Here is a 1,001,302-nt window from a genome sequence, read left to right as displayed (position 1 = left end):
GGGGTGCAGGGAGCTGGGCTAAGCCACTGAGTCAGGGCTGTGGATCTGTGGGGGGGGTTGCAGAGGGGGCCCTGCGAGCAGGAAGAGACCCCAGGACTGTCTCATTCCTAAGCCCAGCTCTATGCAAGGGGTCTGTTCGGGGTGAAACAGAATCCTGAGAAGTCAGCCCCTGCCCGCACCCCAGCAACCCTATCCTATGCCTGTCCGGCCGTCCAGAGTCTGCCTTTCCAGACCGTGAGCTCCAACGGACAGAGCAGTGGCAGTAAAGGGTCCCTCTGGGAACAGTTTGGCTACTGAGCCTTGAGCCCACTTTCCGGTGATCCCGCGCCGAGAGCTGAAAGTCCGCCTGACTCCCATAAGGCAGGGAGACAGGCCCCTCCTACCAGCTCAGGCCCTTGGAGCCCCCAACCGGGAACATGTGGCTATTTGGAAGGACACCTGGTGTGGCTGAGTGCCTTGTTCCAGTCACTGACCCTGCTCACTCAATCATTTAATTACTCCTCTGACACTTCCTACTCCCTGGAGGGATTTGCAGGGGTTTAGGAGGCTGGCGAGCTACAAGCTCAGCTTAGCCCGAGTCCTGGCCAGGGTGGGAGCTGAGGGGTGGCAACAGGATCCGGGCTCAACCACAGGCAAACTCTTGACCCTGGACAAGTCAGTTAACCCTGCTACACCTCAGTGTCCACTACCAGAGAAAGGGAGTGCTGCTGCCTGTGTCCTCACATGGGACAAGGGAGGTCACAAGATCTTGTCTGTCCTTCCTGAACTCTGTCATGCCACCCCTCTGCCCCTCCGCCCTCAAGGCCAGAGTCCTGGCTCCTCCCTCAGGGGCTACTTCACACTTGTTGTTCCCTCTGACTGTAATACCTACCCCCTTCCATGGACCTAACTTCTGGAGAATTCCACTCACCCTTCCTTCTGGCCTCTGCTTTAATGACCTTCCACAAATCTGAATAGGGCCTCTGGGTGATCCCATGGCTCCTGGGCTGCTCCCTCTCATCATGTAGGATCTCATCTGCGCCCACTAGGCAGGGACCCCAGAAGAGCCAAGTCCTGTCCCTGACATCCATCGGCAGAGCCCAGACCTTGTGCCCTCCCTCCACGCGAGGCCCGCCCTGAGCCAGCCTTGGACCTTGCTGCACCGGGCTGGCCGTTCCTTCCCAGAGCCAGAGGACCAGACAATGCTGGACCCTCTTAGGCTCTCTTGACCCAGTGCTGAGAGACCCTATCCAGCAGCAAGACCTCTCAGCTCTGTGCCTACCTCACCCCAGTGCCCTGCTCTGGATTTGCTGCCAGGGAGGGAGCCAGGCAGGGAGGCCAGCCCCACTCTCAGGAAACTCAGGATGAGGCAGGGGTTGGGACCAGGACTTGCACTGCTTCCAACTCCTGGGTGGTCTTGGCTAGCTCTGCCTCTGTGTGCCTCAGCTTTCCCCATATGTATAATGTCCCCCACCCCATTAGCTGAAGAGAGATGGAACTGGGGATCAAGTATCCAAATGGAAGGGAAGACTCCAGGATAAGAAGAAAGACCTGGGAGCAGAGCTGGGGTCTGAGCATCAGCATAACTGTGGGTGACTGGTGAGGTTGGGGCTGGGGCTGCTGCACAGGGTTGGGTTCCAGGCCTGTCCTACTCCCTACCGTTATGGGCCACAGGCCACAGAGAAGGAACGCTGGGTGCTGGGTACCCTGCACCCCTCCCTGCACCTCTCACCTGCAGGCAGGTGGAATTGAGCGTGTTCCGGACACTCCATTTCCCAGGAATTTATGGAGGGTTTTATCTTCCCTCCTTGATCACTGATGAGGGAAAGGAGAGGGCACACTGGGCTCCCTCCCCGCCAGAGGGGCAAAGAACAGCAGCCTGGCCACCCTGGAGCTTGGAAAATACTATCTAAATCCCACCTCAGCAAATCCCCCTTCCCCCTATGGGGCCTCGTCAGGGCCCGGCGGGTACGGGGAGGGGGTGGCAGCCATTTAAGCTGTCACCCGCTCCATCAGAGGATTTAAGTCACTGACACAGAGAAACAGTGCTGTAGATTACAGTGCGGGAGCCACGCGGGTACAGCGCAGCAGAGGCGGAGGAGGGGTGGCAGGTGAGTAAGGAGGTTGGGGCTGCGAGAGGCACTGCCCTGGCTCCTCAGCTGGGGGGCGCTCTACAGCTGAGGCGGGCTCAGCAGCAGGGAGCCCCTGAGCACCCTGCCTGCCCCTCCACTCAGACCAGACACCCCCCCACACAGAAGCCCCCACCCCCCTGGGCTACTCCAGGGCCCTCCTCAGCTGAGGACCCATCCTGTGTGCCCTCCAGATAATGGCTGGGCTTACTGCTCATGTCTCTCCCAGGTTCCCCGTGGATCTTGGACCCAGAGGCCTCACAGCCACGGGCACCCCTGTGAGTGGGTGGGGGCAGGGGGGCTGAGGGTACCTGGCAGGGAGCCTGCCTGCTCCCTCTCACAGGTGCCCAGCCATTGTCTTTGATTGCACGGTATTAGCCGTAAATTACAGCCTTTGGGAGGCCGCATGTAAAAATAAAATAAAATAAGTGTCAAAAGACAGAGAAAATATTGATTCTTCAGGGAGAAGAAAGGATGCCTTGGTTAAATTAAAACTTTGAGAGGAAGGAGAGTGTGGGAAGGTGGTCCCCAGGACTGGAGAGCGGCCCAGGGTGTGGTGGAGGTTGCCCGGGAGACCATGATTCAGTTGGTCAACAAACTCGCTGGCCCTGAGATCCTGGCCTGTCCAGGCCAATGTGGAGGAGACATAGGCAACATGTGACAGCACTCACTGGGGAGACAATAGACCCTTGAGACTCACCAGGAGGGACCCCAGGCCTTGATTCATAGTCAGAGTGGCATCTGGGCTCCGGCAGGGGCCTGGTCAGTGTGTAGGAATCCTCCATGGTGCTGAGGCTCATCTACTAAGTGATCCTTCCCTCCCAGCACAGGGAGAATCCCAGGCCCGCCCTCCACACCCCTCTGCCTGGGTCTGAAGACTGTAGGGAGGCCCACATTAGAGCCCAACTTGCCCCACCCATCCAGTTCTCCCTCCACTAACACTCCTCTTCTGGTCTCCCGTCACCCTCTCCCACTGAGAAGGACGGGGAGATTTCCCAAGGCTGCCTCAGTAAGGGCAGAAACAATAGAAAAATAGACTGAAGGAGAGACAGAGGTCCTGACTGTCTGGCTGATTGACCATGTCCACAATGACATTTCTGCAGCAGGCAGTACTTCCTACTGGGGTCTGATACAGATCCCAGACCTATAGCACCTTAAAGCCAAGGCTGGGGGGACACAAGAGCGTGCGGGGTGTCAGGCCCAAGGGGACAGACAGGAGCCCCTGGAAGCACTGGCTGATAAGGGCAGGAGCAGCAGAAAGTGCCCCCCGCCGCTCATCACAGATTGTCTAGACCTCCAGGGGGCCCCCCTTGAAGAAACCAGAACAATTCTGAGGCCGCAGCTATTTTTCTAGAGGCTCCTGGACCTCAGGTTGGGGGACTCATTTGTTTCTTCAATGAGCAAAATTCACTAAAAGGACAACCCACTCCCAGCAACAGCCTTTGGGTCCTTCACTCATCCACAACAGCCTTGGAAGGAGGGAGACTCCAAGCTAGCCCTGCCAAGCTCCCTTTCCTGTTCTGAAGGGGGTCACAGCAGGGGAATCTGTAGGGTGCTTGCCATAAGGAACAGAAGAACTGGGAACAATGAGGGCTGGGCATCTGGACAAGGCCTGACCTGGCTCCTGCCAAGGGTGGGGGAGAGGTTCTTGCGGGTGAGACACCTCATCACCAGGGACACCTGCCTGAACCTTTCCCCCTTCCCTCACCTGCAGCACCTGGCCCCACCCATCTAGCTGCTCCCACTTCCCTAGTCCACTGCCCAGTCCTTCTTGACCTCAGAGTATGGCAGGATGGGACACTGAAGCAGGTTGGCTGAACAGGTCCTGGCATGGCCTGCATCTGACACCTGCTCCCTGTCTAGGAATACCTCACCTGGTGAAGGTGCCCACCTGACACCAGGCATCTGGGGTGAAAGATGCCTGCCTTCCTGAAGTGGGGAGGGGTGCAGCCTCTGGTGCCAGAAACCCCCTACCCAACTTCCTGCTCAGCAGTCCTGAGGCTGGCCATGTTTGGTCCTCCATTGGCACTCAAGGCCAAAAGCCTAGCCCGGGCCTCCTCTTGCCACTTGGGCTCCCCAGTCCTGTAGCCCATGTCCTGCCGCCCTGGATGCTCACACTGGATGACAACTCCACGACTTAGGAGGTGCTGGGGAGGTGACTCCTTGAGGGTCCCACCGGGACTGGGCCTAAAAGTGCCCTCCTCAGTGCTTACATCCTCCTCAGCAAGTCCCTCCACCTCTGGTGTCCTTGAACTAGTCCTCCCCTCTCTGCAGCTTGGCCCCCAGGGTGGCCTTTCTCCTCATCTCTCCTTCCTCAGGCTCCGTCACCCCAGAGCCTCTTTGAGTCCCCTCCTTCTAACCCCCCCCCCCACTAAACCCCTCCCCTGACCAGCCAGGGCTATGCTGGTTGATTTCACCTTGAATCTCCCTTATCACAGTCTCCATCTCCTGCTGGCCTTAGCTGGAACAAAATTGTTTTCTTTGTGCCTGCCCTGAGCAGTGGGGCCAGAGTGGGTGCAGGGATGGGAATGGGCTACGGTGGGTGGAAATTCAAGTCCTAAGATCCAACGGTCTCCTCTGCTTCCTCTCCCTGCACCCAGACCCTATCCATGCCCCACCCCCACGCCTAGACCCAGGTACAGGCCTGGCCTACCTTGATTTGTTGCTCATGCCCACACTCACTTACCCTTCTCACCCTGGGCTAAGCTGACCTAGCAGACCCTTGGGATGCTCCCTCCCCCATGTGAGCACGCTCCTCCAACCCCATGGGCTGGGACCCACACAAGCACATGCCCACATTCCTTTGGACCCCCATTTTGTACTTGTGCTGCCCTTTGGGCATGCACACACTCCGCCACAAAAACACATGCCCACTTACTTGTGCATATGCCTAACACAGAGCTCCAGAAGGTCAGAGCCCAGAGAAGCCCAGCAGTCTTCCACTCCCCTAACCCAGTCCAGACACCTTGTTGTACAGATGGGAAAGCAGAGGCCCAGAGGGGTGGAATGGAAGCAGACATCCTGGGTTGGAGGTGGGGTTGCAAAGTCTCAGGGAGGGGTTGGGGTCTAGTTGGTTTCCCCTAAGCTTTGAAGAAAGGCCTCTCTGTTGGGCCATTCACCTGGGGACATTCTTTCTCCAGGCTTTTCTCCTGCCCAGAGCAATCAAGATCTCAGTGCTCTGCACTGGGGTACTCCAGCCCCCCATGTCTCTCAACTCTTGCCCTCCACTCTCTCCTCTCTATCTCAGCTTTCTCTCAGAGCCACCTCCCCATGAGGAAAATTGTCTCAGGCCCCAGCCATGCTCTGGAGTCCCAGCTCCAGGATCCTGCTGTGTGACCTCAGGCAGGTCACCTCACCTCTCTGAACCTCCATTTCCTCAGCAAATAGGGATGAAAAACGATCTGACCTCACAACCTCACGTGATCTTATGAAACTGAAAGACTCACCTGGAAGGGACTTAGTGCAGGCAACAGGGTCCTGTACCAGTATAGTAACAGCAATGATAAAAACAAAGCTGCTGCCCTTCCCCGCTCACCCTCCCTGGCCTCACCCTCGAGGATTTTTTTCTTCTCTATCAAACTCCTTGCAAGAGTTGCCTGCACCCCGGCCACCACTTCCTCTCCATGCACATATACTCCTAAACATGCATGCCCACCCATGGGAGTGTGCTCAAATCCACACCCCCATCTAGTACTCACACATGCTCACACACACGCACACACAAATGGTAAGCAGAATATAATTCATTTGTAAAGGAGACTCCAGTCGTGCCATCCATCTTAAGCTAAAATTCAATACTTCCCGGCACGGCCCACCAGGCCTTGATGAATGGAGAGGACAAAAGGCTCCATCCCACGCACCCCATTCTCTGGAACAGACGCCAGCCACCAGGGGCTGGTGGGATGGAGAGGCAGGGCAGCGTCCCAGCCATCCAGAGAGGTGGTTCTAACAGTCTAGCAGCCCAGCTGGGGCCAGAGCAGGAGCTACTCCTACTTCAGCCTCCCATCTGTGGCCTCCCAGGGGTTCTCTGTATCTGCATTTTTTTTCTGGACCCTTTGGAGCCAGTGCAGCCTGACCAGAGGGTTGGCTGAGGCCCTCCCAGCTACCTGGATGCCAGCTCCCACCTCCATCCCCAGCACCTCTTCCTCCCTCAGCCACCCCCTCTGAAACAAAAGTTCCCCTTCCCTGCTTGCATCCATCCCCTTAGAGCCTGCGGTTACTTCCCAAGTACTCCTGACCTTTGCATATACTGTTCCCCCACCCCAAATTACCATTCCTTTTCTTCTTAACCTGGAGAAGTTCTCCACATGATTCAAAGCCCGGTTCAAACGCACTTCCTCCAGGAAGCCAGCCCTGACCCTCCTGGGAACAGCTAATTCCCAGGCAGTCAGGGTTTCTAGAGCCATGAGGCAGGACAGGGTGAGGGAGGGTCCACCATGCAAGCCCCTGCAGGCCAAGGACGGGGCTCAGATGCAACCCAGGCAATGGGGGGGGCCATGGAAGGGATTAAGGGGCAACAGCATGTGGCCAAAGTGAGGTGCCTGGGTGTGGCTTTAAAAGGACGATGCCTCGACCTTTCCCCACCCTAAGCCTGGGCGAGGAGTCCGGCCTTGGCCTCTGCAGTCAGGGTCCTGCTAGCTATGCGAACATTCCTCCTCCGCTGGGGGAGTTTTATGGCCCGCGGTGCTTCTTCCGCAATGGACTGTGCTGTTTACGAACCCCTCCCTCGCTTGGAAATAGACTGCCTTTTCTGAACGATTTTCTCTTTTCACATTTAGTAAACATTGATTTCCACCCCCCCTGCGCCTTGCCTCTAATAGAGCAGAAACCAATACGTCTTTGTTTGCTTTTCTCACGCGTTTGGGGCACGGGAGGCGGTGGCAGGGCCAGGCAGCTGCCCCGTGCATGTGCATCCGTCCAGGTGGCACTGCCCACCGCTGGCACCCTGGCTGCCCCCGCACTGTTGCGCCCCGCCCGCAGGGAGGGTACCAAGTCTGGGACACTGGGTCAGGGCGCACCGCAGGCCAACAGAGCCGACCAGGAGCCTGAGTCTCCGAGGCTGCTGTGAGGACTTGTAGCGGGGGTACCAGGAAGGCAACCGGTTCCCGTCGCCTCCCAACTCTGATGCAGTTCCATCAGCAGTGCCTCACCTCCTCCAGATCCTCTTGTGAAGTCCAGGTGCTTCTGCTTGAAGGGCTCATTAGTGCCTGGGGCTGCACTCAGTAGTGGCCAAGTGGGGATGGGATATTCATTCCTTCTTCCCTTCATGCATTCAGTCACCAAAGGTATCTGAACCAGGCCCTGTGCTGGGGGCTTGGCAGGGGGGACAGTGAGCAAGACAGGTGTGGTTCCTTTCTACCCTGGTGCTGCACTCCCCCTCACACCACTGAGGAAGCAAACAGATCAAGGCAGGGAGGAAGGATAACTGGGTGTGAAAAGACCTCAGTCACCTGTGACCACAGCCCGATTCACACATTCCCCAGGGCAGCTGGCGGTGCAAGCCCTCCCCCCGTAGTATGGGGTCCCATCTTCCTGCCAGACAGAGCCCCTGATAGACCAGGATTCACATGTGACCTTGGCAATTTCTTCCTTTTCCGGGCCTCATTGTCTCAATCTGAAACATGGGTCCAGCACCCAGGTGAGCTAAAACTGCTGGTCAAGGCCCGTGCCGCCCATCTCAACCTTCAGGAGCACCCAGGTTCACCAGCACCCAGTGACCCATCCCAAGACAAGCTGCAAAGCCCTAGGTTCAAATTATACTCTGCCCTTATTAGCTGTGAGATCTTGGGTACATCTCTTCCCTCTCTGGGGCTGCTGATGGTCCCTACGTCATAGGGTTGTTCTGAGCATCAAACGGCTTGAGGAAGCTCAGCTGCTGAAACCCAGTAACGACTCCACTGAGGGAGAGGGTAGAGGGGCTCAGAGAGGGGAAAGTGGGCCTGGGGGAGAGGTCCCAAAGGATGGCGAGAAACAGTCCCTGGCCTCTCTGTCCACTCGTTATGTGGTTACATGTCCACCCAGAACTCCTATGAGCTTCACAGCAGCCCTGTGAGGGGCCATTTATAGATGATAAAAGTGAGAGCTCAGAGAAGGGAAGGATCTTGCCAAGTCACACAGCAAGAGAGTGGCAGCCCTAGTACAGGGCCCAGTCCTACTAACTGGGTTGGGGGGGATTGGTCTGTAGTCATTGGATGTGTCAAGGGAAAGAGAGGGCACATCCGGCAGGCATACCTGCTGGGAGCAAAGGCCTGGAGGCAGGAACATGTGTAACACAAGCTGGGGGAAATGGAGATCAGGCTCAATTTTGAGACTTCCCAGGAACTTGGTTCTGACTTGTTTGTGACCAAGTGAAATGTAGGAGAGGCCTCCACGGAGTTGTGGCTTATGGAGAAGGGAAAACCAGAGGCCTTATTAGCAGACACCAGGGGAAGGAACCAGGCTAGGGCAGATGCAAAGAGAGACTTGGGCAGACGGAGGGGCAAAAAATCAGACTAGGAGACCCACTGACAGGCTGGCAAGTAGGCAGAGAGATGGGTAGATAGAGGGGTTGCACAGATAGATAGGTAGACGATGGGCGGATGGATAAAAAAATGGACAGACCAATGAACAGTCAGAGAGCACTGAGCAGGATTCAGCAGAGCCAGGAGGAGGAAAGGCATCCCAGGCAGGAGTACCTGTGTGAACAATGGATCAGAGGTGAGGCTGAGAGTGACCTCTGGGCTTTAGGCAGTGGAGGAGGAGGTGGGTGTCCTACTGCAGTAAATCTCAGAGGCCCAGGGCCATGAGGAAAGCAGGGTGGGCTGGCGAGTTGTTGGGAGTTGGGAGAGGAGGTGGTTGCAGCCCTCCCACGACAGGACAAAGGCAAGTTCTCAGGGGGGTCCGGTCATTTATATCCCCCTAGGATCACTGCACTCACAGCCCTGTACACTTGGTGCCCAGTGTATGTCTGGACGATGGACCCAGATCAAAATGCCTTCTGTGCACCAGGCGTCAGGTGTTGGGTTGGCCTCTGGAGCAAGGCTGTGACGACCCGGGGCCGAGTGGGGCAGGTGGTGGGCAAGCTTTGGCCACTCTGAGGAAGCCAGCTGCAGCCACAGCACAAGGATAGGGGCCTGGACCAATTAGGAAAGAAGGGGAGGCAGCAATAATTAAAAATTACAATCCAACAAGACAGCAGTTTAAAAATGGAAGGGCTGAGTAAAAACAATTAGCAGAGATGAGGCAATAGGGCGGGCACGATACAAATGGAGCTGATCACAAAGCACTAATGATATCAGAACCCTAATTTTCACAGTGTCAGGACTTTGTGATGAAGCACTGGGTCTGCTCCCCTAAACCAGGCCTCCAGCTGTCTGAGGGCCGAGGGACTCCATCTCCCTCCACACAGGTCCCTTTCAGAGAGGCCTGAATGGAGGGGTCAGGAGGCAGAGGGCATGGGCTGGTGGGGGGCTTGGAGGCAGGGAGGCCAAAGGGACAGTGCTGGGAGGCAGAGCTGGGAGGCTGGGAAACCAAGGCATGAGTTCGTGGTGGGGGGCAGCTATTGCCCCCTCAGTTTCCCCACCAACCAGGCAGCAGGGGTGAAGTCACAGTCCTCCGCAGCATCCCGTTGCCACAGAGACCAGGCGACCCTCCTGGCAGAGGGAGGCTGAGTCAGTTTGAGTAATGGAGAATGCTGCCACTGATGGGGAAAAATGCATCTTCATAACAGGGTGAACCTTTTGGAAAATGGAATAAGTAAAATAATTGAGAGAAAGAAAATTGAGTTTTTATTGCTTTTTAAGTGTTTAAGTGGAGGTTTCATTTAGGGAAATTATCATTGCTTTTATTTTTAGCCACCCGGTGGGGTGGGGTGGGGCCCGGGGGAGTTTGATTCAGGGTGGGGCTTGGGTCTCCCCCCGCCACAGGAGCCCCAGGGGCAGCCGCATCTCACAAAAGAGAGAGGAGGCTGAGGCTGAGGTCTCGGTGGAGGGCCGCCTTGCCTCCTGTGTCTCTTGGGTCCTGCCATCAGGCTGACCACTCGCCTCCTCTTTTGTTGGTCCCCTGACTGTGTTGGAACACCCCCCTTCACCTCGACAGCTCATGCCACACACTCTTAAGTGGGCCTGGTGCCTTCCCCTGAGCTCCCTTGCTCCCCTGACCTTCCGGATGCTCCCCTTGTCATTTCTGGCCCCTCCTGAGTGGTCCTGTGTCTCCTGTCCCCAGTCCTGTATGGCACCACAGTGGAGGAGGAGAAGGAGGCTCGATGAACCCTTACTGACTGACTCATCCGCTCCATGGGAGGCGGGGGTTGGGGAGGGACTCAGACAGTCTGTGGGCCTGATGCCCGGAAGGTGCTGGTTGAGCCTCTCCAACACCCCCTGCCAACCCTGGGTGTCTACAATCTCATCCACGCTTCCTATCCCCATTCTCTCCCCTGTCCCAACTCTGCTGGAACACTTCTATACCCTGAAATGGCTCATGTGAAGGCCACCAAAGACCCCACTGAACAGTCACACAGTGGTTGGGGTGGCCTGCCTCTCCAGACCCCACTGCCCCCTACCCTCTGTCCCATGACTGGTCTGGCTGCTACTTGGGGTTCCACCCTGGGTCTAGTCCTGCACTCCCTTTTCCATCTCTGCGATTGGCCTCTCCAAGGCTCCAGTCTTCCGAGGATCTCCCCGATGCTCTCCTGAGCCCCAGATGGAAGCCCCTGCTGGCTGGTCTTCACTCTTCACTGGCTCCACCATCCTCCTTTGCTCAGTTCAATCCTTGATCCATTCTTTCCACAGACCCTCTCATTTCTCGCCAGAGCAGCAGCTTCAGCGTTCCCTGGTCTCCTGCCTCCATGCTTGTTTTCTCGTCCCAACAGCTTCTTTCACCTTCTCAACAGTGTCAAGCTTTTCTCGACCCCATGGCCTTTGCTCATGCTATTCTCTCTGCTGAGCAAGTATTTCCCCCTCACCTGACCTGACCAAGTACAGGGGACACTCTCACCCTTAAGGTCATGAATTAGGAAGCACAAACCATGATTCATGTTACCTCAGTCACAAAACAGAATTTATTGGCACAAGTAACTGAAAAGTCCAGGTCTATGAGCCTCAGGCATGGCTGGGTACAGGTGTTCAAACATTATTACCAGAACACAACCTCTCTATCTTGTACTTCCTTGAGTGTAAACTTCATGCCCAGTCAGGCCCTCTCATGTCCTGCTGCCTCAATATACCTCATGCCCTGCCCCTAGCCCTAGCATCAAATTCACATGACCATCTCAGAAAATCATTATGGTCCTGGAGATGAAGGAAGCCAATTGACCAGGCCTGTGCCAAGACAGAGAGATGGGGGAGGGCACTTGCTTATCCCCAATCCATGGAGAGAGAATGAGGGGGTCAGGGGTTCCCAGGGACAACTGGAAGTGAGCATGTAAGCAGGCCCAGTCTCTGTTGAACTTACACAGTGCCTTAACTCCCCTTTCCTTGAGGATCACCCTTGAGGGGTGATCCTCTTCTTGTCTGGCCCCCTCTAGGCTGTGAACCAGAGGCAGGAACCAGGCTGTCTTGCTCACTATAGGATCCTTAGTGCCCATGAGTGAGGGGGAGCCCCTCATATTACAGATGGGGAAACTGAGGCAGGGACTTGGCCAAGATCACACGTCTACGTTCATGCTAAGGTGCCCGATGCTCTGCTCCTCGTCTCCATCACTCCCTCCACCAACCCCTCCTCCCACAGTTCCCACATCTGTCTCCCCAACTTAAACCATCCCCATTCCTGCCTGTGGCCTCCAGCTCTTCTTATCTGTCTGCTCATCTCTCCAAAACTCCTTCCCTGGTGTCCACACTCTGTTCTTCACCTCCTGCAGCCTGACTCCCTCCAAGGCCCTTGTGGCCCCACTGACTCTGACACGTACACAGCAGCCCCTCATAAGCGTGCAGCTTGTCAGCAACAGCTCTCTGCGTCACACACCTGCCTCTGCTCCTGCCCCCTGGCCACACTGTCTCAGGCCCTTTAGACATGTCTTCTTCTAGCTGCCCCTGGACCATGGCTGTCCCCACGGCTTTGTCCCTCGCTGCTGGTCTCACACCTCCTCTCCCAGGCCATCCCTGCCTGTGGCCTTATTCCCATCCCGGGGCCTGGTGCACACATTGTACTCCTTGGTCCTAACCTCTGCCTCCAGTCACCCCATGGGACAGCTCCATGGGCGTCCCTTGAATGCCTGGAGCTCAGGCTCTATCCCCAGACAAGGAATGAGGTCCTCAGGCAGTGCTCTTCCCAAGTCACACCCAGCCTGCCTAATTCTCACCCACATCCAATTCATCCCTCTTCCTGTCCCTGAAGCCCCTACAGAGACCAGGTTACAACACGCTGTCCTGGACAATCCAGCCTCCAGATGGACCTTGGCTCCTATTGTCCTTAGGACCAGCCCAAGCTCCTCAGTAGGCCCCCAGGCCCTCCCACTCCCACCACGCTGACTTCTCCAACGCCACCTACATATCCTTACTCTGGCCCCTCGTCCTCACAGATAGACAAGGTGCCATCTCTGGAGGGTGTTCTTATCGGCCCTCTGCCCGTGCCCCTGCCATCCCCCGTGCCCAAGCGTCTTCCCTCCCTGGCCTCCTCCTATGCCACTCCTGTCCCTGGTTAATCACTCTTATTCTCCAGCCTTAGCTCAGGGGTCACCAACTGTAGGAAGCCTTCTGGGCCCCTCCCCCCGAGCCAGACTCCTGAGTCTCCTCCGCAGCTGTGGGCTGCTGATCCGTGTATGCATTGTCTCCTGCAGTACTCTGCCCCCTCAAGGGGAGACAGTGGATGACTCCTCTTGGTATCTGTTTTGTCAAACCCCAAGCCCGGTGTGCTTAGCACACATCACTGAATGAATGAATGAATGAATGGATGGATGGATGAATGACTTTCCAGTGATAGGGGCTTTCACACACGGGGCCAGTTCTCCTGTGTGCAAGATGTGGCATGTCAAAAAGACCCCCTGGGCACCCTTGGCAGAGCCCAGGACCAGCATTGCCACTGGAGTAGGACGTGGGGTGTCCTGGAAGCTGGATGCTATGTCTACGTCTCGATGGATGGCCCTGCTCCCCACGAGAGGACCCCTGGGAAGCTGAGAGGACACAAGTGTGTCCTCCTGTCCACCTTGGCTCTCCTTTCCATCCTTTCCATTCTCTCTGCCACCACCCAGTCCTGGTCTGGCCCCTTTGGTCAGTGACCCCGGTCTTGGTTCCTTTCCCCTTCCCTTGGCTTCTGCTCTCCTCCCCAGGATGCATTCCACAGCTGGCTCTGGCAGCCACCCCTCCCTTCCTGCCCTGCCAGCTCCCATCCCCTCCCTGCAGCCACCACAGCCCCCATCTCCCACGGCACTGCCATCCCCCATCTGGTACAGCTGCTTTCCTCCAAGAAGTTAAGTTGAATTGAGCTGCTATTTAATGACCTGATGTGTTCATTGCCCACGTGGCCCGTTGGCAGAGGTGGCTGTGGTGGTGAGCAGGCGGACACCTGCCTGCCCACCTGGGAGCACAGCAGTGCAGGTGTGCTTCCCAGAGAGGCCAGGGCAGCAGGAAAGGAGTGCACACATCCACCCACCAGCATACACACACACACACACACACACACACACACACACCCCTTGCTGAGTCTCCACATGCGTAAACACATGCACGCAGTCATGTCCCCACACCCACACCAGCTTACAGTGCTTCCAGCTGCAGCCAACAGCTGTTATTACTGCCACTCCTGGGCCTGGCATTCAAGGCCACCATGATCAAGCCTCAGCAGACGACTCCAGCCACACCTCCTCAAGGTGTCTCTGGACCCAGGGACAGAGTGGGGGAGGCTCTCCATCTCTGTCCATTAGTCTCTCTCTGTCTGTAGTGGTATTTGTCACTCTGAGGGAACCCTCAGGGCAGACGCTGTACAGGCACATTCTCTTTGAGCCTGAGAAGGGGCGCACTGTCCCCCCCCAAACCATGTCCTGGGCAGCATCTGGACTTAGACTTGCCTGGAGCTCATCCTCAGCACTGGAGGAGGGAGAACTCAGAGGAATGAGCCCTCACTGAGCACCTACTCTGTACGGTGCTTTCACACCGCTGTTGCATCTGGTCCTTGTCACAATCCTACTCCCTGCCAGCACACCTTCCATTCCTCCTCCTCTCACTGACAAGGAATGAGGTCCTCAGGCAGTGCTCTTCCCAAGTCACACCCAGCCTGCCTAATTCTCTCCAGTGTTTCTTGACTGTTTTGCAGGGTCGAGGATAAATCCCAGTTGTATCTCATCTCTGGGCCAGGCAGGAGCTGGGGTAGGTGGGAGCATGGGCATCATTGTCCTTTTTGCCCACTGCTGGCCTGGGTTCATCTTTTGCCACATTCAGCTGTGATACTCTGGTCCTGCCTCCTATGGTCAAAGTCCGTGTGCCAGGCAACTCCTCAGGTCCTCACATGCCCTGCAGCAGAGGTGTGACTTACGACCCCATTTTACAGATGGGGAAAGTGAGACTTTGAGAGTTTAAATAACTTGCTTGCGAGGGAGCTCACAGGTGAGAAGGGGCTGAGGCCTGAACTGACCCTGGGTCAGGTAATCAACTGGGCTGGCTGACACCCCACACCTTCGATACAGATGGGAAGACTGCAGCCCTGAGGCCAAGAAAGAAAGATGCATGGTGACCCCGAGCACTGCAGCTGCGGTACTCAGTGCATGGTGTTCTTTCCAGAACTAGAGGACAAAGCCGAGGATTTCCTGGGGATCGGACTCCAGATTGCAGGGAGCATGTGTCTGCTGCTGGGGTTGGAGTACAGACGCTTCCAGGCCGCAGCTCAGTTTTGCATCCAGTTATGTGCTCTTTACTAGGCCCTCCTATCTCCACTGTCATGCAGCCCCCAGGGGACTCTCTTTGTAGGGTGTTGTTAGCTCTTCCTCCCCTTTGGAGGGAAGTGGCCAAAGGGTTCTTTGTCAAGTGGCCCTTGAAGGCTGACCTTGGATGAGTGAGTACAGTGGCCACTGTCCACAGGCCCCCAACTCCTTTGTTTCCCTAAGAGAGGGCATGGCAGGGGAGAGGAAGAAGGAAGGAGAGGAAGTGAAGGGGGGGCGATTGGGAGGAGGATAAGGAGGCTGAGGGGGAGGGAGGGGAGGAGAGAGGGAAGGAGAAGGAAGGTGAAGAGAGGAGAGGAAGAGGGAGGGGAGGGGAGGGGGGGCGAGGAGGACACGCCAAGCTGACCCCAAGAGAGGCTGGAGGGAGGGGAGGAGAGAGGGAAGGAGGAGGAAGGTGAAGAGAGGAGAGGAAGAGGGAGGGGAGGGGAGGGGGGGCGAGGAGGACACGCCAAGCTGACCCGAAGAGAGGCTGGAGGGAGGGGGAGGCAGGCCGCAGGGGAGTCAGCGATGGCTGCAGGAGACAGATAAGCCTGGGGAGGAAGACGCGCTCCACCGAGGGGAGCGCAGGGATTAGGGGTTCCAAGGGCCTGTCCTGGGCCTGTGAGTGGAAACTCAGGAAGAAGGGAAGCTGCCCTAATGAGAAGGGAGGAGAGAGAAGAGTGATCCCACTTCAAGGGACCCCTGTGTCCTTTGGGAACAATGAAAAAGGCCCCACCCCCACTCCACCTCAGCTGGCTGCTCAGTGAACTGTCTAAGTGGGGCCCAGGTCTCTGGCCCAGGCAGGGCAGCGTGGAAGATCCCCTGAGCTCAGCGCTCTCCCCCAATCAAAGAAGACAAGTCATGGCTATGGCCCATCCTCTTCATGCCAACCTGACATGCCCGTACCCTGGCAGGTGTGCGTGCCAGCCCATGGCCGCAACAAGGACTGGCCCTGTCCTGGCGGAGTTTGGCTACGCTTCACAGGTGTGACCTATACAGCCGTGTCCTCACACACTCATGGCCATGCAGATCTCTGGGGTTCCTATACTCTGCTTGGTGCCTGTGGCCTCTCACCTGGGGTAGGTGAAGGCTTGCCCGTACCAGCCGGGCTGGGTGGGCCCAGTGTCAAGTGAGGGAAGAGCCCTGCATGGCATGCTGTCATTCTCAGGGCTAGATTCTGAGGACACCCCTGTTCTCAGCCGCTGAGGCAGGCCCCTTGTGGAGGCCCCTGGGATCCCAGACCCCAAGCCGGAGGAACCCAGGCCTGAGGCTCCCTGAGCTCACACTGGTCGTGGGCCTGGGCCTGGGAACCAAGTCCCTCCTGGCCAGCGGAACACTGCTCTGTGTGGGTGGTGGTGGGCCTCTGGCCTTGCTTGCTGTGCTGTGCCCAATTCCCAACCCATGTGGACATGCAGTGGGGCACTCACAGATGTCTGGGGTGCATGCATTCTGAGCTGTTAGAAGCTCAATCTCCCAGGGGCTTGGTGGGAAGGGGTCCCTCTTCTAGGCCCTTTTATTTTTTATTTATTTTTTAACATCTTTATTGGAGTATAATTGCTTAACAATGGTGTGCTAGTTTCTGCTTTATAACAAAGTGAATCAGCTAATATATACATATATCCCCATATCTCCTCCCTCTTGCATCTCCCTCCCACCCTCCCTATCCCACCCCTCTAGGTGGTCACAAAGCACTGAGCTGATCTCCCTGTGTGATGCAGCTGCTTCCCACTAGCTATCTATTTTACATTTAGTAGTGTATATATTGTCAGTGCTACTCTCTCACTTCGTCCCAGCTTACCCTTCCCCCTCCCTGTGTCCTTAAGTCCATTCTCTATGTCTGTGTCTTTATTCCTGTCCTGCCCCTAGGTTCTTCAGAACCTTTTTTTTTTTTTTTTTTTTTAGATTCCATATATATGTGTTAGCATACGGTATTTGTTTTTCCCTTTCTGACTTACTTCACTCTGTATGACAGACTCTAGGTCCATCCACCTCACTACAAATAACTCAATTTCGTTTCCTTTTATGGCTGAGTAATATTCCATCATATATATGTGCCACATCTTCTTTATCCATTCATCTGTCGATGGACACTTAGGTTGCTTCCTTGTTCTGGCTGTTGTAAATAGAGCTGCAATGAACATTGTGGTACATGACTCTTTTTGAATTATGGTTTTCTCAGGATATATGCCCAGTAGTGGGATTGCTGGGTCGTATGATAGTTCTATTTGTAGTTTTTTAAGGAACTTCCATACTGTTCTCCATAGTGACTGTATCAATTTACATTCCCACCAGCAGTGCAAGAGGGTTCCCTTTTCTCCACACCCTCTCCAGCATTTATTGTTTGTAGATTTTTTGATGATGGCCATTCTGACTGGTGTGAGATGATATCTCATTGTAGTTTTGATTTGCATTTCTCTAATGATTAATGATGTTGAGCATCCTTTCATGTGTTTGTTGGCAATCTGTAGATCTTTGGAGAAATGTCTATTTATGTCTTCTGCCTATTTTTGGATTGGGTTGTCTGTTTTTTTGATATTGAGCTGCATGAGCTGCTTGTATATTTTGGAGATTAATCCTTTGTCAGTTGCTTCATTTGCAAATATTTTCTCCCATTCTGAGGGTTGTCTTTTGGTCTTGTTTATGATTTCCTTTGCTGTGCAAAAGCTTTTAAGTTTCATTAGGTCCCATTTGTTTATTTTTGTTTTTATTTCCATTTCTCTAGGAGGTGGATCAAAAAGGATCTTGCTGTGATTTATGTCATAGAGTGTTCTGCCTATGTTTTCCTCTAAGAGTTTCGTCATGTCCGGTCTTACATTTAGGTCTTTAATCCATTTTGAGTTTATTTTTATGTATGGTGTTAGGGAGTGCTCTAATTTCATTCTTTTACATGTAGCTCTCCAGTTTTCCCAGCACCACTTATTGAAGAGGCTGTCTTTTCTGCATTGTATATTCTTGCCTCCTTTATCAAAAATAAGGCAACCATATGTGCGTGGGTTTATCTCTGGGTTTTCTATCCTGTTCCATTGATCTATATTTCTGTTTTTATGCCAGTACTATACTGTCTTGATTACTGTAGCTTTGCAGTATAGTCTGAAGTCCAGGAGCCTGATTCCTCCAGCTCCATTTTTCTTTCTCAAGATTGCTTTGGCTATTCAGGGTCTTTTGTGTTTCTACACAAATTGTGAAATTTTTGTTCTAGTTCTGTGAAAAATGCCATTGGTATTTTGATAGAGATTACATTGAATCTGTTGATTGCTTTGGGTAGTAGAGTCATTTTCACAATGTTGTTCTTCCAGTCCAAGAACATGGTATATCTCTCCATCTGTTTGTATCATCTTTAATTTCTTTCATCAGTGTCTTATGATTTTCTGCATACAGGTCTTTTGTCCCCTTAGGTAGGTTTATTCCTAGGTATTTTATTCTTTTTGTTGCAATGGTAAATGGGAGTGTTTTCTTAATTTCTCTTTCAGATTTTTCATCATTAGTGTATAGGAATGCAAGAGATTTCTGTGCATTAATTTTGTATCCTGCTACTTTCCCAAATTCATTGATTAGCTCTAGTAGTTTTCTCGTAGCATCTTTAGGATTCTCTATGTATAGTATCATGTCATCTGCAAACAGTGACAGCTTACTTCTTTTCCAATTTGGATTCCTTTTATTTCTTTTTCTTCTCTGATTGCTGTGGCTAAAACTTCCAAAACTATGTTGAATAATAGTGGTGAGAGTGGACAACCTTGTCTTTCCTGATCTTAGAGGAAATGGTTTCAGTTTTTCACCATTGAGAGTGATGTTGGCTGTGGGTTTGTCATATATGGCCTTTATTATGTTGAGGTAAGTTCCCTCTATGCCTACTTTCTGGAGGGTTTTTATCATAAATGGGTGTTGAATTTTGTCGAAAGCTTTTTCTGCATCTAGTGAGAGGATCATACGGTTTTCCTCCTTCAATTTGTTAATATTGTTTATCACATTGATTGATTTACATATATTGAAGAATCCTTGCACTCCTGGGATAAACCCCACTTGATCATGATGTATGATCCTTTCAGTGTGCTGTTGGATTCTGTTTGCTAGTATTTTGTTGAGGATTTTTGCATCTATGTTCATCAGTGATATTGGTCTAGGCCCTTTTAGAACTGTGAGGGACCTGCTTAAGGTGGCCTGGTCCCTGGGGGAGTCCATCTGCTGAGACTGAGAGTCAGGGAAGGGCTGCTTAGTGTCAGTCCCATGGGATGGAGATAGGACCTGCTGGTGGACAGCCTGGCTGCTGGGAGCAGCTGATGGAGATAAATCGTCCTGTCCTGGGTGGGGTCAGGGCTGGGTAAAGTGGCCTTGGGTCTGATGGAAGACTCAGGGCTGTCCAGGAAGTCGAGGATACCTCCTGCAGTGGATCTGTCTGGGCAGCAGGAACCCAGTTGTCCACAGCCTTCCAAGGTCACCTTCACCGGGCCTGAGAGTTTGGGAGAGGGGAGGGGGCTGGCCACACCCTGTTGCATGTGTGGAAGGTGAGGCTCTGCTGGGCCCTCAACTGCACAGTGGGCCAAGCCCCATCCTGGGCAGGAAGTGGGTTTTCCTCGGTGTATTTGTCAAGTAGACCAAGACCCTCTTCACAAAGACCTCAGGGTGAGAGGGCTGGCCTGCTAGAGGCTGGTCCCAGGCCTCAATTTTTCTTCGTTCATTCATTCATTCATTCATTCATTCCCATGCCTGCCCCTGGTATCCTTTCTGGACTGCTATAAACTCCTCTCCACCCAGGGTGGCCAGGCCCTCCCCTCTGCCCTGGCATCTCTTTGCCCATGTCACTCTCCTTCTGCTACATTGGCCTATTAGCTGTTTCTTCAGGAAGACTCTGGACCTTTACTTTTGCTGGTGTTTATTTATTCATTTATTTATTCATTTATTTACTTATTTTTCCAATCTGGAACCCTCCTGCCCCAGGTGTCTGCATGGCCAGCAACTCTTGACATAGAGATGCCAGTGCTTCAGGTGCCCTCTCCTCCTTGATTGCCCCTCTGAAGCTGTCCCCTGCCATTGTCTATTTCCATACAATCCTGGTTTGTTTCTTTCAGAGCCTAAACATACTTTGTTTGCTGGTTCATCTGTTTATCAACTGTCTCCCCCAGGCATTGGGAACCCAAAGGAGAAGGCACCTCACCAAGCCCTCCCCAGGAGCCAGGTGCCAGCTGCTTTCCTTAGTGCTTTTCATGAGTGCTCAAGTCCCCGGGGCTACTCAGGTCAGTGTAAGGCAGGACCTCTTCACGGGCCAGTAACTAGACTGTTGCTAGAGCAATGGGCTGCCCATTTCTGAGGGTCGCATATAAAGGATTAAAACTTTGGATCCAGATTGTCAGAGGGAGAGCAGGTGGCCAGGATCCCAAGGACCCTACACACCCAGAAAGCAGGTTCCCCAAGCCCTGCCTGGGCTAGGTCCTGTGGCTGAAGTCTGGAGAGGATGCACATGAAGACTGGCACCAAATCTGGGTACCTCTATCCCCAACATGATGGAGGTAAATGAGAGATGTCTGGAGCTGTAGTGGATGACAAGGAGGCTGGTGTAGCCTGAGTGATGCAGAGTTTGGGGAGGGGGACAAGGCTGTGGGAGACGAGATGTTGGGAGAATCTATAATCCCTCTAGGACACCCACTGCCCTCTGTGGAGAGGAGGGGAAATGTGCTCCACAGGTTGCGGTGGGGTGGGGTGAGGGGGGGATGACTTCAGGGCCCAGTTCAGCCTCAGCCCACAGAGGGGCAATGCCAGAGCCTTTAATGCCACCCTGGTGCTGAATCCTGGGTGGGGAACCAGCATGGGGCCGTGGAACCCCACCCAACAGCCGTGGCTCCTCTCCCCACCTACTCCACCCTCTTCTCTCTCCCTCTACACTCCCAGAGTCCTCAGGCTCCAGGAAGGGTCTTCCTGGTTACTGTCTAGGGATCAGTGGGCCTGGTGTGGGTGTGGCTGTGGGTGTCTCCAGTAGCCAAGTTCCTGAGTACCACCCCAGTCTCTGTTCTACCCAGCTACTACTCCAACAGCCCCCAGGGGAGGTGCTGGGAAAGGAGCCAAAGCCACAAGCCCCTCATTCTTTTGAGATGGAAGGGGGTCCTGTGGCTTGGAGAGAATGTGGCCCCATCTTTCCTCAGCTCCTTGGAGGTCTGGGGCCGCTGGATAACTTCAGGGTCTCTTGGAAGGTTAAGTCCATAGCTCCAAAGAGAAAGGATGGAGTGGGACTGAATATGGCTTCCACTGCTGCCACCTGGTGGCTGAAAGAGGCAAAGCATCTGCTATTCCAATTCCCAGAAGGAGGTGGAGGGAAGGACGCTCATCAGGGTTGAGGGCAGAGGAACAGGTAAGACAGGCACCCCCCCACCCCCGCCCCGTCTCCCACTAGCATCATGGTCAGGAACCTGGGCCTTCACTTGCTTTGGATCAGAGCCTCCCCAGGTGCTATCTGACATGTGCCCACCAGAATATTCCAGAATGTCTTCAAAGCAGATCTAGCATCAGAGGTGGCCTGTTTGGCCTCCACTGTATTAAGGGAGGACCCAGGGCCTGAATGACATCCAGGGCCATGCCTGATGCGTCTTAGTGGCAGAGAAGAGGGGGAGGAGTGGGAGCTGGGAAGGAAGTAGGGAGCAGGGGCAGCAGGGAGATGGGTGCAGCCCAGCTGAGCCCTGCCTGTCCTGTCCTTGTTTTACTCACAAATGCAGCTGGTTCTCTGTTTGCAGGACCTGAAGTGAGTCTTATGAGGCTCTCCAGCACCCTGAAGTGCCCTACTTGTGTTGTAATAAACCCCCTCCCTGCTCCAGAATGGGGGGTGGGGTGGCTTGCTCAGGATCCACAGGCCTCGGCCAGCTGGTCTCAGCAGAGGGTCCTTGGGAAGGAACAGATTTCCCTTCCTGCTACTCCTCACTTCCCCACCACTCTGACTGCATCAAGATGATGTCAAGGTCACCAAATCTACTGAAGGAATTATGGTGTGGCAGGCAAAGTTAAAACTGGATACCAAAAATGACCTTCTTAGAGTCCAAGGGGAAAAAAATCAAATGCATCCCCTCAAGTGGACTTTCTTCTCCCTTTTCTCAACCTCCAGGAGGCACGTCCCACCCTGCCATCCTGTCTTCCTGGTCTCTCTCTCTCTACCCGCCACAGAACATGCTATTTCCCCAGTGGTACATTTCCTAAAATCTCCATGATTCAGTCAAGAATAACCTCCAAGAAAAGATGATGTTGAAATCGCTGGATGATAACCTGAGGGAAAAAAATTAACTTGGCTCCCTACCTTACACCTTAAAACAAATACCAGGCACTTCCCTGGTGGTGCAGTGGATAAGAATCCACCTGCCAATGCAGAGGATACGGGTTTGATCCCTGGTCTGGGAGGATCCCACATGCTGCAGAAGAACTAAGCCCGCGCACCACAACTACTGAGCTCGAGTGCCGCAACTACTGAAGCCCACTCCTGACAACTACTGAAGCCCACGCACCTAAAGCCCGTGCTCCGCAACTAGAGAAGCCACTGAAATGAGAAGCCTGCGCACCGCAACGAAGAGAAGCCCCCACTCACCACAACTAGAGAAAGCCCACGCGCAACAACAAAGACCCCAAGCAGCCAAAAAATAAAATTAAAATAAAAAAACCAAAAAAACAAATACCAATTCCAGTTGGATCAAAGCTAGAGGGACTAAAGAATGAAGAACAAATTCCTAGAAGAAAACAAGGGGATTTTTGTACAGCTTTTATTTGATATGACCTTTTCTAAGTAAAACAAAAAAGCAGAAAAGCCACAAGAGAAAAAGTTGGATACATCTGACTACATAAAAATCAAACATTTCCATGTGGGGAGAAAAAAAAAATCAAAGTTTAAAGACAAACAACAAGCTGACAGAAAAAATTACAAATCATATATATATACAAATATATATGTGTATGTATATATATATGGGCCCCTATAAATCTGGAAGGAAAAGACCAACAATCCCAGTAAAAATTGCATGGACAGAAGAGAGAAACGTATAGTCACACAAAAGGAAATCCAGAAGACTCACCCACTGAAACCACGCTCAACTTCCTTCCTCTGAGAGAAATGCAAATTAAATAGGCACAGCTGTGAAAGGTTGATGCACATTTCTGGTAAGCACAGGGGAAAGCAGAAACTTGTAGTCTGTTGCTTGTTAGAGTATAAATTTTGTAACCTCCGTGAAAGCAAATTGGCGATATCTATCAAAATTTTAAATGCACAGATCCTTTGGCCTAGCACTGCCCACTTCTAGGAATTTATTCTACAGATAAACTCACACACATGTGAAATTACACCCCAGGGTGTTCGCTGTGTGATGTTTCTAAGAGTAATCGATTGGAAACACCCTACCCTGAGGAGCCTGGCTAAGTAAATATGGAGCATCCTCACCATACATTCTAGGCAGCTACTAAAACAATGAGGGCAAGGCAGTGCCACATGCAGTGATGTATGAACAAGGTGTAGTATATGTATAGGATGTTAAACTCATGTTTTTTTGTTTTTTGGGTTTTTTTTTTAAGGCTTGGGATTCTTTTTTTTTTTGAAGTATAGTTGATTTACAATATTGTGTTAGTTTCAGGTGTACAGCAAAATGATTCAGATATATATATATATATGTATTTCAGATTATTTTCCATTATAGGGTATTACAAGATATTGAATATTGTTCCCTGTTATACAGTAAATCCTTGTTGCTTATCTATTTTATGGATGTAACAATGTTTTTTTAAAAGGAGAAGAGTAAGTGTTCTGGAACCCTGCTAGTACCCTCCAGACCTCTCAGCCCCCATTCTCTGCCCCCCCAACCCTGTCCCACGAGGTTGAGCTGCGTGGGTGGCATTCACTTGGCTCTGCCCTCTTGGTGTTAGGTCTGGACAATGGCAGCACAGCAGGAACTTAGCAGGCAGAAGCAGGAGGTCACGTTTATTCCCATGTCCATGTTTATTCCCATGTTCATGTTTATTCCCCTCCCAGTCCATCCTTCTCTTGATTTTTCTGAACAGAGATCTGGTCACATCCTTCCCTGTTCAAAACATTCTGTGGCTCACCACTGCCCTCTGGATAGAAGCCAGATTCCCACCACAGACCATGGACCATGAGGCCCCACCATGGCTTTTGAGGGTCTGCTCCTGCCAGCTGTCCATTCTCTATACTTCCAAACCTCTCCCAGGCCCTGGTCTCAGCATAGTTCCCTCTGCCTTCAACACTCCTCCCTGTCCCAGGGGACAGCCTCAAAGGACCTCCTTGTCTTCCCCTGGCTGCTGTGCTCCTGCTCTGAAAGCAGGGAGCACTCTTCCCTGCATCCTACCTGTGCTCCTGGAATGCAGTTTGGCTAAATGGACAGAGGTTCCCCAAGGTTCTTGGCCTCTGAAACTCTTTGGAGTCTGTTCTGCTGCAGGGCCCAACTCTGGTCCTTCCAGATTTGGGGAAGAAGGTGGCCTGCTTGACTCACCTCTGGGAGGCTGGACCAAAAGAGGCCAGGGAGGACCCAGGGGACTGGAGACCAAGGCTCAAGGGAGAGGCCTGGTAGGACAGGCTATTGGTTGGGGCAGGGTAGGAATAGGACCGTGTACAATCAGTAAGAAGCCATGTTTTTAAAAATAACTCTGCTGTCAGCAGTGGTGAAACAATATAATAAATATGAGAAATAAATCTCGTTACCATGTAATGAGCTGCCTTATTAATGTGTTAAACTTGTAAGAAATGCTTAAGTGTATAATTGGCACCTAATGAGGGTGCCAATTAGGAATCATTATACATTTCTTTAAAAAAAATCCTAATTGGCAAGGGGGCATTTCAATCAATGCCACAGAATTAGCTCCGCAGGGACCCCGTCCTAGAGGTGCATCTGGAAGCTGTACCTGCAGGGCCACACATTGGTGGCTAGCCCCACTGGAGCCCACAGCAAGGTCAGGGCCACCTGGGTTCAATGTGCCCCAAACCCACCAGGGACCAGGACTCAGTTTCTCCTGGGCCCAACAAATCCTGCTACTGATTAAAGTCCATCTGAAATGGTGCCTCGTCAGGAGGTTTCCCTGTTGCTCCAGCCAGATGGGGGGACTTGGTCTGTCTTGAGGCTTCCAGAGGCCAAGGGCTCACTGAGCACAGTGACCATGGCTCTACTCCAGTGCCCGGCACACAAAATCTCAGCATCCCTCACTCAGCTAAATCGCATCCTGGCCGCCTTTACAAGCAGCCCCCATGTGCCTGGCAGGGCCAGGGGGAGGCGGGCAGGCAATGGAACTCAGAGTGGATTCCAACCCTCTTGCCTCCAGGACTCAGCCTCCCTTCCCAGGAAAAGTAAAGCTGAGCAGATCTACATTCCAGGTCAGGCTGGCAGAAGAGAAGCGTCCTGAGCAGCCGGAGCATGATTCATTACCAAATTAATTACCACATTAGTCACTTGGGTAATTGCCAGAGGGCTGGGAGGAGGGCAGGGAAGGAGGTCCACGAGGGGCAAGGCCCAGTCCGGGGCAGGGTGGTGGGTAACCCTGGCCCAGGCAGTGGGCAAGAGGGCAGAGACAGGACACTGGCTGCAGTCTGAGCAGATAGCTTGGGCAGAATGGGAAGCAGTAGGCTGAGAGTCTTGGAAGCCAAATTTGGGGGTTCCAGAGTTCAGGGAAGACTTTCAGGCCTGTGAGTGGAGGATAGAGGGGCCATGGAGGCAGTGGCAGGTGGGGATGGCTGGGAGCTTGGCTGGGGTGGCTGGGAGGTCCAGGAAAAGGTGGCCAGGTGGACTGTGTGTAAACTTGGAGGGAGGGAGTTAATTGGCCTTGGGGGCTGCAGGCTGGGGGAAAGTGCCAGTTTCTTGCCTGGAAACTAGGAAGGAAGTTGGCATCTCTGAACCCGACAGAGAATGAGATGGGGCAAGAGGCCAGCCCCTCCCCTGCGGCCTGTGGACCCCCAGGCCTCCAGGGCCCTGACCCTGTCTGTGACTCTTGGATTAGGAGTGACTGGGGAAGGGGCCAAGTAGCTTCTGCCACCTGCTGATTTTCAGGAACTATCAGGAAACTGAGGGATCCCGTCCTTCCCAATGGAAGAAAACACAAGGCCACTGAGTGGAGCCAGGTTAGAGGGCTCTCTGGCTCCAGAGCTCAGGCCCTGCCCTCTTTTTTTCTCCTGGCCCAGCTGCTTCCACTTACCCCTCCCAGGCCAGATCCCAGAGGCTAGGCTGTGTTTCCAGGAGGCCCAGGTCAGGCCAGATGTGGAGCAGGAGACTGCCCCTTGACCCTGCACCCACCTGGCAGTGGGGGACTTGTTGTCTCTGGGGAACTGCCTTCTTCAGAGAGAAGGAGATGGGGGGACATGAATTGGTAGTTAGTTTCTGAGTTTTACCAAATAGAGTAGAATCTAAGAGGAAAAAACAGTTGCTGGGTAGTGGCAACTTTAGATCTTGGGCTCCTTAGGAGAGTTTAGAGGGCAAGACCAGAGTTTGAGCTGGGAGGTACAACCCGAACCAGGTGGACCTGCAGCCCCAGGGCGCTGGAAGGCTGAGTCTATATGTGATTCAGAAGTTCCCACTTCTGTGAAGGCCTGTGCCCCTTGGACTACCGTTTGGATCTTTAGTGTGTTATTTATTTAACAAATTATTTACCTAGTGTTTCCTATGTGTCAGGCACTGTTCCAGGCCCTCTACAAACATGAACTCTTCTTTTTGTTCAGTTATAATGTGCTTTATTACTTAACATAGATCACGACTTCCTTTGTTAATCATCAAATATGCATACATGGGGCTTCCCTGGTGGCGCAGTGTTGAGAGTCCGCCTGCCGATGCAGGGGCTGCGGGTTCGTGCCCCAGTCCGGGAAGATCCCACATGCTGAGGAGCAGCTGGGCCCGTGCGCCACCACTACTGAGCCTGCTCTCTAAAGCCTGCGAACCACAACTACTGAGCCTGCGAACCACAACTACTGAAGCCCGGGTACCTAGAGCCTGTGCTCCGCAACAAGAGAAGTCACTGCAATGAGAAGTCCACACACCACAACGAAGAGTAGCCCCCGCTCACCGCAACTAGAATAAAGCATGCTGCATGCTACATGCATGCTGCAACTAAGACCCAGCACAGCCAAAACAAACAAACAAACAAATATTTAAAAATAAATAAATAGGGCTTCCCTGGTGGCGCAGTGGTTGAGAGTCCGCCTGCCAATGCAGGGGACACGGGTTCGTGCCCCGGTCCGGGAAGATCCCACATGCCGCGGAGCCGCTGGGCCCATGAGCCATGGCCGCTGGGCCTGCGCGTCCGGAGCCTGTGCTCCGCAACAGGAGAGGCCACAACAGTGAGAGGCCCGCGTACGCAAAAAAAAAAAAAAAAAAAAAAAAAAAAAAAAAAAAAAAATAAATAAATAAATAAATAAATAAATAAATAAACCCACCGTGTGATTTCCACCAACCCAGCAGCATCTCCCGTAGGCAGCAGCAAGGCCGCACCTATTCCAGGAGGAACTCAGCCCCTAGGAATCAGGCCCAGGGAACCTGCACTTCTGGAAGTTCTTAACCCAAACCTTCACGCTACTCAGTGGTCTCAGGTGTACTCTGACTGATAACTCTAGCTCACTGCTACTGGATACGGGTCTGAGAGAGTAACATCTGCACCAACAAAAAACTTATTAAAGATGCCATTTCGTGAGCCCCACAGGAGAATCATAACTTAGACTGGGGTCCTGATTCCCCCCAAATTTGTATGCACTTTAAAGCTTTGGAAGAAATGTTTGCTGTGTGGTTCCCGTGCAGTTTCCCATTAGTATTACATGATGAGTATTTAGCAATAACATCACCTGTGCCCTCCCCACAGAGCCTGTCTATTGAACTGGGTGGGCGTATCCGCGTTGCTTTAACTCCAGGTGATTCTAAGTTTAGGCCCGGTTTAAGCACGAGGACTGCAGGGTACATTGGAGAGAGTTGCTGCCTGTCTTTGGTCCTTTTGCCTTCGGTGAGGCATCAGTGTCTGCTCTACATGGGATTGGAAGGGGCAGGGCAGTGTGGCCCAATTACTCTATGCTGTAGCAGAGTTTTTGGACATCTGTGTGAGGGGAGTGCATGTGTAGGCAGGAAAGAAAAAGCTCATAGTTTGTTCTCCATGCAGGAGCTCATTGTTCCTGAATCTCTTTTTCATACAAACATGAACTCTTAATCCTATCAAGTAGGACCTGTTTTACACTTTACAGATGAGGAAACCGAGGCAAGAGGTTCAGGGATTTGCCAGGGATCACATGGTGGCTGAGCTGGGATTCAGACCAGCTGGTTCCTGCAGCAATGGGCATTCAGGTGAGTCCAGTTGTCCCAGGTGGGTGGGGGGTGGTCTCTGGGACACCTGGCACCAGCACCACAGTGGAAGGCAGAGCTGATTTACCATTAGTTATACCCCTCTTCATAGCTGAAGGAGGGCCTGGGGCCAGTTACACCACCTCTTCTTCAGAGTCAAGATGCTTGTGGCACTTTATCATCAGTAATCACTTTGCGGGAGCTGCTTGTTTCCTGCTATCTGCCTTGTTGGAGATGATGTATGCGGATGAGATGGTGCATCTCTTGCCCTCCCCAGCCATACAGCTTAGCTGCTGCAGGCAGCAAATGCCCCATCTCATGTGTTCACTCGTGGGGATGCAGGAGCTAAAAGGAGGGGGACTCTTGGTGACGTACCTAGGAACCCACCTAAAGTCCAGCTCAGAGCGGGACCTGCCATGGGGGAGACACGGATGAACCAGACCCATTCAGAGTGTGACCTAGGATTCCCACAGAGCTGGGTTCAAATCCTTTGTGACCGAAAACAAGTCATTTAGTCTTGAAACTCAGCTACAGGTGGGATAGCTAATTGATCTCATAAGAAATCAGTGGCAAGAAGCCTCCATAATGGGGGGAGGGGAGAGACAGTTTTCGTTTTTCTGTGTGATACCTTGGTAGGCACTGATCTGATGTGGGAGCTAGGATTTGAGGTAAAGATGGGATAGGAATTTACAGTAGTGATCCCAGGGCAGGCACAGGTGGCAATGAGAAAGCTCTGGGAGGGAGTGACCTGCAGATACCGTGTGCTTGGGCCACGACCACGAAAGGGCATGGCCCCCAGTGTCACCCCTGCCCAACCTCCAGCAGCTGAACCTGTCAGCAGGCCAGCCTGGTCAGGGACAGGAGAAGGTTGGCTTTCTCCCCTGCCTATGGAAGATGCCTGGTGAAGTAGAGGGGGCCCCAGTCCCTGTGCCATCATCAGAGTTTGGCACAGACATTTCCTGTCTCCAAATGCCCACAAGAGCTGCTCTGCTGAATGGTGAGGCTTTGGGGTTCAGTCTTTATCCCCTGCTGGGAGAAGCTATCTAGATACCAGGATGGGGCCCACAGCTTAGACTTTCCAAAATGGGTGGGGAGCATCCATAATAAAATTTCAAAGAAGTACACACATTTATTGAAGTCTTTCCATGTGCTTTTTATATATTAACTCATTTAGTTCTCATGAGGCAAGAACCACTTACCAATCCTCTGTTCAATGAATAGCCCTGAGCACCTACTAGGTACCAGGCTCCATTCTGGAGGCTCAGGACACAGCCATGAGTAGACATTCTCCGTGGCCCAGTCCCCATCCAGACCTGCTCCTGCCAGGGAGGAAGCAAACAGCTTCAGTGCACCAGCCACCCAGACTCCCAGTCTCCTGACAAAGGGCTCAAGGCCAAGTTTCATCCAGAGCACTCCTCAAACTGGCCCCACAAGCCAGGCCTATAATCTGGGCCTACACCGTCATCTGCTGGTCACACTGGGAAGGGCTCCAAACAGAGTACTCTTGCTTTCCTCCACCAAAGGAAACTGGTCCACTTACCCACTAAGGCTTGGGCAGGGGACAACTTGCGTGTGGGAACAGGCCTCCTGGGTCCCTCTGGCGGAGTGGAGGTGAGTGTGGTCTCTCTGGGGGAGTCATCCAGCAGCACCCTTGGCCTGGTGATCCTCACAGAGCAGTCTGACAGATCCACTCCCCTAACAGCACCGGCGTGAAGAAAGGGGGTATTCAGCAGAGAGGCAGAGAGGGTGTGGCACAGAGGGCTGGCCCAGCACAAGGTAGGCGCCCCATGTTTGTGGGGGTCATCTCCATTGCTAGTGTCATGGCTGTGAGGAAGCCCACCGTCCCTTAAACCTTGCCCCTGCCCAGCCCGAAACGTCCACTGTGACCTTATGTCCAAACACGGCACAAGGCCCAGCGCAATGAAAGCCTTGCCTTGCCCCAGTCAGAAGTGATGTTGCGTCTCTTGTCACTTCCTAGAGAGGCGTGAGTTGTTGCTGTCATCGTCGCTGTTCCGGGTCACATGCTGCATAGGACTCTTCTAAGACCAGCCCCTTCTGGGTGCACCTCAGCCCCAGAGTCCAGCAGAGGGCCTGGTGTGGAGGAGTTGGGAATGGTTGAAGAGAATGAAAAAGTGGTGAGAGGAGGGGGCAGCTCTTTCTTCAGAGAACATTCTTACCTTCTTTGGGAGTCTTGGGTGTGAGCTCTGGGGTTAACCCAACTGAGGTAAAATCCAGGCCCTGCCGCATGCCGTTACCCTACTGCTCTGTGCTTCAGTTTCCCCATGTATAATATGAGGGCACGGGCTTCCCTGGTGGCGCAGTGGTTGAGAGTCCGCCTGCCGATGCAGGGGACACGGGTTCATGGCCCGGTCCGGGAAGATCCCACATGCCGTGGAGCGGCTGGGCCCGTGAGCCACGGCCGCTGAGCCTGCACATCCGGAACCTGTGCTCCACAACGGGAGAGGCCACAACAGTGAGAGGCCCGCGTAACAAAAAAAAAAAATATATATATATATATATATATATATATATATGGGCACAACTGGTGCCCATACTCTGGGGTTTCTGGGGGATTAAATGGGTTCTGATTTTGTCTGCAAGTGCCGTGGGAGGTTCACACACACACTTCAGGTCTGAGCTGCCCACAGGGATTTACGGCAGGAATCCTGTCCTCCTCCTTCACCTGGGGCTTCAGAGCGTCACCTTATTGATTAGTTATCGAGCCACTGCTAAGTCCTTTAAGTCTCTCATAATCTGGTGTTCTCAGCCTCCTCTGGGTAAAGAGCATCTGTGCGAGCTCTGCCAGAGGGAGGCCCACACTCCCCTTGCTTGGCCTTCTGGGGCCTCCAGGCTGCTGGCATGGGAGTGAGTGGTGGTGGGATGGAGGTTCAGTGTCTGCCGCCTGGGTCCTGACCAAGAGGGGCCTGAGTAGCAGGGCCAGGACTAGGATGAGGCGAATGAGGCACCCAGGGCACAGACTTGAGGAGACATTCACGTTCAGGTTGGTGCAAGTGTAGTATCAGCGCCTGAGCGGCTCCTGACATTTTGAACCCTATGCACCCTTTCACCTCACTCTAGTCCCTGCCCTGCCAGATGAGCCCCCATGTCAGGACCTGCAGTGTGAGGGCTGCTCTCCATGCCACATGGGGGAGAGGCAGGGGGGCAATCCGAGGACGGGGCCAGAGGTGCACTCGGGGCCACCAACGGGTGACTGGGCTGACGGTGGGAGACAGGAAGGCCACCTGCAGTGTCTACAGATGCCAGCAGGTGGCAGCACAGGAGCACATTGGAGGCTGGAAGGCAGACTGGGGAGCCAAGTGGGCCTTGCCTCCTGGGTGCCCCATCAGGCCCCAGCACCCTCCTGTTTCTAGGCCTTGTCTGACACTCCTTTCTCAAATGGCATAGAGGAAGAGCCAATCCCCTGGCTCTGAGCCTGATGACCCTAGTCTCTGGGTGCTAGAGGTCTTCCTCTGTAAGATGGGTGACAGTATACCCCCAAGAAGGACACTGGGAATAAAGTGAGATTGTGCCAGGATCAGGCCAATCAAAGGTAGCAGTTACTGGGACCAGATTCTGCCCTTGAGGTGGCCCAAGGCCCTTTCTGGCCATTGTCCAGCTGTGAATACCTGTGAATGGCAGTGCGGAACACTGACCTGGCCCTCCCTCAGTGAGCTGGTCCACTGTACCTGGCACGTGGCAGGAGTTCAATAAACCACACATCATTATTATTACTGTTATTATTATTGACACTGTTATTACTGCAGCCCCTTTATCTCTAGCTGCACTCCCAGGAAGTAGACCTGCCTACCACTCCTAATGCAGGCCTCCAGGTCTCCAACAGAAGTACAGTAAGAGCTGGGTAGGTGGGAATGGCCAGGGTAAATGTCCCTCCTCTCCTGTTTGACCAGTGGCCAGAGGACAGGAGGCCCATCAACCCCAAGGGCTGGGACATCTACTGTTGTCCCCTCTCTACATTCTCACAGGTCAGATCCCAGAGGTGGCTGGGTAGGAGAAGCTGAGGGGACTGGCTGGGCCTCAGCCTGGATGTCACTGGGAGCACTGGGGAAGCTCAAGCAGGTGGGCACATCCATCCATGTTGCCATCCAGGAAGGTGGAAGCTGGATTAGTGGTGTGAGAGACTGGGAGACTGGGTGCTCCTTGACAGTGATCTGTGGGGCTTTGGCAGCCCCAGTGGGGAGGAGCTGGTACCCAGACACCATGTATTAGGAGAACAGAGGGGTGCAGACAAGGACATGGCCTCCCATTCCGCACCACATATGTACACCTGGAGGAAATGGGGCTGGGATCCAGGCTGTAACAGAGCCTCAAAGGGGACCTAGTCCTAGCCCTGGCCTTGGAAAGCTGGACTGAATCTATGGCCCTTTCCCCTGAAATACCTAGGCATAGGACGCAGGACATGCTCATCCTCCTGTCAGGTCAAAGGGAGGTAGGAGCTTGGAGCACCTTGGGCCACGCTGGTAGGTGCAGGCTGTGTTGCTGTCCTCCATATCAAGGCCTGTCTGGGCCACATGAGCTGTGGGCTGTGGGCCCAGGATGTACCAGGTTCAAACCCCGGCCCCAGCATGCCCTGCACCAGCTGTACACGGAGCCCTGGGCTACTCTCCCCTGGCTCCTCACTGATGAAACAGGAGTGAGACAGCCCACCTCCCCCAGCCATTGTGGGTATCAGCATCTCTGGCCTTTCAAGAGTGTCTTCTGTATGACCACAGATGCCACTGGCTGCATTTGCCCCCTGTCCTGAGCACTCAGAGGCCAGGAGGGAGGGGGATGCTCCTGGGGTTCCCTCAGATATTCTCAGGCAAGGCCCCTCACACTGAGGCCTGCTGCGGGGTGCAGCTGGATAGGATAGGGTGGCAGTGTCTGCTCTCAGCCTCTGAACACCCCCAGGCACACTGGATCCTCTTCCTGCCTTCTTTTTCATATAGTTGTAGACTTAGAGTGTGTTTGTGGATACACTTGAAACACACACACTCTCTCTCTCTCTCTCTCTCTCTCTCTCTCATCCTTTCTTCCTATTTGGCATCTGTTTCCTCCCATCTCAAATGGCGATGCAGAGACTGGGTTGGTGCTGGGCCCCCTGTGGGGCTCAGTGATGTTTCTGGAAGGAACCCATTGCAAGGTCAGACTGCTCTACAGGAGTTTCTGTGCTCATCCCCACAGGAACTTTCCTCTACATTCTGAAGGTGTCTCTGGCATCTGCCTGCAGCCAGGCAACAGGATTATTGTATTCACTTTGGCTCGAAGGTGAGACTTCACTTGATTAAACAAGATGGCCTCCTCTGAAGGCAACCCTCCACGTCCACCCTCATACCACCCACTGTAAACGCCGCAGCTTCTGCCCAAAACTCCGGTCGCTACCTGTGAGGAGGGGTTTCATGCATTGATGTGCGTACAGGGCTGGGGGCCAGGGGAGCAGCTCCCAAGGGCCCCCTTGTAACAGTCACCACCAGGAGTAGTAATGGCAGGCGGGCAGCGCTGTCTCACCCCGTCTGCCTGGCTGAGGGCGGTGAGGAGCTTTCTGGTCAGTCCACCAGGCCCATGGTCACATGGAGGACACGTCACCTGGAACATCTTATCCCAATGTTTATTGATCCCACACTCTGTGGAAGACCTGGGAACTTTGGGGGGCATTTGGTTTTCCTCCAGGAGTGAGAGAGAGCTAGAAAACAGAAGGTGGGTGGAAGGGAAGAGGGGGTGACGTGAGGGGATAAAGGAGGAGGAAGCAGCCCCCATCACCCAGAGAAAGCTGCCCTATGTCCATCACCTAGCCAAACCCACCCAACCAGGACAGGGGTCTGGGGCAGGCAGTGGGAGAGAATGGGGACAGGGGTCCTCCCGGAGCCCCCATCCCAGGCTCTGGTCCCTGGGTGCCAGCCTTACTCTCCGGACTCCATTTTTAGGGTCCCCCAGACATTGGGTCCTCTGCAGCTCCCACATTCTGGGGCTGAGGGGCTATCCAACAGGATGGGGGTGCACAGCCTACACATCCTGTCTCCCCTCACCTTCAGAAATCCTCTGTCAGTCTGCTGAGGAAAGGAGACCCCTCCCCAAGACCAGGCTTATCACTGACAGGCCCGGCTGTCTGACCCCAGTGTGGGAGGCCCATGGGGTGCTTGGGGCCCTCACTCTTACCCAAGGCCCTGTCCTGCAACCCCCAGGTCTAGCCCAGCCCTCCACCATGGGACTGGGGCTCACCCCCTCCTCGTTTCCACTTATGCTAGCCTGAAGGCTCAGTTCTTTAGCAGAGGGTCAGGATGTCACTTAAAGTCCTGGTTTGTGAGATTTTCAATGCTAAAATTGTGCCGTCCTGGGAAAACTAGGGCATTAGGTCACACTAGTGACCAAACCCTCCAAACCCTTCTGAACACTGCAGGTGGGTTCCCCACACATAACCCTTGTGGCTTCCCAACACCACCCATCCCCTGCACCCCTGTGCTCTGGGAAAGACCACATTATTTTGTTCTCTTTTGTGTTTCACACCCAGCTCCTATGGGTCCTGAGGCACCATACCTCCCCCTGGCCCTTGGGGCTCAAGCCCCCTCCCTCCTCCTGTCCCATAGGTCCTGTCCACTTGGCCTCTCCAACAAAGGGGATGGCAGGCATTGTGACCCCATTCCACAGGTGAGGCACGAGGCCCCAGAGCAGCCTTGAACTCAGGACCAGAGGCAACTCATTGGATAGATCAAGGAAAGCCAGCTGGGCTTCCGCCTCATAGCTGGGATCCAAGCGACCATCCAGCAGCCCCTCACCCATCCCACCCCTCCTTGGGTTTCACATCCCTAGTGTCACAGGCTCACACTCTCTTTGTGTAAATGTCTTAATTACATCTTTAATGCTCTCACATGGAGATGCTATGAGTTAAATTACAGCTTCTGTGCATCCTAAATTACCCATAGCCCTCCAGTTGGCTCAAATGCTAACGTATTTATAGCATCTAGAGGAGGAAATAAATCCAGAACCTTCCCCATGAAGTCCTCCTAGGCCCTCACAGCCTGACACCTCGCATTTGCCACCCTCACGTCCCCACCAACCAGCAGAGGACAGTGATGGTGGCGAGGCTGGGCACAGGGGTGTGCGTCTGTGCCTGCTCAGGTGCACGTGAGTGCCCAGCGGAGAAGTGCCCAGCTCTTGGGGTCTGGCTTGACCCAGTGCCTTGCCCAGATGCCCCAGCCTGGCAGAATTCCTGCAGGGCATGGGGTGGGTGGACAATGGGTAGGTGGGTTGTGTGATCAAAACCCAGACTAGGTCTCTTAGGTCTGTTTTCCGAGGGGCTATCCCCACCCTGTTTCAGGCACTCAGAACTTCCCCTGCTAGCCTGCAGCTGGCGACCACTGCCCTCTGACCAATAGTCTCTCCCCCAACCCCAGGTCCCCAATAAACACCAAGACAGGGAACTGTTCCAGAAGCAGGTTACCTGGCTTTTTAGATCCCAGTGAAGGGATGTGGTGGGCAGTGGACCCTTGCCTTTGCTTCCCTCTCCCTTCAGTCCGTGAACACTGAAGGTGGAGAAGGTGGCCTACTTAATGTTCCTCTACACACCATGGGGTGGGGGTTGGCTTGGAGGGTGGAGCCAATGCAGGGGTCTCCATCCTGCCCCCTGTGCTGGGACAGGCACATGTCTGCAGGTGGGCACCTTCATGCGCATGCAGGACGCCTTCCAGGAGGTCTGGGCACTGCATCCCTCCACACCTGCTCCCCCACCTCCCTTCCCCCTCAGCTCTCATCCTAGCTTGGGCCCAGCCAATAGCCGACCACCACGGAGGGGTGGCGGGAAGACCTCATGGATCCCTGTAATATGGACTGACCTTGGGTATGAGCAGCCCTCCTCCTGGCAACCTTGCTCACTGGGCAGTTTCAGCTCTATCCCTGAGCCTCTCCCAGGGTACCACCATACCATGTGTCTGAGACCTGGGCGGCTGCCTCTCCCCACCCCAGAGGAGACTCCAGGTTCCAAAGATATGTCTCTCCCTGATGGATGGGAACCCCCCTACTCTCCTTCCCTTCCCCCTCCCATCCCACATCTCGCCCCATTTCCTCCACATTAGAGGAGCAGACCCTGATGTGAGGGGTCTGGGAAGGGGACAAGGAAGCCAGCCAGCATAAGGAAGCCTTATGAGGGATGCTCTGCATTCCAGGGCCCTCAGGTCAGGGGATATCAGTGGCCATATGCCCAACCTGGCCAGGGGCCTCTTTTAGAGCCTGGAGGGTCAGCAGCTGGGTCCTCAAAATAGCTGAGGCCTTGGCAGGGCAGGTCCTGAGAGGAGGTCCTAATGATCTCGGAGTGGGCAGCTGAGGGCACTGTGGCAGGTGTCTTCATCAGAGGTCCAGGCCTGTCCCTGGGCTCCTCACGCGTGGATGGCATTGGCTACATCAGTGAACACCAGCCGGCTGGGCCTCTGCATTGGGCCCTGAGAGGGAAGAGTGGTCTGCAGAGAGACAGTAAGGGGCATCAGGGACCTTGACCAAGGCCATGCACTCTCTGGCCCAGTCCCCTCCACCCTCTGGTGCCCACGTGTGCTTGGCACCAGCTATGTCTTCTGCCTGGAATGCCCTCCCACAAGCCCAGCCAAGAAATACGACCTGGCTCAGATGACTGCTCCCCCCAGCCATCCCCAGCTTGCCCTGCCACCTCAGCCAGTTGCAGCACTTAACCTAGGTCCCAGGGCCTGCATTAATTATACATGTACCAACCTCTCCCAGCAGAGGGTGTTCACCTCTGTACCCCCAAGCCCCAAAGCCCCGGCACAGGGGCTGGCACTAGGGAGATGCACAGGAAACAGCCGTCAAATAGTCAGTAGTCCCAAGAGCTGGGTGGACCAAGGTTCTCAGCCCAATTTCCTGAATATCCCAAGGGGAAATGAGTCCTGATCCAAGTGACAAATAACTGGTAGCAAAACCAGGGGACTCCCAGCCTGGACTCTTCCTGAGCCCAGTCTCTTAATTCTGTCGCTGTGGAGCCAGGTTCCCTAGCAACCTGTGCAGTCAAGGCAAGGAGGGATGCAAAGGGGCATCATGGGTCAGGGGGAGACCAGGCCTCCTCATGGTGCTCTGGTCCCTGGGGATTTCAGGGACTGGTGGCAAGTGGCCAGGCAGCCCAGTGACTCTGGCAGGATAACCACACAGGTACCCAACACTTTGGACATGGGAGGTGAAGCCTGCTAGGGTCTGCACCTGCCTGGGGCCTGACAGCTACTAGGAACCCACCAATCTACTCAGAAGTGCCACTACCCCAGAATTTGACGCCAGTCACAACCCACTCAGGACTGGGATCTCAGGAAGCAGAAGAACCCAGGGTCTCAGCCCCCCAACAATCCCTCCCATGAGTCTTCTCCTGCTTTCCCCCTAGTTTGACGGGGCATACCTGAGGCAAGAATCAGGATTTTCACTTGCAGATGAGAAAACTGAGGCTCAGAGAGGCCAATGGAGCTTCCAAGGTGACCAGGCTATTGGGACAGAGCTAGGCTGGATCCCAGGGCTGCCCTGGCCTGGCCTTGTACAGTGAGTCTGTGGGTGGCCAAGGAGCAATTCTACTAGTTTCTAAACAAACCTGACAAAATCCATATACCTGATAGCTGCCACCTGACCACATGGCGGGTGCTAGAAAGCTACACGAGAAAGGAGGGAGGGTGGGGGTGGAAGAGCCACAAACAGGCTGCAGGCTGGGTGGAGGAGCCTGGTCAGTGCCCACCTTGGCCTGCGTGGCCTGCACAGCGGGGGCAGCCTGCACGGAGGCAGTGTCCCGCCCGTGCTCCAGCAGCTCCCGCTCCAGTTCATCTTGCTCCTCCGTGGGGTCGAAGTTGTACATAGGCATGAGCTGGTGGCGCAGCTTCTCCAGCCTGGGGGGTGGGGGCAGAGACTGCTGCAGGCCGGGCAGGCCCTTCCGCTCCCACCAGCCCTCCAGGTGCTGCTGCCTGCTGACCAGCTGACACCACCATGTTTAGGGTCCTAAAATTTCCCCTGGGATTCAATGGAAGACATTTTTGCACATACAGTACTAGCTCTACCCCTTGGATGGGTGGCCTGGGAGGGACAGTTACCCACTCCTGGGACCAGATGGGGCCATGGGCCACAGAGCTATCATCCATGAGAGCCACAGGGACTGCCTAAGCCAGGGCCTTGTGCGATCCCCAGCCTCTGAGGGGCCGGGGTGGGGAAAGAGAAGTCAGTGGCCATTAGCTCAGGGCAGCAGGGCAAGGGTGGCTCAGCCCTCCCCAGGGGAAAATGGTTACCCCCAACCCCGGGTGGGCAGAAGAGGCCCTGACACCCTCACTAGGGAGAGGGATCCTCATGGTTGAGGGACTCTCCTTTCCCACCCACGTCCCCTGGAGTCCAGCCCAGCATTGTCCACAGGCTGGAGTCTTGGGTGGCAGATGGGGAGTTACCTCTTCTTCTTCCTGATGTACAAAACCTGCAAGAGAAGGGGCAGCATCAAATGGCCAGGAAAGGAAGCCCTAATCAATCCAGCAGTCCCTCAGGACAGGGGACATGCTGAGGCTGATGAACGGGAGAACTATAGGACCCCATGTCCTCAGCGACCCCATCCCAGGGACACATACATCCTAAATTTGTGCTTCCATTTGATGTTTATTAGATGCTGGCAGTGCCCGAACTCAGAGACGGGGAGAAGGCCAGCCTGTGAAGACCACACAGGTAAGCCTGGCCTAGGGACATGTGGGCCCACCCCTGCCAAAACTGACTGTGGCTCCGGCCACTCAGTGCCTGCCTCGGACTCCTCAGGGCTGAAGTGGTGGTGGTGGGGGACTTCAGCATACCCCCTCCTCTCAGCTGTCCTCAGGACCAAATTTTCTCCCCATGTATGGGCAAAAAGAACAGAGGATAGGCAGTGGCCAGACTCTGCAGGGCAGTGGCTCTAGGTAAGGCTCTGGGCTGGCTTCCTGGCGTTTCCATGGGAGGCTGATGGCCCTCAGGGGCTGAGGAGGAGGGTCTGAGCCCCTGGACATCAGCCTAGACCAAACTCCTGAACCCTGATGCTGGAGGAACCTAGGAAGACCCCTGGGTCCTAACCCCCATCATAATGAGAAAACATCTGAGACCCAAGAGCTCCTGGATAGAGCAGGAAATCCTGGTACAAAGCACTAAGGGGAGGGAGGAAGGGGGTGAGACTTGGGGACCTCTGCAGGACCTGGAGCTCCAGGGACCTCTGCCACCATCTCGCTCATCCCTCAACTGGTGTTTTTTGACTACCAGGAGCATGACTGCTTCTGCCTGGGGGAAACCATGTCCCTAGAGTCTGTCCCAAACCCCCTGTGGCTCCTACACTCTTTGTGGCCCATTCACAGCTTGAATCTGGTTTGTTTCTAGCCTGACCCAGAGCTCCTCCTGCTGCTCATTCCTGGGGGACCCCAAAGGCGCAAGGAAACTGCAGTGCCCCTTGCTGCCCCATCCCCTCCAGGAGGTCACATGTTGGCATGCCCCTTGCTCTCTTGTGGGTGGGATGCAACAGGAGCTCCAGGTCTCTGGCATAGCCCCTGCCTGCCCTGAAGCAGCAGCTCCAGCCCCAGCACCCTGTACTCCCTCGCCTCTCAGCCCTCCTGCCTGCCCTGTGATACAGAAGGATCTTTAAGAGAGGCTAGAACCAATCTCCACCCCTTGCCCTTGCTGCTCCCTCTGCCCCAACTACTAACACCCTCCCCCAAAATACCTTCCTTTCCAAATCTTCCTTACCCTTCACTGTCCAGCTGCAGCCCCACCTCTTCCAGGAAGCCCTCCCCCACTGTTCTTCCTACGTGAGGCACACGGCCTGGCACTGATTTGTTCTTCCTTGCACCCAGCACGGCCTGGCTCAGGGTTGGCATGAGGGGAGAGGAAGTAGTACTTAAGGAACATCTCCGGACCTGTCCCCTGCCCAGGAGCTGTTTCCTGCCCTCCACTGCCTTTGCCCCATAACTTCCTTACCTCTCCATTTTTGATGATAAGGCCACCCACCGCGGCCCTCCGAATATTCCTCCAGAATGAAGAGTAAGGAAGTCTTCCCAAGTTCCCAGGACAAAATCTTTGGCCAAGAGTGACAAAGGCATATTCTAGGCCCTGCTCTGACCCTGAGGTTAGGGTGTCTCAGCCTGCTTAACCACCACATGGGTGCCAAACACTGGTATTCTGCCTCACCCCTGCCCCAGGAGACTGCTCAGGCCCCGGCCTCACTCTGTGTGTTGCATCCTGGCTCTGCCCACTGGCCAGCAGTTGTTCCCTGGCAGCAATCCGGAGCCTGTGGGGCCCATATGGTGACCCTGTTTTACCAGCAGCTCCAGCCATGAATGGATCATCCAGCCCTATTTGTCACAGCAACATGCTCCTGAGTCTAAGGCCAGCCGTCAGAGCCTGTGAGGGGCAGCAGGCAGAATGCCACCATTGCCGGGCCTGCTGGGGGACCTCAGGTGTACACCTCCCACCCTTCCAGTTCTCAGTCCTCACAATCTCCAATGGGCCCTCGGTGACATTCTGAGGGTCCATGTATCAGCTTAAGAGGAGAGTCCATATCTTTTTTTTTTTTGTCCACGCTGCACAACTTGTGAGATCCTAGTTCCCTGACCAGGGATTGAACCTGGGGCCACGGCAGTTAAAGCGCTGAGTCCTAACCATTGGACAGCCAGGGAATTCCCAGGGGAGAGTCCATATCTTCAGAGGCAGATCTGGAAGCATCATATCCACTTTCAGGGGACACCTGCGGTCCTCACCCCAGCTCACCTCTGCCCTGATGTCTGCCCAACTCTGCCCTTCCCATGACGCTGGGGCCAGGCCTCCACTGTGAGGTCTTAGCTCTAATGTTGCCTCCTTAGTTGTCCCTGACCACCCAGCCTAGGAAGTCCCCCCAACTCCCACCCAATTCCCTAATCCAGCCCCTACGGGCTTCCCTTAGCACCCTTGGTTTTATCTATCTCTCACTCCCTGTAAGAACTGCAGGGCAGGACTTTTTTTCCCCAGTCCCTGGGGTCCCGAAGGCTTGGTCCAGGTCAGGTGCCCAGTAAATAATTGCCAAGTGAATGAATGAATGAATGAATGAATGAACATTGCCAGCAGCCTTCCATGCCCAAAGCATCCCATTCAGACTCTACAGCCCACGATCTATCCCGATTGCCCTCTGGCCTCTACTCCTATTGCATCCCCACACTCACTTGCCTCACTGTCCTGCTTGCTGCTCACAGACACCTCCTGTCTGCCTCCAAACTTTTGACCATCAGAACCCTCCACCTGCAACACCCTCCTCCCCAACTCCTACATGGCCTTCATGGCCCAGCTCAAAATGCCATGTATTCCTCAGAACCTTTTCTGGTTCTTCCAATTGGAGACAGCCTCTCTGGTCTCTGGACCCCAATAAACAAATCTCTGGGGAAGGAAGGGATTGTACTATCACTAGCAGACAATTGTGTTCTGATTAGATCCTCTAAAATCTAAACAATGATCGTCCTCTGCCAAGTGAGGGCCATCTGGGCCAGCCCCAGCCTGCCCCAGCTCTCACCATGGCCACAGCCAGGCCAATCACTGTGATGATCCCAAAGGACAGAAGCATTGTGCCCACGCCGGCTGTGCCACCAGCCACGTCAGGGATTCTGGTGTCATTAAAGCTGGTGGCTTCTGGGCTGAGTGTGGTTGTCTCGGAAGCTGACCCATCTGCGGCAGGCTCCAGGTCAGGTTCAGAGGTGGGTGGGTGGCTGCTGATCCAGGTCCTAGCAGATGGGATCCTGGAGTCCATGCTGATGCTGAGGGACTGCTTGTGGTCAGTCAACCTGCTCACTCACTTCTGACATCAGGGGTGTCCCAGCCTGTGGCCCCCACTACCCATACAGGGGGCCACGTCCTTGGATAAAGAGAGCTCCCTGCCTCCCTGGGTGCTGGAAAGGAAAAAATAAAAAACGTGAGGCTGAGGATGGGACTCTGTGAGGAGATGAAGTCCCCCTAAGTTCTGAAAGCACAGGGGAAATAAAGGTTTGAGGGCAAGGGCAAGCTCAGGGAACATCAGGACATGTGCTTTATATATCTATGGAGCCCACGTGGATTTAGGAACATGAAAATGAAGCCCTGCCCCCTCTTTGTGGGCAAGATGATCACAGTAATCATACTTGGAAGATGTGAAAAGTAGTGGGGAGGTTTGAAAGAAAAAGTTCATTTCCCACCCCCAGCCCCTACTCCCCACGCTGCTCACCTTCTTACTTCCTGCCCCCCACATCCCTCACCTCCTGCTTGGAGAAAAAAATACTGCAGCTTTTTCCTTTCCTGGAGGAAAACACTTGCACGAAAGTCAGAAAGGCTTTGCTTTGAATTCCGGTTCAGCCACTTAACGGGGTGACCCTAGGCAAGTCACTCCACCTCTCCATGTCTCAGTTTTCCTGAGTCTAAGGTAGGGGTATTAAGAACACCTCCCTCACAGAAAGGGTCATAGGGTCTCTGAAATATCAGAATGAACAAGTTCCTAGAAATGACTTAGCTCAGTACAACACTCATCCACAGCAAGCACCCAATAAATGTTAGAGCTTCTCTCTCTGGCCACTCCAGTTGGGAAAGGGGAGCCCCAGAAGCCCTTGGCCCAGCCTGCTGTGTGGTCCAGCTTGTGCTTGGAGTAAGGGCAGGGACATGTGTGGCAAGACCAGAAGACAGGAAGGAGAGAGAGGCTAAAGTCAGGTCCTCTGGGGGGCTTTCTCTGTAGGCTCTTGGGTCATTGGACTCCCTATAGGGGCTGCCAGGGACTAGGAGAAAATCAAGGGGAGCGTATCTTCAGAGGCAGGGATGAAGCTCCCACTCTGAGATGCCTTCTCTTCCCCTTCCCTCCTCCCTTGGGAGCAGAGGGTGGGCGATGTGCCCAGTCTAGGCTGTGACTTTGGCCTTCCCAGTCCAAAAGGCCCTGGGTAAGGCAGGGTGGGAAGAGGTCCTAGCCAAACTGCAGAAGGGAAGGCCTAGGGATAGGAGGGATGCACAGCTCATGGCTGCATACACACCTCTGCGCTAGCTCACGGGTGTATGTGGGATGCCTCCCTGTGCAGGTGTATGGGTGTGTGTGAGGTGTGCACACACCAGTGATGGCCTCTTAGGAAGGAGCAAGGCTGGCACAGAAGCATGGGATGGGAGAAGCTCGTCGTCCCTCTCTGTCCTCCTCCTCTAGCTAGGCTGGGCACGTCAGGAGTCCCAGGTTCTTTCTTGGCTCTGCCACTGACCCCAGATGTGACCTTGGGCCAGACCCTTAACACTTGCTCTGGGGCTCTGTTTATTCTTCCCTCCAAAGGAGAGAAAGGGCCCTGCTCATCACTGTTCAGGAATGCCTCATGGTCCAAAGGGCAAGAGAAGGAAGCCAGAGAGAAAGGGGTGGGCACCACCACCTCCAAGAACCCGCATACCATTCTCCACCAGGTTCATCAGTCCTCCCTGCCCCAATCCCCAACCCCACCTTCGCGACTCTGTGATTCCTCCATTCTTGCACAGAAGCGGCGACCTCAGCACTTACTTAATCCTCTCTGGGGCGCCGAACTCAGCGGGAGAGGCTAGGGGTGGTGGCGACTGGCAGGAGGCCGGGGCAAGGTGAGGGGGACCCCCAGGCCCCGGGATTGGGGGCGGCGGGTCCGACCCGAGGTCCGCCCTCCCTGGGCGCCCTGGGAGGACCTCCCTGGGCTGGGCCCGCGACGTCACACCGCCCACAGCCGAGAGCGCCCGCTCTGCCAGCCTGGACAGGGACTAGCCGGCCGGGACCCACCTCGGGGGTGGGGCTGAGGCGAGCAGCCTCGCGGCTCCGCGACGCTCCAGCTCCTCTCCTCCCTGCCAGCTCCGTGCCCCCGGCCCCGGATTGGCTGTCAGGCCCAGAGCCTGCCCTGCATTGGCCCGCTGGCCTGCCGCTCGGATCTGGCTCTGCCCCCAGCAAGAGGGGGAGCCAGGTCGCAGTTCTTGGAGACCACTCCTCACTGCCCGTGGGCTGTGCCAGAGTCGGGAGGGGGACGGTGGGTGGCCAGGCTTTCTTAAGGGCTACAACTCTGGTCTCCGGCTAGCCTGGGCTCCATCTCCGCCAGGACAGAGTCGCGCTCCGCAAACGCAGGTGGACACAAATTTGGGGAGATCACTAGACTAGGAGTCCTTGAGTTTGCATTGAACTCCGGCTCGACCCTCCACTAGCTTAGTGACCTAGAGCAAGATGCTTCTCTTCCCTGGGTCTCAGCTTCCTGCTCAGATGGGCTCTGGTGTGAGGGCTCTTGTTAAACGATACCCATCCCAGGCTAGAAATGAGACATCTTAAGAGAAGTTGGGGGGCGGGATGGTATTTTTATTACAGGAGTGGTATTATTGGACACCTGGACCCAAGCAAGCCTACATACACCCCTCCAATCCAGAGCTCGATCATCTCTGGAGAGGAGCCTTCTAATCCTCAGGTTTTCAAAGGAGCTTATGGGGATCACCGGAGTAGCTTGTTACAAATACAGATCCCCGGGTCTGGGCTGGAGCCCGGGAAACTGCATGCTTCATAGTAGTTTAGTCAACAGTGATCTAGTTAACAGTAGATTAGGGGGCGAGGGGGTGGCATTGGCAGGCCATACTTTGCGAAACACTGCCATGAATTTTATTGGAGCGACTGAGGCCCACAGAGGGGCACATGGACAAAGCCTCACGATGAGTCAGGATTCAAACCCTGGTCTACTACTTCCAGTTTCGAGCTCCCTGCTCGAAAATGGGAGCTAGAGAGTCAACAGCGGCCCTGGGGTCCAGTTGCCACCTGAACCCCAGGTCCTGGACACTGGGTCTCACCCCCCAAATTAGTGCCCGCCCCCACCACTGGGACCCGCCCATGTGCCGCTCTACCAGCACACAGCCTACGTTAGACCAGGCCCCTGGGCATCGCGTCCCAACTCTCGAATTCAGAGCCGGCTGGTGACATGCCTCCGTTCGGGCTGGCTACACACCGCCCGTCCGGGTACCCAAACGCCATCTCGCAGCAGTCACCGCAGGCTGGAGCCTTATCCCTGCCTCGACATTCAGGAAGACCGTCCGGTCCAGGCCCCCGGGTAGCAACCCTACTCCCAACCACGCACTTTCCCGCCAGTGGACCTGCGGGCGTAGTGGGCGTGGCGTTCATATCCCCCACTGGCCGCAGCTGCTTCCGAGCTGGAACACACCGGCTCCAGGAACTCAGGAGCTGGGCGACGGGGTCCGCCCGAGCCCTTCCTCAGTTGCGCCAACCCCGGAAGCAGAGCGTCGGAGGGAGCTTACCGCGGGTCACGCATGTCCGGGAACCGAGCCCGCGGCAGTTTCTTCAGGCTGGCGGGCGAGTGGGGAAGCTTCTCAGGCAGGTACGCGTAAAACCCTCGAGACCTCGAGTTCGTCAGAGCTCTGGCGGCCTTCCTTAAAAAGTCTGTACCCCCGTGGTACAGATGGAGAAACAGGCTTGTGGAGAGGCGACCTCGCGGTGCGAAACTGAGAGGGAAGCTGCGTCCCTGACTTCAGGCCTCGGCTCCTCCCTGGGCGGCGGTCTGGTAGACAGAGCTGCCTCTGGAGTCCGAAGGACTTGTGTCTTGACTGGGACAGTTCCTAGCTGGGTGACTTTGGGCAAGTTGCTTCCCGTCTCGGAGTCTCATTTTCTTCTCTGTTTGTCTCTGAAGAGCGGCACCTAGCAGGTGTTCAGTAAAGGCTAGTTTGAACCCTGGTCTCTGTAAGAGGAAAGGAGACCACTGGTTTTAAACCTTCAGTTAAATTTGTTTGTGATAACTTACATATAAAATTAACAGAAATTGTCAATTTTTTATCTGGAAGTTTATGCTGGTGTTTAGGACTATGGGTTAAATTGGCTGGAGGGGTGATTTTCAGCATACAGATCAATGACAGTGCATGCAAAATGTCAAAAGCAAAGCTCCCAAGCAAGGTCAGTCTCCTCCTCCTAGTAATATTAGTCAAGAGCATATAAAATTGAATTCCTCTATATGTTGAGCTGGCTCCCAGGCCCTTGATATTCATTGACCGATGCACTGCTCACCGTGGAGTTTGTGTTATTTTCCCCATTTTATGGACGAGGAAACTGAAACACAGAAATAATGACTTTCCCAAGGTCACACCCTCTGGGTCAGATAGATCTGTCCAACCCCCAAGCCTGGGCCCTGATCCACACCAGCCCATTTATTAGTAGGGACTGAGCTATGGGTTCAGATCACTTGAGCCAAAAACATGAAGAAAATGTCACTGACCAAGACAAGAAAACTCAGATAGGTTGGCGAGGGTCTAAAATGGAGTCAAAGAGGCGACAGAGCAAGAGCATGCCCTCTCTCAGGCAACAGGTCAGAGAGGAGTGGGTCCCACAAGTCTCAGCTACTCTCCTGGTTCTCCTTCCCTATTCTAGGACAGCCACATCTGAGGACCAGAGCCATGCTGAGGAGCCAGAGCCTGTGACCTTCTCCGTCTCCATCCAGCTGAGGCCAGCCACCATCCTCATCAGCTGACATCACGAGAAAGATTTGGGGACCTTGGGGAAGTACTCAAGGGATCCTTTCCCTGCGATGTGGGACGTCGGGGCAGAATGCTGAGGGTCCTCCTATCTGGCCTGGGGTGGAGGGGAGGCATTTGGGGCTGCACCTTCAGCTCATGGCAACCCCATCTGCCTCCGGCTCGGTTGTTGAGTGCCACAGAACTGGTCAGCCACTGGACAGTGGTCTTTGAGAAAAGGGGCATCCCTGAGGCCCGGGAATCCAGTGAGTACATCGTGGCTCATGTCCTTGGAGCCAAAACAGTTAAGTGCAGTGTTGTCAAGAGGGCAGGAAGTGGGGGGAGGGAAGACTCTGGGGAAGAGACATCCAGGCTTTTCCATTCCACTGAGAGTGCTGAGCTGAGAATGATGGGATTTTTCTGGAGGAATGTCTTAGGCAGATATTTATTTCATCCAACAAACTATTACAGTGTGTGCCAGGCACTAGGGGTTCAGGGGTCACCAAGGTGGCCAGTGTTGGACCCACTGGCATTGTCTACAAAAGAAACCTTAGGGCTTCCCTGGTGGCGCAGTGGTTGAGAGTCCGCCTGCCGATGCAGGGGACACGGGTTCGTGCCCCGGTCCGGGAGGATCCCACATGCCGCGGGGCGGCTGGGCCCGTGAGCCATGGCCGCTGAGCCTGCGCGTCCGGAGCCTGTGTTCCACAACGGGAGAGGCCACAACAGTGAGAGGCCCGCGTACCGCAAAAAAAGAAAAAAAAAAAAGAAACCTGGGTCAGGGGAGCCAGCCACTCACATTCTCTGTGGGGCAGTTTCAGAGCCTGAGGCCAGGACTTTGGACCCAGCCCCTGACCCCTTGGCAGTTGCAGTATGTCCAGGAGCTGAGTAGCTACCGATTGCAAAGGTGAGCACCATGGGCCAAACCAGAGGTCTCTGTGTGGGGAGCAGGGTCCAGCTTCCTTCAGCTCCACCAAGTTCATGGTCAGGGAGGAAGAAAGTGTCCAAAGACTAGGGAGGTGTTGGGATGAGAGAGTGATGAGAGAGGGGTCGTGGTAGTAAATAGGAAGAAGGGAGGGAAGGAAGGTCTTGGCTAGGAGTTCTGGGGCGTAGGAGACATGACCCTACCCGATACCTTTGGCCGCAAGTGGTATCCCAACCCAGACATGGTCTTGTTGGTCCAGGTGCTGACACTGATGATCACCCTGCTGCCCCCTCTGCAGGATGCCTGTGCAGTACATCCTTGGTGAGTGGGACTTTCAGGGCCTCAGTCTGAAGATGGCGCCCCCAGTGTTTATCCCTCGGCCTGAAACGGAGGTATGTGTGCCATCAGGACTGGGCAGAATGGGAATGAAGGGGGCTCAGCGCACCTGTCTTGTCCCAGACTTCCACCAGGGGGCGCTGGAGCCCCATGACTGCCGTCCTTTAGAGGCAGCGCCCTTCCTGGCTGGCTGAGTAGGTGAGGCCAAGAGGAAAGAGGTCTCCTGCTCACCTCCTTGACTGTCCTCACTTTCCAAGCCACTGCCCCAGCCCCTAGGCTGGCAGTGGCTCAGGATGCCTCAACTAGTGCTGCCCACCAAGTACTCAGCCGGTTCCTGTCATTTCCCTAGGAGCTGTCCCATGGGCCCATAGCCTACCCAACCCATGGGAAACAAGTGCCCTCCTCTTCCTCAGGAGGCATGGGCAAAGTGGAGAGGGCTCCAGCTGGACATCTGGAAGCCTGGTACAGCTTTGTGACCTTGGGTAGGTCACTGCCCCCTCTGGACCCAGATGATGAGAGGGTTGGGCCTCCAGACCGGGGAACTGGTTGGGACCTTTTACCTGTTACATCCACTATCTAGTCAGGTAATCACCTGTGTTTCTCATATTACTAGGACTGGGAAGTGTGTGGTCCCAGCGTGCTGTCTGTAGGTGCGACACCCTAGTCTTGGGAGAAATGCTTTCTATGGCCCTTCTTGGGCTTCCCCATGACCTTGTAGGTGGCAGGGCTGGGAGCCAGAGAGAGCAGAGCAGGTGGAGGGGTATGTGGGTGGGGGCTGGTGGGCAAGCCAGAGGGCACCAGGTTCTGAGAAGGGGTGTTTCCAGAAAGGCACACACATTCTTGGGAAAGATCAGGCCTCATCCACCTGCCCCAGCCAGGGACCCAGAGCCCCTTCTCACTTTCCCAGCCTCTCTCCCTCAGCCAAGAAGCCCTCTGACCCCACTTGCCCGCCCCCTGCATCATGTGGTTGGGAGGCCAGGTCCTTGCCTTAATGCCCAGTGTCAGGGCAGGGACAGCAGGGAGTCTGAGACCTTGCTGAAGTCACAGGGCTGCCAAGGCAGGGAGCATGGGGGCAGCACTCAGACATCCTGTCTCCTGGGTCAGGGCCCCATACCTGACAAGGGGCTGAACCATCTGGGATTGGATGAACTGGGATAGGTGCAGAGACCCAGAGCAGGATGTAGCCTGCTACCTGCAGACTTTTGGGAGGCCAATCTGTGGCCCCTCCAAGCATGCGACCTCTGGCCAGGAGGTCACTCACCATCCACTGAGGCTGCCAAGGGTCAGGGCATGGGAGGGAAGCTACCACGATGACCTTTGAGTCCCCTCAGAGCTGACCTGGCACCAACCATGTGTTCCAGGGTTCTGAGTGTTGGGTGTGGACTTCCGGCTCCCATGTGGGGGGCCCCCCTTTCCTGGGTGGGTCTGGGCCAGGAGAGCAGCTCTGCTATAAGGGGTGGGGGAGAGGAGGGAGGCTGCGGTTGGGAGGCCAGGCCCTTGCCTCACTGTACAGACGTTTCTCAGAATTTGCCAGATTGCCCCAATGTGAAGCCGCATTAGGGGGTGCCTTACCAAGAACTTGAGAGGACGTGGCCTGTGGTGGGGAGTGGGGAGAATTAGTGCAAGGGAGGGACCATGGTGCTTGCGTTCTCTCCATCCATTGAAGGGTGGTTTCTGATGATGGGTGCAGAATTCTGAAATGCAAAGTTGTAGGCCGTGTGTGGCTTGACCAGTTGGGTTCTCTCTGGGGATGGAGAGGTGGCTCAGTCCCCGGCCTGGCAGTGTGTACAGTGGGAAAACCAAGGCTGGAAGTGTGAGCCAGTCTTGCCCAGCTTGGCAAGGTGAGGCTCTGTGAGGTGTGGGAGGCTCAGTGCCCTGCCTGTGATTAGCTTGAGGGAGGCAATGCTGCCTTCTTGGGGCTGCCTCATCAAGAATGTAATCCTAATGAGGATCCTTATGGCACTCAGGTCCTGCTGAGGCCTTGCGCCAGCCTCTTGAGGGGTGTGGAGTCCTGTTGAGGCAGTGGCTCCAGGCAGAGCCGACAGCTGCCTGCTCTTTGCCTCCTTCCCAAGTTCCCCTCTGCTCCGACCCTGCAGTGTTCTTGGATTCTCCCCTTGTTCACCTGGGAAAAGTGCCCTGGGTCTGTGACCAGCTCGATTTTCAGCCTCCCCCAAGGAGCCACCAACTCTAGGTTGAGGAGGCTCTTTACTAGGTGAGGAAGAGAGTTTCTGGACTTGCTGGGAGTGGTCTCCATCCCTACCCTCCTCCCCCAAACCCGAAGTGGTCCTACAGCCAAAATAACCTTCCCCGGATCTGGAGGGTAAGGGAGAGGCCAAGGGGCACTGGTGGCAGTGGGGACCCAGTCTCTCATTTTCATGCCCTGCCCAGGGTAGCCATTCACACATGTGGTGTGTGTCTCCGAGGTCAGGATGTCTCTCTGAGGTGGCTGGCCAGTGTGGTTGACTAAGGGGTCATTCTCCAGCCAGGGTAGGTCTGTCTGTGGTCAGGAAACCAAGAGAAGTTCATGCCCCTGACAAGTTTCAGCTCTCCAGCTGGCCACTTAGTATGTGGCCTCGCCACTGTGACCACAGGCTCCCAGCCACAGCCCTAGACTGCTGGCTCTGTGCTGGTCCTAATGCTGTGGGCGCAGCTTGCTGCCAGTACTCCAGTTCTCCAGTGGTGCCTGGTACAGGGCTGGTGGGAACGAGTGAGGGGAAGCCCTCTCTGGCTGGAGAGGGACTGTCTCACTCATAGGCAGTAGCTTGTTTGGTGCAGAAGGGGCTTGGAACAGAAAAGGTTGGACCCACTGGCCAGGTTCTACCTGCCTTGGACTTGCTACCCTGGGGACAGGTGAACTTTGCTCCCGGGTTGGGATGAAGGATGAAATACTTTTGGGGACTCAGCACTGAGCAGCTTATGTGGAAAATGAGTCTGAGTGATCTGGAGCCCTCTGCTCTATCAGGGCCTAACTGTTGACACTGGGGCTTGGGGGAAGCTGGGGGTCTGAGGCTCAGGGTAGCTTCCTGTGGCCACTGAGAGCTTGCCCAGCACTTGGGAAGTAGCCAAGAGGCCGCTCTGTGGGCCAAGCCCTGCCCGTGTGGGACACGCCATGACGGGTTAGATTCCTGGTCTTCACGTCATGGAGCATTCAGTTTGGTGGGAGAAGCACGCCCCATCCTAGACCTTAGGCCCACAGTGAGGAAGGTCATGGTAGAGAGAGCCTGGAGGAAGTAGATCTCTTTCAGATGAGGGAAACACCCACTTCCTGACTCCTCCCCTCATTCCCTGAGCCAGCCCTGCCTGGAACCCCAGGAATCCTCAGCCTCTAGGGGGCCTTTCCTGCCCTCATCCAAAGGGCAGGTCCCTTTGAGAAGGGACACACTGCCCTTTCCCTGCTCCATGCCTGGCTACTTGGGCTCCCACTCTGCTGCTGTTTAGAAACATTTTGGCCAATGCACAGCAGCGGCCCTCCACCCTCACCCTATATTGGCTTCCATGCACAGTCCTCAGGTGACAGATGGGTGGGTGAGACTTGAAACTCTGTTGTTTCTAAAGTGACAGTGTCTGAAAGTGTCCCCCTGCCACCAAGGCAGGTACGGTGCAGTTAGGCACCTCTTCCCATGCCATGCCCACTTACCCCATGCCCTGTGTGTGCCACAGCCCCCTTCAGATATGGGGCTCAGGTAGGGCTGTCATCCCCCTGCCCCTCCATGGAGGGAATTTCCTGTCCCTTTGACCTGGGAGCCTCTCTGGGGAGGCTGTGAGGAAGCTGGGGACACACTGGCCCCTGATTCTTGGCCACCATGAGCTGCAGGCCAGGTTCCCAGCGGGGCCTTGACCCCTGGACCTCACTTTCCTCATGAGGATCTAACAGATTAATACAGGGAAACCTCCAGAAGCAGGGCCAGGCACAGAGGGGATGGCCAGGGACCATTAACTATGATTCTTAACATTGCTGTAAGCACAAAACAAGAGGATGTCTGTAAAAGGATTAGCTGAGGCTTACTGAACACTTACCATGTACCAGGCATGAGATCAGTGCTTCATGAATGTGCTTCTGTTAAATCTCCACCTGCCCCCAATGAGGTGGCTTATTCTCAACTGTGCTCAAGTTTACAGATGGGGAAGCGGAGGCATGGAGAGGCAGTGTGACCTGCCCATGGCCCCAGCTGACAACGAAGTTCAGTCTTGCTTTAACCATCCCCCTTCTACATTCACACAGTGGGTAACTATGCTTGGGCCTCTGTGCCAAGACCCACAGGGGTCAGGTCAGCACCAACTCTGATCAAGATCTATCTACCTTGCAGGAGCTGGTTGAATGGGTGCTGGAGGAGGTGACCCAAGGGCCCCGTGTGGTGGGAGCTCAAGGTGGCCCCCTCATCCTGGAGGTGGGCTGTGGATCAGGAGCCATTTCCCTCAGCCTGCTGAGCAAGCTCCCCCAGGTGAGCCCCCTATGCATCCCTCCAGCCCACCGTGGGTAGACTGACTGGCACTTACTGTCGTTCCTGCTGATCCCTCCCCAACACACTCTGCTAGAATTACTTGAGAGGAAATGACCGAAAATAGGAGGAAGACAGAGCTGCCCCAGCCCACCATGGTCACAGCCTTTAAGTCCCATCCCCTTCCATCTGCCCAGACCCTGGCCACAGAGGAAGAAAAGCTACTGAGTATTTCCCTCCTCTTCTACAGAGGGTTGAAGAGGGCTCTGGTCCCCAGGCCTGGCCTTTCCGAACACCCTGTCTCCCATGTACCTTTTGTTTGTTCTTGGGGCAGAGCCGAGTCATTGCTGTGGACAAGGGAGAAGCTGCCATCTGCCTGGCCCATGAGAATGCTCAGAGGTAGGGGGGCTTGGGGGCAGAGGGTCAGGGTAGGGGGAGTCAGACTTTAGGTCCTGATCTCAACCTCTATCCAGGTATCAAACCCGCCGATGTCTACCCCCAAGAAGGAGGAGGCAGTGGGGGAGGCTTGACGTAGGTCCCACAGGGTTACAAATGGACAGTGGACACCAGGTATCTTGCTGGTCCAAGAAGGGTTTATTCTCCCATTCTTTGTAGCTGAGGGTAGGAGTCTGTCCCTACCCCTGCCCCCACCTCCTATCCCCCTCCCCATGCTTACCTTTACCTTCCTATCTCTCCAGGCTTCGATTGCAGGACAGGATCCAGATCATCCCCTTCGATGTGACCTTAGGTACTTTCCCCACCCATCTTCCCTGGGTGGGGATCCTGGGTCCAGATGCTGATGGGTGGATGAAGCACTCTGCAGACATAGAGGGAGGGCTTACACACCACACCACACCACACCACACCACACCACTCCACACCACACCACACCACACCACACCACACCACACCCACACACCCCTTCCCCACCCCCAATCCTTGCTGAGGACAGGCAAGTCCCTGTTGCCTCCTGGGCTGACCTGACCCATGAAGGGACCAGCCACAGGATGTTTCTTACCTTTCGTATCCCGCATAATTAATGAATTTAACTAGGGCTTGTTTGTTGTCAAGAAGTAAGCAGAAGCTCAAGAGATAGCCTTTAGGACCAAAATACTTGAGTGTTTGCCCGCCCCCGCCTGGCCCAGGCACAGCACGACTTGGCTGCATCCTTTACAGAGTGCCCTCAGAGTTCTGGCTCCAGCTCTGGCTCTATCACATGCCCACAGCATCCTTGAGCTTCATGTGCCCCCTCCATGGAGTGTGATACCTGGCGCAGGGTGGGGCCAGTAAACAGAGCCACTAGTAATCAACTGACTGAGGCCAGGCTTGCCCTCCATACACTCAGTCCATGTTGGCTATGAGGCAGAGTGTGGCGAGGCCAGCGGGGTGGCAGAGAACAGAGGCACTTGCTTTGTCAGGCAATCAGAGACGGCTGCCTGAAAGTAGCACTTGATCTGAGTCTTGCTTATTGAGGAAGTTTTTGATAGGAAGAAGAGAAGGCAAGGACACTCCAGGGGGAGAACTCCCATGTCAGAGCATACACACTCGCAGCCAGGCTGCTGGCTGGGGACACTGGGCACTTATCTACAAGTCTAGTTTATTGGGTCCAGAGATAGGCCTAAGTTGTGGCTTGGGGAGAGGGATTACCCAAGGGACATAGCAGTGCGTGGAGCTTCCACCCTTTACCTGCCATCCTCTGCTGTGTGTTCCCTTTGACCACAGAGGGGAGCTGGGCACATCTTCTACCCTGCGGCCCTGTGGACCTGGTCGTCAGCAACCCTCCCTACGTCTTCCACCGGGACATGGAGAAGCTGGCCCCTGAGATCCTCAGGTATGGGGTAGACCAGGGAGGCCAGGCCTGAGAAGCCCTAACGGCATGGGTCTGCCCTGGAGGACCATACTGTCGGGAGGGATGGGGAGGCTGGGGGGCTAAACGGGGCAGTGGTGTTGAAAGAGAGGCTCACTATGGAACCCACAGACCTACTTTGGTTCAGCATCTGCCTTCCCACTTAAGACCACTGAACCTCTCTGAGCCTCAGTTTCCCGCCTCTGAAAGGGGAGTGGTAGAGCTTTGCTGGGCCATGGGGAGGACTCACTAATGACTAAAATATCAGACTACAGTATACAACACATAGAAGGTGGTCAGATGGGTGCATCATTTTCCAGAAGACTGAGGCCCAGAGAGGGAAGGGACCTTGTCCAAGGTTGTGTGGGGGCTTAGCAGGAAAGCTGGGACTAAGACTCTACTCCAGGCTTTGCACTGAACCATCCTGTTCTCAAACGGTCTGAGAACCAGGGGTAGCCCGGCAGCCTCTGGATGAGGCAGTGGTAGTGAGTGTCAGGGTGCTGGCTTCCAAGTTCCTGGCTCTCAGGAGTGGTCAGGGCCAGTTCTATGCCTCCCCAAGCCAAGAATAGGAACATCCTTGTTGTGGGGAGACCCTCATGCCCTGGGGGTAGTCAGTCAATGGGATTCGCTGAGCATGCCCAGCACTGCCTGGTAGGGGGCTGCCTGTAGGAGGTAGGGGAATAGGAGCTGCCATCATTCGGGGTCCTCAGACTTTCTTCTCAGCCCAGAGTGTAAGTTCCACAGAGCCCTCTTTGTGGAAGTGCTGGTCAGCTTCTCCATACTTTTCAGATACCCCATCCCAGGCCCTTAGCTCTCACTGTTTTCCCCTTCAGCTATGAAGATCCACTAGCCCTGGACGGTGGGGAGGAAGGCATGGACATCATTACCCACATCCTGGCCCTGGCACCTCGGCTCCTGAAGGACTCTGGGTATGGATGGGGTGTCTCCTGAGTCTGACCTCAACAGCCTCCTCCCCTCCCAGTATGTACTGGGCCTGCCCTGGGCGTCATTCTGCCTCCTCCCCTCCCAGCCGGGACAACCCAGAAGTGCAGGTCCAGCCCTGCCCAGCTGAGCTGACCCATTTCTCCCCCACCTAGAAGCATCTTCTTGGAAGTGGACCCGAGACACCCAGAGCTCGTCGGCAGCTGGCTTCAGAGCCAGCCTGACCTGTCCCTCAATCTTGTGGCTGTGCGCAGGGACTTCTGTGGGAGGTGAGACTCTACCCTCCCCCCAGTCCCCACAGCCATGCTGGTCCTTCCACTCAGACTATCACAGCTCTGGCTGTGGGGCAAGCGTGCGGTTCCCACCCCCTGCTTATTCCCCAGGACCCAGGCAGTAACTGGCCCCTTGTCCCTGTCTCCTTAGGCCCCGGTTCCTACATATCAGGAGGTGTGGGCCACAGCATGGTTGCCCTGTGGATGCCTGGCCAGGGCCCCAACCTGCCAGAGCGCCTGGCTGACATTTCTACCTTGAATGCTACTTGGAGGGAGGTGGATGGTGCCTTCCAGAACCCCAGGTGTTTGTGGCATTTCCCATGGCTATGTGATTCTCCATGCTCTACATTTCTAGGAGACTTGGGAATAGGCACAAGGGCGGGGGTGTCCTTCCTGGGCCAGCAAAGAGCAAGAGCACCCACAATCCAGCTTAGGAGCTCAGCGGACCGGATTCCCAGTCTGGCCCCATCGTGTCAGTGTAGCCAAGGCAGGTTGCTGTGTCTCTGTGGGTGGAATTGCTCTAGGGGTGTTGGGAGATACGGCCAATAAAGTGGCAAGAGACCAGCAAGTGGTGACCTAATGTTTTATTATGATTTGTGGGTCCCCTGACCCCTTGCCCTTAGGCAGTGCTGGGGGTAAGAGCTTCCTTCTGCCTTTGCAGGGCTGGCTGCAGGCCCCAGCTGGTGGTGTGGGGAGCAGTGTGGAGAAAGGCACATGGTTGCTCCTCCTGGCCTTGGAAGCCAAGGTACTTGGCACTGATCAGCTCCCTCCCAAGGGTTGGTGTAGCCCTTCAGTGGCCCAGGTGCACTCAACACACACTCCCCTAACTGGGCCTAAGCTCTGAGTGCAGGAACCTCATCTGAGCTTGAGCTTGGGAATGGCAGCCTACTTCCTGGTGGGGATGGGGCTGAGGGGCCTTGCACAGTTCTGGGGTCACATGTCCACATTCATTTAACTGAAAGCTTGAGCCAGTGAGGGGTGAACAGGGCTTGTGTTTACTTTTTATTCCCATAGTTTTGAGCTAAAACATTCCTTCCAAGCCTTGGGATTTCTGAAAACACATCTGTCCCTGGTTGGAGCTGGGGAGAGTGAGAAGCTGAGACAGAGTTGGCACCAGGTTTTGACCTCCACCCTAGCTCTGGTCTGCAGGCTTGTGGCTGCCGGGAGGCCCAAAGGCCCTTCTGTCCACAGCGACAGGAAACCTCCAGGTTGGCAGGTGCTGGTGTTAGCCTGCATCAGGGTGGGTCTCAAGGAACATGACAGACTAGGCTGACTCATTCTGTTGGTCTCCCCTCCCATCCCCCCAACCCAGCACTTTCAAGGGCCTGACTTGGTGATGCAGTGGCCAGAGGCAGTGTGTCTGGTAGACAGCATCCTCTGATGGAGCCAGGATGCTGGGTTCTAGAGCTGTGTCTTGCAGTGGGACCTTGGGCAGCTCCCTTCCCTGTGAGAAGCTGGCTCTTCTGGCTCCAAGGCCAGTGCAAGATGGCAGCCTCATTTTACTCTCAGTCAGGTAAAGTATGTAGCTGGTATTCAAGGGCCCACTCCCCAGGCAGGGACTCCACAAGAGAAGACATGGCCTGCCGGAGGTCCCATGATGGGAGGAGGCCAAATGGAGATAGGAAGTTAGGTCCCTGCCTTGGGAGAGTCTATATTTCTGGAGTCATACCTGGCCTGAGCTACTCCCTCGCTGTGGTTGAGGGTTGTATTTGCCTTAGCAGAGGCCACATTACAGTTCCCAGGGCTACCGTATCCTGCTCCTTGCCCAGACCCAGCTACATGGACCTCAAGCTGCCCATGGCTTCCTTTGAGGAGGAGCCAGGGACTCCCAGCCATGGCTGTTCCAAAAGGAACCTGGAAAAGCGGCATGGGCTTTCAGGGCCCCCATGTGCTCTCAGATCTCGGCCCGCCTCACCAGTATTGCCCTTCCTCTCCCCCTACCTGTGTCCTTGGGCTCTTGCTGTCTTTGCAGCATCTCAGGGTAGCTGCCCTGACCTAGCAGTCTGTTGCCTCCTTGTCCCACACCCCAACCACTGATGGCTTCGCTGATGGTCTCACCCTCCTGGCTTCAGGCCCATTACTGAGGAGGGGCCTTGGCAAGCATGTGGATATGGCTCCCCAAGAGTACATAATAATGGGGAGTGACAGTGTAGGTGTAGTTGGGGTCACTGAAGCAGGAGGCACCCTTAGGGACAACTTCCTCCCATGAGGCCTGACTCCCCTGAGAAAGAGGTGCAGGCCAAGTGGACTGGCAGGGCCGGGCTTCAAGCCTGCAGCCACTGGCTTGACTGGGACTTGGACGTTAAGCTCCAGTGTTGGAGCCACACCAGCCTGGGTACAGATCCTGGCATCTGCCCCTCACTAGGGTATGTCCTTGGGTAGATGACTTCAACTCTATCAGCCTTGGCTTCTAAGTCTGAGAAATGGGACCAAGTGCTTTCTTTATCTTAATATGATTTTGAAGAGACCATGGGTTGCACCTTTCATGGTGCAACGTTGTCACTGCTTGCCTTGGAGGGCAGACATAAGGAGGACCCTGTACCCTCATGTGTATGTCTTGTGGTTGGCACCAACACGAGTCAGGCAGAGACATGGCAGTCTGGAAAAAAGGGAAGGCAGGGATTTCAGTCTCGGGCTCTTGACTTCTCTCTGCCCTGTGGAGATGGAGCCACCAAGAGGCTGGTAGCCTGGCAGCCAGATCTCCCCTCAGTCCCTCCTTTCCCTCTTCACCAGGGCCTGAGTGCCCCAAGGTCCAGGCCAGAGCAGCCTGTGGCTCCAGCCCAGGGAAAGCCAGTCTCACCTGCCCTGTCTCCTCTCTCCTTACTGGGGCCAGAGCAGAGATGAGCTGCCTCCTTTAGCATGTGTCATGGAGCCCAGGAGACAGAACAGCAGGAGGATGTGGGGCTGATGGTGGAGTCCAGGCTCTGCAGGCCCTTGAGGTCTTGAGGGATGTGCCTGCTGTCCACCCAGCCTCTGTCAGCTGGAGCCCCAAGCGTGGGCAAAGGGTGTAGGAGTCCCTGATGGATGTACTCTGGAAGAGCAATTACATCTCCTCTCTGACAGTTGAGGAAACTGACATTTTGCCTCAAGTTGTATGCTTTACCCAGCTGCCCATGGCTCTTTCCATGGGGCCCATCTAGCTGCTTTATTGACATGTACCCTTTCTGTTCTTCCCTAACCCCACCTGGACCCTGGGCCATTAACTTCTCCCAATCCCTGCTCTAAACCCTTGGCTGGCTCCCCATGACCTGAATGTGGTCTCCGTGTCCTGCAGAGTCCAGATCTGAAGAGGTAGGGAAGGATGGCTATGGGAGGGGTCTTGGGGAGCCCTCCCAAAGCCTCATCAGTGCTCTGAGTAAGCTTCCATCAGAACAAAGTATTCCACTGCTGACTGGCTTTGAGAACTGCTTTAACCTATGCAGGCCAGCGTGTCCCTCCCTGCCCATCTTTGGATTCTTTCTTCCACTGCCCTAGACTCCAGCTTCCCTGCAGAACTCTCCATTCCTCAAACACCCCTCCTTCCCTTTGCCCAGGCTGTGCATTCATCAGAAATGCTCTTGCCCACCACTTCTAGTCCAGATAATCCTCTCCTTCAGGCTCCAGCACAAATGCTGTCTCCTCTGGAACACCCATCTGACCTCTGGGTTCTCCCCACCAGACCCTAGCCCACTTCTTCCAGTAGCAATGACATTCTGTCTCATGCATTTGGAAGCCTTCCTGTCTCTGTCTTCTCTCTGGGGTCCCATGTGGGTCTAGCGTACCCTAAGCTCAGTAAATGTCCACCAGTAAGCCAACAGTGTATGCGTTTTCTAGAATGGAGCTGGAATTTCCCATGTGGCTCACATCGTACCTGACAGCAGCTCTCGCATATTCTGGTCAGCAGGGAGAAGAAACCACGAGGGCTTAGCCTCCCACCCGAGCCAGGCAGCAGTTCAAGTTGAGCCATAGCCACTTCTTGGGCTACAGTGCACCTGATCTCTGCACAGTGGCCACGCCGAGTACAGGCCGTCCTGTCTGCAGCAGGGGCAGGCGCCAGGTTTCCTGGAGCTCTGGGCCTCGGCCAGCCCCCAGCCAGCATTGGCCAGAACAGCAGCCTGATCCCCCCTCATAACCCCCCAGCCCTAGGACAGGCCATCTGGGCGGGGATTGGGACTGGTAAAGCAATCTTCCCCCTCCTGTAGTAGGCAGAATAATGGCCCCAAAGATGCTCATGTCCTAACCCCATAAACCTGTGAATTTGTTACTTTACATGGCCAAAGGGACTTTGCAGATTTAAGGATTTTGAGATGGAAAGAGTATCCTGGGTTATTCAGGTGGGCTCAATATAATCACAGGGATCCTTATGAGAGGAAGGCAGGAGTGTCAGAGAAGGGGATGTGAGGATGGAAGCAGAGGTCAAAGCGATGCCATTGCTGGAGGAAGGACCATGAGCCACGGAATATAGACGGCCTCTAGAAGCTGGAAGAGGCAAGGGAATGGATTCTCCCCTAGAGCCTTAAAAAAGAATGCCAGCTTGCCAATATCTTGATTTTAGCCTCTTAAAACTGATTTTGGATTTCTGACTTCCAGAACTGTAAGATGATACAATTGTGTTGTTTAAAAACACTAAATTTGTGGTCATTTTGTTGTAGCAGCAATAGGACACTATTACAGATTTTGGTACCCGAAGTGAAGTGCTGCTCTAACAAATACCTAAAAATGGAAGTGGCTTTGGAATTGGAATTTGGAAATGGGCAGAGATTGAAAGATTTTGAGGTGCATGATAGATTGCCTTGAACACTCTTCCTCTGAGCAGTGAGGTGGGTGGGGATGGGGGTGGGAAACCCTTCACAACCTGGAGACCTGAGCTGCCCAGACTCCCTAGAGCTGACCCTTTCTTGGAGTGAGAGACTAGAAGACTGCCCAGGGTGGGACCCAGAGAAGCTGGCCCAGGCACTGGGAGCTGTGGGGAATGGAACTGGGATCAGGGGGAGAGAGCAAAGATGGCCTCCATGGTCTATCTCCAGTGGTATGGGGGCCACCCAGGACCTCAGAGGGGACCTCAGAGACTGGATCCGAACCTGGTCCTGACTCCCATGGAGTCACGTGGCTGACCCTGCACCCCTGGAGTATGTGATAATGAACAGGGTGTGAGGGTGAGCAGGTACTGTGCCTGAAATGAGTGCAGCAGCCCCTGACTCCAAGGTGATCCCTCCATGTAAGCCATGGAGGTTTGGCTCCTTCCAGCCCCCAGGCAGTGCCCAGCTGCTGCTACAAGCCTGTGCTGGGCTGTGTGGCTGGGCTAGAAGTGGGTCATTCCTAGGATTCTCAGCTTCATGATCCCCAGAGCTGAAGTGGCTACCTGGAACCTTCAACCCTATCCCTGATGTCAGCCACATTAGCCCAACTACAGCCTTGGGTGTGCGGACAGATCTGGGTCTCGTTTGAAGCCCTGATGGTAGTTGTGAGGAGAGCAGGGGTTCCTCTTTTCATCCCTCCCTGAGAGAACTGGTTATGCACCCTGCCAAGGAACCTTTAGCATCTTTGGCCTCATAACCAGGAATCCGATGTGTAAGAGCTTCAAATTCTGGGACCACTCCCCTTCCAAGACACTCCTCTCAATCATCCTATAGGGAAACAGTGGGGAAAGGCCAATTTTACAGTTCACAGAGTAGGAGAGGCAAGGGAAGCTTACGTCAGCCTCACTGGGAGTCCTGGACTGAGCTGGCTTCCACCTGGCCTTGGCCATGACTGAGCAGAGAGGTGAGGTGGCTCAGAGCAGCTCTGCCCAGCGGAAGGCAGGCCTTGTCTGGTTGCTCCTTCTCAGAGGCTGGGGTCTCTCTCAGAGACTTCGCCTTTCAGAGCGAGGGATGCCACTGTACTGCCCCCTGCTGTGCTGGGTCTATAGCCTTCTCCTGCGGCATGCATCTAGGGGAATGGAGGGGTCAGGTCTCCCAGCCTACTGAGCCCCAGGAGCAGATTATTGGGACTTGAAGCACCCGCAAAGATCCTTGTGTGCAAATGAGAACATTAAGGCTCAGCAGGCCAGGGCTGGGGCTCAAACCCAGGTCTCTTCTCTACCTCCCAGCCTCCAGCCCTTTATCAGCTTCAGACCCCCAACCTGCCTTGCTTTCCAGGTATAGTCCTGTCTGCCATTCCTGGGAGTCAGTGTGAGGCCAAGCTACGTGGGCGAGTAGAGTGAACCCCGAGCTAGAGCTGCTTGGGCCTTGTTTGCCCTCAGACCTTGCAGCTGAGTGAAGTATCTGGGCAGCCCGCTGGGCCTTCCTCCTCCTCCTCCATCTCCTTGCCATCATTTCTTGAGCTCCTGCTGGGCACTGGGTTCCAAGCAGCTGCTTTACATTTATTGGTGTTAATTGTCGCACAACCCCACAGACTGGGTTTTTAATCATCTCCATGATGAGGAAACCAAGGCTTAGCAGGGTGCAGTCACGAATCAGGTCTCACCGCTGGATTGGAAGGGAGGGTGAGGCCACCACTGGTGCCCATTTGACTGGTCAGAGACTGAGGTCAGCATAGCTAGGTCCTGGGCTGCCCCCTGCAGAGCTTAGTGCAGTGGTCCACCTGGGCCTAGGGATCCTCAGAGCAGGAGCAGGGGTTGCCAGGGTTGTTCCCAGAGGGCTTTCCAGAAGCCCAGTGCCTACCCTGATGGGCCCTTCTCCTGGGGTGTGTGCAGCATAGGCTCAGGCCTCTGTCTCCCAAGCCCTACTATGTGCCAGGCCCTGGGGAGATGATATCAGTTAGAAGAGCTTGTAAAATATGGAGATTGAATGGTGCACCCTGAACCAAGTGCTTCTGGGATTATCTTATTCACTCTCAAGACATTCCATAAGGCAAAGTCAGTGAACCCTCCCATTTTACAGATGAGGAAACTAAAACTGGGAAAGGCTAAGGAACCTGCTTATATGCTGGCTGAACTGAGATTCCAGTGCAAGCCTAATGACCCAGGGCCTGAGGCCTTGGTCATCACACCTGGCTTGAAGAGGGTAGGGTGCAGGACAGGGATAGAGCAGGCCCAGAGTGAGGACAGTCTGGGCAAAAGCCTGGATGCCTGAAGGCACATGGAGAGGACTGTGTTGTGGCGAGGTGGTGGTGGTGGTGGGTGCCTTTGGATGAGCTCTGAATGCATTTCTGGGTACCAGAGCCTAATTTAAGGGTCTCAGGGTGAGTTACAGGGTCAGGTAGGCATTGAGGATATTCTCTAGCTGCCAGGAAGAGGGCACTGGGGCAGGAGGCTGCAACTGGGCCAGGGTCTAGAGGCCACTAGGGGCTATAGCAGTGGCATATAGCAACAGGCCGCCTGGAACAGAACCAACTCACAACCGTTGCCGAGGGATGTAGGGTGGGGGGTGGCCAGGACCACGATAGGGCCCAGGGTTCTGACTAGAACCTGGGGGCCCTGGAGCCACCCTGAACTGGGCACTGGGGTACTAGGGAGAGACAGCTTGAGAGAGTGGGGTGCCCTCAGGCCATCCCATAGGCAGTGTCAGGGGCAGTGGGCAGGGGTGTCTGGAGATCCAAATGTGACCATGTGGGGACATAACCTAGAGGCAGCCCTTTAGATGGAGTTGTGAAGACCACCCTCCCAGGCCTGAGCTCTGTCAACAACAGTAACTGGGCATCTCCATGTGTAATGGTGCCCCGTGCCACACACACTTTGTCATAAATCCTCTGTCTGCACATGAGGGGAGCCTTCCTTGGCCCACTAGACAGATGAAGCAACTGAGACTTAACTGGTGCAACATCACACAAGCAGGAAGTAGCAATGCTGGGCTTTGAACCCAGTCCTCTGACATCCCAGCTGGAAGGGGAGTGAGCAGGCCACAGAGGCCAGCTGCAGCCCGGGGCCAGCTGGGGTGCCCCCAGGGCTGACATGGGCTTCCAGGGCAAAGAGGAAAGTGGTGAGTCAAACAGAAAGCACCAGATGTGGAGTGAGCTTCCTCCCCTCCCAGCTGCCCTTGGTGCCAAACTTTCACACCCCGCAGCAGAGGAGCGCATGGGGGAGGGGAGGTCAGTGAAAGTGGCTGCTGCTGAAAGGAGGCTCTGATGTACTCCGGATGTGGGGTGGGATTGACAGACACCCAGACTCTGGTTCCCTGCTGACAGGTGGGTGAGGAAAGTGAGTCCCCTCGCAGCATAAGGAGGTGTAAAGCCTGCCATATCAGGCGGAACATTTCAGGTCCCCAGGCCTGGGAGGTTCTGGGAGAGGGTGCAGGTGGATGTGCCTAAAACCCTTCTTGAAGGCATTCCCACAGCTCAGGAACTGACCAGGGCTCCCCACTCTCTCTGCTTGCACAGAAATCCTCTGTCTCTTGTCATTCTGCCCAGCCCTCCTGCCCAGAGCCCTAGAGCTGTAGAGTTTGTTCTTTCAAACCAAGTTTCACGTGGAACTCAACTATGTAGTTTTTAAAAGATAAAAGCATCATTTTAAACATAAATGTATTTTATAAGTTCAAATTCTCAACACTTTCTTAGCATTAAGTCCATCAAGGTGAACAGCGATGAGCACTGATGTTTGAACTGGGGGCTAGGATGGGAGTTGCAGTCTTATGTCAGCCTCAGCGTTCAGTGTCTTTCAGTGTTTGGTTTTGGTGGCACAGGACCAAATGACCCCACCAAGTGATTCTCACAGATAAGTGGTTACAAATGGTAGCATGTTTCTGGAGGGCCCCTTGCAGTCTCTTTCATTTGCAGGGACAGCAGGAGAAGGCTTATGTCCAGCTCAGCCCAAACCTGGTTCTCTGGACACATGGGTAGGATTCTAACGTATCATAGTTTGGTGTTGTGCCCATTTGAGTGTGTGTCTGCTTTTTTAAACTGGCCTTTTTCCAATAGTTAAAAATATGAACGAAAGAAAGAGGGAAAGAGAGAGGGGGAAAAAAGGGAAAGGAGGACGGGAAGGGAGGGGAAGGAGAAAGAAGGAACTCACGTGGGGCATCTGAGGATGCCCTCACTCAGGTTCTTGGTGAAGGCAGCCTCTGTCTCTCCTGGGAAGCCCACCCTGACTGCTCCACCCCTACCTGTCCAGGAGGTTCCAGTGCCTCCTCTCACTCAGCATCTGTCTCAGCAAGTGAATCTGGGCCAGGCCACATAGTTCTGAAAAGTCTCAGGAGTCCACGACTCCCTCCTGGCTCTGGTGTGGACCTTCCAGGTACTCAGTCCCTGGTTCTGGGGCAGGGAAGAAGGTCCCAAGGAGGGGACAGGGACTAGGGGCTTCCCCAGGCCCTATGTGGGATCTCCAGGGGTGGGAGGACTGGGGAACCCAGTGCCCCTGAGAGCCTGGGGTTTCTGTACCTTCATTTCTGGGAACTTGCTATGCTTTAGGAAGAGAGAAATGAGAAGCAAAACCCTAGGGCCCCAGCACCACCAACCCCCCTTCCTGTCTTCCTTCCGCTGAGTCATAGCCAAGAGCCCAGCACCTCTGCCTCCTTTGGGGCCATCTGGGTGGGGTGGAATTCAGAGTCATGTGAGGACACAGCATCTGGACAAGTCCTCTTTTCCTGCCAGTATCTGTGAGGGACACTGACTTGCTGAGGCCTGAAGCTACCTCCCAGGTTTGGAGAATGGGTGATTGAGGTCCTTAAGTGTCCTGTCTCTCCCCCATCCCCAGCCCCACTGTTCACCTGCAAGCACTGAGCACCAACTGTAAGCCAGGTAGGGTGGTTCAGATGGGGCCCTGTCCTTGAGAAACTCATGGATTTGGACATGCACTCCTCCTGACAGGCTCCTCATGACTGGCTGGGTCCTTAGGCTTGCTCTGGTCAGCAGTAGGGAGCCAGGCCACATCACACATGCCCATCATAGAGACCTGCACACCCCTACACAGGTACCCATAGATATGTGCATGTGCACAGGTGTGGGACTTGAGCATGTGGGTCCATGTCCATGATCACAGGTGTATCCACACAGGGCTTCCATTGGATGGAGGAGCTCCAGGCTCTGGGAACCAGGTCAGGACCTGTGTGTATGGCCTCTGTGAGGGGGCCCAGGTTGCTGAGGGCCGAGGTTGCCTTCCATACTTGGAGAAGGGGTGACTGAGGTTCTTATGAGGTATCACCCTGTCTTGGAGGCCCAACTACTGTCTCTGAGTTATGGGAGCCCATGGGAGCTTGAGTACTGTGCCCCCATTTCATGGAAAAGAAAGCTGAAGCCCAGAGAGGGCCCATGACTTGCCCAGGGTCACACAGCAAGTTAGGGGAGATCTGGGAGGAGAATGGCTCAGACCTGGGCACCTGTCCACATCCCTGACCTTTCTGGCCTGGCATTTGGGGCTTGGCAATCCCTGATGACCACACTGCATCAAACTCTGGGTTGATTCTCCCAGAAAATCCACCTAGGGACCAACCACAGGGTCCTCCCAAGCCTTGCCATTCCTAGGAATTTCCCCCACACTACACCTTTGCTTGGGCTGTCCTAGCTGCCTGGAATGCCCTCTCTCTCTCAATCAATCTCTTGTCTATCTCTCTCTGATTCCGCAAATAAAACCCAAACTTCCAAATTCTGTTTAAATGGTTTCTATACCTTCTTTGACCCCCTGGAACTTTCCCCTGCCTCTAGCCTCCCTCAGCCTCTGTCCCTCTCACTCCCACCCATTTTGCACCCACCTACTAAATATAAAATTGACCCCTAGAGCCCTAGGCTGGGTGTGAAGGGTCCTTTGAGGCTGAGACAGTGGAAGCCACACCCAGGCCAGCCCAGCCCTCCAGACTTTGCTAGGCACTGGGGTGGGCCCTGGAGCTAGGAGAGGAAACTGCACCTCTGCTAGGCCTCACCATCTGCCCCCAACTCTGCTCCTTCCCTGAAAGCCCAGAAGCCTGGAGCACTGTACTCTAGGCAAGATTGATCCCTTGGAGTTTACCATTCCAGCTTTTGTTTATTCCCCAACACCCTGAGTACCCCTCAACTGGGGGCTAGGCCTGTGTTTGGTGAGGTGGAGGGTGGGGGTTGAACAAAGAGTAGAGAAGCCTCAGATTGGTTGGGTGCCGCCCTTTCATTAAATGGCCCTGGACAGAGCTGTCTGCTCCTTTCCAGAGCTCTTCCCTTCCACTTGGTCTCAGGAGGCGGGCAGGGAGTCTGCCTTTGCCCCATGAGGCACTGAGGCCCATCACTGCCTGGCTATCCCCTCACTCCCCTACACCCCTAACTGGGAGCCTAAGGTTAATTGTCAGGCCTACCCTTGGTGCTAGAGTATGAAGGAAAAATTGACAGACACTGCCCATAAGGAGTTCATGGCCTAGTGGAGAACAGAGGCAAGTAAACAGGTCCTTATCCTTGGCCCATGTGGCATGCATTTGATCACTGTCTGCTCGGCACTGTGCCAGGCACTGGGCATGGGCAGTATTCAGATAAGGCCCCACTCACATGGAGCATATCCCTTCCCACTTAGGTTCCCACACAGCAGTTACAGTGCTCAGCTTGAGGCTTTCACTATGGCAAAGGCCAGCTTGGTAGGTGAAATAGGGAGTTCACCCCCTGGAGCAACCCTAAGCCAGTGAAGAGCGGGAGTTGGTGGATACACATCCCAGCTTCTTTCCCTCTCGGGTAGGACAACCCTGATGTGTGTTCTACACTATCTCTCAACCGAGGACTGACCTCAGTTGCCCACAGAGAGCACACTCATTAACACACCTGCTTTGGCTTTCTTTCCTTCCCTGTCTCACTTCCCCTGTCCTCTATGTCAGGAACTGGGAAGGCTCTGAGATTTCACCTAACTCACAAGCTAACAAGGTGCCGTATTCCCGAGGATGTTGGCAGAAGACACAGATTCCTGCTTGAGAAACAAAGGTTAGTTTACTTTCCACAGTAACAGTAGACAGAGTATCAGCATTTTCTTGTACCACTTCCCTGAACCCCAGTTCCTGCAGAGTGACCCAATAAGGGCCAGATGATGCCTGTGCATGCAGTGGGTTGACAGGAGAGGAACCCTGAGATCAGGGAACCCAAATCTTTTATAATAGACTATAAACAAAGCTGCCCACCCTTCACTCCAGAGGCAGATATTATCTTTATTATACTGGACAATAAACAAATCTGCCTTTTTCCCTGGAGGGAGACGCTATCTCTCTCTTCTAAGGCTGTTCACTGGAATAATCACCCTTGAAAGCATTGTTTGGAACAAGGGCAGTCAGTGCCTCTACCAGCAAGTGTACAGAAATGGGAGACAACCAGGAAAAATTGCCTCCCTATCCTCTACTGGTGCTTCTTGACATCGCCTCTGAAATAAGCTGTTTGTGTTTGGATCCTTGTCCCTGAGCCTGCCTCTGGGGGAAACCCTCCAAGACTGGGGAGATGACACTAAATGGGCAGTAATGGATTTCTGGTGTGGCTCTCATTTCTCCAGACCTGTCCTGCAAGTAATGCAGGGGAGCCACATGAAGGAAGAAGTTTCCTTACCCAGAATCGATACTGTTGTGACTCTTAGGGAGGTGCTCTAAAAGACTCTTAGGGTGTCATTTTTTCATGTTTAAATATTTAGTCCATCTAGAATTATTGAGATTTCTCTGTGTGAGGTAGACATTGGACTTCATTTTTTTCCCAAATCAATATCAATTATTGGATTGATATTGGATCAATATCATTTATTGGAAATTGTGCCTGGTCTGTCACCACTCTCTTCTAAGCTGCTTGGAGGCTGTTATTTAGAATGTATCACAAGCACACAAATGATCAATTCACAATAAATGGACTAAAGAACACATGGGCATCACCATCACTGGGGATTTGGCACTCAGCGCTGGCACAATGTGAGACAAACCCAACACCCACTCGTGATGACACCATTCAGACCCCAGGGAAATGCAGGGAGGCTGTGAACCAGCCTTAGAGTTCGCAGGGGATTTGAACACGAATTGGGAAGGTTTCTTTCTATACAAATATTTAACAGTTAATAAAAATTTCAAAAAGTTGAATAAAATTTTAGTTTAAATCTTTTTGACTTAAATTTTTATATTCATTATAACTTACAGTTTTTATTTTGCCTTTTAATTTTACTAATTTTGATTATTTAAAAAATAACTTTTTGGAATGTATTTCAAATACTTTCAGTTTCTAATATTTTAAATTTAATTCATATTTTTGTGCCCTTTGAATATAATATTTTATTTTAGTCTTTTAAATCATTATTGCCAATAGAATAGTAATTATGTGAAAATCTTGACTATAACAACATAATCAATAGTTTTACTGGAATCAAAGCAAGAACAGTGAATGTTACAGAATAAGTATATAATACCTTATTAATTAGGCATGTCTGTGTCTTCTTACTCAGTATCAGTGAACACCTGAACATGAGCAATAATCATTAAATTCAATCATCTTTGATATCTGACTTTCTGATATTTTTATGACTTTCAGACATACAAAAACCACAGATTACAGATTTTTTATTGTTATGAAAGTTTACTTGTTGAGTAGGAGGATAGCACGTGTTTTATTAGCAGTTTGTAGCTTGACTTATGATTTTAAATATTTAGATTCTGTAGTGTGGGCCTCCATTTGTCCTTTTGCCTGGAGCACTGCAAATGTCAGGGCCTGTGCTCCAGTGGGAAGAGCAGATGTGTCCATAGTTCTTCCTGTTGCAATAAGGGCCAAAGAAAGAGTGCTTCTGGGGCTCTTGTCTACTTGGGCCTATGGTCAAGGGGGAGCCGGAGGGGTGGATTGGGACCAGGGAGGAGACCCCAAGGAGAAAAATCACCAAACATATTTACTCCTCACCATGATTCTGTAAGGTAAGAAGTCATGACTGGCTCAAGTCATGCAGAGTGCCTGGCTCTGGAGCCACCTATATAGAGCAGGGCACCAGTGTCCTCTGCAAACCCAGTATGTGCCACCCAGCAGCTCTTCCCACTCAGGTCGGGTGGTTCCAGGTCCAGTCCTCCCATGGTATCTTCCCAGTCAAGGCCAGCCTGACCTGGGTGCAGGCGCCAGGGCCGCTAAGAGGTGGAGAATGCAGCACTACACTGTCAGCTGCCTCAGGTAGCCCCAGAGAACCAGCACTCCAAAGCGCAAGCGTAATGGTGAACTATGTCCCTAGGGTGCCCCACCATCCTCCTGCAGGGGTCAAAGGGCCTCTCTGTCACAACCCTGCCTCACAGCCCCCGCCTGGGCACTGAGTCTCAGCCCTTCTCAACCCCAGGACTGGCCTCTGGAGGATGGGCTGGGGGCCCCATCTCTGTGACATGTCGGGGGTGGGTGGGTAGCAGACTTGGAGCTGTGCTCAGTGAGAGCCAAGGAGTGACCTGAGGGCATGAGGGGAGAGGCAAATCCCTGCCCACACCTCTGTCCAGCCTTAGCCAGAGACGGTTCTCCATTCTTCTGAGGGCAAACAGGTCCTGAGTGGTTAAAAGACTGCCCCAAGGTCACTCAGCTAGAGAGGGAGGCCCTTACTTCCCCTCTCTGCCTGTCTAGACATGCCCCCCAGCACCCCTTCAAGACCCCTGCTGTCCCCAGGACCCTGTGATGGGAACACTCATGGCTACTCCCTCAAAGTGTGACTAGGTCCCAACCCAGTCCCAGAACCAGGTCACAACCTGCACAGCCGTCCTGGGGGCCCTGCAGCTTCTCCTCTTCATTCTCTTAAGTAGGGAAACTGAGTCTCCAACAGGCCAGGTGTGTGCTCAAGACTGCACAGCTGGGCACTGGTGCTAGGACCATACCAGGTGGCCTGATGCTGAGGCTGGGACCTGTACCCCAGCTGTGGGACAGGGATCTGAGGGGAAAGACCCTGTAGGAAAAGACTGGCATGAAGGAGAGACAGAAGTCCTGGCCAGAGGTTTCCCATTCATCAGCAAGGGACTCAGCAGGGCCTGGCACTGCTGATCCCACCTTGCTCGCCCTCCTCCTCCCCCTTAGCCTTCGTAGCCCTGGCTGCTCACCAGCCTGGGCAGTACACTTGCACCTAACATCCCACTTTCACCTGTGCCCCCTCACCCGTCTATTGCCCCTCCTCCCAGGCACACACGCCCCACTTTTTCCCTCTTGTTTCTGGTTGTCCACTCTGTGCCTATCCCTGGGCTGGATGCTGGGTACCGCAGAGGTTGTGCCAGACCTGGGCGTGTCCTGGCGGAGCCCTTAGAGGGACCCTGCAGACTCAGTGCTGAGAGAGGGGAGTCTAAGGAGGCACCCACAGTCAGGGAGGGCTTCCTGGAGGCAAGGACCCCAGCTGTGGCCTCAGCACCCCCTCCCCCTCACCTAGGTCACTGCCCCTCCTCTGAGCCTCTCCCCCTGGAGTGGCCAGCGGGTTCCAGGAAGCGTCCCTTCGCTCTGCAGTGCCGATTCCAAGAACTGCGGCTCCTGGCAGCGCTTGCTCAGGATCCTTTCCTAGAACATAGGCCTTGCCCCACCCAGGCTGCTGGGGTCTCATTGGGCAGCTGGCAAAGGGAATGAAGGAGGGAGTGCCCTGGGCGGGGTCCTCTGTAGAGTCCGGACGCTGGGAGGTGGGCCTAGGCTGTCAGCCCGGAGAGGGTGGCCACACTAGGGTCCGGGGGCAGGAGGTCAATGTGTGTGAAGGCACTTTGACTCCCGGTCAGCTAGGGGGTGGGGTAGGCCCAGTGAGTTCAGCTCACAGCCTCCCTGCACACACAGGAGGCTCACCCCTCGGACCCAGAACTCGGGCTCAGCTTGCTACACTCCATCCTCGATCCCCCGACCCCCATCCCAGGGTCCCATCTCATAGGCAAATGGCACAAGCCTTACTCTGGCCTCAGAGCAGGGCTTCATCAGATAACCTTCAGAGGTATAGGCCAGGGGACAGGAGTGGCAGGTTCTGAGCAGTGAAGGGGGGATGGGACAGTCGGTCCTTGGAAGGACATGACACCTGTATTATTAATCTTCTTATAATTTCAACTTGCCTGATTATGACGGAGGAAGTCACCCCATCCGACACCCTCAGCAAGGTGGGTGGGGGTTGGGGGTGACAGGCCCTGATTCATGGGCAAGGACAGGGCCTAACTTCCTTCAAGGTCACTGGGCCTCCCACTCTGGGGCGTGTCCTCCACCCCTGCCACCTCTGAGCTGGCACCAGGCCTGCCCACCCATCTGGGACCTGCCAGATCATGTTGAGCAACCAGTTCCTGAGAAGCGTTGAAGGCTGTTTGGTTTAAAATTAACTCCCCGCTACCCCTCCCCTGCCTGCAGGCCTCCTCCGAGTTCTTGGAAGAGGCGCTCTGCTCTTTCTTCCTGGGAAGAGGCCTCTAGCCACAGCTGCTGCGATTCCAGCAAAAACACCTCACCCAGGGTGGGGGTGGGGGGTGCCCATTCCATGCCTTCTCTGCCCTCTAGTTCTCTGCCCTCCGTGAGGCCCAGGGATACTCCTGGAGCCTAGCATGCCCCAGTTCATCCACTGAGACCCAGAGGAGAAAGGGGGTGACTGTCAAGGTGCTAAGAGCAGGTGCTACTGCCCCAAAGCCCACAGCTCCCCAGTCAGGCACCTGCTGGCTCTGAAGAGAAAAAGGGCTATAGAGACCCAGTCTGAGCACCTCTGGGGTAGAGAGAGTATGAGCTGATCGCACTGACAGAAACCCAGGACTTTGGTCTACTTTAAGACATGTATGGCTCAGAGAGATAAAGCAATCTGCCCAGGGTCACCCAGCTTTGCCTGCCTAAGCTCAGCCTGCCCACTAGATGCCAGGCTGACAACACTGATCTCACAAGGATGCCCAGAGGCCAGACCCCGCAGGCACTCACACTGGCATTAGAGCTCTCTTTTTCTCTTACCCACACTCCTCTAACTGCTCTGGAAACCCATCTCCTTCTGGATAAGCCTTCATTTTCTAGTGTTTCCTTGGGCTCCATGTTTCTATGGCTTTGGAGAAAAGGTTTCCTGAGAACCTGCTCTCCTAACAACTCCTCCTACCATGGCCATCTACCCAAAGGAGCTGAGAAATACAAAGGAATGCTGGCCAAGTGGAAAGGTCAACACACACACACACACACACACACACACACACACACACTGACATTGCTCAGAAGTAGGGTTGGTGGGGGTGGGGAGGGGAGAAGTGCTTCTTAGGAGAAGGCTGAGAGGCGAGAAGCACTTTTAAAAACAAAGCTTTGGCCCAACCCAAACTATGAGTGAAGTCCTCACCTCTGATGGAGGATGAGCCCGGCTCTGGTGACAGGAAGGGCCCAGTCTGGCTCATCGGTGCTGGGTGTGGGGAGTCCCTGGAACAGGTCTGTGCCTGGGGAGCATTTGCTGGGTGCCACTCCCCTTCCAGCCACACCATCAAAGTGTGGATCTCCCTAGTGGGGACTGCAGTGAAACAGTCCTAGAGGACTGCCTGGTGGAGTTGTGGCCATCCCAAGTTCCCTCAGCCCTCAGAGGCCACTTCTTGCACTCTGGGCCCTGCCTGCTTCAACCAGGCCTGAGTCATGGAAGCAACTGTCTTTCCATTGAGCATAAAGCTTTGGCCACACAAAAAGTCTCCTCCTGCTTTGGGCCTGCCACATCTCCTGCTCAGAGATGAGCATCAGCTTCTACTCACCCCGTATTCCCCCAAAACCAGGCACAGCCACTCTCCAACCACCCTGTGGCAGGGTACTTCCACTATCTCTGTTAGACAGATGGGGAAACTGGGATTTCCCTGGCAGTCCAGTGGTTAAGACTCTGTGCTTCCAATGCAGGGGACATGGGTTCGATCCCTGGTCGGGGAACTAAGATACCACATGCCATGCAGAGTGGACAGAAAAAAAAAGAAAAAAAAAAAAAAAAAAGCTCTTGGCTGTTTGCGCTCCAAGGAGGAGCTGTGGAGGAGGCAGCTGCTTGGCCAGGGAAAGAGGGAGCCAGAGCCCACCTCACCTGTGATGCAGCAAAAAAAAAGACATGGGGAAACTGAGGCTCCAAGAGGTTAAACCATTCACTTAAGATCCTACAGTGATTTTGGAGGCGCTGAAATTTGAACTCTGCCTGAGTTCTTTCCACTTGGCTAATTTGCCTCTTCAAAGACATCCCCAGGAGACTTTCATGGGAAGCATGGTGTGTATGTGTGAGAGAGAGAGAAATATAGTCAAAGAATGGCTGTTTTGAATTTGTTATGGAAAGTATGTTTTCTCCTCCCCAGGCTGGACAGACCTGGGAAAACTCAGGCTCCAGGGAGATTCCCTAGGATGCAGTGGGTGCCCAACACAGGCATGAATAAATGCAGGAGAAGTTAAGGAAGACTTCTCAGAAAAGGAGCATTTGAGTTGGACTTTGAAGGGTGAGTAAGAGTTTGCCCTGGCAGAACTGAGGAAGAGGACATTCCAGGATGAATGATATCCTGGTATGTGGAGGGCTGTTTGGAGGGAAGCAGAATGAAATGGCTTGTTGGCAGTTTGGGAATCCATGTCTTTGGGCCTGGGGTAAGGCACAGGCAAGATATGAGGGGAGCCTGTGAATATCACTAAATGAGGAAGGCAGGACAAGTTTGGGTTTGCAAGCCCCTCACTCTGGAAATGGTGGTAGGGCTGAGGGGGCCAGTGAGGAGGCCATCAGGATGGTCCAGTCAGGTTAGTGAGTGATGGTAAGGCTAGATCTGGGCAAGGCAGCCATGGGGAGCAGCAGGAGAGCAGCCTGAGAAGGACCAGGGGCAAGGTAGACAGATGTGGAGATCAACAGGCGGGGGGCGCATGTGGGGGTTGTAGAGGCATGATGGGCGGAGAGTGGAGGCATGTCTAGGGGACAGTGAAGAGTCCAGGTCTGGACAGGGGGAGTCTGGAGGGCCTTGAACCAGGCTGTCCATGTTCCTAGTCAGAAGGCAGCAGACTCAAGTTCAAGAGTTCTAGGGTGAGGGGGACAGGCCCTGGCCTGGGATTCAAAGCGCTGGGCTCCAGCCCCATATGGCCACTTCCTCTCTGGGTGACTGTGGACAAGCTACCCTGACTCTCTGGGTCTCAGGCTTGCAGCTTTGAAATGGGACAGACCCAGAGGTGCTACCCAGCTCACCTCCCTCACCTGTGACTCACCTCTGAGGGCACAGACCACCGAGGGCATGGAAAGTAACAGGCCTGAGGGAGACCCATCCCTCAGTTGTGGGCAAGGGTAGCAGATGGCCTAGTCTCTACTGGAGCTGCAAGGGAAGTTGCTAGAAGGTTAGGCTGGTCTAGCCTCCACCCCCGCCCATGCAGAGACCAGACAAAAGGTCTGTTCACCACGACTGGAACCCAAGGCCTTGGTTGGCAAATGACGCCTGAAGGTGGAGGGCTGGGCTGGCAGGGCAGCATCAAAGCTGGTGGGGTGAGGGGCTGCTTATAGCTCCAGGGAGTTCCAGTCACTCCCCTGCAGCTCCCATGGGGACCTCAGGGGACATCAACACCTGTCTGGGGACTTCTCTGGTGGTCCAGTGGTAGAGAATTCGCCTTCCAATGCAGGGGATGCGGGTTTGATCCCTGGTGGGGGAACTAAGATCTCACGTGCCATGGGGCAACTAAGCCCACATGCCACAACTACTGAGCCTGTGCGCCTCAACTAGAGAGCCCACGTGCCGCAACTACAGAGCCCATGCACTCTGGAGCCTGCGCACCACAACTACAGAGCCCACGTGCCCTGGAGCCTGTGCGCCACAACTAGAGAGAAGCCCGTGAGCTGCAACGAAGAGCCCGCGTGCCGCAATGATGATCCCACATGCTGCAGTTAAGACCCGACGCAGCCAAAAAAAAACACCTTGCCCTGCCCACCTCTCAAATGGGATTAAAATAAGGGACAAGGAATAGTTACAGTGACAGCTGCAGCAGCCGCCAGGTTGAACCCTCTCAGGCTCTCCTCAGTATCAACTTATAAATCCTCCTGGGCCCCCCATGTCCCCTCTGAGAGACGTGCTGTCACTCTCCCCATTTCATAGCTAAGGAACCTTCTGAGGTTCAGTGAGGTTGAGGGAAACAGCCCCCCACCCAAACCAAGTGTACAGCACATAATCCAGACTGGAGGGGAGGTGGGGGTAAAACCAGGGTTGGAGGGACATGCTAGCTAGGAGTAAACCTCCAGGGACCTCCTGTCTTAAGTATCAGATGTGGGAGCCCCAGCCTGCTGCCCCAGAGTGACCATTGGAATGGCCCCTTGGGTGGCTGGCTGTGCAGCCTGCCTAAGCTGGGGAGGGGGCCCCATACCCTGCAGCTGGGGTGGGGAGGACACCTTCACCAGGAGAGGCTGTTGAATTTCTGGCAAAGCTCCAACCTGCTTTATATTAAAACTGGTCTAACAGGTTGGTATGAAAGGGCTGCCCAGGCCTGCGCAGGCTCCACTTCTCCTGAAGAAAGAGGGCCTTTGTGAGGTCCCAGAATCCTCCTGCCTTCTTTATTAGGATTTATTTCAGGCTCTTGGCTCCTCTGTTTCACTGTGGAGCTGTGCTGGGCAGGAGGGTTCCCATCTGAGAGTTGAGCCAGCCTGGCCATGTCCCCAGACCTGTTCAGATCCATGTTCGCCCTTTGCTCAGTTGGCAGATTAGAAGCTGGGCCCAGGTGCAGAGACCCTGATGGTTCAGGGCGTGTTAGGACACTCGGTGATCACGGGTGAAGCCTCCCAGCAAGACCTCTCATTGATTGACAAGAGAAACCTGAATGGCCTAGTGGCATCTCTGTCCCAGAATTTTTCCAGAGGGGCATCGTGAGTCCGAGGATGGACACCACGTAGGATCAATCTGCAAACCCGCTTCCCCGTGGCCTGACAGAATCCTCTAGGGCAGTCCCCAGCCCCGCTCCTCCAAAAAGCCTTCTTGAATTGCCTGGCCTTCTACATGTCCCCAGTGCCTTGTGAGGGCCAAGGCCTTAGCATGCCAGCCCCTGGGAGGCAGAGCAGAGCAGCAGTTTATACAAATGAGGTCTTGAGTCAGGGTCTGAACCCCGGCTCTGCCCCTCATAAGTTGTGTGACCCTGAGAAAGCCACCACCTCTCTCTGAGTCTTACCTCTTCTGCTGTAAATGGGGACAACCTCTGCTCGTGTGCAAGGCTGCAGTGAGAACTTAATGGGGCACGAACCCCACCCAGGATCACCTTGCCTCCTCTGCTCTCCACCACACCCTACTCCTCCATATCCCATACCTCTCAACCTCCTTTCTGGCCTCTGGCCCCCAGGCCCTCGTGGGGCCATCCCCCCGCCCCAGCTAACAGGTTCACTCCTTAGAACTGAGCATTGGATCATAGCTTGTCCGTGCTAAACCCTGAAGGGGCGCTCCACTGCACCAGAGCACAATCCATGTGCACCCTCTGCCCTCTCCACCCGCCCTCTGTCTCCTCAGCCCCCTGGGCAGCCAGCCATCTTCTGGTCACACCAGGTTTGTTCCTGCCTCAGGGCCATTGCACTGGAGCTCCTTCCACCTGGGATGTCCTTTCTCTAAGTTGTCTGCATAGCCAGTTCCTGCTCTTTGCTCAGGTGTCCAGGCTCAGTGCCACCCTGCTCCAGAGCTTTCCCCGACCCTCATCTGCAGCAGTGTCCCCACACCCAAAGCACTTTCTTCCCCGCCTCCTGCTTTGCTTTCATTTCACTCTCAAAACTCATCCTGAGTGCCCATTTGTTTACTTGTTTATTATCTCTCGCCCACCAGCCCATGAGTCCCACAAGGATGGGGAGTGTGTCCATCTTATCCCCTGCTGTGTCCCCAGGGCCCAGATGGAGTCTGGCCCAGTTTGTGCCCAAAGAGTACGTGTGCTGGTAAAGAACTTAATCGGTAAAGGGTTACCATCAGTTATTGTTTGTATGTTGTGCAGGGTCCTGTGCGCCCTCCAGTCAGCTCCTCTCTTCCTCCTCGGTCAGTGCCGGTAGGTGTGCTCCTTTCACCAGCCCAGAACCACCCAGGGGTGATTGCAGTGACCAGAGGATTTTCAGCATCTGTTAGGCTGGGTCTCTGACTTGGATCTGGGGCCCGATGACATGCTCTCCACTGATCCTGTTCTAAGTAGGCGTCACTCACTCCCTTGGTAGGGAAACATGAAAATAAGATTGAAGCAGATTGGGACTTCCCTGGCAGTCCAGCGGTTAAGACTCTGTGCTTCCAAGGCAGGGGCTGTGGGTTCGATCCCTAGTTGGGGAACTAAGATCCCACATGCTGCACGGTGCAACCAAAAAAAAAAAGATTGAAGCAGAAAAGTATCAGGGGTCAGAAGTAGCTGGTAGCCCCTCCTCAGGCAAGAGCTGGACCCTGGCTTGGGCTGAGGTGATAGGGAATGGGATAGGACCCTTTTGGTCAGGCCAGTGGCTCCAGAGACCTTAGCAGGCAGGAACACGAGGGGATAAAGCCAGCATCCAAGAACAACTCACCTGAAAGCTGCCCCCCCACCCCAGCTGCCCGTCCTCACCACCTCATGTATCAGTGCAGGGGCAGGTGGGCAGTCAGGACCCCTCAGGCTTAGCTCTGCTCTGTGCCTCACCTCCTCAGCCAGTCCCTTGCCCCCTCTGGGCCTCAGTTTCCTCATCTGTGAAATATGGGTAATATTTACCTACTCCCAGGGTTGTGGTGAGCATTACATGAGGTGCAAAGCCCTGTCTGTTGCCAGCACCCGGTGGGCACCCTGAGACGTGTCCCCTCTGTGGACAACAAAGGGCTTCCTCCTGCTCCAGCACTTCCTGTCTGGGTCATGGCACCAGGTGGGGAAGAGCCTGCCTTTGGCCCCTCTGTGTCTGCTACCCACCCACTGGGTGACTCAGATCTGCGGGTGGAGCAGACAGAGGGGTCACCTCAGGTATTTTGGGAGTCATCAAGGGGCTGGGATCCAGGCTGAAACAATGAGGAACTGTAGACATCCCTGGCAGGGCCATGGTGACCTGGAGGAGGTGTTTGTTGGGCCCTGCAGCCAGCAATGGAGAAGGCACCAGGGGGGACACGTGGACCTGGGCACCACTCCGATAAAGACAGCCCTCACCCACTTCTTGCTCACTCTCACCCACTTCTTGCTCACTCTCACCCACTTCTTGCTCACTCTCACCCAACATCAGCTCCATTCTTTCCCACAACTATCTCCATGCCCCCAAGGTTCTGTGCCTCCATAGTTCTTGATTTTTTTTTTTTTTTTGCGATACGCGGGCCTCTCACTGTTGTGGCCTCTCCCATTACAGAGCACAGGCTCCGGACGCACAGGCCCAGCGGCCATGGCTTACGAGCCCAGCTGCTCCGCGGCATGTGGGATCTTCCCGGACCGGGGCATGAACCTGTGTCCCCTGCATCAGCAGGCAGACTCTCAACCACTGCGCCACCAGGGAAGCCCCATAGTTCTTGATTTTTATCCTTTTCTGCCTCTTCCTCGTCATCAACATGTCACTCCTCACACCTTCCTGCCTTCAATCTGCCGACATTTGCCTCTTCTAATCTGCAGCTTTTAATTGTCTAAGGGCTAAGAAGATAGAAAGGTTAGAACTGTTTCTAAAATAAGGGTTAAAGGCTATGAATAAGGGTTAAAGGCTATGAAATAAGGGTTAAATGGGCTTCACAGGAGCCTTCCTGTGAGGCACTCAAGTAAAGGTGCAGAAATTTTCAGGACTGAAATTCCAGGTGCTGAAGTGCTCCAAAGGCAGACCATCAGATAATGGAGAGCGTTTTCATTTTAATTGCTTTTTCACCTACTTCTGATATGCAGGACCCTGAGTGAGAGAGTACCCAAACCCCAATCAGCCTAGACCAGAGCCCCATTAGCCCCATCCCAGGCCAGACCCTGCCAGCTTACTGGCCACTATCCACAACTCAACTGTTCCACCCCACTGCACAGAATGACCCTTCCCCAGGCCTCCTTGTGGTCAGGAATATAAGCTTCCCAGTCACACCCTGGTGCCTTTGCATGCCCTGTACCTTCTCCTTGGAATGACTGGCCCTGACTTCTCTGATTGTTGGTCTCCTCATCTCAAAAGACGCTGCCCCCAGGAGTAGTCCACAGTCCCCATCCCCCTAGTATTCTCCACTTTCAATCTTCAATTGACATCACCTGTTTACACATCTCTCAGACCTGGTGCTCCTCTGCCACCACCCCCCACCTGACACTGGGCAGTGACCCTTCAGGCAATCCAGCTGGCCTTCATCTCCTGCATCCCACCCTCCAAGGGGAAAAGAGGGAATGAGTGGAGAAAGGCTTCTTGCTATCCCCTCCACTCTTTACCGGGTGCCCTAGCAGGGCCTGCTCTGCCATATAGGTCTCTGGGCCTCTGCTGACCCAGATGTAAAGTGGGGATAATGATAGTAAGATCAAAGGGGACAAACTGTGTACAACTCAAAAGAGGCCCCACTGAGGGCTCTGTAAATGAAAGTTACAATTTTATTGTCATTACAGAAAAATCAGTGAAAAAAAAAAAAAGACTACCAAACTGTGGGTTTGTTTGTTTTTTTTTTTAGAAATAATTATTTTATAAAGTCTTATCAGATATGTATTTTCTTTCCCTCTTTCATGTGCAGGCACCTTCCTGGGCAGGAAGCAGACCCAGCAGAGGTGGAGTGGCAGCCCTCAAACTACCATGCCTCTCCCTGACACGGCACCCACACTCATGCAGGGCCTGTGCCCCAGCGAGACCAGCTCTGTGCAGACAGGGCTCTGCCCTGCAAGGGGGTGAGTAGCAGGCTCTGCAAGGCGCTAACACTTTGGCTCCCTTTTCTTGTTTATTCACCCATCCTCCCAAAACAGGGCTGGAGGCAGAAGAGGGTGGACACCTCCACAGGTGGGTGGGTCAGCGCCAGGACATCCAAGACTGCCTTGGGTCCAGCAGCACATCTCAGGATGAGGCTCCCGGCTGGGAGGAACCAGAGAAGCTGAGGCAGGGCTGGGGTCTCTGGAGCACTCAGGGCTCAGGCAGAGAGGTGGGGTTGGCTCTCCAACCCAAGGAGAATAAATAAATAAATACTATATAACTGTGCCGTCCCCCAGCCTGGCCTGCTCCCGCACCAGGGGACTGTCACTGTCAACCTCAGTTCCTCTGGCTGCCATCCCCCCTGAGACAGAGGCTGGCTGAAAGGAGGGGGCCTGCCCCACCCTGTGGACTGAGAGACCAGGGCCAGCCAAGTCTACGCAGTTCAGGAGGCCACAGCAGGTGAGTGGGGGCCTGGGCCCAGCCCACAGGGTGAGACGAGGTCCTGCCAGTCCCCTCTTCTGTCACATGGCCCACCACAGTGGAGCCACATGGGAGCTGGGAGTGCTGACCTCCAAGTCGTGTGACACTTCTCCCTACCCCTCACCCCCAGCCTTGTTCCTGCAGACCCTTCCTGGCCCAGCTGCCAGATGCATGTGGCACCAGGATGACTGGAGGAGGGATAGTGGGAGCCCAAGTCCAGCTGGAGCCGGTGTCCCCTCCAGGGTCTGGCTGGGTGAGGCTAGGTGGTTGCTCGGCTGGGTCAGAGCTGGAAGGGGTACTGTCGGAGGTAGTCAGCCATGCGCCGGGGTAGTGGCAGGCAGTCCACATCGGCTACCAGACGGTTGATGACGAGGCGGCACAGGTGCTGCAGGCTTCGGGTGCTGCTTTTGCGCACAAAGGGCTGCACCAGTTTCAGGTGTACAGCAGTAGCAGGCAATGCTGGGTCACCAGGTGCATCTTCCTTAGGGGTAGGCAGGGCTGGGGTGGTTGCAAGGTCAGGACTGTCACTTCGGGTATCTGCAGCACAGGAGGCCACATAGTGCTGCACCAGGCTGACCACATCTGGGAAGGCCAGGATGCGCGGCCTGGACAGGCAGTTGGAGTCCAGGCGGAAGCTGGAGTCGGCATACTCAATGCGCACGTTGGTGGGGCCACGGGTGGTTTTGACCGACAATGTGAACAGGTAGCTGGGGTGGGTGCTGTCACGTACTAGGAATGTGCCCTCTGGCATCTTCTGCAGGTGTTGCCGGGCCTCACTGGCCGTGATGGAACCCCAATACCAGCCTAGGCAAGTGGAGAGGGGGCTAAGAGACTGGTCACAGTGGAAATTAGTTGGGTGCACCAACCCAGGGCAAGGCAGGGCTCAGCCTCTCTCTTCACACCTCCCTGGGGAGTGCTGTACCCCTTCTCTCCCATCAGACTCTTCTGGCCAGAGCCATGCCTCTTAAATTAGACACAACAGGCCGAGCTAAACTTTCCCCATCAGACTTCCAGGACAAGTCCTGCCTCCCTCCTCAGACTCACCAGATTCCCGAAGGTACGAGAAGGTCTTGGCTATGCACAGCAGATCTTCTTCGGGGTCCAGCACCTTGGGCTCACCCTCTGGCTGGGCTGGGGACTCCTCTGCTGCTTCCTCCAGGAAGGCGCCAGCAGGTAAAGGCTGCATAGCTGGTTCGGGCAGCTCCAGGGACTGGGCCCACAAGGGCCTCTGCCCAATCTGCTCCACAGCCAGCAAAGGACAAGGTCTAGAAAGAGGTGGATGGGCAGTGAGTGGAGGCCCTGTGCTCTCCCCATTTCCAGAGATCCCCTCTGCCCCAGACTGGCTATGTGACCTCTGGCCAGTCTATCTCACTATGAGCCCCAGTTTCCCCTCTGCCCACCCATGGGCTCAATGAGACCAGTACCCCACCTCCCACTTGTCATCACAAAAGGCCCCTTGATTACTTCCCCCACATATGAACCCTCTTCTGAAAGAGACTTCTCTACCCTCCTGCGTTTATTAAACAGTAATTACAATCATCCCTCAGTATCCGCGGGGGATTGGTTCTGGAAGCCCCCGTGGATACGAAAATCTGCGGATGCTCAAGTCCCTTATATGAATGGCGTAGTACAGTGAATACTTTGGGACCTCCATATCCATGGGTTTCGCATCTGCAGATATGAAGGGCCAACTGTAATCTCTCTATTTTGCACCAACCAAATACACTTCATTCTCTATAGGCATCTCTAGCTCACAGTGGCCAGTTGGTGTTCTCACCACACTGATAGGATCCAGTACAAAGAGGCTTCACAGTGGTGCCCTCCTGGCAGTGGTGGGCCAATTAAATGGCACTTGTCCTGCTTGAGCCAAGGGATTGGTCACATGCTACCTCCCCATAGATAGGAGTATCTGTCAGAGGGACCTAGGTCCACACTGGCCAGGACTTAGAGGCTGGAATAATATCCCCAAACAGGTCAGACACCCATCCTGTTCTCTCCTCCTCCCAGCTGAGGGTATAGGATAGACAGTGGCCTCTAAAGGCACTGACAAGTCCCACCTCCCATAAATATGAGCTCCCACCAAAGGGCAGGGTACTCATCCCACATTCCAGATCCTACCCTGACGAGCCTGCCCTATGAGGCACTATGATCTTATGCAAACACTGTTCTTCACTAGACGTCAGTTTCCCCTCCTCCTCAATGAGGGGTCCTACCAGCCCAGACACTGAGGGGTTCGGTCACACCATATTTTCAGATGGCTAGAGTTGGGTTGCTGAACTGGCCCCAATCTGAGCAGTAGCTTCCCTTTAGGGGAAGCCCACCCAGGATGGTGATCCTGGGGCTTCCTGGGAGTGAGGGGCATGGCCCTGGTTCCCAAGGAAGAGACTGCTGGTCCTCTCCCACTCATCACAAAATAAATCCTCGGGTCTTGGGTCTGGTTCTCTGCTGGGCCTCAAGACACCAAATAATGAAACTCTGGGTCCTACCCTAAAGAAGAACTCATAACCCAAAGTCATAAAAGCAAAGAATGTTAGGGAGAAGTCAGGGTCTGCCTGTTCCTGAGCTGAGTCTGCCAGGCTAAAGGAAGGAGTAGCGGGGAAGGCACCACAGGCAGAGATCATCATGGGTAAACACTGACAGGAAGAGGTGGGCAGGAACCGGCAGCAGGAGTCAGGCAGAGGAACCAGATCTGACAGTGTAAGTTATACAGTGTAGGTTATAGGTGACTCTTAGAAGATTTTAACAAATCAGGGGCCCATGACCACTCAAGAGAAGAAGGGGCCATAAGACCCTAGCATACCACAGCCTGCTAATACTTTTCCACCCCTACCCTGGCTGTACTACGGGAGCTCTGGAATCCCTGTTGGGGAGCTAGAGGCTGAGTTTCAAGGAACTGGCTGATGGCCTGCCTGCTGGGACCCAGAGCTCAGCTCAGGCCCAGGAGCCTTCTAGGAGTATGGGAGGTGTCATTGTCATGGAGGTGGCTGTTATGTTCCAGGTGTAGGTGGCCCAGTATGTGTGTGTGCCTGCTGTGGAGCCCAGCCTGTGAGTTCTGCCTGGGCACATAAGCCAATGAGGCAAACTCAGCCCTGAGGAGGGATCCTCAGCAAAGCTGACAACCCATACCTACAATTGGGAATCCCTGCGCCCTACCTAAGGAGGGCACCAGCTGGTCTGTGGCTGTGTGTGTGTGTAGGTCTTAAAAATCTTGCTTTCCCTGCTGTGGAGCACCCATTCACATCTTCTTTCATTCTCCCTGGAACTTTCTGAGCTCCTGTCAGATCAGTTTGGAGAGTATCAGACCCTTGGTTGAAGGGGATCCTGAGGCTCTGGCCAGAAGGAATGTGCCAAGAATGCTCAGCTGAGGCCAAGACTCTGTCTTATCAGTCCCCACCCCACCCCCACATTTTGGGAAATTTGGAGAATGGAGGCAGGAGCCAAGGTCCTTCTCACATTGGGATCCCATTTTGGGCAGAGAGGAGGGCTGAGGACATTGTGGGGGTACCTCAGGCAGGACTGGGCCAAACCTAGGCTCTCCCAACAGCTGCTTGTTCAGCAGGTGCCAACCAGGGGAGAGGCAAGGATCTCAGGCTGTCTTCCCAAGAACAGCCTAATTGCTAGCCGAGGCAGGAGAGTGGATGACAGGACAGAGAAGGGCAGGGGCTGGCCCAAGGTCACAGTAGGCTGTTGGGCCGGCAGGCTAGGATAGAGCGCTCCGGGCCCAGACCGGCTGGGCAGGTGAGCCACGCCTTGGAGGACGCGCTGCCTGAGGCGTCTGCCTTCTCCCACTCTTAGCCCACCCTGTTTTTCCTGTCGCCAGTCGACCCCCAGTTTCCCTACCCACAGTGCCAGTAGAGGTGGTGACGATGTTGTCACCCTTCCCTGTTGTCTCTCTCGAGGTCTTTCCGCGCTCGATCATTTCCGACCGGTCAAACCCTCTTAATGCTCGGCAGCTAGCACGAGGCCAGTACTCTGCCGCGTGCCGGCGCAGAGCTGGGCGGGGGCGGAGAGCCGCGCTTACCCCTGAACGCAGAGGACCATGTCCCGGCAGCGGCAGCGGCTGCTCCGGAGCTGGGGCTCGGCCTGACGGCGGCTGCTGGAGCGAGCCAGTGGGCGCGGGTCGCGCTCGCAAGGAAGGCTCCCGGGGCGCACGAGCGACGGGCCAGGACTGAGAGGTGGCGGCGCGGGCGGGCCGGGAGGGCGCATGGGGCGGGTCGGGAGGGCGGGGCGAGCAGCCTAATCTTTTGTCCTCTGTGTCCCAGCCCTTCCCGGAAGCGACGTCTTCCTAGAACCGCCGGCTGTGCGGCCGGGCGGGGAGGGGTGCAGGCGAGGGAGTCGGTTCCCTGGTCTGCGGCCGAGGGCCGCTAAAGGAAACACCTTTGATAGATTTCCAAGAACTTTCCAGGAAAATGGGGCGGGGCCCCGCGCGCCGACCAATCGCAGCGCAGGAGGTGGAGCCGAGTGGTTACGCAGGGCCAATTACAGCGCTTGGACCCGAGGCTGACGTGACCAAGCCGGGTTGAGAGTCACCTAGAGAACATTAGGGAAAGTCCAGGTTGAAGAGGGCAAGGGAGGGGCAGGTGCTCTACCTACCGGAGCCCAGATTTCTTTCGGGCACTCCGCTTCGTTGGAGACAGGCCCCCTTATCTCTCTGTAGAACCGGTGGCAGCACGAGGGCGCGGTCACCGGCCTGTCCGCCCAGCTCTCGGCTCCTCCAAGGCGGTCTGTCTGGTGTGCGGGGGCCGGCCCCCTGTGGGCTGCACTTGGACCCCTGGACTCTGTCTGGGGAGGTGGGTGGCAAAGGGTGTGGTTTGGAGAGGGACATTAGAGGAGGGAAGGGATACAGAGGGAGTACTCAGATACGAGCAGCTTCACGGGGTCAAGCCTGCGGCCACCACAGCCAAGAGGATCCAGGCGAGAACGTTTTCACTGAGAGCTGGGGGAGAAGGCACCATCCCAACCTTTGCACCAGGCAGGGCCATCCAGTCTCGGCCCCAGCCTGGCCTCTGGCCGGCCCTCCAATCAGGGAAGAAATGACTACCGACTTGAGGGGCAGGCAGGCCCCCAGCTCACCCCACAGGACAGTTCACATGTGTCTCTGGGTTGGTGGGTCCCCTAAAAATGTGGGAGAGAGACCTGGAGCTCCAAACACCCAGAGATAAACTGAAGGTGGGGGATAAAGGTAGAGAGAAGAAGCAGTGACACCCCTCCCATCTACATGGAGCACTTGATACATTTGATCCTCAACAGCTGGTATTACCCCCATTATGCTGAGCCCCAGGGAACAAAAGTCAGAAACCCATGCTCCTACCCTTGATCCTCTCCACCTTTTCCCAGTTCACTGGACTCACCAGGGAACATCTTGAAAGACCATAAGGGCTGCACACACCTCCTCTAAGCCCTTGGAACAGAAGGAGAGGGAGGAAATTGGAGAAGTGGCAGGGTCCACTCCCCCCTTCCAACTTCACGGTGTGTACCCACAGGTTCCCCAGAAAGAAGGTAAGCTTCAGGTCCCCTAGCAGGGATGACACTCCTGGCAGGGTCCAGAAGCCTAAATGGCAGTATCCAGGTTTTTCCTAGGGCAGACAGGGCTGAGCTTGCCCTGCCTGGGAGGGGATGGAAGACAGAGGGGGTCCAAAACAAAACCCCGTGGAACAGGACAAAATGACAAAATAATTGGTTAAGATGAGAAATGACATCAGGAAACCCACTTCTCTGTAAATTTCCTGAAGGGAAGTTGAGCTTCAGTGTCGCCCCACCAGTCCCCCTGAGTAGGCCAGAAGCTGCTTGCATGGGGTGGAGATGGGTGTGGAGACCTCATTACCACTTTGATGGCTGGGGCACCTGGAGAGCCCAGCGTGGAGCCCCTGTATAACGTGCTGTTTCTCCAGTAGGAACTGTCTACTGCCCCACATTACTATGAAGACAAAGGGGCTTCACAGCTGCCAAGCAACAGAGCTAGGATTTGAATCTTGGTCCCCCTGGCGACAAATCCCAAGCTCTGTACCCTGAGATTGCCCTTTCCCTCTAACTGTGATTACTTTACTGAATGCTTACTATGTGCCAGATGCTCTCAGCAATTTCCAGCCCCATTTCATTGCCTAACTACTACATATTGTCCCCTCTTTACAGGTGATAAAAATGAGGCATAGAGAGGTTAAAATATACCCTAGGGCTTCCCTGGTGGCGCAGTGGTTGGGAGTCCGCCTGCCGATGCAGGGGACGCGGGTTCGTGCCCCGGTCTGGGAGGATCCCACGTGCCGCGGAGCGGCTGGGCCCGTGAGCCATGGCTGCTGGGCCTGCGCGTCCGGAGCCTGTGCTCCGCAACGGGAGAGGCCACAGCAGTGAGAAGCCCACGTAATGCAAAAAAAAAAAAAAAAAAAAAAAAAAAAAAAAAAAAATATACCCTAGATCTCACAGGCCCAACCCCGTCCCCCACTTCCTCTCTAGGCTCCTATTATAAGCCAACTCCTAGACATCCTTCAGGATCCAACTTTCAGGTCCTCAGTGAAGCTTCCCTGCCTCCAGGACAGTCAACATCAGGGCACCACTTGAAAGCGCCCCCTACAGAAGTCAGTGATTGTGCAGTTCTGTGTGTAAACTAAAGGACCCAAGGGTTTTGCCCTCCAACTGCCCTTTGTAAATTTGACAGCACTATGCACCTCCCCTGAATGCTGGGAAGAGTGGTGTGCCTTTGTTTTATCCGAGGTGCCTGCCTGCCCCAGGTGTTCTGGGTTCCTCTGGCCACCTAATTGTCACCTCTCCTGCCCTGACTGCTGGGCCCACACTGCCACCCAGTGGCAATTCCTCTCATAGTTTCATGTGCCACATCTCCATGGATTCTTCTTTCCAGAAAAACCCCTCCCGTGCACCCCGAGATTCTTGCTTCAGGATCTCTCTGCCCTTCCCCACCCAGAACAGACACAAAATGGGTCACAAGAATATACAGCAGTGCCTTCCTCAAGGTCTGGCTCATTTGGTCTGTAAACTTTCACATGGGCAGACTCTCCTCTCCCCAAAGAATAGTCCACACATCTACACGTCTGTGTTTGTGTGTGTGTGTGTGTGTGTGTGTGTGTGTGTGTGTAGAGAGGGGATTCCTTGGTCACTGTAAGCTGTTCCAAAGTTCTCAGCCCTCATCCCCTTGGACATACAGCTCTCATGGAGAGCTGTGTGGCAGAGTTTGCCACCATGTACCCACCAGCCCTGGCCCAGCCATCCCCAATACTGAATCCTCCCATCAATTTGCAGGTGGCAGATGCTTACTGGAACATGAGCAGCGAGGGGAAACCATGCATTCTGACTCCCCTGGGTCAGCTGCAAAACACGTGTCTATGATGAACCCATGTGGGGAACGTGTGTGTTTGTGTAAGCACTGGCCTTGGTATGGACACTGCAAGAGGAGAGACATTGTCATTCCTTACTTTTTACATTTCTATATGGTTCGAATTTATTATAAAAAGCAAGTTTTGCTTATGCAATTAAAATTTTTAATAAAGAGAGACCAGTTTAAAAAATACAGATACAGAGTGCGCAGGCCACGGAGCGGAGCCCAGCTGATCAGCCACCATCATGGATGTGCAGCTCACCATCTTCGCCAACCTGCTTGTCATTCTCTGTCACTACATGGCCATCAACAGTCCCAAGAAGCAGGAATGAAAGTGGCACTTTCTCCACCTCAGGTTTCCAGGACATAGTCTGAGGCAATATGGAGCGTGTGAGGGGCCTTCACCCTTCACTTCATCCCTTCTACCCATCACAATATAGAAAGCAACTACACCTGGATTTTTCCAAACAACTTTTATTTCTTCAAAGTCTTCCTTAACCCTATGGAACAAAAAGCTGCCACTGAATAGGGCCCAGTATAGGGGCTACTTTCTTTTCTACTCCCTCCCCCCAATATAAAAATATAGATTTTTTTGTGGTCAAAAAAAATACAAATACAAAAATGTTAGAACAATTGTAATCTAACTCCATTTTTAGAAAATAAGATAGCTCAGAGACCACAGCATGCAGAGATGACCTTGGCTACAACATGTGGCCAGCCTCCACCCTCAGCTCTCTAGACCCCTGCTTATGAGTGGGGCCTTGCTTGTCCAGAATGAGATCTTGCTCAGCTTTGGGTTCATCTGGCTCAAACCAGTTGTCTCCATAGGAGAAGGTGAATCCTTCTCTAGTCTCCAAGCCTTCAAGCAGTGGTAGCTTCTGGATCACAGGGCTTCCTGCAAGGCTCTGAGATCTTGGATCAGATTCTCAGGTGGGGCTCAAGGACAGAAGTCCTGGCTCCAGCTAGGCATAAATGTGTGTGTTGTGTGCATGTGTATGCCTGTGTATCTCTGTGTGCCTATGTGCACATGTGTAAAGGTGTGATTGCGTGTGTGTGAACATGTGTAGAATGTGTACATGTGGATGTGGGAGGGGTGCAGGGAGGCACAGGAGAGGAAGGCATAGTTTGAGGGTGAGAGCTGGGCCCTGGAGTTGTTCTTTGGGGGTTGGGATAGGGGCTGTGCCATGGTACCTACTGACTTCTGGCAGGTCGCTTGACCTCTCGGGGCTTGTCACTCGTGTGTCTGGTGTAGGCTGCACGGATTGGTACTGCCTTCCCTCCTCCAGTCCCAGTGCGATCATGGGGTGCCCAGATGGAGCATCTACCCAGTGTCTGGTCCAAAAGAAGGCTCAGTACGCTTAGTTGAGGGTGTCATCTGGGCTTCTGCTTTACTGAACCTTCGTAGCTTGAAGGTCGCCTCAAGGAGAGAGGGGAGAGCCCCTCACACCCTCATCCAGCTCAATGCCTGCACACAGAGGGTGCCTGTTCTCCTGGAGCTGCTGCCCGTGCATCCACATGCATGTGTGTGTTGGGGCTTAGGGGCAGGGAGCTCGCTGGGCCCCAATTCCGAAGCCAGAAGATACCTTTGGATACTTAGGTATACAGAGGAGTTAGTTACCTACGGGTGGGACAGAGGCCGCGGTTCCTGCAGTCCTGCTAGTGGCCTGTAGATGGCAGCAGAGGCCCGCACAGGGATCCTGCCCCAAATCGCATCTTCCCTGTCCCAAGTGAGCCACCTCTTTCGGGGCTGTGGGGCGAGAGGGAAGTGCAGGAGTAGTGCAGATTTGTCCAAGGAGACAGCCACACACTGTGCAGCTCTAGACAAGTTGTTTCCTCTCGGGGGTTCTCAGCTTCCTCATCTGTGAAATAAGAGTTAACAGTCTGTGATGGGAAAACCCGTTCGAAATACGTAAGGTAATCTAAGATGGGCTCAGAGTAGAGACCTAAATGTGGAAGGGAAAACCACTTAGCTAATAAAGAATATCTGTCACTGTGGTGGGAGGAGGAGACTTTTTAAACATGACACCAAAAGCTCTAAACATAAGGTGAAAAGTTGATGGATCTGACCAAAGGGGAATAAAGGATTTCTGGTCTTAGGACGCTGTATTCCAAGGGAATATGAGCAGGAGATGCACAGAAGGGTAGAGATGCCAGTGCTAGAGAGACGCGCAGAGCCACCAGGAGCTAGAGAGACACGAATCACAACAAAATTCTATTTCACTCTTGCCCTGTTGGCAAAAAGTAAGACTTTAGATACGCTGGCGGTGGGCCACCACTAAGGAAGTTGCAAGCCTTACAGATTATACTGGAGGGCCTCCTGGCAGCGTGCAGAGAAAACACCCGACGCAAGAGGCTACCCGAGACTCCAAGAAAAACAAAACTTCCTGTGCTGCCACTTCCTTGGTGGCTGGTACAATTCGCGGCTCGCACAGCCCACGCAGAACCCGGCTGCGCTAGCGCTGGGGTCTCCCCGGAGGCTGGCGGAGCCTAGGAGGTTTCTGCACCCTTGAGAGGCCACGCCCCCTATTTCTGCCTCAGCTCTAGGCGGGCCCCGCCCCGCCCCGCCCCGCCCCGCCCCTTCCTGCCAGGGCCCGCCTGGCCCTTTAAGGCTGACCAAGCCCGGCCTCAAGCCGGGGACGCGCGGGGGAGGGAGCAGTCACGTGGGCAGGCGGCGGGGTGACTCTCAGCTCTGGGCGCTCGCGGCCGCGGGCTTCGGCGACCGCCGCCCCTGCCCCTTACCGGCGCTGCAGCCAGGTGCGCTGCCGTCAGGTACGCCCTCGCCAGGTACGCCCTCCCTGGGCCCCCTCCACCTCCCACTCCCGGGACCTCGCGGTCCTTTCCCTTCTTGACAGGTGGCCGGGCAGGACTCGCCTGTGCCCGGCTGCGTGACCACCTCCCCCTGCCGCGGGTCCGTACACTCCGGCAGTTCGTTCCTCATTCCCAGCCCTGTCCCCCACCCGAAGCCCACTCTGGCTCAGGGCCTCCAAGGCTGGGGTGTACTGAAGAAGTCTGAACGGAACTCACTCTACCTCTCTTTCCCAGGTGGCCCCGGACGCGCCAGGCTGGGGCCGCCTCTGAGCGCCCCGCGGGGGCCATGGATGTCGAGACAGCAGAGGAGCAGGGGGGCCCTGCGCCCCCACCAGGTGCACCCTGTGGACCTTGCTTAGCCGGCACTCCCGCCCTCGGGGGGCGGCGCGAGCCCAAGAAGTACGCAGTGACCGATGACTACCAGTTGTCCAAGCAGGTGCTGGGCTTGGGTGTGAACGGCAAGGTGCTGGAGTGCTTCCACCGGCACACCGGGCAGAAGTGTGCCCTGAAGGTCAGTGACCCCTCACTGCCGCGTGGGTGACCCGGAGGGCCCAACAGCAAAGACCTGTGGGTACAGGATATGACCAGGGCCCCTGTTAAGCTTCTTATGCTCAGCATTTCATCTTCTTACTCCTCTGTAAGGTTGGACTCCTGGTTCTCTCTGCTTTACAGATGGGGAAACAGGCTTAGCCTTGCTAAGCTCCGAGTGTCCCAGGGAGCAAGGGGTCAAGGGGTGGAGTCAGTGTGGGTAGAGCCTGCTGTACCCGGAAGCAGGGAAGGAGGGGCTCCTGGCTCTGGGTTTCTGGCTGGGCCTATGAGTTTGGGCCCAAGGGGGACCCTCACTCAGCTTGGCTGCTCCTTCCATGAGAAACTCTTCTGACTGGAATGGGTCTGAGTTTCTTTCTGCCTGAGGCTGTGTCCTCACGAAAGCCTGGGGTGGGGCTACATTCTCTTGAGGTCCCCTGCTGCCTAGGCTGGAGTGGTGGGAGCCTCCCGGGGCTTGCTGGTGGGCAAGGCTGACGCCCACTGCACCTGTGGGCAGGAAGCTGTTGATGGGCTCCAGATGAGTCACTAGGCCCAAGTTGAGAGGGGGCGGCCCTGCTCCAGCTCTGACCCACCCTGTTTCCTGGGCGGAGGGCAGCCAGCCATCTAGCCACGTCATACCATAGGCTCCCTATAGGCCTGGTTAAGACCTCACTGATACATGTGGAGCTCAGGGAGTCCTGGAGGTGGCTGATCTAGCCATGTAGTTCTGGCTTAGGTCATATAGTTCTGGGCCCAGAATCCTGACCCGTACCTAGAAGCCCTTGAATCTGTCATCACTGAGAACTTTACTTAATTGCAGCCTGTACCAGTGGCCACCTGGATAGGTAGAGTATGGCAAGGAGAGTGGCTCCTGGAGGTTAGAATACAGCTAAGGATCTCCTCATTTTACAGACATTGCAATTATGAGCCCAAGCACAGAGTCCTGCAGATGTAGCTCTAATCTTTGGCCTGCATTTGCCAGCTCCATGACCTTGGACTAGGTCTTGGACGCTTGAAATCAGGTTTCTCTGCTCAAGGGTTGATGAGAGTTGATGTGAGCTTGGAATGAGATGATACATGTAGAGTAATTGGTACAGGGCCTGGTGCAGGCCTGGAGAGGCTACAGGAGTTATTTAGGGCACAGAGTCTGCAAGTATCTGAGCAGGGGACCTGGGCCCAGCTCCCTGTGTCTTTCCCAGTGGCCCTAGGACTGATAGAGGGGGTCATCTCCCCAGGGTGGTCTTGGAGGGGATCATGAGGATGGGTCTGGAAGATGCTTAGGGCAGGGCTGGTGAGGCTGGGTCTCAGGCACAGCTTCTTTGCTTGTGAACCCAGCAGTGGAGTGGGGTTGGGAGGCCCTTTTGGAGCCCCGGGCAGGGGATTCTCTGGGTCCTTCAAGGAAAAGGAGGCTCTTCTGAGGGGAGATGGGGCTAAGGAAGTGAGAAGTGAGAGTCTCCATTCTCTCCCTCAGCACCATCTTAGCCCTTTCACTCCTGCTAGGGTCATGATGCAGTCTGGGTGGGCAAGGGGACGACAGAGGCCTCTTCTTAATACCAAGGTTTTGGCCTTGTGAGCTAGGGCTGAGCTCTGACCACCCCCTGTGGTACTCTAGATGCTGTGAGTGAGGCAGGGGTGGAGTGAGAGGCTGGAATTCATGGGCCCAGGCAGCACTGGCTTTAAGCAGGCCTGGGCCTAGCCCTTTCCCCGTAGGTGCTGTGTGTCTGACAAGTGACTTGGGGGAACTTCTGTCTGCAACAACTTCCAAAGCACCTCGTCTTGAATCTATGGCCTCAGTGCTCTCTGTTCTGGACTAGGAATGGGGCAGGCCTAGAACAGATGCCCCTACTGTACCCCTTTAGGCTTCATGGGTGAGTGTGGCTAGGGCTATTGGCTTGGGACCTTCAGGACCTGGTGCTAGGTTAGCCCTCAAGGGGGACATGGATTAGATGTGCCCCCACCCAGCACTTTCCTGTTCTTGCCAACCACCCCCCTCCAGTGACCAAGTCCCCACCCAGCTAGGTAGGGCCTCACCATCTTCCAAGATGGGATGAGCACAATCTCTAGCACATTGTACCTATACTGTGAGTGATGGCTCTAGCCTTGACAAGGTAGGTGGCACCTTTATGCTTATAGCCTCTTCCCCCTGCCCAGGAGGTCCAGGACCAGGAGACCTCAGCACATGGCCTGGCTTGGGCCCCAGGAGCTCAGCCAGTCCATGAATGGGTCTTAGCCCTCTCTCTGCCTCTGCCTAGCCCTGTGCCTTTCTGCTTCCCTGGACCTACGTCCTAGGTTACCAGGCTGGCCCGTCTTTGTCTTGTGGTCTGGATTTGTCCAGGCCATCTCTGCCATTCTTGGTTTAGGCCTAGTGTCATGGCCTCTCCCATATCTGTCCTCTTGGCCCTGTTGCTTAGGGTGGTAGATAGTGCTTAGCATAAAGCCTGGAACACAGCAGGCACTCATAAAACAGGAAGAGCTGTGGTCGATGGCCCTGTAGCTGTTGCTGTTCTTTGGGGGCCCTAGAGAAGCAGGCTTCTCCTTCCTGGGGAGCTGGGCCTCTTCTCCTTTCCCTCAGCCCCTGACCGCTGGCTTGGTCCATCTTGGCCTCATTCATACTCAGGAACTCTCTCCCAAGGCCAGCTTCTGCCACCAGTGCCGTCATTCCACTCTCCATTCGACCCTTAGCACTTCTGCTGTCCCTTTGGCAGGAACTAGAGGTCTGCCTGCCAAGTATCTGGGGCAGGGGACTGTCTCCCACTGACCTCTTGCTTGTGACCCCTTTCAGGCCTAACTGGTTGACACCCCTTATTTTCACTCCTAACTGGACACAGCCACCCCATCACATTAGACACCCAGCCTCTCAAACCTTATCCCATATATGAAAGTCAGGACCTGGAGTTAGTGGTCAGAAGTCACGTGGCTTGATTAGGATAGGGGATTATAGCAGAGGCCTGAATTCCCTCCTCTCCTGACTTCCTGCCAAGCCGCCTTGTGGTCCTCGGCCTCCTGGGAGGCAGAAGTGACAGTGGTATTTAGATAAATAAAAACAAAGCCTTGAGGAGACTGAGGGGGTCTGCAGTGGGAGTCTTTCCTAGCCCTGCTCTCTGGGTTCTGGGTCCGCTGAAAAATGTTGGAGGCCCCTGGGGCTTCCAGTGCCTTCATCTTCCCATCTTTGTCAAAGAGTAGAGTGTTGGGGTGCTGGATCCACATGCCCAGGAGATCCCTGCATTGCTCCATGGGTGGGGCTGGCCTGTTGGAGCTGGTGCTGTCAGCTGGATTTGAGGCTGGGTGGGGCTGCCAGGCAGGCCAGGTACTTTCTCATTTGGAGCTGCTACCCCTTCACCTACCGTCTCCAGACTGGTCAGATCAGCCTCTGCAGGACCTCTTGTTTACTGAGTCAACAAATCAGGAAGCATGTGGAGGGCTGGTGGCCTTGTACAATGGAGTCCCCAGTAGTGGTTTTACTGTACCCAAGCATCTCTTCAGGCTGCCCCTCTCCTGAAAGGAAAGAATCTGAGGAATTCAAGCACTATGACACTCGACACTCGAGTAGAGCCTTTTTAATTGCCAGGAGTGGGCAACTTGCTTTTTAAATGAGGATCCTAAGGAGAGCATCAAACTCTACAAAATGCAAATAGTGAGATTTTGGGGCAGCGGAGGATTGTTCAGATATGCTTCACATCCTGCCCAGCTGGCCTCGCTCGCAGCTTTAGAAGCTGTGCTCGTAGCCTACTGTCAGGATCCCCTTTGTTGGGACTTCCAGAGTCTTCTTCCCACCCCCACCCCCCAGGAACTAATGCCATCTCTCCAGCTTCAGGCCTTGGTGGTATGGAGTCTAATATTCTTGTGAATGGCTAATAGTTTTGCAGAGCGTTCTGTCTGGCAGGCCCTGTCCCAGTGCACGATACATGTTATCTTCCCTAACTCTTTTCATTCCCATTTTATGGATGAAGACACTGATATTCAGAGAGGTAAACGACTTGCCCAAGGTGTATAGCTGGTGAGTGGCAGGGCTGGGACGTGAATCCAGGCAGTTTGATGCCAGAGTCTTAGCACCAAAGTCACCTCATGCCTCATGCAAGTCTACGGGGACATGGGAGGGTCTTTGAGGCTTGGCTCCTGGGAAGATGGTAGCAACGTCCTCCATGACTCCACTGGCCCCCAGGTGATACTGCTGGTGTTTGTCTGTATCTCCCCAGCTCTCCTCACTATACAGGACTCTATGCCTGTAAGTGGACAGGTGGTGGTCCTGCAAGACCAGTGCACAGGGACCATGATGGCTGTGGGACTGCCTCAGAAAGGGTATATGGTTCATCTCAAGCCTTGTGAGTCTCAGACAAGCCCAGCCCAGCGAAGTCCAGGGTGCCACAGGCAGGAAGTCAGGTTGGTGAGTGGGCAAGAGGAAACTGTCAGGACTGGGCCAGCCAGGGGAGGTTTCCTGGAAGAGGTTGCCAGCTTTAATGCAGGCCTCTGGTCTGAGAAGGATGTGGATGACAGAGGAGGGCACTGGGTGTATGTGACAGCATGCCTGGTTTGTACAGTTCAGCACTTGTTGTGGAGTACCACTTCCCCACTCCCAGTCTTGTGTCCTGGTAGGATGTGGCTAATCTCAGCAGGGCTGGTGTCCAGGCCCTGACAAACTCTGGGGAGCCGTGGAGAGACCAAAGGGCCCTGTGGAAAAAGAGGCATTAACGTAGGGTTTAAAGGATGGGGGGAAGTGGTCAGCGGTGACTCTCCCTCTCCATTTGCCCACCACTGAGATTCATACCTCATCCCACCAGACGCCTCTGTCTGTCTTTGGTGCCCTCCGTCACTAGGTGGGCAAAAATCCTCCCTCCTTCTCCCAGAGCTTTCTTTCACAGCATCACTGGGACCCTTGTGGAGTACTATTGCCAGGGGTGCTGTAGGGGCTTCTGGGTCACTTGGGCTGTTGTTCAGCTCAGGGCCTGGTCTCCACGGCAATAGAGGTCTGTTCTGTCTCTGCCTGTTCCCCAGGTTTGCACTTGGGGAAGCTGGTTTTCTACTTGGATCCCTCGTCTTCCTCTCCCAGGGCCTCCTTGGGACACCATCATGGGAGGCCCCTGAGAGGGTGCAGCAGGTGGAGCATCTGGCTGTGCAGCCCCCCAGCCTTCTTTGGTCCCAGCCTGGCAACTGGCTGCCACGTGTCCATAGGTGAAGGCCACCAGGCAAGAGCTGGGGACGGTGGTTATACCTAGACGAGGGCGCCTTCCCCACACATCTGTGCTGTAAAAGTGCGCACCAGGCCCTACCTGGATAAGTGGGTCTACTGCTCTCAGGGCAGGGAGACCACCGCTCCAGTGGGCTCCCACAGGCTCCCATGTTTTCCCGGGAGAACTTTGGTTCTGCTGCCCTCCCTCCCACCTGTTCGAGGTCTTGTGTGGCTCCACATGAGAGGCTGCCTGGGGTTGAGAGAGGAGCAGGGCTCTGGGCTTGAAGTCCTTTCTGCTACTTTCTCCCCAAGTAACCTTGGAAAAAGGCAGTTTCGGAATTTTTTGCAAAACCATCGTCTTTGGGGTGCCGTTGAACGCAGGGTTTGAATATGTGGTGGGAAGCAGGATTCAGTCTTGGTAGCTAACTATCCCCAGGTTCCTGCTGTGAGACAGCTGGGGCCTGCAGGCACTGTGAGAGGGCAGAGCTCTCCTTTGGGGCGGCCTGGGTGCATTTTTTGGTGGCACATTATTGGCCTTCATGAGGACTCACTTGGGCTCACCCTGCACCTGGGGAAGCCAGCTCCTCGCAGGGTTGGAAAGAATGGTGTGAAAGAAACCACCACCACCCCCCGCCCCCCAGCCCTTTTGGAACTAAGTAGATTAGGGCCAGTGTAATTGTGATTAAAATTCTGCTCTGTGGGAACCGTGGGGGTGTGTTTAGGGCTGGAGTACCAGGCGGCAGGCAGCCGGTTGTTTGTGGGAACAGGGAGCCTCAGGAGGCCTTTTCAGCGCTGGACAGACCAGAGACACTGAGAAAATTGATTTGGGGTTTATTTGCGGGTTTGGGATTAGGATTGCCCTTTTCTTTAGACTAGGCCTTTGTCCTTGCTACTTTCTCTTTGTGCTGCTCTCCCTTTTCGGTCTTCTTTGCCTCCTTGTCCCTCTCCTTTCTTCTTTCCCATCTCTGTTTCTCCTGCTCTCACTCCGTCCCTCCCCTCTCGGGCCCTGCCACTCTGTCTTGTGGGTTTCGGGCAGGCAGAGGACAGATGGGGGCTGGTCAGGTGTTCGGGACTCATCCTCGTCACTGAAAGTCTGCCCCACCTCCTAGGGACAGGGTGGGGGTAGGACAGGAAGGAGCACTGCCGCGCCCATGCCGCTCACAGTGTTTCCTCCTGCTCCTGGCCTCGACCAGCTGCTGGCTGCGTTTGCTACCAGAGCAGTGGAGTCAGGAGCATCTGGGCCAAGCCTGTAACCTGAGGCATCCTCCTGTGGAGTGTGGGAGGTCAGCCTTGCCTGTGGCCTCTGCCTGTGGGTCTCCTTTTACGGCTCAATGGTCTGAGCCTTTTGCTTGGGACAATGGTGCAGGACCAGGAGCACTGTGACTCCCAAGGATTCCTGGGCTGAGGTTGGGGAGAGAAGGGGCTGGAGCCAGCTGAAGGAGCCTGCAGAGGGGCTAGGAGGACTTGAGATGCGAGGTGCAGCCTGTGCAACTGTGCGCTGCCCCGCACTAGCTGGGAGAAGCACCCCAGAGCAGCTGGCTCTTTAGCCTGCACCCTGCACCTGCCCTCACCCCCACCTCAGCAAAACTCGCAGTCTGTTTTCAACGTGAAGGATCAGAGCCTTGACCGGCCACATTCATCGCCCCATTCCTAAGGGTTCAGCCTCTAAGGGCTCATAGCTTGTTCCCTAGCTGTTTCCCCAACATAAACAAGCCCCCTTCTCAGGATGTGTCAGAGGGACTGGCCGGTGCTCTCCATGCCCTCTGGCAGGCAGCAGCATAGGGGGTGGGGATGGGGATAAGAGCACCCACTTATCCCTTGAATGCTTCCGACATGCTAAACACAAGCACAGCAGACTCTTAAGGATGGGTTGTGATCACCCCCATGTCATGGATGCAGAGACTGAGATTCATGAAGGCGAAGTAACCCCGGAACCCTGGCCTGTCTGGCAGCCAGATGGTGGCTCTCAGCCATCCTTCCCTGTGTGCCAGGCTCAGTGGGTATCAGGAGCTGGGCCCCTCTCCCAGGCCAGTCTGCCCCTCTGTAAGATGAGGGGCTGGGCGCTCTGTTTGACAAGGGCGCCCCCTTCTGGCTGTGAAGACCCTCTGGGTGGGCAGGACTGTGGGCAGTGCCAAGCAAGCAGGCAGGTGGTGGGGCCCCCCTTGCTCGCTGCTGGGGCCGCTCTTGCAAGAGGACAGGCAGCACGGAGGCTGACTAGAGGGTGCCCCGAGATGCCTCTCCTGAGCCAGCTAGCAATGGTATTGCCAGGGGAACCTGGTCATCTTTGGTGATACCACCAGCAGGGTATGTGCTCTGCTAGGGACAGGAGCTCAGGGGGTTATGACTCAGGTTTGAAGACCCCTCTGCACTGCGCTCTATGGCTGGTTCAATCCTTGAGTCAGCCGAGCCTGTACCAGGGTGTGTCCTTACCCTAGAAAGGCCTGAGAGAGTGAGGGTGAGTCACTGCAGTCCATTCCCATGGCCGGAGTGTCCCTCAGTGCTGGCTGGCTGCCATCCTGGTCTCCCAGAGGGTGGGGCCTTCCTCCCTCTTCCACTTCCTCTTCCTCACAGCTACGGCTCCAGAGACGAGATTTTCCCAGGAGCCAGCTGGGTGTCAGAGGCCTGGGAGCCTTCTAGCTGAACAGGGGCAGGAGAGAGAAAGGGACCAGGGGCCAAGGTCTGCCGGAAGCTTGGGCAGCCAGTTTCCCTGCCTCCCCTGGGAGGAGCCTGAGTAGGGCGATGGCTGCCGGTGCTCACCCAGGCCTGTGTGGGGAGCTGCGGGGACGTGGATGAAGCCAAGGGAAGCGGGAGAGATGCAGAGCAGATATGAAATTGGCTTTGGGAAGAGCAGGTCTGAGGGTGGAGTCAGAAGGTTCCTAAGGGTCTCTGCACCACGTCTCTGGGGGTGGTGTGGTCCATCCTCCCACCCCCCCGCCACTTCTTATTCCTTTGTCATCTTTGTAACGTCTCCTCCAGGGGAAAGAGACCAGCTGTCATTCTTCTGAGAGCTAGAGTGTGTTGGGTCCCCTCTCCAGAGCTGACCACAGGCATGGCAAGCTGGGTGCCTCAGCAGGGGTCGCCTGGGCATGACCTCACTCGCCCTGGTCGCTGCCTGTCCTCTGTCGCCCTGCGCGGGCTATGCGGGCGTCACTGCAGCACAACTGGCCAGTTGGGGGCACAGACTCTGTGGCCAAGGTGGGGTCTCCTCATGAGGAGGGACCATTGAAGAGACATTTTTGAGATTAGAATAAAACACTTACGTTTGCTAAAAATTGTCCAGTCTTATGAGGAAGATGTCTTCTTTTTACACTGTCACAGAAGAAATAGAACCAGGGTAACATTTCACCAATTATGTAGCTGATTTTGACAGAAAAATCCTTTTTTCCTCTAAGAAGTTAGATGATAATAGAAGCTGGACCCTCTGAGTATGCACTCAGGGGGCTCGCAAGGCACCTGTGTGGCCTCTCCTCAGCCCCCTGTGGGAAGGCTGTGGGTGGGATGCTGGGATCTGGCACCTGCCTGGGGCAGAGGGAGTTGATCCTGCTACTTACACACTGTGTAACCTCCGGGAGGGGGAGGAGGTTGTAGCTCTTTCTGGGCCTCTTTCCCTGCCTGTAAAGCAGGTGCCGATAGTCTCAGACCTGGCTGCCCCCCTCCCTTCGTTGCCATGGGTGAGGAGAGTGCATATCCATTTCACAGATGAGGAACTGGGGCTCAGGGAGATATTAGGGGACAGGTCCAAGGTCACCACACACTTTGCAGAAGGGGACATTGCCCAAAAGGATGCATGGAGGAGTTGAGGATGTAAAGGTGTTTGCCACCTGGGAGAGTGGGGATGTGCCCTCTCCTCCAGTCTGCCAAAGCTGAGGGCTGGGTTAGTTCCCTGACTTAGGTCCCTAGCTCTCAGCCTTGCTTCCCATGCCCCAGGGTCCCTCCCCTGAGATTAGCCATGATCTTCCCACCCTGGAGGGTCTGCCCCTCCTCACTGAGCCTTTCATAGCATCGGTATCCATAGACTTTTTTTTTTTTTTTTTTTTTTTGCAGTACGCGGGCCTCTCACTGTTGTGGCCTCTCCCGTTGCGGAGCACAGGCTCCGGACGCGCAGGCTCAGCGGCCATGGCTCACGGGCCCAGCCGCTCCGCGGCATGTGGGATCTTCCCGGACCGGGGCATGAACCCGTGTCCCCTGCATCGGCAGGCAGACTCTCAACCACTGCGCCACCAGGGAAGCCCTCCATAGACTTGATTCTTGGCCTCCCTCTCAGGATCTGAGACCATTTCTGTGACCTGCTGGCTTGGAGGGAGTCTGCCTCCCTGGGTCCCAGAGGCTGCACCTGAATTTCCCCAAATTCTGGAGAATAGGGAGGTGAAGAGTGTGAGACCACCTCAGGGCAAGACCCAGGGGAATCCTGAAGCCAAGCAAACCTCAAAGCCCATTTCCACTCAGTGTGCACTTGGCACTGTGCTAATCTGAGCTCTCTGTGTGTTCTCATTCTGTCCTCGTGGCCACCTGGGAACATGAGTACTGTCACTATCCCCATTTTCCAGATTGGGCCAGTGAGGCTCAGAGAGGTTGAATGGCCTGCCCAAAGCCACAGGTGAGTGGAGGATGGAACTGGCCTCTGCATCTGGCACGCAGGTCTGTCTGACCCAGAGCCCTGTGGCCACAACTGGTCTTTCATAGTGCATGGACCCTGGCCTGGGGCACTGGGACCTGGGCCTGCTCCAGCTAGCACTCGTGTTCCCACTGGTCCTCTCCTTCCCTGCCTGGGAGCCTAGCTTAGCTCCCTCTTTCTGGAAGCATTCTTCCCCTCCCCCTCTCATCCCTATTCCTCCCCAGACCTGGCACTTCTGCCTTTGTTTCCACGTTTTCTGGGGCTGGGAGGAAGCAGACAAACAGAGGCCACCAAAATTTAGCAAATTGAAGGAGTTCTTGTGTTCCTGAGATTTGACAATTTCAAAATGCGTGTTGGCTCTCCTGCTGGCAGAGCTTCCTGGAAAGACATTGGGCCTAGAGCCCCAGCCACTTCCTCCCCTCCCAGGACTCTGGCGGGAGGTGATTAGGGAGGCTCCCAGCCAGTCAGCCACTTCCTCCTGGTCCCCCCACCCCTGCCCCAGCCATCAGGTACCCCACCCTTGGCCTGGAATGGGAGCAGCTGTTTGGGGACCCTCCTTCTTCCCGGGGCTGGCCTTCCCCATCTTGCCTGCTCTGCCAGGTTCTGGATCTGGAAAGAAAGGAGAAGGGAAGAGAAGGAGCCAGGCGCAATTCCCTAGGGCCTACATCCTCATCAGGCATCCTAATCGGCAGTATCTCATCCATAGACCCCCAAATCCTTGAGTATGGAGTGCCTGTGGCAGCATTCCTAGCCGCAGCTCCAGGCCTGGCCCCCAGGCAGGGCCAGTAAATGTTTATAGGGGTCAGGAAGACATCTGTAAAATGTGCAGTCCTCCCTGGGCATGAGGGTTGAATCCTGGTGTCCAAAGGACTCCTGGACTCAGAGGTGGCCATGTGTGAACCATGTGACCCAGAGAAGCTATAGAATATCCTTGAGTCTTAGTCTTCTAAGCTGAAAGTGATGGTCAGTGAGGCCCTTTTTTTTTTTTTTTTTTTTTTTTGAGGTACGTGGGCCTCTCACTGTTGTGGCCTCTCGCGTTGCGGAGCACAGGCTCCGGACGCACAGGCTCAGCGTCCATGGCTCACGGGCCCAGCCTCTCCATGACATGTGGGATCTTCCTGGACCGGGGCACGAACCTGCGTGCCCTGCATCGGCAGGCGAACTCTCAACCACTGCGCCACCAGGGAAGCCCCAGTAATGCCCTTTTTGAAGGGCAAGAGCTAACAGGTGTGTAACATGCCTGGCAGATGGCAGGGGCTCTGTGAACATCCACCACCGTTGTAATGACCGCCAAGGGGCAGAGCCTGATCTAGCCCCAGGGCTGTGGGGCCAAGCTCCACACATGACAGGAACGAAGCAGCCGCCTGCATCGCCCTCACTGCCTAGAAGCCAACAGGTCTGGATCTAAGTTTTGGCTCTCACTACCCAGCTATGTGACTTTGAGCAAGTCACTTAACCTCTCGGAGTCACAGGCTCCCCACAGGAAAAGGATGATGCTGGTTCTTCTCAGGATGTGATGAGTACTGAGTGAGGCCGTATCTGTGACCAAGCACTGTGGCCAACACAGCACTGGCCAAGCACCAGGGAGGGACGGTTGTTATTAAGGGTGTGCTATCCCTGTCCTGACTCCGTCAGTCCTTAGGCGTTCAGCTGGGGCCTGGGCATTTGGGGTCAGTAGATCATGTGAGCCGACCTCCCTGGAACTTAAGCTGCTGAGGAGGAGAAGTGAACAGACAGGGTGAGACGGAGGACAGGATATGGCCAGAACTTAACGAAGCGAGGTCTGATCTGGCATGGGGCCAACTAATCCATAGCTGCAAAATCGGTTCCGTTAGCTCTCTTAATGAGCTGCGAAAGCTGGGGAAATTAGTGCACGAGAGAATAATGGCACATGTCTGAGGCTCTAATTTGAAACTAGGGCTAAAAAGTTAGATTTGACATGACCAGCAACTCTCCAAATAGCATTGGTGCCCTTGTGGGGAGGGAGAGGGTGAAGTCAGTGACGGGGGGATGAGTCTGGGTTTATAAGGAAGATACTGAGGCCTTAAAAAGGAAACTCCTGCTTCAAACCCTGAACTAGAGGTCAGTCTCTACCACCCCATCCCGAGGCTATGGCCTCTGCTCTAAGTAGGCAAAGCAGCCAGCAAGGGTCCCACTAGCTGGCCAGGGGCAAGGGTGCAGAGTATTAATAACCACCTGCTGCTCACAGCACAAGGCAGGGTGGTCTCAACAGCTGGCTGTAAAATGAATCCTGCTCTTCCAGCGGTGTCTCTCATAAAATTAGAGATATGTTCCCATGGGAAAATAATCCCAAATAATTACAGAACTGGGAGCCAGAAGGGACCTCAGATATGGCTGAGTTGAAAAACTCTTAACAAGGAGGGAGTTTAGTAAATTCAAAGTGCTTTTTCTCATCTATAACTTCCCTCTGTAGAGAATTGGGGTTCTCCACAGTGAAAAAAATGAGTCGCAAACCTAGATTTTCCCATAATATTCTGTTCAGTTCTACTGCCTGAGTGTTTGGCGCTGAGCGTGTGTAACTGGTGTAATTGACAGCCCGGAGATGCAGCTCCTGAGTGTTCCAGCCTGCCCTTGCCTGAGGCTGGGGTGAGACCGCAGGGTGGGAGAGAAGGTGTTGGGGGACACAGCAGTCCTTCCTGCCTCTCTCCTCTCTATCCTCTGGCATCAAACCAAGCTGGAATCCCAAGAAAGTGGAAATAATGGGACTTTAGTGGCCCACAGAGCAGTGAGAGGAAGTGGATCCCTGGCCTCCATGAGGTTCCCTTTGCTGTAGGGTTAATAATGTCTCTTGAGCTGTGGGCTGTCATGAAATCCAGAGTTCATATTTTTTAATTTGCTGCTGCCTCACTGATGGGAGAGATTATAAACCAGCTGTCTTCCCCTGGAAGGAGTGGGTGTTCCGGCACAGGCCACAGCAGTTTGGCCTGGGCTGTAGGTTCATTGGCTGGGAATGTGGAGGTTGGGATGGAGTGGGAGAGGCTGCTTGTCCAGCCCGGGGCCTTGGGGCCTCGTGTGTATGTGTGTGTGTGTGTGTGAGAGAGAGACAGGTACTGTGAACACTTACTTGAAAACAGCTCATCCTGGGGTGAGCTGGATGTGGACGCTGGCTGTGTGGGTGGGCATGTGGGCCTGGGAAGAAGGGTGAAGAAGGGTGTTGGGGGCTGGTCCCAAGGCTGTGTCTTACAGAGTCACTGCAGACATCCCAGCTCTGTTTGATGCTCTAGGAAGGCAGACAGAGTACTTTTACAGCTCTGGGCAATGTGAGGTGATGGCTCCTGCAGTGGAGATGGGGCCTCAGTGGGAGAGGAGGTCTGAGCAGAGGGTCTAGGCTTGGTCACCTGCCCAGAAAAGGCTGTCACAGGTTGAGTTGTAGCAGCAAGATCCCCAGTCTTTCTTGGGCACCTCTCTGTGCCCAGTTCTCTGCTTGGCACTTCAGAGAAATAGAAAATATTGGACAAATAAATGGACAGATGGATGGGCCTTATTCTCTGAGGGGATCAAAATCAACATCACAGAGTCTAGAGACACAAACATACCATGGCCCACACACTGACACACATTTCCCAGCCCCATACCACATACACCCGTACACGCCCACGCACACACCCCTTATGTGCACGTACTCATGTACATTTACCGATGTTTCCATGCATACACACACACACACCTACTCACATCCCTGCTCATGCACACACCCATGCACCTATGCACACATTTATTTCAGAACAAGTTTCCCAAGTCTTGCAAGTAGTAGTTTTGGCCAGTGCCTCTCTGACTCGGGGCCACCCCGTCCTCTCATTTCCCCTCAGGGAGGGGTTGTCTGGATGCTCTCTCAGGAGTCCTGTTCTCCTCCCTGTCCAGCCTTACCTTACTCCAGCCTGGTGACCCCAGGGCAATGACTTCATCCTCCAGAGCCTCATTTTCCTCACTCTATAAATTGGGGCTGATGGTCCCCGCCCTGCTTGCCTCACAGGGTGGCACCAGCATTCCCATGAGATAAGGGAAAAGAGTGTTTTGTAAACTGTAAATTGTTTTCCAAACAGTCAAATGCTGCTGTTGTTTTCCCAGCTCCTGAACTCAAGAGTTCCTCCACCTACATGTAAACCCTGTGCTTGGGTGGAAAGGGACACAGCGTGGAGATAGGGAGGAGGCCTGGCCAGTTCTGAGGCTCCCATTCCACCTGGAGAGCTGGAGGGGCGTGGGCCCCTCTGCCCTCAACCTTTGCTGGGGTCCACTGTCTGGTGGGGTTGGCAGGGGTCTCGGCTCTCTGGCTACGGGCTCTGGGGGTAGGTGAGAGAATTTGGCAAAGGAGAGTAAGGGGAGAAGGGAGAGGTGGAAACCACATAATCAAAGACTGAGGCTAGAGCATTGTCATTTGATCAAAGAAATATGGTCTCAAATTCGATGCTTGTGTAACTTCAGTGGGGGCCCACAACTCAAGGAGAGCTGGGAGCCCTCCCTTAGGAGGAAGCCAGGGTTCCGTCTCACAGGCATATAAGGGAGCCTGCTGGGCAGTAGCTGGGGCTGTGGAGCTGTCCAGGAGCCATCGCAGGCCCTCCAGCTTTGGTGGACCCCTGGGGGGCTCAGGGGATGTAGGATGGGAGTGGGGACGGGGTACGGGTATGTTGCATTGTCAGAAGGCCACCCCATCTTCTTTTCTTCCCAGCTGTGGCTGGGGACCAAGATACCGGGTGGCCCCCAGCAGCTTCAGGCATTTGAATATGGGGTCAGTGGAGACCAGAGGCTGCTCCATGGGGACAGTGCTGTGGGAGTGGGGCTACTGACCCCACTTTGCAAGGAGCCCCTGACCAGAGGTCCTCCCTGTGGTTCCCATCCCCCCCAGTCTAGCCCAAGCCCTGCATCTTAACACAAGGGAAACAGAGACACAGAGAGGCAAAAGACCAGCCCCAGGTCACGCTGAGAATAAGAGTAGGACCTGGGGCTCCTGTCTCTTAGCCCTGTACTCATTCCCATGCCTGGGAAGACGGGGCTCTTGCTTGGGGACACCTTTCGTGAAGGATAGTGAAGCCTCATATACTTGCATGAATGAAGCCAACTTGTAGCAGTGGCCTTGTGGGCTGGAGGAGTCAGGATGGGCTCCTTGGAAGAGGAGGTAAAGTTCACCAGAGAGGGTAGGTTAGGTACAGTGGGGAGGAAGTCTGTCCAGGTTGTCATGTCTTTCATTTGTTGAGCCTTCCTGGGTCCTCAATTTAATCTTGTTCTCTCCTCATGATGGGTTGTGAGGGTTTCTTCCCTTTATCCCCACTTTATAGATTTGTTCATGAAATCTACAGATATTATCTGAGCCAGTGCTCTGTGCCAGTACTGGGACCCAGAGGTGACCAGGCAGACTGGCCCTGCCCTTGGGGGCCCACAGTCTGAGGCCAGAGGCAGCACAATGCCAGCCTGACTGGGGAAACGGCTGCATGATCTGGGGCCTGTTATTTCACCTCGCTGTGCCTCAGTTCCTCAGCTAAAGAATGGTGGTAATAAAGTCCCTTCCTCCTAATGTTTCTCAAGTGCTCAGAACAGAGCCAGGCATATTGAAAGTGTAACGTCTATATGTGTGTGTGTTTTTTTAAAGAGTTATCAAAGGAACAAGTTAATTGTAGGTCGTGAGCAAGTGATGCACAGGAGGGAGGAAAAAAGGGTGATGATGCGGGAGCTTTCTGGGAAGCTGGCAACATTTTCTGTCTTGATGGGGGTGTGGGTCACAGGGTGTATGCAACTGTCAAAATTCATTGAACTAGACTCTTGAGATCTGTGTATGTAAAGTATACCTCAATAAAAAAGCATATATAGAAAGAAAGAAAAATAAAGGATGAAGGGAGAATAAGGACCCTCGAGGTCCTCTTTAGACATATTTTCAGGGAGGGCTTCTGAGAGGAGGTGTCTTTGGGGATACTCCTAGGAGAGGAGAAGACTTTGGCAAGGGGGAAGAAAGATGAGAACACTGAGCCTCTAAGAGGTTTGGGGCTGCACTCAAGGTCACCCTGAGAGATTAAGAGAGACAGCCCTGGAGGTTTCTTGGCAGCTGGCCCTGGGTGGGCCCAGGTGCAGGGCTCTGTAATCTCCCCTTTAGAGAGACCTGGAGGCATTTATTGTGTTTTCTAGGGGCAGTTCTCTCCCCACCCCTGTGCCTGTTCTCAGGGCCTTGGCACTCAGAGAAGGACTATTTTAATCCATGTGGTAAATGGGATCCTAAATATGGACTGAGTAGGGTGGGAGGCATTGAGAGGCTCCAGCTCAGGACAGCTCCACCTGCTTCTCCTCCTCAGCGAAGCACAGGGTGCAGGCTCAGGCCATCCATCTTCCTCCTCCCTTCCCTCTCACACCCCCGTCTCCTTCCAGCCCCATGCCCATCATCCCATCCTTCATTTGTTCAGGAGCCCAGTGTCTTCTGCCAGACCCCAGCCGGGGACTCCCAGGTAATCCTGACCTGTCTGTACCTTCAAGCTGCTTCCAGGCTGGTGGAGGTACAGAGGCAAAAACCACTGAGGGAGGTGCTGGGAGCACTTTCCAGAGGAGGAGACATCTGAACTGACACCAGAACCTTCCTCAGAAAAAGGGAGTTGGCCCAGTAGAGGAGATGGAGCAAGAGTGCACCTGGCGTAGGCAGAGAGTGAGGCCTGTTTGGAATCAGAACATACATCATTCTGACCAGAATCAAGTGCTCTGGGGCCAGGGTAGCAGGAAATGAGCTGGGAGAGGAAGACAAGCTCTGGATGCCAGGCAAGGAGGTGGCCTTTATTTGGAGCACTAGGGCTGGCGATTTAGAGTGGGGGTGGGGATAGGTAGTGAAGGACCAGAGAGAAAGAGGTAGGGCTGAGGACCCCACCGAAAGCATTTCAGCTGTGAGCTTGGGATTTTAGGAGAGAAGAGAGAGGACCCTGGTACCGGGGCTGGGTACCAGAAGCAGGGCAGAGTGAGGAGAGGGTCCAGGAGCCTGCCTGGGGGCCCTGGTGGGCTAGGGAAGAGGTGGCAGGAGGCAGGGAGAAGTGTTAGGAGGCCAAGCAGAGAAGGGGTGCAGAGAGGACAGAGCAGGGAGGGAGGATGGTGCATCTTTGGTCTTGTGGCTAAAGCCTGAGGTGCCCCTGGCTTGAGTCACCTCAGGACACAGTGTGGTGGGGGGAGCTGATGTGGTGAGTGGGGGTGACCAAGCCTCTACCCACAGTGCTGTTAAGTAAGAAGCCGGTACATGGGAGCTGTGTGGGCAGAACAGAGGAGGCAAAGGCAGCATGAGCAAGGGATCCATGGTTTCCAGGCTGGGAGTGTCTGCCTACAGCCGTCTCCATGCACACCCCAATTCTGGACTGTTTAGTGGAGAAGGAACCCCGGAGCTGGTGGAGGGGCTTGCCCAGCTCCTTGCACCCCACACTAGGATCAAGCTCCAGAGACCAAGGGGCAAGCAGATGCAGGGACCCACTGCCTTCGTTTCCACCCCAGTTGATCTTTGCCTAGGGAGCTTGGTCCCAGAGCCTGCCCACACATGCCCTGGCAGAGGGGAAACCATCCTGCGGAAGAAGAAAGCAAGGCCCAGGGTGGCCCAGGGTCTGGCGGGTACTGAGCAAGATGGAGCTGGTCTGAGCCTATCTTGGGTTCCAACCCTGGTCTTCAGCCCTGTTCAGCCAGGAAGCAAATGTGAGCAGCCTTACGCGGGGGATGGCTTGTCCCTGCTCTCCCCATTCTGGGCCACCTCACCCTGCAGGCTGACTTCTCCACCCCCTACACCTCCTCTGAGCATGGCCACTTCAGGGTCTTGCTCATTTCCGGTGATTGGCCGTAAGGTTGACAGCCACAGCCCAGGGCTGAGTTAACCTGAACAAGGATCCTGACGCCCACCCACGTGCTGCCTGCCTTGATGTGATGCATCCTGTGGGGATGACTATTATTACTCCATTTTACAGAGTTGTGGGCTGTGGCTTGGAGCCATGAATGTTTGCTTGAGGTCACAGTGAGTCATTGGAGGAATTTAGCTCCAAGCCCAGACCTCACCCCACCAGGCGGTCACTTCCCTCGAGCAGGATCCTCCTTGCTGCCAACCTCTACCTCTGGTCCACAACCCTCATGCCATCTCACTGTAAAAATGAGGCTCTGGGGATGTGTGGCTCCTGGCCTGGGTCTCACAGGTGATGTGTGATTTTTCTACGAAGTCCACTCAATTTCCACCTCAATTGCTGTCCCCAAGAAGGGAGGCAGGGGCTTCTCTGGCCTCTGAGCCCTTCCAAGCTTTGAGCTACTTTCCAGGGCTTCCTGAGCTACCAGCTAAGCTGCTTGAAGCTGACCCTCAATCAAGTCCAGAGGCTCATTGGATCACCAATCAGGAAAACCTGGATTTGAATCCTCATTTTGCCCTTCATAAACTGGGGGACCTTAGGCAGGTCACAGGCCTCTCTGAGGTTACGTGTCCTTGTCTGCAAAGTGAGGGCAGTGGCACTACTGCGTGGCTCCAGTAGGGGAAGTGGATTTTAGGCCTGACACTTTCTGTGCCTACCTGCCCTCAGCTCCTGTATGACAGCCCCAAGGCCCGGCAGGAGGTGGACCACCACTGGCAAGCCTCGGGCGGCCCCCACATTGTGCGCATCCTGGATGTGTATGAGAACATGCATCACAACAGACGCTGTCTCCTCGTCGTCATGGAATGGTATGCTGGCCCACCCTGCCTCAGCGCCTCATTATACCCCTGTGGCCCCCAGGCTCCCGCCATTCTTTAGGAGCTGTCTCTGTTCTTCAGATAGCATCTCCGGGAGGCCCCCCCAGCCTCTGAAGGGTCGTGGACCTGCACAGCTGGCCACAAGGGCCTTCCTGCAAGGGTGGGAAGAAATCCACAGGGGCTCTAATGTGGCCTCCCTGGGTATGATTTCCACTCTGTGAGGAGGGGCTGGAAGAGTTGAATGTAGGGGGTTGGGGAGAGATGTGGGGAAGAGTGAGAAGTACACTGTCCTCTCAGCTTTCTCCTTCCCACCTGGATTGGTGCTCCCACGGCCCTACCAGGTGCTGGGTGATCAGGGCCTAGATCCAGGAGCCAGCGGCTTCCTCCACCCTGGGCTTCTCCCACAAGCACTGTGGCTCAACCCTAACCTTCCTCAGACCCTGGGCCCTGTGTCTTGGCCTCCAGCTCCTCCCTGTCTGCCTTTAAAGTTCCCCCTCACACCACAGGGTAGCAGCTCTTGAGTCAGATTTGGGGTTCAGATCCTGGCTCTGCCACCCACTAGCTGTGTGACCTTGGGCAACTGCTAACCTCTCTGAATCGCTGTAACTCCCATGTAAAATGTGGAGGGAGATCTTAATGTAGCATTCACCCTGTTCATTCTAAGTGCTCTATGTGTATTGCTGAATCAATCTTCACAACTCTGTGAGGCTGGTGCTATAATCCCTGTTTTACAGAAGAGGAAGGTGAGGCACTGAGAGATGAAGGGACCAGCCCAGGATTACACAGCAGTGCACAAAAAGGGTTTGCCCAGGGCACAGCACACAGTAGGTGCTCAGAAAACAGTGGCCATGATGATGATAACTGACATCTCCTTCCTCACTTGGGGAAATCTGGATGAGGGTGGGGCTGCCAGGTAGGGGCAGTGCCCCTGGGAACACAGGTGCTCCTTGGTTAAGATCCCTAGTTCTAAGAGTTGAGTTCAACCCACCCAAGCCAACAGCCCACCATGCACCAGGCTCTGCAAGGCACAGGGAGGCTGAAGGTGACCGTTCCCCAGAAGAGCAGCAGGGCTGGAGGCCTGGGCCCATGACTCGGGGCAGGGGCAGGTTGATGCCTGATTCTCCTCCTCCCTGCCCACTTTCTCTAATAGCATGGAAGGCGGTGAGTTGTTCAGCAGGATTCAGGAGCGTGGCGACCAAGCTTTCACTGAGAGAGGTGTGTACGTGCAGCTGCACTGGGGATTTGGGCTGAGATGGCTCACACAGAGTTTCTTTGTGATGCTGGGCAAGGCCCTGCTCCTCTCTGTGCCTCAGTTTCCCCAGCTGAATAAGAGAGGGTGGGACAGAGTGTTTATCTCCCAAGGGGTTCTGTGAGTCTGTGACACCTTGTCAGAGGTGGGCTCTCCATGGCCTTGGGATGGAGGACTCCATGCCTCTTGGTGCCAACCAACAGTTGAGCTGGGGAGAGGTAGCCCAGGCCTGCTGAAAGAGCCCCAGATGAGATGAGGGCATCCCCAGAGGAAACTAGGGTGACCAGGGTGTGGGTATGGGATGGGGGCCCTGGGTGGGAGGAGTGCACCATCTTGTGCTTTCCCAGGAGGGATGATGGGGTGGGGCCCCCTAGGCTGCCTGACCCTTGACTGACATCCGTGACCCTCTCCTCTGTCTCTGTTTGCAGAAGCTGCAGAGATCATGCGGGATATTGGCACCGCTATCCAGTTTCTGCACAGCTGGAACATTGCCCACCGAGATGTCAAGGTGAGGCTTCAGGATCCAGGTTCGGAGACCAGGGAAAAGAGTACCATCCACAACCCTCAATGGTCCCAGCATCCACTAGATGAAGGCCACGTTCCTCGGTTGGCATTCAAGGCCTCTTCCCCCTGGCCAAGACTGCTCTTCTCAACCTTTTCTCCCATGGTTCCAGCATATTCATTCTGCTCTAGCCAGATGGGTCTCCTTGTTTCCTTCAAACACTGTATAATCCCAATAGCCATAAGAATAATTGAATGCCTACTTCAAGCCAGTAGTCCTGATAAGCATCCCATTTAATCCTCACCCAGCCCTGTGAGATGGGTGCCATTACCCATTTGACAGATGAGGAAACCGAGGCTCAGAGAGAGATTGTCTTGCTCAAGGCTGTGCAGTTGCTGCACTGGGATTCATGCATTCATTTGTTCATTCAGCAAGGATTTTGTGGTGACAATGTGCCAGGCCTCAGGAAGGGGCTGCCTTACAATGTTGGGGCTTCTGTGAAGTAACAGCCATAGTTTCCATAGGTGGAGCCCTCTAATGTCAACATTTTAGGGGAAAGAAGCCATTTGCTGGGCACTGGATGAAGGAGCTGAGGTAATCCCAGTTGCTGGACCTGCTTGCCCTTCCAGTGGATGGGCTTGAGAGATGTTCTCTCCAAACTTCCTATCCAGGGAGGACTGACTCTTACAGGTGATCAAGATCAGATGGATGAAATGCAAACCGAGGCAGCCTTTCATACACACATGAACACACATGCATGTGCCAGCCACCATCAGAGTAGAATCTGCAACTCCTGGGCCCTCAGCCCCACACTTAGAGCATGACACCCCCAGGTTTATTTCCTCCTAAGACTGGGCAGAGGAGACCTGAGGGCCCAGCTGCTGCATCAGGTTCTTCCTCTGGCTGACTACTGCCAACCCATACAGTTATTCTTTGATTTTGGATACACGGGGAGCCACAACAGTCTCACCTTTGCTTTATTTTGCAAAATAAACCATTGCTTTATTTTGGCCCTGGCTTCCTTTTTTTCTCCCAAGGGGAGAAAAGCCTTCTGCCAAGAAGATTCCTTTGTACAGACCAAAACTGCTTCCCTGTTTTTAATCCCAGTCCAAGGTTGGATCATCTCAAACAGGACCTGAGAAATAGCTTTCACTGGCTCCAAACTGGAACTCCATCTAACACCCATCCTTCTACCCCAGCTCTGCCGCTCCTCTCCATGGGCCTAGGTCCTACCCATTCATTAAAAACCAGCTTCAGGGCTTCCCTGGTGGTGCAGTGGTTGAGAGTCTGCCTGCCGATGCAGGGGATACGGGTTCATGCCCCGGTCCGGGAAGATCCCACATGCCGTGGAGCAGCTAGGCCCGTGAGCCATGGACTCTGAGCCTGCGCATCCGGAGCCTGTTGCTCCGCAGCGGGAGAGGCCACAACAGTGAGAGGCCCCCATACCGCAAAAAAAAAAAGAACAGCTTCAGGACTGCCTCCTCCATGCAGATTCCCCACTGCCTTCATCCCTCAGACTCTCTGTGCTCTGCAACCAGGAAGGATGGCCTCTGTGCAGCTCCTGGGGTCTTCACTCCCAGAGTAACCTCAGGGGGGCTGTCCTGCAGGCTCATTCTGGGCTGGGTACAGGCTGTGTGCTTGGCAGCACTGGCTCGCTTGCAGCCCACCTTCCCCCAGAACCCTCATTTTGGCATCTCAAGGCAGCATCACCAACTCAAGCTCAGAATTTCCTGCCCCTGGGCTCTCCGTGGCACTCGGTTATCTGCAGCCTTGGTTGAACAACTGCCTCAGTTTCCCTTCTGTGAGATGAGGTGTCACCTCTCAGCCACATTAGTCTCCTCCATATTTGGCCTATGTTGTTGGTTGCCAAGACCCAGGTCTTTTTAGTGAGATGGACCTGGCTCCTCCTGCATCAGTCTGGATGAGGGAAGATTCTGCCCCCACCTGGTGCCTAACTCCAGACTAATGTTTTCTCTTCCTGGCCCAGCCTGAAAACCTGCTCTACACGTCCAAGGAGAAAGATGGGGTACTAAAGCTCACTGACTTTGGCTTTGCCAAGGAGACCACCCAAAATGCCCTGCAGACTCCCTGCTACACTCCCTATTATGTGGGTGAGTCCTTGGGATATGGTTTGTACCTCTTTACCACACCCGCCTCACCCTGCTGTGGTATGGGGCAGCCAGTGGGGTGCAGAAGCCAAAGGGTTAAAGCCCAGTGAGGAGGGAGGGGAGGATTCTGTCTGCGAGGAGGCGGTGACTGGGGGGCCGGAGGTTGCAAAAATATTCTCCCAAACTTCAGCTTCTGCTTTTGAAAATAGATCCAGGAAAATTCTGGCTGTGGCCTGTGAGCTGAATGACATCACAGCGGCTCTAAATATATACGTGATAAAAGGCTGCCATCAGCTTGGGATGGAGCCCAACTGCGGTTGTTTTTCTCTGGTTTTCATCTTCCTGGGAGTCATATTCAGAAAGTGGGCAGGCATTTCCTCCTACATTAGAGGGATGCAGGGTACCAGCCACCTGCCTTGTGGGAGAGGGTCCCTTAGGTGAGGGCATGGATGGGACCCGGGGTTGTGCACATACCGACGGTTCCTGGAAAAGCTCCCTGCTCCTCTGTGAGCGGGCAGCCCCCAGATCTGGAGAAGCCCCCGCTGAAAGTGCCCCTTCCTGGAGAGTGGGGTGATGACTCGTTTTACAGAGAGCTCTTCTCCCTCAGGATAAGCCTTCCAAGAGCTGTTTAAGGGGTGGGAAGCCCCCTGAGACAGCTGGAATGGCACTGTTTACCAGAACGTGTTTTGCAGTATTTTGACTTAGAAATCTTCTGGCCTACCCATCTCATTGAACAGATGGGAAGACCAAGGCCCCATGGATGGTAGCCAGGCTGACAGTGGAACCCAGAGCCCTGGCCGTGGCCCCTCCTTACCCATGACCTAGGCTGTACATTCAGGAGGCAAGGGACAGAGGGCAGCTGGTGGGCTGAGGCCCTCTCACCTACGGCAGGACCCCATCAAACCCCAGACTGCCCTCCTCTCCCTCTCCTCCCACACCAAGACTGAGATGGCCCAAAGTAGCTGGGAGGCTATCATTTCTTACAGCCCAGTCTAAATTGGGATTATTTTATCTGGGAGCTGCTTTTCCTCCCGCAACTTCACACACATGCTGCCTTCCCAGAAGGTGCCAGACACCAATCTGCTCTGCCCCATCCCCCAGCTTGGGCACCTGCTCTCCACCTTGTCCAGGATTTAGGCTCCTGCCTGGTCTTGAGGACCCTTGGGACTGAGGCCCCTCCTGTGCCCTCTGCCCTGGTAGCTCCTGAGGTCCTGGGTCCAGAGAAGTATGACAAGTCATGTGATATGTGGTCCCTGGGCGTCATCATGTACATCCTGTGAGTACCATCCATCTCCTGCAACCCCGTGTACCCTCAGAACCACTTCTGCCCCCGCCATCCTCGGTGAGGGGCTTGAGCGGGTCACTCTTCAAGGAGGCTGCCCTTCCCTTCTGGTCATGGGACACCTCTTCTTCAGGCTCCCTGAAGGCCTCCCCATGCCAAGGGCAGATGGTGGTCCTGGGATGAACACCAGAGTTCTGAGGGCTGGTATTATTACCTTGGTGTCTGGCTGCCTGTCTCCCCAGTCAGGGTCTTGGGGGAGGAGAATGGGTCCACCCTGGCGCTTCCCCCACACCTGTGCCGAATGACCTCTGCCCTCCCCCAGCCTATGCGGCTACCCGCCCTTCTACTCCAACACGGGCCAGGCCATCTCCCCGGGGATGAAGAGGAGGATCCGCCTGGGCCAGTATGGCTTCCCCAATCCTGAGTGGTCGGAGGTCTCTGAGGATGGTGAGTGAATCTCTGCCCCAGCTTGCTCCGCTGGACTCCATAAGCCTTCCTTCTGGGAGAGAACACTTTGGTGTCAAACCGACCTATATTCAGATCCTAGCTTCCCCCACATCCCAGCTTTGTGGTCCTAGGCAAGTCACCTAACCTTTTTGAATCTCAGTTTCTCTATCTGCCAAATGGGCTCAAAACCTGCCTCCTCAAAACTTCCTCTAACTCCTGTTTATATTTTCCCTTTGGAGACCACAAACAAGTCTACCTCATATCAATTATCTATTGCAGCCTAACAAATTACCCCGAACACTTAATGCCTTAAAACAAGGAACAGTTATTAGCTCGCTGTTTCTGTGGGTTAGGAATTTGGGAGTGTGTGCAGAGCTGGTGGTCTCTGGGAGGTGGGGACTGGCTCTGAGGAACTTCGCATCCTCACCACTCCCCTCTCTTCACTAGCCAAGCAGCTGATCCGCCTCCTGCTGAAGACAGACCCCACAGAGAGGCTGACCATCACACAATTCATGAACCATCCCTGGATCAACGTGAGTGCCACCTCGTCCTATGGTGGGCAGGGTGTTGAGCTTGAGCAGGGCTGCCAGAAGAGTGATGGCTCCGGAGTCCCTGCCGTGGGCCACAGATGTGCGGTAGTGCCCCACCTATAACCTGCCTTTGCCACCGCTCATGTCAGGCTCCTTCACCTCCCTGAGTCTCCGTTTCCCCATCTGAGACTGGAAGAAAGGGGGTGGGGTGGGGCAGCCAGCGTTGTCCTGGGTGCCCGCAGGTTCTGATCCACAGGCCTGGGGCTCCTTCCAGCAATTGATGGTGGTGCCACAGACTCCACTCCACACAGCCCGAGTGCTGCAGGAGGACAAAGACCACTGGGATGAAGTCAAGGTGAGTGGACTCTCCCTTAGCCTCCCTGCAAGTAGCAGGGTTTTGGAAAAAGGGACTCCACAGTGGTGACCACCCAGAACGTGGGTCTTCGGCCCCTCTCACCTTATGTCAGTGACTGCAGCCGTGGTCTGACCGTGGCACTTGGAGCACTGGGCTGCACTACCCCGTTCAGGGTGGTGCTCCTGGCTCACGCCCTCAGTGAAGGGGGGGCTTTGGGGTCAAACAGACCAAACTTTGGCCATAATCCCTCCTATGATTTGCAACATTTGGGAGGGTGGTCAGCCTGCTTTTAGACTTAGGGGAGGCCAGATTTGAGCCTATGGGGCAGCAGCTCAGAGCCTGGGGCAACCAGGGCACAATCTTCAGGCGCTGGTGCCCTGGGTGCACAGCAAATGGTATCCCCTGCAGGCCTTGTGGTTCTGAGCAGGTGACAATGGTCCAAGTCCCTGTCCTACTTACCCTTGGTATGGTCCCAGGGAGTCACTATACTTTCTGTGCTTTTTTGGATAAGCTCAGTGTCTACCACAATGAACTAGAGTGAAGATCATATGAGGCAAAGGGATGGGCCCAGTGCTGGCTACACAGGGGACACTCGGGCAGCATAGATGGTCACTGCCATCACTGATATTATTAAGGGGCTACTCAGGCAGGAGGTGATGTCTCTTGAGGTCAGTGTACCTGCCCTCCCCCCACATCTGTCCCCAGGAGGAAATGACCAGTGCCCTGGCAACCATGCGAGTGGACTATGACCAGGTGAAGATCAAGGACCTGCAGACCTCTAACAACCGGCTCCTCAACAAGCGGAGGAAGAAGCAGGCAGGCAGCTCCTCGGCCTCTCAGGGCTGCAACAATCAGTAGCTCATGCGGCTGTGGGGGAGCTGGGCCTCAGCCTGGAGGACACACTGGAGGGGCCTGAGGCCCTGACCCAGAGGGCCCAGGCTCATGGTTTTTAACAAAAGGATTATTTTTGTTATGTTTTAATTTGTCACTTGGAACTTCAGGATGGGGGGACGTGACCCTGATCCTTCAGAATTCCAGCCCAGGTTCAGGCCCTAGACAAGGGCCAAAACCTGGGGGCTAGGGAGCCACCTGCTGCAGCTGCAGTGCCTTTGACCAGAGTGGCCTGAATGAACTGTGACTTTGTCCTGCCCTGGGCATGGCCTTAGACGTCTAGGCCACTGGGAGTTGTGGCTGGGCTTCCCTCCTTCTGTGGAAACGGCTCCCTGGAGGGTGGGCAGATGGGCCTGGCCTTGGGAAAGGCATCCGGCCACTGGTTGTCATGGTGACCAGGGACAGAGTTGCTGTCTCTGAATGCTGAGTGAGTGAGCAAGGGAGGGAGAGGGGCAATTGAGGGTCTGCCTGCCTTCTTGGGGAGGCTGCTCTCCCTCACGCTGGATGCCTCTCTCAGGCTCACCCCTCTTTGGTCTCCCTGAGGCTGCAGGGTCAGTCTGCCTGGCTCTCTGGGTGGTCCAGCCCTGTCTTGCTGCAACCCCGTCCCACAGGGCCCTTGGAGTTCTCCTTGCACAGAGTCCCTGGGCCCAGCATCCTGTTACTACCCCCCACCCAAAGAGTAGCCTCTCATCTCACTGTCAGTGGGAGGTATTTTTAACCCTTTTTTTTTTTACTTTGGAAATGTCACTGTGACAAAAGCTAAAACAGTTACCCTGCCCCCACCTGCTCACCAGATCCCAGGCAGGAAAGCCTTTCCTTAACTGTTCATCCTCTACTCTGTCTTGATTGATGGCAGGGGTTGTCTCTTGGTGCACTTTTGCGAGAGTGGATAGCTTGGGGCAGGGCCAAAGGCTCCCCGTTAATCAGGGGTCTCTTTCTATACTCCAGGTCAGACCCGAGGCAGTGGAGGGCTGCTGTGTGACGCTTAGAGGGTCTGGTCCTGGCTTTGGCAGAGTCAGAGCAGAGAGTGCCCCTTCCTTGCTGGTCCAGGATCACCCAGCCCCACACTGCCCAGGCAGCCTCAGAATGCTGAACGCCTGATATGGGCCTGGCAAGTGCCTGACCCCCGGCCTGTTTGCTGGTTCCTTACGCTTCTCTCACGGGCAGGGAAATCCTAGACCATGTCAAATAGGGTGGTCACACTATTTGTAAAATACTGCTGGGTTTTACATCCAGATATTAGTAAACAACATTTTGACATTTTCCCCTTGTTCCTGAGTTTCTCTTTGTCTATATGAGTGGACAAAAGTGGCTAAGGGCATGTCCTCACACCTACTAATGATTTCACTGCTGCTGGACAGGGTGCCTCAGGCCTGGTAAACATGCCAGGCTGACTCCAGGTCCACCCTGGCCTCAACAGGCATGGGAAAGTCATGGGAGCTAAGGGATGGCAGCTGCCCCGTGCCCCCAGCTCTGTGCCTCCTGGTGTGCTACGTGTGTGACACCCACCCCCGGCTTGATGTGTGCCAGCATCTGCCCACAGTGGCCACCCCCAGCTGTGTGCCAGCCTGCTGAAGGGCGGGCAGAGCGCCTGCTGCAGCGCTGAGCTATTTTCAGAAGCTGCCAGATTTCATTTGGCAGCAAGGATGTCGGGGAGGGGAGGGGGTGGGATGCTGGAGACTCCTTTGACTACTCCAGCGACGGAGCACCGTCAGCCCTCAGGCGCCCTTGCGGCAGCCTCGAGGGGGGACCCTGACTGTGACATATTCCCCCAGCTCCTGTCCTCCCCATTTCCCAAGAGCTCATCTGACACCTGCAACACTCCTTCCCCCACCTCCCTTCCCCTCAGGGTGTCGGGGAGGGCGGGAGATGTTAGAAGGCAGGGACAGGCAAGCCACCTGAGCTGAGTGCTGCTTCCTAGCCTGGTGACCTTGGACAAATCTCCCTGCTTTCCCGCCTTGATTTCCTCAGCTGTGTATTGGGGTTGATGATGTCCACTCTGGGGAGACATCTGGGGGATCAGACAGATGATGTGTAAAGTACTTAGTGGGGTGCCTGGTGCATGGCTCGTGCCCAGCACCCATTTGCCACCCCAGCATCCTTAGCTGTCAGGAAGGAGAGAAGTACCTGAAATTGCTCAAGGGAAAAGCAGCCCAGCCCCCAATCTACCTCTGGGACTTTCCACCCAGAAAATTGGGCTTTCTCCACCCATGGGGTCTCACTCCCAAGGACCTGCTCTCCAGAACAGCATCATACAGGCTTCCTGGACCTTGGTTCCAGCCCTGGGCTTCATCCTTGAAGGGATGGCCCACCCTTCTGAAGGGCCCCTGAGGTCCCCAAATGAATTCTGGGGGCCTCACAGAGCCTGTGGTTCAGACCAACCCTTGTCATGTACCCTGCCCAGTGAAACGCTAGCCAGCTGCAGAGGCAGGTAAAGTCTGTCTAGGCACAAAGCTGCAGAGGTGCAGATGGACTCCTTCACTTGGCTACTTAGTGCCCACTCCCGGAGACCCTGTGCTGGGTGCAAGGAAGGCAGCAGTGGAAGCTGAGGATAGAGTCTCACCTCGGCGAGTTTACACACATGAGGGAGAAGGACAAAATATCACACAAATACATGTTGAATCATGGACTTGATATTTTCTGTGAAAGAAAGACGTGGCTTGCGAAGGAGGTGTCATTGTGCAGTTTAAGCCAAAGAGGTAATTTATGCCCCAGTGGCTGGGGAGGGTGCCTGGTAGGTTGCAAGGCTGAAGGCAGAATCGCAGGACCAGGGCCTTAGGGACAGAGGGACTCTGTGCGCCCCTCAACTTTGCCTGTCTGTGCTTCTCTCGGGGGCTGGCCTTGATCTTCCTCCTGTACTGCCTTCTCCACATGCAAGACCAGAGCTTCAGTAGTCCTAGCAGGGAGGCATCTGCTCAGCTGTCTGCGTGCCATTCCCAGGTTTCTTATTGGCCATACTTGGCCCATTGCTGTTGGTGGGGGCATGCCCCCTCCTATGACTAGGTGGGGAGGGGTGCAGCAGAGGTAATTAGCAGAGGAGAGGATGGAAGGATTGCCCGCGGATCTCCCATACCTGTGTGGCCACTTCCAAGAGCCCCTGAGGAGGCTGGCCCAGCGACACACCTAGCCCAGGGCCTGGCCCCCTGATCTCTGGCATCAGGTACAACTCTCACAAGCCAGGGTTGGGAGGCTGGATGCCTGGCCAGATCACACTCTGGGCCTCAATGTGGCTGTCTGTGAAATGGGAGCAAATGCTGACAATTAGCTGGTATCAGGTGAGCTAAGAAGCCAAGGGGCCACATGTTCACATCGTCCTATTCAGACACATGCATTTGCCCGGGCTTCATGTGGTTTCCCGAGGTGCTTTCAATAAAGAATCCATAAAAAGTGTATTCACATGTGTGTGCATGTGAGTGCACGTGTGTGTGTGTGTGTGAGTGTGTGTGAGAAACGTTTCTTCCCAGTGATGCTCCCCCTGACCCAGCCGACAGCAGCGTTCTCTGTCTTACAAACCTGGTGCTGGCCGGCTTCCAGCGGCCTGGCTCATTGCTATTCCACACCAGCCCCTCTCTGCCCTCGATTCAGCCCCTCCACTGCAGCGTCGGAATTGAGCCTCAAAATGCAGCTTGCCGCAACCTCTGCAGGGGTCTCAATGCTTCCAGGCCTGCTTGAAACTCTCTCTCTCTCTCTGGCAGGTGTGGGGAGGGGGCACAGGTCCCGGGTAACTGTCTCCGAGCCTGGCTGTCTTGGGCTGAGCCTTTGAATCCCTAGTGGGTTCTAACAGCTGCCCCCAAACCCAGCAGGATAAAATTATCCCCTTTGTCCCTCTGGACAGCCAGCATGTTCACCCCTTGGAATTGAGGCCAGCAGGCAAGGAAGAATCTGGGAAGCCCACCTCCCACCCTGTGTGTGGAGTGGGGTGGGGTTATTTAGTTTTGAGCCAGGAGATCTCAGCTCTGGTTTACATGAAGCCTTGGGCAAAGCTATTTCACCTTTTGAGGTTCCCTATCAGTAAAATGAGACGTTGATTCATCAGGGCCAGATCCTCCCTGCACCCTTGGCAGACATGCTGCCACTAGTTGGTGGATTATGAGAATGCTCTATGGTCTCAGGCAGGTAATGCACTTTGCTGGGCCTCGGTTTTCTTAACCTCTTAAATGGGAGTAATCCTCACAAGGGTTGGGCAGGACTGCAGTGGAAGAGGGGAGGGTTGGCCAAGCCACAAAACCTTGGTCACCAAAGCAACTCCAGTGTCTGCTAAGTGACACACCCAGCTACCAGGACTCTGCCAGCTCTGCCCTCTCTCTGTTTCCCTTGACCAGGAGAAGGCAACCAGTGACTCAAGGGAACAAGTTTCCTGGGATTCAGAGGAGCTGGTCAGGACAGGTTAGTTGGGGTGTGGGGCCACCTGCTGGTCACCTGGTGAGTATTCAGTAGATGCCTACTGTGTGTGAGACCCTGAGGCAGCTGTGGTTCTGCCTAGGTGGAGGGGGAGACCACAACATCATAATGAACAGCTGCCATTTACTGAGTGCCTATTGTACACCAGGACTATGTGGGGGCTTTACCTGGATCATCTCACTTAGTCCTCACAGTCCCATCTCACAGATGGAGAAACTGAGCCCTCAGACTCTTAGGCAGAGGAGGTCAGAGGAAGGGATGCTACTTTTGGCTGGGGATAATCATAGAGGGCTTCCAAGAGGTGGTGACACGTGAATTTGAAGGGCAAATTTGGATAGACAAAGATTTGGGAAGAGTGCATTCCAGCTGACAGGTATGGGGGAGGCAAGGAGAGGAGGTAGGAATGGGATGTGAAGAACGGAGAACAAGTCTGTTTAACCAGTGAGAGGCAGGAGGTCGCTCATTTCCTCATTCCATCTCCTGTAGGTGGTCAGGGTGGGGACTTTAGGGGTGAGACAGTGGGTACCTGGTGGCAGCTTCTCTCTCTTAGTGCTCCCAGGCCAATCTCATGTGTGGAGGATGCATTCCCTCCTCCCCATATCCACATCTGCCTCCCCTAGAGATACACCCGGCTCTTGATGCTAGTTTGTCAAACTATCTATCCACTTCCTCTTGCTGGTATGGCCTTTTCAGGTGGCTCCAGAGTTGGATCTTTTCACACTGGACTCCCTGGACCCTCAGGATGTGGCCTCTGCTTCCAACAGAGCTATTTTATGTACTGGATTTTCTCCTGAGATTTAATTTGAACAAGAGTTTATGTGCTTTAAAAAAGTTTATGGACCATTGAACTAGATGCTTAACATTTATCTCAAATCGTGCAGTATGATCCCATTTTACAGATGGGAAACCGAGACTCAGCATGACTAAGTACTTGCTGGGGTCCATGGCTGGGCTCTGATATGGAAAAATGGCTTCAAGATTGTCCTTTCTCCCACTGTCCTCAAAGGGTCCAGACTTCATGCGGACAGGCAGAGAACAGCCACCTGCACGGTCTGATGGGCTGCAACAAGTGCTAATAAGGAGAGCAGAGATGGTGGGGTGATTGTGGCTCTCTTAGGCAGGGTTGTTTTCCTCTTTCTGGTGGGGAGTTGAGAGAAAGTTGGGACAAAGAGGAGGTGATGGGGATGAGGAGGTATTGGGGAGGCACTGGGGAGTCTGCCTCATCCCCAAATACCTGCTCCTGATGCAGCAGCTGTGTGGATAAAGTAGATTATGCCCCCAGATCCACTCCCAGCCTTCAGCTGTGTTCATATCAAGCCAGAGAGACCAGCAAGCCAATCCACCATCAGACCTGGAAGAGATCCCCTGTGCAGAGCAAGGTAAGCACTTCAGCTGCCCCCTGGAGTAGCCCCCAGTGTGGTGAACCTCCCTAGTGCAGCCTCACTTCCAGTTGATGGGACCTCAGCTCATGGGCCATGTCTCCCCACCAAAGAAAGGCCCAGTGAGTGAGGGGCTGGGCTACCCAGCTCTGGGTCTGGCCTGCTCCAGTTACACATTGGAGCCCATGTTTTGAGCATCTAGAGTGTGCCAGGATGTCTCATATGTGACCTCCTTTACTTTTCTGTCCTTCCAATAGCTTTCTAAGCAGGGATTATGCCCATCTCACAGATGAAGTCACTGAGGCTTGAGTAGCATGGGGATAAAGTGCCCAGGTTCCTCCATGTGGTGAGTGGCAGGGCAGGGGGTCTGAATCCAGGAGCATGGGCTCTAAGATCCCCTCCGTAACAGAAATGGTCTCCCTGCCCAAAGAATTCCAACCCTGCCTGACCCTTCCCTGATCTTCTATGTCCCTGGCTGCCAGAGGAAGGACCCTTGGTGGGGGCTCCCATGCTCTCTGGCCCCCAAACCTGAGCAGGGAGTGCCAGGCACCTCTCAGCATGGTTTAAAGTCAAGGCATTTCCCTGTGGATGAGATGGAAGTTGAGCTGGGTCACACAGCCTGGGGCCCCTTCCAGCTCTGCTCTGTGACCATGGACAACTCCCTTAACTCCTCTGAGCCCATCTCCTCATTAGAACATGTGCACAGTGACACATGCCCCCTGGACCATGAGACTGTGAAAGGTAAGGCACGATGCCCTGAAGAGCTCTCAGCATATCATAGGTCCTAGAAAATGTCGCTTCACACAAACGACTGTAGGGTTTGATGGTGTATGAGGAAGTATTGAGTCGAGGCCGAAAGCCTTCAGAAAGGAGGCTGTCTTCCTGGGAAAAGCTGCAGTCAGGGCCCCTGTCTGAGTGAGCTGCCCACCTGCCCTGGGGACCTCTCTTTCTGAAGGTCCCTTTCAGGCCAGGGTCTAGTGGGCTGTGCAGCAGGGCTGGCCAGGGCTGCTGGGGAGACAGTGAGGCAGAGGAGGCAGCCAAGGCAGGTCCGAAGAACTACTCCGCACAGGGTCATGAAGGTATCCAGGGAATGTGGGGCACAGGGCTGGTCACCACGCCAGCCAGATGAGGGGATGGGCTGACCTAGAGTGTCTACTATGGGCAAGCCTCCCTGGGCCATTGGCTGGGGCAACCTAAGCAGACAGAACTTCTTTAATGACAGAGTCCATAGCCAAAGTGGGGTGACAGACACGGACAGGAAGGTCAGGGAAGGTTTCCGAGAAGGGGAATTCAGCTGAGGAAGAACGACCAGAAGAAGTTGCCGTAAGAAGAACAAGATGGAGGGAATAGCAAGTGCAAAGGCCCTGGGGCTGAAAAGACCTTCAAGTATCTGAGGAGCAAAAATGAGTGCAATATATCTGGAGAGTGCTGCTCCAGCCTCTCTCGGACAGAAGTGAGTATGTGGACTGCCTTATGGGGCCCCAGTAAGTTGGGCTTTTTGGAATGCCTTTCTATAGGCTCTGCCACTGACCACCCAGAACAGGGCTAAGGGCAGCTTGGCCAGATGTGAATCAACCCTTACGTGGCCCTTGACTCCCCTGATATGGCTTTAATATCTAATCGTTGACAATAAATTGAACTCACTAAACTGTGGATGCAAAGCTTGCTGGAGCTGTTAACATCAGCAAAGCCAGTAGCTGTGTCTATTTCCACACAGAGAAGATGCAATAAAATATAACTCACCTCTGGAGATAGATTCTATAGAGCTAGGGCTCTGCCCTCTGGGCCCAGGAGAGAGGGGATCAGTTCCTCTTGGTGAGCTCCTATAAATGGGGTTCAAGCTTATTGGAATTATGTGAATGCTCGGGTGGGAGATCCTAGGGTTTGGGGTGTGCAGAGATTCTCAGCAATGACTATGTACTATAATATAATCTCAGTCAGCAGGAGACAAGGCCCTCCTCTCTCCAGCACATGAGTCATACAGGCCAGGGGCCTGGGTTGGGAGCACTGCCAAGGGATGAGTGGGCCTGACCCGGAAGGTTTTCTTCCTTCTGTTATTCTGATGGTCAGGTGGGTTTTCTCAGAGAGCTAATTCTGTGGAATAAATCCTGCCCACCTGAAGCTGGGAGGGGTGCCTGGAGTAGGCAAAGATACAGTAGATGGGAAGAGGTTTGGGAGAAAGACAGGTACCCAGGTTCTGCCCTCCGGAAGGAAGGTGGTCAGAGGTCAGCTGATTCGCCCAAGGTCATACAAGGTTAGTATAGTAATGGAGCTGTGAACAAAAGAAGGCTCTCTGGAGATGGCCCTAAATTTGGGGGTAGAGGAGGAGGGTATCAGGACTGGAGGGGCCTAGAAGAGCTTGTGGGTTCCAGCTTCAGGGCTTCTGATGTCTCCTCTTCAGAGTACAATTACCTCGAGGGAAAGTGGTAACTCTTGGGCCTCTGCACTTTCTCCCCTTTGTGTGTGACTTCCTGGACCGGCCAAACCCAGCCCTCCAAGGATGGGAGTGGATCCTGAAGCAGTGAAAATCAACACAGGTGTGGTTTTGACATGGCTTTGAGAGCTGGAATGGATGAATAGATAGAATCTGGGAAGGTCAGAGCTGGAAAGTGCCTTACTGCATTTAACTCCCGTTTTATAAATGAGTAAATAGAGGCTCACAAGCCAGCCTCTCAGCCTAACTGTCTGCCCCCCACATGAAGCCGCCCTGTCTGCTAGCTTCCCTGGCCTCAGAGTTCCCTCTCAGGTCTTCGTGGCTCTCACCTGCTGCAGACCTGTTTTCCATTTTGCTTGTTCCTAAATAGGACTTTATCAGTGACTGTGCCTGGGGCCTCCATGGCTCTTAATTAGGCTTCCTTGCGTTTCCTTTGTAGAGGCCTTTGGGTGAGGGGAGTGTTAGTGCTTGGCACCCGGAGTCGTGTACAGGGCGCTGCCTGTAGCCTGGAGAGAAGGGCGTGTGTGCAGGGAGGCTGGTGCTGAGGGATGCCAGTGCATAGAGAGCCTGGAGGCGTGAAGGGTGGGGCCTTCAGGCCCCATCTCTGCCCTGTGCAGGTCTGCTGGAGCCCAGGGGGCTTCAAGTCTGAGGCCTCTGGCTCCTGGCTGGCTGCTGATGTTCTCCCTTCTGCCACTCCGAGGACTGGGGCTGCCTGAAGGCTGGTCACACACAAAGGATTTCCCGGCTGTGCCCTGAGGATGGGGAGGGGCTACAGCTGTGGAAATGTTGGGAGCCATGGCCCATTTGATCTGGAATCCCCACTCTCTGGCCGGAGATGTGACTTCTCCCTCAGGCTCCTTCTCTTCTTCTGGGTGAAGAGCAGGATGTGGTCACAGAATCAGGGCTTTGGAGGCCATGAGAGGAGAGTGGGGGCTTTGCTTGGTCTTGGGACTCTATGGGACTTCTGGAAGTTCAGAGCCAAGAGGGCACGGCATGGCCCTGGGAGTGGTCTTGCGGCCTCTGTGGGCTGGGGATGCGGGGTGCGGCTGGGGATGGGCAGAGAGGCGGGGGGCAGCCTTAAGCGCCCTGCCTAGGGTGGGATAAAAAATGCCAGGCTGAGTGTGGACACTGCTCTAGAGGCATCAGGGAGCCATTGGAGACCCTTGGGCTGAAGGGAGGTGACAAGCTGGGAGGTTTGGAGCAGCTTCACCTAGGGGTTGGGAATGATGAAGCAGGAGAGGAGGAACTCATCGGACCCTCTCTCCCGGGCTCAAGTGGCATGGCCTCTGGGCAGGCGCCCCTCTGCAAGGGTGACTGGGACTGTGGCTGGATGCTTAGGGACAGCTCAGGGTGACTCCCATGTAAGTCACCATCAGTTCCTGGATCACACCCATCCTTGTTTAGAGTCTTCTCAACAAGCTGTCCTTGGGACATTCTTAAACGAGTCCCAGCTCAGTTGTCCAGAAAAGTGGAGCAGTTATCGTGCTGCCAGCCCTGTGGGTTGCCCCTGCCCTGGGATTTCCTGTCCTGTGAAAGGAGGAAGAAAAACTCACATTATTGCCACATGGATGCCAGAAACCTCCGTTCATATAACCCTGGCAGCACTCCTGAGAGGCAGGTGCTCTTCTACCCGTTTTCCAGCTGAGAAGTCCCTGATGACCCAGGTCTGTTCAGGATCCACAGCCCATGCTAGTCCCATGACCCCAGAGTTCCTCTGCCCCCAGCCCTGTCAGAACTTCCCTGGGGCTTCTACCTTAAGAACCTGCCTCAGCGTGAATGGCACCTACTTTACTACAGGCTCCTTGAGTGATGCTGCTACACAACTTTGTTTGGGGACCTTGGCCCCAGCTGGCTACCCCTAGTGGTCTCTCACAGGCAGTGGATGCCAGCCCCACGGGGCTACCATGGCTTCCCCACTGCTCAGGAAGCCCTCAGGATTCTCTCTGTGTCTAGAAAAGAGCTCAAAAAAGTAGGCCATATCCTTGGGGTTGAGGGAGAGGAAAGCCCCCCCTACTGCCCTCTCCCCCAGAGTATCTTCCATAGCTTCCAGACTTATCTCCATGGATGTCACGATCCTAGATCTGGCACTGCCTATTCCAGGTTCTGCAGAAAGTTGAAGGTCAGCCCCTCTTTCCCGGTACAGAGAAGGGCTTTTGGTGTCAGGAAACACCTGGAGCTGGAGCTGGCATCTGGCTGCTGTGCATGATCTTGGACAAGTTTCTTCCTCTCTTTGGAATCTCAGTTTCCTTGCTGTAACACGGCCACAGTGATGCTCACAGGGTCCTCAGGAGGACTCAGAGCCTGCTGCTTCGAGAACTGAGGTACGCGGAGGGAGTGGTGGGCCCTGGGCCATTTATAGTGTGAAGAGGGTAGTAGGAGGTGGAGGGGAGGAGGCATTTGATCTGACACAGAGGGTCGGGGCAGCCAGGAGGCCAGAGGCTCCTATGCCCTGCCACGGCTTTTGCAGTACAGACATTGAAGGTTGCCTGCCACTTATCCAGAAGAGTTTCTAAGAATCAAAAGTTTAGGATCCAGGGAGCCAGAAGAAAACAGTGTTGGGAGGCCAGCAGCCAGCCTGGAGGAAGGAGAGTACAGGTGGAGGAGGAAGGAGATGGATTCCTTTTCTCCAAAGGCCACACATGCACTCCTGAACATGTCATCCCTCAGACTTTGGGTATTGGGAAGTCAGTCTCCCACCGGCTGCCTCCAGGACCAGTTGACAGGGATGAGAAAGCTTCAGATTTGGTGAGGGCCAAGGGCCACCTCCCAAGCACAAAACAAACCCTCAGGGTACCACCTGGTCCTAGGCCCAAGGACGGAAAGCTTTCAGCCCCCTGTTCCAGCCTCATCCCCTGACAGTCTTCGTTCATCTGCCCAAGCACAGATCTATACCTACTCCTGCTTTCCACGGCCGAGACTCTGAGTCCAGTAGTCAAGGCCTGGCTTGCACCTGATGAATGAATCAGATCAAATACATGCAGTTTTCTCCCAGGCCTGATTTATCCAACCCCTCCAGACCACATCCACATTGCATCTGGGTCCACATCTTGGTTTCCATAAGGAACAGCATTGGGTCTATGATGGGCTTTAAGAACAGACCATAGGTTTGTCAATTGGCCACCGTTAGAGTCAAACAAGTAGCTCCCAAAGTTTGATTCTTTGGTATAATTTATATAAAGTAAAATCTTAAGTGTAAAATTAGATAATTTTAAACTAATGTATATACCCATGTAACCAGGATCCCAGTCAGGATATAGAACATTTCCATCACCTCAGAAAGTCCCCAGTAACCCCCCATCACAGAATACTGATCTGATTTCTATCATCATAGGTAAGCTTTGCCTATTCTAGAAGTTCATATATGTGAAATTATATAGTATGGAAGTAGATAGCTTTTTTGTGTCTGGCTTCTTTTGTTTCATTTGCAGTTCATCCATGTTTTTGCAGTAACAGCTCTTTCCTTTTTATTGTTCCTTTTTATTGCTGTAGAATATTCCATTTTATGATTATACCACAGTTTGGTGGTTATTTGATTCCAGTTTTTGGCTATTATGAGTAAAGTTGCTATGAACATTCATGTACAAGTTTTTGTGTGGACATGATGCTTTCATTTCTTTTGGGTAAATACTTAAGACAAATGGCTAGTTAATACCTAGTGAAATTTCTGGACATACATTAAGTGTATGTTTAACTTTTTGAGAAACTGCCAGATTTCAAAAGTGGTTGTATCATTTTACATTCCCACCAGCAATTTATGAGACTTCCAGTTACTCCATGTCCTCATCAGCATTTGGTATTGTCAGTCCTTTTTAGCTTAGCTATTCTGATGTATATGTAGTGTTATTTCATTGTAGTTTTAGTTTGCATTTTCCTGATGACTAATGATGTTGGGGACTTTTTTATGTGATTATTGGCCATTGACATATCTGTTCAAGTCTGTACCTTATTTTCAAACATTGGGTTGTTTATCTTTTTTATTATTGACTTGTAGGAGTTCTTTATATATTCTGGATATATATCCATTGACAAAGGATATGAGTTGGGAATGTTTTCTCCTACACTATGGCTGACCTACTCATTTTCTTATGACTTTTGATGAGCAGTTTAAAATTTTTTTGAAATTCAATTTATCATTGTTTGCTTTTATGATTAGTGTTTTCTATGTCTTCTTTAAGAAATTTTTACTTACCCCAAAGTTGCAAAGATATTCTTCAATTTTTTTTTCCTCTCCTAGAATCTGTATAATTTTAGCTTTTACATTTGGGCCCATGAGCCATCTGTAATTGATTTCTGAATATGGTGAGAGCTCAGGATTGAGATTTATATTTTTCCACATGGATATCTAGACAGCAGCATTCTTGAAGAAAAATAAATATTTCTTGCTATGGCACTCTTAGAAAAAAACACTTGCTTGTGTATAGTTCTGGACTCTATTCTCTTTCATTAATTGTCTATATATTTGCCAATACCACACTGTCCTGATTACATTCAATCCATCAACATGGCATATCTTCCTATTTATTTAGGTCTTCTTTAATTTTGCTTAGCAATATTTTATAGCCTTGCACATCGAACTTTATATTAATTTACATTAATTAATTAATTTACATTAATTTCTACCTAGTATTTTTAGTTTTTGGATTCTGTTGTAAGTAGAATTAAAAAATATTTAATTTCCCAATAGTTTATTACTATTTTATGAATAGTTAACAAAAATACAATTGATTTTTATATATTAATCTGTATTCTATGACAATGCTAATTTTTCTCATTAGCTCTAGTAGTTTTCTACATTCACAATAATGTTACCTGTGAATAACGAGAGCTTTACTTTTTTCTTTCCAATCTTTTTTTATTTTTCTTGCCTGTGCACTGGCTGGGACTTCTAATACAATGTAGAATAGCAGTGGTGAGAGCAGAGAAAGACAGAGTAAGTAGCTGAGGCTTTGTTTCTTGGAAGGCCATTCTATTGACTGCAGGGATGCCATGCTGTGATTTACACTTAAAAAAAAATTCCTCTGGTTGCCTGGGAAGAATTGTAAGAGCAAAAGGGGGAGCAGGGAGACCGACAAGGAGGCTGCAGAATTCCACGTGAGAGAGAGGGGTGGTTTAACCTGCAATGATGGGAGATCTGGGATGTATTTGGAGTTAGAGCTACAGAATTCACTGTGGAATGGATGTGGGGGCAGGAGAGGAGAACCAAAGATGATGCTAGAGTGTTGCCTTGAGCTGCTGCAGGGATGGAGATGCTGTCTTTTTGTTTTTTTTTTGGTTGCACCGGGTCTTAGTTGTAGCAGGCGGGCTCCTTAGTTGCAGCTCGCCAGCTCCTTTGTTGTGGCACATGGGCTCCTTAGTTGTGGCAGGCATACTCCTTTAGTTGCAGCTCTAGGGCTCCTTAGTTGCGGCTCGCTGTCTCCTTAGTTGCAGCACGTGAGCTCCTTAGTTGTGGCGTGTGAACTCTTAGTTGTGGCATGCATGTGGGATCTAGTTCCCTGACCAGGGATTGAACCCAGGGCCCCTGCATTGAGAGTGTAGAGTCTTAACCACTGTGCCACCAGGGCAGTTCCAGAGATGCTGTCTTTTGAGATGAGGAAATTGAGGATGAGGGTGCAGCTTTGGCCACTTTCATTTCAGGATACTATTAGACACTCAAGGTCTCAGGAGGGAAGCTGGAATGATGGAACTTGAGGTACAGCTTTTGGGTAACATCATGATTTAGATGGAATCTAAAGCCACAAGACCAGATAAAAGAGAAGAGAATGTGGAGAAGGATGAAAAGGAGACTTAATTCTGGGGCAGAGATTGGGGAGGCATGAAGGAGCCAGGAAAGTAGACTGAGAGGGAACAGTGAGGTAGGAGGAAAATCAAAAGAGTATAGTTTTTTGGAAGTTTCTTGAAGCAAGTGTTCCAAGAAAGGGGTAGTCACTGTATTGGATGCTGCTAAGCAGGAAAAATAGGACAAAGACAGAGAAACAACCATGAGACATTCTGTCGCAAACATCCTTGGTGGAACCTCCCTTCGCTTCCTGCCCTGAGGTTTGTGAGAGGAGCATGTTTCTTTCCAATAAGCACCAATACATCATTTCAAAAAAAAAAATCTTTGGTGACCTCAACATAGGCATTGCTGCAGAGTAATAGGGCTGAAAGCCCAACAGGAGAGGTGGGAGATGTAGATATGGAAGTAGAGGCAGTGAGCACAGAGAAGGGGAGTGGCAGCCTTTCTCCTGGCAGCCTTTCTCCACGCACCCAGTGAGGAGCCTTGAGGACTCTAGGCATCTGCTGAGGGACCAAAGCCCTCACTGGCCATGCGGAAAGAGAAAAGTGGGCCATGTGCTCTGGAAGTTATGGCCTGGGCCAGCCAGGGTGGATGAGTAGATGAGACAGGCTGGGGAGAGTGGAGAAGATGAAGCAGGCACAGGAGTCCATGCCCAGTGCTGTCACTGGCTCTCTATCACGAGTTCAGCTTCGAGAAATCCTCCATGTTCATCACCACAAGGGATGAGCTCCAAGGAGGGTGGGAGGGTAGACTCGAGAGTGCTGCCCAGCTCCATGTGTATTATTTTCCTGAGAAAGCTGCACTCTTTATACAGGTCAGTTTGTCATAAAAGCAACACATATGCACTGGGAAATTGCAGAAAAGAGGGAAAGGTTAACTTCTTGGTATATTTTACTCTGGTTTGTTTCTATATGCAATTGTTCTTACATAATTATAACCATGCTGTGAACAGAGTTTTGGGCCTGCTTATTTTTCACTGAATGTTACATAATAGACGGTTTCCATGTTGATATATAGCTTTCGTTGTTGTTATTGGTTGCATAAAATTATATGTGCTAATGCCCCATGTTCAATTAGTTCATCCTCTACTGGTGGTCATTTGGGTTACTTCCAATATTTAGAGACAGTATTGCATTGTATATCTATGTGTGTGGAGCTTTCCCTGGATCCATTTTTCACAGAACTAACATTATTGGAGTTTGTGATACCCACTTGCCATATTGCTGGTCGGGGGTCAGCTAGACCCACCCCGCTGAGAAACACTACATGAGGCAGGCTACTCTCATATTCCTAACTGCCTAAACACTGTCATTTAAAAATATTCTTTTTATTTGTTGGGCCAAAGAAGGGGTCTCATTGTAGCTTCAAGCTGTCTTTCTTGATGGTTAGAGAAGATGCTCATTTTCCTATACGTTCACTTACTGGCTCTATTTCCCCTCACAGGAGGGAGCAGATCCTATCAATGGATCCACGCTTGTACTTTACCAGGTGGGCTCTCTGAATGGCTCTCCAGGCCCTGCCAGAGCCATCCCTGCCCACTGCAGCAATCCTTAGTGTCTTCCTGGACTATCCCTCCTCCCCCCACCCCACCCCACGCACCCTCCCCCCACTGCCCCAACCAGTTTTCACAGTTACATTCTTCCTCCTGAGGGTCTCACATAGTTCCTGCTGCCCAGTTTTCACTGCCACTCCCCAGGCCAGACCCACATCCCCACATCAGGGAAGCATGGAATAATCCCTGGTGGTGCAGTGGTTGAGAATCCGCCTGCCAATGCGGGGACACGGCTTCAATCCCTGGTCCGGGAAGATCCCACATGCCGCGGAGCAACTAAGCCCGTGCGCCACAACTATGGAGCCTGCACTCTAGAGCCCATGAGCCACAACTACTGAGCCTGTGTGCCGCAACTACTGAAGCCCGCGTGCCTAGAGCCCGTGCTCCGCAACAAGAGAAGCCACCGCAATGAGAAGCCCAGACACCGCAACGAAGAGTAGCCCATGCTCACTGCAACTAGAGAAAGCCCGTATGCAGCAACGAAGACCAAACTCAGCCAAAAAATAAATAAATAAAACAAATAAATTTATTAAAAAAAAAAAGAGTGCCCCCCCTTTACTCCTGAGCCGTATTCAATCAGACTCATCCTCTGTGATCTTGCCTCCTTAGCTGAGGCTTCCTGGATTTTTCTGGTCTACTTGGACCCCCTGCCTCTGAATGTCTGTAGCATTTATAGTCTACAGGGGCTCTTTCAGAGGGTCCTCAATAAGTAGTCCCTTGTCCCCCACCCAGCTTCTGAAGAACTCGAGAAATAAAAACCCAGATGGAGGCCAAAGTATCACCTTCTTCACTAATGAAAGCTGGGGGGAGGAAGCAGCTTAGTGTGAGGACAAATGGGCCTGTGAACTGAGCCCAGAACTAGGCTGACCTCTTCCCTGTTCCCCAGTCTCACTTGCCCTGGGTGAGTGAGGACTGGGGTATCACAGCCAGTGGGGACCCACACATGGAAGGAAGTGAGAAATCCACCCCTCCCCCACAGTCCATTCCCAGGGAGAAGTGCTAAGTCTTGTCTTGAATTATTTTCTAGACACTTTCGGTGGATTTTGTTGCTTCAACTGCATGAACTCCTCAAGGCTAAGGTATGCATAACTTCTTATCCTTGCGGCCCCTTCAAGTGGGTGAAGAGGACTTGCTTTTAGCAAGCCCCTCCTCCTCCCTTTATACACACCCCAGCAAAGTTTGAAATTCATTCTGAGGGCCTCATTTCTCTATCAAAGCTGGCCTGAGTCGATGGAGACCCTATGGGAGTGGGCAGGGATGTAACCACTGTCATTCACTCAGGCCTTGGTCAAGAGGGTAACAGGCCCTTTCCTGAGGGCAGGCTTCCATGGAGGTACAGGGCATGGAAGTGCAATTACTCTTGGTGTCCTTAGAGTAGGAATGAGTAGAGAGCCAAACAAGTAGTTGGGATGGCACAGACATGCTTTGCTTAACTCACAATTGTGCTAAGAGTCTCCTTTGGATGTTTACTGGACTGATTGATGAATGATTGGATTGTCCAAGGTCTGGGGGTTTAATTATTTTCAGCTGGGCAGGGGATTCCATGGACATAGTCAGGTTACAAACCACGGCTCCATTGGCTACTGTTTTCTAAAAGAATTTGAGCCCTCACACAATTTGGAGCCCACCTGGTGATGCTTGGATTCCAGAACTGTGGGTGCACACACATCACTGCACCATGTAGAGTTAGAAAAAAACTTCTCTAAAAATAACCACCGAGGAATATTTAATTTGATAGCAAAACTGTGACTAATGCATGAAACAGAGAGTCTGTGTGACAAGACACAGTACAATAATGGGGAGGGATTCATGTTTGACCTTTAAACTAGTGCAAAATCAAACATACCTTAGCCTTGGCAGCTGAGGCTCTAGGGAAACTGGCTATGAGCAGGGGGTATGATGGTCATGGAGGAGAACTGACAGGATATGCAGTTCTCAAGTGTGGTGCATTATGGAAATAGCTCAGGGAAATCAATACCTTTTGGTGTTAAATAGAGAGAAGGGGCTGGGGCTGAGCCAAGTGCTGGCTGGTGAGAGGCGGATGCAGGAGGCCAGCCCAGCTGGATGGAATCAGCTCTTACAGGCTGGCTTGGAGAAGAAGTAGGTTCCGCAAATGCAAGGAGACCCAGCGTTTCCGGGAAGCAATCTGAGCTGATGGGGTAGGAGCAAGGTTCCAGTGTTGAGTGAACAATTACCCTCTGGTAGGCTCTGTGTTGAAAGCTTCCCACGCATTATCCTCATAAGCGTCCCTGATATAGAAGCCGTTATTATTCCCACTTGACAGAGGAGGAAACTGGGGTCACCCAGCTGGGAAGTGTCTGGAGCCGAATGTGAACCCATTAAACTCTATTTGCTGTTGCTTGGTCACTTACAACTTGAAAAAGCTCAAGGGCTGGCAGCAGCCTCGAGTGACAGGTTAGGGCTGGGGTTGGGGCAGGCTCAGTGTGGGTTGTGGTTTTGTCAGGGGCCACCTGGTGACAGGGAAAAATTGCCATGGCTCTTGGCATGGCAGTTTTCCGGGTCCGAGTCAATTCCATGATCGTTCCGTAATTCATGACTGCATATGAAATTCTTATCCATCACCTTCAGTGCTAATTGGAGAACAAAATAGTCTCCATCTCTTAGAGTTTTTCATCTTCAGTGGCAACACGGTGAGTATTGGTGCTGCTGCTTTCTGGGTCAGGATCTTGCACGTTCTGAGTACTCATTCAAGGTGTGCTCTCAGGAGAGAGTTCTTTAGAGGGTTTTTGTTTTTGTTTTTGCGTCCTCTTCTAAATGTTCCTCAAGAAAGAGATTATAAGTGGTCCCTGATCAGATTCAGGGCCAGTTGCTTCTTGGAATGTTTGGTGATATTCTTTCCCTAGACCCTCAGCATAGGCAGGGCTGTGGGGGACAGGCAAACTGTTGAGGTTGCAGTTGAAGCTGTGGGGCCCCTCCTAGACTCTGGGGGGTGGCTCTGTAGGAGATAAGTTACTCTTCCCCTTTGAGCCTGGGAGATGAGAGCTGAGCCTCCGCTCAGGTGTGCCACCTTGAGAATTAAGGAAGGATTGGCTCAAAGAGGAGAGGGAAGCCTGGAGTGGTCCTGGGTGGGGAGTGGTTCTGCACATTCTCTGTCGGGTACTCAGAGGATTGGGAATACACAGTGGTGCCTCTGAGCCCAGCGCTCAAGGGGGTGGGCCTTTGCCTAGGTTTTCCCCCCAATAAGCCCAGGATCTCCTTGAGGGATCTTACATCTTTCATCTCTGCTTCTGACCCAAGGCCTGGCAACGGTTGGCACCCCAATGTCATGGGGCCCAGCAAGGTCCCAAGGCCTGGCCCTGCCTCTCACTCTAGCCACATCTCTCCCCACTCTCCACTTATTTGCTTGCTCACTCATCACATCCTGGTCACACTGGCCTTTCCATTCTTCAGAGACATCGAACTCCTTCCTCACCTGACCTACCTCCCCAAATGCTGCTCCCTCTGCCTAGAGCACATTCTCTCCTACTTTACTTGGCTGATTCGTCTGAATTGTCAGGTTCCAGTTTAAACATCATTTCCTCCAGGAAGTCTTCCCTGACTTATCAAGCCAGGTCAATTTCCTTGGTGGATGCTCCCTTTGTAAGTGTGCTCTTCTGTCCTAGTACTTATGTCTCTAATTAGAGATTCATTTGTGCAATAATTGGTTCAGTGTTTCTTCCCCCCAACTAGACGGTTAAACTCTGTGACGGGAAAGACTGAACATCTTCTGCTCTGGACCTGTTCCATAATAGGTGCTCAATAAATATTTGGTGGATGAATGATTAAAATTTCCCATACTTCGAGGTGAAACGTATGAGGAGCTGGTGGGAACAAAGTCTGATTTCCCTTTCTAGCCCCAGCCCCACAGCAGTTCAGAGATGGGGTAGGTGGTGCTACATCAAACAAACAAGCTTTGTTTTGCGCTTAACTCAAGCGAAATGGTAAAGGCATTGCAGTTGGTTGCTTTTTAAATGTAGAGAAATTACCTCTGTCCTGATTTGCAATATCTGTGCTATTGTGGGCTGTTTTTCTCTTTTGGGCCTATTCGTATTGGAGCAATAATTTCACCCTTTGGCTCCACAGAAGTCCAATTAATATTACAAATACGGTCCCGTAAAATTCACTTCTTGACATTAGAACGTTTTGTTGCTAATTACTCCCCAAGGTTTTTAATTTCAAGTCCTCCTTGGTGACTTAGTGCAGAAATTCAAGAGCACAGTTATTTCCCCCCAAAGGGAAAGGTGAACTAAGTGATGCCAAGCTTCTATCAACTTGCTACTCCTCCCGGGGGTATCTTGTTTTTGATTCTGTCTCCTTTTACTTTCCTCACCAGAAACAAACAACAAACAAACAAAAACCATATTGGAACAAAGATTTATATTTCTGGAAAAAACACTTATTCACTAATGCATTCATTCAAGCAATATTTACCTACTGTGTGTCAGATCCTGTGTGTAAGGCACTGAGGAAGCCAAAAAAAAAAAAAAAAAAAGACTGTTTTCAGGTAGCTCACAGTCTTGAGTGGGCAGAAGAGGTGCTGAGGAGCCTGTGACATATCCGGAGGTGCTTCCTATGGTGGGGCTTGATAGCTACAGCCCATCCGGAAGTGCCATGTCAGTCTCCAGAGGTTGAAATCAGGGAAGCTTTGGTCACTTCTCATTTGAAAGACCCTGGCTAACTGCAAGGAATCTGCATTTTAATAATATTTTGAATGGGTTGGTAAAATAGGAACAGATGGTTAAAGTTTGTCTTTTAGGGAAAATAATGAAACATTGCATTGCTTAATCTGTCTCTTTTTCACACTCTTCCCTATCCCCTCCCCACTGCAAAGATATTCAGATGTAACAAAATTTAAAGGAAAATACTAATAATATCTTAGTCACTTAGGTCTCTTCACCTGAAAGGACCCTAACTTTGTCGGCCATCTCTATGTTAACCTATTCTGTTAGCCCTTTATTCCAGTGTTACCTCCTGAGAGAAGGTTTCCTAAAAAGTGTTGGTTTGGGGGAACATAAGAGGTGGCGGTGACGTGAGACTAACTTGGGTGTCTTTCTGCCATGAAGGAAACCAGCTCTGTAGATGCTTTGTTAACCAGAGCAGACCCATTCCTAGATAAACCCAGCAGGGCAGAGCTGGATAATGTGTTCTGAGCCTCCTATCCACCTGTCCCTGTGCTACAGAAGGGCATAAGCTCTAGATGCAGCACCTCTTGATGAAAAGAAAGCAGAATGTCACTACTATCACCTGCATGTCACTTGGACTTGCCTCAATACCCACTGCATTTCTCTGAATTTTTTCCATCATTCTGCTTGGACAGAGCACCAGATGAGATCAACTAATGGGAAAGGGAAGTGAGTTCTGCTCTGGCACCATGGCCAAAAGCTCTTGGGAGAATGAGCATCACGTACCACTTGCCTACTGCTTGCTGACTTCAGTCACGAGAGCCCTCATCCTGGATAAACATCATCTTTGTGGCCACACATTGTTTTATGAGCTGAGTCATCAGACTGGCTGACTCCATAAATGCTGCTGTCTGATTCTCCAGGCAGCAGAAAACGAAGAGGGAAGATATGAAGTGTAGCTCATTGAGCTTTGTAGAGGGCCAGTCTCAACTGCCAAAGGTGATAGGGGAGTCATCATTATGGAGTTTGCTTATGTTAAAAAATGGTTGATTAACTTCCATTTAGGAGAAAAAGATGATGTTGTCCACATTTCTTGTATGTTACTACAAGATCTGTTTGGTTATGGGCTAATTTTGATGGCCACCAGTCTTAAACAATATCCTGCTGAAAACTTGATTCCTTCACTCGTTTACTACAATGCAATTTATTATCTGAGGTAATAAGTTCAACCTAAAAGCAATAGTGACATGTTAAGTCAAACTTTTGCAGACTTCTCTATTTCTTAGATAAATTGCTCCACCATGTTTATCTTTTATATAGCTACTCAGCAACATGTCTCAATGAATTTTTTTTTTTTTTTTGCGGTACGCGGGCCTCTCACTGTTGTGGCCTCTCCCGCTGCGGAGCACAGGCTCCGGACGCGCAGGCTCAGCGGCCAAGGCTCACGGGCCCAGCTGCTCTGCGGCATGTGGGATCTTCCCGGACCGGGCCACGAACCCGTGTCCCCTGCATCGGCAGGCAGACTCTCAACCACTGCGCCACCAGGGAAGCCCTCAATGAATTTTAAATTAAAGCCAATGTGCCTATATCAAAGAAATTTACCCTGATTAACTCAAGTTTCTGAATTTGGAGATTTGTGACTCCTTGAAGTAAATTTCTCAGTTCTCTTTTCCATCCAATTTCATTATGGTCTCAGAAAGCATACAGGCAGATCATTCACCCAAGAGTATATGCTGAATTCCTGTTAGGTGGCAGGCACTATGTTAGTCTCTGTGTGGGGTAAAAATAAACGAAGAGCGATCTTTACCACTGAAGAAGGAAACAAATGTTTGTCAATGTGCAAGGTGGACATATTTGATCTCTTGGAGGAGGATGGGATAAGTAAGTGCTATAGGAAAAGCCCTTATGGGAGAGCAAAATCCCCTTCAGCCAGAGGCAGTTGGGGAAGCTTTCCTGGGGGAAAGCAGCCCTTGGATGGTGAGGAGGATCCATGAGTTTCAAGAGGGGAGAGGGATACTGTATGCAAAGGCCTAGCAAGAGTCAGGGAATAGCATATGCTGGGATGGCCCTGGGGACTCTGGGAGAGCAGTTTCCAGGAAATGATAGGGTCAGAAACCAGACCTTAGGGGACTGAGAGCCAAATAAATTGTGTTGAAATGAAGGGGTCTGGGGACTTCCCTGGTGGTCCAGTGGTTAAGAATTCACCTTCCAATGCAGGGGATGTGGGTTCGATCCCTGGTCAGGGAACTAAGATTCCACATGCCTGGGGCAACTAAGCCTGTGTGCCGCAACTACTGAGCCTGCGTGCTCTAGAGCCCGCACGCCACACCTAGAGAGAAGCCAGTGTGCCGCAACTAGAGAAGCCCATGTGCCACAATGAAAGATCCCACATGCCTCAACAAAGATCCCGTGTGCTGCAACTGAGACCTAATGCAGCCCAAATAAAAGAAAAAAAAAAAAAAAAGAAAGGGGTCTGGAGTGGATAATTCTCCTTTGGAGTCAGATAGAGAAAGGAGGGAGAGAGAGGGAATGGGGGATGAGAGTACCAACGGGGCAGGTGTACCTGGGACCACAGAAAGATCCTGTGGAGCAGAACAGGGTAAAAATGGGGGGCAGGGAGCAACAATGGTGCAGGGGGTTCCTGGGGATCCTGAGTGCCACAGGGGTGGTGGTGAGAACATATGGAAGAGTGGGTGGAAAGGAAGGGAGGGCAGGGCACTGAGGGTCCTGATTTTCAGAGGCAAGCTGGAAGTCAGTTCACATGCTGGGAGGGGTGTGTTTGGGGTGAGGGTAGATTGAGAGCCTTCTTAGTCGAGTGGACTGAGAGCCTGAGGAAGGGCTCAGAGCAGATGCTGTGGGTATAGGAGAGCAGGTGCATAGGCCTTCTGAAGGCCAGTTTTCCACAACGTGTGCTTTGCCCTTTTGCTTCAACTCAAGACAATTTTCTAAATTTAGTGCAAACAGCAAGACTGTAGGAGCCTGGGACTTATCATGCTCTCTCCTTCTCACCTTGGCACCCTTTCTTCTCCCTTTGCCGGTTGGGATTAAAGTCCACCCACCCCTAAGCTGAAGTGTGTGGTCATGGATTGGGATAGTCTTTGTATGGGGAAGCCATCATCTAAGATGGATTCACACAAGGAATAAGAGAGTAAACTTTGGGAAAACTAGTTCTTAGGCTCTGAGATTGTCATCACATACATCAGTCAATGGAGTGGAACTAGAAGACAAAATAAGAGCTTTTAAAAGGCTGTTCACAGAAGAACGGATAAGTGACCTGGAAGATAAAATAGTGGAAATAACTACTGCAGTGCAGAATAAAGAAAAAAGAATGAAAAGAATTGAGGACAGTCTCAGAGACTTCTGGGACAGCATTAAATGCACCAACATTCGAATTATAGGGGTCCCAGAAGAAGAAGAGAAAAGAAAGGGATTGAGAAAATATTTGAAGAGATTATAGTTGAAAACTTCACTAATATGGGAAAGGAAATAGTTAATCAAGTCCAGGAAGCACAGAGAGTCCCATACAGGATAAATCTAAGGAGAAACACGCCAAGACACATCTTAATCAAACTATCAAAAATTAAATACAAAGAAAAAATATTAAAAGCAGCAAGGGAAAAACAACAAGTAACACGCAAGGGAATCCCCATAATGTTAACAGCTGATCTTTCAGCAGAAACTCTGCAAGCCAGAAGGGAGTGGCAGGACATATTTAAAGTGATGAAGGAGAAAAACCTACAACCAAGATTACTCTGCCCAGCAAGGATCTCATTCAGATTTGATGGAGAAATTAAAACCTTTACAGACAAGCAAAAGCTGAGAGAGTTCAGCACCACCAAACCAGCTTTACAACAAATGCTAAAGGAACTTCTCTAGACAGGAAACACAAGAGAAGGAAAACAACTACCTTAAATGTAAATGGATTAAATGCTCCCACCAAAAGACATAGATTGGCTGAATGGATACAAAAACAAGACCCATATATATGCTGTGTACAAGAGACCCACTTCAGACCTAGGGACACGTACAGACTGAAAGTGAGGGGATGGAAAAAGATATTCCATGCAAATGGAAATCAAAAGAAATCTGGAGTAGCAATTCTCATATCAGACAAAACAGACTTTAAAATAAAGACTATTACAAGAGACAAAGAAGGACACTACATAATGATCAAGGGATCGATCCAAGAAGAAGATACAAAAATTGTAAATATTTATGCACCCAACATAGGAGCAATTCAATACATAAGGCAAATACTAACAGCCATAAAAGGGGAAATCAACAGTAAAACAATCATAGTAGGGGACTTTAACACCCCACTTTCACCAATGGGCAGATCATCCAAAATGAAAATAAATAAGGAAACAGAAGCTTTAAATGATACATTAAACAAGATGGACTTAATTGATATTTATAGGACATTCCATCCAAAAACAACAGAATACACATTCTGCTCACGTGCTCATGGAACATTCTCCAGGATAGATCATATCTTGGGTCACAAATCAAGCCTTGGTAAATTTAAGAAAATTGAAATCATATCAAGTATCTTTTCTGACCACAATACTATGAGGCTAGATATCAGTTACAGGAAAAAAATCTGTAAAAAATACAAACACATGGAGGCTAAACAATACACTACTTAATAACCAAGAGATCACTGAAGAAATCAAAGAGGAAATCAAAAAGTACCTAGAAACAAATGACAATGAAAACACGATGACCCAAAACCTATGGGATGCAGTAAAGGCAGTTCTAAGAGGGAAGTTTATAGCAATACAGTCCTACCTCAAGAAACAAGAAACATCTCAAATAAACAACCTAACCTTAAACCTAAAGCAATTAGAGAAAGAAGAACAAAAAAACTCCAAGGTTAGCAGAAGGAAAGAAATCACAAAGATAATATCAGAAATAAATGAAAAAGAAATGAAGGAAACAATAGCAAAGATCAATAAAACTGAAAGCTGGTTCTTTGAGAAGATAAACAAAATTGATAAACCATTAGCCAGACTCATGAAGAAAAAAAGGGAGAAGACTCAAATCAACAGAATTAGAAATGAAAAAAAAGTAACAACTGACACTGCAGAAATACAAAGGATCATGAGAGATTACTACAAGCAACTCTATGCCAATAAAATGGACAACCTGGGAGAAATGGACAAATTCTTAGAAATGCACAACCTTCCGAGACTGAACCAGGAAGAAATAGAGAATACGAAGAGACCAATCACAAGCACTCAAATTGAAACTGTGATTAAAAATCTTCAAACAAAAAAAAGCCCAGGACCAGATGGCTTCACAGGCAAATTCTATCAAACATTTAGAGAAGAGCTAACACCTATCCTTCTCAAACTCTTCCAAAATATAGCAGAGGGAGGAACACTCCCAAACTCATTCTACGAGGCCACCATCACCCTGATACCAAAAACAGACAAAGGTGTCACAAAGAAAGAAAATTACAGGCCAATACCACTGATGAACATAGATGCAAAAATCCTCAACAAAATACTAGCAAACAGAATACAACAGCACATTAAAAGGATCATACACCATGATCAAGTGGGGTTTATCCCAGGATTGCAAGGATTCTTAAATATATGCAAATCAATCAATGTAATACACCATATTAACAAATTGAAGGAGAAAAACCATATGATCATCTCAATAGATGCAGAGAAAGCTTTCAACAAAATTCAACACCCATTTATGATAAAAACCCTCCAGAAAGTAGGCATAGAGGGAACTTTCCTCAATATAATAAAGGCCATATATGACAAACCCACAGCCAACATCGTCCTCAATGGTGAAAAACTGAAACCATTTCCACTAAGATCAGGAACAAGACAACGTTGCCCACTCTCACCACTATTATTCAACATAGTTTTGGAAGTTTTAGCCACAGCAGTCAGAGAAGAAAAATAAATAAAAGGAATCCAAATCCGAAAAGAAGAATTAAAACTGTCACTGTTTGCAGATGACATGATACTATACATAGAGAATCCTAAAGATGCTACTAGGAAACTACTAGAGCTAATCAATGAATTTGGTAAAGTAGCAGGATACAAAATTAATGCACAGAAATCTCTGGCATTCTTATACACTAATGATGAAAAATCTGAAAGTGAAATTAAGAAAACACTCCCATTTACCACTGCAACAAAAAAAATAAAATATCTAGGAATAAACCTACCTAAGGGGACAAAAGACCTGTATGCAGAAAACTATAAGACACTGATGAAAGAAATTAAAGATGATACAAACAGATGGAGAGATGCACCATGTTCTTGGATTGGAAGAATCAACATTGTGAAAATGATTCTACTACCCAAAGCAATCTACAGATTCAATGCAATCCCTATCAAACTACCACTGGCAGTTTTCACAGAACTAGAACAAAAAATTTCACAATTTGTATGTAAACACAAAAGACCCAGAATAGCCAAAGCAATCTTGAGAAAGAAAAACGGAGCTGGAGAAATCAGACTCCCTGACTTCAGACTATACTACAAAGCTACAGTAATCAAGACAGTATGGTACTGGCACAAAAACAGAAATATAGATCAATGGAACAGGATAGAAAGCCCAGAGGTAAACTCACGCACATATGGTCACCTTATCTTTGATAAAGGAGGCAAGAATATACAGTGGAGAAAAGACAGCCTCTTCAATAAGTGGTGCTGGGAAAACTGGACAGGTACATGTAAAAGTATGAAATTAGAACACTCCCTAACACCGTACACAAAAATAAAATGGATTAAAGACCTAAATGTAAGACCAGACACTATAAAACTCTTAGAGGAAAACATAGGCAGAACACTCTATGATATAAATCACAGCAAGATCCTTTTTGACCCACCTCCTAGAGAAATGGAAATAAAAACAAAAATAAACAAGTGGGACCTAATGAAACTTAAAAGCTTTTGAACAGCAAAGAAAACCATAAACAAGACCAAAAGACAACCCTCAGAATGGGAGAAAATATTTGCAAATGAAGCAACTGACAAAGGATTAATCTCCAAAATTTACAAGCAGCTCAATATCAAAAAAACAAACAACCCAATCCAAAAATGGGCAGAAGACCTAAATAGACATTTTCCCAAAGAAGATATACAATTGCAAACAAACACATGAAAGAATGGTCAACATCATTAATCATTAGAGAAATGCAGATCAAAACTACAGTGAGATATCATCGCACACCTGTCAGAATGGCCATCATCAAAAAATCTACAAACAATAAATGCTGGAGAGGGTGTGGAGAAAAGGGAAACTCTGCACTGTTGGTGGGAATGTAAATTGATACAGCCACTACGGAGAACAGTATGGAGGTTCCTTAAAAAACTAAAAATAGAACTACCATATGACCCAGCAATCCCACTACTGGGCATATACCCTGAGAAAACCATAATTCAAAAGGAGTCATGTAGGGGCTTCCCTGGTGGTGCGGTGGTTGAGAGTCTGCCCGCCAATGCAGGGGGTGCGGGTTCGTGCTCTGGTCCGGGCAGATCCCACGTGCTGCAGAGTGGCTGGGCCCGTGGGCCGTGGCCGCTGGGCTTGTGCATCTGGGGCCTGTGTTCCGCGGCGGGAGAGGCCACAGCGGTGAGAGGCCCGCGTACCAAAAAAAAAAAAAAAGTCATGTACCACAATGTTCATTGCAGCTCTATTTACAATAGCCAGGACATGGAAGCAACCTAAGTGTCCATCAACAGATGAATGGATAAAGAAGATGTGGCACATATATATGATGGAATATTACTCAGCCATAAGAAGAAACGAAATTGAGTTATGTGTAGTGAGATGGATGGACCTAGAGTCTGTCATACAGAGTGAAGTAAGTCAGAAAGAGAAAAACAAATACCATATGCTAACACATATATATAGAATCTAAAAAAAAAAAAAGGTCATGAAGAACCTGGGGGCAAAAAGGGAATAAAGACACAGACCTACTAGCAAATGGACTTGAGGATATGGGGAGGGGGAAGCGTAAGCTGTGACAAAGTGAGAGAGTGGCATGGACATATATACACTACCAAACGTAAAATAGATAGGTAGTGGGAAGCAGCCACATAGCACAGGGAGATCAGCTCGGTGCTTTGTGACCACCTAGAGGGGTGGGATGAGGGGGTGGGAGGGAAGGAGACGCAAGAGGGAAGGGGTATGGGAACATATGTGTATGTTAACTGATTCACTTTGTTATAAAGCAGAAACTCACCATTGTAAAGCAGTTATACTCCAATAAAGATGTTAAAAAAGAAAATCAATTTCCTTTTTTTTAAAAAAAACGGTTGTTCAGAAGGTCTGTATAACTTGGCATCTCTTGCTGGATAGCTCCCTGGAGAAAACTTTGTGGGAATGTGGCTTCATTCCGCGATAAACATTCCATGGTGGCCATTGGGCAGGGGTCTATCTTCCTGGAAAAGTCAGCTATATAAATAATGATATGTCTTTTATTATGTTCTTGGATCAAAAAAAATATATATCTAGCTATTGAGAAACTCAGTCATTTAGGGAACGTTTTCCAGGGGCAGGAGTGGGCAGCCTTCACTGGTGGGAGGAGGAGTCTATAGGTCAGGAGTCTGTGGCAATAATCCAGGTGAACACAATTAGGCCTGGGAGGAGTTACCAATCATAAAGAATATTGTGAATGAAGAATCAACAAGGTCTGTTGATTACCAAGATATTCTTGTATTAGTCTTGCTTCCTATTCAACAGTGTGTGTCAGGTGCTGGGCTGAGTCCTGATGGACCAGAAAGGTGACTTTAGCCTGGATTTTGCCTTTTGGAGCTGACAGTCTTATAGGAAAAGTAAGGCACAAAGGCACACAGCTTGAATCCCAGGCAAAAGAAGGATCCAGTCTGCCAGCTGCAGGATCAGGGAAGGTTTTCTGGAGGTGAGGCCTTAAGCTGGGCTTTGTAGAGTGGGATTGCCCAAGACTGATAGTGAGGGATGACAGCAGGATTTTGACTTGGTAGTGCTGGTGACAGAATTGTACGGATATGCTGGGATTAGGGCTAGGAACACCATGCAATCCAGATGTAGGTGGAAAGGAGAAGTCCTGCAACTGCCAGGACTTTCCTGGTCTTTGAGCGGTTGACCTAGCGTCACAAGGTGATATTTGCAGGCCTAAGAGTGAATGGATTCTTAAGGAGGAGAGAAGGAGAAAAGTTTCGGGACCGAACCGGAAACTCTGGATGGCCTGTACGGCAGAGACCTAGGAGCAGCAGAGGCGGTGCCCAGGGCAGGAACAACACCTCCCTCCCGCCCCCTACTCCCCCTTCCCCCAACCCAATGAGCAACTGCTTCCTTACTAGGAAGCCTGCAGTGATTGTTTTGGCCCCAAACATTTACTACGCAGGCCAACTCAGCGAAACAAGAACCAAGGAGGCCCTAGCGGCTTCGGCCTAGGAGGAGTCCCAGAGACCTAAGAGCGAGGGGCACGAGTATGCCCCACTTGGTTCTCCTGCGGCGACCCCACCCTGCGGGCCCGGGCGCTGCGCAGGGTGGCTCCTGGGACCTTTCCAGGGATGGGGTCGTGACAGCGCCGTGGGTGACACCTGGATGGTCTTAAAACGGTATCCTTCCCTCCTTTCCCTGCTCTCCCGTCTCCGACCGGCGGATCTCGCGGGGATCTCGGCGTGCCTGGCAGGAAGCACTGAACGCCGAAGCCCAGGGGGTCTGAAGGACTCCCACCTGCCCAGCCCCGCATCCTCCAGCGCTTGCTGCCGCCCGGGGCCTTGGGCCTAAGAGCCAGTCCTGACCCCGGCGGAGCCATCAATCGCCTCTCGCGGATTTCCCTCCGCTGCCGCGCGGCGGCGGCGACACGTGGGCTCGCGCGCGGGCTCGGGCGGCGCGAGCCCGGGCAGCGCGAGCCCCCGCGCGCCGGGAAGCGGCGCATGCGCGGGCGTCCTGCGAGCCCTCTGAGGCGAGCCGAATCGCGGCGGCGCCGGGAGCCGAGCAGCGGAGCTGTGAGGAACGAGCGGTGGCGTGAGAACGGCAGGGACTGACAGGTGGCAAACCCTTGCTGGGGCGTCCGCGGAACCTGGCGGTCCGGGCGTGGCGGCGGTGGCATCCCGGACGGCCTGTGAGGGATGCGCCGCCCATTGCCCTGCGCCGCCTGACCGCCCCCGCCTCGCCTAGCGGTGCGCCACAGCCGGGCCCGCGGCCGTCCCCGCCGCGCTGTCGCCCGGCCGCCGCCGCGCCCGCGGGGTCGCGCCCGGCCCGGCCATGTGGACCCCCACGGAGGAAGAGAAATACGGCGTAGGTAGGTGAGGCTCTGGCCTGGCCGCGGCGGGGGTTTGGGGGACGCGCCCTTGCTCTCGGCCTCGTGCCGGCCCCGCCTCGATTCGCGCCCGCGCGCCTCCTGCCGCTGCCCGCAGGCTGCGCGGCCTCGGCGCGGGGTGTGCGCGGGGTGGGGGCGGCGCGGGCGCGAGGCGCGGGGGTGGGAGCGGGTCCCTGGGCGCGGGGAGGGCGGCAGGGGGCGCTGGCAGCGCGGCCTCGGCAGGTGCGGCCGGAGGGAGGGGTGGGCAGGGCCCCAGAGGCTCCCCGAGGTTTTTGGTGTGGGGCATAGGGCAGTTTCACCGAAGAAGCCAAATTCTGGAAACCTGTTTTCTCCTTTCTTAAACCTCAATTTTAGTGAGTTTCTGCACCTGAGTTGATGAGCCCGATGACTGTTTATTTTTGGAGTGGAGCCTTAGGGAAAAAAAAGGGATAAAATACGTTGACATCATTTTTCCAGTTCAGAATTTTGCAGACATTTGACTGGAAATGTTTGATCCGTTTTAGTTTGTTTTGCCTTCAATATTATAAATAATTATTACTTAAAATAGGAAGTGTTTTTGCACATGTCCCAATGTTTAGTGTATATTACAGTCACGGTTTTGTTAAGAAACAAACGAACCTGTTTTTAGATGAGACCATTATTCCTCTTAGAATCCTCTTTTTATCTGTTACAAGTGTTAAACTCCAGAAGCTAAATAATTCTTATAATACTCAACTTCTTTAAAAGGCATATTCAATAATTTAAGGGATTGAATATTAGTTTTACTTTTATAGTGTTAGTGTTTTGTGGCGATAACATGAGAGAGGAGTTCAGCCACACTGCATTATTGTGTCATCTGTCATTCAGTTAGAAACAGATAGAAAAATGAGTGTACAGGTTTTTTTTCTGCCTAAGTTTTAATGGAAAATTTTAGATGGGGAGATCTGTCTAAACACAGACTTTTGTTTCCCATGTTTACTGCAGCTCAATCAAGGTTTAGTTCACAGTTCCCTACAAAATAACTTTTAAACTGTCAGTGGTAACAAACGTTTAGGAATACCATCAGGCAAATTATGTGGAAACTGAATGTATTTAAATTTAAGGACCTGCAGAGAGATCTGTGCTGGTAGAAAATCTTGTTTTGAAAGGTAACTTTCTGAAGTTTTAAATTAGCTGTGCTCTAAGGGCATAATGATATAAACTAGGATGGAAGTGACAAAAGGAGCCCTAGTGCTAGAGTCTCTGTTGAAATGGGATTGGGAAATGATGTGAAGAGCCGGGATTCACCTCTGGGAACATTTTATCCTTTCTCTTAGAGCATTCCCTAAATACTAAATACATTTTGTGATGTGAAGAGTTGATGGTTTATCTTTTCTGTAACTTGCTCTCAGACCTGCTTAACTAGAATAACAAATAACTGATGTGAAAGTGGTCAACTGTCCAGTGGCACCTAAGTGATACTCTTTCCTGCTGGGTCGGAACCTGTGAGTAGTGGAATTGGCAGATTTCTGAGTCCTGGCTTCTTTTTACTGGTGTTGTGGGCAAGTTATTTAACATCATTTTCTTAATGTGTAAATTGGGGATAATATTTACCTACAGGGTTGTGAAAATCAAATGAGAGCATACCAAATGCTTAATAAATGTTAATTTCTCCTTTTCCCCTTAGTACAGTACTTAGAGTAATAACACTAGGCATTTCCTCAGGTGTGTTGGTTCTGAGCTGGAGGCAATGCAGGGTAATCAATATAGGCATATGTGAATCTCAAAGCACTAGGATTTGGTGTGTGATTTACTCAGGAAGATGGAAGGAAATTTTTGCATTCCTTGGACTGTGGGTTTAGCTTTAGAAAAATTTTTTCCTGTGGAGGGGTACAGCATTGGGCACAGGGTAGGACTTAAATGCTTGTTAAATGAGAGAGACAGTTATTCTGAAGACATTAGCAGCTGTGATTTAGTGTAATTTATTTGCCCTTTCTGCCAAACACAGAAAGTCTCTATCATCTTCTCTAACAGCTTTCTTCTACTATCCCTTCCTCAGCTATGGTCTAAAAGTTCTTGTGTAGTTTGTTCACACTCAATATGTTTTTTCCATAAGCATTTCAGGGCTACACTCCTAGGCCTTTTCATAAAAGCCAGTTCAGTCTATAAAGAGCCTAAATTTTGTACTTACAGTGAGAAAAATAGTCAATTAAAAATGGTATGTTAGCTGCATTGTTTAATTGTTAGGTTGAAAATCTAAACATTGGACTTCTCTGGTGGTGCAGTGGTTAAGAATCCGCCTGCCAATGCAGGGGACACGGGTTCGAGCCCTAGTCTGGGAAGATCCCACATGCCACAGAGCAACTAAGCCTGTGCACCACAACTACTGAGCCTGCGCTCTAGAGCCCGTGAACCACAACTGCTGAGCCCGCGTACCACAACTACTGAAGCCTGCACGCCTAGAGCCTGTGTTCCACAACAAGAGAAGCCACCGCAATGAGAAGCCTGTGCACTGCAACGAAGAATAGCCCCCACTCGCTGCAACTAGAGAAAAGCCCACACGCAGCAACGAAGACCCAACACAGCCAAAGATAAAATAAATAAATAAATAAAAATAAATAAAAAAAAGAAAATCTAAACATCATTATTCCTATGAGAAAATGTTTCAGATTTCAACTTTGATTTTTATGCGCAGCATGGAGCACAGATTTCTATCTCTGCTTGCTAACCCATAATCCTTACAGCAAGGAGGGAAAATATATCTTTTTCCCACCAATTTGTATAAATTGCTTGGATGTGGGTGAGGGAAGGAGTCCTCTGCTGCAGCAGTGCAAGGGAGTTTCTCCCAGTGCAGCTGTTCATCTTATTTGACATTGGTAAGGTTTTTGAGATCATGTAGTAATATCTTAATGCCTTTAAAATTTATGATATAGAAATTCTGTACAAGTTATAACACTTTCAAATTATTTGATTTATTTGCTTAGGACTAGGCAATATCTGAGCTTCCCTTTCCATTGTAATATTCTGTGACTGAGTTTAGAGGAAGGGGAGGAAACTACCCTTTTTTGAAGATCAATGATGGACCAGTCAGTGTGTTGGGGATTCTCACTTACGTTATACCGTGTAGATCCCCAGAGCAGTCTTAATGTTATCTTCATTACACAGATGATGAAATTGGATCTCAGAGGTTGTTAATCCTTTTTTGTCCTTTAACAATTAAATATTCCCCTTAATTTTCTTCCTGGCAATGGGCAATATTTTTGCCATATACTTGACTCTCTTACTGTCCATCTCTAGTATCACAAGGAGCTGTTCTTTACTGAACCCTTTTAGCCTGTGTTCTGACTCCTTATGTCTCTTCCTCTTAGAGATTCTCTGCTTTTCTTTCTGTTGCCATAAATGCTTGGAAAGTCCTGCATCTTAACCATTCTTTATTTTACCTTTTCAAGAAGCTTCCTATTCTAGAGTGAATTAGGTGAGAAAAATCCAACCATTTTTGTGAAACACCTGTCTTTTCCCATATTGACTGCACCCAAACTACCAAATATAGAAACTGAAGACCAAGAAAATACTTTTCCCATCCTCTAACAGCAGCAGCAGTAAACACCACCAACAAATGAAACGAGTTTGTAAATTAAATTCCTAGAGTAGAATAGCCGCAGAGATTTGAGTACATGTGTGTTAGTTTGGCATCTTAGCAGTGAAAGCTGCTTCATAATGTCATCTTGTTTATTCTGCTGTCCTGAGGTAAATTTTGTAATAATTCAGAGCATTTATTGCTTATTCTTTTCTAATCCCCACTTAGCAGACCATGAAAAAATTTCCTCATTACCAACCAGATTACCTTCTATTTTAGTTTTGTAATGTCATATTTATTTTTTTTCTAATTTAAAAACAATGCATATTTTCTGCCTTACTTTTACCTGATTTCCTTCTGCTTGATTTTCCCCAGATAGGAAAAACAAACAAACAAACAAAAAGCAACACTTAAAAAAAGCCCTGAATCCTTAAAAGAAATTTAACTTCTAATGATCCTGTGGTGCAGAGGCATATGAAGGTGGGAAGGGAATAGGTCCATGAAACCACATCTGAAAGAACCAGAGTTCACAAAATTTCACTAAATCTGTTGGTATATGGGCTACAACTCAGTGAAATAGTGCGAGGGCAGTGGACTCTTTAGTTACTTGCTCTGTAAGGAAATCCCAGCCTTTGAAGCCTTGGAAAAGGCCCTGTATCTTTATTGCTCAGAGGTAAAGGCATCCACTAGGGGTAGAGAAGACATCATAAACCCAGGACTTTATTTTGCCCTGAAAAGTGAGGATGTGCTTGATGTTTTATGATCAGGGGTTTAGTGTTTACAGGGAACTTCCACATCGTGATTCTGCTTGAGCTTTACACCGTAAAGCTCCTTTTTTTTTTTTTAAACAGATGACAAAGAAACTTTAACTGAAAGAAATTAAGTGACTGATCTAAGATACTTAAGCCAACTAAGTGCCAATTTGAGATTTCAACCTAGAACTTGGGGATTCTATTCTAATCCACAGCTGCTTTCATTACACCATGTTGCCTCTGAAAAGAATTTGTCAGCAGTGTATGTCTCTGGCTCAAAAAAATAAGGCCTTTTAAACAGACTTCAAATTTAAATTGGATAGTTATATTTAAGGAATTTTATTTCTATATTAAGCATTTTTATAAGACTACATAGTATTTATCGTTCTGCTTCTGAATATATGATTTGCATTGCTGATGAGTACAGATTCAAGGCATGACAATTCATAAGGCAGGTTTTTAACAGCCTTGAGGAGTATGTTGGGTACTATTGCCCTCTTTTAAAGACATTGTTAGTAGGGAAGAAAGAAGTTGATTTCAGCAAACATTTATTGAGTGCCTTCTTAGACCGAGATGGCTTTGTTTTGATCTGCCATTCTGTAAAGCAAGCAGGAAATAATCAGCAGGAAATGATCAATATTTTAACAGGAAAGTCAATATGCAACAATATTCTATAGACTATTCAAATGTTATGGTTAATTTTATCATGCAGTGTTATGAGAGAATATGCTTTAGAAACATAAAGCTTAATTGTAAATGTGACACCATTTTCTATCATTTTTAGACACGTTCTGAAGCATGATGTCTCAAAAGAATGGTCATTGAGGTTGGAAGTGCTTTATATTCATACCATACTTTTACATTGGTGCTGAATTTCAATTTTTAATAGTTTGTATTATGATTTTTTTTTGAATTCTTGTGTCTTTATTCTTGAAGATAAGAATGATCTGAATTTATTCCCAATGTGTAAGCATTATTGGATATGCTATATTAGGGCTTTATTCCAATGTTGTACTTTTACCATAATGAACAAACCTGTTTATTATGATTATGCTCTAAAGACTCTTGTATACACCCTCTTGATAGATTTTGTATAGAAAAGCAAGATTTTTTTCCACATAAAGGTTCTGGGAACTTAAAAATTTTTTTCATAAGTACGTTGCCAAATTATTTTAACTGTGGCCCAAGTAACTGCAGTTGACTTGCTATATCACACATTAGGATACTCTAGTAAGGATAATCACTATGTTGGGAAATGTCATTCAGAAACTTCCTGTTTTTCTACTTATCTACAATGGAATAAAATCTCAACCTCCTGCTTCCATCTGTTTCTCCCTCTCTCTCTAGAACTCATTCATGAGCTCTTGTTGATTGATGAATGAGAACAAAATTGATGGAAGAATTAATGTATGATAAATGAAGAACTTTATATTACAGACTTAGTATCATATTTTGACCTTTCTTCAAATACATCTAGTGACAGTGCCCTCACCACTTTTTGAGACAGCCCATTTTATTGTTAGACAGCTGTGATGAGAACATTCTTCCTTGCTGAATAGACTCCTTGTAATTTCTTATAAGTTTGTGTTCTGTGTTTACATATAAATAACTTTCATCATAGCCTTTCAGTAATTCATAAAATTTTAGTATTGTAAGGGATCTTAGAGATAATATGGTTTAAGGCTCCAGAGCTAAGTAAGACCAGTGGAATAGCTAACATTCATTAAGTGTTTACTGTGTGCCCAGCACTTGCATGTTATGGCTCAAATTTGCTTTTTCAGCCTCATCTGCTGACTTGCTTGTATTTTACACTTTAGCCAAACTGAACTTTCCCCAAGTCCTTCTGTCTGGACTTAATTATACCAGTGCTGCCGTGTGCCAGGACTGTTTGCCATCTATTAAAAACTTCTTGGTATTTGCTGCATCATGTCTCTGTTCATATTCTTTCTATGTGGGGTGCCTCCCCCCACCCCATCTTCATCTCTCAGATTCTTTCCTATCTGTTAAGGCTTCTATCATGTATTAACTATCTTTGTAAATCTTTTTCTACCTTGACCATACCCCTTTCTTTCTCCAAACAGATAGATTTTATTCTATGATACTTTACATCTTACAGTGGTATATTTATTCTGTCCTCTTCCATTAGATTAATGTCCTTCCAACTTTTGACTATGATCTACAATAAGAAATACAATTAAAATTATTATCTCTTATGTGTGTATGTTTATACTATACACACACATGAAAAAGTTAAACGAAAGTTTCATGGTATAGTATTTTGTAGAGTGTACTCTGATGTTTCTATTCATTTCTGTTTCATCAAAAAATATTGGTGGCGGGCTTCCCTGGTGGTGCAGTGGTTGGGAGTCCGCCTGCCGATGCAGGGGACACGGGTTTGTGCCCCGGTCTGGGAAGATCCCGCATGCCGCGGAGCGGCTGGGCCCGTGAGCCATGGCCGCTGAGCCTGTGTGTCCGGAGCCTGTGCTCCACAACGGGAGAGGCCACAGCGGTGAGAGGCCCTTGTACCACACACACAAAAAAAAATTGGTGGCAGCGCAATTGATTTTTTTGACCCATGGTTAACTCTGATTTAGGCTATAAACTCTTAAAAAGTGGGGATTTTGCCATATTTACAGTTGACCCTTGAACAATGCAGGGGTTGGAGCGCCAACACCTCACACAGTCAAAAATCTGTGTTCTGCTTTTTTGGCCTCAAAAACAAAGGAGATGATAAAATGACTCACCCAAGGGCAGGAAGCTGAAACAGTTTGGGTGGAATCAGAACTCAAACCCTAGTTCTTTTGATTCCACATATTGTGACCTCTAATTAAATGCAAACTTTTCCCCACACTTAGTTAATTTAAAGATCTATAACATGAAAACCCAGGTATTATATTTATTGAAAAAAATTGTGTATAAATGGACCTGCACAGTTCAAACCTGTGTTGTTCAAGGGTCAGCTGTATCTTTGTGTTCTTGACAGACATAACTCAGTACCAGGCATATAGATGGTTTTATACATGTATTTTAGCATTGAGTTGGATGTTTTTTGTTAATGTGGTATAAAGCCTGATATTCGGAGACTTTTGAGCTGCCATTTCACACTAATTACTCATACTGGTTTTATAACAGCTAAACTCTAGATTTTACTGCATATTAAGTGAAGTAAAGCTAGATCTCCATCCTGAATGTGTGCTATTGATAATAAACATAAATGTAAAATTTTAGTTTCATTTAAAAAAGATTTTACATTTCTTTTCATTACATTCCATTGAGGGGGAGCATATTTGGCTTGCCACTGTTGGTCCTAAATGGGGGGTGGGCTCTCTGTATTTGGCTCATTAGTACAACTTGTCAAGTCTTTTTTGTAGCTTGAGTTTCATCCCACATATTATCATCTCTTCCTTGAAGTTTCACCTACACAGTTGATAAACCTGTCTTCTGTCCTTTTCCAAGTGGCTGGTAAAAATGTTGAACAGAATAGGAAAAAAATTTCATTACCTAGAGGGAAGTGTCCAGTTTATAAAGGAGTAATTTTTGTTATGTTGTGTTTTGAATGCAAATTATCAGGATGACTTACTGAATGCTTCATGACAGTGCCAGCTGTGCCACCTTTGTGAACCTGATAGTGTTTGGGGTTAGGATGTATTCCTGGCCAGACTGTGGTCTATGGCCAAAGAGGAAGGATGCTGCTAAAGTCTGTGTGGCCTTACTTTTAAGTGTGGGGAGTGATAAAGGTATATTAGCCTTAAAAAGATCTGAAGTCCATTTTCATCTTCATGTATAGGAGGAAGGGTGGCATGAAACTTGAGTTTTGTTTCTGATGTTCTTTCCACATTCCCTACACTTTAGATATGCTGGACAGCTCACCCTTTTCCAGACAAACCTAAAACTCTCCTACCTTTGTCGCTTTGCTTGGTTGTTATAATATGACAGGAATGCAGTGACTACCTTTCTCTGCCTGGGGAATGCCACCTTAAAAAGCTGAAATGTCATCTTCTCTTTGATGCCTTCCCCAGCTCTGCCCAATAATAGGCATTGCTTCTTGCTCCTACAGCAGTTGGTACCAACTTCTAGTATGGCACTTATCCCTTTAGATCATGCTTAATTGCATGTCTTTGCCTCAGGGGATTGAGCTTCTCCAGGACAAGGAATTTTGTCTTGGTGTGTGTAACCCCAGCACCTAGCACATAGTGAGGGATCGATAAATGCTTAATTAGGAGTCCAACCTAGTGAAAAGTTTTATTTTGCTTTGTTAATCCTGATAGTATTTTATTTTTAAAATTTTATTTATTTATTTATTTTGGCTGCACTGGGCCTTCGTTGCGGCGCGTGGGCTTCTCTAGTTGCAGCATGTGGGTTTAGTTGCAACATATGGGATCTTACTTTCCCGACCAGGGATTGAACCTGGGCCCCCTGCGTTGGGATCATGGAGTCTTAACCACTGGAGCACCAGGGAAGTCCCCCTGATAGTATTTTAAAAGGCAGGCTGTAAGTCTAATAATATTTAGTTGTTAGAAATCTGTGACATCATGAATACACTTTTTTTTCCTGAGCCTTTCTCTTTCTTGAGTCTGTTAGGAAGGTTTACTGCCTGTGGCTGAGTTGAGATGACTGATTTTGGGTGGGAGCCTTAGGATTCCAGTATGAATCCATCTCACCTAGAGTTTCACAGTTATCACAACAGTGATTCAGGAAATTTGTAGCAGGTATTTGGGATGCCACTTGAATTTACCCCAACAATACCTCTTTCGTTTGACACCTTTGGGGAAGCCGTGTTTTGGATGAGTGACTTTTCCATAGAACTCAAGGTTAAACCTTTAAAAGCACCAAGAGAATATTTTTTTGTTGTTTTTTTTAATAGTAAAAGATAATATGTTCCATTCTTCCCTGTATTGAATTCAATATGTTGAATACATTTGAGCTTTTTCTGTGTAACATTTCCCCTCTGATTACATGAGATATATATTCATTATAGACACGTCAGTAACTGTAGAAAAATACACAAAAAAGAAAATAAGGGTGATATCTTATTTTTGTTACCCAGACATAACCCCTCTCAACACACTGGCATATCTTTCCAGTCTTTTTTTCTGATGCAGGCATTTAAAATAAATTTAGGACTATACTGTTTATATTGTCATTCAGTATTTTATTTTATTTTATTTTTAAAATTCAAGTAATTCATTTATTGGCCATGCAGCATGTGGGATCTTAGTTCCCTGACCAGGGATCAAAACCACGCCCCTTGCAGTGGAAGCATGGAGTCTTAACCACTGGACCACCAGAGAAGTCCCAACAGTCTTTTATTTTAAATCTGCTATACTATGAACATTTTCTTATGTCTGGAATGTCATTGTTTTAATGACTGCTGTTCCATTAGGTACTATTAGGTACTATAATTTACCTAATCTCCTACTTCTGAGCAGTTGGTCATTAGAAATTAACTATTGCCAGACAGTGAGGGTACTTGTTTCTCTGCACCCTTGTCAGTATAGGGCATTATTTTCTCCACAAATTTGCATCTTCAAAAATTTCAAAATTGATAACATGCTTAAGAGGAATAAATTCTCAGGCATTACAAAAATAAAGTATCCTGTACTACCATTTCAACTTCTTGGGCATCATTTGTTTAATTGAACTTTCTGACTATTTGATATTGTTAATACAAATAAGTGATTATGACTTTGATACAGTGATACTTGTTTGCTTCCTCACGGAAATCCCTGGGAAGATCACTAATTCCAGTTAGTGGTTCTCTTGTTTGTTTGCTCCTTTTCTCATCTGGCTGTGATGCTCTCTGGGAATTTGGTGGTGGTGGTGGTGGTCGGGGAGGGGGGATATGTGAGACTCTTGGACTTGCTATTAGTGACTTGAAATGGTATTTTTGTTTTGTTTTGGTATTCCTTCTATCTCTGTACATTTCTGTTCTCTGTAGCTACTTCCAGTGTCATTCGTTTCCTTTTCCTGTTTGCCAGCCACTCTTTGCTGTTTGCTTCTTTCCCCAGCCATACCTTTTCAAGCTAGACCCGAATTGAACTTGTTCAAGGGAAACTGGGTAATCAACTCGATGAAAAACTAAAGTGGCTCCTTTCCTTTCTATTGGAGTGAAATTCAGTGCCTTTATGAAAAACTTAGACCTGTTAAAAGAACTTTCTGACTCATGGCCAGGGCTGGGCTCTGTAGGAATGCCTGGCTTTGGAACAGAGGCAGTGCTCTGGGAGTGATAGAGCCTAATGCAGATTTGCTCCATGCAGAGCAGTTTCCCCTCTGGGTGGCTGCAGTTTCCCCTTAGGGGTGCTTGGACCATTATGGATGGAGGGAAGGAACTGTTTGAAAAGAAAAACTTTTGATACATTTAAACATTCTGGAATATTTAAGCTCTGATAAGACAATGGTGTATGATTGTAGGTAATGAGACTGTGGTTGTCCCACAAAGCACTCATTGTTTTTATTGATTTGCTTTCTCAGAAACCATAGCAGGTTTCTGTGTTAGTTATGTAGAGTAATGAACTGTTTTAATTGGTTAATTCTTCACCCTGATATTTACAATTTACCCAGATTAAGTGTACAATTTAGTGGCATTAAATACATTCAAATTGTTGTATAACTATCACTGCTATTTATTTCCAGAGCTCTTTTTATCATCCCAAACAAAAACTCTATACCCCGCCCTGCAGCTCCAGGTAACCTCTATTCTACTTTCTGTCTCTGTGAATTTGATTATTCTAGATACCTCATATAAATGGAATCATACAATATTTGTCTTTTTGTATTCGGCTTATTTTACTTAGCATAACATTTTCAGGGTTCGTGCATGTTGTAGCAGGCATCAAAATTTCATTCCTTTTTATATCTGAATAATATCCCATTGTGTGAGTATATATCACATTTATTTATACATTCATCTGTTGTTGTACACTCAGGTAGTTTCCACCTTTTGGCTCTTATGAATTAAGCTGCTATGAATATTAGTGTGCAAGTATCTGTTAGAGTCCCTATTTTCGGATCTCTTGGTGTATACCTAGCATTGGAATTGCTGGATCAAATGGTAATTCATGTTTAACTTTTTGAGAAATCACCTATTTTCCACATCAGTTGTACAATTTTACATTACCATGAACAACTCGTGAGAGTCCCACATCCTCGCCAACACTTATTTTTTGGCCACACCGTGTGGCATGTGGGATCTTAGTTCCCTGACCAGGGATCGAACCCATGCTCCCTGCATTGGAAGCATGGAGTCTTAACCACTGGACTGCCAGGGAGGTCCAACACTTCTTATTTTTTGATAATAGCCATCCTAATGGGTGTGAAGTGGTATCTCACTATGGTTTTGATTTGCATTTCCCTAGTGATTAGTGATGTTAAGCATCTTTTCATGTGCTTATTGGCTATCTGTATATTTTCGTTGGAGAAATATTCCATTTTATGTATGTACCACATTTTGTTTACCCGTTCTTTGTTGATGGACACTTGGGTTGTTTCTACCTTTTGGTAGAAATTGTGAATAATACTATAATGAACATTTGGCATCCAAGTTTCTGTTTGACTCCCTGTTTTAAATCCTTTGGATAGGAGTGGAATTGCTTACCATTTGGTAATTCTATGTTTAGTTTTTTGGGGGAACCATCATGCTGTGTTCTGCAGTGCCTGCACCATTTTACTTTGCCATCAGCAATGCATGAGGATTCCAGTCTCTTTACATCCTTGCTAATACTTGTTGTTTTTTGTCTTTTAAAAAAATGTTTCTATAAATGGCCATCCAAATGGGTGTGAAGTGGTATTTCATTGCGGTTTTAAAAATTTATTTATTTATTTATTTATTTATTTATTTATATTTGGCTGCATTGGGTCTTCGCTGCTGAACGTGAACTTTCTCTAGTTGTGGTGAGCAGGGTCTACTCTTACTTTTGGTGTGCGGACTTCTCATTGCGGTGGCTTCTTTTGTTGTGGAGCACAGGCTCTAGGTGCATGGGCTTCAGTAGCTGTGGCATGTGGGCTCAGTAGTTGTGGCTCGTGGGCTCTAGAGCACAGGCTCAGTAGTTGTGGTTCACGGGCCTAGTTGCTCCGTGACATGTGGGATCTTCCTGGACCAGGGCTTGAACCTGTGTCCCCTGCACCGTCAGGTGGATTCCTAACCACTGCGCCACCGGGGAAGTCCCTCATTGTGGTTTTGATTTGCATTTTTCCTAATAATTAGTGATGTTGAGCGTCTTTTCATGTGCTTATTGGCCATTTGTGTGTTGTTTTTGGAGAAACGTCTATTCAAGTACTTTGCCCATTTTAAAATAGATTTTTGTTGCTGTTGTTAGTTTGTAGCTCTTTATGTATTCTGGATATTAATTCCTTATCACATACATGGTTTACAGATATTTTCTCCCCTTTCATGGTTTGCCTTCTCACTCTGTTACAGTGTCCTTTGATGTACAGAAGTTTTAAATTTTTACACAGTCTAATTTATGTTTTCTTTTGTCATTTGTGCTTTTGGTGTCATATTCAAGAAATCATGGTCAAATCCATCATGAGGCTTTCCCCCATGTTTCCTTCTAAGAGTTTTATAGTTTTAGCTTTTACATTTAGGCCTTTGATCTATTTTGAGTTAATTTTTGCATATGGCATAAGGTAAAGGTCCAGCTTCATTCTTTTGTATATGGATGTCCAGTTTTCTCAGCATTGTTTGTTGAAAAGTCTGTCTTTCCCATTGAATGGTCTTAGCACCTTTGTTTGAAATCATTTGGCCATATATTTGATGGTTTATTTTTGGGCTCTATCTTTATGCTGATATGTCTGTCTTTATGCCAGTACCACACTGTTTTCTGTGCCTTTGTAGCAGGTTTTTTTTTTTTTTTGCAGTACGTGGGCCTCTCACTGTTGTGGCCTTTACCGTTGCGGAGCACAGGCTCCGGACGCACAGGCTCAGCGGCCATGGCTCATGGGCCCAGCCGCTCCGCGGCATGTGGTATCCTCCCAGACCGGGGCATGAACCCGTGTCCCCTGCATAGGCAGGCGGACTCTCAACCACTGTGCCACCAGGGAAGCCCTGTAGCAGGTTTTGAAATCAGGAAGCGTGAGTACTCCCACTTTGTTCTTCTTTTTCAAGTTTGTTTTGCCTCTTTGGGGTCCCTTGAGATTCCATTTGAATTTTAGGAAGAATTTTTCTATTTCTACAAAAAGTGCCATTGGGATTTTGACAGGAATTGCACTGAATTTGTAGATTGCTTTAGGTAGTATTGTCATATTAACAATATTAATTCTTCCAGTCAGTGATCACGGATGCTTTACATTTACTTAGGGTGTCTTTATTTATTATTATTATTATTTTTATTTTTGGCTGCGTTGGGTCTGTGTTGCTGCACATGGGCTTTCTCTAGTTGCAGTGAGCGGGGGCTACTCTTCGTTGCAGTGCGTGGGCTTCTCGTTGCGGTGGCTTCTCTTGTGGAGCACGGCTCTAGGTGCGTGGGCTTCAGTAGTTGCAGCATGTGGGCTCAGTAGTTGCAGCATATGGGCCCTAGAGTGAGCGGGCTTCAGTAGTTGTGGCGCGAGAGCTCAGTAGCTGTGGCTCGCGGGCTCTAGAGCGCAGACTCAGTAGTTCTGGCACATGGGCTTAGTTGCTCTGCAGCATGTGGGATCTTCCCGGATTAGGGATCACCCGTGTCCCCTGCATTGGCAGGTGGATTCTTAACTATTGCACCACCAGGAAAGTCCTTGGAATTGTTTTCTTAATTTTGTTTTTGTATTGTTCATTGTTAATGTATTTTTGCATGTTAATTTTATATCATGCAACTGCTGAGTTCATCTGTTAGCCCTAACATTTTTTTTGATTGCCTTCTTTAAGGTTTTCTACATATAAGATCATGTCATCTGCAAAGAGAGATCATTTTATTTCTTCCTTTCATATTTGGATGCCTTTTGTTCCTTTTTCTTGCCCAATTACTACTCTGGCTAGAACTTCTAGCACTATGTTGAAAAGGCGAAAGCAGTCATTCTCGTCTTGTTCCTGATCTTAGAGGAAAAGCTTTCAGTCTTTCACACTGAGTATGATGCTTGCTGTAGATTTTTCATATTTTTTCTTTTTTTCTTAACAAGGTTAGTTTTCATTTCACTTAACCCAAGCTACTACTTGTTCATGCCCAGACTGTGTGTGTTGTTTGTATCTGTAAAAGTATGTATCTGGGCATTTTATCTCTTCTTCTTCTCAGTATTTTTTTTTTTTTTGAACTTTATTTATTTTTTGTACAGCAGCTTTTTTTTTTTTTTTTGCGGCATGCGGGCCTCTCACTGTTGGGGCCTCTCCCGTTGTGGAGCACAGGCTCCGGACGCACAGGCTCAGCGGCCATGGCTCACGGGCCCAGCCGCTCTGCGGCATGCGGGATCTTCCTGGACCGGGGCACGAACCCACGTCCCCTGCATTGGCAGATGGACTCTCGACCACTGCGCCACCAGGGAAGCCCTGTACAGCAGATTTTTATTAGTTGTCTATTTTACACATATTAGTGTATATATGTCAATTGCAATCTTCCATTTCATCCTCCCCCCCTCCACTTTCCTCCCTTGGTGTCCATACGTTTGTTCTCTACATCTGTCTCTATTTCTCCCTTGCAAACTGGTTCATCTATACCATTTTTCTACATTCCACATATATGTGTTAATATATGATATTTGTTTTTCTCTTTCTGACTTACTTCAATCTGTATGACAGTCTGTAGGTCCATCCACGTCTCTGAAAATTACTGGATTTCATTCCTTTTTATGGCTGAGTAGTATTCCATTGTATATATGTACCACATCTTCTTTATCCGTTAGTCTGTCAGTGGGCATTTAGGTTGCTTCCATGACCTGGTTGTTGTAAATAGTGTTGCAATGAACATTGGGGTGCATGTGTGTTTTTGAATTATGGTTTTCTCAGAGTATGTGCCCAGTAGTGGGATTGCTGGGTCATATGGTAGTTCTATTTTTAGTTTTTTAAGGAACCTCCATACTGTTCTCCATAGTGGCTGTATCAATTTACATTCCCACCAACAGTGCAAGAGGGTTCCCTTTTCTCCACACCCTCTCCAGCATTTGTTTGTAGATTTTCTGATGATGCCCAGTCTAACTGGTGTGAGGTGATACCTCAGTGTAGTTCTGATTTGCATTTCTCTGATAATCAGTGATGTTGAGCATTCTTTCACGTGCTTGTTGGCAATCTGTATATCTTCTTTGGAGGAATGTCTATTTAGGTCTTCTGCCCATTTTTTAATTGTGTTGTTTGTTTTTTTAATATTGAGCTAATGAGATGTTTATATACCTTGGAGATTAATCCTTTGTTGAGTCATTTGGAAATATTTTCTCCTATTCTGAGGGTTGTCTTTTCGTCTTGTTTATAGTTTCCTTTGCTGTGCAAAAGCTTTTAAGTTTCATTAGGTTCCATTTGTTTATTTTTGTTTTTATTTCCATTACTCTAGGAGGCGGGTCAAAAAAGATCTTGCTGTGATTTATTTCAGACTGTTCTTCCTGTGTTTTCCTCTAAGAGTTTTATAGTGTCCGGCCTTACATTTAGGTCTTTAATCCATTTTGAGTTTATTTTTGTGTATGGTCTTAGGGAGTGTTCTAATTTCATTCTTTTACATGTGGCCATCCAGTTTTCCCAGCACCACTTATTTTTTTTTTTTTTTTTTTTTTTTAGTTTCTGCTTTATAACAAAGTGAATGAGTCATACATATACATCTGTTCCCACATCCCTCCCCTCATGCATCTCCCTCCCTCCCACCCTCCCTATCCCACCCCTCCAGGCGGTCACAAAGCACCGACCAGCACCACTTATTGAAGAGACTGTCTTTTCTCCATTGTATATCGTTGCCTCCTTTGTCATAGATTAGTTGACCATAGGTGCATGGGTTTATTTCTGGGCTTTCTATCCTGTTCCATTGATCTGTATTTCTGTTTTTGTGCCAGTACCATATTGTCTTGATTACTGTAGCTTTGTAGTGTCATCTCAAGTCAGGGAGTCTGATTCCTCCAGCTCCATTTTTTCCCCTCAAGACTGCTTTGGCTATTAGGGGTCTTTTGTGTCTCTATACAAATTTTAGATTTTTTTGTTCTAGTTCCGTAAAAAATGCCATTGGTAATTTCATAGGGATTGCATTGACTCTGTAGATTGCTTTGGGTAGAATAGTCATTTTCACAATATTGATTCTTCCAATCCAAGAACATGGTATATCTCTCCATCTGTTTTTGTCATCTTTGATTTCTTTCATCAGTGTCTTATAGTTTCTTGAGTACGGGTCTTTTACTCCTTAGGTAGGTTTAGTCCAAGGTATTTTATTCTTTTTTTTTTTTTTTGCGATACGCGGGCCTCTTACTGTTGTGGCCTCTCCCGTTGCGGAGCACAGGCTCCGGACGCGCAGGCTCAGTGGCCACGGCTCACAGGCCCAGCCGCTCTGAGGCATGTGGGATCTTCCTGGACCGGGGCACGAACCCGTGTCCCCTGCATTGGCAGGCGGACTCTCAACCACTGCGCCACCAGGGAAGCCCCGGTATTTTATTCTTTTTGTTGCAGTGGTGAATGGAATGTTTCCTTTTCCTTAATTTCTCTTTCTGATCTTTCGTTGTTAGTGTATAGGCATGCAAGAGATTTCTGTGCATTAATTTTGTGTCCTGCAGCTTTACCAAATTCATTGATTAGCTCTAGTAGTTTTCTGGTGGCATCTTTAGGAATATCTATGTGTAGTATAATGTCATCTGCAAACAGTGACAGTTTTATTTCTCCTTTTCCAATTTGTATTTCTTTTATTTCCTTTTCTTCTCTGATTGCTGTGGCTGGACTTCCAAAACTATATTGAATAATAGTGGTGAGAGTGGACATCCTTGTCTTGTTCCTGATCTTAGAGGAAATGCTTTCAGTTTTTCACCATTGAGAATGATGTTTGCTGTAGGTTTGTTGTATATCGCCTTTATTATGTTGAGGTAGTTTCCCTCTATGCCCACTTTCTGGAGAGTTTTTATCATAAATTGGTGTTGAATTTTGTCAAAAGCTTTTTCTGCATCTATTGAGATGATCATATGGTTTTTATTATTCAGTTTCTTAATATGGTGTATCATATTTGCGTATATCGAAGAATCCTTGCATCCCTGGGATAAATCCCACTTGATCATGGTGTATGATCCTTTTAATGTGTTGTTGGATTCCATTTGCTAGTATTTTGTTGAGGATTTTTGCATCTATATTCATCAGTGATATTGGTCTGTAACTTTCTTTTTTTGTAGTATCTTTGTGTGGTTTCAGTATTGGGGTGATGGTGGCCTTGTAGAATGAGTTTGGGAGTGTTCCTCCCTCTGCAATTTTTTGGAAGAGTTTCAGAAGGATAGGTGTTAGCTCTTCTCTAAATGTTTGATAGAGTTCTCCTGTGAAGCCGTCTGGTCCTGGACTTTGTTGGAAGATTTTTAATCACAGTTTCAATTTCATTACTTGTGATCTGTTCATATTTTTTATTTCTTCCAGGTTCAGTCTTGGAAGGTTGTACCTTTCTAAGAATTTGTCCATTTCTTGCAGGTTGTCCATTTTATTGGCATAGAGTTGCTTGTAGTAGTCTCTTAGGATGCTTTGTATTTCTGCGGTGTCCATTGTAACGTCTCCTCTTTCATTTACAATTTTATTGATTTGAGTCCTCTCCCTCTTTTTCTTGATGAGTCTGGCTAAAGGTTTATCAGTTTTGTTAACAAATTGAAACAACTTGTTTCTTTGTTTTATTTCATTTATTTCTGCTTTGATCTTTATGATTTCTTCTACTATCTTTGGGTTTTGTTTGTTCTTCTTTCTCTCATTCCTTTAGGTGTAAGGTTAGATTGTTTATTTGATATTTTTCTTGTTTCTTGAGGTTGGATTGTATTGCTATAAACTTCTCTCTGAGAACTGCTTTTGCTGCATCCCATAGGTTTTGGATCGTTGTGTTTTCGTTGTCATTTGTCTCTAGGTATTTTTTGATTTCCTCAGTGATCTCTTGGTTATTTATTAATGTATTGTTTAGCCTCCATGTGTTTGTGTTTTTTACGTTTTTTCCACTGTAATTGATTTCTCATCTCATAGCGTTGTTGTCGGAAAAGATGCTTGGTATGATTTCAGTTTTCTTAAATTTACTGAGGCTTGATTTATGATCAAGATGTGATCTGTCCTGGAGAATATTCTGTGTGCACTTGAGAAGAAAGTGTAATCTGCTGTTTTCGGATGGAATGTCCTATAAATACCAATTAAATCTATCTGGTCTGTTGTATCATTTAAAGCTTGTGTTTCCTTATTAATTTTCTGTCTGGATGATTTGTCCATTGGTGTAAGTGAGGTGTTAAAGTCCCCCACTATTATTGTGTTACTTTCGACTTCTTCTTTTATAGCTGTTAGCATTTGCCTTATGTATTGAGGTGCTTCTATGTTGGGTGCATATATATTTATAATTGTTATATCTTCTTCTTGGATTGATCCCTTGATCATTATGTAGTGTCCTTCCTTGTCTCTTGTAACATTCTTTATTTTAAAGTCTGTTTTCTGTGATACTAGAACTGCTACTCCAGCTTTCTTTTTCGTTCTTTTTTTTTTCAAGATTAAATATATACTTATATTCATGATAAGTACAAACTAACATTTCCAGTTAAAACTTTTTTCTCTTTGTTTCTGATACAATTATAGTACACAGATAAACCTTTCCTTCTTATTTCCAGATTTCTGTAACCATTCCCCGGAACGTTTCTCCACACTGCAGTACTTGCCTTTAGTGCAGGAATGCAACATGAGTGGTATTCCTCCTGAGGGTCCCAATAGTAAATGTAGCTTAACCAACAGTGAAATCAGTTCTTACAAACCACCTATGAAAACCATGCATTTGATCTCCATAAAATGTAGGATTGTCAACACTCCATAGCAGGAATTCCATGGCTACTTAAAAATATAGTTCTCAAAGAAGTATTTGGGCAATGCCTGTAATACCATAGGCTGGCAAACCAAATGTTTAATCCAATGGTTTTATTACCCTCAATTTAACTTCACCCTGTTGATCACTGATTAGTTATGACCATAAGTCAAGAAATAAACAGTGATGTGGAGTAACCCCAAAGCAATAAAAATGAACACCCTTTGATAAACTAAGCAGAAATAACATTAGTGATGTCATGCAGTTTCTGAGATATCATAGAAAAATTGTTTCTTAATATTGATAAGGAAATTATGTATCATTGAAAATGCAGGCTTAGAAATATAGTACTGAGAGTTTCAATTTGTGATGTCTTCACTGCTGAGGGAAAATGGAATTCTTATTACTAAAGAGAGCTGATCTCTTGGGTGTTGCTGATGGCTCTGTAACTGAGCTTAGTGTTTAATGATGTACAAATAAAATGCAGTGTGGGAAATATGAAATTCCAGCTTTCTTTTGATTTCCATTTGCATGGAATACCTTTTTCCATCCCCTCAGTTTCAGTCTGTATGTGTCCCTAGGTCTGAAATGGGTCTCTTGTAGACAGCATATACATGGATATTGTTTTTGTATTCATTCAGCAAGCCTGTGTCTTTTGATTGGAGCATTTAATCCATTCACATTTAAGGTAATTATTGATATGTATGTTCCTATTACCATTTTCTTAATTGTTTTGGGTTTGTTTTTGTAGGTCCTTTTCTTCTCTTGTGTTTCCCACTTAGAGAAGTTCCTTTAGCATTTGTTGTAGAGCTGGTTTGGTGGTGCTGAATTCTCTTAGCTTTTGCTCTTCTGTAAAGCTTTCGATTTCTCTGTCGAATCTGAGTGAGATCCTTGCCTGGTAGAGTAATCTTGGTTGTAGTTTCTTCCCTTTCATCACTTTAAATATATTGTGCCACTCGCTTCTGGCTTGTAGAGTTTCTGCTGAGAAATCAGCTGTTAACCTTATGGGAGTTCCCTTGTATGTTATTTGTCATTCTTCCCTTATGGCTTTTAATAATTTTTCTTAGCCTTTAATTTTTGTCAATTTGATTATTGTGTGTCTCGGCATGTTTCTCCTTGGGTTTATCCTGCCTGGGACTCTCTGCGCTTCCTGGACTTGGGTGGTTATTTCCTTTCCCATGTTAGGGACGTTTTCGACTATAATCTCTTCAAATATTTTCTCGGATCCTTTCTCTCTCTCTTCCCTGAGACCCCTATAATGTGAATGTTGGTGCATTTAATGTTGTTCCAGAGGTCTCTTAGGCTGTCTTCATTTCTTTTCATTGTTTTTTGTTTATTCTGTTCCGTGGCAGTGAATTCCACCATTCTGTCTTCCAGGTCACTTATCCGTTCTTCTGCCTCAGTTATCCTGCTATTGATTTCTTCTAGTGTATTTTTCATTTCAGTTATTGTATTGTTCATCTCTGTCTGTTCTTTAATTCTTCTAGGTCTTTGTTAAACACTTCTTGCATCTTCTCGATCTTTGCCTCCATCATTTTTCTGAGGTCCTGGATCATCTTCACTATCGTTATTCTGAATTCTTTTCCTGGAAGGCTGCCTATCTCCACTTCATTTAGTTGTTTTTCTGGGGTTTTATCTTGTTCCTCATCTGGTACATAGTCCTCTGCTTTTTCATTTTGTCTGTCTTACTGTTAATGTGGTTTTCCTTCCACAGGGTGCTGGATTGTAGTTCTTCTTGCTTCTCCTGTCTGCCCTCTGATGGATGAGGGTATCTAAGAGGCATGTGCAAGCTTCATGATCGGAGGGACTGGTGGTGGATAGAGCTGGGTGTTGCTCAGGTGGCAGAGCTCAGTAAAACTTTAATCTGCTTGTCTGCTGATGGGTGGGGCTGGGTTCCCTCCTTGTTGGTTGTTTGGCCTGAGGCGATCCAGCACTGGAGGCTACAGGGCTCTTTGGTGGGGCTAATGGCAGACTCCAGGAAGGCTCACACCAAGGAGTAGTTCTGAGAACTTCTGCTGCTAGTGTCCTTGTCGCCACTGTGAGCTACAGCCACCCTCCACCTCTGCAGGAGACCCTCCAACAGTAGCAGGTAGGTGTTCAGTCTCCTGTGGGGTCACTGCTCTTTCCTGCTGGGTCCTGATGTGCACACTACTTTGTGTGTGTCCTCCAAGAGTGGAATTTCTGTTTCCCCCAGTCCTGTGGAAGTCCTGCAGTCAAATCCTGTTAGCCTTCAAAGTCTGATTCTCTGGGAATTCCTCCTCCTGTTGCCGGACCCCCAGGTTGGGAAGCCTGATGTGGGGCTCAGAACCTTAATTCCAGTGGGTGGACTTCTGTGTTATAATTGTTCTCCAGTTTGTGAATCACTTACCCAGAGGTTATGGGATTTGATTTTATTGTGATTGCGTCCCTCCTACCATCTCGTTGTGGCTTCTCCTTTGTCTTTGGATGTGACGTATCCTGTTTGGTGCATTCCAGTGTCTTCTTGTCGATGATTGTTCAGTAGTTAGCTGTGATTCTGGTGCTCTTGCAAGAAGGAGTGAGCGCACGTCCTTCTACTCCACCATCTTGACCTCCTCTCAGTATTCGTGCCTCATTTTGCTGGTAGTTCTGTATCTTTTCCGATCTCGATTCATTTTTTTAAAAGATTTATTTATTTATTATTTATTTATTTTATTTATCTCTGGCAGTGTCAGGTCTTAGTTGCAGCACTCCAGGTCTTTGTTGTGGCATGTGGGCTTCTCTTCAGTTGTGGCGTGTGGGTTTTCTCTTCTTTAGTTGTGGTGTGCAGGCTCCAGGGTGTGTGAGCTCTGTAGTTGTGGCACGCGGGTTCCAGAGTTCATGGGCTCTGTAGTTAGTGGCACACAGGCTCTCTAGCTGAGGCGTGTGAACTCAGCAGTTGTGGCTCCTGGGCTTAGTTGCCCTGAGGCATGTGGGATCTTACTTCCCTGACCAGGGATTGAAGCCATGTCCCCTGCATTGTAAGGCAGATTCTTTACCACTGGACCACCAGGGAAGTCCCTCGAGTCATTCTTTTTTTTACCATATTTGTTAATACTGAAGATCAAGATATATGTAAAAACTTGTTTATATAACTTAAGAGTAATTTAAAATTACACAAGTTAACATGTGGTTATTGTTGGAAAAAATAGGTAGAAATGAATAAAAAGAAAATACTTAGCCCATATCTCACCAACCAGAAATATTTCTTTCATGGGTCCCCCCAGACTCCCGTAATGAAATGAAAATGATTTGAAAGTTGAACTTCAAGATGTTTTTTAAAATTTTATTGAAGTATAGTTTATTTACAATGTTGTGTTAATTTCTGCTGTACAGCAAAGTGATTCATTTATACATATATACACATTCTTTTTAAATATCTTTTCCATTATGGTTTATCATAGGATATTGAATATAGTTCTCTGTGCTATACAGTAGGACTTTGTTGTTTATCCATTCTGTATATAAAAGCTTACATCTGCTAGCCCCAACCTCCCACACTATCCCTCCCCTAAATCTCCTCTCCCTTGGCAACCACCAGTCTGTTCTCTGTGTCTGTGATTCTGTTTCTGTTTCATAGATAGGTTCATTTGGGTCATATTTTAGATTCCACGTATAAGTGATATGATATGGTATTTGTCTTTCTCTTCCTGACTTACTTTGCTTAGTGTGATAATCTTTATGTCCATCCATGTAGCTGCAAATGGCATTATTTCATTTAGGTTGTTTCCACGTCTTGGCTATTGTACGACTGCTGCTGTGAACCTAGGAGGTGCTTGTATCTTTTTGAATTCTAGTTTTGTCTGGATATATGCCCAGGAGTGGGATTGCTGGATCATATAGTAATTCTATTTTTAGTTTTCTGAGGAACCTCGATACTGTTCTCCACAAGGATTCTTTCAATTATAATTAATAGAAGTCCATCTCAAACTGAAGGAGAAAGGAGAATTTATTGGTTCATATAACCAAAAAAGGCATGAATGCATCTGGCCTCAGGAGACTGGGATCAGGGCCGTAAGGCATCAGAACATCTGTGTTTCCATTTTACATTTTGGCATATGCCTATGTGTTGGACTCATTTTTGCAGTCATTAACTTTAAAAAATTTACTGTTTTCATTATTGAGGAATATAGCTCCTGGTCGCTTTAAGGTTACATCTTTACAGTTCATGATGGAATAGGAAAGAGCTAGTTCCTGTTGGGAAGACTTCAGGGAGTGAATGATTTGGCCCAGTCTACTTTACATGCTCACTTGTGGTTGAGGGGCTCTGACTGATAGCCCCACTGAAATCACACAGAGTGGGAAAATTTCTGTAAAAAGTGAGGATTAGGCATGCTGGGCACACAGAACAGTAAGGAGATAAGACTGCCTGATGCACATACACTACATGCACACAAAGCAACAGTTAATGTCAAACGTGTGATAGCAGTAGAATGTGCCAGGGACTTCCCTGGTGGCGCAGTGGTTAAGAATCTGCCTGCCAATGCAGGGGACACGGGTTCAAGCCCTGGTCCAGGAAGATCCCACATGCTGCGGAGCAACTAAGGGCGTGCGCCACGACTGCTGAAGCCCATGTATCTAGAGCCCATGCTCCGCAGCAAGAGAAGCCACCGCAACGAGAAGCCCGTGCACCGCAACAAAGAGTAGCCCCCACTCTCTGCAACTAGAGAAAGCCTGTGTGCAGCAACGAAGACCCAACACAGCCAAAAATAAATTTAAAAAAAAGGCTTCTCTTAATCTACATGGTTAATTTCCAATTAAAAAAAAAGTAGAATATGCCAGATGACTTCACAGATTGGGGGAAATAATTTCCAAGAGTGAAAAAACTGAGTCTTGATGCGTGGATTGGATTTTTGTCAGTGAAGAGGAAGCATGAGAGGAGATCCAGGCAGTAGGAAACAGTGAGGTATGGACTGGAGACTTGTGCAAGGTATGTACTGGAGACTTGTTTTGGAGAACTGTGAATAGAACAAGTCTCGTGTCATTGGGAGAAGATTGGGAGGATAGGTTTGGCTGAGAGTGTTAAGGGCCTTGAATATAAGAAGAAGGAATTCGCCTTTTATTCTCTGTGCCGTGGGGGGGCCAATGAAACATTTTGATGAAGGGAAAAAGCAATTTCAGGAATGGAAGTGGAGGAGCATAAGAGTGATTTTAGATTCAGAAAAACTAGATAAACGAATAATAGAATTTATTTTCAGAGGAACTAGGCACTACTGTTCCTAACATGGGAAACCTACAAGGACTGTGAACAAATCACTTAACTGCCTTCTATTTGCCTCTTCAGTAAAATAAAATAAATATATTGTACTAATCTTTCCTTACATCAGATTAAATATATAAAATTGTTTCAAGAAAATATTTTGTTGTAATAGGCATTATTGCTTTATAAATGACTTATTAACTTTGATACATATGAGAGAGTATTTTTCTCTGTGGTATTTGGAGATTATAAGTTGGAAATAGATTGTTGATTGAGGAGATGACCTTTACATTTTTTTTTTTTTTTTTTTTTTTTTTCACTTTTTTTTTATTTTTTTTTATTTTTTTTATTTTTTGCTTTATCACAAATTTAATCAGTTATATGTATACATATGTTCCCATATCCCCTCCCTTTTGCGTCTCCCTCCCACCCTCCCTATCCCACCCCTCCAGGCGGTCACAAAGCACCGAGCTGATCTCCCTGTGCTATGCGGCTGCTTCCCACTAGCTATCTACCTTACGTTTGGTAGTGTATATATGTCCATGCCGCTCTTTCACTTTGTCACAGCTTACCCTTCCCCCTCCCCATATCCTCAAGTCCATTCTCTAGTAGGTCTGTGTCTTTATTCCTGTCTTACCCCTATGTTCTTCATGACCTTTTTTTTTCTTAAATTCCATATATATGTGTCAGCATACAGTATTTGTCTTTCTCTTTCTGACTTACTTCACTCTGTATGACAGACTCTAGGTCCATCCACCTCATTACAAATAGTTCAATTTCATTTCTTTTTATGGCTGAGTAATATTCCATTGTATGTATGTGCCACATCTTCTTTACCCATTCATCCAATGATGGACACTTAGGTTGTTTCCATCTCCGGGCTATTGTAAATAGGGCTGCTATGAACATTTTGGTACATGTCTCTTTTTGAATTATGGTTTTCTCAGGGTATATGCCCAGTAGTGGGATTGCAGGGTCATATGGTAGTTCTATTTGCTCATAAAGTAAATGGAACTAATACCTTGGGTTGCATTTTCTTTTTTTTTTTTTTTTTGAGGTACACGGGCCTATCACTGTTGTGGCCTCTCCCATTGCGGAGCACAGGCTCCGGACGCGCAGGCTCAGCGGCCATGGCGCACGGGCCCAGCCGTTCCGCGGCATGTGGGATCCTCCCAGACTGGGGCACGAACCCGTGTCCCCTGCATCGGCAGGTGGACTCTCAACCACTGCGCTACCAGGGAAGCCCTGCATTTTCTTTTAAATTCTTTATTTTAATTAGGTAGATGACAGAAACAAGTTCTGAAACTAAACTTTAGCGCTACGTGTTAATTTTTTTCCTTCTAGTCATATATATTTTTTTAATTACTAAGAATTCTCAAAATTGCCTTTGTAACTGTGATTTTTGACACTTATACCCTAAATCAGTGCTATTAACCGTGGTGTGCACTGCTTGCACTCCTGGGTCTCAAATTCTTGGAGAGAAAGCTTCAACTCCTCTGTCTGTACCTCGCCCTAATAATTCACTGTCTCTTTGGCCAGGATGGGAGACAGACCCCTTGCTGTCCTCTTCCATCTATCCTTCATGCCTCTACTCTTAGCTCCCCCATTTGCCATTCTGCAAACCACCTCTTTGAAATCTTTATTCTTCTCCTGACCTCACCAGACATTACATGCTCTCCTCCCCACCTCATGACTGAAACTCGTTTGGGACTCAAGTTGGGGTACCTAGTTTATCTCTTACATTAAAGCATATTCACCCCGTTAAAAATTTCTCTTTGCCTGTAGTGTGTTTGAAACACGTTTTTTTTTTTTTTTTTTTTTTTTTTTTTGCGGTACGCGGGCCTCTCACTGTTGTGGCTTCTCCCATTGCAGAGCACAGCCTCCAGACGCGCAGGCTCAGCGGCCATGGCTCACGGGCCCAGCTGCTCCGCGACATGTGGGATCTTCCCGGACCAGGACACAAACCCGCGTCCCCTGCATCGGCAGGCGGCCTCTCAACCACTGTGCCACCAGGGAAGCCCTGAAACACGTTTTTAAAAGATAGTTTCTAACTTGAAGTGCTCTTTTCTTGAAGTGCAAAAAGATAACCCAATAGTTCTTAATTTATAAGCAGCTGGTTTTCATCTAAAAGAGGAAACTCTGAATTCTGTTCTGATGGCTAGTGTTTGTATTAAAAGATTTAGCTATGGTGGTTTCTTTTATTTCACATATAGGAAAGTAAACTTTAGTGTTGATTCTATGATATTTTTGTATTACTAGAGTTACACTGAAAAGAGTACAACTTTAGAGACATTGTGGAATGCTTATATAGATGCAGTGTGCTTATACATGGTATAGGCAAATACAATGGACTTAAGTTTTGAAAATCTTTATAGCTTTTAAAAACTGTGGAAGTGGGGCTTCCTTGGTGGCGCAGTGATTGAGAGTCCGCCTGCCGATGCAGGGGACACGGGTTCGTGCCCTGGTCCGGGAAGATCCCACATACCTCAGAGCAGCTAGGCCCGTGAGCCATGGCCGCTGAGCCTGCGCGTCCAGAGCCTGCGCTCCTCAACAGGAGAGGCCACAACAGTGAGAGGCCCGCGTACCGCAAAAACAAACAAACAAATAAAAAACCCCAAAAAACTGTGGAAGTAATACTCTCAAAGCCTCTTAACTCATTTCCCCAAGTGTATCCCCACTTCTTCCCTCACCCAACTCAGGTAACTGCTATAAATGATTTGATATTTCTCTCCATGTATATATAAATAAGTTATGTACATACTTTTTAAAAGTAAATTGTGGAATAATAATTTCAAACACTTACATAGTACTTTGTACCAGGTACTATTCTAAGCACTTAACGTATATTAACTATAATCTTCACCATAATCCTATGAAGTATATGCTATTATCATCCTCATTTTTAAAGATGAGGAAACTGAGACACAGGAAGGCTGAGTGCCTGCCTTGTCCATTGTCACACAGCCAGTAAGTTGTAGAGCCAAGATCCAAACTCAGGCATTCTGGTTTTGGAGTCTGTATCTTCAGCCATTATCTCTACTGGGAAGATGCATAACCTTTCTGTGGCCAGTAAGTCAGAACAAACCTACCTTTGTCCCAGAGCATGGACTTGAGAAACCAAATCTTGGTTCTGCTTTTTAAACCTTTTAAGTAAAAATTTTATTGCGTATCAATTGTCTTTTATAGCTGTCATCTTTAATCTAGTGGTATTTTTTTGGGGGGTGAGAGGGGCAAGCGTCAAATTCCATTTTGAGAATATAATGAATGTTACACATCATGTCTGCAGGAAAATTCACGTATGCCAAAATAAAAACTTACCAGCCATATCAGAATATTTATGGACTTCTGGAAGCCCATGTTTGGATTCATTTAAGAACCACTACTTAAAACATTTCAGCTTGTCTTTTTTCTCTACATTGTGTATACATTTTATTTTTTTAGCCTGCCCTTAATGTTACTGACTTACTTTCTTTTACGGGATTGTTTCTACTTCTTGTTTTGCCATTTTCCTTTTTTTGTCCTTCTTTTAGTATGATCACAGACTCATGGATTTTTATTTATTTTATATGATATAAACAGTCATTCTGATTGTAATTCTCAAATTGTCCTAATGTTTTTAAAGTTCTCCTGTGAGGATTTCCTCTGTAGAGACACCTGCTTTCATCTGCTTTGTTCTGATAATTGACAATATTTGGTCTTAGGTCTTAAAGTGTGTGCTATTTTTACTTTTTTGACGTAAAAGTCAGTTATATAAAATTTCCTTGTTTCGTGCAATTAGTTTTCTTTTATGATGTTTATTTATCATTGTTTGCATACTATTTATTTTCTTTTTTGTGTTTTTTAAAAAAATCCTTATTTGAGAGATAATTCACATACTATATAGCTCACCCACTGAAAATGTACAATTCACTTATTTTTAGTGTATTTATAGAGTTGTGCATTCATCACCACTACCTTAGTTCCAGAACATTTTCATCACTCCAAAAAGAAACCCTATACCCATCAGCAGTCACTCCCCATTCCTTCTCCATCACCCCAGCAACCTCTAGTCAGCTTTTTGTCTAATGATTTGTCTGTTCTGGCATTTCAAGTAAATGGAATCATACAATATGTGGCCTTCTGTGTCTGGCTTCTTTCACAGGGCATAATGTTTTCAAGATTCATCCATGTTGTAGCATGTGTCAGTACTTCATTCCTTTTTATGGCTGGTAATATCCCATTGTATGGGTATACCACATTTTATCTATCTCTTTACCAATTGATGGATATTTGAATTCTTTCCACTTTTTGGCTGTTATGAATAATTGTGACATGAATATTCATGTACAAGTTTTTGTGTGAATGTTTTCAATTCTTTTGGAAATATGCACAGAGTGGAATTGCTGGATCATATGGTAATTTTTAATTTTTTGAGGAATTGCCATGTTGTTTTCCATAGTACCTGCATCATTTTACATGTCCTCCAGCAGTGCACTAGTGTTCCACTTTCTCCACATCTTTGCCAAAACTTATTTTCTGCCTTTTTTAAAAAAAATTATTTTATTTATTTTTGGCTGCATTGGGTCTTCGTTGCTGCACGTAGGCCTTCTAGTTGCGGCGAGTGGAGGCTGCTCTTCGTTGTGGTGTGCAGGCTTCTCATTGTGGTGGCTTCCCTTGTTCTGAAGCATGGACTGTAGGCACGTGGGCTTCAGTAGTTGTGGCACGCAGGCTCAGTAGCTGTGGCGCACAGGCTTAGTTGCTCAGTAGCTGTGGTGCACAGGCTTAGTGGGATATTCCTGGACCAGGGCTCGAACCTGTGTCCCCTGCATTGGCAGGCAGATTCTTAACCACTGCACCACCAGGGAAGCCCTTTTCTGCCTTTTTGATGATAGCAATTCTGGTGGGTGTGAGGTGGTATCTCACTGTAGTTTTGATTCGCATTTCCCTAATGACTAACGATGTTGAGCCTCTTTTCATGTGCTGTTGTTCATTTGTATGTATTTTTTGGTGAAATGTCTATTAAAATCCTTTGCCTATTTTTGAATTGGGTTTTTTATTTTCGTTGTTTATTACTTTCTTTATATATTTTTTAATATTTAAAGCCTTTTAAGAGTTGATTTGTAAATATTTTCTGCTGATCTACAGACTATCTTTTCACTCTCTTAATAGTGTCCCTTGCTGCACAAAAGCTTTTAATTTTGTTGAAATTCAATTAATCTATTTTCTTTTGTTGTTCTTATCCAAGAAACTGTTGCCAAATCAGATGTCATTAGTGTTTGCCCTATTTTTTTTCTGAGAGTCTTATAATTTTAGCTCTTATATTTAGGTCTTTGATCCACTTTGAATTAATTTTATATATAGTGTAAGGTAAGGATTCAACTTCATTATTTTGCATGTGGATATTCAGTTTTCCTAGCAGTACTTGCTGAACAGTCTTTTTTTTTTTTTTTGCGGTACGCGGGCCTCTCACTGTTGTGGCCTCTCCCGCTGCGGAGCACAGGCTCCGGATGCGCAGGCTCAGCGGCCATTGCTCACGGGCCTAGCTGCTCCGTGGCATGTGGGATCTTCCCAGACCTGGGCATGAACCCGTGTCCTCTGCATCGGCAGGCGGGCTCTCAACCACTGCACCACCAGGGAAGCCCCTGAACAGTCTTTTCTTTCCCTATTTAATGACCTTCAAGCCTTGTTAAAATCTCTTGGCTACATGTGGCAGGATTCATTTCTGGCTCTTAATTATATTCCATTGATCTATATATCCTTATACCAGTACCACACTATTTTGATTATTGTAGTTTTGAAGTAAGTTTTGAAACTTGAAAGTGTGAGTCATCCAGCTCTGTTCTTAATTTAAGATTGCTTTGGGTATTTGGGGCCTCTGGAAATTCCATATGAATTTTAGGATGTGTTTTTCTATTTCTTGGGGATTGTGATAGGGATTCCATTGAATCTGTAGATTACCTTGGGTAGAATTGTCATCTTAACAGTATCAGTTCTACCAATCCATGAACATGGGATGTCTTTTTACTTACTTAGATTTTTAATTTCTCTCAGCAGTGTTTTGTAGTTTTCAGTCTTGTACCTCTTTGGTTAAATTTATTCCTAAGTATCTTATTATTTTTGGTGCTATTGTATATGGGATTGATATAGCTGAAGGCTGTTTTATTAAGTTCTCCATCTCTTTTTTTCTTGTGCAGTGTTTTGTTAAAGAAACTGAATCTTTTGTCTCATGGTGTGAATCTTGCTAATCATGTTTCTGTGAATTCATTTAATATGCTCCTTTTTCCTGGTATTTCCTTTAAGCTGGCAGTTAGTTCTATAGGTGTCCCCATATTAAGGTTTGAGGTTTTTTTTTAATAAATGATTACTTTATAGATGGCATTATGTGCTTTGTTTAGTAGTTACATAGTTTCTTGTTTCCTCTTTTTGTGATGTTAGAGCTATTGATGATCATTTCCTATACCTATACATTTATTGGTGGTTGCAAAATGGTGATATTCTACCTTTGCCATCACTTCTTTGTTTATTGTTTAGGATATTTTTTATAAAGAGAAACTTTTCCTTAACTACTATTCAGAGGTATATAGTTTGTATAGGAAAAGCATGATATATGTTCTGTTTTTTTTTCCTGTTTTGCTAATTTTCACAGTAGTGAGTTGATTCCCTTAGCAATCTCTGAAAAGTGACCATAAGCTTTTTTTTGAACCATTGTTATTATTAACTCAAATTAACTTAAATATACTGATATACTATTCTTTTAGTGAGTAGTGGGACTTTCTTGGTGTTGAAAGTCTTTTTGACCTGACCATAGTAGTTTTTGATAGCTTCCTTGGTTTTTAGTATGACAAGATATTCTATGCTTATCTTAAGCATTTCCTGTCCTAAACTTGACATTTTCCCAAGGAGCCCTGGTTCCTTTTAGTGAGAAAGAGTATATTTAGAAATTATAATTTCAGTGCTAGAGATTTGTCATTGTTTCTAGGCCTTGTCAGGAACTGTGCATGGCTACATTGTCTTTACTTAACTTCATAAATCTTACATCTGCATTTTCCCTCCCTTAAAAACAAATTCCTAAGTAATTACTTACTTGCCTTATTCCCCATTACTCACACAACAGTCTTAGAATAGCATTACTATCACTATATCAACAGTATGATTAGTGAAAGCAGATTAAGATTTTTTTGAAGTTCTTTTTATCCTTAGAATATATTCCATTAGGGATAGTTGGTCAAATTACTTTCTTTTGACATTACTTGGAATAGTTCCTCTCTTTTTGGTTATGCTACTAACTTGGCTGTACATCTAGGTTTATTTAATTCATTTTACTTTCCATTTTTAGGGCTTTTTTTTTTTTGCGGTACGCGGGCCTCTCACTGTTGTGGCCTCTCCCGTTGCGGAGCACAGGCTCCGGATGCGCAGGCTCAGCGGCCATGGCTCACGGGCCCAGCCACTCCGCGGCGTATGGGATCCTCCCGGACCGGGGCACGAACCTGTATCCCCTGCATCGGCAGGCGGACTCTCAATCACTGCGCCACCAGGGAGGCCCAGGGCTTTTTTTGTTGTTGTTAGTTTATAGCTCAGTTTTGCTATTATAGAAAACAGTATGCTGCAGATCTTGCTGCATATATATTTATTTACTTGATGGTTATCGAGTATTGATTTCTAGAAGTGGAATTGTGTCAAAGCATGTGAAATCTTAAAATGGACCCATTTCTACTACCTTTTTAAGAAAAAAATCTTACACTTTGTATTCTGGTCATGTATGTGCACATCTTTATCAGCACTGTTTGGGCATTAATCTTTGATAATCTGATAAAAAAATAAGAATGATACTTTTTAGCAATCTTTGTTACTGTGGTTAATATTTTTTCATGTGTTTTTTGGCCTATTTGTATCTTTCGCCCAGTTTTCTTACGGGCAAAAAAAATCTGTATTTTTCTTTTTTTTTTTTTTTTTCTTTTTTTTTTTGTGGTATGCGGGCCTCTCACTGTTGTGGCCTCTCCCGTTGCGGAGCACAGGCTCCGGACACGCAGGCCGAGCGGCCTAGCCGCTCCGTGGCATGTGGGATCTTCCCGGACCGGGGCACGAACCCGTGTCCGCTGTATCGGCAGGCGGACTCTCAACCACTGCGCCACCAGGGAAGCCCTGTATTTTTCTTTTTGATTGTAAAAACTATGTCCATACTCAATGTAGAACATTTTGATTCTTGCTGGCATTTTTCCATTTTTCTTTCAGAATTTTTAGATATTATATATGGACATCTAAAAAGTTTTACATGTAGTGAAATCCATTACTTGTTCAGAACAAACCAGTTTATAGGTTTGATGTGATCCAGTCAAAATGCCACCTGTACCTTTCACTGAATTTTATAATCATTTTCTCCAGTTTGTCTGTAAGAAGGAACATAGGAGGGCTTCCCTGGTGGCGCAGTGCTTGGGAGTCCACCTACCAATGCAGGGGACACAGGTTCGAGCCCTGGCCCAGGAGGATCCCACATGCTGAGGAGCAACTAAGCCCGTGTGCCACAACTACTGAGCCTGCGCTCTAGAGCTCGCGAGCCACAACTACTGAAGCCCGCACGCCTAAGAGCCCGTGCTCCACAACAAGAGAAGCCACTGCAATGAGAAGCCCATGCACCGCAACGAACAGTAGTCCCCACTCGCCGCAACCAGAGAAAGCCCGCACACAGCAGTGAAGACCCAATGCAGCCAAAAAAAAAAAAGAAAAAAACAAACATAGGGCTTCCCTGGTGGCACAGTGGTTGAGAGTCCGCCTGCCGATGCAGGGGACACGGGTTCGTGCCCCGGTCCAGGAAGATCCCACATGCTGCGGAGCGGCTGGGCCCGTGAGCCATGGCCGCTGGGCCTGCGCGTCCGGAGCCTGTGCTCCGCAACGGGAGAGGCCACAACAGTGAGAGGCCCGCTACTGCAAACAAACAAACAAACAAACAAACAAACATAGGAGCTTAGTCTTAAAAGAGTAATGGGGGGAGGTACTTAACTTTACCATGTGAGGTAATAGCAATTAAAAGTGGGATGTTGGAACAAGAATGATTGATACTTGAAACAGAATAATGTTCCAGAAATACATTCTTTATATTTATGAAACTAGTATATGATAAATGAAATATCTTTGTAAACAATTAGAAAGAAGAAAACTAATATAATAGTATAGTAATTTAATAGTAAAGGAGGCAGAATAATATGGGTCAATCCAAGAACAAGTACTGTTCTTGTAGTGAGTATCTTTTGTTTGAGTTGGTGGGGGAAATAATTGAGTGGAAAGAGGTAGATATTTTTCTCTGAGCCACACTGATACAAAGTCAGTTTGGACTGTGAGTCTATTACCATGACAACTCATTTTTGAAATCAGAAGAGGTTTGATTTTGTAGTATTATATGGGTGGGCTGGTACAACAATCCAAGATTGTATAGTGGATTTGCTTCAGAATGCATCTTTTGACCCTTCTTTCATGATCTAGCAAAGATAAAGCTTTCCTTCATGAGTGTGTGCATGTGTGTGTGTGTGTGTGTATAGGTATGTATATAAAGGTAGAAATATTAGAGAAGTATGTATACACTAGACAAAATAGGTAAGCTGAACAAGAGGCAAATAAAAATATTCTTATAATTTAATTGCAACCACTTTTATTTGTATATTCCACAAAAAATGGAATCATGGTATAAATATTGTTCATAATCTTTTTCTACTTAACACAGTATGAAAGATTTCAAGCTAAATATCTATAAAATTTTTAAAATTAGTATTTCTGTCTCTGTTAACATGTTTTTCAAACGTCTTCAGTCTTATTTTGCCACTGATGAATTCTTAAGTACTTGGGGATTAAGATGGCACAAAACTGAAAGAATAATGGTAAAGGGCATAGTTGTTTTGTTTTGTTTTTGTTTTTTGTTTTTTTTGGAGAATGGGCTGAGAAGGGGCACTGGTGGGTGTGAGCGATCACTTAGGAGGCCATTGCAGGAGTCCAGGCGAACTTGGATTCAAAAGGTAAAAAAGGTTATGAAGCTGCGAAGAGCTGCTGTTATCATTATGTTTGTATTTATCTGTCAGGGTGTGGGCAGGAAAGAGATTGCACAGTCAAATGGGGTAATCTGAACAGGGTTTAATAAAGGGACTACTTCTGAAGGTGAAGCAGGAGCTAGGGAAACGAATAGGGTGCAGTACCCCGGTGGTTGGTTCCACCACTAGGACTGAAGGGGCAAGTGAGGGAACAGTTACAGAAACTCACAGGAGCTGTGGCCTTCGGCAGAGGGATGCAGCCAGCTCCCAGGGCCCAGCAGGAATAAACATCCCAACCTTATTGTCCGCCTGTTCTCCAACATCTGGCAGTGTTCTCCACTGGATTTACCCAACCAGCCATGGGGCAAAGAGGAGGCTGTTGATGCTGCCTGAGAGGGCAGGCTTTCCGGGGTATAAAGCGAGGTGGAGGAGGGTTGAAAGTGGATCTCAAGGTCAAACAAATCTTGCAACATCATACGGATCATGCATTTTTTCCCCTCTCATCTCACACTCCTTCCCCTGCCACCACCAATGAAATGATAAACTCTTTGTAGGTGGAGATTATTTTCTTTTAAAAAAAATTTATATTTTATATTGGAGTATAGTTGATTAACAATGTTGTGTTAGTTTCAGGTGTACAGCAAAATGATTCAATTATACATATATATGTATCTATTCTTTTTCGAATTCTTGAAGCTCGCAGTGACCAGTAACTTCTAATGTACCTGACAGACACAGAGGAGAATAGAGTGAAACAGTCTATAACTAATAGGTTTATTCTTTGTGATATTCCTGCAAACAGAGTGTAGGCCTGAAAGTAGATCCACGATTATAGGGAGAAAGATCTGCTTTCTTTTGAGCCTCTTGCTTTTCTAGCAAATATAATTTTTTTCTTTTCTACTTATACATTAATTTAAAAAATCACTTGAAAGCCAGTCTTGAACGAAGATAGTTATTAAAGTGGAAAGTTTGCATAGGTTCTCTGAATAGGCATGAAACACCCAATTTCAAACAAGGAAAGCCATTGGTAATTTTAATGTTCTTGTCAATTAGTGACAGAGGTTAGGAAGACAGGAGTGATGAATGCTTTGGAGATTGAAATAATAGCAAGGCCCTCGATAAAGAATTTGTTAGGGAGTACATAGAAGATCTGGTGAAGTTAAATTCCTAAATGCTAAAGCAATTCATTGTAGTTTTACTATAAGCCATGGCTCAGAGATTGCCTACTTTTGACCTTAGGACATCTGTCTCATTGTTAATATGTGGGTGCCTACAAGGATTTGAGAGATGCTGGAACATGATTTTTTCTCCACTGTGATGAAGGGTTCAACCCAGTAAATCCTAGGGAAGACCATTTTTCCCCACTTGGTACTTAAAGGAGGATGCTGTTGAGTATTTGCTGTTTCTTAACATTTTCCAAATCTGTATGGCATTAAATGGTAGAAGTTGGTCTAACTGCTTTGTTATTTGTGTTTGTTCAGAATTTTGTTTTCCATGGGGAATTTACAACATTTGCAGAAGATTGAATAATGCTACTACTATTTAGAAATATAGCCAAATACTTTAATAAGAGCATACTAATTACCAATGTCTTAGTCCAGTTCAGACTGCTATAACAAAAATATTATAGACTGGGTAGCTTAAATAACAGACATTTATTTCTTGTAGTTCTAGAGGCTGAAAAGTCTGAGATCAGGGTGCTAGGATGGTCAGGTTTGGATAAAGGCCCTTGTCAGGGTTGCAGACTGCTGACTTCTGTGTCCTCACATGGTGAAAGGGGAGAGGGATCTCTCTCAGATCTTGATTTATAAGTGCACTACTCCCATACATGAAGGAACCACTTTCATGATCTAATCACCTCCCACAGGCCCCATTTCCAAATACCATCATAATGGGGATTAGGTTTCAACATAGGAATTTTGGGGGGACACAAGTGTTGTCTTTAGCAACCAGTAAGCAAATTTGATATCTTCAGTAGAGATTAAATATATACATATATATGTACACATACAAATAGGCTCATGCTATTCACACACACACACACACACAGTTTTATACTTGGGCTTTTTTTTTTTTTTAACAATGGAAAGGCTGATATTAGGTGGTATATGTTCCTCTGTTTCATCCTTTGCATTTTTATGCACATTGTAGAATCAGTTTATTGATTTCCACAAAATGTCTATTGGGATTTTGGTTGAGATTGCATAGAATCTAATGATCAATTTGGGGAAAATCTGTATCTTTATACTGTTGAGTCTTGGAATTCGTGAATAGGATGTATGCCTTCATTTATTAGACTTTTACTGTATCTAATGTCATATAGTTTTCTGTATAGAGTTCTTCCATATGTCTCTTAGATTTATTTATAGTTACTTGACATTTAAAAAAATTAATTAATTTATTTTGCTGTGTTGGGTCTTCGTTTCTGTGCGAGGGCCTTCTCTACTTGCGGGGAGTGGGGGCCACTCTCCATCGCGGTGCGTGGGCCTCTCACTATTGCGGCCTCTCTTGTTGCGGAGCACAGGCTCCAGACGCGCAGGCTCACTAGTTGTGGCTCACGGGCCTAGTTGCTACGTGGCATGTGGGATCTTCCCAGACCAGGGCTCGAACCCGTGTCCCCTGCATTAGCAGGCAGATTCTCAACGACTGCGCCACCAGGGAAGCCCTACTTGACATTTTTGATGCTGTTATAAATTGTATATTTCTAAAACATTTCATTTTCTAGTTGTTTGTTCCTATATAGACTTAAAAAAATTCATATTGTATCTAGTGACCTTGCTACACATTGACATATTTTCTGTGTTGGTTTATGTCTAGGTTCTTCAGGATTTTTTTTCAGACCTGCAGATAATGATACTATTATTTCTTTGTTTCTAATCATTATACCTTTTATTTCTTTTTCTGCTTTATTTGCACAGTGTAATGTTGAATAGAAATGGTAGTGGACATATTCTTCCTATTCCTAACCTTAGTGATAAAATGCTGAGTATTTCACTAATATATATGATGTTTGCTATAGATATATTGTACATAACCTTCATCATATTAAGGAAGTTCCCTTCTATTCTTAGATTATTAAGAATTTTAGTCACGGGTAGACGTTGAATTTTATCAAATGCCTCTTCTGCATTTATGGATATGATCATGTGATTTTTTTTCCCCTTTATTGATTTTTTTAATATTACACCAATTGCGCTCTTGAATAAACCCAAATTGGTCATGGTTATTCTTTTTATATATAGTTGGATTTGATTTGTTATTTATTCATTCATTCATTCATGCATGCATGCATGCATGACCACATGGCTTGCAGGATCTTAGTTCCCCGACCAGGGATCGAACCTGGGAATCATGGCAGTGAAAGTGCCGAGTCCTAACCACTGTACCACCAGGGAATTCCCAGTTTGCTTTTTATTTTTTATTTATTTTTATTTATTTATTTATTTATTTTTAACATTTTTATTGGAGTATAATTGCTTTACAATGGTCTATTAGTTTCCGCTTTATAACAAAGTGAATCAGTTATACATATACATATGTCCCCATATATCTTCCCCCCTGCGTCTCCCTTCCTCCCACCCTCCCTATCCCACCCTTCTAGCTGGTCACAAAGCACCGAGCTGATGTCCCTGTGCAATGCGACTGCTTCCCACTAGCTATCTATTTTACATTTGGTAGTATATATATGTCCATATATACACTAACACTCTCTCACTTTGTCCCAGCTTACCCTTCCCCCTCCCCATGTCCTCAAGTCCATTCTCTAGTAGGTCTGCGTCTTTCTTCCCGTCTTGCCCCTGAGTTCTTCATGATGATTTTTTTTTTTAGATTCCATATATATGTGTTAGCATACGGTATTTGTTTTTCTGACTTACTTCACTCTGTATGACAGATTCTAGGTCCATCCACCTCACTACCCAGAACTCAGTTTTGTTTCCTTTTATGGCTGAGTAATATTCTATTGTATATATGTGCCTCATCTTCTTTATCCATTCATCTGTTGATGGACACTTAGGTTGCTTCCATGTCCTGGCTATTGTAAATAGAGCTGCAGTGAACATTGTGGTACATGACTCTTTTTGAATTATGGTTTTCTCAGGGTAAATGCCCAGTAGCGGGATTGCTGGGTCGTATGGTAGTTCTATTTTTAGTTTTTTAAGGAACCTCCATACTGTTCTCCATAGTGGCTGTATCAATTTACATTCCCACCAAGAGTGTAGGAGGGTTCCCTTTTCTCCACACCCTCTCCAGCATTTATTGTTTGTAGATTTTTTGATGATGGCCATTCTGACTGGTGTGAGATGATATCGCATTTTAGTTTTGATTTGCATTTCTCTAATGATTAATGATGTTGAGCATTCTTTCACATGCTTGTTGGCAATCTGTATATCTTCTTTGGATAAATGTCTATTTAGGTCTTCTGCCCATTTTTGGGTTGGGTTGTTTGTTTTTTTTTAAAAAAGATTTTCTATCTGTGATCATGAGACAGATTGGCCTGTAACTTTCCTTCCTTATAATGTCTTTGTCAGCTTTTATTTTCATGCTGAGTTAAAAATAAATTCTCTTTTCCCTATTTCCTGGAGGGATTTATTTGTGGTTGGTGTTTCTTCTCCAGATGTTTGGACAAATTCGCTGGTAGAGTAGTCAGGACTTGTTATTTCATTTGTGGGAACATTTTAATTACAGATTCACTTTTGTTTAATAGATACAGGACTATTCAAATTTTTAACTGCTCTGTCAGTTTTTGTAAAGTTGATCTTTCTACAAATTTATCCATCTATTCTAAATTTTCTAATTTTTTGTTATAAAGTTTTATCTAATGACCTTTTATACATCATTTAATTATTACATTAATGTTTTTATTGCTGATACTGATAATTTATACCTTTTCGCGCTCTTTTTTTTTTGATCAGTCTTGCCTACGTGTCTATCAGTGTTAGTGTTTTCAAAGAATTAATTTTAGATTATAAGGCTTGATATATGATAGTGTACATCCTTTAAGATTGACAAGGCTTTTCTTGGTTCTTTGTATTATGTAAATTTTAGAATCATTTTATCAGTTTTCTAATAATAAAAGTGTGTGGGATTTTGAGGAGTATAGGTTTTCTCTGTTGTACATTTGCTTTTTACTTCATTAATTTTTGTTTATTTTTATTATGGGAATTCTGTTTTTCAAAGTATAATCATTTATTTGGTGATCCTTTTAAAAATATGTATTTGTCTGTTTATAGTAGATAATAAGCGTCTAATGTTCATTTTTTCTTTTTTTTTTTTTTTTTGGCGGTACGCGGGCCTCTCACTGTTGTGGCCTCTCCCGTTGCGGAGCACAGGCTCCGGACGCGCAGGCTCAGCGGCCATGGCCCACGGGCCCAGCCGCTCCGTGGCACATGGGATCTTCCCGGACCGGGGCACGAACCCGTGTCCCCTGCATCGGCAGGTGGACTCTCAACCACTGCGCCACCAGGGAAGCCCCATTTTTTCTTAATTGATACATACTTGCCCAGAAAAAAACAGGCAAACACAAGATATGCTGAGGGGGAGAGAGAGGGAGACTGTTTACAGAAATGTTTTCACATACATGCATGCATACACACACCTCTAAGTAATAGTGATTTTGCCAAAGTATACTTCAGTGTTCTGAACCATTTAATATTACCTTTCAAAATATAGATTAAGTTGAAAGGGACTTACATATTTGAAAAATGAATTAGAAGGGAGAGTATATACTTAAGAAAATTTAGTGCTTAATTTAATTGACACTGACCCTGTCTCACTATTTTAAAATGCTAATTGACATGTTTATCCTTGTTTTTCTAGTGATATGCAGCTTTCGAGGATCTGTCCCTCAAGGATTGGTCTTAGAAATAGGAGAAACAGTCCAGATTCTTGAAAAATGTGAAGGTAAGTGGACCCATAAATTGTAAAAGACAAATGGTGATCATTTTTGGCAGTATGATATGCATTTATTTTGTAGTATGAGGTTGTAAGCAATCATTTTGAAGCTGTAATTAATCACATTATGATACACTGCTATAAAATCATTCCTGATCTGTGTTCAGCATAAAGGATGAGCTATTTTGGCTCTAATCTAATAGTGACAAATAACTATTGTTGGCTGTCAGAACATGATTTTTTTTTTAATTTTTAAATTTTATTTATTTATTTTTTATACAGCAGGTTCTTATTAGTCATAAATTTTATACATATCAGTGTATACATGTCAATCAGAACATGATTTTTACATACTATATCAAATGCTTATTTTTGATTTCCAACAATCAAATAGATAATATTTCCCTACTGATTATCTGCATTTGAATAGAATTGAATTGTAATCAGTTCATTTTTATGTTTCTGTCTGATTGGCTGGATATGATCAGTCATAATTAAAACAAGTCAGTAAATGTGCTCAAATGAAGTTTGACCTGACTGTCCTCTTCTGTGACATATTTGGGTATTTCTGCTATAATATTTATGCATTATTTAAAAATATCACATTCTTCAAAATTATGCACTGAAGTCAGCAAGATATGTGGAAAAAATATAGTTCCAGAGAAATCACCCAAAATCAGATCATGGACAAAAACAAAATTGATACCAAAACTGATAGCAGTTCACATGACTAGAAGCCATCTCAAGTTATATAACAGAGTAGAAATGTTGCTATGTGGGCATGGAGATAGTGCACATGGAAGTAGAACTCTGATCCAGTTACTGTTCAGATGGGTACGGGATTAAGTGCAACCTACTATGACCCAGGAACTGTTTAAGTTGGGGAGTACACTTTTCTGGAAAGGGAGCTCTAGTGCAGGATGCATTTTAATAACTTTCTTAAAGCAGAAGTATAAATAAAAACCCCTTCATTATAAAAAAACTCTTAGCAAAATAAGAATAGAAGGGAATTTTCCTAATCTGATAAAGGATATCTAAAAGCCTACAGTAAACATCATATTCAGTAGTGAAATATTGAAAGATTTCCCACTGAGATCTAGAAATGAGACTATTATAAATTAAGACATTGTGGTTTTGGGGCAAAGACGGAATAATGAAACAGAGGGTCCAGAAATAGACCATCATGTTTATCATCCAGTGATATATGAAAAAGGTGGTATTGCAGTGCAGTGGGGAAATGATGTCCTTTACAGTAAGTGTTGCTGGGCTGATTGGAATGAAAAATGATGGCCTAGTCAATAAATGGTATTAGGTCAATATTGAAACCAATGAATCGTGAACCTGACTTCACAGCATATACTCCAGATTCAATTCCAGATGGATGGTAGAATGTGAAATGTAAAACAATCATGCACCTTAAAGGAAGCATAGGAAAATATTCTTTTTAACCTAGGGGTAGACAAAGATTTTTTATTGATAAGTTGTACTTTATTAAAATGAAGATATGTTATTCAAAAGATATCATTAAGGAGAGGGAGAAGACAAGTCACAGAGTGAAAGAGCTATTTGATAAAGGACTTGTCTTCACATGGTATTTGTCTTTCTCTTTCTGACTTACTTTGCTTAGTATGATAATCTCTAGGTCCATCCATTTAGCTGCAAATGGCATTATTTCATTCTTTTTTATGGCTGAGTAATATTCCATTGTATATGTATACTACGTCTTCTTTATCCTTTTATCTATTGGTGGACATTTAGGTTGTTTCCATATCTTGGCTATTGTAAGTAGTGCTGCTGTGAACATAGGGGTACATGTATCTTGATACATGCTCAGGAGTGGGATTGCTGGATCATATGGCAACTCTACTTTTAGTTTTTTGAGGAAGCTCCATACTATTCTCCATAGTGGCTGCACCAATTTACATTCCCAGCAACAGTGTAAGAGGATTCCCTTTTTTTCCACACCCTCTCCAGCATTTGTCAGACATCTTTTCTGACTTCACTGGTATGAAATTAGGAATTAACTACAAGAAGAAAACTGAAAAAAAAGAAAAACCCCACAAACATATGGAGACTAAACAATATGCTACTAAACAATCAATGTGTCATTGAAAAGTCAAAGAGGAGGGCTTCCCTGGTGGCGCAGTGGTTGAGAGTCCGCCTGCCGATGCAGGGGAAACGGGTTCGTGCCCCGGTCTGGGAGGATCCCACATGCCGCGGAGCGGCTGGGCCCGTGAGCCATGGCCGCTGGGCCTGTGCGTCCGGAGCCTGTGCTCCGCAACGGGAGAGGCCACAACAGTGAGAGGCCCACATACCACAAAAAAAAAAAAAAAAAAAAAAAAAAAAAAAAAGAAAAGTCAAAGAGGAAATCAAAAATTACCTGGGGACAAGTGAAAATGGAAACACAGTGATCCAAAATCTGTGGGATGAAGATAAAACAGTTCTAAGAGGGAAGTTCATAGTGATACAAGCCTACTTCATGATACAAGAAAAATCTCAAACAATCAAAATATACATTTAAAGAAACTAGAAAAAGAAGAACAAGCAAAGCCCAAGGTTAGTAGAATAAAGGAAATAAAAGATCAGAGTGGAAATAACTGAAATAGAGACTAAAAAACAATAGAGAAGATCAATGAAACTAAGAGTTGGTTCTTTGAAAATATATACAGAATTGATAAACATTTAGTTAGATTCATCAAGGGAAAAGGAGACAGGGCCCAAATAAATAAAATCAAGGATAAAAGAGGAGAAGTTACAACCAACACCATACATACAGAAGATCATAAGAGATTACTATGAACAATTGTACAGTAATAAAATGGATAACATAGGAGAAATGGATAAATTCCTGGAAACGTACAAATTTCCAAGACTGAATCAGAAAGAAATAGAAAATATGAACAGACTGATTACCAGTAATGCAATTGAATCAGTAATAAAAAACTTCCAACAAGCAGAAGTCCAGGACCAGATGGCTTCACAGGCGAATTCTACTAAACATTTAAAGAATAGTTAACACTTTGCTTTTTCAAACTATTCAAAAAAATCAATGAGGAAGGAACACTTCTGAGCTCATTCTATGAGGCCAGCACATCCTGATAACAAAACCAGAGACATCACACACACACACACACACACACACACAAAATTACAGGCCAGTATCACTGATGAATATAAGTGCAAAAATCTACAACAAAATATTATCAAATCAAATTCAACAATACATTAAAAGGATCATACACCATGATCAAGTAGGATTTATCCCAGGGATGCAAGGATGGTACAATATCTGCAAATCAGTCAACAAGATACATCACATTATCAGATTGAAGAATAAAAATCATATCATCTCAATAGATGCAGAAAATGCATTAGCAAAATTCAATGTCTGTTTATGACAAAAACTGTCAACAAAGTAGGTATAGAGGGAACCTACCTCAACATAATAAAGGCCATACATATATTAAATCCCACAGGTAACATCATACCCAGTGGAGAAAGTCTGAAGGCTTTTGCTCTAAGATCAGGAGTAAGACAAGGATGCTTACTTTCACCACTTTCATTCAACATAGTATTGGAAGTTATTGCCACAGCAGTTAGGCAAAAAAAACAAAAGCAAAAAAAAAGGAATCAGAATTGGAAAGGAAGAAATAAAACTGTCATTGTTTGTAGGTGGCATGATACTATATATAGAAAACCCCAAAGACTTCACAAAAAAACTGTTATTCAGTAAGTGAATTGTTATTCAAAAACTAACTTCAATAAGTGACTTCAGGAAAATTGCAGTATACAAAATTAATGTATAGAGGTCTGTTGCATCTCTCTATTTTAACAACGAACTATCAGAGGAATTAACAAAGTGATCCCATTTATAATTGCATCAAAAAGAGTAAAATACCTAGGAATAAATTTAACCAAGGAGGTGAATGACCTGTACTCTAAACTATGACATTGATGAAAGAAAGTGTAGACAAGACAAACAAATGGAAAGATGTACTATGTGCATGGATTGGACAAATCAATATCATGAAAATGACCATACTGCCCAAGGCATTCTACAGATTCAGTGCAGTCCCTATCAAAATACCAAAGGCATTTTCACAGAACTAGAACAGATAATCCTAAAATTTTCATGGAACCACAAAAGACCCTGTACAGTCAAAACAGTGTTGAGAAGGAAGAACAAAGCTGGAGGTATCATGCTCCCAGGCTTGTAACTGTACTACAAAGGTATAGTAATCCAAACAGTATGGTACTGGCACAAAAACAGACACATAGATCAATGGAACACAGTAAAGAGCCCAGAAATAAACGTATACTTACATGGTCAATTAATCTATGACAAAGGAGGCAAGAGTATACAGTGGAGAAAAGACAACCTGTTCAATAAATAGTGTTTGGAAAACTGGACAGCTACATGCAAAAGAATCAAACTGGGGCTTCCCTGGTGGCGCAGTGGTTGAGAGTCCGCCTGCCGATGCAGGGGACACGGGTTCGTGCCCCGGTCCGGGAAGATCCCACATGCTGCGGAGCGGCTGGGCCCGTGAGCCATGGCCGCTGAGCCTGAGCGTCCGGAGCCTGTGCTCCGCAACGGGAGAGGCCACAACAGTGAGAGGCCCGCGTACTGCAAAAAAAAAAAAAAAAAAAAGAATCAAACTGGACTACTTTCTCATACTATATACAAAACTCCCCCTCAAAATCAGTTAAAGACTTAATTGTAAGACATGAAACCGTAAAAGTCATAGAAGAAAATGTAGATAGTACGCTCTTTGACATTGGTCTTAGCAGTATTTTTTTGATCTGTCTTCTCAGGCAAGGGAAGCAAAAGCAAAAATAAACAAATGGGACTACATCAAACTGAAAAGCTTTTGCACAGTGAAGGAAACCATCAACAATACAAAAAGCCTACTGAATGGGAGAATATATTTGCCAATAATAGATAAGGGGTTGATATCCAAAATATATAAAGAACTCTTAAAACTCATTGTCAAAAAACCCCAAACAACCCAGTTAAAAAGTGGGCAGAGGACCTGAGTAGACATTTTTCCAAAGAAGACATATAGATGGCCAACATGCACATGAGATGTTCAACATCACTGAACATTAGGGAAATGCAAATTAAAACCGTAATGGTACCACCTCACAACTGTGAGAATGGCTGTTATAAAAAAGACAGGAAACAGCAAGTGTTGATAAGGATGTGGAGAAAAGGGAGCTATCGTGCACCATTGATGGGAATGTAAATTAGTGTAGCCACTGGAAAACAGTATGGAGGTTCCTCAAAAAATTAAAAATAGAACTACCATATGATCCAGCAATTCCATTTATGGGTCTTTATCAGAAGAAAATGAAAACAGTGTTTTGAAAAGATATATGTACCCCTATGTTCATTGAAGTACTATTTACACTAGCAAAGATATGGGAGCAATCTAAGTGTCCATTACTCTGGGATATTACTCAGCCATAAAAAAGAATATGGTCTTGCCATTTGTGACAGCATGGATGGACCTAGAGGGTATTATGCTAAGTGAAGCAAATCAGACAGGAAAAACAAATATGGTATGATGTTACTCATATGTGGAATCTAAAAAACAAAGAAGAAAAGAAACAAAACAAGACAGGAAAAGACTCATGGATACAGAGAATAAACTGGTTGTTCCCATAGGGGAGGCAGTGAAGGGATGGATGAAATAGGTGAAGGGGATTAAGAGGTGCAGATTTCCAGCTATAAAATAAATAAGTCATGGGGATATAATGTACACATAGGGAATATAGTCAATAATACTGTAGCAACTTTTTATGGTGATGGATGGTAACTTGACTTATTTTGGTGATTATTTGATAATGTATAAAAATATGAAATCACTATGTTGTATACCTGAAACTAATATAATATTGTATGTTAATTATAACTCAATAAAACAAAATAAGACAGTTCAAAATGGGCAAAAGGCTTGGATAGGCTCCTCACAAAACAGATGTTCTGATGGTTCATAAACATATGGGAAGGTATTTAGTCTCAGTCATCAGGGAAATGCAAATTAAAACCACAATGAGATATCACCACACAGCACTAGAATGACTAAAATTCAAAACACCGGCAATACGAAGTGCTGGTAAGGAAGTGGAACACCTGATACTTCCATACACTGCTGGTGGGAGAGAAAATGGTTTAACTATTTTGGAAAACTCTTTGGCATTATTTACAGAAGTTGAATGTACAGGTACCTTATGATCCAGCATGTCTACTCATAGGTGTAAATCCAACAGCAAAATACATATGTAAAATGTTAGCAGCAGCTGTATTCATAATTGCTGTGAACTGTAAAAAAACAAACTGCTCATCAGCAGTAGAATGGGCAGATAAATTATGATATATTCAGATAACTGAAAGTGACACAAGAAGGAAAATGAATGAGTTATTGCTACACACAATAATACAGATGAACATCACAGACAGAATCTTTTCAACAGGAGCCAGATGTAAGAGTTCATGCTGTTATGGTTTCATGTACATAAAATACAGAACCAGGTAAGACTAATAGCTGGTGATGTTTGTCAGAGAGTGGTTAGATAACCACTTTTATATCTGACTTTTAATTTTTTTAATTTTTATTTATTTTTTTATATCTGGCTTTTTAAATCAAGAGCGTTATCTGTGATATCGTTGTGTGTAGCAGCAATTCATCCATTTTCCTTTATTTATCACATTCAATTTGAAGGTGTGTCTGTGTGTGTGTTAGTGACTGGAAGAGACATGAGTGGCTTTGGGATGCTGCTAATATTTTATTTACTGGGTGGTGGGCATATAGGTACACACTCTTTGTAAATTTGTTTAGCTGTAGACTAATGATTTGCATACTTATGGATGTTACATATCAGCAAAAAATTTGCTTAAAAACAGGAGATCCTTGTAAAAATAGATAAAAATGTAGAGATAGAACAACATGGATGAATTTAAAAAATATTGTGTTGAACAAAAGAGCCAGATATAAAAGATTACATTCTGATTGATTGTATTTATATGAAAGAACAAGGAACATTACAGATTTATGGTGATGCAAATCAGGATAGTGATTGCCTCTGGGAGAGGATTGTCTGGAAAGAGACATGAGGGAACTTTTAGGGTGATTGAAAAGTTCTGTGTCTTAATGAAATATGGGTGTTATATGTTATGTGGGTGTTTCATTTGTCAAATCTCTGATTTGCATCACCAGCCCCGTAGGAGTAGGTATTGGGATCTGTTCTTAATTTGATGTTCATCTCTGTCCTCAGCAAAGTGTGGGTCCCTGAATCCTGAACTGGCCTTGTCCAAACTCCCCAGGGAATGACGCTTGGTTTTTCTGATAGCATGGGGGTAGAGGGATGTTTGTCTTACATTGTGGGCAGAATAAAGAAGAACTGCAGTGTTTTGACTATTTTTCTTAAAGAGTTTCAAGTAGTCCTTTTATTTTCAACCCCATACCACACCTAGACCTTACATTTTCACCTATTTCCCTGCTTGTTGAGATATAAATTGATATATAACATTGTATAAATTTAAGGTATACAGTGTGATGATTCGATATACATATATATTGCAAAATGTTTACTGTTGTAAGGTTAGCTAACAAATATTTTACCTCACATAATTACCATTTTGTTGTTATGGTGAAAACATTAAAGCTCTACTCTCACAGCAATTTTTTTAAAAGATTTATTATTTATTTTTGGCTGCGTCGGGTCTTAGTTGTGGCACGCAGGATCTTCATTGAGGCATGTGGGATCTTTCGTTGCAGTGCGTGGGCTCTTCATTGCGGGGTGTGGGCTTCTCTCTAGTTGTGGTGTGCAGGTTCTCTCTTCTCCAGTTGTCTCACAGCCATTTTTAAGTATACAATACAGTATTTTTAACTGTAGTCACCATGCTGTACGTTACATCCCTGAAACTTACTCATCTTATAACTGGAAGTTTGTAACCCCTTGACTAACATATCCCCATTTCTCCTACTACTCAGCCCCTGGCAACTATTGTACTCTGTGTTCCTTTGAGTTTGGCTTTTTTTTTTTTTTTTTAAAGATCCACATATAAGTGAGATCGTACAGTGTTTGTCTTTCTCTTTCTGACTTATTTCACTTAGCACAGTGCCCTCAAGATCCATCCATGTTGTCTCAAATGGTAAAATTTCCTTCTTTCAAGTGGCTGAATAATATTCCATTGTGTTTGTGTGAGATATATTTATATCTGTCTCACATTTTCTTTGTTCATTCATCTGTCTATGGACACAGGTTGTTTCCATGTCTTGGCTATTGTGAGTAATGCTGCAACGAACATGGGATATCTTTGAGATAGTGATTTGATCTTCTTTGGATACATACCCAGTGGTGGGATTGCTGGATTGTATGGTAGTTCTAGTTCCTCAGTTTTTTGGGGAACTTCCCTATTGTTTTCCATACTGACTCTACCAGTTTACATTCCCATCACCAGTGCATCAGGGTTCCTTCTCCACATCCTTCTCAGCATTTGTTATCTCTTGTCTTTTTGATGATAGCCATTCTAACAGGTGTGAGATGATATCTCATTGTGGTTGTGATTTGCATTTCCCTGATGATTAGTGATATTGTGCACCCTTTTATGTACCTGTTGGCCATTTGTATGTCTTCTTTGGAAAAATGTCTATTCAAGTCCTCTACCTGATTTTTAGTTGGATTGTTTTTTGCTATTTGAATTGTATGAGTTCCGTGTATATTTTGGATGTTAACTCTTTATCAGATAATATGGTTTGCAAATATAATTGACTCTTGAACAACATGGGTTTGAACTGCAAGGGTCCACTTATATGCCAGTTTTTTCAATGGTGCTTACTATAATATTACACAATCCTTGGATGAGTGAATTTGTGGATGTGGAACCACGGATATGGAGGAGCCACAATATGGAGGAACTGCATATGTGGAGGGTTGACTGTAAGTTACATGCACATTTTCAACTGCATGGAGGGTTGGCGCATGTCCTGTTAAACCCCATGATGTTCAAGGGTCAGTTGTGTTTTTTCCTACTCCAAATGTTACTTGGCCATTTTGTTGGTTGTTTCTTTGTTGTGCAGAAGCTTTTTAGTTTGATGTAGTCCCACTTATTAATTTTTGCTTTTCTTGTTTGTGCTTTTGGCACTGTATCTAAAAAATAATTGCTAAGACTAATGTCAGGGTGCATTTTCCCTATTAGGAATTTTATGGTTTCAGGTCTTACTGTTTAAGTCTTTAATCCATATCAAGTTAATTTTTGTGAGTGATTTAAGATAGGGGTCCAGTTCTTTTGCATGTGTATATCCAGTTTTTCCAACACCATTTATTGAAGAGACTGTCCTTTTCCTATTGAGTATTCTTCACTCTGTTGCCAAATATTACTTGACCATATATTCATGGGTTTACTTCTGAACTCTCAGTTATTCTTTTGTTTTTTGGTTTTTTTGCCTCCAACTTTGCCCTTTCTCAAGATGGTGTTGGCTATTCAGAGTCTTTTGTGGTTCCATATGAATTTTAGGATTGTTTTTTCTATTTCTGTGAAAAGTGTCATTGGAATTTTGATAGAGATTGCATTGAATCTATAAGTAGCTTTGAGTAGTATGTATATTTTATTAATATCAACTCTTCCAATCTATTGACACAGAATATTTTGTCATTATGTATGTTCTTCTTCAGTTTCTTTCCTCAGTGTCTTATAGTTTTTGGTGTATAGATCTTTTACTTCCTTGGTTAAATTTATTCCTCTTTTTTTGTTTTTGATGCTATTGTAAGTGGGATTGTTTTTCTTTTCCTATCTTAAAAATTTTTTTTTTAATTTTTATTTTTTTTTATTAGTTTCTGCTTTATAACAAAGTGAATCAGTCATACATATACATCTGTTCCCACATCCCCTCCCTCATGCATCTCCCTCCCTCCCACCCTCCCCATCCCACCCCTCCAGGCGGTCACAAAGCACCGAGCTGATCTCCCTGTGCTCTGCGGCTGCTTCCCACTATCTATCTACCTTACGTTTGGTAGTGTATATATGTCCATGCCTCTCTTTCCCTTTGTCACAGCTTCCCCTTCCCCTTCCCCATATCCTCAAGTCCATTCTCAAGTAGGTCTGTGTCTTTATTCCTGTTTTACCCCTAGGTTCTTCATGACATTTTTTTTTTTTTTAAATTCCATATATATGTGTTAGCATACGGTATTTGTCTTTCTCTTTCTGACTTACTTCACTCTGTATGACAGACTCTAGGTCTATCCACCTCATTACAAATAGCTCAGTTTCGTTTCTTTTTATGGCTGAGTAATATTCCATTGTATATATGTGCCACATCTTCTTTATCCATTCATCCGATGATGGACACTTAGGTTGTTTCCAGCTCCGGGCTATTGTGAGTAGAGCTGCAATGAACATTTTGGTACATGTCTCTTTTTGAATTATGGTTTTCTCAGGGTATATGCCTAGTAGTGGGATTGCTGGGTCATATGGTAGTTCTATTTTTAGTTTTTTAAGGAACCTCCATACTGTTCTCCATAGTGGCTGTACCAATTCACATTCCCACCAGCAGTGCAAGAGTGTTCCCTTTTCTCCACACCCTCTCCAGCATTTATTGTTTGTAGATTTTTTGATGATGGCCATTCTGACTGGTGTGAGATGATATCTCATTGTAGTTTTGATTTGCATTTCTCTAATGATTAATGATGTTGAGCATTCTTTCATGTGTTTGTTGGCAGTCTGTATATCTTCTTTGGAGAAATGCCTATTTAAGTCTTCTGCCCATTTTTGGATTGGGTTGTTTGTTTTTTTGCTATTGAGCTGCATGAGCTGTTTATAAATTTTGGAGATTAATCCTTTGTCAGTTGCTTCATTTGCAAATATTTTCTCCCATTCTGAGGGTTGTCTTTTGGTCTTGTTTATGGTTTCCTTTGCTGTGCAAAAGCTTTGAAGTTTCATTAGGTCCCATTTGTTTATCTTTGTTTTTATTTCCATTTCTCTAGGAGGTGGGTCCAAAAGGATCTTGCTGTGATTTATGTCATAGAGTGTTCTACCTATGTTTTCCTCTAAGAGTTTGATAGTTTCTGGCCTTACATTTAGGTCTTTAATCCATTTTGAGCTTATTTTTGTGTATGGTGTTAGGGAATGATCTAATCTCATACTTTTACATGTCCCTGTCCAGTTTTCCCAGCACCACTTATTGAAGAGGCTGTCCTTTCTCCACTGTACATTCCTGCCTCCTTTATCAAAGATAAGTTGGCCATATGTGCGTGGGTTTATCTCTGGGCTTTCTATCCTGATCCACTGATCTATCTTTCTGTTTTTATGCCAGTACCACACTGTCTTAATTACTGTAGCTTTGTAGTATAGTCTGAAGTCAGGCAGCCTGATTCCTCCAGCTCCGTTTTTCGTTCTCAAGATTGCTTTGGCTATTCGGGGTCTTTTGTTTTTCCAAACAAATTTTGAAATTTTTTGTTCTACTTCTGTGAAAAATGCCAGTGGTAGTTTGATAGGGATTGCATTGAATCTGTAGATTGCTTTGGGTAGTAGAGTCATTTTCACAATATTGATTCTTCCAATCCAGGAGCATGGTATATCTCTCCATCTATTTATATCATCTTTAATTTCTTTCATCAGTGTCTTATAATTTTCTGCATACAGGTCTTTTGTCTCCTTAGGTAGGTTTATTCCTAGATATTTTATTCTTTTTGTTGCAATGGTAAATGGGAGTGTTTTCTTGATTTCATTTTCAGATTTTTCATCATTAGTGTACAGGAATGCCAGAGATTTCTGTGCATTAATTTTGTATCCTGCTACTTTACCAAATTCATTGATTAGCTCTAGTAGTTTTTCGGTAGCATCTTTAGGATTCTCTATGTATAGTATCATGTCATCTGCAAACAGTGACAGCTTTACTTCTTCTTTTCCAATTTGGATTCCTTTTATTTCCTTTTCTTCTCTGATTGCTGTGGCTAAAACTTCCAAAACTAGGTTGAATAAGAGTGGTGAGAGTGGGCAGCCTTGTCTTGTTCCTGATCTTAGTGGAAATGGTTTCAGTTTTTCACCATTGAGGACAATGTTGGCTGTGGGTTTGTCATATATGGCCTTTATTATGTTGAGGAAAGTTCCCTCTATGCCTACTTTCTGCAGGGTTTTTATCATAAATGGGTGTTGAATTTTGTCGAAAGCTTCTCTGCATCTATTGAGATGATCACATGGTTTTTCTCCTTCACCTTGTTAATATGGTGTATCACATTGATTGATTTGCGTATATTGAAGAATCCTTGCATTCCTGGAATAAACCCCACTTGATCATGGTGTATGATCCTTTTAATGTGCTGTTGAATTCTGTTTGCTAGTATTTTGTTGAGGATTTTTGCATCTATGTTCATCAGTGATATTGGCCTGTAGTTTTCTTTCTTTGTGACATCCTTGCCTGGTTTTGGTATCAAGGTGATGGTGGCCTCGTAGAATGAGTTTGGGAGTGTTCCTTCCTCTGATATTGTTTGGAAGAGTTTGAGAAGGATGGGTGTTAGCTCTTCTCTAAATGTTTGATAGAATTCGCCTGTGAAGCCATCTGGTCCTGGGCTTTTGTTTTTTTTTTTTTGTTTTTTTTTTTTTTTTTTTTTTTTTTTTTTTTTTTTGCGGTATGCGGGCCTCTCACTGTTGTGGCCATTCCCGTTGCAGAGCACAGGCTCCGGACGCGCAGGCTCAGCGGCCATGGCTCACGGGCCCAGCCGCTCCGCGGCATGTGGGATCTTCCCAGACCGGGGCACGAACCCGTATCCCCTGCATCGGCAGGCGGACTCTCAACCACTGCGCCACCAGGGAAGCCCCTGGGCTTTTGTTTGATGGAAGATTTTTAATCACAGTTTCAATTTCAGTGCTTGTGATTGGTCTATTCATATTTTCTATTTCTTCCTGAGTCAGTCTTGGTAGGTTGTGCATTTCTAAGAATTTGTCCATTTCTTCCAGGTTGTCCATTTTATTGGCATAGAGTTGCTTATAGTAATCTCTCATGATCTTTTGTATTTCTGCAGTGTCAGTTGTTACTTCTCCTTTTTCATTTCGAATTCTATTAACTGGAGTCTTCTCCCTTTTTTTCTTGATGAATCTGGCTAATGGTTTATCAATTTTATCTTCTCAAAGAACCAGCTTTTAGTTTCAGTGATCTTTGCTGTCGTTTCCTTCATTTATTTTTCTTTTATTTCTGATCTGATCATTATGATTTCTTTCCTTCTGCTAACTTTGGGGTTTTTTTGTTCTTCTGTCTCTGATTGCTTTAGGTGTAAGGTTAGGTTGTTTATTTGAGATGTTTCTTGTTTCTTAAGGTAGGATTGTATTGCTATAAACTTCCCTCTTAGAACTGCTTTTGCTGCATCCCATAGGTTTTGGGTCATCGTGTTTGCATTGTCATTTGTTTCTAGGTATTTTTTGATTTCCTCTTTGATTTCTTCAGTGATCTCTTGGTTATTCAGTATTGTATTGTTTAGCCTCCATGTGTTTGTATTTTTTACAGATTTTTTTCCTGTAATTGATACCTAGTCTCATAGCATTGTGGTCAGAAAAGATACTTGATATGATTTCAATTTTCTTAAATTTACCAAGGCTTGATTTGTGACCCAAGATATGATCTATCCTGGAGAATGTTCCATGAGCACTTGAGAAGAAAGTGTAATCTGCTGTTTTTGGATGGAATGTCCTATAAATATCAATTAAGTCCATCTTGTTTAATGTATCATTTAAAGCTTGTATTTCCTTGTTTATTTTCATTTTGGATGATCTGTCCATTGGTGAAAGCAGGGTGTTACAGTCCTCAAATATTATTGTGTTACTGTCAATTTCCCCTTTTATGGCTGTTAGCATTTGCCTTATGTATTGAGGTGCTCCTATGTTGGGTGCATAAAAATTTGCAGTTGTTATATCTTCTGCTTGGATTGATCCCTTGATCATTATGTAGTGTCCTTCTTTGTCTCTTGTAATAGTCTTTATTTTAAAGTCTGTTTTGTCTGATATGGGAATTGCTACTCCAGCTTTCTTTTGATTTCCATTTGCATGGAATATCTTTTTCCATCCCCTCACTTTCAGTCTGTATGTGTTCCTAGGTCTGAAGTGGGTCTCTCGTAGATAGCATATGTACGAGTCTTGTTTTTGTATCCATTCAGCCAGTCTATATCTTTTGGTTGAAGCATTTAATCCAGTTACATTTAAGGTAATTATTCATATGTATGTTCTTATAACCATTTTCTTAATTGTTTTGGGCTTGTTATTGTAAGCCTTTTCCTTCTTTTGTATTTCCTGCCTAGAGAATTTCCTTTAGCATTTGTTGTAGAGCTGGTTTGGTGGTGCTGCATTCTCTTTGCTTTTGCTTGCCTCTAAAGGTTTTAATTTCTCCATCGAATCTGAATGAGATCCTTGCTGGGTAGAGTAATCTTGGTTGTAGGTTTTTCCCTTTCATCACTTTAAATATGTCCTGCCACTCCCTTTTGGCTTGCAGAGTTTCTGCTGAAAGATCAGCTATTAACCTTATGGGAATTCCCTCCTACGTTAATTGTTGCTTTTCTGTTACTGCTTTTAATATTTTTTCTTTGTTAATTTTTGATAATTTGATTGTTATGTGTCTTGGTGTGTTTCTCTTTGGATTTATCCTGTATGGGACACTCTGCACTTCCTGGACTTGATTGACCATTTCCTTACCCATATTAGGGAAGTTTTTAAACTATAATCTCTTCAAATATTTTCTCAGTCCCTTTTTATGCTCTTTTTCTTATGGGACCCCTATAATTCGAATGTTGGTGCATTTTATGTTGCCCCAGAGGTCTCTGAGATTGTCCTCAATTATTTTGATTCCTTTTTCTTTATTCTGCTCTGTGGTAGTTATTTCCACTTTTTTTATCTTCCAGGTCACTTATCCGTTCTTTTTCCTCAGTTATTCTGCTATTGATTTCTTCTAGAGAATTTTTAATTTCATTTATTGTGTTGTTCATCATTGTTTGTTTGCCCTTTAGTTCTTCTAGATCCGTGCTAAATGTTTCTTGTATTTTCTCCATTCTATTTCCAAGATTTTGGATCATCTTTACTATCATTACTCTGAATTCTTTTTCAGGTAGAGTGCCTATTTCCTCTTCATTTGTTTGGTCTGGTGTGCTTTTACCTTGCTTTTTCATCTGCTGTGTGTTTCTCTGTCTTCTCATTTTTCTTAACTTACTGTGTTTGGGGTCTCCATTTCACGGGCTGCATGTTCGTAGTTTCTGTTTTTTGTTTTTTGTTTTTTTTTGAGGTATGCAGGCCTCTCACTGTTGTGGCCTCTCCCATTGCGGAGCACAGGCTCCAGACGCTCAGGCTCAGCAGCCATGGCTCACGGGCCCAGCCGCTCCGCAGCATGTGGGATCCTCCCGGACCGGGGCACGAACCCGTGTCCCCTGCATCGGCAGGCAGACTCTCAACCACTGCACCACCAGGGAAGCCCGTTCCCGTTGTTTTTGGTGTCTGCTCCCAGTGGATAAGGTTGGTTCAGTGGGTTGTGTAGGCTTCCTGGTGGAGGGGAATGGTGCCTGTGTCCTGGTGGATGAGGCTGGATCTTGTCTTTCTGGTGGGCAGGACCACGTATGGTGGTGTGTGTTTTGGGGTGTTTGTGAACCTATCATGATTTTAGGCAGTCTCTCTGCGAGTAGGTGGGTTTGTGTACCTGTCTTGCTAGTTGTTTGGCTTAGGGTGTCCAGCACTGTTGCTTGCTGGTCGCTGAGTGGAGCTGGGTCTTAGCGTTGAGATGGAGATCTCTGGGAGAGCTTTTGCCGTTTGATATTACATGGGGCCAGGAGGTCTTGGGTGGACTAATGTCCTGAACTCAGCTCTCCCACCTCAGAGGCTCAGGCCTGACACCTGGCCAGAGCACCAAGACCTTGTCAGCCACATCGCTCAGAAGAAGAGGGAGAAAAAAAAAGAGAGAGAGAGAGAGGGAGGGAGGTAGGGAGGGAAAGAAAGAAAGAAAGAATAAATAGAAAAAATTATTAGAAATAAAAAAATAAAAAGTAATAAAAAAAAAGAGAGAAAGAAGAGAACAACCAAACCAAAAAACAAATCCACCAAAGATAAAAGCGCTAAAAACTATTCTAAAAAAACAAACAACAAAACAAAACAAAACCAAAATGGACAGTCGTAACCCTAGGACAAATGGCAAAAGCAAAGCTACACAGACAAAAATCACACAAAGAGGCATACACATACACACTCATAAGAAGAGAAAAAGGAAAAAATAATATATATATATATATAATAAAAAAAGAGAGCAACCAAATCCATCAATAAATCTACCAATGATAAAAAGCCCTAAATACTAAACTAAGGTAAACATAAAACCAGAAACAAATTAGATGCAGAAAGCTAGCCCCAAGTCTACAGTTGCTCCCAAAGTCCACCCCCTCAATTTTGGGATGGTTTGTTGTCTATTCAGGTATTCCACAGATACAGGGTACATGAAGTTGATTGTGGAGATATAATCTGCTGCTCCTGAGGCTGCTGGGAGGAATTTCCCTTTCTCTTTGTTGTTCACACAGCTCCTGGGTTCAGCTTTGGATTTGGCCTCGCCTCTGCGTGTAGGTCACCTGATGGTGTCTGTTTCCTACCCAAACAGGACAGGGTTAATGGAGAGGCCGATTAGGGGGCTCTGGCTCACTCAGGCCCGGGGGAAAGAGGGGTATGGAATGTGGGGCGAACCTCTGGTGGTAGATGTTGCAATAGCCTGAGGCACACTGTGTGTTCTCCTGGGGAAGTTGTCCTTGGATCACAGGACCCTGGCAGTGGCGGGCTGCACAGGCTCCCAGGAGGGAAGGTGTGGATAGTGACCTGTGCTTGCACACAGGCTTCTTGGTGGCTGTAGCAGCAGCCTTAGCATTTCATGCCTGTCTCTGGGGTCTGTGCTGATAGCTGCGGCTTGCGCCCGTCTCTGGAGCTCGTTTGGGCGGTGCTCTGAATCCCCTCTCTTTGTGCACCCTGAAACAGTGGCCTCTTGCCTCTTAGGCAGGTCCAGACTTTTCCCCGGACTCCCTCCCTCCTAGCTGTGGTGCACTAGCCCCCTTCAGGCTGTGTTCACCCAGCCAACCCCAGTCCTCTCCCTGGGATCTGACCTCTGAAGCCCGAGCCTCAGCTCCCAGCCCCCACCTGCCCCTGAAGGTGAACAGACGAGCGTCTCAGGCCGGTGAGTGCTGGTCGGCACCAATCCTCTGTGTGGAAATCTCTCCGCTTTGCCCTCTGCACCCTTGTTGCTGTGCTCTCCTCCGTGGCTCCGAAGATTCTCCCCCACCCACTCCCCGTCCCTGCCAGTGAAGGAGCTTCCTAGTGTGTGGAAACTTTTCCTCCTTCACAGCTCCCTCCCAGAGGTGCAGGTCATGTCTCTATTCTTTTGTCTTTGTTTTTCCTTTTTTCTTTTGCCTTACCCCGGTATGTGGGAGTTTCTTGCCTTTTGGGAAGTCTGAGTTCTTCTGCCAGTGTTCAGTAGGTGTTCTGTAGGAGTTGTTCCACATGTAGATGTAGTTTTGATGTATTTGTGGGGAGGAAGGTGATCTCCATGTCTCATTTCTCTGCCATCTTGAAGGCACCTCCTCATCAACTGATTTTTAATATTGATTTTGTGTCTTGCAGCTTCAGTGAATTTATTTCTTAGTTCTAATATGGAGCCTTTAGGATTTTCTGTATGTAGGATCATATTATCTGCAGGCCTTCTTGAACTCCTGATACCTTGAATTCCTATGATTTGCTAGGGGTTTGTGTTAAGAATGGACTCTTGTTGGCTTCTCTGCTTGTAGATAGGTTTTATTTATTTATTATTTATTTATTATTTTATTTTGTGGTACGCGGGCCTCTCACTGTTGTGGCCTCTCCTGTTGCGGAGCACAGGCTCCGGACGCGCAGGCTCAGCGGCCATGGCTCAAGGGCCCAGCTGCTCTGCGGCATGTGGGATCTTCCCGGACTGGGGCACGAACCCGTGTAACCTGCATTGGCAGGCGGACTCTCAACCACTGCGCCACCAGGGAAGCCCTGTAGATAGGTTTTAGTATTTATCTGTTTGCCTTCAAGCTTCCAAATGTTTTAAGTGATTATTGTCTGCTGGTGTCTAAATTACCTTTTCCTAGACTGTGTAGGTTTATTAATTAATATACAGTCTTTTTTTACTTACTGTCATTTTACTGAGGTTTTGGGAGAGAGCCGAGATGAACAATTTTGTTTAATCTACTTTTTAATGCTAAAACCTGAAATTTGAAATTAAATTGAATGTATATTCATTGAGTTTACTAATGGTGAAACTTCTCATTGTGTTCTTTAATTCTTCTTTTTAATTCATTGAGCATCTTTATGGCCGTTACCTTGGAACTCTTTCTTGGGTAGATTGCTTATCTTTGCTTTGCTTAGTTATTTTTCTGGGGTTTTGTCTTGTTGCTTTGTTTGGAGCGTATTTCTCTATTCCCTCATTTTGCCTAATTCTCTGTTTTTATTTCTATCTATTCGGTAGGTTGGTTACATTTCTTGATCTTGGCAAAATGGTCTTATGTAGGAGTTGTCCTATGTGTCCCAGCAGCACATTCCCCTGTGGTCTTTAGAGTTATATGCTCTAGGGCTGCATGGGCCTTTCTGTTGTGGCAGGGCCGACTACTGGGGGCGCTCTGGTAGGTGGGCTGATCTCTGGCCTGGTTGGTTGCCAGTCCCTGCCTAGTGCAGAGGCTGCTGGCCTACTGGTGCACCTGGCTGTGTTTCTTGGGGGTCCTGCGCTGGTGCTAGTTTGCTGGTGGCTGTTGATGGGTTGTGGGTCATCTGGCTCTGGGGCCTGGGGGTTCCCAGGTCTGGCGCCAGGTTGCTGGTTGGTGGGACTGGGTGCTGGTATGGCTGACTGTACTGCCTGGGGTGTCCCAGGGCTGGTGCCAGTTGGCTGGTGGGCAGGCAAGCCCCCAGTGCTAAGAGGCTAGAGGGAGAACTCCAAATTGGTGCTTGCCAGCACCAGTGTCCTTGTATTAGAACAGGCTCCCCAAACAGGGTGCCACCCATGTCTGTGTCCTCATGGGGAAACTCAGTTGCTTCCTTCCTCTCTAGGAGGCTCTCCAAATCAGCAAATGGGTCTGACTCAGGCTCTTTTAAAATTTCTGCCTCTATTCTGGGTCTCAGAGCATGGGAGATTTTGCATGAGCTTTTTAAGAACAGAGTCTGTTTCCTATAGCCCTCTGGCTCTCCCACATGCAAGTCCTACTGGCCTTCAAAGCCAGACATTTGGGGCTCATCTTTTTGCTGTAGGATCCCTGGGTTGGGGAATCCCGATGTTGGGTGTGGATCCCTTGCTTCTTGGGGAGAACCTCTGCAGTTTTGATCATCTTTCTATTTGCAGGTTGCCTGCCCAGGAGTATGGGTCTTGGCTGTACCACATTTCTGCCCCTCGTATCCATCTTATGTGGTTCTTTCTTAATATATTTTGTTGGGAAAATCATTTCTGCTGGTTTCGGGTTGTTCTTTCATCGATAGTTGCTCTGTAAATAGATGTAATTTTGCTGTGCCTCTGGGAGGAGGTGAGCTCAGGGCCTTCCTGCTCCACCATCTTGGCCACTAATGGGATTGGTTTTCCTTTTCTCATCTTGTTCTGCTTTAATATTTAGACCGAGAATCAGTGTCAGCATCAACAAAGGAATGTTAACTTTCTGTACACATATAGAAATGAAATGTGTTTCATTACTTCCAAAGTTATTGAAAAATTGTATAATAAATAATTAAAGAGACTCCTAGGTTGGGTACTATTTTTATTAGTCTCTGCTGTACTTTGTTGGATAAATATTCCCTGTCACTTTCTAATGGCATGTAAAAATTTAAGTTTTAATGAGATTTATGGATAGTAAAATTTTGCACCTTTCTGATAAGAAGAAAGAATTCTTGTAATTATAAAGACTTCATTTTTATTAACTTTAGGAAATGATTTATGTATGAAAATTGTCACAATTTCAAATCATAGTACTTAGTGTACAATTTTGTACACTATTTTGTACAATATAGTTTGATACACTTAACAGCATTATTTTTGAATGCCTTTGGCTGATTTTCCATTATGCTTGCAACTTGATGTTTAGAAGTAAGAGTTTTATAATAAACATTTGCGGGACTTCCCTGGTGATCCAGTGGGTAAGACTCCGCGTTCCCAATGCAGGGGGCCCAGGTTCAATCCCTGGTCAGGGAACTAGATCCTGCATGCATGCTGCAACTAAGAGTTTGCATGTTGCAACTAAGAGTCCACATGCTGCAGCTAAGAAGTCTGCATGCCACAACTAAGAGCCCATGTGCCACAACTAAAGACCCAGTGCAGCCAAAATAAATAGAAATAAATAAATAATAAATACATAAACAGAACTTATTAAAAAATAGTCATTTGCTTTCTACCTACCATATTCTAGGTAATAGTAGTAGATATTATACATTCATTGTTTCAGCTGATCCTCAGAATAACCATATGAAACATTATTACCTTTATATTTTAGTTGAGGAAACTGAAGATCAGGAGGTTGAAGGGAACATAGGGGTATGTGGTAGAAAAAAGATTCTGTTTGTCCTGAGTATTAAGCTATTTGGCATTCAATGACACTCTAGTTTTGGAAAAACCACTGTTTTTTGAGCTCCATTTTAAAGTCTATTGGGTTGTGTGGGACAGCTGTTTCTCCTAATAGATTAATAAGTGAATGAACACTTAACAAATGTGTTTTCTGTTTTTGGACATTGGAGCAATTCACGTTTTCTGGTCTCCAGGAAAGTTTTCATTCGTGGAGTATTATATGAGAGTTTAAGTTAGCAATAGACCGTGGGTCATAGAAAATAAGCGTCAGGGTTTGAAGTTTTATATAGACAGATGTTTGCCTCCTCTGGGTCTTGAAGATGGCCTGTTTTGGGAAAGAGGAGGGTAGTAATTTTTTATTTTTGTAGTTTTGTGTACATATTTGAAACCAAATTTGTTAGGGGTTCAGAATGATGCTGATAATCTTAGTCTCACATAGCCTTTGATGAATGGCCCCAGGCACCTCAAACTGCTGTATCTCTCCTCTTTGTATTTTCACATCCTACGTATTCACTGCCATTTCATAGTGTACCTTCATCAGGATATGTCAGTGGTTTGTGGAGAGAATAATAAAGTGGATCTTGGGAAATCAAGGGTCTGTCTCTGTTGTGGAAGGTTTATGACTGAGCATGAGCTTATGATTTCTCAAGTTCCCCTTTTATAAGATATGCAAGATAGCTATTTTTGCATGGAAATTTTAGGTGGATGAGTGAAATATTCTTAGAGCTTTTAGTAGGAAACCACAGTTTACATTTCAAATGAATGTACCTTGGATGGTGTTTTTCATAATTTTTCCATTACAGTTTATTTGAGTGCTACTACGAGGACTCAAAAAAGAATACGTCTTTGTATCAGATCTTTATCCTTCTTTTGATTTTGTTTAATATTAAATGTGACCATAAATTAACAAACTGTTAAAAAACAAATGTTACATACATCTAGATGAATTTTATCCCTAGAGTAGTAGACACCTTGACAGATTATATAATTATTCTAATAATAGTGAGCTTTTTTCAAAAGGTATTTGGAATACTCTTCAAAGTAAGCTTACAAATTCTAAAAGGATGAAAATTTGTTACCATGTTGAAAAGAACGTTGGGAGCTTTTGGGTTACCTTGGAGTACTGATTATCTGCATTTGGTTTTGCTTGTTGCTGAAACACTACAAAAATGAAAATACAGGGATTTAAAAATGTAGTATACTCTCAGGGACACAAAGTTGGCAAGGCGTTGGAAGAGTGGAAACTATGACTTTACAGACCCAAGATATCTGAATCCCAAGCATGTAGTAGGAATATTTGGGAACCACCCTCATTTACACAGCAGATCCTTAAAAGGCATAGGAACTTATAGCACCAGATATCTTTAGAAATGAGAATGAAATTATGTAAGTCTTCTCCCTTACTTCAGCTCATGTGGTGGCTGCACCTTCTTCATCTGGTAGAAGTTTTGAGGTTTATTAGAAAATAAAGGATAAATAGAGCATCTGTGGATTGAGAGACTTCATGCACGTTTTTGTAGGAAATAGGTTCTGTATTGAAAACTGGGTGATTAAGTCACGACATGCCTACAGAATGCTGAAAATGGAAACTTCCAGCCTTCATCTTCCACTTGGCCTTTGAAATCATGGCAGCCAGACATTTACCTTCCAAACAGGAGATTAGAATACTTTTGTCAGCTATCTGAACATGGCAAGATGAGAGACCTAAAGATGTTGACTGCCAGTTATTGATTTATTATTGCCACTAAGTTCCAAACCTGCCCTTCTTAGCCCTTTCTGTGATGCTGGAGCTGGAGACTCTGAAAACCACATTTCTTCTTTGACAGCGAAATCTGTGTTAGGCTCTGCCAATAAAGGGGCATTATAGGGAGACTATTAGGCTGGAGGTTGATGAAGAGAGTTGATTCTTCCTGTTTTTATTTTATCCCACTGGCAAACTGCTCTGAAGGCAGTTGGCCCCTGCAGTATTCCTTATGGCAGGCAGTGGTCTTGGTTCTGGTGAATGGCATCCAGCATTTGTCACTGTGGCCGTGGTTAGCATGTTTTGCCACAGCACGCCCTTCCTCAGAGATCTGTATCCTAGCCTTTTGGGATCCCTTCTTTAAGTTTCTAAGCTTTATTTCTTCTCTACTTTTCTCTTAGCCTGAAGAGTGGCAATAGTTTTTTGTAGTTGCTACCTCAGTTATATCCTAGAGTCCTCTTTTACATTTTTAATTACTTACTATCTTTTACCTACTTAATGATTCCTTTTTTAAAAAATCAAAGTATAGTTGCTTTACAATGTTGTGTTAGTTTCTGGTGTACAGCAAAGTGATTCAGCCATATATGTGTGTGTGTGTGTGTGTGTGTATTCTTTTTCATATCTTTTCCATTATAGTTTATTACAATATATTGAATATAGTTCTTCATGTTGTTTATCTATTTTATACATAGTAGTTTGTACATGATAATCCCAAACTCCTAATTTATCCCTCCCTCCTTCCCTTTTGGTAATCATAAGTTTTGTTTTCTGTGTCTGTGAGTCTGTTTCTGTTTTGTAAATAAGTTCATTTGTATCATATTTTAGATTTCACATATAAGTGATATCATATGATATTTGTCTTTCTCTGTCTGACTTCACTTCGTATGACCATCTCTAGGTCCATCCATGTTGCTGCAAATGGTATTATTTCATTCTTCTTTATGGCTGAGTAGTATTCCATTGTATATATATACAATGTCTTCTTTATCCATTCATCTGTCGGTGGACATTTAGGTTGCTTCCATGTCTTGGTTACCTAGTTAATGATTCTTTATGTTAAAATTTTTCCTCTTTGAAAGGTTGGTGTGGTTTCTGTTTCCTGACTGGACTCTAGTAGATACCTTGATATCAGAATTTTCACAACAAATGGTAGTCAGATCTCCATACAGTGAATCAGAAGGTCAGCAGACTTCACACATGCATTTAGAGCTTCCAGTTAACTTTTTCTTTTTTGCTGCGCTTGTGGGATCTCAGTTACCCAACCAGGGATTGAACCCGGGCCACAGCAGTGAAAGCCCAGAATCCTAACGACTAGGCCACCAGGGGACTCCTCCAGTTAACTTTTTTTTTCTTTTTTGCAGTACACAGGCCTCCCACTGCTGTGGCCTCTCCCGTTGCGGAGCACAGGCTCCGGACGCGCAGGCTCAGCGGCCATGGCTCATGGGCCCAGCCGCTCCGTGGCATGTGGGATCCTCCTGGACCGGGGCATGAACCTGTGTCCCCTGCATTGGCAGGCGGACTCTCAACCACTGCGCCACCAGGGAAGCCCTCCCCCAATTAACTTTTAATTTACTTTCTTTTAAATTGAGCAGACAACCAAGGATACGAGATATTTGAGGATGCCTCTAATATGAAAGATGGCTCCCTTCCTTCCCCCCCCAAAAAGAAGAAAAAGTACCATGGGGAAAGAGACTACATAGGGTGGGAAAAACTTAAACCTTATCATTAATACCACTCTGAGACATAAAGGAAGCCATAGCATCCATGAAACAAGAACAGGATACTATAAAAAAAGGAACATTCAGACAACAGAAAAGAGCTCTAGGAAATTAAAAACATGATAGAACATCATGAAACATGAAAAATCTCTGTAGAAGGGTTGAAAGATAAAGTTGAGGAAATTTCCTGGAAAGTAGAGAAAAAAATACAAATCATAGAAAATTAGAGAAGATAAGAAAGTTGGAGGTCAGCTTTAAGAGTTATATCACCTGGTGGAGATTCAGAAACATAGAAGAGAGAAACTGAAGGATAGAAATCAATGATGAAATAATTCAGGAAAGTATTTCAGAATGGAAGGACATGGATTGATAGACTGAAAGTACCTAACACAAATGAATGAAAATAAACCCATATCACTCTGAAACTTCACAATATTTCACAAGATTCAGCAAGCATTCAGAGACAGGAAAGAGCATAGTACATACAGAGGATTAGATTTTAACTATAGAAGCTAGAAGACAGAGCAGTGTCTTCAAAATGTTGACAGAAAGTGATTTCTAATCTAGAATTTTATAACCCAGCCAAAGTATGAATTGAATATGAGAGTATACTAAATATATTTTATGCCGTGCAAAGGTCTCAGTTTTCCTTCCATATAATTTTTCTCGAGAAGCTATTAGGGGATGTGTTCCTTTAAAAGCAGTAAATAAAGCAATAAGAAGACGTGGGATTCAGGAAACAAGAGAATCCAGCACATGAGAGATTCTTGAAGGTTATTTCCCGAATGAATGTAAAGGGTGATAATCAGGTTGATATTTGAGCACCAGATGTAGAAAGTAATCAGAACAAATTAAACCTGTGAGACTTGAGAGAGAGAAACAGACATATTGAAGGCTGTCACCACCATTTGCCTTGCTGCCATTATCCGCCTTTTAAATCCAAGGACAGAATGACCAGTTGAGCTTGCCCTAGAATATTACATGTACTTGACTTGTTTTGAAAAGGTTCCTTGTTTTGACAAGGTGCCATACTCTTTTGCCTATATAAACTGAGAATACTCATTCTACCACTGCAAGCCTGTGTGTAGAAGGCAAGGAGAAGTCCAGAGAGTCCATGTAAAAAAGAACTGGCAGTCTTAGAAAAGCATTGCATCTGTGTGGGAGATGTAGTAGTGAAGAGCTGTACAGTAGGAGCAGGCGCTCTAGAGTTAGCTTTTTTTAATTTGGAGTTTTTCTCTACATAAATGTAATTTGAAGTCCATAGTATTCTCTGACACTTAGTAATGTTGAAGGCATAGATTAATCGTGGCTTTAATGTTCTTTTTTTTAATTAAAAAATTTTTTTTTGTCTATATGTCCTTTGGAGGCTATGTGGAGAGATTCAGTGACTTCCATTATTCTGGGGCAAAGTGAAAGTCACCTATGCTTCTACTTTTAACTTTTATACATTCTTATGTTTAAAATGTGTGTGTGTGTATGTGTGTGTGTAGTGTGTAAGTAGCACATAATAGGTGATTTCTTTTTTTTTAGTCTGAGAATTTGGATTATTTCATTTGCTGTTGATTTAATTATTGATCTAGCTAGGTTTAAGTCTGTCATTTTGGTCTTTGTGCCTTAATTTGTTTATCTTCTCTTGCCTCCTTAAGTTGACCTAGCAACTTCTATTTATTTTCCTCTATTAACTTGTTGGTTTTGAAGTATTTTATGTGTCCCTTGGTGTTACCCTAGAGTTAAAACATACATCCTTGACTTATTAGAGTCTACCTTGAATTTTTACTTTTACACCTTCTAACAGTGCATGAACTTTACAGTGATTTAATTGTGTTTACTCCTCTATTACCTTTTGTACCACTATTGTCATATATCTTCTGTCTATATTCATTTGTTTGCCCACATTTTTACCCTTTCCAGTACTGTTTCTTTCTTCTTTTTCATGGTTGCATCTGGGATCACTTTCATTTTACCATAGGTACTCCTTTTAGTAATGCTTCTTTAGTGCAGGTTTGCTACACATTCATTCAGCTTTTGTTTGTGTGAATCTGTTTTTTTCATTTGTCATCATTTTGAAAGATCTTTTCCCAGGGTGTATTATTCTACACCCAGGTGGTGAATACTTTCTTTTAGCATTTTAAAGGTTTACTTCATTAACTTTTGATTTCCATCATTTCTGTTGAAAAGTCACTGTATTATTATAGTTCTCCTAAAGGTAATGTGGCTCTGTTCAGCTCTTTAGCCTGTCAGCTGCTACTTTCTGCTGGGCTTCTTGGAACCTTGCCCTGAATTAGAACTGTAGGAATTAGGCAATCCCAAGAGTGGGGATTGTATCAGGTAGCTCTCAGTGTCAACCCTTTTCTTCTTACCTCAGTGGGATTCTCATTTTTGCTGGGATATCCTCAGGGAAAATCTCAGCTGAATGAGGAGCTCGCTTTGATGTGATCCTCTTTTTTCAGGGATTATAGTGCCTTAGATCTTGTCTATGATTTGATAGTTGCTCTCCATTGCTCTTACACAGTTGTTTCATGTATTTTGTTCAGGTTTATATTTGTCTAATGCAGAGTGTTTTGCCAGGGCTAGAACCAGAAGTTAGTAAATGTATTATATATATATTTGAATTCTAAAAGAGTTTTTAAAATATCTTAATCAATGGCAATATTATTGAAATTTGCTTATGGTTGTCCTGAATGACTACTCTTAAGGGAACAATAACTCATTTGGAAGTAAAAGTTCTTAATTTTTTTTTTTTTGCGGTACGCGGGCCTCTCACTGTTGTGACCTTTCCCGTTGCGGAGCACAGGCTCCGGACGCTCAGGCTCAGCGGCCATGGCTCACGGGCCCAGCCGCTCCGTGGCATGTGGGATCTTCCCGGACCGGGGCACGAACCCGTGTCCCCTGCATCGGCAGGCGGACTCTCAACCACTGCGCCACCAGGGAAGCCCAAAAGTTCTTAATTTTTAATGTACGTTTATTTATTGCCAATTATTGTCTTTTATACTTACTGCTCATAAATGAAGATTTGAAATAGCATTAAATTATTTTTTATGCAAATAAATACACAAGGTTATTCTTTAACAGTTTTCAATGAAAATAAAGGAAAGAGGATTTTGAATGTAGACCTTTCGAATAATTGTGTTCCCCCACTTTGGGGCTGAATTCTCTGTAAATTTCTTTTTTCATGTAAGTGGTTGGTACTTTCTTTCCTTCCTATTAGTTATATAATTGGAAAAAGGATAAAGAATTAGATGAGCTTTGCATATTTTTATTGATATACCAAAGAAAAAATTAGTATTTTGGTCCTTGATTTTATAGTTCGTTACTTAAATGATCTCTAAAGTGGATCTACATGCAAATCTGCCCTTTATAATGAATGATGATTTTTTAAACTATTTTTAATCATGATATGGAATGGAATAGAAATTGTGCTTGTTGTCTACCTGTCTCTACTTCCTGAGCAGCTGTTAGCCCTGGGATGGGAGTGGGGATAGATACATTTGCATTTTTTTTCCTTTTGTCAGACAGTGAAGAATATGTTATACCTTCGAAATAAAAAGTTTAAAACTTGTTATTGAAGGTTGCTTTTTGTTGGACTTCATTTGGTACTTTTGATCCGGCTTGATTGGTTTGCACCCGGAATCTTTATAAAGGATTGCTGATTGTTGACTGTCACAAGGCCTGAATTATATAGAGGCTTCATTCTTTTGGGTTAACACTGCTAACACTGTTCTGTAGCCTCTCTGTCAGTAGCAATTGTAGTGGTACTGTTGGCTCTTTTTGATAGTATAGCCTTACTTACATTGGCAAGGACATTTCACAATCTAGATAATGATGCATATTTAACAAAGTGGTATTCAGCAGTGTTTTGGGATTGTAGATGTGAAAACGCCTGGCACAGAGCATGGCACAGGGACAGGTGACCACTATTTTTTTTTTGTCTATATGTTTAAATAATTGTAGCCTTCAGATGAATTAATCTTTCATGTATGTATTTACACACAGGATCCAGAATATTTTCCCAAACAGCCTTTCTTCTTAATATGTATTTCCTTTCTTACTCATTGCTTTTCTAACCTAATGGGATTAAATTTTTTTAAAGTTTTTGTTTTTTGGGCTTCCCTGGTGGCGCAGTGGTTGAGAGTCCGCCTGTCGATGCAGAGGACACGGGTTCGTGCCCCGGTCCGGGAAGATCCCACATGCCACGGAGCGGCTGGGCCCGTGAGCCATGGCTGATAGGCCTGCGCGTCTGGAGCCTGTGCCCCGCAACAGGAGAGGCCACAACAGTGAGAGGCCCGCGTACCACAAAAAAAAAAAAAAAAAAAAAAATTTATTTTAGGTAAAATTACCATTTTTAGTAAATGTAACCAGTTACATTTAAGTTGATGAAATGAAAATGTGTCACTTTTTCAGTGGTCTTCACAAGTATTGTAATGTCTGGGTGAAAGAAGTTAACACAACATGGGACTGTTTCTATATCAAATGAGGCCAAGACTGGAGGAATACAGACTCCATAAGGAAACTTTTTTTTTTTTTTTTGCGGTACACGGGCCTCTCACTGTTGTGGCCTCTCCCGTTGTAGAGCACAGGCTCCGGACACGCAGGCTCAGCGGCCATGGCTCACAGGCCTAGCCACTCTGCGGCATGTGGGATCTTCCCAGACCAGGGCACGAACCTGTGTCCCCTGCATTGGCAGGAGGACTCTCAACCACTGCGCCACCGGGGAAGCCCAGGAAACATTTTTATTAGACATCTGTGCCACAGTATCACTACACTACCTGCTTTCACGAGGTCCCTAAAATCAAGTCTCATATTTCAGAGTCCAGTTAATATCTTAGAGCTTTTGGTTTTACTGTTGTTTTTCCACTTTACTCTTCTATTTTGTCATTTTCTATCTTATCTTGTGGACCTTCTACAATTTTTTCAAGTGAGATTATATTTGCATCGATGTATTTTTTTACGTGGGATTACAACACACATTTAATTTTTTTACTTGGTACTGGTTCTTTTCCTGGCTCTTTTCAGCATAGAACTTTTCTCAGTAGTGACTGTTACTTATTTCTTGTGTTGATAAATTTGATGTTATAAAGAATTTTTGTAAACCTAGCTAACAGTAAACCTAGTTTGGCTTTTCATGAAAAACTGTACACCCAGTAAAAAACTATGTAGACTAAGAAAATAAGCTTATTCTCTTAGGCCAGTCTATGTTTTGGGACACTAAAGAGACATTTTGGTTTATTTTAGCTATCCTATTCCTAATTTACTTTCTACATTTTGTTGATTTTAGTAGAAATCTTACTTTAGGTCAGAAATATAAAGTCCTCCACTGGATGGATAGCTCTAGATAGCATTTTGTATGAAGGTGAGTTATAAGTAAAAGTCCATTGAGACAGAGCTATGGTTGTAAGCATGAAAGATTCATTGGTGGCTTTTTAAGAATAAAGGAATTGTGGCTAAAGTCATATTCATCATTCAGGTTCTATTAGTGATAATTAATTATGGACAGATTATATGGTGAAAAAGTCATTTTGGGCTTCCCTGGTGGTGCAGTGGTGGAGAATCCGCCTGCCAATGCAGGGGACACGGGTTTGAGCCCTGGTCTGGGAAGATCCCACATGCCACGGAGCAACTAAGCCCGTGCACCACAACTACTGAGCCTGCGCTCTAGGGTCTGTGAGCCACAACTACTGAGCTCACACGCCTAGAGCCCGTGCTCTGCAACAGGAGAAGCCACCGCAATGAGAAGCCCGCGCACCGCAACAAAAAGTAGCCCCCACTCACCGCAACTAGAGAAAGCCCACGCACAGCAACGGAGACCCAACACAGCCAAAAATAAATAAATAAAATAAATAAATTTAAAAAAAAGTCATTTTTGTTTAATGTTGGAAAAGTTACCTTCCATGTGTTTGGAGGCCCTGCATACTCATTTTCTCCAGTTTTAGGTTCAGTGATTGTACTTTCTGTTGCAGTAGTAAATCTCTGTACGAGTGTCTGTATCAACATTTTGCTGGTGAGAAAGGAGAACATGGGTATTAATTCATGCACTAATTTGAATCTCTGTTAGATGGGTAAGAGTATTTCTTTTTTATTTATATCCCCACTTTTTCCAGAAATGATTTAAGAGGGCCATTTAGGAGTATATTTTTGGGTCCTTAATGTTTCTTAGAATGAACGCCATTTATATTAAGAAACTTCTGACTGCAGGTTTTTTTTTTTTTTTCCCCTATAGGCCCAGTCTCCTTTGGGGAGGTTTAGAAATACACTTTACAGTATTATTTAGCAGACATAGAGTTTTAGTGTGTCTTGTTTCTCTGTCATCCCCCCTGCACCGCCCCCAGTAATTGAGTATGAGACATTGTTCAAGGCCCTTTATATATATCAACTTTATCAACACCACTTGCCAGTTAGGTATTATTAGCCCATATATTACAGATTCATTAATTTCTTTCAGTTACCAAATATTTGAGTGCCTAATGCTGATCAAGCACTCTTTCAGCTGGGACTCAGCTGAAAAGGATAAAACAAACTTCTCATTGAGAAGAATAAGGAAGGACAAAGCAGGTAGAAGGAGATAGAGTGATAGTGTACATTGGGGTGGGGTGGGGTGGGGGGTTATTTTTCTATGTATTTATATAGGATAATCATGGAAGGCCTTTCCCGAGAAGATAACATTTGGGCAGAGAATAGATGGAAGTGAGGAAGCAAAAAAAAGGTCCTCTAGGAGAAGAGCAGTCCAGGCATATGGGGCATGGAGGATAAAAGTCCTGAGGTATGGGAGCTTGCTTAGTGAGTTGAAGGAATTGCAGGGAAACTGGTATGGCTGTATTTGAGGGGTTGGTTAGGGAGGAGCAGAGAGCATGGTGGGAGATGCAATAAGCAGAGGTTGTAGTAAGGACTTTGGATTGATTTTATTTTGGCTGCATTGGGTCTTTGTTGCTGCCGTGGGCTTTCTCTAGTTGCAGCGAGCGGGGGCTACTCTTTGTTGCAGTGCATGGGCTTCTCATTGCGGTGGCTTCTCTTGTTGTGGAGCACAGGCTCTAGGCGCATGGGCTTCAGTAGTTGTGGCATGTGGGCTCAGTAGTTGTGGCTCGTGGGCTCTAGAGCACAGTCTCACTAGTTGTGGCACATGGGGTTAGTTGCTCCGCGGCATGTGGGACTTTTCCTGGACCAGGACTTGAACCCGTGTTCCCTGCATTGGCAGGCGGATTCTTAACCACTGAGCCACCAGGGGAGTTCCAGGACTTTGGATTTTATTTTGAGATGCGATGCCATTGGACAGTTTTGAGCAGAGGAGTAACTAAGGCTCAAGGAGTTATACTTTGCTTTTGGAGTTTGAAGACAACACCCAAACTTCCCCAGTAATTCTTGCATTGTAAAGTTATATCACCAAATATTTGGGTAAAGTCCTGTGAATAACATTCCGCTAGCTTAGAAGTTGGAGAGTTGTAGCAAGTTATTGAGGAAGGAGGAGCTGGTGTTTCGGGAGGCAACACTAGTTTAGCATTTCTTAGAATTCAGTCATGATGTGACTTAAGTCTAAGGTATACATGATAATTGATTCCCTGAAGGAAGCAGTCTTTGTAGTAAGTTATAAACTTGGTGTTTTAAGAATGCCTTCCTTTCCTCATTCAATTTTCTACAAAAATTTATATCTGAAAATGCTAAAGTATAAAAATATATCTGATTCTTAAGTTCCTAACAGTGATCAAACCATCAGATGTTGACTCATCAGGTGAGAAAGACTGATATACTCTTCTATTAAATGAATATGGTGACAGTGAAATTGATGAGGAGTCAGGCAGTCTGACCATCAAAGGGGTTTCACTTTGTGTGCCAGCACTGTGAAATCTTGGAAAGTCAAAGATAAATGATGAAAATGAAAGGAGAGAATTATAGTTGCAAAGGTACATTGTCCAGGGTTATTGTAATAGGAAAACAGAAATTTAGAAGATGTGTCATTGTAGTAGCTCATTAAAAACATCTTTTTACTGTTGATTCTTTTTTTTTGTTTGTTTGCGGTACGCGGGCCTTTCACTGTTGTGGCCTCTCCCGTTGCGGAGCACAGGCTCCAAACGCGCAGGCCCAGCGGCCACGGCTCACGGGCCCAGCTGCTCCGCGGCACATGGGATCTTCCCAGACCGGGGCATGAACCCGTGTCCCCTGCATTGGCAGGCGGACTCTCAACCACTGCGCCACCAGGGAAGCCCTACTGTTGATTCTTAATGATGTTGCAGATATCTGAGTTCTTTGAATCTTTTATCTGAGAAGTTATGAACTTTTTTGTTCTGTATGTAAAAGACATTAAAAGAACGAGCTTTTTCTTCTTCCTTTTCTCTCTCCTTTCTTATTCTTTCTTCATCATCTTCAGTTCTGAATCTCTCGTGGAATGATACCATTTGGCAAAATTTGTAGCAGATGTTTGGTTTTAAGAAAAAGTGATGGCTGAAGTTCATTGAGCATAGTTCTCATGACCCTCACAATGATGGCATTGAATGAAGATGATAATGTGTTTTTTTAAAAAAATAAATTATTTATTTATGGCTGCGTTAGGTCTTTGTTGCTGCTCGCGGGCTTTCTCTAGTTGTGGCGAGCGGGGGCTACTCTTCATTGCGGTGCGTGGGCTTCTCATTGCGGTGGCTTCTCTGGTTGCGGAGCACAGACTCTAGGCACATGGGCTTCAGTAGTTGTGGCTTGCAGGCTCTAGAGTGCAGGCTCAGTAGTTGTGGCTTGTAGGCTCTAGAGTGCAGGCTCAGTAGTTGTGGCTCATGGGCTTAGTTGCTCCGCAGCATGTGGGATCTTCCCAGACCAGGGCTCAAACCCGTGTCCCCTGCATTGTCAGGAGGATTCTTAACCACTGTGCCATGAGGGAAGTCCCTGATAATGTGTTTTTGAAGCTACTTGCTATTCATCAGAACTGGTCTAAATTTTCCTTTCTTTTGTTCCTCTGCCTCCCAACAAGAAGCAAGAGTTTATATTGTAATCTAATATGTATATTTCATTCATAAGGACACAGATTTTTTTAAAATAAATTTATTTATTTTATTTATTTATTTTTGGCTGTGTTGGGTGTTCGTTGCTGCGTGCGGGCTTTCTCTAGTTGCGGTGAGTGGGGGCTACTCTTTGTTGCAGTGCACAGGCTTCTTATCGCGGTTGCTTCTCTTGCTGCGGAGCATGGGCTCTAGGTGCGCCGGCTTCAATAGTTGCAGCATGCGGGCTCAGTAGTTGTGGCTCACAGGCTCTAGAGCACAGGCTCAGTAGTTGTGGCACACGGGCTTAGTTGCTCTGCGGCCTGTGGGATCTTCTCGGACCAGGGCTCAAACCCATGTCCTCTGCATTGGCAGGTGGATTCTCAACCACTGCGTCACCGGACGTGCAGGCTCAGCGGCCATGGCTCACTGGCCCAGCCGCTCTGTGGTACGTGGGATCTTCCCGGACCGGGGCATGAACCCATGTCCCCTGCATTGGCAGGTGGACTCTCAACCGCTGTGCCACCAGGGAAGCCCAAGGACAGAGCTTTTTGATAAACAATATTGTGAGAGTTTACTTGATGAGAAATGGCTGACCTCTATAAACATATGTTATGTTATGTGATCAAGTGCTTACCTGAAATCTTGAGGTGGTGCTTAATCTGCATGTGATTTTATCCCAGTTATTCTCTCACTGTTTTTTTATAAAAACATAAAAAATTGGGACTTTGTTGTTGCTTCTGTGTGAAATTGTTGCTTAACCCAAGGTCATGAAGATTTACTCCTATATTTTCTTCTAAGAATCTTTGTCTTTTCAAAATATAAATATTTTTAATATCTTCTCTGGTAACTCAGACCACCCCACAGATTTCTAAAAATTCCTGTAGAGTGAGTAATATCCCCAATTCAATGCTGTTGTATAGGGGATAATATATGGGAGTAGAATTTCAGTGTCATACAATATGCAGGTAATATTGCATTGTTTTTGAAAGTGGGGACCATTTATTATCGCCCTCACTAGCAGTATCTGATCGGTCTACATTCTCTTGCCAACACCTGATATTGTTAGAATTTCAAATAAAAATTCTAACCATTGTGGTAGATGTGAAGTATACTATTGTGTGTGTATTTATTTTAGTCAGGTTATTGAGGTGTAACTTATATACAGGAAGAGTCATCCTTTTTGGAGTATAGTCATAAGAATTTTGTGAATTTTGGCAAATGCATAATCTTGTAACCATTGCCACAATCTAGATACAGAACATTTTCACCACCCCCAAATATAACATCATGCTCCTTGTAGTCAAACTTCCTTCCCAACCCCTTTCTCTCAACCCTGGCAACCACTGATCTGTCCTTCTAGTTTTGTGTTTTCCAGAGTATCATATAAATGGAATCCCACATTATATAGTGTCTGGCTTTTTTCACTTAGCATAATGCATTGGAAAGCCATTCATGTCATATGTATCTGTAGTGTGTTCTTCCTTAGCAGTATTTCATCATACATGTTGAAACCACATTTTATTTACCTGTGCATCAGTTGATGGACATTTGAATTGTTTTGTTTTTGATTGTTATGAATAAAGTTTTTATAAATAATGAGTATAGATTTTAGTGTAGGCTTTTTTTGTATTGGGCAAATACCTAGGTGTGGGATTACATATAGTAAATGCGTTAAAAAAACAAAAGACTTTATTTTTTTGAGCAGTTTTAGGCAAAATTGAGTGGAAAGTACAGAGAGTTCCGGTATACCCCCTGCCTTCACACATGTGCAGCCTCCCACAGTATCAACATCACTCACTAGAATGGGTACACTTGTTACAATTGATGAACCTACATTGACAAATCATTATCACCCAAAGTCCATAGTTTACATCAGAGTTCACTCTTGGCGTTGTACACACTATTGGTTTAGATAAATATATCATGACATGTATCTGCCACTATAGTATTATACAGAGTAGTTTTACTGCCCTAAAAATTCTCTTCACCTATTTATCCCTCCCTCCCCGCTAACCCTTGGCAACCATTGATCTTCTTACTGTCTCCATGGTTTTGCCTTTTCCAGATTGTCATATAGTTGGAATCATACACTGTGTGGCGTTTTCATATTGGCTTCGTTCATTTAGTAATATGCATTTAAAGATCTTCCATGTCTTTTTGTGGCTCGATAGCTCTTTTTTTTTTTTTTTTTTTTTTTTTTTGCGGTACGCGGGCCTCTCACTGTTGTGGCCTCTCCTGTTGCAGAGCACAGGCTTCGGACGCGCAGGCTCAGCGGCCATGGCTCACGGGCCTATCCGCTCTGCGGCATGTGGGATCTTCCCGGACTGGGGCACGAACCCGTGTCCCCTGCATCGGCAGGCAGATTCTCAACCACTGCGCCACCAGGGAAGCCTGGTAGCTCATTGTTTTAAAATCACTGGATAATATTCCAGTGTCTGGATGTACCACAGTTTTATTTATCCATTTACCTATTGAAGGTCATCTTCGTTTCTTCTAAGTTTAAGCACTTATGAATAAAGCTGCTATAAACATCCATGTGCAGGTTTTTGTGTGGACGTAAGTGTTCAACTCATTTGAATAAGTACCAAAGAGTGAGTCTGATGGATCTTGTGGTAAAAGTACATTTAGTTTTGTAAGAAATTGCCAAACTGTCTTCCAAAGTGGCTGTACCGTTTTGGATTCCCATCAGCAATGAAAGTTCCTGTTCCTCCACATCCTCATCAGCATTTGGTGTTGTCAGTGTTTTGGATAGTGGCTATTCTAGTAGGTGTGCAGTGGTATCTCATTTGTAGCTCCTGAATCACATATGATGTTGAGCATCTTTTCATATGCTTATTTGCCAACTGTATATCTTCTTTGGTGAGGTATCTGTTCAGGTCTCTGCCCATTTGTTAGTTGAGAACAAACTTGTAGTTACCAGTAGAGAGAGGGGAGGGGAGAGGGGCAATATAGGGGTAGGGGGTTAAGAGGTACCAAGTATTAGGTATAAAATAAGGTACAAGGATATATTGTACAACACTGGGAATATAGGCAATATTTTATAATAACTATAAATGGAGTATAACCTTAAAAATTTATTCTTATATGGTGTGTGCTTAAGAAATCTTTGTCTAGCCACAAGATCACAAAAATGGTCTCTTGTTGTCCTTGTATAAGTTTTACACTTTTAGATACATTTTGAGGTAATTTTGTTTATAGTGCAAGGTAATAGGTTGGGGTTCTTTTTTTCTTTTTGTATGTATATGTCTGATTGTTTCAGCACCATTTGTTGAAAGACTATCATTTCTCCATTGAAGTGCTTTTGTACCTTTGTCAAAAATCAATTGTTCGTTTATGTGTGGGTTAATTTCTGGATTTTACAATCTATTTCATTGATCTCTGTGTCTATTCTTTAGCCAGTATTACACTCTCAATTATGGTAGGTTTATATTAAGTCTTAAAATCAGGTAGTGTGGGTCATTCAAATTTTTTCTTTCTTCAGAATTGTTTTGAGTATTATAGTAGTCATTTGTCTTTCCTTATAAATTTTAGAACTTGTTAATACCCTACCAAAAATTTCTCTGGGATTTTGATTGGAATTGAATTGAATCTATAGATCAACTTAGGGATAATTGATATCTTAACAGTGCTAAGTTTTATAATTCGTGAACATGGTAAACCTCTTCATTTATTTAGGTCTTCCTGCATTTCTTCTTTTCCGTCCTCTTCAGGGGCTGTTAGTTTTCTGGTTTTCCCTGTGAATGTGGGACTGGTTTTCAAGTTTAACACAGGGCTGTGGAGAGGGAGATGGGATAGGGCAAGTTAAAAGGGTCGTTCAGACTGAGATTCAGATTTCTTGAATAAATACTCTTTGGAATATTTCAAGTCTTTAGTTTGCTTCTAGAGTTCTAAAAAAGTTGATATTGACAGTGTTTGCCAGTGTTATTATTGCTTTTACTGAGGATAGGGTTTTTTTGGCAGTCCTTACTCTGCCATACCTGCTGATGTCATTCTTTATCCTGTTTAAGATATGGTAAAGTGTCACATTGGTAAGGTTATCACTTACCAAAAATGCAGATATTGAGACTCTCAAGTGTAAATTGAGTTATTCAAATTTATGATCTCATCTGTTGTACTAAACAGAAATAAGGGTATTCTTTTATTGTTTGTTCTGATTTCAGGGGAGAAAAAGTTGATTCTTTTCCTCATAGCTTTGTTGTGGGACTTAAAGGTTAATACATGGAACAACTCAATTTCAGAACATGGAATTAAGGATAGTAAGCTCTCAGTTAATATTAGCTATCATTAACAATCTCCTCTTTCTTTTTTCTTCATATTCCTCCTTTAAATATAACTCTTAGCTTCCTCTTCTACTCACTGGAGTTGTTTCCCCTTAAACCCAAGTAGAGAAACTATAGCAACCCTCTGAAAATAATAGATTGGATTTGAGAAAAGTTGGTAAAAAAATTTCCTTTCTCTGAAAATTGTTTTTATTGTGTAATTTGAACTTTCATTGTTATTGCTGTTTATGAATGGTGAGAGGGAATAAATGAAGCACTGATGTCATCTTCAGCAGCTGGAAAGCCAAGAAATGAGGGTGGTGTAGTTTAGTGCATGGGAGAGTCAGTGAGACCAGGAAATAGAAAGTCTGGGCTGTACTCTGTATCTGCCACCAAAAAAGCTATATGATTTTGGCATTTTCCTAACCCCTAACGGTTTTCAAGGAGTTGAATATATGTCCTCTGAAATCTTTTCTAATTTTTTTTTGTCTTATTCACTTGAAAGGGATTTTGTGTTTTTGATGAAAATTGGGAATGTTGTATTTATTGTAAGATTATTTCTTTTGGAGTAGACTACACTTAATAAAGGCAGAAAGTGCCTAAAACTTACTAGAAAGTTTTGCATTAATTAATTATCCTAAAAATAATGTCTCTTATAGAAAATGACAACAATATGATTTTAATACCTTTTATATGCTTTGTTTTAGGTTGGTATAGAGGAGTTTCAACAAAGAAGCCAAATGTAAAGGTAATGAAAAGTTTATTGTTACCTTTTCGAATGTAGAAAGCAGCCTAGTATATTTGTTTGATATAAAAACAATTCTTACTTGTCGGTCTTTGAATCTTTTACAGTAACCACACTTATTCTTTTCTTTATAGAACTGTATCAGACTCTACTCTGTCTCAGCAGTATTAAAATGACTTTTTAAAAATGGTTTTTAATTTATTTATTTACTTATTATTTATTTTTGGTTGTATTGGGCCTTCGTTGCTGTGCGCAGGCTTTCTCTAGTTGTGGCGAGTGGGGGCCACTCTTCATTGCAGTGCGCGGGCTCCTCATTGCAGTGGCTTCTCTTATTGTGGATCACGGGCTCTAGGTGCGCAGGCTTCAGTAGTTGTGGCACACGGGCTCAGTAGTTGTGGCTTGTGGGCTCTGGAGCACAGGCTCTGTAGTTGTGGTGCATGGCCTTAGTTGCTCCACGGCATGTGCGATCTTCCTGGACCAGGGCTCGAATCCGTGTCCCCTGCATCGGCAGGCGGGTTCTCAACCACTGCACCACCAGGGAAGCCCTAAAATGACTTTTTAAAAAGGACAGAAAAGTGTGTGTATGGTAATAGATGCAAAGCTTATTTTGAAAAAGCCTATTTAGGACATTTAATATTTTTTCCTTAAAACAGTTGACAAAAGTATATTGACTTTTTCATAGGCCTAGTCCTGTGTAGTCATGTGATTAGTTAGATGAACTTATTTCTAAAATGGAAAAAACTTTAAAAAATAATGTTCAGTGAGACACATCTCTGTTGATCATAATGTTCTTGTTAAAATATGAATTTAAATAAGACTTTTAAGTGCCAAATGCTAATTTTATGGACTAGATTTATGTGTTTATTCTATTACCAATTAATAGTAATTTGATCAAACAAAATATATTTTAATTGGCAGTTATAATACATGTAGCAACATTTTTTTCCAGTAATGCATTTGCAAAAACTTTTTTCTGCTTTACTTTTTCTATAATATTATCAGTTTTTCTTATATATTTTTTGTAGGCTTAATATTTAGTGTATTATGCTTTTTCTTATGTAGAAAATACCAAAATTATCACATTATTTTTATTAAAAAATAAAAATTTTCAGAATTGTAATCATCAATTTTGCCAGTAGAATCACTTGTTTTGTTAGTTTTTAAGGTAGTGATCATAAGAAGACAATATCTTCAAACTTTCATTCCTATAGCTAGGGCTTCTTATCCTTGGCAATGTTGACATTTTGGGCCAGATAATTCTTTGTTATCTTGTACATTATAAGAAATTTAGCAGCATATATGACCTCCACTCACTAACATCTCCTCTCAAGTTGTGGCAGTGAAAAATGTCTTTAGACATTGCCAAAGGCCCTGGGCCTGGGGGGTGGGAGGTAGGTGGGGTGGTGGTGGTAACATTGCCCCAGTTAAGAACCACTGCTCGTAGGTAATTTTTTATCTTGTGTCTCTAGTTTTAAGACACACTTTCAGGTGTTATTTCCATCTCAGGAAGGCTCATGTGGAAATAATTTCTATTTGTATTTTATGTTTGTTATCTTGATTTGAAATTGTCAAAAATTTAGAACTTGAATAAATGAGAAATCTTATAAATGATTGGAAAGCTGTAATTTGTGATATTCCATGCTATTATTTTTATTAATATTTGTGATGTTAGCCACCCCACCACCTTGCTTCGAATACTAGGGTTTGGGGATCAGGGTGGAGACAGTGGTCTTTGAAATTATTTTATTTTTGTCTTTAAAATATCAGTTGATGCACAGTGTGTGGCTTGAAAACCTTGTTAAGTGGGACATGAATGATGATACCCTTACAATATTATCTATTGCTGTGCTGCAAAGCACCCCAAAATATAGTGGACTGAAACTAATCATCATTCTGTATAGGTGACACCACTTGTGGCTACAGTTATCTGGGGGCTCAGCTGGCTGGAATGTCCAAAAGGGTTTACTCACACGTGTGGTATGTTGGCAGGGATGGCTAGAAGGCTGTCCTCAGCTGGATCACCGAAATAGCTACATGTTGTAACCTCAAGGTCTCTATCGTTCCATGTGGCTTCTCCAGCAGGTTAATCAGAGTTCTATTTTAGAGTTAAGGAAAAGTGCTCAGAATCTCATACCTATTTTCTACATTCTTTTTCCTGCAAGAAAGGTGTTTAGAGCCTGTGGGAGAGGCCATTTTGTGATTAATCTTAGCAATGATTTGATAAACTAATCAAAATGAGGGACACTAACACTAATCTAAAGTGTTAGAGGGAATTCCCTGGCAGTCCAGTGGTTAGGACTCCGTGCTGTCACTGCGGTGGCCCGGGTTTAAACCCTGGTTGGATAACTAAGATCCCACAAGCCGAGCGGCGCAGCCAAAAAAGAAAAAGAAGAAAAGAAAAGAAGTGTTAGAGCTCATTTTGTCTGATCAGACTCCTTTAATTTTTTAGTTTGGGCTAATGTAGTACTTTGAGGTTGTGTATTTTGGTAATACCAACTCCATTCTAGAATCTTAGATTACTGTAGCATTTATTAGCAACATGTGTGTATATACCTCTTGATAGCTAGTATTTATATTCTTAAACTTAAAAAAATTAACAGATGGAAAGACAGTATTAACTAAATTTCACCCTGTGGCAGTGATATTTTATGGAACTATGTTGAAAATTCTTTCATGTTTGCAAAAGATAATCATTTAGTGATTTTACACACATAGAATGATTAAAAAATGCATTCCTATATATCTTTTATTTATCTTAATATTATGATCACAATAATTAGAAATTTCAATAGGTTTTTCATAGCTATTAGTGGCTAAAGAAAAATGAAAAAGTTTACTTATTAAACTGTGTCTTTAGTTATATACAATTTATACTAATAATAAAACTTGACATAGCCCAAATAAAATAGTGTCTGAACTAGATAGCATTCAGAAATAATTAGTAAATGGTAAAACATTTCTTTGTATAAAAAGTTTTACTATAAAATGCCCTTTCAGTTATATATTTTTGTGACCATATATTAAAATTGTACAGTTTAAGAGAAGTATAATATACAGGTAATATGTACTACTAAATTTTGTGAATTAAAAAGTAGGAGAATAAGATAAAATTAAGGAGAAGGAGAACAGATATTTGATGATAATTTTGTACATTTTATAAAGCATATGCCCAAGAGAAAAGGAATGAAATTCAAGAGAATTTATATTTACTTTCATTTTGTGGTTTCAGGATCAGTTCTTATACAGGAATTGTCAACTGGATACCTAGAATTCTGCCAGATAGGAACAGGACATTATTGAATGTTTTACACAGCAAAAACAGAGGTATAGAGACGTGAAATTGCAAGGCATGTTCAGGGAATGGTAAATAGTCCAAACTGGCTAGGGCATTGTGCCTGGATGAAAGTGATGGATGGTAAGGCAGGAAAGATACATTGGATCCATATTTACAGAGTCTTACATACCAAAGACTATAAGGAATCCTAAGGAATTTGGATTATGTCTCTTTGGCAACAGGGAATCTGTCATTTAACAGAGGCACAGATTCACTCTTGCCATACAGTATAACCATGAAATAGAGTTTATTGGAGAAATAGTAAGCACCTGTTAAAGATACATATTTAAGTATGGGTAATTTCTTATGGTAATAACTTATGGGTAATTTCTGAAATTTGCTCTAAAGTATGGCAATGGGTAAGAATATGTACATGGGTATTAATTAATCAAGGTTGGCAAAACATTGATCATTGTTGAAGCTGGGTGGTAGGTTTGTGGAGGTTCAATATACTATTCTCTCTTAATTTTGTATGTAATTTGAAATGAGTGTAACATTATTACTTATCTTGTAGAATTGTTAGAAATCAGTGAGCTTATATGAAGCTCTTAACACAGCGCCTAGCATATGGTAACAGTACAGTAAATATTTGTTTCTGTTGCTGTAACAACAACTGCTATGATAGCATAGGGCTGGAAATGAGACTTTAGAGACTGCCAGCATCTTGGAGGACAGAAAAAGAGGTACTAGCACATGGAGTTTGAGAAATGGAGGTCATAGCTGGCTAAGGAAAAGAAAGTTTTTAAAAAACAGAGTAATTAATGATTTCAAGTACCGTGGAGTAGTCTAGTAGAATAGAATGGGTACTGAGTGGGGCCATTGTGTTTGACAGAAGGCCATTGGTGATGTTTTAGAGAATCCCATGTAGTCATAGGTTGATAGTGGCAGAAAGCCAGAGTCTAGTGGGTTGAGTGATAAAGAGAGAGAAGGTAGAGTAGTTACCACAGTAGGTTATGGGTGAAAGGAAGGAAGTAGATGTAGATTCTTGGGAATATAAATAAGGCTGTAGTGCTGATTTTGTGAGTGGAGGACTGATGAACATTTCAAATAGGTAAAATTCTGGAAAATGCTAATAATTTATAATGCTTTAAACCAGTTACATAGTTGCCTGCCAATCTATCCCTGAAGAGAGGGATAGAGTGCAAAAAGATATGAGGAAACTTTGGGGGGTGATTCAAATGTCATTATTTTAATTGTGCCATGGTTTCACTGGTGTATGTATATGCCAAAGCATCAAATTCTACACTTTAAGTATGTGTAGTTTGTGGTACACTATCATTTCAGTCTCTCAACTTACTTTGTAGCTGTGGTGGTTCATTTTAATACAGACTTGGTCATACACCAAGTCATAATGAGACCTAATCTAATGATTTTTTTTTAATGAAGGAAAGTGCTAATTATCATCAGTAGGAGCTCTCCTAACTGAAAACTTAAAAAAAATGGACATTTTATCATTGTTATTCAGTACTGAAATGTGGGTTTGTGATCTGGAATTTACCTAATAGCCACATTTTAAGTGTTCTCATTAATGGATCTTATTATTAGTGTGTTTGTGTTGTTGTCAGTGGGGGAGAAGATGGTGGGAGTTGAAGGAAGTGAAAGCTAGGTGATATTTTGTGTCATGCTTATTTGTTGTGTTTGGAGGCCCTCAAGACCCATAGACTTGAAGATTTGCTGTGGGGACCCAAAGGACTCATTATGTAATTGTACTCAAAGCTGTGAATAATTACAGTGGAAGGATACAAATCAAAATAACAAAGCTGCATGGGGTAAAGTCTGGGGAAACCAGGCACAAGCTTCTAAGAGTACTTTCTCAGTGGAGTCATACAGGAGAAGCTTAATTCCCCCAGGAGTATTGTGACAACACATATGAAATGTTGCCAACCAGGCAAGCTTGTTTGAGACTCATAGCCAGAGTTTTTATCGGGCACTGGTCCTGTATGCAACCTCTGCGTAGCATGTAACAAAATTCTACATTCCTGGAAGGAAAGCAGGTGTTCAGCAGCATAAACCATGTTGTTTGTACAGGTAGTTGAGGCACAGTGAGTACTTCTTATCAGTTAATGGTGGGAACCCTCCCAAAATTAAGTATAAATTTAAGTATCGGACTTTCAATTGGTCCACTTTTTCAGCAGCACTTTTTATTTTGTCTTTTTAATTTTAGACATTCTAATGGATGAGCTAGTGGTCTCTTGCTTTGCTTTTATTTTATTTATTTTATTTATTTATTTTTTTTGTGGTACGCGGGCCTCTCACCGTTGTGGCCTCTCCCGTTGCGGAGCACAGGCTCCGGACGCGCAGGCTCAGTGGCCATGGCTCACGGGCCTAGCCGCTCAGCGGCATGTGGGATCTTCCCGGACCGGGGTACGAACCTGTGTCCCCTGCATCGGCAGGCAGACTCTCAACCACTGCGCCACCAGGGAAGCCCTGCTTTTAATTTTTATTTCCCTAATGACTAAAGAGGTTGAACACCTTTTCAAATGTTTATTGTCCTTTAACCTCTTTTTTTTTCTGTGAAGTGTCCGTATCTTTCACCCATATTTTATTGGGTTGTTTTCTTACTGAGTTATATGAATACTCTATTCTGAATACAAGTCCTTGTAAATATATTCTTTCACTGTGTGGTTTGCCTTTTCATTTTGTTAATGTTGTGTCCTGGAGAATAGATTTTAATTTTGAGGAAGTCTAATTTGTCATTAAATTTTTTTTTGTTTTTGGTTGGGGCTTATAGTCTATCTTTAGTATCTTTGTCTAACTCATTCTCTCAGTTTTGATTAGTTGTATTTTGCAAGAGATTTTTCTATTTCAATATGTTTTTGAATTGTCCTAGATGTTCATGCTATTTATTTTTTAATGTGTGTAAGACATTTAGTGATGATCCCTCTTTCATTCTAGACTTTAGGGAGCTGTGTCCTCTATTTTTCTTGGTCAAACCTATTTAGATTTTTGTTGTTTTGATCCTCTCAACTTAACTTTTGACTTAAAAGGTTTTTTTTGGTCTGTTTCACAGATTTCTTCTCTTTGTTCTATTCATTTTATTCGCTTTGGATTTACTCACCTTTATTTTTCAAAAATATTTTCATTGGGTATACAATTCCCTTTATTTATTTATTTATTTATTTATTTATTTATTTTCATTTTATTTTATTTTTAACATCTTTATTAGAGTATAATTGCTTTATTACAATGGTGTGTCAGTTTCTGCTTTATAACAAAGTGAATCAGTTATACATATACATATGTCCCCATATATCTTCCCTCCTGCATTTCCCTTCCTCCCACCCTCCCTATCCCACCCCTCCAGGTGGTCACAGAGCACCAAGCTGATCTCCCTGTGCTATGCGGCTGCTTCCCACCAGCTACCTACTTTACGTTTGGTAGTGTATATATGTCCATGCCACTCTCTCACTTTGTCCCAGCTTACCCTTCCCCGTCCCCATATCCTCAAGTCCATTCTCTAGTAGGTCTGCGTCTTTATTCCCGTCTTGCCCCTAGGTTCTTCTGACCATTTTCATTTTTTTTTTAGATTCCATATATGTGTTAGCATACGGTATTTGTTTTTCTCTTTCTGACTCACTTCACTCTGTATGACACACTCTAGATCCATCCACCTCACTACAAATAACTCAGTTTCGTTCCTTTTTATTGCTGAGTAATATTCCATTGTATATATGTGCTACATCTTCTTTATCCATTCATCTGTCAGTGGACACTTAGGTTGCTTCCATGTCCTGGCTATTGTAAACAGAGCTGCAATGAACATTGTGTGCATGACTCTTTTTGAATTATGGTTTTCTCAGGGTATATGCCCAGTAGTGGGATTGTTGGGTTGTATGGTAGTTCTATTTTTAGATTTTTAAGGAACCTCCATACTGTTCTCCATAGTGGCTGAATCAACTTACATTCCCACCAACAGTGCAAGAGGGTTCCCTTTTCTCCACACCCTCTCCAGCATTTATTGTTTGTAGATTTTTGATGATGGCCATTCTGACCGGTGTGAGTTTTGATTTGCATTTCTCTAATGATTAATGATGTTGAGCATCTTTCATGTGTTTGTTGGCAATCTGTATATCTTCTTTGTAGAAATGTCTGTTTAGGTCTTCTGCCCATTTTTGGATTGGGTTGTTTGTTTTTTTGATATTGAGCTGCATGAGTTGCTTGTATGTTTTGGAGATTAATCCTTTGTCAGTTGCTTCATTTCCAAATATTTTCTCCCATTTTGAGGGTTGTCTTTTCATCTTGTTTATGGTTTCCTTTGCTGTGCAAAAGCTTTTAAGTTTCATTAGGTCCCACTTGTTTATTTTTGTTTTTATTTCCTTTTCTCTAGGAGGTGGGTCAAAAAGGATATTGCTGTGATTTATGTCACAGTGTTCTGCCTGTGTTTTCCTCTAAGAGTTTGATGGTGTCTGGCCTTACATTTAGGTCTTTAATCCATTTTGAGTTTATTTTTGCATATGGTGTTAGGGAGTGTTCTAATTTCATTCTTTTACATGTAGCTGTCCAGTTTTCCCAGCACCACTTATTGAAGAGGCTGTCTTTTCTCCACTGTATATTCTTGCCTCCTTTATCAAAGTAAGGTGACCATATGTGCGTGGGTGTATACAGTTCCCTTTAAATATGTCAGTTCATTGTCTTCTGGCTTTATAGTATTTCTAATGTAAAGTCTTTATTAATTCTTATCTTTGTTTCTTGTACTATAGTGTTTTTAAATATTTGTTTTTATTTCTGGATGCTTTTATGATTTATCTTTATCATTGTTTTGGGCAATTTGCTTATGATATATTTTGGTGTTGTGTGTGTATGTGTGTGTTCATCCAAATTTATATCATGGAGTTTCCTGTATCTGTGGGTTTGTGTTTTTCATCTAATTTAGAAAAATTTTTTAATGATTTCCTGAAATATTGCTGCTTCTCTTTGGTTCTCCAGTTCCACATATGTTACACTGTTTTATATTATCTCAAAGATTTCTACTTCTATTTTAACTTATTTTTCAGTCTTTTCCCCCAAGTCTGTTTGGATAGTTTTAATACTAGGTGTTAAAGTGTGCTACTCTTTCTTTCATGTATCTAATTTGCCATTAAACACCTCAAATGAACGTTTTCATTTAGATGTTCTGTTTTTCAGCTCTGTTATTTCCATTTTGTTCCATTTTGTATGTTGATAACAATTCCCTTATGTTTATGTTTTCTTTTAAATCTTGGAGAAATTTTAATAGCACTGTAAACTTCTGCTAGTTCCCATTATATATCATTTTTGGTCTCTTGCTATTAACTGCTTTTTCTCCTGGTTATGGTTTAAATTTTTACATATCTGGAAATTTTTTTGTTTTGTTTTCTAGAACTTTGAAGTTATATTGTTGAATTTCTTGATCTGAATTTTGTCATCTTCTTTTAAAAAAAATTGAATTCATTTTTGCAGGCACTTAATTTACTTGTAATTCAGCTTGATCCTTAAGGTTTGTTAGAGTGTGCCTAGAGTAGCCTTTACTCTAGGGTTGTTTGACCTTACTTTTTTTTTAAAAAAAAGGATAATCAGCATATATATTTTTTAAAATTAATTAATTGATCAGTTAATTTTTGGCTGTGTTGGGTGTTTGTTGCTGTGCGCAGGCTTTCTCTGGTTGCGGTGAGTGGGGGGCTACTCTTCATTGCAGTGTGCGTGCTTCTCATTGTTGTGGCTTCTCTTGTTGTGGAGCACAGGCTCTAAGCACGCAGGCTTCAGTAGTTGTGGCACGTGGGCTCAGTAGTTGTGGCTGGTGGGCTCTAGAGCTCAGGCTTAGTAGCTGTGGCACATGGGCTTAGTTGCTCCGCAGCATGTGGCATCTTCCCGGGTCAGGGCTCAAACCCGTGTGCCCTGCATTGGCAGGCGGATTCTTAACCACTGCACCACCAGGGAAGCCCCTGTTTGACCTTTTAACATGCAGTGTTACTGGATCTTTATTTGAAGAACCATGTGTTCACTGAGCTCTTTCCATTGTAGTCGATTAGAACTTTAATGTGTACCAGTCTTAGGTATGCTCTAGGAATTGTTCAGCTTACAGCTGTCAATTATTAGTTACTCTTTCCTTGGCCACATAGAGTCTCGCTCTGTGTAACTGCAGCTTAGTTTTCAGCTAAATACTCAATGGAATCTCTCTGAAGAATTCTGTACTTCTTTCTCTTCATGATTCCCTTCTGTTTTCTGCCCCACAAAATTCAGCTCTCTCAGCCTTCTCCTACTGGTGTTTGGCTTTTAATCGTAGTGACAGTGGCTTACTCTGTGCTGTCACTCTCTGATCAATAAAGGCCTCTAGGCAAAAAGCGTTGGAAAATTGTATGACTCATTTCATTTGTTTCTCTTCTCCCAAGATCACATTCCTGTGCTGCTGGTTGTCCAGTGTCTAAAAACATTTGGCATATATTTCAGACTTCTAGTTGTTTTTGACGGAGACAGATCCTCTTGTTGTTATTGTTGAGAAATAATAAGTAAGCAACCTATCATAAGGAATAGAAGAGAGTTTTATTCGAGCCAAGCTGAGGACCAGCCTGGAGTACAGCCTCCACCAAAGCACTCCAGAGAAGCATGGTTTTCAGCACAGTTTTATATCTTGTAAGAACAAAGAACTGCATCAAACATGACGGGGCTCCATTCCTTCAAGGTTTCAAAAGAGACAGATTAGCTCGTATACAGTGAGTCAGTATGACCTTGGCATCTGGGAGGAAAACCTTATCTTCGAAGCAGTACTAGCATTGGTGTCATAGGAAGGGAGGCATTTATCCCTATTTACTTCTAGATAATGCATTCTTTTCTTTAATGGTGAAAGCAGATATGCAATGTATGTTTGACAGACTGTAAGACAGGCTGTTCTAGTTGACATAAAGTTCAGGCCAGATCATGTATAAGCCAGAATGGCTTCCCCATACCCCAATATGCAAAAATTTCTTCCATCATTATACTTTATATTTTTGAGATGATTAAAGATTTATGTGCACTTATAATAAATAATATAAACAGATCTGGTGTACCCTTTGCCTGGTTTCCTTTATTGATAACATCTTAGAAAACTATAGTACCATATCAAAACTAGAATATCATTAACCAAGAATTCCAAGAATGGAGACCTGATTGAGGCCAAAAAAAAAAAGTTTATTTGGTGTTTGTTAGGACTGAAGCCCAGGAAGCATAAATCCAAGATAGCACTTGAATTGTATTCCACTGGACTACAAAATGGGGTAAGCTTATAAAGGCAAGACCCACAAGGTTACAGAAATTGTTTGTCAAGAATTAGGATTGGGGGGCTTCCCTGGTGGCGCAGTGGTTGAGAGTCTGCCTGCCGATGCAGGGGACACGGGTTTGTGCCCCGGTCCGGGAGGATCCCACATGCTGTGGAGCAGCTGGGCCCATGAGCCATGGCCGCTGAGCCTGCATGTCCGGAGCCTGTGGTCTGCAATGGGAGAGGCCACAACAGTGAGAGGTCCGCGTACTGCAAAAAAAAAAAAAAAGAATTAGGATTGGACTGAAAGCAGCAGAATACACATTCTTTTCAAGTGCACATGGAACATTCTCCAGGATAGGTCACATGCTAGGCCACAAAACAAGCCTCAGTAAATTTAAGAAAATTGAAATCACATCGAACATCTTTTCCGACCACAGTGCTATGAGACTAGAAATCAACTACAAGAAAAAACTGCAGAAAGACACAAATGCAGGGAGGTTAAACAATATGCTACTAAACAACCAGTGGATCACTGAAGAAATCAAAGAGGAAATAAAAAAATACATAGAGACAAATGAAAATGAAACAGGATGATCCAGAACCCATGGGCTGCAGCAAAAGCAGTTCTAAGAAGGAAGTTTATAGTGATACAGGCTTACCTTAGGAAATAAGAAAAATCTCAAATAAACAACCTAACCTTGCCCCTAAAGCAACCAGAGAAAGAAGAACAAACAAAACCCAGAGTTAATAGAAGGAAAGAAATCATAAAGATCAGAGCAGAAATAAATGAAACAGAGACTAAAAAAAAGTAGAAAACATCAGTGAACTAAAAGCTGGTTCTTGGCAAATATAAACAAAATGGATAAACCTTTAGCCAGAGTCATCACGAAAAAAAGGGAGAGGGCCCAAATCGATGAAATCAGAAATGGAAAAGAAGTTACAGCTGACACCACAGAAATACAAAGGATCATAAGAAACTGCTGTGAACTACTGTATGCCAGTAAAATGGACAACCTAGAAGTGGACAAATTCTTAGAAAGATACATCTCCTAAGACTGAACCAGGAAGAAAAATTTCTGTTTCATATTTTCTTTTTTTTTTTTTTTTTTTAATTTATTTATTTATTTATTTACTTATTTTGCGGTACGCGGGCCTCTCACTGTTGTGGCCTCTCCCGTTGTGGAGCACAGGCTCCAGACACGCAGGCCCAGCAGCCATGGCTCACGGGCCCAGCCTTTCCGCAGCATGTGGGATCTTCCCGGACCGGGGCACGAACCCGTGTCCCCTGCATCGGCAGGCGGACTCTCAACCACTGCGCCACCAGGGAAGCCCCCTGTTTCATATTTTCTAATGAACAAACCAATTACCAGTGATGAAATTGAATCAGTTATTTAAAAGCTCCCAACAAACAAAAATCCAGGTCCAGATAGCTTCGCAGGTGAATTCTACCAAACATTTAGAGAAGAGTTAACACCCATCCTTCTGATACTTCAAAAAATTGCAGAGGAAGGAATACTTCCAAACTCATTCTGTGAGGCCAGCATCACCCTGATATCAAAATCAGACAAAGATATCATAAAAGAGGAAAATTACAGGCCAGTGTCACTGATGAACATTGATGCAAAAATCCTCAACAAAATATTAGCAAACTGACTCCAACAATACATTAAGAGGATATACACCATGATCAAGTGGGATTTATCCCAGGGATGCAGGGATTTTTCAGTATCTGCAAGTCAATCAGTGTGATGCACCACATTAACAAATTGAAGAATAAAAACCATATGATCATCTCAGTAGAGGCAGAAAAAGCTTTTGATAAAGTTCAACCTTGTTTATGATAGAAACTCTCCATAAAGTGGGCATAGAGGGAATATACCTCAACATAATAAAGGCCATATATGACAGACCCACAGCTGACTTCATACTTAATGGTGAAAAGCTGAAAGCATTTTCTCTAAGATCAGGAACAAGACAAAGATGTCCATTCTCACCACTTTTATTCAATGTAGTGTTGGAAGTCCTAGCCACAGCAGTCAGAGAAGAAAAAGAAGTAAAAGGAGTCCAGATTGGAAAGGCAGAAGTAAAACTGTCACTATTTGCTAATGACATGATACTATGCATAGAAAATCCTAAAGATGCCACCAGAAAACTATTAGAGCTCGTCAATGAACTTCGTAAAGTTGCAGGATACAAAATTAATATACAGAAATGTGTTGCATTTCTATACTCTAACAATGAACTATCAGAAAGAGAAATTAAGGAGACAATCCCATTTACCATTGCTTCAAAAAGAATAAAACACCTAGGAATAAACCTACCCAAGGAGGTAAAAGACCCATGCTCGGAAAACTGTAAGACACTGATGAAAGAAATTGAAGATGACACAAACAGATGGCAAGATATATACCATGTTCTTGGATTGGGAGAATTAATATTGTTAAAATGACTATACTACCCAAGGCAGTCTAGAGATTGAGTGCAATCCCTATCAAAATACCAATGGCATTTTTTTTACAGAACTAGAACAGATAAATTTAAACTTTATATGGAAACACAAAAGACCCTGAATAGACAAAACAATCTCAAAAAAGAAGAATAGAGCTGGAGGGATCATGGTCCCTGACTTAAGGCTATACTACAAAGCTGCAGTAATCAAAATAATATGGTACTGGCACAAAAACAGACACATAGATCAGTGGAACAGAATAGAGAGCCCAGAAGTAAACCCACACACTTATGGTCAGTTAATCTATGATAAAGAAGGCAAGAGTATACAATGGAGAAAACACAGTCTCTTCAGTAATTGGTACAGAGAAAACTGGACAGCTCCATGTAAAAAATGAAATAAGAACATTCTCTAACATCATATACAAAAATAAACTCAAAATGGGTCAAAGACTGGATACTATTAAAACTCCTAGAGGAGAACATAGGCAGAACACTCTTTGACATACATTGCAGTAATATTTTTTTTGGATCTGACTCCTAAAACAAAGGAAACAAAATCAAAAATAAACAAATGGGACCTAATTAAACTTCAGAGCTTTTGCACAGCAAAGGAAACCATCAACAAGAACTGAATAGACGTTTTTCCAAAGAGGAAATGCAGATGGCCAGCTGGCACAACATCACTAATAATCAGGGAAATGCTGAGTTTGTCAAATGCTTTTTCCTCATGTAGTGAGATGATCATATGATTTTATCCTTCATTTTGTTAATATGGTGTATCCTACTTACTGATTTGCGTATGTGGAACTATCATTGCATTTGACTGATAAATCCAACTTAATAACAGTGTATGATTCTTTGAATGTCATGTTGAAATTGATTTGCTTATATTTTGTTGAGAATTTTTTTTGCATCTTTGTTCATCAGAATATTGACCTGTAATTTTCGTTTCTTGTGGTGTCCTTGTCTGGTTTTGATATCAAGGTAATGCTGGCTTTGTAAAATGAGTTGGAATTGTTCCCTTTTATTAAGTTATTTTGGATGACTCTGAGAAGAATTAGTATTAATTCTTCTTTAAATCTTTGTAGAATTCACCAGTAAAACCATCTGGTACTGGACTTTTCTTTATTGAGAGGTTTTAAATTACTGATTCACTCTCCTTATTTGTAATTGATTTGTTCAGATTTTCTCTGTCTTCTTGATTCAGTCTTGGTAGGGTGTATGTTTCTAGGAATTTATCCATTTCTTCTAGGTCATCCAGTTTGTGGATGTATGATTGTTCATAGTAGTCTCCTACAATCCTTTGTATTTTTGTTGTATCAGTTGTAGTGTCTCCTCTTTCACTTTCAGTTTTATTTATTTGATTCTTTTCTCTTTTTTTCTTTGTCTAGTTAAAGGTTTTTCAATTTTGTTTATTTTTTCAAAAAGCTAGGTCTTAATTTCTTTGATCTTTTCTGTTTTTTTAAGTTTATTTTATGTTTATGTTTATTATCATTTATTCTCCTCTGATCTTTTTTACTAGCTTTGGGCTTAATTTGTTCTTTTTTTTAATTTCCTTGAGATATAAAGTTAGGTTGTTTTTTGAGGTTTTTCTTTTTTTCTTAATGTAGGCATTTATCACTGTAAACTTTCATCTTAGAAATGCTTTTTATGCATCCCATAAATTTCCATATGTTGTGTTTCCACTTGTGTAAAGTTATTTTTTGATTTCTCTTTTTTTTCACATTCTCAAAAATATTTAATCATACAGAAATTCACATGTTAGATGAAAAGAGCTGGATAGAAACCATACATACAGTTGGACACCAGTTTTAAAAAACACACACAAACACACATGTGCATTTTAGAAAAATACAGCATCACAGCATCAACAGTGATTACATGGTGGTGGACTTCAGGATCATTTCCTACATGGTTGAATTGGTCACACAATTTTAAAAGCAGTAAGTGGGGTTTACAAAAAACTCCCAGGAGTGGGTGATTGGTGGAAGCCCTGGGATCTACCTCTCTGGAGCCCTGAGCAGGACGGGCAGCAGGAAGAATGATGTTAAGGTAAACCTGCCTGGGGGCTGCTGGGTAAGATGGTTTCAGATGCAAACAGTTAGTTTCTGCTTTGTCCCAATGTGACTGTGAGGAATACAGTCTTGGTCCTGCCTTCTGGATTTACAACCCAACCAGAGACAGGCCACATGCTAAGAGTTACTGCTATGCCTGCCATAGACATGTCTGTTGCCCTCCTCATGCATGGACCCTGAGGGAAGTGCTGTCCGCCCATCTTAGAGGACACAGGCTGATTTCTCTTTTGATTCCTGCTTTGATACATTGGCTTTTCAGGATGGTGTGGTTTCATTTCTACATATTTGTTTATATTCCAGTTTTTTTCCTGTTATTTATTTCTAGTTTCATATTATTGTTGTTAGAAAAGATATAATTTCAGTTTTTTGAGTTTGTTAAGACTTGAGCTTGCTTTGTGATCTAACATGTTATCTCTCCTGGAGAATATTCCATGTGTGCAGGAGAAGAATGCTGCTGTTGAATAGAATGTTCTGTGTATTTCTGATCATTTGGTTTAAAGTATAATTTAAGTCTGATGATTTCTTACTGATTTCCTGGTTTTAAGTTCCATCCATTGTTGAAAGTGTGTATTGAAATCCCTTACAGTTTTTTTTATTTTTTGTGGTACGTGGGCCTCTCACTGTCGTGGCCTCTCCTGTTGCGGTGCACAGGCTCTGGATGCACAGGCTCAGCGGCCATGGCTCATGGGCCCAGCCGCTCCGCGGCATGTGGATCTTCTGGGACCGGGGCATGAACCCGTGTCCCCTGCATTGGCAGGTGGACTCTGAACCACTGCGCCACCAGGGAAGCCCTCCCTTACTGTTTTTATATTGTTGTCTATTTCTCCCTTCAGCTCTGTTAGTATTTAATATATTTAGGTGCTCTGTTGTTTGGTGCATATGTATTTACAGTTTTTATATTCTCATGATGAATTAACCCCTTTGGTCATTAAATAATCATTCTTTATGCTGTCCGGTTTTTGACTTGAAGTCTATTTTGTCTGATATAGGTATAGCTACCCCTGCTCTCTTTTGATTTACATTTGCATGGAATATCATTTTCTATATCTTCATTTTGAGCCTATGTTTATTCTTAATGGTGAGTTGAATTTCTTGTAGGCAGCATATAGGTGGGTTATATTTTTAAATCCATTCAGTGACTGTATGCCTTTTGATTGGTGAATTTAATTCATTTACTAATGCCATCCTTTTGTGTATTACTGCAGATTTTTCTTTATGGTTACCATGAAGTTTACATAAGATGTCTTACAACAGTCTGTTTTATTACACTGATAACATCTTAATGTCAAACTCATATAAAAACTCTTCCCTTTTATTCCTCTTTTCCACATTTTATATTTATGTCACAATCTACATCTTCTTATATATCTATTGACAAATTGTTGTAGGTATAGTTATTTTAAATTCTTTTGTCTTTTAACCTTTATAGTAAGTTGATTAATTTAATTTTATTTTTGGCTGCATTGGGTCTTTGTTGCTATGCATGGGCTTTTCTCTGGTTGCGGTGCGCAGGCTTCTTACTGTGGTGGCTTCTCTTGTTGTGGAGCACAGGCTCTAGGCATGTGGGCTTCAGTAGTTGTGGCTCTCAGGCTCTAGAGCACAGGCTCAGTAGTTGTGGTGCATGGGCTTAGTTGCTCCACGGCATGTGGGATCTTCCCGGACCAGGGCTCTAACCCATGTTCCCTGCATTGGCAGGCGGATTCTTAACCACTACACTACCAGGGAAGCCCCCCTAGTTAATTGATTAATATGTTGCCATATTACAGTATTAGAGTATTCTGAATTTAACTATATATTTATCTTTATCACTGTGTTTTGTATTTTCACATGCTTTGATGTTACTAATTATGTCCTTTCATTTCAGATGAAGAATTCCTTTCATCATTTCTTATAAGGCAGATTTAGTGGTGATGAACTCTTTCAGTTTTTGTTTGTCTTGGAAAGTCATTTCTCCAATTTTGAAAGACATCTTTGCCAGTATTCTTAGTTGGCAATTTTTCTCTTTCAGTACTTTGAATATATTATTCCACTGTTTCCTTGCCTGGTATAACTGCTGAGTACTACTGATAGCCTTATTGGGTTTACCTGATAAGTTACAAACCTTTTTTTCTCTTGCTGCTTTTGAAATTCTCTTTCTCTTGGATTTGAGTCCGTTTTATTATAACGTGTCTTGGAATTGACCTTTTTGGGTTGAATGTTGTTGGAGACCTAGCTTCATGAACTTGGATGTCCAAATCTCCCAAGATTTGGGAAGTTCTCAGCCCTTATTTCTTTAAATAAGCCCTCTAACCCTTTCTCCCTCCCTTGTCTTTCTGGAACTGCAATACTACATAGATTGTTTCCCCTTACGGTATTCTGTAATTCATATGGACTTTTTTTGCTCTTTAAAAATTTTTTCTTTTGTTCTCTTCTGACTGGATGATCTCAAGCTTCCTGTGTTCAATCTCACTAAGTTTTTCTTCTTTTTGATCAAGTCTGCTGTTGACATTCTCTGTTGCAGTTTTCATTAAATTCATTGTAATCTTCAGTTCCAGAATTTGTTTGGTTCTTTTTTATGATTTCTGTACATCTTTTAAACTTCTTACTTGTGTATTGTTTCGTTGATTTCATTGAACGATCTTTCTGTGTTTTCTTGTAGTTTGTTGAGCTTTCTTAAAACAACTGTTTTGACTTTTTTTTTTTTTGGCAGTATGCGGGCCTCTCACTGTTGTGGCCTCTCCTGTTGCGGAGCACAGGCTCCGGACGCGCAGGCTCAGCGGCCATGGCTCACGGGCCCAGCCACTCCGCGGCATGTGGGATCTTCCCGGACTGGGGCACAAACCCATGTCCCCTGCATTGGCAGGCAGACTCTCAACCACTGTGCCACCAGGGAAACCCTGTTTTGACTTTTTTATTGGACACATCACAGATTCATTTCTTTGGAGTTGGTTACTGGAAAATGGTTGTGTCCCTTTTTTATGGTATCATGTTTGCTTTATTTTTCATGTTCCTTGAAGTCTTGCATTGCTCTCTTTCCGTTTGAAGAAGCAGTCACCTCCTCCACTTTTACTTTCTTTCTTCGGTAGAGAAGTATCTTCTGTCAGCCCTGCTGGTTATTCTGAGGCTTTCTTAGACCTTTGCTATGTATGTACCTACTCCACACTTCTTGTTCTCTTTTTTGAGGTGGAATTTCTAAGATTGTATGCTTTTTCTCAATCCTGCAAAGTTAGGCTGGTTGCTGCCAGTCTCTTGTTTGCTTCACCTAGGTGGTGCTGCATGCTTAAGTTTATGTGCTTTCTCCCAGAATTGAATGGCTTTCTGCATGTGCTTAGTAGCCATGTACAAAGGCTTGCACTCATTGCCACCCTTGGTGGTGTGCCCAGGGAACTGGCCACAGGGTTAGGGAGTGTGATGGAGTGTGCAGAGCATTGGGGATGCTCATGGGCCAGTTGGGAAGATCTGCAGGTGTGAGGCATCTCCATTGGCACATGGACAGGCTTCCTGATGGAGTCCATGAAGTAGTTAGTAGGATCCATGTCCCTTTGATGCCCTTTGATTCCTGGTTCTTGGTATGATGAGTGATTTTCAACTGAAGCCTGGACCTTTGGGTATTATGTTATGAGACTGTGCATTTTATTTAAACCTTCAATTTTACCTGGCTTTTTGTGACAGTGCTTCTGCAGAGGGAAGAGGGTTTTACCTCATTACTGCCAAGGGGGTTTGAATCCCATGTTTCCCACTCAGCCTCTGTTGACACCAAAGGGTGAAGGATCCTTGTTTTTCCTTGTGTGGGAATTCCAGCTTCCTACTAGTGTTCCACTGATTGTTCACTGGTTGGAAGGCATTGTAGTACTTCCTTACTGCTCCCCATGTGGCCTTCAATGACACCAGGAGGAGGGTGGTGGTCTTGTTACTTCTGAGTGATGGTGAAAGTTTCAGCTCTCCCCTTTGCCTCTTCTTATACCAGCACAGCAGGGTGATGGAGGGAATCTCATTAATACTGGTTAGGGGTGGAAGTTCAGGTGCCCCCAAGTAGTCTCCACTGCCAGAGTGCTGGTGGCTTATTATTGCCTACTGGCATAGAAGGTCTTGGCTCCCAACTTGGTTTTCTCTGATACTGTACCAGTTTGGGTGCTTCATTACAGCCTGTTGAGGGTCAAAGTTCAGTCCCTCCAATTGACCTTGCTTGTGTGGGTGGGAGTTGGGCCATTGCTTTTTTTGGGTGGTATTTGGAAGCAGTATAGTGGTTGTTATTGAAAAGTTTTTTGTTTTTGATAGGTGGATCTTTTCCTGGTTCTTAAACTAGAAAGAGCAGGTTTTTTGGGGGTCTTTTTTTGTTTGTGCCTTTTGGTGTTTCCAGGTCTCCAGCTTTTTTAGCTTCAAGTAGTGGATACATAAGGCAAAAGAAAATCTAGGGAGTTCACCACTGTGCTATTTCTTGCATCTCAACCCCAGTTGGTTTGCCTTCTTCTCTTCACCTTTCAGAGTCTTCCAGTTTTTAAAAATACTTTTATGTCCATATATATATATATGACACACATCTTATATATATGATGTATGATGTATATTTTTATGTATATTTTGTGTATCCATATGCATGTTATATATATAATATCCAGAGTTTTACATTGTACTTAGCAGGAGGAATAGTGAAAAATATGTCTTCTTCCATCTTCTTAGAAGTATATGCTAATTCTGTTTGTTTTAAACTTTTTACTATTAATTCTTCCCTTACAGATAACCGGTTGTCATCATTTAGGTTTGGTTATATGTGGTCGTGTGTTTTATCCTTTTTTCAATCCCATATTTTCACACATTAGATTTCACTGTTGGCATAGGTTATAGTTTATTATGAGCCAATATATAAAATACATTACTGGTGACCTTGATGTCCATGGTAACCACAAAGCAAAAATCTACAGTAGATTCACAAAAGATAAAGTTATGGGAATCAAAGCATACCACTGTGGAAGAATCATCAATTCACAAAGGAAGGCAGCAAGAAAGGAAGAAAGGAACAAGGGAACTATAAAACAGCCAGAAACAATTAATAAGATGGCATTAGTAAGTCTTTACCTATCAATAATTACTCTAAATGTAAATGGATTGAATTATCCAATCAAAAGGCCTAGAGTGGCTTGATGTATTTAAAAAAACAAGACCCAACTACATGCTGCCTACAAGAGATTTACTTCAGCTTTAAGGACACATGTAGGTTGAAAATTAACGTATGGAAAAAGATATTTCATGCAAGGGGAAACTAATAGAGAGCCCAGGGAGCTATATTTATATCAGATAAATAGACTTGAAGCAAAAAATTAACTAGAGATAAAGAAAGTCATTACATAATGATAAAGGGGTCAATTTATCAAGAAGGAATAACAATCATAAATATATGTTCACCCAAAATGGAGCCCCTAAATATATTAAGCAAATACTAAATAGATTTGAAGGGAGAAGTAGATAACAATACAATAATAATAGGGGCCTTCAGCACCCCATTTTCAGCACTGGATAGATCATCCAGACAGAAAATCAACAAGGAAATGTTGGACTTGAACTATATTTTAGACCAAATATAACTAACAGACACATATAGAATATTCAATCCATCAGCAGCAGAGTACATGTTCTTCTCAATTGTAAATGGAACATTCTTTAGAATAGGTCATATAACAAGGCTTTAGCAAATTTAAGAAGATTGAAATCATACCATGTATCTTTTCTGACCACAGCGGTATGAAACTAGAAATCATTAACAGCAAGAAAACTGGAAAATTCACAAATATATGAAAATTAACACATTCTGAACAACCAATGGACCAGAGAAGAGATTAAAAAGAAATCTCGACACAAGTGAAAACAGGAACACAGTATACCAAAACCTGTGGGATACTGCAGAAGCAGTTTGAGGAGGGAAGTTTATAGTGATAAATGCCTACAGTAAGAGAAAAAAAAGATGTTAAATAAACAACCTTACTTTACATGTGAAGAAACTAGGAAAAAAAAGAAGAAACTATGCCCAAATTTAGCAGAATCAAGGAAATAACAAAGATCAGGGTGAAAATAAATGAAAAAGAGACCAAAAAACAAGAGAAAAGATTAGTGTCACTAAGAACTGGTTCTTTTAAAAGATAAACAAAATTGACTGAGGGAAAAAAAAAGACTCAAAATGAGAAATGAAAGAGGAGACATTGAAAATGATACCACAGAAATACAGAAGATTATAAGAGACTACTATGACAATTGTATGCTAACAAATCGGACCACCTAGAAGAAATGGATAAATTCCTAGAAACTTACCACCTATCCAGAATGAATCATGAGGAAATAGAACATCTGAATAGTCCAGTAATCAGTAAGGAGATTGAATCAGTAATAAAAAAACCTCCCAACGAAGAAAAGTTCAGGACCAGATGACTTCACTGGTGAATTCTACTAAACTTTAAAGAAGAATTAACACCAGTCCTTCTCAAACTATTCCAAAAATTGAAGAGGAAGGAACACTTTCAGATTCATTTCATGAGGCTAGCATTACTCTGATACCAAAGCCACATAAGGACAGTGTAGGAAAAGAAAAATACAGGTCATTACTCCTGATGAATATAGATGCAGAAACTCTCAACAAAATATTAGCAGTTTTAATAGCATATGAAAAGGGTCATACACCATGATTAAGTGGGATTAATGAAAGGGATGCAAGGATGGTTCAGCATTCACAAATCAGTGAGTGTGCTATACTGCATCAATAGAATGAAAGATAAAAATCATATGATCATCTCAATATATGCAAAGTTTTTTGATAAAATACATCCTTACATGAATAAAACTGAAAACAAATTGGGTTTAGAAGGAACACACCTCAACCTATTAAAGGCCATATGTGATAAGCCCACAGCTAATGTCATACTCAGTGGTGAAAGTTGAAAACTTTTCCTCTGAGATGAGGAGCAAGATAAGGGTGCCCACTCTCACCATGCCTATTCAACAGAGTTCTGGAAGTCCTAGCTAGAGCAGTCAGGTAAGAAAAGGAAATAAAAGGCATCAAAATGAGTAAAGAAGTAAAATTTTATTTGTTTGCATATGATATGATATATAGAAAATCCTAAAGATTCCCCCAGGAAACAGAACTAACCAATAAATACAGTAAAATTGCAGGATATAAAATGAACACAGAGAATTTAGTTGTGTTTTTATGCACTATCAATGAAATATCTGAAAAAGAAATAAAGGAAACGATCCCATTCACAGTAGCATCAGAATAATCAAATACTTGGGAATAAATTTAACCAAGGAGGTGAAAGATCTGTACACTGAAAACTGTAAAATGCATTACTGTAGTCCAGCTGCTGATGGGTTTGTGTGGTATAGATTGAGTTTATTACTGATAGTGGTGTGGGCCAAAGAGTATTTAAAAAATAGGCCATCTGTGTTTTATTTGAAGGGAGGTTTTTTTTTTTTTTTCTGCGGTACGCGGGCCTCTCACTGTTGTGGCCTCTCCCATTGCGGAGTACAGGCTCCGGACGCGCAGGCTCAGCGGCCATGGCTCACGGGCCCAGCCGCTCCGCGGCATGTGGGATCTTCCCAGACCGGGGCACGAACCCATGTCCCCTGCATTGGTAGGCGGACTCTCAACCACTTCGCCACCAGGGAAGCCTTAAAGGGAGTTTTATACATCAGGAAAAAGAGTGAAAAACATTGATTGGAAAACTTATTTGTTTTCTAAAACAGAATACATTTTTTTTTTTTTTTTTTTTTTTTTGCGGTATGTGGGCCTCGCGCTGTTGTGGCCTCTCCCGTTGCGGAGCACAGGCTCCAGACGCGCAGGCTCAATGGCCATGGCTCACGGGCCCAGCCGCTCCGCGGCACGCGGGATCCTCCCGGACCGGGGCACGAACCCTTGTCCCCTGCATTGGCAGGTGGGCCCTCAACCACTGCGCCACCAGGGAAGCCCCAGAATACATTTTTATCCCTTAGGAATTGAAATCAAATTATGGCAGATACCAAAGTGGAAACCGTTTGGAAAGAGTAAAAGAAGAAATATTTATAGAAGCTCCCAAATTGATTTATTCTTGTGAATACAAATGTTACCCAGAATGTGAGAATTCTTTCTCTAGCTCAGAGCTGGATAATCTGTAAATTGTTGGTTAGATGATGATGTCGTTTTGTAGATACATGTTAAGCTCTGTATGTTAAGTCTATATCCTAAGAGTGATTTGATGGAATATTTCTAAAACTTAAAAAAAATTGTTTTTTGGTGGTTGCTTAACATCACAGTTGTTTTTTCCCTGAGGATAGACTCTGATTGCAAATGACAGTGAAATTTCTGTTGAATATAGTTTGTGCAACTTTGTATTCTTAATTAATATGTAAAATGTTTGCTACGTTAAAAAACCTACTGTGTTGTTGATAGAGTAGTTCCATGCTGAAATCTGGCTGCTGTTTTAGTCTATATGAGATGTTAATCACAAATTACTTTTTCTAATGGGAAATCTTTTCTCTTTTACAGGGGATCTTTCCTGCAAATTACATTCATTTGAAAAAAGCAATTGTCAGTAATAGGGGGTGAGTAGTTGGCTTTACTAAATTTATTTATAATTTTCATTGGTTGCAGAGGAAGGCTGTTTTCTTTTTGGTTCATAGTATAAAATATTCTATTGGCATGTTTTCCTGCAAAAAATATACCTGCTTTATCATATATAATTCTGAGGACACAATTTTATCTTAAAATACTGACAAATTTAACCTCTTTTCCTGTATATTGGAAAGGTAATTTGTTACAAATTTTATAAAACAATTATGCATGCAGCATGTTTTTTAAAAATGATGTACTATTTTGAGAATAGTCCTTGATGAGAGGATAGGAGTTAGTGATAAATCTGTCATTTTGTTTCTGTATGTGAAAGTGAGGGAGACTTTTAAAATCTTTTCTTTCTGCAAACAGAAATTGAAAAAACTGTAAAGGCATACCTAAGGATAAAAGGACAGTGTAGAAAATGGGTATGTAGTTTGGTCACAAATTTTTGAAACAAAAGCAATCTCTGAATAGAGGAGAGACAAGATGTAAATATATCAAAATGTTAACATTTGTTGTTTTTGCATGTTCAGATTTTGGGTGATTTTTAAAAATTCTTTACTGTCATGTCTTATTTTTAAAAGTAATATGTATTATTATTAGATTGTGATTTTGTATTTTAAAATTCATCATTTTAAAATATAAAATTTAACGTACTGTTTAACTATGTAGCTTTTGGTAGTAGAAATTATGTTTTTGACCAGAGGTTGAGTTAGCATCAGAGTATCCTTCTGGTAAGTTAGGGTTTAGTCAAGAAAAGAGAAACTTATGAGTCACTTTATGAAATAGAATTTAATATAGGGAATTTTAGACACATTTGAAGAGTGAAAGAAAAAAAGGAGGAAATACTGATATAACCCAGAATAATCACTGCATTAAAGCATTCTACACTCTAATGTCTGGGAATACAAAAGATAATAGGTTGGGGATACCGGAACCCAGGAACTGCTCAATATTTTAGTATATACATCTTAAGAAAAAGTACATTCTCTAACATAATCACAGTATAATTATTACACTCAGGAAATGTAACATTGATATAATAGTACTATAAAATATATAGTCCATATTCAGATGTCTCCCTAATTGTCCCATGAATGTCCTTTATAGCTGTTTTCATTTGGTTGGTTTTTTGGCGGTCGGGGGTGTGTGTGGTTCAGGATCCAATCAAGAATTAAATATCATATTTTATCATTGTCATGTCATAATCTCTTTTAATTTAGAACAGTTCTCCAGCCTTGGTTTTCTTTTTTCTTTTCATGGCATTGACGTTGTTGAAGTGCCCAGGCCAGTTGTTTTTGCAAAATGTCCCTCAATTTGTATTTGTCTGTTTCCTCATGGTTAGATTCAGCTTAAGCATCTTAGATAGCAATACTACATGGGTGGTGTTGTGCATTAAAATGGTCACATTTCTCCTGGATATCTTCCCAATGCTTGGTTAGATCAGCAGGACTGGGACTTGGGGCTCTACCTTAGCACATATCAACCGGGAGGTGAGGGTCTCTCAATCAGAGAACGTGCATTGTGTTTCTATCATGTACCTTCTTCATTGCATCCTGCCATACTTGGGAGCACAACTGTGCTCTCAGTGCTTCATAGGGTATATCATCTGCTTCTTGAAAAACTTGTGCCATTTGTACTGAAGTACTTCTTGTTTTATTTGGTTGACAGGGAGTGAAATTGCTTGAATAATCCATCTGTGGGAATGTTTTTACGGGAACTTTAAAATTTTTCATATTTTCAGTTATCTTTTAAAGTGTTTCTTGATATCTGGGTTTTCTCATTATTAAAATGATTCAGGTATTGTTGCTACTTTTTATAAAGTTTCACTGAAAAACTTATACATTTGTAGTAAACTAGAGGATTTTAGGGCTGATAAAAGACATGACCATGAGATAGTAGTAGCACATAATGAGCTTTATTTAGGCAGAGCTCTGACAAGTTGCAAAGGAAATCTGTCACAGCAGGAGACCTTTCAGAGACAGCAGTGCAGGGCCACAACCAGAAGGGGGAAAGGGTACTTGAACTCTTTGGGGAGAGGGGTAGCAGAAAGGAGACTCAGGTGTCTAGATCATGTCACTCATTTACAAGATGGGAATTCTCTGTTCAGAGAGCACCGCAGGACAGCAGCAGCTTGGAATCTTTTATAGCCCCAATGTTTGTCTTATCTATGGCTAGCAGACATTGAGAGCAGTTTCATTAAGTATGTAAAACAGGTAGGCTCTAAATGAAAAGCTAAGGTACTAGTTTTCAGAAAGGATAGCAGCTGGAGTAGCTCTGGATAGCACGACTTAGAGGACAGTCTCTTCAGAATGCTACTCCTGAAGTTTTACACTGTTTTCCATGTTTATGTTGCTCCTCTTGAGATTCAGATTATCAGGAGAGTGGCAGAATGGCAGAGGTTGTGTTGTGTGCACCCAGTAAATTTAGTACATTAAATAAATATAATAGATGCAAAAAAAACCCCATTTACTTAAATCAGCATTCATTTAAAATATGTATTTTTAACCATAAGGCTATCAGCGGTTTCACAGCAGAAGCCTAACAAGCCAGGAGAGAAGGGGTTATATATTCATAGTGCTGAAGGAAAAAATACCAGGAATACTTTACCTGGCAAAGTTGTCTTTCAGATGTGAGGGAGAGATAAAGACTTTCCTAGAAAAACAAAAGTTGTGGGGGTTCATAACCATTAGATCTATTAGATCGGCCTTACAAACAATGCTAAAGGGTGTTCTTCAAGCTGAAATCAAAGGATGCTAGTTAATAACATGAAAACATATGAAAGTATAAAACACTAGTAAAAGTAGGTATATAGTCAAATTCAGAATACTCTAATACTGTAATGGTATGTGAAACACTTAACTCTAGTATAAATGTGAAAAGACAAGAGTATTCAAAATAATGATAGCTACAATAATTTGTAATGGATGCACAGTATAAAATGTAAATTGTGATGTCAAAAACATAAAATGTAGTGGGGGGAGTGAAAGTGTAGAGTTTTTATATGCAATTGATGTTAAGTAGTTATCAGCCTAAAACAGACTGTTATAACTTTAAGATGTTTCATGTAAGCTTCATTGTAACCACAAAGCAAACACCTATAGTAGAAACACAGGAGATGAAGAGAAAAAAATCAAAGCATACCACCGGAGAAATCCATCAAATCACAAAGGAAGTCAACAAGAGAGGAAGAAAGTAACAAAGGAACAACAGAAGAGCCAGAAGAAGATTAGTAAGATGGCTTTAATAAGTCATTACCTGTCAGTAATTACTTTAAATGTATATGGAGTAAATTCTCCATTCAAATGACATAGGGTGGCTGGTGGATAAAAAGCAAGACCCCCTATATGCTGCCTATAAGGGACTCACTACACCTTTAAGGGTAAACATAGGCTCAAAGCGGAGGAATAGAAAAAGATATTCCATGCAAATGGAAGCCAAAAGATGTCAATGACAGCTTTTCTTATATCAGACAAAATAGATTTTAAGTCAAAAACTATAAGGACAAACAAAGAAGGTGATTATGTAGTGATAAAGGGGTCAATTCATCAAGAGCAGAAAACAGTTGTAAATATATGTCACCCAACATCAGAGCACCTAAAGATAGCAAGTATTAACAGAACTGAAGGGAGAAATAGACAGCAATACAATAATATTGGATGTCTTCAGTACCCACTTTCAACATCATATTTTATTGTATTGCTGTCTATTTGACATTTAAAGAAATAATACCATTCCTTCTCAAACTCTTCCAAAAAGTTGAAGAGGAGGGAACATTCCCAGACTCATTTTATAAGGCCAGTATTACCCTGATATCAAAGCTAGACAAGAATACTACATGAAAAGAATTATAGGCCATTATCTCTGATGAACATAGATGCAGAGTCCTCAACAGAATCCTGGCAAACCAAATTCAACAGTACATTAAAATCATTCACCATGAATGATAGAATCCAATGACTCTCTCAATAGATGCAGAAAAGGCATTTGCAAAATACAACATGCCTTCATATTTAAAACTCTTAACAAATTAGGTATAAAAAGACTATGCTTCACCATAATAAAGGCCATATATAACAAGCCCATAGCTAACCCTCATACTTAATGGTTAGGAATAAGACAAGGGGATGCCACTCTCTCTAGTTCTGTTTAACACAGTACTGGAATTCCTAGCTAGCGCAGTTGAGAAAGAAAGAATAAAAGATATCCAAATAGGAAAGGAAGAAGTAAAATAGTTTCTCTTTGCATATGGCATGATCTTATATATTGAAAACCTTAAAAACCTCAGTTCTCTTATATTTTCCAGGAAATTTTTACATCCCCGTTATCATATATATATTTATAAATTTATTCATTTATTTTTGGCTGCATTGGGTCTTTGTTGATGTACGTGAGTTTTCTCTAGTTGCAACGAGCAGGGGCTACTCTTCGTTGCAGTACGTGGGCTTCTCATTGTGGTGCCTTCTCATTGTGGAGCACGGGCTCTAGGCACATGGGCTTCAGTAGTTGTGGGATGCGGGCTCAGTAGTTGTGGCACACAGGCTTAGTTGCTCCATGGCATGTGGGATCTTCCCGGACCAGGGCTCTAACCCATGTCCCATGCATTGGCAGGTGGATTCTTAACTGCTGCACCACCAGGGAAGTCCCCCTATTTTCATATTTTTTGTCATAAAGGTTTTTTTTTTTTTTTGTGGTACGCAGTCCTCTCACTGTCGTGGCCTCTCCCGTTGCGGAGCACAGGCTCTGGACGTGCGGGCCCAGCGACCATGGCCCACGGGCCCAGCCGCTCCACGGCACATGGGACCCTCCCGGACCGGGGCACGAACCCGCATCCCCTGTATCGGCAGGCGGACTCCCAACCACTGTGCCACCGGGGAAGCCCTGTCATAAAGTTTTTTTATTGTATTTCTTAGTATACTTTAAAATCTTGACTGCATTTATGGTTATGTCCCTCCTTTTATACTGATATTGTTTTTGTGCTTTTTAAAATTCATTTTCACATCATCAGTCTTTCTGAAGTTTATCTGTTATGATTTTTCAAAAAACCAACCTTTTCACATGCTGATCCGGACTCTTGTCTCTCATTGTTTTCTGTTTTGTTAATGTATTTATCAATTTTCATAAATAACATTTTCTATTTTTTGTTGTTGATCTCTAGGTTTTTAATTTTTTTTTAAATTTAAAATTTTTGTCAGTTTTTAGGTTGGGCACTTAGTGAATTTATTTTTAGCCTTTTCTAATACAAGAATTGGAGATTATAGAATTGCCTCTATATAATGCTTTAGCTATATTACACAAGCTTTTATCCTTAGTATGTCTTTCCAGATTGATGATATCTAGAATATTTTCCCTTCTAGAGAAATGGAGAATAGTTTCATAATGTTTCTCTTTTGCTCTTCTGTAATATGTGGATTGTAGTGTAAATGAAACCTCATCATTACACCCTTTAAAAGTAGGTGGTGATGCACATATGGTCACCTTATTTTTGACAAAGGAGGCAAGAATATACAGTGGAGAAAAGACAGTCTCTTCAATAAGCAGTGTTGGGAAAACTGGACAGCTACATGTAAAAGAATGAAATTAGAGCACTCCCTAATACCATACACAAAAATAAACTCAAAATGGATTAAAGACCTAAATGTAAGGCCAGACACTATCAAACTCTTAGAGGAAAACATAGGCAGAACACTGTGACATAAATCACAGCAAAGTCCTTTTTGACCCACCTCCTAGAGAAATGGAAATAAAAACAAAAGTAAACAAATGGGATGTAATGAAACTTAAAAGCTTTTGCACAGCAAGGAAACCATAAACAAGACCAAAAGACAACCCTCAGAATGGGAGAAAATATTTGGAAATGAAGCAACTGACAGAGGATTAATCTCCAAAATTTACAAGCAGCTCATGCAGCACAGTATCAAAAAAACAAACAACCCAATCCAAAAGTGGGCAGAAGATCTAAATAGACATTTCTTCAAAGAAGATATACAGATTGCCAACAAACACATGAAAGAATGCTCAACATCATTAATCATTAGAGAAATGCAAATCAAAACTACAATGAGGGGCTTCCCTGGTGGTGCAGTGGTTGAGAGTCCACCTGCCGATGCAGGGGACACGGGTTCGTGCCCCAGTCTGGGAAGATCCCACATGCTGTGGAGCGGCTAGGCCCGTGAGCCATGGCTGCTGAGCCTGCGTGTCGGAGCCTGTGCTCCGCAACGGGAGAGGCCACAACAGTGAGAGGCCCGCGTACCACAACAAAAACAAAAAAAACTACAATGAGATATCATCTGACACTGGTCAGAATGGCCATCATCAAAAAATCTACAAACAACAAATGCTGGAGTGGGTGTGGAGAAAAGGGAACCCTCTTGCACTGTTGGTGGGAATGTAAATTGATACAGCCACTATGGAGAACAGTATGGAGGTTCCTTAAAAAACTGAAAATAGAACTACCATACGACCCAGCAATCCCACTACTGGGCATATACCCTGAGAAAACCATAATTCAAAAAGAGTCATGTACCACAATGTTCATTGCAGCTCTGTTTACAATAGCCAGGACATGGAAGCAACCTAAGTGTCCATCAACAGATGAATGGATAAAGAAGATGTGGCACATATATACAATGGAATATTACTCAGCCATAAAAAGAAATGAAATTGAGTTATATGTAGTGAGGTGGACAGACCTAGAGTCTGTCATACAGAGTGAAGTAAGTCAGAAAGAGGAAAGCAAATACCGTATGCTAACACATATATATGGATTCTAAAAAAAAATGGTTCTGAAGAACCTAGGGGCAGGATAGGAATAAAGACGCAGATGTAGAGAATGAACTTGAGGGCACGGGGAGGGGGAAGGGTGAGCTGGGACGAAGTGAGAGAGTGGCATGGACATATATACACTACCAAATGTAAAATAGATGACTAGTGGGAAGCAGCCACATAGCACAGGGAGATCAGCTTGGTGCTTTGTGACCACCTATTGGGGTGGGATAGGGAGGGTGGGAGGGAGATGCAAGAGGGAGGAGATATGGGGATATATGTATAGCTGATTCACTTTGTTATAAAGCAGAAACTAACACACCATTGTCTAGCAATTATACTCCAATAAAGATGTTTTTAAAAAAAGTAAGTGGGGAAAGGAAGAGGGAAGACATCAATGAAGTAAAATTTATGAGTATATATGATACAGCATGGAGTATTATATAGTAGATGTTATAGACATGTTTCTCTACCTGGTTGCAGGTTGCATCAATAACTTCCCATCTTTGCTACCCATCTCATGATTTCTTCTTTTTAGTTAGTACCTCAGCTAATGGTACTTGAGCCCTTGGTAGTTCTGTATGTTTCAGGATGCTATAGTCTTCCATTAACTTTTAGCACAGAGCATGGCAGTATTAGGATGTTCCTTGAGGATCCCTTTGGTTGCATCTATACTTTTCCCCACTTCTTTTGTATAGCAGCAAGCCTGTTTCTTCTTGAGGACTAGTACAAATTAATCATGCCAGCCAATACCAAAAGTGCCTTTTTTTGGTTTGCCCAGTGGCAGGAAGAACCTAAACCTGAAATGGCTTCATGGTAATCTCGGATTCATTTTAATTGAATGATGTTCTCATCTGGTATATTCATGCTTCATTGGATGCTGTATTAGCAGAGTCTGAGTCCTCAGAGATGGGAAGTTAAAATTTTACAAGTGAGTCATTATGTTTGAGAGTGAGAAGTGCCCCTTCCATCTCTATCTCTTCTTTTTCGAACCATGTATTCTGCCTGTGGAAGAAACATAACTATATTGCTTGCTGGTTCAGAGCAGTTATCACAATATGTGGATAGCGCCTTTAAAAAGGTGGCATAACAAAGCCTCTTATAGTTCTCTCTGTTGCTTTATACAGTCCAGTGCTCTGGGTGATGAAGTAATTAGTAATATCAGTAAATCCTGTGAGTATCAATTCCTTATTCTACTTCTTTTACTTTAAAGTGAGTTCCTTCCTCATATTGTAGTTTTAAACATATTAATGTGATGGCAAATCAAGTATTCAGTAGTCTATGGAAGGTCCATTGCCAGAAGTAAAGCAGGCATGGAAAGAAAATTCAAATCCCATCCCTTTCATGATCAGTGGAGTCCACTGTAATGAACTTGCCTATCGATGTTGGCTAATTAATCCACTTGGTGTATGGTACCATATCAGAGACTCAGTGCTACTCAGTTCTTTTTTTTTAAATTTAATTTATTTATTTAGGCTGTGCTGGATCTTTTAATTGCGGTATGCAGGATCCTTAGTTGCAGCATGCAGAATCTTTAGTTGTGGTATGCGAACTCTTAGTTGCAGCATGCCTGTGGGATCTAGTTCCCTGACCAGGGATCGAACCTGGGCGCCCCCTGCATTGGGAGCATGGAGTCTTATCCACTGGACCCCCAGGGAAGTCCCTACTGGCCAGTTCTGATTCAACAGTTATGGTACTGTTACTGAACCAAACTTTGGTCTCCTTGCCCACATGCAGTTAAGCCAGTCTGCTAACTCTGGGTTGTGATGAAGGGAAGTGCAGCGTTTATTGCAGGGCGCCAAGCAAGGAGTCCAGGTAGCAAGTGCTGAAAAGTCCTGAACTCTCTGAAGGCTTTCAGGGAAAGGTTTTTAAAGACAGGGTGAGGGAGGGGAGTTGTGGGGTGTGTGATCAGCTTGTGGATATTCTGCTGACTGGTTGGTGGTGAGATAATCAGGAGTCAATATCATCAGCCTTTTGGTTCCAACCGGTCTGGGGTCTACCTGCTTGCGAGCCGTATACAGTTAACTTCTTCCACCTGGTGGGGGTTTCAGTATCTGAAACAAAGGACATGGCTCATAATATTTTCTATAGTATTTGAGGAGGAACTAAAGGTCCTTGACTTTGTTTAATGGCTAAATTATTATTAATTTGTCTTGCTCGACTGTTTTCCTTTATTTCTGTATTTTCTCACTTCTCTGATTAAATTTACTCTTTGGAACTTGGGGAAGGCCTAGGAGGCTAAAGTTTTTCTATAGACAAGAGGCACGTGGAGGACATTGCGGGCGATGGAAGGAGGCATTCTGTTCTGGGAAAGCCTCATAGGGTCCTGCTCAGTAACAGTACCAGATCAGCCTTGATGAGTGAAAGTCCGTGGAGCGGAGCTCGTGAATAACTCCTATCTTTTACACCACATTCACCTTGGGATGGCTAGGAAAGGAAACTGATTGATTTCATGGAACACTGGGGATAGTTGGTATAGGGCATAACGAAAACTGGCTTGCTCTGCAAGACAGCTCATTTGGGTGAGCCAATCTAAAAGTCTTCAAGCAAGGCAAGAACACCCTCATCACAGTAGAGAAGGAGGGCCTTTTTCTGCTGCAAAGGGAGGTTTAGTAGCAGCGAAACTTCGGGTCTTCTGTGTTATCCAGTGTCTCTATCTCTACCATTTTTTCCAAGTCAGTAGACTGATTTTTATCTTAAAATATATAAAAGGCCATAAATTCAACTGACCTTGTAATTCAGCAATGATCAGGATCAAAAACTAGAGTATGGGTTTTGGCTATTTGAACCCTAAACATGAAAGAGAAGATTGCTCTGAACTCTTACACAGAGCATCAGTAAAGTGAGCATTCAGCTTTTTGCAGCCCTGGTTTCTTGACTAGAGATTATCCTTCCAATTAGATATTACAGAGTATCGAATTGTCTCATCTGTCCATTCTATGTCTGCTAGATTTATTTAACTCTTAGTTTAGAATACAGGTAAAGGGAGAAACAGTAGCTCAGCAGTACCCAGAAGGTCTCTTGCTTTTTGATCACGTAGGCCAAGTTATCCTTTTATACCTGTCTTTTTTTTTTTTTTAAATTGCCTTTGACCTCATTGTTGGTCTGTTTTTCAAACTTCCTTCAAACTTAGCCTCAGACTTTCCCGCCAGGATGGAGCTGAGAAGATAGTGTTAGACTCTGCTTATAATTTTATGGATTTCTGTTGCATGTGTTCTGGGAACCTTGTTATTACCTTTACCACATATGGGTGGGGATCTGTGGCCTTAAAGTGGATAGATAAGAGAGGGAATAAGAAGGGAATCTATAATGGCATCCACTAAAGAAATATTGGGAGAGTTATTGAGAGTCTGCTGTCAAAGAACAGTGCAAAGGACGTGATCATCTCAAGGACTATGGGATAGAGTTGTGCTTTGTACAGTATTAGACAACTTAGAGAAAGACAAGCTTATGTCCTAAATTGTCACAGCTTGACATGGAATGAAAAGCAGGGACTTTCTATGATTACGCTTTCCTACCTGTGTTACTGCAATGCCTTCTAACTGCTCTCCCCACTTCTATCCATGCCCACCTACAGTTTATTCTCAATATAGCTGCCAGAGTGGTTTTTAAAAAATATAAGTTAGATCATGTTACTCCTGTGCTTAAGACCTTCCAGTGGTTCGCATGTCACTCAAAGCAAAAGCCTAAGCTCTTACAAAGGCTTACAAGGTTTTATGATGTGGCTTCTTGTCACCACATGACCTCTTCTGCTGTCCCTTTTTCTCAGTCACTGGCAGTTACACTGGCTTCCTTGCTTTTATTCAAACATATCAGGTACGTTCCTGCCTTAAAGTTTTTGCTCAGGATGTTTCCTGTGCTTGAATACTGTGCCTGGTTAACTTTGTTACTTTCTTTAGGTCTTCTCTCAAATCTTCTCAGTGAGATACACCCTGACTTCTGTTTTTAATTCTGCCTCTTCCCCTCCCCTCACCAACTCAAAACTGGATGCTCCCATAGGACATCTGCCTCTGGAAACTGAATGTACCTGCCAAGACATTGGTTTCTTTGTAATCTTTGCTGCTTTGGATAATTGGTTTTCTTTTTCTTTTTTTTCTTTTTGGCTGCTTTGGGTCTTCGTTGCTCCACCCAGGCTTTCTCTAGTTGTGTCAAGCAGGGGCTATTCTTCATTGCAGTGTGCGGGCTTCTCATTGCGGTGGCTTCTCTTGTTGTGGAACACGGGCTCTAGGCACATGGGCTTCAGTAGTTATGGCGTGCAGGCTTCAGTAGTTGTGGCTCGCAGGCTCTGGAGCGCAGGCTCAGTAGTAGTGGCATATGGACTTAGTTGCTCTGCAGCATGTGAGATCTTCCTAGACCAGGGATTGAACCGTGTCCCCTGCATTGACAGGCAGATTCTTAACCACTGTACCACCAGGGAAGTCCCTTGTTTTCTTTTCTAAGTCTGGGGTGAATGGACCCCAGGTCATGAGCCTGTACTGTAGTCATAAGGAGGCTGAGAAGTCAAGTATCCATCATTTTCCAGTTGTATAATAGAAGACAGCTCTGTCTCAATGTTAGGGTTTTTCTCAAACATAGAAGGGGAGTTACAATGCAGGACAGCTAAGGAAAAGAAAATCACAATTTTCTCTAACACTGCCACTCTCTTCTTCTGGGATTTCTCTTGGGATTAGGTTGGAGTTCTTCCACCTCATCCCCATATCTCTTAAGTACTCTTTTATACATCTTGCTAGATTTTCTTTTGAGTTCTGTCTGGCATGTGTCCTTTGTGTTAAGGTTTTTCTTCCCACTGCTAGTAATTTTTGTCATTTAAATGAGTAACATAAAATTTAGCATTTTAAACATTTTTAAATGTACAGGTCAGTGGCATTAAGTACATTCACAGTGTTGTGCAACCTTCATCAGTATTCAACTCCAGAACTTTTTCCTCATCCCAAACAGAAACTCTGTACACCTTAAGCAGTAACTCTTCATTCCCCCTTTCTCCCCAGTCCCTGGTAACCTCTGTTCTACTGTCTGTCTGTATATAAGTGGAATCATTCAATATTTGTCCTTTTGTGTCTATCTTATTTCACTTAGCGTAGTGTTTTCAAAGCTCATTCATGTTGTAACATGTATCGAATTTTCATTCCTTTGAAAGATTGAATAATATTCCATTATATATTTTATATATATATATCACATTTCATTATTCCATTCAGCCATAGATGGACATTTTGACAATATTTTTCATTTGCAAAATTCCTAGTTATTTTGCATATCCATTGGCTCTTGTTTTATTTATGTTTGCTTTTTATTTCATACTTTTTTAAAAAATGGAAGTTACTTATTTCTCTAAGCATTGTAAATATTTAAAAATGTTTATCAGACTTATAAAATCCTGAGAACCATTTTCATTTTATTTTTAAGACTTTGGACATCTTAGAATTTTGGTTTTCAGAAGTGGGAGATTTTGTTTTCCCCTTCCTTTTCTCCCCCTGAGCACATCTGTCTAGTACTTGTGTAGTTACCTCTACCTGCTTCCAAGGCCCCAGTGTAGAACCAAGTCCTACAATAGCATTTTAGATCTCCTTCCTCACAGTGACGTTGGACTTTTGGCAGATCCTGACCTTTGGCTGAGGGAAGGAGGGGACTGCTTCAGTCTCCAATCTATTTAGCCCTAGAGGTTTCTAAAAGCCGTGGTTTTAAGTGAGGTTCAGTAGCAGTTTTTGCTGTGCTTCATGTTGGCCTTCTTTCAGGGAGCTTCAAGTAGTGAATCAGGCCTTCATCCTCTTCTCACTTGGAGCACTTTTCATCCCTGTTCTCCCTCTACATCTAAGTTCCTAGATGTCACTAGTAGCTTTTGACTCCAGAGCCTAGAAGTGCTGTGATTTCACCCTAGTTCACTGCTCTGTTTTTTTCTGTTCTGTTGCTGCTCTGTTGAGGTGTTAAGTTTATTTTGGAGTTCAGAATATATTTGGTTTTCTATTTCGTATTTTCTCCGCTGGGTATTGGGAGGTTAGGAAGTACGTCGAAGCATGAACTTATAGAGCTATTTGGACAAGAAGTCTTTGTGAAATATATTTTTAAAGTACAATATGAAATCTAACTCATTTTGACATTGTTTATTTTAGATATGCTTTGGCAATTTGTAAGTAATGAAAATTAAAAGATTAAGTAAGAGTGAACAATAGCTGCCATTTATTAAATATCCTGTATACTGGGCTTTGTAATTGACATTTTACACCCATTACATCACACTTGGGAATTCCAGATTAGAAGATGGGATTATCCGTTTACTTCACATGAGGTGGGCAAGGCTTTGAGAGTTAAATACCTATGCCAACACATGGCAAGGAAGTAGGGAAAGTAGGAATTGAGGCCAAGTTATCTTACCCTAATGATCATGCTCTCAGCTACATTTCTGTGCAATATACATTGAATTAAAGGATCGTCTCTTCTCAGTACCAAATTTCATTTCTAAAAAACTCTTGTTTTTTTTCAAGGTAACAGTAGTGTTTTTTTTTTAAAATTGCACACATGTCTATAAACCTAATAAATTGGTTTTCTATATATTTTTTTATACAGCAGGTTCTTATTAGTCATCAGTTTTATACACATCAGTGTATACATATCAATCCCAATCGCCCAATTCATCACACACCCCCCACCCCCCTGCGGCTTTCCCCCCTTGGTGTCCATACGTTTGTTCTCTACATCTGTGTCTCAATTTCTGCCCTGCAAACTGGTTCATCTGTACCATTTTTCTAGGTTCCACATATATGCGTTAATATATGATGTTTGTTTTTCTCTTTCCAACTTACTTCACTCTGTATGACAGTCTCTAGATCCATCCACGTCTCAACAAATGACCCAATTTCGTTCTTTTTATGGCTGAGTAATATCCCATTATATATATGTACCACATCTTCTTTATCCATTTGTCTGTTGATGGGCATTTAGGTTGCTCGCATGACCTGGCTATTGTAAATAGTGCTGCAATGAACATTGGGGTGCATGTATCTTTTTGAATTGTGGTTTTCTCTGGGTATATACCCAGTAGTGGGATGGCTGGATCATATGGTAATTCTATTTTTAGTTTTTTAAGGAACCTCCATACCGTTCTCCATAGTGGCTGTATCAGTTTACATTTCCACCAACAGTGGAAGAGAGTTCCCTTTTCTCCACACCCTCTCCAGCATTTGTTGTTTGTAGATTTTCTGATGAAGCCCATTCTAACTGGTGTGAGGTGATACTTCATTGTAGTTTTGATTTATATTTCTCTAATAATTAGTGATGTTGAGCAGCTTTTCATGTGCTTCTTGGCCATCTGTATGTCTTCTTTGGAGAAATGTCTATTTAGGTCTTCTGCCTATTTTTGGATTGGGTTGTTTGTTTTTTTAATATTGAGCTGCATGAGCTGTTTATATACTTTGGAGATTAATCCTTTGTCCGTTGATTCGTTTGCAAATATTTTCTCCCATTCTGAGGGTTGTCTTTTTGTCTTGTTTATGGTTTCCTTTGCTGTGCAAAAGCTTTTAAGTTTCATTAGGTCCCATTTGCTTATTTTTGTTTTTATTTCCATTACTCTAGGAGGTGGATCAAAAAAGATCTTGCTGTGATTTATGTCAAAGAGTGTTCTGCCTATGTTTTTCACTAAGAGTTTTATAGTGTCCAGTCTTACATTTAGGTCTCTAATCCATTTTGAGTTTATTTTTGTGTATGGTGTTAGGAAGTGTTCTAATTTCATGCTTTTACATGTAGCTGTCCAGTTTTCCCAGCACCACTTATTGAAGAGACTGTCTTTTCTCCGTTGTATATCCTTGCCTCCTTTGTCATAGATTAGTTGACCATATGTGCGTGGGTTTACCTCTGGGCTTTCTGTTTTGTTCCATTGATCTCTGTTTTTGTGCCAGTACCATATTGTCTTGATTACTGTAGCTTTGCAGTATAGTCTGAAGTCAGGGAGTCTGATTCCTCCAGCTCCGTTTTTTTCCCTCAAGGCTACTTTGGCTATTCGGGGTCTTTTGTGTCTCCATACAAATTTTAAGATTTTTTGTTCTAGTTCTGTAAAAAATGCCATTGGTAATTTGATAGGGATTGCATTGAATCTGTAGATTGCTTTGGGTAGTATAGTCATTTTCACAATATTGATTCTTCTAATCCAAGAACATGGTATATCTCTCCATCTGTTGGTATCATCTTTATTTCTTTCATCAGTGTCTTATAGTTTTCTGCATACAGGTCTTTTGTCTCCCTAGGTAGGTTTATTCCTAAGTATTTTATTCTTTTTGTTGCAGTGGTAAATGGGAGTGTTTCCTTAATTTCTCTTTCAGATTTTTCATCATTAGTGTATAGGAATGCAAGAGAGTTCTGTGAATTAATTTTGTATCCTGCAACTTTACCAGATTCATTGATTAGATCTAGTAGTTTTCTGGTGGCATCTTTAGGATTGTCTATGTATAGTATCATGTCATCTGCAAACAGTGACAGTTTTACTTCTTCTTTTCCAATTTGTATTCCTTTTTCTTCTCTGATTGCCGAGGCTAGGACTTCCAAAACTATGTTGAATAATAGCGGTGAGAGTGGACATCCTTGCCTTGTTCCTTATCTTAGAGGAAATACTTCCAGTTTTTCACTATTGAGAATGATGTTTGCTGTGGGTTTGTCATATATGGCCTTTATTATGTTGAGGTAGGTTCCCTCTATGCCCACTTTCTGGAGAGTTTGTATCATAAATGGGTGTTGAATTTTGTCAAAAGCTTTTTCTACATCTATTGAGATGATCATATGGTTTTTATTCTTCAATTTGTTAATATGGTGTATCACATTGATTGATTTGCGTATATTGAAGAATCCTGGCATCCCTGGGATAAATCCCACTTGATCATGGGGTATGATCCTTTTAATGTGTTGTTGGCTTCTATTTGCTAGTATTTTGTTGAGGAGTTTTACATCTATATTCATCAGTGATATTGGTCTGTAATTTTCTTTCTTTGTAGTATCTTTGTCTGGTTTTGGTATCAGGGTGATGGTGGCCTCATAGAATGAGTTTGGGAGTGTTCCTTCCTCCGCAATTTTTTGGAAGAGTTTGAGAAGGATAGGTGTTAGCTCTTCTCTAAATGTTTGATAGAATTCACCTGTGAAGCCATCTGGTCCTGGACTTTTGTTTGTTGGAAGATTTTTAATCACAGTTTCAATTTCATTACTTGTGATTGGCCTGTTCATATTTTCTGTGTCTTCCTGGTTCAATCTTGGAAGGTTATACCTTTCTAAGAATTTGTCCATTTCTTCCAGGTTGTCCATTTTATTGGCATACAGTTGCTTGTAGTAGTCTGTTAGGATGCTTTGTATTTCTGTGGTGTCTGTTGTAACTTCTCCTTTTTCATTTCCAATTTTATTGATTTGAGTCCTCTCCCTCTTTTTCTTGATGAGTCTTGCTAATGGTTTATCAATGTTGTTTATCTTCTCAAAGAACCAGTTTTTAGTTTTATTGATCTTTGCTATTGTTTTCTTTGTTTCTATTTCATTTATTTCTGCTCTGATCTTTATGATTTCTTTCCTTCTGCTAAGTTTGGGTTTTGTTTGTTCTTCTTTTTCTAGTTCCTTTAGGTGTAAGGTTAGATTATTTATTTGAGATTTTTCTTGTTTCTTTTTTTAAAATTTATTAATTAATTTATTTTTATTTTTGGCTCTGTTGGGTCTTTCTTTGTGAGGGCTTTCTCTAGTTGCGGCAAGCAGGGGCCACTCTTCATCGCGGTGCGTGGGCCTCTCACTATCACAGCCTCCTCTGTTCCAGAGCACAGGCTCCAGATGCGCAGGCTCAGTAGTTGTGGCTTACGGGCCTAGTTGCTCTGCAGCATGTGGGATCTTCCCAGACCAGGGCTCGAACCCGTGTGCCCCGCATTGGCAGGCAGATTCTCAACCACTGCGCCACCAGGGAAACCCTTTTATTGTTTCTTTTGAGGTAGGCTTGTATAGCTATAAACTTCCCTCTTAGAACTGCTTTTGCTGCACCCATAGGTTTTGGATTGTCATGTTTTCATTGTCATCTGTCTCTAGGTATTTTTTGATGTCCTCTTTGATTTCTTCAGTGATCTCTTGGTTATTTAGTAACATAGTGTTTAGCCTCCATGTGTTTGTGATTTTACGTTTTTTCCCCTGTAGTTCATTTCTTTTTTTTTTTTTTTTTTTTTTTTTTTTTTTTTTTTTTTGCGGTATGCAGGCCTCTTACTGTTGTGGCCTCTCCCGCTGCGGAGCATAGGCTCCGGATGCACAGGCTCAGCGGCCATGGCTCATGGGCCCAGCCACTCCGCGGCATGTGGGATCCTCCCAGACCGGGGCACGAACCCGTGTCCCCTGCATCGGCAGACGGACTCTCAACCACTGCGCCACAAGGGAAGCCCCCTGTAGTTCATTTCTAATCTCATAACGTTGTGGTCAGAAAAGATGCTTGATATGATTTTAGTGTTTTTAAATTTACTGAGGCTTGATTTGTGACCCAAGATGTGATCTGTCCTGGAGAATGTTCTGTGCGCTCTTGAGAAAAAAGTGTAATCTGCTGTTTTTGGATGGAATGTCCTATAAATATCAATTAAATATATCTGGTCTGTTGTGTCATTTAAAGCTCCTGTTTCCTTATTTAATTTCATTTTGGATGATCTGTCCATTGGTGTAAGTGAGGTGTTAAAGTCCCCCACTATTATGTGTTACTGTCCATTTTCTCTTTTATAGCTGTTAGCAGTTGCCTTATGTATTGAGGTGCTCCTATGTTGGCTGCATATATATTTATAATTGTTATATCTTCTTCTTGGATTGATCCCTTGATCATTATGTAGTGTCCTTCCTTGTCTCTTGTAACATTCTTTATTTTAAAGTCTACTTTATCTGATATGAGTATTGCTACTCCAGCTTTCTTTTGATTTCCATTTGTATGGAATATCTTTTTCCATCCCCTCACTTTCAGTCTGTATGTGTCCCTAGGTCTGAAGTGGGTCTCCGGTAGACAGCATATGTATAGGTCTTGTTTTTGTTTCCATTCAGCAAGCCTGTGTCTTTTGGTTGGAGCATTTAATCCATTCACGTTTAAGGTAATTATCAGTATGTATGTTCCTGTGACCATTTTGTTAATTGTTTTGGGTTTGTTTTTGTCGGTTCTTTTCTTCTCTTGTGTTTCCTACTTAGAGAAGTTCCTTTAGTATTTATTGTAGAGCTGGTTTGGTGGTGCTGAATTCTCTTAGCTTTTGCTCTTCTGTAACACTTTTGATTTCTCCATCGAATCTTAATGAGATCCTTGCAGGGTAGAGTAATCTTGGTTGTAGGTTCTTCCCTTTCATCACTTTAAGTATATCATGCCACTTCCTTCTGGCTTGTAGAGTTTCTGCTGAGAAATCAGCTGTTAACCTTATGGGAGTTCCCTTGTATGTTATTTGTCATTTTTCCCTTATTGCTTTTAATAATTTTTCTTTGTCTTTAATTTTTGCCAATTTGATTAATATGTGTCTTGGCATGTTTCTCCTTGGGTTTATCCTGTGTGGGACTCACTGCACTTCCTGGACTTGGGTGGCTATTTCCTTTCCCATGTTAGAGAAGTTTTTGACTATAATCTCTTCAAATATTTTCTCGGGTCCTTTCTCTCTCTCTTCTCCTTCTGGGACCCCTATAATGCGAATGTTGTTGTGTTTAGTGTTGTCCCAGAGGTCTCTTAGGCTGTCTTCATTTTCTTTCATTCTTTTTTTCTTTATTCTGTTGTGCAGCAGTGAATTCCACCATTCTGTCTTCCAGGTCACTTATCCATTCTTCTGCCTCAGTTATTCTGCTATTGATTCCTTCTAGTGTAGTTTTCATTTCAGTTATTGTATTTTTCGTCTCTGTTTGTTTTTTCCTTAATTCTTCTAGGTCTTTGTTAAATACTTCTCGCATCTTCTCGATCTTTGCCTCCATCGTTTTTCCGAGGTCCTGGATCATCTTCACTATCATTATTCTGAATTCTTTTTCTGGACGGTTGCCTATCTCCACTTCATTTAGTTGTTTTCTGGGGTTTTATCTTGTTCCTTCCTCTGGTACATAGCCCTCTGCCTTTTCATCTTGTCTATGTTTCTGTGAATGTGGTTTTTGTTCCACAGGCTGCCGGATTGTAATTCTTCTTGCTTCTGCTGTCTGCCCTCTGGTGGAAGAGGCTATCTAAGAGGCTTGTGCAAGCTTCCTGATGGGAGGGACTGGTGGTGGGTAGAGCTGGGTGTTGCCCTGGTGGGCAGAGCTCAGTAAAACTTTAATCCGCTTGACTGCTGATGGGTGGGGCTGGATTCCCTCCCTGTTGGCTGTTTGGCCTGAGGCAACCCAACACTGGAGCCTACCTGGGCTCTTTGGTGGGGCTAATGGCAGACTCTGGGAGGGCTCACACCAAGGAGTACTTCCCAGAACTTCTGCTGCCAGTTATCTTGTCCCCCCAGTGAGCCACAGACACCCCCCGCCTCTGCAGGAGACCCTCCAACACTAGCGGGTAGGTGTGGTTCAGTCTCCCGTGGATTCACTGCTCCTTCCCCTGGGTGTCGATGCACACACTACTTTGTGTGTGCCCTCCAAGAGTGGAGTCTCTGTTTCCCCCAGTCCTGTTGAAGTCCTACAATCAAATCCCACTAGCCTTCAAAGTCTGATTCTCTAGGAATTCCTCCTCCTGTTGCCGGACCCCCAGCTTGGGAAGCCTGACGTGGGGCTCAGAACCTTCACTCCAGTGGGTGAACTTCTGTGGTATAAGTGTTCTCCAGTCTGTGAGTCACCCACCCAGCAGTTTTGGGATTTGATTTTGCTGTGATTGCGCCCCTCCTACCATCTCATTGTGGCTTCTCCTTTGTCTTTGGATGTGGGGTAACTTTTTTTGGTGAGTTCCAGTGTCTTCCTGTCGATGATTGTCCAGCAGCTAATTGTGATTCTGGTGTTCTCACAAGAGGGAGTGAGAGCACATCCTTCTACTCCGCCATCTTGGTTCAGGCCTCTAACAAACTCTTTACTCTGCATGAATCCAGAATTTCTTTGGAAATTTGCTTATTAATTCACTTTATTTGGTTATTTTTCTTAGTGTTCTGACTACATTCTACTTGGTCTGTGGAACAGTGTATTTATAAATAACACTGTATCTGAATTTTAAGAATTTTCATGATACTGATTATATATTATAGACTAAGAAAAATACGTCAGTATTAGTATAGACTTAGGTTAGTATAAATTGAGGTTGAGGTAAGTCCAAAGTTTTAGAACTTTAAAATAGGAACAATGTAATTTTCCCATAGATGTCAATGATTAAAGTAGCTGGAGACCCAGTAGATGAAACTTTCAAGAAGTTTTATTCCAGTTTATCCTATACAGCATTTCTGCATTAATGTTACTAAAACACAACACTCTTACAGCATCTCCCATGTCTCTCTATTTCCATAGTGTCAAGTTTAAATCTCAGCCTTGCACTGAAAATTCACCTTATAAATTTGATGAATATGGATAGTGCTCTGGTATCATTCCAAGATGATTTTTTTTATCTGCTGGAATAAATCACACAAAATAAAAAAGAAAGCTGAATAGTATAATCAAGTACCATATATTCATTGATGCTCCATATTAATACACTGTCACCTTTGAACACAGTGGTGGTTTGTCAGCTGTGTAGAGAAATGATACTTAATGCTAATTTGTGAAATGAATTTTCCCTTGTTACTTCCAAGTGGATGATGTTCTCTTTGGCTAACAAATTGTAGTATAGGTTCCATCCACCTCAGCATATCAGTATATAATATCTTTGGTCCCAGAAAATATTTCATTCACTCTCAAAAGTGGCATAGACATTATAAAAATATTATCAAATCATGCCCTTACTTTGAACAACCTTTCAGTATCGTCTCATTCATTCTTAATGCCCTGTGGTGACCTAAATGGGAAGGAAATCCAAAAAGAGGGGATATATGTATATGTATAGGTGATTCACTTTGCTGTACAGTGGAAACTAACACGACTTTGTAAAGCAACCATGCTCCAATAAAAATTAATTTAAAAAAAAGGTCTGGTATCTTTAGTATCGTTTGGAAAGGCCCTGTGAGAGCTGGCCTCAGTCATACCAGTCTTCTTTAAGTTCTTAGATATGTGAAATTCTTTACCATCTCGGTGACTTCTTGTATATTGTTTCCTCTGCAGATGACACCACACCTCTCCCTCACAGCAAACTTTTCTGTCGTGACCTTTTTGCATCTTTTGGGCATTGTCATTTCTTCAGAGAAGACTTCACTGATCTTCTCTTCTTTAGTCGTGTCTCCCAGCTAAAATCTCTGATAGTACAATTTGGTTTCTTTCTTAGATTCATCGTTCTCATATCTGTTGTGATTATTTGTCTAATTCCCTATCCACAATGAGAGCTCTCTGAAGATAGGGACCCTGTCCATTTTTGTTCACTGATAAATCCTTGGCAGTTAGCACAGGGACTAGCACCATAATGGATGTTGCTTACAAGGTAGTTGGAGAGAAACCTAGTACCTTTCTGTTTCCAGGATCAGAGTTCCTCTACCAGACCCAGAATTCCTCAGTGGACAAGTTGAGGAAACTTGTTTACATTAATTCAGTTCACTTATATTATTGCAGTATATTACTGCTAAACAATCTGTATTCAATTAGATATACCTCTCTTTATATTTGCATGAATTTAAATTTGATTTACATGTGTTGAAAAGGTCAGTAGACAGTATTCTGGTATTTTATCAAAGATAATGGGACTGTTTGTTGTGGCTCTGGTTCTAGGCAGTATGAAACTGTGGTTCCACTTGAAGATTCTATTGTGACTGAAGTTACAGCAACTCTGCAAGAATGGGCCAGTCTGTGGAAACAACTCTATGTGGTAAGTAGTTTATAACTAGTTTACTAGATCATTAAAGTTAATTGTACCAAGTGAGAAAATTATTGTACTTGTGCCAGTTGCAAATTTATAGATTTCTGAATATCCAGTTTTTCAAATGTATGTTCCTAATATTAACTGAAATGTAGTAGACTGGAGTTTTGTCCAACCTGAAGAGAACACATTATTCACATACCTGCAGTTCTCTCCATCCTATTCCAGTCAATAGAATGTAAGTTCCATAACACCAAGGATTTTAGCTGTCTTATTCATTGCTGTATCCCCAGAAACTTTCACAAAACAGGTCTTTATTAAATGAATGAACAAACTTCAGAGTTACTTTGTGAACCTAATGGTGGGTAAAGGCCAAGAAGCTGTATCAACACTTTCTTACAGCTAATAAGCTTAAAGGTTATGTCATATATGATACTTTTTGCCAAGCCAACAATTACTAGGATAATAAAACCTCAGTTCATATCCTCTGGAAACTTAGAGAGTAGAGGGTGATAGGACACAAAAAATATAGACTGAAAATAAGTGACAGGGTTTGGGTTCTGAACAAGATGGAGTAAACACATTCTATTTTTCTCCTACTAATCACAAAAATCCTGGACAAAACTCATGAAATACCCTACCAGAAAACTCTGAAAGTTAGGGAAAAGAAGGTGGACTGACTAAGGACCTTGAGACTCAAGGATTGAGTGAGTTCCCTGATTGTCTATTTTTCTTGCCTCCCATATATCTTGGCCTGGGTTGTAGACAAGACTACAACCTGGAAATGCTAATGAGTGCAGACAAAAAAATAGCACCAAGGAAAGCCTGTTCTCTGTAGCCAAAGGATGGCCCAGCAAGATAGAAACATCCTAACCTATTCCATCCATTCTCTAGGAGAACATCACAATAAAATCTATACCCCCTCACACTCAAACAGGCATTACAGCAGCAGTATCCATGACCAGAGCTTTGTCTCACACACACCCTTCCCCCACCTGCAGTAACAAGGAGATGTCCCCCTCCAGTGGAGCCTGTGGGTCAAACTCTGACTTCTCCTCTTCCCTGCTCAGTAATGAAGCAGTCCCCTTCCTCAGCAGAGCCTGTAGGGAGGACTGACTTCCACCCCACCAGAATTTACAAGGTGGCAACTCTCTTCAGCAGAGCCTGTGGGTGAGACCCTGGCTTTCACAACTACACAGCATTAACAAGATGGTGCCCTTACCCTGCGGAGTTCTGAGGCAGAACTCGACTTTCTTCCATGCTCTGAAGTAAGGAAGAAGCATTCCTCCACAGAGGAGCCTGTGGTTGGAGCTTTTGATTTCCACTCCCCTTGCAGTAATAAGGTGGTACCCTCCCCAACTGAGCCTGTGGGTAGTACTTCGACTTTCACAACTCTCCACTCCCCTGAATATTATTTTCTATGCCTGCCCTGCTGAAATGAGGCAGTGCTTCTCCCCACTCAAGTCCATGCTGAGGATAATGGGGAGTGGAGTTCTGTCATATAGGTAACATGTAAGTAGAGAAAACCAAGGAGTACTGGAGAGACTTTATAAACTAAATTGACATTTGAATCACAGTCCACAAAAGTGAGCCTGCGATCACATTCGGAATCTAAACAGGTTGACCATTCACTAAAATAAAAGATTTAAGTAGGAATTAGAGTGTGATAGTATAGTACTTAAAATGTCCAGCCTACAGCCCCAAATTACTTGTCATATGAAAAAGTCAGGAAAAACTCAACTCTAACAAGAAAAGGCAATCAACAGAGGCTAACTTTGAAATGACACAAATGTTGGAATCATCAACAAGGATTTTAAAGCAGCTTTTGTAAAACTGCTCCAGTGAGCAATTATGGATTCTCTTGAAACAAATGAAAACATAAGAAACTGCAGCAAATGAGTAGAAAATATAAAGAATCAAATGAAAAGCTTAGAACTGAAAAATACAATAACCAAAATTTAAAAATTACTGGTTAGGCTAAATAGCAGAATGGAAAGGACAGAGGAAAGAGTTAGTGAACTTCAAGATGGATCGGTAGAAATTATGTAGTCTGAATAATGGAGAGAAATTGAAAAAGTGAACTTAGACTCAGAGACCTATGGGACAATAACAAAAGGTATAACATTTGAGGCATCAGAGTACTAGACAGAGAGGACAGGATGTGCAATTTGAAAAATATTTGAATAAATATTGGCTTAAATCTTACCAAATTTGCAAAAGACATAATCCTGCAGATTCAAGAAGCTGAGTGAACTCCCAACACGATAAACCTAAAGAAATCCATACCCAGACCCATTATAGTTAAACTTTTGAAAATTAAAGCCAAAGAAAAAATCTTGAAAGGGAAACCAAACATTGCTATTAGGGAAAGGGCAATTTGAAATGACAACAGATTTCCTATCAGAAATTGTGGAAAACAGAGGAAGTGCTAAAAAAAAAACCAAAAAACCTGATGTCACCCCAGAATTGTGTAGTAATGTGTCAGGGTAGTAAAATGTTGATACTAGTAGGCTATAGTAAGTTACACACACACACACACACACACACACACACACACACACACACACCATTGTAATCTCTGGAGCAGTCATTAAAAATATCATATGGGGGCTTCCCTGGTGGCGCAGTGGTTGAGAGTCCGCCTGCCGATGCAGCAGACACGGGTTCGTGCCCTGGTCCGGGAGGATCCCACATGCCGCAGAGCGGCTGGGCCCATGAGCCATGGCCGCTGAGCCTGCGCGTCCGGAGCCTGTGCTCCGCAACGGGAGAGGCCACAGCAATGAGAGGCCCGCGTACCGCAAAAAAAAAAAAAAAAAAATATCATATGGTAATTCAAAGAGTCATGTACCACAGTGTTCATTGCAGCACTATTTATAATAGCCAGGACATGGAAGCAACCTACGTGTCCATCAACAGATGAATGGATAAAGAAGTTGTGGCACATGTATACAGTGCAATATTACTCAGCCATAAAAAGAAATGAAATTGAGTTATTTGTAGTGAGGTGGATGGACCTAGAGTCTGTCATACAGAGTGAAGTAAGTCAGAAAGAGAAGAACAAATATCGTATGCTAGCACATATATGTGGAATAAAAAAAATGGTTCTGAAGAGCCTAGGGGCAGGACAGGAATAAAGACACAGACATAGAGAATGGACTGGAGGACACGGGGAGAGGGAAGGGTAAGCTGGGATGAAGTGAGTGACATTGACATATATACACTACCAAATGTAAAATAGATAGCTAGTGGGAAGCAGCCGCATAACACAGGGAGATCAGCTCGGTGCTTTTCAACCACCTAGAGGGGTGGGATAAGGAGGGAGGGAGATGCAAGAGGGAGAGGATATGGGGATATATGTATACATATAGCTGATTCACTTCGTTATACAGCAGAAACTAACACAACATTGTAAAGCAATTATACTCCAATAAAGATGTTAAAGAAAGTATTATATGGTGATATAATAAAAATATTGTAAATAAATCAAAATGGAGTACTAAAAATGTACAAGTAACCTATAGGAACATAAGAAAGGGGAAACAGGAAGGTAAAATGGAGGGAACAAACGAGTACTAAAATGGCAGACTTAAGTCCTAACATGAATAATTAAAAGGTAGGAAATGGTAGAATTGATCAAAAAAGACTGAACTGTGTTTTGTCTATAAGAAACTCACTTCATATGCAATGACACAGGGAGGTTAGGAGATAGAAAAATACATACTGTGCAAACACTAATCAGAAGAAAACTGGAATGGCTATTGAAAAGAGATAGTAATATTAAGTATGAATTATCTCTTCCTTAAATAAATGTAAATAAAAATAAATAAACTTACTTTAGTAGAAAAAATTTGGTATCAGAATAAAGAAGACTACCAGGAAGAAAGGGACATTACAAAATAATAAAAAGATCAATTTATCAAAAAGACATAGCAGTCTTAAATATGCATGCACCAAAAAACAGAGCTGGGAAATAAATGAAGTAAAACCTTAAAGGACTGAGTGGAGAAAATAGTTGAAACTAGAGAAATAAGATATTATACTTGGCGATTTATAAGCCCTTTGCTTACTAAAGGATATAACTACTAAAAATTATCAAGGATAGGGAAGAACTGAACAGTGCCGTCAACCATCAGGATTGAATGGAAATTTTTAGAACATTCCACCCAGTGAAATCAGAATAAAGATTGTTTTCAAGCATACATGGGACATTCACCAAGAGTGACAATATCTTAGGTCATAGAACAGCTGTTAACAAATTTGTAATAATTCGTGTCATACAAAGGGTATTCTGACCATAATGGAGACAACCTAGAAATCGATAACAGAAAGATTACAGAAAAATATTGAAGCACTTAGAAATTAAACAAGCCACTCCTAAATAATCCATGTAATCAAAGAGAAAGTCTCAAGAGAAATAAAAAAGTATATTAAAACTGAATGTAAATGAAAATATAATGTATTAAAATCTGTGGGATGCAGCTAAAGCAATGCCGAGAGAGACGTTTATAGCATTAAGTGCATATAACAGAAAAACGTGTCAAATTCAGCTCCTACTTCATGAATTTAAGTTAGGCGGAGAAAGACAAAGATAGATATCATATGAATGTGATCTCTTTTATATGTGAAACCTTAAAAAAAAGAAAAAAAAAAGAAGCACATAGGTATAGATAACAGAGACAGGTTGGTGGTTGCCAGAAGTGGGGAGTCGGAAAAATAGATGAAGGGGGTCAAAAGGTAACAACAGGGCTTCCCTGGTGGCACAGTGGTTGAGAGTCCGCCTGATGATGCAGGGGACATGGGTTCATGCCCCGGTCCGGGAAGATCCCACGTGCCAAGGAGCAGCTGGGCCCGTGAGCCATGGCCACTGAGCCTGCGCGTCCGGAGCCTGTGCTCCGCAATGGGAGAGGCCACAGCAGTGAGAGGCCCGCGTACCGCAAAAAAAAAAAAAAAAAAAAAGGTAACAACAAAAAAAGAATCTAAACCTAAGCAAGCAGAATGAAGGAAAAAATAGCAGAAATTAATGAAATTAAAAATAGAAAAACAGTAGAGGAAAAACCAATCACACCAAAAGCCAGTTTTTTAAAATATCAATAAAATTGATAAACATTTAGCAAAAGGAGAGAAAATAGTAATTATCAATATATTCGGAGTAAAGAAAGAGGTATCACTATAGATACCACAGATATTAAATGGGTAATAAGAGAATACTATATACAACTTTGTACACATAAATGACAGTTTAGAGGAATAGAACAAATCCTTGAAAACCACATATTACCAAAACTCACCCAAGACAAAATAGATAATGTGAATATCTGACAGCTATTAAAGTAATTGAATTTATAATGAAAATCGTTCTAAAAAAAATGTTCAGGCACAGATGGTTCTAGTGGTGAATTCTACCAACAATCTAAAGAAGAAAAACCACCATATTGTATCAATTGATTCAGAAAAAGCATTTGAGAAAATTCAACTTTCATGATAAAAACTCTTAGCAAACTAGGAATATAAGGGGACTTTCTCACCCTGATAAAGGGCATTTATTAAAATGTACAGAAAACATCATACTTAATGATAAAAGTCTTCTTTTGGGAATAAGGTAAGGATGCCTGCTCTCAACAAGCCAATTCAACTTAGTAGTAGAATACGTAACCAATGCAGTAAGGCAAGAAAAGGAAGGAAGACACATGCGGATTAGAATGAAAACATAAAGCTGTTCGTATTCGCAAACGATATGATTGGCTACCTAGCAAATCCCAAGGAATCCACAAACGCTAGAGTTTACAAAAGATAGTTCTGAAAATAAGTAAGTTTTCAGTTGCAGGATATCAGGTCAAAATACACACACAAACTCTCTCTCTCTCTCTCTCTCAATCATATTGCCACATATTGGCAGTGAACAATTGGAAACCAAATTTTAAAGCATATACCATTTACAATTGCTGAAAAATGAAACATTTAGATATAAATCCAACAAAACATACAATTTCTATATGCTGAAAACCACAAAAATGCTAATGAACAAAAGCAAAGAAGACAATAAATAAAAGGACAGACATGACATGTTCATGGGTTGGAAGACTCAGATATTAAAAATGTCTGTTCTACCCAGATTGATCTGTATATTTAATTCTTGAAACAGTCCTAGCAGGATATTTCGTAAATATAGAGAAGGCGATTCTAAAATTTATAAGGGAATACAAAAGAAGAATAAAGTTAGAGGAATCATGTTACCTAATTTTAAAGCTTACTATAGCTACAGTAATTAAGATGGAGTGGTATTGGCAGAGGGATAGACACAGATTATAGATTAAGGGAACAGGATAGAGAGGTCAGACATAGATTCAGTCAAGTAAGGGCAACTGATTTGTGGCAAAGGTGCAAAAGGAATTAAACAGAGGAAAGATGCTCCTGTCAACAAATGGTTAGGTGGAGTAGTTGGACATTCAGAGGCAAAAACAAAAAACAAAAACCTTGACTTAAACCTCATCCGTTATACATCATAGACCTAAATGTTAAACATAAAACTATAAAAATTTTAGGAGAACATACAGGAGAAAATCTTCATGACCTGCAATTAGGTGAAGAATTCTTAAGCATGACACTAAAGGAATAACCCATAAAAGTAAAGGTTGATAAATTGGACTTCATCAAAATGAAAAATTTTGCTCTTGAATGACCCTGTTAAAGGATGAAAAGATAAGTCATAGACTGGAAGAAGATATTTTCAAATCACATATCTGTCAAAAAACTTGTATGTAGGATATATAAAGAACTTTCTAAACTGAACAGTAATTCTAACAATAATTTCTCACCAGTTAGAAAATGGGCAGATGACTTGAATAGACAGCTCATCAAGGAGGATATATGGAGAGTCAATAAGAACATGAAAAGATTTTCCATATAATTAGCCATTAGGGTAATTGAAGTTAATGCATGTTTTCTCCCGTTCTGAGGGCTGTCTTTTTGTTTTGTTCATGGTTTCCTTTGCTGTGTAAAAACTTTTAAGTTTAATTAGATCCCATTTGTTTATTTTTGTTTTTATTTTCATTACTGTAGGAGGTGGATCAAAAAAGATCTTGCTGTGGGTTATGTCCAAGAGTGTTCTGCCTATATTTTCCTCTAAGAGTTTTATAGTGTCCAGCCTTACATTTAGGCCTTTAATCCATTTTGAGTTTATTTTTGTGTACAATGTTAGGGAGTGTTCTAGTTTCATTCTTTCACATATAGCTGTCCAGTTTTCCCAGCACCACTTATTTTGAGTGCTTACCTTGTGCCTGTGCTTCATTTTGTACATACATTACCTCATTTTAATTATCACTACAATTACTATTATTCCCATCATATTACTGATTAGAAACTGATCCTTAGAGAGGATAAGGAATGTGCCCAAAGTCATATAAATAGTAAATGTTCAGCCGGACCCCAAATCTAAGTTCATTAGACTCCAGGGCTCTTAATAACTCATTATTTATCTTCTGAATTAAATTCTTTTAATATTGATATATCTCACATACAATTTATGGTGATTTTAGTAGTTACTTATTATCATCTTCTGAAATGGTAGTTTCATTTATTAGAATGAAGATTATGTGGCAACAGCACCCCCTCCAAAAAATGTAAAATAATCGTCCCTTAAACAAAATAGACCTTTATTTCTTTTTCAAGTAGGCATAGGCAGTCTGGATTTGGTATGGCAGCTCTACCTACCATCATAAAGGACTCAGGCTCATTCTGTCCTCCTGCTCTATCTTCCTCATTATAGTGCTTCAGCTTTGTAGCCCCAAATGCCTAGCTCTAGGTAGCACATCTGCACGCCAGCTGTAGGAAGGAGGAAGAGAAAGAAAAAAGGCATGCTCTTTCCTTTACAGGATACTTCTTGGAAGTTGCTCAGAACATTTCTTGCCTACTTCCTGTTGGTCAAAACTCAATCACAGGGTAACCTCTAGCTGAAGAGGTTTCTGCCAAATTTATTTGTGAAATAGTGTAATAATGCCTTCACCAACACTTTAATATATGTGGAGAAGTGAATTTTAGGTAAAACATGAAAAAGTAATGAAGTTGTTGGTAAGAATCATTAGAATCACCCAAGCTTGCCTTTGATATGTTTTGGTAACTTGACATGCATTTGTGAGGGTAAATATATTGTACCTAAAAGTTAAAATCATACCGATACGATGTCTTCTTTTACAACAGCTCATCTTATTCAGAAATGTTCTGGATAAATTAGAGCTGCTATTTGATGCAGTAGTTTAGAGCACTTAACATTTGAAAAATCTTTTAGGTGTGCTTTAAGGCTTATATATTTGCTTACCAATTTTCCAGAGATATGGAAAAACTTGAAAGTGAGAGGCTGTATTGGAAAGAGGACTACTGCAAGTCATGATTTTTATACTTTATACCCCAAATTTGAAATTGCCATTACAGTTTTTAAATTCACTTTTTGATGAATGGAATGTTGCCTTTCTTTGCCATTTTAACAAACCGCAGTGTTTTTGGTTAATTCTTTTTAATCTGTTGTTAATATCACAAGTGTCAAATGATTGTTCTTATTCTTTTATGCAGGTAGGAGGTCAGACATGTAGCCAATTGAATTCAAAACAAATGAATACAAGTCTTTTCCAAATGTCTTTCTACAAGAAGAGAATAAAAATCTGTTATGTTACTAAAATCAGAAAGCCAAACATTCTCTCTTTGTTTTCCGTACTTAATTTCAAACCTTATATTTCTTTTCTTGATCTAACTTTTCTAAGAGGCAGTTAATTACCTGGCTGTCCTCTGAGAAGTATACTTAAGAGCCCAAATGAATCTAGGTTAACAATGTCTAAAGTCTGATTTATCTGATTTTGAAAACAAAAGGAAAATAATTTAAATAAAAGACAGTAAACTATGAGAAACAAGTCTCAACATATGTGACTATAAAGATTAATATCTTTCTGTAAATGGAGTGTGTTCAGATCATTAAGAAAACCAGTAAAAACCCTGCAGATATTCAGCAAAAGATAAAACAAGCCATTCATAAAGCATTACATTAGGGAAATATTAAGTCTTACAAACAATCAAGGACATGGAAAGTAAATCAATGAAGTAATAAATTTTCCTTCAAATTAACAAGTAAGAAAGTGGAGATTATCCTCTGCTGTTGAATTTTTGCTGAAATGAATACCTCCATATCCACTTTGCTGGTTGATATCAAGTTTTTGTTGGCACATTTGAAAAATAGTTTGGGAAAAGCCTTCAGATTCTTCAGACCCTAGTAATTCTAATTCTGGGAATTTGTTTTAAGATAAAGTTAAATATGGGAGTGGGTTGAATTGCAATCTCATAAATATTTCCATTAAAGCATTATTTGTAATAGCAGACATAAATTTACTTTCCTGAATGTGCCAACTGTAGTCCAAGTAAGACACAGATAAGCTGGTGTTTACATCTAAAGAGCTGTTAGAAAAATTTAAATAGTATGTTACATACTAAAGTGAACTTATGTGAAATTATAAAGTATAACTTCATCTATATTCTGAAAACATATTTGGGGAAAAAAATGAGGAAAATTCACCAAAATATTAATGGAGATTAATTGAGGGGTTAAGATGTTAGATGTCTTCTTTTTCAAATCTTTGTTTTCAACATCTTGAATTGTGAATATATATTATTTTGATTGTTAGGAAAAAATAACCTAAAGCTTTCATCAAAACAATAATGATATTGTGAAATAATACTACCAATGTTAAGTGAATAATATGTGTATAGAAGAGCTTAAGGTAAGAAATGACACTACCTAATTTTCTATGTTTAACTTTTATCATAGCATCAGCAAGTGTATGTTAAATTCTAGGAAAGGGCTTTGGACCTAGGCTCAGATCTTGGTTTTTCACCTATGTTAGTCTACTTTTTAGGTCTTAGCTTTATAATGCCCATTTATAGCACAGAGAATTATTTCAAAGGGTTGTAAGAGATTAAATAAAATTGCATATAAAGCTTCAAGCACTCAGTCAGTGTTAACTGCATTATTCAGTTTTTTTTTTTTTTTTTTTTTTTTTATCCAATATCATTTTATTTATAAGCACATTTTTTTTTTTTTTTTATTTCAAATCATCTTTATTAGCCATGCTATAAACATGTCATCCAGTACCATGTATTGTTTTTTTTTTTTTGTTTTTTTTTTTTTTAAAGTTTAACATTCTGTGGTTTATTGTACTGAAGAGCAGAGAAGTCCGTTTGATATGACTACATATCATGATACATTTGCCTTAAATAATTTACAGTATTTGTTTTGTTGTTAAAATTCTAGGGATATTTCTTTTTTTTTTTTTTTGCTTTATCACAAATTTAATCAGTTATATGTATACATATGTTCCCATATCCCCTCCCTTTTGCGTCTCCCTCCCACCCTCCCTATCCCACCCCTCCAGGCGGTCACAAAGCACCGAGCTGATCTCCCTGTGCTATGCGGCTGCTTCCCACTAGCTATCTACCTTACGTTTGGTAGTGTATATATGTCCATGCCGCTCTTTCACTTTGTCACAGCTTACCCTTCCCCCTCCCCATATCCTCAAGTCCATTCTCTAGTAGGTCTGTGTCTTTATTCCTGTCTTACCCCTATGTTCTTCATGACCTTTTTTTTTCTTAAATTCCATATATATGTGTCAGCATACAGTATTTGTCTTTCTCTTTCTGACTTACTTCACTCTGTATGACAGACTCTAGGTCCATCCACCTCATTACAAATAGTTCAATTTCATTTCTTTTTATGGCTGAGTAATATTCCATTGTATGTATGTGCCACATCTTCTTTACCCATTCATCCGATGATGGACACTTAGGTTGTTTCCATCTCCGGGCTATTGTAAATAGGGCTGCTATGAACATTTTGGTACATGTCTCTTTTTGAATTATGGTTTTCTCAGGGTATATGCCCAGTAGTGGGATTGCAGGGTCATATGGTAGTTCTATTTGTAGTTTTTTAAGGAACCTCCATACCGTTCTCCATAGTGGCTGTACCAATTCACATTCCCACCAGCAGTGCAAGAGTGTTCCCTTTTTTCCACACCCTCTCCAGCATTTATTGTTTCTAGATTTTTTGATGATGGCCATTCTGACTGGTGTGAGATGATATCTCATTGTAGTTTTGATTTGCATTTCTCTAATTAGTAAAGATGTTGAGCATCCTTTCATGTGTTTGTTGGCAGTCTGTGTATCTTCTGTGGAGAAATGTCTATTTAGGTCTTCTGCCCATTTTTGGATTGGGTTGTTTGTTTTTTTGTTATTGAGCTGCATGAGCTGCTTATAAATTTTGGAGATTAATCCTTTGTCAGTTGCTTCATTTGCAAATATTTTCTCCCATTCTGAGGGTTGTCTTTTGGTCTTGTTTATGGTTTCCTTTGCTGTGCAAAAGCTTTTAAGTTTCATTAGGTCCCATGTGTTTATTTTTGTCTTTATTTCCATTTCTCTAGGAGGTGGGTCAAAAAGGATCTTGCTGTGATTTATGTCATAGAGTGTTCTGCCTATGTTGTCCTCTAAGAGTTTGATAGTGTCTGGCCTTACATTTAGGTCTTTAATCCATTTTGAGCTTATTTTTGTGTATGGTGTTAGGGAGTGATCGAATCTCATACTTTTACATGTCCCTGTCCAGTTTTCCCAACACCACTTATTGAAGAGACTGTCCTTTCTCCACTGTACATTCCTGCCTCCTTTATCAAAGATAAGGTGACCATATGTCCGTGGGTTTATCTCTGGGCTTTCTATCCTGTTCCATTGATCTATCTTTCTGTTTTTGTGCCAGTACCATACTGTCTTGATTACTGCAGCTTTGTAGTATAGTCTGAAGTCAGGGAGCCTGATTCCTCCAGCTCCATTTTTCGTTCTCAAGATTGCTTTGGCTATTCGGGGTCTTTTGTGTTTCCATACAAATTGTGAAATTTTTTGTTCTAGTTCTGTGAAAAATGCCAGTGGTATTTTGATAGGGATTGCATTGAATCTGTAGATTGCTTTGGGTAGTAGAGTCATTTTCACAATGTTGATTCTTCCAATCCAAGAACATGGTACATCTCTCCATCTATTTGTATCATCTTTAATTTCTTTCATCAGTGTCTTATAATTTTCTGCATACAGGTCTTTTGTCTCCTTAGGTAGGTTTATTCCTAGATATTTTATTCTTTTTGTTGCAATGGTAAATGGGAGTGTTTCCTTGATTTCACTTTCAGATTTTTCATCATTAGTATATAGGAATGCCAGAGATTTCTGTGCATTAATTTTGTATCCTGCAACTTTACCAAATTCATTGATTAGCTCTAGTAGTTTTCTGGTAGCATCTTTAGGATTCTCTATGTATAGTATCATGTCATCTGCAAACAGTGACAGCTTTACTTCTTCTTTTCCAATTTGGATTCCTTTTATTTGCTTTTCTTCTCTGATTGCTGTGGCTAAAACTTCCAAAACTATGTTGAATAAGAGTGGTGAGAGTGGGCAACCTTGTCTTGTTCCTGATCTTAGTGGAAATGGTTTCAGTTTTTCACCATTGAGGACGATGCTGGCTGTGGGTTTGTCATATATGGCCTTTATTATGTTGAGGAAAGTTCCCTCTATGCCTACTTTCTGCAGGGTTTTTATCATGAATGGGTGTTGAATTTTGTCGAAAGCTTTCTCTGCATCTATTGAGATGATCATATGGTTTTTCTCCTTCAATTTGTTAATATGGTGTATCACGTTGATTGATTTGCGTATATTGAAGAATCCTTGCATTCCTGGGATAAACCCCACTTGATCATGGTGTATGATCCTTTTAATGTGCTGTTGGATTCTGTTTGCTAGTATTTTGTTGAGGATTTTTGCATCTATGTTCATCAGTGATATTGGCCTGTAGTTTTCTTTCTTTGTGACATCCTTGTCTGGTTTTGGTATCAAGGTGATGGTGGCCTCGTAGAATGAGTTTGGGAGTGTTCCTCCCTCTGCTATATTTTGGAAGAGTTTGAGAAGGATAGGCGTTAGCTCTTCTCTAAATGCTTGATAGAATTCGCCTGTGAAGCCATCTGGTCCTGGGCTTTTGTTTGTTGGAAGATTTTTTATCACAGTTTCAATTTCAGTGCTTGTGATTGGTCTGTTCATATGTTCTATTTCTTCCTGATTCAGTCTTGGCAGGTTGTGCATTTCTAAGAATTTGTCCATTTCTTCCAGGTTGTCCATTTTATTGGCATAGAGTTGCTTATAGTAATCTCTCACGATCTTTTGTATTTCTGCAGTGTCAGTTGTTACTTCTCCTTTTTCATTTCTAATTCTATTGATTTGAGTCTTCTCCCTTTTTTTCTTGATGAGTCTGGCTAATGGTTTATCAATTTTGTTTATCTTCTCAAAGAACCAGCTTTTAGTTTTATTGATCTTTGCTATTGTTTCCTTCATTTCTTTTTCATTTATTTCTGATCTGATTTTTATGATTTCTTTCCTTCTGCTAACTTTGGGATGTTTTTGTTCTTCTTTCTCTAATTGCTTTAGGTGCAAGGTTAGGTTGTTTAGTCGAGATATTTCCTGTTTCTTAAGGTGGGATTGTATTGCTATAAACTTCCCTCTTAGAACTGCTTTTGCTGCATCCCATAGGTTTTGGGTCGTCGTGTCTCCATTGTCATTTGTTTCTAGGTATTTTTTTATTTCCTCTTTGATTTCTTCAGTGATCACTTCGTTATTAAGTAATGTATTGTTTAGCCTCCATGTGTTTGTATTTTTTATAGCTCTTTTCCTGTAATTGATATCTAGTCTCATAGCATTGTGGTCGGAAAAGATACTTGATACAATTTCAATTTTCTTAAATTTACCAAGGCTTGATTTGTGACCCAAGATATGATCTATCCTGGAGAATGTTCCATGAACACTTGAGAAAAATGTGTATTCTGTTGTTTTTGGATGGAATGTCCTATAAATATCAATTAAGTCCATCTTGTTTAATGTATCATTTAAAGCTTGTGTTTCCTTATTTATTTTCATTTTGGATGATCTGTCCATTGGTGAAAGTGGGGTGTTAAAGTCCCCTACTATGATTGTGTTACTGTCGATTTCTCCTTTTATGGCTGTTAGTGTTTGCCTTATGTATTGAGGTGCTCCTATGTTGGGTGCATAAATATTTACAATTGTTATATCTTCTTCTTGGATCGATCCCTTGATCATTATGTAGTGTCCTTCTTTGTCTCTTCTAGTAGTCTTTATTTTAAAGTCTATTTTGTCTGATATGAGAATTGCTACTCCAGCTTTCTTTTGGTTTCCATTTGCATGGAATATCTTTTTCCATCCCCTTACTTTCAGTCTGTATGTGTCTCTAGGTCTGAAGTGGGTCTCTTGTAGACAGCATATATATGGGTCTTGTTTTTGTATCCATTCAGCCAATCTGTGTCTTTTGGTGGGAGCGTTTAGTCCATTTACATTTAAGGTAATTATCGATATGTATGTTCCTATTCCCATTTTCTTAATTGTTTTGGGTTCGTTATTGTAGGTCTTTTCCTTCTGTTGTGTTTCTTGCCTAGAGAAGTTCCTTTAGCATTTGTTGTAAAGCTGGTTTGGTGGTGCTGAACTCTCTCAGCTTTTGCTTGTCTGTAAATGTTTTAATTTCTCCATCAAATCTGAATGAGATCCTTGCTGGGTAGAGTAATCTTGGTTGCAGGTTTTTCTCCTTCATCACTTTAATTATGTCCTGCCACTCCCTTCTGGCTTGTAGAGTTTCTGCTGAGAGATCAGCTGTTATCCTGATGGGGATTCCCTTGTGTGTTATTTGTTGTTTTTGCCTTGCTGCTTTTAATATGATTTCTTTGTGTTTAATTTTTGACAGTTTGATTAATATGTGTCTTGGCGTATTTCTTCTTGGATTTATTCTGTATGGGACTCTCTGTGCCTCCTGGACTTGATGAACTATTTCCTTTCCCATATTAGGGAAGTTTTCAACTATAATCTCTTCAAATATTTTCTCAGTCCCTTTCTTTTTCTCTTCTTCTTCTGGAACCCCTATAATTCGAATGTTGGTGCGTTTAATGTTGTCCCAGAGGTCTCTGATATTGTCCTCTGTTCTTTTCATTCTTTTTTCTTTATTTTGCTCTGCATTTGTTATTTCCACTATTTTATCTTCCACCTCACTTATCCGTTCTTCTGCCTCAGTTATTCTGCTATTGATCCCATCTAGAGTATTTTTCATTTCATTTATTGTGTTTTTAATCGATGCTTGATTCATCTTTAGTTCTACTAGGTCCTTGTTAACTGTTTCTTGCATTTTGTCTATTCTATTTCCAAGATTTTGGATCATCTTTACTATCATTATTCTGAATTCTTTTTCAGATAGACTGCCTATTACCTCTTCATTTGTTAGGTCTGGTGGGTTTTTATCTTGCTCCTTCTCCTGCTGTGTGTTTTTCTGTCTTCTCATTTTGCTTATGTTACTGTGTTTGGGGTCTCCTTTTTGCCGGCTGCAGGTTCGTAGTTCCTGTTGTTTTTGGTGTCTGTCCCCAGTGGCTAAGGTTGGTTTAGTGGGTTGTGTAGGCTTCCTGGTCGAGGGGACTAGTGCCTGTGTTCTGGTGGATGAGGCTGGATCTTGTCTTTCTGGTGGGCAGGTCCACGTCTGGTGGTATGTTTTGGGGTGTCTGCAGACTTTTTATGATTTTAGGCCACCTCTCTGCTAATGGGTGGCGTTGTGTTCCTGTCTTGCTAGTTGTTTGGCATAGGGTGTCCAGCACTGTAGCTTGCTGGTCGTTGAGTGAAGCTGGGTGCTGGTGTTGAGATGGAGATCTCTGGAAGATTTTCGCCGTTTGATATTATGTGGAGCTGGGAGGTCTCTTGTGGACCAGTGTCCTGAAGTTGGCTCTCCCACCTCAGAGGCACAGTACTGACTCCTGGCTCCTCAATTTGGGATGATTTGTTGTCTATTCATGTATTCCACAGATGCAGGGTACATCAAGTTGATTGTGGAGCTTTAATCCGCTGCTTCTGAGGCTGCTGGGAGAGGTTTCCCTTTCTCTTCTTTGTTCTCACAGCTCCCGGGTCTCAGCTTTGGATTTGGCCCCGCCTCTGCGTGTAGGTCGCCGGAGGGCGTCTGTTCTTCGCTCAGACAGGAAAGGGTTAAAGGAGCAGCCTCTTCGGGAACTCTGGCTCACTCAGGCCGGGCGGGAGGGAGGGGCACGGAGTGCGGGGCGAGCCTGTAGCGGCAGAGGTCGGCGTGACGTTGCACCAGCCCGAGGCGCGCCGTGCGTTCTCCCAGGGAAGCCGCCCCTGGATCCCGGGACCCCGGCAGTGGCGGGCTGCTCAGGCTCCCGGAAGGGCGGTGTGGACAGTGACCTGCGCTCGCACACGGGCTTCTTGGCGGCGGCAGCAGCAGCCCCAGCGTCCCACGCCCGTCACTGGGCTCCGCGCTTTCAGTCGCGACTCGCGCCCGTCTGTGGAGCCCCTTTAAGCAGCGCTCTTAATCCCCTCTCCTCGCGCAGCAGGAAACCAAGAGGGAAGAACAAGTCTCTTGCCTGTTCGGCAGCTCCAGAGTTTTCCCGGACTCCCTCCCGGCTAGCTGTGGCACATTAGCCCCCTTCAGGCTGAGTTCTCGCCGCCAGCCCCAGTCCTCTCCCTGCGCTCTGACCGAAGCCCGAGCCTCAGCTTCCAGCGCCGCCCGCCCCGGCGGGCGAGCAGACAAGCCTCTCGGGCTGGTGAGTGCCGCTCGGCACCGATCCTCTGTGCGGGAATCTCTCCGCTTTGCCCTACCCAGGTATGTGGGGAGTTTCTTGCCTTTTGGGAGGTCTGGGGTCTTCTGCCAGCGTTCAGTAGGTGTTCTGTAGGAGTTGTTCCACGTGTAGCTGTATTTCTGGTGTATCCGTGAGGAGGAAGGTGATCTCCGCGTCTTACTCTTCCGCCATCTTACCCGGAAGTCGCATTATTCAGTTTTTGATATGAACTATATATCTCTCCAGATATGCATAACTGATGTCACAATTTATCACTTAAGAAGTATCTATACATAGAGAAGTAGACTCAATGAAATGGACTTCATTTGCATAATGGGGTATTTGGATAAGAGTATATGTATACTTGAGCCAGGGTAGAAAAACCCTCATCTCTCTGAGGCAGTTAAAACTATAATCTCCTCATCCAGTAATCTTATTTTGATGTGAAAAAGATTATCTGAGAACCATCATTTGTGGATAACAATGACATCATTACTCATTCCTGTCAAAAGCAAGACTGTCAAATTTTAAATAGATATTTATGCTACAGTACTTTTTTTTTAAACCAAAAGCACATTAGAAGTCATATACAGAAGATAACTTTCTCCTTTTGCCAAAATAACAATTGAGGCCAGTAAAGCTAGAAAAGAAACTTACTACCCAGAATTATCCTTATTCTTCATCTCTAGCATTACTACAGAAATGAGAAAAAGCAAAATTTCCAACAACTAAGAAATCTTCCTCAAAAAACTGTGTAGTTGTTTCCATTTTCCATGATAGGGTTTAGCATCCAATTAGAGTGTCTATTAAGATGACAGTAAAAACTAAATAGAAAAGGCATGTGTACTTGCATTAATCTTGGACTATGAATTTTCCTTCATGTGTGTAACTGAAGGATTTTATAATTGTAGCTAAGTAGGTTTAATCATTTGTACTATTTTAGGGTAACATTAGAAATTTTGCTTTTCTATTAAAAACTCACCTTTATTTAATTGGATATCTATGATGAAGCTTACCCTGTAGTTTACTTTTTACTTTGTGATAGAATATAACTTAGTACAGCAATATTTTCATGTTATGGAAAGCTATTAAACACATTTCTACTAGAACATAGTTACTGAAGATGATATGCTTTATAACAGTTCTACTTTGTATTGCTATAAGAGTTTTTAAAAATTTTTTTCAGGAATCCTAAAAATGAACAATTTCTAGATTTTATTAGAAATAAGTCACAGTTCTCTAAATTCTGCTGAATAGTGTCTTTCTAATGTTTGGAAGATTAAGTCTGTAAATGGAAGGCAACATTTCATATTGAGGCCCCATCTAAAGAACAGAAGATATAAAATTCATTTTTGTGTTTGTCTCAAGAATATTGATTTGACAAACATTAAGAACATATGTGCTTACGTCATCATATGTTTAGGGTGCATATAAGAGGAATTCAGCAGAGAGACTGAATGCATAGGCTCTGGAGAGAGACTTCCTGAGTTCAAATTCAGATGCCACAACTCGGTAGCTGCGTGATTTTGTGCCTGTTAGCTTCCTCCTATGAGATGATAATGGTATCTGCTTCCTAGGGTTACCATGTTGTTTAAATGATATAAAAAACTTAGAACACCTTTTAAGTGCTTGGTTGAATGCTTACTTGTTATTTCATTTTTGTTGTTAGTTAGTAAGAATGATATTTGCTATTGTGTCTATTCCTAAACCAAGTTTTCCACTTGCTTTAGTCCTACATTTTTTCAAATATATCCTAGCCCCCATCCCATCTTATTCTTAAAATTTCAGTCTTTAAAACTGGCAAGCTCTTTTTCTTGCTGCATTTAAAAATAATTTTGTATATAAAAAATGATATTTTTAAAGGGTTTTCTCTCAAAATATGTTGTAAATCAGTATTTTAATGACTTTAAGACTTTTTTTTTCAACTGAGCATAACTTTTAGTGTATTTTATTTTAGCTAGGTTTAAAATCTGAAAGAATATTTTGGCAGGCACCCTGTGGCTATGCAGTAGCTGGATTCCTTTTCTTCCTTATTAAAAGAGCCAGAACTGTTTAGGTTGGCATTGTGTACAGCTAAAGTATCCATCTTTCCAGACTCCCTTGAAGTTAGGGGCCGCCATGTGATGCATTTCTGGCCATAAATTATATGCAAAAGTTTCTGCAAGGGGTTTCTGGATGAGCCATTGTTTTTCTTGTAATAAGTGACTTCCTGTATTGACGTATGGTAGAGTTGCCATCTTATTACCAAGAGATGACGGTTATGTTAAAAAGTACCTTCCAAGGATGGGAGAGCACAAAGATGGAAGGTATTTAAGATATTGCTGATATTGTAGGATCACTGTAAAAGCCCTGGACTGTTTACTTTTGAATTTTTTATGTGAAAAAATAATCCTTGTTTTTGTTAACTCCTTTTATCATATGTGTTAAATGCAGCCAAACACAAACCTTGTTGACGGATGAGATGTCACTGAAAGAATAGTGAATTTACTAATTAAATGATTGATTCCCACTGCTTTTAATTTACTGATTTTATTTTTCTGTAAAATGGGGGCTTGCCTTCACTACTGTCTGTATCCATTGAAATGGAAAAATTGATTTTTGAATTGTTTATATAAAAATGCATATTTTAAAATGTACTTTTTCAAGTTGAAATTTCAGTCATTTGATCATTTTAATCTTAATATGAGACATATTCTATAGTTTGAAATCTTAATAGACTCCATGAAGACATAATAACTGTAGAAAAGATAACCTTAAGTAGTTGATATCATTTCATTTTATTTTACTGACTTTTCCAGTCAGCTCAGTTTTCTTTGTGAAGTAAACTTTCATTTCAGTGTGCTTGAAAGTATTTGTTTGCAGGATAAATGATTTATCATGGTTCTTAGATTACTTTTGTATCATCGTAGGGGAATTGTGTTAATGGAATAAGAATATTGGGATACTAGTATGGGAACAGAATGTTAAAACTGCACTGTTTCTGTCTTACATACACTCACATCCTATTATGAACAGAACTACCCTCCTGCCACCCACATGCAAGATATGCTTAGAAACTGTGAAGCACGTTTGTCTAGCATTAGGTCAATTTAATGAAATATGTGTAACACCTGTCCACTAAAACTACAAACCATTGCTGAAAGAAATTAAGACCTAAATAAATGGAGAGATAATCAGTGTATAGTGATCAAGGTAGTGTGGTATTGATGAAAGAAAAGACATGTACATCACTGGAACTGAACAAAGACAGCAATTGACCACACAGATATGGTCAGTTTTTTCCATTTATATATATATATATATATATATATATATATATATATATATATATTTTTTTTTTTTTTTTTTTTTTTTTTTTTTTTTTTTGCGGTACGCGGGCCTCTCACTTTTGTGGCCTCTCCCGTTGCGGAGCACAGGCTCCGGACGTGCAGGCTCAGCAGCCATGGCTCACAGGCCCAGCCGCTCCGCGTCATGCGGGATCTTCCCGGACCGGGGCACAAACCCGTGTCCCCTGCATCGGCAGGCGGACTCTCAACCACTGCGCCACCAGGGAAGCCCTATTTATATATTTTTAATAAAGATTATATATAATTTAAGGTGTACAGCATTATGATTTGATACACAGTATACATAGTGAAATGAATACTAGAGTCAAGCTAATTAACATGTCACCTTCTCCTCACATAGTTACCATTTTTGTGTGTGTGATGAGTGCCCCCAAAATCTACTCTCTTAGCATATTTCCAGTAATCAGTGTAGTAGTATTAAGTATAGTCATCACGCCTGTACATTAGGTCTCTAGGCTTATTCATTCTAGATAACTGCAACTTTGTACCCTTTGACCAGCATCTCCCCATTTCCCCAGCCCCTGATAACTGTTGTTCTATTCTCTGCTTCTGTAAGTTCTTTTTTTTTTTTTTTAAGATTCCACATATAAATGAGGTCAAACAGTATTTGTCTTTCTCTGTCTGGGGCTTATTTCATTTAACATAATGCCCTCCACCTTTATCCACGTTACTGCAAATGGCAGTATTTCCTTCTTTCTCATGGCTGAATAATATTCCATTATGTATATTATATAAGCATTAATATATATCCATTATATAATTATATATATCACATCTTTTTTTATCCATTCATCCATTGGTGGACACTTGGGTGTCACTATTGTGAATAATGCTGCAATGAACAAGGGAGTGCAGCTATCTCTTTAAGGTCCTGATTTCATTTTCTTTGGGTATATACCCATAAGGGGGATTGCTGGATCTTATGGTAATTCTGTTTTTAGTTTTTTGAGGAATCTGCATGCTGTTTTCCATAATGACTTTACCAATTTGCATTCCCACCAACAGTGTACAAGGGTTCTCTTTTCTCCACATCCTCACCAACATTTGTTGTCTTCTGACTTTGATAATAACCATTCTAGTTACATAACATTTGTAAGCCAACAGTTTAGACAACCTAGCAGAAATGGATAAGTTCCTAAAAGCATACACCCTTCCAAGACTGAATCATGAAGAAATAGATCTCCTGGGACTTCCTGGTGGCACAGTGGATAAGAATCTGCCTGCCAATGCAGGGGACACAGGTTCGATCCGTGGTCCAGGAAGATCCTGCCTGCCTCGGAGCAACTAAGCCCGTGCTCCACAGCTACTGAGCCTATGCTCTAGAGCCTGCGAGCCACAACTACTGGGCCCGTGTGCCTGGAGCCCATGCTCTGCAACAAGAGAAGCCACCGCAAGAAGCCCACGCACTACAGCGAAGAGTAGCCCCTGTTCTCCACAGCTAGAGAAAGCCCACGTGCAGCAGCAAAGACCCAACACAGCCAAAAATAAATAAAAAAATTTTTTTAAAAGAAATAGATCTGTAGTTCAATGCAATGAATATCAATGAGGTGATATATCATTATTGTTTTGACTTGCATTTCCCTGATGATTAGTGATGCTGAGTATCTTTTCATATATCTGTTGGCCATTTTTATGTCTAATTTTGAGAAATGTCTATTCAAGTCTTGCCCATTTTAAAATCAGATTATTTCTTTTCTTACTATTGAGTTGAGTTCCTTATATATTTTAGATATTAACCTGTTATCAGATGTATGGTTTGCAGATATTTTCTCCCATTGTGTAGATTGTCTCTTTGTTCTGTTGATTGTTTCCTTTGCTGCAGAAGCTTTTTAGTCTTAGTCCCAACTATCTATTTTTGCTTTTGATGTCGTATATAAAAAAAGCATTACCCAGGCCAGTGTCAACAAACTTTTCCCCCATGTTTTCTTCTAATAGTGTTACGGTTTCAGGTCTTAAATTTAAGTCTTTAATCCATTTTAAGTTTATTTTTGTAGATGGAGTGAGATGAGGGTTCAATTTATTCTGTTACGGTTTCAGGTCTTAAATTTAAGTCTTTAATCCATTTTAAGTTTATTTTTGTAGATGGAGTGAGATGAGGGTTCAATTTATTCTTTCTAGGTAGAAAAGCAGTTTTCTCAAATGCCATTTTTTTTTGAAGAGACTGTATTTTCCCCATTGTGCATTCTTGACACCTTTGTGGAAGACCATAAATCTGTAGACTTATTTCTGGTCATCATAGACACTGGTCTGTATGTCTCTTTTTATGACAGTACCATGCTATTTTAATTAAGGTTTATAGTATATTTTGAAATCAGATAGTGTGATGCCTACAACTTTGGTGGATTTTTTTTCCCCTCTCTCGAGATTGCTCTGACTGTTCACCATCTTTTGTGGTTCCATATGAATTTTAGGATTTTTTTTCTATTTCTGTGAAAAATGAAAAAAGGCCATTAGTATTTTTTTTAAATAAATTTATTTATTTATTTATTTTTGGCTGTGTTGGGTCTTCGTTGCTGTGTGCGGGCTTTCTCTAGTTGCGGCGAGTGGGGGCTACTCTTTAGTTGCGGTGTGCAGGCTTCTCATTGTGGTGGCTTCTCTTGTTGAGGAGCACAGGCTCTAGGCACACGGGCTTCAGTAGTTGTGGCATGCGGGCTCAGTAGTTGTGGCTCACGGGCTCTAGAGCGCAGGCTCAGTAGTTGTGCACGGGCTTAGTTGCTCCGTGGCAAGTGGGATCTTCCCGGACCAGGGCTTGAACCCGTGTCTCCTGCATTGGCAGGCGGATTCTTAACCACTGCACCACCAGGGAAGCCCGCCATTAGTATTTTGATAGGAATTGCATTGAATCTGTAGATCTGTTTCTTCATAATTCAGTCTTGGAAGGTTGTATGCTTTTAGGAACTTATCCATTTCTTCTAGGTTGTCTAAATTGTTGGCTTACAGATGTTCACCATAGTCTCTTGTGATTCTCTATTTCTTTGGTATCATTTGTAATGTCTCCTCTTTCCTGGATGCATGGGGACTGACCCAAGTGGGCCTTGAGCCTGAGTCTTCCCAGGCCTGTCTGGCACTGGGTTTAGCCCAGTGCCTGATTACACATGAATTGGCTTAATCCTGAACCTGCAGGGACTAGCCTGGTACTGGGGTCCACTATGGGCAGGCTTGATACCTGAGACCACAGTCATGCTCAGTGTCTGGGACTGTGGTGTTGGTTTGTGAGAGCTAGAGTGCTGTTATGATGAGCCTAGGGCCTTAATCAGTGGTGGCAGTCCTGGAGCCTGGGTCCAAGGATACTGGCCCAGTGCCAAGATCTACTGCGGCAGGCCAGGCCTGTGTGCTGGTTTCACTGGACCCTGGAGCCACAGGGTCTGGTCTGTTCTGGTGCTGGAGGGGCCCCCAAGGCTGGCCTTGAGATTGGGCTTGTAGGGTCTTTTGTGGTGTTGGGGAAGCCCTAGAGCCTTGGCCGTGGGAGCTAGTCTGGAGGCTGGTGCCATGGGGGTTGGCTTGGTGCTATAGCAGACCAGGAGCCTGGGTCTGTGTGTGCTGGCTTCGAGGTTGGATCCATGGGGAGGCTGGGACCTGGCTTGGCACAGGGTTGGGCCTGGAAGTTAGGTCCGTAGGGGTCAGCTTGGCACAGATTGGGGCTGGAAGCCTGGGTACATGGGGTAGGCCGAGAGGTCAGGTTGACAGGGGCTGGTGTGGCACAGGGCGGGAGCTGGGACCGTGGTCTGTGGTTGCCCACCTGGAGTCTGGATCCATGGAGGCTGGCCTGGCACTTGGTCCATGGGAACTAGCCTGGCACTACAGTGAGCCTGTGGCTGGCGATGAGGCAGGTCAGCATTTGGTTCCATGAGAGCTTGCCTGGGGCTGCAGGGGTTCACTTGGCACTGGCTGGCCCTGTGCTGGTGTCTGCAGTGAAGTGAGGTGCTCACTTCACTCTTCTTTCCCTATGGAGAGAGTGTATCTCTCTGCACTGGGCTGCTGAGGCTTTTAGGAGCAGTGACGGGTAACATGGAATTGTCTTTTCTGTTCTCTTCAATGTGTCTTTTCTTATTTCTGTGCTACACCCAGGAATCCTTAGCTCTCCTGAAGGTATTTTCATGCATAGAAAGTTTTTCAGATTGAAATTTCTGTGAGGGGACAAGTGCTGGAAAGTCCTATACCACCATCTTGCTGATGTCACCTGTGGTCAATTAATTTTTGACAAAGATGACAAAGCAGCTGACTGGGGAAAAGAAAAGTCTTTTTAACAAATGAGAACAAATGAATATCCAACTGCAGGGGAAAATGAACATTGACCCTTACTTCATACCATACTCTACACCCAAATATAAAGCTAAAACTCTATCTAACACTTCACAGGGAAAACACAAGAGAAAATCTTAGCAACCCAGAGATCGTGTAGATTTCATAGGACATTAAAAGCACAAATCATAAAAGAAAAAGCTGACAATATCAGACTTCATCAAAATTAAAAACTTCTGTTCCTTGGAATGCACTGTCAAGAAAATGAAAAATAAGCAGACTGGGAGAAAATATTCTGTTACATATATCTGACAAGTGAATCACATGCAGAAAGAAGAACTCTTACAATTAATAAGACAACCCAACAAGAAGAGGCAAAGTATTTGAATAGACAATTTACAGATGAATGACCAGTAAACAATGAAAAGATGCTCAACATCATTAGTTACCAGGGAAATACAAACTAAAACTACAGTGTGATACCACTGTGCATCTATTAGAATGGCTAAAATAAAAAGACTGACAGTATCAAGTGTGGACAAGGAAGCAGAGCAACTGGAACTCTCATACACTGTTGGTGGGAATGTAAAATGGTAGACCCATTTTGGAAAATGGTGTGACAGTTTCTTATGCAGTTAAATATACATCTCCCCGAGATGTTTACATTGACATGGAGATTTGTATACAGATTTTGTTTTTTTGGTGGCTTTATTTGTAACAGCCAATTCTGGAAATACCTTAAATATCCATCAGTAGAAGAATAATCAAATTTTTGTATGTCCATATAAGTGAATACTAAGCAATAAAAATAAATGAACTCCACTGGTAAATGCAACATTGATGGATATTAAAAACATGCTGAATAAAAGGAGGTAGACCCAAAAGAGTACGTGTACTCTGTGATTTCATTAATAAGTTCTAGAACAGGTAGAATTAATGTGTATTCACAGAAAGCAAATCAGTGGTTGTCTGGGGCTGGAAGTGGAGTTGAGGCTTAAATGCAAACAGATAGGCTAAAAATGCAAAGAAAACTTTGGAGAGTGCAGAAGATGTATGTCTTGATTGTTGTAAGAATTACATGGTATATACATTTTGTTAAACTCATTGAATTGTACACTTAGAATAGGTACAGTTTATTATATGTAAACTGAAATACTCCATTGAAATACTGTATTGTGAGAAATACAATTTCCAAGAAATAGATGTTTGAGTTGGACACTTTTCCTAATCAGTATCTCTGTTTATTTAATTAATGCCACCAGTTAGGTACAACTGAATACAGTTCTAGTTAGGGAACCATTTTTTAAAGAATAAATTTGTATATCATGTTCCAAACATTAAATATTTCTTTTACTGTTAGAAATTTTGAGAGTAATTGTATTTCTACCATGAGGGGATCATGAATTTTCATATTGCCCATCCATAAACCTTTATCTGAGTCAGAAGCAACCTACTTACTTTGATGTCTTTGATTCTGAATGAGCACCCATTTTTCTGTTGTGGTCTTACATTTGTAATTTAGTATACATGAATATATATCTCACATATACAGCTTAAATAACAGCAACAACAATGGTCCAAGCACGTATGCACCTTAAGGAGTAGAACCAGTTTGGAAATCTTTCAAGACCATTTAATACTCCCCTACAATCACATTCCCTTCTTCTGCACAGTTAATGACTGTTTTGTGTTAAATTTTGTGTTAGATTTTCCCCTGCATTTCTTGATATATATATATATATATAATATATATATTATTGTATATAAATATATATATAAATCTTTGTAGTATAATAAGTATGTCAAACCTAAACTATACACATTTGTTTGGGTGTTTATATGGATAAAATTACTGTGTACATACTTCTGTACAACTTCCTTTTATTCCTCAGTAGTATGTTTTAGACTTATTCATGTTATTGTATTACTAATTGTTAATTTCATGATTATGTAGTATTCCATATGATTATACTATATTTATTCATTCCATTGTTTGTTGACATTAAGGTTAATTCCATTTTTTGGCACATGTTCTGTAGTGTCACTGGTCTATAATTTGCCTTTCTCCAGTGGCCTTTGTTGGGTTTTGGTATGAAGATTATACTAACTTCATAAAATGACTTAGAGAGTTTTCTTCTCTTTCTGTTTTTTTAAAAGAGTTTGTATAAGTTTGTCATTACCTGTTCCTTGAATATTTGGTAGAACTCAGTTGTAAACTATCTGTGATTGTGTTTTCTTCATGAGATGATTTTTTAAATAACTGATTCCATTTCTGTAATGGTTTAGAAATCATTAAGGATTTTTAAAAACAATTTTGATAATTTCTTTGTCTAGGAATTTTTCTATCACGTTTTTACTAGGAAAGACATAAATTTGCCTTCTGTAGAATCCATAGTTATTTCCCATTTTCATTCCTGGTATTGTTTATTCGCGCCATCTTATGCATCTCACTCAGACTTGCCAGAGGTTTGTCTGTTTTAATAACTTGTTCAGGTAATATCTTTTGGTTTTATAGTTTCATTCTCTGTTTAGTTAATTTGTGTTCTTGTTTTTATTTCCTTCTACATTTTTGTGGGTTTATTCAGTTTTACTTATACTTTATTTTATTTTTTATTGCTCACATTCACTTGTTTTAATCCTGATTTTGGCGGGTTTTTTATTTTGAACTGATATTCTTTGGAACTCTAACTGTAGGAATTTTTTAAAGGGTTAAAACATTTCTCAGAGAGGATTTGCATTTTGTTTTGCCAGGTTCTTGGGGTATTACATACCTGGAAACACGTTAAAATTTATATTAAGGTTCCTTAGGCTATACCAGTAGTATGGATTCCTTCCTCAGACCCTTGGGAGTGCTCATTTGCAGTTAGTATTCCTTTTTGTTCCTCACCCCATCCACAACCAAAGCTGAGAAAGATACCTAGTCTCAGCATCTCTCTGTGCTTGGTGGGATTTTTTTTTTTACCTAAGGGTACCTGCCTTCTAGAATTCTAGCCTTCTCGGGTTTGACCCCACCTCCCACCTAGCTCTGGCCTAAGATACTTGGCTAAAACCCAAGGATTGGCAGATGCCCACAGGGTAAGTGCTGATGCCATGACACATTCTCCTTATTGTGATGTTATAGTAGTTTATGGCCTTACTTTCCTACCCACTCAGCCATATATAAGGTGTTTTGATTTCATTTTAATGTCCATAATTTGTAGGTTTTATTTTATGTGAAGGGATTATCTCTGGTTTATGATATTTCTACATTTTGTTCCATGCTCTTGAAAGCTTCTGTTTCTTTTTTAAAACAACTCTCTCCAAGGGTCCTCTTCCCTTAGTAAAAAATGGCCATCATTTATTGATGTTATACTATGGACTCAACACTGTTTATGCATTCCTAACCATTTTATACTGACAGCAGCCTTGTGAGATGGCATTGATATTCTCACTTCATACTCTGGTGAATCACACAGTGAAGAAGTGACCAAGGTGACTTGATAACACACTGCCTCCCTCTTTCTTCCTCTCCCATGGACCAGATTTTGCTGGATAGGAGTTGATAGGTGAACAAATCTGAGTTATTCTTTTTGCTCTAAACCTTGTCTCAATCAAATCCCAGAAAGATTCACCATATTACTACATTGACTAATCATCTTCACCTCTCCATATTTGTCTTCATGTGAGTTAACAAATCAAAAATCAGTATCTTTTTCTCATATGAACTCTTTATGGACAACATAATGGCTTTTCTTTAAACCCATTAAGGGTCAGTATCAGAATTAAATTTATATAAATATCATGATCTGGCAAGCATTTGGTCCTGATCTATGTCAATAGAACAATGGATGTAAAAGATTATTTAGAGATGTATGATTTTGTCTAATTTGCTGTTAGAGTTTTTTTTTCATTCATATTAGGATCACTAAGACTGTGTTGGGTTGTCAGATAATTCTCTAATGGTTATCTGTAATTTTAGGAAGAGTGTTTTTAACTGTTGTCCTGGTGTAAAATAATCTCGAGAGAGAATACTGTTCATGAAAACTATAAGAGGAGATTATACAATACCAAAATAAAGTTGAAAAAAATGATACCTGGGACCTCACTACTGCTATGATGCCATAACACATTTGGGTTTCATTTTACTTACCATTATGAACTGTGGCAGTTATATACAATATTCATTTTCAATATTCTGTAAAAATGAATTTTCAGTGAGAAAGGACATCCTCCTGTTTAAATGTATTTTGGGCTGAGTTATTAGCCTTCAAACACACTTTCAATAGAAATGTATTTAATATTTCAGGCAGATAGTGACAGATTGGCTGGGAAGCTTGAGTTCTCTCAGAGGCATCCCCAGCAGAGTTGCATGTCCTCTTACATTTGTGTGTACAGCATTGGGCCAGCAAATTATACCCAAGGACATTCTTTCAATGAGACATAACCAGCTGTGAAGCTTGCTTTATAAATCTGAGTTATGAGAGCAGCGTATGTAAAAAGGTTAAAATATTACAGTACTTTCATAATTTCTGAGAAATGTTGTTTTTACCTAACAGGAACTGAAAGTGATTGTTTCAGATATGAACTGTTCTAAAGCTGTGGATCAAAAACATGCAGGAACATAGCAATGTTTAGAGATGGCTCAAAAGGTATAAATCTTTGTTTCTTCCCCAAAAGACTAAACTAGGGGCTAAGAAATTCTGTTTTTATTATTCATAGAAAAGAGTATTTCCAAGAAAGCAGATGTCTGCTTTTCTCAAAATTCTCTCCTACAGAAGGGCACATTTTTTTAGAAACCTGCTTTTAGAAGCTGCATATATTTTCTTGCTTAATACATCTACTTATTAATTTTTCCTTACATAAAGTATTTAATAATGTTTCCCCAGATGGCCAGCTTCTTTTTGCTTCCAGGTCACAACTTCTACCCAGGAGAATCAGCCTCACTGGGTTCCATGACAGGTCCTAATTATCAAGTACAATACCAATTAATTGCATATAGTAAGTGGTAGGAGTGGAAATTACATGGGCTTTGGCATTATACACCTGGGCTTGAATCTCAGCTCCCCCCTCCCAGGTTTCTAGCTTTGCAGCTTAGTAAAAGTTATTTAAACACTCTTGAGTCTTAGTTTTCTCATCTGTAAAACTGAGACAAGAGCTGGCACATGGGGTTATCATGAAGATAAGCAAAATAAATAATAGTATATAAGGGCCCTTTGTAAAGTATCTGCATGTAGGAGGTGCTAAAGGTTGATCATACTTAAGTGATTTTCTTAAAATGTTTCCTAATTGCTTATGAAAGTCTTCTTCCTTAGATGTCACACTTCCTAAAACCATTCTCTGGCCTAACTAGATATTTTTTAAAAGTTGATGCACATTCATTAATTGTTTCTTTGAAACTTGATTACTCTTTCTTTGAGAAAACATTCTTTTGAAATAAACAGAATGAAGCAATCTGTAGTGTAAAGAAAAATCTAAAATATAGTCTTAAAATCTAATTTTAAAAATTCAGATTTCTTTCTGTTTAGAAAACAGCATTTGATTTCCAGGATGGTCCACAAATGAATCTGGTTAACCTACTAAATTGCCCCAAACCAAAAAAGTGGAGAAGACATTGTATCTACATTAGGTAGTATTCTGAAATTGGATATATCAGAGCTTGTGTCCTTCCTGGTTTCCTAGAGAATCCTAGAAGAGTATTGTGAATGATCCTATTTCACTTTCCACCCCCAGTTATACAACCATCTACATTAGCACAGTGGCTTGCCAATTGACAACTCATTTCATAGAAACAGGAAAGGTTCATTCCCTGAATGACTAGAAATTTCTATTTCTTGAATGTCTAAAAACCTCTGGAAAATTCATTACATTGAATGTAAAATGCATGGGGGCATCTCTCAAATAAAGAATGTATTTCTTAAGAAAGACGACGGACATAAATGTATAAGCAGATGTATGCATACACAGATGGGTTCTTCCTGGAATGTTTTGGGAAGAATGAGAGAGGTAATATGTTAAAGTTCATTTGACTGTCTTTTTATTCTTTAGGTCTCAGCTCACATTTTACCTCCTCAAAGAGGCTTGCTTTCGTCAAAGAGCCCTTGTCTTTTCTTCCTTGTATATTTCTTCTTGTTAGCACTTACTACTGTATGGTATTGTTTGTTTGTGTATTTATTACCTGTCTTTACCACTAGACTTTTTTTTTTTTTTGGCTGCGTCGGGTCTTCGTTGCTGCGCGCAGGCTTTCTCTAGTTGTGGCGAGCGGGGGCTACTCTTTGTTGGTGCTCAGACTTCTCATCGCGGTGGCTTCTCTTGTTGTGGAGCACAGGCTTTAGGCATGAGGGCTTCAGTACTTGCAGCATGCGGGCTCAGTAGTTGTGGCACACGGGCCCTAGAGTGCGTGGGCTTCAGTAGTTGTGGCTTGCAAGCTCTAGTGCGCAGGCTCAGTAGTTTGGCGCACGGGCTTAGTTGCTCTGTGGCATGTGGGATCTTCCCAGACCAGGGATCGAACCTGTGACCTCTGCATTGGCAGGCGGGTTCTTAACCACTGCGCCACCAGTGAAGTCCACCACTAGACTTTTAGATGTATCAAGGCAAGGGGCCAGAGTTTCTCTTGTTTAATCTTGATATCTAGCACTTAGCATTGTGTCTTTGCATCATCTGGGTTCATTCAGGATAAAGAAAGCACATAGTAATTGGAATGGAGAAAGTGTAATATAAAGACTTATTCACTAAAACAGGGGATTGGAATAACAAGGGATTGACAGTAAGAAGTAAAGAGATCTCTAAAGAATATAGCAGTAATAGAAGAATCAGCTACAACCCCTAGATTAGAGGATCCAAAGAAGCAGATCCCCTCCAGTGCAGAGATCCAGACTTTGTTGGGGGAGGGCATGGCCATGACTCACTGGATTGCAGAGAAGTTACTGTGGCTGTTCTGACAGAAATTGTTAGAAATGCACCCTCTTGGAACTTGGAAATTTGTCTTTTAGGACAGGAATTGGCAAGCTATAGCACAGGCTAGACAACTGTTTTTGTCCTTAATAAAGGACATTTATAATCAAAGACTTGCAAGTAGCACAAGGTAACCAGTATTATCATACTCACTTGATGCAATCCGAATCACACACAAAGAAAAATACAATACAGTGCAATTGTAACAAAAATTAATACATGAGACCATCATTACTCCTTTGAAGTACCTGGATTCCCTAATTTCAGAAGCTTTGTAGCATAGTTTGAAATCAGGGAACATGATACCTCCAGCTTTGTTCTTCTTTCTTAAAATTGCTTTGGCTTTTCAAATTCTTTGCGGTTTCATACAAATTTTATAATAATTTGTCCTGATTCTTTGTTGGAATTTCAGTAGGGATTGCACGGAACCGGTAGATTGCTTTAGGTAGTATGGACATTATAACACAATGTTAATTCTTCCAGTCCATGAGAATATCTTTTCATTTATTTGTATCTTCTTCTGTTTCTTTTATCAGTGTCTTGTAGTTTTCAGTATACAGGTCTTTTACCTCATTGACTAAACTTATTCCTAGGTATTGGAGGGGGCAGAGGGAGATGGTAAAGATGGCAGCTGCTAGCCTTCTCTGTCCTTGGGGAGGATTACAGTCAGTCTCTAGATGTATGCTAAATTAGCAGCCTGGCTCTCAGGCTACAGCTTTTAAGATATGCAAGAGGACCTCTTTTAGGGAAAGGCTAGAAGATGGACATTTCTGTTTGTTCCCTCTGTACTGAGCCCTGTGTGTGAGAGGGAGTGATGGGTGGAGGAGAATAGCCACAACAAGTTCTTGCAAGCCCGCTAAGAATTGTTTCTTTGTTTGCTATAGTCTGGTAGGTCTTGTGGACACAAGCCCTGTTGGCTTTCAGAGCTAGGTATTTTGGGGGTCCATCTCTCAGGTAAAAAGTCTTAGAAGGTGGGGTGCCAGATGTGCGGTCCAAACCTTTCACTCCTCAAGGAGGAGTTAAGAGTTGTGAGTTTCCTCTCAGTTTTGTGTCATTGTGCTAGGGGTGAGGTTTATGTGTCTTGGCCTTTCTTACCCATTTCAATGTGGGCTTTTTCTAATTCACTCAATGTGTAGGGGTCACTCAACTAATTTCTGGGTTTCTTTCAGAGGAAATTGTTCTCTGTGTAGCTGTAGATTCGGTGTGTCCATGGAGGTGAGTCAGGAGCCTCCCATGTTGCCATCTTTTACCAGAACCCATGCACTTTTGATCCTGGGTAAAGTATCATGCCAAAGTTTATATGTCTCTGGTCCTTCAGGAGTTTATATTTTAAATGAAGTAGAAGATAGATGTGAACTTCACAGAGAGGTAGTTTAAGCAAATATATTTCTGGCATGAAGTTTTTTGTTTCACATGCTTGCTTTTTTGCAGGTTGCCTGTGTGTGTTTTGGTGGGTTTTGGTTGATTTGGAAGGAAAAACAGCTCCAATTATTTGTTTAGGTTGCTTCAAAAATCATGTCACTGCCACATGTGAAAGGAAGGTCCTGTAACATTAAATGTGGGTAGATTCAGATGATCTTTATTAGCGTATTTATCTATTGTGCATTTCTTAAGGAAGCTGAGTTTGTTATAAATGAATTAATCAATCCTCACTCTACCCCTAAGAGAGCTGGTTAATTTCTGTTTTAGTGGCAAGGGAGCTGACATGTAGAGAAGTTAAATTACTTGTCCATAGTTTTTTGCAGAGGTAGAAATAGAATTTTGAGTTTATAACTCATGTAACATAATGACCAAACTGAACTTTCAAAAAATACATTTTTGCTTTTTGTGTTCTGATTAAAATGCTTTTTGCATTCTAATAAAACATCTAGATTCTAGCCCTGGATAACGTCTAATCCCTGTGATCTATTTCTGAAAAATAACCCCTCTTGTGATGAACAAGCCTCAAACCATTCTTTTACCTGGCTCCTTGAAAGTAAATATTACAACCTTTTTATTTACAGATTAGCAGGTTGAGTTTAGGTTAAAAGCATTTTCAAATTCTTGCCTTTAAATTAATGAAACTAAATTTTTGAATGGTCTTTTAAAAAATCATTCTCACTTTTGTGTCCATCTTATGGAATCATCCATTTTCCTTAAGAAGAATTTAAATGTTTAAAGACATTTTTATATGATCAATATTTAGAAAATTTGTTGAGAGTTTAAGAAATATAACATAGGCTTGCTGATTTTCTTGTGGATAATTATTGAACCACCAATCTGAGTATGTTAGATGAGTAGATCTAAAGAATAAATAGTACCATACAACATATTATGGCTGCCAGTGGCACTTGACATGTATGTGTATGAAACTCATACCTTCCAATTAGGCTTGAGGAAGGTTTTACTGGCTTAATTAGAGATGACATGTCCTGCTAAGTAATTGGTTATGTATAGTCACTGATTAAACATACCAGCTATTGGCTTGATTTCTCTGGTACTCTAAGTAAATTATAATAAAATTATAATAGATAATAGATAACTATTTAATCTATTAATGTTATAGTGTGCGTGATAATAGAGAGATAGACTCTGATTTCAAGATATTTTCACTAGGTATGAGTTAAGAAGGACTTTTAAAAAGCTTTTTATATAAATTATCTAATTTAATACCTCTTCCTCTTAGACATGTGGTATTAACAATACTCTACATAAACAGAAGAAACAACTGCCTTTCAAAGAGGAAGAGTGCCTGACTCACAGTCATTTAGCTGGTTAATGGTAGAGTGAAGTCTTCAGCCTTGCAGACTACATAGACCCTCTGTCACATCATGAGACCAATGCCAGAAGTCAGGCCAAGCTGGTGGTTGGTTTAAGGTAACAGTGGCATGATACGCTTGAGATTTTGAAGCAGAAAGAGGTCATTTCTAATAGAAGAGCAGTGTGGCATTGGGGGAATTCCAGAAGACTCCAAATACATCTTAGCATTAAGATGGGTCCTAGAGGATGGATGGAAGGGAGTTCAGCAGGTAGAACTGAGCTGTTCTCCTTGCTTCGGTTTTCAGTGGTTTTTATTAGTTGCAAAAAAGACCAAATGAACAACAGATCTGTGGGCAATGAGAAAAAATGGTAATTATTATCAAGTTGATTGGTGACTACTTGTTTGAATGTTCTAGGTTAAATGTTTATAAATAATTGGACAACATAAAGGTCAAAGTTGATTATTGATGTTTATTTTTTAAAGCTATTCAACAAATATTCTAAAGCTGAGGTGAGGGAGAATCTTTATTTTCCCAGTGCCTGGCACCCAGTAGGCACTGGTAAATGTTTGTTGAATTATCGATAAAATTTTCTTACATCTTTCTTAATTCACACTGTGAGGTTACATCCTTTGATGCTTTTTTGACCGGATTTACCTTCTTTAAAGTTTGAGAACCAGTAGTAATCTGCTTGCTTATGGAACCATCTCCACATCTCAGTTCTTACTAATGTCTTGTTTACTCAGTGTTGTTGCTGTCTTAAACTTGGGGACTGTTCAGTCTTATTTAGAATGTCTTGGTTTGAAAAGCAGTTGTCATTTGGTTCACACTAGTTCAGAGGATACCTACTATCTGTAACTCAGAAATGTGTAAGAAAAAAAGTACACATCAAAGAAATAATGAAGCCAGGGAAACTAAAATAAACATGTTTTTGAGCAGGTGATGGTAATGTTAAGTTTACAGTACAGTAAAAAAAAAAAAAACAAAAAACTCTCCCCCTAAGAGAGTATGTAGATCAAATAAAGATCTTTTTCAAGTCTTTAACTCAAAGTTAAAGGTAAGGAACAAAAAGTTAAATGACTGAGAAGGAGAGGGTAAGGCAGCAGATACCATGCAGGGTCCATGCAGGGTTTTTGAGGAAGATTGTCCACAGCCGCTTGTGATCAGGATCAGCTAATTACACAAACTGTGAATGTTACAAAGCAGAGAAACTTGGGGTTAGCATTGTGTACGAGCACCAGGAGTGAGGTTTGTAATGTGGGAGCTTAGAAATAGATGAAGTAGGAAGATGCTACATGGAACAGTTGGGGAAATTGCTGAGATGTTTCATTATTTAAAGATGAAAGAAAGATTAGCCCTTCTTCTTCTTTTTTTTTTTTAACATCTTTATTGGAATATAATTGCTTTACAGTGTTGTGTTAGTTTCGGCTGTATAACAAAGTGAATCAGCTATATGCATACGTATATCCCCATATCCCCTCCCTCTTGCATCTCCCTCCCACCCTCCTTATCCCACCCCTCTAGGTGGTTGCAAAGCACTGAGCTGATCTCCCTGTGCCATGCAGCTGCTTCCCACTAGCTATCTATTATACATTTGGTAGTGTATATATGTCAGTGCTACTCTCACTTCGTCCCAGCTTACCCTTCCCCCTCCTCGGGTCCTCAAGTCCATTCTCTATGTCTGTGTCCTTATTCCTGTCCTGCCCCTAGGTTCATCAGAACCATTTTTTTTTAAGATTCCATATATATGTGTTAGCATACAGTGTTTGTTTTTCTCTTTCTGACTTAATTCACTCTGTATGACACACTCTAGGTCCATCCACCTCACTACAAATAACTCAATTTTGTTTCTTTTTATGGCTGAGTAATATTCCACTGTATATATGTGCTACATCTTCTTTATCCATTAATCTGTTGATGGACACTTAGGTTGCTTCCATGTCCTGGCTCTTGTAAATAGTGCTGCAATGAACATTGTGGTACATGACTTTTTTTTTTTCCATGACTCTTTTTGAATTATGGTTTTCTCAGGGTATATACCCAGTAATGGGATTGCTGGGTCATATGGTAGTCCTATTTTTAGTATTTTAAGGAACCTCCATACTGTTCTCCATAGTGGCTGTATCAATTTACATCCCCACCAGCAGTGCAAGAGGGTTCCCTTTTCTCCACACCCTCTCCAGCATTTATTGTTTGTAGATTTTTTGATGATGGCCATTCTGACTGGTGTGAGATGATATCTCATTGTAGTTTTGATTTGCATTTCTCTAATGATTAATGATGTTGAGCATTCTTTCATGTGTTTGTTGGCAGTCTGTATATCTTCTTTGGAGAAATGTCTGTTTAGTTCGTCTGCCCATTTTTGGATTGGGTTGTTTGTTTTTTTGATATTGAGCCGCATGAGCTGCTTGTATATTTTGGAGATTAATCCTTTGTCAGTTGCTTCATTTGCAAATATTTTCTCCCATTCTGAGGGTTGTCTTTTCGTCTATTTGTGGTTTCCTTTGCTGTGCAAAAGCTTTTAAGTTTCACTGGGTCCCATTTGTTTATTTTTGTTTTTATTTCCGTTTCTCTAGGGGTGGGTCAAAAAGGATCTTGCTGTGATTTATGTCATAGAGTGTTCTGTCTATGTTTACCTCTAAGACTTTTATAGTGTTTGGCCTTACATTTAGGTCTTTAATCCATTTTGAGTTTATTTTTGTGTATGGTGTTAGGAAGTGTTCTAATTTCATTCTTTTACATGTAGCTGTCCAGTTTTCCCAGCACCACTTATTGAAGAGGCTGCCTTTTCTCCATTGTATACTCTTGCCTCCTTTATCAAAGGTGACCATATGTGCGTGGGTTTATCTCTGGGCTTTCTATCCTGTTCCATTGATCTATATTTCTGTTTTTGTGCCAGTACCATACTGTCTTGATTACTGTAGCCTTTGTAGTATAGTCTGAAGTCCAGAAGCCTGATTCCTTCAGCTCTGTTTTTCTTTCTCAAGATTGTTTTGGCTCTTCGGGGTCTTTTGTGTTTCCATACAAATTGTGAAATTTTTTGTTTTAGTTCTGTGAAAAATGCCAGTGGTAGTTTGATAGGGATTGCATTGAATCTGTAGATTGCTTTGGGTAGTAGAGTCATTTTCACCATGTTGATTCTTACAATCCAAGAACATAGTATATCTCTCCATCTGTTTGTATCATCTTTAAATTCTTTCATCAGTGTCTTATAGTTTTCTGCATACAGGTCTTTTGTCTCAGGTAGGTTTATTCCTAGGTATTTTATTCTTTTTGTTGCAGTGGTAAATAGAAGTGTTCCCTTAATTTCTCTTTCAGATTTTTCATCATTAGTATATAGGAATGCCAGAGATTTCTGTACATTAATTTTGTATCCTGCTACTCTACAAATTCATTGCTTAGCTCTAGTAGTTTTCTGGTAGCATCTTTAGGATTTGCTGTGTATAGTATCATGTCATCTGCAAACAGTAACAGTTTTACTTCTTCTTTTCCGACTTGGATTCCTTTTATTTCTTTTTCTTCTCTGATTGCTGTGGCTAAAACTTCCAAAACTCTGTTGAATAATAGCGGTGAGAGTGGGCAACCTTGTCTTATTCCTGATCTCAGAGGAAGTGGTTTCAGTTTTTCACCATTGAGAACAATGTTGGCTGTGGGTTTGTCATATATGGCCTTTATTAGGTTGAGGTAGGTTCCCTCTATGCCTGCTTTCTGGAGAGTTTTTATCATAAATGTGTGTTGAATTTTGTCAAAAGCTTTTTCTGCATCTATTGGGATGATCATGTGGTTTTTCTTCTCCAGTTTATCAGTATGGTATATCACATTGATTGATTTGTATATATTGAAGAATCCTTGCATTCCTGGGATAAATCCCACTTGATCATGGTGTATGATCCTTTTAATGTGCTGTTGGATTCTGTTTGCTAGTATTTTGTTGAGGATATTTGCATCTATGTTCATCAGAGATATTGGCCTGTAGTTTTCTTTTTTTGTGACATCTTTGCCTGGTGTTGGTATCAGGGTGATGGTGGCCTCGTAGAATGAGTTTGGGAGTGTTCTTCCCTCTGCTATATTTTGGAAGAGTTTGAGAAGGATAGGTGTTAGCTCTTCTCTAAATGTTTGATAGAATTTGCCTGTGAAGCCATCTGGTCCTGGGCTTTTGTTTGTTGGAAGATATTTAATCACAGTTTCAAATTAAGTGCTTGTGATTGGTCTGTTTATATTTTCTATTTCTTCCTGGTTCAGTCTTGGAAGGTTGTGCTTTTCTAAGAATTTGTCCATTTCTTCCAGGTTGTCCATTTTATTGGCATAGAGTTGCTTGTAGTAAGCTCTCATGATCCTTTGTATTTCTGCAGTGTCAGTCATTACTTCTCCTTTTTCATTTCTAATTCTATTGATTTGAGTCTTCTCCCTTTTTTTCTTGATGAGTCTGGCTAATGGTTTATCAATTTTGTTTACCTTCTCAAAGAACAAGCTTTTAGTTTTATTGATCTTTGCTATTGTTTTTCTTCATTTCTTTTTCATTTATTTCTGCTCTGATCTTTATGATTTCTTTCTTTCTGCTAACCTTGGGGGTTTTTTTGTTCTTCTTTCTCCAGTTGCTTTCGGTGTAAGGTTAGGTTTTTTATTTGAGATGTTTCTTGTTTCTTGAGGTAGGATTGTATTGCTATAAACTTCTCTCTTAGAACTGCTTTTGCTGCATCCCATAGGTTTTGGGTCGTCGTGTTTTCATTTTTTTTGTTTCTAAGTATTTTTTGATTTCCTCTTTGATTTCTTCAGTGATCTCTTGGTTATTTAGTAGTGTATTGTTTAACCTCCATGTGTTTGTATTTTTTACACATTTTTTCCTGTAATTGATATCTAGTCTCATACATAGTGTTGTGGTTTGAAAAGATACTTGATATGATTTCAATTTTCTTAAATTTACCAAGGCTTGATTTATGACCCAAGATATGATCTATCCTAGAGAATGTTCCATGAGCACTTGAGAAGAAAGTGTATTCTGTTGTTTTTGGATGGAATATCCTATAAATATCAGTTAAGTCCATCTTGTTTAACATGTCATTTAAAGCTTGTGTTTCTTTTTTTATTTTCATTTTGTGTGATCTGTCCATTGGTGAAAGTGGGGTGTTAAAGTCCCCTACTATGATTGTGTTACTGTTGATTTCCCCTTTTATGGCTGTTAGCATTTGCCTTATGTATTGAGGTGCCCCTATGTTGGGTGCATAAATATTTGCAATTGTTATATCTTCTTCTTGCATTGATCCCTTGATCATTATGTAGTGTCCTTCTTTGTCTCTTGTAATAGTCTTTATTTTAAAGTTTATTTTGTCTGATATGAGAATTACTACTCCAGCTTTTTTTTGATTTCCATTTGCATGGAATATCTTTTTCCATCCCCTCACTTTCGGTCTGTATGTGTCCCTAGGTCTGAAGTGGGTTACTTGTAGACAGCATATGTCCGGGTCTTGTTTTTATATCCAGCCAGCCAGTCTGTGTCTTTTGGTTGGAGCATTTAATCCATTTCCATTTAAGGTATTATCGATATGTATGTTCCTATTATCATTTTCTTAATTGTTTTGGGTTTTTTTTTCCTGTGGTACACGGACCTCTCACTGTTGTGGCCTCTCCCATTGCAGAGCACAGGCTCCGGATGCACAGGCTCAGCAGCCATGGCTCATGGGCCCAGCCACTCCACGGCACGTGGGATCCTCCCGGACTGGAGCACGAACCCGTGTTCCGTGCATCGACAGGCGGACTCTCAGCCACTGCGCCACCAGGGAAGCCCCTTGGGTTTGTTTTTGTAGGTCTTTTCCTTCTCCTGTGTTTCCTGTCTAGAGAAGTTCCTTTAGCATTTGTTGTAAAGCTGGTTTGGTGGTGCTGAATTCTCTTAGCTTTTGCTTGTCTGTAAAGGTTTTAATTTCTCCATCGAATTTGAATGAGATCCTTGCTTCGTAGAGCAATCTTGGTTGTAGGTTTTTCCCTTTCATCATTTTAAATATGTCCTGCCAGTCCCTTCTGGCTTGCAGAGTTTCTGCTGAAAAATCAGCTGTTAACCTTATGGGGATTCCCTTGTATGTTATTTGTTGCTTTTCCCTTGCTGCTTTTAATATTTTTCTTTGTATTTAATTTTTGATAGTTTGATTAATATGTGTCTTGGCGTGTTTCTCTGTGGATTTATCCTGTATGGTACTCTCTGGGCTTCCTGGAGTTGACTGACTATTTCCTTTCCCATATTAGGGAAGTTTTCAACTATAATCTCTTCAAATATTTTCTCAGACCCTTTCTTTTTCTCTTCTTCTTGGAGCTCTATAATTGGAATATTGGTGTATTTACTGTTGTCCCAGAGTTCTCTGAGACTGTCCTCAATTCTTTTCATTCTTTTTTCTTTATTCTGCTCCCTGGCAGTTATTTTCACCATTTTATCTTCCAGCTCACTTATCCATTCTTCTGCCTCAGTTATTCTGTTATTGATTCCTTCTAGAGTATCTTTAATTTCAGTAATTGTGTTGTTCATCACTGTTTGTTTGCTGTTTAGTTCTTCTAGATCCATGTTAAATGTTTCTTGTATTTTCTCCATTCTGTTTCCAAGATTTTGGATCATCTTTACTATCATTAGTCTGAATCCTTTTTCAGGGAGGTTGCCTTGTTCCTCTTCATTTATTTGGTCTTGTAGGTTTTTACCTTGCTCCATCGTCTGTAATATATTTTTTTGCTGTTTCATCTATACTGTTAGTTTTTGATGGGTAATGCTGTATTCCTGTCTTACTGGCTGTTTGGCCTGAGACGTCCAGCACTGGAGTTTGCAGACAGTTAGATACAGCTGGGTGCTGGTGCTGAGATGAGGACCTCCAGGAGGCCTCACTCCAATTGATATTCCTTGGGGTCTGAGGTTCTCCTTTAGTCCAGCGGTTTGGACTTCGAGCTCCTACCACAGGAGCTTGGGCCTGACCTCTGGCCTGGGAACTAAGATCCTGCAAACTTTGTGGCATGGTAAAAAAAAAAAAAAAAAAAAGGAAGCAAGAAAGAAAAGAAAGAGCAGTACAATATCAAAAAATAAAAAACAAAATAAAATTAGAAAGATAAAAAATATATTAGGGGGCTTCCCTGGTGGCGCAGTGGTTGAGAGTCCGCCTGCCGATGCAGGGGACACGGGTTCGTGCCCCGGTCCGGGAAGATCCCACATGCCGCGGAGCCTGCGCGTCTGGAGCCTGTGCTCCGCAGCAGGAGAGGCCAAATCAGTGAGAGGCCCGCATACCACAAAATAAAATAAAATAAAATAAAATAAAAAAATATATTAGGAAAAATAAAACTATAATTGAAACAACTGCAATAAAGTAAAAGCACAGTAGAAAAAAAGGTGGCAGGGGGCAACAAGCTAAAAGGAGAGATCACTAACAAAGTATAAAGAATAAAATAAAATTAGAGAAATAAAAGATTTATTAGGAAAAATAAAAATATAAAGGAATCAACAACGGTGAATCAACAAGGTAAAACAGAACCCCAATCTAGAAGAGGAAAAAAGAAAAGAAAAAAAGTGGGGGGAGAAAAAAAAGCCTTTTTTGGGGGGCCTAAGTTCCATAAGGCTGGAACTTAGGCAGGGGCGGGGTTTAGGGTGGGGTGGGACCTAGGCTGGGTGAAGTTCAAGCATGGGGCGGGGCCTCCGCAGAAGGGGAGAGGCAGCAGGTGGAAAGGAGGGAGTGTGGGATTCTGGAGTTTGGAGGTAGGGCCCTGAGTGAGGGTGTGTGGGTGGGGTTTAGGCCCAGCTCATTGGAGGGGGTCTCTGAGTGTAGAGGTAGGGCCCTGGGTGGGGGTGTAAGGATGGGGCTTGGGCTCGGGCTCTGTGGGGCAGGAGGGAGGCTCTGAGGGCAGAGGATTAGGCCCGGGAGCCCAACAGACTTCCTGGTGCCTAAGTTGGTAGGGAAAGCACTGGCCCCTGTTCCCTTTTGTTCCTTTGTGCCCCTCCCCAACCGTCTCCCCCAGGGTTTCCCCCATCTGTGCTGGACCCCTAACCGTATGTGGGTCCCACTGGGTGTAGGAACTCCTCCCCTCCTCCAGCCACCCCTCAGGTGTGCCCATCCCGGAGGTCTGGCCTTTACTTTTGCTCCCCCTTCCCTCCCTCCCACTCCCTCAGGACCCGCATGGCTGGAGGGAGTCTAGGTAGGCAGAAGATCAGGCCCTGGATCTCAACAGGTTTCTGGGGGCCCAAGTGGGCAGGGGAAATCTGACCACACTCCCGTTTGATCCTCTGCCCTCCCGATGGTTCCCCAATTTCCCCCTTCGGGCATGGGATCCCTTCCCCTCCCCCAGCCGCCCCTCAGGGGTTCCAGGGCCATCCCGCCTCCACTTCTCTTCCCCCTTCACTCCCCCCATGCCCCACATCCTACCCGGTCGCTGGGGGTTCCTCCCGTCCCCTTAGGTGTCCGTGGTCCCCCACGGGGGCCTAGTAGGTGCCCTAGTTGTGAGGAGACGTGAATTCTGCATCCTTCTAGTACGCCATCTTGACTCCACCTCAAGATTTGCCCTGCTTGCTGAACTTTGAAACCCTAGACATGTGTTTGCTAACAGAATGCCAGGGCATTTTGGTTTGGTTTGTTGTTTACACATCATCATTTGTGGTTTCTCATCCACATTTGGATTGTTTGGATCAAGGGGACTTCTTCTTTTGATATAAACAAATATGTTTGTGTTATGAGAGCTATGGAGATAAACTTGGAAGGCATTTACAGTATAGCACTTTTCCAACATGCTTTAAAGGGGGCATCAGGTACATCAGATATTATTACATTTCATTTGTGTTGCAGTTTCTCCAGTTTGAGAACTCCAAACTCTAAAGCTTCACCAGTCTGTGCTCTGATTTTATTTGCTAATGATGAAGATACTTCTCCTAAGAAGCAGCTTCAGGGCCATTGGGTAATTTTCTAGCTCAACCATGATTTTAAATGTCCTTAATTGTATCACCCCAGATCTTCGCCTGAGATCTTAAAGTACAACTTAGGAATGATCTTCCCCACTTTTTCTTGAATAAAGTTATTGTGCTGAAAAGAGTTGGACACAGATGTTCAAAAATGGCACTTGGCTATCTTTAAGTGTAATTCAGCGTTTGAAATTGGCAGCTTAAATCTTCAAGATGAGGGTATAAATGAATCTATGTTGGAATGATTGTGCTCACAGTGTGACCAGGTGGCAGCAGCAGACAGGATATCTTGCCATAGTAACTTCCCAGAGTGCACAGTGGAGGCGACTGTTGTCAAAAGCTCTGCTCATCAAGCGTGTCAGTAACTGCAAGAGGCTGCTCCCCTCTCCTTGAGCCCTTGGGGTTTATGTTTCACATTCAGTCTTTATCAGCTTTCTGACTAACGTTATAGGCTTGGCTTAGTTTTGTCTCTTTGCATCAGATAAGTATAGTTCTTTTCTTGTATGGTGTAGTATTTTGTTTGTAATATTTTTTCCTTTTCTTAATTTTGCCTGGGATATCGAGAATCTGATGAATATCTGGAATCTGAGCTTCACATATATAACAGTATTGGAAAGAACTTAGATTTTGGAGTTAAATATGCCTGGGTTCAAATCTTATTTAGGCCACTCACATGCTCAGTGACCTTGATGTAGATTTATAATTTCTCTGAGTCTCAATCTCCCCACCTACAAAATAATGAAAACAAAACCTTTTTGATGGAGTTGCTGTACATATTACATTGTTTATATGAAGCACCCAATACAGTGATTGGCAGTCAGTGGTAGCAGTTGCTGTTACTCTTACTACCCACTGTAAGTGATGACTCTGATGTGTGTGTGCTGTTAGTTTTTCCAGGCCCTTTGAGGATGATGGCACTTGTGTTGCAAATTATTATCATTTCAAATCAGTATTTAGTTATTCCTGGGACTTTCCCTTCACCCACAGCAGAACCTGCCCTGACTGTGATCCTAACATTTTACTCAGGACAACTGCTCCTTATTTGCTATGCATCACTTTTTTTTAAGCTGGTTAGTTCATCAGCCACTGTTCCATTTGTATTTCAGAATTCGTTAAGTTAACTGACTTTGCAGCATTCTGATGATATATCAAATCTATCTGAACTTCAAACTGCCTTTTATAGAAGGTGTTTTTGGGAATTATTTGAGAATAGGAAAAAGTCCATGATTGGAGAGCAACTCCGAATTAAAAAAAAAATGAGAAACTTTACTACCCATGGACTAGCTGTTAGAAGATTCTATTGGTTAGCACAGATATTTTAAGAACCACAGATTGTCAAATCTACACTCCCTTTGTCTTCAGCATAACTCCCTGCATAATCTTTTATCTTTACCTTGTGAGTCACAGAATGAAATGAGTTTAATTCATTTTGGCTTTTTGTGATATGAGATTGAATAAAAATAAACATCCTGGTATTTAATTTTTGAAATACAGGTTGAATTTTGGTAAAGATAATACCACCACATATTTGGTTGGAATGTTGCAGCTCAGGTGCTTGGCATCCATTTTTCCATTTTATCTTTGCTACATCCTAGAAGTTTGGCAGGGAAGATTGCTTTTTCCCTCTCCCTTTGTTTTATAGGTTAAGAAACTGAGGATTAGAGAACTGGAGTATCATAACCAAGCTGAAGGAGATAGATTTTGTCTAGTTGAGGAGGCAGAACGGGACTGGAATTTAGGTTTCTTGCTTTGACTGCAAGTTTTCCATTCTAAGACAGGGGTCCTCAACCCCCAGGCCACAGACCAGTAGCGGTGCGCAGGCCTGTTAGGAACCGGGCCGCACAGAAGAAAGGGAGCAGCGGGCGAGCGGAGCAAAGCTTCATCTGCGGCTCCCCATCGCTCGCGTTTCCTCCTGAACCATCCCCACCCCCCGACCCCCATCCGTGGAAAAATTGTCTTCCACAAAACCAATCCCTGGTGCCAAAAAGGTTGGGGACTGCTGTTCTAAGAGATTTAGACTCAATTAAATTGAACAAATTCATAGTACTTGTTAACCATTAATTGTAAAGATTTTAAAATGGAAAAGTTGGTATCTTAATCAATTTTTCATTGTAACATCTGGATAATGCTAATACACAGACAAATTATAATATTGTCCTGAGCATTTTCTTTAATATTTATAAATTTGCTTCAAGTGTTTAAAATTTTAAGAAAATTTCGATACATGGTATTCCAAGTAAATAGCTATTGTTTAAATATAGAAACAAACAGAAAGGAAATATCATTTAGTGAACATTAGGTTTCATTTCCTCTTACTTTGTTAGCCTCCATAATCTAGAATTACCTAGTTGGCATTGCAAATCTTGGACGTCCTTAGGACTGCCTTACTCTGAAAATTACTCTGCTAATCTGTCAGAATTAGGGACACTTTTCTATTGGGTGCTACTATTATAAAAACAGAATGCCAGCTTCTTTTTGTTTCCTTATTCTGAGCATTTACGTAACAACATGTTAAAGTAGAACAATGTATTTCAGGCAAGGATTTTTTTTTTTAGACAAATAACATTTCTGTTTACTAAATCTGTGGCTCTCAGGTATTTTAAGGAATGCTTACATGTTGAACACCAGCCAAAGTACCAGAATACACCAGATGGATACTTTCAGGTTTTCATCCAAAAACCTTCTGATATGTGACAGATTGTTTGTATTATTCTTTAAATGTCTTTATTAAATTTTAAGTATTTGTATTAAAACATAAAACTGAGCAGTGCATTAGAATAATTCTGGTTTTCATTTGTTCATTGACTTCACTAGGTTAATTTAGAAGGAAGGGTTCCTAAATTACTTAAATTACCTAAAGCCAAATTACCCATTCTATAATTTCCTACCTTTATTCTCTTTTTGTCTGTTTGAAAGCTTATTTGCAATTTAGCAGGGTTTTTTATTTTTGTTTTATGGCCTCTAATTTTTTAATTTATTTCTTAAATATTGAAGTATAGTTTATTTACAATGTGTTAATTTCTGCTGTACAGCAAAATGATTCAGTTATACATATATATATATACATTCTTTTTTATATTCTTTTCCATTATGGTTTATCCCAGGACATTGAATATAGTTCCCTGTGCTATGCAGTAGGACCCTGTCCATCCATAAGTAATAGTTTGCATCTACTAACCCCAAACTCCCAATCCATCCCCCCCAACCCCACCCTTGGCAACCACAAGTCTGTTCTCTATGTCTGTGAGTCTGTTTCTGCTTTGTACATAGGTTCATTTGTGTCATATTTTAGATTCCACATGTAAGTGATACCATATGGTATTTGTCTTTCTCTTTCTGACTTACTTCACATAGTATGATAATTTCTAGTTGCATCCATGTTGCTGCAAATGGCACTATTTTGTTCTTTTTTATGGCTGAGTAGTATTTCATTATATATATGTACCACATGTTCTTTATCCATTCATCTGTCAGTGAACATTTAAGTTGTTTCCATGTCTTGACTATTGTGAATAGTGCTATTATGAACATAGGGGTGCATGTATCTTTTTGAATAGTTTTGTCTGGATATATGCCCAGGAGTGGGAGTGCTGGATCATATGATAATTCTATTTTTAGTTTTCTGCAGAACCTTCATACTGTTTTCCATAGTGGCTGCACCAACTTACATTCCTACCAACAGTGTAGGAGGGTTCCCTTTTCTCCACACCCTCTCCAGAATTTGTTATTTGTAGACTTTTTAATGACGGCCATTCTGACTGGTGTGAGGTGGTACCTCGTTGTTTTTTTTTTTTTTTTTTTTTTGCGGTATGCGGGCCTCTCACTGCTGTGGCCTCTCCCGTTGCGGAGCACAGGCTCCGGACGCGCAGGCTCAGTGGCCGTGGCTCACGGGCCCAGCCGCTCTGCGGCATGTGGGATCTTCCTGGACCGGGGCACAAACCCGTGTCCCCTGTATCGGCAGGTGGACTCTCAACCACTGCGCCACCAGGGAAGCCCTACCTTGTTGTTTTGATTTGCATGTCTCTAAGAATTAGTGATGTTGAGCATCTTTTCATGTGCTTATTGATGGCCTCTAATTTTTTTCCTATAGATTTCTCTTCTCTTCTCTGTCTCTCTCCTGCCCTGCAGGCATCATATATTTTCACACCTGTAGCAATCCTTCCTTTGATATATCTTGTAACTTCTCCTCTTTCTATCCAGTCCCTCTCCTGTCATCTGGAAATTCATCCTCTTTGATGAGATTTAGTTTGTTTCCTCCTCCAAACTATTCATGTCACTCTTATTTTGTTATTCCTCTACTTATAAGCTCTTCTTGACATAGTTGTCTTCTGCAGGAAGAATAGCTGCACATTCATTTCTTCTGTATATACTGCCTCTGCTCACTCATTTTCATGGTTTCACAGAAATTATGATTCCCAAATTGTGATAAGCCAGATCACGCCACTAAACAGCATCCCCCTATTTCCAGCTGCCTATTGGTTAGTCATAGCTGCCCAGATGTACTGCAGGTGGCTCAAGGCCAACATGTTCATTCCAGTCCCTGTGCTCTCTCATCTTTTATGTGTCAGCAGGCTCTTGTGAGGATCAACTAGGATAATACAGATGTAAGTGCTGGATAATCATTTTTCAGGATGCACTTATAAAAGGGTGTATGATTAATGGTGGGCAGTGCTGAGCATAACACAAGTTTGAAATTTGTATTCTCATAAATAATAATTCATTCAATCATTCATTCAACAAATACTGAATGCTTTCAGTATTCAGTACATTACTGTGCCTGCCCCATATTGCTGCTGGGGATTCAGCATTTAACAGAAGGATAAAGTTCTTGTCCTCTTGGAGCTCACTTTCTAGTGTAGGAAAACAGATAATAAGAAATGTATTTAATATATTCTGAGATACAGGGTATTTCATAGTTCTGATTTATATCAGAAATTGGAAAGCATCTTTTTAAAAACAGCTCTGTAATTTACATACCTTCAAGTTCATTCATGTTAAGTATACAGTTAAATGATTTTTAATAAATTTACAGAGTAGTACAAACATTACCACATCCAGCTTTACACTATTTCCATCACCCCCAAAAGATCTCTTGTATCCATTTGCAGTCAATCCCCACTTCCACCAAGCCCTGGTGACCATTTATCTGCTTTTTGTCTCTGTAGATTTGCCTTTTCTGGGCATTTCACTTAAGTAGAATCATATAATGTGTAGTCTTTTGTATCTGGTTTCTTTTATTTAGCATAATGTTTTTGAGGTTTATCCATGTTGTAACATGTATCAGTAGTTCATTCCTTCTTATTGCTGAATTGTATTCCATTCTATGGATATGCATTTTGTTTATCCTTTCAGTAGTTGGTGAACGTTTGAATTGTTTGTATTTTTTGGTTGTTGTGAATAATACTGCCATGAACATTTGTGTACAAGTCTTTTTATAGACACATGTTTTCACTTGGAGTGGGGGTAGATACCTAGGAGGAAAATTTCTGGGTCATAGGGTAAATTAATGTTTAACTTTTTAAGAAACTGCCAAAGTATTTTCCAAAGTGGCTGCACCATTTTCCATTACCATCAACAGTGTGTGAGGGTTCCATTTTCTCTATAGTTCTGTTAACACTTGTTATTGTTACTGTCTGACTTCTTTATCATAGTTATTCTGGTGGGTAAGAAATAGTATCTTTTTTTTTTTTTTTTTTTGTGGTACACGGGCCTCTCACTGTTGTGGTCTCTCCCATTGCGAAGCACAGGCTCCAGACGCACAGGCTCAGCGGCCATGGCTCACGGGCCCAACCGCTCTGCGGCATGTGGGATCTTCCTGGACCGGGGCACGAATCCGTGTCCCCTGCATCGGCAGGCAGACTCTGAACCACTGTGCCACCAGGGAAGCCCCAGAAGTAGTATCTTATTGTAGTTTTGATTTGCATTTTCCAAATGACAAATGTTGTTCAGCATCTTTTCAAATGTTTATTGGTCATTCAGGTTTTTTTTGTTTTTTGTTTTTGGTAAAATATCTCTTCATATTTTTGGTCCAGTTTTTCATTGGGCTGTTTGTCTTCTTGTTGAGTTGTAAAAGTTCCTTATATATTCTGGATATAAGTTCTTTATCAGGTATATGATTTGCAGATATTTCCCTCCAGTATATGGCTATTATTTTCATTTTCTTAATATGTCTTTTGAAGTAGACAGGTTTTTAAAAAATTAATTGTTTATTTTTTTACAGTAGGTCCTTGTTATCTATTTTAATTTTGATGTCCAATTTATCCCTTTTTTATGGCTTTGTGCTTTTGGTGTCATACTTAAGAACTCTTTATCTAACCCAAGGTCACTCTATGTTTTCTCCTCAGAGTTTTATAATTTTAGGCCTTACAGTTAGACCTGTGGTCCATTTTGAATTAATTTTGTGTATGATAAAAGTCTAAATTAATCTTTTTGTATGTAGTTGTGTAGTTGTTCCAACATCATTTGTTGAAAAGAATATCATTTCGGGGCTTCCCTGGTGGCGCAGTGGTTGAGAGTCCGCCTGCCGATGCAGGGGAGACGGGTTCGTGCCCCGGTCTGGGAGGATCCCACGTGCCGCGGAGCGGCTGGGCCCGTGAGCCATGGCCGCTGGGCCTGTGCGTCCGGAGCCTGTGCTCCGCGGCGGGAGAGGCCACAACAGTGAGAGGCCCACATACCACAAAAAAAAAAAAAAAAAGAATATCATTTCGTCCATTGAATTGCCTTGGTATAATTGCCAAAAATCAATATAACAAAAGTATAAGGGAAAACTTTTGGACTTTTAATCCTATTGCATTGATCTGTATTCCTGTCTTTATGCCAGTACCACATTGTCTTGATTATTATAGTTTTACAGTAAATTTTACAGTTGGGAAGTTTGAGTCCTTTAACTTTGTTCTTCTTTTCCAAAATTGTTTTGGCTATTCTGGGTCCTTTGCATTTCTATGTAAATTTTAGAATTAGCTTGGCAAAGAAATTGGGGAACATCTTACAACTCATGACTTCTTACAATTATAATTGGCACTTTTTTTCTTTCATAGTGATGTTACTTATGTTGAATCATATCTTACATTCAAGGAAACATGGTAAAATATCATAATGATATGTGCAAAGGAGAGAAATAAAGCAGTGAGAGAAATAGGAAGTTCTGGAGTTGGTGTTGCATTGCTATTTATAAAACAGTGGTGAAAGAAGGTCTTCCAGGGTAGGTGACTTTTGAAAGAGAGTTGAAGAAGGTGAGGAAATGAATCATGGTGATTTCTGGAAAGTGGTACTGTCAGAGGAAGAATAAGTTCAAAGGCTCTGAATTAGGAACACATTGGGTTTTTTTTCCAGGAACAAATACGAGGTCATAGTATGTGTGGCTGTAGGGATTTGACAGGGGAGAGATTTGTAAATGGGCTAAGAACTACTTTAGATTTTAGGTATCTTATTTCTCTGAAGATTAAATAAAATGACATTCAGTGAATATTTAGGGAGAATATGATTATTTTCTTCCAAAGGCAGTGCAGGCATTGCATGATATAAGTTGTCACTTTATCCACCTTGTTCACTCCTTTGTCTTATTACATCTCTGATCCGTTCACTATGATGTGTATGAAATGGCCCCACAATTGTAATTAATAGAAAGGAACTAGGATCTTTTAAATGTTCTCCCATCCTCTGGACCTAGAGTCTGTCATACAGAGTGAAGTAAGTCAGAAAGAGAAAGACAAATACTGTATGCTGACACATATATATGGAATTTAAGAAAAGGAAAATGTCATGAAGAACATAGGGGTAAGACAGGAATAAAGACACAGACCTACTAGAGAATGGACTTGAGGATATGGGAAGGGGGAAGGGTAAGCTGTGACAAAGTGAAAGAGCGGCATGGACATATATACACTACCAAACGTAAGGTAGATAGCTAGTGGGAAGCAGCCGCATAGCACAGGGAGATCAGCTCGGTGCTTTGTGACCGCCTGGAGGCGTGGGATAGGGAGGGTGGGAGGGAGACGCAAAAGGGAGGGGATATGGGAACATATGTATATGTATAACTGATTAAATTTGTTATAAAGCAAAAAAAAAAAAAAAAAGATAAATGTTCTCCCATCCTCATTGCTTATGGGGAAAAAACTCAAGCATAATCTTGCTTAGTCCATAGTATACATCTACTAGAAGCCATTGAAATTATACATCTAACAAGAAGCATGTCCTTGTAACAAAAGACCTAAATGTATGTTTTCTGAAAGTTATGGTTTATGATGTATTCTTGAGTGAAGTTTCCTCTGCTGATATCTAAAAAGTTGTTATTTAGTTTACTGATCTTGGTATCGAAGTGACTCTTTCCACTTTTCACATATGCGTGAATCTTGTACCGAGGCATTCTTTTGTGTGAGGTTTTTTTTCTCACTTCCTAGTTTCCATGCGGACTTAGAATAATATACGCCATGGGACACAGCTATATTCTTAGATAGAGAAGAGCAAGAGTAACTGACACTACTTTTCTTTCCCACAGCTCAAATAAATCCATGTATGCTATCAATATTTAAACCAAATTATTTAAAAAACTCAGCAGGCTTGCAGGACAATACTATTACTATGCAAGGAGACAGTTAGATCCAGTGAAATCTGTAGCTCAGAGAACGTTGCTAACACCCTGGGTGAACGTGAGCACACTGTTTTCCCCTCTTCCCCTTCCCCCTCATTCTCCTTCTCTTCTTATAACTATCTCTCTCATAAATACAGGATATATATATATATATATATATATATATATATATATATATATATATATATCTTATACATTCTGTCTGTATATCTAAAATCCTAGTCTTCCTTGTACCTGCTCTGATCCCTTCCAGGTTCTACCTGATTCTTTTCAGTTACAGGCCCCAAGAATCATATATATACATATATTTATTACTCCCTGTATGTAATAGCTTCGTAAATTTATCTCAACTTTAAATGCATTAGTTAAGCTTGCCTTTTAAATACACTGTTTGTTAAATTATCTTTTAAAATATGTCATAATGTGTACCATAACTATATTATATGAAAGTCTTGAATTTGTTTTATTGATACCTCTAAAGTTTTCCATAAGCTTTGTGCATCTGTATCTTAATTTTTTTTATTTTTTATTTATATCACATTTTGTTTATACACCAATGTACACTTAGGTTGCTTCCACATTTTGGCTGTTGCGAATAGTGTTGCTATGAATGCAGATGTACAAATATCTCTTGAAGTTCTTGCTTTCAATTCTTTTGAGTATATACCCTGAAGTGGAATTGCTGAATCATATAGTAATTCTTTTTTTTTAATTTTTAAGAAATCTCCATGCTGTTTTCCATCGTGGCAGCATTATTTTACATTCCAATCAATAGTGCCAAAGGGTTCCAGTTTCTCCACATCCTCACCAATACACATGTTGTTTCCTGTATGGCTATCCTAATGGGTGTGAGGTTATATCTCATGGTGGTTTTAATTTGCATTTCCCTAATGATTAGTGATGTTGGGTATCTTTCCATGTGCTTGTTGGCCATTTGTATATCTTCTCTGGAGAAATGTCTAAGTCCTTTCCCCTTTTTTTAGTGGGGTTGTTTGGGGTTTGTGACTATCTTTATACTTCTCTCATTCTAATTACTAATAGTAGGTGTGACAGGGCGGCAGTGTTCATCCCTCCTATTGTGGTAATCATTATATCTATTTTAGTTTATGGACTTAGATATGAAATAAAATATTAGAAGATTGAGTCCAGCTATGTAAGAAGGATAATATATCATGACCAAGTGCTGTTTATATCAGAAATAAAAACCTGGCTTAACATTGAAAAATCAATGTAGACTTCTTCCTCTGCTCAAGATGGAGTTACTGGGACTATACGTACCCTCCCACTTGAACAACAGCAACACAGACAAAATATGAAACCGTGGTTTTAAAGAAACTGAATATCAGTCAACAAAGGGTAGTATAGTGGTCCTTGAGAGACAGGAAATAAGGTGAGCCTTAAGTTTACCTAAGTTTAGTGCCTTGAGGGAGTTTCCACATTGCATCACAGGGAGATGGAATTCAAGTGGAGCCCAGTGGGCTACTGGAATTGAGGAGACAGAACTGTGGTTGGGATGAACTTCTGGGGTGGCTGGCAAAGTTCTACTTCTTGACCTGGGAAGTGTTCACCTTATGATAATTCATTAAGCCATACATTTGGTTTGTGGGGTTTTCTGTATTTGTGTTTTAGTTAACAGTAAAAATATTTTTTAAAAAGTTCCTTAGAACAGCTGAATTTCAGAATGGATATAGCCAAAGAAAAAATTAGGAATCTGCAAGCCAACATCAGGGAAAATCACTCACAACATACAACAAAAATACAAATGGAAACTATGAGAGAATTGTTAGAAAATACAGAGGACATATTCAAAGGATCCAATATCTGCTTAGTAAAAAATAAAAGTAAAAATAGCTAAAAATAATAGAACAAAATAATTCCTGTGCCGTAAACTTCAGACTAAAAGAGCCCCCTGAATGTCAGACAGAATAACCAAAATTATCTACCTACCTACATGTCTGTATACATATACATACACACATATGTACATATATACATATAAATGTACAGGTCTTAAATATACATGTAAATATAATTACATTAAAAATTTTTAATAAGACTTGCTTTTTTTCAATTTTGTACTCCTCAAATGTCAGAAAATTTATAAGCCTTGTTATTTATGTATGATATGTATTTATTTTGGCTGCATTGGGTCTTCATTGCTCTGTGCAGGCTTTCTCTGGTTGTGGTGAGCGGGGGCTACTCTTCATTGTGGTGCGCGGGCTTCTCGTTGCAGTGGCTTCTCTTGTTGCAGAGCATGGGCTCTAGGCACGCGGGCTTCAGTAGTTGCAGTACACAGGCTCAGTAATTGTGGCTCTCGGGCTCTAGAGCACAGGCTCAGTAGTTGTGGTGCACGGGCTTAGTTGCTCTGCGACATGTGGGATCTTCCTGGACCAGGGCTTGAACCCATGTCCCCTGCATTGGCAGGTGGATTCTTAACCACTGCGCCACCAGGGAAGTCCCTAAGCCTTGTTATTTAAAATATCTTAAATGTAAATCTGGTGTTTTCTCAATCACTAAAAATTTTAAACTGAATGAACAGCCAAATGTTATAGGATGCATGTTAATTTTTACTGTTTTGGACATATGCTCTTAAATTTAGTGAGTATTAAGAGCCCTTATTGTATTGCCGACTAATTGAAAATTATGTGATAATTTTCAGCTGTGCCTTCAAAATTGTCCTTTTGAGTAGATTTGTTGAAGAGGAATTTTTGCTTTTCAACAATATTCTTCCACATTATACGCTTACCAGTGTGTCATATGAATCTGGTTTTCTTCCCATATTTTCACTAACATTAAATATTTTTTTGATTTCCATTTAATAGATGAAAAAGGTCTCTGGTGATTTTAACAGGGGCAGTATAGAGATACTTCACTTAGTTCTGATTGTACAACTTATCACGTTCATGGACTTTGAGAGAGCATATTTATTTGTTGAACTGGTATACACTGTGTTAGCATTTAAAATGACAACTCTGCCTATAGTCTATACAACTGTGATATAGAAATTATCAAGACAGGCCTCTATCATACCTAAGATAACCATTTTTTCCAAATATGAATGTATTTTCAGAGCCATTCAGACAGACTATTTTAAATTCATTTAGTAAATCAGGGATGTATTATTCCCATAATATCCCACTGACCCTCCTCCAATATTTTTTGCTTACCTTTTTTAAATAATTTTTTTGTCCTGTACCAGTGTAGCATGTTTTTGTTCTCTGTGCAGTCTATCTTGTGCTTTCCTTTACTGTATCTGTCTACTCTGTCTGTCTACTCCCCCAGTCCCCAAATATTTGGACTGTGAACCCATGATTCACTACTGCCAATAGCATACTTACTTGAAGAGTATTGGTCTGATTCAGTCTCTGTCATTTTCAACTAACATTTATTAAGAATCTACTATATCTCAGACCCTCCCTATATCAGGACCTGGGAATAGAAAGATAAATGGCCTATATAGTCTTTATCATTAAAGAGTTTAAAGAGTGGTAGAAAAGGTAGATGAATAAACTGACTAAAAAAACTATGTGAAAACTATGTCCACACAATAAATTGCACATGGATATTTATAGCAACTTTATTCATAATTGCCATAACTTGGAAGCAGTCAAGATGCCTTTCATTAGGTGAATGGATTAATAAGCTGTGGTACATCCAGACAATGGAATATTATTCAGTGCTAAAAAGAAATGAGGTATTGAACCATGAATCGACATGGAGGAACCTTAAGTGCACATTATTATGTAAAAGAAACCAGTCTGAAAAAGCTACATACTGAGTGATTCCAACTATATGACATTCTGGAAAAGGCGAAACTATGGAGACAGTAAAAAGATAAGTGCTTCTCAGTGGTTATGGGGGAGGGAGAAATGAATAGGCAGGACACAGAGGATTTTAGGACAGTGACAACAGTCTGTATAATACTGGTAGACACCTGTCATTATACATTTGTCCAAACCTGTAGAATGTACAACACCAAGAGTGAACCATTATGTAAACTATGAACTCTGGATGATAATGATGTGCAAATGTAGGTTCATCGATTGTAACAAATGTACCACTTTGGTGGATGATTTGATTATCTGGGAGGCTGTGCATGTGTGGGAGCAGAGGGTATATGGGAAATCTCTACTTTCCTCTTAATTTTGCTGTGAACCTAAAACTGTTATTTTAAAAAATGGTCTTTATTAAAAAAAATGCAAGTGTGGAGTAACAATCTAGAATAAAATCCAATTATATTATGTCCATTCATTCCTCCTTATCATAAACCCCTTTAATCCTGTTTGTCTGAGTTTGTCTGTGACATGTATCTCCAAATGACAAACTGCATTCAACTGTGAAGATGTTTGGCTATTATAAATGCCATGTCCAATATGCAAATGTAACAAATTCACACACACACACACCACTGTATCCCCACTCATTACACAGCGATATGATCTTGGTACAGCCTGTCTTAGGCTGGTTCCCATTCTTACTAGAGTATCTTTTGGAATTTCCAAATAAACCTTATTACAGTTTGCATTGCCTTTCTGAGTGTTTTGAATAATCATATTCTTTTGGATTTTCTCTATCGAAAATCTAGATTTGTTCTTTCTACCTTACATCAGACATGTTTTATAGTTTAAAAGAATAGCATGAAAAATAATCTTGAGAGACGTTAAATTACATAGCATAAAAACAATATACATACACATAGAACTCTGTATGTCATCAGTCTAAGCTCAGGCTTATATCTTACAAGAAAGGGTGTTACAGGGCTTCCCTGGTGGCACAGTGGTTGAGAGTCTGCCTGCCGATGCAGGGGACATGGGTTCATGCCCTGGTCCAGGAGGATCCTGCATGCCGCGGAGCGGCTGGGCCCGTGGGCCATGGCCGCTGAGCCTGCGAGTCTGGAGCCTGTGCTCCACAGTGGGAGGGGCCACAACAGTGAGAGGCCTGTGTACCGCAAAAAAATAAAAAAGAAAAAAAGAAAAGGTGTTAACAGAAGGGTCCTAAAGTTGTTCAAGCATAACAGTTTGATTTGTTGAGAAAAGTATCATTTTTAGGAATAGCACACTGCTGTGGTCCTAAGGTACTGGATCCTGGAAATTCACTACCTTGAAACCTCATAATAACTTTGCCCATTCTCCAGGCAACATTCTGCAATCTCCAGTCCATTTTTATGTCTTGGTGTTTCATCTTTTTCAGCCATAGAAATTGTAATGTTTTAGCAAAGATTGCTTCTTATCTTTGTGATTACCTCCCATAAGACCACATGATAAGGGTTATGTGCATTTTTAATTACTTTTGTTTCCTTGGTCTCTTTATCAAAATACTGATTTTCTGCTGTTGAACACACATTGGTGAGATTGATCAATTGAATCTGTAACAAGTGTTTCTTTTTACACTGATTAATATTTAGAAATTCTATTGATAAAAATAAAGAATGTATTCTAGGATTTATCATCCCTGATCTTTTAAAATTTAGTTTACTTTAATATATTAATAAAGGTAACTGGTAGTCATATTTTAAAATTGCCATGCATTGATTATTTACCTGATCTGATTTAACCCTGGCAACAGTCTATGAGGAAATACAATTATTTTCATTTTATAGAGGAGGATGCTGAGGCACAAAAAAGTTAGATAGGCTGTTCAGGTCACCTTTGATCACTAATATACATTATGGTTTACAGCAGTGACTTTGAAATTTTTTGCATGCATCCTACAGTAAGAAATATACATTTTATATTGCAACCCAGTCCACATATATAAATGCATATACATACATATACATGGACACGCCCATAGGCATACTGAAACAAGTATTATTTGATAAAGCAATATTTACTCCATGCAATGTACTCTGTTGTGTCTGTTCTGGTATAGTTAAAAGTAGTTGCTGATTCCAACCCTCTAAATAGATTTAATGACTTACTAATGAATGCATCCCACAGTTTGAAGAGTACTAATTTGTTAAGTGCTGTTAATTACATTATTTTATTTAATTTTAGAAATAACCTTTTACAGGTAAAAGAAACATGGCTTCAGAGGAAAAGTCTTTCTCCAAGTCCACATAGCGAGTACACTGTGAATCCAACATTTCCAACTCTAAGTCCTTTGTTCTTATTTTCCTTTCTTTCTCTTACCCCACTATCTCTAGCAAAAGGGAAAATAATTTTAAGTAAACTGTCATATTGTGGCTTTTTTGTGCAAGAATAAACCAGGAAAATGCTTAGAGTCTTGGTTTAAAATTAATTTTCATGATGGTTAAGGTTAAATAGAAGAAATACATTGATTTAAAGCTTGCTGTTGAATTTTCTAAGTAAGTGAACTAAAGTCTTAATGTTTCAAAATTCACCTTTTTCAAAGTGATTTTTACTATCTTCCTTGTGTAGGAATAACCTCGTTGATTTATAGATTTAACTCTCATATTCAGAACTTAGAAATGAGCAATGAATTTTTTCACAGGCTTAATGTTAACTAGAATCTTGTATTTAGGTGAGATATACTATCGTTTTCATACTCATGACCATCAAAGTAATGACATTTACTGACGGTCTACCCATAGATTTTTTTTTCTTGGACATTTTTGTAAGTTGAGATTTTCATTTTATCTGTGTGTAGCCACCAAATATTAGAATCAGAGATATATTTAGATGCAAAACAATAAAACCATACACATCATTATATGAATATATACTTTAATCTGTATGTTCATGTGATCATATTTTATTCAATGAAGATGAAAGGAAAATGATGATTTTTAAAAAGTGTGAATGAAAATTAAAAGCAACTTGTATAAATGGAATTAATGTTAGTGTCATCTGGAAGTTTTCTGTTGTATTGCTATTTACAACTGGTAAGCTCCCTACACATTTTATCCAACACTTGAGCACCCACTGTTTGCAGATAAGTTACACATAGTCCCTGCCCTTAGGAAGCCCACACTCTTACTAGATGGACAGCATGCAGCTAATAGTGCTATGTGATAAATGCTGTTTAAAAAGATATGAGGATAGGGATTCCCTGGTGGTGCAGTTGTTGAGAATCTGCCTGCTAATGCAGGGGACATGGGTTCGAGCCCTGGTCTGGGAAAATCCCATATGCCGCGGAGCTACTAGGCCTGTGAGCCACAACTACTGAGCCTGCGCGTCTGGAGCCTGTGCTCCGCAACAAGAGAGGCTGCGATAGTGAGAGGCATGTGCACCGTGATGAAGAGTGGCCCCCGCTTGCCACAACTACAGAAAGCCTTCGCACAGAAATGAAGACCCAACACAGCCAAAAAAAAAAAAAAAAAAAAAGTCAAGCATTTGAAGCCCTTAAAAAAAAAAAAAAAGGATATGAGGATAGTGTCTGGCCTTACATTTAGGTCTTTAATCCATTTTGAGTTTATTTTTGTGTATGGTGTTAGGGAGTGTTCTAATTTCATACTTTTACATGTACCTGTCCAGTTTTCCCAGCACCACTTATTGAAGAGGCTGTCTTTTCTCCACTGTATATTCTTGCCTCCTTTATCAAAGATAAGGTGACCATATGTGTGTGGGTTTATCTCTGGGCTTTCTATCCTGTTCCATTGATCTATATTTCTGTTTTTGTGCCAGTACCATACTGTCTTGATTACTGTAGCTTTGTGGTATAGTCTGAAGTCAGGGAGCCTGATTCCTCCAGCTCCATTTTCTGTTCTCAAGATTGCTTTGGCTATTCGGGGGTCTTTTGTGTTTCCATACAAATTTTTGTTCTAGTTCTGTGAAAAATGCCATTGGTAGTTTGATTGGGATTGCATTGAATCTGTAGATTGCTTTGGGTAGTAGAGTCATTTTCACAATGTTGGTTCTTCCAATCCAAGAACGTGGTATATCTCTCCATCTATTTGTATCATCTTTAATTTCTTTCATCAGTGTCTTATAATTTTCTGCATACAGATCTTTTGTCTCCTTAGGTAGGTTTATTCCTAGATATTTTATTCTTTTTGTTGCAGTGGTAAATGGGAGTGTTTTCTTAATTTCACTTTCAGATTTTTCATCGTTACTGTATAAGAATGCCAGAGATTTCTGTGCATTAATTTTGTATCCTGCTACTTTACCAAATTCATTGATTAGCTCTAGTAGTTTTCTGGTAGCATCTTTAGCATTCTCTATGTATAGTATCATGTCATCTGCAAACAGTGACAGCTTTACTTCTTCTTTTCCGACTTGGATTCCTTTTATTTCTTTTTCTTCTCTGATTGCTGTGGCTAGAACTTCCAAAACTATGTTGAATAAGAGTGGTGAGGGCTTCCCTGGTGGCGCAGTGGTTGAGAGTCCCCCTGCTGATGCAGGGGACATGGGTTCATGCCCCGTTCTGGGAAGATCCCACATGCCGCAGAGTGGCTAAGCCCGTAGCCATGGCCGCTGAGCCTGTGCGTCCAGAGCCTGTGCTCCACAACAGGAGAGGCCACAACAATGAGAGGCCTGCGTATCGCCAGAAAAAAAAAAAGAGTGGTGAGAGTGGGCAACCTTGTCTTGTGCCTGATCTTAGTGGAAATGGTTTCAGTTTTTCATTGAGGAAAACATAGGCAGAACACTCTATGACATAAATCACAGCAAAATCCTTTTTGACCTACCTCCTAGAGAAATGGAAATAAAACCAAAAATAAACAAATTGGACCTAATGAAACTTAAAAGCTTTTGCACAGCAAAGTAAACCGTAAACAAGACCAAAAGACAGCCCTCAGAATGGGAGAAAATATTTGCAGATGAAGCAACTGACAAAGGATTAATCTCCAAAATTTACAAGCAGCTCCTGCAGCTCAATAACAAAAAAACAAACAACCCAATCCAAAAATGGGCAGAAGACATAAATAGACATTTCTCCAAAGAAGATATACAGATTGCCAACAAACACATGAAAGAATGCTCAACATCATTAATCATTAGAGAAATGCAAATCAAAACTACAATGAGATATCATCTCACACTGGTCAGAATGACCATCATCAAAAAATGTAGAAACAGGGCTTCCCTGGTGGCGCAGTGGTTGAGAGTTCGCCTGCCGATGCAGGGGACATGGGTTCGTGCCCCGGTTCGGGAGGATCCCACATGCCGCGGAGCGGCTGGGCCCGTGAGCCACGGCCGCTGAGCCTGCGTGTCCGGAGCCTGTGCTCCGCAACGGGAGAGGCCACAACAGTGAGAGGCCCGCATAACGCAAAAAAAAAAAAAAAAAAAAAATGTAGAAACAATAAATGCTGGAGAGGGTGTGGAGAACTTGCGCTGTTGGTGGGAATGTAAATTGATACAGCCACTATGGAGAACAGTGTGGAGGTTCCTTAAAAAACTAAAAATAGAACTACCATATGACCCAGCAATCCCACTACTGGGCATATACCCTGAGAAAACCATAATTCAAAAAGAGTCATGTACCACAATGTTCATTGCAGCTCTATTTACAATAGCCAGGACATGGAAGCCACCTAAGTGTCCATCAACAGATGAATGGATAAAGAAGATGTGGCATATATATGCAATGGAATATTACTCAGCCATAAAAAGAAGCGAAATTGAGTTATGTGCAGTGAGGTGGATGGACCTAGAGTCTGTCATACAGAGTGAAGTAAGTCAGAAAGAGAAAAATAAATACCGTATGCTAACACATATATATGGAATCTAAGAAAAATAAAGGTCATGAAGATCCTAGGGGTAAGACGGGAATAAGGACACAAACATACTAGAGCATGGACTTGAGGATATGGGGAGGGGGAAGGGTAAGCTGTGACAAAGTGAGAGTGGCAAGGACATACATACACTACCAAACGTAAAATAGATAGATAGTGGGAAGCAGCCGCATAGCACAGGGAGATCAGCTAGGTGGTTTGTGACCACCTAGAGGGGTGGGATAGGGAGGGTGGGAGGGAGGGAGACGCAAGAGGGAAGAGATATGGGAACATATGTATATGTATAACTGATTCACTTTGTTATAAAGCAGAAACTGATACACCATTGTAAAGCAATTATACTCCAATAAAGATGTTAAGAAAAAAAGATATGAGGAGAAGAGTCTGGGAAGGAGAGAGGTGGGGAGAGGGGGTACTTAACCAGAGGTGATAAAGAAGGATAGTAAAAGGAGCAGAACCTTGAACTATTTCATAAATAATTAGTAGCATTCTGACTAGTGGAGAACACGGGGGTAGTTTTCCAAGCCGAAGGAACATGACATGAGAATGTGAAAAAATACATGGATATTCAGAAGACTGAGTTTTTGTATGGCATAATCCTTGATACATGAAGGGAGAAAAAGGAAGTTCATCATTCTGTTTAGATTTTCTGTTTGTCAGGAATAGACTCTCTCAGTTATTATTTTAAATGGTGGAAGTTCATTACACAGGAACCCAATAAAATAAAAAATGCTCAGCCCTCGAAAAGATTGGGAGTTTGGGATTGGTTCTGCATCCAGAGTGGTTCTAGATTGGCTTTAAATATTGGAGTTCCTGAAGGCTCTGACCCATACTCCCTTTTTTTCTCTTCACTCTTCCTAGGTCATACCCACAGCTTCAGAATCTATTTACCAATGTCTACCAGATCTGTATCTCTGGCCTTGACTTCTCTCTGACATTCAGACTGATATATCCTGCTGCCTACTTGCTACCTCTAAATGTAATAAGCATAGGTGTCTTATAATCTGTCTTATAACTCAAGTGCTTGTTCATTGTTTGGAAATTTTATTTGTGGAGATATTTTAAGGCATAGGATAAAAGAGCCTTCCTCTAGAGAAAAATTGCATTTACTTCTGTAAATTTACTTGAACCATTTTCAACAAAACTAAAATTGAGGTTTTCTGGACTACATCAGTGATGCACACTGAACATCAAATTTACAGAAAGAAATTGCAGTGGTGGTTACAACCTTTAGGGAAAAGGCTCCCTACTCCATCTCTTTAGCACTAGACCATCTCCTCAGACCCTTGAGGTAACATGATTTACTTCTAATTTCCCTTTATCTGGAATGTAGCCCTTTGAGGTCCTATTTTAATATGGGAGTATCTCCAATTAGATTCTCCACTTGGGTGAGCTCTCACATCTGTCCCCCCTAGCCCAAAGAGGCTGTCAAACTGTGGTTTTGCCTAGATTAGCAGTTGCCCTTAGGGAAAAAGCAGATTAGGTCATTTAGCTTCTTTCTCTGGTTTTTTGATTTGTTTGAAAATTTGGCTTAATAATTCCTTACCATATTGTTGGCTCTTTGATGCTTTTCAGAAACTGGGTTTTTGAAATATTTTGTGTAGTACTTTTTAGATATTTTCAGCAAGAAGATTTAAATAACTTGGCCTTGAATAACTGGAAATGGAAATCTTCCTACTTATCATCTCCCTTGGATTGTCTCAAGGCATCTCAAACCTGGCACTTCCAAAATAAGACTCTCCCAGCCTCCTTTGCTCTTCCAACTTGATCTTTTCCTAGTGCTTATCAGCTTATTTTTGCACATGAGAAATCCATATGAATTCATCACTTTGTTCTCTATATTTTTATTATTAAATATTTCTTTAATCTCTCCACCTCCATTGCTTTCTTCCTGATCCACCATCTCTCACCAATACAACTATAATAGAATCTACACCTCCATTTTTAGGCTCCTATATTCTGTTCTTCAAACTATAACCAAAATGACCTTTTTTTTTCCCCCCCGTACGCAGGCCTCTCACTGTTGTGGCCTCTCCCCTTGCAGAGCACAGGCTCCGGACGCGCAGGCCCAGAGGCCATGGCTCACGGGCCCAGCCACTCCGCGGCACGTGGGATCCTCCCGGACCGGGGCACGAACCTGCGTCCCCTGCATCGGCAGGCAGACTCTCAACCACTGAGCCACCAGGGAAGCCCCCAAAATGACCTTTTAAAATTGATTTGATCATGCCATTGCTGTGCTTAAAATCTTTTAATGGCCTCCCATAACTTTCAGAAAAAGCACCCAGATCTTTATTATTGTTGACCAGGCCCTGTAGGGTCTGATCTGTGCTGCCTCAGCCACAAGGTCTTGGTAGTAGGTCTCTATAATACATGACTAGAAAAGGCTGTTGGTCCCAGGTTATGAAGTTGCTTTTTATGTTTTAAGGCTGTGAGGAGCCAGAAGAATTTTTTTTAAGCAATGGAAGGATATAATTATCTGCTTTTGCAGCACTGATAGTGGAGTGGAGTGGCTGAGGGACCTGTGAAGATGAGAAATAGTGTGAGCCCGGAGAATGGCAGAGGATGCAGGAGTTGCACAGAAAAAAGCTTTTAGAAATAGAATTAGTGAGATAACAACTAACTGTATGTGGTTGTTAAAGGAAAAGGAGAAATCAAAGAAAATTGTAATAAAATATTTCACATGTAAATTTATCAAGCAGTTACTGTATGTTGGACACTGTTATAAAACTTAAGCATATTCTCTTTTATTCCTCACAGTCATCTTATTAGATAGGTATTATTTATATCCTCAGTTTTTCAGTAAAGGAAACGCCAACGTAGAGAGATTACTTACTTTTCCCATTTCGAACAGCTATTGTGTGACTGAGATAAGACTTCAGACCTGGGCAGTGTGATTTCAAACCTGTGCTATTTCTTACTCGAGAAATCCAGTGGGCAGTAGTTGTGTTATCTAAGGTATAAAACATAAGATGGGGGCAGACTTTGAGGAGCAAGTCTGTATATGTATGAAGATGAGGAAGAAAGTGGGAAAATAGAAGATGAGCATTTCTGGACATCCAGGAGGAGATATCCACACCCAAATGGGAATGTAGATGTGGATTTCCAAAGGGAGACTGGAGTTGGAGAACGAGGTTATGTAGTCATCAGTCAGTGATGTTTAGAGCCATGGAAGGGCCCAAGATTACCCAAGGAGAAAGTGTGACCTCGTATGAGGGTTCATAGGCCTTGTGTGAGGCCTTGTGTGAGGGTTTAATTACATGACCTGTAAAGAGCACTTAGCACAGTGCCTGGAGAACTTTAAGTGATCAGTAAGTGTTATCTATTATAATTATTATTCTGTAACATAAATAGAGAATAAGTTTGAGAATGCAGCAAAATTTTTGATATCTTATTAAACATATAAAGCATGATTTTCTTAAACCAAATTATGATGGTATCAGGTGTGTTGTGAAAGATCAAGCATTCTATAGGAAATAAGTAGCTCTGTATTCCTGAAACAGCAAAACGGGTTTGGATTCTCATTGTTAGTTTTATTTTTTATATAGTGTTTTGCATTGATGTGCAGAACTGTTACTGTCACTTTAAAAAATATTCTCAGTAGGAGAAATATGTTTCTTCAGGTGATTAAATTCATTTGGAAAAGTCAGCTGATTTAAATAACTTCTGACATATGTAATAAAGAACCTAAGCTAGGACTACCCTGGTGGCACAGTGGTTAAGAATCCGCCTGCCAATGCAGGGAACACAGGTTCCAGCCCTGGTCCGGGAAGATCCCACATACCGCTGAGCAACTAAGCCTGTGCGCCACAACTATTGAGCCTGCACTCTAGAGCCTGTGCTCCGCAACAAGAGAAGCCACCACAATGACAATCCCTTGCACTGCAACAAAGAGTAGCCCCGCTTGCTGCAACTAGAGAAAAAGCCCGCGTGCAGCAACAAAGACCCAATGCAGCCAAAAAAAGAAAAAGAACCTAAGCTATAATTGTCTGCCAGAGGAGTGACTGCTGTAGTTTTTGTCTCTTTAAACAGATTCAGGAATGAATTTTTTTTTAGCAGTTTAATCAGTGCCACCTACAAAGCTTATTTAATATTTAATGAGGAGGTACAATCCTTAGCAATAAGGCTCTGAAATGTTGCTAGTGCACTGAAGTGCTGTTCATCTTTCACATAGCTGAAAAGATGGAGGCCAGGTTACCAAAGAAACTACCAAAGAGCTAAAGCATGAGATCTGCAGTTAGGGGATGTGGAAGGCATATTTTTAGGACTCAATGAAGCAAATAGGATGGCTAAGCCATCTATAACCATGAAGCAACTGCAGGAAACAAACCGTTAGGTCTGCAGCAAAAAATTTGTCATCAGCCATCATTTGAACTCTTACTCCTCCAGGGTCTTCGTTTTGCAGTTGAGGGAAAGGAATAGGATGGTGTGTGGAGAATGAACTTAAGTATAAAGTTTGGTCCCAGATTTCCACGTACTTACAGACTTTGGGGAAGGAAAGATTCATAAATGAGGTGATAAAGTACAATAAAAATGATTCCTACTCCCTAATGAGTAGTAAAGACCGTGAGTGCTATGGGTCTTGAATGTTAGAGATTGGAGAGATCAACCAATCTCTCCACCTGCAAGGATCAGTTCAGGAAGGATGCTCAGGAAGAGAAAGTACATTTAAAAAATAGAAAGATTGCAAGAAGGTAGGAGCTAATAGGAAGGAAGTGTTCTAACCTAGAGAAGTTGGACAGTCTCATAATGTCATGCATTGGTCCTGTGAATAGGACCAACGTGGTACATCCATTTAAGAATTGTTGAATTCCTGTTTGTAAGTCATTATCTTGACTTTTGTGATAGTTATTTCCTTGTTCTTTTTCTCTACAATTTTCTTCCTATGTGAAGACCTTGTGAGCTTTTCATTCATTCATTTATTCCAGAAATATTAATCACTTATTACATGTCATACTTTGTTATAGGTTCTAGAGATGCAGCAGTAAATGAAATAGACATAGTACCTGCCTTCATGAACTTTGCAACCTAGTGATAGAACTTACATTTTATGATTTATTTTATTAAAATACCTCTCAGAACCTAGAAGATTTATCGGATAGCATCATATCTATAGATCATTAAAAAAGTTTTTCTCCTATGTCTCATTCTTTTATTCATTTATCAGATATTTATTGTGTACTTAAAGGAACTGTGTTAAACCTTAGAATTCAGTGGAGAGCAAAAACTGACAAGAGTCCCAGGCCTTATAAACATGTTGGTAAAGGAATCTGATTTTCTTTCTTGATGACAATTTACAGATTAGGAATGATTCCCCCAACTGTTTCAGCTTAGTTTAGCAGCATCAGATGAATTTGTCGTATAAGTGTTAAGCTAAATCTTTCTTTATCTGCTATGGTCTAAATGTTTATGTCCTCCCAAAATTCATAGGTTGAACATCTGATATCTGATGTGATGGTATTAGGAGGCAGGGCCTTTGGGAAGTTCTTAGGTCTTGAGGGTAGAGGCCTCATGAATGGAATTAATGCTCTTATAAAAGACACCCCAAAGAGCACCCTAGCCTCTTCCATTATGTGAGGACACAGCAAGAACTCTGCAGGTTGCACCTAGAAGAGGGCCTTCACCAGCACCTAACCAGGCTGACACCCTGATCTTGTACTTACAGCCTCCAGAACTGAGAAGTAAATTACTATTGTTTGTAAGCCATACAGTTTATGGTATTTTGTTATAGTAGCCCAAATGGTCTAAGACATTATCTTACCATGTAAAAGACACTGGCTTTTTTTTTTAAAGAGGTAGTTAATTTAATTTATTTATTTACTTTAAAAAAAAACTGAAGTATAGTTGATTTACAGTGTTTTAAGTGTACACATATTTATTATACATATACCCGTATTATTCTTTTTCAGATTCTTTTCCATTATAGGTTATTATAAGATACTGAATGCAGTTTCCTGTGCTATACAGTAGGTCCTTACTGTTTATCTCTTTTATATATAATAGTGTGTATCTGTCAATCCCAAATTCCTAATCTATCCCTACCCTCCCTTTCCCCTTTGGTAACTATAAGTATGTTTTCTATGTCTGTGAGTCTGTTTCTGTTTTGTAAATAAGTTCATTTGTATCATTTTTTTAGATTCCACAAAAAAAGTGATATCATATATTATTTGTCTTTCTCTGTCTGACTTATTTCACTTAGTATGAATAATATGTAGGTCCATCCATGTTGCTGCAAATGACATTATTTCATTCTTTTTTTATGGCTGAGTAATATTCCATGATATATATATACCACACCTTCTTTATCTGTTCATCTGTAGATGGACATTTAGGTTACTTCCATGTCTTGGCTATTGTAGATAGTGCTGCTATGAAGAACATTGGGGTGCATGTATCTTTTTGAGTTAGAGCTTTCATCTTTTCCAGATATATGTCCAGGAGTGGGATTGCTGGATCATATGGTAACTCTATTTTTAGTTTTTTAAGGAACCTCCATACTATTTTCCATAGTGGCAAGACACTGACTTTTTATTATTCTTCCTTGTCCTTAACCACTGATGAATTTGCCAAAAGCAACAGTGTTGAACCAACTATGTAAGTCAGTCATTTCTAAGACTGAATATTTATAAGGAAGGGAATTGGTCTAGGTAGGTGAAAAATAACTATAAGATTGCTAAAGAGAAGTAGTATTCTTTTTAATGTGCGAAGGAAGAGTAGCTCAGCATAGATCTCTTGAACTGTTGTTTCTCTTAGCAAACCTGAAGGAAATTAAGAAGTTGGGCATATGTTGATTCATTGTTAATTATAGAGTATAGTGATAACAGGTTTGGGTATTAGTCACTGTTCTCCTAGTCTTTGACAGTAGCTCTTAATGCAGGAAGAAAAGGCTTTTCTTTCTTTCTTTTTTTTTTTTAATAGAATTAAGAGCATTTCCAGTACCATTCCTTTGCATATGGCAGTGCCTTGGATTTGCGCCTTGAAATATTTAGCTTTAGCCAGGTATAATTCCAAGATAGACTTTTGTTTATTCTTCTTTGTATTTGAAAGTAATACTGCTGATGAATTAAACTTATTTTTATGGATAATCATAACATGACATGGTTTCTTTAAGATGAATATAGATGGATTCTGTTGTTAAAATAAGGACCAATAGTGATAATAATAATTCAGAGCTTATTATCGTCTCTTGTATTGCTTCCTACCTAATAGAAATATAATTAAAATGACAGCTTCATGACATTTAATATCATTTCATCTTACAAATTCCTGGTCCCAATTATTTCAGACTTTCAACTGAATGGGAACTCTTGATTTTCTGGCCATGACCCTTAAACTATGAATTAAAGTTGCCATAAGCTTATCAAATGCTGATCAGAGTTGAGGGTCCCATAAAAGATGTATACTGATTATTAAGAGAAAAGGCTTGGGGCTTCCCTGGTGGCGCAGTGGTTGAGAGTCCGCCTGCCGATGCAGGGGACACGGGTTCGTGCCCCAGTCCGGGAGGATCCCACATGCCGTGGAGCGGCTGGGCCCATGAGCCATGGCCGCTGAGCCTGCGCGTCCGGAGCCTGTGCTCCGCAACGGGAGAGGCCACAGCAGTGAGAGGCCCGCGTACCAAAAAAAAAAAAAAAAAAAAAGAGAAAAGGCTTGAACTGGGGAGGAATTCATTACCCTGGGCAAGTCAGTGACTAGGAAACGTCAGTAAGAGGCAATTCAGAGGCCAGATCTAAGTTAAATGCTAGCTCTGGCCTTGTTACCGAACAAAGTTCGTATGCCCAACACACAGTGAGGCCAAACAAACTGAAATGTTGGAGTTTGGAGCAGAGAAAGGTTTATTGCAGGGCCTTGCGAGGAGATGGGTGACTGGTACTCCAAAATCTCTGAACTCTCTGAAGGGTTTCAGCAAAGCACTTTTAAAGGCAAGCTGAGGGAGGGGTGTGATTAGTTGCACACTTCTTGATGTTGGAATCCTTTGTTCTTGCAGCTGTCCACTTAGGTCATGATGTTCTTGTAAACCTCCAACAAAACAAATGTTATTCTCTGTTCTGCAACTTTTTATCTATATATGAATGGACCATTAAAAGCCAGAGCCCTGGGACTTCCCCGGTGGTGCAGTGGTTAAGAATCTGCCTGCCAGTGCAGGAGACACCAGTTCAAGCCCTGGTCTGGGAAGATCCCACATGCCGCGGAGCAACTAAGCCCATGCACCACAACTACTGAGCCTGTGCTCTAGAGCCCATGAGCCAGAACTACTGAGCCCGTGTGCCACAACTACTGAAGCCCAGGCGCCTAGAGCCCATGCTCCGCAACAAGAGAAGCCACCTCAATGAGAAGCTCACACACTGCAATGAAGAGCAGCCCCCGCTTGCTGCAACTAGAGAAAGTCCACGTGCAGCAATGAAGACCCAACACAGCCAAAAAAATAAAATAAATTTTGAAAAATTAAAAATAAATAAAGGTCAGAGCCCTAAGAATAGGCTATCCTGTGTGTTTCAGGCTATTGGCAACATTATTTGACAAAAGGTGCAGAGCCAGCATAACCAAGCACAGGCAACAGAGCACAAAGGTTAAAGTAAAAGAAACAGATCTGATATGGAGTCAGATTTGTTCTTCCCTATTACAACCTTAAAGTCAATAAAAGAAGGTAAAAATGAGGTTATCATCCCCAAGAACTTTTGAACTACGGAAATAAGTTTTCCCTTTGGGAGTTAGTTACAAAGGCAATATATAATTGTTCATAGCATAGTTGCAGTTCCCTTAGAAAAGGAATGCAGCATACCGGACTTTTTAGGAACTAGCATGAATTTATCTAAAGAAAAGTGTGTCAGCCAGAAGAGTGATTTGTAAATGATAGAAACATAGAAAAAAGGAGAATCACAGAGTCAGATGTTAGTACTGCCCATCCAGATACTTTATAAGGAAAAGGGAGTCTTTTTTTTTTTTTTTTTTGATGTGGACCATTTTTAAAGTCTTTATTGAATTTGTTACAATATTGCTTCTGCTTTGTGTTTTGCTTTTTGGCTCCAAGGCATGTGGGATCTTAGCTTCCTGACCGGGGATGGAACCCCGCACCCCCTGCATTGGAAGGCAAAGTCTTAACCACTGGACCACCAGGGAAGTCCTGGAAAAGGGAGTCTTGTTAAGCTGGCCCTACCCTTTCCATCTTGGGGGCACATCCCTCTGGTAAACTGGTGCATATATGTAATGGGTAAGCAAGGTTCCAGGGTCTAGGCAGGAAAGAACTGGTTTTTCAGGAGTCAGCTATGAAATAAAGTGGAATTTAAGATTTGAACCAGAGAAAGGTAAAAGCCAGGAACTGCAGCATAAATCACCTATTCAGAATAATCAGAGCCAGTGGAGATTTCATGAAGCTCAGTCTATAGAAGAAGAGGCATTTATACAGCAGAGAGAGATCTGGTTTCATAGATCTCATAGAGATGCATGCATCAGACCATCTGACTGTCCTTTGAATATCCTTTGATGATTCATATGACACATGCATTTCCCCTTGTTAGAGTTCACTCCAAGTGTGCAGCCTTCTGATGTTTTGACTCTTTAGGTACAGTGTTGGTAAGGCCAGTGCCAACATCAGGCTCTCTTACTATTTTTCATTGTAGAGTGATAACTTGGCATATTGTTTTGTTTATTATATTTTCTTTTGGAACTCAAGGGACGGTTGAGATATTTTTATACTCCCTGGTTCATGGCACACTAGAGTCATCAGTACATTTAAGCCTCCTCTCTTACACCTTATTTTCCCCTTTATTCTCTTGCTGTTGCTCCTAGTTTGCCTCCAGCTTCCTGCTGCTAGAAATAGCACTGTGATAAACATCCTATAAATTTCCTCAGGGACCTATGTGAGAGTTTCTCTGGGATATCACTGGGAGTGGGATTGCAGCATTGTAGAGTATACGCCTATTAACTTCACCAGATTACTCCCCCAAATTGCTGACTGGGCTGTACTTTCATGATTTTTTACAATTCTGTTGGATATAAAAGTGGCATCTTATTGTCATCCTTTGCCCTTTTTTTTTTTAAACTAGCTGTATTGGTGACCATTGCTTTATGTATTTCTTTTTAGGATTTCCCTTTTTGTTAATTATTATTCATATCACTTGTCTATTTTTCATTTGGGATTTTTCTTTTTCTTGTTGATTTGTAGCAATTCCTTATAATTTTTATATCTTTTTTGGTTAAAGTGTAGTTATATTAGTTTCAGGTGAACAACATAGTGGCTCAGTATATTTATAGATTATACTCCATTCAAAGTTATTATAAATTTTTTTTTTTGGCGGTATGCAGACCTCTCACTGTTGTGGCCTCTCCCGTTGCGGAGCACAGGCTCTGGACATGCAGGCCCAGCAGCCATGGCTCACGGGCCCAGCCGCTCCACGGCATGTGGGATCTTCCCGGACCGGGGCATGAACCCGTGTCCCCTGCATCAGCAGGTGGACTCTCAACCACTGCGCCACCAGGGAAGCCCTATTATAAAATATTGGTTATATTCCCTGTGTTGTATAATATATCCTTGTAGCTTATTTATTTAGTACACAGTAGTTTGTACTCCTAATTCCCTACCGTTAACTTGCCCCTCCCCACTTCCCCCTACCTACTAATTACCACTCATTTCTTCTCTATATCTGTGAGTCTGTTTCTGTTTTGATGTATTCATTTGTTTGTTTATTTTTTTAGATTCCACATATAAGTGATATCACACAGTGTTCGTGTTTCTCTGTCTGACTTATTTCGTGAAGCATAATACCCTCCATGTCCATCCATGTTGTTACAAATGGCAAAATTTCATTTTTTATGGGCAAGTAATATTCCATTATATATGTACCACATCTTCTTTACTCATTCATCTGTTGATGAACGCTTAGGTTGCTTCCATATCTTGCCTATTGTAAATAATGCTGCTGTGAACATTGGGGCGCATGTATCTTTTTGAATTAGTGTTTTCATTCTCTTTGGATATATCCCCAGGAGTGGAATTGCTAGGTCGTATGGTAGTTCGACTTTTAGTTTTTTGAGGAACCCCCATACTGTTTTCCATAGTGGCTGCACCAATTTACATTCCCACCAGTGGTGTACTAGGGCTCCCTTTTCTCCATTCCTTCTCTCCAGCATTTATCATTTGTAGACTTTTTGATGATGGCCTTTCTGACGGGTTGAGGTAGTTACTATGCAAAATATATAAACATCTTATACAAGTCAATAGCAAAAAAACCCAATCCAATTAAAAAATGGACAGAAGGCATAAACAGACATTTTTCCTAAGAAAATATATAGGCACATGAAAAAATGTTCAGTATCGTTAATTATTAGAGAAATGCAAATCAAAACCACAATGAGATACCACCTCACCCCTGTCAGAATGGCTATCATCAAAAAGAACACAAATAGGGGCTTCCCTGGTGGTGCAGTGGTTAAAAATCCACCTACCAATTCAGGGGATATGGGTTCAAGACCTGGTCTGGAAAGATCCCACATGCCGCAGAGCAACTAAGCCCGTGTGCCACAACTACTGAGCCTGCGCTCTAGAGCCTGCGAGCCACAACTGCTGAGCCTGTGAGCCACAACTACTGAAGCCCACGTGCCTAGAGCCCATGCTCCACAACAAGAGAAGCCACCGCAATTAGAAGCTCGCACACTGCAATGAAGAGTAGCCCCCACTCACCGCAACTAGAGAAAGCCCGTGCACAGCAATGAAGACCCAACACAGCCAAAAAAAAAACAAAAAAAAAACAAAAAAAACACAAATAAGCATTGGCGAGGATACTTTTTAAGGAATACATACATAGGTAGTTAAAACATGAAAGAATAAAAGGATACAAATCAAGACCATGGTTACCAGGAGGTTGACAAGGATTATTATTAGGGATGTGCGCATAGTAAAATTCAAGAGCCAAGGCCAGACATGGTGCCCTGGCAGGGGTGCCATGATCATAGTTTGGAAGCACATTTAGATGACTTGGTGTTGTTTGGTAGCCTGGTCCAGAAAAGAATGTCTGTTGGAGGGAGGTCAAGGAATGTATTGTGGTAATAACTTTACTCAAGAGAACTTACTAGGTTCCAGGTGCAGTTAACCCCTGTAATAACCCTAGATAGATGCTCCTTTTTTTGTTGTTATTGTTAAAAGGATGAGGTAACCAAAGTCACGCAGAGATTAGTAAATTTGCCTGAGGCACCGCAGTTCACAGAGTTGAGATAGAAAACTAAGCATTCTGACTCTAGAGCCAGTACCCTTATCACTATGCTGTATTGTCTTGATATTAAAGAATTATGAAACCCCCAGAGCAACGGTCAGTAGTAGGAAGGCAGGAGATGGTCTGGATAAATTTCACAGATTGAATGTTTTTAATTGTGTTAAATACAAATTGTAAGAGTGGGGTGGTGGGGTGAAGTAAATTTGTGTTTTTATTTAAAGTTCCCAGCTGTTTTGTTTGTTTGTTTGTTTCAGTGGGTAAGACTAGAGCAGACAGGGGTAGGATTTGGCACAGCAAAATCCCTTTATGCCCTTGGAATTATGGCCTTGTGTGAAAGTACTGTTCACGAAGCATCTCTAGATAACTTGGATGCAAATGTGCACCTTCTGCCTTTCCCATTCTTTGCTGAAGCTGGGTGACTCATATTCTGAAGGGGCTTGCTTGGCAGGGTAGCTGCTATCATTTCTGCCCTGTATATACTGTCACCAGAGTGTGGAAGCTGTGAATGGACAGATGCTATGCTGCAGTCAAGAGACAAAGCTTTCTCAAGGGCATTTTTCTGCTGTGGAATGTGTTTCATTTTTCATTCACTCTGGGAGTGAGATATATAAATGATCTAGCTTTTGTGTTGATTTGGCAGGGGATCATTGCACTTGTGCAGGTTTGGCTGCTTTCATTTGTTAATATTTAAAGTAATAAACGGCAGTGAAGGCTGAATTGAGACTGCTTAACTTTGTGACTCAGAGAAACACACTTGGTGTAGGGGATGGGGGAGGGGCTTTTATGTTAGGGGTTATTTAATTTCTTTTTTAAAAAAAATCAAAGAAATATGTATATTTGGATTTTTAAATAATATATTAAAAATAACTAGGCCTTTAATGAAAAATAGTAGGTTTTGGCCCTATCTCTTCCATTCCTGATTTCTGTTCCATACTTATTTTATTCAGTTCTTTTAGCTATTTCTTCTAATATTTCATATTTCTAAATAATATTCTTTTAATGTACATCTTGATTTTTTCTATTTTAGATGTCATTTAATGATTTCTTATTATAGAAGATATTAGCTCTGAATGTTCTTCTCCATACACATATACTCTTTCCCTCCTCCAGTACTTCCAAAATAGTTATATCACCTTTTTTTTTTTTTTTTTTTTTTTGGTTAAGTCAATATGCAGTTGCTACTATGTCTGTGTAATTACTTTTACTTCTGAGCCATATAGTGAATTAAAGTTACATTTCCTTTCTTTCTTGTGTAACTTTGTTTTTTTATATTAATAATTGTTTCTCTTTCATTTGTTTTGTTTTCTCGGTTTTCCTTCTCCTAGACTTCTGGCAGAAATGAAAATCTCCTTTGACTATATTCAAATACTTTAGGTATTTTATAAGTTTAATTTTTTTTCCTGGTGACATCCTGTATGGAGCCCTCCAGCCTCCTGTGTTGGCCTGACAATTTTCTTTGCCCCCTCCTATGTTCCTTTGTCTCCTGGGTTAAACCAGTGTCACCTTAATTCTTGGTTTACTTCCTCATTTGATTAATTACTTTCTGCGTAATTTCCTGAGAAAAATGTGTAGGAGAAATTTTTTTGAGATTTTGCATACTTGAAATGTCTTTAGACTACCATTACCTTGATAGTTAGTTTAGCTTGATATAAACTTCTTGGTTACAAATAAAGTACAGAAGTTTTAAAGTATTGCTTCATTATTTTCTAGCTTCCAGTGTTGTTATTGAGAAGTCCAATGTCATTCTAGTCATTCTAGTCTTTTATTGACAAGTTGTTTTCATGAAAGATTTTAGAATGGTCTCTTTGTCCCCAGTGGTCTGCAGTTTTACAGCGATGTGTCTTAGCTGGTTTTTGTTTTTTTTTTTTCCTGTTGATTATGCTGGCCCCCCAGTGAGTTCTATCATCCTGGAAACTCATTTCCTTCAGTTCTGGGATATTTATTGTATTACTTCTTTTGCAGTTTCTTCCTCTCTGTTTTCACAGTTTTTTCTTCCTAGAACTCTTTTATTAGAATTGGACATCCTGGAATGATTCACCAGTTTTCTTATATTTTTTCACCCATTTATCCATTGTATTATGTTTTTTTGTTTTACTCTCTGGCAGAATCCCTCAAAGTTCTATCCTATCATTATTACTGAATTTTGTTTTAAATTACAGCTATCCTCTTTTTGCCTTCTGAAAGCTTTTTTGGGCTGTGGATCTTTTTCTCCTGTTTTGTTATATGCTGTTCTTTTTTCAGGGATGTACTATAATCTTTATGCTCTCATGAATGTTAATTATTATTTCTTTGGAATCTTCTTTTATTCCTGGAATTGTTTCTGTTTCCTCCAATTTCCTTTTTTTCTGATTGCTTTAGGTCTCATTCCTTCATGTTGGAAGCTTTATTCATTATATGGTGTTCTTTTCCATTCATATTTAAGAATGATGCATTAAAAATTTGACAGAAAGCTCTGTGAATGGGGCTAGTTTTTACCAACTGGCAGATATTACTGTACAGTGATCAGAAGAGAGTCTGGCTTCTCATGGGAGAAGGACAGCAACTGTCAATATTTCTGGGTCTTTTTCCCTGGCTGAATTTTCCCAGTGAGGAATCCTTCATTCTCCTTCCTAGGAAGGCATAAGTCTGGCTATCAACACTTCGGGAGCTCAGTGTGGGAAGGGCACCAAGGGCATCATTTATTACATAGTCTTTGACTTAATTTCCCTGTTTTAACATCATCAGCTCTGTTTGGTGCCCTGCAGTAGTTTAGACTCTGTTTTAACCTCTGTAGAGAGTAAAACTATCATGTGGAAAAAGCCTGGCAGAATAGAGTAGGGGTGATGATCTGAAGGTCTTAAAGCCTTTTAAAAGACTTTTAACCAGTTCTCCTGTTTCCATTTCCCAAGCTCATGTGGCAGACCTACCGCACTGGCACATGCACATATACATCTTCAGAGGTTCTTGGTACCTCCAGTGCCTGAGCCTTTCTGCACATAATGGGCTTCATTCTTATAGATTTCTTTCCTCTCCCCACCCCTCCGATCTCGGAGAGATAGCAGTGAGTGGTCCTGAAGAGAGATCTTAGTTCCCTGCCCAGGAATTGAACCTGGGTACCCTGGATAAAAAACAGGAATCCTAGCCATCAGATCACCAGGGGTTAGAGGCTAGAAGCAAAGTGGCCCTGGCTCTTACCCTGTTTGAAAAATGAATTTCTCAAGTAGGCAAAAACTGTAAAAAAAAAAAAAAAAAAAAAAAAAAAAGGTACAAAGTTTATTATCAGAGACTCAGCATAACATGTGGGAGAGCACACAGACAGGCAGTTCGTTTATTTAAGTCAGAAGCAAGGCAGAAATACACACCGGGAGAAAAAGGGTATGGGCATCCTGTCTAATGAGGAGGAGTGCAGTAAAGAGGTGATTTAAATCACTTATATAGGACAGTTCTTCTGAGTCTTTGTTTACCTTTGGTCAGTTATCTTGTTTCTTTCTTCACACCTGACGGGTCCTAGGACCCTCCCCAACATGCATGCACAACATTTTGCTATGATGGAGTCCACCGCAGAGGCCTGGGGGGGGGGTATGTCCACACTTATTATGGGGTGGCGCCCCCTCCCTTTTTGACCCCCAAGGAGCCTTCCTGCGCATGTGCAGACACGGAAGTTTTCCTTGACCTCAGGAGTGGTCATCTTATCTCTTTACTTCAGCAAGCTCAGCTCTTGCCACTAACTTTGTCCTTGGAGTGTCTAGGGAAAACAAAGCTTCAGTTTTACTCTACTTGACAAATACCAGCTGTTCAGCCCAGGGGCGTATCTACCTACTACCTCACCTCCGCTCACCTGTCTTCTCCACCCTGTCCCCAGGGCTTAGTTTTCAGTCTTTTATTTTGGCCCAGTTATCTACTTTCCAGCTTTCAACTTTAACATTTGGAGGAGGGGGTAATTGGGGCTGGTTTCTTATTGGTCTCTGTATCTAAAAAGAGGTATGTAGGGGAGACAGATTAAATGCTGCCTTTAAGTAGAACTTTGTTCAGTCTTGTGTAGAAGGGCTGTGAGCCTGAGAATGCCTCAGCTGTCCACAGCCCACTGTTAGGTAAGTTCAGTGTGTTCAGAATCGTGAATGGGTGCCCTTGACATCAGCACCTGGCACTTCCATTTTTCATATCACTGATATTTTACTTACCTTTCAGTTAGCTTTGTTCCCTTCTTAGCAAGATTCTTATCTGCTCTAGGGAAAGAATATGATCAGCTTACTTAAACTAAACTTTTAAGTCTTAACTCTCCTGTAATATTTGTGTTGTAAAAGAGGATTGAAGCTGTAAGTGGTATTATTTTGGTTATCAACAAGTCTGTGAGGGAGGATGTGTTTGGGTTGAGACTGGAGTGAGGAAGACATGTAAGCCTGTGAGAGGTGGAGGAGTAAATATGTATGTCAAGCTAAGAGAGTATATAGACACACCTCCATATTAGTGAGGAGTTCAAAAAGAATTTCCACATTACTTATTTGCATTCTTATTTCTTGAAAATATATGCTTGAATATCTGTGTGAAATAGGTTGGTTTTACATCTCTTGTTTCACAGAAATTTCTCTTTTGAAAATCAGTTTCAAGCCTTGGCCAACTAAGTTGTTGAACAACCTAAAATGAAAGTTTAAATTCTTGGGCTTAAAGATATTTTTGGCAGAAAGTTCATTAAAATTGCAAGTACTGCAGTTTAGATATTTTTTATATTATACTGGGATGAGTGCTAGAGCTTTGGTATATAATATAAATATTTCAAATAGGGTTAGTTTACTTCACAGTAAGACACTTGATTATTAATAGCAATTAAAGAAAGAAATACTGGAGAAGTTTGAATATATCTGGGTTCTTAATGGTTAATCTTTTAGCAAGAAATAAAAGGAGTAAATAAAAGAATGTTCAAAAGTAAAAGGTAAAATGGAGAGAGATCTGGGAATCTTTCCTTAACAACTTAAACTTGAGATGCAATGTTTAATTTCTGTTAAATTGATTTTGACCTAAAGTTTTTAGTACTGTGGCAGCACATTTGTCCTCTTTGATGAGAGCAGTACTTTCGATTTAATTTTCTTTTCTTTTTTTTTTTTTTTTTTTTTTGCGGGACACGGGCCCCTCACTGTTGTGGCCTCTCCCGTTGCGGAGCACAGGCTCCAGACGTGCAGGTTCAGCGGCCATGGCTTACGGGCCTAGCCGCTCCGTGGCATGTGGGATCTTCCTGGACCGGGGCACGAACCTGTGTCCCCTGCATCGGCAGGCGGACTCCCAACCACTGTGCCACCAGGGAAGCCCCATGTAATTTTCTTTTAATTAGATTTTATAATCTTATATTAGCATATGTTAAACAATCTTTATGCATATATAGTTTTAAAATAAAGTTAGCATGCTTTATGATGGATATTCTACAACTTTACTCATTTACTGACTCAGAGGCATCATTGCATCACAGTCTTTCTTGCAGCACTGAGTTACAAGCAGTTTAGTAAAAATAATTTTTAAATCTGGAGTATTTCTGCAGAGCGCCGGAATTCTTTCATAATGATAAGGCAAATTCTACCTGGCATGTGCTGGCAAAGTAGTTTAATTATTCTAAATGTATCATTTCTACTGATTCTTCGGTATACTTTCCAAATTTTGTGACCATCCTTGACAAATATTAGACAAATATTAGAGCTTTTAGAGAGGCTAAATGTGTTGCTAATATTTCTTTTTCCTCATCTTAAAGGTTTTTTTTAATTTTTTTTTAAATTTTTGACTGCATTGGGTCTTTGTTGGTTCATGCGGGCTTTCTCTAGTTGCGGCGAGCGGGGGCTACTCTTCGTTGTGGTGTGCGGGCTCCTCATTGCGGTGGCTTCTCTTGTTGCAGAGCACGGGCTCTAGGCGCGTGGGCTTCAGTAGTTGTGGTGCACGGGCTTAGTTACTCCACGGCATGTGGGATCTTCCTGGACCAGGGCTTGAACCCGTGTTCCCTGCATTGGCAGGCGGATTCCTAAGCACTACGCCACCAGGGAAGCCCAAACTTTTTCATTATTGTATTTGTTATGGTGATCTGTGATCAGTAATCTTTGTTACTACTGTTACTCACTGAAGGCTCAGATGATGGTTAGCATTTTTTAGCAATAAAGTATTTTTCATTGAGGTATATACATTCTTTAGACATAATGCTATTGCACATTTAATAGACTACAGAATAGTGTAAAGATAACTTTTATATGCACTGGGAAACCAAAAAATTTGTGCAGCTCTCTTTATTGCAGTATTCACTTTATTGTGGTCATCTGGAACCAAACCCCCAATATCTCTTAGGTATCCCTCATATACTGTTATTTTGATCTACTAAGGAGTAGGTTTCTCAGTAGAAAAGGATTTTTCAGCCTGAGTGCGGTATTTAGCTGTCCTGTGGCATCAAGTGCTCTTAGGTAAATTGTGTGCTCTAGAGCCAGTCTCCGATATTGTTCAGGTTGAATGGCGTGTGTTCTCTTCTGCTAACAAACCCAAGTGTACCACGTGGTGTCAGAGCAGTGCTGGTGGAACCTCTAGGGCTAGGACCTCTGGTCAAAGAGGCCATTAGGTTGGTCTGGAAAAAGATATTAGCACCACATTGATTATAATAATAGTGCTGCTTTCTGATGGTATGATCCATTTCATTCTTAGTGCAAGGTTAGTATTCCCAGCTTTATATAATTAGGAACAGTAACTGATTTTCTATTGGAAAAAAATACTGTACAGTTGTTCTGGTTATCTACATAACAAACTACCCCAAAGCTTAGTGGCTTAAAACAACTGTTTAGGGCTTCCCTGGTGGCGCAGTGGTTGAGAGTCCGCCTGCCGATGCAGAGAACGCGGGTTCGTGCCCCGGTCCGGGAAGATCCCACATGCCGCGGAGCGGCTGGGCCCGTGAGCCATGGCCGCTGAGCCTGCGCGTCCGGAGCCTGTGCTCCGCAACGGGAGAGGTCACAACAGTGAGAGGCCCATGTACCACACACACACAAAAAAAACAAAAAAAACCTGTTTATTATATTTCATTCTTCTTTGGATAGAGTGAGCTCAGCCGGGCAGTTCCACATAGAGTTTCTCATTCTGTTGCAGTCAGATATTGGCAGAAGCTGTAGTCTTCTGACAGTGTGGCTCGACTAGGTGTGGCATCTAACATGCATCACTCACACAGCTGGGACTGCTTAATGGAGCGTCTCCTTGTGGCCTCTCCACGTAGCTTGGGCTTTTCACCACAAGGTGGCTGGATTCTGAGAGGGAACCTCCCAAGAGCATGTATTCTAAGAGACAGGAAGCAGAAGCTGCCAGACTAGTTAAGGGCTATGCCTAGAACTAGCTCAGCTCACTATTGTAATGTTTGATTGGTCAGAGCAGTCTCAGGGCCTGCCCAGGTTTAAGGCTGTAAAGAAATAGGTTCCAGGGAATTCCCTGGTGGTCCAGTGGTTAGGACTCTAAGCTTTCACTTTGGTGCCCTGGGTTCATTCCCTGGGTGGGGAATTAAGATCCCCCTAGCCACAAGCAGGGCAAAAAAAAAAAAAAAAAGAAAGAAAGAAAGAAATAGGTTCCAATTCATACCAGGGGAGTGTCAGATTTACATTTTTGCAGAAGAGCACTTGGGATGGGAGATATTGTTGTCATGTTTGGAAAATACAATCTGTTAGAAACTCTTGATTAAAAAAATAAATAACCATATGATGCCTTAGAAGAATATATTAGTATATTCTTGCATTGCTATTGTATGTGTGTGTGCATGTTATTACATAGATATTGTATGTATGTGAGTATATGTTATGTGTATGCATGTATATATGCATACACACATGTGTACACATACATATATATGTGATATTTCAGTATCAATATACTTCATTATATGTGGCTTTAAAAAAAACACAAAACTGCACTTTTAATTAGTGTTCACAAATCTCAAAACCATCTAACAGTTGAACTATCTTTCCCCTGATGATTTGTGTTACCACTCTCCATGAGACTTTTTAATATCTTTTCCTCTGTTTTCAAACCTCTAACACCCCCTTCCACTCTACTCACTCTCAGCTGATGACTTTGCTTTTTATTTCCTTGGCAATAAAGCAGCCAGAGGAAAAATTTAGTTCTATCACCAAGTCTCCCAACTACCTGTGTCATTACTCAGTTCTGTGCCTTTCCTCTCTGTGACAATAGAGTATCCTGGTTAAGCGAAACCTCCCCCCCACCTTTTAACCTGGGACCCATCTCTTCTTGACTACTTAAGGATTTAACACCTGCACCATCAAATTTTCCCTTCTACTAGATTATTCTCTTCAGTATACAAATAGCCTAAAATTGTGTTTCTTTAAAAAAAAAAACCCTCCCTCCATAGCACAACCCTGTTTTGCTACATTTCTCTGCTTCCAGTTACTGAAAGTTCTACAAAAGAGTTGTCTATGCTCTGTCTCCATTCCCTCCTTTCCCATTACTCTTGAACTCACTCCACCCATTCCATCAGTGGTCAGTGATGGCCACCATAGTGTCAAATCCAGCGGCCAGTTCTCTGTCTATATTTTATTTAACCTCTCAGTGCATTTAACAAAGTTCTCCTTAAACCCTGTTTTCAATACTCTCTTGCTTTTCCTCTCACTTCACTGTTTACTTCTCAATTTCCTTTGCTAGATTCTCCTCACTTTCCTGACCTCTAAATGTTGAAACTCAGTGTCAAACTTAGCATGTCCTAATTGAACCTTGTTTCCCTCTTCCAGACATGCTTCTCAGGCTAGGAAAAAGAATGATCCTTGATTCCATTCATATCTCATATCTAATCTATCAGCAGATCTTGACAGCTCTAACTACAAAACCTGTCAAAATTCCAAACTCCGAAATGTTTACCTTTACCATTCTTACCTTTGTCCAGTCAACCATCATCATGTGGATTGTTGCAATAAATAGTTTCCTAACTGGAACCCCCACTGTCCTCTTTGCCTTTTCATGATTTATTTTCAACAGAGCACTCAGAGTAATGCTTTCAAGACTTATGTCATATCACATCACTCTTCTATTCCAAATCTCCAGTGGCTTCCCATCTTGCTAGGAGTAAAAGCTAAAGACCTTAACATAATTTACAAAGGCCCTGCCTAATCTGGTCTGTGTTGCCTCTCTGACTGCATCATCACCACTTTCCCCCTTGTTCACTTCGCTCCAGGTGCACTGACTTCTTTATTCTCTGTGAACATGCCAAGTTCACTTCCACATTGAGGCATTTGCTCTTGCTGTTTCTCATGCCTATAAAATTTCCCCAGTTTTCCTAAATGCTGTCACTTTATTTCATTCAGGTTTCTACTTAAAGTTCGGCTCACAAGGAAGCCTTTCCCTGACCATTCTACCTGAAGCAGTAACTTCTACTTCCCAGCCAACGCACCCTTGGCCACCCCCTGTCCCTATTCTGCTTTAATTTTTCTTCTTAGAATCTTAACCACCATTATGTATTTGCATATGGTCTATTTCTGCTCTCTAGAATGAAAGCACCATGAGAGTAGGGACTTTTTTTTTTTTTTTTTTTTTTTGCGGTACGCGGGCCTCTCACTGTTGTGGCCTCTCCCATAGCGGAGCACAGGCTCTGGATGCACAGGCTCAGCAGCCGTGGCTCACGGGCCTAGCCGCTCCGCGGCATGTGGGATCTTCCCGGACCGGGGCACGAACCTGTGTCCCCTGCATCGGCAGGCGGACTCTCAACCACTGCACCACCAGGGAAGCCCAAGAGAGTAGGGACTTTTGATCACAACAAAGTAATAGCACTCAGCAGGTGCTCCATAAGCATTTGTTAATTGAATGAATAAATCAATGCTTGCATATGTATGTAGTGGATTGTTGTGTATGGCTTGATGGGAAAATAATAATCTAACTTTCTATTTTAAACTTAGACAGGTGGCCCTGATTTATCATAAAGAAATGCATGTGCTGGAAACAAACACCACATTGCCTTTATTGCTTATCTCAAGATCTCAATTTTGCAGATGTAATTTGCTTAGGCTTTGTTGCATTTGAGCTGGCAAGAATTTGAGTTCTGCCCATCTGCCAGCAATGTGTACCATCAAGGTGCTTAAGTTGTCTTCATATGTTCATTGAGTGAAGAAGGAACAGCTTGATGTAGTTAGAGTGCATAATTTCTAATGTCTTCTACTTAAAAATAATTTCTCTTTAAGATGGACCTTTAAAAATCTGCGCTAGGCTCCATTAGATGATTTCTAAGTAGTATGATGTTCCAAACATTTTAATCATAAGCTCAGAGCCACTTAAAAACATTAGCTAATTCTACTGATTTGTAATTTACTTTATAATTATAATTTTGTTTACAGTCACTTGAATCCAGCTTATTTTGACAAGTGTCTTTTTAGGGGAAATCCCAGATAGAAATTTTACTAACACTAATGTAAAGATTGATCTGTCTTTAAAAGCATTCTTTATAGATTAGTTACATTCCAAGAATTTTAATTATATAAAATTGTGCTTCTCTATAATAAAAACAGAAACCGAAAGGTTCCAAAATCAAGATTTCACTTGTGAGCAAATAGAACTTTAGTTCTTAAACCTATATTCTTAAGTAAGATGCTAATTTTTGTTAAGCATCTGCTGTCATGGCATTTACATTTTTTACTTGTTAAAACCACTGTGATGTCCATAATTAAGTTCATTAAGCTGTTTCCATTTAACTCTTATAATGGTGACACTTTTTTTGTTTTGTTTTGTTTTTTTAACATCTTTATTGGAGTATAATTGCTTTACAATGGTGTGTTAGTATCTGCTTTATAACAAAGTGAATCAGTTATACATATACATATGTTCCCATATCTCTTCCCTCTTGCGTCTCCCTCCCTCCCACCCTCCCTATCCCACCCCTCTAGGTGGTCACAAACCACCGAGCTGTGATGCTTTTTATTGAACTGAAAAGAGTAGAACTCTATGACACTAGGGACACATACTGTTTTCAAAAGCTAATTAAAGCTAGATGAGGCCTGGAAACCTGGAATGAATCTCACTCCAGAGACTGTAGCTTTATGTTGAAACAGTTCTTTAAAATAGGGCAAGTGATTCTCTCTCTCCCTACCCCAACTTGTGTATCCTTCCTGGAGAAACCAGAGATGTTGCTGGATGGTTGACATCTTTGTCATACATAGTAACTTCTGTCAGAGAAAACCACTCTAGGCTCCTGTGTTTCTTTTGGTTCTGATTAAGTTTAGTAACTTACTGGAAAATTAATAGTCCAGGATAGAGTAGAGATAGACAAATGGTACTTTGCATAAGCCAGATCAATTATGTTGTTAGATGTCACCTTATAGAGATTTTTAGACAGTAGGAACTAAGGACTTTGGTTTAAGATTCTTAAATAAGCCTCTCTTTACATTGCCTGTTTTTAGAGGTTCAGAGAATTGAGCACTTTTCATAGTTTAACTATTTCTCTTTTCTTTTTCATTCCCTTTCCATATCCCTTTTTTATTTCACCCAACACCAAAAATGCCCTTTCAGAAACATAAAGTAGATCTTTTCTACAAGCTACGCCATGTGATGAATGAACTTATTGACCTTCGAAGGCAGCTCCTGTCTGGTCACCTGACTCAGGATCAGGTGCGGGAGGTTAAGCGGCACATCACCGTGCGCCTGGACTGGGGCAATGAGTAAGTATGAATGTCATTTGGGCATCTCTCAGTTTCACTTATGATAACTCAGTCCTCATACAGTTGTACCTGATCAAAGCTTATCTTTAGGGATTAAAGACATTGTTGTATTCTCCACTAAGCTTTGATCATTTTTACAATGAGTAGCCGTTTCTTTCAGTTTATAGCAAAGGACACTCACTGGTTCTACTCACTGAAACTCTCTCAGCCTCTATTTTCACTTCCAGAAAATTAAATAATTGGACTACATTAGCCTCTGGGGTTTCTTCCATCTCAAATTCCTTGATTCTAAACCTCAGTTATCAGAATACTCTTGTTTCATCTCTTAGTACCTTTGAATTTGGTGAATTTGGTGTCCTTTACATTTTATAGCCATATAATGAATCCGAATAAGTATATACTACAAATGGGAACTGTCTACATCTGTACATCAGAATATTCTTAACTAATTCATCATTCAGAAATAGTCCTGTATTTATGCAGTGGGTATGACTATTTACTATTGCCATACAAGTAAAATTATAAGACTTTGGCATGGGAAGCTGGAGTAGATAGTACTCAGATTTTATTTCTTCCTAGATTTAATAATTGATATAATTCTCAAATGCTTTTGCCTCATTCTCTTAAAATCGGGTCCATTGAACTTTGAAGTGACTAGGTTGCTTCCTATTTAAGATATACATTTACCTTAAGTATATTTTAGAACAAGTCTTTAGCTCCTCTCCCCCTCAAGACATCATTGAAATGATAAAAAACAAAAAGAGTGGGAGGAGCGCAGCAATAAATGGGATATGTGAACCCATTTCCAGAAGCTGAAAATTAGATGGAGGATTAGTAACAGAAGAAGAAGCCTGTAATGTGTGGAGGAAACTTTAGCTAATGAAGGAGTTGGTCTGCCTTGCAGCTGCTAGAATCATGGAAGAAAGGGAGTGTGCCCTGGGGCTTAAAAAAAGGAAGTGCTTAAAAGTATGTAAAGTAATAATTCACTACTTTTGCTACCATGAGTAGCAAACCTGGCAGCCAGGTGTTTCCCTTTCAGATAGACAAATACAAAGACCAATTGCCTAGGGGGAAACTGGGCAACAAAAGTTTGAACTGGGACTTTATTGCAAAGCCCTCCATATTGAGGCATTTAAGGGTTTCAAAGTGTAATGAACAAATCCCTTCCACTCACCAGAAAGGGAAGCTTGCTAGCCATCCACCCATGTACAAAAAACTCATCACATTTCTAGTGCCTTTTAAATTTGAATGGGCAATCAAGTATTACCAGGTATTTGAAGAAATCCTTTCACAGGGAAGAGAGGGAGACCAGGATAAACAAAATACCTGGCCCTAGAGAGAGCTAGAGATTAGTAAAGAACTTTAAAAATCTCTGAGTATCCTCCAAGAGAATCAAGAAGATTCATTATGCATTATAAAATGCTACAAAAAAGGAATGGAGAATAGGATTTCAAAAAAGAATTTAGGAAGAGAACAGAAAGATAATTTTATGTCATCTCTGGGAAAATAAAACAGAAAGCTGGGAAATGGTTGAGGAAAAAACAACAGTACAGAGATTCAATCTAGGGGATCCAACATCAGACATTATATTTCCAGGAAAAGAACAAAGACGATAAAGAGGAAATTCTAAAGAAATGATAGAAGAGAATTTCCTAGAGCCAAAGAGCAGGTGACTTAGGATTGGAAGAGTCCATCAAATACCTAGTATAATGAATGGAGAAGAAAACCCAAAACCTACAGTGAGGCACATTAAGATATTTCAATATTTGGGGCTGAAGAGAAGATCCTAAAAGGTTATCAGACAGAAAAAAACAGGTCTTCTTACAAAAGAATAAGATTCACACCAGCCTCAAGAGTTTTATCAGTAACACTGGATGCTAGAATATAATGAAGTAATATCTTCAAATTTCTGTTGGGAAATGATTTGCCACCCAGAATTTTATAAACAACCAAACTATATAATCAAGTGTAAGGGCCAAATAAAGCCCTTTTTAAAGTATTCAAGGATGCAGAAGTTACCTGTCATGGCTCCTTTCTTAAGAAGAGACTTGAGAATGTGTTCTTCCAGAAATAGAAGAGTAAATCAGGAAAGAGGAAACACGGGATCTAATAAACAGTGAATCCAACACAGAGTGGTACTGTTCAGTAGAAAAGAAAAAAGAACAACTCTACATTAGTTATTTGTGACCTTTTGAAGTGACACCGTCCTATCCTTGTTTGTTTCATTAAATTACAACCTCTCTTGACTGTTAATAGGATTGCTTGGCATACACCACAAGACTCCTTGTATGATATAACATGAATTCAGATGTACGATAGATAGGACAGTGTTCTTTAAATCTAACTCTGGGCAGTAAAAATCTTAGCAAAATGTAGTATGTTAACTTACAGTATAGCTACTGATCCTGTCTCCTCAGCTCCAAACAGTACTATATGGTATCATTGTATTTATTTTAAAAATCAAGAATGGTAGTAATTTGCAAACATAGCATCACTATGTGCCAAGCAAATTGTTACTCTTGAACTGATGACACTAATAGTTGTATAAATCATTATGTTGCAGTTTAACTGCACTATACATACCAGTAAATGAACAAGAGAAATATTTTAGAAATATCAATACCTCTTTATGATAAAAGTTAGAAAACAGACCAATCAGATTTTGCAGTCAAATCTGAAAACTTAAAGATGATAGCTTGGAAACAAGTTCAAACTATATTTGAAAAAGGCAGAGAACATTATAAAAACCTGTCAATAAAGTACAGAGCTGTTCCACCTTCATTAATAACTTTTTCTCAACAAAGTGTATATGTGCTTGTGTGTGTGTAGGGGGAGTATTTATATGTTCATTTTGATAAACAATATAAACCAGAAACATAGTTATATTTCCCCCCACACACCCCCCACTTTTTTCCCTTCTCCCTCCTTTCTCGAAACCCTGATCCTCCTCTCCTGGTGCTTCTGTATCTTCTTCCCTCCTTTCTCCCTCCCCTTCCACTTCTTTCTTTCCCCAGTTCTTCTTCTTTCCATTTTCCCCTTTACCCCCGGTGGAAAATACAGTCACTTAAAAACTTAAATGAGAACTTTGTAGGTCTACTATTACTAAAGGAAAAAGATGTATTGCCTCCCAAACCAATAGGACAATTCTCTCTGGTTCTCACTCGAAGTAACCCTTTTAAAAACGTTCCTTCTTAATTTGAAAGAAGCGATGGTGTACTGCAAAAATAAAGTCATTTCGTACCAATAGGTTAGATATAGGAGACTGCTCCATGCAACAGCTGAGCACTGATAACTGTATCCATTCTTCCCATTGTATGCCCTCATAATTCTACTCTTCTTGTTCCACGACACTTTTATAAATGCCATGAAATATTGATAAGCTTAGCATATGCTGGCATGTTTTGGGTGCACAATCAGTATTTTCTGAATGTATTTTTACGTTGTAATTGATGTAATTAAATATTAATTGTATATAATTTTAAACTTTATGCCTTTTTCTTTAAACTCTTAGACTTTATAGCTCTGCCTTTTCAAAACCTATTTCAGACACTGTTAATAACAGCTATTAATAGTTTATTGAGTACATCTACCCGTGTCACTGTGGCAAGTGCATGGTCTAACTTATCTGCACTGTTATAATGAAATGCGATTATGCTCATTCAAGACAAGAGCTCCATTTTACCTAATGAGGAAACTCATAAAAAGGCTCAGAAGAACTTTTTCTAGTGTTGCATAGTGAGTGGTAGAACTGGTGTTTGTACCCAGAACTGATGCCAAAGCCCATATAATTTATGTAGGACCTTACTATCTTTATGATCATTTTTAAGTGTGAGTCTTAAAACCAGGAAAATTATTGTCAGTATCTCTAGTCTGTGGGTTATTTGATCTTTGTTCTGTTATCTATACCACATGTCTCATAATATATATATCTGCTTTAACACTGAGTTAGAACTTTCAAGGATAAAAACTAAACTGGTACTGTACTCTTGTATTTAGAGTTTAAGTTAAACGCAGAGCCCTCCACCTCTACATAACAACTATTTAAATTTTTTTTCCTGAGATTAGGAATTTTTATTTATTTGGCTGAAAATTTGAGGATTCTGGCATTAAATTTACGTGGCTTATACTTGTTGGCCTCTTTGCCTATGTGCACACTCATTCCATATGTGAAAATTATTAAAATTGTATTAGGTAGAAATCAGCATTTATAATATTGTGTTCTAAAATACAGGAAGGGCATAAAACAAGGTTGTATTCAAATTAACTAGCCATTATCTCTGCTCAGGTCTCCTTTTCAAAGATTAAGTCAGTTAATTACATCCTCTCCAAGGGAAATTTAAAATAATTTGTCTAGCAATGTAACTCAATGTGTTAATTTAATATTTTTGACACCTTCCATAAAGATATAGAGAAAAGTTTCTTCTCAGTCTCTACTATCATCACTACAGTAAATATAGCATAGATGAGTTAAAAGTTGTGTTAACCCAGGACTGACCCAGCCTAATTGATCTTTGCCATAGAAAAATACCTAAGTAAGAAATACTTTACTCTTAGAGTAATTTATAGGATTTTTGTATTTCTTCTTTAGGTAGAAAGTACAATTTGATTAAAATGTAAACATTTTATAAGCTTTTGTTGAATTAGAATAATGTTTCTATAGATTTTAAGTATCAAATGAAAAAATTGGTATCTTTTTATTGTGAAGTCTCATCATTTAAGACAAATCACCAATAAATGTATACTTTCTAGTTATTCTTTCCCTCTCTATCAAATTATTTCCCTCCCTTGCTTTTCTTTTGTACCTTCTCTCAGGTTTTCAAAGATCCTAACCTACCCATGTCCCTTTCTTCCTGCTTAGTTTATGTTCCTTACCAAGGGAATTGCTCTTGGAGGAAGCAACACAAGCAGTAGTTTGAGTTATACTATGCAGAGAATACTGCCACCACCACCACCCGCCCCCAACCCCAGTGAGTTTCCTCTGAGTAAATTTTTAGCTAGGACTCAGAAAAGTTTATGGTTCAGTACTATCTCTTTAAGGACATAGTGATATTTTCCAGCTTCAGGACATCTGAAATTAGCAGAAGCTTCCAATGCCTTCTTAGAGTTCTTCTGATATAAGGTGTCGTACCCATCAATCAGTTTCTTGCCATACTTAAGAAGTCTGAGATAACTATGTTTAAACTATGCATGTGTCAAAATTCCTCTCAAGTTACCATGTTCAAATGATTAACTTACACACACACTCATCCTTTGTGCATCTGTTTTGCTCATCAGCATACCCTGCACTTAGCATAGTGTCTGCACTTGATAGGCACTACATGAATGTATCTAAGTAACAAGGTGGGTTTTTCTTATGCCTGTTGGCTACTCATTCATCAGTCTATGTTTGTTTCCTTCTGGATTGATGTATTGACACAAAATTATTCCTCAAACTATTATGACCAAATTGATTACAATCATTTATAGCCATTAGTATTTAACTTCCTGGTTATTAGTAGGAAGGTGGCAGGTATAGTGGAAATATCATGGGTTCGGAGTAGGACAGACCTAGCTTGAGACAAGCTCAACTGGACTCCCTTAATAGGCTACTTAGTAACCTCTCTGGGCTTCAGTTTCCTCAATTATAAAATGGGTCTAATACTGTGTACTTCCCATAGTGCTTAGAGGGGATATACATAAAATACCTATTCCAAGTAAATGTTCAGTAAAAGGTAGCTATTATTAGTTATATCTTCTATTTTATTACTATATAAATATACCATGCTTTCATTAGTATAGTTATATCTATATGCTCTCATAGTATAAGTATTAGAAAAGGGCACTGCCCACAGAAAATCTTAGTATCTCTAGCCTTTTTCAGCTGATTCTGGGGGAGAACTAAATCTTAAATGCCTTAAAACATCCATCGTATATAATTAATTAACTTCAAGTTATCTTCTATGTTCTGTGGTTCAGATGAGGAAACCCAGAAGAAAAAGATACAATAGAAAATAGAATAGAATATGGAACATTCAAAAGACATGTAAAATTCAAAGAATTTGATAGAGAGAGATTCACGGTCTTTATAGAGTGGTGCACCTAAAAGAATGCAGGAACAGAAATATGTCTTTTATTCACTGCTGTGTCCCTAAGTTCATCATGAGCCTAGCATAGAGTAGGTGCTAATATTTATTGAATTATTGGAATGAATGAATGAGTGATTAGTGACAAGTGGTGAGAGAAGACTATTTTTGTGAAGACTATTTACCTAAGCAGTTGGTAAGACCATTTTAAAAACTCAGCTCTGTACTACATCTGTATGTAGATGTATATGTAGTTGTATGCCTCCTGCTTGTTTAGGAGTCTTTTTTCAGACACAATTCTCTTTAATCACAATCCTTGTACGTTAAGTCATATTTTATCTAACGAGGTAACACATAATGATAACAGCAGAAGCAGTTCACAATGCCTGGCAGTGTACTGAGTGCTTTACATGGATTAATGCTTACAGTAGCCTGTGACAGTAGAGAAGACAGTATTGCTTGGGAGAGCCAAGATACAAACTAGGCAATCTGACATCAGAGCCCATGCTCCTAACTACTCTGATGCACTGCCTTCCTTTGCTGTGACCATAAAGAGACTAAGTTGACCATTCCCTGCACTTACTGTTCACTGTTCTTAGAATATGCCATAGGAAGAAATAGCTAGGAACCTCTTTTACAGAGTGAAATTTTAGTGAACATGTGTTGTTTCTCACTGTGCAGCACCTCTGCCTTCTTCCAATGAGGACAGTCCTTCAATTTAGCTTTTGGAAACTACTCTTCCTCCATTGAAGATGATCTTAGTAGAAGGAAATCAGTCTTCGGTTTTATTAGATCACCTGTTAATCATTTTCTTATTTCCTAAGGTAACGAAATCAAGAAACTAAAAGGTACTGTGTTCTAACAACTTCTAGGAGAGGGAAAACACTTTGCTCTTGGGAGAATTAGCATGAGGAATATGAACATTTGCTTGACTCAAAACTGCTCTATTTCCTATATCCAGTACCATTGGTGGTACATGATAGATCCTCAGAGAGTGTCTTTGGGGTGAGTGGATGGGTATATGGGTGGGTAATTGAATGGACAAGCAAGCTAAGCGTGGCATAGTGCCAAGGTAGAGTTTGCATAGATGCCATTCTCCAGACAAGCCACATCATTGCGTGTAGTGCACTACTACAGAGCATATACTCTCAACCCTGGCTTTACTGACTTAGATCCATCTGGATTTTTTCTTAAGCTGTTGTGCTGAAAACATCTATTTTGATTGGATTATTTGTACAGTCTTCTTTTTGTTAATTAATTGTAATATTTAGACCACCTCATATATGTTGTGACCATCAGTGGTTAAAGAATATGTATGAAATTTTATCTCTTCATTTTTGTATTTAAAGAATTTTCAACAGCATGACTACAGAAAATTTGTAAAATATCTTAAATTGATAAATTGTTTAATTTCATTTTCCTTGTACAAATACTAATACCATTTTTGTGATCTTTCCACTGTTTTTCCACATGCATGTAAAAGTATTCTGAATATTTGAGATCAAAACTGCAAAATTATCTTTCAGATGTAAATTGCTTTTTAAGATGAGAGAGGTGGAAAGGATGTGCTTCAACTATATCTTGCTCTCCATGATACTACTGCCTTTATATGCTATAAGTATTAGAAGCCAGAGGCCTGAAATTATTTCAGGGAAATTAAGAATAATTAATAAGAGGTGATTGAATGGAGTACTTCTTTGATGTATGAAGACAGGAAATAAAATCTCTTACAGATTTAAGTGCATTAACATCAGTAGTCAGATTTGATGGCATGGTTTTACCATTAAACTGTGAACTATTGTAGTTGAGGACAACAGTGTATTACTGATCTTCTCATCATGCAAAACTACGAGGGTTTTTTTTTTCTGCATTTAATACCAAAAAATTATTTCCTCTTTAAAAACTCATATTTCTCTGTTATAGAATAATACAAGTTATAGTAATAGGTAATAGAAAAATATGGGGTTTTATCCTTTAATAGAAAAATAGGTTTCTCCTTTTTGTTGCCTGCTAAGAAGTACACATCTAAATTTTAATTCTTTATCATAGTAATCATATTAGTCTGTGTGATTAGTGTGTTCGCTTATAGCTTCTTCATGTAGGTTTGATTCCCCATTTTAATTTTATCAGTCTTATTACCATTTAACCTCTTCATATCTTTTCCTATAAAATAGGGTTAAATTGTAAATAAAATAATTCTGCATTTTGGATGTATACGTGGCTTATTTTAAATAAATGGGAGTTTTATGCACAGAAAGAGCCTAGAGAATTAGTTTTGCTAGCATATTCTAAATGTAGTTCATAATCTAAGTGAAGAAAAATATATATACACTTCTCCTTCCATCATATATGGCATACTTTTACCAGGTGCAATAATTCATAACACTCGTTTTAGAGTTGGGTGGTCACAGAACAGCTCTGAAACCCTGATGAGAGTTATAGGCCCTCTCCTCAGAGAAAATGCATATATGAACACATGCACATACTTTCATATGTAGTTACAGGGGTCCACAACCCCTAATTCCACTGACTCCAGATTTAGAGCTGTTGTTCTAGAGAGTGAGAAAGGGCGTAACATGTATTGAATATCAATTACGTACCATATTTGAACCCAAGAGTTGTGCCTGTCCAGAGTTACTTCCACTGTCTCATACTGCCTCCCAATCAACTATTAATCATTATCACTTATTCCTTCATGCCCAAGTTATACCAGATCTTCTAAGTATTGTTTTCTTTATTAATCGTGCTCCCTGGTTAAACTTCCATCTAAAGTGTCTTAAGGTATTGGCTAATGTGTGGTGAGGTCTTTACTATAACCCAGTGTCAGTATTAATTAAATTGAAAATGAGATAAAACTCAACCAAAGCATATGTTTCTTTGAGTTTAATACCTTTAGGAGGTGATTTTTTTTTTTTTTTTTTTGGCTGTGCCTTGCAGGATCTTAGTTTCCCAGCCTGGGATTGAACCCATGCCCATGGCAGTAAAAGTGCAGAATCCTAACCAGTGGACCTCCTGGAATTCCCAGGAAGTGATTTTTATGTGTTTGACTTTGAATTACAAATCTACTTGGACACTGAATAATTTTTTTTATCCTAATGAAAGTAATGCATGGCTGAGCCTGTGCATACTTGCAGGATGGGGGAAATCGAAAAATAAACACAACTTATTAATGATCTAAGAAAATCCATCCTTAGTGAACTCAAGCAATCTGTTATAAATGTGATACTGAATGAATCCTTTTTACCATCACAGGGGGAACTGCTTGATGAAGAAAATTGTCACAGTCTTAAAATTCCTAGCCTCATTTATTTACCTGAAGGTGAACACAGTTAGGTTACTGGATAAAGGCATGTCCCTGCGGAGGCAGTGTCTGAACTTCTGTCCATAAGGTCATGGTTGGCATGGGCTCCCAGGCACATAAAGAGAGATGAGTAATTTGAGGATATGGCATGCTGAATGTGGTCTTTCTCTTTACTAGGCATTTGGGCCTGGACCTGGTGCCTCGAAAGGACTTTGAAGTAGTGGATGCGGACCAGATTAGTGTCTCAGATCTCTATAAAATGGTAAGAAATATTACACAGTGTAGCTTGCTCCTGCACACTTAATTTTTTCTCTCTTACTATCCCTAATTACATTATGAAACACTATTGCTAAAATCATTCCTTTGTCTTTGTTTCAATGTATTTAAGGGCTCTTCCTATCTGGACAGTACCTATCACACTTGCTCTGTAAATGGAATTATTATGTAGGGCTGTTGGGCCTACTGTAATGTCTAACGGTCATTTCTCAGTTGGTTTTGCTGGTGAACAGAGCTCCTTCAGCCTGCAGCAGTTACTAAAATTTTGTTTCTCTCCACCTCTTAAGAAGAGAAGGTAGTTGAAGCTGAAAAGAGCCAGTTATTAATTAATGTAATGATTAACTCTGGAAATGATGTACCAGCATTTCTTTCTTAAAACTTTTTTTATTGAACTATAGTTGATTTACAATGTTGTGTTAGTTTCTGGTGTATAGCAAAGTGATTCAGTTGTGTGTGTGTGTGTGTGTGTGTGTGTATTCTTTTTCAGATTCTTTTCCATGAGAGTTTATTACAAGATATTGAATATAGTTCCCTGTGTTATACAGTAGGGCCTTGTTGTTTATCAGTGTACCAGTATTTCTAAGATAAATCCTTAACTGTCTGTTGGTTATTATAAAAGTGTATTGAGTTGACTGATAACCAAGATTACATTTTGCAGGCTGAATGAGAAGAAGTAACTAAAAGGTACAGAATTTTTAAGTAAAACAAATAAACATCAGAAACCTTAGGTGACTCTTAAGCTTAGACTAAAGGACTGGGTAAAACCTTACTTTGAGGAGTATATATGCAAGGAGTGTATATTGGTGAGAATTACAAGTTTTAGAAAGAATTACAAATATCTCTTTAAGAAAATGTAATATTTTTAGGAAACATAGAGGATGCAAAGTATGACCATGCCTGGTCAAGAACCATAGGAACTTTGCCTAAATAATATACAAATAACATATCAATTGCTTCTGTGTATTTGCTTATGTATATTTACAAGTATACAAAAGCATTTGTATTCAGTTGCCTTAACTATGCTCTGTGTGAAGTGATATGTGTGAGATATAGAAATTAAAGATGAACGAGACTGGGCTTCCCTGGTGGCGCAGTGGTTGGGAGTCCGCCTGCCGATGTAGGGGACACGGGTTTGTGCCCCAGTCCGGGAAGATCCCACTTGCCGAGGAGCGGCTGGGCCCGTGAGCCATGGCCGCTGAGCCTGTGTGTCCAGAGCCTGTGCTCCGCAACAGGAGAGGCCACAACAGTGAGAGGCTCGCATATCGCAAAAAAAAAAAAAAAAAAAGATGAATGAGACTTACTCCTTCCCTTAAGAATATCACCATCTACGGTGCAGTGGTTAAGAATCTGCCTGCCAATGCAGGGGACAAGGGTTCGAGCCCTGGTCCGGGAAGATCCCACATGCCGCGGAGCAACTAAGCCCATGTGCCACAACTACTGAGCCTGCGCTCTAGAGCCCGTGAGCCACAACTTCTGAGCCTGTGTGCCACAACTACTGAAGCCCACATGCCTAGAGCCTGTGCTCTGCAACAAGAGAAGCCACCGCAATGAGAAGCCCGCGCACTGCAACGAAGAGTAGCCCCCACTCGCCTCATCCAGAGAAAGCCCACACACAGCAATGAAGACCCAACGCAGCCAAAAATAAAAATTAAAAAAAAAAAAGAATATCACCATCTAGGGTATTGGTTCCTAACTCTTTCTAGATTATGGAGGATTGATAAAATTTCTCCCCAGGACAATGCAAGTATGATTTTGCATACAAAACTTTATACTCAATTTTAGGGAATTGATAGTTGCCTCTGAACCCCATGCATGGTCCCCGTGTTTAGAAACTACTCTAGTGGGATCAAATAGACCACAAACAAGAAGGTTTATGAGCTGCATGTCATAATTAAGATATACATTGATGCTGTTAGAGGGAGTAGCTGATTTCCTGGGGCTATGAGAAATCAGTGAAAGCTTCCAGAGGCAAGTAATGCTTAAGGTGAGTCTTGAGAGATGTGCAGGGCTTCATCAGGAAGACAGGCCATAAGGAAAGACATTCCAAAATGGCACAGAGCATAGGGAAGTAGTAATTCCAGGAAACTATAAGATATTTGGTAACTTTGGCATGTAAGTGTATGTTAGCAATTGGGAGATAAGGCCAAGAAGGAGGCAAGAGCCAGATCACAAAGAGCTTTGTAAGCCCCAAATTAGTAGAACTGCTAGTCTGATAGAACCATGGAGTGACATGATTGGATGTGGGTTTTAAATGCTGAGAGAGTATAAAATGCAGAAGACTGAAATCAGGGAGGAAAGAGACCACAGAAGTGATTCAGGCAAGAAATAATGGCTAGGCAGCAATAGGAATGGAGAAAAAAATGCAATAGAGAATGTAGATGTTAATAAGTAAAAATGATGAATTTTGATGATCAATTAGATGTGGAAAGTGAAGGAAGAATGACAGTTTGAAGCTAAGAACTCCCCTCAGAATGGTGGCTTGGAGGATGATATTTTTGGTAAGGATTTTGCATTTTATTCTAAGTGTGACAGAAGGCCTGTGAAGGTATTTGAGCAGGGGAACTACATGATTTGGCTTACATTTTAAAAGGATTCCTCCCGCTGACATGTGCAGAAGGACTGGAGTAGAGCAAGAATGGCAACAGGGAGCGGTCATTCAAACAAGAGATTTTGATTTCAGTATCTTGAGCTAGATAGGGTTGGAACAGTGGAAGTGGTAAGTTGTTGGATTCTGAATATGTGTTGAAGGATAGATCCAGTCAGAGTTGTTGATAGATTGAATAGGTGTGCATGTGTACAAAAAAGAGAAAGGTCAGAGAAGAATGACTCCTATGTTTTGACCTGCCCAACTTTGACCTGGGTGGAAATGGAATAGGAAACATTGTGGGAGAAGTTTTGAGAGTAGAGCAGTGGGGATCAATATTTCTGGTTTTTCCTTTCAAGGCTTAAATGTCTTCTAGACCTCCAGACTGAGATATTGAAAGTCTGGAGTTCAGAAGTGAAGTTAAGATATAATAATTTTGGAGTCATCAGAGTATATATGGTATTAAAAGCTGTTGGATAAGATGACCACTGCTTCCCACAAACCTCCATACAGTGAAACCCAGTGGTAAGCAGGTAGGTCCTACACAGCAATTCCAGACAGCCAAGCATCAACAGCCATTGGAAGAAACCTCCCACATGAAAGTTAAAGACCAAAAGAAATACTTATGAAAGAAACTTGGAAAAAACAGACAACTCAGTGGAAGAAAATGGTGATTGCTGTCTGCAAAGAGAAATGAGACAGCCAGGAAGCAGTGTGGAGCAATTTAAGAAGCAACCAAGGAGCTCTAGAAAATTACAAATGAGATAACTGGAATAAACTTGGTATAAATACTGAGACATCAAGACATGGCTAGGAACAAGGAAGTAGGGCAGACAGAGGCTGCCAGTATCAGTCATGCATTGGGAGCAACCATGGCTCACAGTGGCCTGCTCTGCCTAGGATCCCAGCAGCCTTTGCTGCTGTGGACCTCAACAACCCTTGTGGACACTGCAGAACCCCTCAGCTTTTATTACTGGGGACCTCATAATGGACCCCAGCAGACTGCTCCACAGAGGACCCCAGCATATTTCACCACTGAAGAAACCAGTAGCTACCACAGAACCCCTGCAGATTTTGCCATTAAGGTTTTCACCCCATAGGTATCTGCATTCACAGATGCCAGCCACCTGAGTCCCCCAGCTTCCTCCGCATCTCTTGACAGAGCACGAGTTATGTAGCAGCCCTGGCCTCTGTGGTTGTGTGCATGTAAGACACCAGTCTAGACCCCTACAGCTGACCCCCACTGCTTTGTGTGTGCTCATGTCTAGCCTCTGCAGCTGTGTACCTGCACGCCACCAGCCTGACTCCCAACACAGGCCTCCACTGCCATGCGTACAACCACGGCAAGCCCCTGTAGCCACAGGAGTGTATCCCAACAGCCAAGGCCCCCACAGCTGCTTGTGGCCCATATCCAACCTTGACTTGTCACTGGCCTGCAACCCTAGGCTCACCTAAAGGTAGCCCCTGCAACTGTGTACCTGCACACTGCCAGCCCAACTCCCATCCCTGCCTCCACTGCCATGCATGTGCTCATGGCTAGCCTCTACAACCTCATGAATATGTGCCAACAGCTAGGGTCCCTGCAGTTGCTTGTCAATCAGTTGGCACCAGCCCTTTCTGCTAGTCCCAGCCCTTGCTATTATCTGTGTGTCTGCAGCTTCCCCCTCCCACTATGCAGGCACCTGAAGCTGGACCCTGAAGCCATGTGTGTACACACTTCTGACTCTGCCCACCACTACTGCCTGCCCTGGTCCCTAGCCACTGGACCTGGAAGAGCCACTGAGGACCCCAACATCCCTTGCAGCCACTGTAGACCCTCCACAGCTTTCCCTAAGGATCACAGAATTGTTGATATTGTGGACCTATGTGGCCTCAGCCAATGAGACCTGCACCCTGAGCCCAGAGCTATGATATGCCCTAACCTGGGCACCCTGCACCATTAGACCCAGAGTCATAGCATACTCTAGCATCCTCACATCCATAGGTGAAGGTCTTTCCTTACCAAAGTCAGTCCATAAAGTCTTGAAGAGATAACGGCTCTTCAAATATGAAGACAACTATGAAAGGCTACAGGGATCACAAAAAATCAGGGAAACATGACACCACCAAAGAACACAGTAAATTTTCAGTAACTGACCCTAAAGAAATGGAGATATACAAAATTGCCTGACAGAGAATTCAAAGTAGTTATTTTAAAGATGCTCAGAGAGCTACAAGAGAACACCCGTAAACAGTTCAACAAAATCAGGTAAATAATACAAGACCAAAATGAGAAGTTCAACAAAAAGATAGAAGACATAAAAGAGAACCAAACGAATATTGGAGCTGAAGAATACAGTGACTGAACTGAAGAATTCAGTGGAGAGCTTCAATATTAGACTGAACCAAGCAGAAGAAAGAATTAGTGAACTTTGGGACTTCCCTGGTGGTGCAGTGGTTAAGAATCTGCCTACCAACGCAGGGGACACGGGTGTGAGCCCTGGTCTGGGAAGTTCCCACATACTGCGGAGCAACTAAGCCTGTGTGCCACAACTGCTGAGCCTGTGCTCTAGAGCCCATGAGCCACAACTACTGAGACTGTGTGCCACAACTACTGAAGCCCATGTGCCTAGAGCCCATGCTCCACAACAGGAGAAGCCACCACAGTGAGAAGCCCGTGTACCACAATGAAGAGCAGCCCCCGCTTGCCACAACTAGAGAAAGCCCGTGTGCAGCAACCAAGACCCAATGTAGCCAAAAAAGATTTTAAAAACCCAAAAAACAAAGAGTCCCTGGAATTCCCTGGCAGTCCAGTGGAGCCAAAAAAAAAAAAAAAGAGAGAGAGAGAGAGAATTAGTGAACTTAGAGACAGATATATCAGAATTTTCCAGTCAAAGGAGAAAAAAGTAAAAAGAATAAAGAAACCCTATGATATTTAAAGGTTACCATTAAGAGAATGAATCTATACATTATTAGAGAACCAGGAAGAGAAGAGAGCAGAAAGGGGCAGAAAGCTTACTTAAAGTAATGCCTGAGAACTTGCCAAATCTGGGGAGAGAGATTTGAACATCAAGTTCATGAAGCTCATAGGTTCCCAAACAATTTGAACCCACAGAGATCTTTTCCACAACATTACAATAAAACTATCAAAAATCAAAGACAGAGAAAAATACCATATGATATCACTTATATGTGGAATCTAAAAAAATGATACAAGTTAACTTATTTACAAAACAGAAATAGACTGACAGACATAGAAAACAAACTTATGGTTACAAAAGGGGAAAGGGGGGAAGACAAATTAGAAGTTTGGGATGAACGGATACACACTACTATATATAAACACAAACAAGCAGCAAGGAGACCCAATGCTGCCGAAAATAAAATAAATAAAATAAATAAATTAAAAAAACATGAAGATATAAAACACTTAAGTATATAGTCAGATTCAGATAAGTATATAGTCAAATTCAGAATAGTCCAATACTATAATACTATTACTCTAGAATAAAGGTGAAAAGACAGAAAAATTAAAGATAACTATAACTACAATAATTCGTTAATGGATACACAGTATAAAAAGATGTAAACTGTGGGCTTCCCTGGTGGCGCAGTGGTTGAGAGTCCGCCTGCCGATGCAGGGGACACGGGTTCATGCCCCGGTCCGGGAAGATCCCACATGCTGCAGAGCGGCTGGGCCCGTGAGCCATGGCTGCTGAGCCTGTGCATCCAGAGCCTGTGCTCCGCAACAGGGGAGGCCACAGCGGTGAGAGGCCTGCGTACCGCAAAAAAAAAAAAAAAAAAAAAAAAAAGATGTAAACTGTGATATCAAAAACATAAAGTGGTGGGAAGTGAGTAAAAGGGTAGAGATTTTGTATGGGATTGAAGTTAAGTTGTAATAGCTTTATCTATAAGATGTTTTATGTAAGTCTCACGTAACCAGAAAGCAAAAACCTACAGTAGATACATACAAGATAAAGAGAAGTGAATCAAAGCACACTACTATGGAGAATCATCAGTTCACAAAGAAAGATAGCAAGAGAAGAGGAAAGGAACTACAAAACGATCTAGAAAACAATTTTTAAAATAGCAATAGAATTTTACCTATCTATAATTACTTTACTTAAATGTAAATGGATTAAATTCTCAATCAAAAGACATAGAGCAGCCAAATGGATTAAAAAAAGACAACCAAGAATATTCTGTTTATTAACAGACTCACTTTAGTGTTGAGAACATGCATAGGCTGAAAGCAAGAAACAGAAAAAGATAATCCATCCAAATGGCAACCAAAAGATGGCAGCAGTAGCTATTTTTATATCAGACAAAATAGGCTATTTTTTAAAAATAAATTTATTTATTTATTTTTGGCTGTGTTGGGTCTTCATTGCTGTGCGCGGGCTTCCTCTAGTTGGGGTGAGTGGGGGCTACTCTTCATTGTGGTGCATGGGCTTCTCATTGCGGTGGCTTCTCTTTGTTGTGGAGCATAGGCTCTAGGCATGTGGGCTTCAGTAGTTGTGGCACGTGGGCTCAGGAGTTGTGGCTCACAGGCTATAGAGGGCAGGCTCAGTAGTTGTGGCACACGGGCTTAGTTGCTCTGTGGCATGTGGGATCTTCCCGGACCAGGGCTCAAACCCGCGTCCCCTGCGTTGGCAGGCGGATTCTTAACCCCTGCACCACAAAGGAAGTCCCAAAATAGGCTTTAATTAAAAAACTGTAACAAGAAACAGAGGGTGATTATATAATGATAGAGGGGTCATTCATCAAGAGCATATAACAACTGTAAATATATATGCACCCAACTTCAGAGCACCTGAATCTATAGAGCAAATATTAACAGAATTGAAGTGAGAAATAGACAAGAATACAACAATATTAGATTCTTTAGTACTCCACTTTCAACAAGTGATAGATCATTCAGACAGGAAATCAATGAGGACATGTTGGACTTGAACTACACTTAGTACCAAATGGACCTAACAGTCATATTTGGAATATTAAGGATATTCTGTCCAATAGCAGCAGGATACACATTCTTCTCAAGTGCACGTGGAACAGTCTCCAGGATTGATCACATGTTAGGCCACAAAATAAGTCTTAACAAATATAAGAAGATAGAAATCATATGAAATATCTTTTCTGACTACAGTGATTTGAAACTAGAATTCAATAACAGGAAGAAAACTGGAAAATCCACAAATATGTTTCAGTTAAGCAACACAATCCTGAACAACCAATGAGTCAAAGAAGAAATCAAAAGGGAAATAAATATGTCCTGAGACAAGCAAAAATGGAAACACAACATGCTAAAACTTAGGGATGCAGTGGAAGCAATTCTAAGAGGAAAGTTTATAGTGATAAATGCCTCCGTTAAGAAATAAAGATCTCAAATAACTGAACTTTATACTTCATAGAACTAGGAAAAGAACAAACTATTCCCAAAGTCAGCAGAAGGAAGGAGGTAACAAAGATCAGGACAAAAGTAAATGAATAAAGAATAGAAAAACAATAGAAAAGATCAATGAAGCTAAGAGTTGGGTTTTTTTTTTTTTTGAAAAGACTAGTTGGCAAATCTTTAGCTAGATTTAGCAAGAAAAAAGAGAACTCAAGTAAATAAAATTATAAATGAAAGAAGAGACAGCTGATAAACAGAAATACAAATGATCATAAGAGACTGCTATGAACAATTATATGCCAACAAATTGGACACCCTAAATAGAAACATATAACCTACCAAGACTAAATTATGAAGAAATAGGAAAACTGAACAGACCCATAATGAGTAAGGAGATTGAATCAGTAATCAAAAACTTCCTAACAAAGAAAAGCCCAGGACCAGATGGCTTCATGGGTGAATTTTATCAAACATTTAAGAAGAATGAATGCCAATCCTTCTGAAACTCTTCCAAAGAAATTGAATAGGAGGAAACACTCTTCAAACTTATTTTACAAGACCATCATTACCCTGATACCAAAGCCAGATAAGGACACTCCAAGAAAAGAAGGCCAATATCCCAGATGAATGTAGATACAAAAATTCTCAACAAAATGCTAGCAAACCAAATTCAACAGCACATTAACAGCACATGATGAAGTGGGATTTATTTCAGGAACGCAGGAATGGTTCAGCATCTGCAAATCAATCAATGTAATGTGCCACATTAACAAAATAAAGGATAAAAATCGTATGATCAAAACCTATAATGGAAAAGAATCTGTAAAACATATATATATATATATGTATATATATATAAACTGACTCACTTTGCTATATGCCTGAAACTAACACAACATTGTGAATCAACTGTAGTTCAATTAAAAAATCGTAAGATCATCTCAATAGATGCAGAAAGAGCAATTGACAAAATTTCAACATCCTTTATGATAAAAACTCTCAAGAAAGTGGGCATAGAAGAAGCACACCTCAATATAATGAAGCCATATATGAGAAGCCCACAGCTAACATCATACTCAGCAATGAAAGGTTGAAAGCTTTTTCTCCAAGATCAAGAACAAGACAAGGGTGCCCACTCTCACCATTCCTATTCAACGTAGTACTGGAGGGACTCCCCTGGTGGCGCAGTGGTTAAGAATCCACCTGCCAATGGGTTCGATACCTGGTCCGGGAAGGTCCCATGTGCTGCGGAGCAACTAAGCCCATGCGCCACAACTACTGAGCCTGCACTCTAGAGCCCGCGAGCCACAGCTACTCAGCCTGTGTGCCACAACTACTGAAGCCCACGCACCCTAGAGCCCATGCGTTGCAACTACTGAGCCCATGCGCCACAACTACTGAAGCCTGTGTGCCCTAGGGCCTGTGTGCTGCAACTACTGAGCCCACGTGCTGCAACTACTAAAGTCCACGTGCCTAGAGCCCATGCTCCGCAACAAGAGAAGCCACCACAATGAGAAGCCCGCACACCGCAATGAAGAATAGCCCCCGCTCGCCACAACTGGAGAAAGCCCGCACACAGCAACAAAGACCCAATGCAGCCAGAAACACCAACACCAACACCACCAACAACAAAAAAAAACCCATAGTACTGGAAGCCCTAGCCATAACAATAGAGCAGTTAGACAAGAAGAAGAAAGAAAAGGCATCCAAATGGGAAAGAAAGAAAGAAACTGTCACTACTTGCAGATGACATGATCTTATACATAGAAAATTTTGAAGACTCCACCAAAAAACTGTTAGAATAAAAAAATTCAATAAAGTTTCAGGATACAAAATCAGGATACATAAATCAATTACAAAAATCAGAATACCCTATGAACTATATGAAAAAAAATAAAGCAAACAATCCTATTTACAATAACATCAAAAACAGTAAAATACTTAGAAATAACTTTTCACTAAGTAAGTGAAAGATCTATATACTGAAAACTATAAGATATTGATGAAATTAAAGAAGACAAAAATAAATGGAAAGATATCCCATGCTCAAGAATTAGAGGAGTTAATATTGTTAAAATATCCACCCTACCCAAAGCCATCTATAGATTCAATGCAATCCCTATAAAAATACCAGTGGTGTTTTCCACAGAAATAGAAAAAACAATCCTAAAATTTGTATGGAACCACAATGGACTCTGAATAGCCAAAGCAATCTTGAGAAAGAAAAAAGCCTGGAAGCATCACACTTCCTGATTTTGAACTATATTATAAATCTATAGTAATTCAAAACAGTGAATGTTGTACTGACGTAAAAACAGACACATAGACCAATGGGACAGAATCAAAATCCCAGTAATAAACCCACATATATGCAGTCAAGTAATATTTTAACAAGGGAGCTGGTAATATTCACTGAGGAAAGGATAGTCTCGTCAGTAAATGTTGGGAAAACTGGATATGCAGAAGAACGAAACTGTACTCCTGTTTTATGCCACGCACAAATATTAACTCCAAATGTATTAAGGACTTAAATGTTAGACCTGAAACCGTAAATCTCCTATAAGGAAACATAAGGGAAAAGCTGCTTGATGTTGGTGTTGGCAGTGATCTTTTGGATATGACATCAAGAGCACAAGCAACAAAAGCAAAAATCAGCAAGTGGGACTATATCAAACAGAAAAGTTTCTGTACAGCAAAATATAGTCAACAAAATGAAAATTCAACCTGCAGAATAGGAGAAAATGTCTGCAAACCTTATATATGATAAAGGGTTAATATCCAAAATATGTAAGGAACTCTTAAAACTCAGTAGCAAAAAATCAATTATTCTGAGTTTTTTTTTTTTTTAGCGGTACGCGGGCCTCTCGCTGCTGTGGCCTCTCCCGTTGCGGAGCACAGGCTCTGGACGCGCAGGCTCAGCAGCCATGGCTCACGGGCCCAGCCGCTCCACGGTATGTGGGATCTTCCCGGACCGGGGCACGAACCCATATTCCCTGCATCAGCAGGCGGACTCTCAACCACTGCGCCACCGGGGAAGCCCTATTCTGAGTTTTTAAATGAGAGGAAGATGTGATTTTTTTCCAAAGAAGTCATACATACGTGAAAAGGTGTTTGATAATCAGTGATCATCAGGGAAATGCAAATCAAAATCACAATGAGATGTTGCCTCACACCTATTAGATATTACTTCACACCTATTTGCTTATCATTAAATAAATGCTGGCAAGGATATGGAGAATAGAGAACTCTTGTGCACTTTTGGTGGAAATGTACATTTTGTACATTTGTACATTCCAAAATGCCAGTTCTGATGCCATTTTCTGGCTACCCATGTGGGGTGCTTTCAGACTAGGTTGAAGATTTCTCCCCCAATTTTTTTTTAATTTATTTTTTTGACTGAGTTGGATCTTCTTTGCTGCCTGCAGGCTTTCTCTAGTTGCAGCGAGTGGGGGCTACTCTTCTTTGTGGTGCACGGGCTTCTCAGCGGGGGCTACTCTTCATTGCGGTGCATGGACTTCTCATTGCGGTGGCTTCTCTTGTTGCAGAACATGGGCTCTAGGCGCACGGGCTTCAGTAGTTGCAGCATGCTGGCTCAGTACTTGTGGCTCTCAGGCTCTAGAGCACAGGCTCAGTAGTTGTGGCACACAGGCTTAGTTGCTCCGCAGAATGTGGGATCTTCCCGGACCAGGGATCAAACCCGTGTCCCCTGCATTGCCATGCAGATTCGTAACCACTGCACCAGCAGGGAGGTCCAAGTTCTCCCCAGATTTGATGCCTCTGAAGTCTAGAATGATGTATGTTATTGTCAACCGGGATGATTTACACTGAAATTAGCTGTAAACTCCCATATATAGTTATAATTGAACATTAATGTTTATGATTGGTAGTCATTTTTAAGAGTTAGTCAGTAAATTCACTTGAGAAGAATGCCTTAGTGTAGACCCTAAAAATAAAACAATGGAAAGAGTTGTAGGCCAGTAACCTTCCCAGTGGGATATGGGTCAGTAAACCATAGAAAGCTTGCTTTTTTTTTTTTTTTGAAAGCCTGATTTTTTTAAAGCTTTTTTTTTGTGAACTGTTTTATATGTGAAGTTTTCTCTTGTACATAAGCCTTCTATGTGGTGATTTCCCCAGCTGGTGGAGACCTGTTTTAATGATATTTAATATGTATCATGGGAACATATATTCCCATGGATGAACATTAATAGTCAATAATAATTAGCTAATATAACTAATAATGCACATGAATATTTAATAATTAACTAATATAGCTAGTGAAATGCATTTAAATTAATATTTAATTGTACTTCAGTTTTATTTAGGGTTAAATGTGTATACTTGTTAAAAGAATGAAACCATTCTACTCAGCAACCAGTCTTATTAGCCATGTGATGTGGGACAGTTCACCAAATGAGAGCTGTCTCACAACCTGTAGGGGCCAAAAGGAGGCAGGATAGAAACTCTCATTTTCAAGTCTCCTAAGACCAGGGACTTGAAGAATGGTGAACACACCTTTCTTCCTGGCTGGGGTTTACTTCTAAATGTGACTGACTTTTCTTTAATAACTAATTATAAAACCAGAACAGCAATAATAAGAAAAATACTAATTATAGATAACAATGATCAACCACTTACAATGTGTACTATGCTGGGTTAATCTGCACAAAACCCTATGAGGTTCAGCATGGAATGTTATCCTCACTTTACAGATGAGGAAAGTGTGAGTCAAGATTTAAAATTTTGCACTTAGGTCCCTAACTATTATGTCTTGCTGCTTCCCATTAAGTTATTTGAACCTTGCATTAACCTTGTGAGGAAGACAACAAAAACTTTTATTTCATTTTTATAGTTGAGGGAAAATGTACCTTGGAGAGAGTAAACAATTTGTCTGGAGTTTCACAACCCATTTGCATACAGCTGGGATTGGAATCTGCTTCTTCTAACTTTAGCCAGCAGCAAAGGTACAGCATGGAGAGATGTTAGGGAAGGAGCCACTTGTGGTTAAAGGCTATACCTTCTCCAGTGTGGAGAGCCTGAGGAAGCTGTGTCACGCAGTGCAGGATGTGATACATTGTGTGGAGAGGACAGTGGCAAAACAAAAATCCAGTAGCAAGCACCCACCTGTGATTTGGCTGGTACTCTAAGCTAGAAAGGCCTGGTTTTGAATCCAGATTTTGCCACCTTCTTGCTGTGTGGGACCTTCAGCATTTCACTTCCTTACACTAAAACTTAGTTGGCTCTGTCAAATACAAATAACATTTGTCTAACAAGGTTATTAGAATTAAATGAGATCATATATGTAAGATATATATCAGAATGCCTAGCATATAGAAGGTTCCTGATAAAAGTTAGTTTCCTTCCCAATTGATTGAGTTTTTCTTTCTTTCCCTAGCATTTATCTAGCCGGCAGAGCGTACAGCAAAGCACATCTCAGGTAAGCAACTTAACCAGGCCTCCCTCTCTTTTCCCTCAATTCTTTCTTTTACACGATTATAAAATAGGGATGCACCAAGAAATTACTGACTTCTTTTTTTTCTTTTTGATAATCTTTTATTTTTATTTATTTATATATTTTTTATCACTGACTTCTTGATTGTGACCTAAGGAGCCCTGACCTCCGAGCGGACTTGGCTACTCTCCACTCCTCTGTGCATATTTACACAAGCACAGTTGAAACAAAGTAGACTGAGAGACTAAAATGATCAGTCTGAGAAAATAAAGATGGTATTTAGAATGGTAACTATTACTATCTAACAGTATAAACCAAATCATCAGGGTCATGACAGCATCTCCAAGAAGTGACTTTAAAAATGGTTCTCTGGAGAATTTAGATGTTTGTGACCTGGTGGAGATTTGGAGTTCACTTATAAGTTGGAATTACTGTTCCCATATCTCCTTCACTCTGTTTACTCTTCCCAGCTGCATATTTGCCTACCTCAAATCAAGCATATTGACGCAACATCTGCTACTAGCAAAGAAAGCACTTTCAATCTCCCTTTCTCTTAAATGATCCTCTTCAGCAGTATGAGGAGAGTTAGTCATTTAGTTTTAATTTTACTTATGATCAATATAATGAATAACTAAAATATTAGCAATCACTGTTTTTTGCCTTCCTCATTAGGTAGATACAATGCGCCCACGACATGGGGAAACCTGTCGGATACCAGTGCCACATCACTTCTTCCTCAGTCTGAAGAGTTTCACCTACAATACCATTGGGGAAGATACCGATGTCTTCTTTTCCTTGTATGATATGAGAGAAGGCAAGCAGATCAGGTAAAAGTTATTAGAAGCTCTGGTGAGGTTGAGACTCTGTATTAGAATGGTGTGTCCTAGATCATAGGCATCTCTGGACTTCAGAGAAGATAGATGCACAGAGGAGGCAAAACAAGATAAAGTAACCTCCTCTTATTTAGCTGAGAGTTTTGCTTCAAATCCCAGTGTACCCTGAAGTCACATATGGCCTCTTTTGTCCCTGTGCCTATTTCCACATGGAAGCTCAAAACTCAATCTTGGCCATCACCACCTCAGGGAAAGCAAAGGATGCATCTATTCAATGCCAGAGGAAACACGTAGGAGAAACATAGAACAAAGCAAATTCAGCAAAGCGACCCGCTCTTGAATGCAGGAAGCCCTGGGCTCTGCCTTCCTGCATGTGGGATGGAGAGGGCTCACAAGGAAATAGGCTAATGTTGTCCTGTTTGAGGGCAGCCCCAGCCCTCATTGTCTGCCTAACCCCGTAAAAGGAAGAGCATATTCTGGACAAAAGGGAAAGTTGGCCTGACTCTATCATTCCTCTTTGACTTGGATTGGAGGAGAAACCACAGAAAGGGGCTGACATGCAGTAGACTGTGTGTCTTGACAGAGCAATGAGACCCTTAAGCATGAGCAATAGCAGTAGTGTTTTTCCCCTTGAAAGGTAGGGAGAAATCAAGGAGACATTCTAGGCTTCTCTTCCTCTAGATGTCAGCAAGGCTCTAAAAGGGTGGGAAGACTTTTGTAGCCAACTTGGAATTTTAGGGAGCCCTGACTTTTCTCTGTGATTATCTTCTAGGTGGGGCAGAGAGAAAATAAATCTTGGGATACTTTTATGTTGCATGGGAACTTTGTGTGTTAAGACTGCTTTATGGGTTGTTGTTGTTGTTTTACTTAAGATTTGAAAATAACTTTTACTTTTCCAATTGCGTGCTACATGTGGGAAGATTTTAAATGGAAGTTGTAACAGAGTACAAAAAGAAAGCAGTTAATTTGTATGTTCCACAGTGCCTCTAGTCTTGACTATCCCACCCTGCCCCCCCCTGCCGAAATTAAAGCACTGTGCTTCACTTTGGCATAGGAGTAAAATGATATACTCACTGATGAGGGCATGTGGGTTTTCCTTGTCACCAGTGGCTCCCAGTACATGCTTCTAGGAAAGCTGTGGTGGTGAAGGCAACTACAGCTGCTGCACATAGGCAAGACTATAGGCCAGGGCTGCATGGATATAGATTCTGACTGCTCTTGTTTTTCTACTAGACCAGAGGTTTGTAAACTTATTTACATTTGTGTGTGGAAGAGTCCTTTTTCTTCAAGCTAAATTTTAAAAGAAAGTTCAATAAACGAAACAGATAAAATAGAACTACTCTGCTGATGAAAGGGGAAATAACAGGAATCTCACAATGTCCCTGCCCCTACCTAGTAAGTACCCTGTGGAACCTCTGAAAATACATGGGTTACAGTTTGAAAACCAGAGCACACTGTTTTGTCATCTTTGAGTGCCAGGGACTATGTCTTCTCTCCCATGATTCTAGCACCACACACAGTGCCTGTGCCCAGTACATTCTTTATCGGACTTACTGCACAGAGAAGATGCAAGCCCAGTACAGGCACCCCATTGCTCTGGTTTGTAATTCATGCAGGATCATCAGTCCATGCAGTTGTTTTATCTTTGGACTTATTGTTTATAATTTAGTCTCAAGAAACAATAAAACATTTTAAAAGAAGAAATGTAAAAAAATTTTTTTATAGAGTGCTGGAAATGATTAGGTCATTTAAAATCCTTACATACTAGAGAACTATACAACCTTCACATTCACATAATAAAACTGTAAGATTCTTAGTTGAAAATATACACTTTCTTTAGTTTTAAGAGTGAACTAACAAGTAGAATTTTAGACATAGGTTTAACCAATAAATGTTCTTTCTTCTTTCCATTAGGATTTGTGTAGTGTGTAAGCCCTTAAAAATTTTAGGTCATTGAGCTGGTATTATCAGATAATTATGCTTTCATTATGATTAATTATCAAATTGGTCACATATTACTTTTTTGAAGCAGTTGTCAGAAGTCACAAAAGATTAGGGGGATGTATTACATCAGGTGCACAGAGAATAGATACAGAGCAATCGGTTTAATTGTTTCTTCTCCTCAAGATAACTCCTTGAGTGACTATTTTTCCAGTCAAATATTTGTAGTCTGGCCTCCAATCAAATGGTGCTAGTCTAGTGTTCAGTATTGCCAGGACACACTCAACCTCTGTGCCAAAGAACACATGTGAGCGGGGGAGCAAACTAAGGAGAAGACCAGCTATTCCTCTACTCTAAGTCTTATTGCTGATTCCACAGGCAAACCTAGAAGGGCTAAAGTGAATGACAAATTGCCAACCCACATCATGCATTCTGATATATGTTGACTAATGAGTATTAGATGATCTGCTGGAGGGCAGAAGCAGCAGCTGGCAGGGCCTTGGTAGCTCTATTTTTTTGTTTCATTTCATCATTCCAAACAGAATCATAAATATTTAGCCTTGAAATCTAAATCTCTAATTAAGACCTCTCCCCTGAGCTTTAGGTCCTCATTTCCTTTTTTCTACCAGACATATGCCCTTAGATGTCCTTCAGACATCCATCAGCATTTCTAAACTGCATTCATTTTCTGTCCTCACACATATACTTCCACCTTAAATCAAGTGAAAGGCATTTGCTCAGAGATCCATATCAGAAACTTAGGAGTCCTCTTAGGCTCCTCCCTCTCTATCTCCATCCCTTCTCAGTTAATCACTGTATCTTATTAACTTCTATCTCCTAATGCCAATCAAATCACTACCCTCACTTTATCCTCACTGTCACCCCAGATCCTTCACATTTCTCCCCAAATGTATAGACTCCCTGAATCTGTCTTCCTACCCTGAGTTATCTTCCACACCACCACCATACTTCTCTTTTAAAAATACAAACTGTTCATGTCAGCTCCCACTTAGGCTAAAAGCCCTTGTTACTTAGCATGGCATAAAAGGCCCAGCATGATATAATTCTGCCTGTTTCTCTAACCTTATTTCATGCATCCTATTTTACTCCTGATGCCTTATTTGGCTTTTTCTAAACATGCCTTGCTCTTTCATGCCTCTCTACCTTTGTTGGCTTGGTAAACTCCTGTTCATTCTTTACAACTCAACTTTATGAAACCTTCCTCATTCTATTTATGAGTAGAATCAGCCCTGGGGCTTCATTGTGCACATTATGTCACCCTGTACCTAGCTTTATCCCATTACCAGATACTATACTGTAATTACACACATGCATGTAGATTTTCCCCACTGGAATGGGAGCTTCCTCGTGTGTTTTTTGTACCATTTTCTCCCCAGTGCTAACCACAGGACTTTGGATATTGGAGCATTAAATAAATAGTTATTGAGTGAATGAATGAATAAATTCATCTATCAAATAAATACCAATCAGTCTCCCGTGAATCAAGAAATTTTCATTTTTTTTTTTTTTTTTTTTTTTTTTTTTTGCGGTAGGCGGGCCTCTCACTGTTGTGGCCTCTCCCCCTGCGGAGCACAGGCTCCGGAGCACAGGCTCAGTGGCCATGGCTCACGGGCCCAGCCGCTCCGCGGCATGTGGGATCTTCCCAGACCGGGGCACGAACCCGTGTCCCCTGCATCGGCAGGCGGACTCCCAACCACTGCGCCACCAGGGAAGCCCAAGAAATTTTCATTTAATTGAACAGTTTAGCAAACATTTGCTGAGGGTTTCTTGTTTGTGGGCCCCTGCAATACCTGCTAGGGATTAAGAGTTAAAAAAGAAATGTCCCTGCCCCTGAGGAGGTCTGAACAGGGTATTACAGAATTCCTAAAAGATGTGAAACATGTTATTCCCAATTTTAAGTACCAAACAAGCTGAGTGGAAAAGTAAGGTGGGCAGATGTCTTATTGACATGTGGCAAGACTTTAAGCACAATAAGAAGTCAGGGAGGTGAATGTAAAATAGTTGGCTGATGGGAAGCAGCAGCATAGCACAGGGAGATCGGCTCAGTGCTTTGCCATGACCTAAAAGGGTGGTATAGAGAGGATGGGAGGAAGGCTCAAGAGGGAGGGGATATGGGGGCATGTGTATGCATATGGCTGATTTGCTTTGTTGTGCAACATTAACACGGTATTGTGAAGCAATTATACTCCAATAAAGATGTATTAAAAAAAAAAAGAAAGTCAAGGAGGGACTTCCCTGGCGGTCCAGTGGTTAAGACTTTGCCTTCCAATACAGGGTGTGCAGGTTCAATCCCTGGTTGGGGAGCTAAGACATGCCTCATGGCCAAAAAACCAAAACATAAAACAGAAGCAGCATTGTAACAAACTCAGTAAAGACTTTCAAAATGGTCCACATCAAAAAAAAAAATAGGGCTTCCCTGGTGGCGCAGTGGTTGAGAGTCCGCCTGCCGATGCAGGGGACACGGGTTCGTGCCCCAGTCTGGGAAGGTCCCACATGCCACGGAGCAGCTGGGCCCGTGAGCCATGGCCGCTGAGCCTGCGCGTCTGGAGCCTGTGCTCCGCAACGGGAGAGGCCACAACAGTGAGAGGCCCGCGTACCGCAAAAAAAAAAAAAAAAAAATTCAGGGAAAAACAAACAAAAAATACAACCTATTAAGTTAGAAACCGTTATAGAGCTTTTCAAGCTGAAAAAAATGAGAAGTCCTATCCAAATCCTGGTTGTTTTATATATTTTTTCTAATCAGTTACATTTCAGACTTTGCTTCATATTTAGGATTAAATTGTATGGTTTGGGAAAGAAATACAGTCAGCTTTGCAATGATATACTGGGAGAGATGACTTATCCTGTCATGGTAAGCTGGATCAGTTGTCACCAGGGTTTTGAATTCAACATTTGAAGAACTATTTTTTTTAAGAGGAAAAGAAGTCAGGGAAGAAAAGGGTCATTGAGAGACTGAGAAGACCTCAAGGGCTCTTGGAGAAAATGAAAGTAGTTGAAAAACAGTGGCCGGGATCCAGATAAGGTATTAACTCATTTGTTCAACAGATATTTGTTAAGCATCTACCAAGTATTGTGTTAGGTGCTAGGGATACTGAGGTGAGCAAGAGAGAGATCTGCTTGTCTTCCTGGAGCTTATGATCTAGTAGAGAAACTAACTGTTTCTAGTAGAGAGACCATTAAACACATGATCACACGAATAAGCACATAGTTTTAAAATTGTCATAAGTGCTATAAAGGAAAATCATGTAGTGTGCTGTGAAACCTTATGTAGATTGGAGTGCAGGGAAGGGAGCTCTTCTGGCATCCAAACTAAGGCTTAAAGTATGAGTAAGAAAAAAGTGGGTAACATGATCTAGGCAGAAGAAGGTCTAGATGCAGGGAAAAACTTTGTACATTCAGAAAACTGGGAGGTAGTCGTTGAGGGAATATAGTGAGTGAGGGAAGGAAAGGATATCACAAGAGGCAGTCACAAGAAGAGATAGTCAGGGACCAGATTATGCAGGGCCTTACAGCTGTAGAAAGATTTTGGATTTTATTGTAAGTTCAAGAAGAGGAGATATTCAAGTATGAAAAGTAGCAAAAGCTTGAGTTAGAAATAATAAAGACATGAATGCATGTATACAGGAAATTGGAAGAGGCTATTAGAGCTAGGAAAAAGTTTATGTTGACAGTAAACTCCAAGTCTTGAATCTGTTTCTTACCCATCTTTGTTCATAGGTCCTTGAACAAAGAAAAAGCTCACTAAATGGTCAGAAAACAAGTGCTAATACAAGATTGAATAGGTTGGAGATAGCCCTGAAAACTCTGTAGACTGATTGAGACTTGATGTATTAGATAAACTGTTCTCAATCCTTGAATGGGGGACTGCCATATTGAACATGGTGGTTTGGGATTACCCCAGTGACAATATATAGGTTAAACTGGAAAATGGATGAGATGAGTTAGGAGCTGTTGCAGATATGAGCTGATAAGGCCTCAGGATAAGGGGACTAGTACTAAGAAAAGAAAGGGCATCTTACCATATAAGATGTGGTCCCAGACTCATCACCTCTATAATTTAATTTCCTATCATTTCCCGCCATGATCACTCTACTTTACAATGACCTCCTTGCTATGCCCTAAAAACATAACACGTGTTCCTACCTTAGGGCCTTTCCTTGCACATGCTGTCTCCTGGATAGCCTCATGGTGCTTGCATCCTGACCTTCTTCAGGTTTTTCCTCAAATATCACCCTCTCAGGCTTTTCCTGGACACCCTGTCTAGAACTGAAACCATCATTACCATCATCTCCCACATACACATGCATACTCTCAATCCTTGCCTTGCTTTATATTTCCCAAGCATTTATTACCATCTAACGTACTAAATAGTTTAATTATTTACCTTTTTTATTGTCTGTGTCTCGTCACTGGGCTGTAAGCACTGTGAGAACAGAGGTATTTTTCTCTTTTCTCTTTATTTTTTTAATTGAAGTATAGTTCATTTACAATATTTTTTTAGTTTCAAGTGTACAGCAAAGTGATTCACTTAAACACACACACACACACACACACACACATATTCTTTTTCAGATTCTTTTCCATTATAGGTTATTATAAGATGTTGAGTATAGTTCCCTGTGCTATATAGTAGGTCATTGTTATTTACCTATTTTATATGATAACAGAAATTTTTTTATCTTATTCACTAGCAAATCCCTTGAACCTAAGAGAATATTACCATTTGGTAGGTACTGAAGTTACTTATTGAATGAATGAGTAGTCAACTAAGTGTAGCAACAAACTTAGTTATTCCTCTTATCTCTTTTCTACCTTGGAGGCAAGGAGAGTGGTACTATAATTATTGCATCCAGCCAAGTGAAAGAAATGTTGAGTTCATTTTGGGCTATGCTGAGTTTGAAATGATAGCTATACAAACCACATGCCATGTAGTGGGGGCATCTGGGATGCAGGTAAGGTGTCACAGATGAAGATAAGAATTTTCTTAGGGATAGTTCCTGTGTGCAGAAACAAAGTTATCCAAACCTATTTAAATAGCATGTGAGAAGAGCAGAGGGCAAAACACAGGGAATATTTCAGTCATTAAGAAAACATTTTATGCACCTAACATGCAGCATGCTGTCAGGTAATATAAGAGTTCATTTAAAAAGCAATTTGTTTCATCTGATCCTTGCTACAACTTAAGAAGGGTCACAGTGCCTAGTGGAAAAAAAAAAAAGAGTTCATTTAAGATTGGGGAAATAATGCCAGTAAAGGAGAAATCACAATTGAACAAAGCTGAAGGTATACACTTTTTTATTTCAAAATATTTTACAGAGCTACAGTAATTAAAACAGGATGGTACTGGCATAAAAACAGACACGTAGACCTGTGGAACAGCATAGAGAGCCCAGAAATAAACCCACACATGTCCAGTCAACTGATCTTTGACAAAGGTACCAAGAATACACAATGAGGAAAGGATAGTCTCTGAAATAAATGGTGTTGGGAAAGCTGGATATCCGTATGCAAAAGAGTGAAATTTTACCCTTACTCTATACACAAAAATCAACTCAAAATAGATTAAAGACTTTTAATGTAAGACCTGAAACCATAAAACTCCTAGAAGAAAACACAGGGAAAAAGTTTATTGACATTGGCCTTGACAATGATTTTTTGGCTACAACACTGAAAGCTTAAACAACAAAAGCAAAAATAGACAGGTGAGATTACATCAAACTAAAAAACTTCATTATGAACAGCAAAGGAAACAATCAACAAAATGAAGGCAGCCTATGAAATGGGAGAAAATTTTTGCAAACCAAAATAATATCCAAATCAGATAAGGAGTTAATATCCAAAATATAGAGAGAACAAATAAAATTTAATAACATAAAAACAAACAATCCAATTTTATAACTGGCAGGAGAACTAAACAGACATTTTTCCAAAGAGGGCATCAAAGTGGCCAAGAGGCACATGAAACAATGCTCAACATCATTAATCATCAGAGAGAAGCAAATAAAAACCAAAATGAGATATCATCTCCCACCTGTTAGAATGGCTCAAGGATGTGGTGAAAAGGGAACCCTTATATACTGTTGGTGGAAATGTAAATTAATCCAGCCACTATGGAAAACAATATAGAGGTTCCTCAAAAATTAAAAATAGATCTACCATATGATCCAGCAATTCCACTTCTGGGTATATACCCAAAGGAAATAAAAGTGGGATTTTTTCAATAAAAGTTAATTTTTTAAAAAGTGGGATTTTGATAAGATATATGCATACCCATGTTTATCACAGCATTATTTACAGTAGTCAAGGTATGGAAACAACCCCAATGCCTATCAATAGATGAATGGATAAAAAGATGTGTTGTATATACATAATGGAATATTATTCAACCATGAGAAAGGAGAATAGCCTGCCATTTTCAACAATAAGGATGAAACTTGAGCACATTATGCTAAGTGAGTTAAGTCAGACAGAGAAAGTATTATATCACTTGTATGTGGAATCTAAAAAAGTCAAACCTGTGAAAAAACAGAGAGTAAAATGGTGGTTACCAGGAGATAGAGGAGCAGGGGTGGGGGATAAAATTGGTGGTGTTTAAGGGTATGAACTTATAACAAGTAGTAAATAAGCCATGGAGATTTAAACACAGTATAATTAATAAAGGACAATAATATTGCACCATAATGATATAATATGCTAAATATTGCTTCAGTGGTAATCATATTACAATATATAAATGTATCAAAGTAATACACTATATACCTTAAGTTTATAAAATGTATCATGTCAAATTTATCTAATTTTTTAAAAAAGATAAATGTTGGGGAGGATGTGGAGAAAAGGGAACTCTTGTACACTGTTGGTAATGTAAACTGATGCAGCCACTATGGAAAACAGTATGGAGGCTCCTCAAAGAAAATAGAAAATAGATCTATCATATGATCCAGCAATCCCACTTCTGGGAATATATCCAAAGGAATTGAAATCAGGATCTCAAAGAGATAACTGCACTCCCATGTTCATTGCAGCATTATTTACAACAGCCAAACAAGGAAGCAACCTCAGTGTCTACTGGTGAGTGAATGCATAAATAAAATGTAGCATATACATAAAATGGGATATTGTTTAGCCTTTAAAAAGAGGGAAACTCTGCCATTTGCAACAAGATGGGTGAACTTTGAGGGTATTGTGCTTCATGAAACAAGCCAGACATAGAAGGACAAATAATACATAATGCCGCTTATATGAGGAATCTAAAATAGTCAGACTCAAAGGAGGAGAGACTAAAATGGTGGTTGCTGGAGCCTAGGGAGAGGGGAAAATGGGGAAGTATTAGTTAAAGGTAGTACAAACTTTCAGTTATACCAGGTGAATAAATTCTAGAGATCTACTATATGGCATGGTACCTACAGTTAGCAATACTGTATTGCACACTTAAAAATTTGCTAAGAGTTTAGATCTTTTGTTAAGTATTCTCATTTCACACTATAAGTAGATGCTAATAATAATAAATAGAATGGGACGAAACTTTTGGAGATGATGAGTATGTTTATGACTTAGACATAACATAACATTGTGGTGATGGGTTCACAGGTGTATGTTTATCTCCAAACTCATCCAGTTGTATACATTAAATATATATAGCTTTTTATTTGTCAATTATACCTCAATAAAGTGGTTTTAAAAAAAGAAATGCTGGAGGCTTCCCTGGTGGCGCAGTGGTTGGGAGTCCGCCTGCCGATGCAGGGGACACAGGTTCATGCCCCGGTCCAGGAGGATCCCACATGCCGCGGAGCGGCTGGGCCCGTGAGCCATGGCCACTGAGCCTGCGCGTCCGGAGCCTGTGTTCCGCAACGGGAGAGGCCACAACAGTGAGAGGCCTGTGTACCTCAAAAAAAAAAAAAGAAATGCTGGGAGGTGTGAATTTTCCTAGCAAGTGTTACACCTAATATAAATGCAAGACTTACTAAAATGCATATGTATTTTCTGTATCATCACATAACCAGTATGACAAACATTATGCAGATTTGCCTCACTTATGCTCTGAAACAGAATTTTCTAAGACAATCCATAATAACATTATAGGCAAATAAAATTGTCTTTTTTTGATGTTAAAAAAAAAAGAAGAAATTACTCTCCTGTTTGTTTTTTAATGACATTTATCACCTTCTACATTCTACATAGTTTAGTCATTTATTGTGCTTATCACTTATTATCTGTTTCCTCATTTTGTGTTTCCTGGACAGAGAGGGATGTATTTTGTTCACTAAGGTACTCAAGTGCCTGGAACAGTGCTTGTCCCCTAGTAAGTGCTCAATAAGTGTTTGTTGAATAAATGAGTGTAACTATCCAGAATCTTGCAAAGAGATAAAAAGGAGATGAAAAATATGAAAGAAAAATTAAGGAACATGGAGGATAGAATGAGAGAGGGTAATAAACATCTAATTAGAATCACAGACAAAAGAAAAAAAGAAGATATACACCAAGAGATAATGACTGATAATTTTTCATCACTGATGAAAGACAAGAAGATACAAATATAAAGCTACTTATTTGCTTTGCTCTCACAGGATTCCTCTTTGGGAGCAATGTACTCTGACTGTTGTCAGAGGCAAGCCAAGGTTGTTAAATAGAACTTGTCCTCATTTCCATCAATTCACTCTATGGTAATGGTAAATTTACAACATCCAAGGTGGGCCAAAATGCTTTATAATTTAAAAAAATATTTTTTTCCTTTTTTAAAAATAATTTTTCTGGCTGCTTTGGGTCTTCGTTGCTGCACACGGGCTTTCTGTAGTTGTGGCGAGCAGTGCTTCTCACTGCGGTGCCTTCTCTTGTTGCGGAGCACAGGCTCTAGGCCTGCGGGCTCAGTAGTTGTGGCTCATGGGCTTTAGAGTGCAGGCTCAGTAGTTGTGGCACACGGGCTTAGTTGCTCCGTGGCATGTGGGATCTTCCCGGACCAGGGCTCAAACCTGTGTCCCCTGCATTGGCAGGCGGATTCTTAACCACTGTGCCACCAGAGAAGTCCCCAAAATGCTTGTATTCTTAACAAATATAGTATAACTTGGGAAAAGACAAGAAGCCCACTGATGGTTTATGGTATCTTGATAAAAGGTTTCACCACCAACAGCAACAAAAACACTTCTAAACTATTTGACTTTTGAAAACACTATAGCACATAGATTCAGTTACATTTTGAACAAAAAATAAATAAAGGTATTCAAAGAATAAATCCTTAGATTCTCTAACCCAATTTAGAGTCAGATGTGAATTTAAATACTGTCAAGGACTGCCATTGACAGAGCACCCTTATGGGAAGAGCCATGGTATAGCTGTTCCTTTTGCTGCTTCCAAATACTGGCCTTTGTGGGCAGCTGCCCAAACATTGCCTGAGAGTTTGTCAGCAAACGGATGACTTCATGTGTCCCTTAATTTTTTGATTGAAGTATAGTAGATTTACAATGTTTCAGGTGTACAGCAAAGTGATTCAGTTATATATATTTATATTCTTTTTTTTTACAAGATATTGGATATAGTTCCCTGTGCTGTACTTGTTTTTTTTAATCTATTTTATATATAGTAGTGTGTATCTGTTAATCCCAAATCCTAATTTATCCCTCCCTTCCCTTGCTCCTTTGGTAACCATAAGTTTGTTTTCTGTGTCTGTGAGTCTATTTCTGTTTTGTACATCAGTTCATTTGTATCATTTTTCTAGGTTCCACAAAAAAGTGATACCATATGATATTTGTCTTTCTCTGTCTGACTTAGTTCACTTTGTATTATCATCTCTAGGTCCATCCATGTTGCTGCAAATGGCATTATTTCATTCTTTTTTATGGCTGAGTAGTATTCCATTGTGTGTGTGTGTACGTGCGCATATATATATATATATATATATATATATATATATATATACGCACACACACCACACCTTCTTTATCCATTCATCTGTCAGTGGACATTTAGGTTGCTTCTGTGTGCACCTGTGCCCCTCAATTTTGGTGCACATCTCCTCCACGTTTACACTCTGGTTGTCACCAAACCAGGTCATTGGCAAATTGCCAGCCCCCAAATAAAGAACAATAAATGAATTATGTTTTCAGTTTAGGATGCTAGAAAAAGAAGAAGTAAACTTAAAGAAAGAAGAAGAAAAATAATATAATTATAGAACTTAAAGAAATAAACAATAGATACAGCAGAAACTTAACACAACATTGTAAATCAACTATACTCCAATAAAAATTGAAATAAAAAGAAACAATAAAGAGGATCAGTAAAATAAAAACTGATTCTCTGAAAAAAGAAACTTTAAAAAAGTAGACACACCAGTAGCAAGAGTAATCAAGAAAAAAGATAAACTATAAATACTAAAAATTATATGGAAAACATTTTTTAATTGAGGTAAGATTCATATAACATAAAATTAACCATTTTAAAGTAAACAGTTGAGTGGCATTTACTATATTCATAATGTTGTTCAACCACCACCTCTGTCTAGATCCAAAACATTATCATCACCCCAAAAGGAAGCCATGAACCTGATAAACAATTGTTCCTCATTCTCCTCCCCACCCCATCCCTTTCCCCAGCCCCTGACAGCAGCCAGTCTCATTCCATCACTGTGGATATATCTATTCTGGATATTTCATGTAAATGGAATCATACAATGTGTGACCTTTTACATCTGAATTATATCACTTGTCATAATGTTTTTAAGGTTTATTCATGTTGTAGCTTGCATCAGTACCTCATTTCTTTATATGGCTGAGTAATATTTCATCATATGGACATGCCACAATTTGTTTATCCATCCATTCGTTGGTAGACAGTTTGCTGTTTCTACCTTTTGGTTATAGTGAATAGTGCTACTATGAACATGTAAGTATGTGTACTTGTTTGAATGCCTGTCTTCTATTTTTTTAGGTATATATCTAAGAGTGGAGCTGCTGAATTATACAGTAATTCTATGTTTAGCTTTTGAGGAACTGCCAAACTGTTTTCCGTAGCAGCTGAACCATTTTACATTCCTGCCAGCAATATATGAGGGTTCCAGTTTATGCACATCCTCATCAGTGCTTGCTATTTTCTGAGGTTTTTCCCCATTGTGGTTTGATTTGCATTTTCATGATGATGAATGATGTGAGCATCTTGTCATGTGTTTGTTGACCATTTGTATATCTTCCTTGGAGATATGTGTAGTCAAGTTCTTTGCCCATTTTTAATTGGATTATTTGTTTGTCTTTTTGTTGAGTTGTAAAAGTTCTTTATATTTCCTAGATACCAAACCCTTATCAGAGATACGATTTCCAAATTTTTTTTTCTTCCTGTAGGTTGTCTTTTTTCACTTTCTTGGTAATGTTGATGCACAACACTTTAATTTTGATGAAGCCTACTGTATCTGTTTTTTCTTTTGTTGCTTGTGCTTTTGGTATCATAGAACCAAACGTTTTTAAAATTGTGTATGTATACTGTGACCAATCTGATACCAATAAACTTGTGCTCATATGTATAAGAATGTTACTTTTGTAATAGCAAATATATTAAGGCAGTCTAAATGTTCATAAGAAGAGAAAGGACTAGATAAATAATAGAGTAACCTTTGAAAAAACTGAGGTGGAAAGAAGTGAGAGAGGGATTGAATTAGGTTTCTATTGTTGTATAACAAATTACAACAAATTTAATGGATTTTAAAATTTCCCATCTTTTAGTTCATAGTTCTGTAGGTTAGAAACATTTCTGGGTTCTTTGTTCACGATATCACAAGGCTGAAGTCAAAGTGTCAACTGTACTCTGTTTTAATCTAAAAGCTCTAGGGGAAAATTTGCTTCCAAGTTCATTGGTTGTTGTTGGCAGGATTCAGTTTCTTACAGTTGTGGGACTGAGGTTCAGTTTCCTTGCTGGCTGTCAGCTGAGAATTGCTCTTATCTCCTAAAGGCCGGCCACCTGCCTTTCTTGCTATGTAGCCCCCTCCATCTTCAGGTTAGCAATAGTGCAGTGAATCCTTTCCAGGCTGTGAATCTCTCACTTCCTTTTCTGCAATTAGCGGGAGAAAGTTTGTCACTTGTAAAGGACTCATGGGGTTAGGTCAGGCTCACCCACATAATCTCCCTGTTTTATGGTCAACTGTGCCATATAACATAACCTAATTATGGTATTAAAAGTCACCATACTTCATTCCCTTACAGGGATTATACAGCCCTGGGATTATTGGGGGGGGGGGCGGTTTAGGGGACCATTTTAGAGTTTTGCCTACAACAGAGACTACTTTTAAATACATAAACATGTTCTATATATGAAAGAAAGTTAATGAGATATTGTTCAGTGAAAACAGCAAGTTTACAACTGTATATAAGTATTATTTTGTGGGAAAAGACTACATACATCTATATGTGTATAATGTATATATGTATTATAATTATTAATTTTTTAAAAGACTAAAATTTTTAAAAAGAATCCTTGAACTGACAGATATTTGATGTTTTGGTAGTAATTCTTTTTTTTTAAAGTAGCTGGCAACAATCTTAAGGGAAAGACAGTTATAAAAAAATATAGCAAATATTGGTTTTGCTGTATGAGGAGAAAAATTAGAAAAAAAATTTCTCAGTTATACTTCTCCCCTTCTTCAAGCCTTCTGGCTTGGCAATCCAGAATAAACATCTGCTTGCTTTTGAGTGATAATGGGGTAAGAAAAAGACAAAGCCTATAAATGGCTAGAATTTTAAATGTCCTTTATATTTTTTTCCCTAATATGGATTCCCTTCTATAAGGAACTCATTTCCTTTGTTAAAAAATATTTTTCTGTTAAGAAAAAGAAAGAAAATATTTTTCTGTATACACATTATGAGTGTTAACTGTTATCTTAATCTATTTAATAATTACCACCTAATTACCTCCTCAAAATCGTATAAAGAATATTCTTTTAGAAAAGAATTTGTGTTTTGATCTTTATTTGCTTCTGTATGGATACTGTTATCTTTTATGTGAATTTCCTTATTCACAGGAGGAGTATTATTGTTTAACTAATTTTCTCTACGCTACTGGTGTGCCTGTTAATATGCCTGATTCTCTCGCTGGCCCTCTACGTATTTAGCAGAGTGCTCTAAAGCCTCTGGGTGCTAGTGATTGATTTTATCACTCAACCGGCTTTTTCCCTAAGGAGTCTTCAGTATGCCAGGTTTTTCTCCTAGGCCTTGGGAATACAAAGTTGCCCTCAGAAACTTAACCTCTCTTGATTATCATGTGAAAGCACTTATGTTAGCCATCTTTTCATGGATGCTGTGCAAAGCAAGCCAAAAGCCTCATTTCTAATTCTCCTGGAGTTTAGTCAGCATTCAAAATACCCTTGTGTAGAATGAACTTTTTCTTGAAAATCAGCTGCCTCTGTAATTGATATAGAGGGTTCTGCCTGAGAGGCAAGATTTCTACCCAAAAGAGATAATCTGCCTCTGAAAATCTCAGGTACCCCTAGAGAGAAATTTTCTTTTAAAATGATGGCAGAGAACTTTGTTAATTAAATCAAACAGTTTTTCTTTTCTTTGCAAAAGAGGTCACGTCTTACAGTGCAACTAGAGATTATCTGTGGGAGTTCAGGCAGCCAGTGAAGGACCTGCACATCAGTCTTGGTCCTTCCACTCAGGGCCCCAAAGTTAGACAGGTATGGTCTAACCTGTCTTAACTTTGTCTGGGACATAGACTCCAGCTCACTACCCAACATTCCCCCAAGGATTTTCTGTCATTCCCAGCAAGAATAAGAGAAGCTGGGCTTCCCTGGTGGCGCAGTGGTTGAGAGTCCGCCTGCCGATGCAGGGGACACGGGTTCGTGCCCCGGTCCGGGAAGATCCCACATGCCGCGGAGTGGAGCGGCTGGGCCCGTGAGCCATGGCCGCTGAGCCTGCGCGTCCGGAGCCTGTGCTCCGCAACGGGAGAGGCCACAGCAGTGAGAGGTCCGCGTACCGCAAAAAAAAAAAAAAAAAAGAATAAGAGAAGCTAATACCCTGACTCTGGTGATTATCAACATCACTTTCTTTTCCTACCCTGCTCTCATTATATGCATATCTTACCTGGAAATTACAAAGACCTAGAGAAATTAAAAATTAGCTCACTCTCTCACACAAAGAAAGCCCGGAACCTGTGCCCTATAGATAGAGAAGCCAACGCGTGAATATTTAAGTGAAACCGTTTATAATCTATTGTCTTATAAGTTTGCTCTTATAAGAATATATTTTTCTAATATAACACAAAACTGAAAATATAGACAGAATGAATGCAAATGCAGTTTAAAGCTAAATATATTTCATTTCAGTGACCAGGCTAACACAACATGTTTCTACATACATGCCCAAGGTATCATATCTTGCGCTGAAACATTACAGTGAAAATCTGCTTAGAGATAGACAAGTTGAAACTTTCGTTTTAGATATGTACCTTGGCCTGTGGTTAATGTGTCTTTTTTCATCTGAGAATAAGGTCAGAAATTGCTCTCCTGTATGTGCCATCGTTTCATTATGATCAGAGTCTAAATATCAGGCTGGGGAAATTTTTTAATACAATGTCCTACAGAGTCGAGACAAAAACAGTAAAAGAAGTGGTCAGGCTTCTTTAAGAAGTTCTTTGTTTACAAGAAATTTGCTTTCTACTCTGTCTAGACCATGACACACAGTGCAAAGTAGAATAGAATAACTAATGCTACTGACAGAAGTTTGGAAAAATCCTCTGCCTAGAGAGGAATGTGGAAAATTAAGGGGTATCAGAGGTAGAAGTTACAGTGGATTGATACTGTCAGACATTTATTTTTCACCTATTATGTGCTCCTATTGGTATAGGCTCTAGAGACATGGCAGTGAGGAAAACACACAAAAATTCCTGTCCTTGTGAAACTTGTATTCTAGTAGGGCGAGTCAATCAATAGATATAACAAAGAGTAAATTGTAGAGTGTATTTGGAGGGATAAATGATATAGAATAGAAAAAGTTAAAGTATGAAGGAGGATTTGCTATTTTGAATAAGGTGTTCAGGTTAGGCCTTACTGAGAAGGTGAACATACCATGGGGCTATCTTCCAGGGGAGAGACCTTTTTTCTACCATCTTCTCATCCTTGGATCTCAAAATGACTTCCAAATTAATGAGGTGGACCAAGGGATGAAATTACAACTAGCCTTCTCACCCTTGGTCACTTAAAGATAAATTAGGAAACTAGATAGGAGGCCATTGCAGTAATCCAAATGGGAGATGATGGTGGCTTGGACTTGGGCTTTTTTTTTTTGAGGTAGAACTGCGCTGGTTTCATTTCTGGTATGGTAGAGTGACCTCCTAACAGGCCAGCCCTCCAACACTTAACTATTAACAGTGGGTAAAATCCAGAAAAACAACCACGTTAGGGTTCTGCTGAATGAACAGAAGCAGCAGATTTTGGAGGGGTATAAACTTGGAGAAAGGGACCAACACAGGGTGAGTGTCCTGTTTTTGTGGTTTTGGTCAGAGCTGTACTCTCAACATAGCATGGGGGAGCTAAAACTCTAATAGAAGCCTGCCATATTTTTAGCCTGAGGAACCAAGAGATGGAGCTTGGGGCTTGAAGAGAATCCTAGGAAAGAAAGAGCAGAAGATGGAGAATCCCAGATGTTATATATCACCTCTGCCCATGTCACTGGCTGATCCCTGAATCACACATATGCAGGGCAAACTCAAAGCAGCTAGCAACTAAGACTAAAAGAAAACTGAGGGACTTCCCTGGTGGCGCAGTGGATAGGACTCCACTGCTCCCAATGCAGGGGGCCTGGGTTCGATCCCTGGTCTGGGCACTGGATCCCACATGCATGCTGCAACTGAGGAGCCTGCCTGCCACAACTAAGGACAACTAAGACCCGGTGCAACCAAATAAATAAATATTTTAAAAAATAAAAGAAGAGAAAACTGAAGTTTGACCTGCCATCAGTCACAGGAGAAACAGATTACAGATTAAGTCTAACCAAGTTAATTTCCTATTAAAACAAAAATACTAACTGACCCTCTTCAGAAGACTGTAAGAGAATCCAGAGTCTCCACAGCATAACAACTACAATGTCCAGGGTACAATCCAAAATTATGGGACATACAAAGAACATGGAAAATATGACCCAGTCTGAGGGGAAAAGACAGTCAACAGAAGCCAACCCTGAGATAACTCAGATGTTGAAATTATCAGGCAAGGATTTTAAAGGAGCTATTATAACATGTTCAGTGAATGAAAAGATAGTAAAAATCTCAACAGAAAAATAGGAAATACTTCTTAATACCAAATGAAATTTTAGAACTGAAAAATACAGCATCTATATTAGGGATATCAGGAATAAAAATATCACCAGATGAGATTAATTGAATCATGAAATGATAGCAGAGAGAATCTTTGAATTTGAATATCAATATAAGTTATCCAATCTAAAGAAAGAAAAATATTGAAGCCAAACTTAATCAACAAAACCTTAGGGTTACAGTTTCAAAAGACCCATATTGGAATTTCAGAAGGAATAGAGAGAAAGAATGGGGCAGGAAAAACATTTACAGAAATAATGGCATATAACTTCCCAAATTTTGTGAAAGACATAAACTTACATATTCAAGAAGCCTGTCAAACACCAAACAGATTAAATATGACACATTGTAGTCTAACTAAAATTCTTAAAAGTAGCTAGTGGGCTTCCCTGGTGGCGCAGTGGTTGAGAGTCCACCTGCCGATGCTGGGGACGCGGGTTCGTGCCCTGGTCCGGGAAGATCCCACATGCCGCGGAGCGGCTGGGCCCGTGAACCATGGCCGCTGAGCCTGCGCATCCGGAGCCTGTGCTCCACAACGGGAGAGGCCACAACAGTGAGAGGCCCACGTACCGCAAAAAAAACAAAAACAAAAAAAAGTAGCTAGTAAAAGATGACACATTGCATGCCTGGAAACAACAATTCAGGTGATCATGGGCTTTTTATCAGAAACTGCAGAGTCCAGAACATAATAGGAGAATATCTTTAAACATCTTTAAAGTATCTTTAAAGTAGATATTTTGTTCATCTTTAAAGAAGGACAAACAAACACAAAGTTACATATTTTTGTTTTTTGCGGTATGCGGGCCTCTCACTGTTGTGGCCTCTCCCGTTGCGGAGCACAGGCTCCAGACATGCAGGCTCAGTGGCCACGGCTCATGGGCCCAGCCGCTCCGCGGCATGTGGGATCTTCCCGGACCGGGGCACGAACCCGCGTCCCCTGCATTGGCAGGTGGACTCTCAACCACTGCGCCACCAGGGAAGCCCCATAAAGTTACATATTTAATGAGAAAAATCTTTTAAGAATGAAGACAAAATAAAGACATTTTCAGATAAAGGAAAACTAAGAGAATTTGTCACCAGCAGAATTGCACTTTAAGACTTGCTAACGGAAGTTCTCCAGGCTAAAAAAAAGAATCAGAGGGAAGCTCAAATCCTCAGAAATGAATGAAGAACATTGGAAATGGTAAATATATGGATAAATATAAAAGACTGTTTGTCTCTTTATTTAAAAAATACATGACTTGTAAAAATACCATTTCCTTTAAAAAACTTTTTTTTAAATTAATTAAGTAATTTATTTATTTTAACTGCGTTGTGTCTTCGTTGCTGTGCACGGGCTTTCTCTAGTTGCGGCGATTGGGGGCTACTCTTCGTTGTGGTGCGCGGGCTTCTCATTGTGGTGGCTTCTCCTGTTGCGGAGCACGGGCTCTAGGTCCGCGGGCTTCAGTAGTTGGGGCGCATGGTCTTAGTTGCTCCACAGCATGTGGGATCTTCACGGACCAGGGCTCGAACCTGTGTCCCCTGCATTGGCAGGTGGATTCTTAACCACTGAGCTGCCAGGGAAGCCCCCAAAATACCGTTTTCTTGAGGGTATTCTAATGTATATACATGTAGTACATATGACAACTATAGCAGAAAGGATGGGGAGAGTGTTAATTTAACCTCTACAGTTGCAAGGTTTCTACATTTTTTATAAAATGGGAAAATATTAACTTGAAATTGACTGTGAGAAGTTAAGGATGTGTAAAATAATGCAAAGAGGTACAGCTAAAAAGTCAGTAGATAAAGGGAATTCTAAAATCTACCCAATAACAGAAGATTCCTGAACTGTTTTGGTTCTTTCTTTCCTCACATTCTAAAGTACATGTTCATAGTGTCTGAGGAGCCAAATCCACACTAAGAGAGTATGATTTCAGGTATCATTCAAAACGGTAATGAGTTGCCTCAGTGGCTAAATTTAATTAGTCTTTCTTAGAAAATTGCTATACAGTAGAGATCAAAATTTTCAAGACAGCAGAGAAGGGCTTCCCTGGTGGCGCAGTGGTTGGAAGTCCGCCTGCCAATGCAGGGGACACGGGTTCGAGCCCTGGTCCAGGAAGATCCCACATGCTGCAGAGCAACTAAGCCCATGTGCCACAGCTACTGAGCCTGTGCTCTAGAGTCCATGAGCCACAGCTATTGAGCCTGCGTGCTGCAACTACTGAAGCCTGTGTGCCTAGGGCTCATGCTCTGCAACAAGAGAAGCCACCACAATGGGAAGCCCACACACTGCAACAAAGAGTAGCTTACACTCTCCACAATTAGAGAAAGCCCGTGCGCAGCAATGAAGACCCAACACAGCCAAAAATAAATAAATAAATTTATTTTTTTTAAAAAAGACAGCAGAGAAGAAAACAGATAACTTACAGTAGAAGGAAAATGCTTTGTGAATAAAGTGGCAGTAAACTTTTGAGCAAGTTTTTTAACTTAAGTTGAAAACTAGAAAATTGCCATAATATACACACACTAATTCCTTGCTCAGTTCTTTTTCTTTAGAGTATTAAACTGTGCAAGCAAAAATATTACAGAGCCTGAGTGAGCTAGTAACATTTATCAAATGAAAGAATGATTTGTTATAAACTCTCAAGATGGACTTCAAGCATTGAGTCTGTAGTTGCAGAAATGACTTTGTGTGAAATCTGGCTGAATTCATATTAAAGGCGTTCTTTCCTTTCCCCCATCTCTACTCCTGCCTCAAGGCCAGAGCCACAGCTAGGGCAACTCAACTAGGTTAGTCACCCCCACTCTTTTCCCAGGCATCCACTTGGCTCCATACCTTGGGTTGATGATTCCCACTAGGTGCTAGTGAACAGAAGACAATCTCAAAGGATTCATTCCAACCATCCTGATCCAATAGGTCATTTAACTGCTTTTGTCTTCTCAAATACAACTACTGCAGATGGCAGTCTGCTAAAAACCAGTAGACAGTGTCTACCAGAGATGTCAGAGGCCAGGTTGGAATATCCGCTGATCACCACTAAGGGCTTTAGTGGTGATCAAAATTATTCAGACACCTGTTAAAGACAGGCAGACTTTATTCAGGACCATTGCAATAGGTATAAGGACCACAGTACAGCCTGTCAGTAGAGGAGGGAGGTTGGACTCAACTGTGACTACAATAAGAGAAAGTCGGAATTTATAGCCAAAGAGCAGGGTAGGAGTTAGTGGGTTGACAGTTACTAAAAAGAAACATCAGGGGTTGGGGGGATTCTGGCTAGACCAACCTAACAGGATTCTTTCTGAAGGCAGGCCAGGGTGATCAGACGTGACTTGAGGGTGATGGGGAGAGTCTGACTGATATTGAGGAGGGTCAGATATTGAAGGTGGAGGATTCTGGCTAAACCAATGTAGCAGGGTTCTTGCTAAAATTAGATAACGCAGAGAATGACGTTGGACTCTAAAAGTTCAGGTCTAGTTGAAAAACTCAGAGGAGCCTGACTAGAGTTTGGGCAAGGAGAGAATCTCTGTCAGCTTCCTTCTCAAAATGTACAGTCTGATTTGGGCCAAAGAATGTCTGACCTAGTACCTGTTGTGTTCCTGATCAAGAGAATCCCTGCCCTCAGAGAAGCACAACTGGTAAATGTGTAAACAAGACAGTTTCAGGTACTACTACAGCTAAGGAGACTGCTTTGTAAGAGGAAATTCCATAGCCCTGAGTATTCTTTGAAGCCTTTTTGAGCCCGGTGATGAACAAAGCTTCAGGAAATAATCTGTCAGGAAGCATTTAAAGGTGTGAGAGTGGAAGTCCCATGATTCAGTGAACTGACAGTAGGCTAACAGCCCTTTCTTCCAGAGAGGTATGTAGACTGTTCTGTGCAAGGGGACTTCTACTTTTCAGACACATGTAGTGCCAGCTAGGGCCTGCTCTTTTCTTAGGCCATTCCCTTCTTGCTGCTCTGGCCAACTCTGATACCAACACAAACTAACTTCTTTTATCATTCTAAATCTTAGATTTGCAAAGTACAACTTAAGATGTTCCAGAATAGTGGATGAAAGAAAATATGAAAAGATGAAAGACAATACTGGATTGAAGTTTGCTCTTTCTAATGTTCCTTTCAAAAAGCTTTATTGTTGTTAAAATATATTTAGTTGGGAGAGATTTTAACTAATACGTGTTTCTCTGGAAACCAGATGATTAGAGAAACAGCTTAACTGTAAGACCTGTGGCTGCTGTCCTTAGAGTCACAATCCTGATGGATCTCTGAGGCTACGTGCCCTGAGGCACAACTTACAGCGATTGGAAGTGTTTCTGTTGGAACTAGAGGCATTTCCTCACAAACTAGGGATTATTTTCTCTGCCTTCACAAAGCAATGTAAAATATCTGCCTGGATTGATATCTGAAGTTATTAGAGATCATCTCAAGACAGACCAAGATTTTACAAATGAAATCTTTGAATCCTCACATGGAAGTGGAAAAACACTAGGTGCTAGATTCTGTCAGCAGATCAGTCAGTGCATCAAGATTGTGTTTTGAAGGATGTGTTATGTGCTGTTTAAAAGCAAACAATTGAGACTCATGAGAGAGAATGGAAAACAGCATTGGATGTGTAGGCTTAGTGTCCATGGAGCAAGATGAATGGCTGTTGTTAGGGTAACTAGAAATCAGACACAAAGGAAGAGAAGAAATAGTGGAGAAATAGCACAAATGGGGAACTCTGAGACTGATTTGATCCTTTGCAGTACGTGGGAACCAGGAAAGTCCACAGTTGGACTTCCTAAACAAAGCTAAATGGTATGAGAGGAAAATGAAAATTTAGAATTTCAAATTCAAAATATAAACAGTTACAAGTTTTAAGAAAATCAGTTCTTTGGTAGAAAACAGAATATTTTGTCACAACACTCCTGTATAAACTTACTTTATCTTAATATGGCATCTAAAGATGTGGCTGCTGCTTTCTGAGGGAACACTGCAAGTAGCTTTCCCTCTGAGCACGTTTAGAGCAGAGACTCATGTGGAAATAGATCCTGCTAGTAGTTTACCTTGAGCTCAGTTATTATTAACACTCCTAGCACCTTCCTCCAAAAGCCATATTACACTTTATATGGACTCTTCAAATCAAAGTTGTAAAACTCTATTAAATATCTACCTGATTGTTACCCTTCAGTTTTGAACCTAAATACATTAAAAAGTAGGTTTTTCTTTCAAGGGCTTTTAATGGAAAATAGAAATATTTCAGTACCTCAAGACAGAATGGAGAGACACACCTAGCAGATTATTAAATCAGTGATAATGAAGACCCAGGAACTGGAGCCTGGGCTGAGATGTCTATAGAGTGAAGTGGATGAGATGCTCGTACAGAAGAAGGGAACAGAACAGAGAAGAGAGATTCTAGCATCTGGAAAAATGAAAGCAAAGTTAGTTTATAAGTTTCACAGGAAAATAAGTCTTATAGTCATCCCTTGTTTATTAGACAAAACTATTATCCTCGTTTATTATCCACTTTTTCCAGACTTAGCTCTAATTACTTTTTGGAGTGACTGTTGAGTGTATATTCAGACCATTAACCACAGGAGGGAATACAAAAGGAGTGGACAGGTTTAAGGGAACTGGGTTTAGACCAGTAGTTCTTAACATTGGTGGCACATTAGAACTAAAGTTCCCAATGCCCAGGCCACTCCCCACATTAATTAAATCAGGGGTTGTCAAGTGATTCCAATGTGCTGGGAAGGTTAAGAACCACTGCCTGGGACAGCTGAGTTTAAGGAACCATCAGATTTTGGGTAGAGCTACTGTGTGCAGAAGGCAGTAGGAGAGTGTTAGAAATAATTTGTTAGTAACGTAGTTACAGTACTGATTTGAAAATTATTTACTTTTTATAGAGTAGATTTGTGTTTATAATTATATCCCTCTTGTTAATTTATTCAACACACATTATATAACTACCATGTGTAAGCTATTGTTCCAGGTGCCAGGGAATCAGCACAAAACAAGACAGAAAATCCCTCTCCTCTTGTAGTTTACATTCTAGAGGGGGAAACAGACAATAAATAAATGTATACTATAAAACCAGGAAGATATAAATACTTTGAAGAAATTGAGAATCACAGAAATGAGACATAGCACTTTTAAAATTAAGATGCATAAGGAAGATCCCTATAAAGAGATGACGCTGATTCCTCAGGTTATTAAATCACAGAACGTCTCAGGCCCCCAGCGATTGACGCCCTGCCCCCCAACAAATCCCCTTCACTTTCTGAGCTCAGAAGACTTCCTCAACCATTGATCTTTTAAAAAACCCATAACACATTTGTCTTGGGCCCCAAATACTATCACTGGAAGCTTTACATCACTCAAACTCTTAAGCTTCTCAAACATTTATCTTCATACCCCAGTCACTAATCCTCCCAGACCTCAGAGCTGCTCACAACACCCCTTTGACTATAAGTCAGACAGACTCTCCCAGTAATGAGACACTCAGACACCACAGGACCCCAAGTAAATTACTGAATCCACACAGAGGGCTGAAGGGAGGCTTTTAGAGGAGAGCATGAAGATAGAAGAGACTGCGATGGGGCACAGTCCTACAGGGACTGGGGAGGAGGGATTGTAATGCCCGGAATCATAAATAGGTTGCATTAGGCTGTGGTAAATTGGAAGACATTCATATCCAGTGATTTTTATTTTCTTCTGAGGCTTAAGGGGAAAGGTAGAGGTTTGGCTTGGTCTCTGTGGGGAATGAGGGATAGAAAGAAACAGGAGTAAACACTCCTTGAGGGCATGTGATGTACCAAGCCCCATGCCACGAGCTTTACATATGTCACTTAATTTAGTCCCTACATCAACTCTGAAGCCAAACAGATCGTGGTTTCCAGTCCAGGATTCAAGTCCTGGTCTTCTCCCTGCTTTATTTCCATTACACCATATTGCCACAGGAATTCATGAGAGTATATCCATGCATATTGCAGAATCGCAAGAGATAGAAATCAGAACCTTTCAAGGGGACCTAATGGTCATAGTCATGGATTCCTGCAGCCCAGGGATCTGTATTTGGTGACTGCTCACTGTTCCTTCCAAAAAACAATAGACAGATTTCCCTACTAGCAATACTGAGATACAGATTCTTGATTCCAGAATGTTATATCACTGGAAGCACAGCAGGAGCCCAAATTTAGGAGAAAAGCTGAGGAAAAATCTTACTGAGATCAAAGTTAAACATTTTATCTGCTTCAGAATCCCTGAAATATAAGTTGTTTGACTTAAATAGTTTGCCTTGAATTTTTGCACTGAAATATCTTTTTATTTCCATTCCAAGAAATTTGTGGAATATGTTAAGGCTCATACTGATAAGGCTGAGCACTGTATGGATGGCTTCAGAGGAACAGTTAGCTTAGTTTATCTTCATTGGTTAGTGGCATTTGTGTAGGGTCAGAAGTCAAAAAGTATGGCAATAGAGGAAATGGAGGAATAAGCTTGCAGTCAGCTTCCCACTGCCTGGAAGAGTATCCTAGCCTCTGACATGGTCCTGCAAGATTCATGGATGTATGAAGACACAGAAGTAAACCAAGGAGAAGAAGCTGAGGACCTTCTGATACTCTTCCCTTGGAAGATTGCATGTGCCCAGAGACACATACATGCCCTCTTTACGTCCTTCTTCTGAGTGTACACAGAGCTTCTAAAACCTGTCTGACCTCAGGCTGAGAACTCTCCTTTAAGGTATAAAAGACCCACTCTGGAAATAGTCCCTTTGCTATTTTGTGACCTATGCCTTGGCATCCACCTCATCCCATCTACCTACTCTCACTCCACACTCTGCCCCTCCACCAGAGTGTGGTCAGCCATGATCAGTCTGTGGCTTCATCCTCCTGCCCCTGAAGATAATTCAGTCCATCCATGGTCCATCCCCAATACCAGCCCTGCTTGAAATTCTTCAGCCTCAGCCCTGTAAGTCAGGAGTATTCAGGATTCCTGGACTTGACCTTTGAGGTCTGTCCTTGCCCTTGTTCTAAGCTCCATGAACTCACACTCCTGCTAGAGCCTACCTGCCTTACCATGGTTAGTGCTGCCAAATAAGCTAGGCTGCTTAACCCCTCTGTGCTGCCATTTCCTCAACTGTGAAATAGTAGTGTTAGTGTCTACATCATCAAGGTGATAATACGTGTCAAGTCCTTAGATCAGGCCCTGGTAGATAGTAAATCTCAATAAATATTCATAATTATTGTTATGTTGTTATTGTTAATTATTGTTATTAATAACAATGACAATAACTTAATTATTGTTATTATTATATGTGTTGGAACTTTGCTCTCGAGTCCAAACATCAGTGGGTTTTTTTTGTTGTTGTTTTTTTGCGGTACGCAGGCCTCTCACTGTTGTGGCCTCTCCCATTGCGGAGCACAGGCTCTGGACGCACAGGCTCAGCGGCCATGGCTCACGGGCCCAGCCGCTCCGCAGCATGTGGGATCTTCCCGGGCCAGGGCAAAAACCCGTGTCCCCTGCATCGGCAGGCGGACTCTGAACCACTGCGCCACCAGGGAAGCCCAAACATCAGTGTTTTTGTGTGCTTCCTTCTAAAAGACAGGAAGGGCAAATATAGGTATGTCGCCACTGCAAAGGTTCTTCTACCACAGAGGCCCTGCTCTTGCTGCGCATCTGGCAGGTAGCCTCCCCTAGGACCTCAAGTGACAGAGTCTCTGTTAGCTTTGTCTAGGTGGTGGGATAGCAGAGAGATTCCATCAAGCTAAAAAGTCATAAGAGCCCTGTGGCAGCAGCAGGCACATTCAGCATACTCATTTATTGCTGTGAAGCCCCTGAGAGACTTTAAAGCAGGAAAAAGCTGTGTGTATATAAATAGGAACCTTCTTTGGGGAAAACTGCCTCTTTATTTTTCATTTTGCCCTCAGCTACCTTGGTATTTTAACTGTGTAGTCCTTATAAAGTTATTATAAGTCAGGTCTCTAGAAACTGTAAACTCTGTGCTTGATTCTTTGAAGGTTGCAGAGATGTAGGAGGCACAGTCCCTGCTGCTTTACAGGCAAGGACACTGGACTTTAAGGATGTGTGGAGATCCCCAGGACAACCCCTAGTGGTCATTCACTAGAAAGACTCACGGGACTCAGCATATAGTTGTACTCGTGGCTGAGATTTATTACAGCAAAGTAGTAAGGATACACCAGTGGCTCATAAGGAAGAAAAACACAGGTAGAGTCTGAAGGGGTCCACGCACAGGCTTCCTTATGCTCTCTCTCCTTCACATGAGGGGTCACACAGAGCACACATCTCCAGTTAAAATGCAGCATCATGTGTGCGGTATTTCTGCTCTAGGAGGCCCATTAGAGATTCAGCAACCAGCATTTATTGGGGCCTGTCACGTAGGGACCCTCTGCTTAGCGTGTACAAAATGTCCAGAAGGGAAGCAAGCGTTCAGCATAAACCATATTGTTCACACAAATAGTCTAGGCACAGTGAGCCACCCTTAACTGTTGGGAACACTCTAGGAGCCAATTCCCAGATGCCAACCAAAGGCTAACTTTACAAGCAGGCCTTTCTAAAGATAGCAGTCTCAGGCCTGCTACTTTAACTCTTTTCTGTACAGAAAAGGTGCCACATACGTACACAACCAGCTCTAATGCTAGCCTGTCAGAGTCACTGCCATAAATGGTTCGATGTTAGAGAAGGAACAGGTCCCTTCTGACTGATGGGTCATAGAAACCTTCTGACACTGCACATTTGAGCTGGGCCTCAAAGGTTAGGCAGGGTTTGAGCAGCTGAGAGAAGTGGGGAGATAGGATGCAGTGGGTAAAAAAAAGAGTACTTTCAGGGAAAGGCAGGCAGGCCCATCTGACCAGAAACAAGGTATGTTGATGGAAGCAGGGGAACCTAGGAAGGCAGAGAGAGGACAGATGCCACAGGGCCTGGACTACTAGGTGGAGGCTTGTGGGCTTTATCTACAGAGATAGAACACCACTGAAAGTTTCTCTTTTAAGAAAGGAAGTCATATAGTTCAAGCCATGTTTGGAGGAGATGTATCTTGGGGTATAGATATATCTCAGGATAGACTGAGCTGAAGGTCAGAGTCCTAGAGATGGAAGGCTACTGAAGATACCTGGATATATTCCCAAAAGGCCTGGGCTTCAGAAGATGCTCATTTGTTTATGGTCCACCTTAATATATAGGAAATATGTAAAATAAATGGGGAAGGCAAACTCTGACTATGTCTGTGTTGTAGATTACCCTTTAGTACCTTGGCAGGCAGACCAGAGTTGACTAGTCCTGTCTTGACATGCGCAGTGAATTTGTGCCTACTGCTGCAATGTTCTAAATGCAGAGAAGGGATTGTATTTACTTAAAAATAATTTACAACCTGTACTGATTAGAGTACTCAGAAACTGCCAAATCCCCAATTCAAGTCTGCACAAATATCTGGCTGTCTTGTCCCAGCCCTAAGCACAGGTAGAGCAGATATTTTGTGAAGCTGCAAGTTACTTTATGCACACGTCTGGGTCTCAAGGCTGCCCCACTCTCAACAAAAAGTTAAGAAGGGGCCAAAGGGAAGACCACATGGGACCTGCTCACTGGCAATTTTTTTTTTTTTTTTTTTTTTTTTTGTGGTATGTGGGCCTCTCACTGTTGTGGCCTCTCCCATTGCAGAGCACAGGCTCCGGACACACAGGCCCAGCGGCCATGGCTCACGGGCCCAGCCGCTCCGCGGCATGTGGGATCTTCCCAGACCGGGGCACGAACCCATTTCCCCTGCATCGGCAGGCGGACTCTCAACCACTGTGCCACCAGGGAAGCCCCTCACTGGCAATTCTTTATATGCTATCTGACTTCCTAGATTCTTGTCCCAGATCCCTGGCCATTGACATCTGAGACTGCCTTACTTGGGCCCTATACTCCTGGCTCACAATTTTGGTCCAGCTCATCTGTGTAGACTTCCTCATCTATGCTTTGATTGCTAGGTTTTCAGAAGTCTACTTGCCTATCACATGCCCATTTCTAAGCCTTAGAGACCAGGAACGCCTGCCTGGAAGAGTGCCATTCCTGAACCTGGCCCTCTGAACACCTTTCCTCCAACCCCAAAACCCCACCTGTGTATCCTGACCCTACTGTTGACAGCATTATAATTTTGTGCTTTGGAATGATGCTGCTGTGCAGTAATACAGAGCTCTTTGTCTCAGTGACCACTCCCTCCCCTGACCCTATAGAGCTGTGCTGTCCAATAGAACTTTCTAGGATGATATAAATGTTCTATATATGGCAGAAGATTATGGTCTGCATGGTAGCCACTAGCTACATGTGGCTGTTTAGCACTTGAAATGTGGCCTGTGTGACTGAGAACTGAGTTACTAATTTTATTAATTTTAATTAAATTTAAATATAGATAACAACATGTGGCTAGTGGCTACCATATTATAATGGCACGGCATAGCACCTGGTGGGAGAGATCTGGTGAACTAGTTGTGCAGGGCCATGGCAGAAAGGGTAGACTTAGTCTGTGTGCACAGGGTATCAAGAGCAGGGAAAGACATGAAGCAAAAGAGGAAAATTAAGGATCAATATTTTTTTGATCAATATTAAATCACTATTTAAATATGTATCATGAAAGACAGTTGACTACAGGAACCTAGTACAGGCTTAATATTACAACTTACAGACTTAAGTTGAAGTCTTATCTCTATACCATGTTAGCTATGTTACTATAATATTTTTTTTTAAATAATAGCATCAATTTTTCAATATTAAGGGAAAGTAAGAAAGATTTTGACATAGTGCAGTAGACACTGTTCCTATATCTTAAACTTTTAAAAAATTAGCATTCTTAAACCCTTCATTCAAAGTTTTAGTACTTAGGAAATCTTTATTTGCTGTTTGTTCCCTGAGATTATTCCTGAGCTTCTCAGTCATACTTTAAAAGCCTAGAAAATATCTAGTAGAATGTCTGACAGATATAAATATTTATTTGGTTTTCACATTGACTGAGTTTTCTAGCTTCTGTTCAGGAAACAATCAAGATTTTTCTGTTCTGTGTGTGTTTATTTTGGCTTTTGTAAGCTCTGCTCTTCCTGTTCAGGACTCCCTCATGACCTATTAAACAGCAAGACTTTGCTTCACTGAGGCACAGAAACAGCAGCAGAAATAGTGACAAGAACAAGTTAATAAGTGTAAATAATATGTATTCTGGTATCCTTAATCAGAGGATTTATGTAGTTACAACAGGCCAGATCTGTAGGGTGTGGGGTATTATGCTAAACAGAGAAAAACGTGAGTAAAGGAATGAAGTTAAAAAGAACCGTAATGTTCACATCATGAACAAAGAACTGGAAATCACAGAACAAAAGATTATCAATGTAAGTGGGGGGTAATGAGGGAGGAGGGAAGCAAGATCAGGAAGATAGAATGAGAGCAGCCAAGATGGCAGCTGCTGTTTAACATTGCTTTTTTGATCTCAAGGGCTAGCATGGTTACTTTTCTAGAATACTTAAGACTGCTTGACCTTCAGCTGAGCAGTGAAGAAGTGTAGCACTTCTTTAGTCCCCGTAGGCATGATTAGCAAATCATAAAGAAGGCAGGGTCAATCCCCCTGCCCCCACCTTCCTCACATGGAGGTACACCTTCCTCAGAAGCATTATGGCTTGATGTTGGAGATGGCAAAGATGAACTGACTCAGCATTGTGCTGTCCTGTCAGCGGAGTCTCACCCTCACTTCACCCCCGTTTATTCATTTACATGCTTTTTATTGTTAGAATTGGGAGCCTGATCCTGGGGTGGGAGCATAAATCATTAGAGTAAAAACAACTGTTTGTAGCTCCCTGCATAACTGATCATTAAGTTACCATTTTGTTCGTTTTCATGATAAGTACATGATTTCTAAAGACCTTGTAGGGGTTGTATAATTATAGCAATGCTATTGTAATTTTCAGAATATGTGATAACAGATTTACTCATGTGTCTCTTTTGCTTTAGAGAAAATGGAAAGAATCTGTTTTCTGGGATCTTTTGTCATTCAGACAATTTTCTGCTTGTTCCAAATCAGACAAAGTATTCCCCCTCCCCGATCTCTCAGTCTTTTGGGTGGAGAATGCCACGAACCTCAAAGAGACTAGGTGCCACCAGCAGAGCTGGAATGGGGCTTGGCATGGCCTTTCTAATCAGAAGGGTCAGGTGCCCCATGTGGGTGATCGGGATCCTGGGGCTAGCTAGGTTTCATTCACAGACACTCAACTGTGCATATCTAGGGCAGGATGTGGTTTGCAGCATTTCCCAGATATATTTGCCCAGGGATCCCCTCCTCCCTTCCACCACACACTTTCTTTTCACAATGCTTATTTCATAAGATGAAATACAGGTAAAGCATGGGCTTTGAAGTCAAGCAGCTTCAGATTTGAATTCTAACTGTACCACTCTACCTTTTTATTTCAAGTCAGAACCTTTGACTCTCAGCTCCTTCAGAGGCGAAATAACCGTTATGAGGATTAAATGCAATTAGGCAAGAAAAGAAACACTTTAAACAATGCCTGGTACACAGAAGACACTCATTAAGGGGCCGCTGTTGCTGCTGCTATAACAAGCTGATGAGTACCAGGGGTCTATCCACCCCCCCCACACACACACATCTTCCCCTGAGCTTCAGGCTTGGGCTTCCAGCTGCCTGTTTTTTTGTTCACCTACATGTCCCCAGAGACCTCAAATCCAGTATGCACTTCTGAACTTTGTATCTTCCTCCTTGTATCTTCTCTGGTTGACACTATCACATTCAGTTAACTGCTAAATCTGGTCAGCTTTGTTCCCTAAATACATCTCGCATCCGTTCACCTCTCTTCAGTCCCCAAACTGCATCATAGCTTGCTGGGGCTACTCTGCTTTGTCCTTGGAGTATTTTCTATGTTACCAACCTGGCTTCCACACTGCAGCCCTAGTGATCATCCTAAAAACTTATGAGATCAATGTTGCTTCTCATAGTTGAATTTTCAGATCTTCTGTAAGGCCCATCATGGGGTTTTCCAAACTTGCTAATCCTAAGAACCAATTGAGACCTTTTTAAAAATACAGATTCTTGGGCCCCCTCCAGGAGTCCTCTCCTCTAGCGATTCTAATCCAGAAGATCTGGGATGGGACACAGGAATCTGTACTTTTAATAAGCTGGGAGGTACTCCTGGTGATAGCCAAGCTGGGACAACCCTCACATATAACCCACTCCATGGGTTTGTCCACTCTACATTGCACAACACGCCCCAGCTCTCCAGTGCCCTCTTAACTCATGATCTGAGCTTCCCTACCCTCAAGCTGCCTCATACTTAAGAGGGTCTGTACTTGGCACACTCTTCTCCTGGAACCCCCTTCTCTTCATCTCTAACTACGCCTTACCAAATGCTAAAAGTCTAGCAAAATTGCAAGAATTTGTCCCAATGTCTCATTTAGGCAGCCTACCTTCATCCCAGTGGAGCTTCTCAGCCCATTTCTGTGCAATTAATTATAGCATTTTCACATTGTGTTGCAATTTTTGTTTTATGTGTGTCTCTCTCCCAGTAGACTCAGAACCTTTGAGGATAGGTATCATTTCATTTCTCCATTCCCAGCATCTTACGTAGTTTCTGGAACATGATAGGTGTTCACGAATGCTTGTTGAAATAATAAAAAGGAGAGAGGAAGGCTAGAACTCTTTTTTTTAAAAAAATAAATTTATTTATTTATTTTTGGCTGCATTGGGTCTTCGTTGCTGTGCACGGGCTTTTTCTAGTTGCAGCGAGCGGGGGCTACTCTTTGTTGTGGTGCATGGAGTTCTCATTGCGGTAGCTTCTTTTTTGCAGAGCACAGGCTCTAGGCACACAGGCTTCAGTAGTTGTGGCGCACGGGCTTAGTTGCTCCGCAACATGTGGGATCTTCCCGGACCATGGCTTGAACCCATGTCCCCTGCATCGGCAGGCGGATTCTCAACAATTGCACTACCAGGGAAGTTCAAGAACTCTTGAATTGTAGTAGGAGTCATAAAAATGTTTTTTTGGAGCCCTGAAGTGTCTCAGGGACAGGTGGTGGTTAGGAGAGAGGCCTGAGTAGGGAAGATTCCTGCTCCTGTCCCTTCTCCCTGCCTCTGATTCAACCAGAGTAGCTGTATTTTTTTTTTTTAAAGCAAGGAGAACAGGTGTCTTTTTTTTTTTAACATCTTTATTGGAGTATAATTGTTTTATAATGTTGTGTTAGTTTCTGCTGTATAACAAAGTGAATCAGCTATATGTATATATATATATATATATATCCCCACATCCCCTCCCTCTTGCATCTCCCTCCCACCCTCCCTATCCCACCCCTCTAGGTGGTCACAAAGCATCGAGCTGATCTCCCTGTGCTCTGCGGCTGCTTACCACTAGCTATCTGTTGTACATTTGGTAGTGTATATATGTCCATGCTACTCTCTCAATTCATCCTAGCTTACCTGTCCCCCTCCCTGTGTCCTCAAGTCCATTCTCTATGTCTGCGTCTTTATTCCTGTTCTCCCCTAGGTTCATTAGAACCATTTTTTTTTTTTAGATTCCATATATATATGTGTTAGCATACGGTATTTGTTTTTCTCTTTCTGACTTACTTCACTTTGTATGACAGACTCTAGGTCCACCCACCTCACTACAAATAACTCAATTTCGTTTCTTCTTATGGCTGAGTAATATTCCATTATATATATGTGCCACATCTTCTTTATCCATTCATCTGTCGATGGACACTTAGGTTGCTTCCATGTCCTGGCTATTGTAAACAGTGTGGCAATGAACATTCTGGTACATGACTCTTTTTGAATTATGGTTTTCTCAGGGTATATGCCCAGTAGTGGGATTACTGGGTCATATGGTAGTTCTATTTTTAGTTTTTTAAGGAACCTCCATACTGTTCTCCATAGTGGCTGTATCAATTTACATTCCCACCAGCAGTGTAAGAGGGTTCCCTTTTCTCCACACCCTCTCCAGCATTTATTGTTTGTAGACTTTAAAAATTTTTTTATTTATTTATTTGCCTGTGTTGGTTCTTAGTTGCGACACGTGGGATCTTCGTTGCGGTGTGCAGGGGTTTTTTTGTTTTGTTTTGTTTTTTGTGGCACGCAGGCTCTCTAGTTGTGGCTCGCGTGCTCAGTAGTTGCAGTGCGTGGGCTTAGTTGCCCCATGGCATGTGGGATCTTAGTTCCCAGACCAAGGATCGAACCCTTGTCCCCTGGATTGGAAGGCAGATTCTTAACCACTGGACCACCAGAGAAGTCCCTGTTTGTAGATTTTTTGATGATGGCCATTCTGACCGGTGTGAGGTGATACCTCACTGTAGTTTTGATTTGTATTTCTCTAATGATTAGTGATGTTGAGCATCCTTTCATGTGTTTGTTGGCAATCTGTATATCTTCTTCGGAGAAATGTCGATTTAGGTCTTCTGCCCACTTTTGGATTGGGTTGTTTGTTTTTTTTTGATACTGAGCTGCATAAGCTGCTTGTATATTTTGGAGATTTATCCTTTGTCAGTTGCTTCGTTTGCAAATATTTTCTCCCATTCTGAGGGTTGTCTTTTCATCTTCTGTATGGTTTCCTTCACTGTGCAAAAGATTTTAAGTTTCATTAGGTCCCATTTGTTTATTTTTGTTTTTATTTCCATTTCTCTAGGAGGTCGGTCAAAAAGGATCTTGCTGTGACTTATGTCATAGAGTGTTCTGCCTATGTTTTCCTCTAAGAGTTTTATAGTGTCTGGCCTTACATTTAGGTCTTAATCCATTTTGAGTTTACTTTTGTGTATGGTGTTAGGGAGTGTTCTAATTTCATTCTTTTACATGTAGCTCTTCAGTTTTCCCAGCACCACTTATTGAAGAGGCTGTCTTTTCTCCATTGTATACTCTTGCCTCCTTTATCAAAGATAAGGTGACCATATGTGCGTGGGTTTGTCTCTGGGCTTTCTATCCTGTTCCATTGATCCATATTTCTGTTTTTGTGCCAGTACCATACTGTCTTGATTACTGTAGCTTTGTAGTACAGTCTGAAGTCAGGGAGCCTGATACCTCCAGCTCCGTTTTTCTTTCTCAAGATTGCTTTGGCTATTCTGGGTCTTTTGTGTTTCCATACAAATTGTGCAATTTTTTGTTCTAGTTCTGTGAAGAATGCCATTGGTAGTTTGATAGGTATTGCATTGAATCTGTAGATAGCTGTGGGTAGTATAGTCATTTTCACAATGTTCTTCCAATCCAAGATCATGGTATATCTCTCCCTCTGTTTGTATTGTCTTTAATTTCTTTCATCAGTGTCTTATAGCTTTCTGCATACAGGTCTTTTGTCTCCTTAGGTAGGTTTATTCCTAGATGTTTTATTCTTTTTGTTACAGTTGTAAATGGGAGTGTTTCCTTAATTTCTCTTTCAGATTTTTCATCATTAGTGTATAGGAATGCAAGAGATTTCTGTGCATTAATTTTTTATCCTGCTAGTTTACCAAATTCATTGATTAGCTCTAGTAGTTTTCTGGTAGCATCTTTAGGATTGTCTATGTATGGTATCATGTCATCTGCAGACAGTGACAGTTTTACTTCTTCTTTTCTAATTTGGATTCCTTTTATTTCTTTTTCTTCTCTAATTGCTGTGGCTAAAACTTCCAAAACTATGTTGAATAATAGCGGTGAGAGTGTGCAACCTTGTCTTGTTCCTGATCTTAGGGGAAATGGTTTCAATTTTTCACGAACAATGTCGACTGTGGGTTTGTCATATATGGCCTTTATTACGTTGAGCTAGGTTCCCTCTGTGCCTACTTTCTGGAGAGTTTTTATCATAAATGTGTGTTGAATTTTGTCAGTGGTTTTTTCTGTATCTACTGAGATTATCATATGGTTTTTATCCTTCAGTTTGTTAATACGGTGTATCACATTGATTGATTTGCATATATTGAAGAATCCTTGCATTCCTGGGATAAACTCCACTTGATCATGGTGTATGATTCTTTTAATGGTGCTGTTGGATTATGTTTGCCAGTATATTTTTTAATTTATTTAATTTATTTTTAGCTGTGTTGGGTCTTCCATGCTGCGTGTGGGACCTCTCTAGTTGCGGCGAGTGGGGGCCACTCTTCATTGAGGTGCACAGGCTTCTCATTGCTGTGGCTTCTCTTGTTGTGGAACACAGGCTGTAGGCACATGGGCCTCAGTAGTTGTGGCATGTGGGTTCAGTAGTTATGGCTCGTGGGCTCTAGAGCGCAAGCTCAGCAGTTGTGGAGCATGGGCTTAGTTGCGGAGCATGGGCTTAGTTGCTCCACGGCATGTGGGATCTTCCCAGACCAGGGCTCAAACCCGTGTCCCCTGCATTGGCAGGCGTATTCTTAACCACTGCACCACCAGGGAAGCCCCCTGTTTGCTCATATTTTGTTGAGGGTTTTTGCATCTATGTTCATCAGTGATATTGGCCTATAGTTTTCTTTTTTTGTGAAATCTATGTCAGGTTTTTGTACGAGGGTGTTGGTGGCCTCATAGAATGAGTTTGGGAGTGTTCCTCCCTCTGCTATATTTTGGAAGAGTTTGAGAAGGATAAGTATTAGCTCTTCTCTAAATGTTTGATAGAATTCGCCTGTGAAGCCATCTGGTCCTGGGCTTTTTTTTGTTTGAAGATTTTTAATCACAGTTTCAATTTGAGTGCTTGTGATTGGTCTCTTCGTATTCTCTATTTCTTCCTGGTTCAGTCTCGGAAGGTTGTGCATTTCTAAGAATTTGTCCATTTCTTCCAGGTTGTCCATTTTATTGGCATAGAGTTGCTTGTAGTAATCTCTCATGATCCTTTGTATTTCTGCAGTCAGTCGTTACTTCTTTTTCATTTCTAATTCTATTGATTTGAGTCTTCTCCTTTTTTTTCTTGGTGAGTCTGGCTAATGGTTTATCAATTTTGTTTATCTTCTCAAAGAACTAGCTTTTAGTTTTATTGATCTTTGCTATTGTTTCCTTCATTTCTTTTTCATTTATTTCTGATCTGATCTTTATGATTTCTTTCCTTCTGCTAACTTTGGGGTTTATTTGTTCTTCTTTCTCTAATTGCTTTAGGTGTAAGGTTAGGTTGTTTGAGGTTTTTCTTTTTTCTGAGGTAGGATTGTATTGCTATAAACTTCCCTCTTAGAACTACTTCTGCTACATCCCACAGGTTTTGGGTCATCGTGTTTTCATTGTCATTTGTTTCTCGGTATTTTTTGGTTTCCTCTTTGATTTCTTCAGTGATCTCTTGGTTATTTAGTAGTGTATTGTTTAGCCTCCAGGTGTTTGTATTGTTTACAGTTTTTTTCTGTAATTGACATCTAGTCTATAGTGTTGTGGTTGGAAAAGATACTTGATACGATTTAAATTTTCTTAAATTTACCAAGGCTTGATTTGTGACCCAAGATATGATCTATCCTGGAGAATGTTCCATGAGCACTTGAGAAGAAAGTGTATTCTGTTGTTTTTGGATGGAATGTCCTATAACTATCAATTAAGTCCATCTTGTTTAATGTGTCATTTAAAGCTTGTGTTTCCTTATTTATTTTCATTTTGGATGATCTGTCCATTGGTGAAAGTGGGGTGTTAAAGTCCCCTACTATTTTGTTACTGTCAATTTCCCCTTTTATGGCTGTTAGCATTTGCCTTATGTATTGAGGTTCTCCTGTGTTGGGTGCATAAAGATTTACAATTGTTATATCTTTCTTGACAGTGTCCTGTCATTTTTCTGAATTCTTTTTCAGGAAGACTGCCTATTTCCTCTTCATTTGTTTAGTCTGGTGGGTTTTTACCTTGCTCCTTCACATACTGCATATTTCTCTGTCTTCTCATTTTGTTTAACTTACTGTGTTTGGGGCCTCCTTTTTGCAGGCTGCAAATTTGTAGTTCCTGTTGTTTTTGGTGTCTGCCCCCAGTGGGTGAGGTTGGTTCAGTGGCTTGTGTAGGCTTCCTGGTGGAGGGGACTTGTGCCTCTGTTCTGAGGGGGGTGGGGCTGGATCTTGTCTTTCTATTGGGCAGGGCCACGTCCCGTGGTGCGTTTTGTGATGTCTGTGAGCTTAGTATGATTTTAGGCATCCTCTCTGCTAACGGGTGGGGTTGTGTTCCTGTTTTGCTAGTTGTTTGGCATGGGGCATCCAGCACTGGAGCTTGCTGACCGTTGAGTGGAGCTGTGTCTTAGCGTTGAGACAGAGATCTGTGGGAGAGCTCTCACCAATTGATATTACATGGGGCCAGGAGGTCTCTGGTGGTCCAGTGTCCTGAACTTGTCTCTCCTACCCCAGAGGCTCAGGCCTGACACCAGGCTGGAGCACCAAGAGCCTGTCAGCCACATGGCTCAGAAGAAAAGGGAGAAAAAAGAAAGAAAAATAAGTAAATAAATAAATTAAATTATTAAAATTAAAAAAAAAATTTTAAAGAGTGCAACCATACCAATAAACACAAATGTACCAGTGATAACAAGCGCTAAAAACTATACTAAGATAAACATAAAAATCAGAAACAAATCAGTCACAGACAGCAAACCCCAAGTCTACAGTTGCTTCCAAAGTCTACTGCCTCAATTTTGGGATGATTCATTTTCTAGTCAGATATTCCACAGATGTAGGGTACATCAAGTTGATTATGGGGATTTAATCCACTGCTCCTGGGGCTGCATGGAGAAATTTCCATTTCTCTCCTTTGTTTGTACAAAGTAGCTCTATTTTTTAATTTTTCATGTGTTTGTGAATAGTGTAAGGTCTTGTTGTAAAAAAGGGAAAAGTTAATACTAAAAATAAATTTGAAAACCACAGCACTGATTTGCCTTAATGAAACCCCTTTATGCATTTCTACTCTCTGTGATTTAGAATGAAGTGGGAAAACTTGAAGAACTTGAGAAATAAAGCCAAGGATCTAAATTGGAAAATGCATCTGTGAGGAAATTATAATAGAGATTTCCTAATCTGTTGGGTTGTACAGTGTAGTATGGCCTTGGGGCTACTTGCTGTTTTCAAGCACCTGGGGGTGATCATGAGAGAGATGCTAAGTAGTTGGCATCCATCTCCACAGAGGCCCAAATTAGAAACATGAAGATTAAATTGAAAGAGTTGGGAAAATTCCTCTGCATTTATTTGAGGCATGTGCTTATATTTCCAAACCAGAGTCTTCAGGAAATAACCTCCCTAAGGATTAAAGACTTTGTCTCTGCCTCAGTGCCTGGCATAGACTAGCACCTCATTGTTGGTCACCAAACATTTGCTGTAGGCATGCATGAATTACCATCAGTGGAGAAGTGTATGAAATGCAGTACCACCCAGGAATTAGAACTCTCATAAAAGCAAGTGATCTTAAAATTAAAACTCTGTTAGACTTGTCACATATTCAAATTATGGATTTCATTTGTAAGAACTTGCTCAATAATATGAAATTAATGTAACTTCATATAGTGTTCATGCATAGCTCATCATAAAGACAAGTAAATGTAGAGCAGTTCTCTCATAACGTTGCTTATTGAAGAATAAGAATTTAACCATCTCTTATTTCTCTTGAAATAATTAGAGTTTTCTTACCCAGAGTATTAGGAGAAAAACTGACCCATTGCTCTCATATAGAAGTGTGGATGTTTGTAAAATCTCATAAATAAATTTTTTTCTTTGGCCACAGTTCCTTTCACACTTTTGGGATATATGAAAAGGAGTCGTGCCTCTAGTTGGCAAATAGATTCACTCAGCATTTATCAAATTGTATTTGTACAGATTCCATCGCCTTATGCAAAGGCAGGTTGTGGAGTCAAAAGTCACCTGTCCCATTGGTACTTAAACACATAACAACATTTTAAGCCTCCGAGAAGTCCTAGAGGGTAGAAACCTCTCTGTGTTTAATGCAATATTTCCCAGCAATATTGACCACTTCTTTTGCAGAACAGCTGTTGCCAAATTAGGAAACATTGGGTAGATATTTGCCTTCAGATAGTTTGAATGTTAACAGAAAGCAGCATTTATTTCATACCCATTGGTGAAGCCAGCAAAACAGGAAGTAATTCAATTTGTACCTAGAGTCCTTTGAAATGAAACAAACAAACAGACAAAAAAAAAACAGTTATTTTCAGTTTCACAAACTGTGAAGAAAGCCAGGTGATATTGGGAGTGTGAAAGGCTCTAGGAAATGTGAAGCTCAGCTGGGCACTGGGAGAACCACCTTAGGGGTTTCCTTTTACTGTTGAGGAGGAAGAGAAGTTCTTGGGTTCTCATAGGGCCAGCAATACTGTCTACCCTGGAATTTGTTTTATCTACCCTTTTTTCTTTGGATCAGAGCTTGGTGTAGCCCCTCCGAATAGCACCCCTTTCTCTAGTTTGGTACCGAGAAGCTCCAAATGGCAGCCTGCTTGGTAGATGTCTGTGCTTGAGAGATCCACTGAGAGAGGTAATGTGAGGGTGAGAGCAGTTGTATGTCTTCCTTCCAAAGAAGAGAACAGAAGTAATGGTAAATTCTCTTGAAAAGGCATAAACTTCTTAAAATTGTTTTTATTTTCATCTATCAAGTTAACAACTAATTTGAGTGGTTGTTATATGCATTTATATGTATTAAGATAGATCAACTTCTGTAACAGACAGAAAAATGCATAACAGCTCAAACACAATAGAAATTTATTTCTTGCTTGTATACTGATATCAGGTGGGTGAATTTGCAGTAACTAGGGTGGGACTCATCCGTACAATCATTCAGGGACTCAGACTAATAAATACTCTGTCAACGCCAGTACATGGCCCCAACATTGCCCTGGGGGGGGTCATCTCCACTCTAGGCATCTGAAATGGGAAAGAGCATGAAGACAAACATGTAACCAGTGTTTAGGGCTAAGCCGAGAAGTGGTGTACATCACTTCTATCTGCATTCAGTGTCTAGAGCTCATTATATGGCCACACCCAACTATAGGGGAGGCTGAGAAGTATAGTCTATCTGCCTGCCCAAGAAGAAACAGAGAACATGGACTTTAGTGAGTAGCTGGGAGACTCTGACTGCCACAACATGCTTGATGTTTCTCAGTCTTTATCCACCAAGTTAGAAGGTTGGTTTGTCCTGACCGTCTTGTTTGCTCACTGTTGGCTCATCAGTGTTTCTGCATAGTATGATGGTGATGCTACCCCACCAGTTTATGGTGACCTTTGTCAGAAGGCTTCCACACACCACACAGCAATTCTTCAGGGAACTTCCACCTTCTTTCATTCAACATGTATTGAGCACCTGTTGTAGGTTAGCCTCTTGGAAGTACTAGAGATACAGCAGTAAACAAACGTCCTTATTATTAGGGAGCTTATTCTCTCATGTAAGAGAAAGATAATAAAGAAAGAAAATAATTAGTTTGTGCCAAGTGCTGAAAAGGAGAGGGTATGGGAAGGGAGGGGTATTGCTCTTGCTAACATCATTGTAGTTGGCTTCCCTGGGAAATTGGCATTTGAACGAGCCACTTGGGCTGAAAGAACAGTATTCCAGGCAGAGGTAACAGCATGTGCAAAGGTCCTAAGGCAAGAAGGAGCTTGGCTTGTTCAAGAAACTTGTATCTAGGAGAACAGTGTATATGGAGAATAGCAAGCAAGAAAGGCTCTTGTGAGATGGGGCTCTAAAGATACACTGAATGTTCCACACAAGGCCTTGGAGACCTTAGAGATCTGATTTTTTTTTAACATCTTTATTGGAGTATAATTGCTTTACAATGGTGTGTTAGTTTCTGCTTTATAACAAAGTGAATCAGCTATACATATACATATATCCCCATATCTCTTCCCTCTTGCGTCTCCCTCCCTCCCACCCTCCCTATCCCACCTCTCTACGTGGTCACAAAGCACCGAGCTGATCTCCCTGTGCTATGAGGCTGCTTCCCACTAACTATCGATTTTACATTTAGTAGTGTATATATGTCCATGCCACTCTCTCAATTTGTCCCAGCTTATTACCCTTCCCCCTCCCCGTGTCCTCAAGTCCATTCTCTAGTAGGTCTGCGTCTTTATTCCCGTCCTGCCCCTAGGTTCTTCATAACCATTTTTTTTTGTTCTTAGATTCCATATATATGTGATAGCATATGGTATTTTTATTTTATCTGAGAGCAAGAGTAAGCCATGAGAAAGTTTGCTGTTGTTTGATTTTGCAACAGCTTTATTAGATACAATTCACACACTATAGAATTCATCCATTCAAAGGGTGCAATTCAGTGGCTTTAAGTATATTGGAGTTGTGCAAACTTTACCACAGTCAATTTTAAAACATTTTCATCACCCCCAAGAGAAATTCCATACCCTTTACAAGTCACCTCATTTTCTGCCAAATCCCCAGCCCTAGGCAACCACTAATCTATTTTCTGTTCCTATATATTTGCCTGTTCTGGACATTCATAGAAATGGGGTCATACAATATGTGGCCTTTTGTGTCTGGCTTCTATCACTCAGCATGATGTTTTTGAAGTTCATCTACATTGTAGTGTATATCAATATATCATTCCTTTTATGGCTAAATAATAACCCATTGTATGGATATACCTACCATATTTTATTTATCCATTCATTTGTTGTTGGATATTTTGGTGGTTTTCATCTTTTGGCTATTATGAAAAATGCTGCTATGAATGTTCATGCACTTTTTTGGGTTGCCATATATTTTCATTTCTCTTGAATATATACTTAAGGATGGAATTAGTGGGTCATATGTTAAACTATGTTTAACCTTTTGAGGAACCACCAGACTGTTTTCCAAAGTGGCTGCACCATTTTACATTCCCACCAACATTATATGGTGGTTCCAATTTCTCCATCTCCTTGTCTACACTTGTTATTATCTGTCTTTTTGATGAAAGTCATTCTAGTGGAAGTGAAGTAGTGCCCCCATTGTGGTTTTGGTTTACATTTCCCTAATGGCTAATGATGTTGAACACCTTTTCATATCCTTATTGGCCATTTGTTTATCTTCGATGTAGAAATGTTTATTCGTTCTTTTATTATTGAGTTGTAAGAGTTCTTTATAAATTCTAGCTACAAGTCCCTTATCAGATATGTTATTTGAAAATATTTTCTTCCATTCAGTGGATTACCTTTCCCTTTCTTTTTTTTTTTTTTTGTGGTATGCAGGCCTCTCACTGTTGTGGCCTCTCCCGTTGCGGAGCACAGGCTCCAGACGCACAGGCTCAGCGGCCATGGCTCACGGGCCTAGCCGCTCCGCGGCATGTGGGGTCTTCCCGGACTGGGGCACGAACCCGTGTCCCCTGAATTGGCAGGCGGACTCTCAACCACTGCGCCACCACGGAAGCCCCATTTTTAGTTAATTTTTACATATGGTGTGAAATAGAGATTCAACTTCATTCTTTTGCATGTGGATTTCCAGTTCTCCCAGCATCATTTGTTAAAAATATTATTCTTTCCTTCATTTAATTGTCTTGATACCTTTGTATAAAAAATCACTTTGACCATATGAAAAAGTTTTTAATATGGGAGGTAGTGTAATCTGATTCACATTTTAAAAGGATCAATCTCTCTGAAGAATGAATTATAGAGAGGCAAAAAGGGAAATAGATCAGCTGGGAAGTTGTTATAATAATCCCAGCTACAGTCCAGTAGTAGCCTAGTCTAGTGGTAGGTAGTGAAAGAGATGGAGAGATTTTTAAAGTTTCAAGATTATACTTTCGAGAGAAAGTTGACTCAACTGAATGTCCTTTTTTCCACTTTCCACTTGTCCATGTGACAACCATCATTTTTACTTTTCCTAGTTACATTTTCTTTCAGATGGTCTTGAGAATTTTTCCTGATGTTTTTGGATGTCTTTTTTTTCTAAACTTTACCCATATGTTCTTATTTCCTGTTTCTCTGTTAACCTTCAACTCTCCATTACTAAAACTACAGATTTTTTTGTATCCACACCTGTTGTTTTCTCCTTAACTCTCTCCTGGATTCTCACAATTCCCTGAGTAGGTGGGAACCTTTTTTTCCTTTACCCATTATTTTTTCTCCACTGTCTTCAATCTCTCCCCTTCTACTAACATTTTCCCATTAGATGTAAATGTTCTTAGGTGTGCCCCATCTTTTTTTGAAGTCAGGTTTATTGAACTGCAATTCACATATAGTAAAATTCACCCTTTTTTTTTTTCTTTTTTTTTTTGTACGTGGGCCTCTCACTGTTGCGGCCTCTCCCATTGCGGAGCGCAGGCTCCGGACGCGCAGGCTCAGCAGCCATGGCTTACGGGCCTAGCCGCTCCGCGGCATGTGGTATCTTTCCAGACCGGGGCGCAAACCCGTGTCCCCTGCATCGTCAGGCAGACTCTCAACCACTGCGCCACCAGGGAAGCCCAAAATTCACCCTTTTTAATGCATAGTTTGATGAGTTTTCACAAATTTATAGTTGTGAAACCACTACTATAGTCAAGAAACAGACATTTCATCACCCCAGAAAATTCCCTTATGTACCTTTGCAGTCAAACCCCTGCCCTCCTTCCTCAGTCTTGACAACTTCTGATGTGATTTCTGTTCCTATAATTTTATGTTTCTAGAATGTGCTATAAATGGAGACATACAGTATATTGTCTTTTGTGATTGACTTCTTTCACTTAGCATAATGCCTTTTAGATTCATCCATATTGTTATAAATCTTAGTAGTTTGCTTTTTTTATTGTGAAGTAATATTCCATTGTATGGGTATACCATACAATGGTATATCTGTCTGTTCATCTCCTGATGAACATTTGGGTTCTTTACAGTTTCTAGCGATTATGAATAAAGCTGCAATGAACATTCACAATCAGGTCTTTGTGTGGACATATGTTTTCATTTCTTCTGAGTCAATACCTAGGAGTAAAATTGTTGGGTCATATAGTAAGTGCATGTTTGACTTTATAAGAAACTGTCAGGCTGTTTTCCAAAGTGGCTGTACCATTTCACATTCTCCTCAACAGATTATTAGAGTTCTAGTTGCTCTACATTCTTGCCAATCCTTGGTATATTCAGTCTTTAATTTTAGCCATTCTAGTACGTGTGTAGTGGTATCTCACTGTGCTTTTAATTTACGTTTCTCTAGTTACTAATAATGTTTTCTTGAGGTTATTTTCCATCCCTGTATATTCTTTGGTGAAGGGTCTGTTCAGATTTTTTGGTCCATTTCTTGAGTTGTTATTTATTATTGCGTCTGAGCTTATTTTATATGTTGTCAATACAGTCCTTTCTTAGGTGAGTGTAAATATTTTCTTCCAGTCCATAGCTTGTCTTTTCATTTGCTTATCAGTGTCTTTCAAAGAGAAGATGGTTTTGATTTTATAAAGTCCAATTTATCATTTTGTGATTCATGTTATATGCTTAATAATCTGAGATCACAAAGATTTTTCTACTGTGTGCTAAATATGGAAAAACAAATGTGAACAAGATACACGAAGGTACTTGTCTCAATTTTCTTGTGTGTATTCTTACAGTTTTATAGTTTTAGCTCTTATATTTAGGTCTATGATAAATTCAAATTCCTTTCTTATAGGCAAGATCAAGGTTTAATTTTTTATATGGATTGTTCACCATTTGTTGAAACTGCTGTGCTCCCTTACTGAATTTTGATACTTTTATTGAAAATTAATTGAATATATGTGGGTTACCCCATCTTTAAACAAAGACCTCCCTCAACTCAACATGCCCATTTAACTAAAAGTTCATCACTTCCACATCTTCACCTCTTCAAAGAGTGGTCTAGATTCACTGTTTCTGCTTCCTTATTTCTTACTCCTCACACTAGTCTCTTTCACTATCATTCCACAAAAACGGTTCTTGCCAGAATCACCAGTGATATCTGTTTTAACATCTGGTGGACACTGTTGTATTATTGTCTCATGTGATTCTCAGTGCCCTTGGGCCTCCTTGACCCCTCCCTCCTCTTTCAGACACTTTTTTCCCTTAACTAACATAGCATCGCACCATTCTTCTTATTTTTCTTCTGTTTTTCTATTTGTCCCTACATGTCTACTTGGCTAATTCTTCTTCTTTTACCTGTTTCTTAATTATCAATGTCCCTCAGGATTCTGGCCAAAGCCCCTTTTTCTTCTTGTTCTGTGCATATTCCCTGCTTATTCCCATCTAATCTGCTGGCTGAAGCATCTCAAATTTATATTTGCCAGATTTATAAAAGCAAGATCTTTTCTGAGCTTCATTTCTGCACATTTAACTGCCTAGGAAGTTGAGCTCTAGGAAGAAAAGTGCACTATATATATTGTGTTCACATTTGTGTTCCTATGTTTAGCACAGACAACTTAATAACTTTGTTGACTAAATGAACAAATGAATATGTGAACAAACTAAGCAACCTGTGCAGCTGATATTATAACATATCTTATAATTCTAGTGCAATGTTTTAGTATTGGCCTTTTTACTGATACCTAATATGTGTAATGAGTACATGACTCTGGGCACAGGAGAAGCAAATTACTTTTAGAATCACATACTTTGTCTTTGCCATGGCTCAGTTTTCCTGTTACAATTGGTAGAAAACCTTGGGATGAGGAGATGGGAATGAGATCCTAGGCAGGGGCAAGAAGGAGACATTTCTCCAGAATGTTGCAAACACTGTTTCTAAAGTTTTTCAGTCCAATAATTTCCTTCAAGAGTTAACCTATATTGTTTGAGGAATAAAATATCTTAATGGCCCTATTAAATTCTGATTACAGCTTTAATTACAGTACATTATTTCTTTTTTGCTTTTCACCCAAACTTTTGTAAGTCCCTGTAACACTTTTTCTTGGCTCTAAAATGATTCTCAAAAATTGTATAGGAAGATGTAAACTGGGTAATGTAGACTCTTTCGGACCTAGTGTGATGAATATTTTTATGATGATCTGAGTGTTCACATCAAAGAATGTATATGCTTCTTATGGGCTTACTGTTACGCCCAGAGCTTTGAGGGTATTTGGGAAAAACACAAGACATAATCCTCATTGCTGCCCTCAGGGAGCACACAGCTTTAGGGAGGTAAGAGCCACAACTGGCAAGTAAACAGCAACACCTGTGAAGCAGTTTGTAGTCTCTATTGCATGTTGCTTGGCAAGAAAGATAGTCTCCTGCAACTAGACATGTACTTTTGGCCTTGCCTGTCACTATGGGCTGTCCTGAAAGTGTTTAGGGTTTCTCTATAAATGCCCTTTTTATTTGTTCTCGAGCATGCAGTCCCTTACATTTCTCTGTCTCTCTCTCCTACATTTCAGTGAGCGGTTTCTGGTGAGACTGAACAAGAATGGTGGGCCAAGGAACCCAGAGAAGATAGAACGAATGTGTGCCCTTTTTACAGTATGTGCAAATTCTCTTTCCCTTCTCTGCTGTTGACTCTAACTAGGGCCCTGCTATGTGGATATTGTTGCCCTGGAAACAAGCATTTATTCTTATTTCCCCACACACTGGTGAGAATAGAACTTGATTTATGTGTCTATCAGGTTTTAATGAAATATTTAAGAAAACTGAAATTAGCTTCAGTTTTTAATTGAATTTATTAAAGAAATATAATCAAGTATCTTTTAGTGATGTACATTTTAGAAGCTATTTAATATAATAGACACATAAAATTTGAGGAAAGTCTTTCTTACAATTCTTCTTCAAGGCCACTGGGAATTTCTCTGATGTGTAAGTATGGTTTCTCTAAAGGCACCCACCAAATTTACAGCTTTGCAGTTTTTTAATGAGTTTATATAAAGAGAGCCAAACTAAATAGTCCTCCTCTTTCAAATACCAAACAGAGTCTTTTCGTGCCATGATTCATACTTCAGTTTTTTCTGAATAACCGTGCTGTTATTCGTGGTCTCTGAGCTCGTGGACTCATCAGCTCAAAGAAGGCTAGGTAACCTGCTTATTGAAAAGTGCTAAGCCTCACAATACCACAGTGCCTTGTGTATTCTTCAAGCTGATTCTGATTACTAAATTTTTTTTTACCCAGTTATAAAACTTAACTGCCCAGCTTTATTTATTTCAGTTAATTTATTTGCTGAAGAAGAAAATAAGACCGTGTCACAATTTTAAACCACTTTGGACTATCATGGATTCTTTGATGTGCTTCAGTGATACTGAGATACATCAAAACCTGTTGAGTGCAGAGAGGTATGATGGTGTCACAGTTCCACTGCCCTCGTTTGTGTTGCATGATTGATAGGTGACAGTCAGGTGTCTCAAACCTTATGGTGTGCCTCTTAAACACAAATGGGATTTATCTAGGGCTCTGATATGTGACTTTCTCTGAAAGATAAAATAGGATTTGTTTACCTTTTTTTGTTCATTTACTACAACTTTATCGAAATCTCAAATGATGTTACTGCAGAATCAGAAGCCACTTTTACAGGAATAACTTTTATTGAAATTGCTTCGGATATGAAGGATTTACAAATCTAGCTAAGCTAATATGAAGTTTCTTACGTCTTTGAGCTCAGCGTTCAAAGCTTAGGAGATAATACAGGAAGAAAAAGCAGGAAAAGCAGATCCAGGAGCACGGCTAAGGGAATTGAGATGGTTTAGTCTGGAAAGATCAATGCTCTCTCTTCAACAGGAGAACAAGGGAGAGAGTCCAAATTGCAGGTAATGGGATGTAGGTTAGAATATTGGGGGAGAGCATCTAAAGTGAGACTACCTGAACACTGAGCTGGTTCTCTGGGGCCACCTTCCTGAAACAGGATTAGAATGAGATGAGACACCCATCTGTCTAGAATGTCTCAGTGACCTTAGGAGTCTTTCATAGATCCTGGTGCTCTGATATTGTTTGGTTAAAGCAGCAAAAGAAATTGTCGATTCCTTGTTCTTTGGCACTGTGGGAACAGAGCTGTGTGTGTGTGTGTGTGCGTGTGTGCGTGTGCGTGCATGTGTGCTGTCCTTGAATGTGATGAGTGCAGTCCTTGTCTCTTGAAAAATGAACTTAATTATGATATTTGAATGTAATTATACAGTAAATCAAAATTTTCGTTTAACAGCATTTTAATTATCTATAGGGACCCAGAGGCCTAGGCTGTAGCTCCAGCTTTATAAATCAGAGATGCACGTAACACTTAAGACGTGCTCTTGTTCTGCCACAATGAGAAGGCACAAGGCTGCTAAAAATACCCACTTTTGTAGTTCCCTTTGCAGTACAGCCCTGGATCCTTTTTTAAAGATCCCCCCAAAAAAATGATTTGAGGAATTTTTTTCAAAACCTAGAAGATTTTTGAACAAGATTGTTCTAACCAGGATTTTCATGTTTCACTTTAAGCTTATACAAAATAATAATTTTGGTGGAAACTATTTTCTGACTATCTAAGACTTGAGTTCCTCCTGTGGGCCGAAGGAGTTTTCCAGATTGGCATACGTGTTACAGAGTTTTCAAGTAAATGCAATAAAATGCAGGTACAGCTGTGGTCAGTGCCAGTATGTTAGTTTACCTTAGCATCAAGAAAAGGGAACCATACAAATGGAACAGTTTTGCAGGGTTACTCAAGCTGACTTCAGAGCCACATTATAGACAGTCACATTATCCATGCACAATCTTGCTGTTGGTAAATCCTGTTTTTTTCTGACTATGTTAGATTTCAGAGCTCCCTGTGCAGGAAGAATTTTATCCAAGAAGGAGGTGTTTCATATTTGTGTAAATGTCTAATACAGTGAGGATTTTGATGACTTTCATGGTTAACAATGGCTGTGTGGTATGAGCATGAGAGAGCATGTCTGTGTATTTACTCCTTACTAGATATCCAGTGCCTCACACACAGTGCCTGGCAAATACTAACGATTTGTTACATAAACAAATGAATACATGTTTATTTTCTATTATAGTTGAGTGATCAGCTCAGAGAATGAACTTGTGTTGTTTTCCCTGCATTAATTGGCATCATATTTTTTACATTTACTTTTTCACATTTCAAAATAGAATTTTAGGTAGTGCTTTCTTGGAATTAAGAATGAATTTAATTATTAGTGCAATAACATCATTTATTAAAATACTGCCTCCTTTTCTGCAGCATAAGAATGAATAAATTGGCTGTGTTTTATATTTGTAAATCCTATTATCTCTACAGAAAAAGGGTAGTCCAGGCACAGGAAAGTGAATTGACTTCTCCATGTTTCAGATGAAATATTAGTAACTGAGTCAAGCTGCTGATCCCTGAGTCACTGTCCTTTCTACCCACCAGGTAGTTGGGAACCAGCTTCCTAGTTATGTAGGATTGGAGGATAAGGTCCAGTGAGTAAATCTAAATTCAAACCCTGCTCACCAGATGAATGGTGGGTGAGTCACCTCTCTCCCCACCTTGGTTTCACAGGTCTTGTGACATAACTCTATGGTAACTGTGTTTAACCATATCTAATAAGATATGGTTATATCTAATATAACCATATTATATCTCATATCTAATAAGATAGCCTTTACACTGAATTTTGACACTGGAATTATGTGGAACTCACAAATAATAATTTTACTTAAAATATTTTCTGGTACTGATTATTGTCATCTTATTTTTACTGACCTCAAATAAATACCACAGAATGTTCTGGGTACCATGTACAACATGGTAAGAAAGAGCCCCTACCCAGCCATTTAGAAAATACTATAAATTACATTTTAGGCTTCTTCCTTTCACTCACCTGAACCAGAACCAAAGGAGAGATCCCATGCTCTTGTGTACAGCCCATCTGGTTAGTGTTTGATCATCTTTGGTAACTGGCTTGAATTCTCTACGTATATTGGGATATATAATTATACTGGTTATTTGATAGTTTGGATTAACACAATCTAAGCTATGTAGAAGACCATTTCACTTTGAAATGTGTCAAACATTTACATATCTTTTAGTAATAGACATATTTCTATCCCAAAAATTATATAAAAATGGTAATCTGTTTTTTAATTTCTATTTGTTATTTAGTAGTCATCTTAATATTTAGCAAAATGTAGTACTGTTTGGAGGATATCATTTTAAATTAAAGGAATTATTATTTTATTTATTTATTTATTTATTTTTTTGCGGTACGCGGGCCTCTTACTGTTGTGGCCTCTCCCGTTGCGGAGCACAGGCTCCGGACGCACAGGCTCAGCGGCCATGGCTCACGAGCCCAGCCGCTCCGCGGCATGTGGGATCTTCCCGGACTGGGGTACGAACCCGTGTCTCCTGCATCGGCAGGCAGACTCTCAACCACTGCGCCACCAGGGAAGCCCTAAAGGAATTATTGAAATGGAGTCTAAAACATCATTTTTCAATATCAAAAGAACTTTCATGCAAAAATATATCTTTGTGATTCCAGAGATAACAATTTATGTTAAATTATTTTGTAACCCATTTCATTGTAAGTATATTTCATTATTCCATCAAGAATTTGGCAAAATATTATAACGGTCTAGAATCTAAAAGCTTCAATTTCACCATTACAAATTACTTTTTAATGTCTCCTTTTCTTTCATATGTTCAGGACCACTCTACAGGGCAGAGCTGGGATTATGGTGAGGCAAGCAAAGCGCAGGATCCTGAGAATGAGACCTTAAATTTTATACCTTAGATGGCTTGCTTGCCTCACCCTAGACCTAACCCTGCTACAGGGTAAACATAAACATAAAGCAAACATGGGGATTCTGGATCCAAAGCTCATTCAAAATCATGACTGCTGCTTGATTGTCCCTTTTCCTGCTTTATTGAAAAGAGATAAGTATCTGGGACAAATCAAAAGATGAAAGATGGGAAGGAAATTGAACTAAGGGACCTTTTCCTAGAAGCAAAAGGGAAATCACAGGAACCTGTCCCATTAAAGATAGAGGTTACTCCTTCAATCATCATTAATTCATAACAGTGGCTGGGAGTGAGCAGTGGTTGATGAGCTGGTGAAAGTCTGAAACGATACATATTAAAGGAAGCTTTATTACTTCGAGTATAATGTGTTAAATAAAGTATAAATATATACTCAAACATTTTTTTTCAAAATGTGTTCTACACATAAATAATGTATAAAATTATTTTTATAACTCTAGTTTTAAAAGTGATTCTGGATCAGATTTGTTTACTTAAAGGAAGCCCTTAAAATTTTCCAGATAAAATTATTTTCAGCTTTATACTTCAGCATAAATGATACATATCTAAATTTAGAAATGGGAGATCTAATTATTGAGGTTTCACTAAAACCAAAGTAATCGCTTTTCAGGGGAACATATCTAGTGTATAATAATCGTTTGTGGACAGCAGAATAAATGTAGAAAATTAGTAGAGAGTAAACTTTCAGAATTTCAGTCATTAATGAGCCTTTTGGTGTTTTCCCAATTTTTTTTCTGCATTGGAAATTTCTTTTGTTACAGAATTTTTTTTATGATTTTGGAATAAACATGGATAAGTCAATGTCATGGAGATTTCTAATGTGAGAACTTTCGGAGATAGGTGGTCTAAATAAGAACTGGAAAAATATTGTCAACAAAATAATCTTCCAAGGGCATATAAGATGTCCAGGCTTTCACTGCAGGAATCTTATAAACACTAAACTGCTATGTGCTTTAATCCCGTTCCCCCACCTATAGCATATGCTAAAAGCAGCAAAAGCAAACCATTATGAGGTTCAAAATGAAATTTTAATTATTTTCTATGTATTCATTGCCTTAATTTATTTTTTCTCTTTTCTTAGGATCTGAGCAGCAAAGATATGAAGAAAGATTTATATATAGTTGCCCATGTGATACGAATAGGTACGGTTCACTTTATCAATTCACATGACTAAGACCACCCCCACTTGGGATATCTGCTGTGTATGACCTTTGTCTTCTGCCTAGCTCTTCAGGTTTTAGGATTACTTCAGATACTTCAGGTCTTAGGATTAGAGTCCAGCTTGTACTGGAGCTGTACCTTAAGCTCAGCTGCTGCAATAGCTGAATTTGATAGACATGAAAGCATTTTCTGCTCCCTATTTGTTTTTGGACCCATACTTTTTATTTCAAGTGGTCTGCTTTTTTACATTCTCTCCATCTAATGTTCTGCCTCTGTACCAGCCCTCTGCCTCAGAGATCTTATAACGGATTGCCAGGGCTGCCAGCTTAACAGGTAGTGAATGGCCTTTGCTGTGTTTTGTATCAAAAAGTATGTATCTATGCTATTTTCCACAAAATTAGAGTTATTGTCATTACTGCACTAGATGGATGGTATCTCACTTCTACCCCACCCAAGATTTTTGGTACCTGTGGTTGGTTTGTCCAGTCTTATTTTAAGTTTATGACATAATTTGCGGGCCCATGACTAACCAAGTCTTCTTTCATAGTGGGTTCTGGCATATCCTTTACAGCAAAAGAGTTGTTTTGCCAACAACGAAACAACTCTTTTGCTGTACTTTGGGGTTTTTGTTTTGCTGTACTTGATAAAGCATTTGTTGAGGTTCCAGTTCTGCATTTGCAAGTCCTCTTGCCACTATAAGCAGAGCCTTGGTAAGCAGGAAAATCAAGCTCCCATCTACTTTCTGAGACTCTTCTTGCTCCTACAGTGGTTCAGGAGCAGCTTTGGCTGGAAGAATTTGGTTGGAAGAATAGTACATTGTCCTCGTTATCTCTGTATACATAACTTTTACCTCTCAGCTAAAATACTCAACTAAGAAGTTAAAATATATTAGCACATTGGTTTTTCTAAGAAATTCATGAAACCACTGTTTCATTCGCATATGATTAATAAATGGACTGTTGGTGTTGAGGTGGGTAGTAAGGATGATTAATTGAACGTGGTGCAGGGGAAGAGCCCTGGCCAAAGGCCTGTTTGGCATTCCTCTACATAAATAACCTTGCATCCTTGGATGGCTCCCTTCATCTTCAGTCTTCCAATTTAGAAGATCTCTAAGATACCTATAGCTCTGGCATCCTTGGATGACAATTTGGTGGTGCTATAGAGGAGCATGGAGTTCTCCTCAGTCTGACTGGTGTTTCTGCTGTGCCCCAGGCCGGATGCTCCTGAATGACTCAAAGAAGGGCCCTGCTCATCTGCACTATCGGCGGCCGTATGGCTGTGCAGTCCTAAGCATCCTGGATGTCCTGCAGTCGCTCACAGAATTAAAGGAAGAGAAGGATTTTGTTCTTAAGGTTTACACGTGAGTAATGGACCTCAGAAATATTAATGATTTGCAACATAAGACATCCCAGCACTGCCCTTGAGAGCAGAAGTTCTCAAGCTTTGCAGGACACAGACTCATCAGGTTATGTAGGATAGGGAGTTTTTTGAAAATGCAAAGATTTCCTTCTAAAGGTTTGGGGTGGGCCCAGGCAACTGTATTTTTAATAAGCTTCCCAGGTGATTCTGAACCAGCTGAACTTGGAACATTCTATTCTAAAGTAAAAGTCTGGTAGTACACAATTCCTCTTCTCTCCAGGACTAGCCAACCTTATTACATATTTACAGGAAAGCTAATAATCTAATTTCTCCTGTGTTTTGGCTGTAAAAGAGTCATCTGTGTCTAATACTTGCCCACCAGCTGTTGTAACGGAGCTGGCTACTGATGTAAATTTCTTCAAAGAATGATCACAAGTCAGGTTGCCCTGTCATTGAAGAAAAGCCAGTTTTTCTGAGGAGCTAAGGTTTTACTCTTCATTTCTGCCCCCACCGATCTATGTCACCAGCCAAGCATGGCATTATTTTTAGGATTCATCATCCAAGGGCTCTGCCTTACAGAAGCAGTGCATCTCCTCCTGACTCTTGTTAAACAATAGAAAAAACAAAGAAAAGTAACACAGAATCCAGGTATATCATCTGTCTTTGCTTGTAGAGACTTAGGCGTGAATCTTAATGCTGAAAACATGATCAGTGGTGAGTTTAGTGAGTTTTTAAAGCAAGTGTATTTCTAACTGTGAGAATTAAAAAAAGAAATCTCTCCCCTTTTGGTTTTAACCCAATATTGTTTTTTCAAATTAAATCTAATGCTGTCAATCACCAGGTTAATATATCTTTACCGTAATATTTGTGTGTATTTTTCTAAATTATCTGTTCTATCGGATTCAGTCATGAAGTAAACTTAATTCACAATTATGCTTAATTTGGGCCTTTGTATAATCAACCACATTTTATTAATTTCAAAATAAAAGCCCAGATATCCTTATTACCTATTTTGCCTTAAGCTCTGTTTTGTTCAGAGTTGTGTACTTGATGTGATGAGGATCTTCCTTTGAAATAATAACTTACAAAGGAAATTTTGGCAGGTTTCCTCTTCCTTTCATGCATCAGTCACAGCCTTTCTCCATTTACGAAATCTCTTCAATGATGGGTGGTGGGACCTGCTTTTTTTTTTTTTTAATAAATTTATTTATTTATTTATTTATTATTTTTAACTTTTTGGCTGCGTTGGGTCTTCGTTGCGGTGTGCGGGCTTCTCACTGCGGTGGCTTCTCTTGTTGCGGAGCATGGGCTCTAGGTGCACGGGCTTCAGTAGTTGTGGCTTGCGGGCTCTAGAGCACAGGCTCAGTAGTTGTGGTGCATGGGCTTAGTTTCTCCGCAGCATGTGGGATCTTCCCGGACCAGGGCTCGAACCCATGTCCCCTGCATTGGCAGGCGGATTCTTAACCACTGCACCACCAGGGAAGTCCCGGGACCTGCTTCTTGATACAACTTCCTCCCTTTGAAAAGGACTAAATGTTAATCCAAAATCATCATCATTATCATCTTACTCCACTCTATCCTTTCTAAGGGCATGGAGTTTATAGACAGCACTCCAGAGTTGCATCTCTCTGCACATATCAGCTGTTCCTTGCTTCAGCGCACATTCTCATTGTGGATAGGGGCTTGCACAGCATCTCTCTTGAAATCATGCTATCAAGCTTAATTAGCCTAATTGCTTCTAAAACAACAGTTTTCAGTACTAACATGTCACTTTTCAAGAAGTGGGATTCATGTGTAGCTTTTTCTTAGCTCCTTTCTCTGAGCTGTGCCTAATATATCAGTTCTAAAAAGCCAAAGAAAGATATTGTTTTCAACAGAGAAGTTAGTTTTTTTTAAAGTTTTTTGAAGGACTAATAGAGTTAAAATGTAGGATAATTTTTCCACTTGATAGTATTAACAGACTTTCAAAGACACTTCCGTGTTTGTGAAATCGATTTTGTGCATGGTATGGAATTCCTCTAGGGGTAGTGTTTTATTTTTTTTATTTATTTTTTTACTTAACAGATTTAATCAGTCATACATATACATATGTTCCCATATCCCCTCCCTTTTGCGTCTCCCTCTCGCCCTCCCTATCCCACCCCTCCAGGCGGTCACAAAGCACCGAGCTGATCTCCCTGTGCTATGCGGCTGCTTCCCACTAGCTATCTACCTTACGTTTGGTAGTGTATATATGTCCATGCCTCTCTCTCGCTTTGTCACAGCTTACCCTTCCCCCTCCCCATATCCTCAAGTCCATTCTCTAGTAGATCTGTGTCTTTATTCCTATCATACCCCTATGTTCTTCATGACATTTTTTTTTCTTAAATTCCATATATATGTGTCAGCATACAGTATTTGTCTTTCTCTTTCTGACTTACTTCACTCTGTATGACAGACTCTAGGTCCATCCACCTCATTACAAATAGCTCAATTTCGTTTCTTTTTATGGCTGAGTAATATTCCATTGTATATATGTGCCACATCTTCTTTATCCATTCATCCAATGATGCACACTTAGGTTGTTTCCATCTCTGGGCTATTGTAAATAGGGCTGCTATGAACATTTTGGTACATGACTCTTTTTGAATTATGGTTTTCTCAGGGTATATGCCCAGTAGTGGGATTGCTGGGTCATATGGTAGTTCTATTTGTAGTTTTTTAAGGAACCTCCATACTGTTCTCCATAGTGGCTGTACCAATTCACATTCCCACCAGCAGTGCAAGAGTGTTCCCTTTTTTCCACACCCTCTCCAGCATTTATTGTTTCTAGATTTTTTGATGATGGCCATTCTGACTGGTGTGAGATGATATCTCATTGTAGTTTTGATTTGCATTTCTCTAATGAGTAAAGATGTTGAGCATCCTTTCATGTGTTTGTTGGCAGTCTGTATATCTTCTGTGGAGAAATGTCTATTTAGGTCTTCTGCCCATTTTTGGATTGGGTTGTTTGTTTTTTTGTTATTGAGCTGCATGAGCTGCTTATAAATTTTGGAGATTAATCCTTTGTCAGTTGCTTCATTTGTAAATATTTTCTCCCATTCTGAGGGCTGTCTTTTGGTCTTGTTTATGGTTTCCTTTGCTCTGCAAAAGCTTTGAAGTTTCATTAGGTCCCATGTGTTTATTTTTGTCTTTATTTCCATTACTCTAGGAGGTGGGTCAAAAAGGATTTTGCTGTGATTTATGTCATAGAGTGTTCTGCCTATGTTTTCCTCTAAGAGTTTGATAGTGTCTGGCCTTACATTTAGGTCTTTAATCCATTTGGAGCTTATTTTTGTGTATGGTGTTAGGGAGTGATCTAATCTCATACTTTTACATGTCCCTGTCCAGTTTTCCCAGCACCACTTATTGAAGAGACTGTCCTTTCTCCACTGTACATTCCTGCCTCCTTTATCAAAGATAAGGTGACCATATGTGCGTGGGTTTATCTCTGGGCTTTCTATCCTGTTCCATTGATCTATCTTTCTGTTTTTGTGCCAGTACCACACTGTCTTGATTACTGTAGCTTTGTAGTATAGTCTGAAGTCAGGGAGCCTGATTCCTCCAGCTCCGTTTTTCGTTCTCAAGATTGCTTTGGCTATTCGGGGTCTTTTGTGTTTCCATACAAATTGTGAAATTTTTTGTTCTAGTTCTGTGAAAAATGCCAGTGGTAGTTTGATAGGGATTGCATTGAATCTGTAGATTGCTTTGGGTAGTAGAGTCGTTTTCACAATGTTGATTCTTCCAATCCAAGAACATGGTACATCTCTCCATCTATTTGTATCATCTTTAATTTCTTTCATCAGTGTCTTATAATTTTCTGCATACAGGTCTTTTGTCTCCTTAGGTAGGTTTATTCCTAGATATTTTATTCTTTTTGTTGCAATGGTAAATGGGAGTGTTTCCTTGATTTCACTTTCAGATTTTTCATCATTAGTATATAGGAATGCCAGAGATTTCTGTGCATTAATTTTGTATCCTGCAACTTTACCAAATTCATTGATTAGCTCTAGTAGTTTTCTGGTAGCATCTTTAGGATTCTCTATGTATAGTATCATGTCATCTGCAAACAGTGACAGCTTTACTTCTTCTTTTCCAATTTGGATTCCTTTTATTTCCTTTTCTTCTCTGATTGCTGTGGCTAAAACTTCCAAAACTATGTTGAATAAGAGTGGTGAGAGTGGGCAACCTTGTCTTGTTCCTGATCTTAGTGTAAATGGTTTCAGTTTTTCACCATTGAGGACGATGCTGGCTGTGGGTTTGTCATATATGGCCTTTATTATGTTGAGGAAAGTTCCCTCTATGCCTACTTTCTGCAGGGTTTTTATCATAAATGGGTGTTGAATTTTGTTGAAAGCTTTCTCTGCATCTATTGAGATTATCATATGGTTTTTCTCCTTCAATTTGTTGATATGGTGTATCACGTTGATTGATTTGAGTATATTGAAGAATCCTTGCATTCCTGGAATAAACCCCACTTGATCATGGTGTATGATCCTTTTAATGTGCTGTTGGATTCTGTTTGCTAGTATTTTGTTGAGGATTTTTGCATCTATGTTCATCAGTGATACTGGCCTGTAGTTTTCTTTCTTTGTGACATCCTTGTCTGGTTTTGGTATCAAGGTGATGGTGGCCTCGTAGAATGAGTTTGGGAGTGTTCCTCCCTCTGCTATATTTTGGAAGAGTTTGAGAAGGATAGGTGTTAGCTCTTCTCTAAATGCTTGATAGAATTCGCCTGTGAAGCCATCTGGTCCTGGGCTTTTGTTTGTTGGAAGATTTTTTATCACAGTTTCAATTTCAGTGCTTGTGATTGGTCTGTTCATATTTTCTATTTCTTCCTGATTCAGTCTTGGCAGGTTGTGCATTTCTAAGAATTTGTCCATTTCTTCCACGTTGTCCATTTTATTGGCATAGAATTGCTTGTAATAATCTCTCATGATCTTTTGTATTTCTGCAGTGTCAGTTGTTACTTCTCCTTTTTCATTTCTAATTCTATTGATTTGAGTCTTCTCCCTTTTTTTCTTGATGAGTCTGGCTAATGGTTTATCAATTTTGTTTATCTTCTCCAAGAACCAGCTTTTAGTTTTATTGATCTTTGCTATCGTTTCCTTCATTTCTTTTTCATTTATTTCTGATCTTATTTTTATGATTTATTTCCTTCTGCTAACTTTGGGATGTTTTTGTTCTTCTTTCTCTAATTGCTTTAGGTGCAAGGTTAGGTTGTTTATTCGAGATGTTTCCTGTTTCTTAAGGTAGGATTGTATTGCTATAAACTTCCCTCTTAGAACTGCTTTTGCTGCATCCCATAGGTTTTGGGTCGTCGTGTCTCCATTGTCATTTGTTTCTAGGTATTTTTTAATGTACTTTTTGATTTCTTCAGTGATCACTTCGTTATTAAGTAGTGTATTGTTTAGCCTCCATGTGTTTGTATTTTTTACAGATTTTTTTCCTGTAATTGATACCTAGTCTCATAGCATTGTGGTCAGAAAAGATACTTGATACAATTTCAATTTTCTTAAATTTACCAAGGCTTGATTTGTGACCCAAGATATGATCTATCCTGGAGAATGTTCCATGAGCACTTGAGAAAAATGTGTATTCTGTTGTTTTTGGATGGAATGTCCTATAAATATCAATTAAGTCCATCTTGTTTAATGTATCATTTAAAGCTTGTGTTTCCTTATTTATTTTCATTTTGGATGATCTGTCCATTGGTGAAAGTGGGGTGTTAAAGTCCCCTACTATGATTGTGTTACTGTCGATTTCTCCTTTTATGGCTGTTAGTATTTGCCTTATGTATTGAGGTGCTCCTATGTTGGGTGCATAAATATTTACAATTGTTATATCTTCTTCTTGGATCAATCCCTTGATCATTATGTAGTGTCCTTCTTTGTCTCTTCTAATAGTCTTTATTTTAAAGTCTATTTTGTCTGATATGAGAATTGCTACTCCAGCTTTCTTTTGGTTTCCATTTGCATGGAATATGTTTTTCCATCCCCTTACTTTCAGTCTGTATGTGTCTCTAGGTCTGAAGTGGGTCTCTTGTAGACAGCATATATATGGGTCTTGTTTTTGTATCCATTCAGCCAATCTGTGTCTTTTGGTGGGAGCATTTAGTCCATTTACATTTAAGGTAATTATCGATATGTATGTTCCTATTCCCATTTCCTTAATTGTTTTGGGTTCGTTATTGTAGGTCTTTTCCTTCTGTTGTGTTTCTTGCCTAGAGAAGTTCCTTTAGCATTTGTTGTAAAGGTGGTTTGGTGGTGCTGAACTCTCTCAGCTTTTGCTTGTCTGTAAACGTTTTAATTTCTCCATCAAATCTGAATGAGATCCTTGCTGGGTAGAATAATCTTGGTTGCAGGTTTTTCTCCTTCATCACTTTAATTGTGTCCTGCCACTCCCTTCTGGCTTGTAGAGTTTCTGCTGAGAGATCAGCTGTTATCCTGATGGGGATTCCCAGGTTAGTGTTTTAAATCCACATCAGCACAGTGAATTCAGCCCTACGGAGAAGTAATATTTTCCAACAAATTTTAGGGGACATGTTTGTTAGGTTTAATTGGAAGCTTAAAGGTTTTACTAATAGCTACTGATAGTGTTTTAGCCTTTGCTAGGACAGAATTTTGCAAGGATAAAAAAACCTCTTGTATAGTTTTAATCAGTGAATTAGCAAAATATCTCATTAGTTGTTGACCTTCTCATTGTTTCTTCTATTATTCAGAGTCAGCCTCAGGCCTCAAGCCCCTGTATGTCTCTTGTCATGACCACTGCTCTGGCTTTATAGATATTTAATATCATGTGTGTTGGGAAGGCACCACATCCTTTTTAAAAAAAATCACAACAAGAAGCAGAGGTGTAAAAACTAGGTCGCTTTTTAGTGAGCCAGAAACCTTAAAAATCACAAACGAATAACCGCTCTGTGAAGTTCATTCTGATATAGATATCATGTTTCTTCTTGGCCAGAGGGACTGGACTCTCAGGCAGGCACAAGGCTTGCTGAATCTGGAGCCTAGGATGTAAAAGGAGAGGAATGCCAAGGAGCTAAAGCCAGCATTGGGATGGGGTGGAGGGTGTCCATAAATAGTACATATGACCAAATACAAGGTGCCTCTGAATATGTGATGACCACTCTCCAACTTCACATTGAAAAAAGTCCAAACACTTTTAGGCCAACTTTAATGAAATAAATAACTACTTAGAATATTAAATTTATCATTTTAGTTATATTTTAAATTGTTTTATATAAAATGTGTATTACACACTATGTACTCAATCACATATTATGTAAAATTGAGAAGTATTGATTTTTCCCCACTTCCACATTTTACGAGAAGATTTTATTTGAATTCTTTATGTGCAGCCATGCCATTAGGTCTCTGTCATCACTATAGCCATATTCTGAGTCATCTGACAGTTTTCCAAGGCACATTATCAGGTTTGGTTTTGATACATCACTGTTTGAATCCTTAATGATGCTTTCACTGGAGATTCATCTTGAGGCCCAATTACATATTTGCTGAACAGTTGGACACTTGATGTTTTTATGTTTTCATTTGTCATGTAGGCCTATGTATATGACCTTAATGATACAGCCACTTACTATGCTGCTTTTAAGGTGAGTTTTACAGTAGCATCCAGTACTTCAATTTGGAGGTCATACCCAAGGATGATTACTAAATCTGTGTAGTTTTGCTCTTAAAAATTTTTTTAACCAAGATAAAATTTATAAGCATCTAAAACTTGCGTTGATTGAGGATATTTCAGGATAATGTAACTTATCCAAACAGTGCTGTGATGATAAAAATAAAGGGGTTCAGAGAATGCCCTATAACATGAAAGGCTTTGTGAGGGTGGAAATACAAGGTGGCAGCTTCTTCTGTGAGTGATGTCTGGAAGGGAACCTCTCCTTGTATTTGGAATAGACACAGGCATTTCCTCAGAACAGTGCCTTTGGGTTCTTTGTTTCATCACTACCTCATCTATGAAACTGCCTTAAGTTGAGGGGACTTGTTTGGGAGCCGTTCTTAAATGGAAGCTCATTCTTAAATGGGTAAAGGACCATTGGGTCACTCTCATTTTGGTACAGATTTTGGTACAGATTAAAGGATGTCTTTATATGTAATAACTCTAAATGAAAAATTCTGCTTCTCACTTGCAAGTCAGGTAAAGAAATAGCTCATATTTCTCTTTCTCCTAGCCTAGGCCTTCTCAATTTTCAGTGGATCATCATCCACCCAGGACCATTATCTGCTAGGTCCATTATCAGCGTTCAGACATGCGTTGTTTGAGCATCTGCACCAAATGTCTTTTCAGGCCATACAAGGAAGACTCAAATCCAGTAGGTCTCTGTCCATGGAACTGCTCTATTTTGACTTCTAGTGCCCACTGTCTCTAGCCTCAGTGTCTAACTGGGTTTTTGTGTGTGTTAGTGCTGCTGCAAAACAGAACACGTTAAATAATGAACCAAAATAAAGAAAGTTAGCTCAGGATGACTCCCTGCTCATGCAGAGGTGAGAGGTTCACAACAGGAGTCTCTAACATGGATCTATAGTGTTGGCACATGAGGTCCCAAGTATTCTCTGCCACAGGATTGAAAAAACAAATGTGCTTTCTCTTCCCTTCCTTTTTTGTTCTGCTGCTACTCTAGAAAGAGTGATATGAAAGAACAGTGGCTCTACAAGTATATACAAACATAGAGCTGGCTTTGTATAACAACTTTAACTGACTTAAAAGTATGTCAGTAGTATGTATGATCCCAGCTTGGTTTTTAAAAACATAGATACAATACTTTCATCTATTAGATAGATTAGGTAGATGAGATGGTAGATAGAAGCTGTGAGATTTGGAAAAGTCATCCTAATTCCCCAAACTTTAGTTTCCTCATTTAAAAAATTGGGGGTGGGAGGATGGAATAAGGTAATATAAGAGAGACAGAAAAAAAAAAAGAACCCATTTGAACTAGTGAATCAAACAGGAAAGAGGTGGAAAAATAAATGAGAGGATTGGTGGTTCAGGAAATGAGGTATACCCAAATAATAGGTGTATTACATGCCATCTAAAAGGAGTTTCCTGTCTTTTTTTTTTTTTTTTTTTTTTGCTAGTGACTCTTGTTTATTGGCAAGTTTCACTTTCACATCTAAACTAGAAATCCTACATAATTCCATTCATAATATCTTAATTACTCCATGGTGGCCACGTAAAATGTCACCTGTTTTCAGTGGTAAAATCAGTGTACATTTGTTTAGTGCTCTGTACTCTCTCAGAGCCCTTCTGGCTATATAATCACATTGAAACTTCATAACAAGCCTGTGCACTGAGTGGAGCTTCACCATCTTACAGAGGTAGAGGTGGTCAACACCAGTTAAGTAAGTGACTAAGCAAATTAATGACATTTCTTGGAAGAACAAAAGAATGGTAGTAATCATACTTTGATTTTAAATTAATTTTTCATTTAACCTATAATGATTCAAAAACAACACCAATAACAAAAAGTGCTAGGGATAGAATCATATCATGGGCTTTATAGAACATGTTATGTTCTTCTTCAATTTTTTAAATATTTTTATTTATTTTATTTTTGGCTGTGTTGGGTCTTTTGTTGCTGCACGCGGGCTTTTCTCTAGTTGCGGCAAGCGGGGGGCCACTCCTTGTTGCAGTGTGCAGGCTTCTCACTGTGGTGGCTTCTCTTGTTGCGGAGCATGGGCTCTAGGTGTGTGGGCCTCAGTAGTTGAGGCACTCAGGCTCAGTCGTTGTGGCTCATGGGCTCTAGAGTGCAGGCTCCGCGGCATGTGGGATCTTCCCAGACCAGGGCTCGAACCCATGTACCCTGCATTGGGAGGCAGATTCTTAGCCACTGTGCCACCAGGAAAGCCCTAAACTTTTTATTTTAAATTGAAGTATAGCCAATTAACAGTGTTGTGATAGTTTCAGGTGCACAGCAAAGTGACTCAGCCATACATATACATGTATCCATTCTCCCCCAAACTCCCCTCCCATCCAGGCTGCCACATCACATTGAGCAGAGCTCCCTGTGCTATACAGTAGGCCCTTGTTGGTTATCCATTTTAAATATAGCAGTGTGTACATGTCAATCCCAAACTCCCTAACTATCCCTTGCCCCCATCCTTCCTAGAACATGTTATTTTTAAAGTGTTTATTCTTCTTTATGGTCAACATTTAGTTTTTATGGCTGTTGGGTTGTCATACCTTTTATTAACCAGTAATAAAGGCACAAATTAGATTTAAAAGCTGTATTAATATTTCTATTAGTAAAAATTTAGACATTTCTATCCTAAAGGAAACCCTAATATAAATAAATGCAGGATGTATAATCATTCAGCACAAAGATGCATGTAAGAATATATGTCATACAGTACAAAAGCTGCTGTAAGAGAGCATTAAAAAATCAGAAAGCCTAGAGCAAAGGACAGTAGAAAGCCCATATCAGTTATGACAATAAATATAATTGAGATGAAAGAAAATCCTATTAGGTAAAAATTCTTAAAATAGAGGCAAAAAACAAAATTCATCTATATATTAGTGAGAGACTCACAAATATAATAAGAGAAACAAAAAGATTAATAACAAATAAGTTAAGTATAATAATAAAATACAAAATGAAATGTCATAATAGTAATGATAAAAAATAAATTCTACTGTAAAAGGTATGAAATGAATGTGCCGTGTAAGGAGTATCAGGGATTGACAGAAAAAGAAAACACACACACACAATAAAGTTAAATTTGGGGGAGGGTGGGAGGGAGGGAGATGCATGAGGGAAGGGATGTGGGAACAGATGTATATGTATGACTGATTCACTTTGTTATAAAGCAGAAACTAATTTTAAAAAAAAGTTAAATTTGGTTTCCTCTTTCATCCACCAAGAATACATATCTCACGGGAAGCAAAATGGCCTCTCAGGGTAGGCACACACATAACATGTAATGCACCACTCACTCCCTCAGCCCTAGAATCCCCAGCAGAAGCAGCCCCTGATACTTGGACTCTGCAAAGTAGAGGGTGACTACTCTACTACCGTTAAATTCAGGGTTCACACTTCATTCCGGAGATATTTACTCAACAGTTCATGTTCTTCAGTTTAAAGGAACGTTGACCAAACTTAGCCTTAACACACTCACCTTCTTAACTGGGGAAAGAAAGCAAAGTGAGAAGCCCAGGTGTACTTGCCAGCATCTCTGCCTCCAGCTCACCAGTGTTCCAGAAAGCCCTTTTTTTTCCTTTACAGGGATAGAAAGAGCATTTTATACTGATACATGGTGAAATTTATAGTGAAGGTCTAATTGTTGTGACCTTTGAATATAATAATGACTCAAAATTATTATGTCCAATTTATTAATATAAAGATAAAAGTACCGTAAAAGCAAGAGATTTGTTAACATCCCTTTTGACATATAAGAAGACAAAAATAAGGATGGAGATAAATATCTAAATCAGATAAATAAATCTGACTTAGGAGAGAATCTGAATAAGGTTGATGTGACAGAGAATAACAGCATTATTGAGCACTCACCTGGGCTGTTATCTCTTTTTTACATATGAGGGAGACAGGACACAGAGTGGTGAGGCACGTGCCTGAGCAACCTTGTTAAGAGACCATACTCTTAGCCACTTGCTCTCCTACCTCTACACAGGGTGGCATAATTTATCATCTAAATCAGTATGTGCTGATAGTCAAATGGAGTGCTATTGCTTGCCAGGGCAGCAGATGTAACTGAAGTATCCCAGCTCACCAGGCTGTATGATTCTTCCAGTGCTAAAAAAAAAAAAAAAAAGAAGAAGATTTGTCCAACAAACAGAATACATCTTTTCCAGGGCCCATGGAACAACATTTTACAAAAATTATTCATAGAAAAAATTTTGATAAATTCCACATGGCACAAGCCACATTCTGATCACAGTGCAGTTAGCATATTAGTCATCCAGAGGGGAAAGACCTTACAATAATTCTGATATCAAAAAAGATAACTTGACAAAGGTCAACCTTCATTCCCAATTATTTAACAATTTTGGCTTAGTAAACTAAGAATAAAAATGCTGTTTGTTGCAGTTTGAGGGGGCTAATGGATATCAGTAGATTGGTTTTGAGATCAGAATGTTAAGTGGGTGTAGATTAAAATGGAGGTACCAATGTAGAGTCACAAAGGTACATGTGACATATTTTTTTAATAAATTTATAGTGTGTATATATATGTAAGCAGTATGGATAAATGTGACACCTTTATTAGCAACAAAGACAACCCTCAGAATGGGAGAAAATATTTGCAAATGAAGCAGCCGACAAGGGATTAATCTCTAAAATATACAAATAGCTCATGCAGCTCAATCAAAAAAGCAAATAACCCAATCAGAAAATGGGCAGAAGATCTAAATAGACATTTCTCCAAAGAAGACATACAGATGGGTAAAAAGCATATGAAAAGATGCGCAACATCACTAATTATTAGAGAAATGCAAATCAAAACTACAATGAGGTGTCACCTTACACTGGTCAGAATGGCCATCATCAAAATGTCTACAAACAGTAAATGCTGGAAAGGGTGTGGAGAAAAGGGAACCTTCCTGCACTGTTGGTGGGAGTGTAAATTGGTACAGCCACTATGGAGAGCAATATGGAGGTTCCTTAAAAAACTAAAAATAGAACTACCATATGAACTTGGGCTTGTGCAGGTAATCCAGGATGATTTCATCTCAAGATCCTCAACTTAATTACAACTGCAAAGACACTTTTTCCAAATAAGGAAACATTCACACTTCTAGGGATTAGGATATGGACATATCTTTTTAGGGACCACCATTCAACCCATTCTAACTTTTGATTAACATTAACCCTGAATTAGAAAGACTTTTTAAAGTCACAGTCAATGTGGAACCTGTTGGTGCAGAGATTGTGTGCTGTCTGCAAACAGGTTGCTCCCAAAAGAGGGAAGAGGCAGATCTGAGATGTTCATGTGTGGGTCCTTCTCCTAGAAGCACTGGCCAAAGAAGTCACTCCTTTTCCCAGGAAAGTGATGGAAGGGGCGGAAGTGTTACTCACATAAGGCTTTTCACCACCTGGAAAGAGGAATAAAAATAAGTATTCTTGCTAAAGCACTATAATTTTACATATATGTGTGTAAATATACATATATATGCTGTTTGACTTCCTTTTTAATTGATTGTATTAAATAAACATATATGTTATAAAATAAGAAATAGTTTAAATTTTTCATGAGTGAAAAGGCAGTTTCTCATGACTCATGAGAGACCATCCAAAAAGAATCAGATTGGTTGATTTGTGTCAGCTTGGTCTTAGGGACTCTGTCAAACTGGGACATTTTAACAGAAATGCGGGCTTCTCAATGCTTCTCTCTTCTTTTACACTATAAGTAAGGACTGCATGAACCAGTTGTCAGCATCTGTAGTGTTCCTAAATCTGTAGATCGTTGCCTATTTTCTAGCTTATTAGGACTTGCCACCAAATAAGTGCCAAAATAAAGCAAGTCACACCCAAAGAGAAAGATTTTTTTAATATCATAGTAGACTTTATTTTATTTTTTTTTAAATTTTTTGGCCACACCGTGCAGCGTGTGGGATCTTAGTTCCCTGACCAGGGATCAAACCTGTGCCCCATGCATTGGAAGCACGGAGTCTTAACCACTGGACCACCAGGTAAGTCCCAAAAGTAGACTTTATTTTTTAATTCTTTTAAAAAATTGTTTTATTGAAGCGTAGTTGATTTACAATGTTTCAAGTGTATAGCAAAATAATTCAGTTATACATATATATATTCTTTTTCAGATTCTTTTCCATTATAGGTTATTACAAGATACTGAATATAGTTCCTTGTGCTATACAGTAGATCCTTATTGTTTATCTGTTTTATATATAGTAGTCTGTATTTGTTAATCACAAATTCCAAATTTATCCCTCCTTAACCCTTTGATAACCATAAGTTTGTTTTCTTTGTCTGTGAGTCTATTTCTGTTTTATAAATAAGTTCATTTGTATCAATTTTCTGGGTTCCATATGTAAGTGATAGCATATGATATTTTTCTTTTTCTGTCTGACTTATTTCACTTAGTATGATAATCTCTAGGTCCATCCTTGTTGCTGCAGATGGCATTATTTCATTCTTTTTTATGGCTGAGTAATATTCCATGTATATATGTACCACATCTTCTTTATCCATTCCTCTGTCAATAGACATTTAGGTTGCTTCCATGTCTTGGCTGTAGTAAATAGTGCTGCAGTGAACATTGAGGTGCATGTATCTTTTCGAGTTAGAGCTTTCTCCAGATATATGCCCAGGAGTGGGATTGCAGGATCATATGGTAGGTCTATTTTTAGTTTTTTAAGGAACCTCCATACTGTTCTCCATAATGGCTGCACCAATTTACATTCCCACCAACAGTGTAGGAAGGTTCCCTTTTCTCCACACCCTCTCCAGCATTTATTATTTGTAGGCTTTTTTTTTTTTTTTTTTTTTTTTGTGGTACGTGGGCCTCTCACTGTTGTGGTCTCTCCCATTGCAGAGCACAGGCTCCGGACGCGCAGGCTCAGTGGCCATGGCTCACGGGCCCAGCTGCTCCGCGGCATGTGGGATCTTCCCGGACCGGGGCACGAACCCGTATCCCCTGCATTGGCAGGCGGACTCTCAACCACTGCGCCACCAGGGAAGCCCCTATTTGTAGGCTTTTTGATGATGGTCATTGTGACCATTGTGAGGTAATCCCTCATTGTAAGTTTGATTTGCATTTCTCTAATTATCAGTGATATTGAGCATCTTTCCATGTGCCTGTTGGCCATCTGGATGTCTTCTTTGGAGAAATGTCTATTTAGGTCTTCTGCCCATTTTTTGATTGGGTTGTTTATTTATTTATTTATTTTTGATGTTGAGCTATATAAGTTGCTTGTATATTTTGGAAATTAAGCCTTTGTCGGTTGCATCATTTGCAAATGTTTTCTCCCATTCCATGGGTTGTATGTTCGTTTTGTTTATGGTTTCCTTTGCTGTACAAAAGCTTTTAAGTTTAATTAGATCCCATTTGTTTTTGTTTTTTTTGCAGTTACTCTAGGAGATGGATCCAAAAAAATATTACTGTGATTTATGTCAGAGAGTGTCCTGCCCATCTTTTTCTCTAGGACTTTTATATATTTAGGTCTTTAATCCTTTTTTTTTTTTTTTTTTTTTTTTTTGCGGTACACGGGCCTCTCACTGTTGTGGCCTCTCCCGTTGCGGAGCACAGGCTCCGGACGCGCAGGCTCAGAGGCCGTGGCTCACGGGCCCAGCCGCTCCATGGCATGTGGGATCTTCCCGGACCGGGGCACGAACCCGTGTCCCCTGCATCGGCATGCGGACTCTCAACCACTGCGCCACCAGGGAAGCCCCCCTTTCATCCATTTTGAATTTATTTTTGTTTATGATGTTAGAGAATGTTCTAATTCCATTCTTTTACATGTACCTGTCCAGTTTTCCCAGCACCACTTACTAAAGAGACTGTCTTTTCTCCATTGTATTGGTATATTCTTGCCTCCTTTGTTGAAAACTAATTGACTGTAAGTGTGCAGGTTTATTTCTGGGCTCTCTATCCTGTTCCATTGATCTCTATGTCTGTTTTTGTGACAGTAACATACTATTTTGATAAATTCAGCTTTGTAGTATAGTCTGAAATCCTCCAGCTCCATTCTTCTTAAGAGTTTTCTGGCTATTCAGGGTCTTTTGTGTTTCCATACAAATTTTTAAATTTTTTGCTCCAGTTCTGTGAAAAATGCCATTGGTAGTTTGGTAGGGATTGCACTGAATCAGTAGATTGCATTGGATAGTATAGTCATTTTAACAATATTCATCTTCCCAATCCAAGAATATGGTGTATCTTTCCATCTGTTTGTGTGGTCTTCAACTTTTTTCATCAGCATCTTACAGTTTTCAGAGGACAGGTCTTTTGCCTCCTTAGGTAGGTTTATTCCTAGGTATTTCATTATTTTTTATGTGATGGTAAATGGGGTTATTTCCTTAATTTCGCTTTCTAATAGTTCATTGCTATTGTATAGAAATGCAGCAGGTTTCTGTATATTAATTTTGTATCCAGCAACTTTACCGAATTCATTGATGAGCTCTAGTAGCTTTCTGGTAGCGTCTTTAGGATTTTCTATGTATAGTATCATGACACCGGCAAACAGTGACAGTTTTACTTTTTCTTTTCCAATTTGGATTCCTTTTATTTCTTTTTCTTCTCTCGTTGCTGTGGCTAGGATTTCCAAAATTATGTTGAATAAAAGTGGCAAGAGTGGACATCCTTGTCTTGTTCCTGATCTTAGAGGGAATGCTTTCAGCTTTTCACTGTTGTGTATGATAGTTGTGGGTTTGTAATTTATGACCTTTATTATGTTGAGGTGTGTTCCCTCTATGCCAGCTTTCTGAAGAGTTTTTATCATAAATGATGTTGAATTTCATCAAAAGCTTTTTCTGCATCTATTGAGATGATCATATGGTTTTTATTCTTCAATATGTTAGTGTGGTATATCACATTGATTGATTTGTGGATATTGAAAAATCCTTGCATTTCTAGGATAAATCCCACTTGACCATGGTGTGTGATCCTTTTAATATATTGTTGGAGTCAGTTTGCTAGTATTTTGTTGAGGATTTTGGTGTCTTTGTTCATCAGTGATATTGACCTGTAATTTTCTCTTTTTTATGATATCTTTGTCTGGTTTTCATATCAGGGTGATCGCAGCCTCATAGGATGAATTTGGAAGTGTTGTTTTCTCTGCAGTTTTTTTGGAATAGTTTCAGAAGGATGGGTGTTAACTCTTCTCTAAATGTTTGGTGGAATTTACCTATGAAGCCATCTAGTCCTGGACTTTTGTTTATCAGGAGTTTTTAAATTACTGATTCATTTTCAGTACTGATAACTGGTCTGTTCATATTTTCTGCTTCTTCCTAGTTAAGTCTTGGAAGGTTGTACCTTTCTAAGAATTTGTCCATTTCTTCTAGGTTGTCCATTTTATTGGCATATAATTGCTCATAGTAGTCTCTTATGATCCTTTGTATTTCTGTGGTGTCTGCTGTAACTTCTTTTCCATTTCTGATATCATTGATTTGGGCCCTCTCCCTTTTTTTCTTGATGACTCTGGCTAAAGGTTTATCCATTTTGTTTATATTTGCCAAGAACCAGCTTTTAGTTTCATCGATATTTTCTATCTTTTTTTAAGTCTCTATTTCATTTATTTTTGCTCTGATTTTATGATTTCTTTCCTTCTACTAACTTTGGGTTTTGTTTGTTCTTTTTTCTCTAGTTGCTTTAGGTGTAGGGTTAGGTTGTTTATTTGAGCTTTTTCTTGTTTCCTGAGGTAAGCTTGTATCGCTCTAAACTTCCTTCTTAGAACTGCTTTTGCTGCACCCCATAGGTTTTGGATCATCTTGCTTTCATTTGTGTCTAGGTATTTTTTAATTTCCTCTTTGATTTCTTCAGTGATCCACTGGTTGTTTAGTAGCATATTGTTTAGCCTCCACATGTTTGTGTTTTTTGCAGTTCTCTTCTTGTGGTTGATTTCTAGCCTCATAGCATTGTGGTTGGAAAAGATGCTTGATGTGATTTTAGTTTTCTTAAATTTACTGAGGCTTGCCTTGTGGCCCAGCATGTGTTCTGTCCTGGAGAATATTCCACGTGCACTTGAAAAGAATGTGTATTCTGCTGCTTTTGGATAGAATGCTCTGTAAATATTAATTAAATCCATCTGGTCTAACATGTCATTTAAGGCATGTGTTTCCTTTTTGATTTTCTGTCTGGATAATGTGTCCATTGATGTAAGTGGGGTATTTTTTTAATTTATTTATTTATTTATTTATTTATTTATTTATTTTTGGCTACATTGGGTCTTTGTTGCTGCTTGCGTGGGCTTTCTCTAGTTGCAGCTAGTGGGGGCTACTCTTCATTGGGGTGTGCAGGCTTCTCATTGCGGTGGCTTCTCTAGGCATGTGGGCTTCAGTAGTTGCAGCACGCAGGCTTAGTATTTGTGGCTCTTGGGCTTTAGAATGCAGCCTCAGTAGTTGTGGCGCACAGGCTTAGTTGCTCCACAGCTTGTGGAGTCTTCCCAGACCAGGGCTCAAACCCATGTCCCCTGCTTTGGCAGATGGATTCTTAACCACTGCACCAGCAGGGATGTCCCCTAAGTGGGGCATTAAAGTCCCCTACTATTATTATGTTACCATTGATTCTTTTATGTTAGTTAATATTTGCCTTATATATTGAGGTGCTCCTATGTTGGGTGCATATATATTTACAGTTGTTATATCTTCTTCTTGGATTGACCCCTTGATCATTATGTAGTGTCTTTCTTTGTTTCTTATAACAGTCTTTATTTTAAAGTCTGTTTTGTCTGATATAAGTATTGCTGCTCTGGCTTTCTTTTGATTTCCATTTGCATGGACTATCTTTTTTCCATCCCCTCACTTTCAGTCTGTATGTGTCTCTAGATCTGATGTGAGTCTTTTGTAGGCAGCATATATGGGTCCTGTTTTTGTATCCATTCAGCCAGTGTGTGTCTTTTGGTTGGAGCATTTAGCCCATTTACATTTAAAGTAATTATTGATATGTATGTTCCTATTGCCATTTTAATTGTCTTGGATTTGTTTTTGTAGGTCTTGTTTTCCCCTTTTTCTTTTGCTCTCTTCTCTTGTGATTTGATGACTATCTTTAGTGTTATGTTTGGATTCCTTTTTCTTTTTTTGTGTGTATATCTGTTATAAATTTTGGTTTGCAATTGCGTCAGGTGTTTGTATAGCTGTCTTTGTATATGCGTGATTGTTGTAAGTTGCTGATCTCTTAATTTCAGATGCATTTTAGATACCTTGCATTTGTACTCTCCTCCTCTCATGATTACTGTTTTTGATATCATATTTTACATCTAATTGTTTTGTGTATCTCTTTAACTGCTTATTGTGGATACAGGTGATTTTATCACTCTCGTGTTTTAACCTCCCTATGAGCTTTGTTTGTGGATATTTTCTACCTTTACTGTATGTTTTCCTTTACCAATGAGCTTTTTCATTCTGTGATTTTCTTGTTTCTAGTTGTGGCCTTTTCTTTTTTACCTAGAGAAGTTCCTTTAACATTTGTTGTAAAGCTGGTTTGGTGGTGCTGAATTCTTTAGCTTTTGCTTGTCTGTAAAGCTTTTGATTTCTCCTTCTAATCTGAGAGCCTTGCTGGGTAGAGTATTCTTGGTTGTAGGTTCTTCTCTTTCATCACTTTAAATATATCATACCATTCCCTCCTAGCCTGCTGAGTTTCTGCTGAAAAATTGGCTGATAGTATTATGGGAGTTCCCTTGTATGTTATTTGTTGCTTTCCCCTAGCTGCTTTTAGTTTTCTCTGTCTTTAATTTTTGTCATTTTGATTACAATGTATCTTGTCTATTCCTCTTTGGGTTAATCCTGTATGGGACTCTGTGCCTCTTGGACTTGGGTGACTGTTTCCTTTCCCAGATTAGGGAGGTTTTCAGCTGTTATCTCCTCAGATATTTTCTTGGGCCCTTTCTCTCTTCTCCTGGGACCCCTGTAATGTGAATATTAGCAGACTTGATGTTGTCCCAGAGGTCTCTTAATCTGTCCTGACTTCTGTTCATTCTTCTTTCTTTTTTCTGTTCAGTAGCAGTGATTTCTGCTACTCTGTCTTCCCAGCTCACTGATCCATTCTTCTGATTCATTTAGTCTACTGTTGATTCCTTCCAGTACATTTTTCATATCATTTATTGTATTCTTCATCTCTGTTTGGTTGTTCTTTATATTTTCTAACTCTGTTAAAAAATTTCTGACTTCTTTTTCTGTGCATCCATTCTTTTCTCGAGTTCTTTGATCATCTTTATGATCATTACTCTGAACGCCTTGGGTAGATTGCCTGTCTCCACTTCACTTACTTGTTCTTCTGGGGTTTTATCTTGTTCTTTTATCTGAAACATATTTCTCATTTTGTCTCAGTTGCTATTTGTATTTTTATGTATGTGGTAGGTTAGTTACTTTTCTCGACCTTGGAGAAGCGGCCGTCTGTAGGAAGCGTCCTATGCATCCCAGCAGTTCCGCACCCCCATCACCCAAGCTGTGTGCTCTAAGGGTTCACTCGAAGAGGGCTACGTGGGTCCTTCTGTTGTGGTGGGCTAACTGTGTGGATGGTCTGATAGGCCTCTAGTCTGGTTGGTTGCCAGAACCTGCTTTGTGTGGATGCTACTGGCTGCTGTTTAGCAGGGCCTAGTCATGAGGTGGCTGGTTGTGCAATCCTACATCACCCCCAGGGCTAGTGCTGGCTTACTGGTGGGTGGAGTCAGAGTCCTGAAGACTCTGGGGCTGTTGCCCTCCCACTGGCAGGTGAAGCCAGATCCTGGGGTTAGTGCCAGTCTACCAGCAAGCAGAGCTTGTTCCTGGAGTCTGACTGCAGCCCAGGGATCCCAGAGCTCATTTCAGGTTGTTTTGTGGGGCGATGTTGGTTCCTGACACAGTTGGGTATGGGTTCTGGGGTGTCCTGAAGGTTGCATTGGCCCGCTAGTGGGCCAGGCCAGGGCCCAGCTGATTCCAGGGTAGGGTCTGCCCTGTATTGAGGGGTCGTAGTTTTCTTGCTTCTGGTGTCTGGCCCCTTGTGGATGAGGTTGGTCTAGAGGCTTGGTCTGGCTTCCTGGTGGGAGGGGCTAGTGCCTGTCCATTGGTGGGTACAGCTCCATCTTGGCCCTCTGGTGGGCTGGGCCATGTCTAGGGGCAAGCCCAGAGGTAGCTATGGGCTCTTTAGTCTTTAGGCAGCCTATCTGCTGATTGTTGGCACTGTGTCCCCACCCAGTTAGTTGTTTGGCCTAAAGTGTCCCAGCAGTGCGGCCTAGAGGCTGTTGGGTAGGGCCAGGTCTTGGAACTAAAGAGCCAAGCTGTCAGCCATCAACAGTGTTCCCCAGTATGTTTGCCACCAGTGTCTGTGTCCCCAGGGTGAGCTTCATCCACCCCTCACCTCTCCAGGAGATGCTCCAAAACCAGCAGGAAGGTCTGGCCCAGGCTCCTGTCAAATTATTTTTTTCCCCTATGTGCTGGTGCACGTGAGCTTTTGTGTGGGAAAAAAAGGGAGCTTTTTTCACTCCCTTTAAAGTGAAGTCTCTATTTTAAGTAAGCCCCACTGGCCTTCAAGACCAAATGCTCTGGGCACTCGTCTTGCCAGTGCTGGGCTGGGGCGCCTGATGTGGGGCTCAGAACTCTCACTCCTATGGTAGAACCTCTGCAATATAATTATTCTCCAGTTTGTGGGTCACCCATCTGGAGATACGGGGTTTGATTATGAGTCTGCCCCTTCTTCTGGTCTCGTTGTGGTTCCTTCTTTATGTCTTTGGCTGTAGAAGATCTTTTCTGGTAGGTTCCAGTACTTTTTATCAATGGTTGTTCTGCGAATAGTTGTGATTTTGGTGTGAGAATAGGTGAGCTCAGAGTGTTTTTCTTCTGCCATCTTGGCCACTCTCCAAGAAAGAATTTTAATATGGAATATTTGCACTAAATTAAGTTTTAAGCCATAGTCAAAACTGAATAGTTGCAGTTAGATGAAGGTAGACAGAATGGGAATTCTGACTGGTGTCAGGGAGACAAGTACACTGAAGCCTGGTGTGGGAGTAAGGTTTTCAGGGTCACAGAACTCTGCAGCTTCTTTCTCTCTGCCCCTCCACCCTCACCCCTGCCCTGCTTTGGGTCCAGACAGACCTGTGTTTAGACTACAGCTTCACCTCACTCTCCTCATCTGTAAGATGCACATGAGAATACCTATCTTAGTGAAATAAAATATGGGAGAATATCCTGATCATTACCTACCTATATTAGGCATCCTAAAAAAGCAGACTTAAAGGTCTTACAAACAACCCTTTAAAACTTCTTGAATACTTTTTTGGGTTGCCCACCTTGGGGAAAGATGAGAAGAAAGTTGGGTGAATACCCATGAGAAACACAGAAATCAAGAAGATAAGGAGGTAGTAGGGAAGAGGCAAATGGTAAAGTGTGCTCTAGTACATGAGTGAATAAGAACAGTATTCTGAACACTCTTTGCTGAGCAGAATCTGCACACCTGCTCTGATGCTTTGGAATGCTTAGTGGTCCCATGTAGAAAACCAAAAACCTCTCACCCCTCTGTGTTAACCCTTGAGTAAAATCCCTGGACATGTAGTAGTTGAAGTGCTACTTCATTGCCTGTGCTGGTTACCTCCTCTGTGGGGAAGGTGTGCCACAGAGGCACACAGACCTGTTTTAGATTACAGTCCCTTGTGAGTCTTATGATTGAGGACAAACTATCAACATCAGTAATCATGCTCTAAATACTAATTTGATTGGATACAACATAATCATGCTTCATTATAATCATAACTCATTTGGTTAATAAATGCTTACATTTATATTTTTTCCTTACAAAATATCCTAGTGATTGGTTAAAATATGCTAATGACACCACATCCACTTAGTTTCAGATGATTTGAGTAGCTCCCTTGGCATTCTAGAAAGGGAGATAATTGAAAGGCCAGTTAAGAGGTGATTACACTGGTCTGGAAGAGAGGTGGTAATGGCTGAACCAAGGCCATGAAGAGGAGAGGTCAGATGTGACAGATTTTAAGATAACAAAATCTACAGGACGTGATGACAGCTGGAAGAATTCTGGTTTAGTGAACTAGTGGGTTCTACTCAGAAGGAGTTTCTAGGAGCAGACGGGTGGGTAGGAAATGATAAGCTGTGTTGTGGCCATGCAGGTCAGTAACTTAGGGGTGAGTCTGGGCTAGAGACACTGCTTTGGGTCTTATCTGCTTTTGGTGGTGGTTGAAACCATGGGAGCAGGTGAGATTGCCCAGAAAGCTTATATGGTAGGAAGGAAATGGGCTTCAAATGCAGATCTCTGAATGCCAATGATAGTTAAGGGGTATACAAAGGGAGAGGAGTACAGGGGACAAGCCATCAGGTGTCTGGCATCTGAATTGTATGTGTCGGGTGGAAAAGTACATGTCAGTGAAATAATACACATTGTCACTGTTGATGTAGTTGATAAAGCACCAGCTCACTGGTTCTATACTGCTAAAGAGCCAGTGAGTGTTTTATTGGAGAAATACTGAAATTATACCACCCATTGGAGAAAGGGAGTTAATTTTCAAGACTCTTTTTTTTTTCTTTTGGTTTTATTTATTTATTTATTTGGATTCTTTGTGTGTGTATTTTATATATATATATATATATATATATATATATATATATATACTTCAGATGTATAGCGTGTTACCTTGATATATTTATATATTGTATTATGATTGCCAGTCAAGCAATATTTATCACATTGCATCATTATAGTACAATATTATTGTCTGTATTCATTATACTGTACATTAGTCAAGACTTATTTTGAAGTGGGGGGGAGTATACTATTTATAACAAACTATAGTCAGATTTCTATTAAAGAAAGTAACTACTGATTTTGTAAAACTAGAAAGTGACAAAAATCTGACAACAAGACAAGTGTCAGTCCTCACCAGCTGGGCACTTCTTCTGTATTGACTGATTGGAAGAGCTGAGACAGTGTGCATGTCAGACAGGAAAGGCTAGATGTGCTGCTGCCAGCACCTCTCACTTTTGATTTCCAACTGAGTTGCTAATCACAAGTGATCATTTTAAAGAACACTCTCCCCCTTCCTTTCCTTGGCAGGAATTCTGTGAGAAGTTATCCTCACAGCTCTGGACTTTGAGAACCTTATCTTTGACAATTCTTTGTAACATCTCTAAGTGAGGCTTATTTCTACTAAGGAGTCCGAAGAGCTACTGATTAAGAAAAATTTGTCTGGTGACCAACCTCCTTTATCTCTGAATGGTCTCTATACAAACTCTTTTATTTAGAAACCTGTTGTGCTTCATTCACACCGCGGGATGGCACATGATATAACTCTTGCTGGAGTTTCCTCTTGCTGTGGCTGGACTACACACTTATAAGTTACCATGGAAAGATCCTGTGTGGTTTCCTTTGTGCATATGGGCTCTGTTTTCTGGGGTCAGTGGGTTCTCCCTATCCAACAGGGGAAAGGAGGGGCCAAGGCTGTGGAGACTCTGGGTGTCACATGGAATTTTCAAGAGATGATTCTAATCTCATTTCAGTTGTTTCATCAAGATGTCTACATTAGGATGAGGAATTCCTTCCTAGTCTCTGTTCCTAAACCATACCAAGTGGTTGTATGACTGCAGCTTTCTTGGAATTTTCCTTTAGAGGGGAAGACTCTAAAAATGTCAGAAATTAATAGAGGTGCCGTGTTGTTCCTCCATTCTCTCTTTTCTCCCAATCCTGAAGTCCCTAGGAAAGAACTTTATTCTTACATATTTAGGCATCCAGCCTTCTCTACTAAGCCCTCCTTCCCCTTGACTACAGAGGACTTCACAGTGAACCAAGCCCACTACTCTCCCAAACTTTTCTTCTTATCGTGGTCTGGCTGAAATACAGCCACAGGCAAATATCAACATTGCCCTGAGCTTAGCAGGATTTTTCTCTGGGGCCATTACAGCGACAGTTGAATGACAACATAGAGCAAGTGTGACATGGAAGTTTGTAAACAGCAGTACTTGTTGAAAGGAACTGTTTTTTCCTCTATCAGGAGCTTTCCTCTAGCGCCTAGTTAGGGTGTATAAGGAACTAAAAAAGAAAAAAGCTTGTCATGTGGGAAAGTGTTACTTCAGAGAATTGGATATTTTGCCACTCAAAAATATTTGCAGAGGTTCATTTTAGAGTTTCTACTATTTCCCCAAATATGAATCTTCTGTGTGCCTTACCAGAAAATGAGCCTTGTCTAATTTAGTAAAGTATATGTTCATTTCTTTAGGAAAGTGAGTTTGAAGTATCCCTTCAAACTTAGTGTTACACATTGAACGTCAGACCAGATGTTTAAAACTGTTGAGAATCATAATGCCTGTCCTTCTGTTGCAGGTGCAACAACGAGAGTGAGTGGTCCCAGATCCACGAGAATATCATCCGCAAGTCCAGCGCCAAGTACTCTGCCCCTAGCGCCAGTCATGGTAATGTGCTTCTTTGGCTAGGAGACTTTGTGTTGCATTTGCAGTTGCTGATCATACACACCTTAGTTGATTTGTGCTGATAGTTGCCAGATGTAAAGTTCAGTCTCCTACAGACATTTATTCTCCTGTTCAGGCAATTTCTCTTTCTTTCTGTGATAATTTGAGACCTTAACTAATTACTTTTTAAAAAATTTTTATTGGAGTATAGTTGATTTACAATGTGTGTTAGTTTCTGCTGTACAGCAAAGTGAATCAGTTATACCTATACATATATCCACTCTTTTTTAGATTCTTTTCCCATATAGGTCATCACAGAGTATTGAGTAGGGTTCCCTGTGCTATATAGTAGGTCCTTATTAGTTATCTATTTTATATGTAGTAGTGTGTATGCATCAATCCCCATCTCCCAATTTATCCCTCCCCTCCACCCCCCCTAGTAACCATAAGTTTGTTTTCTACATCTGTGACTATTTCTATTATGTAAATACATTCATTTGTACCATTTTTTTTAGATTCCACATATAAGTGATATCACATGATATTTTTGTCTTTCTCTGTCTGACTTACTTCACTTAGTATGATAATCTCTGGGTCCATCCATGTTGCTGCAAAGGGCATTATTTCATTCTTTTTTATGGCTGAGTAATATTCCATTGTATGTATGTACCACATTTTCTTTATCCATTCCTCTGTCGATGGATATTTAGGTTGCTTCCACATCTTGGCTGTTGTAAACAGTACTGCAGTGAACATTAGAATCCACCTATCCTTTTGGATTTTGGTTTTCTCCAGATATATGCCCAGGAGTGGGATTGCTGGACCATATGGTAGTTCTATTTTTAGTTTTTTAAGGAACCTCCATACTGTTCTCCACAATGGCTGTACCAGTTTACATTCCCACCAACAATATAGGAGGGCTCCCTTTTCTCCACACTATCTCTAGTATTTATTTGTAGACTTTTTGATGATGGCCATTCTGACCAGTGTGAAGTGATACCTCATTGTAGTTTTGATTTGCATTTCTCTGATAATTAGTGATGTTGAGCATCTTTTCATGTGTGCTTTTTGGCCATTTCTTCTGACCAAAATACATTTTCTGCTCTTTCCATGGTGGATTCCTTATGCTTTGATAGGTAACTTGAGTTCCAGTTTGAATCCAGAGTGAACAAAAGTGTTGCCGGTTTGTCACATTGTGAATTCTGTTTTTCCTGAACAAAGATTACACACCCAGCCCCCAAAAAAGACACACATAAATGTCACTTTTTCTATTCCTGTTCAGTGTTAGCTTCACCAAGAAAGCCTGATGCTAATGAGAATCAATGATTAGTCTGCCAGTATCAGTCATTCTGGAACTAAAATAGAAGATCTTTATTTCAAAGCAGCTTTCATCTTAGCTCAACTTCTCCTTTTCTTTTTCCCTCATTTTAAAACTCTGTTTAATTTCTATCTAAATCTTGGTACAGTTGTACATATTAACATTAATTCTAAACTGAATATTGCTTGATTAAATTAGAAGCACTATTTAAAAGCCTATAAGATCTGAATAGACGTTTTTCCAAAGAAGACGTACAGATGGCCAGCAGGCACATGAAAAGATGTTCAACATCATTAATCATCAGAGAAATGCAAATTAAAACCACAGTGATATATCACCTCAAACCTGTCAGAATGGCTATCATGAAAAAGGACACAAATAACAAATGTTGGTGAGGCTGTGGAGAAAAGGGAACCCTCACATACAGTTGGTGGGAATGTAAATTGGTGCAGCGATTGTGGAAAACAGTATGGAGGATTCTCAAAAAACTGAAAATAGAATTACCATGTGACCCAACAATTCCACTCCTGGGTATATATCCCCCCCCAAAAAAAAAGCTAATTCGAAAAGATGTATGCACCCCAGTGTTCATAGAAGCATTATTTACAGTTACCAAGATATGGAAGCAACCTAAGTGTCCATCAAAAGATGAACGGATAAAGAAGATGTAGTGTATATGTATGTACAATGGAATACTACTCAGCCTTAAAAAAGAATGAAATTTTGCCATTTGCAAAAACATAGATGGAGTTGGAGGATATTATGCTAAGTGACGTAAGTTAGAGAAAGACAGATACTGTATGATATCACTTATATGTGGAATCTAAAACGTAAAACAAACTAGTGAATATAACAAGAAAGAAACAGACTCGCAGATATAGAGAACAAACTGTTGGTTTCCAGTGAGGGGAGGGACATGGGGAGGGGTAGAGGATTAAGAGGTACAAACTACTATGTATAAAATAAATAAGCTGCAAGGATATAACAACACAGAGAATATAGCCAATATTTTATAATAACTATAAATTGAACATAACCTTTAAAAGTTGTGAATCACTGTTGTACAGCTGAAACTTATATAATATTGTACATCAACTATACCTCAATGAAATATATATATATATAATATATAAATAAAAGTAAAAGCCTATGAGCTTTTAGATAACTATCAAATTTACATAGAACTGTGTTTCTCCAGTTAGTTTTTATTGAGTTGGCCAAAAAGTTCTTTTGGTTTTCCGTAAGATGGCTCTAGTAGCGCGTAGTTGTCTTCAACTTCATTCGAAACAGTTTTGTTAGATTATATTGTGACAGCTGTCATATCAGCGTGCATTTAAAAAAAACTTATCAAAATTGTTGATTTTTGTGTAGCCATTTTAATATCGAAGATGGAAGAAAAACAACATTTTTGGCATATTATGCTTTATTATTTCTAGAAAGGTAAAAATGTAGCTGAAACGCAAAAAAAGATTTGTGCAGTGTATGGAGAAGTTGCTGTGACTGATCGAATGTGTCAAAGGTGATTTGTGTATTTTCATGCTGGAGATTTCTCGCTGGATGATGCTCCATGGTCAGGTAGACCAGGTGAAGTTGATAGCGATCAAATCAAGACATTAATTGAGAACAGTCAACGTTATACCATGTGGGAGATAGCCGACATACTCAAAATATCCAAATAAAGCATTGAAAATCATTTGCACCAGCTTGGTTATGTTAATCTCTTTGATGTTTGGGTTCCACATAAGTTAAGCGAAAAAAACCTTCTTGACCATATTTCTGCATGCAATTCTCTACTTAAACGTAACAAAAACATTCTGTTTTTAAAACAAATTGTGGGGCTTCCCTTGTGGCACAGTGGTTGAGAGTCCGCCTGCCGATGCAGGGGACACGGGTTCGTGCCCCGGTCCGGGAAGATCCCACATGCCGTGGAGCAGCTGGGCCCGTGAGCCATGGCCGCTGAGCCTGCACGTCCGGAGCCTGTGCTCCGCAACAGGAGAGGCCACAACAGTGAGAGGCCCACGTACTGCAAAAAAAAAAAAAAAAACAAATTGTGATGGGTGATGAAAAGTAGATACTGTACAATAATGTGGAATGGAAGAGATCATGGGGCAAGCGAAATGAACCACCACCAGCCACACCAAAGGCCAGTCTTCATCCAAAGAAGGTGATGTTGTGTACATGGTGGGATTGGAAGGGAGTCCTCTATTATGAGCTGCTTCTGGAAAACCAAACAATTAATTCCAACAAGTACTGCTCCCATTTAGACCAACTGAAAGCAGCACTCAATGGAAAGCATCCGGAATTAGTCAACACAAAACGCATAATCTTCCATCTCAGGATAACGGAAGACCGCGTGTTTCTTTGGTGACCAGGCAAAAACTGTTACAGCTTGGCTGGGAAGTTCTGATTTACCCGCCATATTCACCAGACATTGCACCTTCGGATTCCCATTTATTTCAGTCTTTACAAAATTCTCTTAATGGAAAAAAATTTCAATTCCCTGGAAGACTGTAAAAGGCACCTGGAACAGTTCTTTGCTCAAAAAGATAAAAAATTTGGGGAAGTTGGAATTATGAAATTGCATGAAAAATGGCAGAAGGTAGTGGCACAAAACAGTGAATATATTCAATAAAGTTCTTGGTGAAAATGAAAAATGCGTGTTTGGGACTTCCCTGGTGGTCCAGTGGCTAGGTCTCCATGCTCTTAATTGTTGGGGGGGCGGCGAGGAGGAGGGTTCGAGCCCTGGTCGGGGAACTGGATCCCGCATGGTGCAACTGGGGGTTCACATGATGCAACTGAAGATCCCGCATGCCAAAACTGGAAGACCCCCCCACCCACATGCCGTGACTAAGGATCCATGTGCTGCAACTAAAAGATCCTGCATGCTACAACTAAAAAATCCTGCATGCCTCAACGAAGATCCCGTGTGCCGCAACTAAGACCCGGTGCAGCCAAATAAATAAATAAATAAATAGATAGATAGATTTTTTTTTTTTAAGGAAAGAAAAGTGTATCGTTTATTTTTACTTAAAAACCGAAGGAACTTTTTGGCCAACCCAATACCGCTAAATTGTTTCATAATCTCTTTTATATAGCCTTCTTTGTTTTAACTTCCATATACCTGTTGTAAATAAAAAGCTGCCCTTAAATGACAGTGTAAAGCCACTTCAGGGCATGGCAGTTCCCAAAGTTGTTGAAAATAACTTTTTTTTTCTTTATCAGGGTCAACATATATTGAACTAGGAGGGTCCTCAGAGCAGCTCCAAATCAGAGGCTTCAAAGTTTGAGACTTCTCTAAAACTCTGTAGCATGGGGTTCCCCAGGGCCTTTCCCACTGTTTTTAAGTTCCTGTTTCCCCTTATATGTGCCTGGATGCCAAGGAGCTACACTCAGTGTGCTGGAAGGGGAAGGGAGTTCATATTCCTCACCTAAAACTAGGCTAAAGCAAGAGACAAATCTTGTTTTTAAAATACAGAGAAGTTACTACAATTTGGAAAACTGTTCACACCAATATTTATAGTGTTCTTTGCTTTATTTCCTTATTTTATTTATAAAAGCTACCCTTGGCTATAAGTTCTTGGGATATGATGTGATTAAAACATGGAGAGGGGCTTTCCTGGTGAACAGTGGTTAAGAACCCACCTGCCAATGCAGGGGACACGGGCTCGATTCCTGGTCCGGGAAGATCCCACATGCCACGGAACAACTAAGCCCATGCACCACAACTACTGAGCCTGCGCTCTAGAGCCTGCAAACCACAACTGCTGATCCCGAGTGCCACAACTACTGGGGCTCGCATGCCTAGCACCCACGCACCACAACGAAGAGTAGCCCCCGCTCGCCACAACTAGAGGAAGCTCATGCACAGCAACAAAGACCCAATGCAGCCAAAAATAAATAAATAAAATAAATTTTTAAATAAATTAATTAATTTAAAAAGGGTTTTGTTTTTTTTAAAAAAAGAAACAACCAAAGAGCAGTTTCCACCATCACTTCACCAGGTTAAAATGCTGAATTTTGTCTCACCTCCCAGAGTGAGCAAGAAACCATGCCATCTTCAGTGTCCATGATTTTTGTCCAGAACTCACAGACACTGGCCACTTAAACAGTGTTAGAAAAGCACCCCATCCTCTGTGCTGGGGCAGCATAGACTTCAGAGAGCCTCAGTTAGGATGGCCGTAGTGAGAGGAGGTCTTCATGCACCTGTGGGAAATCCAGGAGGAGAAATAGACTTCTTTTCTTTGAAGTGTGTGTCTGACTGCTTCTTGGCAAGGCTTAACTTGGAAGCTGGTTGAGATCTTGGAAATCACGTGTTTCAACTCCCTCATTAAATAAATGAAGAAACTGAAGCTCAGTGAAATGATTTAGTGGCTTAACCAGGGAGCCCAGGTTTCCATACTGCAGGCCACTGGCCTTTCCACTCTATTGTCAAAGCTTCTGAGCATGGGTTTTCCACTGCTGGACTCCAGGGTCTTCGTGTCAGAGAATTTCATAATTGCTCAAAGAATATTTCAGGTCTTTATTAGTCTCCTTAATTAAAGATATTTCTTTATAAAAAGTTAATTTACTTTACTGTAAACTCTCACCCATCTTTGTTAAATATCATGAGCAGTTCATTGCCTTGACAGTCTGTTTCAGAAGTCATTAGTGCTTTCCTGTCAAGTCAAATCATACAAAAATGAAGAAGGAGTTGCTATATTGGTTTTTTCTTTTTAAGATTTTTTTCGATGTAGACCATTTTAAAAGTCTTTATTGAATTTGTTACAATATTGCTTCTGTTTTATGTTTTGGTGTTTTGTCCGTGAGGCATGTGGGATCTTAGCTCCCCAACCAGGGATTGAACCTGCAGCCCCTGCATTGGAAGGTGGAGTCTTAACCACTGGACCGCCAGGGAAGTCCTGCTATATTGGTTTTGAGTGCTGAGAGTAAATGTGTCATCCAGCAGTAAGTCTCTTAGGTGCAGCTTTAATATATTTGGCTCTTCATTTTTGTTATTGGCCTCTTAGATATGTAGCCACAAACCCAACTTTTAGCAAATAAAACAGTTGATGCCGTGGTTTTCTATGTATTTTATTTATTTATTTATTTTTATAAATTTATTTATTTTTGGCTGCGTTGGGTCTTCGTTGCTGCACGTGGGCTTTCTCTAGTTGCAGTGAGCAGGGGCTACTCTTCATTGTGGTGCATGGACTTCTCATTGTGGTGGCTCCTCTTGTTGCAGAACACGGGCTCTAGGCGTGTGGGCTTCAGTAGTTGTGGCACACGGGCTTCCTTAGTTGTGGTTCATGGGCTCTAGAGTGCAGGCTCAGTAGTTGTGGCGCACGGGCTTAGTTGCTCCATGGGATGTGGGATCTTACCGGACCAGGAATCGAACCCATGTCCCCTGCATTGGCAGGCAGATTCTTAACCACTGTGTCACCAGGGAAGCCCTCTATGTATTTTTATTTTATTTTATTTATTTTAACATCTTTTCTATGTATTTTTAAATGGCTGTTAAGTACAGCTTTATTTGCAAATCTTGGACTAAGATTAATTTGCATTATTAATCCTCATCCAGCTCTTCCACAAGGGATACGGATGGTGAGGGGCCAGGGCCAGATTGCTGGCCCTCCAGTATTCCCAATAGGTATCAGTTGTGTCCAGTAACTTTTTTATGGGGACAGTGTTTAACCTGAGGTTAAAAAGGCAGTTTTCTTGTGTCAGGGATCAAATTAACAGAGAACTTGTATAGACGTATTTACTGTCAAGTTCTTTGGCTTGAGAGCCAGATGATTGGCAGGTAGAATACCAAGAATTGCTAAAGGACTGGTTGTGTACTGGGTAGGTGAGTGGTCATTTTTCTGAGTTATTCACAGAGGCTCTTCGGTCCTAAGGACCATGCCTTACCATTATTTGGCATGTGCCTCAATCACTCAGGGTTTCAGAACCAGAAAAGTGATCCAGAAGTTCTGGGATTCCAGCCCCTACAAAAGGGGATGGAGTTTTCCTCTATTTTCTTATTTCTTACTTGAAGTATTGTTGATGTACAATTTATATTAGTTTCATGTGCACTATGAATCGCTATTTTCATAGCAATTCAACATTTTTATAGATGATACTCCATTTAAAGTTATTACAAAATAATGGCTGTATTTCCTTGTACTGCACACTATATGCTTATTGCTTATATATTTTACACATAGTAGTTTGTATCTCTTAATCTGAGTGATGGAATTTTTATAGCCTCCATTGGTGGTTTCTTTCATTCTTCATGTGCCTTTTCACTTGCTCTCTTGCATAAACTGAAGCCCTCTTAATTGTCATGTTTGGAAGAGGAGAGCAGCTACTCAGGATCTTTTTGAGTAGCTTGAAAGCTAGATGTGATTCTCCCAGCACCTTCAGTCTACATCCTCACAGGTTGCACTTTGCATATATAGGCCAATTTGATAGCTCAAAAAATGAGGAGATGAAAGGCAGTCAGTGGGTATTGGAATAAATCCTTGCCAATGCAGAATGGTAAGAGTGCACTCACTGATTTTTTTTTCCTTTGCCCTCCATCCACTATCTCAAATTCTGGAAACTGTTTCATTCTTAGCTATCTGCTCCAGGCTAGGCCATCTCCTAAGTCAGTGGATTTTTGTTCCCCCAGAGGATGAGATGTAATGATAGCTGTGTAAAGATACTGCAGATAAATGAGCTGAGGTTGTGGGGGAGGGTGAGTACCTCCCCAACTGCTGTCTTCTCTAGAAATCAAAGGCCTTCAGCCTTTCAGGGTCATAAACTAATTGTAACTGAGTCCATCAAGTGATTAGGCTATAAAAAATTACTTTAGAGTGAGCAAATCTCAAACACTGATTATCTAACCAGAACGCCAACTGGAATATCATATGTCTGCTTTTCAGGGCACTGTGATCCTGGTGTTAATGACACCTGCGACTTCATATGTGTGATCCCATGGTTTCTTGAGGGAGATGCGCTTAGCTGAAGCAATGAGATCATCTTGAGGTTCTGTCTGGGCGGCAGTAGAACTGTATTTCCTCCACTGACCCAGCAGTGAGAGTACATATTCCTAGTTCCTAGAATACTTTGACCTGCTAGATACAGTATCTGTGACTCTCCTGACTTCTCTTTCTCCACTTCTCCATCTCCTCTCCCTTCTCCATTCCCAGGCCGTTCTTATTCTACATCTCCACTTGTTACTGTTACTGTCTCCATTCTAACCACCACTCTTTTGATTGTCCTGATCATCATAACATCTTCCCTCATTTCTAGATATTCATCTTCTGCTCGACTCCCAAGTTTCCAGATTGACGAGGGTGCTTCCTGCTGACCCATAGATCAGCACCTAAACTCATCCTCCTACCAGCTAATCTCATTCATGGAGTCTCAGAGGCACTCCAAACTCCATCTAGGCTTGACTTCGCAGACTTCTAGCCAGTGGCTGCAGTGAGGATCCTTGAGGGCAGGGGAGGAGAGTGATTTCCAGGAGTCTGTTTCTTTGTGCAAAACTCCTAAGGTACAAGTAATGAGCAAAAGCCAGATCACTTTAGGGGACATTGCACATTTCCCAAGTTCTGAATAAAGCCCCTGGGATCATCTGGAGGATCTGAAACTCTTACAGTCTGAAGCAAGGCTCAGTTAGCCCCACAAAATATTCCTTCTTTTCCTTGCAGTGCATTGGTTCCCTGCAGGGAGAATGTGATGTCTGCTCTGCTGCCCTCTGTACAAGCCATTGCAAGGTTGAACCAGAAAATTGCATCCCGCCCTTTGGCATAAAACACAGCATCTCTTAACTTAGTCGTTTCCAACTAGTGGGACACCCTCACACAAGGTCTTCTTTGGTTACACTTGTTTCTAGTCTGCCATTGTGTCTATAGACTTCTCTGGGTTCCTAAACGTACAGTTTATGTGAATCAACCCTCTCATTCAATATTCACTAAGACCCAGTCAGGCCCTGGGCTGGATGCTGGGGAACAAAGAGGAAGACAACTTAATTTCCCAGACCTCAGTTTGTATTTAATAGAATAGTTCTCTGGATTTTTGAGATTATCTTGACTTAGATTCTTTTAGATTTCTAGCATGTTTCTTCAGAATAATGTATACTTTCTGCATCAAAACTTTTCTCAAGAAAAATGCTGAATTTTGCCTGAAAAAATGTGACTCTGTGTTTTCTAGGGTAGAAGTGTGATACTGAGTAAAAAAATGCTTTTGTTTTTGCAGGTCTTATCATTTCTCTGCAGCTTCTTCGTGGAGACATGGAACAGATTAGGAGAGAAAATCCTATGATATTTAATAGGGGATTGGCAATTACAAGAAAATTGGGATTTCCTGATGTCATCATGCCAGGTAAGCAGAACTTCTTGGGGCTGGGGTGGGAGAAGGGTTAGGAGGATTGAGTCCAGTGCTCCCCTTGTGAGCAGGTGGTGAACTATGCTGTGGAGGAGCCCTGCAGCCATTAAAAGCCTCTACAGCCGAAGTCAGGTTGCTGACTGCAGTCTGCAGCCAGTGGCTCCTTTGACTCTTGTTGGCATTTGTTCTTTTCCAGAAGCCCCCACATATGTTCACCAGTGCAGCACAGCAATCCAGCAGATGAGCTTTTTTGTCTCCTATGGAGACCGGATGGTAGGAATCAATACAGAACTTCTTATGGGGATGGCTTTTTATACTCTTCTCTTCAATTACATTTCCTAGAAGAGAATCCCCTCATAGGAACATCCTCTTTAAGGAAAATAGAAAATAGTGCCTGTAGTGTCAATGAATCCCAGTTCAGTTCATGTAGGAATAGCAGATATATTTGTATCAGAAAAATGAATTATAATGAAAATACCATAATGTATCAGAAAAATGGGTCAGGCAAATGGTATAAGTTAGGCACTGTGAATAGTACTATCTGGCCAGTTTCTCAGAAATTGTCTAACTCCTTTCATCTAATTCCTGATGGAGAGCCAGGGCAGAAAGTGGGAATGCATTGACTCTCAAGTGTGGTTCCAGCAAGTCAATCTCAAGTTCATGCTTCCTGGTCAGGGGGATGCAGGCCAAGCTAGAGAAGTGGATCCAAACAGGCCATCAGAACCAAGGGGGCTGTAGGGAGTGAGGGAAGGGTAGAGGCATGGCTCCGATGGATGGCAGGTGGTCTGATAACCAGAGAAGATGGGAACAAGGAGAGGGAAAGCAGAACAAGTAAATTGCTGTTTGTCTGGATGAATTATGGGAGGAGTAGCCCTACCTTTTCCAATGAGTTTTGTTTTTTTTTTTTTAGTGATGTGATTTTATTTTTTTTTAACATCTTTATTGGAGTATAATTGCTTTACAATAGTGTGTTAGGGGCTTCCCTGGTGGCACAGTGGTTGAGAGTCCGCCTGCCAATGCAGGGGACATGGGTTCGTGCCCCGGTCCGGGAAGATCCCACATGCCGCGGAGCGGCTGGGCCCGTGAGCCATGGCCGCTGAGCCTGCGCGTCCGGAGCCTGTGCTCCGCAACAGGAGAGGCCACAACAGTGAGAGGCCCACATACCCCCCCCAAAAAAAATATATAGTGTGTTAGTTTCTACTTTATAACAAAGTGAATCAGCTATACATATACATATATCCCCATATCTCCTCCCTCTTGTGTCTCCCTCCCACCCTCCCTGAGTTTTAATGTTCTGCTAAAAGTTTATTTGCCTTTGTTTAAAAGAGCCAGGCTAGACTAAACTGATTGTGACCACTCTAAATATCACCTATTTTGAGTTCTTCCTGGTGCTGTAAAATTCTCTTGTTGGAAATATTTGCCAGCACATACCCAGAGGAGAGTATGGCCTGAGTATAGAGAAGGCCTGTGTGATGGATTCCAGCTGCCCTCCAACTTCCCACGTTATGCCCAGACTTGTTTTCTGTTGCCTTTGTTCTCTCTCCATAGACACTGTGAATGCAGAGCAAGCTGCTGTGACAGCCTTCGTCTCCTGCTCATGCACACAGGAGGGTCTTTTGTATGGGAGTCCTAGGCCATTTAATCAATTCCTAATCAATTCTGTGTTTATCTTTAAATACTTAGGAGACTTCATGCTTATGAAAGGCCCCCATCTGACTGCTGTAGAGGTGATGTCCTCCACAGGATGTTTCTCCCATCCTGTCCCGACATGTTCCTCAGCCCTCTATGACCCTGGTAATCAGGAAAAGAAGAGCCCAGACATAGTCCCTGGCTTCTTGGCAACATGTCACTGAAGAAATAATTAGTGTTTACCAAAATTGTTCTGGTGATCTTATTTTAGTTAGGTATCCGGGCTCATGATATAGAGCCATATATTCTAAAAGATGTACTTAAAGTTCTTTCTCTCTTTTAAGAACTTGTTTGTCTAAGATTGGACATTTCCTTCCTCTTAGCCTTCACACAGTCACAGAATCAAAACAAAGTGAGCAGAGACTAGAAAGGAGCAAGCTTCAGTCAAAAATTTTTAAGCAAACTTTAATTTCAGGAGTTGCAGTATCCAAACCTCATCTATGGAAAGAGGTCTTTTTGTGGAGCACTCTGCATCTCTTTGTATCATTGGCACACAGGTTTATAAAGGATTTCTGAGAATGTTAGACATGACCATGGAAATAAGCAGTATCAGTATCATTGGTGAGGCAAGCTGAGTTTAAGGGGAGTTCCCCTCCTTTGGGCAGCTAATGGATCATTGTATGATTTGCCCTATAAGGCAGAGACGCTGGCAATCCTGGGATGTCCAAACTGGGGCCGTGAGTGTGCTCTTCGCTGTGTTGTCTGCCCTTGAAGTACTGAGTGCTGGAGCTGAAAGTAGGATTGATTCACAGGCAGGAAGTAGTCCTTTATGCATCTGTCCTCCCTTTTACCTTTCCTCCCCCTGAGGAAATAATTTTTTGCATAGATGGCCACTCTCAGGACTGTGCACTAACAACTGACAGCCCCCTTAATGCACCCCAAGATATCATCAGAGTAGGTTTTCCATCCTTGGGCAAGGGGATAGGGCTAGCCCTGCAGGTCCTGCTGGAGCAGCAGGAAAAGTGTGCAGCAGTGTCTTAAATTGTGGTCAGCCTGTCTTGGGAAACCATGTCTGTGGCAAGAAGTCCCTAAGTGAGGTCACCCCTCCACCTGCAGCTGGTCCACTCGTCACCTGTGGAAGTATTGTACTTGGGCTGCAGCAATCCCTCAGCCCTCACAGTCCTGGTGTGACCGAGTTACAAGAAGTTGCAACTTCTTGATGTATGGTCATATGAGAAATGAACAAGGAAATAAATTACGTTAGTAACTGTGAGCATTTCAACACTTAAGTCTGAGAAATTAGAGTAAATGGGAAAAATAGAATTATTCGTATACTGTGATTCTTATTGTGAAACTACCAGCACTTGGCAGAAACCACCAGATACTAATTTGGAGAGGTCCTTTTTGTCAGATGGCCCAGATAGGTCCTTGTCAAAGCATATTGACAGAGCTTACAGCTCTGAGTTTCAGCATTTAGACAAGTTATAACCACACCAGTATCTAACATACCATTTCAAAAAAGGTCTTTCTGATGGTCTCCTATTGCTTTCCATGAGTATGTACACATACACCATGTGACTGGTGTGAACAGGAGATGTCCTACTCTTTGCCACAGCTGAGGCCCTGAATACACAGCCATCCAGCTGTGCTCATGACCCATGGTGGTGAGCAGGAGGCAAGTCTGCCATTGCTGGTGTCCTGGGAGGTCACAGAGAAGGCACATCAACCCAGGAAATGTCATCCAAGATTATAGAAGAATAAACAGATGCAGGAATTTAAACCTTACTTTGAAACTGAGCACTTAACAGACTTTTGTTGCTTTGTCACCATATTTCTATGGGTATTTCCTCCTTCCCTCCAAACTCATTTTAGTTGCGTATGAAAGCTAATAACTCTATTGCACACTTTTGCTCCTTAGATTTTTTTTCAAGAAACTGGAGAGGAAATATTGGAGCAGGGCAGGTGTTTCAGGTGAATGAGGTGAATGTTGAAGTTAACATTGTTTTCTGTGACTCACTTGTCAGAATTAGCCAAAATAAAACTTTAAAGAAAACTGTCTGCCAAAAGACTGTAAACTGAAAGGAATGATTTAAAACCACTTGCTCAAGAATGGTCTGTACCCTTCTCCAGACCACATCTAAGCCAGCAGAGATGTGCCACCAGCTTCTGTGTAGTTCTCTAACTGTTAGCTTCCTGGAGAGTCTGTTCCCTGGAGTCAGTAGGAATACAGAGCTCTGTCATGCCCCTGTGGGAAATAAATTTTTTAACTTGTTTTATAAACCTTGAATTTTTAAGGTTATCCTTTACTGTGCGCGTTAATGGGCCAAGTTTCATGTTAGTTAAATGAGCTTCTCTCTTGTCAGAAGAAATCTGCCCTTTGGTTTAGTATGTTCTAGCTGATGGCCAAGTTTTTCCTAAAGCAGTAGTTCTCTAACTTTAGTATGTATCAGAATCACCTGCAGGGCTTGGAAAAACACAGATTGCTAAGCCTAACCCAAGAGTTTCTGAGACAGTAGGATTGGGATGGGACCTGAGAATTTGTATCCCTCACAGGCTCTCAAGGGACGGTGATGCTGCTGGTTTTGGACCCCCTTTGAGAACTATGCCCTAGAGAGTACTCTGCTTTAGGGATGCTTTGCCCTTCCCTGAGTCAGACCTGGCACAAGCTCTTCTCTGGGTTGCCCTGACCTTGCCCTTTAGAAGGCAGCTATGCTGGCATGGCAGCCCTCTAGGGGGCCCCCTGACTCTTGCCCTTGTGCTCAAAAATACACTCTGTCCTTTGCTTTGACCCCTGATAAAAAGTGCATGCTTCATCACCAACCTGCAAGTGATGTTTTTTTTTTTTTCCTCTCTTTTCCTGTTTGTCTTAATTGTTCTTGTTTCTCTCTGTGCTGTCCCTTTATTCTTGCCCCTTTCTTTCTGGTGCAGAGATGAAGATAGTTGGGTGTAAGTTCCTGCTTTTGTGTGTCCTGTCTGCTTTTGCCTGCTTTGTTTCCATCTTCATTTGTTTCATGGAATGTTATGTTGCAGTAGTGGGGTGGGGTGTCATTTACATTATTAATCCTTCATCAGCCTCACCTTTTGGGATAACTGACAAGACATTAGAGAAGCTACTAGCCTAGGCTAGAGACTGTGTATTACTTAGGGTGTTCATTAAGATCAGAGAAAACTAAGGACATGTTGGAATGTTTAGAAAACCTTAAAAAGCCCTAGGTGAATAGATACAGGAAAGGATTTTTATGAGACGGATCAGCTACTCCCATTGAAAAGAAAATGAGTAGTGCTTATCCCAAGCTACAAAAAATCAGAAAGGCAGAAAGCTGCTCTTTTCAACTCTGCTGGACACATCTCATGACTTTTGAAAGAGACACGACTTTTGAAAGAAAAGCTCTTCTCAGCAGAGTGATGAAAGTATTTACCACAAGTAGATTCATAGGACTGTGGTCAGTCTGAGTGTCAAATGAAGCTTTGGCAGTATCTCTAAGGGAGGGTTTAGGAATAATCACATCTGGTCCCACAACAGGTTGAAAGATCATCACATCCCTGATCCAAGAAAGGAATAATCGTATACAGTGATGTCACACTATGCCCATTCCTGTCATCCTGTTAGAGCAAAGAACATCACTGACTTTGTAGCAAAAGAAACCAGAAGTGTTGACACTGAAGACATGGTTAGAAAAATAAGGAACCTGTCTTTCCTGGATACTAAAGAAATCCTCCCGAGAGTCTTTTTTTAGTTTCTTCCTCAGAATAAGAATTACTACAACATAAAGCATTGGTCATGTGTCTGAAAGTGTCCATATTAAATGGTAGTTAACATCTCCACATCTCCATGAATGCTGTCAGGAGACTCCTATTCTGCCAAGAGACAGAATTGGCACCATCCCAAGCAGGCTGCTGTGTCTGCCGGGAGAAAGTTAGTTCTAGTTTTACATGGTCTTAAGGAAAAGAAAGCACTATCCACAGAAGCTCTTCCTATTCCTATCTAGAATTAGACAAGGCCTAAATAATGTATTTAATACTGTTATCCTTGAACCTAGAGCCTCCACACATGTGGTGTGAGTAATTTATACAGAAGGAACATGAATATAATAAAGAATCCAAGCAAGTCTTAGTGCCCAGGGACTTCCCTGGTGGCACAGTGGTTAAGAATCCGCCTGCCAGTGCAGGGGACATGGGTTCAAGCCCTGGTCTGGGAAGATCCCACATGCCACGGAGCAGCTGAGCCTGTGCGCCACAACTACTGAGCCTGCACTCTAGAGCCTGCGAACCACAACTACTGAAGCCCGAGAGCTGCAACTACTGAAGCCCGTGCTCCACAACAAGAGAAGCCACCACAATGAGAAGCCTGCACACCGCAACGAAGAGTAGTCCCCACTCACCACAACTAGAGAAAGCCCACGCACAACAGTGAAGACCCAACGTAGCCAAGTTTATTTATTTATTTATTTATTAATCAGAGACTTAGTGCCCAAACCTGTGTAGGCTGTCCTGGACCATTTCTCCTGGCATAGAATTCTATACCGGCTGGACCTATGTGGCCCCAAAACTTCAAGTAAGGCTGGAGTGTCTGGCAAGAGATTATCTTGCTAACAGATGCTCTGGTGCCTGAGCTGGACCTTGAAGATTCTGAAACCTCTACAGAGACTGCTTTCAGAAGAGACCTGCAAACACGTTGTGAGCTGTTTCTCCAAAGTCATGCTAGGATTCAGGTCTTTGGATGATCAGACCTGGCCACTGAAGCATGCACTTTTCTCTCTGCTGGATGCATCTCTGTCACAGTGCTCCCCAGCCCTCTGAGATTACTGGTAACTGAAAAGCACTGTTTCCTTCTAAGACCTATCACTCTCTAAGGACCCCAGAATGTTTCACGCCAATCCCTGACGCAATAAGATGGCCTCAAGTTCATTACCTTGCTCCTTCCCAGCAGCTGTTTATTGTAGACTTCTAGGAATCTGGATTTTTGATGTGTAGTTGCAGTGTAGTGATGGTGCTCTTGACACTTGAACACTCTAATTCAGGTATCAGCAAACGATAGCCCATAGGCCAAATCCAGCAGCCTGTTTTTGTACTACCTACCAGCTAAGAATGGTTTTTTACATTTTAAAAGGGTTGTGAAAACAAAGAACATGTGACAGAGACCTATGTGACCTACAAAGCCTAAGATACTTAATATCTGACCTCTTAGAGAAAAAGTTTGCCAACCTCTGCCTACTCTTAAGTCCCTAGTTCTCTGACATGCAGCTATACCAACAGCTGTCACTGGCTGCTGTGTGAAACTGTGAAAGGGACAAAGATTATTTATTCTGAAGCCCTCTTACAAGAACAACCTCATTCATTCATCTTCCCATTCAAGAAACTCCGTTGCATGTCAACTGAGCACTAAGCATTCAGACATGTAAGGCATTGCTGATGCTGTTAGAGGCTCTGCCAACCTTAGGAAGCAGAAGACACCTAACAAATGGAGTCAGGGCTGCCCTCAACAATACGCACTCCCACTCCCCGTGGAAAAGCCTCCCCCTTCCATACCCATCCCAGCATTCCTCCATGCTGCCTAAGAGGTGCCCAGCCCCCCACCCTCAGCCAGACTTCACTAGTATTCTTCACAGCAGACCCCCACTTTATAGTCCCCTGATGTTAAACCCTGGAGAGCATCAGAATTACCTGACGATTTTTTAAAAAATACAAGTACACAAGCCCACCCAAGACCCACTAGAATCTCAAAGGGTGAATATTAGAAATCTAATTTTAACAAGCTCCCTAGGTGATTCAAATACAGTCAGCAGGGAGTGGTCTTCAGACTAACCACAGAAACCACTGTTCAGGACTTCTCTTTCCCATTCTTATGATAAGGTGCCTGTCCTCATCCCTCTCTTGGTAATATTTCTTGGCCATTGGTGCTAAAGTTTACATGAGCCTCCTGGAGACAGTACCTTAACCCAGAGGCATGATTCCACTTGTAGGCTTTGTGAACATGTAACATACAATAAGGATAGCTGAAGAGCAGGGACCCTGGGAAGCTCTCTGTAAGGCAGGCCTGGGTCATTACATTCTGGAGCTTTTCACATTTGTTTCTTCTAGTTCCTTGAGAATTAGTGGAGAGCTCAATTTAAATGATCCTCCAGAGAGCTTTTGACAAGAAGGCCCCAGCACCATTAACTATTAAAATGCTGCTTTCAAAACTGAGGCCATAATTTGCAAAATTGCAACCCATAAGGCAGCCTGATACCTATTCAGACTGAGAACAACCTTGGTCTAGGCAGGTCTGTTCTCTAAATAAAGAGCAAAGATCTGATGAAATCAAGCTGCTTCAGTGTGTAACCCAGAAGGTACAGTTGCTTGTATTTATAAATTTTCTCAGCTAGACGATCACCAAAGCATTCTGTTTAAATAGAAAATTTTAAAAGAATGAAAACTGTAGGAATATCTAGCTCAGTCCTTCCATTTGAAATAGGCATTTTGGTTTAAAATACCCTGGAGGAGCTGCCCAGAAGCTATGAGCTCACTCTATAAAACCAAAACAGACCAAATTCTGTCATTGTCAATCTCCAAGACAATACCCAATTTAGTATTAGTATTTTATATCATATATTGCTAGGAAAAGTTTGAAATGTTCCATTTAGGGACATACTTATTATAATATGGTTAACTTTTGTACAGAGCCACAGACATTTATATGTTTGTACAAGCTAGACTACTATTGCTGGTAGCCAACATTTGTTTTAAAAGTCACGTGAATTATCTTGAGAATAACTGCCAGAAAGTGCTGATTTATACCACAGTAATTTTAAACAAAGCACCTATTCTTTAGATATTAAAATTCTCTAGACTATTCACTTTATGCCAAATTGTCCTAGAAATTGAATAATTACTTAAATTCCATAGAAAAGCTAATGTGTAACTAAAAGGCCTTTTATCAGGAGAAAGCTCTGAGGTGTCTGTTCCAGTTGTTAAAAATTTAAGGTGTAACCAACTCTGATTTATCCCATTATAATGGCATTAACCCATAGTAAAGTTCCCAGTTCATTTTGAATTTTACTTTCAGGGCTGATTTTATTCAGCCTCTGTCCTGGCGGTAGCAAACTGATGAATATGAGTTTTCCTTCTGCTTCTGCTAGTCTTCCCCACCCTACCTCCACACCTGAGTGCTGTTTTCATGACCTGCTAGGAGGGCCCAAGCAGGGATGTCCAAAAGAGGAAGATTAAAGTGTCAAACTCATCAAAATTCAAAGGAGAGGTTCTGCTCAACCCAAGAGAAAAGTGTATATGGACTGCAAGGATGGACACCCTGAAGTCTGTCCCACCTACCCAGCAGTTGCATTTGTGTGTGATTTTCAAGAACACATTTTCCTCTTCCCTTCATGGTAGCCTCAGGGTTATTTGTTTGGGGAAATAGCTTTCACACATTAGAGAAAGTTCTCTGCGCTTTCAGAGAATAATTGTTTCTCAGGGACTGCTCTTCCCCACTTGGGTCAAAGTGTTTTGAGAGTATTATGTGACCAAATAACCATGATTGCACTCCTACCGTAGGAAGGCGACCTGAAGAATAGAAGGTCTGGTAATGAAGACCCTCAAAGCCCAAGATATATGCCAGTCCTGGTCTATCACTGTTTCACGTGTAAGAGACACTCGGACACTTCCACAGTTAGAGAGGTGGGCAGTGCAGAAAAGGAGCCGTCAGTCATCGTGTATCTGACCAAACCAGAAAGCTCAGTTGCTAACCAAAAACAAAGACTTATGTCATTGTGATTCCAAGTAATGAACAGATTTAGATGTGCCAGTTTTTCTAAAAACTGAAGGAGAAAGAATTTCTGGCTTCTGAATTGGCTTGCTTTGCAAGTTAATTAATTGTTCCATTAATTTTTAGTTGATTTCTTCAGGCTGCTAACACGTCTTCACTTTGGCCTTACCTGGTTTCCTTTGTCATTTTCGTCCTTTGAAGAATTTTTTTCCCACGGCCTTTACTATTTTTTTTGGAAAGTCAAAAGCCCTTCTTTAGTTTGTGTTAAGTAAAATTCGTCATTTTATGGGTTTAGAAGCTTAGGGCAGCCTAAATAAGCTCCTTTTATGCATGAACAGACAATTCCATCCCCCCTTAAAAAAGGCGTCTGAGACTTAGGTCATTTCAGACTTGCAGTTTGAGCTACTGCTGCCCAGTCTCAAGCAGTAGGTATGGGCTGCATGGGCTAGAGTCAGAGCACGCAGAAGCAACAAGAGCACAACAGGCTGTCGCCCCAGTCCTTTGGCACCTGTGCTTTTGGAGAGTCACCTGCTTCCAGAGCACTTGCTACAAAAAGAAGAAAAACTGACAGTCCAGTGACCTCTGACTGACACTCCAGCAGGGAATGGGATTTGGAGGTGAGCCTCCAGAAGGAAGAACTACTTTATCCTCTAGTCAGACTCAGAAGGATTGAGGGTTGCAAAAAGAAAACCAAGAAAAAAAAAGAGAAATGATTTTTTTTGTTGGTTTTTTTTTTGAGGGAAAGGAGGGGGGATTAGTAGTTAAGACATAGACATGATTAAAATAAGTGTTATTCCTGTTGATTCTAAAATCTTTTCTCTCTGGGGGACTTAGATTACAGCTATTCTCCTGGAGGGGAGAGAGACTGAGCAGACACCTGAAATCTGCCTTTTCCCACCCTAGACAAGCTGTGGTGAACACCTTTAAGATTCAGACTTAGAGAGCACACGACTAACCAACCTGAGTACTGCTGCACTGATATTGGTAGAATGTCCATTGTTATTAACCAAGCTTGGAATGCCCTGAGCACCCACCTGGACCCTGGAGGATCCAGATGCTAGCCTTGTCCTCCATGCACATGGGGCAGAGTGGCTTCTGCGGTCATGAAGACATGACATTTCTTTCCCCACAGGTGATATCCGCAATGACCTGTACCTAACCCTGGAGAAGGGGGACTTCGAGAGAGGGGGAAAGAGTGTACAGAAGAATATTGAAGTGACCATGTATGTGCTTTACGCAGATGGAGAAATCTTGAAGGTAAAGTTTGCCAGTCAGTTTGGAATGGAGGCCAATCCTGTAATAATTTTAGTGCTTTTGTGGACTTTGTCCAGAGACCCATCCTCTTCAGGAGGAGCTGAACTCAAATCACCCCATATGCATTCTTCTCTGCCTTAGCCTTTCTTCAAGGAAATTCTACAGTATGCTCTGACAATGACTTGCAGTGTCATACAGCCTTTTTAGAAATTCTTCCTAGTGTCTGACCTGAATCCTTCCTGTTCTAATTTAGACCTATTCCCTCTAGTTCTGTCCTACATGTTACTTTTTCAGCCACCTGTCCAGCATCGAGCTGCCTAGTTTTGGTAACTGTTATTAGGTCCCACGCTTTTTGTTCCTTGAGCTAATACGGAAAGTTATATTTTCCTTTTAGTAAAAGGTGGAACTTAGGTACCCACTTGCTGTTAACCAAGTTATGTGGCAAGGAACATCAGACTCAGGCCCTAAAAGATGATTTCCAGCCAGTGCAGTACAAGGATCCTCTGTCACTCTTCATTAAAAGAGAAGACCTGGAGTGCTGTTTTTCTACTGTCATTATGTCAGTTTTTCCCTCAGTCAGTCATGGTCAAGTCCCTGGCAAATAAAAAGGCATTATTTGCGTGTCACTTGGCAGAAGGCAAATCACTCTTTTACAAACCTTGCTTCTGTGTGTTGACAACAGCCTTATGAGGCAGGCAGACCAGGAGTGATTGTCCATATTTTACAGAAGGAAAAAGGTAAAATTAGTCAAAATCATCTCCCAAACCTAGAAAGGAATGGAGGTAATGTTGAAATGGTGGTGGAAACAATGATTTGTGTGTCATTTTAAAAACCCACCTCAAGGACTAAGGCATTCATTGACAGCAGAGCTGTCAGCTGTTCACACCACCCTGTGTGGACAAGGAGCTGCTCCTGATTGTATTGTCCACAGCTTCCTGGCGGGCCTGGGACTGGATTTTCACAGCAGTATTTGGGAACTGGGGTCAAGTTAAATCTGGTCTACCTTGTTTATATCCAAGGACAGTCAGCCATGGGCAACCTAAAATGCCAGTGCAACATTAGGCCAAAGATTAGAAAACAAGCTCCACTTTATTATTATTTAATTAATTATTTAATTTTTAAAATTTAATTTTATTATTATTTAATTATTTTTCTGATCTGGAAAGTGCCATACACGGTTGACTTCTCCTGTGAATTCGTTGTTTCCTTTCTTAATGAGGATGAAGAGCCTACCTTAGTGATTCAGATCCCATTCAGATCCCACTCAGCTTCCCTCAAGTTTATTAAGCAATGAGTGCGGTTACCTCTGCCCCAAGGAAAACAAGGAGCATTGTGACTGCTCATTTCTTATACCATCTAGACAGTTGTTTCCAAAAGTACTGAATTTAAGTCATCTTATAGATTTGGCCTGATGGGAAAATGAGACCTGCACAAAGGAGAAAATTAAATGTCCTAGTGACATGGAAATCCAAGGGATCCCTCCAGGAAGATGGCACCTTTCTTTGCTTCTCTCTTCCAGGATTGCATCAGCTTGGGTTCAGGAGAGCCGAATAGGAGTTCCTACCACTCCTTTGTCCTCTACCACAGTAATAGTCCTCGCTGGGGAGAAATTATCAAATTGCCCATCCCCATTGACCGGTTCCGAGGCTCCCACCTGCGCTTCGAGTTCAGACACTGTTCCAGTGAGTGAGACTTCTCTCCACATTCCTTTGAGGATATGAATATAACTCTTTCCTCTCTGTAACAGAAGTAAGAGAGTTCTTACTATTGGGGGAAGAAAATTAGGAGTTGTGTACTCAGAGATGGGATATCATCAGAGGCTGTCCTTTGGACAGTGATTCAGAAACATGGGATCTGCTATTGGCCTGTTGTAGTGTCTGACCTGGATGCTGGATAATTGCCAGTGTCATTCCTCTTTGGGGGTTTCCTTTGTATGTATTAAACTCCTTCTTAAAGAGCCCCTGGTTTATCAAGACTAGCAGTTTAGTTTCTATTTGAGTCTAGGTTGCCTATGTACCTCGGGATATGAATGGAAGCCCAGTCTAGTACATTTCTCATCATTCTTGCCATCAGGTCGCTACCTAATTAATGAACAAAGTAAGGGACAAAGAAGTAAAGAACATCGGTGATAAGCCAAAAGGGAATTGCTGTTAAAAAGCAAAGTGTGTGGCAAAACAACTAATGCTTGGCTCTGATTGCAGCAAAGGACAAAGGGGAAAAGAAACTCTTTGGCTTTGCCTTCTCACCCCTGATGCGGGACGACGGCACCACCCTCTCAGATGATATCCACGAGCTCTATGTGTACAAGGTACAGAGCCTGGCTGTCTCTCACCCTGCTGAGACCACTCTCACACATGGTTCTCAGTTAGGTGGTTTTCACTGAGCGGGCCAGAGGATCCAGGGTAATGCGCTGGTTGAGACAGCAGGACAGCTGTGGGCAGTCTTTTGTCTTCTAAATGAGGTGAGCTTCCTCTCATAAGTTAATGCCAGCAGGGCCTTTGTTTTCCACCTCACACTCCACTAGTCATGGAAATCTATTACCAACCCCTCTGTGCTGTTATGGCCTTGGCTTGTTCATTCGGAGACCTGCTATTTGAGATTGGGGTTCTGTCAGCTGGCACTCAAGGTTGCCTGCATACCAGGTAGAGGCCACGAGCCCCGCCATGTTCTCTTTAAAAGGCATGTGAGCCGTTCTGGGGAAAGAAATGAAAAACACTTTTAAAGTGCTTAGAAAGCACTCTTCTAAGAGGACCTGAGGTCCAAGGTCCAGCCTCAGGAAGATGAGAGTAAACATCAACTCAGAAATTCCCTGGGACCTGATTTTTTATGGATGGCATGGTTCAAGAAACATTCTGTATTCTCTACTTTTGCCTATAGTGTGATGAGAATAGCACGTTTAACAACCATGCTCTGTACCTGGGCCTGCCCTGCTGCAAAGAGGACTATAATGGCTGCCCTAACATCCCCTCCAGCCTCATCTTCCAACGCAGCACCAAAGAGTCTTTCTTCATTTCCACACAGCTCTCCTCCACCAAACTCACCCAGAATGGTAGGTGATTGTGCCTGCAGCGTGGTGCCCTCCACTGTTCTCACTTGCTGGTCCATGTTGCTTATACATGTTAAAAGAGACAAATTATTGCTTTTTCATGCCACAGTGAGGGAATTCTTTTCATATGAAATTGAAGAACTCATTCGGCAATAGCAGCCTATGAGATTTTCCATGGTTTTAGCAGCTCCTGAGTGACATTCAGACTTTACAGATGTGTCTTTAGCCTTTATCTCAGCACTCCAGAGGCTGTTATACTGCTCGTAGCTATTTCTGTCCTTCTAGGTCTCACCTGTCCTTGGCAGGGAGAGTCTGGGCTTTGCTTGTCCATGACGTAGCCAGGGTTCACCATCTTTTGGGCTTGCTTCCTAGTGGACCTCCTTGCTCTGCTGAAATGGAAGGCCTTTCCAGACCGGATCATGGACATCCTAGGGCGGCTGCGGCATGTCAGTGGGGAGGAAATTGTTAAGGTATGGCTTCACACAATTCACACATGCTACCTGAGCAAGAATCTGGGCAGAAGGCCTCACTTCCCCTTGATTTCTGCCAGTAAGCCTCTAAGACCATTTTTCGAGGTATATAATTAGGTGAGTAGAAATAAAGCTATTTTTCTTTCTTAACTTCTTTTTTTAATGTAGGTATCACATCAGGTTTATTACCTTTTAGAAACGACCTTTAAGTTTTAAGCCCTGTTTTCTGTCTTGTTTTTCTTCCTAGAAAGCAAACTGGTAATTAAAGGGCAGTGATAAAAACACCCTCTCAGAAACAATCCCAGTGTGTGCTGCTGCCCACATGCCTTTAGGCCTCCTCTCCCTTCCTCTCTCTTCCCTTACTTTGTACCACAAATCCAGCCTGATGTCTTCTTGGCTCTACTGTCTTGATTATCTACAGGAACTCTGAATACTCTCCATTAACTGTAACTGTTGATTTTGCCCAGTCTCTCACTAGAGTGCGTAATAGGGGACCCTTCCTTACTGCCTTCCTCAATTGCTTTTTCAAGTACTTTAGTGACATTTCCTATCTAATGGCCTGAGCAGGCTGACAGCAACACTACCAGACACCAGTTGTTTTCCATAGGGCTTCTCCGCAGTGTGTAGAAGCCAGGTATTTGCCCACCTGTCTTTAGCTCAAGAAAACTCCTAGGCACTTCCTGATGGTGAAAGCCCAGTAGGTGGATTCTGCACAATGGACTGAACTCAACTGAGGAAAATGGAAGTGCTTTTGGTGATCAGCAAGGGCAATGAAGTGTAGGATAGAGGTTAAATGTCAAGAAGGCAACTTGTCTATCAGTGAGCATTCTTGGCTCTATCATTGCAAGTGTCAAATCTATTAGCATTGCACTGTCTGTACTTTCATTTTACAGCTCCATTGACTCAATAATACACAACATGGTATCTCCAAACGAGGAATAATTTTAAAGTTTGTGTATGGCTTTGTACTTTTATGAAGTCTTGTATGAATTTTGTGTTAATCAATTGATCAGAGTATCATAAATTTTTAAAAGAACTCTTTATACAAACAAGCTAATACTAGTTTTTGAAACTTAAGATAAATGCCCTTATACTCAGGGCAATTTTTCCTTCTAAACATATGAAAAATTTAACCAGTAAAACAGACCAGGTATTAAGAAAAGTCTGTGATCCTTTTAAGGCTGAGTTGTTACATTCCTGACAAAAGAACATCCTACCAGGATTTCTGGTTTTAGCATCAGTATTTGTCTCAAGCCAGCCAGAGAGAATTAAAGAGATTATGCTAGCATTTTAATTAATTTTTACTTTTTTGGTAAGATTTCAAACATACCAAAAAAAGTTGACAGAATAGAATAAATAACCGTACATATACCTATCCTATCAGTTACCCCTGACTGTCATCAGCCCATGGTCAGTCCTGCCCATAAACTCCTCATCCATGCCTTCTACCTTATATTGTTTTGAAATAAGTTGTAAACATTATATCATTAAATTGCATTTTGACCAACAGAATATTAGATTTGATTTTTAAAGACTGGGAGCATCCGTGAGTGTTTATTATTCTCTCTCTTGGTTTTTGCATCTTAGAAAAAGGCACGTGCTCAAAAAAAAATGGTGACTCCAGATATTTTACCCTCTTTGACAGCCCTCATTAGCTGCATTCTCCCTTATCCTGGGATACTAATCTCTAGACCAAAGAATAGTTTCTATAGTTAAGGCCTAGCTTGCCACAGCCTCATCCAAATGTCCTCTACAGAGTTAGGCCATAGAGGAGAACAAGGGACTATCAAATTTTGGGGGACCCAGGAAAGTAAGCCCTTTTTCTCAAAATGGATTTGGCATCAGAATCACTTAGATTGGGACTTCCCTGGTGGTGAAGTGATTAAGAATCCACCTGCCAATGCAGGGGACACAGGTTCGAGCCCTGGTCCGGGAAGATCCCACATGCCGCAGAGCAACTAAGCCTGTGAGCCACAACTACTGAGCCTGAGCTCTAGAGCCCGTGAGCCACAACTACTGAAGCCCACACGCCTAGAGCCTGTGCTCCACAACAAGAGAAGCCACTGCAATGAGAAGCCCGCGCACCGCAACAAAGAGTAACCCCCACTCACTGCAACTAGAGAAAGCCCGCACACAGCAACGAAGACCCAATGCAGCCAATAAATAAATAAATAAATAAATTTTTTAAAAAACAGAATCACTTGGATTGTCTTCATTTCAAAATTACTGTTCTCCATGGATGTCCTACGTTTTTTAGGTAATTGCTCTTTCCTTATACATTTAGCACTTACCCAATAGGAAGAGCCTCTGTAGGTCTCTCTTAGGGCCCTTTGGGCTGTAAGCAAACACCCCCAAGTCCACCTAGTTATTTCTTGGCTAGGTGGAGGTGGGGTACTAGGTTATTTTTAAGTGGTGGCTTGAGATCTTAGGAGATCTTTGACTTTGTTTACTGGGAAATAAATTCACTGGTGTATGGAAGTTTGAACATATGTCCAAGGTCCGAAGACCTGAGCCCTCTGATTTTTATGCTGTTGCAGTTTCTACAGGACATCTTAGATACGCTGTTTGTGATTTTGGATGATAATACAGAGAAATATGGCCTGTTGGTGTTTCAGTCTTTGGTAAGTCTCACCCTTCCTCATTTTTATTAATTATTCCCATCACATATTTTTTTTAAAATCTAAGGAAAGCAATTTATTAGAGTGAGTCAGTACAAGATGTAGATGTTTCCAATAGAAAAGGAACTGAGGAGTGTCACCCAAGGAAGACCAACAATCACCCTACCAGGCAGAGCCCTACAAGATCAAATCTGGACTTCAACTTTGTAGTTGCAGGGTTTCCTAGCCCCTGAAATAGTGACCTACACCAACAAAAGGCCCAGAGACTAATATAGGAAACAAGACAGCCTGTTTTTCCACTTACAAAAATAGGATACAACCACCAGGAAAAGCAGAGACTCACTTGTGCTGGTGGAGCATCACACTCTCTCCCTCTATGCAGTTGTTTGGGAACCAGAGTCTCAGAAGGTTGCTTGGTGTGAAAGGACAGTGATTTGGATGTTCAGCGCATTTTGTTGAATATATCCAGTCCTACAGGAGGGCTGTATGTTCAAGGAGAACCAGATACTCTGAGTCTGCCTGATAGATGAGGAGCAGAGGCAAGAGTTAGAATGGTACTTGCAAAGTTTGCTTCTCTGGCTTTTCTTCTTCCTTGTTTCCCTGGCCAGCCAACCCCATTTCCAAAGGGTACAGCCTTTCATAGGCTGGTTTGGCTTAGAGGACAATATTTTTCTCTCTCTCTTTTCCAAGTTTGTTGAGACAACTTAGTGTTTATGCCACCCACACAGGTATTGTTTTGCATTCCCTAGGTCCATATTGAACCACCTAGCATTCGTGAAGAGAGAAGCTCAAAGTAACACTGGCATTGACAAATGAGTCCCAAGTTTGGAATGGGAGGCCGGGGATGTTAGGAAGAGAACAAACATGGCAGAAATACAGACATAGAATGGAAATCCTACATTCACTGGGAACACTGGAGAAAACACTAGCAGTTTGCCATTCCTTGAAGAATCAAGAGTTGTTTCCTGCTGGGGATAGGTTTGAGGCCTCCAATGAATTCTGCTACCCTCCATCTCTACCAGGTATTCATCATCAACCTGCTCCGAGACATCAAATATTTCCACTTCCGACCTGTAATGGACACATACATCCAGAAGCACTTTGCTGGAGCCCTGGCATACAAGTAAGTTGCATTTGGCACCATCATTAGGACTTGTGTTTGACTAGAAAGACGGGCTTTGAACATTCATTAAAAGGGCACCAACATTCGTTCAGCAGACCTTTTTTTTTAGACTTCATTTACTTATTTTTTAACCCTGGTAAAATACACATAGCATAAAACGTGTCATCTTAACCAATTTTTTTGTTTATAAGGGTAAGCTCTCTCTTTTTTTTTTTAAAGAATCAATTTTATTTATTTATTTTTGGTTGCATTGGGTCTTCATTGCTGCACGTGGGCTTTCTGTAGTTGTGGCGAGCGGGGGCTACTCTCCGTGGCGGTGTGCGGCTTCTCATTGCAGTGGCTTCTCTTGTTGCGAAGCACAGGCTCTAGGCACGCAGACTCAGTAGTTGTGGCACTCGGGCTTAGTTGCTCTGCGGCATGTGGGATCTTCCCAGACCAGGGATCGAACCCGTGTCCCCTGCATTGGCAGGCAGATTCTTAACCACTGGGCCACCAGGGAAGTCCCTTAACCATTTTTAAGTGTACAGCTCAGTGGCATTAAGTATATCTACATTTTTGTACAACCATCACCACCATTCATCTCCAGAACTGTTTTCATCTTGCAAAACTGAAGCTCTGTACCCATTAACCAATAACTTCCCATTCCCCCCACCACCACCCAGCCCTCGTGTAATCACCATTATACTTTTTGTCTATGGATTTGCTAATCTAGGACCTCATATAAATTGAATCATACAATATTTGTCTCCTTGTGACTGGCTTATTTCACTTACCATAATGTCCTCAGTGTTCATCCATGTCATAACATGTGTCAGAATTTCCTTCCTTTTATTCTAAATAATGTTCCACTGTATGTATATACCACATTTTGTTTATCCATTCATCTGTTGATGAATACTTGGCTATATTTATCCACCTTTCAGCTATTGTGAATAATGCTACTATGAACATGGGCATACAAATATCTCTTAGAGACCCTGCTTTCCAGTCTTTTGGGTATATACCCAGAAATGGAATGGGTAGATCATATGATAATCCTATTTTTAATTTTTTGAGGAACCACCATACTATTTTCCACAGCAGCTGTACCATTTTACCTGTACCATTTTACATTCCCACCAATAATGCACAAGTGTTCCAATATCTCCACATTCTCACCAATACTTGTTACTTTCTGGTTTTTTCGTATTTTTTTTTTAATAGTAGCCTTTCTAATGGGTATGAGATGGTATCTTGTGGTTTTGATTTGCATTTCCCTAATGATTAGTGATGTTGAGCATCTCTTCATGTGCTTATTGACCATTTATATATCTTCTTTGGAGAAAAATCTATAAGTCCTTTGCCTATTTTTGAATCAGGTTGTTTGGTTGTTTGTTGCTAAGCTGTAATTCTGGATATTAACCCATTTTCAGGGATATAATATTTTCTCCCATTGCCTTTTTAATCTGTTGATTGTGTCTTTTGATGCACAGAAGTCTTCAATTTTGATATAGTTTAATTTATCTAATTTTTCTTTCATTGCCTATGTTTTGATGTCTTATCCAAGAAATGATTGCTTAATCCAATGTCGTGAAACTTTTCTCCTATGTTTTTGTCTAAGAGTTTTATAGTTTTAGCTCTTACATTTAGGTATTTGATTAATTTTGAATTAATTTTTGTTTATTGTGCAACATAAGAGTCCAATTTTATTCTTTTGTGTGTGGATATTTAGTTTTCCCAATACAATTTGTAGAAAAAGAATATCCTTTTCCCATTTAATGATGAGAATCATTTGACCGTATACATGAGGGTTTATTCCTGGGCTGTTTTATTCTATTGATGTATGTATCTGTCTTTATGCCAGTACCACCCTGTTTTGACTAGTCTTTATAATCAAAGTTAAAGTTATGTAGGATGTTTGAAATCAGGAAGTGTGCGTCCTCTAACTTTGTTCTTCTTTTTCAAGATTGTTTTGGCTATTTAGGGTCCCTAGAGATTCCATATGAACTTTAGGATGGATTTTTCTATTTCTGCAAAAAATTTCATTGGGATTTTGATAGAGATTGCATTGAATTTGTAGGTCACTTTGGATAGTGTTGACATCTTAACCAAATTAAGTCTCCCAATCCATGAATGTGGATGTCTTTCCGTTTATTATTAACTTCTTTAATTTCTTTTTCTTTTTTTTTCAGCAACGTTTTGTTTTCAAAGTATAAGTCTTTCACCCCCTTGGTTAACTTTATTCCTAAGTATTTTATTCTTTTTTGATGCTACTGTAAATGGATTGTTTTCTTAATTTTCTTTTTTGATTGTTTGTTGTTAGTATATAGAAAAGCAAATGATTTATATATGTTGATTTTGTTGCAGTGTTGCTGAATTCATTTATTAGTTCTAACAGGGTTTTTTGTGGATTCTTTAGATTTTTCTACATACAAGATCATGTTAGCTACAAACAAAGATAATTTTACTTCTTCCTTTCCAATTTGGATGCCTTTTATTGCTTTTTCTTGCCCAACTGCTCTTTCACTACTAATACGTTGAATGGAAGTGGCAAAAGCAGGCATCCTTGCCTTTTTTCTGATCTTAGAGGAACACATTTCAGTCTTTTACCATTGAGTATGATGTTAGATGTTAGCTTTCCATTGATGTTTTAAACTAGAGTTTATTACATAGTTGTCATACTTTTCCTTCTAAGAAATGATGGCAGAGCTGCTAAAAATATGTCTTGCTTTTTCAGTGAGAAACATGTGAATAGCTAAATATAGTACTGACAAATAAATATCAAAGAAAAGAAAAAGATAGTCAGTAAAAGAGATAATGTGAATAATAAACATGGGAAACACTCACAGCTTATCTAAAACCATTAAAGCAATTTTTAAAGTCACCATATTATTCTATGGAATGAGCACAAGTTTTTTAAAAAAATATTTATTTATTTATTTGGTTGCACCAGGTCTTAGTTGCAGCCGGCGGGCTCCTTAGTTGCGGCATGTAGACTCCTTAGTTGTGGCATACACATGGGATCTAGTTCCCTGACCAGGGATCGAACCCAGACTCTGCATTGGGAGCGTGGAGTCTTATCCACTGCGCCACCAGGGTAGTCCCAGCACAAGTTTAGAAAACAAAACCGAAGGGTTCTGAGGCTGTGGAATCACTGGAACTCTGACACTTTGATGTCACTTTGGAGAGCAGGCACTGTGCTATATATTTTACATGTGTCATCTCATTAGAATTCACAGTTTGAGATGTACTGTTGTTTCCTCTATATTTTAAATGAAAAGAATGAGGACAGAGGACCAAATAACTTGCCCAAGGATGCAAAGCTAGAAACTGATAGGCCTAAAATGCGAAGTGTTATCTGATGAGGGCCTGCACTCTTGCCCTGTGTACTCTTTTGCCGTGTAAACGTGAAGGCCTTCTGACCTTCTAATCCCATTCCACTCAGATGACTTGGTCCTAAGGAAATAAGATCATTGGGATGGCAAGGAGGGGCACACCGGACTATACACCTTTATTCAGAGTCTGTTTTATATTCTGGAGACTTAGCAGTTTTAAACAAAACAAAACAAAACACACATCCAGTCCCAGACTTTGGGAAAACGTTCTTGTAATCAGAAAAAATGTGTGTCAGGGAAAGTGGGAGAGAATGATTATAATTGCTGATTGAAATGTGGCAACTCTTTTTGGACAGGGAGTGTTGTCTGGTCTTGGATGATCTAAAGATTCCACAGCCGTATTGGATCCATCACTCCATTCTAGATCATTAGCAGTATATTATTTCCTATATGGCTAATTCAGGACTGCAGATATTTTAGGCTGCATTGCTTTTGGATTAAAGTGGGGTTTCTTAAACTGTTCTTTTTCCTAGGGAGCTAATCCGCTGTTTGAAGTGGTACATGGACTGCTCAGCAGAACTGATTCGGCAGGACCACATTCAGGAAGCCATGAGGGTAATGTACTGAGCTTGCTGTACAAAAAGGGCCCACCTCTGCAGACTTTGCAAGTAGCCTCAATGGAGTAGTGTGCAGGACAAGTGTAGACAGCCAGTACACTGCTCTGCTTTCAGGAATGACTGCCTTGATCCACATAACTGCCCTTTCCTCACTTTGATTTTGCCCTAAAAGGTCTTTATTCCTCATAATTTTATCTTAAAGCAGGAGGGAGGAATGATGTGCATGTGGCTCTGAGCCATCCTTCCTGCCTGGTTTTTACCAACAATGTCAGTCTTTGCTTCCACTGGCTAAAATATCATATCTCCTTCTAAGCCAGTGTTGGTGGCAACATTGATTAGAAATAAGATCTTCCAATACTTTTCCCTTCTTCAGTAGTTACTAAACATTGTTTTTTATAACTGTTTTAAGTAAAAAGAGCTGAGTGAATGCACTGTATGCAGATATGTTGAGAAGAAGATAATCTAAAAACCGTGACCAGGCAGCCCTTTGCATTGCTGGACAGCTCCACTTTACAGGGGACTGTCCTCATTGTTAGTTAACTATACTTTCTGGTAACTTCTTTTCATGGCTACTGCTTCTACTGTAGAGAACAGCCTATGAGAATGTTGATCCCTCTTTTGCTCAACAGTTCTCTATATAGCTATTTGAAGAAAACTGTCGTATCCTCTGAGAACTCATTTAAAGCAAGTTGATGCTTGCTTGCTTGCTTTCTTTTTTGTCCCTGTCTTTTCTTGTTCTTGAGTTACTCTCTTTTTTTAGTTGCTTTTTAACCATGTCTTTCCCATCCTTTGTAGTTAGTAATAAAAGAAGAATGGCAGCAAAGTAGTTCTGCTTTCTCTCTGTCCTCTTTTAATATCCCATCATCTGCTCTAAGTACTTCTGGGCCTGTGATTTTGTTATTCTTGTCCACGTGGTAACAGGTAAAACAGATGTTCCCCCAAGCATCATCAGATTAAAGAGGCAAAATCAAATCATAAATCCATATTTTCCCTGCCTCTTCTCTGCACATTCTTTAAAAATCTAAGGCCACAAGTCTCACTTCTGTCTTTCTTCATGCAGTACATGTCAGCTGAGCAATCAGCATGTCATGGGTGCTCAGATGCAAAGAGTAAGACTGACCTCTCCCCTTGAAGAACACATCCCCTGTGTCCTAAGGGGAATCAGGCTCAAACACAAGTGTAGAGCAGGGTTATGAGTGTAATGTGAGGGCAAGCACCAGGTTCTGTTCTTCTCTGAACTCCAGCGCCTGTGAAGTGCCCTGCATAGTATTTGAGGGGATACAAGTTGAGTTAAATGCAAAAGATTCTATGTGAGTTCATAAATTAATTGCTTAAGGTTACTGGAGATGCTATCTCAGAAGTTTTCCCCTAAGAGTCATTCATTCAACCTTTCATTCAGTCAGTATTGCTTGATACCTGCCATATGTCAGACACTGTGATAACCACTGGGGATTCAGCAGGAGCCCAAGTAGAAAGGCTAGGCCTTCACAGCACTTCCATTCAAGTGGGGGAAAGGCAGATAATAAACATGTCAAACAGATAAATACACAAAGTAAGTGAGAAAAGAAAATTGATGATGCTATGAGGGAAATAAACAGGATCTTGGGATGGAATGGCTGGAGAGGAGGGTTTACTTCAGATCAAGAGTTTAGGGAAGGCTTCTCTGACGAGGTGACCTGAGCTGAAATCAGTGTTAAGAACTGGGGGACACACATTTCAGACTGAGGAAACAGCATGTTTAAAAGCCTGGATGGGAAAGAGCTAGAGTTTTCAAGCAACCATAAAGTGGCTGATGTGACCAAAGCAGAAGCTTTCAAATGTTAGGTTGGATGTGAGAGGTGGCAGAAAGGAAGACCTGAGGCTGGTTCCAGGGGTCTGGCTAGATGAGCTGGGTTGATGGCAGGGTCACCTATGGAGGTACAAAATTCCTGGAGGATATCAGGTTTGGGTGGGGAAAAGGAAGAGTTCCATTGTGCGGGAGCACTTTTCTGGGGGTACTTTAATACTTGTTCTTACCATTTCAAATGTATTTGAGTGGCATCTGTTACTAATGCATCTAGCCCAATGGTTTTATCAGGCCATTTCCACTTCATCAAATTTCAGTTTACAAGTCCTCTTGACCAAATGTGTAAGTCTCTATCTGATCCTAATTTCATCCTTATTCATAGAATGCATGTGCTTCTGACCTGGCATTTCTTATTCTGGTATCATAATCTGTGGACCAGGAAACCTCCTCTTCTTTATTGCTCTTGATTCAATACATCTTGCTACTTATACATCATCTCTTCCTTTCCCTTTCAGAGTCATGACCTTCCAAAGTTATGCCACTAAAGAAGATGAAAATAAAGAGTCTTTTATTTTCTTACTTGGTTACATTATTCCTGTGTGAATGACTTACGAGGGGGTATCCTTGGTGGGTCTGAGGATGGCTTTTGGCAGGGCATTCCAAAAAGGCAGCATACTTTTCACTGCTGAGCTGCATCAGGTTCTTACCAGGGAGCCAGGAAAGAGAAACACAATGATCTCCTTAGTGACAGAAAGGTGGTAATAACTTTTAGGATCTCTTTTCCTTTCAGTTTTATTAACTTAAGTAGAAAAAGACAGAGAAGCTGCTTCAGCTGTAGTTAAGTGTTCCATTGTCTCCACACAGGGTTGGGAACACCTGTAAACTTCAAACAACTTCCATAGGATCCACCCTCACTTTTTATCCCACTCTTCTGCTCTCCTCTCTTTACCCAGTTGCATCTGTCACAGGTGGCCAACTTCACCTGGTCCTGGCCATGAGCTGGTGCTGATGATAAAAATCAACAGGAGTAGGGAAAGGGGAAGTCAGGTAATGATGGATGACTGGAAGTGTGCTTGTTTTCCTTGCCCTCATCCAGGTTTTTACAGGCTGTCTTCGACAACAGCCTTGTACTCTTCTGCAAAGTGTTTTATATTTTAGGACTTAGTGGGGGAACTGATCTCTCATACCCAGGAAGTGCAAGCGACTTTGCTGTCTGGTTCTGCCTCTCACTCTGAAACTAGTGGATGTTTTAAGCCACTCAGTACATCTCTTGTGGTAGTTGTTTCAAACTGAAAAAAAAAAAAATCACTTTCCTTTTTAAATTTAGCAGAGACTTTCCAGGTTCTTTACAGACCAAGCATTAAATTTCCAGGTTATTTGTAGACCATGCATTAACAGAGGCTGTAGCATTTATGGAGATGAGGCCAAGCACTATAACTTATTGTACAGAATCCTCTGGTGCAGGCCTTGGAACACACATTTTTCTGAACTAGCCATTTTCCAGTGCCAACTGAGTTCAGTGTGGGACACATAAACACACACACACACACACACACAAAAGTTTTGCTTTGCTAAACCTGACAGATGAATAGATCATGAAAGTATAGCTTGGGAATTGTTTCCTGTTATATAGTTCAAGTAACTGAGTTCCATATTTCATCCTTGGATAAGTTTCTCCTCAGTTTTCAATGTCTCTGCCTTTCCAGTGTCTGGGAAATCGTTAGCCTTTCTTTGATTAGAAAGTATAGTCTTGGATCTTGAATTCTCTTAAAAGAGAATTATTCAGCTCGTAAGCATGGGCCAAGCTGCAGGGACTCCTCAGAATCAGATTCTGCTCCCAAAACATGTTATGGGAGCTTTGTCTTCTGTATTGTTCATGAACTATTGATGGCAGGTGTCCTGGTCTGGAAGAGGATGGAAAATGGGTGGATTAGGTCCACCAGCTCCTGTGCAACTAGGGGCAAGTTCTTCAGGCTTGACCCCTGGTGAGAAGGCTGGCACCATGTCAGGGGCCAGCTGTTTCTTGAAGATGCAGAAGACTCTTTAAAGGACTCTTCCTTCTTGGAATAAATTTAAGAGAGGTTCTTATATCATTGCCTTTGTAACCTTTTATTTCCAGACCTGAGAAAAATGAGAGAAATTTAATTTTCTTTTGGTCCTATATGGTCTTGAATTCAACTGCTTCCATAACAGTCTGTGGTTATACACTTCCATAACCGCATGAAATAATTTGATGATTCTCTCAGTACATAGACAGTTGCTGCTCAGTGAACATTGGAGTTTTGAGAAAAGGTTTAAAAAATTAAAGTGCTTCACTACTAAATATAAAGTAGATTAATAATAACCTGCTATATAGCACAGGGAATTCTACTGAATACTCTGTAATGACCTATACAGGAAAAGAATCTAAAACAGAGCGGATATATATATATGTATAACTGATTCACTTTGCTGTACAGCAGAAACTAACACAACATTGTAAATAACTTTACTCCAATAAAAAATTTTTAAAAATTAAACTGCTTGTCTCCATAGCTGGAATTGTCCACCTCCCAATTTTGGTGTATAATTTTCTGGTACTCCACCATTCATTCCCTCATATGTTAGTTTCCGGACATCTTTAACACCTCTCTATCCATTTTTATCCTACACCTCCAGGCCTTGGAGTACCTTTTCAAGTTTATCGTGCAGTCAAGGATCCTCTACTCACGTGCCACCTGTGGGATGGAAGAGGAGCAATTCCGGTCCAGCATCCAAGAACTTTTCCAGTCCATCCGGTTTGTGCTCAGTTTGGACAGCAGAAACTCAGAAACACTCCTTTTCACTCAGGTCTGTGAGCTACAGGAAAGCTTTGCTGCTGGATTCTTGTCTGTCTTAGCAGGTGGTTTCTTTGTCCTCTGGCTTCCAGAGTTAAAGAAGCCCTGCCAAGCTCCTATGTTTTGGGTAAGGGATGAGTTATAAGGAAATACCTAGTAGAATAAAATGCTGCGTTTACTTCAAAGCCAGCTATGTCCCAGCTTCCAAATATAAGACAGCCCAGTGGCTTAATGGTGGAGAAGAAGCACAACTTTGCCCTCTTTAGACCAAATTTATTTAGTTACCATGCTATTAGTTGTTCATGAACATCTTATTTATAGAGGATATTCAGAATGTATAGAGAATTTCATTTCCTAGCCACTGTATTAATTTTAAAAACCTCAGGTTAGTATTGGTCCATCCTAGCAGTTAAGAATGAAATAGGTTGAAAAACAGCAGAAATAACTAGAAAACTTTGGCTAAGAAATAGGATTAGATTCTATTAGAAATACCAGTGTGGGAAGCAAGTTGCTTCCTTATATTAAAAATGTCTGGCCAGCTAATCAGTTACCTTTTACATGCAACCTTACCCTAGAAGGGATCACGGATATTGTTAATTACCCCAGTCACAAAGGGGTCATTTTTGCTTATAAATAAATGTCAGAATTTTATCTAATGAATTTCACTTCTTTGATTTTTTTGAAGCCAATTATTACATCAAAACCTATGAGCAAAGGCCAGACAGCCTTTCTCATGTTCATTCATTCAGTCACTGCCAGGTCTGTCAGCGCAAATATATGTTTAAATATCTCATTTAAGATTAGAATAGTCTGCTTTTTTTGTTTTCCACTTGCTTCCATGTTGCCCCTTGATGCCAGTTGCCCATAAGCCCCTTGGCCCAGAGAACAGGTGAGCAACTGGGGGATAGCCTCTATAAAAGAGTGGAATACATCAAGGTCACCAGGTATCTCTATAAGAAAGGCTCCTTCCATGGTCTCCCCTCCTGAACACCCCAAGCCAGTCATCTTTCTCCTTCCTTCCTCTCCCCCAGCCTATCTGTTCCTGCCAACCAGGGCCCAGGACACCTACTCCTCCCTCAGCCTGTGAAGATATGGGGAGCTAGCAGAGCAAACCAGATACACTTTCTGAGAACTCAGCAATGCCCTGTACTCAATGGCATGTTCCTATCACATCAGGATAAATGGCTTAGATGTAGTTTTATCTTAGACCTGAGTCAGAATCAGACCTGCTTCTTTGGTGCCAGGCTCATGTTTCACAGTTTCAGAACTTTCAGCAAGTATGCTATTCAGTCACACTTTATATCTTTGATTCTGGCCACTAGGAGATGTTATGGTGCAAGTGTCCTTCTGTTCCGATGCCATAAGTATAGGAAATTTCACCATTTAAGAGAGCAAATCAGCTACTGTTTGTTGTTGATTATGAAATACCTGCTTTTCTGGGAATTTCCTAGCAGGCCAGTGGTTAGGACTCGGCACTTTCACTGCCGTGGCCCCAGGTTCAATCCCTGGTTGGGGAACTAAGATCCTGCAAGCCACACAGTGCAGCCAAAAGGAAAGGAAAAAAGAAGAAATACCTGCTTTTCCCCCTTTGTCTTTTGTATCTAGTTGCTTATGATGATAGTTTTTGTGCTGGTTCTAATTACTGCAAAGTGATCTCCTTGATATCCCAGGGAGTTATAAATCTGCAGATAGAATTCATGAAAGTTCAGTCCTTGGTCCTGGCCTGAACATAGACTGCAGTATGACAGACCCATTTCCCCAGGTCATAAATTTTCACTCACTCTAGGCCAGTGTCTTACTGCCTGTTGAAGCAATCAGGAAAAACAGCTCCCCACCCTGCCCCCCAACCTGTCACTTAGGAAGAGCGCACTCTCACGTCGTCTCAAGGTGACGCTCCATTTCCCTTTGTAAAGCTTGGCTTAATAGTGTAAGAGGACTGAGAAGTACGAAGAGCCTCCTTCATGGTGCTTCCATTTAGACAAGAGAAATGAACAAGAGCCAGCATTTATTGAAGGCTGTTGTGTGCCAGGCAGTCTACTGGAAATTAATTTTATGCACCTAAACTTTTTCCTCATACCAATACGAGGAGATAAGTAATAGCATCATCCCCATTTTACAGATGAGAAAAGTGAGGATTAGGTAGTAACTCACCCAAGGTTATGTGGCAGATAAGTGGTAACACTGGGATTTAAACTCATGTCTGTCCAATTCCAAAACCCATTCTCTTTCTCCTAAACTATTCTGCCTCCCAAAGGCTCAGATTCTCAAGAGAATATTGAGAATCAGTTCTCAAGAGGTTACTGGGTCTGCCAGAGCTAAGATCCTAGGAGAGAATTCTCCAAACACACACATACTCCACTTGTCCAGGCCATCTAGGTCTCTGAACTCTATGCCAACATTATCAGCAGTCCTCAAGAGTTCATGGCTGACTAAATCCACACATTCTCCATCCTTTTGGATTTACACTTGAAACTGTCAGGCATCACACGAGAAGGAAATAATTTACAAAGTCTTTAGATTTCATGGTTTCAACTAAATGACACTATTCTGGGGAAATGGTCCAGTTTTCAGAGCTGGATTGCTGGCTGCAGGACTGTGAATGGAGTTCACCTAGTGCTGCTTGATGGTGCTCAGTTATCTTTGCCTATGTTCTTTGAGAGCTTCCTGGCTTGAATTTGGGACTGAAACTGGAAAGTCAAGAGCTTGATCATAGAGACAGACAAAAAATTTAAATCCATTTTATGAGCAAAAACAGCTATGGATATTAAGCCCTAGAGTTAATTTCTGTATATATTCCCTTCTCTTGCCAGCAAATGCCTTGGCAAGTTCTGAAAGCTTCAAGCGGCCTGGGCCCCAGTAAATTCTCTTGTTTTGGTTTCCTTTTTGGTTCTTCCTGCTCCATGCCCTAAGAGTGCTGCAGGGATGGGTGGAGTCCAAGGCCAGGGAGGAGCCCATTCGAGGCAGGGGTGCTGCAATGACTTCTCAACCTCTCACCACCATGTATCATTGTCTAAGCATGCAAGATAGATGCATACCTAACTCTGAGCTAACCAGACCTTCACTTGCTTCTGCAGGCTGCGCTTCTCAATTCCTTCCCAACTATCTTTGATGAGCTGCTGCAAATGTTCACTGTGCAGGAGGTAGCAGAGTTTGTGAGAGGGACTCTGGGGAGCATGCCCAGCACTGTGCACATTGGGCAGTCAATGGATGTGGTCAAGCTGCAGTCCATTGCCAGAACTGTGGATAGCCGCCTATTTTCTTTCTCAGGTAAATCAAGTTGGGGTGAGAGTCACACCCACCTTTCTTCCTTATCAGGGTGTTGGCCAAGTGGGAAGCAAAGGATCAGTTTCATCAGCCATCATGCAAGACGCCAGTGGCCCTTCAAATGCAGAGTTTTTGGTAAACTCTGTTAGAGAATGCAGCCAGAACCTAAGCCTACTGCCTTACTCACAATTTATTCCTAGGGACCCACATGGGGTGGCCTGCCTCCAGGCCCACAAGTCTAGCCAGCTGCCAAGAATGGGGCCTGCCATAGCCCCAGCAGGATGAAAAAGCAGAAGGAAAGGAGGGGGAACAAGAGAGAAAGGTCTAGCCCAAGGGGATAGGATAAGTCAAGGAAATAAAAGAGACCCTGAAAGGGGGGCCCTGAGGACCCACTATACTTTCTTGGTGCCTGTCCTCACCAGTCAGATAGATTCCTTTTCCTCTCTCTGAAGGAGCTTCTAAAGATTAGACAAAGTGATGGAGAGGGAGCCCTCCACACTCCAAAAGAGGTCAGGACAGCCTAACAAATACCGTCAGCAGGCCAGACTGTCTTCAGATGGAACCCCCGGATTCATACCTGAAACCACATTGAATGTGATCAAGTACTCAATAGTCAGATGTTAAGATCAATGTGAGCCTGATCCCTTGAGCAGAATATCACTATTGTGGAATAAATTTCTAGGACACAGGAAATCTGAAAATCTGAAATGCTAGTAAAGCAATTATTAGAATTTTTATGATTCGAACTTTTTGGTAGTAAAATTTTTTAAGTTTGACTTTTAAAGTATAAGAACAATAATTTCTCAGCCCAGAGCTACACACATTTGCAGTACTAAATAAATACTCTCTTTAACTTAACTCTACCTGTGTAAAGTATTGCTGATGGTAAAACTGCCACCAAGAAATTCAGATTTTCTCCACCTGTAACTTTTTATGGTAAACACTTTTCTCTTCATCAGTTCCTGGACTGAAGATAAAATCAGTGGTTTGGACATACTTTCACTGAAGCCACTGCATACACTCAAGCTTTGAGCACTGCTTAAAGCAGATGCTTTCTGAATATATGGGAAGGCGGACAGCAGACTGCCCTCATTGACATACGTTATTTCTAATACTTTTGCATGTACTTGCTGCTTCCCATAATCACTTAAGAAAAATCGTTCTTATCTGGCTGGAACTATGTAATTGGATATTGAGATAATAAGCCACTACCAAATTTTCACTTGCATCTCACTTTCATTGAATGCCTGAGTTGAAGCATCTTCCCTGAAGCAGGAAGACTTTTACCAGTGGTGTCATTAACCAACACATATTCTCAGAGCATATCACTTTGGTTTCTTATCAGCAGGTTCCAATAACAAACTACTATTTTGTCTGCAGGCAGCTGTTGGTTGTTACAAATCTTGCTCTGTTGGTATTTTGGTCTACAAAATACAGTGTGAACTTCTCTTTTATCCAAGCATCCTTTTAAACATAGAATAGCTGTCATTCCATTTTATTTGAACATATTCTAAGTATTTGACAAGGCAGTCCCCAAAATCTCTTGTATGTCATGTAGTTTGCCTTTTGCTGAAAAAGATTTTCATTCTGAATTTCATCTGAAATACTTAATTATGGTCAAATATGAATAATAAATCCCAAATGCCTTGTCTTGTTTGTGTTACTGGTAGTCTGACTGAATCATGCTGGCCGGGTATCATGGTACTTTTATCACACAGTCATTGACCACATTGGAGTGCAAGATACCAGAAACATGTTCACACTTGTATTTCACCTTCTCACCACACCTGTGAAGTCATAGATGGGGGAAATTAAGCCCACAGGAGGAGTCAACCTGCCTAAAATCTTAGAGTGAATTAATAAAAGAGCTTGATTTAGGATTTAGCCTTCTTGAATTCGGAGTTCTAAATATAGTCACCCCCTGATGAAAATATTATTCAGGTAGCATTGAAGAGAAAAGAAAAGAAAAACATTTTAATGTATGCAGTAGGATTGACAATGAGGTTTAGCTGATTATTGCAGGCTTATGACAAGATAAAAGTCCTGCTTCTATTCCTTTCATTGCTGTGGATACATGTAGCATCCCACAAGCCTGAGGGGAAAAGGAGGCAGGCCTGATGGCTGACGCAAAGTGCGTAACTAACGGGGGTGCAAGTGCCAGGCCGCCATCCAGGGCATTGTGAAGAGGGACCATTTATAATCCATACCAAGTCTGCAAGTTCAATCAGTGTGGTTCAGGGCTTCCCTGGTGATGCAGTGGTTAAGAATCCGCCCGCCAATGCAGGGGACACGGGTTCGAGCCCTGGTCCGGGAAGACCCCACATGCTGCGGAGCAACTAAGCCCATGCGCCACAACTACTGAGCCTGCGCTCTAGAGCCGGCGAGCCACAACTACTGAGCCCACGTGCCACAGCTACTGAAGCCTGTGAGCCTAGAGCTCATGCTCTGCAACAAGAGAAGCCACCACAATGAGAAGCCCGCGCACCACAATGGAGAGTTGCCCCTGCTCGTTGCAACTAGAGAAAGCCCGCATGCAGCAACGAAGACCCAACACAGCCAAAAATAAATAAATTTATTTATTAAAAAAAAAAATCAGTGTAGTTCATAGAACTGTGTCATTTAAATGGGGTTTTCACTGTAATCTGTGCTTTTAACTTGGAGTCTAGTCAGTAAAGAGATTTCATTTGGAAGCAGTCTCCTAACATTATCCTGAATAACATGCCCTAGATATTTAGGCCTGAAATGAGAAAGAAGGAAAGAGAGGTAGAAGGATAATGCTGTGCAATGTCTTAAAATGTCCAGGAAGTGGGCTGTTAGGCCCACATAAGGGAAGGGGGTGATTTCCAGCTTGGCTCTAGTCTCAGCCCCACCTACTTTGAGACCAGTTGCATCCCACATTGCCACTTGCTTCCAAAGGTAGCTGGTTCTCCTCTGAAGGGCTTCTTCACCTTTGTGTTTTCTCTCTCAGAATCCCGCCGCATCCTGCTTCCTGTGGTTCTCCATCACATTCACCTTCACCTGAGGCAGCAGAAAGAGCTACTAATCTGCTCAGGGATTCTTGGCAGCATCTTCTCCATCGTCAAGACCAGCTCTCTGGTAGTGGCCCTAGACCCACTCCACTCCCCACCCAAAGCTCTGTCCCTTTCTTGTGTTACTTTAGCCAGAGGCAGACCAACAAAGATCACTCTGTACACTTCCCAGTCAGAGAAGCTTTCATCAGTGATGGGGGTGCCCAAGTGAATGGAGGCCTCCCTGTGTGTGCCCAGCAGGCTTCTCAACACAACAGTCTTGCTATGTTAAAAAATTGTACTGCCATGAAAACACCCAGAAACATAGTTATCTGTAGTACCAAAAAGCCCAATCCTGTGCATGCTCTACTGTCAAAAGGTATTACTTCTGTATTCCTGGGAGTGTTCTAAGGATACTCACGCACAAGCACAGGGAGGCAGGCCCAGGCTGAGAGGCAGCTTGCTCATTCAGACTTTTCTGGCAGCTTCCTGGCAGCTTGATTCCACCCATATGGCATTCCTATACCATGCCAGATGAGAGCAGGGTGTACGAGAAATAAATGTTGTCCACAAGAGTTCTGAGCCTCATGGGATGGTAGATTTGTACTTTAGGGGTCAGGTTTCAACTAGTAGTGCTTTTGCCTATTTTCTTTCTTCTTTATTTTTATTTTTTAGAAGAGATCTGTGGTAGGAGGGAAGGGAGGTAGGAAAGGAGGGAAAACGTATCAGGCATGAATAAGGGTAGGAATTTATTTTAATTATATTTATTTTATATATTTATGATAATGGAAGAAATGCATATTTCTTTTAGAAAATTTGGAAACTATAGGAAAATATAAAGAAATTTAAAATAAGAATGAGTTTTAATTATGCCATCTTATTAAGTTGAGATAAGGTTTTTGGAGAATAAAATTTCAAGTGCATTTAAAATGAATGCCAGTAGCCAAGTGATAGGAACATACGAGGTTAGGTTATCCAGGAAGATAGAGCAGGAGAGGTGCTGAAAAGAAAAGAGTGTGCTTGGTTTGAATAGGATACAAGGACTCAATAGGGGGCTCTGGTATCCAGACTTAAAGTACCATCTGGTGGTGGGGGCCCAGCTTGGCAGAGTGACTGTGATGGTTGTAGTGGCCCTTTTGTTTGATCTTGGCTCCAGGCAACGCCTAGCAGCTCTCTTTCCCATCAGGCCTCAGAGAAGCAACATCAGGCACATAAGGTATACTGGTAACCCAGGGTCAGACTTGGGATGGGAGGCTTACTGCTAAAGGAAAGAGAGAAACTGAAGGGGAAAAGAAAGGGTAGGGGAGGAATGGCAGAGGAATGGGAACAGGTAAAAACCTGAAGATGATCTGGTTGTGTTTGTGGGGCTAGAGAGTCAAGTGCAATTAGTTGCTTACAACTACTCAAAGAGCCATCACAGGTTTTAAGAGTGTTATGATCAGTTCAGCAAATGAGAAAGAAGACTTTGGTCCCAAGAGCTGCTCAAATTTTTCACGTGGAATGGGGCTCATTGTAACTATATTGAATGGATGGAGGGTGGGTGAAATTTAAGCTCCATGAAAGCAGAGATATTACCTTTCCTGTTCACTTCTGTATACTCAGTTCTCAAACAGTGACTGGCACATGATAAATACTTACTGAATGGTGGGTTGATGGATAGATGGACATTTGGACCAGTAATAATATAAAGAGACTGGAGAAGAGGCAATGGGAATTTCTTTGTGAGATAATGAAAATCAAGTTATAGGGTTTAAGATTGCATGTGAGAGGTCTATAAAAAGATAGCACAGACTCTGCCTAAATTCAGAACCTGGTGACTGGGAAGCAGCCCTTAGTGAGGAGGCGTGCTCTGTTGTTTTTGTGAGGCTGCCTGAAAAAGACGCACTGAGACCAGAGTCCTTCTGGTGGACCAGGGAGCGTGAGCAAGAATGCCAAGGAGCTAGAAGTGGCATATCTGGGCAGCAGTCAGGCCTGGCAAAAAGTGAGGTCACTCAAGGAGAAAATGGTTCTCAGAAAGACTGAGATACTTCTGTGTGCATTAGCAATAGTAAAGATGCTGCCATCACACCCCCTGATGTGAATTCTTTACCATTTTCTCAAAATGTTAGTCAGCAGTGCTGTGCTTCCTCCTGACTTTCGTAGGAAAATCAAAGAAAACATTTAACTTAGAACCTTCACTTCTGCCCTGTATATTGAAATTAATGTATTTGTCTGAGGTTCAGAACTGTGGGTGTCAGGGTGGTGCTGCGTCAGGGTAAGGCCCCAGCCACCAAACCAGTGCAACAGCGGGCAGGTGTGCCTCACCTCCTTTCAGAGCCATTGTTCCAGGTTCCTTGACACTGCATACCAGTGAGGCCAGGAGCTCAGTGTTGAGAATTAAGTCAGAAGACCACTCCTGATGTGGCTGACTTGTAAGTACTGCCAGCTGCACGTCAGCAGGTCTGGCACTAACGGTGCGCTCTCTCGCTGCTCACTCCAGGAGGCAGATGTCATGGAGGAGGTAGAAATGATGGTGGAGAGCCTCTTGGACGTGCTCTTACAGACTCTGCTCACCATCATGAGCAAATCGCACGCTCAGGAGGCGGTAAGAGGGCAGCGGTGCCCGCAGTGCACAGCGGAGATCACTGTTAGTAACTAACATTCAGGTTTTCTTGCTTTCTTTTCTAACCTGGGGTTCCTCCACACCAAACCTCATCTCACCATCACACCACCTTCATCTCAGCTTCCCTTCCTGCCTGGTTGTCAGCATGCTGCCCTTTTTCCTTCTCGAGTCGGACTCCATCTCCACTCTGAAAGCTCTAGGTTCGTACTCACAGGAGTCTACTTAGGGGCAGATCCAGTGATGCTCCCTGTCCTGTTTTCCTGCACACCACCTCCATTGGCCTTTGCATTTGAGCCAAGTCATTTTCTATAATGTGGAATAAAGCAGAGACATAGTAAGAGGTTGAAGGTGAAAAATATAGACTATTCCTTTTAGGAGCAGGCTCTTGTAAATGACGTGCATGACAGTTATTTTCTCACAATTTGCTTGTACCTACAAATTAGTCGCTTTTGTCCATAGTGTTTGTATCTAAATGTCTAGCATCAGGAAAAATGTGATGAGGTAGAATTGGACTGGCATTACTGAACAATGATATCCTATGATAGAATTAGAAGAGAAACAGACTGGGAAAGCTTCTCAGGTGTGGCAAAGAGACACCCCCCCAGAACTCCCACCCCTATACAGAGTGGACTTCTTAGCCCTGATGTTGGAACATGATAAACAAATTGCTTGGAATCTTCTGGTTGGCAGGTGGAAGACTACAATGATCCCTTTGTAGAAAACCTTCTATGGGAGCAAGCCAAGCTCCAGCATGTTAGGGAGAGCAAAGAGCAGACATGAGTTCTGGAGCATTGGGCTTAGAAGGAATATCTGCTCTCTTAGGAACCCCTATTCAGGACACCCTCACTGTAAGTAAAAACATATGCACCCTGGCATGTCCTGGCAGCCCATCCTTCTAACCAGCAATGACACAGTGCTGGCTGTGGGCCAGATGCTGCTTTATGTACTCTACAAATATTAACTCATTAGCAATACTAAAGAAGTGATCTATTTTATATGGATTTAATGAAGACGGTAGCAACAATTTACTGAGCACAGGTTTATGTAGTGGACTGTTTACTTAAGTGCTTTATGTACATTAATGCATCTGATCCTCACAACAAATCTATACATTATGGCTTATGTCCATTTTTTCAGATAAAGCTGAGGTTCATGTACCTGTATATATTTTAAATACATGTATGTATAATAATTTCATGAGTCTAAAAAGGATCTGAGAGACTAAAAAACTGTTGTCAAATTCCCATGAGTTTAAAAACATTTGAAAACTGCCCAAATGAAGTAATTTTTCCTCCATCCCTCCTAAGGAGGCAACCTTGTAAGAGGAAGCCATGCTCAGCTGCCCTGTGCCAAAAATTTCCATGAGATGAGTCTTTGGAGTCCTTAAGGTGGGGTTTTCATCCATGTACCCCAGTTGGAACTTGAAGAAATTTTAAAGACTCATTTTTTTATCTTTAAATTTTTACTTAAAGCCATTAGCTCATCTTCTCATAAAGGTCAGTTTTGACTCTTCTGCTTTCCAGAGAGTTATGTTGATCTACTGTGTTCCATCTGCCTGGTCCAGTAATCACATGTAAGCTCTGGGAGGTCCCCAAGGAGATCCTTGTAGAAGGGCTTCTCCAGCCCAGCAGGATAGGGGAGTCCAGATTCTGTCCAGAGCAGGCTGAGAACCCTGTTCCCAGTAGCCCCTCCAGATTCTGTATGGTACCCTGGCAACATATAATGACAAAGGACTATGAAGCCAAAACTTTCCTAGGAAAAAAGCTAGAATATCTGTCTTACTTGGCAGTACCTCTTTGTTATAGATTAAGGTTTTTCAATTAGCCCCATGCTGCAGAGGTCTTATTAAAACTCCCAACCCCTCAGGCCCCCCTTAGCTGAAAAAAAAATTCATTTTCAGGGCCAGAGTTGTCACCTTCCCTTTCATGATCATTGGGGCCATCTCAGACCCTTCCTTCTCTCCTTGCCCTCTGTGGATTGGGGGAACACAGCTCTTGTCATTGCCTTTGCTAAGTGTTTTTTGGGTTGGTCCCCAGGGCGAGTATGTGTCCTGCCTTCTCTCATTGCTCCGCCAGATGTGTGACACCCATTACCAGCACCTCCTGGACAACTTCCAGAGCAAAGATGAGCTCAAGGTAGGCAGAAAAACATTGACCTTTCACCCGGGAAAGGAAGCATGCAACTAAGACTGCCCAGGAGTCTTCCCCCTGCCAGAGGGTGAGTGCAAGTGGCCAGTGTTGCCAAGGTATAAGATGTACCAGCCTCACTTTACATCTGACTGCATGGCTTCCAGAAGCTGAAAGCCAGCAATATTCCCATAGATCCAGACCCCAGTAACATTGGCAAGTTTTCCCTGACTGATAGCAGCCCTGTGACCATGTGCCTCTATGAGAGGCTACTCTGGGCCACACTGGTTGTCAGCAAACCAGGACTCTTCCCTTTCTTATGAACTCAACAGCTGATTTGTAGATTGCTCATGAAACAGGCTTCACAAGACCTATCAATGTTCCAGCTGTCTTTTTTCAGAGAGTGATAATCTGATCCATAATTCATATGGAAATGTGAGGAACTCAGAATAGCCAAATGGTCTTGTAAAAGAAAACAAAATTGGAGGATTCACACTTCCCAGTTTCAAAACTTACAACAAAATAGCAGTAATCAAGATTGGTACTGGCCTAAAGTTAGATAAATCAATGGAATTGGATTGAGAGTCCAGAAATAAACCTTTATATTTACAGTCAATTGATATTCAATAATGGTGCCAAGACAGTTTCAATGAGGAAAGAAGAGTCTTTTCAACAAATTGTGCTGGGACAACTTGATATCTACATGCAGAAGAATGAAATTGTACCCCTACTTCACACCATATAAAAAATTAACTCAGAAGGGATCGTAGACCTATTTGTAAAAGCTAAACTGTAAAACTCTTAGAAGGAAACATAGGAGTATATCTTTAAATCCTTGGGTTTAGCTGTGGTTTTTGAGATTTGACACCAAAAGTAGGAACAACAAAAGATAAAATAGATAATAATAGTTAGACTTTACCAAAATTAAAAACTTGTATATTTCAAAGGACGCCATCAAGAAAGTTAAACACAACCCACAGAATGAAAGAAAATATTGGCAAATCATGAATCTAATAAAGGACTTGTTTCTATTATATAAAGAACTCTTACAACTCAACAATAAAAAGGCAAATAACTCAATTTAATAATGAGCAGGGCTTCCCTGGTGGCGCAGTGGTTGAGAGTCCGCCTGCCGATGCAGGGGACATGGGTTCGTGCCCCGGTCTGGGAAGATCCCACATGCCGCGGAGCGGCTGGGCCCGTGAGCCATGGCCACTGCGCCTGCGCATCCGGAGCCTGTGCTCCGCAATGGGAGAGGCCACAACAGTGAGAGGCCCGCATACCGAAAAAAAAAATAATAATGAGCAAAGGATTTTAATAGACATGTCCCCAAAGAAGATATGTAAGTAGTCAGTACACAGTTGAAAAGATGTTCAACATCATTAGTCATTAGGGAAATGCAGATCAAAACCACAATAAGATACTGCTTCACTTTCAAAGTGGATATAATTAAAAAGACAAGTATTGGTATTAATTCTAACTTAAACATTTGGTAGAATTCACCAGTGAAGCCATCTGGTCCTGTGCTTTTCTTTGTGTGAAGCTTTTCAATTATTAATTTGATCTCTTCATTTATGATAGGTCTACTCAGATTTTCTGTTTCTTCTTTAAATGAATTTTAGTAGTTTGTATCTTTCTAAGAATTTGTCTATTTCATCTAGATTATATAATTTGTTGGCATGCATTTGGTCCATAGTAATCCCTTATAAACCTTTCTAGTTCTGTAACATTAGTAATGATATCCCTTCTTTCATCCCTAATTTTTATTTTTATTTATTTATTTATTTTTAATTAATTAATTTATTGGCTGCATTGGGTCTTCATTGCTGCAAGCGGGCTTTTTCTAGTTGTGGTGAGCAGGGGCTACTCTTCATTGTGGTGCGCAGGCTTCTCATTGCAGTGGCTTCTCTTTGTTGCAGAGCACAGGCTCTAGGCACGCGGGCTTCAGTAATTGCAGCATGTGGGCTCAGTAGTTGTGTTTTGTGGGCTCTAGAGTGCAGGTTCAGTAGTTGTGGTGCACAGGCTTAGTTGCTCCGCGGCATGTGGGATCTTCCCAGACCAGGGCTCAAACCCATGTCCCCTGTATTGGCAGGTGGATTCTTAACCACTGTGCCATCAGGGAAGTCCTATCCTTAATTTTAGTAATTTGAGTCTTCTCTCTCCTTTTTTTTCTTGGTCAGACTAGCTAAAAGTTTGTCAATTTTGTTATCTTTTCAAGAACCAACTTTTGGTTTCATTTTCTCCTCTGTTTTCCTCTTCTCTATTTCATTTATTTCTGCTCTAATTTTTCTTATTCCCTTCCTTCTGCTTACTTTAGTTTGTTCTTCTTTTTCTAGTTTCTTTTTTTTTTTTTTTTACAAATTTAAGTTTTTGTTTTTTTTTTTTTGAAGATGTTGGGGGTAGGAGTTTATTAATTAATTAATTTATTTTTGCTGTGTTGGGTCTTTGTTTCTGTGTGAGGGCTTTCTCTAGCTGTGGCAAGTGGGGGCCACTCTTCATCGCAGTCCATGGTCCTCTCACTATCGTGGCCTCTCTTGCTGCGGAGCACAGGCACCAGACGCGCAGGCTCAGTAGTTGTGGCTCACGGGCCTAGTTGCTCCGTGGCATGTGGGATCCTCCCAGACCAGGGCTTGAACCTGTGTCCCCTGCATTAGCAGGCAGATTCTCAACCACTGCGCCACCAGGGAAGCCCCTCTAGTTTCTTAAGGTATAATGTAGGTTATTGATTTGGGATCTTTCTTCTTTTTAATATAGGCACTACAGCTATAATCTTTAGCTTCATCCCTTAAGTTTTGTTTTGTTTTGTTATTTCATCCCTTAAGTTTTGATTTGATATGTTTTCCCTGTTATTCATGTCAAAAAGCTGTTCCTAATTTCCTTGTGGTTTCCTCTTTGATGCATTGGTTATTTGGGAGTGTACTGTTTAATTCCACATTTTAAAAATTTTTCCTAAATTTCCTTCTTGATTCCATCTTTCCTTATTGATTTCTAGCTCCCTTTCATGATGGTTGGAGAGCATGCTGTGTGTGATTTCAGCTCTTTTAAATTTACTGCGGCTTTCTTTATGGCCTAACATTGTCTGCCCTAAAGAAGAGAATGCACATGTCCTTCTGTGTGCATTTGAGAAGAATGTGTGTATTCTGCTATTGTTGGATGGAGTGTTGTATAGATGTCAGTTAGGTCTAGTTAGTATATAGTATTGTTCAAGATTTCTTTTTAACTATTTATTTATTTGGCTACATCGGGTCTTAGTTGTGACTTAGTTGCAGCATGCAGGATCTTTCATTGCGGCATGTGGACTTGTCTATAGTTGTGATGCACAGGCTCTAGAGCGTGTGGGCTCAGTAGTTGCAGCACACGGGCTCTCTAGTTGTGGCACGTGGGCTCCAGAGCACACGGGCTCAGTAGTTGCGGCGTGCGGACTTTCTAGTTGTGGTGCACGGGCTCTAGAGCACGCGGGCTTAGTTGCCCCGTGGCATGTGAGATCTTAGTTCCCTGACCAGGGATTGAACTCACATCCCCTGCATTGGAAGGCAGATTCTTAACCACTGGACCACCAGGGAAGTCCCATTCAAGATTTCTTTTTCCTTGATGATCTTCTATTTAGTTGTTCTATACATTATTGAAAATTGTACATTAAAGTCTCCAATGTCATTGTTGAATTGTCTGTTTTTCCTTTCAGTTTTGTTAGGTTTTGCTTCCTGTATTTTGAGGCTCTCTTTTAAGTGCACTTATGTTTATGTCTTCCATACCAACTGACTCCTTTATTACTGTAAAATGTTCTTTTTAATCTCTATTAACAATTTTTGTTAAAGTCTATATTGTTTGATGTTAACATAGCCACACCAGTTTTCTTTTGGGTACTATTTTCATTGTATATATTTGTCTATCCTTTTACATTCAATATATTTGTGTCTTTGAATCTAAAGTATTTATGTATCTTGTAGATAACATACAATTGGATCATGTTCATTTTTTAATCCCTTCTTCCTGCCTCTGCCTTTTGATTGGAATGCTTAACCCATTTACATTTGTTGTAATTACCAGTAAGAGGATTTACACCTGCCATTTTGCTATTCGTTTTATATCTGTCTTATATATGTTTCCATAATTTCCTGTTTCATTTCACATCTTATAATTTCTTTGTTGAAAACTGGACAATTTAAATAATGTAGCAAGTCTGGAAATCAGATTCCCTTCCCCCTGCCCACATCCCTAGGGTTTGTTGTTGTTTCATTTTTGTTGTTGATATTTGTTTGTTTAGTGACTTTCCTGGACTAATTATTTAATGTCTGCATTTTTTGTTGTGTGCAGCCCCTGAAGTTTTCATTCAGTTAGCTTAATGATAAGCTAATAACTAGACAGATTTTCTTAAACACCTTAAATCAATGAGTCTTCCACTTTACTAAGTGTCTCTGTGTGGGGTTGGGGCTCACCTTCAGTGCTTCAGCAGTTTACGTTGCTGCCTTAGCCTTCACTTCTTGCTTGCATAGAGCCCCAAAGTCAGCCAGAGGTGACAGATTAGGCTTCTTAGGTCTTTCCTGGGGATGTGTATAGCCCTGTGCACATATGTGGCATTCTAGATTCCTAGGAATATGTCAGAGCTTTTCAAAGCCCCAAGTGTATGTCTCATTACCCAGATTTTTCTTTTAAGTGTTTTGGCCACTCTCTTGTTTGTCGCAATTGATATGATTGCTTCGTGCAGCTGGGATGTTAAATTATTATGGCTGATTTTTTCAACAGCTGCACTAGGGATAAGGCTTTTCTCACTTAGTGAACTCTGAGTCTGGTCAATTAAGCCCTCTGAATGGGGCTTTCCCAGGTTGCTGCCAAACAGATCAAACAGTAACAATTCTCTTGGGATGGCACTTTTTCGGGAGCTCCAAAACCATTTTGTCCCTTCTAGTGACTGCTAGGGTGCTGGTTTTTACTACTACCATGGTTCTATAGCTGCTTGTTTTCAAGGATACCTTGAAGATAGGGAGAGAGGGGGGATGGGAATGGGGAAAGTTAAAACACAATAAAGCTCACTTTTCCTACTGAGATTCAACCATTTTTCTTAAATAACACTTCTTATTGTTGCAAGCCTTTCATTAACCAGTCTTTGTGACTGTTCTCATTGCTTTCATGGAGGAGCACTTCTGCTATCGCTAAAGTGCTTCTCTTGTCAATGTGTTCTTAACATCCAGGAAAGCAAGTTCTTACAGTCAAGTGCTCAGGGGTCATGCCCCAAAGATTGAGAATGATGGACTCTGGTGGATACCATTTCTGCTGGACCCCCTGTGCTTTGGTCGTTAGGCACTGGGCTGAGTGGGTATAGTGCATCTCTTCTACCCAGTTTGGGACTGGCCTGTGAGAGTGCCCAGACCTCACCCTCATGCAGCCCTCTAAGAGAAAAGCAGCTCACAAAGGGAACCAGAGTCTCACCTACTGGTCCCATACATTCTCATGGTCTAGAGGTCAGGAGAGCCCTGTTGAGGAAATGTATGCTGCAGTGGTAGAGGTATGGTGTCTCACATCAGATTTTCCTCTCGGACCAGGAATTCCTGCTGAAGATTTTCTGTGTGTTCCGGAACCTGATGAAGATGAGTGTCTTTCCTCGGGACTGGATGGTGATGAGACTTCTCACAAGCAAGTGAGTGTGGAAGGGCCCTGCACCAGCATCCACAGAACTGTTCCCAGACTAAGGAGAGTGTGTATATGTGTGAGAGAAAAAGCAAGTCAGAAATCAAAGTCGAAGCCATGGGGACAGAGAGGAGAGGGCACATGTGAAAATGTTTGGAGGCACAATCAGCAGGACTTGGCCATTTACGAAAGTTCAAGGAGAAGAAATAGTCAAAGATAGTTTAAAACTGGAATCTAAGTGCCTGGCAGACGATGTCATGGTAAGGATAGAAAAGGAACTTTTAAGAATGAGAAATATAATACCCAGAGAAGGGTTCCTCCTTGAGGAGGGCCTGTTCATTGGCCTCTGTTGCTTTGTAGTTTCAGGCAGTATCCCAAGGCCTCCTCTTGATTTGATTTGTGTTGTCTGCCAGACACTGCTTGCCTTCCACAACAAGTGCTAATTACCCACCTGAGACCTGGCTGTGAGGCTCTCTCTGACCACTTCTAATGCTGGCCACAGAATTCACTCTAAGGCTGACCCCAAATTGTCTGCCCCATTCATATTTCTACGCTGTGCTTCTAACTGGCAAACCAGACAAGTAATGTGGGTAGTAAGGTGCTTGCTTGTGGGAGAAGGCCACTTGGCCTCCACTCTCTGGTCTACTGCCCGCTCCCTCTGATCTGCCTTTTATGTTGACATTATGCAGTGCGGTGAAATTATTTATGTTAGATATATTACCAAGGTGTCAGCATGGTCTTTCTACTTTGTACCTTTTATAGCACTCTTTTTTCTTTTTTCAAAACTGCAAACATTTTATACAGAACAGAAGAAGGGTTTTAAACAGAGTTGCACAGATATTTCCTTAAATAGTGGATTTTCCATTTGACCCCCTCTTGTTTCTCTTAGCTCTAGTCAGGGCACCTCAGGCTCTCCAGCCCATTCTGCAGGAGCAGGCTCTTCTTTCAAAGCTTTTACTTTTCAAATTTGTTTGCTGGTGACTAGTCTCTCTAATGCACTGTTTTTGCCTTGCCCCTCTTCTGCACCAAGGCTTCGGATGTAAGCTCCTTTGCCAGGCATCCAATACCCTCTGTAATCAAACCCTTACCTGCCTGTCCCACTTCACTTTCTCCCTCCCTTGACCTGTGCCATCGGTTCTAGCAAATCAGCCTCCCATTGCCCCTTAAATGTGCCCAGGTGAAAATTGAAAGTGATATTCTAGATCAAAGGCTGAAATCAAATGACTTATACATGAAAATAATAGTATATGACAAAAGTAGAGGTTTAATAACTATACAACCCTATTATCAAGTAAAATAATAGAATGCTACTCTAAGTCCTCTGGTGGTCATAATATATGTTCATTATCCAAGGTCCCCAAAATACTAGAATCACTCTTTGAACTGGAAGAAACCTTGAAGAACCATTAAACCTCACTCCCCTTCTTTTATAGGCAGGGAAAATGGGGCCCAGAGAGAAGTAGTACCAAGGCCAGGTAATGGCAGAGCTAGGTCTAGAACCGACTGGTGGGGCATTTCTCCAAGATGGGCTTTTTGTGGGGTTTGTGCCATCTCTCTCTCTCCTTTAAAGTCACATCTTACACGAGAGCTAGTTGTACTCAAGAAGTTTGCACACGGGCCATAGACCGTTGATACTAAGCTATAGGATGCCATCGTTAGTCTTTTAACTCTGCCAACACCTTGTTCCCTTACTGCAGTATTATAGTCACTACAGTCCAGTACCTGTCTTCTGCACTGCACAAGAATTTCACAGAGACAGACTTCGACTTTAAGGTAGGAGCTCCTAAAATCCATCACTGTCTTTGTAATAACCCTGGAAAGCCAGAAACTAAGCTCATTGTTTTGTTTTTGTTTTACTTAAAACAACCATTTTATTTTGCTCACAAGTTTTCAGGTCAGGAATTTGAGAAGGATTCAGCTAGGTGTCTTCTAGGTGGCTGGGGGCTTTCTTAATATGTTCATAGTATCAAACAGTTTCCAAGCTTGCTAGTAATTAGAGTATGACCTAGAAGACCCCTGTTGGAGGTGTTGGGAGCCAGACATCCATGAGTTTGTTTTCTAGTCCAGAATCAACACTACTGGTTTCAGGGAAGTCAAGAAAGGGTGGGGGGGAAGTCCTGTTTGCAAAGATATTTTTTTTTTAAATCAAGATCTTAACACTGTAAAATGAATTCTGTGCTACATGCATATATTTAGAATCTCTCCTTGCAAGGTTAAGGACTCAGGCTTTCACATATTTCCTCTTGCTCTCTCTCTCTCTAGGTGTGGAATTCTTATTTTAGCCTGGCAGTTCTGTTCATAAATCAGCCAAGCCTTCAGCTAGAAATCATTACTTCTACCAAGAGGAAGAAGATTCTAGATAAGTAAGCCATATGTCTCTTATTCATCTTCCTACCATGTGCCCAGATGGGGTTATGTTTCCATAAGGGGCTCCTTAAGAAGTCCACATGGTTCTCACTGAGGTAGCCTCCCAAGGAGCCAAGTATAAGAATTCAGTTGAGAGCCAAAAAACTTAGTATTTTGGGAAGCTTTAGAAACAGTGCTGAAGTACTGGCCTCCTGGGGTTTGTAGCCCCGTCTTCCTGAACCTTCTCCCACTAATAGCTGGTTCCTGTGTTCTATTCCCAGGTATGGGGACATGCGTGTGATGATGGCTTATGAACTGTTCAGCATGTGGCAGAATTTGGGTAGGTCTTTTCTCCATATTTTTCCCTTACACATATTGCATAGCCAAATAAAAAGTGACAAGACTAATTACTTCCCCCAGGTTTTGTGAATGTTAATTCAGACCCAAGAGATCTTTACATATCTTTAACATAACACCTCAGATGGATGGTATAGTGTAGCACATGTGCACAAAGCCCTTGGCAGGGAGAGTTAAGCTGAGAAATAAGACCCCAGTAATACATATGCACAATCCCTTTTTTGAGAACCAAAGTCAAAAGGAAAAAAAGAAGATGAGGCTATAAGACTATAAGATCCTCTGTGCTCTTCATGTCCCAGTCCAGATGATACAGGCCCACAAGCATAGATCTTGGAGATAGTCAGCACATGAGCAAGGGCAGCTATTCATTTTAATAAAGATTGAAACACTTCTTGGGTCTCTGGTATTCAGGCATCCAGACGAGGTTCCTGCTGCCAATTGCGTGTAAGAAAGGAATTGCAGCCTCTAGGTGAGATTGATTTTCATCTCCTTTCTTTTGACAGCTTCTCTTTACAGCTTCTGTAATATCCACTGGTTTGGATCTCAAATTGTCAGGTTTTGGTAGAATCCTTGGATTGCCCTGGTGACTAGGTGGGCCATCCTCTGATACTGTAGGCTTCTTAGTGGCCTGTCAGGATGCTAGAGAAGCTGCTGCTCTTCTTCCTAGTGAAGGCTGCTTTCAACTAAGCTCATGGCTCTGAAGTCTTAGGAATGATGGCCATAAAATCTTATCCTTCTCCATTAACCATCCCAGTCACAGCTCTAGAGGCAGCAGGCAAGGTGCAAGGCATTCCTGCCTGCACTAGGGCCTTCTGTCCATGAGTGGGGATGCGTTTCCCCAAACCAGCTTTCTAGCTTCAGTACTCTTACTCCCTGCATCCAGCATGGTCCAGGTATAGATTTTAACCCCGAAGATGACTCTGAAATTCCCAGGAACACATGGGACTAGCAACTGTACCAAATACCAAGATTGGAATATGCAGAATCTGCCTCAGAGCTAACAGTTGCTCTTTAAATAGGCTTTTAACATGGAAGAAATCAAAAAACATGTCAAACTTGCCTGATAAAGCCATTCCTGCCTCATTGTTTTGGGTGGAAATGACATTTTCTAGTTCTCGAGAACTGATTTTACTTGACCATAACAGTCACTGCACAGGCCCACAGTTTGTCTCCTTAGTCTCTGAAGAACTGAAAGCAGAGCTCTGGAAGATGGTTCACTAGCTTTACCATTACAAGGAAAAGTTCTCCCACGGTCTTCAAGACTGGCCCTGGCTTCTGGGAGCATGCCCCAAATGACAAGCTAATCACAGGGAGAGTCACACCACACACTTCCCATGGAAAGGCCTCATTAAGAAAACTGAGGGATGAGCCAAGCTGGTCTGAATAAATGTAATGCTACCATCAAAAATGCAGTGTGAAGACAAGGGATGGGGCTTGGAGGGTGCACAGAGAGTCTCTCAGCCAGTCTGTCAGGGTAGGGCTGTGCAGGAGGCTCCTGCTAACTCAGGAGGGGGCCTCTTGGGCACACTTGAGCACAGGCAGTGACGAGGCCTATGGATTTCAGATCACTAGTGGCTGGACCTGGGACTGAACATCCTTATCACTTAAATGCCTCTGGGCTAGAGGCAGAAACCCCAGGGATAGTGCATTGTGTTTAAGCAGAAATAGATGAATTTTCCTTGCTAAATAAACACTATGAACAGATTATCTGAAACTATTACAGTGTACTCAGAAATCCTATTCTGTCTAGAGTAGTGAACTCTGTTCCTTGACCTTCAGAAATCCTATTCTGTCTAGAGTAGTGAACTCTGTTCCTTGACCTCAGAATGATTTTCAGATAGTTTGTAGAACCTCCCAGTAAATTCTTTGGAAAGAATTTGTGCCTGTTGAAAGTTTGTTTTAACTGTACTGGGCCAGTTTAATCCATGAACTCTAAAAAGCCAAGAGAAGCGGGTATCTCAGAAATCTATAGGGGAGAGCTTGCTATGCTCTCAGATGCTTCCAGTGAAGATCAAATCATGTGTATGGCCCCACTTGGGAAGCTTCTATGGAAGGAGCAAAGCAACCATAAACTAATATCTGTTGGGTTTTGTTGTTCAGGTGAACATAAGATCCACTTTATTCCGGGAATGATTGGTCCTTTTCTGGGTGTGACACTGGTCCCACAGCCAGAAGTGCGGAATATCATGATTCCCATCTTTCATGACATGATGGACTGGGAGCAAAGGAAAAATGGCAACTTCAAACAGGTAAGACAACACCTGGCAGTGTTAAGGGTGCTCTCCGCTGGAATGGACCCCTTTTGCCCAGGCACGTGATCCAGATGCCTGGCTATAGTTCCAGTGGAAGTAGGCTGTAACTTGGCCATCTTGAGTCCTGTTCAAGGATTTCCTTTACTTACTGGCCAGAATTGATTTGTGGATTTTCTTCCTGAAGTTAGAGGCCAGAAAAGAATCAGAGGAACGGAATTGAACATCATGTGAAAGGAACTTTCTGATCAAGGAGAGAATGACAGACTGTAACCTCCCAACTTCATTCAGGAGGAGGTCCTGGGAGTGTTGTCTCTTCTCTCTGGAGGTTCCCCAGTGTGTGTGGTCTGGGCATTTCTAAGGCTAGAGCCCGGACCAGATGACTTCTCATAGCCTAGAATTTCACAGACTCCTGCACAGAGGGGTGGGTCCATGAGGTGTAAGCCCTTGGCTTCTGACTGACTTCAGGTTGTCCCTCTGTGCAGTTCTTCTGCCACCCCTAAGGTGGAGGAGATGGCCCCTGCCCTTTTATCTAGAGCTCCAGGGAATAGGATTAGGAATAATAGGTAGAAAACAGTGGTAGAAAAGCCAATTTTAGCTAATAAAAGAAATAATTTGCTAGCAACAAGTTATTTGCTGTAAGCTGGCCTGCTTTCAGAGATGGGGAGTTCCTCTTTGCTGGTGGTTCTCAAACAGAAGCTCCCTGTAGGCCTTGAGGAGAAATTTCTACTTTGGCTTGGGGACTATAACCAGTTCCCCACTAAGCTCCCTCCCAACCCTGTGATTCTGGGATGACCCAGTGCTCTTAGAGTGAGTGACTGTAACAGTGAGGAACAGACCAGGCAAACAGTAATTTTTAAATTTTTATTTATTTTTAAATTTACAAAGAGTAGAATTCAGTCTTTGGGATTTACAACTCTGTAAGTTTTGGTAAACACATAAAGTCATGTAACCACTACCACAGTCAAGATTTTTTAATTCCTAAAAATTCCATCTTGCTGCTCCTTTGTAGTCAAACCCTTCCCTTCCCTTTAACCATGGCAGCCATTGATCTATTCTCCTTCACTATGTGTGCCTTTTCCAGAATGTCATGTAAAGGGAATCATGTAGACTGTAGCCTTTTGAGACTGGCTTCTTTCACTTAACATAATGCCTTTGAGAGATTCATCCATTTTGTTAAATGTATCAGTTTTTCTATTGCTGAGTAGTATGCCATTGCAGTTTATTCATTCACCATTTGAAAGACATTTGGGTTGTTTACACTTTTTGGTGATTATGAATAAAGCTTCTGAAAAACTTTTCTTTACAGGTTTTGTATGAATATAAACTTTCATTTTTCTTAAGTAAATACCTAGGAGTAGGATTGTTGGGTATTGTGGTAAATGTATATTTAACTTTATAAGCTAGCAAACTGTTTTCCAAAGTGACTATACCATTTTGAAATCCCTACAGCAGTGTATGAAATTTCCAGTTGATCCATATACTCATCAGAATTTGATATTATCTCTTTGTTTATTTTAGCCATTCTAATAGGTGTGTAGTTGTATATCACTGTGGTTTTAATTTTCACTTCCCTAATGACTAATGAGGCTGAACGTCTTTTAATGTGCTTATTTGCTATCTTTGTATCTTCTTTGGTGAAATGATTTTATTCAAAACTTGTGTTTATTTTTAATTGGGCTGTTTGTTTTCTTATTGTTGAGTTTTTAGGGTTCTTTATATATTCTGAACGTAAGTCCTTTGTTGAATATATGATTTACCAGTATTTTCTCTTAGCTTGTCTTTTCATTTACTAAACAATGTCTTTCACAGAACAAAAGTTTTTAATTTTTATGCGGTCCAGTTGATCATTATTTTTCTTGTATGGATCATGCTTTTGGGATCATATCTGAGAACTCTTTGCCTAACCCAGGACCATAAAATTTTCCTCTTTTGTTTCTTCTAGAAGTTTTATAATTTTATATTTAGATCTATGATCTGTTTTGAGGTAATGTTTGTATAGGTGTGAAGTATGGGTCAAGGCTTTTCATTTTTCCTTTTTACATGTGGATGTCCAGCACCTTTTGTTGAAAAGACTGTATTCTTTGTTGAAAATCAATTGACCATATGCATGTGGTTCTCTTCCTGGACTCACTAGTCTTTCCATTGATCTATATGTCTAATCTGTCACCATACCACACAGTCTTTATTATGGTAGCTTTATAGTCTTAAAATTAGGTTGTGTGAATCCTCCGACTTTGGGGTTTTTTTCAATATTGTATTAGCTATTCCAGTTCCTTTTCTCATAAATCTTAGAATCAGCCTGTCAGTATCTATAAAAATTCCTGCTTGGATTTTGATTGGGATTGCATTGTAATCTATAGATCAAATTGGGAAAATTGATATCTTAATAGTACTTAATAAATACTTCTAGTCCTTGAAGACAGTATATCTCTCCATTTATTTAGGTGTTCTTTGATTTCTTTCATTAATGTTTTGTAGTTTCAGCATACAGATCTTGCACGTGTTGTTAGATTTATATGTAAGTATTTTCTGGGTTTTTTGATGCTATTATAAATTATTCTGATTAAAAATCTTTAATTTTCAGTTGTTTGTTGCTATTATGTAGAAATATAATTGCTTTGTACATTAACATTGTATCCTCCACCCTTGCTAAACTCACTTATTAGTTCTAGAAGCTTTTTTGTAGATTCCTTGTGATTTTATATTTAGATAATCCTATCACCTGTGAAAAGAGACAGTTTTATTTCTTCCTCTCTAATCTGTAAGCCTCTTATTTCTTTTTCTTGCCTCATTGCACTGGCTAGGGCCTCTGGTCTGATGTTAAATAAGAGTGATAAAAGTTGACATCCTTGCCTTGTTCTTAATCTTAGGGGAGAGCATTCAGTGTTTCACTGAAGTATGATGCTAGTTCTAGGTTTTGCATAGATGCTCTGTATCTTGAGTAAACAGTATTTAAGATAAGAATCCATTTTTAGAGTGTGCAGCTCTATTGCCTTCAGAACTTCAGGAAATAATAACTTCAAACAGAAAAGAACTGTTGCTTTTCTATGTTGCCACAACATGTGCCTTCTAATTGTGCAAAATGCACAACTGCCTGATGAGAGAACCTGGTTACCAAGAAGTAGATGACATTGTGGAACTGCACTACATAGGTCATCTGAGTCTACTAAAAGAAGAGCTGGGCTGTACTTAACCATCACTAACACTGAATAAGGAAGGTTAGCTTTGTGGAAGGCTAAGTTGGAGCTCATTTGGCTCACACTTCAAGACTCAGCTGATGGGTAGCATTCTTTCCTCCAATAAGACTGTCATGAATAACTGATATCCAGCAAGCCATGTAAACCTCGTTGTCCCTGGTTAAAAAAATCTTGCTGCTGCTTCCCTTTGCCATTACATATTTTAAAAGAGTAGTCTACTCTTTTCATCGCCACATTTCCACTTCCCACCCTCCTATCAGTTCAGTCTAATGTATATTGTGCACCCGCTTTTGTTGACATTGCTGTCTTGAATAACCTTCTAATCCTTAAAATCCAATTGACTTTTTGGTCTTGGTTCTAGTTGTGCTTTCCACAGCTTTGGCTCTATTAACTCCTCCCCTACTTCTTACCACCTACTATAAATACTTCTTCTAATTATAAAAACAGTACTTATTTAATGTAGAAAAATTAAAAATGCAAGTAAGCTATAGTGAAAAGATTTAACTCATAATTGTACTGTTAGTAACTTGTCGGGGAGAGGGGCTGGGCATGTCTTTTTAGACTTTTTTTCCCAATGCATAGAGTTTTTTAAGTTAACAAATGGAATCATTGTGTGCATTGTTTTTTTTGGAACCACTGTGTATGTTGGTTTTTAATCTCCTTGTTTTAGTAGCACCTTGTCATCACTGTCCTTCATGTCAGTTACTGCCCCTCTGCACCACACTGTCAGTTTAGAGGCTATGTGGTATTCCACTGCATAGCTTGGACCACAGTGTATTTAATCAGACTCCTAGGTTTTGTGGGGCTTTTGGTTGTTTTGTTTGTTTATTTGTTTTTTGGCCGTGCCCTGCAACTTGAGGGATCTTAGTTCCCCAACCAGGGATCGAACCGGGGCCCATGGCAGTGAAAGCACCAAGACTGCCAACTCCTAACCACTGGACCACCAGGGAATTCCCAGTCTCATAGTTTTAGGAACTTAGGTTCATTCCAAATTTTTGCTGTTAATACTACAAAAGTATATCCATTTTAAGTTACTTTCTTAGGTAAATCTCTCACCTGTAATTGCTGGATCAAAGAGCAAAAACATTTAAGTTTTTACAGCACTATGTCTGTCCAACAACCTCTGTTGTCTGTAGACTACTCAGACCCCAGGCCACTTTCTGTGTGTGCCCCATCCAAGCACTGCCCATGCTGAGCTGTGTCAGCTGTTATCCCTGCCTCCTCTACCAGATGATGAGTTATTGGGGCCAGGACCATTTCTTGTGCTTTTATTTTTTAGAACCCATGCCTGAGACATGGTGGGTTCATGAAGATGAAAATCAAAACTAACATTCATTGAGCACTTCCCAAGAGCTAGGGCACAGTGACACTGAAGAGGAATGTTCACCACCGTTACCATTTCACAAATGCAGAAATTTAGGCTTAAGTAGATATTTTGTACAGAAGTAGGCAGCTGGTTATGTCACAGGACAAATGTTTGTTGAATGAATAACAAGGTGTCACTTCAGGAATATTGGTTTTATAAAATAAAAGTAACTCCGCAGACCTGAAATCATCAGTATTACCAATTACAACATGATATATCTGAAGAACTTAGCATTTTGTTTAACTTAGAGACATTGATTTTGCATACATTGATCTTCAGTGTCTCATTTTGGATTTCTCAATTTTTCTTAGTAACTTCTTTCTTTATCAGCACTGCAGGGAGTGAGGAAGTAATGTCCCTGAATCCTTCCATCACCAGCTCCTTTGCCTAATACAGAAGTTCTAACACTTGAATAGGCATCAGAACAACCTGGAGGGCTTATTAAAACACAGACTGCTGCCCCACAACCCCTGAGTTTTTAATCCAGTGGAGCCTGAGAATTTGTATTTCTAACAAGATTTCTGGTGACTTGATGCTGTTGGCCCAGGGACCCATTTTGAGAACTCCAGGGAACAGCTGCACCCACATTCGCGCTGTTGTACTCTCTGCTGCTCCAGGTCCCTTCCCCAACTTTGCCCTGTTCTGGAAAGCACAACCTGTACCTGCGTGTGTGATGAGAAATCCCAACCTGACTTTACATGATCCCAGCAGGCAAGTCCCTGCTGGTGCCTTTTCTCCACACGGAGAAAGGCAGATGGCCTCGATCCCTAAGGACCCCTGATCTCAGACTTTGTATTTCCTCTGGAAAGTACATTCAAGCAGCTGACTGATTAGGCCAAACAAATGTACAACAGTCTCCATCCTGGCCATACCAGACCACTATAAAAGGGCCATATTTATTCATCCATTCTCATTTTCTGCTGATAGGGTTTCAGAAACCGTAACTGCCTTTGATGAATTTCCTAATTCAATTATTTTTTTAATATTTCACCGTCTTAGGATTCTGGCCCTATGTGGAGTGAGAAAATGCTTTTGTTATAGCTCATTATTAAATGCAACCATGCCACTTTTTGTTTATATAAAAATCTATATAAATAATTGCACAATACCACATTTTAAAGGCTAATGAACAGTTTAAAAGATTTTTATCTCACATCACTTACAACTAATTTCTCACCTCAGAGTATATGCATTGAGGCCTGTTAGAGAAGTGGCTTAACACTGTTGAATGCCTTGCAGATTAGTGGGGTAGGAATGAACGCAGTATTGCTCCTTATGGTTTAAGAATCCAATAACAAGTGCAGGGGGCCCCAGTGACGAGGCAGCGGCAGGGGCAGCAGCTCCAAGGGCTTTAGGTCCTGTGAGGACAAAGAATAGAGCCTTTTATCCTGAAGGGAACACATCTCCCTCAGCCCAGACTAATGCCAACCATTAAAGTGAGGACCAGCCTCCCAAAGCAAGCTTTCTTTGTGGCTGGCTGATAGAGGGTAAAGTTCTAACCAAATGTATCTTATACATATCAATTCCTTTGAATGAACATTTTTTAAGAAAGAAAAACACTGGACAAAGGCCTCTTTTGGATCCAAAATACTTCTCTCACCAGAGAGTCCTTGCCTTTTGCCCCTAGGGAAAAGAGTATCTGAGACATATGTGTAAGTTCCAACTCATTTAAACCACTAGAGTGGGAGCCCTTCCTGATTGGGGAGGCAGGGTGGTTTCTCAGTGCTGTAGATGAGATCCTGCCTTCTCTAGGATTTATTTGGTGCAAGGAAAAACTCAGGAAGCAGTTCCCCACCATCCTCACCTATCACAGGGGCTGGATTTCCCATCCTTCCTCTGAGGTCAGTTCGGGTTTACAAAATCTCTGCTTCCCTCTAGGTGGAGGCCGAGCTGATTGACAAGCTGGACAGCATGGTGTCAGAAGGGAAAGGCGATGAGAGCTACAGGGAGCTCTTCAGCCTGCTGTAAGCTGCTTCAGCCCCAAGCACCTCACGTTGGGGGAGGGGGTGAAGTGGGCTAATGAAGGGTAGGGGTGCAACCTGCGCTGGGCAGGCTTCAGAGGGTGGGTATCCGGAGAGACCAGGGTTGTTCCTGGTGGTAGCAGTGCTCACCTTCTGTCAACAAGAAAGTGACATCATGACAGCAAGCTCTCTCAGGGATTGCCATAGTTGACTAAAGATGCAGGGACAGGTGATAACTCTGAGCTCCTGGATTTGCTGATAGCAAAAGGATCATCGTATATCTTCATACCATGTACTGTATCTAGTTGGGCAAACAGTTCATGGGGACTCAATGAGGGCTCAAGGCTGACATTTCGGGTGGGGGGAGGGAGGGAATTAAATCTCTGCTTTGTAAGATTGTACAATCAGCTTGAAAAACACTGCCATGAATTTTGTGACTTGAACACATTACACCCCCTTCCAAACCAGTTTCCATTTGTGAAACAGGGTGGTTGTACTGACTGACGTCAAGGGTCCCAGGTCCACCAGTTGTGGCTTCTGTCTTGAGTTGATGGAGGCCAAGAGACCTTACAGAGCTAGCCACAGGGCTAAGCCCAAAGGAGGGACTCAGGAGAGCCATGGTCCTCCCAGATAGATAGTAAAGTTGGGTATTTTATCTTCCTAAAAAACAAAATTTTAAGACATTTACAGCTCTAGAGCCCTCTCCTATCTCACTCATTATCTCTAGCTTTGAGATTTTCTTTATTTTAGTGACATTTTTAAGATAAACCTGTAATATATTTTCTAATAATAATACTGTACATTTGCTTAGAACTTTACAGTGTACAAAATTTGTTGACATATCTGATTTAATCCTCACAACACACCTGTGAGGTGGGCAAGGCAGATATCCTGAGGAGTAGAGGTGATGACACTGAGCTCAGAGAAGTGGTAGCATGGCCTCAGTTGCATGGGCAGTAAGAAGCAGCTCTGGGGGTACAGCACAGATATTCCAGTTTCAAGAGAGGGAAATCTTTCTGCTATACCCTGCCTACTTTGTTCCTTGATGAGTCATGCAATAAAATGTGAATTCATTTGAAATTAAATTTTAATTTTAATTTGTGAAAATGAATCCATCCTTTAGTATTTCTCTTTTAGCTGAAGATGTTTCTAATTGTGGAAATAAGGAAGAGAAATCTCTTCCTAAGCCACTAACCGATGATTTTACTATGAAGGAAAAAGCACAAAAATAACTTGCTATTAATAATTACCTGACCAAATAGTGTTACATAAACACTGTTCACGTCTGAGAACTGAAAGCCACTGATAAACAAGGAGCAGCATTTCCCAATTTGTGTTTGGGGAAGATGTTTGTAGGTATGCTGGGGGGAGGTGGGAGTGGATCATGGGCTAATCAGTTTAGAAAAGACTCAGTTAAATAAAATCGAACAGGCCTCTGTATTATAGGACTTCTCAAAGCCTTTAATATTTAGAAAGATGTGGAAAATCTCTAAAAGGAAGGTGTGGTGATCAGCATCTTCCATGCTTTTTTGCTCACAGAACACCTCTCTCTGTCCTCCAGGACAGCAGAACTCTGTAGAACGGAGTTTGGAAAATGTAAACACAGTCGCTTTTTCCACTCAACTCAGAGGTGAAAGACAGTGGTTCTACCTTCTCGCTCTAGTAACATGGGTCACATGGAAACCCTCACTTTCCCAGAAGCCTCGGCTCAAGTTAAATGCTGTGTGCAAGGAAGACAGTTGTCATCATTGCAGTGTTAACGGCAGTCAGGCTGTGGGTGTGAGTTCCCAGTGCTGGGTCCCTGGCTGAGCCTTCCACTCTTGGTGACTTTCATGACCTTAGAGAGCTAGGGACAGTGTGCAAAGGGATCAGGAGTGAGACCTGGACCTGAGATAATCACTAGAGCAAACAGAAAGAGTCCATCCAGGTCATCATCCCCTAGGAGAGATCTGTGAAAAGGCAGAGGATCTCAGAAGCCAGGCTCTTTGGAGAAGTCAGAGGCTACCTGGAGGTGACAGGAGCATGGGCTGGCAAGTGGGAAAAGCACCTGGGCATTTAGCTCTTGGCTCTGGCACATTTTACATGGGAGTATCCCACGACAGTGAAGATGACAGTGTAACTCCTGGACTTACTGTCCTTCACGCTGGGCCCTCAAGACTAGTTGGAATCTTTCCCTTGGTTTACGTGAAAACATTGGTTAGTATGTTTGCTGAGGATGGTTCTAAGCAGTGATAGAGGCAGCCAGCCAATTGGCAAAGCCAGGTCTATCCCTCAGTGGACTCTTACTCCACTGCTTCTTCAGAATAGATCTCACAGTGTGTACACCTAAAGGGGCTGGGGCTTTGAAACCTCTCCCTCAGTTCGGAACTTGCACAGGAGAATGGAAGACATGTTCACTGATTGCTGGCCAGTTCAGTAATTGCTTTGTCTTTGCTTTCTGCTGCATGGAGTAGAACCCAGCTGTTTGGGCCCTACCCCAGGTAAGACTGCAGTGTGGTAAGTCTGCCGTCTCCAGATCCATCACAGGCCCCACGTGCTCTGGGACCTTACTCTGGTGCCCAAGGAAGGCTCATGCATTGTGCATTGTGTTTGCTTCCACCAATAGCCTGCTGGAGAAAGTTGAACAGGAAACATGGCGCGAGACCGGCATTTCCTTTGTAACCTCGGTCACCCGCCTCATGGAACGCCTTCTTGACTACAGGTATCTTCTCAGGAACCTACCTGACCTCTTCTCTGGTCAGATGCTCTCCCCAGCAGGAGGATCCCCTGACCTTAAAACTGAGACCTCGTGGCCATGAGAGGTAGGACTATTCTGGTGGTGTGTGCCATCACCAGTCATTAGGAATCTCCTGATGGCCAAGGAGAAAGAGGAAGAAAGCCTTCTCCCAGGGGTAGGCCAGGGCTTCCTGGGCTTACCCCCGATACGTGGGCACGTGTACCCAGGAGGTATCCCAGGGACATGTAGCCTTCTGGCTTTTCATCCAGAAAAGTCAAGGCTCAGAGGAATGGGCACAGCAGAGAGGAAGAGAAAGGCTGTCTCCAGAGCAAGTTAGGTCCTTAGTGCAGACCTTCCTCAGATCCATGTGGCACATGGGCAGGAAAATATCACCTGGTACAGAAGTGTGACCCAGGAGGACTTTCATTTGGTTTTTCCAGGGAAGGGGGACCCAACTTTTCCATGCCTCCATTCTTTGTGTAAAATCTGTTTATTTCTGTCCCTTGATCCTGGCCATGAGCAGATTAGAGGAGGCAGCCTATGAGCTCAGAGATCTTTATGATACATTCAGTCTGGGAGTTCATGTGAAATTCATTTTTTCGTGAAAGCCTGCCTTCTCAGTCATATCATGGCTTTTGACTTAGCCTAAAAGTAACAATAATGCTACCATTGCAGCCTTAGTTATTCTCTCAGTAGAGTTCAGGTGATAGCTGAGAGTGCCTTTTGGGAGCCTAGAGGAAGGTGATAGGGAATGAGGAGGAATGATAGAGGAAACCCAGACCCAAGCAATAGTTGTCTTCTCTGTGCTACATGTCATGCAGATGCCAAGGGAGAGCATCTGGGACTCCAGCTAGCTGCGTGTACAGGAAGCTTCTTGCTGGATTCACCAGTCTGGTTCTCATTCTCTTTCATCTCCTTGTGCTAGGCCTTTCTCCTTCCCGGAGGAGCTTGGCTTTGACCAGTCCCTGCCCTCCCTTGGCAAGGATTCATTCTCAGTGTTCCCGCTGTTCTGTGTCTGGCAGGTCAGCCATGACCCCTCCTAAACCCAGCCCTACTCAGCATGAATGCAGCTCAGCCCTGGCCGAAGCTACACCTAAATCAGGAAAAAAGCTCCAAACCCACTGCTCCTAGTTAGAGAGGATTCCAAAGACTAGTGCACAGGAAGGACACCATAGGGAGAAAAGCCAATGAGATTATGAACATGGCAGCCATGCCGTGGTTGCTGTGGCCACAGGGTCCTGAAGGTAGGTCCCTAGAGTAGAGTGTCTTGGCTTCTATGAAACACTGTCCTACAAAATGAAAACTGCCCTTTAAGGAAAGCTCTGTGCCTCCCCTTTTGGAAACTTGAGGATTTAACCTTCTACTTTACTGACATACTTTTTTGTGCTGAAGACATTGGTAGGTGTTACTTAATGCCCTGATATAGCATCTGGGCTCTACACTCTGCCACCAGAACAAGGGGTCCAGTTGAACAGAGATCTTTGAACCCTAGGAGTGGGTCCAAAGCTTAGAGGGAGCTCACAGTACAGTCTCATCTGTGGAAGAAGTTTCTGTTGGAGAGCATCCTCATCTGGGGTTTGGACATACTAATGCCTCAGTGACACTGCAGGTCTCTGTGTTGTCCCAGAGGCACCACTTTGTGCATTCATCTGTGCTCTCCCTTCCAGGGATTGCATGAAAGGAGAGGAGACAGAGAATAAGAAGATCGGCTGCACTGTTAACCTGATGGTGAGAGAACATGGGCTCTTCCTCCTCTCTGCCTCGTAGTGTGGCTTCTATCCTACCCTGTGATTGGCCTGTCCTTTCTACAATACATGGCTATAAGCCTAAGGGTTTTTTTTGGTTTTTATTTGGTTGCTCTGGGTCTTAGGTGTGGCAGGCGGGCTCCTTAGTTGCAGCAGGCAGGCCCTTTAGTTGCGGCATGTGAACTCTTAGTTGCAGCATGCATGTGGGATCTAGTTCCCTGACCAGGGATCAAACCCGGGTCCCCTGCATTGGGAGCACGGAGTCTTAGCCACTGTGCCACCAGGGAAGTTCCACGCCTAAGGGTTTGAGTCAGGACATCAGCTCTGTTACTGGTATCTTGGAAACTTGCACCTCATCACTCACATTCCTACTTGGGAAAGGAATGAAATGAGCTTCTCTTTGGACAGAGCTCTAGCCTGGCCTCTTGGCAAGGTCCCACCAATCCTGACATACTCTTAATTTCCAGTCTTCCCTGGTACTCTTCCTTTGTGTCATCACTCAGGGCTCCTGCAGATCTGCCAGAGGTTTCACCCCCAGCAGGTGTGCCTTCTGGCTGGTCCCTTCTCTTCCTGGTGCTGGCCACCTCCACGGCCTGTCTTCTCCCTCCTGTCCAGCACACCCAGGGCTTTGGCCAGCTGCCTGGAGTTCAGAGATGGCCTCCACAGGCAGCCAGCCTCTCCCATCTTCATTTATATTTCCTTCTCTCTTACAGAACTTTTACAAATCTGAGATTAACAAAGAAGAGATGTATATCCGCTATATCCATAAGCTTTGTGACATGCATTTGCAGGCCGAAAACTACACAGGTAAGTGGGAAGGGGGAGCTACGCCTCCCCATGAGGACAGACTGGACATACATGCACAGCTGGCAGAGAAAGGCTCTGAGCTGGTGCCTCCCAGATTTTAGCAGAGTGTCAGGACCCATGATACCCATCACCTCACTCCTTTCCCTCAACTCCTTTGTAACGTGGTGGAGAAAAAGCAGGTGGAACTTCCACTTGCTGCCCAAAGCTCTTCGACCCTCCTTGCCTCCTATTCACCCCCTCTGAGGCCTCAAGGGTGACCTCCAAATTCTGGTGTGCCAGGTTCAGAGCATCCTGAGCTCACTGTCCCTCTTCATGAGCAGAACTTCTCTGAGGACCTTCACAGCTGGAACTAAGTGAGGCCATAACACAGGAACATCAGCCTAACCCTGGGACTTCCAGAACTTGCTGGCAGACCTGCCTTGCAGTCTGGGCTCTTCCCCTGCAAGTACACAACAGCCCCACATTGAGCTCCCAGTGGAGGGTATGGAGAATGTTCACCTGACTTTCTGACAGACCAGACAGGGACCCTTTCATTGTATCTACAGTTTAATCCATTACTACGGCCTTTTCTAAAAGAACAAGTTTAAAAGCATTTCAACATACCTGCCACACTCTGTTTACTGAGCGCCACTTTGAGTCAGGAAGATACGTGTACCCATGTGTGTCCTGCCTGATCACCTTGTGTCATAGTTCCCCCAAAATAGCCACTTCTTCACTGTGGTGACCAGCCATCACATCTTAGCCCTTGAGCCATAGGACTTGAATTTGTGTGATAGACCAGGAAATTCAAGCTATTCTTGTCCACAGCATTACTAGAATTAGATGAATTTGTAGAAACACAGAATCCTCCTTCCTTATTTTATGTTAGATGTTAAAGAGTGTTTTGCATAGATTCCACCTTTCCTGACACAGCTTGGCAAGAATTAAATCTGAAATGACTGGGATGAATCTGCCATTCTCTGCGTCCACTTCCACCCACGATCCCAGCAACCCTTTGAGAAGGCAGTGAAGTGATAGACTGAAAAATTCCATGTATCAATAGAGGCATTTACTAAACTCCTGGAGGACTGGGCCATCACTGAGAGGCTATGTCAGGAATTTGGACAGAGAGAGGGTGCTGAGCCTTGCCTCTGGTGGCCTCAGGAATAACATCTGAAAAGAATATTGGCAGGGAAGAAAAGGATTTCACATGGTTTTCTAAGTTCTAGAGGGAGGCCTTGAGGGCCTCATGGGCTTGTTCCCAGTGAGAAGGGGCTTCACAGCTCCAGTGAGGAGGCACATGTATCCCTGGGCAGGAGGGTCCAGTAGCCAGAGCATAGGCAGAGTGCAAACATGAGCAGGAGCCTGGAAAGTGGCTGCAGGCAATATACCTGGTTAAAACTGGAAGAGAAAAGAGATTCTTCATAGTCATGGGGAGCAGATTTGAATAGGGCCTTGAAGGCCAGGCAGAAGCTAGAACTAATTAACTTGCCAGTAGGAGATGCCCACTAAAACTGAGCAAGTAGAACAGGAAAGAGCAGACTGTCATGGGACCATGAGCCGCAGCTGTAACTCAGTCTGACTGACTCTTTGGGATTTAGGAAGCTACGGTATTTAGCTGCAGTTGTTTTGTAAACCCTCTCCAACTGTTCCACATGTATGGGAGGTGTCACAGGGCCCCGCCCTGGGCCCAGCATCCACTTTAGCTTCCTCCAGGAATGGAGCCCATCACAAAGTTATCACCGTACACACTCCTTCTCTCTGGTCCTTTTAGAAACGGTCAAGATAAGGAGAAAGGGTCATTCCCAGGGCCATGCTGTGCTCAGAAAATGGAGCTGGAGGCATTGAGGCTGGCTTCAGAAGGGCTGAGAAAAGCCTTAGTCAGTGCTTACCCCTCAGAGCCAGTTCTGAAAAGGTTGGAAAAGAAGCTCTAGTCAGTTGAGCAAAAAGGAACCCAAGAACTCTCTCTGACATGTCAGTGTGTCCCAGAGCAAAGCAACCTGTACACAGACCCTTAGGTACCTGAGCCATACTTTATCTAGCTCCCAGAGCAGCTGACCAGGCTGAGGGAGGAAGGTGTCGACTAGGATCTTTGGTTCCTTCATGCTGTGTTCACGGGCTATTTGCTGGCTGGACAGCCCCTCTATCTCAGCTTTGGTATCCAGCATCCCTGATCTGGGCTGCACATGCCTTGCACTGGCATGCTGCTTAGCCTGGTCCCTTGGCACCTGGCTGCCCCTGGACCTCCATAGCCCCTGTCCCCACAGAGGCTGCGTTCACTCTGCTCCTCTACTGTGAGCTGCTGCAGTGGGAGGAAAGGCCACTGCGGGAATTCCTCCATTACCCATCCCAGACAGAGTGGCAGCGGAAAGAGGGACTGTGCCGCAAGATCATCCACTACTTCAACAAAGGCAAGGTGGGTGTTATTAGGCAAGGCTTTGAGCGTCTCAGCTTCTACTGTACTACATGGCATCTTAACGCTACAGGGATGGCAGCAGCTGCAGAGGGTACTGTGTGGGGTGGTGAGGGGGTGGAGGCCCATATGTGTGCATTAGATTTGGAGGCAGCATGACTTTCTCTGGGGAAAAAAAAATAACAGCTTAATTCTGTGGCTTGGAAGCCAATTCCAAATTGGGGGTATAAGAGACAACCCCACATACCAGCTTTTCACATGTGTAAATACTAATGCTCCAACAGCAGGGGCTTTGGGCCCCCTGCTTATATTTATTAGATTTACTTAAATTATTGTAGCTTTCTGCTCTGCTATAGAAAATGTGAGCTGTAAAAATTAATGGATTCTAACCACAGCCAACGGAGGCCTGTACTGCCTCTTACGGGTACGTGTTCTTGTCTTGGATTTCCCTTCCTTACAGCATAGTCTGGGCTCCTCTCATTGGGGTTATTCTCTATTAAACTTGATTCTGTGGAATTAGCAGGCCTTGGCAGCATTGGTTCAGACTTCCTTGGGACTTCCCAGCCATTCTGCTCCAGTCTCTGGGAGAGCTCCTTGTGGGGCCCTCTGACCCACCTATGGCCCATACACTGGAAAGGCTGGGCTTGTGTAACTTGTTGAAGCTGTTCTCTCATTACTCAGCTTTGAGCATTTAAAAACTGAAACAGGATTGTTCAGGGAACTATAGTGGCTGAACTCCAGACTTGAATGGAAATTGGTTTTTTAAAATAAACTTTTTTATCATAAAAAAGAAAGATTTAAACATTAATAACTTCTGCCCATAAATCAGAAAACATTCATCAGTTTTACACAACATGGGAGACTTTTGTTTGTCATTCACCCATGTAGGGAATGCACTGGTAAGCAGGAACCTTTCCAAAACCTCAGGAGCTCTCATTTCACCTGGCCCAGAAAGGAGACCCATGCTTAGCTGTCAGCCAGCCACACGTGACTGAGCCACAGTGCCAGCCCAAAGCCTTCTCTCCTTGCTGGTCCAGAGGTGGACGGAGGGCCCCATGCCAGCACACTTTTAGGTCTGTCTTCCTGGCACCCAGCCCACCTGGAGCTGCCACCTACCCATATGCCCAGCGAGCCCTCCCAGCTCTGAGGGAATGGCATAAGCATGGTGTGAGTGTGCTTGAGTGTTGTTAGTATATTAGCTTATTTTTCTTTCCATGGGCATAGAGTACAGAGTAGAGTTATGCTTATCTGATTGAGCACAGCAGTGGGACACGTGAGCATTAATGGTCCCCTTTTCACCCCACACTACAGTAGTGTTAAGAAAGCAGGTTTAAAGGTTAGTATGAACAAGGGAAGATAATGCAAAACCTGCCTGAGTATTGTGGGTAAGCAGGAAGGGGAGAAGGACTGAGAGGCTCTGTAGGCTACCTTGTCAGGGATCTCCCACTCCTAGCAGCCCTGCCTTTGGTGTGAATTGCTGGGGGAGCAGCTTCTGTGCTGAGAACAGACCACTCAGTGAGCCCTTTCATGAGCTCATCCTCAAAGGGGTATTTATCACAATCATTCTCTTGGGCTCATACAGAAGGTCCAACTTTTCTGTTTCTGTACCTTCATACCTGATGGAACCAGTGGATAGGGCTAACCAGTTCTCTTGAAAGCATTCAGGGTTTTTTTTCTAATGGCTCCAGAAAAGCAAAACCTGGCTGATGCAAGAAAAGTCCTCCTGGGCTTCCCTGGTGGCGCACTGGTTAAGAATCTGCCTGCCAATGCAGGAGACACGGGTTTGAGCCCTGGTCCGGGAAGATCCCACATGCCACAGAGCAACTAAGCCCGTGCGCCACAACTACTGAAGCCCACGTGCCCTAGAGCCCGTGCTCTTTAACAAGAGAAGCCACCGCAATGAGAAGCCCGCGCACCACAACGAAGAGTAGCCCCTGCTCTCCGCAACTAGAGAAAAGCCGGTGCGCAGCAATGAAGACCCAGCGCAGCCAAAAATAAAATAAATAAATGAATTTTTTTAAAAAAGAAGGAAGAGGAGGCATGAAGATGGTAGCTGGTCCTTCATCTCAGGGAAGAGGGAGCAGACAGAGAGGGAAGCTGGGAGGAGGCCTCTGACCCCTAAGGCATACAGACCATCAGGACTGAACCAACCCTCCATGTGGGGGTGGGCTTGGGCTCTACTGCTGAGGGCTGCTATTGTTCACACTCCTTTGAAGGAATGAGTCTGTTGCTTCTAAAATGTTGTGTGTAGACAGAAGTACAAAGACTGACAGTCTGGAGTCCCAGGCTTTTGCCTTCCTTTCCAGTTTGAGTAGAGTGAGCCAAGTCAGTGCAACTTTTGTGCCATCCCTGTCAGTGGGGGCAACAGGGATGTGTAAACACACATCTGCCCAAGCTGGTAGAAGTGATTGGATTTCAGACACTGGTTAGTAGTTGTGTAGTTGGCTTTGCCTCCTGCCAGAAGGAAGGAAACCAAGAGAGAAGATGTAGATGGGATGCACTGTATCTGCAGGGCGTTCCCTCCCTGTGTTCCGAGGTAGCTCTCAAAACCCCCAGCATTCCAGCACAACCATCAAGCCTGACAGAGTGTCCTGGCTCACCCTTGGGGGTTGGGGGGCAGGCTTGGAGCAGCAGGGCTACAGATTACAAATTAGGGCAGAGATGCCAGCGAGGCAGATAAGCATTGATCCTAATAGGAGAATAGAACTGCTTTACTGGGAGCTACTGTCAGCAGACAAAGCGCCTTTAGCCTCACATGGGTTCCTCATCACCTAAATGAGCAGTTCCCCATGGGGCACTCCTTACAGGCTGGCTAGCAGTCTGCACACAGCTCAGCTGCTTAGCCAGCCCCCTTGGAGCTTCCTGCCAGGCAGACCCTCCTGTGGGCCCTTCACTGAAACCTGCCCAAGCAGCACTTGGAGCCAGAGAGAGGACAGACATGTGCCCCCTTAAAAGCTGTGATGTGGGGGTACAAGAGGCTTTCTAGCTTACTGAGGCAGAGGCATTGTATCGGAGCAGGGAGTCAGGGTCTATTTAAAATTCTCTTTGGTTTGTTTCAACATTTTTAACTGGTCCTGCAGTTCAATCCATATGGTGTTAATTTCTTCAAAGGATAAGGAACACAGTCCTGGGCTTCCCTGGTGGCGCAGTGGTTGAGAATCTGCCTGCCAATGCAGAGGACACGGGTTTGAGCCCTGGTCCAGGAAGATCCCACATGGCGCGGAGCGACTAAGCCCGTGCGCCACAACTGCTGAGCCTGCGCTCTGCAGCCCGCAAGTCACAACTGCTGAGGCCTGCGCACCTAGAGCCCGTGCTCCACTGCAATGAGAAACCTGCGCACCACAGTGAAGAATAGCCCCCGCTCACAGCAACTAGAGAAAAAGCCCGTGCACAGCAACAAAGATGCAACACAGCCAAACATAAATTAATTAATTAATTAATTTAATTTAAAAAAAAAACACAATCCTGAATAAAACAGTATTGTCCTTCTCCCTGATGCTATTTCAAATCTATTTTCTAATATAGTCCTTATTAAACATTCATCCTGAAATATTGATGGGTGAAATTATAGTATTGATATCTGATATTTGCTTCCAAAACTATGGGAAGGAGTAAGTGGATGAGATATTTAATGATATAAGACTGGCCATGAGTTGGTCATTGTTGAGGTTGGGTGATGAGTACCTAGGGGTTCATACTTCCATGTTTCTATATGTTTAAAATTTTCCTATAAAAAATTTGTTTTAATTAGTACTTAGAAGTTGGGGAGAAGAGCCTGGCTAAAATGTCAAGTAAACCTTTGATTCCCGATCTCACCAAGAGAGAAAGCACTGTATTAAAAAGAGGAGGAAATGGACAATATTGCCCCTTAGTGAAGGCCACTGTTAGATGAGCCTGTCACCATAATAGGAGCCACACCACAGAAACAGCCCGAGACGTGATTAGCCAAGGATTATCTGAAGCCTGCTCTAAGATTTGATTATTTCTGTAAAGGAAATTATCAGACCTACTACCAAGCCCTTGGGTAGCTACTTCCTACTTAGCTTCCAGACTTCTTTCTAAGCTTAAATGATCTTAATTTAAAAGTCATTGTTTCCTTCATTAACTCATTAAATAAATCTTTATTGAGTACCTGCTCATGGCTGGCACTGTTCTAGGCTCTGAGGATAAAGGATATAAACAGGATCCCTGCCCTCATGCAGCTTATCATCTAATTGAGACTAATACAACATAAAAGTAAATACTTTTTTTTTTTTTTTTTTTTTTGCAGTATGTGGGCCTCTCACTGTTGTGGCCTCTCCCGCTGTAGAGCACAGGCTCCGGACACACAGGCTCAGCGGCCATGGCTCACGGGCCTAGCCACTCCGCGGCATGCGGGATCTTCCCGGACCGGGGCATGAACCCGTGTCCCTTGCATTGGCAGGCAGACTCTCAACCACTGCACCACCAGGGAAGCCCAAAAGTAAACACTTTTTAGCCCAGAAATAAACCCACACACCTATGGTCAGTTAATCTTCAGGCAAGAATATACAGTGGAGAAAAGACAGTTTCTTCAGCAATTGGTTCTGGGAAAGCTCGACGGCCGCATGTAAATCAGTGAAGTTAGAAAACTCCCTCACACCATACACAAAAATAAACTCAAAATGGCTTAAATGTTTAAATTTAAGACATGACAGCTTAAAGCTCCTAGAAGAGAATATAGGCAAAACAATCTCTGACATAAATTGTAGCAATATTTTCTTAGATCAGTCTCCCAAGGCAAAAGAAATAAAAGCAAAAATAAACGGGACCTAATCGAACATACAAGCTTTTGCACAGCAAAGGAAACCATAAACAAAATGAAAAGACAACCTACGGACTGGGAGAAAGTATTTCAAATGATGCAACTGACAAGGGCTTAATTTCCAAAATATACAAACAGCTCATATAGCTCAGTATCAGAAACAAACAACCCAATCAAAAAATGGGCAGAGGGACTTCCCTGACGGTCCAGTGGGTAAGACTCCATGCTCCTAATGCAGGGGGCCCAGGTTCGATCCCTGGTCAGGGAACTAGATCCCGCATGCATGCCGCAACTGAAGATCCCATGTGCTGCAAATAAGACCTGGCACAGCCAAAATTAATTAATTAAATGTTAAAGAAAAGAAAAAACATTAAAACAAAACAAAAAATGTGGTTGCACCATTTAAAAAAAAAAGGGCAGAAAACCAAAGTAGACATTTCTCCAAAAGAGACATAAAGATGGCCAACAGGCACATGAGAAGATGCTCAGCGTCACTAACTACTAAAGAAATGCAAATCAAAACTACAGTGAGATATCATCTCACACTAGTCAGAATGGCCAGCATCAAAAAGTCTACAAATAATAAATGCTGGACAGGGTGTGGAGAAAGGGAACCTCCTACACTGTTGGGGGCAATGTAAATTGGTGCAGCCACTATGGAGAGCAGTATGAAGGTTCCTTAAAAAACTAAAAATAGAGTTAGTTTTAGTTACATGATTCAGCAATCCCACTCCTGGGCATATATCCAGAAAAGACAAAAACTCTAATTCAAAAAGATACATGCACCTAATGTTCATACCAGCACTGTTTACAACAGCCAAGGCATGGAAGCAACCTGTGTTCGTCAACATATGAATGGATAAAGAAGATGGGGGGAGGGTGTGTGTATGTGTGTGTATGTATATATATTATATGTATAATGTAATATTAGTCATTAAAAAGAATGAAATACTGCCATTTGCAGCAACATGGATGGACCTAGAGATTATCATACTAAGTGAAGTAAGTCAGAGAAGACAAATATTATATATCACATGTGGAATCTAAAAAAATTATACAAATGAACTTATTTACAAAACAGAAACAGACTCACAGACATAGAAAACAAACTTATTGCTACCAAAGGGGAAAGGGTGGAGGAGGGATAAAGTAGGAGTTTGGGATTAACAGATACACAGTACTATATATAAAATAGATAAACAACAAGGACGTACTGTATAGCACAGGGAACTACATTCAATATCTTGTAATAACTACATTCAATATCTAATAATATTGGAATCTGAAAAGAATATATGTATGCGTGTGTATATGTGTGTGTGTGTGTGTGTGTGTGTGTGTGTGTGTGTGTGTGTATATATATATATATATATAGTCTTATTTATATAACTGGATCACTTTTGTGTACCTGAAACTAACACAATATTATAAATCAACCGTACTTCAATTTGAAAAAGTAAATACTTCTTTTATACAAGATAACTTCAGAGTAATGAAAGAGAGAATGGTTGGGGTAGTGCCTGTCCTTGACAAGGTAGTTAGGGAAAGGCCTCTTGGAAGTGGAAACATTTGAGTAGAAACCTGAAAACTATGCCTCAAGCCAGAAAACCAGTGCTATGTGTTCTCCACAAATTGGTTTTGAGCATATGTTCTTTGTGACATATGAGTTGCAGGAGGCCTTCGGTTGTGCCCTCTGATATGTTTGATGTGGGCTTGGGCCATTGTGAGGCTGCCTGAGGTACTGAAGCCTTTTTCCTATTTCTGATGCAGAGTTGGGAGTTTGGGATCCCACTGTGCAGGGAGCTGGCATGTCAGTATGAGAGCCTCTACGATTATCAGAGCCTCAGCTGGATTCGGGTGAGCTTTGCCCCTTCCCCCACCCCAACCCTGAGTGGAGGTGCTAGCACTTTTCTGGCATCAACTTCTAAGGGAGTGTTTACTGTGGACCCAGCCCTTGGTTTAGTGCTGTGGACAGTACAGGAGAAGCAAAAGCCAAGGTTCCTGCTCTCAAGATGCTTGCATTATGGCTGGGGAACCAAAACAAACACATGACGAATGATTATATGATCCAGACCCCAAGGGCCACTGGTGCTCAAGGAAGGGAGAAGCAGTGTACACAGGATAGGACGGGGGTTTCAAGGAGGAGGTGGCAGCTCGACTTCATGAAGAAGCTTTTCCTGAAATGATTTTGTTCAGGTATGCTTCATCTGAAAACATTATAAGATCTTTCACTGCCTTGGCTTATGGTCAATTCTAAGCACCCAAGTAAAGGAAGTTCTTCTTCCCTTCTTTGACGAAAAATATTCAAAATTAAGTGAAATGGACTTTGAAGGTCTCCCAAATTTTTCCTAGTTGCCGGTGCTGGGTATTAAATCGTAACAGGTCATTGGCAAAGAGAAGTCAGGAATCTCAGTTCATCCTCCTCCTGCACCCTTGTCAGCATGGCTAGCTCTTCTGTGTTCCCTGATCCTGATCAGGATTTGGCCTATATAATAGATGTGGTTCTCTAGCAATAGCTTTTTGACTGGTCTTGGAAGGCCACTGCCCCCTGGCAGGCTGGCTTGATTGAGTGCATTAGGGCTGTCTTCCCAGTCAGATTTCAGTGAGTTTTTCTGAACCTGAAGCCAGGCCAGCCAAGACTAAAAAACTTATCGACCTTGGTAATACCAGACATCATGGATATTAGTTCAACTTTTAAAGTTTAAAATCTCCTAAATTGGGACCAGTACCAGTGATGCTGGTAACTAAGCCTTCCTCATTCTGTTAGCGTCGAGTCAGATGATAAATGAACAAGAGCAATGCAGATGGACTGATGGAAAATGGTGCCACCTATAAGCAACACTAGCTTATACTCAATTGGTGTAGTGAGTATCAGTCAAAACCAGGAATTCCTGAGCAAAAAAAGGAAGTCCATGTTAAATGTGTACCCCTGAAAGTACAGGAAGCCTGAGTCTCTGTGGGGCTGAGTCCACTCATTGGGAAGGACACTCCAAGCAGCCTCTCAGGGCTGCTTCACTGTCAGGTGACAATGGAGAGCGAAGACTTCCTCTCCATCAGGCAGTTCCCCAGGGAGAGGTTGATCAGGGCTAGGGGCTCACTTTTTATCTAGACTGAGTCACCATGTTCTCTTTCCAAAAGACAGTGTCTACTTAGGCCTGGGAGAACTTGCTTTGGACACCACTAGCAGTCAAGCCAACTGCCTTTCTCGTTCACAGAAAATGGAGGCCAGCTACTATGACAACATCATGGAGCAGCAACGCCTGGAGCCTGAGTTCTTTCGGGTCGGCTTCTATGGCAGGAAGTTTCCTTTTTTCCTTCGGGTGAGTCCATTCAGGTATTCGCAAGAACTTCTATCATATTTTACACGTAAGTTATTTACAAGCTGTTTTTTTTTTTAACCTTTTTCCTATTCTACTGAATACTTCTTTTTGAAGGACTGGCCAGCCAACAAAAAGCATTTGGCTTAATTTGACTGGACTGGCTACCAACTTTAGACTCTGTTTCTCTCTGCAGTACTGTTTTGTAGCTACCTGGAATGTATGAGGGTGGTTTTCTTACCAAATCAACCAAGTTCCTGCAGGAAATGACCAGGGTGTGAGAATGTCCCATAGGTAATTTTAGAAACCTTTCAACTTCTGTTTCCAGTGCCTGGAATCCTCCAGTGTGACTATTCTCAGCCAGACAGGACATCAGTACAGCCCTGACCTCAACAGTAGGCAGTACAGCCAGGGTGGAGAATTATTGATTTGAGAGATTTCAGAGGATAGTCCCCTTGCTCCTGGGGTTTGTGGGAGCTGCCAAACATTGGATTTGGCTGTGGAAAGCCTTTCCTAGGCAGCCAGTTCTCTGGCCCATGATGATTATAGCCATTTTCCTCCACCATTGCTGGAAAGGCTGAACTGGTATATAAACAGAGTGGAAGGAAAGACTGAGCATAGACATACTGACACCAGTTAAACAGTTGCGATTTTTTTTGTCTTTAATCAGCACAACCCAGAGGCTCCAGGAGAAGTCAGCCTGGGCTTGTAGGCTATAGCCCACACGGATTTGCTGTTCTCAAATGACCTAAACGAAGCTGTGCTGATGAAAGAGTCCTAGGGCTGCAGTTGAGACCTAAGAGTAGCTCCGATTGTCCCCAGTTCCAGTATCATACTAAGGTTCAGTGTCCAGGAAGCAGCTGGGAAAATTCATAGGATTCCCTTGATGTGTTTGGGATCCTATCTTACTGGAGAAATTGCTTTAGCCAGTGAGCAATAATAAGCTTGGTATCTCATCAAAGGTCAACTGAGCTTAATGACTCCTTACAAAAAGCCAGTCTGCTAAGCAACAAAGTCCAGGCTGACTACATTTCAGATGTAAGGCAGGTCAACATGCACATTTCTTGGGCAGTAATCATTATAGGCTAAAAAGAAAATGATTTCTACAGGAACTAGCAATAGTGATAGAGACAGCAAGCACACTCTGCCTGGTCATGATCCCCAGAAGGCTCTAAGTCTATTGCACAGGAGTGTTTATAGTAGCAGGATGTGAATGAGTAGAGGATCTCCTCAGGAGACTGGACCTCCTTCATTCTCTAGGGACCATCCAGTCCAGGCATATCAGAAGTGGCATGTTTGTTGCCCCCATCAGCACAGATCATACAACAGCAGTGGGGGTAGAGGTCAACAGAAGAGAAAGAAGGAAAAAAAAAAAGAAGAGAAAGAAGGAATAGTACAAGAATTAGAAACCAAAAGCATCTCTAGAAAGCCCTTTGATAAGCTAATGATTCTAGCCCTGTAAGTTATTTCTTTCACATTTTATCTTTGCAAATTATGCTTGTCATTTTACTCTCCTTGTTTAGTCCCACAATTTGTATGTCATCAACCAGATTTTACTCCAAAACATCATTATTTTGAGTATTACAAAATCAGGCCCTGATGTTCCCCAGTTCTGTCTTTGTCAAGCAGGATGTCTCCCTCACGGTTCCACCTGGCTCCCACCCCTCATGCTCATGTCACAGGGAACATCAGTGTCTCAGGGCTCTCAGAGCTTTCTGACAAGTAGGACCTGGCATAGTACCTGCATCTGAGCCACTCATACAGTGTTCTCAAGTGACGGTCTAAATGTTCAAACGTGGTTTCAAGGGTGCCAGTAATGGAGGAAAAATAACAAGAGGTGTTAGGAAATATCATCCATCAGTCCACCCTCATTTCCACACTAGGAGCTATGTTTCATGCATACACATCTGCCTGGCCTGGCTACATGGTGCCTTCCCTTTCCTCAGCTGCTCAGTTCATCTGTGGCAAATGGAATAAGTCCAGTGGAGGTAGCCGTTTGCCTTGTAAATGGCAAGGGCAAAATGGAAAGCAGTGGCAGCCAGATCTGTCTCATGTAGGGACGCTGGGGCTCTCGCCTGAGCAGACTTGAAAGCAGCAACCAGCCTCAAGGTCAATGCTCTGTGCCTTCCTCCTGCTGGGTCTTCCCCAGAACACTAGGCTACTCTTTCACCTTCCCACATAGGCCATCTATTACTCTAGCTCTGTCAGCTTGAGTTCTCTGGACCATCTGCCTGTCTTGTTTCACAAATGTGATTATCTACTAATCTGCATGGAGACAGGAAAACATCCAGCCCTCCCTCCTTGGGGGAATTTCTGTTTCTCTTCATTTGACTCATGAACAGACACTGGAGAGGATTGTACGTTTGTGAGTGGATATGAAAAGGCCAGTTCTAAACAGTTACCTTCTTTGTCAATTCTCCTTATCAAGCAAGGGACTTAGAAATGTCTCTGTCCTCTGTCTGTTCCACTGGAGAGGCCAGCCTGCTCCTCCTGACCTTGACTTCCCTTCTAGTGTTGCCCTTCCATTCTGATCCATCTGGACATGTGGCCTAGCCTTAGCTGAGTTCTCCCATAGTAAGAGAAGAAGTGAAAAGTGTTGCCCTTCCATTCTGATCCATCTGGACATGTGGCCTAGCCTTAGCTGAGTTCTCCCATAGTAAGAGAAGAAGTGAAAAGTGGGCAAAAATCCTATTCCAAAAAGGCTGAGGTCATCCACAGCCTGGCCTGTGATTATCCCTGTACTGGGAAGCATAGGGCTGGCCCTGTGGAACCTCTCTCTCCCGCTTCCTCTGAAGACATGCCAAGAGGGGCTGTCAGTGCCTGACACCATTTGTCAAAGTGAATCTAGTGAGGCAGCTAGGCAGGCAGACAGATGTCACCAGAGGGCTTCAGAGGAGCCTCCTCCAGCCACTCACTCTTGACCAGCTGTGAGGTAGGCAGAGCAGCAGGGTTGAAGGTGCCTTGTCATGCCTTTTGTACACAAAGAGAAAAACTGAGACCTAACCTGTACCAAATATGATGTAACGTGAGGTTTTAAGAAATGTGTAATTGGGGACTTCCCTGGTGGCACAGTAGTTAAGAATCCACCTGCCAACGCAGGGGACACAGGTTCGATCCCTGGTCCGGGACGATCCCACATGTCGCGGAGCAGCTAAGCCCGTGCACCACAACTACTGAGCCTGCACTCTAGAGCCCGCGAGCCACAACTACTGAGCCTACGTGCCAAAACTACTGAAGCCTGCATGCCTAGAGCCCATGCTCCACAACAAGAGAAGCCACTGCGATGAGAAGCCCGTGCACCGCAACGAAGAGTAGCCCCCGCTCGCCGCAACTAGAGAAAGCCCACGTGCAACAACGAAGACCCAACGCAGCCAAAACTAAATAAATTTATTTTTTTAAAAAAAGAAAGAATTGTGTAGCTGGAATGATGTTCTGCTGACACAGTTGCAAAGGAATTGCTGCCAGAGAGGTTGATAAATGCCCACTGGACACTGGGCAACGTTTAGACTGTTTCTCCCGGCTAACAAAAGTGACCCTGGGCTTCCCTGGTGGCGCAGTGGTTGAGAGTCTGCCTGCCGATGCAGGGGACACGGGTTCGTGCCCTGGTCTGGGAAGATCCCACATGCCGCGGAGCGGCTGGGCCTGTGAGCCATGGCTGCTGAGCCTGCGCGTCCGGAGCCTGTGCTCCGCAACGGGAGAGGCCACAACAGTGAGAGGCCCGCGTACCGCAAAAAAAAAAAAAAGTGATCCTACAAAAGCACACACCTGATCACCCCCTTTTCTAAATTATTTGGTGGCACCCATAGTGATACTCCTTGGCACACACCTGCAGGCATGTTCAGTCACCCTCCCACCAGTTCTCCACAAGCACCTTCTTTCTAGCTGTGCCTTTTCCTGTCTTGGCTTGTGGCCCTCGTTGTCACCGTACCCACATAGATTGCCCCCCACTCTTCTCTACTATGCTAACCCAGGTGGACCTTCCAAGGACTCTTTTCAGGCATGGCTGTTTCCAAAATCTCACCCCACCTCCCCACTTGCATCCCTTCCTGTGTGAGGAACCCTCCCTCCCTCGAGCTTCCTGAAGCCTTTGCCGTACCTCCCACCCCGGGCTGTCACACCACAGTGCAGTTCTCCCTTCTGCTGTCCCTGACCCTTCTTGACCATCATTTCCCTTAAGGCAGAGACTTAGTGCTGTGTCCATGCCTGCCACAGGGGTTCCTAGGACACGTCTGTGGGATGAGGAGGCAGGGGATGGGTGGCGGCAGGCGAGGCATTGAGCGTGCTCTCCCATTTGTGGCAGAACAAAGAATACGTGTGCCGTGGCCACGACTACGAGAGGCTGGAGGCCTTCCAGCAGAGGATGCTCAGCGAGTTCCCACAGGCTGTCGCCATGCAGCACCCCAACCACCCTGACGACACCATCCTGCAATGTGATGCCCAGTGTATCTTTTGACACTTAGTAGGGGAAGGAGGGCTGGGATCCTGGGAGGTGAGGCCCACCCAGTCAGCTGCCCCTCTGCCATGTCGTTGGCCATACAGGCCAGGTTACCTATAAGTCCTGAAGCAGAGTGTGTTCTCATTACTGACCGACACTTAGCAGGGCACTCGTGCTTCACAGAGGGGCCGTGGCATGCCCTTAGCCATGGGGGCCTGGTCATCAGCTGAGCTTCAGGGGGACCTTTATCCCTCTGGTTGGCTGCTGCCAGTACCTGAGTCCCCACCCTGCCCTATGAAGGGTCTGCCTAGGCAGCCAGCAGCAATCACTGTGGACTCTTGCCACAGGGATACTCCACTTCTGTGTCCTGCTCTAGTCCCACGTGCATCTGTTGTTACCCAGAGCCTTTGCCAGCAGGACTGAGGCACAGCTCTGGGGATGGGGAAGGAGACGGGGGGTCTGAGGCACTTGCAAGTCTGAATGCAAACACTGGCCTGCCCCTCATTCCCCACACACAGCTTCCTTGAAGACCTCATGACGGTTGCCATGACTGTAGCAAGCTTGTTCCAGAGAGAGGAGGGCAGGTAGACTCCCATATGTTATCTCACCACAGAGATCCCAAAGAGTACTTTGTTAAAATGTTGTTTTGCAGCAAATACAGTTTACCCGCAGTGGGCAGGCCCAGGCCCTTGCAGCTTTTTCATTTCTGTGAGGTGGGCACCTGCATTCCTCTGACCCCTTTCCCTTCTTCCTTAAAGGGGCACTGGAGAACACCTAGCTGTTGACATCTCACTTTGGCTGAGTGCTCAGGAGACTGACTGCTGGAACGGGGAGAGGGGCAGATAGGGAGATTCGGTCTGTGTTTGGGTCTGATCTGTCCCTTGAAATGCTGCTGCTGCCAGTAGGGAACAAGGGCTGTGGTGTTCTTCTCTCCTTTGCGGGGGATAACAGGGGTCAGCCACTCAGGTCCATCTCTCTTTCAGTCTTTCTGGGTTTCTCCTTCACTTCCTGCCCAGACTTGCAGATCTATGCAGTGACGCCCATTCCAGATTATGTGGACGTCCTGCAGATGGACAGGGTCCCAGATCGCGTCAAGAGCTTCTACCGCGTCAACAATGTGAGGAAGTTCCGGTACGACAGGCCTTTTCACAAAGGCCCCAAGGACAAGGAGAATGAATTCAAGGTGAACAAATCTAGGGAAGTGGGGGCAGTGCTTATAGCGAGGCCGGGGCAAGCCCCACTTTCTAAGGAGCTCATCAGTGTCTCACCCTTCGGGCAGGCAGGGCGTGGTAAAAATCACTTGATGGCCTAAACCTACCTGTGCCTTCCCTGCAGAGCCTGTGGATCGAGCGTACCACGCTGACCCTGACCCACAGCTTGCCTGGCATCTCTCGGTGGTTCGAAGTGGAGAGGAGGGAGCTGGTGAGACACATTTCAGATGGGGCTCATTTTCACAGCTGCTTCCTCAGTTCTTGCTTTGGGGGCCTTTCTCTAAGGACTGAAGAGAGAGAAAGAGTGCTTAGGCCGTCTCCCTGGCCTGGGCTGCCACAGGCAGTCCTGTGCTGGAGGCTTTGTGCACCTTCGTTCTCTCATTTAATATTCACAACACCCTTAGGCACCAGGTATTTTTTTTTCCTCACAATTTATGAATGCAGAAACTATTCTCTGAAGTTCAAGAAGCCAGAGACCTCTGACTTCAGAACTGGTACTCTTCTCTATTTACTGTACTTCTAAGTGCCTACAGATTAGAAGAGGAAATTAGAAAGGGCTCAGGGAGTCCCAACTCCACAGGAACAAGGGTGGGGAGTCAGAATCACAGGTCACAGATCCCTGCTGTCAGGACTGTGATGAGGGAGGGGTTGACATTGTGCCTGGGATGACACCATTGCTGTGTGCCCCCAGGTGGAGGTGAGCCCCCTGGAGAATGCCATCCAAGTGGTTGAGAATAAGAACCAGGAGCTGCGGGCCCTGATCAGCCAGTATCAGCACAAGCAGGTGCATGGCAACATCAACCTGCTCAGCATGTGCCTGAATGGCGTCATTGACGCCGCTGTCAACGGAGGCATTGCACGCTACCAAGAGGTGAGCTGGGGTCCCAGACCAAACCCTGCCTGGGAAAGCAGTTCTCAGGTGCCTCTTCTTGAGATTCCAGCCTCTGAGGGAAGCCTTCCCAACAAGACCTCTCCTGGCTGTGCCTCAGCTGGCCAAGGATGGTCCTGGGATGAGGCTTTAAGCTCTCTGCCACTCCCTATTTCCATTGCACAGCTCTCTGATGGGGCCTTTTCTTCCTTTTTATTCTCTGAACTCTGACAGATGGGTAATCCATCTGATTATGGAAGGATGTTAAGTGGCCTCCAAGAGGAGCCTGAGAGCCCAGCCCTTCACAAGAAGTGAGTTGTGGGCTGGCTAAGAGACTAGTCCCCTCACCCTGGCGACCAGCCCCACCTGCCCTACCCGAGCCAGCAAGGTTCCATGAGGGGCTGAGACCAGCATTCAGGCTTAGATTACTTGGTCACCTTCGGTCCTTCTTAAGACACAAAAAAACACATCTGTGATTGCTGGAGGTTCAAGTAGGCCAAGCTAGAGGTACGTTGGTGTGTGTACCTGCTAGGAGGCAGCCCGGCTACCTTTCAGGTGGCACCTTCAGACTCTTAGTAGTAGCCCTGGGAAGAGTCTTCCTGACTTGGCCTTTTCTTTCACAGGCCTTCTTTGATAAAGATTACATCACCAAGCACCCAGGAGATGCTGAGAAGATCACTCAGCTCAAGGAACTCATGCAAGAGCAGGTATGTCTTGCCGGGGTTGGAGGCCAGTGTCTAGGAGGGAAAGGCTAGGCACCACACGATAGCTGAATAGCTGCAGCACCCAAGGTCTGCTCCCTGGCTAACGGAGTACTGTTGTCTATCACCCTAATAGGTTCATGTTCTTGGAGTCGGGCTGGCAGTTCATGAGAAGTTCGTGCACCCAGAAATGCGCCCTCTGCATAAGAAGCTGATTGATCAGTTCCAGATGATGCGGGCCAGTCTCTACCATGTAAGCTGATCCCTGTCCTGTCCCTGCTGCAGTATAACCAGGTGTCACTTCCTCCAGACCTGTGCAGCAAGCCAAAGGAAGCGGGTGGGTGGGAAGAGGGGCTGGAGAGGCGAACGTGAAGGAAAAGCTGTTCCCACCACAGGATAGCAGGAGGCAGAGGTGGGTGCTCTATCCAGGAGAAGGACACCCAGGATCCTCTTATTCACTTCCTCCCTAAGGAGGAGTCATATTCAAGGACAGAGAATGTTTTTTTCAATGCACTGTGCTGGTGAAGAGAGGTTTTCATATGAGGAGGAAAAGTTTACAGCCCACATGCAGGGATCTCTTTGGAGATATTTTTCATCCCAGGAACCTACAGAGGTAAGGCATAGCCTGAGCCAGCCTTCTCTCCTCCCTCTCCCTCTTTCCCCTCTCTTTCCCCTTCCTCTTTAACCCCCTGCCTCCCTTCCCTCCCTCTTCCTCCATCATGTCTGATAAGCCAGGCTCACATCTGAGAAAGCCTAGGGTGGGCAGTACTTTTGTACTGGCCTCTCTTAGAAGGGTCAGGCAGGTTCTGGGCCTGGCCCAGGCCCCAGAAGATCTCCCTGACTCTGACCTGCCTCCTAGGTCTCCATGGCAGGGTTTGACCCAAGGACTGATGCACACAAGCAGAAGCAGGACCTGTATTCCAGGGCTAGTTTCCCTCCAGGGGTCTTACAGGGAATGCTGTCTGGCTGAGAGGAGGCTTCAGGTGGTTTTGAGTACAAACTTCTGGTCTGTGTGTGAACTTCCCCATCACAGCAGGTGACCCAGGCAAGCTAGAGCCTGGCCACTGGGGGAGCTCTCTAGCAAGCAGGCTGTCAGGTCACTGCAGGAAAAGGCACAAAATGCTCGCCCACATACCTCAGGGTCTCCAGGGCACACGTGGAGGTGTCCTCTCCAGCTGCAGAAGCACATTTCAGCCTTCTGCATGCTTTGGAAGAAGGGAGTGGAAAACCTCCTGCTTCTTCAGGGCAAGCTCAGAAACATCCCCAGTGCACCTAAGGCCCACAGATTGTGAAGGACTTCAGGAAACCTGGACAGTTGTGCTTTGTTTCCTCAGAGTCACAAATAGGGACACAAACCAATGTGCTGTCACCCAGGAGGATTTGGGATCAAAAGTTTCTGCCAAGATGTCTACATACTTAATTATGCAAAAATAGAACTGTACTGCTTTCCAATTACTTGCATCAGGATTTTGTGTCCTGTCTCCCCATAGACTGTGTCACAGACAACTTAACCCAGGTCACTGAGAGCTGGGCCATTTAGCAATCCAATAAAACCCAACTCCAGTTCTTATGTAAGAGGTGTCCACTGTCTGACAGATGGTAATCAGCTCTTCCTCTCCTGTTTCCCAGCTCTTGTTCTACTTTTTCTATAGTGAGAAATGCCTGTTAACACACTCTTGTGAACTCAGACCAACCTCAGCCTACTCCAGATGTGCTTTTAGTGGGTTGACCTAGGCCTCACAGCCTCTGCCCCAGGCTGTGGTGTGGTTAGGAGGGTGCTTCAGTCGTGAAGGGGTCACTGCCCAAAAGAAGCCAGTAGTTCAGGTTCAGCCAACAGTATATGATTTTTTTTCTTTCACATTCCTGCCACCAGCCTGTTCTTCCCTCTCACCTCTTAATTACTTATTTATTCTTAATTATTTATTATGAAGGGGCATTCATTTCTCAACAGGAGTTTCCGGGTTTGGACAAGCTAAGTCCTGCATGTTCAGGCACCAGCACCCCACGGGGAAATGTCCTAGCATCCCATAGCCCCATGAGCCCAGAGAACATCAAGATGACCCACCGGCACAGGTATGGCTTTAGGGCTGAGGAGGGTCCCCTCCACAAAGGTAAGTCTGAATGTCAAAGATCAGAGCGAGGAAGTCCAAAATAGTGCTTGTGTGTACGCACATGCCCTCTTACCCATGTGCACAGCAAACACACAGCTCCTGCTACAGGATCTACACTCTGCATCCAGTCATCCTGGGTGACAGAGGAGTATACATGGTATTGTGGGAACATGGAGGAGGGGGCATTTGGGGTAAGTCTTGAAGGGTAAGTAGAAGTTTGCTGGGCAGAAAAGAGTTGGTGTTAGGAAAGTGATAGAGCAAGATCCAGGCAAAGTCACTAACATGTGCAGACACCTCAAGATATGAGCAAGCCAGTCTGGTCAGCACTACAGGTAGAGCCAAGTGGCTGGAGTGAAGGATTCCAGGGCATGGAAGAGGGCCAGGACCAGCTCTGGATGGGCTCGGTTCATTCAGGCCTTTGGACTTGATCCCAGGGGGAATGAGGATCACCAGTTGGTTTTAAGGAAGAGGACAACATGGTGATGTGAACATCAAGGTGTCCCTGCTCTGCACTCAGGAGTCCTTGTCGCCAGGGCTCCACTGGGGAGACTTCAAGTCTCCAGGGCAGGAAGCCCAGGGCAGGAAGCCCAGGCCAGGGGATGACCCTGGAGAGGAGCCCTCACTTCGCTTTGTTTTCCAATGTGAGCAGCAAGTTAGTACAGAGGGGTACTCAGCAAATGAGAAGGAATGAATGAATGGGGGGCTGCCTGGAACTGATAGAAGAGAACTGTTGGCAAGCCTGTGGCCACAGAGATGGAAGGAGGCCAACAGATGGTTCACAGCCAGCTATTTTGATAGCTTCCCCAAACTAGGAAGACACCCTGACCTAGGAGCAGATCTGATCTGGGTGTGGGCACTGGCTCAGATAGACACCCCATAGCAAGGAGGACCTGGGATCCGTGACCTGATTCAGCATATCTCTCATTCCTCCTGCGACACTGCTGATGTCATCAGACTGAGTGGCCATAAATCATTTAACTCTAGGTCGAGACTATGCCAAGCTACCGTTGGCCCTCCCAGACTAGGGGCCCCTAGTGGGGTTCAGGAATGTTCCAGGCCTCAGATGGGTATGAGCATGGGCTATGGAACCATCCAAACCAGTGATGGCTAAGGCTTAGGGATGACTGTTTTATACACACCCATGACTCTCCCCCCACCACCTAGCAAAGTGTCTCAGCTCCAGACCTGACTCCTCCCTATCTCCCACTCTTGTTCACAGCCCCATGAACTTGATGGGGACCGGCCGCCATTCATCATCCTCTCTCTCCTCACACACATCTAGCGAAGCTGGAAACGTGGTGATGTTGGGTGACAGCTCCATGGGCGAGGCTCCTGAGGACCTGTACCATCACATGCAGGTACAAGAACTGTCCAAGGAGAATGGGCCAGGGCACCATACCTAGAGGATTCACCTCTCTGCTGGCCTGAGGACTGGCATCCCTGCCTAGTTCTCTTGTTCCTGAATTCAGAACACCCAGAGCTAACAAAACTGCCTTCCCTCCACACCATCCCATGTTGCACTTCCCAGGCCTTCTTTCCCAAGAAGGAAATCTAGCTTTAGTCCTGGCTGCTCTTAGAGATTCCATGGGAAATCTCCTCTGACAGATTGCCTTTCTGCCTGGCATTCCTGATGGCTAAGTCCTGCTTCCTCCATGGGCACCATCACTAGAGTCTACCCAACAGCCCTGCTCCTTTGGGGTTAATAGGTGACCCTTAGTGCTGGCCATCAGCCTGGCCTCCATCAGGGCAAGGGTACAGTATCAGACACTGGGTCTGGGCACCTCACTTCATGGCATGAAGAAGCCAACTGTGGGCCAGTCTACAGTCCTGGCCATTCAGACCTCTATCCTGCTAATTTTTCTCCCTTTGCAGCTCGCGTATCCCAACCCCAGGTACCAGGGCTCAGTCACCAACGTCTCTGTTCTGTCCTCGTCCCAGGCAAGCCCTTCTTCCTCCAGCCTGAGTTCCACTCACTCAGCACCATCCCAGATGATTACCTCTGCCCCTTCCAGTGCCCGAGGTAAGGATGGCAGGGCGCTGCTTGCAGAAGGGAGAGGAGAGAGCCTCATGGGCCCCACTTGTCCTCCTCTCATCTGTGGCTATGTCTTTGAAAGCGGCCCTGTGACTTAGAGAATGCTCACCTGCGCTTTTAGTACCAAGGACTCGAGGGGTCCTACCACCAAATCTTTTTCTCTGGCTGGCTTCAGACCCTGCTCGGAGCAGTGGTTGCAGCTATGCTGCCACCGAGGTAGCTTAGCCATCGCATCTCCACCTCAGTAAGAGGACACACAGCCTAGGGGAAAGCTCAGTTCTTTTCCATTGAAGTGTTTGCAAGAATAAAGCTCAAAGTTAAGGCAAAAGTGAGTTTTGTCTTGAGTAATCAAACATGATGAAAAAGTATGAAAATTAAATTTGAAGACTAAAATTAACCCTGGAAAATATTATTATAAATGGTAACAACAGCCAAAAAATCTTTGTTCAGTTGGGAAAGTCTTAATCAGGAGAGATGGCTCTGTAAAAAGCTATTAACTTTGCCAATTATTGCTTGATTTCTTGTTCAGTTGAATAAATATTGTTCTGAGCCAGCATCTTTTTCATATTCTGATTCTAGTTCCTGCAGTAAAATTTGATTCTCTGTCCTTTTAGATAGAAACATTCACAGTGGAATGGAAATTAGCTATGGTGACTAAAATCTAGCACTTCCCAGGGTTGGCTGTGCAGAATAGTAGCAGAAGAGAGTGGTGAGCTTACCAGCTAGTCACTGGCTGTTGCTTCCAGGCTTCAGAGGGGTGGAGTCTCTTTGTTCTTCTCATTATTATGAAGATAAACAGAAATAGCACAAATGTATGACATAGAGGGTCATTGAGGGAAAAAAAAAACACCTTTTCTTTCATAGCACACAAACCTGAAAGGCCCACAGTAGCAGTGATGGAGAGAGAGATGCAGTGGCCAACTGGGAAAAGCCTCAGCAGACAGCAGAAGGGGGGTAAGGCTGCAACAGGCACAGTTACAGACTTTCACCTGAAGCATCCAGCCCAGCCCCTCATTCCCCGTGGAGGAAATAGGTCCAGGGGCTTAAGGCCATCCAACCAGTTTTTGGCCAAGTTGATTTTGGAGTTTGAGTCTTTACACTTGCCAGCCCTCAGTCTGATGCCCATTCCACTTCCATGATCGCCTCCCTAACATGGACCAAGGCACTCAAAAAAGGGGAGCCAGCATTTGGAAGCAGGTATTTCTAGTGTTGAAGAAGAAAAATGATCCAACAAATGGGTGCATGTTGAAGATTTGTCAGTATGTGAGGGCTGCAAACATAGAGAAGCAACAGTGATTTGTGTTATAAAGAAGGTACATCAAAAGATGTTTTGGGGAATAAAAAGGAAGGAAACCCTGAGAAGTCAGCCATGACTTCTGTAGTGGAGGTTAGCATTTGCAGTGTCTTAAGGTAATGCTCCTGAATAGAGCTGCAGAAACAGATTTTGTAATCTAATCTGTTGTGTGGTTTTTTTCCTAACCTGAACACTCTCTAAGATATACTCAGCCATATCTAAGTCTTTAGCTGGGTATTCTTGCTGAAGTCAGATCTCTGAACCATGATTATTGATAAAAACAGAGGCAGCAAAGGATGGACATTTTAACTCACTTCCACTCTGACATTGCTCAGACACTTCCTCTAGGCAGTGCCTGGTACTCGGTGCCCTGAAGAGGACAAAGACGCCATCAGGGACCTCACAGGCTTTCTGGTACCACGTTTGTCCTTCCAGCTAACCATATACTAATCTATTCCCTCATCAAGCTTTTACGAGTGCTCAGTGAGAAGTCTGCGTTGCTCTTACACCATCAGAGTTGAATAGAGAGAAGTTATGTTCTCCCTGTTTGGAAGTGATCCCTTTTTATTTCAAATGGCTTGGTTATCAATTGCTGCATAATAAACCACCCACCAAAACTTAGTGTCTTAAAACCACAATTTATTATCATCTTGCGTGATTCTGTGGGTTAACAGGGCTCACTGAGCAATTCTCAGTTGCAGTCTCTCATGAGCTTGCAGTCAGATGTCACCGGGGGCTGGAATCATCTCAAGACTCAACTAGGCTGGACATCCAAGATGGCTCGCTCACGTGGCTGGCAGGTGATAGTACCTGTCAGCCGGGAGCTCAGCTGGGGCTGTCAACCGGAGTCCCTACGTATGACCTCTCTCTGTAGCTTGAGCTTCTCACAGCATGCAACCGATTTTCCCCAGAGCAAGCATTCCAAGACACCCAGGCAAAAGCTGCAAGACTTCTTATTACCCAGCCTTGGAAGTCCCAGAACATCCTTTTTGCCACATTCTGTTGGTTAATCAAGTCACTAAGGCCAACCCAAATACCAGGGTGTGGAATAAGACTGCACCTCATGATGTGAGCCGTGGCATGTGTGTTTTGGGAGGGAAGGCATTGATGGTCGCCATCTCTGGAGGTAAGCTATCATGATGGTCAAACTCTAGAATATCATATAGTGAAAGGCTGATAGGAGCTCCCTCCCTTTCTGGAGTAGATATGAAGTATAAAAGTGAACAGAATGGTTAAACAGAACTGGGCCCAAAGTGGGGAATCGTGATAAGAGCAGAGGCTATTAAGAAAGAGCAGGAAGTCACTTCTAGGCTACAACATCCATGCAATCCGTGTGTAGGCCCATCTGGAGAAAGCCATGGGCCCAACATGTGTCAGGCCCACATGTGAGAGAAGATACAGACTTTGACCTGGTGTTATAGAGGAAGACTGATATTTTTAGATAAACGTGGGAGGTGAAGTAGTAGATGCACTGGCGTCACGGAAGAAACAGAATGGCCCACTCGGGGGTTCATGTCTGATGTTACGGATGAGGGGAAGGCTTTCATGGAGAGTGTTCTGGAGAGTCCTTTGCATTGGAGTCACTTTCCCCACTCCCAGGAGTGGTCATGTCACCAATAGCCTTCCTTGCCGTGACCATTGACACTCTGCTGTGGTTCTTGTTGCTTTGGAAACCTTCAAGTTGAATGGCCTGCAAGGCAGTCTAAACTCTTGTACGTCGGCAGCGCCCCCTGGTGGTTAAAAGGCTGAGTGGGGCTAGGAAACATGGAGATTTTGATTGATTCTCCTTGAATTACTCAGTCATGCTGGGACTTAGCCCCCCTGGGGTTTACCAAACTACACCTGAAGTAGTTCAAAAGTCCTGTGACACAAAAGCCCTTGTGGTGTTTAAATGTTTTCATGAAAAGTAGCCATCACTCTCTCCTACCATGGTACTGGCTGCCCAGGGAAGACAACAGTGGGCAGGAAGTAAGATGATAGTTAGAAAATCCAGTGGTAGCACAGAGCACTCTTTAGTTTTCGCACCAGAGGGGCCTCCATAACATGGATACAAATCCTCAGCATAGCCCCTGGGGCCTGCAGGCTGCTGTCCCTCCATCCTAGCCCTGCAACATGTATCAGGATATTGAGTGCGCAGATCTGGGGTTGGCCTGGTGAGCCAGACTGTGAGCTCTGTGAGGTGAGGGACCATGGCCAAGCTGAGCAAGGCGGTACACCATGTTCCAACCACATGCCTGGTGCGGGATGGATATTAGATACGAGTTTGATGTAACTGAGTTGGTATAAAGGGGCTGTGTCTCTGTGCACGCCAAGTTGGGGGTACCCCTGTCCAGAGATGTGGCCAGCAGGACCCAGGGAGCATTCAGAGTTTCTTGCTGGAAAGGCACTATAGAAACCAGTGGGATTAGGAGCCCTTTTCCTTTTTTCTTTACACAGCCGTCTTTTTGAGGTTGCCTCAGAGCATAAGTTCTAAAAGAAAATATTGATGTAAGTGGAAAAAATCACCAAATAGTAGCAATTCAGGCCTAGTTTTTTAAAAAAGCATACTTTACTTATTCCCTTATCAATGAAGGATATTTTTAAAACTAGGTCTTAGAGCCAGCCCTGGGGTTCTATAAACAGTATCACTCAGACCAGCTGTGGAAAAAGTTTACTTAAATAATAATTGCCTTACTTGTTTTTAATATACTGACTTCTTCAACATATTTAAGCCTCATCTCCTTGGACTAAAATGAGTACAAGAGGCATATCTCAAGAACGCCTGGCTGCAGAAGACCTTTTTTAGTTGTACCCTGACAGTGCCTGGACGGCACACTCACAGGAAGGTCCAGAGACCCTGGTTTTCAGGGACACACAGCCTCCTGAGCTGCAGGTTCACCTCTCAGATGGAGCCTCACTAAGAAAACACCACAGAGAGGGGTTTCAACCACTTGAACCAGCCAGAGGCTGCCGAGCTGCCAGTGGGCAAGTAAGGGGCACTGGGGTCCAGGTGACCCTCCCACGAAGGGTCCAGAAGACCCCACTAATTGGACATGGACATGCTGGCGTTTGGCACGATGAGTGATGGACGTTTGGAGGACCTTCTAATTATATCTTCCCAAGGGAAGCCCGCAAGTTTACTCTCACTACTTCTGTGGAAGGTCCCCTTGAGAACCATTGGTTGACAGGTTCCTGGGCCCATAGCTGTGGCCTGCATCAATGGGGACTAAGCCACACCACATCTGGTCTCCATAACAGCCCCTCAGGCCAGAGGAGGTCTCACAAGAGAAGGGTATGAACCAAGTCAACTCAAGAGCCTGGGTTAAAGACCCACAAGTCCCAGACTAGCTCCATGACTCCCGAATTCAATGAAGGGCAAGTCTTAGAAACCCTGGAGAGCCCCCTGTGTGCAGGGCCCTGGGCCCCCAGCCAGTCTGGCTGGGTCTGTAGTAGGATGGCCAGGAAGGCAGAGGCCAGGCACTGGAGGCTTGGAATCTGGGAAAAGGTGGTAGGGAGCCAGCTGGGAACAGGGCCAGTGGTGTCTGGAGAAGGTAAGTGTGTAGAAACAGTGTGTCAAGTAAGAACTGTGCTGCTGTGTTATCTGAGTGTGTCTGTTTCTGTGTGATGGCTCCATTGCAAGCTGGCCTGGGCCCGTGCCTGGGCCCCCTGAGAGAGCTCAGCATCCAGGCCACACCCATCTCCCAAGAGTGCTGGATGCAGAGGGCCCCTAGGACCCCAGCTCCAGTCCCCAGCTCTCCTCATGATCTGCCTCTGAGCATGGTGAGGGCGCTGTCAGGGAGTCTGCATTGCCCCAGGCTGTAGTATGTGTGCCTTGGCTGGGATGCCAGGTGCAGCCCCCACCGCCATCTAACCACCAGGCTCTGCTTCATTCCTCCTGTGTTTGCTGAGTTCATCCTCACCCCAACTGCAAGGGGACACCCACCCTGGTTCCTTGGCCCCAAGGATGCCTGCCCCCTGGGCCCTCCATCTGTGGCTCGTCATCTGTGCGTGATTGTTCTCACTTGGTTACAGGCTCTCCCTCTCTGCCAGATAAGTACCGCCATGCCCGGGAAATGATGTTGCTGCTGCCCACACACCGGGATCGCCCCAGCAGTGCCATGTATCCAGCAGCCATCCTGGAGAACGGACAGGTAATGGAGCCAGCCTACTGACTGCCCTTTGCTGCGAGTGTGTTGGCCTGGGCTTCCCTCGTTGCACTTGCTAGGCTTTCTGCACTGTCCTTCGTCCCTCCCTCATTCTGCCATAAGACCCTCAGAAGGCTGCTGGGCTCCTAGATGGGAACTGCAGTGAATGTGAGGACCAGCAGTCCAGATGGAGTACAGCTGTGGGTAGAGTGGTGGCAGGGTTGGAACCACCATTGTTTGTGTGGCTCTCTATCCTTCTGGCCAGCCTCCTGGACTCCTCATCTATAAACAGTCTGGCAGAGAAAACTGGTTCTTTTCTGTCCCAAGAAGGCAGTGGTGGACGTGGGTCTAGAAAATGGCCTTCTTCCCTGTGTGTGTGAAGGACATCCTCACTGGGGCAAACTCTGCCTCTTTCATCCATCCATCCATCCATCCATCCACCTGAAGCGCCTCTCTACCCGCTGGGACTACTCTCCACACCATTTGCACAGCTCTCCAAATATCCTATATGGGGCCCTTGAACAAGAAGCTGCAGGGATTAGCTCCTTACCCTCCTGTCCAGTCTGCCCTGTCCTCCTGTCAGGGTCCATGAAAGTCACCTCCAAACAACTGTTACCTAGTCCCAGAGTGCCAGGACTTTGCCAGCAGTACCTCCCTGTGCCTGGTCAGCCCTCCCAGGTGGAAGGAGCAGGTCTGCCTGGCAGCTGCCCATCAGAACAGTAGGTCCTGTCTGTGACTTTGGGCTTGAGTGCCTCCCTTTCCCTACCTTCAGTGCTCACATGGGCCTGTGCATGTGGGCATCTCCAGGAGACTAAACCTGTCAGTGCTCAGGGGTGAAAGGGGTCCCTAAATCCTTTCTACCAGTGGGTCTCCTTGGCAGGACAGAAGGATACAGTTAGATACCCTCGGGTGTCTGTGTCCTTTTTCTTGGCCATGTACAGGACAACCTGGAGCCCAGGGAGACACTGGAGGGTGGACCCTCAAACATGGCACATGGCAGGACTTAGAGCCAGAGAGCGTGGATAGTTTTCCCGCTGGCCTGATGTTCTCAACACATCTCAAGCATGAGCTGTACCACTCCTTTGATTTTTCCATCTGATCCTGGAATATCCTGGCTCCTGTGGCCCACAACACTGCCCCCAAGGTGTAACTGGTTGTTTTCACTCTTTGATGTTTTTCTCCTTCCCTCAGCTGCCAAACTTCCAGCGGGCCCTGTTCCAGCAAGTGGTTGGAGCCTGCAAACCCTGCAGTGATCCCAATCTGTCTGTGGCTGAAAAAGGTATAATTCCCTTTCCCAGGTGGCCTCCTCCCATGTTTATCCCCCTCCTGAGCGTCTGACTCTTGTCCCTGAGCACCAGTTGGCCAAGGCTGAGCCACACTCTAATGCGCAGGCCAGTCTATCTGTCCAGAGTCCTGACCAGTTCCTGTGTTCACTATTTAACCCACGTCTGGCTTGATGCTAAGGTTTGGATCCTGTTTGTTTGTATCTCTCCCTCCCCAGGGCCCACCCTCTGAGAAGCCCCAGCTGCCACCTGCCGAGCCCACCTTTATGAAAAGGGCTGCCATATGCAAACGGTGGGCAGCCACTCCCCAGGGCTCCTCCCAACCAGCCCCAGAATTTAGCAGGCCCTGTGGCCCCTTTGGTCCCTCTCAACTTGGGCCCACAGGGACCTCTCCTTTTTGCTCAGAACAGGCCTGTGGCTAAGCATGCCCCCAAGAATAATGGGAAGGACAGGCCATGGCAAAGTGAGTTTCCCAGAGACAGTCCTGTCCAAGGGACTTCAGTTCTTCCTATAGCCGCTCTGGCCTGCAGCTGCTGTGAGTCCATTTTTTACACATTGCAAGTCCAACAACTATACCATGAGACTAGGCAATAGTTAGATCAGAGGCTGTTTATAGATAGTGGAGTTTTACCCTATGTTCTGCTCCAGCAAGCTGAAGGAAGAACCAGACTTCGACCCATATGACCCAGCCCAAACATGGAGACCTGAGTTCATTTAACATAGAACAGTACCTGTGTGGGGACTATGCTAAGCCTACCTGCCACACAGAACCGGCCCCATGTCAGCCCGCTCCCTGTAGGTTCCCCTCCCCTCTCCTCCATCTGTTGGACTTTAGGGCACACTTAGTCCCCAGCAATACAACCTGCTGTCCCATCAGAACACGTCCCTCCAAAGCTGTTGTCATGTCATCATTGCACCTCTTCACCAAGTACTGTCTGCTGTTCCCACCGTCATTGTTCCTCCCCTGCTCATCATGGAGGATATGCCTCTCTGTCCTCTTTAAGGAGACCACGCACGGGGTCCATGACCTCAGTGCCTGGTAGGCATCGGCACCGGGTACTCAACCACAAAGGGCATGGAGATTCTGGCTGAAGATGCCTTCCTAGCCTCAAGGTTGCACATCCCCAAAACATGCGGCTTACCTGGACCCCTGCACCTGTGCCCCAAAACAGAATGCCCTTCTGGCCTTGAGGGCCAGAATCCACAGTGGCTTCTCTTTACCTGAGTTGTGGAGCAATCTCAGATCTAGCCAAGAGCACAGATGGGCTCAGAGCTCAAGTGGGTGCTGGTGGCCAGACCAGGACCTTAACGCCAGCCGGACCCAGAAGAGCTTCAGGCTTCAGACCAAGCTGCAGCAAGAAGCTGGATATGCCCACCCCCCAGGTGTGGGAAGGAAAGAGGGTTGTCTCAGAACAAAGGCTGAGCCCAGAGCAAGCCCATTTAAGCCACAAAGCCAGTGCTCAGTGCATAGCAAACTAGACATTTGCCTAGGGGGAACACATAGGCCAGAGTAATAACTCCCTAAGTCTCTACCTGGATCCTCCAGGGAAGGAACTGTGCATACTTGTCACCATTCTCTTGTCATCGGGATCTTGAGTCCCATGAGAATTCCACTTCTCACTTACATGTGTCTCTCTTTGCTAGGCAGTGACTCCCAGACCAAGCAAGCCTGCCCTCGAGGCTGTGGGCTGTGCACAGGGGACCTCAGGCCAGTGGTGGCCCATAACAGAGAGAGAGAGAAATGGCCAGGACACAGTGGGGATTGCCCCTCTTCTCCTAGGATAGGTCTGTGCATCTTAGATTTTCCACTAACCCCAACACACTTATGCTGTATGGCACAAGTTCACTGGTCTCAGTGGTCACCAACAGCAGGCTATAGGGCGAGCTTGATGATTTCTGGTTCACACGGAGGGGCTCAGGCAGGTACCCTTTGTACACCATTGCAGCCTTGCCAGCTTTCTTCCCCCATATCGTTGCTACCTGCAAGATCCTTTGGGCCCTTGTGGGTAAACTTTTGCAGTCCCACAGTTCTTCCGGGGTCTAGATGTGCACATGAGATCTTGGGCTGTCAGAGCCCCTTTGGGGAAGCTGCCCAGACCCACCTCCAAGCTTCTTATTCCGTGAGGTTTGGTGGCTTTTTATGGAGATGGAACTTCTCCTTTTCGGGAGAGGGAGGCTCAGTGCTGAGGACCAGGAAGCTCATGCTGCAACTTGAGGAAAGCCTACATGAGAATAGGCCTGTCCTGTCCTTAGGGTGGCCCAGGCTCTCTGAGGAGGCCTTCTGGTGGAATCCACCTGGTGTTCACCAGAGTCAGAATTCTTTCCTCCCTTAAGTGGACAGCTGAGTGTCTGTCTACCCAATCACTGCCACACCCTCCCTTCTGCCACCAGCTGTCAGCCATCCCATGAGACTGAGCCATGCTCCTCAGAACTGAAGCTGTTGAGGTCGTTGAGTTCTACCCTGTGTTCTGCTGCAAGCCCACAGCAGTTCTTGACCAGTGATGACTAGGGTGGACATCACCCATCACCTTATCCCTGGACCACATGGGGCCCAACCCCTCCTGGCCACATCCTCCTCAACGGCTAAGCTCCAGCTCCTTCCCTCCCAGAGCCTCTCAGGTCCCATTAGGCCCTGGCATTCCCCACGCAGGACCTGGAGTGCGAAGAACCCAGACCCCAGCCTTGTCAGGCTCACTTTAGCTATGACTGCCTCAGAACAAAGCCAGTGGGTAGGCCACTTCTCTCTCTAGGAGAGCCCAAAAGGGAACTGGTGCCTGTCTGGCTTTGTCAGAGAAAGGTCATATTTCTTGTCAGTGTTATTTGTTCTCCAGGAGGAGTTGGCCAGTAGCATTCACATGCCCCCCTTCTGCTCCTCGGACCCCAAGGTCCAGCCATCCCTTCTCTCCTCTCCCCTCTTACAAAGTCACTCACCCCAGCTGTGGCTGAAGGGCCAGTATTCTGGCACTGGACTTCTTCCTTACCATAGGTGGACACCCTGTGTTTCCCTTTGTCCAGGGCCCACTCTACCCTGCATCCATAGCATGTGGGTGCCAGGAACTGGGCCTCTCTACATGCCCCAAAGCACCCATGGGCTCCACAGCCCTCCCTCCTCTCTGGAAGCAGTGGTCCTTGCTGAACCTGGGCCATGACTCACAGGCTTTAGACTCTCCTCCAGCAGGCACAGTGAATACCAGTCCTTACCTAGAAAACCCCTGTGCATCCCAAGCCCGGCCAGTGGGCACAGAAGCAACAGGGATGGGCAAAGCTTGTACTTACCACAGGCTCTTTGTGGGGCCAGCTTGGGGGCAGCTCCTGCCCCCTCCCTGGCCTTGCAGCAGCTGTGGACGGAGGCAGTCTCTGCTGCCCACCCATCCTGCTCCCTGCTTTTTCCATTGGGCCAGGGCTATGGGAGAGCCCTGAATCCTGACCTTGGTAAGACTATCCATAGGTGCGCACTCGCACTCTCTCTCTCTTTTTTTGCAGTCCCATCAGCCTGTTTGACTCTCCTCTTCTCACCTCTTCTGTTCTCTCTTCTCCTCCTGGCAAGTCCTGGAGGCTGCAGATGCTCACTCCTTGCTGCACTTTCTCTCCGCTTACCGTATCCTGAGTACTCTTCAGACATCAGTTCACTCTGTTGCCATCCTCTTAAGTGGCTTCTGTCCTGACCACGGTCCCCTGTGGGCCACAGTGTCTTGCTTAGCCAGTGTTTTGTGTCTTAGGAGCTGGCGTGCCACTCCCACGTGTGCTGAGTACATAGTATGCACCTGCAGAAGCCATAGGCTGTAGGACAGGCTTCTCTCAGAGGGTGGCTCAAGAAGTAACCTCCCTTCATGCCATCTGTTTTCACCCTTCAGCGGTGCCAGCAGCCCCCAGCAGCTGGAGCCTGGATAGCGGAGCCCGAGAGGCCCAGCCCTTCCTGTCTGCCCACACGGGGTGCATCCTGGCCCCCCCAGTGCCTCCCCGAAGCCTGCTGCATGGTAAGAAGACCTCCAGCGGGTCCCCCAGATAGTCCCCAGTCTCAGATTCTACTCACGGGCAAGGGCAACAGCCCTCCAGGCTGAGAAGATGGGCCGACTCAGCCAAGGAAAAAACATCCCCACCGCAGGAAGGATCCTGCAGGGCTTTGGGGTCAGTGAGGTTTCCAAGCACAGCAGGTGAGCTCAGTGAGGCCTTTCCAACCGTGGAGGCTGAAGACATCAGAACTGACCATGCCAAGCGTGATACTCACCAGCCTGTCGTCGCCAAGCAGCAGGCTGAGAGCTGCCACTGTCTGCGGTCTGTTGTTCCATGGGCTCTGATGCACTCGACCTTCTTGACCTCCTGTGTGGCATGGGTGTCTTTACTCCAGCAGCTTGTGTTTTGGAGAACTTCAGTGAAAGGAGAGGTTTTCCTGTGGCCTTCAATGCTGAGGGGTTGCAGGAGACTCACATCTGTCCAGTTGTCCCTACAAGATATGCTGACGTGCAGCGCAAGAAGGGCCCAGCTGAGGCTCTGGTTCTGTTTCCTTTGCAGGTCATTACTCCCTACACTTTGACGCCTTCCACCACCCCCTGGGTGACACCCCCCCGGCCCTCCCAGCCCGGACCCTGCGCAAGGTAATGCACTAAGGTGACAGCCCCACCAGGATGTGAGAGGAGCCATCTCAGCTGCTAGAATCACCCCTGAGACACCTGAGGTCTACCTCTCCTGCTCCTGTCCCTGAGAGCCCAGCCTGGCAGAAGCTGGGGGTGGCCGGAGCCACACTTGGGATGCAGATGACCAATGTGTCCTGCAACAAATGTGATGGGGGCAGGGAAATCAGAGGGTCCTGGAGATGGCAACATGGTACTTAGAGTATGTGAGCAACGAGCAGTGAGAAGCCAGGGGGTTCCCTGCCAACACCCAACTTATCAACACACCACAGTTCAAGAGGTAAAGAAACATTCCTGTGGTGGATCATAGAGCACTTTAAACTGGAGTCCACTCAAAGCAAGAAGCATCAGATACCAGACCTTTATGAAAAACTCGTTAACTTTTCTGCAAATTGGAAAAGACTGTCACAGATTTCAGCAGCAGAATGTGCACTCATCTGGTCCGTGGCCCACTAGGGTTCTTTCTACCCTCGCCAACTGACCTGATGACCCAGCCCTTCTGTCTGTACCCCAGAACCACAGCCAGCAGCCTGGGACATGGCTTCAGGGGGCACAACTGCCCAGCAGCCAAGACAGGGCCATTTTTTAGCCACAGAAATGCAGGTGATTCTGGGCCTCCACTGGCTTGTTGGGGGCAGGGAAGAGCTAGGGGGTGACTGATGATGAAACAAGAAACATGCTGTTGATGAGGATTAAAGTTCATTAATAAGCAGACTCTTGGTCTTCTCTTCCCATAGTGGGCCAGCCAGCCTGTTTGGAAAGAGGGATTCTAACATTTTTACTTTTTTTTGCAGTCTCCTCTCCACCCTATCCCAGCCTCCCCCACAAGCCCCCAGTCGGGCCTGGATGGCAGCAACTCTACGCTGTCTGGCAGTGCCAGCAGCGGTGTGTCTTCCCTAAGCGAGAGTAACTTTGGGCACTCCTCGGAGGCCCCTCCTCGAACCGACACCATGGACTCCGTGCCGAGCCAGGCCTGGAATGCTGACGAAGATCTTGAGCCACCCTACCTCCCCGTCCACTACAGCCTCTCCGAGTCCGCTGTTCTGGACTCCATCAAGGCCCAGCCGTGCCGAAGCCACTCAGCCCCGGGATGTGTCATCCCTCAGGACCCCATGGACCCACCTGCGCTGCCACCCAAGCCCTACCACCCCCGCCTGCCAGCCCTGGAGCACGACGAAGGTGTGCTGCTGCGCGAGGAGACCGAGAGGCCTCGGGGCCTGCATCGCAAGGCCTCGCTGCCTCCTGGGAGCACCAAGGAAGAGCAGGCTCGCATGGCCTGGGAGCACAGCCGAGGGCAACAATGAGGGGCAGGGAGGCAGCTGGGACACCACCCTCAGTGAGCAGCTTTCCCCACCACTCCAGGTCTGAAAAGCAAGTCCCCCCGCAGGGAGCCAGAGAGGCCTGGCACTCAGGAGAGAACCACCCCGAGTCTACATTCTACTGCCGTGAACTCGTGTGTTGCCATGTACAGAGGCCACAGCAGCATGAAGGGTTGTGGCTTCTCTTTTTATTTCATTTTCTACATTCCATTTCTATGGGTTTTCCTTTTTCCTTTGTGGAGTAGATGCTTTCTTCCTCCTGCAGTTCCAGATGATGTGGAGCTATATGGAGATATTGCACAGACAGAATCGATTGCTTTGCAGGGCCCAGGGGTGTAGGAGCCCAGGCCCTCCCTCCAGGGAAGAGATGCACAGAATGGAAATTGCACTAGGGACCTCTTCCTTTGCTGTGTGGACAGAAGAGCTCACGGTTGTATTCAGGGATTGCAAGGACCACGTTGACTATGTCACCAGTGGACAAGGGGGCTACAAGCCATTTTGCACAAATGTCTGCCCACCTGCTCCCTCTTCCATCCAGGAGTGTGCAACTGAGAGGCTGGCTAGGCCAACCTGCCAGCTCAGGCATGTGACCTGGCCTAACTGCATGCCCAGGGCATACTGCCAGGCTTCCGTGGGCCAGCCCTGCCTCCTACTCTACCTTGGATTTCTCCCTCCATCGTTTTTAGTTCTGACCCTTTGCCCCTCTCCACTCTTAATACACCCTGTGCCCTGCAGGAGCCCCCTTGGTGCATGGATCTGCAGTGGTTATCTCCTACCCTCTGGAGCTTGAGTGGGGGTGTAGCGCCAGAGGGACTGCCCTCGCCACCTTCCTCCCCAGGGCCCGGGCAGCCACGTGTTGAGAAACAAGCTGATACAGGAGTGAGGCTGGGGTGTGGCAGGGGCCGGAAATCCTCTAGGCTTTCAGAAGTGGCCAGAGTGCCTGTCATCAGCTCCTGAATCAGGGATTTTCAGCACTACCTCCAAGCAGTGGGGTTGGCTGCCCAGCCAGGATTCTAAGGCCTGAGGACTTGTGGTCAGGTTCAGCAAGCTCCTGGGTAAAAAGGGTGGGAGGGAGCTTCTCCTCTTAGAAGCAGAGAGCCACGCAGGTTGAATTATCCTCTCCCAGTAGCCAAGTGCAGGGCCTCAGCTCCAGGCCCGTGGGGACCACCACTCAGGGTTCAGGGCAGGCAGGAGGGCAGTTTCTCCAGCCTCCCCAGTCTGTTGGGCAGAAGGCAGTGGTGTCTTAGGAAACTCTTTCAGGTCAGGGCACCGATTTTCCTCTTGGTTTATTATTTGGGGGAATAGGGTGGGGTGGTAATAGTATTTTACCAGGGTGCTTCTAAGTTACTTTAAAAAAGTCTACAAAACATTTATTTGCTTGCATTCACAACTGTGATGGTCCCCAGGCTGCCTTCTCCTTGTTGAGCAGCTATGTTCTCCCCTAGTTCCTCTTCTGCTGGCCCATCTGACCTCCATGGTTAGGCTGTTTTTCACTTGTAAACAAATGCCAGGTTGTTTAATAGGAATGCCAGCAAGTAACCTATGAGGAAAGATGGGGGGCCACATTAGCTTCAGGGCATCTGGGAGTGTTTATCACCATTGTGGGTCCTTTCTGATACTTCAAGGGTGACTCCAAGCAGAGTGGGTCAGTCCTGGCAGGCCTGGACCATCTGGTGTTCACAAGTGTGACAGTCGGGGACTAGCTTTGAATTTCTTAGGTAGGAGGGCATATTTAGGTTTTAGGGCACTTCTGAACCTCAATCCCTGGACAAGGCAATCCTCACATAAGAACATCTACCTTCTCCACCTGGCGGCATGGGAGGGTAGAGAGTGGAATGTGGGTTCATTTGGCCTTGCCTTATACAGGGTGAGCCCGGTTTGTTTTCCCTCTCCATTTTCCCTAATTGGATGAAAAAGACATAATCCAAATTCCTTTCACTGGAGAATCAGCCAGTCTGAAGGGAAGTGGGAGGCAAGAGATGAGAATCCTCTGAAAAGATTGTGAAATACTGATTTTCATTCTTTCAAGCTTATTTGTAAATACCTATTTGAATGCTGTGTATTTGTACAGGAATTTGAGCAAAAAATGTATAGAGTGTGATGTCCAATTGGTATTCAGCCCTATAAATGTGTTTTTAACCTCTGGCATTCAGTGCTTATTTAAAATAAGAAAACTTCTAACCATTTCTTTTGTGTATTTATGTTTAAAATAAGTGACTTAAAAATGGTCTTACCTGTACCAGAAAGCAAAGTTAAAGAAAGAAAAAAATTTGTACTGGCGTCCCAAAAGGTTTTACTGTATATATTGTGGTAGCATGTTCTAAATCCAACAAGTAATGTGAATTTTAAATGTAAATATCTGCCACCTTATTTCCCCCCTTTCCCCACTCCTTTGACTGCTGTGATGTGAATTAAAGATGAATACCTGATACTGACCCACTGAATTCACTTAATTGGGAGCAGCGCAAGTGCCCCTCTCCAACCCTTGTCGTTAGGCTCCAAGCCCTTTTAGCCCCATAGAAATCTCCTTTCTGCCCTGAGCGCAGAGCCAACCTTTCCCACGTCCTGCCTTCAAAGACAGGGAGCCAAGCCCTGCCCTGGAAATGAGGGCAGCCAAGGGCCCTGAGCGCTCAGTGGGAAGCAGGAGACGGCGTGCCAGCCGCCTCGGCCAGGCTTCCGAGGCTTGTGAGGAAAGCGGGGGGGCACCTCTTCCCAGCGTGCGGGACAAGCCTCCGAACCCCCAACCTCCCCACTCTGAAGCGGGATGCTTCTGATCCCAAAGCCACGCAACCAACCCCGACCCGGGTGCCTCTCTGAGCTCTGGGAAGGCAGCCCGGAAGAGAGCCCTTCCTACGGGCACCCCTCCAGCCCAGAGTCTGTCCACCCCGGCCCGGGTACCCCTGACGGCCCGCGCGAGGCGGGCTCCGGCTACCCGGGGCTCAAGCGGGTGGGTTCCTGAGCTGCTGAGGCAATTCGGACGTGATCCGCCGGCCTCGCAGGCGCCAGAACCTCCGCAGGGGCTCCCCAAAGTCTGGTTCCCCCCGCCTACGTGATCCTTTAAAAAAAAAAAAAAGGTAAAAGGAAAAAAAAACCTCTTCGGAGCCTCGCCTGCGGCCGCCCGCCGTCCCTGCCTTATTAGGTTACGGCTGGCCCCAAAGCCCCTGACCTGCGCCACGATTCGGGGCCTGGGCGGGGAGGTCCGTGGGTTTTTCGGGCCGGCTTGGGGCCCAGAATAGGGGGTACGCAAGCCAACGGAACACGCGCGGTACAGCGACCCAAGCCGACTTCACCCGGCAACTCTCCACCTCAGACACTGCCGGGACACCTACCCAAGATGGCGGCCCGAGCCCCTTCCGCCGCCTCCACGGCCGCTTCCTGCCGGCCGCCCTGGTTCAATCAGCGGCCGACAACTGTCTAGGGCCGAGGGCGGGCGACGCCACCAGCCAATGGGGAAGGGCAGCGTGGAGCCGCCCGTCTGGGCTCCGAGGCGCATGGACCAATGGGGACATGGTGTGTGGGAGGGCGCGGAGGGCACCCGCCAATGGGGAGCCACGGCGCGCGGCCTGGACCTGGAAGAAGCGCGGCTCTACGGGCGCGGTTTAGTCGGGCGGTGGCGGCGGCGGCGGTGGCGGCGGCGGCGGCGTGTGGAGGAGGATGTGGGTCACGCACGGGCTGGCGGTGGCGCTGGCTCTGAGCGTGCTGCCGGGCAGCCGGGCGCTGCGGCCGGGCGACTGCGAAGGTGCTGCGGGGTTGGGGGTCCGTGCGCTGTGGCCCGCCTGGCGGCGGCGCTGCCGAACCTAACCAAACCACTGAGCGGCCCAGTGGCAGGGGGCTGATACGGGCGGGGGCGGCAGGGGCGGCCGGCCCCAGCGGGGTCCGCCAGAGGAGGGGCCGACGCCGGGCCTCTTAGAAAACATTTCCTGGGCCTACAAAACATTGGTCCGACGAGAAGAAGCTGGGACTAGATCGTGCAGAAAACTTGGCCTGAAATTGAGATAACGCTGGAGTTTTGGTGCTTTCCCGTCACTGGGCAGAGGCTCCCGGCAGCGGCCCTGGCCGGGGTGGGGAGTCCTGAGGGCCGGCCGTGGGCACCGCGCCTTGTCTGATGAGGTTGCGAAGCCGCACCTCGGAGTTCGGTGTTGTATTTGGAAATGAGCAGCATTTGGATCGCTTTTTTCTTCGGCCTCCAGTTTGTCCATTTATGAGGTCACAGTGAGTCCATCTCAAGGACACGTGTTCAGTCTCGGCTTAAACTTTATGGAAAAAGCAGGGAGGAGCCGTTTGTGGGTCATTGGGTGATGCTCGTTCCCTGTATGCCCTGGGTGAACCATGGGGCCCAGCAACCCGGAGCGCGGTTCTGTCTACCTGTGGGCACCTGAGAAAATCGGTGATGGAAAAACTCACCTTTCTCCGTGTCTCCTATTAAAATTGCTGACGGAGTTCCCTCCTGGCGAATTGCGGTGCAACTTGGTGATTGCTGAGCATCTCCCTTCCCTCTCTTTTCCAGTTTGTATTTCTTATCTGGGAAGATTTTACCAGGACCTCAAAGACAGAGACGTCACATTCTCACCAGCTTCTATTGAAAAAGAATTTATAAAGTTCTGCCGTGAAGCAAGAGGCAAAGAGAATCGGTTGGTGAGTAGCTGTCTGACCCTCCCCAAGCTGGCCCTGGCCAGTGTTTAACCCTCTGCTTCACAGGCCTCTCAGTAAAAGGCCCTGCCCACTTGTCTATTCAGGAGGTCAGATGTTCTGTCAGTTAACTAATGTGGGACTGAAGGGCCTTCGGTATTCTGCAGTTGTGATGTTACCCTCTTAGTACTGATTAAGCATCTACTGTGTGCTGGGCACTGGAAATATCAGGGGAGAGCAATGACAGGCAAATGATGCAGTGGGATGGGTGTCACGCAGAAAATGGACCAGGATGGAATGAGTGGGTGCTGATTTAGACAGTAGTCAAGAATTCTTCTGAGGGCTTCCTTTGTGGCACAGTGGTTGAGAGTCCGCCTGCCGATGCAAGGGACACGGGTTCGTGCCCCGGTCCGGGAAGATCCCACATGCCGTGGAGCGGCTGGTCCCATGAGCCATGGCCGCTGAGCCTGCGCATCCGGAGACTGTGCTCCGCAACGGGAGAGGCCACAACAGTGAGAGGCCCACATACCGCAAGAAAAAAAAGAATTCTTCTGAGAAAGGGTCATCATTGTGAAGGGGGAAGAGCATCCCAGGCAGAGGGAATAGCCAGTGTGAATGTCCAGAGGCCAGAGCAATCTTGGCATGTGTGAGGGCAGTAGAAGATTACAAAGTGTGCCCAGGGTAGGCCAAGGCTGAATTGAGGACAAGAGCCCTAATGAATCGATGGCTTTTGTAGCTTTACTTTCCTGGCAGTCTCTCGTTTGTCTGTCTTTCTGTTTAAAGGTTTGAACCGTGGTGACTTAAATTCATCTGGTGGCTGTCAGCTCTGGGACCAAGCGTGTATTAAGAGCCTGGGGTTTACACTGACTGAATCTGACTGCCAATACAGGCGGGGCATGGGAAAATGAGGCCCTGGCAGAGAAAGAAGATGTTTTCAGATGTCAATATGCTTTGGAGGAGACAGCTCTCAAGTGGCACCTCCTGAAGGCCATTGTCCTTTCTTGCTGCAGTGCTACTACATTGGGGCCACAGATGATGCAGCCACCAAGATCATCAACGAGGTGTCGAAGCCCCTGGCCCACCACATCCCTGTGGAGAAGATCTGTGAGAAGCTCAAGAAGAAGGACAGCCAGATCTGTGAGCTAAAATACGGTGAGTGTGGCCTTATTTTTACCGACACCAAACCTCCTCCTTGCTCAGGCATTAATGAAGTTTACTTTCTAGCTGGGGAAGGCACGTGATAAACTAGAGCCTTCACGAGTGAGTTATACAGCATGGTTGGTGGTGTTAAATGGTGGGGGGGGCAGTGCACAGACTCACCTTGCATCATGGTGGGTGGAGGTCAGAATAGGCCTCATCGAGGAGGTGACATTTCAGCAAACTTTGAAGAAGGTGGGGGATTAGCCAAGGGCATAACTAATGGAAGAGCATTTCAGGCAGAGGAAACAGTGCAAAAGCAGCCAGTGGCATGACAGATGGGTGGGCAGGTCACAGAGGGCCTTGCAAGTTGGTGAAGATATGGCTTTTAGTCTGAGGGAAGATGAGAATGTTGGTTTTCGGCCAGAGAAGGGATGTAGTCTGACTTGCCTTTAACAGGCTTGTCCTGGGCTTCCCTGGTGGTGCAGTGGTTGAGAGTCCACCTGCCGATGCAGGGGACACGGGTTCGTGCCCCGGTCAGGGAAGATCCCGCATGCCGCGGAGCAGCTAGGTCCATGAGCCATGGCCGCTGAGCCTGCGTGTCCGGAGCCTGTGCTCCGCAACGGGAGAGGCCACAACAGTGAGAGGCCCGCGTACCACAAAAAACAAAACAAAACAAACAAAAAAGGCTTGTCCTGACTGCAAGCTCTGAAGGCCCAGCGATCTTTATTATTTTAAAAAGAATGGCTGTGTCCCAACAAGAAGGCCCAAGGTTATGGGCGCACAGCATCTCTTTTGCTGAGTAAGTCTCTGGTGGGAAAAACAGTTCAGGTCTTCAGAAAGAGTCAGGGTCAGGAATCATTGTCCTCTTCTGTAAAATTTAAACAGCACCAACATATTTTATTGTGAATTGAGTGTCCAAGGGCTCTGTTCGCCCACTTGTGTCAAGGATAACTGGTCTTCTGAGAGTGATCCTGGTTCAGTCCTGATAACTCAGGGTCTCTCTGTGGGCACAAGTGGTCATGGAAGAGTAAGCTTCTAACTCAAGGGCCTGACCAAGGTCTGTGTTGGGCAATTGAAGCTAGGGGATCTATCTGCTCTGTCACCCTGGAGCTCTTATTCTACAGTGGTGTGGGCTGCACTGTGACTGTTTAAGAGGCACTTGGAGTGGGAGCCACATTCCTCCTATAAGGTTCCTCCTGTAAAGACCACATGGCCTCCATCCCTGTCCCTGGTGACACTTGCATGTCTGTGGTGGACATTGCCAGCATGAGACCCACCTTCCAGGTGAAGGGGCCTGGGCTAGTTCTCCCTGTTGGGGGCAGTGGGCACTGACACACTTGCATGTGTCTCCCTGCGATCAGTAGGGCTGCTTGTTTTAAGGGATGGTTTGGATGTGCGGGACTATTGGGGTCCAGTGTTCCTCCCACCCAGCTGGTTATTCTCCCTGCTCTCTCCAGACAAGCAGATCGACCTGAGCACAGTAGACCTGAAGAAGCTTCGAGTTAAAGAGCTAAAGAAGATCCTGGACGACTGGGGAGAGACGTGCAAAGGCTGTGCAGAAAAGTCTGACTACATCCGGAAGATTAATGAACTGATGCCTAAATACGCCCCCAAGGCAGCCAGTTCACGGACTGATTTGTAGTCTCCCCGATGCCTGCTGCACCTGAGGGGAAAAACACTTCATCTGTGTCTGTCCCAAACAGCCTTTTTGTAATTTATTTTTTAAGTAGGCTCCTGACAAAGTCAGGCTTGAAGCCTGGAGCTTTCCTGATGATGCTGGGTCCACAGCGCCCCCTTGGGGGGGATTCACTTTGTTCTGTTGCCGATTTACTCTAGGACTTCAAAGTATGTCTGGGATTTTTTTATTAAAGGAAGAAAATTTCTAGCTGTCCTTGAAGAATTAAAGTGAATACTGAAATTGGGTTTTACCCGTAATGAAGATTTCACCGGTTTATGCTTTCCAGTTTAAAAAGAGTTTTCAGGTATATTCACATTTGTCCCTCGACCACCAGTCAGTGCTGGAGATGCCAGGGGGACTGAGGCACGTGGGGTTGTGCAGGACCGGAGGGTCTCTCAAGGAGAATGTTGGGCTTCATACCCCAGCCCACAGGGACTATCTTACCCACATGAGAGGGGCTGACATGGGGCTTGGCTGTGAGCAGGACTGAGGTTTAGTGCACTTTTCTGTGACGAAGACTTCAATAACTGCATATGTTCAGTACTGTCACATTTCTAAAGATGCTGATGGCCTGGCTACCTCAACCAATCAGTGTCCAGATCTGGCCATCTACTTGCTCATCTGAGTTTGTGGTCTAGTGTCAGTCCTAAGTCTCCGGTGCCTAATTGGGATTTTGCAAGACTGGCAGGAGTTGGTTTGTACAAAGAGCCGATGAGAGGCTGCCTTTTGCCTTTGTTTACCCAAGATAAGCCTTAACAGTTGAGGTCCCAAGAGCATGTCCCTGGAGTCTGGTTTTTTAGTTGCTCTCTTTGGGGTTGGTGCTTGGGAAACCCAGTTATCAGCATGAACTGTGACTCAGTGGAGACACCTCTGCTCCTCATGCCTGCAGAGACCACCTGAAGGGAAGGACTAAGAAGCAGTGCTTTCCAAGGAATTGCTCTGTCTTTGGGTCACATCATTTGTGTAGTTCTTAAATTCATTTTGCCTACGTAAAGGGCCCTCTCAGCTTGCTGTGGGGTCCACTAGTGCCTGGCAGGAGCAAGCAGGTCCAGGCCCACATTTTTCACCTCTACAGCACCATGTCTGAGAGGAAAGTGAGGTCGAGTCTCTTAGGCCAAGTGTTCCCTGTTTGGAGGAATTAGATGGGCTGTTAAGATCTGACAAGCAAAAAAAAAAGATCTGACAAGCACAAAGTATCCTGAGCCCCCCCTTAAAGGTGCTAAGACAATCCATGGCTGGAGCCAGAAGTCTTAGGAGATGGAGCTGTTTCAGCCTAGCACCCTAGGTCTCTGTCCCTGTGGCCTTTGTGCCCTCCAGGCCACAGTGAGCAGGGAAAACAGCCCAACTACTACTACCCTAGAGCTGATCCCCAAGATTATCTGTGAAAGGAGGCGTGGAATGTTAACAGGTGTTTCTTCTAAGACTTTCCTCTTGCACCTGCCTTCGCTGTTGCAGGAGCTCCTCCCACAGCGTTCTGGCCATGGGAGGAGAAGGGAAGAGCTGTGGTCCGCTCTTCCCCACTCCACGGTTTCTGTGGCTGAAGTTGGGTCCGGTTCTGCGAAGCCTCCAGCAACTCTCCATGGAGAATGAAAGCTTCCCCAAGGGGCTTGGCATCTGGGCAGGATTCCCCCTCACCTCACCACCATGGAGGTGGACAGAAGGGCACTGGCCAGGGAGAGGTAAGCGTGGCAAAATGGGTAACGGCCGGGTTTGGCGTTCTCTTCGCCCTTCGCTCCATGGCCCTGCCCTTATAGCCCTCTGTGTGCTCGAATGCCCAGAGCAGAGGGTGGGGCCCTGTGGCGCCAAGGAGCCTATTCCGACTCTGGAAACCGCAGGTTTCGGATTTCTGTGCCCAGGGCCCAGACAGGTCGCGCCTTCTGCATGCATAGCCGTAGTCCTCATGGCCTTTCGGGGCGCGGGGGGGCGCTGTTGCAGGTGAACCTGAACGCAGGGGATGCTCGGGATATGGGGCGTGGGTCCTAGGGAGCGGCGTGTTTCAGTCCTTGGGGTTGTCCATGCTGGACCCCACTCAGGAGATGCCGTGGCAGGGCACGGGGATCACCCGAGCCTAGTCCTGGAGTTGGGAATACCACGTAAAGAAGCCGCTGGGACCCACGCGCCGACAGTGGCTGCCACAGCCGCTGCCATCAGCGCGGGCCCCGGAGCCGGGAGCCAGAAGCCAGAGGCCTACGTCCCGCAGCCGCCTGGGCTGGCTCTTTCGAGGTCTCCAATCACCGTGGAGCCCCGAGCCTCGTCCACGCCGGCCGCGCCGTGACACCAGAGCTCACAGCCTGGTCGCGCTCGCCCACTTGCCCTGGCGTCACGTGGAACGGGGGGGCGCAACCCGATGACGCAGCCGGCGCAGCTCTCGCCCCGCCCACCTCGGGGTCACGTGGCACGGCCGGCGCAGCTTGATAACGCGACGCCCAGGCCCTGGGCGCAGCTCCCGCCCCGCCGCCGCGCCGAGTCCTTTTGTCCAAGATGGCGGTGCCGGGGGCGCTGCCTCCTCGGCAGCCGCCGCCGCCGCCGCTGTGAGGGGCCTGCGGGCCGCCCGCCCGCCCGCCGCGCCGGCGCCATGAAGAGGCAGAGCGAGCGAGACTCGAGCCCGAGCGGGCGCGGCTCGTCATCGTCGGCCAAGCGGCCGCGGGAGCGCGAACGGGAGGCGGAGGCGGGCGGGCGGCGGGCGGCGCACAAGGCCTCGGGCGGCGCCAAGCACCCAGTTCCAACGCGGGCCCGCGACAAACCCCGCGGTAGCGGGGGCGGCGGCGGCGGACATCGCGACGGCCGCGGCGCCGGGGACGCGAATCACCGTGCGAGCAGCGGCCGCTCCTCAGGCTCGGGCGCCGCCGGCGGCGGACGCGGTGCCAAGGCCTCGGGGGACCCGGGCGCTTCGGGCGCTTCGCCCCGCGCATCTCCACTACCGCCACCTCCGCCGCCGCCCGGGGCCGAGCCCGCGGGTCCCGGCTCATCAGCAGCCGCACCCGAATACAAGACGCTGCTCATCAGCAGCCTGAGTCCCGCGCTGCCCGCCGAGCACCTCGAGGACCGGCTCTTCCACCAGTTCAAGCGCTTCGGCGAGATCAGTCTGCGCCTGTCGCACACGCCTGAGCTGGGCCGCGTGGCCTACGTGAACTTCCGGCACCCGCAGGACGCGCGCGAGGCCCGCCAGCACGCCCTGGCCCGCCAGCTGCTGCTCTACGACCGTCCGCTCAAGGTGGAGCCCGTGTACCTGCGCGGCGGCGGCGGCGGGAGCAGTCGGCGAAGCAGCAGCAGCAGCGCGGCCGCCTCCACGCCGCCACCGGGGCCACCCGCGCCCGCCGACCCGCTCGGCTACCTCCCGCTGCATAGCGGCTACCAGTACAAGCAGCGTTCGCTGTCCCCGGTTGCCGCCCCGCCACTGCGGGAGCCCCGCGCCCGCCACGCCGCTGCAGCCTTTGCCCTGGATGCTGCCGCCGCCGCCGCCGCCGTAGGACTATCCCGGGAGCGAGCCCTGGACTACTACGGGCTGTACGACGACCGCGGGCGACCCTATGGCTACCCGGCGGTGTGCGAGGAGGACCTGATGCCTGAGGACGACCAGCGGGCCACGCGCAACCTCTTCATCGGGAACCTGGACCACAGCGTGTCAGAGGTGGAGCTGCGACGGGCTTTCGAGAAGTACGGCATCATTGAGGAGGTGGTCATCAAGAGACCCGCCCGTGGTCAGGGCGGTGCGTATGCCTTCCTCAAATTCCAGAACCTGGACATGGCCCACAGGGCTAAGGTGGCCATGTCGGGTCGGGTGATTGGCCGCAACCCCATTAAGATAGGATATGGTAAGGCCAACCCCACTACTCGCCTCTGGGTGGGTGGCCTGGGACCTAACACCTCACTGGCGGCTCTGGCCCGGGAGTTTGACCGCTTTGGGAGCATTCGGACCATTGATCATGTCAAAGGAGATAGCTTTGCCTACATCCAGTACGAAAGCTTGGACGCAGCCCAGGCCGCCTGTGCTAAAATGAGGGGCTTTCCCTTGGGAGGTCCAGACCGCAGGCTGCGGGTGGATTTTGCCAAAGCAGAGGAGACTCGGTATCCCCAGCAGTACCAGCCCTCACCCCTCCCTGTGCATTACGAGCTGCTCCCAGATGGATACACCCGGCACCGAAACCTGGATGCCGACCTGCGGGTGAGGGATAGGACCCCCCCACACCTCCTGTACTCAGACCGAGACCGGACATTTTTGGAAGGGGACTGGACCAGCCCCAGTAAAAGCTCTGACCGCCGAAACAGCCTCGAGGGCTACAGCCGCTCAGTGCGTAGCCGGAGTGGTGAGCGCTGGGGAGGAGATGGGGACCGGGGCCTGCCCAAGCCCTGGGAGGACAGACGGAAGCGCCGGAGCCTTTCCAGTGATCGTGGGAGGACAGCCCACTCCCCTTATGAGGAACGGAGCAGGACAAAGGGTGCTGGGCAGCTTGTGGACCGAGGCTCTGACCGCACCCCTGAGCGCAGCCGCAAGGAAAACCATTCCAGTGAAGGGACCAAGGAATCGAGCAGCAACTCCCTCAGCAACAGCAGACATGGGGCTGAGGAGCGGAGCCACCACCACCATCATGAGGCTCCAGACTCTTCCCACGGGAAGAAGACACGGGAGAGCGAGCGCAATCATCGGACCACTGAGGCTGAGCCCAAGCCTCTTGAAGAGCCAAAACACGAGACCAAAAAGCTCAAGAATCTTTCAGAGTATGCCCAGACACTGCAGCTAGGTTGGAATGGGCTACTAGTGTTGAAAAACAGCTGCTTCCCGACATCTATGCACATCCTAGAGGGGGACCAGGGGGTTATTAGCAGTCTCCTCAAAGACCACACTTCTGGGAGTAAGCTGACCCAGCTGAAGATTGCCCAGCGCCTTCGACTGGACCAGCCCAAGCTCGATGAGGTCACACGACGCATCAAGCAGGGGAGCCCCAATGGCTACGCAGTGCTCCTAGCCACACAGGCGACCCCCAGTGGGCCTGGCACTGAGGGGATGCCCACGGTGGAGCCAGGCCTACAGAGGCGGCTTCTCAGGAACCTGGTCTCCTACTTGAAACAGAAGCAGGCTGCAGGGGTGATCAGCCTGCCAGTGGGTGGGTCCAAGGGCAGAGACAGCACGGGCATGCTCTATGCCTTCCCTCCCTGCGACTTTTCACAGCAGTACCTCCAGTCAGCACTGAGGACATTGGGCAAGCTAGAGGAAGAACACATGGTGATAGTTATAGTAAGAGACACAGCCTAGCTTGAACCTGTCTTTTCCACAAAAGCAGTTATTTTAAGATCTGACCCCCGCCTCCCCCCCACCCCACTCCAAAACTTACCCCCTTGGTTTGAATTCTCTGCTGCGTTATTTCGGTTCATTTGGTAGGGGACCAAAGTCCTCCCCCACTAAAACTAAATTCTTAGGTTTGGGGTTTTTTTTTTTGTTTTTTTTGTTTTTGTTTGTTTGTTTTTGTTTTTTTACAGTGATGAGAAAAATGAGAAGGGACTCCTGTCATGTTGGTTTCTAGTGTATGAGATACTGTCTGCTGTGTTCTGTATTTTTTAATTTTTTGACTAACTGTATGGAAAGTTGTCAGTAAAGCCTTTGTCAGAGGATGGATTTTTAATCCTGTTCAGAGTCCTGGTTTAATCAAGTTTTTTTTCTCAAAGGATGGAAGCCTTCCCTGCTGCATGCACACAAATGCCCTATGTCATCTTTCCACCAGTGGCGTATCTCACAGTCCTCCTGCATTGGTGGTTCTCAGCCCCTCAGCTCTTTGGGCTGAATCAGGACTTTACTCACATTTGTTTTTTATCTTGGCTGAGAGCAGGTGGGTTTCATTTTGGACCCTGCCATGCCAGCTTGAGCAGAGCCCATGCACAGGAAGGGGTTGAGCCTAAGTCCAGCCAGCAGCTGTGGTAGTTTTTTGTTTTCTTGTCCTAAACAATGTGTGTGTCCATCAGTTTGAGCTGTAGCTGTTGAACAAAGCACCTAGTCTTCAGGCCTTTTTGAAAGCACGTAGACCTTAGCAGTTGTGTGGTCTTGTAGTCATGGGAGGAGCAGTGCAATATTGGGGTCTTGGTACCATGGATCTGTGAGGCCTCCTTCTCTTGTTCAGTCTCCCTTCTAGCCTTAATGCAGCAGCCCAGGGATACCCAGTTGGAGACAGCTGCCTCGGACTCCAAGGGACAGTGGAGGCCAAATGCTGGAATGGAGAGTGGGAGGCAGCTTTCCTTGGATAATTCTTGAAACTTTCCCGGTGTTTGTGAATTCTGGCTTTTCCTTTGATTGTTCGGGGCTGATGTGTCAATGGAGTGGGGCCTCTGCCCAGTCACTAGAGCTTTGTGAGGGACACTGAATCCCTGGCCTGAAGAGTTTTTGAGGTTGTACAGTGGGTTAGGAAGATGCTCTTGTTAACTGACATAACTTTCCCAGGTACAAGTAGTCACTTATGCCTAGGCCTCTTGCCCTGATATTGCAAAGGTGGGGACCACTGGGAGAGAGGTGCTTCTGTGGGGAAATGTCACAGTTGCCGAGGTGTTGGGCAGTGCTAGAGCTCACATCCATTCAAGCTGAGCCGGGGAGGAATGTGGAGGCATCAAGCTGGGAGGGAAAGATGGCTTGAAGTTCTGTGGCCACGCATCTCTACTAAGACAGTATGGCCAGCATTGGCAGATGAAGTCAGCAGTGTCAGGGACCAGGGAGGGAAATCAGTCACACAGCAGTTGTCACCATAGAGCACAGCCCAAACACTATTTTTCAGAATGTTTGTGGCGGTTTAGATGTTTTAAAAGGATCATTGTCAAGGCTGAGGGAGAACAGAAGCTCCAGTAAGGGATATGAGCCCCCAAGTGACCAGGAACTCCGGGATTCTGTTGACCGTGCTGTCCTCTCTCTAGGTCTGGTCCACTACCCTGGCTGGCACGAGGCAGCGCAGGTGACAGCTGGGATGTGTTGAGAGAGACAGTTCGTGAGATGGAGGCGGGGGCTCAGTGCGGACCTCATGGACAATACATGCCTCTCCACAAGGACAGTAAAAGAGGTGACTTTTTGAGACCTTAGAGATTTAAAATAAACAGGGCAAGGAAGGCGCCTGGGGAAGTACTGCTCACTAGGCTTCAGCTGGTGCTCGTGAGAGAAAAAGCACTTTCGTAACAAATACAAGAAGTGTTAAATGTGTTTATTTGCCTGTTTTTACTTGAGTTTTGGCCACAACTGCCAGGTATCTGAGCAAGCAGTGCGAGGCACAGTAGGCCACAGCTGCACCATTCCAGGCAGTTGGAACCACCAGAAGCAGGAATGGGCCTCATCTTGTTTAGAGCAGATGAGGTAGGAACAAATGCCTGGGTCACAGGCCGGAGCCGCCTTGCTGTATTAAGCCCAAAACTTCTCTGGGCTGTTCCTTCATAGAGTGGGTGCTCAGGACCCAGAATACTACGCCTCCTAGTTTTCCCCGACAGAAACCTAGAAAGTCTGGCTGGAGAGGATACTTAAACCCTTGTTCACCCTTCTTGAGGGATAGGTGCTTTCTGGCCCCAAACTGAACTAGAGTTCTCCCACCGTGTGACCATCCTCCTCCTCCTTGGACCCTCAACTCCTTCCTTCCTCTCTTAAGACAGCAGCTTCTGTAACGTCTCTCAGAAAGGCCTTGGCCAGCACTAGCGATGGTAGGTCATGTGGTCAAGGCCCTGGTTGATTTATGATGCTGCCCCCAGAGACAGAACTATTTAACTGCAGGCAACCTGTGCCTCCACCTGGGGTTCAGGTTCTATCTATCTGAGGTGTGGCTTAAAGGCAAAAATCAACCTAAGGCAAAATTTGCCTCATTGGTGGTTTGCTACTATTCCATGTGTTTCTTCCTAAGTGACTGAGATCATGAGCCCTGCCTGGCAGATAAAGAGCTGATGTTTCCTTAGCCTCTTAGGGCACTTCCCTAAGGGCGTGTTGTCAAGTTGAACAGGAATGTGCTTTCTTATTGCAGGTCCCCATCTCCACCCGAGAGACCTGTGGGTGTTCCCAAGAGCTGCTGGCAGAGTTCAGGGAGAGTGTGGCTCTGCTGAGTTAATGACTAGAATACAATGCGTTTAGTGCTTCTTGACTTTTAACCTGTTTTCTTCTAATGCACCAGCAGTCAGACTAGTCTACTGGTTAGGTGTTAGCAGTCCATTTAAGCTGAGGCATGAAGCAACGTAAGAGCTGAGACCTCTGCTCTCTAGAGGACCAAGAGGTGCCTGTGTGTGACACAGGACCAACCACTTCAGTGTGTGTGATGAACTGTATGGTGCTCCGAAGCCCAGCAGGGCTTCACCAGCCCCTGGTGAGTTAGCCGTCTTGTCTTGCTTATTTACTTCACAAACTTGTCCTCTTATCTCAGCAAAGGGAGAAAAGTCTCTTTAGCTATAAATACCTATATGATAGAAACTGGGCAAACTCAAAGGAAGAAAGAGACTAGGGTCTCCTATTTATTGTGGGTAAGAAGGGGGTGGGGTGGGGTGGGGTGAGTGAAAAGGTAAAAGCACCTGGTACTTTCCCTGGTGGTAGCACAGTTTAACCATAGGCCAGTTGTAGAGGCCTGTGAAATACCTGCAAACCCAGCCCGACCAAGCCCTAGCTGCCCCTAAACTGCCAAAACTGAAGAACTGCCCAGGTCTACTGTTGTACTCCCTTCAGAAAACAGTAATGACAGTCAGTCAGTCACCCACTACAGGGATGACCAAATGCTTTCACTCCCTAGCTTTGCCAGCTCATTGCTCCACAACATTCCAGGACCCCTAACAAACATTCCAGCTCCACCAAATCTACTCTGGAGCTGCCTTCTTGCTTCAGAACCCAGGATAGAGAGATGCGTGCAGAGTGGACAGTGCCCTGAGCACCTCCCTCTGCCCCCTGCCCAGTCCTCGGGGCGAGCAGCAGACCAGGGTTAGATGCTGTGACTAAGCTGCTTTTCTCCCCAGAGTGCTTTACTTGGGCAGAACGTGTTCTCACCCCGTCCTGGGCTGCCTCTCTTGGAAGGCGTCTTTATTGCCTGGCTAAAGCTACAAGGAAAGGGACAGACCCCACTTTGGTAAAAGAGAACAGGGAAAGGCCATAAACAAAGAAAGACAGACTTGTAGTTTATTTTGTATTTTTTTTTAAAATAAATACACTTTACATTAAAAGGCCTTTGATTTGTACTTTCCACATTGGGGAGAAAGGGAAGAAAAAAAGATTTTTGAAAAACTGAATCACAAAGAAAAATAGAAGGAGTGAACTTATATCCTAAGTTCCCTCAACTCCACAAAACCAATATCCACAATGACCTTGCTGCCCCCCCCAAACCATGAAGGTGGGTGAGCCTAGGCATTTACTCAGCAAACAAGCAGCACCTCCTCCCCACCTCTGGCACAAAGGAAAACAAATTAACCTGACAGCATATGAGGCAACAAAACAGGTTAAAAAATCATATATTATATTTATAATAAAATATTCTTAATCCTTATCAATTTAAGAAACGATTTTCCTTTTCATTTAAATACGTATGTAAAAATGCCTCTATTGTTATTCAGACATCATTTTCTTCCATAGAAAATGAACTGCAGGGACAAGAGACCTGGTGGATATAAGTTCATACCCTCAGTTATAAATGCCTTTTTTTTTTCTTTTTAAGTTTTATAAAAAACTATTTCTTGTTCTTTAAGTAAAGAACATTATACAAAGAAAATATATTGTGAAATAACCCCAGAGACGTGTTGTTTTTTTTTTCCCCTTGAGGAAAGATATGTCCATCCTAGGAGAAGGGGGAAGCAGAATAGGGCCTAATCCCTGTTGTCTTTTTTTTTTTGTGGTTATTGTTTTTAGAAGGACTCTCAGATTCCAGTGAGACTCTAAATCATAATCCTCTGAATGCAGGGCATGCAGTTCCTTAAAAGAGCCCTGGGAGAAGGGAAGGGAAGATGTTCTGAATTCATTTGACTCAGTTTCTCGCCTGCCAAGAATCTCTTCCACGTGGTGATGGCTCCTCACTCATTTAGAGATAAGATGATGTCATCTTCCAAATCAGAGTTGTCAGAGCTGTCGGCTGAAAGGTAAGGAAAGGGAGAGACTAGATTACGCACGAGGCTTGTAGGAAGCTTTCAGGGAGAAAGCACCTGCACACACATAAATTTATGCCTGAGCAAGGTTAATTACCAGTTTCCAGAATGAAGAAAACGTCAATTAACTCCTCGGAGCTGGCTCTGGAAAATATACTGTTTTGGCAATGATGGTTACTCCTGGGACCTCTTGCTTGCTTACCTTTCAAAGGACCTGGACATGGTACCCTCTTGCTTCCTAGAGGTTCTTCCTCCTGCCTGAAAGGCCCTAAAGGGACCAGGCAAGGCCCCTCTGAAGCTTTCGCCCATGGTGCTTTGAGTGGCTGCAAAGGGGCAGGGCTGATAGGAACAGTGAGTGAGCCTGTGTAGTCCTTTGGCCTCTGGAGTCCCTCCAGTGGGCACAGGCCTGCCTGACCCCCAGTACCACTAAAAAGGCAGGCTGAGCCCAAGCAAGGATGAGATTTCTCTTAAGCTCCTCAGCCACTCTCTTCTCAGAAGACCTCATAAAAGCAGAGGTAGTCAACCTGGGATTCATTCCTCTGAAATTTCTAAATATAATCTGCAGGGAACAAATTCCCAAAAAGATACAAGCCAGAGCTTGCAGCAATACCAGAAAAACTGGGCTGGAGGCCAGCAGGGAGTAGCTATGGCACCCTGGAAGGTGGCACTGTGTCTGACCCTCTGCTTGACCATCTGCCTTCCAGGGAGTGAACAGACCACATGAACACCTCTGGAAGGATCCATTAAGAGGTGAAACTAGGTGGTAACAGAAAGAACCCTCAAAGTGAGGTAGATGCACCTGTGTGGATGACAGAAATCGGAGAGAAACATAGTACCTAGCTCTAGTATTTGCTGAGTGAAGGTAAAGGAAAAATCTTAGTGCCCATGAAGGTAAAGGAAAAATTCTAGTGCCCATTTTGATCACTCTCAGCTTAGGAAGCTGTGAAACAATTTTAACAAGGTCCCCAGGGAAATGGGCCAGCAGGTCCTGAGCTGGAGCCCTGAAAATGCCCATAGGCCCTGGGGTTCCCATGAGGAGAGGGACAGCCACTGGTTCCAAAGAATCCCTCATCAGCCCTTTCCCAGGTACCTGAGAGACTCCACTTGGGGAAAGCTGACAAAGAACTGCATGTTCCCAAACCTTCCATTCACTACAATCTCCTTTAGGAAGAAAACTGAAGTGGATAAAGTAAAACCAAGAAAAGCATGGCCGTGATAAAATGAAGTCTTGAAGGTAAGCAAAAGTGATGGCTGGAAAAACCAGTGTTCCTGGGTCTAACAGAGCACAAGCATGACTTGACTTTATTGGTGAGGAGTGGGGAAAACAAGATGGAGGTCAAATACCTGACACTGCTGAACCACAAACTAAGCCTCATCAGCTTCCTTGCTGAAACTCCAGGAGGAAGGGAGTAGGGAAGGGGTGACTCAGGCACAGCACTATGTCCAAGGCCCGTGGCAGACCGCAGAGAATCCCCTCGTGCTCATGCGATCTATGAACCAACATTGCCAGACCCACCTGCCTGAGACCTAGTCTAACCATCAGCTGTAGAGCTACTAAGAATTAAGAATCTTAACAACTCTGCATCACATCTAAGGACTGTAAATGCAGCTGGAGGAGGAGAACACAATCTTCCATAAGCAAATAATCGTCAGGCACAGGGTTTAACAGAACTTTCAGGGGTCAGGCAGTGATTCCCCTCTTGGTGGTCAGGTGGCAGGACTCCCTTCTCTACCTTCCTTGGCCTTTTCTCATCCTCCAAATGTTGAAGAGACCCAAACTCAGACCCTGGGGGGGACCTCTCCCTCTGAAAGGCCCTGGAAGCAAAGGCAGTCAGTGTTAGTCCCTACCATGTTTATTTAACCTGTTGCTCTACAACATACAGGCTTTTGAGGGGGGGTCAGAACTGACTGGAACAGAGAAACAAAGACCTCAGAGTCAAGGTGTTTCTCTTCCTAGGGCTGGGGTTCTGTATATGAAATCAATCATTGGATCTCTGGGATCTGGGGCCTATGCAAGGTTACATGGAGGGCATGTGGGTGTGGTTTTCTATAGTTACGATGGCTTTCATCATATCCTAAAAGGGCTCCATAAACCCCAAAAGGTTAAGAGCTAATACACCAGATGATTAGTGTAAGGCAAAATATCAGCAAACCAAGGATACAGAGGGTGTATCCCTGTGTCTGCTGTTTCGAGCCCCTATCAGTCTCTGTAAAACAGAGAAAGCAATAGAGTACACATGCTGCACATGCCACCACCTCAATTCTAGAGCCCAAACTGACATGTCCTCAACTTGTCATCTATAATGGCATTTTCACATCATAAATATTCCCACCAAGTTACATTCTCTGATATTCCCACCAAAGTAACATTCTCTGATAGAATTAGGTTTGCCAGATTACCTCTTGGGCTTAAAAGAATGAATTTACTAGAATAAACAGTAAAAGGCTGAAGGAAGCAGTAATTTTACAGGCCAAATACAAAATTAATTTATATTCAAACAGAATGGAAAAATTAGTGATACTCTTAGGTCGGGGGTACCAGCCTCTCCCCTAACCTACCTTATATTACTTATAATTGAAGGGAAACAGAACTTGTGCCCACGTATCACAGGTGACAAAGAAGTTTAGTAAAACTTTCCTTTTTATTCCCATCAATATTGTCATGTTTCCCTTGCCCAAGTCCCTCTTACCTGGCTCTCTGACCATTGCTAGGGACAAAGGAAGTCCTCCTTCAATTAATCATCTCAACCTCCAAGTACGAAAAAATGGAAGTTGGCAAACAGCAGATGGGCAGATACAAGGCAATCCCTCCCACCCCACAGAGCTTCCTCAAAATGCAACTTTGGCAAGAGGACTTACGTAAGAGTCCCCTAAGCCAACTGCCTTCGATGTTGACCTCTAGAAGCACGTATAAGATTTATCCCAAAGAAAATGGATTTAGGTCACTGTGGAACAGGAGAATCTTACACATATATGCTTAAATATATATACTGCCACCCACCCTCTCCTCTCCTACCAGACATACACATTCCCTCCCTCCCCCTGCCCCCACCACCAAACACCAATGACTAAAAACCAAGCATCTACTCTGAAGAGGCTTGGAGTTTGCTGAGCTTAGGCCAATACAATAACATTTTCTGTAATGATGTAAATGTTCTATATCTGTGCTGTTCAATATGGTAGCCACATGTGGCTACTGAGCACTTGAAATGTGGACATGAAAATGAGGGACTGAATTTTAAATTTAATTAAAAGTCTAATGGCCACAGGTGGTTACTGGCTACCATATTAGGCATAATTCCTACCTGGGCTGTGAGAATGCTGGCCAGGTTAGCTACATGAAAAATGACTGGATATCACAGTGATTACTCCCCAGTCAGGCAGGGCAGCACTAGGAAGAACCAGGACCACAGCAAGCATGAGTCTGTCAACAGTGACACAAGTCACAGTGATGCTGCCAAATATGTCCTCTTAAAACGCAGAGTATAGCAGCAGAGCTCGCAGACTCTTAGAACTATTAGGTGATTTACTCAGGGTCCGTTAGTATAGGCAGGGGACAACTTGACTTCAGAAGCCTGTTCTAATGGGAAGGTACTGGAAAAACTGGAGCTTGTTCTTCAAAACTTGGAATAAGAAAGGGGGGTTGGGGGTAAGGAACAAAACAGAAGCCAAAGAGAAACATCTGTCCCCTGGCCTTTAAGAGGGATTAAGCAAAAGCAGGCAGGAAGGGGCTGCAACCCACAAGAGGGCTTTTATTTCTTTACAACTTTAGAAAAGAGCAGGTACAGCACCCCACGAGCAGCTGCATCTGATGATGCCAGCTCTGCCTCTTGGGAGAACTACACTGTTGCCCTCCAGTCTAAGGCTAATCCTCTGAAGCAGGGGTCGACAAACCTACAACCCATGGGCCAAACCAAGACCACCATCTATTTTTGTAAATAAAGTTTATTAGAACACAGCCACATCATTAATGTATGTCTTGTCTCTGGCTGCTCTCACACTACAACGGCAAAGCTGAGTAGCTGCAAAAGAGACCATTCAGCCCACAAAGCCAAAATTATTTACTGTCCAGCCTTTGTAGAAGTCTGCCAACCCCTGTTTTAAAGAGATAATAGCCATTTGGTTACAGAGTCGTCATGACAGGAGCACTGAGGATGAGAGATGTGAAACTGCTTTTCCTCAAGGGCCCAGGTGGTGACTCTAGTTATGGGGCACAGAACCCTGGTGTGGCTTGCCCTCTGGGCTGGGCTGGCACAGGGAAGGGCCCTTTTCCTAGGTACCCAAGCCCAGCCTCGTGGTCAGCCCTAGACTTACTGTCCCCCAGGATGAGTTCCACTTCATCATCTGCATCAGAGTCTTCATCTTCTCCGTCCTCTCCCTCCTCTAGCAGGTTTGCTAGCTCCTCATCAGAGGGAGAATAGTCATTGTCCCCGTCCTCCCCTGCGTTCTCATTGTTGTCATCCTCCTCCAACTCCGCCTCCAGCAACTGGTCAGTGTCAAGCTCATCTAAATCATCAGTGTCGTCATCATCTTCATCGTCATCTTCTTCCTCCTGTTCTTCCTCTTCCTGGTAAGAGAGCATGAGGTCCATTAGGACAAACACAGAGACCCAGCCCGTGTGGGCCACACAGGGAGTCTCTCTCCTCCTTCCCAAAGGACAGAGGAGGTAACAGTCAGTAGAGAGCATGGTAATCTAGGTTAGCACACACTTCATGGGCCAGCTTGACTCGTCAATGAAGGCTGAGACGGGCACATATATGTCCCCCAAGACACTCAAGCACTCCTCAGACAGGACTACTGGTCACTCCACAAAGGCATTACTGGTCATGCAGCCCTTATCCAAGGAAATGGACAACACACTTCACAGAGGTCTCTGCCATCAACATTCTAACTAATAATAAACCCAAAAGGGCTCTTCTCTCTATCCTGTATCAACCAAACCAAATGAAATCACTTGAGGCCCTGGAACTAAAGCTTCTACCTGGAATCTAAAAAGCAGTGCTTTAGTAAAACAGGAAGAACACAGCTGTTGAGTCACCAGCTCCTAAGCCCTTCAAATTCTTGTCCTTGATCTTATTTATAACCATGGATGTGGGTCAGCACCTCTGACGGTACTATCACAAGCATCCAATGATCTGAATGTCCAACAAAATAGACTTTTACCACTAAGAGATACTTGCATTTTCTGTTACAAGCCACACACACACCAAAAAAGTATGCTAGGGCTTCCCTGGTGGCGCAGTGGTTGAGAGTCTGCCTGCCGATACAGGGGACACGGGTTCGTGCCCCGGTCCGGGAAGATCCCACATGCCGCGGAGCGGCTGGGCTCGTGAGCCATGGCTGCTGAGCCTGCGCGTCCGGAGCCTGTGCTCTGCAACGGGAGAGGCCACAACAGTGAGAGGCCCGCGTACAGGAAAAAAAAAAAAAAAAAGTATGCTAGAGAAATTGTCCAGCCTTCCGTTCCCTCTAAACTGTTTCCCTTCTAGCAAGAGAGGACACAAAGACACCTCTTTGCTTTCCTAAGGATGACAGGTGTTCCCACGTTAAAGTGACCAACATGCAGTCACTAATCCTGCTCAAACATCAACTGTCAAGACTGCCAGTAGCAAAAGGATTCTAATTCCTGCAATAATAAAACATAAAATTCATTTAACACACCAGCCTAATGAAAGTCAAGACAGAACAAGCCCTACATAAGCAGAAAAAATCTTTAAAAACATTTTAGAAGTGCTTTAAAAAAAAAAAAAAGGAACTTCCCCAGTGGAACAGTGGTTAAGAATCCACCTGCCAATGCAGGGGACACAGGTTCGATCCCTGGTCCGAGAAGATCCCACATGCCATGGAGCAACTTGTGCACCACAACTACTGAGCTTGCGAGCCACAACTACTGAAGCCCGCGTGCCTAGAGACCATGCTCCACAACAACAGAAGCCACCACAATGAGAAGCCTGCACACTGCAATGAAGAGTTAGCCCCCGCTCACCACAACTAGGAAAAGCCTTGGCGCAGCAACGAAGACCCAACACAGCCAAAAAAAAAAAAAAGTGCTGCCACGTGCCAATCACTTAAAAACCAAACACTGCTTATCCAGCCACTAGTGTTCATCAGCTATAAAGTAAACTAGGCTCATATTCAGCAGGGTAGCTCTGCTTTATGAACTTTTGATAATTTTGGAACCACTATTTAGAGGCTTTTTGATTTGCTGTTTGACCCACTGATTTAGACTTTTCAACAATTTCTGGCAGCTACATGGGAAAAACTGGCCCCTTTAAATACCCAGTATTCCTAATGCCTGTATAAGTATGTGTCCACACCAGAGTTTGTGTGTGCACATGTGTGTGAACGTACCGCCATGATAACCTGAGACCACTGTTCCACAGCCTGGCCACACATGACCTCCACGTGGACAGCTACTAAGCATCTGCCCACTGGAAAGGAACTGAGAATGCCTGGAGGCAGTAACGATAAACTGACACACAGACAAGCTTCTGGCCCTACAAATACATCAGCTCATACAAAAACTGGGGAAGGAGAGAGGAGTCAAAATTCAGGGAAAGAATTCAAAGTATTTACCAGATTACAACTTTTGCCTCTTTTTTCCACACGTTTTCAGGGATTTGACCAAAATTAGTTCTAATTAATAAAGTTCCCTCAGTTAAAAACAAGCACATTAAAAAGAGTAACCAGGGCCCTGTGTTTCTTAAGCCTCTGTGGAATGAAATAATTACATGAAGATAATGTTATTTTTATTTTTGATTCTGAAGTTAATTTAGTACACAGTTATATATATATACACTCATCATTGTTTTCGGAGTACGGGATAGGAGAAAATGCCCAGGCTTTGGGATCCAACAAGCCTGGGTTAGAATCCTGGCTCTGCCAATTACGTGCTATATGAACTTGGGCAATTTACATAAATTTTCAATGTCTCAGGATAGAATAACTTTTAAAGGCCCACAGTTGAGTGAGTATGTAAAAGGCTAAACTGTTCAAACAGGCACCTGTTAGCCAGCAAATTTAAGGAAGATTGTTCTTCATTTCTAAAAACATCAAAACTTAGCTGATCCAGGAGAACTAAGAAAAAGCTCCAAAGTCAAGAGCAATCCTAGAAAATAGGTCAACCAGGGTCTAAGGTTTGAACTACAGATACCATTCCAAATTCTTCCAGAAGCCTACTTTTACTTAATCTTGTAGCAGAAGAAATAATTTATATTTATTCATCCCAGAGGCCATGATGACATATGTGACCACAATAGGAGAAGGGAAATGAATAGGAAGGGGAGACCTACCTGAATCTCAAACACATCACTTCATCTATACTCTGGATTTAATGACCAGTGGTTTAACATGTATTTTGTTACACATGGATATGGCCATAAACTCACTTTCTAAATTTTAAATCTGAAACGTGGAGCATGAAACAGAACAGAGGCTCACAAGATCTATCCAAAGTGCTGTGGTAAAATCTAATTCTGTGGTTGAACCCAAAAGAGAGTCTAGGAAGCAATTTTAGGAGCATTCTTGCAGGTTTAAGTACCTGTTAGTAACATGAGGCCCTCTCCTTCATATCTAGAGAATAAAAGCTTCCACTAATGAGTGGTCAAAAAAGTGGTCCAAAAAACCAAAAATTATTACTTAATGAAAAAAGCAAATCTTGCTAGAATCCCGATTCAACTCCAGCAACATTTAGATAATGTTTTGGATCCAGGAATGTTGATTTTTTAAAAATTCTCTTAAGACCTCTCTTTTAGGGCTTAGAAACAGGAATTCAGGGCCAGGCTGTTTTAAACTACTAATAAATTCTCCTACAGAAAAAATTCTAAAACTCTTCCCTTCTTGGTTCCATCTTAAGTCAATTTCATGGTTACCCAAAGGCCCAAACCCCTGCAGATAAATCAACCCACTCCTCTCCTGTACAGAGAACAGGTCAACTGGCATAAGCTCCCTCAGCTGCCCTCTGGTCCCCTCACCACATCTAAACCTGACTTCAACCATAGTCTGAGGAAGAAGAAAGCCCTCCACTTCCGCTCTGGACCTCAGTCCACCCCCAGTCCTTATTACCACGCTGCACCTTCCTCATGCTCACTCCACTCACAACCAACCTCACACTTGGCTCCACTAGCTTTCTTACCTTCTCTGAAGAGAGTCAGCTTCCCCAAACCTAACAACTTCTCAATCTACACAGGCTTTAAACTCCTTCCATCTATAGACTTTTGAAAAATGGTAACCTGAACCCTACTCCTGGCCTCCAAGTCCTCAGCCACCACTTGCTCACTCATCCACTCACTCTGTCTTCTATTCCTCTAACACTTGACAGGTCCGGCTTCTGCCCACAGCACTCCAGTGTAGCAGGTAATGGTATGTGCTCTGGAGCCAGGCTGCCTCACAGGATCCAAACTCTGCTGACACTATGTTTACTTAGCCTCACGGGTTGTTGATAGGATTTAATGGGGGAAAAAATGTGTATGCATGTATATATATAATCTCTTTGGAAAGCACCTGGCATATACTAAGTGGTCAGTTAGTCTGTTGCTCCTATTATAATAACTGGAAGCTTCCTAAAGGAATATGAAGGCCTGAATGGCTAACCACGGGGCTTCTCTACAATGACTGACACTAACCAATCATGGCTTCCACTCTGGGCTGCTGATCTTTACCTGATCCCTTCCAGATCTCCTAGGCATAAAGGTTCCTACAACTTAAAATTTATTTCTGCCTTTACATTTCCTCTCATTCATAAATCCTGAACTCACTTTAGATAACTCTACCCATCTGTACCACAGAAACTTCTAAAACTGAACTCAAAGCACCCCCTAAACCTAGCACCTTTCCCACACTTCTCCCAGTTACCAGATGAAATCTCAAACATCTTCCATTTCTCCCACTTCCACGGCTTCACACCCAGTTAATTAATGTCACTCACAGATCTGGTGCCCAGCACTCCCTCTCATTCCACTCACCTACTGCATTCTCCCTCCTCCAGTCTCTCCAACTCTCTATGGTCTTATCCCTTCCCAGATCAAAAAACCCAGGGACTCCATAATGCTGCCCACATTACAGAATTACAACAGAAGCAATGATTACTAAACAACCATTTAATGCCAACTTCTCTAAATCTTAATTTCTTGTTAAATGAGAGGATTTAATTACATCAGTGGTTCCTACTCAGGTATGGCCATCAGAATGTGTATTTTGGAGCACTGGGAAAGTTCTCCAAGATACACATGCCTAAACCCCACCCTGGGTCCAGGCTGACAGAACCAATCTTTACAAATTAAGCTCTAACAGGAGGATTTTGGAAAGGTGCCCCAGGAATTGTGGAGTGCACCGTAACGAAGAACCACTGTACAAGATGACCTCTGGTTCTAAAGTTCTACTCTCCTGTAATAATGTACCCTATCCAAAGACTCCCAATGACAGAACCAAAAAGGTGAATACAGGAACCCCTTGTTTTATTGCAGTTACACTTTGCAGATACTGCAGGGTTTTTTGTTTTTGTTTTTGTTTTACAAACTGAAGGTTTGAAGCAGCCCTGCATCAAGCAAATCTATCAGCACTATTTTTCCAACAGCATTTGCTCACTTCATGTCTCATGTCACATTTTGTAATTCTCAGAATTTCAAACTTTTTCATTATTATTATATTTGCTATGGTGATCTGTGATCAGTGATCTTGGATGTTACTATTACAACTCCCTGAAGGTTCAGATGATGGTTAGCATTTTTGGCAATAAAGTATATTTTAGTTAAGGTATGTACACCTAATAAACTACAGTACAGTGTAAACATAACTTTTATATGCACTGGGAAACCAAAAAAATTCATGTGACTCGCTATATTGCAATATTCGCTTTAATGCAGTAGTATGGAACTGAACCCACAATATCGCCAAGGTATTCCTGCATAGGTATTACCACTGACCTTCCCTCCTCCTATCAAACTGCCTTGCTCTCTAGGACTTAATTTGATTTTCTTTTAACTAGTGCACCATTTGTTTCTAGACCATTCAAAATTCTTCTTGAATACATGTCTATTTTTCAAGAGAAACAGCTTTTAGCTTACACTGCCTTCAAAAATATAACTGATCTCTTAGAAAAAAACCAAACCTCTCGTCATACTTTAAAAACAGTTAATCTAAAAGCTAGTATAGGGCTTCCCTGGTGGCGCAGTGGTTGAGAGTCCGCCTGCCGATACAGGGGACGCGGGTTTGTGCCCCGGTCCAGGAAGATCCCACATGCCGCAGAGCGGCTGGGCCCGTGAGCCGTGGCCACTGAGCCTGCGCGTCTGGAGCCTGTGCTCCGCAACGGGAGAGGCCACAACAGTGAGAGGCCCGCGTACCACAAAAAAAAAAAAAAAAAAACCCAAAGGAAAAGCTAAGATTCTGAGACATGATACCATCTACCCACATTTTATAAATGTTTAATTTCACAAAAGCATCAATATCTTCTCTTTCCCTGTAAGCTCCATTCTATACTCTGAAAATAGACTATGCCAGAAAACTGAGAAAATGCAAACCAGAGCTTTATAGAGGTTAAGCCATTTCTATGATCCAGCTCAGCAGAGTGACTTTTTGGTTTTGTACTGACATTGAGAAAATGGGGGCCTGCTTATCCTGAAGCCAGACAGGGCACTAGTTCTGAGGGTGAGTACAAGGAAATCTCTAAAACAAAATCAGAGATTGCTGACCTGCAAATTAATCTATAAATGGAACTCACAGGACTACCAGATACTGCTTAAAGTCTTATAATAATAAAAATCTGCTTTCTTCTGATGAGTTTCAGTGATTAAGGACACATGACAGGCCTTCAGAATATGCTAACAGGTAGCAAACACCCCTATAGCAAAAATCTTAAAAAAAAAAAAAGAAAAGAAAAACCCTATAACTAAAAGCAGAAATGCATAATTTCTAATAAAGCATTATTCGGCAGAAAGAAATTTCAAAGACCACTAACCTGGTCCTCCTCTTCATCCTCATCCTCTGCCAGACGCTGCCTGCCTACTTCATATAGCCTGCACACCGTGTCCATGTTCAGAGAATCCATGCTGCCTTGGTTCTGAAATAGAACACCCAGTCCACGAGAAGTTAGTTTTTAGAAGGCCCATATCCGCATCTCAGCTATGACTGGCACTCACACACCTTGACCCTGTAACTATCAAAGCTTCCAATACCCAAAATTCTTGAACTGATTCTGAAAATGTTATGCCTAGGACACAGAGAGGGAAAGAAAAACAGGATGAGAAGGCCTGGACAGCAAGGGAGAGACCACCATCCCTGGGAACAACACTGTTCCAAGGATGCTCTAGAGAGAGATTGACTCCTCTAAGAAAGGGATGACAGTGTGAGTCCAGGATAATAGGAGATGGGACACTCCACAATGCTCTATATCAGGATTTTCCTACTTCTCTTATACTGTGTATCTCCCCATCAGACGAGTAGATTATCCTTATCTATCACCAGAAATGCATCATCTTTAGAACACATAACAGACAAAAATGTCTGGAGTATAAGTTGAAAATGATCTTAAATATCAGAATAAAACAGTAGGATTTCTTCTTGCTCCCTTTACCTCAATGACAGCAAGATAGCAGTCTTTGGTGTCTGTACATAGGTCAAAAATGTTCCGTTTCACATCAATGGTCGCTGGAAAACAGAATGTGACAAGACTCAGGACTAGACTACTACTGTGATCTTAAAACCAGCCCTTCTGTTAAAGGAATTCAAGGTGACTGTTCATAAATATTTCCCTAACTCCTCTGCTTTTCAAAAACAGAAAAATTATAATTCTCTCAGAAAATGGAGGATCTTAAATAAGGAACACCAAAATGAGGCAAAATCATCAATACCTGACCTTCACACTTACCTATAGGTTTGTAATCAGTTGCATTAAATGTTCGGAAGGATGATCCAAAAGGGCTTTTCATCCTCTCTTCCATTAAGTCATCTTCATCATCTGCCTGCAACATAGCTAGTTGTGACAGAAAGGGGAAATAGGAAAGGGAAGCAAAATACTATTAGAATCAGAAACATCCCCTATTCACAACTGCAGAAAATATTAATGGACAATCAGGACTTCAGAGAGCTTCCCTGTAGTAAATTCGTCTCAAAGCATCCTCCTTGCATATCCAAACAATATCCTCAACCTCGCATCTAGCTTCCAACAACTGTTACAGCTGAAAGCGTACAAAAATCACAAGACAAAAAAGGTTTTTCTTTAAGTTCATAATGATATGCATGGTAAATTACCCATGAAATTTCTTTCTATACAAGATTTACTTGTTATCTTCAAAGCCAGTGGCCCTCCACTCTAAATCGACATTATTATCATCAACAAATTTTGTCACCATTTGTACTATTATTTTATCTTTTATGTTACAACTTTGAAATGTTTTTCAATTCACATTTGACAGATATTTCTAAATAGGAAGTATCAAATTAAGTGAGTGGGGAGAGGAGGGAGAAAGAAAATAATGAAAAGTGAAAAGTTTATTACCTCCATACATCACTGTCCCCGTGTGGTTGAACACCACTCGACACTGATCTAGAGCAGGAACTGTGTGTAAAAGATGGAAAGTACGAAGGTCCCACTAGGAGGGGAAAGGTCAAGGCAAACTATTTTCCCCAAAACTTTTTCTTTACCCTCATGAGGGAAATTCTGAAATACCACTTTCTTTTCCCCTCCTTCTAGGTATTAATGCTTTAAAAGTCAACAAGATCAAGATAAAGCAAAAGCATATAGAATGCATATTACTGAATAATGACCCTGAAAATCTCCTATGATATCCTCATATACATAAAAACTAAATGAGCTCCCTCTCTCCCAATAGTAGCACTTCTTTTTGCTCTTACGTGTCATTTCTATAGAGCAAAAGTAAAATCCTTCTGAAGACAGATAAAAGTCAATCTGACACCTGGGGAAGTGGGAGGGAGTAATCTGGTCACTTCCCAATACAAAGAAAATATGCTAGTAAAAGTCATCGATAATTACCAATTGTTATTATATATAACAAGATATATATATATATATATTATATATAACAAGAATCCACTAGAGATTCAATAATACTTCAAACCAAAGGAAAAAAACCAGGTTATTTACCTGTGTGGATACTTCGACCAGGTATTGGTAGAAAGATAAATAATTTCTGCATTACAAACTAGGTAACAAATGGCAATTAAGACATGGGCATAAAGGATACAATCTCGGTATTAATGATGACCTCCAACCCATTCGGATGGAAAACGCCACTGATGTTCATGTTGAACTTGTCAAACTTGTGGATGGCCTGTGCAGAGCGGACATCCCAGAGGACGCCATCATTTAAGACAAGATCATCTGTAGGATTAAAGGTGGCACAGTTCCTCTTGTAGTTGTTAGCAAGATCTGGGTTAAACAGAGTCAACAGCTTGTTGCCAGTCTGAATATCATAAATCTTTAGAGAAGAAGGGGTGGGAAGAGAAAAATCAGACCAATCCATCGACTGACAAATTCAAACAGAAGCTGCGTAAAATCTCTCTCTCATGCTTTCCAAAGCCCACCAAAATTATAAAAGGCCTAACATTGAAAATAACTGGAAAATAGTAAGACCACACCCATACAAGCAAAGTTTATGTACTTTGGTTCCCATTCAAGGTTTGAAAAGTCTCTTTGCCACAAGTAAGAAAACAAGAAGTGAGACTGCAATAGGGATAAGAAAACCCTCTTCTTCCCCATCTCACTTTCAAGAAACAGAAAATGTTTCTAAGACTGAAACTGAGAAACTCTCCATGTGGACTAACCAACATTACTCATAGAATACTCTTACAGGTTACTTTTTGGAGAAAGGCATCAACGAAATGCCCTTTTCTCCTTAAAATCTCCCAATATACTATCCAAAGTCTACAATGTGCAACCCATGCAGAGACCAGATCTTTCCCATCAGCTTACAGACATGCTGTAATATATCCAATCTTTTTTTAAAAAAACCCTCCTTTAATAGAGGAACAAATAGGGAGACACCACAAGGAAACGAACAAATCCAGATCGTGGGACAAGACAACTAGCCTGATCTCTTCAAAAGTCAATGTCATGAAAACTGGAGAAATGGTTCTTGGCTTTAAAACATTAGTGAAACATAACAACCAAATGCAATATGTGAATCTTGGCTGGATCCTGGTTCAAAAGAAAAAACATTTGAAACCAAACACATCAGGAACAATCGGGAAAACTGAGTATGGGGTGGATATTAGATGATATTTGGGAATTACTATAAATTTTCTTATATTTGATAATAGAGTGTGATTATGTAATAAAATGTCACTATTGCTAGGATATACATGTTATAAGAGTTAGGGATAAAATGTTTGCAACTTACTTTCTATAATTCAGAAAAACACACATATTTACACAGAAACTATGGCAAAATATTAAACTGATGAATCTAGGTGGTAGTTATGTGTACTACCATTTCAACTCTTCTATATATTTTAACATTTTCAAATTAAGTTTCAGAGAAACCCTCTCTTCACCACTCCATATCCCCCACCTCAAGCTACTATCCCCTCTTCTCTTTATTTTTCAGCAAAATACTTCAAAAGACTTGTCTATACGCAGTGTCTCCACTTCTCTCCTGTTCTCTCGTGACCCCACTCTAATCAGATTTTTCATCCCAGTGCACAGAACTAGCTCCTGACATGGTTAACACTGACCTCCACATGGTTAGTCAAAGGTCACGTCTCAATTCTCATCCTTTTTTTTTTTTTTTTTGGCCACGCCACACAGCTTACAGAATCTTAGTTCCCCGACCAGTGATTGAACCCCAGCCCTCAGCAGTGAAAGCCCAGAGTCCTAACCAATGAAGCGCCAGGGAATTCCCTCAATTCTCATCTTATGCAACCTATCAGCAGTTTCTGACCCAGGAGATCAGTCCTTCCTCAAAAGAGTCTTTCCTTGCCTTCTAGAGAACATCTTTTTCCTGAGGTCTCCTGCTACCTAACTGGCCACACTCTTTGTTCTCCTTCCCAAGTTCCTTCTCACACGGGCAACTTCTGAATACTAGCACATGCCAGGACTCTGTCCTCACACCTCTCTTCTCTAGCCTCCTTAATGATCTCATCCAAGTTCACAGTTCATACTATCGACAAGTGAACAACTCCCATATTTATATCTCCCACCCCAGACTTTTCTCCTGAACCCCCAATTTGTATATTCAACTGCCCATTCCCTATTTGAGTGTCTAAGAGAATCACAAACTCCATGTATCCAAAACCCCAGGGCCCAGCTGCATCATTTCTCATTGCCTCCACCACGCCCACCTAGGCACAGCCCCACTGCAGCTCTCACATATTAGCTGGCACAACACCCTCCTAACTAGAAAGCCTCCTCTTGCTTCTCTCACAGAAACCAGACTCACACTTTAGGAATTTTACATCCAGTCATGTGCTTTCTTGCTCACCCTCCAGTGTCTTCATCTCACTCAGAGGAAAAGCCAAAGGTCTTAAACAACACATTGCAAGAGGCTACATGCTATGCCCCACCACTGACCTCAGCTCTTACCCCGCCTTCTTCCTCCCACCTCCCAAGTAAGGGCTTTTCCCTTGCTATTCCCCGTCTTAGATCACTTTTCCTCAGACATCTGCATGATGCCCACACTCCCTTCAAGACGCTGCTTAATCAGTGACACTGATTTCCTAGATAAAAAGGAAGTCCCCCACACCACCACCAAGCACTTCCTACCTCCTACCCTGCTTTCTGTTCCTTGGCAGCACTTACCACCTGACATACTATATATTTGCTTCTTTATTCATTGTCTCCCCAGTGAGGCTCCATAAAGGCAGGGACTTTATTTCATCTAAAACTTAGTGTTTGAAAATATCTGCTCTGCTAATGAAATAGTTCTCAAATTGTCAGATTAAGTTCTTTTCACATTTTTCCCATATAGCTCAGAATTACTTCATTACACTTACAGATTCTATCTGGAAAGAATATCACTGAGTAATTTCTCCTCACCCACAGGACTTAAGTCCTCACACTTAGTCCAGAAGATTTCAGTATAAATAGACAAATCACTTGAAAGAAGTGGATTCTTAAGTACTTACATGGGCAATGTCTCCTTTTGTGCCTATGACCCGATCCTGAGAGTGCTTACTGAACTCAACATAGTGATCTTCTGTGAAGGAATGCCTATGAACACAAAACAGAAGTACTGATGTAACTGACCTTTGGGACATAATTATTCAACTGACTGAAAATAAGGTGATCCTCAGCCTCTTGCCTGACTATACTCACCTAAAGATTCTCAGCTCCCAAAGAGGAAAAAATTGTACACATAAGATTAAAAAGAAAATTCCCTCCACCAGTTTGTCCAAGCAGATCCAAAATAATTAATGGAAACTACCTGGTTGAAGAAATGGCTAACAGGGTACACGTGCCTTTGAAATATGCTCCAGCAAAGATAGCAATGTATGCATGTGAACGTGAGAAAATACGTAGATGTGCCATTTTGGATTAGTGAAGGGTCTGCTGTGTGATGGGAATGTACATACCTGGTAAGAAAACCCAGGGATTAAGAAAAATAAAATCTTATTAAACATGTACCACAGATGAGGAAGAGAGAAGTCAGCAATATAACTTATAGCATTCCTCTTTTTCCCAAAAGCCTTTAAGTCAAAGAATCAGATGAAGGGGATAAATTGTAAAACAGAGAGACTAGGTTATAAAAGTAGATACATACTTCATATCAAATACTGATTTCATTCCCCAAAGTGCAGACAGAGGCTGGCTCCAAGTAGCAGATGTCAGCAGCAAGGACCCATCCTAAAAGAAGATGGGAGGCCCAAGGTGGGTAATCATGTGTTTATATAAATGCCATCTTCCATTAGCATTCTAAAATATAAAATATGTTGTTGGATTATAAAGAAAACAGAAAAACTTTTAGGAACCAAGAAATGGTCAGAAGCTGCTAGGACTTAAGTAACATGTACCTCCTATGTCCTAAAAAATAACTAAATTTAAGAGAATATTAAACCCTCCTAAAATATAATAGTTCCAAGGCAGGGGGTGGGGGGATGCGACACTTGCGAAGATGTCAAAGATGGTTCCTCCTTTCTTAATATTTGGCCATATTTCTCCATCTCTCTCATCTGAAATATCAGTCAACTGGAAACAGTTGTTAAGACTTCTTAGCTAAGGATTTTTAAAGGTTTTTCAAAGAGAAAGCCCAATAAATATCAGAAAATCAGAAAATTATTCTTGTCATCTTAAGTCTTGACTTTTAGAAACAGCAAAGGCATCAATTTCATCCATAGAATAGTGTTAATGAACTGTGAACTACCACTGGAATCATATGCTTGTTTTCCTAAAAATTCACAGTACTTTGAGATTTCCTTCCAACACAAAAAGAAAACTTTAGTGGTCATAGTTGATAATCTCCATTTCCAAATGAAGCAAATTAAAAATCTATCTATGTTCAGGTCTTAGAACAAGGGTTGGCAAACAGGGCCAGATAGTAAATACTTTAGGTTTATGCAGGCCATATCGTCTGTGTTGCATGCAACTACAGTACTCAACTCTGTCGTGGTAGCATAAAAGTAGCCATGACAATACATAAACGTACAAGCTTGGCTGTGTTCCAATAAAACTTTATGCACAAATACAGGAAACCAGTCAGACCACAAGCCCACAGTTCACCAACCTATCCTAGAAGAATGATTGAGAATAACCTAGGAAGGGACCTTTACCCTGGAAGGTTCAAGGTGTGTGATAGCTGAGTTGTGACAGTTATAGCTGGCCTCCTCCTGTCCACTAAACACATTATAGAGCTTCAACTGCCCAGTGCAGGTGCCAAGCATCAGGAACCGCTCTCGTGCTGAGAATGCACAACAGGTGAAGCCACTCTCATCCTCATTGGCTTCCCGGAACACTGAAATAGGACGGAACCTAAGCAAACAAAAGAGAATCAGAGACGAAGAACAGGCAAGGACTCAGAAAAAGAAAACTCTGTTAGAAGGACAGAAGGAAAAACAAAGCATTTATGTTTCAAATGGGTTCTTCCAAAATATCAGTGACCTTCAGTGGTTCATCTTCATTTTAAAAGAGAAAAAATGACCTTCACTTAAAAATTTTAACAATAACAAAAATTCCCATGTGTAAAACCTGGGATACCATGACCTTCACTTAAGATTTTTAAGGAATGAGAAGAGGAGACAACTTGGACCAGCACAAAAACAAACTTGAGAGCCTAGTTAGGGACAGAGTGTTGCATGGGTTCTAGAAAACATACTAGTTATAGTAAGAACACAGAGGACCTTGTCAATATATTGCCAATAATCACATGAGGAACCCATGGTTGACAGAAGGGGGTATAGTCACATTGCTCATGTATTCACACAGAGATAATTCCTGGTATTTCAGGTCAACAGATGGTTTTCTGGACTAATTACTTTATGCTGATATTGCCCACATACTTTGACTTAAATAGAAAAATCATTCCAATTCCCAGGAAGTGAGGTAACCTCTCCTTACCTGCTAAAGATAAGGTGCCTATCAAAGCACCCGCCATCCACCCCTCCATACTTTGGAAATGATGCCCTGCGGTTTAGCCTTGAGGTAAAGTTTATTGGCGCTTGCCGCCTCTGTTTTGGCTCAGGACATTGGTGAGGAGTAAAGAGAGAGAAAGGTGGGCAGGTGGCAACTGGGTTCTTGCAGCGAGCATGCTGCTCTCTAAGATATTCTGTGATGATACTGTCCAGCGTAGGTGGGGAAGGAAGATGTCTGTCCAACTGCTTTTTTATGGCTGGGCTTTGGCTGTAGGCGCCATGGTCCGACTTCTGCCGCAACACTCTGATTTTCCTGCCATTGCAGGGTGATGGCCTCTCTCTGATAAAACTGATCCTACCAATCAAAGGGGAGTTGCCTGCATAAGATGGGCCAGGCAGAGCTAGTGAACCCTGGGAGGCCCGTGGCTGAGGATGAGCAGTGGGGGCAGAAGGGGCAGAGGCACCCACAGCAGCATGGCTGCCCAGTCGAGTTGCAATGCCATTGGCGATGCGAGGGGTACGGGGAAGAGAAACAGGAGAAGCAGCAGCAGTGACTGGGGTGAAGGCAGAAGAATGGGAGGCAGCAGTCATGGGCAGGTCAGCCTCTTTAGTCAGCACAGTTGCTGTCTCCCCAAGCCCTTTAGAAATGAGATGGTTTCGTATCAGCAGAAGCAGCTCTTTCTCAGGAAAGGAGATCCTTGACTGGGCAACAACATCTGCTTTCTGCAGTCGTGCCAGGGACACATCAGTGCCAATGAGAAGTGGCTTTCCTGACACCCGTTCAATGAGCTCAGCAGCATACTTGCAGAACTTGACATGGTCACTGCGTTTGTCCTGCAACACAGGCTCTTTCATCAGTTGCTGGATTTGACAGCTGCTGAAAAGGGGCAGTTTGCTGATGATCTGCCGGACAGTGCTACTGCGAGACAGGCCCACCAGGGCCTTGCAGGCCAGGGCCCGGATCTGGTCTGCATCTGTGATGGGCATCTTGATGGAGAGTAAGGACAGAAGCACCTTGATGCCATTGTTCGACTGGACCACATTCCACATCTTGGCCAGGGTGTGCTCACTGCTTTTGGGAGTCTGAGGCAGCTTTCTCCGAGGAGTTCCAGAGATAAATTTGCCAATACTAGAAATTCTGTTATCCGGGCCACACACACAATTGATGATAATCTGAAGTGCTGACTTCTGAATTTCAGCATCATGAATAAAGAACTCACCCTCAGCCACTCCCAAAATAATGCTGATACCTATTGGGGAAAAAAATAAACATTTTATATTATTCCTCATAAAACTAATGGCCAACTTCAACAGTCATTCCAGAGTCAGAATTTAGAGTTCTATTCATTTTGTTCCACTTAAAAGAAAACTACACTTTAAAAAAAAAAAGTATAAGGAGGGCCTCCCTGGTGGCGCAGTGGTTGAGAATCTGCCTGCCAATGCAGGGGACACGGGTTCAAGCCCTGGTCTGGGAAGATCCCACATGCCACGGAGCAACTAGGCCCGTGAGCCACAATACTGAGCCTGCGCGTCTGGAGCCTGTGCTCCACAACAAGAGAGGCCACGATAGTGAGAGGCCCGTGCACAGCGATGAAGAGCGGCCCCCGCTTGCCGCAACTAGAGAAAGCCCTCGCACAGAAACGAAGACCCGACGCAGCCAAAAATAAATTTTTTAAAAAAGTATAAGGAATAGTTTGTATAAAATGCAATCAGTTCTACTACAATGCATCTTTATGACATAATACCTTGTATGTTAAATAGGGGAATGACGTCAGTATTATGTGGAAGTCACCCAGGGTCATGTACAAACTTTCCTGGGTAAGTAGAGCAAAAATAGTGGGAATAAATAAAAACCTTCAGCAGGAAAAGAAAAAGCCCTCAGCCTGGCTGCTATAGTGGCAGCAAGTTAAAAACAAGTGGCTATGCCTTGGGCTTTCTCCCCAGAGTGGTACGCCCTAGGGCCCACAGCCAGTCACACAACTTGCCATGCTCACCTTAGCAGCAGCCCTCATCAGCCCTGCTCTTAATAAAGGGTATTTTCAAACAAAGGGTATTTTCCTTTTGTTTTTGTGTATAATAGCTTCTATCCATTCTGCACTGCTTGCCAATTACTAATTTTGTTAGGGCTCAGATTACAAAGTTGCTTAAGTTTTTTACTGTCTGCCTCAATCTATTTTTCTCAAAAATTCTATTTTTAGCACAACACTCTGCAGAGTACAAGGTTTTCAGGAATGCACATGTACAATTATAGTGGAAATGCCTATACCACCCAGAAAACCTGAATTCACTACCATGACTCCCTTATATGAAACTGATGGCATGACTTATAAGACTTACAAGGTACCCTCCTCTACTACCTTCTGTTCTAATACTGTAAAATTAGGTCAGGTAAGTAACAACCAGAATGGCAAAGGAAAACAAAGACCACGTAATAACAAAAATGGCAAGGTACAACCTACCTACAGTGGAGACAGTGGAGCCAGCCTCATCCAGCACATCCACTGATTCTGCCAACTGGAGCTGAATTTTTGGCACAACAGTAAGAATAGCCAAGACATCCAAAGCAAAGCGCACAGTGTCATTCCTGGACAGGAAGAAGAATTAGTCAAAGGGAAACTAGGATACAGCCACAAGAAACAACAACAGCTAAAAGAGAGAGACAATGGATCAGAACTACTACTGATGTAGTAGGGACTATGGCTCTGTCCCTAGCCATGGCATCAGGAGAGGGCCTGTAAGTCATCAAAACTTTAATTTCAAAAAACACAGGGATGGAATTTTCACCTATCAGACTGCTAAGATTAAAAACAAGGGATAATCCCCAATGCTGATGAAGATGTACAGAGACAAATGCTCTCAAACTTTTGGTGGGAGTAGAAATAAGGATACTCTTTTCAGAAAATAATTTGGAAATATGAAACAAAGTTCTTAAAACGTTCATAACCTTTGGCCCAGGAATTTCACCTCTAGGAATCTGTCCTAAGGAAATAACCAGAAGTATTCAATACAAACAAGTATTTATGTATTAAGATGTCCATTAACACATCATGGACAGCAAAAGAATTAAGAAAACTTACACAGACAAAAGGAATATATGTGTTAAATTATGGTACACTCGTATGATGAACTACTTTGCAGCTACTGACAATTATTTTCAAATAACTCTAAAGGACAAATGGAAAAGGCTCAAAATACAACATTAATGAAATAGAAAACTAAGATATAAAATTTTAAATCTGACAATACCAAGTATTGGCAAGAAGGTATAAAAATGAAAACTCCCATAGACTGCAGTGGAAGAAAATAGTATGAGCATTTTCCAAGCAACTTGGCAACACCCACTATAGATGAAATGAAGACACACTACAACCCAGGTTATACACATCATATCCTCAAGAGAGACTCCAAAAAGAGGTTTGTTGTACCATTCATTTAACAGGAAAAAAAGAAACAAAAGACATTAAATGTTCATCAATAGGAGAATAAACTACAGTACAGAAATACAAGAGTTCAAATAAATATCAACACATAAATCTCAAACACATAAGGGTGGCTACATACCTGAAACTTATATTAAAAGAGTAAATAAATAAGGGTGAAAAAAGCAAGCTGCAAAAGACGTATACAGGATAATACTTTATATAACTTTAAAACATACAAAAGAATAATATATTATTGTTTACACATCCACACATATGTATAGCATAAAAAAATAAATGGAGAGAATGCACACCAAGTTCAGAAGACTGGTCACTCTCAGGAGGCAGAAAATGGAAAGGAACTGAAAAAGAAGCAAATACAGCAACATGCCAACCCTGGGTATGGAGTAGTTGTTATATTATTCTCTGTATCTTTATGTATTTTGAGATATTTCATCTAAAAGATGAGTTTGATTAAATACTATAATCTCAATTATGTATATTTACATACATTATGGAAAAAAGACTAAAGAAATTAACAGTGGCTAAGAATAATTTTCATTTCTAAGGTTTTATATATTCTAAGCAAAAACAAGTATTTAATTTTATTTTTAAAGTTAAGCTTTTAAAGGACATATTTATATTTTCTTATGTAATCAAATATGAATTTACCACTCAAAAAATGTATTTATAACCTTCCTCATTATCTTCTGAGTTTCCATCATCTTTAAAGCAATGTTCTCCAAGTAAATATAATAACCTACTTTAATACTCTAAAACAGTGGTTCTTGAAGTGTGGTTAGGGGACCCTAGGAGTCTCTGAGCCTCTTTCAAAAGGTGCTGAGATATAAAAACTATTTTTATAATAACACTAAGATGTTAATTTTCCTTCCTCACTCTCATTCTCTCAAGAGTGTATAGTAGAGCTTTCCAGAGGCTTGTCATGTGTGATGTCACAAAAGATTGAATATAGAAGCAGATATGAGGGATTAAACCAGACATTTTAAAAACTTGCTGAAATCACCTGGTTTTATTTTGGAAACTTTTCATAAAAAATGCTAATAAGCAATAGGTTCAGATTATTTTTAAATAAATAAATATTTTTATATTTTCTCAGTTTTAATTTCCAATATGTTAAATATCAATAGATGTAAAAACAAAAGCTTTTGGGGGGTTCTAATAGTTTTTAATACAGTAAAGGGATCTTGAGACCAAAAAGTTTGAAAATGGCCACTCCAAAGGTATTCCTCTAGATTTAATTATCCTGAGATTTAGCAAACAAGCTATATGCACCCTAAATAAGCACCTCTTGTCTTTATGGCAGTGGGTGGATAGGGAAAGGAGGTCAAGAACCACTATTTATAAATTTTGTTACTATCTTCCCTTCAGACTCCATCTTTTCCAAAATATAGTTTTAATTCTTTTTACATCATCCTCAAATAGAACCTACCCAACCTCCTGGTTCCATTACCTGTTTTTCCCTGAGCCTTGTCCCGCTTTGCTCTGTTTTCAACTGAATGGTGAAAATCATAACAAGAGCAAAAAATACAGTTTTATGTGAAGGTAAGATAAATGTTATATATGGTTGTCAAGCAATAGAGAGATATTTAAAGTCTAAGTACCAAAGAATACTGGACTCCAGTGTCCAGACAGGACTTCAACCCCACCTCTGCAGCTGTAGCCATGTAGATTATGTAACTTCTCTAAGAGTACAGACAATTATCCTTGTCTATTTTGCAGTATTTATAATCACCATGACCAAGCACTCTATAAATTTAAAATGATATTATCATGCTTATTATCATGCTTAGTTTCTCAGATTCAAGTCCAAAATTTCAATTCAATTCAACAAACGTTTGTTAAGCATACACTATTGTGAAAACCAACATTAACTTTAGCAAAAAGCAGACTCTTAACTTCATGGTCCCACCTTGCATAATAGGTCTTCCAATTACAAGCAATAGAAATAAGCTGCAACAAGAGTTGGACACAAGAAAGTTTGAGGAAGACTTCAGCTGGCTCCCAATATAGCTGCGCTGGGCCATATTCTATCAAAAACTCCATCATTTCCACAATCTGTTCATGAGTATATGAACATGCCTAAAAGGAGAGATACATATTATTATTATTTTTTTAATTAATTTATTTATTTTTGGCTGCATTGGGTCTTTGTTGCTGCGTGAGGGCTTTCTCTAGTTGCGGTGAGTGGGGGCTACTCTTCGTTGCGGTGCGCAGGTTTCTCATTGAGGTGGCTTCTCTTGTTGCGGAGCATGGGCTCTAGGCTCGTGTGCTCAGTAGTTGTGACTTGCAGCCTCAGTAGTTGTGGCACACGGGCTTAGCTGCTCTGCGGCATGTGGGATCTTCCCGGACCAGGGCTCGAACCCGTGTCCCCTGCACTGGCAGGCAGCTTCTTAACCACTGCACCACCAGGGAAGCCCAGAGATACATATTATTAAAGAACTCAATCTGCCTGCTATCTTCTCCAGCACAGCTCAGTGGTCAACAGATTTTAATAATAAAGCTAAGTAATAATAGCTTTCAAATCCCACACTTCTTGAGTCCACAGCCCACATGTGAAACAATGAATATATATAAATGATGTTTAATCTTTTATTTTATTTATAACTAGACTCATAATACATTTTGCCCAAAAAGGTAACAAAATGTTCAAATCACTGGTGCATATATTTCACAGCTTAAAAAGAAAAAGAAGCACCACGTAAAATAATTGGTTTCTTTTCAATTTGTGATTTTTAAAACACGCAGATACTAATCTTTGTTCCAAAACATATTAAGTTCAAAAATGACAGTGAAGTGGAATTATAGATGCACCCTTTCAGAAAAAAAATTCCACACAGAAGAAGGTAGAATATCTAGTACTTTCCATAAAAGAAAGCCCTTTTACAGACATCTCAGTTCATCTTTTAGTTCTAGTATCCCAGAGATAGAAACTTTGAACTGGGAGCAAAATAAGTCCTCGATATATCCATTTTCTTTTTTTGTTTGTTTTTTTGTGGGGTTTTTTTGCCACACCGTGTGACTTGCAGGATCTTAGTTCCCCAACCAGGGATCAAACCCAAGCCACTGCAGTGAAAATGTCAAGTCCTACTGCTGGACCACCAGGGAATTCCCTACATCCATTTTCAAGTATTCTGCCTCCACACAGTGCAAGTATAATCCAACAATGTACATCCCACGTGGACTCCACTGATATGAATGTGCATTTCAGGCCCAAGATGCTACAGACAGTGCTAACAACGTTTCCTTTTTAGACAAGGTTCTCTCACCTTGTACGGGGGTTGAGGATGAACAAGAATGCCACCCTCAGTCCTCTGAAGTGACTGCTTCACTTGTTCCAATTTAATGGCCAGGTGAGCCTCAAAGTACTTGCGCAAGGCCATGCAGGTATGTTTCCCAGTTTGGCGGCTAGCAAATATTTCATCATCACTCAGAAGTGCACCCTGATCTTCCAAATTTAGAATCTCCAAAGTACTGATCTATTAAGAAAGAGGCAAAAGAATGGGGCAAAAGAGGAGGAAGAACAAAGAGGAAGAGAAAAGTAAAAGGAAAGGAGAAAGACTTCAATCAACTTTTGTGCTCATGAAGATTGACAAACATCAAAGTACATCTGTCCATACAACATGCTAAGAGTAGCCATATGAAAGCAAAACATTAAACCTATATTGAAAAATTACATAGTTTTCAATCATGTTGAAAGACAGAGGCACAAAACTTGCTTTTTAGAAGGATCAAGCAATTCCCCCTGTAAGATTACTATATTCAAGGCAAGTCTACAATGGTATAGTCCTCGTAAGAGGAAAAGAAACTTGTAAATGAAGAAGGAAAAAAGACTTCATCCATAAAAATGATAGCAAAATTCCTCCAGTCAGAAGCTTCCTCTCTTCAATGCCACTAAAGGGCAGCCCAGACAAGCAGGACCCCCACTCCTCACAAAGAGAAGCCATTGAAGAACCTCACCAAGTTCACCAGACGACGAAGACCATCATAGCGGTCAAAGAGTTCCAGTACAGCCCGGAAGGAGAAGCAGATTGAGAAAAACATGGTAGCGTGGCAGCATCCTGAAGCATGAGAACATTCCATTAACCACAGTGTGTAGTTCACCACATCAGACAGAACGTTGTGGGGATGCATGCAAACCTGCAAAAAATAAAAATAAAACGTAATTTTTAAAAATTTGGGGGAAAGGAACCTTCACAAAAGGGAAGAAAAATTCACAGTGTAGATGGATGTCTTTGCAAAATACAATAATCACTCCTGGGCAAGTCATTCTGAGTTTAAAGCTTAAGTTACAAATGAAATTTTATAACAATCTATTCCAAGCCCGAAAACAACCTAAATTTAGAGAAATATTTAAATTCCACCTAAACATACTGAGTGCTAAATTCTGCAAATATTTATATCCTTTAATGCTCACAACGGTCTGTTACACACATATTAGTATTCCCACCTAACAGATGATGAAGTGGCTCAGAGACGTAAGGGACTTCCCCAGGCTGATAAAAGTGACTGAGCCTTCTGATACTAAAGTCTACAAGTTTAATATCCATTCACTCACTGATTCATTCACACACATTTTGGTGTCTCCTGTAAGTCAGACAATGAATTCTGAAGCATTACCCAGGTTTGTTCGATACATTTTTTTATCTTAACCACAATTAATTTTGTACATATACACACAGATTAGGTTACTACTCTCAAAAGATTACATATCCTTGCATAATGCTGAATCTTAAGGAGTAAAAAAATTAAAATCAAAATATTACCCTATTAGTAAATATGCAAAGATGAATAAAGACACCACCCAAGAAGATTTTACCAACTTCACTCTACCAGAAAAGCCACACCACATAGAATATTAGAAAAATATTCCAGGCATAGAAATGACAAGAGCTTCCCTAGTGGTGTCTGGGGACCCATTTCTTTTCAAATGTACAACCCACTTACACTTTTTTAAAAAATCACTAAATAAAAAGTCTTAGCTGGAAAAAGCCAGAAAAACCAGCTACCAGAGGGTAGCTGCCACGCTACCATGTTTTTCTCTGGAGCCCTGAGAACAACTGGAATGATTTTACTGTCTCTACCACGAACTATTTGTTAACACAAATACACAAAGCATCATCTGTTGTTTTTATAATAGACTGACTCAAAAATGCAAAATATAACTCCACTGAGGGACATCTGAAAAGAGCCTGAAAATAATTCTAATGCAGTAAAAATGGCAAAAACTAAAAAAAAGTTCTGTGACCCCAATCCATCTTGGGTTTTTTGTTGGTTTTTTTCTTTCAGAGAGTCAGGAAAAAAAGGACTACAAAATTTTACATTTTGGACCTTTTCTAAAGAATTTTACATTTTGGACCTTTCCTAAAGAATTTTACATTTTTAGGGCTTCCCTGGTGGCACAGTGCCTGCCGATGCAGGGGACACGGGTTCGTTCCCCGGTCCGGGAGGATCCCACATGGCCACGTCAGTGAGAGGCCTGCGTACCCGAAAAAAAAACAACAACAAAAAAGAATTTTACATTTTTAGAATGCTCTGTAAAGATCAGACATTCATGCTCCTTGCTTCTTTCATTAAAACCTAATCCACCTATTCATTTTTTCTTATCCAAAAGTTTTCCTGTGAACATACTAGAATATTCCCCACCCTATCCCATTCCCATACATCTGAATGGACTGGACTTACTCTTTCCATGGCATCCTGGTTGTAGGACAGGTAATACAAGCACATGGATACACCAGTTGCAGCCATAGAAGGACGAGGAATTTCCAGTAATTTCTGTACTCCACCATGTGCAACAAATTCTGTGGCAAACTTGTTATGGAGCAGGAGAGATGCTAGGTGCTAAACAAAGAGGACACACATCACCGTGGAAAAATCTAGAACAAATATCTCTTCACAGCTGCTAAACACAAAGACTCCTCTGAAGCAGACAACCACTCCCTCAAAACAGAAGTAAAAGCAATACTGCTTAAGGGAAACAAAAACAAAACAAACCAAAAAACTCTAGGATTCCATAATATTCCCTCCTAATACCAAAGGTTTTCATGAAGGTGAAAAACAAGAAATGAAGAATATTGCTGTACATAATGACAATCCTACACCATTTTATTATCACATAGCTTCCCTAAAGGATTTTTGTTACCCTTCCCATTTTAATCCTTTTAACATCATCAGCTCTATGTTTTAGCTTTGGCTCAGTCACTGACTCATCATCTAATAAAATCGAAAACTCTGTTTTCTTTTAAATTGATCCTCAATATATCCCCAAAGAAAAGTCTTCAGCAAATTATCAAAATTAGTAAATTTTTAGAACTAATCAGAATGCACTTTAAATAGACCTTTATTAATGAACTATTTTATTAAGTCTCTATTAGACAGGCCTTTGTTATCAAGTTTCGTTAACTTGCTGTTCAATTCTTACTAGCCTCTCTGGGTGGACCTGATCTGGGCAATTTTAAGGGAAAGGAGTGCAATGCAAGCAGCAGGCTACTCAATGACTTTGAACCCAGGCCAACGTGGATGGGGCCTCAGGAGAACTGGAGCCTCCTGTTTCTGTTGGCCTCCTGTTTCTCATGTCAAGGTGTCTTCTGGGTGGTGATACAGGCAGCAGGTACAGACAAGACAACACAGATTCGTAATTACATGATTTGATACCTGTATAAATTTCACCAAGGTCAATGGCAAAAACAACATGTATGTACCCTCTTCAGAAGTTCTCTTAACACACAGACTCAGACTAATCCTTATATATAATTCAAATCCCTTCCCTCTTTACTTGGCTGATATACAAACCTCTACCACACTGCCACCAAGTCTTTCCCCAAGAAACAACTAAACCATGTATGGTTCCCTCCCCAATACTTAGGCCACTGCACGTGCTCTTTCCAATAATGTCACTACCATAAAGTGGCAGTTCCACTGCCAGAATCAGTAGGTAGGGAAACAGAGAACAAACAGGCTCAATCTTTACCAAGAACCTTAATTCTACTTGGCTCAACATAGCCCATAACCTGGTTCACCTCACTCATGTGGGCAAAGATTCTATTTTCTCTCCTTGTATTATACCTCCATATAAGGTTCTAGTTCTTAATTTACTATTTTATCCCATTTTCTTTCTATTGATCTATAAGATCTTACAGAAAAACCAGAACTTTTTGGCCAACCCAATACTAACTTCAACACCTGTTCCTTCTCCTACACAACTGAGACTTCCTTTTGAACAAAACAGTACACATAACTTTCTATACTTTTTATTTCCCTATAAGAAGGATCTCTTGTCCGATTTTTCCCTGTTCATCCTTATTTCGTTTTCTTTAATCCCTTATATGAGTCTGCACAGAAAACAGCTGAATAATGACACCCATTACAGTTCCTCATACAAAGACCTACAGAAATAGCAACTGCCCAAATCCCTTCTTCACTATTTCCTTTTCAGGACAGGATGTGCACCTGAAAGCAATACCTTTGGGTCACTGGAGACAACTCTGACCTCCAGCTTCATCTCACTGTTCAAAGTATAATCATGAGTTTACACACACACACACACACACACACACACACACACACTGCATCCCATTCACAGGAATATATGTTACTCCAATTTATGTCTGACCTCCTCCAAACTTAAAATTTCTGGGGTCTGAAAGGCAAATTTCCTTATTTCTATTTAATTTCAATATACTCTGGAACTGTGCTGTCCAATGCACTAGTCACTGGCCACATGTGGCTAATTTAATTAAAATTTAGTTAAAAATTCAATGCTTCAGAGGCACTAGCTACATTTTAAGTGCTCATATATGGCCAGTAGCCACTGTTTTGAACAGCACAGACGAAGAACATTTCCATCATCACAGAAAGTTCTATTGGACAGCGTGGCTCTGGAATATCAGGAATGAAACTGTAACTTTGAACAGCCAGTGAGAACATTACCTCTTTTTCAGAGGTCTTGTCTAGAAGCTACTATTTCTCAAGAAGAACAGACCATTCCTTCCTTTGTGCCCCATACTTTTTTCACAACATCTATAATATCTAAAAGAAATCATAGGCTTACATGCCTGTCTCTCTTAACCAAACAATAAACAGGAGAGACTTAATTTATTTGTCTAATATTGTAAACATCATAGAATAGTACTGTGTTCATTTAGTTACCTGTTGGGTAGAACTATAATAGCCACAAAATTATTCATTCCACTTAACCTCTCTCCCTTCAGATTACCTTAATTATCATGAAAAGGTATGGATTTGGTGGGCTAGACATACCTGCCCTCTTACATTTAGCCCCTTTGCCACCTAGAAAATCATTTACCTTTACTGAATTTGAGTATGCCTCTATTTCTTTACTCATTTTCTGCTTTGTATTTTGTTCACTCTAAATAATCTAACATCATACAATATGTATATAGTTAATAATTGAGAAGAAGTGTTGTTGGCTGACAGAATACTTAAAAGGTAGTATGACCTAAGGTACTATACACTTAGTTTCTCTTCCTATCCAGTAACAATAACTGAGGCCACTCTCAGGTCTAGATCCACTTTCTCCCTTAACATTCAATCCTCTAGGACTGACCCCTGAATTTCTGTGGAGGCACTTGGTAAGCCTCATTTCTCCTATCTAAAAAAGAAATTTTCATTTGTCACGATTGACACATCTGGCAATAGAAACACCCTGGGGACTTCCCTGGTGGCACAGTGGTTAAGAATCTGCCTGCTGGGACTTCCCTGGTGGCACAGTGGTTAAGAATCCACCTGCCAATGCAGAGGACACAGGTTCAATCCCTATTCCAGGAAGATCCCACATGCCACGGAGCAACTCAGCTCGTGCGGCACAACTACTGATCCCACGTGCCACAACTACTGAAGCCCATGCGCCTAGAGCCCACGCTCCACAATAAGAGAAGCCACCACAAGAAGCCCACGCGCTGCAACGAAGGGTAGTCCCCGCTCACCGCAACGAGAGAAAGCCCGCGTGCAGCAACGAAGACCCAACGCAGCCAAAAACTATGTAAAAAACAAAAACAAAAAAACAAAAAAGAATACATCTGCCAACGCAGGGGACACGGGTTCTATTCCTGGTTCGGGAAGATCCTACATGCCATGGAGCAACTAAGCCCACGCACCACAACTAATGAGCACACACTCTAAAGCCCACGAGCCACAACTTCTGAAGCTTGCGCACCTAGAGCCTGTGCTCCGCAACAAGAGAAGCCACCACAGTGAGAAGCCTGCGCACTGCAACGGAGAGTAGCCCCCACTTGCTGCAACTAGAGAAAGCCCGCATGCAGCAATGAAGACCGAATGCAGCCAAAAATAAATAAATAAATAAATAAATTTATTTTTAAAAAAAGCACCACCCTAACAATAAAATCCAGAGACGCTACATACCAAAACATATAGGCACATCCATGTCAATAAAATGCTCAGTGACCTAACATTTTTAAGAACTTTACCTTGAGTGCCTCAAATGTAAGTAGGACATCGTTAGTCTGTTTCAAGTCAATATAGAACATCATCAAATCCCGTGATCCAAGTTGCATGAATATGGGAAGTAACTGAAATCGACACCAAAAACAAGTCTTAACATTTGAATTTATTTTCACATATTTCCTATTCCTTTATGAGGATAGAAGATTAAAGAAATAAGGTGCCTCTTCCCCCCCCTTTATGAAGATAACCATACAAACACACTTTGATCGAAAAGGCCTTATCAGGTGTGACCTCCATAAGACTTTACCAGTTTGAGGCAAAGACTTTTCTGTATTAGAGCAAAAACACATCAATGTATAAAATGACACCACAAAATATCCCAGAAATAAACACAGTGGTCCCAAAATGTGAACACTACTCTTCCCAATAAGCTTACCTCCTGATATTCTCCTAAAGGGGTCAGATACTGGAGAATAAGTCGCTGCTCGATAGCAGGAGTCATAGGATAAAGGGTATAATTGGTGCCAATCACCCAGGGGGACATTTCTGACCAGCTGCTGTTAGACAGCTCAACAAACATGCGATCTGGATCAGATGATGAGAAACCCAACTTTTGCTTGGCTTTCCTAAAGCTCTCTCTGTCACCCTGTTTTGCTGACTTGTTTTTCCTCAATCCTCCTTCCTCAGGTTTAGTTGCTGAGTTCACTCTGCTACTGGTCTTGTGGCCTGAATCAAGATGAAAGGAGATCTCCATGTCTCCAGAAGCTTCCTCTTGTTCGCCATCCACTACATCTACGGCCATGTCGCCATAGTCCATATCCACAGCTTCTTCATCCAGAGGCAAAAGGGGTTCAGAGGAGAGCTTTCGTGGGCTAGGACGCTTGCTTTCTTGCCTCAAAGCTACTTCCTGAAGCTGTAGCTCCCTCAGTCTTCGAAGTACTATTGCCACCTATCAACAGATATTGGAATAAAAGGGGTTGTCTCTTCTGCATCTTAATTTAAATGATTCAAATAATTCTTACTTCCACTTAAGGATACTCATGCAATTATCTCAATGCCTGGTAATAGTAAAGATTTGATAAATATGTTGACTTGATTCCTACAGCTTGATGAAATAAATAATGGCTAAAAGTCTCATTCCCCATAAAATTTCCCAGAGAACCCAAACCAGAAGATTTGCACATAAAACACCTAATTCACAACATATCTGGCTGGATCAAGCTGGGGTGGACCATCACACCTGAAGAGGCAGACAGTAGATACATGCACAATTTTTAAAAAGTGTCTGAAAATCAAACATGAAGGTTTCTGAAACTTTTATCTGCCATAAGTTGTATTCTGTTAAATATTGTCATCCACATTATACATAATTACATAATCTAATTTTCAAGTTCACCACTTATGTTCTACCTTTTCCTTTAAGTACTCATTTTTTGGGCCAAGCCTAAACTGTAGTATTATGCTTAGTTTTAAAAAGAGAGAGTAGTTAGGTCTGCAATATATTTTAACCTGCATTAAAAAAAAAAAGAATGGTGGATAGATATAATGAGGGGTGAATGGATGGATGGGTATGTCATGAATATAAGTTTAGTAAAATATTCACAATCAATGTAAGTGGTGTGTATACAGGTGTTCACTGTAATTATATTTTGCTATACGTTTGAAATTTTTCATAATCCAGATGTTGGGAAGGGAAAGGGAATGGTACTATTTATCTGGTACAAAATATCATGATCCTTGACAAGATGAAAAATATCTATTTTCTAGTAAAAAAAAAAAAAGGTCCAATCAAAACTCTTATGAAAAGTAGTCTTGAAATACTGAAATTATAGCTATACTCTAGTACAAGGTAACAAATAAGATCTACCTATTCAAGTTCAGTAGCAAGAAATAACGAGTGAATACACTCCTATGTTATGCAAAAAAAATCATTCTAACATGGTCCTTACCAGCTGTGAATTTTCATCCCTGTAGTTGGCAGCAATGTCTTGATTTTCCATAGCACCTCCTAACAGACCAGTAGAATATGTCCTCAGTGGCTGATCAGCCTCTCGGGCCCATTTGAAAAGATTCTCAACAATTCCTTCCTATAGTAAAGGAAATGAAACAGCACAATTCAGGGAAAAAAATTCATAATTAAAGATATAAGCAAAGACTTCAATCTTGTAAACAAATTTTTTAATAAAACATTTCAATATTGCTCATAAGATTAAAAAATCCAAGTGAACTCAATGTACAATAGTAGGTGGTTTAGTTAAAATATCTGTGCACTGTGAAACAGAATCCTATTTATCCACTAAAACTCAAGCTAAAGATCAACAATCACATAATGTAGTCCTACTTTAGCTGTTAAGACCCAAAAGGTTCCATGACCAAGTGGGGAGCTCTAAAAATTCTATATCTCTCTTTGAAGTTCACAATGCACAATTAACATTATCAGTGCTCTGAGAAGTCCTCCATCAAACAAGTATTTAACTCCACATATCCCACCCTTATTTTTAGTTAGTTTTTATTACGAAATAAAATACATAAACATGTACAGTCCAAAGAAAATGAAAATCACCTCTGTGATTTACCACTGAGTTTAAGAAACAGAAACCTCTCATGTGTCCCCCATCCCTATACCACCCGCCTCTCCCTCCCCAAAGGGTATCTGAATTACTAAATTTTAATAATTTTCTTGTAAGCTTTTGTTAAACGTTATATGCTTTGAACTGTATAAATTGTGTGGTGCCATATGTATCTTTCTGCAACTTGTTTCTTTTACACAACATTATGTTTTTTACATTCATCTATACGGTTACAAGTAATTGTCACAAATAGCCCTCAATATAAGACAGACTTTACACATAACATTTAATCCTCATATCAACCCTATATGATTAGGTAAGTACTATATTTACAGAAGAGAAAACTGTCACAATGAGGTTAAGTAACTTACCAAAAGTCACAAAACTAGTAAGTGGCAAAGCTGGGATCTTATCCTAGGCAGTGTACCTCCAAATGCTCTTCATCTCCATATTCTGCTGCTGCTATTGTGTTGGCTTAACTATACTTATTTTTGTGCAAGCATGTCCCTAAAGTAGACACCTAGGAACAGTACTAAGTCACAGGTGTGTTTGCTCAACTTTACTAGAGGAGGCCAAACTATTTTCCAAAATGACAATTCACATTCCTACAGCAAATAGTTCTTTTTTCCTACATCTTTACCAACACTTGGCCACTATCAGACTTTTAATTTTTTGCAGTCTGGTGGGTATAAAAAATTAACATTTCATTTAACTTGAATTTTCTCATTTACTAATGATGTTCAGCATTTTTTTCATGCCTTCTGACCATTCATACTTCCACTTTCTGTGAAATACTCATGTCTTTTACCAGTGTTTCATGATAAGCACAAGTTCTTTTTATATAATCATACTTAGCAATATTTTCTTTTAAACGTTGTGCACTTTATATCTTAAGAAACTCTTCCCTAGGCCTCCTATATATTTCAAGTTTTAAAGTTTTTTTAAAAAAAACTAACACTCTGAAAACACATTTTGAGAAATTTTGTTTTAAAATACTTATTGAGGGGCTTCCCTGGTGGTGCAGTGGTTAAGAATCTGCCTGCGAATGCAGGGGACACGGGTTCAATCCCTGGTCCGGGAAGATCCCACATGCTGCGGAGCAACTAAGCCCCTTGCGCCACAACTATTAAGCCTGTGCTCTAGAGCCCGTGTGCCACAACTACTGAAGCCCACGCACCTAGAGCCCGTGCTCTGCAACAAGAGAAACCATGACAATGAGAAGCCCGCGCACAGCAACGAAGAGTAGCCCCTGCTCGCAGCAACTAGAGAAAGCCCGCACAGAGCAACAAACACCCAGCACAACCAAAAAAAATTAATTAATTAATTTAAAATAATAATAATAATAATAAAATACTTATTGATATGAAAATATACGTACCGTCAATTTTAAGTCTATCATCCTTCCCTATTTCCAAACAGTGTAAGAAACTTAAAATACTAACTTCAACTATTCCCTTCCATCTACATGTTACCCAGAATTTCTGTTTGTCCTTTTGCCCTCCAAAATTGTTTATTTTGGTCAATATTTCTAGGTTTACAGAAGTTCTCTGAAGACATTTTCTACTATTATCTGGCCTCTACCGATGCTGTGGCAAAGCATGCTGTGTTAATTTGCAGGAATCTTTTTTACTCTAGTTGCTTTTTATTACTATTTTTTTGAGTGGTTTTGCTTGTTTGTTTATTTATTTATTTAGGCTGCGTTGGGTCTTCGTTGCTGCATGCGGGCTTTCTCTAGTTGCAGCAAGCTGGGGCTACTCTTCATTTTGCAGTGCATAGGCTTCTCACTGTGGTGGCTTCTCTTGTTGCGGAGCATGGGCTCTAGGTACAGGGGCTCCAGTAGTTGTGGCACACGGGCTCAGTAGTTGTGGCTTGCAGGCTCTAGAGCGCAGGCTCAAGCCGTTGTGGCGCACAGGCTCAGTTGCTCTGTGGCATGTGGGATCTTCCCAGACCAGGGCTCGAACCCATGTCCCCTGCATTGGCAGGAGGATTCTCAACCACCACGCCACCAGGGAAGTCCCACTCTAGTTGCTTTTAAAACCTTTTAGTCTTTGGTATTCTTCATTGGGCTTTCTGAATCTGAGTGGTCATGTCTTTCATTTATTTGTAAGATCCTAGCCTCATCCCTCTGAATACTACCTTTCTATTTTCTTTTTCTTTTATATATATATGTGTGTGTATATATATATACACATACACATTTTTTTTTTCTTTTTTGGCTGCACCGCATGCCATGCAGGATCCTAGTTCCCTGACCAGGGGTTGAACCCGCACCCCTTGCAGTGGAAGTGCAGAATGTTAACCACTGGACCACCAGGGAAGCCCCTACTATTCTCTTTGATTGAAACTCCTTTTAGATACATTTAAAAATTTCTAATTCTAGTCTTATTTCTAAGAGCTTCATTATTGATTATCCTGTCAGATATTCCAGTTTATTAATTCTATCTTTAGCTGTGTCTAAATTTCACTCTACCTCATCTATTAAGTTTTAAAATTCAATAACTGTAATTTTTATTTCCAGTAGTTCCTTTGTTCATTTTCCAAATGGCCATTTTTTTCATAGTCTTAGACTTTTCTTGGAGTTATGATTCTTTCTTTTACATTCATAATTTTAACCATTTTAACCATTTTTCAGTGTAAAATTCGGTAGGATTCAGTATATTCACAATGTTGTATAACCATCAACACTATCTATTTCCAGAATTTCATTATCCTAAACAGAAACTCTTTATCCCAACTTTCAATAATGGATAGAACCGAAAAGAAAATCAATAAGGAAACAGAGGAGCTGAACAACACTACAAACCAATTAGATCTAAAAGACATATAGAGAATACTCCATCCAACAAGAGCAGAATATACATTCTTCTCAAGTACACATGGAACATTTCCCAGAAGAGACTATATGTTAGGCCACAAAACAAGTCTTAATAATTTAAAAAGAACTGACCTCTTACAAATAATTTTTTCCAATCACAATGGAATGAAATGAGAAATCAACATCCCAAGAGAAAACTGGAAAATTCATATGTGGAAATCAACAGTCTTAACCAACAAAAGTGTCAAAGAAGAAATCACAGGGAAATTAGAAAATACCTTGAGATGAATGAAAACAAAAACACAACATACCAAAATTTATGGGATACAACAAAAGCAATGCAAAGAGGGAAATTTACAGCTGCAAGCACATAATATTAAAAAGAAAAAAAGGTCAAATTAATAACCTAACCGTACACTTTAAGAAACAAGAGCAAATAAAACCCAAAGATAGCAGGAGTAAAAAATAATAATAATAAAGATTAGAATGGAGATAAAATAGCAAATAGAAAAATACAGAAAATTAATGAAACCAAAAGTTGTTGCTTTGAAAAGATCAACAAAATTGACAAACCTTTAGCTAAAGTGATCAAGAAAAAAAAAAAGGAGAGAAAACAAATTACTAGAATCAAAAATGAAAAGGGAGGACCTCCCCAGTGGTGCAGTGGTTAAGAATCCACCTGCCAATGCAGGGGACACGGGTTCAAGCCCTGGTCCAGGAAGATCCCACATGCCGCAGAGCAATTAAGCCCATGCACCACAACTACTGAGCCTGTGCTCTAGAGCCCACGAGCCACGACTACTGAGCCCATGAGCCACAACTACTGAGCCCACGCGCCCTAGAGCCCGCCCACCACAACTACGGAGCCCACGTGCTGCAACTACTGAAGCCCACTGCCTAGAGTCCGTGCTCTGCAACAAGAGAAGCCATCACAATGAGAAGCCCACGCACCACAACAAAGACCCAATGCAGCCAAATAAATAAATTAATTTAAAAAAATTTTTAAAAAGAAAGGGGGAACATTACTACCAATTTTACAGGAATAAAAAGGATTATAAGGGAATTCTCCCCGGTGGTCCAGTGGGTAGGACTCCACACTTTCATGGCCAAAGGCCCAGGTTCAATCCCTGGTCGGGGAACTAAGATCCCACAAGCCACATGTGGCATGGCCAAAAAAAAAGCGGGGGATGGATTATAGGAGAACACTATAAACAACTGTACACCAACAAATTGAGTAACTTAGATTAAACGGACAAATTCCTAGAAACACAATCTACCAAAATGGACTAATGAAGAAACAGAATAACTGAACAGACTTATTAGTAAGGAGACTGAATCAATTGTCAAAACCCTCCCAAAACAGAAAAACCTAGGACCAGATCGCTTAACTGGTAAATTCTACCATTTAAGGAATTAATACCAAGACTTCTCAAACTCTTCCAAAAAAATTAATGAGAAGGAACACTTCCTAACTCATTCTATGAATCCAGTATTACCCTGATACCAAAGCAAGACACAAAGATAGTACAAGAAAACTACAGATATTCCTTATGAATACTGATGCAAAAATTCTCAAAAAATACTTGCAAACTCAATTCAGCAGCATACTAAGAGCATTACCGTATATACCACGACCAGGTGGATTTACCCAGGTACATATGGTTCAAAATACAAAAATCAATCTATGTAACACACCACATTAATAGCATCAGTGTGAATTAATTTTTGTGAATTAGTAGAAAACCACATGACCATGTCAACTGAGGCAAAAAGAATTTGACAAAAGTAAAATCCCTTTCATTAAAAAACACTTAATAGGGGCTTCCCTGGTGGCGCAGTGGTTGAGAATCTGCCTGCTAATGCAGGGGACACGGGTTCGAGCCCTGGTCTGGGAGGATCCCACATGCCACGGAGCAACTAGGCCCGTGAGCCACAACTACTGAGCTTGCGCATCTGGAGCTTGTGCTCCGCAGTAAGAGAGGCCGTGATAGTGAGAGGCCCGCGCACCGCGATGAAGAGTGGCCCCCGCTTGCCACAACTAGAGAAAGCCCTTGCGCAGGAACGAAGACCCAACACAGCAAAAATAAATTAATTAATTAATAAACTCCTACCCCCCCCCCAAAAAAAACCCAACACTTAATAAACTAGAAATAGAAGGAAACTTCCTCAACATAATAAATGCCAGTCATGAAAAAATCACAGCTAACACTACACTCAACCGTAAAAGTCTGACAGACTTTCTCCAAAGATTAAAAACAAGACAAGGATGTCTGCTTTCACCACTTCTATTCAACATAGTACTGGCAAGAAAAAGAAATTAAAGGCATCTGTGTTGGAAAGGAAGAAATAAAATTATCTCTGTTCACAAATGACATGATCTTATACATAAAAAACTCTAAAGTTTCCACACACACACACACACACACACACACACACACACACACACACACACACACAAAACAACCTGTTAGAATAAATGAATTCTGCAAAGTTGCAGAATACAAAATACACAAAAATCAGTTGCATTTCTATACACTAGTAATGAGAAATCTGAAAAGGAAACATATCCAGTCATTGTTTAATTGTTGACTCCTAATCATGGAGGATTATGTGCTGGGATACTTTGTAATTTTTTTGTGAGCTCACTTTTTGTGGAAATTGTTTTTTCTGTGAAAATCCCTTGTGGCCCAGATTGTGAAAGCTTCTCCTCCACAGGAGTTCTGTATTTGCTTTTGCCAGACAACCAAAGAATATCAACTGGTCCAAAACAATTTTGTTTGCTGTTAATATCTTGACTTTGGGGTTCCCAATCAAAATAGAAATTTCAAACATTTATCCAAATAAGGCCCATGCCCAGAGATTCTCAGGGGAGACTTATATGCCCATGCCCCTGCCCCTCAGAGTGGAGTCAGAGAATGAGAAATCTATCATCATCCCACAGCATAAAGTAGATATTTTCCTTTTCCATTGTTTCAGTGAAGGTCCTTAGGGAATCCCAGTTTTATATGGAGGTCAGGGTCCCCATTCTAACTCCTCACCCAAGATTTTGTCCCTGTCCTTAATTACCACTTTACTTTTACAGTTCCATCTTCATTTCTGGCACCTAGGGATTTCTCTAAGAGTTTCTTATAGTTTACCCAAAATTTGTATGTGTGTGCAACAGGAGAGTTTGTAAGTTATCCTGGTTAGTCATCTTGATAGATCTGGGTCTTGTCCCTTCTGTATTAAAACCATTTCTTTTCTCTCTGATTCTGAAATACCACAGACTCATGGTTTTCTTCCTACCTCATGGGATGCTGTGAGAATTAAGTGATATGATGCAAATCAAATGCTTAGCACAGGCCTGGCACTCAATAAACAGTAGCCATCTACCTAACTGACCACATGGACATTTTCATCATAAAACACCTATTAACATTTTAGGAGAATCTTAATGTTCCAGAGTATAAAATCTTGAAAACGCTGGCTTAAAGGTTACACTTTCTGAGATTTCATTCTCTCCGATTTTATCCCTCTGACCTCCAATAATCTGAGACAACCTCAAAGGAAAAAAACGTTAAAGCAATACTCTTAAAGAATTAAGTCCCTAAAGGTCCTGTTCTTACTGGATTAAGAGCAACACTGATAAACGTAAACAGTATGAGAAACCTGGTACGTAAATGTAAAAGTACTCCGTTCTATAACACACTTAATATAATGAAGAAACTATACAGCCAAATAATTGTAAATAAAAATAAAATTTAAAAGAATGATAAAGATGGCAGAAGAGTAGGATATGGAGCTCACCTTCTCCCATAAATACGTCAAAAATACATCTACATGTGGAACAATTCTCACAGAACACCTACTGAATGCTGGCAGAAGACCTCAGACTTCAAAAAGGGCTAGAAAATCTCCGTGTAACTGGGTAGGACAAAAGAAAAAAAAAGCACGAAAGGAAACGGGACAGGACCTACATACCTGGGAGAGAACTGTGAGAAAGGAAAGGTTTCCACACACTGGGAAGTCCCCTCCCTGGCAGGGAGAACAGCCCGAATGGAGGGGGAGCTCCGGAGCCTCAGGGGAGAGCGCAGCAACCAGTTTGCAGAGGGCAAAGAGGAGAGACACCTGCACAGACAGTAGGTGGTGCCACCTGGCACTCCCCAGCCCAAGATGCCCACTCTTCCACTGAGGGGGTCAGGGGCTGAGAGCTGAGGCTTGTGCTTTGAAGGTAGAACCGGGAAGAGGACTAGGGCTGGCTGCACAGTGACAGCCTGAGGGGGCTAGGGTGTGGTGCGCTATAACCAAGGGAATACGGGAGGAAGCCTGGGCCCCCCAGAGGGGCAAGGCACCATGCTGGGGGGCCCACGAAGAGAGGGGTGGGTCTGCCACAGGAGCTTCTTTCTCCATGCCCTCTCTCAGGCAGCAAGGCACCACCTACACAAGCTCCAGGGGTGGGCAATAGCTGCCGCTGCCATCTTGAACTCCAGAGTCAGGCATGGATGGCTGGCCAAGGGTCCCAAAACCTGGCACCAACAAATGCCACCCCCCTCCCCGGGAGCACATGCAGCCCACTGGCACCAAGGGTCCCATGAGCGGGCTGCACGCCTGCACACCCCCTAACAAGGGGATAATCAGCAGCACATGCTGAGGAAAGAAACAGCAAGCACCCAAACCAAACACAGCCCTCAGACCAAAAAAATATTAAACCCACACAAGCTATGCAGGGATGCTCCCACACATAAAAAGCCCTCCAAGACTACTGTAGGTATTTCTATCTCTTAAACTCACAGAGTAAGAGAAATATAAGCAAAATGAAGAAGCAGAGGAACCACTCCCAATTAAAAGACCAAGAGAATTCCCCTGAAGGAACAAACAATGAAACAGACCTCTTCAGTCTAACAGACACCGAGTTCAAAAAGGAGGTAATGAAAATACTGAAGGAACTACGAAAGGTTTTCGACAGAAATGCAGATTACTGTAAAAAGGAACTAGAAACTATAAGGAGGAGACAAAAAAAATTAGAAAATTCATTTGCTGAGGAGAAATCTAAGCTAAATGCAACGAATAGCAAAATAAATAATGCAGAAGAAAGAATAAGTGATCTGCAAGATAGAATAATAGAAATTACCCAAACAAAAGAGTAGACAGAAAACCAAATGAGGGATATCCCTAGTGGTCCAGCAGTTAAGACTCCACGCTCCCAATGCAGGGGGCCTGGGTTTGATCCCTGGTCAGGGAACTAGATCCCGCATGCCGCAACTAAGAGCCGCATGCTGCAACTAAAAGATCCTGCATGCCGCAACTAAAAATCCCACATGCCACAACTAAAAAAAAAGATCCTGGATGCCGCAACTAAGACCCGCATGCCACAACTAAAGATCCCACACACCGAAATGAATATCCCGCACACGGCAACAAAGATCCCAGATGCCACAACTAAGACCCAGCGCATCCAAATTAATTAATTAATTAATTTTTAAAAAAGAAAAATTAAAAAAATGAAAGCAACATTAACAGACCTATGGGATAATATAAACCATGCCAAAATACACATAACAGGGATTCCAGAGGGAGAAGAAAGAGAAAAGGGGATTGAAGATGTATCTGAAGAAATTATGGCTGAAAAATTCCCAAATCTAAAGAAGGAAACAGATATCCACATATAGGAAGCACAGAGGGTCCCAAAGAAGATGAACCCAGACAGACCTACACACCAATATATATGATTTAAAAAATGGCAAAAGTTAAATATAAAGAGAGAATAGTAAAGGCAGCAAGAGAAAAACGAAGAGTTAATTACAAGGGAAGGCCCAATAAGTCTATCAGCTGATTTCTCTACAGAAATGCTGTAGGCCAGAAGGGAGTGGCAAAATATATTCAAAGTCTTGAAAGGGAAAAATCTGCAACCTAGAATACTCTACCCAGCAAAATTATCATTTAGAATAGGAGGAGAAATAATTTCTCTGACAAGCAAAAACTAAAAGAATACAGCAATACTAAATCTATCCTAAAAGAAATACTGAAAGGTCTTCTCTAAAAGAAACAAGAAGATACAGGGAGATATCAATTGGAAAGTAAATCACTTAAATTCGCTAGTATACAAATCAAAAAGGAAAAAAAAACCACCACCTATTTGTGAAAGCAATCATAAACGCAAGCAACAGCAAAAGGATAAAGATGAAGATGTAAAAAAAGGACATCAAAATCATAAAATCTGGGGAAGGACTAAGAAAACGTAGATTTTTTTTTTTTTAGAATGTGTTTGGGCCTATATGACTATCAGTCTAAAGCAAGCAGAACTAGGAAGGGGTTAACATACTTGAAAAACAGGGCAACCACAAATCAAAATCATACAATAGATTCACAAAAACCAAAAACAACACAAGCATAAAATAAAAAGAAATCATCAAACCCCAAAAAGAAAAAGGAACAAACAAGGAATATAGAAACAGCTGAAAACAAGGTTTAAAATGGCAATAAATATATATGTATCAATATTACCTTAAATGTCAATGGACCAAATGCTCCAATCAAAAACAAAGAGTGGGGCTTCCCTGGTGGCGCAGTGGTTGAGAGTCCACCTGCCGATGCAGGGGACACGGCTTCGTGCCCCGGTCCAGGAAGATCCCACATGCCGCGGAGCGGCTGGGCCCACGAGCCATGGCCGCTGAGCCTGCGCGTCCGGAGCCTGTGCTCCGCAACAGGAGAGGCCACAACGGGAGAGGCCACAACTGCGAGAGGCCCGCATCCCGCCAAAAAAGAAAAAAAAAAGAGTGGCAGACTGGATTAAAAAAACAAGAGCCTACAATATTCGACCTACAAGAGACCCATCTTAGGGCAAAGGACACACATAGACTGAAAGTGAGGGGATGGAAAAAGGTATTTCATTTCATGCAAACAGAAATGACAAGAAAGTGGGAGCTACAATATTCCTAGCAGACAAAACAGACTTTAAAACAAAGGCCAAGGACTTCCCTGGTGGTCCAATGTGTAAGACTCTGCGCTCCCAATGCAGGGAGCCCGGGTTCGATCCCTGGTCAGGGAACTAGATACCGCATGCATGTCGCAACTAAACAGTCCACATGCCACAACTAAGAGTCCTCATGACACAACTAAGAGTCCAGTCTGCATGTCACAACCAAGAAGTCCACATGCTGCAACTAAGATCCCATGTGCCTCAACTAACACCCAGTGCAGGCAAAATAAATAAATAAACAAACAAACAAACAAACAAATAAATATTTTAAAAATTAAAAAAATAAAACAAAGGCCATAAGAAAGATAAAGAAGGACACTATATAACAGTAAAAGGATTAACAGAAGATTTAACACTTCGTCAACATATGTGAGACTGATACAGGAGCAACCAAATATGTAAAACAAACACTAACAGACATAACAGGAGGAATTGATGGGAATACAACAGGAGACTTTTAACACCCCACTCACATCAATGAAGAGATCTTCTAGACAGAAAATCAATAAGGCAGCAGAGATCCTAAATGATACAACATTTAGATTTAAGTGATATTTTCAGGATATTACATCCAAAAAAAAAAAAACCGGAATACACATTCTTTTCAAGTGCACATAGAACACTCTCTCCAGGACTGACCACATACTAGGGCACAAAACTAACCTCAACAAATTTAAGAGTACAGAAATTATTTCAAGGATCTCCTCTGAACACAATGGCATGAAACTAGAAATCAACCATAGGAAAAGAAATGAGAAAAAAATGATTACATAGAGACTAAACAACATGCTACTAAAAAGCCAATGGGTCAACAAGGAAATCAAAAAGGAAATTTAAAAAATACCTTGAGAAAAGCGACAATGAAAACACAACCATACAAAATCCATGGGATGCAGCAAAAGCAGTTCTTAGAGGGACGTTCATAGTGACACGGACCTTCCTCAAAAAACAAGAAAAGTCTCAAATAAACAACCTAACCTACCACTTGAAAGAATCAGAAAAAGGACAAACGAAACCCATAGTCAGAAGAAGGAAGAAAACAATAAAGATCAGGGCGGAAATAAATAAAATAGAGGTTTAAAAAACAACAGAAAGGGAATTCCCTAGTGGTCCAGCGGTTAGCGCTCCACACTTTCACTGCCGAGGGCCCAGGTTCAATCGCTGGTCAGGGAAGTAGGATCCCACAAGCCATGCAGCATGACCCCCCCAAAAAAAGAAACTGAGAGCTGGTTCTTTGAAAGGGTAAACAAAATTGACAAACCTCTGGCCAGGCTCACCAAGAAGAAAAGACCGAGAACCCAAATAAAATAAGAAGTGAAAAAGGAAAAATCTCAGCTGGTACCATAGAAATACAAAAAAAACATAAAAGAATACTATGAACAATTATATGCCAACAAATTTGACAACCTACAATAGGCAACTTTCTACAAACATACAGCCCACCAAAATTGAATCAAGAAGAAACAGATGATCTGAACAGACTGATCACTAGAAGTGAAGTAGAATCTGTAATTTAAAAAACTCCCTACAAACAAAAGTCCAGGACCAGGTGCCTTCACAGGCAAATTCTACCAAACATACAAAGAAGAACTTACACTGATTCTTCTAAAACTGTTCCAAAAGACTGAAGAGGAGGAAACACTCCCAAAGACATTCTATGAAGTCACCATCACTCAGATTCCAAAATCAGACAAAGATACCACCAAAAAAGAAAATTACAGGCCAATATCTTTGATGAATATAGATTTTAAAATTTTCAACAAAATATTAGCGAACTGAATCCAACAACACATAAAAAAGATCATACACCACAACCAAGTGGGATTCATCCCAAGTTCACAAGAATGGTTCAACATCTGCAAAGCAATCAATGTAATACACCACATAAACAAAAGAAAAGTCAAAAACCACATGATTATCTCAATAGATGCAGAAAAAGCATTTGGCAAAATTCAACTTCATCCATGATAAAAACTTTTACCAAAGTGAGTATAGAGGGAACATATCTCAACATAATAAAAGCCATTTATGACAAACCCAAAGCCAATATAATACTCAGTGGTGAAAAGCTGAAAGCCTTCCCACTAAAACCTGGAACAAGACAAGGATGCCCACTTTTTGAATAAAAGGTATTCAAATTGGAAGGGAAGAGGTAAAATTGTCACTAAATGCAGATGACATGATACTATATATAGAAAACCCTAAGGATTCCACACTAAAACTACTAGATCTTATAAAGGAATTCAGAAAAGTAGCAGGATACAAGATTAACATTCAGAAATCGGTTGCATAAATTTCTTGACACTAATGATGAAATATCAGGGACTTCTCTGGTGGTCCAGTGCTTAAGAATCCGCTGTCCAATGCAGGGGATGCAGGTGCGATCCCTGGTCGGGGAACTAAGATCCCACATGCTGCAGGGCAACTAAGCCTGTGTGCTGTCAACTACTGAGCCTGCATGCCCTAGAGCCCGTGCACCATAACTAGACAGTCCGTGGGCCATGGAGCCCATGCGTCACAACTACTAAGCCCGCACGGTCTGGAGCCCACATGCCACAGCTAGAGAGCTTGCTCACCACAACTACTGAGCCCATGCTCTCTACAGTCTGTGCACCACAATGAAGAGCCCATGTGCCGCAATGAAAGATCCTGCATACCGCAATGAAGCTCTGGAGTGCCACAACTAACACCCCACACAGCTAAATAAATAAATAAAAATATTTTTTAAAAACCAATGAAGTATCAGAAAGAGAATGTATAAAAACAATACTTTTTAAAATCACACCAAAAAACATAAAATCCCTAGGAGTAAACCTGACCAAGGAAGTGAAAGACTTATATGCTGAGAATGATAAAACATTACTAAAGGAAATTAAAGAGAATGCAAAGAAATGGAAAGATATTCCATGCTCTTGGATTGGAAGAATTAATATTATTAAAATGGCAATACTACCCAAAGCAATCCACAGATTTAATGCAACCCCTATCAAATTACCCATGACATTTTCTGCAGAACTAGAACAAATAATGCAAAAATTCATATGGAGCCATAAAAGACCCAGAATTGCCAAAGCAACCTTGAGGAAAAAATTCAAAGCAGGAGGCATAACTCCCCCAGGCTTCAGACAATACTACAAAGGTACAGTAATCAAAACAGTGTGGTATCAGTACAAAAACAGACATATGGATCAATGGAACAGAATAGAGAGCCCAAAAATAAACCTACACACTTACATTCAATTAATCGTGGACAAAGGAAGCAAGACTATAAAATGGGAAAAAGACAGTCTCTTCAGCAAGTGGTACTGGGAAAGTTGGACAGCCACATGTAAATCAGTGAAGTTACGACACACACTCACACCATGCACAAAAATACTCAAAATGGCTTAAAGATTTGAACATAAGACATAATACCATAAACTCCTAGAAGAAAGCACAGGCTAAACATTATCTGACATAAATCGTACCAATGGTTTCTTAGGTCAGTCTCCCAAGGCAACAGAAATAAAAACAAAAATAAAATGGGACCTAATCAAACTTAAAAGCTTTTGCACAGCAAAGGATATCATTTAAAAGAAACGAGGGACTTCCCTGGTGGTCCAGTGGCTAAGACTCCACACTCCCAATGCAGGGGGCCCAGGTTCAATCCCTGGCCAGGAAACTAGATCCCACATGCTGCAACTAAGAGTTCGCATGCCACAACTAAAAGATCCCACATGTTGCAACGAAGATCCTGTACACAGCAACAAGGATCCCACATGTGGCAAGAAAGATCCCACACGTGGCAACGAAGATCCCGCACATGGCAACTAAGAACCGGCACAGCGAAATAAATAAATAAATGTTAAAAAAAAACACGAAAAAACCTACAGAATGGGAGAAAATATCTGAAATGATGAGACCAAAACTGCTTAATCTCCAAAATATACAAACAGCTCATACAACTCAACAACAAAAAAACAAACAACCCAACTGAAAAATTGACAGATCTTAATAGACATTTCTCCAAAGAAGACATGCAGATGGCCAGTAGGCACATGAAAAGATGCTCGACATCACTAATTATTAGATAAATGTAAAACAAAACTAAAATGAGGTACCACCTCACACCAGTTAGAATTGCCATCGTTAAAAAGTCTACAAATAACAGGGACTTCCCTGGTGGCACAGTGGTTAAGAATCCGCCTGTCAATGGAGGGGACACGGGTTCAAGCCCTGGTCCGGGAAGATCCCACATGCCGTGAAGCAACTAAGCCCGTGCACCACAACTACTGAACCTGCGCCCTAGAGCCTGCATGCCACAACTACTGAAGCCTGTGTGCCTAGAGCTCCACAACAAGAGAAGCCACTGCAATGAGAAGCCTGCGCACTGCAATGAAGAGTAGCCCCTGCTCGTCACAACTAGAGAAAGCCAGCGTGCAGTAATGAAGACCCAACACAGCCATTTATTTTTTTTTATCTTTTTTTTTTTTGCGGTACGTGGGCCTCTCACTGTTGTGGCCTCTCCTGTTGTGGAGCACAGGCTCCGGACGCACAGGCTCAGCGGCCATGGCTCACGGGCCCAGGCGCTCCGTGGCATGTGGGATCTTCCTGGACCGGGGCATGAACCTGTGTCCCCTGCATCAGCAGGCGGACTCTCAACCACTGCGTCACCAGGGAAGCCCTTTTTTTTTTTTTTTTAAAGTCTACAAATAACAAATGCTGGAGAGGGTGTGGAGAAAAGGACACCCTCCTACAATGTTGGTGGGAATGTAAGTTGGTGCAGCCACTATACTAGAAAATAGTATGGAGGTTCCTCAGAAAAGTAAAAATACAGTTACCATATGATCCAGCAATCCCACTCCTGGGCATATACCCAGACAAAACTATAATTCAAAAAGACAGGGGCTTCCCTGGTGGCACAGTGGTTAAGAATCCGCCTGCCAATACAAGGGACACAGGTTTGAGCCCTGCTCCGGGACGATCCTACATGCCGCAGAGCAACTAAGCCCATGAGCTACAACTACTGCGCCTGCACTCTAGAGCCTGCGAGCCACAATCACTGAGCCCACGTGCCACAACTACTGAAGCCCATGCGCCTAGAGCCCGTGCTCCGCAGCAAGAGAAGCCACTGCAATGAGAAGCCCGCACACCGAAACAAAGAGTAGCCCCCACTCGTCGCAACTAGAGAAAGCCCACATGCAGCAACAAAGACCCAACACAGCCAAAAGTAAATAAATAAAAAGATATAGGTACCCCTATGTTCATAGCAGCACTATTCACAATAGCCAAAACACGGAAACAACCTAAAGGTCCGTCGACAGATGAATGGATAAAGAAGATGTGGTACATATATATAATGAAATACGACCCAGCCATAAAACAGAACGAAATAATGACATTTGCAGCAACATGGATACAACCTGAGATTATCATACTAAGTAAAGTCAGACAGAGAAAGACAAATACCACGTGATATCACTTATATGTGGAATCTAAAATATGGCACAAATGAGCCTATCTACAAAACAGAAACAGACTCACAGACATAGAGAACAGACTTGTGGTTATCAAGGGGGATGGAGGCAGGGAGAGGGATGGACTGGGAGTTTGGGGTTAGTAGATGCAAACTATTACATTTAGAACAGACAAACAACAAGGTCCTTCTGTATAGCACAGGGAACTATATCCAGTCTCCTGGGATAAACCATAATGGAAAAGAATATTAAAAAAAAAAGAATGTATATGTATACAAATGAGTCACCTTGCTGTACAGCAGAAATTAACACAGCATTGTAAATCAACTATACTTGAAAAAAAGAGCAGCAAGCATAAGCAGAAAACAATAAAACAAAATAAAATTTAAAGCTATTTCAACACCTGTGAAAGTACAATCAGCAACTTTTTTAAACAGCAGCTAGAATACAATCAATTTAGTAACTTACAACCAGCTCTTAAAAAGAAATGAAATAGAAACTATAAGGATGCACTGCACAAAGGGGTAAACAATGTTCAAGAAAACTCTCTGATACATATAATGTATGGGTTGCAATGTAAAACAAAATGTACCCAGATTTTGAAAAAAAAAAAAAAAAGTAAAATGTGTTAACTATTGGTTCAGAAAGTTTGAGAAACACTGCTCTAAAGCAGTGAATCTTTTTTTTAAATAAATTTATTTTATTTTATTTATCTTTGGCTACACTGGGTCTGCATTGTTGCACGCGGGTTTTCTCTAGTTGCAGCGAGTGGGGGCTACTCTTCGTTGCGGTGTGCAGGCCTCTCATTGCGGTGGCATCTCTTGTTGCAGAGCACAGGCTCAGTAGTTGTGGCGCACGGGCTTAGCTGCTCCGTGGCATGTGGGATCTTCCCAGACCAGGGCTCTAATCTGTGTCCCCTGCACTGGCAGGCGGATTCTTAACCACTGTGCCACCAGGGAAGCCCTAAAGCAATGAGTCTTAACTGTAGCTTTTTGAAACACCAGTTGCCAATCTGTCTAAAAATAATGATTTTGTTTTCTTTTTCTTCTTTTTTTGGGGGGGCAGGGAGGGCTGCACTGTGCAGAATGCAGAATCTAAGTTCCCTGACCAGGGATCGAACCTGTGCCCCCTGCAGTGGAAGTGTGGAGTCTTAACCACTGGACTGCCAGGGAAGTCCCCAAAAATAATGATTTCTGACTCATTAATTTACACACTATAATTAAATGTTTTTAAAGAAGTAAAACATTGATTCACACCAAAAAATATGCATAGGATATTTCTGAAAGGTAAAGAACATCATATAATCCAGTGGTAAGGTCTCACAAGGTTAAAGAGGTTTATAATCTACACTCTAGGACACTGGATTCAAGGCAATGTTATTTCCAACCTAATTATGATTATCTTTGAATAATTTACTTCTCTCAACTTAATAAAAATCAGTTATTAAGAAACAAAACTTCTAGGACTTCCCTGGTGGTGCGGTGGTTAAGAATCTGCCTGTCAATGCAGGGGACATGGGTTCAAGCCCTGGTCAAGGAAGATCCCACATGTCGAGGAGCAACTAAGCCCATGCACCACAACTACTGAGCCTGCGCTCTAGAGCCCATGAGCCACAACTACTGAAGCCCGCTCGCCTAGAGGCCATGTTCCACAAGAGAAGCCACCACAATGAGAAGCCCGTTCACCGCAACAAAGAGTAGCCCCCGCTCGCCTCAACTAGAGAAAGCCCGCACGCAGCAACAAAGACCCAATGCAGCCAAAGATAAATAAATAAATAAATGTATTGAAAATAAATAAAATAAAAATACAAAACTGTTCTTGCAGAAAGCTTTATTATTCAAAATACCCCTTCATGTTTCCAACATCCAGAGGGTATTCACTTCATTCTAAACATACAACAATAAAACTATAAAGAATCAGAGATGATTTTCCTACAATGACAACCAGGAAACTTTTACAAAGCACAGTAAAATCATCTGTAATCTTCTATAAATCTTGCATATAACAAATACACTGCTGTAAGTGCTTCATTTTCACCCTGCTTTTCAAAAGAATTCACATTAAAAAAAAAAAAAGAATTCACATTAAAACATTTTTGACAGGGGCTTCCCTGGTGGCACAGTGGTTGAGAGTCCGCCTGCCGATGCAGTGGGTTCATGCTCCGGTCCGGGAAGATCCCACATGCCGCGGAGCAGCTGGGCCTGTGAGCCATGGCCGCTGAGCCTACGTGTCCGGAGCCTGTGCTCCGCAACAGGAGAGGCCACAACAGTAAGAGGCCCGCGTACAGCAAAAAAAAAAAAAATTTTTTGACAGGAGATAAATTTTTTTGGTCTCCCACAGTGGGAGCTAATTAGAGATTTTTAAATCTAGTCTACACAATACTGCAAACTATAGCATTAATAACAATGTCATTCTCCAAAATACATTATGTGGTACAATTCTGTAATAAAATTTTCTTGAAAGTTAAGAAAATCTGTTTCCAGATGTTTCGCTTGGCTTATGCATTTAACTATACTGAGACTTCCAGATTTTTTCAGAAGATTAAATTTTTAGTGTCTTTAAAAGCAGAGAAAGCTATATGGCATACGCAATTCACACTGCAAATTCTTAACGCTAAGAGACAAAATATCGACATTACTTCTAAAAACACAGCAACTAATTTTTGACAATTGAAATATACACACAGTCACTAACAAATTACCATTTTCTGGTCTTCACAGCACTTATCCTTACTTGAAATTATCAGTTTGCCTCTGTTCTTCCAAACATATACATAAATGTAAGCTCCTATCTTGCTGACAAAATATTCCCAGCACATAGCATAAAACACAGCACAGCACAGCACAGCCTTCAAACGTTAACTAAGTGAATATTAAATACTGTCAAGAATAGGACAGCCTTCCTCAGAACAGAACGTCCTCATCACCGGGGAAGACTACTCATCATTAAGAATAAGAGGCTGAATTATTAGAGAAATGCAAATCAAAATTACAATGAGGTAACCTCACATCAGTCAGAATCACCAACATTAAAAAATCTACAAACAATAAATGCTGAAGAGGGTGTGGAGAAAAGGGAATCCTCCTACACTGTTGGTGGGAATGTAAACTGGTACAGCCACTATGGAGAACAGTATGGAGGTTCCTTAAAAAAAAAAAACTAAAAATAGAACTACCATGTGACCCAGCAATCCCACTATGGGCATATACGCAGAAAAAACCATAATTCAAAAAGATACATGCACCCCGACGTTCCCTGCAGCACTGTTTACAATTGCCAGGACATGGAAGCAAGCTAAATGTCCACTGACAGAGGAATGGATAAAGAAGATGTGACACATATATGCAATGGAATATTACTCAGCCATAAAAAGGAACAAAATAATGTCATTTGCAGTGACATGGATGGACCTAGAGATTGTCATACAGAGTGAAGTCATAAAGAGAAAGACAAATATCATATAATATCGCTTATATGTGGAATGTACAAAAATGGTACAGATGAACTTATTAGAAAAGCAGAAATAGAGTCACAGATGTAGAAAACAAACTTATCGTTACCAAGGGGGAAGGGAGGGTGGGATGAATGGGAAGATTGGAAATGACATATATATGCTACTATATACAAAACAGATAACTAATGAGAACCTACTGTATAGCACAGGGAACTATACTCAGTGCTCTATGGTGACCTAAATGGGAAGGAAATCTAAAAAAGAGTGGATATACATATATGTATAACTGATTCACTCTGCTGTACAGCAGAAACTAACACAACATTGTAAAGCACCTACATTCCAATAAAAAAAAAGGAATAAGAGTTTGAAGATCATAAATCATTAAATCCACAAATCCATATCTAAAAACATATGATCTTAAGATTTTAAAAAAGACTACAGCACCCAAGCAGCAAGTACTCATTAAAAGTTATTTAAAAATTTTTCTTATTGTCTTAATTTCTTAAGATTCTATAATATAGATTACTACTATAATAAGAAAAAACCATAACAATTATTTTAACAAAGAAAAACAGATCAGCATTCAACTAAAAAATAAAATGTTGACTTTTCTTTTTAGTAAGTACCTTTTCTTGAAAGACGACAGCAGTTTCTAGCCCTGGCATGATGTCCAGTAGGAGTCTGCAAGCGGCAGTGTTTAAAGGGGGCTCTCGGCTTGTCATCACATATGCATTCACCAGCTGTAAAGCAAAGGAGTACTTCTCATCTGAAATTCAACCCAATCAAATTAATAACGTCTAATAAATTCTTAATACATTCCCATAGCTTGCCTAAAGGGTATTAAAGAAGACTATACCTAACATTACTAATTAAACCTGTAATTATTAGAAATAGTTATGATCCTGCTGAGCCATGATAATACCATATAATTTCTTCTGCCACTTTAAAGTCAAATCCCCCTAAAACAACTCAGCAACCATAGAAATTAAAGCTCAAGGGGGGGCTTCCCTGGTGGCGCAGTGGTTGAGAGTCTGCCTGCCGATGCAGGGGACACGGGTTCATGCCCCGGTCTGGGAAGATCCCACATGCCGCGGAGCGGCTGGGCCCGTGAGCCATGGCCATTGAGCCTGCGCGTCCGGAGCCTGTGCTCCGCAACGGGAGAGGCCACAACAGTGAGAGGCCCGTGTACAGCAAAAAAAAAAAAAAAAAAAGCTCAAGGGGTATCACAAAGAAAACACCCCCCATCCTCATATACACTTTTTCAGAAGGATAAAACAGGGCAAGATAAGCCTCCCCTCACCCCTCCCTGATTCTTGACAATAGTTAATGAAAAAATTTGAGTTTTATATTTTATATATATAAATGTATCAATAAAACTTTCCTTTTGGCACTCATCAAATAAATACTGGATCTCTAAGTGGCACTGTGTTCTATTGCTGGGTATACAACAGTGAATAAGACACAGTCCCACCATGAAAGGGTTCATAATCCAAAAGAGGTGACAGTTGGAAAAACAAATATCGTAAGTACAGGATGCTACAGAAGCCTGTAGGAAGCCATACAACTCTGCAAAGGAATCAGAGAAGGCTTTAGAGAGGAAGGGATTCCAAGCGAGAACATGAAGGACAAGTAGGAATAGCTAAGGAGGAGTGGGAAAGAGAGGAGGGCCAAAGGTCAGGAACAGAAAATGAGAGAACAGAGGCCATGAGATTGGGTTTATAAACCAAAATAAAAAATTTTAAATTTATCTTGAGAGCAATGGGAAAGCACTAATGGATTTTAAGCAAGAGAATGCCATGATCATTTTTTGCATTTGATAAAGATTTTCAGGATATAAGTAAAGAATGGGTTGGGACAAGATAAGAAGAGAAACCAATTAAGAGGCTATTGCAGTATCGAGAGATGGTGGTAGCTAACCTAAGGTCTGGCAACAAGGGCAGAAAGAAGTGGAGGGATTTGTGAAGGTTAAGGGGGAGGGCACAATAAGACCTGTAAGTTCACTGAACAAGAAAGCTTAGAGGAATAAAGGATAACTTCCAGCTGGCTAGGAAAGGACACCATTACTGAGCTAGAGCATAAGAGAAACAGATTGTGGGGCAAACAATTAGACATGCAGAATTCAAGGTGCCTGTGGGAAATATCCATGTGGGAACGTCTAGAAGGCAGCTGGAAGTGATCTGAAGCAGAGAAGAGACACCAGTGATAAAGAAATAAAATTGGGAATATAACACAGATAAAAATAATAGCTAATAATTACTGAGCCCTCATGTGCCAGGTTCTGCACTAAGCACTTTCCATGCTTAATTTCATTCAAGGATTACAAAAACATTTTAAGGTAAGAACTATCATCCCTATTTTATAGATTAGGCAAATAAAGCTTTGAGAAAATAAAGCTTGGAGAGGCTTAAGTTGCCTAAAGATCAAAATGTCAATGAAGAGTGGAGCTGCACTTAAACCCAAAACATGGACCCCAAAGCCCATGCTCTCAAGCATCATGCTATTCCACCTCCAAAATCAAACCTAATAGCCACAATTTATTGAATAATTACTATGTTCAGGAGCTGTAATACATACTTTTTTTTTTTTTTTTACCCTCATTTACTCCTCAGCAGGCCGGAGTTAAATAAGGCACCTTCCTCTCCCTCCACATGCCCGATGCACACACCCATAGTGTCAGTGCAGAATCATACGGTATGTATCACTCTTACTTTTCTATTCAGGAACCCAAGAGAACTCCTATATTCCCAAACTCAAAATCATCTCACCCCAGAATGAGCACAGATGCCTTGGGAACCCTCACCAATATTCAACTGAACAAAGTACACACCAAAGAGAAAACACCTTGGTCACAACCAGGACTTTGGTAATAAAGGAGTCCATGATTAGTCTATTTCATTGAACCAATGCCAAATTTAAAAAGCTACCCACTCTATTCCCAACTTTGTCAAGGCCTCAGGAGAAAACAGACTATTTACAAAAAAACAATAAAGGTACAGCATCTGCTGATGATAATCTCTGGAGAAAAGTAAGAAGCAAACCTACTGCATTCATGAAATCATCATTCTTGAAGAGTATTCTCAGCAAGTGGCCCAGCATACACTCTGGATCAGCTCGACCTACCAAAAGAAGAGGGGAGGAACAAACAAAGGAATGAGTAAGTCATCCCAGTCAAGCAACTCAAACCTCTGGAAAGGCACCTGGGTTGTTGTAAGTACTATTAAAAGGCCAGCAAAAATTAACAGAAACAAAGAAAAGATTCTTTTGATGAATCAGATTTCTTAAGGAACATTCTTTAAAATTAAAAATAACAATAAAAAATTTGAGACACTGCTCTCTAACATTCCCATCTCCCAGTGTATTGCCTACACATCAATGCTGAATTAAATAAATGAGCACTAGACCCAGACCAGCATCACTAAGAGTATATAAGGTCTACAAAAGAATCATAAAGGAGCCTAAGAGAATGAAAACCCATGACTTCCCAGACAAAGAAAGGAAGGAAGCACAGCTTCTTTTGATGAGTGGCCTGGAGAAGATAGGCTCCAATCCAATCTCTCAACTATAATGCCAACAGCAGCAGAGATGTGTCCTCAAACCTGTAATGACACTCCAGGTTTGGGGGACAGGGGGAATCCCACCAAGCAATCACCAACTCTAAAGATAAAATAAACTTGGTCATCTTAACTTCTGAGCTCCTGGGGAAAGAAAGGAGGCCAGGAACCTAGGACTTACTCAACACACAGCCTAAATGTAAAAGAATTAGTTAATGGTTGGGAAAATTACTGGTTCGCTTTTAAAAGAGCTATCATCAATTTAATTTTCCTTTCAGAGTGGCAAATTTAGTCAAAGGATACAATTTAGGATGAAGAAAAGATATAAGCTGCTAATATAAAGTTTTTACCAAGCTGTAATTAATATCCCAAAGTAATTCACAAAAACAGAAGCTAGAGAATGGTACCATAAAAACAAACGGGGACTTCAGATTACTTAACTTTCTCTCTTTATAAAAGATGAAACTGTGACCCCTATTTTTATTAATAGAAATTATGCCTAATGACAAATATGACTTAACATAAGAGTTAGGAAGGAAAAAAACTGTCTTTAAATTTCTACTGAAAAAAAAGGCATTCTTCTCTCCCTTCTTCCTCGTTATCATTTTATCCTTTCCAAGGCAATGTCACTAAGCATGATCATCTCTTTAATTCTTTTCACAATCCCATAAATTAACTTAATTTCTTTTCACTTTCCGACTATTTCATGCTCTGATTGCCTTACTGAAGATGTGAGTTCAATAGCCGTTCTCAAAGTCACAAGTGGGGATGTCTAGGACAAGAGCAGCAGGTAACATCACATAAACAACTGGACACTCAATCTGAAATGCTTAGCTTACTTACATTTGGGAATAAAAGTCTAAGAAACAGAAATAAACCCTGGAACATTTGGGTGGATATACAATGTTCTTATTTTTATAAGTCCCACTCAATCTCACTATCTCTCCACATACAAAATCTCAGACTCTTCTCTCCAAAAAGGACTCCTGGTTTTATAAAGAGAAATTTTATATGCAGTGTGGGCCCACACGACATAAGCTTTGCCCACTGGTACTCTACCTTAGTGAGAACATAAAATAGCAGTCTCAAGTCCCATACAGTTCTGTATTATAGCAAATTCCATGCCAAAGCAGGCTGGTTTGTCATGGCTCTAATTAAATTAGCCCAAAAGAAAACCACATTAACATGAGATGGCATATCTTAGCTGTTGGAACACTTAAGTAGACATCAAGAAATCCATTCATTCATTATTCAAGGTTCCAAGCATCAATTACATAACTAAAAGCAAGGCACTGAATGCATTCTCAACCACATCTCCCCGTTAGTAAAAGGATAATTATTGTTGTTAGAAGAATGAAGGCACAGAGGATAACATCTTTTGGTTTAAAAGTCAGAAAGAGAGAACATTTTTCTCTTTTTAAATCTTTGTAATCATATCAACTGAGTCAATAAGGTATATCTATATAATTTAGTTCCTTTAAGTTAGTTTCTAGTAATAGTAATCTTCCATTTAATAGGTAAATATTAAAAGTATTTCCATTTTTCCAGGAATTTATTTTTCCTCTCTGCCCCCACCCTGAGCAATATTTTAACAAATAAATTCTATTTCAATTGAAAAATATTCCTTATATTAAGCAGTTTTTTTTGGTTTGGTTTTTTTTTTTGTTTTTGTTGTTGTTGTTTTTTTTTTTGCGGTACGTGGGCCTCTGTTGTGGCCTCTCCCGTTGCGGAGCATAGGCTCCGGATGCGCAGGCTCAGCGGCCACGGCTCACGGGCCTAGCCGCTCCGCGGCATGTGGGATCTTCCCAGACCCGCGCACGAACCCGCATCCCCTGCATTAGCAGGCGGACTCTCAACCACTGCGCCACCAGGGAAGCCCTTAGCAGTTTTCTTTTGTAAGAAAATTAGAGCCAGGCTTAAGAGAACACAGTCTCACCGGGATGTCGATCATCAAATGGGTCTGGATCCCCCTTACGATATTCCTCAGTTTCTTTTTCAATCAATTCAGACATCCTAGTACAAAGAGAAGACAGGGTCAGTTCTAGACAAGCATACAAAAAAAAATGTATCACTACCTACAATAGTCAATTAAACAATCAAGGTACAAAATAAAAGCAAAAAATTAGAAAAAGGGTATTTTCTTAACAAACATAAAGATCTAAACAACTATCTCATAAAACAATTTCCACTCCCAAATTCATTCTTCTCTCCAACTCTTCTGTCTCAAAAAATAGCACTATCCCCTCAGAAGCCAAAAACAAGGAGTCATCATTAAAACCTTCCTTTTCTCCCCATCCCCCACAGCAATAATTCCTATAAGCTCTACCTACAAAATATCTCCTGACTTCAATCATTTCCTTAAATCTTGACCACTCCTACCCTTGTCCAGACCACCTTTATCAACTTCTGGACTACCTGCAATAGGCTTTTCCCTGGTCTCCTTGTTTCTTGCTTCCATTCTTGACCTGACACAATACACCTCCAACTTTCAATGACTTAACCTCAACTTAAATTAAACCCAAGCACTACAAGGTTTACAGTAACCTGGCTTTTGTCTGCATCTATGACCACTTCTTGTACTCTTCCACCCCTCCTTTATTAAGCTACAGTCACATGGCCTTCCCTGCTCTTCAGAGTCCAAACTCGTAACTGCTTCAGGGCCTTTCCAGGTGCTGTTACCTCAGTCTATAACATTCTTCCACCCACCCAGGTTCCCACCCCTGCCCTAAGCAACCACTCACCTACTTTTTCTCACTAAAGATTAGTTTTGCCTGTTCTACAATTTCATATAAATGAATCACATATACTCTTTTTTTTAAATTTATTTTATTTATTTATTTACTTTTGGCTGCGTTGGGTCTTCACTGCTGTGTGCGGGCTTTCTCTAGTTGCAGCGAGCGGGGGCTACTCTTCGTTGTGGTGCGTGGGCTTCTCTTGCTGCGGAGCACAGGCTCTAGGCATGCAGGCTTCAGTAGTTGTGGCTCGTGGGCTCTAGAGCGCAGGCTCAGTAGTTGTGGCGCACGGGCTTAGTTGCTCCACGGCATGTGGGATCTTCCCGGAACAGGGATGGAACCCGTGTCCCCTGCATTGGCAAGCGGATTCTTAACCACTGCACGACCAGGGAAGCTCCACATATACTCTTTTTATGTTTGACTTCTTTCACTCAGCACGTTGAGTCATCCATGTTGTTGCATGTTATCAACTGTTCTTTTTTATTCACACATTTTTTTTGAAATAAGAAAAATCACTTTCTGAGTACCCTAAGGACTGAAATTTTAACCTATTATAATGACAATCAAATAAAAGGCTTTCATGCTCTCCAGTATCTAGGATGCTCTATCCTAACTCAAATTTTCCTGCATGCTTTATTTCCACAAAACCATACTTTCTAGTCTTAAGGGTTAAGCTCCCTGCAAAAATTCTCGCCCACTCTGGTATACTTTTCCCCATCAAGCCTCAAAAGTATTTCTACCTTTTCTACCTTTCCCCCTAAACAATGAAAACTCTCTTTGCCACAAAGGATGATCACATAAAATGTATTTTAAATTACATATTATAAGATCTACTAGTATCTTCAGTGGAAACTAAGCAATATAGCACAGCAGAAGTTAAAAACATTGACTCTGGAGCCAGATGGCCAGTGTTCAAATCGTATCTCTTCCCCTGTTTGTGGCTTCGGTCAAGTTATTTAACCTCTCTGCGCCTAATCTGTAAAATGAGGATAACAGTCCCTATCTTACAGAGTTTCCCTGAAGCTAAAGTTAATATATATAGTCTGCTTAAAACAGAACTTAAGTCAGAGCTATTTAGGTGGTGTTCCTATGGAAACTGGGAATCAATAACAAATAGAAAACGAATTAATCTAAGGTAGATATTGATGCAATGGGGCAGGAGGGAGCCTTCTGGAGGTAGTACTCAAGTTCTATAATTTGATCTAGGTGATGATTTTATAAGTAAACAATCCATCCCTCAGTATCCACAGGGAATTGGTTCCAGGACCTCCCAGGGATACTAAAATCCTCTAATGCTCAAGTCCTTTGTATAAAATGGCATAGTACAGTTGGCCCTCCACATCCACAGTCAAGCAACCGTGGGTGGACTATAAATTATATCTCAATAATATTAAAAAAAACCCCCACAAAACCTGGGTTAAGCTCATATAGCTTGGCACAATGCCAGTCCTTTTTCACAGAGTTAAGTCAAAGTCTTAATTATAATAAATAAAACAACATCAAAAATAAAGTCAATCAAGTTATAGAGTTGCACATTTTTCTTAGGAAAATAGTCAAAAGATCATTTTAAAAAATAGTCAGTAAAGGAGTAGGTAGGCCTGAAATTCATTTGCTTTTCATGCAATACACCAAAACACCCAAACTGAAGCCAGTTTGCAGGGTGAGAGGGATGACAGACGTGAAGGTACTTTAGGAAATAGCCAGTGAACTAAGAGACCCACAATTTGAAGGATGGTAAGAGTTTTGCCCCATTTAAAAAAAACTATACTTTGAATTCATCCTACTGTCTCTTGAAGTCCCAGTCTAACCTTAAAGATCTTTTTAAGATCTTGCTCCATATAACTTTATCTTCCATTCCTACCTTATATTCACCCTCCACTCTGGTGGGGCCCATTTCCTCACTGCCACAAAAACATGCCCCAGTTCATTCTCCCCTAGATACATTTTTCAGTCACATTTGAACTTTTCCTAGAAAACCTTGTCTCTGCTTTCAATCAAGGTATATTCTACCAACTTTCAAGTCCCTGTTCCAAGGAACATTTACCACATCCTACACCGGAAAGCCCACTGGAATTGGTGTTAAAACCCAGTATTTTTACCTTAGCTTTCTACTGCCTGGCTATAGTCTTTTGGGTTTTTTTGTTTGTTTTGGCCACGTTGGGTCTTTGTTGCTGCGCGCAGGCTTTCTCTAGCTGCGGCAAGCAGGGGGGTACTCTTTGTTGTGGTGCGCGGGCTTCTCGTTGCGGTGGCTTCTCTCTTGTTCTGGAGCATGGGCTCTAGGTGCGCGGGCTTCAGTAGTTGCAGCACACAGGCCCTAGAGCGCAGGCTCAGTAGTTGTGGTACATGGGTTTAGTTGCTCCGAAGCACGTGGGATCTTCCCAGACCTGGGATCGAACCCGTGTCCCCTGCATTGCAGGCGGATTCTTAACCACTGCACCACCAGGGAAGTCCTATAGTCTTTTGCAAGCAGCTCAGAGGATGGCTATCTTTTAACAATGTAGCTCCCATACTTTTAGTGACAAATGAAGAAAATGAGGTTCAGAGAAGTGTCTCCTACAGTTCTGACACACAAAAGGTCCCCAAACATTTGTTGAATGAATAGAAGAAATGGACTCATTCAAATTCTTTCCATTCTCCTAACCCCTAGAATATTTACAAACCACACTGCCAATCTAGCACTTCATTATATACTATTTTGTACTACTATGTATTTTTTGGAGCCATTAGTTGCCTCCCAGATGGTTATCTCCTTGAAGATAGGGTCCCTCCATTTAGGCTTTGCACTGCTGAATACCATAGCATAATGACAAAGTTCAGGGTCAAATATGATAATTAATATGAAATAATCCTGAAAATAAATTTTTTTGGTTTTTGGGTTTTTTTGGCCTCACCACGCAGCTTGCAGGATCTTAGTTCCCTGCCCAGGGATTGAACACGGGCCCCAGCAGTGGAAGCACTGAGTCCTAACCACTGGACCGCCAGGGAATTCCCGAAAATAAAGTATTAAAAAATACTTTATATTTTATATCTTTTGAGCAATTAAATGAATCTACCACTAACATTATCATCCCCATTTATGACTCTCTCCTCCTTTCAAAGGTACATCAATCAATAATCCACACACATTAAATGCACAATACTTAAGATTCTTTAATTCACTGTGGCTGCACTTCAAGTAGCTTGGAGATAGTTCTTAATCTCCAATGCCTCTACAAATGAAAATCCACTTTCCACCAGTCAGCAATAATCCTTTCTCTAAAAAAAAACTGTACTTTCACATGTTCCCCATCTATCAAGAGCAATTATGAACAAAGCATTTATCCCTGTTTAATAAACTTTCGTAAGATCATAGTTCTCTTTATCCCTAGAGAATAGATCATTGCATAAAAAAAGTTTTTTTTCTCTGCTATGATATCACAGATTACATGTTAAAGAGTCCCATGTTCCAGAGGCTTCCTGCTCAGAAAAACCATGGGCATCCCAACCCAGCCTTTTTTTTTCACTTTCTCTTCTTCCTTAACACATTCATTCAATAAAATTATGTCCCACACGGTTTATTATGTACCAAGCATTGGGCAAGTCAGTGTCTGAGGAAACAGAAGGAGACACCAATAAAAATGAGTAGTACCTGACTTAAATAAAAACTTACAATTTAGTGAGGAGACACATTTAAAAAGATAATTATAATACAAGTGGTAATTAAAATGGGGGGAAGATTTTTTTTAATTGAAGTATAGCTAATTTACAATGTTGTGTTAATTACTGCTGTACAGCAAAGTGATTCAATTATACATATATATACATATACATACGTTCTTTTTTCAAATATTCTTTTCTATGATGGTTTATCACAGGATATTAAATATAATTCTCTGTGCTATACAGTAGGACCTGGTTGTTTATCCATTCTATATATAAAAGCTTACATCTGCTAATCCCAACCTCCCACTCCATCCCTCCCCCAACCCGCTTGGCAACCACCAGTCTGTTCTCTATGTCCATGATTCCATTTCTGTTTCACAGATAGGTTCATTTGTGTCATATTTCAGATTTTACATTTGTGTCATATTTCAGATTTTACATATAAGTGATATCATATGGTATTTACAGACATGATTCTTGAACTGCTTCCTGAAAGGACTAGAGCTTGCCAGGCAGATATACCAAGGAAAGGCATTTCAGGCCAAAGAAACAGCAAGTGTAAAGGCACACAGACAGTGGAAAATATGGTTCTATTCCTCTCTGAAGAACAACACTATGAGGCAGAAAAAGGAAGTACAGACTAAATCATAAATGGCCTCATAGGCCACTCTAAATTACATTTCATTCTGAAGGAAAAGGGTGCCAGGGAAGAATTATGAGCTGAGGTATGACAATCAGATCTGTGTATGAAAAAGATAAATCTTTCAGCAAAGGGGATGATATATTAGAAGAGGGTAAACTGCAGACAGAGGGATAATGCACACTGTCTAATGAGACAGTCAAGACATGATCAATACCTAATAAAAGAAGTGGGAATGGGGAAGAAGAAGAAGCAGAAACCCTCAGGGCTTGGTGACTAAGTTGTGCTAGTAAAGGAATACACTAGGGAGAATGGTTTTCAGTTTTTAGTTTATAACTATTTACACCAAGGCAGGGAGTACAAAAGCACAAACTGTGAATGAAGAGGGAGGTAGGATGAAGATGGTAAACTTTATTTTGAACACAGTATGTTTCAGGTGTCTGTGGAATAACCAGGTAAACATGTGTACACCAATCAGCTGAGAAATGGGTCTGAAATTTTTAAAAAGAGGAGTCTGAACTGAAAATAGACATTTGAAAGTTAACATGAGAATAATTTTTTAAATCATGGACAGAGATGAAACTATCTAGGTAGAATACTTAGGGTGAAGAGAGAAGAGAACCACAAACAAAACCTTGGCGCTAAAACACTGGCAGGAGAAGAACCTAGGAAAGAGAATGACAACAAAAGGGCCTGAGAGGAAAGGGAAGAAATTTTAAAAGGTTCAAGAAGTAGAGAGATAAAAGACTAGTTCTGACAGGGAAAAAAAATGGATTGAGAATTCATGAAGTGAGCCTTCCTTCCTTCCTCCTTTCTTTCCTTCCTTCTTTCCTTCTGCCTTTCTGTCTCTCTTTTCCTCCCTCTCTCCCTTCCTTCCTTCCTTCTCCTCTCTCACTTTGCTTCATCTGGGCAGGCAGAAATTATTTTGCTCTGAGAAGTGAGAATAAACTAGAGGAACTGAAAAGAGAAGAAGAAGAATTACTGAAGGCCCATTCTATTCTCTTGAGAAACTATTTAATGGCCTACGTTATGCCAACGCTTATGCAGGGTCTGAATGAGTGTTGTTAAGGTCAGACCCAATGACCCCATTGATTTTCTGGCAGAGTATCTTTTCCAAGAACAATCCTGAAATGCAGTGAAACTTTAGAGATCTCGTGTCATATACTTTTACAGAGCTGGAGATGAGTTTAACATTGTAATTTGAAAAATTGTTTTAAAAATGCTTTTCTAGTTTTGGGGAAATTTTTTTCTTCCTGCAAACAAATATTTTATTAAGTAGAATCATTAAAAAAACTTCTATGGAAAAAAAACAAAAAGAATTCACAAAGTGAAAATGTTCTATAACATGCTCCAATTTTTCCTTTTTTTTTTTTTTTTTGGCCAGGCTGTGTGGCTTGCAGGATCTTGGTTCCCCAACCAGGGATTGAACCTGGGCCCACAGCAGTGGACTGCCAGGGAATTCCCAATTTTTCCTTTTTTTAAAAAAAAAGATTTAATTGTTCATACCTGGTAAGGATAGGTACCATGTCCTGCCCACTGCCATGTTCCTTTTCCCACTGCTCCAGCAGGGTAGTGAGCTCAGCTTTGGAGTCCACATGTACCGCTACTGTAGTCATGACTTGGCCTAAGGAAGCAAAAAAAAAAAAAAAAAAAAACACAAACACACAAATGAACACAGGCAAATAAATTTGATATACTTCCTATGAAAAGAAAAGTGAGGAGGGAGGAAAAAAGGGATGAGCAAGCAAGGGAAATAACTAAAAGCATGGGAAATTTAACCCTTGGACCCTTTAGATAATTTTATTTGTGGTACAGTGGGAAACCCAGGATTAGGAGCCTGGATACTCATCAAGTCATGACAAGTCTTTTCATCTCTCTCAACCTCAGTTTGCTAGACTGTCAAATGAGACAGGGTACTGGATCAAAATCATGATTCTTAACCTTTCTAGGATCAGGAATTCCCGAGAATCAGACAAAACCTATGGTTCCTTTCTCCCCTCAGAAACACACATACAGGTATCCCTGCTTTTCAGAGAAGTTCGCTTTATGCCACTGCATTTTTATGAAAGAACTACACTAGTATCTGGTTTTGTTAACCCAAAGAAATCTGAAGAGGACTTCTGCTTTTACGAAAAAAGGCGAAAAGCAAAAACAGTGCTGTGTTTGCTTTGCAGCGAGCCATTATAAAGGCAGTGTGCACCCCAAAGCAGTGAGAGTGGCCCCGCCAAGCTCCTTCCATGGGAACTACACTCAGCAGCAAGCTGCTACAGCTTTGAACTGTGCCTGTGAGCATCTGTGCTTTATCTCAATTTCTGTGCATCCGTGAGCAAGATGTGTCCTAAGGTAATTGCCTCTTCAAGTCATTTCAGTTTACGAAAGGTTTCAAAGGAACTCTACAACCTGTACCTATACACCACATGTATAATAATCCCAAGTCTAGATCTCTGAGGTCCAAACCATTGAGGCTTTTTTTTTAAAATACAGAATACAGCAAAAACTACTCCCAGAAATATTTTGCTCTTGTAAGTCTTCAGGGAAAGTTCTATGAAAGATAAGCAACACATTCCTGTTAATTCTTAACAACAGATCAAGAACTGAAGTGGATATCATTACCAACATGAAAGCTGAGAAATAATATTATAAACCCATTCGTCCTTCAGCCTTCCTAATCTGTCTCACAGCTGATGTTCTGGAAGGAGAAGAGGCTGGAGAAAGGCAGAAAAATTTGCTGGGTTGAGTGATTAGCCCAGGGGTACAGAAGGACAGGGAGGTGAGACAGGCTCTGAAGGAGCCACATGTGACATCCACACGGGGAAGAGAGGTTTATAAGGGACTCCAAAAGGAATAAATGAGACCCAAACGTTTAGATGGTTTACAGATCAACTTCTTTGCCAAAGCAGTCTTAGGATCAAAATGTCAAATCCTGCCATGCAAAATGTGTATTTTCACAGAAATAGTAACTGTTCTGTAAAAATTTTCAGTCCACAAAGGCATTACTAGCTCATCTAGGATTATTGTTCACTCTTCTACCATAAGACCAAAAGAAATATATTTACCACCAATTCTCTAAACTTTAAACATTTATGTTTTAATCAAATTGACGCAATTCTAATAGTAGAGTGATTCATGTCACCTGAGCTACCCGACTCCAAAGAACAAATACTTCCAAAAAAGAAAAAAAAAAGTTAAAATGCTTTTCTACAAAGAATCCACATTTTCAGTCTTTCTAGCCAAAGATATACTACAGATGTGACCAACTAATATGGATTTCTGACCTTAACTTGAGAAGACCTAGGCTGTATTTCTGACTGCAATCTACTAACTATATATGCATTTTTAAAAATAAATTTAATAGGAATAATTATAGATTTGTAAAAAAAAAAAAAGTTGCAAAGATAGTAGGGAGAATTCCCATATACCCCTCACTCAGTTCAGGTTCCCCTAATGTTATCTTATTTTATAGTGATATGGTGTAAAAATTAAGAAACCAAAAACTGGTACATTATCTTAACTAAACTCCAGACTTGATTCAGATTTCACCAGTTTTTCCATTCACGTCCTTTTTCTGTTCCAATATCTCATCCAGGCTACTACATGTCGTTTAGTTGTCATGTCTCCCTAGTGTCCTCTGGTCTCTGACAGTTTTTGAGTCTTTCCTCGTTTTTATGACCTTGCCAATCTGGAGGAGTATTAGCCAGGGGGTAGAGAGGGGCAATAATTTAACCAATTTTTTTCAACAGTAAAATTTTATGCTAAGGTAAGAGACCTAGAGACTGGGCAAAGTAGTAATATGTGGTAACAGCAAAATTAATCTCTTAAGACACATCCTAAAAGTGCAAGAGAGAGATGGCTTTACTGGTGCATTCTACCAAACATTTAAAGAAGAATTAAGATCAATCCTCAAATTCTTCCAAAAATTGAAGAGGAGTGACACTTCCTAATTTATTACATAAAGCCAGCATTACCCTGACACCAAAGACAGATAAAAACATCACAAGAGAGTCTTCCCCGCGAGCGGACGCGGCAGCGCCTCTGTCTCGTTTTTTCTTATTTTCCCCCCCCTTCCCCTTCCTTTTTTTTTCCTTTTCCCCCTTTCCCCCCCTTTCACCATTTCCCCTCGGAGGCGCTTCCCCCAGGCAGGGGCAGAGCCGGTCTCACCCCCCGCCTCTCCCCGGTCTCCGCCGCCCTATGGCGAGAGGGAACCCCCTCCCTACCCGGGCACAAGCGGCGGCAGTTGGAGGAGCGGGACTGGCGGCGGCCTCAGGTCCGGGGGCGTCATGGAACTAATTCGCTGACCGACCCACAGGCCGCAGCCGTGCGTCCCGCTGGAGCACCAGCGCCCGCGCCCTCCAGCCCAGTTCCCCCTCTTCTCCCTCCTCAGTTGGCCCCGTCCTCGTCCTGCGCACCCCATCGCCGTGCGCTGAGGAAAATGAGGTGGTAACAGGCCCCCGGATGACCCCTCGTCACCACTGTGAGGCCTACAGCTCTGCCGGGGAGGAGGAGGAGGAAGAGGAAGAGGAGGAGAAGGTAGCTACATCAAGCTGGGTGGCAGGCAGATCCAAAGGATATCATGAAGTTTCCAGGGCCATTGGAAAACCAGAGATTGTCTTTCCTGTTGGAAAAGGCAATCTCCAGGGAAGCCCAGATGTGGAAAGTGAATGTGCCGAAAATGCCTACAAATCAGAATGTTTCTCCATCCCAGAGAGATGAAGTGATTCAGTGGCTGGCCAAACTCAAGTACCAATTCAACCTTTACCCAGAAACATTTGCTCTGGCCAGCAGTCTTTTGGACAGGTTCTTAGCTACTGTAAAGGCCCACCCAAAATACCTGAGTTGTATTGCAATCAGCTGTTTTTTCCTAGCTGCCAAGACTGTTGAGGAAGATGAGAGAATACCAGTACTGAAGGTGTTGGCAAGAGATAGTTTCTGTGGATGTTCTTCATCTGAAATTCTGAGGATGGAGAGAATTATTCTGGATAAGTTGAATTGGGATCTTCACACAGCCACACAATTGGATTTTCTTCACATTCCAACTTCTGCAATTCAAAGGATCCATGCTTGCCCTGGCCATGGTTAGTTTGGAAATGGAGAAACTCATTCCTGATTGGCTTCCTCTTACAATTGAACTGCTTCAGAAAGCACAGATAGATACCTCCCAGTTGATCCACTGTCGGGAGCTTGTGGCACATCACCTTTCTACTCTGCAGTCTTCCCTGCCTCTAAATTCCGTTTATGTCTACCATCCCCTCAAGCACACCCTGGTGACCTGTGACAAAGGAGTGTTCAGATTACATCCCTCCTCTGCCCCAGGCCCAGATTTCTCCAAGGACAACAGCAAACCAAAAGTGCCAGTCAGAGGTACAGCAGCCTTCTACCATCATCTCACAGCTGCCAATGGGTGCAAGCATACCTCTGCTAAACGCAAAGTAGAGGAAATGGAAGTGGACGACTTCTATGATGGGATCAAACGGCTCTATAATGAAGATAATGCTTCAGAAAATGTGGGTTCTGTGTGTGGCACTGATTTATCAAGGCAAGAGGGACATACTTCCCCTTGTCCACCTTTGCAGCCTGTTTCTGTCATGTAGCTCCAGGTGTTACCTTCAAGTGCAAACTAAGGTAGACTACTGTGGGAATGGGAACATGGAAAACAGGATAGGCAGTATAAAGGTATATACCTTACCAGGCTGATTCGAAATGAGCCAGAAAAAAAACCTGTTGACGTGTATGGCTAATTATAATTCAACATTATTTAAGCACTTAAAGACCAAAAAAAGTGTAAAATTCAAGATCAAAAAATTTTTAAGTTAAAAAAAAAAAAAAAAAAAAGGGCTTCCCTGGTGGCGCAGTGGTTGAGAGTCCGCCTGCCAATGCGGAGGATACGGGTTTGTGCCCTGGTCCAGGAGGATCCCACATGCCGCAGAGCAGCTGGGCCTGTGAGCCATGGCCGCTGAGCCTGCGTGTCCAGAGCCTGTGCTCCACAGCGGGAGAGGCCACATCAGTGAGAGGCCCACGTACCACAAAAAAAAAAAAAAAAAAAAAAACACAAGAAAACTATAGACCAACATCTTTTATGAAAATAGATGCAAAAATCCTTAACAAAATACTAGAAAGATGAATGCAGCAGCATATTAAGAGGATTAGATATCATGACCAAGTGGGATTTAACCCAGGAATACAAGGGTGGTTTGACATATGAAAATCAATTAAAGTAATACATCAACAAAATGAAGGGAAAAAAAATAATCATGTGATTGATAGAGAAAAAGCATCTGACAAAACCCAACACCCTTTTGTGATAAAAACACTCAATAAACTGGGAACAGAAGAGAGCTTCCTCAATACGGTAAGGGCATTAATTATAAAATCCAACAGCTGGGGCTTCCCTGGTGGCGCAGTGGTTGAGAGTCCGCCTGCCGATGCAGGGGACACGGGTTCATGCCCCGGTCTGGGAGGATCCCACATGCCGCAGAGCGGCTAGGCCCGTGAGCCATGGCCGCTGAGCCTGCGCGTCTGGAGCCTGTGCTCTGCAACGGGAGAGGCCACAACAGTGAGAGGCCCGCGTACCGTAAAAAAAAAAACCCAACAGCTAACATTATAGTCAATAGTGAAAGACCGGAAGCTTTCCCCCTAAAATCAGAAATAAGACAAAGATGCCTGCTTTCACCGCTTAAACACTGTACTGGAGTTCTAGCCAGAGCAATTAGACAAGAAAAATAAAAGCCATCCAAGTTGGAAAGGAAGAAGTAAAATTATCTTTATTCACAGACGACATGACCCTATATATAGTAAGTCCTAAAGAACCTACAAATAAAAACTATAGTTAATAAACAAGTTAGCAAAGTTACAGGATACAAGATTAACACACAAAAATTAGTTGTATTGCTATGTACGAGCAATAAACAATCCAATATGAAATTAAGAAAACAATTTCACTTAAAATAGCACTAAAAAGAATAAAATGCTAAGGAATCAATTTAAGCCAAAAAGGCACAAGACTTCCACAAGGAAAATTACAAAACACTGCTAGAATAAATTAGAGAAGACCTAAATAAATGGAAAGACATCCTATGTTCATGGATTAGAAGACTTAATATTGTTAAGAAGGCAATACTCTCCAAAGTGGTCAACCGTCAGTACAATCCCTACCAAAATCCTAATGACCTTTCTTGCATTAGTGCAAACATCAATCCTAAATTTATATGTAACTGCAAGGGATCCTGAATAACCAAAACAATCTTGAAAAAGAAGAAAGTTAAAGAATTCACACTTTTGACTTCAAAACTACAAAGTACGATCATCAAAACAGTATGGTACTGTCATAAGGAAAGACATACATACCAATGCAATAGAATTGAGAGTTCAGAAATAAAATCTCACATTTATGGTCAACTGATATTCAACAAGTGGGCCAAAACCAGTCAACAGGGAAAGAATTTGTTGAAAGACCATTAGACCATTACTAGAAAGACCAATGTTCTTTCAACAAATTGTGCTGGGACAACTGGATATCCAAATACAAAAGAATGAAGTCGGACCCTTGCCTCACACCATGTACAAAAACTACCTCCAAATGAATCAAAGACTTAAATATAAGAGCTTAAACTATAAAACTCTTAGAGGTAAATCTTCATGACTTTGAAATTGGCAAGGGATTTTCATTTGACATCAAAAGTACAAGCAACAAGGGAATAGATAAATTGGACCTCAATTTTTAAAACTTTTGTGCGTCAAAGTACATTATCAAGAAAGTGAAAAGACAACCCACAGAATGGAAGAAAATCTTTGCAAATGATATATCTGACAAGGATCTAGTATCCATAATATATAAAGAACTCCTACAACTCAACAATGACAAAACAACCTGATTCAAAAATGGGCAAAGGACTTGAACAGATATTTCTCCAATGAAGATATACAAATGACCAACAAGTACATGAAAAGATGTTCAACATCATTAGCCATTAGGGAAATGAAAAACAAAACCACAATGAGATACCAATCATACAACTAGGATGACCAAAAGCAAAAAACTAGAAAATAAGGAATTCCCCGATGGTCCAGTGGTTAGGACTTGGCGCTCTCACTGCTGGGGCCCCGGGTTCGATTCCTGGTAGGGGAACTAAGATCCCGCAAGCCACGCAATGCGGCCAAAAAAAAGTCTTTATCCTGAAGGATGATTGCCAAAGTATTTAGGGGTGCTATGTCTGCAACTTATTTTCAAATGGTTCCACAAAATAAATATATATCACATCTACCTACTAAGAGAAAACATGGCAAAATATTAATAACAAGTGTTGAATCTAGATGGATAAATAAGTATTCATTTTCCATTCATTTTCATTTTACATGCAGAATTTATGGCCTGTCTAATAGTGATACAATAGTTACCAATTACTGAATATCTGTATGAGATAGACACTTGGTTAAGTAATTTATTTACATTATTCTGAATTTTCACAACCTGGGCTTCCCTGGTGGCACAGTGGTTAAGAATCCGCCTGCCAATGCAGGGGACCCAGGTTCAAGCCCTGGTCTGGGAAGATCCCACATGCCGCAGAGCAACTAAGCCCATGCACAACTACTAAGCCCGAGTGCCACAACTACTGAAGCCCACGCGCCTAGAGTCCATGCTCCGCAACAAGAGAAGCTACTGCAATGAGAAGCTCACGCACCGCAACAAAGAGTAGCCCCCCCTTGCTGCAACTAGAGAAAGCCCACGCGCAGCAACAAAGACCCAACCCAGCCAAAAATAAATAAAGTAGGAGAAAACTAATAAGAATTTCCTTTCCTAATTTGGACCAACTCTCAGTACACTGTCAAGTGAGAAAAGCAAAGAACACTCTTTGCTTCTGTGTGTGTGTGTGTGTGTGTGTGTCCCTGGAAGAATATATAAGAAACGGATAATAACTATTACTTTTGTGGCAAGTAACTGATCTTCTGAAGGATAAAGGTAGAAGAAAGATTTTTTTCACTATATGTTACTATCCTAGCTCTATCATTTTCCACTATTTTGTTACCTTTTGTAACTTCTGAGTTAATCCATAAAACCTGTTCTCTTCTAATACACAATACTATATGGCCTATTTGGCAAAAACTATCCCAAAGCCTAAAAAAAAGTTCACGTTAAGGATTCCCATAAGGTTACAATTCTGAAACAAATGCCTGTAAGCACCCTTCTTTTAAAAAAAAGGAAAAAACCCACTGGGGAAAAAACCCAAGTTTGGAGCCTCAAGTAAAATTTACCTAATAATTAGTATAACATATTAGATCATGTATAACAATACTCTATTACTGTCCATGACCATGACAGAAACAACATTGGTAACAAACCAACTTCAATCACTTCAAACCAACATGTGGTTCATTCCACCAGATTCCTCAATAAAGTTTAACTACTGTACAGCAGAAAACATAGTAAAACACTGTGCTCAGCAACTACTCAAGAAATGTTGAGCATAAAAGGATTTCCTTCATAGTTCCCAAATTCTGTATCTATTATTTCCTTTACATCCAAAAATATATCACCACTCGAAAATGGATAATAAGTGTAATATACAAAACCCAAATCTTGACAGCGTCAAGAAGAATAGCAAATCGATTCCTAAAGAGTCTAATTATACAAGCTTACAAAAACCTTAAAAGTAAACTGAGACAAGAAGATTACAGGACAACACTGCCAATGAAACCCTCACTCTGTACATTAACAAAGCGTTCAGAACAGGAAGATGCTGTTAATAATTAAAACCTGTAGACTAATTAAAAGGCTTCATTGAAAAGACAGTAAGGAAAAACTGAGGCCAACGTGACATAGTCAAGGACGAGTCATCTGGGACTCAAAAAGAACTACTACAAACACTCCAAAACTACTTCTTTCAGCACAAGCAAAAGCAAGCGCTAACAGTGCAATAAGAGGAAGTGAGACGCAAACCGTCTAGGAAGAGGGAGTTAAGCAAATGCCTGACATCCAGTTGAAAACGGCTGTAACCCCCGGAAATAGGATCCCGGGAAGCTTGGCGGGCACTCCAAGGTTTGGTTCTAAGCTGCAGGACCCGGACACCTCTCCTTCCACCCCTCCCTTCGACCATGGGGGCGGGGGTGTGTGGGGGGGGAGGAGTGCCCAGAGAACCCGCCCCCCCTCGCCCGACCAAGAGCCGGGCGGGTGCAAGGGGAGGTGGCACGAGGCCGAGGGAGGAGAGAGCCAGCCCAGGTGACTGGAGCTAGAGGCGGAGACACAGTATGGGAAGGGGGCGGCCATACGACATGGAAGATGGAGACACCCACCCCCATCCCCACCCCCCGGCCCGTACGGAACGAAGACTGGGAGGACAGGAAGGTAAAAGGTGATGAGAGGAATGAGAGGCGCCCCTCCCCAAGACAGGGGAGGGCACACCCTTGCCCCCCAATCCGGGCGGAAGAGTTACACTTGGGAGGCTTCTTTTGCGGACTGGAGGAAGAACGTGGAGGCCCCGCCCCCGAGCCAAGAATCTGGAGGATGAAAAGTCCTGTCAGGCCCCGTACCAAGCCTCCCGGGAAGCCCGGCCCGCCCCCTCCCAGCCGGCGGCCCAGGCAGGTGCCGCCCCTCCCCCAGCCCGGCGCCCACTCTCCCGCCCGACCGACCATGCACCCTGTCTCCTCGCACCCTGCCACAGAGCCGTCTCCCTCCCTTCCCTACTCACCTTCCCGGGCGGCTCCGCCGCTCCCCCCTGACCCCGCCAGCGGACACAGCTCACACACGCCGCCTCAGGTCCCGCACTCTCTCCCCCTCACTCACACACAACGCGACCGCGACTCCGGAGCGGTTCACATATTATGCGTCACTCGTTCGCAACGTAAGCTGCGCGCGCGCACGCGCGCCCGTCCCTCGACTTGGCGCGAGGCTTGCTGGCAGGAGGCGGGAGGAGAACGCCAGGGTGAGCGGAGGAATATCTACGAGCCCTAAGTCGCGTGGTAAATGAAGTTCCGCCTCTAGGGGCGGAGCCCACCAAGTCTTGATTGGCGCGTGAGCAGTTTGCCCCGCGCGTTGACTTCTGGGGTTTGTAGTTTCTAGCATAAACGAGAACTGCTACGTACTCATTGGCTGCTCAGGAAGGCGGAAGCGAAAAGCTCGAGACTCGATCCTGCCAGCCCAAAGCTCGAACGGCTGGATACCTTCCCAGTACTTTATTCGGCCCTGTGTGACAGGGAAGAGCCGTTGTTTTATTCTCCCATTGGCCCCATTATACCTAGAACCTACCAGGATCTAAGAAAATATTTCCCGAAGTGTATGAGAAATCACAGCAGTCATTAAGTAGAAGGCTCTGGTCTTCCTGTTCAAGACCTAGCCTGTAGGATCAATAAATATTTATCCTAGGTATTACATGTGAGGCAGAGAAAAGGAAGAAATCAAAAGGACATAGATTAAGGCAGAGCTGACCTCAGAGGTCATCTAATTCCTTTATTTTGCAGCTGGGAAAAGTGAGACCCGGAGAGAGTGAATGACTTGACTCACATCACACAACCAATTTGCAGCAGAACCAGAACGACTCCTGACTCTGACTCAGGGATCCCTTTTTGGAGACGTGAAAGGTAAACTCCACAGCTGAGCAGAATCTCTCCCTGACAAGATCCTATCGAGCCTTTATCTCTGGGAGTCCTGAGCAAGTTTTTGTGCATTTTTACGGAGTCCTCACAGTCAGCACTTTCACATGGGGAACATGGGACACAGCAAGCTGTCTGCCATGCTCAGGTTCCATAGCTAGATTAAGAAGCTAGCCAGAGCCTGGGTGCTGGGCCTCTTGATTCTGTTCCCCACCGGACCCCATTCCCCTCTTTCCAGAAAAGAGACCTCCCTCCTCTTAAGTATGTAACTTGAAACAGGTGATACTCAGGCACAAAATTCTAGAATGTTGGGTGGCAGTGTGGCAGACGTGCCACCTCTCTGCAACGCTTTCACCTGCCACAACACATAGCTCTCTTCTCTGTGCTTCTGGGACTTTGCCTATAATGGCCACTACCATTACCTCTGACTTTATATAGCTCTGAGCCAAGTGTTTTAACCACACTTTTTCATATAACCCTCACTACCACCCCACAGGGTAGGTACAGTTTGCCACCTACACAGATGAGAAATCTGAGCCCAGATTGGTGGCCCAAGGAATGGGGCCCAGGTTCATGGGTCCAGAGGCTGGACTGATAACTTTCCTACATCAGTGCTACAGCAATCCTTCACCTGACTTTCCTGCCATGCCTCCCTGGGTCATGAACCCAAAATGCATGAGAATGGAGGACTCAAGGCTTAGATACCCTCCCTTTTTCCATGATCTAGCCAGTGCGGTGGTGACTTCCCCACTGACTGAGGTCCTGAAACACAGATCCCTTGTGGGAACCCAGGTTCCAGCTTGCCTCCTCCTGGCACAGCCTCAGCCTGCCACCAGATGGCACTGCTCCCCTTCAGAAAATCAGCCTGGGGCCCTGGGTAAATGATGGGAATAAGGGACATGCCAGAGGGCCTTTGGAGAAGCCAGGGCCCAGGAGGCTGAGGAAGCAGAACAGGAGCTATACAGGACCTGTCTAGCAACTGCTTCCTCCATAATCTCTGTTCTATAATGCCTGTGCCCCCAATACCTCTGCCAAAAGCCCCCCCACATACCTGCAGCCGCAGACCTGCAGGCACTTCCAGACTCCCGCTCTGGGAAGAGGAAAAGACTGCACTCAGGTTTTCTGGGCTGCACACACATTTCAAGCACACTCACTGTCACATTTCGTAGGCCAAGGTAACATGTGCCAGAGACACAAGCATGCACTCCCATGCACTGGTGCCAGTCCTCACAGCCAACACTTCACATCTAAGTACGTGCAAGTACAAAGCTACAGATAAATCAGGCCCACACACCCAGCTTGACCTGGCACATCACAACTGAATCATTGGAAAAAGAGATTCCTTGGCCTCTTTAGAAGAACATTTCTGGACTCTGTCTGCCTCTGCTCTGCGTGTGCCCATCTCCCCTTATGGTATGCCTCAAAAAGCAGAAGCCACCATCCAAAAGGGCAAGAAGTCATGTTTGCAGGGCTGCCCAGTGGCAAAGGGAGAGCAAGAGCCACCCAGCCCTGGTCCCAGCACGAAGGGCTACAGACTTAGGTATGCTCCAACCTGCCCTCATCCCCACACATGCCCATGCACTGGGGTAGGAAAATCAATAGCACCACGTCCTCTGAGCTTCAGGATGCTCCTCCTCTTTCCCCTATCCTCTGTCTCCCCCATCTCCCCCTCTTCCCTTTTCCACCACCCCTCCTTTCCCATCACTTACTTCCAGGTTCACTGGACCCAGGTGCTCCCATCAGCCCTTCCCCACCCTGGTGCCACCACAACTCCTGTGCCTTGTCCTGTCCCACATCTATTCCCACTCTGCTGTTTGCTGAACAAGACTGCTACTGCAAGTGTCCAGGAGTCACAGGAGCCACCGAGGAGAGGCTTGGGGCTTCCAGGCTCTGGGGACCCCAACCTGGACAAAAAAGGGAATTCTAATCATTCACTTGGTGCCCTCCCCCTTCCTGGGAGCTCATACAGCCCCCTAGAAAGATGGAACACTACCCCTGTTGCCCAAGAGGTGTGCAAAGCAACCACCCCATATGACTGCATCCACAACCACCATTCTCATTTCACAGACTGAGAAACTGAGGCTCCACCTCGTCCAGTGGCCACAGACGCTGCAGTCTCCAGAAGTCAGTACCCCGTCCTGCTCCCACAGGCACAAGTTCATAGAGGGGCCTAAGACTCAGGTGAGAAATGAAGCAGTGACCCCCCAGCCCCGCGCCAATTCCCACATACCAGGATCCCAGCCAGAGTGAGGAGCCCCCAGAAGAGCCCCATGCAATATTGAGGACATACTTGTATATTTTAAATTATTCTTTATCTGAAATTAAAATTGAACTGGACATTCTATATATTATCTAGCAACCCCACCTCAGAACCACTGCTCAGCCACAGACGCCAAGGACTCCCCTTGATGGCCCCTATGGCCTCACTTAAATCACCTGCAAAATAGTTAGAAGTAAATCAGAACAGCTGCCTCCCAATGGGTCTCATTAAATATTAGATGGGCCAAGCAGTCAAGGTTGCCTTATCCGAAAGCTGATCTGGGTAATATCAGGCTCAAAGTCCTCCCTTCTCCCCGTTCTCTCTTTAACCCTATCACCGATGGTGACAGATAAGAAAATAGTTTCTTTGCCTCTTTATTGGGAAGAGTTTGCAGAAGGAGATAGGTCAGCAGTTGAGTCTAGCTTTGGAGGTAGACAGACCTGCATCCTAACACTAGTGCTCCCGTAATTGGCCTAATTACTTCACCTCTCGGGCTTCAGTTTCTCCAGCTGGAAAATAGGAATAGTACCTCCTTTCCAGCATTGTTATGAGGACTAAGTGGAACCATGCCTGTAAAGTGCTTAGCTTGGGGTCTGGCTCACAGGACTTGCTAACTAAGTGGTGGCTATTTCTATTGTGATTACTCTTGGTCTGTGGCTGTGCCTATTGCTGTTCTTCAGGACTACCTCAGCCCTGGCTGATTTCTCTTTGCCCCCGGTACTACTGCCTGCTGGAAGAGCTCAAGCTTTCCTCATCAAAATGAGAAATGAGCTCCTTACCAGAAAAATCCTGGGGCACATTTTCAGACACACTGGGAAGTAGTGGAGTAACCACTCTTAGGGATCATCTGTCTACTCTCTGTCCCAGCACAGAACTAAAAACTGAGTGGGTCAGAGGATAGATTTTTTTTTAACATCTTTATTGGCGTATAATTTCTTTACAATGGTGTGTTAGTTTCTGCTTTATAACAAACTGAATCAGCTATACATATACATATATCCCCATATCAGAGGGCAGATTTAAGAGGATCTGCTCCTAGGCCTCCTCATGCCTGAAAAGGCTGCCGTCGATCAAGGATGAGGGCAGTCAAGGCCAAGGAGCTCCTTAGATGTGAATTCAGACATGTCACCCTCCCCAAAGCAGCCTGTCGACCCTGCCTCCCTGCTGAGATGAAGCCTACATCTGGAACCCTGCCCAGAGGGCACTCACTTTTTTCCCTGGGGTCCTCTGGCAGGATGGCGATGTCACAATCAAAGTAGAGTCCAGAGAGGATAGCCAGAGATGGTGTCCCCTGGGCCACCCTCACAATGGACCCACACAGCAAACAGGGGCTGGAGCATGAAAAGGCCCAAATTCTGCCCTCCATCTACTCCCAGAACTGTCAGATCCCCGAGCCTGGCTGCCAGTTATCATCCTTGCTGTCTCCTGGGGCCCAGCTCTTCCCAGAGGCTATGCTCCAGGTAAGAGTTAGAGGTTGGGGAACAGGTACAGGGGAGGTAAGGAGCCTCTTTTGCCTCGGTTTTTTAGAATTGTAAATCCTTCTGGGAAGAAACAACAGTGGAGTCAGCATTGGAGAGAAAAGCCCTTGGATTTTAACAATGCCTGTTTGTAAGCACAAGACTTTTCTACAGGATTCAGGGATCTCTGGCCTGACCCACCTGAAGGTACTCTGGGGACTGCTGGCATAGACCCTGAAGAAGGCTCAGGTCAGATAAAGCTTCCCACCCTATCAGTTCTTTCACTTTGAAAGGCCTGGAGCAGAATGACTTTGATGGAAGGAAGCTGATCTGACCGTCAATTCAGAGGTCAGAGATCCACCAACACCACCTGAAGTAATCACCTACTGCCCCACCCCCAAACCTGGCCATGTTGGACCTGGACCCCAAAGAGATATTGCCAGATATAGCCAGGAGTATCCAGTTAGGCCTGGGAGCCAAAGTTATCAAGGGGAGGTGTTTTTAAGTGCAGAGGGTGTCCTGGGCTCTTACTATGAGGCAGTTCCTCTTCATTCCCTCAGAGGTAGGGGTGTCTCTCCATGAAAAGTCACATGATGTTCCTGGGGGGAGCCCCTCTGCCCAGCTCTTGCTTCACCAGGCCCAAACTTGTCACAGGATAGCCTTTTGTGAAGTCACAAAGCTGGCTGCCTCCCACAGGACCAGGGGCCGGGACAACCAGGGACTACTAGGCATGACTTGGGGAGATGGAAGGCTTCAGAAGTGGCCTTTGGACTCTGGAGAGGGGTCTTGAGGGGCTCAGGTTGTAGGGGGTGAAGGGATCTGTTGGAGACCTGGGGAAGAAGGCAGTTTCTCAGATTCTGTTCATTGCCAGGAGGTGAGAACAGCTGGGGCTTGGGGCTGTGGTCTTTGGCTATGGGTTTGTCCCTCAAGACCTGGGGCGGGGGGAAGGAGGGCCCTGCCCCAAATGAGTACATATAAAGGTCCTTTTCACTGGTGTTCTGGATGTTCCATGGCAAAAAGAGGTTAAGACCTCTGTCTGAGCTGAGGACCAGATCTTCCCCTCAGTGCAATCCATCCATGATCATCTGCTTATTGAATATTCCACCTGCTTCTTGGGCAAGCACATGCAGCCAAATTCTGCTGCATTAATAAGCAGCCCTGATGGCCTTGGGGCACTTTCACCTGTTGGACTGCTCAGAGGAAGAAGACTATCAGGAGAAGAAATGCAAGTCCCCAGCGTTCACTCTCTCTGGAGTGTTGAGATTCTCACCACCAGAGGAGCCAACCCAGGGGAGAAAACAGGAGGGAGGAGAAAGCTTCACTACAGAAAGTGTGGAAAGTCATCCACTGTTGTTGAAGGTCACACTTGGTATGTGGAGGATGAGGAGAGCCACTTGACGGGAGCCCTGTTCTAAAAACCAATGAACAAAACTGTTTTCCGTGAAGTTAAGGATTCCTATGCCTAGCCCTGTACCTGTATCCCTTGGACTGAGGAGGATGCAGCACACAGTGGAGATGACAGGTCCTGTCCTCAAGGGCCCACAGTCTAGGGACTGAGTGAGTGTGCCCAGCTTCCTCCCTTAAAGAGAAAGCTAATGTCCCAGGAATGTGGCCCAAAGTCCCAGGAGATGGTGGGGCAACCTGGAATCCAGGGGCCACACCTCCCAGGCCAAGGCCTTACATTTCCCTGAAGGTAAGAACAGACTAGAATCTTGAGGGCTTTTGACAGTTGAGCCAAGGCAGCTTCACACAGCCCTTTAGGGTCTGCAAGTCTAGGTCTTGGGGTCGCTCATTCTTTTGAGAGTGACTCTTCCCCACGTGGCTCCTCTCTTGGCCATTTTTGTTGCTGCATTCAAGACAGGCCTCCAGAGAGAACCTCCTGCTGTCTGCTCCATAAAGCCAGTGGGTATGCTGTGGGGATAGACCTGGCCTGAGGGGTAAGTGACTAGAGGGTGACTCTGGGTAAGTTTCCCCATCCATCCCTCATAAGTTTACTAGTTTTTCAAAGTTTTCATAAGTTTACATGGTTTTCAAATTTTGATAGCATTATTTTAGCACAGAATCTTTTTTTTTAACGCAGTGAAATCTTGTACACCTGTTCATTAAGTAGATAAGAGAGCCATCTTGGTAGTTGCACGACATGGTGTGTCCGAGTCCCTACCAATTCTGAAGAACTCCCTACAGTTCCAATAAACTCAGTTTGAAAACCACATGCCACATGGCTTCCAGACACTTCCAGGTTTGGCCTGCCATGAATTTGTGGCTTCAAAGCCTAGGCTTCATGGAGGATGAGAACAGGCCAAGGAATGCCATGTTTAGTGGCCCCCTCAGAGCACTGCCATGAGTACCTTCCCCCACTACCACTTCCAGTTCCTGGTTCTGACTCAGCTTATTTACAACTGCCAATGCATCCCCAAGCCCACTTCTCACCTGACCTTCTGCTGTCAACTTTGCTTCTCTCTTGTGGGCTCTAAAATCAGCATCCAAGCTTCTGTGGCCCGAAGCCCACATAGGAGTCCTAAGTCAGGAGCACATCAGGCACCTTTCTGTAGCTGAGTTCAGTAGGCAGAAAACAGGAGACTCCCTTCCTTCAGGTAGCATTCAGCTTTGCTTGACTCTCTTCTGAGACCCCTGTAGCTTCCAGAATTGTCCTTGCCCTTTTTTTAATATGGAACATATTTGATTTTGTGAGGCTGATACCTCACCTAGGAGCCAGAAAAGGCCCAGGGCATCCTGGGTGGGAGACAAACCCTGTCCTCCTCAGTTCTCTTCCCCTAAGATGCAGAGCAGAGAGGACCCAGGCAAGGTGGGCTCTCCACACCACAAGCCAGGGCAGGCCTGGATTCCAGGGGCTTTTGTTCCAGAGAATTTCTGAGAAGCATCATGGCCTTGGCTACTTTCAGGAGGACAATGAATTCAGGAGAGCAGAGTAATGATGCTGTGGAGCTTGTTACAGAGAAAGGCAGCTACATTGCGGCTGAGAACAAAGGCTGCTCTGCCTTTATGGCTTGGGAGGCATGGCAAAGAGCAGGCACTCCCCACCGCCAGGTGAGCATGGTGAGGGAATGAACAAGGATCCTCAGTAAGCCGACAGGCTAATGTGAGGTTCCCAGGCTTGGCTGCACATTTGAATCACCTGTGGTGCTCTTCTGACCAACCAGTGCTAGGACCCTGTTCCAGACCAATTAAGGCAGTATCTCTACAGGTGAGGTGCAGCCATCTTTGTTTTCCGAAGCTCCTCAGGTGATTAATTTACAGCCAAGGCAGAGAACCAGTGGCCTAGGAGGAGAGATTAGCATTAAACAGGATGTGGGCATAATGGTCTTCACCCTGAGGTGGGGCCTAGAGGCTTGAAATCCTGGAGGCCAAGTAAGCTGGGCCCTGCTGTCACTGGAAGCCATGGGACCCCCTCTTACCCACCTACCTACACACCCACCCACCCACCACACACAGACTAGAGCATCTATTTTGGGGAAAACGGGACAGAAGTCTCAGGGATCCAGCTCCAGGGAAGGAGAGTGTGCACTCTGGTTTAGAATCTTGACCCTGCCCCTCTCTAGCTGTGTGGCCCTGACAGCCCTTCTGAGTCTCAATCCTCATCTGTAAAATGAGGCAACATTGCCTGTTTTGAGGGTGGTTGCAAGGAAGCAACTGGCTCACAGGAAGAGCTCCAGAGATGGGGCTGTTAGCAGCAGTAGCAGCCCAAACTCAATCTGTCAGCACAGGCAGGGCCCTAGTGATCACCTGTCCAATCCCTTGGTTTTTTACACAAAGACCTCAAAGTCCAGAGGGGAGAAATTTTCACAGGCCATGCAGCCAGCCAGAACCGTAATCTCCCTCCACCCAGGCAGCTTTGCATCATAGTGCCCTTCCTGTGTGTGGCTTTAGCTCCCCTCATCCAACAAAACTCTGAAAATGAGTACTGGGGCTTCTGAAGAAGCAAGCAAAGATTTTAAAATACATCTAGAATGTCTTATTTGAGATGCCTGGTTGACCCCCTTGGGGAAGAGGGTGTGCTCAGCCTATCTGGCTACTTGGCCCTAATGTGCTGTTTGTCTCCAGTCCCTTTTGACATTCTTGGTACTTTGGTGCCAACTGTGTGGCCCCCTGGGTATATAAGGATGCCACCCTGCCCCTGGAGCCTGGGCCTGGGGTTAGGAAGGGCAGAGAGGGCAGGGAAGAGGCATGGTTGGTTTTCAATATAAGCCTTTTTTGTACTCTTTGAAGCCAAAGCATTACACTGAGCATTTACTACTTTGATAAAAAATAAAATTGGTATTGAAAAGTAAAGCTCTGCATGTCATTATACATTTCTCAAAACCCGTAGAATGTACAAGCACCAAGAGTGAACCCTAATGTAAACTGTGGACTTTGAGTGGCAATGATGTGTCAACATAGGTTCATTGACTGAGAAAAATGAACCTCTGTGTTGGGGGATGCTGATGGCGGGGAGGCTGTGCACGTGTCGGGAAAGGGGGTTTAAGGGAAATCTACTTTCTGCTCAATTTTACTGTGAACCTAAAACTGCTCTAAAAAGAGTCTATTTATAAACAAACATAAATAAATAAAAGTAAGACTGACAAATGCAGAGAATAGTACCCTCCTCATGGTGTTTGCGAGGATTACATGATCTAACGGACATAAAGGGCTTAGCCTGACCCTGGTGATTGCTCAATATGTGTTGGCTTTTGTGTTTTATTCTAAAGCCATCTCTGTCCCATGATTCCCTCTCAGGTGCCACTCATGGGAGGAAGATGGGAGAAACAGGCCCTTCCCATCCTTTATCTCAGGATGCTGAGGCACCAAAGCCTTTGTCACTAGCTCAATCACATGGTTTAACTGGTGATGCAACAGCCAGGCCTCTGGGGACAGTTTCTAACCTCTGTTGGGGCTGAAGTTTGCACTCAGTCCAGACTCCTGACAGGTACTGAGCACCTACTTTGTGCAAGGTCCTATGCTCAGCCCTTTGAAGGTTTCCCTCATCAGTCCTATGAGGTAGGCATCGTGCTCCATTTTGACAGATAAGTAAACTATGGCTCAGAGAAGTTGACTAACTTGTGCAAGGCTGCTCAGCTCTAAGGACAAAGAGAACAGAGCTGTTCTCTCGTCCATTAGGAAAGGAGGCACAGGAGGTGAGCATTCAGCCAACACACCAGGGACTTCTTGGCCTGTGGCAGTCAACCGTGCCCTTCAGCAGCCTCACGAAGATGCCACCTTGGAGAACAACATCTTCTTCCCAGAGGGACTGGAGCAGCCCAGTGGCCTCCACCAGGTGTTGGGACACCTGCCCTGAGGAGGGATGAGGAAGCATGCCAGTTCCCCCTCTTAGAGGGCCTGGGGTTGGAGGTGCTGGAGCAGGAAGCCTGATTCCCCCTGGCCTACCACATCATTTTTAGGCAGCTCATGCCTCCCTTTGTGAAGCCCTTGCCTGCTGCCTCCTCCAGGTGAAGGGCAGATGAGGAGGAGGAGCTCTCCTGGAGGTCCAGACCTTCAATGTGGTAGCTGGGTACAATCTGGGAAGGCCTCCTGCAGCTGGTATGAGAAATAGGCTGCAAAGGAGGTTAAGAGAAATAGATGAAGGGAACCACAAGAAGAACCCAAACTCTGATTTCCCTCGGCCTCCTTAGAACTGCAGATGCATCTCTCTCTCCTGCTGCTCACTCATTTGCTCATTCCTTCATTTATTCATTGAGCATCATGTGCTGGGCAGGAAACAGGGTCCTGCCTCATGTTCATAGGCTCTTAGGAGAGACAGCCACACAAAAAGCCTTACAATGTGACAAAGGCTACAAGGAACATGTTCTGGGACCCCCAAAGGCTGCTTAAGAGGTTAGAGAATCCAGGACAGTTGACATGTAGCTCTTGAAAGTCCAGACTTATGTTTCTTAACTCCCAAATATGCTTACAAAGCAAATGAATGCTTTTTATGGGAAAAAGATGTTACTTTGATCTTAAACAATATTGAGTTCCCCAGTGTTATGTTTGTAAGCCCCACATCCAACTATGGAACATTTTTTTGTGGATCCTAGTGGATCTTAGCTCCTTTTTTTCATTTTAAAATTGTGATAAAGTACACACAACATAAAATTGACCATCTTAACCATTATAGGTGTACAGTTAAGTGGTACTAAATACATTCATAATGTGTAAACATCACCACCATCTGCCTCCATAACCTTAAGTCTTTTCATCTTGCAAAACTGAAACTCTAAACCGATTAAACAATACCTCCCCATTCTCTACTCCCCCCACCTCCTGGCAACCACCATTCTACTTTTCTGTTCTACGAATTTGACTAGATACCTCATAAAGTAAGAATCATACAGTGTTTGTCTTTCTGTGACTGGCTCATTTCACTTAGCATAATGTCCTCAAGGTTCATTCATGCTGTAGCATATGTCAGAATTTCCTTCCTTTGTAAAGTTGAATAGTATTCCATTGTATCTATATACCATCTTTTGTTTATCTGTCTAGCTGTTGATGGACACTTGGGTTGCTTCCACATTTTATCTATTGTAAATAATGCTGCTATGAACATGGGTGTGTAAATATCTGCTTTCAGTTCTTTTGGGTACATACTCAGCAGTGGAACTGCTGGATCATATGATAATTCCATTTTTAATTTTTTGAGCAACTGCTATACTGTGTTCCATAGTAGCAGTACCATTTTGCATTCCCACCAACAGTGCACAAGGGTTGCAGTTTATCCACATCCTTGCCAACATTTCTTATTCTTGTTTATAAATAAGTTTATAAATATTCTTATTTATTGCTAGCATATAGAAATACACAGTTGTGTATTGAGTTTGTATCAGCCTAATTTTCTGAATTCATTTATTCTGACAGTTTTTTGTGTGGAATATTTAGTGTTTATCACATAAGGTCCTACCATCTGCAAACAGAGATTATTTTACTTCTCCCTTTCCAATTTGGATGCCTTTAATTTATTTTTCTTGCCAAATTGCTCTGGTTATCAATTTCAGTACTGAAGTGGCAAAAGCAGCCATCATTGACCTGTTTCTGTTGTTAGAAGAAAAGCTTTCAGATTTTCAGATTGAGTATGATTTTTGCTGTGGGTTTTTCATTTATGTTTTTTATTATGTTTAAGTAGTTTCCATCTGTTCCTAGTTTGTTGAACATTTTAATCATGAAAAGGTGTTGAATTTTGTCAAATGCCTTTTCTGCATCAATTGAAATGATCATGTGCTTTTCCCCCTTCATTCCATTAATGTGCTGTGTTACATTGATCGATTTTAGAATGATGAAACACCCTTGCATTCCAGGAAGAAATTGCACTTGGTTGTGGTGTGTAATCCTCTTAATATGCTGCTAAATTTAGTTTGCTAGTATTTTGTTGAGGATTTTTACATCAGTGTTCATAAGGGATAGTGGTATGCAGATTTCTTGTAGTGTCTTTATCTGGCTTTTGTATCAGGGCCTCATAGAATGAGTTAGCAGGTGTTCCTGCCTCTTCAATTTTTTGGAAAAGTTTAAGAAGGATTGGTATTAGTTCTTCTTTAAATGTTTGGTAGAATTCACCAGCGAAGCCATCAGGTCCAGGGCTTTTCTTTGCTGGAGATTTTTGATGACTGATTCAATCTCCTTACTAGTTATAGGTCTCTTCAAATTTTCTATTTCTTCATTATTTAGTCTTGGTAGGTTTTATGTTTCTAGGGAATGTATCCATTTCATCTAGGTTATCCAAGTTGTTGGCATATAATTATTCGTAGTAATCTCTTACAATCCTTTTTATTTCTATAGAATCGGTAGTAATATTCCCACTTTCATTTCTTTTTAAGTACCAAGGATCTTTATTCTCAGGTCTGATACTGAATCTGTGGCTGCAGATAATGTCACTATTTTGAGAATTATCTTCATTCTTTGCAAGTCTTCAGCCACAAAGTTACACCTTATTCTCATAACAAGATAAGTGAATCAGGCTGGAAGGGGATTAAGGAGGTACTCTGATGATAAAAACAAAAGGGAACACACACTTTTACAAGCATATTGTCCCAGTTACCTTGAAAGTTAAATTTCAGATTAATTTACAAAAGTAGTGACAGTACCTTGATTTAAGTGAAAATCAACACAGGTTATACCTTAAAAAACAAAAAAATCAATTAAGAAATGCTAAGTCAGACAAGCATGCAAAATTCAGAGTATTAAAAAATGCGGGCTTCCCTGGTGGCGCAGTGGTTGAGAGTCCGCCTGCCAATGCAGGGGACACGGGTTCGTGCCCCGGTCCGGGAGGATCCCACATGCCGCGGAGCGGCTGGGCCCGTGAGCCATGGCCGCTGAGCCTGCACATCCGGAGCCTGTGCTCCGCAACGGGAGAGGCCACAACAGTGAGAGGCCTGCGTACTGTAAAAAAAAAAAAAAAAAAAAAATGCAACTGGTTGCCCAAACAGATATATCCCTCAGAAAAAGGGATTTGAAAATGCTAAACAGAACCAAAGGAATTAGAAGCTGAATTAGCAGACCAATTCCCTCATTTTATAAATGAGGGCAGACATTAACTGGCAAAGCTTACTCAGCTAGATTAAGGGTGTACACAGATGTAATTCCTGGTGCTATTTGCAACTACACATATCTAAAATATGAGGAGATAAATATCCGGAACACATTAGGCCCACTGACTTAAATAAAACTGTTCAACAGTGGGGGTGAAGTTGTTATTATAGCATAGCAGCACATTATACATATGTAAGATATTAAATGCCAAGAAAGAATCTCTTAAAGATTTTAATGCTCAGTTTTAATACACAATCAAGTTTCCATCCAATTTTCTGATGTATAGCGAACTGTACTGGCTTAAAACAAAAAGTGCATTCTTCAGTTTTCTTCTACACTTTTTTTGGCCTACCTTTCAAAATTGAGCACTGGGCTTTTTTTTTTTTTTTTTTTTTTTTTTTTTGCGATACGCGGGCCTCTCACTGTTGTGGCCTCTCCCGTTGCGGAGCACAGGCTCCAGACGCGCAGGCTCAGCGGCCACGGCTCACGGGCCCAGCCGCTCCGCGGCATGTGGGATCTTCCCAGACCGGGGCACGAACCCGTGTCCCCTGCATCGGCAGGCGGACTCTCAACCACTGTGCCACCAGGGAAGCCCCTGGGCATTTTTAATGTAAGTAATGTGATGTTATATATGTACATTCTAATTCACGTTTTAGGAATAAATAAAATCCATATTTCAGTAACTGATAGTGTATTTATAAAATGAAAATCTCTATCAAAATACACTTTTCACTGGGAAAAATAAATAAAACAGACAAATGGATCTACCCAAAGTAAAAATTAACTTTGGTAAATTTCAGTGTAGGACAGTCCATAACAAGCTTATTTGCCCTTACTCCCCCAGAGCTGATCATCTTCCAAGTTAAGATTTTAAAAATATTTTTAAATTGAGATTATTATGTTGACATTTGTTTCTCATTCCACATCATCTTCAGCCAAGCTCTGAGCACTTACAATTCTATGACTAATTGTTGGGAGCTTAGTCAGAAGCCTCTGGAACACTGGTGGTGGAAGAGTTTGCTGCCACACTTGCAGTAACTGCTATGGCTGTCCACACACAGCAATTGCATTTGTCAAATGGTCCACACCCTTCTCATATTCACCTTGAGCTAGTAACTCTTCACCAAGCTGTATTTCTTCAAGGAAGAATTTCGGAACGGCTTCAGCATATTTAAGGTCAGGTAACTTGGAAAGTCCAGCTCTCTCCTTGGCAAGCTTCTGTTTCGTTCTCGCAGCCTGTTCTTGAAGTTGGGGTCACTCTGTCTCCTGCAGCCGAAGTAAATGCAGTACCCAATGAAAAGGGCCCCGCACACACCGGTGGAGATGGCGCTGTTCCGGCCCTCCATCTTTTCTCCAACGAGGCTTCTTTTCTTCCCTCAAAGAAGCTGTTGGCTCAGAACCCTCGGAGCGGACTCCCACTTTCATTTCTGATTTTAATAACTAGAATCTTTTTTTTCTCTTGGTCAGTCTAGCTAAAGGTTTGTCAGTCTTATTGATGTCTCAAAGAACCAACTTTTGGTTTCATTGACTTTCTCTATTTTTCCGTCCTCTATTTATCTTCTAGGTCCTTACCTTGCTGTGGGTCCTTTCCCCAGAAAACTGTCCATACATATCAGAGTCTGCATAAACATTCAGTCTTCACAGACCCCTGAAACCCAAGGATCTCCATTTACAAATTTTGGTGCTGAAGGGCTTAAAATTCCAGTGGTCCCTGAAAGATTAAACTGGGTAAAGAATGAGGCATGGGGCTTCCCTGGTGGCACAGTGGTTGCGAGTCCGCCTGCCGATGCAGCGGACGCGGGTTCGTGCCCCGGTCTGGGAGGATCCCACGTGCCGCGGAGCGGCTGGGCCCGTGAGCCATGGCCACTGAGCCTGCGCGTCCGGAGCCTGTGCTCCGCAACGGGAGAGGCCACAACAGTGAGAGGCCCCCGTAACGCAAAAAAAAAAAAAAAAAAAAAAAAAAAAAGAATGAGGCATAAGACAAGCAAAGGGACCAGCACTGACAACTCATCAGGCACTGAATCAGTGAGAGCCTCTTGAAATTTATTGTGGTAGGTTGGGTTTGGGACCTGAGCATCTGCATTTCTCAAAAGCTCCCAGGGAGGCCGGCTGTTTGTTCTGGTCATGCTTTGAGCAATGAGACTCTAAACAACCACACCCCCTCTAGCTCTGCTTCTCAGGTAAGTTCCCCTCTCCATAAAAGGCATCCCCAGGTAGGCAGGTGTCACCTTGACTCCTCCCTTCTCTTAACCCCATTTTCAGTTACCAAGACCTGAGATGCCATTTCCTGAACATCTCTGACTCCATTTGTCCATTTGTACCCCCCCCTTCAGTTTAGTTCACCAGCGTCTCCTGCTTGGACCATTGTAGAGCTCCCCTTACCCCCAGGTGTGATCCCCAACCTCCACCTGTGGTGCAATTTCAAAAGTAAGTTGTCTTAAACTTTTCTTTTTTCCAAAACAAAAACCAAATTTATTCAGCAGCCATTTTAATTAAGAAATCCTATAAATTAGGACCACCACAATTTCAGACACTCCAGTGTGATGTGTACGTCAATAGCTACATCAGGAGAATAAACAAAACATTGAATCTTTTTAAAAAATTAGTTTAGCTCCCTTAAAGTTTGGGGGTGGCACCTTATTTAAAGTGCCTTCAAGTTTCATATGGGTAAAGCCAGCGGTTTCTCCTCTAGGAGAGTCACATTTAAGAAAATGGTTTCGGTCACTCGCAAATAGCTGGTGGCAGGAGGAAACTAAGGGGAGAGAACCCACGAAAGCTCAGGCCCAAAGCTCCACGGAGAGCCAGAACAGAGCAGAAAAACAGCCAGGGTCTCATCCATGCAGTGCAGTCATGAGAAAGGGTGGAATACAAAAGGCCGGCCAGGAGAACAGAAGAGAGACTCGAGATTGTTTATGCCTGTTTCTGAGAAAGCTCATGGAACAGCCAAGAGTGGCCTCACAGGAAGAGGACGAGTTCTGGATAGAAGGAAAGCACAGGAAAAAATAACTCTCCTCACACAACCCTCTCCACCTATGTGTCCTCTGGAGACTCCAAGAGGTAGCAAAGCGCAGACAGGGCTCTTCTTGGAGCAAGAGAAAGAAAAGACACAGGGGTGAGTTAGCTCTCCCAGGAAGCCCATAGCCTTCCACCTAAGCATGTCTTAAACTTTTAATGTGACTTACAAGAGCCTGTGTGACCCTACCCCTGGTCATATCTCTAGCCTTGTTTCTTTGTATCTTACTCATGCAGTTCCCCCCTCTTGGCCTTTACCTATCCTGTTCCCCCTACTCAGAATCCTCTTATCCATCTTTCACCCAACTCCCACCTCTGCTCCTGACCTGCCTTGCCTATTCCCTCCCTCCTTTCACCCCAATCTAGGTTGGGAGCCTGCCTGGCCAATCCTGTCTGAATTAGGGCTGTTGTGATGATATCCAAAGCCCCTGAAGCTCCTTTAAGCAAAACAAGGACCTGATTATAAGGAGAGAAAGGAGGTGGGTATTTTTTGGACTCCACAGCTGGGAACCCTGGTCCTTTCTTCCCTTTCTCCTTTGGGACTCTCAGCCCAGTGCCCTCTGACTGTTTACTTCATAGTTCTCTGCATCTTTGAAACTTGACTCCAAGTTTTGGGGCCATAAAATCCAATTGTAATTAGGTATTCTCCCTGGGCCAATCAGCTACTGCTAGGGAACTGACACATAGTACAAACATATTCTATGAGCCTCACTCCTGAGTGGGTGGGCAGTTTTGGAAAGGGGAGTAATGGATAAGTAGACACCAAAGGTGTCTCCTGCAACCCTTAGGGTATTTACCCTGTGTTTCCCTTTTGCAGTGGTGTAACTGCCTTCTATTGGTCTGCCTCCCCCAGTGGGCACAAGCTCTTAGGACAGAGGTCAAGTTGTATAACTCTGTCTACAGGGCTGAAACAGAATGGCCCAATAAGTATTTGTGGAATGAAGTGCCAAGAAAGCCCAAAGAAAGGACTGGCCTTCAGGTTCATGGAGGCATCACAGAAGAGGTGACGTTTGGGCCAGGCCTTAAGCAGAGGAAGTTTACTAACTGGGAGTAGAAGTTGAGCAAGAGGGAATGGTGGCCCTGAGGCCTGAATTGGTCCAACCACATGTTACTGAGAACCCAGTGATGAACAATACATTGAGTGATGTTATGGGAATAGAGTTAGGCCTAGAAATGAGTAAGAAGTAGCTGAAGGGGAGATTAGACTCCTGGAGTGTTGAACCAAATGTTTCCTCCTTTGAACCTCTGCTGATAGTTGGTTCTCACAGGGGTTAAGAGTGTACTCTAGGGCTTCCCTGGTGGTGCAGTGGTTAAGAATCCGTCTGCCAATGCAGGGGACACAGGTTCGAACCCTGGTCTGGGAATATCCCACATACTGCGGAGCAACCAGGCCCGTGCGCCACAACTACTGAGCCTGCTCTCTAGAGCCCGTGAGCCACAACTACTGAGCCCGCATGCCACAACTACTGAAGCCCACACACCTAGAGCCTGTGCTCCACAGCAAGAGAATCCACCACAATGAGAAGCCCACACACCACAATGAAGAGTAACGCTACCCCGCTCGCCACAACTAGAGAAAGCCCGCGCACAGCAACAAAGACCCAATGCAGCCAAAAATTAATTAATTAATTAATTTAAAAAATATATATGGTACTTAAAAAAAAAGATTGTATTATAATTATGTTTGTGTGTCTGTATCCTCCAGGAGCCTCAGGGCCTGTGTGCTTTTCATCTTTCTATAACAAATCCCCAGGGTTTTGTTTTGTTTTGTTTTAATTGAAACTGAATCCCCTCATGGCAAATGGGGGCTGTGGACAACTCTTAATATTCTGTTCAATACATGTTCATGGCACCCACTCCTGTACCGGACTTTGAGGCTACTGAGATGGACCAATCTGGTCCCATCTGGAAGAGTCAAACACAATTCCAAAAAGCATGAGGTAGGTGCTATCACCAAGATAATTGCAAAAGTGCAGCTGAGTCTGGAGAATCCCAGCCGATCTCATGTAGAAGTAAGAGCTTATAATTCCTCTAGAAGGAGATGGTGGAATTGACTTAAAACAGCAAAGATGTTAGCCAAAATTTCTCTGAACTAAATAAACCTGCATGTACGTTTAGCACTTTGAAAGTTTGTTTATAGCCATTTTTCTCATTTCTTTCTCACCATTGCAAGCATGTTATTCCCATTTTACAGATGAAGAGCCCATCTCAGGGAGGTTAAGTGATTTGTCCAAGGTCGTACAGAATGTGAGAGGAGCTGCCTCTGCCTCCCTACCACCAACCCTAAGGAAGAACCCCTCACTGCTTAGAGGAAGTTTCAACCCCTCCCAGATACTTCCAAGGTCTCTACAGACCTCGGAGTCTGTAAGTGGGGACCATTCTTCCCACCCTGTTCAGAAAAATGTGCATTGATCACCTACTACTTGGAAGGCATCATCCCTACTCCCTTGTTGGAACCTACTCTCAGAAAAGCACCAGCATAACAGTCATTTACCTATGGATTAGTAAACACTTTGTCTTCTCACTGTGCAACGTGAGTATATACATATATATATATATATATATATTCTTAGATCTGTGAATATATATTCTTAGATCTGTGTTCAAATTCTAACTCCACCAGTTACCGGCTATGAGATCTCATGTAACTCAACCTCTTTGAGCTTTAGTTTCTTTTATTTTTTTTAAAAAATTATTTATTTATTTATTTATTTTTGGCTGTGTTGGGTCTTAATTGCTGCGCACCGGCTTTCTCTAGTTCTGGTGAGCAGGAGCTACTCTTCATTGCAGTGTGCGGGCTCTTTTTTAAAATTTATTCATTATTTTTGCTTCGTTGCTGTGCACGAGTTTTCTCTAGTTGTGGCGAGCAGGGGCTAACTCTTCCTTGTGGTGCGTGGGCTTCTCATTCTGGTGGCTTTTCTTGTTGCAGAGCATGGGCTCTAGGTGTGCAGGCTTCAGTAGTTGTGGCACGTGGGCTCAGTAGTTGTGGTGCACGGGCTTAGTTGCTCCGAGGCATGTGGGATCTTCCCTTCCCCGGGCCCGAACCCATGTCCCCTGCATTAGCAGATGGATTCTTAACCACTGCACCACCAGGGAAGTCCCGGTGTGCAGGCTTCTCATTGCGGTAGCTTCTCTCGTTGCAGAGCACGGGTTCTAGGCACGTGGCCTTCAGTAGTTGAGGCACGTGGGCTCAGTAGCTGTGGCTAGCGGGCTCTAGAGTGCAGGCTCAGTAGTTGTGGCGCATGGGCTTAGTTGCTCCACAGCATGTGGGATCTTCCCGGACCAGGGATCGAACCCGTGTCCCCTGAATTGGCAAGCGGATTCTTAACCACTGTGCCACCAGAGAAGTCCCTAGTTTCTTTAAATTGAGGTAAAATTCATGTAACAAAAAATTAACCATTTTAAGTGAACTACTAAAAAAGAAAGTATATATATATATATATATATATATATATATATATATACACACACACACACACATATGTATAACCAAATCACTTTGCTGTACAGGGGAAATTAACATAACATTGTAGTCAACTATATTTCAATAAAATAAATAAACAACACAGTGGCATTTAGTACATTCACAATGTTATGAAATCACATATCTAACTTCAAAACATTTTCATCACCCCAAAATGAAACCTCATACCCATTAAGTACTTATTCTGCATTGTTCTCCCCCCCACCCCTTTTAGCTCCTGGCAACCACCAATCTGCTGTCTGTCTCTATGGATTTGCCTGTTCTGAATATTTCATATAAATGGAATCATACAATATGTGACCTTTTGTTTCTGGCTTCTTTCGCTTAGCATATCATTTTCAATATGCTGTAGTATGTATCAGTATTTCTTTCCTTTGTATGGGTAAATACCATTTCACTGTATGGATATAACACATTTTGTTTATCCATTCATCTGTCGATGAACACTTGGGTTTTTTCCACCTTTTGGCTATTGTGAATAATGCTACAATGAACACTGGCATACAAGTATCTGTTTGAGTCCATAGTTTCAATTATTTTGGGTATATACCTAGAAGTGAAATTTCTGGATCATTTCATAATCCTATGTTTAACTTTTTGAGAAACCATTAGTCTTCCACTGTGGCTGTGCCATTTTACGTTCCCGTCAGCAACACACAAGGGTTCCAATTTCCCCATATCCTCACTAACGCTAGTAACTTTCTGGGGGGTTTTTTACATTATTATTTTATAATAGCTGTCCTAATGGCTATGAAGTGGTGTATCATTGTGGTTTTGATTTGCATTTTCCAAATTATTAGTGATGTTAAGCATCTTTTTATGTGCTTATTGACTATTTGTATATCTCCTTTGTACATCTTCTTCAAGTTCTTTGCCCATTTTTGAAGTGGCTTGCTTGTTTTTGTTGTTGCTGAATTGTAGGAGTTCTTTATATATTCTGGATATCAATTCCTCATCAGATACATGATTTGCAAATATTACTTCTATTCCGTGGGTTGCCTTTTCACTTTGTTGATAGTGGCTTTTGATGCACAGTGGTGTTTCATGAAGTCCAATTTGTCTATTTTTTCTTTTGTTGTCTGTGCCTTTGGTGTCATATCCAAGAAATCATTGCCAAATCCAACATCATGAAGCTTTTCCCCTTTGTTTTCTTCTAAGAGTTTTACAGTTTTAGATTTTACATTAGGTCTTTGATCCACTTTGAGTTAATTTTTGTATATAGTGTAAGGAAAGGGTCTAATTTCATTCTTTTGTATGTGGATATCCAACTTTCCCAGCATCATTCGTTGAAAAGACTGTCCTTTCCCCCACTGAATTATCTTGGCATCCTTGTCAAAAATCATTTGACTAGGGCTTCCCTGGGGGCACAGTGGTTAAGAATCTGCCTGCCAATTCAGGGGATATGGGTTCGAGCCCTGGTCCGGGAAGATCCCACATGCCACGGAGCAACAAAGCCCATGTGCCACAAGTACTGAGCCTGCACTCTAGAGCCTGCAAGCCACAACTACTGAAGCCCACGAACCTAGAGCCCATGCTCTGCAACAAGAGAAGCCACTGCAATGAGAAGCCTGCCCACAGCAACGAACAGTAACCCCCACTCACTGCAGCTAGAGAAAGCCCGCACACAGCCACAAAGATCCAACTCAGCCCTAAATAAATAAATTAATTAATTTAAAAAAATCATTTGACTATATGTGAGAGTTTATTTCTGGACTCTATTCTATTCCATGACTGTCTTTATGCCAGTACCATACTGTTTTGATTACTGTAGTTTTGTGTAGTAAGTTTTGAAATCAACTTTGTTTTGGGGTTTTTTTTTTTCAAGACAGTTTTGGCTATACGGGGTCCCTTGAGATTCCATACGAACTTTATGATGGATTTTTATATTTCTGCAAAAAAATGTTGCGATTTGATAGGGACTGCATTAAATTTGTATATTGCTTTGGGTAGTACTAAAAATCCATGAGCACAGAATGTCTTTCCATTTATTTGTATCTTTAATTTCTTTTAGCAACACTTTAGAGTTTTTTTTTTGTGTGTGTGTACTAGTCTTTTCTCTCTTTAAGTTTATTATGAAGTATTTTATTCTTTTTGATGCTAGTGTAAATGGAATTGTTTTCTTAATTTCTTTTCATATTGTTCAGTGTTAGTGTATGAATACATAACTGATTTTTGTGTGTGGGTTTTGTATCCTGCAACTTTGCTGAATTCATTTATTAGTTATCACTTTTTTTTTTGGTGTGGACTCTTTAGAGTTTTCTACATATAAGATCATGTTATCTGTGAACAGAAATAATTTTACTTCTTTTTCAGTTTGGATGTCTTTCTTTTTCTTGGAGAGAATGGAATTATTCTCTGTAGAAATTTTAAAAAGCATCTGTTTCTATGACATCTGTCTATGGACTTGGCAAATGTACATGGTCATTTATCAGGTACTACAGTAAATCTGTGCTGCTTCCCTAGAAGTTGATCAGCAGTATCCTTCACACCCTCCCAGGACCAGCCCTGAAATTGATCCCTTCAAGACCATGAAATCTGGGAGCAGAGCTACAGGCTACTTTTCCACTCTCCAGAGCAGTCATCTGGTGGTTCTAACCCCACCTTATGCTGCTCCTGAGCTCTGGTCCTTCTGCCTAGAATTGTCCTTCCCTGAGTCTTCACATGCTTCTCTCTAGCGTTCTTGGCATTCAGATTTCAGCTCACAGGTCACCTCATCAGGGTGGTCTTACCCCATTCTTCCCTCTCCAGACAGCCTCTCTCCCATACAGGTCTCTGTTTTTATGTTCTTTTCAGCACTTATTAGAATTTGAAATTATTTTTTACTATTTGTCTCCCCTATTTAGAAGGTAAGCTACTTTAGGGCAGAGACCTGTAATCTCTTGTTCAGTGCTAGATTAGCATCTGAAATACAGTTCGGGGACAACAAATGTCTGAATGAACATCCAGACGGGACAGATTTTTATTAGTTTCACTTTATACCAGAGTACTCCAAGCTCAACTTTGAGTACAGTTCTTCACTTCAGTGCATGGTTATAAGAGTGTCCTGTACTCAAACCCCACCCCTTATGTCCCAGCTTCAGTTTTTCCATCTTTGAAGTGGGGTGATACTTACACATGCCTCATTATGTCGATGTGAGGATCAAATGCGTTAATAGCTCTAAAATGCTTACATTTATGCTTGGCATGTCTTATTAGTATTCTCCAGCATCCAGCACAGTGCCTGGTACAAGGTAGGTACCCAATAGGTAATTGCTGAATGGGGAATTTTATGATGCAGCAGCTTTGCCAGGTCTTCAATAGATGTTGGGGTGGATTTTTTTTCAAGCCTCCCAGAGATTATAATCTAGTATAAGAGAAGCTGTGTACGAGGTGAAAGTTAAAAAACATCCCAAGAATAGGATGGCTGGGCTTCCCTCGTGGTGCAGTGGTTACGAATCTGCCTGCCAATGCAGCGGACACGGGTTCGAGCTCTGGTCCGGGAAGATCCCACATGCCGTGGAGCAACTAAACCCATGCACCACAACTACTGAGCCTGTGCTCTGGAGTCCGCGAGTCACAACTACTGAGTGCGTGCGCTACAACTACTGAAGCCCGCACGGCTAGAGCCCGTGCTCCGCAACAAGAGAAGCCACTGCAATGAGAAGCCCGTGCACCGCAAGGAAGAGTAGCCCCCGCTCGTCACAACTAGAGAAAGCCTGCACGCAGCAACAAAGACACAACGTAGCCAAAAATAAAAAAATAAAAAATAAAGAATAGGATGGCTGTCAAAGAAAGAAAAACAACTATCTGTCACCTTGGAACCTGGTTCAGAGTGATCATGTTTTTTGGCATCCAGAAGTGGGAGTGGGTTGGAAATGTGGCTGGTGGAAGAAGGACTGGGTTGGTTTTCATGGAATGAGGAGGAGGTTAAACAGGTGAAAGGAAGAGGGTGTTTTTTCCAGGTGTGGGTTCACAGCGATGAAGAAGGACTAGCTATAGTTTCTGATTAACAAGTCACTGGTGAGTCTTCTCTAATCTCAGCAGGAAGACCCCAGATTTTTAAACCGCACTTGAAGGCAGAGCCATCAATAGGCAGCTATGCATGTAAATCACTCTAAGGATTCCTCCCTAATATAACCCACTTTCCTACTGGTGAATTGGGGGGTAGCATGATTCCCAAAGGTGGTTGTGAGGGCATAACATCATTCAAGTTGTCAGGGAAGATCCCAGAGGGCAAGGAAGCAGTGATGTCACAGAAGGGCAACGGCATCTTGGGAGGCTTCCATCATCAGGGGAGCCAGCCCTGGCCCTTGTTGCTCAACCTCAGTGACAGAGGAGGCAGGTAAGTGTGGGTGTCTCTGATAGGTGTGTATTGGGTCTTTTGGGAGAGGGGAGGGAGATAAACAATAATCCCTCAAGTTTCTGCCCAGCTTCACTGGTCTCTTTCTCCTCACTTTGGTCATCTTTAGGGCTCTCACCTGAACCTACTTCGACAATTGAGACCAAATCTGCTTTATGTGTCACACGAGTAGTCCAAGCTAAGAGGCCAACTGGTGAAAATGTGGAGCAGGGAGGGGTCAGACCTCAGGTGATCTCAGGATTCTGAGAAAAGTGAACCAGCTTTTGAGGCATCCTTTGTCCTTTAAGATCATAGGATGAAGTTCCCTTACTTGAGGGAGCAGGGAGCCTCCAGAGGTTTTGAGCATGCTGCTTTCTACCTATGAGCCTGCTGTTTCCAAATGGTTACCGAAGTGTCTTTAGCCAGCTGAGCCCTTTCCTTACTTCCAGAGGATAATCTAAATGGAAATCCATGTGTGTACATGTGTGACACAGTGACAAAATTTAATTTAGGTTCAAGTGACTGATATCAGAGCTTTTCTGGAAAGTCTCTTCAGACAAGGGAGATGGGTATCAAGGTAAAATTTCCTGAGTCTCAAAAGCCAAGGGGCTAAGTGAGAATGGAAAATCTAAGGACATGTGAAAGCTGTGATACTTTTGGAGCACCTTCTGCAAATCTAAATTCCCATGGATAGTTTGGGAACACACACTTGTATTTTTATAACTTAATTTGTTCCCAAAAATAACTGATATCTAGAGGTGTGAAGGCCCAGAAGAAAAAGGAAGTGGGAAGGAGAAAGGATTTTTAAAAATTAATTAATTAACTTATTTTTGGCTGCATTGGGTCTTCTTTGCTGCCCGCGGGCTTTCTCTAGTTGCGGCGAGCGGGGTAGCGCTACTCTTTGTTGCCGGGCGTGGGCTTCTCATTGCGATAGCTTCTCTTGCTGCGGAGCACGGGCTCTAGGCACGTGGGCTTCAGTAGTTGTGGCACGCTGGCTAAGTAGTTGTGGCGCACAGGCTTAGTTGCTCCGAGGTTTGTGGGATCTTCCCATAATAGGGATCGAACCCGTGTCCCCTGCATTGGCAGGAGGATTCTTAACCACTGCGCCACCAGGGAAGTCCGAGAAACGATTTTTTTATCCTCTTGATTTTATGAGGAAAACAGAACCCACTTTCAGAATTTTTTCATCATCTCATCAATGTTCACTTCTTGGGATAAGGAGGAGGAAGGGAACCTGGGGCTGTAGTGAAGAAAGCTGACACAGTTCACTCTTCTTGTTAACCGGAGCCCACATGGCAGTAATTCCCAACTTGAGGGAGGAGAACCTGCATCCTTAACTTCCCACTGAGTGTCAGTGACCAGGAAAGCCCTTTCTTGTCCCCACTTTTTTTCCAGCTTCAGTTAACAGGAAACCGGACGGGAGGAGGGAAAACCTAGAGTTGCATGGTGCGCATCAATTTCAGGGGTCCTTGAGAGCTGCGCCTAACCTCTGTAGGAGGCGATAGCAGTAGTAGCAATCATCATTGGCAGCATCAGCAATGACCGATCCCCAATGTTGAGCCCCATATCTCCGCGCCAGGCACTTGCATCATCTCATCCAATCCTAACAAGCCTCCAGGGTTATCCCTAAGTGAGGAATGAGGAGGAACCGAGGCTCAATTGAAGCACTGACTGGTCAACGTGCCTCTCTGGTGGTTAGCGGGGTGCAAACCCATTCTGTCGGACCCACCACTAAAACCATTCCCAGGTTTCCGGCCTGAGATTTCCGTGCCTCATTCACGCCTGAAAAAAGTTATCTGTAGCATAGACGGCTCTGTAGAGGGAGGAATCGCAGTCCACCCGGCGCGGGGCAACAGCGGCCTCCGCTAGGCTCTCAGCGGAACTTTCCTGTCGGCGGCGCATGTTCCCGTCCGGGCGGCCGGGCGCGCGGGCCGAGAGGGGGACGCTTTCTGGCGCGGACCGCCAGCGGAGGCTGCGAGCGCCGCCGCAGGAGAACACCGACGCTCAGCCGGAGCCAGCCCGCGGCGCCCGGGCCTGGCCGGCTGCTTCCCTCTACCCCAGACGCCGCTGCCGCAGGCACTGCCAAGGCGGGCGCAGAGGAACGCTCGGCCACTCGGCCCTGCCCGGCCCGGCGCGGCCCGGAGCCGCGGCGCGGGAGGTGAGTGCGGGTGCCGGCCCCCGGCTCCCTGCTCGGGCCGCCGGGACCCGCAACAATGGGGGCGGAGTGGAGACGCGGCCAGGGCCCCTGGCGCTCAGCGGCCTGGGTCAGCAAGTGGGTCCCGGCGGCCCAGGCCTTGGGGCGCTGGATCCGACCTAGGGAACTCCAGTGGCCGGAGGCTTGGCGGGGGTCTTCGCCTCCACCCGGGGCCGTGTTGGCTTGGTATTTAGAATTTTTGTAGCCGGGAAAGGGAGTTATAGGGGCACGGAGACTTAACTCTAGAGGCGTGCGCTCTTAGTGCCTCATGCAGACGCCCTGGAGGCTGGCCATAGCGGGTGGATTGGGGGGAGGATGCGTTTGGGATTCTAGGGGCCTCAGTGTGCCTGGTCCCTAAGGCGAATCGAGATGCGTCTCTCCCTGCCCTCCTCCCCACCCCCTCCACGCCCCCAGGTCCATGAACTTGGCAGACCGGGATCTGACTGGGGAGAAAGGGTATTGAGTATTTAGCTTCTCTGAGGTAATCGGTGATTAGTTCCTGGAAAGGCAGGAGCTCAGCTGGGCACAGGGGAGTTGAGCAAAGGGCTGGATTCTCCAGGGCCCAGCATTCTGGAGTTGAGTGGTTCTCAGGTAGGGAACTTGTCGCAAGAATGTCTCCGTGAGTAGTGTTGGCTACCTTGGAGTTAGGGTGAAGCCGGAGTTGTGAATTGGAGAGTATAGAGGAGAGTTGGTAGGCTGCTGAAGTTGGAGAATTAGCTTTTTGTGGGCCATGGTGGTAGCAGCCTGTGAGATGAACAAGGGGCCTTTGCAGAGTGGGCTTTCTGATAGAGAATGACCTCTTACTGAGGGGGAGGGGTGACTCAGATCTTAGAATTCCTGTCCCTTGCTAGTGGATGTGGCTGACTGTGTTGGTGGCTGGGCACTGAGGTAGACGGTGCTGGAAGGAGCGTTTGGGGGCTGAATTGAGTTTGTTCCTGAATAGAAGACAGTGTGGACCATTCCTTCTTACTCCAAGTCAGAATGGTAGCTGTCATTGACAGTGTTTTAAGTAAATAATTTCTTTGTGGTATTTGGATCCAAAGCTTTCCTCTGTTCATTTTTTTTCTCCTTTGTTTTTGAATTGTGACTCATACTTTCTTTTCAGCACTATGGCTGTTGTTTATGATAATAGACAAACTTAGACAGTATAATATATATAAATTCTAGGGATTTTTCAGTCCAATTCTAAATCTAAATTAAGAGCCTCTTTTCACTAATTTATGTGTCATTGTTTAATGTATGCAACTCTAGAGAGGGATGTGAAAACTCTAACAGTTTATGTTGTTAAAAGTTCTTTATATCCCTAAACTTCATTTTCTCCTACTACCGTGAAGTCATTACGTTAAATCTGTTAAATCTTAGTGACTGTCATTTTAACTCTCCCAGGGCATTATCTTCACTAGAAGTGTTGTCTGTCTGGTCTGTACACTGTGTCTTATCTGTATCATTGAAAGGCAATGTGCAAACTCCAAATAGCTGAGGCCTGCGTCTGTGCACCAGAGCTCTCTCTATGTAGTATTCAGGCAAAAGTTGGTGTGTTGTCTGTAGATGAGATATCAAATCTCATATGAAAAAAAAAGTGTCAGAGTCATTGCACTTTCAGAGTTTGTTTAGAGTGTTAGGAGTTGTATTGCCTCATTGGAGTATATGAGTATAAATTTTCAGGTGAGATGTGAGGTAATTCTGACTATTTGTAGTTGTACTCATGGTTCTGGGGATTGTTTTTCCCCTTAATCTTTAAAAAATCATATATTTCCCTTGCACTGTATTATTTCTGTCTGTCCCATTCTCTCTTTTAAGTTTTCTATCTTAAGTAACTCATTCTTTCATAAACCAATATCTATTGAATTATTCCAGGCACTGTGTTGGGCACCTCTACAATGGTGATGTTTTTCATGTTTTAATAGTAATAGTTCATATTTCAGAAGTGGCTATAGGTCTATGAAGGAAGAAGTGATTCAGACATATCAAGCTTTTAATCAGTAAAACCATTGAATGAAGTTTTTAAAAAGTATTGATTTTGACTAGTGACAATTGATTATCCTCATATATTTCCATGGGAAAAGTTCACAATGGTATGGGGTTGTTTCTGCATTGTTTTATTTACATACACCTGTTAACTTTAAGTATGCCTGTAGACAAACCACAAGGTAAACATTTTGTTGCTGTGTGTGTCTTGATGAGCTATGATTTACAAATACTGTATATGTGCTTAGGTTCCCCAGGAAGCCATCACACTTTCCTTCCCACTGTGGTTTTGGGAGCATGAAGGCGTTGCTTACTCCCTTTGTCTGGTTCACTGTATGTAGGCTGGGAGTGTCTGCTGATGCCTTGGAGTGCTGTCTCCTAGAACAGGAGGAATAAGATTGAGGTAAGGCTCAGCCTGTTTGAAATTCCTTGCCTCTTAATTATTACTGCATAAATTATATTTGAATGCTTTTTTGCTTTAATTGTTAATCTCCATTCCTATCTAGTTAAATGAAATTCTGTCCTTTGCTCTCTTCTCTATCTCTGTGTATGTATTTTGGCCAAAAATAAATGAAGAGGTTTAAAATCAAGACACTAAGACAGTAAATAAATTCTTTGAAATATCTTTCATTTTTCCATCTGGAATATTTACTTGATCAAATAAAATGAAAACTGCTTTATTTTGTTGCTTTGAAGGCAAACTGATTGCTGAAAAATATTTTGACTACCTCTTAGATGGATAACCTCAGAAACTCTTGGAAAGAAGGCTTAAAGTGTTTGATTTCTTTGGAAAGATTCTGAGGTGTCTAGTACAATGGAAAGAGCATGGTCTTTGGGGTCATCCCATCTCTACCTCTTGCTTGCTTTTTGACCTGGGTAAGCTGTTAACCTCTCTGAGCCTTGTTTTTTAATTTAATTTAATTTTTTTCAGCCTGTGAAATGGGGTTAAAATAACCTCTGCAGGTTGTAGTGAGGACTGGAGATGAGGGCCTGGTGCTTAATGGGTGGTCAGTGCTTGCTGTTGGTAGTAGGTTGTGTATATCATTATGTTGGGTTACTGTTCTCAGTAGTATTAGTAATAGGAGTGTGGCTGGGTGCTATGCATGGATGAGAGGTTCAATTTCCTTGTCTGGTGAGGAAGGCAGCCTTCTGTCTACACCTGTTGGCACCCTGGACAGGTGAGAGAATTGTTGAGGTAGTCTTTATCCAGTACTGGTGGCCGGGAGTCAACACTATAAAGTCCAAGGTCATTCCTGGCACTGGTAGGTTTTTTCCTGGCAGTTTCTATGGAGAAGCCAGGAGGTAACTGTTTGGCATGTCCTTGTTTTGGGAACAGTGGGCATTCCCAGTGACAGAGTGCTGGAGTATGCCAGGCAGCATATTCCGTGTGGCCCCTGATCAGGATATTTCTCTAGCTTTCTTCTGTTGGCATCAGATACCTGACTTTGGTCTTTTTGCCTGGAAGGCTCCAGATGCTGGAGAGATTTGTCGTCTTTCTCTAATTTGGGCTAGTTTGATAGAATCTAGCACTCTGTTCAGAAATGTTTTTGATGAACAGAAGGTTCACAGGCTTTGTTATAGAATTGTTCAGTTTTATTTTTTCCCTGTGAGAGGGGGGGAGAAAAAAGTAGAGAGAAAAATAAGTATGAGCCAGACAGAAATGATTCAAAATAACTGGCCCTAAATCTCTTGCAGTCTTCCTTAGTCAAATTCCCCCTCCGTTTGGGGTGGTCTTTAACTTCAGTTAAAAGTAAATAATATTCCTCTGGCCTCAAGATACATGAACATCTAGATCCTGATATGTCTCTACTTCAACATCTCACAAAGACCTTTATGACCTGGCCTCTTTGGTATCTTCCTTTCTAGTCTCTCTTCTGCCACAATTCCTCTGTCACTTTAGGCTCCAGTTATAGTGAGCTCCTTGAATGTCCCAGCATTCTCAGGCTATTTCTCCTACTAATTTTCCTCCCGTTCTAGTGCTTGTTTGACTCTTAGGCTTGAATTTACTAGGAATTCAGGCACCATCACTTAAAACTCTTCCTTGATTCTTCCCAGATTAGGCTGAATGCCTTTCCTTTGTATGGCATTGCAATCTGTGAAAGCTTCTTTCATAATCACTGTACTCTTAACTTTGGGTATTTTTGTGTGTTTTCTGTGCCTATGTTGTGACCTACGTGAGGGCAGGACCTGGTCTTGTTTAACTCTATATCCCAGTATCTAAACATTTCTGATACAGAAGTAGCTACTCAATAAATGTTTAGTGAAGAAATGAATGGCCTCTGCATGTAAAATATCATGAAATCATTCCTTGTGGAGCTGGTGATGTGATGAGGGTTCTGATTTCATGGGTGCCTCAGATCCTGGCTGAAGCAGTGCTTCTGCCTTTGTATTTCCAGGTTCCTAAAAGCAATACATAATTTTGCTGTGAAAATGTGTTGCTTATGGTTTTGATGCTGGGGAGCTATTACTTGCTCTCTTTGGGTCTTGGCAAAAGTTTCCCTTGGAAGAGAATGTGACAGTTCTTTATGAGTATTATCTAGATCTTCCACTGGCCATTTACTGCTCTGAGCAATTTGTCTTCATGTGTGAAGAACAGTGACTAGTCAGTTTGGGCTACAAGGTCTCTAGACAGCTACTTCCAGCCTGGGTGTGGGTAATGGATTTAACACTAGGATGTTGTGACTTTTGTCAGCTGATGGACTTTTTGAAGATCCAGCTGAGCTCAATGTGGCCATATTCAGGATATAAGATCATTTGCCCAAACTTTATTTAGGAATTTGGACTCAGTGATTATGAAATTATCTGTATTAGTCCTTCGTTCAGCCTAATACTGTACTAACACTGAAATTGACATATTAGTTCTTTGTTAGGAAGCTCTGTGTTCTGAGTTATTAAGCTAGAAGTAATGGAATTGTGCCAATTCATTTAGTCACCTTCTTGGTTCTTCTTAGTGGTAAAATAACTTGAGAATATACTACCTAAATTACTTTGAATTAATTTTCATGGTTGATCAGACCACATAGGAATCCCACTGTCCAGGTGTAAGGAACTCTATTGAAGCCTACCTAATGCAGTTATTCTTTCATGTAGGTGACAAACATAACAGACTGAAGAAAAGGAAAGCATGAAAAGTAACTGTAGTTAAAGATAAAAATTGACATGAGATAAAAAGGAAAACTGAGACAAAGCATAAGGCACTTTAAATGTGGCAAGCAACTGTTAAATTGAAGAAATTTGTGAGCAGTGTTGAAATCTTGTGAAGAAAATTGTTATATAGGTTAAAAGCAATAAAAACATGGACAGTTTCAGCCAGCATAGGCACATTGAAGGTGCTAGCACCCATTTATGGTTTTATAGCACCATTGATGAAAGTGATACATAGGTAGAATTGAAAAATGTTTGCTTTACTATGGTAAGTATACGTATACCTTTCATATGTATGATATTATAGTTTTATAAAACACTTTGATGTACATTTACTTTACTGCATCCTCCCAGCAACACTGTGAGGCAGATATCCCCATTTTATAGATGAAGAAGCAAATACAAAGAGGTGAAGTGGCTTGCTTTCAAGTTCACAAAGCCAATAAGAAAAAAAGGTGGGACTTGATGCCAGGTTTTCTAAGTTTAGGGCCTTTTTAAACCTCCTCATGAGATATTGTTAGGGCTTCAGTTTGGGGTGAAAGTCACTCCTTATTCCAGGCTTCTGGCCAGTAGAGGATACACACAAAGAAGGTAGTGCCACACAGGGAGCAGAGCTTCTGCTCTATTAACAGCAGCCTAGTAACTCTGCAAGAGCTGGGTGTGGGGGAGCCTAGATGGAGCCTCCACCTTCCTCACAGATCCCTTACGGGTTATGAGAAACACCCAGAACCAGGTGGAGAGTTTTTGCCCTTGAAGCCCAGTGACACAAATTGGGATCTTCCTCCTAATGTGATGAAATTTAGAAATTGGAAGAAAAATGGAAGTTTGGGAAAGAATCCTTTAAGTGTGATTCTGGATTGAGCTGAGGCTCTTTGTTCTCATTGTGCCATCCACCCTCACTGTCTTCCCCCACCCTATCTCTCTACCTTTCTCTTCTCTCCTATTTCACCCACCTCCCACCTTAGTTTTTATGCTGGTTTGCCATGGTCCACAGTTACAGTGCTGCCCTCCCCAGGTCTGAGAACCTGCTTGAACCTTTGCATTCTGCCAGTTGCCAACCCTGAATTCTCTCCCCTGGCTTCTTTCACTGCCCCTAGGCTGCCCAGTGTTTCTGGGGAGTCAGGAAAATGGGCTGCTTTGGTTGTCAGCAGTTCCCATTGCCTCACTTCAGTTGAGCTGTCTCTGCCCCTCCGGGTGCTCTTGTGCTGCATTCTCAGGGTCCCAGTTCCCACAGCAGCTGCTTGCACGTTTTGCAAGGCTCGTTTTTCCCTCAGGCCCTAGACCTGCTCTCTGTCTGCCTCATTCTTGACCTGTGACTTCACTTTAGGGCTTGTGCTCACTAATTTTTTCCCCTTTCCTTTCTATTATGACACTTTCATCACTCTTGCTTTTGGAAATTCCTTGACTTTTTTCCTGATTATGCAAGTAATATATGAGCACAGTAAAATTCAGGCATTTTAATTTTTATTTTATTTTATTTTATTATTTTTTTAAGTTTTTTCAGTTTACCCTTCCCCCTCCCCAGAGGCATTTTTAAATAAGGAAAGGAACCCATAATCCCATGTCTCAATGTTAACCACTATCATGAATTTGGTTTATATATATCCACACTTTTTTCCACTGTGTATGCTGACATGGATGTATTTGTGCTTCTGTATGTGTGTGAGATAAAGTAATTCCTTTTTACAGAAACGGAATAACAGTATATCTACTTTTCTATAATTTGCTTTCTGTCTTCATTTAATGCCTTTATTTTGGGCATTTTCCCATGTTTCGGACACATATCTATCTTTTAATAGTTACGTAGTTAATTTCTATCAGTTTTCCTAGTCCCCTGGTGACAGCCATTTGTTTCTTTTTCTCTGCAGTTACAAGCATCCTTGTAAATATATCTTCGTATCTTCTGTACTCTGTATACTTCTTAGGATAAATTCCTGCAAGTGGAGTTTCTGTGTCAAAAGTTATGCATGTTTAAAATTTTACTAGATATTATCACATAACTTTTGAAAGATTATATCAATTTATATTTCTTCTCTAACACTGAACATTAAATAAATTTAATCTTTGACAATTGAAGCCTAGATAACTTTTATTTACATTTCCTTAAATGTAAGTGATGAGCATCTTTTCATGTTTTTGTTTCATATATAGATTGATTGATCAATTAATTAATTGATTACTCAGTTATCTTCTTTCTAGCATCTTCCTATCCTCCCTCCCTCCCCTTTTTGTTTTTACCTACATACAAGGTAGACCCATAGTAACTTGACCTCTCATGCCATCCTAGCCCTCTCCTTCCTGTCCCTTTTATCTAAAATGCAGTTTTACTGCCATTTCCTCACTACTTGCTTTATCTACATCTCTTAATCCTTTGTGGTCTGGCTTCTGGTCCTGTTTTTCTCCTGAATACTATCTCTCAGTGAATTCCTTGTTGCCCAGACAAAAATTTTTTTCTTGATGTTTGTTCTCCCTTGTTTTGACTAATTCCCCATTCCCTACCATCTTTGCAGGGAGGGAAGTTGCACATGAGTGGACTTTTTATTATGGAAAATTTCAAACATATACAACAGCAGGGAGTATAGTATAATGAACCCCATGGACCCATCACTCAATTTCAATAATGACCAATATTTCCCCAATTTTTTCTTTCAATTGTCCTTCCCACCTTTTTTTGCTGTTGTTGGCATTTTTTTTTTTTTTTTTTTTTTTTTTTTGGTACGCGGGCCTCTCACTGTTGTGGCCTCTCCCATTGCGGAGCACAGGCTCTGGACGCGCAGGCTCAGCGGCCATGGCTCACGGGCCCAGCCGCTCCGCGGCATGTGGGATCCTCCCGGACCGGGGCACAAACCCGTGTCCCCTGCATCGGCAGGCGGACTCTCAACCACTGCGCCACCAGGGAAGCCCTGTTGGCATATTTTAAAGCTAAATCTCAGACTTTGTCACTGAGTGTGTGTCTCTAACTAATAAGAATATTTTATTTCTTAAACACCATTACATTGCCATTTTCTACCCTGATAAAAATTAACGTTTCCTTAATAGTGAGGACTTGATATTTAATCCTGGCTCTGATACCTGCTGTTTAACTTGGGCAATTTTTAAACTTGTTTTCTCATCTTGAAATGCAGTGAGATAATGATGATAATGCTGCCTAATAGGGTGGTTGTGAGGTTACCTCATTTATTCCCACATGAAGTGCTTAGCACCGTGCTTTACCTACGTGGGGGCTCAAACATTTTTTGCATTTACTCTGTCTTCATCTATCCATTCGTTCAGCAGATATTTATGGAACACATATGTGTCAGCTGAAGAGGAGACACTGACCTTGGCTTCTAAGATTCTGCACTATCCTGATTCTCTGCCTGCCTCTCAGATGTTTAAAAACCCCTTCCTTTTTCCTCCTGGATGTGGATGTAACCCAGGTTTGTTGTTTTTCGTTTTCTATTCCCTCTGTAGTCTGACCCTCAGAAATCTAGCTCTTTCACTCCCACCATTTCAGGCTATCCAACTGACTCAATTCTATAACCATGGTTTCTTTACCAAGCAACAAACCCACATTTCATCCTGGCCTTTAGACATGTCTTTCTGGTCATGGGAATGAGTGTAAAGTGCCCTGAACTGAGTCTGCCCACCAGGGCTTCACTCAGTCTTGCCACTAACTCCATGGCTTGGGCAGTTCAGTCACTTCTCTTGATCTTGGTGTCCTCAGTCAGAAGGATGGTAGGGCTGGATTAGAGTCTGAAGTCCTGTGCAGCTTTAAAAGCCTATCAGCTGTGAGAAGGTGGTTTCAGAAATGTCCTGCTCAGCATATGTGGGACCACATGCATCATTCTACTCCCCAGACAAGTTTCTGGCTTTTCCCATCTGGCCTCTCTCAGGATATCCAGGCTTCATCCTGTGGCTTTTCCCTTTCATTTGTCTTCAACATAGGGCCAGTTATCTCGTGGCTTGTTCTTCAGTTAATCCTGACTCCTGGCTCTTCCAGAAACATACATTTAGCACTTTTCAGCTTTGTGTCTGTATTCACATTGTTTTCTTTGGCTGTCCTATTCACATTGTTTCTCCTGAACCTGTGTTCTGGCCGATTGAATTTCTGACCATCTTTCTAGACTAAGTTCAGGTGACAGCTTCATCCACATTGGAAGTGAGTCCTCCCTCTTCTGACTCTCATGACTGGCAGTGCATCAGTGACATTTCACAGTATGCCTGGTGCTTCAGCTATTTGTGTGTGTAAGTTTTTCTTCCCTCCTAGTGTAATCTTCTTGAATATAGGTACCACATTTACACTGCGTGTAATTTTGCATCCTACAGTGTCCAGCACAATTCTTTGTACTAAGAGTTTGCAATAAATACTGATTGAATAAGTGACTGAGCTAAAGTAGACTTTGCTTCAAGTTAAGAACACTTAAGGAAATGTTTTTATTTTTATTTTATTTATTTTTTATTTTTTATTTTTTTTGCGGTACGCGGGCCTCTCACTGTTGTGGCCTCTCCTGTTACGGAGCACAGGCTCTGGCCGTGCAGGCCCAGTGGCCATGGCTCACGGGCCTAGCTGCTCCGCGGCATGTTGGATCTTCCCGGGCCGGGGTACGAACCCGTGTCCCCTGCATCGGCAGGCGGACTCTCAACCACTGCGCCACCAGGGAAGCCCTTTATTTATTTTTTAATAAATATATGTATTTATTTTTGGCTGCGTTGGGTCTTCGTTGCTGCACACAGGCTTTCTCTAGTTGCGGTGAGTGGGGGCTACTCTTCGTTGCAGTGCGTGGGCTTCTCATTGTGGTGGCTTCTTTTGTTGCAGAGCACGGGCTCTAGGCGCATGGGCTTCAGTAGTTGAGGCACGCAGGCTCTAGAGCGCAGGCTAAGTAGTTGTGGCGCAAGGGCTTAGTTGCTCCATGGCATGTGGGATCTTCCCGGACCAGGGCTCGAACCCGTGTCCCCTGCATTGGCAGGCGGATTTTTAACCACTGCACCACCAGGGAAGCCCAAGGAAATGTTTTTAAACCTAAAAGGCAGAACTTGTGAAATGGTACTAATTCAGGTACTAATTCCTTGACCTCAAAATTCAAAGAATCCTCTGCTTTCCTGTCCTGTCTCAGAGTTGGGAAGATTTTCTAACTCTTTGGGTAATATAGTTTAGCTTCTCCAAAGCATAGCTGGTCATACTACATACTGTCATCATGGAGTAGCTAAAGGTAATCACCAACATTAATTGAAAGCTAACTTACCGTGTGCTAGGCAATATGCTAATTACTTTATTTTTTTCACTTAATTAAAAAAATCTTACATATGTACTGTTATTCTTCTCATTTTATAAATAAAGAAATCTAGGTTTAGAGAAATTAAGTAACTTCTTTAGTATTCCTTAGATAGAAAGTGGCAGTGCTGGGACTCTGACCCAGGCCATCTCGTCCCAGAGCCTTTATTCTTCATTGGTGTGCTGTTTTCCTGTCCAAAGCATGTTTACTACCAGTTGGCTCTTTTATGTTTATTTTCTAGCACTTATCAAATATCTTGCATGGATTTTTTCATTTCTCCCTACCAAACCAGCTATCCCTTTACTGTTCTTTCTGATTTTGGTGAAGGGTATGCCAGACTTCAAGCCTCAGATTCATATATAATTTTTCCCTTTCCTTCCTGTGAGTTTTCCTTGGTAATGCCTTACCCCTGCTCCATTCTTTCTGGTTTCTTTCCTCTTAACCCAGGGCCTCGAGGTATAGTCCTGGATTATGATGGTTGATTTTCCTTCCTTCATTCTCTCATTTTTATAGTCCTTCTGAAAGTGTTGCCTGTCACCCATTTCTCTGCAGTTAAAAATCCTTCTGCTGTTCCTGTAGCTGGGGCTCCTAAAGCCAGTTTTCAAATAGTGCTCCACATAGTTACCACTGTTCTTTTTTTTTTAATATGTATTTATTTATTTGGTTGCACCAGGTCTTAGTTGAGGCAGGCGGGCTCCTTAGTTGTGGCATGCATGTAGGATCTAGTTCCCTGACCAGAGATCGAACCCGGGCCCCCTGCATTAGAAGTGTGGAATCTTTTTTTTTTTTTTTTTTTTTGCAGTATGTGGGCCTCTCACTGTTGTGGCCTCTCCCGTTGCGGAGCACAGGCTCCAGACACAGAGGCTCAGCGGCCATGGCTCACGGGCCCAGCCGCTCCACGGCATGTGGGATCTTCCCAGACCAGGGCACGAACCCATGTCCCCTTCATCGGCAGGTGGACTCTCAACCACTGCTCCACCAGGGAAGCCCAGAAGTATGGAATCTTAACCACTGTGCCACCAGGGAAGTCCCACCAGTGTTCTTTTTAAATTGGGAATTCAGATGATGCCACTTCCCTGCTTGAGATCCTGTAGTGGCTCCCACTGGGGGCACATGGACTGTGGGAAGGATTGCATGGAGACAGATACTGAGGCCACTTCTGAGCTCAGCAGAGAAGGGCTCGATGGCATAATAGTTATATCTGCCAGAGGTGCAGACAGGAGAGTGGTGCCAAGTGCCACATATTTGCCAATTTTTATATAGGACAAAGCTCAGACTCCTAAACAAAGTCTTCCAGACACTGCTGGATCAAGATCTGGCCTGTCTACTTCTCACAATTTCCCCATTTACTCCCCCAACCTCTATTCCTATGGAACTGTACTTCTGCATATGTCATTCCCTCTCTCTGAATGACTTCATCAGTCTCTTCTTTTTTTTTTTTTTTTTGAATTTTATACAGCAGGTTCTTATTAGTTATACATTTTATACATATTAGTGTATACATGTCAATCCCAGTCTCCCAATTCATCACACCACTGCCCCACCCCCCCGCCACTTTCCCCCCTTGGTGTCCATACGTTTGTTCTCTACATCTGTGTCTCTATTTCCATCAGTCTCTTTTTAAGGAAAGGAGACATTGTCCTTTGACGTTCACATCTGTTGCCTCCTCTGGGAAGTCTTCACCAGCCTTTCCAGGCAAAAATATTTCCTTCTCTGTCCTGTAGAACCTTTTCCTTCCTCCCTCCCTCCCTTCCTTCTGAAATATAATTCATATACCATAAATTTCCACCATTTTAAAATGTTTAATTCAGTGATTTTTAGTATATTCACAAGGTTATGCAACCATCACCACTATATAATTCCAGAACATTTCCTTTTTTGTTGTTGTTATTTTTTGATTAATTTTATTTATTTATTTTTGGCTGCATTGGGTCTTCGTTGCTGCGCGCGGGCTTTCTCTAGTTGCGGCGAGTGGGGGCTACTATTCGTTGTGGTGCGCGGGCTTCTCATTGTGGTGGCTTCTCTTGTTGTGAGCATGCACTCTAGGAGCGCAGGCTTCAGTAGTTGTGGCACACGGGCTCTAGAGCGCAGGCTCAGTAGTTGTCGCCCATGGGCTTAGTTGCTCCGTGGCATGTGGGATCTTCCCAGACCAGGGTTCAAACCCATGGCCCCTGCATTGGCAGGCGGATTCTTAACCATTTGTGCCTCCAGGGAAGTCCCAAAACATTTCTTTTCTGCAAAAAGAAACTTGTACTCATTAAGCAGCCACTCCCTATTCTTCCTTCCCCCTACCCACTGGTAACCACTAATCTACTTTCTGTTTCAATGGTTTTGCCTATTCTGGGCATTTCAGATAAATGGAATCATATAGTATGTGGCCTTCTGTGACTGGTTTGTTTCACTTAGCATAATGTTTTCAAAGTTCGCCCATGCTGTAGCATGCGTTAGTACTTCCTTCCCTTTTATTGCTCGATAATATTCCACTCTGTGGATATGCTACATTCTGTTTATCTAGTCATCAGTTGATGGAAGAAGAACTTTAGTGATATGTTATACTTACCAGATTGCTCATCTTTTTTTTTTTTTTTTTTTGCGGCACGTGGGCCTCTCATCGCTGTGGCCTCTCCCGTTGTGGAGCACAGGCTCCGGACGCGCAGGCCCAGCGGCCACGGCTCACGGGCCCAGCCGCTCTGCGGCACGCGGGATCCTCCCGGACCGGGGCACAAACCCGCGTCCCCTGCATTGGCAGGCGGACTCCCAACCATTGCGCCACCAGGGAAGCCCCCAGATTGCTCATCTTATATGTTTACGTATCTGTGTCAGTTGACTGGATGATTCCTGGAGGGCTCCAATCGTCACTCTGTGACCAGGGTTCTCTCATCTTTGTATCTTCAGTCCCTACCAGTACTGGTCAATACTAGATGCTTACTCAGTACTTATTTATTTTATTTTATTTTTTAATATATTTATTTATTTTTGGCTGCATTGGGTTTTTGTTGCCATGAGCGGCTTTCTCTACTTGTGGCACGTGGGCTTCCCATTGCAGTGGCTTCTCTTGTTGCGGAGCACGGGCTCTAGGCATGTGGGCAACAGTAGTTGTGGCATGCAGGCTCAGTAGTTGTGGCTCGTGGGCTCTAGAGCACAGGCTTAGTAGTTGTGGCGCACGGGCTTAGTTGCTCCATGGCATGTGGGGCCTTCACGGACCAGGGCTCGAACCTATGTCTCCTGCATTGGCAGGTGGATTCTTAACCACTGTGCCACCAGGGAAGTCCCGATCAGTACTTATTGATGAATCATTTTATCTCCCTTTCCAGAAAACCAGACACTTTCTGCCTTTTCAGTGCGCCTCAGATCCAAGTCATGATTCCTGTGTGGAATGTCTTCTCCTCCCCCCCTCACTTGTCTAATTCTGCCTTGCTTCAGGAGTTGTCTCAAGGTTTGCCTCCTCTGGGCTTCTCATTGCGGTGGCTTCTCTTGTTGTGAGCACGCGCTCTAGGCACGCAGGCTTCAGTAGTTGTGGCGCGCGGGCTCTAGAGCACAGGCTCAGTAGTTGTCGCCCATGGGCTTAGTTGCTTTATTAAGTGCTTAATGCACTTAATAAAGTGCATTTATTAAGGCACTTAATAAATGTAATCTTACCTATGTCCTTAAGTAGATTGACACTAAGCCTGACAACACTAAGATTCCCTTTTTTCACTCCCAATACAAAGGTGCTTTAATTTTTTAATGGAATTATAGCTAACATTTTACCTTGCTTAAATTGCAGAAGGAAGAAAAAGAGAGAGTAAGAAATAATGATTGATTGATTGATTTTAATATTTATTTATTTATTTATTTATTTGGCTGCGCCGGGTTGTATTTGTGGCATGCAGGATCTTCATTGCTGCGTGCAGGATCTTTAGTTGCGGCATGTGAGATCTAGTTCCCTGACCAGGGATTGAACCTGGGCCCCTGCATTGGGAGTGCAGAGTCTTAACCACTGGACCACTGGGGAAGTCCCCAGAAAAAATGATTTAAATAGTGGGGTAATTTATACTCACCATTTTACTCCATGAGTACCCAAAGGCAGTGGATGCAGTCAGTGTTGTTAGTTAATATGATTGACAAAACTTATAAATGTAAAGAACTCTTGACCATTGGCAGAATAGAAATTGTTTAGGTGGTATGGTGATGAGTTGGTAAGTATTCAGTGGTGAGGGGGTGGGGAGGAAGAATTGAGGGCCAGTGAAGAATTGCTGAACTGGTCCAAGCCGCAAAATACCCGAGAGGTTTAATTTCTGAATATTATACCCTTTTGGAAATATTTTTGGTATATACATCTACAGGAATACATACATAAAACTATTCATACTATTGATGATCTTTTGCGGTACATGGGCCTCTCACTGTTGTGGCCTCTCCCGTTGAGGAGCACAGGCTCCAGACGCACAGGCGCAGTGGCCATGGCTCATGGGCCCAGCCGCTCCGCGGCATGTGGGATCTTCCCGGACCGGGGCACGAACCCGTGTCCCCTGCATTAGCAGGCGGACTCTCAACCACTGTGCCACCAGGGAAGCCCTGATGATCTTTTTTACGTGCTGCTTTAGGCCCTCATGTGAGCTCTGGCTAAGATGGGGTCCTTGTAGTAGATACCCAGTGAACTTCTGTTGGCAGTGTGAGAGCTTGCTCTGTTGGTCACTGGATGTGGCTATGGATAAAAGCAGTCACAGCCTGAAAAATATGATGCTACTCAGGAGGGGGATGAGGTCAAACAGGATTTGTTCGCTGATGGTTTGACTTTGTGGAGAGAGAATACATGTGTAAAGATACTGATTTTACAGTTATAAAGTCCTATCTATTACTGTAAAACAAAAGAATAAAGAAGAAAATAATAACTTTTTTGGTAAAACTATCACTCAGATAAAAATGGTTAACCTTTTGGTGCATTTCCTTGTCTTTTTTTTCCCCTATGCATATATAAATACTTGCACATGTGTAATTCTATTTTTAAAATTGGGATCTAAAAATTTATAAGTTTTTTGTACTTTTTATACAACATTATATTGTAAAAATGGTCTTGAAAATCTTCCCCTGAAATTTGCTCTACTGTATCTATTTTATGTTCTCAGAAAGACTTTTCCTCTAATCGGTCAGAAACCTCTTTGGCAGAGCCATCTGTTTCATATATTAATAGATTTTTTCATGAACCTCACCAGGTCTGTCTTGTAAGCTCTGGTTAGGGCAAATTAGAATTCACTGATTGACCCAATCGGTGCTCTCAGTACAGATTCCTCTATCAGAGACTTGTGACCTGGTCTCATCTGTCAGCTGGACCCTGTTAGACTTGCCCTTCATCTACTGACTCTGCAGTCGATATTTCAGATTAAACGTTTAAAAAAAATTTTTAGATATTTAGAGGACGGCTTGTGGGGTTTTTGTTGTTGTTTGTTTTGTTTTCAATCAAAACCATGTGCTCTGGCAGCATCTTAAAGAACAATTCCATGTCAAGGGCATTTTGGCAAGTTTTTCTCCTTTGAAGATTCATTTCTGTTAATATTTCGTAAGTGAAAGTAGCAAGTAACCTTGTGACATGTACAATCAGTGCATTCCTTATAAGAAATCAAATGTGTGAAACAATAGCAGCATCAATAAATTAGCCTGTTGAAGTGGAAACTCTTACTCTTTCATATTTACTGTGTTTGAATTTTGTCTCCATTGATACTCTTCCTTCCCCAGGTTATATCTCTCCAGCTGCCTATCCTCTCATAAGGAATCTTGAATCTTAATCTGAATAGAGCATTTAGTTCATGCTGCTTACATAAATCTTACCTTTGGCATAGCAAGGAGAATATCTATGTTCCAGATACTTTTCATTTAGTAACTTTGGTGTCTTACACTTGGTAACTTTTGCCTCACCTGACTGCTTCAGAACTGGTACATTCTAAAGCCTTCCTTGGTTCCCTTATTGAGCTATGGGTTGGCCTTTTGGTGTGGGTTATTCCGGCTCTCTCCATGTCTTTACTTCCCTACTGCTTTACCCACTCATTGTTTGTAGACTTGGTTTATCCAGTTTTGTCTGGGAGGAATGCCTGTTTTCTGGGCTTGGGGCCAATTTTTTACTTAACTTTTGGGTAAAACTACAGTATCCCAGCTGCTATTTCCAGAGATGAGCTCTCTGAAACCAGTTTTATTTGTTTAGAAACCAGATAGCACATATTATGGTGGTTACACACATTTTAGAAATAAAAATAGGCTCTCCCTAAATGGGACATCGTTGCCTGTATGAGAACTAACACACTGATGTGTATTGTACAATTTCAGCTACCAGGGCTTCCAGGTGGGCTGGAGCTGTGATAAGGCTGTAGTGTTTTCATGAGAGACACTGTAAAATAAGCTTCACATCTACATAGGATTTGTTTGTGTTGTGTTAAGTTATTGAGTCCTTATTATGTTACTGGTTCATATGCTGCATGAATACTTGCAGCACCTGAAGTGTAGGTGTCATTACCCCAAATGAGGAAAAGGTAAATTTACTCTGGTTAAATGGCACCATTAACTAGGGTCTCTCTTGACATCTAAGAGTTCCCACTCTTTTTACTCCCACTGAGTAAAAGCTGGGCTATATCGTAGCATCTGGTCTCCAGTCTGGGTTGATGTCTGAGGAGGAAGTGACAGCAGCACCATAGGCCCTGGTTAGGGAAACCTGGAAGAGAAGTCTTATGTGTCTTTTTCACTTGAAGAATAGTACCCCACTAGCCCTGTTTATTTTACCTCCTAAATAGGCTGGAAGAATAGTACCCCATTAGCCCTGTTTATTTTACCTCCTAAATAGTTCTCAAATCTGGCCTTTCCTCTGGCTTTTTTACTGGCTATTTCCTGTCTTCTCTTATTCCATCTTACACATTTCTTCCAGCAAATATTTCTTCCAGACCATGTTTTGAATACTTACAATGTGCTAAATACTGAACTGTGTAATTTCACAGTACAATTTACATTTATATTATATTCATTCACCACCTCATTCTCTTAATAATCCTTGAAGGTAAGGGGTACCTCCACTTTACAGGTGAGGAATCTGTGGCCCAGAGAGATTGACTTGCCCAAGGTCACACTGAAAAAATGAGTTGGGATTTCAGTTTGAAACTGCATATACCTATGCTTTTACATTCTATAACATTCTATGGTGCAGAGTGACCTTTATAAAAGACAGAGCTCGGGCTTCCCTGGTGGCGCAGTGGTTGAGAGTCCGCCTGCCGATGCAGGGGACACGGGTTCGTGCCCCGGTCTGGGAAGATCCCACATGCCGCAGAGCAGCTAGGCCCGTGAGCCATGGCCGCTGAGCCTACGTGTCCGGAGCCTGTGCTCCACAACGGGAAGAGGCCACAACAGTGAGAGGCCTGCGTACCGCAAAAAAAAAAAAAAAAAAAGACAGAGCTCCTCATGTTATTTTGATCTTCCTTGTAGGATAACATCCAATATCCTTAACATATTCAGGGTGCTCCGTGATCTTTGCCCTGTTGCTTTTCCAGGTTCATTTTCTACTCTTCCCCCATACTCCCTACTTTATGCTCCAGTAACACAACGCTCTTGGATTTGTTTAATTTCACATTCTGCTCTTTCTTGTCTCTCAATTATTGTTCATAGAGTTCCCTATCTTTGAACTCTTCCCTCCTCTTCTCTATTCATCTCCATTATCTCGTCCCCTCCATCCCCTACCCCACTCCCCACCCCCCACCCCCACCCTGCCATTACCTAACTCTGTCCAACTCTTTCTTCAAAACTCGCTTTGGGCCTCATTCCTCTTAATGCTTGATCTGACCTGACCTGTGTTTGCTCTTTATCTTTGTGTCCCCAGTAGATGGTAGTTGTTTAATACGTTTTTGTTCAGCTGAGCAGAATTTTTGGAGGTATCACTCTCTAGAAAGAGACATTCTAGAGACCACCAAACTTTCTTCTTGGTGAGTTGTTTTGTCAATTTTAATAACTTAGAGTAGGTAACGGTCAATTTCTGACATGAGGGATGTAACCTGTTATTAAAAAGGTTTTTCTGATTTTGGTACTTGAATGCATTAGAACTGTCTTTGTGGAACCATCTTTTTTCTCCCTTTCTTTAAAACAAAAATTTTATTTATTTAGTTAGGCTGTGCCGGGTCTTAGTTGTGGCACACGGGATCTTCGTTGGCACGTGGCATCTTTTAGTTGCAGCATGCGGGATCTTTTTAGTTGTAGCATGCAGGCTCTTAATTGCAGTACTCATGCAGAATCTAGTCCCCTGACCAGGGATCGAACCTAGCAGAGTCTTACCCACTGGACCACCAGGGAAGTCCTCTTTCTCCTGTTTTAAATTGGACTTCTATTACTGTTCACTATTCTTTGTTGGCTAGTACCCTGGCTAGGAGGCTGAATCCTTAGGTAATGGGTTTGGTTTCATATGGTGTATGTGCTTTCCAACTATTGGTTCTCAGTCATCTTCTCTTCTGTTCTTTCTCTGATGCTTTATAGAACAGCCTGATTCAAGATCTCAGAGCCTCTTTATGTCAGGGTACAGAGAATGTGCATTTTAGTAAAAGAACTTCTTGACTTCTAAGTCATGGTTTTTACACATCACCACTCCCCTGCCCCCTTGTGTTTATCAAAAATCACCAGAGTCAGCAGTTCGAATGTGGAATACCATGGCTCCATCACTTCACTGAGAAGAGTTTATTCCTTTTAAACTCTTTTCTGTGTGTAAGCATTCAGTAGTATCTTTAGTGAGTTTTTAACTGATTGTTAAGTCTGCACATAAGGAAAGTATTGACTTTCCCTGACATTGGAAAAGGCCCAGATATGGGAGGATTAATTATTAGGTGGCAGAATATCAGCTTGTCCTCTACAGATCATGATCCCTTTTTCTTTGCTGAAGTTCTGTTCACATAATTCTTTAGACATGCCATGGTTATTTTCAAATCTTCCTTAAAAATCAGTTACTTCCTGTTGTTTAGAGGCAGCTCAGAGGGAGACAACTTTTGGAAAGCAAAATTAAATAATTGATTCAGCTACTGATGGGCTATTCAGAGTTTGTCCGCTGGCTATAGCATCTTTATCCCAGTGTTAATGCGTTATATAGATACAAGCCTTCTGAAGTGGTTGAAACTGCTACCAGGACCTGGTAAGAACTCAGGAAATCCACAGGTCAGGAGTATCTTCCCCAAAGCAGTGAAGCAATTTGTCTGTCTGCGTTACACAGGAAAACAACAAATGCCCACTGTGGTGTGGGCCCCAATTAGCAGAATGCAGTAGATTTGGGGTCCTCCTTTATATGTAACTGAAGATATGAGATTTGTTATCTAGGATGCCTAACCAAATATAGAGTGAGGACTTAGAAATAGAGGGATTACCTCAGAAGTATAAGTGAGGCTCTTGGTGTCTGCCCTTTCCTTTAATTCTCTAAAAATGAGGCTAATTAATTTTATTAGGATTCAGTAAATCATAGATATATATGGCTTCTTGGGTAAACCAGATATAGCCTGTTGAAGAAACTAGGCCAGATGTGATGTTATAATAGGGAGAAAAAAGAATTAAAAGGGTACAGTCACAGCTTTGTGGGAGCATGTAGTATATGTTATTTGTATGTTTATAATAGGATGCTGTTAAGAAACACGTGAGGATCATGTGTTTGATTCCTTTTTACAAATCTAAATGAGGGAAGCTTTTTGTTTGTTTGTTTAATATTTATTTATTTGGCTGCACCGGATCTTCGTTGTTGGCACGCAGGACCTTTAGTTGTGGCATGAGGGATCTTTTTAGTTGAGGCATGCAGGATCTAGTTCCCTGACCTGGGATGAAACCCAGGCCCCCTGCATTGGGACTGTGGAGTCTTAACCACTGGACCACCAGGGAAGTCCCGCGGGAAGCTTTATTTCTTCCCATTTTTTTGATGATAATGGAGGGTGTGGGACACCTGAAGGCAGTGTCCAGAGATGAGAACAAAGAGGACTTTTCACTCCTGTACAGCACAGTCTGATTGCCAGTCTCAGATGCTTTGGGAAGCCTACATAAGTTGCCAGGATTGAGCTTCATGAACAAGTATAAAGATTGAGCCTCCTCAGTCTCAGATTCTTTTCTGTTGAGATTCAGACCTTTTGTCTATAGGGCTGCTTAACACCAGTGCCCATGGGCCCCCCTTCTCGTTTTTAAGGAAAGGAGGCTTTTTTTTTTTTTTTGGCTGCTGTGGGTCTTCATTGCTGCACTTGGGCTTTCTCTAGTTGTGACGAGCGGGGGCTACTCTTCATTGCAGTGCGCAGGCTTCTCATTGTGGTGGCTTCTCGTTGCAGAGCATGGGCTCTAGGCATGGGGGCTTCAGTAGTTGTGGCACGTGGGCTCAGTAGTTGTTGCTCGCGGGCTCTAGAGTGCAGGCTCAGTAGTTGTGGTGCACAGGCTTAGTTGCTCCGCGGCATGTGAGATCTTTCTGGACCAGGGCTCGAACCCGTGTCCCCTGCACTGGCAGGCGGATTCTTAACCACTGTGCCACCAGGGAAGTCCCAAAGAAAGGAGGCTTTGAGGCAGCAATGCCTCAGGTTCCTGGGCAGCTGACTGGCCTTTCCCAGGAATAGTCCCCTTGTTGAGCACAGGCTACCGAGCAGAGGATAGCCTTATATCCTTCTGTTGCATTCCTGCAAGGATGTCTCCCTTCACAGTATAGGTAGATTTTTAGGAATCTGACCCTCTTGGCTCTTGCTTTTGTATGATTAGTCCCTCCTCTGTTTATAATTTTGAATTGTGAGCTCATCTTCAGTATCTTGGTGGTCCAGGCTGAAGTATATGCAAGAGATGTTTTACATTTACTTCTAGGCAACTAGGATGTATCACTTGCTTGGGGCCTTGGTTAGTTTTGGTTAATTTCTTGAACCACCTAGGTAAGTATGTATTTCAACCTCAAATTGGTTTGAGGGCAGACTTCTGGTTACAGACTCCCACTGGATACCTTTTTTCTCCCCTCTGACCTAGATTGACACAAGATTTTATGTTGTCTTCTGTGTTGGAGGTTAGATTTTTTCTAGACCACTCTTTCATAAGAGTATAACTCTTCAACGTCCTGGCCTTATGTAGAGGTCACAGTCCCTTCTTTTTGCTTCTTTGCGCCCAGGGTATTATCTCTTTATCCCCCTGTCCCCCATCCCATCCCCTGCAAGGCTGACACCCTTCTCTTCTCCAAGGACTGCTGTAGTGTCAGCAGTATTTGTTTGTGTTTTCAGTTTGCCTTGCATCATTGCTCCTTGGGGATTTCTCTTACTTTTTTTTGTGAAAGCAGTTGTGCATTTAGAATGGATACTTATATAATTTTATCCATATTTCTAGGTGTTTTTGCAGTGGGAGAATTTGCAGGGTCTCCCCCATTGCCAAGGGGCCAGGCAGGACACCCTCGTCCAACTTGTTAGATGTACTTTGTTCATTGTGGTGCTATCTTGTTGGTTTCCACCAGATAGTTTCTAGAGCTGTTGATCTGAAATCTTAATTCTGATGCTGTCCTGCCTTCATGACTCTGGTATACCCAGTATTCAAGTACTCACTCTCAGTTGATAATTTCTTTTGCAGATAATTTTATAGGCTTTTCCTACAAAAGTGGAATCAGTGGGGAAGCTATAAAGTGGTGCACTTAATCTTGGTTTGTGTTCATTCTGAAATTTGAAATGGAGTGCGTTTCATAGTTCTTGATCAAGATAACAGCAGTGCTAACAGCATTTGTAAAATTGCATGGGTTGTGTCTACCTAGAGGGGTGGGATAGGGAGGGTGGGAGGGAGACACAAGAGGGAGGAGATATGGGGATACATATATATGTATATATGGGGATATATATATGTATATATATGAATATGCACTGATTCACTTTGTTATAAAGCAGAAACTAGCACACCATTGTAAAGCAATTATACTCCAATAAAGATGTTAAAAAAAAAACTGCATGGGTTCTTTCCATCCTTCTATGTGAGTGGCATTTTTTAGAAACCTGTCCAAGTTTGAAATGTATAATTATTTTTAAAATTTCAGTATTTTATTTATTATAAACAGTAAAATACAGCTTGTATAATACTAATATCAAGTCAAAAATCTAAGTAGAGGCCTGCCTACTATGTCTTATGTACACTGGTGCAAAAATAATGTATGAACTTCATTAAGAGCAGAACTATCTTAAAACAGGGACTTTTGAATGTGAAGAGGCCCACCTGTCAGAATTGTTTGTTATGGAAGGCAATATTTTTGTTTTTAGTTAATGGGAGAGATGATAAGGAGAGTCTGGAAATAGCTGTGTTGTGGGGGTGTTCAGTAGTTTATCTATTAGCATGGCTGAGTGGCATCCTCTAGCCCTGGGTTTATAACACTCTGCAGATGCCACCATTGACTTAGATGGGCCTTTTGTTCAGCCTTATTGTTATGTAACAATGAGTTGCACTCCTTATTCTTGTATGCTGTGGTGAGCAGGAGGGAGGATTAGCTCCTCGTCCTGTCATTTTTCTATTACTCACTCTCCTCTTTTTGGGGCATTTTTATTTTGGCTGCAGTGCTGGGGCAATGTCCACTTGAGAATAGGTCACAAGAATATTTAATGACTACTTGTTGACTGAATGAAGATTGGAACTTTATTAGCCCTCTTTCCCAAATGCAGGCCTGGAATGTCTGTCCTTGAGATTTGGCAGTTGTCTCTAGGTGTTCCACTTTTATTCTTCACTCTCAGTCAACTAGATTGTTCTTGGATGGTGGTTGCCAACTGTTTTAGGTTGGCATAGTGAGTGCTGATGAGGCAAAGGTTTGGGGTTTAATTCCAGGGTACAGCCTCACCCTGGTTAAAGAGAAACCATGCTGCCCTAGACTATACTGTTAACTGTACTAGGGTGAATGAGTATCCTTGGGCACCAAGGGACCATGTAAGAGGGTATAGATGTGTTTAAGGCATATGTTTATGTAATTAGGGGAGAAAAATGCATCATAAATTTCCTACTGGGACAATAATGTCATTTTTCATTTTTGTATTAGGGATATAATTTTAAATTATGATTCAATTTGATTTGGTATTTGGTATTTATTCAAATGCTACCAACATCTTTGGTGTCCAAAAATGACTTTTGTTGTTTCTGTTTTGGAGTCTTATGGCTTCTTGCTCTACATCTGAGTTTTCTTTCTTGAGGCATATATTTATATCACCCCCACAATGCCTGACACAGTGTCTTTATCACAGAAGGTACCTAAGCTTGGCCTGAATAAATTGCTAGCCCTTCTGCCTTTCCCTTTGACCATTCTCCAAATAACTTTCTTTTTTTAAAATTAATTAATTAATTAATTTTTACTTTTGGCTGCGTTGGTTCTTTGTTGCTGTGCATGGGCTTTCTCTAGTTGCGGTGAGCAGGGGCTACTCTTCATTGTGGTGCGCAGGCTTCTCATTGTGGTGGCTTCTCTTGTTACAGAACATGGGCTCTAGGGCCTGTGGGCTTAGTTGTGGCTCTTGGGCTCTAGAGCTCAGGCTTAATAGTTGTGGCACATGGCCCTAGTTGCTCCGTGGCACGTGGGATCTTCCCAGACCAGGGCTCAAACCTGTGTCTTCTGCATTGGCAGGCAGATTCTTAACCACTGCACCACCAGGGAAGCCCATCTCCAAATAACTTTCAGCCACTTTTTTCTTTAAAATATTTCCTCAAGCTTTTATTTCATCTCAGCCTTTGCCCTTCATCCCCACTATCATGACAATATCTCCTGGCCATAAAACCCCTGTGTGAATTATTTTGGTCTCTTCATTATATCACCTCTCATTTGGTATATTGAAGTTTGGCCTTGTCTCTATGGAATAGCATCTTTATCTGAAGAGTGATGGGATGTACCCGACTGGGTATGCACACACACACAGGTCATCTTCCAGTCTTTGACAGATGGCCCTTCTTCCCAACGGTTAGCATCCGTTATTTTCTGCTTGCAGAAATGAGGTTTTCCTGCCGATCCTCTTCTTACTTGCAAAATCTATAGCCTGAGTTTTGTCCAGACTCCATATGCTTTTTCCCCAGAGACATTATAGGAGTATTAATTTGAAAGAAGAAGCCTTTTTTCTACTTTATTGGCTTTAGGTCATGTGCACACTTTCTTTCCACTTATCTTTGCTAATATTCAGATGTCACTGGTTTCTTCAGTGTTTATGTCCAGTGATAGACTAGAGAGAGACTTACAGTGCAACTTTTAAGTTAACTCTGATTGGTTCAGCGGTATGAATCTTAAACTACATATTTTTACAATGTTGGAGAGAGAGAGGGAGTGTGTGTGTTTGTGTGTGTGTGTGTAAGAGCCTAAGAACTGGGCACAGGTTGAATAACCTTGGCCATAAAGTAACAGTGAAACACATAATCTAGATTGCTTACATAAGTTTCCTTAGAAGACTGTTCTAAACTGGGCCACATCTACACAAAGAGGGAGGGCAAGCTGCCTGTGGTGTGCTATTTGTTTATGACATTGATCAGACCTAGAGCCTTCCAGAGGGAACCCAGGTGAGATTTGCCTCAGAGATGGTTCCAGTTCTTGCTGGGCTCAGGGGAAGAGGGAGGGAAGTCTACTCCCTAGCAGGAGGACATACAGCATGGGGATGCTGGGAGGCTTAATTAGCCTTTTTAACCCTAAGTTATTGTGTCTTAAAGGAAAGGAATTTTGTTACTTATTTGTTACTGATTAACTAGGGAGAATAGTTAGCTAGGTAATCTTTCAAATCTGTACTTTGAAATAAGATATTTTTGTACTCGTTAAGTGTTTAAATCTTTGGAGAACCAGAAACAGATGATTTTATTCTAGTCCTTGTTAACTGTCTTTTAGAAGGTTATTTTTTTATTTTTACCCCTAAATACTTCATTGTATATCCTAAAGACATTTTCTTACATAACTGCAGAACAGTTCTCAAAATCAGGAAATAAAATACTGATACAATACTATTATCTAATCCATAGTCCATATTCAGTTGCATCAACTATTGTCTTCAGTACTGGCTTTTATAGCTATTTTCTTCCCCAGGTCCAGGACCTAATCCAGGATCCCACATTGCATTTAGTCTCCTTTAATCTGAAACAGTCCTTAGAGAATTGTTTTACATATATGGTAGGATGTGCACAGTTAGTCCTAGGATTATTCCAATTCTCATTCTGATCCTGACTTCCTCATGCATTCTAGAGAAGGGTGATGCCACCTTGAGAGTCAAGGCATTGTGTTTGAATGGAACTCATTAGTGTAATTCAATTCTTCCACATTTTAGTAGCTTAGGTTTGGTTGTCGGAGGGGGTGTGTTGGCCAAGGGAGGGGGGAGTTATCTAATAGACAGGTGATGGTTAGACTCTATACGTATTTTATTAATTTTTAATTATTTTTTTCTATACATATCTTAAATTGCTTAGGTCACTAAATGATCCTCCTTGGTTCTGCTAGTTTTTTTCCTAAATTTCATAATCAGTTTTTATTATTCATTGAAAATGTGGGAAATGGTGTTGGAAACAGATTTGGTTTATCTGTGGTTCTTTTCTTCCTTTGTGATTTGAGGAGGTGAACCCATTATGGATTCCCATTTACAAATTTGTGTATCATGTAATTACTAATATAAGTCAACTGGAAATGTGACATTTAGTAGTTTAAAGGTACAGGTTACCTGTTGCATTGAAGTAAATGCCACAATTTATTTTTGCATGTGGGAAGTCAAGAAATAATGGATCTTTAAATTTTCTATTCTTTGCAGATATAAATTTTTCCTGTGATTTGTCACTTATAAATCCTTGTGTCATTGGGATGTTTTCCAGCACCAATAACCAATTCTCTGATTCTCTGTATACCAACTGGGTGTTCAACAATTTAATTCTGATACTAACTACCCAGAGTTAGTGCAGACTCTACAGGTTAAGGACTCAGTCCCGCAAGACTGCCCCGACTTCACATACCAGTCACAAGTCCTTGACTACCCATACTTCTCACTGACTGACTATAAATCAGGGGTTCCTATGAGCCCCTCTTTAGGTTCAAAAATTTGCAAGAATGACTCATAGAACCCAGGAATATACTTACGTTTACTGGTTTATTTTAAAGGATACAACTGAAGAACAGCCAAATGGAAGAGATGCATAGGGCAAGGTATGGGGTGGTGGGGGTTGTTGTGGAGCTTCAGTGCCCTTTCCAGGTTTCACCCTCCCACCATCTCAATGTATTCACCGACCCAGAAGCCCTCTGAATCTCAGTGTTCAGGAGTTTTTATAGAATTTAATCTCCAGTACCCTGCCCCCATCTTGGAGGCTGGTGGGTAAGACTGAAAGTTCCTGCTAGTCATTTGGTCTTACTGGTGACCAGTCCCATCCTGAGGCTTTCTAGGGACCCCACCCTAAATTACTTCATTAACATAAATTCAGGTCTGGTCAAAAGGGGCTTGGTATGAATAACAAAAGACACTCCTATCACTCAGAAAATTCCAAGGGTTTTGGGAGCTCTGTGCCAGGAACCAGGGGCAAAGACCAGATATATTTTTGTATTGTACCATAGGCACCATAAGGGGTCTACACCTGACTAGCATTACCATTCATTTTAGAACCGTGAGAAGTGGAGCCAGAAGAGTTCACCTGTGTCGTTAAGGAGCTAAGTGCACAGAGTGCCCATGTCACTGACAAAGCCAAAGTGAGAAACTTGAGTAACCATAGAAATACAATTATGTGAATATATATTGCAAAATAGTAGTCATCCATTATTACTTTTATTTATAGTAGATACCAATTTAGGAAAAAACCACAGTATACAGCCTCTATATGATGTAGGTATAATTATTTTAAAAGAAATAATAACTGAAAATCTAAAGTGATCAGCATCAATTCAGAAAGTCAGTGGCTAGTTACAGTATAGAAGGATTCATGTCAGGGTCCCTGCTATAGTCTTATTTTTAAAAGCTCTGATTTGATGAAATGCTACTTGCATAGAGCTTTTTAGGGTTGTGTCTCGTGGGTAGGTTGACTAGATACAGCGAAGTCTTTTTTTTAATTTATTTATTTTGCTGTGTTGGGTCTTCGTTTCTGTGCGAGGCCTTTCTCTAGTTGTGGCAAATGGGGGCCACTCTTCATCATGGTGTGCGGGCCTCTCACTATCGTGGCCTGTCTTGTTGCGGAGCACAGGCTCCAGACGCACAGGCTCAGTAGTTGTGGCTCACGGGTCTAGTTGCTCCACAGCATGTGGGATCTTCCCAGACCAGGGCTCAAACCCGTGTCCCCTGCATTAGCAGGCAGATTCTCAACCACTGCGCCACGAGGGAAGCCCACAGCGAAGTCTTTACCAAAGTTCATGCTGAATGTTTGCAGGGCTGTGAAGGGTAAACCATCCTCTCTGTGCACAGCTTGTAGTTGTCTGGGTTTGAAGCACCCAGACTGAACTCCGTGGCTTTATGATAGAACTCTTAGGAGAGGGAGGGGTCTCAAAGGGCTAGGGGAAGAGACTGGTGAGGGAAGTGGAGATGGTTGTGGTGGGGGAGTCGGATGGGACACCAAACATGATTTGGCTTCTCTCCAAGCCTCTTCAGTCTCACCATGTAGTAGATAAACCTGACCTGCTTTTAGGCTGATCTGGACTCAGGGCTGGCTTAGGCTCCAGGAAGCCTAGGGAAAGTGGGCCATCCATGCCCCTGCCAAGTTGGCCCTTATCTCTGAAATCCCTGTTTTAAGAAGTTAGAGCTGTGTGGAAAGAGATACAGGACTCACAAGTTGAATGGTAACGTATTTAGCCAGAATTGCTTCTACTCTTGCCTCATCCCCTGTATTTAGAGATCCAGGGATCTTACTTTTTTTTTTTTAACCACCCTTATATTACACAGATCTGATGTTTTAACATATGTGGTATATGTGTGTGTGAGAGAGAAAGAGAGAGAGAGAGAGATTTTTTTCAGAGTCCAGATTTCTCTGGGGAGCAGTGGCTATGTCACACAGGCTTCTCATAGCCAAAGCTGTCATCCCTGCTTTAGCTCCTATCTTCCCAGCTCAATTGTTTATTCTCTCCCTCCCCAACTCCCTCCCTCTCCTTCCCTCTTCTCACCCCTCCCTCTTCTTTTTTTTCAGCTGCCTCCATAGCGAATGAAATGAATCTTTCATTTGCTCCCCTCAGCAGTGGCCTTCTAGGGCTTTACTCCTACTTATTCAAAACTCCTGGGACTGGTTCTGCAGGGATGTGCTTCTCAGAGACCTCTTGGATGAAGGGCATAAGCCAGGGAAGCTTTACGAGGGGGGCAGTGTACACAAGGAACCTCAGCCCTTGGCTATTTTAAAGAGGATGTGGATAGCAGAGATTCAGTGGTAAAAGTGAAAATTTGACTTTGCAAATGTAGTATTAACTTCAGTTATTGAGAAAATTTGCCCTTGATGGTTAATTACATTTATAAAATAAGCTGTGTATATCATTTATATATCAGATTAATTTTGTGTTTTTCTATTTGAATATGGTATGGAGTATTTTATGATGTTCATGTAATGTGGTCCTCTGCTTGTTACATTAAAAAAAAAAAACGCCAATTTTTCTTTCTTTGTGATACCTGAAAATTTTGGGGAAAAGACCATAGATCTTAGAGTTTTGTCGTCTTAGGAGAGCAAGTTCTCAAACTTACTCTTAAAAATTATTGAAGGCCCCAAAGAACTTTTGTTTATATTGGTTATATTGGTCAATATATGCTGTATTAGAAATTAAAACTGAGAAATAAAAAATATTAATTCATTTTAAAATAATAAAATAATTATGTTAACATAAATAACCTTTTAAATGAAAAATAACTATATTTTCCAAAACAAAAAAATTAGAAGGGTAGAATTGTTTTACACATTCAAAAATTTGAAAATGTCTGAATAGAGACAGCTGGATTCTCAGATCTGGTTCTGCATTTAGCCTGTTGTGACTTACTGTTTTGTTGTTGACTTATTGTATTGTTAAAGTACATGAAGAATGTAGTTGGAGAAGGGAGGAGTGTTTTAACATCCTTTTCAGATAACTGTGGGTATTCTTTGTTTTATTTGTTTTTTATTTTTGACTGCTTTTGGGTCTTTGTTGCTGCACGCGGGCTATCTCTAGTTGCAGTGAGTGGGGTCTACTCTTCGTTGCGGTGCATGGGCTTCTCATAGCGGTGGCTTCTCTTGCTGCGGAGCATAGGCTCTAGGGACGTGGGCTCGGTAGTTGCGGCTCGCGGGCTCTAGAGCGCAGGCTCAGTAGTTGTGGCGCATGGGCTTAGTTGCTCTGCAGCATGTGGGATCTTCCTGTACTAGGGCTCAAACCCGTGTCCCCCGCATTGGCAGGCGGATTCTCAACCACTGCGCTACCAGGGAAGCCCCACTGTGGGTATTCTTTGGTACTATACTGAAACGCCGAAAAATGGTAGTTTCTTCAAGGTTAATTGTTACAGAGACTTTGAAACCATATCAGGGAACTTTTTGTATTCTGTTACATTAAAATCCATTGGTCTATCTTGCACTTTGAATGGCTCTTTAACCCATGCATGATTTTGACTTTCTGGCTCCCTTGAAAGGGTCTTGAGGACCCTCAGGACCTGAGGGAACCACCCTTTATAAACTGCCATCATAGAATCTGGAAGGGGTCTTAAGATGAACTCAGGCCCATCTTTCTTCTAGGCTGGAGTAAGAGGGGTAATGGAAGTTGTGGGAGAACTGATATGCCCAAAGTAATGCAGCTAGTTTCCCATTGAGCTGACTATAATTTAGGTTTCTTGAATGATTCTTTAAACTTGGCTTCAGTGCCTCTGCTATGCTTGGTGCTGGCCTCACTGCATTGCCTTTTGGGAGAGTTGTCTCCTGTGGCCCTGCTCCTTGGAGTCTTGAATGTTTGTTCACCTTTCCTTCCTTATTTTGTCTTAAGTTCCTAATTGCCAAAAGTCTCTTTAGATTTCTGAATAAGATATTTTGATCTCTTGTCAGTTTAGCTCTGTGGCTGCTTGTGTGTATTAAACGTGTTTTTAAGTAACTGAAAGATAATCAAAAGGCATTTGGGCTACGTGGAAGTTTGAAGTACACATCAGGTCTTTATCTTGCACAAGAAAGGTGTTTTGAAATAACTTTAGAGCTCCACAGTCGATCTCTCACAGCAGATTGGAAGAATCTTGTAGATACCCAGGGAGTACTAATATATATGAACTGAACTCTTTTTCCCCTTTGAATTATGTAAATTCTTTGACTAATGGGTTTCTTTGAAGGGGTGTTGCTTAAAGTTTTGGGCTGAATGTTTTCATGCTCTGAAAACTTTCCTCCCCTTGGAAATTAGCATAAATGCATGGTTTTGTTTATATTCTTAATGGAAAAAAGGTGTGAGTGGCACTTGCTGTTGAATTGCTTTGAGATCATTTGAGGAAATTTAGTATTACTCAACAAGGTCACCAAAATTAATGAGGACATGGCAATTTGGAATGGATTATTTTTATCAAAGGCAGGATCAGGATGCTGCTGAGGAACACAAAGACATCTCTGAAATTTCATGGGCTGCCCTGCAGTGGTGAAGCAGTGTGTGATTGCATTTTTCAGTGTGGACTCTCCAGGCATGGTCTGCTTTGTGAACAAAGGCTTTGTGTGTGTGTGTGTGTTTAATTTTTTAGTATTAGTTGTTTTATTTGTTTGTTTTTTTTATACTGCAGGTTCTTATTAGTCATCAATTTTATACATATCAGTGTATACATGTCAATCCCAATCGCCCAATTCAGCACACCACCATCCCCACCCCACTGCGGTTTTCCCCCCTTGGTGTCCATACGTTTGTTCTCTACATCTGTGTCTCAATTTCTGCCATGCAAACTGGTTCATCTGTACCATTTTTCTAGGTTCCACATACATGCGTAAATATACAATATTTGTTTTTCTCTTTCTGACTTACTTCACTCTGTATGACAGTCTCTAGATCCATCCACGTCTCAACAAATGACTCAATTTCGTTCCATTTTATGGCTGAGTAATATTCCATTGTATATATGTACCACATCTTATTTATCCATTCATCTGTCTATGGGCATTTAGGTTGCTTCTATGACCTGGCTATTGAAAATAGTGCTGCAATGAACATTGGGGTGCATGTGTCTTTTTGAATTATGTTTTTCTCTGGGTATATGTCCAGTAGTGGGATTGCTGGATCACATGGTAATTCTGTTTTTAGTTTTTTAAGGAACCTCCATACTGTTCTCCATAGTGGCTGTATCAATTTACATTCCCACCAACAGTGCAAGAGGGTTCCCTTTTCTCCACACCCTCTCCAGCATTTGTCGTTTGTAGATTTTCTGATGATGCCCATTCTAACTGGTGTGAGGTGATACCTCATTGTAGTTTTTTTTTTTTTTTTTTTTTTGCAGTACGCGGGCCTCTCACTGTTGTGGCCTCTCCTGTTGCGGAGCACAGGCTCTGGACGCGCAGGCTCAGCGGCCATGGCTCACAGGCCTAGCTGCTCCACAGCATGCGGGATCTTCCCAGACCGGGGCACAAACCTGTGTCCCCTGCATCGGCAGGCGGACTCTCAACCACTGCACCACCAGGGAAACCCCCTCATTGTAGTTGTGATTTGCATTTCTCTAATAATTAGTGATGTTGAGCAGCTTTTCATGTGCTTCTTGGCCATCTGTATGTCTTCTTTGGAGAAATGTCTAGTTAGGTCTTCTGCCCATTTTTGGATTGGGTTGTTTGTTTCTTTAATATTGAGCTGCATGAGCTGTTTATGTATTTTGGAGATTAATCCTTTGTCCATTGATTCGTTTGCAAATATTTTCTCCCATTCTGAGGGTTGTCTTTTCATCTTGTTTATGGTTTCCTTTGCTGTGCAAAAGCTTTGAAGTTTCATTAGGTCCCATTTGTTTATTTTTGTTTTTATTTCCATTACTCTAGGAGGTGGATCAAAATAGATTTTGCTGTGATTTATGTCAAAGAGTGTTCTTCCTATGTTTTCTTCTAAGAGTTTTATAGTGTCCGGTCTTACATTTTGGTCTCGAATCCATTTTGAGTTTATTTTTGTGTATGGTGTTAGGGAGTGTTCTAATTTCATTCTTTTACGTGTAGCTGTCCAATTTCCCCAGCACCACTTACTGAAGAGACTGTCTTTTCTCCATTGTATATCTTTGCCTCCTTTGTCATAGATTAGTTGGCCATAGGTGCATGGGTTTATCTCTGGGCTTTCTATCTTCTTCCATTGATCTGTGTTTCTGTTTTTGTGCCAGTACCATATTGTCTTGATTACTGTAGCTTTGTAGTATAGTCTGAAGTCAGGGAGTCTGATGTAAGGTTAGATTGTTTATTTGAGATTTTTTTTGTTTCTTGAGGTAGACTTGTATAGCTATAAACTTCCCTCTTAGAACTGCTTTTGCTGCATCCCATAGGTTTTGGATCATCATGTTTTCATTGTCATTTGTCTCTAGGTATTTTTTGATTTCCTCTTTGATTTCTTCAGTGATATCTTGGTTATTTAGTAACGTATTGTTTAGCCTCCATGTGTTTGTGTTTTTTAAGTTTTTTTTCCCTGTAATTCATTTCTAATCTCATAGCATTGTGGTCAGAAAAGATGCTTGATACGATTTCAGTTTTCTTAAATTTACTGAGGCTTGATTTGTGACCCAAGATGTGATCTATCCTGGAGAATGTTCCGTGTGCACTTGAGAAGAAAGTGTAATCTGCTGTTTTTCGATGGACTGTCCTATAAATATCAATTAAATCTATCTGGTCTATTGTGTCATTTAAAGCGTGTGTTTCCTTATTTATTTTCATTTTGGATGATCTGTCCATTGGTGTAAGTGAGGTGTTAAAGTCCCCCACTATTGTGTTACTGTCGATTTTCTCTTTTATAGTTGTTAGCAGTTGCCTTATGTATTGAGGTGCTCCTATGTTGGGTGCATATATATTTATAATTGTTATATCTTCTTCTTGGATTGATCCCTTGATCATTATGTAGTGTCCTTCCTTGTCTCTTGTAACATTCTTTATTTTAAAGTCTATTTTATCTGATATGAGTATAGCTACTCCAGCTTTCTTTTGATTTCCATTTGCATGGAATATCTTTTTCCATCCCCTCACTTTCAGTCTGTACGTGTCCCTAGTTCTGAAGTGGGTGTCTTGTAGACAGCATATATATGGGTCTTGTTTTTGTATCCATTCAGCAAGCCTGTGTCTTTTGGTTGGTGCATTTAATCCATTCATGTTTAAGGTAATTATTGATATGTACATTTCCATGACCATTTTCTTAATTGTTTTGGGTTTGTTTTTGTAGGTCCTTTTCTTCTCTTGTGTTTCCCACTTAGAGAAGTTCCTTTAGCATTTGCTGTAGAGCTGGTTTGGTGGTGCTGAATTCTCTTAGCTTTTGCTTGTCTGTAAAGCTTTTGATTTCTCCATCAAATCTAAATGAGATCCTTGCTGGGTAGAGTAATCTTGGTTGTAGGTTCTTCCCTTTCATCACCTTTAAGTATATCATGCCACTCCCTTCTGGCTTGTAGAGTTTCTGCTGAGAAGTCAGCTGTTAACCTTATGGGAGTTCCCTTGTATGTTATTTGTCGTTTTTCCCTTGCTGCTTTCAATAATTTTTCTTTGTCTTTAATTTTTGCCAATTTGATTACTGTGTGTCTCAGCGTGTTTCTCATTGGGTTTATCCTGTATGGGACTCGCTGCACTTCCTGGACTTGGGTGGCTATTTCCTTTCCCATGTAAGGGAAGTTTTTGACTCTAATCTCTTCAAATATTTTCTCTGGTCCTTTCTCTCTTCTCCTTCTGGGACCCCTATAATGCGAATGTTGTTGCGTTTAATGTTGTCCCAGAGGTCTCTTAGGCTGTCTTCATTTCTTTTCATTCTTTTTTCTTTATTCTGTTCCACAGCAGTGAATTCCACCATTCTGTCTTCCGGGTCACTTATCCGTTCTTCTGCCTCAGTTATCCTGCTATTGATTCCTTCTAGTGTAGTTTTCATTTCAGTTATTGTATTGTTCATCTCTGTTTGTTTGTTCTTTAATTCTTCTGGGTCTTTGTTAAACATTTCTTGCATCTTCTCGATCTTTGCCTCCATTCTTTTTCCGAGGTCCTGGATCATCTTCAGTATCATTATTCTGAATTCTTTTTCTGGACGGTTGCCTATCTCTACTTCATTTAGTTGTTTTTCTGAGGTTTTATCTTGTTCCTTCATCTGGTATATAACCCTCTGCCTTTTCATCTTGTCTATCTTTCTGTGAATGTGGTTTTTGTTCCACACGCTTCAGGACTGTAGTTCTTCTTGCTTCTGCTGTCTGCCCTCTGGTGTGTGTGTGTGTGTGTGTGTTTGTGTGTTTATTTCCTCCTGTGTGTCTCCCTGCCAGGGGTGTGTCTAAGGGCTGTGCCCACATGATTAATTCTGCTGATTCTTGGTCAGACAACACTTTACAGACAGGTGTCGTCTTTTAATTTAGCAGGGCAGAAGACCCTTTTCCTTCACTCTCAAGATTGCTTTGAGAGGCTCGACTGGGATTGGCTGTGTGTTTCTTCGTAATTATAGCCTCCTTTTAGCAATCCCAATATATTAAACTGTAGAAATTAACATATTACTTAGGGGTTGAATATTTACCTTTCAGAGTGGTTCTGTTTGGAGTTCCTTTAAATATCTAGTTCTCCCATTTCATTAAAATAGAATTTGAGTCCCAGAATTTGCTTTGTAGGAATACAGGTCCTTATTAAGATGCAACACACCCATGATCACTCTCCTAGTATCTCTGTGTCTTAGAGGCAGAGCTCTCTTCACTGGAGATTGAAGCAGTGTTTCACATGGGATGAGGAGCAAATGGGGAGATGTATTTTTTTCCTCATCAACTTTTTTCTCATGTCTGTCTAACAGTTCTACTAAGAGCTAATTTTTTGAATCAGGACTGCCTTCCCTGTGTTCTGAAAGGCTGTGCCTACATGGAAGTGTCTGTGTGGGTGGGTGGAACCCCTTAGAGACAAAGTGCAGTTGACTGTGCTGCTGCCCCCCAAGATCAGCTTTTCCTCTGCCATTTTCCCTTTGTTGCTTTTTTGAAGATGATCAGTAACAGCAAAACCTGCCCCTTAAGTAGTTGGTATGGTTCTAAAGAGCTGAGAAAAGAATTCATTGTGTCCTCTATGTAAAGAAATTTAGTGGCTCATGGAAGGGAAGGAAAGAGAAAAACCAAATTTGATGGGACTTAAGAAATCCATTACTTTCCAGTTTCTTCTCTGTTATGGGCATCTGATGGCCTGGGTACTATTTTAAAGTTTCCTCTGTTTTTAAAATGTTTTGAGAAGGGGGCTGGATCAATGTCTTTCATAGTCTAACATACGTGGTTGTTGAATGTTTAATTGATGTTTGCTTCTGTCTGTCAGGAGCTTGGGGCTGAGGTTGTTTTGAAGATGTTTGTTAACTGGGGGTTTACAGGCTTTTCATTGTTATTGCTGACCTCTCAGTGATTGTCATTCTTCCATCACCACACAATTTCTTCTCTAAAATGACAGGAATTCAGATTACTTAAAGGTACTTGCTAATTAAAAATTGTTCTCTAAAAACCACTCCATAATCAGCCAGGCACACTGTAAGCAAAACACTTACTAAGCAGTCTAGAATGAAACAGGGGGTTTATGCTGATTATGAACATTGACTTCCAAACACAGAGTAGTTGCTGATGAATTATCATTATACTAATATTTAGAAATAAATTTCACTTCTAAACCTGCTGATATTTAATTGGTTTACTACTACCTTTCTAAAGCCTAATGAACTAAAGATATAGGTTTCCTTCAGAGACTTGGAATCTGCTTTGTCAGTGAATGGTAGCTCAGTATTAGTTTTATATATATATATATATATATATATATATATATATATATATAATTTTTTTTTTTTACTACTTATTTTATTTATTTAATTTTGGCTGCATTGGGTCTTCGTTGCTGCGCACGGGCTTTTTCTCTGGTTGTGGCAAGCGGGGGCTACTCTTCGTTGCGGTGCACGGGCTTCTCATTGCAGTGGCTTCTCTTGTGGCGGAGCACAGGCTCTAAGCGTGCAGGCTTCAGTAGTGTGGCACATGGGCTCAGTAGTTGTGGCTCACAGGCTCTAGAGCACAGGTTCAGTAGTTTTGGTGCACGGGCTTAGTTGCTCCGCGGCATGTGGGATCTTCCCGGACCAGGGCTCAAACCCGTGTCCCCTGCATTGGCAGGCGGTCTTAACCACTGCGCACCAGGGAAACCCAGCATTAGTTATATTAATATTTATTTGTGGATTACTTTTCTTCCCTGTACCTTAATGTCCTTTGTAAATGTTTTTGGAAGTGTGGTATTAATGCAAAAATTTGAATCTTATTACTAAATCATTTCATAGCTGCTCTTTGCTTCAGTTGTCTTGAGAGGCTAAGTATGTGACCCATCAGGACACACACACTCATTATTCCTGTGGTTTTTAACTGAGCAGTCTTAAACTTAAATTCTAGTTTCCCAAAATTCTAAAGGATCCAGTTTGCTTTGTTTTGTTTCTGTTTCTGTTTGGAAGAACATAGAAATTCTGTTTCAAATTGTGTCTGGACCTTAATAAGAGATTCCAGTTCTGGAATAGTATTTGTGTTGAATAATTAGAGACTTGTGTTTCCTTCTTTTTTTCAATTTTGGGAGATGAGAGGAATTTTAGGATGACCTGATTCTGGATGTGGTTGTCTACAACAGTTTGTCTTATAAAAGATTATTTATCTTGTGCCCCTCTCCCCCACATTTTATTATTTTAAAAAACCCAGGTATACCAAAAAATTGAAAGAATTGGTGAATCTTCATGTTAATATTTTGCTATATTTGCTTTATCACAAAACAATCCATCTAGCTTTCTTTGTCTTGTTTTTTCTTTCCACTCAAGAAGAAATGACCTTGCTAATATAGTAAAGTGGAGAGAGAGACAGATAGACAGACATGCATAGTGCCTGACACATAGTAAATGTAATAGAGCTGGTTGGCAAGAGAGAGAGCAAATGTGAATGAATGAATAGGACATGCTTCTAGGTTTAGGATACAAAGAAGCAATTCCCAGCTAAATCCCTGCCATTAGGGCCTTACTGTTGGGTCAGGAGGTGAGAAACCAAAGAAGGCAAATGCTTTGCCAGGTAGCTCATATGAAGCCTTCAGTGAAGGTCAGCATGGTTAGCATGGCTACTGGAGTTCTGGAGTTCAGAAGAGGGAATATGATCCCAGAAGACTGGGGCAGTTGACAAAGGCTTCTTGGAAGAAATGGAGGTGGAACTGGGCCAAGAGGTAGGGCAGAACCTGAGAACAGAGATGTGGGCACAGGGGCATTCTGAGCCACGGGGAGCCTGAGGCTACCTACGTATTTGGGAGGAGTGACAGTGTGATAAATAGCCAGTTGCCTGTAAGCGCTTTATTCAGGTGATTGGAGAGTGGACCATCTTCCTTGTAGTGCTCCAAGGCAGGGCCCACTCCTTATTCCCTGAGCACCCCCAGTTACTCCTGCTCCAGGGCTCCGCCTTTGCTGCTCACTCTGCCTGGACTCAGTCCCTCCAGATGTCTGTGTGGCTCCCTCTTCCTTCTGGCCTCTGCTCAGTGAGAACTTCCCTGTTCCCCCTCTGTAAAATAACAGCTCCTTCTGGCACACACTAGCCAACGAGCACCCTCTAACATACTTTTTTCTTCTTTCTACTCTGTCCCCAAAGCCTAGTACAGTGCCTGTGATTATATATCCATGTATATGTATATATATAGATATAAAGAGTTGGTGCTCAGGAAACAGTTGACGCATGAAGGAATGAACAAATGGGAATTCTGAGGTGTATAGGGCGTTTGGGCAAGAAAATATCTTAAAGGGACCAAACAAGCAGCTAAGAGAAGCTTGAGCTGGCCAGAGAGTCACCAAAATATGTCTTAGGGTCAGTGCCCTTGTGGGGAAGGTTGAGATTTGGGTATGGTTAGCTGACCTGCTTAGAAAAGCTCCCAGGGAATTCATCCTTGACATTTTCTCTTTGAAAAATTCATGCTCCTAAGTGAAGCCTTTGGTGATTCTGATGCCTCTTGTGCTCCTCCTAGGATCCCTGCAGTGGACCATGAGACGGTAATGTCCACTGAGGACCTCTGGGAGCCATGTCAGACGAATCCGCCTCAGGGAGCGATCCAGACCTGGACCCAGATGTGGAGCTGGAGGATGCGGAAGAGGAGGAGGAGGAGGAGGAGGAGGTGGCAGTGGAGGAACATGGCAGGGGTGACGAGGAAGACCTGCTGGATGGTGAGTGACTCTAGTGAGTGACAGAGGTTGCCTTATCTTTATTCTAATAGAATTTTTGCTGAGACAACTTGGTGTTGGCAGTTGGATTTCTTAGGTCATCATCCATCATGAGAAGGCAAAGACTGGAACATAGCAACAATGAACTCATATGCTCTTCCCAGGAAATAAATTGTTGTACCTCTATATAAGCCTCACTTTAGTGCTGGAAGGACCTTTAGCATTCACCTTGACTTTGATGATGTGCAAACTTAGGTCTAAAGATTTGAGACTGGAGCATGCTTGTTCAAGTCATGGAGGGAGTCAGTGGCAGAGTTCCTGTGGTGAGACAAAGTGGTGGTCTGGTGGTCATGGACCCATCAGGTGGCCACAGATAGGTGTGAGGATAACCGTAAGTGGTCTGTGAGTTTCCTAAGTTACATTCACAATTCTGCTTCTGTGAAGATGAGGAAGTTATCTGGGGAGAGATTATTAGATGGGTTCACAACTCCAGAAAGCTTATTGCATCTCCTGCAGGGCTGCTCTGCCTCCCAGCTACTTCAAGTGACTATAAATTGCTCCTACTGGGAGAGAACTGCCCTTCTGTAGCTGGTGGACCCCTTCTGGGCTCCTATTTGGTTTGCTTGGCTTACCCTTCCTTTGTCCCCAACTTGTTGAAGTGGCATTGGACTTTTCCTTTTCATCGTTAGTCTAATGTTAGGTCATCTGGCCAGCCACACAGCTTCTCAATTAATTCTAACCTTTCATGGCATAGGATTTGGTTGTTTGTAAGCTTCCTGTTGACCTAGGAATAAAGTTTTTGTCTTTTTATAACACACCAATATTCAGTTTTATACCTGAACATTGCACTAGATCATCGTTGCTTGGATTTTCAGGAGCCTAGGAAGATGCATTCCTGCCATTCTCCAGATTCCAGGAGAATGAGCATCTATCCTCTTCGTTTGCTGATGTTACTGTCTTCAGTTCTCATTCATCCTAACAGCTGCCATATGGTTCAGGGATCAATTTTCTGTCATTTAAACTGTCTAGAGGTCTCTGCCCCATTTCCAGTTTATCTCTGGCAGGAAATTACCATTTCACTCCCCCCACACACAACAGCATCTTCTGCTATCCACTTCCAGCTTGTTCAGGTGGAGTCTCCCCACAGCTAGTTCTGCAGTTCCCATCTATAAAGTAGAATGAGTAGAAATAACAGAAGATAGTGATGTGAGGGTATATCATCAGACTGTCTTGCTTGCCTCTCATGGTTCTTTTTTTTAATAAATTTATTTATTTTATTTATTTTTGTCTGCGTTGGGTCTTTGTTGCTGCGTACGGGCTTTCTCTAGTTGTGGCGAGTGGGGGCTACTCTGCGTTGCGGTGCGTGGGCTTCTCATTGCGGTGGCTTTCTTGTTGCGGAGCACGGACTCTAGGCGCGCGGGCTTCAGTAGTTGTGGTGCACCGACTTAGTTGCTCTGTGGCACGTGGGATCTTCCCGGACCAGGGATTGAGCCTGTGTTCCCTGTATTCGCGGGTGGATTCTTAACCACTATGCCACCAGGGAAGTCTGCTACCCTTATTCTTATGGAGTTTGCAAGGAAAAGCCAGATGTCCCACTTCTTTTCCTCTGGTATTTTTTTACTTCATTATCTGTGCTGATTTCTCTGCTGTTTTCCCAGTTCTCCAGTAGGGGTACTGTCCCTAGGAAATCACTGTTCTGCTTTCTGCCCTTGATTAGTTTATGTTTTCTAGAATTTTTGTATAAATGGAGACATATAGTATATTCATTCTCTTTCTGGGAGTCTGACTTCTTTCACTCAGCATAATTATTTTAAGATTCATCCATGTGTGGGACTTCCCTGGTGGCACAGTGGTTAAGAATCTGCCTGCCAACGCAGGGGACACAGGTTTGAGCCCTGGTCCAGGAAGATCCCACATGCCATGGAGCAACTAAGCCCGTGCACCACAACTACTGAGCCTGCGCTCTAGAGCCCGCGCACCACAACTACTGAAGCCCACGCGCCTAGAGTCCGTGCTCCGCAACAAGAGAAGCCCCCGCAATGAGAAGCACACGCACTGCAATGAAGAGTAGCCCCTGCTCGCCACAACTAGAGAAAGCCTGCGAGCAGCAGTGAAGACCCATGCAGCCAAAAATAAATAAATCTATAAAAAAAAAAAGATTCATCCACATGTATATATCAACTGTTCATTTGTCTTCATTGCTGAGTAGTATTCTATTGTATAGGTATACCCCAATTTGTTTATCCATCTCCTGGGTTTCTTTTTTGGGGGGGGTTCCTTTTTTTCTTTTGTTTTGTTAATACAAATAAAGCCACTGTGAACATTCATGTATAAGCCTTTGTATTGACATGTGCTTTTATTTTGCTTGGATAACAGATTCTGTCATCTCTATTGGCTATCCAAGTCATGGGGGACAATGGAATCAGAACTAAGAATAGAACCTGTTTATGTTTTGCTAGAGACCTCTCTTTAGATGAACCATTAACATCCAGCAAATCAGATTATTCATCTATCCGTGAATCCAAGTGACTATTCTCCAGCCCATAGACCACCATTTATTTACAAGACTATCAGAGTAGACTTGCTCACATTCATTATTTGAAATCAAGGTCTTGTTAGAAAGGTACCTAACAGAGTCTCTTAGGAGTCAAATTTGCATAAAAAGCTGTGTAGCCCAGTATTAGTGCCTAAAAGAATGGCAGGTCTCATAGAGAGCATGGGGCACCAGGAGAACAATACAGTATGTGAGAGTGGCAAGGGAAAGGAATGCATTCAGTAATTCAGTAATATTTATTGAGCTTCTACTCTTTGGCTAGGCATGGTCATGGGCATTGGGAATACAGCAGGGGATAAAAATGCCTCTCCTCATGGGATTTTCATTTTATTTTATTTTATTTTATTTTATTTATTTATTTTTTTTGTGGTACGCGGGCCTCTCACTGTTGTGGCCTCTCCCGTTGCGGAGCACAGGCTCCGGACACGCAGGCTCAGCGGCCATGGGTCACAGGCCCAGCCGCTCCGCGGCATGTGGGATCTTCCCGGACCGGGGCACGAACCCGTGTCCCCTGCATCGGCAGGCGGACTCTCAACCACCGCGCCACCAGGGAAGCCTGGGATTTTCATTTTAGTAGGTTGAGACAGATGATAAATAAGTACGTAAACAGTATGTCAGAAGGTGTTAAGTGCTATGAAGAAAGGGGAACTGGGTAAGGTATGAATGTGGGATGATGCTTTTTTTATGTCGAATGGTCAAGAAAGACTTTACTTGATTAGGTGACTTTTGGGTTGAGCCATGGAGGAAATAAGGGAGCTAGCCTGGTGGTTGTCTAGAGAAAGAGCATTCCAGGCAGATGGGATAGCAAGAGCAAAGATCCAAAGGCAGGATCTTTCCTGGTGTGTGGAGAAAACAGCAAGGAGCCAGGGTAGCTGAAGCAGAGTGTACCAGGCTAAGGGTGGTAGAAGAGAGGCCATGGGGTCCGACTGTGTGGGGTCTTATTCTGTAAGGTGGGAGCCATTAGAGGGTTTAAACGGAGGAAAGATCACACTGGCTGATATGTAAGGACCAGGCTGTGAAGGAGCTGAGGGCAAGAGCAGGAAGGTCAGTTAGGAGGATACTGCAAAATTCCAGGCAGGAGGGATGGTGGCTTGGTGGAGGTGGTAGAAGTAGTTGGATTCTGGATATGTTTTGAAGATGGAGCCAATAGCATTTGTTAATGAAAGAGATATAGATTGTGTCAGAGTAAGAGGGAAGGTAAGGATGGATCCCAGTTTTTTATTGAACAACTTGAAGATGCCATTTTCTAAGCTTAGGAAGATTAGGGGAGAGGTACAGATTGGGGACAGAGAGGAGTTCAGTTTTGAAGACATGTTAAGTTTGACATGTCTTATGCCTCCAAGTTGAGATGTCCAGAGGGCAGTTGACTATTAAATTGAAGTTCATGGGAGAACTCTACATTGGAGGTAAAAAAGTGGGATATATCTGTATATGAATGGTACTTAAATCACAGGACAGGATAAGATTATTCCAGGAATAGAGAAATTAAAGAGAAGTGGTCTGAACAACTAAGCACTTGGCAGCAGAGGTGGGGAAGGAATGAGGATGATCTAGGAAAGAAGATTGAGAAGAAATGGTCACTGAGGTAATAGGAGACCCAAGAGAAAGGTGTTATGGAAGCCAGGTAGAAAAAAAGAAAAGCATTTCAAGGAGGAAGTGATCAACCGTGTTAGTTAAAGGCAACCAATAGTCCTGGTAGTATGAGGTCTAAGAATTGACTGTTGGATTGAGCAGTGTGGGGGTCCTTGGTGGCCTTGATCAATTTCAGTGCAATGATAGGGACTCAAACAAGAACAGGTGGAAAACAGGTTTTATCTTTTTAACTTTTTGCCAGTGGGATTGATCAGGTAGGGAGGGAGAAATTGATGGTGCAGGAGAGATTGGGGACAGTCCATACTGGCTAAAGCCAAGCTGTAACTGTGGTCTGGGAAAGCCTTTGCCTCAGCACTTTAGTGTATGATAGAGAGAGGAACACCCCACAAGACAAGGCAACCATCTTCATCTAAATTTTGTGATCTTGGGCAAGTCCTTGATGAGCCTTTAGGTTCTTTTCCACAAAATGAAAAGTCTGCAACCTGAATTCTAGATCTGTTGTTCTCTTGTTCTGCATGAAGACAGGGAAGAATGGGCATGTTTTTAGGAACAAAAAGGAATCACCAAAACAAAAGGGCTATGAATCAGCCGGGGGAAGCAGTTAGACCATGTGACTGAATGCACTAAGACAGGCAAGACAGTGTTAATAGCATTCTATTGCATTTCAGCATTTTGTTCTCAACATAGATGACAAGCAGCATTCCTTAAATTACAGATTCAAGCCAGATCTTTTTTTTTTTGGCTGCGCCACACAGCATGCGGGATCTTAGTTCCCGGACCAGGGATCAAGCCCATGCCCCCTGAAGTGGAAGTGTGGAGTCCCAACCACTGGACTGCAGGAACTCCCTCAAGCCGAATCTTTTTCTTTTTATCCTGTATTTCTCTCTTCCTTCTCTTCCCCAGAAACTTGTGTCACTTTTTCCTGAGACAACTTGAATATCTGTTCTTGGGCTGATTTTTCAGAATAGTGTATGTCAGAGTTTAGGGTGACCTCCATGTTAGAAATGAAGTAGTGCTGATTTTGATAATTGTTCCTGTCCTCCTTTTCTGTGTGCTAGGGTTAGGGAGACAAAGGGGCAGAGAGTTTGGGTGCGCTGGGGGCAGAAGATTGTTTTATAAACCTGCATCAGAAAAGCATGTCAGACATTGACCCAGTTGTTCAGAGTGACTTTTTTTTTTAATACATGTTGCATTTTATTTTATTTATTTATCTTTTTTGGCTGCATCGGGTCTTAGTTGCGGCACGTGGGATCTTTGTTGCAGCATGCAGGATCTTTCGTTGTGGCACGTGGGCTCTTAATTGCAGTGTGCAGGCCTCTCTCTAGTTGTGGCGCGTATGCTCCAGAGCACGTGGCTCTGTAGTTTGCAGGATGCAGGCTCTTTAGTTGAGGTATGCGGGCTCAGTAGTTGCAGTGCACGGGCTTAGTTGCCCTGTGGCGTGTGGGATCTTAGTTCCCCAACCAGGGATGGAACCTGCGTCCCCTGCATTGGAAGGCGGATTTTTAATCACTGGGCCACCAGGGAAGTCCCCAGAGTAAATTGTAGGGCCTTTAACATTCCTTCCCAACAATCCAGGAGTGGGAGTATCTGATTGTGGTTTTAATTCGTATTTCCCTAATTACTTAAGATGAGCTCTTTTCCACATGCTTATGATCATTTTCACTTTTGTGAAGTGCCTGAACTCATGTTTTTGACCATTTTTCTTTCTTCCACAAATTTCTTATTGATTTATAGGAATTCTTTATATCTGGATGTGAGTCTTTTTAATATACACACACACACACACACACACACACAGCTTTCCCATTTATATTGCTTGATTTTTCACTCTCTTAGTTGTGTATTTTTTGCAGTTTTATAATCTTTTTTAGATTGTATTTTTGATGATCTATAGATGTTTTAATTTTAATGAAGTCAAATTTATCATTTTTTCCCTTTATGTTTAGTGCTTTTTGTGCTTGTTTAAGAAATATTTGTGTACCTCAAGGTCATGAAGATATTCTCCTGTTATCTTCTAGAAGCTTTAATGTTGTACCTTCACATTTAGGTCTAGGATCCATCTGGAATTGATTTGTGTGTGTGTGTGTGTGTGTGTGTGTGTGTGTTACGCGGGCCTCTCACTGCTGTGGCCTCTCCCGCTGCGGAACACAGGCTCCGGACGTGCAGGCTCAGCGGCCATGGCTCATGGGCCTAGCTGCTCCGTGGCATGTGGGATCCTCCCGGACCGGGGCACGAACCCGTGTCCCCTGCATCGGCAGGTGGACTCTCAACCACTGTGCCACCAGGGAAGCCCTGGAATTGATTTTTGTGTGGTGTGAGGTAGGGGTCAAGCTTCATCACCCCCCCACCTCCACCAATATGATTATCTAATTGATCCAGTATTCTGCATTACCTTTTTGTTTTACCCTTTGTTGTAAACAAAGGCACAGTACATATGTGGCTCTGTTTCTGAACTCTATTTTCTTCCCTCATAACTTTCAGCGAAATGGGAGTAGAGGAGAGATTGTGCATGGTGGTAGCTAAGAGCATGGACTCTGGAGCCAGATCAACCACCTGAGTTCAAATCCTGTCTTTACTACTTATAGCTTTGTGAAACAAGTTTTTTATCTGTAAAATGGGAATATTTGTAGTATCATCTACTTAATAGGGCTGTTTCGAGGACTGAATCGATAATATTTGTAACATGAATAAATCTAGCTGAAGGATAACAGGCATTGCTGGTGAGCTGGGCCCCAGTGCTTTTGGGAGCAGAGCTAGTGACTAGACCAGTTTTGGATGGACTTGGGCATGACTGGGCATGGGGTAGGGTCCATATCTAGCAGGGCTCACCACAGACCTGTGCTGGGACTACAGCTATTCCCCAATTGCTGTGCCTGCCCTGACTTCGGAGTTACCCAGCAACCCTCCTGAAGAGAAGGTTTTTCAGAATTTTTTTAATCATCTTCTGAAGTCTTCAAATAATCTTTGGTCCAATTTAGAATACAGAAGCAGAATGTGCCAGGTTTGAATGAAGTTCCCTAAACAGCATACCAAGAGAGACAGCAGCAGCTATTAATTTTCTCTCTGCAGCTATATTGATAGGCACTACAGCTTAGCAGTTGGGCACATACTAAAATAAAAAGGAAGAAACCTAGAGAGGGCTTTCTGGAGGCTAACCTTTAAGCAGAGACCCAAAAGAGAGTATGGGTTAGAATTGTCATTAGAATCTAAAACATAACTGTTAGATGAAGAAATGGGGAAAGACGGACACAGCCTCAACCAAGGCCTAGAGACCTTGAGAGCACTGTGCTTTTGAGGCTAGAGAGCAGGGAGTGGAGGGTGTGTGGGTGCAGGTGGTTGGAGGGAGGTACTTGCTGGTCAGAAGGAAGGCTGGATACGAGCAATCAGAAAAAGCCTTAAGTGTTTTAGGTTTTATCCTAAGGGTAGAAGGAACATTTTAAGGTATTTTAGAAGATCCTGGGTGGGTCGAGACTGTGACATGATCAGATTCAGAAAGCTCTCTTTCTGCAGCAAGCAGCATGGATTGGAGGGGGAGTCATCAGAAGGTGGCAGGTGACCCTTTGGATGCTTGTGCCAGAATCCAGACCAGGTAGTACAGTGGTATGGAGAGAAGTAGAGTGGGATATTTAGGTAATTTCTTCAGGCACAGAATTTGTGATTGAACATGAGGAGAGGTTTTTTCCTTGATGGTGATCATATATGGTAGAGGTCTATAAAGTTGTTTCCCTGTGGGGTGTAAGGTCCTGGGAGAGCCACTGCTGAATGCTCTTCCAGCTTAGAAATGCACTTACATTCCAGCCACTCTTTTAATCCAGAAGCAAAGATGCAGTGTGCTCTCAGATAGATGCATATTTTCTTTGCATTTTCTGTGGCCCTAAGGAAAAGATTTGTTTTATATCTAATGTGGTCAGTCAGAAAGGGCTTTACCTGTCTTTCTCTGACCAGAATTTACTCTCCAGCCTTTTGCATTCATAGAGTTAACATTTAAGGTTTCAATTAATGAGACAATTCAGGAGGTCGGTGACATGCAATCATTTATTATTTTGCCAAGGCATGACTTTAAATGATGCTCTCTGGGGTATGGGAACTGATAATTGAGCCCTGCCCTCCATAGCATCTGCTCCTCAACCTACCTTGTTTTCTGCTGTCAAATCAGAAATTCTTATCCTCAGTAAGAGTCTGAAGGGATCATTTAACTGTTTCAGTTATATGTGAATGCATTTTGTGGAGGAAATTTTGTGCTGGAGGTATCTTTCTTCTCTCTTGCCTCCTGTGCTTTCCCAGAATGATATCTGATGCTCTGCTTGTGAAACCCTAGTCTTTGTGTACAGCCCTTTCTCAGCTACTGAATCCTTCTGGGAATTGTGTGTGTGTGTGTGTGTGTGTGTGTGTGTGTGTCTGTGTGTCTGTGTCTGTGTGTCTGTGTCTGTGTCTGTGTCTGTGTTTTGTGGTCGTAGCCTCAGTGCTTCAAAGCATTCATCAGAAAAAATAAACAGTTGTGTTGATTTTTTTTTCTCCCCCATACAGGTTACTAGCATGCTTTTGTTTGTTCATAGGACCAGTGTTACTGTCTTCTACTCTCTTAGGTTAACAGATACAACAGTAACAAATTTTGGAAGATTATCACCTTAGTGTGTGTACCCAAGTCCTCTCTCAAATAAAAGCAGCAGAATTTGAGCTGTTGGTGTTACTCTTTCCCCATTCCCTCTTTAAAAGGGACAGCACTTGTACCCTCCTAGTTTCCCTTGCTTGTTGTGGACACCCTTACATGGGGCCCTAGTGAAGTTTGCATGTTTTGCAAAGGTTTGTATGTTATTCTGTGCTTCCATCACCATTTAAAATGGATTTTCAGGTGGGAGAGTATGGGGCTTTACTTGCCTGGGCTCCAGAGGGAAGGGCTACAATCCCCCGAAGCTGCAAGCAGGCTTGTTCTCTTCATTCCTCTCTTAAAATCTTCCCTTTGCGGGTGCAGAGGTCCTGTTAATTCTAGCCTCCTTGAGAGAGAGGCTGCCAGTTGGAGCCCTCAAGAAGAGCAGGAAGCCCAGTATGGATTGACATGGCCCTTGAACCAGCTCCAGCCCTGACACCTCTCTCAAGCAGTTGCAGCATCCGGTACCACTTTACTCCCTGCAGTGCTGAATGGCAGGTGGTGAAAGCACTAGCTCTTTAGTGATTCTGAAGTTTCCAGGAATAATTTGCTTGAGTTTTTAATCTATTTTTATTTCTCCCATATTTGGATCACTCATACTTTGGGAAACAAGCAAAAAATATTTCATTGCTTCTGTCTTCCCATTCATATCCCTAGCCTATTTCTTTTTTTTAATGGAGATATAGTTGATTTGCAATATTATATTAGTTTCAGGTATACAACACAGTGACTCAAAAATTTTATAGATTATACTCCATTTATAGTTATTATAAAATATTGGCTATATTTCCTGTACTGTACAATATATTCTTGTAGTTTATTTATTTTATATAAGAGGCTTGTACCTCTTAATCCCTTACCCCTATCTTGCCCCTCCCATCTTGTCTCTCCCTGCTAGTAACCACTAGTTAGTTCTCTATATCTGTTTTTGTTTCTTTTTTGTTATATTCAGTAGTTTCTTTTATTTTTTAGATTCCACATATAAGTGATAATATACAGTGTTAGTCTTACTCTGTCTGACTTATTTCACTAAGCATGATACCTTCCAGGTGCATCCATGTTGTTGCAAATGGCAAAATTTCATTCTTTTTTATACCTAGCCCAGTTTTTTTTTTAAGATCTGTTTATTTATTTATTTTTAAATTTTTATTTATTTTTATTTTTCGCTGTGTTGAGTCTTTGTTGCTGCACGCAGGCTTTCTCTAGTTGCAGTGAGCAAGGGCTACTCTTCATTGCAGTGCACGGGCTTCTCATTGCAGTGGCTTCTCTTATTGCAGAGCACGGGCTCTAGGCGCACAGGCTTTAATAGTTGTGGCTCACAGGCTCTAGAGCACAGGCTTAGTAGTTGTGGCACACGGGCTTAGTTGCTCCGCGGCATGTGGGATCTTCCCGGACCAGGGCTCGAACCTGTGTCCCCTGCATTGGCAGGCAGATTCTTAACCACTGTGCCACCAGGGAAGTCCACTAGCCCATTTCTTTAAAAAAAAAAACACACACATTACTAGGGAGTTGAGAGACCCTTGGAGAACTCTTGAGGAATCAGTGACCAGCCTGTTGTCTCTTGAGGCCCTTGGCAGAGTGTCGAAGGAAGGGCTCTCCCCTCCAGGAAGCTGGCTGCAGGTTGCCAGGTGCCACAGTCACCAGGTGCCTTGGGTTGTGTGTTGTTTCTCAATGAACTGCAGCCATTTCCAGATAGGAGTTGGCTCTTTCTCCACCTTCTGTTCCTTGGGCAGAAGTAAGGTTTCTCTTCCTTAATGTGTAATGATGGCTAGGTGTGGGGTTGCTTGTGGAATTCTGGGGGATGGAAGGAATGGGGGAAATCAAGCTGAGTAGGTGATTCAGCATTCATGTTTGGCATAAAGCCATAGGATGTTAAGGATGATAGTGGATGTTTTCTTATGACTGATGGAATAATAAAGTTGAGTGATTAGAGAAAGCTGGGAAACACTTCAAGAACCAGCTCAAATTTCTCAAGTAATGATGTCAGTTTTGGCTATTTGTGCTGATGATGTTTTTCATATTTAAGTGTTCATATTTGTAAGTGTTCATATTCTGGATATACTAATCCTTTACTATTTATATTGTTAATAGCATCTAGTCTGTAGCTTATTTCTTAACGTTGCTCACAGTGCTCTTTGTTGTAAAAAAAAAAAATCTGTACTTTCATTGTAGTCAGTTTAAGCAATCTTTCACGTTGTTTGATAGTCTTTTATTTCATGAGTGAAAAAGTGAGAGGACATAGGAAAAGCATATTTTAAAGATTGGGATGTGGTTTTCATCAGCATCTTTGGGTTTAATTTGGATTTTTAAAATTTTGATTTTGTGAAATTATTCTAGACATTACCTTGTCTGTAAGATTTTAGTAAAGCCAAGTATTCACTTTATATTTTCTCTCATTTCTTTATATCTTATTCAGAAATTAAACTAGAATCTTTCAATGTTTCAGCCTTAGTCTGTCTTCTTTCCTTTGCTCAGAAGTTCCTACTTTGTGGCTGATTTGCTGAGAACTTGGTAATTCTTGCCTGTGGTTGCAGAGATGGCCAAAAATCTTCATCATCATGCTGAGCAGAGTCAAAATTAAATCTGTCTACAGCAGAGGGCTAGAATTTCAGATGGGCTGAAAAGAGGTGTAGTTGTGTTTACAAATGACTGTTTCTTTAGTATTTTGGCCTTGATTGTGCTATAAGCAGTGGTTCTCTACAGGGATTGATTTTGCCCCCAAGGAGACCTTTGGCAATGTATAGAGACATTTTTGGTTGTCACAACTGGGAAGATGCTACTAGAATCTAGTAGATGGGGGGAGTGGGGGCTGGGATGCTGCTGAACACCCTACAGTGTACAGGAGGGCCTCCAACAACAAAGGATTACCCAATTCCAAATGTCCGCAGGGCCAAGATTGAGAACCCCTGTGCCGTCTTGGTATCTTTTACAAATGATTTGCAGTTGTTCCCCAGCCCTGTGAGAGCTAAGTGGAAAGCCTGGCCCTTTCTTTTCTTCATGTCTTAGATTGTTTCATGAGTTAGTTAGAGTGATATCAGTCCCCTTGCTCTCAGATCTCACTTTAAAAGATGTGTTTAATTTAGAATCCTCTAGTGACTCTTAGCATTAATGCTGTGAAGAGTTATTTCTTCCCAAGGAGCAACTATGATGAGAATTTTTTTCCCTCTCAAACTGGCTTCTATGACTATTTTGAAGGTGAATCACATTTTGGTTTGTGTGAGTTTTTAACTTTTTAAGGCTTATTGGCAAATATATTGGCTTGTCATGACATATATTGAGTCAGGGAAAGCTCGGTCCACAGAGGACATCAATATGCACTCATAAATGATGATATATTGAAGATATTGAACATAAACATACTGAATAGGAACTGGTATACTTCAGTGGATTTTTTTATTCATATGTGTTTTTCTCTAGTGGCAGTTTTTTAAATAGAAACAAGCTCATTTTGAAAAATTCAACGTATATTTATTGAGCATCTGTTAGGCAGCTGGCATTTTTGTTAGGCTTGAGGGATATAGTGGAGAATGAGATGGAAAGAATCCCTGCCCTCAAGGAGCTACAGTCTAAAAGGAGAGAGACAGGTAAGTGTTGGATCAAGTTCCTAAAATAACTTCAGGTCTTGATAAGAACCTTGGAAATAATAAAGAAAGGGAATAAGCCCCAGGGGTTGGGAGGAAGGGCCTATTTTAGCCAGTGTGTTGGTTGTGGCAGTGGTGGTAAGGCTCTCTGTGGATGTAGCATTTATGCTTCAAAGAATTAACTTTTGGTTTTGCTTTTGCTCTTTAAAGTACGTTTTCCCCTGCTTTTTATTGTTTTCTTCCTACTACTTTCTTTGGGTTTAGTTTCCTGTTCTTTTTCTAATTTTTTGAAAAGAAAATTTATTTACATCATTGATTTTCACTCTCTGTTGTTTTTGCTTTTGTTTTTTTGCTGCCCTTTGCCCGCATACGGGATCTTAGTTCCCCGAACAGGGATTGAACCTGTGCCCCCTATATTGGGAGCGTGGAGTCTTAACCTCTGGACCACTCTCTGTTACTTTTTGACATTAATTTAAGGCTATGAATTTCTCTTTAAGAGTAACTTAGCAATATTACACAATTTTTAAAAATCAACTTTATTATATAATTTACATAAAGTAAAGTTCACATTTTTTACCTGTGCAGGTCGATGATTGTTCACAAATGTATGTACCCATGTTATCATCACCCTAATCAAGATACAGAAAAATATCCATTTTCCCAGAAAGTTCTCTCATGCCCGTTTGTGGTCAATTTTCCAGGCAACCACTGAACTGATTTCTGTCATTATAGGTTAGCTTTGCCTGTTCTAGAATTTTATATAAATGGAATTATACAATACATATTCTTTTGTCTTTGGCCTCTTGCTCAGCATAATGTCTGTGAGATTCATATGTATTGTTGCATATGATCATAGTTTGTTCCTTTTTATTGCTGAGTAGTATTCCAATTGCATGAATATATTACCCCTTGTTTATACATTTATCTGTTGATGGACATTTAATCTTATGAATGAACCTGCTTTGAACATTCCTGTAAAGTTGATTTTTTAAAAAAATTAGAGATATGTTTTCATTTATTTTATTTTATTTTTATTTATTTTATTTTTTTGGCTGCATCAGGTCTTTGTCGCCATGCACGGGCTTCTCTCTTGTGGCATGCAGGCTTCTCTCTAGTTGTGGTGTGCAGACTCCAGGGCACGTGAGCTCTGTAGTTGTGGTGCACAGGGTCCAGAGCGCTCTCTCGTTGAGGCACGCAAGCTCAGTAGTTGGTGGGCTTAGTTGCCCCACGGCATGTGGGATCTTAGTTCCCCAGCCAGGGATCGAATCCGTGTTCCCTGCATTGGAAGGTGGATCCTTTACCGCTGGACCACCGGGAAGTCCCTGTTTTCATTTCTTTTAGATAAAATATCAATAAGTGAATTACTGGGTCATATGGTAGGTGTATGTTTAACTTAATAAGAAACTGCCAAAATGTTTTCCAACATGACTGTACCTCTTCACACTCCTGTCAGTAGTACGTGAGAGTTCCAGGTGCCCCTCACCACAATGAGACCAGCTACCATCCATCACCATACAAAATTGTTACAATATTATTGACTATATTCCCTATGTGTACATTACATCCCCATGACTTATTTATTTTATAGCTGGAAGTTTGTACCTCTTAATCCCCTTCGCCTATTTACTCTGTCTCCCCATACCCCTCTGACAACCACCAGTTTGTTCTCTGTATCTATGAGTCTATTTCTGTTTCATTTTGTTTGTTCCTTTGTTTTGTTTTTTAGATTCCACATACAAGTAAAATATGGTATTTGTTTTTCTCTGACTTATTTCACTTATACCCGCCAGGTCGATCCATGTTGCAACAAATGGCAAGATTTCATTCTTTTTCATGGTTGTGCAGCATTCTCTGCCTCTGGAATCTTGTCCCTTCAACTCCTGGTTGTCTCAGCATCTCTTCAATGCCTTCAAAAGAGTTTTGTTGTTGTTGTTGTTTGTTTGTTTAAATTTGCTAACATATTCCTAGCTGTTCTTGGTGCCACCTTTGGTTTGCCTCAAGCTATTCCATCTTAGCTGGAAGCAGAAGCACCAAGCCAACATTAAAAAAAAAAAAGTGTGTGTGTGTGTGTTTTTGAGATATAATTCACCACTTTAAAGTATACAATTCAGTGGTTTTTAGTATATTCACAAGGTTGTGCAACCATCTCCACTTTCTAATATCAGAACATCCTCACCACCCCAAAAAGAAACCCTGTTACCTGTAAGCAGACACTCCTATTATCCTCTCCCTCAGCCCTTGGCAACCACTGTCCTACTTTCTGTCTATATAGATGTACCTGTTCTGTGCATTTCTGTAAATGGAATCACACAATATGCGGCCTTTTGTGTCTAACTTTAACTTAGCATAATAACTAAGTCAACTCTGCGTGTGTGGTAAAATATATGTAACATAAAATTTAGCATTTTAGCTATTTTTAAGTGTACAATACTGTGGCATTAAGTACATTCACATTGTTGTTGCAACCATCACCACTGTCTATCACCAAAATGTTTTCATCATCCCATTCTGAAACTCTGTACCCATTAAACAATTACTCCCCATTCCCTTCTCCCCCCAGCCCTTGGGAAACTCGAGAACCACAATTCTACATTCAGTCTCTATGATTTTAACTACTGTAAGTACCTCATATAAGTGGAGTCATATAGTATTTGTCTTTTTGTGACTGGCTTATTTCACTTAACATAATGTCCTGATTTATCCATGTGGTAGCATGTGTCAGAATTTCCTTCCTTTTGTAAGGCTGAATAATATTCCATTGTATGTATATATCACATTTTGCTTGTCCTTTCCTCTGTCCATGGATACTTGGGCTGCTGAGAACGTGAATGTATAAATATTTCTTTGAGACCCGACTTTCAGTTCTTTTGAGTGTATATCTAGAAGTGGAATGGCTAGATCATATGGTAATTCTATGTTTAATTTTTTGAGGAATTGCCATACTGTTTTCCACAGGAGCTGTACCATTTTACATTCCCACCAACAGTACATAAGGGTTCCAATTTCTCTGCATCTTTGCTAACACTTGTTTTTTTAATAGTAGCTATCCTAATGGGTGTGAGATGGTATGTTATTGTAGTTTTGATTTACATTTCACTAATGATTAGTGATGCCGAACATCTTGTCATGTGCTTTTTGGCCATTTGTATATCTTCTTTGGGGAAATGACTGTTCATATCCTTTGCCCATTTTTTAATCAGTTTTTTCTTTTGTTATTGAGTTTTAGGAGGTCTCTTTATGTTCTGGGTATTAATCCCTTAATAAATATATTATTTGCAAATTCTGTGTGTTGCCATTTCACTCTGTTCATAGTATCTTTTTTTTTTAATTTATTTAATTTTGGCTGCATTGGGTCTTCATGCTGCGCAGGCTTTCTCTAGTTGCGGCGAGTGGGGGCTACTCTTCGTTGCGCTGTGCGGGCTTCTCATTGCGGTGGCTTCTTCTGTTGCAGAGCACGGGCTCTAGGTGCACGGCCTTCAGTAGATGTGACTTGCAGGCTCTAGAGTGCAGGCTCAGTAGTTGTGGCACATGGGCTTAATTGCTCCGTGGCATGTGGGATCTTCCTGGACCAGGGCTCGAACCTGGCAGGCGGATTCTTAACTACTGCGCCACCAGGGAAGCCCTGTTCGTAGTGTCTTTTGATGTGCAAAATTTTAAAGTTTTCATGAAGTCCAGTTTGTTTGTTTGTTTGTTTCTCTTTTATTGCCTATGCCTTTGGTGTCATATCTAAGAAATCATTGCCAAATCCAATGTCATGAAGTTTTCCCCCTATGTTTTTCTTCTAAGAGTCTCGTAGTTTTAGGCTTTACAGTTAGGTCTTTGATCCATTTTGAGTTAATTTTTGTATATGGTAAGGGTCCAGTTTCATTTTTCTGCATGTGGATATCCAACTTCCTGGTACCATTTGGCAAAGTAACTGCCCTTTTCCTGTAGAATGGTATTGGCAGTTTTGTTGAAAATCATTTTGGCCATATATGTGAGAGTTTATTTCTGAGCTCTATTCTATAGCATTGGTCTATATATCTCTATTTATGCCAGTATCATACTGTTTTGATTACTGTAGCTTTGTTGCAAGTTTTGAAATCAGGAATTGTGAGTCCTCCAACTTTGTTCGTTTTCAGGATTGTTTCTGCCTGTTTTTGTAAATAAAGTTTTACTGGAACAGAGCTGCACTCATTCACTCATTTGTTTATGTATGGTTGCTTTTGAGCTACAACAGCAAAGTTGAGTAGTTGCAACAGAGACCTTATGGCCCACAAAATCTAAAGTATTTACTCTCTGACTCTTTATAGAAAAAGCTTGCCAATCCCTGAACATTAATACTCTTTGCTCATTTCCCCAGCTGTAGTGGATTATACCACAGATATGGAAATCAAAAGGAAAAATAATTTGTACAAGGGTGCTTATGCCAGTATAGATGTGAATGAAAAATAAAAAACAGCCCAAATGCTCAGCTGCAGGGAAATGACAAAATATTCTGTGATATGCTGTTAGCTTGCCATTAAAATGACATGTGGACTATATCAAAGAAGTATTTATATATAAAACAAGTGATTAAAAGTAGAACACAAAATGATGTGTATTCATTGATTACCAGTATAAAATAAATGTATATTAACAAATGTGGAAAAGTTGAGACCTAAATAGTTTAGAGGTTAGTGCCTGTTACATTTTATTTTCCATTAAAACTTCTAAAGTTAAAAAAACTGTAAATTTTTTATTCTGGAAAATCTCAAACATAATAAAAAAAATAGAGGGGCTTCCCTGGTGGCTCAGTGGTTGAGAGTCCGCCTGCCGATGCAGGGGACACAGGTTCATGCCTCGGTCCGGGAAGATCCCACATGCCGCGGAGCGGCTGGGCCCGTGAGCCATGGCCTCTGAGCCTGCGCGTCCGGAGCCTGTGCTCCGCAATGGGAGAGGCCACAACAGTGAGAGGCCCAGGTACCACAAAAAAAAAAAAAAAAAAATAGAGACATAGTTTTAAAAAATGTAAAATGAACCTTGTGTTCCCAGTACTCTTTTCAGTCATTATAAATACAGGGCTAGTCTTGTTTCATCTGTTCCCCCACAATCTTGGGTTATTTGGAAGTACTAGTTCCTTGTAAGATTTTATCTGTAAAAACTTCAGAGTGTATTTAATCTGTTCTCTAATATATAAAGTCCCTAAAAAAACAAACACACGAACAAAATGAAACAAACACCATACCTTTATCATACCTAATTTTTTAAAATCAATAATTCCTTATATCATAAAATATCCAGATAATCCCTGATTATCTTTAAAAAATATTTTTACTGTTAATTTATTAAAATCCCTACTAGGTCTACATTTAGTTGATTTGTCTTTTAAATCTCTTTAACATATAAGCTTTTTAAGTACAGCTAAGATATAACCTATCTCTTTTTCGTTTTCTTTCTCTCCTTGCAACTTGTTTATAGAAGAAAAGGATTCACTTGTTCTGTAGTTTCGCACATTTCTAGACTTTGCTGATTGTATCCCTATGGTCTTGTTTATCAAGTTTAACATAGTCCTTTGTTCCCTGTATTTTTGCAAACTGGGAATGAGATATCAAGGTGTGTTCAGGTTCAGGTTCAGTGTTTTATTTTATTTTATTCTATTTATTTATTTATTTATTTTGCGGTATGCGGGCCTCTCACTGCTGTGGCCTCTCCCATTGCAGAGCACAGGCTCCGGACGCGCAGGCTCAGCGGCCATGGCTCACGGGCCCAGCCGCTCCGCGGCATGTGGGATCTTCCCGGACCGGGGCACGAACCCGTGTGCCCTGCATTGGCAGGCGGACTCTCAACCACTGCACCACCAGGGAAGCCTAGGTTCAGTGTTTTGACACACATACATCATAGGTTGTGGTGCACATATTCTGCCACATCACGTCAGTAGGTACATGGTAAGACTTGGAATCCACTGATCTTTGTTTATATAGATGAGATTGAGGAGGAAGAAGAAATGGAATAGCTGGAGAAAGGGCCCTGGAAGTGTTGGTACCTTATACCCCTAATGAGTGAAATGTAGATATTTTTTTTCAAAGCTACTCATTTGACTATCATATTTGTTGTGATGGTGTTCATAGCTTGTTCCTGAGAAGCTTATATAAGTGTTCATTGGTGTTTATATAACTCTGGTGATCACTGCTCACAGCTGGCTTGCATGAGAAAGTTCAGAGGTATATGCCACCAGGTCTGACTCCATGATCCTGAACTTGGGTGGTAGTAGTCACTGACTTTTAAACCATGCAGACATTAATTTTCCTTTGTCAAAGCACATGTCTCTACCTCCTTGTTGAATCTTTAATCTTTTTTCCTCAGTGACTTTTGGTGGATTATACTCTAGAATTTTGGGGTGGGCTATTTTTGAAAGTTAAATTAATTATTTCGGTTAGGTTGTAAATTCACATGGTTCAATATTCAGAAGGTACAAAAAAGCACAGTGAAAAGTTCTATTTTGACTTAGGGAAATAACAGTTGTATTATTAAGAATAGTTTAAGATGTGGTGTGTATTATAATGTTATGTAGAAACCAGAAACTTCACAATAAGCATTATGAAGCAGTAATTAAGCACTTGTAAAACACTGACTTACATGACAACAAATTTTAAATATTAGCACATCCGTAAACTAAAGCCCCTTTAACAAGCAAATAGTAGTTGTTGAACACAGAAGCTAAGGATTCATTCAAAGAATACTAGGTGGTAAGGAGCTGATTTAGACCTGTATCCTGTATATAAAGGAAAGGGGAAATCTGTGTCTGAACTCAGTGTGCATGAGAATTGTATATACTGTTTGATCATTTAAAAATTACTACTGTGCTTGGCTACATTCAACCCATGCCAGACAGAAATTCACAGCCAAGCCTCACAAGTTGGAATGTCTGATAGTGAATTTGTGACATTCAAAGACTATCAGGTTTTGTTCTTCCTCCTCCCAGGAACAGCCCACTCTGCAAGGCAGAAACCAGAAGAAATAAATACAATAGTTGGCAACAAGTTCCCACTGCCCAGCAGATCAAGTTCAAACCCTTTGGACCGACATTCAAGGCCTGCCATCTATACTCTGACTCTGTTCTGCCTACTCTGTAGCCTTGCCTCCAGCTGTTCCTCCAAGTGGTTACTCAATAAATTTGCTTGTGAAATAGAAACAAAACAAAAGGCCTTAAGGCCAGGAGAGCATTAAAGGTCATTAGCTAACCAGGTCAAGGGACCCAGCAAAACACCAAGTTGAAGTGTGCCAACAGCCCTGAGCCTGCTGTCTAGCCATCTATTCCTTTGGGAGGAAAAAGTTGATGGCCTCCCAATTAGGAGGGAAGAATTCAGGTCTGTGAGTTAGGAGGAAGGTGACAATAGTACTATATGACAATGCTATGGAAGTATTAGCTCTTTGGAGGAGTGGGAGGCCTGAAGGAATGATAGTTTCTAAGGAAAACCAAGAGTTGCTGAGCTTTCCTCCTATAGGGCTTCAGATGGAAATGAGAGAGGACTGTTTAAGGAGGGTAGTGAATTTGGGAAGACAACTAGCCAGACTTGCAGTTCTACTTTGGAGCTTCTCTTTTAGTTCTCATATTTGACTGGACACAGGAGCAATGGCACCTTGTCTCCTCAGCAGGTGGAACATGTCCATGAGCCAAGGCCACTTAACCACCCTGGACTCTGCTGTCTTTAGGAAGCCTTTTTATAAAATGCCTGCTGTGGACCTAGTGGTAATGGAGAGGGGATTGTGATGTTTTAACCTCTTGCTCTTGTTAATGATATTGCAGTGTCCCGTCATGGACATTCTTTGGTGCCTCCCTTGACCATTTCCCCTTTGCTGTTCAAAAAGCAAAGGTTATCTACCTGAAATCTTTAGTGGTCTCTCCGTGTAAGAGTCAAGGAAGATGCTTCCAGTACTGCTTCAGGGGAGTGAATCAACCTGGGCCTTCACATGTGAGTGTGTGTGTGTGCATGCACACAGGTCCACACCCACCATCTCCCTCCACCCACAGTTTTTACAATGGCCACATTAGCTTCCCCTCCCTACCCAAACACCAGGCAATGGGATATAGAATGCTAGGAATAAAAGGCCTTGGAATTAGTCTTCCCTGGAACAGGGATTGACTTCTGTGCCAGCATCCAAGAAACTTGGCCTGTACTTCTGGTCTGTACCTGAGTTTTCCTTGGACAAGGGGCTCCTGGGAAGAGACAGGGAAGTGGTTGTTGGGTTGGAAGGCCACTCGTGCTGCTGTTTTGCTCAGTTCATTTTAGCCAATATTGAACTGCATGTACTTTCCTAACCATTCCACCTTGTTTAGAGTCTCTATTCCTTTTGCTTATGCTCCTCTATCTGTCTAGAATGTTCTTTTTTTCCTTCCTTTTCTAGCTGGTGCCTACCCATTCTGTTAGATTAAATCCAAGTCTCACCTTTCCCAATGAAGCGCCCCCATAACCAGTGATAGGCAAGGCTAGATTAAGTGTGCTTTCCCCAAGTGTTATTGCTATTAGGCATTCCACTGTATACGTATACACATGTTTCCCCACGTGGACCATTCCATTGTGCCTTGGCACAGGGCCTGACACATAGCAGATGCTCAAATGTATGTTAGGCTAAACTAAAAGCAGGGGATGGGAGAGGGAACAGTGTCTGATTTGCGGCAGTCTCAAGTGGAAAGGTTTAGAATGTGGAGGGGTGTGTGTGTGTAAGAAACACTTATTTTGTAACAACAAAATGCTGTTTTCATATGTCATTTCTGCTTCTCCCTTTGCTTTCTTATTTCTGATCTTTGATTAGGATATATAATTGAAGTTTGAGTCCTCCATACAAATAAATACTGCTACCTGGCATGGCTGACCAACTCCAGAGCTTTGTGTGCTCCCAGACTGTTGAATGTGGTTGTGAGAGTATGGAGTTTGGCAGACCAGGGTTTAAAGAATAATATTTTCCATGAGAGAGCTATTTACATCCTCATTTACACATGTGGGAACTATGGCTCAGAGAAGTTGAACCCATGAACATAGAGCTAGAAAGTAACAAAGCCAGGATTCAACACCAGGATTGCCTGACTACAAAGCTTATTCTCATTACTGTCCGCTCCTGTTTTCCTGCTTATTTCCTGTATACTCATAGGCAAGTCTTTTTAACTTTTTAGGGCCTCAGTTTATCATATTTATTTATTTTTAAAATTTATTTATTTATTTTTGGCTGCTTTGGGTCTTTGTTGCTGCGCGCAGGCTTTCTCTAGTCGCGGCAAGTGGGGCTAGTCTTTGTTGTGGTACGTGGGCTTCTCATTACAGTGGCTTCTCTTGTGGAGCATGGCTTCTAGGCACACGGGCTTCAGTAGTTGTGGCACGCGGACTTCAGTAGTTGTGGTGCACGGGCTTAGTTGTTCCACGGCATGTGGGATCTTCCTGGACCAGGGCTTGAACCTGTGTCCCCTGTATTGGCAGGCAGATTCTTAACTACTGAGCCACCAGGGAAGTCCCCGTTTATCATATTTAGAATGAAGGGAGCAAAACTCACCTTGTAGAGTTATTGTAGGAAAGAAAGAAGAAAAGAAACCAAACCCATTCTTTGTACCTGGAGTAGTGGTAGTCATAGTAAAAGCAGCAGCTGTTTTATACAATGCTTACTGTGAGCCAGGCATTGTCTTAGTGCTTTATCTAGGCTATCTCATATAATCATCACCACAACCCTCTGAGACTGAGAAATAACACTACAGTTGTTATTCCCTTTTTATAATTGAGGAACAGAAAGGTTATAATAAGGGGTAGAGTTGGTGTTCACACCCCAGTGTCTATACTGAAGCCCTATGCTCTGTTATCTCTTGGGAAACATTAGTTTCCAACTCCATGCTGTTCTAGAATCTGGCATTAATATGAAAGAGACCATAGGGAACACAGAATGGTAATAGGGCCAGGAGGGGCTACACCAAGCCACGGAAGGTGAGCAGTAACAGAATGTCTGGGACACTCATGATTCCCTGTCTCAGCCACTGACTGGTGAGACGGCCCTTTGGTATTTTTTGGTGGTTGAGTGCATAGGATGATGACCCATGGTAAGTCTTTTTTTCAGCTTGGGGACATCAGCTTACTGGTTCACTCATTGAGGTCTGTGGCAGCCCTGGCCTCCCTTTACCAAAGTCTACAGGGTTGCACGTTCTTCTTGAGTCCATACTGACATGTGTTTTTTGTTTTGTTTTGTTTTGTTTTTTGAAGTACGCAGGCCTCTCACTGTCGCGGCCTCTCCCGTTGCGGAGCACAGGCTCCGTACGCGCAGGCTCAGCGGCCATGGCTCACGGGCCCAGCCGCTCCGCGGCATGTGGGCTCTTCCTGGACCAGGGCATGAACCCGTGTCCCCTGCATCAGCAGGCGGTTGATACCACAAATGACATTCCCTCTGTTAGGAATTTCTTCCCTTTCTTCCCCTGTCCCCAAGGCAATAATACCATTAGACATTCTGTTCATCTTTTAAGTTCTCGCTTACATTTTACCTCCCATATAATTCCTTGTGTGATCATCCCATGAAATAGTACCTTTCATATTCCTGTGACCCTAACACAATTATTCTTGGTTTAGCTAATTACCTCTGGCTGAAAAATGGTACCTTAAACTTTGAAGGTCTTTAGGTCAGTTTCCCTGCCCCTCTTGTATTTAGCACACCTTGCCGCCTTATGTCTAGAAAACAAATTCCTTGAAGGGAAGGAATTTAGAAATATTCCTTGAAGCATCTAGGACAGTGCTTGCCATGTTGTAATCCCTCATTAAATGGCTGGTAAATTGAATGAACCCTTTAATACACTGAAGGGAGGAGTGGTCTCCCTGTTGGCAGGTGAGACTTGCTTAGAGTCATACAAATGAGTGTGAGCTGTATTGGGAACTCAGTTGTCCCTTTCTGAGTAGTCTGAGACCATGAAACGTCCTCACTCTGATCATAGTGCTAAATTATATCAAGAGTGATGGCTATCATTTGTTGTGAGCCTACTCTGGGGGCCAGGCCTGGTTCTAAGCATGCATACTATTTAGTCCTCACAACAGGTCTGCAGTGTGGACATTACTGTACTCATTTTATAGATAAGTCCATTGAGGTTCAGAGAGATGTAACTTGCTTTATTGAATCACCAGCTAATAAGTTGCTGAGTTGAGATTTGAACCCTGGTGTGTCTGGCATCAAAACCCACTTCTTCTTCCAGTAAAGGTTGGTCCCTGGCACCTCTTTCCCTTTGTCTCTTCAGACCCATCCCTGGAAGACATGTGTGGCACTGAGTGTGCCCAGCTGGGGGAAGATGGGCAGCGGCCACCGCGGTGCACTTCAACTACCTCATCTCAGTCTGAGCCTTCAGAGCAGCTTAGGCGCCACCAAGGCAAGAGCCTTGCCTCCGAGGACCCCAAAAAGAAGAGAGCTCAGAAGCCCTCCCACATGAGGAGAAACATACGGTGAGCTATGCTCTGGGTAAGAGGGGAAGAGAGGGAGTAGAAGTATTACCTTCATTTGAAGGCTGTCAGTAGCAAAAGGACTGGTTTGAGCAGGAGAGTCCGATTTCCCAAGGAGAAAAGTATAAGTTGTGTGCCCCAATTAATAGTGAAGATGGAGCTCAGGACCACTGGGTCTGGGCTGTCAGAGGATACAGGGCTGAAGTGGATGGCACTCGAGCACCCCTGGGGAGTGTCCCACTCTTTGGAGGCCATGGGAAGCAGCCATAGCATGCTCTGGTTGGACTCTGGTTTCTTCCTTTATTTTTTCCTTGTGTCTCAAAATAAGAGGAGATAAAAGCAGTTGAGTTCTTATTTTCTTAGAACTCAACATCAGTTGGAAGACGGCTGTCTGGTCCAAAGCAGGGCTTATTCCTTGAGCTAAGAGATCAGCAGATGTGAACTTCCTTAACTATCCAAATCCCCAATAGTCCTTTCTTCTACCAATGACAATTTTGCTGTTGAAAGGAGATAAATGATATTTTTTTCCTCCTACCCTCATTTTTTTTTAAACATAATGATGACTTGAAAATTTACTTTAAGTTTGGGAAATAAGGATGTAGAATCATCCATAATCCTACTTTCCCATATAACAACTCTGTTTTTTATACTACTTTCCAGCTTTATGAATTACATATTACTCTATTTCACTCTTGATATGTTATGTGCAGAGATGATTCAGCAGGGGCACCTGTCAGGAAGTTAAATAATATGAAAAACATTAGCCCAGAACCACCTGAGCCTTGAAGTCCCATTTATTTTTTTACCTTGCCCATTTCATGGGTGTAGTGGGACTGATGTGGCTGCTTCTCCCACCTCAGCTCTCTCAGCCCAGCAATGATGGTTTCCCTCTTTATCTTGACATTACATTGCCCAAATCTCAAGTGAACCCAAGTGCTCTCTCTTATTTAAATGTTTAGCAAGCTGCTCCGGGAGGATCAGTTGGAGCCAGTTACCAAAGCAGCACAACAGGAAGAATTGGAAAGAAGGAAACGCCTGGAGCAGCAGAGGAAGGATTACGCAGCCCCCATTCCCACCGTTCCCCTGGAGTTCCTTCCCGGTAAGCAGTGGAGGTGGCAGGAAAGGCCCCGCGCTGCAGGGAGAAGAGACCCTCAGTGCACACTGTGGTCAAGGACAGATCTGGAATAAGATCTGCCTCTCAGGAATCCTTTCAATCCATTCAGTTTCTTAGAAGCACATGATCAGAAGGATCTCATTTGAAAAGTAAGATGGATAAAAATGTACCTCCTCAAATTGATGTTATTTAGATTTTCATCCATAACTTTGGATGTTAACATGCCAAGGGATTAGGACATTTTCTAGTGGTCAGGTGAATACTAGGAAGTAAGAGCCAGTAGAGAAAAGGGAATTTGGGAAGAAGACTAGGGTTTTTGAGATGCCCTCTACTTGTCTCCTCAGGGGATAGTCCCCCAGAGAGCAACAAAGGAGGAGGATGGCAAATCATTTTGGAAAATATGTTTGAGCTAAATGTGGTTTTGACATTCCCTTCCATCTTTTTTTCCCCAGAGGAAATTGTCTTAAGAGCAAGTGATGGACCCCAACTGCCTCCTCGGGTCTTGACCCAGGAAGTGATTTGTTTGGACAGTAGCAGTGGCAGTGAGGATGAAAAAAGCAGTCGAGATGGTAAGATTGAGCCAGAGGTGCCCCTCCTTCCTCCTGACCCAATGTTCTCCCTGAGAGATTAGCTGTACCTTTGAATAGAAGATTGTTCAGTCCTTCCTCATTCAGTTTGGGTTCTGACTGTGACAAATTTCCCTGAGTCTCCTTGGTAAATATAAGTTTTCCCCTTGTCTTAATGTGAAGGTAAAAATAGAAATAAAAAATTTTTACAAGTGATAACAAGTTCTAACTTTGTTTCCATGCTCTCCTGTTTTAACAACGAGCAGTAAATTATCTCTGCTTCCTGAGTTTTTGTTTTGTTTTGTTTTGTTGGCTGTCTCAGAGGTGATTGAATTGAGCTCTGGAGAGGAGGACACTCTGCACATTGTGGACAGCAGTGAGTCTGTCAGTGAGGAGGATGAGGAAGAGGAGAAAGGTGGCACCCATGTGAATGATGTCTTAAATCAGCGCGATGCTCTGGGGCGGGTCCTTGTCAACTTGAACCACCCTCCGGAGGAGGAGAATGTCTTCCTGGCCCCGCAGTTGGCACGGGCAGTGAAACCTCATCAGGTACAGCAAATCTGGACTCTTCTCTTGGTCTCCTTTCAGCTTCCTTGCTGTGGACGTCACCCGCATCACAGCCTGTGAAGTACTTGTTTGGTACCATGAGCAGCTATTGGAAAGGCCTGATTCTTCCTCCTAGCAGTTGATGCTTCAGGATTCCTGATGAATGGGAAGGGACATGCCTGAGAGATGCCCTGTCATGTAGAAGGTGCTAATCTTTTGGCTGAATAACCTTGAGCCTCCTTCTGTGAGATCTGAAAGACTGATTGAGATACTCTCTGGAGAGCAGTGCTTTGATTAGGGAATTGTGGCTCTGGAAGAGATGTGAGACTCAGAAGTCTGAGGGACTTTCTGATAGGAAGGATCAGAGTAGTTTGTGTTGACCCAGAACCTGGAACCAGGACCAGTGAGTGAAAGCTCTATGAAGTCAGCAGTTGACTCAACGTAAGAACTCTTAACAGTAAGAATAGCTCCTTGTGAAATGGGCTGCCTTGAGGTGAGCAGCCAAGGTCAGCCACCAAGCCTAAGTGAAGGACCCAGTCAGGAATTTGGTACTCAAGATTCTTGCCTCAGATGGGCCACTGTACCAGGTGAATGCTTTTCTGTGTTTTCTCTGAGAAGAACGTCACCAGCCAATTAACTAGTCAGGGTTCAGAGAAACTTCTGTAGCCGTCCACACCAGCTGTCTGGTATAATGTCTGCTCATTTACTTAATTCTGACTAGTTCCAAAGTAAGTAAACTAGACCCCTGGTCTTTGCCAGCCAAAGATATTTGTTTGTGTTTGTTCCCTGTCAGATTGGTGGGATCCGGTTCCTGTATGATAACCTGGTTGAGTCCTTGGAGCGATTTAAGACCAGTAGTGGCTTTGGCTGTATCCTGGCCCACAGCATGGGACTGGGGAAAACTTTGCAAGTGATCTCCTTCATCGATGTCCTCTTCCGCCACACGCCAGCCAAAACCGTCCTTGCCATTGTGCCGGTAAGTGTTTGGGAAGGCACCACTTGGTCACCCCTCTGCAGAGCTCTGGAGTAATGCCTTACTGGGCACTAAAAAGCCTTATGAGCTCAGCTCTGAGCTTGTTCCCTAAAACTCTCTTTTTGGACTTGAATTTCTGATAGGTTAATACTCTTCAGAACTGGCTGGCAGAGTTCAACATGTGGCTCCCAGCTCCTGAAGCCCTTCCAGCTGACAACAAGCCTGAAGAAGTCCAGCCTCGGTTCTTTAAAGTTCACATCTTGAATGATGAGCATAAGTAGGTGGCCTGCCCTCTCCTCTCTGCCCCTTTCCTTTTATTTTTTTTTTTATTATTTTAAATTTTTTATTTATTTTATTTATTTACTTTTGGCTGGCTTGGGTCTTCGTTGCTGTGCGCAGGCCTTCTCTAGTTGCGGTGAGCAAGGGCTACTCTTCGTTGCGGTGTGCCGGCTTCTCATTGTGGTGGCTTCTCTTGTTGCAGAGTGTGGGCTTTAGTAGTTGCAGCACATGGGCTCAGTAGTTGTGGCTCACGGGCTCTAGAGCGCAGGCTCAGTAGTTGTGGTGCACGGGCTTAGTTGCTCCATGGCATGTGGGATTTTCCCGGATCAGGGCTTGAATCCGTGTCCCCTGCATTGGCAGGCAGGCGGATTCTTAACCACTGCACCACCAGGGAAGGTCCCCACCTTTCATTTTAGACTTCTTCCCAGGATCTGGATGTCAAGGCAATCTATCTGGGTATGTGCCTTGTCCTCCCAGATTCCTTTTGGTTTCTTTATGTATCCCCCTCTCTCTTCTTGCTACTCATTTTTTCTCTGCCTAGTTTTTCAGTAAAGTCAGACTTATGTAGCCTGGAAAATTTCTTGTATTCTGCTTGAAGATGCTTTTATATCCTGAAAAATCTGTGTACATGGTCACATTTTCCCATGTGTATAGTAATAAAATTCAACATGATAAAATGAAACTTTCCATCTCCTAACTTTTCACCTTTTACATTTATCTTTTATTAGAAACCTAATCACCAGTCTCTTCTTTTAAGCACCAATCTATATTTGACCTTTAACAGTACAACTTCCAAGCTTTGAAAAGTGCAAACCTTTTTTTGTTTCAGATTTAAATAAAATTATTTATATTTCCATTCTGTAAATTCAACCTGGTTTCCAAAAATCTAAAGCTATTTCTTGATCCAAGCCAGCAATCCATGCTACCCTTTCCCCTCGTTGATATGAATAATTGAGAAGGTAGACTTTCTTTTCTGCAGAGGCCACCTTTTGTGATGTTTGGTCACACACATCAAAACGAGGAGACTATGAGTGGCCCTACAGGTGGCTGATCACCTGCTCTTTCCTAGATTTCAGGACTGTCAGTCCACACAGCAGTTAATGAAATACAGCCAGGGCTCAATTGTTTAGGAGTAGAGGGACTATGCTGAGTGGCATCCGGTCTCTGCTGTTCTTTTTCCTTTACTGTGCATCCTTGGCTCTTTATTCACAAGGGCCTGGGCAGGTGAAACGCAGAATGTTGCCCTTGCTTTTACTACTTTGTATTCATTATGGAAATAACTTGAAATTCTCCCTCAAATGTAGAACTGTAGTCATGAATGTACATCCAGGGAGGTTGTCACTTTTGCTTGTCTTGTGCCATTGAATTTCTGTTTTTTGTTATTTAACCATCATCAGTGAACCAGTCCATCCTTAGTTCAATTAGTGTCTCTAGAATGGTGGGAAAGTCCTTGGTCAGCTGGCCAGCCCTGTGATGCTGCCACATGAAGTCTTTGGCAATAAGGACTTCTGAATGTACATGAACACAGCTTTGACGGTGAGGAATTTTTCCTGGGGAGCAGGGGAAGCAATAATACTTTCTTTCTGTTCACTTTTGCAGGACAATGGCAGCTCGTGCTAAAGTGATGGCTGATTGGGTGTCAGAGGGTGGGGTGCTGCTGATGGGGTATGAAATGTACAGACTCCTCACCCTGAAGAAATCCTTTGCCACAGGTAGACCGAAGAAAACCAAGAAACGTTCTCACCCGGTCATCATTGATCTGGATGAGGAAGATCGACAGCAGGAGTTTCGAAGAGGTGGGCAGCCTCTCTGGGAATACTCTAAAGGGTGATCCAGGGGAAAAGAAATAGTGTCTGCTATAGCACCTAGTCAAATGGGAAGCATTATTGATGTGAGTTGTATTGACATGAACCAGAAATCCTGGTCCCCAAGGTAGGTGGGATGACCTGCACTGGCTCTCAGAAGATATTGCTTTCTCTGCAGGCAGTGGAATTCTGGGTAGGCCAGGCCACAGGCTGGCATGGGGGAGACTCCCCTGTGTCTTTCATAGAACAGTTAGAAGAGTAACTGCTCCCTTCACCACTTCCCAGAGATGTTGTGAGATAGTATTAAGAAAATATAAAGTATTTAAATCGCTAATATACAGAGTAGTAATAATGTTGTTTGTGAATTTATAAAAGAAGAATTTATCCCAATTTTCTTGTTTTTTGGTGAAAGCCATTTTTCTCATAGTTCTAGTTCTGCTCCCTCTTCTATGGGGCCTTGGTCTATTTGGGGAAGAAAATTTTTTTTAAGGTTCAGAGGCTGTTTCATTTTATAGATCTCTTCATCTATGAGATTCTGTTTTTTAGGTTTGCTTCTGTGGCTGAATTTGCCATTTAACGTTGACTGGCGAGTAACTCCAGGAAGACCTTGTCCTTTAGTTAGTTCCCACCAGCCAGCTCTCAGATGGCACCAAGACAATGGTGACAGCCAGTGGAAGTGTCTGGATTATTCCCATCAGTACCATCCAGACTCATTTTTAATCCTAGGCTGGTACTCTGTAAAGTCATGCTGTCTGCTACCTAGTTGGTATAAGCCCTAGGAATGCAAGTCAGTTTTACTCTTAGCCTAAAGGGAAAAAAATTAAGGAAAGGAAAGAGGGAAAAGGGATATTTACTGCAAGAGTCAATAGGCCAGGTTAATGTGTCACACCAAATGCACAGGAGCTTGAATGGTTGGCTCCCTTTCACCAATGGGGGCTGACTCTTGCTTTCCTGCTTCCTTCATTTCTTCTGTCTCCTCCAGGGTGCACCCCTACTTCTCATATTGTTGACTAAGAGCAGGCCCTCTCACCTTCTTACTCCGGATCCTCTTCCCTCCCTAGAGTTTGAGAAGGCCTTATGCCGCCCTGGCCCTGATGTGGTAATCTGTGACGAGGGACACCGCATCAAAAACTGCCAGGCCAGCACCTCACAGGCCCTGAAGAACATTCGCTCTCGCCGCCGGGTGGTGCTGACCGGATACCCCCTGCAGAACAACCTCATCGAGTACTGGTGCATGGTGGACTTTGTGCGTCCAGACTTCCTTGGCACCCGGCAGGAGTTCAGCAACATGTTTGAGCGCCCCATCCTGAATGGACAGTGTATTGACAGCACGCCTCAGGATGTCCGCCTCATGCGGTACCGGAGCCATGTCCTGCACAGCCTCCTGGAGGGCTTTGTGCAGAGGTGAGCCATCCTCAGGGCTCTGTTTTCTAAATCCTTGGAGAGCCCTGGTGGAATAGACATGACAAGGCTTTCCTGAAGGGGAAAGGTGGTTACAGTGGGAGGGCCCCTTTCTAGTAGGGCAATAGTAAAACTTTCCTTTTACTGAATAGCTTTTCCTGAATAGTTAGCAGACGGTGGATATCCAATATTTCAATCTCTGAGTCTGGTCCAGAAGTGCTTTTCTCAGAAGTTAATCTTTGAGGTTACTAGGGATATCTGCCTTACTTGCTGAGAGAAGCAGGAGATAACTACCATTCTAATGACTTGAGTGAAAGAATAAAGTGGTGGTTCTCAGGGTTATGGCTTCACCAGTTTCAGCATCTTAGAAGATGTAGGCTAGCCAGTCTGAAGCATCCCCTTGTTTTTCCTTGTTAAGATGGCATGTGTGGAGAAAGCTTAGAGAAGCAGCCCTAGATTAGGGTAAGAACCTGGAGTTCCCAGGTCACTCTGCCTCTTTGCTTTAGTTTTTATACTCAAAATAAGTTTCTTGATGGTTGCTGAGCCAATCCGCATTATGGTAAGGCTGTTGTGAATGTTGAAATCCTAAAGAAGGCGGTGTGGCAGAAATGCAGGGTTCTGTTTTTATCCTGCACTGACCCCTCCTGGACACACTGCCTTGTCAATTCTGATCTGTACCTTTGTAGGAGAGGCCACACTGTGCTGAAGATTCATCTCCCTGCCAAGGAAGAAAATGTGATCCTGGTGCGACTCTCTAAGATCCAGCGAGATTTGTATACACAGTTCATGGACCGCTTCCGGGACTGTGGTAGCAGTGGCTGGCTGGGGCTGAACCCCCTCAAGGCTTTCTGTGTCTGCTGCAAGGTGTGTTGAGGCCTCAGGGAATACTAAGACACAGACTAAGGATGCTTATGGTCCCAAGGGAGTTGTTCCTGCTGGGAGTCCTTGATAAAGGAAGAAGTTCACTGAATTGAGGGCTACAAGGCAAGACAGTTCCCAGGAGTGCCACTCATAGACTATAATGTAAATGGTGCCCCTTGCAAATGTGCAACTTGTTATACCAAACTTGAGAAGTCACTTCCTTTCTCACTGATCTTTTTCACCTGAGAAATGGAGTGATGGTGGAACATCGTGGGACAAAATTTTTGACTGCTAGCGTAATCAGGATTCAAGAAATATATAGCATAGACACATTATTAGGGATACCTTCCATTTGATTCTGTATTTAATCAGATCAAGATCTCTTTCATTCTGATAATGCTTGAGATGGTTTGGGGACAGCAAGGCCTAGGTGTCTTTAGCACTGAGCCTCGTGAACAGGTTGATGAACGCTGACTTGTCTTTGACCTGGCCAGATGCTCTCTGTTGCCTCACGAAGGATCCTTTTCTTTGACAGCTCTCAACCAACCTGTTGGGTATTATTTCCAATTGAGCACTGCTTTAATAAGTCAGCTGAAGGTGTGTGTCTAGGGACAGATGGGTTTCAAAATATTTCTTTTGTACCCACAGTCCTAGACCAGGGCAAGGAAGCTAAAGCAGACATGGTCTTGAGGATGCTGCGGTGCAAACATACCCTTCCCACCCCCCCCCACACCTCTTTCCCCTGGAATTCTCAACTCCTGCCAGGAATAGTCCCTGAAATGACTTACGGTTGATCATCTGTAAGTTAGATACTTTTGTCCATAGGGAGAGATTGGTCTTGTTTCATAGTTTCATACAGTAGTTGACTGTGGCCACATGGTGAAACAGGAATGTTCTTGTTCTTGCTTAAATAAGAATGCAAGACTTGTGACACAGCCTTTTTGGTTGTGTACCAATCATACTGGCATGCCTCCTGGTGTGAATTCTCCCATTCATGTATCATAGCAATCAGAGTTGCTTAGTGAAAATGAGTGTGCATGTGCAGGCTCTTTGACCATGAGGGGGTTGGGGAGACATTAAGTTTTGGTGTGACTATGTGCTGTGGGAGGTGTGTGTTTGAATAACTGCATGTTTCCAGACTCCCTGGGACACCCTTAGATTGTTCTCTGCCCTATGCTTCCTCCCCTTTAACTTGAACCTCAGATCTGGAATCACCCTGACGTGCTGTATGAAGCCCTTCAGAAGGAGAACCTGGCCAATGAGCAAGACTTAGACGTGGAAGAGCTTGGTTCATCAGGGACTAGTGCCCGCTGCCCTTCACAGGGAACAAAAGGCAAGGGTGAGGACAGCGCCTCAATGGGAGAGGCGACCAATAGCAAGTTCCTACAAGGGGTCGGCTTTAACCCTTTCCAGGAGCGAGGCAACAACATTGTCACATATGAATGGGTGAGTCAAGCAGATACTTTTGTGGCCATAAACCACTGCTGAGAAGGGATCGTGCAAAGCTTTCATGGGGAGAGGGTGGGGCTTGCGCAGTGCACTGTACTGCTAAGGTCTGCAGGGAACTATTAAGGTTGCCTGTGAGCTGCTGCCTTTGAGGGAGAGAATAGTATTTCTAGTAATCTGGCCATGGACCTGCTCCAAGCTGCCTCATTTCCTCTCCTATAGGCCAAGGACCTTTTGACTAATTACCAGACTGGTGTCTTAGAGAACTCTCCCAAGATGGTACTGCTTTTCCACCTGATTGAGGAAAGTGTGAAGCTTGGAGACAAGATCCTTGTGTTCAGGTAGGAAGAGAAATTGCCGAGTGTGTGTCTTTGGTAAAGAGTGATACAACCCCTGCAGAGTGAGACCATCCGGGGTTGCACCAGCCCCCTTTTATCTCCATGCCTCTGCAACCAGTGCTTCTTGTGAGGACCTTCTTGCATTTCTTCTCTTTCTTAGAGTTTCTTTTTTTATCCAATGCAATTTCTCTGCAGAGAACAATTTGAAACCTTAGGCTAACATTGGAGATCACAGTCTAATCCTTCAAATTGTGACGCAGGCCAAATATGACCTGTGGCCTGTTTTTGTACAGCCTGAGAGCTAGTTTTTCCATTTGAAAAGAGTTTTTTTTTGTTTTTGTTTTTTTAAAGAAGCATATGCAGGGAATTCCTTGGTGGTCCAGTGGTTAGGACGCTTGCGATCCCACCGCGGGGGACACGGGTTCAATCCCTGGTCAGGGAACTTCCCGTAAGCCGCAGGGTGCGGCCAAAAAAAATAAAATAAAAAATTTAAAAAATTAAAATTAAAAAAGGAGAAGCATATGCAGCAGAGACTATGTGTGGTCTGCAAAGCCGAAAAATATTTGCTCTCTGGCTCTTTACAGAAAACGTTTGCTGACCCCTGGTCTAAACTGCATCTATGCCTCCCCAGCCTTTTTTTTTTTTTTCCTAAGCTTTGTGTATAAGGCCAAATAAATAATGTTTTTTGTTCCAAGTCACATTCTCAGTCTTGCCAGAGCTTTGAGTCCCATCAAGGCCTCACTCCTCAGGGAAACAGACGTAAAGTAGATTGCCTCTCCTTTGTTCCGACTAGATTATGCTCCAGTGAGAGCTAAGTGGCAGGAGTCTGGCTTGGGAGTCTCAGACTGAGGGTTCCCATGTGTAAGATACTTTGAGAGGAAAGCAGTGATTGTAACTTAGGGAGAGCCTAGTGTTACACTGCTTTTATGGACTGGCTCTCTGGATAACTTGGAAGCAACTAAATGATCTATCTCCTTAGTAAGATCTATAATATTGCCTGTGGCCTGTAATTAGATCTAATGCATATTCATGCAGTGTTGGTTTTTAATGCTGATGCTATTTGTTACTCTGCACTGAGCTAAATCTCAGAATTTTTCAATCGAGGAAGTAATAGGCTAAAGAATTTTTCAGTAGGCTGGTGGTAATAAGTGTGAGGATGACTCTACTCCCTTATGAGCTAGGGTGGTTCTTTGTGGGGAGTAGGATGTGGGAGCTCCCACTGTCAGAGGGGAGCCTATTGAGGTGGGCCTATTGGGGAACAAGATTCCCTTAGGTCCAGGAGCCTTCTGAACCAAATGTGTCCCTTTCAGCCAGAGCCTTTCCACCTTGGCTTTAATCGAGGAGTTCCTAGGCAAACGAGAAGCGCCCTGTCTACCTGGTGCTGAGGGGCAAGGAATACAGAAGTGGGTTCGAAACGTCAGCTACTTCCGTGAGTTCATTGCTGCTTGCTTTCTGGAGCCTTGGCAAGGTCTGCCTAAGGGTTTCCTTTCCCTCTCTCTCTTCCTCTCTTCTCCTACTCCACCATCACATGAACAAGAATATCTGTGATTGACTAAGGAGCAGAGAGACGCTAAGAGCAAGCTGCTTTGTGTGAGGCACTGTCCTGGGCTGGGGAGCTTAAGCCAGATAGGGGGAGTGCAGAGATGTAGAAGACATATGCCTTGTCATCATCCAAGGTGCAGCAACTCAAGGACAGATTCAAAGTAGCACTGATTGATTGCCCTCATGGGGGTTCTAAGGAGGACAGAATCATCATGGCGAGGACGGTTGGAGAAGGCTTCCTGGAGGAGGTGGAACTTGCACTAGACTTGCAGAGATGGGGAGAATTTGAATATACAGAGCTGGTGTGGCCCAAAGATCATCTTAGGCAGAAGGAACAAAGTGAACACAGCCTAGATCATGTATTCAAATTGGGGGAGATGGTGTCCCTAAGGGGGTGAAAATTGGTTCTCGAGGAGACAAAAAAATCTTAACTTTTTAAAAGTGAAAAGCACAAATATGTATATAATGAATAAACATATACAGTATATCTGTGGTGTTAAAATTTTATGGAGGGCCTGGTGATTGGGAAAAAATGTGTAAAAAGCCTCCTTAATGGGGTGGTAATGAAAAAAAAAGTTGAGAAATATTGACTTCAGAGACTTATTGACCAGATATTGACATTTGGGCCAGTTAATTCTTTGTTGTAGGGGGCTGTCCTTTGCATTGTAGGATGTTTAGCAGCATCTCTGTTCTCTACTCACTAGATGGCAGTAGCATCCACACAGTTATAACAACCCAAACCATCTCCAAACATTGCCAAATGTTCCTTGTGGGGTAGTAGGGTGGGGAAATCTTCTTGTTGAGAAGCCCTGGCCTAAAGGAAAGATTTAGAGAAATGGAGGTTCAGGGGGTGGTGATGAGACTCCAGCACAGGAGCTAGCCTGGATCCTTGTGTTGACTATAGGCTTGCCCAGTGAGTCAGTGCTGAGCTTTTTTGTGCTTGGAAATTGTGGGAACTCAAGTTGAAAGGTAGGTTGGGGTGTTGACTGAGGGAGCCTCTAATACCAGGCAATTAAACTAATGCTTCCTACATTGGTAGTAATTCAGTTCTCCATGTAGTATTTCATACCCTTAGCTTTGCCCTTTTCTCTGCTTTACTATAGGTGGCAAATGTTGCCCCTCTTCCCTTATTCATGCTTCTTAACTGAAGCTTACCTTTTCTCTTTCTTTTGAGCTTCCCTCTTTTCACTCATATGTCCCATCCCACTGCTCCAGTTCTATTTTTTTTTATGTCTCCTTCGAGCAACTTCTTAGCCTTAGGAGCTTGTTAACAGTGTAGATTCCTGCGTGGGGGAGGAATATCATCCATATCAAAACACAAAACCCTTGGTCCTTTTGCAGTCACTAAGATTCACAGGACTGAGGCAGAGCAGTTACCTTAAGCCAGTGTTTACCAGGCTTCCTTAACTAGGGTGATTCTTTTGCACTCTGAAGTCTAGGAACCTTGGCCTTAGAATTGACCCAAGATACTAAAGGGAAAAACACAGTTTATAGTCTTTGTTGCACATGTGAATCACTTGGGGGTATTTTAAAATTATAGATGCCTGGGTCTCATGGTAGATCCCCATGGAATGTCCAGGCTGTGGAATCTGAGCACTGTAGTCTGTGTTTGTTCTGTTTTAAACACGTTTGCCCATTGATTTTGCTGTGTACCCCTGCCCTCATCTGTCCATTTCTTGTGTGTTTCCTTCTGTCCTAGGGCTAGATGGTAGCACCCCTGCCTTTGAGAGGGAGCGGCTCATTAATCAGTTCAATGATCCCAGCAACCTCACCACCTGGCTGTTCCTTCTCTCCACAAGGTGAGTGGATCCTGAGAGGGGAGGTCAGAGGACTGCATTCAGGGCATTTGGCTACATGGGCAGGTACCGCAAAGGCTTGTCCAAGTTCTGTCAGAAGAGATCTCCTCAGGTTTGTGACTTGTTCTAGAGGTCAGAGAGGGGACCCCATAAAGAAATTGTGTTAGAAGGGCAATTATGATAGTGTCATGAATTTCTTTGAGACCTTCATTCACAATGGTCATAATTAGCTTTTCTCTCAGGATGTTTCTGAGGCTTAGATGATGTGATGAATGTGAAAGTGCTTTAATAAGTAGAAAGTGTAATATAACTATAAAAGGCTGATGGCATTATTTGTCTCATGCCAAGCGACTTGAAGGCTGTGCTGTCTTCTGCCATCAGAATGCCCTCGATAGGGTATGAAGCAGTCATTCTCCTAAGCTGTTAGACGAAACACATCAGAAACATTGGTACACAGACATTTCCCCTCACCCAGTGACATCACTCTGGGGCCAAGATGTGGGCCTTTACTCATCACAGAGGGATGGGAGGGTGGGTTTTCTTTCTGAGCTGGTAGGTACTTCCATGTTGGACTTTCAGGACATACTTTTCAGTGCTTGAGGAATGCACTGTTCATTAGCAGAATCATTCAGTATATTCTGCTTAGGATAAAGAGGATGATAATTGGGGTAGGAGTCACAGAGGGTAAAACCAATTTGAAAACTATCTTTAAAACTAAAGGTTCTGTGATTATTGGCTTGTGTTTTAAAGGGCTGGGTGCTTGGGCGTGAATCTGATTGGTGCCAACCGAGTGGTGGTGTTTGATGCTTCCTGGAACCCTTGCCATGATGCTCAGGCAGTATGTCGGGTATACCGTTACGGCCAGAAAAAGCCCTGTCACATCTATCGCCTTGTGGCTGATTTCACCCTTGAAAAGAAGATCTATGACCGTCAGATTTCCAAGCAGGGCATGTCAGGTGGGTCATCTTCCAGGCTCAGAAGAGGCACATTTATACAGGCTACCATTCTAATTGTATCAAGGGTGGGAGGGGAGGGGGGCAGGATGTGGAAATACAGACAGGCTTTCAGTCATAGAAAGCTAGCAGTTCCTTCCATCTCATTCTGATTCAAATAATTGCTTAAGAGGGAATTTACCTCAGATTGTTGAAGATGGGTTTAATGATAAGAGCTGAGCTGGTTATGCAGTTTTCTCTTAACATATTTCTGTTTCATGAGGGCCTCAGACCTGCTCTTTGACTTTCAGATATGGGGTGGCCTGAGATGGTTTAGATATTAGTGACAATTATGCCACCCACAGCCTTTCTTCCAATATTTGTAGCTGTGCTTTTGCAGTTTTCTTTGCTGTGAACTTTCTCCATGTCTTCTCCCTTCTAGATCGGGTCGTGGATGATCTCAATCCAATGCTGAACTTTACTCGAAAGGAGGTGGAGAACCTACTGCACTTTGTTGAGAAGGAGCCAGCTCCCCAAGCATCCTTGAACATAAAGGGGATCAAGGAGCCAGTCCTGCAACTTGCCTGTCTGAAATACCCTCACCTCATCACCAAGGTAAGACCCTGGTATGCATGTGTCCCAGTACTGCACTCTCCACTGAGGGAGACTTGTCTGGCAAGCTTGTTTCCTGCATCCAAAGTTTTGTTTCATGCAGACGACTTGAATTCAGCTGCTTCTTTTCCTTAGTCCCCCTCCCCTCTCCACACCACCTATCCTATCCTAGTCTCATCCTAGGAGTGTGAGCTCAGTCATGAGAATAATTTGGCCGTTGTGAGTTTTCCTAGCAGAAAGAGAGGGGGGAAAGTTCTGAAAATATAGTCTGGTAATTCTCTGAACTCTCCAATTCTTTTGATATGGAAGGCAGACTTAGGTTGTCTAAAGCTCGTGCTAGGTTAGAGTTGAGAATTTATGCTGCTGACAGGAAGACAGTAAACCCGCCTTTGTGTCTGTGAGCAGGCTCTTTGCTAAGTACTGGAGACAGCCAGCCATTTCTTGGTTTCAAAGTAAGGCTTATTGTACGTCACAAAGACTGGTAATTAAATCAACATCCTCCTGTGTCCCCAGGAGCCTTTTGAGCATGAGTCATTGCTCCTTAACCGAAAGGATCACAAGCTGACCAAAGCTGAGAAAAAAGCAGCAAAGAAAAGCTATGAGGAAGAAAAACGTACATCGGTCCCCTACACCCGCCCATCATATGCACAGTATTACCCCGCCAGTGACCAGAGCCTGACCAGCATCCCTGCCTTCAGTCAGAGAAACTGGTGAGTCACTGAAAAGGGAGGAAGGTTTGCTGCTGGGCCAGGGCCAAGCCTTTCAACTGTTTCCTTTTTTAAATAAAGGGAGACCCTACAACTTGCTCTTTGGCTGCTGTGAACTGAGAGGTTCTGCTCTTGGATGAGGTGCTGAAGCAGTTCAGCAGCCCTGGTGTTTTAAGCAGCTCTGGCTGGAAGAGTGAGCTGCTGGGCTTGTGACTCAAGAGAGTCCCTCTGGACTCCCGAGGAGATGCAGCTTCCCATAACACAAATGCCCAGCCCTCCCACACAGCTGCTTCCTATCTGCAGCACCTTGGTGCTAGCCCTCACTTAGCAGCGAAGTTCAAGAGTGAAGGCCAGGTCTTCTGTGGGTCTTGGATTGCAGTCAGGGAATTCTGCTGTTCCTAATGGGATTTCATTCTGTGTCCGCCTTATTCCTGAGCAAAAAATCTTTTTCTTGAGTACAGCTTCCAGAACTATTAAGAATAGGAACAGCATGGAAGCCAATTGCTAGGCGGGAGAAAAGCTCTTTGTAGGAAATTATAGAATAGTTATCTATGTTTTTTTTCCTCACTACAAGACAAAGTGCCTCATAGCCTTTATCAGATCAGCTTCCTGATTGCCTGGTTTGCATTTTTACATTATTTGATTATCTTGAATTAAAGATAATTATTTTAAGAGGGATAGATTTAAGAATTGTTTCTTTTGACTATTCCATGTTTAAAAAAGAAATAAACTTGTCAAATGAGCTTCTGAAGGAACTGAAGCCACGTAAGATTTTATGTGAGACTAAACCTTGGTGAGTAAATTTGCTACTTTTTATGTATAAGATGCTTTCAAGTAGAAAATTGCCATGTTTCAAAGCCTTCAAACTTTATTTCTGTGTCATTTTCCAAGATACTGTTGCCTGAGTATGTTCTCCTCTCGTCCTCCACCCCTTTTATCTCTTTTCTGGGCTTTTCCTTGTAATAGCAGGAATGGACTAAGTCTGAACCCCAGTAGGAGAAAAGCCATATGGAGGGAAGATGTGACAAATGGGCTGGGCTGTGAGGAGATCTCAGCTCCTTTTCTGGCCCAACTCTGGCCCTGTGGGAGGCATTGGCCTCTCACAGCATTTGATGAGCCATCCCATGATCCTGCTGATTCCTTATCCTGTCTGGGTACATGTGAGGAGGCCTTTCCGCCCAAATTCCTAGCCTTAGCCCCTGCAGAGTATGGGGCTTAGGCTAGATTCCTGTTACCCTTCTGATTTCTTATCCTGAGAAGAGTCCCATTGACATCTGAGCAGGGCCCCCAGCTCCTGCATAGCCACCCTGGGCAGGCATTGTGGAAGTGGGTCCCAGATCCTGGTGAGCTTGCCGTGCTACCTGGCCTATCTCGGAATGATGGCATCCACAGGGCCCCAGGGGTTGCCCAAAGGCAACCTGAGAGCAGTGTGACTAAGGAGACATGCAGACCTACTCCAACAGCAGTGGAGTGTTCTTTTATGTGCCAGTCTTCAGTCAGATGAGGAAGAGCATACCAGTCCAAGAGGCTCTCTTTCTCTGAACTAAAGACCAAAGATGCAGACTTCAGAAAGCTTAGAGACAGGGGCTTTATTTCAAAAACCTTAAATAAGGAGTAGCTTTCTCAAGGTACCAACATCCAGTTGAAAGGAAGGTGAAAAGTGAGGAATGCATCATTGACCACAGGATAACATTTTGGCACTTTGGTAGTAAGAGGTGCATAACCGGTACCCAGGCTGGCCATGGCTATGTGCCATTTAGAAGCCCAACTTCTGTGCACGGCATTTTGCCTGCTGCTGCTTTTGTGGTGGCTGTGACTATAGGGGCACTTTGGGGGTTGGCCCTGGGAGAAGTCCATTGAAAAGTAATGCAGAGGAGAGAGGTGTCTGCATTACTTATTGAAACTTGAGGTTTCAGAGGGTAATGATGGTTAAAGTTGGATAGATGGTCTCAAGATCACCAGAACATGTGACATCACATGGCCCTATTTTCTTGGGTTAGTGGGAAAATTCCACCCATTTGTCTTCAAATTAGTATGCACCGTGTTCTCAAGAACTTCCCCCCACTTAATGCCTCTTTGCCTCTACCTGACTTCCAAGGACGAATTCCTTCCAAGGACGAACTCCTAATGTATGTAGACAGTCCAAATTCTAGAGGAGCAGATGTCACCTCACATTTCCAAAAAGGCAATATTCCACTGACATCTGATTCTTCTTAGACTCTGAGAGGCTTTATCCCTTGCTGTCTCTGTCTCCTCTCTGTCTCAGCCCTGCCTCTAGTCTCCTTTTGAATTTACCATACCCTGCAGGTTCTTTTGATCCTTCTCTCAGCAGCATCTGAGGCTGTAGAATGGGGAAGTCTGGAGAGGCTCAGCAGTCTTTGCAGAAAGGTAAGTAAGGGCTGTTCTGCCAAACTTCCTTAGTGTGCTTCTCTTTCTCTCCTAGGCAGCCAACACTGAAGAGTGATGAGAAGCCTGTGGCCAGTGTTCGTCCTGTACAGTCCACCCCGATCCCCATGATGCCACGGCATGTCCCACTGGGAGGTAGTGTAAGCTCTGCCTCCAGCACAAATCCAGCTATGAACTTCCCAATCAACTACCTGCAACGTGCGGGAGTCCTTGTACAGAAGGTGGTCACCACAACAGGTTGGGAGCTCCTGAGTTCTCTTCCAGGGTGCTGTCCCTTTTTAAATTACTTTGTTCATTCAGGAAGTATTTATTAAACAATGTTTGCATTCTAGGCCATACTACATTGGCACTCTAGGTAAAAATAGAGAAGGAAGCAGTCCCTGATCTTGAAGAATTTGCATTCTAATGAAATGTCTTAAGAATAGCAACACGGAACTGGGTTTTCTTGAATGTGGTGGGTGGGATGGACTCTGAACACTGCAAAGATTGTGGAAATGTCACTGGACATAGGGTTGGTCTTCAGAGAGAAGTGTGAATGTGTTGAGTCCTGCCTGACTTGTAGGGTCAGTGGGTATGAAGGACAGCTCTCAACCTCTTTAGTTAAAAGACCTAAATGTCGCTTGCTTCTTTCTTTGTAAGTTTAATGTAGATCGAGCATGATGGGCCAGTGGTAGGAGGGGGGCAGTCCATCCCTCCCTGCAATTGATTCTGTGGTTCAGGGTAATTGGGAAGGAAAGCATTTCATGATGCTGTTTTTCATCTTGTTATCTAGAAATATTCATAATACATTTTCATGAAAACATCTTAATTGGTTTTTTTGAGTATGAAAATAATAGCTGTTCATTGTAAAAAAAAAAACTGAAACAAATTAAAAACAAAGAGAGAGGCTCTCAGGACTTCCCTGGTGGTCCAGTGGTTAAGACTCCATGCTTCCACTGCAGGGGGTGTGGTTTCAATCCCTGGTCGGGGAACTAAGATCCCACATGCCCTGTGGCACAGCCAAAAAAAAGAGAGAGCCTATCATAATCCTATTTCTCTGCTGATTCTTGAAAATGCTCTTTCTCTTCATAGTGACAGGAGCAGCAGATACATGCAAATAGCTTAGGGAGGGAGAAACAAAAATAGAAATAACCATTTGAACTGTGACTTTTTCTAAACCAAAAACTCTATGATTTTTAAATTAAATCAAGGAAAATTGATCAGAAAGATGATCAGATTTCTAAGAAGTTTCTTGTTTTCACAGTATTCTTTGTTTAGACAGTTGTGAGAGGCCCTGCTGGCTTCACCTTCCTTGGTTCTGACCTCTGCTCCACTGAGACGCTTTAGGGAAACCATTGAGGAACAGGGGTGGATGTGGACTTTGCATTTTATTTCCCTCCTTCAGTCAGGCCCCATGTAATCTAAATCTGAGGTCTGTTGTCTCCACTAGATATTGTTATTCCTGGACTCAACAGCTCCACAGACGTACAGGCAAGAATTAATGCTGGTGAGAGCATCCACATCATCCGTGGGACAAAAGGTGAGAGCTTGACCAAAGGGTTTATTCCCTACCTTTGGTTGAGAGTGGTGGGCTGGCAAGCAAAAGAAATACATATGGCTTGAGCTAGAGAGAAGATAGGAATCATCCTATAGGAGTGTAACATGGGGGGAAACATGAGAAAATGACATTTCTAGGAGCTTAGCCGAGTTGGGGTGGGCTCAAAGGATATCTGTCAGTGGCTTAAAAGAAAGGAGTTAGGGTCCCTGCATTCCTATATTTTGCCATCGTTTTTATGGAGAATCTTGGAGTGGGTTTGGATACACACAGTGTTTTGTATTGGTCTCAGCCTATCGATAGTATCGGCTAGGAATGCCTGGGGCACTCATCCAGTCCTGTAGTACTTGTGGCAAGCCCCCACATACATTTCCCCAGAGCCAGTGTTGTGGCTAGACCAGCCCTTGTTGTTCTTATTATGATTGCAAGATGCACCTCAGCAACAATCATCAGGGAACTTTGAAAAAACAAAGTTTACTACTCACAGGTCCTGTAGGGTACATGGCACACTCAAGGGCCACACAGGAAGGCTGTGGGTAGAGACAGAGAGAAAGAGATTGTGGACCTGGGTCTCTGTCTTTATTAGGGTCCAAGAGTGGGGTGGCTAGGGTTTTGCAGGTTCACTCTTTATTGGTGAATTTATTTATTTATATTTTTGGCCACGCTGTGCAGCTCGTGGGATCTTAATTCCGCAACCAGGGATCAAATTTGTTCCCCCTGCAGTGGAAGCACAGAGTCCTAACCACTGAACCACGAGGGAAGTCCCTTTATTGGTGAATTTAAAACATAAGAATGGAAATTAGTGTGTGGGAATGGAAGAGCGAGCTCACTCAAGGGTTAGTTACCTAGGTTACCTCAGGCTTTCTAAAAAGGAACTTTTCGAGGGAGGGAGCAGCCTGGTTCCTTACCTAGTAGTTTAGCTAGTAGCTGTGCCGTACAGCTGGCAGTTTGTTTACCCAAGATGGATGTCTTTGAAATGGATGTCTTAGCAATCAAAAGCTTAATGTCTAGCACTTACACTACACACAGGGAGACTAGAATCAGAGGGAATGAGCTGTGGAATGGGTTATAAGCCAACATGTTTATTGTTGTGCCGTCTTACCTACTTGCTTAGAGTGGGGTGGATGTCTCTGATTAGAAAATGTAGTGGGTGTATGAATAAGTATACCTGGGTTGCATGACAGAATTTTCCAGTGTGGCCATTTGAAAAGTCCACTGCCTCTGGCCTCTTTATGGAGTTCTCCAGATGAGATTGCTGGAGAAATCTGGGCTGGATGGTGTTAGGACAGAGCTGAAGCCTATCTTTCATGTCAGCCTCTGCTGTGTGAGGCTCCCCGAGGGTCTTTGTTTAGTAAGGAGATTTTGCCCTAGCCTCTGTTGGGTTAAAGTACTTTTAGTTTCAGGGAAAAGATGCCATGAAATACATGACACCCAGAGAAGGTCATATATAGCCCCCTTACTGGGTTCTTCCTAGCCTAGAGCAGGGGTATGCAAACTGTGGCCCATGGACCAAATCATGCCTGCTTCCTGTTACTGTACCTCTGAGCCAAGAATGGGTTTTACATTTTCAACTATTTTCAATTAGTTGGAAAAAAAATCAAAAGTATAGTATTCTGTGATGTGAAAGCGATATGAAATTCACATTTCAGTGTCCATAAATAAAGACCTTTGGAGCACAGCCACACCCAGCTGTCATGTTACAGCAGCAGAGTAGTTGCAACAGAGACCTTATGGCTCACAGAGCCAAAAATATTTACTAACTGACCCTTTAAGAAAAAGTTTTTTGACCTCTGGCCAAGAGGCAGCCCTACCAAGAGATAGATCAAATGACATGCTCAAGACCAAGGGAAGGTAGACTAGTGCCGTGTGGGATAGAATGCCCATCTTGAATTATTCCTACCAAGGGAGGGGTGTTATTGAGGGAATAAGGCTCCTTCCAGACCAAGAGGACCTGGGCCAGAACAGAAGGAGCCAATTTACTCTCTTTCACAGCACCCTATTTATTTCCTCCATTGCATTTAACCTTTCCTGATATTTTCTAGTATAATTGTCTATCTCCCCCTCTGGAGTTAAGCTCCGTGATACAGGGCCCTTTTCTGTCTTGTGTACTTCAGTGTCTAGAACAGTGTCTGGTATATGGTAGTCATGCAGTCAGTGTTTGTGGAATAAGTGAGTAATATTGGATCCATAGCTCAGTCATCCCACTCCTCATTTCAGGGATATTGAGAGAGGGTGTGACACCAGTTTTATAGCTGTTTCTGAGCCCACAGTGCCTAGGGCTGGAGTTTCCCAGGGTTGGCTGTATTGCACGTCTGCTCCTAACAGTCTTCCTCATGTTTCTTTGTAGGGACATACATCCGTACCAGTGATGGGCGAATCTTTGCTGTCCGTGCGACTGGCAAACCAAAGGCCCCTGAAGATGGTCAGATGGCTGCCTCAGGTATAGTGGCTTCTACTTTCCATTGACCTACATGGCATTTTTTTTTTTGGTTTGGTTTGTAATTAATTTATTTTTTGAATAGATAATGTGTACATGGTTCACAATTCAAAGGGTACAAGAAGGGGTAAAGTGAAAAGTAAATTTTTCTTCCCTCATACTCCCAGCCGTCCATTGCTCCTTCCTGGAGGTGCTACTCCTGTTTTGTTTTGTTTGTTTGTTTGTTTTATAGATTTATTTATTTTTATTTATTTATTTTTTGGCTGCGTTGGGTCTTTGTTTCTGCTCGCGGGCTTTCTCTAGTTGCAGCAAGCGGGAGCCACTCCTCGCCGCAGTGCATGGGCCCCTCATTGCAGTGGCCTCTCCCGTTGCAGAGCACAGGCTCTAGGTGCGCAGGCCCCAGCAGTTGTGGCATGCAGGCTCAACAGTTGTGGCCCTTGGGCTCCAGAGCACAGGCTCAGCAGTTGTGGCTCACAGGCCTAGCTGCTCTGTGGCATGTGGAATCCTCCCAGACCAGGGCTCGAACCCGTGTTCCCTGCATTGGCAGGCGGATTCCCAACCACTGCGCCACCAGGGACGTCCCTCCTGTTGTTGTTTTGTTTTTTTTTTTTTTTTAAGAGATATTCTATACATATACATGGTACAGGGATATGTATGCGCACACGTGTGTATCTGTGTATATTAAAAAATGTATATATGTATATAACTTTTCTTTGTATTTTTATTTTTTATTTTTTTTTTTTGGTACGCGGGTCTCTCACTGCCGTGGCCTCTCCCGTTGCGGAGCACAGGCTCCGGACGCGCAGGCTCAGCAGCCATGGCTCACGGGCCCAGCCGCTCCGCGGCATATGGGATCCTCCCAGACCGGGGCACGAACCCGTATCCCCTGCATCGGCAGGCGGACTCCCAACCACTGCGCCACCAGGGAGGCCCCTTTTCTTTGTATTTTTAAAACAAATGCTAACTTACTGTAATATACTGTTTGCTCTTTCTTCATTCACTAGTGTATCTCAGTGCTTGTTCCTTATCCTTTCTTTAAATGTTCCTCAGTGAAGGTTTGCACAAGATGCAGTTAGATGGGTATAATACAGTGCATTACCGAGTTCCCTGTCCCTGGACATTTAGATTGTTGTGCCCCACCATTACAGTACTTGTTCACAGTCATATGGGTGTATCTATAGGAAAAATTCCTAGAAGTGGGATTGCCAGATCAAAGAGTATATGTGTGGCACATTAACAATGTTAGGAACTCTTGCAAAAGTTCCCTCTATGGGAGTGGTTCTCACTTATCCTCCCACCATGAGGTATGAGGGTATGAGAGCTAGATTGTTCTTGTTCCCAGCTTTTATCATGGAAATTGAGAGACATGCAGACAAGTTGAAAGAACAGCACTGTGAGCACCCATGTATCCTGCAGCTAGATCCAATGACTGTTATCATTCTCATAAACTTTCTTCTCTCTCTTCCTTCCTATTATTTGAACTGTTTGTAAGTTGAAGACATCATGTCATTTCATCCCTAAATATTTCAGCACACATTTGCTAAGATTAAGGACATACTCCTCCTAGTCACAAAACCATTATCACACTAAAAAAAGTTAACAATTCCATAATATTCCCTACTATTCAGGCCATTTTCAGATTTCCCAGTTGCCCCATTCACTTTCATGGCCATGGATTTTGTTTTGTTTTTAACCAGGATGGACTGCTTTTTAAACTTCATTTTCCTTTTTTCTCCCATCCTGGTCACTGACCATCTTTGCCCCCAGAAGGAGTGTGACTAAAAGAATATCTTTCAGCATTTCATATCCTTTATTTCATAGGATTCACCTTGGTGGAGTTTTACAGGGAACTGGGGAACAGAGAAGTTACATGTCTTTGCATGGATAGACTTGTTTCCTAGATCAAAGGACTTCTTTCTTTGTGATTGGGAAAAATTGACTGGGTGATGTTGTTTGCACATCAAACTATTTGTATTTGGGGGACCACAGGACAGGATTTTTTTTTTTAATGGAATCTTGTCTTACACCCGCCTTCTCTCCCTGACCATTCTGGTTCTCAGTTACCTACATTTCCTCCCCAGGTTCCCAGGGGCCTTCTCTCGAGTCTACAAGCAACGGCAGACACAGTGCCTCATCACCCAAAGCCCCCGACCCTGAGGGGCTGGCCAGGCCTGTCTCTCCAGACAGCCCGGAGATCATCAGTGAGCTCCAGCAGTATGCAGATGTGGCTGCTGCCCGGGAATCCCGTCAGAGTTCCCCAAGCTCCAATGCTGCCCTGCCTGGCCCCCCAGCTCAACTTGTGGACAGCAGTGCTGTTCCTGGGACAGCTCTTGGGACTGAACCTAGACATGGGGGTCATTGCCTCAATAGTTCCCTCTTGGTGACCGGCCAGCCCTGTGGTGACAGGCACCCAGTGTTGGACTTAAGGGGCCACAAGCGAAAGTTGGCCACACCACCTGCTGCCCAGGAGTCAGCCCGCCGGCGGTCCAGGAAGGGCCATCTGCCAGCCCCCGTGCAGCCGTATGAACACGGGTATCCAGTTTCTGGCGGGTTTGCCATGCCACCCGTCTCCTTAAACCATAACCTCACCCCACCCTTCACCTCCCAGGCTGGGGAGAATTCCCTGTTTATGGGCAGTACCCCCTCCTACTACCAGCTGTCCAATTTGCTGGCAGATGCCCGCCTGGTGTTTCCAGTGACTACTGACCCTCTGGTGCCAGCAGGCCCCGTCAGTTCCTCTTCCACGGCTACCTCAGTCACTGCCAGCAACCCCTCCTTTATGCTCAACCCCTCTGTACCAGGGATACTACCCAGCTACTCACTCCCATTCTCACAGCCACTCCTGTCCGAGCCGAGGATGTTTGCGCCTTTTCCTTCCCCTGTCTTGCCCAACAACCTTTCACGGGGCATGTCTGTCTACCCAGGCTACATATCCCCACATGCAGGCTACCCAGCTGGCGGCCTTCTCCGGTCCCAGGTGCCTCCATTTGACTCTCATGAGGTTGCTGAGGTGGGGTTCAGCTCCAATGATGATGAGGATAAGGACGATGATGTAATAGAGGTCACTGGGAAATAGCTGGGGAGCCCCTCTGCACCTCACTCGGGGCCCCAGCAGGTTGCCCACCAAGATGGAAGGCATTAATCTGGGCTTTCTGAGAATAGGGCACTTGGCAGGAGGGAAAAGAAAGAGGACAAAGAAGGGTGGTTGACCATAGGTGGCAGGGCTCTGTTGCTGTTTAACAGAAGAGGCAAAAATAATCCAACAGAGCAGCAATAGTGGGAAATCAGGGACCTAAAACAGGAATGGAGAGGCAGGGCAGTCTGCCTCTCTTCCTGCCTGCCTTGCTTATGCTGTCTGCTTGCTTGCTTGCCCATCTGAGGGTAGATGCTCACATCCCATTTCTGTCTTTGGGAACATTCTCTCCTGAGAGAGCTGCCTTACTGGGTGATTTAGCTTGGCCTGGAGAGGGAAGGGGAGGGAGGGAGGGTAGGAGAAGAAGGGTAGGCAGACTGAGATTCCACATGAAGTGGAATCCTTTTAGGGGGTGGGAAAGAAGCAGACCAGGTATGTGTGTGTGTGTGCCTGTGTGTGTGTGTTTATGTTTGTACTTACATGTATGTTAACAGAGCAGGGGTGAAGGCGGGTGGGAAGGGAGGGAGGGAGGGACTAGGGGAAACTAAGAAATGAATTTATCTTTTGTAAAATGGAAATCAGAGTGTGGTGGTTCATGGCAACTATTAGTATGAACATCAGGGTGAGCCCAGGAGAAGAGCCATGGAAACCACAAGTTTCCTTCTACTTGGGTGAAGACAAGGCCCAGCTAACCCACGTCCCTGGTTATCAGAGCCAGACTTGTTTTAAAATTTGGGGGAAATAATTAGAGAAAATGGGCATTACCAATCTGTGTCTCTTTCCCCAGTGGCTGTCTCTGAGCAAATCTCCCTTTCTAGGGTGAGATTGTCTGTGTGCAGAGACTGGAGGGAGAAGCATTGCAGTGTGTGAGTGGGAGGTCATGGAGTTGTGGCCAGAAAAAACATTCTTCACAAGGTTGGAACTGAGCCCCCAGCTGCCTGTTCTGGTGGCCTTTCCTTTTCTTTCTCCATTAGAGAGCTCCATGTTAATTTATTTCTTATGGGCAATTATTTATTATTTGGACTTTTCATGTGTCTTGGTTCTTTTTTGGGGGGTGGGAGGGGAGGTTAGGGTAAGGACGGTAGGAGATGGGAAGGGAAATTTTAAGATATCTCAGACCCCATAGCTGCTGGTGAATAAATCCTGGGTAGATGGTGAATTGACCAAGGAAAGAAAGTTAGGCTTGACCAAGGTTTACACTAAACAACTATGTTTTCAGGAAATGGCCTCTCAGGAAGATCAGGGAATCCTGTGACTGGATAGTTAGTGATGGAGAGACTCATTCCACAGTGCTTGAAATGTAGGATCATAGAGTTTGCAATTGGGAAGTAAGTGACCCCAAATTTGGAGCTGTGTCCTCCTGGGATGACCTTAGGGACAGGCTCTCTATGCTGACTAGTGAAGCTGTGTATAGGTGGCTGCTGGGTTGAGGGAACAGACTGTTGATTTCCTACTGGGAAATGTCTTGGCTTCCTCAACCTATCAGATGATCATTGTGGGCCTGGTGTCTGTTACCTCCATCCTCTTTGAAGGAACATGGAGGATCCCTTCCTCTGTAGGAGACTTAAATTGTCTTAAAAGAATACATCAGTCATTCTGGGTCTCCGCGGGGGGCGGGGGGGCATCTAGGCGTTAAGCATAAACACTGGTTGTCTTCATATTGTCTTTTTCCCCCCTGCTGCTAAGACCTTGCTGGGCAGTTCTTTATGATGAACAAACCCTGTCTGGCTTTAGAGCTTTACCACCTACCCATGGGTCCCTCCTCACTGGGCAGCTGCTGCACCTGCCTCTTCCAAGCCCTGGAGGCAGCTTAGCCAGCTCACCCCTAGTAGTAGCTGCTTGCTTCTGAAACTCTTCTGAGCAGCCTGTTTCCATTGTTAGGGAGTCTTAGCACACTCTGGCATATTATACCCAGAGAAGAGACAAGGAGATGGCTGATGGTGTGTGTGTGTGTGTGTGTGTGTGTGTGTGTGTGCACGCTGTTCAGTTACACCAAAAGTGGAACTTAGGGAGCTTGCTTTCTGTATTTTCATAAGCATCCTGTCAGACACTTAACTCTCCTACTCATAGAAGCCTTAGACCTACAATTTAGCTATGCAAATTATTTTAATAATTTAAAAACAGCAGTTCCAACCAGTGCTTTCCCTCTCAGATGCATCCCAAGAATGAATGATGAAGGGACTCAGTTGGAGTGGGCTCTCAGGTTGAGGCTGGTTAATCGGAGTAAGCTAGCCTGGATCTCTGATTTGCAGAGCACACTCACAACCTAGGTTACAACTGATGCCTCTAAGGCTCCGGAGCACTGGGATCCCAGAAATTGTGTGTGTGTGTGTGTGTGTGTGTATATGTGTATGTGTGGGGAAGGAGGGATATTTCTGTGTTCACCTCTAGGAAATCACAGCAGCAAGCTCTGAGAATCCAGAAACTAGCCCAACAAGGAACCGAAACCAGTCACTGGAGGGATTGGTTTTTTAAGGTACCGGGAAGTGAATGGGTGTTCTGAGTGGCAGCATGTGCCTGCTCTCTACCCAGTGGTTCCATGGGCTGGGTCTTGCTTCAACTCAGGAGAGGCCATAGTTTTGGGAGGCTGACCTGGCTAGACAAGATTTTCTTTGATATGTGCAGCTTATATTGTGTAAGGGGGTAGGGCTGGGATCATGGGAAATTAAGAGTGCTACTGGTTCCATGGTTTGTTTCGTTTTTTTTTTTTATTGAACCTGAAAATACTCTGACTTTTCTGCCGTCTCTTTCTGTGTGCTGGTAGGCAAGCGTGCATGCACACCAAACGTAAGCGTATGTGTGAGGGTAGCAGGAAATGTCTCAGAGCCCAAGAACCATGTTTTACAGTTTCTTTGATCAGAAACACTTGGTATTGATGTCCACGCACCATCCAGGCCTGAGTAAGGGAAGGATGGTGATAAGAGGGAGGGCAGGAGATCAGGTCTAGGTATCTTCCCTCGCTACTGTCTTCCATAGAATGTTTTCAAGGGCCTTTCAAGCCCCATCTGTCTGGTTTAGCCTAAATCCTCAGCCTAGGGAATATAGTACAATTTAATAATTCAATTATTACCATTTGTAATAATGCTTGATTCCCTTTTCTCAGTATCTTTGTAGATAAAAATTCAACAGACAGATTAGCCATTTAATTGAGAAAGTAAGTGAACCATGTTGGATCCAGATATTTTTCTTCAGATTAGATATCTGCAAAGTTTTCACCCCCTTGAGTTATGCTTCTTAAGCATCTATCTTAAGCATCTTTTGACTTAAGGATGTCTCTGGTCCTTGGCAATCTATTCCCTAGGAATTAGTGTGTGGAATCACTATATACTTGTGATTCACAACTAAATATGAAAATTTCCCACTCCAGGACGTGAAGCAAATCGTTGGGGTAATATTTTGCTGATAGGTTGAAACACTCAACCAAACTTTAGCAGTCTTGGTAGGACTGTCACTCCCAAAGCACTCAGCAGAGCAAGGCTCTCTGCCTGTCTGTTCATGCCTGTCATTGCTCTGGAACTGAGTCCTCATCCCATGGGGAAGGTCTTCTGGGGCTTTACATTCCTTGTTCCTAGTGTTCCTGGCCATGACCCCCTTGTGCTTCCCAGTTCCCTGTGATTCCACAGAAGACCAGTCTCTCCTTTCTGAGCCATAGCCTCCTATGCACCCAGCTCAGTGACTCTTCCCCCATCAAAACTCCTGAGAGAAGAGCTCCTTCCCCCATTAGTTCCCCAAGAGACTTTCTGGCCCTCTGCTGACTGTTCCCAAGAAATCCACATCTCAAGGTCTGCCTGAGAAAGCTATGCTCTCCATCAGTCACCTTCAGACTCTATTTCCCTCCTACTGACTCTTCTCTGCTGTCCTTTGTATTCCACTGTGACCCCTTAATGTCTGTTCTGTGCCACTGGCTTGGCGCTAGGCCTTTTATGAATACCCGAGTCTTACGATGAACTTCCTGAGCAGGCAGTGTCCAACTTCTTTGCTCTTCAGGGACCTTAGTCTGCTCCTTTCCTCTCTCAGAGGTCTATTTGATACAGTAATCTAGTGCATTGGAGAGAGGTAGCTAGACAGGCTGCAGAGTCTGTAGGGCTGGGGGCTGGGAGTGATTTGGGTACTCTCTGTTACCACTACTGGGATAATATTCAGAAAAGAGGGGACCTCATACTGTGACCTGACCCAGGGCCCTCCCCTGGAAGAGAGCTCAGCCCAGGTTTGTGTGTGTGTGTGTGTGTCTGTGTGTGAGAGAGTGTATGTGTGCACACGCATGCTCTTGTGCACGTGGGTGTAAACTGTTATCTGGTTGTGTTACTCAGGGTGGGCTGGGGACTCACCAGAAGAATCCCCTCAGCCCGCCCAAGACTGTTTTTTTCCTGTACCCTCTCCAGAGGGGTCGGGGAAGGGGGTCCAGGTGGGTTGAGGGGGTCACAATGGATAACCACTAAGGCCACACTGCTGCCAGGAGGAGTGGGGTGGGGAAGAGATGAGGTGGCCCCAGGGACCTGGCACCTGGCTTTGGTTTTCCATCTTCTTCAGGACACCCCCTGAGGCCTGGGACCTGCACCTGGCTTTGAGGAACATCTGTAGCTGGGTGTTCCAGCTGCTGGTGTGATCATGGGCTTCCCTCCTCTCTCCGCAGGGCAGGTGCTCCTGCCCCAGAGACTGGGCAACTGGCTGTTTCTATGACGTATTTATTTTTACTTGTGTTTCATGTCACTTTTTTAAAAAAGCAAACAGAACAATTGTAAGTCAGTATAACTGCCTATCAGTTTATTTCTCTTTTTGTAAAATAAAATTTAAACTGAAGAAGGCAGTGTTGTTTGATCAGGGAATTGTCTGAACAGCTGTTTGGCTGGGTGGTGGTGAAAGGGATATAACTTAGAGCATAGTGGATGTTGAGATGGCACCTGGGAAGGTGGGGGGTGGGAACAGAGGGCAGACTGCTGGCAGGCTCTTTTCATGCAGTGGGGTTCATTAGGCATTTGCTGCCTTTGCTTACCTGAAGAGGACTGCATTTCCTGGCTCTAGAGGAAACAGCAAAGCTGACTCAGAGTGGCTTGAGGATAGCTGGTCCCTCAGTCATGGCAAGTCCTGCAGGGGCAGCCCTAACTAGGCTGTGAGTGGCCAGGGATTGGGCACAGCATCAGTGCCTTCAGAGGGAGAGAGATGGCTGGTGGCAGGGTTTGCAGAGCATCTTACATTGCATGTGTGTTCTCCATTTGTCATCTGAATTAGAGGATCTAACCACTGCCTCAGAGAACTAACAAGGACTTTGGAGCATGAAGAGGTAGGGAAGGAGGGGATGGTCTATGCTTTAGTTTCTCAAGTTTGGGGAAACATTCTCTGGAATTTACTAAAGGAGAGTTAAAGCGCTTCTGTAGGAATTCTTTGGACAGAGGAAGGTAGGAGGAGACAAAGGCCAAGTCTGGGCTCATGAGAGGAGAATATGTGCTATTGGGAGATAGGACTGGGAGTGGAGCATGGGTGAGGCAGATGGCTAGGTGATCAGCTCTGCTCAGACTTGCTGCAAGGGGTAGTGGAAAGTACCTGGGCTACTGCCTCCTGGTGGCTAGTGGAGGCCTTGCAGGGATCCGGCAGAGGACAGGGCTTGCTTTGTTGGAAGCAGCCTGCAATGAAGCCTGGGAGGCTGATGGCCTGCAGCCCCAGTCACAGGCCAACTCTACTTTCACCACAGAGGTGCTGAAGCTCCTAAGGCACACCCTGAACTCTGACGTGGGGCTCTGGAGTTCCCCAACCAAGCTAAAGGAAGTGAGCAGACAGGACAAGTTATGAAAGGGCAGCTCCAGGCAACAGTTTCGTGGGAGAAGCTCATAGCTTCTGAGAAGCAGAACTGACCATACAGAGGCTGTCTGTCTCTGAGGGTACTGGCCCTTCCTCGTCTCACAGGAAATGCTTCCAAGTGTATAGTCCTCTTGCCTGGGGCACCCAAAGGGTTTGATCACGTGCCTGATGTTCATCAGCAAAACAACTGCCACGACCCTGCCAGCCCAGCCCTGAGTGCCTCTAAGGAGTCAGCTACCCATTCCGCTAGTTGGCCCAGAGCCCTGTGGCTGAGGTTCAATCTTCCCTGCCTGTGGGCAGAACAAATGTGAAGAAGGAAAGGAAACCAGCTACAAGTGCCTCAGTGTGTACAGTCTGCCCTTTGCTAGTACAGTAATGGGATCCACAAAAAGATGATTCACCTCCCAAACATCAATCCTCTATGTGAGGAGCACCAAAGTAGCTCTTGGCCCCGCCTGCCTTGTAGCCAATCTTACGAGCATAGTTGTCACCTTCCCCATCCCCTCCACTGCAAGACTGGGCCTCTCAAGAGGGCGAGGTTTTATCTTTGGGGCCCGAGAAGAGTGCTTTGCTGTTTCTAGATCCTCAGAAATACGAGCTGAAGATTGAACCTGTCTTCAACGAACTTACAGTTGACTTGGGGGGTTATCTAGAATACTTAAGCTAGAAGGGCGGACCTGCCTCTCACAGCCGCGTCTAGGGCACTGAGGGAGGAGCCTGGAGGGGGGGCGTTTCCCCGGTGAGCTCCAGGAGGGCGGGGCCTTGGTTTTGTTCACTTGGTATCCGCAGCCCCTAGCACTGTACTAGCAGGGAGCGGTACTCAATAAATGTTGGATGGATGAATAATCACCCCTGTGCTCCGTTTGGGGGGGGGAAAGGGGGAGGTAAGGGTGGAGTGTTGGAGGTAGGAAGCTGATATTTGCGCTGTCCGGAGATTGGATCCCGCTTCTTCCCTGAGCCTCAGCTGTAAAACGGGAGCAAGTGGCCATGTCTTGCCCGGTTCCCAGGTCTGTCGCGAAGCCTCAGTGAGAGACAGTAGCAGTAACTAGGGTGATACAAATGCCAGACTTTTACCGCCGTGCTGCACTTCCCAAGCCTCTTCAAACGATCCTCTCCGGTGCCGCCTTCCGGGACCCCACACTGCCTCTCTACTTCCCCTCATGCCTGGGGTGCTCTCGACAAGCCAGAAGTTAAGAGGTTCCTAAATCACCGTCTGCAACCCAGTAGTTTGTGGGAGGCACGAAGGTACGGGGTGAGCTCGGCTCCTGACAGGCTCACGTTTGTTGCCCTGGATACGGGGCGGGGCAGGCCTCTGCCCATCGGTTCCCGCGCGCACGCGCCCACGGCCACGGCCACGTCCTGCTGCGAGAGGGGGCGGAGCGAGCGTGCGCGGCGGGCGCGCGCAGGCTCCGCGGCTGAGCCCCGGGCCGCGTGCGCTGATCGGTGTCCGCGGCGGGCGGCAGCTGAGGTGAGGGCCGGGCCGGGGAGGTGTTCACGCCGGGGCGGCTCCACGCGCGCCGAGCGCCTGGGACCTCCGTCCGCCCGGGCGCAACCTCAGGGCCCCCCGCGTCCCCACCGTGACCCCCCGCGGCCCAGCCGCTCTTTGCATCTCGTCTCGCCCACAGCTCGCCCCGGCCGGTCCAAGGGCCCGAACGCGACCTTGGACCAGCCTACCATCCCGGGTCACCCTCTGCCTCGGCCACGGGTGCAGGGCACGCCCGGAGGCAAGGGAGCCGGGGCGGGCGAGGGGTGGGGAGCACGAAGACTGAGGCCAGAACCGTACTTTAATTCCGCCCCCGTCTCCTGAGGACGCTCCTCGAATCGTTGGCTGCAAACTTTTAACTTCCTTTAAGTTGCAGAGGTGCCTGGGACCCCGTGAGGTCGTGGCTGAAAAGAAAAGGGCTGGGTAAATAGAGGCGAGGGTGAGCAGGGGCTGGAAGCCGAGAGTGGAGGTAGCGTCCCGGCCTTCCCGCGCAGGCCCCTCAGACTCCACGTCTTCCCTCGTCCCCCGAGTGCCAAAGTTTTGCCTGCAGCGGGCCCTTTAAGGGCGAGGCCAGCCACCGCGGCGCACGTGAGCAGCCTCGAGAAGCCAGCGCGGGGCAGCCCGCCCAGACGCTCCGCCTCTAACCTGAGGAGAAACCGAGGCCCGAGAGGGGTCACAACCTGCCCAGGGTCAGCGGCAGGGGCTGTGTCAGGGCTAGGTGCGGTGGCTGGAGCCCTCCAGGAAGAGGGCTCTCCAAGAACAGGGATATATGAGCAGGGGTCTAGTGAAGAGCTGACATCTTTGAGGCGGAATTTGGCTTCTGATTTCCCTAAGGGGTCTGAGGACATGGTGGAGGGTGCAACCTTGTGGCGGGGAGAGAGTTCTTGTAGAGGCCCCTGTGGGCTTTCCCTGAAAAGAGATCAGTCAGGGCAGGGTGCCCGGCTCAGTGGTTATTTTCTTTCTGCCCCCAGTCCTGGAGCACTTGGAGCGTTTGGTCCCTGCCGTGCTGGATGCCATGAGTTGCTAAAATTGAGCCTGGCTTTAGAGGTGAGCTTCCCCAGCCCTTCTCCTTCCCTTTCTCTTGAGTAAAGGGGAAATTTCCATTGCCCTGCCTCCTTCCTGGGCTGACCAAAGCTCTGCGGCCCCAGGTACCTTTCACCCCTCTTTTGGGCAGTTTAGGAGGTGAGAGTAAGGGAAAGGTGGGAACTAAGCTCCTTTCAGGAGACAGGGAGTGTGCAGCTGAGAGGATGGGGGTAGGTCACAGTGAGGGCTGATCACTCCCAAGATGAGTGGGAGACTTAGATGCTGAGAGCTTCCAGCTGAGAGCCTTGGGTTCAGAGATGTCCAACATGGATTAAATGCTTGGGCTTTTCTGGAAGTTCCCAGGGAGGAGAGAGAAAGTGGAAGTGGAGGCCTAGAATCAGGCTACCTGGATTCCCATTGCCTGCATTTTGTCCAGGTGGCTCTATTTAGTACCTTTGTGACCTTGGGCAAGGCTCTTAATCTCTAACCACTTGTTTTCTGATCCATATCCACCTGGTTTTGAGGATTAATGAAGTATCTGTGTTTCAGCGTTTAGACAATGCCTAGCATATAGTAAGTACTAAGTGAAAGATTTATCATCATTATCATCAAAGAAAACAGGAGTGAAACTAACTGGAGGCAAGTTGAGTAGGACAGGGAATGTGTCCAAAACAAGCGCAGCTGGGGGGCAGGAACAGGGGTCAATGAGAAGACCAGTGTGAGACACCTCAAGGTCATGATGCCAAAGGTTTAGAAGTTTACTTTGCATTTTTTTGTGAGACAAACACTGTGTGCACATTGACTCCAAAGACAGTTTCTCAGCAAAAAATTTTGATACCCAGAACCCACAGGGAACAAATTATTCCATACAGCTGTTTTCCATACAGCCGACATGTTGATTTTCAGCTCCTAAAGCTTTTAAAATTTTAAGTACTTGGGGTGAGAATGTTCCTCCAGTGGGTCAGATGCTTCCATTCCTCTTTAAATAGTCTCCTCTGTGGTGTGATTTTTTTTTTTTTTTTTAACCTGGGTGACACAGGTCAAGCCCTCTGTGTAAGAGGGTTAGTCTTCTGGCCCCAAGTTTCATGGAGTTCTGGGCAGTCTGTCTTGAATGGCTCATACACCAACCTATGTGTTGTGTCACTAGGCCTGCTCTTTGATAGCTTCTCTGCTTTTTATTTTTTTCTCCCCTGAAACAAGTATCTTTATTGCTTGTACCATGCAAATAGCAAATAGGGGAAACAGGGAAAGGCCATTGAGGAAGAGGGAGAATTGTCAGATAAATGACATACACAAAAAGGAAAAAACACACCCCCACCCCGCCCCAGCATACCTACCCCAGGATGGCTTCCTGTAAACTACCTAGTACAGGAGGTCAGGTGGGGAGATCAGAACCACAAAAACTGAATTCCAAACATCTGGGGATGTTGGGGAGAAGGGAAGGAAGGGGGAGGGACAGGGCAGCAAGTGGACCCCAGGTGTGGCTCCCTGCCAGGCTAGCACCCCTCCACCATGGGATGAAATGCTCCAGCCGTGGGTAACTCTCACCACTACTTGTTGTGTCTCCACTTGCAGTCTTTCCCTCCTCCTCTTCCGTGCTGTTTCTAATCTATGGACTGGGAAAGTGAGATGAATCTTGTTAGCACCAGTAGCTCCGCTCAAGTCTGGGAAGCATAGTGCTGGACTTTGTTCTGCCTGCTCAGGCTATTTTAACCTCATCTCTCCTTTGGTTCTGGATGGGTGAGCTTGTTGGAAAGCAGTACTTCGCGGGCCAGATGTGCTTAGCAAAGGAGAGCGTCCTACAAGAGTCCCTTCCTGTGGCACATTTTTCCCCCTGACGTTTTGTTCCTCATCGTTTCCCTGTTTTTAAATAAGTGTTTGGGCCCTGTGCTTGCCTGTCCTCCCTCTGGCAGTGGCCCATGAGGCTTGGGGAGACTGGGCAGGCAGTGTGGCTCAGTTGTGGTAAGGAAGAGGCAATGTGGGGAAAAGGCAGGCTGGCTGACGTCTGGCCCAGCAGGGGCGGCTGATCAGGGCCAGGAGTATGTCCCTGGCTGACTCACTCCTGTGCCCCTCTATGACTCAGCTACCCCAGGTGTGACCAAGGCTGCCAGCTGACAGAGCTGCTCTGAGAGCCTCAACAGTTGTGATTAAGAAATAAAGAGGCTTGTAGCTTCAGTCATCCTTTGTAACTCCCTTCTAGGTCACTCTGTGTGTAAACACCTCTGGCTCCTGCCTCTCCCGCATCAGAGCACCCAAGGCAGGGTTGAGGTTGGGCCAGAACTGGCTGGCGGGAAGGTGGGCACATTGGTCAGACAGGCTACCGGCCACCTCTTCCTTCTGTCTCCTTTGCAGCTGCCTTGGGGTGCGGCGTGGGGGGCACAGAGCCATGTCGGACCTGCTACTCCTAGGCCTGATTGGGGCCCTGACTCTGCTGCTGCTGCTGACGCTGCTGGCCTTTGCTGGGTACTCAGGGCTGCTGGCCGGGGTGGCAGTGAGTGCTGGCTCACCCCCCATCCGCAACGTCACCGTGGCCTACAAGTTCCACGTGGGGCCCTACGGTGAGACTGGGCGGCTTTTCACAGAGAGCTGCAGTGTCTCCCCCAAGCTCCGCTCCGTTGCCGTCTACTATGACAACCCCCGCATGGTAAGGAGCCTCCTGGGCCCTGGCTGGGGTTCTACCCCATGGACAGACATGGGGCGGGGCTTGTTGGGCAAGGGGTGTTTTGGTTTCTGAGGAGGGGTGGGAAAATCGTTGAGCTGGCTATGCACATCACCTCCTCTCTGAGCTTGAAGCTCCTTCCAGATTTAATCTGGACTTCTGCTCCAGACATCCATATGCTGGCTTTCTACTTGTCATGATCTAATTTTCCTGGCTTGTCTCTGCCCATGGACTTCTGAGTGCAGGGGGCTACACCACTGTGAGTCCCTAGCCTCTGAGGGGGCATTGGTCTGTTGCCTCCTCTTCCCTCCCTCCCTCAGCCCCATTTGAAGCCAGCAGTCTAAGACCAGGCCATTTTAGATGCTGCCCTCTCTTTGGGGTCATACCATGTTTCTTTGCCTTCCCTCTTTCAGCTCTCGTGCTGAAAGAAGGTGGAATGTTCCAGCCATTATGGTGGCCCCTGGCCCAGGGATAAGGCATTTCTTTGGACATCAAGCTGCCTGGTTGGGAGAGTGCTTTGGGGGCAGGTGGAGCCAGGTGAGCTGTCCAGAATGTCCAAGATGCTGGGGTCAGAGACTAACCTGATATCAGTGGCACCCTGTGGGCATATGGCTGTATTTACAGCCTGTGGTGAATCAGGACTCACCAATGTGGCCTTCTGCCATGCCATGAGGTGGTGCTGCCCACAGCTGCATGGGCTGTTAGCTCTGCCAAGGGTTCTCCAGCCTCCAGCTCTGAACCTTGGCACACCAGGCATTGAGAATCCCCAGCTCTGGTTTTCTTGCCTGGAGAGCTCAAGTGGGCAAGGCCTATAGTCTCCATACCATGTGCTGAACAGGCCTCAATGGGGTACTCAGTCGAAACAAGGGTGTGCTGACTCCCTCTCTGTGCCAGGTTCTGCTTGACACCTGCACTCTGGAGATGAACAGATGTGGCCCTGCCCTCAGGAAGCTTTGTGTGGTTGGCAAGTCAGCCCTATACAGATGCATCTCCAGCAAGACACTGTGTTCGATGCTCACAGAACTTTGAGCGAGCTATGGGTTTGCCTCAAGTCTGCCAGGGAGGCTCAGAGAGGAGGTCTTCTGTCATGAGTAGAATTTTGCTTTACTGGGAAGGGCCTCCTGGCTAAGGGAACTGCAAAGTGCAGGCCTGCAGATGTCGGATGACAGAGGAAGTGTGGCAAGTGAACACGTGGTGGGTGGAGAAAGATGTAGAAGGGTTTGCTGGGCCAGGTGGTGGGAGGTACAGTAGGTTGGGTGGAAAGGTACAGCACAATTTGCCACCTTTGATTTAGGAAACTAAGCGGATGGCAGGTGGAGGAGGGAAGGAGACGAGGCAGGAGGCCATCGAGGAGATTGGGCTGGGTCTGGGTGAGAGGTGCTATGGCCTGGTTGAGAGATGAGTAGACATTGAGGTTTTGAGGTCACATGGCTCGGAGATGGCACTAAGTGACAGTCAAGAACACTGGGGCCCAAGTGGGATGGGGCAGGCACTGGGCTATGGGAAGCTCCTAGACCAGATGCCGGGCCCCCACCCTTGCAGGGGTCTCTTGTGTAAGTCCCTGTCCTTCCTCTACCCTCCCCTGGTCCCTGCCCCGCCTTCCACATCTGACCCAGTTGGAACCCTCTGCAAGACCTCAGTGGGAGGGATGAGGGTCCTTGCAGCTGCCTCTCTCCTCATCGGCATGTCCTGTCCCAGAAGCAGTACATCGCCTCTTGAGTTGGAGGTGCTGATTCCAGAATGGGAAAGGGCCAAGGCAGCACGGTACCTCTGGGCCATTGCTGGAGGCTGCCTCAGGGAGGAGTGAGATAGAAGAATCCTGGCATGGGACACTCTCCCTATGGCCTCCTGACCCAGCCACCTCCAAGCAGCCCACTGTACCGCTCTCCTGGAGGTGTGGTGGACTGTCTGAGGTGGTGGGACTTGGGTTTCCAGGGTTGGCTGGGCACAGCCCGACTTTGATACCAGTCTGGGAGCCCACGGCCTGAGAGGATAGACTCGAGGTTAGCAGTCCTGGGTTTTGATTCTGTCTCACCACTGTCCTGCTGTTTGATATTGGGCATACCACATACCCTCTCTGAGCCTCCATTTCCTCATCTGCAGAGTAATGTTAAAAATACCTGCTTATAGGTAGGCTGGCAAGGGTTAAATTAAGTGACATAGGTGAGGCATTCACCCCAGTACCTTGCCCTCAAGAAGTTGTTGCAACAACAACAAAAAATGGGTGGAAAAAACACTCATGCTAATTAGGTGTGATGAGGGGTTATTAGGCTGGGCACTCATAACCCAGGCTTAGGCCCTAGGCCTGGCTGTGACCGTCTGGTTGGCACAGAGAATGAATATATATGTCAAAGTGGCCCCTCTGATCCTGTCCATCCCAGTCCTGGGTCACTCTGGAAGAAATTTGTGTCCCTATTCAGAGCTGGGTCACACCCTGACACCTGCGATGCTCATGGTGCTCATGGCTATCACAGACTATCTGGCCCATAAGGATCTGAAGCCTCTGGTTCCACACTGCTGATATTGTAGAGGAGGAGACTAAGGAGCAGTTAGCAGGAGTTGTGGTACTATCTGAGTTTACTCATGCTTTTTTATTTTCTTTTAGCAAATATTTGAGCACCCTGTCTGTGCCACTCTGTCCTGGGCACTGCTGCACAGTGGGGACCAAGGGGCCCAGCCCTCAGGCCGTCTCAGTGGGGGTGGGGGGTGTCAGGGAAGCCTGAAAGACAGACCTCATCCAGTCCTGGGAAAGGCCAAGAAGCCAAGCTTTCTGCTCCCTAGCTGCCTCCTACAGCGGTGTCCAGCATGGGGCCCTGCATATTATGGTTCACAGAAGGAAGGGACAGGATGTAGGCTGAACTGTGGAGTGTCCCATCCCCATTCCACCCTCCCCAGCACAGCACAACAGGAGCCAGAACCTGCTTCTCTGAGTGTGGGAGGAAGTGAGGCTATTTCAGATTCTGTGAGTGGGGCAGTGAGTGACCAGGTGAGAGGTGGCCATGTGCTGTGGGTGCCGCCCACCCCCGTGAGATATAGACTGACAGCTCTCCAGCCACACCCCTTCCAGGCCTCAGCTGGACAGAAGGAGGCTGGTTCCTGAGAAAGGCCTGGTGAGGCTCCCCTGGTCTGGCTCTGGGCTCAGGAAGTGACACAGAAAAGGGTACCAACAAGGCAAGATTGTGGCGATTGCAGTGGACCATTTCATGTGAGATGCTGCTTGAGCATATATCCTGGAGATACATATGTATGTCTGTGTGTCAGTTAGCCAGCCAGCCCTATATTTTGGAGTTCTCATGGGATAAGCCTGTAAGATCTGGGTGAGTGGTTCTTGTGGTGCAGGAGGAAGGATTCTGTTCTTCATCCCTGAGGGCCTTGGTGGAGTTGGGGGGAAGGAAGGAAGGAGCATGTGGCAAGAAGTTGACAGATCCTGGCAGTGGCTCATAGGTGTCCCTCTCCTCTCCAGGGCGCCACATTCATGGAGTGTGGCCATTTCCTCTTTTTTTTTTTTTTTTTTAAAGTCAATGATTTTTTTAAAATATTTATTTGTTTATTTCTTTGGCTGCACCGGGTCTTAGCTGTGGCACACAGGCTCCCAGTCTCAGCATTCGGGATCTAGTTCCCTGACCAGGGATTGAACCCGGGCCCCCTGCATTGGGAGTGCTGGGTCTTAACCACTGGACCAGAAGGGAAGTCTCGTCATTTCCTCTTCTAAGTGCCAAGGGAAGGGGGTGATTCCAGAGTCAGTCAAGGATCTGTCCCCACCTTTCCACCCCCCCTCCCTCAGCACAGGCACACACACACACACACACACACACAGATCCAGTTCTGTCCTGCCCTTGTATAGTTCTGCCCTCTCTCTCCTGCTTGGACAGTGACTTTTGCCTCCCCTCCTGGGCCTAGTTCTTCTGGGAGCCTTGGGTGTTGGGAAGGAGGTGGAGAGGACCCTGAGCACCTTATTTGATCCTAACCAGTTCTGGCCTGTGAACAGGCCCTAATGGCGGGGCTGCTGTTGCCATGCCCATGGGCCTGTCCTGTCTGCCAGCCTGGTCCTCCTCCTCCTGCCCCACCCTCTGCTGCCACCACCTCTGCTGCTGTGTTTGGGGCTTAAGTAACCTGCCTGCTTGCCTGCCCTTGTGGGGAGCTTGGCTGAGGCCGGTGGGGCATGGAAGCCTGTTCCGCTCACCTGGGGAAGGCCTAGGAGAGGGTGCTGCCTCCAGGCATGGAGGGGTTTGGGGAGGGGACTGGTGGCGGTTGGGTACTGCCTTTAGTGAACTAGACCACACTGAAGTTTCTTTTTCCCCCTAGTCCACTGAGAATCGGTTTGCGGTCACCACGTCTGCAGGGGCTGAGGCCAGTAAGAGTTTACCGACGTAGGCCTGTGCTGTACTTCCCCTTCAGTATATGTGGGGATGGTGCCCCCTCCTCTCCCTGGAGGCACTGAGGTCACATGGAGCCTGGGAAGGGGTGGGGTGAGGGAGTAAGATTTCCCAGGATTGAGCCCTCAACAAGGGCAATGGGAATGTGAGCTGAGCTGATGCTTCCTGGAGGCCCAGTCCATCGCCTACCCCAGGTACCCCATGATGATTTTCTGCTAGATGGAGTCTAGGTTTCTGCTTACAGCAGGTTAACTGTGGGCCCCTGTGGAAAGGTGGGCTGGGTAGTCTGGCCAGGGAGGAGTCAAGGTATCCCTCTGGGTCTGGGATTAGCAGACAGTGCAGCTGTCCCAGTCGGATTATGCAGGTTATGGACCTGGGGTGGCCCATTTCTAGTGAACCCAAAGGCTGGGTTTGGTCTGGGCTAGCTGACACCATTTTTTTCTTCCTGGATCCTGGAATTTACTGATCTTGTCCAGTTTCCAGATTCAGTGAGGTCTTGGCCAGGCAGAGACCCTCTCTTCGCTATGGCCTCACACAGCAGAGTCAGCAAGGTACTGCAAGGCCTCTCCAGAAGGGGCAGTAGGGCCATCTTGTACCCGGAAGCTGTAGGTTCCAAGCAGACTGTCCTCTTCTTAGAATGCTAGGACTCAAGAGGCCTCACAGCCTGAAGGAGATAACTCTAGTATCTCTTTCCTAGCACTTTTGCTCTGAGGGCAGATTCTGGATGGGCCTGCCTTACTGAAATTGGTGGTGGGTCTGGCCACTGCCCTGTCTCCCTGGTATGGTTCCTTGCTGGTGCTAGTTCTGGTCCAGCTCTTGTTCTGGTCATAGGTACCCAGAGAAATGACTGATACAGGGAAGGAAGGGAGAAGGCAGATAGAACTGGAAGGCCCAGCCTGCCCTTTGAAGGTCAGGCCCAAATAAAGACATTGTATTGAACCAAGGTGGGTGGGGTTTCTAGCCATCAAGACACTCCTCCTTTCTGGGCCCTTGACCATCTCAGTGGGCCATTCCCCTGGAGGTAGGCCTGGGCTCTCCTGGGAGCCCAGGAAAGCCTTCCCCTGCTCTGAGACCAGCCTTGTCACTCCCCAGCCTGTCTTAGGCCCTGTCCCATCTCTTCCTTGCTGGTGCCTGGTTCAGCTGTCTCCCAGCTCCCGCTTGGTATGGGGCTGCTTAGCAGGTGGTGGGCTTGCTGGGTAACCTCCGAGTCTGCCCCTTAGCCACTTGGACAGGGGAAGGGGCAGGAAGTGTTCTCACTTCTGGAATTGAAAAGTTGCTCAGACAGGAAGGGAGTCCCTGTGCCCAAGATCTCAGGAGCCCTGTCTTCTTATAAGCTGCTTCCCTCCCCCATGACAAGAGTTCCTCCTTTTTCAAGGTAGAGGGAGAGGAGGTTTGCTCATGATGCAGAGCCTGTGCGAGCAGGTTTATGCATGCATGCCTGTACTATCACTGAAGAACTTCTGTGCACAGGATCCTGGACCTTTCTGCCTAGAGGCCTGGAGTGGTGGGGAGAAGGAGAGGCCACCAGTTATAGTGCAGCACAAGACCTGCTCCCTCTGGTGGGCATTTTGGGATCAGAGAGGAGGGGCTGCTTAGTGAGGAGCAACAGAGGCTTTCAGGAGGAGGGTTGAGCTGAGTCTTGAAGGATGGTTGAGTTTCCCAGGCAGAAAGGACTCTGCAGTAGGGTTACGAGGACATTCCAGGCAGAGGAAGTAGCCTACGCAAAGGGAGGAAGCATGGGAGGATGTGGCATGTTTGGGGAGCTGCAAATAGTTCTGTGTGGGGGTGTGGTGGGAGAGGAGGCTGGTAAGGCTGGCTGGCCAGAGCCCGGATTTGTCTCTCCCTCTGCCACTCACATGATTAGTGGGCGCCTGCCCACCTGGGTCTTGGCCCCTACTCAGGCCTAGGGATGCAGAAAAGGAGTGCTAGGTCAGTGTGTGGACAAATCCAGGCAGTGTGTGTGTGGGCCACCCTGAGACAGCCTTGCATGCTGGCCTCGGGAGTTTCATCATAGAGGTGAATTGGGATCCATTGAGAGGTTCTAAGCAGGATGATCACAGGTGTTCTGGTGCTTTGGGGGGACTGAGGAGGATGTGGAGGTGGAAGGTCCGTGAGGGCTGCTGAGGTGATCAAGACCCTGGGACCCAAACCCAGGCAGGCCAGGTGTTGGAGAAGAGATTATCAATTGACCTTCCATCCATTTTTCTGTTTAACCTGTATTGGATGTTTCTTTTGTATAGCATAGGTCACTAGGGTTAGTTAGGAACATGAAGATGGGCTTTGCTGCAGACACTGTCCCTTGGTCTGTCAGCAGGAGGCCTGCCAGAACCACCTGCCTTTCTGGCCAGCCTCAAGTCTTGGGTGTGAATGGGGCAGTTGCACCATCTAGAGACAAGAGGTGGTACTGCAGTGCTCTCCAGCGCCTCTGGGTAGGATGGGAGGAGCGTGAGGTTGAGAGAAGTGACTGAGCTGCAAGGTTGACTTGATGTGGGTAAGAGTTTACAGCACAGTATTGGAGTCTGTGGGGGTTGCCATTGAGCCATCCTGAGAGGCTCTCCAAGAGGGTGTTTGGACCTGAAGGATGGGCAGGAAGGAGCTACATGTTCAGAGGTTTGGGTAGATGGGCATCCTGCGCCAATGATTACTTGTTTGGCTGGTGTCATAGCTACTAATAACTGACAAGTATGGAGCACTTGCTGGACCATGCTCAGTCCTCATGTGAAGTATCTTAAAACTCTGTAAGTTGGGGCCTCCCTGGTGGCGCAGTGGTTGAGAGTCCGCCTGCCGATGCAGGGGATACGGGTTCGTGCCCCGGTCTGGGAGGATCCCATATGCCGCGGAGCGGCTGGGCCCGTGAGCCATGGCTGCTGAGCCTGTGCATCCGGAGCCTGTGCTCCGCAACGGGAGAGGCCACAACAGTGAGAGGCCCGCGTACCACAAAAAAAAAAAAAAAAAAAAACTCTGTAAGTTGATATCAAGGAACTGGGGCTTCAGGAAACCAAGGGACTCATCCAGAGCACAGGACTCAAGATTCACACCCAGGCCTGCCTCTCTCCAGAGTTGTGGTCCTGACCACTGAACCATATTTCCTGCCACGAAAGCTCTGAGTTATGCTTAATGACATAGGCTTCAAGGGGACCGGGGCTGCAGAGAGTGGGAGGTGACCCCCAGGGACTACGCAGAGGTGGGAGTCAGTGCCCAAGTTTCAGGCAAAGTGAGACTCCAAGGACAGGGCTGAATTGGCCAGACTAGAAAGGCAGAGCAGGCCTGAGACACGCCTGGGGGATTGTTGACAGGACTTGGAAAGGGCTAATGGGAAGGCAGGGACAGGTAAAAATGACTTTACGGTACTGGGAAAGTAGGCTGAGGAGAAGAGCAAGTGGAGATAGAAGGAGTTTAAATTTAGGGGTCAGTGGCCCCTGAGTAGGGCCTTCAGATTGAGGAAAACCTGGGATGGAGAGCAAAAGGTCTGTGGTAAGTCTCTTGGATTTAGGAAGAGATACTCCTGGGGGCTGGTACAGATTCAGGTGGCAGGAGGTGAGACAAACTGGGACTCCTTGATACCAGAAGGAAAAGCAAGTGCTGGCCCTTTCAGGCCTGGAGTCAGGCCTAGGAAGTGTTAGAGACTCACACAGGAGCCCTTACCTGGGTGGGGTTTGTGGGAGCCAGGGGAGGGAGGGGAGCAGGGTGAAGTGAAGTATAGGTACTAGGAGTCCAGGGAGACTTAGGGGGAACCAGCAGTCTCAGCCAAGAAGGGGCTTGGGAAGTGGGGCAGGGTTTAGGATAGGGTGTGGGTTGGAGAAGAGGTATTGAGGCCCTGGTGATGATGGCTGGCCCTGCCTAAGAGCCTGGGGAAGAGGATCTCACACAGTTTGATCAGCAACCCAGAGTTCAGTTCTGCTTCCTGACCAGCCCTTCTGTGGCCCCTCCACAGCAGGCAGGGGCCTGCCCTGTGCAATGGAGGGATGGAGAGTCCTGCAGCGGGTTTCAGCAGGAAATTGTCATCTCCATTATGGTGTCTGGGGCTGCGTGGCTTGTTGGAGCTAGTGGTTCTGTCAGGCCCAATCTGGCACAGAAGCCAGGAAGCAGGAGGTCTGTGGGCCTCCTTCCTTTGCCCAACCCTGACACCCTGCTCTGCTTCCCCAGGTGCCCCCTGAGAAGTGCCGCTGTGCGGTGGGCAGCATTCTGAGTGAAGGTGAGGAGTCACCCTCCCCTGAGCTCATCCGACTCTATCAGAAATTTGGCTTCAAGGTGTTCTCTTTCCCGGCACCCAGCCATGTGGTGATGGCCACCTTCCCCTACACCACACCCCTGTCCATCTGGCTGGCTACCCGCCGTGTCCATCCTGCCCTGGACGCCTACATCAAGGTGAGACACAAGTCTGGTGTGTGTGTCAGGGGGCAGCCAGTCCTTTGAGTGAGTGCTGGGGAGACCTGCCTAGCCTGGGAGGAAAAGGCCGTTTTGGGAGGGCAGCACCTCGTGGAGCAGGTGCCTGTGGAGCTAGGAAGATGGGCAGAGGCTGCTGGCATTTCTTCCATACACCCGAGACCTCTTGGGCCCCAAGCATCTCCCAGGAGTATGGGTAGTTTGTTCAGAAACCCAGTCTTGTCATTTAAGCTCTGACTTGGAACAAAGACATCCTTAGTGCTCAGCCCCCACTCCAGACCCACCCTGTCCCTATCCTGCTGGGCCCTGCAGAGCAAGGGCCCTGAGACAAACTTTCCCTGTTGTAAATTACTCCTCCTCTAAAACATTTTGTAAACTTGGGTGCTAGGGAAATGACCCCAATTTGGGCTTGGAAGTGATTGTTTATTCATCTGTTCAACTTGTATTTATTGAGTGTCTGTGCTAGGTGCTATGCTGGATGTGGTGTGAGATATTGATGCACGAAATAGGCATTTATAGTGAGGTGTGGAGATAGGTAATAACGTCAAACAAAAACGGGATACATGCTAGGAAAGTACAGGGTGAGAAAAGGCGGGGAACCAAGTGTACAGAGTGGTCAGGGACAGCCTCTCGGAGGAGGTAACTTCTCAAGCAAAATCCTAGAAGAGCCCTTGGAGGGGCGGTAAGAATGTTCTAGGCAGAGCTAGGGTGAGGAGCGTGGGTTTGATCTAAAGGCAGTGGGAAGTCACTGCAGAGTTCCAGCCAGGATCCGAGCTGCGCCTGTGCAAGATGGGCTCTGCTGTCGTTGGGAAGGGTAGGGCTGGACCGTGGCTCATGGGGGCCGGGTGGAGGTGCTTTGAAGCTGTTATGAATCCTGCCGCGCATGGCGGCATCTTGGGCTGGGGCAGTAGCTGTAGAGATGCAGACAAGGGTGGAGACTGACAATTTGTTTTGGAGGTAGAACTGATGGATTTGTGGATGGTTGGATGATGGGAAGGGGAAGGAGTGGGAGGAGTCACAGGTTGCAGTCCCCTCTGGGCAGGGCAGGTGGGTGAGCGTGTAGTGGTGCTTTCTACTGAGGTATGCAGGGCGGAGGGAGGAACTGGTTTTGGGGGGCCAGCTCTGTGGGCTGTGTCAGGGGATCTGCCTGAGGGACATCTTAGTTGGGGTGTGGAGTCCACAGTGATGTGTGTAGTCTGGAGTTCAGAGAGGATTGGGCTGGTGAATATGTTTGGTGACATGAGCCTATTGACAGTATTTGCCCTGGAGGATGGCTGAGGCAGCAAAGTGTATAGTGGGCATGGCCAGTGTGGCTGGGATCAGGGAACAGGAGAAAAAAGTTAGCAAGAATGTGAACTTGGCGGTTTTGGAAGAACCTGGTAGCTTGTTCTCCAGAGCAGCTTGGGAAAAGGGACAGGGCCTTGGTGATGGAAATGGGAGCTCAGACATGTCCTGGTTAAGTGTCTGGTATCAGGGCTTGGGAATGAATAAATGAGGCCCTGGGTCACCAGCTGTGGCAGGTGACAGGAAGAAGAAACAGGAGGGCTGCTGTGGTAGGGAAGAAGCATGTGGAGGATGGAGGAGGATTTCCTTTGTGAGCTGGAGGTTGGCAGCCAGAAGGGTGCTGGGCGTGGGGTCGGGCCGGAGGCTGAGGAGCAGGGTGAGGCAGGAGGTGGGGGAGCTGGCTGGTGTTGAGGGCAGGAAGAGAGACATCAGTGCCTAAGGCCTGCTCAGCATTTCACCCAAGGAAGGGCTGGTGTGTGGTGTCTCTGGTCCTGTCTGTGTCATCCTCAGCTTCAAGGGCCAGTCTGGAGGAGCACCCCAGGGAAGAGACTTTCTGGGTTCCAGACCTCAGAACAGGACATGTGGTGTGGTGGCGAGCAACTCAGCCACCACAGCCTTTTCTTGGCTTCAGGGGTTTATTTTTAGACACCTTTGTCCAAATTTCCTGGCCACTGACAGCTTCACAAGTTGCCTGGTTTTGACGTCACCTCTTTGATGAAAGCCCTTCCCCCTACCTCCTCCTCCCGTGGGAGCCCGTCAGCTGTGCTCTGGGCTTGATTTTCTTGGGGTTGGGGCTGCAGCAGGGGGTGTACCATCCTCTCTCCTGCCTGTGATGAGGAAGCCTGACAGGTGCGGGGCAATGCAAGGGGCTTCTCAGGGATGTCTGCGAGGCATGCTGTGTGGGCTTGACCACCAGCTGGGAGAGTGAGACAGATGCCGGGCTGCCCTCAGTGGAGGCACGGCCCAGGTGCTCTGCTGGTTTTGGGGGTGAGGAACAAACCCAGGTGAAAGACGAGGAAAGGGCCAGTTCTCTTTGTTGGTCTCAGCCTGCAGTGGACAGGGGGTGGCCCTGTGCCTCTCTTGGCCTAGGTGACAGAGAGAAGAGAATGTAAGGCTCGCTCTCACACCTGCCCTCTTCCCCACTGCCCTGAGACCAGAGAAAAGAGGCTGCTAATGAGACTCTGAGCGCTTCTGACTCTCCCAACCCTGACAGCTGGCTGCCTTTAACTGTGCGTGCGTGCGTGTATGTACATGTTACGTACATGTGCGTGTGTCTTTTTTCTCCACCCCACTGGCTTTTCTCTGGATCTGAGGCTGGGTCTGCTGTGGAGTTGCTTCAAACGCAGTGACAGGAGCCCGTCGGCTTTCTATTTCAGGAGGGGTGAGGGAGGCAGTAGCCAAGAGGAGGGGAGGGAGGGCTTGGCAGGCTCACCTGCTTCCCCAGAGGCTGGGGCGAGGGGTGGAGGTGAATGATCTCAGAGTTTTGGATGAGGGAGGTGGAGAGCAGCTGCTGTTCCGGCAGTGGCAGATGTCTGAGCCTGGGACAGGATTGGTCTCATGGGACAGCAAGGTCCTGGGGGTTCTCTGTGAGGAACCCAAAGACAAGCATTTGTCAGGGCTCTTGTGGGGATTCTGGAAGGATGGCTGGATCCCAGCTTTGTGGTCTGTGTGGCAGCCCCTGGCTCTCTGGCCAGGCTTCCCCAGCTTGGCAGCCTGGCAAGCTATAGGGGCTGGAAGTCTGCCTTTCTCCACGTAAATCACTGGGGGCCCCAGGCCAGGCACTCTGGGACAGCATGTGTGGGGGGGGTCCTTGGGTTCTGTGTGACTATTTGTCTATGTGGAAGATGCCCCAGCTTTGTCAGGCCGCTCCACCAGGGTCCAAGGAGTTAGCCTCCAGGGCAAGAGGAGACCACTCCCTGAGCCCCAGGAAGGGGGTTCTTCTGGCAGCTGAAGGAGAGAACTGAGCTTCCTTGAAATTGCAAGGTCACAGAGGAGGTGGGGCCCAGATGTCAGCCCAGAACAATAGGCAAAGGCCTCAAAATTCACCACAAGGTGAGACCAGTCTTAATGAGCGGCCAGGGAAGGCTTGGGGCACGTGGAGCAGACCAGAGATGAGTGCGAGGCCTGGGGTCCCACGTGTGGGATTGTGTGTGAGGTCCCTGAGCTCGGTACTTGACTCATATCTGTCTGCAGTTGGCAAGGAGATCACTGAGAGTGTTAGACTGGCCAACCAAGACCCCCGTGCCTGACTTCCTTCCAACAGGATCTATGATCTTTTCCATAAACCCCCTTCCCCAGGGTCTCTGCTTTCCCCAGGTTTTCAAGGGAGGTCTCCTTGTGATGTTTGGGCATCTCCTGAGTTTAGGGAGATACAGGGCGTTGTCTGTGTGGAGGCTGGTTGGCTGGGTAAATGCAGGCAGGCCCTGGAGGTCAGATAGTGGCTCTTTCTCCATAGAATTGGAGATGTGTGGTAGGCAGAGCAGGTATAGTGAGCCAGTGGGGGAATCTTGGTGGTAGAGTTCTGGGATAGCTGGGTTGATGGGGCTGTTCTACCAGGGACAGCTGTGAGCAGGGACCCCAGACCTTAGTTCTCAGACTGCTCTGGGGGCCAGAGCCTAGGGGCTGTGCTAAGGTGACTCCGTGGCTGGCAGCCAGGGATAGGGGGCTGCACGCAGACCTTTACCTGCCTCAGCTGGAGTAGCTCTGCCTCTGGGTTTTACACATCAGATGACCTCCTGAGCTTTTGTTTGGAGGAGGATGTTTGAGACTTAACTGGTTTGAAAACCTCTGTCCTAAGAGGGGTACACCATTGGGCAGATGCCTCTTCCACCCCTGGCCAACTGCATGTCTGTTCTAGATCCTGAGGACGCCGTGGCAGTTACAGTGTGCGTGGAGCTGGGAGGTGCCAGGACTCATCCCTTGTGCAGGCAGGGGCAGGAGGGGTTCCCAGAAGAGGCACTTTCTGGGAGAGCTGGAAGCTGGACCTGGAGGAAGCCCTGGGGAGTGTCACAGTGGAGATTTCCCTGGAGTGGATGTGACTGAATTCCCGAGTGGTGGGTGATAGGCTGGCAGTGTCAAGGGACAGCCAGCTGGAAACTAAGGAGCGGGGGGCCTCAGCTGCCTCAGCAGGGTGCCTGCAGAAGTGGGTCATCCTGTTGAGCGTGAGCAGGGAGGAAGCTCCCAGCAGCATGGTCAGAGTCTGGGTCCTGCGCAGTGGCTCACAATCTCCTGTGTTTGTTTTCCCTCAGCCTGTCTGGGTGACTTTGAGGGAGTCAGTGATGGGGGTGGTTTGAGTCCACACTGAGGCCAAAACACCAGTAGGGAGCAGGATGGTCCTGGCAGTGGGAATCCAGGTAAGGAAGCCCCCATGGGATATGAAATTTGGGGTCGTCTCTTTCCCTGCCCATCACCTTTGCTGAGCTAATGTGGGAGAGTTCCCGAGCTTTATTTTTAATAAGGAAGGCCTTCCTGGTATCTCAGCTCAGTCACTTACTCTGCAGTTATTTACTGGGCCCTCCTTTGTGTGGCATTGTTTGGGGCATGAAGGAACCAGCTAGGAGGCAGGCATAGGGTCCTAATCAAAGCCAGCATCCCCATTGTTTTACCAGTAAGGACAGTGAGACCTAGGGAGGGGAGGTTACCCAAGGTCAAGAGTTGAAGCAGTGGCCAAGTCCAGACTGGATCCCTTGGGCAGAGAATCACTGATGGCTACATGCCTTTTGCCACTCTTCCCTGTCCATGATTGGGACTGGGCCCAAGAGGCTGAGGACTGTCATGAGCTTGGGATGCACTGGGAGTGGTACCCAGAGTGGGCCTGGGATGATAGCAGCACTGTGGCCTAACACCCACTTGACCCTCTGTCTCCAGCCCTGGTGGGCAGAGTCACGGGCTGAGGCTGTCGATTTGGGAGCCTGCTGGGGGAGCCAGAAGCAACGGGCAGGAAGAGCCTGGCTGCCCATTTGCCCAGCAGGGACTCATTAAGGGTTACCTTGGCAGCTGTTCTGGGCACAGGAAGCAGCTGCTGCAGGTGCCTTATTGGTCCTCATGTCCTTACCCTCAGTGAGGTGGAGATGGCTCCAGGGCCAGCTTACCTGCCACGGCTGCGACCTGCTAATTGGCCTGCCCCAGTTCAGGGAGGAGGGTGTGCTCAGTAGCACCAGGACCTGGGGCTGAATGATAAGCCCCCAGAACTCTTTCCTCCCACCATCTCTCCCAGCCACAGGGCTTAGCCTAGGGGGAGTGGGGTGGGGAGGGGAGAGATGGATTCACTGGGAAAGGCAAAGCAACCTTTGGGGGTGGGGAAATTTGGGCTAAGCCTTGAAGGATGGGTAGTGTTCTCCAGTTAGGAAGGCAGGTCAGGCAGAGGCACTGACGTGGGCATGGCCTGTGTATCCACTGTGGCTGGAGTGCAGGGGAGAAGCAAGAATTTGGGCCCAAGAGATGAGGCTGGGTCCTGCAGGTTTTAGGGAGCCACGAATGGTGTGTGATCAGATGAATGGCAGCATCCAGGCTGGCTTTGGAACAGGACTTGAGCACTGGGGGATGGAGAGGAAGAGCCAGAGGCCACAGTCAAACTCTGAACGAGAGTAACAGAAGTTCGCAGAGAGTAGCAGTGACTCTCCATTCCCAGGTTTCCCCGGGCCAGGAGGAGGCCCCCACCCCAATTCCACAAACACACACCAAGGCTTGGCTTCCCTGACTCCCCTTAGGAAGTTGCCCCTGGATGTTGAGGTGTGGGGACCCACACAGGAGGCTAAGGCTCTCCCCTCTGCCGGCCTGGGGCCCTGAAACTTGTTCCTTAGCCTCTCAGGCTTTACCCCTCCCCACTCCCCTATCCCAGTAATGAAAGCACAAAGCCAGCCTTTGCTGGGGCGGGCGTGGGAGCCACCACTCTCGAAATACCAGCTCAGATATGGTAGCTTGGCAGCCCTGCAGGACCCTGGGGGCTGAGGCTTGTCTGGATGGTGCTGTGGGCTTGGGCCATCACCAATCCAGAGAGAGCCTTTTTCCCCAGGCAGATGGGCCTTACCAAGGAAGGATTCTTTTGCTCTTTTCCAGAGAGCTTGGGATTTCAGGAACAAGGAAGGAGGAGAGATTCCAAGGAGGGAGATCCCTCCAGAGCAGAACAACTCTGCCTTTTAGTGGAGCCCTCAGATTGGGAGAGGCTGTCTGTCTGGTTATGCAGACAGGAAACCTAAGGCTCCAGAGGGAAGGTCTTTCCTGAGCAGCAAGTGGAGGTACCAGTCAGAGATGAGAAATTCAGGGCCTTCTCCTCCTCCCCTACCTCTGTCTTTCTCCCCACCTCTCCATCCCCACTTGCCCAGCTGTCCTTCCCTCTGGCACTTCCTGATTCCTCTGGCTCCCAGGTGCTTGACTTCATGGCTCCATCTGCACCAAGCAGCCTTCCTGCTGCTGGATAATCAATCAGCAACATTTTCGTTGGCTTATAAGCTGAACTGGGCTCAAGGTCCTTGACTGCACAGATGCTGCAGACAGCGGCAGGATCTCGGAGAGGGATGGGCTGTGGAGCCTGCCACGGCAGCAGCATCGTCTGGGAGGCTGTGGCTCCCCTTCCAGATTTGGAAGGGAGAGTGTTAGGATCCCAGGTCTGAGCCCCCGAGCTCCCCGTGTGGGTACTCACCCCCACACTCCCCAGCCCTCTGCTCTTGCTCCACAAGGGCTCAGAAGGCCAGAGCAAGGCTGAGCTGGGGTTGAGTATTGGCCATCTGGACCCTGGGGAAAGGCTGGGCATGGCTGCAGATCAGGACCTGCCCGGCCCACCCAGGTATTAGGATGCTTAAGGGCCTGTGCCCCCTGTGCCTGCTTAGAGGGAACTACTCTCCCCTGCTTCTCAGAGCCCCAGCCCACCCTGGTCTCCACTGCTGCTGAGGCCCCCCGTCTTGGGCTGCGCAGGAAGCCATGGCCTGGGTGAGCAGGAATATGAGCAGAGGTGTAAATTGCATGGCAAGCTGCCGGCTCTGAGGTGAAAATGAAAAGTCTTCAGGCAGCTGCGGCAGCAGGCACAGCAGGCTGGGGTGCCAGGCACAGTGCCCTGCTCTCCCTCACACCTTCCCCCTTCTGCAGTCTTCCCCAGACTCCCACCCAAGCCTTGCTTCTCTGCCATCCCCTCCCCTGCCGTTTGGGGTGGGGGTGGGCTCCCAGTTCGGCCCTGGGCTAGACCTGACCCCAAGAGAGCCTTCATCTCTTTCTTCCATTATATCTTCTAACTGGCTGATTAGTGCACAGAAAAATGGGCTGTGCTTTTGTTAATTTTGTGAGCTTAATATTTTTCGTAGTTTCTCCATTGATTCTTTTTGGGTTTTTCAAGTGTACAATTGTCTTTAAGTAATGGAGGTTTTATTCATCTTTTCCAATTCCTTACTTATTTTAAGATCATCTATTCCAATCTCTTTATTTTACAGTTGGGGAGATTGAGACCCAGGGAGAAGCCACCCATTTGTCAATAGCTAGGCCAAGGCTCTGGGCTCCTGCCTGGAGCTCTTTCTGCCACTTCCTTCCCGCTCTGTCCCGTCCCTGGCAACCCCATCTCATTCCTTTTCTCCTTTGCCTCTCATCTGCAGAGCTTTGGGCCGTCCTGCTCCAAGGGGGAAGGGTACTCACCATCCCTTCTGCAGGCTCTCCCTTGCTAGCTAGCACTGCAGCATCCCCAGAGCTGCCTCCTGCTGTCACTTCCTGCCCCACAGACAGGCTTAGGTTTTGGTCCAGAGGCTGTTGAAAGGCCCATTGGGTATGAGAGGGAGCCTGGGAGAGGGAAGTTGACGGAAGTTCCTGGGCAGAATAATAACAATGTGCCACATTCCAGCAGCAGCCCCCGCTGCACCTCCCCCATCACTTTGCACATTCGATGCAGAACAGCTGCCTAAGGGGCCTCCAGGGTCTGAGCCCCCACTTGCAGGGACTGCTATGTGCAGGCGGGTGCACGTCAGTGTCTGTGTAATTAAAAATGAGCATGCCTCACTTCACCCAGTGAAGAGATGCCATCACCTCGGGTGGGATGCAACAGCTGTTTGCTGGCTGTGTGGCTGCCCAGCTCTTCAGCCTGGCGTGGAGGGACAGGTAGGACTGGTCCACTCAGAGTGAACAGGAAGACCCAGGGCCCTTCACTTCAGTGAGACAGGAAGTAGAGGGCTTTGATGGGGTGGAGATTGATAGAGCAGACCTCATCCCTTTCTGGGCCTAGAGCTCATCTAGGAGATGCATGACCCAGACCTTGGCCTGCACCCATTGCCTTGTCCTTTTGGGGATTTGAGGCCACATAGCTCTGAGCAAACCCAGGCTCTGGGCAGCCTGGGAATGGGATCCACCCTGTCTCCCCCGCTGGGCCTGACCTCTTCTGCACGCCACACTCTCCCCACCCCTAGCCCAGGCCAGGGCACAGGTTGATGGTTTGAGAGCAGAACGCCAAATGAGAGTAGTTCAAGTCCTCTCTCTTTCTTCCCTCCTCCCCTCTCCTAATTCAGTAAGAACTACCAGGGGAGGCACTGTGGGTCCTGTGGGGAAACCTTGGCTCGGCATATGCCAATCTGGTGCCTTTGCAGGACCCCTGAGCTTCACCCCACCCAGGACATGAGCTCAGCCTGAGGTGAGGAGGGAGTGTGTGGTGTGTTCCCAAGGTAGCCAGGGCAGTGGCACCATGGCAGCCTTTTGTGTGCTGTTCCTTCCCTTGTCTCCCGACACCCCTGTGGGGGGTGTGAGCACCTGGTGTTGGTGCAGGAGTGGTGTGGGGAGTGCTGGTGACTGAGGTCTCCTGGAAATCCCTGCATTATGGGTGGTGTCCCAAGTCCACCTATTGTTTCTGTTTATGGAAGCCCCAGGGGGGAGGGAATCCTTGGAGGTGTGTCTGAGGGACTGGAACTCTGGAATCCAGTTTCTAGCAGTTCCTAGTGGCACCTTGGCATGATTAGCTGACTTCTTCCTGTTAGGCGGAGAGGATTATAGACATTTGCATCTCTCCCACCTTGGAGCAGGGCTTTGTGATCCCCTTGAGTCTGCGTGTGGGAATGCGTTGCCCTGGTTTGTGGCCTCATCAGATAGCCCGTGGCTTCAGTGGCCAGAGCAGGTTCCCCTGTCCTGGTGATGCTTCCTCAAGCCTCTGGCTGTCTGGTCTGTGGGAGGGGTTGTGCCCAGGGCTGGGAAGACTCCAGGCCCATCCAGTCAGTCCCCTTTCCCCAGCAGTACCAGCCCAGTGTGACATTGGCCTGGTGTCCTTGGCAGTCAGTTCTCCAAGGGCTCCCTGAGGCTAGCTGACGGAGAGGCAGCTGGCCTTGCCTTACTTCGATGATTTTCCAATATTTACCAGGTCATCAACACGCTGCCCGGGCCACAGCTCCTGCTGTGCAGAGAGGACCTGAGAGCTGACCCATGGCTATCCTCTCTTCCCTCAGAGACTGCACCTGGCTGGGAGGGAAAGGGCTTGTTCTCTCTGCCTGATCACTTAGGGACAGGGCATATGGCTAGTCCTGCCCCCACCCTCCATCCCCAGCCCCCCACTGAACTCATTCTTGGTCAGTGGGCAGAACGTGGAGAGGGATCTCAAGGAGAGGCTACAGGGACAGTTATAAGCCCCTCCCCCATCTATGGGCCTGGGTTGGAAGTTTCTGCCTTTGCCTTCTTCCTGCCCCTTCTCTGCTCCTGAGTCTGAATTTTGACAGGATCAGGCATGTGTTAAAATGATTTGGGCTGAGCCGTCAATGAGATTTTAATTAGCTCCATGCCTGTCTCTAGTAGGGGGGGCCAGGGTCCCCCAGGTGGCTTGGGTAGGACTGGGCTGGGCTCGGGTATTAGACTGCCCCTCCAGGGGCCTGGGGACAGGCTTGGGCAGCTGGCATTCTCTGTGTGGGATGCTGTGATGAGGGAGGGCTGGGCAGGGAAGGAAGGGCTGGGTAGCCCCAGGCCAGTTTTCTCTCCCTCCTCTGTCTCCCCTGTTCCTCTGTTCTCCCGGATGGCTTTGAGATGAAGGCGACGACAAGGATGGAGGATGCAGTTTCCATGGCAACGGGGCTGTCCACAGCCAGGCAACTTCAGAACCGGGCTCTCCGGAGGAGGCAGATGCACAGAGCAGCCACAGAGAGCTGCCTCCCGCCTGCCAGTGAGGGGGCTGGCAGAGCAGTTGGCAAGGGTGGCTGCTTGGTGCTACCCACCCTGATGCCTGGCCTCCAGGAGAGGGTGGAAAGGGCACTGTTCCCTCTTATCATCCCTGTTACTTCCAAAAGGAAAACTAGGCAGGTGGCTTGAGTGTTGGCGAGGGTTGTCCCTGGAATTTCTGGGTGGGCATAGGCTCTGATTCCTGGAAGCATCCCCAAAAGCCGACTGTCTTCAGCCCTTGAGAGATGGGCCTCCGGGTAGCTGATCGCCTCTCAGCGGCTTCCTTTTGGACCCTTTGAATGCCCAGAGTATGGAATGCTGGTGAAGGCCATGCCCTGATTGGGTTTGGGGGCCCTTTCCCTCTAGCTATCAGGGAATGACCTGGACCTTCTTCAGGGAGCCTCCCTGACCCTGGCCTCGTGACCCAGTTCACTGAGTGGGGTTCAGGTTTGGCAGATGCTCGCCCCCAGGTGCTGGCAGTAGAGGGGCCCCAGAGCCTGGTAGCTACTCATTCCTGATGTCGTCTTCTTGTTCACCCTCCTCCTGAAGACCAGGGCTGGGGTGGGTGTGTGGGCAGGTGGAAAAGCAGAGGCAGCCACTGATGTGTTTGGAGATGGGAAGAGCTGGGGACATGGCCTCATTAGATGGCCAAAAGAGTACCCATGTTAGCAAAGAAGGTCAGACTCAAACTATTAAAAATAATGACTTTCCTTCACTGCCCCTGGAGGTGTCAGGGCTAGGGTGTCCCACTCTGTTCGAGCGCACAGAGTCTTAGGACGAAAGGCCTCGCCTGGGTCACCCATAGAGTCAGAGGCTGAGCTGCAGCTAGGCCTTGGGCCAGGACATCCACCCCCATGTGGCCTCCAGCTGGCTGCTGAGGGCCCTGGCTGGATAAAATAAACCTTCCTTCCCTCTCTCTCCCGGGGGCTCATTTTTCTCTCTCTTCACTTGCTTCAACTGGAGGGGGGTTCCTCAGCCCTAAGCGTGGCCAGGCAGGCAGACAAGTGGAGTCCTGGAGTGGCTTCTCCCCACCAGGCAGTAAGTCTCTCATTACCACTAAGTGGAAGGCTCATTTCAGAGCTCATGGTGAGAGCCGGGCGGGTGCTATAAATAGCCGTGTTGTGAAGGTTGGCGGGTGAGCAGTGACAGGGCAGGGTCCTTGCAATCATCTTAGTGGATAATTGTGCTCCATTGCAGGAAGAGGGGCAGGCTCAGGAGCAAGATGCACTTGACCCCTGTTCTGGTTTGTCTGCCTGTCTCAGGGCAGCTCTGGCATGTGTCTGTGCCCCTTTCACATACACTGGGGGCTATGGAGCACTGGGTTCTGTGTTCACGCAGAAGGGAGTGGAGTGCCTGTCTACACATGGGGCCCTATAAGCTGGCACTTCAGCCCACTGGGGAGTTGGGCAGTGTCCAGTATTAGACCTACTTGTCTTGTCTGTTCCTCCAGCCTAGAGTCTGCCACCTCCCCCTCGGCTGAAACTCAGGACCCAGGTCTGAGAAGGGGTGGGAACCAATCACATCTGATAGTCTCGGAGGTTGGAATAGACCTGAACCAGCAGGGGAATGGGAGTAAGAGAGAGGTTTACGTGGCCTGGAGCTCCTATTCAGGGTTAGTCAGTAACATGTCTGCAAGGGCAGGGACTAGAGGCCTGAGAGTCAGGGGCACTGCCTCTCCTGATATTGGTGGGTCAGTCAGCATTGTCCAGGGCAGAGAGGAGGTCAGGGCCATGGGATCCTGAGATGGCAAGTCTGGCAGGTCAGACCTTGGCTTGGCTTGGGTGCCTGGGGCCAAGGACTGTGGGGTCCCTGTCCTAGGGTAGTCTGGGGTGCTAAGCTTTGTGGCTCTGTGGGACCAGTGCTTTCTGGAACAGCATTTTGGTCCCAGGATTAGCAGTGCCAGGCTCCTGGGTTCTTTTAGCACCTGTCCTAGGACTCCCAGGTCCTCAGACCACTGCCCCCTGGAGTATGAGGCCCTGCCCTTAGGATGCTGTGTGGGTGCCTTCGGGAGATTGGGGCAGGAAGTGGAGCCAGCCCCCTGGGAGGGAATAAGCAATGGACTGTTCCTGGGGCCACTCAGGGACGTGTGGGTCAGAGGCCCTGTAGGGCTCATTCCGCCTTTCGCGCTCTCCCACAAGGAGCGGAAGTTGTGTGCCCACCCACGGCTGGAGATCTACCAGCAAGACCAGATCTATTTCATATGCCCACTGGCACGGCAGGGAGACTTCTATGTGCCTGAGGTGAAGGAGACAGAGCGGAAATTCCGGGGCCCTGCAGAGGCCAATGATGCCCAGGTGGACGGCACAGGTACGGGGCAGGGGTATTGCGGGGGGAAGAGGGTGGGGCCTCCTCCCTGGCTGGGTGGCACTTGGGTGTCCAGGCGAAGCTTGACAGAGGTGGAAGAAGGGACCCATCTACCCACGTGCAGAGTTATCTGTCCTTAGACACGCAGATCCCTGTAGGTGTGGCTTCACACGTTACCCCTGGCAATGCAGATACAAAGACCCTGCCTGGATTCCCTTCAGATGCAGCAGGAGTACCCTTGGAAACACAGATCACAGACAGCTGGATGCTCATGGGAGGGGGCTGAGGCTGCTTAGGAAAGGCATCACTTGGGTGGGCTCGTCAGAAAGTGAGATTGGCTCTGGATATGGAAGGTAAGGAGAGGAACAAAGTGTCCCCCAGTATGGGGCCCCACCCAGAGCCAGCTGCTTTCTTCCTTCCAAAGAGGAACAGGGGGACTTCCCTGGTGGCCCAGTGGTTAAGAATCCACCTGCCAATACAGGGGACATGGGTTCGAGCCCTGGTCCGGGAAGATCCCACATGCCGTGGAACAGCTAAGCCCTTGCACCACAACTACTGAGCCTGCGCTCTAGAGCCCACGAGCCACATCTACTGAAGGCCATGTGCCTAGAGCCCATGCTCCGCAACAAGAGAAGCCACCGCAATGAGAAACCTGCGCACCACAATGAAGAGCAGCCCCTGCTTGCCACAACTAGAAAAAGCCCACGTGCAGCAGCTAAGACCCAATGCAACCAAGAATAAATAAATCAATGAATCAGTCAAAGAGGAACCAGAGAGCATGCAGAGGGGAGCCAGGAGATCAGCGCCCTGCCCCTTCCATCAGAGCCAGCCTTCCTACCCCAGGTCCAGGCCAGTAGGTTGCTTGCCTGCTCTCAGCCCACCCCCTTTCGTGACCTCTTATGACCCTGAGCTGTCCCCAGGGGCGAGGGGGCCTGCTGGTAACATCTCAGGTGGTCTTAGAGGGTCTAAGGCTTGGCCATGCTGGTGGAGCCTCATGTGACTCTGGAGGTCCATGACCTGTGGGAGTGGTACAGGGCTGGGAGGAGAGTGACTGTCCCTCTTCACCTCCTGCTTTAGGAGACTCCCTCTGTCCATCCAATCTTCAACAGCCAAGGTCACCCTGAGAGACATGTGTTGGCGGGGGCAGGGGGCGGGTACTGGGAGGCAGCCTTCACTCCCTAGGGGCCATGTCCAACACAGTTAACTTCATCTGCCACTTAATTACCTCCATGGGGCACTGCTTCCACCAGCCTGGTAGTGCCTGGCAGACACTCTTCAGTGCCCCTACAGTGGGCACAGGACATACGACAAGGTCAGCAGGCCAAGGCAGTCCCCAGGGCAGGAGGGGAGCACCTTGACCTTCTTTCAACCTCCCTTGGCTGCCTGCACCCCCTTTCTTTTCCCCCTCACCCAGCTCCCCTTTCAAACACCGCCTGCCAGGGTGTTGAAGGACTGCTTGGCACCCACTACAGCTGGCTGCAACCTAGCTACCACGCCCCCAGCTCCTTGGCCTCTCCTACCCACCAGCCTGCCCACCCACTCCCTGGAGTGGGGGCTAGGGGTCTGCCCTCCTCTGATAGGGTCTGCCCTGGCACCTGGGGCGGACTCTGGGTGTCTGCCTGCCAGGTGCATGCCACTTGCGCAGCAGTGTGTGGTGGATGCCTGTCTGCCAAAGGCTTGGCCTGTCCCTGTCGGCCTCCCTGCTGTGGCCCCCGCTTGGGCTGGGAGGTGAAAGGGGGTGATTAGCTGCCTTGCGCCTGTTATTACATTGATGTATTATTTAGCTCCAGAGAGGCGATGAATATTTGATCTTCTTGCACTGACTGTGGGCAGTGGAGGAGGGAGGGACTGGGGTGAGGTGGCAGCTTCATTCTCTGCCTCAGCAGCCTTCGGGATTTAGGTGCTACCCTGCCTTGCCTGGCCTCTTCTGCCCTGGGACACAGACCCAGGACTCTGGACTTCCTCCTGTGCAGACCTTGATGGAGCTGGAGGGTTGCCACTTCCCTGCCTTGGACTCCTTTGCCAGAAGTGTCCACATGTGCCCAGGGGCTGTCCTCATCCCAGCATGCTGGTCCCTGACCTGAAGGGGCACCCCTGGGCTCCTTCCTCTGATCATTCCTAGCCTAGGAACTGGGAGAGGGAGGAGGCAGCTAGCTGGCAAGCAGACAGGTTCCCATAGCTGGGTCCCAAGAGAGCCATTGGGTGGGTGGGCGGATTGAACTTAATGGGGCCAGGGAGAAATTATCCCCCTCCTTTGCTCCTTTCAGGCCTGCAGCCTCTGGGGCACCAATCATTATTTAAGGCAAGAAAGAGGAGCTGGAGCCCTGCCACAGGGTCTGAGGGAACCACCCATAATTCAGGGAGTAGTCCTGGCTCACTCTTGAATACCTCCACTCTGGGAGCCATGACTGAGGCCCCAGCAAGAAGAGGGCCCTGGGCCAGCAACCTGGCACTTACAGGGCTCATCTCACCTCTGTCAGTAGGTCCCAGATGTCATCTTGGGGCCAAGGAGGCTGAGGGAGCAGATCCCACCCCACCCCACCCCTCACCCTGGGCTCCAGCTGAGGTTCAGTGAAAGTTCCAGGCCAAGTCCCAAATGCCAAGCAGTCCCCAGCTGTGCTGGGCTCGGGGCTCAATCACCATGGAGACAGGATCTGAGGAAGCTGTGATGTTTGATAGCTGCCCCCTTCCCTCTCACACAGGAAGGGAGACATATCCGCCTTCTCTCAGTCTGGATTCCTACGCACAGTAGGCCTGAGCTCTTTGCTCTTCCTTGCCACCCCCAACTGCTCTCAGTGCCTCTGACCTGAGGAGGTGAATTGAGGGGCTGCTTCTGAGCAGGGCAGATGAACCTGCCCTGGAGGACGTGTTGGGGGTGGGAGAGCAGGCTGGGAGAGATCTCAGTGCTCTCCAGCCACTTGCAGAGTGCTCCCATGGTCCCTTCTGCTGCATTGTGGCTCAGGAGCCACTAGTGGTTGGGGATGGGTAAGGACTCCTCTGGGGTGACCCAGGCATAGGGGAAGAAAGTCCTTAAAATGCTTCGTCCCAACACCCTCCTCCCATGTAATTGGTCGAGGATTCCTCAGGACTTCTCCATCCCACTCCTGCCCCAGCCTCCTCCTCAAACTGGGGCTCAGTGTGGGCCAGAGGCAGGGATATGGCTGCCCCGTGGGGAGCCCTGCATGGGGGAGGGACACAGGAGATCAGTCCTCCTGGTCCATTCTCCTGTCCTCAGGCCTTATGGGCAGTGTTCTGGCCTTGGAGAAACCTCTCTCCAAGCCTGAAATGGGGGGTGGAGGAGGGGACACTACTTAAGTCTCTTTGTCCTACCCTCAGCTCCTCAGGTTGGGGCTGAATGGTCCTTAATGGACTGTTGGGGGCTGGGGGGCGGCAGGCTTTGTGGGAGTGCAGGGAGCTGAGGCTAATTCAGGGTAGGGAGAGGAGTATACAGCAGGCTGTCCTCCCTCCCTCCCTCCCTGTTCTGTCCCTCTGCCCTGCCAGTGCAGCTCAAGTCAGGGCAGAGGGCAGCTGGAATGAGCCTCTTGAGCCAGGGGCAGCTTTATTATTCATGAGCACACTGTGTATGCTGAGTTGCTGGGCTGGTGGGAGAGCCTCAGTCCTCTCCCTGGAGGAGGGGGTGGGGGCCCTAGCTAACCTCTGCTCCCTCTTCCTCCAGGAACTGACACGATGAGTGACACGAGTTCTGTAGGCCTGGAGGTGGGTCCTGGCAGCCGGGAGACTTCAGCTGCCACACTGTCCCCTGGGGTGAGCAGCCATGGCTGGGATGATGGTGACACCCGCAGTGAGCACAGCTACAGCGAATCGGGTGCCAGCGGCTCCTCCTTTGAGGAGCTGGACCTGGAGGGCGAGGGACCCCTGGGGGAGCCAAGGGTCGGCCCTGAGGCTGAACCGCTGGGGGTTGCCAAGTGGCCCCGGGAGCCCAGTACCCCTGAGAAGGGCGAGGAGTAACCCGCAGCCTGCACCTTCCTGCTAAGGAACTGAGCAGTCTCTTCAGTCCTCTTCTTCCTCCACCTCCCTGGCTCAGGCTGGGGCCAGGGGTCTCAAGTGGACCTGACTTCTACTGCCCTGGGCCTCTGGCTAAGCCTTCTCCTCACTGACCTCTCAGCTCCCAGAGCCATAGGAGCCGGGACTGTTGTTGGCACCCAGCCCCCGGGGCTGGCACCCCTGTTACATCTTTTTTTCAGATTCACATTGGAGCTTCCAGGACCCAGAATAAAGCAAATGCTTTTCTTTGTTTCACCTGGATTTGTACTGTGCATTTGTTTGTTCCACCTTGGGGAACCCAGAGTGGGCAGAAGCACCCCCAACCTGAGGAGAGGAAGGAACTTGGCCAGGTACCCTGGGGTGGGGTGGGGTAGGGGGAATTGGAGGCCTTTCACTCCCTGTTCTTTGGCTCCACTTGACAGCTGCCCCTCCATTGCAGCAGCTCCAGAGGCTCCTCCAGGCTGCTGGAGAGCAGGCAGATCAGGACAAGGGGTGTGAAAGCTGAGCATGGGGTGCCCTCTGGGGCTCAGGAGTGGGGAGCTCACAGCCTGCCTCAGTCTGCTTCGAAGGGATGCCTTTGTGTCTGTGGCTAGAGTGTGCCTGTGCTGACACTGTTCTCTGTCCAGCCGGTGAGGACATCCCCTCTGTGCCTGCCAGTGGCTGGGTATCTGTGTGTGTGCATGTGAACACACGCATGCCTTTGGTCTTTTATGTGTAACCATGGATGGGTTGGGTCATGGTGGTCCTGGGTGAGGCTGTGCCCAAGTGGGCATCAGGATGTGATTGTGGCTGGGCGTGGCTGTATTTGTGTGGATGGCTATGTGACTCTGTGCACGTGTTGCTGTGCTTAGTGTCTAACTTTGGTTGTATTATAGGGGGGTGAGGCTGGCTATCTGGGAGCATCACTTGGGGGGCTTTGTCCATATACAGCTGTCTGTGTGTAGTTATGTGTCTGTGTACAGCTGTGTTTGGTGGGGTGTGTTCGTGTGTAAAGCTGTGTGTTTTTCTGTGTCCATATGTAAAGTTATAGGTCTTTGCAGCTGTGTGTCCATGAGTATAGCTATATATGTGTGGACATGTTCACCTGTACAGCTACGTATATGTGTCCATGTGTACAGCTGTGTGTCCACATGTAGAGCTATGAATTACGGCTGTGTCTGTGTATACAGCTGTGTGTGCAGTTGTGTGTTTATGTGTACTGCTGTGTGTGTGGCTGTGTCCACATGTACAGCTCTGCATTTAAGGCTGGGTGTGTGTTTGTGTTTGCATAGCTGGGTGTGTAACTGCATGTCCATGTGCTGTGGCGGGACCGTGCAGCTCACTTGCTGCGGGCCATATAATGGCCACTTGGGCTTGTGCTGTGTTTAAAGCCCCATGCCTTTTGTGAGGCTGCCTTGGTGAGTGGGCTGGGACTGCTGTGCAGCTCCTCTCACCTCAGAACCCTGCTACTGTCAGCCCCTCTGCTCCAGGGGCCCAACCCATCACTCACCTACCCCAGGAAGCAGTTGCTCTGAGACAGCGGAGAGGGAGGGAACAGCAGGAGCTGGAAGACAGCATGTCTGTCTCTCCAGCCTTGTCTGACAGCTCTGAACCCTCATCCTGCTGCCACCTTGCCTCTCACATTAGCGCTGGAGTTTGTTGGGGTTTGATATCTTGGTCTGTTGTACAGCTGTGCTCTTTCCAGAGCAGTGGAGCGTCCAGTTTCTGTGTCCAGGGAAAATGCCTGTCCTTCCTTGATGACAACCCCCTGCCCCCCAACGCCAAGCCCACATGTAGGTGTGTGTACCAGAGGGACCTGGGATTAGCATGTGCTCATTGGCATGCGTCTGAGCTAGGCTTACGTCTACTGACACCTGTGGAAGAAAGGGCAGCACCAGGGGAACGTGTAGAGATGCTGTGCCCCTTAGTACATGTTAGTGCGTGCGTTGTGGCTCTGGGTGCAGCCCCCCTCTCCAAATCCCTCAGTACAGTGTGGCGATACAGATTATCCACCACCCCTACCCAGGGGTATCCTTCCCCACTCTGCTGCAGGAGGGAAGAAGACCCAAGAACATCTTCTCAGAGCTGTCCTCCCTCTGCTCGGGCTCCAGCTCCCTCTCCCTCCTACGCAGCAGCCAGTTGCAGGAGCCTCTTCCCCAGCCCCCTCCCTCCCAGATCCCCCTGCCAGCCCCAGCCTGTCCCTCAGGGTTGACCCTGAGTCCCTGGTCCTGCAACCCCACCCCCCACCCCAGATTGGTATCTCTTTGCCATTAATGCCCTTTGCACATGAGAGTGGAGGGGTGGGGGGGAGGTCAGGGCTGAATGTGTGTGGGGTGTAGTGGCCTTAAAGGTCATCTGCAGGAAGGAAGAGAATGTCCCATTCTCCTCTGATCCTCCTCCCCACCCCACCCCCACTCCATCTCTTCCTTCTAGTGACTCAGGGCCCAGCTCGCACATGGGGCTGAAGACACATTCCCCCACCCCAGGCCTGGCATGTGGATGGAACTGCAGTTCATGGATACGGAGAATCAGTGTGAGGACAGGGACGCAGCAGGCTAAGCGCTCCACCTATCTCCTACGTGCCTCTTTACCTATCTCCCAGTGGACCCCACTACCCTAGGGCCAGCCCTCCCGCTCTCGCAGATGGGAACCCATAGCACTGTGCGCACCTCCCGGGACTCAATGACCTTCCCAGCCCAGTGCCTTATGCCCGCTGCTCTCTGGGACGCAGTCTGACTTGGGGCGGAGGGGACCAAGAGGCAACTGCTCCAGCACAGGGCGGGAGAGCCCGAGGATTCAGCACCACGCGGCGGACAGCGCCTGGCCGGTGCGCCTGAAGAGGGGAGCGTTGGAGGAGTCTGGGGGGAGGCGGAGGCTCGGTTGGGCGCGGGAGATCGGGAATGGGGAGGAATGGAGGAGGGGCTGAGGGCGGGCCGGGGCCGGGGGCGGGGCGGGCCGCGATTGAAAGCTGCAGGTTGAGCGGGCGGGCGGAGAGCGCAGAGCTGCCGAGCCAGCCAGCGAGCGAGCGAGCGCGCTAGCGGGAGCTGGAACCCCGCGCCCCCGGCTCCTCTCCGTTTTTCTCCGCGCCAGAGCCGGGCGCGCAAGGTAGGGTAAGCCTGGTGGTGCTGCGGCCGCCACCGACCTTATCGATCTTGACCCCACGTCCTGGGGTCCCACGGGCCCTCGAGTTCTGGGGCTCCTGGGGCTGAGACTGGCCAGGGCATCCAGACAACGCTTGCCAGGAGCTCCGGGAAGCGGGAAGACAGCCCTAGACGTCCCGCCTTTCTTCCCCAAAGAACGCACGCCCTGCATCTCGATCCCTCGTTCTTCCTGCCCCTCCGTCCTTTGGTCAGTCTTTCTGTCTGTGCCTCTGTCTTTGTCTCAGCCTCTCAGGCTCCATCGCTCCCTCCCTGAATTTTGTGGCCCAGGCCCCCAGGCTGCCCCCTTCTAGGGTTCTCTCTCCCTTCAGGGTTCTGTCCCTTGTTGGAGCTTTGGTCCCAGCCACCCCTGTGGGAGGATCGTGGTCTTGACCAGTTTGGGCCTCAGCCCCCATCTGGGTCCGTGTCCCCATCTGTGTTGGTCTTCATGCTTACCTCTCTCTCCTGTTTGCCTGCTTGAGCTGCTTCTTTCTGGGTATGCACAGGATCGCAGTTCTCCTGGCCTAGCCCCAGTGGCAGATTAACCCTGGGGAGCTGAGGGGGCGAAATGAAGAGCCCCAGTCTCTGTGGCCAGGATATGGGGTCCTTCAACTAGCTCTACCCTTCTTCAGGCTCAGTTTCCCTCTGCTAGCCTTCCCAAGCCTGTGTGATTGTGAGAGCCTGTGTGGGATGGGTGTCTGGGAGGGCAGCTGGGGCACAAATATAGGGTTCAGAGTGGAAGAGGGAGGCAGGGTCTCTGAGGGCCAGGGCCAGGATGGACAGGGCCCTGAGACCAAGGCTGGGGAGACTGGAGATGGTGACTTTCTTTGCTTCGTTCTGAGCTGAAGAGAAAACGAAAGCAAAAAGTCTCAAACGGCAGTCTACATAGTGCTAGGGTGTCCAAAATCTCACCTTGAGCCCTGTTTTGAGATTTTGACCAGATGGACTGCCCCCCCACCCCTGACACACACATACACTCACATCTACTTTCCCTGTTGACTTTAGGACCTGCGGTCAATTCGGTGTCCCTCCCTAGGGCCAGCCTCTCTACCTTGCTATCTAACTTCCAAAGCCTAGAGTCTCTATTACTTCCCCAGTCGGGGCGTTGGGGATGGCTTTTTAAGAACGAGAGGCTGGGAACCTTGGGTGCTCACCTGGGCTTCAGTTTCCTTAGAGGTTGGAGACTAACTACCCTTTAGAGATTCTTCCTTCCCTCTTCCCTGGTGGGTTCTCAGCCAGCAATGGCTCCTCTCTGGAAATCCAAGGCTCAGGATAGGGACTGGACTCCCAAGTTTGTAACTGTGACCTTCTGCTGCAAAGCTGTTGACTTTGGGGTCCTGGGAGGTTTCTGCAGGGTGTTGGACATTCTTCTGGGTCTTCTGTTTTCTGTTTGGGCCTCTACTCTCTGTAATCCTCCATCTCTGCTAAATTTGGGATGGGCACAGAGCCCATCTCCAGCCCCAGATTTGGGCAGGGCTGAGAGACAAGCCAAAGGGGTGTCCCAGGAGTTTCTCATCCTAGTTAAGGGCACCACCTCTCCCTGGCTCCTCAGTCCCTGGGAAAGGAGTTTGGGGGAGGCAGAGTCAGAAGGGGTAGCCCCTCTCAGGTTCCATTGTTCCCTACCTGTTTGTCTGTCTGTCTGTCTGTCTCTCTCTCTCTCTCTCTCTCTGCAGGAGCTGGGTCCCTCCTCATCCTTTTCCTGTCTGTACTTTCCTGGTCTATTTACACCTCTCTTTGCCTTTGCTGCTTCTGCCCTCACCCCCTGGAGGCCCAGGTCTGCTGGACCCATCCATTCCCTTTGGGGCCATGGTATCACTGCTTGGGTTCCTGGCTCTGCTGCTGCTGTGGGGCGCTGTGGCTGAGGGCCCAGCCAAGAAGGTGCTGACCCTGGAGGGGGACCTGATTCTGGGTGGGCTGTTTCCGGTACACCAGAAGGGCGGCCCAGCAGAGGAGTGTGGTCCTGTCAATGAACATCGCGGCATCCAGCGCCTGGAGGCCATGCTTTTTGCTCTGGATCGTATCAACCATGACCCAAGCCTGCTGCCGGGAGTGCGCCTGGGTGCGCACATACTCGACAGTTGCTCCAAGGACACACATGCCCTGGAGCAGGCACTTGACTTCGTGCGTGCATCACTCAGCCATGGTGCCGATGGCTCACGCCATGTTTGCCCCGACGGTTCTTATGCCACCCATGGTGATGCTCCCACTGCCATCACTGGTGTCATTGGCGGCTCCTACAGCGATGTCTCCATCCAGGTACATGGGGGCTGTTTAAATGGGGGCTGGGGAGGGAGGCCAGAGGTGGGGACCTGGAATTCCTGCTGAGCAGGGGCTCTGGGCTACCACGCATTAGAAGAGGGACTAGAAGCTTCCTTCGAGTAGCTTTTTACAGAAGACTTAGAAAGTGCCCCTGTGGCAAAATGGGAGTAGAATTTTAGAGACTGTGTAAGGAAAGCATCCCACTTCCAACACATACACACACGCACACACACATCTGATGTTATACGGCCCTAAGAAACTTAATAGGCGTTTTGTGTCAGAACTCTAGTTTTGAATCCTGGCTCTCCAACTTACTGTGTGACTCTGGACATTACTTCTCTCTTCTGTGCCTCAGTTTCATCCTTATAAAATGGGACTCATAATACTTACCACTCTTAGGGGTGTGGTGGAAATTTAATGAGGTAATACATGCAAAGCATGAATCGGGGGCCTGGCAGATCATAACGGCGTAATCAACATTAGCTGCTATTGTTATTAAGCCATTTCATAGATGAGGAAACTGAGGCTTGGAGAGAGGCAAGGCACAAGTCCAGGTGCTCACAAAGTGGAGACGTGAACCTAGGGCTCTCAGCCAAGGACCTCCGGGACTGTCAGATCATCTCTCTTTGGATTGGAAAGGGGTGGAAGATAGAAGCCAAGAGCCAACCAGAGAAGAGAAACAGGGGTTGGGGGCCCAGAAGGAAGAGAAGCAAGATGTGTGTGGAGGTGAGGAGGAGGGTACCAAAGAGTCTTCAGTGGGTGAAGGATTTGAAGGGGTGGGAAGGGGAGGGAACCAGGTCCTCCCTCCTCCTGTTCTCCCACAAGGGGTCAGCAGAGGGCTCAGCTAATGTCCCTTGCCACACCTGGCTGCTTTAGCCCAGGTGGGATCCTCCCTGTCCCTGACTGGGTTCGTCCTCTTGCTTGGACCCTTACCTTCCTGGTGCCTGACATAGGCTGCTGGAAGTTGAGGCCAGAGCTGGGGTTGGGGTTGGGAGTTGCAAGGAGGGCCTTGTCTGGGGCCTCAGCTTCCTTTAGGAGGCCAGCAGAGGGCATTGCCATCAGAAGCAGGGCCAGGACCCCTGACCTGGAAGGCTTGTTTAGGAGAAAGGAAGCAGGAGTCTAAACCATGAAGGCAGCTTCTGGCCTGGGGTTGGGGAGGCCTGCCCATACCCCTATTGCAGGGAATGAATTACCGGTCCTGCTAGTCCCAGCTACTGGAAGTGTCCAGCAGTAGCTTGGACAGGTGTGGCTGTACCAGCACCTACATCTGCAGCCCTGGGGTGGGGGCAGGGATGGGTAGGTAGCCTCCCACCTGCTGATGTCTGCAGGGACCTCTGGGGTGCTTTCCCAGCCCCCGCTCTTCACAATTCTCTTCAGGGCCCCATGTATTCATCTCCAGGAGCCCAGTTACCTCTCTCCAACCCCAAGTTGCCTGCCTCCTGCAGCAGGGCCCACACCTCAACATCAGTCTGCTTTTTCCTTGTCTGGGTCAAAGCAAAGCTCAGTCCTTTATCCCTAGGCTGCACCTGCCTGTTAATGATTCCTCCATATTCTGGCCCCTTCTCTCTTGCCAAAACCCCTATCATCTTCCAGGCATTGTGGCTTCACATGCATCATTTTTATCTGCTCATCAACCTTGTAAGGCAGGAATAAGAAACTGAGGCTCAGGGAGGTTTGCTAACTTGCCCAGGGGCACAGAGTTAGAAAGTACAGGGAAGGCATTGACACTGTCAGAGTAAAAACCTGTGTCCCAGTTGCAAATACAGGACCTAACTCCCGCTTGTGGAACCTGGGCCATGCCCTGCTCTCACCTACCCGCCATCCCACCTGGTCCTTGGCTGGACCCCACTCTTAGGGGCAGGTCCCAGGAATCGGGGGGTGGGAGATCGGCTGCCAGGCAGGCAGTGGTAGGCAGGAAGCCTTGTTTATTTCAGGCTCAGGCATCCAGTGGAGACCAACTCTTGGGCTCTCAGGACTATGGAGCCCTCAAATCTGGGTCTTCCTGGGAGAGTCTTTTCCTTCTTTCTCCATCATCCCATCAGAATTGACTCCGGGGTAGAGAGCTTAACAGCCCTGAGCATTCCGCTTGCCATCTAGGGCCTCCTTTTCCCTGTGCAGCCAGTGGCCAACGTCTCTCCACCCAGGACTTGGGCCTTCCCTTAGCTCTCTCTTTTTGTTACTGCCATGAGTCTGAAGGGAGACAGCAAAGGGGTTCAGGTGTGGCTCAGGACCCTGGTGCCTTGGCCCTGGGTCTTTCTCAGCCCTTGGGAAGGGATAGAAAACTCCCTGCCACCAGGAGGAAGACACATCAAGACAAATATAGGTCTTTTGGGAGAGGGAGACCTCAGGGCCAACCACACAGGCACTTGATCCCAAGGTTCAATAGCTGTGGGGGCACATCTGTCTCCAGCATTTGACTTGGTCTCTATCTTCGCCCTCTCTACCCCTCCCCCAGGTGGCCAACCTCCTGCGGCTATTTCAGATCCCTCAGATCAGCTATGCATCCACCAGTGCCAAGCTGAGTGACAAGTCCCGCTATGACTACTTTGCCCGCACGGTGCCCCCTGACTTCTTCCAAGCCAAAGCCATGGCTGAGATTCTCCGCTTCTTCAACTGGACCTACGTGTCCACTGTGGCATCCGAGGGCGACTATGGCGAGACAGGCATCGAAGCCTTTGAGCTAGAGGCCCGTGCCCGCAACATCTGTGTGGCCACCTCGGAGAAGGTGGGCCGTGCTATGAGCCGCACAGCCTTTGAGGGCGTGGTGCGAGCCCTGCTGCAGAAACCCAGTGCCCGCGTGGCTGTCCTGTTCACCCGTTCCGAGGACGCCCGCGAGCTCCTCGCTGCCACCCAACGTCTCAATGCCAGCTTCACCTGGGTGGCCAGCGATGGCTGGGGGGCCCTGGAGAGCGTGGTGGCAGGTAGCGAGGGCGCTGCTGAAGGTGCCATCACCATAGAGCTGGCTTCCTACCCCATCAGCGACTTTGCCTCCTACTTCCGGACCCTGGACCCGTGGAATAACAGCCGGAACCCCTGGTTCCGCGAGTTCTGGGAGCAGAGGTTCCACTGCAGCTTCCGGCAGAGAGACTGTGCAGCCCACTCCCTGCAGGCTGTGCCCTTTGAGCAAGAGTCCAAGATCATGTTTGTGGTCAATGCAGTGTATGCCATGGCTCACGCGCTGCACAACATGCATCGCGCCCTCTGCCCCAACACCACCCACCTCTGTGATGCAATGCGGCCTGTCAATGGGCGCCGCCTCTACAAAGACTTCGTGCTCAACGTCAAGTTCGATGGTAATGGTGCTGGCCGGTGTCCACCAGGCAGCTGGCCCTCGGAGAGTGAAAGGGAACAGGCCCTCAGGTTCTAGTACACGGCTAAGAAAACATAGCCCATAGCAAGTAAGGGCATTACCCAAGGGGCTGGTGTCAGAGCCAGAACAAGGACAGCTAGGCAGAGAAGACTCCAACAGGAGCCAGGACTAAGGTTCCACTTTCTGAGTTCCTTCCAGAGAGTAGACGTCTGGCCTGGTCCTTCACTGTGAGGATCTCTGGTTCCTGCTTGGGCCTTGCCCTTTATCTCCTGTCTCTTTATCATGCAGGGAGTAGGGATCAGGAGACCTCAAGCCCATTGTCAGGCAGCAAAATATCAGTGAGAGTCAGAAGAAAGGTACATCAGGATGACACTATTTTCCAGAAAAATTTCTATTCCTAATCTTGGTTTGCCACTCAAGGTGGCCACAGTCTCTTCAAACCAAAAGTTATTTTAACAGAAGTTCCAGCTTCAAGAAAAATAAATGCCTCAGAATCATCATTGTGCTTCAGGAAGAATCACTGTGGGAACAGTGAGAGAGGGTGTCAGGGCTGACAAAGCTTGGAGTACTGGACCAGGATCAAGAGGAATAGTAATTCCAATAAGACTGACATTCAGAGTTATGGGAGAATCAGAGTGGGGGTTAGTGTTGCGTTTGGGTCTGATTGGGTTGACATTAAAACAAGGCTAAATTTAGCCCGCTGGGCTAAGTGGAATTTACGGTAGGGCTCAAGTTGGATTTTGAGGACTTTTTTGGGTAGAAAGAGTAGGGGCTGCGGGGGACCTGCATTCAACACCAGGCTGCACCATTCACCACGGGGCCTTAAGTATATGATCTGCTAACTTGAACACCATTTCTCACTGGGACCTGGGATGACAGGGGTACCTGCCTTCTGAGCCTGGCTGAGAGATGTGAGGTTCACAGGGGAATGGGGATGGGGAGTAGGGTGATTTGTGAGCTGCCTACCAAGCATATTCTGGTGAACATTGGTGGTTCCAGGTGACCACTGAGGTTGGGATTCAGCTTGCAGTGGGATCAGTGTTAGGATTGTCCGGGGCTGGAGCTGGGGATGTCATTGATGGGATTAAAAGTAGGACCAGGTCTAGACCTAAGGTCGAGTTTAGCCTTAGGGGGTCTCCATGGTAGGTTTGGAGAAAGGGCTGTGGTGTGTGTTGGGATAAAGTTGGGGTCTGGGGTCTGGGTTGGAAGGTCTAAGGCTGGGTTTTGGGAGTCATGGTTGGGGATTGGTGTGGGCATTAGGTTTGTGGAGGTGCCTGGATTTTAAGGTTGGGGTTCTCTCTGGGGCTTAGGGTTGGGGTTTGTTGTAGCCTCTCATTTAGAAAAATGGCTGGGGTTAGGTTGGCTTTAGTGCTGGGTTGAGGATCAGAAGGATGAGGGCTGACCTAAGCTTTGGGGTTTGAGTTCTATGTTAGGGTTGAGGTCACATCAGGATGACCCACCAATCCAACCCTCTCTTCCTTCCCTCCCCGACCCCAGCCCCCTTCCGCCCAGCTGACACCCACAGTGAGGTCCGCTTCGACCGCTTTGGGGACGGTATTGGTCGCTACAATATCTTCACCTATCTGCGGGCAGGCAATGGGCGCTATCGCTACCAGAAGGTGGGCTACTGGGCAGAAGGCCTGACCCTGGACACCAGCCTCATCCCATGGGCCTCCCTCTCAGCCGGGCCCCTGCCCGCCTCTCGCTGCAGTGAGCCCTGCCTACAGAATGAGGTGAAAAGCATGCAGCCCGGGGAGGTCTGCTGCTGGCTCTGCATCCCCTGCCAGCCCTACGAGTACAGGCTGGATGAGTTCACCTGTGCTGACTGTGGCCTGGGCTACTGGCCCAATGCCAGCCTGACTGGCTGCTTTGAGCTGCCCCAGGAGTACATCCGCTGGGGCGATGCCTGGGCCGTGGGACCTGTCACCATCGCCTGCCTAGGTGCCCTGGCCACCCTCTTTGTACTCGGCGTCTTCGTGCGGCACAATGCCACCCCAGTTGTCAAGGCCTCTGGCCGGGAGCTCTGCTACATTCTGCTGGGTGGTGTCTTCCTCTGCTACTGCATGACCTTCGTCTTCATTGCCAAGCCATCCACAGTGGTGTGCACCTTAAGGCGCCTCGGTTTGGGCACTGCCTTCTCTGTCTGCTACTCAGCCCTGCTCACCAAGACCAACCGCATTGCGCGCATCTTCGGTGGGGCTCGGGAGGGAGCCCAGCGGCCACGCTTCATCAGCCCTGCCTCGCAGGTGGCCATCTGTCTGGCCCTTATCTCAGGCCAGCTGCTCATCGTGGCTGCCTGGCTGGTGGTGGAGGCACCAGGCACAGGCAAGGAGACAGCCCCTGAGCGGCGGGAGGTAGTGACATTGCGCTGCAACCACCGCGATGCAAGCATGCTGGGCTCGCTGGCCTACAATGTGCTCCTCATTGCGCTCTGCACACTCTATGCCTTCAAGACCCGCAAGTGCCCTGAAAACTTCAATGAGGCCAAGTTCATCGGCTTCACCATGTACACCACCTGCATCATCTGGCTGGCCTTCCTGCCCATCTTCTATGTCACCTCCAGTGACTACCGGGTGAGCTACCTGCTCCAGGGTGGGCTGAGGCCTGGGGGTGGGTGGGGGGCAGGGTGGAGTGGGACACAGGACCTTCTATTTCCTGATATCTCATTTAATCTTCTGATAACTCTGAGGCTCCAACAGGTTAAATCCTTACCCAGGAGCACACAGCTTGTGGTGGCCCAGTTAGGAGTGGACCCCAGGGGAAGGTGGGAAGGTTGAGTGGGGCCTGGGGACATGGCCATGGAGGTGGAAGAATTAGAGCTGAGAAGAGATTTCAGGACTCAGATGTTATCTCCTAACCTGGGTGGAGGTAGAGGTGCCGAAATATGTCCAAATGAGCAGAGGCTCTACCCTGCTCCACTGAGGGGTTGGCTTCAGAAGGGGAGCCCTGGTCTCTGCTCTTATGGAGCTCCCGGGCTAGCAGGGTGATTGACCAAAAAGCTGCTGACTGGTTTAGGCCGACAAAAGGCCCCAGTGAGAACACAGAAGAGGGAGGTGTGTATGTGGTGGTGGTGGTGGTAGTGGTAGTGTGTGTATGAGTGTGTAGGAAGTCAGAGAGGGCTTTTTGGAAGAGGGGTCCTTGAACTAGACTCTGTAGCACAGGCAGGTGGGAATAGGTAGGTTGGAGGAGGTGGGGAGGGCAGCCAATACGGAAGCTGATTGGAGCAGAGGGTCTGCATTGCCCCTGCCCTCACCTGGAGTTGAGGTGGGGAGTGTACATGGTGGAAAGTTAGGCAGAGGTGAGAGTGAAGCAGGAATGGGAATGGCAGGGCTATTAAACCAGCAGCCCCAGAGAGTACAATGCTTTGATGCCCCTTGGAGCTGTGCAGTGTGGTGTGGTGCCCCCAGAGCTGCGCGACTCTTGGGTTGAGAGATGAAACCAGGGAGGTCAGGAAAGATGAGGCAAAGAGGGGGAGGAGATCTGGGGTGTAGGGTTCAGGAAGGTCAAAGCCACCAGTTGGTGGCTTCCTAGCAAAATTCCAACTGGCACTGAGTGCTCAGTGGGTCTCCTCAGCTTCAAGGGGCAATGGCTGCTTCAGATGGAGTGGTCAGGGCAGGCCTCCCCAAGGAGGTGACAGGTGAGCTGAGCTCTGAACAATAAGAGGATAATCTTGGGGTAATCCTCACAACTCTGGCGTAAATTCTGTGGCTCTCCCCATTTTACAGATGAAGAAATGGAAACTCAGGGAGGTTCAATTCCTTGCCTAAGGTCACTCAGCTTGGGAGTATAGAGCAGGGTCTGAGCTGAGCTGACAATTTTAACAATTAAAGGAGCAGGAAAATCGAGGCAAGAGCCCCTGCAAAAGCCCTTTCCCTCAGGACAGAGGTATGGTGGGCAGTGCCGGTGGCCAGGGACGCACAGATATTCATGCCTTTACATGCATGCACTCCATACCTGCACCGCTACACACACCCGCACACACACACATGCCTGCACACGCACTCCCACATGCACCCTGCATGTTCACCCCCACAGCTAGAACTCTGGTCGTCCTGGAAGACGGTGCACTGGGGCTGATGCTGGGACTGTGCCCAACCTTCCTAAAAATTCTTTGGAGCTTGGCAGACGGAACAAGGTCCAGTGTTGGATGCTTACGGTTTCCCCTGCTCCTTACCCCACCTCCTGGGCAGGGTTCCTGGGGCCAGGCCCAGGCCTGTGGGACAGACTCATCCTTGACCTCTCCCATCACAGGTGCAGACCACCACCATGTGCGTGTCGGTAAGCCTCAGTGGCTCTGTGGTGCTCGGCTGTCTCTTCGCACCCAAGCTGCACATCATCCTGTTCCAGCCACAGAAGAACGTGGTTAGCCACCGCGCACCCACCAGCCGCTTCAGCAGTGCAGCTGCCAGAGCCAGCTCCAGCCTCGGCCAAGGTCAGCGTCCATCTATTTCTAAGACCCCTCTCCACCTGTGCCCCCTCTCCCCACCTTAGTTCCTCATCATGGGGGCAACTCCCTGGGTTGCTGAGATTCCCTGGCTGGGGGTGAAGTGCCCCCTAGATGAGGCTGGACAGGAGAGGGTGGTGGGGGGGTGATGGTGAGCTGCTCTCCGCAGCCCTGCTTCCCTACTGTATAAGGGACCCTGGGACTGGCCCCAACCTCCAGCTTCCTTTCCCTAGGGTCTGGCTCCCAGTTTGTCCCCACTGTTTGCAACGGCCGCGAGGTGGTGGACTCAACAACATCATCGCTTTGAGGATCCCCACACTCCTGCCCCAACACGGCTGCTCCCCAGAAGCTGGTGCAGACCCGTGTCCAGGGCCAGGAGGAAGATGGCTGGAGCACTGCAATAATGCCAACCCCATGCCCGCCCCCAGCGCCACTTACCAACCTATTCACTCCAACCCTTCAGAGTCAGAAGTCAGGGTCCTTGGTCTGGGAGCCTCTATAACGACCACCAGCTGCCCTTGCAGCTGTGTCCCCTCCTTGCCAGGCCCAGGACTTGGAAGGGAGCAAGCCAGGGTCCACTCTGCACTGGAACCGGATGGCTGAGGACTGAAGGCCCCAATCCCCAATCAGCAAAGGTGCTTCCAGCCCTGCCCCTCCCTCCTTCTAGGGCCTTTAAAATTTTTTATATAAGTTATTCTGGGATGGGGAGGGGGGTCAAAATGGGGGCTGTCGCTCCCCCTGCACAGTAGTTTGTCCTGTGGTTTATTTTGTATTATCTGTAAATAAAGTGTCTTTATTAAAAAAAAAAATCACTCTTTGCCTCTGATCCACGGAGGCCCCTCACCCCCACCACAGCCTCTCAACCTTCATTTTGCCAGTATTTGTTCACTCTGCTCTGTGCCTATGCTAGGAGGATCTGGTGGCCACAAGACAGACCCAGTCCCGCCTGGTGGAGACACAGAAAATGAATAAGCCATCCTTCCTTGAAAGGAGCTGCTACAGACAGGCCAAGGCACTACTGGGGTGAGGACGGGAGATTTAAATGGACACAAGCTCACCTGGCAGTCTGAGGGAGGACGTGGACGATGTGGGTGATGGAGCAGGCGGGGCAGCTGACTGTGACCCTTGGGAACTGTGGACTTTTCCATTGTCTGGCCTGCCTGGCACTTGGAGGAGCCTTTGGTCAGCTCAGAGCCAGGCTGAGCGTTTGGGGTGGAGGGAGCCAAGAGGAGGCACAGGCTGGAGCATCGCCTGTTCACGTGGTGCGAACAAAGCCAGGAAGAGGGCGTGAGGAGGGAGGAGGTGAGGTAGGGAGGGCAGTTGGAGAGACCATCTGCTGTCGGACCCGGTGAGAGGTGGGAGAAGGGGGCCTTTTTCCCATCCCTGAAGGCGCTCGCCCCGCGGTGGGATTGTGGGGCCCAGCGCCCTCGAGCAGCCCCCGCGTTTGCAGTCTGGGACTCACCAGCAGAGGGCGCCGAGGCACAGGCTCGGACACGACTCAGCCAAGCAACCGCTGCCCTCCTGTGGCCTAGGGGGCAGTGGGCACCCAGCTACCACAGGAGCAGAGGAACCTGACTTTTGGGGGAGGCCCCAGTCTGCGGTATCTTAGAGGGACGAGGTCCTGCACTGGGAGATGGGCAGACCAGGGACATTTGTTTTTTGTTTTTTAAATTTATTTTTACTTTGGCAGCGCCGGGTCTTAGTTACGGCACATGGGCTCTTCCTTGTGGCATGTGGGATCTTTTAGTTGCGGCATGCACGTGGGATCTAGTTCCCACCGGGCCCCCTGCATTGGAAGCACCGAGTCTTACCCACTGGACCACCAGGGAAGTCTCGACATTTGTTATTTTTAAGTGAATTCATTTGCATCTATAGGCTGGTAAGGCTGTGGACATTTGGGTTAACAATTTAAGAAATGAAAACAGAAAACTGAAAAAAGAAAATTGCAAGAGAGGCTTTTCCTCTCCAGCCAATATTTGGGGTGTAGGGATGCCGAATAAAATACAGAATGCCCAGTCAAGTTTGAATGTCATATGAACAATGGAAACCTTTTTGGTATAAGTATATCTCATGTGATATTTGGAACATACTTACACTAAACATTTTTATTGTTTATCTGACATTCCAATTTAACTGGGCATCCTGTATTGTCACTTGCTCATTTTGGCAACTCTGCTGGGGTGTCTCTGTCCTTCACTCCTTAGCTCTCAGTCCTTATCACACATTACTAAGACCAAGCGCCCAGCTCTCATCCCAATCCTGAGTGTTCTGGGTTTATGTCCCTGCTCTCTTCTCCAATGCCACATTCATGTCCACAAAGCCCTGAAAGGGATGGGGGCTCAGAAGTCCCTGCCCTTTCCGGATGTTACTGGAGAGTAGGTTCTTGTCTCGTGGCAGAAAGAATTCGGAGACGAGACAGGGAGGTCAAGAAAGCAAAGCCAGGATTTACTTAAGCAACAGAACGCTCTGAGAGCGGGCAGGCTCAAGTGAGTAGCTGGGCTGAGCTTCTTTGGCAAGCCAGTTATGTGGGGTATAGGAATGAAGGAATGGAATATTCATTGGGGAGGATTCCCTGATTTTCATCCCAGCTCCACGTTCCCGAGGGGAGGAGGGATTTTTGTCCTTTAGTCTTGATCAGAAGTGTCATGGTGTCGGTGCATGATGGGAACTTCTTATCTGCAAGGCTAATTTTATTGTAATGAGAGCATGATGAGCAAAATGTTACCTTCAGACTCCAGAGAGTCACGCCTTTTCCCACCTTTCTTTGTCTGGCTCCAGGACACTTATCACCCCAAATGTGTGGTTTCCTGTCAGTCCAGAAGTTCCTGCTTTTCTTTGTCTGCCCAAGGACCCCCATTGTTTACAAGATGTATGGTTTCCTGTCATTTGGCCTGTGTCCACCTTTCTCTGTTCACATCTAGCTATCTATCTGCTCTAACATTCCCCCTTCAAGGAATTTGGACCCTTAAAGTCTTTCAAGGGGCAAAGGGTCGATGGTCCATCTTCTGTAACTGCTTCAAGCTGAGCATGGGTGTTGTCCCTACCTATGGGTCCAGGTCTCCTTGCTATCTGTCAGAAATAGGGGTTTGGGGGTTGTTTACAGTGGCGGACATGAAGAGTGGGGAGTAGAAGGAGGCAGCATGCTTATCCAGTGGATGTTGATAGTCCTCATCTTCAAGTGGGATGGTTTGAAATCCCTGACATATCATCATTGGAAGCTGGAGTTTTCTGAAGCTGTGGGATTTTTTCCCTTGGCACCTCAGGTTTCAATATAGCAGCTAACAGGGAGAAACTGGAGTATATCTGAGTGTATTCATTATATTAAACATTAGTCCGGAATATTGTCCAATCCCTCTGCTGGCCTTCTCTTGTGTATTGTTAACTATTATTATGCTTTTATTGTGAGCTTTAGTTTTATTTATTCCAGTCACTAGGTTCTTCCACCAGATAGTGATGCTCCCCACATATTAGATATTGGCAGTCTGGTTGGTGTCTGTCACCTAACTGTGATTACTAAAAATTAGAGTGTGATTGTAGTATGTTTCGTTAAGCCATCGTAATTCTTGTCTCCAGATGCTAATACCAGTAAAACAGAGGCTAACTTTGTCTAAAAGCTGAAATACCCTTCCCTCTGATTTGGAGGAGGGTGTCTGTTCCAGAGAGTTTGGCCTCCAGTTGGTTTCTGCCCCAGTCCTTCCTTCCTTACTGCACTGGGGTGGTAAATGAGAACCCAAAATATTTTGCTGTTTGCCCCATCAAGTCCCTCAAGGAGGTAGGGAGTCCTAAAAGATGTAGGTCCTCTGGGGAGATATAGCTGTGGGGGCAGATCCAACAGTCAGAAGAGCTAGTAACTTTAGCAATGGCATTCATGGTGTCAGATAGTGGATGTTTGTAAGCTGGAGCTGTGACTATGTGAATAACAAGGGACTTCACTGGTGGCGCAGTGGATAAGACTCTGCGCTCCCAATGCAGGGGGCCTGGGTTTGATTCTGATCAGGGAACTAGATCCCACATGCATGCCGCAACTAAGAGTTCGCATGCCGCAACTAAGAGTTCACATGCCACAACTAAGGAGCCCACCTGCCACAACTAAGACCCGGTGCAACCAAAAAAAAAAAAAAAAGTGATGCTGGGTCTGTCAGACCTCACAGTTGGAAGTTGCTAGAAAGATGTGAGGGGATGTTTCAAAAAAAAAAAAAAAAAAAAAGGAGGTTGGGTGTAGTTAAAGGAGCCATGACTTCATGAGAAGCAAAAGAGCAGAGATACAGGGAGTTTACTGGAAAGGGAGGGTATTGACACCTGGAAGGGAAGCCATTAGCCTCCTTTAAGGTGATTTTTAAAGGAGTGACAAACTTTGTTTTCCCTGGGATTCCCTGATCCGAGACCTGTGGATTTATACGTTTTTTTGTTTGTTTTTAATTTGGGGGGAATATTTGGGGCTGGACTGTCCATAATGCATAATCCAGCCAAAAGTAGGCCTTGCTTTTGGTTTTCAGGGAGAGTAAGAGTTGCCCCCAAGGCTGAGAGAAAATCCCTTCCCAGTAAATGGACTGGGGCATTTAGGCATGAAAAGAAACTTGTGAGTTATAAGGGTCTTTCCCTGGGTGCAAGTGAGAGGGGTGGTGAAATGTTTTAGCTTAGGCCTTCCTTCTACCCCAACAATAGAGCAGGTTTCAAGGGCAAGGGGCCCAGTGTGAGAAGTCAGGACAGAGTACGTGGCTCCCGTGTTCACTAGAAACTGGACAAGCTTACCTGCCACATCAGCGGTCACCGCAGTTCCTCCCATGTGATGACTGTCTTCTAGGAAGCCTTGGGAGGTCCCAGGTCCCGTCAATCAACCACTGCCATGACTGGCATGGGGGAATTTCCTCACTCCCTTCAGAGCTGGGGGCATTCCCTCCTCCAGTGGCCCATCTTCTTACAGATTGGGCACGGTGTCTTGGGTAGAGGTTGGGACCTGTTTCCTGGACATCCCTTGCTCCAGTGTTTGGAGCTCCCACAGGTAAAACAGGCTCCCTTTCCTGGCAGAGGTCTTCTGAGAGTACTTTTGGGGTGACCAGGAGGTGGATTAGATCTTGTCATGAGATCTTGTCATGACAACTGCCAAAAGCCTGGCTTGCCATTTCTTTTTTTTTTTTTAAAGATGGATTTTTTTAAATTGTTACTTTTATTTATTTATGGCTGTGTTGGGTCTTTGTTGCTGCACGTGGGCTTTCTCTAGTTGCAGAGAGTGGGGGCTACTCTTCGTTGTGGTGTGCAGGCTTCTCATTGCAATGGCTTCCTTTGTTGCGGAGCATGGACTCTAGGCGTGCAGGCTTCAGTAGTTGCGGCACGTGGGCTCAGTAGTTGTGGCTCACGGGCTCTAGAGCGCAGGCTCAGTAGTTGTGGCACACGGGCTTAGTTGCTCTGCGGCATGTGGGATCTTCCCGGACCAGGACTCGAACCCGCATCCCCTGCATTGGCAGGTGGATTCTTAACCACTGCGCCACCAGGGAATTCCCTGGCTTGCCATTTCTTAAGTCATGCTGTTCCTTCCTTTCTTCCTCTATTAAAGACACTGAAAGCCCTGTATCAACAAGAAGGTTGAGAGGGGTTTGGGGCCCCATGGCAAGCTTTGAAGCTTCCGACGGATGTCAGGGGCTGATTGCCTAGTGAAGTGGGTTGCAAATACAGTGTGTCCCTCAAAAGTGTTTGGGTCTACATTCATATACTTTCTGAGGGCAACTGCGAGTTGGGCCTGAAATAGGGCTGGATTTCCATCTTGGCCTTGGGTGATCTCTTTAACCTTATAGTTAACAGGTTTAATTATGCATCCCTTCAGTGAGGCAAAGGCTCATGTGGCCCCCTCTAGTGATACCAAGCTGGCCTGGCTGATAGTCCCAATTGGGATCCATTAGAGGCACTGCTGTCATGCCCACAGGGTATTGATGAGGTTGGGCAACGTGTAATCCATCAGCGTATGTTTGATGCTGTGCCCAAATACAGGTCTTTTCCTCAGTGGTGCAGCAGTGGGAAAGAACAGTATTTAGGTCCTTCCATGTAAAGTCAGAGGAGGGAGTCAGTCCCTGGAATTCTTGGGTGAACCGGCTAGAGTCCTCCCAGAATCCACCCAAGGGTGCTGGTTGAGGTCAGACAAAGAAAAAGGTGGGTGGACTCTGGTAATTCCCTGAGGCCCACCTACTACTTCCTGAAGGGGGCAAAGAAGCTCTGGCTGTGCTTTTGGTACAGAAGGGTAAAGGGGCTTTTAGGGCAGGGGAGGGGCTGACGATGGTGAGTGTTGGGGCTAGGGTCTTCAGCCTGGGGGCTTGGGTTCCTCCAGGAATGCCAATAGAGAGGGCTTTTGTGTAGCCTGAAGGGGTCCCAGCCAGCAAGTTTCCCTAACATAGGACTTGCATAGCTCCGGGTTTTCTCTTAGGGTCATAAAAGCCTGAACATAAGGAACTTCTGTCCATCTTCCCTGCCTTCTGCAAAAGTGTCTAACTGTAGGACGGTATTATAGTTGAGGATTCCATTCCCTGACCAGGCCTGATGGTCCTCAAGTTTATATTGGTGTCAGGCTGTTTTACAAAAGAAAATGAGATTTCTTCGTTTTAAAGAATATAGAGGGACTTCCCTGGTGGTCCAGTGGTTGAGAGTCTGCCTTCCAATGTGGGGGATGTGGGTTTGATCCCTGGTTGGGGAACTGGGATCCTGCGTGTGGCAGGGCAACTAGGCCCGAGTGCCGCAACTACTGAGCCCGTGTGCTCCAACTAGAGAGCCCATGAGCTCTGGAGCCAGAGCGCTGCAGCTGGAGAGAAGCCCATGCGCTGGGAGAGATTATGCATGCTGCAGCAAGGATTCCGCCTGCTGCAACTAAGACCGGAGGCAGCCTAATTAATTAATTAAAAAAAGAAAGTAATGTTAATTAAAAATTAACGTTTGCATTTAAGCAATTGATGTTGTCTGATACCGATATCATCTTCAATATTTGTAATAATAATAAAAAAAAATCTAGAGAAAACTTGTTCCAGTGACTCAGAATGATCCCAAGGGTTGAGGCCTTGGGGATGGAGGAGATGTTTCCCATTGTTCCTTCAGGGAGACAGTACTCCTGTAACAGAGAGGAGCACTAGCGTTAGGAGCTCCTGTGGGGGTTCCCTAAGACAGGATTGGTTCCAGAGGTCCCCGTTCACCTAGTCCCCTCGACCCTAGCCAAAATAGGGGTTATCTCCTCCCCCACATGGCGGTCCTGCTGGCCCCAGCGTGCTGGGGCCGTGTCCTAACCTGGCGTCCATGGTACCCCGGATGAGCAACCTTCCTGAAGGCTTCTCTATAGCTTCTATGGCCAATGATTAGTTCCTGTGTTCCAGGGTTTGCTCCCCTGGAACGGACATCCTCTTAGTTCTAGGACGTATTTGGTCAGGGAACCATCCTTTCTCGAAAAGCGTGATAAGTTTCTGAAAACAGGCATTGGCTATTAAGGGAGGTGGTTTGTGAAAAAGCTTCTCTTTTCCCTTCCTAATTGTGGGCGGCGCCCCGATCGCCAGGCTGCCCTCCCCTCCCCGCCATGGGCTCGCACCAGGGGGCGGCGGGCGGGGAAGGGATGGGATATGGCGGCGCCAGGCCGTTGCACCCCGTCTGCACTTAAGCAGCCGGAGAGTCCCGGAGCCTCCCAATCCCGCAACCCTGGTGAGCCAAGAGTACCAGCAGACGCGGGTTACCTCTGGGGCACGTACGCCGGGGGCGTGGCCCCAAGGGCAACGCATCCCCGCCCGAGCTCCCTTGCCTTTAGGGCGAGGCGGGGGTGGGGGCGGGGCCGGACCCCCGCCAAGAGGCAGCCCACTGAGGCGGTGCGCAGCTAATGATGGCGGCCTGGGCGCGGTCCCACTACCGTGGGCCCTGACCGAGGGGCGCGGGACGGCCCCTCTCACAACACGCAGACCGTTTGTGGCACGAGGGAACTCTCGAAGGGACCGCGGCAAGACCACAGCACGAAGTCTCTTACAATCTATTTAAGTAAGGCTACGTTTTATATTTCCACACGGTTGTAGCTGATGACTGTTAATTAAGTGGTGGATAAGGCAAACCCCTGAGGGCAAAGCTCCTGTAGTTGCGGTCTGTAGCTGCCTCTGAGAAGGGCTGGAAACTTCCTGACGTGCCCTGCGCAATGAGAAGTTCCAAGCGGGAGCGGCGAGGTTGGAAAATGTCTGGCAGAGTTTTTTTCCCCCATTTCCAGCGCAGTAAGGCGCGAAAGTAAGAGTGAGGTAGGGACGAAGAGAGGAGGATAGTGAGGCATAGATGCACCAGTAAATCTGTAAGGGAAGCCGGGGGTGGAGGTGGGGGCGGTGTTATGCTTTTAACTGTGCGCCTAAAACGTTGCGTGGAAGTTACCTTGAGGTGGGTGGGCAGACCTATCGTCTCTCTAGTCCGGTCCACGACCCAGTCGTCCTCTGGAGGGAGATTTCTTGTGGTAAACTGCAGGTAGCCCTCAGCCTGTCTGGGTGGTCCTGGAGCTCCCTCTCAACAGGGCGTTCCTCGGCTTGGGCGAAGGTGGTTCCGGCCACTCTGCTCACTGATCCTTCTGGCGTGGCGTCGGGGATAGTGAGCCCTCTACAGAGGCAGACCCTTGAGAGAATATCGCAACCGAAGAAGTTGGGATGTATTAAGCAAAGGTATTGGGGGCAAAAAATGGAGCTGAGGGGATGACACGGAGACGGGAAGAAGATTCAAGCTCGTACACAGGGCGGAATCGTGTGGAGAGCCTTGCCCCAGAGCTCTGTTCAGCCAGAGCGTTCTCTCTCCGCTCCTCCCGCCCCACTGTGGCTGCTCTTACCTCCTCTCCTGGTGTGGGGGGTCCTGAGAGGTTGAGGGGTCGCTGAGGGTCTGAAAAAATGTGCCCACCCCAGCCTCCTGCAGAAAAAGGGAAGGAGCCTACCATTGCCACCCCTGTGGGCCCGCGGGGCATCAGCACGAAAGATGCAGTTTTCGCAGTCTGGGGAAGAGGGGCTAGAACTGGGGAAAGCAAGGGAAGGAGAGAGGTGGGGGGTTAAAGGGAAGTGAAAAGGGAGGGAGGAGGGAGATGGAGGAGACTTGGGGTGGGGGAGGGGGGAAGAGCAAGAGCTTCAGAGAGTAAAACAGGGAAGTTTTATACCTGAGGACTCTTGCCAAGATATCAGGGTTTGTTTGTTTTTAAGAAAAATCGCTTTATTCTTTCTGTGAAAACAGTACATGCTCCCCATGAACAGTTTAAGCAGAAAAGTACAAAAAGAAAAGAAATTACCTCTTGGACTTCCCTGGTGGCGCAGTGGTTAAGACTGCCTGCCAATGCAGGGGACACTGATTCTATCCCTGGTCCTGGAAGATCCCACATGCCTCGGAGCAACTAAGCCCGTGCCATGCGCCACAACTACTGAGCCCGCGTGCCACAACTACTGAAGCCCCCATGCCAAGAGCCTGTGCTCTGCAGCAAGAGAAGCCACCGCAGTGAGAAGCCTGTGCACCACAATGAGAGTAGGCCTCGCTCACCACAACTAGAGAAAGCCTGTGCGCAGCAACGAAGAGACAATGCAGCCAAAAATAAGTAAATAAATTACCTCAAGTTTTATCATTCAAATATAACCATCATTGACATTTCTGGTATAGCATCCTAGACATATTTCTATGCGTTTTTACAGAAAGAATGGGAGATAGAAATACTTTCATAAAAATGGGATCATGCCATATGTTTTTTTTAGTTGAGATTTAATTTTACTTGATTCTAATTGAAGAAAATGAATATGAAGGGAAACTGAAGAAACTTAGAACTTCACATACATTTTTTCACCACTAAGATATTTTTTCCCCCTGAAAGATCCCTGTACGTTTAAGAAAAGAGACAGTGACATTTAGAGGTAAACATTCCTTTAGTCTCAGGGTATGGGAGGAGAGAGTTTGACCTGTGGTCAACCTTCTTACAACATGAACAGGAGGAGGGTGAGCTGATGCTAGCTCTTCCTGAAGCACACTGCACTTGGTCTGGGGGTTGCTGACTAACCCGTCATTAATGCACTGCTAACGCACGGATGGGTGCGAGGCAGACACCCACAGGCGCTAGGGGGCTAGCAAGGTATTTCAGGGGAGGGAGCCCAGTCGCTGCAGCTTCTCTGTGGTGATGTGGTCTGCACTCATGTTGGTTCCCATTCCTCAGGGATGGTGGCTTGACAGACTGTGTCTGGGTCTCACAGGCCCTGGGACACTGCGCTCCCTGTTCTGGATCCTTTCTCCAAGCGAAATAACTTTGGTGCTGGGACAGCCTCTGTGTCTCGTAAATTTGATTCACAAAATGTGAAACTCACCCTGGTGGTCTTGCAGCATTATGCTTTTTTTTATTAACCATATTTTCATTGTAGACATATTGATTGATTAATTCCTTGTTGAGAAATTGAGAACGTTTCTCATTAGTTAGTATTTTTACACTGCATTAAAATGGTAATTAGAGGGCTTCTCTGGTGGCGCAGTGGTTGAGAGTCCACCTGCTGATGCAGGGGACACGGGTTCATGCTCTGGTCCGGGAAGATCCCACATTCCGCAGAGCAGCTGGTCCCGTGAGCCGTGGCCACTGAGCCTGCACATCCGGAGCCTGTGCTGCGCAACGGGAGAGGCCACAACAGTGAGAGGCCCGCGTACCGCAAAAAAAAAAAAAAAAAAAAAAAAGGTAATTAGAGCATTGATTAATAGTTTTACACTGTCCAATTTCTTCAATTTAATCATGTTTAAATTCTGTTCTGTAACATTAATTTACTTAGTTATTTAATATTCATTCTATATCTAATGCATGCACAAGACACCACCAGTCCTTTTATGTCAGCTTTTTCATTCCTGAGTTTAAAGTTTTGATTTACTTTTTTTTTTTTAAATGAAAGTTTTTTTTTTTTACATTTATTTTATTATTTATTTATTTATTTTGGCTGCACCGGGTCTTAGTTGCAGCATGCAGGATCTTTATTTATTTATTTTTGGCTGCGTTGGGTCTTTGTTGCTGCATGCGGGCTTTCTCTAGTTGTGGTGAGCGGGAGTTACTCCTTGTTGCGGTGCGTGAGCTTCTCATTGCGGTGGCTTCTCTTGTTGCGGAACACGGACGCTAGGAGCGCAGGCTTCAGTAGTTGTGGCACGTGGGCTCAGGAGCTGTGGCTCGCAGGCTCAGTAGTTGTGGCGCATGGGCTTCGTTGCTCTGTGGCATGTGGGATCTTCCCAGACCAGGGCTGGAATCTGTGTCCCCTGCATTGGCAGGCAGATTCTTAACCACTGTGCCACCATGCAAGTCCCTTGATTTACTTGTTAATTGTTGGAATTTTATTAACTAGTTTTTATTTTCCATGAAAGGCTCATGGTTCCCATATTCTGAGTTCTTTTATATATTTGACAATGCCGTTTCCCCCTCTTTCCATGTTTGTTATTACAAAGATTAAGTTTTTTTCTTCCAGTTTTATTGAGATATAATTGATATACAGCCCTGTGTAAGTTTAAGATGTACAACATAATGATTTGACTTACCTGCATCATGAAATGGTTATCACAATAAGTTTAGTGAACATGCATCATCTCATATAGATACAAAACTAAAGAAATAGAAAAAATTTTTTCTTGTGATGGAAATTCTTAGGATTTACTCTTTTAACAACTTTCATATATAACATACAGCAGTATTAGTTGTATTTATCATGCTGAACCTTACATCCCTAGTACTTATTTACCTTATAACTGGAAGTTTGTACCTTTTGACTTACTTCATCCAGTTTCCTCTCCCCGTTACCTCCCACCTCTGGTTACCACAAATCTGATCTCTCTTCTCTGAATTTGTTTGTTTTTGAAGTATAATTGACCTACAATGCTATGTTAGTTCCTGGTATACAACATAGTGATTTGGTGTTTCTATACATCTCAAAACGATCATCATGAGAAGTCTAGTTAGTCACCATACAAAGATATTACATAGTTATTGACCATATGCCCCACACTGTACATTTCATACAGGTGACTTATTTGCAACTGGAAGTTTGTAGCTTTTAATCTCCCTCACCTATTTCTTTCCTTCCCCAGCCCCTTCCCTCTGGCAACTACCTGTTTGTTCTCTGTATCTATAACTCTCTGTTTCTGTTTTGTTATGTTTGTTCATTTGTTTTTTAGATTTCACATATAAGTGAAATCATACAGCATTTGTCTTTTTCTGTCTAACTTATTTCGCTTAGCATAACACCTGCTAGGTCTGTCCATGTTGTTGCAAATGGCAAGATTTCATTCTTTTTTTATGGCTAAGTAATATTTATATATATATGTGTATATATATATAGATGGTGTTGAGCATCTTCAAGTGCCTGTTGGCCATCTGTATGTCTTTTTTGAAAAAATGTTTATTCAAATCCTCTGCCCATTTTTTAATTGGGTTTGGATTTTTTTGTTGTTGAATTATATGAGTTCTTTGTATATTTTGGATATTAACCCCTTATCAGATATATCATTTGCAGTTATTTTCTGCCATTCAGTAAGTGGCCTTTTCGTTTTGTTAATAGTTTCCTTTGCTGTGCAAAATCTTTTTAGTTTGATGAGTCCCGTTTGTTTATTTTTGCTTTTGTTTCCCTTGCCTGAGGGGACACATCCAAAAAAATTATTATTAAGACCAATGTCAAAGAGCTTACAACCTGTGTTTTCTTCTAGAAGTTTTATGGTTTCAGGTCTTAATTTAAGTTTTTAATCCATTTATATTTATTTTTATTTTTTATTGAAGTATAGTTGACATACAATACTATATTGGGTCTTTAATCCATTTTTTAAAAGATTTATTCATCTATTTTTTATTATTTTTTTGGCTGCATTGGGTCTTAGTTGCGGCATGTGGGATCTTTGTTGAGGTATGTTGGTATCTTCATTGTGGTGCACGGGCTTCTCTCTAATTGTCGCATGCAGGTTTTCTCTTCTCTAGTTATGGCATGCAGGCCAGAGTGCATGGGCTCTGTAGTTTGTGGCATGCAGGTTCCAGAGCACATGGGCTCTGTAGTTTGTGGCACGCAGGTTCCAGAGCACATGGGCTCTGTAGTTTGCAGCACATGGGCTCTAGTTGAGGCATGCAAGTTCAGTAGTTGTGGCATGCGGGCTTAGTTGCCCCCTGGCATGTGGGATCTTAGTTCCCTTACCAGGGATCAAACCCAAGTCCCCTGCATTGTAAGGCGGGTTCTCTACCACTGGACCACCAGGGAAGACCCTTTCCCATTGTATATTCTTGTCTCCCTTGTCATAGATTAATTGTCCATATAATCGTTCATATAATTAACCCATATACATGTGGGTTCATTTCTGGGCTTTCTATTCTGTTCTATTGGTCTGTGTGTCTGTTTTTGCACCAGTGCCATATTGTTTTGATAACCATAGCTTTTAAATCAGGGAGTGTGATACCTCCAGCTTTGTTCTTCATTCTCAAAATTTTTTTGGCTATTTGGGGACTTTCATGTTTCCATACAAATTTTAGAATTATTTGTTCTCATTCTGTGAAGAATGCCATTGGTGTATTGATAGAGATTGCATTGCATCTGTAGATTGCTTTGTATAGTATGGTCATTTTATCAGTGTTAATTCTTCCAATCCATGAACATAATATATCTTTCCTTATGTTTGTGTTGTCTTCATTTTCTTTCATCAGCCTCTTATAGTTTTCTGATTATAGATCTTTCATCTCCTGAGTTAGATTTATTCCTAGGTATTTTATTCTTTTTGATTCGATTGTAAATGGGATTGTTTTCTTAATTTCTTTTTTGGATAATTTGTTCTAGGTGTATAGAAATATAATAGACTCCTGGGCTGGGGAGCCCAAAGAGGGGTTCAGATCACTCGTTCCTTGGGCAGAACCTCTGCGATTATAATTGTCCTTCCATTTGTGGCTCTCCCATCTGGGGGTATGGGTCTTGACTATACCACATCTTTGTCCCTCCTATCCATCTCCTTGTGGTTCCTTCTTTATATCCTTAGTTGTAGGTCTTTTCTGCTAGCCTTCTGGTTTTCCTCATCAACAGTTGCTCTGCAGAGTTGTAATTTTCGTATGCCCATGAGCTCAGGGTCTTCTTACTCCACCGTCCACTGGCTACTCCCCCCATGAAAGATTTCAAAGATTAGGTTTTATTAGTTTATTTTGCTCAATTTTAATATAATTTCTTCTTAATAAAAAGATCCCCTTCTTCCAGTGATATTTCTCCCTTTTTATTATTAAAAAATGTGTATATAAAAAAGTAGAATACCTCTATGAACCCATCCTTTTATAATTACCAACTTCTGCCTAGTATTTTTTCATATATACCCCCATTCTTTTCCTCCCTCCCCTTCCAGAATTTTTTTAAATAAATTTATTTATTTAATTTTGGCTGCGCAGGCTTTCTCTAGTAGCAGCGAGTAGGGGCTACTCTTCGTTGCGGAGCATAGGCTCTAGGTGCACGGGCTTCTGTAGTTGTGGCATGTGGGCTCAGCAGTTGTGGCTCAAGGGCTGTAGAGCACAGGCTCCGTAGCTGTGGCACATGGGCTTAATTGCTCTGCAGCATGTGGGATCTTCCCGGGCCAGGGCTCAAACCCGTGTCCCCTGCACTGGCAGGCAGATTCTTAACCACTGCGCCACCAGGGAAGTTCCCAGAATTTTTAAAATGTAAATCAGGTATATTCTTATCCTTTAATTAAAACAATATACAACATTTACTTCTTTTTTTTTTTTTTTTTTTGTGGTACGCGGGCCTCTCACTGCTGTGGCCCCTCCCGCCACGGAGCACAGGCTCCAGATGCGCAGGCTCAGAGGCCATGGCTCACGGGCTCAGCCGCTCCGCGACATGTGAGACCTTCCCGGCCCGGGGCACAAACCCGTGTCCCCTGCATCCGCAAGCAGACTCTCAACCACTGTGCCACCAGGGAAGCCCAATATACAACATTTATTGAGCATTTACTGTGTTCAAGAATCTATTATTGTGGGGCTTCCCTGGTGGTGCAGTGGTTGAGAGTCCGCCTGCCAATGCGGGGGACACGGGTTCGTGCCCCTGTCCGGGAGGATCCCACATGCTGCGGAGCGGCTGGGCCCGTGAGCCATGGCCGCTGGGGCTGCACGTCCGGAGCCCGTGCTCCGCAATGGGAGAGGCCACAACAGTGAGAGGCCCGCGTACCGCAAAAAAAAAAAAAAAAAAAAAAGAATCTATTATTGTATATATATATATATATGTTATTATACATATTGTGCATAGGTTATTTCATTTTATCCAGTAGCTATATTAAGTACATTTTATTAATATACCCATTATACAGATGTGAAATAAATTTGTATTGAAAAATGCACACAATTCATAGAGGTAAACCTCAGATTTTTTCACAAAGTAAGCATACTTTATACCCATAACTCAGATTAGTGATGGGGATGTTTGCCTCCTGACTTTTACTTGAATAAAAGGTTGACTGGTTTTAATACTTTGGGGTCAGATTTCCTAGTTTTTACCTAATATCCTTTTCCTGTTCCAGGATCTCATCCAGGACACCACATTATATTTAGTTCTTGAGTGTCCTTAGTCTCTGTTGGAGGAGGTCATCCAGAGAGGCAATCAGAGGCTCTTCACCCCCTCTCTGTCCTTGAAATGTATGTTCTGTCTGCCATTCCCATAGTGGGAGCTGTTTCAAGGATGCAACCTTGACAGAGTAATGTGTTGTTGAGAACATCTGGGTGGTATACATGACGAAACCCCATTAAGGCCTCTCTTTAAACTTTTAAGATTCTGGTGGGTGGGTGCAGAGATCTGCTTGTCTGCAGATGCCCAAGACAAGCCTTGCAAGTAAGTTCCCTTGCTTATTAAACCTGCCACATACTAATCTGGAGTGATCTGCCTCTTGCTTCGGTCCTTGCTGTCAGTGTACAGGGCCAATTTGTGAACCAACAGCCTCCTCTAAATAAAAAAAAAAAATTTATGTCCATTTTTCTCCAGTTTTATTGAGATATAATTGACATACATCACTATATAAGTTTAAGGTGTACAGCATAATGGTTTAACTTACATATATTGTGAAATGATTACCACAATAAGTTTAGTTAACATCCGTCATCTCATATAGCTATAATAAAAAGAAAAATTAAAAAGAAAGAAAAAAAATTCCTTGTGATGAGAACCTTCGGATCTGCTCTCTTAACAACTTTCATGTATATCATATAGCAGTGTCAACTATAGTCATCATGTTGTACATTACATCCCTAGTACTTATTTATCTTGTAACTGGAAGTTTGTACCTTTTGACCACCTTCCTCCTGGTCCACACTCTTTCCTTCAGAACTTGGTAGACATTTCTTCTAGCTTTGAGTGTTGGCTGTAGAAAAGTCTGATGCCTGTCTGATTTTAAAACAAATATTGAGAAGTATTTTACATACATAAAATGCATAGATTTTTAAGGGTATGAGTCTGTGAATTTTGACAAATGTGTACATCCATGTAAACATCACTCAAATCTAGATTTCTCATTACTCCTGAAAGTTCCCTCAGGCCCCTTTCCAGTAACTACCACCTCCTCCCAGAGACAACCAGTGTTCTGATTTTGATCATCATAGACTAGTTTTTGCCTGTTATGGAACTTTATATGAATGGAATCATACCATATACATATATACTTTTGTATCTGAATTTTCTCTCAATCTGTTTACCATCATGTTGTTGTGAGAATCAGGTCTTTGTTCCTTTTTATTGCTGAGTAGTATTCCATTGTACAAATATATCATAATTTGGTTATCCATTCTGCTGTTGATGTATATTTTGGATTGTGTTCAATTTTTAAAGCTTTGCATATATATACATTTATATATGCACATACATATATGCACATACATATATACACACACACACACACACACACACACACACTCACATACACACTATGAACACTACTTCTGGTCAAGTCTTTTTGTAGACATAGGTTTTCACTTCTCTCTAGTAAATGCCTAAGAGTGGAACAGCTGAGTCATAGGGTCAATATTTTTTTAAAATCTTTATTAGAAATTCCAAATGGTTTTCTCAAATAAAATGACACAATTTCTCAGTTGTGTCATTTTACAGCAGTGTATGAGAATTCCAATTACTCCACCTCTTTGTCACCTGTCTGTGCATAGTGGTATCTCACTGTGGTTTTAATTTGTATTTCTCTGGTGATTAATTATATTAAAAATCTCCTCATGTACTTTTTGGCTATTCGTAGATCTTCTTTTTTGAAGTATTTGTTCAAGTCTTTTGCCCATTTTTGGGGGGTTATTTATCTTCTAATATTGATTTGTAGGAGTTCTTTATATATTCAGGATGAGTCCTTTATCAGATAAATGTATTGGGAATCTTTTTCCTACTCTGTAACTTTGCTTTTAATTACCTTGCTCTGTTAATGACTTAAATTTGGCTAAAGTACAATTTATCAGTTTTTCTTAATGGTTAGTGCTTTTATGTCCTGTCTGGAAATTCTATGCTTGCTCGAGGTTTATGAAAATTTCCCCTATTTTTTGTCTGTACTTTTTTTTTTTTTTTTTTTTTTGCGGTACGTGGGCCTCTCACTGTTGTGGCCTCTCCCGTTGCGGAGCACAGGCTCCAGACGTGCAGGCTCAGCGGCCATGGCTCACGGACCCAGCCGCTCCGCGGCATGTGGGATCCTCCCGGACCGGGGCACGAACCCGTGTCCCCTGCATCGGCAAGCGGACTCTCAACCACTGCACCACCAGGGAAGCCCCTGTACTTTTTTTTAATGAGGTAAAATTAACATAACATAAAGTAATTTTTTTTACAACTTTATTGGAGTATAATTGCTTCACAATGGTGTGTTAGTTTCTGCTTTAAAACGAAGTGAATCAGTTATACATATACATCTGTTCCCATATCCCTTCCCTCTTGCGTCTCTCTCCCTCCTACCCTCCCTATCCCACCCCTGCAGGCGGTCACAAAGCACCTATCTGATCTCCCTGTGCTGTGCGGCTGCTTCCCACTAGCTATCTACCTTACGTTTGGTAGTGTATATATGTCCATGCCTCTCTCTCGCTTTGTCACAGCTTACCCTTCCCCCTCCCCGTATCCTCAAGTCCATTCTCAAGTAGGTCTGTGTCTTTATTCCTGTTTTACCCCTAGGTTCTTCATGACATTTTTTTTCTTAAATTCCATATATATGTGTTAGCATACGGTATTTGTCTTTCTCTTTCTGACTTACTTCACTCTGTATGACAGACTCTAGGTTTATCCACCTCATTACAAATAGCTCAATTTCGTTTCTTTTTATGGCTGAGTAATATTCCATTGTATATATGTGCCACATCTTCTTTATCCATTCATCCGATGATGGACACTTAGGTTGTTTCCATCTCTGGGCTATTGTAAGTAGAGCTGCAATGAACATTTTGGTACATGACTCTTTTTGAATTATGGTTTTCTCAGGGTATATGCCCAGTAGTGGGATTGCTGGGTCATATGGTAGTTCTATTTGTAGTTTTTTAAGGAACCTCCATACTGTTCTCCAGAGTGGCTGTACCAATTCACATTCCCACCAGCAGTGCAAGAGTGTTCCCTTTTCTCCACACCCTCTCCAGCATTTATTGTTTCTAGATTTTTTCATGATGGCCATTCTGACTGGTGTGAGATGATATCTCATTGTAGTTTTGATTTGCATTTCTCTAATGATTAATGATGTTGAGCATTCTTTCACGTATTTGTTGGCAGTCTGTATATCTTCTTTGGAGAAATGTCTATTTAGGTCTTCTGCCCATTTTTGGATTGGGTTGTTTGTTTTTTTAATATTGAGCTGCATGAGCTGCTTATAAATTTTGGAGATTAAGCCTTTGTCAGTTGCTTCATTTGCAAATATTTTCTCCCATTCTGAGGGTTGTCTTTTGGTCTTGTTTATGGTTTCCTTTGCTGTGCAAAAGCTTTGAAGTTTCATTCGATCCCATTTGTTTATTTTTGTTTTTATTTCCATTTCTCTAGGACATGGGTCAAAAAGGATCTTGCTGTGATTTATGTCATAGAGTGTTCTGCCTATGTTTTCCTCTAAGAGTTTGATAGTTTCTGGCCTTACATTTAGGTCTTTAATCCATTTTGAGCTTATTTTTGTGTATGGTGTTAGGGAGTGGTCTAATCTCATACTTTTACATGTCCCTGTCCAGTTTTCACAGCACCACTTATTGAAGAGGCTGTCCTTTCTCCACTGTACATTCCTGCCTCCTTTATCAAAGATAAGGTGACCATATGTGCGTGGGTTTATCTCTGGGCTTTCTATACCGTTCCATTGATCTGTCTTTCTGTTTTTGTGCCAGTACCATACTGTCTTGATTACGGTAGCTTTGTAGTATAGTCTGAAGTCAGGGAGCCTGATTCCTCCAGCTCCGTTTTTCGTTCTCAAGATTGCTTTGGCTATTTGGGGTCTTTTGTGTTTCCATACGAATTGTGAAATTTTTTGTTCTAGTTCTGTGAAAAATGCCAGTGATATTTTGATAGGGGTTGCATTGAATCTGTAGATTGCTTTGGGTAGTAGAGTCATTTTCACAATGTTTGTTTAAATTTATTTTATTTATTTATTTTGGCTGCTCCGGGTCTTAGTTGCAGCATGCAGGATCTTCATTGCAGCATGCGGGTTCATAGTTGCAGCATGCAGGCTTCTCAGTTGTGGCATGCGGACTCTTAGTAGTGGCATGTATGTGGGATCTAGTTCCCCTACCAGGGATCGAACCCGGGCCTCCTGCATTGGCTCCCTGCATTGGGAGGGTGGAGTCTTACCCACTGGACCACCAGGAAAGTTCCTACAGTAACTAATTGTAAAATGAACGATTAATTCAGTAACATTTAGTAAATTCACAATGTTGCACAACCAACACCTCTATCAAGTTCCAAAACATTTTCATCACCTCCAAAATAACCCTGTACCATTAAGCAGTTACTCCCCATCCCTCCCTCCTCCAGCCCCTGGCAAAACCATCAGTCAGTCTGCTTTCTATCTCTGTTGATTTACCTGTCCTGGATATTGCATATAAATGGAATCATGCAATATGTGACTTTGTGTGTTTGTCTTCTTTCACTTAGCATAATGTTTTTTATGTTCATCCATGTTTTACTAGTACTTCATTCCTTTTCATGGCCGAATGATATTCCATTGTATATATATACCAATTCACTTATCCATTCATTCACCGATGAACATTTGAGTTGTTTCCATCTTTTGTTTATTGCAAATAGTGCTGGTATAAACATTCATGTACAGATATTTATTTGAGTACCTGTTCTCAATTCTTGTGGGGTTTGTGCCTAGGATTGGAAATGCTGGATCATATGGAATTCTATGTTTAACATTTTGAGGAACCACAGCTGAACCATTTTTACATTCCCACCAGCAACATATGAGAGTTCCAATTTTTTCACATCCTCTCCAATACTTGTTTTGTTTTGTTTTGTTTAGTCATCCTAATGAGTGTGAAGTGGTATCTCATTGTTTGTTTGTTTTTTAAATTTCTGGCCGCACTGTGCGGCAGGTGGAATCTTAGTTCCCTGACCAGGGCTTGAACCTGTGCCCCCCTGCAGTGGAAGCACAGAGTCTTAACCACTGGACCCCCAGGGAAGTCCCTTATTGTACTTTTGATTTGCATTTCTGTAATGACTAATGGTATTGAGCATCTTTTCATGTGTTTTTTGGCCATTTGCATAACTTCTTCGGAGCAATGTCTGTTCAAGTCCTTTACCCATTTTAAAATTGGCTTGTTTGTGTCCTTGTTGTTGAGTTATAAGAGTCCTTTATATATTCTGGATACTAGACCCTTCTCAGATATATGATTTGCAAGTATTTTCCCCTATTTTGTAGGTTGTCTTTTTTGCTTTCTTTATTTTTGGCTGTGCTGTGCTGCATGCAGGATCTTAGTTCCCCGATCAAGGATCGAGGCCACACCCCCTGCAGTGGAAGTGTGAAGTCTTAACCACTGGACTGCCAGGGAAGTCCCAGTCTTTTTGCTTTGTTGATAATATCCTTTGATGCACAAAAGTTTTTAATTTTAATGAAGTGATTTATCTATTTTTTCTTCTGTTGCTCATGCTTTTGGTGTAATGTCTAAGAATCCATTTTGCCAAATCCAAGCTCATAAATATTTATCCCTTTGTCTTCTTATAAGAATTTTATGGTTTCAGCTTTTATATTTAGGTCATTGATCCATTTTAATTTTTATATATGCTGGTAGGAGTCCAACTTCATTTTTTTGCACATGGATATCCAGGTGTCCCAGCACTATGTCTATCTGTCTATCCTTATGCCAGTACCACAGTGTTTTCTTTTTTTTTTTCAGTTGAAGTATAGTTGCTTTACGATGTCATGCCAATCTCTGCTGTACAGCAAAGTGACTCAGTTATACAATATAGACATTCTTTTTTTAAATTCTTTTCTAAATATTATTTTCTACTATGTTTTATCACAGGATATTGAATATAGTTCCCTGTGCTATAGCATAGGACCTTGTTGTTTATCCATCCTGTATATAATAGTTTACATCTGCTAACCCCACACTCCCAGTCCTTCCCTCCCCCACTCCCCTCCCCCTTGGCAACCACAAGTCTGTTCTCTATGTCTGTTAGTCTGTTTCTGTTTTGTAGAGAGGTTCATTTGTGCCATAGTCAAGATCCCACATATAAGTGATATCATATGGTGTTTGTCTTTCTTTGTCTGACTTCATTTAGTATGATAATCTCTAGTTGCATCCAGGTTGCTGCAAATGGCATTATTTTGTTCTTTTTTATGGCTGAGTAGTATTCTGTTGTATTTATGTATCACATCTTCTTTAACCATTCATCTGTCAATGGACATTTATGTTGTTTCCATGGCTTGGTTATTGTGAATAGTGCTGCTGTGAACATAGAAGTGCATGTTATCATTTTGTTTTTATTTATTTTTTTTGAATTTTATTTTATTTTATTTTTATACAGCAGGTTCCTATTAGTTATCTATTTTACACATTATCTTTTTGAATTATAGTTTTGTCCTGGTATATGCCCAGGAGTGGGATTTCTGGATTATATGGTAATTCTGTTTTTAGTTTTCTGAGGAACCTCCACACTGTTTTCCATAGTGGCTGCAGCAACTTACATTCCCACCAGCAGTGTAGGAGGGTTCCCTTTTCTCCACATCCTCTCCAGCATTTATTATTTGCAGACTTAAAAGGAAAAAAATTATTTATTTATTTATTTTTGTCTGCGTTGGGTCTTTGTTGCTGTGCGTGGGCTTTCTCTAAATGCAGCGAGCAGGGGCTACTCTTTGTTGTGGTGCACAGGCTTCTCACTGTGGTGGCTTCTCTTGTTGCAGAGCATAGGCTCTAGGTGCAGGGGCTTCAGTAGTTGCATCATGTGGGCTCAGTGGTTGTAGCACGTGGGCTCAGTAGCTGTGGTGCTCGGGCTTAATTTCTCTGTGGCATGTGGGATCTTCCCAGACCAGGGCTCGAACCTGTGTCCCCTGCATTGGCAGGTGGATTCTTAACCACTGCACCACCAGGGAAGTCCTGTAGACTTTTTAACGATGGCCATTCTGACCGGTGTGAGGTGGTACCTCATTGTAGTTATGATTTGCATCTCTCTAATAATTAGTGATGTTAAGCATCTTTTCATGTGCCTACTGGTCATCTGTATGTCTTCTTTGGAGAAATGTCTGTTAAGGTTTTCTGCCCATTTTTTGATTGGGTTGTTTATTTTTGTTGTTGAGTTGTATGAGCTGTTTGTATATTTTGGAGATTAAGCCCTCATCTGTCACATCATTTGCAAGTATTTTCTCCTATTCCATAGATTGTCTTTTTGGTTTTTTTTTTTATGGTTTCCTTTGCTGTGCAAAAGCTTGTAAGTTTGGTTAGGTCCCATATGTTTATTTTTGTTTTTATTTCTATTGCCTTGGGAGACTGACCTAAGAAAACATTGGTACGATTTATGTCAGAGAATGTTTTGCCTATGCTCTCTTCTAGGAGTTTTATGGTGTCATGTCTTATGTTTAAGTCTTTAAGCCATTTTGAGTTTATTTTTGTGCATGGTAGTACCACACTGTTTTTATTACCGTAGTTTTGTAGTAAATTTTGAAACCAGAAAATGTGAGCCTTCCAAATTTGTTCTTTTTTTAAAGATTGTTTTCGCTATTCCAGATTCATTGCAATTCCATAATAATTTGAAGGTGTGCTTTTTCATTTCTGTAAATAAGATCATTGGAATTTTGATAGGAATTGCATTGGATGTGTAGATCACTTTGTGGAGTACAGTTGTCCTTTCGTATCTGTGGGTGATTGGTTCCAGGACCTCCCTTGTATACCAAAATCCACAGATGCTCAAGTCCCTTATATAAGATGGCAAAGTATAGTGGATATGTAGTGTATCCATGGATACATCCTCCGTAACCATGGATGTGGAATCTGTGGATAGGGAGGGCCAACTGTATTGCCATCTTAAAAAAAATGATTAAGTCCTCAAATCCATGAACACAAGGTGTTTTCCCATTTGTTTGGGTCTTCTATAATTTCTTTCAGCAATGTTTTGTAGTTTCCATGTACAAGTCTTTCACCTCCTTGAGTAAATTTATTTCTAGATGTATTCTTCTTTTTGATAGTATTGTGAATTGTGGAATTGTTTTCTTAATTTCCTTTTCAGATTGTTCACTGCTGATGTACAATAACACAGCTGGTTTTTGTGTGTTGATTTGGTATCTACAACTTTGCTGAATTCATTTATTAGCTCTAATAGTTAAAAGAATTATTTGGGATGTTCTTTTTTTTGGCCACGCCACATGACATGCAAGATCTTAGTTCCCTGACCAGGGATTGAACCCATGCCCCCTTCGGTGGAAGTGCGGAGTTCTAACCACTGGTCCACCAGGGAATTCCCTATTTGGGATGTTCTATCCGTAGGATCATGTCATCTGTGAACAGAGATAACTTTACTCTTTCCTTTCCAATTTGGATGCATTTAATTTCTTTTTTCTTACCTAATTGCTGGTTAGAATTTCAATACGGTGTTGAAAAACAGTGAAGTGGGCATTCTTGTCTTGCTCCTAATCTTGGTGGGGGGGAACACCCTCAGTCTTTCACCCCTTTTTTTTTTTTCCCCCAGTATGCGGGCCTCTCACTGTTGTGGCCTCTTCCGTTGCAGAGCACAGGCTCCGGACACACAGGCTCAGCGGCCATGGCTCACGGGCCTAGCCGCTCCACGGTATGTGGGATCTTCCCGGACTGGGGCACGAACCCGTTTCCCCTGCATCGGCAGGCGGACTCTCAACCACTGCGCCACCAGGGAAGCCCAGTCTTTCACCTTTGAGTTTGATGTTAGCTGGGGTTTTTTTCATAAATGCTCTTTGTCATGTTGAGGATATTCCATTTTTGTTTGTTTGTTTGTTTTCTGAGTGTTTTTCTCCTGAAAGGATGTTGGATTTTGTCAAAAGCTTTCCACTGCGACAATTGAGAGGATCATGTGAATTTCCCCCCTTTGTTCTATTAATGTGTTGTATTACTTTGGATGGTTTTGTATGTTGAACCTTAAATCCTGGGGAAAAATCCCACTTGGTCATGGTGTGCAATCCTTTTAACATGCTGTAGGATCTCCTTTATTAATATTTTGTTGAGGATTTTTGCATCTATATTCATAAGGGATATTGATATGCAGTTTTCTTTTCCTGTAATGTCCCTCTCTGGCTTTGCTATGACAGTGGCCTCATAGAATGACTAAGAAGTGTTCTCTCCTATTTTCTGGAAGAGTTTGAAAAGGATTGATATTAATTCTTCTTTAAATATTCATTTAGAATTCAATAGCAACGCCACCTGATCCTGAACTTTTTTGGTTGGGAAATTTTTGATTAGTGATTCAGTCTCTTTGTTATAGGTCTATTCAGATTTCCTGTTTCTTCTTGGGTCAAGTTTAATAATTTGTGTGTTTCTAGGAATTTGTCCATTTCATCTATGTTATCCATTTCATTAGAGTACAGTCGTTCCTAGTATTCTCTTATAATTCTTTTAAAAACCACTATATTGAGGCATGATTGACATACAAAAAGCTGTACATATTTAACATATACAACTTGATGAGTTTGGAGATAAGTATACTCCCATAAGATGACCAGAATCAAGGCCATGAAGGTATTCATCAGATCCAAAAGTTTCCTTCCATCCCTTTATTTATTTATTAAGTTAAATAATTTTTTCTTTTGTGGTAAGGGCCCTTAACATAAGATCTAACTTCTTAGCAAATTTTAAGTGTACAGTACAGTATTGTTTAATTAACATAGGCTCTGTGTTTACAGTAGACCTCCAGAATTTGCTCAAGACACTTCTCCATTTCCCTCTCCTCCCAGCCCTGGTAATCATTATTCTACTCTCTGCGAGTTCGACTGTTTTAGATTCCTCATAAAGGTGGGATCATGCAGTATTTGTCCATTTATGTCTTGCTTATTTCATGTGGCATAATGTCCTCCAGATCCATCCATGTTGTTGCAAGTGGAAGGATTTCACTCTTTTTCATGACTCAATAATATTCCAATGTATATATATGTGTGTGTGTGTGCACACATTTTCTTTATATATATCATTTTCTTTTTTGTTAATTTTTTAATTTTATATTGGAGCATAGCTGACTGACAATGCTGTGATAGTTTCAGGTGCACAGCAAAGGGACTCAGCCATACATATACATGTATCCATTCTCCCCTAGACTCCCCTCCCATCCAGGCTGCCACATAACATTGAGCAGAGTTCCCTGTGCTGTACAGTAGGTCCTTGTTGGTTATCTATTTTATTTTATTTATTTATTTATTTATTTTAAAAACCAGTTTACTGTTTCTATTTTTATTTTTATTTATTTATTTTTTGGCTGTGTTGGGTCTTCGTTGCTGCATGCCAGCTTTCTCTAGTTGCGGCAGAGTGGGGGCTACTCTTCGTTGCAGTGTGCGGGCTTCTCATTGCGGTGGCTTCTCTTGTTGCAGAGCACGGGCTTCTAGGCGTGAGGGCTTCAGTAGTTGCAGCATGCGGGCTCAGTAGTTGTGGCTTGCCAGCTCTAGAGAACAGGCTCAGTAGTTGTGGCGCAGGGGCTTAATTGCTCTGTGGCATGTGGGATCTTTCCGAACCAGGGATTGAACCCGTGTCCCCTGCATTGGCAGGCAGATTCTTAACCCCTGCACCACCAGGGAAGTCTCTGGTTATCTAATATAGCAGGGTGTACATGTCGATCCCAACTCCGTAACTATCCCTTCCCTCATCCTTCCCCCCTGGTAACCATAAGTTCTGTCTCTAAGTCTGTGAGACTGTTTCTGTTTTGTAAATAAGTTCATTTGTATCATTTCTTTGTAGATTCTACATGTAAGTGATATCATACGTGTATGTATAATTTTCTTTATCCATTCATCTGTTGATGGATATTTAGGTTGTGTGTATATCTCAGTTATTGTGAATAATGCTGCAATGAACATGGGAGTGCAGATATCTCTTTGAGACCCTGGCTTCAATTCCTTTAGATTATATGCCCAGAAGTGGGATTTCTGGATCAAATGGTAATTCTATTTTTAATTCTTTGAGGAAACTTCATAGTGTTTTCTATAGTGGCTGCACCAATTTACATTCCCACCAGCAGTGCACAGGGGTTCCCTTTTCTTACATCTTTGCCAGAATTTATTATCTTGTGTTTTTGATAATAGCCACTCCACCAGATGTGAGGTGCTATCTCATCATGGTTTTGACTTGAATTTCCCTGAGAGCCATATGCAGCAATGTCCAGCACGTCAGTATACTTCATCACTGGGCTTGTTGCCTTCATGGATGCTCTTGTTCTCTTTGTGTTTTTTCCTAGGCAGAGACAGAATTTCTTGCCACCCTTCTCAGCCCCAGGGTGTGTCTCTGGAACAACCTGGATTCTTCTTTTTAACAATCAGTCCTTGCTCAGAGTTAAGGGAAGTTAGCAGGACACTGACTTGGAGCCAGGACACCTGAGTGGTAACCCCTCTCCCCCTAAGGGCATATCACCTTGTTCTTTGAGTTTGGGCTTCCTGTTCTTTTTATTTTTTGCATGTTAGATCTGGAGGATGCCATATGAGTTTCAGGAATTTCCTTGTGCCAGCCTTCATAATTTCAGGTCACATCCCTTCCCTCTAGATTCCACCCATGTAGTGACCCTCCTGCTCTTTTATGGCTAGCTCTGCCAGTCCCAGCCCAAGGCTTGTGGCTTCCTATATGCTGCCACCTCTTCACCCAGAAGACTTTGGGCCTTTCTTATCTTTTCTCCAACTTCTCTCTTCTTGATCCTCACCCGTTTACTCTTATTCCCTAACCATGTATTTCTAGTCCAGGTTTTCCATATACAGCTCCTTCTAATCCATAGTCTTGTCCTCCTCTCCCACTCCTTGTTCACACGTTGCTGATTCTTCTTCCCACAATTCATTCTCCATTTCTCATCCAGAAACTACCTCCCCCTAGTCTGGAAAGGGGAGGATAAGAGGGAGCAAGAGAACAATGTCAAGCTCTGGATATGGAAGACTCTGGATCCAACAAAAAGACCAGATCCTCTTCCCTGGGATACCAAGGGTTCATATTTAAACAGTTAAGATTCTATTTATTCCTGTGGAGCTCCCATGTATCTTTTGCTTCTGTTTTAATAAATACACTTACCTACTCTTTCTGCCATAGGATTGTATCTTTGATGTCTTCAATTCTAATACATTGGCCACTTTTCTGTTCTTATTACATGAATGAGTAAAAGATGTGGCGTTTTATTCCTTGTGGCTTCCTATCCTATCTCAGGACTTATGAAGGTACATGATACCCCAAGTCTTGTGGAAACCACCAGAGTGGATCTGGCCATGGCTCTGGATGACATCCAACACTCATGTGGTTGCTGAGAGTCGTGGCACTGGTAGGAAGGGAGAGGAGAGTTACAAGATCATAATCATAACTGTGACATAGGGGGTTTTATACCTACCACACAGCTGTGTCTTCTATAACAAGTGCCATGGAGCAGGTTGTGACAGCTGTCCACTCCACATCCATCAGAGATAGAGCAGAGCCCAGGATGGAAATATAGGGTCTCTGAGTCCCATCCATACCAGGATTCTCTTCTTTTGTAGCCCATCTATAATCCTTCCCTGTTACCAGCTAGTTAGAAGAGCAGGGATATTGGTGCCACATATCCTCTCTCAGGCCTTATTAGGCTCAGGCCTTTTCTGTCTCCTCTTGCTCTGAGTTTCACAACTTGCATCTGTTCCTTCCTCCTTCTGTGGCTACCAGCACCCTCTAAGTCTGTGTCCTTATATTTGTACAATAAATTAATGACTTTTTGTTTTCTGGATTTTGTATACTGCTATGTTGGGGGTCCTCAGGAGCATCCCCATGTTTAGTGATTCCCTAGGATTCATAAGATTCCACATACAGATGTAACTGTAGCTAAGATTTATTCCAGTAAAATGATATAGGCAAAATCAGCAAAGGAAAAAGACAAAGTAGGTGAAGTCTAGAGGAAACCAGATGTAGGCTTCTAAGAGTGCTCTCCTATTAGAGTCAACACAGGAAGTGCTTGATTCCTCCAACAATGACTTATTACAACACGTATGCCAGGGAGGATAACTTGAATCTAGGAGCCTAGGGTTTTATTGGGGTTCAGACACATAGGCACCCTCTGGATAGCATATACCAAAATTCCAGAGCCCCGTAAGAAAAGCAGGTATTCAACATAAACTACATTGCTTGTACAGTTTAGATGAAGTAAATGACCTTACCAGTTAGGGAATTGTGGGAATACTGTCAAAATCTGAACTCCTTGACACCAGTGAATGGCTGACTTTTCAAGCATGCCTTCATAAGGATAAGATTCTCAGGCCTGCTATGTTAACTCTCTTCTGCACAACTGGGAATAAAAAGATAGCAACCTAGGGGACTTGTCAAACTTATAGTGTTCATATAGCATATATCCCAAGACTTTGGGTTATTAGTCCCCTTGATATAGTAACAGGACCTAAGACTTCTACTTGCTTGTTTAATCACCTTATGGATGGTGCTTCCATTGCCTTCCAGAGGAAGTGAAACCATACCAAGATTATATGTAACTCAGCTAGTTCAGGTGGAGGGACAAGTCCTGCAAGGACTTCCTTGCTTACCATGTTCTCCTGGACTTGTATGTGTTCAGCATAAAAGTGATACTACATCATGGCAGTGATGAAGTTGTCATAGGTTTTTACTGTTTCCATTAGCTTCAAGGAGTGTCACAAAAGGTAGCATGCATGATGAGAGACCATTCCAGGGATCAAGGAGAGGGTAGATAAGTCCTGGGGATCAAAGTAATGGAATTGTAGAAAGACTGGCATCCCAGAAACCTGAACTGGATGGGATGCTTCTGCAGAACTCAGGACTTTGTGGACCTGACCTCTTGGGCTCCTGTGGTTTTCTCTGCTTCTGTTACCTTCTCCTCCTGTCAACTAACTAGTGTCCTCATCTTCTCTCTATGGGCCTTCTCTATTTCATAGCTTTTGTTTTCTCCAAATGTTTATGTTCTGTTCTCTATCTGATGGACTCTAAGACATGTGAAGCCTCAGCACATGTTCAATGATTCACTCCCTGTTTACTGTCAAATTCTAGCTCATGAGACTCTGACTGATTCAGATCTTCCTTGTTGAGCAGATGTTTTTCATGCCATGCCATCTCGTAATGGATCAGGTTTTATGGGCTCTGATTGACATGAGAAATATAGCACAGAATAGATGCTGTGGGATATTTCTATCTGCAGGGTCTATTGACCAAGACATATCTATTAAAAACAGTTAAGGATCTGGCCAAATTGGGTTTAAAAATGATGTACATTAAGCTATTAGGTTTCCAGCAATCTAGTGGCCTAGGAATCCTGATCAGTCTCCATGATGAAAACAACTTAAAATGTTGAATAAAATTTTAAAACTATATTTTAAAAGCATTGATAGTATGGCAAGATGTAAAAGAATACTGAAACTCAAAACCAAATCAAGATGGGAGTTCAGAGAGTAACTGGAGTTCTAAAGTTTCCTTTTTGTCTTGAGGACATTTGCTAAAGTATGTGAATTTGAGCTCTGGTTGTCACAGCATTACAGGGATCAGGGGACAAGAAGACATGCCCAAGGTGGGAAGTCAAATAGGAGATCCTCTCCCATATATCTGGGACCCCCCCAAATACCATTCCCCCGCTCCAGCCCTTGAACATGGCAGAGAACATTTCTTGAGTAGATTTTTGGGCCTGTATAGAGGAAGAAAAATAGCTCCTGAGGATTTAAAACCAAAGACATCCCTCTTGCAGGTTTTCAGCCAACCTCTTGCAGGTTTTCAGCCAAAATTCACACTACATAGATTATCCAAAAACATGCAAGCTGAGATTTTAGTTTGCAGTCCTTCTGGACTAATTGTCTGCCCAACCATCTGAGAGGAAAACCAAAATCCTCTCTGTAGGAGCCTATATTCATCCCAGGAATCAAGTAATTCTCACAGGTAAAATGAGCAGATCACATTTAAAAAACCCTACCAAACACACAAGGAAAGAAGGCACCATGAGAGTGGGAATTAGCAGGAATGGATCTGCAGAGACTTAAGATATTGATATGGTCAAGCACAGAAATGAAGTAACTATTGCAATATTTTGAAATAAGTAAAAAACAAATATAAAAAATTCATCAGGAAACAAGAAATTATGCATAATAATCAAGCAAATTTAGAAACAAGCCAAATAAAACGTATAGAAATGAAATACAATAACTAGAATAAAAAATTAATGATAGGATTTATGGTTTCCGGTCCATCATGTGAGGACTTTAGAAGTCTTCACTCCATCCTAACAATAAGTAAAAAACTGAACAAACTAAAAAATCAAAAACTCTTCTTAACCATTGCCCACCAAATTGAAGATACAGATAGATGGATACAGAGAATCATAACTTATCAGAGCAGAAGCCTCCATGGGAACCAGTGTGAGTGTAGGAAAACCTGACCTATAATTGAGGAATTGCTGGAGGTTCAGTGTGGACAAGCATGAGAGATAAAAACACCAGGGGTCCTAGCCATAGCGGAGCTCTCACATTTTGTGAGTTTAATCTCCAGAAACTCTACCAGCCCCTCACAGTGAATATCAGAGAAATATACCCTTGTGCTTCTGACAGGGGGAGGGGAAATAAATCATTTTGAAGTATGCAAGAGCATTCTGTTTCCTTAACAAGGCCTGTCCTCTGGAGAAACTATTTTTACCAGAGCCTAACCTGCTGGCATTACATCACAGTCTAACCTACAAGGGGGAAGAGAAACACTCAACTCTGGTTGGCTCTGCTAACACATGTGGGAAGAGAAATACACAACTCCAGTCCCTCCAGCCAATCTGTTCCATACAAGGAGGAAAAAACTTAGAAGCACTGGTGAACTTTATAGTCCAGGGACACAGCATCACCAAAAGACTGGGACATAATCACAGAACTATAGAATGCTTTACCTCCCTCCACACCTTACCACTACATTACTAAAGGCCTATTTACCACAATTCCTTTCACGTCTATCTTTCAACAAAAAAATTACAAGGCATACTAAAAGGCAAAAACAAACAAACAAAAAACCAAAGAAACAACAACAAAAAACAGTTTGAAGAGACTAAACAAGCATCAGAACCAGAGCCAGATATGGCAGGAATGTTGGAATTATCAGACCAAGAATTTAAAAATATATATTATTAATATGCTGTTGGCTTTAATGAAAAAACATCCAAGACAGATGGATAATGTAAACAGAAAGATGGAAATTCTAAGAAAAAATTAAAAAAAATAATTCTAGGCTTCTGGGCTGGTGAACACATGAAGATTCTGGGAGAGTGGTACCTGAAGAGAAAGCACCACCCTCCATCCCCCTACCTTACCCTGTGCATCTCTTCCATCTGACAGTTCCTGAATTATATCCTTTTATAATAAAGCAGTAATCTAATACGTAAAAAAAGAAAGAAAGAAAAAGAAAGAAAGAAAAATTCTACACATAAAAAAAAATTGTAACAGAAATGAAGAATGCCTTTGATGGATTCATTAGTAGAATGGACATGGCTGAGGAAAGAGTCTCTGCGCTTAGAATATGATAGTAGACTTTCCAAACTAAAAAGCAAAGAGAAAAAGTCTGAAAAGAAAAAAAACCCAGTGGGATGGGGAGGGTGGGAGGGAGGGAGATGCATGAGGGAAGGGATGTGGGAACAGATGTATATGTATGACTGATTCACTTTGTTATAAAGCAGAAACTAATAAAAAAAAAACTGGAAAAAAAAAAAAAAGAAAAAAAACCCAGAAAATTCAAGAATGATGGGACAACTACAAAAGGTGTAAGATACGCATAATGGGAGTGCCAAAAGGAGAAGGAACGGAAGCCATATTTGAAGGAATAATGTCTGATAGTTGCCCCAAACTAATGTCAGATACCACATTAATGTCATCGTTACAGATACTATGGTCATTAAAAACACAATAAAGGAACACTTTGGACAACCCTGTGCTCCCAAATTTGAACCTAGATGAAACAAACCAATTCCTTAAAAGACACAATCTGCCAAAACACACAGAGGAAGAAATAGATAATCTGGTAGGTCCATATCTATTATTTAAATTGAGTCAATAATTAATAACTTTCTAAAATATAAAGTACTAGGCTCAAATGGGTTCACTGGTGAGCTCTACCAAACATTTAAAAAAGAAATTATATCAATACTCTATCATTTCTTCAGATAGGAACAGATGGAATACTTCCTAACTTATTCTATGAGACCAGCATTACCCTAATACCAAAGCCAAAGACATTATAAGAAATGAAAACTATAGACCAACATTTCTCCCAAACATAGATGTAAAAATTCTCAACAAAATCAAATCTCACAGTGTAGGAGCTTCCCTGGTGTTGCAGTGATTAAGAATCCACCTGCCAGTGCAGGGGACATGGGTTCAAGCCCTGGTCTGGAAAGATCCCACGTGCCGCGGAGCATCTAAGCCTATGCGCCACAACTACCGAGCCTGTTCTCTAGAGCCTGCAAGCCACAACTACTGAGCCCGCGTGCCTAGAGCCTGTGCTCTGCAACAAGAGAAGCCACAACAATGAGAAGCCTGTGGTCTGCAACGAAGAGTAGTCCCTGCTCACCGCAACTAGAGAAAGCCCGCGCACAGCAATGAAGACCCAACACAGCCAAAAATAAATAAATTAATAAATTAATTAATTTTAAAACATCTCACAGTGTATAAAAAGAATTGTACCACAATTAAGTGGAATGTATTTCAGCTATGTAAGGCTGGTTCAAATTTTGAAATCAGTTAATGTAATTCATAACTTCAACAGGCTAAGGAAAAAAATCACATGATCATATCAAGATGTAGAAAATACTTTGACAAAACCCAACATCCATGATGAAAAACTCCCAGCAAAATAGAAATAGAGGGCTTTCCTGGTGGAGCAGTGGTTGAGAGTCCACCTGCCGATGCAGGGAACACGGGTTTGTGCCCCGGTCTGGGAAGATCCCACATGCCGCGGAGCGGCTGGGCCCATAAGCCATGGCCGCTGAGCCTGCGCGTCCGGAGCCTGTGCTCCGCAACGGGAGAGGCCACAACAGTGAGAGGCCTGCGTACCACAAAAAAAAAATAGAAATAGAGGGGAACTTCTTCAACTAGATAAAGAACAGCTACAAAAAAACCACAGCTGCTAAGATCAGGACCAAGATCACTGCTTTTCAACACCATTAGCTAAAGCAGTAGGACAAGAAAAGGAAAGAAAAGGTATACAAACTGGGAAGGAAGAAATAAAACCGTTTTTGTTCTCAAATGACATGATCATCTATGTAGAAAATCTGAAAGAATGAATACAACAGCTCCTGGAACTAAGTGATTATAGGAAGGTTGACGAATACAAAGTTAATATACAAAGGTCAATTGTTTTCCTACGTAAAAGCTATAAAAAGGGGGGATTTGACATTAAAAGAACATTACCATTTACACAGCATCCCCCAAAGTGAAATACTTGATATAACTCTAACCAAGTATGTACAAGATCTATATGAGGAAAACTATAAATCCCTGATGAAGATATAAACTATAATAACTAAATAAATGGAGAGAATATGTGTATGAATAGAAAGACACAATATTGCAAGATGTTAGCTCTTCCCAGCTTGATCTACAGATTCAACACAATTCCAAACAAAATCCCAGAAAGTTGTTTTGTGGATATCCACAAACTGATTTTAAGTTTGTATGTAGAGTCGAAAGACCCAAAATAGCCAAAACAATATTGTTTTTATTCATTCATCTCTCAATGGACTCTTCAGTGGTTTCCATGTCTTGGCTGTTGTGAATAATGCTGCAATGAATATGGGGGTGCAGATATCTCTTTGAGATGATGATTTTATTTCCTTCCCAAATATATCCAAAAGTGGGATTGCTGAATCATACAGTAGTTCTCTTTTTAATTTTTTGAGGAAACTCCATACTGTTTTCCATTGTGGCTGTAACAATTTACATTCCCACTAACAATGCACAGGGTTCCCTTTTTTCCACATCCTCACCACCACTTGTTATTTCTTGTCTTTTTGATAATAGGCATTTTAATAGGTTTGAGGTGGTATCTCACTGTGGTTTTGATTTGCATTTCCCTGATGGCTAGTGATGTTGAGCACCTTTTCATGTACCTGATGGCCATTTGTGTGTTTTCTTTGAAAAAAATGTCTATTAAGCCCTTTGTCCATTTTTTTTAATGTTTTTTAAATTTTTTATTTATTTATTTATTTTTGCGGTATGTGGGCCTCTCACTGTTGTGGCCTCTGCCGTTGCGGAGCACAGGCTCTGGACGCGCAGGCTCAGCAGCCATGGCTCACGGGCCCAGCCTCTCCGCGGCATGTGGGATCTTCCCAGACCGGGGCACGAACCCGTGTCCCACCTGCATCAGCAGGCCGACTCTCAACCACTGCGCCACCAGGGAAGCCCCCTTCGTCCATTTTGAAATCAGGTTGCTTGGTTTTTATGCTATTGAGTTATGTGAGATCCATATATTTTTTTTTTTTAAATAAGTTTATTTATTTATTTATTTATTATATTTGGCTGTGTTGGGTCTTCGTTTCTGTGCGAGGGCTTTCTCCAGTTGTGGCGAGCAGGGGCCACTCTTCATCGTGGTGCACGGGCCTCTCACTGTCGCGGCCTCTCCTGCTGCAGAACACAGGCTCCAGACACGCAGGCTCAGTAGTTGTGGCTCACGGGTCCAGTTGCTCTGCGGCATGTGGGATCTTCCTGGACCAGGGCTCGAACCCCTGTCCCCCGCATTGGCAGGCAGACTACCAACCACTGCGCCACCAGGGAAGCCCCTTATATATTTTTTATTGTTTGGATCCTTAGTATAGTTTCTTTTCTTTATACTTTACTAGTAATTTTTTTAAAAATGAGAATGAGTGCTTAATTTTAATCATATGATTTTTTTCTTCTTTGAATTAATCAGTTACAATGATGGATTTTTCACTGTTGAGCCATCATTGGTTTCCTAGCCTATTTTGTCATTATGTATATACATTTAAATATTGATGTTTGGGGAATTCCCTGGCAGTCCTGTGGTTAGGACTCTGCTTTCACTGCTGAGGGCCAGGGTTCAATCCCTGGTCGGGGAACTAAGATCCCACAATCCACATGGTGTGGCAAAAAAATACAAACACAAACACAGACAAACAAATGAAGAAACAAAAATTGATGTTTGTAATTTGCTAATATTCTATTTAGGGTTTTAACAATCCACCATTATGGACAGTGGTCTTAATTTACCTCTGGGATTTTTTTAGGAGTTTTTTCAACTTTATTAAAATGTAATTGAGAAATAAAATTATACATTTTAATAATTTGATATATAATTACATTATGAAAGGATTCTTCCCATCTAGTTAGTTAACATATCTATATATGTGGTGAGAACATTTAGGTTCTACTCTCTAAGCAAATTTCAATTACACAGTACAGTATTAGATCCTCAGAATACTTGTCTGGTTTTGATAACAATGCTATGCCAGCATCATAAAGATAGTTGGATAACTTTCTGCTCTTTCTGTACTTTGGAGTAGTTTATATTACTTGGAATGATCTGCTGTTTTATATTTTGCAGAACTTCATGGTGGCAAGACTGCCCATTGCCCTCAATACTCATTTTATCCTTTAAATGTAGGAGTGTGAGCTCCATATTCTTTCATTCCATCAGGACTTTTTTTTTTTTTTTTTTTTTGGCCTCAGCGCGCGGCTTGCAGGATCTTAGTTCTCTGATCTGAACCCGTGCCCCCTGCAGTGGAAGCACGGAGTCCTAACCACTGGGCCACCAGGGAGTTCCCTATCAGGACTTTTTTTTACTGCCAGAGCCACAAATCTCCTGGAGGAGGCAGTTGGGAGAATGGTTAAGAGCCTGGGTCCTGGAGTCAGGTGCCTGTGTTTGAGTCCGGTTCCTCACCCTTTTGCCCCTCTGAGCATTTGTTCTTCAGCTTCCTCCTTCCTGCTTCATCTGGTACCCATCTCTTACTTTCCCTTTTCCAGAATTGTGGTCCTCTTTATCCTCTGACGGCCCTTGTTTCACTCTGTTCCCAATTGTGAGCTTTTTTGGTGAAGTTAATTGCTTTCTTTTCATTTTCCTTAGATCTTAGGAGAGAGGAGAGTAAATGTGTTTTTAAACAGCTAAACGTTCTCTTCTGCTTTATGTTTTTCTGTTGTTTTAGTTTCAGTCTCCAGCTTTTATTTTAGATGTGTCCATTATAAAACATCATATGGTTGGATATTTTTAAAAACCTAATATGAGATTCTGTTAATAGATGAATTGTACCCATTTCCATTTAATACAGACTTATTTCCATCTTTGGGTTTTCTATCCTGCTTTCTTATTTTTTTCTGTTTCATACTTCCATTGAATTGATGGAGATTTCTTCTTCATATTTTTTCTCTTAACGTTTTAGGAGTCGTGGCTGAGGCTGCTGGTTGCCCGCCCCCTGCCCCCTATACCTACTCTCTCTTCTATCTTGTAAACGGCACCCTGACATGGGGCATGTTGATTCGTTCACCAACATTCTTGTTCCCTCTCCTTTCAGGCATGTTGGAAGATTGTATTTTCCTTCTCCTTGAAGTTAGACACAGCTGCATGGCTGTTGAGCCAATAGAAAGGGAGCAGAAGTGAAATAAGACACTTCCAAGTGGAAAACTACAACGCTGGTGCTCTTGTCTCCAGCCCTTCCTTCCCCTGCTTCGAGGAGCGCTATCACAGGAGCTCATATCCACATGGAGGTGGTGTAAGCATGGAGCAGCCTGGAAGACTGAGCGAGCACCCGGAGGGACACCGCATGGAGAATTGCCTGGAGCCCCGCAGATTTGTGTGAGTGAGAAATACATTTCAGTTAAGCCATTGAGATTTGGAAGTTTGCATCACAGCAGAATCTAGCCTCTTTGGTTACACCTGGCAGCAATGCATGTCCTTGTAGCAGAGAAGGTCTGGTAACAGTTCTAGCCAATGAAATATAAGTGGAGGGGCCTGGGTGAGTGAGCCTTCTGGGAAAGTTCTTTAAAAGAAATGAAGTCAGCTGGCAGAAGTGTTTCTCTTTTTGCTCTTCATCTACTCTCCTGAAATGCAGACATGATGGCCGGAACTCTAGGAGTCATCCTAGAGTAAGAGGACTAGTCCCATCCTAGGAGTGCAGGGTGGAAACAGAGAAGATGGGATCTCCTGATATTATGCAGCTGCTGTACCTTGGCCTTCCCACTGCTGGGCTTTATTTATGGGAGAAGAAAACAAACTTTTGTTTTGTTTAAGCCACTGGTTTTCAAGTTTCTGTTCCTAAGAGCCCAATACAATTCCCAACTGTTATGGAAGTTATTTAAGTAATTTTCATTCTTCTATTATTTATATTAAAGTTATTTTTTTATGTTTTTATTGTGGAAATGTTCAAACACATCCAAAATGAGACAGAGTAGACATCATTCCAGCTTCAACAATTACCATCTCATAGCCAAACATCTTTCATTGATACCTTCCACTTTCCCCTCCTGGGTTGGGTCTTGTGGGTGGTCCTGCCTGCTCTCCTGGAAACCATGTTGTCTTTAGCCCACCCCCAATAGATAATCCTACTGTGTCCCCCACCCACAGACCACAGACCTAAATCCACCTTCTATGATGCCCATGGTCCCTGCCTTGGCCTCAGGTGGTGAGGTCGCCACAGTCTGTGGCTTCTTGTCTCTGTCCTAGGCCTCTTTGGGACCACCAGTCCTTTTGGCATGTCTTACTTCTCCCATCTTGGGGGTCCAGGGACTCTTGGCTACTTCCCAGCCCCATAGGGAGTATACAGGGCTCAATGAGGGCAGCCCTCAGACCCACTACTTTGGTACCTTCCTTGGCTTTTTTGTTTGTTTTGTTTTGTTTTTTGGCCGTGCCACATGGCTTGCAGGATCTCAGTTCCCTGACCAGGGATTGAACCCGGGCCATGGCAGTGAAAGCCCAGAATCCTAAACACTAGGCCACCAAGGAACTCCCCCTTCCTTGGCTTTTACTACTATTTTGTGTGTGTGTGTGTGATACACGGGCCTCTCACTGTTGTGGCCTCTTCTGTTGTAGAGCACAGGCTCCGGACGCGCAGGCTCAGCGGCTATGGCTCACGGGCCCAGCCGCTCCGCGGCATGTGGGATCTTCCCAGACCGGGGCACGAACCCGTGTCCCCTGCATCGGCAGGCGGACTCTCAACCACTGCACTACCAGGGAAGCCCGGCTTTTACTACTTTTTGCCTCTGAACCATGCAGCCTCCCCCAGATTCCCCTGTGCCTACTGGGGTGACCTGAGGGGAAGGGCTAAGGGCAGGATCTGGCAGCAGGCTGCAGGAGTACCTAAGCCCCCTCACACTCCTCTGTCTCGGGGCAGTGAATGGGCTTTTGTCTCTTCCTGTGTGTCTGGAACTTTCTCTACCTGCCCTGTGCCCTACCCCCTTTTGCTGTCAGAATCTGTGGTCACCCTCTTTAAGGTCACAGTCTATCCTAAGTTCTTTGTTCTGAAGATATGAAAAAGCCCAGTTTGGGAGTGCCCAGAAAACAAATTTTCTTCTCAACTCAGTCCAGCCCTTCTACATAATAAGCGCTTATTTCCAGACTAGTAATTTATGATGGACCTGAACAAACTTGATTTTTAGAAGCAAAGCTGAACAAAGACCTCTTTACACCAGCAACATCCACCCGGCAAAATGGGAGTGGGTGAGGTAGTGGTCAGAACCAGTGTCCTTCGGTAATGTGTGTGAATGTGTGTGAGTGATCCAGCGGGATGTTGGTCAGCCCACTCAAGCTGCCAGACATGCATGGCAGTGGCTGTGGGCATCTCATTTAGGGTTTGGCATGTGGAAAACAGAAAGAAGACAAGGCAGAATGGAGACCCTGGAGTGGTAGGATCAGAACTGAGGTTGGTGATGCATGAGGTAAGGGGCTAGAGAGCATGGGATGGGCGTCTTGTGGCAGGGAGACTAGATGTAACCTGGGGACCTTTTCCAGGGCTGAAGGGGACCTGTAGAACATGAGCCTTCACTTACTGAACTACCTTCTTAGGGACCCAGGAGGCTAGGCCCATCTGAGGGTCAGTTTATTTCTTTGTTGAACAGGCCTGGGTCACATATCTCTTGGGGCCACGATGTCACCTGGGGGAAGAGCATGAATGGGGATACCAAGTCCCCGAGAGTGCTCTTAGGCTCACTCCTGACTCAAAGCTGCAAGCATGCTCCTCCCATCCCCACTTCAGTGTTTCAGTGTATTCTCAGGAAGAGTTCCTTATGCAGCTCAGTTCTCAGTGATGGTGGGGAAGAGAAGAGAGGATCTATGAGGTTCTAAGAGGTCTACCTCTAAGGGGTCCCACCTGTGGCCTCATCCCTGCTAAGGAGAGAAAGATGGCTCCACAAATCTAGGCAACTAGCCACAGACCTTGCTGCTAAAAGAGCTTCTCTCCTGACTCTTGTTCTATGCTTCATTCCTCTGCCTGGGGCTCTCTGATGCCCAGCATCCATGGGGTTAGACCATCCCTGGCTTCTCAAGACCCCTGATCTTTGAAGGGACTCTTGCAGGTGGTGGTGAAGACTTTGGATGAAACTTGTCTTTCTTGGGCTGCCCCAGAGTCTCCATTGTTCACACCTGTGTGGTGCCATCTTCCTGGGATCCCCTCTACCTGGGACAAGAGGCCCAGCCTACTTTCCCCCTAACAGCCTCTCCCCATCTCAGGCCCCAGCTCTCAGGAGGGGCTGCATCTTCCTGCTTCCAAAGGTTTTTGACCCAAAGCAGCTCTGCCTCTAGATCCCTATTTTACTTTACATTCTTAGCTCATCAGAGAGCAGAAAGCCTTGATTACCTTGAGCCCACTGAGTGTTCAGCTTGGAATTCTGCATGACTGTCCCCAGGTGGGACCACACAGGCTGATTGGCGGGCATATAACCCAGGCTGGGAAGGACTTAACTCAGCGGTTTTCAAATTGTGGCTGCACATTGAATTTCAGTGCCCAGGCCACTTCCCAGCCAATTAAAGCAGAATCTGTGGGTGGGCCCAGGCATCAGTATTTTTTGTGTGTGTTTTAGGGGATTCCAATGCCCAATGTAGGTTGTGAATCAGAGAGTTAAATTCTTGCCAGCACAGGTTTTAAACACCTCTCACTGCAGGGGTGGGCGCTTAATGGGCTAGTCACACAGAATTCCTGTCATGTTCAGTTTGGAGACCTAACCAGTTTCCTACCACTCACTGCTGCCAGTATGGGAGGAGAGAGCTGTGTCCAAAGCTCTTAAAAGGGGTCCCTTGGAAGAGTGAGGAACCTAGCTGCATCATTGTCACCTGCAGCTACTGGAGGTGATGGATGTTGAACTGAACCCTGAATCCTCACATCTGTCACAGCGCTTCTAGGGACACCCTGCCCTGAATCTCTCTCTCTCTCTCTCTCTCACACACACACACAGTGGGCCCTGTGGTGAGGGAAAACCTTACCCAGCTGCAAGGCCCATGAAGACCTCTGACTTCTGTACACCTCCCCAGCTGGTCCTCTCATCCCTTGCAAGGCCACCCATTGCAAAATTCTGGGGAGGGCCATGGACCTTAGACTTCTGGGATGCAGGTTCAGACAAACATCATATCTGACACAGGGTGAGAGTGAGGGATCTTGGGCATGGATGACAAAGCAGAGAATGAGAGATCATGTTCAGACATGGTTGACACATAAATGCCAAGAGATAACGAGAGACTCAGCAAAGCAGAGATCCATCAGTACCCACTCGAGGCAGGCCCAGCAGAGGGTGTGGTGGTTTGTGGGAGGGTTGAGGAAGAGAGGGAATCTTGAGGGGAGGCTGGCACAGCTGCTTCTGAGGATGTGGTAGGATTTAGAGGCTGTGTCCCCAAGCTAATGACCTCCAATGGCAGAGGGACAGCCATCCCCCCCTGCCCACCCCTAATCCTCCTCTGCTTGTTTACCCACTCCAATCCCCAGGCTCGCTCTCCCCTCCCCAACCCCATGTGTGGTTCTCCTAGGAAGTGGCCAACACAGGGGAGGGAAGCCTTGTCTCTCAGCCCCTGGGGAGGGAGGCAGCAGGCACAACTGCAGCATCTCAGCTCCTGTGCTGGCCTTCCCCAGGGGCTGGCTTTGGCTGGCCATCCCCCATTGAGGCATAGTGCCTGTCCTGCTGTTGCTCAGCTGGGGTACCGTGTCCTTCTGGCTCCCTGCTAAGCTCTGTGCTGGCCCGAGGGCCCTGCCAATCACAGACCTGTGGAATCCTGGCCTTCCCAGCTGGCTCTGACTGCAGCCAGTCCTACCCTGAATGGAGATGGCTGGGCAGGGGCTGCAGAAAAATAAAGCCCAATGCCTACCCCAACTTGTGGAGGGAGCTCTGATCAGGCTGGCTGAGGTGTCAAGAGACTGACCTGGGCCCTGAGGTTTCTTCTGGGCGCAGGATTGGTCAGGTTTGCATTAGGAGCAAGGGCCTAGTGTGAGTTGTCCTGGCATGGGCATTAAGACGATGCCAGGAAATCTTTTCTTTGGGTGGAAGGGAGGAAGATAAGGGGCTGATCCCTCATCTATGGGTCTGATTTCCAGAGGGCATGACCATGGTCAGTAAATGTCTTTATTGGAAGAGAGATCCAGTCTCCTTGGCTCTGCCAGCACCCTAGGTCATGAGGATTTTGACGTCAAGCTCCAGCCAGCTGGCTCTGACCTCATAGCGGCCCTGGATCAGGCCTCGGGTTTGGCTGGCATGCCAGCGCCAGTGAGACTGGATGATGCAGGCGGCTTGGTGTGCCTGGAGGAACCGTCTGCGGGCTTGCCACATTCGAACCTGTGCCTGCACCTTGACTGCCCACTCCTGACAGGTGTAGAGTCTTAGTGCCAGGTGCCGTCTTTGCTCCAGCATCTTGGCCTGCATCGACCTCCACCAGCACTGGATGACCCAGGCCCTGAGTGCTGCATGCAGTAACGTCCAGTGTATCATGTTGCCACGCCACCATGACTGAATCTTTATGGCTGCCTTCTCTAACTGATCAGGGGAAGGAGGAACATGGAGATGCTCAGTGGGGTACCCTCTCACTCCTAGACCCACCTCTGGTGCTGGGAGGAAAGGGGGCCTGGCCCAGGTAGCCCTGGCCTCTCATTTCTGGTCCCCATCCATCTTATTTCCAAACCGCTACTCACCTTTAGACACTGCTCATTATCTGCTGGGCAAATCCCTTCTATATGGGCCTCACTCACATTTTGTGTGCCCATGGCCCTGGACTTTAGGGTCCACTCATCTATCAGGCCACCCTAGTCTTTAGCCCCGCCCTCAACTGTTAGGCACCCCCATCACTAGACTCCGCCCACCTGCACACAATGCTCCCCTCATCAGGTCCTGTCCATCCACATTTCGCCCACATCTCTTTCTCCTCTTCTTTTGTTTGTATCTCCTTAGGGATTGACCAGTCACCTTATTTATTGATTCCCATCATTTTGGGGGGCCTGCCATTATCTCTTGCTTTCAGTTTATTTCTCAGACTTAACTGGTGTCTTAAGTCTTGCTCTTTCTACACCTTCCAGTCACTTATGTCTGTTCCTACTGGTGGCAGTGAAGAGAGATTCATGCAGCTTTCCTTCAAGTAAGGGATTTTACTTAGGACTACTCATCACCAGTGTGGATTTATGGAAGCTTAAGTGTCAGAGCCTTTGGGAGGGATCCAAGCAGTGTGTTCGTGGGCTAGTATGTTTTTTGTTAAGTTTGTGAAAGCAAGATATTTTAGCTGCAATTGGAGAGGGCCTCTGTCTCCACCTCTCTGACCCCCTCTGTCACCCTTTTCTTGTCGGGTGCCATGGAATGGCTGCAGTTTCTTTTGGAACGTGACTAAGGGGAAGCTGAGTTGGATATACTTAGTTTGGGTTAATGTGCTAGATTTATGTGGTTCACAGTCACCCCTGGGAATAGGTAAAGTCTTGCTAGCCATTCTGCTAGCAATGGCTTCCAGGAGTTCTCCTTCCAGTTACATCATCCATTCACCTGTATCATGGTATGAGGATACTGGGACAGAAGTGCTGCTATGGTGATATGGATACTCCCTACAGTGCCCAGCAGCAGAAGTATATGTACAGGGGAGGAAAAGCAAGATTTGAAAAGTATGGAGACAAAAACCGGCCTGTAGAAAATTCTTCCTTTTATCAGGCATGTTAAACCGTAAGAGGTAGATTCTGTTCTCATTGATGCCTGACGAAAATTGAAGTTTTGTCTTGTCAGGAATATGTTTGATAATGCAGTGACACAGTTATAAACATTCTAAGCTTTTTTTTCTTTTTTTGGTATAAATTTTGTGAAGTAGAATTTATCAGAATTCCAGTGATTATAGGGAACCAATCAGAACTGCTGTGAATGGTGCATATGTTGGCACAAGAAATCACATTTTATGCATCTCAAATGTCAATAATAAACAAGTTTCTATAGAAAATCATATTGTAAAATCATCATATGAAGAAGTAATCAAAGGTTATGCAGCAAAAAATGTAGGAAAAATATTATAGAGGTAGGACACTTAAGTAGTATATACATTGTTATGTTTGTGATATTTGCCAACTTTTTAAAATGTGTAATTTGATGTGATTTCTTTACTTGTCCTAAATATTCACTTGCCTAATTTTAAGTCTGTAATTTTGTATTCTTTTTCTTAAAGTAGGCCTTCCAAATTATATAAGCTTCAGTTCCCACAAAACCTGGGTCTGCCCTGCTGTGCTATAAGAATGCAACTGTGTGTCAAGGGCCCATGGGAGCTCACAGAGAACTGTGTTTCTAGGATTCAGAGTTAGGACTGGAACTGCAGACGCAGGTGATGCAGAGATGCTGTGAGTCCTTTGGGATCTGGGAGGCCATTCTGGCTCTGCCTTTAGCATGCATGGTATTGCTCATTTTTCTGCATGAGGATTTGCTGGGTGCCCACTGCTCGTGGGGCCACGCGCTGTGCCTCCTGTTTATGTGTATTTGAGCCCTGTTACCATGACTCATAGTAGTTGCCATGGCACTGTCCATTGGCATGTCTTACAGGTTCTAGCCCTATTGTCAAGCAAGCAACCTCTTTGCATCACATTAAAAGTCCTCAAGAGTGGACCCTGTTGCTTCCTTTAACGTCTGCAATCTGGGTGAGCGGAGTGCTGGTATCAGCCATCTCAAAGGCCTCTATCACTGCATTGAACCTTTGGTCCTGGTGTCAGGTGTCTACTTCCAGCCCAATCTGCTGGATTCCGAAGAAGGGATCACTTAGAAGGGGGCTGTGGTTGTGGCCAGCACTCTGAGGCTCAGTCCATCCAGGCTGGGTTGCCATGGTCAGAACACTAGATCCCACTGTTCCTTGTGGATCTCTCCCTGGCCCCACTCTGGCCTGGCTGTTTGTTGCCAGAATATCCTGGCTTTGTCTCCTTCTTAAAAGTCCCTGGAAAAACCTACCAGCCCCTTTTATGTTCACGCTTTTGTAGTTATTCACGAAGTGGCAGCATATGGGGCCAAAGAGCAAGATGCATTCCCTGAATCCTACTAAGCATTCACAGACGACGCTCCTTGGTCTCTGTTTCCTCACTGCTCCCCTCTCCAGCTTCTGCTTCTCTTTTTCTTGCTTAATTTTTTCCCCTGATTATAAATGTAGTATGTCTGTTTCTAAAATTTCAAAAAATGCAGAGACATATAAGGTGGAAAGGGAATTTCCCTTGAAATTTACCCCCAGAGCTATTCTTTCAGACCTTATGCCATGCACAGACTTAAATTTTTTATTAAAAATTATTTATTTTTTATTGAAGTATAGTTGATTTACAATGTTGTGTTAGTTTTTGGTGTATATCATTCGATTCAGTTTTATCCATATATATATTCCTTCTAGATTCTTTTCCATTATAGTTTATATAATTTATTTATTTATTTTTTTTTTTTTTTTTTTTTTTTTTTTTTTTTTTTTTTTTTGTGGTACGCGGGCCTCTCACTGTTGTGGCCTCTCCCGTTGCGGAGCACAGGCTCCGGATGCGCAGGCTCAGCAGCCATGGCTCACGGGCCCAGCCGCTCCGCGGCATATGGGATCCTCCCAGACCGGGGCACGAACCCGTATCCCCTGCATCGTCAGGCGGACTCTCAACCACTGCGCCACCAGGGAGGCCCTATATAATTTATTTTTAATTCATACATTTCAAAATAAATTTTGCTTGGCAATCAGTGTTTTCTGCCTTACATTATTACTGTTCCCAGCTTGGAGGGTATCCTGGACAATTAGCTATGCATTTATGGACACAGAACATCCATGTACCTAAAGAAATAGAAAACCGTGTATGTTTCTGTGTATCTTGTTAAATTAATAGAGGTAAAAATCATATAATGTAAAATTAACCATTTTAACTATTTTAAAGGATACAATTCAGTTGCTTTTAGTGCATTCACAATGTTGTACTACCATCACTACTATCTAAGTCCATTTTCTAATTTCATCTAATTTTAATTCTAATTTCTTCATCCCCAAAAGACACCCTGTACCCATTAAGTATTCATTTGCCATTTTCTTTCCCTTGCCCCACACCCTGGCAGCCACTAGTCTGCTTTTAGTCTCTATGGATTTGCCTATCCTGGACATTTCGTATAAATAGAATCATATATTATATGGCCTTTTGTGTCTGGCTTCTTTCACTTAGCATGTTTTCAAGGTTCATCCATGTTGTAGAATGTATCAGTAACTTCATTCTTTTTTATGGCTAAATAATATTCCATTGTATAGATACATTTTGTTTATATATTTGTAAGTTGACAGATATTTGAATTGTTTTCACTCTTTGGTGATTGTGAATAGTACTGTTGTGAGCATTTGTGTACAGGTATTTGTTTGAACACCTGTTTTCAATTCTTTTAGGTATATACCTAGGAGTGGAATTGCTGGGTCACCTGGTAATTCTCTGTTTAACTTTTGAGGAACCACCAAACTGTTTTCCACAGCAGCTATACCATTTTACATTCCTACCAATCTCCACATCTCCACTTGTTGTTTTCCATTTATTTTTTATTATAGCCATACTAGTGTGAAGTGGTGTTTCATTGTGGTTCTGATTTGCATTTCTCTAAGACTAATGATGTTGAGCATCTTTTCATGTGCTTCTTGGGCATTTATATATGTTTCTTTGGAGAAATGTCTATTCAAACCATTTTCCACTTTTTAACTGGCTTATTTTTAATTGGCTTACTTGTCTTTTTTGTTGTTGAATTGTGAGTCTTTTATATATTCTGGACACTATATCCTTACCAGATATATGATTTGAAAATATTTTCTCCCATTCTTCTGGTTGTCTTTTCACTTTCTTTGTAATGTTCTTTGATGCACACAAGTTTTAAATTTTGATGAAGTCCAATTTATCTATTTTTCTTTTGTTGCTTGTGCTTTGGTGTCATAGCTAAGAATCCATTGCCAAATCCAAGTTTATAAACATTTACCCCTGTGTTTTTTATTCTAAGAGTTTTTTAGTTTTATCTCTTACACTTAGGACTTCATTCGATTATGCGTTAATATTTGTATATGTTGTGAGCTAACTAAGAGTTCACCTTCATTCTTTTGCATGGGCTTTTCCAGTTGTCCCAACACCATTTGTTGAAGAGATTATTCTTTCCCTTGTCTTGGTACCCTTGCTGAAATCAATTGAACATAGATCTGTAGGTTTACTTCTGGTTTCTCAATTCTAATCCATTGATTTATATATCTATCCTCCAACTTTATCTTTTTCAAGACTGTTGTATTCTGGGACCCTTGCACTTCCATATGAACGTCAAGATTAGCTTGTCCATTTCTGAAAAAAATGGGGGAGGCAGTGGGAATTTTAATAGGGTTGCATTGAATCTGTAGGTCAACTGGGGGAGTATTAAGTCTTCTGACCCATGAACACAAAATATCTTTCCATATATTTAGGTCTCCTTTAATTTATTTCAACAGTGTTTTATAGTTTTAAGTGTCCAAGTCTTGCACCTGCTTGGTTAATTTTTTCCCTAAGTAATTCTTTTTGATGCTATTATAGAATTGTTTTCTTAATTTCATTTTTAAAATCTCCATTGCTATTTATAGAATTACAAATGATTTTTTTTTAATTATTTATTTATTTATTTTGACTGCACCGGGTCTTAGTTGCGGCATGCAGGATCTTTGTTGTGGCACGTGGGATCTTTTAGTTGCAGCATGCAGACTTCTTAGTTGCGGCATGTATGCAGGATCTAGTTCCCCGACCAGGGATTGAACCCGGGCCGCATGCATTGGGAGCGCGGAGTCTTAGCCACTGGACCACCAGGGAAGTCCCTAATTTTTTTTTAATGAAGAATTTTATTAAATGTTTTTCTTTTTACAACTGTAGAGAGGATTACATGGTTTTCCTCTTATATCTGTTAATATTGTAAATTACATCAATAGATTTTTTTACTGTGGAAATTTCCTCACAGTGGTGGGCCTTGGCCATATTTAAGACTACCTGGCACCTGAGCCCCTTCCCTGTGTTTGGGGACTACCCTTCTTATCTCTCTTGGTGGGAGACAGCTTGCTTCTAATTATAGAGCTGTAAATGCCAATTTCTTGCTTTCCCAGCTTCGCTGGTTGCTGGGCAGACATGTGACAGGTTTGGCCAGTCAAATGTACCCACTAGGGATTTTTTTTTTTTTTTTGCGGTACGCGGGCCTCTCACTGCTGTGGCCTCTCCCATTGCGGAGCGCAGGCTCAGCGGCCATGGCTCACGGGCCCAGCCGCTCCGCGGCATGTGGGATCCTCCCAGACCAGGGCACGAACCCGTGTCCCCTACATCGGCAGGCGGACTGTCAACCACTGCGCCACCAGGGAAGCCCCCCACTAGGGATTTTCAACTTGCGGCTTGGTATCCAGAAAACAAAGAGAGCATCCTTTGTGCCCATGGTGGAATCTTCATCAGGCCGGTTCTAGGGTGAGGTGTTTTCTGTGGTTCTGGATATGTAACTTTTCTTTGCTCTGTCTGTTTCTGAGCCTACTCTTCAGGCTTCCTGAAAATCTGGTGAGCTAATAAGTATTGTTTCAGTACTTTTATTTTCTGCTTAAATGAATATGAAACAGCTTGTGTTGTTTGTAGTTAAGGACAGTGATCGGGCTGCCTTGGTGGCTCAGTGGCTAAGAATCCACCTGCCAATGCAGGGGACACGGATTCGAGCCCTGGTCTGGGAGGATCCCACATTCTGCAGAGCAACTAAGCCCGTGTGCCACAACTGCTGAGCCTGCCCTCTGGAGCCCGCAAGCCATAACTACTGAAGCCCTCGTGCCTAGAGCCTGTGCTCCGCAACAAGAGAAGCCACCGCAATGAGAAGCCCATGCACTGTGACAAAGAGTGGCCCCCACTCGTGGCAACTAGAGAGGGCTTGCGCGCAGCAACGAAGACCCAATGCAGCCAAAAATAAATAAATAAAATAAATTAAGAAAAAAGAACAATGATCAATACACTTGCATTCATGAGATAAATTCTACTCATTTAAGTATTATTTGAAATCATCACTGGATTCAGTTTTTTAATATTTGCCATGTGGGTTCACCAGTCGGATTGGCCTATAGTTTTCTCTTCCTGTGCTGACCTAATCTGATTTTGATGTAAAGTGGATGCTAACTTTTGGGAATATTTCTGTAGAAAAAAATTCCCAGAGTAGAATTGCTGGATCAAGGGGTCTGTGCATTTTTTGTTTTGATGGATTTTGTTAAATTGTTACTCAAAGAGAGGTTTTGCCAGTTTACATTCTAACCAACAACATATAATAGTTTGTCTTCACCCTTACCAACCTGGAGGACCTGTCATCACCAATCAACTTTTTATTTCTTTTTTATGTGTGAGTTGAGCATCTTTGCATATGTTCAGAATCTGCCCTCCCCCGCCCCCCCCCCCCCCCGCTGTTTCTTTTTCTGTGAACTGTCTGTTCATGTCCTTTGCCGGGTGATTGGTTTTTCTTCTTATTTGGGCAAAGTCCTGGTTTAACCTTTTGTCCTGCAGTGATATGCTGGTCTGGAATTTAAGCTCACTTCTCTCTGATGTTGATTTTAATGGCTGCTGAAACTGGAAAAGACCATCACAAAGCCCTGATGCTTGGAGGGAAGTTAGCATTCTTGTTTCTGCCTCCTAATTCAGTACACTTTCCAGTTGTATCCAGCAATAATGCAAAGGTTTTATTAGCTTTAAAATGTCTACATTTCCTAATGACAAACAGCTATTCTACAAACAAATCAGAAGGTGTTGCATTTTAATATTTTTAACAAATAGATCCAAAACCAATACAATTTGGTGGGGGGAGGGGAGGATAAGTAAGTGACAAGTAGGTGAGGAAATTATATTTCCAAAGTTTTAAGTGTTAAAACTATAAGGATTTTTATGAGTGAACTACTTTCCTTTTTGCAACCAAATCATATGAAGAAGAAAACGTTTCAAAACAGGTATTTTAAAAGCATTTTCCAAGGCGTTGTATTTTGGCTGATGAGGAGCTCCCTCTAGAGGGAGGAAAAATATCAGCACCAGAGTTTCTTTTGGTTCCACTAAAATACTGTTATAACTAATAAATGAATTCAGCACGGTAGCAGGATACAAAACTGAAGACAGAAATAAGTTGCTAACAATGAACAATCCTAAAAGAAAATTATCCCCCCAAATGTATTTACAATAGCATCAGAAACAATAAAATACTTAGGAACAAACTTAACCAAGAAAATGAAAGACTTGTACAATGAAAACTACAAAACATTGCTGAAAATAATTAAAGAAAACAAAAATATAGAAATATATCCCATGTTAATGGATTGAAAGACTTAATATTGTAAAGATGTCAATACTACCCAAAGTAATCTATAGATTCAGTGCAGTCCCTATCAAAATCCTGATGATGTTTTTTTGCAGAAATAGAAATTTCTTAAAATTCATATGGAATCTCTAGAAACTCTGAATAGCCAAAACAATCTTGAAAAAGAACAATAAAGCTGAAGGACTCACACTTCATAATTTCAAAACTTACTGCAACGTTACAGTAATCAAAACAGTGTGGTACTGGCATAAAGACAGACATAGAGACCAATGGAATAGAAAAGAGAGCCCAGACATGGGCTCTGTTCAAGTTATTTTTTACAAGGATGCCAAAACCATTCAGTGGGGGAAAGGACAGTGTTTTCAACAATTGGTATGGGGAAAACTGGATATCTACATGCATAAGTATGAAATTGGACCCATATCTAACACCATATAAAAAATAAATTCAAAGTGGATCAAAGACCTAAAACTCTTAGAGGAAAACATAGGGCAAAAATTGTACAGCATTGGATTTCACAGTGATTTCTTGGATATGACATCGAAGGTACAGGCAACAAAAGAAAAAATAGACAAATTGGACTGTATGAAATTTAAAATTTTTTATGCATCAAAAGACACTGTTGACAGAGCAGAAAGGCAATCCACAGAATGGGACAAAATATTTGAAATAATATATCTGATAAGAAATTAATATCCAGAATACAGAGAAACTTCTAAATCTTGACGACAGCAACAACAACAAAACAATTAAAAAACGAGCAAAGGACTTGAATAGACATTTGTCCAAAGAAGATATACAAATGGCCAATAAGTACATATAAAAATGCTCAGCATTACTGATCATTAGGGAAATTCAAATCAAAACTACAATGAGATACCACCTCACACCCATTAGGTTGGATACTGCTTTTTTTAAAAACCCAGAAAATAACAAGTGTTGATGAGAATATGGAGAAATTGAAACACTTGTACGCTGTTGCTGGGAAAGTAAGATGGTATAGCTGCTGTGGAAAACAGCATGGTGGTTCCTCAAAAATTAAAGATAGAATTATTATATGGCAATTCTATTCCAGGTATATACTCAAAATAATTGAAAGCAGAGTCTTGAAGAACATTTGTACACCTATGTTCAAAGCAACATTATTCACAATAGCTAAAATATCAAAGCACCCATGTGTCCATCGATGGATAAATGGATAAGCAAAATGTGGTATATACATACAATGGAATATTATCTAGCCTTAAAAAGGAAGGTAATTCTGATTTATGCCACAACATTGATGAAACTTCAGGACATTATGCTGAGTGAAATAAGTCAGTCACAAAACAACAAATACTAAATGACTCCACTTATAGAAGGTACTTAGAGTAGTTAAAATCATAGAGGCAGAAAGTAGAATTGTGGTTGCCTGGAGCTGGAGGTGGAGGAATGGGTGGTTATTGTTTAATGGCACAGAGTTTCAATTTTACAAGAAGAAAAGAGTTATGGAGATGAATGATGGTGACAGTTGTACAACGTTATGAACATATTTAATAGCACCGAACTGTACACTTAAAAATGGTTAAGATGGTAAGTTTTATGTGTATCTTATGTCAATAAAAAAGTAAACGGTAACTAGAGTTAAAGCTGAGAAAGTTGAAGAAACATTTTAGGGAAGCAGAAGATAGACGGATGTTCTATATAAATGAGAGAAACTAGATTATTGATGTCATAAGCATCCAATGTTCTGGAACCAATTGAAAAATGAAAAAGGTCAACTCAACATTGGCATCTTATTATTCACCTCCCTGGTTAGTGGTAGAGGTGGTGTGAGGGATGGTGAAGAGGCAGTTGAAAAGTCAACAAGCTGAAATTGTGAGCAGAATTTTTGACAGTTTCTTTGTGAGGAAGCACAGAATTTGGAGACCAAGACTGCCAAGAATGAGGGCATCCTGTAAATCCCCGATGTTTAGTGTTAGAAGGCAAGAGGGCTTACAATACTAAGAGAAAAGTGAATTAGAAATAGACTAGCATTTCCAGTAATGGAAGGTCAGTTTCACATCATCTCAATCTCTGAAATTAGATTAAGACAACCCAGGATTTCTAATGCTCCAGTCACCTACCAGAGCAAATGTAAATCATCTCTGAAGAAAGAGAACTTCATCTCAGACTTCAACTTATTTTGAAGAATCTTCTTTTTTTTTAAATTTTTTTAAGGGAATTCCTTTGTTTTTATTTTTTATTTATTTATTTTTGGCTCTGTTGGGTCTTCGTTTCTGTGCAAGGGCTTTCTCTAGTTGTGGCAAGCGGGGGCCTCTCACTATCGCGGCCTCTCTTATTGCGAGCACAGGCTCCAGAGGCACAGGCTCAGTAATTGTGGCTCACGGGCCTAGTTGCTCCACGGCATGTGGAATCTTCCCAGACCAGGGCTGGAACCCGTGTCCCGTGCATTGGCAGGCAGATTCTCAACCATTGCGCCACCAAGGAAGCCCTTGAAGAATCTTCTTATACAGCATCCATCACTCAATAAAAAATAGCCAAACACAAGACCAAAAAAAAAAAAAAAAACCCCACCTCGAAAACAAGAGAAATAGCTGACAACAGAAATAGACTCACAGAGACTTCCCTGGTGGTCCAGTGGCTAAGACTTCATGTTCCCAATGCAGTGGGCCTGGGTTTGATCCCTGGTCAGGGAACTAGATCCCACATGCTGCAACTAAAAGATCCCACATGCCACAACTGAAGATCCCAAATTCCACAACTAAAGATCCTGCATGCCTCAACTGAAAATCCCACGTACAGCAACGAAGATCCAGCGTGCCACAACTAAGACCCGGCGCAGCCAAATTAAAAACAAACAAAAAAAGGACAGTGGAGACAGATAATGAAGGTACAGATACAAGTTTTAAAATAAATATTCTTAATATGTTAATGAAAATAAAAGACAAAATGAGAATTCAGCAGAAAACTGAAACTTACTTTAAAACTATCAAACAGAATTTTAGAACAGAAAAACGCAACAACCAATTAGAAATTCAATGCATAAGTTTAACAGAAGACTGTACAAGGATGAAGAGATAATTACTTAACTGAAAAATAAATCAAGAGAAAATATATACAATGAAGCACAGAGGGACATAAAGATGGAAATACAAAAGAGAGGATTGGAAACACTGGGGATACAGTGAAAAGTAAAATATATAATTAGATTCCTATCCTAGTAGAAGAGGATAGAGAATGAGGTGAAAGCCACATATGAAGAGAGAGCAGCTGAAAACTTTCCAAAAATGAGGAAAGATAGAAAACCACAGATTCAAAAAGCCCAATAGGAAAAAATAAAAAGAAAACCACACATAGGCACATAACTGGAAAACTGGTGAAAACCAAAGACAATGAGAAAACTCTCAGAAAGAGAACAAGATTACTTCAAAAGAGCAACAGTTAGACTAACAGCTGACTCCTTAGCAGAAGGAATGGAAGACAGTAAAATTATATTATTAAAGTATTGAAAGAAAATAAATAATAACTACTGACTTACCTGTTGAAACCATCCTTCAATAGTGAGGGAAATACAGAACTTTTTAGACAAAAACAGAAAATTGATCACCAGCAGACCAACACTAAAATAAATACTAAAGGGTATTCTATAGGCAGAAGGAAAATGAGCCTAGGTGGCAGGCAGAGATGCAACAGAAATGAAAATAGAGAATATTGGGGAAATCTAAATGAATGTGGACTGTGCAAAACAGTAATTATTTAACTTGCAAAGGGAGTTAACCAAAGTTAAAACGTTCTGAAGTCCTTGAACTGTCTGGTACTAAATTTATATTATACTTTGATAAGTTAAGGATACATATTGTATTCCCTAAGGTTGCTCTGTTCAGTGTGGTAGCCAGTAACCACATGTGGCTGTTGATGCTTAGAAATGTGACTAGTCCTAATTGAGAAGTGCTATAAATGTAAAATATACATCAGATTTCAAATCCTTAGTGCAAAGAAAGAGAAAATAATACCATTAATAATAATACACAAAATGTCAGGCCACCCTGTGTGGATATCCTCCTCATTGTATTCAAATTCAGATTTGAATATACCACTAAGGATGCCCTCCTCATCCCACTAGTTATGATGCACATCACTGGCATGACTTTGAATCCCTGTGTGGACTCTTCCTACCCTTGCCTGGGTTCCATGCTGGGTAGACCTTTCATGCCAACACCTTCCTCATCCTCTTGGGATCCATGTCCTGCTCTGTGCCATGGGGATTCTCTTCCCCACTCCCCCCAGTACACCTATGTCACACTGCCCAGCCTAATGACTTTCAGACTGAAATGTTCAGGAGAGAAAGTGAGGAAATAGAAAGGAAGAACAAGAAGAAACTAAGTTTACATTTTTAATTTAAAAAAATAGACACATACCATCTGTAGAGGAAATTCTTCATCACTGGCTAAAATCTGCTTCAACATTTTGACCCCAAACTTCAAGGAAACATGGCCACAAAGAAAACTCAGAAAATGTCCATAAGAAAATGGATTAAAATATTTGAGCACAGGTTCAGATCTTCCTCTCCCACTGCAAATTCCTGGGAATAACAGAAAAGGAATACTTTTTTTTTTTTTTTTTTTTTTTTTTTGGCTGCTTTGGGTCTTTTGTTGCTGTGCCCGGGCTTTCTCTAGTTACCGCAAGTGGGAGCTACTCATTGGTGCGATGCACGGGCTTCTCATTGCGGTGACTTCTCTTGTTGCAGAGCAAGAGAATGGGCTCTAGGCACACGGGCTCAGTAGTTGTGGCTCACGGGCTTAGCTGCTCTGCGGCATGTGGGATCTTCCCGGACCAGGGCTCAAACCTGTGTCCCCTGCATTGGCAGGTGGATTCTTAACCACTGAGCCACCAGGGAAGTCCAGAAATACATTTTTTTTTCCCTGTACGCGGGCCTCTCACTGTTGTAGCCTCTCCCATTGTGGAGCACAGGCTCCGGATGCGCAGGCTCAGCGGCCATGGCTCACGGGCCCAGCTGCTCCGCGGCATGTGGGATCTTCCCGGACCGGGGCACGAACCCATGTCCCCTGCATCGGCTGGCGGACTCTCAACCACTGTGCCACCAGGGAAGCCCCAGGAATACATTTTTTAAAAATCTCTTAATAGTATCTTAAAAAAATAGGAAGGGATCTTCAGTAGACAGAAATTATATGGACACTTTAAAGCAGGGGTCCCCGACCCTCAGGCCACGGACCATTAGTGGTCCATGGCCTGTTAGGAAATGGGCCACACAGCAGGAGGTCAGTAGTGGGTGAGTGAGCGAAGCTTCATCTGCTGCTCCGCATCGCTTGTGTTACCTCCTGAACCATCCCTCCCCAACCCCCGGTCTGTGGAAAAATTGTCTTCCACGGAACTGGTACCTGGTGCCCAAAAGGTTAGGGACTGCTGCTTTAAAGGACAGAGGCAGATATGAAAAGACTGAAAGAAAATGAATCAAAGCTCTAAAAAAGGTCTCATACAAAAGTGCAGAGCCGTGCAGTCCCTACAAGCTAGGAGGTAGCTCGTGCAGGGGGCAGCAGAGGCTGTGGGCTACCACAGGGACTACTTAGAATATATCTGTAGGAGGAGGAGCCAACTTTCCAGTTGAGTCATGCAGTTGGCAAGAGAGGGCTTGTCTTCAGGGAGGAACGATGACTGGCTTGGGAAGGAGAGGCAGGGCCTGCTACCGTGTGACACTCTTGTACAGGAAGACTCCTGCCCAAATGACCACCCACTGAAACCTCACCCCAACAGTTTATCCCACACCGCCCATGTAATCTGTGGAGTCAGGGACTAAGCATTCATCGACAGGCTAAAGGGAATCTCAGAACAAAGATGAGTATGCAACTAGGAGTCATCAAGCTTTAGGGGAAACTAGCAGCATGAAATTGCCTCCCTAAACCCAACAAGCAGAAATACAATAGTTAAAGGGAAGATTTAAGAAGACACTTTAAAGAAATAAAGCTAATTTTTTTTTTTTTTCAGTACGCAGGGCTCTCACTGATGTGGCCTCTCCCGTCGCGGAGCACAGGCTCCGGACGCACAGGCCCAGCAGCCACAGCTCACGGGCCCATCCGCTCCGCGGCATGTGGGATCTTCCCGGACCGGGGCACGAACCCGTGTCCCCTGCATCGGCAGGCGAACTCCCAACCACTGCGCCACCAGGGAAGCCCCAAAGTTAATATTTTTCACAGAAGACCACTTAGCCTTAAAAAAAGAACAACACATTATTTGAAAGAGCCACTTACGGATCTTAGAGAGGAACAACATAGTTATCAATATTAAAACCTGAGGGGTGGGTGGAGGCCAAGATAGCAGAATGGGAAGGCCCTGAACTCACCTCCTACCACAGGCACACCAAACTTACAACTGCTTTCAGAGAAACTATCTATGAGAATGACCTGAAGACTAGCAGAAAAAATTTTCCACAACTAAAGACATAAAAGGGAAACCACAACAAAATGGGCAAGGGGCCAGAAATGCAGTGTAGTCAGAACCCAAACCCCTGGGAAGGTGACCCACAAATGGAAGAAATATCACAACTGTAGAGGTCCTCCCCAAGGATCAAGGAGTCTCAGCCCTACATTAGGCTCTGCAGACCAGGGACCCTGCACTGGGAAAATGAGCTCCCAGAACGTCTGGCTTTGAAAATCAGTGGGGCTTATTTTGGGGAGAGCCAGAGGTCTATAGGAAACAGAAACTTCGCTCTTAAAAGGGTGAATGCAAAATCTCAAACATTCCAAGTCCAGGTACTGAAGCAGTAGTTTGAAAAGAGCCTGGGTCAGACCCACTTGCTGATTTTGTAGAGCCTCTTGGAGGGGCACGATGCAACTGGGGATCTTCTTGTGGATGGAGATTCTGGCAGCAGCCAATTTGGGGAGCTAATTCTACCACGATAATACCTGCATTGGTAAGTGTCATTTTGGAATCCTTTCTCTAGCCTGTTAGCACCAGGAACCCAGCCCCCTCAGACCATGTAGATAGGCACAGTTAGAATTTCAACAAAGAGAAAACATAAAGAAGAAACAAACAGAGCTGAAGAATACAGTAACTGAAATGAAAAATACACTAGAGGGGGCTTCCCTGGTGGCGCAGTGGTTGAGAGTCCGCCTGCCGATGCAGGGGACATGGGTTCGTGCCCCGGTCCGGGAGGATCCCGCATGCCGCGGAGTGGCTGGGCCCGTGAGCCATGGCCGCTGAGCCTGCGTGTCTGGAGCCTGTGCTCCGCAATGGGAGAGACCACAACAGTGAGAGGCCCACGTACCACAAAAAAAAAAAAAAAAAAAAATACACTAGAGGTATCAACAGTAGATAATGATACAGAGGAATGGATTAGAAAACTAGAAACAGATTAGTGAAAATCCTGGTGAGACTAAAAAAAAAAAAGAATTTTAAAAAAACGAGGATACTTTTAAGAGACCTCTGGGACAACATTAAATGCACCAACATTCGAATTATAGGGGTTCCAGAAGAAGAAGAGAAAAAGAAAGGGACTGAGAAAATATTTGAAGAGATTATAGTTGAAAACTTCCCTAATATGGGAAAGGAAATAGTTAATCAAGTCCAGGAGGCACAGAGAGTCCCATGCAGGATAAATCCAAGGAGAAATACGCCAAGACATATATTAATCAAACTGTCAAAAATTAAACACAAACAAAACATATTAAAAGCAGCAAGGGAAAAACAACAAATAACACACAAGGGAATCCCCATCAGGTTAACAGCTGATCTTTCAGCAGAAACTCTACAAGCCAGAAGGGACTGGCAGGATATATTTAAAGTGATGAAGGAGAAAAACCTGCAACCAAGATTACTCTGCCCAGCAAGGATCTCATTCAGATTTGATGGAGAAATTAAAACCTTTACAGACAAGCAAAAGCTGAGAGAGTTCAGCACCACCAAACCAGCTTTACAACAAATGCTAAAGGAACTTCTCTAGGCAAGAAACACAGCAGAAGGAAAAGACCTACAATAACGAACCCAAAACAGTTAAGAAAATGGGAATAGGAACATACATATCAATAATTACCTTAAATGTAAATGGACTAAATACTCCCACCAAAAGACACAGATTGGCTGAATGGATACAAAAAAAAGATCCATATATATGCTGTCTACAAGAGACCCACTTCAGACCTAGAGACACATACAGACTGAAAGTAAGGGGATGGAAAAAGATATTCCATGCAAATGGAAACCAAAAGAAAGCTGGAGTAGCAATTCTCATATCAGACAAAATAGACTTTAAAATAAAGACTATTAGAAGAGACAAAGAAAGACACTACATAGTGATCAAGGGATCGATCCAAGAAGATATAACAATTGTAAATATTTATGTACCCAACATAGGAGCACCTCAATACATAAGGCAAATACTAACAGCCATAAAAGGGGAAATCGACAGTAACACATTGATAGTAGGGGACTTTAACACCCCACTTTCACCAATGGACAGATCATCCAAAATGAAAATAAATAAGGAAACACAAGCTTTAAATGATACATTAAACAAGATGGACTTAATTGATACTTATAGGACATTCCATCCAAAAACAACAGAATACACATTTTTCTCAAGTGCTCAAGGAACATTCTCCAGGATCATACCTTAGGTCACAAATCAAGCCTTGGTAAATTTAAGAAAATTGAAATTGTATCAAGTATCTTTTCCGACCACAACACTATGAGACTAGATATCAATTACAGGAAAAGATCTGTAAAAAATACAAACACATGGAGGCTAAACAATACACTACTTAATAACGAAGTGATCACTGAAGAAATCAAAGAGGAAATCAAAAAATACCTAGAAACAAATGACAATGGAGACACAACGACCCAAAATCTATGGGATGCAGCAAAAGCAGTTCTAAGAGGGAAGTTTAGGGCAATACAGTCCCACCTTAAGAAACAGGAAACATCTCGAGTAAACAACCTGACCTTGCACCTAAAGCAATTAGAGAAAGAAGAACAAAAAAAACCCCAAAGTTAGCAGAAGGAAAGAAATCATAAAGATCAGATCTGAAAAAGAAATGAAGGAAATGATAGCAAAGATCAATAAAACTAAAAGCTGGTTCTTTGAGAAGATAAACAAAATTGATAAACCATTAGCCAGACTCATCAAGAAAAAAAGAAGACTCAAATCAATAGGATTAGAAATGAAAAAGGAGAAGTAACAACTGACACTGCAGAAATACAAAAGATCATGAGAGATTACTACAAGCAACTGTATGCCAATAAAATGGACAACCTGGAAGAAATGGACAAATTCTTAGAAATGCACAACCTGCCAAGACTGAATCAGGAACAAATAGAAAATATGAACAGACCAATCACAAACACTGAAATTGAAACTGTAATTAAAAATCTTCCCACAAACAAAAGCCCAGGACCCGATGGCTTCACAGGCGAATTCTATCAAACATTTAGAGAAGAGCTAACACGTATCCTTCTCAAACTCTTCCAAAATATAGCAGAGGGAGGAACACTCCCAAACTCATTCTGTGAGGCCACCATCACCCTGATACCAAAACCAGACAAGGATGTCACAAAGAAAGAAAACTACAGGCCAATAATACTGATGAACATAGATGCAAAAATCCTCAACAAAATACTAGCAAACAGAATCCAACAACACATTAAAGGGATCATAGACCATGATCAAGTGGGGTTTATTCCAGGAATGCAAGGATTCTTCAATATACGCAAATCAATCAACGTGATACACCATATTAACAAACTGAAGTAGAAAAACCATATGATCATCTCAATAGATGCAGAGAAAGCTTTTGACAAAATTCAACACCCATTTATGATAAAAACCCTGCAGAAAGTAGGCATAGAGGGAACTTTCCTCAACATAATAAAGGCCATATATGACAAACCCACAGCCAACATCATCCTCAATGGTGAAAAACTGAAACCATTTCCACTAAGATCAGGAACAAGACAAGGTTGCCCACTCTCACCACTCTTATTCAACATAGTTTTGGAAGTTTTAGCCACAGCAATCAGAGAAGAAAAGGAAATAAAAGGAATCCAAATCGGAAAAGAAGAAGTAAAGCTGTCACTGTTTGCAGATGACATGATACTATACATAGAGAATCCTAAAGATGCTACCAGAAAACTACTAGAGCTAATCAATGAATTTGGTAAAGTAGCAGGATACAAAATTAATGCACAGAAATCTCTGGCATTCCTGTACACTAATGATGAAGAATCTGAAAGTGAAATCAAGAAAACACTCCCATTTACCATTGCAACAAAAAGAATAAAATATCTAGGAATAAACCTACCTAAGGAGACAAAAGACCTGTATGCAGAAAATTATAAGACATTGATGAAAGAAATTAAAGATGATACAAATAGATGGAGAGATGTACCATGTTCTTGGATTGGAAGAATCAACATTGTGAAAATGACTCTACTACCCAAAGCAATCTACAGATTCAATGCAATCCCTATCAAACTACCACTGGCATTTTTCACAGAACTAGAACAAAAAATTGCACAATTTGTATGGAAACACAAAAGACCCCGAATAGCCAAAGCAATCTTGAGAACGAAAAACGGAGCTGGAGGAATCAGGCTCCCTGACTTCAGACTATACTACAAAGCTACCGTAATCAAGACAGTATGGTACTGGCACAAAAACAGAAAGACAGATCAATGGAACGGTATAGAAAGCCAAGAGATAAACCCATGCACATATGGTCACCTTATCTTTGATAAAGGAGGCAGGAATGTACAGTGGAGAAAGGACAGCCTCTTCAATAAGTGGTGCTGGAAAACTGGACAGGTACATGTAAAAGTATGAGATTAGATCACTCCCTAACACCATACACAAAAATAAGCTCAAAGTGGATTAAAGAACTAAATGTAAGGCCAGAAACTATCAAACTCTTAGAGGAAAACATAGGCAGAACACTCTATGACATAAATCACAGCAAGATCCTTTTTGACCCACCTCCTAGAGAAATGGAAATAAAGACAAAAATAAACACATGGGCCTAATGAAACTTCAAAGCTTTTGCACAGCAAAGGAAGCCATAAACAAGACCAAAAGACGACCCTTGGAATGGGAGAAAATATTTGCAAATGAAGCAACTGACAAAGGCTTAATCTCCAAAACTTATAAGCAGCTCATGCAGCTCAATATTTAAAAAACAAACAACCCAATCCAAAAATGGGCAGAAGGCCTAAATAGACATTTCTCCAAAGAAGATATACAGACTGCCAACAAACACATGAAAGAATGCTCAACATCATTAATCATTAGAGAAATGCAAATCAAAACTACAATGAGATATCATCTCACACCAGTCAGAATGGCCATCGTCAAAAAATCTAGAAACAATAAATGCTGGAGAGGGTGTGGAGAAAAGGGAACACTCTTGTACTGCTGGTGGGAATGTGAATTGGTACAGCCACTCTGGAGAACAGTATGGAGGTTCCTTAAAAAACTACAAATAGAACTACCATATGACCCAGCAATCCCACTACTGGGCATATACCCTGAGAAAACCATAATTCAAAAAGAGTCATGTACCAAAATGTTCATTGCAGCTCTACTTACAATAGCCCGGAGATGGAAACAACCTAAGTGTCCATCATCGGATGAATGGATAAAGAAGATGTGGCACATATATACAATGGAATGTTACTCAGCCATAAAAAGAAATGAAATTGAGCTATTTGTAATGAGGTGGATAAACCTAGAGTCTGTCATACAGAGTGAAGTAAGTCAGAAAGAGAAAGACAAATACTGTATGCTGACACATATATATGGAATTTAAGGAAAAAAATGTCCTGAAGAACCTAGGAGTAAAACAGGAATAAAGACGCAGACCTACTTGAGAATGGACTTGAGGATATGGGCAGGGGGAAGGGTAAGCTGTGACAAAGCGAGAGAGAGGCATGGTCATATATACACTACCAAATGTAAGGTAGATAGCTAGTGGGAAGCAGCCGCATAGCACAGGAAGATCAGCTAGGTGCTTTGTGACCACCTAGAGGGGAGGGATAGGGAGGGTGGGAGGGAGGGAGACGCAAGAGGGAAGGGATATGGGAACAGATGTATATGTATAACTGATTCACTTTTTTATAAAGCAGAAAGTAATAAAAAAAATTTCAACAGAAAATATAAAGAAGAAACAAACAGAGCTGAAGAATACAGTAACTGAAATGAAAAATACACTAGAGGTATCAACAGTAGATTAATGATACAGAGTAATGGATCAGAAAACTGGAAACAGATTAGTGAAAATAATCCTGGTGAGACTAAAAAAAAAAAAAGAATTTTAAAAAAACAAGGATACTTTTAAGAGACCTCTGGGACATTAAGCGTACTAACATTCACGTTATAGGGATCCTGGAAAGAGAAGAAAGAGAAAAGGGCAGAGAACTTATTTGAATAAATACTAGCTGAAAATTCCCCCATCTTGTGAAAGGAAACAGACAGCCAGGTCCAAGAAGTACAGAGAGTCCCAAACAAGATGAACCCTAAAATGTTCACACCAAGACACATTATAATTAAAATGGCAAAAATTAAATATAAGGAGAGAATCTCAAAAGCAGCAAGAGAAAGCTACTAGTTACATACAAGGGAACTCCCATAAGACTATCAGCTGACTTTTCAGTAGAAACTCTGCAGGACAGAAGGGAGTAGTAGCATAATATATTCAATGTGATGAAAGAAAGAAAAAAAGAAAACTTAACCACCAAGAATACTGTACCCAGCAAGGCTATCCTTCAGATTTGAAGGAGAGAAAAAGAGTCTTACAGATAAGCAAAAGCTAAAAGAATTCAGCACCACTAAACCGGCTTTACAAGAAATGTAAAAGGAACTTCTTAAAGTGGAAAAGAAAAGGCCACAACTAGAAATATGAAAATTACAAAAGAAAAATCTCGTTGGTAAAGGTAAACATATAGTAAAAGTAGTAGATCAACCACTTACAGAGCTAGTAGGAAGGTTAAAAGACAAAAGTAGTAAGACCATCTATATCCACAATAAGTAGTTAAGGGATACACAAAACATGTCCTCTGAGATCAGGAGCAAGACAAGGATGCCCACTCTCACCACTTTTATTCAACAAAGTATTGGAAGTCCTAGCCACGGCAATCAGATAAGGAAAATAAATAAAAGGAATCCAAATTGGAAAGAAACCTAGACAATAGGCACTCAAACAAATTAAAGAATTCTTTTTTTTAAATAAATTTACTTATTTATTTTTGGCTGAGTTGGGTCTTTGTTGCTGCACGCGGGCTTTCTCTAGGTGCGGCAAGCGGGGGCTGCTCTTTGTTGCGGTGCGTGGGCTTCTCATTGTGGTGGCTTCTCTTGTTGCGGAGCACGGGCTCTAGGCATGCGGGCTTCAGTAGTTGTGGCACACGGGCTCTAGAGCGCAGGCTCAGTAGTTGTGACGCACAGACTTAGTTGCTCCGCGGCATGTGGGATCTTCCCGGACCAGGGCTCGAACCCGTGCCCCCTGCATTGGCAGGCGGATTCTTAACCATTGCGCCACTAGGGAAGCCTGAGAATTCTTTTTGTCTCACATACAAAAAGCCTAGATGTGGGAAGTCCCTGTCTGGTATTCAGACTTCTTCTATTACTCTTCTTTCCTAGGCTCATGATTGGTCCCTTTTCCTCCTACTCTCAATATGGCTACCAGAGTGCCAGCCATCATGTGAACATTTCAGGAAAGAAGAGGTAAAGGCAAAGGGCAAGAAAGCCATTCTGTCCTGAGCCAGCCTTTTTTCTTTTTCTTTTTTTTTTTTTTTTTTTGCGGTACGCGGGCCTCTCACTGTTTCGGCCTCTCCTGCTGCAGAGCACAGGCTCCGGATGCGCAGGCCCAGCGGCCATGGCTCACGGACGCAGCCGCTCTGTGGCATGTGAGATCTTCCCAGACTGGGGCACAAACCTGTGTCCTCTGCATCGGCAGGCGGACTCTCAACCACTGTGCCCCCAGGGAAGCCCCTGAGCCAGCCTTTTTATAAGCTTTCCCAGAATACCCACCCTGTGACTTCTGCTGACATCTCATTGGCCAGTGAGTGCTACATGACCAGCCCTAGCTACAGGTGCGGCTTTGGAAGGTTGTCTTTTCCTCCTCCCTACTCTGGACACATTGCTACTCCAAATTCTCACAGTTCTGTTAGTTAGGAAAATGAATACTGGCTTGCCTCAACTTCAAGATAGTAAAAGGGATAAAATTTCAAAGAAAATTCAACAAAGAAAGAGAAAATGAAAAAAAAAGATAAATGGAAACCATTAAACAATATGGCAATATATCCAGGCATAATAGAAATCATAATAAATGTGAATTTGCAGTATTCATCTATTAAAAATACATAGACTTTCTTGCTGGATCAAAATGGACACACCTGAATTGTGTTAACAAAAGGAGATAAGAAGTTGAATATAAAGTGGTAGAAAACAGTATAGCGTGGAGAGAGCCCCTGCTTCTGATGATGGTGTGCTAAGTAGTTAGGATTAATCCTTTAAGAATAACTGGAAAAGCTGATCAAAATATTTTTTAAATTTCTGATTGAAGGAATTAGAAAGTAATAATATAGTAATAAAAATTGTCTGGGCCATGGTCTGAACTAAGAAACAAATCCAGAGATGCAAGCCTGTCGTCTGGGGATTGTCTGACACTTTTATGTTCAGATGCTTCCCATGCCTTCACTGTCCCATGCATTGCACCCACCACTTCCCCCATCTTCCAACTTACTCTTATCTTTCCCACTGCCTTAATTCCATTAACTTCACACTGACACCTTGGCCGTAAATAGCCTCCTCCTCTTCTCTACACACCCCCTGTAGCTCATACTGGCCTCCCCCATACTCACGTTCCTCACCCCAAATATGCTCCTTAGTGACCCTTGGGTCTGTGCCTCTGAGAGGTAAACAGGGCCTCTCAATAACCGCCAGGGCTTGGCCAGCGGCCTCTCTGCTCAGCATTGATCTTTTGGCTCCGGGTGGGTCCTCCGAGGCCAGAAGTAGGCAGAGGTGGGCCCTGCTTGTGCCATGGCTGCCCCCCCCCCATCTCCTGATTGTGACTTCCTCTTCAGGTGAAGAGGAAGACAGGAGAGTGCTTGAGGCCAGTAAAGCCTGAGATGGGTACTCTGTGTGGGTCTGGCTCTCCCAGGAGGCTGATAACTGGGTACCTGGCAGAAGGGCCAGACACAGGGGATTCAGCCACAGTGAAAGAGTTTACTCTGTCTCCCCAGCTACACTATCCTCATCAAAGATGATTGTTGCTAAATTTTTATAGTGTGGGGACTTCCCTGGTGGTCCAGTGGTTAAGGCTCTGTGCTTTCAATGCTGGGAGTGCGAGTTTGATCCCTGGTCAGGGAACTAAGATCCCACATGCTGTGTGGCACAACCAAAAACTTAAAAAAAAATTTTTTTTAATTTTTATAGTGTGTAACTCCCTAATCCCCTCCTTTTAAAAATAATGCTTTTATAGCAATACATATAAATATGTACCTAGATAGGGATGGTATTGTTCTTCAATTCAATTGGTTTTACTTTCACCTTCCATGTCGGTACATAGCAAACAAACGCATTCTTTGTAGTTTTATTAAGCACTTTTTAAAAAATTGAAGTATAGTTGATTTACAATGTTGTGCCAATCTCTGCTGTACAGCAGAGTGACTCAGTTATACACATATAGACATTCTTTTTTGTTATATTCTTTTCCATTATGGTTTATCACAGGATATTGAATATAGTTCCCTGTGCTATATAGTAGGACCTTTTTGTTTATCCATCCTATATATAATAGTTTGGATCTGCTAATCCCACACTCCTAGTCCTTCCCTCCCCCACTCCCCTTCTCCTTGGCAGCCACAAGTCTGTTCTCTATCTCTGTGAGTCTGTTTCTGTTTTATAGACAGGTTCATTTGTGCCATATTTTAGATTCTACATGTAAGTGATACCGTATGGTATTTCTCTTTCTCTGTCTGTCTTACTTCACTTAGTATGATAATCCCTAGTTGCATCCATGTTGCTGCAAATGGCATTATTTTGTTCTTTTTTATGGCTGAGTAGTATTCCGTTGTATTTATGTATCACATCTTCTTTATCCATTCATCCATCAGTGGACATTTAGGTTGTTTCCATGACTTGGCTATTGTGAATAATGCTGCTATGAACATAGGAGTGCATGTATCTTTTTGAATTATAGTTTTGTCTGGGTGTATACCCAGGAGTGGGATTGCTGGATCATAGGGTATTTCTATTTTTAGTTTTCTGAGGAACTTCCACATTGTTTTCCATAGTAGCTGCACCAACTTACATTCCCACCAACAGTGTAGGAGGGTGCCCTTTTCTCCACATCCTCTCCAGCATTTGTTATTTGTAGACTTTTTAATGATGGCCATTCTGACCAGTGTGAGGTGGTACCTCATTGTAGTTTTGATTTGCATTTCTCTAATAATTAGTGATGTTGAGTGATGTCTACTGAGCATCTGTATGTCTTCTTTGGAGAAATGTCTGTTAAGGTCTTCCACCCATTTTTCGATTGTGTTCTTTGTTTTTTCCTTGTTGAGTTGTATGAGCTGTTTGTATATTTTGGAGATTAAGCCCTTGTCTGTCACATCATTTGCAAATATTTTCCCCATGTTCTGTAGGTTGTCTTTTTTTTATGGTTTCTTTTGTTATGCAAAAGCTTGTAAGTTTGATTAGGATCCATTTGTTTATTTTTGGTTTTATTTCTATTGCCTTGGGAGACTGACCTAAGAAAACAATGGTATGATTTATGTCAGAGAATGTTTTGCCTATGCGCTCTTCTAGGAGTTTTATGGTGTCATGTCTTATGTTTGAGTCTTTAAGCCATTTAGAGTTTATTTTTGTACATGGTGTGAGGATGCATTCTAACTTCATTGATTTACATGCAGCTGTCCAACTTACTGCACCACTTGCTGAAGAGACTGTCTTTTTCCCATTTTATATCCTTGCCTCCTTTGTTGAAGAGTAATTGACCGTAGATATGTGGGTTTATTTCTGGGCTCTCTGTTCTGTTCCATAGATCCATATGTCTGTTTCTGTGCCAATATCACACAGTTTTGATTACTGTCGCTTTGTAGTATTGTCTGAAGTCTGGGAGAGTTATGCCTACTGCTTTTTAAAAAATATTTATTTACTTATTTGGTGGCATTGGGTCTTAGTTGCAGCAGGTGGGCTCCTTAGTTGTGGCCCACAGGCTTCTTAGTTGCGGCATGTAGGCTCCTTAATTGTGGCTTACCAGCTCCTTAGTTGTGACATGCGAACTCTTAGTTGCAGCATGCATGTGGGATCTAGTTCCCAGACCAGGGACCTAACCCGGGCCCCCTGCATTGGGAGCACATAGTCTTAACCACTGTGCCACCAGGGAAGTCCCATCTCCTGCTTTGTTTTTTTTACTCAGGATTGCTTTGGTAGTTCTGGATCTTTTATGGTTCCATATAAATTTTTGGATTATTTGTTCTAGTTCTGTGAAAAATGTCTTGGGTATTTTGATAGGGATTGCATTAAGTCTGTAGATTGCTTTGAGTAGTAGTGCCATTTTAACAATATTAATTCTTCTAATCCAAGAGCATGGGATATCTTTCCATTTCTTTGAATCCTCTTTAATTTCCTTTATTAATGTTTTATACTTCTCAGCATATAAGTCTTTCATCTCCTTGGTCAGGCTTATTCCTGGGTTTTTGTTTCATTTTGTTTTGTTTTTGGTGCTATTTTAAAAGGTAGCGTGTGCTCACCCCTTCTTATCAGAACACTGGAATCACAACTAGCTTCTGAACAACCATCGATAAAAAGACGCTGGTACCTACCCCAAAAAAATACTCTACATCCAAAGACCAAGGAGAAGCCACAATGAGACAGTAGGAGGGGCGCAACTGTGATAAAATCAAATTCCATACCCGCTGGGTGGGTGACGCACAAACTGGAAAACAGTTATACCACAGAAGTTCTCCCACTGTAGTGAAGGTTCTGAGCCCCACATCAGGCTTCCTAGCCTGGAGGTCCAGTGATGGGAGGAAGAGTCCCCAGAGAATCTGGCTTTGAAGGCCAGTGGGATTTGATTGCAGAACTTCCATAGGACTGGGGAAAAGAGAAACTCTGCTCTTGGAGGGCACACACAAAGCCTTGTGCGTACCAGGACCCAGGGGAAAAAGCAGTGGTCCTATAAGAGACTGGGCCAGAACTACCTGCTAGTATTGAAGGGTCTCCTGCAGAGGTTTTGGGCGGCTGTGGCTCACTGTGAGGATAGACACTGGCAGCATCAGTTCTGGGAAATATTCATTGGGGTGAGCCCTCCTGGAGGCCACCATTAGCCCCATTAGTCTAGGCTGTAGACTCCAGTGCTGGGTCACCTCAGGACAAACAATCAACAGGGAGGGAACACAGCCCCACCCATCAGCAGGCAAGTGGATTAAACTTTTACTGAGCATGGTCCTGCCCACCAGAGGAACAAGACCCAGCCCTGCCCACCACGAGTCCCTCCCATCAGGAAGCTTGCACAAGCCTATTAGGTAGCCTAATCCACCAGAGGGCAGACAGCAGAAGCAAGAAAAACTACAGTCCTGCAGGCTGCGGAATGAAAAACACAATCACAGAAAGTTAGACGAAATGAAATGGGAGAGGATTAATGTCCCAGATGAAGGAACAAGATAAAACCACAGAAAAACAACTAAGTGAAGTGGAGATAGGCAACGTTCCGGAAAAAGAATTCTGAATAATGATAGTGAAGATGATCCAGGGTCGCAGAAAAAGAATGGAGGCAAGGATTGAGAAGATGCAAAAAATGTTTAACAAAGACCTAGAAGAACTAAAGAACAAACAAACAGAGATGAACAAGACAATAAATGAAATGAAAAATACACTAGAAGAAATCAATAGCAGAATAGCTGAGGCAGAAGAACAGATAAGTGACCTGGAAGACAGAATGGTGGAAATCACTGCCGCGGAACAGAATAAAGAAAAAAGAATGAAAAGAAATAAAGAGACCTCTGGGACAACATTAAACAGCAACATTCGCATTATAGGCATCCCAAAAGGAGAAAAGAGAGAGAAAGGACCTGAGAAAATATTTGAAGAGATAATAGCTGAAAACTTCCCTAACATGGAAATGGACAGTCACCCAAGTCCAGGAAGCACAGAGCCCCCAGCAGGATAAACCCAAGGAGGAACATGCCAAGACACATAGTAATCAAATTGACAAATATTAAAGACTAAAAAGATTTTTAAAGCAACTAGGGAAAAATGACAAATAACATACAAGGGAACTCCCATAAGGTTATCAGCTGATTCTCAGCAGAAACTCTGCAGGCCAAAAAGGAGTGGCACGATATATTTAAAGTGATGAAAGGGAAGAAACCACAACCAAGAATACTGTACCCAGCAAGGCTCTCATTCAGATTTGATGGAGAAATCAAAAGCTTTACAAACAAGCAAAAGCTAAGAGAATTCAGCACCACCAAACCAGCTTTGCAACACATGATAAAGGAGCTCCTCTAGGTGGAAAAGAGACCAGCAACTTAAAACAACCTTGTACATATATAGACTGCTATATCAAAACCTCATGGGAACAGCAAAACCAAAAACTACAGTAGATAAACACATAAAAAAGAAAAAGCAACCCAAACACAACACTAAAGATGGTCATCATGGATGATGGTGAGAGTTGCACAACATTGTGAATATACTCCGTGCCACTGAACTGTACAGTTAAATATGGTTAAAATAGTATGTTTTATATTATGTGACTTTTACCACAATTAAAGAAAAAAAATTTTTAAACTGGAACTTCCCTGGTGGTCCAGTGGTTAAGACTCTGCACTTTCATTGCAGGGTGGCCTGGGTTCGATCCTTAGTCAGGGAACTAAGATCCCACATGCCCCACAGTGCAGCCAAAAAAAAAAAAAAAAAAGGAAGAAGAAGAAGAAATCAGCTTCAAGAAAAAAACTTTAGAAAACATGAGCAAGTGGAGGCTAACAATATGCTACTAACAACAAATGGATTGCTGAAGAAATCAAAGAGAAAATAAAAAAATACCCAGAGTCAAATGAAAATGAAAGCACAATGATCCAAAACCTATGGGATGCAGCAAAAGCAGTTATCACAGGGAAGTTTATAGCAATACAAGCCTACTTCAAGAAACAAGAAAAATCTCAAACAATCTAAACTTACACCTACAGGAACTAGAGAAAGAAGAACAAACAAAACCTAAAGTTAGTAGAAGGAAAGAAATCATAAAGATCAAAGCAGAAATAAATGAAATAGAGACAAAGAAAACAATAAAAAAGATCAGTGAAATTAAAAGCTGGTTCTTTGAAAAGATAAACAAAGTTGATAAGCCTTTAGCCAGATTCATCAAGAAAAAAAGGGAGAGGACTCAAATCAATAAAATTAGAAATGATAAAGGAGAACTTACACCTGACACCACAAAAATACAAAGGATCATAAGACTACTACAAACAACTGTATGCCAATAAAATGGACAACCTGAAAGAAATGGACAAATTCTTAGAAAGGTACAATCTCCCAAGACTGAACCAGGAAGAAACAGAAAATATGAACAGACCAATCACAAGTGCTGAAATTGAAACTGTGATTAAAAAACTCCCAACAAATAAAAGTCCAGGACCGGATGGCTTCACAGGTGAATTCTATCAAACATTTAGAGAAGAATTAACACCTATCCCTCTGAAACTGTTCCCAAAAATTGTAGAGGAAGGAAATCTCCAAAACTCATTCTATGAGGCCACCATCACCATGACACCAAAACCAGACAAAGATACCACACACACAAAAAAGAAAATTACAGGCCAATATCACTGACGAATATAGACGCAAAAATCCTCGACAAAATACTAGCAATCCGAATCCAGCAATACATTAAAAGGATTATACACCATGATCAAGTTGGATTTATCCCAGCAATGCAAGAATTCTTCAGTATCTGTAAATCAATCAGTGTGATACACCACATCAACAAATTGAAGAATAAAAACCACATGATCGGGCTTCCCTGGTGGTGCAGTGGTTGAGAGTCCGCCTGCCGATGCTGCTGATGCAGGGGATGTGGGTTCATGCCCCGGTCCGGGAGGATCCCACATGCCGCGGAGCGGCTGGGCCCGTGAGCCATGGCTGCTGAGCCTGCGCGTCCAGAGCCTGTGCTCCGCAACCGGAGAGGCCACAACAGTTAGAGGCCCGCGTACCGAGAAAACAAAAAAACACAAAAAAACCACATGATCATCTCAGTAGATGCAGAAAAAGCTTTTGACAAAATTCAGCACCCATTTATGATAAAAACTCTCCAGAAATTGGGCATAGAGGGAACATATCTCAACATAATAAAGGTCATATACAATAAACCTACAGCTAACATTGTACTTAATGGTGAAAAGCTGAAAGCATTTCCTCTGAGATCAGGAACAAGACAAGGATGTCCGCTCTTTCCATCTTTATTCAACATAGTTTTGGAAGTCCTAGCTATGGCAATCAGAGAAGAAAAAGAAATAAAAAGAATCCAAATGGGAAAAGAAGAATTTAAACTGTAACTGTTTGCTGATGACATGATACTATACGTAGAAAATCCTAAAAGATGCTACCAGGAAACTACTAGAGCTCATCAACGAATTTGGTAAAGTTGCATGTTACAAAATTAATACACAGAAATCTGTTGATTTCTATACACTAACAACAAAAGATCAGAAAGAGAAATTCAAGAAACAACCCCATTTACCATCACATCAAAAAGAATAAAATACCTAGTAATAAACCTACCTAAGGAGACAAAAGACCTGTACTCCGAAAACTATAAGACGCTAATGAAAGAAATCAAAGACATCACAAACAGATGGAAAGATATACCATGTTCTTGGATTGGAGGAATCAATATTGCCAAAATGACTATACTACCCAAAACAATCCACAGATTCAGTGCAATTCCTATCAAAGTACCAATGGCATTTTTCACAGAACTAGGACAAAAAATCTTAAAATTTCTATGAAGACCCAGATGACCCCGAATAGCTAAAGCAATCTTGAGAAAGAAAAACAGAGCTGGAGGAATCAGGCTCCCTGACTTCAGAGTATACTACAAAGCTATAGTCATCAAAACAGTATGGTACTGCCACAAAAATAGAAATATAGATAAATCAATGGAACAGGATAGAAAGCCCAGAAATAAACCCATGCACCTATGATCAATTAATCCATAACAAAGGAGGCAAGACTGTACAATGGTGGAAAGACAGTGTCTTCAATGGTCCTGGGAAAACTGGACATCCACATGTCAAAATAAATGAAATTAGATCATTCTTTAACACCATACACAAAAATAAGCTCAAAATGGATTAAAGACCTAAATGTGAGACTGGACACTGTAAAACTCTTAGAGGAAAACATAGGCAGAACACTCTCTGACATAAATTGCAGCAATATCTTTTTCAATCCATCTCCTAGAGTAATGGAAATAAAAACAAAAATAAACAAATGAGACCCAATTAAACTCAAAAGCTTTTCCATAGCAAAGGAAACTAAATAAAACGAAAAGACAACCCACAGAGTGGGAGAAAATATTTGCAAATGATGTGACCGACAAGGGATTAGTCTCCAAAATTTGCAAACAGCTGATGTGGCTTAATATCATCAAAACAAACAACCCAGTCAAAAAGTGGGCAGAAGACTTAAATAAAGATTTCTCCAAAGAAGACATACAGATGGCCAAGAGGCACATGAAAAGATGTTCAATATTGCTAATTATTAGAGAAATGCAAGTCAAAACTACAATGAGATATCACCTCACACCAGTCAGAATGGCTATCATCAAAAAAATCCACAAACAGTAAATCCTGGAGAGGGTGTGGAGAGAAGAGAACCCTCCTACACTGTTGGTGGGAATGTAAATTGATACAGCCACTGTGGAGAACAATATGGAGGTTCCTTAAAAAACTGGAAATAGAGCTACCATATGATCCTGCAATCTCACTTCTGGGCATGTATCTGGAGAAAAACATGGTCCCAAAGGATACATGCACCCCAATATTCATTGCAGCACTGTTTTCAATAGCCAAGACATGGACGCAACCTAAATGTCCATCGACAGAGGAATGGATAAAGAAAATGTGGGAGTTCCCTGGTGGCACAGTGGTTGAGAGTCCACCTGCCGATGCAGGGGACACGGGTTCGTGCCCCGGTCCGGGAAGGTCCCACATGCCGCGGAGTGGCTGGGCCCGTGAGCCATGGCCGCTGAGCCTGCGCGTCCGGAGCCTGTGCTCCGCAACGGGAGAGGCCACAACAGTGAGAGGCCCGCGTACTGCAAAAAAAAAAAAAAAAAAAAAAAAAAAAGAAAATGTGGTACATATATACAATGGAATATTATCCAGCCATTAAAAAGAATGAAATAGTGCCATTTGCAGCAACATGGATGGCTCTAGAGCAGTGGTCCCCAACCTTTGTGGCACGAGGGACTGGTTTCGTGGAAGACAATTTTTCCTCAGATCAGGGTGGGAGGGGATGGTTTTGGGATGATTCAAATGCACTACATTTATTGTGCACTTTATTTCTATTATTATTACATTGTAATATATAATGAAATAATTATGCAACTCACCATAATGCAGAATCAGTGGGAGCCCTGAGCTTCTTTTCACTTGCCACTCACTGATAGGGTTTTGATATGAGTCTGCTAGCAATCAATTTATTATGGCCTCTGTGCAGTCAAACCTCTCTGCTAATGATAGTCAGTATTTGCAGCTGCTCCCCGGCGCTAGCATCCCTACCTCAGCTCCACATCAGATCATCAGGCATTAGATTCCCATAAGGAGCACGCAACCTAGATCCCTTGCATGCACTGTTCTCAGTAGCGTTCACGCTGCTGTGAGAGTCTAATGCCGCCGCTGATCTCACAGGAGGTAGAGTTCAGGTGGTAACGCAAGCTATGGGGAGCAGCTGTAGATACAGATGAAGCTTCACTCACTTGCCCACCACTCATCTCCTGCTGTGTGGCCCAGTTCCTAACATGCCACAGGCCGGTACCAGTCCATGGCCTGGGGGCTGGGGACCCCTGATCTAGAGACTGTCATACTGAGTGAAGTAAGTCAGACAGAGAAAGAAAGTATCATTATATGCAGAATCTAGAAAGAAATGATACAAATGAACTTATTTACGAAACAGAAACTCACAGACTTAGAGAAGAAACTTATGGTTACCAGGGGGAAAGGGTGGGGGGAAAGGAGAGTTAAGGAGTTTGGGATTGACATGTACACACTGCTAGATTTAAAATGGATAACCAAAGAGGACCTACTGTATAACACAGGGAACTCTGTTCGATATTATGTAACAACCTAAATGGGAAAATGTATAACTGAATCACTTTGCTGTACACGTGCAACTATCACAGCATTGTTAATCAATATGAAATTAAAAGTTTTTTAAAAATAAGAGTTTTTTTTACATTCCCTTTCTGATGTTTCATTGTTAGTATAAAGAAATGCAACAGATTTTTGAATGTTAATCTTGTATCCTGCTAGTTTGCTGAATTCATTTATTAGAACTAGTATTTTTTGTGTTGAGTCCTCAGGATTTTCTATATAAAGTATCATGTCATCCTCATGTAGTGACAATTATACCTTTTCCTTTCCAATTTGGATATCTTTTATTTCTTTTTCTTGTCTGATTTCTCTGGCTAGGACTTCCAATACTATGTTGAATAGAAGTGGTGAGAGTGGGCATCCTTGTCTTGTTCCAGATATTAGTGGGAAGGCTAAAGCTGTTCACCATTGAGTATTATATTGGCTGTGGGTTTGTCAGAAATGGCTTTTATTATTCTGAGATACGTTCTGTCTATTCCCACTTTGGTAAGAGTTTTTTTTATCATGAATGGATGTTGAATTTTGTCAAATGCTTTTTTTGCATCTATTGAGATGATCATGTGATTTTTGACTTTTCTTTTGTTAATGTGGTGTATTACATTGATTGATTTGCAAATGTTGAACCATCCTTGTGAACTTGAGGTGAATCCCACTTGGTCGTGGTGTATGATCTTTTTTGTGTGTTGTTGGATTTGGTTTGCTAATATTTTGTTGAGAATTTTTGAATCTATATTCATCAAAGATACTGACCTGTAATTTTCTTTTTTGGTGGTATCTGTCCGGTTTTGGTATCAAGGTGATGTTGGCTTCGTAGAATGTCTTTGGGAGTGTTTCCTTCTCTTCAGTCTTTTGGAAGAGTTTGAGAAGAATCGGTGTAAATTCTTCTTTGTATGTTTGGTAGAATTCGCCTGTGAAGCCACCTGGTCCTGGACTTTTGTTTGTAGGGAGTTTTTTTAATTACAGATTCTATTTCACTTCTAGTGATCAGTCTGTTCAAATCATCTATTTCTTCTTGATTCAATTTTGGTGGGCTGTATGTTTCTAGAAAGTTGTCCATTTCTTCTAGGTTATCAAATTTGTTGGCATACAATTGTTTATAGTATTCTCTTACAGTTTTTTGTATTTCTGCAGTATCAGTTGAGATTTCTCCTTTTTCATTTCTTATTTTGTTTATTTGGGGTTCTCTCTTTTCTTCTTGGTTGAGCCTGGCCAGAGGTTTGTCAATTTTGTTTACCCTTTCAAAGAACCAGCTCTTGGTTTTATTGATCTTTTCTATTTTTTTTAAATCTCTATTTTATTTATTAACTCCCTGATCTTTATTATTTCCTTCCTTCTGCTGACTTTAGGTTTTCTTTGTTCTTCTTTTACTAACTCTTTTAGATGGTAGGTTAGGTTGTTGACTTGAGATTTTTCTTGTTTTTTTGATGAAGGCCTGTATCACTATGAACTTCCCTCTAAGAACTGCTTTTGCTGCATCCCATAGATTTTGTATGGTTATGTTTTCATTGTTGTTTGTCTCAAGGTATTTTAAAATTATTTTTTTATTTCCTCATTGACCCATTGGCTTTTTAGTAGCATGTCTGTTCTCCATGGAGTCCTTTTTTGTCTGGTCTCCATGTAGTCATTTTTTTCTCATTTCTTTTCCTGTGGTGGATTTCTGGTTTCATGCCATTGTGGTCAGAGAAGATGCTTGAAATAACTTCAGTACTCTTAAATTTGTTGAGGTTAGTTTTGTGCCCAAGTATGTGGTCAATCCTAGAGAATGTTCCATGTGTGCTTGAAAAGAACATATATACTTTTTTTTCCCTTGGATGTAATGTCCTGAAAATATCCATTAAATCTAACTGTTCTATTGTATCATTTAGGATCTCTTTTGCCTTATTGATTCTCTGTCTGGAAGATCTATCCATTGATGTGAGTGGGGTGTTAAAGTCTCCTACTATTATTGTATTCCCATCAATTTCTCCCTTTATGTCTGTTAGTATTTGTTTTATGTATTTGGGTCCTCCTATATTAGGTGCATATAAGTTGATGAGTGTAATATCCTTTTCTTGTATTGATCCTTTTATCATTATATAGTGCCCTATATACAGCTCCTATGGTGCGCCCACCCCTCTCCTCACTCGCCCCTCAACAATGGTGCCTTGCCTCTCTGGCGGTCCCAGGCTTCTTCCCAGACTCCTTCTGTTGTGGTGCACCACACCCTCAGGCTGCCTTCTAGCGGCCAACCCCAGTCCTCTCCCCGGGGTCTGACCTCCAAAGCCCAAGCCTCAGCACCCAGCCCCCACCAGCCCCAATGGCCAAGCGTCTCAGGCTAGGAAGTGCCGGTCAGCACGAATGTCTGTGCAGGTCTCTCTCTACTTTGCCCTCTGCAGACCTGTTGCCATGCTCTCCTGCTCTCCTCTGAGGTTCTGAAGCTCCCACTCTGTCCTGTCTGATCTCCCCTCCAGTGAGAGGACTTCCCCTTATGTGGAAACCTTTCCTCTTTCATAGCTCCCTCCGAGGGGTGCAGGTCCCATCCCAATTCCTTTCTCTCTCTTTTTTTTTTCTTTTTTCTTTTGTCCTACCCAGTTGGGTGGAGATTGTCTTGCCCTTTTGGAGGTCTGAGGTCTTCTGCCAGTGTTCAGTAGATGTTCTATGAGAATCGTTCCACATGTATTTTTGATGCATCTGTGGGGAAAAGGTGAGCTCCACATCCTACTCCTCTGCCATTTTGATCCTTCCCCTTTAAGCGCTTCTTAATAGATCATTTAGGTGAGTTTTCACAATTCTATATTCCCCAGTAAGCACCACCCAAAACAAAATACAGCTCATTTCTCTTTGTTTCTGTGTTGTTTGCAAGCAATACATCTTATACCTCTACTCTAGGTGTAATCTCTATTCTGAATCATTTCACCTATATTTTAATTTTGCTTGTTTTAAATTTTTGTATAAATGGATCATCTGTAAATACTCTTTTATGTCTGGCTTCTTTCGTTTAGCATAACGTCTTTGAGATTCACCTGTGTTATTGTGTGCTTCAGTAGTTTGTTCATTTTTATTACTGTATATTATTTCATTATATAAACAGAGTACAGTTGCTTTCTTTAGTCAACTTTGGTGAACATTTCAGTTGTTTCCAATTTTGACCTATCTGAATAAATTTGCTATGAACATTTTTGCACAAATCTTTTGTAGACACGTGTTTTCATTTTTCTTGTGTAAATACCTAGGAGTAGAATTTCTGAGTTATAGGATGGAGATATCCTGAACTTTATTAGAAAGTGCCAAACCATTTTCCGGAGTATTTCTTCTGTTTTATATGTTACCACCAGCAGTGTATAAGAGATTCAGCTGTTGTACATCCTTATCAATATTTAATGTTGTCAGTATTTTTTATTGTAGCCATTCTCTAGAGTGTCTAGAAAATATCTCATTGTGGTTCTAATTTTATTTCCATCATGAATAATGATGTTGGGCATCATTTCATGTGCTTCTTAGTCATCATAAATCTTTTGTAAAGAACCTGTTTAAGATTTTGCTCCAAACTCATTCTTTCTGTATATTACTTGGTTCCATTGTTTGATTGAACTAAAGTCAATGAAATTGAATTCCCTATTGATGAATATTTAAATCGTCTCAAATTTGTGTTTTTATCAACCAGCCTGATATGACCAACTTCATACAATTCTGTGCCAATGGGCCAGTATTTTCAGTGTCCTGCCATTTTAGCCAAATTTTGGTCATTTATGGCAGGAAGAAGGGAAAGGATTTCCAAATTTTCACAAAAAGGGCTCAATGGTGGGGAACCATTCTGATGCCTGAGTCATAGGTGCCCTTATGACATCATTTCTGTCTTCCCTTCTCTCTTCCTGCCAGAGCTGTGGCTGGAAGAGTACAGACCTGAGAATAATGGAATCATCTACCTTCTAACTGTGGGAAATTTAGGGGATCACAGACCTGAGGGATTTGAACCATCTATTTCCAAGTCATGGGCATTCTATGTTGTGTAAGAGAGAGCCAGTCTACCCAAACTTACAGCAGGGGAAGGTGGATTTCCACAGTTGTTAAGGATATAAGTCCTATATGTGTGGTCTCTGGGCAAGACAGGAGGTTGAGCATGTGGTGGACTCGGCACACAATTAACAGAGAACAACCTACTCATATCTTTCCTTTCTGAACTCTGATTATAGAAAGATAGCCAGGTTTGTGAAATCGTGATAGAAGACCTTGATGAAACCACATTAGTAAAAGAGAGAGAGAAGAAAAAGAAGAAAAAAGAGCGTCCACCTTCACCCCCTCCGTCCCCTCCACCAAAGGTAGGCCAATAGAAGGCCTCAAAGTTGAGGGGCACCCCAACCTGCAACATGTCTAAACAAAGTCAGCCAGGTGTCACGGTTGTCTTCTCTATGGTCCATAGCATGGGATGATCAGGCAATTTGTCATCCAAAGCAGGATACATTTGTGAGTGAAAGATAGTGCTATGAATTATTGCTCAGGAGCAACAGTCATGAACTGAGAGTGTGTCCCAGGCCAACCAGGGTGAGTGGTTGTCCTATCCAGAACTGGAATGAATAGGAATTGACTCATCCTTGTTGACCTTTTGTCCTAGTTCCTTCTCGGCCTGAGAAAGGTGGGTGTGACTGAGATATGGAGATTTGGTTGTAGGGAGAAGAAACCTTGACAAATGGGAACCAGACTATGCTAAGTTGGGGAGCGGGGTGGGAGGGCTGTGTTTGGGGGACGCAGAATCAACTACAGGGAAACCCAAGTCTAGAACTGTGTGGGAGTGTGTGTGTGTTTACATGAGTACATGTATGTGTGTTAACTGAAGTTCAAGATATGAGAACCAAAAGAAGTGAAAGTGAGGAATAAATGAGAAAGGTTCCAAACGGTGTGAGGAAGACAAACTTCTTTTTTATATTGATTGATTGATTGATTGCTGCATTGGGTCTCTGTTGCTGTGCCCTGGCTTTCTCTACTTGCGGCAAGCGGGGGCTACTCTTCGTTGTGGTGCGCAGGCTTCTCATTGTGGTGGCTTCTCTCATTGCAGAGCATGGGCTCTAGAGCGCAGGCTCAGTAGTTGTGGCACACAGGCTTAGTTGCTCCATGGCATGTTGGATCTTCCCGGACCAGGGCTCGAACCTGTGTCCCCTGCATTGGCAGGTGGATTCTTAACCACTGCGCCACCAAGGAAGTCACAAACCTCTAATCCCGTGAGTTGATAGAGGGAGACAGCAGGTTATGCACTGGAGCTGGAGTCAGGCATGAAAGGAGAGCAAAGGATGCCCTTTCTCCAGCCTGTGGGTGAAGTCTGAAGGGAAGTGATATGCTTCCCAGGTAGGTGGTCAGGCCTAGGCACAACAGAATAACCCTTTGACCCATAGATTGTGGTGTTCTTGTTCTAGACTGGCCAACCAGGTCCAAGGAACCAGGTGACAGCTAGGGCAGGTGTGCCCCATGTTACAGTTGAGGACCCTGAGACTCAGAGTTCACCTGTGATGTGTCTGTTAACCAAGAGTGGGAGAGACAGGACACCTGTCTGGTCTCTGGCTCCAGCCAGTGGTCTGCCCAGTGCTCACAAACTTCTGAGGAAGGTGCCATTGTTGATAAAGGATCAGGACCCCTTCCTGGCTCACACCAGGGCTCAGGTGGGTCGGGAATGTTTCCTAAATGTCCCTTCTTTTTCCTTGCAGCCCCACCCCCTAGTGGAAGCGCCCCACTCTGACAAAGAGTTGCAGGCAATAAAGATCCAGGCCTGGTGGCGGGGCACCCTGGTGCGCCAGACGCTGCTGCACGCGGCCCTCAGAGCATGTATCATTCAGTACTGGTGGAAACAGAAGCTGGCAGAGCTGCTGGAGAAGAAGCGGCGGGCTGTGCTGGATCAATATGCTCAGCAAAATTGGGCAGTGGTCAGGCTACAGTCTTGGGTCCGCATGTGGCGCATCCACCTTCGTTATTGCCGTTTGCTCCATGCTGCCCGCATTATCCAGATCTATTGGCGCTGGCATAATTGCCATACCCGTGGCTTTTTCAGGGGCAGCTATGAACTCACAGCAAGCCAACTGGGACTTAAGCTTGAGATGTCTCTGGGGTCACAGGTCTGTCAGATTATAGACTGCATCCCCTTCCCAATAAAGAATTGATCGGGTGTGCTCCAACACTGTGTCACAAGATCTCAGACAATAAAGGAGGATTCTAAGAGCCAGGTGCTGGATGACTGGGGTCTGTGGTTGATTAGTAATGTCTACCATGGGTAGGAGACATGAAGTTGCAGAGCTGCCAAATCAGCCAGCTCCAGGGAAACTCCTTCATAGTGTGGTGTATGGTTGTGTTTTCATTTTGCTCATAGATTTTTTTTTCTATATGTGAACCATTTTTAAAGTCTTTATTGAATTTGTTACAGTATTGCTTCTGTTTTATGTTTTGGTTTTTTGGCTGCGAGGCATGTGGGATCTTCGCTCCCCGACCAGGGATCAAACCCACACTCTTGGCATTGGAAGCCAAGTCTTAACCACTGGACTGCCAAGGAAGTCCCCATGTTGTTTTGATTATTGTAGTTTTGTAGTATTGTTTGAAGTCTAGCAGGGTTATGCTTCCTGCTTTGTTCTTTTTCCTCAGGATTGCTTTGGCAATAGTTCCATATAAATTTTAGGATTATTTGAAAAATGTCATGGGTAATTTGATAGGGATTGAGTTAAATCTGTAGATTGTTTTGGGTAGCATGGCCATTTTAACAATGTTAATTCTTCCAATCCAAGAGCATTCTCATTCAATTTAGACCAATTCCAAAATGCCCCACCCGCCTGGGGACTACATAACCCCACACAGTCTGGCCTTGACCATCTCACTCTCTCAATGCCCTCCCTGGCAGCTCTGCTAATATCAAAAAAACCCCAGCACCCTCCCATCGCAGCACTTTGCTCTTGCTGCCACCTTTCCTTGGATTGTCTTCTTGCAGGTGGAGCCCTCACTCCATTCAGGTTTGTCTCTGCTCCATGTTCCTTCCAGGGAGGCCTCCTTTGATTTGACCACCTTATTATTTTTTGTGTGTGTGTGGTACGCGGGCCTCTCACTGCTGTGGCCTCTCCCGTTGTGGAGCACAGGCTCCGGACGCGCAGGCTCAGCGGCCATGGCTCACGGGCCCAGCTGCTCCGCGGCATGTGGGATCTTCCTGGACCGGGGCACGAACCCGTGTCCCCTGCATTGGCAGGTGGACTCCCAACCACTGCGCCACCAGGGAAGCCCTGACCACCTTATTGAAATAGCTTTCCCACCCACTACTGTATACTCTAGCTCCTGACTCTGCTTTCCTATGTCAGTCCTCATCTCTACCAAGGTTATCTTACCTCTCTGTTTTCTGTTCCCCCCCACCCCACGAGAGGTGAGCTCCAAAAGAGCAGGGACTCTGGGTTCAGTGCTGTGTTCCCAGGATCTAGAACAGTTGGTTCTCTCTCCCTCTCTCTCTCTTTCAATATGTCATTGGCTATATATTTTAACTTTCTGTATATTATGACATTTTGACATCATTTTTGAACATTCCTTTCTGGCTTGGGTAGACTACCCCTCCCAGGGCTGGCCAATTCTTTGAGATGGCAAAGGACTCAGCCTGGAACATGCCTATGATTTGCAAACCAACCAATCCAGAGCCTTACCTCCTCTCTCGGGCCTGTGCACCCCAGAGGGCAATATTCCAGTGCCTTAATCATTGCAGGTCCAGATTCCAGATCCAAGGTCCAGGTACCGGGCATCTGGGGACCACCCCTATAACGTAGAGCCCACCCAAATTACTCAAACTAGCCAATCCTGAACTGTTTACCCTGCCCAACCTTGCCTTTCCTGCTTCAAGAAAGACCATGGCATAAGTTCTTTTCTCACCCCTGTCTTCTGCCGCTTGCCCAGTACCTGATGCTTGTCCTCTGACCCTGTGTGACATGAGGTGGTGACCTCTTCTCTAGGATCTGTAAGTACTGTAAACCTTGTTTCCTGTGCCTCTCCTATTCTCATGTGGCCTCACCTGACCCACCATCACATCGCACAAATAAGTGAAATCCACATAACCATTTTTATATTAACCACATAATATTCAGTGGCATTTAGTACATTCAGAGTGTTAAGCAACCACTATTATGTATATCAATTTCTAAAATATTTTTATTGTCCTAAAAGAAAACCCCATACCCAAAAAGCAGTCACTCCCCAGTACCTGCTCCTCCAGCCACTGGCAGCCACCGATCTGCATTCTGTCTCCATAGATTTACCTAGTGTGGAATCTTGCAATATTTTGTGTCTGGTTTCTTTCACTTAACATGATGTTTTCAAGGTTCATCCACGTTGTAGTCATGGTCAGTACTTCATTACTTCTTATAGTAGAGTATATATCCATTGTATGGATATGCTACATTTTGTTTATCCACTCTTGATAGGTATTTGGACTGTCTGCACCTTTTGGCTATTGTGAATAATGCCACTATAAATACTTAGTAGCTACCCCATTTTACATCCCATCAGCAATATACAAGTGTTCCAATATTTCTATATCCTTGCCAACTCTTGTTATTTTCCTTTTAAAGAAAATTCTAGCCATCCTAGTCAGTGTGAAGTGGTGTCTCATTGTGTTTTCTTTTGCATTTCTCTTATGATGAGTGATGCTGGGCATCTCAATGTGCTTGTTGGTCATTTGTGTATCTTCTCTAGGAGAAAAATCTATTCAAGTTTTGAAAAAAATTTTTAATTGGGTTGTGGTTGTCTTTTTGTTGTTTCAGTAACTATTTAGGTAATGAATGAATACACAGTTCTATCCAGGCCCTGGATTTGTGGCTTTACCATGACTCAAATCTTTATCCCTAGAAACAACTGTCCCACCATCCCTGAATGAATGGTTCTCTCATCAACCACCCCAAATCCCTCATACCCAAAAGACATGTCTTTCTCAGCCTCCTTGAATTTTTATTTCTCTCTGGCAGTGCTTCTGTGTGTGTGTGTGTGTGTGTGTGTGTGTGTGTGTGCTGGGTGGTGGAAGGAGGAGCTGTTATTGTGTCTCCATTCATCTGGGCATACTATTCTCTAGCTTTGTTGGTCTTCATTGCTGTCTCTGTGTCTGTCTCTCTGTCTATCCTTCATAATCTTGTCTTTCACTGTAATTATAATTATCTCTTTGTGTTCCCCAGTATCTTTCTCCCTCAGTCTCTGCCTTCCTCTATCAACTCTTATGTCATGTCTCCTTGTAGCTGTTTCTCTGACTCACGGGATTTTCTGATCTGTAAATTGCTGGCAGAGATCATTTTCTTTAAACTGTCCATCCTCAGAAGAGCTCTGCTCTTCTGAGCCCTGATTACCCCTCATCCCTAGTAGCTCCACAAGGATGGGTGGAGAATTCCCATGCAGGGCACCCACATGATTGCTCCTGGGTGATGGAGGCACCAGCCTAGGATGTACAACTACTTAGAGGAATGTTGGCATAATTTATGTATATGGCCACAGTGATTGGTTCAGGGATATGCACATGATGCAAGCCAGGCCACTGGGACTTAGTTCTGGTGCCGTGGTGGAACTACTAGGATTGATGGCTGTGAGAATTACAAAACCAGAGCTGCTGGGGGACACCACATGGAAATAGCTTGCTGAGAATGAAGCCAACACAGAGGAAAGTAGAACCAAAAGATGGAAAGAGAGGGACTAAGTCCTAAGGATTCCTTTGGGCCTCTGGACCCAGCCATGCCTGAGGCTACCACCCACTATACTATGGGAATTATTACTTTTGTGAGCCAATAAACCTCCATTTTCACTGAAGTTGGCTTGCTAATAAGACAGATAGCAAAGGAGTAGATCTCAGCAAATTAAGAAACACTTAAAGGAGATTGAATTTTATGTAAGTTGCTTTTCAGGAAGGGGTTTTCAAAAATTGGTTTTTGAGTTAGAAACTTGGCAGATGGTATGCCTAGGAAATTCTTACAGTAAACATGGGATTATCTCTCACTTGATACACCCAGAAGACCAGAACATTCTGGTCTGGTGTGGTAAAAAAGAGAAGTGCTGTGGAGTAATGAATAAATCAGCTAATCATCTATAATTAGAATGGCCTGAGTGTGAATCTAATCATGGATTTGTCACCTGTGGGCCAATGTGGCATTTTATCATTTGCCTAGTTCAACAAGTCAGCAGGAGGAAACCATGGGCAATCATCAGCCATTCATGAAACAACTGCATGAGGAGAATAGATGAACTAGTCAGGTCCTTCCCTTGCTCTCTACTCCACTTATGCGAAGCATGTCTGTGTTAGCCTTCACTCCAAGATAACCTCTTAGCTCTGCCCCGTGAAGAAAGTGGTCAATCTTCTCATGAAGAGATCCTATCGTGGGTGTTGAACGTAAGAGGGAAATAGGGCAGTGTTTTTCAAACTTTATCAACAGTCCCAGTGACGTGGAGGGTCTCATTAAAGCAGATTGCTGGGCCCCACTCACCATTTCTTTTCTTTTCTTTTATTTTTGGCTCCATTGGGTCTTCGTTGCTGCGCGTGGGCTTTCTCTAGTTGCGGTGAATGGGGGCTACTCTTCATTGCGGTGCACGGGCTTCTCATTGCAGTGGCTTCTCTTGTTGTGGAGCACGGGCTCTAGGCGCGCGGGCTTCAGTAGTTGTGCCACGCGGGCTCTAGAGCGCAGGCTCAGTAGTGTGGCGCACAGGCTTAGTTGCTCCATGGCATGTGGGGTCTTCCCGGACCAGGGCTGGAACCCATATCCCCCGCATTGAGAGACGGATTCTCAACCACTGCGCCACCAGGGAAGCCCCCACTCACCATTTCTGATTCAGTATATCATGTTCCCAAGAATGAGTATTTCTAACAAGTTTCCAGGTGATACTGTGGCAACTCTTCTAGGGAATACCACTACGTTAGAAAAATCTACAATTCTTCCCCTTCTGAGTGGGAAAAGGTCAGTTTCTGCCTTCTGTGAGTCTTTCTCCTGTGTGTCTCCTTTACTACTCATACAAAACACTTAATTTTTGACACTTTTGGAAAACCCTATTTCAGTCCTTTCCCTTCTCAAGAAAAGGGGGTGTAAAGCTGAAATTTCCACACTCTGATTATATATTGATCTTTTCAATGACCAGCCTTCATCATTAGTCCATCCAGGAGCTCTCTCAGAGTCACCTCATTAGAACAAAGGACACACCTATCATCCAGGAAATTATAAGAATTTTAGAAGCTCTATGTCAGGACCCAGTTCAAAGACCAAATATTAGAACAAAAGATGCTCCTAGTGCTGTTATCACTTAAGAAAATACAAGCGTGCTTCCTGGGACTCTCTAGGCTTCCACCATTTCTCTGTGGTTCTTCCAGTTTCTCTACTGGCGCTATTCCCACCTCTTCCCCTCTGCCTCTGGGATTTAACGAGCTCTCCTGAGACCTAGCCCTCTCCCTAGGCCTCCAAGTGTGTGGGGGGGGGGTGAGGAACAAATGTTAGTTAGCCTCATTGGCAAGGTCAAGGCCATGTTCAGTTCCAGTGTGAAGATCATGAAGCCCAATTGTGAGAAGCTGGGAGTTCAAGTCTGGAATCTTCCAGGCCCTCATGGAGCTGGAGATGAACTCGGACCTCAAGGCCCAGCTGCGAGAGCTGAACATCAAAATTGCCAAAGACATTGAAGTTAGTGGTGGTCAGAAAGCTATTATAACCTTTGTTCTCATTCCTCAATTGAAATCTTTCCAGAAACTCCAGGTCCGGCTATTGTGTGAGTTGGAGAAGAAGTTCAGCAGGACACATGTTGTCTTTGTCACTCAGAGGAGAATTCTGCCTAAGCCAACTCGAAAAAGCCATACAAAAAATAAGCAAGCATCCCAGGAGCTGCACTCTGACAGCCGTGCATGATGTGATCCTGGAGGACTTGGTTTTCCCAAGTGAGATTGTGGGCAAGAGAATCCACAAGAAACTGGATGGCAGCTGGCTCATAAAGGTTCATTTGGATAAAGCACAGCAGAACAATGTGGAATACAAAGTTGAAACATTTTCTGGTGTCTATAAGAAGTTCATGGGTAAGTATATTAATTTTGAATTCCCATAGTTTCAGTTGTAAACAAAAATGACTAAATAAAATATTCACAATTTAAAAAAAAAGAAATTACAAGGTTTTCAGGAGCTCTGTGCCAGGGTCTATGGGTAAAGACCAATATATATTTTCTATTTCTTCCATGTCTGTAATATCTTGGTGTAAGAAATAATCAAAGGTGAGGGGGACATGTCAAAAGAATGCAGAAGCCAGGCTGAAGGGCCCCCAGTGGCCAAATCTGGGTCAATTTTAGCGCCAAAATTATGATGATAGCAGATTATAACCTATAGAATTAAATAGGAACCCATCAGTTCACACCAATATAAATTAATAAATGAGAAATTTAATGAGAAGAGAAGTATCTTCCTTAGAAAGCAACTAATATATGTAGGAAGAATTAAGGTATTAGAAAGTCACTGCTCAATCACAATGGCTGAGGAATAGGAAGTAGAGTTCACCTCCCTCCACAGAAACATTGAAAATAGATCTACAAGCAGAATGATTCACACAGAACAGCTACTGAATGCCAACAGAAGACCTCAGGTGTCCGAAAAGACAAGAAAACCTCCACGTAACTGGGTAGGACAAAAGGAAAAAGAAAAAGAAGGAATCAGGACAGGGCTGCACCCTGGGGAGGGAGCTGTGAAGGAGGAAAGTTTCCTGCACCTTGGGAAGGTTTCTCACAAGTGGAGAAATTAGGACGGAGGGGGAGTTTTGGAGCCTAAAAGGGGAAGCAGCAACTGGTTTGTGAAAGGCAAAATGGAGACTAATCTGCACAGAGGGTCAGCACCCCGACCCTGCACTCTCAAGCCTGAGATACTCCTCTGTTAGTGAGGTTGAGGGTCGGGTACTAAAGCTCAGACTCCTAAGCTCAGTCCCAGAGAGAGGACCAGGTTTAGGTGCAGAAAGAGCCTGAAGAGGTTGGGCCACAGCAACTGAGGGTGTACTAGGAAGAAGCCTGGGCCCACCAGAGGGGCAAGGAACCATTATTGGGAGGCGCATGAGAAGAGGAAAGGGAACACCATAAGAACTTCTATCCCTGTGAGCGCTCCCGGGCAACAGGACACCACCTACAGGAGTTCTGGGGGCAGGTGCGAGTAGCCACTGCCATCTTGGGCTCCAGAGGTGGGCACTGGCTGCCTCTTCCAGACCCGCAGGCAGACACCAGGCCCCACCCCTACTGACCCAGGAGGGCATGGACAGCTCCCAAAACTAGGAATTCTGCCAGCAGGTCACAGAACCCGCCCCTGCTGACCTGGAAGGGTGTGGACAGCTCCCAAAACTAGGAATTCTGCCAGCGGGCCACAGGACCTACCTCGCTGTCCCAGGAGGGCACGAATAGCTCTCACTACTAGGAAATTAACCAGTGGGTGTCAGGACCTGCTCTGCTGTCCCAGGAAGATGTGGATAACTACCCCCACTAGGAAATCTGCCCAGAGGAGGGGCTGTAAACACAGCTGATCCCCAGGGGCTGTGTGACTAAGGAAGAAGAGCTGAAATTTCTCCTTGTGGCTGCACAAACTGCGGAGTTACACCTCCACTGATACCTTCCCTAATTCAGCACCTGTGAAACATCTGAAAGGACGAGTGTTCTTGCAGCTGCGACAGGTCTGGCTTTAGCAGCTGTGGGCTCTGTGGGCATGTACTCATGGGGGTTGGGCCAGACCAGAGTTTGAGCTGCCTCCTTAGCTCCCACAGCAGGTACAGGTGTATAACTATTGCAGTCCTGGGACCTGACCTCAGTGGACCTGCGCCGGTGGCCGGGTGAAAACAACACCTGAGAGTCAACAGGGCTGATCGCCGGCATACCCACAGTTAAGGTGGGACTGAGAGCAGTGCCAACAATATACTTTGTGAGCCCTCACAATGGGCAGAAGGGGATACAACAGAGCATATTCACAGGCAAACAGCTTCAGAGGAGGAATACACAGTGGCTTCTCTCCCAGTGGGAGTGCTCCAATCCCACATACCTCGCACTGCAGATCAGAATCACAGCTAAGAAACAGATCTTTGGACCTCTACTCCAGCAGCTAGGGAGCAGACCCCACCCCTGACAGGTCAGTGACAACCACAGAGCAAAGGGGAGGCCCCGCTCAATTTCTAGGGCAGGCTCTGATCACCACACCACCAATCAAACCCCCTATCAAGGGAAAAATGGCACAAGCCTCTGGACCAACCTCACCCACCAAGGGGGCAGACACCAGAGGAAGTACAATTCTGCAGCCTGTGGAAGGGAGACCACAAACACAGTAAGTTTGACAAAATGAGATGACAAAGAAATATGTTGCAGACAAAGGAGCAAGATAAAAACCTACAAAAACAACTAAGTAAAGAGAAGATAAGCAATCTACATGAAAAAGAATTCAGAGTGATGATAGTAAAGATGATCCAAGATCTCAGAAAAAGAATGGAAGCATGGATCGAACAGATACAAGAAAATTTTAACAAAGACATAGAAGAACTAAAGAACAAACAAACAGAGATGAGCAATAACTGAAATGAAAAATACACTAGAAGAAATCAATAGCAGAATAACTGAAGCAAAAGAATGGATAAGTGACCTGGAGGCATAATGGTGGAAATCTCTGCCATGGAACAGGATAAAGACAAAAGAGGGAATTCCCTGGCAGTTGAGTGGTTAGGATGCCACACTTTCATTGCTTAGGGCCTGGTTTGGGAACTAAGATCCCACAAGCTGTGCAGTGCAGCCAAAATTTTTTTAAAAAACATTAAAAATGAAAAGAAATGAGGACAGTCTCAGAGACCTCTGGGACAACATTAAATGCACCAACATTCAAATTATAGGGGTCCCAGAAGAAGAAGAAAAAGAGAAACGGCCTGAGAAAGTATTTGAAGAGATTATAGTCAAAAATTTCCCTAACATGGGAAAGGAAATAGTCACCAAAGTCCAGGAAATGCAGAGAGTCCCATACAGGATAAACCCAAGGAGGAATGCTCTGAGACATATCAATAAAACTAACAAAAATTAAATACAGGGGCTTCCCTGGTGGCTCAATGGTTGAGAGTCCGCCTGCCAATGCAGAGGATGCGGGTTCGTGCCCCAGTCCGAGAGGATCCCACGTGCCACGGAGCAGCTGGGCCCGTGAGCCATGGCCGCTGGGCCTGCGCGTCTGGAGCCTGTGCTCCACAACGAGAGAGGCCACAACAGTGAGAGGCCTGCGTACCGCAAAAAAAAAAACAGAAAAACTATTAAAGGCAACACGGGAAAAGCAACAAATAATATACAAGGGAATCCCCATAAGGTTATCGGCTGATTTTTCAGCAGAAACTCTTCAAGCCAGAAGGGAGTGGCAGGATATATTTTAAACGATGAAAGGGAAAAACCTACAACCAAGAATACTCTACCCACCAAGGCTCTCATTCATATTCAAAGGAGAAATCAAAAGCTTTCCAGACAAGCAAAACTTAAAAGAATTCAGCACCACCAAACCAGCTTTACAACAAATGCTAAAGGAACTTCTCTAGACAAGAAACACAAGAGAAGAGAACAAAAGAAGAAGGGAAGAAAAAAGACCTACAAAAACAAACCCAAAACTATTAAGAAAATGGCACTAGGAACATACATATCGATAACTACCTTAAATGTAAATGGATTAAATGCTCCAACCAAAAGACATAGACCAGCTGAATGCATACAGAAACAAGACCCATATATATTCTGTCTACAATAGGCCCATTTCAGACCTAGGGCCACATACAGACTGAAAGTGAGGGGATGGAAAAAGGTATTCCATGCAGATGGAAATCAAAACAAAGCGAGAGTAGCAATATTCATATAAGACAAAATAGACTTTAAAGTAAAGACTGTTATGAGAGACAAAGAAGGACACTACACAATGATCAAGGATCAATCCAAGAAGAAGATATAACAATTGTAAGTATATATGCACCCAGCATAGGAGCACCTCAATATATAAGACAAATACTAACAGCCATAAAGGAGAAATCGACAGTAGCACCATAATAGTGGGGGACTTTAACACCCCACTTTCATCAATGGATAGATCATCCAAACATAAAATTAATAGAGGAACACAGGCCTTAAATGACACATTAGACCAGATAGACATTTTTTTAACAACTTTATTGGCGTATAATTGCTTTGCAATGGTGTGTTAGTTTCTGCTTTATAACATAGTGAATCAGCTATACATATACATATATCCCTATATCTCCTCCCTCTTGTGTCTCCCTCCCACCCTCCCTATCCCACCCCTGTAGGTGGTCACAAAGCACCTAGCTGATCTCCCTGTGCTATGTGGCTGCTTCCCACTAGCTATCTATTTGACATTTGGTAGTGTATATCTGTCCATGCCACTCTCTCACTTGGTCCCAGCTTACCCTTCCCCCTCCCCGTGTCCTCAAGCCCATTCTCTACATCTGCATCTTTATTCCCGTCCTGCCCCTAGGTTCATCAGAACCATTTTTTTTAGATTCCTTATATATGTGTTAGCATATAGTATTTGTTTTTCTGACTTACTTCACTCTGTATGACAGACTCTAGGTCCATCCACCTCACTACAAATAACTCAATTTCGTTTCTTTTTATGGCAGAGTAATATCCCATTGTATATATGTGCCACATCTTCTTTACCCATTCATCTGTTGATAGACACTTAGGCTGCTTCCATGTCCTGGCTATTGTAAATAGTGCTGCAATGAACATTGTGGTACATGTCTCTCTTTGAGCTATGGTTTACTCAAGGGTATATGCCCAGTAGTGGGATTGCTGGGTCATATGGTAGTTCTATTTTTATTTTTTTAAGGAAACTCCATACTGTTCTCCATAGTGGCTGTATCAATTTACATTCCCACCAATAGTGCAAGAGTGTTCCCTTTTCTCCACACCCTCTCCAGCATTTATTGTTTGTAGATTTTCTTATAGGTTTTTTTTTTAATTTATTTTATTTGCTTTTTTATACAGCAGGTTCTTATTAGTTATCCATTTTATACATATTAGTGTATACATGTCAATCCCAATCTCCCAATTCATCAAACCACCACCACCACCACCCCGCCCCACTTTCCCCCCTTGGTGTCCATACATTTGTCCTCTACATCTGTGTCTCAATTTCTGCCCTGCAAACCGGTTCATCTGTACCATTTTTCTAGGTTCCACATACATGCATTAATATACGATATTTGTTTTTCTCTTTCTGACTTACTCTGTATGACAGTCTCTAGATTCAGCCACATCTCTACAAATGACCCAATTTCATTCCTTTTTATGGCTGAGTAATGTTCCATTGTATATATGTACCACATCTTCTTTATCCATTCATCTGTCGATGGGCATTTAGGTTGCTTCCATGACCTGGCAATTGTAAATAGTGCTGCAATGAACATTGGGGTGCATGTGTCTTTTTGAATTATGGTTTTCTCTGGGTATATGCCCAGTAGTAGGATTGCTGGGTCATATGGTAATTCTATTTCTAGTTTTTTAAGGAACCTCCATACTGTTCTCCATAGTGGCTGTATCAATTTATATTCCCACCAACAGTGCAAGAGGGTTCCCTTTTCTCCACACCCTCTCCAGCATTTGTTGTTTGTAAATTTTCTGATGATGCCCATTCTAACTGGTGTGAGGTGATATCTCATTGTAGTTTTAATTTGCATTTCTCTAATAATTAGTGATGTGGAGCAGCTTTTCATGTGCTTCTTGGCCATCTGTATGTCTTCTTGGAGAAATGTCTATTTAGGTCTTCTGCCCATTTTTAGATTGGGTTGTTTGTTTTTTTAATATTGAGCTTCATGAGCTGTTTATATATTTTGGAGATTAATCCTTTGTCCATTGATTCATTTGCAAATATTTTCTCCCATTCTGAGGGTTGTCCTTTTGTCTTGATTATGGTTTCCTTTGCTGTGCAAAAGCTTTGAAGTTTCACTAGGTCCCATTTGTTTATTTTTGTTTTTATTTCCATTTCTCTAGGAGGTGGATCAAAAAAGATCTTGCTGTGATTTATGTCAAAGAGTGTTCTTCCTATGTTTTCCTCTAAGAGTTTTGTAGTGTCCGGTCTCACATTTAGGTCTCTAATCCATTTTGAGTTTATTTTCGTGTATGGTGTTAGGGAGTGTTCTAATTTCATTATTTTACATGTAGCTGTCCAGTTTTCCCAGCACCACTTATTGAAGAGACTGTCTTTTCTCTATTATATATCCTTGCCTCCTTTGCCATAGATTAGTTGACCATAGGTGCGTGGGTTTATCTCTGGGGTTTCTATCCTGTTCCATTGATCTATATTTCTCTTTTTGTGCCAGTACCATATTGTCTTGATTACTGTAGCTTGGTAGTATAGTCTGAAGTCAGGGAGTCTGATTCCTCCAGCTCCGTTTTTTTCCCTCAAGACTGCTTTGGCTATTCGGGGTCTTTTATGTCTCCATATAGATTTTAAGATTTTTTATTCTAGTTCTGTAAAAAAAAAAAATGCCATTGCTAATTTGATAGGGATTGCATTGAATCTGTAGATTGCTTTGGGTAGTATAGTCATTTTCACAATATTGATTCTTCCAATCCAAGAACATGGTATATCTCTTTGTTTGTATCATCTTTAATTTCTTTCATCAGTGTCTTATAGTTTTTTGCATACAGGTCTTTCGTCTCCCTAGGTAGGTTTATTCCTAGGTATTTTATTCTTTTTGTTGCAGTGGTAAATGGGAGTGTTTCCTTAATTTCTCTTTCAGATTTTTCATCATTAGTATATAGGAATGCAAGAGATTTCTGTGCATTAATTTTATATCCTGAAACTTTACTAAATTCATTGATTAGCTCTAGTAGTTTTCTGGTGGCATTTTCAGGATTCTCTATGTATAGTATCATGTCACCTGCAAACAGTGACAGTTTTACTTCTTCTTTTCCAATTTGGATTTCTTTTTCCTCTCTGATTGCCCTGGCTAGGACTTCCAAAACTATGTTGAATAATAGTGGTGAGAGTGAACATCCTTGTCTTGTTCCTGATCTTAGAGGAAATGCTTTCAGTCTTTCACCATTGAGAATGATGTTTGCTGTGGGTTTGTCGTATATGGCCTTTATTATGTTGAGGTAGGTTCCCTCTATGCCCACTTTCTGGGGAGTTTTGTGTTTTTTTTAAAAGAAATTTTGCCTTTTTAAAAAATATTTATTTATTTATTTATGGCTGTGTTGGCTCTTCGTTTCTGTGTGAGGGCTTTCTCTAGTTGCGGCAAGTGGGGGCCACTCCTCATCGCGGTGCGCGGGCCTCTCACTATTGCGGCCTCTCGTTGCGGAGCACAGGCTCCAGATGCGCAGGCTCAGTAATTGTGGCTCACGGGGCTAGTTGCTCCGCGGCATGTGGGATCTTCCCAGACCAGGGCTTGAACCCGTGTCCCCTGCATTGGCAGGCAGACTCTCAACCACTGCGCTACCAGGGAAGCCCCTCTGGGGAGTTTTTATCATATATGGGTGTTGAATTTTGTCAAAAGCATTTTCTGCATCTATGGAGTGATCATATGGTTTTTATTCTTTAATTTGTTAATATGGTGTATCACATTGATTGATTTGCGATATTGAAGAATCCTTGCATCCCTGGGATAAATCACACTTGATCATGGTGTATGATCCTTTTAATGTGTTGCTGGATTCTGTTTGCTATTTGTTGCTATTTGCTATTTTGTTGAGGATTTTTGCATCTAGATTCATCAGTGATATTGGTCTGTAATTTTCTTTTTTTGTAGTATCTTTGACTGGTTTTGGTATCAGGGTGATGGTGGCCTCATAGAAGGAGTTTGGGAGTGTTCCTTCCTCTGCAATTTTTTGGAAGAGTTTGAGAAGGATGGATGTTAACTCTTCTCTAAATGTTTGATAGAATTCACCTGTGAAGCCATCTGGTCCTGGACTTTTGTTTGTTGGAAGATTTTTAATCACAGTTTCAATTTCAGTGCTTCTGATTGGTCTGTTCATATTTTCTATTTCTTCCTGGTTCAGTCTTAGAAGGTTATACCTTGCTAAGAATTTGCCCATTTCTTCCAGGTTGTCCATGCTATTGGCATAGACTTGCTTGTAGTAGTCTCTTAGGATGCTTTGTATTTCTGTGGTGTCTGTTGTAACTTCTCCTTTTGCATTTCTAATTTTATTGATTTGAGTCCTCTCCCTCTTTTTCTTGATGAGTTTGGCTAATGGTTTATCAATTTTGTTTATCTTCTCAAAGAACCAGCTTTTAGTTTTATTGGTCTTTGCTGTTGTTTTCTTTGTTTCTATTTCATTTATTTTTGCTCTGATCTTCATGATTTCTTTCCTTCTGCTAACTTTGGGTTTTGTTTATTCTTCTTTCTCTAGTTCCTTTTGGTGTATGGTTAGATTGTTTGAGATTTTTCTTGTTTCTTGAGGTAAGCTTGTATCGCTATAAACTTCCCTCTTAGAACTGTTTTTGCTGCATCCCATAGGTTTTGGATCGTCGTGTTTTCATTGTCATTTGTCTCTAGGTATTTTTTGATTTCTTCAGTGATCTCTTGGTTATTTAGTAACATATTGTTTAGCTTCCATGTGTTTGTGTTTTTTATGTTTTTTCCCCTGTAATTTATTTCTAATCTCATAGCGTTGTGGTCAGAAAAGATGCTTGATATGATTTCAATTTTTGTAAATTTACTGAGACTTGATTTGTGACCCAAGATGTGATCTATCCTGGAGAATGTTCCGTGCGCACTTGAGAAGAAAGTGTAATCTGCTGTTTGGGGATGGAATGTCCTATAAATATCAATTAAATCTATCTGGTCTATTGTATCATTTAAAGCTTGTGTTTCCTTATGAATTTTCTGTTTGGATGATCTGTCCATTGGTGTAAGTGAGGTGTTAAAGTTCCCCACTATTATTGTGTTACTGTCGATTGCCTCTTTTATAGCTGTTAGCAGTTGCCTTATGTATTGAGGTGTTCCTATGTTGGGTGCATATATATTTATAATTGTTATATCTTCTTCTTGGATTGATCCCTTGATCATTAGGTAGTGTCCCTCCTTGTCTCTTGAAACATTCTGTATTTTAAAGGCTATTTTATCTGATATGAGTATTGCTACTCCAGCTTTCTTTTGATTTCCATTTACATGGGATATCTTTTTCCATCCCCTCACTTTCAGCCTGTACGTGTCCCTAGGTCTGAAGTGGGTCTCTTGTAGACAGCATATATATGGGCCTTGTTTTTGTATCCATTCAGCGAGCCTGTGTCTTTTGTTTGGAGCATTTAATCCATTCACATTTAAGGTAATTTTCTATATGTATGTTCCTATTACCATTTTCTTAATTGTTTTGGGTTTGTTTTTGTCGGTCCTTTTCTTCTCTTGTGTTTCCCACTTAGAGAAGTTCCTTTAGCATTTGTTTTAGAGCTGGTTTGGTGGTGCTGAATTCTCTTAGCTCTTGCTTGTCTGTAAAGCTTTTGATTTCTCCATCGAATCTGAATGAGATCCTTGCCAGGTAGAGTAATCTTGGTTGTAGATTCTTCCCTTTCATCACTTTAAGTATATCATACCACTCCCTTCTGGCTTGTAGAGTTTCTGCTGAGAAATCAGCTGTTAACCTCATGGGAGTTCCCTTGTATGTTATTTGTCGTTTTTCCCTTGCTGCTTTCAATAATTTTTCTTTGTCTTTAATTTTTACCAATTTGATTACTATGTGTCTCAGCGTGTTTCTCCTTGTGTTTATCCTGTATGGGACTCTCTGCGCTTCCTGGACTTGGGTGGCTATTTCCTTTCCCATGTTAGGGAAGTTTTCGACTATAATCTCTTCAGATATTTTCTTGGGTCCTTTCTCTCTCTCTTCTCCTTCTGGGACCCCTATAATGCAAATGTTTTTGCGTTTAATGTTGTCCCAGAGGTCTCTTAGGCTGTCTTCATTTCTTTTCATTCTTTTTTCTTTATTCTGTTCTGTGGCAGTGAATTCCACCATTCTTTCTTCCAGGGCACTTATCCCTTCTTCTGCCTCAGTTATTCTGCCATTGATTCTCTCTAGTGTATTTTTCATTTCAGTTATTTGTATTGTTCATCTCTTTGTTTGTTCGTTAATTATTCTAGGTCTTTGTTAAACATTTATTGCACCTTCTCAATCTTTTCCTCCATTCTTTTTCCAAGGTCCCGGATCATCTTCACTATCATTCTGAATTCTTTTTCTGGAAGGTTGCCTATCTCAACTTCATTTAGGTGTTTTTCTGGGGTTTTATCTTGTTCCTTCATCTGGTACATAGCCCTCTGCCTTTTCATCTTGTCTATCTTTCTGTGAATGTAGCTTTTGTTCCACAGGCTGCAGGATTGTGTTGTTTGTAGGTTTTTTGATGATGGCCATTCTGACTGGAGTGAGGTGCTAACCTCATTGTAGTTTTTTGTTTGTTTGTTTGTTTGGTTTTTTTGCAGTACGCGGGCCTCTCACTGTTGTGGCCTCTCCCATTGCAGAGCACAGGCTCCGGACGTGCAGGCTCAGCGGCCATGGCTCACGGGCCCAGCCGCTCTGCGGCATGTGGGATCCTCTCGGACCGGGGCACGAACCCGCGTCCCCTGCATCGGCAGGCGGACTCTCAACCACTGCACCACCAGGGAAGCCCTCATTGTAGTTTTGATTTGCATTTCTCTAATGATTAGTGATGTTGAGTATCCTCTCGTGTATTTGTTGGCAATCTGTATATCTTCTTTGGAGAAATGTCTATTTACGTCTTCTGCCCATTTTTGAATTGGATTGTTTGTTTTTTTGATATTGAGCTTCATGAGCTGCTTTTAAATTTTGGAGATTAATCCTTTGCCAGTTGCTTCAATTGCAAATATTTTCTCCCATTCTGAGGGTTGTCTTTTTGTCTTGTTTATGTTTTCCTTTGCTTTGCAGAAGGTTTTAAGTTTCACTAGGTCCCATTTGTTTACTTTTGTTTTTATTTCCATTCCTCTAGGAAGTGGGTCAAAAAGGATCTTGCTGTGGTTTATGTCATAGAGTGTTCTGCCTATGTTTTCATCTAAGAGTTTTGTAGTGTATGGCCTTACATTTAGTTAGACCAGACAGACTTATAGCTTTCGGACATTCCATCTGAAAGCAGCAGAATACACTTTCTTCTCAAGTGCACACAGAACATTCTCCAGGATAGATCACATCTTGGGTCACAATTCAAGTCTCAGTAAATTTAAGAAAATTGAAATCATATCATGCATCTTTTCCAACCACAATGCTATGAGATTAGAAATCAATTACAGGGAAAAAAACTGTAAAAAACAAACACATGGAAGCTAAACAATATGTTACTAAATAACCAAGAGATCACTGAAGAAATCAAAAAATACCTAGAGACAAATGACAATGGATCACTGAAGAAATCAAAGAGCAAATAAAAAATACCTAGAAACACATGACAACAAAAACACAACAATCCAAAACCTATGGGATGAAGCAAAAGTAGTTCTAAGAGGGAACTTTATAGCAATACAGTCTTACCTCAAGAAACAAGAAAAATGTCAAATAAACAACCTAACCTTACACCTAAAGGAACTAGAGAAAGCAGCCACATAGCACAGGGAGATCAGCTCGGTGCTTTGTAACCGCCTGGAGGGGTGGAATAGGGAGGGAGACGCAAAAGGGAGGGGATATGGGAACATATGTATATGTATAACTGATTAAATTTGTTATAAAGCAGAAAAAAAATTTTTTTAAATAAAAAAATTTAAAAAACTGAAAATGAGGCTGCAAGCAAAGTACGTTTCCAACTTGCTCATTTGTTAGCCAAGCAAGAAAAGATGTTTACTAATGATGAATTAATTAAATCAAGTTTAATTGCAGCTGCTGAAAAAAAGTGTCCAGAGAAAATAAATTTAACTGTTAGCCTTTCAATGAGAATAGCTGCTCCAAGAGTTGAAGACATTGGGAACAAAATCAAAAGTCAATTAAAGACAGGGCAAATGACTTCAAGTGGATTTCCTTGGCTCTTAATGAGTTGACAGATGTTACCAATACAGTTCAGCTGTTGTTCATTGAAGGGGTAAATGCCAAGTTTGAAGACTGAAGAATTGAGTTCTATGAGTAGTCTGCATGAAACAAATACAGTTGGGAGTATTTTTTAAAGTTGAGAAAACATTAATTCAGTATAACCTGAAGTGGAATCTGCTAAGATGTGATAAAAATGATAGTGGTGAAAATATATGTGGAGCAGGGAGAAAAAAGGCTTAGTTGAACAAATTTACAAAGTTTATGAAAATATAAAGTGCTTAAAGCCTGTGTTTATTCATTGTATTATTCATCACTGTGTACTCTGTGGAAAATATTTGAATCTATCGTGTTACTGAACCAGTAATGTCAATGATAAATTTCGCTTTCCACTATTGACAACCATCATTGGTTCCATGAATTTTGATCAGAAATAGAAGCTGAATATTCTGACTTATCAACCACACAGCAGTTCTATGTCTTAGCAGTGATAAAGTTTTATTGAGGACTTTTAAGCTCAGGGTCAAGATTGAAATTTTTCTGAGCGAGAAGAACTGCCTTAAACTACTATTATCAAACACTGAATGGCAGGGACTTCCCTGGTGGCGCAGTGGTTAGGAATCTGCCTGCCAATGCAGGGGAAACAGGTTCAAGCCCTGGTCTGGGAAGATCCCACATGCCGTGGAGCAGCTCAGCCCGTGCGCCACAACTACTGAGCCCACGTGCCACAACTGCTGAAGCCTGGCGCCTAGAGCCCGTGCTCCACAACAAGAGAAGCCACCACAGTGAGAAGCCTGTGCACTGCAACAAAGAGTAGCCCTCTGCTCGCCGCAACTAGAGGAAGCCCACGTGCAGCAACGAAGACCTAACGCAGCCAAAAATATAAATAAATAAATAAATAAATAAATAACCTGAATGGCATTGGAAATAAGCTTTTGCTGCAGTCTTCATGTTTTTTAATGAATTAAACCAGAAATTAATGAGCAAAGCAATGTTTTATGTGAAACTTATACTGAAGTAAAGTCATTTTGGCAAATAATTTTTTTAAGATTATTTTATGTTTTATTTTATTTTATTTTATTAAAAAAAAATTTAGGGCTTCCCTGGTGGCGCAGTGGTTGAGAGTCCGTCTGCCGATGCAGGGGACGAATTCGTGCCCCAGTCCTGGAAGATCCCACATGCCGTGGAGCGGCTGGGCCCGTGGGCTATGGCCGCTGAGCCTGCACATCCGGAGCCTGTGCTCTGCAATGGGAGAGGCCACAACAGTGAGAGGCCTGCGTACCGCAAAAAAAAAAAAATTTAATTTATTTATTTTTGGCTGCATTGGGTCTTTGTTGCTGTGCTCGGGCTTTCTCTAGTTGCGGCGAGCAGGGGGCTACTCTTTGTTGCGGTGCATGGGCTTCTCACTGCAGTGGCTTCTCTTGTTGTAGAGCACGGGCTCTAGGCGTGCAGGCTTCAGCAGTTGTGGAACGTGGGCTCAGTAGTTGTGGCGCACGGGCTGAGCTGCTCCACGGCATGTGGGATCTTCCCAGACCAGGGCTCGAACCCGTTTCCCTGCATTGGCAGGCGAATTCCTAACTACTGCACCACCAAGGAAGCCCCTTGACAAATAATTTTAAATAAGTAATGTCAAGCTGCTTTATGCACTTCCTGAGCTGTCAAAAGTTAAAACAAGAAGCAAGATAACCATTCTCATGCAAATTTTCAGTGGATATATTCTCTGAGTTCAAACTAGAGTTCCAGCAGCAAGCACTTTTCAGACTTCCATGTAAGTACAAGAGGAGTTTCCATATTTCTAAACTTTTTTATCTAAGCAATTGAGGAACAACCACCTGAACTTCAATTGGAAGTAATTGATCTGCAATGTAATGACACGCTTAAAGGCAAGTATCAAGAAAAGAATCTCATAGAAGTCTACAAATATCTTCCAAGTGATGACTAGTCTCGATTATAATTCTGTGCTCAGGAATTTATATCACTATTTGGCAGTGCCAGATATTTCACTTCATACCTATGTGAATGAAAAGACATTTTCAGAGATGACATATGTAAATTTTCATTACAGATAAACATTTGCAATTGATTTTGATGGTAGGGAACACTAACTTTTGGTCTTCTTAATTGGGCTAAACATTATTCCCCTCCCACCCTGACTGCCAGTTTTTAAGGTTTGTGGGTGTGACCCCTCTTTCCTTGTTTTGTTGCTGAGGCTGAATTTTTATGCTACTTGACATTCACACTGAAAGATGAGGATCAGTAGCCCCACTTCACAGCTCAGGAAACTGGGGCTCAGAGAGGGAAAATGACATGTCTGCAGCCACACAGCAGTGAGTGGGGAAGCCAGGGTTGGTGTGACTTAGCTTGTTCTGGCTCCAAAGTCCTTGCTCTTTACTCTGAGACACTGAACACAGGAGAGAGAAGCAAGGAGAGAGGAGACAGAAGTCCTTCAGAGCAAGAGCGAGAGACTAGGACCTGAGTGAGGCAGGGCAGGACACAGAAGGACAAAGCAAGAAAGACAGAGCTCAAGCCCTAGTGCAAGACAGAGAGCTGGAGCATGAGATCTCTGGGCAATGTGAGCTGAGGGACCAACTTGCCAGGGCAGAGGAGATGGAGCTGGGCTGGACATAGGGCTTCTGAGTTTGCAGCTTTGATGGGGAATAACCCAAGACCTCAGACCCCTCTCTCTGCAGGAAACCATGGAACAGCAGTGCCCAGATGGGCAGAAGGACAGCCTAACCTTGACCTCTTAATTGGCCCTTTATCATCACTTAGGCACCAGTCTCACCCCAGGTGGCAGCTTTTCACAAGAAGGGACTGTCAGAGGTCTCAGCTCCACCTGGATCTATTCTTGCAGAGACTGGGGAGAGGGTGAGGGAGACACAACTGATGGCTTCTCAGCTCTAGGTCTGTGATAGCCTAGGGGATGATACTCAGCAGAAGGTTTGGCTAGAAGCAGGTTGCCTTCTTTCCCCACCTCCACACCTGTGGAACCTCCCACACCAACCAGGTCTGGAGGGGAATGAGTCCTAGCCTGCATTCGGGGTCAGAGAGCGAGGGACAGAGTTCAAGGTAGGAGTGAGGACAGGGGCTATGCAGTCTAACCATTTTCAGTTTGGAGCTCAGACTCTGACTTGGAGGTCAAGTATGAAGATACAGCAGGGAGCTGTTGGAGGTCACTGAAAGGATGTGACCGCCAGCTGGACTCACAAGCTAGACCCAGGCAATTAGATGCCCCTCACCCCCTGCCCTGTCCTTGGAATGTATGTTCTGCCTGCCATTCCCACAGTGGGAGACATTTTCAGGGATTCAGCCTTGAGAGAGTAATGTGTTCTCCAGAACATCTTGATGGTATATGTGGCTGAACCTCATTAAGGCCTCTATATAAACTTTCAAGAGTCTGGCAAGCAAGTACGGAGATGTACTTGTCTGTGGCCGCCCAAGACAAGTGTTGTAAATAAGTTCCCTTGCTTACTAAACCTGCCACCTACTAATCTTGTGTAGTCTGCCTCTTTCTTCGGTCTTTTCTTGCCCTCCATGTACAGGGCCCAGTTTATGAACCAACAGGAGCCAGGATCAAGAGCTTGGGGTGGGTGTGCTCTTCTCAGCCATGGGATTGGGAGATCACGCCCGGAGCAACTAGACCTGGTGAGTGAATTCCTGGCAAAAGTGCTACTGTGCGCAACAACCCCATCCCTGCCCCAGGCTTCCATTATACACAGCCTTAGGGAGAGGCACCATTTCCATAGACTGAACATGAGTGATGCTCCCTGAGTTGGCAACATGGCAGATCTGTACCCCCAACTTTCCTACCTATGTCAGACGTTGCTAATCAATCACAGTCTCTGCTCAGTCTGGACAGTGGCTCAAAATCCTCCTCCTCAGACAACCCCTGCCAATTCCTCAGAGCTAGCATATGAGATGCTAACTATTTGCCATCATTTACCCTGACCTCCTGGAGCTTATCAAGTAGAGAGAAGCTGGGGAAAGACCACTTCACTGCTTTATTGGAAGGGGAATACACTCCGTCACAATGCAAGGCCCTGAGCCTAACAAGATCTCGAGTTCAAGATGCAGCTGGTTGGCCGTGACTCTGTAGTGGCCCTTGATGAAACTCTGGAAAGCGCAGGAGTGGCATCTGCAATAGGCCTGGATGATGCGGGCAACGTTGAGCAAACGGCAGTAGCGCCAATGGATGCGCCACATGCGGACCCAGGACTGCAGCCTGACTGCCACCCACTCCCGTGTAAAGTTCTCCAGAGCTGTCTGCCACCTGTTCTCATGCAGCTTCACCAGCTTATGCCTCCACCAGCCCTGAATGATCCACACTCTGAGAGCCACGTGCAGCAGTGTGCTGCACACCAGGGTGCCCCGCCACCACACCTGGATCTTTACTACTTCTGGATTACTGACGGGAGGCCTATTTTGGGTTCTTGGGATCTAACAAGAAAAATGCCGAGACATTTGGAGGATATTCCCCACCCACTTCAGCCCCAGGGTGTGCCAGGAAGGCACCCTGATGCCCTATCAACAATCACCCCTTCTTCTGAACCTCAGGAGCACTGGGCAAGGCACTGGCTGGAACCAGAAGACCAGGTAGGTGTCATTTCTCTGCCCCCCTCTGGTTAATGGACATGGATGCATCACATTGACCTCTGAATCTCAGAGCTCCCATCTGTAAAATGGTAGTATATCTGTCCTGGCTACCCAGTTTTACATGGGTCAAGTTGGCCAGCCTAGAGCAAGAATACCATGATCAAAGGGTTATCATAGTCCACCTGAGCCTGTCCACCTGACCAGGATCCATGATCCATGATCCTTCCCTTCAGACCCCACTCACCTACTGGAGAAGTGGCTTCCTCTTCTAATCCTGCTCTTTCATCCTTGACTGCAGCTCCAATCCACAACCTGCTCTCTTCCTCTGTGATATCATAGTATTAAAAGTTCCCACATCCCATAAAATTCTACCTCTCTTATCTCTTCCCCATCTTCACTTCACTTGACTTTCAAACTTTAAATCTTAATTAGCAAGCAAACATACATGCACACGCTCAAACACACAGACACACCATTGATTAAGCCCAGCTTCCCATATGTTGGCCATTCCATTCCACAAACACAACTCCCACATTCCCACCCCCAGCTCCATGTCATCTGGGTGGGGGGATCATACTGCTCTGGGTCTCTTACTAGCATCATCTACTCCCTTTGTTGCAGCTATATTCTCTTGTTTAGCCTAGAAAAAAATGGGGAAAGAGGACAGACAAGAATTAGTTTATTCCTGTTCTTAGCTCTGGAACATACAAAAGACACTAGCCACAAGCATTAGGACACAAAGACCAGAGACATCCAAGTCCAGGCTCCTCCTGCCCCTGCCTTCTGTAAGTTCGGTGATGGTGCTGGCGGTAAAGATTTCAAAATCAGCTCCTCATTGAGCTGAGGCTCATTTTTAGTGTGTTCATTAATTGTTTTGGGCTGGTCCTTCTCCTGCAATCAGCAGTTAGGGGAAAGGCAAGAGGGAGGCTGCTCTCCCTCCCTCTCCATTAAGTAACCCACACATCACCAGCGTACAGGGCTTCCCAGAGTATTCAGATGTCAGGGAGATCCCCTCATCCCGAGAGATGTATGGAGACATCCCTAAAAAAGCCTAGTGTGTCAGTCTCTCTCTTACTCACCATTGGTCCCACATGGATCAGGTGTAGATGGTTCAAATCCCCTCAGGTCTGTGTTCCTCTAGTCATGGCATGGAGAGAAAGAGTGGGGGAGGGAGACCTATGATGTCATAAGGGCAGTTATGACTCAAGCACCAGGATGGCTCCCAACAGTTAAGCCCCCTCCAAAGAAAAGACAGAAGTACTGTCCATTCTTTTCTGCTGGAAATGGCCATAGCCCTAGCTACAAAAGCAAGACACCAGAAATAGTGGCCCATTGATGTAAAGGTGTATAAAGATAGTCATTGGTGATATCCCCAATTGGTAAAATTGGGCATTGATTTAATGGTTTATAGTCCATTCAAACTATAGAATAACAACATAACTGTTGAAAAATAATGAATTTGATCTATGTGTACTGATGAGAAAGTATACCCAAGATGTATTTGTAAGTGAAAAAGTTGAACATCATTATGATCCCATTGGATGGGATATAAAACCATCATTGGATGGGATGGTAAAAAACCGTCAAGATATATAATTATACATGTATGCTATAAACGCAGATAAAGAGAGAGAAAGGTATATAGACCAAACTGCTACCAACGATTACCTTAGAAGAGTTGAATTGCTGACCCATTCATACAATACCAGGGAACTCTGTGAGGCCCCCAGGACGAGCAGTACTGCTTTCCTTCCGCAGCAGGCTCTGGGGCTGGGAGCATATTCAGAGGGCTGATCCCATTGACACCCTCACTGACCCCTCCTTTCTTCTCTCCTTCCCACTCTTCCCTGAAGGGGTCTACTGAGAGCCTCTGGGATGAAACTCTGGTAGAGGGGGAGAAGAATGGTGGAGAAGAACGGGGTTGGAGAAGGAGGCTCACCCCCATCATGCTCACCCCAAGCCACTTGCCCAGCACACCCTCAAAACCTTCACTTTGGATGGTGTCACCCCTCTGCTCCTCAGCCCCTGGGGCAGCTCCTCCCTGCCCACTGGATTGAGTCTGAGCAGGTCCTGGTGGCATTCAAAGCCCCAGCACCCTCCCTGTCCCTAGGGTCACCACATTCACCAACACCCCAGTCTCTGGCCTCTTTTCTGAGTCTGCCTCCATCCTGGCACCCAGCCCCCTCGTTTACCCAGGCTCCATATGTGGGATCTTTCCTGTGTCCTTAGAGTGCAGGGACTTTAATTTCTCCCTTCACTCCTCAAATGCTCATGGATCCAATTATGAGGAGCATGTGTTTAGTGGCCATTCATATATCTTCTTTTATGAAGTATTGGTTTAAGCCTTTTGTCCACTTTTATTGGATTGTCTTTATTACTGAGTTCTAGAAGTTCTTATACTCGATATGAGCCCTTTGTCAGATTCATGTATTGTAAATATTCTTTTCCCCGGCCTGTGACTTTTAAAAATGCTGTCTTTTGATGAACAGATGGTTTTAATTTGGATGAAGTCCAGTCTATCAATATTTTATACTTAGCACTTTCTCTGTCCTCGGAAATCTTTGTCAACTCCAGGGTCACAAAATAATTCTCATGGGTTTTTTTCTAGAAACTTTACATAGGTTTAGCTTTAGTTTTTGTTTAGGTCTGTGATCCATCTTGAATTAATTTTTTTCTTTTTTGTGGCTATGATGTTAGATAGGGGTCAAGATTTTTTTTTTCCATTGAAAAATGTATTTCCTTTCTGCATTGAATTATCTTGGTACATTAAAAAAATCAATAGACTGTGTAAATGTGAGTCTATTTCTGGCTTCTCTATTCTGTATCATTGATCTGTTTGTCTCTTCTTACTCTAACACCACCTGTCCTGATTACTGTAACTTTATAGTTTTTCAAGACAGTAAGTCTTGAAATCAGATAATGTAAATCCTTCAACTTTGCACTTCTATATCAAGAATTCCCCAACTGCTCATACAGTTGATTTTTGTATATTGCCCTTGAATCTTTCAGTTTCGGGGGTGCTTTTTATTTTTATTTATAAGCAGCTTTGTTGGAATATAATTCACAAGCCATACTATTCACCCCTTAAAGTGCACAATTCAATGGTTTTTAGTATATTCACAGATATTTGCACACAATACCATAGGTATCTTGCCTGCTTGCTAAATTTTCTTATTCCAGTAGTTTTCTGGGTAGATTGGGGGTGCCTGTATGCCAGTTGCGGGATCTGGAGGTGAGGTATCCTCAGTGGCTTGTGGGGGGCTTCCTGATGGGGTCCGCAAAGTGGTTAGTAGGATCCGCATCCCTTTGATGTTTTGAACCCTACCTGCTGTTCTCTCAGTTCCTCCCCACCCCTCAGTCATGCTGCTCACCTCAGTGTTTTGAAAGGAGTGAGAAATGCTCACCTCAGTGACCCCTGGGGCTGTGACTCTGAGAGGGTACCAAGGCCTCATGATGACCAGGGGGTCTTCAAAGGACAGGAATAGGTAGAGATGGGGAGGGCCCCACCTACTGTCTTTTGCATGGTTCAGAGGTACGAACAGAGCTAAAAGCTGCTACAGTGGCTGCCCCTCACCCATCTAATTGTGGCCTTGAGTCCACCGGGGGGAAGACAGGAGAGCACTTGAGCCCACTGGAGTGGGAGGTGGGAGGTGTAATTCTGGACCCCAGAATCACATGGCTTCCTATGTTATAAAACATATAGCAGAGAGCTCATTGCCTACTCAACTTCCCTACATCTACTAGACACTGCAAACTAAACTGTTGATCCTTCTCATCCCGCTTTCCCCACCTGGTCTTTCTCATCTTGGTAAATGTCACACTGTCTATGGTGCCACATTCATCTCATCCCACAATCAACAGATCAGCAAGATCTGTTGGCGTCACCTCCAAACACAACCCAACCATAGCTCGGCCTCCCCACTTCTTCTGCTGGCCCTCTCACACCACCATCGCCTCTTACCTGCTATTACTATAGCTTCCTAAGTGGATGCCCTTCTTCCCCCAAACCTTTACTAATTAATTCTCCACAGAGCAGTGACTTGGTTTTTCTTTTTATTGTGAACCAGATCCTATTACTTTTCTGCTTTCAACCCTCTCATGGCTTCCCATTGCTTGGAAGGAAGGGAGGGAGGAAGAGCCCAACTACAGCAAAAGTCTCAGTTGACCAGGGCTGAGACTAGAAGCCATAAGAGGGATTATTTTCTGTTTCAATTCCAAAGGCATTTATTTTCAGACTTTCCTTTCTCCCTGGGAATGTGCTAATGGAAAAGGGGTTTGTGTATTAAGGGGCATTTCCGTGTTACTTGAAATATTATTCAGGAGGTATGTGTATGCTGTCGTTGAGCTCAATTTAAGGCGGGACATAGGGAGTGAATTCTAGTAACATTATCTGATCCACAACAGGGTTTTCAGGGGTTCAATCTGAACCTGACCCTTCTGGCCCCAGGAGAATGAAGGTAGGAGGAGGTCTGTCCAAGGGGGAGGCCTCACGAGCAGGGGAGCAAGAGGGAAACCCTGTAGCTTCCTCCCCCAAGGGGACCACGCTGCCGCTTGAGAACCATAGGCTCAGCTGTTGGGCCCAAGCCATTAAGGGAACGTTCAGAGCAGAATCCTTAACACACCTTGCTCATTTTCCACTGAGAAGAGGACACTTCCCTGCACTGCTGCCTCTCCAATCAGCCTCTCCACCTCCTCTTTACTGCACTCCATGGCAGAAGCTGAATTATCCAGTTGGTGGAATCAGGAGAACACATTAACCTGTCAGGGTCACTGCTGTGAGGAATCGTGCAGCCTGGCTGTCATTCAGACCAAGTGCAGGGCTATTCCCACCTCTGACACTGTCCCCAAGCAGTGAGCAATGCAGGAATGCAGGGTCCCACCTCCACCCCAACCCCCACCCCAAGGGCAGTCTGACTTCTAAAGCTTCCTAACCTGGCCTGGGTGGTGCAGATCAGCCTGACTTGTAGGTCTAACTGTCTTCCTTTCAGTCCTCAGACCCCACAGCCAGCCCTTACACACACTGGACAGCCACAGCTTCTTAGCTGAGGGATCAGCAGGTTCTGACTCCAACCAGCCCAGAGCACTGGGGGGAAAGCTGGCCTAACAAAGTCGTAGAGGATACTCAGGGTCTAGGAGCCAGAAGCCAGCTGAGGGCTCCATTCCCAAATTCGCTGGAAAGGATAAAGCCCCCAGGCCTTTACTAAGCCATCCCCTGCCATCCCCCTGCCCTCCCCAGTCAAGAAGCTAGAGGAGACAAGGCCCAGAAGAGGAGGCTTTTAATACAAAGAAGGCAGGGGATGGCCTGGGAAGAACTTAAATAAAGGGGATAAGAGTGTCAGGAGCCAGCAGCAGGGGGCCTGGGGGCCCTGTGGAGAGGGATGATGCAGACGGAGTTCCGGGCCTCTTTGATCCGCCACCACCGGCCAAGCCTGCAGGGGCGAGAGGAGCAGCTGAGGGCGGGCCCAGCCCCACCCGGTATCCACCCCATTCCCACCCAGCCACCCACCCTATGCCATTTGCCCCACCCGCACCCCTCGAGAAGTGCCTCATACCTGTGCTCCTGCCCTACCCCGGCCACCAGGAAGTCCCCAGCACTGGAGAACTTGAGGCTATTGATAAAGCCCACCTGAGAAGAGGGAGGGAAAAGGCAGTAAGATGTGAGAACAGATCCCTCACCACAGCCCCAGCATCACAGTCAAAGGCCCAGCCTGGGTTAAATCCCTTCTCTGCGTCCTGCCACCTGGGCCGGCCCTCTACCCCTCAGGGCCTCAGCATCCACCTCTGTGAGCTGGGGAAAGTAGAGCGCAGGCCTCGCAGAGAGTTTGTGGGGATGAAGGAGACAGTGTACGCCAAGTAGGACCTGGCTCCTGGTCCTGGCTCTGGAGACTCCATGACCATCACCATTGACCCAAGCCCTGAACTGTCACTAGCAGTTACTGACAGATCCTGCCACTCTGCCCTAGGTTGCACCAAGTCCACACACCCTAGCCTGGCATTCAGTCTGGCACCAGTCATGCAGAACCCATCACAGGGCCAGGCCCTCCATGCCTTTGCCCACACTTCCCTGCCTTATACCCCAGTAACCAGGACAGGGCCTAGGACAAGGAGGGGAGTGGAGGCGGGGAAGGGAGAGGAAGAAGGGAGGGTTCCTGCAGGCCGTGTGCTAAGAGTTGGGGCTAGAAAGAGAAGTCATAGCTGGCCCTGCTCCAAGGAACCGCCCTTCTGGCAGGAAAACACTGTAACGGGCCTTGGGAGTGTGGTAAAGACAGGCTGGGGGGCTTCCCTGGTGGCGCAGTGGTTGAGAGTCTGCCTGCCAATGCAGAGCACGAGGGTTCGTGCCCCGGTCCGGGAAGATCCCACATGCCGCGGAGCAGCTGGGCCCGTGAGCCATGGCTGCTGAGCCTGTGCGTCCGGAGCCTGTGCTCCGCAACGGGAGAGGCCACAACAGTGAGAGGCCCGCGTACCGCAAAAAAAAAAAAAAAAAAAGACAGGCTGGGTATTCAAGCCTCACTCACCAGGGGGATGTCGCAGAGAAGGTCAAGCTGCCGGAAGCCCTCCCCGCATTGCCAGAGCCGCACAGAGTTGCTGTGAGAGCCTGGGGGACAGGGAGACAGTGAGCACCCCCCTCACCAGCCCACCCTGAGATCCCCTCTTTTCTGCCACACAGGGCACCCACCTGTGGCCACGAGGTCTGTGTTGAGCAGGGCTGCCACCGATGACACCCAGAAGGGCTGCTCCAAGCCCAGCTCCCCCCGCAGCCCGTGGGCCTCACGCTGCAGGGCAAGTGGCCGCTTCTTAGAGAGGCCCCACAAGGCTACAGAACTGTGGACAGGGAGTAGGGTCAGTGAGGGGGCCAGGGGCAGGGCAGAAGGGCCACACGGCAGGAAGGGACCAAGTGCACACCAGCCACAGGAAGCAGACAAGGTCCCCTGCGCTCTCTGCCTCAATGTCCTCATCTATGGAAAGGGGTTACTACAGCTCCTGAGCAGGATTCTACGCGGCAAGTCCAGGGGCAGTGGCAGTGGTGGAAGGCAGCTCTTACCCATCGTCTGCACCCGACACCATATGCTCCTCATTGATGAGCTGGATGCTGTCGATGGAGCCCCTGGAGAAACGCACCATGAGGGGCGTGGCCCAACCTCACCCCCAGCCCATGCGGGTGGCCCCCTCAATGCCCAGTGCAGCAGGCCACCTTACTGGTGGCCGTAGAAGACAAGCTGGGACTCCTCGGGGATCTTCCACACACGCACGGTCCCGTCCCGGCCCCCGGCGGTCACGCAGCACTCCCTGCTCAGAGCATCCAGTGCAGCCACAGCATCCTGGTGCCCGAAGCTGGAGAGGGGGACAGAGGGAGGATGGGGTCACCCGTGAACCTGCACGTGCACACCCGTGTGCCCTCTGCCCGCGCATACTCACAGCGTCTCCACGTAGGAGTTCTCCGCCACATTCCACACCTTCACAGAGCGGTCGTGGGACGTGCTGTAGAGCTGGTGGGTGCCTCTGCGGAATGCCAGCCCCTAAGGGTGCATGGAAAGAGGGCAAAAGGAACCTGGACTACAGCAGGAGAGACAGAGGTCAGGCCCAGGGGGGACGTCCTGAAAAGGTCACGTGGCACAGGAAGCCAGCCCCCATCAAGAGCACTCTGTGGGGCTCTACGTGGAGCCAGGGGCACACTTGCCTGCCCTCAAGCAAGTACAGACTTCTCCGAGGCCTCCCTCTCCTTAGGCAAGCTCGACTCAGTCTCCCACAGCTCTTCCCTATTGCTTCACCCTGTTTCTGTCCTGTTCACCAAAGTGCAGGTTCCCTGAGGATGGGGACCCGCTGCCTCTTTCACACCATTCCCCGGATCCCAGTACCATGCCTGGCCCACTTGGGTGCTCAAGAAACGTCCACTAAAGGAGGCCCAGCTTCTCACCGACACGGCGTCCCGGTGTCCCGTGAAGGTGTACAGGTGCTGGCAGCTCTGGGCCTCCCAAATGAGAATGAGCTTGCTGCGGTCACCCGAGGCCTATGGAAACAAGGGCAATGGCCACGGGCACCCACCATGTGCCCACACCTCTCACCTACTCCCGGGGCCAATCCTGCCTTACCAGGTACTTCCCATCGGAGGAGATGGCCATGCAGAGGACGTGGCTACTATGGCTGGAGGGCTGCCCCTCGGCACCCTTCTTGGCTCGAGGGATCACATGAAGCTTCCGTCCACTTTCCACACTCCCTGACACCAAGCGGGAAGAGAGATGCTACTGGGACAGAAGGCAGGACTGTCTGGCAACCCCCATCAAGGGCAGCGTGGCACCATGGAAAAAATCCTGGCCTCAGGTCAGAAGATCTGGCCCAGCCACTGTGAGCCCCTGGACAAGTCACCTCAGTTTCCTCATCTGTTAAGTGGTGACAATAATCCCAAAGGGCAGCCATGAAGCCCGTAAGAAAAGGGACAGGAAAGTGCTTGGGACTGATGGTACGAGCTCTTCCTGTTACTACTATGGGTGGATGAGGACAGCCCTCAGTGGTCAAAGGCCAGGAACCCAGGAGGACCAGGAACTCAATCCTAGAACTGTGCACAGCCTCGACTGTCCTCTAGTCCAACTGCCCACCTGAAGCATCAATTCCCATTAAATCATCATCCTGCCTCCACTCCATCATCTCCAATGACATTGACAGGGAGCTCACAAGCCCCACTCCTGAGCAGAAGCTTCCACTGTCATCCAGAGAAAACCTCTTCAGAAGCAAACCTGTCTCCAGAAGCTTCCCCCGTCGGGTCTCAGTTTTCCCTGATTATTCCTTCCTCCCCAGACCAGCTGGCCCAGATGATCCCTCATGGCTGAACCCCCACCCAGGCACTCACTCACACTTAATAATGGTGCAGTCTTTGGAGGCAGAAAAGATGGCCAGGTCGTCAGGGGTGATAACCAAACATGTGATGGACAGCTGGTGGCCCCGTAAGATTCGAATGTCAGCAGGGTCTGGGGCCTGGATCTAGGCAGGCAGGGGCCGGGTCACTGCAACTGGGGGCAGGAAGGCCCCTCTCCACACACACACACACCATCCTTTCCCACCACACTGCCCAGAAGGAAAACCGGAGCCAGGGCTGCCAAGACCAGACCGTTACCTAACCCTGTCTGCCCAAGTGCCCACTACGTTCCAGAGCAAACACCCCACAGCCTGAGTCCCCAGTTGGGCCATCTGCCCACCAACCCAGGTGATTCCCTCCAATCTGACACCAAAGTGCCCTGTCTGCTCACCTCCTTTGCCACCGACTTCTGCAGCCTGCCTCTCTGCTCGAGCTGCATGGAGAGGAGAGGGGTGAGATCCCAGGAGCAGGACCAGCCCCATCCCTTCCCTCCCACGACCCTCCCTCCACGCTCACCACGTCCTCCTTCAGCCTCCCCGCCACCTGGTCCTCCTCAAATTCACGGGCCTCAGCCTTCTCCTCCTCTGTGTAGGACAGACCAAGCCAAGTAAACCAGGCCAACAACACCCCACTTTTCCCTTCCCATCCCCACCCACCACCTCAGTCCTGGGCCCTGAACATTTGGGCTGTGTCCCATGGAAGTTCAGGGCACCTCAGCCAAAGGGGAGGGAGGGCTGGATGGTCTCCTCCTGCCCACCCCCTGCCTTTACTTATCAGATCAGTCCGAAGCCCCCTGAAGGCCTGGCCCACCCCAGGAGATCCAGTAGAGCTCCTAGCCACCCTCCCACAGGGCCACCAGCAGCAGCAGCCCCAGCAGCCCACCCGGCTACCTGCATCAGTCACCCACCAGGTGGCTGGGGCCACAGCAGGCAGACTCAGGCACAGGCCCCACCCCTCACCTGCCCAGTCCACAGGCTCACCTTGCTGCTTGAGCTGCTCAAGGTAGAGCTTAGCCAAGCGCAGCTTCTTCTCCTGTGCGGTCTCCTCCAGCTCCTCCAGCTCCTCCTCCTCATTCCTCCTGGGAACTAGGCTGTGAGCAGGAGGAACTAGGCTGTGAGCAGGAGGAACTAGGCTGCGAGCAGGAGGGCTCAGCCTGCTCCTCTGGCCACTAGGACTGTGCTCCTCACTGCTTCCCCAGCCACTTGACACCCCCATCCCTGCCAGCTCTCATGGCCAATGGTCTCACACACAGAAAACCGAAAGATGTGACTTACCAAAATGAAAGGGCCCACTCAGGGCCCAACGTAAGGGTGAAAACAGACCCCAAACCCAAAGAGATCACTGTGAAATCTCTCAACTCTGGAGGGAAAGAGAAGGTTCTACAGGCTTCCAAGAAAAATCAGACCATATACAAAGGGTCAGGAATCAAAATGACTCCAGAAGTCTCAACAGCAACACTGAGAGCAGGAAACAAAGGAGCTGCACGTACAAAATTCGGAATAAAACGCTAACCACTGGAATGGCATGCCAGTTAAACCATTAACGATAAATGAAGACATTATCAGATGTACAAGGTGCCACAAAAGTGGTCCTTTCTCCTTCTTTTAAGGATGGAGGATGTGCTCCCTGAGCAAGAGAGTGAGCTAAGAATGGGGAAGGCACGGGAGACAGGAAACAGAAGATCCAACATGGAAAGCAGAAACGGCAGATCTCAGAACAACAACAACCCCCCAGACACAGGGGAGCAGCCAGCCCAGATCTGATGCAAGGAACCAAGAGGCAGACATGTTGGGACTATCAATGCCCCATCCTCACTGCCATGGCACCATCCTCTACCTCGAGGATGGGATTCCAGGTGAAGCTTAACTGGGCCTGGCTTGACCTTGTGCTAGCGAAGTCCTTGCTTTCCCCTCCATGCCCCTCACTCCCTCTTGAGTCCTACTTTGACTTGCTCCTGGGAGCTGGAGGTAAGTCACAGGAACTCAGAAAACCCAGGGCAGCCCGTTCCCTCTGATCAAGTGCCTGCAGATACCTAGTCCCTGTCAGGTAGCCCAATTGTTTCCTAGACTCATCCATGACCTTGCCCACAACTTCCCCAGAAACGACCTTGGAAACTCTCAAGGAAGCCAAGGCCTGACCATGCTCCTGAGACCGGTTAGTACCCAGTGCCCAGCAAGTCTTCAGCCAACAGGGTTGGTGCTGCCCTTCCCTCATACACCAAGGTCTTAACTTCTACGCAGTTTACCCAAGGAATCAATCTATTGTTTCGGGTTCACATATAGAAGACAGAACTCTAAAGAAAATCAAAGCAAGTATACAACCATTGTAATTCCACTCAAATAACATTCTGGAAAAGGCAAAATTCTAGGGACAGCAGTTACTGGTTGGAAGGGGGTGGGAATTGACTGCAAAGGAGCCATGGGGGATTTTGGTGGGTGGTAAAACCCTTCTATATCTTTACAGTGGTGGTAGTTACACGACCATATGCGACTGTCACAACTCAAAGAACAGTACACTAAGAAAGGTAAATATTACTGTATGTAAGTTATACCTGAATCAGAAAAGGGAAAAGAAAAAAAAAGAAGAAGAAAAAGGAAGGAAGGAAACCAAAGAAATGATTAACTTAAGTCAGGAATGGCAGTTGGGGCTTCTAAGTTTCTACAAATGGTCTAGTTCTGGTGGGTGCACAGAGGTTCATCATTTCATCATTACTCTCTATGGTACAATTACAGTTCATTAACTCTTCTGTAGCTAATACATTTCACAACACATTTTAAAAATATTTAAAAGTGCTTAACACAGGGCCTGGCACATACCCACAGTAACCTTAAGACTACAAGAAGTTTATACGAAGTCTTTCTGTGAGCAGGTTAAGGCCAACATGTACTCAACTTTTAGAAGGAGAATTTCTAAAGCCAACTCTTAAGGAAGGCACCGGGATTCTGATATGACAGCTTCCATGCCACAGGGTCAGGCCTGATACCCTGCTAGACCCCTCTGAACTCTGCAACATACTCCACCCCCATCACCTGCAGAATGGAGGAGGTACGCAAAGCCCTCCAGAGTCCAGATGCACCCAGTGCCTACCTTCCCATCCTCTCCATCTCCCATCTAGCCTGCTTAGCTCCCCGACTTTTCTCTGATCCCTGAATGCCTTCCCTACCTCTCCACGAGGAACCCCTCCTCATCTCTCCAGGCCCCATTTAAACTCCCCTTCTCTGTTCCAACAACACGCAGCTCTAAGATACACATCCCACCACAACACATTCCGTGTTCACCTGCCTGCTCATCTCTGTTCTCTCAACAGTGAAACTAGTGCCTGGCACTCTCAATAACTGTGAAATTGTGGGAGAACAGAATGAAGAACTAGCAAGCATTTCTTGCATCCCTCTCCCCTCGCCTGAGTTCAGCTCCCTGTCATGAAGGAAGGTCTCACTGGTCTCCCATTAGGACTGGGGGTCCTCCCCACACAGAGACCCTGCCCCTGCAGCGAAGGAAATGACAGTTCTCAGGGTCAAAAAGTGGAGGAAAGAATCAAGATCTGAGAATCAAGGGCCAGAGTCCTGGGTTCTAGGCCCAGCTCTAGCCCCCGTCATTGAGTACTCCTTCCATACACAATGGGCCCCAGTGTTCTTTTCTACTAGGTGTAAAAAAAGAGCTCACCTCTCACTCTCCGAGTCGCTGGAGATCTCCTCATTCATCTTGCCGCCACCCTTGGACTTGCCCTTGTCCCCAGAAGAGTCGTCCTAGGAATTATATAATACTTTTGTTTTTTTCGGTACGCGGGCCTCTCACTGTTGTGAGATCTCTCCCGTTGCGGAGCACAGGCTCCGGACGCGCAGGCTCAGCGGCCATGGCTCACGGGCCCAGCCGCTCCGCGGCATGTGGGATCTTCCCGGACCGGGGCACGAACCCGCGTCCCGTGCATCGGCAGGCGGACTCTCAACCACTGCGCCACCAAGGAAGGCCCTATAATACTTTATTTGGTCAGGGGTCCCGACCACCCCGGCTCTGACCAAGGGCCCCTTAGGGTCCCTCGAGAGTCACTGGGAAAGGCGGTAGCCCCCGGCTCAAGTGAAAGGCTTTTTCAGTATTTGGCGCGCGGAGAACGGGACGAAGCTGACTCCAGCTGGGGTCCCGGGGGCGAGGGGATCGGTGCCGGGGCCCCCGGATGGGGATAATGGTGGTCCCAGTAACATAGGATGGACCCCGCCCCGCCAAAGCGCCATGCTCACCTTTCGCCGCAGCTTGCCGGCCCCCGCACCAGCCCCGGCCCCCGAGGCCGGCTTTCCCCTCTTTCGAGCCGCCCCTGTCGCCGACATGCTGCCCACCGCGTGTGTTAGCGGCGGCTCCTAGAGAACTCACGTGGCGGCTAAACCCGGGCCGTCCCACAAGACTCCAAGCCAAGATAGGCTCCCACCGCCCGGTGGGCCCCGCCTCCCACAGGGCCCTTGGGTAGGTTCTGTCACGCCCCCAAGCGCCCATAGGATAAATGCCTCCTAGAACTCCTATAGGCTCCCGCGGCCGGCTCCAGTAGGAAGCAAGCCTCTCCCTGGCGCTTCCGGCCAGCGGCTGCGGCGCGTGCGCCCTGCCGCTGACTGACGTATGAAGAGGGGTCGGACCCCGACACCGTCTCTGTGTTTGCTCTCCTTGGACGCTGGGGGTCGCCAGAGACGCGGGATTCCTCTTCCTGGAACGTGACTCCTCCCCGTCAGGGGCGGGAGCCAGGGTGAGAGAGTCTGACTCTAAATAACCGGGGGGGAGAGGGATCCGGCAGCCCCCGGGAGAAGAAGGCAGTGCCCGCACCTGGGGCCAAGGTCACTGGACAACCGGTGGATACGTATTGCATGCCTCAGGCCAGATGAGCAGCTCTAAGGGCGCGTCAGTCCCCTGGGCCTTGGCTGTGTCAGGATCAAGTGTCCACCCATCCATGGGACAGGCTGCCTGCCCGCCTCGGCCTGCCCAGCCTCTGACTCACCAGACTGGTGGCCAAATAGCTGGAATCCTACCCACACCCACTTCTTCCCCGCTCCCCTAAGGCTTACGGGAGGTTGTTAGAACTAGGACTGCCTGGGAGTTACTGACCTGGTGACCACCACCTCTCCCAGGTCCCTGCTTCTCTTAGGTGAGTGCCCTATGGCCTTGCCCACAGTCCTCCACAGGGCAGGTCAGGGCGGGTGTGACTGACCCTTGCCCTCTGGCAGTTCAATGCCACTGGTCTGGGACGGAGACTGGCACCCCAGAATTCTTGAACCTGCTGGGAAGGGTTTCTGTGCTATTGGGTCCCAAGCTTTGGAGAGACAGATCTGGCCTTAGGAGTGCTGCCCCCCGGGAGCCACTGCCCACTCTCCTCCATAGCTGGGGTGACTCAGCCCAGCAACCACGCCAGGTCCAAGTTAGCTGAGATGGGGGAGGAGCAGAGAGTGCTCTGGGGAGAGGAGCCCAGAAATGGGAGGGGGGAGATTCTCCTTTCACTTTCCCTTCAACCTCAGAACACACAAAAGATCCATAGAGGGTGGAGAGCCCCTCTTCCTTGACCAGACTGGGCAGACTGGACAGGGGCCTGGCTTGGCCCTGGTGACTGGAGAAAGGGGTGTATCTGGGGTGCAGAGAGCCGGTTTTGGTCAGGGACAGGGAGTGGGGAAATGGAGGCAGAGGGAGGTCACCAAAGGGCAATCTCAGGGTGGGGCAAGTTGGTGATGTGCCAGCCAGGTGGGACGCAAAGGCCATGGATGCCTGAGGGCCCCCTCTGTGCCCTAGAACAGCCGTGGCTCCAAAGCGCAAGCCCCAGGTGCAGCGTGAGAGTCCTGAGAAGAAGAAGGGGCGTCAGGGGGCACAAGAGGAGAACAGTTTCCACTCCACTGCCGAGGCCCTCCACCCACAGAGAAGCGCATAGCCTAAGTGGACCCCCTGTGCCCATTCAGCTGCAACCCTGGGACCCAGGTAAGCTGTAGTCCCCGCCCAGTCCCAGTGCCTGCTCCCTCTTGAGTACAAATACACTCAGACCTCCTCCCCTCCCACTTGGCTCTGGCCAAATAGTTCAAGGCTCCCAAGTAAACTGTGTTCTTCCAAGACCCCAAAGGTCAGGCAGGGCTATATCCCATCAGATCCAGGTGGGTCATGTCTGCTCTTCAGACCCCAGGACAGGCCCCTGAGCTTCTCAGTCTTCCCCCAACAACACTTAAGGCAGGGTTCCCAGACAGGGCCTCCTCTGACACCCCAGTGCAGTGTGATTCCTGTCAGCATGCAGCCAAGTACCCCATCCCACCCAGAGGCAGCCGGAGCCAGCCTGCCCTCCGCACACCCCCTCTGGCCACAGGTGCATGAAGACTACGACTGTATCCTGAACCAGACCAACACTGGGAGCAACAACAAGTTCTACATCATCCAGCTGCTGGAAGAAAGTGACTGCTTTATCTGCTGGAACCGCTGGGGGCGCGTGGTGAGTACCACCCACCCACCCTGTGCCCGCATCCTCCCCACCCCTCCCTGCTCAACGCATGCCCCCTGCTCCCCGGGGTCCCCACAGCTTACTCAGGCCAAAAGGCCACAGCCTCTGACTGTGCCCTGCCCCACCTCTGACATCCAGGGGCGCTCGGCACAGGGCCTGCACAGTAGAGGCCAGCAAACATTTACGGCGGGCACTGTGGTAGGCACACCTCTGAAAACTGTTGCTTGCCGGGAGAGGTGGGCCAGTCAAAACTCAGCCGCTTCATGTCACTGGAGGATGCACAGAAGGACTTTGAAAAGAAATTTCGGGACAAGACCAAGAACAGCTGGGCAGAGCAGGACCACTTTGTGGCCCACCCTAGCAAGTATACACTTAGCAAAGTACGGAGAGAGGATGAGGCCCAGGAAGCCATGGTGAAGGTGAAGTGGCCAGGAAGGGAGGGTGGGCCTGGGCCGAGGGAAGGGACGGCCACTGCCCAGCTGTACACCCTCAGGCACAGGCCTTCCTCTCTGGCCTCGGTCTGGCCAGGCCCTGCTCCAGGTGCAGGTGCCCTGCCCAGCTGCTCCTGCCCACGTGGGCCCTCTACCCCTAGGTAGATGGAGGCCCAGTGAGGATCGTGGTTCAGCAAGTACAGTCCTGCTCCCTGGACGCAGCCACACAGAAGCTTACAACCAACATCTTCAGCAAGGACATGTTCAAGAATGCCATGGCTGGGCTTCCCTGGTGGCGCAGTGGTTGAGTCCACCTGCCTATGTAGGGGACACGGGTTCATGCCCCGGTCCAGGAAGATCCCACATGCCGCGGAGCGGCTGGGCCCGTGAGCCATGGCCACTGGGCCTGTGCGTCCGGAGCCTGTGCTTCGCAACAGGAGAGGCCACAACAGTGAGAGGCCTGCGCACCACAGGAAAAATAAATAAATAAATAAAAGAATGCCATGGCTATCATGAACCTGGGTGAGAGGGGAGGAGCCAGGAAGGGTAGCAGGGGTCTGGGGGTGGCAGGGCTGTGGGCCTGACTCCCCACTCTCCCCATCCCCCCAGATGTGAAGAAGATGCCACTGGGGAAGTTGAGCAAGCAGCAGATTTCCCGGGGTTTGGAGGCCTTGGAGGCAGTGGAGGTGGCCCTGAAAGCCCTCGCAGATCGTGGCCTCAGCCTGGAGGAGCTGTCCTCCCACTTCTACACCATCATTCCCCACAGCTTCGGCTGTAGCCAGCCCCCACCCATCAACTCCCCGGAGCTTCTGCAGGCCAAGAAGGACATGCTGCTGGTGAGGGTTGGCAGGTTGCAGGCAGTGGGGTTACCAAACAGATAGATGGGGCAAGGGAGATGGGGGACAGATGGACTGTGATGGGCAGGCCAAAGGACAGGGGAGGGGAAGGCCAGACAGATAGATGGGGTGGGGCTGAATAAGGTGGGGTGGCCATGGTCCTATTTATGTGGGAGGGGGAGGGGAGGCCCAGGGTCAAGGGGACACACAAGCTGCCAGTGCCCATCCCCTTAGGTGCTGGCAGACATCAAGCTGGCCCAGGCCCTGCAGGCAGCCCCCGAGGAGACAAAGTAAGTGGAGGAGGAGCCACACCCACTGGACCGAGATTACCAGCTCCTCAAGTGCCAGCTCCAGCTGCTGGACCCAAAGGCACCCGAGTACAAGGCGGGCCGGTCCCCACAGAGGAGCCGAGCTAGCAGTGGGCACTGGCCCTTTGCCTGTCTGCCCTCCAGGTGCCCAGAAGAATCCCTCTCCTAGGGCCTTCTCTCGCTGTGTCTCCAGCGCCTGAGGAGAGCTCTGGGACTGCAGGGGACAAGTGGAGGTTAGTCCATACATTTCTTGCTCTTGGCACCCAGCTTTTTCTCTCCCCGCAGGTGATACATACCTACTTGGAAAAGACTGGCAGCAAGTACAGTTGCCCTGCTCTTCAGCATAGTTGGACAGTGAACCGAGAAGGGGAGGTGAGGAAGATTCCCTCCCCACCATCACTACTTTGTCCCTTAGGAGGTGACGTTGGCTTATCTTCCCTTTAGCGAGTTGGCTGAGAAACTCTGACCAGTTTCCACCAGGCCTAGGTCTTGTGCATGTGTGCATGAGTATGTGAGTGACTAGGGAACCCTTGGCCTTGGTCATACCCTCTGATGGCAGACAGAAACACCTGAGCTTGGGTGGCATGACTCTCCCGGTTCCCATCTCCCCACCTAGGGAGATCAGTTCCAGGCCCACGACAAGCTGGGTAATCGGAAGCTACTGTGGCACAGCACCAACATGGCTGTGGTGGCCGCCATCCTCACCAGTGGGCTCCGCATCATGCCACATTCTGGTGGCTGTGTTGGCAAAGGCATCTACTTTGCCTCGGAGAACAGCAAGTCAGCTGGCTATGGTGAGGTGTCCCTTAGGGCCAAGCCCTGAGTGGTTATGTGGACACTAAGGAGCATGGGGCCCATTACTTGTCCCACCTGCGGTGGATCCAGGAGAGGACCCCTCGGATAGTTACGGACTAGAGAGCTCTGTGGGGCATCCTGGGGGTTGGGGGACTCAAAGGAGGCATCCGCTGGTCAGCGACAGCTTCCTGGAGAAGGTGATGCAGATGGGATGAGTGTGCCAACCTGACCTGGGAGGGGGTGAAAGAGGAGCCTTCAAGGTAAAGCAGCCAGGGAGTGGCACGAAGCCTGGGAGGCTGTGGCAGGTCAGCACCTCCAGGCACGGCCTAATGACAAAGCTTAGAGCAAACGCCTAGTGTGGGTGTGGGGCTTGGGGGCCCAGGAGGATCAAGGGAGCCTTATTCAGAGAGCGATGGGGAGTACAGTTGAACGTGGCTGCAGCCATTGGGAGGGTGGCAAAGGCCAGAGGCTGCAGGGAGGCTGTGTTCCCATCCAGGCCAAATGTGATGGGCCCCCAGCCCAGGGCAATGGAGGCAGAGGAGGAGAGAATCCATGAGAGGAGTATGTGGGAGGTGGGATGGGCAGCATTGTGGGAAAGGGTTGAGGGTGTCTCCAATGACCCCCAAGTTTCTGTCCAGAGGTGTCCTCACTGAGGTGACCTGCCCCTACTGGCTCCTCAGCCCAGGTTGACCTCATTATTGGAGACCACTACCCGCCCCCACTCAAGAGAGCAAGGTCGGAGGATTCATCCAAGTGCAGATGGAGCTGAAGGTTCCTCAAGGCCAAGGCGTCCACTAGGAGGGCAGAGGAGCCTAAGAAGGAGTGGAGGGTGGCCTCAGGAGAGCATTGCAAGGGGGTCTCAGGGTAGAGGGTGAAAGATGCCATGGCAAAATCAGCAGAGCAGGCCTGAAAAGCCCCCACCCCAGATATGGTCACTGGAAGGCCATTACTGACCTTGGTGAGGGTGGCAGACGCCTGGCCTCTGGGAGTTGAGGAGTGGAGGAGAGAAGGGGAGGGAGCACAGCCAGGACAAGGGGCCTGGAGAAATGGTTGGAGGAAGGATGGAAGAAGGATGGGTACTTTTCTGGGCCAGGGCAGCAAAGCCAAAGGAGATAACAGTGCAGCAGAGAGGAGCCCAGAGAGTCAGGCAGAGAGCCAGTCTGCCTACCCTGAGCCTCCCTGTGTCTCCCAGTTACTGGCATATCCTGCGGGGCCCATGACATTGGCTACATGTTCCTGGGTGAGGTGGCAGTGGGCAGAGAGTACCGCATCACCGTCTATGAGCCCAGCTTGAAGCAGCCACCCCCTGGCTTCGACAGTGTCATTGCCCGTGGCCACACAGAGCCTGGTGAGTCCCATGAAGCTGGACAGGCCTAAGGATAGAGGTGAGGCTGAGATGGAGCAGGATGCTTCCAGAGAGGAGGTGAGCAAGGAAGGGGCTTGTGAGGAAGGACAAAAAGAAGCAGGATTCTTCACTGCAGTCATTCACTTTATCATTCAACAAACATTCACTGATTCAACAAATCTTTCCTGGGCATCCAGGAGAGCTTCAAAGAAGAGTTGTTATTGACTGAGCATTGAAAGATGAGCAGGCATTTCCCAGGCAGAGAAATGGGGGAGGAGATTCCAGGCAGAAGGCCCAGCCTATGCAGTGGTTTGGAGTTTGGCAAGGTGGGAATGAGCGGGCACTCCCTGTGGTAGAAGTGGAGAGCACAGGGGGTAGGACTTACCGGTAAAGCCAAGGACCAGTGACCCTTGGGTCATTCATGGCCCTTGCTGTGCCCTGCAGTTCCAACCCAGGACACCAAGCTAGAGCTGGACGGCCAGCGAGTGGTGGTGCCCCAGGGCCAGCCCATGCCCTGCCCAGAGTTCAGCAGCTCCAGCTTCTTCCAGAGCGAGTATCTCATCTACCAGGAGAGTCAGTGCCGCCTACGCTACCTACTGGAGGTTGGCCTCTGAGCTGTCTGCCCGACCCGCCTCCCATCCACCGCCAGGAGCTAGAGCATCATCCTCAGTCTTCCTCCCATCCCTGGTGCCCCCCTATCACCCCTTCTTGCTCTCAAATCTCCCTCCTGTGTCCAGACAGTGATCCCCTCTCCCTCTAATCCTTGTTGGTCCTGGCATGGCTGTGGCCTCAGTCTCGCCTCCTAAGGTGATGGGTGTGATGGATTGGCGTTATTACTGGGACATGGATACAGCAGCCTATTCAAGCCTGTGTAGTTAGAGGGGCACAGGCTGAGAGTGGGCGGGTCCCACATCCACCCGGGCCATCCACCCTGGCCCAAACTGTCCATCCGAGAGAGGCGTGATCACCGAGGTGGGCTGCACTTCAGACATGCACAGGCAAGTGCACATTGTATTGGCTCACCCTCTGACCTCTGCTTGTCTGTGCCAAAGCTGCACCAGGCCTGGGCCTCCTTGCTCTCCACAGTGACCCACCACACCACATAGCAGTCCCAGCCCCACTCCAGGGAGTGACCACTCACATGGGAGGACTTGGGTTATACACGTACTCCCACCCACCCTGGTCAGTCTACATCGGTCACTGCAATGACCAGCCTCCTCTGATCATTGAGCCTCCAAAAGGGACCCTCCCCATCAACTCAACTGTTGGTCACGTGGGGACCCACCTGGTGATTCTGTCCTTTAGCCCAGACATGGCCAGGCAAATCAAGCGTTCCTTGTGTCTGGGCACCAAACACCCATGTGTGTCTTCTGTGTGAATATCATAAATGAATTGATAATATCTGAAAGGGGTGCAGCTCTGCTGTCATGAAAGGAATGCTAGTTATTACCCCAGGTTACCCTGTCCACAAACAAGGGGTGCAGATGCTAGACAGCAGGTCAGGGTCCAGTGCAGTGTCACACACCACATTTAGTTGTCATGTCTCTTTGGTCTCCTTTCATCTGAAATCATTCTTCAGCCTTTTTTTTTTCCTTCATAACTTTGACACTCTTGACACTACTGAAGAGTACAGGCCAGTTGTTTTATAGACTGTCTCTCGGTTCAGGTTTGTCTGATGTTTTGCAGTGATTAGATTCGGGCATTGCAGTTTGGGCAGGAACATAACATGAATGCTGTGTCCTCGGTGCACTGTATCAGGAGGGATATGTCCCATTCTTGGTGATGTAAATTTGGTTGCTCAAGGTCGTGTCCACCAGGTTTCTCCACTGGGAAGTTACCATTTCCCCCATTTTTAATTAATCAGTAATCTGTGGAGAAATATTTTGAGGTGTAAGTGTCCCATTCCTCATCAACTTTCACCCACTAGCTTTGAAATCCAATGATGATTTTTACCTGAAATGGATGACTTGAATCGATTTTTGCTAAGATGGTTGCAAATGATAGTTATCTAATTTAATTACATCATTCCTTCTATATTTATTAATAATAGCCCCCTTTGTTTATTATCAGTATGGATTTGTGGGTTCCTATTTTATGCAATGGGTTATAATCCATTACTATTATTATTTTGATCCTCAAATTGTCCCAGCTTTGGCCAGCAGAAGGTCCTTCAAGCTGACTCCTGTATCTACATCATTTTATGAGCACTTCCCTATGTTCTGGTATCACACGATGTTCCAGGCTCATCTTGCACAAAGCTAGAATCAGCCGTTTCTCCAAGGAGCCCTGGTTCCCTAGAGCAGGAAATGGTATTTAGAATCCAAGATCTGGGCAGTAGGTATGTTCTTTGGTACTGGGTGTCATTGCTTTTCAGTCCCAGTAGCAAAGAGGGCTAGGAAATATGTATATGTAAATAAACACATCTATCTGTGTCTGTTTCTCCAATTCCAATCCAACACCATATGGTCTTTCCATTCTTCCCCATATCCATAGTTTTACTCCCTTCTCCAACTGTCAGAACTTTGGTTCTCATCAACGTCAATATATTTACTTATTTGCTCAATCCCTCACAAAAAGCAGTTTCAGAATTGCTACACCCAATACCATTGCGAAAAACAAACTTTCTAATTAGAGCTCAAGATTTACTGAATCATTCAAGATTATCTTTTTGTCTTTAGACTGAGGGTCAATGGTCAAAGCAACAATTTGAACACAGGTTCAAATGTTACTTGGATTAGTTATTTATTTCCCTTCAGTGTGGTTATACTATTCATTTGAAATGCAGGTAGGTTCATTTGCTTCTATTTATATTCACTTTTAGGGTTTTTCTCATCTTCATTGATTTATTTTTTTCAACATGTAGAGCATTAACATGGTTCTCAAAAGTCCAATCTATCCAAATCTATGCTCAGAAGAGTGTCTTCCTAGCCCTCTCACTCCATGCCCAACCACCTGCTGTAGTTTCTGGTTTATCCTTCCTGCATTTCTTTGGGAAAAAAAACAAAAAACAAAAACAGATGAACTACAAAGTGTTTTGTGTGTATTTTTTTTTTTTTTTTGGCTGCGCGGCATGCAGGATCTTCCCCAGCCAGGGATCAAACCCACACCCCCTGCAGTGGAAGCATGTAGTCTTAACCACTGGACCACCAGGGAAGTCCCAAAGTGTTTTTGTTTGTTTTGTTTTTAATAAATTTATTTATATTATTTATTTATTTTTGGCTGCATTGGGTCTTCATTGCTGCACGCGGGCTTTCTCTAGTTGCGGCGAGCGGGGGCTACTTTTCGTTGTGGTGAGTGGGCTTCTCATTGCAGTGGCTTCTCTTGTTGTGGAGCACGGGCTCTAGGTGCGCGGGCTTCGGTAGTTGTGGTATGCGGACTCAGTAGTTGTGGCACACGGGCTTAGTTGCTCCGCGGCATGTGGGATCTTCATGGACCAGGGCTCGAACCCATATCCCCTGCATTGGCAGGCGGATTCTCAACCACTGCACCACCAGAGAAGCCCTTTTTTGTTTTTAATTAATTAATTTTATTTATTTATTTTTGGCTGCATTGGGTCTTCGTTGCTGTGCGCGGGCTTTCTCTAGTTGCAGCGAGTGGGGGCTACTCTTCGTTGCAGCGTGCGTGCCCCTCACTGTGGTGGCTTCTCTTGTTGTGGAGCATGGGCTCTAGGCGCGCGGGCTTCAGTAGTTGTGGCACACAGGGTCAGTAGTTAGTTGTGGCTCACGGGCTCTAGAGCGCAGGCTCAGTAGTTGTGGGCGCATGGGCTTAGTTGCTTCACGGCACGTGGGATCTTCCCAGACCAGAGCTCGAACCCGTGTCCCCTGCATTGGCAGGCAGATTCCTAACCACTGCACCACCAGGGAAGTCCCTCCCAAAGTGTTTTTGTTTTTGTTTTTGTTTTTTTGCGGTACGCGGGCCTCTCACTGTTGTGGCCTCTTCCGCTGCGGAGCCCAGGCTCCGACACGCAGGCTCAGCAGCCATGGGTCACAGGCCCAGCCGCTCCGCGGCATGTGGGATCTTCCCGGACCGGGGCACGAACCCATGTCCCCTGCATCGGCAGGCAGACTCTCAACCACTGCGCCACCAGGGAAGCCCCCAAAGTGTTTTAATTGCTAATTTAGTTGAATGATTTTGCAGGGAGCATGCACTCTCCAACCCACCATAGTCCCCATCCCTCCCTATTGCCTTCCCTAGTCCCCTGTTTCTCATTTGCTTTCCCACCTGGCCCTGCTGAGCCCTCCCCAGACCCTGGTGGCTTGGGGGCTGCCCCAGGCCTGCAGGCCTAACTGGGCAGTGAGAAAGCCAATGCTCTCTCCTTCTTCTGAACCAAGACCTCAAGAATCCAGCTTCACCTCCTGGAGGCAAATGCCCACATTCAAGTTGTGGTCAAGTACAGGAAGTGGTGCCTGTGTGGACAGAGCTTAGGAAGCAGGCGACCTGGTTTCCAGGTATAACTTGGCTGTGTAATCCAGAACACATTCCTTCCCTCTCTGAGCACCAGTTTTCTCATCTGAATAATAGAGAATTGGACCGGGGCCCTTCGAATTCCAGCAACAGGTGAGTCAAATCCAGAGGTTCATGCCCTGTTGTCTGCCACCCAGATCTGTGCTGATGCAGACTGCGTGCCTATGAGGGGTTCTAGGGGCACAGGCACAAGCAAGACACAGACAAGGTCCCTGCTCTCAAGGGGCTTGCATTCTAATAAAACAGGATCTAAACAAGTATGTGCATAGATATGAAATACAGTATCGGTAGGAAAAGTACCAGGAAGAAAAATAAAGCAGAGTTAAAGGAGTAGTGATGGGAAAGTGGGACAATTTTAGAAAAGATGGTCACTGAAGGCAGAGACCTGAATTAGGTGAGGAAGCAAGCCATGGAGAGATGTGGGGCAAGGGTGTTCTGACAGAGGAAATAGCACATGCAAAGATCCTGAGGTGGAAACCAGTTTGACATGTGGGAGGACAAGCATGAGACTGTACGGCTGGAAGTATGGGAGGCAAGGAGGAGGCGGGTGAGGTCAGAGAGGTGGAGAGAAGGCCATCTCAGCAAAGAGGAGGTGAGATTCTATTTTGATGATGGGAAGTTCTTGGAAGGATGAGTGCAGGATCATGACCTGATCTCATTTGTCTTTAGAGGGATCCACTTCAGCCAGCTGTGTAGAGAGTGGATCTATGGTGTCAGTCAAGATCCAATCAACAAAAAAGAAATCACTCTATGTATTCCAGACAAGAGGAATTTGATACAGGGAAGGAATTGAACTACCAAAGGGGCTGGTAAGTCAACCCTGGGATTAGCAACAGCAGGAAGTTGCTACCACTCTTAGGCTGGAAGGATGATGGTATTCCAGTGCCCAGAGGCCAGGGTCACCCAGCAGGCACCAGAACCCCAGAGGGGACTGCCTGAAGGGAGCCAGGGCTAAGGAGAGAGAGGATGTCCTCCACAGAGGCAGATCCAGAGGTAGATCCAGGCTGAGCATGAAAGGGAAAATACCCTGGCTTCTTCCCTCCTGCCACCCTCCAGCCTTCTGCTGGTAACTTCCATTGGCTGAATTTACCTAAAAATCAAATGACAAAGGAGCCTGGGAAATCAGTTTCTTAGAAGGCAGAGCAGTGCTGTGGAAGATGGGAATGGATCTAAGGGAAAACAGACAAATGACCAGCACAAGGTGCAGAAGTGGAGGCCAGGACGGGTCTGAAATGGTCCAGGTGAGGGGTGATAGTGGCTGGGAGCATGGTAGTGGTGGTGAGAAATGGCTGGATTCAGACACGTTGATGGATTGGATGTGGTGTGTGGAGGAAAGGGAGGTGTCAATGGAAGCTTCTGAGATGGCACTTACTAAGGGAAAGACTCTGTGGAGCAGATTGGGGTGGGGGGTCATGAGTCAAGTCCTGTTTTGGGGCACAGGACTTTTGAGATGCCCAGTAGACCCTGTACTGGGGGTGATGTTGAAGAGACAGCTGGAAACCCAAGACTGGGGTTCAGGGGAGAGGAAGGAGCTTCAGACACAAAGGCAAGCCATCAGGGTATACATGGGGTTTTGCCATGGGACTGGGTGACACCACCTGGGGGGCATATGCCCCATTGGAGTCACATGGCTTTCCCTGAGCCAATACCTTGGTGGTGGGGGGTGCAACACACTGACTGGCCAGGACTGGGTTTCATGCCTAGTCAGGAATGTGTTATGAAAGGTGAGGGTCTTGCTCACCCAAACCACATGTCCTGAGTTGGGGAGAGGTGGCTTCCTAAAGAAAACTCAGAGTGTGCTTAGCAGAAGGGGACTTGTTTGCTAACAGCAAAAATAAAACAAAACAAACAGCAGTTGCTCCCTAAGGGTTCCTCTCATTAATTCCACAGTGTCTTGAAGCACCTATTCTGTGCCGAGCTAATACCAGCTGAGCAACCTACTATGTGCCAAGTCCTGTGCTTTTCCCCTCACTTTACCTAGAGAACTAGCCCTCCTGAGGACCAGAGGGTACCTAGGGGTCTCCCAGCTCCAGCTCTTGTCTCACTGGTACCTCAGTTTCCCCTCAGTACAAAGGCTGAATGATCCGATTAACCCCACTGATGGGGATGGCGGAAGACAGATGTGGGGGGCGGCACTTCCCACCCCTGGAAAAGGCAGAATAGGATGTGGCTGACTCCAAAGCCCACACTCTAATGTGCTGAGTCTCACTCCAGCCTGTGCCTGCTCTGTGCCCCCCTCCCGAAGCACCCACAGCACTTCCACAGCACAGCCTTCAGCCTCCAGCTGGCAGCTGCTAGGACCCAGGGGGCCGGTGCCAGGCCCTGCCCCTCCCTTGCCAGCTCTGTGTGTCTCCGAAGGGCAGCATCAAAGTGACAGCCAGTACCATCTCCAGCAGGGGCTGAGTTGCTGGGGTGGAGGAGAGAGCCACAGTCCCAGCCTTGCACACTTCCATGGGGCCGGCCAAGCCCCCAAGAGAATGGCAGCCTGGGTGTCTGAGCCAGCGCCTGGGCAGCCTGTGAGGTGAGAGGCTAGAGGAGCAACAGACAAGGTGATGGGAATGGGGCCGGGGGTGGCGAGGGGCGGGCGGGGGAAGCTCCATTTCGCTCTCTGCATCCCAGCACAGGGTGAAGCCTGAGCGCTCGAATGGCCAACGCCACAGGGCTGAACACACCAGAAGTCGCAGCCTCGATGGGGTTGATCCTGGCGGCTGTCGTGGAGGCGGCAGCACTGCTGGGCAACGGCGCACTGCTGGTTGTGGTGCTGCGCACGCCGGGACTACGCGACGCGCTCTACCTCGTGCACCTGTGCGTAGTGGACCTGCTGGCTGCCGGCTCCATCATGCCGCTGGGCCTGCTGGCCGCTCCGCCGCCGGGGCTGGGCCGCGTGCGCCTGGGCCCCGCGCCCTGCCGCGCGGCACGCTTCCTCTCGGCGGCGCTGCTGCCCGCCTGTACGCTCGGCGTGGCGGCGCTCGGCCTGGCGCGCTACCGCCTCATAGTGCACCCGCTGCGGCCCGGCGCGCGGCCTCCGCCCACCCTCGTGCTCACTGCCGTGTGGGCGGCGGCGGGGTTGCTGGGCGCGCTTTCCTTGCTCGGGCCGCCGCCCGCACCGCCCCCTGCCCCGGCTCGCTGCTCTGTCCTGGCCGGGGGCCTCGAGCCCTTCCGGCCGCTCTGGGCGCTGCTGGCCTTCGCGCTGCCCGCCCTCCTGCTGCTCGGGGCGTACGGCGGCATCTTCCTCGTGGCGCGCCGCGCTGCCCTGCGGCCCCCGCGGCCCGCGCGCGGGTCCCGGCCGCGCTCCGACTCTCTGGACAGCCGCCTCTCCATTTTGCCGCCCCTTCGGCCTCGCCCGCCCTGGGGCAAAGCAGCCCTGGCCCCGGCGCTGGCCGTGGGCCAGTTCGCAGCCTGCTGGCTGCCTTACGGCTGTGCGTGCTTAGCGCCCGCTGCCCAGGCCGCCGCGGCCGAGGCGGCCGTCACCTGGGTAGCCTACACGGCCTTCGCGGCCCACCCCTTCTTGTACGGCCTGCTGCAGCGCCCTGTACGCCGGACGCTGGGCCGTCTCGCCCGACGAGCGCTACCCCGGCCCCCGCGGGCCTGCTCTTCGCGGGCCTGGCACCCGCGGGCCCTCCTGCAGCACCTCCATAGACCTCCAGAGGGCCCTGTCCTAGGCCCTTCTGAGGCACCAGAACAAGCCGGGGATTTGGCAGGAAGGGAGAGCCTGAGCATGCCAGAGGCCACGTGAGAGATGTCTCCCAAGGTGAGCCGGGACTGGAGAAAGCAGGGTGGTATCACAAAGGGCCCATCCAGCCTCCAGCACAGCTTATGGCAGGTAGCCTGCCTGCACTTCTGGCTCTGGAATGGGAGAAAGGGGGCCTGCAGCCTAGTGAGGCCCAGAGGCTTCTGGGAGCTAGGAATCCTGAGTTCTGGGCCCAACTCTGCATGGCCTTGTACACAGACCTACCCTTCCCTAGGCATCAGTTTTCCCATCTGTACCCTGGACCATCTCTAAGGGCTCCTCCAGCTTGGGTGATCTGGACACTCACGGATGATCCCCAGGCCAAGGAAGAAGCAGAGGTGGGCAGGATCACAGAGAAGAGGGCCCTAATGGCTCACAGCCAAAGGGAATGGGCCAAGTAGGGCAGGGTCTGGGTTACAGCCACAGCAGGAGGAACCAGTGAAGGGACATTCAGAAAGACCTCCCGCACATCTGCGCCAAGGAGAGGCTGGACAAAACTACGGCAACTCCTCCATCAGCTTCTAAAAATGCCCAGAAAACAACTGGATCGCTTTGGTGCCAGAGGCAGGAGGCTGGACAACATGACCCCCCAAAGAGCCCTGAAGCCCCACAACTGGCATGTGGAAGGGGCCGAGGCCCAGCTAGGGCTGATGGAGTCACAGATGGGGTCCTCTGGGGTCTCAGCTACACCCGTTTTCTGGAGGTTTTGCCAATACCCACAGTGTTTCACAGCTTCCTGGTCTCTCAGAATATTTATTCAAAAACAGGAATTGAAAAAACTGTACAGAGTGTCTGCTGCTGAGAACTCGGCCCCTGCCCCCATGCCACTCCCCCAGCTGCCTGGCAGTGCCCCCTCTTCGGGTTGCCCTCTGCCAAGCCCAGCCAGTCCATTCCAGTCAAAAGGGTATCAGTGGAAGCAGCAGGAATCTGCAGGGAGGTGGGGAGAGAAGCATGGCCCCCAGCCACCCCCAGGCCTCCTCCCTGATCCCCACAGGGGGACAGGAGGCAGGGAAGCCCTGAGGGATGGGGAGTGCATGAGTGACCCCCCGCAAAGTGGGGGCACTTAGGATGCTCCCTGCATCCAAGCACAGAGCTAGAGGGGATCAAGACCCCTACCTTGGGGCTGCTGCAGCTCCCAGAACCCTGGGCCAAAAACCACCCCCACTCCGAGAGCAGGAACTCCCACAGACCGGGGCAGGGTGGGGGGTGCATCCATGCGTCTGGGCATTAGCGGCGTTTGGGACCCCCCCCCTCCCCGGGGTGGAGTCTCCTTGGGCAGATAGTGGAGGCAGCCCCCTGCCGGCAGTCCTGCCTGCCCCCCCGCCCCCGCGCCGTGCCTGTGCCTCGGCCGGCCTCAGTAGGGGGAGAATTTCTGCCGCTCAGCTTTCTTGCTCCCATTGGCCGCTGCCATCTTGGCAGTGTAGGCCGCCAAGCCCGGCGGTGGCCCTGGGGAGGCAGGTGGTAGAGCCAAGAAGGGTACAGGCTTGAGGCCGATGAAGTTGGAGAGGGAGATGGCATAGGGCGTGCCCAGCAGGCCTGGGGGAGCGGTGGGCAGGGCCGTCAGGGGTGGCGAGAAGGGGGCAGGCAGGTCTGTGGGGGCCGAGCCGGGTGTCCCCCCAGAGGTAGACTTGGCCGTTTCTAGACTGGAAAGAGGGATAGAGGGGGAAGATGAAGGGGAAGGTCGGGGGTGAGAAAGGAGGCAATGAGGGCAAATATAAGGGGTGAGATTAGATGAAAAATAGAGAGGACTTGAGAACAATGACCTGGGGTGGGTGTGTTTGAGGAGAAGATGGGAAAGGTTGGAAGAGCGCGGACGGGAAGAAAGGACAAGCAAATATAGCATTGGGTAAGGGGAGAAATGGGGAGACCGAAGACCCAGGGAAAAGAGACAGGGTTGGAGAAACAGGACATGGGGGACAGATGTAGGGGGAAGATGGGGCAACACTGAACAAGTGTGGCAGGGTTAGGGGAGGCAGAGGACAGGCCCAGGAGAAGGGAGGTCAGCTCTCCCCACCCGACCTGTGCCTTTCTCAGGCACAAAAGTCCCATGACCTGTGATACCCCACCCCACACTCACCAGGCAGTGATGAGGTACTGGGCCAGGGCGATGGACACTGGTGAACCAGTGATGGTCACGTGCCGCTCACCAGCGCCCTCTGCTTGGTTCCCGATCTTGATATGTGCCCCTGACATCTGCCGGATCTCACTGATCTTGCTGCCCTGGCGCCCAATCACGCAGCCAATCAGCTGGAGAGAGAGTGGAATTCAACCCTAGGTGAGGCCCAGACTCCCCGGGCCCCCCTACCCACCCTCAAACTACCCCATCCCGTGCTCACGTCGTTGGGAACCAAGAACTCCTGTGAGCTGGTCTGTGTACCAGGATCCAGTCCTGCTTGGGGGGAGAAGAGGGATTGGGCGTGAGTCTGGACCTTTGCTGCCTCCCCATGTCCTTTCCAGAGGGGCCGCCTGGCCCCTTGGGATCTGCCCCTGCTTCCTTCTGCAGGGACTGCTCACCTGGCACCATGCTGGGTGAGGCGAAAGGGACTGCGTGGCCCGAGAGCTGCTGGAGCTTGGTGACCTGTGCCAAGAAGAGGGGTCAGGAGTCAGAGGAGGTTCAGTTTGGGAAGGGGTGCCTTGAGCTGCGGTCACTCACCTCAGCTGAGGTCACAGCCCCATACTGACCCTGGACGGAGAAGCCCTGTGGGGACAAAGTGGGTAAACGGGGTTACTGTGATAGATCAGGGCAGTGTGGCCAGAGTCACCCCTCCCCACCTCTCCCTGGACCCCCCGTTCCTTCTTCCATCCCCTTCCCGTTCTCCAATAACACATCCCACCCCTCCTGCTGTTCCCCCTCACCTGGTTGGTGGAGAGAAGGACAGTACCTAAGGAGAGGCTCGGATGATATGGGATAGTGGCTCCTTTGGGTGGGGACTGGAAGGCACAAATGGGGAGGCTCTATCAGGACCTTCTCAGGCCCCCCCTGACCTCCGCAAGGGCCCTGTGTTCTCAAGGCCCTCCCTATAACCCCCAGGTAAATGCAGCCCGACATCCTGGAGCTTCTCACATCCATCCCTGCAGCCCCGCTCTATCCCCACCTGGTGTCACATGCCTAGGATTTGAGGGCCTGACAAGGCAGGCCCAGGGCCCATCCCCTGCCCTCTCTCCCTGCCCCAGGGCAGCACCTCCAGGATGACAGCACAGATCTGGCGCACACACAAGATGATGGCATCAGGCACCCCAGAGACGGTGACAGCACGCTCTGTGGAGTTGGGGAGCAGGTCCCCTGCCACCTGCACCTGGGCACCTGTAGTCTGCAAGCAGAGAATGGGGGCCACTTCCAGCTACTCCCATAACCCAGAGCATGCCCAGGCTCGGAGCTCCCCACAGGACAGGAAGCTGTAAGCCCAGGTCTTCCCTCAAAACTGAAGGGTAAGGGCCTCCCTGGTGGCGCAGTGGTTGAGAGTCCGCCTGCCGATGCAGGGGATACGGGTTCGTGCCCCGGTCTGGGAGGATCCCATATACCGCGGAGCGGCTGGGCCCGTGAGCCATGGCTGCTGGGCCTGTGCATCCGGAGCCTGTGCTCCGCAACGGGAGAGGCCACAGCAGTGAGAGGCCCGCGTACCACAAAAAAAAAAAAAAAAAAAAAAAAACTGAAGGGTAAGACTCTCTTGGGGTGGTATTCCCTTCCCCTCACCTCTCGGATCTCCTTGATCTTGGTGCCAGCCTTCCCAATCAGCGAGCCACACTGGCTTGCAGGGATGACAAGGCGCAGGGTCACTGGAGGTCTGGAGACATTCCCCCCATTTGCAGGAGCAGCGCAAAGGTCCTGGGCAGGAAGACTGGGTTGGCCGTGCATGCCCGTGCTGCTCCCCCTCCCCTGGAGCACCTTCCTGCTGGGGGATGAAGGAGGGAAGCCTGCCCGCGTCCCACTCCAATGAGAGAACCCTGCCCTCAGCTTGGCCTTCCGTCCCACCCGTAGCCACTCTGTGGAGTCAGAGTCCTGTTCCTCCCGGGGAACCACCCGTGGCCCCCAGCCCCTCAGACAGCCACAGACCTCGTCCAGCTTGAAGGCAATCATGGAGACTGCATGGAAGACAGCTGCTGTAGATCCGGTGATGGTGGTGATGCGCTCAGGGCAGGAGCCCTCAGAGATGGTGATCCGGGCGCTGCTCTGTGGGTGCAGGACAAGCGCCAGGCAACGGGGCTCCTTCTCTGCTTCCTGGCCAAGAACTTGCCTGCCTCTCCACTCACCAGGCCCCAGCCAAGGCTGGAAACCGCCACCTTCTAGGGGCACTCACTGGTCATCCCAGATGGTGGATTCAGGGACAAGGTGAGGCAGGCATCTCCCCTCCCCTCCAAACCAGGTGCCCTGGGCTCCTCTCCCAAACTCTGTCCTCACCTGTTCCCGGATTCGCTTTACAGTCTCTCCTTTCTGCAGGAGACAAAATAGGAGGCAAAATAGAGAACGGCTCTTAGGCCAAGCAGCCGTTGCTTCCTTTCCTGGACGGAGGTCTCAGGTTGAAGGGGACATACAGAAAAGAACGAGGTACCTACCTTCCCAATTATGCTGCCCACTTCCTGCAAACAAGACAAGAGTGGAGTCAGCAGGGTACCAATACCCCAGGCCCAGCGTTTTCCCCTACTTCGGGTAGGGGCTCTGCAGGAGACCGGATACCCAAGATCAAACTCCCTCCCGGAGGACCAGGTCTTGCCTTGCCTTGCACTTTGCCCCCTCCTGAGCCACAGCGAAGCACTCCCCAGCAGGCACTTACTTTCCCATGCATCAGCATCCGCAGCGTGAGGGTGATGCTGAGCTCTGGCTCCTCCTCCAGCCCCGCATCTGAGCCGCTCATCCTGTCAGGCGGGGCTGGGGCCGAGGCCGCCTGGGAGTGCGTCCACGCTGTGGCCTGGCCGGCTCTGCGGGGGCAGTGGGAGATGGGTTAGAGAAGAGCTGAGCTTTCTTTCAGGTCCCTTGCCCCTACATGGGAACCCCAGAGCCAAGCTAGACAAACTTCCAGAGCAGAGAGACAGTGTGGACCACAGGTTTCAAGTGTCACATTGACCAGTTTGCCGTGTGCAGCTCAACTAGCTGTGTAAGCCTGGCTGACATATTTAACCCTTCTGAGCCTCAGCTTCCCCACCTGTAAGAAGGGGATACCCAGTCCAGTCCCCAGAGTTATGAGAATTAAAATGAGACAGGTGCATATGTGATAGGCACCCGGTTTCCACAAGTATCCTTCCCTTCCCCTCGTATGTCAGAATTAACTATGGGAATCCAGAGAGGGAGCCTCCTACCTGACCTCTTGGAAGAGGGGACCCTTGTGGATTGGCCCTTGAAGGTTGGGTTAAAATCGAAACGTTACTTCAAATGGGAGGCACTTGCATCCAGGGACCAGAGCCCCTGCTGGCTAGAGCCTGGAGGAGCAGCTGGAGAGGGAGCCGGGGCAGCCACGGGGGCCATGGAAGGTCTTGAAAGGTGGGCAAAAGTGAAGGTAGTGAGGCTCCAAGAGGGTGGGCTGCACCTGTCCACTAGAAGTCACTAAAGCAGAGGCTCCTGCGGACAGCTGTGAGCGAGGTTCATTCAGCACTGGGGGTGGGGGTGGCAGTGGGGTCTGGGGACCAGCCGTGTGCATGGTGGTTTACTGAGCCCTCTCCTATGTGCTGAGGAGGTTAGAAGTGTCTGGGCTGGCCATGTTCCCAGCCTGGACCACTTTCTACTGTACCAGAAACAAATCACTTGGACTCTTGAGTCTCAGTGTTCTCACCCGTAAAATGGAGGGACTGCTTCCCCCTTGGAACTGGGTGATGGGTAAGAAAGGGATTGGGGGGCTGGGGAATGTCAAGGCCGTTAACTGATGGAAGGAGGAGGAGCTGGAGATTAGCTGCTGGGATTAGCCCAGCCGCCAGCCCTCCCCACCCGACCCCTTTTCATGCCCCTACTTAATCCTGAACCTTAATCCTGCTTGGAAATCCCTCTCCTCCAGTGGCTGTCTCCCGCCCGCCAAGGCTCAGCCTTGATGGGGAGCTCACTGGGGAACCAGAACCCAAGCAGGAAAACAGGGAGGGGACCAACTGGTGCCAAGTCTGAGCCAAGAGCAAGCCCTAACCCTATGAATTCCTACTGCCTGGGAGGGGTGGGGGGGATAAGTGTGCTGGGCTCGAGCACCCCAGAGATCCCTGGGCACCTTCCTCCTCAGCCCCCTGCCCTATCCTGACTCGAGGGTCAAGGGTATGGACCTCTGTTCAGTGCCCTCTTCAGAACCCCCCTTGCTAGCCTGAGCGTGGGCATGGAGGAGGCGGGGTGGGGCTCCCAGCCTGGCTGTCTCTGGAAGCCACTGTATGGCCTGAGATCTTTATTTCTTCATCTGTACCATGGGGGTGACAACCCTGACACCCCAAACACGCAGTAACTGTTGCCTCCCCAGCACCTGCTCCTCCCTCCGCTTAAGTTCTGTCCATCAGCTCTCCAGAGGTCAGAGGTCAACAGTGGATGCAGGGCCTGTGCTCTGTGAGCATCCTGGCCAGCCTCATGCTGGCTGCCCTTGCTAACATTCCCCCAGCTGCCGGCAGTTCCCCCAGCAAAGCACTCGTGATGACGTGCTTAGTTTCTGTTGCCCTGGCCAGCCCGGGAGCCCCTTAGAGCAGGAGCCAAGGCTGCCACCCTCTCCTTGTGTTCGCAGAGCCAGGCCGGAGAAGTTACTCAGAACACACTGGTTATCTGAACAGATGAATTCACCAAACAGAAGGGGAGCCTGCTGCCTAGAGAGGGTCTGTAACCTGCCCAAGGTCACAGCGAGGTGGGGCCTGGTGGGACTAGCAGGGCCCTGCCTGCTAGTGTGAGGGCCTGTCTGCTTCCTCTGTCTGTCTGTCCTGTCTGGGTCTGTCTGTCCTCTTCCGGGGGGGGGACAGGGGCAGCTCTTCAAAGGTGGGGAGCAGGCTTTGTAGTCTCTCAGACCCCTGCCTGGTTAGTAGACGTGGGTTGTGTTTGGAAAGGACTGTACTTGTCCAGAGCCACATCTTAAGCTCTGGAACTTTCTGGGGCTCAGGGACCTCTTTGGGTTGGTAACCAATGGGACACCCGACATTGTCCCCATACCATTTGCACATCAATTTTTGTGAGCAAAGACTCCTGGGAAAATAGGGCAGAAGGGTTGGGATGTGGCCAGAACTAGGGCTCCTGCCCTGAAAAAGATACCTGGGTTTACAGCAGAGCCCCACTGCCCCAAATTCAATGGGTGACCTTGGCCAGGCCTGCACCTGACCTAGACCTCAGTTTACCTACCTGTGCTATGTGTGTGTGTTTGCAGGAAGGGGGTGGGGGAGGGGAGTGGCTGGTCTCTCTGTGTCCTTCCTGCTTTGATAGACCCTCAAGGTCTTTCCTCTCTTTAGGGGAGAACAAGGGGTCTTGATACAGGTCTCTCTAATTATTCTCCTAGGAGCCCTAAGAACAAGCAGCCCTACTAGGCATATTGGCTCCCCTTCTACCCTTACAGGGGCTCTAGAGAGTTGCTTGCTGCTCCAGCTTGGTGGGCCCTAGGTCCCTGCTGGGCCACCCACATGGCAGCCACGTGTCATGCCACACTGACCTCCAGCTCACCTCTGGGGGTACCCAGCCCCCTCTGGTCAGCAGGGCTCCCTGGCAGAACATACCAAGCTCAGACCAGGCCTCTGACCTCGGGCGTTCCCTTCTTCTCCCCAGACCCCCTCCCCAGATCCAGTGCCCACTCCTTCTGTCTCTGGCTTCCTGCCACTCAGGCTGGAGGGGGCGGGGGGGGGGGTGACAGCTGTGTAAGCAATGGCGGCTGCCCCTTCCTGCCCCTCCCCCCCAGCTGTCTCTCTCTCATGACAGCTGCCCAATCAAAGGGCCGGGGGCTTAGCCAGCTCCCCCCCACACGCAGGGATCAAGTGTCCACCCTGGCTTTGTTCTGGAGCAAGAACAATCCGGGGGAGGGGAAGGCTCCTGGGGCCAAACAACTCAAGTGGACTGGCCCGCCCCTTGGGGGATTCCCTTGGCTCTAATAGCTAGAGTGTCTGGACCAACTAAGGCTTGTAGACCCACCTGGGCTGGGAAGAGAGAGAAGGGTCCAGTCTCCAAGTTCATCCCCCACCTTACATCCCCCAACAGTCCCCAACCTAACAGCCTCCTTCTATTCCTACTCCAAAAGCAGCCATGCTGGCCACACCCAGTGATGCTGGAGAATGGCTCAGGGCATCAGGCGAAGCAGGGCATGGCGGGGATGGGGGTGGGGGAGTGGACCCTGGGACCGGAGGGGATCAGCACTGAGGGATCCTGACTCCCCTGCCCATCCTTTTCTCTGGGCATGCTCACCCTTTCTGATTAACTAGGCCTCCAGAAGAATTGCCCCAGCATCCTTGGATCCATATGCCCAGCCTCTCAGCCTTACAGCTTCCCAGGATGGCCATTCATACCTACCTTATGGGAAAGTTGGGGGAGGAGGGGCCTAGAGGGGAGCAGCCTGGGGTCCATGAGCTCCAGCCTCTGGTTCCTTGACCTAGAACTGTCCTGTAGACTCAGTACTAGGCAGAGAAGGGAAGCTCTGACAAGCTGGCTGGTGCCAGAAATGCTACAGCCCCCTTAAAGCATCATTAGGCAACCCCTCAAGAGTCCTCACAGCCAAGGGAAACCAAGGCAGGCTCAGGCCCAGACTGGAGTCCAGGAGAAAGGGTACAACTTCATGGTACAGCCCTATGCACTGGTACACATCCCCCAAATTGAGAAAGGTCTCTAGCTTCCATTCTCCATGCTAGAGACTAGGTCACTCTGCTGCTCAACAGCCGTCCTTGGCTCCCCAATGCCCAATGAATAAAGCCTGATCTCCATAGATGGGCACTCAAGGCCCTTCATGATCTGGTCTCTGCCAACTTCTCTTGTCTCATCTCTACCCCATCCCCCCCACACACCAGACTGCAAAACACGCCTAGCACCACCAGGCCTCTGGGCCTTTGCCCAGGCTGATCCTAGCTTGAAATGCCCATCCTCCCCACTCTGTCCAAATCCTTCTCAGATGCTGCCTCCTCTGTGAAGCCCTCCCCAACCTTCCAAGTCAGATGTTATCACTCAGGCCTGTCTGCCCCTCCAAGATGCCTGCAACTCAAAGAAGCCCCATTTGGGCATTTCTGAGCCTGCCTTTCCACTACACAGAGTTCCTGGAGGGCAGAAGCTCCTCCAGGAGGGCAGGAGCCAGTACCAGGCTCAGTGTGCAGGGAGAAGAAAGGGCTCACAGGGCCCAGAGGCATTAGAGACCAGCGATGGGGCTAAGAATCCCAGAGAAGCAGTGACAGTGGGGTGAGAAGACCCAGGGCTCAGGGGACCAGCCCCATGGGAGAGTCAGGATCCGCCTGGACAGGGTTCCCAGTTCCCATTCCTTAGCACCCCCAGCCCCTACTCCTGCTGTGTCTCTGGGTCTAGGGGCTCCCCAGGCATTATCACTGGGGTGGGGGATTTGCACTTTGAGACTTCTGGAGGCCCTGAGTGGGTTTCCCCATGGCAAAGGGGGGCTGGAGGAAGAACTGTGGTGTGGCATAGGTTTCACAAAATCGGGCTCAGACTGTCATAGCTGGAAGGGCCTCATCAGAGGGGAACCTGAGGCCCAGAGAGGAAGGGGCTTGTCTGTAAGGCTACATGAGAATGAGAGGCAACTGGCAGAGCTGGCAGAACCCCAGGGTCCACCTGTGCAGCTCAGAGCTCTTTCCTCCAGAGGTCAGCGCCACTAGGCAATGGGGATGGAGGCTGGAGGGGGGCAGTGATGGGAGTAGGGAGGGTGGGCAGAGCCTGTCTGGGGACACAGGGCGGGGCAAAGCCAGCCTCCCTGTGGCCTGGGCCTGCCAGGGTGTGTGGGCCGCCTGCTCCCAGCCCCCCACCCTGAGCATGCAAGAAGAACAATCCCCTTGTGTTTGGGCAGCCTGAGCCTGCATGCTGATGAAGGCTGGGGGGTGGGGGCTGGGATGGGGGCGCCTTGGAGGTTGAGGGGGTTCCAGGGCCCGGAGGGGCTAGGGGACCTTCAGATGGGAAAAGGATAGGGTCCCAGGTGCTGGCTCTGAAGCAGTGAGGGTAACCCCAGGAAAGAGTGAAGGCTTCAGTTGAGGTTTAAGGTCCTGGGGAGTCACCGGGGGTCTAAAAACTCTTTGTAGGAGAAGAGGAGCCCCTGGGGACACATGCTCTATTGGTCCAGCGTGAAGGTGATCATCCTGCGCTTGGGGGGAACTAAGAGCCCACATTCTGGAAGGAGGGAATGCACCTGGCCCTCGGTGCATCCCCTTGAAGACCACTCCCCAGGGTGCTGGAGTCGGGCGGGGCACTGGGTGCCACAGGTCCCAAGATGGCGGGCCTGGGATAGGGGACTGAGGAGGCGGGCACCTCCCTCTCCTGGCGAAGCAGGCTCCAGGGCCAGTCTGAAGTGACTAGCCAGAGCCCCTGCACCTCCCAGGACTCCAGCTAAGAAGCTAGGTCAGAGCTGAGGGGCTAAAGAGCCACAGGGCACGAGGGACCACTCCGAGCCCCCAACTGTCATCTCCACACACCCCTGGCCTGGAGGTCTGTGTCTGGCGCCCCCAAGGACTGCAGAGAATGGGAAGGGGTGTGTGCTGAGCCAGGAACTGCAGGGGAATGGCAGATGGGGACAGAGATGGAGCAGAACCAGAACCCAGGGCAGGAGGTCGAGAGAAGAGCAGGTCCAAAGGACAGAAACAGCAGGTGGGATGAGGGCTTCAAATCTGGGGTCTCAGGTCCGGGAAATCCCTCCCTGGTACTGGGGGCTCCTCTAGCAGACCAGCGCCCCCCACCTGTGCAGGCCTGGGCCCGTGTGGGACAGGGAACGTGTTCCTCGCAGTCTCCCAGTCTCCCAAACCCGCGACCCCAGCCTGTGGACTCAGGCGCGGGCTCCCCGCCCCCGGCCGAACCCCCAAACTTCGCGGCCCGCGGTGCCCCGCCCGGCCCGCGCCCTACCTCGCTGGGGCTGTCCTGCGGCGGCGGCGGCGCGGCGGCTGGGCCGCTCAGTCCCACATTGTCCCCGGGAGAGGCGGCCGCTCACAACTGCGAGTGACATCAGCTGCGAACAATGAGGGGTTTGACAGGCGCGGAGCCCGGCCGGCCCGGAGCCCGGCTCCGCGCCCCCCCCCCACCCCCGGCCCGCCCGGCCCGGCCCCTCCCCGCCCCCTCCCCGGATCCGATTACAGCGCGGCGGGCCCGCCCCAGCCGCCCCAGTGCCGCAGCCGCCCGCCCCGCCCCGCGCGCCGCGGCGCGCCCCGAGCGGCGGCCGCTTCCGGGAGGGCTGGGGCGACCCTACCCCGGCGGCTCCTCCAGCCCCCGGGAGTGGGGGGCGAGGGGGTTGGTCCGGCCTGAAGCGCGGTCCCAGCCACGGTCCTTCCCGCGCCACCCGCGCCTGCGCCCCGCTCCCAGTCCCTTCGCTCTCGGCCAGCCGGTTCTTCCGTCCCGGGCCGCCCGCCCGGTGACTCTGCCGAGGCCCCTGCACCCTCAACTCGGCCTCGGCCCCGCCGCCAGCGCCCGCGCTGCCCCGCTCCGGCTCGGGTCCCTCGGAGCTCAAGTTTCGACCCTCCGCCGGGTCGGGTTCCCGGCGCTCCTCGCTTCTGCGCCATCCATCCCCGCGCGGGGCTCTCGCCCACCAAGCCCCGCACCCCTCAGCCACCCCCAGCTTCCGCGAGGCCAAGCCCTCGTCCGTCCAGGACAGGTTACCGGACCAGCTGGAGGAGGCGCCTGTGAGCGGTGTGACCCTGTGCACCCGCCCCGTGATTCCCCCAGAGCTACCCCCAGAATTCCTTTTTGGGCTAGGGTCGCGAGGGACGCGGCGCAGTTGAGTACTCGACTAGGGAAGGGGTAAGAGTAGGGGGAGGAGCTGGGCGGTTCCCAAGCTCTCGCTTTCCCGCACCGCACCCCCGGCTGCCGCGCCCCCTGGGGCGCAAATCTACCTCCCCCTCTCCTCCGTAATCGGCTCAGCCTGGTCCCACTGACCTCCACCTCCCCCTACAGCTGAGTCTCTTGGCACCTGGGTGTGTGGGGGTGGGGAGGGGAATCCAATCTCCCTTCCCCTCCATCTGGCCCGGTGGACAAAGGGCAGGGGGACCATCTGGTCCCGCCAGGGTGGGGGAGGGGCCTGCAGTGGCGGTCCCAAGGGGCGGGGGAGGGGCGGCGCTCTGGAGACAGTGAGAGCCTGCGGGGTCTAATTGCATCACTTTATTTCACAGACCTCCAATCTCTGTCTCCCCACCCCCCAAAGCTCAGAGCAGGAAACTAGCTTGGCTGAGAAGACCCAGGCCTAATAACCTGGGGAGCTGAGGAGCACCCAGAAGAAAGTGGAAAAGCTGGGAGATCTGAGGGTCGAAGTGGTGGCCCTTCCCTTTTGTGGGCATTTCTGATCTGGGGGCCAGCTGCAACCTGTGGGTGAGTGAAGTTCAAAGCTGGCCACACCCTAAGCTTGGTAGAGGGTCTCCTGCAAGGGCTAGCCTCATGGTGTCCCCACCTGCCCAACCATGGGGTGCTGAATGGTTGGAGAGGGCAGCATGTGCCTGTGCAAGTGCTTGTGTGGGGACAGAGTATGCGTGTGTGCCTGTGCATGCAATGCAAAGCTGCTGTGAGACTGTGCGTATCAGCCCAGAGTTGCATGTACCTGTGTGGTTGCCCCCAAGTGGAGGATCATATTTGGGAACATAGATGACTGTAATGTGTATGCATGCATGTAGGCGTGTATGTATTTGTGGCCTAAGAGGTGAAGGTAGGGGGTGTTTGTGCCCTGCAGGGCAGCCAAAGGAGGAGCTGGGAGGTGGGGGGGAGGCTGGGCAGAGCAGAGGAAGGAATGTAAGCGGAGCAGGAAAGCCTATAGGAGAAGCTCATCTAATGGATTACCCTCCACCAGATTATGTCCCTTGACTCCTGAATTTTTTTCTCTTGATTTCACCTCTTCAGTCTGTCACTGCAAGAGAAACAAGAGGAAAAGACAGACCCTAAAAGAACTCAGATAGAAAGACACACCTGTTGGATGTGCAGGATGAGCAGGAGCCCACGGAGAGAAGGAGAGAGAATGAGTGAGAGAGAGCCCAAGGCAGGCAAGTGGCCCACCCCCATCAGCAGGGCTGCGCCTCATGCTAGCTCCTGCAGGAAATCCAGCAGCCCTGTATGCCACTCCTCTGGTTTGTCAAGGTAACAGGGGTGCCCCGCCCCCTCCATGACCAACACCCGGTGGTTGGGCAGCTGCTTCAGGTGCTCAAAGCTGGTCTGACCCATGGGGTCCTGGTCTCCATATACGATAAGAACCGAGGTCTAGAGAAAGGAAAGGGAGGCAGAGTCAACAGGGACCTGCTCCACCAGCCCCAGCCTCCTAGAGATCAACTCCAGCCCTCCCCATCACTTCGGTCTCTCCCTGGGGTCACCGCAAATGACAGAGAGAGACAGGTTGGCCCAGTGCAGGGATGGTTTGGAGAGGCATGAATTTGTGTATGCCCCAGCACACAGTTTAGCACAGGGCTTGCCACAGTAATCTTCTGCCAAGTACACCAAAAGGGCGGAGTTTGGTGGCTCAACTCCTTCCGGAAGCTACCCCTTTGGTTACCCAGTACCCAGGGCCCCGGGATGGACTGTTCCTTGCTCCTGGCAGGGACATCTCAGCCTCCCACATAGGGGTACCTTCACTCTGGCATAGTCGGCAGCATTGATTTTGTCAGTGCAGATGGGGGCCACTGGCACATAGCCCCGGATCTGGGAGCCTGGGGCCACGAGGAACGGCAGGGAGTACATGCCACTCAACGATGGGCTGATCACGACTGGGGGGCTCATATCCAAGGCATCCACCACAGCTGCCAGAAAGCTGCTGGGGACCAGCTCCCCAACAGGGGCAGGGGCTGTTGCTTCCTTGGATCGCCCCAGACCTGCAGGGATTCAGGTGTGGGAGAGACAAAGGTAGTGAGTAGGAAAACAGGGGAGAGAGGGTCCCTTCCTCCAGGAAGTCCTCCTAGGTCAACCTCTGTGCCAGGTTCCTGCAACAGGCAGTGTTGCATGCTGTAGTTCTTCCTACAGCAACCTAGGTCTGTCATATCTGTAGCAAGCATAAGGCATTTCCTTCCATGTTTGTGCCCATCTCCCCCAGTACAGCGTCCTCAAAGAATCAGGCTCTGAAGCCCAGCTTGGCCAGATCCAAGTCCCAATTGTCCACTATAGATTATGTAAGCTTGGGAAAGTCCCCTCAGCCCTCTCTCTACTGTTCAGTTTCCCCATCTGTTAAAAGGAGGTAACAAAAGTGTTTGCCATTTGAGATTGTTGTGAAAATTGAGTTAACTGCTTCAAGGCACCTGTCCCAGGGCTGGCAGGGTAGATGCCTCCAGGGCAGTGGATGAGGGGCTAGCTCTGCACACATCCCTTCCCTCCAATTAGTCAGTCTCTACCTTCTGCAGAAGGATTAGTTCAAGGCCTTGGCCTTGAAGCTCAGCCCAATCCACTGTCAGAACCAATCGTGTCCCGGCCTGGAGGCCTGCCCATGGGCACTGAAACCATACCAGCCATAGCCAGTGAGGGGAGCAGGTTGGCCATGCTGCCACCTTCACACTTGGCACCATGGGCTGGGGCCCGCCAGTTGAGGTTATGACTGGCAGTCTTGTGCTGCTCCTCCCTCCCTTAGGACCTAAATTAGGGCTTTGTACGTGGGATCATGACTGGGGGCTTAGCCACCCCCAAAGGTGCCAGGGGACTCAGTGTCACTCCTCAGGGCTTCCAACGGAGCCTGTGGTTTCGGCTCTTTCAAAATATTTTACTTCCAATTGACTGAGCATCGATTATTATGTGTTAGGTACTGGCCACATACTCACATGGATAATCTCATTCCATTCTCATTAGAGCCAAACCCCAGAATGAGTGTGGTTATCTCCCATTACAGATGAGGAAACAGAAGCAGAGACACTGAGACACTGCCCCGGGCAACACAGTTAGAAGCAGCTGGGCAGTGTCCAGACCACATCTGGATGGACTAGAGAAGCTCGAAGGCCCTTGTAGTGTGCACTCCGCCTTGTCTAGCTCAGGAGTCAGCCTGGCTAGGTCCTCCCAGCCCCCAGCCCTGGGTCCCCAGTGAGGCTCCCACAACCCCTGTCCAGAAGCCTTCCCTGGAGTTACCTGGCAGGTCAATGGCCACAGCCCAGTAGCCAGCCTGGGCCAGCCTGTGCAGCGTGCCCAGGTTCTGCCAGGTCTCAGAGGAGAAGCGTATGCCATGCAGCAGCAGCACGGAGAAGCGGGTGGCCTGCCTACTGCCCGGATGAGCCTCTCGGAAAAAGAGGCTCTGGCCCTGCACCTGGATGGTGCCCTCGTGCTGCTCCACGCCCGCCATACCTCCTGCTGTGCTGGTGAAGCACCTGTGGTTCAAGGCCAGGCTGATGAGAAGCCACAGAACACCTTGCCCAGGTGGAGCAGGGAGGCTGCCACAGACAGGGCAGGGGTCCCTCCTGGAGCATCAAGGAGGCTCCCAAAACTCTAGGAACATGCTTTGGGGTGAGGAAGACATAGGTGTTATTTCTGCATCTACCACTACCTAATTGCCTTGGTTTCCTCATCTGAAATATGGGACATTAAAGCCTACCTCAAGAATTTATGAGTTAAAAAAAAAAGAAAAGGAATTGATAATTGATGGTGTCTGCCTTTGGAAGGAACTTAATACATGGGTCTCCCATTACAATTATTGTTCCCATTGTTATTATCCTTTTCTATGAATGGGGATAATACAACAGTACTAGCTCCTAGGTGGCTGATAGGATTAAACGAGGCCAGGCATGTAAAACACTCGCCAGTGCCTAGCACATAGTAAGCATAGTAAATGTATCAACAGCAATCAACAGTAAGTAACTGACTATTTTGCTTTTCGACATTTTCCTCTTCCAGGCACTGTTATAGGTTGTAGGTTGGCATCGCAGGCCGAAGAGAATAGGGGTTAGAGTAAAAAAAATCTGTTTTCCGGAGCCGGAAACCGGAGCGCTGAGCAGGGAAAGGATTTGAAGTTCCGGCTGGCGAGGGAAGCGAGGTGCTCAGCGCGCTGCCCGCTGGGGCCCAACGCACTGACGCCGCGGCCAGGGGCGCGGTCACCGGCGCTGCCACCGCTCGCTCTGTCCCCTCCGAGGACCTTCGTTGTGGATCGCAGGGTCTGGTAGGGTGCATGCAGAGGGGGTGGGGGCAGATCCGAGGAAGGGGGTCTGGGGAACCGAGATGGGCAGAGGAGAAACTTGGGGTAGGTGGGGGTGGGTTCTAACTGGAGAGAGGAAGAGAGGGTTGGGGGGCGCAGGGCAGGTACCTGGGGAACTGCGTGGGCTCTCGCAGATAGGAGGCGGGCGAGTGCAGGCGGCGACTGTGGCCCCGGGCGGGGAAGCAGGGATGTGGCCCGCCGGAGGGCGCGGCCCTGGCCGTGCTCCGGGGCGCCCGCTTGTGGCCACAAGCCGTCCCAGGGCCGACGGGTGCTCTTAGACCCATCCTTCTCACAGCTGTCTCAGTTTCCCCACGCCCCTCGGCCCCACGTGCCCCAAGCACCGGACAGTGTCCGGCCCCGAGACCTTCAGCGACCTGCTCCACATGCATATGGTGTGGCTTGAGAAGGAGGGTTCCTTTAGGGTCTCATCCTTCCTGTTCCCTCCCCCTTCCTCCCCACCCCCTCATCCCCAGCCTGGGCTGCCCAAACCCAGAGTCGTCAGTCTGGCATGTGGCTGAGGCCCGACAGGTTTGAATGCGAAGCTTTGCCAATGCCCAGCCTTGATCGTTTTCCCAACGCCTCCGAGCCTATTTCCTTGCCTGTAGAATGGCTGTGATGTTGCCTACCTCACAGAGTGCTAATAAGGAGTGAATGCTGCGTGTTCCGTGCAGCCTCCCTTTTCCAGGTCTGCCCACACAGGCCAGGGACAGATCAGATGTTGGTCACATGTCACCAACCTGGATAGGTGACATATAGAGACGTGAAGGACCCTAGAGGCCACCCCGTTCTCTGACCGAGTGCTCGAGCGCGTGTGTATTTGCAGGGGTCAGGGAAGTGGATGGCCAGAGACCTGGGGCTGCTGCATAACAATACTAATATCTGGCAGTTACGCAGCGAGGCTTCCGCGCCAGACACTGTTCTAAGGATTGACCGATCCTTCAGTCCTTAAGACAGGCCTCTGTGGTGGTGACAACCCTATGTGGTCCTTAAGACAACCCTTATCCTTAACCCTGCTGTACAGACCGGAGACTGAGCAGGGGTGGAGACGTGCTGGTGGGAAGAAGTCGACTGGCTCTGCCCCGGCTCTCAGGCCGAAAACAATCCGGAAAATCAGAACGGGGGGACGGGGGCGCCGAGCCTCTGTGCTTTGGGGCGCCGCCCCCAGTGCCCCCTCCAGCTCGGCTGGTAGGCGTGGACCCGAGACCGCGGACTGCGCAGGCGCGCGGAGGCTCGCAGCCGCTCGCAGCCGCCCGCAGAGAGGCGGAGGCTGAGGCAGCGCCAACGTCTAGGGGCTGTTTGGCTCCGGTTGCGCCTGAGCGGAGCCCGCCCCGCGGTGGCAGACCCGGTCATCCCTGTCGGCCCGGTGAGTGTCCCCGGGGAGTGAGGCCAGTAGGGTGCCCGGGGGCGGGCCATCCTTGCCCCGCCCCTTGCCCCGGGAGCCCTGGGACAGAGTCCTGCTGGGAGGGGCCCGCGCTGGGGCAGCGAGTATGTTTGTGTTCGTGTGTCAAGTGTGCGCGCCCGCGCGTTGGTCAGCGTGTGTTCTTGGGGGTCTGGGTGTACGTGTATGTGTGTGTGTGTGTTGTATCGGTGTTTCTATGTGCCTATGTTGGGAGTGTTATGTCAGCCTGTCTGCCCGCTTGTGTCTGTGTATGTCTACTGTGTGAATTTCTGTGTGCGTGTGATTTTAAGGGTGTATATCTACCTGTGTGTCTGTATTTCTGAGGCTCTGTGTTTGGGTGTCCGTCTGCCTGTGCGTGTGTAGTTCTGGGGTTGTGTGTATGACTGGGTGCTTGAAATATAAGGGTCTGCATATGGTTTTGAAAGCGTTTGTGTGTCTACCTGTCCCTCTGCCTTCCTGATAGCTGAATGTGTGCGTGACTTTGAGGGTGTTTCAAGGTATCGATTATGCAGAGGCCCGTGCGTGTGCAAGGAGGCTGCGTGTACGTGCAGGGAATAGCTTGTACAAAGGAAAAGCGTTTGGGGACAAGAGTTTGTGTGCATGTCTGTACACCTGTGTGTCATTGTCGACGCGTATGCCAAGGACCTAACGCGGGTACAGTGCCTCCCTCCCCTCCCCCCATATCTGTAGCAGTACTGTTGTCTATGCTCCAGCTGCCTGGGTTGCCATAGCAACGGCTGAAGTCCCGTCCCTCCCTACCCGGAGAGGTGCCCCAGGGCACCAGGCCCACCAGAGGAGAGGTTCAGCGCGGATGCTCTGCCTGGTGGGAACCTAGGCTGCCGCGTTGGAGGCTTGCGTCCGAGGCTGGTCGTGGTCAGAAAGAAGAGAGGAGCGTGCTTTTCCTCCACTCAGCACCTGGTCCTCCATCAGCCCCAGAGGGGCTGCCACTGCCCAGTCACCACCTGACCCTTGAGCCTGGGGGTGGGGGCTTGGGAAACAAGCCTTCTCGTTCCAGGAGAGGTGGGGGGTGGAGGGGTCCAAGGTGATTCCCCAGCCCTGAACTCCGGCCAGGGCCCAGCTGACACTCAATAAAGACCTGTTTACTGGAATCTGGAAACAAGGCAGGCCTGCTCACCCTAGACCCAAGAAATGATAAGACAGCCCCTGGTCAGGTCCACTGTATTACCGAAATCTCACAGGAGTCTTGGGAGGGCAGCCGTCAGGTTATCCTCCCCATTTTACTGACAAACAAGGCACACAGCCAGGAGTTGGAAGAGCAGAGTCTCAAAGGCAGGGCTAAGTGCTCTGTCTGGGTCCTGGGTACTGAGGTCTGTCTTCTGGGCTGGCAAAGGACTCAGACTAGAGGAGTCCACGAAGCAGGTCATTTGGCGTGAAGCTGGGGGGTGGGAGGCATTTGTCTCTCCAGCCTCCATGCCTCCCTTTCCACTTCTAGATGTGCCATGCTTCTCCCTAGCCCCCTCATGCCTAGGCATTTCCTCCATCAAGGATATTCTCCATGAGCTCTCTTCCCACTTAATATCAGCTGGGGTAGAGCATTAAATATTCCCATCAATGGTAAAACACATTCTGATTTTAGCATTATTATACGCAGTGTGATAAAAAGGACCATTTCAAAACATGCCCTCAGTGGGACATCGCTTTACTCTTTGATGTCTTTCACCTTTGATGACTCTCAGCACTCTGTCCACCAGTTCATCCGTCACCTCACAGCCTTGGTTTCCTCCTTGGCAAATTGAGTGTGGCCTGGTGGTTAGGAGCCCAGCCCTGGGCTCAAGTCCCAGTTCCCCTGCTTGCTACTCTGCACTTTGGGTAAGAGAATTTACCTCTCTGAGCTTCAGTTTCCTCATTTATAAGAGACCTATAATACCTGCTCCCTAGTGTTTTTGTGTGGGTTCATGAGTCGTTACATGTGAAGGGCCAAGCACAGGGCCTGGCTATCATAAGCACTTGATGAATGGAAGTGGTTTTAGCTGGCACAAGGATGATGGTGGCCACTGATGCCAGGGGGACATCTCAGATGCTCCTCACGCTTTGGGGTATCTGAGCCCTTGCCCTGGCATGTGGAGTAGTTGGGTGCGAACCCTCAGATCCTTGCCCGGAGCAGAGGAAAGGGCAAGGGCTGAGCTTTTCCTCTGCCGGGAGCTCCTGGGTGGGATTTGAGAATGGGGTCCAGGGGACCTTGCGGGGGCTCAGCCCTACCCTCTTCTCCCTCTCCTCTCCTCCTCCAGACTGTGGTACAGACCTCCATGACCCGGTCCCAGGTCGCCCTGCTGGGCCTGGGCCTGCTGTTCATGCTGCTACTGTACGTGGGGCTGCCAGGACCCCCTGAGCAGACCTCCTGGCTCTGGGGAGACCCCAATGTCACGATCCTGGCTGGTCTCACCCCTGGCAGCTCCCCCATTTTTTACCGCGAGGTGCTCCCACTTCACCGGGCCCGCAGGTGGGTGCTGACCCCAGGGTGTAGTGGAAGGACTAGGCCCAAGGGGAGTCCCTGTGTGGGTCCCCCAGCTCAGCTGAAAGTGCTCAGGGCCTGGGAGGGCAGTGGGAGAAGCCTGGGAAGAAAGAACCCCCAGAACACACACTCCCCTGTGTGCCCACAGGGTGGATGTGGTGCTGCTCCATGGAAAGGCCTTTAACTCCCGGACATGGGAGCAGCTGGGCACACTGCAGCTGCTGGCGCAGAGGGGCTACCGGGCCGTGGCCCTTGACCTCCCAGGTGAGAGCTCCCACCCCTGGGTCTAAGGAGGTAACGTGCAGCAGGGACATGGGGACAGCATGCCAGAGGGGAGAACTGGAGGGGTAGGAAAGCCCTAAGATGTGGCTGGGGAGCATCTGGACCCCAGTGTCTGAACAAGCAGTGACAAGTCACAACACAAAGTGTGAACACGAAAAGCTCTGTGTTTTTTATTTTCTACCTTGAAAACTACAGTGTGGATTGTTGCATGTCACAGAGCAGTTAGCAACATGACCTGCCTCACAAGCGATTGCATGGGGAGATCTCACTGTCCTTTTTATGGCAAACTAGGTAGCTTTTTGTTTTTTCAGCTATACAAATGATTTTTGCTATTATTCTTGTCATTAAAAAATCAACCAAGAGTGATGCCCTCAGAGACCCATGCCATGTTTCTCTCCCTCTCACTTCTCTAAGCAGTTTGAGGGTGCCAGGCCCTCTTTGGGCGTTTCCATACCTAGAGATAACAGGGTTGTTTGGTGGGGGCTGTAAACATGACTGGTGTCCTGCCAGCTTAGTGAATCTATCTGCAGCCTAGTTTTCTTCTCCTCTACCATGTCTCATGGGTCATGCCAGGCACTGTGACCCTCCCTCTCCGTAGTGTGTGCCATCAGAGGGATGAACAGGTTTTGTCTGGCCACTCCTCGACTGGTGGCTGTGTAGCCTGCTTTAGAGTTTTCAGTGTCAGTTGAAATGCTCAAGTAAGGAAGCTGAAGCATCTTTGGACATGCTTCTTTGAGCATGTGGGCAATCATTTCTGTAGGGTAGCCATCAAGGCCAGTTGATGGGTCGAAGGACACCCATTTAAAGTTTTTTGACTAATATTATCTTACCCTCCAAAAATGCTGTGTGGATTTACCCTCCAGTCATGTACAAAAGTGTCCATTTTTCCACATCTCCCTTAACACTGTATTATCAGTCTTTTTAGTTTTGCCAACATGATGAATGAAAGATGGTTTTCTAGCAGCCCTATCACAGTACAAAAATAACGTCTAGGAAGTTTGGGGTAGCAGATGCTATATGCCACTGCCCTCCTATCTCTTTCCCCCACCATGGTGGGCAGGAAGTCCTGACCTCCTTCCCAGCCTCCCTCAGCTGGTGCCTTCTGCTGTTCCCAGGTTTTGGGAACTCGGCACCTTCGAAGGAGGCAAGCACAGAGGCAGGGCGGGCACAGCTGTTGGAGCGAGTGCTGCAGGACCTAGAGGTGCAGAATGTCGTGTTGGTGAGCCCTTCACTGAGTGGCTGCTATGCCCTGCCCTTCCTGATGCAAGGCCACCACCAGCTGCATGGATTCGTGCCCATTGCACCTGCGTCCACCCAGAACTACACCCAAGAACAATTCCAGGCCGTGAAGGTACTGGGAAGAGGGTCTCCAAAAGTCCTGGCTTCCTGTCCCTGGCTCAAGTCATGGGGGGAAAGGCCTCAGGTCTTACTTGGAGGACACATGGCCCCATCCTTGATCTGGATGGGAGAGATGGGGTGTATAGGGAAGATTTCCTAAGGAGGTGGCTTGAGGGCCAGTCCCCATCAAGCCCCAGGATCACAGCCCCTTGCCTTGCCCTGCAGACCCCGACTCTCATCCTGTATGGGGAGCTGGACCGCATCCTGGCTTGGGAGTCACTGCGGCAGCTCCGCCACCTGCCTAACCACTCTGTGGTGAAGCTGCGCGATGCAGGCCATGCCTGCTACCTCCACAAACCACAAGACTTCCACCTCGTCCTCCTTGCCTTCCTTGACCATCTGCCTTGAGCTCACCCACTGTCCAGGCCCCAGGCCTGGCCTGAACTTGGAGGATCTGGACCAGTCCCCACCAGGGAGGCAGCCCCTGGGGTTGGAGGGCAGAGGCCAGAGGGCTAGGCCCAGTCAGGACCTCTCATTTCATCTCAGAGGCACAATAAAAAAAAGCATTTTTGTTATTCCTAGGGAGTGACAGGTCCTGTTTCCTGGCGTTGCTGCAGGTGGGGTTAGAGCTGGAGGCAAGTCTGGGACTGCTTTGGGACTGAGAGCTGGAGGGATTGCTCCAACAGCCTGGGAAGGCTAAGGACATGTGTTACTTACTAGATGGCTGCTGAGTGGCTACTCTGACTCAGTTTCCTCATCTGTAAAATGGGCATGATGGTAACACCTAGCTCAGAAAGTGGTTTTAGGATTGAGTCTGGTTAAGCAGAGCACTTGGCCATTCTGGGCTGGCGGCATGGGAGTGTCATGGAGAGGGGGTGTTACTACTGCTGAATGACCACTGGGATTGGTGGGAAATCCAGGGTCTAGTGGCTGAGTTGAGTGAGTCAGGAATAGAGGACCTATGGCCGAAGGGAGCAAGATTTGTAAAGGTGGGGTGGAGAATGTGGTTTAACAAGTAACACAGTATTGGGAAGAGGGAAATTTCCCCCTCTACCCCTCTTGAGTTTTTGGCTGGACTAACAATAAAATTGACACAAAACAGATTAATAGGAGAAAAAGAAATTTTAATCATGTGCAAGGAGGTCTCATAGAAATGGGACCTAAGAAGTGGCCAGAGCAGGCAGCTTTTATACTTTTTAGACAAAGAATAAATTTGTGAGGATTTGACAGGACAAAGAAGCATATTTTGGCTGCTCAATTAGCAAAGAATCTAAACAGAGTGGGCTTGGGGGTAGTAAATTAAAGAATTAACAAGGTTTGTTTATACAGGCTTCTCAGCCTGAATTTCCTATCTCCGGAAATCAGGGTGTCCTACCTCCAGATGCAGGGAGTGTACCTTTCGCATAGAGATTTATTTCTTGTTTTCAGGGAGACAGAAAGGAGGGTCAGAATGTCTCTCTTGCATTGGACATTTCTCAAGTGACTTTAATTCAAAATAATCAACGTGCCACTGAGGCACACTTTGGGATGGCCTGCCCTGGGCCCCAACAAGAGCATTGTTGGTGAACCACCAAGCCTGCTTGCCCCTGGGAATCTGTGGGTCAGCAGTCTGACTTAAACCTCACGACGGTTGGATGGACCCTACCCTACCCTGCCAGCCTGCCTCCTCTGTGCCCAGAGGTTGAAGTCTTCAACCCCACCCCTCCCCAAGCTGATTCAGCCCCTGGAACAGAGGGCAGAACTGGCTGAGAGTACAAAGGACAGCCGGACACACAAATGGGCAGCTACAACTGTGTGCAGCCTGTGGGTGGCCAGTGGAACACCTGTGCCTCTTTATCTTCCCTCTCCAGTGGCTGCAGAAGAGCCAGGGAGCCTGGCACAGGGTCAGCCAAGAAGGTGCCACACGTATGCTTTTGTGCAGTTTCCCACCTCTCATTCTGTCATACAGCGTCACGATTACATCGTCTCATCGTGCCATCCTCTGTCACACCCAACCACCATCTCACACTCACATTGTCATACACAGTCACCCACTGATACACAGATTTGCCTACACAGTGGTGCGATCACACATGCGCCCATCCGTTCATTTATCCTTCGTACCTGGCACGCTGTCCGTCTGTTCTGTGCCCTGCCAGGGACAGAATCCTGCGGGTACATGGACCAGCCTCTTGGAGCTCACAGATATTAACCAATAACCTCTCCACACAGGGCGCATTGAGGCAGTCAGGGAGGCCGCCCCCGTGGAGCTGAGGCGTGAGGAGGGGAGAAGTCCAAGACGCGCGGGAGGTGGGGGTGGAACAGGCCGGGGCCAGGCCCAGCAGGACTTTTCAAAGCTGTACTCTGAGAGCGAGGGGGCGCTCAGGGGGGCAGCTGCGAAGTTTCCGGTCAGTGCCCGCCTTCCTCCCTTCTGGCCCAATCGGGAGGTTGCAGGGGGTGGGGCCCGCTGCCCAGGGCCAAGGGCGGGGCCTGCAGGGGCGGGGCCAGCCTGTAGCTCGCAGTCGGCTGCAGGGCGGAGCCGGCGGCGGAGGCAGCTGCCCCGGGGTGGGCGCCTGAATCCCAGCCTCATGTAAGTGGCGGAGGCTGGAACCACTGCCTGGCGGAGACGCCTACGCTCACTGGGCCTTAGAGATTGGGACGGCCCTGATTCGCAGTCTTCGGTCCCGCCCTGCGAGGTCCGGCCACGTGGTGGGCGGACCGCGGCAGTTCTGATCCGGAGACCTCGCAGGACTCGGAGCCCCGCCCACAGCCCAGGGCGGACGCCGAGAGGGGAGCGCGGGCCTAAGACCGGCAGAGAGCGAGGTGGGGGGCCGTGGAGAGGGGTAGCGGGATCTGGGGCTCCCTGACCTGAAATCCGGGCAGCTGGGAGAATATTTTTGAGGGCGGGGGGGGTCAATGTCTGGGTTCAAACGTGGCTCAGCTACTTTCTAGGTGTCTCTGAATCTCTCTTAGCGTTTTCCTCTGTAATGTGGGCTTTCAGAGGCACGAACTTCATGGGGTTCCTTGGGGGATTAAATAAGGAAAGTGTTGAAAGTGGCCAGCACAGCGCCTGAAACAGAATGGGGGGCTCTGTAACTGGGGGCTCCGAAACAAGGTGTTCTCTCCCTGCGGGGCGGCTGGGGAACCGCCCTGGGGAGGGACTGCGTGTAAATGGAGCCCACCAGCCCCAGCGGCGGGGAGGGGTAGGTAGCCACTCGCTTTGCCCCTAGCTCACCACGACAGGGCAGCGCCATGGCCAGCAAGCGTCGTGAGGGCGAGCACCCATCCGTGACGCTCTTCCGTCAGTACCTGCGCATCCGCACCGTCCAGCCCGAGCCCGACTACGGTGAGAACGCGGCGGTTCCAGGAGGACCTGTGGTGGGGTATCAGGGGCGGGGACTGTGCTCTAACCCAGGCGGCAACCCTTGTCACCCAGCTGAGGCTAATCTGCTGCCTCAAATGGCGCCTCCATTCCTCTAAGCCGTTCCCTAGGTCAGCAGACTGCTCAGCATCCCCTCCAGGCTGTGCTGCTCCAAAAGTTACAACTGGCAGTTAAATAGGGAACAGCTTCACCTCACTTTCCAGCACTTGGGGTTGGGGAAGGGAAGAAGAGGCCCCCGGAAGCCTACTGGGGCTGAACAAAGGCCACAGACCTTCGGGGAATCAGGCTTGGTGGCTGAGAACTGTGTACCGGGGTCCAATCCAAATCCCTGCTCTGTGATTTACCAGCTGGGAGACGGTGGGTGAGCCTCATGTCTCCGCGCCAGTTTCCCCATCTTTAAGGAAGGTAACAATGACACCTGCTTCTCACTCTGGACTTCCCACCTGGCCTTCCACAAAGGGTCACTGGCCAAAAATGTCTTCTTCCTTGGGACAGCGATGCAGATGTCTCTGACGGATGTGGAATTGTGTTGAGGCAGGGGTCTGCTCCCTTCTCTGGATGTACCCCCAGCTCTGCCTGGGCCCATGGGAGGTGTGGGGAGGCAGAAGCAGCAGCAAGGCTCTCTGTGTCCCCAGGGGCTGCCGTGGCCTTCCTTGAGGAGAGAGCCTGCCAACTGGGCCTGGGCTGTCAGAAAGTGGAGGTGAGCCTGTGGCCCTGCATGGGTAGGGGAGGTGGGCCTGGGGCAGCTCCTCACCGTGCACTGATGACCCCTCCTCCTGGCCCTCTCCAGGTGGCAGCTGGCCGTGTGGTGACTGTGCTGACCTGGCCAGGCACCAACCCCAGACTCTCTTCCCTCTTGCTCAACTCCCACACTGATGTGGTGCCTGTCTTCAAGGTGTGGGGGTGTAGAGAGTGGAACACGCTTGGGGACAAAGATGGTACAGATCCCCCATTCGACTGCAGGGATCCCACGATGCTGGTCCTGGCACTGATTCGACCTCATAGAGCATTACTCCACTCAATCAAGAAGCCTCTGCCCAGTAGCCATTCCATGCCAGGGGTGGGGTAGGCGAGAGGAGGGTGGTGGAGGTGGGAGGCAGAGATGAGGGATGGCTGTCAGCTGCCCTCTTCAGCCCTACGTGGGCTCCTAGGGCACCTGCTCCCTGGGCAGGTCCACAGTTGAGCAGAGTGGATTAACGACTACATTTGGCGCTTGGGTCCCTCTTCCTGCCCCTGCCCCCAGGAACATTGGAGTCATGACCCCTTTGAAGCCTTCAAGGATGCTGACGGCTACATCTATGGCAGGGGTGCCCAGGACATGAAGTGTGTCAGCATCCAGTGAGTGTCCTTCATTCCCAGTTTCCCCACTGGCCCGTTGGATTGACCCAGGACCCAGGTGTGATTGGAGAATGTCAAGGCCAAGGAACATCTTGACCCCTTACCTTGGGTGGGAATTCCTGCTATGACCATTGCATGGATGGGGAGACAGGGACAGAGACTTTCTGGAGTCACCTGCTAGGCTGTGGCAGAGCAGGGCCCAAGGCTGCAGCCTGCCTGCTCAAGCATCTGATGGCTCCCCCCCAGCACCTGGCTTACACCCTGTCACTGCCCCTCAGGTACCTGGAGGCTGTGAGGAGGCTGAAGGTTGAGGGCCACCATTTCCCCAGAACCATCCACATGACCTTTGTGCCAGGTAGGAGTGGCTTGAGGAGGGGCACCTTCAGGGGTGGGGAGAGTGTTGGGGCACCCCCTATCTCACATTCCTGCTGCTTTTACAGATGAGGAGATTGGGGGTCACCAAGGCATGGAGCTGTTTGTGAAGCGGCCCGAGTTCCAGGCCCTGAGGGCTGGCTTCGCCCTGGATGAGGGTGAGCAGGGTGGCAGGACACTGAGTGGCCAGCAGAGGATAGGGAGGCTGCTAGTGGGGGCTGGGCCACTCCACCCTCTCAGGCCCGGCCAACCTTTTCCTCCTCAGGCCTGGCCAACCCCACTGACGCCTTCACTGTCTTTTACAGTGAGCGGAGCCCCTGGTGTGAGTATGCATTTGGACATTGGGGGTCATTGTGCAGATGGGAGACTGGGCCAGAAGGGGCAGGGGCCCGCCAAGGGTTCCACAGCAAGTTGGGGCCTGAGTAGGCCTTGAACCCAGGGCCTCTGCCTCCCAGCCCCTCCCTACCTGGGCATCTCTTTCCTGAGCTTCTGAAGGGAGGCCCTAACCATGGGCAGAAACCAGCTCTACACTGTGCATTCTGAGGCGGGCAGAGACCTGGCAGAGGAGCCTGGAATGAGGGGAAGACCCCGGGCCCATCCCAGGGCTGGTTGCTTTTCCAGCCTCTCCCATACTGAAGACACCCCCTTCCCCCTGCCTCTCCCAGGGGTACAGGTCACAAGCACCGGGAAGCCAGGCCACGGCTCACGATTCATTGAGGACACAGCAGCAGAGAAGCTGGTGTGTGGCATACGGGGAGGGAGTTTGGGAGTTCCCGAGGCTGTCCTGGGGCCACTCTCACATCTAACCTCACACTCTCCTAGCACAAGGTTGTGAGCTCCATCCTGGCTTTTCGGGAGAAGGAGAGGCAGAGGTGAGGCAGCCTGGGAAAGGGCACGGGGCTCTGGGAGGCTACGCAGGACAGGAGGGGGGCTGAGCCCCATTTTTATCTGTTCTTCCCCCTTGCTGCTGCTGCCCCTGCCCCCCACCACAGGCTGCAGTCAGACCCTCAACTGAAGCAGGGGGCCGTAACCTCCGTGAACCTGACTAAGCTAGAGGGCGGTGTAGCCTATAATGTGGTACCTGCCACTATGAGCGCCAGCTTTGACTTCCGCGTGGCACCAGATGTGGACCCGAAGGTGCCATCTCAACCTGGGTTTGGAGGAGGGAGCCTGGGTCCTCAGCCCTGTCCTAGAGGCTCAGGAAGAGCCTGAGGGGTCAGCTCATCTCCCTTCTCACAGGCTTTCGAGGAGCAGCTGCAGGGCTGGTGCCAGGCAGCTGGCGAAGGGGTCACCTTCAAGTTTGCTCAGGTGTGGACTGGGGAACCTACGACAGGGGAGTTGTAGGAGCTGGGGAGGCTGGGCTTGCCCATGTGTCACTGTAGGAGTGTACATTTGGTGTGCCTGCATACATCCTGGCTTTAGCTGTGAGAGACATGTTTTGTTCACCAACAAGCGTTAGTTGTGTAGGCCACTGTTGGGTGCTGGGGAATACTAGGGAGTGAAATTAGACACGTTTTTGCCCTCATAGTCCTCACACAATGAAGGGAGGAATAGACATGAATCAAAAAATTATGTTTTTTTGTTTTTGTTTTTGCGGTACGCGGGCCTCTCACTGTTGTGGCCTCTCCCGTTGCGGAGCACAGGCTCCGGACGCGCAGGCTCCGCGGCCATGGCTCACGGGCCCAGCCGCTCCGCAGCATGTGGGATCTTCCCGGACTGGGGCACGAACCCGTGTCCCCTGCATCGGCAGGCGGACTCTCAACCACTGTGCCACCAGGGAAGCCCTGTATTACTTTTATATAAGTGTGAACACATGTGGTCCAGGAAAGGGTGGGACCTCATAACTGTGAACCTGTAATTGGAGTATTTGACCAGTCTGAGAGTGCCATCTTGAGGAAGGGGCACTTGGGAAGGATCTGAGGATGGACAGGAAGTGGAGAGCAGAGAAGGTCCCAGGCCTGTGACCTTTGAAAGACTGAAAGAGGGCCTGTTGCTGGACCGGCCAGCTGGATGTCTGGGTAGGTGGGTGTGTGCCCCGTGCCAGGCACAGCCTACCCTATGAAGAACAGGGCAAGATGCCCAGGCCTTGTCCTGATCCTGCCATCCTCCTCCCCACAGAAATGGACAGAGCCCCGAGTGACATCTACTGATGATTCAGACCCCTGGTGGGCAGCTTTTAGTGGGGTCTGCAAGGACATGTGAGCACACTGGCCAGCCGCCCTCTCCCCTTCCCTCCCTCCCACCTTCCTTTGTTCCTTCAACCCTTCCCTTCCCGTCTCCCCTCTCTGCCTCCACATTCACCAGGTTCTTCCCTCTGCAGGAACCTCACCCTGGAGCCGGAGATCTTCCCCGCTGCCACAGACAGTCGCTATCTTCGCGCGGTGAGCTGTTTGCAGTAGGGTGGGCAGTGGAATGGTCCTGGGTGCTGGCCTTCCCCCTAACGGCTCCTGTCGCCCCCTGCAGGTGGGGGTCCCAGCTCTGGGCTTCTCACCCATGAACCACACACCCGTGCTGCTCCACGACCACGATGAACGGCTACATGAGGCCGTGTTCCTCCGTGGGATCGACATATACACTCGGCTGCTGCCTGCCCTGGCCAGCGTGCCCACCCTGCCCAGCGAAAGCTGAGCCCTGTGCTCTCCAACCTCCACCCCGATCAGTGCCAAGGACGCTTCTTCGCCCCCTGCCCAACAATAAAGTCTGTGGACAGGGACCACTTCTGAAGTACTAACAGCAAGGATGTTCATGGAGCAGGGTTTCAAAGATAGTAGTAACACCTACTTCAGAGATGAGGGATCATACACCATGGGTCGCACCTGTTGCCCCAGCAGAAGAACTCTTTGAGCTTCCCCAATGCCCAAAGTTGGACTACAGATGAAGATCTAGTGTGACCAGGAACAGTGCTTCACTGGCTGCTCTGAGGGCTAAGACTCTGCTGGTGAAGCACCTGATCCAAGGGGCAAAGAATACAGCACAGTCATGCAAGTAAGGCATTGCCACCACTGCTTGGCCTCCCAGGAGCCCTAGCACTTGGGGGACTGTACAACTCAGAGCAGTGAATGCTGGCCAGGCACGCTAGGAACCTAGAACTCCCCAGGCCAGAGGGCAGAATTCTTCTGGGTCCTCCCCTTTCTTCTGGGTAAGCTTTAACACCTGACAGGGATGTTTGGGGTTTTTCTCTGTCCTCACCAGCCTGCCCAGTCCAGCAAGCTATGTGCCCCAGTGTCCCTAAGGCACCCAACCACCCCTCATTTACTAGGTCCCTTTCTGGCACTCCAAGGCCCTATTTCCCCTGACTCCCACCCACACCCTGCCATCCAAGGAAGGCTAAACTCTTCTCCCACACAAAATGTAGGTACTGACCCCACTTGACTGATAGATCCTGCCTCAGGTTTATTTGTACAAATAGCACAGGAGGACACCAGCCCCATGCAGACAGCAGCCCAGGGGTCACACCAGTCCTTCTGTCCTCACATTGGCAGATAAAGGTCTCTACTATGGAGCCTTTGTGGGGGCCTGGGCACCTTTGGGAGCCGGAGCCGGAGCCGGAGCCGGAGCCGGAGCCGGAGCCGGAGCCGGAGCCGCAGCTGCACCTGCAGCCTTGGCCTTGGTTTGAGCCTTGGCCTTGGTTTGAGCCTTGGCCTGGGACTTTGGCCGGCAGAGCCTGAGACCCTTGGCAATGCGGGCACGAGCACGTTTCCCGAGCTTGGGGTGAGCAATGTAGGCAAGTCGACTGAGCTTGCGGCTGCCGCCCGTTGGGATCCTGGGCTTGACCTCCTTGGGCTTTACGGGAGCCTTGATAGCCTCAGCATGTGCACTTATGGCCTTGGCATTGTTGGCTTGCATCTTCTTCAGGCCCCTCTTATTGTGCTTCTTGGCGAAACGCATGTTCCTCAGGAACTTGGGGTCCACCTGGAAGACAAAAAATGTACAGGTGGCTAAGTGCAGTATGTAGGGGCCCCCAAGTCACCCATGGTGCCCCTCTCCATAGCAGCACCCAGGAGACTATCAGGCGCCAGCCGAGGCCTACTGGGAGCTGAGACAGCATTAAGTCAACCTTAAATGCAGAAATATCTGACCCTTAGAGCCCAATAGAGCTCAGAAAGGAAGAACAAATTCCTACAGCAGGATTTTGGTTGAGTTTTTCCTGAAACCCCCTCACGGACACCCCACCCCCTCACCCTTAAAAGGTGCCAAATACTAAGGTTAGTACAACAGATTCACAGCAAACAAGGCAGAATAAGAGACCAACGGAGGGAAGGGGGTCGGGGGCGGGGAGAGACCAACAGTACAGTGGAATAGCAAAGTGGAGACAAGACTCAGTTCTGCGCAGACCCTACGGCCTCAGCCTTCTTGGCTAATCCTTAGAACTCCCTAGCACAGGAAGGGAAGCTGCTCCCTCCGTGCCTAGCACTGCATCAGATCAAGGTCCTATGGGTGGTCAAAGTGGAATGGAAGGCTCACAAGGTTCCGGGTACACAGGCAAGACCACCCCTTCCCTTGAAAAGCTCTGAGTGAGCAAGGGAGATGATCAGACAAACTGCTCTCAGGAGGCAGGTTACAACTCGGGCCAGTAAAGGCCAAGTAAAGCTTTATTACAGGTCTGGCACAGCATGAAGTCCAGGCAAAACGAAGGACAGTTAAGCTACATGAAAGACCCTGACCATGCAACTGGAGCCAAACACACACACTTTTTTGTGATTCGGCACGCACACTCACCCCCTTAAGAGATTCATATCGTTGTGATCGGGGTTTCTTGATGCCATTTCTGTGCCATTTTCGGGCTGTGGGGAAAAAAGGAATCAGACCAAAAAAGAGATTTCCTCTAATAAGACCACCATCACAGCTGCAAGCCCGGGAGAACCATAATTTATCCTTACTTGGGATCCGTTTAAGAAACGCCTTACCACTGAATGCAAAGCACTGTGGGTTATCTCAAGCGGATCCCTGGCTTCTAAATCTACAGCCCCATAGGTAATGCTGGCTGAAAGTAAAATCAGCCCCAGGCCCACTGTAGGAATGTGCCTCCTTCCGCTGCCCAGTATCCCTAATCTTTGCCAGGGTCTGGGGCATTAGATGAAGGCTGGGCCAGGGGAACTTACACTGGTTGTGCGTGGTGTGGTTCTTGGACTTGGCCATGTCTGCAACTGGAGGACGAGAGTGGAGATCAGAGCCGGGGGCTCGCGGGGCCGGGCCTACCTCTTCACCTTGATCTAGAAGAACGTGCGGCCAGAAGCCTGAATGAGGCTTCAGCGCAGATGCAAGCCACCAGCCTGGATTCTTTGCACGACCCGACGCCAGTCTCCCCCTCCCAAACTCAGGTAATGGTACCTCGAAACCACCCCACAGCCGCAAGGCTGCGCTCTCCCCCCAAATCCGAATTCTCCCCCTCCCATCCATCCATTGAGAACCCACAAGCACCGTCCCCGCCCCGCGGCTTCCGCTCCCCACAGCCAGGCAGCCGGTCTCTCCGTCCTCCCTAAAGCCACGTGCCCCGCCGCCGTCCGGGAGTCACGGATGGCTCCGGATACCGCACGGCTAGCACTCACCGGGCCCCACAGATCCCGAAGCGCCTGGGACCGGAAGAGAAAGAGGAACACCGTGGTGCAGCATGGGAAATAGGCTTGTCGCGGCCGGAAGGGACTACTGGAAAAGCTTCCCCCAGCGCCGTGAAGATAGGTTCCTAAGCCCGGAGGACACAAGCCAGATGGGAAGGTGGTGGTACGAGCCTGGCCTCGCTCCTTCAGGTTTTACCGACCCCTCTCCTTTCTCCTCATATTCTTCCTGACTTGGGTCCCAGGTCTCATTAAAGGCCTTGAAGGTGAAGGGAGTCCTTGAGGAATACATGTTAGGCAGGGAGTGACAGGAGATTTGTGTTCCTAAAAAAGTACCTCTGGCTACTGCGCGGAGAATGGACTGTAGCGGGCAGAGGAGGGAGAGCCGTCAGGAGTCTGGTGCAGGATGGGACAGGATGGTGCCTGGAGCTGAGTGGGGGCACGGGGGATGGATAGGAGTGGGTAAGGAAAGAGGGTAGACTGGGCTTGGGATGCAGGTGATTGGGGAGAGGAAAAAGGCCTGTGTAGCCCCTAAGTTTTTGGCTTGAACAAGTGTGTGAAGATGGTGCTTTTTACAGAAATGGGGAAGATTGGGGGAGGGACAGGGGTCTTGTTGCTTTATTTTGAGGGGGCCAGTGATCCAGACGTTTCTTTTTATTTTTTTAAGATTTTTTTTTGACGTGGACCATTTTTAAGGTCTTTATTGAATTTGTTACAATATCTTTTATGTTTTGGTTATTTGGTCAAAAGGCATCGTGGGATCTTAGCTCCCCCACCAGGGATGGAACCTGCACCCCCCTCCAGCCCCCCACCCCCCGCATGGGAAGGCAAAGTCTTAACATCAGGGAAGTCTCCAGATGTTTCTTTTTAGATGCATTAAATGTGATATGCCTGTTGTCATTCAAAATAAGTAAATGTTGCCTCCTAATAACTCTATTGCCTTCTCCATCTCTTACCCCTATAGTTCATTTCCACACAGCAGTGGGGCCTGAGGGCACTTTTTAAGATACAAATCAGATCTTGTCACTTAAAGTGTGCAAGGACTTCACCTTGCATTAGGGATAAACTCTTTACCTCCCCTAATCTTGGCAGTGCTCTCCTTATCATTCACTTTTCTCCACACCCGTGGACTTCTTTCTTTCCTGCCAAGCACAAATACCTGTTCCTGCTTCAGGGCCTTTACACTTGCTATCCCCTCCACCTGTACCACATTTTCTCTGCTCTTTGGATAGTGTGCTTGCTTGGAGAAGCCTCCCTAGCCTGCCCTATCTAAAACAGAGACCCTCTGCCCCATCTCCCCCGTTACTCTGCATCCTCTCATCCTGTTTGCTTCCTTCATAGGACTTTCCCACACTCTAACTATGTTTTCTGTTTACTTGTGTATATGTTCATTGGTTCAAGCACCAAGAGTTCAGAACTGGTTTGGTCACCTTCATTTTCCCATTGCCTGACACAGCACTTGATGTAGAACGGGAACTTGAGAAACACCTACTGAATGGATGTTCCTTGGCAGGCAGGTTCATGGACTGACCGAAGCATTTTGCAGAGAGTTGGGCAGTGAAAGGGAAAGAAGGATGTGGAGGCAGAACACACAGGTGACTCCTTACTGAAGCATTCCTGAGGAGAGGGAGAGAAATCTGGCAGGTGTGAGTTAGGAGAATGAAGAGCAGCCTCAGATGCTCAAGGGGTGACCTAGTGCCAACAAAGAAACAATTGAACACGGGTTCGTGCCCCGGTCCGGGAGGATCCCACGTGCCGTGGAGCGGCTGGGCCCGTGAGCCATGGCTGCTGAGCCTGCGCGTCCGGAGCCTGTGCTCCGCAACGGGAGAGGCCGCAGCAGTGAGAGGCCCGCGCACCGCAAAAAAAAAAAAAGAAACATTTGAGGCCAGAAAGAAAGGTGTCTCTGCAGGAGCAAAGTCCTTGAGGGGTGCTGAGAACACGTGGAGGAGCTGGTAGGCAGAGGTGGGGACTGTAGGAGGTGGGCGCGGCACGAGGCCCCAGGGTATATGGGAGAGGTGGTGCTGGAAGTTTGGACAAAGAGGAGAAGGCTTTTTGTTCTGGGCCGTTTTTTTGGCTGTGCCACATGGCTTGGGGGATCTTAGTTCCGTGATCAGGGATTGAACCCACACCCTCGGCAGTGAAAGCGCAGAGTCCTAACCACTAGACCACCAGAGAATTCCCAGGGGAGAAGGTTTGACTGCCACACCTTGAGAAAGGGAAGCAAATGGTAGGGGTCGGCAAAAAAGGCTGTGACCGCTTTAAAGGAACCAGGCTGCCCCATTGTGTGGCCTTCCAACTAAGCAGTAGCTCTCACAGATCCTAAAAAGTGAGCAATGACATGTGCTGAGGACTTGGTGTTACCAGGTTGTTTTGACAGTGGCAGAGTAAGCAACGAGCAGAGAGCCATAGTCCGACAGGGAGGCAGATTCAGAGATGATGGCCATACAGTACTGTTGGAGCTGCTATAGGGATAGGCCCAGGGTGAAATCCCAGCTGTCAGGCAAGGGAGGAGGCAGTGACAAGAATGAGGAGCTTTGGCTGTGACCTGAGGGGACCATTTGGGGGAGCTAAAGGGAACCATGATCTGGAGCCATTGGCCTGCCATGCTTTTCTTTTTTTTCTTCTTTTAATTAATTAATTTGTTTATTTATTTATTTTTGGCTGCGTTGGGTCTTCATTGCTGTGCACGGGCTTTCTCTATTTGTGGCGAGCGGGGGCTACTCTTCGTTGCAGTGTGCGGGCTTCTCAGGGCTCCTCATTACGGTGGCTTCTCTTGTTGCGGAGCATGGGTTCTAGGCGTGCGGGCTTCAGTGGTTTGTGGCTCATGGGCTCTAGAGCGCAGGCTCAGTAGCTGTGGTGCACGGGCTTAGTTGCTCCGTGGCATGTGGGATCTTCCTGGACCGGGGCTCGAACCCATGTCCCCTGCATTGGCAGGCAGATTCTTAACCACTGAGGCACCAGGGAAGTCCTGCCATGCTTTTCAAAGTGGGAAAGATGGTAGGGCCAGCCATACGTATAAAGAGATAGTTTTCCTACCTTCCTTCGTTTCTATCTCTCTCCTTCTGTCCTTTCTCCCTTCCTTTCTCCCTTCCTTCCTCCCTCTTTCTTCGTCCCTTCCTTCCTTTCTTCCTCTCTTTCTCTCTTTCTTTCTTCCCTCCCTCTCCTCTCTCCTCCTCCTTTTCACTCTCTCTTGCTCCCCTCCCAATCTCTCTCTCTTTTTCTCTTCATAAATGTGTAAAGACCTTATACAAGCTCTTCTGTAACTTGATTTTATTCACTCAGTAGTAACTCATGGACATCTTTCCCTTTTCATGAAAATCTTTTGTAATCCTATTTTATTTTACACATTTAAAAATCTTATTCTGAGGAGATGTCAGTAAACATCACCAGATGTCAAAGGAGTTTCTAACACAATAAAGGTGAAGAACTTAGCCCTTCCTCCAGGGCTTCCTCCAGCCCTTCCTCCTCACCCTCTGTGTGTCAGCAGTTCTTGCCCCATCTCTGTCTGTGCAGAGGCCTGTGCCCACTTGCTGACCTCTGTGGCATAGCCTTGGGCAGAACTACTACCTGGACTCAGCAGAACGTCTATCAACCCAGGCCCCTTGTAAATGCCTTGGGCACAAGACACAGAGAGATGTGAGGCCTAGGTGACCAGACAGACCTTGGACTCGGCGGGGCTGGATGTGATCTGCCTGAGCCATGGGGCCTGCAGTGGTATTGTCTTGTCCAGGCCTTGTCTAGAGCTACAGCCCGAGTAGGATCCACTGGGGCTTACTCATTTAAATTATAGGGTCAGAGACATCTGGGGTGATTTTTTCTGTGCCTGGCACAGTGCCAGGTACATGTGGGGACCTGATAAATGTTTGAGGAATTAAATATATGTACTTCACCAATCCAGGCAGATGGCAGAATCAGGAGGCAAGAGGTCAGTCGGCCTGGAGGGATTTCACAGAGACAAAAGTCAGCTTTTCTACTTGGTCCAGATCTGTGCTCTCTAAGCCTCAGTTCTGAGTATAACCTGCAGATGAAAATAGTAATTGTCTTGTGGGGTTAAACCGGATAATTTTTTTTTAATTGAAGTATAATTGATTTACAATCTTGTGTTAATTTCTCATGTACAGCAGAGTGATTCATGTATATATATTCTTTTTCATATTCTTCATATGGTTAATTACAGGAAATTGAATATAGTTCCCTGTGCTATATAGTAGAACCCTGTTGTTTATCTATTTTATAGATAGTAGTTTGTATCTGCTGATCCAAATCTCCTAATTTATCCCTCCCCCACCCTTTCCCTTTCGTAACCATAAGTTTGCTTTCTGTGTCTGTGAGTCTGTTTCTGTTTCATAAATAAGCTCATTTGTGTCATATTTTAGATTTCACATATAAGTGATATCATAGGTGATTTCTCTTTATGACTTGATTCACTTAAGATGATAATCTCTAGGTCTATCTATATTGCTGCAAATTGCATTATTTCATTCTTTTTATGGCTGAGTAGTATTCTATTGTGTGTATTCCATATATATGCGCACGCACACACACACACACACACTCACACACACCACATCATCTTCATCCATTCATCTGTCGATGGACATTTAGGTTGCTTCCATGTCTTAGCTATTGTAAATAGTGCTGCTATGAACACTGGGGTGCATGTATCTTTTTGAATTAGAGTTTTCTCCAGATATATGCCCAGGAGTAGGATTGCTGGGTCATATGGTAACTATATTTTTTGTTTTTTAAGGAACCTCCCTACTGTTTTCCATAGTGGCTGCACCAATTTACATTCCCGCCAACAGTGCAGAAGGGTTCCTTTTTCTCCACATCCTTTCCCGCATTTATTACTTGTAGACTTTTTGGTGATGGCCATTCTGACCAGTGTGAGGTGATACCTCATGGTTTTGATTTGCATTTCTCTAATAATTGGCAATGTTGAGCATCTTTTCATGTGCCTGTTGGCATCTGTATGTTTTTTATGGAGAAATGTCTATTTAGGTCTTCTGCCCATTTTTGATTGGGTTGTTTTGTTTTGCTTTGTTTGATATTGAGTTGTATGAACTGTGTGTATATTTTGGAAATTAATCCCTTGTCAGTTGCATTGTTTGCAAATATTTTCTCCCAATCTGTAGGTTGTCTTTTCATTTTGTTTATGGTTTCCTTTGCTGTGCAAAGGTTTATGTTTGATTAGGCCCCATTTGTTTATTTTTGCTTTTATTTCTATTGCCTTGGGAGACTGACCTAATAAAACATTGCTGCAATTTACGTCAGAGAATATTTTGCCTTTGTTCCTTTCTAGGAGTTTTATGGTATCCTGTTTTATATTTAAGTCTTTAAGCCATTTGGAGTTTATTTTTGTGTATAGTATGAGGGTGTGTTCTAACTTCATTCATTTACATGGGGTGTGCCACTTTCCCACCACCACTTGCTGAAGAGACTGCCTTTTCTCCATCGCATATTCTTGCCTCCTTTGTTGAAGATTAATTGATCATAGGTGTATGAGTTTATTTCTGGGCTCTCTATTTGTTCCATTGATCCATATATCTGTTTTTGTGCTGATACCACTCTGTTTTGATTACTGTAGCTTTGTAGTATTGTCTGAGGTCTGGAAGGGTTATGCCTTCAGCTTTGTTCTCTTTCCTCAGGATTGCTTTGGCAATTCTCAGTGTTGTATGATTCCATGTACATTTTAGGATTATTTGTTCTTGTTCTGTGGAAAATGGCACGGGAAATATGATAAGGACCACATTAAATCTGTAGATTGCTTTGGGTAGTGTGGCTGCTTTAACAATATTAATTTTTCCAATCCAAGAGCATGGGATATCTCTCCATTTCTTTGAATCATCTTCAGTTTCCTTTATCAGGTAAACCGGATAATTTGAGTAAAGCACGGAACACTGTGCTGAGTATACGTTAGGTGTTCAGTCATTGTTCGTCCCAGCCATGCTGTTCCCCACAAGGGCTCTGGGGAGGCAGAAATGGCTTATGTGAAATGTCAGTGTCAAGTGAATGCTAAAAATGAGCACAGGATCCAAAGAAGGGCCAGGATGGAAGGACATGACAGTCCTTAGGGGTGCTGGGTCCCCTCAGTCCTGAAGTTCTAGAGGACAGGGACTACCAGTGTGCCCAGATAGGAGCAACCAGAGTGGCTTATCAGAAGCAGGATGTTTTACCTGTGGGAAAGAAGACTGGGGGTCAGAGAGGAGGCCCCTAAGCACCGGGTTAAGCTGTGGATCTGCTTAGAAATTCCTGTGAGAGGCCACTTGGTTCTTGTGGCCCCAGAGGGCAGAGCTATGACTGAGGGAGGCAAATACCATGGGCAAGGGTCATTTTTGCAGTCAGATTTTCTTCCAAACCATGGGCTGCTCCCAGAGGTAGTAAGCTCTCAGATACGAGGAATTCCTGGGGATGGAGTTGAAATATGGGATGGAGGGTTGGAAAATACAACTCTCAAGTTCACTTTCCTCCAAAAGTCTGGGATTCGAAGCTCCTGGGAGAAGGAAAGGTGGTGGGCAGCTTGCAATGCCAGGCTGGGATCCAGGATCTGTCAGGAAGAGAGAAGACAGGTCCTGCAGAGGCTTGGGGGTGCAGCGCATTCCTCCAGTCACTGGAGACACCTTCGTAGCCCCAGGCCACTGATTTTCCCTCTGGGGGGCTCCTGGCCCAGAAGTGATGTCTCCACTGGGGAATGTGAGCCTGTCTTCCACATGGGGGCAGCACAGGACCGCAGATGGAATAGGGCCACCGCAGGCCGTCTGGAGCTCCCCTCCTTTGAGAAGAAGTCCTTTGAGCCTCCCAGACCTCTCACACCCCTGCTTCTGGCACCCATTCCCCACCCCCCACAAGCCCCTGTCTGCCCATTCTTGACAGGTTCTCTGGGTAGGTTGAGTCTCCCCTGGCTTCAAGCTCCTGGTAGTGGTGGTATAGGGTGTCTTCCCCCAGAGAGGGAACAGGGCAGAGAAAGTGGAGCCTGTGGGTATCCCTGGGCACAGCCCCTGCTGGTCCACATCAGAGTTACTAGAGGCTATGTCTGTTGGGGGTTAAAGGAACGGGTTTTATTTTAATTAATTTATTTAATTTGGGGTTTTTTTGGCTGTGTTGGGTCTTCATTGCTGCACACAGGCTTTCTCCAGTTGCGGCGAGCGGGGGCTACTCTTCGTTGTGGTGTGCGGGCTTCTCATTGCGGTGGCTTCTCTTGTTGCGGAGCACGGGCTCTAGAGTGCAGGCTCAATAGTTGTGGCACACGGGCTTAATTGTTCCGTGACATGTGGGATCTTCCCGGACAACGGGTCGAACCCGTGTCCCCTGCATTGGCAGGTGGATTCTTAACCACTGCACCACTAGCGAAGCCCAAGGAATGGGTTTTGACATCAGACTGACTCGGGTTCAAATTCCTTCCTCCTTCCCTCCCTCTCTCCCTTCCTCCCTCCCTCCCTCCCTGCATCGGGTCTTAGTTGCTGCACGTGGGATCTTCACTGAGGTATGTGAGATCTTTTGTTGTGGTGCACGGGCTCTTCATTGCGGCGCTGCGCTTCTCTCTAGTTGTGGCATGCGGGTTTTTCTTTCTCTGGTTGTGGCACGTGGGCTCCAGGGCGCATGGGCTCTGCAGTTTGTGGCACATGGGGTCTCTCGTTGAGGTGCACAGGCTCAGTAGTTGTGGTGCACGGGCTTAGTTGCCCTGTGGCATATGGGATCTTAGTTCCCCAACGAGGGATCGAACCCGCGTCCCCTGCGTTGGAAGGCGGATTCTTTACCACTGGACCACCAGGGAAGTCCCTCGGGTTCAAATTCTGACCACTGCTCACCAGTGGAGTGACTTCATCTCTCTGAGCCTCAGTCTCTTCGCTTGTGACAGTGGAGGGAGAGATAGTGGAGGGAGTGCCAAGCAGGCAGGAAGCCTCCTGGGCCTGGCTGAGCATTCCCGAGACCACACAGCAGTCTTGGGAGCTGGCAGGGTTCCCATTACCCTATTTCAAAGATGGGGAGATGGAGCCCTTGGGCATGACTTGCTAGAGGTCCCACAGCCAAATGGAGAGCTACTGTGGTCCAGATGCCCCCCAGGGCCAGAGGAGTATGGGATGGTGTGTGCCCAGTGAGGTCATGGCGGAAGCCCTGTGACACTGACTGGTGACCTGGAAGAAGCCCTGGCCTCTATGGCCAACAGATGCCCAGAGTTGGGGGGGGGTCCATTGTGCTGGCTCTGCCTCCACTCAGACCCACTGGGCCCTCCCAGAACACGCCTAGAAAGGAAGGGGTGTTGGTGGTGGTGGCAGTGTCCCTGGGTGGAGGGCAGGCTCCTGCCAGTTTGGGGCGGGGCTGGGGTCTGTGGGCCTCAGGCAGGCAGGGACTGGCCAGGCTTGAAGGAGAGGGCACTCAGCAGTACAGAGGACTGACCTGCCAGGAAGGGAGCAATGGAGTAGGTGGGCAGGAGAGGGGGCTGGACAGAGCAGGACTACACCTCTAAGGGGCTCCCCCAACTCTCACCCCTGCTTCTGAGGTGAAAAAAGAGCATGTGAAAGCGAACAATGAAGCTGAGGATTGGGAGGGACCCACTCTCTTCCCCACAGCAGCCTCCAGTAGAGCCAGCAGTGTCACTGCCATAGCAACCGCAGCCCCTCCAGCTCCCTTTTCTCCTTTAGCCCCATCCTGCCTGGATGCCCCTATGGCCTGTGTGTGCCTTCCTAGGGAAAAGAGAGGCTGGGGGTAGGGGAGGGCTCCTTTCTCAGCCCCCATTATGGCCCAGGGGCTGGATCCCAGGACCACCCCTGCCTCAGGATCAGGTGAAAGATTCTTTAAGGGGGGGAGAGGGAAGGGTGTAGTAGCTTTTGCAATAATTATTCTGAATGAACAAGGCGGCTCTCACCTCCCTAAGGTTTCAAACCCCCAACTCTCCAAGTCCCTACTCTCTCCCAGGACACAGAGGCTGCGACCCAGGAGCCCCTGGCAGAGTTGAGAAAACCAGCATTGGGGAAGGAGCCTTGAAGATCATCTGGTTCCCGTCTCCAAGCCTATAGGTGGGGAAGCTGAGGTCTGGAGAGGAGCAGGGACTTGCCCAAAGCACACAGAGAGTATGTGGCAAAGTCAGGCAGGGAACCAGGGTGGTCAGACCAGGGGGGTTTGGGGCAGGCAACGAGGGCCAGGAGGGCTGTGTCCCACGGTGGGGGTCCAGGTCTGGGGAAGGCCTGCCCTTGCCTGCTCCTCATTTAGTGCTTCAGTAAACCCCCTCCCAGCCTCAGCGCATAATGGACTGAGTGAGGGAGGAGGCCTGGCCCTGTTTAGGGAGGAACAAGGGACCAAAAAGAGCAGAAAGGAGCTGGGGCTCTGAAGAGGGGCACAGTCAGGAGAGCTAGGGACCCTAAAGGTCCCATTGAGTGCCCCTGAGCGAGAAGGGCTTGTGGCCCTAGACAACAGGCTTTGGCCCAAGCACTGCCCTTTCTAAACAGTGGGTGCCTGGGCAAATCGCCCAGATTCCCAGGGCCTGCACCTCACTCTCCTGCTGCCCCTGCCCCATGTAAAATGGGGTCAGCCACACAGGCTGGGGGGAGATTCTCCGTGATGGAGCAAACAAACAGAACGGGTGATTCCTGGCTCCACTTAGGAGATAGGTGGATGGGCCCTGTGAGGCTCTGAGCTCGAAACCTTATGTCTGCTGGGCCAGGGCTACTGCCACGATCACCTGGAGCATCTATTATGTGCAGAGCCTGAGGGACTGGGACAGGAGGAAGCTGTGGGCACAGGACCCCAAGATGTAGAACAGAGAGGGGTCCATCTAGGTAGGAGCCTCTGGGATTTGGAAGAGGGACTCTGCAGCCTTCCTGGGAAAGGAGGGATGCTGCTGGGGCTCAAAGGCAGGCCGTGTAAGGTCAGGGAGAGGTGGGAGGGGCTGAGCGGGCACAAGCTGGCATTTGCTCCCTGTGACTCTCTGGCACCGGACCCCAACTGATCAGGGCCTCCCTGAGCTGTCACTGCACCCCCAAAGCCCCAGAGGCCTGGCCCACAGTGGGTTTCCTCACCTTCCAGCACACAGTCCTAAATCTAGGGCCTGGGCAGGAAATGGGCATCGTGCTGGGGCCGGGAGCCAGGAGCTGTGCATCAGCTGTTGCCAGTGCTCGCCACACCCGCAGAGTGGCTTCTCTTGTTAACCCCATGTTGCTGATGAGGAAACAGAGGCCCAGAAAGGTAAAGTGTCTTGCCCAGGGTCACCCAGCTCCTTCTCCTCTGTCAAGGCCACTCCTGGAAGCTCTTCTGGGCTGGGATGCTACCTGAGACGCACACTGATGACAGCTTGCGAAAAGGAGGGCCACATCCTAGTTGAGGGGCGTGCCTCTGAGAGAGTGTGCTGTGGCATCCACAGCAGATGGGAACCCCGTACAGCATTGTCAGTCCTTCCTTTCTGTGTCCCCCCACACCTGTTCATTAGTTGGTCATCACATTCTCAGGCCTCACGGTCTGTCCACTGGTAAAGGTTGGAGGGCATGACCCAGATGCTGCCTTGACACTTAGCAGCTGGGTGACCTTGAGCAAACACTCTGTCCTCCTGTGGCTCCGTGACCTCCCTTTGAGATGGGGATGAGGGCACCACCTACTACACTAGGGGTTGTGGGGAGGCTCCAGGGACCCTTTCATGCCAAGTGCTTACGGGGCCTGGCCCACGGTCTCTGTTCCTCTTTTTTGTTTTTGTTTTGTTTTGCCACACCACGCGGCACGTGGGATCTTAGTTCCCCAACCAGGCATTGAAGGCGCACCCCCTGCAGTGGGAGCGTGGAGTCTTAACTACTGGACCGCCAGGGAAGTCCCTCTCTGTCCCATTTGATAGCCCCTCTGGGACAAGGCTTGAATCAGCCAGAAGGCCAGGCAGGTGATAAAGGGGTCCCTCCCTGCCCCCCAAATTCCCCTGGAAACACGTAGGCTGCCCACCCCCAAGGCACCCCGCCCAGAGGGGGATGGGAGAGTGGGGATGGCTCCCGTGACGCCCTCTTCACCACCCGCGGGGATGACGGAGATGGGGCCAGGAGAGGGTGGGCTGAGGACAGCTGCTGAGTGGTGGCAGTGAGGGGCATGTGGGGGACCCCGGCCACCCCTAACAACCGGGCCTCAGCACGGGGAGCCTGCGGGTGAGAGACCCAGGGTCCTCGCTCTGTCTCAGAGCTGGCCCGCCTGCCTGGCACGAGCCGTCCAAGCACTGGTTTTAATCGATCTTTTTTTGCAAGCAGCCTGGAGGTGCGGGGGCGGTTTCCCCTTGACTCGAGTCTCTAGGAGGATGCGGCTTGGCTAAAAATAACTCGAATTACTGTGCTCCAGCCCCGAGGCCGGAGGAGGGGCGGGGGGGGGTGTGCTGTGGGGGCGGGACCCCGGAGGGAATGTTGCAGCAGCAGTGGGGAGGGGGTTCCCTGAAAGGAGCTGGAGAAACGCGGATGTTGGCAGGTGGGAAGAAGGGGTGCAAGGCATTCAAGGGAACGGCCCTTTCTCACCCACTTCTCTCCAGGGAGGCCAGTGCTTCTGGAGCAGAACTGGGGGGTGAAGGCTGGCCCTGATCCCTGGCCCCACACCATGGAGGGGGCCAGCCTTGCTGGGTGGTAGCAGTGGGCTCCTTCCAGCAGGAAGTCTGTGTTTGGAGGAGACCGCCCCCCTTCAGCTCAGCCCTGTTGAATGCAAGCAGTGACAGCAGAGGGCGCAGATCTGGGCTCCTGGTCCCCCACTCTCCTTCCTTGCGGCCTGACACTGAGCCCCAAATCTTCATCCAAAAACTGGGTGCGATTGCAAAATTAAGCACCTGACTCCTGGGCACTCCAAGGCCTTCTCTCCCAGCCCCACCTGCTCCATCTGTCTGGAGAGGCAGCATCAGGCTCCCTGTCACACCCTTGGTACAGGGCTGAGAGAGCCCATCGTGTGACCACCCCTCAGAGCAGGGTGGAGGCTGTGTCAGGGTCCGGGAGGCCCTAAGCCAGGCAGGATCTGGGGTCCTCCGCACAAAAGGGGGCTGGTCAAGGAGGGTGGGGACTCCAGGTGCCCATGGGATGGGGGAGGTAATGGTGGGGCCCAGACAGGAGGCTGGGGACAGGCTGCACGATGGGCTGCTGGCCCTGGTGGCCTTCTGGTGCTGCCCTCTCTGCCATCCCCAGCTTCACACCACAGGGCTGAGACAGTGCGAGAAGGAGCACAAGAGGCTCAGTGGCAGGGCATGGATCACGTGGTGGAGAGGGGACAGCATGGCTGTCCTTTGCACACACACAGACCCCACAGAGGCAGTGGGAAATACACTGGAGGGGGGCCAATCAGCCCTGCAGCAGGGAATGGGCTGGGACATACAGGTCCCTGGGTAGGGGCCCTCCATACGCCGTGCCTCAGCTTTCTCATCCTTAGGGGTGGCCATGGGATGCCTTGGAAAGCGCCATAGATGGAGAGCAGAAGAAGCCAAAGCAGGAGTAGGGAAAAGGGCAACGGCAACGATATCAGCTATCCCTGCCCGCCACTGAGCACTCACGGGGCTCCCTGTAATGTTCTGTGAGGGTGGTCCTAAGATTACCCCCACTTTACACATGAGGAAACTGAGGCTCAGAAAGAAGAATTGACTCACCCAAGGTTGTAGAGCTTGTGCAAGATGAACTGGGCCTTTGAACCCAGGACCATCCAACTACACAGCCTGTTTCTCCATTTCATCTTGTTCTGAACATGGAGCCAGATGTACTTATGAGGTTGACTCAAGGTGGGGTGCACGGGTATTCATCCAGATATGAGATACACGGAGTCGCTGCAGCTGAACCCCTACCCAGACCTACCCATCCCTCACCCCTCCAGGGTTGGCTCAGGTCACAGGGAGCCTCGTTCTGGGGCACCAGTGTGCCTGGGAAGTACCTGTGTGTGCAGGGGGGTCGGGGAGAAGAGGGAGTGTGTACTCTGCCAGGATGAGAACAAGACAAGTGATAACAATAATGATAATAAAATCCCCCCAAAATAATGATGTTTTTAGCAGCACTGTTCCTGAGGAGAAACTAAGAGCAACACAAACATCCAGTGACAGGAGAATTGAGAAATCAGCCACAGCTCCCACAGCAGCAGGGGTGAGTCCTAAACCATAACGTAGAATGAAGAACACAAATTGCAAGAAACTACATTCAGTTCAAAGCCATTTTTATAAAGTCCCCCACCAGAGTAAAACTACACAATACTGTTTTAGGCATTCATATGTGTATGATAAAGCTCTTACAAAAGAACAGAAGTGATAAACCAAGATTCTTGGTACACTGGGGGAGGCAGGAGTTGGGTAGGGGTGGCACACGCAGGGAGATTCCACCAATGAACGTCTGTTAGTGGCCCACGGGGTGCCAGGTGCTATTTGTGGTGCTGGGGGCGGGGCATGCAGGTACAAGCAAGACAGACGTGAACCTCATGGCACTTACAGTCTCACGAGACACACTTCCTTCCTGTTCTTGTGCTGTGGAATAGGTCACCAGTGTCCATTATGTTATTATGTATTGTCACAGATATTCCTTTACATTAATCAAATACTATATTTAAAGAGATAAATAAGGAATAAACACAAATGTAATTGACCTCCCTCTCAAAAATATCCCACCCAAGTTGGTGAGCTCCGGAGGCTGAACTCCTCTCCCTGCTTCCTCTCATTGATACTCCATCACATTGATCCAGGAGTCCCAACCCCTGGACCCCATCCCCCCTCCAATCTCCAGTCGCAGCTGAATGTCCCACAAGGTTATTCCCTCAGGCAAAGGTAAAAATGGCTTGGAGTGCAAGATTGGTAGACAGGGCAGGGTGCTCAACCTCTGGGAGAGCCAGAGCCAGTTGGGGAGATAAAATGCAGTGGAGGGAGGGGCAGAGCCTGGGAAAGATCCCTCCTCTTTCTGGCCCAGGGCTCTTGCACGACATTAGTAGAGGTGGACGGTGCAGAAGCTGGGAAGTAACAGGTCTGCTCTGTCTCAAGCTCTTCATCTTCACCTGGGAGGGTCCGTCTGCCATCCGTCTGTCCATCCATCCAGCCAACTATACACCATATAATGGACATTGGTGACCTACCACACAACACAAGAACAGGAACAAAATGTGCCTTGTGAGACTGTAAGCTGCATGAGGCCTGGGGTTCATGTCTGTCTGGCTTGTGCCTGCATCCCTGCCCCCCATCCCAGCTCCCCTGCACAGCCCTCCTGGGGCAGGGCCAGTCTAGCCACCCTCACCCGATGGCCTGGTACATGGTAGATACTTGCTGAGGGGTACCCGGCCTCACTGTCACTGCTTTCAGCAAAAGCAGAAAAGGATGCACCTCCAGGCCCTCACATGTGCTGTTCCCTCTGCCTGGAACAGTGCACCCTCCAACCTGGCTCAGCCTAAAGGTCATCACCTCTGGGAGGCCTTCCAGGACCACCCCAGCCAAGCCAAGCCCCTCTCTCCACACCTCCCCCAACACCACAAGCTATATCATGGTCATGCTTTGTCTAGGTCCTTCTCTCCTGAGTGGGGGGATTCCAAGATCAGGCCCAGGTCCCCCAGCATCCCCTGGGCTGGGCCAGGGCCCACAGGAGGGCTCTCAGCTTCATCTTCTCGGCCATTCTTAACACCTGAATACAGTCTGGCATTTTTTCCCTGGAGGAGCCAGGCCCAAGGGGGAGGCCAGCCACTTCATCAGCCCCCGCACCTCTTGGACTCCACTTTCTAGGTCTTTGCCCCTCCCCCAGCAGTCCACCCATCTTCCACCCTGAGGGCTACCAGGACTCCACACATCCATCTCTTCTCTTCTAGAGCTGCCCTCGGCAGGAGAGATAGTGGGTGGGAAGTGTCCAGGGCTGGGAAAATGGGGCTACAGAAAGATCCCTGAGAGAACCCTCCCCCACCCAGCTCTCTATGTCCACAGCCTGTGAGGGATGCAGGGTGTGGGATGGGAGAGATGGCAGTGGCTGGTCATCAGTCCAAATCCAGGTCACTCCCAGCCTGCTCAGCAGCCGTCGATAATTAGGGGCCAGCAGGACGTGGGCAGGTGGGTGGCAGGAGACCTAATTGTCTGATTTTTCAGGTAATTAACGGGAGGCTGTCTGGTCTGTCCCCACGGGGCCCAGCATCCGCCACCCCATCCCCTGGGCAGCCCCAGCCGCCTAATGAGGCCAATTATTGAGTGGTGCCCAGGCCCTCATTAGTTACCTGGAAGGATCATGTGGGAATGGCACCAGGGGCGGGGCTCAGCCAGCCATGGTGGAGGCTGGGAGCCCCCAGCGATCGGCATGCAGAATGTGCTGCCTGTAGGTCTCTGCAGCTGCACACTGAGGGTAGCCCACCCACACTTGGGACCTCACTTCTTGCCTCTGCTCTCAGGGCAGCAGCTTTAGGTCAAATCCTCCCCCTGCCATTTCCCAGCTGTGTGGCCTTGGGAATGTCACTCCCCCTGTCCTACCCTCTGTTTCCTGAATCAGAGATGATGGATGTAAAACGCCTGGGGCACAGTGGGTTCCCAGGGCACAGGTGCTCACCTTCTCCCCACGGGGCCAATTCCTTTCCTTCCCTCTTGAGGAAATGTTGGCCCAGAGTGGGTAGGGCCTAAGGTCACCGGTGTGTCCAAAGCCCACTCTGCAGGGCCTGGGCACCAGGGAGGGCAGCAGGGATGCTGAGGGATGGCCCTCTGGGATTCGCCCAAGGGATCTCAGCAGCAGGGCAGGGGAGTCCTGGGAGGAGTCATAGAGGCAATCTGGCCAAGGAGAGGGGGCACCCAAGAGCAGCTGGACTTTCCGGACACCTGAGCAGAGTGGCAATGGGGAAGCAGGAAAGCTCCAGGAACTGCGGGGCTTTGGAGGTCATGATGGAGCCAGCGGCCCTCTACTCCCTGGGTGCTCCAGGACACTCAGGAAAAGCCCACAGGCATGTGACGGTGCCACAGCCTGCTGTCCAAGGCAGGGATCCATTCTTTCTTGGTTGGTCCACACCAGTCTTGGCCCAGGAGATCACTGTGCCTTCAGATGTTGAGTGTTTTTGGCTTCTGTGGCTTCTTTGTTTTAAGAATTCTGTGACCTAATTCCATGCTGACAAATTCCATGCTGTTCTGGCTCCTATAATCGTCAGCTAATGCTACTTTTGGTCCTACTGCCAGCCCAGAATCTTGGTCAACGATTTCCAAACTGTGTCCCCCAGGAGCCCTAGGGTGGGAGCAGAAGGGGGGGCTACTGACCCTCCAGTTGGAACAGCTGGACTTTGATAAAATATTAGTAGCTGCTCCTTCCTGAGCTCTTGCCGTGTGCCAGGCATGCACCGGGCCTCTGCCTCAGCAATTGCATTTGTCCTCAAAAAATCCCACGAGGAAAGTAGCATCACATCCCCATTTTACAGATCAGGCTGCTGACACTGTTGGAGGCTGAGGCTAAGCGGCATGCTCCAGGGCTCACAGCCTGTGGGAAGGAGAGCCGGGACTTGGACCCAGTTTCCACTCTGAGCTGCTGTGAATATGGGTTCTGTGGCTAAAAAGAAAACTAGGTTCAGGAGTTGAGGGGAGTGTCCCATTTATCATAATTTGTTTCCTCCAGAGCCGAGTGTGTGGATGCGCCTGCCTCTCTGCCCCAGAAGAGCGTGGCTTCAGCCCCAGGTCGCCCAGGGCCTCTACGCCCCACCACGTGGTGTCTGTGTGCACGAGGGCCCATCTGCCCATCTGTTTCCCTTCCCTCTGCTGTGGGCTCTGCTTCCCCGTGGTCCAAACAACAAGATCCAGCCCAGAAACAGCATATGTTTCCAGCCTCTGCTAGTCCAAGTCATAAATCGCCTGGTGTGATGTGCTCCTTGTGTCAGCTTGTTTCAAAACTCAGGGTGGAGGTGGCTGAATGAGTGTGAGGAGAATGCAGGGCCTCCTCCAGCCTGAGAAGCTGAGAGCTGGGAGCCGGGGTGAGCCCAGGACTGAGGCTCAGGAAGGGAGACAGGGACTAGGCCTGGGGCTGGCTTGGGGGCTCAGCCTGGGGCGGGAACCAGCAGGTGGTGGCCTGGATTCAAGCTGGGCCTAAAGGGCTGAGACTTAAACGGGAGCTGAGGTCAGAGATCCAAGGGTTGGGCTTCTTGTCCAATGGTCAGAGGTCCAGACTTGACTTGGAGTCAGGGGTCAGAGGGCAGGGGCTATTGCTCAGAACTTGATGGGGATGGAGAGCTAAGCTCAGTCTGGGGTGAAGGTCAGGCCTTAGGCTGAGGTAGGGTCAGAGGTTAGAGGTCAGAATCAGTCCAGTGCTGAAGGCCATAGCTAACTGAGAGGGAGGTCCCCAAAGGACTCAGAAGTCTGTCTTCTCTATCCTGGAAGTGACGTGTGCTAGGACCGGTGACAGAGGGATGCCTGTGATAAATAAGACGGGGCTTCCAGGAATTGACCATGAGTTTGAAAAGGACTGGGCACAGATCTTGTGTCCAAAGCCACTAGAGCAAGGCTGGGGGCCTGGCCTCCAGTCCCAGCTTCCTGCCCTCAGGATGGGAGCCTTGGTTGCTTATCTCTGAAACGTGGATGATCACAGCACCCGCCTCCATGTTGACCATGCTCCATCCATGTTGCTGATTTCTACCCTCAAGACTGTGTGCCCTGGAGTGGGGGCAGATGAGTTAACACAGTGAGGGTGAGTGGTCGAGGCAGGTATGTGAGATGCTTCTGTGGCATGGGGGGTGAGGTGTCACAGGAGAGGAACTGTGCCAAGGCCCTAGGTCCCCAGTCACCACCCAGGGCCCTGTCACTCCCAGGCTGCCCCAGAGAGGTGACCCTGCAGCCAGTTCAGGCCTCAGCTCCCCCCTGAGCCGTGTGCAACCAGCACCGTCCCGGGCATTTTTTCCAGGCTTCCATTCTGCCAGCCAGGTTTTCCCACCTCTTCTCCCTTCTGGGCCCAGCATGGCCGGAGATCTGGGGACAAGGCCACACAGCCGCCGGTTGGGGAGCTAAGATGGAGGAGGCAAAAGCAGGAATGAGAGGCCAGCAGGCAGAGAATGGTGCCAAGGAGGAAGCCTTATCACAGGCCTCTCTGTTCTCATCTCCCACAAGGCCTGGTCACGAACCAGCCTCAGCTGTTGACCCGCAGCTGGGGTCCTGACCCCAGAGGTCTCCCCCTCCCCACAGGGGAGCACAGGGAGATTCAACAAGGGGGGAACCAGGCATGTGTGAGGGGGTGGGGGCTGGAGGGAGATGAGAGAACCCCTGGGGGACAGGAATGGTGGAGAGCCAGCAGAGGACATGTGGACAACAAGAGGGCTGCCCTGCCTGCCCAGGATGCAAGGCCTCCAGGGTTTGGCTATGAAAGTCCCAGTCACCTCCTCCAGCTGAGCTATTAATACCCAGCTAAGACCCACGCACCCTTGCTGGGAGGACGCCGAGTTCCTTGGGGGCTAAAAACGGTCTGCAGTGGGGGTGGGCCTGGTGTCCTCCCTCTCTGCTTGTCAGAGGAGCTGGGGCCAAAGTCCATGCTGGCCTGGAAGGGAGCCAGAGCCAGGGTCGGGGTACAGAGGGTGACTGAACCCTGGGGTGGCCTGAGGATTCCAGGCGGGAGCAGGAAGGCACTCAGCCAGTCCAGTCCCCGTTGCTCAGAGACCTGAGGGTGGCCCGGGGGCCTGCCAGTGGTCCCACCCAGGAGGAGACCCGCCTGGCTTTCTGGCTCCTTGCCCCACCTAGGCCTTCACCTTCCCCCCCGGCCTCAGCTTGGTCTGCCGAAGGCTGCAGTGGGGCTAGCGGCTGAGGGCTGCCTGCCTGTCTTCTGCCCAGAGGGGCCTAGAAGGGAAAGGGAGCTCCAGGGAGGGGGCAGGTTCGGAGCCTCTAGTGGGATCCGGGCTGCCTAAAGCAGAGCCATTCACATTCATTGAGCTTCATGTGTGAAATTTCGATTATTCATAGCATTCTCTCAGGAGGGAGTTACTGGCAGCACCATTTTATAGGTGAAGAAACTGAGGCTCGGTCATCTCCCCAGAGCCTGAGCTGGCTAGACCTGGTTTGTCAGACTCCAGACCCTACGTTGTGTTGCCTCCCGTTACGTCATTGCAAAAGGAGATTTCTTGGCTTGTCTTGGGGATCCATGAAACAGGTATTTCCATCAAAATGCCCTGATCACTGTAGTGTCCCAGGCCCACCAGGGTGGCCAAACCAAGAATGAGAGGCCTGCATGGGTACCTTTCTCCTGCATTGGTGAACCCCCCTCACAGGGATCGTCAGCCACTTCTTCCCTCATTCCTGGGGCTCAAGGACACATCCTGGGAGCCAGTGCTAGTCTTCTGGGCTCGAGGTCACCCAAGGCCACCTGCTCCCTGCTGTGTCCCCCTTCCTTCCCATGATAGATGCTCCAGGATCCAGACACCAACCCCAGAAGAGCACAGACTTGGCCAGGAGAGTCCAGACGAGAAAGTGGTTGAGAGGTGTCAGCCCCGGAGGCCCCCTGAGCCGGAAATCCCGACAGCTGCCTGGCTCATGGGTCCTGGGCACTGGGCCCTGACCCAGGGCACGCAGCAGCCGTGTCAGGTGTCCAAAGGAGTTGGGGGAGGTTATGGCTGGAGCCAAGGCTGTCTGCCTGTGGTTAGCGAGGCTGTTGACACCTCCTGGGCTGCCAAGGCAGAGCGAGGCCAAGGGGCTGGGGGAGGGGTCCTTGCTTAGCCTGGAGGGTCTGAGGGGAGAGACAGGCCCCGACTTGAGGGTCTGGGGAAGGAAGCACAGTCCTGTCCTAAGCTGAGAGGGACCTGGCCCTGCCTGAGAAATCTGAGGAGGGGGACAGACCCCTAGCTTTGGGGGCTGGTAGAGGGGGTATATTTCCAAATGGCCAGTGGGGAATAAGGTGTGGGGGGGTTGTCCCAGCCTGATACCAGGACACCAGGACAGCAGGGAAGGCTGCCCGTGTCCTGGGTTCAGGGGGAAGCTCTGAATTTGCCGGCCTCCATTCCTGGCTGGGAGGCACGTGCCTCTGCAGGACAAGCAGGAGGCCTCTGGCCTCAGGCTGACCACACAAACAGCCCCAGGGTTTCACTTCCCCGGGGAAAAGGAGAGGCCTAACCTTGCCTGGATTTTCCTTAACCCCCCCGAGAGGGTCTTTGCCTCTGCGCTGGTGCAGATGCGGGGACAGACTAGCGTCAGAGAGCCCGTTCCAGGGGAGCCCTCCCGGGATGGGCCCCCCTGCTCATTTGATCCATGCACCTCAGCTCTCCTGATGCCCATGTGCTCCCCCCCTCTGGAGCCACCTCCTCAGGCAGTCTTCCTGGATTGATAGAGGTGAGGAGGCACTATGCTTCCAACTCCCACGCCAGGCTGGAGTGTCCATGGCTACCCCATCTTCTTGGGGCCCCCGCCAGCGGAGCCTGACCTCATGAGGCTTTGGGCCTCCATCTCTCTTCTCTCACTTTCCTTTCAACCCTCCCTCCCTCCTGGCTCCCTCCTAGACCTCCAGGCCTCTGGTTCTCTGGCTGAACCAGCCCCTTGGCCACACCAGGTCTGGGGTCCTCTCCCAGCTCAGCTGTCCCTGCTGCTCGGTCTGGGGCTCAGTCCCCTTCCCTGTGTCTCTGTCTCTTCTCTCTGGGTTTATCTTTGTCCTCTGGGCTCTGACTCAGACCTGACTCTGTCTCTCTGTTTTAGTCTCCATCTCTGCCCCTCTCTCTATATCTGTCTGGCTCCCTGACCCAGTCTCAAATGTCTCAGTCTTTCTGTCACTGTTGCTCTAGGACCCGGTCCTGGCAGTGTCTCCTCTCCCCACCTGGCCGGGGCACCTGCTCAGACATCTGCTCTGCTGTCTGCTTGCTGGGCCCCACGAAGAGCTCAGACAACACTTGTGGTCTCAACTCTAGCCCAGTTCCAGGGGAACTGCTGTGATTCCCAGAAGGTGGGTGAGGGAGAGACAGGCCAGAGGGCCATGTGCTTGCCTGTCTCTTGAGGGGCTAACGACCCTGGGCTTCCCTTTGCTCAGGCCACCGCTACCGGTGCCACGGGCTTCACATTTCACCCCACCACTGACGGCTGTGGGACCCCGGGCAGGTTCTGAGTTCGTGTCCTCTTCTCCATAGTGGGGCCAATAGAGCCGACTTCAGCAGGTGTCAGAGGATGGAATGTCAGTGCACTTGGCGGGCACTTGGCACTGTGCCCAGCATGTAGTAGTGCTCCATAGAGTCCCCATGACTGTTACTGTGACTGTAATTCCCCAAGGTCCCCGGAGTCATGATAGGCAGAGTGGGGGATGGGCTGAGCTTCTGCTGTTTGAAGTGTCCCATGTTCACCTGCGTCCCATACCCGTCTCTTCCTCTGTTGGACAAAAGACCTCTCCCTATACCTGGGACCTTCCTGTCCTCAGAGTCTGTCTGAATTGCACACTGGTGCTCACCAAATTAATTACTGCTGGCTTGGGGATATATTTTTTTAAGAAGACATTTTTCCAGGGGGAAAAACACGCAGGAGCTATAATTAGTTGGGAAGAGGAAAGAGGTGCGGAGCGTGTGAATCATCAGCCCCAGTGATAGACGGTTAGAGGCTGAGCAGAAGTTTCGGGAGAAGCTGCTGGAGTGTGGGTGAGTTGGGGATGGGGTGCTGCCCCCAGGCAGGCCGGGGTCATTAAACACCAGGCATGTTCAGGGATGGGGACTTTATCTGTCACCCTGAAGTCTTTATGCCCTCCCCCCCAAGGCTCTGTCACCCATCACCCTCTCAAGGTCCCAGCTTCTCAGCTCCCCTGTACGTCCTGCCTGCCCTGACTGTCCCTAGGGCTTTTGTCCACCTTATCCCAAGGCCAGTGCCAGTCCCTGCTGGCATGTACCTGGGCAGAGAGCCTTGCAGCTTGAATGAGGAGAGAAACTGGAGGGTTTGAGGTGCAGGGATTGCAGACCATCTAGACCTGCTGCTCATTCATTCACTCACGTGTTCATCGAATACTGAAATGCTGCTGTGTGCCTGGTCCACAGACAGGCAAGCCAAGGACCAGAGAAGTGCCACTCCAAGGCCTCACAGCTGTGAGTGGAGCAGCCTCTCTGCCTGTCCTGTCATACCAACTCTGCCGAGCCAGACCCTGGGCTGGGCCACCAA

General features: G+C 45.0%; 23 protein-coding genes and 2 pseudogenes across 41 annotated transcripts; 15 read left to right on the top strand and 10 right to left on the bottom strand.

Annotated features, from left to right (window-relative positions):
- Window positions 1–36,574: 36,574 nt before the first annotated feature.
- Window positions 36,575–41,970, bottom strand: LOC307059788 (uncharacterized protein C3orf18; the record flags this gene model as incomplete). Of its 2 annotated transcripts, none has more annotated exons than XM_079714023.1 (4): window positions 36,575–36,655; window positions 37,918–38,065; window positions 38,612–38,637; window positions 41,707–41,970. In XM_079714023.1, the coding sequence occupies 4 exons, from the start codon at window positions 41,938–41,940 to the stop codon at window positions 36,575–36,577; spliced, it is 489 nt and encodes a 162-aa protein (XP_079570149.1). The 2 variants fall into 2 exon arrangements, with proteins under 2 accessions (XP_079570149.1, XP_079570148.1); XM_079714022.1 differs by having other exon boundaries at window positions 41,767–41,940.
- A 5,021-nt stretch (window positions 41,971–46,991) lies between these two features.
- On the top strand, window positions 46,992–55,927 carry HEMK1 (HemK methyltransferase 1, mitochondrial release factors N(5)-glutamine; the record flags this gene model as incomplete). 4 transcript variants are annotated; one of them, XM_079712315.1, is made up of 9 exons in its annotated part: window positions 46,992–47,538; window positions 47,855–47,948; window positions 52,200–52,334; window positions 52,666–52,730; window positions 53,030–53,079; window positions 54,054–54,162; window positions 55,011–55,106; window positions 55,278–55,388; window positions 55,543–55,927. In XM_079712315.1, the coding sequence occupies exons 1-9, from the start codon at window positions 47,273–47,275 to the stop codon at window positions 55,634–55,636; spliced, it is 1,020 nt and encodes a 339-aa protein (XP_079568441.1). In that variant the 5' UTR covers window positions 46,992–47,272. The 4 variants fall into 4 exon arrangements, with proteins under 4 accessions (XP_079568441.1, XP_079568440.1, XP_079568442.1 ...); XM_079712314.1 differs by having other exon boundaries at window positions 55,275–55,388; XM_079712317.1 differs by having other exon boundaries at window positions 47,403–47,538; window positions 47,816–47,948; window positions 55,275–55,388.
- Window positions 55,928–80,662: 24,735 nt separating this feature from the next.
- Window positions 80,663–84,423, bottom strand: CISH (cytokine inducible SH2 containing protein; the record flags this gene model as incomplete). The annotated part of the gene is made up of 3 exons (XM_079712995.1): window positions 80,663–81,186; window positions 81,427–81,647; window positions 84,404–84,423. The coding sequence occupies 3 exons, from the start codon at window positions 84,421–84,423 to the stop codon at window positions 80,663–80,665; spliced, it is 765 nt and encodes a 254-aa protein (XP_079569121.1).
- A 6,380-nt stretch (window positions 84,424–90,803) lies between these two features.
- Window positions 90,804–116,829, top strand: MAPKAPK3 (MAPK activated protein kinase 3; the record flags this gene model as incomplete). Of its 2 annotated transcripts, XM_079712735.1 has the most annotated exons (10): window positions 90,804–91,028; window positions 109,350–109,489; window positions 110,649–110,713; window positions 111,176–111,255; window positions 113,237–113,360; window positions 114,558–114,633; window positions 114,962–115,086; window positions 115,534–115,619; window positions 115,891–115,971; window positions 116,677–116,829. In XM_079712735.1, the coding sequence occupies 10 exons, from the start codon at window positions 90,804–90,806 to the stop codon at window positions 116,827–116,829; spliced, it is 1,155 nt and encodes a 384-aa protein (XP_079568861.1). The 2 variants fall into 2 exon arrangements, with proteins under 2 accessions (XP_079568861.1, XP_079568862.1); XM_079712736.1 differs by lacking the exons at window positions 114,962–115,086; window positions 115,534–115,619; window positions 116,677–116,829 and having other exon boundaries at window positions 115,891–115,897.
- A 30,421-nt stretch (window positions 116,830–147,250) lies between these two features.
- Window positions 147,251–562,739, top strand: DOCK3 (dedicator of cytokinesis 3; the record flags this gene model as incomplete). The annotated part of the gene is made up of 53 exons (XM_079712090.1): window positions 147,251–147,287; window positions 187,484–187,567; window positions 225,502–225,542; window positions 249,083–249,138; window positions 270,668–270,764; window positions 355,511–355,659; window positions 365,200–365,284; window positions 378,649–378,690; window positions 379,378–379,532; window positions 426,922–427,003; window positions 432,323–432,383; window positions 433,615–433,762; window positions 458,736–458,824; window positions 468,339–468,464; window positions 478,970–479,094; window positions 480,611–480,773; window positions 481,293–481,399; window positions 481,969–482,140; window positions 482,510–482,607; window positions 485,145–485,228; window positions 486,248–486,348; window positions 490,196–490,277; window positions 494,724–494,894; window positions 497,956–498,148; window positions 501,114–501,241; window positions 503,633–503,779; window positions 505,792–505,890; window positions 511,422–511,516; window positions 513,204–513,279; window positions 513,769–513,869; window positions 514,134–514,192; window positions 516,310–516,458; window positions 522,903–522,988; window positions 525,439–525,465; window positions 525,591–525,686; window positions 527,369–527,429; window positions 528,160–528,253; window positions 530,500–530,648; window positions 537,199–537,285; window positions 538,644–538,748; window positions 543,046–543,187; window positions 544,197–544,363; window positions 544,516–544,602; window positions 545,083–545,262; window positions 545,883–545,966; window positions 546,097–546,213; window positions 547,912–548,033; window positions 549,291–549,429; window positions 549,944–550,091; window positions 555,409–555,527; window positions 556,713–556,800; window positions 561,317–561,399; window positions 562,230–562,739. 53 exons carry the CDS (start codon window positions 147,251–147,253, stop codon window positions 562,737–562,739), a joined length of 6,093 nt encoding a protein of 2,030 aa, XP_079568216.1.
- Window positions 562,740–566,372: 3,633 nt separating this feature from the next.
- MANF (mesencephalic astrocyte derived neurotrophic factor) lies at window positions 566,373–570,458 on the top strand. The gene is made up of 4 exons (XM_079714018.1): window positions 566,373–566,493; window positions 567,262–567,389; window positions 568,394–568,535; window positions 569,981–570,458. The coding sequence occupies exons 1-4, from the start codon at window positions 566,409–566,411 to the stop codon at window positions 570,163–570,165; spliced, it is 540 nt and encodes a 179-aa protein (XP_079570144.1). The 5' UTR covers window positions 566,373–566,408; the 3' UTR covers window positions 570,166–570,458.
- Window positions 570,459–572,761: 2,303 nt separating this feature from the next.
- Window positions 572,762–575,827, top strand: RBM15B (RNA binding motif protein 15B). The gene has a single exon (XM_079713559.1). The coding sequence runs from the start codon at window positions 572,777–572,779 to the stop codon at window positions 575,453–575,455; it is 2,679 nt and encodes an 892-aa protein (XP_079569685.1). The 5' UTR covers window positions 572,762–572,776; the 3' UTR covers window positions 575,456–575,827.
- A 3,459-nt stretch (window positions 575,828–579,286) lies between these two features.
- DCAF1 (DDB1 and CUL4 associated factor 1) lies at window positions 579,287–654,253 on the bottom strand. The gene is made up of 24 exons (XM_079712812.1): window positions 654,143–654,253; window positions 644,970–645,087; window positions 638,386–638,462; window positions 635,941–636,014; window positions 633,525–633,638; window positions 613,592–613,729; window positions 612,079–612,591; window positions 611,666–611,767; window positions 607,902–608,060; window positions 606,177–606,356; window positions 605,486–605,695; window positions 604,129–604,298; window positions 601,239–601,363; window positions 598,766–600,029; window positions 597,982–598,180; window positions 596,976–597,058; window positions 596,341–596,425; window positions 593,463–593,696; window positions 592,757–592,850; window positions 592,127–592,231; window positions 591,833–591,906; window positions 591,218–591,319; window positions 584,581–584,833; window positions 579,287–580,253 (listed from the first exon to the last, which is right to left on the bottom strand). The coding sequence occupies exons 2-24, from the start codon at window positions 645,077–645,079 to the stop codon at window positions 580,195–580,197; spliced, it is 4,524 nt and encodes a 1,507-aa protein (XP_079568938.1). The 5' UTR covers window positions 645,080–645,087; window positions 654,143–654,253; the 3' UTR covers window positions 579,287–580,194.
- LOC307059096 (cyclin-I-like) lies at window positions 647,916–649,478 on the top strand (the record flags this gene model as incomplete). Its single annotated transcript, XM_079712813.1, is given in 3 exon segments — window positions 647,916–647,990; window positions 648,148–648,488; window positions 648,490–649,478. Coding segments are annotated over 3 exon segments (978 nt in total). The 3' UTR covers window positions 649,052–649,478.
- Window positions 654,254–668,186: 13,933 nt separating the features above from the next.
- LOC307059722 (mitochondrial import receptor subunit TOM20 homolog) lies at window positions 668,187–668,617 on the bottom strand (annotated as a pseudogene). Its single transcript has one exon. The product of its transcript is annotated as a mitochondrial import receptor subunit TOM20 homolog (transcript).
- A 50,085-nt stretch (window positions 668,618–718,702) lies between these two features.
- RAD54L2 (RAD54 like 2) lies at window positions 718,703–767,002 on the top strand (the record flags this gene model as incomplete). 4 transcript variants are annotated; one of them, XM_079712821.1, is made up of 22 exons in its annotated part: window positions 718,703–718,844; window positions 733,778–733,834; window positions 742,433–742,634; window positions 743,591–743,730; window positions 744,198–744,314; window positions 744,634–744,860; window positions 745,651–745,833; window positions 745,974–746,107; window positions 747,709–747,905; window positions 748,976–749,318; window positions 750,002–750,179; window positions 751,380–751,622; window positions 751,845–751,963; window positions 753,271–753,389; window positions 755,202–755,301; window positions 756,049–756,254; window positions 756,673–756,845; window positions 757,356–757,552; window positions 759,993–760,192; window positions 761,385–761,474; window positions 763,837–763,929; window positions 766,008–767,002. In XM_079712821.1, 22 exons carry the CDS (start codon window positions 718,703–718,705, stop codon window positions 767,000–767,002), a joined length of 4,455 nt encoding a protein of 1,484 aa, XP_079568947.1. The 4 variants fall into 4 exon arrangements, with proteins under 4 accessions (XP_079568947.1, XP_079568950.1, XP_079568949.1 ...); XM_079712824.1 differs by lacking the exon at window positions 733,778–733,834 and having other exon boundaries at window positions 745,989–746,107; XM_079712823.1 differs by lacking the exon at window positions 733,778–733,834 and having other exon boundaries at window positions 755,208–755,301.
- A 10,711-nt stretch (window positions 767,003–777,713) lies between these two features.
- On the top strand, window positions 777,714–803,735 carry TEX264 (testis expressed 264, ER-phagy receptor). The gene is made up of 4 exons (XM_079713393.1): window positions 777,714–778,005; window positions 786,543–786,764; window positions 799,310–799,478; window positions 803,152–803,735. Exons 1-4 carry the CDS (start codon window positions 777,748–777,750, stop codon window positions 803,442–803,444), a joined length of 942 nt encoding a protein of 313 aa, XP_079569519.1. The 5' UTR covers window positions 777,714–777,747; the 3' UTR covers window positions 803,445–803,735.
- A 4,652-nt stretch (window positions 803,736–808,387) lies between these two features.
- Window positions 808,388–817,405, top strand: GRM2 (glutamate metabotropic receptor 2). The gene is made up of 5 exons (XM_079714047.1): window positions 808,388–808,852; window positions 811,311–812,148; window positions 813,663–814,738; window positions 816,417–816,597; window positions 816,843–817,405. Exons 1-5 carry the CDS (start codon window positions 808,403–808,405, stop codon window positions 816,914–816,916), a joined length of 2,619 nt encoding a protein of 872 aa, XP_079570173.1. The 5' UTR covers window positions 808,388–808,402; the 3' UTR covers window positions 816,917–817,405.
- A 41,345-nt stretch (window positions 817,406–858,750) lies between these two features.
- On the bottom strand, window positions 858,751–859,110 carry IQCF6 (IQ motif containing F6; the record flags this gene model as incomplete). The annotated part of the gene is made up of 1 exon (XM_079712791.1): window positions 858,751–859,110. The coding sequence occupies exon 1, from the start codon at window positions 859,069–859,071 to the stop codon at window positions 858,751–858,753; it is 321 nt and encodes a 106-aa protein (XP_079568917.1). The 5' UTR covers window positions 859,072–859,110.
- Window positions 859,111–890,772: 31,662 nt separating this feature from the next.
- LOC307058885 (IQ domain-containing protein F5-like) lies at window positions 890,773–897,380 on the top strand (the record flags this gene model as incomplete). The annotated part of the gene is made up of 3 exons (XM_079712591.1): window positions 890,773–890,796; window positions 895,428–895,553; window positions 896,931–897,380. The coding sequence occupies 3 exons, from the start codon at window positions 890,773–890,775 to the stop codon at window positions 897,378–897,380; spliced, it is 600 nt and encodes a 199-aa protein (XP_079568717.1).
- Window positions 897,381–902,722: 5,342 nt separating this feature from the next.
- LOC307059667 (small ribosomal subunit protein eS7-like) lies at window positions 902,723–903,291 on the top strand (annotated as a pseudogene). The gene has a single exon. The product of its transcript is annotated as a small ribosomal subunit protein eS7-like (transcript).
- A 15,895-nt stretch (window positions 903,292–919,186) lies between these two features.
- IQCF1 (IQ motif containing F1) lies at window positions 919,187–921,734 on the bottom strand (the record flags this gene model as incomplete). The annotated part of the gene is made up of 2 exons (XM_079712590.1): window positions 919,187–919,630; window positions 921,726–921,734. The coding sequence occupies 2 exons, from the start codon at window positions 921,732–921,734 to the stop codon at window positions 919,187–919,189; spliced, it is 453 nt and encodes a 150-aa protein (XP_079568716.1).
- Window positions 921,735–925,046: 3,312 nt separating this feature from the next.
- On the bottom strand, window positions 925,047–932,981 carry RRP9 (ribosomal RNA processing 9, U3 small nucleolar RNA binding protein). Of its 2 annotated transcripts, none has more exons than XM_079713746.1 (15): window positions 932,873–932,981; window positions 932,301–932,383; window positions 929,618–929,727; window positions 929,154–929,221; window positions 929,029–929,070; window positions 928,636–928,762; window positions 927,877–928,001; window positions 927,702–927,794; window positions 927,203–927,303; window positions 926,984–927,118; window positions 926,829–926,891; window positions 926,463–926,608; window positions 926,302–926,381; window positions 925,339–925,412; window positions 925,047–925,215 (listed from the first exon to the last, which is right to left on the bottom strand). In XM_079713746.1, exons 1-15 carry the CDS (start codon window positions 932,957–932,959, stop codon window positions 925,122–925,124), a joined length of 1,428 nt encoding a protein of 475 aa, XP_079569872.1. In that variant the 5' UTR covers window positions 932,960–932,981; the 3' UTR covers window positions 925,047–925,121. The 2 variants fall into 2 exon arrangements, with proteins under 2 accessions (XP_079569872.1, XP_079569873.1); XM_079713747.1 differs by having other exon boundaries at window positions 926,979–927,118; window positions 927,203–927,286.
- On the top strand, window positions 932,958–939,417 carry PARP3 (poly(ADP-ribose) polymerase family member 3; the record flags this gene model as incomplete). The annotated part of the gene is given in 14 exon segments (XM_079712589.1): window positions 932,958–932,971; window positions 934,398–934,510; window positions 934,513–934,535; window positions 934,539–934,580; window positions 934,957–935,083; window positions 935,323–935,507; window positions 935,681–935,819; window positions 936,129–936,355; window positions 936,590–936,646; window positions 936,650–936,739; window positions 936,949–937,035; window positions 937,280–937,457; window positions 938,651–938,806; window positions 939,248–939,417. Coding segments are annotated over 14 exon segments (1,608 nt in total).
- Window positions 939,418–945,744: 6,327 nt separating this feature from the next.
- On the top strand, window positions 945,745–947,003 carry GPR62 (G protein-coupled receptor 62; the record flags this gene model as incomplete). Of its 2 annotated transcripts, none has more annotated exons than XM_079712188.1 (2): window positions 945,745–945,783; window positions 945,887–947,003. In XM_079712188.1, the coding sequence occupies exon 2, from the start codon at window positions 945,912–945,914 to the stop codon at window positions 947,001–947,003; it is 1,092 nt and encodes a 363-aa protein (XP_079568314.1). In that variant the 5' UTR covers window positions 945,745–945,783; window positions 945,887–945,911. The 2 variants fall into 2 exon arrangements, with proteins under 2 accessions (XP_079568314.1, XP_079568313.1); XM_079712187.1 differs by having other exon boundaries at window positions 945,745–945,788.
- A 733-nt stretch (window positions 947,004–947,736) lies between these two features.
- On the bottom strand, window positions 947,737–951,850 carry PCBP4 (poly(rC) binding protein 4; the record flags this gene model as incomplete). 3 transcript variants are annotated; one of them, XM_079713198.1, is made up of 12 exons in its annotated part: window positions 947,737–948,640; window positions 949,075–949,244; window positions 949,334–949,386; window positions 949,512–949,575; window positions 949,651–949,695; window positions 949,854–949,928; window positions 950,180–950,308; window positions 950,692–950,823; window positions 951,052–951,168; window positions 951,397–951,429; window positions 951,552–951,575; window positions 951,770–951,850. In XM_079713198.1, 12 exons carry the CDS (start codon window positions 951,848–951,850, stop codon window positions 948,352–948,354), a joined length of 1,212 nt encoding a protein of 403 aa, XP_079569324.1. In that variant the 3' UTR covers window positions 947,737–948,351. The 3 variants fall into 3 exon arrangements, with proteins under 3 accessions (XP_079569324.1, XP_079569326.1, XP_079569325.1); XM_079713200.1 differs by having other exon boundaries at window positions 947,737–948,443; XM_079713199.1 differs by lacking the exon at window positions 950,180–950,308.
- An 8,173-nt stretch (window positions 951,851–960,023) lies between these two features.
- On the bottom strand, window positions 960,024–962,584 carry ABHD14B (abhydrolase domain containing 14B). The gene is made up of 3 exons (XM_079713109.1): window positions 962,131–962,584; window positions 960,655–960,896; window positions 960,024–960,291 (listed from the first exon to the last, which is right to left on the bottom strand). Exons 1-3 carry the CDS (start codon window positions 962,339–962,341, stop codon window positions 960,112–960,114), a joined length of 633 nt encoding a protein of 210 aa, XP_079569235.1. The 5' UTR covers window positions 962,342–962,584; the 3' UTR covers window positions 960,024–960,111.
- A 319-nt stretch (window positions 962,585–962,903) lies between these two features.
- ABHD14A (abhydrolase domain containing 14A) lies at window positions 962,904–969,257 on the top strand. Its single transcript, XM_079713108.1, has 5 exons — window positions 962,904–963,151; window positions 966,836–967,047; window positions 967,208–967,323; window positions 968,457–968,692; window positions 968,905–969,257. Exons 2-5 carry the CDS (start codon window positions 966,854–966,856, stop codon window positions 969,085–969,087), a joined length of 729 nt encoding a protein of 242 aa, XP_079569234.1. The 5' UTR covers window positions 962,904–963,151; window positions 966,836–966,853; the 3' UTR covers window positions 969,088–969,257.
- A 2,143-nt stretch (window positions 969,258–971,400) lies between these two features.
- LOC307059272 (aminoacylase-1) lies at window positions 971,401–976,463 on the top strand. 3 transcript variants are annotated; one of them, XM_079713105.1, is made up of 15 exons: window positions 971,401–971,481; window positions 971,889–972,004; window positions 972,676–972,740; window positions 972,831–972,935; window positions 973,284–973,378; window positions 973,657–973,733; window positions 973,819–973,908; window positions 974,016–974,072; window positions 974,416–974,489; window positions 974,573–974,622; window positions 974,743–974,887; window positions 974,990–975,058; window positions 975,869–975,948; window positions 976,071–976,131; window positions 976,214–976,463. In XM_079713105.1, exons 2-15 carry the CDS (start codon window positions 971,911–971,913, stop codon window positions 976,376–976,378), a joined length of 1,227 nt encoding a protein of 408 aa, XP_079569231.1. In that variant the 5' UTR covers window positions 971,401–971,481; window positions 971,889–971,910; the 3' UTR covers window positions 976,379–976,463. The 3 variants fall into 3 exon arrangements, with proteins under 3 accessions (XP_079569231.1, XP_079569232.1, XP_079569233.1); XM_079713106.1 differs by lacking the exon at window positions 974,990–975,058; XM_079713107.1 differs by lacking the exon at window positions 975,869–975,948.
- A 655-nt stretch (window positions 976,464–977,118) lies between these two features.
- Window positions 977,119–979,346, bottom strand: RPL29 (ribosomal protein L29). Of its 3 annotated transcripts, none has more exons than XM_079712969.1 (4): window positions 979,300–979,346; window positions 978,853–978,963; window positions 978,470–978,534; window positions 977,119–977,662 (listed from the first exon to the last, which is right to left on the bottom strand). In XM_079712969.1, the coding sequence occupies exons 2-4, from the start codon at window positions 978,887–978,889 to the stop codon at window positions 977,246–977,248; spliced, it is 519 nt and encodes a 172-aa protein (XP_079569095.1). In that variant the 5' UTR covers window positions 978,890–978,963; window positions 979,300–979,346; the 3' UTR covers window positions 977,119–977,245. The 3 variants fall into 3 exon arrangements, with proteins under 3 accessions (XP_079569095.1, XP_079569096.1, XP_079569097.1); XM_079712970.1 differs by having other exon boundaries at window positions 978,853–978,897; window positions 979,300–979,317; XM_079712971.1 differs by lacking the exon at window positions 979,300–979,346 and adding an exon at window positions 979,166–979,180 and having other exon boundaries at window positions 978,853–978,897.
- Window positions 979,347–1,001,302: the final 21,956 nt, after the last annotated feature.

Source organism: Hyperoodon ampullatus, assembly GCF_949752795.1.
Source record: "Hyperoodon ampullatus genome assembly, chromosome: 10".
Lineage (NCBI taxonomy): Eukaryota > Metazoa > Chordata > Mammalia > Artiodactyla > Ziphiidae > Hyperoodon > Hyperoodon ampullatus.
Note: the sequence above shows the minus strand (reverse complement) of the source record. Positions and strands in the feature narration are given on the sequence as shown.

Coding starts and splice junctions, on each gene's coding strand:
- MANF (XM_079714018.1), top strand. CDS start 566,409: ATGTGGGTCACGCACGGGCTGGCGGTGGCGCTGGCTCTGAGCGTGCTG. Junction 566,494..567,261: donor GCGGCCGGGCGACTGCGAAG/GTGCTGCGGGGT, acceptor TCTCTTTTCCAG/TTTGTATTTCTTATCTGGGA. Junction 568,536..569,980: donor GATCTGTGAGCTAAAATACG/GTGAGTGTGGCC, acceptor TGCTCTCTCCAG/ACAAGCAGATCGACCTGAGC.
- RBM15B (XM_079713559.1), top strand. CDS start 572,777: ATGAAGAGGCAGAGCGAGCGAGACTCGAGCCCGAGCGGGCGCGGCTCG.
- DCAF1 (XM_079712812.1), bottom strand. CDS start 645,079: ATGACTACAGTAGCGGTACATGTGGACTCCAAAGCTGAGCTCACTACC. Junction 605,696..606,176: donor TTCGTCGTCTGGTGAACTTG/GTGAGGTTCTTC, acceptor CTTTCTTAATAG/ATCAGTACTTTGGAGATTCT. Junction 604,299..605,485: donor ATCCTCAACCCCCGTACAAG/GTGAGAGAACCT, acceptor CTCTCCTTTTAG/GCATGTTCATATACTCATGA.
- TEX264 (XM_079713393.1), top strand. CDS start 777,748: ATGTCGGACCTGCTACTCCTAGGCCTGATTGGGGCCCTGACTCTGCTG. Junction 778,006..786,542: donor ACTATGACAACCCCCGCATG/GTAAGGAGCCTC, acceptor CTGCTTCCCCAG/GTGCCCCCTGAGAAGTGCCG. Junction 799,479..803,151: donor TGCCCAGGTGGACGGCACAG/GTACGGGGCAGG, acceptor CTCTTCCTCCAG/GAACTGACACGATGAGTGAC.
- GRM2 (XM_079714047.1), top strand. CDS start 808,403: ATGGTATCACTGCTTGGGTTCCTGGCTCTGCTGCTGCTGTGGGGCGCT. Junction 812,149..813,662: donor GCTCAACGTCAAGTTCGATG/GTAATGGTGCTG, acceptor CCCCGACCCCAG/CCCCCTTCCGCCCAGCTGAC. Junction 814,739..816,416: donor TCACCTCCAGTGACTACCGG/GTGAGCTACCTG, acceptor CTCCCATCACAG/GTGCAGACCACCACCATGTG.
- RRP9 (XM_079713746.1), bottom strand. CDS start 932,959: ATGTCGGCGACAGGGGCGGCTCGAAAGAGGGGAAAGCCGGCCTCGGGG. Junction 929,071..929,153: donor GGAGGCTGAAGGAGGACGTG/GTGAGCGTGGAG, acceptor CTCTCCATGCAG/CTCGAGCAGAGAGGCAGGCT. Junction 925,216..925,338: donor GGGGTAGGGCAGGAGCACAG/GTATGAGGCACT, acceptor TCGCCCCTGCAG/GCTTGGCCGGTGGTGGCGGA.
- ABHD14B (XM_079713109.1), bottom strand. CDS start 962,341: ATGGCGGGCGTGGAGCAGCACGAGGGCACCATCCAGGTGCAGGGCCAG. Junction 960,897..962,130: donor TGTGGCCATTGACCTGCCAG/GTAACTCCAGGG, acceptor GAATCCCTGCAG/GTCTGGGGCGATCCAAGGAA. Junction 960,292..960,654: donor CCGACTATGCCAGAGTGAAG/GTACCCCTATGT, acceptor TCCTTTCTCTAG/ACCTCGGTTCTTATCGTATA.
- ABHD14A (XM_079713108.1), top strand. CDS start 966,854: ATGACCCGGTCCCAGGTCGCCCTGCTGGGCCTGGGCCTGCTGTTCATG. Junction 967,324..968,456: donor CGTGGCCCTTGACCTCCCAG/GTGAGAGCTCCC, acceptor TGCTGTTCCCAG/GTTTTGGGAACTCGGCACCT. Junction 968,693..968,904: donor AACAATTCCAGGCCGTGAAG/GTACTGGGAAGA, acceptor CTTGCCCTGCAG/ACCCCGACTCTCATCCTGTA.
- LOC307059272 (XM_079713105.1), top strand. CDS start 971,911: ATGGCCAGCAAGCGTCGTGAGGGCGAGCACCCATCCGTGACGCTCTTC. Junction 973,909..974,015: donor TGGCTTCGCCCTGGATGAGG/GTGAGCAGGGTG, acceptor TTTCCTCCTCAG/GCCTGGCCAACCCCACTGAC. Junction 974,490..974,572: donor ACACAGCAGCAGAGAAGCTG/GTGTGTGGCATA, acceptor ACACTCTCCTAG/CACAAGGTTGTGAGCTCCAT.
- RPL29 (XM_079712969.1), bottom strand. CDS start 978,889: ATGGCCAAGTCCAAGAACCACACCACGCACAACCAGT. Junction 978,535..978,852: donor CCACACCACGCACAACCAGT/GTAAGTTCCCCT, acceptor TTTTCCCCACAG/CCCGAAAATGGCACAGAAAT. Junction 977,663..978,469: donor GATATGAATCTCTTAAGGGG/GTGAGTGTGCGT, acceptor TTTGTCTTCCAG/GTGGACCCCAAGTTCCTGAG.